Source organism: Saccopteryx bilineata, chromosome 6 (assembly GCF_036850765.1).
Source record: "Saccopteryx bilineata isolate mSacBil1 chromosome 6, mSacBil1_pri_phased_curated, whole genome shotgun sequence".
NCBI classification, from domain to species: Eukaryota; Metazoa; Chordata; class Mammalia; order Chiroptera; family Emballonuridae; genus Saccopteryx; species Saccopteryx bilineata.
Genome location: NC_089495.1, coordinates 1 through 1,047,500, shown reverse-complemented (window position 1 = coordinate 1,047,500; position 1,047,500 = coordinate 1). Strand labels below are relative to the sequence as shown.

General features: G+C 55.5%; 11 protein-coding genes, 1 long non-coding RNA gene, 1 other non-coding gene and 2 pseudogenes across 40 annotated transcripts; 7 read left to right on the top strand and 8 right to left on the bottom strand.

Annotated features, from left to right (window-relative positions):
* Positions 1 to 75,104: 75,104 nt before the first annotated feature.
* Positions 75,105 to 165,918, bottom strand: MYOM2 (myomesin 2). Its single transcript, XM_066237816.1, has 37 exons — positions 165,811 to 165,918; positions 159,241 to 159,359; positions 157,430 to 157,594; positions 142,383 to 142,521; positions 142,075 to 142,232; positions 141,091 to 141,183; positions 135,009 to 135,097; positions 134,552 to 134,602; positions 131,727 to 131,891; positions 128,522 to 128,683; positions 125,560 to 125,701; positions 122,714 to 122,913; positions 122,094 to 122,147; positions 115,597 to 115,724; positions 114,841 to 115,024; positions 113,919 to 114,093; positions 111,612 to 111,733; positions 109,751 to 109,938; positions 107,289 to 107,415; positions 104,059 to 104,237; positions 102,813 to 102,927; positions 101,133 to 101,289; positions 100,935 to 101,041; positions 98,429 to 98,473; positions 97,768 to 97,904; positions 89,714 to 89,858; positions 89,522 to 89,581; positions 86,977 to 87,044; positions 84,955 to 85,068; positions 84,686 to 84,773; positions 84,142 to 84,180; positions 83,031 to 83,136; positions 80,243 to 80,406; positions 79,957 to 79,993; positions 78,609 to 78,631; positions 77,146 to 77,201; positions 75,105 to 75,717 (listed from the first exon to the last, which is right to left on the bottom strand). Exons 2-37 carry the CDS (start codon positions 159,345 to 159,347, stop codon positions 75,400 to 75,402), a joined length of 4,407 nt encoding a protein of 1,468 aa, XP_066093913.1. The 5' UTR covers positions 159,348 to 159,359; positions 165,811 to 165,918; the 3' UTR covers positions 75,105 to 75,399.
* Positions 165,919 to 182,116: 16,198 nt separating this feature from the next.
* Positions 182,117 to 202,228, bottom strand: KBTBD11 (kelch repeat and BTB domain containing 11). Of its 7 annotated transcripts, none has more exons than XM_066235131.1 (3): positions 201,975 to 202,109; positions 198,465 to 198,624; positions 182,117 to 188,638 (listed from the first exon to the last, which is right to left on the bottom strand). In XM_066235131.1, exon 3 carries the CDS (start codon positions 187,842 to 187,844, stop codon positions 185,886 to 185,888), a length of 1,959 nt encoding a protein of 652 aa, XP_066091228.1. In that variant the 5' UTR covers positions 187,845 to 188,638; positions 198,465 to 198,624; positions 201,975 to 202,109; the 3' UTR covers positions 182,117 to 185,885. The 7 variants fall into 7 exon arrangements, with proteins under 7 accessions (XP_066091228.1, XP_066091229.1, XP_066091230.1 ...); XM_066235132.1 differs by lacking the exon at positions 201,975 to 202,109 and adding an exon at positions 201,797 to 201,909; XM_066235133.1 differs by lacking the exon at positions 201,975 to 202,109 and adding an exon at positions 201,758 to 201,773.
* A 15,693-nt stretch (positions 202,229 to 217,921) lies between these two features.
* ARHGEF10 (Rho guanine nucleotide exchange factor 10) lies at positions 217,922 to 299,317 on the bottom strand. Of its 9 annotated transcripts, none has more exons than XM_066235251.1 (29): positions 299,262 to 299,317; positions 294,816 to 294,877; positions 285,099 to 285,260; positions 283,532 to 283,819; positions 282,024 to 282,090; positions 278,881 to 278,957; positions 273,740 to 273,799; positions 269,234 to 269,397; positions 266,567 to 266,683; positions 263,104 to 263,218; positions 261,558 to 261,664; positions 259,171 to 259,248; positions 257,136 to 257,315; positions 252,376 to 252,492; positions 251,043 to 251,135; positions 248,927 to 249,097; positions 247,357 to 247,502; positions 245,455 to 245,615; positions 236,231 to 236,346; positions 235,668 to 235,795; positions 235,453 to 235,553; positions 233,919 to 234,040; positions 232,628 to 232,714; positions 231,026 to 231,246; positions 230,187 to 230,344; positions 228,247 to 228,389; positions 222,414 to 222,588; positions 220,189 to 220,311; positions 217,922 to 218,983 (listed from the first exon to the last, which is right to left on the bottom strand). In XM_066235251.1, exons 2-29 carry the CDS (start codon positions 294,841 to 294,843, stop codon positions 218,499 to 218,501), a joined length of 3,990 nt encoding a protein of 1,329 aa, XP_066091348.1. In that variant the 5' UTR covers positions 294,844 to 294,877; positions 299,262 to 299,317; the 3' UTR covers positions 217,922 to 218,498. The 9 variants fall into 9 exon arrangements, with proteins under 9 accessions (XP_066091348.1, XP_066091354.1, XP_066091352.1 ...); XM_066235257.1 differs by having other exon boundaries at positions 236,231 to 236,342; positions 247,357 to 247,494; XM_066235255.1 differs by having other exon boundaries at positions 251,043 to 251,132.
* A 19,397-nt stretch (positions 299,318 to 318,714) lies between these two features.
* CLN8 (CLN8 transmembrane ER and ERGIC protein) lies at positions 318,715 to 346,934 on the bottom strand. Of its 3 annotated transcripts, none has more exons than XM_066235293.1 (3): positions 346,736 to 346,934; positions 326,616 to 327,279; positions 318,715 to 320,648 (listed from the first exon to the last, which is right to left on the bottom strand). In XM_066235293.1, the coding sequence occupies exons 2-3, from the start codon at positions 327,156 to 327,158 to the stop codon at positions 320,325 to 320,327; spliced, it is 867 nt and encodes a 288-aa protein (XP_066091390.1). In that variant the 5' UTR covers positions 327,159 to 327,279; positions 346,736 to 346,934; the 3' UTR covers positions 318,715 to 320,324. The 3 variants fall into 3 exon arrangements, with proteins under 3 accessions (XP_066091390.1, XP_066091389.1, XP_066091391.1); XM_066235292.1 differs by lacking the exon at positions 346,736 to 346,934 and adding an exon at positions 336,858 to 336,968; XM_066235294.1 differs by lacking the exon at positions 346,736 to 346,934 and adding an exon at positions 327,452 to 327,577.
* Positions 327,334 to 331,647, top strand: LOC136308427 (60 kDa heat shock protein, mitochondrial-like; annotated as a pseudogene).
* Positions 346,935 to 365,493: 18,559 nt separating the features above from the next.
* On the bottom strand, positions 365,494 to 830,322 carry DLGAP2 (DLG associated protein 2). 2 transcript variants are annotated; one of them, XM_066237265.1, is made up of 16 exons: positions 830,199 to 830,322; positions 765,214 to 765,313; positions 743,389 to 743,443; positions 610,239 to 610,271; positions 483,781 to 483,846; positions 454,131 to 455,197; positions 445,027 to 445,238; positions 429,594 to 429,741; positions 422,479 to 422,698; positions 404,848 to 405,182; positions 402,843 to 402,884; positions 394,571 to 394,656; positions 392,778 to 393,193; positions 381,895 to 381,986; positions 369,924 to 370,076; positions 365,494 to 368,099 (listed from the first exon to the last, which is right to left on the bottom strand). In XM_066237265.1, the coding sequence occupies exons 2-16, from the start codon at positions 765,226 to 765,228 to the stop codon at positions 367,881 to 367,883; spliced, it is 3,159 nt and encodes a 1,052-aa protein (XP_066093362.1). In that variant the 5' UTR covers positions 765,229 to 765,313; positions 830,199 to 830,322; the 3' UTR covers positions 365,494 to 367,880. The 2 variants fall into 2 exon arrangements, with proteins under 2 accessions (XP_066093362.1, XP_066093363.1); XM_066237266.1 differs by lacking the exons at positions 743,389 to 743,443; positions 765,214 to 765,313; positions 830,199 to 830,322 and adding an exon at positions 701,848 to 701,915.
* LOC136309761 (U6 spliceosomal RNA) lies at positions 775,987 to 776,074 on the top strand (annotated as a pseudogene).
* Positions 777,692 to 777,798, top strand: LOC136309721 (U6 spliceosomal RNA). The gene has a single exon (XR_010726373.1). It is a non-coding gene; the product is annotated as a U6 spliceosomal RNA (small nuclear RNA).
* Positions 830,323 to 837,742: 7,420 nt separating the features above from the next.
* ERICH1 (glutamate rich 1) lies at positions 837,743 to 867,819 on the top strand. 2 transcript variants are annotated; one of them, XM_066236551.1, is made up of 6 exons: positions 837,743 to 837,835; positions 848,186 to 848,332; positions 855,539 to 855,673; positions 860,973 to 861,533; positions 864,129 to 864,320; positions 865,937 to 867,819. In XM_066236551.1, exons 1-6 carry the CDS (start codon positions 837,814 to 837,816, stop codon positions 866,002 to 866,004), a joined length of 1,125 nt encoding a protein of 374 aa, XP_066092648.1. In that variant the 5' UTR covers positions 837,743 to 837,813; the 3' UTR covers positions 866,005 to 867,819. The 2 variants fall into 2 exon arrangements, with proteins under 2 accessions (XP_066092648.1, XP_066092649.1); XM_066236552.1 differs by lacking the exon at positions 865,937 to 867,819 and adding an exon at positions 864,404 to 864,754.
* A 24,724-nt stretch (positions 867,820 to 892,543) lies between these two features.
* TDRP (testis development related protein) lies at positions 892,544 to 918,937 on the top strand. Its single transcript, XM_066237267.1, has 3 exons — positions 892,544 to 892,933; positions 916,460 to 916,563; positions 918,069 to 918,937. The coding sequence occupies exons 1-3, from the start codon at positions 892,832 to 892,834 to the stop codon at positions 918,403 to 918,405; spliced, it is 543 nt and encodes a 180-aa protein (XP_066093364.1). The 5' UTR covers positions 892,544 to 892,831; the 3' UTR covers positions 918,406 to 918,937.
* A 13,449-nt stretch (positions 918,938 to 932,386) lies between these two features.
* Positions 932,387 to 965,613, bottom strand: FBXO25 (F-box protein 25). Of its 9 annotated transcripts, none has more exons than XM_066234534.1 (12): positions 965,446 to 965,512; positions 962,667 to 962,745; positions 958,818 to 958,958; positions 953,592 to 953,695; positions 952,617 to 952,666; positions 950,415 to 950,507; positions 945,236 to 945,329; positions 943,230 to 943,414; positions 941,256 to 941,435; positions 936,690 to 936,833; positions 935,008 to 935,034; positions 932,387 to 933,925 (listed from the first exon to the last, which is right to left on the bottom strand). In XM_066234534.1, the coding sequence occupies exons 3-12, from the start codon at positions 958,949 to 958,951 to the stop codon at positions 933,836 to 933,838; spliced, it is 1,101 nt and encodes a 366-aa protein (XP_066090631.1). In that variant the 5' UTR covers positions 958,952 to 958,958; positions 962,667 to 962,745; positions 965,446 to 965,512; the 3' UTR covers positions 932,387 to 933,835. The 9 variants fall into 9 exon arrangements, with proteins under 9 accessions (XP_066090631.1, XP_066090630.1, XP_066090627.1 ...); XM_066234533.1 differs by lacking the exon at positions 965,446 to 965,512 and adding an exon at positions 963,763 to 964,273; XM_066234530.1 differs by lacking the exon at positions 962,667 to 962,745 and having other exon boundaries at positions 965,473 to 965,613.
* A 225-nt stretch (positions 965,614 to 965,838) lies between these two features.
* Positions 965,839 to 967,628, bottom strand: LOC136309160 (uncharacterized). 2 transcript variants are annotated; one of them, XR_010726242.1, is made up of 3 exons: positions 967,144 to 967,628; positions 966,731 to 966,864; positions 965,839 to 966,378 (listed from the first exon to the last, which is right to left on the bottom strand). It is a non-coding gene; the product is annotated as an uncharacterized lncRNA (long non-coding RNA). The 2 variants fall into 2 exon arrangements; XR_010726241.1 differs by having other exon boundaries at positions 966,731 to 967,628.
* Positions 967,629 to 969,406: 1,778 nt separating this feature from the next.
* Positions 969,407 to 1,030,834, top strand: LOC136308417 (uncharacterized). The gene is made up of 6 exons (XM_066235754.1): positions 969,407 to 969,433; positions 970,694 to 970,819; positions 981,656 to 981,734; positions 985,663 to 985,752; positions 995,322 to 995,464; positions 1,030,641 to 1,030,834. The coding sequence occupies exons 1-6, from the start codon at positions 969,407 to 969,409 to the stop codon at positions 1,030,788 to 1,030,790; spliced, it is 615 nt and encodes a 204-aa protein (XP_066091851.1). The 3' UTR covers positions 1,030,791 to 1,030,834.
* On the top strand, positions 981,744 to 983,660 carry ZNF596 (zinc finger protein 596). The gene is given in 4 exon segments (XM_066235607.1): positions 981,744 to 981,749; positions 982,132 to 982,182; positions 982,185 to 982,782; positions 982,785 to 983,660. Coding segments are annotated over 4 exon segments (987 nt in total). The 3' UTR covers positions 983,117 to 983,660.
* On the bottom strand, positions 1,013,102 to 1,014,801 carry LOC136309605 (histone-lysine N-methyltransferase PRDM9-like). Its single transcript, XM_066238042.1, has 3 exons — positions 1,014,664 to 1,014,801; positions 1,014,308 to 1,014,445; positions 1,013,102 to 1,014,151 (listed from the first exon to the last, which is right to left on the bottom strand). Exons 1-3 carry the CDS (start codon positions 1,014,799 to 1,014,801, stop codon positions 1,013,102 to 1,013,104), a joined length of 1,326 nt encoding a protein of 441 aa, XP_066094139.1.
* Positions 1,030,835 to 1,047,500: the final 16,666 nt, after the last annotated feature.

Genomic DNA, 1,047,500 nt, shown 5'->3' with positions numbered 1-1,047,500 from the left:
ACTGTCATTGTTCATGGTGGGGAGGGGGGTTGAGGAAAACCACACAATGACACAACCACACTGACTTCTTCTAACTCACAAACTGACACTTCGGTTCTGCTGGGGAAACCATGCCCGGCGAGTCTCAGCTGTAAGCAGGAAACTGGTGATATACTGTGACTTAAAGGGTCCGCAGACCTGTCACTCCCCAGGCTTCCGGCCCAACACCTTCACTTTTATTTATTAAGCATCAGAGCCAGAGCTGAGGGTGACAATCACTGAAGCATCAGCAGCCGGGCCACCCCCCCAGTGTCCAACAAAGCTCAGTGCTCACAGAGGAAGAGGAGCGATGGTCAGTCCAAAAATATCTGCTCTTGAGACAAATGAGCTGCAGGAAAAAGATTTTTTTTGTTGAACAGGTGTCTTGGCAAACCCGGACTTATAAAAATGCAGCGTATGGAGAAGGCTGGTCTTCTGCCTTACACGGACAGGTGTGTTCCTTTCTGTGAATATTTCAGCGTGGGTCTTTAAAAATGTCAAAATTCTACTCCATAAAATAAAAAGAGCCTGACCAGGTGGTGGTGCAGTGGATAGAGCATCGGTCTGGGACACTGAGGAGCCAGGTTCAAAACTCCGAGGTCGCTGGCTTGAGCAAGGGGTCACTGGCTCTGTTGTAGCCCCCCGGTCAAGGCACATGAGAAAGCAATCAATGAACAACTAAGGAGCTGCAACAAAGAATTGATGCTTCTCATCTCTCTCCCTTCCTGTCTGTCTGTCCCTATCTGTCCCTTTCTCTGTCTCTGTCAAAGAAAGAAAGAAAGAAAGAAAGAAAGAAAGAAAGAAAGAAAGAAAGAAAGAAAGAAAGAAAGAAAGAAAGAAAGAGAAAGGGAGGGAGGGAGGGAGGGAGGGAGGGAGGGAGGGAGGGAGGCAGATACTCAAGTAAAGTTAAATTGAAAATCAGTACTGATACGTGGCTATGACAATTTTATCACTGGGGAGAACTGGGGACCCACAAAGACCACACCCATAGACGCCTGAAGAGCGATGACCAGGACGGGCACGGGTGAGGAGTACACTGCTCTCTCTGAGCAGGCGCACGTGCAGAGGGCGCAGCACTCCGGGATCCCAGGAGCAGGCGCTCTGTGCTGAGTGAGAGCGGAGCCCGGGACTGTGAGCTCAGCCTTGTGCGCCCGATGGCGCACTCTCTACCCGTGTGGTCTGCCCCGGGGACGGTGCCCGGGTCCTCTGCACCGTGCACTGGTGTGTCAGTAATGTGACATATAACTGTTTCCATTATCACACGTCCTTCCCTAATTGTAGACCCTAACTGATACAGCATTTTACTTTGTGGGTTTTGCAACAAAATAAGACGGGAAGTTAGTGTAATCGATTAGCAGGGTGATATCTCTGGACTTATTTCTTTATAGGTAAACGTGACTCTGTACATGGGTCCTAGATGAATGAAAACTTTAAATATATCCTACACCAAGCATGTGTGGATCAAATTTTTCCAATTTCCAATGTAATTTAAGAAAACGGTATATATTTTGGCTCTTATATTTCGACCTGTCGCCCCGACCCGGGCCACATGGGACCTTCTGGGGTTCGCTCTGCCCATCAAAACCGTAATCCAGAAGCAACATGGCGTCACCCGCGTGCTGCAGGGACGGAGCCGCCCCCGAGACTCGCCGCGCGCAGAGACTGCGGGCCTGTTGCGCTCCCGCACACCCGGTGGACGGCGTGTGACGGGCGTGAAGGTTGGGGAGTCTCTGGGGAACTCAGTGTGCTGTCGATAATCAGTTCCCATTGCGGTGGCATTTCCAGGGACGTGTCTGTTTACCAAAGCGCTCAACACGGCGTCTGGCCCTTCTGCCAGGTCCCTGACTTAGCTGGTGCATTTCTCTTTCCTAATAAGCAGAGAGAGAGAAAGAGAATGACCCCACCCCACCTCCCCACCCCCAGGTTTCTCTCACTCAGCCAGGACAGCAGTGGCCTCCTGGGACCCTGGGACCTCCAGGGGTCAGGTGATGTTTCAATGTGAACTTAGGGGTCTTCAAACTCCGAGGTAATAGGACTGCAATTGAATGCAACAATTCTATCATGGTCTCTAAGTGCTCACTGTGATACATTTCACTACTTTGTTGCCAATGACAGCAATGTTTCAGACAGAGGTCAGCGCACACAAAAGTGTGCAGAATTTACTGCAAAGAGCAATGTTTCTGTACGGCTGGTGCCCTCGTCACTTTAAATTTCTGCTCTAATAGACACTAGACCGATTCCTTCCACCTGCTCCTACCCGAGGATATAGAGTCTAGAGGAATGTTTTTTCATTTCTTTTAAAAAAAAAAAAGAGAAAAAGTCATTTTATTTTTATAGTCAGCTTCTACTTTTGATCAATAACTTCATCCCACCTGACATGAAAATAACACATCGAAACTTTTATAATTTGTCAAACGGTAACTTTTGGGGAGACAGGTTACACAGACTTATTTTTACTCTGAAACAAAGCACTATTGCCAAGGGCTTAATTTTTTTTTTTCCTCAAATGAATCAATTTTTGACCCTAAAAGCTTTCATGCCATCACATCCCAGTGCACGGAGTCTGTAGAAACAGCAGACAGACGGACAGACAAAACGCCTACAGACGCCAGGCCCCATGTGAGCACGTCTAAGCATTTTGTCCCGCTGGACGTGGGGGTGGCTGTGGGCTTCTGCAGGGACTGTGACTCGGACCACAGAGGGTTCCGGTCCCTTCCTGCCATGTATCAATTCCTCAGAGGAAAGGGGCCTAGATCGCTCCGGACATAAGCACGGTCTTCTGAGAGAGGCACCAATTAACCCAGCACAACCACAAATGCTCCCGTGGAAATCAGGGACAGGTCCCTCAACCTGGAGACTCACAGATCAGACTGGTCTCGTGTTTCTTTGCCCCACGGACGGACGCTCCGCTCCAGGACCCGCCATCAGTAATCAGCCACTTGACTCACTTATTAACTCGAGGGGAAGAGGTCACCCTTCCCGCGCTTCCGAAGTGGCCTGTGCGTAGATCACGGAAAGACAAAGGTCTACGCTTTGGTCTGAATACGAAATACCCGTCTGCTGACTGTAACACTTGAAAAAGTCCTGGGTCACAACCACGCCCTGTCTCCAGGGGCACCCCACACTGCTCTGCAGGGACCCAGGCTTCATCCAGTCGTGTGGCCTTTTCATTCTCGACATGTGGTTCCTCACCGCGTGCTAATGAAGCTTTGCCTTTAGTCCAGCTGACCAGAAAGGGAACAGAGGATGGACGGCCCAACGGGAAGTTCCTGATGAGCCGGACTTGACATTGGCACAAATCCCTTCCCCTCAGCCCGCCCGCCGGCTCAGCCTACGCGTCACCCACATCATCCAAACTCCCGTCAGCCTCCGACCCACGGCTGCTTCTTCTCGGGTTGTCCCCTCCTCTGGAAGATACACATTTTTATTGGTCATGACCACATGGACCCTTGGGTCAAGGGAGGTGTGCACTGCCTTCAGATCTCACACTGGGGAAGTGAAAGATGCCCCGAGTCAGTGTGTAGCGAGGTGGAGCTCTTGTTTTAATTTGATTCACGGGTCTACGTGCGCATGGGTACACTTATTATTCTTAACCCCTCCTTCCCCTCGGAGACGGAGAGACAGGAAAACAGAAGAGAGCCCACCTCACACCCCGAGGGAACAGGGGACCCAGATGGGGCCCCGTTTCACCGGGACCGTTTCTGGCGGTAAAGCCCCGCCCAGGACCAGCTCCCAGCAGCAGTTCGGAGGCTCGTTTTTCTGGGCAGTCGAATCACATCACGTGTTCCTATCACGAATCAGAAAACAGCTTGCTCTCTTTTCTGGCCAAACTCCTGAGAATACAGGGAGAAATCCTCCAACCACTTCAGAGATTCCGGAGCAAGACGGGACGGATGAACAACGAGAGGGGTCAGCGCTTCCAGAAAGTCACGTCCAGGGTGTTGACAGACAGCGTGCGCCACGAGGGTGGAATTAACGGCCTTATGAGCGAGCGGCTCATTTTACGGCTCTTTGTCCGGTGAAAGGAATCAGATGGACTTAGCTCTCCATTGCCTATCAGTGAGATACACACACACCGCCTGCTCAGCCGTGTTGAGAAAGGAATAGGATTTGGTTCCTTTCAAATCACATTTTTTATGTTTTTTTAATTTATGTGTCTTTATTGGCGCATGCTAATGGATTGCTTTTTCCCTTGTAGTTTGTAGGCTTGCTGTTTCATGGTGGGAAGGGATTATACTTATCAGCCCTACGAGGGAAGGACCCGTTTGCATTTAATGTTTGAAGAGGATGCTTAGAGTTGATATTTCAAGTTCCTGCTATTAAAAATAAATTGTTATTTATCCCCTGAAATTTCAAGTTTACTTTATTTATAATAGTCTGGGAAACCTGTCTGGAAGGTGATTTCATGCATATAAAGTCGCCCGTTTCTCTCATTTACTGAGAGGTGCTGACACTTCAAAAGCATATTTTTAAAAGCGGATTTTAACTTTGCTCTTGTAGAACTTAAGGAAAGGCTCTAAAAAGAAAGAAAACAATAGCAGAAGAATGCTTGTGGTTGGAAACATTCTTGCCTTCGTCTATTGGAACAATATTCTGTTCTGAAAAGATTAATAAATCATTTGACCAAAGATATATTGAAAATAACCTCAAACATAGTGTTTCAACAAAAAGCTAGCTAGTGTGTGTATGTGTGTGTGTGTGTGTGTGTGTGTGTGTGACAGAGAGAGACAGAAAGAGGGACAGACAGGGACAGACAGACAGGAAGGGAGAAGAGAGATGAGAAGCATCAGTTCTTCATTGTGGCTCCTTAGTTGTTCATTGATCACTTTCTCATATGTGCCTTGACCGGGGGTGGGGGGACTACAGCAAACTGAGTGACCCCTTGCTCATGTCAGCGACCTTGGTTTCAAGCCAGCAACCAGGGGGTCACGTCTATGACCCCGGGCTCAAGCCAATGATCCCGCTCTCAAACTGGTGAGCACTCAAGCCAGCAACCTCGGGGTTTCAAAACTGGGTCCTCTGCACCCCAGTCCAATGCTCTCTCCACTGTGCCACTGTCTGGTCAGGCTAGCTTTTTTTTTTTTTTTTCAATTAAGTGAAAGGTGGGGAGGCAGAGGCCGACTCCTGCATGCGCCCCGACCAGGATCCACCCAGAAAACCCACTAGAGGGCAATGCTCTGCCCACCTGGCAGCCTGACTCCGTTGCTCAGCAACGGCAACCAAGCTATTTTTAGCTCCTGGGGCAGAGGCCACAGAGCCATCCTCAGCACCCTGGGGCCAATTCTCTCAAACCATTGAGCCATGGCTGCGAAGGCAAAGAGAGAGAGAAAGAGAGAGAGAGGGGAGGGGTGGAGAAGCAGAAGGTCGCTTCTCCTGTGTGCCCTGACTGGGAATCAAACCCGGGACTTCCACACGCCGGGCCAACGCTCTACCACTGAGCCCACTGGTCGGGGTCCACCCATTTGTTGAATATTTATTTAATTATGGTATACATTAACAAGTATGTCACAATTAAAAAGCTGCTCTCTTTTAATTTCATAAACATAAATTTTCACATTGAACATTTAAATATAAAAATGAGCTATTCTGAGCATATAATTTTTAATAGCAAGCGTCCTCTCTCTGTTTCCCTCTCATATGTTAAAGAAAAAAAAAAGCTCGTCACTATGGGATAGGTCTCTTATTAAAATCATTTTAACATAATTAAAGCATTGCAATAATTTGATCAAAAGTGATAATTTGATTGAAAATTATGTTGTTAAGACTGTTCACCCCCCCACACCAGTGGTCCCCCATCTCACGGCCCCATGTTCCACATTCTCCCCATTCCTGGGACAAAGGAAAGAGGGGGTGAGAGGCGGGGAACACCCAGCAGATACGTTTAGCGATGTTTCCACTCACACTGCTCTGCTATGTGCATCACGCGGCCGGGCCTGCAGTCTGGGAAGAGGGAGGGGTCACAGTCGCGTCTGGCAACAGAGGAGCCCCCACTCGTGTGACTCTCACTCTCAGCCCAACGACCCCCGCCCTGCCGTGCGGAGAGAGCAGAGGTGGGGAAGAGCAGGTCCCGTGGCGGACGCACACGGTGGGCGTGCCAGCACCACCCTCTACCGGCTAGGTGTGTCTGAACGCGGAACACACATTCGTGCAGAGAAGTAAGGACGGTTTGTTGGGTGATAGAAGCACCAAAATGTATCAAGATCACTTTAGGACATTGGATGGATGTCACTATTTTATTTAATGTAGCAAGGTGTGCCTATTGAAACATCCCCCGGATGAGTGAACATTAATACCAGAGCTTGAATTCAACTCCCAAGCCGGTCCTTCTCCCCGCCAAGTTCAAGGTTCCCGCCGTCAGGGTGGATGGAGCGTTGTAAAGTCATCTGGAGGAACGAGGTGGGCGTCTCCGGGGTGGGGGGGCCGATTAGCGGGTGGAGGCTTGGTTGACGCCACGGGTCTGCGTCCCCGATCCCTGCGGGCGTTATCACGGGGACGGAGCTGGTCTGCGCCTCGCTCTTGGCACCAAGAGCCAGGAGACTAATCTGCCGTAGAGGGAACCTCGCTGTCAGAGGCGTGACGACGTGGAGTGACGTAGATGGAACCTGGCTGTCGGAGGGGTGACGACGTGGAGTGACGTAGCAGAACCTCGCTGTCAGAGGGGTGATGACGTGGAGTGACGTAGATGGAACCTCGCCGTCAGAGGGGTGATGACGTGGAGTGACGTAGATGGAACCTGGCTGTCGGAGGGGTGACGACGTGGAGTGACGTAGCGGAACCTCGCTGTCAGAGGGGTGACGATGTGGAGTGACGTAGCGGAACCTCACCGTCAGAGAGGTGACGACATGGAGTGACGTAGATGAAACCTCGCTGTCAGAGGGGTGACGACGTGGAGTGACGTAGATGGAACCTGGCTGTCAGAGGGGTGACGACGTGGAGTGACGTAGATGGAACCTCGCCGTCGGAGGGGTGACGACGTGGAGTGACGTAGATGGAACCTGGCTGTCAGAGGGGTGACGACGTGGAGTGACGTAGATGGAACCTCGCCGTCAGAGGGGTGACGACGTGGAGTGACGTAGATGGAACCTGGCTGTCAGAGGGGTGACGACGTGGAGTGACGTAGATGGAACCTCGCCGTCGGAGGGGTGACGACGTGGAGTGACGTAGATGGAACCTCACTGTCAGAGGGGTGACGACGTGGAGTGACGTAGCGGAACCTCGCTGTCGGAGGGGTGATGACGTGGAGTGACGTAGATGGAACCTCGCTGTCGGAGGGGTGACGACGTGGAGTGACGTAGATGGAACCTGGCTGTCAGAAGAGTGACGACGTGGAGTGACGTAGATGGAACCTCGCCGTCAGAGGGGTGACGACGTGGAGTGACGTAGATGGAACCTGGCTGTCAGAGGGGTGACGACGTGGAGTGACGTAGATGGAACCTCGCCGTCAGAGGGGTGACGACGTGGAGTGACGTAGATGGAACCTGGCTGTCAGAGGGGTGACGACGTGGAGTGACGTAGATGGAACCTCGCCGTCGGAGGGGTGACGATGTGGAGTGACGTAGATGGAACCTCGCTGTCAGAGGGGTGATGACGTGGAGTGACGTAGCAGAACCTCGCTGTCGGAGGGGTGATGACGTGGAGTGACGTAGATGGAACCTCGCTGTCGAAGGGGTGACGACGTGGAGTGACGTAGATGGAACCTCGCTGTCGGAGGGGTGACGACGTGGAGTGACGTAGCGGAACCTCGCCATCAGAGGGGTGACGACGTGGAGTGACGTAGCGGAACCTCGCCGTCAGAGGGGTGACGACGTGGAGTGAGGTAGATGGAACCTGGCCATCAGGTCAGAGGGGTGACGACGTGGAGTGACGTAGCGGAACCTCGCTGTCAGAGGGGTGACGACGTGGAGTGACGTAGATGGAACCTCGCCGTCGGAGGGGTGATGACGTGGAGTGACGTAGATGGAACCTCGCCGTCGGAGGGGTGACAACGTGGAGTGACGTAGATGGAACCTCGCCGTCGGAGGGGTGACGACGTGGAGTGACGTAGATGGAACCTCGCCGTCAGAGGGGTGACGACGTGGAGTGAGGTAGATGGAACCTGGCCGTCAGGTCAGAGGGGTGACGACGTGGAGTGACTTGGCGGCTACAGTAGCTAGATTCTATCCAGACGGTCGCTTAGGCTTTGTGTTGCTGATAATGGCATCACAACAGGCACAGTAACAGGCACTTTGCAGACCCAGAGGCTGCACAGAGGGTTATCTTCCTTGTGTTCGGAGGGAAGAGGCGGAGGTGTTCCGGTGTTACCGAGAGCAGCCTGCCAGGCACTTAGACACCACGGGCTTCGGAACGCTGCGAGCAAAATGACGGCGGGAAACATACCCAGTGTCTTCTTCTCTCCTGGACCCAAATTTGAAAAAAAAAATAGAAAGCGGTAAATAGACAGAGTGTTACCTTCAGTAAATGTAGATCATCCTTTCTGTTGCCCTGACAGAGACAGAGACGTCGTTCTGTCTCTCGGTTCGGTTTGGTTTGACTTTCTCTGGGTTGTAGGATCGGCGGGACAGCGGGCATTCCACAGGAGTCTGAACGGGCAGGTGCCGCACACCCCGGGGAGCATCTCCTTCCCGCGTGGAGTCCCTGGCGTTCGTGCGCCCTGATCACCATCATCAGCCGTCTGTCATGACCGCTCCAACCCGCTGGGAAGAGACGGGCCTGGCCTGACGGTCGGCTGAGCTGCAGTCGTAACAAGCCGTGTCCTTGGTCTCAGCGCAGGAAGGCTGCCGACAGGGAGAGGTTGGACGGGAGCACGAGGGGCGCCAGGAAAAGCCTCCCGAAGAGGCCGGGGGACCCCGCTGACCCGGTGGCCGAGGAGCTGCGGCCACGGCCGCGAGCTCCGTCTCCCTGGGACCCCGGGTCAGCGGGCGGAGCACCATACGGTGTGACGACAGGCAGGTGGCACCCCATGCCCTCCGCCCTGTCCCCGTCCCTGCAGGGGGTGTCACCTGCAAGGCCTTCTCCTGCAGGATCTGGGGGCTCCTGCCCACTTTTCTCCCCACGGATGAGAGAGGGGACCCGTGGAGGAAATGGGAGAGGTTCCGAAGAACACGCTCCGAGCCCTCTCTCAAACCCTCCCAGGAAGGAGGCTCTCCGGCTTTCCAGAGAGGTAGGCCTGTCTGGGCAGCAGCTGCTGACCGGCTCGGAGAGCTCTGCTCTGGGCCGACAGAAGCCCGCACCCAGGGCAGTGTGTCTGAGCCATTGAAGAAAAGACCAGTGAGGAAGGAGACAGTGACTGATTCCAACTGTGAAGGAGGGTGTTGGGGTGGCACCCACCCCCGGAAACTGCCCAGCTTCTCCCTCGGCGGGAAGCCAACCAGCAGCAGGACCCGTGAGGCTCTGGTGAACCCCCTCCTCCCCACAACGTGGCCCACCCCTCAGTCTCCGCCTCCGGCCCACCAAGCCACTTTCCAGAGCTTCCTAGGAAATCGCCAATGAGTCCATCCAGACGCATCTCGCCTTCTCTCTCCTGTATTCACCCGCCTCCTGACTGGAGGCCGGCAGGGACCGAGGCCGGCAGGGACCGAGGCCGGCAGCCCCGGGCAACCAGGCAGGAGGCTCAGGAAGAACAGGCACGCCTGACAGTCGGTGCCCGGGTGACGGGTTACGAGGCATTACGAACTTATCTCCCCTGAGCAGTTCGTTAGGGGGATACAGTGTCGCTGAGTTATCACTGAGGACCAGGGTCCTCTGTCACCTCCCGTGATCCTCCTCAGCTTCTCACAGGTGCTGGCCGTTAGGGGGATACACTGTGGCTGAGTTGTCACTGAGGACCAGGGCCCTCTGTCACCTCCCGTGATCCTCCTCAGCTTCTCACAGGTGCTGGCCGTTAGGGGGATACAGTGTCGCTGAGTTGTCACTGAGGACCAGGGCCCTCTGTCACCTCCCGTGATCCTCCTCAGCTTCTCACAGGTGCTGGCCGTTAGGGGGATACAGTGTCACTGAGTTGTCACTGAGGACCAGGGCCCTCTGTCACCTCCCGTGATCCTCCTCAGCTTCTCACAGGTGCTGGCCGTTAGGGGGATACAGTGTCACTGAGTTGTCACTGAGGACCAGGGCCCTCTGTCACCTCCTGTGATCCTCCTCAGCTTCTCACAGGTGCTGGCCGTTAGGGGGATACACTGTGGCTGAGTTGTCACTGAGGACCAGGGCCCTCTGTCACCTCCTGTGATCCTCCTCAGCTTCTCACAGGTGCTGGCCGTTAGGGGGATACAGTGTCACTGATGTTGTCACTGAGGACCAGGGTCCTCTGTCACCTCCTGTGATCCTCCTCAGCTTCTCACAGGTGCTGGCCGTTAGGGGGATACAGTGTCACTGATGTTGTCACTGAGGACCAGGGTCCTCTGTCACCTCCTGTGATCCTCCTCAGCTTCTCACAGGTGCTGGCCGTTAGGGGGATACAGTGTGGCTGAGTTGTCACTGAAGACCAGGACCCTCTGTCACCTCCTGTGATCCGCCTCAGCTTCTCACAGGTGCTGGCCGTTAGGGGGATACAGTGTCACTGATGTTGTCACTGAGGACCAGGGCCCTCTGTCACCTCCTGTGATCCTCCTCAGCTTCTCACAGGTGCTGGCCGTTAGGGGGATACAGTGTCACTGATGTTGTCACTGAGGACCAGGGTCCTCTGTCACCTCCCACGATCCTCCTCAGCTTCTCACAGGTGCTGGCCGTTAGGGGGATACACTGTGGCTGAGTTGTCACTGAGGACCAGGGTCCTCTGTCACCTCCTGTGATCCTCCTCAGCTTCTCACAGGTGCTGGCCGTTAGGGGGATACACTGTGGCTGAGTTGTCACTGAGGACCAGGGTCCTCTGTCACCTCCCGTAATCCTCCTCAGCTTCTCACAGGTGCTGGCCGTTAGGGGGATACACTGTGGCTGAGTTGTCACTGAGGACCAGTGTCCTCTGTCACCTCCTGTGATCCTCCTCAGCTTCTCACAGGTGCTGGCCGTTAGGGGGATACAGTGTCACTGAGTTGTCACTGAGGACCAGGGCCCTCTGTCACCTCCCATGATCCGCCTCAGCTTCTCACAGGTGCTGGCCGTTAGGGGGATACAGTGTCACTGAGTTGTCACTGAGGACCAGGGCCCTCTGTCACCTCCCGTGATCCGCCTCAGCTTCTCACAGGTGCTGGCCGTTAGGGGGATACACTGTGGCTGAGTTGTCACTGAGGACCAGGACCCTCTGTCACCTCCCGTGATCCTCCTCAGCTTCTCACAGGTGCTGGCCGTTAGGGGGATACACTGTGGCTGAGTTGTCACTGAGGACCAGGGTCCTCTGTCACCTCCTGTGATCCGCCTCAGCTTCTCACAGGTGCTGGCCGTTAGGGGGATACACTGTGGCTGAGTTGTCACTGAGGACCAGGGCCCTCTGTCACCTCCCGTGATCCTCCTCAGCTTCTCACAGGTGCTGGCCGTTAGGGGGATACAGTGTCGCTGAGTTGTCACTGAGGACCAGGGCCCTCTGTCACCTCCTGTGATCCTCCTCAGCTTCTCACAGGTGCTGGCCGTTAGGGGGATACAGTGTCACTGATGTTGTCACTGAGGACCAGGGTCCTCTGTCACCTCCTGTGATCCTCCTCAGCTTCTCACAGGTGCTGGCCGTTAGGGGGATACAGTGTCACTGATGTTGTCACTGAGGACCAGGGTCCTCTGTCACCTCCTGTGATCCTCCTCAGCTTCTCACAGGTGCTGGCCGTTAGGGGGATACAGTGTCACTGATGTTGTCACTGAGGACCAGGACCCTCTGTCACCTCCTGTGATCCGCCTCAGCTTCTCACAGGTGCTGGCCGTTAGGGGGATACAGTGTCACTGATGTTGTCACTGAGGACCAGGGCCCTCTGTAACCTCCTGTGATCCTCCTCAGCTTCTCACAGGTGCTGGCCGTTAGGGGGATACAGTGTCACTGATGTTGTCACTGAGGACCAGGGCCCTCTGTCACCTCCTGTGATCCTCCTCAGCTTCTCACAGGTGCTGGCCGTCCTGTCCATCATTGCGAGTGCCACGTCCTCCAGGGACCGACACTGGTGACGTGTGGGACGGAGGCTGGGCGCTCCAGCCCCCGCCCGTGGCTGAATCACGTTGGATTATTGCCAACTCGGTGTCTCTACCTTTACTCTTTCTAAGGGAATCCCAAGTCCTACGTTGGTATCTAAGCTCATTCCCCCATCCACGCTGGGATCCGCCATCGGAAGACGAAAGCGCTGTTCTAACCGCATCTAAACTTACGTTGTGTACGTCTCAATCCACAACGTCAGGAAAAACCGGTGTTAACCCACCCGTCTTCCAAAAGGAGGTGATTTACTTTTTAATGACTCTTTCTAAAACGTTCTTACTAAAATGTTCATGGTGAAAAATTAAATCTCTTCCCTTTCGTGGGTTTTATATTCGCCGTGTTTTTTTTCAATGATTTGAGTTCTGTATTTAAAAGTATTCCTCATTAAACGGAGCAACTTCTTTAATCTGTCTGCCTCTGGTTTAATCAGCAAACCACAAAGGCACAGGGTTTTGTGTGTAAGTGGTTTTTTCTTTTCCAGAGAGGTTTTGAGGTTTGAGGACACCGATCATGAAATATGCATGGTGGAAGAGGTTCAAGGAAGGGCCCCGTCTGTAGGCAAAATCCCATGCTGGAAATTTTAACTGTCTAAATCAGATACAAAGTTATTCAGGGAAAGAAAAAAAAAAAAAAAGAGAGAGAGGACATTGCAAACCACAGAGAGGGCTCTCAGATAGCCTTCCGGGGCCCATGAGTCAGTTCTGAAGAACGAGCTCTTGGTTACTCACTGCAAGGCATTCGGGTGGAAGATTCTGAGCGTTCCTTGTTCCCGAACGTGGGGGAAAAAATACAACCCAGTTTTAAGTGAGAAAAAGTAAAGAAACAGAACTTACTGTCTGGAAGTGCTTTCTGGTGTGGTCATCATTCAACCCAGCTCCACGATTACTCCTTCGCTAGGAGAGCTTGTGTGTGACCCATGTTCAACCTCTTTCTCTTTTTTCTCTTTTTCCTTGTCTTTTTTTTTCCTTTTTTTTTTTTTTTTTTTTTTTTTTATAAATGTCAGGAAAACGACCGTAACTTTTTACAGACACATGCCCAGTGGGCGACATCTGCCTGGCTTTCAGATGAAACTCCAAAGCAAATTCCCTTCCGTGAAGGTTCGTGACTAGCAGCTCTCTTAGCCTGAAAACAGAGGGGCCTCCTTGACCGAGGGAAGTTCTGCTCTGGGTCCTGGCCGCCCACCACTCCCTCTCTGCGGCCGGCGACCTCAGCCTCAGGAGCTTAGTAACGACTGTGTGTGGTGGCTCCACGTTTTGGCCAATGGGACCCAGATTTCTGTGTGACATTGAAAGTAGAACGGGAGACAGAGTCCATGTTTTGCGGAGAAAGGTAAGGCAGAGGAGGAGGTGACACTGCAATCGCTCAGGGACACTTTGCATTTACCTCGCGTGTTCCGGAGAATTTTCTCCGTTTGTTTGTTCGGAAGAGCCTCCTGGGAACCGGTCCCGGACCCTGGCCTCCGACTCCTGGGACCACACGACCTGTCCACTCCGGCCCTCGCCTCTCCCTCCCGGATCCGCCCGCACGCTGTGGATGTGCACGCCCCCCACACCCCTGTGCTGACCTCCGTGTGCTCCTCCCCCAGGTGCTGCGCGCCCACCTGCACCCCCACCCTTCCCCCCAGGTGCTGTGCGCCCACCCCCACCCTGCCCCTCCCCCCAGGTGCTGTGCGCCCACCCCCACCCTGCCCCTCCCCCCAGGTGCTGTGCGCCCACCCCCACCCTGCCCCTCCCCCCAGGTGCTGTGCGCCCACCCCCACCCCGCCCCTCCCCCCAGGTGCTGCGCGCCCACCTGCACCCCTGCCCCTCCCCCCAGGCCCCGCCTCCACCCTCCTGGGAAAGTGAGGTCCCGTCCCCCCTCCGTGTGCTCCTCCCCCAGGTGCTGCACGCCCACCTGCACCCCCTCCCCTCCCCCCAGGTGCTGCACGCCCACCTGCACCCCCCACCCCTCCCCCCAGGTGCTGCGCGCCCACCTGCACCCCCTGCCCCTCCCCCCAGGCCCCGCCTCCACCCTCCTGGGAAAGTGAGGTCCAGTCCCGTCCGTCACCTCCTCCATGGCCTCCGAGCCTTCCCAAGAGCCATGTCCCCCCCAAGCTCTGCCAGCACTGGGCCCCCTGCCTCTCTGCAGAGAAGCCCAGTCTCAACGAGTGTGACAAGTAACAGCAGTTCGACTCACACTCCTTTCCTGAGAATTCTTCTAGGTAGGGGCAGGGGGGACAGACAACTGCTGACCAGAGGAGCAGAGAGTTTCGACGTCACAGACGGAACTCCCCCAATGACCAGCCCACGGACTCAGCCCCGGGCCCTCTCTGGTTTGGGGCTTGCTTTAAGGAGAATTTTCAACTTTGGTCTCTGGTTCAAACCTCCATTCTCCATGAAGCCGGCCTTTAGCCGCAGTGATTTCTGTTTACATATCCAGTCTCCCCACCACCTTCCAACATCATCTCTGAGCCGTGGTTCTGTGGCACGCCCTCCCGGGACGCTGAGGGACGGACGGGACGCAGGCCTGGCCCAGAATCGTTCAGGATCAGGCCCGCCAGGCAGACACAGGCAGGGGGGCCAGGCCGGACCACCCCAGGCCCTACGCGAGCACGTGACGCCCAGAGAATCTGACCATCGGCCCGAGGACCGGAGAAAGCCTCCTGCAGAGGGTGGGGCGCGTCCAGGTCCTCAAGGTCACCACAGGCAGAGGGACGGGAGGGGCAGGAGGTCCGCCCGCCGCAAAGACGGAGAGGACGGACCGTTACGGCGTTGGGGTGCCCTGCGCCCCCCGGGACTCGCCAGATAAATTCGAACCACGTGTCCCGTTGCACTCGGAGTAAGTCCTGGTCACGCAGGATGACCTTGACCTGGGCAGTTACCTTCTACACGCCCTGCAGGTTATCTAGAAGCGTTGACTCAGAATTTATAAGACAGACATCAGCTAAAATAATATAGGCATCTGAACTGTCAGATACAGAAGTTAAATAAACCCACTGATAAATAAACAAATTTAAAAAAGCATATTGCTGTCCACCGGCTCAAACAGAGCCACCTGACTACCTTTCTTGTCGACCCAGAGAGCCAGGTGGGCCCGAATGAACATTCTATAGCCAAAACACGGTGCTTCGGGGAAAGGGAAACAAAACCTAATATTTTGTAGTTTATAATTAGGACGCTTATCAAACTGCTCTCTCCTGTGTCTCTAAGTCCTGGAACTGCTCTCAGAGTGTAAGTTAAATATTTCAGTCCCTCTGCAGGTGGTTCTGCACACGGCGTAGTTGTTGGTACAACAATCTTCACGAAGCTCTGGCTGGTTGACTCAATGGTGCAGCGTCGGCCTGGCATGCAGGAGTCCCGGGTTTGATTCCCGGCCAAGGCACACAGGAGAAGTGCCCATCTGCTTCTCTACCCCTCCCCCTCTCCTTCCTCTCTGTCTCTCTCTTCCCCTCCTGCAGCCAAGACTCCATTGGAGCAAAGTTGGCCCGGGCGCTGAGGATGGCTCCGTGGCCTCTGCCTCAGGTGCTAGAATGGCTCTGGTTGCAACAGAGCGACGCCCTGGAGGGGCAGAGCATCACCCCCTGGTGGGCATGCCGGGTGGATCCCGGTCGGGTGCATGCAGGAGTCTGTCTGACTGCCTCCTCACTTCTCACTTCAGAAAATAAATAAATAAATAAAAGTGCTCACGTACCCATCAACACCTACGCACAGCTCTTACCATTGAGAAGAACGCCTGTCCTTTAACAGTCAAAACTGGCTGCCCTAGAACCCCAGCCCCACGCCGCCCCACGGTGTCCCACGGAGGTCACCCTAGCACACGTGTGTCCTGGTAACTACTCTCTGCTCTCGTCTGTCCTGCATGCTGCCCTCTGCAGGTGGCTGGCCCCTGGCACGGCTTGGTCTTCACCAAGGACTAATTAAGGCTTCGGTCTGACCTATTCTTTTAAAACTGGAGCCACCCAGCCTGAGGTCACGCAGCGAGTGGCCGAGCAGAGTGGGGCAGGGCCTCACATCCTCCCGCCTCCGAGCTGTGTAAACCTGCTTCCTGACTGCACTAAGCAGCCTTTGGCGTCTTATAAAAATAGACAGACAGTCCTCAAGTCTAATCATGAAGTCCAGTCACCCAGACCCCTGGCTGCAGTTGTGGGAGGCTAGTAAAGATGTTGACCCTCAGTTTTTTGGGTGAAGATGCATTGCAAATTACGTTCAATAGGAAACATCGATGTTTTCATATAGTATTTCTTTGTAAATATTTTAAACTCATTAGAATTAGTATGTTTGTATTGTTACTTCCACATTTTTAAACAGAGAGGCCCAGCACGCCGGTTTCATCATAACACCCCGAGATCAAGTGCGAGAATCTGGTCTCTGTTCCCTCATACAATGGGTATTCACCTCGCCGGGTGAACACAAAGGTAGTTGAAGGAAACACGCCAATGCTGGTTTCTCGGAAGTGGTGGCAGCCTGACCCCTGGGTGACGGGAGGGTGGACTCAGGTCAGGGTTCATGAGGACAAGAATGGGACGGCTCACGTTCCTGACCCCGGGGCTGCTGGGTAGAAAGCTCAGTCCCTAGGACTGGATCCGATATCAACGTTTCCTGATTCTATCGGAGAATCTCAGGTACAGAGGCACAACCTTGTGAAAGGTAGCAGCATACTCCACCCCCAAATAAGCCTCTCTGGCCACCAGGGTTATTTAAGGGGATCCTTTGAGGGGCCACAGACACGAGAGAGCCTATGAATCGAGAGTGGGAGAGGCGGGTTTTCTGTCGGGAGCGTCGACAGTGAATGAGTGAGGTCTCCACTTGCAAGAGTGCCCCCCCTCCGCGTCAGGAAGCGGAAGCAGATGAGTCGAGCTCATGGGAAACGTGTCGACGGAGGGAGGCTCGAAGCAGCTCTTCAGGGGAGATGTCAGCTTTGTCTACCGGCTCTTCCGGTCGCCCCATGACCGACACCCCACTGCGCCACACACACACACCGCCCCATGACCGACACCCCACTGGGCCACACACACACACCGCCCCATGATCGACACCCCACTGCGCCACACACACACCGCCCCATGACCGACACCCCACTGGGCCACACACACACACCGCCCCATGACCGACACCCCACTGGGCCACACACACACACACCGCCCCATGACCGACACCCCACTGGGCCACACACACACACCGCCCCATGACCGACACCCCACTGGGCCACACACACACACCGCCCCATGACCGACACCCCACTGGGCCACACACACACACCGCCCCGTGACCGACACCCCACTGGGCCACACACACACACCGCCCCGTGACCGACACCCCACTGGGCCACACACACACACCGCCCCATGACCAACACCCCACTGGGCCACACACACACACCGCCCCATGACCGACACCCCACTGGGCCACACACACGCACCGCCCCGTGACTGACACCCCACTGGGCCACACACACACCGCCCCATGACCGACACCCCACTGGGCCACACACACACACCGCCCCATGACCGACACCCCACTGGGCCACACACACACACCGCCCCATGACCGACACCCCACTGGGCCACACACACACACCGCCCCATGACCGACACCCCACTGGGCCACACACACGCACCGCCCCGTGACTGACACCCCACTGGGCCACACACACACCGCCCCATGACTGACACCCCACTGGGCCACACACACACACCGCCCCATGACCGACACCCCACTGGGCCACACACACGCACCGCCCCGTGACTGACACCCCACTGGGCCACACACACACCACCCCATGACCGACACCCCACTGGGCCACACACACACCGCCCCATGACCGACACCCCACTGCGCCACACACACACACCGCCCCATGACCGACACCCACTGCGCCACACACACACACCTCTTATCTCTGTAGCCGACGGTCGTGTGCAAGCTGGGGGCTTAGTTATCTCAGGGGGTGCTCTGCGTCCGGGTCTCTCCCGAGTCTACACGAGGTGTCTGTGCTAACACGACTCTGCCTGTTTCCCCTGGCTCGTCTGTCCTTCGTAACTGAGGACTCAGCCGGGAACCGAGAGGTAGAGGGAAAATAATTTTCCTCCTGCACAGCTACCGGGTTCCCCAGATAAATCGTCGCCCTAGAAATAACAGAACATCGACATTTACAGGATAATTAAGTCAGCAAGCGTGTCATGAACGCCTGGCCGTAGAAAACATGGGCCAGACAGAGAAAAGTGAAAGTCGTTCTCTCTACTGAGGAGCCAAAGCCCCGGCTCACGGAATGACTCCGTGCCGGCGTGTTCCACAGTCCCGGCTCACAGAACGACTCCGTGCCAGCGTGTTCCACAGTCCCGGCTCACGGAACCACTCCGTGATGGCGTGTCCCACAGTCCCGGCTCACAGAACGACTCCGTGATGGCATGTTCCACAGTCCCGGCTCACAGAACCACTCCATGATGGCGTGTCCCACAGTCCCGGCTCACAGAACGACTCCGTGCCGGCGTGTTCCACAGTCCCAGCTCACGGAACCACTCCATGATGGCGTGTCCCACAGTCCCGGCTCACGGAACCACTCCATGATGGCGTGTCCCACAGTCCCGGCTCACGGAACCACTCCATGATGGCGTGTCCCACAGTCCCGGCTCACGGAACCACTCCATGATGGCGTGTCCCACAGTCCCGGCTCACGGAACCACTCCATGATGGCGTGTCCCACAGTCCCGGCTCACGGAACCACTCCATGATGGCGTGTCCCACAGTCCCGGCTCACGGAACCACTCCATGATGGCGTGTCCCACAGTCCCGGCTCACGGAACCACTCCATGATGGCGTGTCCCACAGTCCCGGCTCACGGAACCACTCCATGATGGCGTGTCCCACAGTCCCGGCTCACGGAACCACTCCATGATGGCGTGTCCCACAGTCCCGGCTCACGGAACCACTCCATGATGGCGTGTCCCACAGTCCCGGCTCACGGAACCACTCCATGATGGCGTGTCCCACAGTCCCGGCTCACGGAACCACTCCATGATGGCGTGTCCCACAGTCCCGGCTCACGGAACCACTCCGTGCCACGTGTTCCACAGTCAGGTGAGCGCAACATCCACCACGGCGGAGCGGGAAAGACACGCAAAGTGATTCACCTGGACCAGCAGCAGAAAACGTGTCCCCGGGGCAAAACACAGACAGAGTCGGCCGTCGGACCCAGGAGTCTGACCGTGATGCCTGTTTCCCACGGGCGGGCAGCTCGGCTACCCCGAGGAGACACGATGGAGTCATCCGGGAGCGAGCACAGGACGTGTTACCATGACGACCCGAAGCTGCTCTCCAGACGGCGTGACTCCTGCATGACAGAACCCACCGTGCCTCCTTCTAAATGGGTCAGCAACGCCCTGAACGCTCGCCCACCAGCCCTGCCGTTAATCTTGGCGAGACTGGCCTTCTGACCCCGTGTCAGCTGGAAAGACAGACGAAAGCCTAAGAACACCGGACGACGTCACTCACAGGGCTTCCCCTGAGTAACGACACCTGCACACGGGGCCCGGTCCTGGGTTCCGGGCCGCACTCTCACTAACGAGCGGTCAGCGGAGGGCTCTGGCCTCTGTCACGACCTAGCTCTTCCCAGACCGGTGTGGTGAGTGACGGTTGTCCTCAGAATTCACTTGGCCTGTCTGCCCGGGAGGAGCAGGCAGTGCCTGACGGGTCCTCTTGGGGCGTTTCTTACCAAACGGCCCAGGCGGCCCCGGCCGGGTGGGCTCGGGGGAAGGACCTGCGGACCCCGGTGCTAACCTCCCCGCAGCCCGGCACGGTAGCCGGCGAGTGAGGCAGCGATGTCCAGAGCTCCGTCCCACAGACACAGACGTGCGCCAACCTCGTGCAAGTAGATTAACCTCCATCAGCCCCTTTGTGTCACCTGTGAAATGTGGTTCATTCCTGCTAACAGGGCCAGCTGCACGGTGAGACCGGGCCGTCTCCTGGGTCCACGCTCGCCGAGAAGGGACCACACCAGTTTGATGTCTAGCTGCCACGATATAGAAATTCTTTATTGTTAAGGACAGTCACCCCATTTTCATTTTCACTGGACCCCTCAAGCGATGTTGCCAGTTCTGCATCTTAACCGGGTGGAGACTTCATACAAGAGCGCTGGCTGGCGTCTGCTGTCCAACCGACTCCTAGAACAACGCCAGGGCACAGTAAATGTTAAATAAATGGCTGTTTATTATTATTACTATTATTTTAGGCAAAGCACAGAGTCCGGCTGGCAGTGACCAGCAAGGCCCGTGGCGGGTGACCCTGGGATGTCCTTCCCTGACGTGACTCCGGGCCGGGACAGTTCCTAGGAGAAGCCCACTGCTGGCAGAGCTGGTGACGGTATGAAGACTTCAGTGGCTCAGCAGAGAAGGTGTCAGAGGTCGCTGCCCACAGTCGGTGCCCAGCACCTCCGAGCAGCGGCCTTCAGCAGACCTCCGTCCACAGCAGGAGGTGCATTCCCTGAGTGAGCAGGGCACACAGAACAGGGTTCCCCGACACACTGGTCACCTTGCAGGCGGAAGGCCATCAGAGGCTGCCAGCTGGGCGTCACCCACTCAGCTCACTGCATGAGCCACACTGGACCACGTTACTTCTGACAGCTGCTGAGGATGGAGAACCCTCAGGACCCTAGCGACCCCCCCCCCGTTGCCTTGGAGATGGTCATGATGTTCACTGCCCCCTGAGTGTCCGGGCAAAGGAACTAGGCGGTCCCTTCTGCTTGCACATTGCCGGAGGAAGGAGACGCTGGCCTCTGATGCCTGCTCTCAATGTGGGTGTGACTCACCAGCCTTGGGGGTCTGCTGCATCCGGGAGCCTGGCAGAGCTGAGGGTCCTCACCAGTCGGAGGTCAGACGTGGTCAGTGAGATGTAGACAGAAGCATGCTTGTTTGTCCCAGGGGAGAGTCTTGGCAGGTGACAGAACACCTTAGCTGCTGGCAGGTGCCAGGCAGGGCGGCAGGTGACAAAACACCTTAGCTGCCAGCAGGTGCCAGGCAGGGCGGTCTCAGGGTCCTGGCAGACCTGAGCGTGCATGGCTGATAAACCCTCCTGTGAGGCAGGTGACATGGAAGTCCGTATTACCATGGGCAACCCCATCCATCCAGACGGAGCACCCCACTGCCCGCTACCCACTGCCCAGAGGAAAGAGGGCTGTCTCCTGGGGTGCACAGAGGGGCGCTGTGGGCAGCGGCTCTGGGAAATGACCGTATCCCGGCCCACAGGTGATTCTATAGCCTTCTTGAAACTGACCCACAGTCTGTATTGTGAATGAGCCAAGCCACTCAGAATCCCTTTCTAGAAGCGATGACAGGAAGACAGCTTGGCATAACAGTGTGAGTCAGACGCATGGTCAGTGACCCACTCTATCTGTTGACGATCCTGGGACACAGCTCCCCCCTCCCGCAATGGTGGGGGGGCAGCCTTTCCTTTGTCCCTCCCTCTCGTCTCACACGGGGGCGGGGGAGAGGGAGAACGGGCGTGGAGAGAATGGCCTGTTTGGTTGAGGACGTCATAGCCACAGGACAGGGCCACACACTTCTCCCCTGGGGTCTGACAGGTGGCCCAGCGTGACCCCACTGTTCACGGGAGGCTGGGCCCTTTGAGATGAGCACGGAAATCTCTCCGGACCCTCAAGACCTGGACCTCCTTAACTTGGCTTACGTTGCATCAGAGGAAGAGTTCATTCTCAGAGACCTATTTCATAAATAAAAGGGAGGAATTTTTTTTTATTATTCCTTAATAATGCAGGAAGCGACCATCAGATGACACGGTCTCCTGCCCAAATGTCCAAGCGCTTTGAAAATAGACACTTCCATCGGAGCGTCTGGTGGAGGCCCATCGGCCTGCCTTCCCAGACCAAGGCGAGCGCCTCACTCCCACCCCCCTGGACGGAGTGGCCTGGCGTCCACACTGTGCGTGACTCCAGCAAGAAGCTCCGAGCTCCGAGCTCCGTCCCGCAGAGCGGCGGCCGCCGGAACGTGGGGCCACAGCGGCACCTAGTGGCCGGACCGGATATGGCCCTTGTGGGAACTTGGGCCGGCCCAGCCCAACAGCACCCCGGGCCGGCCTGGCCTCTGTGTACCTGGTGCCGCAGGACGGCCTGGGCCCTGGCCTGGCTGACCGCTCTCCCTGCAGCCTCTGACAGAGGCTCTGGTTTCGTGCCAGGACGCAGTCCCCGGATGCCCTTACGTTAAGACGGCCAGAACCATTTACCTCGCAGTGGCCTCCTTGCATCGTCCCAGGACGCCCCGCTGGGGAGGGTGACACTCCGGACCACGGCCCGGTCACCGCCTCCTCCTGCGGCTGTTTCTACGGCCTGTTTATTCCCGAACCCACAGAGCGTGCCAGGGACAGCGAAACCCCACAGCCCGCAGGTCTCATCACGGAACGTGACAGCCCGATCACGTGAGCAGTGGCGTTTTCTCTCCTCTTGACAACAAAGTAGAAAAACTCCAGGCTGAGAGGACTGGGTGAGGAAACCTCTGACCGTTACCCGTCTGTCTGTCTGGCCTCACCCTGTGGTGACAGCGCAGACTGAAGACACAGATGTGCCCCTGCGTTAGCCCGTCCGCTGCAGGGAAAACACCTCGTGTCCTCGGGTTACCAACGTGGGGTGCAGCGGTGCTGTCACCCCTCCGACGGGTGAGACGTGTACACCTGAGCAGGGTGGCCTGACGCCCTGGGGGGCCCTTCCTCCCACTGTGGGCAGCGGCAGCCTCGGCCTCGTGTGGGAACAGCCCTGAATGTATGTGTGTGTTGTCTGTGTGTGCGTGAGTGTTGTACATGTGTGTGTGTGTGCCGTGTGCTTGTGTGTGTCTGTTAATGAGCACGTGTGTGGTGCGTGTAGCACAACTCCTTGGGTGACTATCTCGCATCTGCAGCAGTCTGTTGCAGGCGGTGTGTATATCGTGTATCCACTGTTTTCCATTACAGTTACATATAAAAACACAAGGTCCGAGGATGACGGACTCCGGCCTTTAGGACACGTTGTCCTCCCTACACGGACCTGTCTGTTCGTCTGATGGCCGGATTTCCGTGTGCCCTTTTACAGGGTGGGAACAGCTGGGCCAGCTCTCTATAACCCCGTGTGTCGTGAGGCTCAGGTTGGATAACATCCAGTGAGCCGTCACCTAAAGCATGAAATGAGCCGTAAACACACACTGTTGTCATGGTCATTGTTCGCAAACCCTTCCCCGAGCTCTCCTCTCCCTGGGGAGCCCACCAAGGTCCCCTCTCGCCGGGGCGTGAAGCTCACGGTCCCCCTGGGCCCTCGCGGGGATGCACCTGGCCCAGAGAACCTGGGTTGACTCAGCCCAGGATGCCGGCAGCGTCACACAGACAGCGACGGGTGCGTCGGTTTTGCGAGGCACCCTGATCCCAGCTCGGGGAGGGTGGAGGGAGGTTACCTCACTCCGGGCCCTCCGCACCTACAGTCAGACCAGTGCTGTCTCTTCCGCGACACGGAGCTCTATTTCCGTGGTGTGTGACCCCGCGCTCCGCCCGGTGGACAGTATACAGACGCTGTTGTGTTCCAGGGGGAAATGTATGTAACGCCCACTTCAGATCTCCCAACATCCTGCTGTGCATTAGTTAAAATCATTAAACTATTTCATGCTTAACTAAAGGAGCAGCGGATATTAGGGAAGCAAAACGCACTGGTCACCCGTCGCCCACGCCGTCCAGTTGAACGCCCAACGCTGGGAACGCCTGTTCATGAACACGTCGCCCAGCGGTAGGGTCGTGCTGGCCTCGGGTCCCCTGACCTGCAGGGGACATTCCTTCTGGAGGACGTCCACCCTGCGATCGGCATTCCCGAGGCCGGCCTTGCCCACACACACGCCTCCCCCACGCGTGGACCATGGTGAGCATCGCAGCGTACCGTGTTTTCTCAAAGACGTGCCTTTAACTTGAAAAGGTAGCTCCATCTATCTTCTCATCACCTTGTTCTGCAAGTGACTCAGGAAATCACCAAAAAGATTGAATCTCCTCAGAAAAATAAACCGGACGTGGTTGGGCTGGGTGGGCTGCGTGGGCCGCCGGGTGCAGGCTTCGGGGTGCCGACCGGCTGTGTCGGGGGTACCCTGGGGCTGTGACATCTCAGAACTGGGTGCTGCTGCCACTTAACTCCATTTCCAGAATCAGTCCCTTGAAATAAGCTGTCCCTTATGTCCCTGTATGGACGGCGATCACACTGACTTGGTTTTAGAATGTTTAATTCGATCCAGATTGATAAAGCCGTCCCGGCCAATAACGGAGTTTCAATAAGCGGTGGCTCCAGGAACTGACGGGGACAGTAGCTTTTCATCTCCTCTCCCGAGTCGAGTAAGTTTTCTTGTCGTTTCACTTCAGGGACCGTGTTTATCGACTGGGCCGCCTTCTGCTGATGAGGAAAAATGTTCTCCATCAGCCGGCCTGGAGGGACGGGCCACTCTGTTCCGGGCGGCCCTGGACACAGGCCGTTCTCACTACGAGCCTGTTCCCCTGAATGGAGGCAAGAGGACACTCCCTCCTGGGGAGATTCCCTCTGGGAAGAGGGACAGGGACCTCAGCGGCGTCCCGCTGACCCCTCCGGATCTGAGCAGCTGCAGGTCGAGCCTGTGTGTGTGTTCAGGGAAGGGTACGGGGCACGGGGCACACCGGAGGGCGACCCTCATCGTGGGGACTCAGCGCGGTGACAGCCGTTGTGTGCCCTGTCATCCCTGTCCTGTGGGTCGGGAGCTCGGGCAGGCTCCACTGTGGGTCTCTGTTTCCCTGGACACCAGCTCGGGGGGCGTTCAGGTGCCAAATGTACCAGCTTGGAGGGTGGGGACGGCTCCCCCCACGTCCGAGCCCGGGCAGGGCGGGCCTGGCAGCCCAAATGCACCAGCTTGGAGGGTGGGGACGGCTCCCCCCCACGTCCGAGCCCGGGGAGGGCGGGCCTGGCAGCCCAAATGCACCAGCTTGGAGGGTGGGGACGGCTCCCCCCACGTCCGAGCCCGGGCAGGGCGGGCCTGGCAGCCCAAATGCACCAGCTTGGAGGGTGGGGACGGCTCCCCCCACATCCGAGCCCGGGCAGGGCGGGCCTGGCAGCCCAAATGCACCAGCTTGGAGGGTGGGGACGGCTCCCCCCACGTCCGAGCCCGGGCAGGGCGGGCCTGGCAGCCCAAATGCACCAGCTTGGAGGGTGGGGACGGCTCCCCCCACGTCCGAGCCCGGGCAGGGCGGGCCTGGCAGCCCAAATGCACCAGCTTGGAGGGTGGGGACGGCTCCCCCCACGTCCGAGCCCGGGCAGGGCGGGCCTGGCAGCCCAAATGCACCAGCTTGGAGGGTGGGGACGGCTCCCCCCACGTCCGAGCCCGGGCAGGGCGGGCCTGGCAGCCCAAATGCACCAGCTTGGAGGGTGGGGACGGCCCCCCCCACGTCTGAGCCCGGGCAGGGCGGGCCTGGCAACCCAAATGCACCAGCTTGGAGGGTGGGGACGGCTCCCCCCCACGTCCGAGCCCGGGCAGGGCGGGCCTGGCAGCCCAAATGCACCAACTTGGAGGGTGGGGACGGCTCCCCCCCACGTCTGAGCCCGGGCAGGGCGGGCCTGGCAGCCCAAATGCACCAGCTTGGAGGGTGGGGACGGCTCCCCCCCACGTCTGAGCCCGGGCAGGGCGGGCCTAGCAGCCCAAATGCACCAGCTTGGAGGGTGGGGACGGCCCCCCCCCCACGTCCGAGCCCGGGCAGGGCGGGCCTGGCAGCCCAAATGCACCAGCTTGGAGGGTGGGGACGGCCCCCCCCCACGTCCGAGCCCGGGCAGGGCGGGCCTGGCAGCCCAAATGCACCAGCTTGGAGGGTGGGGACGGCTCCCCCCCACGTCCGAGCCCGGGCAGGGCGGGCCTGGCAGCCCAAATGCACCAACTTGGAGGGTGGGGACGGCTCCCCCCCACGTCTGAGCCCGGGCAGGGCGGGCCTGGCAGCCCAAATGCACCAGCTTGGAGGGTGGGGACGGCCCCCCCCCACGTCTGAGCCCGGGCAGGGCGGGCCTGGCAGCCACCTCGGGCCAGTCTGGCTGTGTTTCATGGGCCACGTCCTCACAAGCCTGCCCGTTCAAGGCGGCCACGCTGTAAAACCATCTCACAAATCACCTCGGAGCCCAGCCCCCGGGTGGCAGGGCCAGCAGAGGCCTCACCAGGAATGGCGAGGTGATCAGCTGGACGCACAACGTCCCACACGGAAGGGGCTGCAGGCAGGACGGCCACGGGCTCTGGGGACCTAGGGGAAGGGACATCAGGCGGCATCGTGAACGCCCCCGGAGTGAGGCAGGGAAACGCAGACGGCTGTGATGGAGCTGGGCCCTCAGTGTGCTGCCCCCGGCTGTGTTCTGTCCCAAAGCGCATCCAGGCCACACGTCCGGGCTCTGTGACAGCGTCACCCTCACCGACATCAACTGCAACTGCTGCTTGTTATCAACACCCCACCCCGGGCACTGACGTCCACGCAGACTGAACACTACATGAGGGCAGGGACACTCTGCCTTCCACACGTGGGTGTCTCCAGAGCCTCCCAAGTTGCCGGCCTCTGGCGACACCCATGACGCGGTCCGTGAAGGTTACCGTGTCCGGCTATGCATGGCTACACCCCCCGCCCCCCAAGGGGAAGCCTGGAGTCGTGCACAGAATCAGCACACGTCTGTACAGGTCCGCAGGTCCCAGACCACAGAGGCAAATGTTCGCGAAATGCAAGTCAGCAGACACGGTAAGTACTTGCTCCAAAAGGACGATGTTTCTTCCGCGAGGCTTCGCCGCTGGTGCGTGGGGAAGAAACAGGCGGACCCGTGATCAAGGGGCTCCTGGACCCGTCCAACCTCGGGAAGGAGCTGCCATCGCCAATCATGTTTCTGAAACAAAACTGCACTAAATGCTTGGGAAGGGGAACAACTGAACTTCCGAAAAGACACTGTTTTCTGAGAAAGTATTCATAGGATTGTGTGTGTGTGGACACGTGTGTGATTGGTGTCTGTGTGTGTGTGTGCTGGTGAGTGTGAGCATGTGTTTGAGTATGCATGTGTGTGCCTATGTCTGTATTATGTGTGTGCATGGGTTTACACGTGTTTGAATGTGTGTGCACATACGTGTGAGTGAGTGTGGGGAGGGGTGTGATGTAGGAATACGTTGTCTGTCGCAGGAAACCCTAACTGATGACTTCATCAGGATGACACATCCTAATCTATATAGTTTGTCTCAGCACATGTTTACGACATTTCCACTGTAGGCTGGCGCTGAGCTCTCTGACTCTGTACAGAGGAAAGAGGCCACACCCATCTCTCCTCAGGATGACCAGGGCTCTAAACCAGGCGCAGAGGGGCATAGCGGTGGCCACGCGGTGGGCGGCGGCTGCCACGCAGGACGGAGCTGAGGGTGCAACCGGGGGCCGCAATCGAAGACGAGAGCTGTTTCCACATTCATAATTCCACCCCACAGCCGGGTTTTTGGAGAATAATTATTTCATATGTATAACCATGGCATTGCTCAAGCTGGAAGTTACTGCTTAAGCTAGAAACCTATTTTAAAATATATCACCAAGACTCTTTGAAATGGAAGAATTTTTCTCACGTTCTGCAAATCTGTCGTTGACATTTAACAGCCACTGTAAAGGAAAACCTGTGTTTAAAAATACGCAGTTGACGGCAGAAACGTCCACGAGGTCCCCCTGGGGCCTGCCTGACAAAGACCGCTCTGTCCAGCGACCTGTAATGACCCAGGCACAGCTGCCCTTGAAAACGGGGGTCCAGGCGCCCCGCCCTGGGCATCAAACCTGGACTTCATATTTTGCGATTTCTGAAACATCTATCAGAAGCACAGAATAAACTTCAGCGGCAGGGATATGTTATTACTGGTCATTTATGTCCTGACAACTTTTTAAAAACTCAGCATGCATGAGGAAAAGAAAAAGAAAAGGAACTTAGACTTTCATTTAAATTAACCACTTCTGAAAACCGCCTTACCTCACCAATCCTTCCTTCTGTTATAACCACTGTACCGAGGCAGATGCGTTACCCCCTCTTAATGAATAAATGTGTGTAAAAACCTGTTCAAAGAGCTCATCCTCCTTACCTCCCCGTTGCCACAGCCCCGACACTCTGCCCGTGAGCCAGGAGCCCAGGGACCAGCAAGGGCCAGTGTCTGCCCGGGGCAAATTCATTTTCATAAGAAATGCAACATTTCTATTCAAATGGACCATCTGTTCCAAACCCCTCCCAAGACTCAAAGTTGAAGGAGGCTCATCCCTTCTCTGCCTCCGAGTCCCCTGTCTCCCAGGAGGACAGCGAGAGCGGAGTTCAGAGTCACAAACCAAGGGCCCCTTGTGCGCCAATAATTAACAATTAAATGTAAGGGTGGGAAAAGGGTACAAAAATAAGTTTTAAAAAACTGAATACGGATTTGTCTGGATCTGAAGCTCTAGCCGGTGAGATCGCAACCAAACCGAATGGGAGAAAACCGACAGAAACGTTAATTCTATCAGTCGCAGAGGATCGCTGGAAGCCCAGCCTCCATCATGGGACTCACAATGAGGGCGGTCACTCACGGGTCCCCTCGTCAGGCAGCCATGAGGAAGGACAGCAGACCAGGGGAACTGAACCAGAGGTGTTTCCTCCTCCCAGGTCTGGAGGCTGGACGTCCAGGATCCAGGTATGGGCGGGGCCAGTTCCTCCTGAGGCCGCTCTGTGTGGCCGACAGGTGGCCACCTTCCCCATGTCCTCACTGTGTGTGTCCCTGATGTCTCTTTCTCTGATAAGGACACTGGTCCTGTTGGGTCAGGGCCCACCGGTCAGACTCATTTAACCTTAATCACGTGGATAAAGGTCCTGCCTCCACGTCCAGCCACTTTGAGGGCGAGGGTTTCAGTGCATGAACACAGTCCAGCCCGTAACAGCCACTCCTCTGACCAGTGAGGAGCAAAGGAAGCGAGGACAGAGCTGGAGTTCTTCGCAAGGAGCTCAGACCGGTGGGTTCAGACACCTGACAAACTCCAGGCGGACACAGGTCATTTATGTCCTGACAATAGTCGGACGGGACGCGGTGGCCCGGCCCTCACAGAGACCTCCAAGTCTCCTCACGGGGCCCCGAAAGTCTTCGCAGAAAACCCGGTTCTCACAGTGCGTCTTTAAGAACTTCAGTTGCAGAGCAGGAGAACAGTGAGGGGCTCTACGTGGTCCCCAGCAAACCAGGACTCCGGTCCTCGTGACTCCGACCCCAGAGTGGCCTACAGCCTCCTCACCAGGGAGAACACGGTGGAGACAGTGCCGTCCCCTTCTGGAGCTAAGTCAGTGGTGGGCTGCGTGGCGGCCACTCTGCATCTGGAGAAGCCCCCACCACGTTCAAACCCAGACACCCCGGGCTGCCCCCCACAGGGACCGAGGCCCCGCCACTGACCCACTGACCGCCCCAGCTCCCCACCTGCAGCTCCTTGAAAACGGGGCCGCCTTGGAGGTGACCCCCCCAGTCCCAGGGGACTCGGCAGGAAGCAGGGGACGGGAAACAGATGCTTGTTGCTGTAAACCACGAGATGTGGGCGTGGGACGCGGCGTGGGTGGGGGCGGGGCGTGAAGAGTATGAGGGGAGCCCCGCGGCCTTGGCCGAAGCTGAAGCTCAGACAGGCGGTGGACGGAAGGGCGATGCCGTGTGACGGCAGACACAGGGGCCACCCTGGTCCCGCCGGTGCGCTGAGGGGGCAGCGTCCACCAGCTGGCGGCGCTCTGAGCTCCTTGGGCATAGCCACGCTCCCGTCGTCCTTCCTCCTGCGCGGCAGCGAGACGTCCTGTGGTGATTATGAAGCCAGTCCCTTTGAAACAGGCCATCTGCATGCAGGCTCGGTGCCCAGGCCGGGTCCTATGCGCCCACGCCAGTCGGTGAGAGGGACTCTGCCTCGGAATCCAAAGCAGCTCAGTGTAAAGAAAGTCAACGAGGCCGAGACGTCAGGGAGACGGGCATCTCTCTCCAGAGCGCCCGCTCAATAAAAGGCGTTGTCGTCCGAGGGGGAGCGCGTGATAAAGCCCAGAGCCCAGAGTGGAGACCGTGCAAGGTGACTGCCGGGACCCTGCGACCCTCCGAAGCAGCCGCACGCCCCCGGCAGGGGGAGGGGACGCGGCCGTCCCCGGTGTCACTGTGGACCCGCCCGGGACGCGGTGGGCAGTCGGCACGCTGCCCCCTCTGAGGCCGGGAGGGTGACGCCAGCTCGCAGGGAAGCACCTTTGCCTTGGTCGCGGCTGGCCCCGGTGTGCAGGCACTTGGTCCTGTGCTGACCGCTGTGGGGAGGCTGGAACTGACCGCAGAGCCCCAGGGCAGGGTTCTCCATCCGGCCTCTCCCGATCATGGGCTCTGCAGGAGCAGGGCTGAGGGGAGAGGCTGCAGTATCGGGGTTCGGGGCAGTGAGAGGGAGACGTCCTCCACAGCGCAGGGGGCACACGAGGGGCAGGGGGCGCACGTGGGGTCTGACGCCCAGCGACTGGCTCTCGGGGGACTGGGACCGGGAGGACCTGCGCTTTCAGGTGTTTACAGGCTCCCTCATGCTGCGGAGTAGAGAGTAGATGGGGTGGGGTGGGGACCAGAGGGGACAAGAGGCAGTGACCCCAGGTGAGAGACGGTGGTGGCTTTGCTCCATGCAGGTGGCAGACAGGTGGGGACCTGGTTAGAAGGGGGTGTCCGCACAAGGCACAGCAGAGGGAACAGACTGCACATCGAAAGTGGACCGTGAGGCCCTGGCTGGTTGGCTCAGTGGTAGAGCATCGGCCTGGTGTGCAGGAATCCCGGGTTCGATTCCCGGCCAGGGCACACAGGAGAAGCGTCCATCTGCTTCTCCACCCCTCCCCCTCTCCTTCCTCTCTGTCTCTCTCTTCCCCTCCCGCAGCCAAGGCTCCATTGGAGCAAAGATGGCCCGGGCACTGAGGACGGCTCCATGGCCTCTGTCTCAGGCGCTAGAATGGCTCTGGATGCAACAGAGCACTGCCCCCTGGTGGGCATCCCGGGTGGATCCCGGTCGGGCGCATGCGGGAGTCTGTCTGACTGCCTCCCCATTTCCAGCTTCAGAAAAATACAAAAAAAAAAAAAAGTGGACCGTGAGAGAAGTCACATGTGACCCGGGGTTTTTGTCTGAAGCCGTAAGGAAGACAAGCTTCGCTCTCACTGAGTTTGGGGGACCCGGGGAGCAACGGGGTGGGTGCAGGTTGGGCGGGTGCTCTCCGGGCCAGTGAGACGCCAGACAGATGCAGTTCACGGATAAGCTCAAGGGTGGCGCCCTCAGCAAACACGCAGCGCTGGAAGATTCAGGACTTCGTGACGACACCCAGGTAGGGCTGGGCCAACGAGAGAGTCCCAGGAGGACCCCCGCTGAGTGTGGAGGCCCGAGAAGGTCCGGGGAGCGGCAGGCGGCTCTCGCCGACCAAAGGGCCGTTCTGACTCTGCCAAGACCATGAAGTGACCCCTGGGAGGCCAGGGGGGACCAGCACGGCCAGTGGGGTGGAGCTGAGGAGGAGGAGACGGTGAGGGGGGCTCACGGGAACTCAGAGCACCCGCAGGAGAGTCGCCTTGCGGCAGAAGGAGTGGGATCCTAACCCCGGGAGAAGTCGGCGCTCGGCTGGCCACCTCCCCAGATGGAGTCGCTGTCCCACGTCTGAGGAAGAGCAGGAGCCCACTGGATGAAGAGAACACGGCTCAGCCTGAGCTCCTCAGAAATGGTCAGAAAGTTCACAGTAAACTGAGGCCAAGCAGTGACGTCCCTCCTGAATGGCAGGCGGGAGGCTGATGGTACAAGGATTTCACAGAGCGCCACGGTTAGTCCTGGGTCGGTTACCTTGGTCGGGAAGGTGTTCTTTATTTTTTTTTTCTTTTTATTTTTTTTGAAGTGGGGGAAGGAGATGAGAAGCATCAACTCATAGCTGCTTCACTTTAGTTGTTTATTGATTGCTTCTCATACCTGTCTTGACCCAGGGGTTCAAGCCAGCAACCTTAAGATTATGTCAATGACCCCACACTCAAGCCAGTGACCCCGAGCTCAAGCCAGCAACCCCATGCCTGCACTCTAGCCAGCAACCTCAGGGTTTTGAACCGGGACCCTCTGCATCCCAGGTCAACACTCTATCCACTGCGCCACCACTGGTCAGGCAGGAAAGTGTTCTTATTCTGCAACTAGAAATGTGGGTGCATGCAGGTGACGAGAGCCCTCCCCTATACTGACCCAGAGTGGCCAGAACCCATAAATGATATCAGAGAACGCCTTGAGAATCACAGACACCACCCCCCGGGGTCCTGGATGAATGGCTGAGATCACCACCTTCTGCTCCAATCGCCTCCACGTCTGACTGCAGACAGAGCCCGGCTCACAACATCCCGCTGAGCCGAGCACCACAGGACGCGGTAGAGCCCGCCCTCCTAAGGCACCGTCTGAAATATTGATACTTCGTTACTCTGCTATTCGAGCTTTGTTGTTCATATTGATTTTTGGTTTTGTGGTAGAAGTGTTAGGGTGGTTTGCAAGTCATAAGCTAAAATGTCAACTTTGGAGCAAGGCTTTCGATCCTGGCTCTGCCCCTCAGTCAGTTACTTCCCTGGGACAGTATCCTTTGCCTGCGGCTTAATTTCCTTGTCTGCACGATTAGAATGCCGTCAGCCCTGCTGCACGCAGGAAGTCCCGATCTTGAGAACTAGGTAAAGCTAATAGCGTAAAGCAGTGGTCCCCAACCTTTTTTGGGCCACGGACCGGTTTAATGTCAGAAAATATTTTAATGAACTGGCCTTTAGGGTAGGGTGGATAAATGTATCACGTGACCGAGACACGCATCAAGAGCGAGTCTTAGACAGATGTAACAAAGGAAATCTGGTCATTTTTAAAAAATAAAACATCGTTCAGACTTAAATATAAATAAAATGAAAATGATGTAAGTTATTTACTCTTTCTCTGCGGACTGGTACCAAATGGCCCACGGACCGGTACCAGTCCGCGGCCCGGGGGTTGGGGACCACTGGCGTCAAGGGTCTGACACACACGCGAGTTCCCGACTCAGCGTCAGAGGCGGGATGGGAGCGAGCGGGGAGCAGACTCTCAGCAGGCGGGAGAGACGGGACGGCTTCTCTCTGGAGCCCGGCCGCGCTGACTCCTCTCGGTCTGCCGGCCTCCCTCCGCCTGCACGAGCCTCTCGGGGTATTAAGTAGGTTTGCAGACCATAATAAACACAACGTGGGGGTTCTGATAACGTTCACTACAAACACATTACACAACCGCATAAAATTGCCTTTTATTAAAAATCGACAGAAACCGGAAAAGTGACTCCCAGGGCAAGCAGTAGATTCCGGTGCACGCAAACAGTGTTGGGGGGCGGGGGGGGGACAATTCTATCCCTTGTGGGCAGAAAGGTTGCCAGTGGTTGCTCACACAAGCATGAGTGTACACACACACCTGCCCACGTACACGCCCCCTTTAACACAAAGCTAACGTTTTAAATCCCTCCCGCGTCACCTTAGGTTCAATAACGGTGACAATGAGGAGCAAAGCCGACGACTCCGTAACGTTAGACACGAGTCCCACAGGCATCAACCGCTCTCCGTGGAAACTGCCTGGCAGTGAGCACCCGCTCCGTCATTCCTGAACTTCCGTATTTCCGTAATTTGGACGGAAAGGGGAAGAGCTTGTCTTCCACGACTGCTTTGCATCCTTATTAATAGTCGGTTAAGGAGAATGAATCCACTCTCCATCTGCCTGAGTCTCTTGGTATTTAGACGCTGGTGAAGCTGTTCAGGTCGTTAAACAATCTAATTTGAAAGTGAGGAGATGGATCCATACTGTGGTTCCTATTGTTCCAAACAAGAGCTCGGACCACCTTGGGCCTTCCACCTGTAAAGCTCAGAGCATGCCAGAAAGATGCACCCACTTCTTAACCGGCTCACCTCTCCAAACATAGGTTTATATGCACGCACACGTGTTCACACATGTGCACATGCATGCATGCATGCATACACAGTTACACAGGCCTGTATACACTTTATGCATACACAGAGGCAGACAAGCACAGGCACATGCACACATGTGTGCACACACAGGCATAACCCATGAGCACGTTTATACACACATGTGCACACAAGCACGGGCTCACAGTGTGGAGACCTGGGTGAGCCCCAGCCCTGCCTTCTCCGCGTCTGCCCAGCAGGAGGCAGGATGTGCTCCGGTCAGCTCCTGGAAAGTCCCGTCCACCATTCTTGCCTCAGACTCACCTTGAGGCCGAGGTTGTCCCTTATGAGAATTTTGATTGACATTCATGAGCCTTAAATCAATATTGGGAACCGTCACCAGTTTAGGTTCCTGTGTGAGTGTGTGGAATGCGCACCGCCTGCCCTCGGCCTCTGTGGCTCTGATGACCGCCTGTGCTGCGAGTGAGAAACCCCGGCGGTCAGCCTCCCACTCGTGAATGTCAGAATTGCCTTTCTTCTCGAGGCTGAGTGACGGCCGCGGACGCGTGGAGCGCACTGCTCATCGCTCGGCGTGAGCCGCACGGTCCCTTCCACCCGCTCCAGTCTTCGGCTCGCGTTTCCTTTTTTATGCTTTTATTTTAAAGCGGCTAACCTCTCCCGAGCCCCTGGCCAGGCCAGGCACTAACCACGTCACACGGGACACCTGACTTACTTCTCCTAACGCCTCCCACGAGAGGAGAAGGCGGAGGCTCACGGAGCTGGGGGACGTGCTGGAGGTCAGGCCTGGCACGTGGCCGTCAGCACTGCCCGTCAGCCTGTGGGCTGGGTGCCCGTGAGCTGGGAACCACGCGCGGGCTCCTGGGTGGGCAGGACGGGCGTGGGCCCCGCAGCGGGGGAGCAGGTGCGTGCAGAGCGCGGCTGGGAGGAGGAAGGGGCAGCGGCACTGGACCCCTCACGCTGGCTGCAGGGCGGGCTCTGACCCGGCCTGTGTGACCCCCTGTGCAAGGGCAGGTCCGAGGCTGCTGCTCCCGCGGGTCCTCTGCCCGGGCCGCCCCTGGGGAGAGCCGCTCCCCGGGCTGCAGGGGCTGCAGGGGCTGCAGGGGCTGTGGGCCCAGCGTCCCGGGGAGTCTCAGAGACACGGGTTCTGGCGCCCCCGCGTGGCCGGCGGGGGGAACGACGCGGCCGTGCGGAGGTCTGGGGACCCGCGCTCCCGGGGCAGAAGGGACCCTGGTGAGGCCGCCGGGCTTCTCATCACGTTGGCTGTCACCTTGTTTTCCAGCTGCTGTGGGGAGACACTCTGACTGCCCAGGGGGAAGGTGCAGAGGGCGCCTGTTATGCCCCTGCCTGTATGTCTGCATGCTGGTGCCTTTGCTGGTGTTAGCTTCTCCTCTGTTCCCAGGCTCCCCCCACGGTGTCATGAAGGGTTATTGGTGCCAGCCAGCTTTACCCATGACTCTTCAGCTGAAGCTACGCAGACCTGTCCTAGCTGAGCTACAGGTCACTGAGCTGAAGGTGACCTCGTGCAGGTCACCGAGGCCGTGTCCCAGGACTGGGTGCAAACACGCTGGGACGACTTCCTGCTCAGGAGGTGGTGTCCTGCTCTCCCCCCGGAGACCTGGGTTCGGTGGAAGGTGGGGCGTGTGAGTGCTGACCTCACACCAGCCCCTCAGTCTGATCTCTGGCCCCATCTGGGACCGAGCAAACCCTCTCTCTGGGTGAGCTGCTCTCTGTTAGGCTCTCTGTCCTTGTCAGCATCCCTGTGTGACATCCCCGCACCTTGGCTCTGGTGTCATTCCGAAAGAGTGCCCGGTTCCTACCTGAGGACCCACTGTGTCAGGCCTCGCTGCCGTGCTGGGGGGCTGGTGGCAGGAAGCAGCCCCTTTGCACAAACTCGCAGGTCAGACCTCTTCGTGTTTGTGGGAATAAGTGTTCTGCTGGGTAAACTCAGACTCGGAGGGCAGGCGTCTGTCAGCTCTCTCCCGTGTCGTCCGAAGGCTCAGCCCACTGGGGCACATTGCGCTGATGAACCAACACGCTGGCCCAATAAACACTGAGACCCGACACCCACAGGCAGGTGAGCACAGGCATTTCAGTCCTCCGAGCACTAGAAGTGCCTTGTTTATTTGAAACTGGATGGAAGGTGTCAACAGGAATAACATTTTCCTGTCATTGAGACCCTGCTTGGAGCCTGACCAGGCACTAGTAGAGTGGATAGCGCATCAGACTGGGATGCAGAGGACCCAGGTTCGAGACCCCAAGGTCACCAGCTTGAGCATGGGCTCATCTGGTTTGAGCAAAGCTCACCAGCATGGATCCAAGGTCGCTGGCTCGAGCAAGGGGTTACTCGGTCTGCTGAAGGCCCGCGGTCAAGGCACATATGAGAAAGCAGTCAATGAACAACTAATGTGTCGCACGAGACTCTGCTTGGAGAGGAAGCTGGTGGCTCACAGAACCATCAGCCTGAGGGAAGAGGCGAGCACACCCGCTCTCCTCTGTCCCGTTTCATCTTCGGGGGTGGGGGGTACAGATACACGTCTCCCCCACCCCCAGTAACTGTCTGTCACCATAGCTGAGCTGAGTGCTGAGTGCCCCGTGGCTTGCTCAGGAGGGAGGGCTGCACGGTGTTCGCCTGACTTAATACTTTGTGTGACGGGAAAGAGAGGGAAGAACCAGTTCTCGTGATGCGAGTTACACAAACCACGGTGCCAGTGTGGTGACCTGCACAGTCCTGAATTGCCCGCGATCCTGGCAGCGGCCCTGGCACCCAGGGCTCCTCACGCCATCTGTGTTCTAGCATCTGGCGAGGAAGTGGACCCCCTCATGACACGCTGACCTGTCCCCCTCCTCCCACTGCATTGTGGCTGTAACGAGCCATCTCCACAGCCTCGCTGTCCACAGCGAGACACTCTGAGTGGCTGCAGGACACACGGCCCCCAGGTTTCCGTATTGAAATGGCCCCACACACAGACTTGCTAGAATACCAGAAGGACACCCTCCTGAGGTTCAACAATTTCTATACTTTATCGTGCCTGCTGCACACGACCACCACATACACTACATGTGCACATGTATGTATGTGTGCATGTATATGTGTGTATACATGTATATATGCATCCATGTGTATGAGTACATAAGTATATTTGTGTATGTGTATATGAATATATGAGCATGCATGTGTGTATATGTGTGTATATGTGCATATATGTATAAAGTGTATATATATATAATTGTGTATGTATACTAGACATGTGTACATGTATATGTACCTATTGGTGTATGTATATTTATGTGTATATGTGAATATGTATATATGTATGTGTATGCATGTGTATATGTATACACATGTCTACACATGTATATATTTGTATATGTGTGTGTTGTGTATATATTTGTATGTGTGTATAAACATGCATGTATACATGTGTGTACACACACATATGGCATTCTGTTGTTACTGAAGAGTTGAGCATAAGTTTCTGACACCAGGACCCTTGACCTCGGAACACCCCAGGGTGTGGCTGTGAAGATGAGGGTGCTCCCTTCACGACTATGCCTGAGGGGTCAGGGGACAAGCCCCACACCAATGTGCTTAAACAGCGAGCGTTTCTCCTGCAGAATGTGATGTGGGCAACTGGAGAACGGGGAGGAACACAGCAGTGTATGGGCTGCGACAGGGGGCCATGCACACAGCAGTGACCCCAGCCTTGGGGACAGAGAGGCAGGCTTGGGGCAATGGCTGCACCTGCAGGGTGGAGGGCCAGCCGAGCTGGGACCCTGGCCGGGGACACGGTGCCACAGGTCAGGGCTGTATCCCCAGGCACGGCAGTGAGGCCTGACACAGTGGGTCCTCAGGTAGGAACCGGGCACTCTTTCGGAATGACCTCAGAGCCAAGGTGCAGGGATGTCACACAGGGATGCTGACAAGGACAGAGAGCCTAACAGAGAGCAGCTCACCCAGAGAGAGGGTTTGCTCGGTCCCAGATGGGGCCAGAGATCAGACTGAGGGGCTGGTGTGAGGTCAGCACTCACACGCCCCACCTTCCACCGAACCCAGGTCCCGGGGGGAGAGCAGGACACCACCTCCTGAGCAGGAAGTCGTCCCAGCGTGTCTGCACCCAGCCCTGGGACACGGCCTCGGTGACCTGCACGAGGTCACCTTCAGCTCAGTGACCTTTAGCTCAGCTAGGACAGGTCTGCATAGCTTCAGCTGAAGAGTCGTGGGTAAAGCTGGCTGGCACCAATAACCCTTCATGACACCGTGGGGGGAGCCTGGGAACAGAGGAGAAGCTAACACCAGCAAAGGCACCAGCATGCAGACATACAGGCAGGGAAGAAGTGTGTCCATAGCGTGTGTGCTGTGTCCATGTGATGTATAAATACATACGTGCACATGTTTGCATTGACTTTTGAATATGTAAAATGCATGATTTCAAAATTTAAAACTATACCAAAACTTACATTCAGAAAAGTTGCTGTTGCCCTCTCCAACTGGAATGATTTATTGTTTTACAAATGTAAGCAAACATTACAGATGTAGATGGACACATAATATCACTGTCTATCTCTGTATACACATACATGTAGTCTATACCGTGTTCTCACATTATGCTTGACCCTGAAATCCTACCCACCTGTGGGAATGCTCTTCCCTCATTTTCAGGGGCCACTGCGCCTCAGCTCCGGGGCACATTTCTCCTCAACCAGTGCCCTACGGACGGACACTTGGATTAGGGTCACTTATAAACCCTATCTATCGCTATAAATAATGGCTCAGAGAGAACCCGTGGTTATTTTTTTCACGTAGCTGTAGGTTTTCTTTCAGAGTGAAGGCTCACAGGTGCAGTCACAGGGCCAGAGAGGAAACACGCTGGCCGATATTCCGGCGACGGCGTCTGGCACCGCCCGCGGCACGGGCACGGCGCAGGGAGGCACACGCCCCCCACTCCCAGTTTCACTCAGGGGCGGCGTGACAACCAACTCTAGTCCCGATGGTTTCCGGAGACTTGCAGCCTCTCCCGATTCAATTTGCTTAAGTTTCCTGGTCGCCTAACCAAGCAACAGCAATTGAATTTAGCGACATTAAGAAGAAACATCATTCTTGTTTGATAAGAACTGACTGCACAGCCAGGCTTGGCAAGTAAGCCGGGTCCAAGGACCACGGACAGTGGGGGTTCCCGGTCAGCCGTCCTGGGCGGAAGACCCGGCCACAGGACCAGCCGGCCCTCACTGCCGTCCGAGCCTCTCACCTGCGAGTCTGTCCTCGTCGCCACAGTGAACTCCCGGGAGTCCCTCTGCCGCGTGACGTTACTCACATGGCGGATCGTAGCTCCCACGTTTGCAGGCTCACCGCCCCAGGGCGAGCCAGGGTGGGAGGGGAAACAACCTCTTTGGTTGTGTCGTCAGGATGAGACCCCCTCCCCCCGTGTTCAAACTGAACTCGAGTATAAGGAAAGGCAGGATCACAGCTAGAACAGGGCTCACGCTGGAGAAGAGCAACATCGCTGACTCGGGCGTTCCCACGGCCACCAGGACACCGGTCCATGGAACAGAACAGAACAGAGAGCCCAGAAAAATGGCCGACCGGTGTCTGACAGAGGAGCAGGGGCAGCCGGGGAGAAGACCGTCTCTGCACCGAACGGTGCGGAAAATGCCGGCGGTCACGCACAGAGACGGCCTCCGACACAGACCTAATACCGCACCCAACAACTAACTCGTTCCAAACTCTCCAGAGAGATTCCCGGTGGCAGCGTCCCTCACTGCATCTCAGAAGAAGCAGCTGTTAGACGCCCGCCTTCAGGCGTCCCCGGACGTCAGGGGACTTGGAACACACGTCCCCTGGGCCGAGTTATACATATTATTTTTAGCATCTTCGATTCCAAACCCAAGAGTTCAGCCAAAGCAAGGTTATAAGAAAAAGTGGTTTCCGGGTCATGTCCCTGGGAGGCCAGGTGGGGGCAGTGCTGTGACACAGGGGTGGACAAAGCCAGGTGCAGGGGCCACATCCAGTCTGGTCCACCATGGTCACTCTTGAACCAAGAGGGACTTTCAATCAAGTATCCAGAGGTCTGCGGCCGGTCTCCTGTGACTGAAAACAGAAGAGAGTCCCAGCCTGTCCCATCTGCCTTCCGGGAGGACAGACGTGCCATGGTGGTGACAGGAAATCGCAGCTTCCAGCCCCTGCAGGCAGAGAACGCCTGAGCCAGGCGAGGCAGACTTGGGTGTCCGGCCAGGGAGGAGACGCAGAGAGGAGAGTTAGGACAGTGACCAGACAGACGGCTGCCATCGGCTGCTTCTGGCCTCGTGGCTAAACCTGGGAGCCACCGAGGACCCACCGGGCACCTGTGGGCTGTGTGCTCTGCATCCCCGGGGTCCGTTCTGCAAATGTCGTTTTAGGGAAAGCCTGGCCTTTGTCCCCCACCTGTCACACGCTCAGTCGAGATGAGCCCATCCGCCCCGGGGGCTGAGTGTAACATGAGAAGCTGGTCGTGCCAGGCTGGGACAGACTGCCGATGTGAGCGTCCACGCTGGTGGTCCCGGGCATCAGGCCAGCCCTGTGTCCAGCGCCCTCTTTATTTACCTGTAAGCTTGACTCTGCCATGATCTGTAATGAAACCTCTCGCCTCTCTGAGCTCGATGTTGATTTCTGGATCCGTGAAATCCTCCCCCACCCACAGGGGTTGTCGGGATCAATGCCGTCCCTGTGCTCAGGTCTGGTCCGGCTCAGTTCAGGTTTTTATATTCGGGGCTATGGCTTTAGAAATGACACTGAGCGCCATTCCCAGACCCCGGCACCATTCCAGCTAGTGGGTCCTGTCTCACGGCCAGTCAACCACACCGTGTAAGGTTTGGACCTTAATAGGGTGTAGTAGCAGGCGTCCCCAAACTACGGCCCGCGGGCCGCATGCGGTGCCCTGAGGCCATTTATCCGGCCCCCCCACTGCACTTCCGGAAGGGCCACCTCTTTCATTGGTGGTCAGTGAGAGGAGCACTGTATGTGGCGGCCCTCCAATGGTCTGAGGGACAGTGAACTGGCCCTCTGTGTAAAAAGTTTGGGGACCCCTGGTGTAGTGTGCGTTCTCTACAGTGATTAGTGAGCATTGTAAAGGCGACTTGAAAATCACCCTGGCCCGGTCACCCAGGTGGTCAGAGCATCGTCCTGATACACCAAGGGCGTGGGTTTGGTCCCCGGTTGGGGCACATACAAGAATCAACCAATGAACGCATGGATAAGTGGAACAACAGATCAATGTTTCTCTCTCTCCATCTCTCTCTCTGTTTCTTTCTCTTCCTTCCCCTCTCTCTGAAGTCCATAAATAAACTTTAAAAAATTTTAAAGGAAATATCTACATATCTAAAAAACTCACATCTTTCTATTCTCTAAGACAAAATACATATATGGGTGTCATGCACAGAGCTGTCCCATGCAAATTCATTTCTGATTAAAATCTCGAAAAGGAACGGCAGCCGTTTACCCAAACCCATGTCCGCCCAGATTCGGGAGATGCTGGAGCTGTGACGGGCGGACACACCCACCACACTGCTCACGGCTCTGTGGGCGAGGTGTCTCAGGACCAGAGGTCCAAGTGGCACCCCCGCAGTCACAGCTGAATGGTGCCGGGACCGGACCTGCCCTCCCACGTTCAGCCCAGGGATGAGAGGGGACGTGCGCATCCATCAATACGGCCCAGAGTGGGACACTCCCCCACCCCCGGCTCCCGCTCTTCATACACCGACAGGTGTTTACTGTGATTGTTTTTGTTACTGAGCAAAGAATTCACCTTTTTTATTATTTTTGTTATTATTTTAAACCAGTTAAGCTATGCTTCTCATTGCAAGAAACCTCATTAAAATTAATGGTCTCGTTCCTGCTGGAATGTAATCTGGTGTTCTTATTAAAATGTTTACATTCTTAACTAACGCCTCCCAGAAACCCTGAAAGGGAGAGGAAGTCTCTCCTGGATCCTCCTCTGCAGGGTGTTGTTCTAACGTCTTCCTTAGGAAGAGGTGATGTTTCCCATACTTCGCACATTGAGACCTGTTACTACATCTTATACGCATGAGAAATCTCAAGCCACAGGGGACGACACGCAGTCTAACGGTGATTTCAGCTCCTGGCTCAGCTGCGAGGGGCGTGTCCTGGCGGGCGTGGCCAACCTGCGCAGACAAGCAGCACAGCGACAGCCTGTCCTCACCACGGGAAGGCAGGGGTGGCGGGGGGCTCACAGAGGCAAAGCATCAAATGTGTGAGACCAGACTTCTCCTTTAACCACTGGAAGATTTTTAATTCATACAGAAGAAAACCGAAGACAGTTCAGCCGTGACTATAAGGTGACACAACCCATGATCAAACTTCTATCCAAGAGAGGAAACAATTTTCACACACCTTGGCTTTAAACTTCTGATTTGTGTAAAAGCAATCCTAATGTTCATTATGAACGGATTCCATCCATTTGTTAACTGAGACCTTACACACATGTAACCTCCTTCAACTTCCTGTGTGCCACGGAACCTATAAAAGCCCCTTCCTGTCCTCCTGTGTCCCCTGACTCCTACCATTAACAACGATGACGGTCTCAAGGCCAATGCCAACTCCCTAAGGACCCACTGGGGCAGGCCCTGGGGACAGTGGGCTCCAGCCCCCCAGGGTCCTGCACTCAGCTGAATGTCCCCAAGGTCCTTGTGAGCTCTGACCCCCACCACTGTTCCTTGTTCCTCTAATAACACATCACCGGCCCTCCATTTTATGAGCTACTCCTTCCAGGCTGAGCAGAATGCTGGACTCTTTAGGCTACACTGTTATCAAAAAGATGCCTGACTCTTAACCATGGGCACTGTCATTTTTAGTAGGAAACTCTGCGTATCACTCGAGACACTTAAACTGCATTACAACTGTGCAAAGTGATTGATAGATAGATAGATAGATGATAGATAGATGATAGATTAGATGATTGATAGATAGATAGATAGATAGATAGATAGATGGATGATAGATGATAGATAGATAGATGATAGATGATAGATAGATAGATAGATGATAGATGATAGATAGATAGATGATAGATAGATAGATGATAGATAGATGATTGATAGATAGATAGATAGATGATAGATAGATAGATAGATAGATAGATGATAGATAGATGATTGATAGATAGATGATTGATAGATAGATAGATGATTGATAGATAGACGATTGATAGATAGATGATTGATAGATAGATGATAGATAGATAGATGATAGATAGATAGATGATAGATGATAGATAGATGATAGATAGATAGATAGATGATAGATAGATAGATGATAGATGATAGATAGATGATAGATAGATGATAGATAGATAAATAGATGATAGATAGATGAGAGATAGATAGATGAGAGATAGATAGATAGATGATAGATAGATGATAGATAGATAGATAGATGATAGATGATAGATAGATAGATAGATAGATAGATGATTGATAGATAGATGATTGATAGATAGATAGATGATTGATAGATAGATGATTGATAGATGATAGATAGATAGATGATAGATAGATAGATGATAGATGATAGATAGATAGATGATAGATAGATAGATGATAGATGATAGATAGATGATAGATAGATGATAGATAGATAAATAGATGATAGATAGATGAGAGATAGATAGATAGATAGATAGATGATAGATAGATGATAGATAGATGATAGATAGGTAGATAGATGATAGATGATAGATAGATAGATAGATGATAGATAGATAAATAGATGATAGATAGATGATAGATAGATAGATAGATAGATATGTATCTCATATGAAATATGTACCCAGGTTTCCTATCTATTGATGAGGATTGATTACCGATCAACTCCTTCCGAAACAAATAGGGAGCAGTGACCATGGGTCAGAAATGCACGCACAGGCTTTGCCCTGTGGGGCTCGTCTCCCGTCGACGTCAGAGGCGAAGGGAAGGGACAGGGAGCAGGGAGGGCGGGGAGGCCGCGGGGACACGGACACCCCTGAAAGCAGCAGCGCGTGGACAGCGTGGCTCAGAGCCACGCACGGCCGGGGCCCGGGGCTGCCCTGTAGTTGCATCAACACCGTCTCACAGTCACCGCAACCATTTAAACGGCTCAGCAGCAGCTTGGAACCGCGTGTACAAAACTAAGTAAAAGAAGCGTCACTCGATTATAAGAGGGCACTCCAGGCATGCAGGACACTGTCCCTACCTACTTGTCACTTGAGTCGGACACGGTGGGGGGGGGGGGGGCTGGAGCCACTGTCCTCGTAGCGGGAGCGTCTCCCGGGCTCCGTCCATCAGACGCCTGGGCCGCGGTCTCTCCCTTCCCGCGCCGCCTGGGCCGTGGCCGCGCGGGGCCCAGCACCGTCCCCCCTCCGCTTAAACTACAGCGAGGGCGACAGAGGTGGGGCGAGCCCTTCACCCGTGCTTCCCTCCGGCTAGCCGTGATTTTCAGAGGAGGAGGAGGAGACCGACGCTTCACAAACACTTCGCCCCCGGCCTCGCCGTAGCCCCTCCCTCCGCCCGGGACGGGACGTGCGCTCCGCCCGCGTCCACAAGCCAGGGCCGCCCTGCTCCTTCCGTCTCCGTCCCCGGCTGGGTCGCCCGCTCTGTCTGGATGCAGGACTTCAGCCTGGAGGGGTGACGAGGGCGGGTCAGGCCCAGGAAGCCCACGGCTCCCGCCAGCCGTGCCCAGAGCTGGCCTGGGGGTCTGAGCCAGGGGTCCTCAAACTTTCATAAAAACCGCCCGCTTCTGCAGTGCTGGTCAACCTGGTCCCTCCCGGCCACTAGTGGGCGGTCCAGCTCTCATGGTGGGCGGAGCAGAGCCACCAAACGGCGCCGCGATTGGCCCACCATGAAAGCTGGACCGCCCACTAGTGGGCGGGAGGGACCAGGTTGACCAGCACTGAAGAAGTGGGCGGTTTTTATAAAAAGTTTGATGACCCCTGCGTGAGAGACACCCACCCGACTGACCACTGACTGGGGAAGACACGCCTGCCTAGGAGTGGCCGCTTCCCGAATGGAAAGGGACTGAGCAGAGGTCATCTCAGGTGAGGCTGCCCCAGGCAGAGGGCTGAGCCCTCAGACCCTAGGGAGTGGGCAGGGGCCTGGCTGGGCAGCAGGGACCTCCAGGCTGCCACGCAGAACACGGGACCGGCCTGGACCAGAGGCCCGGCTGCCACGCCGTCAGCCCAGGACGGAACGCATCCGATTCCTCCCCTACCTCCATCCACAGCCCGGGTGTAAAAATGACCCTGTCGTGTCCCCCAACGGTCCCTGACCCTTGACTCCAGTGGCATTCTCCCTCCTGCCTCCAGCGTGGACAGCAGCTCTGCAGCCCAATGTCACGGGCAGGGGCCCCCACAGACCCAGCCAGCTGACCCCGCCTCCCACACCGCTCCTGTCACACCCGTGCCTGGTGGCCTTGGGGCCCCCAGAAACTCCTCCTGTCCCCCTCACCCTGGGACCGTGGAGACTTTGTTACCACAGCGACTCCCGCGCCTCCAGCACGCAGAGCATGACGTGAACACGTTGCACACGCCAAGGGACCCGGGAAGACAGAGTAGGTGGAAGCTACACTCACCTCTCCCAGGTCCAAACCGGAATTACAAATCAGTTGTGGAACAATGAACCTGACTATTCAACAGAAGATGAGCTGAACGGAAGTCTTAGAGCTGAACAGAAGTCTTAGCACCAAACACGCACAGAAGCCACCCTGAGACTGGCAGGAAGAACAGGGACACACACAGGGCTGCCCGCTCCCCACCCCCAATGCCCCGGGCAGAGCTGAGGTCCCAGAGGGGTAGGTATCAGGTTCCCCCGTGAGGACACAAAATAACAGATTAGACTCGAAACCATTAAACTCCTAGAAGAAAACATAGGCAGTGAAATCTGACGTGTCTCTTATCAATATTTTTTCTGATATATCTCTTCAAGCAAGGGAAACAAAAAAAATAAACAAATGGGACTTTGAAATGAAATTCAAAACTTTTTGCCCAGGAAAGAAAACCATCAACAAAACGAAAAGACAACGTACTGAATGAGGAAAGATATTGACTGACGATACGTCCCGTAAGAGATTGATACCCAAATTTTATAAAACTTACAAAACTCAACACCTAGAAAACAAACCATCCGATTAAAAAATGGTCAAAGGATCCGAATAGACACCTCTCTAAAGAGGACACACAGATGCTCAACTTCATCAATCATCAGGGAATTGCAAATTAAAACCACAAGGAGATATCACCTCACAACTGTCAGAATGGCTGTCATCAATCAACAACAAGTGCTGTTGAGGATGTGGAGAAAAGGGGACCCTCCTGCACTGCTGGTGGGAATGCAGACTGGTGCAGCCACTGTGGAAAACAGTGTGGACTTCAAAAAATTAAAAATGAAACTGCCTATGACCAGCAGTTCCGCTCCTGGGAATGCATCCACAGAAACCTGAAACCCTAATTCTCAAGAAGACATGCACCCCCATGTTCATTGCAGCATTATTTACAATAGCCAAGATCTGGAAGCAGCTCCCGTGCTGCTCAGCAGGTGAGTGGATCAAAAAGCTGTGGTTCATTTACACAACTCAGCCGCAAAAAAAGAAAAGAAAAGAAAAGAAAAAGGCGGAAACCTTACCTTTTGCAACGGCATGGCTGGACCTGGAGATCATTAGGCTGAGTGAAATAAGCCAGTCAGAGAAAAACAAGTAACACATGGCTTTACTTAAATGTCAAATTTAATGAACCGTATAAATGAGCAAAGGAGACAGAAAGAGACTCACAGACACAGAGAGCTGTCTGATGGTGGCCAGAGGGGAGGGCTTTGGGGAGGGCGGGGCGACAAAGGTGCAGGCAATGAGAAGTACTAATTTGTTGTTACAAAGTAGTCATGGGAATGTGTTACAAAGTAGCACAGGGAATATAGTCAGTGATATTGTAGCTACTCTAGAGGGGCCAGGCGGGCACTGGAAAGACCAGGAGACAGTTTGAAAGTCTGTGATTATCTAACCACCATGCTGTACACCTGAAATACAAAACATTTTTGAGGGAAATCTATAATTAAAAATAAAGTTTCGCCTGACCTGCGGTGGCTCAGTGGGTAAAAGCATCAACTTGGAAAACTGAGGACGCCGGTTCAAAAAACCCCGGGCTTCCCTGGTCAAGGCACATATGGGAGTTGATGCTTTCTGCTCCTCCTTCCCTTCTTTCTCTCTCTCTCTCTCTGTCTCCTCTCTTTAAAATTAATAAAATCTAAAAATAAATAAATAAAAATAAATAAATTTTAAAAAAAATAAATAAAGTCTCGGGCGGGGAGGGTGTAAAGAGGGAAAACGCTTTGACTTGGGGGGAGGGGTGTACAACACAATCAACAGTTCCAATGATACAGAGATGTTTACCTGAAAGCTATGTATGCATGCTTATTGAGCAATGTCACTCTGTTCAATTTTCTTAAATAAAATTTGTTAAAATCAAATAAAAATAAAAGTTTTTGAGAAAAGAGGAAACCAGGAAGGCCAGCAAAGTCCGGGCCACGCGGGCCGTGAAGGTTTGTAGCACTCACCTGCGGCCACAACTGGGGGTGACTCTTCGCTCCTTGCACACGGGAAGGACGGTCGTGCAGGCGTTGGAGTGGACACTGATGTGGCCGGCAGGTGACCCCCACACAGCCCCTTCAGTCTGTCCTAGGGGCTCCGCATGGACCTGGTCTGCGTCTCCAAATAAGTGTTTCCGGGCAACTGCAGACAGGTGGAGCCCACAGGGCGCTGTAATCAACGTGCTCTGTTTCCATAGAGAGCGGCCCTTCCCTACTGCTCTCTATCGACTGCGCAAGGAAGGAGCGGCTTCTCACGGCCAAGAGCTAAACTGAAAAGAAACTTACTGGGCAGGTGCAGATGATCCCAGCTGAGCCAGGTAACAGCCAGGTGAGCCAGGTAACAGCCAGGTGAGCCGGGTAACGGCCAGCTGAGCCAGGTAACGGCCAGGTGAGCCAGGGAACGTCCAGCTGAGCCAGGGAACGTCCAGCTGAGCCACGTAACAGCCAGGTGAGCCAGGTAACGGCCAGGTGAGCCGGGTAACGGCCAGCTGAGCCAGGTAACGGCCAGGTGAGCCAGGGAACGTCCAGCTGAGCCAGGGAACGTCCAGCTGAGCCAGGTAACGGCCAGGTGAGCCAGGTAACGGCCAGGTGAGCCAGGTAATGGCCAGGTGAGCCAGGTAACAGCCAGGTAAGCCAGGTAATGGCCAGGTGAGCCAGGTAACGGCCAGGTGAGCCAGGGAACGTCCAGATGAGCCGGGTAACGGCCAGCTGACCCGGGTAATGGCCAGGTGAGCCATGGAACGGCCAGCTGAGCCAGGGAACGGCCAGGTGAGCCAGGGAACGTCCAGGTGAGCCGGGTAATGGCCAGCTGACCTGGGTAACGGCCAGGTGAGCCAGGTAATGGCCAGGTGAAGGATCCTCTTGCCTGACTGCTTTGGTGCTGAGGTCCCAGCTCCTAACCTCCAGCCACAGCTGCAGGGGAGTGGGCTCAGCCACCATCCCCGCAGAGCAGTCGGTGGGGCCCCCACACCAGGCTGAGGTGACCACAACAAAGAATTAACCACCTGCACAGCTGGCCCTGCAGACAGGAAGGGGGTGGCCTCCTCCAGATCTCTGGACACTTTCTCATCAACACCCAGTGGCTCCCTGCCCTTCCCGTAATTAACTGTGAGCCTGAATTTGTCAGGTCTTTGATGGACACCAAGCCCGAGGGCAAAAACGCCAGGAATAGGAAATCTGGAGAGAGTGAGGTCAGAAAGGAGAGCCTGAGGTGACGAAAATCTCCCTTAAACACCGAGAAAACCTTATTTCTGTAGCATTCATCTGAAACTCCACCAGGGCATACATGTTAATTTTCTTTCCCCTACGGCAGTGTGTGCAGAGGGTGAGGGGGGAGGGTGTTCAACCAGTTAGCACAGAGCCCTGTATGTGAATTTAAAAAATGGTATTTTTAAAAGGAACCATTTTAGCCTGGCCTGTGGTGGTGCAGTGGATAAAGCGTTAACTTGGAATACTGAGGTCGCTGGTTCAAAATCCTGGGCTTACTTGGTCAAGGTACATATGAGAAAGCAATCAATGAACAACTAAGGTGCCACCACAAAGAACTGATGCTTCTCATCTCTCTACCTTCTTGTCTGTCCCTATCTGTCCCTCTCTCTGACTCTCGCTCTCTCTCTCTCTCTAAAATGAATAAAGTCTTCAAATAATTTTTTAATGCCCATTCTTTATTTTAAAAATAAATAAATAAAAGGAATCGTTTCATTGAGGTCTGACACACAGAAAGCTCTCCCTGTGTGATGTGTGCCAGCTGAGACAGAGCTGCGTGCCCGCCAGGACACCACGACCCCATCCAGCACTTCCCCAAGCCTCCCCCTGCTCTCGGTTACTTAATTACTTATTTCAAAAGGTGCCACCGTGTCATTTTTTTTTTCCTGCAGTCCAAATAAATAAGAACACATCCCTCTGGCATTACATCTGGGTGTGGCTCACCCAGTCAGCCACCCAAAAGCATGTCACCAATTTTCTCCAGAGGAAGACGGGAGAGGCGGGGTGGAGAGCCACCCAGCCGTCCACGTCTCAGGCCTCTGGTTTAGTTCTGTGTGTGTTTAAGCCCGTAGCTTTCAAGGAAAGAAAATGCTCTGCGTGCCACAGAGCCTGTCAAGGTTGTGCTGAGCCAACGGAGGGTGGGGACAGCAGAGGACAGACGGACATCGGCTCCTTGCCTCCTGTCACCGCCACGGAGAGGGTGGCCCGTCTCAGGGGCCGTGCAGACAGCAGGCGGGGGCCTGCAGCAGGCACACAGACGTCGGCACGACTGAGGAGGACCCGCCAGGCACGTGGAGAGCTTTGGGGAGGAAAGCCCTGAGCTCTGGTGGAAACACATCTCCAGGTGCGGAGGAGCCTGGGCCCCCTGAAGGAGGGAGGGGACACAGCTGGGCTGCATTGAGATTTATGCTGTGCTTACAAGGTAGCAGATTCCACTTCAGAAATAGCATCTGTTCCCCATGTTACTCACGAACAGGGATGACGGACACACGGCTAAAACACAGGTGGCCAGCAGGAAACGCAGCCGGGACGTGAGCCGCAGCACCCAGGCGTCCTGCATGGACCCGGGCATCTCACACACACTTCCTCCCACAGGCCCTCGGAGCAGACGGGAGGCTCACGGTGCCCGTGGCCTCTGCCGTGACGGTTTCAGGTAAAGAAGCGGCAGGGAGCCCCGTCACTGCGGAGGGGACACCCTGCTCCCTGGCGGCCACCGCGTCGGAGGGTTGGGATGCGTGGGTACCGACCGTCGAAACCATCGTGGTGACAGATGGCACCAAAGAGACAAGGCCACGAGTCCGTCAGAACATCGCTTCAGCCACAGCAGGGGCTGGACGGGTCAGCTTCAGCCTGTCCTGGATCTGAGCGATGGAAGAGAGACTACGGTCCTGCGTCCGTCCTGAGGATACACCGCACACACCCCCCCCCCCCCGCCACCGCCCTGGAAGAACGCTGTGCGTCCTCAGTGGGACTTCCCGCAGCTCCACCCGTGTCTGCGCACAGGCGGGACTCAGCCCGTTTCTGCTGACTTGGATTCAGAAACCAGACGACCATAGTCTCCATCAACTTCGCGTCACAGGACATTACCACAGTCTCTCGTCACCAAAAAAAAAAAAAAAACACAAAAGAAAAAAACCCAGCCCATCAAGATGAAGACGAAGGGTGCCCCTGAGAACGCCACACGCCACGGAGGGGCGGTCCTGGGTGTTCCTGTAAACAACCGACGAACGCTGCTCAAACGCGGCTGAAACAATGGCGCTCGAGGCCAGGATGTGACCTGTGGGGACTGTCCCCTGTCCCACCCACGGTAAGTTCTCCCGCAGCCTCCTCTTGAGCTCCACACTCAAAACTGGGTGTGAATCCCACGGGAGAGGCTCGGGGTTCACAGGGAGATGCAGACGCATGTTCAGGGAGAAGGGAATGACGAGGGGGTGGGTGGGAGGCGAACAGGCAGGCGTGGTGCAGTCCCTCAGCCTGGACCCTGCGGCCGCCAGCTCGCCAAGCAGAGCTGCTCCCCAGAGGAGTGCTGGTTTTTCACTCATTCTCCGCCTGGTCTCCGCTTTGTGTGCGCCTTGTACTGGGGAAACCCGCCGTGCTAACTGGGTGCCGAAGGTCAGACCCAGTCCTCACAACCGCAAACAGAGCATTCTTCCAGACACAGGCGTGAGCGTGGGGCTTGCTCCTTGGTTCACTTTGTTAACAAGGTCCAGTGGGTTGTGGACATTGTCGCCAAGTTTGTCTGCCTTTCAACAGTGTGTCGCGGACAGCCTGCCCTCTTTCTATCCCCCGATTTCTGTGCACGCTCACAGGGTGACATCGACGGTGCCTATGACTCGGGCTGCATTTCTCCCATCTGCCTCCTTTCTCCGCCTCTGACCCCGCGCCCACTGCCGTCCACTGTCAACCCTCCCGTCATGAGCACGGACCCAGCTCCAAGGGGCACGTCGTCACCCCTGGTGTGTGTCCATCGCCGTCCGTGTCTCTCTCCGTTCCGCTGGGATTCCGTCTAAGGACACTCCCATCTGTCACACAGGCCCTCTCATGTGCCCCGGCATGCAGCGTTCTGGGTCGGCGTTTTCTGTACAGAAAGGGTATCCTCTGCCCATCGTCGCCCCATCATCCAACAGGACTCTGTGGCTCTCCCACTGAATTGCCGGTGAGGGTCGGAGGCCCGCGATCAGGCTGTGTGACATCACAAGGCGCCTGTGTCTCCTGCCGGGTCACTCCCACAAGGGCTCCTTTCTGTGACCTTTCACAGGACCCCTGTTTCTCTGGGGCAGTTTCAGGAGGGGGTTGCCAGGTTTCAGGGCACAAGTGTGTTTAATTCAGATAGAATTAGGCAAAGTATTCTAAAAAATAGGTTGTTAACAACATATATTTCTGGCCACAACGTACATAATAAGCCCCTTTCCCCACATCCCTGGTGGTTAATGAGTGTCACTGCCGTTTAAAATTGTTGCCAGTTTCATGGGTCTGGAGTGATATTGTTATTTTACCTGGCATTTCCCTGTCTGCTTGCGACAGTGAACACTGTCCATGTGTCTGAGGGTCATTTACGGTGAACATTGTCCATGTGTCTGATGGTCATTTACGGTGAACACTGTCCATGTGTCTGACGGTCATTTACAGTGAACACTGTCCATGTGTCTGACGGTCATTTGCATTGCTTGCCTGTGGCCGGCGAATACCTACCCTTTGCTTTTATTTCTGTTTTGTGATTTGTGTCTTTTGATTTGTAAGAACTCCTTGTACGGGACATGTATTAGCCATCTGTGTATCTGCTGTGTTGCAAACATATCTTTCCCCAGTTATCACTTTTTATTGACATCGTTTATGGCATTTTTGGTCACACTTCCACACTTCTTTCCAAGCATTGAGTGTCTGATGTCATCTAAGACAGAATCTCACAACTCAAAGCAGTGATGTAATTTGGGATTAAAAAAAAAACAAAAAACTTGCCCTGGCCAGCTAGCTCAGTGGTAGAGCATCGGCCTGGCATGTGGAAGTCCCAGGTTCGATTCCCGGCCAGGACAAACAGGAGAAGTGCCCATCTGCTTTTCCACCCCTCCCCCTCTCCTTCCTCTCTGTCTCTCTCTTCCCCTCCCGCAGCCAAGGCTCCATTGGAGCAAAGTTGGCCCGGGCGCTGGGGATGGCTCTGTGGCCTCTGCCTCAGGTGCTAGAATGGCTCCAGTCACAACAGAGCAACACCCCAGATGGGCAGAGCATCGTCCCCTGGTGGACATGCCAGGTGGATCAGGCTTGGGCACATGCAGGAGTCTGTCTCTCTGCCTCCCTGCTTCTCACTTTAGAAAAATAACAAATAACAAATAGAAAACCTTTGGAGCACAAAACTTGATTAATTATAATCCTTAGTTCATGCAAGAGTCTAACCTTTGTTTTGGGAGTGATCCTCTCCTATTTATTTAGTTAGGTCTCTAACTGCTTTTCTCTTACTTAGCAATCCAACGTTCAAAGAAGAGCTACTCTGCTGACAGCAGGTGCATCTCAGGACAGGGGCTGCCCTGTCCCTCCTGTTCCTCCTCACCTGACGTGACCACCATCCCAGTCACCCCTCACTCTCCGTTTTCTATGCTCACTGCACCTGTTCCCATGTGAGGGGATACACTGTGCCCCCCCACATTCATACATTGCAGTCCTAGCCCCCGTGTGGCTGCGTCAGGAGATGGGGCCACCAAGGGGGTGACGGAGGCTCAGCGAGCCCACAGAGGGGAGCCCTAATCCGTAGGACAGGCGTCCTCTCAGAAGGGGCGGTGGGGGGACAGAGGAGAGGCCACGAGAGGACACGGTTTGTGGGAACACGGCCGGCCGTCACAGGGCGGGAAGAGAGGCTCGGGAGAAACAGACCTGCCTGCTCCTCGCTGTGTGATGGGCTCAGGGACAAGCTTTCTGGGCCCAGAGAAGTGGGTGGCCCTCCACCTTGTGTGCCCCCCTAAGAGGTAGAGGCAGATGCAGGACTGGCATGGGGTCTCCGCAGGGCCCTGAGGAAGAAAACGAGCCCCCAGGGCCAGAGCACTGTTAGTGCCCCCACATCCCAGGCTCTTTCCTCCCCCCCCCCAGAAAAGCTAGAGAGAGCTCGTGTTTACCTCGCTGCCTCTGTCACAAAGAGAAATCTGGAGCTCAGCCCCCAGCCTGGCCCTGTCCAGGGACCCCGGCCCTGCCGTCTGCAGTGGCTCAGCTCGGTCACCTCCTGCCCGGCTCGGTTACCTCCTGCCCGGCTCAGTCACCTCCTGCCCCGCCAGCCTCCTGTGCAGCTTGGTCACCTCCTGCCCGGCTCGGTCACCTCCTGCCCCGCCAGCCTCCTGTGCAGCTCGGTCACCTCCTGCCCCGCCAGCCTCCTGCCCGCCAGCCTCCTGCCTGGCTCGGTCACCTCCTGCCCAGCTAGGTCACCTCCTTCCCGGCTTGGTCACCTCCTGCCCGCCAGCCTCCTGCCTGGCTCGGTCACCTCCTGCCCAGCTCGGTCACCTCCTGCCCAGCTCTGTCACCTCCTGCCCAGCTCGGTCACCTCCTGCCCAGCTCAGTCACCTCCTGTCCCACCAGCCTCCTGCCCAGCTCCGTCACCTCCTGCCCCGCCAGCCTCCTGCCCAGCTCGGTCACCTCCTTCCCGGCTCGGTCACCTCCTGCCCGCCAGCCTCCTGCCCAGCTCCGTCACCTCCTGCCCAGCTCCGTCACCTCCTGCCCCGCCAGCCTCCTGCCCGGCTCGGTCACCTCCTGCCCCGCCAGCCTCCTGCCCGGCTCCGTCACCTCCTGCCCCGCCAGCCTCCTGCCCAGCTCCGTCACCTCCTGCCCCGCCAGCCTGCGAGGCTCCAGCCCCTGCTTCCCAGTCCCGCCACCCCTGTGGCACGTCTGGAAAAGCCAGGGGTGGCGTCAGGTGACACCCAACACCCAGGACTCTTATGGATCAGGATGTTCCGAGTCCTGCAGGGACGTGGCTCAGAAGTCACCCCAGTGTCCCCGGGAAACACGTCAAAAACCACAGAGAACAACCAGAGAAGCCCCTGTCGTGCGGAGGGGTCGGGTCTGCCTGGGCTGCTGGCCGGACCCGGGGGGGGACAGGCAGGTGGACAGCCGCACCTTCAGTGTGGCTCCCGGCACGGTCCCCGCAGTCCGGTCCCTCCTTCCTTTCTTTAACGGGCTTTTAAAAACTCCCGGGGTATCAGCCGGCATCTACCAACGCCACTAACTCAAGCACTAATTGGAGTGAGAATGATTACTCCCACTTAGACTGTGAACTAATGGACCGCTGCCCGGTCCTAAGATGAGATTTATAGATCGTTTTAATGGCATTTTCACCATTTCCTTCTGCTTTTTCATTCAGTGTATTAATCTGCAGAGACGCACGGCCGCACTGACGGCCTCTGGGAACTTGGAGGGAAACGGGGGGCCTTTCCTTTGCTCGGTGGGACCGGTGCGCACGCATCCAGCACAGAAAAGCTGGTCATTCGTGTCCCGCGTGCACACAGGCCCCCTGACGCAGAGTCCACGGCAGGCAGAGCAGCCCAGGTGGCCCCTGTGCCCTGCGCCCCAGCCCCCACGGAGGAGCGCAGACGCGCGTGTGCGGGTGGCACGGAGACGGGGGTTGGGGGGCTGAGAGATGCGCACGCTGAAGGGAGGCCTGTGGGTGCCAGGCCTCGTCCACGCTCCCGCCTCGTGGACGCTGCCGCGACTTCAGCTTTCAGAGAGCAAGTGGCCGCTGCCTGGACACACCACCTGCGGGTGGACACGGCTGAGGGCGGAGGGAGCAGGGACACTCCCTCTTACAACACGCGTCTGGGCCTGGAAGACGGCGATTCCTCCGGGTTTCCAGGGGTCACAGGTCAGTTCCCAGGGTAACGGAGAAGGGAGGTGGGGGGCGGACTGAAGGCGAGGGAAACCCCCGCTTCCCCGGTCCCTGCTCTCTCCGTGTTCCCTCCCGCCGTCCCGCGTTCCGTGGGGGGCGGAGACCTTCCCGCTGCCCTCCGAAACACTCGCTTGTGCGGTGCAGCGGCCACAACCACGTCTCAGAAAACAACACCCTAGCCACGTGAAGCCCAGAGAGCTCCGGCCTCCAAGTGTCTGGCAGCTGGGGGACAGCACTCACTGCCTGGACTTCGGACAGTGGAGCCCCATGTGCTCAGTTATGGAATATTCTTCATGGAAACGCCCCTTTGGCTGGATAAAAGAAACAAATTCAAGACAAAAGTGAGTGAATGGGCCCTGGCCGGTTGGCTCAGCGGTAGAGCGTCGGCCTAGCGTGCGGAGGACCCGGGTTCGATTCCCGGCCAGGGCACACAGGAGAAGCGCCCATTTGCTTCTCCACCCCTCCGCCGCGCTTTCCTCTCTGTCTCTCTCTTCCCCTCCCGCAGCCGAGGCTCCATTGGAGCAAAGATGGCCCGGGCGCTGGGGATGGCTCTGTGGCCTCCGCCCCAGGCGCTAGAGTGGCTCTGGTCGCAACATGGCGACGCCCAGGATGGGCAGAGCATCGCCCCCTGGTGGGCAGAGCGTCACCCCATGGTGGGCGTGCCGGGTGGATCCCAGTCGGGCGCATGCGGGAGTCTGTCTGACTGTCTCTCCCTGTTTCCAGCTTCAGAAATATAAAAAAAAAAAAAAAAAAAGTGAGTGAATGAACACTATGGGAGTTGGGGGTTGGGGGCCTGTCCCCACTGTCTACAAGTTCTCCCTGAGACTGCAGGACTGAGCAGGTCACCCCTAGGCAGGCCCGGCTACTCCACGGGTTGGCTTGACGAATAAAATAAGAAGAGTTTGTCTAGGACGAGATCTAGTGAGCTCGGTCTCCCCGCGAGAATGCTAACTGCACAGAGCACGCCAGAGCAAGCTAACTGCTTACAGCCCTGGTGTGTTTTTTACCCGTTGATGTGTTGAAGTGTAGAACCATTTCCAGTTTTTAAAAATAAAATATTGGTTCTTCAACAGTAAAAGGAACAAGGCGTCGGCAGCTCCATGGGTCCTACATGGACTGCTTCTCCCTAAGGGCGGACTGCCCACAGCCACTGCTGCCTCAGGGAAAGAGGTCCCACAGGTGGGTCACCTTCTCTCCCACGCTGGAGCAAGGCAGTCACCATGCCTTTCGTGGGTGCATCTGTGCTCTTCTCCATCATTCCCTTGTGTTGAAAAGACCTCAGACCCAAACCCAGGAGGCAGCGTCATTGGTGTCATCGTCCTGAGAGATACACCTGTTGTCATCATTGCCATCATCATCACTGTCATCATCACATCATCCTATGATATCATCATTGCCATCATCAGTACCATCATCACCATCATCATCATCATCACCATCATCAGCACCATAATCACCATCATCACCATCACATTATCCTATGATATTATCATTGTCATCATTACCATCATCATCACCATCATCACCATCATCAACACAATCATCACCATCATCATCACATCATCCTATGATATCACCATTGCCATCATCAGTACCATCATCACCATCATCACCATCATCACCATCATCATCACCATCATCACCATCATCACCACCATCACCACCATCACCACCATCATCCTCACCATCATCACCATATCATCACCATCATCACCATCATCATCTCCATCATCACCATCATCACCACCATCCTCATCACCATCATCATCATCATCATCACCATCACCATCATCATCACCATCATCATCACCATCATCATCACCATCATCACCATCATCATCATCATCTCCATCATCATCTCCATCATCACCATCATCATCACCATCATCATCACCATCATCATCATCACCATCATCATCATCACCATCATCATCACCATCATCATCATCACCATCATCATCATCACCATCATCATCATCACCATCACCATCATCATCACCATCATCATCACCATCACCACCCTCCTCCCCTCATCTATCAAACCCTATCCCAGACACTCCCCTAAGCACCAGGTGTCCATTTCCTGACCGGCCTTCTCAGTAACCCTCCATGACAATGGCCTCCATTTTGCAGATAAGGAAACGGAAGTGAGACTTCCTAAGTGAATGTCCAAGATCCTACAGTTTGTAACAAGGAGATCTAGATTTTTTTAATCTTCATATAAACACAAATTAAAACCACGTTCACTACATATTTTCCAATGGATACATGATCAAAGGCATAAGCAGTTCACAGAAGAGGACCCCCATGTGGTTAAACTCCAGCTAACTCGCAGGGAAGCACAATGTCTTCGAAGCCCCACCCTTTACAGATATACTTTCATAATATTCAGGGGGGCTGGTCTGCCTGAGGGCTGCCCATCTTCTCAGAGCTCTGTCCGTGAATGTGGGGGCAGGCCCGCCTCACCTACCACTTGGTCATCTCACCTGGGTCCTCCCATGTGTGCCGATACCCAGACCTGCTCAGCTGAGCTCTGTCCACCTGCCACCCCTGCACACAGGGCGTGCACCCCTTGTGCATCCAGGGAGGGAGCCCAAGAAGCCTTGGAACCAAGACCAATCTCCAGGGAGTCCCGGCCTGACGGGCACATCCGCCGGGCCCCGTGGTGCAGGACGCAACCTGAGAAGGTCAGAGCAGAGGGGCCGGTAGCTCCTGGCTGGATGCAAGGGCGGAGCGGCTCTCAGAGACCCAGACTTTGCCCACAAGAGAGGCACCAGGGCTGCGCTCTGTCTTCCTTAAAGGAGAAGTCGTAGGCACACGGGTCGCCCATCCAGCCCCTCTGAGGGTTCATCACCTGTGTGTCACTATATAGTAATTCCCGTTTGAACGATGGTCACCCCAACCACCAGCTCAGAGAAAGAAAGCTGGCGTTACCAGGCCCATTGTGTTTGGGGGTTGAAAGCAGAGAAGAATGTGGACCACTCTGCAAGGAGCGGGAAGAACGACGGGGTGGGCCGCCCGCACTCCGCCCCTGGGTCCAGCGGCTCCTGAGGAGACACCTGAGCCTGGCAGAGCAGGGGCCACCCGAAACCACCCCCACCCGACCGAGGGAGGCGTCCTCGCCAACCTGCCGGTGCGGAAGCTGGGTACCTCACGTGGGCTCAAGCTCAGGGAGACACCATGTGGCCAGAGGTCCAGGTCTCAGATTATAACTTCAGGTCACGCACTAAAGAAGCAGATCTGGCGACTGACCTAATCCCGGGGCTCCCCCGAAGGGGCGCTGAGGTCAGACTGGCTTCCTCGGACGTCTGCTGGGCCGATGCCTAGATAACACGCCCGCGTTCCAGTCAGCACCCAGTGAACCACAGGAGGGAGCGGCCGCTCGTGCAGAGAGACACATCTTTTCTTCTTTGGGTCTGTGTTAAATCACAGGCCCTGAGTTACTCTCAACGCCAGATCAATTATAGCTGACCTTGAGAACTTGAGGGCGTGTGGCGTGTAGATTTTGCTGAGCTGAACACTTTGTGGAGAGCTTGCTTTTCTTCTTTCTTTCTTTTCTGTCTTCTCTGTTCTTAATGCTTAACCTTTCACATTTCGGGTAGGAAGTTTCTTCTCCCCAGCTCCTTGGGAACATCGTTCACCGTGACACCGGGGGGGGGGGGGAGGAGCCCCCCCAGGACCACTGCTCAGACTTTGTCGACTCACAGAGTGACACGTGTTCTTGCACAGACGTCCCCGGTGCCACCGTGGGGGACTCAGACTGAGCACAGGCTCCCCGACACCACCTGCAAAGGTAGCCTTTGAGAGCCAGGGAGGAATGAACCGTGTTCACGAGCCCCTGACACACCGTGAGCTGCACCGCCCGTGTTTCTGTAACGGACAATTTAGTCGATGCATATTTGGGGTCACATGGAATATGTTTCAGGAGAATGAGTCCTGTGATTCTATTGTTGTTGTTTTTTAATTTAAACATACTCTAAACTTGCTAAGATGAAAGCCACTCTTTCTTTTGTTACCTTTCCCAGCACCTCAAAGAGCTCGGCACCCGCAGAATCTCACAGGTACTTTATCAAGACTCGCACAAACTCCCTTCTGGTCTCTGGGTGCTACTGAGCTCAGAGATAAATCTATGTTCATAGTTAATCCGTGGTTGTGTTCGCACCATGGCATTCAGTTCTGTGTCTTGACTGTTTGGAATCTCGTGTTTTCTTTGACCTACCTTCCCCTTCCTCTGTATCACTGTACTATGGGAAGGATTGTCAGTTACCTCTAAACAGCTTTGAAATGAGTGGGACAGGATGGATTGATGGGTCAGAATGATTGGTGGGTTGTATAATAGATGGTAGATTAGACTGATGGATAGACAAATGATACATGGGTAGGTAGGTAGATGAAAGATGGATAATGGGTAGATAGAGAGATAGATGAGAGAGACAGACAGACAGATGGGTACATAGGTAATAAGTGAAAGACCCAGGCATTCTGTTCCATTGATCTATGTACTGGTGTTTAGGCCAAGGCCACACTGTTTTGACTGGTATAACTTTGCTGTGTAGTTTGAATTCAGGAATGCAAGGCCCCTGTCTCTGCTCTGCTTGCTCAAGATTGCTGTGGCCCAGCCACTAAGGAAAATGGTGTGGGTCTGTGTTAAATCACAGGCCCTGAATTTGGGGAGGGCCTCCAAACATTAGAAATAGAATTCCCACATGATCCAGCAATCCCTCTGCTGGGTATATCCAAAAAAATAAAATCAAATCATTATGCCAAAGACATATCTGTATCCCGTGTTCATTGCTGCATTCATCACAGTAGCCAAGACATGGACACAACATTAGTGTCCCACAACAGATGAAAGGATAAAGAAAATGTGATATAAAGTTATAGCTATAGATATGCACGTATCTATGTAAAGAGAAAACAATACAGATAGATGATATAGATAGATAGATAGATAGATAGATAGATAGATAGATAGATAGATAGTGGTAGAGATAGAGATAGATGGTAGATAGATATACATATAGATGATATAGATATAGATGATCAGATATAGATGATCAGATATAGATAAAGATGATATAGATATATAGATAGATATAGATGATTAGATATAGATACAGAGATTGAGATAGAGATAAAGATGATACAGATATAGATGATTAGATATATAGATATAGAGATGATATAGATATAGACAGATATAGATGATTAGATATAGATAGATATAAAGATGGAGAGAGATGATAGATATAGATAGAGATAGAGATGATATAGATATATAGATAGATATAGATGATTAGATATAAATAGATACAGAAATAGAGATAGAGATAAAGATGATATAGATATAGATGATTAGATATAGATATAGATAGAGATAGAGATGATATAGATATAGATGATTAGATAGAGATAGAGATAGAGATGATATAGATATAGACAGATATAGATGATTAGACATAGATATAAAGATAGAGATGATATAGATATAGATATATAGATATAGATAGATAAGATACACGCAATGAAATAGTCTTCAGCCACATAAAAAGAGGAGGCACCCCTGCCATTTGCAACAACATCAATGAATGGGGAGGGCATTATGCTAACTGACACAGGTCAGACAGAGAAAGACAAATCCTGCGTGATCTCACTAACCAGGGAAATATAAAAAGTGAAACCTGAACTCATAGAATGAAGGGTGGCATGGTGGTTGCCTAGAGTTGGGGGGTGGGGGGATTGGGAATGGGGGAATCTCTCTAAGCAGACTCCAAGACCCACCACACTGTCTCCCACAGGGGCTGCACTGAGGGGCGTCCTCCCAACAGTGCACAGGGCTTCCCTTTTCTCCACGTCCTTCCGACTCTGGTTGGTGGGTGACCTACGTTCGGATATAGTATAATATGGCACCTCACAAAAACACCTCCACTGTAGACTCCGCTTACATCTGGAAGGTAGCGATATAAAAGGGTTGTCTAAGGCAGAGGGCAGAGCACAAGAGACCAGTGATGGTTTCTTCACCCGTCCTCCACAAAAGAATTTAAAGATGTGTCATTTCCAGTAAATTTATAGCAGTTATTAATAGCATCATTGACTGTTTTGATTAAATTATTTGACTTTTTATTTGCTTGGTAGGGAAGATCCATGGTAAATTAGAACCCATGAGATTTTTAAAAATAGAATATATGAATAATTTGGGAACAAATATGCTTATGTATTTATATTTGGTGAGTACTTTGATTTACTTTTAAATAATGAAAAATAATGAAACCCACAGGAGAAAAAACTTGATCCATACAAAATAAAACACAGAGTCTAACGATGGTACAGCACACCCAAGCACACACTTCTCACGTCTTCTCATTTTTCTCCTAATTTCTCCACGTTCACGCTTTGACTTCATGGGTAAAATTTGATATTACATATTATTTTTTTAATTATGTTTTTAAACATTATATAACACTTTATTTAAGGAACAGGAATTATACTGGGTTGCAAAGAACAGCATAGGAGAAAGCCATTATACAGAGTGTTACAAAAGTCGGTGTATCGTTGGCCTGGAGAATAAGACAATAACTAATAAATCACAGTCCAAGAATGAGCACTGTGTGTTCACATACTGAAACTGTAACCCTACTCTTGCCCCACCCTGTATCTGTGTATTGACTTAGTTTCAGACACTTGATTTTTTTTTTTTTTTTGCATTTTTCTGAAGCTGGAAACAGGGAGAGACAGTCAGACAGACTCCCGCATGCGCCCGACCGGGATCCACCCGGCACGCCCACCATGGGGCGATGCTCTGCCCACCAGGGGGCGATGCTCTGCCCATCCTGGGCGTCGCCATGTTGCGACCAGAGCCACTCTAGCACCTGAGGCAGAGGCCACAGAGCCATCCCCAGCGCCCGGGCCATCTTTGCTCCAATGGAGCCTTGGCTGCGGGAGGGGAAGAGAGAGACAGAGAGGAAAGCGCGGCGGAGGGGTGGAGAAGCAAATGGGCGCTTCTCCTGTGTGCCCTGGCTGGGAATCGAACCCGGGTCCTCCGCACGCTAGGCCGACGCTCTACCGCTGAGCCAACCGGCCAGGGCCAGACACTTGATTTTAAAAACCATGACTACCCCCCAGTTCGGAGGCCGGACGCAGAGTCCTTCACTGCTGGGGTATTAGGTGACCCTGGCTCTCTAACAAATCACTCCTGCACTCCGGAGTATTTATAGACCTTGGCGTTGCATAAGCTGTACAAATATAAATTTTATTGGGGAAGAACGCTGACGGCAGCATCCGTCCTCTGGAATCGGGCGGCGCACCTGGCCCGAGCGGGGGACCGTGTGTGCTGTGGTGCAGAAGACTGTGCTAAAATCGTCACCACGCCCTTCACCTCTCGAGTCCTGGCAGAAACTTGGCACAGACTGCCCAACATACAGCAATCTTCCCGGTGTCTTTTCCCAACCTGGGCCGTGCCGCTCGGAAAGGAAAGTCCGATCACCTTGTGACTGGGACGTGCTGTGACAACGCCAGGTCCCAGGCCGGCAGTCTCTCCACGTGGCTGAGGACAGCACTCGTATTCCTTCCAGAATGATCCACGATTGCTCCTGGGCACCCAAGTCTGCCAGTGGAGAAACTGAACTAAGGTGGCCATGCGTGGGTAAGTCTCTGCGGAGTCCAGTGAGAGGTAGGAAAACAGAAGCTTCGACAGGGGAACTTGAGAAATTTTGAAAAGCGGCCAGGGCTGAGGTCTGTGTGAGACCAGGTGGGGAGCAGTGGTGTCAAGACCCCCCGGGGGCCACGTGGCTGCTGTTCACGGGAACGAGCTGTTTGCCAATCTCCTAGTAACCCGGCAAAGAGTTACCATCTCGATTTTACCAACAAGGAAACCAAGACCGAGAGAAGGTGAAGACAGATCAAGATGTTTCAGAAGGTTTGAGAAACACTCCACTTTCACCAGACACAGTAGGTCTTCAGTACCTTCACAGCATCACCACCTACCCTTCCCCCTGGCACGGCCCTGCCATCCCTCCAGAAACGAGACACCCACGATGTTCTAGTTACCATCGGAGACGGCGAGGAAGCGACTAGCCCTCTGCTCTGGGGAAAGGCCAGATGAACGGCAACGAGAGAGCCCTCCCCAAGGGCACCACGTGTCTGCTGGATGCCGTACGGTGCCAGCTTTGACCTCAGGTGACCAAGTTCCCCTGTTCATGACGCCCGGGAAAAGTCACATGTTAATGACGTGCGGACAACTCTCTGCCCTCTAGAAACTTAAAAAAGCATTTCCTATCTATTCGGAAATGCAGGTCATGGAAAACCTACTCTCCTTTGCTCGGGCAAGTTTGGGTAGAGTTAGATGATACTTAGTTCAAACACATCCAAGGTGCAGGGTGGGCAAGACCAGATCTACAGTTGTTCACGTGGAAAATAACACAAGAATTAATAAACACTAACGCACGCAGAAGCTGGCCCGCGCGTGGACCCTGTGAACTCACTTCTGCCCCACCCTGTGTTCTTAATGATGGAGGGAACGGTGTCGTTCATTGTAAGCTTCCGGTTTCCCTCCTTCCCCGATCACCTCTTTCTCCTCTGACCCTGGCAGCTGACTCTCCATGTGGAAGCTGCCTGCCCAGGGTCGGAAACCTCCCATCTCTCTAAAAGTTTGCACACTAAATAATAATATTAAATTACTTCACCAAAAAGAGTCAATAGATAAAATAAAAAGCATTTCCTCAGTATTAAATTCAGCCTGTGCCAGAATTTATGTTTTTCTCCCACCTCCCACCCCCTGACATGTTCCACAGCGACCCCTGCCTGACGGACGTCTGGCACACGCACCACACCCAGCAGTGACACCTGTGTCCTGTGCTTGAACCTCCCCTCTCCTCCGCCACGTGGCTCATGTCCAGAAGGAGTGACTGCGTCCACGCCAGACAGACTCCCTGGAAGCATCCACCAAACACTTCGAGCCTAAAACATTTATATAAGTCCTGGCTTCCGGTCAAGGCGGTGGCGTGAGCACAGTGCTCACTGCCTCTCACAACCACATCGAAACGACAAACTAGGGAACAACCCTCACTCAGAACCCCCGGAATGATGGGTGTCCCACAGCTCGGGAGTGAAAGAAGCCACCCCATGGAGCCTGGTCGGAGGGGCGGAGCCTGGTGGGAGGGGCGGAGCCTGGTAGGAGGGCGGGCCCTGGTAGGAGGGGCGGAGCCCGGTAGGGGGCAGAGCCCGGTAGGGGGCGGAGCCTGGTAGGAGGGGCGGAGACGAGGAACGCCTGGCAGGAGGGGCGGGGCCTGGCAGGAGGGGCGGGGCCTGGCAGGAGGGGCGGGGCCTGGTCGGAGGGGCGGAGACGAGGAACTGGCTGGCCCTCCACCCACGGGCGGTGGGTTAGTATCAGGCGGGATATCTCAGCGGAGGAGTGCGGGGTCCCAGCCCTGCACCAGCCCCCCCACACACAGGTTCCAGAGCCAGGAAGAGAAGTCCCCATAACGTCTGGCTGTAAACACCAGCGGGGACTGTGGCTGAGGGAGACGGAGGCCGCTGGAGTCCAGGTGCTCCTCTCAAAGGGCCCGTGCACGGACTTACCCGCAATCACTTGCTCTGAGCCCCAGCGCTGGGACCGCAGCGTAGAAGTCAGGAGGGACATGCAGGGAGGAAGTGGATGTCGGCATCAACACAGGAGCTGGAGGGGCGCGGGGAGCAGTTTCCTCCCGTCCCAGAGAGAAGTGCTGGCAGGGGCTGTTAGTCCTTCGCGAAGCCTGCCCCCTGCGGGCACAGGTAGGCTCCATATCTGAGTCCCCCTCACCCTGGTGCTTCCTGATGATTCCCCACGGCCCCGCCCCAGCCAACCTGCAGGCCCACCCAAGCCGCCCCGCCCCGCGGTATTTCCATACACACGGCCTGTCTCTGCTCGTGCTGCTGACTTTCCTAAAACCTCTCGTTTCAAAACCTCCAAACAAGCAGCATCTGGCCTCAGCATGCCCCGTGCCCCTGCTAAGCAGCTCGAAGCCCAGCACGAGGGGCAGCTGGCCTCTGTTGGCAGCTTGGCCTCTCCCAGGCACCTCCAAACCCAGGACAAGAGACCTCCATCTGCCATTTCACTGTAGCTCACGCCGGGTGGCCCCCTGCAGGGCGCAGGTGGTGGCTGACCTCGGCCTGAACCTTCTCAGAAGCCCAGAGCCAACACACCCAGAAGCCAGCCTCAGACCACGCCAAAGCACCACCCCAACCACCTCCACCAATGGCACGCTTAAGGGCAGACTCAGCAGGCCCCAGAGGCCAGCTACAGAGAGTCCTGCTCAGCGGTGTCTGTCCCTGAACAGCAGCTTTTCCGTTATAGTCATAGCCAACCAGCCAGAGGGTCAGTCCTACCCCTGGCATGCCAACAGCAAGCCAGGCTCAGGTGCAACAGGAGACCACACACGACCCACACAAGGGACACACGTGGAGCACCTGGCTCAGGGGACCAGGGGGACTGTGCCACTGGGTCCCACGGGACACCCACTGCCTGAGGCCCCCCTGTCAAGACTGGGAGGCGTAGCTCCACTTAAGGTACAGAAACAAACCTAGGGAGGCTCCCAACGTGAGGACAAAGAAAGATGTCCCAAAGAAAAGAACAAACCAAAACTCCAGAAAAAAAAAAAGCTAAACAAAATGGAGACAAGCAAACTAGCAGATGCTGAGTTCAAAACACTGGCTCTAAGGGAGGATGCTCAATGAACTCGGGAGAAGAGGAGAGGAATTCAGTGAGCGCCTCAACAAAGAAATGGAGACTATGATAAGGGGCCGGTCGGAAATGAAAAATACCATAACTGAAACGAAGGACGCATTTGGTAGCATCAACAACAGATTAGATAAAGCAGAGGGTTGAATCGGTGATTTAAAAGGGAAGTTGGAAGAAAACACTCAGTGAGAAGAGCAAAAGGGAAAAAGAATCCAAAAAGCTACTGAGGTTGTTTCCGGGGCCTCTGGGACAAGGACAAGTGCACTGACATCTGCCTCACGGGGCACCAGGGGAGAAGAGAGAGCGAGAGACTGAGAACCTAGTCAAAGAAATGAAGAGAAAACTTCCCTGACCTGGTGAAGGAAAGAGACATCCAAATCCAGGAAGCACAGACAGCCCTAAACAAAACGATACATCTTAATTAAGATGCTGAAAGTTAAAGGCAAAGACAGAATCTTAAAAGCAACAAGACAAAAGCAGTTAGTTACTCACAAGGGAGCTCCCATAGGACTGTCAGCTGACTTCTCGACAGAAATGTTTCAGGCCAGAAGGGAGTGGCATGAAATTTTCAAAGTGATGAAAAGCAAAGACCTACAACCAAGATGTCTCTACCCAGCAAGACTATCATTTTAGAATCAAAAGACAGGTTAAGGGCTTCCCAGATGAGAAAAAGCTTAAAAGGTTTATAACCTCCAAACCGGTATTACAAGAAGTAGTAAAAAGGCTTTTACACAAAGAAGAAAAAAATTAAGAATATGAATAATAACCCTGGCTGGATTGCCCAGTTGGTAGAGCATCATCCCGAAGCACAGAGGTTGCTGGTTCAATCCCCTGTCTCTCTCCCCTCCTCTCTCTTTAAAACCAATAAAATAATCATTTTTAAAATAATAATAAAATTAAAGATACATGAATAATAAAATGGCAATAGCCACATATTAGTCAACAATTCCTGTAAGTATAAATGGATTAAATGCTCCAATCAAATGACATAGGATGGCTGAATGGATAAGAAAACAAGACCCTTACGTATGCTGTCTACAAGAGACTCACTTCGATCAAAAGACAGAGAGAGACTGGAAGTAAAGGGATAGAAAAAGCTATTTCAGGAAAATGGAAATTAAAAAAAAAAAGCTGAGATAGCAATACTTATACAAGACTTTAAAACAAATGCTATAACAAAAGAAAAAGAAGGACACAGCAATTCCACTACTGGGTGTTTATCTGAAGATAATTCAAAAAGACGTACACTCCTCTACATTCATTGCAGCATTATTTACAATAGCCAATATACGGGAGCAACTTAAGTGCCCATCGGTAGATGAATGGATAAAGAAGTGGTGCATGTACACAATGGAATATTACTGGGCCATATAAAAAATTAGAACCTTACCATTTGCAACAGCACAGACAGACCCAGAGGGTATTGTGCTGAGTGAAATGAGTGGGTCAGAGAAAGACAAATACCAGTTGGTTTCACTTCTATGCAGAATATAACAAACAAAACAAACAGACTCATTTGTACAGAGACCATTTTGACGGCTGCCAGATGGGGAGGGTTTAGATGAAAGAAAATGGTGAAGGGACCGAGCAGCACAGGGCGGCAGCCACAGAACAGGCCCAGGGACGTGGCGTCCAGCACAGGGAGTGCAGTCAGTGACACTGTAATAACTGTGTGTGGTGCTGGTTGGGTACTGGAAATACCGGGTGTCACTTTGTAAACTATCTGATTGATTGACCACTACGCCACACTCCTGGCACTAATATAGTATGGTACAGCAACTATAACCAAAAAATCATTTTTAACATTTAAAAAAATCAATACAAACACTAATACATCTAAATATTAGGTCTTGAGGGCTCAGTGTACTCGTGGCCACAGGGGCTTCCTCAGGGGTAGTCGATGTCCTTGGTACTCCCATCAGGACAGCAGTGAATGCGCCGTGTTTACCGACGGCCTGTTGGTGAGCTGCTCTGATAGGTGGGCGAAGGTCAGCCATCCTCTGCTGTACAGTGACCTCTCTTTAAATGTCTAAAGAGTGCGGTTAGGAAGCGGGAAGAAAGCCACAAGGTGGGCAGCGGGCAGGTGCTGCAGGCCGGGGGCCACGGCTCCAGCGGGGCAGAGGGTGCCCGTGGGCTCGGCCCGGCTGCAGGCAGGACCGAGCAGGGCAGGCGCCCTCCACGCAGCCCAGGTGAGCAGCTGAGATCTGGCACTGGCTCCTCGTCAGGACAGACAGACTGACATCCTAAAGCATTAGGTCTGATAAGTTCTCCAAGAAACCTTTCAACTCCCTGATCCCAACCCAGACAGAGGAATTTCAAGAACCGGTTGAAAAGGAATCTTACTGACCAGGCCACGTACACGATGAGAGGAACATCACTGAGGGGGTGCAGGGTCACAGTGGGGGTGCAGGGTCGCAAGTGGGGATGCAGGGTCACAGTGGGGGTGTGGGTCACAGTGGGGGTGCTGGGCCACATTGGGGGTACGGGGTTACAGTGGGGGTACAGGGTCACAGTGGGGGTGCGGCTCACAGTGGGGTGCTGGGCCACATTGGGGGTATGGGGTTACAGTAGGGGTGCGGGGTCACAGTGGCAGTGGGGGTGCTGGGCCACATTGGGGGTATGGGGTTACAGTGGGGGTGCAGGGTCACAGGTGGGGATGCAGGGTCACAGTGGGGGTGCGGGTCACAGTGGGGTGCTGGGCCACATTGGGGGTACGGGGTTACAGTAGGGGTACAGGGTCACAAGTGGGGATGCAGGGTCACAGTGGGGGTGTGGGTCACAGTGGGGGTGCTGGGTCACATTGGGGGTACGGGGTTACAGTGGGGGTACAGGGTCACAGGTGGGGATGCGGGGTCACAGTGGGGGTGCTGGGTCACAGGTGGGGTGCAGGGTCACAGTGGAGGTGCGGGTCACAGTGGGGGTGCTGGGCCACAGTGGGGGTACGGGGTTACAGTAGGGGTGCGGGGTCACAGTGGGGGTGCGGGGTCACAGTGGGGGTATGGGGTTACAGTGGGGGTGCAGGGTCACAGGTGGGGGTGCAGGGTCACAATGGGGGTGCAGGGTCACAGTGGCGGTGTGGGGTCACAGTGGCAGTGTGGGGTCGCAGTGGGGGTGCAGGGTCGCAAGTGGGGGTGCGGGGTCACAGGTGGGGTGCGGGGTCACAGTGGCGGTTCGGGGTCACAGTGGGGGTGCGTGTCACTGTGGGGGTGTGGGGTCACAGTGGTGGTGCGGGGTCACAGTGGGGGTACGGGGTTACAGTGGGGGTGCAGGGTCATAGGTGGTGTGTAGGGTCACAGTGGTGGTGCGGGGTCGCAGTGGGGGTGGAGGGTCATAGCTGGAGTGTGGGGTCACAGTGGGGGCGCGAGGTCACAAGTGGGGGATCCAGGTTCTCAGGTGAGGGTCACAAGCGAAGTCCCTTGGCATGTGAATGGAGCTCACATTGACAGCTAGGGAAACTGAGACACAGAAAGAAAAACTGTGTCCAAGGTTGAGCAGCTGGTCTCTGACGGAGCAAACTGTCCATCCCTTTTCCTCAGCAAACACGGAAAGAAACAGCGCCATCTTGGTGGAGAAGCCCACGGAGTCTTTAATAAATAAAAGCAGAGGAGTTAAGGTGAGACGAGAGCCACACAGGACCAGACACGCTCAGGACGTGAAGGGAAGTGATGTTTCCTCTGGTGTCACGAGGAACGAGGGATCTGGGACCGTTTACTTTCGTTCAAGCACTAACACGCCCCTTCCACTCTCCTATAGCCCCTCTTTGTTTAGAAACGTTGTCATACTCTGCAGGTAAAACGGTGTCTCAGTGCATTTTAACCCGTTTTTAGGCCAATGATAAATGAGTCTATCACATATACTCTCCTCCCATTTGTAACTGAGCTACAGACCTTTAAAAAAAAACAAACAAACAAAAAAACAGAGACCAGTTTACTGAGTTTGTTACAACAAAGAGTGGGAGGTTCCTAACGCCCCCTGCTGCCTCCTCCCCCAAACGTCCACTGCGAAGAAGGCTTTTTGAAAATGGAGCCACAAAACCGGGGACACCAGGAGGATCCCAGGACCCCAGGAGGACCCCAGGACCCCAGGAGGACACCAGGACACCAGGAGGACACCAGGACACCAGGAGGACACCAGGGCACCAGGAGGACACCAGGACATCAGGAGGACACCAGGAGGACACCAGGACATCAGGAGGACACCAGGACACCAGGAGGACACCAGGACACCAGGACACCAGGACACCAGGAGGACAGGATCCCCGAGACCCAGCCCCCACCTGCTCAGAGCCCCCATCCCAGCTGATAGCGCTGCAGTCTCACATTCGTCCCCTGGAAACGGTCAATGCCGGGACTGACCGCTTGAAAAATGAGTGAGGCCTGGCGTCGACATGCCCCTTGGAACATGGAATATTTAAAATTCACGCCCAAGCTCCGCGTGCAGACAGCTCACATATTTTTATGGCTTTACCGATACACTAAGAGCCTCACAAGGTATGTTTAATTCCTTCTAATGTGGACCCAAATGGAGATTAAGGGGCCGCATTACTGTCTTCAACGTTAGCCGCTGTTTCCTGCCATCCATCACTGGCTGGACCTGTCCTTGTCCCCGGGGTCAGTACCGTGCCTTTAATCATCTTCCGCTCTCTAAGGGAGGTCTGCATCTGAGAGACGGATCCGCGGTGGCCTTGGGCCCACCCCACCCCTGTTCTCTGAGCACCACCTGGAGCATGGCCAGGCCTGAAGCACCCACAGAGCCTACAACACTGGGGGGCCCTCGGGACCCGTGAGCTCCGGGGGTGGGGACAGACCCGGAGCAGGGTCATCAGTGGTGACAAATGCCTCACCCGGTCCCCTCCTGCTGACGGTAGAGGAGGCTCTGGAGGTCGGGGGACAGGAAGTAGACAGAGAAACCTCATACCTTCCTCTCCGAACTTTTGCTCTGAACCTTAAACTGGTCAAAAATAAAATAAAATAAAATCCTACTGAAAAAATTATATGACTAGCCCAATCAGGCAGTGGCGCAATGGATAGAGCATCGGACTGGGATGCGGAGAACCCAGGTTCGAGACCCCGAGGTCGTCAGCTTGAGTGCGGGCTCATCTGGTTTGAGCAAAGCTCACCAGCTTGAGTCCAAGGTCGCTGGCTCGAGCAAGGGGTCACTCGCTCTGCTGTAGCCCCCCAGTCAAGGCACATATGAGAAAGCAATCAATGAACAACTAAGGTGCCGCAACAAAGAACTGATGCTTCTCATCTCTCTCCCTTCCTGCCTGTCTGTCCCTATCTGTCCCTCTCTCTGTGTCTCTCTGTCACAAAAAATAGATAGATAGATAGATAGATAGATAGATAGATAGATAGATAGATAACTTGAAAATAAATGAAGCAATGCAGACCTCTTTTCTTCTTTCCCGTGAACCACACTGGCTGAACAAAATGACTATTGAAACTGAAAAATAAGTGAGCTCTAACTCAATAAAGGCTGGACACGGAAAAGCGCAGGCCTTCCCGGCCGAGGCTGTTCAGAACACCTGCTCCTCTATGCAGAGATGATAATAAACTCGGCCAGTCTTCACCTGCGCAACAAGAAGGGGGAGGTCAGTCTAGAAATTCTTGCTGACCCCCCCGACCCTGCATGAAACCCGGCTCAGCTGGCTGTGTCATGAGGGCCATGTTTACGTTTCAGGGTTTCTCTTATTACCTTACAGAAACATAACATGGCATCACAGAGTTTGAATGGGCCCTAACGATTCAGAGAGAAAATATTCTAAATTAGCACATTTCAACCCGTGTGCTGCAAGAGTTTTTGAAACATGCACTGCCTGACAGCTTCGTCGGGGGCGCTGACCTCTTTCCCCCTAGATAGTTGAATAGAAAAACTGGCAACAGCCAACACAACCATAGCCACCTGGTGGGAACAAAAGCAGAAGTGTACCTGTTGGTTGTTGTTGGGTTTTTTTTTTGTCAGATCAGCAAAAAATACATCTTTTTGGTGCCCCGCAGAATTCTAGCAATTATGTAGTTTATGCAGGTGGTGAGCTGAAAATACCGTTCTAAACTGTCACAGCTCCTCCTGCTATATAGCAATGGGTTTCGTATAAACGTACAACAATGAGACAGGATGTTTATGCCAGGGGAATTTCAGCCTGTTCCCCTCCCCCCCCCAAAAAAAGAAAAAGTTGAAAGAAAGGAGTTGTGCTGATCCTACAAATTTTTTTTTTAATTCTCTCCAAGAGACAGAGTCAACTGAGTTCCGACTTTTCCTCCACGGCCCCTGCAGCGATCACTTCCGATGCGTGCTCTCGTCCTCTCTTACCTCCCCACTCATTAGTTAACCCACAACCCACGTAGAGAGAACACGGCCTTGACTTCCGGGCAAGATGGCGGCCTAGGTAAACACAGTCGGTGCTCGCCTCTGCTCCCACAACCACATCCACCGTGCAACTCACCTATAGAACCACCACCATTCAGAACCGCCTGGAACCCGGCGCACTGGAAGTCCTACAACTAGAAAATCAAAGAAGCCACAGAGAGCCTGTGGGGAGGGGCGCAGATCCAGAACCAGCTGGTGCCACACCCACGGGTGGTGGATAAAGAAAGTGGGGAGAGATATTATGGCTGCAGAAGTGCTCCCCTGAGGAGTGAGGGGTCCCAGCGCCGGGTTCCAGAGCCAGGAAGAGAAGTCCCCGTAATGTCTGGCTGTCAACACCAGCGGGGACTGTGGCTGAGGGAGACGGAGGTCGCTGGAGTCCAGGTGCTCCTCTTAGCGGGCCCTGCACGGACTTACTCGGACTCACCCCCTCTGAGCCCCAGCCCTGGGGCAGCAGCGTGAAAGGTGCCAGAGACACACACAGGGACAAACGGCATTGTCCGGCCTGGAGGCAAGAGCGGGAGGACAGCTTCCTGCAGACAGACTGCTGGCAGAGACCACCGTTCCTCTGAGGAGACCACCCACCCACAGAACCAGCAGGTCAGCTCCCTGTCTGAGTCTCCAGCAGCCCGGCCTGCCCCACCCGGCAGGCAGGCCCACTCAAGCTGTTTCTAATGGCTTTTCCAAACAAATGGTCGATGTTGGCTGAGGCTCCAGACTTTCCAAAAAATCTGTCAAATAAGCAGCATCTGGCATCGGCCTGACCTGCGCCTCTCACTGAGGGACCCCGGGCCTTGGTGTGCAGCCTGGCCTTGCTGGACACCTCCCAGCCCAGCCCCAGCAGGAGCCATCTGCAGATTGTTCTGTAGCTCATAACCCTGGGGCCCGGGCAGACCACAGGTGGCCGCTGACCCTGGGGCCTTGGCCTGCACCTCCTGGGAGGCCTCAGAGCCAGCGCACCCAGTGGACAGCTTCAGACCACACCGGGTTACGATCCTACCACCCCTATGAGCTCACACTCAAGGGGAGAACTCAGGCACCAGAGCCCCGCTGAAGCAAGTTGTGCTCTGTGGGGTGGGCCCCTGCACGGCTGACCCTCCATGGTGGCCAGTGGTCACCACCAGCCCCTGCACGGCTGACCCTCCATGGTGGCCAGTGGTCACCACCAGCCCCTGCACGGCTGACCCCCCATGGTGGCCAGTGGTCACCACCAGCCCCTGCACGGCTGACCCTCCATGGTGGCCAGTGGTCACCACCAGCCCCTGCACGGCTGACCCTCCATGGTGGCCAGTGGTCACCACCAGCCCCTGCACGGCTGACCCCCCACGGTGGCCAGTGGTCACCACCAGCCCTTCCAGCTGATCAGCCTGGTGGTAAATCCCTCCCACTGACGGGCCAACACCCATCGAGGCTCAAGTACAGGAGGAAGGCGGGCACAGCCCACATGGAGGTATGCCTCAGTGGCCAGCCTGGTCATCAGGGGGCGGTGGGGCGGGGGGGCTGTGCCACTGAGCCCCACATCACAATTAAAATGCCAAAGGTGAAGGACAAAGACAGCATCTTAAAAGCAGCGAGAGAAGAGCCGTCAGTTGCCGACAGGGGAGCTCCCATAAGACTGTCAGCTGATTTCCCAAACTGTTCAGGCCGGAAAGGAGTGGCAAGAAATATTCAAAGTGATGAAAAGCAAGGACCTACAACCAAGATGCCTCTACCCAGCAAGGCTGTCCCTGAGAACCAAAGGGCAGACCCAGAACTTCCCAGACAAGAAAAAGCTGAAAAAGTTCATCACCACCAAACAAGTATCACATAAAACGTCAAAGGGCCTTCTTTAAGAAAAGGAAGAGAAAAAGATAAACCAGATAAACAGCAACACGGTGATGCACACCTATCTATCAGCAGTGGAATCTAAGAAACCGAGTAAGTGGACAACCAGAACAGAAACAGATCCACTGGTGCCCAGCAGGTTTCAATGGCTGCCAGTCGGGAGGGGCCTGGGGGGGGGGAGGTGGAGGAGGATTAACAAGAACAAGTGATGGTTTCAGAATAGTCAGGGCTGTCAGGGGCAGCACAGGGAATACAGTTGAGAGATACATTTGGGGTTGGGTGCAAGGTGTGTCAGGATGGTCACTCAGGAAGTTATGTGATGTCTAACCACTGGGTATATACACCTGAAACGAATATAACAGAGTATGTCAACTGTCACTGAAAACTCTGAAAATGATTTTAGAAAAAGAGAGCACACAGCCACCTCTGCCTCCCACTTTCCTCTGCAGACACTTGAGGAACTGCGGTGTGAGAACTGCTCAGTGATTCTGTTGGCTCAGGTGCCCCCCCCCAGGGATTGTCGTTTGTGGGCGTCCCTCTCCACCAGGTCCCCTCACCTCACCACCACCGAGCCCCGAGGGTAACGCTTCTCTCCAGAGAGTGCCCCCCCCCACCGCGGCTCTGGGGGTCAGGCTCCCAGCCACGACCCTGCACGCTGACCACCATGAATCGGGCGAGGAGGGGGTGTGTTAGGGACGGCAGGGTGCGGGAGAGCCACAACTAGTTGCCACTTAAGGTTTTATTCGTCAGAAGCAAGAGGAAACAGAGAGACCAGGTCTCGGGCATAAGAGGCTCCACCCAGGACGCCGGAGCGGCTGCACCGCTGGCACGGAGAGTCCAAGCCCGGGCGCGGGCAGCCGCCGCCCAGAGCCCTTGGCCTCCTGCTGAGTGGACCTAAGCTAAGACTGAGGAGTGGCTAAGCTGGAAGCACCACGTGGGGTCCCTGTCTGGCACACGGGGCGGGCGTCACAGCGAGGGCACAGCACACAGCACGCCGGGAGGTGGGGGCGCGGCCCTCACGGGGCGGGGGCGGAGTCGGAGGCCGGGAGGCGCTTGGGCTGGGCCTGCTGGGGCGGCTGCAGGTCCGGGATCTTCTCGCCGTGCTTGTACACGCTGACCGTGACGTCGATCTTCTCGCCCCCGTACTTGTTCTTGACGTTGATGCTGTACTTGCCGGAGTCCTCCGCGGTCACGCCCTTGATGGTCATGCTGACGTACTTGGCCTGCTCCACCTTCACGGAGAAGTGCTCGTTGAGCTCCAGGTCCTTGTCGTTCTTGAACCACACCACCTCGGGGTCGGGGTTTCCGAACACCGTGCAGGTCAGGTTCAAGGTCTTCGGGAGGGCGGGGAGGGCAGAGAGGGGAGAGAGAGAGAGACAAAGGTCAGGTCCCCTCTGAATGGCGCCGGCCCTCTGCCACACGGGGCTGTGCACACTGGTCCCTCCCAGCACTCACTGTCAGCTGCTCTTTTATATGTGAGCACTCGCCAGACACCGGGGTCTGAAAGACCAGCATACAGACAAGTGCAGTTTCATGCAGCAGCTCGTGAGAAAACTCGGTGCTATTTTTTTCTATTCCTTCTTAGCTTTAATCCACGGGCTAAGCCAATTAAAAGATTTGGGGTCAATTAGCGTGACCAGGCGGTGGTGCAGTGGCTAGAGCGTCAGACTGGGACACGGAGGACCCAGGTTCAAGACTCCAAGGTTGCCAGCTTGAGCATGAGCTCATCTGGCTTGAGCCCAAGATCGCTGGTTTGAGCAAGGGGTCACTCACTCTACTGTAGCCCTCGGTCAAGGCACATACAAGAAAGCAATCAATGAACCACCAAGGTGACACAATAAAGAACAAATGCTTCTCATCTCTCTCCCTTCTTGTCTGTCTGTCCCTATCTGTACCTCTTTCTGCCTCTGTCGCAAAAAAAAAAAAAAAAGGATTTAAGGGCAATTAAATGTATCTATGTATCACAGTTGACATTTTCAGCGTGTTTCTCACTTTCCTTTATATTCAGATGTGGGGTCCTCTGGCAAACCCAGAGAGGGCGTCATGTTAGATAGAGTAAGTTGGCTGCAGCAACGATGGCAGACACTGACACAGGCTTCGAGCCCGGGATGACGACACACCACTGAAAACCCCAGTGACGTCTCTGTCATGAGCCCCAGGGCCATTCAGCCTCAGCTCTGGGCTTTGTTTAGCTGCCAGAGAACAGATCTACACACTTTCACACTTTGGCCGATAAAATTCACCCTGGAAGTCCTGAGACACTGGGGTAGGACCCCTGAAGCACCCAGAGACGTATGGATGGGGTATCAACAACCCCACTGACAGGCGAACAGGTAAAACTCTGGCTATCATTTCGGTCTCTTCGTATCTTTCCCCACCACAGTGGGCAGGTGGGGCCTGTGGGTGTGGGTGTGGCCACCGATCCTTGCTCAGTTATTGCCCTGACCAGACCTGGGACCAGGGGCAGCAGGACCTGGTGGACGCACAGGCGTGGGACCAGGAGCGGCCACAAGACCTGCAGGGTGGTGCCCGAGTCGGGCAGCGTGTCCCCAGACGGCAAAGCTGCTGTCGTCTGTGGATTCAGAACACTGAGCACCAGGGTTGCCAGCGGTAGCCAGGACGAGCAGGACGTGAGGAGCACCAGCCCCGGCACCCTGCAGCCGGGCGGCACACACCCACTGCCCCGCTCCCTACACGGCCCTTCACTATGGCCAAGTGCACTGCTGAGCCCGTGCCGCTGGGGTCCTGCTGTCTGTCCTTACCTTGCCTTCCATTATGGTCACCACGTCAGGTAAGCCACCAATCACCTTGCCACGATCTGCAACACGAGGGGGACGCCGCTGAGCAACCACCACCAAGGCTGTTCCTCCCACTGCCCATGCTGAGCACATGAGCACACGTGTGACGAAGGGCAGGGTGCGGCAGACACGTGTGCACAGCACGTGCAGTGGAGAGTGGGCATGGGGGACACGTGTGCACAGCGTGTGTGGTGGAGGGTGGGCACAGGGAACACGTGTGAACAGCATGTGTGGTGGAGAGCGGGGCATGGGGGACACGTATACACATGTGTGGTGGAGGGTGGGCACAGAGGACACGTGCACACGTGCAATGGAGAGTGAGCACGAGGAGGGCACTGGCCTGTGCGGGAGGCTGTGAGGGGTTTTGGGGGCATGAGGGGTGTGAGCAGGGCTGTGAGGATGGAGAAGTGGCACCCCAGGGTCACCTAGGGAAAGGTAGGCCTGGCCCTAACCCACTCGGGAAGAGAGAGGGGTCCCTGTGTCTGGAGAACCTGGCTGTACAAGGTGGCGTGTTGTGCAGACACTATTTTTATTTCCTGCACATTATGATGTCCTGACATCTTCAGAACCTCCCAGGCTGGAGAGAGGCTGCCCCTCCAACCCAGCCGTGAGCACACCTGGTACAGGTGGCCACCCAGAGCCAGCGCCCCCACCTGCCCTGCCCCTGCAGGCAACTCTCAGGACTGAGTCCCAGGGCCGGCTGCCAGGCAACCGGGACCACGCCCATCCCAGGGCCTGCTACCAGGCAACCGGGACCCCGCCCATCCCAGGGCCAGCTGCCAGGCAACCGGGACCACGCCCATCCCAGGGCCTGCTGCCAGGCAACCGGGACCCCGCCCATCCCAGGGCCTGCTGCCAGGCAACCGGGACCCCGCCCATCCCAGGGCCTGCTGCCAGGCAACCCAGACCATGCCCACAGCCCAAAGCCCCAGGACTCTGTCCAGCCCTGCGTGCTCCCGTGCCCGCCCCCTCTGCCGGGGAAAGCCCAGTGGACCCCGTGACCGACATGGTCCCAGGCCCGGCCCTCAGCCTCCTGAGCGACCCCTACCCCGCCCCGGTGCTTCCCCTCCCAGCCTGGTGAGTGTCTAGAGCTCGCAGGTGTGGTTAGCTCCGTTTCCTGAGCTTCTCTGTCTCCTCTGTGGCCGCACCTGACTGACCATCTCATAAAACAACACAGCTCAGGTGGGTGACGGCAGGGGGCAGACAGGTGGCCAGAGGGTGTGAGGAGCAATGCTGAGCGGGCCGGCCAGGGGGACAGGGGGTGGGGGTGTTGGTGGCATCAGGAGGGCAGTAAGGAGGATGGAAGGTGTCCACAGGGGCGAGAAGGTCTGCGTGTCACTGAACACACAAGCGAACGCCCTGCAGCACGGCCCCCTGCCCCCCCCCAGCAGGACACACGCGCTGGTTCTCATCCACCAGGTACTCACTCTTCTCCGCGAACGCGGCCGCCCTGAGCATCACGGGGCAGAGGGGAGAGAAGGGAGAGAGGCGTGAGAAACCGCAGTCCACAGGGAGCATCCACGTGTGAGGGGTTAGCGGGGGAGGGGGATCTGCTTTCTCTCCGGAGGACGCCCCTGGCTCTGGGGACCACGGCTCTGCGTTTTCCCCATGTCCCCGCTGCCTGTGCTGAGAGGGGGCGCCCTGTCTCTCAGCCACTGGAACCCACAGCGGAGTTTAGCGTTCACAGAGGCAGGGGCGCCGATGGCAGGAGACACTGAGATGCATTTGTAAAGGTCGTTTCTGATGGGATCTCGGTGGTCTGTCCATCCGGAGCAGACATTGATTCGAATGACCTAGCGCCAGCCAACGGCTGCTCTTTTCGGATGCTCTAAAACTCAGGTGCACGCTTAAAAAAAGCCCTAAGTTATTTTTCAAGCTGCACTGAAAAATGGAATCGTGTTCAGCACGCAGACGAAATAAGCTCTCAAGCCGGGAAAGGCCGTGAGGGACCTGACCTCCTGCACACGCCACTACAGAGCCTGTGTGACAGGACTCCACACTGTGTGGTCCGACTCGGTGACATCCTGGGAAAGGCAACGCTATGGGGACGGTGACCAGTCAGCGGTTGTCAGGGGCTCGGACATACCGGGGAGGGATGTCCAGTGGGGCTCAGAGGGTTTCAGGGCAGGAAAGCCACTCTCTGTGCCACTGTGTTGATGGACACCTGTCATCGTGCATTTGTCCAAACCCACGGAATGTGCAACACAGAGTGACCCCGATGTCCACTGTGGACTCTGGGTGACAGTGACGTGTCAGTGCAGGTTCACCAGGGGTGACAAACGGCCCGTCTGGAGGGGTGTTGCTAACAGGAAAGGCTGGGCAGGTAGGAGGAGCAGGGGATGTGAGAAATCTCTATGCCTTTATCTCAATTTTTCTCTGAAATGAAAGGGGCTTTTTCAAAATACAAAGTCTTCAATAGAACCTAAATATATAACTTTTTTTTTTTTAATTGCTCTTGGTGATGTGTTGCCCTAATGATCACTAATTCAGAAATGTGTCATTTTAATCACTGAACCAACCCAGGGTTACCATGACTCTAGAAGTTACTCTATAGAGATGCTGAGGGTTTATGAGAAGAAGGCCTGCCCTTCCCCATAAAAACTGCTTCCCTTGCCATTTTTAGGCCCATTCCCAGGAAATGACACGCCTCGGGTCACCTGGGCACCCCTGAGGCATTCCCACAGTCGGCCCAAACCAACTGCGAGGCACCCGACCCCCCCACACACACACCCCCCACCCTAGACGGTAAATTAGGACCAAACAGGCAGGTCTTACTTCAGCTGCTGGAATTCTGCAAAGGCATCATCGAAAGCTGCAAGGAAACACATCAACGTTATGGGGGGCTCCAGCAGGCTCGGCTCCCACGCACGAGCTGGGATGCTCCACTGGGGGAGGGAAGGGGTCCCCCTGATAAAAGCTGGCACACAGCCAGGTGAATCCGCTGGTGACTTGGAAATGGTTTCCCCACACGAAACTCACAAAACCCGACGGCCTTCCCGTGGGCATCCTGAGTGGAGCTCTTAACTGCCAGGTCAGAGAGGCTGACGGATGATCGTCTCACCTTGGCCGGACAGGTCGAGGACGCGCTGGTGGTTATCTTTGCCGTCAAAAATCTCAAACATGTATTTGCCTTTGTCCTTCTCCGTGGGCTCACAGATCTGCAGCCAGGCCATCTCCTCGCTGCCGCCGGCCCTCATGTGCTCACTGGACGCGACCTTAGCGTCCCTTTAACAGGAAAGAGCGACAGGGACGGGTTGGAATTCGGACTCTCAAACGTACGGTCCGTAAGATGCCTCCAGGGCAGAATCCTCAGCCGTGGGGGGGACGCCCGTCTGCCCGGCTGGGGCTTCCGTCACGGTACGTTCTTGGGTATTAGTAATTTATTATTTACATCAGTGGCTCAGATCTGGAAACCTCCTAATGTTAAACATAACACTTTTAAAGAAACGTTGTTATTTAGTGTACGCTTGTTGGCTACAACCTAAAGGACTTTAAAAATACCCTACATCATCGTATGGCACTGTTTTTCTCAAAAAATAATGTTTAATTATGTATAATATAGCAACGGCACTTCTGGATATAAACCCCGAAGAACCAAAAACAGAGGCTCAAACAGAGACCCGGGCGCCGTGTGAATGGCAGCAGTGTCCACAGCAGCCGCAGGTAGAAATGACACACGCATGTCCATCAGTGATGGACGGCTAAGCAAAAGGGGCATCCATCCATTCCACAGATTACCTTCCAGCCCGAAACAGGGAGGAGCCCAGCGAGGACACTCACAGGGGCTTCAAAGCCACTCCGTGGGGCCAGAAGGGCCATCCCACCCACCCTGCTCTGTGTGTCCCATGGAGCCGCCCCACCACACATGACACACTGAGTGGGGACACACATGCTGGGGTCGGGGGACATGGACAGGTGTCTCAGCGTCTCCCCTCCCCACCCAGTTCCCCCCTGAGATTGTGGGGGCCTCCACAGGTGAAGTTTCCTGAGTTTAATTAAAATAAACATTGAGCCTGACTAGGCGGTGGCACAGTGGATAGAGCACCAGACTGGAATGTGGAGGACCCAGGTTCAAAACCCCGACTCGCCAACTTGAGTGTGGGCTCATCTGGTTTGAGCAAGGCTCACCAGCTTGAGCCCAAGGTCGCTGACTCAAGCAAGGGGTCACTCAGTCTGCTGTAGCCCCCTGGTCAAAGTACATATGAGAAAGCAATCAATGAACAACTAAGGAGCTGCAACAAAGAACTGATGCTTCTCATCTCCCTTCCTATCTGTCTGTCCCTATCTGTCCCTCTCTGTCTCTGTCACACACACACATACACACACACACACACAAAACCACTGAGATTCAAGCCAGCTAAGGGACAAAGATAAAAGTGAAGTGGTTGCCAGGGGAGGGGGGAAGGGGGGGAAGGGCTGGGGGAAGGGCAGTAAAGAGGGACAAATAGAAGGTGACAGACAGTGCTTGGACTTTGAGTGAAAGGCACACAACACAATCAACAGTTCACATGCTATGGAGAGGTTCACCTGAAACCTATGTACTCCTGTTGATCAATGTCACCCCATTAAATTTTCCAAATAAACTTTTTTTAAAACCAGCTATTGTCTTTTTCTCCTATAGAGACACCATGAAATGCCTCAGTGACTGGACCCAGCCAGGTCGTCAGCAGTCAACACCTAGCCAGCCAGAGGTCCGGCCCTTCCCAGATGACGCGTGGGTTTCATCTCTGAGCAAGAGAACGGGAGGACCATCGTGCTGAGGGCTTCCTGGACGGCTTCCAGCTCCCTCCGGGGAAGCCCCGCCCAGGGCCCCACCCTCCAGGAAGGCCACGCCCTCTGTGGCCCCGCCCTCCAGAAGGACCCGCCCACAGGCCTGGATCTCTGACTGTATTTCCACCCGAGGAGCAGCCGTCCTGGCTTAGCTGGCACTTCAAGGGACTCCCACTCGCCTCGACTGGCTGCGTGCCACCCGGTCACACAGACTATTCCGCGTCTGTGGGAACATCTGCAACAGGTGCTTCTCGGGCCCCCCCCGAAGGTGGGAAGTCCTGTCTGTCCAGCTGTTACCTGCTAGGAATTGTGTTTTCATTGCCAGATAGTGGAGGACAACCCCGTGTTGTATGGTAGTGACAGACTGTAAGTACAGAATGGGGTGTAACAAATCGCTTAACACTGTTTGATCACCAAGCAGGAAAACACAACCGCCATGTTTTCGTTAGAAAGGGGCTAAAGAAACCCTCGTCGCCTCGCATCCCTAGTTCTGTCTGGGAAGAGAGGACGGGGAACTGGGGCCACGTCACCGAGTCTGCGATGTGGGCGGCCACCACCTCCCCTGTCAGCCCCTGGTGGCCTTTATCTGATGCAGCGTCACTGAGCAGTCAGACCTGGGACCCATGGGCAGTGAAGAGGGGTGCCAAAAACCTGCTCTTCACACAGCGCCCGGCGGGCTCCCCTCTCCTTTTATTTTAACCATTGGGCTTAAAAAAGAGGGAGCAATAGCTTTAGTCCTTTTTTTAAACTGTTCTGCTGAGAAACCAGCAACTGGACGTTGGAGCAGGGTTTCCAGATCTCGTCTTTCCTGGAGCAGGTGTCTGACGAGTTCCAGACACAACGTGTTCCCAGGAGATACCTACCCGTGTCCAAACCCAGACACTGAAGAATCGGTGTCTGTGCCCCGCGGGCATCTCTGCCCGTCTCCTCCTCCCGTCACCCTCTCCCACCCCCAGAGCCACGACGGCCCCCTGCCCCAAGCGGAGGCGCACCAACATCTCTCAGAACTGCAGCGTCTGGAGAGGGTGGGCACCGCCCTGTCCACGGCACAGCTGGCCGGCCAGGGCCGTGGCACTTACTTGTGGTACCAGTTCACCCGCATTTCCTCGGTGAAATACTTCATGAAGCACTGCAGCCTGATTCCTTCCGGGGTGCAGAGTACCTTCAGGGGAGACGCCGACAGGCCTGCGGAGAACAAGGCACACACCCTCAGACCCGGGAGGGGCGGCCACGTCCGCAGGGGGGCTCTGCTCGGGACCGCGGCTCAACCGCCCAGACGCAGTCCCACCACCGGGCGTCCCACGCTCTGTCGGCCTCAGAGTCTGTACGCTTGCCCCGTGCCCTTTCACTTCGGACACAAGCACTAAACTCAGCAGAACTGCTGGAAAAACTGCTGAATGCTGTCAGGATGATTCAAAGTATTCGTGGTATTCTATAGTGATTGTCCTTAGGGGATTCAGTCAAAGGACTTATTCCCAAGTATCAGGGGAGGGGAAAAAAGCCTTCCTTTGCTCAAAGGTGTGCACTGTGAAGCTTTTGATGAGAATGAAATGTGGTTTGCACCCCTTAGTAAAGAATTTCACAGCCCTGGCTGGCTGGCTCAGCAGTAGAGTGTCAGCCCAGCATGTGGAGGTCCTGGGTTCGATTCCCAGTCAGAGCACACAGGAGAAGCGCCCACCTGCTTCTCCACCCCTCCCTCCCCTTCTATCTCTCTTTCTCTCTCTCTTCTCCTCTGGTTGCCAAGGCTCGATTGGCTCAAGCACATCAGCCCCGGGCACTGAGGATGGCTTTGTGGAGTGCACCTGAACTGGTACCCCGATAAATTCAATTAAAAAAACCAGTGGGGAGGAGCCTCAGGTGCTGAAAACAGCTCGGTTGTGAGCAACGCCCCGGGTGGGCAGAGCATCGCCCCCTAGTGGGCTTGCTGGGTGGATCCCGGTCGGGGCACATGTGGGGGTCTGTCTCTCTGCCTCCCTTCCTCTCACTTGGAAAAGAAAGGAAAAAAACCCAGTTTGGAAAATCCCTGAAGAACTCTCCCTGAGGCTGTCAGGTGACCTCTCTTCCCTCTCCCTGGAGCCCTTGCCGACGGGCAGCATGACCCCATTAACTCCCAGCAGTGGCCAGTGCCCACCCCGGGAAACAGTGAAGCTGGCACCCAGGGTGACTGGGAATTAGAGGGCGTCCACTCACCGCAGACTCTGCTCATGGCCAGCACTATGTCCTCGTAGACTGCGGGAGAGAGCAGACACACCGTTACTGCGTGTAGCCTCATGCCTAATTACGTTGATGCAGAAAACCGTGACATTCATGGGATAAATAAAATACTAACAATGGCCTGTACTTGTTCATAACAGGCTGACGTGTGTAATAAGTCCTCCGGACCTATTCACTTTTTAAACAAGGAACAAGGAGCCTTTGCACAACATAAATCCTGCCGTGTAACTGAATCGCCTGATCACAGTTTCAATCATTTTAACTACGTGAGGAGTGGGATTAAACTCGGCTCATGACAATAGACTAAAATGACATTTCCACGGAAACCCAAAGGAACATCCATTCTTCTAGAACAAGGAAACGGCTTTTGAATGCAGCTAATGTACAAATCTATTTTCCTTTATGCCTCCTGCTAAAAACCAATGGGCACTGCAGCCCCGGATACAGGAGAAGGTGCCCGCGGAACACACCTCATCCTGTTGGCAAAACGGGTTTCTTCTCGGCACACGCGAGGTCTCACCTTTGCCAGATATCTCGAGGATGGATGCATCTTGACCTCTGTCGTCCTTCAGGGTGGCCTTGTATTCACCATGGTCCTTCTTTGACATCTACGGAAAAATCACATCCCACGTGTGGGTCAAGTCAAGGTCACCCTAGAAAACGTCATATGGGCTAACACGTCTTCTGTGCATGCCACCAAAACTCAGGACACAAACTGGGAGACCGGGCGAGGTTAAGTCACGGGGAAGCCCAGCCTGTCTGTCGGTCCAGCGGCTGGGTGTGCGGTACCTTCGGAATGAGCAGCTCGCAGACGCCCCTCTCCAGGTCAGGCGGAGTGTCCGTCTCATACAGAGCATCATCCTTCAGCCACTTGAACACTGTCTCCTTCTTGGTGTTGGCCACCTGCAAGGCAGGAACCCGCGGTTAGCACAGAGTCACTCTGGCTCACAAGAGGACCGTCTCTTCCGGTTTCAGATTGCAGACCGTACCAGGAACCATCTTTATTATAGACAGTCTCAGACAGAGGCTCGTGGAAAAGCCGTCCGTCCCGACGATGGCAAATGCATGCCTTAGTTCCAGCTTCCGAGACGGCGAAGCCCTCACGCTCCCACAGGGAAGGACCCCTCCTGTCGCAGCCCATGGAACCAGACGGGTCTTTGGGGTTTATGTACAACGTCAACAATGAAGACAAGTTGCGAGCAGTGCGTTTTACATTTTTAAACAGTGTAACGTATTCTCAGAGGTCTGCAGCCCTGTGTGGTGGCCACTTCTTCAGCAGAATGACAACCCCGGGTGCACCTACCTAGAGGGAAAGAAACCTTAGCCCCAGTTAAGCCCAGTGGGGATGAGGGCTCTCCTCCTGAAATCTCTGACATTAGCTTGAACCGGACACTAAGCTCACGGCATCCCAGATGGGTGGCCGCTAGAGTCCCATGCTCCGATGGACACGTGCTACGGATGAGAAGGCATTTGGGCCGTCTACACGCAGAAGGCACTGATCACGTGGGATTCTGCACTCACATCGTGTGCAGGAAGAGTGATGACAAGAACACTCTCCCTGTGTTTTTAGGCAGTGGGTCTAGGACGTCCAGGTGGCTCTGTCACTGCCGGGCTGGCCACAGCAGGAGCATGCGGTCCCACACAGCAGGGCTCCTGCGTGTCTTACATGTGTACCCTGGGTGTAGCAGCGTGCCTGACACAGGAAGGTCGTCCTGTGTCACACGTGTGCATGGAATTCGTGGAGGGAGCGTCCCCACTGGACTGGAAGTCGGATTCTCTTTCTACCGTCAGAACCAGAGCTGGTATCAGAACCAGAGCTGGTATCAACGGTAGGTCAGAACCAGAGCTGGTATCAGAACCAGAGCTGGTATCAGCGGTAGGCTGGATTGTCACCAAACAACTCCAGCTCAGGAAGCTTTTACTTAACATTTTGAAATCGTCCCCCCTGGCCATCCCTGGACAGGTCAGGTACAATATGCAAATTAAGTGCATTAAATGGCAAAAGCTCGAGTCGTACTTGTTCAGTTTCTCAAGTATCTGTGTTTCATGGACCACTCTGTGAGGGAACGTGCACTGTCACCAAACGTCCCCAGGGGGGCACACAGCACGGAGGTGGCCTCAGCATCTGTTTCTTCCTGCCGAGCCTACGGCTCTGGTCCCAGGAATAAGGAGCAAACCCCCACGCAGACCCACCAGCCGCACTGCCCTCCAAGTCGCCGTCCAGAAAACAGACACGTGCAGTGCTCACGTCCAAACCCTCGCAGACACACACCTCCTTGTGTACAACAGTCCTTTGAGAAAGTTGCCATTTCCCCACATAAACTAACAGCCTGTGCTCAGGGGCGCCATGTGGTGGTTCCCTTTCTACATCTGCTGTGTTCTCTTTGGTCGAGCTGACCGGTCAGCACTGCTGGTCCCTCTGGCCCTTGTGCAGGACTCTGTCACCCCAGGACGGGCTTGCTGCTCCTTCATTTAACCCACCCGGCCCCATCACCTTCCCGCTCAGCTTAGACAGCTGGTCGACCAGCTGTACCACTATCAGACAAAACCCCAACTACCTAGGACACCTTCCCCCCCAGCATGTCCATGCAGCCAGACGTCACTCAGACCTGAACCCGTCCTAGAACTCAGGCCGAGGCCCGAGTCCACCTGGAGAGACCAGCACGAGCACACCTCTCTGAACCCCCCACTCTCCCCAGACAGCCGACCCACCCCAAGCCTTCCCCTCTCAGCAACGACCCCTTGCATGCCAGCCCCAGCCCCCCTGAAGTCACAGACTGAGCCCACACCCTTGCCGGCCCTGACCCTCACCTTGCAGAACACCCGGACTTCACACTCCTCCGTCACATCCCAGTGCAGCTGCTCAGCAAAGTGAGGGCCTGAGGGGTAGGGGAGAGAGTTTAAAAAGTAAGAGCAATGGCCTGACCAGGCGGTGGCGCAGTGGATAGAGCGTCGGACTGGGATGCGGAGGACTCAGGTTCAAGACCCCGAGGTCGCCAGCTTGAGCGCAGGCTCATCTGGTTTGAGCAAAAAGCTTACCAGCTTGGACCCAAGGTTGCTGGCTCGAGCAAGGGGTTACTCAGCCTACCGAAGGCCCACGGTCAAGGCACATATGAGAAAGCAATCAATGAACAACTAAGGTCTCGCAACAAAAAACTGATGATTGATGCTTCTCATCTCTCTCTGTTCCTGTCTGTATGTCCCTATCTATCCCTCTCTCTGACTCTCTCTGTCTCTGTAAACAAAAAAAAAGTAAAGAGCAATAATATATAGTACACATTAACACATAGATATGTCAGTCCTATACCGTGTGCGTGCATATGCATGTATATGTATATATGTGTGTGTGGGTTTATGCATGTACACGTGTGTATGTATGTATGCATGTATAGCATGTGAGTATGTGTGTATGCATATGTGTCTATATGGATGTATGTGTGTGCATGTGTGTATGCTTTTATATGTACATATGTATATATATATGTATATTGTGTATATATGTATGTCTGCATGTATATGGATATATGTGCATATGTGTATATGTGTGTGTACGTGTGTATATGGCTGTATTGTGGTGTATGCATGTGTATATATATGCATGTGTATATGCATGTATATGTGTGTTTGCATGTATATGAATGTGTGCATGTGTTTACATGTGTATATGTGAACATATATGTGTGGTGTATGCCTGTGTGTATATATGTATTGTGTGCGTGTATATGGATACATATATATATGCATGTGTGTATGCATGTATGTGCATATGCATATGTTCATGTATGTGTGTGCATGTATGAATGTGTGCATGTGTGCATATGTGTATGTGTTTGCTCATGTGTGTGCGTGCATGTGTGTGCATGTGTGTATATATATGTATGCATGTGAATGTGTGTGTGTGCATGTATATGAATGTGTGTGTGCACATGCATTTATTGGTGTGCATTTCTGGCAGCAGGACACAGCTGCTCAGCGTGGACCGAGATGACAGGCACACAGGACGAGGCTGCCGTGTGTGTGGCACGGACGTCCCTGACACCTCAGTTCCTGAGTGGAGCGTGCTGCCAACATCTGACCTCCTGCTCCCCAGAAGGAGGAAGGGAGTCCTGTCTCTTCTCAAGGCACATGGCTAACTGAACGCCCAATGGGCTGGTGTGTAAAAACTTTAAAATGGGAGAATCAATACAGAGAAGGTGAAGAAATGTAGCTTGACCTGCAATTTGGTAAAAGCATCATATTTTGAAACCAAATATGGATTTATGTATTTTAAAAATATTTTTATCTGAAACAAATGCAGAAGTATGTAAATCATATACAAGAAAGAATGTTACTAGCCCACTCAACACAAGGATACAGGCAGCTTTAGAAAATATTGATTGAATTCTTTCATATAAACATATTCTACAAACTTAAAAAGTTCAGAATGTAGGAAACGAGTGAAATGAAACATGTATTTTGACTACTAAAAATAAAAACAAAAATAAAAAGAATGTTTTGGTGTTATATTTCATAATCCATATACTAATTTATTTTCAAAAGGCATAAAAATCCCATATTTTTAAAATCCTGTAAAAAAATAGGCCCTTGGGTTATTTTTTAGGCTCTAAAATAGATCCATTTTTTCTTTGTAGCTGGTGAGTATGCATTTTTAAAACAATATATCTGCAATGCATTGTTTCCTCTAAAGGTTGTCTGCTAAGGACCGAGCTCTGCCTGGAGGAGGTGTTATGGATGTGACAGAAAACACAAGAGCTCAAGTCACAAACCCCAAAACGGTAGGTGAGGCCAGAGGGCCCAGGGCTGGCCTCGGAGCGCCACAGGGAGGCGGACTGGGCCAGCCCCACGGAGAGATTACGTAAACCAGCCGGCTCATCCAGAAAGCTGGCCCGGGGGCGTGGGGGGAACACATCTGGTTCAGCAGGAGGGGAGCCTATCTGACAGGCATGGAGTCCTTCAAGTGTCTAACCCAAAGCACCCCCTGATGGAAATGCGTGTTTGGGAAAAACATTATCTCCCAGCCGTGTGAAAAAGAGACTAGTTAGTTAACAAGTCAGACACTGAGCCTGAGTAAGTCGGTCCCTCCCTTGACACGCAGAGCGACAGCACACGTGGACTTTAAACAATAGATTCTAAGGTTTTAAAGGCAAAAAAAAAAGGAAAAATATCCAGATGAAATAGAGGAAAAGGTCAAAGAACAGAAAAGGACCCTAACATCTGGAGATTAGAAATGATCCAACTTCTGGCTCATGAAGACAGCATCGAATCATTGGTCATCAGGTAGGGATTGCTTCACATAAACATTCAAACCCTAAATCTTCGCCATGTGCTACTCGGGCGCAAGCAAGTCAATACCTACCCTGTTTCCTGAGGAATTCTTTTCTCTGAAACTCAGCCTCCTCCAGGACAGCCTTGAACGCTAAACTCCACGTGGACAGGGAAAAACAGACAGACAAAACATAAGATGTTTGTTTCTCTCCAGTGAACAGAATTTGCTATGAATCTTTTTTCTTTTTTTTTATGGACGTGTGGAAACCCTCGGTCTCCCTACCGTCTCCGATAAGGACCAGAGAAGACTGGCTCTTGGCTTTCCCGTCGTGGATCTGCACGGTGTAGGTGCCCTCGTTGTCAGTAGTGAACTGATCCATCACCATCTCGATGACACCTGTCGACTTGTCACACTTAATCCTGTGCGTCTGGAAAGCCGGAGAAGAGACAGTGCCACCGTGAAAACCCCTCTCTCCTGGCTTTATCTCTGACACTGAACGGTGACATCACCTCTTGCATCTTTGTTGGGGATTGTGAGGCACAGAAAACAGGAAGTGAAACAATCCACTAAACCCCTCAGTGATCCAAACATCGAATACGGGACAGAAATATGCATTTGGGGAGAAATCCCCAGTCCTGGCGGGGGACGGGGGTGAGGGGAGGGGGACCTGTGGCCGGAGGGCTCTGGCAAAAATGCCCCCTCCCCCCCTGCCCCCCAGCATGCACTTCACCAGAGACAAAAGCACGGGGCAAAATAAACCAACGGTGAGACGTGCAGCAACAATGAACGCAGTGACCTTCACGACCACGTTGTCCTCAGCTCCCAGGACTCAGAGCCACACACAGGCTTCCTGCCCCAGGCAGAAGCCTGACGTGAGGGGGCCCTGTGCCTTTCCAGCCCCTGTGCCCCCACACGCCCGTGCCCCACACCCCGCGCACCTTCCCCGGCCGGGCAGGGCGCTCCCCACACTCGCCCTGTGGCCGCCCCGTTTCCTCAGGACACGCTCAAAGAGGACCCTCCTGGACTTGACCTTGGAGTTCAGTTGAGCACACATCCCATGGGCACCCCCCCAGCCCCTCATCGGACATGGGTCCAGTGGTCTTCCTGCCCCCGTCTGTCTTGCTGGAGGGGGCATCCTGAGAACCAGCACTGTGTCACTCGTCATGGTGCCCAGCAGCACTCAATACTCAACACGCGTTTCCGGCATCACTAGTGAGCATGGCGTCTGTGGCTGGTCAGCCTGTTCCCGTCCACGGTACCAAGCTGGCCACGGTCTCCCGATGCTGCTGAGTGAGGCTGGGCAGGTCAGCCCATTCCCGTCCATGGTGCCAAGCTGGCCGCAGTCTCCCGATGCTGCTGAGTGAGGCTGGGCAGAGTTTTCTCCGAGGACAGCCTTGTTCCTGCATCTTCCCACTGTCACTGTCCAGCAACAAGCCCTGCACTGGCCTCCGCTCACTCCACGTGCAGTGTCCAGCGGTGCCTACCACGTCCAAGGCCGGGCGGGCGGACTGCCAGCTCTGGACACGGGTGGACAGCAGGGTGGCTGCCCTTTGTTCATCCCCGACTCTCCCTCCTCGGACTCATTCCGGGATCCACCGGCCTGAGTCCCGCCTAACGCCTCCGGTTTCTCCAAATCTCAGCTACATCCGAATTCAGACGTGTCCCTTGCCCTCTCTTAACACACTGTTAACTCTGTATCTTCTCTCCATCCCTCTCTAATTGAAGTTGTATTCCTCAACCTGAGATAACCCCACGAGGCAGGTTCACATCTCACTCTGCGGTCTGGCAGAATAAACACTGGCGTCACTGGGAATGGAAGCGGAGGCCCCGTGCTCCCAGTGGGTACCTGGGACATTTCCGGGTCTGTTTCAATCAAACACGACTTTCAGGATTCGAGTGAGGACAGCCCAGGCCTTCACTTCCAGCAAACACACACAAAAAATCATCACCCTCACAATTAGAAATTCCAATATTATTTCAGACATGTGTAAAGCACACAGCGTGTCCTGGGCCATGGTCACCTAGATTTTTTCTAAACGGGAAACGGGAACAGGAGGTTGATACACAAGCTGAGAGGGAGGGACGGAAGGAGGGAGAAGCCCAGCCTTGGGCTGCTTTCTGAGGAGAGAGAGGTCGTCTGAAGAAACGGCACTGAGCCTGACCGGGTGGTGGTGCAGTGGACGGGGCATTGGACTAGGACCTGGGTTTGAGACCCCGAGGTCGCCAGCTTGAGCGCGGGCTCATCTGGTTTGAGCAAGGCTCACCAGCCTGGACCCAAGGTCGCTGGCTGGAGCAAGGGGTCACTCGGTCTGCTGGAGCCCCACGGTCAAGGCACATATGAGAAAGCAATCAATGGACAACTAAGGAACTGCAATGAGGAATTGATGATTCTCATCTCTCTCCCTTCCTGTCTGTCCCTATCTTTCCCTCTCTCTGGCTCTCTGTGTCTCTGCCACAGAAAAGAAAAAAAAGGGAGGGAGGGAGGGAGGGAGGGAGGAAGGAAGGAAGGAAGGGCACTGAGCACAGGATGTGGCGACAGGCTGTCACCACCCTGGAGACCCAGGGGCTTCTGGGAGGGGACGAGAAGTGGGCCGGGACAGGACAGCTGCAGTGGGGACGCCTTGCCAGGGCCCGTGAGTGTCTTCATAGCTTTGAGGGTTGACGTCTGAATTTGGAGGAACCGACGTGAAGCAGCCCAGCCATCTTCCCGGAGAGCAGCGTGCGGCGGGGACGGGAGTTTGAAGCGCGCTCCCTGCCACACGTGGGACACGGGACTCGAAGGGTCCCTGCAGCTCAAGTGAAATCCCACCCAGTTCCATTCACTTCCTAGCATGAGCTCTGCGTCAGGAGGCGCCTGCCCTTACCCGGGTCACGCAGGACGTGCCGGCAGACAGCGCCCACCTGCTGGCTTCCCTACAGCCAAGAGGACACCACACCCCTCTCCCTGCGAGCCAGGCCTCCCTGTGCTCGACCCTGACGTGTGTCACTGTCCTCCTGGGAGAGACGGGCTGGCTATGAATGATCCCATGACCTCTGTCCACCCTGGGTTCTGCGTCACAAGATGACCACCAGACACAAAGGCTGGACCAGGGAGGAGGAGCCCAGCTCAGAGAAATGGACGGGCCACCCACATGGTGTGGCCGACTCCCACATCTCAAGCGTCCGGTGAATATCTGTGCAGCAGGCAAAGGCACGACGCATTCGGGACTCGGCAGGAGGCGCAGTGGACCAACGACCCCGAGCCCGGAGCATCATGACCCGGAACAGAGGAGGAAAACAGGTCAGCTCACTCCTGACCATAGAAGCTTCCGTCAGCTAGGTCGTCCCTGACCGGGGCCCCAGGGGTGCTACGGAGATCAGAGGAGAGAAGCGAGACCTCCACCTCGTCCAGGTTCCACAGCCCCAGAAGGAACGCCCCTAACAGCTGCAGGACTCGCCCCGGACGAGGGGAGGTGGCCCCCGGCGGTGTTTGTGCCCGGCAGCCACGCACACGGCAAGCATTTCCGGCCGCTCTGCTGCTTGCTCTGGGCCCTGGTCTGCCAGGAGGGCAGCTGGTAGGTCAGGGAAGCAGCAGAAAGATGCCGTCCACCTCCACGTCCACATCCACGTCCACGTCCACATCCACCTCCACGTCCACATCCACCTCCACATCCACCTCCACGTCCACGTCCACCTCCACCTCCACGTCCACGTCCACGTCCACCTCCACGTCCACCTCCACGTCCAACTCCACCTCCACGTCCACCTCCACGTCCACCTCCACGTCCACATCCACCTCCACGTCCACGTCCACGTCCACCTCCACCTCCACGTCCACCTCCACCTCCACGTCCACCTCCACCTCCACGTCCACCTCCACGTCCACCTCCACGTACACCTCCACGTCCAAGGCCACCTCCACGTCCACCTCCACCTCCACGTCCACCTCCACCTCCACGTCCACCTCCACGTCCACCTCCACGTCCACCTCCACGTCCACCTCCACCTCCACGTCCACCTCCACGTCCACGTCCACCTCCACGTCCACGTCCAAGTCCACCTCCACGTCCACCTCCACCTCCACCTCCACGTCCACCTCCACGTCCACCTCCACCTCCACCTCCACCTCCACGTACACCTCCACGTTCAAGGCCACCTCCACGTCCACGTCCACCTCCACGTCCACCTCCACCTCCACCTCCACGTCCACCACCTCCAAGTCCACGTCCACCTCCCCGTCCACCTCCACGTCCACCTCCACGTCCACCACCTCCACGTCCACGTCCACCTCCACGTCCACCTCCACGTCCACCTCCACCTCCACGTCCACCTCCACCTCCACCTCCACGTCCACGTCCACGTCCACCTCCACGTCCACCTCCACGTCCACCTCCACCTCCACCTCCACCTCCACCTCCACGTCCACGTCCACGTCCACCTCCACGTCCACGTCCACCTCCACCTCACTTCCACGTCCACCTCCACGTCCACCTCCACCTCCACGTCCACCTCCACGTCCACGTCCACCTCCACCTCCACGTCCACGTCCACGTCCACCTCCACGTCCACATCCACGTCCACATCCACCTCCACCTCACTTCCACCTCCACGTCCACCTCCACGTCCACCTCCACCTCCACCTCCACCTCCACGTCCACCTCCACGTCCACCTCCACGTCCACCTCCACGTCCACGTCCACCTCCACGTCCACGTCCACCTCCACGTCCACATCCACGTTCACCTCCACGTCCACGTCCACGTCCACGTCCACCTCCACCTCACTTCCAACTCCACGTACACCTCCACGTACACCTCCACGTACACCTCCACGTACACCTCCACGTTCAAGGCCACCTCCACGTCCACCTCCACGTCCACCTCCACCTCCACGTCCACCTCCACGTCCACCTCCACGTCCACCTCCACGTCCACGTCCACCTCCACGTCCACGTCCAAGTTCACCTCCACGTCCACCTCCACCTCCACCTCCACCTCCACGTCCACCTCCACGTCCACGTCCAAGTCCACCTCCACATCCACCTCCACCTCCACGTCCACCTCCACGTCCACCTCCACGTCCACGTCCACCTCCACGTCCAAGTCCACCTCCACGTCCACGTCCACCTCCACGTCCAACTCCACGTCCACCACCTCCACGTCCACCTCCACCTCCACCTCCACGTCCACCTCCACGTCCACCTCCACCTCCACGTCCACCTCCACGTCCACCTCCACGTCCACCACCTCCACGTCCACCTCCACCTCCACGTCCACCTCCACCTCCACCTCCACGTCCACGTCCACGTCCACCTCCACGTCCACCTCCACCTCCACGTCCACCTCCACGTCCACGTCCACGTCCACCTCCACGTCCACGTCCACCTCCACGTCCACGTCCACGTCCACCTCCACCTCCACGTCCACCTCCACCTCCACGTCCACTTCCACCTCCACGTCCACGTCCACCTCCACGTCCACGTCCAAGTCCACCTCCACGTCCACCTCCACGTCCACCTCCACCTCCACGTCCACGTCCACGTCCACGTCCACCTCCACCTCACTTCCACGTCCACGTCCACCTCCATGTCCACGTCCACCTCCACGTCCACCTCCACATCCACCTCCACCTCCACGTCCACATCCACGTTCACCTCCACGTCCACGTCCACGTTCACCTCCATGTCCACGTCCACCTCCACCTCACTTCCACCTCCACCTCACTTCCACCTCCACGTCCACCTCCACATCCACCTCCACCTCCACGTACACCTCCACGTTCAAGGCCACCTCCACGTCCACGTCCACCTCCACGTCCACCTCCACCTCCACCTCCACGTCCACCACCTCCAAGTCCACGTCCACCTCCCCGTCCACCTCCACGTCCACCTCCACGTCCACCACCTCCACGTCCACGTCCACCTCCACGTCCACCTCCACATCCACCTCCACCTCCACGTCCACCTCCACGTCCACGTCCACGTCCACCTCCACGTCCACCTCCACCTCCACCTCCACGTCCACATCCACGTCCACATCCACCTCCACCTCACTTCCACCTCCACGTCCACCTCCACGTCCACCTCCACGTCCACCTCCACGTCCACGTCCACCTCCACGTCCAAGTCCACCTCCACGTCCACGTCCACCTCCACGTCCACCTCCACGTCCACCTCCACCTCCACGTCCACCTCCACGTCCACCTCCACGTCCACGTCCACCTCCACGTCCACCACCTCCACGTCCACCTCCACCTCCACGTCCACCTCCACGTCCACCTCCACCTCCACGTCCACCTCCACGTCCACCTCCACGTCCACCAACTCCACGTCCACCTCCACCTCCACGTCCACCTCCACGTCCACCTCCACCTCCACGTCCACATCCACGTCCACCTCCACGTCCACCTCCACCTCCACGTCCACCTCCACGTCCACGTCCACGTCCACCTCCACGTCCACGTCCACCTCCACGTCCACGTCCACCTCCACCTCCACCTCCACGTCCACCTCCACCTCCACGTCCACCTCCACCTCCACGTCCACGTCCACGTTCACCTCCACGTCCACGTCCACGTCCACGTCCACCTCCACCTCACTTCCACCTCCACGTACACCTCCACGTACACCTCCATGTTCAAGGCCACCTCCACGTCCACGTCCACCTCCACGTCCACCTCCACCTCCACCTCCACGTCCACCTCCACGTCCACCTCCACCTCCACGTCCACCTCCACGTCCACCTCCACGTCCACCTCCACGTCCACGTCCACCTCCACGTCCACGTCCAAGTTTACCTCCACGTCCACCTCCACCTCCACCTCCACCTCCACGTCCACCTCCACGTCCACGTCCAAGTCCACCTCCACCTCCACGTCCACCTCCACGTCCACCTCCACGTCCACCTCCACGTCCACCTCCACGTCCAAGTCCACCTCCACGTCCACGTCCACCTCCACGTCCACCTCCACGTCCACCTCCACCTCCACGTCCACCTCCACGTCCACCTCCACGTCCACGTCCACCTCCACGTCCACCTCCACGTCCACCACCTCCACGTCCACCTCCACCTCCACCTCCACGTCCACCTCCACGTCCACCTCCACCTCCACGTCCACCTCCACGTCCACCTCCACGTCCACCACCTCCACGTCCACCTCCACCTCCACGTCCACCTCCACGTCCACCTCCACGTCCACGTCCACGTCCACCTCCACGTCCACCTCCACGTCCACGTCCACCTCCACGTCCACGTCCACCTCCACGTCCACGTCCACCTCCACGTCCACGTCCACGTCCACCTCCACCTCCACGTCCACCTCCACCTCCACGTCCACCTCCACCTCCACGTCCACGTCCACCTCCACGTCCACGTCCACGTCCACCTCCACCTCCACGTCCACGTCCACCTCCACGTCCACCTCCACCTCCACGTCCACGTCCACCTCCACGTCCACGTCCACCTCCACGTCCACGTCCACGTCCAAGTCCACCTCCACGTCCACCTCCACCTCCACGTCCACGTCCACGTCCACGTCCACCTCCACCTCACTTCCACGTCCACGTCCACCTCCATGTCCACGTCCACCTCCACGTCCACCTCCACATCCACCTCCACCTCCACGTCCACATCCACGTTCACCTCCATGTCCACGTCCACGTTCACCTCCATGTCCACGTCCACCTCCACCTCACTTCCACCTCCACCTCACTTCCACCTCCATGTCCACCTCCACGTCCACCTCCACGGAGCCTCTCGGCCAGTGGGCACTCACCATGCAGCAAGAACACGTGCCTGCCTCAGCCGCTGCCCAGAGTGTATAAACCGGCCCCTCGAGAAGACACCCCAGGCCTGGCTCCCCCCAGAACCTGGGTCTTTTCATAAAACCAAACTGGACGCCTCCAAGATGTAGATGGTCATCTTTTCACTCCAGTGGGCTTGGACTGAAAAGACCCCTGATCTCTCATCGATCCCGGAGCAAATCTCTGAGCACGGCCAGAGCCAGGCACCTCCTCAGCCAGGCCGTCAGCCTCCCACCCGTTTCTGCAGGTGAGCAGGATCGGAGACACACAGAGACTGCGCAGCGTGAGTGAGGGACCTACCTCCGCGGAGCCAGGGCACCCGCACGCGCACACACACGTGCACACACGTTCACACACGCACACGTGCACGCACACGCACACACACACGTGCACACACGTTCACACACGTTCACACACGTGCACACACACGCGCACACACGTGCACACACGTTCACACACGTGCACACATGTTCACACGCGCACACACGTGCACACACGTTCACACACACGTGAACACACGTTCACACACGCATGCACACACACACACACGCACTCACGTCGCTGTCGGAGACTTCTCTGTCGTTGATGACGAATCTGAAGGTGGCGTCCGGTGACAGCTGCTCGGCCTGCAGCCAGAAGCGAACCTGGCCCCGATCGAAGATCTCGTAGGCCAGTTCCGACTTCAGAGGGATTGCTGTGGGGAGACGGGAGGGGATGGGTGGGTCAGCACGAGCCCCCCGACAGGAGGTGGGGGCAGCTCACTGTAGAAACCCCCCGGGGGGCTCATATAACTTGTCCGGAATGGGAAGCCCCGAGCACTGAACTGGAGGGTGAGGCCCGAGAACCAGACAGTGGGCTCCCGCCAGCCTGTGGGTCTGGAGCCCGCACGGGGGAGCCCTGCATGCGGGCCTGTGGTGTCCAGCGCTCTCAGGGGGCCCGAGGGTGCAGGAGAGCAATCTCTCCACGTTCAGTGCCGTTCAGCAATTAGGGTCCCATGTGGCAGGTGGCCACACTGAACCCCAAATTCAAAATACTCTCTACTCAGTGAAAATGTCTACAAGTTCAACAGAAGCTACTACTCAGGTGACGAGGTAACAAGCCTGCAGGCTGGGGCGGGAAACGAGGCCACCCCTCCCCAAGTGCCACCAAGGGAGCACCCCACGCCGAGGACACGCCCTACCCCGCACGGCCATGGCATCCAGGTCTGGGCTCACTTACTGGGGTTTCTGATCTCGTTGCTCAGCGCCATCAAGCGTTCAAACTCTACGAGGAAGAAGAGCACGTCCGTTGATTCTGACCCCTGCGTCCGCAGAGGTTTGCGAACAATTACAAGGCTAACAGCAGTGGAGACTATGTCACCAGATTTAATCCAGGACGTGAAAGGAACTTCAACCAGAAGGGAAAGGGCCTGGGGGTCACTTTAACCTCTGTGCGGTCTTCCATAAATCAGTCAGCCGTCCCCCTTCCTAAAGGGGCCGTTTAGGACGCGCTAGGGCAGAGGTCCTGGGTGCAGAGGCTGGGGCGTGGGCAGGCGAGTCCCTGCAGGAGGAGGTCTGTCCCTGGGTTTGCTCATTTCAGGGGGACTCCGCCCTCACATCGATCTGGCTAAGAAGGTGCTGGTGGTCTGTGACTGCCGACCCCATTCAGATGCCCACCTCCAACACCTCTCTCCCCAACCCAGGGCTTCACCGTGGTGTGTCACCATGAGGAACCGTCAGTCATGACGCAGAATGCATTGCTCCTGAGAGCATCCAAAGGGCAAGTCAACAGAAATGGAAGGTTCTAAGCCATTTCTTCATCTTTCCCTGTTTCTCTCGTTCGTTCGTTCCTTCCTTCCTTCCTTCCTCCCTCCCTCCCTCCTTCCCTCCCTCCCTTCCTTTCTTCCTTCCTCTCTTACTCCCTCCCTTCCTTCTTCTTTCTTCCTTCCTTCTTAAAATTAGAATTTAGAAATGAGACCATGGCCAGAGCCGTGGGTGAACATGTTTATCTGAGCTGAAAGATGGAGCCAGGCTCTCCCTGACAGAAAGTCACCCAGTCTGGGCACGGCCTGGCCACAGGCACAGAGCCTCCTGTCTAGGGCTGATCGTGGGCACCCTCACAAGTCAGGTCAGCTGAGCCGGCAGCTCCAAGGTCCCTGTTAGATTTAAAATATGCTGGAGATGTTCGTCCTCTGCAACTATATATTTAAAATTAAGGTGAAACCTCATCTGTAACCTGTAAAATGGTGCAGAGGAGAGCGTCGTAATTCAGAATTCTTGAGGGACGTTTTGTGGGAAGAAAACAACTATTTGAGAGCCACCACCTTAGGGTCAGAAGAGGCAGCTCAGGGAGCAGCACTTGGGACCAGCCCACAGTGGACCCCAGAGGTGGACAGTACAGACCTCCCCCCTTACCCTGCTGAGTCTGGTGAAATCTGCATGAGCCAACCCAACGTCCCCCAACATCCAAGCCAGACCTGCAGGCTTCCAAACCCTTGAATGCTGTTCCTGCCCCACCAGGCACCCATCCTGTGCCAGCTTCCCGGGGACTGCTCTCAGCACGCTGCCACCAAGATGCCAGTGGATAGGGAGGGGAGGGTGCACTTCTCCAGCTTAAGGTGCCCAGAAGGCCGGGCACTTCCGCAGGGGACGCAGAGACGCCAGCACCCTAAAGACCCAATGCTGTGGAGACTCGGGGGTCCTGCCCGGTGCTGCCCAGGGCTCCCCGCCACACTGACCACTCACAGAAAGCACCGGCAAGGCTGGGCCCGCCCCGATGCAAGGGCAGGTAAGGGCGGACCACAGAACCAGGAGCCCAGGCAGGAAACGAACCCGCCTCTGGGGTTTGCCAACCCAGCGACCGACAGGACACGACCGCTCCCCCCGAGTCCCAGAGAACAGACTTCCCACCTTCCCTCACGGGGGAATGAGACTCTGCCTGTGTCAACAAAACGCCGCCTCACGCACAGAAGTACCGGTGGATCTTGGTTTTCTTTGCCACCAGATTATTCGGCGTGGGGAGGAGGGAGGGGAGGAGTCTCCTCACTTCACCTGAACCTCACGTTCATTCTACTGGCTTGTTTGCTAACACACCACCTCCCACGCGCCCGACTATGGACCCATAACTGCAGCGCAATCGGGTTAAGGGCCCTGTGTGTGGGCCACAGGTCCTGGGACAGAGGACAAGCTCTGGACTGTGTCTGAGGTCTGCCTTATATAAATAGTCCCCAACCCCACCTCCCACAAACACACACCCTTGTTATTCCTTCCTTTCTTTTTTTTATATATATTTTTCTGAAGTAAGAAGCAGCGAGGCAGAGAGACAGACTCCCACATGCACCCGACTGGGATCCACCCAGCATGCCCACCAGGGGGCGATGCTCTGCCCATCTGGGGCGTCGCTCTGTTGCAATCAGAGCCATTCTAGCACCTGAGACAAAGGCCATGGAGCCATCCTCAGTGCCCGGGCCAACTTTGCTCCAGTGGAGCCTCGGCTGCGGGAGGGGAAGAGAGAGACAGAGAGGAAGGAGAGGGGGAGGGGTGGAGAAGCAGATGGGCGCTTCTCCTGTGTGCCCTGGCCAGGAATTGAACCCGGGACTTCCACACGCTGGGCCAACGCTCTACCACTGAGCCAACTGGCCAGGGCCTACACCCTTTTCTTAAGCAAAGAAGCCTTTTCAACATGAGTGCCCATCTCTGAACCCATCGCCAACCCAGAGGGCCCGCCAGTGCCCCGCCGACATTACCTCCCTCATCCAGGACGAAGCTGGAGGACACACCGTCCGTGTCGCTCACAGACACAGAGTAAGTCCCCAGGTCCCCGACGTCCGGGTTCTGGAAGTACAGCCTCGAGCTGCAGAGAGAGACACCAGAGGGCGTTCATTCTTCGTGTCCGTCCACGTTCCTAATGGGTCCCGACCGCCGGCTGCAAGGTGGCGACTCACTGGTCCCCGACGGTGTCGATCCTGAACTTCTCGTCGTCCCCGATCTCCTCGTAGGATTTGCACCACGTGAACTGGGAGGCGTCCGTCATCTCTGGGCAGTCGAAGCTCAGGAAGATGTTGCCCTCCTCGTCCACCCCCGCGCTGACCTCCTTGGTGCCTGCGGGCAGGGACCCGAGTGGAGCCTGTGAGGCTGGGGGACTCGCGGTCCCACAGGCGCTCCTCTCGGGGCGGGGGTGGTGGCACGGGTGAGCTCATCTGACATCGAGGACGTTAGGGCAGGGACTTGAGGGGGAGTCCCCACCGCTCTGCATCCCTGCCGGCTCCTCTGTGTATCCATGACTACCGAGAGCGTCTAGGGCGCTGCCGGCTCCTCTCTGTATCCATGACTACCGAGAGCGTCTAGGGCGCTGCCGGCTCCCTCTGTGTATCCATGACTACCGAGAGCGTCTAGGGCGCTGCCGGCTCCCTCTGTGTATCCATGACTACCGAGAGCGTCTAGGGCGCTGCCGGCTCCCTCTGTGTATCCATGACTACCGAGAGCGTCTAGGGCGCTGCCGGCTCCCTCTGTGTATCCATGACTACCGAGAGCGTCTAGGGCGCTGCCGGCTCCCTCTGTGTATCCATGACTACCGAGAGCGTCTAGGGCGCTGCCGGTCCTGGCCATGAAGACCCTCTTCCTCTCTGAGGTCACCCCTCACAGCCGCCCAGGTGCAGGCAGTTCTCTGCCCACTTTATTTTTTAAAGGGGGAATAAAGGAGGTATTTTTGTGACTTTTTGACCAAGGTGAACACCTGGTCCAACCCCGGCCAGTGAGATCTGCTCTTAGGAATGAGGAATGGGAGGAGGCATCTCAGCCTCCCCCACCCAGCGAGTGTGACTGAGGCCAGGCACATACGGACGCTGGCAGCCACCCTGAGGACGGGGACGCTCAGAAGACCAGGTGCAGGATACAACGCGGCAGGTGCCCAGAGAGGGGACGAGAGCAGATGTGCTCTTACCGTCTGGGCTCCGCTGCTGTCCGCGACTCCGACACACTCCTCCCCTCACACCCCGTGAGTGTGGCCCACCCCCAGAAGTACGTCCCCATCCAGGTCACCTCGCTGGGGCTTCCCTTACTTGCAACCAAATAAGTCACCAAGGACTCTGTAACTTCCTGCTCCAAAGACAGCAGTGTCTAGCAGACCACCATGACCTGACGTGACGTTTCACCCGCCACGTGAAGACCCGGCTGACCACACACAGGCCCTCGTGCCCTCTCCGGACGCCGGGGGCAGCCCACAGGCTCAGAGGACCCGGCTGACCGCACACAGGCCCTCGTGCCCTCTCCGGACGCCGGGGGCAGCCCACAGGCTCAGAGGACCCGGCTGACCGCACACAGGCCCTCGTGCCCTCTCCGGACGCCGGGGGCAGCCCACAGGCTCAGAGGACCCGGCTGACCGCACACAGGCCCTCGTGCCCTCTCCGGACGCCGGGGGCAGCCCACAGGCTCAGAGGACCCGGCTGACCGCACACGGGCCCTCGCGCCCTCTCCGGACGCCGGGGGCAGCCCCACAGGCTCAGAGGGCTCGGGTTACTTCCTCTATAAACCGGACAGGACACCGGCCAGCCACCCGCTATGCCTTCATCCACACTCACGTCCAGGGTCCCCCCTCAAGCACGGCCGCCCCCCGTTTCACTCACCGGGCCTGGCCTCCACCAGCACCGGCTCGGACGTGTCCGATGGTGTCCCCACACCGCTGCTGTTCACGGCCCGCACTCGGAAGACGTAGGTTTTCCCTTGGTGCAGGTCACAGACCTGGAGAGGGCGGAGGAGAAGCCACGTGAATAGATAAATGGGAGGACTTTGTTATTTTCAATGTTTCATAATGAATGCCCTTTCTTAAAAAAAAAAAAAAAAAAAAAGAAGAGAAGAAAGAAAAGCAGCATATTCCTCCCGGAGAAGGGAGCACTGAGCGTAGCGGCTGGAACAGCAGGTGACAGGCTCACACCCAGAACCTGACTTTGGGACGATGTTGATGCTCTCTCTCCTTTCTCTTCGCGTATTTTAAGTGGAACTGAAACGATGTCCTCTAGTGTCTAACCTGATGTAGAGAATTACTTGACATATTTGTAAAACTGAATTTTAACTGCAGAAACGTCCCATCCTTTGGGCACATCACAATTCGATCACTCTCTTGTGATACCAATATTGATCATGTGCAGTGTAATCTGCACTGATAACCGTAAGTAAAAGATGAACTTGCTAAATTCCTAACCAATGTGTTTAGCTCGATTCCTAAAAGCTGATGTACTCCTAATTAAATCAATCTTGTTTCCTACCGCCCCTGACTTCCGAAGGGGGCGGACCACCCCCACCCTGCCCCCGTGTGGCGGGGTGCCCACTCAGGTGTGGCCTTTCTCTAAGGGTGGGCACGTGTCACTGCTCAGTCTGTGTCACAGCACAGGGCCCACGACCCAGAGAACAAAGTCCCAGCGGGGCTGTGAGCCAAGGGGACGGGCCTCAGGACGGTGGTCACGGCTGACCCCAGTGACTGGTAAAATTAAGGGCTAAACTGCAACCATTTAGAGAGAGGAGAGAGCAAGTTCCCTGTTGTAACTCTGCCAACTGCAGTGAAGCTGTGCATGCATGCATGCAGATCACACGTGTGTAAGTCCGTGTGGCAGGTTCCTTCACCGCCAACCCCATGACCTGCGCACGCTCAGTGTGGGCTGCAGGGGGGAGACACCGTAATGCCAGCCCCCAGGGGAGGCACAGAGGGCGCCGTGCAGAGAGCCGACCACATCCTGGCCGGGCGCTGTCCAGGGTGCCGACACTGCACTCGGGCGCGGTTCCTGCACCCCCTGGGCCGAGCTCCCGAGGGGTGGTCTGCGGCAGCGGTCAAACCCCTCTTCCCAGGAGGCAGAGACCGTGAAGGAGCACCCTCACCTTTAAATACCGGTTGGCAGTTGGCACCTCGCTGGCGCTGGTCCATTCTTCGGAACCGTCTTCCTTGTAGTCCACGAAGTACCCAGACACGGCGCTGCTGCCCGAGTACACGGGCGCTTTCCACAGCAGCACCAGCGACGTGTCCCGGACCTCGCAGAAGGTCAGGTCGTAGGCGGGGCCTGAGACGGGGGTGCTGGGTCAGGGGCCACGGGCAGCGAGCAGGTGCCCAAGGGCGCTCAGCGGACACCTCTGTCCACAGACGCCACTACGGCTACTGGTCACAGGACAGGCCACCCTTCCCCAGGAGGAGCCAGCCGAGCAGGGTGCTGAGGGCAGAGTCTGACCGGCTGGCCCTGCAGCCCCACCAATGAGGCGCCCGGGAGACTGTGGGCCTCCTCGGAGCAACCCACGAGCCCCCCTCACTCACTCTGGACCAGCAGGGGTGCTTCGCAGACAGAAGTGTGCACAGCAGAGGCAGGCCTGCTGTCCCCCACCCATTGGGCGGGACGCCTGCCTGCCACCTGTCAGCTAACTGCTACCCCTGGTCACACCATGTGGTCTCAGCTCTGCTCTCTGCCGACACCCAAAGCCACTCTCAGGGTGCGGTGCTGACCCCCGGTGTGGAGGCAGGGTGGGCGGCTCCGCCTGAGCCTGCGTCACCCTGTGTCCTGGCTCGAGGCACGGTCACTCTGGACTGAGCCTCAAGAAGGCCCCCGAGAGATTGTCTGTAGTTTTCTTTCCTTGCATTGTCCTCGCAGGTTTTGGAATCAGGGTTTTGTTGGCCTCGTAAAATGTTGTTAGAGAGCATTGCTTCTTCTGTTTTATGGTATGGCCGTTATGGGAGACAGTATGGTGGTTCCTCAAAATACTAAGAATAGAACTACCATATGACCCAGCAATCCCTCTACTGGGTATATATCCCCAAAACACTCGTAAACATTGATAGGTAAAGACACACGCACCCCCATGTTCATCGCAGCATTATTCATGGTGGCCAAGACACGGAAACAACCCAAATGCCCCTCGACAGAGGACTGGATAAAGAAGATATGGTCCATATATACACAATGGAATACTACTCAGCCATCAGAAATGACATAGTGACATTTACCACAACATAGAAGGACCTTGAAAACGTGATACTGAGTGAAATGAGTAAATCAGAAGACATTGAGCACTACATGACTTCACACAGAGGTGGGACATGAAACTGAGACTCGTGGACGTGGATAAAGGTGAAGTGGTCACCAGAGGGACAAGGGGGGACAGACACACGGGAATGGACAATGATCTGTGGGTGACGGGCACACAACGCAATCGACAGTTCACACGCTATGGAGTTGTATAGCTCAAACCTATGTGTTCTTATGGACCAATGTCACCTCCTTAAATTCAATTTCTAAATTAAAAAAAAAATGTAAAGGCCTCAGAAACTCTAACACCTGTTTCTTCCATTGGCTTTTCTAAAGGGCAAAATTTCATCACATTAAAACAAGTATTAAAAAAGAAAAAGATAAAAAGCAATATCATCTAGCCACAAAATTGGGAGAAAAAAGTCTGAAGTTTTTAGCTTTTTCAGCTTGTTGTGTTTGGCTCTGCTTCCTCCATTAGCTCCCTGTGGGCTGAGGACGGGGAAACGGAGGCCCCTGCCTGCGTGTGTGGGGAGCCCCGCAATGCAGTCCTCATAAACGCTGACTTGACAATTCCGTACGTTAGAACCAGGGGCCCTGAGATGCCCACGTCATCCAGAGGACACACGTGGGAGCCCCGATGCCATGCCCGCCTCAGCCTGGCGTGCACACGTTCCCTCCAGCCTGGGACCCATCTCCAGGGTCTCCGTCCCTCTCTGGGTGAAGCAGGCTGGACACCTGACCTTGCCCAGGACCCTCTGCAGTGTCCCCGACTCGGGAAGCCAGCCTCACTCTACACGTGCCCTCGTGCCCCAGAGCTCAGCATCATCACGGTCGGCCGGCACCTGCTAACGGCGTTCTGCACCCCACCCCACTGTGCACGGGGCAGTCCGACTGCAGCCGCACGGGAGCCTGGCTCAGCGGGCACTACCACGAGACAGGACGTGACAGAACCCGCCCACGCCCAAGACCAGTGGGGCCGCCGCTGATGTGGGGCTGGGGCAAGGGAAGCAATTCTCGGGCTGCCCCAGGGGCAAGGCATGGGGGGGGCAGGAAAGTGGCCTCTTACCCGGTTCTCAGGCTGCCCCGGGGACAAGGCGCGTGGGGGGGGGGGGGCAGGAGAGCAGCCTCTTACCCGGTTCTCGGGCTGCCCCCGGGGGCAAGGCGTGGGGGGGGAGAGCAGTCTCTTACCCGGTTCTCAGGCTGCCCCCGGGGGCAAGGCACGTGGGGGGGGGGGCAGGAGAGCAGCCTCTTACCCGGTTCTCAGGCTGCCCTGGGGACAAGGCGCGTGGGGGGGGGGGCAGGAGAGCAGCCTCTTACCCGGTTCTCGGGCTGCCCCGGGGGCAAGGTGCGTGGGGGGGCCAGGAGAGCAGCCTCTTACCCGGTTCTCGGGCTGCCCCGGGGGCAAGGCGGGGGGGGGGGGCAGGAGAGCGGCCTCTTACCCGGTTCTCGGGCTGCCCGGGGGCAAGGCGCGTGGGGGGGGCAGGAGAGCAGCCTCTTACCCGGTTCTCGGGCTGCCCCAGGGGCAAGGTGCGTGGGGGGGCCAGGAGAGCAGCCTCTTACCCGGTTCTCGGGCTGCCCCGGGGGCAAGGCGTGTGGGGGGGGCAGGAGAGCGGCCTCTTACCCGGTTCTCAGGCTGCCCCGGGGGCAAGGCGTGGGGGGGCCAGGAGAGCGGCCTCTTACCCGGTTCTCAGGCTGCCCCGGGGGCAAGGCGTGGGGGGGCCAGGAGAGCGGCCTCTTACCCGGTTCTCAGGCTTCCCCGGGGACAAGGCGCGTGGGGGGGGGGCAGGAGAGCAGCCTCTTACCCGGTTCTCGGGCTGCCCCGGGGGCAAAGCATGGGGGGGGCAGGAGAGCGGCCTTTTACCAGGTTCTCTGCTGCTCCAGGGGCAAGGCGTGGGGGGGCCAGGAGAGCGGCCTCTTACCCGGTTCTCGGGCTGCCCCGGGGGCAAGGCATGGAGGGGGCAGGAGAGCGGCCTCTTACCCGGTTCTCGGGCTGCCCGGGGGCAAGGCGCGTGGGGGGCAGGAGAGCGGCCTCTTACCGGGTTCTCAGGCTGCCCCAGGGGGCAAGGCGTGGGGAGGGGCAGGAGAGCGGCCTCTTACCCGGTTCCGGCGCGGTCCAGGCCTCGCACTTGAACAGCTCGCTGGGGTCCGAGGGCTGCCCGATGCCCACCAGGTTGGTGGCGGCAATTTTGAATTCATATAATGACCCTTCTGTCAAGTTCTCCACCTGTTGGATGGCATTTAAATTAGTAAGTGCAATTGAAGCCGCCTCACAGTCCCCGGGAGGGATGAAGACGTGTTTGTGATTGATGTACAGAATGGCTGTGGGGTGGGGTCCTTGTCGGCTAGATGGCCCCATCGGTGGCGGTCACGCCCCTGCCCCGTGGCGGTTACTACAGAGCACTACAATCCGGCCTCACTGCCCCATAAAGGCTCCCACAGGGAGATGTGGGGGTGCCCTGTGGCAGAGAGGGAGCAGAGCCTCAGAGAGGGGGTGCTGCCTGGCAGACACTGAGCATGGGTGTCAAGGGAGGGGACACAGGACATCTGCTCCCGGGCGGAGGCCTGTCGCGTGAGGCTGGGCTGGCTGTCCCTGGCTCCCAGCACACTGGCCACGGGTCCCTTAGGGGACAAGGGCTCCACCTCAGACCGTCTGCCCTGCTCTGAGGAGGTGGTGGGGACACACGGACCACAGGGGGTGCCCCTGGGAGACCAGGGCGCCCCCACAGCCAGCACCTGGAAGTCGACGCTTCCTTCCTGCAGACAGGGCCCTCCCTCCCCGGGAGGAGCCCTCCCTCCCCTGCAGACGGGGCCCTCCCTCCCCGGGGAGGAGCAGGCCCTCAGAGCAGGAGCGGGCGCTTCTGTCAGGACCGTGGGCCCGATGGGGGCGGTGGGCGCAGAAGGCGACAGAGGTCAGCTGTGCCGCTCCGAGCCTGGGCCCTAAACACAGGAGCCCTCAACACAGGCGTTATCTCCAAACACGAGACACAGCAGAACCCCCTGCAGGACGGTGATGAGACCTGCCAGTCTCCCCTAAACACAAGCCTCAGCTCACAGTGGGTGGCTCCTGGACATTGACATGTCCCACTGTGGGGACACGTGAGCCACTGTGTCCTACCGCCCGAGGTGTCCCAGGGGCTGCCCTAGCCGCCTCCTCCTGTGGTTCCACCCCCAGAAAGGAGGGAGGGCAGGAGGGAGGGACCCTGTGCGACAGCTGTCACTCATCCGTCACTCCTCACCCGACAGAAGGCTCAGAGAGCAACCTCTGGCTGCTCAGGACCTGATTCCGATCTTTCTCACCCCAAACCAATGTTCCTTCTACTCTCCTCACCCGGGCGTAGTTTGACAAGGGACGTACTCGGAAGCTCGAAATCCCAGTGACTCCCAGGAAAATACAGATAAACAAGACACCACACTGTTCCTACTGGACGGTGGCTGAGCCGAGTCCCCGGGAAAGACGTCTGCTTGCTGGGGCCCACGGCCAGGGCCTGGGACAGTCACAGCAGTGTCACTAACTGTCACCCCTCACTCCTCCTTACTGCTTCTCAGAAAGACACCAAATGCTCCCTAAGACACCCCCCCCCCGTCCTAGCCCAGGGGCCTCACGAGGCTGTGAACAGTCTGAACCCATCTTTGTTCCTGGATGGGGTCACCCGTCCCACAGCCCAGGGGCCTCACGAGGCTGTGAACGGTCTGAACCCATCTTTGTTCCTGGATGGGGTCACCGTCCCAGAGCCCTGGGGCCTCACGAGGCTGTGAACGTCTGAACCCATCTTTGTTCCTGGACGGTCACCGTCCCAGAGCCCCGGAGCCTCACGAGGCTGTGAACGGTCTGAACCCATCTTTGTTCCTGGACAGTCACCATCCCAGAGCCCAGGGGCCTCACGAGGCTGTGAACGGTCTGAACCCATCTTTGTTCCTGGATGGGGTCACTGTCCCAGAGCCCTGGGGCCTCACGAGGCTATGAACGGTCTGAACCCATCTTTATTCCTGGATGGGGTCACCCGTCCCACAGCCCAGGGGCCTCACGAGGCTGTGAACGGTCTGAACCCATCTTTGTTCCTGGACAGTCACCATCCCAGAGCCCCGGGGCCTCACGAGTCTGTGAACGGTCTGAACCCATCTTTGTTCCTGGACAGTCACCATCCCAGAGCCCAGGGGCCTCACGAGGCTGTGAACGGTCTGAACCCATCTTTGTTCCTGGACAGTCACCATCCCAGAGCCCAGGGGCCTCACGAGGCTGTGAACGGTCTGAACCCATCTTTGTTCCTGGACGGTCACCGTCCCAGAGCCCAGGGACCTCACGAGGCTGTGAACGGTCTGAACCCATCTTTGTTCCTGGACGGTCACCGTCCCAGAGCCCCGGGGCCTCATGAGGCTGTGAACGGTCTGAACCCATCTTTGTTCCTGGATGGGGTCACCGTCCCAGAGTCTCGGGGCCTCACGAGGCTGTGAACGGTCTGAACCCATCTTTGTTCCTGGACGGTCACCGTCCCAGAGCCCAGGGACACCGCAGGAGAAGGGAAGGACGGCCCCCACAGGACGCCCCCCGGAAAACCTGCCTTCAGGATCCTCTCCTTGACGGGTGCCGCGTTGACCTCGTGCCAGTTCTTGTGCTGAGCCTCGCGCTTGTCCACAAAGTAGCCGAGGATGGCGCTGCCCCCGCTGAACCTGGGCACCTTCCAGCCGAGCGTCATGGACTGGCCGTCACAGCTGAGGAGCGTGATCCCGTACGGGTGGGACGGGACGGCTGCAAGGACACACGGTGACCGTCACCCACGCCCGCACCTCTGTCTCGGTCCCACCGTGTGGCCCACGTGACAGCAACAGAGGGTGGCCCTGAGCGCTGGGCCCTCTGTCCCTGTCCTGGCCTCCCTTTTAACCAGGAAAGCTTTAGAATCTCCTCAGATATACTCACGGCTGTGTCCAAATACACCTCCCCTATCTCCATCATGCTGGGCGATCGAGTGCTTAAAACTGGCCCGGGCACTTGCAGCAGCAGACCCCGCCACCCTCTGAGGAGCAGCACCCCGAGAGGGGCTGTCTCCTGACCCCGTGAAGAATGACCACTGGGCCTCCGTGGCCGGTGAGGACCGACACCGTCCAGGCCGGGAGACCTCACGTCCCGCACGGCTATGGAAACCTCAGGTTAACTGGTGAGGATGGAGTCAGCTCTCGGTTGAACGGCAGACTGAGAACTGGACCATGTTTTTCTAACCGTCTGGAAAGGACGCAGCTCTGCGTTCCCCGTCCCCTTGGCCCCCAACTCTGAGTCACCCACATCCTCTGTTACCTGAGAGACAGGTGAGCTGAGAATGAGCTCTTAGTGTGGAATAAAAATGCAAATACTTGGTTTTCACCTCACAGGAATGACTTAAAGGAGCAGACAGGACTGTCTGAAAGTCCCTCCTGAGAACAATGATTAGAACAATGACCTTAAAACAAAAATATATATATAGTTTTTTTTTCTAAATTTTCCCACCTAAGTCTCATCGGATTTGACATTCCTTGGAAATTCTAGAAACATTATCAGAAGAGAAATCTTAACGGCTGAAAATATTGTTAAATTGAGTGGGAGACACAAACAACGGAAGAGCAAACCACGTTTCTCGGAGGTGAAAGGTCGTGCTAGGACCCACACGTGTCCTGTGTGTCACTCCGGTCTCAGCCCGTCCTGCCTGTGTGTGAGCATGCAGTGGGCTTGCTGGGAAGTCACCGAGTGACAGTCACCAACAACGGGTTGGCACGCCCACCGTTCCAGGACCCTCCCTACACGTCAGGACCTGGATGGCTCGGTTCCGTCTCAACGCTGATGTTTCAAGATGACTGAGCCAGGCCGCGAAGGCACAGAACAGTCTGACACTCCCTGGGCCCTTTACCAAGGACCACTTTCCCGTCTCAACGCTGATGTCTCAAGATGACTGAGCCAGGCCGCGAGGGCGCAGAACAGTCTGACACCCCCTGGGGCCCTTTACCAAGGACCACTTTCCTGTCTCAACACTGATGTTTCAAGATGACTGAGCCAGGCCGTGAGGGCACAGAACAGTCTGACACCCCCTGGGGCCATTTACCAAGGACCATTCCCGGCCACCGAGACTGCTCTTTGCAGCCTCTCCTTTGAGACGAGGAACCCGTGCCCTGACGCGTGTATTTGAGCGTGGGGACGTGAGCGGGGAAACAGCATGATCCTCCGTCTCCAACGCGCGTGTTCCCAGCAGATGGACGTTCCTGCCCATCACACTGGCATTTGCAGGACACGGGCCTAACTGATGAGGGGTTTCTGCAAACCGCCCGCTCTCTGGGGGACGGTTCACACCACCTCCCCTCTGTACCTCCCCAAATGGCATCCTAAGTGTGCGCCCGGGCAGAGGCTCACACCCCGGCGCACGGAGGACGCGGAGCCAGGCCGCGAGCATCACTCACTGAGGGCGCCCTGGACCTTGATGGCGTCGGACTCCTGCGAGTTCTCGCTGGTGCCCACGGCGTTCACAGCTTTCACTCGGAAGACGTACTGCTCGCCGGTGGTCAGCCCGTGCACGACAAACCTGGGGAGACAGGAAGGGACACAGCTAGGAGGGGCGGCCTCCCCTCCGGCCGCAGGAGCAGATCGGGTGGAACTGTCCCTGGAATCTTTCACCAGGACCAAAAGGAAGTTGACCCTTTGAGCGCCCCATGTGTGCATAACTTAGCTCCCTCTCATTTTCCCAGTTCATTAATTCAAATGAACACACAGGGTCAAAAAGTGAGCTGGTGACACCCAGCTGACTGTGGCAGAGAGTTGAGCCCTCACCAATCCCCAGTGACCTCACTCGGGGTCAAAGTCACCTACTCCATGCTCCCCTCTCATTCCTGTATTTCCAGGTTCATCTGGACCAAAGGTCTCTTATAAAATGTTATGGAGGCCCTGGCCAGTGGGCTCAGTGGTAGAGCATCAGCCCAGCATGTGGAAGTCCCGGGTTCGATTCCCATCAGGGCACATAGGAGAAGTGACCATCTGCTTTTCCATCCCTCCCCCTCCTCCATTTTCTCTCTTTTCCTCCCACAGCCATGGCTTGATGGGTTCAATCATATTGGCCCCAGGTGCTAAGGATGAATCTGTGGAGTCTCTGCCTCAGGTGCTAAAAATAGCTGGGTTGTGAGTATAGCCCTAGATGGGCAGAGCATCGGCCCCAGACAGGGGTTGTCAGGTGGATCCCAGTCGAGGCACATGCAGGAGTCTATCTACCCTCCTCTCACTTGGAAAAGAAGAAGAATATAAAATAAAATAATAAAACATTCTTGAACTCAGCTTGAAGACCACATGCATGAAAAGCTCAGTGAGCAGCCTGACACTGTGGGAGCCAGGGATAAGTGCCGCGGTCCAGCGCAGCTAGAAATTCTGGGTTTTCAGGGAGAACGGTGTGGAATTAAGAAAATAGACTCATTGAAAAAAAGGATGGGACCGGTAGACCTCTTCAATGCTGATAGCAGTATCGAGGAAGGGCATGTGAATTTCTTCCAGCAACTTAAGGAAGCAAGTGAAGTGGGTGCAAATACTCAGCCTTACAGCCAATATGGAGGTGGAGGGGGAGAACTGAGCCTTTGCTAAGCCTCGAATCTACAAGGGCTTTCTGCCACTTGCAGTCTCCTGCAGCTAAGACGAATTCAGACTGGACCCAACACAACCCTGACAACAGATGCCGTGTCCGTCACGGCCCTGACGACAGACGCCGTGTCCGTCACGGCCCTGACGACAGACGCCGTGTCCGTCACGGCCCTGACGACAGACGCCGTGTCCGTCACGGCCCTGACGACAGACGCCGTGTCCGTCACGGCCCTGACGACAGACGCCGTGTCCGTCACGGCCCTGACGACAGACGCCGTGTCCGTCACGGCCCTGACGACAGACGCCGTGTCCGTCACAGCCCTGACGACAGATGCCGTGTGCTTCAGCAACTTAGCTCCACAAGACTGCTTCCCACCTGTGCATGTGGGACGTGCGCCGTAAATCCACCATGTACCCTCTAAATTCTAATTCATCGTTTATAAAGGTGTCATTTAGACTGACCAGGCAGTGGTGTAGTGGACAGAGCGTTGGACTGGAATGCGTTGGACTGGGATACAGAGGACCCAGATTCAAGACCCCAAGATCGCCAGCTTGAGCGCGGGCTCACCTGGTTTGAGCAAATATCCCACCGGCTTGAACCCAAGGTCGTTGTCTCGAGCAAGGGGTTACTCGGTCTGCTGGGGGCCCGCGGTCAAGGCACATATGAGAGAGCAATCAAGGAACTACAGTGTTGCAACAGGCAATGAAAAACTAATGATTGATGCTTCTCATCTCTCTCCGTTCCTGTCTGTCTGTTCCTGTCTATCCCTCTCTCTGACTCACTCTCTGTCTCTGTAATAAATAAATAAATAAATAAATAAATTTTTTTTTTTTAAAGTGTCATTTATCTCATAGAGCCCCGTCCACAGGAACTAGCTCATCCACTTCAAAATCTCACATCCTGTGGTATAAACAAGGAATCAAACACATTGTGTGGTCACTTCTCAGAGGTGTGGCTATCACAGCATATGCTGCTCTCTGTGCTGTGTGGCTCCTGTCTCACTCTGTACGAACTTCTCAGAGGTGTGGCTATCACAGCATATACTGCTCTCTGTGCTGTGTGGCTCCTGTCTGAATTTTGCTTCTTGAACTTTTTTCGCAGGCAGTGATCTGGGGCCTCGGGAAGGCAGGGCAAGGGGCCTCACCTGTTGTAGCCGATGGGCTTATGGTTGCATGGCTCCCAGACGTTGGACCCTGCCACACTGCAGTCCACATAGTAGCCCAGTAGGTCCTCTTCACACTTCGACCTGTCCCATTCCACCACAACCGATGTCTTCGTGTTCCGAGATACAAGCACCTGGCCGGGAGCGGAAGGAGTGACTGTAGGGGACACACAATAGCACACAGTCAGTGACATCAGAGTTTCGGAAGACACAACAATACCTCAAGCCCCTTTGTCCACAGGGAATGGCCACCCAGATTTGGGCCTTTAGATACAGCTTTGACAAGGATGAGGGAGTCGATAAACGAGGGTGGGCCAACCACCAGACGGCCCAGGGGCGCTCGCCAGCCCAGGGCCCTACCTGACCACAAACAGAGAGGGGCACAGCCACAAAATCTCCTGCACCCCCACCGGGACCATTTAAACACAGTCTTCCTGGGACAGACATGACTTGGCTAAGCAGGGAGGAACGATTTTGGGGATGGAAAACTGCCTATGGTAAGAAGGGAAGTCACATTTCCATCATATTTATCAGACTCTGTAAGGAACTCAAATTCTTGACTGAAATTTCTTATCTAGTGTTTGACATCTTCAGAGAGGGAAACTCAGCCACACAGGTAAGAACCCAGCGCACGTAGGGCTGGGAACTTTTTAAGTGACCATTGCCAGAACATCCTTCTAACATGTTTATCAGTTTCACAGGAAGGAGATGAAACTTTGGAGAAACACTGAAAAAGGACCACAGCGTCGCAGGGAGAGCTTCACCTCCTGTGAAATGACAGTTTAACTTTAGCGTTTAACTCCTACGCAGCATCAGTGCCTCTATCAACACAGAGTGGTAGCTCCCCGAGGTCGACTATTCGCAGGCCTGTCCTAACTTCCGGCCACTCACTGCGGCGACTCACCCAGGGCGTCCTGTGCCTGAATGGGGGCCGTGATTTCCGATGGGTCGCTCAGGCCATGCTTGTTTGCCGACACAACTCGGAACACGTAGGACTTCCCCTCGGCAAGATCAAAGATGGCGTAACGAGGGGACCTCACGGCCATCTGCGCGTTGACCCGCTGCCAGCTGCCGCTCCCGACCACGGACTGCAGAGAGAAACGGGGCTCGAGACACAGCGGAGGGTGCCCCCCGAGCGAGCTGGGGGAAATGGCCCGTTTCAGCTGACCAAATGACGCTGTGGATGTCCACCCCGTGCTCCGCATACAGCAGCAGCATTAAATATTTTCGGGATTTTATGACCTAAGACTGCCTAGTGCCCGGCCCCCTGAAGTGTGAATCCCTCCACGAGGCCACTACCCAGAGGACGCACGGCTTGTGAACACACAGAGGGCCGTGGGAAGCCGTTTTCCTGCTGCTCAGAGCCCTTGGGACTGGGGGTTCGAGAAAGCTTCGGCGAGAAGTCAGTTCCAAGACTTCCTGCGCGGTGGGGACTCTGAGCCCAGTGACCTGATGGAACCGGCTCGCTCACGGGGGTGGTGGCCAAGCCAGAGCCGGGCGGTCCCCGGATACCAGCGTGAGCTCTGGTGTCCACAGGCCGGCTGGCGCCCAACACCTCTTCCTGTAAATGAGGTGCCCCAGTCTCTGCAGGGAGCTCCCCACCTCTGAGGCACACGGCACACCCCCAGGTCTGCTGTCCTGGGGACCGTGGGCACCGCACCTTCTCAATGAAGTAGGTCAGCGGTTCCTTGCCCCGGGGGGTCGGAGGGTCCCAGCTGAGGACAACGTAGGTCTTGTTGTTTTCCGAGATGTGCACGTTGGTGGGAGGCCCCGGAATCTGCACGTCACCTGGAAGGAGAACGAACTGGGTGAGGCCCACCCCGCCCGTGGCTCCCTGGTCCTCAGAGCCCATCCACCGGGCTGGTGGCCGCACAGGGCAACTGCCGTGTCCACTCGGGGACAGGCAGGCAGCACACGGCTCGGATGGGTTCACAGAGCCACAGCTACAGGGACTGGGACAGACCAGCCCGGTATTCCCGTTTCTGATGCGGGCCACTTCATGGGGAGGGAATTGTCCAGAGTCCGCCCGTTTCTGCTGGAAGTGGGGAGGACCAGCCATGGACACAGCACCTCCATCCTGAGATGCAGCCCTGGCAGCCCTGGGGACTTGTTTCCAGAAGGTTCCGCCCCTGTGTCCTGCAGTGTGGAAGCCCAGAGCAATGGCACCTGCTCTAAGGGCCGTGCCCTGTCCTCTCTGTCCCGTGTGCCCTCGGAGCCCTGGGACCGCACGCCAACCCCTCACGCAGGTGGCTCCCGGTGCTGCCCAAGCTCCACCCTGTCCCCAGCACTGTGACCCCACTGTCTGAAACTGCAGAGAGCCAGCCGCAAGCCTCTGCAAACAGCTACAACAGAGCCTCTGCCATCAGACACGTCGGCGCCTCCTCCCCCGCCCCCGCCCGCCACGCCTGGTTTTAATGCCACGGGAGGTGTCAAGGTGTACGTTTGGATGTGAGCACTCTTCATGACGGGTAGAGGTGTCCCTGAACCACAGTCCCCATAACTGTGACAGCAAATATGATGAGCTTAGCACCTGAGTAAAACCCAGCCGCTCTGGGGACGGTGCCACTGGCGAGGACTGACCCGCCCCCTGGGGACAGCACAGACCACGCGGCGTCTCATCTCCTCTTGCAGGAGTCCCGGCTCAGAGCTCAGCCCACCTCACGGGCCACCAGCGCAGAGACGTAGGCACGAGCTGAGAGTGTTCCCGCGAGGGGGCTGCCTTTTGAACACGGAGTCGGGGCAGCTCGTCTCAGAGAAGCTGGGAGACACAGGACGCAGACCCCAGAAGAGAGCAGCAGGAAACACCGGACGTCGTGTGGGCGCATGAGCCCTGGGCACAGAGCCGCGCCCCGCACGCTGGGATCAGGAGAGTGAGCCCCGGGCACAGAGCCGCGCCCCGCACGCTGGGATCAGGAGAGTGAGCCCCGGGCACAGAGCCGCGCCCTGCACGCTGGGATCAGGAGAGTGAGCCCCGGGCACAGAGCCGCGCCCCGCACGCTGGGATCAGGAGAGTGAGCCCCGGGCACAGAGCCGCGCCCCGCACGCTGGGATCAGGAGAGTGAGCCCCGGGCACAGAGCCGCGCCCCGCACGCTGGGATCAGGAGAGTGAGCCCTGGGCACAGAGCCGCGCCCCGCACGCTGGGATCAGGAGAGTGAGCCCCGGGCACAGAGCCGCGCCCTGCACGCTCGGATCAGGAGAGTGAGCCCTGGGCACAGAGCCGCGCCCCGCACGCTGGGATCAGGAGAGTGAGCCCCGGGCACAGAGCCGCGCCCCGCACGCTGGGATCAGGAGAGTGAGCCCCGGGCACAAAGCCACGCCCTGCACGCTCGGATCAGGAAGGCAGGCTGTTTGCAGAGCTGGGACAGGGAAACGGAGAGGGTAGGAAGCACTTCATGTGACGCAAGAAGGAAGAACCCAGGTCTTGTCAGCAGGGAACCCCTGCCCTGGGAAGAGGCTCAGGTGAGTGAGTGAGACTTTCGGGGTCGCCCTGGGCGATGCAGGAGCATGAGCCCTGGAAGCTGGCCGGGGACCCTAGGGACAAAAGAGGAGGGGAAGCAGCGTGGCCCCAGGAAGCCAAGGAGACAGACAGCCGTCCTGACCCCCAGCCGCTGGGAGGGGAACCGGAGAAGGACAAGCAAATGAGCAAAAAGCCAGCAGCGAAGACGTGGCCCACGGCTTCCCCAGTGCACCATCCTCAGCACAGCAATGAGGACGTGGCCCACGGCTTCCCCAGTGCACCATCCTCAGCACAGCAGTGAGGACGGGGCCCACGGCTTCCCCAGTGCACCATCCTCAGCACAGCGGTGAGGACGTGGCCCATGGCTTCCCCAGTGCACCATCCTCAGCACAGCGGTGAGGACGTGGCCCACGGCTTCCCCAGTGCACCATCCTCAGCACAGCAATGAGGACGTGGCCCACGGCTTCCCCAGTGCACCGTCCTCAGCACAGCCCCAGTGCACCATCCTCAGCACAGCAATGAGGACGTGGCCCACGGCTTCCCCAGTGCACCATCCTCAGCACAGCAGTGAGGACGTGGCCCACGGCTTCCCCAGTGCACCGTCCTCAGCACAGCCCCAGTGCACCATCCTCAGCACAGCGGTGAGGACGTGGCCCACGGCTTCCCCAGTGCACCATCCTCAGCACAGCGGCGAGGACGTGGCCCACGGCTTCCCCAGCGCACCGTCCTCAGCACAGCGGCGAGGACGTGGCCCACGGCTTCCCCAGCGCACCATCCTCAGCACAGCGGCGAGGACGTGGCCCACGGCTTCCCCAGCGCACCGTCCTCAGCACAGCGGCGAGGACGTGGCCCACGGCTTCCCCAGTGCACCGTCCTCAGCACAGCGGCGAGGACGTGGCCCACGGCTTCCCCAGTGCACCGTCCTCAGCACAGCGGTGAGGACGTGGCCCACGGCTTCCCCAGTGCACCGTCCTCAGCACAGCGGCCGGCCAGCCCTCAGCCTGGCTCGGGCATCGCAACACCTCTGTGAAGCCGTGTCTGACGGGTCACGTCAAGGCGGATGAACGGGCGTGGGAGATGGACACAGACTCAGGAAAAGGAAGTTTTCTGCTGAGATCACACGGCCGTCAAACGGCAGAACCGGGATCCATGTCCAGGTCTTTGACCCCAAATCCTGCATTTTGTCCCATCCACCTGGGGGGGTTTTTCTCTACGTCCATGAAACCCGAAGTTTTTCTGAGGCTTGCACGGCCCCCAAGGTGATGGATTGACGAGAATGCACAAGAGTCACTGAGCCGGTGACGAACGGGACCCGTCAGCACAGAGGACCCGGGTCCAGACAGGGCCCTGGAGGTCTGCGGACAGGACCGGCCACTGAGAACAGCCCCGTCCCTGCAGGAGCCAGTCTGCCCGGGCGAGAACAGAGGTCCCTCATTCAGCAGAGCAACTCAAGAATGACTGTCAGATGATGTGACGAGAAGAGGCTTGAAACTGACTGCAATGTTTCAAGAGAGACAGCAGCCAAGATCAAAGTGATTAGGAAAATTCAGCAAAAAAAAATCCTAGAAGAGCAGAGAAGTCATTTTCTTAACCAACAAGAGGAACGCTCCTTTGTCACTGAAACAAGGGCATTTTCCATTCTTTCCCACCAAAAACAATGTGAAAAGAGAAAGGTCGGCTCGAGGAAGGGAAGAGATACCGTCAGACAAGGGACGCCGTTCCGAATCCTACACTCTGGCACCCAGAACTGGGTTTGCTGGGAAACACCGTGGAACCCCTTTCTCCAACTAACCATCGGTTTAACCAGTGCTGGTCAACCTGGTCCCTGCCGCCCCCTGGTGGTGGTCAGCCTGGTCCCTGCCGCCCCCTGGTGGTGGTCAGCCTGGTCCCTGCCGCCCCCTAGTGGGCACTCCAGCTTTCATGGTGGGCGGTAGCGGAGCAATCAAAGTATAAATAAAAAGATAGATTTAACTATAGTAAGTTGTTGTATGAAGATTTATCCTGCCAAACTTAGTGAAAATTGACATAAAGTACTTGGTAAGTAATTATTATTATATGCTTTAACTTGCTATAGCTCCGCTTTATAAATTTTATAAAGTAAAGTTACTTCCCTACTTTATAAATCACCATGACTGTGGAACCGGTGGGCGGTAAAAAAATTTTACTACTAACAGAGATACAAAGTGGGCAGTGGGTATAAAAAGGTTGACCACCCCTGGGTTAAATTATAAGTGTGCACTATTTAACCTGAGTGAATGCACAAACTTTCCAAACGCACCCACCTGCGTCCAGGGCTTTCTGCTTCACTCCTGATTTGTTCTAGAGACCACGGAAATGCCCTCTGGCCCCGTGCGAAGCCCCGCTCGGGAGACGGACACCTGCACACTGAACACAAGCGTACCACCATCCGCAGTCCCACCTCCCGGAACCAGCCGCGCACACTGAACACAAGTGTACCACCATCCGCAGTTCCACCTCCCGGAACCAGCTGTGCACACTGAACACAAGCGTATCACCATCTGCAGTCCCACCTCCCAGAACCAGCCACGCACACTGAACACAAGTGTATCAGCATCCGCAGTTCCACCTCCCGGAACCAGCCGTGCACACTGAGCCTCAGAACAGGTCCCAGAGTCGGAAGGAAACAGAACGAGAACGAGAATGCCTCTAGCTCGGTGACGGCACAGGCCTGGGAGCCAGAACACCTGCCTCCTCGCGGGAAAGTAAACGAGCAGGGCCGAGAAAACCCTCGCCCGCGACTCCGCCCCCGTGAGAAGTGGGTCAGCTGGGTCGGCACCAGACTAGAAGACCCTCGCTGTGACTCCGCCCCCGTGGGAAGCGGGTCAGCTGGGTCGGCACCAGACTAGAAAACCCTCGCTGTGGCTCCGCCCCCGTGGGAAGCGGGTCAGCCGCGTCGGCACCAGACTAGAAAACCCTCGCTGTGACTCCGCCCCCGTGGGAAGCGGGTCAGCTGAGTGGGCACCAGACTAGAAAACCCTCGCTGTGGCTCCGCCCCCGTGGGAAGCGGGTCAGCCGCGTCGGCACCAGACTAGAAAACCCTCGCTGTGACTCCGCCCCCGTGGGAAGCGGGTCAGCTGAGTGGGCACCAGACTAGAAAACCCTCGCCTGTGGCTCCGCCCCCGTGGGAAGCGGGTCAGCCGCGTCGGCACCAGACTAGAAAACCCGCGCTGTGACTCCGCCCCCGTGGGAAGCGGGTCAGCCCTGTCGGCACCAGACAAGAAAACCCTCGCCTGTGGCTCCGCCCCCGTGGGAAGCGGGTCAGCTGAGTGGGCACCAGACTCCCGCTCCATCCATCGGGAAGCCGAGCTGCTTTGAACACGCGCTGTTCCGTTATCTGGCTATTTTACGAGTCTGTGTCTGTGCGTGAGAAGACAGCCTTCTCCCCAGAATGCCGGGGTCCGGCCTTGGAACGGTTCACTGGATTATACTATTTCATATCCCTGTTGCTTTCCGCAGTGGCCTTGACACACCGCAGATTTCATCAGGGTTACACCACCTTCACACCCCAACTTACACCTTCCTGCTCCAGGTGACCGCTTCCGGGGCTTTAACTCCGACCTGCCCACTCAGGACAGTTCAGATCCCTGTCCCCGCCCTGGTCCCATCTGTCCGCTGGGGTGGGTACAGAGAGTGTTTCCCCCAACACGGCAAAGACGCCTGTTTCTAGAGGCTGGTCTGCTATAAGGACTGCTTTTCCGATACGATTATCAGCCAATTTCACTCACTCCGATCTATGTTCTAATCGGTCATTTAAGAATTCATAAGTCCACCTTGATCAGATTATTTCCACTGGTGCTCTCTCAGGGGGCATCGTAGCTGGCTTCTGGGTTCCCCTGCCCACAGAGGCTTTGGCCCGGCTGTGGGTGTCACTGTGGGGTGAACCAGAACTCGCAAAGCGTGTCCTTGCGGAACGACAGGCGTGCTTTGAGACACCAGAGAAAAGTCTTTACGGAGGCAGAATGTACAATCTTGGACGCCGTGTGGGGGCTGATGGGAAAACCGAGCCGGCATGCTCGGAGCAAACATGGGGGCTGGCACGGCGTTGAGGGGAGCTCACAAGCTCCGACGACGGTGGGTCCACACTAACGAATTCTTTCTGTTTTTAAATCTCCACTTGCTGTCCTCTAATTTTAAGTCCAGTTAAAAATCTTTGGATTTCTGACTAATCATGCCAGCTCCTCCTTCTTAGTAAACCGATCCTCTGGGTATCTCTGGAAGGAATGTTAAGAAGCATTCCTAAAATCCAACAGGATGTTACTTGACAGGGGAGACTCAATCCATTTAGTTTAAACATGACAAGTAAAACTTTTGCTTAAACCAATGCCACCCAGTACTGACCCAGGAACTGTCCCAGTAACGGGATGTGTGAGAATGGGACCCGGCATCCGCCAGGAATCAAATCTGAGGTTCAGTTGGGTTTCTCTTCCACCCGTCCCCAAAAGAACACATTCGTGAACCCCAAATGACAACAATAATGTCCACGAGTCCACTCACCTTGATTATTACCCTCTCTCTCACTCTGTCTCGCTATCTTTTTAACGTCTACAGACCTTAAGCTTGCAGGCTTGACCTGCAGTTTTTATTGGGACCTGTAAAGAGGATCCCTGCCATGTGGGTGCTTCTCCCCCCCCCCAGCCTCTAATCAACCCCAAATCCCTCAGGTATAACAGTGACTTACCTTCGAGGTCATCCTGGTAGATCACGATTTCTTTATCTCCCTCCAAGTGGACGGCTGCAGAGAGAAAGGCTGAGGCTCAATCTGACGTCCAACGTTTGAGAAGCACAAGGTGCCATCGCCTTCGTGACGATGGTCACAGCACGTGACTGCCCTGAAGAACTCAGAGCTGGCACTGGAAACAGTCCGAACGGTATTCGGTGCCTCAGCTCTCTGTACTGGACTTGAGAGGCCACCCAGGGAAGGGAGGCCCAGCGGCTCACGTACGACCAGAACCCAGGGTCCAATCCCACTAAGGAATCTGCAGCGTGTGAAATTTAAAATCTCACAATGGACTGGCTCGGTTTCAACACCTTTTAAGTTTCGTTACGTGTTGAAATTATAACATCAAGGGACTAAGAAAAGTCTAATTCTGCACCGATTTAACTGGACTTTGGTGGAGAGCAAGAAAAAGCTGCCGCCCGTCAAAGGACGTTCGTGGGGGACCTCGAGATGCCGCTGCCCTGGCCATCCCCTGACAACGTTTCGAGGGTCCTCGGCCACCGGGGTCAAGGAGAAAGAGCAGATCACACAGCACGGCCCCCAGGTTCCCGGGAAGAGCTGGGACGTGCCATCTGACCTACCTTGTAGCCTTCTGAGGTCCACAGGGTCGAGGGCAGCCACAGCCTCCGAGGGCCGGGACGGCCGGCTGACGCCGGCGTTGTTGACGGCCCTCACGCGGAACGTGTAGGACCGCCCTTCAAACAGGCCGGTGACGGGGTATTTGCAGATTTTCACAGGCGAGTCATTGCACTGAACCCAGTTGTTGGTTCCCACTTCACATCTTCAAACCAAAGAGAGCAGAGGACAACACTGGGACCAGGCTGACGAGTATAGACGGGCATACACATAACGACACGCACAGAATGTGTAACAACCATAGCAGGAAACAGTCTCCCATGGGTAAGATCAAAACACTGATTTAAGTCCCTGGCCGGTTGGCTCAGTGGTAGAGCATTGGTCCGGTGTGTGGAAGTCCTGGGTTCGATTCCCAGCCAGGGCACACAGGAGAAGTACCCATCTGCTTCTCTCCTTTCTCTCTCTCTTTCTATCTCTCTCTCTCTCCCCCTCCTGCAGCCAAGGCTCCATTGGAGCAAAGTTGGCCCAGGCACTGAGGATGGCTCCATGGCCTCTGCCTCAGGTGCTAGAATGACTCTGGTTACAACAGAGCGACGCCCCAGATGGGCAGAGCATTTCCCCCTGGTGGGCATGCTGGGTGGATCCCTGTCGGGCGCATGTAGAAGTCTGTCTCTTCCTCCCCTTCTCTCACTAAATTGAAAAAATAAAATAAAATAAGCACTGATTTGGCCCTGGCCAGTTGGCTCAGCGGTAGAGCATTGGCCTGGCGTGCGGAGGACCCGGGTTCGATTCCCGGCCAGGGCACACCCCCCCCCTCCTTCCTCTCTGTCTCTCTCTTCCCCTCCCTTAGCCGGGGCTCCATTGGAGCAGAGATAGCCCGGGCGCTGGGGATGGCTCCTTGGCCTCTGCCCCAGGCGCTAGAGTGGCTCTGTCGCGGCAGAGCGATGCCCCGGAGGGGCAGAGCATCGCCCCCTGGTGGGCAGAGCATCACCCCTGGTGGGCGAGCCGGGTGGATCCCGGTTGGGCGCATGCGGGAGTCTGTCTGACTGTCTCTCCCCGTTTCCAGCTTCAGAAAAATACAAAAAAAAAAAAAAAAGAAAGAAAGAAAAAAGAAAAATAAATAAATAAATAAACACTGATTTACACAAACAGTATAAATAAGGCAGCTCCATAGGAAATATATACTCCTGAGCCTTTATGATTCAGAGGCTAAGATCAGTCCCTGACTTCAAACACACTGGGGAAATCTGTCCTGCAGATGTCACTTCAGACCCATTCTTGGTGGTTCTTGAACAACTCACATCACAAATCTCAGGGTGCCCTCCACCCCCACCCCGGCCACTCTGCTGCCCAGGCTGAGGAAGGATACTGCCCGGAGGCTTCCTGACCATGGAGCTGAGTCAGCGCCCCTGAGGGGCCGACTCACGGTCCACACCAACAATGGTAAGATGTTCTTCGCTAGCACGCTTCTCTGTGGAATTTGGAAGTCTCCTGAAACTACTAAGTCCTGACCAGAAATCTGGAAATGTAGAAAAGACTGGCCTCCCCTTTTCAAAGGCTAAGATACTTAAATGCCGACACCCCGCACCCAGCCCCCACGGGAGAGAACAGGGAGTGGAGAAAGTCCGTCTCTCAGAGGAGTTCGGGTCAGGGTTGCACATTCGCTGTAGAAAACCCACTCTCTTTTCCCCTGATTGTTCAGAACTGTTCGTGAAGGCGCTGTGGCCCACGCGTGCTAGCCAGCTGCAGCCGAGTTCTGCGCTCCTGTCGTTTCAGTGAGGCCGAAGGGGGGCTGACCGAGGAGGGCGTGAGACCGCGCTTGGCCAGATGGTTGGGAAAATCACCAAATGTCACAGCGGAGTGGGAAACAGCCTTTGTTTTGTTTTCTGGGGGGGGGGGGTTGTATTTTCTTTATTCAAAGGACACCCTGAAGGACCCCGGCCCCGGTGCGGACCTGACTCCAGCATTTCAAAACGTTACCCTGACGTGAGCATTGTAGCTAAACCAGCAGCTTTCTTGGGGTGAAGAACACTTACTCCACAGAATGCCCAAAACCAAACTGATTGGCATTTTCCTCAAAGAAACCAGCTTCTGTCGCTGTGTTGTATGTATATAAGACCTTAAATTCCCACCCAGAACCGTCTGCTTATAGCCCAGTAGCTTGCACCCTTCCGTCTAACTCCTGGATTCGCCTCCTTCAACTGCCATTTCTGTCAGTGACTGGCATGTCTATTTGAGGCGTAAGTCGCAGGCCCAGGCACTTTGGTGTCTCTGCTCTGCCTGTCCTGGGCGGGGGCCCCTCACCGAGTGAGGGACATGGCAGCGTCGCCCTCGTTGGGCTTAGTGACCTACGTGTCGGTTATTATCTCAGAGAAGAGTTCCCACATTGTGTGGATGCCTTTCACTAGGAAACAAGAGGAACGCTTTATTCAGAAGAGAAGAACAGCTACAGGTCACCAGGCCGGTCTCTCATCCTCCAGGGGGAGGGACAGGGCTGAACGTGACCCTCCTTGGCCAGACCTGTCCCCAACCCAGGCCAGACCCTCAGCAGGACCACAAACCTGCTCAGAGCGCATCTGGAGAAGCTCATGGGAGGGACAGCAGGTGCCGAGCAGGCACCACGACCCCCACGGCAACAGTGCCGTCTAGGGCGGTGTCTACACCGAGCCCTGCCCGTTTGGTGAGACTCACCAGGCCTCAGGAGCGTTAAATAACCACATAGCGAGAACCGAGAGCCCATCGGGAATGGAGTCGTGAACCTGAGTTTGGAAAAAGTATCCTAATATGTCGTCCACAACCATATCCATCCCAGGAATGTTTCCATCCTTGAAAGAACGCAACGGACACTCACCGGTCAATGAAGTAGCCGATGACGGGGCTCTGGGTGGTCGTGTTGGGCGGCTTCCAGGTGACAATGACGTAGTCTCGGTTGGCATCACGACACTGCACGTCCATGGGTGCTCCGGGAGCCCCCGTCACCAGCGGGTCAGCGTCTGGGGGGCAAGGGAGGGACAGGAGCCACGATGAAAGTCACCAGACTGGGGACATTTTAAAGCCTGTTGAAAACGTTTTTCAGCTGAGACTCCGGTTGCCTGACTGAACCCCCATCTCATCCTCACATCCAGGGACAGGGCTATGTGACCTGACTGAACCCCCATCTCATCCCCACACCCAGGGACAGTGCTATGTGACCTGACTGAACCCCCATCTCATCCCCACACCCAGGGACAGGGCTATGTGACCTGACTGAACCCCCATCTCATCCCCACACCCAGGGACAGGACTATGTGACCTGACTGAACCCCCATCTCATCCCCACACCCAGGGACAGGACTATGTGACCTGACTGAACCCCCATCTCATCCCCACACCCAGGGACAGGACTATGTGACCTGACTGAACCCCCATCTCATCCTCACACCCAGGGACAGGACTATGTGACCTGACTGAACCCCCATCTCATCCTCACACCCAGGGACAGGACTATGTGACCGTGACTGAACCCCCATCTCATCCTCACACCCAGGGACAGGACTATGTGACCTGACTGAACCCCCCATCTCATCCTCACACCCAGGGACAGGACTATGTGACCTGACTGAACCCCCATCTCATCCTCACACCCAGGGACAGGACTATGTGACCGTGATGGGTTGGTGACCAGAAATGTACACAAATTCACGAGTTAAACTCAAAACCTTCTATCCCTTATGCCAGGCGTAGTTAACCTTGTTATACCCACCGCCCACTTCTGTATCTCTGTTAGTAGTAACATTTTCTAACCGCCCACCGGTTCCACAGTCATGGTGATTTATAAAGTAGGGAAGTAACTTTACTTTATAAAATTTATAAAGCAGAGTGACAGCAAGTGAAAGCACATAATAATTACTTACCAAGTACTTTGGCAGAATAAATCTTTATAAAACAACTTACTATAGTTAAATCTATCTTTTTATTTATACTTTGGTTGCTTGGCTACCGCCCACCATGGAAGCTGGAGCGCCCACTAGGGGCAGTAGGGACCAGGTTGACCACCACTAGGGGCAGTAGGGACCAGGCTGACCACCACTAGGGGCGGTAGGGACCAGGCTGACCACCACTAGGGGCGGTAGGGACCAGGCTGACCACCACTAGGGGCGGTAGGGACCAGGCTGACCACCACTAGGGGCGGTAGGGACCAGGTTGACCACTGGTCTATGCCATGCTCCACTCGATGAGTTTGCACAGCTGGACCCAAAGGTAACATTTACTCTCTCCTGAGAACGAATGGTCCCCCAACTGCGTGACGTCAGAAACCCACAGAGGAGTCGATAATAATAACGTGGTCTTTTTAGCACCCGGGAAATAGGACCTTGGATGCGTTTATATTGTATTTCAAAGTCCTCAGAAAATTTGAAGACTTCGAATTTTGTTTTGTTTTCTGACATGTTGTGAGCAAACGTTTGGGTCCATCCCACATCCAGCCACTCGGCCACAGCTGGTCCGTGACCTTGGGGCCGGTCTGTGACCTTGGGGCCGGTCTGTGACCTTGGGGCAGGTCTGTGACCTTGGGGCCGGTCCGTGACCTTGGGGCAGGTCTGTGACCTTGGGGCCGGTCCGTGACCTTGGGGCAGGTCCGTGACCTTGGGGCCGGTCCGTGACCTTGGGGCCGGTCCGTGACCTTGGGGCAGGTCTGTGACCTTGGGGCCGGTCTGTGACCTTGGGGCTGGTCTGTGACCTTGGGGCAGGAGGTCCTGTTCTGAAGGGTCAATCCCAGCGGGAAGAAGACCGCAGTGCTGCCCAGTCAGGACACTGACCGTTTCGCCTCCTCGTCTAAAACCTGGGTGTTCCCAGGACCGGGGCTCAGATGCGCCCCGAGCAGGCAGCTTCCTGCTCCAGTCTCCTCAGCACAGTGAAAGCTAAGGCTCTCCTGACATGGGAGACCCTGAGGGAGGTGCCCCCCCACACGCAGCCCAGGGCCCTGTGAGGGGACGCCCCAGCTGCCCCGCCCTGCGCCCCCAACCCTCCACGTCTTCCCTTGAAAAGGACAGAACAAGGACATTTCCTAACAAAACTGGGATAGGAATCAATGACTGCAGACGTGTATGCACATATCCACACAGGAACACTGTATATAATACATATAATTTTACCCATATATATATATCTATGTATGCATTTTATATACCAGATATGTATCTGTGTGATGGATACATAGACACACATATCCCTGTTTACACACGCCTATGTACGGCAGGCATTTACATGTACTACAGAAATATACACGCCATAGCAGTGCTTCTGTCTGTGAGATGCATATAAGATGCCCGACACCGTGCCTGGTACATTGTGAACTGTTTTCCTTTCCACAGAAGAGGACACTCTGTGGTCTGCGAGAGAACACGAGCACACCACCCTGACAGAGAGTCCCGCGGGGGCTGCTCACACTCCGAGCACGCAACTCACAGGAGGCGGCGGGGACAGCAGCAGCCGCCACGGCCGCACCCTCGCCCCTCCCTGCTGAGCACGTCCAGAGGCAGCCAGAGAGGGAGCGAGGACGTGCCGGGGGCGCTCGCTGGCATTCCCACTCCGCACCCTCGTTCCTGTGCGAACGCCCGGGAGAAGCAGCAGCTCAGCGTGCTCCCGGGTCAAACAGCGATCTAGTCCATGCCCAGGGAGCAGAGCCCCGGCTCCCACCCGTCCCCACTGAGGTTGACAGGCCTCACGGACCCGCGGCCCGCCACAGCGTCAGACCCACCTCTGCCCCGTCCTTCACCCCCCCTTGGGCCCAGGGCCCCCGGAACCCCCACACCCGCCCCCCCAGCCCACCGAACCTCTGACGAACAGGAAGGCTCTGTGCTCGCTGACGCCCCCTCTGGACAGGATCCTCAAGGTGTAGAGGCCTTCGTCGTCCTTGTTCAGGTGGCTGAAGGTCAGCGAGGCCTGGCCCTCCCCGAAGAACATCTTCGTCCACTGGGACTCCTTCAAGAGCACATCTGAGAGAGACGGGAAGACGGGCTCCAGGGGCCGCCACGGATGCCCAGCGGACCGCTGTGCATGCCCGTGTTCGCACAGGGCAGCCAGGCGACCCCACCGGGTCCGAGGGCCGCTCCACACCAAGAACCCACGCCCGGGTGGACCGCTGTGCACGCCGTGTTCGCACAGGGCAGCCGGGCGACCCCACCGGGTCCGAGGGCCGCTCCACACCAAGAACCCACGCCCGGGTGGACCGCTGTGCACGCCGTGTTCGCACAGGGCAGCCGGGCGACCCCACCGGGTCCGAGGGCCGCTCCACACCAAGAACCCACGCCCGGGTGGACCGCTGTGTACGCTGTGTTTGCACAGGGCAGCCGGGCGACCCCACTGGGTCCGAGGGCCGCTCCACACCAAGAACCACGCCCAGGCGAAGACAAGGGCGAGGACGCCCCTGCCGCACGGGACAAAGGTCAGCACAGGCGAGCAACGGGACCCCAGAAGCGCTGGGCTTCCCCCACCTGGCACAATCACACGGAGAGGGCGGGGCCGTGTCCACGCCTCAATTAAAAATACTCTGTTGCTAAAATGCTTCACCTTCCGATGAACTGGGTTTATCCGAAGCGCCCTGATTCCCGGGGCAGCCCTGCCTCCATCGCTCTGTCCACTGACTCCGTCGGAGGACGTCGGCCACCAGGTGGCTCTCCGCGCACTGACTGTACTGAGTAAAAGGTACCTCCCTGCCTCTTAATGTGTGAAAGTAAGCCGCAGAAAAAGGTCTCCATTGGCCTCTATTTGAATTACAAAGCCTGCAGGGACCTCGCCGGGGTGGTGAGCGTGCAGCTGCCCTTTCAGCCACGTCCCCTGTGGGTCCCAAGTCCCTAGACAGTGGGTGACGGCCCCTCGGACACACGTGTCCCCTTCATACGGTCCAGGGTGGGTACACGTGTCCCCAGAACCCCAGGCATCTTGTCACTGGAAGAAGTCCTAACGCTGACGGCACTTTCTGGGGACATTAGAAAACTCTCCTCAAATGAGTTTCTTTTGTCTCTGGAAAGGGTGACTGAGAACCTCGGAACTCACACTGGAAAATCAATCTTAAATTAGAACGCCAAGGGCGAACGAGGCTCCGCTGGCCCCCTGCTCTTTGTCCTGCGTGCTCTGCGCCTTGGAAAATAAAAGCAGCCGTGGTCACCATGGTGGTCACGACGGCGGTCAGCTGTCACCCTTACCCCAGGGGTCACCTTCCAAGACGCCCACCGTGGATAGTTGGTACTGAACCCTGTTTCTTTTCTATGCACACACACCTGTGATGAAGTTTAATTCAGAAATCAGGCCCAGAGACGAAAAAAAAGTAACTAATAATAAAACAGAACAATGGTAACAATATACTGCAATAAAAGCTATAGGAATGTGGTGTCTCTCTCTCTCTCTCTCTCAATGTGGGATTGTACTGTGCTCAAGTTTTCATTTAAGGGGAGCACCTTCTGGCTTCTCTTTGGCGTAACCTAACTGCCAGCGTCACCACCCCTGGGCTTTGGGGCCGCAATTCAGGACGATGAGGGCGCTGAGCACCAGCCCTGTGACCCTGTGACCAGTACCTGCTCACTGAGCGGGTTGCTAAGTGACCCCCGGGCAGGGAGAGCTCACACGGGCAGAGGGTTCGGTCACGTCCTGGCAGGGGGCAGCAGGACGGTGTGAGATTTCATCGGGCCACTCAGAGTAGCAGGCGATTGAAAAGTTAGGGATTGTTTACTTCTGGAATTTTCCACTTGCTATTTCTGGACCGTGCTTCCACGGAACGTCGGAAGGAGAAACAGCAGATAAGGAAGGACCGTTGTGTTCTCTTCCGACAGAAAGTCACGGTCCTCAGGCCCCTGCACCCCAGCGCCCCCCCCCCCCCGCCCCTGCGCAGCCACGTGTGCCCAGGGCCTGTTCTCCTGGCTCTGGCCTCCGTGTGGAGCACACAGACCCTCCCCCCTGAGCAGCTGGGAGCCTCCCCTCCATCCGCCTGCCCGCCCGCCCGTAATCTGTCTTCACGCCACACCTGTGCTCCCGGGGAACCAGGCCGGCACGCACAGCAGGGCCATGTTTTTGGCCAAGGATCGCGACTGGTTCTGGGCCGTCTCCAGCACTGTACACCAACCCTGCTCTAAGACATCGATTCTTGCCCCCCGGGAGGACCAAGGTGCTGGGGCGGGAAGGGCCCGGGGTCTCTGCCACTCTGCACGGGTCAGGTCCTGACCACAGAACGCCGCTGCCTTTAGGAGCCGAGCCCAGGGGAGGGCAGGCACATCCCTGCCTACAGTGCGCACACAGAACCACCCCTGGGACAGGCGCCCGGGGCGCACGGTGGCGAGGAACCCGGAGCCTGAGCTGGAGGGCCGGGCCCACGCCAGCACCGCCGGGCCCACGCCAGCACCCCGGGGCCCACGCCAGCACCGCCGGGCCCACGCCAGCACCGCAGGGCCCACGCCAGCACCGCCCTTCCCTGGGAGGAGCCAGGAGGTGCCCTTCACTCCCGCCTGTACTGAGGGTGGAGGCCGCCCTCTCCCTGAGTCCCCGTGGGCACTGAGCGTCACACTCAGAGCACAGCCCGCCCCCGACACACGCTAACACGTTAGCTCGCTCTCCTTTCTGGGTCAGCGAGAGCCTCGTTCGGGAGCTATGGGACTCTCTGGTGACGTGTTCACTCCAGGCACGCCCGGTGAGCCCCCCCCCCATTCCCGGGTGGAGTTCGAGGTCCAGGGCAGGCTCCAGGCTCGCCCTGACCCTCCACTGGCTCTGCCCCCTGCAGCCACCTCGGGGGAAAGAGGAAAGAAAGTCAACACTGAAGTTGACAGTCGTTCCGCCCAAACGTGGCCGAGCTCAAGCTCCCACGGCACAGGGAGGGCGGGGAGCCTGGGGGCCGTCACTCACCATCCCGGTACCACTCCGCCCGGGGGCCGTCACTCACCGGCCCGGTACCACTCCGCCCGGGGGCCGTCACTCACCGGCCCGGTACCACTCCGCCCGGGGGCCGTCACTCACCGTCCCGTACCACTCCGCCCGGGGGGCGTCACTCACCGTCCCGGTACCACTCCACCCGGGGCTGCACCCGCTTCAGGTCCGGCGTCACCAGCAGCGTGCACTTGAGCGTGACAGTCTCGCCTTCTCTCCGGAAAGTGACCCCGAATTTCTCCAGAAATTGGACATCGAAGTGCATGTGCGGAACCACCGATGGCAGGGGCACTACACAGGGGACAGGGACAGTCAGGGGGGGCAGGGCCATCTGAGCACACACACCGGGCCGTCTGAGCACACGTGTGCCCCTCCCGGGGTCTCTGCGCAGAGGACAGAGGACAGAGGGCAGGGCCGTCTGAGCACACACGCCGGGCCATTCGAGCACACGTGTGCCCCTCCCAGGATCACTGCACAGGGGAAGGGACAGTCACGGGGGGCAGGGCCGTCCGAGCACACACGCCGGGCCATTCAAGCACACGTGTGCCCCTCCTGGAATCACTGCATAGGGGACAGGGACAGTCACAGGGGGCAGGGCCATCCGAGCACACACGCCGGGCTGTCTGAGCACACGTGTGCTCCCTCCCGGGGTCTCTGCACAGGGGACAGAGGACAGAGAGCAGGGCCATCTGAGCACACACGCTGGGCCATTCGAGCACATGTGTGCCCCTCCCGGGGTCACTGCACAGGGGACAGGGACAGTCACGGGGGGCAGGGCCGTCCGAGCACACACGCAGGGCCGTCTGTGCACACGTGTGCCCCTCCCGGGGTCTCTGCACAGAGGAAAGGGACGGTCACGGGGTGGGGCATCGGCAGGCACACACGCCGGGCCATCTGTACACACGTGTGCTCCCTCCCGGGGTCTCTGCACAGGGGACAGAGGACAGAGGGCAGGGCCGTCCGAGCACACACGCCGGGTCGCCCGAGCACACATGTGTCCCTCCCGGGGTCTCTGCACAGGGGACAGGGACAGTCACGGGGGGCAGGGCCATCTGAGCACACACGCCGGGCCGTCCGAGCACACGTGTGCCCCTCCCGGGGTCTCTGCACAGGGGACAGGGACAGTCACGGGGGGCAGGGCCGTCCGAGCACACACGCCGGGCCGTCCGAGCACACGTGTGCCCCTCCCGGGGTCTCTGGAATACGGGCCGTGGTGCATTCACCAACAGAACATCACTTGTGACTACAGAACCCCGAACCAGCTCAATCCAGGGGCCCCAACCCCATTATACCTCAAGCATCCATTGTTGGGGGTCAGACGGGCAAGGATGTTTCAGAAGGAAATCTACCGTGATTTCTTTTTTAAAACCTATGATTTACAAACACAGGCACTCGGGGAAATCTTAGAAACAGCTGTGAACCCCAAGTCTACAGCTTCCTCTCAGAAGGACGGCGGGGAGGGGCAGAGGGGCGCAGGGGGCCCCTCTGGGGTGGGTCTGCTCCTTCAGGAGAGACTGAGGGCCCTGCGCTGGGCACGTGAGAACGGCTCCTCGTGTGACACCACATTCACGTTGGCGTCAAAGGAACTAGAGCAAAGCGGAGACACATCGGCTCCTGTTCCCTCTGGGCAGTGACCCGGGGCCTCTTCCACGTCTGACCTGTACACTTCCGTACGTTGTAAACCCTTTAAGATATTTATTTGGAAGATAAAATGGGAGAAACCCCGGGGATGGACTGGGTGACTTCTGAGACCCTGTCCTGCGTCCTCACGGGGGCCGTCCTCCACGTGGACCCTTTGCTGTCCGCGGGCACAGCCACAGCCTCTCCGACCCCCGTGTCAGCTGTGAATTAGTCCCACCTGTCTGCTCATGGTCTTGGACGCCCCCAAGTGTTGGGGACAAGCCCTTCCAGTAAGCCCACACGGAAGGGACAGAGGATAAACTACTCCCGACGCTCGGTGGCCCGGAAAGTCTTCCCCTCGGCTGGTGAGTCGGCCGCTGCTTCCCTCACTGACCCTGGTTTGTAACATCGAGACCTCACGTCCCAGCTGCTCTGGGAGGGTCGGGCAGCCCTGAATCGTTCCCCGGCGAAAAAGGGGTCCCAGTGACAGCAAGTGTCCCGAGTCACAGTCCCTGGGATGGCCCGCCTCACCCTGGTCAGGCTGGCTTCCTGGGCCTGCTGGTCCAACACCAGCCCTGGGATTGGCCTCCCCCAGGGCCACTGCGGGTCACCGGGGGCACTGGGAGCACACCGTGACACGTGAGGGCCACTGCGGGTCACCGGGGGCACTGGGAGCACACCGTGACACGTGAGGGCCACTGCGGGTCACTGGGGGCACTGGGAGCACACCGTGACACGTGAGGGCCACTGCGGGTCACCGGGGGCACTGGGAGCACACCGTGACACGTGAGGGCCACTGCGGGTCACCGGGGGCACTGGGAGCACACCGTGACACGTGAGGACCACTGCGGGTCACCGGGGGCACTGGGAGCACACCGTGACACGTGAGGGGCTCTTGGAGGGAAGGGAACAACATGACCGTGAGTGGCCGGCGGGAGGCAGAGGTGCGGGCGTGTCCGTGTGTCGGAACACAGCCCTTGACCGTCCAGGCCGCCTGGTGTCCACCCCGGGCCTGCGGCGGCCGCTCCTGACCAATGAGCACACAGCTTTGGGGAAAATAGGAAAACAGCCTTTAAATAGAAACACGGCAACAGCCTGCATCCTGGTCAGGGCTTGGGGTTCCTGTTTGTTCCCCAGTTCATGAGGGTCTAAAACCACCGCCTCCCACGGCCTCACATCAGAGCCAACTCACTGTCAAGACTGACAGCAGCCGAGGACCCGAGAGCTTTGGGGACTTTGACAAAAAAAGTATTTGACGTTTAGAAAATAAATTTTTCATCAGGTGCTCTGTCACTATCTATCACCCCAAAAAGGAAAAAAAGCTGACTTACATCCAACCGGGAGTCCCACGGAGCAGAACGGCTCCTCGTCCCCTCGGAACCCTGCGAGACAGCGGGTGCATGGGTGAGCGTGGCACAGAGGCCAGAGGGCGCCGGGCATGCCCCACCCCCGCCCGTGAGCACACACTCACTTCTCACCACCACCACCACCGCCCCCGCCCGTGGCACACACTCACTTCTCACCACCACCACCGCCACCCCCGCCCGTGAGCACACACTCACTTCTCACCACCACCACCACCGCCCCTGCCCGTGGCACACACTCACTTCTCACCACCACCACCACCGCCCCCGCCCGTGGCACACACTCACTTCTCACCACCACCACCGCCACCCCCGCCCGTGAGCACACACTCACTTCTCACCACCACCACCACCGCCCCCGCCCGTGGCACACACTCACTTCTCACCACCACCACCACCGCCCCCGCCCGTGGCACACACTCACTTCTCACCACCACCGCCGCGCTGGTGGACACCTGCCCGTGCACGTTCGTGGCCACCGCGGAGTAGGTGGCCGTGTCATCAAAGTGTGCCCTTGGAGAGAGAAAGCAAGAGAAGGCCCTCAGCCCATTGCCGGCCATTTCAGGAAAGCTGGCAACCAGAACTGAAGCGCCCAGGTCCCTGGAAAGCAGCCCATGTGACCCGACCCTTTGTCCGCGGGAGACGTGCCCGAGGACAACGCCAGGTCCCTCCCGCACCCGGTGGAACCACAGCCACGGCGAGGTCTGGCCTGACTGGGACCTCAGGGCAAATGAACCTGTGTGTTTTAAGCCACAAGGAGCACACCTACTGCGTGTCTGCACTGCGCTCGGGCGACCCACGACTTAATCAGACCGTGTGCGTTTGAAAACACTGTGACGCGTCAGAGAGCCGGGGCATCTGGCCTGCTTGCTTCTCAGTAAAGCCCACCGGCGGGACTCCTGGACCGGCGTCCCCAGAGCATGCCCCTCCTCCGTCCCCGCCAGCCTCCCGACAGGGCAGCGCGGGCTGCTTGGCATCTTGAGAACTGTGCTTAACCCGTGTAGGCCGGAGGTCAAAATTTTTAAAATTCAGTTCTTCAAAAAATTTTCTGAAAATTGCATCGCTTTTGGACAAGCTGCCATCACGCCAGGCTCTGTGGCAGCGATGACCCCTGGGCACCACGTGGTGACACGCACCCTCGGGGCAGGCGTGGGTGAACAGTCAGACCTCAGTGGTGACCTTGAGCAGCAGGATATAAATAATGCCCACGTCACCACGAGGCGTGAATGGGTTCATTGTTTCCATGGCTCCTGGGCTGGATCAGCTGGAGGGGACCGGGAGGAGGAAACTTGGACAGACGGACGGACGGTGACAGTGAGCCGACGGACGGTGACAGTGAGCCGCTCACACACGGAGGAGGCGCAGGGCCATCCGCCTGCCAAGGCCCCGGGGACCGTCTCCCAGAGGGTTTTAACCTGCTTTTCACTTGACTCGCTAATTAAGATCCCACATTAGGACGGGGACGACCTAACACTTCAGCACGGACGGGCTCACCAATTAGCACCTGGTGCTTAGCAGGAGGGATGCAGGGGAGCTCCGCCCGCCCCGTCCCGCTCGGCAGCCAGAACCTCAGGCAGCAGCAGGCGTACGTGTGTCCCTGCCCTGGAGAGCGGGTCCTCCGCTCCCCGCGGGTCTGTGAACAAGGCCACCACCCCAAAAACCTTCAGACCCACCGACGGATGCCATCGTCCCCACGGCAGGCGTGGGCATGCTGGGAAAGCCAGAACTTCTGGTGACGTTCACACCTGGTCACTCGGTCTGCATGTCCCTTTGGTGACAGTTTTACGCTATGGAAACCGTACTTGGGACGGAAGTGCATGGGACCGTGGTGCAGGGGCTGGACCACCAGAAGGAGGGGTCCCAGGCAGGGCCAGTCGGTGAGTGAGGTCGGGTCGACTTTGAGGACACTTTGCCCAAGGGAGGACCTTGCCCGTGGGGTGATGTGGGGACAGGGCTTTGCCCCACACACATCCCTGCGTCCCTGAGAGACCCGACTTTCTGTCCCTCCTGGCCACACAGCCTTTAGCTCACGCTGCAACCCAGTAAGGAGGTCAAAGGGTCTTATTTCCTGCCTGGACTGGTTCCCAGGACAGGCCGAGACCGTTCTTACAAACTTCCAAGGGTTTGTAGCCAGCGTCTCCATGGGGACAAACTTCGGACATGTGCCCCTTTCAAAGGTGGGCAGACAAAGGTCTGTGTGGCGTCTGACTCTCTCCCGGGTCGTCAGGGCCCCGGGTCCTCACGCTGGACCTTGGCACCGGATTTAAAATTTAGCTCAAGTTAGAATTTGAATATCACCATCTAAAAATAAAGTTCAAGAAGAGGGTTAGCCCCACAGTCACTCTGCAATAGAGGGGCGGGGTAGAGAGAGTGATAAAAAAAAAACAAACCTGGAGGGACTGTCCCCTGCACTGTCACCAAACATGAGAACAGCATGAAAATTCTTTGAGGAACAGAGCTCACGCCGGGAGTCCCCAGAGCACGCCCCCTGGGTCCGGGGACGGTGTCTGGTTCCGCCCGAGCCGAGCAGCCCCCAGGTCGGGGCTCCATACTGCCCTCAGCACTTCAAGAATCCACAGCAGCGGCCAAAGGACATTCATAGGAACAGATGTCACCCTGTAACGGGAGCCGAGGCCCAGTCCCCAGCAGCACCCGCCGCCCGGCCGGAGCCGCTCAGATCCGATGACAGGGACTCAGCACATTGGTTCGAGCAGCTGAGGGCAGCCCGCGTGGGCTTCCCCGGGCTCCTTTTCTGAAGGACTGCTTCTGTTTAAAGTGTCCCCGTGGCCCTGGCCGGGCAGCTCAGCTGGTTAGAACGTCATCCCGACACACCAAGGTGGCAGGTTCAATCCCCAGTCAAGGCACATACAAGAATCAACCAACGAATGTGTGAATAAGAGGAACAACTCTCTCTCTCTCTCTCTCTCTCTAAAAATAGATCAATAAATAAAAAAACTTTAAATAACAACAGATAAGAGAGTTGTTGTGAGAAAAGTAGCCTTGGGAGTTTCCTTTGCACAAAGTCCTGGCGTATCAGCAGACCGTGCAAAACCCCAGTGCACGCAGGGACACAGGGACACAGGGGTCCCCACCTGTGCCCACCGGACCCCCGGGCTCAGCATTATCCTGGAGGCCCACACCAGCCAGAGGGTGACTGCGTTCATCCTTCAGAAATGAAAATAGCCTTTCTTTTTAAACCAACTACTAAAATACAGCTTGGACAAAAGCCACGTGGCAGCTCACACGGACCCACCCGACTGCCAGCAGTCACATGCAGCCAGATTAGAACAGACGTCCCAGAATAAATGAGCTCTCCCGACACGGAGGTGACGCTCTCCTTCTAGGCAGCGTGGCCCGTTGCCTGTGAAAGTGTCCAGTCACCGTGGGCATCAGGGGAGGGTTACGCTGAGACACGCAGCACAGGGGCCAGACAACCCACCCTCCACGGGGCTGTGCCCCCAGCCCTGGGCACCCAGCTCACAGTGTGGCTCCAAACTGCCACTGTTCTTGTCACCTCCTGGTCACAAACAGCCCAGGTCCAACCCATGAGCAAACCCTATTGACAATGCCTTCTGGTCTGCATTGAATTGGCCCTTCTTGCCTGCCCACCCTGGGCCTGCATTTCAGTAAAACTCCCACCATCTGCCCTCTGTCCTCTCTTGGTCACTGGAGCCTGTCACTTCTCTGTTCCAGTTTTCTTTTCACCCTTGAGGAAAAGCCGGCATCCTTGCAATGGCCCAGGGGGTCCGTGGTGACCACAGGCCTTACCTACACCTCCGGCCTCCTGTCCTGGGACTCCCACCAAACAGGACAGCCCAAGGACTGCAGACAGCTTCCTGGAGCCTCTGCCGCCATCCCTGCCCCACCCCTGTCTCCTGCAGGTCTGGCTCAGGACACGTCATCTTGGTGGAGGCCAACCAGCCACGATACCCAACACCACAATCCACCCACTCCAGGACCCCGCCCTCTCCCTGAACCCAGCATCCATCATCATCTTATTTTCTGTATAAGTCACTTTCTATTAGGCTTGTGGTTCACTTCTGCCATCCCTATGTTAGAAGCAAGACCTCCAAACCAGAATTTTTGTTTGGGTCCTGTGTCCAAGCATCTAGAACAGTCCTGGAATGCCAGAGTTTCTCCATGGGCAATGCCACTCCAGCCACAAAGCCAGGGCCGCCAGCTTCTCTAAAGAGCCCCAGGTTTAGCCCTGACTGGTTGGCTCAGTAGATAGAGTGTTTGCCCAGTGTATGGACGTCCCAGGTTCAATTCCCAGTCAGGGAACACAAGAGAAGCAACCATCTGCTTCTCCACCCTTCTCTTTTTTCCTCTCTTCTCCTCCCACAGCCAGTGGCTCAATTGGTTTGAGCATTGACCCCAGGCACTAAGAATAGTTCAGTTGGTCTGAGCATCAGCCTCAGGCACTAACAATAGCTCAGTTGATTCAAGCATCAGCCCCAGTTCAGGGTTGCCAGGTGGATCCCAGTTGGGGTACATGCAGAAGTCTGTTTCACTATCTCCCCTCTTCTCACTTAAAAAAAATCCCAGCTTTACCTAGAGAAACAAGGTGAGCACTCATCACACAGTTAACACCTGTTAGCACCTTTTAACGTCTCTTCTAAGTAACCTGCCAGTGGGACTCTGGTTCTGGGGGGAAGCCTTCCGGACCACGAGGAGGCTCCTGGGAGTCTGCGTCTGACTGTTGAGGAGGCGGTGAGGGTCGGGAGAGGGAACACAGGGGAGCCGGCATGGTGGGCCCGGCTCTTTGGGAGCCCAGGCCTGGGGTGTGGACAGGGGCATGCAGAGGCTGGGCTCCCACCCAGAGTCTACACTGAGCCCAGTTACAACGTAGTCACTGCGTTTCACTTTTGTGATACTAAAACCCACACACTCATCCTCTCAAATGTCCTCCTGGACTGTGTGCACCAGGGTCCCCCACCTTTTCCTGAAAAGCTTTGCTATAACTCACTGCGCACAAATGCCATACGTTTACATGACAGATACAGAGACACATTCTATGCCATCCTCAGGGTAACCCTATCAGCAAACGGCGAGAGCAACGTTTGCCTGACCCCTGATCATCACTTCAGACAAAAGTATTACAGTTCCCGACGGGCTCGTGGCTGTGACCCAGCTCACAGCTTGGAGGCTGACTGGGGACTGAGCCTAGTCAGTCTCCCACACACTGTGTGCATTTTTTTTTTTTACAGGGACAGAGAGAGAGTCAGAGAGAGGGACAGACAGGGACAGACAGACAGGAACAGAGAGAGATGAGAAGCATCAATCATCAGTTTTTTTGTTGCGACACCTTAGTTGTTCATTGATTGCTTTCTCATATGTGCCTTGACCGTGGGCCTTCAGCAGACCGAGAAATCCCTTGCTCGAGCCAGAGACCTTGGGTCCAAGCTGGTGAGCTTTTTGCTCAAACCAGATGAGCCCGCACTCAAGCTGGCGACCTCGGGGTCTCGAACCTGGGTCCTCCGCATCCCAGTCTGATGCTCTATCCACTGCACCACTGCCTGGTCAGGCCACACTGTGTGCATTTTAATTACCGTACATGAAGTCATCAATTTTTGGAGAATGGGGTTGTGCAGATAAGAAAAAAAATGGATTGCATGACACTATAATCTTTCTGTAAAATACCAAAATCGTGTACACAGAGAAACAGAAAAGGACAGGAGAACCTCACTTCTGTAAAAAAAAAAAAAAAAATCAGTTTGTGTGTATGTTCAGACCCATGGTTGTCAGGATAAAAGCCATGTTATACACCAATAAACGACACTGGGTCTTAGAAACATGGGCAATTTATGTCTTCTTTTTCTTACCTGTACTTTCAAGGTTTTTTCCATTTGTTCTGAGAAAAAATAATTAAGGTTCTATTTCTCTGCAGTCCGAGCTTGGGGAGTGTTGTTCACCCCGGGGCACGGGGCACAGCGCGGCACGGCTGCTCACCAGCTGAGGGAATGACCTTCCCTGCACCTGGAACCCCGCCTTCCCCCGCACCCCTGATTCTCTGTTCCCACAGGAGGCTCAAGGGGCTACTGACCTTGCGCCCCTGCGGCCCAGAGATGGGGAAGGGGAATGGTACCCGCATCGTGACCTCAGAAAGCCCAGTGACGCTGCGTGGGATGCACCCAATTGGGGTTTGGCCTGACCTCGTGTATGAATCGGAGCTCAGGTTCTCCACACTGACCGGCTGAGGGAGGTGCTGCCACCGGCCCGCACCTATAGGTGTCAGTGCGCAGGCGCGGCCCCGCACCCGTAGGTGTCAGCGCGCATGCGCGTCCCGCACACGCGGCCCTCACCCGTAGGTATCAGCGCGCATGCGCGTCCCGCACTTGTAGGTGTCAGCGCGCATGCGTGGCGCTCACCTATAGATGTCAGTGCTCACGGGTGGCCCTCACCCGTAGGTATCAGCGCACACGCGGCCCGCACCCGTAGGTATCAGTGCGCATGCGCGGCCCGCACCCGTAGGTATCAGTGCGCATGCGCGGCCCGCACCCCCTCACCTGTTGATCTCCAGCGTGTGCACACCATACGTGCTCTCGATCCTGTACTTGCCGGGTTCGGCTGCCTGGCTGATGAGACTGCCGTCTTTGTACCTGCAGGAGGAGACAGCCACGTTAAAGCGGACAGACATGCCCAGCCCTCCTCATGGTCCTCTGATAGGTCACCGGCCGCTGCACGCGTGATTCTCAGTGTCACGGGTGGTGGCCGAGGAGTGCCTGGGGGACACCAGAGCCCACGTTCGCCGGCCTACGCAAGGACGGAGCAGCTCTTACTGAACTCCGACTGCTAGGCGCTCCTGGGCCGAGGACAGATGTGTCTAAGGTCCCTTGCACCCTGTTGGGAATTCAGGATCTAGCCATTCCCTGAGAAAACAAATGGAACCGATGTCGGCTGGGCCCCAGACTGGCCTCCCTGGGCCTCTACACAGCAGGGACCTGCAGGGAGAGCTCTGGGGGTTCCAGCCACTCTGATCCTGACCTGGGGGAACTGCCCCCTCATCCCACCCAGGGCAGCAGATCCGTGTCCCAAGGCCAGAGTGCAGGTCTCGGCCACACGGGAAATGTCTGTGGTGCGTGTAGAAGGCTGCAGACCTTGGGGACTGTTACCACGTGCAGCAAGACACGTGAACACAGACACAGCGAGGGTGAACCTGAGGGCCTGGGGGCTCAGAGAGGTAACTCTGCACAGTCACCATGCCCCAGGCCAGGAGTTCAGTCTCCACAGACTGGGGACATAGCCATGTGAAGGCAGGTCCTCGCAGAATAAAAGTCCTCCGGAACCTCGCTGAGTCCATCACTAAGAAGTGCCAGTCCTGTCTGTTTACAACAGGCCCCGGGTGTTCTGTGGACGTGCTCCCCACGTGGCTCAAGCACGGCCATCTGTGGAGTGGCCATGGACCGGCGTGGCCCTGGCGTGGCCCCTCGGCCTTCGTGCAGGCTCCTACGCGATGTGGGTGGCCGCGCTCGGCCCGGGGACCCACTCACCACTGCACGACGGGCGTGGGGAAGCCCTGCACAGTGAAGCAGAGCCTCACGGACATCTTCTCCCAGACCGTGTGGGACCTCAGCTTGACCAGGATCTCGGGGGCCCTCCTTATCCGCTCCTCGAACATGTGGCTCTCCCAGGCCAGCTTGTTCTCCATCTGTCCCCAGGAAGCAAGGACGGTCAGCGTGTGGCAGAGGAGACACGCTTCGTGGGCAAGCAAGGCCCTCTGCCGTCGGGCCACAGGAACGTCCCACGGGCCGACCGCCACCCTCGGCCACCTCTGCGAGACACACTGGGACCCGCCTACCATGTGCTGGACGGCGTACTTGTCCAGCTTCTCCCGCGCCTCCGTGCGGGCCAGGTGCACGTTCTCCTCCAGCTCTGCCAGCTCGTTGAGGTAACGCTGCCGCTTGGCCTCTCCGTACAAAGCCACCAGGGACTGGTACCTGCAGGGACAAAGAAGGGACGTCGCTGGCACAGCGCCCGGGAGAGGGCGCGTGGTGACAGAAGGCTGGGAGCCAGGCGTGTCTCTCCCAGGCCCGTCCTAGGCTGGGCGTGGGGGAACAGGGGACACTCTGCCTTTCTCCTCCCTTCCAGGGCGTGTGTGTGGGTGTGCTGCCCCACAGGTGAGGCTGCGGAAGAGGGGACGCATTTTATAAATAAAACAGAGACTTATGAATAAACACTCCTGCTTTCCTTTGGGGGGGTGCGCCGTCAGAGTCGCCTGGAGGTCTGCACACTGCACCTTGAACGGTGGCCGTGAGCGGCCCCATGTGACTGTCATACTGTTCCTGGTGTGCCACACACAGGAAGTGCCCTCACGTGGAGGGTCACAGTGACAGACTGCAGGCCCTGGACACAGTCAGAAGGTGAACCTCTTCAGCTCAGGACGTTCACCTGGCCACGCACACGCAGCCGCTGCTCAACACCAGCGAGGTAGCATGAACAAACCACGGGCCTCGCAGGACACAGTCGCCCAGGTGAGGCGTCTGCTGCCTCGGGGCCCGGGACGCAATGGTCAGGGTTCTGGGGCACTGGGCCGGGGCTTGTTACGGTCAGTTCCACCAGGACAGCTGAGGACAGGCTGAGCGCCTGAGCCTTGATCTGCGCGGTGGCAGGTAAAGTCCCGTGTGCTCCCGGGGGCTGCCCCCTCTGAGCGAATCCAGGGCTGAGTTAAAGCCTTCCGCGTTCATGGAGACAGGTTAGAAATAAGTCCGCATTCTAGAAAAGTACAAAGGCCGAAATAAGCAATTCAGCTTTGTCCGTCCGTGGGGCAGAGAAACGAGGCTCTCCTTCCTTCTGGTCTGGTCACCTTTGTGGGCCCCCCAAAACAACCCCCCTCGCCTGGCCACCTCGCTCAGAGCCTCCTGTCCCCCTCGCCTGGCCACCCCTCTCAGAGCCTCCTGTCCCCCTCACCGCAGCATCCCTGGGTCCCAGCAGGATGAGGACACCTGCTAGGCTGCTCACTCCTGCCCTGTGACTCTGTCTTCTCCCCAGAGAAGTGTCCCTTTCGTCCCATTCTGTCCTTCAAGGCTCGTCTCAAAAGCCATGGTGCCCATGAAGGCACTCCTGACCCTTCCCTCCCCTTTGAACCCCAAAGCTCTTCCTACGTCTCCATAGCCTCGTGACAATAACTGTGCGTATCACCCCACACTCGTCCCCACCACCTGGCAGGACACAGGTGCCTTCAGAATTTGGGTCAGTGCCTCATCAACGAACCCCTCCATGACCACACACGGCAGGTGCCTAGTGAGTGTCCCTTAGTCTGAACTGGAGCAGAGAGAGGCGAGCTAGGCCTGGGAAGAGTGTCCAGCATGGCCTGGGAAGGGACAGAGGCCAGACGCTGAACTCGGGTGTCACCGGCAGCACACACGGTGCGTGTGGGAGAGGTGCCCCCTGTGACGAGGCAGGGCACACACGGTGCGTGTGGGAGAGGTGCCCCCTGTGACGAGGCAGGGCGCACACGGTGCGTGTGGGAGAGGTGCCCCCTGGGACGAGGCAGGGCGCACACGGTGCGTGTGGGAGAGGTGCCCCCTGGGACGAGGCAGGGCGCACACGGTGCGTGTGGGAGAGGTGCCCCCGGGGACGAGGCAGGGCGCACACGGTGCGTGTGGGAGAGGCGCCCCCTGGGACGAGGCAGGGCGCACACGGTGCGTGTGGGAGAGGCGCCCCCTGGGACGAGGCAGGGCGCACACGGTGCGTGTGGGAGAGGTGCCCCCTGGGACGAGGCAGGGCGCACACGGTGCGTGTGGGAGAGGCGCCCCCTGGGACGAGGCAGGGCGCACACGGTGCGTGTGGGAGAGGCGCCCCCTGGGACGAGGCAGGGCGCACACGGTGCGTGTGGGAGAGGCGCCCCCTGGGACGAGGCAGGGCGCACACGGTGCGTGTGGGAGAGGCGCCCCCTGGGACGAGGCAGGGCGCACACGGTGCGTGTGGGAGAGGCGCCCCCGGGGACGAGGCAGGGCGCACACGGTGCGTGTGGGAGAGGCGCCCCCTGGGACGAGGCAGGGCGCACACGGTGCGTGTGGGAGAGGCGCCCCCTGGGACGAGGCAGGGCGCACACGGTGCGTGTGGGAGAGGCGCCCCCGGGGACGAGGCAGGGCGCACACGGTGCGTGTGGGAGAGGCGCCCCCTGGGACGAGGCAGGGCGCACACGGTGCGTGTGGGAGAGGCGCCCCCTGGGACGAGGCAGGGCGCACACGGTGCGTGTGGGAGAGGCGCCCCCTGGGACGAGGCAGGGCGCACACGGTGCGTGTGGGAGAGGTGCCCCCTGGGACGAGGCAGGGCGCACACGGTGCGTGTGGGAGAGGTGCCCCCTGGGACGAGGCAGGGCGCACACGGTGCGTGTGGGAGAGGTGCCCCCGGGGACAGGCAGGGCGTCTGAAGTCAGGGGCTGCACCTGGCACGTCTGCGGGAGGCGTGCAGGGAGCCATCAGAGGTGGAACTTCGGGGTGTGATTTCCAACCCAGGACACCAGACACGGGTCAGCACCTCCCCACACGGAAAGGGAGCTGGTGGCAGGAGCTTGGGAAGTTCGGGTCACATACCAAACTTCAGAGAACTCTGCAGCTTTTTCATAGAGAAACATGAGTGAGGAACCAGAAAAACTAAGCCAAGAACCCAGCACCACGTCCCCTCCCCGTCACTCTGACGTCTCCCTGTCCCGCGTCCCCTCCTCGTCACTCTGACATCCTGTCCCGTGTCCCCTCCTCGTCACTCTGACGTCCCCGTCCCGCGTCCCCTCCTCGTCACTCTGACGTCCCCGTCCCGCGTCCCCTCCTCGTCACTCTGACGTCCCCGTCCCGCGTCCCCTCCTCGTCACTCTGACGTCCCCGTCCCGCGTCCCCTCCTCGTCACTCTGACGTCCCCGTCCCGCGTCCCCTCCTCGTCACTCTGACGTCCCGTCCCGCGTCCCCTCCTCGTCACTCTGACGTCCCGTCCCGCGTCCCCTCCTCGTCACTCTGACGTCCCCGTCCCGCGTCCCCTCCTCGTCACTCTGACGTCCCGTCCCGCGTCCCCTCCTCGTCACTCTGACGTCCCCGTCCCGCGTCCCCTCCTCGTCACTCTGACGTCCCGTCCCGCGTCCCCTCCTCGTCACTCTGACACCCTGTCCCGTGTCCCCTCCTCGTCACTCTGACGTCCAATCCCGTGTCCCCTCCTCGTCACTCTGACACCCCTGCCCCGTGTCCCCTCCAGGATGGACACGCTGGCTTTCACACAGAGGTCCCCACGCTAGCCTGTGGTTTTCAGCTCAGAGACCTCTGCTCGAAGCATCTCTCCTTTGCCGACCCCCAATCCAGAGACCCAGCATCCTCTTCTAAGCCCTTGCTGTCGCCCTCAGGGCACAGACGCAGAGGTCACGTGCTGGGGTTCAGGTGTGCACAGGTATGTGCTGATGACACCTGCCATGCCCAGCAGGGTGGGGAGAGGTCTGCCTGGCTGCACTGCACCCCCAGGAACCAGGTGCGTGAAAGGGTGCGTGTCAAAGAAACAGGTGAGCCATCGTCCCAGGAGGCTTGAGGACAGGTCCTGCTAAGTAAGTGACAGAGGGGACAGACCTCTGTGGGCCTCACACTGTTGTGATCCCCACAGTCAGAGTCTGAAGTCAGGCCTGATGCTGTTTAAACCGTCTGTGTGTGAGGGACTGGCCCAGGGCCTCCTGTATCTAACTCTTTATAATTTGGAATAAATGTTGGCACTGGAGTCTCTCCCCCCTCCCAAGCTCAAACACTCCCGTCGTCAGTCTGCGAGGGGTGACGTGACTCGGGCCCTGTGTGCAGATCTGTGTCCCTGGGCGTGCGTGCACGCTCATGGAAAGACCCTGGAGAGCCTGTGCGAGGGGCACACCCATTTCTCTCCAGGACAGGAGTAAAGGGGGGAAGGGGCGTTTCCAATCTGCTGTGTCTTCTGGGAGGGTGTCCGGGAGCCCCGGGGCAGGCCGGGGCCCTGCTGGGACTCTCTCCGTGTGGAGACACAGCAGTGACTCAGCAATGGACCCACAGCTCCGTGTCGGGGAGCCCCGGGGCAGGCCGGGGCCCCGCTGGGACTCTCTCCGTGTGGAGACACAGCAGTGACTCAGCAATGGACCCACAGCTCCACTGTTAGCAAAGGGCCAGTGTGGGACATTAATACAGTGTCTGCCACCGGAGGCGAGGACAAAGCCAGGGCTCCCGGGACAGGGAATGCTCAGCCAGGACTAGAACCCTGAACCCCTTTCACCCTCAGTCACGCTGCACAAAGCGCTTCCTCCCTCACCCGCCTTCAGATGGTGGGATGGAGCAGGGACTACGACAAAGTCTCAGTTCGCCTGGCCCAGCTCACCAAAACCGCCACTCACCATAGACTCTCAGAAGAGGGAAGGCACGTGCATGGCCCGTGAGAGTCCCTGGGGGCGACCGGGGAGGCCCAGTTCCAGGGCTGAGCGGTGTCCTGCCAGGACAGCCAGACACAGACGATGCCACTGTCACCACCATTAGTGAGCAGATGGCATTTTAGGAAGATTTCCAACAGCCGGGATTGTCACAAAATAAACTCTTCTGAAACCCCACGAATTGATCACCACCGCCACCACCACCCCGGCTATTCACATGAATAGCCGCTCACCTTCCACATTTCACCCCTGGGGAAACTGAGGGATGGAAGTTTACACAATGTGTTCGAGGTCACAACAAGCATAATTGATAAAAATAAAATAATAAAGCTCAGGTCTTCTTCCTCCCTGCACTAAAAAATTAAATGTAGGTAGAACCTTCTTTTTATATATTATCCAAACCATAGCTCTGGCCAGTTGATGCAGCGTTAGAGCGTTGGGCCAGCATGTGGATGTCCCAGGTTCAATTCCTGGTCAGGGCACATAGGAGAAGTGACCATCTGCTTCTCCACCCCTCCCTCTTCTCTCTCCCTCTCTCTTTCTCTCTCTCTCTCTCTCTCTCTCAGCCATGGCTCCATTGGAGCAAGTCGGCCCCAGGTGCTGAGGACAGCTCCATGACCTCCGCTTCGGTGCTGGAATGGCTCTGGTTGCTGAGCAACAGTCCCAGATGGGCAGAGCATCGCCCCCTGGTGGACTTGCCAGGTGGGTGCATGCCAGAATCTATCTACTTCCCTTCCTCTCACTTAAGAAATTTTTTTTTTTTTAAATCCAACCGGAGATGATGTCAGAGTAATGGCGGGGTAGGAAGCGATACCGATAAATCTCCCCCAAAACTCAACAAGATCTTCAACCAGAAACAGAAAAACCTATCCTTGGAGCCTCCAGATGTTTCACAATACACCCGAAGGTGTGGTCGAGCGAAAAATTGGCTAAATATATAACCAAATCCAAAGGAAATAGGAAGTAAGAAATGCCCCGCCTTCCTCACTAACCTAAACAGGGCAGCTTTCTCTGGTAACTGTGAATATAGAAACTGAGGCGGGCAAAGGGGGTGAATAGATCCAGGCCACAGCACAAACGGCCAAACCAGGCTGTGGCATAGAGATCCAAGCCGAGGAAAAACTGTTTCTGTGGCAACCCGGGCAATACAAGCTAACACTTGCGCCAAATCCAGACAAAGAAAGACAAGCGGGGCAGCCATTTTACCCGATTTCCTGGTCGGCGCGTGCAGATAGTGGGTGAGAGATTCCTTCCAAAGCCCCGGGAGTGGGCGCCCGTGTTATCCCACAGAGAAGCAGAGTCAGAGGCCTTTGTGTGGGCCAAAAGCGGAATCTCTGGGTCACCCCAGTGCCCTGGGAAAGCCGTGCACAGGAGGGAGCGAGGACTAATTCCAACGGTGGAACTTTTCCGTGCTGATGGGGGTTTCACTCAGAGGGAGAGGCGGCTGGCCTGATATCCTGGTCTCCGCGCACAGATAGGGAGCGAGAGATTCCTCTGAGTGCCTCGGCAGTGCGCGCCCATGTTATCCCACAGAGGGGCAGAGTCAGGGGCCTTTGTGTTGGCCAAAAGTGGAATCTCGGGCTGCCCCAGCACCTTGCAAAAGCCGCGCACGGGGATGGAGCGAGAGCCAATTCCAACGCTGGAACTTTTCCGTGCGGGAGGGGGTTTCACTCAGAGTGTGAGACTGCCGGCCTGATATCCTGGTCTGCGCGCGCAGATAGTGAGCGAGAGTTTCCTCCAAGCGCCCCGGGAGTGGGCGCCTGCCCGTGTGTTACCAGACAGAGTGGCAGAGCCAGAGGTCTTTGAGTGGGTGGAAACCCCGCCTGATTATGCTAGCAGCTCTGACTGACTGAGCCTTACCCAGAGCCCTGTGCTGAGTGTAAATAGAGTGGGGAGTTGCCAGCTCTTTGAGCCTCTTACTATCCAGGCAGAGGCAACAGCAACCCCATAGCTGCATTATCAGGCTACTAATTGAGGAAGGAAAGACTAGGAGAGAGGCTCCAGGAACACGGACTCTCTCACTGTCGGAGCCTATAAATGCTAATGAGCCTCGACTGCCAACGAGACTAAAGCACAATACATGACATCGCCATAGAGACTTATCAACTGCAAACCTCTACCTGAGCGTGCCAAAGGGGCAGAACCCGGGGTACAGAGTCACCGACCAGGAAGAGGGAGAGAAAAGAAAAAGCAAGAAGATAACTTCTCAAAATCAAGAATAATCTGCAGATTTTATAACCTATCCCATTCTATTATATTTGTTCATTTGTTTCTCTTATCTTCATTCTTGATTTTTTTTTTCCTCCTCCAATTTGGCCAATTAATTCTCTGCCGGTCTTACTCTCTCCTCTCCTTGAACTACACTACCCATAAGTGTTACATCTCCCATTATCTTTTTTCTCCTCTTCCTTTCTCTCTATGAGGGTTGCACTCCAAAACCCTTAACTCTCTTTCTCTCTCTCCTCTTTTTTTCTTTTTTGTTCTTTTAGTGGTTCCCTCTTTTTTTCTCTCTCTCTCTCTTTCTTTTCTCCCTCTATATTAGTTTTTTCCTTTCTCCTTTACACCTCCTCTCATTCAAACCTCAATAACAAACAAATTATCTTACCTGGGACTGAAACTTATGTTTGTGGCATTTTGGGGGGGTTTTACTTCACCTTTTTAACTCACTAGCAGTGCTCCCATCCCTGGCTCTCCATTTTATTTAGTTCTTGTTCCACTAAATACAATAGTAATTTTTTAATTTGTCCCCTCATTTTCCTGTTTCCCTCTTATTCCTCTCCCCATAACTCTTAGTCAACCAACACCTAAAAGCAAATCATTTTATTCTTGACCCAAATTTTTTCCTTATTTGCTTTTTGTGGGTCCATACCACCTTCTTTTTTTTTTTTTTTTTTTTTTTGCCCCTTTATTACTTTTCCCCAATTCAGGCCCTCCATTACAGGCACTGTTTGTTATAATTCACAGTTCACCACAAGATTTTCTCAAAAAAGAGGGGAGAAGAGAGGAGAGGAAAAAAGGAGGGGGGGAATAATTTCCTTTTTTTTAATTTTTATTTTATTTTATTTTTCTTTATTTCATTATTAATTTTTTTAAAAAAAACAACTCTTTTGGATTTTTTATTTTTTTAACTTTTTATTCTTTATTAAATCTCATTAATACTATCAACAAAACCACCCTCAGGTGCCATTAAGGAAGAGAAATCGAATATCATGGATACAAAAGAAAGAGAGGTAACACAGCTAGATGAGGAAAAATCTATGGATAAAAAATTTAATATATTGGAAACCTTGGAGCTAAATGACAGAGAATTCAAGATAGAAATCCTAAAAATCCTCCGAGATATACAAGAAAACACAGAAAGGCAATTTAGGGAGCTCAGAAAACAACTCAATGAACACAAAGAATATATTTCCAAGGAAATTGAAACTATAAAAACAAATCAAACAGAGATGAAAAACTCAATTTAGGAGCTGAAAAACGAGGTAACAAGCTTAGCTAATAGAACAGGCCAGATAGAAGAGAGGATTAGTGAAATAGAAGACAAGCAACTTGAGGCACAACAGAGAGAAGAAGAAAGAGACTCAAAAATTAAAAAAAAATGAGATAGCCCTACAAGAATTATCTGACTCCATCAAAAAGAATAACATAAGAATAATAGGTATATCAGAGGGAGAAGAGAGAGAAAATGGAATGGAGAACATACTCAAACAAATAATAGATGAGAACTTCCCAAGCCTGTGGAAAGAACTAAAGCCTCAAATTCAAGAAGCAAACAGAACTCCAAGTTTTCTTAACCCCAACACACCTACTCCAAGGCATATCATAATGAAATTGGCACAAACCAACAGCAAAGAAAAAATTCTCAAGGCAGCCAGGGAAAAGAAGAATACAACATATAAAGGAAGGCCCATTAGATTATCATCAGATTTCTCAGCAAAAACTCTACAAGCTAGAAGAGAGTGAACCCCAATATTTAAAGTCCTGAAAGAGAGGAACTTTCAGCCACGAATACTATACCCATCAAAGCTATCATTCAAATATGAAGGAGAAATAAAAACACTCACAGATACAGAAAAGATGAGGGAATTTATCATCAGAAAACCCCCACTCCAGGAATTACTAAAGGGGGTTCTCCAATCAGATACAAAGAACAAAACAAAACAAAGCCACAAGTAAAAGCTCCAAGAAGAACACAATAAAACCAAATTTAAATTGTGACAACAACAAAAAGAAAGGGGGGGGAAAGGATGGAGATTTACAGTAGCAAAGGACGATGGAGTGCAAAAGTACTCACAAAATAGTTTGCTACAATGAACAGGGTAGGGACCCTTTTCATTACTCAAAGGTAACCACCATTGAAAAAACCACCACAGAAGCACATGAGATAAAAAAGATAGCAACAGAGGAAAGATGTATGGAATACAACCAAATAAAAACAAAAGATAGAAAAATGAAAAAAAGGATTAAACAAGACACAAATCTAATAGAAAGCAAGATATAAAATGGCAATAGGGAACTCACAAGTGTCAATAATTACACTAAATGTAAACGGATTAAACTCACCAATAAAAAGGCACAGAGTAGCTGAATGGATTAAAAAAGAAAATCCAACTGTATGCTGCCTACAGGAAACTCATCTAAGTAACAAGGATAAAAACAAATTCAAAGTGAAAGGCTGGAAAACAATACTCCAAGCAAATAACATCCAAAAAAAAGCAGGCGTAGCAATACTCATATCTGATAATGCTGACTACAAGACAGCAAAAGTACTCAGAGACAAAAATGGCCATTTCATAATGGCTAAGGGGACACTGAATCAAGAAGACATAACAATTCTTAATATATATGCACCAAACCAAGGAGCACCAAAATATATAAGACAGCTACTTATTGACCTTAAAACAAAAACTGACAAAAATACAATCATACTTGGAGACCTCAACACACCACTGACGGCTCTAGATTCGTCATCCAAACAGAGAATCAACAAAGATATAGTGGCCTTAAACAAAACACTAGAGCACCTGGATATGATAGACATCTACAGGACATTTCATCCCAAAGTGACTGAGTATACTTTTTTCTCCAGTGTACATGGATCATCTCAAGAATTGACCATATGTTGGGCCACAAAAACAACATCAGCAAATTCAGAAAAATTGAAGTTGTACCAAGCATATTTTCTGATCATAAAGCCTTGAAACTAGAATTCAACTGCAAAAAAGAGGAAAAAAATCCCACAAAAATGTGGAAACTAAACAACATACTTTTAAAAAATGAATGGGTCAAAGAAGAAATAAGTGCAGAGATCAAAAGATATATACAGACAAATGAAAGTGACAATACGACATATCAGAATCTATGGGATGCAGCAAAAGCAGTGATAAGAGGGAAGTTCATATCACTTCAGGCATATATGAACAAACAAGAGAGAGCCCAGGTGAACCACTTAACTTCACACCTTAAGGAACTAGAAAAAGAAGAACAAAGACAACCCAAAACCAGCCGAAGAAAGGAGATAATAAAAATCAGAGCAGAAATAAATGAAATAGAGAACAGAAAAACTATAGAAAAAATTAATAGAACAAGGAGCTGCTTCTTTGAAAAGATCAACAAAATTGACAAACACTTGGCAAGACTTACCAAGGAAAAAAGAGAAAGAACTCATATAAACAAAATCCAAAATGAAAGAGGAGAAATCACCACGGACACCGTAGATATACAAAGAATTATTGTAGAATACTATGAAAAACTTTATGCCACTAAATTCAACAACCTAGAAGAAATGGATAAATTCCTAAACAATACAACCTTCCTAGACTGAGTCAAGAAGAAGCAGAAAGCCTAAACAGACCTATTAGTAGAGAAGAAATAGAAAAAACCATTAAAAACCTCCCCAAAAATAAAAGTCCAGGCCCTGACAGCTATACCAGCAAATTTTATCAAACATTCAAAGAAGACTTGGTTCCTATTCTACTCAAAGTCTTCCAAAAAATTGAAGAAGAAGCAATACTTCCAAACACATTTTATGAGGCCAACATAACCCTCATACCAAAACCAGGCAAGGATGGCACAAAAAAAGAAAACTACAGACCAATATCTCTAATGAATACAGATGCTAAAATACTAAACAAAATACTAGCAAATCGAATACAACAACATATTAAAAAAATAATACATCATGATCAAGTGGGATTCATCCCAGAATCTCAAGGATGGTTCAACATACGTAAAACGGTTAACGTAATACACCATATCAACAAAACAAAGAACAAAAACCACATGATCTTATCAATAGACGCAGAAAAGGCTTTCGATAAAATACAACACAATTTTATGTTTAAGACTCTCAACAAAATGGGTATAGAAGAAAAATATCTCAACATGATAAAGGCCATATATGATAAACCATCAGCTAACATCATATTAAATGGCACAAAACTGAAGGCTTTCCCCCTTAAATCAGGAACAAGACAGGGTTGTCCACTCTCTCCACTCTTATTCAACGTGGTGCTAGAAGTTCTGGCCAGAGCAATCAGACAAGACAAAGAAATAAAAGGCATCCATATTGGAAAAGAAGAAGTAAAGGTATCACTTTTTGCAGATGATATGATCCTATACATTGAAAACCCCAAAGAATCCACAAAAAGACTACTAGAAACAATAAGCCAATACAGTAAGGTCGCAGGATACAAAATTAACATACAGAAGTCAATAGCCTTTCTATATGCCAACAATGAAACAATTGAGAACGAACTCAAAAGAATAATCCCCTTCACGATTGCAACAAAAAAAATAAAATACTTAGGAATAAACATAACAAAGAATGTAAAGGACTTATATAATGAAAACTATAAACCATTGTTAAGGGAAATCGAAAAAGATATAATGAGATAGAAGAATATACCTTGTTCTTGGTTAGGAAGAATAAATATAATCAAGATGGCCATATTACCCAAAGCAATATACAAATTTAATGCAATTCCCATCAAAATTCCAATGACATTTTTTAAAGAAATAGAGCAAAAAATTATCAGATGTATATGGAACTATAAAAAACCCCGAATAGCCAAAGCAATCCTAAAGAAAAAGAATGAAGCTGGGGGCATTACAATACCTGACTTCAAATTATATTATAGGGCCACGACAATCAAAACAGTATGGTATTGGCAGAAAAATAGATACTCAGACCAATGGAACAGAATAGAAAGTCCAGAAATAAAACCACATATATATAATCAAATAATTTTTGATAAAGGGGCCAACAACACACAATGGAGAAAAGAAAGCCTCTTCAATAAATGGTGCTGGGAAAACTGGAAAGCCACATGCAAAAGAATGAAACTGGACTACAGTTTGTCCCCCTGTACTAAAATTAACTCAAAATGGATCAAAGATCTAAACATAAGACCTGAAACAATTAAGTACATAGAAGAAGACATAGGTACTCAACTCATGGACCTGGGTTTTAAAGAGTATTTTATGAATTTGACTCCAATGGCAAGAGAAGTGAAGGCAAAAATTAATGAATGGGACTACATCAGACTAAGAAGTTTTTGCTCAGCAAGAGAAACTGATAACAAAATAAACAGAAAGCCAACTAAATGGGAAATGATATTTTCAAACAACAACTCAGATAAGAGCCTAATATCCAAAATTTACAAAGAACTCATAAAACTCAACAACAAACAAACAAACAATCCAATAAAAAAAATGGGAAGAGGACATGAACAGACACTTCTCCCAGGAAGAAATACAAATGGCCAACAGATATATGAAAAGATGTTCATCTTCTTTAGCTATTAGAGAAATGCAAATCAAAACGGCAATGAGATACCACCTCACACCTGTTCGATTAGCTGTTATTAGCAAGTCAGGTAATAGCAAATGTTGGAGAGGCTGTGGAGAAAAAGGAACCCTCATCCACTGTTGGTGGGAATGTAAAGTAGTACAACCATTATGGAAGGAAGTATGGTGGTTCCTCAAAAAACTGAAAATAGAACTACCTTATGACCCAGCAATCCCTCTACTGGGTATATACCCCAAAACCTCAGAAACATTGATACGTAAAGACACATGCAGCCCCATGTTCATTGCAGCATTGTTCACAGTGGCCAGGACATGGAAACAACCAAAAAGCCCATCAATAGATGACTGGATAAAGAAGATGTGGTGCCTGACCTGTGGTGGCGCAGTGGATAAAGCGTCGCCCTGAAAATGCTGAGGTCGCTGGTTCAAAACCCTGGCTTGCCTGATCAAGGCACATATGGGAGTTGATGCTTCCTGCTCCTCCCCCCTTCTCTCTCTCTGTCTCTCTCTCCTCTCTCTCTTTCTCTGTCTCTCTCTCCCTCTCTCTCTCCTCTCTAAAACTGAATAAATAAAATGAAAATGAAAAAAATAGTTAAAAAAAAAAAGAAGATGTGGCACATATACACTATGGAATACTACTCAGCCATAAGAAATGATAACATCGGATCATTTACAGCAAAATGGTGGGATCTTGATAACATGATACGAAGCGAAATAAGTAAATCAGAAAAAACCATGAACTGCATTATTCCATACGTAGGTGGGACATAAAAGTGAAACTAAGAGACATTGATAAGAGTGTGGTGCTTATGGGGGGAGGGGGGAAAGAGAGAGGGAAAGGGGGAGGGGGAGGGGCACAAAGAAAACTAGATAGAAGGTGACAGAGGACAATCTGACTTTGGGTGATAATTGAACGACAAGATAACCTGGACATGTTATCTTTGAATATATGTATCCTGATTTATTGATGTCGCCCCATTAAAAAAATAAAATTATTTTAAAAATAAAAAAATAAAAATCCAACCAACAAAACCCAGGGGTTTTTTTGTTTTGTTTTGTTTTTTGTTTGTTTGTTTTTGTATTTTTCTGAAGCTGGAAATGGGGAGAGACAGTCAGACAGACTCCCGCATGCGCCCAACCGGGATCCACCCGGCATGCCCACCAGGGGCGACGCTCTGCCCACCAGGGGGAGATGCTCTGCCCCTCTGGGGCATCGCTCTGTCGCGACCAGAGCCACTCTAGCGCCTGGGGCAGAGGCCAAGGAGCCATCCCCAGCGCCCGGGCCATCTTTGCTCCAATGGAGCCTTGGCTGCGGGGGGGGGGGGGGGGGGGGGAGACAGAGAGGAAGGAGGGGGGGTAGAGAAGCAAATGGGCACTTTTCCTATGTGCCCTGGCCGGGAATCGAACCCGGGTCCTCCACATGCCAGGTCGACGCTCTACCGCTGAGCCAACCGGCCAGGGCCAAAACCCAGGTTTTTTAATGGACACACTTTGATAAGTGGTCCTTTTACAAAAGAAATCTTTGCTTTACAATAAAAATGAATTCATGTGGCAAATCCCCAGAAAGCATTTAAAAAGGTGATTCAAATGTTAAAAAAATAAGGGTTTGTCTTTTCAGCTTGGTTTTTAATAAATTCCTTAAGTCACAGAGCAACTTTCAACATGAAGACATTTACCCACATCTCCTATTACCCTCAGGTTTGACGTGTTTAGAGAAAGAGAGGAACCCTCCCTGTTATGTGGTGGGGAGGGGGAAGGGGAGAAACCAGAGCAGGAGCCACACGCAGCGTTCACGGGGTGTTGGGCTGTTTTGTTCTTAAGAGATCAGAGCAAGATCACCACCTGTCTCTCTGGGATCTGGAAATAATTTTTGGACTGACATTCTTATTACTCCATCTCATTCCTGTGACATTTTCCCATGAGCTGAGTCCTTCAAAACGTGGAGTGTAACCAATCACAGCCCTTCGCTGCTCCCACACAGACAGCTGGTGGAAACCTGCCCCCGCAACTTTGGAAAACTGTTGCTTGAGTCCACCCCCCTCCCCGGAGCTATTTTCAAGCTGAAGAGGCTGGTCATGGAAATTCAGGGTCGACTTCACACTGTTGGCCCGGGGGCTCTTTGACTTGAGGGTCCTGCTCTGTGTGGCCAGGCTGAGGCTGAGTATCAGGTGGGACAGCCACACACCTGTGGCCAATGCCAGAGGCAGGGGGTGGGGGTGAGGCTGGGACCCCAGGCTACAGGCACCAGTTCCCAGGGCCACGAGGTTCTCTTTGCAAAACAAAAGGGGAACTTCACCCCAATAGGCCCCTTGTGAGAACTGATGGAGACAACAAGGGCAATGAATCATGAGCAATTAGAAAACAGGACCTAAGGCTTTGACTCCAAGTGTCACCTGCCTGTCCTCCCTTGTCCCCCGACACCCAAGGTGCCTGCACTCCTCTCCTGACCTGTCCCCAGAGGGAGTCCCCAGAGAGAGTCCCCAGAGGGAGTCCCCAGAGAGAGTCCCCAGAGGGATGTGCCCTGAGGCCATCACCCCGTCCCTGGATGGAGTGCCCTGACACCGTGACCCTGTCCCTGGAAGGGGAGGGATGTGCCCTGAGGCCATCACCCCGTCCCTGGACGGATGTGCCCGGATGTCGTGACCCCAGCGGCCCCGGGGGAGGGCAGAGCGTACCTTCCCTTGTCCTCATGCTCGCTCTCCTCCTGTGTGGAGCTCACGCGCTTGGCGCAGAGCCTGCAGACCGTGCCCCCCTGGGCCAGCGACGTCTGGCTGGAGGCTCTCTGGGACGACGACTTCTGCATAAGCGACTGCTGGGACGATGACCGGGTCGAGGTGCGTCTGGATGAGCATCGAGACACAAGGGCGTTAGCACACTGGGCACGTGTCAGAGCAGATGACATCACCTTCTCCCCACCCTCCACAGACCCCCTGCACATACACATCTGCACATCTGCACGCACGCACATGCAGGCTCATGTGTATGCACACACTTACCTGTGCATGACCTCGGTGCATGAAAGTACACAAATGTGTGCATGTACGTGCATACTTACATGTGTACATGCATGCGCCCATGCAAGTACACACATGTGCACTAGCATGCACCCCTGCACACACTATCTGTGAGCATGTGTGCACAGGCACATATATCCACACGTGCACACACACATGCACATGGGCACAGGCACACACCCAAAGCTACATCCCTCTGCAGCCCAGTCCCCGTTTGCACGGGCCCATCCTCAAGGGACCCTGTCACACACAGAGCTCCCGCCTCCACTCAGTGTCAGCCTGCACCACCCACGGCTCTGGCGGGACGCCAGGGTTATATATATCCTCCTGACATGAAGCCCCTGAGGCTGTCAGGAGGGGCCGTGAATGTTTGGCTTTGTTTGTTACAGGGATGACAACTGAACACAAGGACCATAGGCATTTCTAAATATAGGGCGCTGGTGACATGTGCACAGGCACCCCAGGCTGGGGCACACCACGCCTGCAGCGTCTCCCTCCTGCAGCCCAGCCTCTCACCGCCCCACTGAAACCCTGCTGTCCACTGTGCTGGCCCACTGAAACCATGCTGTCCACTGTGCTGTCCACTGTGCTGGCCCACTGAAACCCTGCTGTCCACCGTGCTGTCCCCTGTGCTGGCCTACTGAAACCCTGCTGTCCACTGTGCTGGCCCACTAGAACTGCTGTCCACTCTGCTGGCCCACTCAAACCATGCTGTCCACCGTGCTGGCCCACTAGAACTGCTGTCCACCAGGCTGTCCACCGTGCTGGCCCACTAGAACTGCTGTCCACTGTGCTGTCCACTAGAACTGCTGTCCACTGTGCTGTCCACTGTGCTGGCCCACTAGAACTGCTGTTCACTGTGCTGTCCACGGGGCTGGCTCAGTAAAAATGAGCTGCAGGTCCCGGAGGACTCTGGACTTCAGAAATGTACAGAAGAAGTTGTGGCATGACCCCAGCCTATAATTCAGAGAATCAGTCCACTTCTCGCTACATTTCCTGTTAATGTAGCAAAGTTATACGGAGTCCGCGTCCACCAATCCTTATAATCCCATAGACTCCCTCCCACTCACATGTTTCCCACAGCCCTGGCTCTTTGGTGACGTTCTAGATTCCAGTTTCTAGAAGACGTGTGAAGAAGACAAAGTCAATGAGCACTTACTGAAGAATCCCTGTCCTCTGATCTAACCAGGGCTCAGAGCCAGTCTACCAGGGTCTACCAGTATCTACCAGGGTCTACCAGGGTCTACCATGATGCCATGCAACACTCCACACATCATCTGCTGCCCAGCGGAGTCGGCCACATCCCCCCTCTGGCACTGAAAAGGGGCATCAGGACAGGGAGCATTGCCACCTCTGACCCTCCCCGAACAGGCCACTCCAGGGTGCAGGGGACCGGAGAACGCTTCCTGCCCTTCAATGCTGGACACCCCTCACGGAGACCCTACGCGTCCAACCCGCGAATCCCAGCTTACTTTTTCGCTGCATATTCGCTCAGGAGGTACCGCGCTTGAATGTCACGGTACGACTGGTCGAAGTGTTTGTGTCTCTTCTGGTAGAAGGGCACAGCGACGAGGGACATCTTGGGGCGTGCCTGCGAATGGAGAGTGACAAACAGCCCTGAGGCCCTGTGGGAACCTGGTCCTGCGATGTCTACCTGACATCGTGCGTCACCGCCAAGGAAAAGAAGCCAACTCCGGTCAGCAGAGCCCAGAGGGGCGGTGAACGGACTACGAGAGAAGCGTGGTTCCTCTTAAACTGGAGTCTGGACGCCTGCGACACTCCCTGCCACCTGGGCGCACGGGCTGTTCGCTTCCACGCAGTTAGAAGGGAGGGGCTCTATGTTTCGTTTAACTGTGAACCCCACGAATATTTTTAGAACACCTGGTTCTGTTCAGGGCCACGCCGGTGAAGAGGATAAAGATAATTACAACACGGATTAAACGGTAGACACGCACTTAGGACGCAAGGGCAGAGGGATGCCAGGTGCTCCCAGAGGGGAGAGGGGACCCGCAGCCGACGAGGAGGGGGTCAGAAGGGGTCCCCACGGTAGGTGACATCCGGGAAGAGCCGTGATGGGTGGGCAGGCAGGGCTGGAAGGAAGGGCACCCCGTGAGCAGGTGCGCAGAGGGGCTCGGGAGATGTGTGGGAGCCAGAGGAGCAGTCCCTCGGAGAGACGGACCCCAGGGCCACCTTCTATGTCTGCCGCCAGAGCTGGGAGTCCCCGCCGCTGGGGGGGGGGGGGAGGCTGGAGAAAGGGAATTAAGTCTCCAGGACGCCTCCCAGATCCATTCCTCCGAAGTCACGCCTCACAGGTTCCCCGCAGAACCCGGGGAGGGGGGGAGGGGCTGGAGGAAGGGAATTAAGTCTCCAGGCCACCTCCCAGGTCCGTTCCTCCAAAGTCACGCCTCACAGGTTCCCCGGGGGGGGGGGCAGGGAGCGGGGACCGAGCCCCAGGAGAAAGCCGAGGGGTGGTGGGAGGGGGGTGAGCACATTCTGGTTAAATTATCGCCAAGCAAGAGTGAGCTGGGCTCCATCTGGGATGGGATCTGGGAGCTGAAATAGTGCAGGTGCTAGACATGCCGTTCACCACATATGTTCACCCAAAATTAGTGAAATGCCGGCTTTCCGGGTTATTTGGCCCTAAAAGAACTGTATTCCTACATCTCTGTGATTGCTGGTGTCTCAAATAGCAAGGGAAAGAACACCCCCAAATCTGAGCTCTGTACTGTCATTTATGTTTAAATTAAAATAACCTGCCCTGTCTGACCAGGCGGTGGCACAATGGATAGAGCATTGGATTAGGATGTGGAGGACCCAGGTTCAAAACCCCGGGGTCGCCAGCTTGAGTGCAGGCTCACCAGCTTAAGTGAGGGGTCCCTGGCTTGAGCCCAAGGTCGCTGGCTTGAGCAAGGGGTCATTCGCTCTGCTGTAGCCCCCCCCCCAATCAAGGCACATATGAGGAAGCAATCAATGAACAACTAAGGTGCCACAACAAAGAATCAATGCTTCTCATCTGTCTCCCTTCCTGTCTGTCTATCCCTATCTGTCCCTCTCTCTGTCTCTGTCAATAAGTAAATAAATAACTAAAATAATCTGCCCTGATTTAAAGAGGGGCCTCTGGGGCGAGGCCCTGGACCCAGGCTTGGGGGGCGCCCCTCACACGGAGCGCGGGGCAGGACAGGGAGCCGGAGAGCCAGGCCCAGCTCGGGCTGCACCTCAGCTTCTCTCTCCACTGCTGAGCAGACCGTGTGCTCCAGCCACCCTCCTCATGACCCCTCTCCTCCGGACCGGGAGGGCCCAGAGTCCCAGAGCACGGAGCTTACCTGGGCAGACCCTTAGGGATGACCCAAACCTCTGTGCCCCTGGGTAGGGATGGGGGGACGGTGGCCAGAGAGAGACATGATTCCCCCAAAGACACGTGGGAAGGGCTGGCCCACCAGCAGTCCTCAGACTTCCACTTCCGGGCATTTCACACCGCCCCACACTCACTTAGCTGGGCATGTCCTCTTAAAACTCAAGCAGTGACCAACCCCCGCCCCCATGCCCAGCAGGTGTTTTCCAGGACGCTGGCATCGGCCGACTATTTAGCTGCCACAGAATAGCGCACATACAGGACACAATACCAGCACGTCCTGTCCACCACGGCAGTTTTGGAAGAGGTGTTAGAATGTCAAGGTCAAGCACACAGGTTGTGACGTCGGGCAGACCCGGGGCCCAGGCCGCACTCCAGCACGCCCCGTCCGTCTGACCATGACATTCACCCGCGTCTGGAGGGCACAGGCACTGGGCTGGCTTGTGGCTGTGGCTGTGGACCCGAGCTTGGTACTGGAGCTGGAAGAATGCCTAGACCGCTTCCACATTTGAAGGGGTCTCCAGGGACCCCAGGGACGAAGAAGTGGGATCCAACTTCTTCAGTCATCGCGAGCATCCCACACCCGGCCCGGAGGCCACCGGGGGGTGCCGGTGAGGTTCACGGACCTGAAGCCACACCCTAGTGGGGGGACACGTTTGACCACTTGGGGCCACTGTCCTCTCTGAGATTTCCAGTCGCTCCTGCGCTCGCGGAGGAACACCCACTGCAGTGGGGACCCAGCACCCCCGCAGGTGGTCACGTCCCCGCACCCCGTGTGCCCAGGCCCGGGTGGGCTTCATCTCCAGATCTGTTTGTGTTTCCTGGCAACACAAAGAGTCCAGAATGGCCGAGGTGACAGGAGAGGGTGAGCCGTGTTGAGAAGTCTGCGCTGTGGCCACCAGCACCCCCAGAAGAGGGTAGTCCAGGCTCACGGGGACCCAGTGTTCCGAGGGTCAGCACTGCCCAGAGCCAATGTAGCCACCAGCACCCCCAGAAGAGGGTAGTCCAGGCTCACGGGGACCCAGTGTTCCGAGGGTCAGCACTGCCCAGAGCCGATGTGGCCACCAGCACCCCCAGAAGAGGGTAGTCCAGGCTCATGGGGACCCAGTGTTCCGAGGGTCAGCACTGCCCAGAGCCGATGTGGCCACCAGCACCCCCAGAAGAGGGCAGTCCAGGCTCATGGGGACCCAGTGTTCCGAGGGTCAGCACTGCCCAGAGCCGATGTGGCCACCAGCACCCCCAGAAGAGGGTAGTCCAGGCTGATGGGGAACCAGTGTTCTGAGGGTCAGCACTGCCCAGAGCCGATGTGGCCACCAGCACCCCCAGAAGAGGGTAGTCCAGGCTCATGGGGAACCAGTGTTCCGAGGGTCAGCACTGCCCAGAGCCGATGTGGCCACCAGCACCCCCAGAAGAGGGCAGCCACGTGCACAGGGACCCAGTGTTCCGAGGGTCAGCACTGCCCAGAGCCAATGTGGCCACGAGCACTCCCAGAAGAGGGTAGTCCAGGCTCACGGGGACCCAGTGTTCCGAGGGTCAGCACTGCCCAGAGCTGATGGCTGGCCCTCCCTCCTGGGTCGCACGGTCAGCACCTCACACGTGACGGACTGAGCTCGGTGCATGGCTGTGTGGGCCTAGAGGTCCCTACAGGGCCCATGAGGACGTGAGGAGGCCACCCTGTGGCAGTCAGGACCTGCGGCTGGAATCGCGGTCTGCGGCCCAGGTTCCTCGCTCTGCCTTGCGGACGCCACATCTGTCTCTCCAGGGACAGTCCTGCATTGACCTCCCGTCCCCGGCTCCCTGGGGGACAGCGCGCTGAGGGCCCCCACGACAGGCAGCTCGGGGACTCGGCACAACCGTCTGTCACCCACACACGTCTGGAGCTTGTGCTGCGTGCCGGCCCAGCCGGAACGCGGACCCGGGCACCCCGAGGAGGAACCACCTCAGAGAGCGTCCGCCGCACAGACGGAGTGGGCTCGCGGCTCCATGCCTTGGTCCCCACGCCACTCGCTGCACCAACACTGATCAATCTCACACCAAACCAGACATGTCAGCAGGACCCAGCGGCCTGAGTCCCCCTGGACCACGTGTCTGTGCTTGGCTCCCTCTCTCCACGTCGCCGCCGTGGGCCCCAGGGGTCAGGACCGCCCGGCTGTCCCAGACAGGGTGACACGCTCTCGGGGAAGCACGCTCCGTGGGGCTCGGCAGGTGCCGGAGTGCTGCCCCGGAGTCACGGGCCACCAGGAGGGACCCGCTGTGATGACACCGGAGAGAAAAGGGAATGGCGGGGCCGAGCAGCCCCAGACCCCTCGGGGTCCCCCAGGGGAAGTCACCCCAACACGTGCCGAGTCTCTTCCCCACAGCCACTCACAGCAGGGACAGCAGCCCTTCCTCAGACACAGCTCCGGTGTCAGTCCCCTGGGACGGAGGAGCCTTGGGAGCCCTGGACGCCGTCAGCAACCAGGTGACCCGTCCAGCTCTCGGGCCTCAGTATGCTTTGCTGAGAAATGGGGTGTGAGGGGCTCACATTCCCTCAGCTCTGGCGGGTGTGGATCTGCGGCCCTGGTTATGACGAGTGGAGGCCATTGCCGGTGCTCTCGTCCTCCCACGTCACCAGTGGAGACCAGGAGCAGCCCTACCCATGAAGTTTGGTTTTCTCAGCAAATGGCTCAGCAGTAGAGCATCTGCCCGGCGTGCAGAAGTCCCAGGTTTGATTCCCGGCCAGGGCACACAGGAGAAGCGCCCATCTGCTTCTCCGCCCCCCCCCCCCACTCCTTCCTCTCTGTCTCTCTCTTCCCCTCCTGCAGCCATGGCTTAAATGGTTCAAGCCAAGTTGGCCCGGGCGCTGAGGATGGCTCAGTTGCTGAGCAACAGAGTAGCAACCCCAGATGGGCAGAGACTGGTCAGGGCACATGCGGGAGTCTGTCTCTCTGCCTCCCTTCCTCTCACATAATATAAAAATTTTAAAAATAATTAAAAGAAAAAGAACCAAGTTCACACAGTTTGACAGTGAATGATCTCATGCCGTCCTGGTTCAGATCTCGACCTTACCTGTGGACACTGGCCCAGGTCCCTGGTTTGCCCGGGACAGACCTCTGACTCTGCCCCCCGCCCACGGCCCCCAACGCTCCTGACGCCCAGGGTTTGTCACAGCAAGTGAAACGTGAGCCGGCCCTCAAGTCCAGGGATGGTGTGTCTGGGCCACGCTCAGGCTAATCCCTTCCTGTGAGCACTACTGGGAACCCATCTCTCCTGCTGCCAAGAGGGTTTTAATTTCTGAAAACACTTCAGCTCCAACGCACTGACTTCCATCTAACAAGAGAAACGGCTGTTTGGGCCTCTTAGGCAGTCAGAGTCGACAAACACAGCGAGTCACTTTTCCAGGGGGGCAGGAAGGGGTGGCCAGCACCCAGAGGGGTCCGTGCCCCCAGCAACCAGGCCCTCAGCCCCAGGACGGGCTTTCTCGGGCTCGTTCACATCGGAGACCACCTGGCACCAAGAGGAAAGCTGACGGAGCCCCGAACCATTCTCCAGTCACCGTCCAGACACGCCCAGGAGGCCTGGCGTCTGACGTCCAGCAGCCCGTCCGCAAGCACGGCTCCACGGCGACCCCGGAGGTCCTGCAACCACCCGCCCCCCCACGCGGCCACCAGCCCTCGCCCCCGGGGCCCGACTCCCTCTGAGGCCTGGCTGCGTCTACAGACCAGGAGCGCACGGCCACCCAGATGGACCGCGGCCACGTCACGGGTCCACAGAATTAAAAACAAATCGACAGTTACAGAAATCTGTCCATCTGTGAGTCTTCCCACATACACCCCCCCCACACACACACACACAGATTCTCCTTGTTTGAGTGAAGAGCGGCCACGGAGTGGACAGGCTGTCCCTCAAGGTCAGCTTCAGGTCCACTCCCCCAAAAAGCAGCCGGACTCCGTTTACTGAAGAACTCCTCAAGTCACCTTTGCCCCCCAACATCTGGCTCCTGCTCAGTCAGAAGGACAGGGAGACCAGCAGGGAGGAGGCAGGAAGCCCTCCCACCCCTGCACCCCACTCTCTTCCTTTGCTGCCACCCCCACCCCCGCCCTGCCCGGCTGCTGGGTGCAGGGACCCGGCCTCTTTCGGGAAGCTGGGATCTCGGTGAAACCGAGCCGGACATGTGCAGGGTCATCACACATCAGGGCACAGAGCAGAAAGCACCGAGAGTGCCACTGCTCTGCGGGGACATCTGACACAGCACTGGCTGCCCTCCTGTCCCCTTGGCACCAGGGTCCAAGTCTGTGACTCATGGCCTCGTTCCTTTTTTCCTTAGAAAACATCCCGTTCTACTTCACAGCTCCTCACACCTGCATCTTTGACACAGACCCTGTCCTTCTGAGACTCACGAGAACTGTGGACGGGAACCCACTGACCGGGGGCCCCAAGGGGGCCTGTTCCAGAACCGGGTCAGTGCCCGCAGTGCCGGGAGGGACGCTGGCACATTGACAGCAAAGACCTCGGCTACCGGAAATAAAGACACTGTTAACATCTAGCCAAGAAACACAGACCTTAGGTCGGACCATCTGGGGCTGTTTTTTCTGTGCAGGTTAAGTCTTCTCTGCCCTGAAATGGGTCCATGCGGGCAGCCTTGTGCACGAGGTGTCCCGCTCCTGCCCACGCCTCGAACCGGGGAAGGAAAGAGGACACGGAAACTCACCGAGAGGAGAGGACAGTGGCAGAGGGGGTGGCCGTGCTGCCCGGCTCACCAGCTCCGGGCTCCGCGGCGAAGGAGAACCCAGGTCTCCCCGCAGAGCCCGTCCCGCCCCCATTTATGGCCAAGGAGCTGCTATAAATAGACACATGGCCGTGGCCCAAGCTGACACCCATGCAGGAAGCACTGCCAGTCTGGGGAGGAAGCAGGTCCTGTCCCGTCGGAAACAGTCCCATCGGAGAGTGAAAGTCACTGGGCGCTCTTGCCCTTTCCCGGGAAACGGGGCCCACCCTGCCGGTGACCAGCAGGAGGACAGGGCACCCACATCCTAACGCACGCTAGCTCTGAAAACACAAACACAAGTGTGTGGGCTCGCTTCCAGCCCTGGTCGGAGACAGGTCCCGGGCACAGAGACGGGACCGTCCGCGAGTCTTCCCTGACGGCCGGAGTCCGACCCGACCGGCACACTGCCTCGTTACCGACCGGGGCACCAAATGCCAGGGCACTGAACGGGGGGGGGGGGGGGGGGGGGGGGGGGGGGGGGGGGACTCTGCAGCGGGGGTGGGGGGCTCTGCAGCTGGCGGGGGGGCTCTGCAGCTGGGGGGGCCTCTGCAGCTGGCAGGGGGGGCTCTGCAGCTGGCGGGGGGGGGCCTCTGCAGCTGGGGGGGCCTCTGCAGCTGGCAGGGGGGGCTCTGCAGCGGGGGGGGGCTCTGCAGCGGGGGTGGGGGCTCTGCAGCTAGCGGGGGGGCTCTGCAGCTGGGGGGGCCTCTGCAGCGGGGGTGGGGGGCTCTGCAGCTGGGGGGGGCTCTGCAGCTGGCAGGGGGGCCTCTGCAGCTGGGGGGGCTCTGCAGCTGGGGGGGGCTCTGCAGCTGGGGGGGCTCTGCAGCTGGGGGGGGCTCTGCAGCGGGGGTGGGGGGCTCTGCAGCTGACGGGGGGGCCTCTGCAGCTGGGGGGGGCTCTGCAGCTGGGGGGGGGCTCTGCAGCTGGCTGTTTGTCTGTTTCTTTTCCGTTTCAGAAACTGCTTGAGGGTTCTGCTTGCTTTCACCCCGGGCGAATGTAGCAGGATCTGCCGGCCTGAACAGGGCCTAGCCCTGCCTCGTCAGCAGATCACATCTTATTTATAGTGATGCCCAGACGACGCCGCTGCCTCCAGACCCCTCAGAGAGCGAACGGCAGAGGGTGTCCACCTATTGGCAGGGCTCACGGCCGAGTATAAATAACACAGGACTGGCACGCCCGCGGGCTGGACCCTGGCCTGTGTGGCCAAGAGGAGGGGCCCGCGGGGACGGCCCCCTGACCTCAGTCAGACTCCAGAGAGTGGGTTCCCGCCACGGCTTACCCTGGTCAGCCTCCCCGGGGCCGTTTCCCCATCCGTAAAACCCGTGTAATTCCAGCTAACTCATAAAAGTTGTTGCAAAAATCAGAGGAAACAGTCCATGGCAAGTCCCGGGGAGCCTTTCAACCTCCATGTTCCCCCATCTCATGAGTCAGAAACAGCCGGACCAGCCCCCCACGTCAGTCAGTGAGTCAGACAGACAGACAGACAGACACAGACTGGGTCCCCCACACGCTCCCTCGGGGACGGCGCATTTTAAGCGCACGACGAACTCCCCTCAGCGCTCTGACGGCCGGCGTTTCATTTATCAGCGTGACCTCCGTTCATCAGCGCCCCCTCCTTCCGGGAGCCGCCCCGCCCCTTCCGGGAGCCGCCCCGCCCTCTTCCGGGAGCCGCCCCGCCCTCTTCCGGGAGCCGCCCCGCCCTCTTCCGGGAGCCGCCCCGCCCTCTTCCGGGGGTCCCACAGCGAGAAGGACAGTTGCAATGCCCGTCTCCCGTCTGCGAGCTCCCACCTCGGGCCCGAGCGTCTCGCGAGAAGACACTCTCCGTTCCGGGGAGGGCAGTCTCCTGAAGGGACCCCGAGGCCACCAGCTCCTCAGCCCCACGTAGTTCAGGAACTGCTTTCCCCCTCCCCCGGTGCAGGAGGCCTCCTTCCTGGAACACAGCATCTGGGGTCCTCGGAGGCCCGGGGACATCACTCAGCAGCAGGCTGGGTCGGGACAGAGTAGGCCCCAGGCAGGCCCGACGTCATCGTCTGGATACAGATCAGCAGGGAACATTTACCAAAAGTGTTCGAAATCGGGTGGAAACTGTAAACCCACAGACGCAAGGAGCCCCACAGCCACCCAGTTCCGGCCACACAAACTGGAAAGGCACCAAGCCGCGTCGTGATCGAACTGCTGAGCACCAGCCGTTGGTGGGACAGCCCCAAAGCGAGGGCAGGAGCGTGGCGTTCGGCGCACAGGGGCTGGGCTGCAGGCGCGTCCCCCGAGGCCGACGCGCAGGATCCACGCCACGGCGTCCGCCCGGCCACAGCGTCCGCCAGGCCCGCATCCCTCCTTCGCAGGCTGACCTCAGCAGGAGCGGTGGCCTCCCCCTCTCGGCCCGGTCACTGTCGTAGACTCTGTGACCCATCACACCCCCCTGCCAGTCCCACCAGGTCACCCACCAAACTAGCCCCAAGGCACCCGCTTATACCGAAGCTCCGCCCAGGCCTGTTCAGAGGACCCTCCCCGTCCACGTCCCCAGCCCCCACCCTGAGGACACCACGCCCTGGGCAGGGCCTGCGTGGGCTGGGCTGCCCTGTCACGCAGCATGTGGCCTCGCCCGCTCTGCGGAAGGCTACACGGAACTTATACTCAGCGAGTCAATCACTCTAAGTCCAGGCTCCGCACGGCTCTCCCTCAGGTCTCTGCCCAGCGTCCCTCACCCCGTGGACGGCATGGACACGTCCCTCAGGCGCCAGACACTGTGACCCTTCCTCCTCCTCCCAGACGCCCTCTCCTCTGCTGTCCTCTCTGTGTCCACTGTTGTCACCCAGTCCGAGCTGGGTGACCTCCAGCCTGGGACATGCCTCCCTACCCTTCTCTGTATCGTCCAAGCAAACATCTCAGAATGCAAACCTGCTCCATCACCCCCACCCCTTGCAGGGGTCTCAAACTCGCGGCCCGCAGACTAATCCACGAAGTTCAAAATATTTATCCAAAATATTTTGAACTTCGTGGATTATATTTTGAACTTCGTGGATTAGTCTACAGACCGCACAAAATTGTTCAGTGGGCCGTGAGTTTGAGACCCCTGCCTTAGAGCCATTTGTGTCTTAAAGTCAAGACGAACCCTACCTCACCTGTGAACCCTTACGGCAACACGCAAGCACACGTTCCTCCCGGTGAGCAGCTGGCTGGTCTGTCTCACCCACGGGAACGGGAGCCCTGGGGCTCTGTTGACCCTGAACCCCAGGACGCGGCACACCACGTGCTCTGGCAAGACGGGTGCTCACAGAAGGAACAGAGCAAATGCACACAGCAGCATGCCTTCTTCACGTCAGCATGGGACAGGTGGTGACGGCACCGACGCCCGTCCCGAACCGCCAGGTTGCTAGGTCACTCAACGTCTCCGCAGCGCAGGCCAGAGTCTCCTCTGTTCTGTAAATCCAGGCACGTCCTAGACCTGGGCAGCCCTGTGCCCTGCAGGTGCACCGCCTCTGTGGACGTGCCAACAAGGTGGGGTGTGGGGAGCCTCGTGCCCGGGGCCGCGGGGACACGGAGCTCCCGCAGAAGCAGGACGTGGCCCCTGACCGACGGGGCTCACCTGGACCAGTTAGAGGAGGGGAATGTTCTCAGCCGAGAGGAAACCCCCCCCAAGTCTGCATAACACCCCCTGTGAGAGGGGGGCCGGCCGGGGCCCGGGTCACGGGGAGTCTGCAGGGGCGGCCACAACTTCCTCATCGTGATCAAGTGCACGTGGCAGACGTCTCCTGAGGGCGGCGGTCACCGCGGTGCTTTAACACCCTGAGACCTTCCCCCACACGGATGGCACCGCGACCCACGCTCTGCTCAGAGGTGACACTTACTTTGGCCCCGTGCCTGCACTTTGGAAGTGCCTTGTTCGTCGTAAAAGCCGAATAATTGTGCTTTTTATTAGATGTGGACGCGTGGCTTCTGTCCCGTGGGTGCTGTCTCCAGGTTTCTATTTACGGAGATGGCCCTGCGCTAATGGGCAGTTTATCTCCACATGTCACTAAATAATCACCGCGGGGCTCGAGAGCGCAGGGCTGGCCGGCCGAGCTATCGCCAAGGGCGCTGGCGCCAGGCCTGGTCTCATGCTTGCTAATCTGGGGCCAAGGCTGCGTGACCCCGGAGAAGCCTCTTCAGCTGCCCAGGGCCTTGGCTTCTCCGCTGGTAAAGTGAGAGCTGGATTAGAGGATACTCGTGTAAACCCCAGCACGCTACGGTTTCAAGTCCTGGTGGCCGTGCCCAGGGAAGGGGCATTAGCGTGCAGGGTCAGAGCCCACCGGCTCAGAGCAGGACGCAGGACGCCGGATGCCGGGACCGGAGCACAGCCCGCCGTGCCAAGAGGATTCCGTTCCGAGAGTGCGTAAGGGCTGAAAGACTGCAGGCACGCCATACTCCGTGTACTTACAAGAATGGTCGGCGGGTGTAATCATGTAAAACTGGATGGGAGGCACCGGCAGCACCCGGCTGGCAGGGCACCCTGTCCTGGGAGAGCAAGCTGGCACATGTGTGCCCCTGGGCTCAGCTGAGGTGGGCCTGCAGGGGAGGCTGAGATAGGCCGAGGGCCAGCCTCTCAGGGCCGGACAGAACACTGGCTGTCACCTCGCCCGGCCCCTGCTGTTCAACGTACCAGTGAGCCAACAGAGGTCCAAAGAGGGAAAAAAAAAATACTGACCTGGTCACATGGGGTTTGCTCTGCATGGGGGTCTGAACTAAAACTCGCACTCTTGACTTCTAGGCCTTGTGATTTACCCTCCAGAGAGGAGCTGGTTTCCCAGGGGGCTGTCTGGAGCCAGGTCAAGGATGAGGTCAAGGTCGAGGTCAAGGTTGAGGTCAGCTCAGCATATGACGCAGGCCAAACCCCGCTGGGGGGCTGGGGTGGGGGGGGGGGCACAGCAAGGGTGAGTCACGGACTGGGGGGTGCAGTCACAGCCACGTCTGCTGAGATGCTGCTCCGACCGGACACATGAAACACGGCTCTGAGGTCACGCTCCTCCTGATACGTGGAGGTCAGGAGTGGTCACCACACTCAATGTTGTCTCCTCGTTCCCGAGAGCAGGACACAGTGAGGAACGGGCCAGGGACAGGCCTGGGCCCAGACTCCCTCTGCCAGGAACAGGCTGTTAGACCGGGCGGGGCGTGGGAACACCCACTTCTGTACAGGGCGTGGGCCCTGGGTTTCCTTGAGATTGGGGAGCACTCTGTGTCTGGTTTTCCTGGGCCTCCCGGAAACCTCGACCTCACACCACCGGTTACGTCCAGGTCTCCCGAGGACAACCAAGAGTCGCGGCTTCTCAGCCAGCATCACAAAAAGACGAAGGGGCTTGTCCTCGAGGGCGGGGTTGCGGTCCAGGCAACGCTCTCCCACCCCCATCGACAGCGGAGCTCCTGACGCCCCCTCCGGTTTAGGGGGCGGGGCCAGCCCAGCTCCAGGCAGCCAGCCCACCGGTCCCTTCTCAGGCACGTGGGTGGGCTCCTTCAGACCTGGGGGCTGCAGAGGGACGGCCATCGTGGGCCCTCCTCCCCTCGGCTCTCCAGCAACTCGCAGGAGCCCCGAGCAGCACAGGCCGGTCCACAGGCAACGTGACCCGCGTCGGACAAGGCTGCGTGATGGGCATGGATGCCGTTCCAGGCTCCCGTGCTTCAAGTGGTCACGCACCAGCTCAGTGACCTCGGATAAGGCACAGGTCGTGCCACCCAACTCCTCACGCCCCGCTACAGTAACGTCCTGCGATCTGTCTTGGCCCGTGGAAAAGAACAGTCCCTGAATGACACAGACCTCCTAAATCCCACCGTGGGCAGGCGAAGACGCGGGCTGGTCACGCGGCCACCGCGGCCGGCGGCGCCGGGAAGAGCATGTTGACTCCCAGACGTCCACTTGGGGGAGCCCCGCACCCGCAGAACCGTCTTCGTCCGCCTGAGGGGGAGAAAGAATCTTACCAGTGTCAATAGCTTGAGGAAGAAATGCAGAAACATCTTATAGAAGTAAAAAGTTATAAGCGCATTTAAATAATTGCTCCCCCAATACTACCTTGCCACTTTGAAAAACATCCTATGAACCCGAACGTGGCTCCAGCTCGTCAGAGTAACAGTAACTGCATCTACCCGGAAACAGAGTGTAAGGGAACTCCAGGTTCAGTGGTGACAGTTTAGTCATTCGCGGCAACTTTTTTTTTTTTCCTTTTTTGTTTTAAAGGTTTGATTTATTGATTTTTAAGAGAGAGAGAGAGAGAGAGAGAGAGAGAGAGAGGTGGGGGATGGGAGGGGAGAAGCAGGAAGCATCAACTCTTACAGTAGTTGCTTGTCATATATGCCTTGACCGGGCAAGCCCAGGGTTTCAAACCAGCAACCTCAGCGTTCCAGGTTGACGCTTTATCCACTGCGCCACCACAGGCCTGGCCCATTGGCAACAACTTTTACATCAAAAATTAATTTTCAAAAATATGAAGAGGTGTGTGTGTGTGCACGTGCGCACGCGTGCACACCTGCATGTGTGTTAATGTGTCTCTGTGTGTGTGTGTGTGTATACACACTGCGATGGTTAACTGCAGGTGTCAGCTTGGCTGGGCCATGGTACCCAGGCGTTTGGTCAAACCCCAGTCAAGGTGTTTCTGAGGTTTTGTTTAGATGAGAGTGATTGCTAACAGACTCAGGGTTCAGGGTTTCACTTTGGGGTGATGAAGATTTCTAAAACTGTGTGATGGTTGCACAACCCTGTAAGTACACTGAGCACCATTGAATGGTAGGCTCTAAATAGGCGAATTGTGTAGTCTATGAATTACATCTTAATAAAGCTATGATAGAGGTAAATAGGTTAAAATGTTGAAATAAGCAAAAGGTGAGCCTGAAGATCTCTAAGGTAACAGAAAACCATAAAAGGGGACATGGGAGTTTTTTTTTAATCATTAAACAGAACTTTTAGAAATGAAAGTGAAAATTAAATAACCAAAATTAAAAGAAAAAAAACAACAATGGGTACATTTAGCTGCAGACTTGACAGTTTAAGAACTATAATATACATCAGACTAGGTCATCCAGAGACAAGCATACTAAGAATATAGAGGGGAAAGTGAGAACTATAAAAAAATACTAGTGTAAGGGAGTCTAACGTAAACTTTATTAGTGACCAGATGCAAGACAGGAAGAGGCCCTTTGGAACTGGTGAAAACAACAGTGCACAGACCGCAGAATAAGAGCGAATTCCAAGCAGAACCAAGAAAAAAACCCACACCTGAACTAACCATGAGGAAACTAACAGAAACCAAACACACACGACATCAATGTCACAGACGCAGAGAACACGGGGGTCGCCCGTCGAGGAGCAAGTGTGAGAACAGCCACGACTCCCGACAGCCCGTGATGGGGAACAGAAACTTCTGGGGGAAACCACCTGAAATTCCAGAGAATGTGTCCAGGAACGAGGACCGTGCATAACCTTTGGGCAAGCGGCACTGAGCGTCGCCACCAGGAATCCGAACAGCAGGACGCGGCCCCACCCGGAGCGTCTGCAGCACAAAACCCACCAAGAACGGGGACAGACACGAGGCCACTCTCCACAAACCTGTGTCCCGACATTCACGGGAAGTGATGTGGAATCAGGGTGCACTCTGCAGACGTGGAGGACATTCTGGCGAGGTACGCGTCATCGCCCACACTCTCGGGATGTGCCTCTTGTGCGGGGCAGACCGATTTGGGGAAAATAAGGGAGACCTGTTCTGGGAACGCGTCACAGAAGTGACGGGTGATGCTTGGGGCCCGGTCCTGCCCAGGGCCTGCTTCTGCAACAGCCCCGAGCCAAACAGCGTTTATGTGCCTAAAGGGCTGTGGAGACTAAATGGAACAAAAACAAAATGAGTCAGCAGTAAAGACCAGCAGGCGAGTCAGCAATAAAGACCAGCGGGCGAGTCAGCAGTAAAGACCAGCGGGTGCCCAAACCCAGCATGTCCAGCCCTCTGCACAGAAGGTCCGCTGACCACTGCTCCCGAGTATCTGACATGCAGGGTGCTGCGGGCTTTCTTCCGTTTTCTTTTGTTTCTATTGTGGGTGCAAAAAGTTGCCATATCTATATATTACATTTGCAGATAGTAACTTTTTTTTTTTTTGGCAAGGGGCAGGGGAGAGGGGAGAGGGAGGCAGGAAGGGAGAGAGATGAGACACATCAACTTGTAGTTGCGGCACCTTAGTTGCTCATTGATTGCTTTCTCATATGTGCCTTGACTGGGGGGGGGGGCTCCAGCCGAGCCAGTGACCCCTTGCTCAAGCCAGTGACCTTGGTCTCAAGCCAGTGACCTTCTTGGGGTCCTGTCTGGGCAAAGTCGTGACCCTCCTGTCTCGTGAAAGGGACATAAACTTCTAAAGCGCTTAAGCCGTTGAGCCCACCTCACGGCTGACACACCAGCTAGAGGGCAGCACAGGCACCGTTTCTGTCCCTGGGAACTTGGGGTTCACCAGGATGGCCCGACCTAAAGTGAACCACAAATAAGTGAACAGAGTGGCCTGTGATCAATGGAGTCGTGACCAATCTCAGGAATAATTTAAGTGCTTTTAATCACGGGTTTTGATGAGTAAGTAGGCTACAAATAACTAAGGAGGCCAAGGACGAGCTGTGAGAAACGCACAGGGAAGGGGGGGGGCGTGGCTGAGGCACAGCGAGGAGACGTGACACCGTGACGGCGCCCACAGAGCAGACCGGGTCCTCGCACCCAGCAGGGGCAGCAGGGGGGCCCTGAGGTTTCTGCGGGCTGGTGGCAGGAGGCTGAACCACGCAAGTTTTCTCATGTGGTTCGTGAAACGAGGAGCGCACGGTGGTGGGTAAGTCAAAGCTGAGGGGAGAAGGGGTAACAATGGCTCCCACAGAACGCATAATCCGGGTCTGGTTTTTCTGCACATTATGATGTCCTGACATCTTCAGAACCTCCCGGGCTGGAGAGAGGCTGCCCCTCCAGCCCAGCCGGGAGCACACCTGGGACAGGTGAGGTCTGCCCATCCCTGGGCCTGTTGCCAGGCAACCGGGACCACGCCCATCCCAGGGCCTGCTGCCAGGCAACCGGGACCCCGCCCATCCCAGGGCCTGCTGCCAGGCAACTGGGACCACGCCCATCTCAGGGCCTGCTGCCAGGCAACCGGGACCCCGCCCATCCCAGGGTCGGCTGCCTGGCAATCGGGACCACGCCCACAGCCCAAAGCCCCAGGACTGTCTCCAGCCCTGCGTGCCCCCCTGCCCGCCTCCTCTCCCGGCAAAAGCTCAGTGAACCCCGTGACCGACGTGCTCCCCAGCTCCTGCCTTTCCCCCGACCTCAACGTATGCCCCTCCTGTGGCTCCGCGGGGCACACCAGGCCTCTGTCCCTAAGGGGCTGAGTGACACCACCCTGTCTTTGCAGCGACTGCTCCGAGGAAGGGATGTCGGAGCAGCCAGGAAACTGGGTCCTGGTCCCTCACACCATCTCAGTCCCTGAACGTCTGCTTACTTCCGGAAGCCGGAGTTCACCATGCTTCTCCAGGGACACGGACTGGCCCCTTCCTCTGCGGGTCTCCGCACCGCTGACACTCACCTGGTGCTCCCGACAGCACCAGGCACCTGCCGGCTGCCTCCACCTGTGCTGACACCTGTGTCAACACAGCTTCTAAGAAAATATTTCGCGGTCCAGGTGTCAGGTGCTGGGAAGCAAGGCGTGAGGAGTCCAGCCTGCATGGGCTCCTGGCCGCCACCTCTCATGGGTCCCTGATGGCCCCAAGCGCAGCCTCCCAGCCTGGCCGCTCTCCCTGCCACCCCCACCAAGCAAACAATCCTTCCTGGCCAATCAGACGTCAAGAGGCCTGGAGGGGCCCTGGGTGAGCCCTCTCCGCAGGACCTTGTCTCTGCCTCCCTGTCTGGCCCACCTCCCACACCCTCCACCCCCGAAACACGCCCGGCCCACAGCCGGACCAGCCGCCCTGGTGATGTGCTTGTCCCCAAGTCTGCCAGGCTCCATCCCTGCAGCAACCCCACCCCCACCCCACCCAGGGTGAGCTGTCCTGGGTCCATTCACTACCTGGCACAATAGATACCACAGTCACCAGGAAGCCCTCCCTGATCTCAGGACCAGGCACAGCTCTGTGAAGAGCTGCTTGCTCACTGCTCGGTCAGCCTCCTGCCTGCACTCCTGGGCTGTGGCTCTGCGTCTTACTCACCCCCGTCCCTAACGGTCAGGGCTCCACACTTGTCAGAACAACTACTAACACTGTATTGTATATTATGCCTCAAAACTGCGGTGCACTGAACCCGAACAAAGGGGCATTTGAATTGTGCCAAACAAATGATCAGTAATGAGATGGAGGGGTTCACCCATTCTTCAGGACCGAGGGTCAAGAATGACGTCTGTGACTCTACTCAGAAATCACTCAAAGCCTGACCTTTTGAGAAGAAAACGATAATCCACATCAAAGGAAACTTTTTAACTGTTAACAAAAATCCTAAGGAATTCGCAAATAATTCTTTTCTCCACTGCAGTGCCCTCTTGGAGCAGCAGAGGGCGCTGTGAGTTTTCTCTTGTGTCCCCAGGAAACAGGGAGGAAATTCAGAGCGGAGGCCGGAGGTCAGCGGAGAGAGAGAAAGGGCCATTGTCCGCCCGAGCCGAGTTCCCACAGTCCCTGTCACACACGCAGGAAGACAAAAGACACTTATCCCTTCTGTGTCTGTCCCTCTGTGCTTGCAGCCGTGACTCGCCGGGCGGAAAGGGGAAAGCGTCTTGTACACAGAACGCTGCCCCGGGGGGCCGGTGAGGTCACTTCCCAAAACCCTTCCCGGGACAGGAAACGGGACAAAGAGCCAGGGGACACCGCCAGGCCGGGCCCCCCCGCCCTGCAGCGGGACACAGAGCTGGGCCTCCGGACCACAGCCGGGTTTGCTCAGGTTGGGGCCGCAGGGGAAGCCTGCCAGGGCCGGGCATCCCAGTGAGAGGGTGCGCGCCCGCGCCCATCAGCCCATCAGCACGGGGGGGGGGGGGGGCAGCGCCTCTGGTTCCTCCAGCCCCCTCCCTCCCCGCCCGCCCGGGGAGGTGACCCCCCTCTGTACAACTAGGTTACCGCCCAAATCACAGAATCACATTGTTAAAGAGTAAACATTTGCAAATAGCAACGGCTGCTGGGCAGGGACGCGGCTGGGAGTGGACTGGACCTCACAGGTCCCAGTGGGGGGCGGGGAGCTCGTCTGGAGGAACACAGCACTTGAACTCCACAGAGGAATCGGCCACTCAGACATCACCCGGGGGGACCGCGGTGCCTCTTTCCACGTACTAGACATGTTCACGCCACCGACCTTTTTAAAAAGTATTTTCCCATCCGGATCATTGGGGGTTTTAGGGGACATGCAACACTGCAGACATATTTTAGAAAGTTCCCACTTCCTATCGTGGTTCATACAGTGTGCTCCCGTCCTGGCAAACTGAAGCCCACCAAATGTGGGAAACGGGGAAAAACAGATGTTCCCCGTGGAGCAGAGGGTTTTAAAAACAGAGGCCATCAGTCATGTCAGTGTCTCCGGCCAGGTCCACTTCCAGGTCAGCTCCTCCTAGCAGGCTGGACGTGAGTGCGGGGCCTTCCCCGAGAGCTGGACGTGAGTGCGGGGCCTTCCCCGAGAGCTGGACGTGAGTGCGGGGCCTTCCCCGAGAGCGGGCGTGCCCCGCGCAGGCACACGTGTGTGGGGGCAGGGTGCTGTATAGGAGCGGGTGTGCGGCGTAGGGAGAGAGAGACGGGGTCAGGAACGCAGGAGCCAGAAACACAAAGGGGGGAGCCCAGCTTTGTGACCCAGTGGGTTGGCGGCAGATTCTCCTACAGAAAGGTCGGGCCTCTGTACTGAACCATGGACTCTGAACTGCTCGTGTGCCTTTTCATGGTGCTCTGAAAATGGGGGGGGGTGTGTTAAGTTAGAGGCAGGGAGGCAGAAAGGTAGGCTCCCACATGTGTCTTGACCAGGATCCACCTAGCAAGCTCTGGGAGATACTCTGCCCATCTGGGGCCGCTGCTCTGTTGATTGGCAACTGAGCTATTTTTAGCCCCTGAAGTGAGGCCATAGAGTCATCCTCAGCACCTAGAGCCAGCTTTGCTCAAACCATTGGAGCCATGGCTGCCAGAGGGAAAGAGAGAGAGAAGTGGGACGGGGAGGGGTGGGGAAGCAGATGGTTGCTTCTCCTGTGTGCCCTGACTGGGAATCGAACCCAGTACTTCCACAAGCTGGGCTGACCTCTACCATTGAGCCAACCAGCCAGGGCCAAAAACGGATGTTTCTAGATGAAATACAGAGACCACGGAGGTGCTATCACAGCAGCAGGGCCCGTGCGTTCCTCGGGGGTGGCCCAGCATCCCCTCCTCTGTAAGCTCTCTCTCCCGTCTGGCTGCGGGCTCCAGCAGATGCATCGCTCACCCGTCTGCAGCTCAGTAACCCCACAAGCACAGGCGCATCCGCCCTGTTCCCACCACTGGCCGAGAGCCTGAGGACACAGGGTGGACGAGACAAGGCCGACAGCCTCACGGCGCGTGGACTTCAGAGAGGACAACAGACCACAGCCAGCAAACAAAGACATGACCTACCCGGGTATTAACCATGCAGACACGACCTAAGTGAACAAGAAGAGGCCATGATATACCGGATGTTAACTAGAACCATCAAGAAAAATGAAACAGGCTGAGTGGGCAGACAGTGACCAGCATGAGGGGAAGTCTGGACAGGACTGGGGGGACGATGGGGACCCGGGGCAGAGCACCCAGGCAGAAGGCCCCTAGCGGGTGGCTCTGGGGCGGACAGCAGCGGACCTGTGTGAGGACAGCGACAGCTGAGCGCCTGGACAGCAGGTGCCGGGAACGGCGGGGAAGCGTGCAGGGGCCTGCTGCTACCAGACTCTGAGAGAGACAGTGACGGGCACCTCCCAGGACAAGCGCCTGGTGTGGGGACAGTGACTTCCTGAGATTTGTGTCACCTCCTCCCACAGGTTTTAGAACCGCTGAGTTCAGCCCCGAGAGCTCGCTGCCGGTCCAGTTCTCAGCAAGGACTGTGTTCACACCCAACACGCTCAGCGCGAGCACGGGAGGCTGGCCAGGGAGCCGCGAGGCCCCGGACGGGCAGTGAGACACCTCACCATCTGGCTGAGGGACTGGGTGGCCCCTGAGCACACAGGCTGGCCACAGGAGGGGCCGCGTTGGGCAGGAAAGGGTCTCCCACAGCCCCAGAGCAGGGAGTGAGGTGGTCCCCTCACGGGGAGGAGGACAAGAGGTCCTGCCGGCTGAGGAAGGATCCAGGCCTGTGCTGTGTCCTGTCCGACTCCGGAACCCGTGGTTGACGGCATTTGCTCTGTGCTAACACAGGGTCTGATGCTCGGAAGACGCAGGGGCGGTTGTTGAGTGACTGAGTGACCAACAAAGCTCCGCTGAATCCCACAGCAGCCAGACCCCAGCCCTCACTGCACCGAGGGACAGATGCTGACTGGTTCCCCGTGTGGCCCTGGGTCTCCGATTGCCACGGACACAGCAGAGAACTCACTGGGAACTACGCTTTGATGTCATCTTCACCGTCACACATGAGCCCAGCTAGAAAACAACCCGGTTTGTGAGCCCCCTGCCGGTTCTGTGCCATGACCACAGTGGCGAGCGCTCTGGGGCTGCCCTGACCCAGTTACAGTTAAATGAGGGTCACTGCCCAGCTCCCCATTCACAGGTGGGGAGACCGAGGCACTGAGTTCTGAGCAGTGTCTGTGGCTGCCCAGTGGTCAGGCCTGGTGTGGGGCCACAGGGGACGTGCCCTAGACGTGTCACATGGCCTGTGTTGATGGCCACACGATGGACCGACCTTCCAGACTCTCGCTGATACTGGGCATCACCTAGCACTTCTCGGCTGAGGGCAAAGAACTCTCTCCCCAAGGGGACAGTGAGCCCTAGACCGCAGGGGTGGGTGGGGAGCAGCCCTGGCCGTATCTGGGAAGGAGAGCAGGTCACCCTGTGGGGTGAACACGGGGTTTCCTGTCTGTCTAGGAGGGGCTGCGTGAGGAAGGCTGGGGTCAGCTGTGTGCCCTGGCGGCCAGCACCTAGAATAGAGCCTGGTCCTCAGTCCCTGTGCTGAGTGAATGTACCGGTCAGTCACCTAGAGAAGGCTTCAGGGCACTAAGGGGGAAATTCTGGTCCCCTGGATCCCGATGGAATCAAGTCCTTCCACATGGGGACAGCACACGACTGTGGGGTCACTCACACCTGGACTGGACTTGGGGCTGCTGGGTGCGGGGCAGGCTGTCTACGCCCCCGCGTGGGACACCGGCCACCAGCAACAGGGGGCATGGGAGGCGGTCCCTCATGTGCCTCGCTGATGGTCTCCCTGGAACAAGGAACTCCTCCTCTTCATGAAAATCAACTTGTCTGCAGAGGTGAAGTTCTCCTCCCGCCCCAGCTGACAGAAGGTCGGACTTCTGAGCATCTCTTCCACGTCGCCCCATTGCCCCAGCTTTAAGATTCTTCACCTGTCTGAGGGTCCCGTGCGTTTTGTGTCATTACATCTACTTTGAAAGATGCCAAAGGCCAGGGGCATCATTCTCGTTTATTATGAAAACCCAACACTCAGCAGGGATACAGGCTGAAGCTGTGGGAAAACTCAGATTTAACTCTACGTTTGCAGGAAAATGCAGGGAAAGAACCACGAGAGACGGTGAGCCCAGGGCCCTGAGCTTGTCCCCACCCGGGCTCGTCCTCACCCGGGCTCGTCCCCACCCGGGCTCGTCCCCACCTGAGCTCGTCCCCACCTGGGCTCGGCTCCTCCTCACCTGAGCTCGTCCCCACCTGGGCTCGTCCCCACCTGAGCTCGTCCCCACCTGAGCTCGTCCCCACCAGGGCTCGTCCCCACCCTGAGCTCGTCCTCACCTGAGCTCGTCCCCACCTGAGCTTGTCCCCACCCTGAGCTCGTCCACCCGGGCTCCGCTCGTCACCACCTGGGCTCGTCCCCACCTGAGCTCAGCTCGTCCCCACCTGGGCTCGTCCCCACCTGAGCTCGGCTCGTCCCCACCTGGGCTCGTCCTCACCCTGGGCTCGTCCCCACCTGAGCTCCTCCGCACCTGGGCTCGTCCCGACCTGGGCTCGTCCCCACCTGGGCTCGTCCTCACCTGAGCTCGTCCCCACCTGAGTTCGTCCCCACCCTGAGCTCGTCCTCACCCGGGCTCGGCTCATCCCCACCTGGGCTCGTCCCCACCTGAGCTCGGCTCGTCCCCACCCGGGCTCGTCCCCACCCAGGCTCTTCCCCACCTGAGCTCGGCTCGTCCCCACCTGGGCTCGTCCTCACCTGAGCTTGGCTCGTCCCCACCTGAGCTCGGCTCATCCCCACCTGGGCTCGTCCCCACCTGAGCTCGGCTCGTCCCCACCCGGGCTCGTCCCCACCCAGGCTCTTCCCCACCTGAGCTCGGCTCGTCCCCACCTGGGCTCGTCCCTACCTGAGCTCGGCTCGTCCCCACCTGAGCTCCGCTCGTCCCCACCCGGGCTCGTCCCCACCCGGGCTCTTCCCCACCCGGGCTCTTCCCCACCCGGGCTCCTCCTCACCCGGGCTCGTCCCCACCCGGGCTCCTCCTCACCCGGGCTCCTCCTCACCCGGGCTCGTCCCCACCCGGGCTCCTCCTCACCCGGGCTCGTCCCCACCCGGGCTCGTCCCCACCCGGGCTCTTCCCCATTCGGGCTCATCCCCACCTGAGCTCGTCCCCACCTTTGCTGAAGGATATTTTCTTTGCAACACGCCCCCCCCCCGTGAATAAATATTTTAAGAAGAAAGGAAATCATATTTGTAAAGAACCCTTACCTTACAACTTACCAGCAACACAGGGGTCCCTGCTCATGCTGAGAGCAAACTGTGGAAAGAGATGTCTGGGTCTAAAAATCTTGCCTCAAACCTTTTATGTGTAAGATGCCGGTGGACACAGGAGTGTGCAGGGCACCAGAGCTATGATGGGCACTTCCTGCAGGCCAAGGGGACAGGGGGCAGGGGACAGGGAAGGAGCGGGCAGAGGCATGGATACAGACCTCGTAAGTATTCAGAGACCCTGGACTTAGGGGCTGCTGCTGGAAGCACCCTCAGGAGTCGTCCGAGTCCTCACTCACAGATGGGGAGGCTCCAACCCTTGCCGAGAGCGCCACCCAGGTGAGCACGCTTCCCAGGAGCGGACCCCTCACCTGGCGCCCGGCTGGCCACAGAGCCGGGAAAGCACAGGCCACCCCGCCAGACAGCACACAGGAGCTCTGGTGTTTTCCAGCGTTTTATTTCCTCTCGGCAGAAACAGACACGCGGCGAGTTCTACAGCACGGAGCTTGGGATGTGAACACGACAGCGATAGTCACACGTTGACTGCACGGACAGCATCGGCCGCCACGCTGCGCCCTACACTGGCTGGTCTCTAATGCACAGCAGCACGGCAGGATGTCCGGAGCCTCGGAAAGCTTTGGAGGACTTCACTTCACGTGACGGCATCGAGCCTTTCATGTCCAGTCATCTCCAAGCCACGAAAAGAGCCCGGTGGCCAGCTTGGTGCCGGGGGCCGGAGCCATGGCCCCAGCACTGCCCCAGGGGTGGGGCGGGAAGAGAACGCTGCCACGGCCACAAATCCAGGCGCGGCGAACACAGGTGGGCGTCCCCTCCCAGGCGCTTCTCATCTTCCCTTCCAAGTAACAAGAACGCAGAGGACAGGGGAGAAATTAACGGAGCGATAAAACATTCTGTCAGCGAGGAGGAGGCTAAATGAAAACAGGACACAAAGTAGCACTGCTGTTTACACTCCTCAGCCCACCAAGGTGTTATACAACACATCCATCCCGAAACTCTCCAGAAGGGGCGGAAAACCACAGACACTTCCATTTCAAAATCTCTTACAGGAAGGTACCCAAGAGGCCAGCAGGCGAAGCCGCGGCCTCCAGAATCACCCAAGTAATGGTGGAATGACTGCAGGTGGAACAGAGTGTTTGTAACAAAGCCGGGACACGTAAAAGTTTTAACTAAGTAGCAAAAGGATTTCCACAGCATTGACAATCCCACAGGAAAAGGAACTCACACGTGAAAGGGCCGTCCCAAGACTAGGAATAAAAACAGAAGGAAAATGACCATGTCTTCAGCCCGTCTCCTGGGGTTTTCCAAAATGAACCTCGATCGGCGACACAAAAGTCACTGCGTGTCAACAAACTGACAGGTCAAGCCCTCCCTGTACGCAGTGTCCCTCTGCCTGGGAGGGCTGTGGGCAGGTATCCTCAATGCATGAGCTTCGTGGGACAAGTGACCCAAACTAGGAAATACAGTTTCGCACCGTTTTTCAAAATAGCATTGGAAACAAACTAAGAACATCACGTCAAACACGGAACATCCTTCCTCGGAACACCAGGTTTCCAGAGCCCAGGCTCCGGCCCCTCCAGCCTCTCTGACCAGCAACCCTGGACAGGGCGGCTTTCCTGTTGTTTAATGGGTATAAACCGTGTGGCTTCACCCCAGAAACTGCCCCCCAAAAAGCAAAATAAACTGGTCCTCGTGGCCTGCCAGTTCCTCTAGCCCTTGTTTTATGTGATGTTCTATGCGGAATACTATCTGTGATGTGCCACACCCTTTCCCTGACCCTGCAGGTGACCCTGTGTGTGGCATCTGACAGGTCCCTGGGACACCCAGACCACAGAAGGCGGTGCCACGGCTAGAGAGGCGTGCCTTCTCTCAACCAGAGGGCAAAATAAAGACACAAAACTCCATGTGGGCGTGTTATCGCGTGGCCACCCACACCGGACGTCCAGCACTTCCGTGGGGACGGTCTCACTCTAGAAGCTCCACTCCGGGGTTTTGTTCGGAAACGGTCAACATTACAGGAATGATTTCTCAGGGACAATCACGGCAATCGTATTTTACCTGTTACATTTAAGGAATGAAAATCTCAGCCTGGCCTCAGGCCGGAGAAGGACTTAGCATACATAATACAAGTTCTACGGGAGGATGTCCTACAGTGTGACATGCACATTTTCTTAAAAGAACATGATCTGTGTCCCTTTGGCTCTGGGTTCTCTTCCTGCTCGAGCGTCCAGACTCCTCAGAGAGAAGACCAGTGCGGTCAGGCAATGGGAAGCCTGTTTCTATCCTAAGATGACTCGCCAGTTTGCCAAGTGACCTCCTCAGTTCTTGAGCAAGCAAGCATTCAAGTCTCCTGACGGCTAAAACTGAAACTGTATAAACTATTCCATCCCCCCCAGCACATGCATAAGATGCAAGCTGATCATTCCCAAACTTAACTGCTAACTCTCATGACCACAGACTCCTTACAACCACAGCCCATCCCCCCATGACCCACCGACTGCCACTGAGATGTAAGTCCTATCGCTGGATTAACAAGCAAATAATCCCAGGCTGGGCACAAGGTCACCTGACCACGCCCCAGTGACCTTCATCGTGTCTCCCTTCCTAGATCAGCAAAGACAGACTGGATTCAGAGTCCGGGTCACCTTGCCCCTGGTTAGGGACCTATTTCTTACCCGTAAACCCTAAATAAGAAGTAGCCCTGCCCGTCCACAAGGGAAATGTCAGGTGCTACAACAGAGGAGGAAGAATCGGTTGGTTTTTCTTTCGTCCTTGTGCTCTCTGTCACAATGTAGCGAGTCTCCACAGCAACTCCATCACAGTATTCTGGAGTTCATAGTTAGAGAAACGTCCTTGTCACCTGCTCAGCTACATTATAAATACATGTTACGTCCCCTGATGTTCCTGTGTTCTTCTTGTCACTCTGCCACTAGTTCCTAGAATGCGTGTTTTTTTAAAAACCCATTTCCCTCATCAGAACTGCATATTACATGCTTACAACATCACAGGCAGTCAGTTCTAAAGGTGCATGCATGCTTCATGCTTCCCTTCCGCACTGTCAACAGCGACAAGTTTAACCTTCTTTGGGGGGGGGTAATTCTCCCATTGAGTCTTTTATAAAATATATAAGCAACCTGGCATTATCTTGTGGCTATTGATAAGTTAAAATAGTCCGGCACCCCTGACAGCCAGCTTTTTCCTAGTCAAGATATGCACATCGGTAAATATTTAGTCACCAAAGATTTTAAATTCAAATAATAGTAAATCGTTAGTTACTACATCACCGGACGTCATTATTAACGTGCTTTTAACCTGCACATGTTAAGCCCATCTCAGCTGAACAGAGCTACAGTCTTCTTGAGGCGTGTGTGGGTTCGACCCCATCTGGGAACCCCGCCTGTGTGATGGCAGAGAAGATACTGCTGCTGCTCACTGGACAAGAAAAGCATCCAATCGTCAAAGGCGTTGACCTTCAATGCATATCAATTTGTTGGAGTGGAGCCAACCAAAACTTGAGCGCAGGGTGGCAGGAACCTGTTTTTACTTGGTCATGGGAAAGGGTTTAAAAGCTTTACTTATCATTTTAACGCTCAAGCCAAAACACGTGTGGCTTCCTTCTCTGGCTGTGTTGATGAGAGTTCACGGTGGCCTACTTGAGCGCCCCAACTCCCTGGCGGCCTGCTCTTGGCACAGGAGCAAAGGTACCCCGCACGACGCCAATCTGGCCTCCTGTGCACTCCGTTCAGGGGTGCCAGTGCACCCCAAGACCTCCCGGGTGCTCCCCGGGCCACACCCTGACTACCCCTCGCGCCTGCCCGCCCACCCCGAGGCATCATCGTCATCATCTTTGATCATTCCCCCTTGGGTATTCCATGTCTCTCTGCAATGGTTCCTATGTGCAGACATCCTGCCTCTTAGACCATCGACCCTATTACGCAAAGCGAAGCTACATGGAACGCACGATAGGAAAGCGGACCTGTAAACAGCAAAATGTCCTGGAGGGCCCGCCACAAGCTCCTGGCTTCAAAGCCTTAAATAACCCCCGGGGGCCAGCAGCTCCCCCCACGACTCTCTCTCTCTATCTCTTCCCTCCTCCATTCGGTTTGTTCCCCTTCCCGGTGCGGACCTCTGCCCAGCAGGCCTTCCCTGCCCCAGGGCTGCCCAGGGGAGATACCCAGGTGACTCCGGTTCGCCCTACGTGGCGCCCTCCTCGCCTCTGTCCGGCTTCTCAGGCAGGTTCAGCACAAAGGGGAAGAGCGCGCCCCGGACGTCCAGCGGAGCTCCCAGCGCCTCGGCCTCGAAGCTGCCGCCAGCGCCTGCATCCGCGCCAGATTCTTCGTCCCGCGGGGGCACGAAGCGCCAGGTGCCCGCGCGGCTCACGCAGTAGATGCTGCGGCCCAGCGCCGCGCAGCGGAAGGGCTGGAGGCTCGGCGGCGCGCCCGGGGGCCGCAGGTGCGTGGCGCAGCGGCTCCACTGCTTGGCCAGGCAGTGGTAGCGCAGCACGCTGACCCCGCCCGCCGGCCCAGCCGCCTGCGGGTCACCTCGGCCTCCGCACAGGTCGAAGCGGTAGATGAAGCCGTCCAGCGCCACCATGTCGGCCGAGCGCTCGCGGCTGCTGCTGCACGGGCACTCCTGCCACTCGTCGCGCCGGGGGTCGTACTTGAGCAGACGGTAGAAGAGCGAGCCCCCGGACACGTAGATCTCGCCGTTGCAGGTGGTGGCTTCGTGGGCCACAGCGAAGGCGCCCCGGGGCAGCGGGGCCACGGCGGCCCAGCGGTCGGCGCGCGGGTCGTAGCGCTCCACGCTCAGCAGGCACTCGCCGCCCACGGCGTACAGGTGGCCGTCCAGGGCTAGCAGCTGCAGCTGCGAGCGCGCCTGGCGTAGTGGACGCACGGCACTCCAGCGGTCGGTGGCCGGGTTGTAGCAGAAGACCTGGTCCGAGGGGCGCGCGCGGCCGTCGGGTCCCGCGGGCCCCAAGCCGCCAGCCACGAAGAGGTAGTTGTAGAGCACGCACAGCCCGCAGCCCCGCGCCGGCGCGCCCTCGGGCAGCCGCGTCAGCTCGCTCCACTCGCCGGCCGCCTCGTGCCAGCAGTAGACGGCAGCCTCCCCGCGGCCCTCCATGTCCCCCGATGGGCTCTGCGGTCGGCTGCCCGCGCGCTCCCCAGCGGGTCCGAGCGCCGCGGCCAGTAGGTGGGCTCGGCCCGCGCGCAGGCGGCGGCGCAACAGCAAATCGCGCTCGGCGCCAGACAGGCGCCCGAAGACAGCGGGCTCGCGCAGCACTTCCAGGTAGTGGTCGCTCATGAAGCGGTAGGCGGCGTCGCGCAGCTCGGACAGCCGCTGCCGCTTGGCCACGCTCAGCACCTCCAGGCAGTTGGCGAGGCTCAGCTGCGGCGCCACGGCCTCGGTGGCGCGCTGCGCGGCGCAGGGCAGCTGCAGGCGGCGCGCGCCGGCCACCACCTCGGCCACGTTGTCCGGCCGCACGCCCGCCATACGGCCACTGTACGCGTAGGCTACCAGCAGCCGCAGCGCCGCCCAGCCCACGCCGGTCACTCGCAGCACGTCCCGCGACGCGCGCGCGCGGAAGTAGTCGCTGCGCGCCGCCAGCACCGCCTTGTGAGCCCGCAGCCGGCGGCCCGACACTTCGATGACCAGGTCGGGCTCCCCGTGCATGGGCCCAACGCCGGGGGGCACAGGCGCGGGGTCCGCCGGCTCCTCCGGGGACTTGAGCTCCTCCGGGAACGCGGGATCTTCCGGGAAGTTGGGTTCCTCGGGGTCCCCGGGCTCCTCAGGCGACGCAGCGCCCGCCCCGCCGACCTCCCACTGCCTTTCCACCACCCACTGGCCGCTGCGACAGGAGGGTGGGGAGGCCGCTGCGCCCTCCGCGGTGGAGGCGCGGGACTGCGGCGGGGAGTCGTCCCCGGAGCTGAAGCACAGGGACGCGCTGAGGCTGCAGGGTGACTGCGCCGGGGACGCAGCGCCCTCCCCCGCGGCCGCATCCGGTGGCTGCAGGCTGCCCTCTCCCGGAGTCTCCGGCGCGCCACTGCCGCCCCCGGCCGGGCTGCATGCTCCCTGCGCCAAGGCGCTCCTAGGCTCTGGCCCGGGGCCGTGGTCGTCCCCCGGGTAGAGGACGCAGGGAACCACCGGCTTCTCCATGGCAGCGGCCTCCGGCTCAGGAGCCCACCATGACCTCGGGCTGCTCAAGGGCGATGGTAACACAGCGGCTTCTGGCCTCAAATGCCTCTCCTGGCGCGAGTTCAGATTTCACCCCTGTGTCCACACTCTGGCTTTTGTTCACACTCTGCTCCCCCTGCGTCCTTCCCACCCTCCTCTGGGGAGAAGAGGGCGTGTCAGCCTCAGGTGGACTCTCCCAAGACCTAGTTAACGTCCTAAGGTTACCCTTGGCTAGCCATGTGCCAAGTCTCTGTGGCTCTGTCCCCAGGCCAGGGTGGTGATGGCCTCAGTCAGTCCCAGGACAGTCCTGGAGCCGAGGCCCAGCTCATCTGTGGCCCCCTCTCTGGGCAGGGGGCCGGTAGCCCCCGGCACAAACCCGGGCGCCCTCTCTTTGTGTGTCAGTCTTCATGACTTTGTATCACCTCGCTGCCCCCAGGACCAGCAATCCCAGACGGGGGCATCACTGTGCTTCAGAACCTTGATTTTAACTCCATCCTTCGTAAAGGGCCGCCCCAGGGAGGTTTCTCTGCTGGTGACCCCCATCTGTCATGCAGGGTCATGAAAAGTCAGCGAGGGGGGGGGGGCATCAGCAGCTCTCAGGATGCAGCCGGGCCCCAGCTGTCCACCTGGGGGCGAGTCCGTAACTCACTCACCAGGTACGTGCTAGGAAAAATAGAATGACCCCCACCACTCATCCGGCAGGGCCTTGCTCTGCGGCTTCCTCTGCTGGAAGGCCAGGTGCCCCCGTATCATTCCATAGCATCCGCGTCTTGTTCCTGTCAGAGGAGAGAGAGAGGATGTTTGAGTCTGCGTTTCTCAGGGATGTTTGTGTCGGGTGGTGTCTCCCACACTTCCCTCCACAACCCTCAGGTCACAGAAGTCAATTCTGTGGGAGGGGGACTGTGACTTCCTGCTGGACAGTTTGGTGGTCAGCTATCTAGAGTAGCTGAGGGACTTCAAAGGTGCCCCTCACTCCCCCTCCTCCCCTCGTTTGGGGGCCTGTGAGGGTGAACTCACTTCAGGCAGGGTACCTGCACACACTGGGCTCAGTCGTTTGACATGAGGGAAGTTTCGGGACAAAGCGGTCAAATACCAAATCTCCCAGTTTCAATCCGATGAAATGTACCGTGTGTGACATTGAGGACTTGACCGGAAAGTGTGGCAGCCGGTGTGACCTTCCTCCTTTTATTATCGTAGGGCGCTATTCCTGCCGCCCTGCCCAGTCCATCATCTCAAACTCAGTTACAGGAAGTATCTGCAGACAGGTGCCGGGGGCATTTCCCTACATCAGCCTAAGAGGCTCGGACTCCGAAACCTGTCTGAACGGCTCGTTCTGGGGATTCCGTGTCTGGAGAACCTCAGACCAGCAACTCTCCAAAAAGCCCATGTGCAGCAAGAGAAACGCCCCCAGAACCAACCAACAACAAAACCCCAATACCAAAGTACCTGGAAGCAGATGTGGGGACCTTCTGATGAATTAATTATAAGGAAAGGTCCTTCCTAAACTAGCAAAACCCTCATGGGGGCTCACGTAGCCTGGAGGGGGGCCCGGCAGTCGTAGAGAGGGCCCGACGCACCCCACCTTCCCAGAGAAGAGGGTTAAGGCAGGAAGCACCCCACAGTCGGGTTGGGGCGGTCAGACACTGTGCCTGCCTCCCAGAGGAAGTGACATTAACCACCTTCCCTCACCGACTGCCGGTGTCCCCTGCTGACACTCATGATTGTGACCCGCTGCCTGTACTATCCAGGGCAGAGCATGTATGTGTGTGTGTGTGCGTGTGTGTGTGCATTTACCTGCTTGTCCTGTCCTTTATGCCACTGTTACTAAAAAACTCTCCCACTGTTCTTTAAATAAGTGTCTCAGAGCTGGGAATTTGACGTTCAGCGCTCTTTCTCTCCCAGACGTCTTTAACTGTGGCCTGGCACACTCACACCCGCAGTGGGAGGCCGCGTCCGGAGGCCGCAGGGAAGCACGTGAGAAAAGCTGAGAGCAACCCAAGCCGCCCGGGGGCCCCAGGGTCGTGGGATGCTGGGGGACAGAGCTCGGGCTGTTTACTCAGCTGTGCCTCACGGTGATGCTATCTCTGCTCCCCGGCCTCCCGGAGGCCCCGCCCGCGTCCACTGGGGGAGAGCGCGCTGGCCACAGCGACGGAATGTGATGACACTGGAAAGCCGCGGAGGTTTTGTTAAGCAGAGGTCACTGGCACCGTCCCAAGGACTCGGCTGAGTCACTCCAGGAGGAGTCAGGTGAAAACCAAGGCGTGCTGGACTTCAGCAGATGTAGTGTTTTGTTTTTAATTTTTTGGCCTGGGAAAGGGTTGCAGGGCTTCCAGTTCTGTTCTGTGTGACTTACTGGAAAGTGCAGGGCACACAGGAGGAGTGCCCATCTGCTTCTCCACCCCTTGGCCTCCTCTTTCTCGCTCTCTCTTCCCCTCCTGCAGCCATGGCTCAATTGGAGCGAGTTGGCCCTGGGCACAGAGGGTGGCTCCATGGCCTCTGCCTCAGGTGCTTAAAAAAAAAAAAAAGAGGCTTGGTTGCTAAGCAACGGAGCCAGGGCCCCGAAGGGCAGAGCATCGCCCCCTAGTGGGCATGCCAGGGGGATCCCAGCTGGGGCACATGGGGGAGTCTGTCTCTCTGCCTCCCCTTCTCTCACTAAAATAAAAAATTAAAGAATTTTTAAAAATTTAAAGCCCCACAGCATCAGTTTAACACCTGAAACTATCGGGCTACTTCTATGCAGGGTAGGGTGCGGCGAGAGTAGGTGCAGGTGTTCACATGCGAAGTCGTACAATAACTAATAAACAACAGCCCAGCATGGCCTGGTGCATGCCTGCAGCTGTCCGCCTGCTCTCGCCTGCCTGTGCTCTGTTGGAGCCACAGTGAAGCAGGAGCCCCAGCCCCGTGATGAAACAGCCCTGAAGCCATCGGTGGTCACCCCGCTGGTCTCTCCTGCATCCCTGCTGCCCTGCATGGGTCCCAGGGCACTCTGGCCGAGCCAGGGTGGTTCCAGCTGTGAGCCTCCTCCCACCCACCATGACCCCAGGGTGGACGTCCCTGTGCCTGTGCAGGTGGCCAGCTGGTGCCGCCCACAGGGATGGCATCAGGAATGTCAGAGTGTCCACCACTGTGATGCCCGGGGCAGCGATGCCCAGAGGGCACCCGACAGTCTTTCGAGGCGTGTGCCACTCCGCTGAGACAGGCAGTGTCTCGTGTCATTGGGCTGGAGCTCGGGTTTCTGAAGGGGCTTCTGGCCATGGTGAGCTGGCTCTGGAGCCGGGACGGCACCAGGAGGCCACTGAGGGCGCTGTGCAGGAAGCCACCCCAGTGAGTGATCTAACCCGTCATCCCTGACGATTCCTGTCCTGGGCGATGCAGTCCTGCCCAGAACAGGACTGAGAGTGACAACAGGTGACAGGCAGCCTGAGCTTGTCAGCTGAAGGACCCTGTCAGGTGGAGGTGTGGTTGGTCACGGCGGGTGTCCTTCTCGACTGTCCTCAGGACATACTTGAATAGAAATGTCTTATTTCGGTATCATTTATGTAGCCTTTACCCCTGAAGAATATATAAATAAATTCCTTCTTGACCTTATAAATACCTAAACAGAAATTTTTTTATTTTTTTTTACCCATTGTTTCACTATTAATATATTTAAAAAATAAGATTGTGTAGGAATTCCTAATGTGGACATTATTTATATATTTAACGTGGGCTGTAGTTTATTTAAAGTTAAATACGCTTCGTTGTTGTAATAATACATGTTGCTAAAAAGAATCTTCCTTTCTAGTAATTAAATACTTAAAAGTGTCTGTCGTAGGCTCAGCCCATAGGCCTCTGCGGCACGCACTGCTCCTAGGAACTCCTTCCAGGTCACTCACATCACGCCCTCGTGCTTTTTGACGTTTGTCCCCGGCCGCACCTGCTGGACCTCAGAGTCCCCAGGACAGCACCTGTGCGCTGCCCACTGCCGGCCCCCACGGCACCAGAAGGACACCGGTCACTCAGTCAGTCGCCTGTGAATTATGAGGTTAACAAAACCTTATGTGTAAGAAACATTACCCAGTCTTAGAAACTTGTAGGGAGCCTCAGAATTTCTTTTTGATGAGCGTGTATCTGCTTCAGGGGTCCACACACGTTTTTCAAGATGACTTCTTCTCTGGGCCCATTTAAAATGAGTCAGCAGCCCCGGGGGACATGGGACAGCGGTGGCCCTGTTCGTGGGTGGGAGGGAGCTGGCCGGCTGCACTGACCGCACACGTCCCAGTAAACCAGTGATGTCCCTGCTCACCTGACTCACGCTTCCGTGGGTCTCCCCACAGTGGCCCGAGTTCCAGGAGCCCCAGCCAAGCGTGTCAGAATGGCACAGGCCAGAGCTCGCCATGAGGGAGCACTGTCCCAGAATCCTTCCTTCCAGAACGCTGCGGTCCCAGCGCTGCGGGCAGGGGCCGTGTGGGGTCTGGGAGGTGTGAGCAGTGGACCCTGAACGTGCTTCGAGCACGGAGATGCTCAGTGAACGACAGGAACCCAGAGCCGACGGAGGCGGTGTGTCCGCGGGGCTGAGAAACAGGGCGTGCAGTGAGAGTGGACAGTGACTGCGTGGCTGCCCTTTTGGAGGTCAGTGACTGACCAGTCTATTCTGCAGGTCAGTCTGTCCCTTTTAATCTATTTTCACGAAGGACGTTCCCGAGAAACGAGATGAGGCTCAGCCTCGCCTGACCACACTGACCACATGATGGCCAGCCACGGTCCCCCGTGTGTCACGTCACACTGATGACACTCAGCCCCCACACACACCTGTTCTCTGAGGTGCCGTTTTTGTTTTTGTTTTTTTTTGCGTTTTTTCTGAAGCTGGAAATGGGGAGAGACAGACAGACTCCCGCATGCACCTGACCGGGATCCACCCGGCACGCCCACCAGGGGGCGTCGCTATGTTGCGACCAGAGCCACTCTAGCGCCTGAGACAGAGGCCAAGGAGCCATCCCCAGCGCCCGGGCCATCTTTGCTCCAATGGAGCCCCGGCTGCGGGAGGGGAAGGGAGAGACAGAGAGGAAGGAGAGGGGGAGGGATGGAGAAGCAGATGGGCGCTTCTCCTGTGTGCCCTGGCCGGGAATCGAACCCGGGACTTCTGCACGCCAGGCCGACGCTCTACCACTGAGCCAACCGGCCAGGGCCTGAGGTGCCGTTTTTACCAGCCCATCTGACAGAAGGGGACATGAGCTGGGTGACGATGTCACTTGTCACACAGCCATGCACTTGGTGTCAGACAGAGACGGAAACGCAGCCACAGCCTCGCTCCGGGACCCAGGCTGTGACACGCACGCCGCTGCCCGAGATTTCCAGTCCCGAGCCCCAGGAGGGGACTTCTGCTGCATCCACACCTGGGCAGCCGGTGGGACGGTGGGCGGCGTGCAGGCTGGGTCAGGACAGGCTCCCCGGCCGCGTCACCACCCACACAGCACCCTCTGCAGAAGTGATTCTGGGGTGATGATGGGGTGGCTCTCCTGGCAGGACTTAATTGGAAAAAGAAAAATGAGAATTTCTCAAAGAAGGTATTTATGTCAGAGCTGTTCTTACAGCCAAGCTCCTGAGCCGGGAAACAAGCTCCACGGCACCTGTTCCCAGGCCACCTCCGCCCTCGTCTCTGTCCAACCGCAGGGGCACAAAGGGGGCTGGGTGGGCACTGCCCTGGAAACCAAGTGTGTGTGGTGGGTGTGCATGCCTGCATGTGTGGCTGTGTGCACGTGTGCATGTATGTGCATGTGTGTGGCTGTGTGCATGCATGTGTGTAGCTATGTGTGCATGTTTGTGCATGCATGTGTGTGCTTGTGTGCATGCATGTGTGGCTGTGCGTGCATGTATATGTGTGTGGCTGTTGTATGTGGGTGGGTGGGTGGGTGCATGCATGCAGGTGCATGCATTCATATGTGACTGTGTGCATGTGTGCGTATATGTGCATGTGCGTGGCTGTGTGCATGTATGTGCATGCATGTGTGCTTGTGTGCATGCATGTGTGGCTGTGTGTGCGTGTGTGTGTGTGGCTGTGTGTGTGCACATGGCTGTGTGCATGTGTGCATGCATGCATGCATGGCTATGTGTGTGTGTGGCTGCGTGTACATGCATGTGTGTGGCTATGTGCATGCATGCATGTGTGTGGGTGTGCTGTAAGACCCCTGTGCTGGCTGTGTGCGCACAGGTCTCACTTTAGCACGGCGTGGCCCTATCATGAGAATGTGAAGCTGACGGAGGAGACCCCCGCTGTCCTCCACACAGGAAGCATTGGCAGGGGGATCAGCACAGGCCTCACAGAGGAGTGAGCGTGCGTGAGCCCAGGAGACCAGAGAAAACCACCCTAGAAACATCTCGGTTAAAACACAGGCATAAGCAAGTCTGGAGAGGAATCAGGGTCCCTCTGGAGGTGGGAGTAGACAGGTTTTTCTATCGTCAGCATCCCTATGTTGGGTTTCCGCGTTTCCTAAAACAAATTTATACTGCTTTTACCATCATGAGACATTGTGGATTAAATTACAAGGTTGCTCCAGGCCCAGCCCAGCAAACAGCCCTGTCCCCAGAGCTTGGTCCAGGAGGGCACGGCCTGGGTGGGTCCCCTTGCTGCAGGGACCTCGGGCGGAAGCACAGGACTGGAGCTGGAATCCAGGAGGAGAGGCAGCCACACCCAGAGCACCAACCCGGGCCGGGCGCCCGAGGCTCTGAGCTGCACCAGGTGGTAGGAGTCTCCTCCTGGCTCAAGCTCCTGTGAGTAGCCTCCTGTCCTGGAAACAGCAGTGACGTTCACTAAACACCAGCAGCTACCTCCTGGGGGTTGAGTGGGAGGCCTGTCCAGCGCCTTGCACCCCCAGTCCTGGGCCCCAGGGTGAGTGCCCAGGGCGAGGCCGGTCTCTGAGACCAGGACAGCTCCCAGCAGGACAGAAACAGCACGGACATCCTCCCAGCGCGGTCCAGGCGGGTCCCCGTCCCCTCACAGCCACCACCCCACGTCCTCTCACACTTCCCATCGGAGGACGTGGAAGAGCCCACGTGATCTTGGTTCAGGAGACAAGAACACACCCGCTGCCCACAAACGCAGTTCCTCGTCCTGAGACCAAATCCAAAGCATGGTTTTCTGGACGTCCCCCACCCCCACAGCCCTTCCCAAGTGGCCTCGGAGACACCCCAGGGACAGCTGTCTCTGCCCCCTCAACTGGCCGACCCCGGAGAGACTTCACAGAGGGACTCCTGCTTGACCCCCTCGCCGGTTTCACCCAGCCCCTGCCCGTTCCCCTGGACGGTGCCAGCTGCCTCCACGTGCGTGCCTCTGTCGGTTCCATTACTCCGTTTTGTTCATTAGAGTCCACATGTAAGTAAGATCACCTGGTCCTTGTCTTTCTCTGACCGGCTTATTGCACTTACTCGCCTGGTCCATCCACACTGTCGCAAAGGGAGGCTGTTCTTTTTAACAGCTGCATAGTATTCCATGGTGTAACCGTACTGCTACTATGTGTCCATTGCTGGCTGACGGCCAGCTGGGCTGCTTCCAGACCTTGGTGGTCATCGGCAACACGGCAGTGACCACGGGGGATCAGACATTGTTTCAGACTAGTGTTGCGGGTTTCTTTGGATGTGTTCCCAGAAATGGAATCACTGAGCCAAAAGGCAGTTCCATTTTTAATTTTCCAAGGTAACTGATCCTGGATATTTTTAAACTCAGAGACTCACGTGTTGCCGGAGCTTGGGGCTCAGACGCTTCTTGGTGGGTGATGTTGGAGGAAGGCGAGAAACAGCTGCCGCTCCAGGGAGCGCGGTGCGCTGGGGACCCGTCTCCGGCAGGATCGCCAGCCGGGCCTGCTGCCCTTCCCCCACACCCTGTGCCGTCACAGGCTTCCGGGGACGGAGAGGAACGTGGGGGACAGCAGACCTGTGCCTCCATTCGTCAGAGTCTCCAAGACAGACGGCTGCAAACTGGGGATACTCCCAAATAGAAGCATTTGCACTTTCCCGGTGGCACCAAGTACAGGAGTGACTGAACTGGCCAAGCACACGTGTGAACACGGAGCTCAGGACAGACTCGCGGCACCTCTGGGAGGAGCCCGTGAGTGCCAGGTACCTGAAACTTGCAGCAAGAAGGTCCAATGCTAAGCAGTATTTGGGTAAACCTGACTTGTGCGGCCACTGAGGTCAACGCTGACTGTCCCAACGATGGGACGCTGGAGTCAGGAGGGACGGCCGGGGGTCAAGGAATCCCACGGTTCACAACTGTTCAGTCCAAGCCCCCACGGCTGCCACAGGGCTGCAGGAATGAACCGTATCCCCTCGCACGTGGGCTGAGGTGCACAGCGAGCCCCCACACTGGAGCGGCGAGGGTAGCCCGTGTGGACGGCAAGCCTGAAGCCATCGTAGCTCTCGTGGGAATAGGACCTCGAGGTCCTGAGAGAAGCGGACGGGTCAGGAACACCCCCTGTGAGACAGGTGTCTGCTGACCATGAGCACCCAGAGAGGAGTGAGAGCCAGGGGAGGTGGGGAGGGGACGCGGGGGGGCCCTCAGCGGAAACCAGCCGGCCCGGCCCCAGAAACTGCAAGGGCGGAGGGGGTTCAGCAGACCCCGGCAGAGGCTTAGGCAGCGCCCAGAGTCCACGCTGGGACCTCACTGGGGTCAGTCCTGGTCCAGAAGCACTGCAGTGCATCTTGTACAAAAAGAACCAACTGGACTGTGTTCGGCTGGATTTTGTCTTCCCGCCATGAGCGCGAACACATCTACTGCGGCAAACTAGACGGAGCCACAGGCAACACTGAGCACATCTCAGCGACACAGCGCGAACTTCTGAAGGTTGGCAGGAAGATACTATGTAATACCTTGTAAACACAAAACCAACTCTCCATTATTCACGGGCGCCTGGAAAGGAGAGGCGTGGATTCCGGTTTCTTCGGAGGGAGGAAGGGGAGGAGGGAGCCGGCTTCCGGGCTCTGCCCCACGTGGGTTCTCACAGTCTCAAAGCAACACGTTAACAGGTGTATTCCATCTTACCAGGAAGCGGGAGTGTCTCCTTTGTTACATACAGGCAGGGTGTCTGAAGCAGCGTCCAGTTCACAGCGCGAAGTGTGACTGCACGAGCTCCTACTGCTGTTTGTCACCATGGTCGGGCCGACCGGACTGCCAACATTGCCCAGGGCGCTGGCCCGGGTCACCTGCTTCCGTGGGAGCCAGTCGGAACAGTGAGGAGAGTGAGCGGAAGGGCGTAGAGAGGGGCTGCCGTGCAGCCCTCCTGGGGTCATCTGGGCTCCGCGGGCATGCAGACCCGCCCGCTCCGAGACCCCACGGCCACCACAAACCCAGAGCCGAGACCCCAAGGCCACCACAAACCCAGAGCCGAGACCCCAAGGCCACCACAAACCCAGAGCCGGGAGGTCTGCAGTCCTGGAGCCCTGAGCGCCTGGCAGGCACACGAGGCTCGGTTCCCGCGGTCCGTCTGAGAGGCTTCACGTGAGAATGTCACACAAACAGGGCCTGTATTTCCCAACCCAACGTGTCTGCTCGTGACAGGGAACCCGTAGAGAAGCGTTCGTTCATACGACAAACAGAAGAGAGTTTGCGTTAAGAACGACATCACGGTGGCTTCCGCTCCTCGTGGAGGGCTGCTGGTGGCCTGCCCGGCGACTCCTGACACGCCAGCTCCCGTAGATGCAAAAGCCAATTCTGCAACATGGCCTCTCTCTGTATAAACAGACGCAGCCCGCTGGTTCGGACACACAGGTCGGTGCCATGGTCCTACGCGGTCTGCCACGGCATGCTGGTTACTGTATCTCTCTGGTCAATCAGTCCTCACACCCAGAAGAATGTGCCGGGGACCCATGCCCATGGGTCATTCCGACCCAGACCTGATTGTGACGATGAGACCCTGGACCTGGAGCCTAGGGGTCAGGCCACAACAGGGTGAGACCTGGGAACCCAGGTGCAGGGCAGGGATGGGAACGGGACAGCAGGTGGGGTGGGCTGCGGCAGGCTGCCCCCCAGGACGGCCCGTGGCTATTCTGTTCAGCACGGTCTCCTCACATGAGGGGGTGTCCAGGGTCCCTCCACCTGAGCCCTGCAGCCTGGAGCTGCAGCAGAAATCCCGCCCTGTGACTTCCAAGGCAAGTTAGCAAAGGTGGTACAGCCTCCCCCGCCCCCAGCCACAATTCCTCAGGGCTCTGCCTTTGGTAACCAGGGACTACAGGCACAGAGGTGCTCCAGGGCCCAGTGTGAGGCCGCCAGCCCGCCCCTCAGGCCGCAGGGGAGTCCAGCTCCTGGCCCTCGGTGAAGCCAGGCCACACTCACAGGCGCAGAGACGAGCTGCCCCAACCGTGGGCAGGACCACTGAGACTGTCTCAGTCCACGCGGGAGGCTCTAACAGGACACCACAGAACAGCGGCTCAGAAACACCAGAGATTCAGCTCTCGCAGTCCGGGGGGCTGGACGTTCCGGACCCAGGACTCAGCAGATCAGGGTCGGGGGAGGGCGGGCAAGGGGCCTGAGGGGGTGTCTCTGGTAAGAACACTCATCCCATTCCAGCACCTCCTAACACCATCACCCCGGGGGCTCGGTGCCCACACACGAGCTTGTGCCACGCTGACCTTCTCTGGTGGGTGGACTGTGAAGCTGCTACCCGGGGCCGGACTCTCGTTACCACACTCAGCACTGCGGGGTGTCTGTCTCCTGCGGCAGAGGGAAGCCTGGCAGTCCAGCGCAGTGAGGTTTGTGTGTGTGAATGCCACTGGGAGCACCGTTCAGGACCTGATGGGGGGGAGACAGGGTGACATGCACAGCTGGCACGGGGTGGGGCGGGGGGGCTTCTGCGGCAACAACAACAGCGAGGACAAAGGTAGGAACCTCGGGGCCGTTCACTCAGAGGTCCCCACGACTCTAAGACTGCGAAGGGACAGTAACCACAGCCTCAAACAGGGGCACAGCGGGCACCCACTTACAAAACACATCTCCATCATCCTGTGCAACAGCTGCCCTTTATGACTCCGGAGAGCTCAGCTCTGTAAAAACTAATACACATCCCACCTAATCCATCAGGCCCTGAACCATAAAGCTCCACCGGCCTACATACAAGAAACACCAAATTAAAAATAAAGATTATGGCGAGTTAAAATGACCACCCTGCTGTGGGGGGCTGCCTGGCCTCTCTTCAGGTCTCCGGGTGCCCCAGTCCTCACCACAGGGCCTTTGCACATGCTCTTCCCGGAACATCCCCACACCATCCTCTTCCTTATACCCCTCATCCTTCAGACCTTGGCTCACGATCCCGCTACCAGACACTGAGTGGTTCTCCTTGTCAGAGCCCCCATCCGTTTATTACACACGACTTAACTTGATTCTATGTTGACACCCTTATATGCCTTATTAGAATCTCAGCTGCAAGGCATGGGGCCTGGGTCTGTTTCACTTGCCAGTGTACCCCCAGCACCTGGACCTGCGCCAGACTGTGGTGGGCATTCCATTCCTAAGTACCGGTGACAGGAGGAAGTTACGGTCTTCCCATTGCTGGGGCAGGGGCCCGCGGGGGCCTCGGTCTCCGGGCCCAGTCCCTGCGTCGGGACAGCCTCCCCGGCCGCAGCTGGGTGCCCGCAAAAGGTGAGCTCCTCAAAGTTTCTATTTCATTCCGAATGTTGTTGCTCACCGTTAACCGTTATGCAGACCTGTGCTCGGTACTGAAGCTATGATTTTAGCATATTTACATTAACTGCACTAGGAAAACCTAAATCAAGACCCTGGTGGAGGCCGTGACCCCGTGAACTGCAGAGGAGGGCAGCCGTCACCCCCTGCAGTCGCCAGGGGAAGATGTGCTTTCAAGGTGACAGGGCTCCAGCCCACGGCCACGGAGCCTCAGGTGCCGTGGGCGGGACAGCACCCCAGCTGCCTACATCACCCCGGCTGGCAGCACAGCCACTCTTCCCTCCCGAGCAAGTGATGCTGTTGGCATTTCGCAAACAAGTGAGCGCGATGCCAGACGGAGGCGTTCGCAGCGTGGAGGCGCCGCTGTTCCCGCGGAGGAACAAAGGCGCCCGGAGTGTGCCTGACGCGGAAGCAGCCCCTGCCGCTTTCCTGTTGACAAGGTTGCTTCTTACATAAACGGGGTGTGTGTGTGTGGGGGGGCAGATCAGAAGCCAGGGGGACAGTCTGGAAGGGTGCTCAGAAATGAAGCAGCAGGCTCACGGCCACCTCGGCAGGTCCTTCCCTTCTCCTGCCAGGCACAGGGCCAGGCGGCTGGAGGCAGGACGCTCACTATGTGAACATGGAACACAGAAAGGCAGGACGGCCACAGCCCCCGCCCCCCAGAGGACTCTAGCTCTAGCCGAGGATGGACACCTTGTCACACTCCTTCCTCCTCCTCCTCCCAAGCCCAGGATTGCTGTCAGTACTGCAAACAGAATCTTTAGTCTCCATTCTGTGACTTCTAAGAATTGTCTTGCAGTTCACAGGAAAAGCTCAAAAGAGTTGTTTTTTTTTTTTGTCTCATTAAAGTTTTTGCCTGGTTGCGAGCAGAATGCCAATGGCCGGGTGGGGGTCAGCCCGTAAAGAGAGGGCTGTTCTTACACCAGGACACCAGTAGTGGGAGAGGAGGCTCACTCAGGGCATCACGCATCCCTCGGGGCCCTAACCAGAGGCAACTAAGTAGCAGACACTGTGCAGAGGGAACCCTTCCGGCCCTCAGTGCTGGGGGGGGGGCAGTGGAGGGCAGGAATTTACAAGCTGCAGGTCACTTGCCTGTAGTGGTCAGCACAAATAAAGCCCCTTAGGACATTGGTTCCTTCTCTTCCCTTAGAATCGATATGGGAGAGGGTGGAGAGAGATGGCTATGCAGGAATGTGAGAGGTGGTTAATTTTTAAAACCGTCCTTACTTAATGATCTGCCAGCAGTCATGCCAGAGTGAGGGAGCCCTGAGGACGCCCCGCCCCCAGACCCACACAGGAAGCTGGTCCCTCAGCACTGGGGGGGGGGGGGGGCGGCGCTGGGGAAATGAATTTAAATTCCACACCAGAATCTCGGGGGCAGTGATGCAGGTGAGCTGGTCACACGCAGGCTGTTTGAACGCTGCTCCTTGTCATCCCCCCACACGCACCCCTCCCCGACTCATCCTGATGTCGGGCACGTGCGCACGCAGCACAGCTCGCCACGGCCCGCCCGCCGCGCGGTCAGCGGGGCCAAGGCTCCGCGAAAACAAAGCTCTGAGTCTGCAGGAGCCCCGAGCAATCAATCCCGGGCAGGCGGCAGCAGGAGGAGCGGGGGAGGGGGGGCGGGGGGGGCCGGGGGCGGAGAGCCACCGAGGTGCCCGAGGGCACGGAGACCGCACAAACTCCAGCACGTCCCTCCCGTCCTCCGGGTCCCAGGGCCGGGAGGGGCCTCTCCCCCCCAACCCGCCCCCGAGATGGAGACCCGCCGGCAGCTTAGAGCCAAGCAAGACAGCCCGCCCCGCCAGCCGCAAACGCGTCCCCGCGACCGGTCTGCCTCCCCAGGAACGCTCGTGCGAGCGCGGGCCGCCTTCCCGGCTGGACTCAGAGGAGCCGGGCGCGGGAACGCGCGGCTGGTGGCGGGACCCGCTGGTCACCGCGGCTGTGGTCTCGGAGGCGGTCACCGCGGGGGCTGGCCCGCTCCCCCGCACGCCTGAGAGCTGGCTGTCCCCCCTTCCCGCTGGAGCGCACCGGGGGCCCCCGCGGGTGGCCCCCATCTCCACGCGGTCGCCCAGGACGAGGTCCACCCAACCCCTCCCGCCTTCCCCGCGAGTACGGCCACCCCCGCCGCCTCCTCGGCCTGGACGGCCACTCTCCTTCCAGAGCACCCCCTCCTGCCCCCGCTCCCATGTCCTCCGCGTCCAGGGGCGGCTCGTCGCGGCCTCCCCCCACCCCCGGACACCCCTACCTCGCCGCTCCGCGCCTCGCCCTCCGCCCCTGCGCTCACCCGAGCCTGGGACGCGGCCCCCGCGCGGGGCTCCGGTGCGCGTGCGCGCGGACCTCCTCCCGGCACCTGTGCGAGCGCCCACGGGCCCCGAGCACCTTCCCGGCCCCCGGCGCCCCCGCGCCCCCCGCACTGTACGCCGCCGCTCCCGGGAAGCGACCGCAGCGGGTCCCGCACTCACCAGCGCCGGTGGAAGCTCAGCCACTGGGAGGAGCGCGAAGCTGCGCAGGGGCGGGGCGCGGGGGGCGGCCCCGGGCGCAGAGCGCGGGCGCGGGGCGGGGGCCGCGAGCGGGGAGAAGGGAAAGGGGAGAGAGGAGAGGGGAGAGAGGAGCGGGTAGGGTGGGCCGCCCACCGAGGTTCCGCGGGGAGGGGCTCCAGGCCGGAGCGCGCGCACGGGAGGCGCGCCACCTGTGCGCACCGGGCCCAGGGCCGCCTGCTTGGCGAGTGCGCGTGAGAATGTCCCTTACCGAGGACTCGTTCTTCTGCGTCGCCCCTCCCCTAGGAAACGGGAAATAATGGCATTCAGCGTGGGTAGAATTGTATAACACTAGGGAGAGCTTTGTCAACACAGTCAGTGAGTGGTTCAAGACCTGTTGCGCACATCCTTGCGGATTCCGGAATAAAAAAGAAGGGTGTTGGGAGTACTGAAGCGGACAACGCATTGGCACTGGGTCTTGATTCTAGAAATGTGTCCTCCGGTCTGGTCCCCTGCGGGCGACCGCGGCCCCTGGGCGCCCGGTGACTGACGCGAAAGTAGCTCCAGAGAACCTACCTGCCTGTGGCCAGGGACGCGTGATGACATCTGAACCCCGCACGGGTGCTTACCGCGCTCCGGTTCTAAGAACGCAGTTTTTAAACGTTATGTACAAAATAATTATGAAGTTTTTATAGACACAGGGAGCCGGAGCGTTGACTGTTTGGGTGTTTTTTTTTCTTAAATTTTGTTTTTTGAGTCTTTGCGGGTTACACAGACCGTGAGTCCTGACACCGTTACAGACGTTTGCCTTCCGAGGCCAAGTAGAATACTTCACATCAAGTCCGCCTTAAACGAGACCAAAACCGAGCTAATTACTGGCATATAGACAGGGGAGGGCAAAAGTAGGTGTACAGTTGTGAGTGACATTGCTTTGAGTAAAAACTACTGTGATCATCATAACCTGCACGTCTTTGAACGGACGAATGACTGCAAACCTACTTTTGCCCACCCCTGTATATTTATTTATCAGTCAACTCTGGCAGAATCACATCTTTTGGGAGCTGAAATAATGCCTGTCGCTTTCCATTTCTAGTTTGTTCAGTTTACCCCACCCCCCACCCCCGCAAATCTGCCTGCCCAAACCAGCGACTTATAGGGTCCGGAGTGGAGTTTAAAGTCATTTCCTCAGCCGTACCTCCATCCCCGTCCCCATTTTCTTTTTGAAAGCAACTTTGGGCAGAACGTCAGCCTCCTGCTGGGTCTGGCTGACCCACCCACCTCTGTGGGTGAGCCTGCATGAGCACTGGGCACTCGGCTGTCCCCAGCCCTGGGTGCTGGCCTGTCCAGCCCTGTCCTCTCTGCCACTCTGTGTGCTCCCGGCGATGGGGGAATGTGTCACGTTAGCTTTTCTTCCCACTGGGTTTACAATGCTCGGTGTACACTGGATTCTCAATAATATGTATTGGTGGAAAGGAAAACGAGGTGAGTTAACTTAACCCCCTACACTGTGTAGCGTGGGAGCCCCGCCTGTGTTTGGACTGTAGGTGTGTCATTGTTAGAGCGCGCTGTGGCCCCCTCGTGCTCCGTGGGGACTGCAGAGGAACATTCATGGTTTAAGTAGCTCGTGTGGGTTGCAGGCACCTCTCGAGTTCCTGGAACTGAACCTGGGGACAGTCATGTCCAGAAGGAGGCGGGGTATATCCTAAATATTAAATAATATTAAGTGACATCTATTTCAAGAGTAATAATATTTCACAATTTCACTTCTCCATACTTGAAGACGTGTACAAATCCACTTCTCCTGTGTGCCCTGACACGGGAATTGAACTGGGGCGTCCGCACATCGGCCGATGGTCTGTCCACTGAGCCAACCGGACAGGGCTGGCAGATGGGACTTCAAACACCAGTGTCACCATTTGCAAGTCTTGTGAATGTTGGATACTTCACCACCGTCCTCTTCTGTAAATGGGGGTGTGGCGGCCCCCTTCCCCAGGGGAACCGAGCTGGCGCGAGCCTGCACTTAGAACAGTGGGCTTGAGCCCTCGGGCGGGATGACACAGGCACCTCGTCTGATTCTGCTGCTGCCCCAGGCGACGTGCTGCAGGCTCTCCCCTCCCTGCACAGACATCACGTGACACCAGAGCTTACAGGCACAGGAGGGAGGTGGCCGGTCAGCCACAATCCCTGGTTCTGCTCCCTGTGGAGACACTAAATCCTGTTTTCCTACCTGCCCCAATACCAAACACCAGATAATATCCCCAAAGCTTCTCATATCCGTACGAGTTCCTCTGTTCCCCCTGCCTTCCAAAAAAGCAGCAATTAAATTCTAGTAGCTGTCAGGAATGGGTCCAATTGCTACAAAGTACTTCGAGTCTCTTGGCATGAAAAATTAATTAAAATATCTGTGAGTTGGCATTGAGGTAGTATTCGCTGTTGCATTGGAAACTCCCGTCCCTTTGGAGGGAAGGAAAGCTGTCTTCCCCACAGACGGCTCCGTGGCTGCTCCCTCCGGTGCACGGATGGACTGGGTGCGTTCCTCTCCTGTGAGCTTCCTCCCCACTGCCTGAGGCTCTTTCCTCTCGCCTGAGCTGTGCGAGTGTCTTGTGAGCCGTGGCTGACAGCCTCATGCAGGACAGGTGCTCTGCAGCACTGCTGACTGCCGACTGTCCCTGTCCCTGGGCCTGCGACAGGGTGAGGTGGGTCACCGCAGGTGCCCCAGGCAGGCCCCGGGTGCAGGTGAGGTCCTGGCGGTCCCGATTGGAGTGTGAGAACAGACACTCGCCCTTCAGCCCGCGGCCCGGACCAGCGCCGTGACACGACGCACGCAGGCTCAGTGACTGTTCTCGGTGGACCACGCGGCCGCCTGCTGCTGTCCCTCCTCATGGCCTCTGTGGACACCTGTCTGCTGTGTACCTGCCTTCAGTGGACCGAAGCCACTAGGAAGCAACACGCTCTGGTCAGGGAGCAGACTTACCACCACCACTGAGGTCATTCGTGTTCCACATCCTCACACGCCCTCTTCGGAAAGAAAGAAAAATTTAAATGTCATAGTTTTTATACTATTTTCAAGGCGTTTAAACTATTTTCACAGTTGGGCCCCAAGTAGCAAATCCTCAAAAGTATAATGAACTAAGCAAGGACCCGTGCCATGGAGCACACGCTCATTGTCCCCCCGCCCCCAGAAAGGTTCTCGTGAGCTGAACTGGGTTCCCTCCTGATCCCAGGACCTCAGAGGTCCCTTGTGCGGTGATGTGTCTTTAGGGAAGTGATCACCTTGACGACAGTAGGGTGACCCTCCTTCAGTGTGACCGGTGTCCTTGTAAGAAGGGGAGAGACAGGCACAGACGTACAGGGCTAAGCACTGGGACAGCAGGGACAGATGGCGGTGACTCGGCTGCCAGTCGATGCCAGCAAGGACACCCGCAGACAGCAGAAGCTTCCCCGGGGCCTTCAGAGGAGCACGGCCCTGCCCAGCCCGGCCACGGACCCGGGTCCTCCAGACCGTCGGAGAGCGCGCCTTGCTGTCGGAAGCCCCCACCCGTGTCCTTTGTCACGGTGGCCCCAGCAAACAGATGCCACGGTCGTGCGTCCCTTCGGTCGGAGCTGTGCTTGCTTCCAAATGACCTGAGCTGGTGACCAGTTAACTTCCTGATTTTCAACCCATAAGAGTACGCCGCTAGACAGACATAACATTTTCAGGCATACAAGAAAGCTGTTTTCTTTGTTTTAAGTTCAACAGCCATAAAACCCATTCTGTCATCTCAACTCGGAGTTGACCGAGGGCTGAGTGCCCGGAGGAGCCCGGCTCCAAGGACGCTGGCCCCGGGGAGGACGCTGGCCCCGGGAGGACGCTGGCCCCGGGGAGGATGCTGGCCCCGGGAGGACGCTGGCCCCGGGAGGACACGTGGCTGCAGGGGCCTTGCCCTTTGGACCCCAGGAGGGGTCTGATCCCGGGGAGGACACTGGCCCTGGGAGGACACTGGTCCCGGGGAGGACACGTGGCTGCAGGGGCCTTGCCCTTTGGACCCCAGGTCACGGCTGCAGGGACCACAGCACTCGGAGGTGCGGCTGCAGCACCCCGGAAGCTCTTTCCAGACATCTTCCTGTGGGGTTAGGGTGCACTTATGGAAAGTTAGGATTTGGGGGTGCAATGTTTATGAACAGGCTCTGAGTTATGTCCAGCGAGCTATGTCACACAAAGAAACCTCCCCGTCCCCGTCCAGACGGCCCCTTCCGGCTGGTCTCCAGGCCCCGGACGCTGACGTCAACCCCGGGTGGACACTCCACTGGGAGACCAGCCTCGGGTGCAGGCTGCTCCCCGACGTGGCACTCACCAAGGTGCCGCCTTCCCCCGGGCTGCACTCTGCCCACCCGGGCAGCTGGAGGAACGGGCACAGCTGCGTGTGCCCACGGCCACCTCCCCCTGGCCTGTCCCCTGACAGCAACCCAGGGACAGGCAGGGGGGCTGGACTAGCCTCTCTGCTCCGATGGACCTGCGTGCTCCAGGGCCCCGGCCACCCGCCAAGAGAGGCTCCTGTCTCTTGTGCCCCCCAGGTGTCCCCCATGGTCCTTTGTGCCCCTGTGGAGCCAGTGGGCAGGAGGCGGTCTGGACAGGGACAGGACGCAGTGGGAGGGAGCGCTGGGCCTCCTCTCCTCACACCAGGGGTCTGCGGAGCCTCTCACGTCAGCCCTCCCACCCTGAGGGCTCCTCTGTGACGTCAGCGTCACGTGCACTGCTGGGGGGGTGCACTGTCCCCAAGTTGCCTGTCCCTGGTCCTCTGCAAAGACCAGTGGCTTCGGCTCAGTCTCTGCGCCCAGGCCCAGCAGAGTGCCTGGCACTGATATCAGTTCTGTCTGCGTGACCAGGTGGTGGCTGTGTGTTTGTGTCACCCTGAGTCAGCCCTCTGACTGCTGTCACAGACCCCGAGACCCGGCACAGCAGCACACACGCCCCTCTCGGGAGGGTCCTGGGGCCAGAGTCCAAGACCGGGGTGCCTGCCCAGCCCGTCCCGGGGGGACCCACAGGACTGCGTCAGCTTCCCACGACTGCAGCGACAAAACGCCAAGCAGGCGTGGCTACAGCAATACCAAGTCCCTCACGGTTCCCTAGCTGAGAGAGGGGCACAGCGCGTCCTGGGCTGAGGTCAGAGCGTGGGCGGGACCACCTCCTTCCCACACTGAGGGGGACAATCTGTGACCTCGCTCCCAGCTCTGGGCCACCGACTTCCTGGGCTTCTGGACCCTTCCATCCTCAAAGCCAGATGTGTCTTGTGTGCCCCCATACACCCTCTCACACTCACAGACACTCACACACATGCACTCACTCACACAGACTCACACACAGACTCACAGATACACAGACTCACACACTCACGCACACTCACACACACACTCACACACAGACTCACACACTCACGCACACTCACACACATACAGACACACTCACAGACACATACACACACACACTCACACACATGCACACTCACACACACAGACTCACACACTCACACACACACAGACACACACACTGACGCACACACACACTCACACAGACTCGCTCTCTCTGACAGTTCCTTGTCATCACCCCCGTCTGTCTCCATCTCCGTCTCTGACAGTTCCTTGTCATCACCCCCGTCTCCATCTCCGTCTCTGACAGTTCCTTGTCATCACCCCCGTCTCCATCTCCGTCTCTGACAGTTCCTTGTCATCACCCCCGTCTCCATCTCCGTCTCTGACAGTTCCTTGTCATCACCCCCGTCTCCATCTCCGTCTCTGACAGTTCCTTGTCATCACCCCCGTCTCCATCTCCGTCTCTGACAGTTCCTTGTCATCACCCCCGTCTCCATCTCCGTCTCTGACAGTTCCTTGTCATCACCCCCGTCTCCATCTCCGTCTCTGACAGTTCCTTGTCATCACACCCGTCTCCATCTCCGTCTCTGACAGTTCCTTGTCATCACACCCGTCTCCATCTCCGTCTCTGACAGTTCCTTGTCATCACACCCCTGTCTCCATCTCCGTCTCTGACAGTTCCTTGTCATCACACCCGTCTCCATCTCCGTCTCTGACAGTTCCTTGTCATCACCCCCGTCTCCATCTCCATCTCTGACAGTTCCTTGTCATCACACCCCTGTCTCCATCTCCATCTCTGACAGTTCCTTGTCATCACACCCATCTCCATCTCCGTCTCTGACAGTTCCTTGTCATCACCCCCGTCTCCATCTCCGTCTCTGACAGTTCCTTGTCATCACCCCCGTCTCCATCTCCATCTCTGACAGTTCCTTGTCATCACACCCGTCTCCATCTCCGTCTCTGACAGTTCCTTGTCATCACACCCGTCTCCATCTCCGTCTCTGACAGTTCCTTGTCATCACACCCGTCTCCATCTCCGTCTCTGACAGTTCCTTGTCATCACACCCCTGTCTCCATCTCCGTCTCTGACAGTTCCTTGTCATCACACCCGTCTCCATCTCCGTCTCTGACAGTTCCTTGTCATCACCCCCGTCTCCATCTCCATCTCTGACAGTTCCTTGTCATCACACCCCTGTCTCCATCTCCATCTCTGACAGTTCCTTGTCATCACACCCGTCTCCATCTCCGTCTCTGACAGTTCCTTGTCATCACACCCCTGTCTCCATCTCCATCTCTGACAGTTCCTTGTCATCACACCCGTCTCCATCTCCGTCTCTGACAGTTCCTTGTCATCACCCCCGTCTCCATCTCCGTCTCTGACAGTTCCTTGTCATCACCCCCGTCTCCATCTCTGTCTCTGACAGTTCCTTGTCATCACACCCCTGTCTCCATCTCCGTCTCTGACAGTTCCTTGTCATCACACCCGTCTCCATCTCCGTCTCTGACAGTTCCTTGTCATCACCCCCGTCTCCATCTCCATCTCTGACAGTTCCTTGTCATCACACCCCTGTCTCCATCTCCATCTCTGACAGTTCCTTGTCATCACACCCGTCTCCATCTCCGTCTCTGACAGTTCCTTGTCATCACACCCCTGTCTCCATCTCCATCTCTGACAGTTCCTTGTCATCACACCCGTCTCCATCTCCGTCTCTGACAGTTCCTTGTCATCACCCCCGTCTCCATCTCCGTCTCTGACAGTTCCTTGTCATCACCCCCGTCTCCATCTCTGTCTCTGACAGTTCCTTGTCATCACACCTGTCTCCATCTCCGTCTCTGACCGTCCACCTCCCTTCTTTGAGGACCCTCTGCAGACGCTGGACCTGCTCTTGTGTCAGGGTCGCCGGTCACATCTGCAGTCACTATTCAGTGTCCGGCACGACAGTAAGGACACGTCTGGGGGTCACTTGCCCCCAGAGTGCGGGGTGCCCGGTAGACAGACAGGTGGGCAGCACCTCACACGGTGTCAGTGACACCTGCCCACCCCCTCCGCACCCCCAGGAGTGAAAATAGCTGAGGAAGTGAGAAGATGACGGGTCAGTCAGGAGCAGCGTGGCCTGAGTGCTGCGTGGTGGACACTGGCCAGGGAGCCGCATTATCAAGTCACAGCTGTCTCCTGTGGGACCCGGGCGGCCTGCCTGGCGCACCCCAGACCTCCAGCGTGTCGCTCAGCCCCAGCCTCCTACCGTGCTGGTGAGGCCGTCCCTGCCACCTCGTTCCCAGTGAGAGAAGGGGGCCCCAGGGGGAGCAGCCCTCCTTCACGGGGTGAGGCGCTGTGCTCTGTGCTGAGTGCCCACAGGGGTGCAGGGCTCTCTCTGCTGCAGCGCCTGCCCTCCCGGCCGAGTGCCGATCTGTCCCGACCTGAGACACACACAGCCACTCTGGCCACGGCTCCTGCTCACCCGTCACCCCCATTTCATGACGGAAACGAGAGAGTTCATGTCCCAGTTAGAATGGCGGTGTGATGACTCACTGGCCTGGGAGGGGCCTGTGCTCACGCCCAGGAGCCACTTCTCACGGGCGGGAGGGACACGACGGGTCCTCCTCTCCCGACCGTGTGTGGCGTCCTGCCCCGCACAGCTAGCGTTCGGGACGCCTGCCAGCACCCCTGCCCCATGAGCCGTGATGACCAGGAATGCCCCAACATGGTCAACATCTCCCGGGCGGACGGACAATGGCCCGGGTCGACACCCACCGAGCTGTGGGCAGAGCTGGACCCCATGTTAGCACCGAGGACCAGAAACACGAGACAACGAAAACCCAGAGAGAGCCAGCAGTCACCCCTGAGGGTCCTCACACTCACCTGCCCGCAGCCCTGCTCGCTGCGAGCTACGCCTCATCCACACGTGCGCCCGACCAGCACTCTGCTGGTCCTGTGGCCGGAGGCGGCCGGAGCAGAGGCCGGCAGTCCCCACCGCAGCTCCCCCCAGGCACGCACACGCGCACACGCACACACGCGCACACACACGCACACACATGCACGCACGCACACACGCGCACGCACGCACACACGCACACACGCACGCACGCACACACATGCACGCACGCACACACGCGCACACACACGCACACACATGCACGCACGCACACACGCGCACGCACGCACACACGCACACACGCACACACGCACACACATGCACGCACGCACACACGCGCACGCACGCACACACATGCACGCACACACACACATGCACGCACGCACACACACACGCACACACATGCACGCACACACGCACACACGCACACACGCACACACACGCACTACCACGTCCTGCTCCTGCCTTCAGCTGGGAAGCAGCATCCAAGGACAGAAAGCAGCCTCGTCTGCTTCCCACACAAGGGCGGCTGGGCCGGGCCCCCCTGAGTTGGAGCCACAGGCCCCCCTGAGGTGGAGCCGCAGACCCCCCTCCCAGCAGCAGCACCCCACTCCCAGCAGCAGCACCCCACTCCCGGCGCCGGGCCTTCCCGGTTCACCTCACCCCGCAGGGGACGCTGCAAGGGGGCCCGACAGCCCGGTTCTGTGAGCACTTTGTGCGTCTGCCCTGGGCCCTGGCTGGGCTCCAGACAGCACAGTGACGCCACCCCGGCCGGCCCCCAGCTGCCCACAGAGGGTCCCCCCCCTGCACCCCCTCCCCGGTAATCCCGGCCTGCCCCCCGGAGTCTGGCAGCTTCTGCTCATGAATGTGGGCCGACGCCAGTCCCTCTCGCTGGCACGGTCACAGGCTCGGGGCCTTAGCAACGGGGTCCACCAGCAGCCCCCGCCGGGGCGCCACCCCGGGGACACCCCCAAGCCCCCAGCGTCGGCCGCTCCCTGGCAGTCACCTTGGGCAAGACTCCCAAGCACTGAGCCCGTGTCCTTCTCTGTGGAAGGGGACGATGAGGCCACCTCCCCTGCAGGGCTGCTCTCCTGGAAACCCTGCCCACAGGCCCTCCCTGTCCTTCCCAGGGGACGTCGGGCCACCCCTGAGAGGAAGCTAAGTGACCGCCTGTGTGGCAGGCGCACCCAGACGCACAGGGCGCTGTCCCAGCCCCTCTGATGCTCAGTCACCCTCCACCTGCAAGTGACAACATGGACGTTCTCTGACACCTCCTAGGCCAGCACCCGGGACTCTGCCCGTCCTCGTCAGGAGCAGACGGAAGTGGCACCCAGTTCAGACCTGGACAGTGGGGGAGGTGTGTGACCCTCCTCCAAGGACCGGGGGCATTTTCAACCCGATAAAGAGGCTACAGAGATAGGCGTGGGTCTTCATGTGCCCAGGACTCTCTAACCTGCTTCCCAAGGGTTAATTCTCTCTGCACTTATTGGAGGGCGTCCCGGGCGCAAACCAAAGCCAGGCCCAGGGCCCTGCCAGCTGCCTCCTGTCTTTTCCACCCGAACAAACATCGTCCAAACAGCCCCTGCAGGGAGGGCACGGAGCCTGGAGGACTGTGCACACGGCTGTGACACGTGTGTGAGATGTGAGTGTGCACGTGTGACATGCATGTGCGTGTGTGTCGGTGTGCATGTGAGGGTGTGTGCATGCATGTGTGTGCCTGTGTAACATAGGTGAGCGCATCTGTGTTTTCTGAGTGCACGTGTGGCATGTATGTGCACATATGTGTGTGCACATGTGCGTGTGCATATGTGCAGGGTGCAGAGTGGGAAAGGAGGACCATCCTCTGCACAGGAACCGGAAGCGCCCTGTGCCCTGAGGCGGAGCCCAGCGCTGGGTGTGGACAGACAGTGCAGCCACGGCCTGGAGCCTATGTGATCATTCACTCCTTCTCCTCACAACGCTCTGTTTTCCTAGAGAGGCAGAGAGAGAAGGACAGGGACCTCGAGCTGCTCCTGCACCTGCCCGACTGGGGGATCAAGCCGACAACCTCCGCACTCCAGAGCGTCTGGCCAGGGCTCTGACGTCTTCCCTTTTTTTTTTTTTTTTTTTCTTGTATTTTTCTGAAGCTGGAAACGGGGAGGCAGTCAGACAGACTCCCGCATGCGCCCGACCAGGATCCACCCGGCACGCCCACCAGGGGCAACGCTCTGCCCACCAGGGGGTGATGCTCTGCCCCTCCAGGGCGTCGCTCTGCCGCGACCAGAGCCACTCTAGCGCCTGGGGCAGAGGCCAAGGAGCCATCCCCAGCGCCCGGGCCATCTTTGCTCCAATGGAGCCTTGGCTGCGCGGGAAGGAAAGAGAGAGACAGAGAGGAAGGAGGGGGTGGGGGTGGAGAAGCAGATGGGCGCTTCTCCTGTGTGCCCTGGCCGGGAATCGAACCCGGGACTCCTGCACGCCAGGCTGACGCTCTACCACTGAGCCAACCGGCCAGGGCCTGTCTTTCCATTTTTAAAAGAGAAAACGGGGCAGGGCCGCAATCCCCACGCTCTGCACGCGGCTCCCTCGACAGCCGGCCCCTCCGGAGCCGGGCAGCCCCCATCGGCAGCGGTGTTCCCCCGTCTCAGCCCTCAGGAGTCACTGTCACCCGCCTGAGCCTGCATGGCTGCTAGGGCGTCGGTCCCGTACACTTTACAGGCGAAAAAACTGTGGCAGGAATTACTTCTCTCCTCCCCAGGATCAAGGAAAGTCTTAGCCAATCAAAGTTAGAGAAATACTGATTTACAGGAAAAGATAATTTAGGGTGTGATTTAGGAAATAAAATTTGCAAAACCCCATTAACCCGCCACTTCTGGGAAATCCCCGCGGGGCGCGCGGCAGGTGACTGTCACCTCGCCTGCGCTGTGCAGTGAGCTCCCTGGGCTTTGCTCACAACAGGCCACCAAGCCCGAGGTCACGGAGCCGGAGAGGGACGGCCCCGGGGATCGAGAGGGAGCCTCATGCTCACTTTTCTGGCGTCCATGGGTATGCTCTGAGCTGTAGGGTTTAACGGCCACAGAGGACAGAGCGCAGGACAGATGTCCCCGTGCCCACGTCCTTTCCCTGAACCACAGCGCATGGCCGACGTTAAACCAGGGAGCCCGTCCTGCAGGCTCAGACCCTAGGAAACACCCCCCCAAAGGCAGGGACGGACTTGGGGCAGGGAGATCCCAGTTGATCGAGTCAACACTCGGTCCCCGAGGGGCTCGGACCAGCTGGACATCAGCTCAGAGGAAGCAGGGAGATGACCCAGCTTCCCAGCGGCACTGACGGGGTCGGGGAGCCCAAGGGCGGGAGCCTGACAAGCAGAGGGAAGCTGTTAGGAGGCGTGGGGTGGACTCCTCAGTGCTTCTCACGGCCCCAGCCTCGGGCGGGCGTGGACCCATCTCCATCTCCGGGGACCCCACAGCTCTTCTCACGGCCCCAGCCTCGGGCGGGCGTGGACCCATCTCCGGGGACCCCACAGCTCTTCTCACGGCCCCAGCCTCGGGCGGGCATGGACCCATCTCCGGGGACCCCACAGCTCTTCTCACGGCCCCAGCCTCGGGCGGGCGTGGATCCATCTCCATCTCCATCTCCGGGGACCCCACAGCTCTTCTCACGGCCCCAGCCTCGGGCGGGCGTGGACCCATCTCCATCTTCATCTCCGGGGACCCCACGGCTCTTCTCACTGCCCCAGCCTCAGGCGGGCGTGGACCCATCTCCGGGGACCCCACAGCTCTTCTCACGGCCCCAGCCTCGGGCGGGCGTGGACCCATCTCCGGGGACCCCACAGCTCTTCTCACTGCCCCAGCCTCGGGGGGCGTGGACCCATCTCCATCTTCATCTCCGGGGACCCCACGGCTCTTCTCACTGCCCCAGCCTCAGGGGGGCGTGGACCCATCTCCATCTCCATCTCCGGGGACCCCACGGCTCTTCTCACGGCCCCAGCCTCGGGCGGGCGTGGACCCATCTCCGGGGACCCCACAGCTCTTCTCACGGCCCCAGCCTCGGGCGGGCATGGACCCATCTCCATCTCCGGGGACCCCACAGCTCTTCTCACGGCCCAGCCCTGGGCGGGCGTGGACCCATCTCCATCTCCATCTCCGGGGACCCCACGGCTCTTCTCACGGCCCCAGCCTCGGGCGGGCGTGGACCCATCTCCGGGGACCCCACAGCTCTTCTCACGGCCCCAGCCTCGGGCGGGCGTGGACCCATCTCCATCTTCATCTCCGGGGACCCCACGGCTCTTCTCACGGCCCCAGCCTCGGGCGGGCGTGGACCCATCTCCGGGGACCCCACAGCTCTTCTCACGGCCCCAGCCTCGGGCGGGCATGGACCCATCTCCATCTCCATCTCCGGGGACCCCACAGCTCTTCTCACGGCCCCAGCCTCGGGCGGGCGTGGACCCATCTCCATCTCCATCTCCGGGGACCCCACGGCTCTTCTCACGGCCCCAGCCTCGGGCGGGCGTGGACCCATCTCCGGGGACCCCACAGCTCTTCTCACGGCCCCAGCCTCGGGCGGGCGTGGACCCATCTCCGGGGACCCCACGGCTCTTCTCACTGCCCCAGCCTCAGGGGGGCGTGGACCCATCTCCATCTCCGGGGACCCCACGGCTCTTCTCACTGCCCCAGCCTCGGGCGGGCGTGGACCCATCTCCATCTCCATCTCCGGGGACCCCACAGCTCTTCTCACGGCCCCAGCCTCGGGCGGGCGTGGACCCATCTCCATCTCCATCTCCGGGGACCCCACAGCTCTTCTCACGGCCCCAGCCTCGGGCGGGCGTGGACCCATCTCCATCTCCATCTCCGGGGACCCCACAGCTCTTCTCACTGCCCCCAGCCTCGGGCGGGCGTGGACCCATCTCCATCTCCATCTCCGGGGACTCCACAGCTCTTCTCACGGCCCCAGCCTCAGGGGGGGGCGTGGACCCATCTCCATCTCCGGGGACCCCACGGCTCTTCTCACTGCCCCAGCCTCAGGGGGGGGGCATGGACCCATCTCCATCTCCGGGGACCCCACGGCTGTTCTCACTGCCCCAGCCTCGGGGGGGGGCATGGACCCATCTCCATCTCCGGGGACCCCACGGCTCTTCTCACGGCCCCAGCCTCGGGGGGGGCATGGACCCATCTCCATCTCCGGGGACCCCACGGCTGTTCTCACTGCCCCAGCCTCGGGCGGGCGTGGACCCATCTCCATCTCCGGGGACCCCACGGCTCTTCTCACGGCCCCAGCCTCGGGCGGGCGTGGACCCATCTTCCAGGGGGGCTCAGGAACCAGCCCGCCCTTCCTGGGGACTGTCTACAAGGCTTGTGTGTCCCCGTCCCGTCCTGGAGAATTATCTGGTCACTGTCTCTGGCGTGTGCCCAGGCGGCTCTGGACTAGGAGTGCTTCTCCTCATGATATCAGGTCAACTCCCTTCCAAGCGTCAGCTCAGACGTGACCTCCCTTGACGAGGACCTGGACAGAGCACAGGGGGTTTCCCTTCCATGGAGGCCGGTCCAGGCGGCAGGGACAGGAGGAGGCACGAGGGAGGGAGGGAGGGGGAGTGGGAGGGAGGGAGGGAGGGAGGGGAGAGTGGGAGGGGGGGAGGGAGGGCGGGGGAGTGGGAGGGAGGGAGGGAGGGAGGGAGAGTGGGAGGGAGAAAGGAGACAAGGCCAGCAGGGGGCCGGGTGTGGCCCTGTGATTGGTGCTGCCTGAGCCATCACCAGGGCGTGTCACGTGGGGCGTGTCCATGAGCTGACGTCTCCCCAGCTCAAGGTTGTTCCTCAGTGCTCCTGAGGGGTGGACAGTGAGACACGTGGGAGGCCAAGCCCCTGCACAGCCTTCTGGGGCCTCAGCACAGGGTCCCGCCCCCACAGACACGCCCTCCCCGCATGGGCGGGAGCCCACCCTCAAGGCACCTGTGCCCGAGGGGCTGTGGTGGCTGCAGCTGGTCACTGACACTTATCACGGGGCACACACACCGTCCCGCCCCTCCTCCACAGTGGCCCTCGTCTCCCGGGATCGGGGTCCAGGCCCGGCCTACGCTGGCGGGGCCCAGGGTCCAGCTGCAGACAGCTGTGACCCCAAGGAAGAGGACACAGGACCTGCTTCCCGGCAGCAGGGGAAGAAGCACCCATCCCGGTGGGACGCTTGGGGGGGCTGTCTGGGGGGGGGCCCACTTCCACCCCCGGAGGATGAAGTCCACGGCCACGGTCAGCAGATGGGGTGTCCGGGGTGAGTTTTCTGTGACCTTACCGGTGGGAGGGGCCGGCAGTTCTGGGGTCCTTTGCTGAGGACACTGATCCCGTTCATGGGGCCCCACCCCCACCCTCCTGACCTCCGCACCCCACGGGCCCCGCCTCCTGACCCCATCACCTCAGGGGCAGGATGAACGTTTGGATTTGGGAGCATGCATTCAGTCCACAGCAGTGCCCCAAACTCACCACACCTGGGGCGGTGGCGTCACCTGTCCAGCTGCCAGGAGGAACCAGAGCCCACAGGTGGACCCGACACTGGGTGTGAGGGCTGCACCAGGCTCGGCTGCACCCAGGGCAGGACAGGAGCGAGGGACACGGGGACAGAGGCCACAGCGACACGTCTCCTGGATGAGCGGGCCTCTGAGCTACCGGGCAGACGGACAGGAGGCCCACGCAGAGCTGTGCACGCAGCCTGGGGGCCCCAGACTCCGCAGAGGTGGCAGGAGAAGGAAGGGACATCGCAGCCCAGAGGGTCACCCCCGGGGGCATGGAGCTCAGCCGCTGCTGCCACAGGCGAGCAGCGGTCAGCGGCTCCCTGGCCGTGTGTCCCCCGGCAGTGAGCACACTGGACAGTCTCGTCTTCACGGCCCCGGGTCTTCACGGCCCCGGGCCTCCTGTTTCACACGCAGCGCTCTCGTTCAGGGTGGCGTTCCCAGTCGACACTGAGGGCGTGGGTCTCTCCCGGCCTCACAGCGCCGGCTCCCAGGTCAGAGCACCTTCCGCGCCGTGACGGGCTCTGCATCTGTACAAACACTCCCACCAGCGAGCGCTGACCGCAGAACGGCCGGACCCAGGCCGCCCCTCACGCTCCAGAATGTCCCGGCCCAGTGTGTCTTATGGGGGCAAAGGCAACTCACAACACTGTATTTTTAAATAAAAAGACTTTATTTACGAAGTCAGATAGCAGCTGACAGCTTCAGAAAGCCTGAGCAGGTTACTGTCACATGGAGACAAGATAGGCACCGTGGAAAACATTTGGCTAAGTCACAGAATTAGCATGTTTAGTCCTCTGTAAAGTGCCAAGAACGTCCTTTCTGGTGAAAGCCTCATTAGTCTTCTGGTCACACGGCAGCTGGGCGCGGACATGTGCTCTCATGCTGCGCGTGGGGGACGGCTGACTCCTCATGCACCGCCACGCTCGCCGCTGGCTACACGGCGGCCGGTCCTGGGGCTCGGGCCCCACCCCCCGGCCTGCGTCCCATACCAGCAGTGGCACCGCCATGGGCAGCCGGTGTCACAGAATGCACCCTCAGAAACAGACAGTGTTTCAGGTCAACGGGCACCAGACGCAGCGTCAGCCTCGCCCGAGGCTCCATCTGCACCCCCCACCGGATAGAGGCGTGTGTCCGTCCAGCGTGGACACCGGTGTCCCTGAACATGAGGCGGGCAGCACTGGGCCCAATGCTGGCGTCTAAGGGTTGACCTCACAGAGCATTTTGGTTCAAAGCAAACATCATTTATGAAATGTTACCGACAATATGCTGACTAAAACGTTAACTGTTAATTTTTAATAGAAAAAGTTGCAATATAAAAATACTACTTTGTTAACATATACAACATGCACATTGTATCACTTTGGAAAACCCAGTTCATGTCAGAAAGCAGAAACCACCCTCTGGCTGGACCCTGTTCCCTGGTTTTCTTCACTGTCACACACTCTGCTCTGGAATCAGAAGAGACACAATATAAATAAAAGTGATGAATCTGAGTCAAGGAGATTATTTTAGGAATTGTTAATAGGTTCCTCCGCCACCGCATACGCTGTTTTAGCAGAGTCCTCGGCGTGCAGCGCCCCAAGTGCAGAGCCCGCGGGAGGCCTGCAGCACCGCGCACGGGCGTGCGGCCCCCAGAACTCACGACACGGGGGAGACGCCTCCCCTCCTGCCTCCCTGACAAGTTTGCTCGGCTCTCTGCACAGAGAGAAGGCAGCACAGGCAGAAGCCACCGTCACGATATTGCACATTTCTTCCCCAGAGAGAGCTTGCAGCCGTCCCCAGCCGGCGTCGACGCGGCCCGGCCACCCGCTGTCACACGTGGAGCAGCGGGATCTGCCAGACCATGAGGGAGGAGGCCGGCTCCTCCGGCCGCTGCGGCCGGGGCCTCCTGCCCACCCGCCGGTGGCCCTGGCCTCCGCACGCAACCAGCACTGAGCTGACCCTCGCCCGCCTGGCGCGCTGCCCTCGGCCCGGCGCGGTGCTGGGGTGCCGGAGGAGGTCATAGATGACGCTGTCCTCGGATCTGGGCTCCAGGGACCCGGACGAGGAGGACAGCTCGCTCTGCTGCGTCACGGAGCCCAGCGAACCGCCCAGCCACACGGCCTCGGGGCTGCTCTGGCTCAGGCAGGGCCCGGCCGCCTCCCCGGGGGCTGCGTCCTTCTGGTCTTCATCCTGGGGGTCCACGCTGGGGGGCAGGCTGTCCCTGGGCTTGTCTGTGTCGGCCTTGGGGGCGGCGGTGGCCACGACCAGGAACTTGACGGGCCCACTGTGCGCGTGGTAGGAGACCATGCCCCTCCCTGCAGGGGAGAGGGGGTCACCACGGGCCGGGCAGACGGGCGCCGGGCAGGGGCGGCCCCCTGCCTCTCGCGCTCCAACCATACAATCCTGCAAAGAGCCCTGACACCTGAATGACAGCTAAAAACAGCAATGTCCCGCCCCTGCCGCAGGTGCCCGCTGGGGACAAGCCCTGCGTGTGACACCCCGGTTATAAGAAGCGGGTGAGCAGGACAAGTCCTTCGTTCCAGTGGGGGGTCAGCTGGCATGATGGGGCCTGAATCAGGGGCCTCTTTGCAGACCCTGCAGCGCCGGCCGGGGACGGGAGGGGCGTCCGCGGCACAGCAAGACCTTCTCAAGGCCACGTCAGCAAGAAACCACAGGAGCAGGATCTCGAACACATTGGGGTCTTCTACAAAACTCTTTTCTCTGGGAGTTTGTTTCCAAATGGCCCATGTTATATGATCAACACGAAGTGTGAACTCTCGGTTTTACTAAAACCGAAGGAGCCACCGGTTGTCTGTGTCACGCGTACGTACCACACACGTGGTTGCCGGCTGTGTGGATGTTCTGAAATGGCAACATGGCCGTTTCCTTCAACCTCTCCTGACCCCTAATCTGGGGCGTTTAGGTGGCTTCCTGTTTTGTGCTGTTAAAAATTAAATGCTGTGTCCAGCGTCCGCCGGCCCCATGCTGTGCAGACGACGCCACCTCCCGGGCGGACCCTGGACGGAACCCTGACCCTGCACTCGGGAGCTGGTCAGGCTCGGGGCCCACCGGAGCCGCGACCCGCGTGGTCAACAGCCAGGGGGGCTTGTCCAGACCTGCGCTCCCTTCTATGCAACGAGAAATGTGGAACACAAAAGGCAGGAAGGTGAACGAGTCTCCCTGGGCCCGACAGACACGAGACCCAAAGTAGAGCACAGGGCCTTAAAACACGTCACACACTGTGGCGTACACTGTGACACGCTACTGTGCGCAACGCAGCAATACTGTATACAGAACGTAACGACCCCACACGTCCCACGACACTGTAAGCTACAGTGCAGGGTCTAGAATACTGCAGGACAGGAAGGTGATTCAAATTAACATCTCCCTGGAGCACTGGGGATAAAGAAAACCCAGTAACTTAAACGGCTGAAGCAACTGTCAGGACAACAGAGCGAGACACAGGCTGAGGTGCTTCCTGAGGTGACAGAGGGACAATGGCCGGGAGGTGTCCACTCACCGGTCACTTTGGGGATGCCCTGCAGACGAGGAACGGGCAGGGCCACCACGAGCCCCAGGCTGGTGCCGACCATCAGCAAGCCATGGCAGACGAGCAGACTGGTCACAGACAGCCGCTGGTACCCTGTGGGGACAGATAGACAGACGGAGCCTGAGGCCAAGCAGGGCAGGGGCCCAGGGGCCTGTCTGGAACTACGACAGCCCTGCCCAGGGAGTTCGTGTCCACAGCAAGCCTCCCCGGGGCCAGTGTCACTGGTGCTCCCCACGGCCTGCGCTCTGTCAGCTGGACGAGAGAATGAGACCAGACTGTGGGACGTGGGCCCCGGGCCAGCCAGACTGTGGGACGTGGGCCCCGGGACGGCCCTCACAGGCATCAGCGGGGGCCCCTCGGCTCAGCCTCGCTCCAGCTGGCGTCCTCAGAGGCGAAGCAAACACCCTCATCCATCTGTGACCGTTCACTCTTGGTTGATGCAACACCAGAGCCCTGAGGTGCGTGCACAACACATACACACACATATACACGCACACACACATGCCCAGACTCATGTGTACATGGGCATGGAGGCAATGGAGGCACATGTACACACATGCACACACATACGAGCATAGAAATGCACATACACATATACACTAGTACAAACACGTGTACACACGTGAATGTACAAATGAGCACATGCACCCACACATATATAAAGGCACATACTGACACACAATAAAATGTGGGTACAAGCACACTCATGCACATAGCCATACATGTGCCTGCACATCTGCACGATGTGAACATGTTTACATACTCATGCATGCACACACATGCATCTGCACATGTGAATGTTTATACACACGCATAAACATACATTTGCATGTGCACACATATGCACACACGTGTGGGCACGTGCACACAGGCATGTACACCACGGGCCAGCTCTATGCCACCAGGAGACACATTTGCAGATGAGACAGAGCATGGATAAAACTTGACTATTTTTGTTTAGAACCACATTTTGAAAATGATCTTTTACTCCTTGGGAATTCTTTCACCTTTCTGCATGTAAATAGAATCTGACTTCTCACCAGGCCCTACCTCTGACGTCTGGACTCCAGGCCACAGGAATATGGGACGCTCTCCGCTACACTGGGAACTCACTGCTCATACAGAACATACAGCACATACAGCACAAGAAGTGGCCAGGTTGCTGGTTAACCCAGAGTTAGCTGCTCGGTTAATTAGCTGCTGGTTAACCCAGGGGTTAGATGCTGGTTAACCAGCTGCTGGTTAACCCGAGATGGATCCTGGAACCCGGGGGTGTGTAAAGACGTGACTGCGAGTACCGAGAAAAGTTACACTGGTTTTTTAAAAATAGAAATTTTGGCTGTCTTATTTGATTACATCACCCCTGGAAGACAACCCATCATCTGCTCAGCGGGGACACCGAGGGGCTAATTTAACCCGAGGTCTCGGCACTTCCCCCTTGAAAATCCTCCTCTCTGAACATCGGGGCCCTGATGTAACTTGCCGGGACCGTCTGCACTGAAGAACTTCTGATCTTTGGAGGAGGCGTGGCTGCCTGCCCGGAGGGTGAGCGTGAGCGTGCTGATTACAGGGCAGCGCCAGCTGCCTGGTGTGATGTGGTTCCTGTCAGCTCACTGCGCAGCCAGGTGCGAGGAACACATGTTCCCAGGGTTTCACTGCAGAAGTGTGGCGACAGTGTAACAAAGTGTTTCCTGACTTGGGAGTCTCCCTCTGAGAACTCCTAGAACACTCCAGGGAGAGCTCGCAGGACAGGACTGCACGTTGCCACCTGGGTGACAACCCATCTGGCAGAGGTGATGGCCCGTGACCCCAAGAACCCGCCCCGGGGGCCTCCTCTCTTGTCTCCAGCCCCAGGGCCCTGCCAGTTGGGTTCTGTGCTGAGAAATCGTCTGGATCTGAGGCTTCAGGCTATAAAACATCACTTTAATCTCACTCTATTCCAACCCGCAGAGTTACAGGACAAAGATGACAGAACCGAGCACGCATGAAACCACGAGACACGCTGAGCCCCATCGCTGCCCCCCACTCCCACACTGCCCCCTCCTGTCGGCACCCCCGCCTGCCCCGCCCCCGCCCGGCCCGGCCTGCCCCGCCCCCGCCAGCCCGGCCTGCCCCCTCCTGTCGGCACCCCCGCCTCCCCCGCCTGCCCCGCCCCCGCCCAGCCCGGCCCAGGGGCCCTGCCGCCCGCCGGGTACCTGGCAGCATGTGGTGCACGGGGGTGGCGATGTTGATGTCCTGCAGGTGTCTGAGCGTCTCCGTGTGGAACAGGCGCAGCGTGGACCCGGAGGTGAAGGCGATCCAGATGCCCACGCCCGCCATGGCCATGTGCGAGACCACCATGCCTTCCTCCTGGTGGGCCTCCAGCTGACTCTGCGGAGCCAAGGGCCAGGGCTGAGTGGGCACGGTGGGCGCGGGAGCCAGGCCACAGCGCCGTCTGCCACAACCCGCCCTCGGACCTGCGACGGGTCCAGCAGGAGCCCCAGTCACTGACCGTGCACTCTCGGGCCTCCGGCCAGGGAACCCTCACTCCAAAACCTGACAGTCTGTGTCGGTGGAAACACATTAGCCATCAAACGTGCTCCTTATTTTTACTGCCCCCCCCCAGATCAAAGAGCCTGTCACACTGTTTCCCAGTTACCACAGCCCAGGAAGCTGCTCGTAGGAGACGAGGGACGTGGGGGCCTGCAGGGGGACCGGAGACGCCAGGGAATGCGGTCACAACCGCTGGAGGTGGCAGACAGTGTCCCCTCCCCAGCCTGAGCCTGCAGACCCCGCCCCTTCCTGCTCCGAGTGCCCCAGGCTGCCCTGCTTCCCGGGGCCAGCACTCACTCCCGGCTGGGCCTGGCTGACCGCTGCTTGTCCAGGTCCATCCCCCGGGTCCACCCTCGCGACCCTGCTCCGGGAAGGTCCCCAGACAATCCTGCTGTGCTGCCACGTCTGAACACACCCCGGCTTCGAACCCCCGAGGTGCCTTCTGCTGCCTGGTGTGAGGGCAGAGGGTCTTGTTTGAAAAAGTGGAATAGAATAAGCCCCCGAGAGGGTCTGAGACAGGAATCCCCGAGCCAGAGCGGCTCCAGGGACGAAATGAACGACGTGGCACCCACGCTTTAAGAAACGGCCGTGACGTCGACACCTGCCAGGAACCCACGGAGCACCTGACCCGATGCCGACTCACATCCAGAACCCCCCGCCTTTTAACACTTTTTTTTTTTTTAAAAGAAAGACATTAAATAAGCCCAATATAGAAAGCCGTAGTAGTTGGGAGAGAAAAAGACATCTCCCCACCCGAAATCCAGGGGACCGCAGCCCTCGTCACGGGCAGGCAGCTCTCCAGGTGTCCATCTACCCTACGGACCAGCCAGGGAGGCGGGCACTCTCAGTCCTGCCCTTTGGGCTCCCACATCCTGCCGGCCCGGCACCTCTGGGGGGCGTGCCCAGTGCTGCCCGACTATGAGACAGAGCTGGGCGGCACCCTGCACCCCCCCCCCCGCGAGGCACCAATCACGACTCCGGAACAAAGTCACCCGAACACACTTAGACCTCTGAGCTGCTTCTCCCAAAAGTTCTTGCACCTTGTGTCCTGCTCAGCCCATGCCCACAGTCCCACCCCACAGGTGGACGGGCTTGGACGTCATATCTGGATAGCTGTCCCCGGGGTGGACGCGCTCGGACATCAGTCTAGACAGCTGACCCCCAGGTGGACGCACTCAGACGTCAGAGCTGGACAGCCGACCCCCGGGTTGATGCACTCGGACATCAGACTGGACAGTGGTCCTCCCAAGTGGACATGCTCGGATGTTAGATCTGGACAGCTGTCCCCGGGGTGGACACACTCGAACATCAGTCTAGACAGCTGACCCCCAGGTGGGCACACCCCCCAGGTGGACGCACTCAGACGTCAGAGCTGGACAGCCGTCCCCCTGGGTTGATGCACTCGGACATCAGACTGGACAGCGGTCCCCCTGGGTGGACGTGCTCGGATGTTAGATCTGGACAGCTGTCCCCCTGGGTGGATGTGCTCGGACGTCAGACTGGACAGCTGTCCCCCTGGGTGGATGTGCTCGGATGTTAGATCTGGACAGCTGTCCCCCTGGGTGGATGCACTCGGTCATTAGCGCTCGGTCATTAGATCTGGACAGCCATCCCCCTGGTGGACGCGCTTGGACATCAGACTGGACAGCCATTCCCCTGGGTGGATGTGCTTGGACGTCAGTCTGGACAGCCGTCCCCCTGGGTGGATGCGCTCGGACATCAGACTGGACAGCCGTCCCCCTGGGTGGATGTGCTTGGACATCAGACTGGACAGCCGTCCCCCTGGGTGGATGTGCTCGGACATCAGACTGGACAGCCGTCCCCCTGGGTGGATGCGCTCGGACATCAGACTGGACAGCCGTCCCCCTGGGTGGATGTGCTTGGACGTCAGACTGGACAGCCGTCCCCCTGGGTGGATGTGCTCGGACATCAGACTGGACAGCTGTCCCCGGGGTAGATGCGCTTGGACGTCAGACTGGACAGCCGTCCCCCTGGGTGGATGCGCTCGGACATCAGACTGGACAGCCGTCCCCCTGGGTGGATGCGCTCGGACATCAGACTGGACAGCCGTCCCCCTGGGTGGATGCGCTCGGACGTCAGACTGGACAGCCGTCCCCCTGGGTGGATGCGCTCGGACATCAGACTGGACAGCCGTCCCCCTGGGTGGTTGCGCTCGGACATCAGACTGGACAGCCGTCCCCCTGGGTGGATGCGCTCGGACATCAGACTGGACAGCCGTCCCCCTGGGTGGATGCGCTCGGACATCAGATTGGACAGCCGTCCCCCCGGGTGGACGCGCTCGGACGTCAGACTGGACAGCCGTCCCCCAGGTTGACGCGCTCGGACGTCAGATCTGGACGGCTAACTGGTTTCCCCGCACAACTGGAACTCACAACAAATTTCACTTTTTTTTTAAAGAAAGAAATCTCTACTTCTTTCTCTATAAACGCATTTACTCGTTTTGGTCCTAGAGTTTCCGAGACTCGCAGCACACGCTGTGCTGTCACATCAGCCCGGAGCACCCTGCTGGGAGCTACAGAAACCGCACACTCAGCTGTTTGGCGTAAACTACGGAAAAACCAATGCCTTAGTTTTGGAGAAATGTTTTAAAGAAAGATGGTTATATAATTATTCCTTTGCTGTGAAAAGAAACCCAAGAATGGACTAAGAATGTTCTTTCTGGCTCTTGTCTATTTATTCAAATAATAACTTGCTCCACCGTCAATAACAGCCCCTACTGGGGCTCCCTGCTAGGTATGCTGTTTCCCTCCAGCCTCAAAACAACCTGAGAAAGGAGGTTTCTCCCCAGCTCACAGGGGTGACGACGGAGGCCCCGCCATGTGGCTCAGCCCAGCGGCTGGATGGGCGAGGGTTCGACCTTGGCCTTGAGGACTGGGAAACCATCCCAGCGGCTCTGGGAGGGGGAGGGGGAGGGCCCTGCCCAGCGACCTCGGCTCAGTATTTGCTCCAGGCAGGGTTGGAGGTCAATTCTCTAAGGACACGTGAACTAAAAAGTCTCCGACAGACAGTAGAAAGTAGAAATTACTACAAAACACTGGACGAAATTGTTTTAAAACAGTCTGTCCTGCCCTGGTGTGCAGCTGCATGCCTCCCCCTCCGCCCAGTGTCCCACTGACCGCCTCTGCCAGCACTGGGAGGCAGGGTCTGGCAGGACACGGGGAGGTCACGTCAAAATAAGCACAGCTAGTCCTGGTCCAACAGGAAGGGCCTCGGCCCGGCGTCCGTGGGGACCTAGTTCCTGGTGGAGCCTCTGCCCCCCATGTGGGACCTGGTGACTCATCACCGGCCCTGCTGTCCACCCACACCGGTCAGCACGGACATGGTCAGGCTGACCACTGCTGTCCACACTGTACAACATAAAGGGCGTGTGGAGGCTCAGGCTCTGCTCTGAGATTACAGAACACGCCACCCACACACGTCGTGGGCGCCTTACGCGTCCCGGGAAACACCAGCTAAGTGCCTGAGAGTCCCGCCCTAGTGACCGGCCGCAGAGGACGCGTCTGTCAGAGGTCCGCAGGGACTCGGGGCGCCCGACTGTGGAGATGTGGAGCTGGGCGGGGAGGACCATCCCCTGACCCCCGTCTGGACTCTCCTCTTTTGAGAGTCAGGCCCTAGTGACCTGGCCGTAGAGGACATGTCTGTGCAGAGGTCCGCAGGGACTCGGGGCGCCCGACTGTGGAGACGTGGAGCTGGGCGGGGAGGACCATCTCCTGACCCACGTCTGGACTCTCCTCTCTTGAGAGTCCCGCCCTAGTGACCTGGCCGTAGAGGATGCATCTGTCAGAGGTCCGCAGGGACTCGGGGCGCCCGACTGTGGAGACGTGGAGCTGGGCGGGGAGGACCATCCCCTGACCCCCGTCTGGACTCTCCTCTCTTGAGAGTCAGGCCCTAGTGACCTGGCCGTAGAGGACATGTCTGTGCAGAGGTCCGCAGGGACCGGGGCGCCCAACTGTGGAGACGTGGAGCTGGGCGGGGAGGACCATCTCCTGACCCCCGTCTGGACTCGCCTCTCTTGAGAGTCCCGCCCTAGTGACCTGGCCGTAGAGGACATGTCTGTGCAGAGGTCCGCAGGGATCGGGGCGCCCGACTGTGGAGACGTGGAGCTGGGGGGGGAGGACCATCCCCTGACCCACATCTGGACTCTCCTCTCCTGAGGAAACACGTCCACTGGCTGCAGAGCCTGTGCCCCTGGTGTTGACTGAGGGGCCAGCGGGGCCAGAGGCGGTGTGGATGGACTGGAAGTGTTAGGTACACGTGGTTTTTAAATAATAGACGTGTGATATGGCTAAAAATTCCAAAAGGACAAAAACCAAAATTTTTCTCCACCACACCTGTGTCTGCACACACACACACACACACACACACACACTAGACAACCACCAAGGACCAACGACACATATAATTCCAGAGCAGTGGGCGTCCCCCGTCTGTGCGGCGACACAGTGGCTGCACCCCTTCCCGCCCGAGGGCGCCCCCCGTCCCCCTGCCCCACGCAGAGCACGCCTCTTCTAACTGCACCCCGCCGGGGCTGGGTCTTTCTAGGTGTTTGCGAGACCAGACGGCATCTCAGCGAGCCCCGGTGTGCTGTGCGCTGACCTGCAGAGAGCACGCAGGGCAGCAGACGGCCGGAGCTGACCGGAGATGCAAGGCCGCCCTCACTCCGCCCCGGGCTCCCGCCCCAGCTGGTCCCAGAACCCAGGCCCAGCACACACAGCGCCTTCCGGGAGCCCTCTGAACATCGGCTCCTTGTTTCACTGAGCAATTTAGTTACGACTGAGGCCAAGGTGTGTGTGTGTGCAGGTATGTATGCACACACACACACACAAAATGCCTGCACTTCTGCGTCTACCGTCTGACACACACAGTGGGGGGGGGCATTTGTGTCTCCTGCTCGGGGAGGGGACGGCTCGGGCCACTGGACATCGACTAGCTCAGCAAGGACCCTCCTCAGTCTGAGAACCTTTGTGCTCAGCCGCGACGCAGCTCGAACTTCCCCAATTTTTTATTTACAAAACTTTGGTGCACACACTTGACACTGAAAGATGTTCTAGAACTACCAGATGTGTGGTTTTCCTTATGCTGGTAATTCCTAGGCACGTGTCTTCCGTGAGAAGCCCCCCCCGTGGAGGTAATAACCCAGCGCTCTGCTGCTCTGTTGGCAACAATGTTACGTTCACTTGCAGTGCTCAGAGGAGTGGGCTGGGCCTGACCTCCCACGGTCTCACCCCCGTGAGGCTGAGCCGCTGATCCCGGGCTGAGCCGTCATTTCCATCCAACCCTGACTTGAAGACTGTTACGTTCACACTGGGCACTCAATGACCAGTGACCAGCTATTCCCAGGGTAAGGGGCCAGGCCGACGCGGGGGTGCTTAGTAACCCTCTTTGTCCCAAACCGGGGAGGAATCTGCCGCGGGGCGCCGACGCCCAGCCCTGGACGGTGACCTCCCCCGCACGCAGTCACCTCCCACCACTCACCTCCACGGCGTGTGTGTCCACGTGCAGGATGGACACCTGGCCCCCGGACGCTGCCCACAGAGTGCCCTCAGTCAGCAGCATGCTCCTGACGGGCAGCACGCCCAGCTGCACCACCTGCTGCGGCTCCGCGGCCCAGGACCCGTCTGGAAAGGAAACGGCTCTCTGAGTTCCACTCTCATTGGTCACCTGTGCACGGGGGCCGGGGCTGGGCGGCTCCCAGACGGCCCGATGTCACAGGCAACCGGTGTGTCAGCTGAGACTCGGATGCTTAGACCAAGTCTGGGGTCTAGGGTGTCCCACACGCACTGTTTCCACTGGAGGCCGGCGACCAGTGCACAGCGCAGGTCTGCGGCTCGCACCGACGCCACCCAGCCGCCCGGGCGTCCTGGACGGGCAACCCCAGGCTCAGGTTGCTTCTCAACAGAATGGGGACAATGTTGCCATGTGCCTCAAAGGGTGTTGTGGGAAGTTACAATGTGGTAGCACTTGGCAGACAGATGTCCAATAAATGCTGTTATTTACAATAACAACAGGCAAAGTGACCCAGTCATCGTAAAGCAATTGTACCTGAAATAACTCAGCAAATGTCTAACTATCCCAGTCCTGCTCTAAGCTAAGACTACCCTGTGCTGTAAACTGTGCTGTAAGGAGGGGACACCCACTGGACAGGATGAGCTCGCCCCGCCCCCGAGGCACAGGGAATGACCGTGCTGGCGTGAAAGCGTCCTCAGGGACACACTGACGAGGCTGACCACCGTGTGTGCCTGGTGCCAGCCCACAGAGAGCAGACTTCACACACGCTGGAGCCGTGCCTGCCTGGGGCACTTACCCTGCAAGTAATTAAACCAGTTCTTTAATTTCAGACTAAGGACTAACGAAGTCATCGTGTCTAAGACACAGCTGGCTGTCCGCCCACCAACACCGTCCGCTCGGCCGGCAGGACGAGGTCGGTCCACTTCTCTGTCCTGAGCCTTGGGTCCAAACCTCGTAAAGGACTGCCGACCAGGCCGCAGGGAGCAGTCACTGACCACAAGGCCAGTGCTGTCTCTGTGACCGGCCAGCTTCTCCGTTACCACCCAACTTTAACCCCCTGCACTTGAGACGTGTGGCTTCTTTCCACAGAGTCAAGGTAAGACCCCCACCTACAGAAAGGTCACCGCTCAATGTACTGCGTTGGTCTGGACCCAAACCCACAGCACCTCTGAGGCCGGCCTCTCCGAGGAGGTGAGGTTGAAGGTCAAAGGTCAAGGGCACGGCAGCGGTCCAGGCAAAGGGACCCACTGGCTGGCACTGACTTCTTGGGGGGAACGGCCGGCCTGTGTTTGAAGGACAGTAGAAGCCGGGAGCCTGGGGTTGGGGCAGAGGGGCCGGTGCCTCTGGAGGGTGGGGGTGACACTCAGCAGTCTCTGGGGCTTCCTCTGCCCGTGGGGGGGTTAATGAGGGGGGAGGGGGAAGGGACCTGCTCTGGGGGCGTGTCCGGGGCTGGGGACACAGAGCCGGCCAGGAGCAGCGGGCGGGGGACACCCACATGTTCAGTTTGGAGAATGGCAGCTCTGGGATTTCTCTGGGAGGTTCAGGTGCAGACACCAGACAGGCATCGGGACGTGGGGGCCGGGGCAGGAGGGCGAGGCCATGGCATTCTGCCTGGGGGGGGGTCACGGTGGCCACACGCCCCCCACTGCCCACCTGAAGCCCTAACCCCAGAGCGGCGGTGTCAGGAGGCCTGTGGGAGGCTCAGGGTCAGGTGAGATCACACGGGGGACCCACAACGGGACCACGGCCCCTGTGAACAGGAGGCAGAGCCCTCGCCGCCCCGCGCAGACACAGGGAGAAGGAACTGCCTGCAGGCTCCCTGACCGCGGGCGCCCGCTGCAGCGCGAGGACCGTGAGCGAGTGTCCGTGGCGGTACGTGGCACTGACCGGCCTGCGTGGCCCCTCACCTGGGGCTTTTGCGTAGACGGCCACGGTCCCGTCCACCAGGCCCGCGTACAGGCTGCGCGGCGTGCAGGCCAAGCTCATGACCGCGGCCTTCTCGGGCGTGAGGAACTGCTGCAGCCGCACCTTCTTGGCGCCCGGGCTGCTCTTGTACACACAGATGCTGGAAGGAGAGCCAGTCGTGAGGTCGTGAGCCGTGCTCCCGCAGCCTCCCTGCAGGCACGGCCCCGCGCCCCCGCCCTGCACCTCTGGAAACCGGGCCCCCGCGGCCTCCCTGCAGGCACGGCCCCGCGCCCCCGCCCTGCACCTCTGGAAACCGGGCCCCCGCGGCCTCCCTGCAGGCACGGCCCCGCGCCCCCGCCCTGCACCTCTGGAAACCGGGCCCCCGCGGCCTCCCTGCAGGCACGGCCCCGTGCCCCCGCCCTGCACCTCTGGAAACCGGGCCCCCGCGGCCTCCCTGCAGGCACGGCCCCGCGCCCCCGCCCTGCACCTCTGGAAACCGGGCCCCCGCGGCCTCCCTGCAGGCACGGCCCCGTGCCCCCGCCCTGCACCTCTGGAAACCGGGCCACGTCTGGGACAGCCACCGACCCTCCCTCCCTTTTACAGGAGACGCTCTGGTTAGGAAGGAACTGGTCCTTCCTAGGTCTCCTCAGGACCAGCTCCGCGTCCCGTGAGCCGCGTCCGGGGCATCGAGCGCACATGGACTGTGCTCTGTCTGCCCCCCACGAGGGGCCGGAGCTTCCGCCCTGTGCATCCGCCCCCCCCCCGTCCCTGCCCTCGCCTCTCACACTGGAGGGGCGGCTGCAACCAGCGAGGGGACTGGGACAGGGACAGGGCCTCCTACCTGCCCTCCTCGGTCCCCAGGCAGACGGTGGGGACGCCCAGCGCGCTCCCGGCCGCGGCCCCGGGCTCGGCCGCAGGACTGGGTTCCGGGCCAGGCTCCGGGGGGACGTGCACCATGCACAGGATGCGGGACTCCACGTTGAAGCACTCGATGACCTTGGGGTGCGAACCGTGGAGGGAGACGATGGCGATCTGACCCATCTGACCCGCGCAGCTCCCAATCTGGCCGGGGGGGGGGGGAGCAGGGAGGGAGAGACGGCCGTGAGGTCCACAGAGCGGACCAGCTCCAGGCCGGTCTCGCACCAGAGCAAAGCGCGAGAGCTCAGGGGGTCTCTGAACACCCTGCTGGCACAGCCCCCTGTCCACGTGTTAATTAGGCTATTTTTTAAATTTTGATAATAAAAAATCATATCTTATAGGCTTTCAAGTCCTATACCTCACCCTATGCAATGGTTTCCATACACAGTTCAGTCTATAAAGCCCATTAGTACCAGTTTTAAGTAATGTCACAGGAGTGACCCAAGGTCACAGGGGTTCTCACGAGAAAGGAGAGGCCGCAGGCCGCCCAGTGGTTCTCAGCGTCCAGCCTACAGCGGGCGGCTGTCCTGCCCTAGAACGGGCCTTGCTATCACAGTGCTCCTGCTCGCTGGTCACGTCAGGACGTCCTGTGTCCCAATTTAAACTTAAATTTAGTTGCTTTTTATGTGGGGAAGAGTCGGACCTCGGCAGCAGAGCGAGAGGGCGCTGGCCGGACGGGCGTGTGCAGCCCTCTCCGCCAGCCCCGGGGATGCGGTGACGCCCCCCTGCGTGGACCGTGTGTCCCCGTCACGAGCAAGCTCCCACTGAGACAGCCCTTCTGGGGGGAGGACGGACTGGAGCGCCGGGGGGGGGAGGGGAGGGCGCAGTGGGGTGTGACCAGGAGCAGGAAGGGGCCAACTGTCCCGTCACTCGAGCTGGCGGGAGAACTGTCAGGTGACCATGCTGTTCCTTTGGGACCCTCACCCAGAACCTCTGGGGAAGGCAGGACGCTGGGGTCCTCAGGAAGGGTTCTTCCTGGAGGTTCCTGGGGGGGAGCTGGGCACCTCGACCTCCAGTCTGCACTGACCACACACGTCACCACTGGAGGCTCCTGGGGGGAACTGGACACCTCGACCTCCAGTCTGCACTGACCACACACATCACCACTGGGGCATAATTCAGGGGCACGCCTTCGTTGTGAACAAACTCACTTCAGCTGCTAAGTCTCCAGTGTGACAGCCCCCGATGTCTGGCGGGGGTGGGGAGACCCTGCAATGGAGCCACCGGACTGAAGAAATATCATTTCACTTATTCTCAGATTAGCTAGATGGCTTGTTTTGGGGCTAAGTTTAATCTGACAGGTTTGAAATGAAAAAGAACAGAGAACAAACACATCTTCATTTCTAAGGATCCTAACTTTTCCAGAAGGGACGAGCCACCCATCACGGCCCACAGCTGTCACGTTTAGACACGTGGCCAGGACACACTGGGAACCGTGGCCCTGCTGGCCGCCCAGGTCCCGACTTCCTGTCACTTAGCTACAGACAGCGACCACGCAGCTTCGGGGGCGGGGAAGGCGTCTCACCCACAGGAAGCCCTGGGCCGCGGCTGTCGGGTCCGGCTGGGCCGCCCGGCCAGGGTGGGGCTCCGGGTTGTAGGCGGCACACTCGATCTGAGGGAAGAGAGTGAACCACCCGGTCACGCTGGGGCCAGCGGGCATCAGAACGCCGTCACAGCTTAACCAGGGGTGGTCAACCTTTATACCTGCCGCCCTCTTCTGTGTCTCTCGTAGTAGTGAAATTTTCTAACCGCCCACCGGTTCCACACTAATGGTGATTTATAAAGTAGGGAAGTAACAACTTTATAAAATTTATAAAGCAGTTACAGCAAGTTAAAGCATATAATAATAATAACTTACCAAGTACTTTATGTCGGGTTTTCACTAAGTTTGGCAGAATAAATCTTATAAAACAACTTATTATAGTTAAATCCATCTTTTTATTTGTACTTTGGTTGCTCGGCTACCGCCCACCATGAAAGCTGGAGCGCCCCCTAGTGGGCGGGAGGGACCAGGTTGACCAGCACTAGTGGGCGGGAGGGACCAGGTTGACCAGCACTAGTGGGCGGGAGGGACCAGGGTGACCAGCACTAGTGGGCGGGAGGGACCAGGGTGACCAGCACTAGTGGGCGGGAGGGACCAGGTTGACCAGCACTAGTGGGCGGGAGGGACCAGGTTGACCAGCACTAGTGGGCGGGAGGGATCAGGTTGACCAGCACTGGCTTACACAGATGACAGGGTTCTGACATGTGACCAGAGAAACCTGGGTGACTGCGGGGCCCACGTGAGAACAGGGAGCTCACGTCTCCGGGGCAAACGGCAGAGTGAGCGATGCTGGGCGTCCGGGCTCACCTTCAGACCACAGTGCCCGCTGGGACGGGCGCAGGCAGCTCAGCCCAGGCTGGAGGTGGTGAGGTCTGTCCCCTGCCCGCACACTGTGCCTCCCGGGGGAGGGTCCCCTCAGCCTCAGGTGTGGGTGTCACCAGAGAACAGAGAGAAGCGGCCTCTCCCGTCTCCCACAGGGACGTCACATGTGAGCCCACGCAGGGGACGTGCACAGAACACCGCCCTGAAGCAGGCCCGCATTCACGCAGCTCGAGGCCCCCACGGTGCCTCTGGACAGCCAGGGACGCTGATGGCTGCCGCACATGGAGCCGTGCTGACACACGGCGGGGACGGGCTTCACACCACAGGGACCCGAGGTGCTCCAGGCCATGACCCATGGAGCAGAAGTGACCACAGTGGCCTGGAGACCCGCGCTGGACTCCGCCTTTGGTTAGTCACCCACCCCGAGCTGTACGGGGACCACCGCCCTCACCTTGAACTCCTGCTGCTTGGCCACCGTCACCGGCATGTGTCCCACGAGGAGGGGGTGTCTCTCCTTTTTAATCTGGTTCCCATCATCCTCCACGCAGAACCAGCCCATGTGGTTGTCCTCCTCTGCTCGCGTTCGGGGAGGAGCAAGGACAGCAGTGACTGGCCCCACGGGGCTGAGACGGGGGCGCTGACCGCTTTGTTCCTGGGGCAGGGATGACCCTTCCTGCCAGGACGGCCACACCCCCACGGTCCTGCTCCCGCCAGCGCGGTGGCCACAGGCAAGTGACGGACACACCGACACAGAGGGCCTGACAGAGCGGCGTCAACACCTGGGGCTTCTTCTATCTTTTTCTCATTTTTTTTTAAAGCAACTGAGATGTTTAACCTCAGAAATACAGTGAGGAGTTGGTCATTCTCAGGGGTAAGCCCAGAATTCATGTAGAGATAAGAGGGGTTTATTTTCAGGCTCAATTTGCTCTCTTCAGAGAGTGGCTGTCCTTCTGCTGTCCCCCTGAACCTGCGGGGTCTCCCTGATGAGCCCTCTGAGTCACCCTGAACCCACCGGTCGCCCTGAGCCTGAGGCAGTGCTGAGTCACAGTCCCCTCCCACGGGCGTGCCTGACACAGCGTCTCCACTGTCCACAGCTCCCACGGCCACTGGTCACGTGTTGTGCGGTCCGTCACTAGTGACTGTCAGTGAGCGTAACTGTCTGCCTCTGAGAGAGCTCTGTGTGCTCACACGCTCTGCCCCAGTGTGAGTGCAGATACGTGTGCGGGAATCACACAAGCACACGTCAGCACACGTCAGGATGACACTCATCCACATCAAGGCGGAAGGGCTCGGGAGAAGAAAATCATCACAAACTGGCACCGTCTCTGCGTGACGGGGGGTCCCCTGCACTCAGCTCGTGGGGAGGGTGACAGTCCCTGCCTCCCAGCCGTGTGGACCCAGACCTGAGGGGACCTGGGCCGGCACCCGAGCTCAGGGGTCCCAGCGGGGAGGGTGACAGTCCCTGCCTCCCCAGTCTCCAGCCGTGTGGACCCAGACCTGAGGGGACCTGGGCCGGCACCCGAGCTCAGGGGTCCCAGCGGGGAGGGTGACAGTCCCTGCCTCCCCAGTCTCCAGCCGTGTGGACCCAGACCTGAGGGGACCTGGGCCGGCACCCGAGCTCAGGGGTCCCAGCGGGGAGGGTGACAGTCCCTGCCTCCCCAGCCGTGTGGACCCAGACCTGAGGGGACCTGGGCCGGCACCCGAGCTCAGGGGTCCCAGCTGAGGGTCTGTTCCGTGGAGATAAAGAGCGGGCTTTTCCCACGCCCCTCCGGCAGACGCTCCTGCTCCCTGCCCTGTGCTGGGACTCACTTCCCAGTTTGAAAGCATCCTCCCAGGTGAACGGATGACTCGCGGTCCAGGTCCCCACCCCAGCAGGACCGCATCCACTCGGCACACAGCTCGTCACGACCCAGAAAACCCCCGGGGGCTGAGAGACGCACGGTCCCTGGCGGACCACGTCCCATCGGTGCACGCGCCGCTCTTACCGAGGGCGAGCTTGGCCATCTGCAGGCTGTGCAGCCACGACTCCTTGACAGCCGGCGTGAAGGTGCTGAACACTGCGGTGAAGAAGGTTGGCCGCCCCGACCTGTGGAGGACGGAGCCCCCGCGTGATGGGGGAACGAGCCCCACGCCCCCAGACGTGCCCTCTGACCCGGAACCCCCGGTGGGCGGCGTCGGGGCCGCTCCCTGACCCACGCACTTGTCCTGCTTGCCAGGGAGCTGCAGCTGGACTCGGCAGCAGTCGGCCGCGCGGATCTCCTCCTCCTTCCTCAGGATGAGCCTCTGCAGCCCTGAGGTCCAGTCGTGGGCGACGGCCTGGTTCAAGTTCTACGAAAGAAACACGCACACGTCTTCACGTGTTGGCGGGACGGGGCTGCCGGGGGGCAACGCCATCCCATGGAAAACTCTCGTGTCCGAGAGGGGACAGAAAGCCACGCTGACGGGTCCTACCCCGTCCACCCAGAGGAAACGCCCTGACCAGGCCTCACAGTGGACATGGACTCACCCGCCACGGGGCCCTCCTGCGGGCGGCCAGCGAGGGGCGGGAGGGGAGGGGGCGCGGGGCGGCCAGCGAGGGGCGGGAGGGGAGGGGGCGCGGGGCGGCCAGCGAGGGGCGGGAGGGGAGGGGGCGCGGGGCGGCCAGCGAGGGGCGGGAGGGGAGGGGGCGCGGGGCGGCCAGCGAGGGGCGGGAGGGGAGGGGCCGCGGGGCGGCCAGCGAGGGGCGGGAGGGGAGGGGAGGGGCGCGGGGCGGCCCCGCCCTACCTGGTAGCTCCCTTTCAGGTCCCCGACCAGCTGCGTGATCTGACCCACCACGTTGAGGTCGTGCAGCAGGTTCTGCAGGTCCTGGTACAGCTGCCCGGGCCCCACGTACACTCTGTCTGCAGGACAAGCACACAAGGCCGCGGCCTCAGGCCCCGCTCACGCGATGCTCGAGGGCGAAGACACGGAGGTAAATTCCGTCATTTTACAAAGTAAGTGTTCTCAAGGTTTTGGGAACCTTAGCTCTTCTAACTTTTTACTTTGAAATTGTTTTAGATTCACAGAAACAGTTTAAAAACAGCGGCGTCCCTCCAGGACGCCCCACCCCCGATGAGACCCTGCAGGACAGCAGCCCCGCGTCACCAGGGACCCCATCTGCACCCAGCAGAACCCACTGCCATCGCAGGGGCCGGGTCCCTCCACAGGCACCGCCGATGACCAGCGGCCACAGCACCGACCAAAGGTCCCAGCGAGGGCCCCTGGGCTGCTCAGTCCTCTAGGACCTCGCTTTGGGACAGATCAGATAGATGGTTAGTTAGCACCTAAACAGTCTAGAGGCTCGTGTTTTGGGGTTTCTTAGGGTAACTCCCAGGAGCAGGGTCGTGAGTCAGGAGGCCGTTCCAGTTTTAATTTTTTTTTTTCTTTTTCTTTTTCTTCATTTTTCTGAAGCTGGAAACAGGGAAAGACAGACAGACTCCCGCATGCGCCCGACTGGGATCCACCTGGCACGCCCACCAGGGGTCGAAGCTCTGCCCACCAGGGGGCGATGCTCTGCCCATCCTGGGCATCGCCATATTGCGACCAGAGCCACTCTAGCGCCTGAGGTAGAGGCCACAGAGCCATCCCCAGCGCCCGGGCCATCTTTGCTCCAATGGAGCCTTGGCTGCAGGAGGGGAAGAGAGAGACAGAGAGGAAAGCGCGGCGGAAGGGTGGAGAAGCAAATGGGTGCTTCTCCTATGTGCCCTGGCCGGGAATCGAACCCGGGTCCTCCGCATGCTAGGCCGACGCTCTACCGCTGAGCCAACCGGCCAGGGCCCCAGTTTTAATTTTTTGAAGTTACCCCACACTGTTCTCCACGGGGTACACAGTCGCACCCCCACCAGCAGTGCAGGAGGGCCCCCCTTTCCTCCACACCCCCGCCAGCAGTGCGGGAGGGCCCCCCCTTTCCTCCACACCCCCGCCAGCAGTGCGGGAGGGTCCCCCTGCCTCCACACCCCCGCCAGCAGTGCGGGAGGGTCCCCCTGCCTCCACACCCCCGCCAGCAGTGCGGGAGGGTCCCCCTTCCTCCACACCCCCGCCAGCAGTGCGGGAGGGTCCCCCTGCCTCCACACCCCCGCCAGCAGTGCGGGAGGGTCCCCCTGCCTCCACACCCCCGCCAGCAGTGCGGGAGGGTCCCCCTGCCTCCACACCCCCGCCAGCAGTGTGGGAGGGTCCCCGTTCCTCCACACCCCCTCCAGCAGTGCGGGAGGGTCCCCCTGCCTCCACACCCCCGCCAGCAGTGCAGGAGGGTCCCCTGCCTCCACACCCCCGCCAGCAGTGCGGGAGGGTCCCCGTTCCTCCACACCCCCTCCAGCAGTGCGGGAGGGTCCCCTTTCCTCCACCATCTCGCCAGCTCTTGCTGTCTGTTCACTCACTGACGACGGCCATGCTGAGGCTGTGAGGCGGCATCTCGCTGTGGTCTTCGTCTGTATTTCTCTGATGATGAGTGATGTTGACAAACCCTTTCATGTGTCTGTGGGCCATCTGTGTGTCCTTTTTGGAGAAGTGTCTATTCAGGTCCTTGGCCCATTTTTTAATTGGATTGTTTGGTTTTTCGGTGTTGAGTTTTACAAGTTCTTTATCAATTCTGGACATTGACCCCTTATCAGATGTATCACTGGCGAGTTCGTTCTCCTGTTGTGTGGTTTCCTCTGTGTTTACTACAGTGCCCTTTACAAGAGCCAGGTGCCCGCCAGCAGACGAGTGGATAAAACGCTGTGTACATTTACACCGTGGAATACTACGCAGCCATGAAAAGAAAAAGAAAATCTTGCCTTCTGTGACAGCGAGGACAGACCTGGAGAGAGAGCACTGTTCTAAGAGAGGTCAGTCAGAGAAAGACACGGACACTATGCTCTCACTCACATGTGGAATCTAATGAACAAAATGAACTGACAGACTCACACAGCGATCAGGCTGACAGCTGTGAGGGCGGCGGCTGGGTGAGGGGTGGAAGGAGAGAGAAAAGGGGAAAAAACGCTCAGGACACAGACAGCAGTGTGTGATTACTGAGGGGGCGGGGGTGCAGGGACATAGATGGTGATGGACAGACCCTTGACCTGGGGGGCAGTGAGCACACGAGGGGGTGCAGAGATGTGCTATAGGGGTGCAGGGACATAGACGGTGATGGACGGACCCTTGACCTGGGGGGCAGTGAGCACACGACAGGGTGCAGAGATGTGCTATAGGGGTGCAGGGACATAGATGGTGATGGACGGACCCTTGACTTGGGGGGCAGTGAGCACACAATGGGGTGCAGAGATGTGCTATAGGGGTGCAGGGACATAGACGGTGATGGACGGACCTTTGACTTGGGGGGCAGTGAGCACACAATGGGGTGCAGAGATGTGCTATAGGGGTGCAGGGACATAGACGGTGATGGATGGACCCTTGACCTGGGGGGCAGTGAGCACACGACAGGGTGCAGAGATGTGCTATAGGGGTGCAGGGACATAGACGGTGATGGACGGACCCTTGACTTGGGGGGCAGTGAGCACACAGTGGGGTGCAGAGATGTGCTATAGGGGTGCAGGGACATAGACGGTGATGGACGGACCCTTGACTTGGGGGGCAGTGAGCACACAATGGGGTGCAGAGATGTGCTATAGGGGTGCAGGGACATAGACGGTGATGGACGGACCCTTGACCTGGGGGGCAGTGAGCACACAGTGGGGTGCAGAGATGTGCTATAGGGGTGCAGGGACATAGACGGTGATGGACGGACCCTTGACTTGGGGGGCAGTGAGCACACAATGGGGTGCAGAGATGTGCTATAGGGGTGCAGGGACATAGACGGTGATGGACGGACCCTTGACTTGGGGGGCAGTGAGCACACAGTGGGGTGCAGAGATGTGCTATAGGGGTGCAGGGACATAGACGGTGATGGACGGACCTTTGACTTGGGGGGCAGTGAGCACACAATGGGGTGCAGAGATGTGCTATAGGGGTGCAGGGACATAGACGGTGATGGACGGACCCTTGACCTGGGGGGCAGTGAGCACACAATGGGGTGCAGAGATGTGCTATAGGGGTGCAGGGACATAGACGGTGATGGACGGACCCTTGACTTGGGGGGCAGTGAGCACACAATGGGGTGCAGAGATGTGCTATAGGGGTGCAGGGACATAGACGGTGATGGACGGACCCTTGACTTGGGGGGCAGTGAGCACACAGTGGGGTGCAGAGATGTGCTATAGGGGTGCAGGGACATAGACGGTGATGGACGGACCCTTGACCTGGGGGGCAGTGAGCACAGAATGGGGTGCAGAGATGTGCTATAGGGGTGCAGGGACATAGACGGTGATGGACGGACCCTTGACTTGGGGGGCAGTGAGCACACAGTGGGGTGCAGAGATGTGCTATAGGGGTGCAGGGACATAGACGGTGATGGACGGACCCTTGACTTGGGGGGCAGTGAGCACACAGTGGGGTGCAGAGATGTGCTATAGGGCTGGACTCCTGAAACCTGCACAACTATGTTAACTGGGGTCACCCCACTAAACTGAATTTTTAAAAATCTGCAAGCCCCGGGAGTCTCTCCACGTGTGAACTGGGTGAGTGGGGGTGCTCACCACCCCCGAGTCACACCGTGTGACTGGGGGCTGATCTGGGATTCTGTGTGACCATCAGGGAAGAGCAGGTCAGTTTCAGGTTGAATCCGAGTTCAGACTCCTCTTTCTGTAACGAAGAGTCTTTTTTGTGTGTGTGTGTGGCAGAGAGAGAGAGAGTCAGAGAGAGGGACAGACAGGAAGGGAGAGATGAGAAACATCAATTCTTCGTTGCAGTTCCTTAGTTGTTCATTGATTGATTTCTCATGTGCCTTGACCGGGGGGCTACAGCAGAGCAAGTGACCTCTTGCTCAGGCCAGCAACCTTGGGCTCACGCTGGTGACCTGGGGGTCTCGAACCTGGGTCCTCCGCGTCCCAGTCCGACGCTCTATCCACTGCGCCACCGCCTGGTCAGGCGAAGAGGCTTTTCAATGAGCGGGTATATTAAAGTCTCCTGGAGTGGATACTACTGCTTCTCTGGAAGACAGTCAAGTGGAAAGTTCAGAGAGAGTGAAGAAGCAGGAAAAGACAGATATACGGAGAAAAGCCAAGAGGAAGGCGGGCCCCCACTGTGAGCCGCGGGGACAGGCGGCTGGTGGAGGCAGGTGGAGAGATGTCCTGGCAGCTCAGGGACCTGCTCTCGGAGCTCCGTCACCAGGGGCCTGACTCCCTGAGGCCACCACTGCCAGAGTCCACCGGGCTGTCTGTGCAACTGGGGGAGGGGGTGGGCAGAATGGGGACAAAGCCCCGAGGAGCCCAAGGGGCCACCGTCCATCGGGGACAGCAGAGAGTCCCGGGCAGGTGGACACAGAGGCGCCACAGAGCGAGCGAGAACACCCTGGGGAAGTCAGTGAACAGAAATCCTGGTGGACACGGACCACCTGTGGCTCCTCTCCTGTTACACATGCAGCACAGGGTGAGCATGTTCTTCACGGAAACCTGTGGTTTAGGAAATAATTTCTTTCTGGCCAAGTGGATTTGAACAACAAATCTGCACAGAAGACTTCCCTGGAGCGATTCAGCGTTCTGAGTGCCGGCTGCCCGGGGCCAACGCCCCCTTCCGCAGGGCCTCTAGCACTTTGTCACCACGTGGCCCGTCACCATGGAAAGCCTGCCGTGCGAGGGACAATGCAGGGCCGTCAGCTGGAGGAGACCGTGGGGACGAGGGGGCGGCTGTGATGCACGCAGACTGCTGAGCAGCGCGGGGCTACAGGCTGGCCGCGTTCGGGGAGGTTACAGAGTCCCGGACGGTGCTGAGGAGGCTGGGCGCTCCTGGGGGTGTGTGGGGGGGGGCTGGCGGGGGGGGGGTGAGCCGACCTGCCCCGCCCCACAGGCTCCAGGCCTGGCGAGCACTCCCTTCCAGAAGTTCACGTTTTAGTGTTTCAAAGTTTGACGTCACGGAAAGCAAGGAGTGAACTGGTTTTTAGCGAGGGGAGCCAAGGAGACGGCTTGAGACCTTCGCAGGACGTCAACTTCCCCACAGGAGTCCAGGAGCGTCCACCTCCTCGTCTGCTCCCATCCAGAACCTTCCGTGGCTCTGAGCCCCCCCAGGCCTCCCGGGGGAGACCTGACACTCGCAGTCACGGGGAAGGTGGCGCTGTGCCCGCACCGAGCACTGTTCCGACGGCACGACTCCAGACGCCGGCGCAGCGCCCACCGCACCGGGAGACGGCACTTCCTCCCCTGCGCAGCGCCCACCACACACCGGGGGACGGCACTTCCTCCCCTGCGCAGCGCCCACCGCACACCGGGAGATGGCACTTCCTCCCCTGCGCAGCGCCCACCACAGCACCGGGAGATGGCACTTCCTCCCCTGCGCAGCACCCACCGCACACCGGGAGATGGCACTTCCTCCCCTGCGCAGCCTGCCACGACGGAGGGCTGTGTCTCCGGTCCGAGGGTGTTCCCACGGCTCCGCTTCTCCTGCCTGCCCACCTTCAACCCAGTGCAAGGCGGCAGGGCCAGGGACGAGGGCAGCGAAGCTCCGATGGGACACGGTGCTGTCCCCGCCGTGGGGACACCGTGGAAACAGCGCCCGCCAGGAACACGCCCGAGGCGGGACTGGGACGCCCACAGGGCAGGCACAGGAGCCGGGAAGACCCACCAGGAACACGCCCAACACGGGACTGGGACGCCCACAGGGCCGGCGGGGAGACAGGAAGACCGGAGGGGCCACGGCTCAGACCCGTGCCTGAGGACCGCACTTCAATCCGGAGATCGTCCCGACGGTGCTGGTCACTGTCCCGCTGGACCCGCCGGTCAGCGGGCACAGACACACGGCTCCGCCTCGTCAGTAGCAATGACCCGCAGTCACCTCGCTCTGTCACCGTCCCTCCCACATGGACAGGGCACTAGGCTACCGGCAGTGAGCCCACTGTCCTCCCCTCACCCCGACTCGGCCCCTGGCATCCGACCACGTGTGTCCCTGAAACCAGCGAGAGGCTCACAGGAGGAGGAGGACGAGGTCTCGGGACGGGAAGTCCAACGTGACGCTCAGATGCTCCGTCTTCCTCCATGTGTCACCACCGGAGCCAGAGCTGAGGGCCCGTCACAGAGAGCCCAGCAGACAGACCCCTCCTGGCTGCTGATCCTGCAGGGAGGCCTGGGCCCCAGAGACAAATCTGGACGGACAACTCCCGGCTCCGCAGGGCCCAGGCCCTCGCCCAGTGGCCACGCTGGACGGACAACTCCCGGCTCCGCAGGGTCCAGGCACTCGCCCAGTGGCCACGCTGGACGGACAACTCCGGGCTCTGAAGGGTCCAGGCACTCGCCCAGTGGCCACGCTGGACAGACAATTCCGGGCTCTGCAGGGTCCAGGCACTCGCCCAGTGGCCAAGCTGGACGGACAACTCCCGGCTCCGCAGGGTCCAGGCACTCGCCCAGTGGCCACGCTGGACAGACAACTCCGGTCTCTGCAGGGTCCAGGCACTCGCCCAGTGGCCACGCTGGACAGACAACTCCGGGCTCCGCAGGGTCCAGGCACTCGCCCAGTGGCCACGCTGGACGGACAACTCCCGGCTCCGCAGGGTCCAGGCACTCGCCCAGTGGCCACGCTGGACGGACAACTCCCGGCTCCGCAGGGTCCAGGCACTCGCCCAGTGGCCACGCTGGACGGACAACTCCCGGCTCTGAAGGGTCCGGGCACTCGCCCAGTGGCCACGCTGGACAGACAACTCCCGGCTCTGAAGGGTCCGGGCACTCGCCCAGTGGCCACGCTGGACGGACAACTCCCGGCTCCGCAGGGTCCAGGCACTCGCCCAGTGGCCACGCTGGACAGACAACTCCCGGCTCTGAAGGGTCCAGGCCCTCGCCCAGTGGCCACGCTGGACGGACAACTCTGGGCTCCGCAGGGTCCAGGCACTCGCCCAGTGGCCACGCTGGACTGACAACTCCCGGCTCTGCAGGGTCCGGGCACTCGCCCAGTGGCCACGCTGGACAGACAACTCCCGGCTCTGAAGGGTCCAGGCACTCGCCCAGTGGCCACGCTGGACGGACAACTCCCGGCTCCGCAGGGTCCAGGCACTCGCCCAGTGGCCATGCTGGACAGACAACTCCCGGCTCTGAAGGGTCCAGGCACTCGCCCAGTGGCCACGCTGGACAGACAACTCCCGGCTCTGAAGGGTCCAGGCCCTCGCCCAGTGGCCACGCTGGACGGACAACTCCGGGCTCTGCAGGGTCCAGGCCCTCGCCCAGTGGCCACGCTGGACGGACAACTCCCGGCTCTGAAGGGTCCAGGCACTCGCCCAGTGGCCACGCTGGACGGACAACTCCCGGCTCCGCAGGGTCCAGGCACTCGCCCAGTGGCCATGCTGGACAGACAACTCCCGGCTCTGAAGGGTCCAGGCACTCGCCCAGTGGCCACGCTGGACAGACAACTCCCGGCTCTGAAGGGTCCAGGCCCTCGCCCAGTGGCCACGCTGGACGGACAACTCCGGGCTCTGCAGGGTCCAGGCCCTCGCCCAGTGGCCACGCTGGACGGACAACTCCCGGCTCCGAAGGGTCCAGGCCCTCGCCCAGTGGCCACGCTGAACGGACAACTCCCGGCTCCGAAGGGTCCAGGCACTCGCCCAGTGGCCACGCTGGACGGACAACTCCCGGCTCTGAAGGGTCCAGGCCCTCGCCCAGTGGCCACGCTGGACGGACAACTCCGGGCTCTGCAGGGTCCAGGCCCTCGCCCAGTGGCCACGCTGGACGGACAACTCTGGGCTCTGCAGGGTCCAGGCACTCGCCCAGTGGCCACGCTGGACGGACAACTCTGGGCTCCGAAGGGTCCAGGCACTCGCCCAGTGGCCACGCTGGACGGACAACTCCCAGCTCCAAAGGGTCCAGGCACTCGCCCAGTGGCCACGCTGGACGGACAACTCTGGGCTCCGAAGGGTCCAGGCACTCGCCCCATGGCCACGGCCCAGACACACTTGCCCTCTACCCCCAGCCCAGCGCCAATCAGGCCCAGCATTCGTCACCGTGCTCCTGTGAATCCCAGTGGTCGAGCGTGCTCAGAGAGCTGAACATTTTAACCGGTGCCTGGGAAACAACCAGAAACAAACCAGGAAGGTGCCGGGACACGTGTGCTACTGACGTCTCAGACAGACTCACGTAAGACGGAGAGATTTATCACAGGCTCCCGTTCACTGTGTTCTGCATGAGGCCAGTCACTGAATAAAACTTAGCCTGGCCCTGGCCAGATGGCCCAGCTGGTTAGAGCACCATCCCAAAGCACAGAGGCTGCGGGTTCGATCCCTGGTCAGGGCACACACAGGGACAGACCGATGTTCCTCTCTCTCTCTCTCTCTTCCTGTCTCGCTAAAACCAGTAATAAAACAAAAAATTTTTTTTAATCTTAGCCTGGTTTTATTTGGATTAAAAAGAGAGGGAAGAAGAAAGTAATCATGTTGCACTAAGTTCAAAACCCCCTGTCTGAAGAACATTCAGTCGTAATAACTGTAAATATTGTGCAACCACTGGAGCAGCATTTCCAAAGTGAGCTGACACCTCTCTCTCCCTGCACCTTGTCACACTCACGGGCAAGGGCCACCTCCACGGGCTGAAGGAGGGAGAGGTGTCGCAGCCGATGCGTGGCAGGGTTGACCTGTGACCCAGGACTTGCTGTGCGGGAGGTCAAGTGCACACTCAGGACTACAGCCGAGTCTCCATTGCTTACAGGAAACGCAGGATGGAACCGGGAGACGGAGCATGGCCCAGACACACGAGTGCTTCACCGTGAATCCAAGGGTCGCAATGCCCACCCTTGAGGCCACGTGCAAAGGTCGCCCCTCCTGATAGGCAGGTCAGCCCACTGGTCAGCCGGGTCTAACAAGTCACCCACACACACACACTGTAACAGGGTCACTTACAGCGTTAGACGCTTGCTCTGTGGCGGTCACACCGCCCCCCACGGCGAGCGTGTCACGGGTCACTTACGTGGCTTCACGTTGGCCACCACGGCCAGGCTCTCGGGGGGCAGCTCGGCGGTGCCCGCGGGGTGGCCATACTCGATGACCGCCACGTGGCCCAGGGGCACGCTCCACTTCAGCAGGTGCCTCTGGCTGGCCGACAGCAGCGCGTGGCCGTCCGGGGAGGAGCTGCAACAGACAACCAGGGCGAGAGGTGAGGCCGCCGGACGGGCCAGCCCGCGTGCGTCCACGGCACCCGCGCCCGCTGCGTCACCCTGCGCCAGGCTCTCTCAGGGACCGGCCCGCAGAGCGGGCACTGCGGCCCCCACGGTGCGTGGGTGGGAACCTGGCTCCCGTCGGTCCTGGAGGACCCGGGACACCGTGACACAACAAAGCGCCCTGGACACATGGGTCAACCCCAAATCCCCCCTTACTCTCGGGCGCAGGGCAACCACTGTAATCAAACCAAATCGTACCACGGACTCCACAATTAGAGTACTGATTACGTAGAAATTAAACTTTAAAAAACCTCATGACCCATATGGGTTATTTTCTCCTTTTATCACATGTGTAAGTGTGAAGAGAAGCATAGGACGTGGAGAGGCCAGAGCACGCACGTGGGACCTCCACCCACAAGCAACCGCTGTTTTTACTTTTTGCAATAACCACACTTCACTTTTTTCCAAGGTGTGTATATGTGTGTGTGTGTGTGTGTGTACATACATATATATATTTTAAGGGAAAACGCAGAGGAATGCCAGCGTGCTGGGCGCTGACCCGCACTGAGGCATGGCTGAGGTCAGCACGCCGGCCTCCGCTCCACGGCTGGTCCCTCGGGACACAGGACGGAGGCAGCAGTGCTCAGACCCTGTGCAACCGCCACGCAGCCCGCTCCACGGCTTGAGCGCACGTTTCAAAGGTGGAGGCCACTCCTCCACGTAAACGGCGAGGCTTCCTCCCCAGAGTGCTGGGCCCCCTGCTCCCTGAGGCCACACAGCAGCCGTCTCAGCGGCCGTCAGAGTGGCTGTCCCAGTGGCCGTCACCAGGTCACGAGAAAGCGGTGCAGGAACTCGGCTTTAAGCAGTCCGACTGCTCTGGGTGCCCCGCGCGCCCTCAGTGCCACGCCATCGGCTGGACACTGCAGGGGGGGGCAGGTCCGTGGGTGGCCAGTGAGCGAGGACACAGCCATGGGCTCTGCTGTGCCCGGTGGTGAGCTGGCACGGGCTCCACCGCCAGCACTCGCCAGGAAGACAGGGCTTCGGCCGGGCGTGGTGGCCAGTTCCCACGGTGCAGATGCTCCCACTGGAGACGACTTCAGGTTAGTGACAGCTTAGCCACGGCTCCCACGGCTCCAGGAAGTGTCCCCGACCCTGCCCAGTGTCAGGAGCGGCCCCAGGACACCCTGCAGCCGGGTCACGGGACAGGCACCAGAGCCTGCTTCCCCCTTATCTCCACCCACAGCTGACGGCCTTGACCTCCTGCCGACCCCCCGCTGCCCGGCATGCGAGGACAGCTCGGACGTGAAGCCTCGTCAGGAAAAGGACACCGAGGTGCACTCCCACACTCCCACACTCCCCGGGCGCCCGCCCCGTCTGAGCCCACAGGAAACACGTCCACACAGGCGTGGCTGACGGGAAAGAGTCCTCACGATGACGACAGGGGGACCCGCAGGACGGCCGCGGAGGGAAACCCAGCTCGCCTCCATTCCAGCCCCGACCTGGGGTCCGAGCAGAGACCGCCCCTCACCGTCCCCAATTCCGGCCCACACTGCCCGGCGGCTCAGGCCGGACCGCTGGGCACAGGTGCGCACGCGCCCCTCGATCCCAGGACGGGGAGACGAGCTCCCACGCGGACGGCTCGGAGCGAGTGAGCAGCCGCCACAGAGGCCGCAGGGGCGGCCGGGCGAGCGCGGGGCGGGGCGCATCCTTACCGGGTGCTGACGGTGGCACACATGAGCACGTCGTTCAGCATGAAGAGTCGGCGCTCTTTGGTCTTGATCACTTCCCCCCGCTCGTTGTACACGGTTTCTATCATGTCGTCGGAGCGAATGAGGTATCGGGTCCCACTGCTGAGAAGCTGAACACTCAGAGTCACCCGTGACGGTCACCACCTCCGAGCTCACAGAGGGGAGAGGGTGAGAGAGGCTCCCGGTCAGCACGCAGCCTCCCCGTTTCGCAGCGTGGAGGGGAAGCCACACCCCCATCACACGTCATGCAAGTGCAGCAAGATCAGGAAGGAGCTTTTTTTTTTTTAACTAAGTTTTACACACAGGGTTTCAGTGACTCGACAGTGACAAGGAACTTATTCCCTGAAGACACACTCTATGGCTGCACCTGGAGTCACCTGTCACCAGCATATTCCTTCTCGTTACCTGACCTCTTGGAAGAATCGCTCTGCCCCCCACCCCCACCACTCATGCCGTGCTGACCTGCCCTCCTCTGTGTGACACTGTGTCCACTTGTAAACCTAAGTGGAAGTGGTCACTTAGCAATGTCACTTTCCCCACCAGACAGCAGTGACGTCAGCACCGCTCAGGGTCTCGTCTTACTTCACGAGCCCAGGAAACACCCGTGGCCGGCTGAGGGGGTGCGCTGTGCTCACTGGTAAGCCCAGAGATGCAGACTTATCACAGCCCCCGGAAGCCCGGCACCCTCAGCACAGACGGTCTCCGCCACCCCCACCCCCACGCCCACGCTCACCCACCCCGCGCTGCCCTGGCCTCCGGCACACCCCACTGTCCACGGAACCAGAGCACGCCGCACCACACGGCTCTCCTACGTGAGAACCGCAGCAAAGCACGATTTTAAACGGCAAGGGCTATCGTCTGATGAGACTGTCTTTATGAAAATTCCTGTAAGTCATTTGGAGAATCAGAAAAAAGTCTGCTGCTTAAAACAGATCACAATAAACTTCTCACACTAAATGACTGGCTGTCCCTGTGTGGTGGGAAGCCACCGTCCTCACACAAACAGGGCATGTTGCCAGTGACGACGATTAGACGCCATTCCTTGGTGTAGCTCACACGAATCGCCCTCCCGGTGGACGGGGGGCGTGTGGAGAAGTGACCAGGCCAGACGGCCGTCACAGGTCGCAGCTCCGTGAGCAAAGCTGGGGCTCTGTGAATGCAGGAGGGCCCTCCACGCTCCCTCACCAGCCTCGATGGACACGGTTCGCCCACGGGCACGTGTGCACGGCTCACGTGTGCACACGATGCTTCCATGACGAGCGTCTAAAGTGCAGACCTGCACCTGAGCGCACACGTCTGAGGCCTGAGCCGCCCCTGGCCTGCCTGGGCCCTGCCCCCCGAGGACCCGAGGCCGTGCAGCCCCGCTCGGAGGTGCCCAGGGACGGGGCTCAGGCGGCGGGGACCCCACCAACTCCCAGGCAGGCCGGGACCACCCCCAAGGCCCCCGGTTAGCGGTCAGTGCTGCGCGGCTGAAATGCGGGCGGCGGGTTAGCGACGGCCGAGGGACGTCAGACAGAGCCCGGGGAACCCGCACCTTGTTCAGGTAGCGCTCGTTGATGGCCTTCGCGATGTGTCTGATCTCGCAGCGCTGGTCCGCGTCTCGCTTCCGCTCGTTCAGCTTGTCCGCCAGCGTCTCCAGCTCCGTCAGTGCCATCTGCAGCGGCAGCCGGTCCGCGTGTCCTCGGGGCGTGTTCCTCAGCATGTCCTTCGGGGCAGAGGAGGTGGCGGGAATGTGAGGGCAGTGGGGGCGCCGCGGCATCGTCCACGCCACAGCAGGGTGACCGTGACCCCAGCCGAGTCTCGGGAAGGAGGACAGCCACTCGGAAGGACACAGGCTCAGCCGAACGCTCAGCGGCTCCTTCTACAAAACCAAAACTAAGGCCCTGGCCCGGTGGCTCAGTGGTAGAGCGCTGGCCTGGCGTGCAGGAGTCCCGGGTTCGATTCCCGGCCAGGGCACACAGGAAAACACCCATCTGCTTCTCCACCCCTCCCCCTCTCCTTCCTCTCTGTCTCTCTCTGCCCCTCCTGCAGCTGAGGCTCCATTGGAGCAAAGATGGCCCGGGCGCTGGGGATGGCTCCTTGGCCTCTGCCTCAGGCGCTAGAGTGGCTCTGGTCGCAGCAGAGCGACGCCCCAGATGGGCAGAGCATCGCCCCCTGGTGGGCGTGCCAGGTGGATCCCGGTCAGGCGCATGCGGGAGTCTGTCTGCCTCCCCGTTTCCAGCTTCAGAAAAATACAAAAAACAAAACTAACTCACTAAAGACATTGTAAGGGAAAGTAGTGGTTTCCAGTAAAAAGGCATTAAAAACACAATGACACCCGTGTTTCCAGCAGCTGGGGGGGCACAGTGGCCCTGCTCCCGTGAGGACACCCCAGCACCCCACGGCAGTCAGGGCGTGGACCTCTCCTCAGCCCCCTGACAGCAACCTCCTCGCCACACTGCGACCTGCCCCCCGGGAGGCCAGCCCCTCCTGTCACGCCCCCCCCCCCACGAAGCTCAGTGTCTGCACGTGGCCAGAGGCCAGAGAGGCCTTGCCCACGGAACAAATGAAACTTTTTCTGGATACTTAACTTTAGGAAAAAATAACAGCTGTTGTTATTCACACCCCGCTACAAGCTAACTGGAGGTCCATGGGGAAATAGTGACAGAGAGACCAGAGTGACCGAGGAGCCCGCACAGAAGCAGCAGAGCCCAGCCCTGACGTGTCTCTTCCCTGTGCATGACGCCTGCCCCTGAGAAGTCCCGCCCCACGCCGGGGCAGGCGGTAGGGACACAGGACTCTCGGGGGAAGGGGACAGGTGGTTTCCCCAATACCAGCCGAGTCCTCTGGAGCCTCTGATGACGCAAGGCGCAGGCCAGCCCGCACAGCCGCCAGGCGTCATGGAAAACCAAGAGGAGAAATGGCGAGAAGTGAGGCCAGTGCTGGCCCGCAGGGTCTCGGCGCCCTCGCGGGGACGGGGCAGTCCACACCAGGACGCACTCCCCGACGTGACTTGTCCATCTGCACTCAAACCTGCCTACAGCTCAGTAAATGGAACCGACTGAGAATTCTTGGTTTAAAACCAGGGGGTCCAAGGGAACCTCTTCCTCGCCGTGGACCCGTCCTCAGACAGTCTGGTGCCTCGGCCCTGGGCTGGCACGGGGGTGCTCAGCCTCCCTGCCTGCTGGGCACGGAGAGGGCACTCTCTCCTGACTCTGGACCAGAACCTGGACCAGAACCTGGACCGTCATGGAGGGCGCAGCAGCTGTGTCGGGCCTCCCTGTCCTGCCAGCTCCCGGGGCCAGAGCTGCTGTCCCGTACGGCCCACCCCTGGTCTTGGCCCCCATCCCTCACCCTGCATCTCTTCACCTGGTGCCTGAGCTGCAGCCTTGGTCCTAATCCAGAGAGCCTGGGTGCATTCCTGAGTTCCGGGGGCCCCTCTAGCCAGGCACTGACCCTGGGAGCCCCTGGACAGACCGGTGGCCTGGGACCAGCATGCACTTGGTGTCTCGAGTGGGCAGAGCCCGTAACCTGCAGGGCCTGACGGTTTCCGGGAAGTCGGTGTCAGAGCTGAGCTGGGTGCAGGACGCCGACTAGGGGGCCCCAACCCAGCCGGGGAAGGGGTTGAGACGCGGCTACAGGGGGACCTGGGTTGCCCAGGGACGGGGTACCTGGAGCAGCAGGATGAACTGCGGGAACCGCTGGATGGGCCTCGTCATCAGGCTGCAGAGCGTGACGCGGTCCGGACTCGACTCCTGGCTCTGCTGCGAGGAGAGAGCGGTCCGACTCAGCCCAGCAACAGGGCCTCGGCGCCCCTTTCCCTGCCCAGCACAGCCCTCCTGACGGACACAGCACTGCGCAGGGCCCTGTGGTCTCCACAGAGACGTTCCGTCCAGACCGGCTGCACCGCCCGCCCCTCAGACCCACGCCTGCCGCCCGGCCCAGAGCACGGCGGGGCTGGCTGTCGAATCGAGCGTCCAGCAGTCTCACCCCACGTGCTCAGAGCGCCTCCGACCCTCTGCTTCTGTTTACCAGTTAGTTCAGCCTCTAAGGACGAGTCCCTGAGACGCCACAACCACGGGAGGGTGCTGCCACCACGCACAGCAAACCACGCAGGCCGAGCCCAGCGCCAGCAAACTCGCTGGTCAGGGTTCATCCTGGTGGGCTCCCTGCCCCCCTGCAGGCTGGCCCGGTGCCTGTGTCCTGGACACGCGGCCCCAGGAGAGGCTCCGGCAGAAAGTATTTTCCTTCCCGAAAGAAAGACACCGAGGCCCGAGGCCCCCACAGCCGGTGCTTTCACGCCCAGAGGCCCAGACAGCAGCCCCTGTCCGGCGGTGGGGCCGCCCTCCGGGAGGAAGGAGGGCAGGGACGTGTCTGGCTCCGGCACAGGCCTGCGGCTGGCGAGGACACCGCCCCGCCTCACTCGCCACGGCGGCAGGGACACGGCCCACCCAGCAGGACAAGCTCAGGTCTGCGCTCGCCCAGGGCACTGAGCCTCACACAAATGAGGCCGGGCCAGTGGGGGCCACAGCGTGTGAGGAGGAGTTTTAACCTTGCTCAGTGGCCCGAAGCTCACCTGTCTGTCGTGTGTGTACAGCAGCCTGCGACACGGGGTGCCCCACACGCCCGCACAGGGCCTCCCTCCTGACACAGACCCACCGGGCCTCCCGGGGGCCTGCGCAGCCTGACTCACGGGGCCACACACGCCTCCGTCCCACCCCGAGCACCAGGCCATTGTCCCCACATTCCGCTCAGACCTGACCTGACCTGCTGACGGGCCGGCCAGCCCCACTCTCTGGGTATGCAAATGAGGAATATTTTTTAAAGCTATGTTACCGCTAAAAATTCATCTTTATTTCTAGTGTGGACCCAATACATAGAGTGCTGTTGGCATGAAGGTCTTCCTAATGAGCAGCACCCTGCAGGCAGGGGTGAGGCTGGGTAGGACCCGTCACCACGTACACCCGCACGGAACCTGTTATCAGAGAGAAAAAGGCTCCTCACCTTCAGAAACTCCAGAAACGCCGGCTTCGTGGCGCAGGTCTTCTTGAGGACGGCCACGGCGGTGCTGAAGTTGTTCACGTACTCGCTGTAGGCGTCCAGCACCATGGACTTGGAGAACTGGGTGCAGGAGATTGAGAAAAGTGAGCGAAGCAGAGCCCACGGGGTCCTCCCTTCAAACAGCCCCAGCGGCCGGGACGGGTCACGAGGTACACGTCAGGATGGCCGGGACTTTCTGAGCAGACTGGTTGGGCGCGTTTTGACACCGGGGATGTCTGGGGGCTCCGTGCACGGGCAGTGTCTTCGAGCCGCACCCCCAGACCCGCACCCCAGTCGGGTCCATGATGAACAGACAGACAGTCGGCAGGGGCCTAGTGCTGCCGGCCCCAGGGCAACGGTAGGCCTCACATTCGACACAGTGGCAGGGTGGGCAGCAGGAATGACCACCAGCGTACAGCGATGCTGATAACAGAGCCACCCACACCCGCCTGGTGTGGCCATCACTCAGCGAGGAACACTTTCATCTACGTTGTAGTTAGAACAAGAAAGGTTCTCCACTCAGAGATGTGTTCCCAGGCAGGCGTCTGAGAAGGGTAAAGACGGACGCGAACAGAGAGCAGACAGACACGGAGGTGACAGAGGACACGCCCTGATGGTCAGCTTTCCCTGATGCCCCGAGCGGGGTATGCAGGTGTTTGGAAGAGCCGCGTCCTGTGATGGACACTCTCCATCCAGCACACACACAAGTCACGCATCATCCAGCACACACACAAACCACGCACCATCCAGCACACACACACACCACGCACCATCCAGCACACACACAGACCACGCGTCATCCAGCACACACACAAGTCACGCACCATCCAGCACACACACACACCACGCACCATCCAGCACACACACACCACACCCCATCCAGCACACACACAGACCACGCACCATCCAGCACACACACAGACCACGCACCATCCAGCACACACACAAGTCACGCACCATCCAGCACACACACAGACCACGCGTCATCCAGCACACACACAAGTCACGCACCATCCAGCACACACACAGACCACGCACCATCCAGCACACACACAGACCACACCCCATCCAGCACACACACACACCACGCACCATCCAGCACACACACAGACCACACCCCATCCAGCACACACACACAGACCACGCCCCATCCAGCACACACACAGACCACGCACCATCCAGCACACACACAGACCACGCGCCATCCAGCACACACACAGACCACGCACCATCCAGCACACACACAGACCACGCACCATCCAGCACACACACAGACCACGCACCATCCAGCACACACACAGACCACGCACCATCCAGCACACACACAGACCACGCACCATCCAGCACACACACAAGTCACGCACCATCCAGCACACACACAGACCACACCCCATCCAGCACACACACAGACCACACCCCATCCAGCACACACACACAGACCACACCCCATCCAGCACACACACAGACCACGCACCATCCAGCACACACACAGACCACGCACCATCCAGCACACACACAGACCACACCCCATCCAGCACACACACAGACCACGCACCATCCAGCACACACACAGACCACGCACCATCCAGCACACACACAGACCACACCCCATCCAGCACACACACAGACCACGCACCATCCAGCACACACACAGACCACGCACCATCCAGCACACACACAAGTCACGCACCATCCAGCACACACACAGACCACACCCCATCCAGCACACACACACACCACGCACCATCCAGCACACACACAGACCACGCACCATCCAGCACACACACAAGTCACGCGCCATCCAGCACACACACAAGTCACGCACCATCCAGCACACACACAAGTCACGCACCATCCAGCACACACACACAGACCACACCCCATCCAGCACACACACACAGACCACGCGTCATCCAGCACACACACAAGTCACGCACCATCCAGCACACACACAAGTCACGCACCATCCAGCACACACACAAGTCACACACCATCCAGCACACACACAGACCACGCACCATCCAGCACACACACAGACCACACCCCATCCAGCACACACACAGACCACGCACCATCCAGCACACACACAGACCACGCACCATCCAGCACACACACAGACCACGCGTCATCCAGCACACACACAGACCACACCCCATCCAGCACACACACAAGTCACGCACCATCCAGCACACACACAGACCACACCCCATCCAGCACACACACAAGTCACGCACCATCCAGCACACACACAGACCACGCACCATCCAGCACACACACAGACCACACCCCATCCAGCACACACACAGACCACGCACCATCCAGCACACACACAGACCACGCGTCATCCAGCACACACACAAGTCACGCACCATCCAGCACACACACACCACGCGTCATCCAGCACACACACAAGTCACGCGTCATCCAGCACACACACAAGTCACGCACCATCCAGCACACACACAGACCACACCCCATCCAGCACACACACAGACCACGCACCATCCAGCACACACACAAGTCACGCACCATCCAGCACACACACAGACCACACCCCATCCAGCACACACACAGACCACGTGTCATCCAGCACACACACAAGTCACGCACCATCCAGCACACACACAGACCACGCACCATCCAGCACACACACAGACCACACCCCATCCAGCACACACACACACCACGCACCATCCAGCACACACACAGACCACGCGCCATCCAGCACACACACAAGTCACGCGCCATCCAGCACACACACACCACGCGTCATCCAGCACACACACAGACCACACCCCATCCAGCACACACACACAGACCACGCGTCATCCAGCACACACACAAGTCACGCACCATCCAGCACACACACAGACCACACCCCATCCAGCACACACACAAGTCACGCACCATCCAGCACACACACAGACCACACCCCATCCAGCACACACACAGACCACGCACCATCCAGCACACACACAAGTCACGCACCATCCAGCACACACACACCACGCGTCATCCAGCACACACACAAGTCACGCGTCATCCAGCACACACACAAGTCACGCGTCATCCAGCACACACACAGACCACACCCCATCCAGCACACACACACACCACGCACCATCCAGCACACACACAAGTCACGCACCATCCAGCACACACACAGACCACACCCCATCCAGCACACACACAGACCACGCACCATCCAGCACACACACGGACCACGCACCATCCAGCACACACACAGACCACGCGTCATCCAGCACACACACAGACCACGCACCATCCAGCACACACACGGACCACACCCCATCCAGCACACACACAAGTCACGCACCATCCAGCACACACACAGACCACGCGTCATCCAGCACACACACAAGTCACGCACCATCCAGCACACACACACCACGCGTCATCCAGCACACACACAAGTCACGCGTCATCCAGCACACACACAAGTCACGCGTCATCCAGCACACACACAGACCACACCCCATCCAGCACACACACACACCACGCACCATCCAGCACACACACAAGTCACGCACCATCCAGCACACACACAGACCACACCCCATCCAGCACACACACAGACCACGCACCATCCAGCACACACACGGACCACGCACCATCCAGCACACACACGGACCACGCGTCATCCAGCACACACACAGACCACACCCCATCCAGCACACACACACACCACGCACCATCCAGCACACACACACCACGCCCCATCCAGCACACACACAGACCACGCACCATCCAGCACACACACAGACCACGCGTCATCCAGCACACACACAGACCACACCCCATCCAGCACACACACAGACCACGCACCATCCAGCACACACACGGACCACGCACCATCCAGCACACACACAGACCACGCGTCATCCAGCACACACACAGACCACACCCCATCCAGCACACACACACACCACGCCCCATCCAGCACACACACACCACGCCCCATCCAGCACACACACAGACCACGCACCATCCAGCACACACACAGACCACGCGTCATCCAGCACACACACAGACCACACCCCATCCAGCACACACACAGACCACGCACCATCCAGCACACACACAGACCACGCGTCATCCAGCACACACACAAGTCACGCATCACTGCCACGGTCCCCATTCACGCCCACGGACACAGAAACTTTGCAGCTGGGGCGAAGCCATCAGAGACCCCAGTGTGTCCCCTACACTGGGTGGGAGGAGTCAGCACACAGAGCGTGGAGTCCCCACACGGACCCACGCGGCCGATGTTCACCCGGTGCCACCATCTCCAGCTGCTGAGTTGATGGGCAGCTGTGCCCAGCATGGGGTGCCAGGCCTGGACGGCTGCACACGGAGCTCCGGGCACAGAGCCCAGGTCTGCAGGGAACAGCAGGGTTCCTCACAGGGTCCCATCGCTCCTGGGGGTGCTGGTGCTCAGACAGGGGGCTCGCCCGGGCCGCCACCCACATGGCTGCCGCACACAGCCTGGCTGGGCCTCGAGTAGCCCATCAGCTCTCCTGCCACCGAGTCCTAAACTCAGCACATGTGCAGAGGATGCTGCTTCACACGTCCCTGTCCCGGGCCTCTGCACGCCCGTCTCCCTGGCAGTGCCCATCACTCTCCTCCTTCAGGAATGCAGGTGGCTCACCACAGTGCTAACGTCCCGGGGACGGCACCACGGGGCAGGGCAGCCAGTCACTCACGGAGGCAACGAAGACGTCGCCAATCATCTCCACGGAGTCCCACTCGGCCACGCGGCTGGCCAGCGCCATCTGGAACAGGCGGTGACACTGCAGGACCTCCCTCAGGCGGTGGAACACCACCTTCAGCTTCCGGTCACTCAGCAGGCGCGGCTCCGTCTCCGACAGCGGCCTCTCGTACTGCTGGCGGGCGACACAGCGCGGGGGTGAGGGCGGCACAGCGCGGGGGTGAGGGCAACACAGCGTGGGGATGGGGGGGCGACACAGCGCGGGGGCGAGGGCGACACAGCGCGGGGGCAGGGGCGGGCACAGCGCGGGGGGGGGGGGGGTGAGGGCGACACAGCGCGGGGGTGAGGGCGACACAGCGCCGGGGGCGAGGGCTGGCACAGCGTGGGGGTGAGGGCGACACAGCGCGGGGGCAAGGGCGACACAGCGCGGGGGTGAGGGCCGAGGCAGCGCGGGGGTGAGGGCGACACAGCATGGGGGCGAGGGCCGGCACAGTGCGGGGGGTGAGGGCAGGCACAGCGCGGGGGTGAGGGCGACACAGTGCGGGGGTGAGGGCCGGCACAGCGCGGGGGGCAAGGGGGTGACACAGCGCGGGGGGCGAGGGCGGGCACAGCGCGGCAGGGTGAGGGGCGACACAGCGTGGGGGGCAAGGGGGTGACAGCGCGGGGTGAGGGGTGACACAGCGCGGGGGCGAGGGCTGGCACAGCGCGGGGAGGGGCCGGCACAGCGCGGGGGCGAGGGGCAACACGGCGTGGGGGTGAGGGGCCGGCACAGCGCGGGGGGCGAGGGGGCGACACAGCGCGGGGGCGAGGGCCGGCACAGCGCGGGGGCGAGGGCAACAGCGCGGGGGCGAGGGCAACAGCGCGGGGGGCGGCACAGCGCGGGGGTGAGGGCGGCACAGCGCGGGGGGGGGGGGGGTGCGGGGCGAGGACAACAGCGCGGGGGGCGGCACAGCGCGGGGGGGGGGGGTGCGGGGCGAGGGCAACAGCGCGGGGGCGAGGGGCGGCACAGCGTGGGGGCGATGGCGGACACAGCGCGGGGGCGATGGCGGACACAGCGCGGGGGCGAGGGGCGGCACAGCGCGGGGGCGAGGGCGGCACAGCGCGGGGGCGAGGGGCGGCTCAGCGCGGGGGCGAGGGGCGGCACAGCGCGGGGGTGATGGCGGACACAGCGCGGGGGTGAGGGCAGCACAGCGCGGGGGGCGAGGGGGCGACACAGCGCGGGGGGGTGGGGTGCGGGGGTGAGGGCCCGCACAGCGCGGGGCGAGGGCGACACAGCACGGGGGCGAGGGCCGGCCTGCGGCGGGTGCAAGACTCAACACATCCCTCGACTTAGGGTTCGGAGTAAAAAAGACGTTATTAACGCATTCTCACTGACGGAACCACTTCAACAGCCTTACACGGTGTGTTTTACAGAACACTTTTTAGTGAACGCCTCAGGTTTAAGGGCAAAAATGAAAGAGCCGTTGGCAACGGAAGGTTGATTGTAAAGGACAGGCATCACCCACTTAACTGGTGAGGACACAGGACTGGTTTGCAGACAGTCTCTGCACACAAGTCTTTCACATTTTTATTAATTTTAGAGAGAAAGAGAGAGAGAGAACTGATTTGTTGTTCCACTTATTTATGCGTTGGGTTGGCTGATTCTCGCCTGTGCCCTGACCGGGGCTCAAAGCTGGACGATGCTCTCCGGCCAGGGCTCCACAAGTCCTTCTAGAATGCCAGCGGCCTCAGCTGCCAGCCACTACCCTGTGCTTGAGCAAGGCGGCCCATTTCCTGGAAGAAGTGGCAGGAATGTGTTTAATACTCACTACTTTGATTTGCTTGTGCCTGGATTTCTTCTGCAATGTTTTTATTGCTATCACTGGACTTCTGATGTCAATGACACAGAACAATATTTAAACTCTTTTGAGGATTCTGCAAATTTGGGTATTTTATGATTCGTACAGATAAATATATGTACGTGACAAGCACATGTATGTGAGAAAGGTGGATAAAACACGCATACACTCTATAGCATGACACTCGGGTACCTCCAAAATCCTCGTGAGGGCGTCAACGTAGTTCTTCTCGCTGTCGACAATAGAACCCAGAATGTATCTTCTTACAACCTGATGGGATTTGAAAATACAACAGCAGGAAATTACTTCATGCAGATAAATTTTACTTCTACTTAAGGCTTGTTGATAAAGACGATTTTTGTTTTCAAAATAGGAAGTAAGTGGAATCTACAAGGCCTTGGGAATACTTAAATGGTGTGTTAACCAGCGAGCACTGCAGGAGCTAAACACCTCCCATTGCTACAGTGTGTTCATTTTTAAGCTTCAAGTTATAAACTATGACAACAGCAGGTCACGTGACCCTACAGGGCTAACAACAGATTCACTCACTAATGTAACAATAACTAACTGAATTAAGTCATTTGTGTGCCCAACTCCCAATTACTTGTTTCACGTGTAAATCAGTGTTAGGAACAGCTCATCTTAGAACGCTACTGGCAACACCTAAGAAAATGATAGAAAAACAAAATCTTTTGGAAGGTGGAGGGAACACACTTCTTTTCTCGAAAACCTGTGACCATGAAAGACGCAGCTTCGAGGCGGAGAACTCGGGAAGTCAACAGTGTCGTTTCCAGGAGCAGTTTGCTGTGCCCTGAGACACTTCCCTTCCGAGCGCTGACGTCATTTTTGGTTCAGTGCCTCCCACGGGAGTGCGCACAAGCACCAGTTTCTGGCTGGGGAAAGGCCCGTGAGGTGTGGTCACACCCAGCACAGCCTGGGGCAGGTTATTTTTGCCAGTAAATGAGAAATGAAGCATTGAGTCACAACTGGGCTGGTTCTAAACCACACACACGCACACAGGCGCACAAGCACGCACATGCCCAGCCCGAGCCCCCATGCCTGGGTACGCCGCCCGCAGAGGACGCAGCGCCACCTGGTGGCAGGGACAGGTCTGGCACAGAAGCCCTCGGGCACAAGCCAGGAGGAGACTGTAAACCTCTATGACAGGGGCGTGGCTTTTCCTTACCAAAAGGGCCATTTGATTCAAAAATTCAGACCAAAACCAACCCTCTGGATACTTGAGGAAAGTGATATACTTAAAAAAACCCAGCTGTGTCCAGGGTTGAAACCCGAGCACAGAGCCCCCTGGCTGCAGCCCGTGCCACCCAGCTGGGTCCCAGGCACAGTCCCTCCCAGACCTGCCCATCTGCAAGGGGCGTCTGACCCCGGGGCCGAGTCACCCCCAACCTGGCGGAGGGTCAAGTCTAGGCCAGCCTACGCCCCAAACCCATGTCCCCTGGCACAACCTCAAGCACTCAGGTTGGGAGTGAGACTCTGGGTGTCTGATCTGAGAATTACATTTGTTTCCTAAGAGTCCTGAGACAATACTAATGTATCGGGTCAAAGCACCGGAACTGGTACATGGCAATCTGGAAATACAGAAAGAAAAGCAAAGAATTGTCCCGCACACCAAGACACCCACACACTCTCCCTGTAGGGCTCCCCGTCATACACGCTAGAACCAGTAACTCACAGGGAATGTGAGTTCACGTGTTCCTCAGTTACACGTGAGTGCCCGTCATACACGCTAGTACCAGTAACTCACAGGGAATGTGAGTTCACGTGTTCCTCAGTTACACGTGAGTGCCCGTCATACACGCTAGTACCAGTAACTCACAGGGAATGTGAGTTCACGTGTTCCTCAGTTACACGTGAGTGCCCGTCATACACGCTAGAACCAGTAACTCACAGGGAATGTGAGTTCACGTGTTCCTCAGTTACACGTGAGTGCCCGTCATACACGCTAGTACCAGTATCTCACAGGGAATGCGAGTTCACGTGTTCCTCAGTTACACGTGAGTGCCCGTCATACACACTAGTATCAGTATCTCAAAGGGAATGCGAGTTCACGTGTTCCTCAGTTACACGTGAGTGCCCGTCATACACGCTAGAACCAGTAACTCACAGGGAATGTGAGTTCACGTGTTCCTCAGTTACACATGAGTGCCCGTCATACACGCTAGTACCAGTATCTCACAGGGAATGCGAGTTCACATGTTCCTCAGTTACACGTGAGTGCCCGTCATACACGCTAGTATCAGTATCTCACAGGGAATGCGAGTTCACGTGTTCCTCAGTTACACGTGAGTGCCCGTCATACACGCTAGAACCAGTATCTCACAGGGAATGCGAGTTCACGTGTTCCTCAGTTACACGTGAGTGCGCCTCAAAACATCAAGGACTGGTGTCCGAACCCGGACCTTGCTGCTGACCGGGGTCCCGGAGGCCCTGCAGGACCAGGAGAGGCTGGTGGGAACCCAGTGACAGGAATGGCAGCCGGGCACCAGCCAGTGGTGCGTGTCCACACCGGACAGCGGCTCAGCAGGAGGTGCGGGCTGTGTCCCCGCGCGGCCGCCTACCTGCTCCTGAGACAGACCCTCGGGCATCGGGGTCAGCACGGCGTCCGGGTGCCTGCAGTCCACATCGATGAAGACGCTCTGCTCCTCCTCCGGGCCCGACCTGTGGTCTGAGAAGTCGGGGCACCGTTAGGACAGGGGTGACACCTTCGCCACACCGTTTCCACACGCACACCCGCCAGCGACCATCACCCCGAGAAAATCCGACCCACTCAGAAGTGTTCGCCAAGTTTTGAAATTCTCAGCGCTTCGGAGGGCGGAGGGGCCACCTGAGTGCCCAACTGCTAAAGCAGAGATGGCTCCTCATGTTTCAACCTCCGCACGACCCCAACCAGCAAGTAGGACCGCAGCGAGGAGGCCAAGGTCCCTGCCCACGAACAGGCCATCTGCCTGCCTGTCCCCCAGTCTGGGAAGGAACAGGCTCCCGGTCACAAAGTTTAGGCCAAAACTAAGTCCTTCTTTAAACACTTGAAGCTAAATAAAAGATCGTGCAAAATAGCTGGAAACCAGAAAAGCACAGGGCGGGATCCCCGCCCAGCCTGTCCCTCTGGGCTCTGCCCACGGGCGTCTCCTTCCCGCACCCGGGACCCTCGGAGGCCTCCCCACGACTGCGCTTCCTAAAGGCCTCATTAGCTGGAGCTGCAGAGGCTGACGTCTCGTCCCCGGCCCGGCCGAGAGGACACGCAAGGGGCTCAGTCCTCACCCCGCGCAGGGAGCAGACGCACGCCGCAGGGCCGCGTCTGCCATTGGGAGCTCGTGGATCAACAGAGCCGTGCTTCCGGGACAGCGGGTCAGGGACCGCGGCCACCCCGGAACGGTCCGCTCGGAGCTCCTGGCCGCACACCCAGGACTCCGCTGCAGCTCGGGGCACAGAAACCCTCGCACGTCCCAGTCCCGTCCTTTCACTTGTGCCTGCGGGCCCCGTTCCTGCCCGGGGGACCTCTGACCCCCACAGCACAGCACGGCCCTTAGTGAGCAGCTCGGGGCACAGAAACCCTCGCACGTCCCAGTCCTGTCCTTCCACTTGTGCCTGCGTGCCCCGTTCCTGCCCGGGGGGCCTCTGACCCCCACAGCACAGCACTGCCCCTAGTGAGCAGCTGTGTCACAGTCTCAAGACTCCAGAATCGTCCCAACTCTTCCCACAGCCCCTGCTTGGCACACCGCCCTCCCAGGGTGTGTGTCAGCCCCCGTGGGCAGCACACAGACCAGGAGGGGGCGCTCCGTGACGACACACCCCGTCACCATGCAGCACAAACTCATGGAGAATCCACACAGACTGAGTCCCTGGGTACCGGGATGGGGGGGGGGGCTTCAGGAGGGAGAAGAGGGGATGACGGCCCCTCAGGGGACCCAGGCTGAATGGGGACAGTGAAGTGGGGGTGACACCTGCCACCCGGGAGAGTCCACTCCCTTTCTGCTGCCTGCTGAGTGTGCCCGAGACACCCACCCCCCGAGCCCCGACCCCAGGAGACCCGGCCGAGGGAGCCTGTGGTGCGCAGTCTGAGGGTGCGGCCGGGGCCCGGCCGTGGTTGGGGCCCGAGGCACAGACCTGGGGAGACGAAGGACTTGGTCCGGATGAAGGAGCGTCCTCGCTTCACGGCGGCCTTGGTCCTCTCGAGCCCGTCCCGGGTGCCGTCCCGGGCGGCCTTCACCAGCTTCTGCACCTGCGGGGCCAGAGCGTGAGGAGCCGGCGTCCGGCACAGGTCACTCTGCCGCTGCCCACCCGTTTTAAAAGAATACTGTCAAGTAGTTTGGTCTTGAAAAGTCCCCCGAAATGAGTCCCCCGACATTGGCTCTCTGATGGGGCAGCGCTTTCTGCCCGCGGGGACTGACGTGTGTGGTCTGGGGCTGTCCGCTACAAACTAACTGCAGAGCCCTTCGCTGACATGGTTACAAAACTGCCACATTTAAAATTCATGCGGTCCTTATGTTTATTAGACTCGCTGACACAGACAACTGTGTAGATATTAAAGGTGGAGACACAGAGCCCACAGGTGACAGATGGCACATCGAGGAGACCTGCCCACCCACTAGCCCCTGGGCACGCCCGTGCCAGCCTGAGCCGCGTGGAGCCTCCCACCTGCGCCCCCTGGGAAGGCCAGAGAGCTAGTGCCCAGAGACAGGCAGAGGGACAGCCAGCACTCCGCTCCTCTGCGACAGGTGAGCCCAAGGCCACTCCCGCAGTGTGGGGCTCCCCCGCTCCGTCCCACAGCCAGAGCCTCCGGTGGCCTCAGGGCTCGGAAGCGTTTCTGATTCTTTAACAGTCTCAGTCGGAGGCACTGGCCACGGGGTGCTAGAGATTCTTCCAGAGAAAACCTGGACGGCCTCTCGTGAGACGGTCCGGCATCCTTCCTGAGGGACCCTCTGGCCCTGGCTGCCCTGGTCCCAGCAGAGAGGGTCCGGACGGCCGCCGGCTCACCTGCCTGCTTGCTGTCGCCCCTGGGAACGGCTTCGAGGGGACGTCACACAGGGTTGCCCCAGCCCGCTGTCCCTGTGCCTCAGACGCCTTCCCTGAAGTGTCTGCCCACTGACACCACATCAGCTCCCAGCAGGGCCCACCCCATCTGTCAGCAGCAGGGCCCCTCTGCACCCCTTGTGGGCTGCTCCGATCCTGCGTCCCTCCTGCCCAAACCGGGGTGTCCTGACAGACACACCTGACAGCACCTGAGATCTCCCCTCTCCGTGTCCAAGCCTCCCTCTCCCCAGACCTGGGGCCTCACCTCATCTCCACCCCGACCCCTGTGACCCCAGCCCGGACCCCTCTAAGGACAACCAGGACTGTGGACAGATGAAGAGGAAGGAGCCTCCAGCCGAGTCCCCCCATGAGGGGACAAGGATGCAAGAGGAGAGGCCACCAGGAGGGTGCAGAACTGGCTCCGTCTCCAGCCTGAGGCGGGGTAGCCGCTGGCCCTCGCCAGCAGTGTGACTCGCCCGCCACACTGCTCATGCTGCCCACACCCCCACACCCCCGGGGCCCTGCCGCTCCCGACTGTCCACCTGCTCCTACACTGTTGACCAGACCTGGCCTCTCTTCTTCACACACTCCCAATGGCCACATGGAGGACTGCCCGGAAAACCCGCCAGATCCTGAATTAGCCCAGGGACGGATCACTGCCCGGGACGGATCACTGCCCGGGACGGACCACTGCCCGGGACGGACCCCTGCCCTGGACGGACCCCTGCCCTGGACGGACCACTGCCCGGGACGGACCACTGCCCGGGACGGACCCCTGCCCTGGACGGACCACTGCCCGGGACGGACCCCTGCCCTGGACGGACCCCTGCCCGGGACGGACCCCTGCCCTGGACGGACCCCTGCCCGGGACGGATCACTGCCCGGGACGGACCCCTGCCCTGGACGGATCACTGCCCGGGACGGACCCCTGCCCTGGACGGACCACTGCCCGGGACGGACCACTGCCCGGGACGGATCACTGCCCGGGACGGACCCCTGCCCTGGACGGATCACTGCCCGGAACGGACCCCTGCCCTGGACGGATCACTGCCCGGGACGGACCCCTGCCCGGGACGGATCACTGCCCGGGACGGACCCCTGTCCGGGACGGATCACTGCCCGGGACGGACCCCTGCCCGGGACGGACCCCTGTCCGGGACGGATCACTGCCCGGGACGGACCACTGCCCGGGACGGATCACTGCCCGGGACGGATCACTGCCCGGGACGGACCCCTGCCCGGGACGGACCCCTGTCCGGGACGGATCACTGCCCGGGACGGACCACTGCCCGGGACGGACCCCTGCCCTGGACGGATCACTGCCCGGGACGGACCCCTGCCCGGGACGGATCACTGCCCGGGACGGACCCCTGCCTGGGACGGACCCCTGTCCGGGACGGATCACTGCCCGGGACGGACCACTGCCCGGGACGGACCCCTGCCCTGGACGGATCACTGCCCGGGACGGACCCCTGCCCGGGACGGATCACTGCCCGGGACGGACCCCTGCCCTGGACGGATCACTGCCCGGGACGGACCCCTGCCCGGGACGGATCACTGCCCGGGACGGACCCCTAGTCGGGACGGACCCCTGCCCGGAACGGATCACTGCCCGGGACGGACCCCTAGTCGGGACGGACCCCTGCCCGGAACGGATCACTGCCCGGGACGGAGCCCTGCCCGGGACGGAGCCCTGACCAGTCATGCCACCTGCAAGGAGCCTGCCGACCCTGACCCGAGCGGATGTGCTGCTTGCGGCTTTGCCCGCCGAGAGCCCAGGCACAGGCTCCCTGGACTGAAGCAGCGGCCCCATTTCTACGTGGACATCTGCTTCCAGGTAAGCGCCGCTCAACAAGTCACAGAGCAGGGGGGCAAAAGGCCGAATTGACGTACTACTTGACAGTGGCCTTTTAAAACACAGCTCGGGGAACTGGCCGCCACCACCTCCATCCAGCGGTTCCCAGACTGTCGGCCTCAGGGCCCTCTCCTCTGGGGAGCATGGCCACCATGTCCCTGGGTCTTACGCGCCTGCGTTTACTGCAGGAGGAGGTCAAGCTGAGGAAGATGCTGTTTTAACCGACATTCATTTAAAAGTGGTAACAAACCCATTAACGTTACCTCAGCTAACACATTTATGGATAATTATTGTGTTTTCCAAAACAGAAACAATGGGTGGCATCCTCCACTTTTGGGGGGCAATCTCTCCTGCATCCGGGTCACATTCCATCGGCTGGGATGTCACACATCCTACGCAGAGCCTCCGGGAAATCCCTCCACTCACGTGTGCGAAGAGGAGACAGAGGAAGGCAAACGGCCTCAGAACCGACAGGGACCCGCAGAGCGCGTCCGGGGGACGCCCGGAGCCCCTGGACCGACCGTGGGAACCCCTGCGGTGGACGTGGCGGATGGGTCCCCGAGTGTGTTCTGAGCGCGTCCGGGGGACGCCCGGAGCCCCTGGACCGACTGTGGGGACCCTTGCGGTGGACGTGGCGGACGGGTCCCCGAGTGCGTGTCTGAGCGTGTGGCGGGCGCCGCTGTGCGGAGGGGCCCACGCTACCTTCAGCTCCTGCTTCTGCTTTAGCCGCTGCGCCTCGACCGCGCCCACCGCGCTGGCCACCGCCTCTCTCATCCTCCTCTCATAGCGCTCCTTTAGCCGCACCAGGTCATGGGACAGCTGAGCACAAAGAGACAGTCTTTTCATGAGGACGCTCCCCCTGGTGCTGCAGACGTCCCTACACTGATGGGCCAGCGGCCGCACCGGCCCTAGGACCACCCCCTTCTGGCCCCACAACCCTCGGCGGCAAGCCGGGGCATAAAACGGCGTCCGAAGGCGGACGCGACGTCAGGTGAGCCGGACAGGAGGCGTCTCCACCAGGTGAGAGCAACTGGACACCCTGCTCCGGCCACACTCTTATTTGTATGAAACTAAAATGACCAAACATGGCATGGAGTCCCTCATGCGTGTCATCACCTGGCAGAGGAGACCTCACGCGTGTCATCACCTGGCAGAGGAGACCTCACGCATGTCATCACCTGGCAGAGGACACTGGACAAGCTCAGGGCTGTGCCGTGGGTGCACCCAGGAGTGGCCGGCGCGGCCGTGAGCCGTCCCCAGCGGGCGGCTGTGACCACGAGCGCCCCAGGCGTGAGGCCGGCCTCTGCTCCTCACGCAGGCGTCCTGCTGCGTCCGCCGGGACGAGGACAGGGGGAGTCCTTGTGGTGGAAGCCTGAGACCGCTTCTGAGGTGAGTCCTTTTGTGAGTCACAACCTGATCTTTTCTTCCAGGAAACCAGGTCCTTTCACGCACCTGCATCTGAACACCCAGCTCTGCAAACCCTTTCCCAGGACGCTGCCCTGCCATGCATGCTCCAGATCTGCGCTGAGCCGCTATGTGCTGGCCTCAACCTGGTGTCCACGCTGCACCAGCTGACACGCTCGGCCGGCGCTATGGCTGGGCTGTTGGGGCCGGTCCACTCGGACGGCTGGGGGGCAGGTCTGTTCAGCTCCCCGAGGGGCCCCGCCCGGCTGAGCTCACGCAGTCCTAGGACTGACCGGCTGACTGGAGACGACAGAGAAGGGTGCTCTGCCTGCTCTTCTGTGGCACCCAGTGAACACGCCATGCTGCCCAAAGTGGGCCCTGAAGTGTCACGTTCAAGTCTCAGCTGAAAGCTAGTGCTGGGCTCGGCTCTACCAAGTCAAGTGCCAGGGCGGCTTCCAACCTGGCCCACTGGCTAGGGCCAGGCGTGACCGTGCCGGTGACAGGGGCCCGAGCTCCTGGGGTCCGTGACAGCACAAGCAGTCAGCCAACCTGCACAGACGCAGCCTGTTCTCGGGGGTCAGGACGCAAGTTTACACAACAGGGGCCCCGAGCACCCGTGACGACCACAGGCCACAGACCGTGGAGGCCGCCTTGAAGCGTGCAGGGGCCTGGCTCCCGGGGGCCAGCTGGTGAGGCTGTTCACTGGTCTCGTCATGATGACGGGGACTAGGTCACAGGCTGCACCTGCTGTGCAGACCCACAGCCCCGTCCTCACACGGCCCGCACCTCCCCCTCCACAGGGGGCAGGAGTCGCCAGGGCGCTGCGGCCGTCAGCAAGACCCACCAGCCCCTTCCACCCGCGGCCCGCACCTCCCCCTCCACAGGGGGCAGGAGTCGCCAGGGCGCTGCGGCCGTCAGCAAGACCCACCAGCCCCTTCCACCCGCGGCCCGCACCTCCGAGTCGCCACAGAGCTGCGGCCGTCAGCAAGAACCAGCCCCGACCAGCAGGGCACACGGCTCAGTCACCACAGAACCAGGACTCCCTCGGGTGATGGACTTCAACGATACAGCGCCCGGTCCAGAACCACGCTCCGCTCCCCACACTTCTGGCTGGACCCCGCCCAGGAGTCTCACACACACACTGCCCGCAGGGTGGTCACGGGCGGCCCGGACGCTCGCCCGTCACAGCCTCCGTCACGCTCCTGTGCGTGTTGGGAGCCCTGGAGCGCAGGCGCCCCCGGAAGGCGAGCGGGTCACAGGGCACCCTGGGCAGCCCCGACTGGGCCCGTCAGCGGGCAGAGCGGGATGACGTGTGCACAGCCCAAGTGACTCAGACCGTTCTTTCCTTAAAACGCTCACGATAGCAGCTTCCTCGGGGCCTTGTGAGCGACTCAGTTTACGAAAGGTCAGTGACCGCCCCCCTTGTGTGGAGTGAGGCGCCGCTCTGCCAACGCCTCCGCTTTCCCCAACTACAGACCCGCCGCTCTGAAACAGGCAGCCCCACGTGGACGAGGTGGCCCGGCCCCGCCTGCCGCGTGGACGAGGTGGCCCGGCCCCGCCTGCCGCGTGGACGAGGTGACGTGTCCCCGCCTGCCGCGTGAACGAGGTGACGTGTCCCCGCCTGCCGCGTGAACGAGGTGACCCGTCCCCGTCTGCCGCGTGGACGAGGTGGCCCGGCCCCGCCTGCCGCGTGGACGAGGTGGCCCGGCCCCGCCTGCCGCGTGGACGAGGTGGCCCGGCCCCGCCTGCCGCGTGGACGAGGTGGCCCGGCCCCGCCTGCCACGTGGACGAGGTGGCCCGGCCCCGCCTGCCGCGTGGACGAGGTGGCCCGGCCCCGCCTGCCGCGTGAACGAGGTGACATGTCCCCGTCTGCCGCGTGGACGAGGTGGCCCGGCCCCGCCTGCCGCGTGGACGAGGTGGCCCGGCCCCGCCTGCCGCACCCGACACAGACGCCCGGACACTCACCTGCCTCCTATGGCTGCTGCGCAGGAAGGAGCCGGGCACCCCGTTCCTGCACTCCGAGTCGCTCTGCTCTTCGTAGCTCTCAAACTCGCTGGAACTCCACCCGTACTCCAGGGAGCTGTTTCCACCTTCATCTCCGTTCTCAACGTCGTCGTAAATCATCTCATCTGATGCACAAACGCCAGAGTGAGATTAAAGGTGAACACTCACGGGCAGGCGCTTCCTGCACGCTGCACTTGACCACGAAGTGCGGGGGGCGTCTCAGGAAAGTGGGGGAGCAGTGTGGCCTGGGGTCTGGTCCCCTGGGAGAGCCCTCGTGGGGCTGGTGGGGGTTGAGCTGAGGCCTGAAAGCCTGACCAGGCTCTGACACCCCCAGCCCCCTGTGTGTCCTCGGACCCTGCTGCTCCAGACAGGCTCTGACACCCCCAGCCCCCTCTGTGTCCTCGGACCCTGCTGCTCCAGACAGGCTCTGACACCCCCAGCCCCCTGTGTGTCCTCGGACCCTGCTGCTCCAGAGGCCACAACTGTACCACTGATTTGTGGACCACAGGACACTTTCCATGAAGGAAAGGTTTTGTTTAGATAAACATAAGGAATATAAACATATTGGATAGATGGATGATGGATGAATGGGTGGGTGGGTGGATGGATAAATGTGTGGATGGTGGGTGGATGGATAGATGGATGATGGGTGGGTGAATGGATCAACAGGTGGATGGATAGATGGATGGTGGGTGGATGGATAGATGGATGGTGGGTGGATGGATGAATTGATGGGTGGATGGGTGGATGGATGGATGGATGGATAGATGGATGGTGGGTGGGTGAATGGATTGATGGGTGGATGGATTGATGGGTGGATAGCAGATTAATTCAAATATGAACACAGTGAAGGTCATGGCAAACAACTATAAACTTCGCTCTTGTGCTAAGAATGACCTAGTAAGACCCGTAATTAATCTATTACTGTACAGAAGAGGCTGCACCACATCAGTGACCGAGAACTGGAGAACACACAGGCCACCATGACAAAGGCGTCCTCACAGAGGGACACAGGGGGTCTGACTAGGCCACCAGCTCTGGCAGGAGGACCACACCAGACCTTTCTTGGTGCTCTGGCTGTAGTGGTCTCATTCACCCTCTGCTGAGAGATCTGGTGGCATAAACTACCCAGAAGTGCCTTTGAACTTGTTTCGGCAGAAACTAGCCTTTGTCTCACTTGATTTGCAGCACAGACTTTAGGATCAACCCAGAGCGTACTCATCCCTAAGCATCTGGGAGCCGACTTGGACAGAGGCCCGGAGGTAAGCATCGGGGAGGGGGGGGCCCTGCAGGACCTCGGGGGCAGGACAGTGTGGAGGCTGACAGTGTCCACAAGCAGTCACAGAATGAAAGCATCAACCCGAGCTCCTCATGGTAAGGCTGCTGCACACTTTGAGAACAGGACCTCTGTTAGCTGTTTCCTTCTGAGTTAACATCGGACGGCCACTGGTCTTAGTCAACACTGAGACAGGTTACGGATTGCGCCCAGCGGTCAGTGCCTGTGGGGAATGATGTTGTAAAAAGCCTGCGTTGTTAAAAGTCCCTGAACCCCGCGGGGAGGCTGGGAGGCTCAGTGGGCTGTCCCCCTTGACTGGGTACCGCTGGTCATCACTTCCTGACATCTGGGACATTCAGCATCCGGCTCTCTGGTGACCGGGGTTGTAAGTTTATGCCGATATCCTAACGTGGGTGACTGGGAATCCCGCCTTCTCGTCACAGGGACCACGTGTGGCCTTCAGGTTGGGGTTTCGTCGGGCAGATTCACTGAGCAACTGACCTAGCGCCTTGAGACGTGAGAGGTTTACCCCTGTTTCTACTTCAGCGACAGCCCATTTGAAGGAAGCGTTCAGTTTCCTAAGTGTTTTAATTTATCGACAAAGTTCACAGAATCCTCTCCTGGTTGTCCGGGTCTCATACACATCTCCTGCAGTTACATCCTCCTGGGGGGCGCCCCTCCGTGACAGCCCCTCCTGCTAACGCACCACGGGCTCCTGGTTCCGGCACTTCCCTGGGGACCGCCACCCCGTCCTGTCCTGCTGGTCGCTTCTCCGTGCCCCCGTCTCCGGGACCCGGAGGGCGTCATCTCTGGTCCCCTCCCTGACACGCGGGGTCAGATGCTTGGCTTGTCCGCTTCCATCTCCCGGTTCAGTGGATGCCGAGTCCCCACAGCCTGTTCCCCCATCTCTGGGACCCGGAGGGCATCACCTCTGGTCCCCTCCCTGATGTGGGGGGTCAGATGCTCGGCTCGTCTGCTTCCATCTCCCGGTTCAGTGGACGCCGAGTCCCCACTGCCCCTGTTCCCGTGTCTCCGGGACCTGGAGGGCATCATCTCTGGTCCCCTCCCTGACACGCGGGGTCAGATGCTCGGCTCGTCTGCTTCCATCTCCCGGTTCAGTGGACGCCGAGTCCCCACAGCCTGTTCCCCCATCTCTGGGACCCGGAGGGCATCACCTCTGGTCCCCTCCCTGATGTGGGGGGTCAGATGCTCGGCTCGTCTGCTTCCATCTCCCGGTTCAGTGGACGCCGAGTCCCCACTGCCCCTGTTCCCGTGTCTCCGGGACCTGGAGGGCGTCATCTCTGGTCCCCTCCCTGACACGTGGGGTCGGATGCTCGGCTCGTCTGCTTCCCTCTCCCGGTTCAGTGGACGCTGAGTCCCACAGCCCCTGTTCCCGTATCTCCCAGGAGTCTCCGTGGTCATTTCATCACGCCTCGCGGCATTCTCCACGTCCACGCTGATTTCGCCCTTGGCCTGAGTTGTGCGGTGGTGTGATGCTCGATCCTCCAACACCGCTGCCTCTTCTCCACTGGCTGGGTCGGGCGTTCGTCCCGGAATGAGGTCTGAAGCCCTCGTCCCCGGCATCTGCTCCTATCTGCTTCGGGGCACGCGGCACATTTTTAGAAGTGTCCGTGCATCTGGGGGAACAGACGTGCGTTCTAGAGCCATTCAGGAACCGTTAGCTTCAGGATTCTCTCTGTCCTCTAAGTCGATCCTACGTTCTGTCCTTCTGCAGGGGAGGTGGGTCCCGGACAGTGGGGACGGCTGTCCCAAAGCCGCCCACAGCGGCTACGCCCTGTCCAGGCCTGGCTCTGCCTGCCACTCATTCTGCTCTACGTGCTGTAGGCTGTGGTGTCAGGGGCACAGAAGATCAGAGCTATGACACCTTTCCCCGGTGAAGAACCGTATCGAATCAGGTTTTACAGCCCGACACGTATTGTTGTAGCCACGTGGCTGCATGCTGGTCAGACTTGTCTTACGTCCCATTTTCCATCTGCTCGCCATGCAAATGCTGCGTGTCCTTCACGTGTGGCTCTCGTCAGCCACAGGGCAGGGCAGACGCAGGTCCCCAGCTGTGAGGATGGGAAACACAGAGCCTGTCCTGTGTTGTTTACTAATTACTGTATCACTTTCCATACAAACGACCGCACACCTACGTCTGCCGTGCGTGTGCCGAGTGCGCTGTTCTCCAAGAACGACCTTCCACCGGCGGCTGGGGCCACTTCGTATTGACGATAAACACCAGCACATTTGGATGGACTTTGCCACCTGTTTTTCATACAATTTGCTCTGTTCTTGTATTTTCTCGCAGTATACTGGCCTGGTTTTGCTCTACTCACTTGGAACTTCAATCTGTTTCTGTTCTTCTAGTGTCACCCATGAAATGCAGACCTGACTGATGATGTAAAAAACCCGGGTCTGCGTCCCTCCCCCGAGGTGTGTGCAGACACGGGGGTCTGGGGGTCAGCGCCCGCGCCAGCCGCCCGCCGTGCACCGCCCCCCCCCCCCCCGTGCTGGCTCACGCTGTGTCCCTTTACTCACGAACCGATGGGTTTATTCGCCCCCACCCTGCTTGGCTTCCTCGTGCTCAGCACCCATCCTCGAAATACAACAAGTATTTCTTTACAGCCAATGACTGGAAAACCTCCCCAATCTTCACCTCTTTTTAGAGAATGACACGTTGGCTGTGTGTGGAGTTCTGGGCTAAAATACCCAGTTTCCGTCAGCGCTGAGACTACTGTCCCGTGTCTCCTTGTGCAGCGAGACGTCGGCTCTGCTGGACAAAAGGCGGTTCCCCTGCGGCCCCCTTGCCTGCGGCCCCGCAGCTCAGTGTCCACCATGGGGTTGGGGCCAGCTGACCAATGCTTGTCCTGCTTCGAATCTGAATTCTATGATCTGGGAATTTCTGTCCGTCTTTAGTTCCAGAAATTCTTCGTCATCCTTCCGTCCACGTTCTCACTTACCAGACGCTCACAGAACTTCTCAGCCTCCGCGCTTCTGTCCTCGTTGTGAGCACTTCTCGTATCCATGCCTCCCACTTCTTAGGGAGACTCCGGCCCTGACCCTCCATCACGTGTGGTCACACACACACACACACACACACCCCACGCCACCAGCGAGACTGCCACGCTGGAACACGGGTGACACACGGCGCCCGGCAGAGGCCCGCCCACACACAGAGGAAGCCAGACCTGGGTCCGAGTCCGAGTTCTCGCGCGGCACATCGTCGTAAACGGCTTCTTCTTCCGGATCTGGAATGAAAGAGAACTTTAAAAACGGACCAAGACCAGCCGAGTGCACATTACCCGTGATGGGGCCGTCTTCTGCGATGTCACAACCAGCAGCTAGCCAGACGTCACAGATGGAGCCTTACCAACCACGAGCATTATTTTTTGGGCGGGGCATTTTCTCAGGATTGAAGGAAATCACCCCCAATGGCCCCTCTGTGAAACATCCCCCACAGGGAGCTCCACGGTTTCCAGTTATCTTACGCCCCGCTGCCCCCCTCAGTGTGGCTGTTATACAGGCTGTGAAGTTAACGTGCCTACGGGCAACGTGCGAAGGCGACAGGCAGGCTTTCAGAACCCCAGGGGCAGCTCAGAGCCTGCCCTGTGAAGTGGGGGCCACAGGTAACCTGACACCTGAGACGTCTGCACCCCCAAGACAAGGGGCAGACTCAGGTGAGCACACAGATGCTGAGCTTCCTGGACAAAGTTCCTCAAACAGTGTTATGTGGAACATGTGTGTTTTTCTTAAATACCAGTGGGAGGGTCCTCCACAGGCGAAATTCTTAGTGTCCACTGCACTAGAAAGTCATGGAGGAGGGTGGCGGCAACATCTGACACTCCTCTGAGTGTCTGTGAGCGTTCTGGGCCAACGTGGACATCAGCCCAACTCCGACCCTCCGACCCGGAAACCAGGAGCACAAAGGGAGCCCAGGGGGGTCTCTGTGGCCTCAGCCACTGCTGCAGCCCATCAGGGGGGCGCCTTCCTCTCTGTGAATGGCAATGAGCCCCTACTCCCGTCCGACAAGGACGGGGTCTGCAGATGCGACCATCCCAGGTGACAGCCACATGGGTAACATGAACGGGGATGAGAAAGGCAGACAAGTTTCCTTCGGAAACAAAACTGCTGGGCCTGGAGACCGTGACCGACTCCTGTGACGGTCCTGACCCAACACGCCCCGCCCACCCACACACACACATACAGGAGCAGCTCGTCACACATGCTCCAACCGTGACCGTGACCAACTCCTGTGACGTCCTGACCCAACACGCCCACACACACACACATACATACAGGAGCAGCTGGTCACACATGCTCCAACCGTGACCATGACCAACTCCTGTGACGTCCTGACCCAACATGCCCCGCCCGCACACACACACACACACATACAGGAGCAGCTGGTCACACATGCTCCAACCGTGACCATGACCAACTCCTGTGACGTCCTGACCCAACACGCCCGCACACACACACATACATACAGGAGCAGCTCGTCACACATGCTCCAACCGTGACCGTGACCAACTCCTGTGACGTCCTGACCCAACACGCCCGCACACACACACATACATACAGGAGCAGCTGGTTACACATGCTCCAACTGTGACCAACTCCTGTGACGGTCCTGACCCAACACGCCCGCACACACACACACACATACAGGAGCAGCTGGTCACACATGCTCCAACTGTGACCAACTCCTGTGACGTCCTGACCCAACACGCCCCACCCACCCACACACACACATACAGGAGCAGCTCGTCACACATGCTCCAACTGTGACCAACTCCTGTGACGTCCTGACCCAACACGCCCCACCCACACACACACACACACACATACAGGAGCAGCTGGTCACACATGCTCCAACCGTGACCGACTCCTGTGACGGTCCTGACCCAACACGCCCCACCCACACACACACACACACACATACAGGAGCAGCTGGTCACACATGCTCCAACTGTGACCAACTCCTGTGACGTCCTGACCCAACACGCCCCACCCACACACACACACACACACATACAGGAGCAGCTGGTCACACATGCTCCAACCGTGACCAACTCCTGTGACGGTCCTGACCCAACACGCCCGCCCACACACACACACACATACAGGAGCAGCTGGTTACACATGCTCCAACCGTGACCGTGACCAACTCCTGTGACGTCCTGACCCAACACGCCCCACCCACACACACACACACACATACAGGAGCAGCTGGTCACACATGCTCCAACTGTGACCGTGACCAACTCCTGTGACGTCCTGACCCAACACGCCCCACCCACACACACACACACATACAGGAGCAGCTCGTCACACATGCTCCAACCGTGACCATGACCAACTCCTGTGACGTCCTGACCCAACACACCCGCACACACACACACACACATACAGGAGCAGCTGGTTACACATGCTCCAACCGTGACCAACTCCTGTGACGTCCTGACCCAACACGCCCCACACACACACACACACACATACAGGAGCAGCTCGTCACACATGCTCCAACTGTGACCAACTCCTGTGACGTCCTGACCCAACACACCCGCACACACACACACACATACAGGAGCAGCTCGTCACACATGCTCCAACTGTGACCGTGACCAACTCCTGTGACGTCCTGACCCAACACACCCGCACACACACACACACACATACAGGAGCAGCTGGTTACACATGCTCCAACCGTGACCAACTCCTGTGACGTCCTGACCCAACACGCCCCACACACACACACACACACATACAGGAGCAGCTCGTCACACATGCTCCAACTGTGACCGTGACCGACTCCTGTGACGTCCTGACCCAACACGCCCGCACACACACACACACACACACATACAGGAGCAGCTGGTTACACATGCTCCAACCGTGACCAACTCCTGTGACGTCCTGACCCAACACGCCCCACACACACACACACACACATACAGGAGCAGCTCGTCACACATGCTCCAACTGTGACCGTGACCGACTCCTGTGACGTCCTGACCCAACACGCCCGCACACACACACACACACATACAGGAGCAGCTGGTTACACATGCTCCAACTGTGACCAACTCCTGTGACGTCCTGACCCAACACGCCCCACACACACACACACACACATACAGGAGCAGCTCGTCACACATGCTCCAACCGTGACCGTGACCAACTCCTGTGACGTCCTGACCCAACACGCCCGCACACACACACATACATACAGGAGCAGCTGGTTACACATGCTCCAACCGTGACCGACTCCTGTGACGGTCCTGACCCAACACGCCCGCACACACACACACACATACAGGAGCAGCTGGTTACACATGCTCCAACCGTGACCGTGACCAACTCCTGTGACGTCCTGACCCAACACGCCCCACCCACACACACACACACACATACAGGAGCAGCTGGTCACACATGCTCCAACCGTGACCGACTCCTGTGACGGTCCTGACCCAACACGCCCCACCCACACACACACACACATACAGGAGCAGCTGGTCACACATGCTCCAACTGTGACCGTGACCGACTCCTGTGACGTCCTGACCCAACACGCCCGCACACACACACACACACACATACAGGAGCAGCTGGTCACACATGCTCCAACTGTGACCAACTCCTGTGACGTCCTGACCCAACACGCCCCACCCACACACACACACACATACAGGAGCAGCTCGTCACACATGCTCCAACTGTGACCGTGACCAACTCCTGTGACGTCCTGACCCAACACACCCGCACACACACACACACACATACAGGAGCAGCTCGTCACACATGCTCCAACTGTGACCGTGACCAACTCCTGTGACGTCCTGACCCAACACACCCGCACACACACACACACACATACAGGAGCAGCTGGTTACACATGCTCCAACTGTGACCGTGACCAACTCCTGTGACGTCCTGACCCAACACGCCCGCCCACACACACACACACACACATACAGGAGCAGCTCGTCACACATGCTCCAACTGTGACCGTGACCAACTCCTGTGACGTCCTGACCCAACACACCCGCACACACACACACACACATACAGGAGCAGCTGGTTACACATGCTCCAACTGTGACCGTGACCAACTCCTGTGACGTCCTGACCCAACACGCCCGCACACACACACACACATACAGGAGCAGCTGGTTACACATGCTCCAACTGTGACCAACTCCTGTGACGTCCTGACCCAACACGCCCCACACACACACACACACACATACAGGAGCAGCTCGTCACACATGCTCCAACCGTGACCGTGACCAACTCCTGTGACGTCCTGACCCAACACACCCGCACACACACACACACACATACAGGAGCAGCTCGTCACACATGCTCCAACTGTGACCGTGACCGACTCCTGTGACGTCCTGACCCAACACGCCCCACCCACACACACACACACATACAAGAGCAGCTCGTCACACATGCTCCAACTGTGACCAACTCCTGTGACGTCCTGACCCAACACGCCCCGCCCCCCCCCCCCCCCACACACACACATACAGGAGCAGCTCGTCACACATGCTCCAACTGTGACCAACTCCTGTGACGGTCCTGACCCAACACGCCCCGCCCCCCCCCCCCACACACACACATACAGGAGCAGCTCGTCACACATGCTCTGACCGTGACCAACTCCTGTGACGGTCCTGACCCAACACGCCCCGCCCCCCCCCCCACACACACACACATACAGGAGCAGCTCGTCACACATGCTCGCGTCTGACAGTGTCAGAGGGAAAACCAGGGTGAAACGGTCCAGGGATGACTTCAGATTCAGGAGACAGCTAAGGTGGTTGGAAGTCAAGCACATAAAACAATTACACAGAAATTAGGGAGCCAGCAGATAAGAAAAGAGGTCATTAGAAAAGTAAGCTTCATTTTTCCTTTAAAAGTTACTGAACAAGTAAATCTAGCTAAAAATCACTGAGCTTTCCACACCACATGTGGGACAGGTCTGGCGTGCCCCCGGCCAGTGAGGCAGCGGTCCAGTCACAGGGGAGAGGCTGTGTCCGGGGGTGACTGCCGGCTGCGGGCTGGGGACACAGCGTCGGTGCCGTGGTCACCCAAACCCAAAACGTGTGCTGGAAGCCGCTCTGCTGGGGGGGGGGGGGGGGGCACGCATTGGGGCGGAGAGCCAGGGACACGGACGGGACGGGAGGGTGGGCTGCAGAGCGCAGGCTACACGCCAGGCGAGGGAACCGTGTTACAACTTTAAGTCCCAATCTGCTGGGGCAGGAGGCTCCGGGCAGAGCGGGCACCGGTGCCGGGCGTGGCGAGGACACAGGGTGCTTACTCTCCATCCAGGCGGTGTTGGCCGGATCCGCCGCCCAGCGGGCCAGGGCGCTGTCTTCAGCATGGACGCGGTCCTCGCTGCAGGAGAGCAAACCGAGAGTCACCACACTGAGTCCTCCGGCCACGAGGCGGCTGGATGTCCCCAAAGAACACAGACGCCACCTCACGAGCCACTGCCTGTTTCTGGCACTATTCAAGTCTGAGGTTATACCAAAATAAAACACTCCTCAAAAAATGAAGAGAAAATATGAATCAAATATGCAGGGTATTTCAAATTACTCCCGAATATTCAATCTGTCTACAAAATGTCGCCTTTGAAAATCATTTCAGGTTCCATTCACTTCATTTTGTAGTCATTTCTTCTAAAAAAAAAAAAAAAATAGGAAAACAAGAAAAAGCCGCCCTCTGTGGATACATCCACCCTCCTCACGAGTCCTGAGTGACCAAGGAGACGACCCCCCATCTTTACACACAATTCCGCGTCTGAGAAGGGGCCGCTGGGTCCCCGTGACACACTCTGAAAGTACACAGTGAGCGCTGTTCCCCGGAGACCTGCCCCGTGTCCACAGCGCCCCAGGGAGCGAGCGCTCACTCTCCTACAAGCCAGACGGGAAGGAAACACAGAGGCGGCATGAGGCCCACCGCGCCCAGGACTCGGCCCACGTGTGCTGACCCGCCTGCCCCGCTCCCAGCCCCCACTCGGCCTCCGCGAGGCCGTGCGTGAAGGGACGTGTCACCACCGTGCTGGGGACACGGAGGCTCTGCTGGTGTGCGAGCCGGTGCTGGCGCCCAGGGTGACCATGCCCGTCAGCCAGCTGCTTCACTGAGGGCCACGCTGGGCACAGGAGTGCACACCCCACCCACACGGACCCTGGTGTTCACTGCAGCAAGCAGTGGGCACGCACCCCGTTCCCAACAGGGGATTGATCCCACAAACAACATGTGGCACAAGATGTGGGAGCGTGTTTCATCATAAACAGGGAACCCCTGCCGCCCGCCACCACGTGGGGGGACCATGACCACGTGAACTGAGCAGCCACAGGAGGACACACGCCGTGTGGTTCCCATCACACCAGTCCGGCCAGTTCCTGACTGGGTGGAGGAAGAGGAGGCGGTTTAAAGTAGGAAGTTGTGATGGTTGAAGAGAACTCTAAACCAGCGAGTTTCAACCTTTCTCATCTAACAGCATACAAACTATTGACTAAAATTCTGTGACACACTGAAAACTGCTGTATCATCTGCCGATCTGACAAAAAAAAAATAGTCGTATAATTTTGACGGATTCAAACTGGGAGCTATTGTTGTGGTGGCTGTTGTCATCTCTTTTTTAAGTGAGAGGGGGGGAAATAGTGAGACAGACTCCTGCATGCGCCCCAGCCGGGATCCACCTGGCAACCCAGTCTGGGGACAGCGCTCAACCCAACGGAGCCCCCGGCTGTGAGCGGGGAAGAGAGAGAGAAAGGGGAGCTGGGGCAGGGGGAGGGGTGGAGAAGATGGGTGCTTCTCCTGTGTGCCCTGTCTGGGAATCGAACCCGGGACTTCCGCACGCTGGGCCAATGCTCTGCCACTGAGCCAACCGGCCAGGGCCCCACTGTCGTGTTTTATTTGACAGTCTCAGGACAAGAGGTCGGTTCCTCGGAGTAAACAGGGTGTGCACATTCTTGCAGCACATTGGTTGACAACTCCTGCTCTGTACGTATCTGATGCCACAGCATTTTACTCTTAAAAATGGCTAAACTGACAACTTTTATGTAGAGACATTTTACAATTTTAAAATGAATAATGCAACCTATCAAAAATTAGAGAAGAGCATTCCTGGCTAGTTGGCTCAGTCAACTGGAGTGTCCTCCGGAAATGCCAAGGTTGTGGGTGCGACCCCCAGTCCAGGCACACACGAGAGGCAGCCACGAGTCCACAGCTAAGCGGAACGGCAAGCTGATGCTTCTCGCTCTCTCTCTCTCTCTCTCTGTCCCCCTCCCCCCCAAACAAATCAGTGGAAAAATTAAAAAACAAGCACTTGTAAAAAAATTAATTTCTGAACAACTAGAGTAGAAGACAGTCTAATGGCTGGGTGTGTGGTGTGTGATGACGTCACACAGAGCTGCTCAGAAACAGAGGGCAGCCCCCGGCCGGGCCGGGGGGTCAGGTTCAGAGGCCCAGGAGAGCCTGCTCTCCGTCTCTGAAGAAGTCCAGGCCCTGGCCGGGTGGCTCAGAGGTAGAGCGTTGGCCTGGCGTGTGTAAGTCCAGGGTTCAATTCCCGGCCAGGGTACACAGGAAAAGCGCCCACCTGCTTCTCCACCCCTCCCCCTTTATCTCTCTCCCCCTCTCCTCCCTTCCCACAGCCAGGAGGTTCGAGCAGTTTGGCTCCAGTGGTTCGAGCAATTTGGCCCCGGGTGCTGAGAATGGCTCCATGGCCTCTGCCTCAGGCCCAAAGAAGAGTTCGGTTGCTGAGCAACAGAGCAAGGCCCCAGATGGGCAGAGCATCGCCCCCTGGTGGGCGTGCCGGGTGGATCGTGGTTGGGGCGCATGCGGGAGTCTGTCTGACTGCCTCCCCTCCTCTCATTTAATGAATAAGTAAATAAATAATAAAAAAGTCCATCTAGCAGCAGAGAGGGACACAGGACACCAGGGAGCACAGAGCATCTGCTGCACTGAGCTGTGCACACAAGAGAAAACCCTGTGCCACCTTTGGCTGGGTTTTGAGGGATGAGTAGGAGTTTGCCTAGGCAAGGGTTTTCCTCGGCACACCAAGCAGATAAAGGAGCATTTGTCAAGGAAAGGGGTATGAAGAGAGGCCTATTAGCCCATCCGTTTGGAGCATTCTAGGTGGAGTCTGGCTTTGGGGAAAGTTAAAAAAATTTTTTTTTCCATCCAAGACTTCTGAGAGCCTCTCTGAGGCCAAGTGCCACCGGGGAGGCCGCGGGCCCACGTCTTTGGCTCTACTCGGCCCTGCGCTCGCGGCTGATTTTCCACACAGAGCAACGCTGGCGTCCTGCGGAGTCCTGGTATTCAGGGGGACCCAGGTGGGGGCCGGGGTGCAGGGCAGAGCGTGAGAAGACAGAGGGTGAGGAGCCAGGGAGGGGCCGGCACTCGGCACTCAGACACACAGTCGTGGGCCCGTCCCTGTCAGGTGAGCAACGGTACCTGCTCGCCGGGTCCTCGGAACTCAGGGAATTGAACTGGCTCTCCTCCGCCACTTCCGGCATCTCTGCTAAGAAAGGAAACATTGTGCATCACTCCTGGCCGACAAAAATGTTCAGCAAGCTGACCTTCAACCTAAATTTCGTACCTGGTTTCTTATCAACAACAGGCCTATCCTGGCGGGAAGGCGATTAACTGATTGAGTCAAGGCTTTTTAGCTTTCAGATGAAGAGTGTTCCAGATGGAATTACAAGAAAGGGTGGGACCAACAGTCTGAAGCAGCCAGAAATAAAATCACACCCAACTAAATCAAGCCAGAGTTAAATGTGTGTATGTGTGAGTGTGTGTGTGTGTGTGTGGCATACTCTTCCCCATTTTTTGAGTTTTCACAGGAAATTATAATTGTGATTTGTTTGAAAGTGTGTCTTCATGGCAACCTTAGAAGATTTTCTTTTTTTTTTTAAGTGAGAGGAGAGGAGACAGAGAGGCAGACTCCCACATGCACCCTGACCGGGATCTACCCGGCAACCCCATCTGGGGCTGATGCTCGAATGAACTGAGCTATCCTCAGTGCCTGGGGCAATGTTCAAACCAACTGAGCCACAGCTGGGGGGGAGGGGGGAGAGAGAGAGAGAAAAAAAGAGAGAAGGAGAAGGAGGGGAAGAGAAGCAGATGGTCCCTTCTCTTGTGTGCCTTGACCGAGAATTGAACCTGGGATGTCCGCATGCTGAGTCGATGCTCTATCCACTGAGCCAACCGGCCAGGGCAGAAGATTTTCAAGAGAGAAATACTTAAGTGTAATAATGTCTGACAACCAAAGTTATCCCTACACTCACACGTGCACACACACGCACCAGGCACACACACCCATGCACACACATCCCCACACATGCATGCCCTGTGCACACACGCAGGGAGGGTGCGCGCTCAGGACAGAGGCCGCAGCACACAGAACACTGTCAGTGGCTCGACAGGCAGAGCTGCCCCGCAGCCTAGAGAGCCGTTCAGAGTGCTGCAGCGTCTGAGGTCCGGGAGAGCTGGGAGCCTCGCCCACAGAAACGCCCCTGACCCCGCTGAGTGAGACGATGCCGCTCTCAGCAGCAGGACCCCTCCTGCGTCCTGGGAACTTCAGGCGCTGACTCAGCAGCTCCCGAGGCCCCTGGACAGCAGGCCCCTTCCTGGGGCGCCCGTGTCGGGTCTTAGAGGAGGGGGTTGGGGCCCATGGCTCCCGTGAACGAAGACGCCAGGCAGACAGACCGACCCCAAGAGCCTGTGCTCGGGTCAGTGCATGGCCCGGCCTCGCACACAACCACTGTTCAGAGAGAGGTGACAAACGGGAGCCTCTGGGGGGCGGGGATGGGGTGAGTCCCAGGTCAGACTGCACTTCAAAACTTCCCCAGCAACGAGGTCTGAGACCCTCGACCGTGTGCCCGTCCCAGACGACAACTGAGGGCTCACCTCCCCCCTTCAGACCCAGAGCCCCGGAGGACACGTAGGGCAAGGGGTCCTACCTTCCTCGTCCGGGGACCCGGCACGCACGATGACAGGGCTGGAGTAGGCGGGCAGGAGCGCGGGCAGGCTGGAGGGCACCGCGTAGCCACAGGGCACGGGCACCGAGTACCCGCTGGGCACCGGCAGGATGGCGCTCTCCTCCACGGCCTCAGGGGCCGGGGGTGGGGTCTGCTCCTCCTGGAAGGGCGTGATGTCGATGACGGAGTAGGGGTTGACTCTGGCTGGGACGCCGAGTTTCGTCAGTTCCGCCGGCACGCCCACGTCTGTCCCGGTCCCGTCTTCCCCCCCTGGAGGAGAACACAGCCGTCGGCCCACAGCCGTGAGCCCCCCACAGCCGTGAGCCCCCCACAGCCGTGAGCCCCCCACAGCCGTGAGCCCCCACAGCCGTGAGCCCCCCATAGCCGCGAGCCCCCCACAGCCGCGAGCCCCCCCACAGCCGTCAGCCCCCCACAGCCGCGAGCCCCCACAGTTGCGAGCCCCCCACAGTTGCGAGCCCCCCACAGCCGTCAGCCCCCCACAGCTGAGCCCCCCACAGCCATCAGCCCCCCACAGCTGTCAGCCCCCCACAGCCGTCAGCCCCCCACAGCTGAGCCCCCCACAGCCGTGAGCCCCCCACAGCCGAGCCCCCCACAGCCGTCAATGCCTCGGCTCCCGCAGGGGAGGCTGACATCAGGGAGTGTAAGCTGTGGGGCAGGCAAGCACGGCCAGGCAGTGCCCAGGACGGTTCGCCCAAGGACCTGAGTGGGGGGGGACTGCTGGAGGCTGGGACCGTTAGCTACAGGGGGGTTCTGTTTCGACAGAGAAACCAAGATTGGTCTGACCCGTCCATTGGCCCTGAGTAAAACAGCCAGCTCCCCTCCTAACGCCAAAACATAAACTCCGAGTCTGAAGTGACTTAATTCACCTTAAGCAGCGTTCGTTTAAAACGACTCCATGTGCGGCCCTGGCCGGTTGGCTCAATGGTAGAGCGTCGGCCTGGCGTGTGGAAGTCCCGGGTTTGATTCCCGGCCAGGGCACACAGGAGAAACACCCATCTGCTTCTCCACCCCTCCCCCTCTCCTTCCTCTCTCTCTCTCTCTTCCCCTCCAGCAGTCAAGGCTCCATTGGAGCAAAGTTGGCCCGGGCACTGAGGATGGCTCTATGGACTCCACCTCAGGCACTAGAATGGCACTGGTTGCAACAGAGCAACGCCCCAGATGGGTAGAACATCACCCCCTGGTGGGCATGCCAGGTGGATCCCGGTCAGGCACATGAGGGAGTCTGTCTGACTGCCTCCCTGCTTCTCACTTCAGAAAAATACAAAACAAAACAAAACAAAATGACTTTGTGTGCTGGAGTGAGACGCTGTTGAGGCCGTTTTTGTTAGAAACGAGGAGGACATATTCCGTCCAAAACACAGATGGTCAGCCAAGGTCCTGGAAACACACACTTAAGGAAACCCAGGCACGTTGACACGAAGTCACTGCAGCCTCCACCACGTCCCAGAAACCTCACCACCCTGGCTCAGGCCCCTCCCCTGGGATTCCACCTGCAGGAAGGGGGGGGCGGGAGGGGCCCCCGACTCACCTGAGCTGTGGGAGGCGGCCTGGGTCCCTGTGGGATTGGCCGTGACAGCGCCCGGGGCGCCTCTGTCAGCTTCTGGAACCTCATCTCCGCTGTCAAAGTCGAACTGCTCCCCCTCCTCCTCCTCCTCCTCGTTATTGTTAGTGTCGTACTTGACTTCATTTCCTACAGTTTAAGGCAACAGAGGTCAGACATCCATTACCAGCAAAACCACTGTCCTGCTCCTGAGCAGAGAGAGCCACAGAGGGGCGGGCGGCAGCCACCCAGCTCCGAGGACCACTGCGCGCTTGCGGGAGCCCCCGGCCCTGGGGTCAGGGGCCGCAGTTCCGCTCCCAGCTCCACGGGGGACCCTGACGTTCAGGGAACTCAAATCCCAGCGCGGGGATGAGCCGTGTGGGGGCCCATTTCAGCTGCGGTCCCCCCACCCCGTCCTGCTCACACAGCAGTGCCCGCCTGGGCCGCGGGCGGCAGACCGGGGGGAGGGGGTCTGCCACAGCGATGAGGCCGCCCCCACCCTGCCCTGGCCGCAACCCCGCACCGCGACAGGGACCTGCCTCAAAAACTTTAGGGGAAAAAATGCATAACTTTGGCATTAAAATCCTCTATGTTGACCTGTGTTTTGTGTATATTATATACAGAAACACTTAAAAATTATATAAGGTCTACCAGAAAGTTCTGTCCGTTTTTGATGTGAAAAATTGAACCAGTGCTTGTTTGATATCTTTTTCATTTTTGAATTTTTTGCCCTTCAAAAAATTTTGTAAGGACAAAAACAAGTGATAGTCGGAGGGTGCTAAGTCCGGGGAATATGGTGGATGCGACAGACATGCTTCTGTAGCATTTCTTCCTTGTTGAAATTCATAAAAATTACAGTGGGGTAAATGAACTTTATCAGTAGCCATGGGTACACTATCGCTTCACATGTAAGACTAACGTGAATCAAACTTTGTTTTAGTTAATTTGCTACGTCAATATGTATACATTAAGTGATAAAAATAGAGAGGCACACATGTGCCAAAGAAACATGTGCTTACGTGTCAAAACTTGTTGTGATAGAGACAGAACTTTCCGGTAGACCTTATATTTATAAGTATTTTCTTTCAAAAGAAATCGATGGCCTGACCAGGTGGTAGCATAGTAGATAAAGTCGTCCTGGGAGGCTGAGGACCCAGGATTGAGACCCCGAGGTTGCTGGCTTGAGCTCAGGCGCATCTGGTTTGAACAAGGCTCACCAGCTTGAGCCCAAGGTCAATGGCTTGAGCAAGAGGTCTGCTGTGGCCACCACCCCACCCAGGCACATATGAGAAAGCAATCAATGAATAACTACGGTGCTGCAAGGAAGAATTGATGCTTCTCGTCTCTCTCCCTTCCTGTCTCTCTCTCTGCGTGAAAGCAAAAAGATTGTATGTGGAGCCCTTTCAGGGTGATAAGTCGCCAATACACCAAAAGCCTCACAATTTTGTATCTTCTTTTCTCAGAAATTATTTTACTAACATTTATCTTCAGGAACTAATTGGAGATCTTTACAAAACTTGAGTACAAGGATACTTTTGAAGAAACAACCTGTTTTATTATAAAAGTAATTTCTCAAACGATGGCACATTCACACAGGGACATACACGCTGTGAAACGAAGACAATCATCTCGTTGAAGGTTATGCAGTAACATGGACAGAAGTCTCTGATCTATTAAGTTAATACAGGTTATTAACTTGTCATTTCTCACTTGTTCAACAGAGGTCAACAAGCACTGGCGAGGCTGCGGGGAAATGGAGCCGCGTTGCCCACTGGTGGGCATGGGACACGCGGCTGCCGCCGTGGAAACCAGGGCGGCGCTGACAACACGGAGTCACCTTTCGACCCTGCAGCCTCACTTCTGAGCCGGGATGCAGACAGACGTGTGTTCACCGTGTTTCCGGACCGGGAGGGGCAGGCTGCCGAGTGTCCCTCTGGCAAATGACCCCGGGAAATGTGTCCGCCACACAATGGGCCATTATCTGGTCCCCCCCAGGAAGGAAATCCCGACACCTGCTACAGCGGTGACAGGGAGGGCGTTGCTGAGTGAGATAAGCCAGCACAAAGGACAGGTGCGGGGACTCCACCTGTAGGAGGTCCCGGGGTCATCAGATTCACCCGCGCGGAGGTGGCGGTGCCGCGGGCTGGGGGGTGGGCGTGAGCGCTCACAGGGACAGGGGTTCAGCCCTGGAAGAGGAGAAAGGTCTGCAGCCGGGTGACCGGACCTCCTGCCACCAGCGTGCACGTCAACACGGGGAAGGTGGTTGGTGTTACCTCACGCATATTCTACCACAATAAAAAAGACTGGCTTTGGTAACTTAATCCCCTTGTGCTCACACGCAGTTCATTAAGAGCGCTGTCTCTGGACTGCTGAAAATAATTTGTCTTTTCTTCTGCGTGCGTTTCTCCATTTTGCAAATTTTCTATAACGAAGTCACTTCTTGTCTGTTCCACAGAGGTTTTTGTTTTAGGAACATGTTGTTACTCAGCCACCTCCTCCTTGTGCAGCATACTAACCCTCTGATGCTCCTATTTAATTAAAATATAAAACCACCCATTCCTGCCCTGGCCGGGTAGTTCAGTGGATACAACGTCACCCTGATGCACCAGGGATGTGGGTGTGATCCCCGGTCAGGGCACATGCAAGAAACAACCAATGAATGAACGGGTGGAACAAACCTATGTTTCTCTCTCTCTCTCTCTCTCTCTCTAAAACCAACCAGTTAATAAATAATAAAAACAAGACCTCCTGTGCGCTACAAGTGAGAAGAGAGCGTTTGTTATGTAACGCTGAGGTTCAGCCTCGCCCGGGATGCCGCCCTCTGGGACGAGAGACCGCTCTCCGTCCGACTCGGTGCTCACCACCCCGTCCTGTCCCACACGGCTGGAAAACACGCACGTCTCAGACGACGCTTTTGAATCTACCCTTAGTCACTCCATTCACTGAATACACTGGTGAACACACGCAAAGCAATCCATCTCTGTGACTGAGCACAGGAGCTTCCAGGATGTTTTCCAAGTGTAACTGTCACCCTCTCCCGAGGCCCTGGTCGCCAGGTAAGCCTGATGGCGAGACGGTGGCCGTGACACAGCAGACAAGTGACAGGAGAGAAAGACGCTGCCTCACGAGGTGCCGGCCGGCGCAGGCTCGGAACCCGAGCCCTGACTCTGTCTGACGTTCTTCCTCCCACCGGCACGCACGCGCCTTAGGAACGGCTTTTTCCTGCTGCTGAACCCGAACAATTAATTATGTCAAGAGGAAACTTGTTATTTAAAAAAAAATAAAGCTTTCAAACACGTGGCCCAAGACAGGCTCCTACAAGCTTGTGAGAGGACAAAACAGGAGGTGAACTTCGGGGTGTCAAGCGCACACTCCCTCGAAAGAGGACAGTGGCCCCGTGCAGGGCCCTGGGGCACCCACATGCTACAGGGATACAGCACCCCTGCCCAGCGCCCTGCAGGGGGGGGCAGCGAGCTGCTGAGGTCAGGTGTCCTGCTCACCATGACCACTGTCCGAGAGGCAGGGCAGCCTGGGAAGTGAGGAGGGGAGGGGAGGAGGGGAGGGGAGGGGAGGGGAGGGGAGGAGGGAGGGGAGGGGAAGGGTGGGGGAGGGGAGGGGAGGAGGGAGGGGAAGGGAGGGGGAGGGTGGGGGAGGGGAGGGGAGGGGAGGGGAGGCTGCTGACAGGCACCTCTCCTAACACAGCTCCCTGAGCGTCCCATCAGCAGGACAGGGGAAAGCAGTGACCACATCCCTCCGAAGGTTTGAGCTTTCGTTTCAAACACACAGCGCAGCACCTCCAGCTCAGGCCCAAGAAGACGGACGCTGAGACCCTCAGGCCCAGACCAGCACCCAGTGCCACCCACTCTCATACCCGGCCCAAACCAAAGCCAGTGTCCAGGCTGTGAGCACAGCCCTGCAGAGGCCTGCCCATCCCAGGAGCCTCTGGGGGACTGTCCCCACCACGCCCTCTCCTTCCAGGAAACCGCAGGCACAGCCATCCTCAGAGCCATCCCGTTAGTCACCGGGGCGACCAGTCTTCAGCAGGATGCCACCGACCCCACCCACAGCAGTGGCCCCTGAGCCAGGAATGAGGCCTGGTTCCTTCCCAGGCACAGCACAGGGCACAGCCTTGGCTGCAGTGACCAATTTATTTCTTAGGTCAGAGGCAGGGAGATAGTGAGGCAGACTCCCACATGCGCCCTAACCAGGACCTACCCAGCAGCCCCATCTGGGGCCGACACTAGAGTACCAAGCTATTTTTAGTGCCTGACACTGACACACTCAGATCAACCAAGCCACTGGGAAGGGAAGGGAAGGGAAGAGGGAGAGAAAGGGGAGAGGAAGGTCACTTCTCCTGTGTGCTCTGACTGGAAATCGAACCTGGAACATCCACACACCAGGCTGACACTCTGTCCACTGAGCCACCAGCCAGGGTCTTAACGCACTGACCAACTTCTAACCAAGCTTGCTGCTTCAGCTCGTCAGTGAGCAGCTACTCGCTCACCAACTTAAGCACAGATTTTTAAAACAGATTACAACACAGAACATTTTAAGAATGTCCTATTTCTGCCCATCACAACCTAACACAACACACACCTCTCACTTTGTGCCTCTATGCAAGGAGCAGGAGCTACGTCAATCCCGATCTTTGGAATTCTTTTCTGGGCAACAGGGCCATCCAGCAGAGCTTCCGGGGTGGAGGGACGGGCCCTGTGCTGCCCCCTGTGTGGCCCTGAACTCCGGGAGGCCAGCATGACCTATGAACCGACTGGTTTCTCGAGACGCTGAGCCCCATAGAGGCCACCCCAGGGGACACCCCACGGACCGTCCCCACACCCCGGGGGACACCCCACGGACCGTCCCCACACCCCGGGGGACACCCCGCGGCCGTCCACACACCCCGGGGGACACCCCGCGGCCGTCCACACACCCCGGGGGACACCCCGCGGGCCGTCCCCACACCCCGGGGGGACACCCCGCGGGCCGTCCCCACACCCCGGGGGGACACCCCGCGGACCGTCTGGCCACCCCGGGGGACACCCCGCGGGCCGTCCGCACACCCCGGGGGACACCCCACGGGCCGTCCGCACACCCCACCAGGCCCTCCACCTGTGCCCAGGAGACAGGACCCAGATCGAGACTCACTCATGTAAAAATAAAGCCTTCAAGGTGAGAAGCAACAAGCACCGATTTGAGACGAGTAAGAACGGCTTTCCAGGAGCACTGACTCAGGCCGAAGCCCAGTTCGTGTCCCAACGGGGAGACAGGGACAGGGACAGGGACACCCACAGCTGGAAGGTGCTGGCACACGGATGCTGACTCCACACAATGTTTCTGATTTCCGTCCGCACCATCAGTCCCACGGCCACCGCACCCGCTCTCTCCTGATCTCTGCAAACCGCTCTGCGGGGCGCAGTGTGGCCTGGGGCCCCGCCCAAGGGCTACTTCGCCTGTGTCACCACCCAAAGGTACACGGCGGGTCCTCTGGGACAGAAGCACCGGCTCCGCATTCCAAGGGCTTCATGGATATTATCGATCTTTAGCGGTTCATGTCGCTTTAACAGGCTTCATTTTTGGAGCGGTTTCGGTTTCACAGGAACTGAGATGAAGGCACAGAGACCTCGCACATACACCCCCCTGCACAGCCTGCCACCATCTCACCCCCGCCAGGCAGGGCACTTGTTACAACTGGTGAACCTGCACTGACATGTCATTGTCACCCAGAGTCCACAGTGGACAGCAGGCCACTCTGTGCTGTACATTCTGTGGGTCCGGACAGATGCACAGCGATGTTGTTACATCATTAGTCTCACCAGAGTCGAGTCACTGCCCTAAAAGTCCCGTGATCCCACCTGTCACCCCTCCCAACGCCACGGCAACCGTTCTGTCGCTGTCTCCGTGGTGTGGCCCTTTCTGGGACGCCACGGGGTCGGAACCACAGGGTGAGCCTCCCCGACCGGCTCCTGTCGCTCAGGACGTGCACTGGGGTTCCACGTGTCCCCCCACAACAGGACAGCCCGTCTCTGGTCAGCGGGAGAGCAGCCTGCAGTCTGGACGGACCACAGCCTGTCACCTGCAGGAGGACAGCTGCAGGTTGGATAAAGCGGCTAAGGACGTCACGTGACATCAGTTTTGGGGTCATTGGGGTAAATACCAAGGAGTGTGATCGCTCAGTCACTGGGAAGAGGATGTGAGGTTCAGCCTTGTAAGAACCGCCCACTGCCCCCCAAAGAGGCCGTACCCCCTGTGCCCCAGCTGCATTGAGGGTGCAGGGCCCGCCCACTGGGCCTCTGTCCCCAAGGTGGGGCCATGGCCCAGCCACTTCCTCTCATTGAGGGAAACAAGTTCCTGGTGGACGCGGAGCCCTCTGACCAGCGACCCCTGAGACACTTCTGTCGCCAGCATCCTGGGGGGGTCTCCCACCGCAGCCCCTCCCTCAGCAGCACCGGGAAGGGAAGGCATATCCACCTGCCCCGAACCCGGGGGCCCAAGCCTGAGCCAGCAGGACCTGCAGCCCCCCAATCGCTCGAGTGACGTGGGCTGGGACTCACCCTCCCCGGGCGAGCAGAGCCAGCGCAGAGCTCAGGGCGAGGGGGCAGGTCCCTCCCCGGACTGCTCAAAACCCACCAGCAGCTCCCAGAGACGTGCACAGATGACCACAGTGAGGAGAGGATGAAAAGTGTTCAATTTCAAGCTCAGAGATATAAATTACACATTTTGTTCCCGAGGCCTAAAGAACAGTTGTTCATTGTAATATGAAAGTTTTATCCAAGATACGATGTTTCTCTTATTTCTGATGAACGCTACTTGTCTTTAATTCCTTTATTGTTGAAAACAAAGCCAAACACAGAGGAAGGAGTGTGGCAGGAGGCAGCAGCTGCCACGGCTCCTCAGGAGGGGCCGCTCCCAGCCTCCCGCCTCCGCCTGGCTCTGGGTGTCACTGCTGGACAGCGCCGTCCCTCAGCGCAGGCCACTGCAGGCCACGCCCCGGTCTCAGCTCACCGGTGACTGTGTCACAACCCTACACGAAGGCACCAGCACAAACGCAGGACTGAGAGCCGAGATCAACGTCCTCAGGTGCGGACATGTGGTTGGCACCCACGGAGGGCGGCGTCTGCACAGCTGCACTGAACGCAGAACGGCTGGGGCTTCCCACGGCCCCCACGTCTCAGAGAGCTCACACAGTAGCAGAGCCCGTGCAGTGGTCGGGGGAAGTCACTCCACCCGCGAGGACACACACTCCCAGCACCCTCTGGGCATCGCCAGTTAGACAGGATGGGAGGTGGTGAGCAGTGCTCCTCCGCCTCACTTTCAAAGAAAAAAAAAACAGTCAGATCCAGCCCAGGAGTGCCGCAGACCAGCACGGCTAGTCATTGTCCAGGTCCCGAGTGAGAGCGGGCCGGAATGAAGCAGCTCACTTGGAGAAGAATGGAATCAGGAGGTCATGCAATGCAGCCCATAGCTTGCAGGAGCGAGTCTCCACCCCCAAACGCTTTATTTATAGGGCAGAGCAAAGTCATTAGCAAATCAAAGAGATCTCTGATACAAAGTCACATTTCCGAGGCAACCCAAGAACTCTCTCCCCAGTGCAGAAACCCCTCTACCCTGCATAACATCTTCACTTCACAAAACAAACGTAAAAGGGAAGCTGTCTCCAGTCTCCCTGAGGGACACGGGGGATGGGACAGCAGACACCCAGCTGGCACAAGGTGTGGGGAAGGGCATGCAAACTGCCTTCACCCACTTAACAGTCAGAGGTTGTGGGGAGAGCTTAGCCTCTAGCAACTTAACCAAGCAAGTGAGGTGGGGGGGTGAAACCAGTAGAAATACTCAGCTTCGTAGCCAACATGGAGCTGTGGGGAAGAGCCTGGCCCTTAGCCTCAGCCTTAAACTGCGAGGGCGTTGCTAGCTGGCAGTCTCCCACACAAGAGACCCTACAGCAAAATCGCAGTCACGCGTGAGCCCTGCGGCATCCGGGCCCACAGGCTCTGGGGCGCAGCCAGGGAAGCAGAAGCACCGAGCCCTGGCTCCGCTCTCGGACGGCCGGGCTCCCTGCAGGACACCGTGCTCACCAGGTCCCACAGGCAGAGGCTTGGGCTTCACTCACGCCCAGCACAGACCCGGTGTCCGAGGGCTTCACTCACACCCAGCACAGACCCGGTGTCCACGGCTTCACTCACGCCCAGCACAGACCCGGTGTCCGAGGGCTTCACTCACGCCCAGCACAGACCCGGTGTCCGAGGGCTTCACTCACACCCAGCACAGACCCGGTGTCCACGGCTTCACTCACGCCCAGCACAGACCCGGTGTCCCACGGCTTCACTCACGCCCAGCACAGACCCGGTGTCCACGGCTTCACTCACGCCCAGCACAGACCCGGTGTCCACGGCTTCACTCACGCCCAGCACAGACCCGGTGTCCACGGCTTCGCTCACGCCCAGCACAGACCCGGTGTCCACGGCTTCGCTCACGCCCAGCACAGACCCGGTGTCCACGGCTTCGCTCACGCCCAGCACAGACCCGGTGTCCACGGCCTCGCTCACGCCCAGCACAGACCCGGTGTCCACGGCCTCGCTCACGCCCAGCACAGACCCGGTGTCCGAGGGCTTCACTCACGCCCAGCACAGACCCGGTGTCGGATGGCTTCGCTCACACCCAGCACAGACCCAGTGTCCCACGTGCAGAGGGTCCGACGGTGCGCGCGCCCGTGTCGCCGGCTGTCTGTGCACGGCCCCTCCCCACGCCTCCCCACCCCTCCCGCCCCACACTGCCCGGGGGGGGATGAGGGCAACCTGGTCCCGATTTACCAGAGGGACAGTCTGACCCCGCTGCAATCACAGGACTCCGTGGATAAGAGCGAGCGTGAGCGAGGGCTGGGGCAGGGAAAGGGGTGACCCGTCGGCTGGTGGAAGGTCTGGCCCCCAGTTTGTAAGAGCAGGCGTGGGAAGCGCACATGGCGAGCCCCCCTGTGACCCATGAGGCTGGGTAGCAGAGCCCCACCCCCGCTGGGAGGACACAGGAGCGTCTCCCAACCCCGTGGTGGTGTCCCGACTCTACCCCTCCCCCGTGGCCTCCGGTCTGCAGGGACAGACGGCTGTCTGCACACAGGTGGCCCAGCTACACCTGGGTGACAGGAACCCCAGGAGCAGGCCTGAGGGAGCGGGGAGCCTCTTCCACCCCAGGGTGTGCATGGCCACCTCCCTGCCTCAGTCTCTCCAGCAGCGGATCAGCTACGGGAGGCCCAGGACTGCAGAGGGGAACCAATCTGCCGCCCTCCCTCGGTCCTCCCTGAGGGAGCCGCAGAACGGGAAGGTCCTGCCGTCCCTGAGGGGCAATCGCCGGACGGGAGGGAAGCAGAACTGGACGCTGCCTGGCCACCTGCAGGGACCTGGAGCCAGTGGGGCAGCCTGAGTGAGTCTCTACCCAGGACCTTCCTCACCAACCCCTCCGCTCAGGGGCTCCTGGGGGGACAGAGAAGGCTCAGCCAGGACACCCCAACTGAGCCCCCCAGGGAGGCACCAGAGCTCCGCCTCCACAGTGTCTGGGGTCCACCACCTTTCTGGCCAAGGGGCACCCACCCGGTCACAGCCCCGTGGCCAGCAGATGACTGACTCCAAGAGCACAGAGCCCCTGGAGGAAGTGTTCCCCCCGCCCCCCCGCGCAGGGTCACCGGCCCGGACACCTCCAGTGAGGCACAGTCCTTACCTTGTGGAGTGGGGGCAGGCGGGTCCATGCTGCGGCTCCGGAAGCCTCCGCACTGGGAGGCCCTGTGGGAGGAGACGGGCAGTCAGGGGTCCGTGGGAGCTGCCCTCAGCCCACAGGGCACCCCAGAGACAGCCCCCGGGCAGGGGGGCATGCTGCTTCTCAGCACAGCTACAATTAAAGAGCCACAAGGACAGCAAACTTCCCGTAAATAACCCAGCAAGAAACCCAACACAGTCCCCTGTGCCTGCCTCTAGCTGGGCAGCAGACAGGGCTGGCTCCCACCGCTGGTCCCGGCCGGACCCGCCCAGCCAGGCCCAAGTCCCCTCTGCTTCGTTCCAGACACAGGCCAGGGGAGAAGCAACCACGCGAGTCACACGTCTGTCTTCCTCTGCCTCCCGCCAAGATCTAGGGTTCTGAGTGGAGAACTGATTGCCCAGGACTCAGACGCAGGCTGACCGCTGTCTTAACCTGACCCCTGCTTGTCCTCTTTATCTTCTCTCTCGCTTCCCTGCGTGCTCGCAAGAAAAGCAAGCCGGGCGTAAGTGCGGCAGGGGCTGCACCACAAGAAGGGGCTCTCCGTGGTCCCTGTTTCTAGGGTGTCACCGTCACACCTGCCCGGCTTCCAGCAGAGTCACAGGTGGACAGCACAGGCTGCTCCAGAAGCCACACTCCGCAGGGAGCCTTTGGGAATCTGCAGTGACCCCGGACAAGGCAGTGGGGGAAACACAGAGGCCCATGGCCCAGCACGGACACCCACCCTGACCTGGCACAGCCGCCCGCCCAGAGCCGCCCGCCCAGAGCCGTCTGCACGACCCCTCTACCTCCCGCGGGACAGGCTCTGGAGTCCAGGCCCTCCCCCCATGCCGTCCCAGCACACTGCTTTCAGGAGGCCCGCTTGTCCAGCCTCGCGGGGGGCACAGCCGGTGCCGCCTGGAGCTCAGGGGTCTGCTGAGGCCCTGGCGGAACCGCCATCCAGGGCAGGGATGGAGCAGTTCCCAGTCAAGCCTCCCTCGCTCCTACCGCTCACCCTGCGAGCCGCCTCCTGACTGGGTCAGGCTCGGACCTGCACGGATGAGTAAGGAGACATACCGGATTCTTTCCGGCAGAGCTCAGCTCCTGGACGCAAAGGTGCTCGGCCTCCGAAATGTGCCGTCATCAGCTCCCCCGCCCCTGGGCTGAGTCCACAGGGCTCCTGTCCTGACTGTTCAGCCCGTGCCCGGCCTCCTCAGGCCACCTGGACGCCGGGCTACAGTAAGGCAGAGCCCGGCCCCATCAGGGACCAGCCAAGCGACTCCGTATGCTGTATCCCGACCACATCCTCCCAAAGACAGAGGCCTTCCCGCCCCCGCCTGAAGCCTCCTCTCAAATGGGCACGTGCGACCATGTTCTCGTAAACACTCCTGTTCCAATTCACCTTCTCACGATCCTGACATCAGAACCTGGCTGAAGTCAGGGCTCTTTTCCTGACAGAGAAAGAAGGCAAATAACAGCACAAAACGGCAACTATGTGTAACTTGCATCAAGATGTAATTCTTTGCCCGGCCAGCGCTTAGGGTCATGCCAACGAGAGAGAACAGACGTTCAAAGCACACACATCTAGTTAACGTTGAAGTTTGAATGCCCACATTACTTTCTTTAAAAATAACAATGACGTCCACTTATTGTTATTAAGGGTCTGGTCCCCGTTGCCAGACAACAAGCCAGGAGCCGGGATCGGAAGCACAGCCCCTGCCGGGAGACCCTGGGGCTGCACCGGACCATTATCAGTGCACAGAGCACCATCCCTTCTGTTTTCTTCACAAATTCCCCAGTTCCAGAGTCCCGAAGGCCTCTCTGAGCCGAGATTTGAGATTCTGGAGCCCAGACGGTGCTGCCAGGCAGGGGGAAGCTGCAGCCCTGCCCCTGCCCTCAGGAGCACCTCGCACGCCCGAGCTCCGGACAACCGAATGTTCCTGAGCTTCTCTCCACTCTTCCTTCCAGCTGGGACCCTGTACTTTAGAAAATCATTTCTAGTATCTGAAGGTGGCTCATGGACGAGCAGAGCTTTAACCCTAAGAAAGTTTCTTTGACATTTTAAAAAGTGTCTTAAACATTCTTTAATAAGAACATGGAGCACTGAGGACCCGGAGATCCCTCCCGACCAGCAGGTGTGCGTGCAGGTGGGTGTGACGGCAATGACACAAAGAGGAGCAGGAAACAGAAGAGGAACATTGTGCTGGCGGCTAACTATTTTTATGGCATGACTGGTCATTTTGAAAACTCATCTCCAAAAGCAAAGAAGCAAAGAGAAACTTCTCAGCCTGGCCACTCTCTCTGGAAAGGAGGAATGGGATGTGCTGGGAGGGGCCGGTGGCAGGGGAGAGGGCCCTCTGTCAGCTCCGCACCTGTGCCTCACCTGTTCTCAGGCAAGGCCCACTGACGGCCACCACCTGTGACACAGGAGAGGCCCAGCCACACCCGCTGGGGGACGCAATCATGGCGACCCCATCTCTGGGACCTTGCCAGGTCTCCCTGGGCCCGGAATTCCCCTCTCTACGGCAAAGCCCAGAACATCCCCTCCCATTCTTCCAAAACTACACTTCCAGGAGGCCTACCTGCGGCTGTAATCCTGCCTCATAAATGTTTAACATCTGCGTTCCCCGTCTGTCCCATGTGGCTCCACAGACCTTCCTGCCTGTGCAAACTGTAACGTGCGCATTCAGCATGCCCCGCTCCGTCTCTCAGGACCGGGGCTTCTCATTGCAGCATTCTACCACGCCCTGGGCACCAAAAGAGTAACATCGGACAACAGGGCTTCTAAGTTTCTATGGTAACGTTCTTTAACACTGTGGTACAGCCAGAATCACTGCATTTTTATTTTGCTCGACCATCTGCAGAACATTTTTAGTTTAAAGAGCGTTTTCAGACAACTGCCTTCCAGCAATTGCGTAAGCAGAAGTTCTGTGAGATGAAGGTGTATGAGGGGAACAGTCCCGGAACTTGGCCAGGGGCTCACCTGCTGAGCCCCCCACCTCACCCCGCCCCCACCCGCCACCAGGCACCTCCATCCAGAATTCCCAGAGTCCGCCTCTAACTTCACCACAGAAACCTCAGGAGACAGTGTGTAACTCTAAATACAAAGATGATGAATTTGACAAAACTAGAAAGTTAGGCTCATCTTTTATGAGACATAAAGCTATCTTGAATAACCTGGAATTCCACCTCTTCCCTAACTGCCTAACCCTCTTGAAGGAGACACTGGCCAATCGTGACACAGCATCTGAGAGGAAGGACTCTAGAGTCCGCATCTGTCCCTAAGGCCACTGTGTACACAGCGCTGGTACTGGCCAGCCACTAAAGCCAACCTCCGCCAAGCAAGTACCGACCTGCTGTTAGAGCTCCGGGGCTGGGCACGTTTTACACAGAAGACACACAGAGCTAACTACCCTCCCCTTTCCTTCTAAGGAGAGTTACTCCCATAGAAGAGATGTTCAGACTACACTCCCCGCAACAAGGGAGCAGCAGAAACGTCACCTCCCGCAGGACATCAGACCCCTGGCAGCGACCTCGCTCCACTGGAGCCCCGCGGGACAAAAGGACAAATCCCAGTGAGAACTTTCCACTCCCAGCAAAGTCGGTGACTGAAGGGGATGTGGCCTTTTGCATCAGATCTGCGAGCTGCCACCTCGGGCTCCGACCTCCGCCAGGGGCCACGGCCGTTACTGCGCCGCGTCCGCCGCACCCTCGGGCCGCAGCGCGGATGGAGGCCAGCTGGGAGGTGCACCTGCCGACCGGGCGCGACCCCGGGGGCGCCCCGCACCTCGAGGCCGGGGCCGCGCCCGTAGAGGGGACAGAGGATGCTCCCGCGAAGACACCTGCCGGCTCAGCGCCGCCCGCGGCCCCGCTCGCAGGCCCGACCCCCCACCTGCCCCGCACCCAGCACCCGCCGCCTGGCCCTGCTCCCCGCACCGCCCGCGGCGGAAACCGGGGCACTCACCCAGGTCGGGGGCCGCCTGGGCCACGATCACCCGCAGCGGAGCCGCTCCCCACCGCCCCAGCCCGCACCCACTCTCTCCGCCGGGACCCGCCGCCCCGGCCCGCACTCACTCTCCCCGCCGGGACCCCGCCGCCCCGGCCCGCACCCACTCTCTCCGCCGGGACCCGCCGCCCCGGCCCGCACCCACTCTCTCCGCCGGGACCCCGCCGCCCCGGCCCGCACTCACTCACCCCTCCAGGACCCGCCGCCCCGGCCCGCACTCACTCTCCCCGCGGGGACCCCGCCGCCCCGGCCCGCACTCACTCACCCCTCCAGGACCCCGCCGCCCCGGCCCGCACTCACTCTCCCCGCGGGGACCCCGCCGCCCCGGCCCGCACTCACTCACCCCGCCGGGACCCCGCCGCCCCGGCCCCGCACTCACTCTCCCTGCCGGGAACCCACCAGGACCCGCCGTCCCGGCCCGCACTCACTTACGCCGCCGGGACCCCGCCGCCGTCCCTCCGAGCGCCCCTCTCCCCGCCCCGCGTCCGCCGCCCGGGATGTGCTTCGGCCCCGCCCACGGGAGGGCAGCTCGGCCCCCGCATCGTGATTGGCCGCTCTGGATGGCACCAGAAGCCCATTGGCTGAAGTGTCTGCCCGTTTCTCGGCCGCTCCCTGCCCCCGCGCCAGCGCATTCCTGAGAGGCCACGTGGCTGCCCGCGTACCCCCCCCCCCCGCCCCCTCCCGCGGCCCAGCGCTCAGCCCCGCGGGACGCGCACGCGTGGGCAGGGGGCGCGGGACCGACCACCGGCAGCACCCGCCCCTTCCCTCCGGGACCCGCCCTGCCAGCCGGGCCGTCCTGGCTCGTCGGAAGGTCAGCTGCCCTCAGACCCGCCGAGTCCTGTGCCTTCGGAGGAAATGCACCGATTTCACACATTTCCAGCCACGTTCGGGGCTCTCCGGGGGCTCGTTTTCCCGGGTCCCTGCCCCGTTAGCACCGGCGGCCGCACTTCGTGGCGTGGAAGGGCAGAAGGGGCCGTCGAAGGCATCGCCTCGCCTCCCAGCCCCCTCTCTGGGCGCAGCCCCCCGCCCCGCCCGGAGAGCCCCCTGTGCCAGGCAAGGGGCGACGGTGACCCGGGCAGCGGAGGTCGAGGCCGCCCCCGTGCCCGGCCTTCACAAATAGGGGTGACTCACTACTAACACGGAGAAGCTTGAGACGGGCGCCCCTAAGAAGACAGAAACCACAGTCACAACTAAAGAAGGGTCCCTGGCCCCTGCTCACAAGTCAGAGGGGTCAACAGGTGCTACACCCTCGCCCTCCTGCCCACGTCCCTGACGCTGTGAGTAACTGAAGTCACCACTTTGCACACCTTCACTTGGCCTACACAACAAAGGCAAAGTAGTTAAATGTCACAAAACTAATTCCAACTGTACGTGCCCCTGAAGCCCCTGTGCTCAGGAGAAGTTCTTTCCTGCAGATTCTGATTGAAATGTAAATTGGCTAACACATAAAAGACTGCAAAGGTTAGCAGATAAAAGACGGGCCACCACATTTTAGCAATGTTGACAGTAGCATTTGCTCCTTTTTTTAGAGGGAGAGGCAGGGAGAGAGAGAGAAGGAGAGACAGGAACATCTATTCCTGCATGTGCCCTGATTGAGAATTGAACCCACAACCTCTGTGCTTCAGAAGGATGCTCCAACCAACTGAACTATCCGGCCAGGGTAGCATATGCTCCTTTTTATGCAAAGGGACTGAGCTACTCTATTTTTTATTTTTTCTCTTCTTTTTTTTTTTTTTTTTTGTATTTTTCTGAAGTTGGAAACGGGGAGGCAGAGATCAGACTCCTGCATGTGCCTGACCAGGATCCACCCGGCACGCCCACCAGGGGGCGATGCTCTGCCCACCTGGGGCATCACTCGAATGCAACCAGAGCCATTCTAGCGCCTGAGGCAGAGGCCATAGAGCCATCCTCAGTGCCTGGGCAAACCTTGCTCCAATGGAGCCCTGGCTGCGGGCGGGAAAGAGAGAGACAGAGAGGAAGGAGAGGGGGAGGGTGGAGAAGCAGGTGGGCGCTTCTCCTGTGTGCCCTGGCCGGAATTGAACCCGGGACTCCTGCACTCCAGGCCGACGCTCCACCACTGAGCCAACTGGCCAGGGCCTCTATTTTTTTTTTTTAAGATTTTATTCATTTTAGAGAGGAGAGAAAGAGAGAAAGGGGAGGAGCAGGAAGCATCAATTCCCATATGTGCCTTGATCAGGCAAGCCCAGGGTTTCGAACCAGCAACCTCAGCATTCCAGGTCGGTCGATGCTTTATCCACTGTGCCACCACAGGCCTGGCCTGAGCTACTCTTAAATGCTATATACTTCAGACCTGATAGCCCACCACAAAGTTACTAGAGCAGATCTTTCCTATCAGTGACTTTGACATCAGAAAACTTATTTTAGTCTCTATTTGGAGGGCTCTTTGAGGATCTTAACCTCAGGTCTCCTACCCAGACAGTTATCTTAATGGCCACAGCAAACAGAGGTAAAGGGGCAAATGGTATTCATTCCCGTATGCCACCCAAGAATATCCTGGTAACGGTTCTGCTTCCCGGTCAAATAGGCAGAAGTAAGCAGGAAATACACGTGATATCATGTATGGGTTAAGTCCGGGGGGTGGACTTAGCTTGGGGATCCTGTTGAGGTTTCTGAGGCTTGTAAACTCCTGCTTGATGTGTAAGTCTCTGAGCTTCCGTCTAACCACCTGGAAATGTGACAAAGATCACAGGTGAGTTTAGTAGGGAGAAGTAAAACGCCCCACTGTAGTGTCCGGAAAGAACATGTGCACAGGAAGCCAAGTCATAATCTGTGTCCATCTTTTTCTTTCTTTTCAGAAGAAAGAAAACATATTGAATCGGTGTTTCTCATAGATGGTTCAGAGTTTGTTTTTAAAAACTCAAGATCGCCCTGGCCGGTTGGCTCAGTGGTAGAGCGTTGGCCTGGCACGTGGAAGTCCTGGGTTCAATTTCCAGTCAGGGCACACAGGAGAGGCGCCCATCTGCTTCTCCACCCCTCACCCTCTCCTTCCTCTCTGTCTCTTTCTTCCCCTCCCGCAGCGAGGCTCCATTGGAGCAAGGATGGCCCGGGCACTGGGGATGGCTCCTTGGCCTCTGCCCCAGGCGCTGGAGTGGCTCTGGTTGCGACAGAGCGACGCCCCGGAGGGGCAGAGCATCGCCCCCTGGTGGGCAGAGCGTCGCCCCATGGTGGGCGTGCCAGGTGGATCCCGGTCGAGTGCATGCGGGAGTCTGACTGTCTCTCCCCGTTTCCAGCTTCAGAAAAATACAAAAAATACAAAAAAAAAAAAAAAACCTCAAGATCAAGAAGCTGCCATTGTGTCATCACGGGTTTTTTTTGTTTGTTTTTTGTGGGGTTTTTTTTTGTATTTTTTTTTTCTGAAGCTGGAAACAGGGAGAGACAGTCCGACAGACTCCCGCATGCGCCCGACCGGGATCCACCCGGCACGCCCACCAGGGGTGACACTCTGCCCACCAGGGGGCGATGCTCTGCCCCTCCAGGGTGTCGCTCTGCCGCGACCAGAGCCACTCTAGCGCCTGGGGCAGAGGCCAAGGTGCCATCCCCAGCGCCCGGGCCATCTTTGCTCCAATGGAGCCTTGGCTGCGGGAGGGGAAGAGAGAGACAGAGAGGAAGGAGGGGGGCGGGGTGGAGAAGCAGATGGGCGCTTCTCCTATGTGCCCTGGCCGGGAATCGAACCCGGGTCCCCCGCACGCCAGGCCGACGCTCTACCGCTGAGCCAACCGGCCAGGGCTGTGTCATCACGTTTTACCAAGAAATGGTACTGTTTGGACCTGTGGTGGCAACACAGTAGCACTATAAGTGCAAGTGCAGCTTCCACATTGCCACGTGGCCACAGGACCCAAGCTCAGAGCCACCAGGAAGGATGCCGTGGACCCCAGGGCAGTGCTGCCGGGTGGGGCTGGGGCAGAGAGAAGTCTCTGTGTTAAGACCCAAATCCATCTGGTTTATTCCAGAGCTCGTCACAGCTGTCACCATGGTCTGTGAGTCCGGATGTGGGAAAGCTGGGAGTTTCCATTCTGATTCCTCTGACCCCAGGGGATGTTTAGAAAAGTTAGGTTCAATTTTCAAACCTTTAGGGACTCTCTGGTTCTCTGTTTATCATGACTACGGCTGGATTCTAGTAGCCCATCTGGTGAGCCCCGTTAGGGACTCTCTGGTTCTCTGTTCGTCGTGACTACGGCTGGATTCTAGTAGCCCATCTGGTGAGCCCCATTAGGGACTCTCTGGTTCTCTGTTTATCATGACTACGGCTGGATTCTAGTAGCCCATCTGGGGAGCCCCATTAGGGACTCTCTGGTTCTCTGTTCATCGTGACTACGGCCGGATTCTAGTAGCCCATCTGGGGAGCCCCGTTAGGGACTCTCTGGTTCTCTGTTCATCGTGACTACGGCCGGATTCTAGTAGCCCATCTGGTGAGCCCCGTTAGGGACTCTCTGGTTCTCTGTTTATCATGACTACGGCTGGATTCTAGTAGCCCATCTGGGGAGCCCCATTAGGGACTCTCTGGTTCTCTGTTCATCGTGACTACGGCCGGATTCTAGTAGCCCATCTGGGGAGCCCCGTTAGGGACTCTCTGGTTCTCTGTTCATCGTGACTACGGCCGGATTCTAGTAGCCCATCTGGGGAGCCCCGTTAGGGACTCTCTGGTTCTCTGTTCATCGTGACTACGGCCGGATTCTAGTAGCCCATCTGGTGAGCCCCGTTAGGGACTCTCTGGTTCTCTGTTCATCGTGACTACGGCCGGATTCTAGTAGCCCATCTGGGGAGCCCCGTTAGGGACTCTCTGGTTCTCTGTTCATCGTGACTACGGCCGGATTCTAGTAGCCCATCTGGGGAGCCCCGTTAGGGACTCTCTGGTTCTCTGTTCATCGTGACTACGGCCGGATTCTAGTAGCCCATCTGGGGAGCCCCGTTAGGGACTCTCTGGTTCTCTGTTCATCGTGACTACGGCCGGATTCTAGTAGCCCATCTGGTGAGCCCCGTTAGGGACTCTCTGGTTCTCTGTTCATCGTGACTACGGCCGGATTCTAGTAGCCCATCTGGGGAGCCCCGTTAGGGACTCTCTGGTTCTCTGTTCATCGTGACTACGGCCGGATTCTAGTAGCCCATCTGGGGAGCCCCGTTCAGCCCCTCAGAAGTCTTCCCTGCACAAGAGGCTCTGCCTGCGGAAGGCAGACTCAGCTCAAGCCTGAGGGCTCTGGACTCTGCCCCCAGGCCCGTGGCCTCCCTTCCTGGAGGCTTCCCCCCCTCGCGGCCTACCTCCTGGATTCCGGACCTCACAGGCAGCCTCCACACCCCATCAGCTGCGTCCTTGCAGTAAATCTCAACGTTGCGAAGCGGTTCCACTTCTGTGTGCTCCTGGCTGGTGGTCACACCCACTGGCCCTGTCACTACAGTTGAGGTGACACCAGGGGAGAGAGCGTGGCTCTCAGCTGTGCAGCCTCAACAGACAGTGTGTCCCATGATGAGCACAGCAGGCGCTGGAGCCTGGCCTCGGGTCTGTGTGCCGACGGCCAGGCCGGGCGCCCTGGGCCGGGGCATCTCCACTGAGCCTCGTGTTGTCTCCCAGAGGCGGGTTCAGGACGGTCCCAGCGCGGCACCGGCCGTGGAGTCCACGTGCGCTGTGGACACACACCTGCCTGGCACTCTGCCCAGAGCAGGCTGTTCGCTAAGTGGTCCAGTCAACGTGGGGGACAGCAGACGAGTCAGCAGGGGCCTCACCCCAGAGCCGCTCAGACAAGTCCACGTGAGGTCAGGGTGGGGGACAGCAGACGAGTCAGCAGGGGCCTCACCCCAGTGCCGCTCAGACAAGTCCACGTGAGGTCAGGGTGGTAGACGCCACTCCGGGAAGTCACTGGGCCCGCAGGGGCCCTCAGCAACGCAAGGACACGCGTGCCGTTTGAGGAGGCGGGAGCCCCTCTGTGCCCTGGCTGTGCCCACGGAGCTCTGAGCCCAATGGGCACCTGGCTCTCCTGTCCTCTGGCCCCTGCAGGCCCTCGGGAAGCATCGTCTGCCCTCTGACAGCAAGTACAGGCTGGACAGAGGGTGCGGGGGGTAAAGGTGAAATACGCTTCCCTCCCCATCCGGGCCCAGTGCGGCTCTCCCTGGCAGGCTCCCTGTCCGCTGTGCATGGGTGCCTGCCACCCACACTCACCCCCTTACCAGGGGACAGCGCAGCCAGCTGGGGCCACGCTTGACGCCGGGAGGAGGCCTGGGACAGCACACCTGGCGAAGCACATCCCGCCATCTAAGGAGAGTCCCTACGCACGCTGAGGCACCTCTGCTAACCACTCACTGTTCACGCAGTGGGGACCCTCCCACTCAGCTGACCTCTGCGTATCCTTACGAAGCCGTAAAATAAACACAAACAACCCCGCAAGCAGGAGCCCCTGCAGCAGCGAGGCGGGGCAGGTGGCCCCAGCGGGGGGGGGGGGGCTCTCTGTCCAGCCGGTGGTGACACTGCAGTGTGTCGTCCTCCAAGCACACTGAGCAGTGCCCCTCGGTGCCCCACTGTATATCACATGTCAACTACACCTCAGTGAGCTGTTCAAACTAAACAACTGGAGACCGCGAGGTCCGGCCTGAGGCGCAGGGCCATCTCCAGGTCCCTGAGGGCCACCCTGTGAGGCAGAATTCTTCTGATTCCACTCATGGAGACTCCGTGTATGTGCTCACAGGTTAGACAGAACTGGGCGTCCAGATGCCAGAGCTATAAAGAGCGTCCCACTCAGGTGAGGGTCCAGTGGGACACCGGTCAGCAGTGTGGGGGGGGGGGCAGTGCTTGCCGTCCAGGGTTATGCCACGAACTGCAGGACGTCGGCACCCATGCTGTCCACCTATGCAACGCCCCACACAGACCTGGGAGCGTCCCCCTCAACTTCAAGGTCTTCCCGATTTCCCAGTGGGGACCTTCCTCCGGCCGTGGCTCAGGAAGCTCCCAGTGGACGCTGCGGTGTCCCCTGCCTGTAGAGCACGTTTGCAAAACTTCCAGCAGGAGCAAATGACAGGGCCGTGTCCCTCGAGATAAAGGAATGCGTTTGATGGGGAAATGGTGAGGCAGGTAAAATACAGACAGTCGTCCCCTGGGTGGGGGTGGGTGGGCCCGCCCCGCCCCTCTGACCACCAGTGCAGGGGCGGTCCAGGCCATGACGAGGCTGCTGGGTAACCCAGCACCCCGTCTCTCCCCCACTGTGCTGGAGACCACGGGGTCTGCACCTCAGCCCGGACACCTGGCAGTCCATCTCTTCCTGAATGGCAGAGGAGTGTGTCTGTGGAGGCAGCAACCCAGCCCAGGGTTGGGCACCTGGACCAGAAGTGCCAGTGGGTGGAGAGGGTCACCGGGAAGCAGTGGACAGGGACAGCAGCTCTCGCCAAGTCCTGAGCACAGAGGCTGCTTTTTCGGCCACCCTTTTTCTGCTTGTCCCAAACACTTATACTCCCTGCATGGTCCACGCCCCTTGGATGGCCAGTGGAGAGCAGGCCAAAGGGACAGTGCAGGGATGGGGGGTGGGGTCGAGAGGGGGGACGGGCCAGCAGGGCAGCCCACACCGCTGCAGTTCAGATGGGCTGCAGTCCAGCAGGGGAGGAGGCATTGTCCAGCCCCACACAGGGGCCCTTTTGTTCCAAGCACTTGCAACAACAGCGGACCTGTTTTCTGCCTCTGCCCCCTCTCCAGTGGGCAGAGGGGGTTTTCAGAAGGGAAGGCAGCGCCCGGCAAGGAAACCAGTACAGCGCAGGGAGGACCAGCATGGGGGGGGGGGCAGCACAGCGCGGCGGGGGGGGGGTGCCAGCACGGCGCGGGGGGGCCAGCACGGACGGGAGGCCTCGTGTGAGAGGGTGGGCGCGTGGGCTCTCTGGGGGCCGGCAGGCTGAGCACAGAGCACGGAGGGCGAGCAGGACTGTGTCCATCTTCACGCAGGCTGTACCCCACATTTCCCCCCACGCCCCTGCCTCCCTCTGTGCTCCCCACGCCTCCCTTCCTCACGGGGCCCCAGTCCTACCAGGAACAAAGTCTGGGAAAGAAGGTCAAAGAGACAGAGGGCCAGGACTCTTGCAGGTGATCTAGATAGAAGGTTCTTTCCTGCTCTAATTCTCAGTGCCTTCAAGGCCCAGGTGCCCCCTCCGCCCAGCCTGTCCACAGCACAACGTGCAGTCCTGGGCTCTTCTTTCAGGGTCACTGGCATTCCCGCCTCCGCTCCCGCACGAGGCCGAGGGCACAACTCTGTGCTGGACTGCCCTTTGCAGTCTGACCTCAGTTCCATAAACCAAGTGGCCAGTGCGGCAGAGTCGGCGTGCAGGCCGGGTCACCGGGCACAGCCTGTCCCCAGGGAGCGTCTGCAGACCCAGGTGAAGGGGCTGCATTTCTGGTTCCCGCCTCCCTGTGGCCTCGTGCCTCTGACAGCCCAGTGGTTCCACACGTGATATCGTGCACAGCACAGCCGGCTGCTCCCCTTCCCGACAATGCCGAGTCCCGGGGGGCTTCCTGGGTGACGGGAGTGTTTGTCCTGACGAGGCGACTGTGGGTGGCTCCCGGGTGGGGCTGGGCACCAGAGGGGGTTGGAGGGGGAGGTGACCACGGTCGTGAGGAAGGCCCATGAAGTCCCAGCGGCACGGGGTCTGGGTTACGGAAGGCCTCCGCGCGGGGGAGGTGGCACACAGCGACTCCACGGGGACAGAAGCTGCTGTCGGGACGCCCCCACCTCACTCCCCACCTCACCCTGTGTCTCTTCACCCACGCAGCCCCCCCCCCCGCGTCCCTCTGCGTGTCCTTCCGTAAACCAGCAAAGAGCCAGCCGTCCACCACGGAGCACCCACACGTTGAATATGCTAAAGCCAGCTCCATCTCCATCCGGCCGTTCCCTGTCAGCTGCCCACGCTCAGTCCAGCCAGGCCTTGGACCCTGGATGGCCTCGGAGCCTGGCCCCTGACCAGGTGCCTGACCTTGGGACCATTCCCAACCTCCGGAGGGCCGGGCAACTCTGCCCCAGGCCACAGAGAGCCAGCGCTGTGGTCAGCAGACCCGGGAGGAAACCACATGTCCTCCGAGTTCCGTGCTGTGGCCCGAGGAGGGGTCCTGGGGACAGACCCGGGGTTCCGTGCTGTGGCCCGAGGAGGGGTCCTGGGGACAGACCCGGGGTTCCGTGCTGTGGCCCGAGGAGGGGTCCTGGGGGCAGACCCGGGGTTCCGTGCTGTGGCCCGAGGAGGGGTCCTGGGGGCAGACCCGGGGTTCCGTGCTGTGGCCCGAGGAGGGGTCCTGGGGGCAGACCCGGGGTTCCGTGCTGTGGCCCGAGGAGGGGTCCTGGGGGCAGACCCGGGGTTCCGTGCTGTGGCCCGAGGAGGGGTCCTGGGGGCAGACCCGGGGTTCCGTGCTGTGGCCCGAGGAGGGGTCCTGGGGACAGACCCGGGGTTCCGTGCTGTGGCCCGAGGAGGGGTCCTGGGGACAGACCCGGGGTTCCACGTATGCGAGAACAGCTCCGGGGCCGGTGACGCCATGGGTCCCCAAGGAGAGGGGCCTCACGGGGCTCCGTCACCGGCAGTAGTGCCCGCCTGGGGCGCTGTGGGGGGGGGCTGTGTGGTCGGGGGGGTTGCCTGCAGGTCTGGTGCCCCCTCCTCCTGGGAGTCCCTGCCCTAAGCCAGGGCCTCACACCGGCTCTGGCCCGCGCAATAAGGACCTGCTCCCGGCATCCTGGCTCTCGAGTACAGGTCGGGAGAGCCGTCCATCCTCGGCTTTCTCTGTCCACGCTCGCCTCTCCCGTCCACCTTGCCCCTCCTCCCCGCCGCCACCACCGGTTCCCCTCGTCAACACTCAGCGTCCAGCGCGCCCAGCTCTCCTGGTCACCAGCCCTCTTCGTCCACAGTCAGAGCACCGGACAGCCAGCGCCGGTCATCTGCACGCGCTCCTCCTCGCCCCGGGCCCCGCCTGGATGCAGACAGCACCCCAGCATGTCCGCAATGTGCCGCCTGCCCGCCCGCTCGCTCGGACACCCGCCTGGCCCTCACCCCAGAGCCTCGGCCAGAAGGCCCTCAGCTCACTCTCCGGACACCAGATGGCCAGGGCCCCAGGGATGACCTCTGCCCCGTCCTGTGCCAGGTGGCACGCGCCCACCACGGACCCGACCCGCACGTGACTCCCACATCCCTCCAGGCCCCCACGGGAGACCCACACTAGCCGCCTGCCTTCCCCGTGACCTCAGAGCAGGACAAACACGTGTGACCTCACAAACACCGAGCTTGTAGAGCCGTGGGTGGGGCGGGGCTGAGACGAGGTGGGTGACAGGTTCCGATTTCCTGTTGTAACCAAACCAGTCCTGGGGCCCTCAGGCGGCAGGGTGCTGAAGTTAACAATGTCTCATCATGTCTTTGGAAGCTGCTGAGAGTCCGTCTTAAAAGTTCTCATCACAGTGTCTACACGTGCTGACGTATGTCAAGCATACCTGCTGTGACACAAAGTATCGAATCATGTACACTTGACATTCGTCCAGTGTCATGTCCGTTGTAGCTCAGTGAAACTGGGACCAAGGGCACAGTGCCCTCTAAACGCAGTGGCCTCTGCCGTGCAAGGAGGGGGGTGGTCATGAGCATCCCCAAGGACCGAGCCGGGACCTGAGGGGCCTGTCGGCCGTGGGGGAAGGGAAGCCGCTGGCTCGGTTTCATCTCGGCTGAAACCGGCTGGTCCTCTTCTCCCTTCTTCCTGCTCCCCACCCCGTGGACATTAGCCCCCACAGGTCCTCTTGTGCCATCCACAACCCGCACACCTGCCCCTGGCAGGCCTGTGCCCCTGCGGTGCAGCCAATCCGGGCTCACCGTCTGCGGCCTCACCTCCTCTCTGCAGCCTTCCTCAGCCCAGAGCACTGCTCCCTCCAAACCCTCTCAGGCCAGGCCCTGTGCCCCTGCGGTGCTGTCCCCCCGGGGCGCCCAGGGCAAGAGCCGCTGGCCCCCACCCTGCTCCTGCCTCCGCTCCCCACACCCCCCACACCCTGGGGGTCAGCCTCAGTGCCCCATGCTGCCCCATCATTTCTGAGCAAGTCCAGTTGGTGGGACGAGACTTACTCCCGTAGATAACCAGAGCCCCCCTGTCCCAATCGCTGAGACCCGGCCTCCTGTGACCCTCAGTGACCGATGGGAGGTCCATGGGCCCAACACCCAGAGTAAAACAAAGGCTTACCTTTCGGACCTAAAGTCAGTTATTGAACCCTGTGATTTCTGTGGTTTTAAACTTGCTTGTTTTTTATGTGTGTGTGTGACAGAGACACAGAGAGGGACAGATAGGGACAGACAGGAAGGGAGAGAGATGAGAAGCATCAATTCTTCGTTGCGGCTCCTTAGTTGTTCATTGATTGCTTTCTCATATGTGCCTTGACGGGGGTTGGGGGCTCCAGCAGAGCGAGTGACCCCTTGCTCAAGCCAGCAACCTCAGGGTCATGTCTACGACCCCACGCTCCAGCTGGCGACTTCAGGGTTTCGAACCTGGGTCCTCTGCGTCCAAGTGCAGCGCTTTACCCACTGTGCCACCAGCTGGTCAGGCTAACCTTACTTGTTTCGGGCATGTAAATAGCCATCAATTCACAGAAACACTCACAGGAGGCCTGCCAGGTTGCCTGCAAGGGGAAAAAGCAGCCTCGCCAGAGAAAACCAGCGGGAGCCCCACCTAACACTTCACTTCCTGAGCGAGGCACACACGGCACTTTCACGATATTCAGAAATAATAAATAACAACTTCCTGTGGGCCAACAGAAAGCACCCGTGAGAAGTCTCCAGAGAAAGTCGCACTGCACTGCTGATGGCTTTGCTTCGACACTGGACTGTGAAGTAAACTATCTGTTCAGAAACACTCGTGGATCGTGACGCGCGCAGCCATGCGGTCAGAGAGCAACAGGAGCACCGGCCGCCCCACAGCAGCCACACAGGGCCCCTCAGGTCCCAAACCGCTGTCCCCACGGGGACATGACTTACCTCAGACTTACCTCATATTCCGAGAAGGCCCCAGAGCGAGGTGAAACCGATCTGCTAGCAATTTTTTAGGACATTCTTTGCAGCCCAAATCCGGAATGCTTCGCATTGCTGGGATGCCTCTCCAGTTCTCGTCTGGACGTCACACAACCGAAGTTTCCTCCTAAGTCTGTCGGGCCAGCTCCTAAGAAATACTTTATGGAAAGACTGGGGTTATATATGGCATTAAATGCTGCGGCTGATGTCAGTTTTGTCGATGAAACAAAATACAACAGCAGGCTGACCGAGGACTGAGGCCTGACGATTGAAGACAGCAGACTGAACACTGGTTTGCTCCCCCACCTCCTGAAACCTGGCTAACGTGAGCTGGGCAAACTGGAGGACAACCCCCCCCCCAGCAAAGAGGGGACAGCAGGAGGCAGCAGCCCCGCCTGGGGCCGGCCACGGGCAGGTGATGGGCAGACACAAGGGAGAGCCGGCCAGGAGGGCCGGCGGGGGCTCCGGGCGCCTGGCAGGGACCAGAGGCCCCAGGTGTCTCTGGAAGAAGAGACCAGCAGGCAAGGCTGACAGGTGGGTGGTGACAGTGTGTCCATCCCGCAGTCCAGCCCAGACGCCGCCACCCCAGGGGAGCAGCCATGTTCCCCCAGCCCTCAGGGGTGTGGACGGCCAGTCCCAGAACACAGGAAGGACGGAGAACGACCCTGTGGAGATGCCACCCCTTCCCGGGGGGGTCGGTGGGTGAGCGACAGGCGCTGGAAGTCGTACACGCGGGATCGGGCGTCTGGAGAAACAGCAGAGGAGTCGAGAGGTGGTTCTGGGAGCAGCCCCCCAGGGCAGGGCAGGGCAGCAGGGACCCCGTGTTCTTGTTGAGCCCGTGGAACAACTTGCCTGTTAAGGTCACTGAGGGGTACCCCAGAAAAATGCAAAATTAAGTGAACAGAAAGCAAGAGAATATGCCCAACCCTGAAAACACAAACACAGTAACAGGTGAATTCAAGGTTCTTCGGGAAAGTTCCCCAAGGAATTCAGAATCACCTGTGGACTCCAAACTGGTCAGTACACCTGTTTATACACCCCCAGTACATTTATGATACCATATTGTATTACTGTATTATAATATATATATATATATAATAATGAAATGCATTTTCTCTGCTCTGTACGCATGTCCACAGAGATGACAAAAGTTCATCAGGATAGTGCTTTAGAATAAGCAGAGATGTCATCATCCTGTTGCAGTAAACAGTCTGTCTGAAGAAGTAAACAGCGGAGTCAGGAAGTCAGACTGAGGGGCGTGGGGACTGTCTCACGTAAAAGCACTGCTCCCCTAAGTGTCAGAACAACATGGATATCTTCCCCTCGGCCCCGAGGACTGAAGGGTCACTCGATTGTAGGACAGTTTGAGGCCACTTCCACTTGGATTACGGCTCTCTGAAGTGCTGGCTGACAGTTTAAAGGATGAGATCAAGTAGAAGCATCGAATTCTTAAGTGAAGTCGTTCCATTTTCACGGGTGGCACGGGGCTGGGGCTGGGGACGAGGAAGTGGGCATGAGACTCGCTCTGTCCCCTGTCCGCACAAGCCGGCTCTTTGGTAATAAGACCAGTTTTCTACCACAGCCATCACTCACAAGTAATCAAACCTCTTGGCTGGCTCTAGTATCCTGATCAATGTCACTTTTAAAAATAATTTTCAAGTGAGAGGAGGGGAGATAGAAAGACAGACTCCTGCATGTGCCCTGACTGGGATCCACCTGGTAAGCCCTGTCTGGGGCCGATGCTTGAATTATCTGAGCTATCCTCAGCACCTGGGGCCACATTCAAACCAATTGAGCCATGGAAGAGGGTGGGGGGAGAGAAGCAGATGGTCACTTCTCCTATGTGTCCCCACCAGGGATCGAACCCCGCATGTCCATATGCTCTATCCACCACTGAACCACCGAGCCAGGGCCTCCATCTCATTTTAAAACCCTCCTAAGTGACAGGGTCAGCATGCTTCCCCTGGAGCCTCTGTGAGCTGACATCTCACTGTGATGAGCACAGGAAGGCCCCACCGTAGGAAGCTACTGCTGGAGGGCTGTCTCAGGGTCTGGACAGGCCGGGCGTCCCAGCTGCTCCTGCAGCCAGACACAAGCAACTCCTGACCAAAAATAGTTCACGTTTTCCCATTGTTTAGTTTTCCCAACTCAGCGGCAGCTGCAGGTGTCCGTCACTCCATCCTTCCTGCCCGTCCGCAGCACTTCCTGCGTGGACGGCAGGGACCAGGCACCGCGGGGTTCTGCCTGCCTGGACACGGGCCACCCCACGTCCCTCCTGGGGGGTGCTGGCGCCCCCAGCAGGCGGGCCCAGGGGGCCCAGTGAGCCACTGGGCCTCTCACTTCTCGGGGAGGGAAGAAAACCTGCCCAGGAGGCGACTGCGAAGTGACACCAGCTGGTGGCAGGGACAGGACAGTCACCAGCTCTCCTGACGGCCAGCTCACTGCAGGGGAGGCCAGGCTGTGCCGGCTGCACCACAGGCCGACCTGCAGGTGGACGGCGCGATCCCGGGGATCCCGGGGCAGGGTGGGGGCGGTCTCACCTGATCAGACCTGTCACTTGGCAGTTACATGGTCAGTAGGTCCTTGACTGATGACACCAGCGGAGGCTTGTGTCTGCAGTCACCGCTGTCCGTCTGTCTGTGCTTGGCTGAGGGCAGACAGCTATGGGGTGTCTGTCTACAGGGCAGCCCCACAGGATCACCCCCAGTTTGAGGATGAAGAAACGAGCCCGGAGGCGGGGGTCCCCAGCTCCGGCACACAGCCAGTGAGGGGAGGGCCGAGGTCCAGGGCACCCACCTGGGACACATGCCAAGTGGTGGCACCTGTAACTCAGAGAAGAACGAGGTCGTTTTTATCCCCAGGTCCACAGGGTTGATGTTGTGAGCCGTGATTTCCTCCCCTGCTGCTACAGTGTAAGTGAAACCTGCTACTTTAATATCGACACGTATGCCACGGCCTGCGTCTGTTTTCTGAGCTGGGAAACGGGGTGGCCCTGTCAGGACACAGTCTGCGTGACCTGTGACGCTGCCTCGGACCCGACTTAGAGACGCTCGCCCCTGCAGCGCCGCTGTCACCCTGCCCCTCTCCCGAGCAGCTCGTCTCAGGGCCGTTTGGGGACTGGACTGGGAAGGCCCTACAGCTGGCCCCGTCCTGTGAGAGCCCCCCAGCCCCACCTCTGCCGCCGCTGTGGAACCACTGGCGTTCTCACAGGAAGGGCAGCAGCGGAAGGCCAGTCAGAGCACCGGGAACCTGGGACTTCCTCCGGACCCGGGGAGAACACGTCCCGGGCTCCGAGGTCAGGTGACGGAGGTCAGGACTGCTGCGCAACCCAGCCTGCCAGCAGAATGCCGGACCCTGCAGCCTGGAGAGGCCCCCTGTGCTGGCGGGAATGCAGAGGTCCCTGGGGCCTGTGCCTGCAGGGCCGCCCGCTGGGCCGGGGGCAGCAGCCAGCCCACTGCAGCCGTGCTCCCCGGCCGGTGAGGCCCTCCGGCTCTGCCACAGGGACAGGACGATGCTTGCTCAGGGGACGGGTGGGTTGTGACTATGCTTTGTGACTACGCTACACACTCTCTGTCAGTGAAGCAAACTCACAGCTTTAAAGGAGGCGCTGCCGGGCAGGAAGCAGGTTTCCGCAAGGAAGTCCGATCCGTGGAGGCTGGCGGCGTGGAGGTGGGAGATCTGGGAGGTGAGGACGAGGTCAAGGACAGGAAGACGCTCTGCCAGGCCGACTGTAGCAGGCGCCCTGAACGTGCTACAGGCAGGCCTGGGCTCCTGGGGTCAGGCACCTCCCTCACCCAGTTTCTTAAGGCCCCTGTGAAGCCAGGGCAGCCAGAGTCCGCACCTCCACGTCGGTCCATGTCTGTCCACCATCATTGTGTCGGCTGCTTCCCCTCCACCTCCCGCGAGTCTGCTCCCGCCCGCCCTCAGCAAGGGTCCTGTGGTTGGTTTCGCAGCAGTCCTGGTGTGGTCTGAATGTCTGTGTCCCCCACCCCAAATCCAATCTGAATCCTAACCCGAAGGTGATGGGTCAGCCCCACCTCTGCCTCGTCCTGTGAGATCCCCCCATCCCCACCTCTGCCCCATCCTGAGAGCCCCCAGCCCCACCTCTGCCCCATCCTGTGACAGCCCCCCATCCCCACCTTTGCCTCATCCTGAGAGCCCCCAGCCCCACCTCTGCCCCGCCCTGTGAGAGCCCCCAGCCCTACCTCTGCCCTGTCCTGTGAGAGCCCCCATCCTCACCTCTGCCCCGTCCTGTGACAGCCCCCCAGCCCCACCTCTGCCCCGTCCTGTGAAAGCCCCCAGCCCCACCTCTGCCCCGCCCTGTGAGAGCCCCCAGCCCCACCTCTGCCCCGTCCTGTGAGAGCCCCCAGCCCCACCTCTGCCCCACCCTGTGAGAACCCCCAGCCCCACCTCTGCCCTGTCCTGTGAGAGCCCCCATCCTCACCTCTGCCCCGCCCTGTGAGAGCCCCCAGCCCCACCTCTGCCCCGTCCTGTGAGAGCCCCCCATCCCCACCTCTGCCCCGTCCTGTGAGAGCCCCCAGGCCCCCCTCTGCCCCGTCCTGTGAGAGCCCCCAGCCCCACCTCTGCCCCATCCTGTGACAGCCCCCCATCCCCACCTCTGCCTCATCCTGAGAGCCCCCAGCCCCACCTCTGCCCCGCCCTGTGAGAGCCCCCAGCCCTACCTCTGCCCTGTCCTGTGAGAGCCCCCATCCTCACCTCTGCCCCGTCCTGTGACAGCCCCCCAGCCCCACCTCTGCCCCGTCCTGTGAAAGCCCTCAGCCCCACCTCTGCCCCGCCCTGTGAGAGCCCCCAGCCCCACCTCTGCCCCGTCCTGTGAGAGCCCCCAGCCCCACCTCTGCCCCACCCTGTGAGAACCCCCAGCCCCACCTCTGCCCTGTCCTGTGAGAGCCCCCATCCTCACCTCTGCCCCGCCCTGTGAGAGCCCCCAGCCCCACCTCTGCCCCGTCCTGTGAGAGCCCCCCATCCCCACCTCTGCCCCGTCCTGTGAGAGCCCCCAGGCCCCCCTCTGCCCCGTCCTGTGAGAGCCCCCAGCCCCACCTCTGCCCCGTCCTGTGAGAGCCCCCAGCCCCACCTCTGCCCCCACCCTGTGAGAGCCCCCAGCCCCACCTCTGCCCCGCCCTGTGAGAGCCCCCAGCCCCACCTCTGCCCCGCCCTGTGAGAGCCCCCAGCCCCACCTCTGCCCTGTCCTGTGAGAGCCCCCATCCTCACCTCTGCCTCATCCTCTGAGAGCCCCGCATCCCCACCTCTGCCCCGTCCTGTGAGAGCCCCCAGGCCCCCCTCTGCCCCGTCCTGTGAGAGCCCCCAGCCCCACCTCTGCCCTGTCCTGTGAGAGCCCCCAGCCCCACCTCTGCCCCATCCTCTGAGAGCCCCGCATCCCCACCTCTGCCCCGTCCTGTGAGAGCCCCCAGGCCCCCCTCTGCCCCGTCCTGTGAGAGCCCCCAGCCCCACCTCTGCCCCGTCCTGTGAGAGCCCCCAGCCCCACCTCTGCCCCGTCCTGTGAGAGCCCCCAGCCCCACCTCTGCCCTGTCCTGTGAGAGCCCCCATCCTCACCTCTGCCTCATCCTCTGAGAGCCCCGCATCCCCACCTCTGCCCCGTCCTGTGAGAGCCCCCAGGCCCCCCTCTGCCCCGTCCTGTGAGAGCCCCCAGCCCCACCTCTGCCCTGTCCTGTGAGAGCCCCCAGCCCCACCTCTGCCCCATCCTCTGAGAGCCCCCCATCCCCACCTCTGCCCCGTCCTGTGAGAGCCCCCAGGCTCCCCTCTGCCCCGTCCTGTGAGAGCCCCCAGCCCCACCTCTGCCCCGTCCTGTGAGAGCCCCCAGCCCCACCTCTGCCCCGTCCTGTGAGAGCCCCCAGCCCCACCTCTGCCCCCACCCTGTGAGAGCCCCCAGCCCCACCTCTGCCCCGCCCTGTGAGAGCCCCCAGCCCCACCTCTGCCCTGCCCTGTGAGAGCCCCCATCCCCACCTCTGCCCAGTCCTGTGAGAGCCCTCAGCCCCACCTCTGCCCCGCCCTCTGAGAGCCCCCAGCCCCACCTCTGCCCCGCCCTCTGAGAGCCCCCAGCCCCACCTCTGCCCCATCCTCTGAGAGCCCCCCATCCTCACCTCTGCCCCGCCCTGTGAGAGCCCCCATCCTCACCTCTGCCCCGCCCTGTGAGAGCCCCCAGCCCCACCTCTGCCCCGCCCTGTGAGAGCCCCCAGCCCCACCTCTGCCCCGTCCTGTGAGAGCCCCCAGCCCCACCTCTGCCCCGCCCTGTGAGAGCCCCCAGCCCCACCTCTGCCCTGTCCTGTGAGAGCCCCCATCCTCACCTCTGCCCCGTCATGTGACAGCCCCTCAGCCCCACCTCTGCCCCGTCCTGTGAGAGCCCCCATCCTCACCTCTGCCCCGTCATGTGACAGCCCCCCAGCCCTACCTCTGCCCTGTCCTGTGAGAGCCCCCATCCTCACCTCTGCCCCGTCATGTGACAGCCCCTCAGCCCCACCTCTGCCCCGTCCTGTGAGAGCCCCCAGCCCCACCTCTGCCCCGCCCTGTGAGAGCCCCCAGCCCTACCTCTGCCCTGTCCTGTGAGAGCCCCCATCCTCACCTCTGCCCCGTCATGTGACAGCCCCTCAGCCCCACCTCTGCCCCGTCCTGTGAGAGCCCCCATCCCCACCTCTGCCCTGCCCTGTGAGAGCCCCCATCCCCACCTCTGCCCCGTCCTGTGAGAGCCCCCAGCCCCACCTCTGCCCCATCCTGTGAGAGCCCCCATCCCCACCTCTGCCCCGCCCTGTGAGAGCCCCCAGCCCCACCTCTGCCCCGTCCTGTGAGAGCCCCCATCCCCACCTCTGCCCCGTCCTGTGAGAGCCCCCAGCCCCACCTCTGCCCCGCCCTCTGAGAGCCCCCAGCCCTACCTCTGCCCCGTCCTGTGAGAGCCCCCAGCCCCACCTCTGCCCCGTCCTGTGAGAGCCCCCAGCCCCACCTCTGCCCCGCCCTGTGAGAGCCCCCAGCCCCACCTCTGCCCTGTCCCGTGAGAGCCCCCATCCCCACCTCTGCCCCGTCCCGTGAGAGCCCCCATCCCCACCTCTGCCCCGTCCTGTGAGAGCCCCCCAGCCCCACCTCTGCCCCGTCCTGAGAGCCCCCCAGTCCCCTCTGCCCCGCCCTGTGAGAGCCCCCATCCTTGCTGCTGGAGCAGTGTGTGGGGGTGCTCACGTGCACCTGGAAGCATTTCTGACCCCATGCTGTCCTTGAGCAGGAGGCTGCTGCTGACCCTGAACCAGGGGTGCCAGGAGGGAGGGAGCCATGGCCTCGCTTGTCAGGGGAGCTGGGAAGTCTCTACAGGCCCGAGATGCTCCCGTTTCTGGGGAGACCCAGCCCTTCTGGTCTTTGGGGAGCCTCCCAGTCCGGCCTCTGCTCTAACAGTAGGCGGGCGCAGCGCAAGGAGCCTTGCCCCACTCAGCCTCAGGGCTGTGGCTCTGGGGCGTCTGCGTCACCCGAGCCCTTGTCCACGCGGACCTGGGGCAGGGACCTGGGTTGGTGAGGGCCGGACCGGGCGGTACTGCGGGCAGCATGCCAGGCCCTGTAGGCACAGGCCGCGAGCGAGGCTTACACGCACGTCCGGACCTGTGGTCCTCAGGACAGAGCCCTGTCAGGATGCGGCAGAGTGTGGGGTGCTGCCCGGCTCCCCTGCTCTGGGGGCTGCCGTCCTCCTTCGGCATCTTCGCTGAGATGGGGGGTAGGGACGGCCAGAGTCCTAGTGAACGTCAGGTAAAAACTAAGCTCAGTGTTCCCAACCTCACAGGAAGACACAGGGTCACGCCCGTGTCCCAGACTCAGAACACTCACTGGGACGTGCACGGCACTGAGACAAGAACTGACAGCCTCTGGTTCTGTAAATGGTTACTTTATTTCCCTTCCTGAAACGTCCGCTGGAGATGCCCGCGCCCGCGTGCACAGGAACGGGCTGAGCAGAGGCGTCAGCCTGTCCTCTCCACGGGCAGTGTGCTGGGCTCTGTAAGATCTAAATCTTAAGATGCAATAAATAGGGACTCCATGATCAGTAAGGTCAAAGCACCAGAAGTGAAAACACACTGCTCTGAGCGTTCCATGTTAGGTGACAACCACAGGCCCCATGCAACTTCACCACCAATAAACGTGTCTTTGAACACACCTCAAAGGTGCTATTGATATAAATAATTTTTTCACTTTATTTGCGCCCTCGTGGCAAGAATAAAACATCCGCACATCTGTCAGCGTCACTGCTGGAGTGTGTAAGGTCCACCGGCCACAGAGGGGCAGCACTGTCCCTGGAGCACGTCGTCACACCGCTGAGGGAAGTAGGTGGACGCTCCGCAGTGTCGGGAGCTCAGGGCTGGTGGCCCAGCCCCTCTGAGGGGCCTGGTCTGCCCCATGGCCCCAAGGGAAAGCGGTCACTACCTTGTCTTGAAATCTACAGAGAAAACCAAGGTACTGGGGTCTAACTGGGCACCTGGTAGCAACTGAGTCTATTTGAAATGGCTCTGAGATCTAGACTATTCCGATTCCTAAACACCCACCTCATCTGTCAAGTGAGCGATACAAGAGGAACACAAAAGCCCCGCTTGAACACAGCTTCCTCAGTGAAAAGATCTCACAAGCCTGCAGCCCACCACCCCACACCCCCACCGGGCGGGGACACCCAGCTGGTTCTGGCCCCACACCGTGCCTTTACGCAGCTGGGCCACAAGGTGGCGCTGTTGCACAGTGGTCTGAAATTTCACACCGGGGACATTGTAACAAGGTAACAAGTCACATTACTTTCCACTGAAGTGCAATTCTTCCCAACTAAAAAGAACACAACTGTTGAATGAGACAGACGTGCTGCAGCTGTGGTCAGCACCTGGGGGCACTACAGGCTGGCCCCCCACACAGCAGGAGGCAGGCGGAAACCCCAGGGAGTGGTCCTTCTGCAGGAGAAAGACCTGCCCACGTGCACAAAGCGCTGGTCTGTGCACCCCAGTGCACCCCAGTGCAGTCCAGTGCACCCCATCTGTGCAGCCCAGTGCACCCCAGTGCAGCCCATCTGTGCAGCCCAGTGCACCCCAGTGCAGCCCATCTGTGCAGCCCAGTGCAGCCCATCTGTGCAGCCCAGTGCACCCCATCTGTGCAGTCCAGTGCACCCCAGTGCCGCCCATCTGTGCAGTCCAGTGCAGCCCCAGGCAGGAGCGAGATTTGCCCAGAGCAAACCAAGCCCCTGCTCACAGCTCGACATGCCCCCATTCCGATCCTGGTGACAAGCACCGCCCCTGTGGGGGGGGTGTCTCAGAACAAACCCTGACAGACAAGGAAAGCAGGGGTGAAACTCCACTCAGGGCAGATCAGATGCTTGGCGGCTACTGGGAAATTAATACTAACAAGACACTAGGTTAGTCTCTTAGAAACAGCGCTGGACACAGCACTGGAGGCTGCGAGGTCAGCGCTGGAGGCCGCCGGGAGGCTGTGTGCCCGCTCCAGAGCGGCTACTGCCCCTTCTTCCCGGGCACCTGGCCGTTGGTCCTGTGGGGCGAGCCGCTCCGGGGCGGCGGCTGTGCGAAGTTCCAGTCCACGGGGTTGAGGAGCTGCTGCGTCTTCTTGTGGGTCCAGTAGGGGTTCAGGAGCAGGGTCAGCAGGCCCAGCCCCAAGAGGAAGAGCGCCAGGTGGGGCGCGTCCAGGCTCTGGTGCAGGGCGTCCCAGTGCTGCAGGCAGACCCACCACATGTGGTAGGTGAGCACCATCCGGCAGTGGAACATGTGGACCATGAGCCACTGGTTCCCCTTCCAGAGCAGGGAGTCGGACCAGCCGGCCTGTGGGGACACAACACAGGGTCAGCACCGCGTGCGCGGGAGGGCAGCGGCTTCCCCTCCAGGAGACCCTCTCTGCGGCAGCACCAGCAGGGGACCCTGCTCACCCCCCCAGCTTCTGTTCAGAGCACGTGCCCGTCTCAGCACCACACACTGAGTAACAGGAGGCTCGCCCCTGGTCTTGCTGACCACGCCCCCGGGCCTCCAGCGGGAGAAGTCTCAGGAGAGAGCACAGCGTAGGACAAGGTACATTTCCTGGTCTGCGTGCCTTTTGGTCCTTGTATCCCAGTAGCCCTTGGACACAAACTAAACTGAACTCGCCTTAAAATTATCCTAAATGTCATCAACACTGGTTTCCAGGAGTTGACACTAAAACTGAAAAGGGAACCTGAGGAGAGTGCCCGCGGCACAGGCCACCTGCCGACCACAGTGCTTCCCAGCCACACGGTGTCCGTCCGGGCTGCCTGACCCAGGGGTGACCCAGGCAGTTCCGGCTCCAGGCAGATCAGAAGCCCAGGCCTCCCGCGCCCTGTCCTCAGCAAGACACGAACCCCAAAGCAGCACCCAGGACGGGGCAGGTGTGGAAGTCTCTCCTGAGACTCAGACCAGGGGACGGCGATGCGTCTCACAGCGACGACGCGAGCACGACCCCGGGAGGAGCTGCCGCTTCCACGTGTCCTCAGGTGCCCAGCCGCCCAGAGGTCACAACTGCCCGCTGTCAGCGGGGGTGGGCTGCCCAGGTGGCTGACCTTGCCCTGGCATTCCCCTCACTCTCAGAAGTGCCCAGCGTGGGTAAGAAACAGTAGGTTGCTCTGCCAACTAGTCCCATCACCAGGTCCAAAGGTGGCGAGGGCAGGCGCTGATCTCTGGCACACGCAGGCTGGCCGCAGTGGTAAAGCCAGATGGGGGCAGCACAGCACTGCGTCCTGGTGGCCCTGGGGCTCTGCTCCCCCATGCAGGGGCTCGGGACCCATGGCAGCTTTGCAAGCAGGCTCCCGTGTGGGCGTGAGCGCGAGCTTCCCAGGAAATGTAAAGCCAGTGAGCAGCAAGGCACCTTCCCTTCCCCCCCGCTACACGGGGCACGGCACCTCGCTGACACCTGCTCACTGTCCCCCGCTACACGGGGCACGGCACTGCGCTGACACCTGCTCACTGTCCCCCCGCTACACGGGGCACGGCACTGCGCTGACACCTGCTCACTGTCCCCCGCTACACGGGGCACGGCACCTCGCTGACACCTGCTCACTGTCCCCCGCTACACGGGGCACGGCACTGCGCTGACACCTGCTCACTGTCCCCCCGCTACACGGGGCACGGCACTGCGCTGACACCTGCTCACTGTCCGTGGCGTTTCTCGTGAGCTCACTGACACATGACAGTGCCAGCTCCAGGTGTGCAACAGCCTCTCCCACTTGCACACACAGTGATCTCCTCGGCCTACGATGGGTTACGCCTCAACACACTTGCTGCAGGTGGAAAAGACCTCTCACACTCCTAACCTACTGCCCAGCCGCCTGCCACGTGCTCGGGTCACAACGCTCACAATACGCTCAATGCCCAGGCAGTGGGAGTGCCCTCCTGGCCCCGCAGAGGGATCGGACCACCGTGCTCGCCAGGGAAACGGCCACCTTCAGAACCGAGTGCCGTCTCTCCTGAGTGCCCGCGGCTTCCACACCAGCGTCCATCTGTACACACTGCTGACGTACGGACCGTCGGGTGAGCCCCGTGTTTTCTGTGATGGGAACTTACAAGTTATATAACTTCAGTGACGCATCAACTGACTTATTGCATAACTGCAAGCTCGTACCGCTGACCACCTTCCCCCACCCCCTCCCTCTGGCAAACTCCAATTTGTTCTGGTATCTGAAGGTTCATATTTTTTTTCTCTTTTTAGATTCCACATGAGTGAAATTATGGTGCTTGTCTTTCCCTGTCTGACCGATTTCCCTCAACATGATGCCCTGCAGGTCCATCTGTGCTGCTGCAGATGGCAGCATTTCCTTCTCTTTACAGCCGAGTAACATTAGAGTGTGTGTGTGTGTGTGTGTGTCCCACACCTTCTTTATCCATTCACCCATCAACAGGCATTGGGTTCTTCCATTTCTTGGCTATTGTAAGTAATGCTGCAATGAACATGGTGTTTTGAATTAATTGGTTTTTTTTTTTTGTATTTTTCTGAAGCTGGAAATGGGGAGAGACAGTCAGACAGACTCCTGCATGCGCCCGACCGGGATCCACCCGGCACGCCCACCAGGGGGCGACGCTCTGCCCACTAGGGGGCGATGCTCTGCCCCTCCAGGCGTCACTCTGCCGTGACCAGAGCCACTCTAGCGCCTGGGGCAGAGGCCAAGGAGCCATCCTCAGCACCTGGGCCATCTTTGCTCCAATGGAGCCTTGGCTGCGGGAGGGGAAGAGACAGAGAGGAAGAAGGGGGGGGGGTGGAGAAGCAGATGGGTGCTTCTCCTGTGTGCCCTGGCCGGGAATCGAACCCAGGACTTCTGCACGCGCCAGGCCGACACTCTACCGCTGAGCCAACCGGCCAGGGCCTGAATTAATTGTTTTTGACTTCTTTAGATAAATACCCAGAAGTGAAATTTCTGGGTCATGAGGCAGTTCCACTTTTAATTTTCTGGGGAACCCCCATACTGCTCCCCACAGGGGCTGTACCCACCTGCATGCCCACCAGCAGTGCTGGACGCCCCTTCTCTGCACCTGTCATCCCTGTGTGTTGAGACCACCATTCTAACAGGTGATAGACCCTGTGCTTCCGATTTGCACTTTCCTGATGGTTTGATGGTACACACCTTTAATTCTTATCTATCTCCTGGTTCATGTGGATGTGACTGTCAATGCCAAGGAACTTTAAAGAAGTCCTGAATCACAAGAGGCATATTACATTCTTGAATGGCAAAGCATTCAAAAGCATCTACATCTAGAAACTTAGTCCAATTAGAAAACATTAGTACTTTTAGCAACTTAACACAATGTTACAGCTCACCTGCTTGAGTAAACACAGACAGAGGGAGGACGTGAGGGGAACTGAGAACGACAGGGCCTCCTCAGTCCTGACGCAGAAGCAGCAGGAAGAGAGGAGGCGAGTGGGGAAGCAGACTGACTCCCCCCAGTCCTGGGAGGAGGGGAGGAAGGGACAGACGGGGGAGGACAGACGGACAGACGGGGTGGGGGGAGGACAGATGGACAGACGGGGGGGGGGGCGGGCGCTGGGACTGCTGCTGGCTGCCCCCGGGAACCCACTCCAAGCTGACCTCCCGGCTGATTTAAAAATATACCTCGCCGGTTGGCTCAGCGGTAGAGCGTCGGCCTAGCGTGCGGAGGACCCGGGTTCGATTCCCGGCCAGGGCACACAGGAGAAGCGCCCATTTGCTTCTCCACCCCTCCGCCGCGCTTTCCTCTCTGTCTCTCTCTTCCCCTCCCGCAGCCAAGGCTCCATTGGAGCAAAGATGGCCCGGGCGCTGGGGATGGCTCTGTGGCCTCTGCCTCAGGCGCTAGAGTGGCTCTGGTCGCAACATGGCGACGCCCAGGATGGGCAGAGCATCGCCCCCTGGTGGGCAGAGCGTCGCCCCTGGTGGGCGTGCCGGGTGGATCCCGGTCGGGCGCATGCGGGAGTCTGTCTGACTGTCTCTCCCTGTTTCCAGCTGTCTCTCCCTGTTTCAGAAAAATGAAAAAAAAAAAAATACACCTCAAAGTTAAATGTCAATGTTTAAAAGAAGAAGAAAAGCACAAAAGTACTAGAAAAAGCCACAGGGAAGTAGTTTTATAATCCCTGTGTGGGAAAGGGCATCCTAAACATTATGCTGGAGTCATGGCTCATACAAGGGAAAACTGGTAGTATTTTACATAAAACAAAGTTTCTGAACAATAATGCATGGTAGGTATTGTTGACAGATGACAGAGACTATTTTTAAAGGTTTCACAAATTACCAAAAAAAAAAACAAAAAAGAAAAAACCTATAAAACAAATACAACTGTTCAACATGAAAAAAAGTTCACTACAATCAAATAATAAACATTCAAAATTTGTTTGTATTTAGATTGGCAACAATTTAAAAGACTAATATAATAGCTAATGTTGAAGAGGTTGTGGGACAGAACACTTTCATACTCAGGAGGGAATGTAAATAAATATTACCTTTCTAGGAGATATTCTGGGCAATTTTCCATTATTTTCCTCATTAAAAGTGGTCTTCTTAATTATTGATATTCACAGCAGAAACACAGTTTTGCCCACGTGGCGTTACCTCAGTATCTAGAACTCCAGGTGGGGAGCCAGGTGCTGTCCTGTCCACTCGGGCACTGAAAGCTCTGTCCTCAACGTCACCGAATGCGGGTGCGGGAACAAACCCCGTGGTAACGCACGCGGATTGCTGCGTGCAGCTAGACCCAGGGGCAGTGCAGACAGTGCCTGTGCTCATGGAAAATGACTTTTTCTGTCACCTGCTTGAATTATATTGTGATGTTTGAGACCAGTGCAATTCGTTTACTCTCAGTTCTAAACGTTTCAAAATCAAACTAAAAAAATCACTAAGAACAGCGTGTGTTTCTGGCATCGGCCCTCCCAGAGCTGGAACTGGCAGCGACGTGGCCACCACCGAGGACGCCACCCTGCTGCTGGCCCCTGTGGGCTGTGCACGGAGCAGCACGGGGGTGTGACAGGCAAACACACGGAGACCTGGTCCCCGTGCACACACAGCTCCTGCCACCCCTGAGGGGGAGCAGGAGAAACCAGACAAAGCCGTCTCTCTGGAGTCACCCCACCGGAGTCTGACTCCCCAGGACCCAGGCACCGGCCAGCCAGCGGCCACTCCCCCTGCCCAGCGGGCGAGCCTGCAGGAGGTGCTGTGCACAACTGGACACACGCGCGACACCGTCCAGTACCTCCGCCTGCGCGCTGGACAGACATGGGAAAGGTCCCATTTCTTTCTTTTCCTGAACAACCTCCCAAAAAATACAACCGAGATTCAAGATAACAAATAACCTACTTCCTCAAAGCACGTGTCCTGTTCCCACACAAGCCCTGTGGAGCAGGCTGGGCCGGCTGACCACACTGCCCAGCGCAGGACGCGAGCCCCTCCGCCCCTCAGTATCACCTGGGCCAGCGTCGCCCATGGGGGTGGGTTGGGAGATGGGGTGGGGGAGAGGGAGGTGGGCCCCGCCCCCAGCACAGTCCCCCCCAGGGGACCCCGCCCTGCAGGGGGCCAGCTCACAGCCCCCCCAGGGAGCTCTGGCCCTGCCGAGGCACCTGAAGTCGCCCCCGGTCACCGTGTGGCATGGCGGCCACCAGGGCCTGGGCAGAGGCGCCAGGGGCAGAGGCCACTCAGGAGGCAGAGTCCACCCCAGCAACATCGCGCCTGAGTCAAGGAGACGGTGCTGTGCGCTTAGAAACTGGCTCAGAGGCCTCGCCTGCGGTGACGCGGGGGATGACGCGTCCACCTGAACGCTGAGGTCCCCGTCAGAAACCCCGGGCTTGCCCGGTCAAGGCACAGATGAGAAGCAACCTTAAGTTGATGCTTCCCAGTCCCCCCCCCCCCCATTCTCTCTCTCTTTCTCCCTCTCTCTCTTCCTCTTTCTCCTCCCTTTCTCAAAAATCAATACATCTTAAAAATAATTGGTTGAGAGGGTAGGAGTTAAATATAAAGTAACAGAACATTCAACTTTTAAAACATATGCACACAGACATACGTAGTACTTCAGTTTTCTGAAAAAGCACTTGACAGAAAGGACGAGTCATGCTCTCCAGGCTCTCAAATGCTCTCTGCTGAGTCATGCGACCTGCACAGGCTCCTTCTTTTCTGAGGCTGGAAGCCTAGACGATTTGTTTAAAATGAATAAAACGGAATTCCACCAAAACGACTCGGTGCTGACGCTGCACGCAGTGACTATCCATCTGCTGGTGACGGCCCAGCCCCCAGCTGCACTGGTGGGGCCCCCAGCCCCCGAGACGGCACTCACCTTTAAGAGCATCCAGGACACGCAGGTGAAGGGGGTGCTCATCTCCAGGAGCAAGGTGGTCATGGCGAGGTAGTGGCCAGCCTGGAGGTTGACCACTACCCCGAGAAACCCCAGGAAGGCGAAGAGGTGGTGGAGGGCCAGAAACAAGTCAAAGGTGCGGAAGAGCAGGCTGGACAGGTGGAGGGCGACGTTTTCGAAGAGGAAGAAGCCGGTGGCCGTGGTGACGTGGAACCAGGACCAGCTCTGCTGTGCGTGTGCCTTGTCGGCCTGCAGGACGGGGTCCACCAGCAGCGTCCACAGGCCCGCAGCCGTGCTCTGGAGGCCGAAGACAGCCCGCGTGGCCGCCAGGTTCCAGAAGACCTTCTCTCTGGCCACCAGCGAGGGGTAAGTGGCACTCAGGGACGACGACAGCTGGTGGCACACGACGAAGACGCCCAGGTAGAAGACAAAGCCGGCGGCCACCAGTGTCCAGCGGACCTCCCACGACGCATAGTCCAGGTCGAAAATGCTCTCTGATGTCCCTCTGTCACTCACAAGATACATTGTCCTCAATTTGTGTCAAAGGCCCCTGTGGCCAACACCGGGCTTCAGGGCCCCGCAGCGTCTTGTCCGAGAGAGCGGTCAGTGCAGCAGCATCCAGGGCCTTCATGTACCCGTCCTCACCCTGAAGAGGGAAGCAGAACGCACTTTATGGTGACGCAGCTACAGCTGGGAGTTCATGAGAAGACAGGGAGCTGGAACAGCAGGCAGGGCCCTGCGGCAGGCGCAGCCCCAGACGCCTCCTACCCCCACGGAGGCGACAGTCACGCAGCCCAGACCCCGGGCATCCGGCTCACCAGGGACTCACGCCAGTGCAGGCCTTCACTTCCAGAACCGAAACAAGAGCACTGCACGCGGGTGCTGCCGTCTGCACAGCAAAGCTGCTGATGACCGGGACCACATTTCCACCACGGGCCACTGGGCAGACACCTGCCAGCCACATGGGTTCAGGCCCCTGGGGCCCCTCCTGGCTCTGACCTCCTCAGCAGACAGCGGTGCCGTGAGCCCCACGGTGGTGATGAGTCCGGGAGCTAAAACCAGGTCTGGCACACAGTAGGCAGTCCTGTGCGCTAGTACTGCCACTCAGACGTCTGCGTGAACAGTGGGGAAAAGAAGTCCTCAGCCCAGTCTGCTAACGCGCTACAGGCGTGGGGGACTCTGTCCCTCCGTCTCCCTTCTGCAGGGAGCGCCTGACCACCCCGGAAGGGCTCGCCACCATGCAGACGCTGTGGACGGCTGACCAGACCCCAAGCACTCTTCCTCACACAGCTCCCCCCGCCCACGCCACGTCCTTGCTGGAGGGGCCGTGCCCACCGCTGGGCTAGACAACCCTGAAGGCCGTCTCTACCTCTCAAATTCAAGGTGGTCATACTCATTCTGACCATGAAGAAATCCCCTAAACTAAGTGCATAAGTGACTTAACCCAAGGACCATGGGGATCACTTATGGGGATCACTTATGGGTACCTTGTTTCAAAGTCATCTTCTCCCACTGACAGGGGTGGCCGACAGGCCGGGAATGCAGTGACCGCACTGATCTCTTCACAAACAAGCTCAGTGAAATGAGTCAATAACTTCTCTTTGCAACAACATAAAAACAAAAGTTCACACTTTCCTGGCCCTTCCTGCACTTCTGTTATTCATGACCGACCACTTCTTGCTCTGACTTAGGTGTGAAAGCTGGCAGGTCACAAGAACAAGCTTCCCCTTTCCTCTGCAACACACTGAGGAGCCGCAAATCCCACCAGGGCGGCTGCTTCACCTGTCGGCACTGCCGAACGCAGCGTGGGTGCCCCGGCAAGCGGAGCAGGTCGTAAAGCCTGCGTGTCCCTGCTGGTGTGAGCGCTGAGCTTGCAGGAGGACCACTGTCCCTGCCCCTTGCTCTAGGCCACAGGCTCACCGAGCTGTCCATCTTCTCCGGACCTCTGGTCCCCTCCCGGGAGGTGTTCGTCACCCTGCAGGTCCCAGCTTCCACCCCTTCCTCCACAAGCCGCCCCGACCTGGGGTGCCATGGGCTGGGTCAGGCACCTTCGCTACCAGCCCGGACACGCGGTTTCCTCCGGCAGTACCGCACCCCGTGCTCTGTTTGCTGACTAACCTGCGTCCCGCCCGGCTGCCCTCTGGGCGCCTGTCCACCACTATGCCCACGGCCTGACCCAGCGCGGGCACAGAGGGCGTGCGCTAGAGACAGGAGCTGAATGCATGAGACTTCAAGCTGTGCTCCATGGTCACATTTACATAAGCCTGGGCCTGTCTGTGAAGCTGAGGGAGCCTCTGAATGCCTTGCATTCCACTGGACGGGGACAGAGGGTCCGTCAGGCACAGCAGCTGGACTGGCCGCACTGTGCAGGGCTCACTGCCTGCAGGGCGTGAAGAGCAGGCCCCAGGCTCGAGTGCACAGCACACAGGTGAGCACCAGCACCCCCACCTGCACCACGAGGTGACAAGGCCGGGGCCGCTGACCGCTCAGCTGAAACGACCTCGCTGAGGGCACCGAGCCGAGCACGGCTGACAGACCACAGGAGCCACTTCCCCAGCCCCGAGCTCCTGGCAGTCACACTGGGGTCTGTTCTCCTGCTGCTCGGGGAGCACTACAGCTCTGCGCACACGTGTGACTCCCGACCAGGGAGGAAGGATTTGGTCCCCTTCCCCTGGAGTGCTGGGGGCTCCTGGGACCTGGCCCGGCTGCACGCTCCCACCCAGGGGTGCTGGGAGGCTCTGTGACCATGACATGGACGCACGCTCTGCTCACATTGCGCCAGGACTGCGGCTTACTTTCAAGTCTCAACACCCACTTGAGAATTCATCTGGAGGGGGTGCAGGCCCCTGCACATGGGGTGCTGTGAAGTGGGGGTGGGGGGACAGGAGCTCATTGCCACGTGCACCTGCACTCCGCCCGCCTCCCCCGCTCGATGACACCAAGTTCTTCCCCAGAGGAGGCCAGTGTCCAGGGTGTTTCCAAAGGGAAAAGCAGTGATTACTGAACAGAGCTGGGGGCTCCCAAAGCAACAAAAGATGGTGTGGCCTTTGCAAAATCCACTGACTTGTAACATAAATATAAAAACATTGGCGCTAAAGGTGTTCACAATGTTGCCAGTAACAGAAATGAAGAAGCTGGGACTCACCACGCTAGGCGCTGGCTCTCTGCCAGGAGCAGGGGTCCCCAAACTGCGGCCCGCGGGGCACATGCGGCCCCCTGAGGCCATTTATCTGATCCCCCGCCGCACTTCCGGAAGGGGCACCTCTTTCATAGGTGGTCAGTGGAGGAGCATAGTTCCCATTGAAATACTGGTCAGTTTGTTGATTTAAATTTACTTGTTTGTTATTTTAAATATTGTATTTCTTCCTGTTTTGTTTTTTTTACTTTAAAATAAGATATGTGCAGTGTGCATAGGGATTTGTTCAGTTTTTTTTATAGTCCAGCCCTCCAACGGTCTGAGGGACGGTGAACTGGCCCCCTGTGTAAAAAGTTTGGGGACCCCTGGCCAGGAGGGCTCTGAGCCAATCAGCAAAGGCGCTCACTCTCACCCTCACCCGCAGAAAGCAGGAGAGGGGTGGGGTCAGCTGTGGATACTGTATCACTGAACTTAAGCAGCAGCTTAACCCTGTGACAACCCCTGAAAAAACAGCTCCAGCTGTTACAATTTCTGCAGAAACAAAAAAATGGGCAACATCATTTCCGAGTAATGAAAAAGGTTGGAAAAAAGGGCATCATCACAGTAACGAATGGAAAAGCACTGGATGAATTAGAAATTATTGAAGGCTTCAAGTCTGATCGAGGTTATATTTCCCCATCTTTATTACTACAGCAAAAGGTCAGCGTGACTGGCGGTGGCGCAGCAGATACAGCATCGACCCGGGACACAGGTCGTCAGCTTCCTGAGCACAGAGCATCAACCCGGGACACAGGTCGTCAGCTTCCTGAGCACAGAGCATCGACCCGGGACACAGGTCGTCAGCTTCCTGAGCACAGAGCATCGACCCGGGACACAGGTCGTCAGCTTCCTGAGCACAGAGCATCGACCCGGGACACAGGTCGTCAGCTTCCTGAGCACAGAGCATCTGGCTGAGCGTGGGATCAGACACGATCCCATGGTCACTGGCTTGAGCCCAAAGGTCACTGGCTTTGAGCTTTGGAGCCCCCCAGTCAAGCACGAATGAGAAGCAATCAATCAACAACTAAAAAGACACAATAAATTGATGCTTCTTATCTCTCTCCCTTCCTATCTCTCAATCTCTCCCTCACACACACAAAAAATAATACAGCGAAAGGTCGGAAATATGAAATCTAAGTTGCCCATGGTCTATTGAGGGAAAAGAAAATGTATGGTGCTCAGTCCATTGTACCGGCTCTTGACCTTGCCAAGGCTCACCGTAACCCCGTGGTCATCTCTGAAGATCGATGGAGAAGCTCTAAGTACATTTGTATGAACAGGGTGCAAGCTGGTCTTCCAGCTGAAGCAGTCAAAGCTCCGGTTTTGGTGACAATAGGAAGACTTCCCACCTTAAAGACATGGCTCTCGCTGCTGGTGGTGCAGTGTTTGGAGAAGGAGGGCTGGTTCTTGAACATGTGGGGCCTCATGACTTAGGAAAGGTGGAGAGGTCACTGTGACCAAAGGTGATGCCCTGCTCTTGAATGGAAAAGGTGACAAGGTTCAAGCTGGAAAACATACACGAGAAATCGAGCAGTTGTCACAACCAGTGAATACGAGAAGGAAAACTAAATGAACGTCTGGCAAAGCGCTCAGGTGGAGGGGCTGGGTTAGGAGAGGGTGGGGGACTGAGCAAAAAAGGACCAGAAAAAACCACTCCTGGACACGGACAGTGTGGTGACCGCAGGGATGGCGGAGGAGGATACGGGGATAAAGGGTGACGGGTGCAGACTGGACGTGGGTGGTGGACACACAAGTGTGTAGAGATGTGCAGTGTAACTCCACACCTGAAACCTGTGTAACTTGTTAACCAGGTTCACCCCAATAAACGCAAGGAAAAGAACGACCCTCAGCCGGAGCGGCTGTGCTGCAGGAGGGCCCAGGTGCTGCGGAGTGAACAGGAAGACCGGTCCCAGACGCCCTCAGTGCTGCCCCAGCTGCTGCCGAGGAAGGCACCGCTCTGGGAGGGCTGTGCCCAGTGCTGGGATGCCGCCGGTTCGCCCCAGTCCGGCAGGACCCATACCTAACTTTTTGAGATCAGAGAACCGGTTGTTAAAATGGCACGTAGTCACCAGGGTTCTCTCCAAGGAGGGCGCCTGGGCAGCCGCCCCATGTGGCAATCACACATTACATTCCTTACCCTTCTTCAATGTTCACCTGCCCACACAGCGTGTTCTAAGTGCCTGTAGTCATGTTCATTCCGTCCATAGGTGAAAAAAATTGACGAACTATGCTGGTAATATTTATTCATTTCATAAAACTCATTATGCCTTTCATGAAATTCTACATTTTAATTACCCTGCATTTGTTACTTCAGTAACATAGAGAGAAAAAGTACAAACACCCAGGAGGTGACAACTTGTATTGTTTTTTATCAGGTATTATTCAATTTTTTCATTATTATTTAAAGTTCTTTCTTAAAACATAATCTAGTCTTGTGTACCTCTTTTATTGTTATTATTTAAGTATTAAATGCATGAAATAATAAACTACCTTTCAGTATATCAATTTTTATACTTAAAACCAGGGGTCCCCAAACTTTTTACACAAGGGGCCAGTTCACTGTCCCTCAGATGGTTGGAGGGCCACCACATACAGTGCTCCTCTCACTGACCACCAATTAAAGAGGTGCCCCTTCTGGAAGTGCGGCGGGGGGCCGGATAAACGGCCTCAGGGGGCCACATGCGGCCCGCGGATCGTAGTTTGGGGATGCCTGCTTAAAACGGTCATTAGGGCAGAGAACCGGTTGTTAAATTATTTGAATGCCACCACTGGGTGTGCCCTGCTCTGGTGCACCCCAGCCTTGGACTCATTAACTCCAGTTAACCAAGATCAAAACACTGGTACAGAAATTATTTAGCCTGATCAGGCGATGGTGCAGTGGATAGAGTGTCAGCCTGGGGCACGGAGGACCCAGGTTAGAAACCCTGAGGTCGCCGGCTTGAGCGCGGGCTCATCAGCTCAAGTGCGGGGTTGACTTGAGCGTGGGATCAGACATGACCCTATAGTCACTGGCTTGAAGCTCAAGGTCACTGGCTTGAGCAAGGGGTCACTCCCTCTATGGTAGCCCCCCCCCATCAAGGCACATATGAGAAAGCAATCAACAACTAAGGTGCCACAACAAAGAACTGATGCTTCTCATCTCTGTCCCTTCCTGTCTGTCTGTCCCTATCTGTCCCTCTCTCTGTCTCTGTCACACACACAAAATAATCGCAATAACCAGCAGTTATAGGTTTCAGTGGACAGCAAATAATGGTGACTGCTGTCACTGTCCACTCCTACAGAGAACTCACTTTGTACTTTGAATAAAAAAACATTTGTGCATTCCTGACAACTAAGTGTGAGCATGTCCCAATGTCCTGCTGTCAACTGAAATCACTGCGGCATTCTCACTCCTGTTGTGTTAAAATCAGGACCTTAGTGCTTACCATCACCTGATGAGAAATTAAGAAGTAGCCTTTCCGCAGAGAATATTTGTGTACACAGTAGAGAAAATGCAATTACATGATCTTTGTGCAATAAAAATTTGTTTCAAGTTTTTTTTAAAAAGAGTTAATTTGTACACAGATCAAATGTAACACTAGATTAAAAGGGCAGCAAAAGCGCCTGGCTATGGCTCTGGGTCTGTGATTTGTATTTCCTGCACATTATGTCTGACATCTTCAGAACCTCCCTGGCTGGAGAGAGGCTGCCCCTTCCAGCCCAGCGGGGAACACATCTGGGACAGGTGGGGCCTCCCTACTTCCACCCAGAATGAGCCCTCCCCCCCTGCCCTGCGCGGTAGGCAACACTCCTGGCCTGGGCCCCAGGGCTGGGAGTCCCAGCCCAAAGCCCAAAGCCCAAAGCCCCCAGGATTCCAGCCAGCCCTGCTGCTCCCCTGCCCGCCCCCTCTCCCGGGAAAAGCCCAGTGGACCCCTTGGCCTGGATCCCTCGCTCCTGTGCCCAGACCCCCTGCACTTTCCCACGAGGTCTGCTGTGGTCCTGAGCTGGGACCTGAGAGTGACCAGCCCACAGATGAACAGAGAACAGCCTGCCCTGCACCAGTCACCGCCCACCCCCAGGGGCGGCAGACGGACTTCCAGTGAAGGTTAACCCGGGAGTGGGGACAGATCTCCAGTGCTGGGTGACGGAAGCCTCACCATCAAGAACTTAACAGTAGCCCGTAAAGGGCTGCTCTGCACAAACCGAGGCCTCAGCTCAAAATGGACTCCTCCGGTCACGAGATCAGGGCAGTTCCCATTTTGCCACGATTGCATCAACATGATCTTGGCCAAGCCGTCTAACTTCTGTGGAATGTCTGCCTTAAAATGGGAGCATCCCTGTGACTCTGAAGAGGTGACTGAAACAGTGACCCAAGCCTGCCCAGCACAGGTGCTCGGTCCACCTGCTACTTCAGGAAGGTTTGGGTCGGGGGAGGCACTCAAGGCACCAGGACCAAGAATCAGAGCGGTCGGCTCAGTGGGTTCAGACTGCGGCTCTGCTATATATTTAGGAGCTAGGAAAACCAGTTTCTTACCACACTGGACCCATGTCTGCCCACGGGAATAAAAACACATAAACACAGGGCAGCAGGATGTTGGTACTTATGGGAAGCAGCTGCTATATGCCAGGCATGTCCTACCAGGTATCTTGACCTAGTTGAACCGCCTACAGAGATTCTACCTTCATTGCCTCGGAGCGGTGGCCAGGCTTGACATTCTTTGAGTGCCCAGGTGACCTCAGGCAGGTGCAAAGCCTGGACCAGGCATGATCTCCTGTCATCGCCTGGTTGATAAATCCTGGGGCTCCGAGGGGAATGGTTCCTGTCTCTCCTTCCGGGCTAGCGTCTAACTGAAAGACAGCATGGAAGGGTTTTCCTCTGGGCTTTAGGTGGCTTTGCATGAGAGCTCGATACCAAAACAAACCAAAACCCCTGATTATCCTGGAGACCCGGAAAACAGACCCCACGGTGCCTCGTTTCTACCTGCCCTCCTCTGACCTCGGAGCCCCCGTCCAGCAGCATAAGGACACTGGTCCCTGTGACCTAGAGCAGAGGTTCTGGGGGGTGGCTAAGTGGACCCCGGGTGAGGGACAACGGAAGAGCGGAGGCTACAAGGCAAAAACCACTGACCAACCACCACACGTCCAGAGTTTGGGAAGCAGCTGGAATATGAGCCCCGGGAACCGGTCCTCACGGTTGTGAACCACGGGTCTGAGCACTGGTGGAGAGATGCCTTGAAACAAGAATGGGAAGGGCAGAGCGCAGGGACCTAGGCGAGTGAGGAGGGCCAGGGAGGGAGGCAGGAGATGGGGCCAGCACTCCAGCAAGGCGACGGACCTGGCTCCAAGCACTCAGGAGTCCAGGGCAAAACACCATCCTTCCAAATCTAGACCACTGAAAAACCAAGACTGGCTTCCAGGCCCTCGAGCCTTCTAGGTAACCCTTTTTGAAGACAGTGTCCTATCTAAAGACCTGCAGACAACTTAGGGTCAGACACTGGACCAAAACACAGGACAAGGCAAAGCCGACACAGGCGAACTCTCCCAGGCAGTCACAGAAAAACGAAAACTTTGCTAAGAAAATACAATACTTGTTACCTCTTCAACTCCTACAGCTTCACTCTGATCCCTGTTCACAACCTTCCCAGTGGGTGCTTTCGCTGCTGCTGTCCTGCGGGTGTCTCAGGGTCTGGGTAGCACCCCTGCCCGCATGGAGGGTCACTAATGAGGTGAAGCATCTGAGCCACGAGGGAACAAGGCCAGGCCCGGGCCACGGGGATCTGCAGGGGCCCGGTCCGGGCAGAGGGCAGCCCTCCCCGGAGCCCGGCAGACACTGCGGCCCTCAGCATCGTCCGGGGGCTGCGCGCACCCGCGTCCCAGGCCCGCACCCACGGAAGCGCAGCCAGGCCGCCTGGAACGGCCGAGCGCCAGTTCCTCCTCCTCTCACCGGGCTGCTCACCTGGACCACATCCCCCTCCTCTCAGAGGGCGCAGGGGACACGGTCCGCCTTCTCTCGTCCCTGAGGCTCAGCTGGAAGTCGCTGTTCCCGTCCCGGGGTCGCTGGAGACCCAACAGCCCGGACTCATCCGCCCTCTCACTCCCCAGGCTCGCAGCCCAGGCACCGGGCGCCTCATCTCTCATCTCGGCTGCGGAGGGACCGCGGCCAGCAGGAGGGGAGCGGAGGCGAGAGCCCCTCCCGGCTCCCCGCGGGCCTCCGTTCTCTTCGGGGAGAATCTGCCTACAAACCTCGCCTCGCTCCTCCCTCTGCAAGAGCCGGCGGCCGAGCCGCTGTGCTGCCCCGGGGGCCGGCACGCAGTTCCAGGGCGGCCGCAGCGCCAGGCTCCGACCCTTTCTGCCCGACCCCTGGTGCGCCCCCCAGGCTCCTGCCCGGCACCGGCGGGGTACACCCTTCTGGGAGGCGGAGGGGAACGGCCCCAAACGTGGAAAGAAGTCAGAAACGGGAAAGACTGTCCCGCGAGGCCACGGCGGCACCCTCCCCCCGACCCCGACTCCAGGGGGCATGGTGACCGCGGTCTCGGCCGGCACGAGGCGGACACGCGCGGCCGCTTCTCCCCACCCGGGACCCGGGACGCCCACGGGCCCCGCGCGCTGCCGCTCCCCGGGGTCCCCTCCCGGTCTGTGGCCCCTGCTGGGTGGTCGCCGACCAGGGGCTGACCCGCCCTCCCCGAGCTCGCCCGGGGCACAGGGCCGCGTTCCCGGCGCCCCGGGCGGTCCGCCCGCCGCGCGTGTCCCCTCCGCGCCCCGCGAGGAAGCGGCGCGCGCCCGGCGCAAAGTCCAGCCCAGGACGGTCCTCCCGGCCGCGCGGGCGGTGCTGCCCGGGCCCGCCGGCTCGGTCCCGGTGCTGAGGACACCGCTGCCGCAGGGGGCTGGCCGGGCGGCTGACCACGGCCACGGCGCTGCCCGCGCGCCCCACGGCGGCCCCGTCCCTGCGGCCACCGGGCAGCCTGTCCCCCCCGCGCGGGGACGTGGACGCCGCGCGCCCTCCCCGGCGAGCGCTCCCAGAGGAGGGGTCCGCCCCGCGCCGCCCCCGGACCCCCGCCCCGCGCCCTCACCTGCGCCCGCCCGCAGCTCCGTCCGCGGCCGCCATCAGGCCCCGCGCCCGTCGCCCGTCCGCCCCGGCCGGCCTCACCGACGGCAGCCGTCGCGACCCCCGCCGCAAATGCGCATGCGCACGGCCGGGGGCGGGGCCTGCGCGCGGCGGCGGCGGCGGCGGCACCGGGGGCGGGGCCACGGGCGCGGAGCGGGGCGGGGGGGGGCGGGGGGCGGGGCCGCCTGTCTTCCTCCCTGGACTTGCTGGCGAAACGGCAACTTCAACGTTTTTCATAAGAACGGATCAGCGTCTGCTCGCTGCCTTGATGGCGGGACGCACATCGGCGCCGCGGGGTGACCATCGAGAGCACCCGGCTCTGCTTGGAAGGGATCTCCAGGCGGACCCCACAGTTTTGGGGGGCCCGGGTCCCCAGGGAGCGCGGTTCTGGGAAGCCTCTGCTCGGCGCCCCGAGCAGGACCGGGGCTGACCCCACTGAGACCTGGGGCACCCCGAGCTCCACGACCCCACCCTGGGACACCCCGAGCTCCTGGAGCCCGCACCGAGACCCCGGGGACACCGAGCCCCCATGGACCCCACACTGGGACACCCCGAGCTCCGGGACTCCACACTGGGACACCCCGAACTCCGGGACCTCACACTGGGACACCCCGAGCTCCCGGAGCCGGCACCGAGCTCCACTGAAGCCCGGGCCGGCTGCAAGCGGGGTTGCCCTGGCCCCGCGGGGACCTTGCTGACTCAGCTTGCTGATCACAGTCCCTGGTAAACACCGGACGCCGGGACGCCAGCCCGCCAGCCGAGGCCACAAAGTCCTGGGAGCATTCAAGTGCGAGTTTCACTTCCCCAAAGACCCCGTGGCCCTGGGCAAAGCATCCTAGCTCTCCGGGCCAGTTTCTGCTGTGCAATCTGTAAAGCCTGACACACTGCAGTTCCGGAAGGGGCCCGCAGCTGAACCAGACAAGCTCCTGGAGGCCTGCATGGTGGCCTTGCAGACTCAGAGACCTAAAGGAAACACACAGGATGGTCTCAAATTAAAACTTTCTAACTAAAAGCAGTTCACGATGGGGAGTCATGTCCCAGGGAGGTATTTTTCTCTAACAAAGGTCCATGCTTAATAGATAATGCCTGTCTTCTTTTGCTTCTACAATAACATGTCTTTGAAATGTAAGGCATCAACATAAAATAACTTCCAAACCTGTAAGAATTTTTTTACGAGTTTATTTGAGCCAAACTGTCAACAATGGCCAGGAAGCAAAGTCTACACCAGTGGTGGTCAACCTGGTCCCTCCCACCCACTAGTGGGCGCTCCAGCTTTCATGGTGGGCAGTAGCAGAGCAACCAAAGTATAAATAGATAGATTTAACTATAGTAAGTTGTTTTATAAAGATTGATTCTGCCAAACTTAGCAAAAATCCGACATAAAGTACTTGGTAAGTAATTATTATTATATGCTTTAACTTGCTATAACTCTGCTATATAAATTTTATAAAGTAAAGTTACTTCCCTACTTTATAAATCACCATGACTGTGGAACCGGTGGGTGGTTAGAAAATTTTACTACTAAGAGAGATACAAAAGTGGGCGGTAGATATAAAAAGGTTGACTACCCCTGGTCTACACAGATTGAAAAAAATGCTCCAGAAAATGGCTGCTTCACCACATATATTATATGGTTGAGTCAAAGGGCCTGACCTGTGGTGGCACAGTGGATAAAGTGTCGACCTGGAATACTGAGGTCACTGGTTCAAAACCCTAGCTTAGGCCCTGGCCGGTTGGCTCAATGGTAGAGCATCGGCCTGGCGTGCAGGAGTTCCGGGTTCAATTCCCGGCCAGGGCACACAGGAGAAGCGCCCATCTGCTTCTCCACCCCTCCCCCTCTCCTTCCTCTCTGTCTCTCTCTTCCCCTCCCGCAGCCAAGGCTCCATTGGAGCAAAGTTGGCCTGGGCGCTGAGGATGGCTCTGTGGCCTCTGCCTCAGGCGCTAGGATGGCTCTGGATGCGGCAGAGCGAGGCCCCAGAGGGGCAGAGCATCACCCCCTGGTGGGCATGCCGGGTGGATCCCGGTCGGGTGCATGCAGGAGTCTGTCTGACTGCCTCCCCGTTTCCAGCTTCAGAAAAATGCAAAAATAATAATAGTAATAAAAATAATAAATAAAAAATAAACAAAACCCTGGCTTGCAGGGTCAAAGCACACACGAGAAACAGCTACTAAAAGCTGATGCTTCAGGCTCCTCCCCACCAGGGTTTCTATCTCTCTTCTCTCTAAAATCAATAAATAAAACCTTTAAACAAAGAAGAAGAATCAAAGGGGCAGACATACCAATTTTCAGGAAATCCATTGGCAATAGATTAGGGAGATGGGAGAAAGCAAAGCAGGGAAATCTTTGGGATTGGATACAAAGTAACAATGTATATACTCAAACTGCTTTTCCATAGGCAGGAATAAGACAGTTAATAGCAATTAACATGATAGTGACAAGTGAGGGGCTTTGTTGGTTCCTGGTCTGGTGGGGTGCCCGACCAGAGGTAGGCAGGAAAAGAAGATGGCCCTTACTTTTTTTTTTTTTTTTATAGAGACAGAGAGAGAGTTAAAGAGAGAAATAGTCAGGGACAGACAGGAACAGAGAGACATGAGAAGCATCAATCGTTAGTTTTTCATTGGGACACCTTAGTTGTTCATTGATTGGTTTCTCATATGTGCCTTGACGGGGGAGGGGGGCAGTGACCTTGGACTCAAGCTGGTGAGCTTTGCTCAAACCAGATGAGCCCACGCTCAAGCTGGCGACCTCGGGGTCTCAAACCTGGGTCCTCTGCATCCCAGTCCAATGCTCTATCAACTGCACCACCGCCTGGTCATGCGGTCCTTACATTTCAAAGACATGTTCTCCACATACGTTATTGTAGAAGCAAAGGACAACAGACAGGCTTGAGCAACGTAAGCGTGGACCTGTGTTAGAGCAAAATACCTCCCTGAGACACGACTCCCCACTGTGAGCCGCTTTTAGTTAGAAACTTAATTTCAGACTGTCCTGTGTGGTTACTTTAGGTATCCGAGTCTGGAAGGCCATCAGGCAGGGCTCACCTAAGCGTGTCAGATTCAGCATGTGTCCCCTTTCATGTAAGGCCAGTAGTCACGGCCATCCGAGCCACCAGGCAGGTGCAGGTTCCCATTAGATTCGGACAGATGGTAAAGAAACTGCAGAGCCAAACGCTGGTGTCCATCCCTTTATTCTAGCCTTGCAACTGGCCAGCAAGTAAACACAAACACACCGGCACCAGAATCCACTCACATGTTCTCCGGTTCCACAACCAGGAGAACCTTTTCTGGTTTTTTTCCTGGAATCAAAGGCCCCCACCAGCCTCAGTCCCCTCTGGTTCCCCATCTCCTTCCTTCTCTCAGCACAATCTCTGCACAAACTGGCTTCTCCTTCAGCACCCTGCCATCTTGGCTGCCTTCTCTGCAAAAAATATGGCCTCCTTCTTCCTCCTTCTTCTCTTAAAACTTTTGGGCACGAACACCCCTCCTCCAGCAGACATTAGCATAACAATGTCCCTTCCCAAGCAGGAAGGTAATTAGCAGTTTCAGCTGGCAGCATCATCCACATGGGCAGCACCATTTTAAACAAAGTGAGCATAAAAACTTATATGCCCAACAGGTCATTGTTGGGGAAACAAGTTTGTAACAGTGTTTTCTAGGTTTGCTGCTTGTATCGGGACGGTGCCTGTATGTGGCCATGCGTGTGGTCTATGGAAGGGGCTGGCCCTCAGGGCTTCCTGCCCCCATGGGTTGGGCGGTTGTTTGCTGTTGTTTGTGGAGAAGGGGTATTTCCACCAGGCCTGTTTGGCTGGAGAGCGCTGAGGGGCTTGGGAGCCCTGCTGAGGCTGGTGGGAGCCTGTGTCTCCCTTAAGAGACTTTGATCAATGGAATGGCCCACCGTTTTCTGGCTCCACAGTTCCTTTACTGTCTGCCCAAACCCGGTGAGAACCTGCCTGGTCATGGATGGCCTTACAGTCGTGGAAGAGCTTGATAAACAGTGGCCAGGTTTACATCAGGTGTCCCTCCCTCCGCTCCCCACCCCAGCCCACCCCAGGGAGGAAAGCTCTGGAGTGGGTCTGGTCTGTGCCAGGGGCAGAGTGTGACTGGCCTGCCTCCACCCCCAAGGCAGCCCCCCTCCCCCACCAGGCCACAGAGGCTGGCCACAGAGGTGGCCGGGCAGCCGGGCAGCCTGGTGCAAGGGCTCTGATTTACAGTGTGGACGGCCAGGCCTTGGTGGGCCAGGAGCCTCCTGGCCATGCAGAAAAACTGCAGGTTTGGAATCTGACCTCGCTCATCCTCCAAGCCAGGACCTCCTTTGTGACAGCTGGCCCAGGACTGGGGGCTGCTCCTGTCACACAGCAGAGCCTGGCCCACCAGTTCCACCCTGAAGCCTTTTTCTCCCTTTGGACAGTGTGGATGGAAAAAAAATTTTTTTTTCTCAAATAAATCAAGATGTGGCCACAAACTGGACCTCACAAGCTCAGGGAAAGCCTACACAGCAGCCTGTGGACTCAGGGCACTAAGGTCAACACAGGTGGTCTACATCACACTCTTCTAAACGTGGTGGGCAGTCACGTCCCAGGGAAGAACATTCTCTCCACAAGGTCAGCGCTGGCTTTCACTCGAGCCTGTCTGCTGTCTTCTGCATCCACGATAATGCACCTGATAACACGCCTTTGGAATGTGAGGGTCATCCTCCTCGTCCATGAGGCCGGACACCCCACCAGAGTAGGAGCCGGGAGACCCCTTGTTGTCACTGTCATTGTTATGTTGTTGAGCAGATGAGTGTGTAGAATTTGTGTTTTTTGAGTTTGCTCACTTTTTTGTTAAAGAATGGCGCTGGGCAGCCACGTCAGTGCCTGCCCTCAGAGCTGGGCCCTGGATTGCAGATTGCAGACTGCATTCCTGCTTGGGAGGGGCCGTTGTCTTGCTCGTGTTGGCTGGAGGAGGGTCTTTGCGGGTCCAGGCAGTTTTGCAGGAGAGCAGAGAGAATGCAGAGCGCTGAAGAAGAAGCCAGTTTTGCAGAGAGAGGAGAAGGGGTGCAGATGGGGAACCAGAGGGGAGGGGCTTTGCGAGCTCCGCTGAGACTGGTGGGGCCTTTGATTCTAGGAGGAACCGGATAAGGTTCTCCTGGATGTGGACCCGGAGAACGTGTCAGGGCTTTGGGAGCTCTGAGTGAGAGGGAAGAGGTCTTCCCTGCCTGTGTGCTCGTCGGCTGGTGTGAGACTAATGAACAGAATGGCACACCATTTTTTGGTGGTTCCCGCCTGTGTGAGGAGGTCTCAGCACACACGCCTTTACGTTTCACCCAATCCCAGCGACTTCCCTGCTCTGCCTCCTCCCACCTCCCGGATCTGTGGCCATTTTCACGTGACCCCCTGATGTCTTCCCCTTTGATTCTGACGATAAAATAAGGAGTGACACTTTCTCAATCTGTTGAGACTTCGCTTCCCGTCAATTCTGGACAGTTTGGCTCAAATCAACTCATAAAAAATTCTGACAGGTTTGGAAGTTGTTTTAGGGCGACAGCAGTCACCACCTTGTCGCCCTCCGTGGCGCTGTCTCTTCTGGCTGAAGAGTGAGGTGCATGAGCACCGTTCGTGGTGTAAGAGCCCCTGGCGTACAACTGGTGACAGTACGTGTGGGGTTAAGTGCACATGAGCTACGGGGGTGGGGGAGCGTTCGGAGAGAAGTGACCCCCGCCCACCCTGCCTGCACCTACCGGGCCGCACAGAGGCCTCCGCGGTTTCACGGAATTGCAGTCAAACTGTGACAGCCCCCGAGACGGGAGGGCTGCCTCCCTCCCTGTGACATGAAGCTAAGCACCTCTTGGACTGTTGTGGGGACAGGATAAGAGGGTTACATTGCGAGCGCCCTTTGAAAACCAAGCGTCAGGAAGGCACTGTGTCCAGCACACTGGGAAGAAGGCTTGCCCTCATGTCACAGAGGGGCTGTCCTCTGGTGTCTCACCGGGCGGACAGGCGGACGGGCCCCTGACCCTGAGCAATGTGAACACGCGCAGGGGACCCCGGGCCAGCAGCCCCCCCTCCCCCCCCCCGCATAGCCCCCCCCCGGCACAGCCGCCCCCCCCCCGGCGCAGCCCCCCCCCCGACACAGCCGCCCCCCCCGCACAGCCGCCCCCCCCCGCGCAGCCCCCCCCGGCACAGCCGCCCCCCCCCCGCACAGCCCCCCCGCACAGCCGCCCCCCCCGGCTCAGCCCCCCCCCCGCCCCGGCGCAGCCCCCCCCTCGGGCCCCCAGCACAGCCCCCCCCGCACAGCCGCCCCCCCTGGCTCAGCCCCCCCCCGCCCCGGCGCAGCCCCCCCCGGCACAGCCGCCCCCCCCCCGCACAGCCGCCCCCCCCCGGCTCAGCCCCCCCCCGCCCCGGCGCAGCCCCCCCCTCGGGCCCCCAGCACAGCCCCCCCCCGCACAGCCGCCCCCCCTGGCTCAGCCCCCCCCCCGCCCCGGCGCAGCCCCCCCCTCGGGCCCCCAGCACCCCCCCCCCCGCCCCCGGGACCATCCCTGCGCATTCGTCCGCACCCTCCTGCAGGGAGGGCTGTGTTGCGTCTGCCTCACGAACAAGGACCCGAGCTCAGATGGACCAGCGACTGGTCCAGTCAGACAGGCGGCTCCTTCCTCGACCTGGATGAAGACATCCGGGACTGTCTCTGCACTCCACCGTCTTGAAAGCCCAGGAATAGAAACAACCCTTATTTAAAAGTCACGGGGATCACGGGAGAGGAACGCCCAGGTGGGACTGGGAAGCCTGACACCTGCCCCTCCTCCGTGGGGCCATGAGGCCCCCTGCCCAGTCTGGCCACTCGCCTCCCCCTTCCTCCCGAGGTGACCAAGCACAGCTCGCCGTGCCTGGCACCATCAGGCCCTCTACCCAGCCTCGCCGGTAAGAAACCGCGGTAAGGCCGGTGCCTCCCAGCGCCCATCCCCGCGGAAGGAGACGCTGACACCAGCCCACGAGGGCTCAGACCGGGCGGCGGAGTGCTCTCTGAGGGTGCAGACAGGCAGCGCTGACATCATTCTTTTCCTGTCGTATCACTAATGCGTGTGCATTGTTTGTTGAATTAAGAAAAAGAAAGGTTAGCTGAGGGGTGAGATTTCTCCCTTCTTCCTGTTTCTTTCTAAGAACTCAGCAGAGAACTGAGTCTGTGGGGGCGAGGGCAGAGAGCGCCTTCCCGGGGAGGGGTGCTCCTCACACTGTGCTCGCAGAAAACAGACTGAAGCGAGGGGCCGGGTCACCCTCAGCGCCCCCTGGATCAGAAACGGGTTCTCTGGGACGCTGCGGTCACCTGACAAAGACTATCTCCACCCGACTCCAGCCAGCCCCCCTCAGCCTCCAGGCCGGACCCGGGGCCCTGTCACTGCAAGGTGAGCCCCCCCATAGCCAATCCAACCCAGAGCCCCACCCGACTCCAGCCAGCCCCCCTCAGCCTCCAGGCCGGACCCGGGGCCCTGTCCCTGCAAGGTGAGCACCCCCCCCATATCCAGTCCAACCCAGAGCCCCAGCCCCCAGCTGTCTCCCTTGGCGCGCCTCCCAAGAATGCCACTGAGTTGCTCAGACAAGCACGCCTCACCCAGGAATGAGCCCCTGCCCCGCCCTTCCCACGCCAGCTCCCTGGCAGAGACCCCCCGGTCCTTACCCTGTTCTCTCCTGCCACCCCCACCCCCGTGGTCCCTGACCTACTCCATACGTCCCTGAATAGAGTCCACCTCACTGCTCCTTAACAAGGGGCCATGAATTGTGATAAGGTGTCAAGGAACTGAAAAATTGTTAAAATTAGTATTTTAAAAGGAAAAGCCAGGCCCCCTTACCCCTCCTTTCTGTAGAGAATGGAAAGAGAAGAATGCAGGAGCTTCCTGGCTTACAAGGACAACTGGGTCACCTAGTCATAGTTCAGCTCAGTGGTCGGCAAACCGCGGACCACTGGTTTAGCTGATTCCTAGAATTCTCTGAAAGGGGGTCTGGGGCCACTTGCCACACAGAGCAAAGGAGATAGAACTTATCTGAAAACCTTAGAAAACAATGTTTACGTACCTTAGTCAAGAATTCCTATACTCAGACTCACTCTCCCATCCTAAAGTCGTAAAAGTGACTTATATCTCTGGACAAAGGGATCACCAGCCTCTCCTTACCCACCCCGCCCAGGACTTGATTCTGTATAAAAGCAGGCTCAGAACTGTATGAGGCTCTACGTGATTTGGGATTGTGCCCCATGTAGCGAGCAGGATAATTAATAAACTCAAAATTTCTTCTGTAACCTGCCTTGGCGTCTCTATGTAACCCACGGATTACACTACTTTATAACAGAATAATATTTTCTTGAACAACTGTAGCAAAAGTAAATCTTTTTAGAAAGAAAAACATTTGTCAAAAGAATGCAACTATTGCCTGACCTGTGGTGGCGCAGTGGATAGAGCATCAACCTGGAAACACTGAGGTTGCCGGTTCAAAACCCTGGCTTGCCTGGTCAAAGCACATATGGGAGTTGATCCTTCCTGCTCCTCCCCCTTCTCTCTCTCTCTCTCTCTCTCTCTCTCTCTCTCTCCCCCCCCCCCTCCCCCACCCCTCTAAAATGAATAATAATAAAAAAAGAATGTAACTATTTTTTTTAAGAAAGAGAGACAGGAATGGAGAGAGATGAGAAGCATCAATCATCAGTTTTTCGTTGCGACACCTTAGTTGTTCATTGATTGCTTTCTCATATGTGCCTTGACCCAGAGTCTCAAGCTGAGTCAGGGACCCCTTGCTCAAGCCACCAACCTTGGGCCTCAAGCCAGCGACTTTTGGGCTCAAGTAGGCAACCCTGTCCTCAAGCTAGTGACCTCAGGGTTTCAAACCTGGGACTTTGGTGTCCCAGGTCAGCGCTCTACCCACAGTGCCACCACCAGTCAAGCGGAAGAATGTACTTTCTTAGAGTCATTCTTGCTCATATGAGTATTCATGGTGTCCATTTCTTTGTTTGAAAAGCCTATTTTGAGCCACAAAACATGGTGCCTCTGGATTGGACCTAAGATTCTCGGAATGTGGTAAGGGGGTCTGAGCTGGGGTCTTGGCACTGTCTTTCTTGCCAGGGGTTTTCTGCTCCTGGCTTTGTGACCTTCAGGGATTGATTAACCTCTCTGAGCCACAAACGTAGGAAGACGACATTGGTCTCGAAAGTCTCTCCCAGCATCAAAACTCTCTGATCCCGAGGAGGCTCATTGTGAGTGTCAGCTAAAGCCAGGGGGGGGCAGGGTTCTCTGGGCTCAAATGATGCCCTGGAGGCTCATGGGAGTTGTTCCCTTAGCATAACAGCCAGTGTTTTTAAAAAAAACGCCTAGATAAGATTCTGTTGGCTCAAGGGCTACAAAATCCAACATTAGGTAGACCACCCCTCCAAGTCTGGCTCTCACAGCTGGGGGCGTGGGAATGGACAAGCTGCCACAAGTCCCAGCGCCCAGGCTGTGCCCACAACACAGGAACGCGGGGAGGCTGAGAACCCCGCCTCAGAGAGCACCTGCAGCTCCACGGAGAGGCCCAAACAGGCCTGTCCGGTTCTGTCTCCCGGGACGGACCAAATGGCACCCGGGTGACAGGAAGTGCAACTCTGAGGCCTGCTCGATTTATTTCCACCGAAATGCACCCCTGGGTTTGTTTCTCAGCCCCATCTCTGATTCAGGAGCAAAGGTACAGACTCAGACCCAGCCAGTGCCCCACCCTCCACCCCGTGAGAGCCGAATCGGTACCCAGCTCGTAGCAGGACATGGAGTGCAGAACACCTGTGGGATGGTGGAATGGCCCAGAGGTAACACACTATGTCGGTAGATTTGCCAAACGGCCAAAGACAACTTACCTCGGAGTTCTCTTCCAAGGCTCCTCCCGAGGACCTGCAGAGACGAGGATGTGAAACTTCCCATCAGCTGACGGGACCACGGGCGGCGAGGGGACACTTCCAGTTCTCACCGGCCCTCCCCTGGAGTACTTCAGTTAGCTCACCACGGGGGTGGCAGGGAGGCCACCTCCACCAGACTTCCCTGTCTCCTCAGAACCCAGGCCTCTGAGGGGCAGGACGGAGCTGCCTCTGATTGAATAATCCCTCGGCGTCCAGGGCATTGCAAACAAGGCCTGAGTCACTCAGCACGAGGAAGGTGTGACACCATGTCCCACAGGCTGCCCACACCCACAGAGGTCCACCGTCACTGCTGATGGGAGGCGGGTGACAGGGCCCCGTGTTAACCCCTGTTATTGTAGAGTTCACTCAAGGCAGCCAGGCCACCGAGTGGGACAAACCTGTGAGGATGTGGACAAGCACGCTGTCCCGACTGGGTGAAAGGCCACAGTGGTGTGACATCAGGGTCACACTGCTCTGCGAGTTAAGAACCCCGTTTGGGGAACAAAGGTGCAAACATGTTGCTTGCTTGATTTCTGCACACTGACAGTAGGGCTGTATGTCCATCTTGCAATAAATACTAAGCACAGAAATCAGTCAGCTTCTGACCTCCCGTGTCTGGACGCAGAACTCTGTCCTACACACTTTATTAACGAAAATCGGGGTTTGTGCTCCTGTTTACAAATACCAAGAAAAGAGACAGAGATACTCACAGGGTGGTGACTATAGATTGTAGGAAGTATCACCCCCGTGTGTGCAAAGCTCTCGCTCACGTGTGTGTTTCTTACACACAAAAGAAGGTGTTGAGAGAGATATTTGCCGCTTTATCAAAATGGTGCCCGTCAGGCCAGTAGCCACGGCCACCATCACAGCCGCTTGACCCATGCAGGTTTGCATTTGATTTGGACAGACGGTAATGAAACAGTGGAGCCAAGAACTGGTGGGCCATTAGTTTTAATCCTAGCTTATACCCGGTGGGCAAGAAATACACACAGTGGGAAAACATTTCTCTTTCCATTCAGGGCTCCCAAAGCCACTGACTTATCCGAGTTTCCTAGAATCAAAGTTTTCTAGCTCACCAGCCTTATTCATCTCTGTTCCCCATCTCCTTCTCTCTGCACAAACTGGCTTCTCCTTCAGCACTCTGCCCCATTTTATAGTGTAGAAATCAAAACCTTTAATCCAATATGCAAACAAGGCAGTCTCTGATACAAAGTCACTTTTCTGAGGCATAAATGGGATTCCTCATGAGAGTTCACCCCCCACCCCACCACCATGTCAAAGGTGTGGGAAAAAGCTTAGTCTTAAAACTAAACCTTAGGCTGCAAGGACCCTGCCTGCTTACAGCCTGTCCCCCACACCCAATGCAAACTATAAGCGAGCAAACATATACATCATATTTGCAAACTTATTTGACCAACAGTGCCCAAAGCTGAAGGCATGCTGTGTTCAGGCCTCGTTTTCCAAATGGATAATGAGATCACCAGACACGACCCTCCAGGGTCCACTAAGACCCAGCAGGACAACCGCCCTCCTATGAGGGACGAGCCTTGCCGGCCACAGCACCCGCTATGCGGAGGAAGACTCAGGAAGGGCATTGTGACCTGACCTGGTGGCCACGCGCCTGTCATCACAAGACCTTAGCCCTGTCCTGGCCGACAGCTCGGGTGGTTAGAGCATTGCCTGGACATGCAGAGGTTGCAGGTTCGATCCCCGGTCAGGGCCCATGCAGCAATAATAGATCTCTGTTCCTGTCTCCCCACACACCCCCAGACTTCCTCTCTGTCCCAAAGCAATAAATTAAAAAAAAAAAAAAAAAAAAAAAAAAGGCCTTAGGCCTGCCTCTTTCCAAATGAAGCCACATTCTGAGGAGCTGGGGTTAGGACTCCAAGCATACCTATTCTGGGGGTAGGCACAATTCAATCCAGGACAGGGTCCTTCAGGAACTCACTGATCCTGGAGAACCCACACCCTCCTGGTCAACGTAAGAAAGGCCCCCACCCGGCCCCCACCTGGCCGAGAATTTTTATGTTTATTTGAGCCAAACTGTCAGCAGTTGCCAGGAAACAAAATCTCAGCGAATTGAGGAAATTTTCTGGAAAATGGTGGAATTTCCACTTAATTTATGCATCTAAATCAAAGGGGAAGAAATCAGGGGTCAAGTGAAACCCACTGGTGCTCCGTGAGGGAGGCGGAAAAAGCAAAGCAGGGAACTCTGGGATTGGCTACAAAGTAACAATGTATACACTCAAACCGCCTTTCCACAGGCAAGTGTAAGACAGTTAACAGTTAATTAACATGACAGTAACAGTGAGGGGTTTGTGGTTTCTGCTCAGGTGGGGGCAGGAAAAGAAGATGACCCTTGTTACATTTCAGAGGCCTGTTGTTACAGGTGCATTATTGTGGATGCCAAAGAGGGCAGACAGGCTTGAGTGAAAGTAACCGGTGACCTTTGTTAGAACAAAACACCTCCCTGGGACACAGCTCCCCTCCGGGGGCCGCTTTTCCTTAGAAAGTTTTCATCTCTGACGTCCTGTGTGGTCACTTTAGGTCTGAGTCTGCCAGGCCGCCGTGCAGGCCTCTGGAGCTTGTTGGGTTCACCATGGGGCCCCTTCTCTGTCTATGCTCTTAACCGACCAGCCTGGAATTTCCTGGTCCAGAACCAAGAAGCTCTTCTGTGACTGGAGCCCCTTCCACCCCCTACTCCCCAGTTACGGGGCGATCTGCACGATAGCCCCCCTCTCGTCCCCCACAGAGGAGCGCCTGGCCCTTCTCTGCCTGCAGCGCCTGGGCGGGCGGACTTCTTCCTCTAACCCTCCTGCTCTCACACCCTCTGGGAGCTGCCTGGCTCCCAAACTGCCTCACAAAGCCAGGGAGGTCCCACGCTCCCTCAGGGCGGGGTGGGGGGTGGGGGGTGGGGGTGCTGTTCTCAACCAGCCAGCGGGATGCAGGCTGTGCTCTGTGCCCCAGGGAGGAGGGAGCAGAGAGGAGGGAGGCTGCCCAGTGTGGCTCTGGCAGCAGCCTGGGGTGCGGAAGGGGAAGGAGGGGGCGCTGGCCGGGCCTCAGGAAGGCTCTCTGCACTTTATGTTGGGGGCCGGGAGGGGGTTCCCACAGTTTCAGGCAGAAAGTGCTTTGTGGCAAATCACCAGGAGCAGGACACATGCCTGCAGGGAGCTCCCACGGGGCAGGTCTGCACCGTCCCTCCCTCCCGACATATTTGCCTCCCACGCCTATTTTCCTGAAAGTTCTGTTCATTTGGGGAGAAACACTGGGTTGGGAGGAAGCAAAAAGGGGAAGAGAAAGTGCAGGGCAGACTTGGGTGAGAGCAGCGTCTCCAGGAACTCGCCTCAGGACGTGGGGTTTACCGCGCTGCTCAGACTTGGGCCCAGGACGCCTGTCCCTGGGCTGGGGTGGTCAGGCTCACATCCCCATGCAGAGGACACTGGGTCCCGTGCAGACACACTCACCTTGTCCGGGACCTCAGGTTCTGTGACCAAGAATTCTCCGGGATCCTGCTCAGGACCACAGAGCCACACAGGCCAGGCAGGAGGACAGGGCTGTCACGGTGCAAGTGACAGACCCCAGAATTGTGATGACGGCAGCTGAGGGCCCCCCCCCCCCCGTTGCAGTCACCTTTTTTTTTTTTTTTACAGAGACAGAGAGAGAGATAGACAGACAGGAATGGAGAGATGAGAAGCATCAATCATTAGTTTTTTGTTGTGACATCTTAGTTGTTCATTGATTGCTCCCTCATATGTGCCTTGACCACGGGCCTTCAGCAGACCGAGTAACCCCTTGCTCAAGCCAGCGACCTTGGGTCCAAGCTGGTGAGCTTTTGCTCGAACTAGATGAGCCCGCGCTCAAACTCGGAGTCTCGAACCTGGGTCCTCTGCATCCCAGTCCGACGCTCCATCCTCTGCACCACCGCCTGGTCAGGCTGCAATCACCCTTGAAAAACGTCTGGAGCGTTCTGAGTTTGTCTGTTGTGTAGGAAGCATCAGCTTGGGGGCAGTCATGTGTCATGTTACATCCCAAACCCAGGCCGTCTGCTCAGAGTTCAGAAGCGAGAATGTGGGGGGCAGCAGGAAGCCCGTGTGGACGGAAAGGGGACACAGGTTGAACCCGACAAGCTCAGGGGAAGTCTGCACCACGGCTTCACAGACTCAGAGACCTTAAGGAACCACACAGGACGGTCTGCACTGAAAACTGTCCAAGAGCAGTTCCTGGCAGGGACTCACGTCCTACAGAGGTGTTTTTCTCTAACAAAGGTCCATGCGTACCTTAATCTAGTGGCTCCTAAACTTGAAGGGGTCCCCTCGAAACTTGAAGACCAGAGGCGCCATGGGGGGTGGCAGCTCACAGTGGGCTAAGCCCCTGGACCCGTCCCCAAGGCCCCCTTCTCCCCACCCCCCAGGGCAGGCTCCCTCCTTCCTCACGGACTCCCCAGGGAGCCACATCAACCCCACGCAGGCTCTCCTGTTGTGTTTCCTGGTCTCACTGCCCCCGGCTGTAATAAACGTCCTCTCAAAACCACCTGGACTCAGGCGTGAGAGCGCTCTTGCACAAAGTCAAGCACCCACGCACTGCCCGCTGGCCCACGGCAGACCTGCTCCGGGCCAGGTCCCTACCCCAGGGACGCGGCAGACCTGCTCCGGGCCAGGTCCCTATCCCAGGGACGCAGCAGACCTGCTCCGGGCCAGGTCCCTACCCCAGGGACGCGGCAGACCTGCTCCGGGCCAGGTCCCTATCCCAGGGAGGGGGCAGACCTGCTCCAGGCCAGGTCCCTATCCCAGGGACGCAGCAGACCTGCTCCGGGCCAGGTCCCTACCCCAGGGACGCGGCAGACCTGCTCCGGGCCAGGTCCCTATCCCAGGGAGGGGGCAGACCTGCTCCGGGCCAGGTCCCTACCCCAGGGAGGGGGCAGACCTGCTCCGGGCCAGGTCCCTACCCCAGGGACCCGGCAGACCTGCTCCGGGCCAGGTCCCTACCCCAGGGAGGGGGCAGACCTGCTCCGGGCCAGGTCCCTACCCCAGGGACCCGGCAGACCTGCTCCGGGCCAGGTCCCTACCCCAGGGGCGGCAGACCTGCTCCGGGCCAGGTCCCTATCCTAGAACAGAAAGTCTCCGGTCTTCTTTTTCTTCACTGATTAATCTTGGAGAGACGGAGAGAGTGAGGGGTGTGTGTAGGGGGGAAGCAGTCCTTCATTTGTTGTTTTACTCAGCTGTCCACTCATTGGTCACTTCCTGAATATGCCCTGGCTGGAGACCGAACCCGCAACCATGGTGTTTTGGGACGATGCTCTCACAGAGAGCGAACCAGCCAGGGCTGAAGACTCCAGTCTTAACAATTCAGAGGACATGCTAGAGTTAACAACACTGTTCACATTCTTGAAAGTTGCTAAGAGAGTAATCCTTAAAAGTCCCATCACAAGAAAACAATTTGTAACTATGTATGGTGATGGATGTCAAATAGATTAAGGGGGATCCTCTGACAAGGTTCACCAGTATCAGATCATTGTGTGCTTTATCTGACACTAATACAATGTCTTTTCTCAGAAAAAAAAAAAAATCAGGAGAAAGAGAGTTTCATCCACCATATTAATTTCTTTCTTTTCTTTCCTCTTTTTTTTTTTGGTAAGGTGAGAGGAAGGGAGAAGATAGTGGAAGCAGACTTCTGCCTGTGCCCCGACTGGGCTCTACACAGCAGCCCCATCTGGGGCCGGTGCTCAAGCACTGAGCTATTTTTAGCACCAGAGGCTGACACGCTTCACCCAACCAAGCCATCCTCAGTGCCTGGGGTGACATGTGAACAAAGTGAGTCACTGGCTGCGGGAGGGGAAGAGGGCGAGAAGGGGGAGAGGAAGGCGAGGAGAAGCAGATGGTCACTTCTCTTGTATGTCCTGACTGGGAATTGAACCCAGGACGTCCACATGCCGGGCTGACACTCTATCCACTGAGCAAACCGGCCAGGGTCCATATTAATTTCTTATTGGTGGGCGTCTTCTGCAATTGACTCTGCTGAGCCAGCCGCAGATTTCAGGGTTCGAATCACGACTGGACTTGTTTCCATCACCCCCTTCTGTGTCTACATGGAAGTACTTTCATCCTGGGAGAGACGGGTCACTGAGTCATTCCTCCCGGGTTTACTGGAGCGTCTGCGTGCGCGCTCCCTGCCACGGGCTGCGTGTGCCTTCTCTTCAGGTCACGCCTGCACCTCGCCCACGTGTGTGGGCCTGTGCCCAGCGCTGAGCGGATGACACACCGTCACATGTGTGCAATGAGGCTGAAGATGCTGCCACGCCTCCCATTGCCCACAGGCTCCTGACGGGGGGCCACCGCGGGGTCCCTGCTCCATGAAGCCCCCTCCTGAGGTGCCGTGTGAGCCGTGCTCCCTGCCTCCCTGTTGACCTTCACGCTTGCACTTGACCTTCAGCCCGTGAAACCTTTGCTCATGCCACTGACTCTCCTGCGGTCCCTGCTGGTCATCGAGACCCAGCCTTCGCCTTTCTGTCACTGTCCGGCCAGACACCGCCCCTGGGGGTCTCACTGCCCTTGGACGTCCCTGCCCTGCCTGACCACACCACTTGTCACTCTCTGTGAGAACCACTCAGCTGTCTTCCCCCGTATGTGACTGACGATGTCAGCTTAGCTGACCTGGGACGGCGTCTCTCAGAGTCCTGCCCCCCACGGTTCCAAGTCCCCTGGGAGGGAAGGGAAATTGGCATAAAATCTGGAAGCAGAGGCCAAACAGCAGCCATGTTGCCCGGGCTCTGTCATCACCACACCCACCAGAAACATGAAGCCCGCTCCCCTTCCGAGGGCCAGCCCTCTGCACCCATCATGGCTGTTGGAGGCTCAGAGAGAGAGAAGCTGAGACACAGGGAGACACGGGAGGCGGGCGGGTCTATGGCCCCCGGGTCCCACAAGGCAGACCTGAAGTCACATAACCCACAAGCTACTGCGGAAACCCCCGAGCCCGGCACACAGCCGTGTCTGATTTACCGTGTGGTCTACACTGCCCGACACCTGCCTTGTTCTCAGCCACACTGGTCACCCCTTGCTGCTGGTCTCGGAGAGTGTCCCGGTGCACAGACCTCCTCCATCCACACAGAAATAGCTGGTTAGAGGCAACGTGTATTGGTTGCTTTTGACTAAAGCTTAAAAGGAAAAGATTTGTCACCTCCCACTCTATGTGTCCTGTTGGTTTTGTTATTAATGCCACACAGACTTGGCTTTCTGAGTCACATCCTCTTAGTTCAGAGAAGGATTTCTCATGACAGAACCTAAGGATTCTGATTCTCTCTCTCTCTTTTCTTTTCTTTCTTTCTTTCTTTTTTTTTTTTTACAGAGACAGAGAGAGTCATAGAGAGGGATAGACAGGGACAGACAGGAACGGAAAGAGATGAGAAGCATCAATCATCAGTTTTTTGTTGTGACCTTAGTTGTTCATTGATTGCTTTCTCATATGTGCCTTGACTGTGGGCCTTCAGCAGACCGAGAGACCCCTTGCTGGAGCCAGTGACCTTGGGTCCAAGCTGGTGAGCTTTGTTCAAATCAGATGAGCCCGCGCTCAAGCTGGTGACCTCGGAGTCTCGAACCTGGGTCCTCGGCATCCCAGTCCGATGCTCTACCCACTGCGCCACCGCCTGGTCAGGCGGATTCCGATTCTTTTTCATGTGGAACAGGGCAACTGTAACTTTGTGACAGCTGTGATAAGTTTTCAAAGAACCGTAAAACTCAGTACTGGCAACGCCATCTTACAGAGGAAAACCCAGGCTTCTTGTCCCCTCCTTTCTGTGGAGAGTGGAGGGGGAAGAATGCGGGCGCTTCCTGACTTACAAGGACAACTGGGTCATTTAGTCATAGTTTAACTATAGTTCTCTGGAAGGACTGAGGCCACTACTTGCTAGACAGAGCAAAGAAGGTAGAACTTATCTGGAAACTCCCTCTTTCCCTTCCTTAAGATCCTTTAGGAGACAATGTATACATATTTTAATTAAAAATTCCTACACTGATTCTAACTCTTCCTCCCTTCCTGGAGTCCTGAGAGTGACATATATCTTTAGACAAAGGGATCACAAGACCACTCCCCTTGCTTGAAAAACCTGCATTCTGTAACATTTTATATGTTTTCTAATAATCATCCCTGAAATCCTTCATATGTATAAAAACTTGTAAACTAAACAAGCGGGGACTGGGTTTCCTAGTAAGCTAGTCCCAACAGTTTTAGCAAAGGTATTTACATTTAGCCTCTCTCCTTATCCAGGGGTCCCCAAACTACGGCTCACGGGCCACATACGGCCCCCTGAGGCCATTTATCCGGCCCACCGCACTTCCGGAAGGGGCACTTCTTTCACCGGTGGTCAGTGAGAGGAGCACTGTATGTGGTGGCTCTCCAACAGTCTGAGGGACAGTGAACTGGCCCCTTATGTAAAAAGTTTGGGGACCCCTGTCAGGTGACAGGGATGGGGGTAGACACTAGAAGATTTGGGAATGTCTTTGCCAGGTATGTAAAACAATGATCACTACTGTGTTATCTTGTGGTCTTGATGTGTAAGAATGCTTTTTCCTTTTAATAGATCCTATAGAATAGATGTTGTAAGCTTGTTAGTCATTGACTATGGTACCATGCTCCCTCCTTACCCACCCCAGCCAGTACTTGATTTTGTATAAAAGAAGGTCTAGAACGGTAAGAAGACCTACATGATTTGGGATCGTGCCCCGTGTAGCTAGCCAGCTAATCAATAAAATTCCTCAGATTTCTTCTGTAACCTGCCTGGTGTCTCTAGGCAACCCGCAGATTGCAGTACTTTACAACAGTACCAACCTGCTCATATTTTGAAAGATAGTGTTGTTTTTCCAGCCCCTGTTTAATCATTTAATCAACAACCATGAACAAAACATGGTGCGTAAGAATCCCATGACTTTCTGTGTCTGTTGGCTCGTGACACCGGGTGTGGTGACTGTTCTCGGTGGAGGGTGCTGCGTGCTGCCCCCTCGTGGAAGATCTTGGTACTGCAACGCTCTTCTCTGGCGGTGTCTCCTTAGGTGACTGGAATTTCACTTGCCTGGAGCCAACAATATCCCTAGGCAACTACAGTAAGACCTGTGTTCCTTTAGAAACAAGTTGTTTCTGAAGCCCCCGGGCCGTTGGCAGCCCTTTCAATCTACACACAGACTTGCTGGGTGCCAACGGCTCCCAGCCAACTTCATGGTGATTCTGCGAGAACAGGGGGCCCCTCCCAGGGACTGTGCACACGGGTGCTGCTGACCTCCACCTGTTGCCTCAGAGACACCCGAGGGTGTTTCACGGGGTAATTGCAGAGCCCGATCGGGGATGCCTCAGCCTCTAGAATCTGGCTTATCTGGAGTATCTTATAAAACCACCTTCCCTGAATACAGTTAAGACAGCTCTTATTAGAGCTAAATATTCAAAGTATTTCGTAAGCCCTTGCAAAACTGCAGGTCCAGTATCCTTCGTGAGCACAGACACCCCCCCCCAACAAAGGCTGGACGTGGAGAATGCAGGGAGCTCCGGTCACTGACGCGTGAGACCAGGTCCTGGTGTTGATAGGAAGGTGGCCTGCCAGCAGAGCTCCGTGCAGGGAGCCCCTCTTGTCCCGTGTGGCTGCCAGCCCTGGTCAGTGGACCTGGCGGGTTTGGGGGGCCCGGCCTTCCTCCACTAGCTCAGTCACAGTGGACCCCCTACCGGACAGCTGTGACCGTGGGGCAACACTAGCCCGGGAATCCTGGGGGCAGTGGGTTTGCAACAGAGTCTCAGAAAAACTCCCAATGGCCCCCACTCAGCAGGGGCACCTGGAACCGCTGAGTTTCGGGACAGAAGCTTGCTCTGCTGGACAAGGTGTCCTTGTCCTCGGGCCGCTCCCTCTTGTCTTTGCTGGTGTGCCAGGAGGACAGGGCCCTGACCGCTGCTATCTGGCCGCTCCTCAGGGCCCTGCTCGCTGTCAGAGACCCAGGGGGCAGGTGCGGCCTTCTCAGGAACCGGGACCGGACCAGGACCGGACCAGGACCGGACCGGGAGCAGCCCTCCTCACGATTCCCTGCAACAGCAGTTCCCAGGGGGATGTTCCTCACCACACCCGTCAGATGTCTCACACGGTCCCCTGCAAGTCAGGGCTTTCCTGTGCGTGAGTGGTGACACGTTCCACACCCCTGACCAGTGTCCATGCTACATGACAGGTGAGCTTTTAGCTTGTACGGAAAGTTCAGAATAAAATCTGTGACCCTGGACTGGCCCGTCCCAGCTTTGGGGTAACCCTCCCACGTGGGGGGACCTCTGTGTGAGACCCCCTGCCTCCCCTGTCCCTCCTAGGGGACCCGCACGTGCCTGGGGCACACACGCTGTTCAGTAGATACTAACGCATCAGTGAGTGGCCAGGAGAGACACCAGGGTTTGGACCCACCCCTTCACCCTGCCGGTCACGGAGGCGTCCGCGAGGACATCGTGAATGCAGACTCAGTGGCCGGGTTTTACTGGGGGCCAGAGGTAGGAAGAAGGAAGGAACACAGTTCTTGCACTCAAAGAGCTCACCGTCTGACCCCAGACCAGTGGACACATCCATTCTGGTCAGTGTGACACGGGATGCCAGGTTGGGCATCCCTTTAGGAGAAGAAAGAGGACAGTGACGAGTTCACTTGGAAAGGAGACACACCGAGGTGCCGGCGACTTGGGAGTCCGTGGTGCTGAGGCCGCAGGACACGCTTCGTCAGAGGCGAGGTTCCGGGCCTGAGTGGACGGCGAGCCGTCTGAGTGTGGGGCCTGCAGGCTCCCTCTGCAGCTAGAGGCCCCGCGGGATCGACGGGGGGTGACACTCGGCCGGAGGTGGCCGTGGGCACAGGACAGCGACAGGAAGAGGCCAGGTGGGGACAGAGGCTCCTGTTTGCGTGGTGGTGACGTTGGAGGCAGATGGACAGAAACGAACACCAGCTGCTCACGATGCCAAGCGGGGCCACAGCGAGCCCCCCGGGAGGCAGGGCTCGGGCCAGGGCGCTGGTGCTGCGGGCGGGGGTTCTGCTGTGGGGGGTGGGGAGGCTGGCGGGGGCCACAGCGAGCCCCCCGGGAGGCAGGGCTCAGCCCAGGGTGCTGGTGTTGCAGGCGGGGTTCTGTTGTGGGGGGGGAGGCTGGCAGGGGCCACAGCGAGCCGCCTGGGAGGCAGGGCTCAGCCCAGGGTGCTGGTGTTGCAGGCGGGGTTCTGTTGTGGGGGGGGGAGGCTGGCAGGGGCCACAGCGAGCCCCCCAGGAGGCAGGGCTCGGCCCAGGGCGCTGGTGCTGCGGGCGGGGGTTCTGCTGTGGGGGGGGGCTGGCGGGGGCCACAGCGAGCCCCCCGGGAGGCAGGGCTCGGCCCAGGGCACTGGTGCTGCGGGCGGGGGTTCTGCTGTGGGGGGTGGGGAGGCTGGCGGGGGCCACAGCGAGCCCCCCGGGAGGCAGGGCTCAGCCCAGGGTGCTGGTGCTGTGGGGGGGGGGAGGCTGGCGGGGGCCACAGCGAGCCCCCCGGGAGGCAGGGCTCAGCCCAGGGTGCTGGTGCTGTGGGCGGGGGTTCTGCTGTGGGGGAGGGGAGGCTGGCGGGGGCCACAGCGAGCCCCCCGGGAGGCAGGGCTCAGCCCAGGGTGCTGGTGCTGCGGGCGGGGGTTCTGCTGTGGGGGGGGAGGCTGGCGGGGGCCACAGCGAGCCCCCCGGGAGGCAGGGCTCAGCCCAGGGCACTGGTGCTGCGGGCGGGGGTTCTGCTGTGGGGGTGGGGAGGCTGGCGGGGGCCACAGCGAGCCCCCCGGGAGGCAGGGCTCAGCCCAGGGTGCTGGTGCTGTGGGCGGGGGTTCTGCTGTGGGGGGGGGAGGCTGGCGGGGGCCCGGCAGAAAGGGCAGAGGACTGAGGGGCCTGAGAGAGAGGAGGCTCTGAGCACCCGGGTCCTGTCAGCGGCCGAGGGGAGGATGCCCGGGCTGGGGGCCACGTAGAGAGCGCAGTCCGCCTCGCCCGAACCTCCGCTTCGCAAAGTGTTGTTGGTATGAAATTAGATTCCCACAGTCTGGATTGCGGAAGATGAGAGCCGTGGAACAAGATCGTGTGGAAGCGGGTTTTCGCCGGCACTGACCCTGACCCCTCGGGGAAAAGCCATCTGGCCCATTTAAACCACAGCAAACGCGCCCGGGGCACTCCCGCGAGTCAGGGTGCAGCACGTGTGGGCGCCGGTCTGAGCTGGTCCTGCGGACTCTGTCTCTTCCCGAGACAGCCTCTGTGCCCGGGTCTGAGCTGGTCCTGCGGACTCTGTCTCTTCCCGAGACAGCCTCTGTGCCGGGTCTGAGCTGGTCCTGCGGACTCTGTCTCTTCCCGAGACAGCCTCTGTGCCCGGGTCTGAGCTGGTCCTGCGGACTCTGTCTCTTCCCGAGACAGCCTCTGTGCCCGGGTCTGAGCTGGTCCTGTGGACTCTGTCTCTTCCCGAGACAGCCTCTGTGCCCGGGTCTGAGCTGGTCCTGCGGACTCTGTCTCTTCCCGAGACAGCCTCTGTGCCGGGTCTGAGCTGGTCCTGTGGACTCTGTCTCTTCCCGAGACAGCCTCTGTGCCGGGTCTGAGCTGGTCCTGTGGACTCTGTCTCTTCCCGAGACAGCCTCTGTGCCCGGCTCTTCTCCTTCAGGAAGACACACGTGACTTTCACATCGATGTCTAAGTGACGCTGACTGGAGCTCACCATGGAAATAGAAACAGGGACGTCCCAATGTCCTAATTTTTATTTATTTATTTTGTATTTTTCTGAAGTTGGAAACGGGGAGGCAATCAGACAGACTCCCACATGCACCCAGCCAGGATCCACCTGGCACGCCCATCAGGGGGCGATGCTCTGCCCATCTGGGGTGTTGCTCCATTGTAACCAGAGCCATTCTAGCACCTGAGATGGAGGCCAAGGAGCCATCCCCAGCACCTGGGCCATCTTTGCTCCAGTGGAGCCTTGGCTGTGGGAGGGGAAGAGAGAGACAGAGAGGAAGGAGAGGGGGGGTGGAGAAGCAGATGGGTGCTTCTCCTGTGTGCCCTGGCTGGGAATCGAACCTGGGACTCCTGTACGCCAGGCCAATGCTCTACCACTGAGCCAACTGGCCAGGGCCCCAAAGTCCTAATTTTTAAAAGGGAGTTTAACTCATATAAAATGTCAAATAATGGACAGCACGCTGCAAACACCAGACAGTTGCTCCTGACTTCTCTCGACCGTGGCTTCTCGTTGGGATCTTGTCCCTGCGTTGAATTCACAGCCCACATGGGGAGACTCTGGTTTACAGAAAAATGAGAGACGAGGTCCGGTTCTCACCTCCTCTCATCCCACCCTGGATGGTGGTGACGTGTCTGTCACCACATTGAAAATGAACACCACCTCACTGTTTTCGGACTTTTACTGACCTGTGGATAAACATACACAGTTTTCAAGAAAATCCCAAGTAATTGAAACCTCTCATTGAAGGACTGCGGGATTAGAGAGAGTTACAAAAGTCCCTTCCTGTTAGCGCTCATTGTGTACGGAGGAAAAAGGAGTCAGTGGGAGACGGAGGTGTTGGCTGTGTGTTCTCAGTTATTCAGAAACGGTGTTGCCTAGCTGAGCACCGTACAAAGCACCGTCGTTATAAAGTGAGCGAGATGGAAAGGACTTGTGAGTGGACTCGGCGTCCCGAGCTGTCCTCACTCGGGTGTCTGTGAACTTCAGCGTCTGTGGGCAGCTCTGGAGGAACCAGACAGAGATGCTCACTGGGGACTTCCTTCACTTTGTGCCTCGTCACACCCTCACGACCTCACAAGCCAGAGCAGATGGAGGCAAGGGAGTGTGCCCAATGACCATGGGCCCCGATGACCATGGGCTACCAAAGACCATGGCCTCTGATGACCATGGACTACAATGACCACAGGCCCTGATGACCACGGGCCCCAATGACCATGACTACGATGACCACAGCCCCGATGATCAGGGACGTGGGCCATGACTTCTGCAGGGTCCTTCCTGAAGACTGCTGCTCATGCCTCCCCAGGGGGCTGAAGGGAGAGACTGGAGAGGGAGCCACCCGCAGTGACAGCTGTGGCAGCAAGGGGACAGGGAGAGAAGGCACAGGGGCCGCGAGGCTCGCTGGCCAGAGACGGGGGCGCAGGCGGGCATCACCTCGTGGACAGAAGGGGACGGCTGCCCCAGTGCTCAGTGTGCAGCCCAGGTCCACCCCCAGGAGACGGCCCGGAGGCGACCACTCACCACCCCGCGGCCGGGGCTCCCGCGGGCACCGTCCCCCGGGCGGCCGGAGCCTGGGTGTGCCGACGCCCGGGAGTGAGGACCTGACCCGTCTCTTCTCCTTGTGACTCGAGAGTCTAGGACAGCCGTTAACTAAATACCGGATATTTATTGAACTCGCTGAAATCTCTGCTGCGTTCGCATACACAGGAAATCGTAGCTTTAACAAATGTCCGCTTCCTCCCCGTCGATAGATAAATTGAGGCTGTTTTAACAAGTGAACCCGTCACGGAGGAAGGCGCCGTTGTCTCTGCGCAAACTCTTTGGTCTGTATCGCTGTTCTGAGTGTAAAATAACACGAGAATTCACGCCAATCAAGAGTGAACATCGCTTTCTCAAAAAATTTAATTGCAGAACGATGGACAGGGGGTGACCCCACGCAGCACAGGGACCGAAGGGCAGCGGAGTCACGGGGAGCTGGGGGGATGGGCGTGGGGCGTGCTGCCCGCGCGGTGGGCGCGCCCAGCGCCGTCGTGGGGAGAGAAAGGAACCAGGAAACGCAGTCCGCAGATGCCACGGAGGAATGACCGCCGCTCTGACAAGCGGCCGTGCCAAGAGCGAGGGCCGGGTGGGGTGCGCACCTCACATTCAGACCGGGTGTCCGAATGTGACATGGGCATGGGCACAGCTGGCGAAGGGTCAGCGAGGGCACAAGAGAAGCCGGGGACACGGTGCAGCCCCACCGGGTCGGCTTCGTACAGACGGCGAGCGCTCCGCCCTCTGCCCCCCCGCGCGGCTGACACGGTGTCACAGGTGTATGTATTTATATATATCTCTGTATATGCATATACTCTTAAAAAAAACCTTATAAACAGCTAGCTTCCTGGTTCTGACATTCCTTGAATATACAGGAGACATCTCCGTTTGTCCTCGGGGCCACAGCTGGGTGATCTGGCAGGTGACAGGGGAGGGGGCCTGAGCTGTCCCCGTGGGGAGGACCGAGCAGAGCGGCTTCGCCTCAGGACGTAAGAGGTCTCGTGTCACCCGGGGTCTGAGACTCACGACTCATGAGGAGCAGCCTTTCTGAATTCGGCGCCCCGGAACTCAGGCGGAGAGAGAGGCACATGCTGAGCCCTTTGAAAGTGAAGTGGTTATAACATCCAAGCGGGCGGCGGGACCGCGTCACGGCGGAGTTAGGGGTGGAGAAGCGGTGGTGGCCTCGGCAGGCACACAGATGGCCTGGCTGTTCCCTGCAGGTGTGCTGTCCTCTGCACGGGACAGCGGTCAGCTGGAGTCGGGGGCTCGGTACTGAGATCCGCACAGAAGCCTGGCGCGATCTCTTCTCCTGTTTGGACCCTGCCAGCGCGGACGGGAAGCCGGGCTCCCGAGGTCCTGTTTGGAATAAGCACCCGTGAAGAGGAATCACATAAAACGTAAGGAAGTAGGGAGGCACCCTCTGTCCCCTTAGCTCTGTGGATACCAGGTCTTTTAAAAAGGAGTGAGGCAGTAAGTAACTAAAGCTTCCTCTGCCACGGAGTCAGCTGGCAAGTGTTTAGATGGAAACTTGAAACCATTTCTTTTAACTCTGGTTAAAAACGCCAGGGTTGGGGCAGCTGTTCACACAGTCCTCCAGTTCGTCCGTGCTGACGGCTGACACGCTCCCGCGGAGCCTCCGCGCTCCCTGAGGTGTGAACCAGGGTGGCCGAGAAGCCGGGGGACGGACGGACGGGCAGACCCCGCAGGCTGTAGTGAGCCTGCCGCGCTCGCCACAGGCCCAGCCTCCTGCTTCCCGGCGAACTTCCCTCCAGCAGGCTCAGCTCTCTCTCTCTCTTGCTCTCTCTCAGGGCTCTCTCTCTCTCTCTCTCTCTCTCTCGTTCTGTCTTCGTCTCCGGTGCAGCTGAGCTTGAGTCACGGGCACACATTGCCCCGTTCTGCTCGGCACCTGCTCCCTGTTCAGCTCGACGTCTGGGCTGGAAGGGGCGGAGCCGCGCCCCAACGTGGCTTCCCCACCTCCACGCCTTCCAGACCCTTGTCCGCGGTCTGCCGAGGCCGAGACCCGGCTCCGAGGGGCATCCCTGTGCCTGCTGGTTCTGGCCCCGAGAGGCTCCTGGCCAGACCCATGGGAGGACAGCACTGAGGAGGGGACCGTGTCACCTTGAGCAGCCACCTGCTCCCTGGGCCCCCCAAGGGCTCGAGAGCCGGGGTCTCCCGTCTCCACACTATCCGACAGAAACGGGGCGGGAGACACTGAGACATGGGCTTGCCGGCTGACCGGTGTGTGACTAGAGGCCCCGTGGTGTGACCACCAGCTAGAGGTTTCTGGGCACCCCATTCTCTAGACCAGGGGTCCCCAAACTTTTTACACAGGGGGCCAGTTCACTGTCCCTCAGACCGTTGGAGGGCCGGACTATAAAAAAAACTATGAACAAATCCCTATGCACACTGCACATATCTTATTTTAAAGTAATAAAACAAAACGGGAACAAATACAATATTTAAAATAAAGAACAAGTACATTTAAATCAACAAACTGACCAATATTTCAATGGGAACTATGCTCCTCTCACTGACCACCAATGAAAGAGGTGCCCCTTCCAGAAGTGAGGCAGGGGTTGGATAAATGGCCTCAGGGGGCCGCATGTGGCCCGCGGGCCGTAGTTTGGGGACCCCTGCTCTAGACCATTCCGCAGGCACGGTGCCCACGGCAGTCGGTCTCACATGCAGGCGGCCGCCTCCACGGTGTGACCCAGCGAGCCGTGTGCTGGGTGGCCCTGCGGCTCAGGACAGAGGGCCGCTGAGTGTGGGGTCCTCCGCTCACTGCCCATCATCCGCCCACCACATTCTCAATCTTCGTCCTGTGGTTTTCTCTCTTGTTTTCATATTTTGGAACCCTGATTTCCACGAAAATTTTCACACGAGTGTAGACAGAAGAAAAGCCCTCGCCAGCTCCAAGGGGCACGGGGTGAGCGCAACTGAGTGTGTTCAAGCTCAGCAGGAAGGAGCAGAGGAGGCCCCAGCGTGCGGGAGAGGAGACTGTTGGGAGGAGCACGGGGGGTGGGGGGTGGGGGTGGCGCAGAACTGGGCGGGACATTGGGAGGTTCTGGGACCTGCATGTTCGCTCACTGGAGGCGGAGGTGGGGGAGGGGTGGGGTGGGGACGAGGCAGGACCCGGGCGGTGAGGGCACACCACAGGGACAGGCCGTGCCCATGGGCGCCCTGCTCCCCTGCGAGGTCCACGGAGGCCTGGCCTGATCCAGATGTGGCATTGGGACCCCCTGGCCATTCAGAAGTTGTGGGAACCGGTCGGAACGCTGAGCAAGGCGCTGGTTCCTTCGGCAAGAGCAGCGCAGGCTCGGGCCGTGTCCCCCGAGGGCCAGCCGTGTGCCACGTCCCTGGCCCCGAGGCCCAGTAGGAGTGACTGACCACTACCAACATAAAGAGGCCACCCGGGGAAGACCACGTCTCTGCCCACTCCCCGCTCGCCACCGTGGGGTTGGCCCAAACCAGAGCACTGTTCTGAGCTGCATATTCGAGGGGTCACTTTGACCACACCCTCCAGTAGAACTCCCTCGGGGGAGGGGCAGGTGGGCGTCGCCAGGGGGCCCAGCTGCCCGTGGAAACCTGGGCGGCTCAAGTGACAGAGACAGCGCCCTCAGTCTGGGCTGAGAAAGGCAGGGGTCAGGGCGGGGGAGGGGCCACAGCCCCCAGGAGGGGCGGTCGCCCACACACTGACCGCGGGGATCACGCTGTCCGCTCAGCACAAAGACGGCAGTCCCAGGGCGGGGCACAGAGATGCCCTCGGCTCCTCAGGCCACTGGATTCGAGCCTAGTTGTTTTTAAAGAGGGAAGCTAAGGGTAAGCTTTTTTCCCCTTTTCTTTTCCCTAATAATACACGATTCGGTTTAACGCTGTCAGTCAGATTGAGCTTGAGGTGAAAACAGTAAGCACACTTCCTTTTGAACAGAAATGTAATTTTTTGGGATCCTGTAACAGGTTGCTCTCTTACTCACCATGCTAGGGTTGGTACATCAACCCGCGGAGAGAAAACAGGGGTCCGCTGTCACTGCCGACAACCACCCCCCGTCAGACACAGGGTGGCAGACGGGAGCGGATGAGACGGGCCACGCCGTTCACAGGCCGCCTTCGCCGTTCACGGGCTTTGCTCAATCTCGGGACCCTGTTTACTATACTTGTGTTTTGATGCCAGAGTTAAGAAAAGCCTTCGGTGTGGTGGTCACTTGTGGCGGGGAAGGGAGGCTTTCTGAGTAATACTCGAGTTTCCACATTTACTGGCCGTATCTTTAGGGACCATGGCCTGTGAGCCCAGAGGGTGCTGCGCTTTCTGGATCTTGTTCATAGAACACGGCAAGCTGCCATTTTCAACCATGTTCTCGAATTTGTGTGTAATCTCTCATTAAAATTGTACTTTTTAATGTGGTGAAGTGACCACCCTATATAGGTCAGGATCGTGTATCTATCTGGTGAAAATAAATTAGCTTGACTGACACAAGTATACTAAACAGTTTTATTTTTCTTTACATATAAATATGTAAACATGGCTTATCTTTGCGTTCGCGATGGGATGTCACCGCATGAGAACTGAACATATTGCACTTGGTCACGTCCCGTGAGCAGGCTCCGTTCGCTCGGGCCCGGCCCCGGGCCGGCCGCCCTTCCGCAACCTTCTTTGGGACAAGGTGGACCGATGGGTCCCTACACATTCCCCACTTCGGATCACTGGCCACCATCACATTTAGCTGTAGATTACTTTGCTCACTTAGGGGTGGTTTGGGCCAAGACTTTCAGGGATTTTAGGATAAAAATGAGTATACAAAACATAAAAAAATTTAATCCAAACCCAGCGAATACTTCCGTTCAAGTTGGGATTAGAGTCTGGGGTCCAAAATGAATAATCATTGTCTGACTTTGTCGCTTGTTGCTGTGTGTTCTGTAGCAGGTGGAGGGCGTGAGACAGGACCCACCGGCCGCGGGGGGCTCGGTGTGAGCCGGCCGCGTGCACCCCATTCTCACACTGCTGGGGACGGGTGTGGCTTTGCTCTGTGGTTTTTTCCAGAGAGCAGTTCATCTTAAATAGTACATTTTTAAAGTCTAAATGCCAATACTTGTGAATCTGTTTGTTGGTAACATATAGTATAGTGAGCACAGGAAGAAGCATTGTTATTATACACAACAGGGTTTTTAGGTAGAAAAATGTTTTGAACACTCTGGGGAAATGGGATTCGTCATAGAAGAATAATTCAGGGAATTTTTTTTTCTTTTTTTTTGCATTTTTCAAGGATATACATTCGTACTGATTTTTGCTTCCAAATATATTTAAGGCTGTTTGGTAAAATATAACCGGATACGAGGTTCAGTTTACAGGGCGTTGTTCTTACAGGGAATTCTTAACTACTTGGTTTAGAAAAGTAAAACTTTGAAGCGTACATGCTCTGACATCCACTGTGCTCCGAGGAGCCCATGCGTGGTGGGATGGAGGGGGGGAGGGGCCTGCGGGCTCGCCGAGGGTCAGCCGCCCCTCCGCAGAGAGAGCTGGCGCGGCGTAAAGTGCGAGGGACAAAGTGCTACAGGAGGGGGCCTGGCCGGCTCTGCCCGCGGGGCCGAGCCGCCCGGCCCCGAGCAGCGGACGGAAGACAAGGTGCTGGGCGCAAACATCTGTCTCCAGGAAATCCTGGTTTTGCCTCGAGGGACAGGGAGAGCTCTGAGGCGGGGTCCACGGACACACTGGACGGCTCCTTCTGAACAGCGACATGTCCTCTGGGGGACGGCCACTGGGTCTCGGACGAGGTGGGAGCCCCTCCGCCCGTCCTTCCCGCTGCTCCTGGCGCCGGTCGGAGTCGCGAGAACCATCCGCTGAGCGTCCGCGGACCACACCCCGCCTCTCGCCCGGCTGCGCAGGACCGAGGGGTTCTGGGAAACACAATGTCCCTGCGCTCCCCCTTCACGGCCCAAACCGAGACGCCCCACTCACACTCACATTTCTTAACTTTTTACAGCATCGCAACTGTCACTTTAAACAAGCAAACTTTTTGTTGTTTTGTTTTTTTAAGGAAACCCTGAAAAGTCAACTGGTGATAGAGCCGCTTAGGGATAATATACACACATCTATAAAAACACCACAGGAGGCGTGAATGGAGGAACGAACGGAAAGACACCGTGTGAGGTCACGGAGGAAGGGAGCCCACGTGGAACTCCACGCCCTGACCTCTGTGGGGGTCGGGGCGACTTGCTCTGTGCACTCCGCCCCGGGAGGCCCGGCCGTCCTGTCCTCACTCCCTCGTGGGCAGGGACAGTTTGTGTAGTTTCGAGGGTGCGGGACGCTCCCTAGGGTCATGGAGAAGCACGTGGCAGGGAGTGTGGTGGCTGGAGAGATGACTTCTCATTACCATGAACTTGGCACAAGGGGTCTACTGAGGGGTCAGCTGGGCTCAGGGGGAGCAGCCCCAGGCCGGGGTCTCCCCTGGACTTCAGACGGAGGTGCTGCCAGCGTGGGGGTCGACGCCTCCTGGGAGTGGAGAGATGCACCCATTTGTACTTGTTATTCTTGCCTCTAATTATCTCACAATTTATAAAAATAGAAATAACAAAATGTGAGTGGGGCTCCATCTCCAGAGGTGTGTCCTGCTGCCTTCAAGTTCGAGGGGCCAGTCGGGGTCCCCACACTGGCCCAGCCGCCGGCTGAGACCCAGTCCGGCCAGCACACAGAAGGGACGTTGTTCTGGTGACGAGCTCAGCGGGCTCAGAGGCCACCAGCGTCCCCACGCGTGGACGGCACACGGAACACACAACACAGGAGGGGAGATGTGACGAGTGACGGGGAGGTGACCGCCTGCACAGCGTCTGTTGGGAGAACAGGGGACGGGAACGCCGCTGTGCCTCCCTAGAGCCGCGTCTGGGCCTCGGGGATGTAGATCTCGATGCTGTCGGCGCGCTCGCTGGTGGAGTTCTGGCGGAAGGAGGCCGCGCGCTTGGCCGCCAGCAGGCGCCTCCGGGCTTCTTGCCGCTGCCTGTCGGGCAGGTCCAGGGACTTCTCCCTCGTGATGGGGAATTTCCCTTTGGGGGGCTTCTTTGGTATTGGAGGGGGGACCTTTCGTTCTTCCTGGAAAGCATCACAAAATCACACAGTTGTGGGCGTCAGGAGAGACCCCCACGAACTCGGCTGCATGCGACATCCCTGGCTCCCCCCGTGGGCCTGGTCCCGACCCCGTGGCCGCCCTGCCCCCCACCTGGTGGATGCTGTTTGCACCCCCCCTGGCCCCGTGGCCGCTCTGCCCCCCGCCTGGTGGATGCTGTTTGCACCCCCCCTGGCCCCATGGCTGCTCTGCCCCCCGCCTGGTGGATGCTGTTTGCACCCCCCCTGGCCCCGTGGCTGCTCTGCCCCCCGCCTGGTGGATGCTGTTTGCACCCCCCGTGGCCCCGTGGCTGCTCTGCCCCCCGCCTGGTGGATGCTGTTTGCACACCCCCAGGCCCTGTAGCCGCCCTGCCCCCCGCCTGGTGGATGCTGTTTGCACCCCCCCGCCCGGTGCTCCAGGCCGGGGAGCGGGGCAGAGGGGACGTGAGACGCAAGCTCTGCAGGTGCCAGTGGCCTCCTCGGTCTCACAGTACTGGGACATTGTTGTCAGGTGCACATGCACCGTCACCTCCGAGCACTGGCGGACGCCCATGTGTCAGGCGGCTGAGTGACCACCAGGGGGAAGATGCCACAGGCATCTGGTCACAGGCCACTGTCCTCTGAGCAGACTGCTTCTAAGGAGTTTGTGAGAACCACCTGCATGGGTGTCCCAGGGGACCACTGGCCACCCTCCCTCCTGTGCCTGACACCCCTCACTATGCAGGACCTTCTCATTCCCGGGCGTCACTCAGAACCCCCTTCGCTTCAGAGGGAAGCCACAGGTCACCCGGCCCCTCATGGCCATTTACGGCTCAGAGCCAGCCTGTGCATCCACACGCCCCTTCCCGTCCCGTGGGGAGAGGGCGTCGGTCAGTATGGGCAGCGGCACCTCTGGCCAGCCTGACGCCACGGAAGGCAGGACCCCTGCGGAGGACAGGAGAGGATGATGACCTTCTGCCAATGACCCGGACGGAGGTCCATCACAGCCCCGTCTTATCTTAATGACACCTGACGAGAAAGCCAGGGGACTACTCAGACCTTCTCTAAAAGGCGTCAGGAAAGGACGAATCTATTGCAAATTCACACCTCCCTACGCATCCTACGACAGAGGGCACCTCCAGGGAAGAAACAAAACCACAGGGGTCCCATGTGATGGGGTCCCTCTGCCTGTTTTAGGGGCCAAGCCTGACGTCACCGAATTGTTAATAAAGTTCGGACTGTCTTGTCCTCAATTGCAGACACACGACTAGACAGTTGATTCGAACCGGAGACAGGCATTGTGACCCTGTGGGGAATCCTCGCAGTGTGACCCAAATAAAGCTTGATGCAAACAGTCCAGAGGGAGCTCCCTGTAAGGAACAAGACCAGACGTCCCCTCTAGCAGGCTTCTTCCGTGGGGTGTCCGTGTGCAGGAGACACAGCAGGAAAGGCTGTACGTGTGGGCAATGACTGGGCTGGCTCCCGTTGACGTGGGCACACGCACACACACACACGCACACACACACGCACACACACGCATGCACACACATGCATGCACACACACACGCATGCACACACACGCACACACACACGCATGCACACACACGCACACACACACACGCATGCACACACATGCATGCACACACACGCATGCACACACACGCACACACACACGCATGCACACACACGCACACACACACATACACACGCACACACACACGCATGCACACACGCACGATCGTAACTGCTGAGCAAAGACCAGACGCGCCCGGCACTGCCGTGCTTGGACACCGGTCTGCACGGCGGGCGGGGGCGGGGCGGCTGGGCACTTACCTTTCTCTCCGGGGACTCCGCCATCTTCCAATCGTGGAGCTTCAGCTGGTGCAGCTCATCGAACTTCATGCTGACGTCCTCGACCGAGAGCTGCAGCATGTCCCAGTAGCCCGCCAGGTCCTGGGAGGTGGGTCTGGGCATGGCGCTGGGGTCCTGGGGACAGAGCCGGGAGTCAGAGCCAGGCGGTGGCAGTGGGGGAGGGCCTCTCCAGGGTTCTGATTCGAACAAAAATATTCACGAGGAACCCGAGGATCAACACAGTGCACACAGTGCTTGCTGAGAGTTTAAATGTGACCAGGCTGCACACTGTGTGACTCCAACACTGTGACGTTCCGGAAGGTTCCGGAAGGGCAACACTATGGGGACGGGGCCAGAGCAGTGGTTGCCATGGGGATGGGTGAGGATGACCAGTGGGGCCCAGAGGGTTTCAGGGCAGGAAACCCACTCTGTCCACTGTGCTGACGGACGCCCGTCATCGTGCATCTGTCCAAATGCACAGCATGTGCCACACAGAGTGACCCCGGTGTCTGCTGTGGACTCTGGGTGCTGGTGATGTGTCCGTGCAGGTTCACCAGGGGTGACAAACGTCCCTTCTGGGGGAAGACAGGGACTGGGAAATCTCTACTTTCCTCTCAGTTTTGCTGAAAACCTAAAACTGTTTTAAAAATACAGTCTGTTACAAATCTAGATGCACTGCATTTGTTCACTGTTTCATTCTGAAAATGCTTTCTGAGAACCGGGGACAACGGCAAAGAGCAGTGTTCACATACTCGGCACTTCAGAGGGGCCACTGTTTTGGTCAGAAGGTGGGTCCCCGCACGGGGACCACGTGTCCGCAGGGGTGGTGGCGGTGGCGTGGGCCAGCTCTGTCCCGCAGCCCTGACTCTGACGGCAGCGATGCCCCACGGGTGTGTGTCTGCTCCTGCGCAGAGAGGCCCACAACTAACTCATCAGGGAGCGAGAGGCCTCCTCAGGTGGCTCCTGGGCTTGAAGGGACAGGCGATGCCTGTGGGCTGAGGTGGCCACCTCGGGCCTCACGCCTCCGCACGCCTGATGTGCGCAGGCTCAGTGGGTGAACTACATTTACAACCGATGACCTCACTCCTCAGAGGGCTGGGCGCCGTCCCGGCCCGAGCCTGCGCAGCGCTGGCCTGGCCGAGTGCCACAGCCCGTGGCCACCTCTCCGGGACCACGCCCACGTCCCCAGGCCATCTGCTCCCTCATGTCGCCCTCTGCAGGGGCGTGAGTTTGCAACGGCCGGTGAAGGGCTCGGACGGTTCACGCCCCCCCCTTCAGTGAGGGCCTCTCACTAAACAGACAGAGGGATTCTGGGAGTCTTCATCTGAGTTGGCTTAAAATGTGTGGTTTTCAGCTTCCTCCAAAATTGCTCACATTAAGCACAGAGGGAACTTCAGTTTGGCTTGGTTTCAATTCCCTTGAACATGTGTCTTAGTCCATCTGGGCAGCTGTGACAGAAACCGTACTGAGCAGGCCCACAAACAGCGGACACGACTTCCTGTCCTGAGGGCTGGACTCTCGGGCCAGGGGTGCCCCTCGGCCCGTTCACAGGCAGCCTCTGCCCCTCTCCGCCTGTGTCCTCATGCGGCGGAAGCGGAGGGAGCTTTGTGGGGTCTGGTCAGGAAGGACACTGACCCCATCACGGGGCTCCACCTGCATGACCTGATGACACCCCAAAGCTCCCACCTCCTGACACCGTCACACTGGGTTAGGGTCCCAACACTGGAATCTGGGTCCATAGCACCCTGGTTTGACCTGTGTCATAACGGTCACTTCTGACCCCAGCTGCTCTCTGAGGAGGGCAGCCAGGTGGCCGGCTGTGGAGACTGAGCTGAGGGCAGAGCCGGCCCAGCGACGCCCTGCACCCTCTCTCTCCGTCCATCCGAAGCAGGGCTGCGTTTTCAGTGTGAGGCTGTTCTTGTCCTGAGCCACGAGAGGGCCCCACAGCCTTTCAAAGTCCGGCCTGCAGGCCTGCTGGACGCCCGCCGGGCGCAGGGACTTGTCGCTCCTGGACGGCAGAGCCTCTGCCCCGAGCGAGCCAGCACACAGCGGCTCCGTGGCAGCGTGGAGACCGGCCCGTCGCCCCGGGGCAGACGCACGGCCGAGGATGCTCCGTCCTAAGCAGCGTCTCCAGGGAGCGCCGGCTCCTCCGCTGGGACCTCACAGGCACAAGGATGGTTCCTGCGTAGGTCGGGGGTGGCTGTGCCCCAGCTGCTCCCGGCCAGCCCCAGACGCCGATGGCCGGGCCCCGGTTGTGTCTGCAGTCCAGGCACACGTCCACCTGTGGGCCGACATCTGTCCTCACTGTCAGTCCACTGGCTGAGAATCACTGTCCTCCGGGCGCCCCTGGAGCAGAGGCTGCGCTGTGTCACGTCACCGGGCAGAGCCCAGACCGGGGCAGGCGCTGCCCGCCGGGACACCAAGGTGGGTGCACACAGGTTCCTGTGGCTGTCCTGGGCACCGGCCGTGCCCCCCCCCAGCAAAGCCAAAAACCAGTGGACGCCCCCACAGACTACAGTCATGTAGGGTCACACAGCTCCTCAGCTCAGAGGGCAGAGGATGCTGTCGGTGTGGCTGCCCCAGGGTGTGGCAGCAGCCATGCCCACACACACAGGACAGTGGGAGGCTCTTGGCTCCCGTCCTCTGGGCTCCCGTCTGTCCTCTCGGATCCCGTCTGTCCTCCCGTCTCCCGTCCGTCCTCCCGGCTCCCGTCCGTCCTCTCGGCTCCCGTCCGTCCTCTCAGCTCCTGTCCCCTCAGCTCCCGTCTGTCCCCTCAGCTCCCGTCTGTCCCCTCAGCTCCTGTCCTCTCAGCTCCCGTCTGTCCTCTCAGCTCCCGTCTGTCCTCTCAGCTCCCGTCCTCTCAGCTCCCGTCTGTCCCCTCAGCTCCCGTCTGTCCCCTCAGCTCCCGTTTGTCCCCTCAGCTCCCGTCCTCTCAGCTCCCGTCTGTCCTCTCAGCTCCCGTCTGTCCCCTCAGCTCCCGTCCTCTCAGCTCCCGTCTGTCCTCTCAGCTCCCGTCTGTCCTCTCAGCTCCCGTCCTCTCAGCTCCCGTCTGTCCCCTCAGCTCCTGTCCCCTCAGCTCCTGTCCCCTCAGCTCCTGTCCTCTCAGCTCCCGTCTGTCCTCTCAGCTCCCGTCTGTCCTCTCAGCTCCCGTCTGTCCCCTCAGCTCCCGTCCTCTCAGCTCCCGTCTGTCCTCTCAGCTCCTGTCTGTCCCCTCAGCTCCTGTCCTCTCAGCTCCCGTCTGTCCTCTCAGCTCCCGTCTGTCCCCTCAGCTCCTGTCCTCTCAGCTCCCGTCTGTCCCCTCAGCTCCCGTCCTCTCAGCTCCCGTCTGTCCCCTCAGCTCCTGTCCTCTCAGCTCCTGTCTGTCCCCTCAGCTCCCGTCCTCTCAGCTCCCGTCCGTCCCCTCAGCTCCCGTCCTCTCAGCTCCCGTCTGTCCCCTCAGCTCCCGTCTGTCCCCTCAGCTCCCGTCTGTCCTCTCAGCTCCCGTCTGTCCCCTCAGCTCCCGTCCTCTCAGCTCCCGTCTGTCCTCTCAGCTCCCGTCTGTCCTCTCAGCTCCCGTCTGTCCCCTCAGCTCCCGTCCTCTCAGCTCCCGTCTGTCCTCTCAGCTCCTGTCTGTCCCCTCAGCTCCTGTCCTCTCAGCTCCCGTCCGTCCTCTCAGCTCCCGTCCGTCCCCTCAGCTCCCGTCCTCTCAGCTCCCGTCCGTCCCCTCAGCTCCCGTCCGTCCCCTCAGCTCCCGTCCGTCCCCTCAGCTCCCGTCCGTCCCCTCAGCTCCCGTCCGTCCTCTCAGCTCCCGTCCGTCCTCTCAGCTCCCGTCCGTCCCCTCAGCTCCCGTCCGTCCTCACAGCTCCCGTCCGTCCCCTCAGCTCCCGTCCGTCCCCTCAGCTCCCGTCTGTCCTCTCAGCTCCCGTCTGTCCCCTCAGCTCCCGTCTGTCCCCTCAGCTCCCGTCTGTCCTCTCAGCTCCCGTCCTCTCAGCTCCCGTCTGTCCCCTCAGCTCCCGTCCCCTCAGCTCCTGTCCCCTCAGCTCCCGTCTGTCCCCTCAGCTCCCGTCTGTCCCCTCAGCTCCCGTCCTCTCAGCTCCCGTCTGTCCTCTCAGCTCCCGTCTGTCCTCTCAGCTCCCGTCTGTCCCCTCAGCTCCCGTCTGTCCCCTCAGCTCCTGTCCCCTCAGCTCCCGTCTGTCCTCTCAGCTCCCGTCCTCTCAGCTCCCGTCTGTCCTCTCAGCTCCCGTCCCCTCAGCTCCCGTCCCCTCAGCTCCTGTCCCCTCAGCTCCCGTCTGTCCTCTCAGCTCCCGTCTGTCCCCTCAGCTCCCGTCCTCTCAGCTCCCGTCTGTCCTCTCAGCTCCCGTCTGTCCTCTCAGCTCCCGTCTGTCCCCTCAGCTCCCGTCTGTCCCCTCAGCTCCTGTCCCCTCAGCTCCCGTCTGTCCTCTCAGCTCCCGTCTGTCCCCTCAGCTCCCGTCTGTCCTCTCAGCTCCTGTCCCCTCAGCTCCCGTCTGTCCTCTCAGCTCCCGTCTGTCCTCTCAGCTCCCGTCTGTCCCCTCAGCTCCCGTCCTCTCAGCTCCCGTCTGTCCCCTCAGCTCCTGTCCTCTCAGCTCCCATCCGTCCTCTCAGCTCCCGTCCTCTCAGCTCCCGTCTGTCCTCTCAGCTCCCGTCCGTCCCCTCAGCTCTTGTCCTCTCAGCTCCCGTCTGTCCCCTCAGCTCCCGTCTGTCCTCTCAGCTCCCGTCTGTCCTCTCAGCTCCCGTCTGTCCTCTCAGCTCCCGTCCTCTCAGCTCCCATCCGTCCTCTCAGCTCCCGTCCTCTCAGCTCCCGTCTGTCCTCTCAGCTCCCGTCTGTCCTCTCAGCTCCCGTCTGTCCTCTCAGCTCCCGTCTGTCCTCTCAGCTCCCGTCCTCTCAGCTCCTGTCTGTCCTCTCAGCTCCCGTCTGTCCTCTCAGCTCCCGTCCTCTCAGCTCCCATCCGTCCTCTCAGCTCCCGTCCTCTCAGCTCCCGTCCTCTCAGCTCCTGTCTGTCCTCTCAGCTCCCGTCTGTCCCCTCAGCTCCCGTCTGTCCCCTCAGCTCCTGTCCTCTCAGCTCCCGTCTGTCCTCTCAGCTCCCGTCTGTCCCCTCAGCTCCCGTCCTCTCAGCTCCCGTCTGTCCCCTCAGCTCCCGTCCTCTCAGCTCCCGTCCTCTCAGCTCCCGTCTGTCCCCTCAGCTCCCGTCCTCTCAGCTCCTGTCTGTCCCCTCAGCTCCCGTCCTCTCAGCTCCCGTCCTCTCAGCTCCCGTCCGTCCCCTCAGCTCCCGTCCTCTCAGCTCCCGTCTGTCCCCTCAGCTCCCGTCTGTCCTCTCAGCTCCCGTCCTCTCAGCTCCCGTCCGTCCCCTCAGCTCCCGTCCGTCCCCTCAGCTCCCGTCCGTCCCCTCAGCTCCCGTCCGTCCTCTCAGCTCCCGTCCTCTCAGCTCCCGTCCGTCCCCTCAGCTCCCGTCCGTCCCCTCAGCTCCCGTCCGTCCCCTCAGCTCCCGTCCGTCCCCTCAGCTCCCGTCTGTCCTATCAGCTCCCGTCTGTCCTCTCAGCTCCCGTCCTCTCAGCTCCCGTCTGTCCTCTCAGCTCCCGTCCTCTCAGCTCCCGTCTGTCCTCTCAGCTCCCGTCTGTCCCCTCAGCTCCCGTCCTCTCAGCTCCTGTCTGTCCTCTCAGCTCCTGTCTGTCCCCTCAGCTCCCGTCCTCTCAGCTCCCGTCCTCTCAGCTCCTGTCTGTCCTCTCAGCTCCCGTCCCCTCAGCTCCCGTCCCCTCAGCTCCCGTCCCCTCAGCTCCCGTCCTCTCAGCTCCCGTCTGTCCCCTCAGCTCCCGTCTGTCCCCTCAGCTCCCGTCCTCTCAGCTCCCGTCTGTCCCCTCAGCTCCCGTCTGTCCCCTCAGCTCCCGTCCTCTCAGCTCCCGTCTGTCCTCTCAGCTCCCGTCTGTCCCCTCAGCTCCGGTCTGTCCCCTCAGCTCCCGTCCTCTCAGCTCCCGTCTGTCCCCTCAGCTCCCGTCTGTCCCCTCAGCTCCCGTCTGTCCCCTCAGCTCCCGTCCTCTCAGCTCCCGTCTGTCCTCTCAGCTCCCGTCTGTCCCCTCAGCTCCGGTCTGTCCCCTCAGCTCCCGTCCTCTCAGCTCCCGTCTGTCCCCTCAGCTCCCGTCTGTCCCCTCAGCTCCCGTCCCCTCAGCTCCTGTCCCCTCAGCTCCCGTCTGTCCCCTCAGCTCCCGTCTGTCCCCTCAGCTCCCGTCTGTCCTCTCAGCTCCCGTCCTCTCAGCTCCCGTCCGTCCCCTCAGCTCCCGTCCGTCCCCTCAGCTCCCGTCCGTCCCCTCAGCTCCCGTCCGTCCTCTCAGCTCCCGTCCTCTCAGCTCCCGTCCGTCCCCTCAGCTCCCGTCCGTCCCCTCAGCTCCCGTCCGTCCCCTCAGCTCCCGTCTGTCCTCTCAGCTCCCGTCCTCTCAGCTCCCGTCTGTCCTCTCAGCTCCCGTCCTCTCAGCTCCCGTCTGTCCTCTCAGCTCCCGTCTGTCCCCTCAGCTCCCGTCCTCTCAGCTCCTGTCTGTCCTCTCAGCTCCTGTCTGTCCCCTCAGCTCCCGTCCTCTCAGCTCCCGTCCTCTCAGCTCCTGTCTGTCCTCTCAGCTCCCGTCCCCTCAGCTCCCGTCCCCTCAGCTCCCGTCCCCTCAGCTCCCGTCCTCTCAGCTCCCGTCTGTCCCCTCAGCTCCCGTCTGTCCCCTCAGCTCCCGTCCTCTCAGCTCCCGTCTGTCCCCTCAGCTCCCGTCTGTCCCCTCAGCTCCCGTCCTCTCAGCTCCCGTCTGTCCTCTCAGCTCCCGTCTGTCCCCTCAGCTCCGGTCTGTCCCCTCAGCTCCCGTCCTCTCAGCTCCCGTCTGTCCCCTCAGCTCCCGTCTGTCCCCTCAGCTCCCGTCTGTCCCCTCAGCTCCCGTCCTCTCAGCTCCCGTCTGTCCTCTCAGCTCCCGTCTGTCCCCTCAGCTCCCGTCTGTCCCCTCAGCTCCCGTCCTCTCAGCTCCCGTCTGTCCCCTCAGCTCCCGTCTGTCCCCTCAGCTCCCGTCCCCTCAGCTCCTGTCCCCTCAGCTCCCGTCTGTCCCCTCAGCTCCCGTCTGTCCCCTCAGCTCCCGTCCTCTCAGCTCCCGTCTGTCCTCTCAGCTCCCGTCTGTCCTCTCAGCTCCCGTCTGTCCTCTCAGCTCCCGTCTGTCCCCTCAGCTCCCGTCTGTCCCCTCAGCTCCCGTCCTCTCAGCTCCCGTCTGTCCCCTCAGCTCCCGTCCTCTCAGCTCCCGTCTGTCCCCTCAGCTCCCGTCTGTCCCCTCAGCTCCCGTCCCCTCAGCTCCCGTCTGTCCTCTCAGATCCCGTCTGTCCTCTCAGCTCCCGTCCTCTCAGCTCCCGTCTGTCCCCTCAGCTCCCGTCTGTCCCCTCAGCTCCCGTCCCCTCAGCTCCCGTCTGTCCCCTCAGCTCCCGTCCTCTCAGCTCCCATCTGTCCTCTCAGCTCCCGTCTGTCCTCTCAGCTCCCGTCCCCTCAGCTCCCGTCCCCTCAGCTCCCGTCCTCTCAGCTCCCGTCTGTCCTCTCAGCTCCCGTCCTCTCAGCTCCCGTCTGTCCCCTCAGCTCCCGTCCCCTCAGCTCCCGTCCCCTCAGCTCCCGTCCCCTCAGCTCCCGTCCTCTCAGCTCCCGTCCCCTCAGCTCCCGTCCTCTCAGCTCCCGTCTGTCCTCTCAGCTCCCGTCTGTCCTCTCAGCTCCCGTCCCCTCAGCTCCCGTCCCCTCAGCTCCCGTCCTCTCAGCTCCCGTCTGTTCTCTCAGCTCCCGTCCTCTCAGCTCCCGTCTGTCCTCTCAGCTCCCGTCTGTCCTCTCAGCTCCCGTCTGTCCTCTCAGCTCCCGTCCTCTCAGCTCCCGTCTGTCCCCTCAGCTCCCGTCCTCTCAGCTCCCGTCTGTCCCCTCAGCTCCCGTCCCCTCAGCTCCTGTCCCCTCAGCTCCCGTCTGTCCTCTCAGCTCCCGTCTGTCCCCTCAGCTCCCGTCCTCTCAGCTCCCGTCTGTCCTCTCAGCTCCCGTCCTCTCAGCTCCCGTCTGTCCTCTCAGCTCCCGTCTGTCCCCTCAGCTCCCGTCTGTCCTCTCAGCTCCCGTCTGTCCTCTCAGCTCCCGTCCTCTCAGCTCCCGTCTGTCCCCTCAGCTCCCGTCTGTCCCCTCAGCTCCCGTCTGTCCCCTCAGCTCCCGTCTGTCCTCTCAGCTCCTGTCCTCTCAGCTCCCGTCTGTCCCCTCAGCTCCCGTCTGTCCTCTCAGCTCCCGTCTGTCCTCTCAGCTCCCGTCCTCTCAGCTCCCGTCTGTCCTCTCGGCTCCCGTCTGTCCCCTCGGCTCCCGTCTGTCCTCTCAGCTCCTGTCCCCTCAGCTCCCGTCTGTCCTCTCAGCTCCTGTCTGTCCCCTCAGCTCCCGTCCTCTCAGCTCCCGTCTGTCCCCTCAGCTCCCGTCTGTCCTCTCAGCTCCCGTCTGTCCCCTCAGCTCCCGTCCTCTCAGCTCCCGTCTGTCCCCTCAGCTCCCGTCCTCTCAGCTCCCGTCTGTCCCCTCAGCTCCCGTCTGTCCCCTCAGCTCCCGTCCTCTCAGCTCCCGTCTGTCCCCTCAGCTCCCGTCTGTCCCCTCAGCTCCCGTCTGTCCCCTCAGCTCCCGTCTGTCCTCTCAGCTCCCGTCTGTCCCCTCAGCTCCCGTCTGTCCCCTCAGCTCCCGTCTGTCCCCTCAGCTCCCGTCTGTCCCCTCAGCTCCCGTCTGTCCCCTCAGCTCCCGTCTGTCCTCTCAGCTCCCGTCTGTCCCCTCAGCTCCCGTCTGTCCCCTCAGCTCCCGTCTGTCCCCTCAGCTCCCGTCTGTCCTCTCAGCTCCCGTCTGTCCTCTCAGCTCCTGTGCTCTCAGCTCCCGTCTGTCCTCTCAGCTCCCGTCTGTCCTCTCAGCTCCTGTCTGTCCTCTCAGCTCCTGTCCCCTCAGCTCCCGTCTGTCCTCTCAGCTCCCGTCTTTCCCCCAGCTCCCGTCCTCTCAGCTCCCGTCTGTCCCCTCAGCTCCCGTCTGTCCCCTCAGCTCCTGTCTGTCCTCTCAGCTCCCGTCCTCTCAGCTCCCGTCTGTCCTCTCAGCTCCCGTCTGTCCCCTCAGCTCCCGTCTGTCCTCTCAGCTCCCGTCTGTCCCCTCAGCTCCTGTCCTCTCAGCTCCCGTGTGTCCTCTCAGCTCCCGTCTGTCCTCTCTCAGCTCCCGTCTGTCCCCTCAGCTCCTGTCTGTCCTCTCAGCTCCCGTCCTCTAAGCTCCCGTCCTCTCAGCTCCCGTCTGTCCCCTCAGCTCCCGTCTGTCCTCTCAGCTCCCGTCCTCTCAGCTCCCGTCCGTCCCCTCAGCTCCTGTCCTCTCAGCTCCTGTCCTCTCAGCTCCCGTCTGTCCTCTCAGCTCCCGTCCGTCCCCTCAGCTCTTGTCCTCTCAGCTCCCGTCTGTCCCCTCAGCTCCTGTCCTCTCAGCTCCCGTCTGTCCTCTCAGCTCCCGTCTGTCCCCTCAGCTCCCGTCTGTCCCCTCAGCTCCCGTCCTCTCAGCTCCCATCTGTCCTCTCAGCTCCCGTCTGTCCTCTCAGCTCCCGTCCTCTCAGCTCCCGTCTGTCCCCTCAGCTCCCGTCCTCTCAGCTCCCGTCTGTCCCCTCAGCTCCCGTCTGTCCCCTCAGCTCCCGTCCTCTCAGCTCCCGTCTGTCCCCTCAGCTCCCGTCTGTCCCCTCAGCTCCCGTCTGTCCTCTCAGCTCCCGTCTGTCCTCTCAGCTCCCGTCCTCTCAGCTCCCGTCTGTCCCCTCAGCTCCCGTCTGTCCCCTCAGTTCCCGTCTGTCCCCTCAGCTCCCGTCCTCTCAGCTCCCGTCTGTCCCCTCAGCTCCCGTCTGTCCCCTCAGCTCCCGTCTGTCCCCTCAGCTCTTGTCCTCTCAGCTCCCGTCTGTCCCCTCAGCTCCCGTCTGTCCCCTCAGCTCCCGTCTGTCCTCTCAGCTCTTGTCCTCTCAGCTCCCGTCTGTCCCCTCAGCTCTTGTCCTCTCAGCTCCCGTCTGTCCCCTCAGCTCCCGTCTGTCCCCTCAGCTCCCGTCTGTCCTCTCAGCTCTTGTCCCCTCAGCTCCCGTCTGTCCTCTCAGCTCCCGTCTGTCCCCTCAGCTCCTGTCCTCTCAGCTCCCGTCTGTCCCCTCAGCTCCTGTCCTCTCAGCTCCCGTCTGTCCTCTCAGCTCCCGTCTGTCCCCTCAGCTCCCGTCTGTCCTCTCAGCTCCTGTCCTCTCAGCTCCCGTCTGTCCCCTCAGCTCCCGTCTGTCCTCTCAGCTCCCGTCTGTCCTCTCAGCTCCCGTCCTCTCAGCTCCCGTCTGTCCCCTCAGCTCCCGTCTGTCCCCTCAGCTCCCGTCTGTCCCCTCAGCTCCCGTCTGTCCTCTCAGCTCCTGTCCTCTCAGCTCCCGTCTGTCCCCTCAGCTCCCGTCTGTCCTCTCAGCTCCCGTCTGTCCTCTCAGCTCCCGTCTGTCCCCTCAGCTCCCGTCTGTCCTCTCAGCTCCTGTCCCCTCAGCTCCCGTCTGTCCTCTCAGCTCCTGTCTGTCCCCTCAGCTCCCGTCCTCTCAGCTCCCGTCTGTCCCCTCAGCTCCCGTCTGTCCTCTCAGCTCCCGTCTGTCCCCTCAGCTCCCGTCCTCTCAGCTCCCGTCTGTCCCCTCAGCTCCCGTCTGTCCCCTCAGCTCCCGTCCTCTCAGCTCCCGTCTGTCCCCTCAGCTCCCGTCTGTCCCCTCAGCTCCCGTCCGTCCCCTCAGCTCTTGTCCTCTCAGCTCCTGTCTGTCCTCTCAGCTCCCGTCCGTCCCCTCAGCTCCTGTCCTCTCAGCTCCCATCCGTCCCCTCAGCTCCCATCTGTCCCCTCAGCTCCCGTCTGTCCCCTCGGCTCCCGTCTGTCCTCTCGGCTCCCGTCTGTCCGCTCGGCTCCCGTCCCCTCGGCTCCCTTCCCCTCGGCTCCCGTCCCCTCGGCTCCCGTCCTTTGAGCTCCCGGCCCCCCTTTCTACACTCTGCTCCTGACTGCACGGCACAGTGAGGTGGCTGCACGTGCCAGTGACCCTGCAGCAGGTTAACTGGGAGATGTCAGAGAACACAGGCTGTCACATGACCCTGATTAAAGGGGTGGATTGCTAGCTCTGGGCCGCGGCTGCTCTGATGTCTAAACACACTCGGTGAAGTCCTGTCTCCCTGCAAGCGGAACAGAGCCAGACACATCAGGTCACAGAGCGGCTGCTTCAAGGGGCCTCACAGAGACCCGTCTGCATGTTAATGGGCGTGTCTGCTCTGGAGAAATCAATGCATGGATGATCAAGTGGCTATAAGGTCGTGAGAACACTGGTTATTCCTCCAAAGAATACCGAGTATTTCCTCTAGTCAGACAAGAAGACCTGCACACCGTATTTACACAGATTCATAAATAAGCACACATACGTGCTTATTTGCAGGTATATAATGTTCACAAGTGCAAACATTTGTATGTTTATATACAAATATAAGCTAAGACACACATATTTACATAGATGTGCATGGTGTTTCTTCCCTCTGATTTCCAGGAAGACCAAAACCAAGTTCAGCGCCGCCCGTGGTAACTGACCCGGCTCAAAGCTGCCGTTTACTCCCGACTGTGGCACAGAAAGCCCGTTATTTCTAAAATCTCATCTTCACACATGGCTTCCACTGAAGCCACCTCATGTCCCTGTCTTCACTGTGACATTCTCCGTACCGCGGCTCACTGTCTCCTTCCTGAGGTTCTGGGAGATGGTTCAGCTGCCAACGCACCAGCGCCCGCTGCACCAGGGACACGCGTCCCCTGCAGGTCCCGCCCCTCCCCCCACACCCCGTCCTGTGGCCTCTCCGCCTGGGCTGCCCGTGTGAACCGTCCAGAGCCGGGCAGCACCCTCTGCTCACTCAACAGTCTGCGGCGTGCGGGCGTCTGTCACCAGAGCGAACGGGGGGTCAGCAAGGGGCACTCACCATGTTCTGTTGGCAAAGCCAGTAAAACTGCTGGAACTTCTGCGACATGAGGAGCTGGGCGCTGCCGACGGCACTCCGGATTTTACCGAGAACTGTGCAGACAGACAGACAGACAGATAGGTTGGAGAGTCCGGCAAGCAGAAACAACGGCAGAAGAATATGCAGGCGTAAGTTCTAAAGAGAAGGGGCTGCCCCTCTCTGAGCCTGGAGGTCAGAGCCCGGAGCTCACTGCCCAGAACCTGTCCGCCAACCATGCTTTCCTGTTCCCGGGGGTCACTCGAGATGACCACATGCCCGTTAGGACACTTCGTCAGTGTCGGGGAGAATTCACTTTAGAACGGTGGTCACGCGGCCGGCAGCTTCTCTTGCGCTGGGCACTGGGAGGACGGACTAGCTGGACGACGGAGTGTGCACACAAGAGACACAGCGTTTCCTACCGACGGCCTCCGTGACCTGTTAGTGACTTGATCAGGACGGTAATTCACGGAGACCCATTTTGTTACTTCAGTTGATGTGATTAAACTACGCTCAGTGAACTGTGGGCAAGTAAGTCGGGGCAGAGCTGTGAGGTCCCTCTGGTGTGCAGATGGACCAGGAGGAAGGTCACACGGTGAGACCACGGCCCTGACCTGGGGCTCAGTGTTCCCGCCGAGCATGGGGGGGTTTGGAGCAGGGGGGGCATCACTGTTTAACAAACCAAGACTGGACTTAACACGGTGCGATCTGCCTGCACTTCCTTATGTCTGTCCTGAACCCACACCGCTGCTCTCCAGGGCTCAGTGTGGTAATGAGAAGGAAGGTGTGGGCAGTGCCTCCCCATCCAGCCCTCGGTCAGCCCCGGGCGGGGGGCACTCATCCTGGGCCACCTGCGGTCAGCTGCACCAGCCCTCCCCACCCTGCCCTCGGTCAGCCCCAGGCGGGGGGCACTCATCCTGGGCCATCTGCGGTCAGCTGCACCAGCCCTCCCCACCCAGCCCTCGGCCAGCCCCGGGCGGGGGGCACTCACCCTGGGCCACCTGTGGTCAGCTGCACCAGCCCTCCCCACCCTGCCCTCGGCCAGCCCCGGGCGGGGGGCACTCACCCTGGGCCATCTGCGGTCAGCTGCACCAGCCCTCCCCACCCTGCCCTTGGTCAGCCCCGGGCGGGGGCACTCATCCTGGGCCACCTGCGGTCAGCTGCACCAGCCCTCCCCACCCTGCCCTCGGCCAGCCCCGGGCGGGGGCACTCATCCTGGGCCATCTGCGGTCAGCTGCACCAGCCCTCCCCACCCTGCCCTCGGCCAGCCCCGGGCGGGGGCACTCACCCTGGGCCATCTGCGGTCAGCTGCACCAGCCCTCCCCACCCTGCCCTTGGTCAGCCCCGGGCGGGGGCACTCATCCTGGGCCACCTGCGGTCAGCTGCACCAGCCCTCCCCACCCTGCCCTCGGCCAGCCCCGGGCGGGGGCACTCAAACTGGGCCATCTGCGGTCAGCTGCACCAGCCCTCCCCACCCTGCCCTTGGTCAGCCCCGGGCGGGGGCACTCATCCTGGGCCATCTGCGGTCAGCTGCACCAGCCCTCCCCACCCTGCCCTCGGCCAGCCCCGGGCGGGGGCACTCATCCTGGGCCATCTGCGGTCAGCTGCACCAGCCCTCCCCACCCTGCCCTTGGTCAGCCCCGGGCGGGGGCACTCATCCTGGGCCATCTGCGGTCAGCTGCACCAGCCCTCCCCACCCAGCCCTCAGCCAGCCCTGGGCGGGGGGCACTCACCCTGGGCCATCTGCGGTCAGCTGCACCAGCCCTCCCCACCCAGCCCTCAGCCAGCCCCGGGCGGGGGGCACTCACCCTGGGCCATCTGCGGTCAGCTGCACCAGCCCTCCCCACCATGTAGGCACGACCACAAGGCTGCCACCACCCTGAGGATTTGGCCACCCCTAACATCGTCTGATGCCAGATGGTGCCCAAGCCACTGTAAATAAGAGCTTAAAAATGTAACTTAATTAAAGGTGAACGAATTGGTGCAACGCTTTGGCAGCCTTAAAAAAGAAGCCAGATGCTAGGTGGTCATGCACCTTGTGACCTGTGTCCTCAGTGTCCTCGCCAATCCAGTCCCAGAGGGCTTGCCCCGCCCCCGTGCCTCCTGCCCACCCCTCCCTGATGGGACCTGCAGGCTGGGAGGGGACAGGGAAGGAGGCGTGGAGCCCGCACGGGGCGGGGCACAGGAGGCAGTGCTCAGGTCAGCACTGAGGGGGTCCACACTCAGTTCACAGTTTAACCCCCAGCTGAACTCATCCCCCCAGCCCGGGCCTCCTGCACCCTGTACGCTGCACGGTGACGAGCACACAGTGACGTCAGGGCCCCTCAAGAGGTCGTTAAAGTCAGTCAGTTCTATCCTCAATGTTCATATTCTTCTTAGAATGAAATTCAGCATAGGTATCAATAAAACTGCTTCAATCTATAACCTTCAGCAAGAGACAGAGACAGACGGACAGGAAAGAAAAGAGATGAGAAGCATCAACTCATAGTTATGGCTCCTTAGTCATTCACTAATTGCTTTCTCATATGTGCTGTGACTGCAGGGGTGGGGGGCGGGTGGGTCCAGCTCAGCGAGTGACCCCTTGCTCAAGCCAGTGACCTTTGGGCTCAAGCCAGCGACCATGTGGTCACGTCTGTGATCCCACACTCAAGCTGGTGACCTCGGGGTTTCGGACCTGGGTCCTCAGCATCGAGGCTGAGGCTCTGTCCACTGCGCCACCGCCTGGCCAGGCTCCGTCTACAGCCTTCAGCACAGAGGGTGGAGGGCAGTCTTGGGCCGAGTCACCCCGAGGGTGGTCAGCAGTCTGCAGCTCGGCTCTCTGGTGCCCCTCACGAGAGCAGCTTCCTGTGACCCCCGGAAGTGGGAAGTGAAGAGTCCGTTCGTTCTTTCCCACGATACTCTCTGACTCCGTCACGGTGGAGACGGTTTCCTTTTGGGCGCTGCGAGAAGGACCGGCGCCCATCAGCGTGTGAAGGCACAGAGGACCCGAGAGACCCTCGCTCGGCCGCGTGGGGGCGGCAGGCGAAGTTACTCGCTCCGTTGACGTATTTTTCACACGCCTTCCACAATCTCCAACTCTGTCTCGATGAGCCGTGAGGTTTCAGGGCAGCAGCCCCCTGTTCCTCTCCTCCATGTTCGCAGGGGTTTCTGCAGCACCTGCGGCTGGTCTGCCGTGAGCACGTGCGTGACGACACAGGCCCTGCTCTGGGCTCTCACCCACCACCTGTGGAGCAGGTGCGGCCTCGCCGCGGCACCGGGTCCTCCGGGAGCTCATGCTGAACCACCCTGCATGCTCCTGCCCAGCCTCCCCACCCACTGGTGCTCAGCTGTGGGCGCCCACTGGGCTGTGTCTCTTGACTGAAGTCTGGAAGCAGTGGTTGTCCCGTTGGGCTCAAGTGGGTCACTCAGGCGGGCAGTGGGCAGCGGGCAGTGTCACGGCGTCCGACCTGCTCAGACCACAGTCATGTTTCTGACACTTTATGGTTATCTTCTCTGCTGATCTGGGACGTTCTGGGCGAACGGCAGACGCAGGCCTGTTTGTCCCCCTTGGCTATGGCACAGCCTGCCACCTGGCCCTGCCCCCAGCCAGAGACCAGGGCCCCTTTGCACGGAGGGGGAGACCCCAGCTCTATAGGGGTGAGTTGCGAGCCTTGCGCCCTCACTCACTCTCAGATGGCGCCCCCCCCCCCGCCCTCTCAGGCCTTCAGGGCCGTGCTCAGCGCACCTACCAGGTGACACTTAGATTATCAACAGTTTGAGGCAGAGCTGTTTTAGGGCAAAGGTCTCCCCAACACCTTTGGAAAGACCCTCCGTGGTTTCCTGTGTGAGTCACACCTGCACAGACTCCAGATGAGGCTGTTGCAGCTTGGGAACAATTTATCTCGTAGAACACCCCTTGGGGCCGGGGGGGGGGGTTCTCTTTATGGCATTTATCTGTTTTGTTTAACACAATTAATACAAAAATCTCAAAACACTAATGGAGTGAAGGTTTACAATCCCCCCAAAGTATATCTATCTACCTTTAATTTAACAAGAGGAAGCTGGCAGTAATGTGACTTCACTGAAAGCAGTATTTATTTAGGCTCACAATAGATTTTATTAACCACAGGGGACTGAATCTAAATTCACTTTGTCAGTTCAGTGAACTGTGATTATAAAATTACAGTTTGGGAAAATATTATTCTGTGCAATGCAAATTTCAAAATTCAGAGCTCTGAGTTTTGGTTTAACAAGGCATTTAATTTAGTCTCTACTTTTTTTTTTTTTTTTTTTTTTTTGTATTTTTCCGACCTGGAAACGGGGAGGCAGTCAGACAGACTCCCGCATGCGCCTGACTGGGATCCACCCAGCACACCCACCAGGGGACGATGCTCTGCCCATCTGGGGTGTCACTCTGTCATGACCAGAGCCACTCTAGCGCCTGGGGCAGAGGCCACAGAGCCATCCCCAGCGCCCGGGCCATCCTTGCTCCAATGGAGCCTTGGCTGCGGGAGGGGAAGAGAGAGACAGAGAGGAAGGAGAGGGGGAGGGGTGGAGAAGCAGATGGGTGCCTCTCCTGTGTGCCCTGGCCGGGAATCGAACCCGGGACTTCTGCACGCCAGGCCAATGCTCTACCACTGAGCCAACCGGCCAGGGCCTAGTCTCTACTTTTATTTTTTTTTTCCTTTTTTTTCATTTTTCTGAAGCTGGAAACAGGGAGAGACAGTCAGACAGACTCCCGCATGCGCCCGACCGGGATCCACCCGGCACGCCCACCAGGGGCGGTGCTCTGCCCCCCAGGGGGCGATGCTCTGCCCATCCTGGGTGTCACCATATTGCGACCAGAGCCATTCTAGCGCCTGAGGCAGAGGCCACAGAGCCATGCCCAGCGCCCGGGCCATCTTTGCTCCAATGGAGCCTTGGCTGCGGGAGGGGAAGAGAGAGACAGAGAGGAAAGCGCGGCGGAGGGGTGGAGAAGCAAACGGGCGCTTCTCCTATGTGCCCTGGCCGGGAATCGAACCCGGGTCCTCCGCACGCTAGGCCGACGCTCTACCGCTGAGCCAACCGGCCAGGGCCATAGTCTCTACTTTTAAAAAGCACCACAACCAATAACCTCATACTTGTTCTTAAAATTAGGACTAGAATCAAAGGCTATTTTGCTTTTTAAAAGTCACTAGGCAGGCCCTGGCTGGTTGGCTCAGCGGTAGAGCGTCGGCCTGGCGTGCGGGGGGGATCCGGGTTCGATTCCTGGCCAGGGCACACAGGAGAAGCGCCCATTTGCTTCTCCACCCCTCCCCCTCTCCTTCCTCTCTGTCTCTCTCTTCCCCTCCCGCAGCCAAGGCTCCATTGGAGCAAAGATGGCCCGGGTGCTGAGGATGGCTCCTTGGCCTCTGCCCCAGGCACTAGAGTGGCTCTGGTTGCGATAGAGCGACGCCCCGCAGGGGCAGAGCATCACCTCTGGTGGGCGTGCCGGGTGGATCCCGGTCAGGCGCACGTGGGAGTCTGTCTGTCTCTCCCCGTTTCCAGCTTCAGAAAATAAATAAATAAATAAATAAATAAATAAATAAATAAATGTCACTAGGGAAGTAGCTGAAGGTGAGTGCTGTGGTGCCGTTTCCCATGCGAGGCGTGCAGGAGTGCCAGGCGGAGACCGTGGCCACGTCTGTGCCCAAGGAGACCAGGCAGCGGGAGCTCAGAAACCCCGACAGCCTCAGAGGTGCCGCGGCTCTTCTCTGCTCTGTGCCCAGGCTGCGGCCACTCCGCCACCTGCAGGGAGGAAACGGCAGCGGGAAGCGGCCCAGGGGCCGGCGCACACAGGCTGCGGGCGGGGTGCGCGGTGGGGAAGGTGTGAGCAGGCGACTGTCCTGTGTGTACGCGCTGCCCACCTCCCGCCTGCCTGTCCTCCTGCTCACCCCCCAGGACAGGACCTGGTGCCAGACCCCGTCCAGGCCCTGCGCGGGGTCTTAAGCGCAGGACGGCTGCCACGGAGGTGCCTAGCTCACAGACGGCAGCCGGGGACAGAGCTTTGGGGAAGCAGAGGGGCTGCTCTGAGAAAAGCATGTCCCCAAGGGATGGACAGCGAGTGGTCAACGGCCCAGCCGCTCTCCCAGCGGCAGGGGAAGGTCCCTGTCTGAATGAAGGCTTCTCAGAGAGCAGAGACCACAGGGGCTCCGGGGCCCAGCACAGCGCCCCCCTCCCACACGAGCCCACCCCCACGCAGGCCCAGCACTGCGCCCCTCTCCTGCACGCACCCCCCCCACGCAGGCCCAGCACTGCGCCCCTCTCCTGCACCCAGCCCTCCCATGCAGGCCCAGCACTGCGCCCCTCTCCTGCACCCAGCCCCCCACGCAGGCCCAGCACTGAGCCCCTATCCTGCACGCACCCCCCCATCCAGGCCCAGCACTGCGCCCCTCTCCTGCATGCAGGCCCAGCACTGCGCCCCTCTCCTGCACCCAGCCCCCCACGCAGACCCAGCACTGCGCCCCTCTCCTGCACCCAGCCCCCCCATGCAGACCCAGCACTGCGCCCCTCTCCTGCACCCAGCCCCCTCCACGCAGACCCAGGACTGCGCCCCTCTCCTGCACCCAGCCCCCCACGCAGGCCCAGCACTGCGCCCCTCTCCTGCACCCAGCCCCCCACGCAGGCCCAGCACTGCGCCCCTCTCCTGCACGCACCCCCCCACGCAGGCCCAGCACTGCGCCCCTCTCCTGCACCCAGCCCCCCCCACGCAGACCCAGCACTGCGCCCCTCTCCTGCGCACAGCCCCCCACGCAGACCCAGCACTGCGTCCCTCTCCTGCACCCAGCCCCCCCCCACGCAGACCCAGCACTGCGTCCCTCTCCTGCACCCAGCCCCCCCCACGCAGGCCCAGCACTGCGCCCCTCTCCTGCACGCACCCCCCCACGCAGGCCCAGCACTGCGCCCCTCTCCTGCACCCAGCCCCCCCACACAGTCCCAGCACTGTGCCCCTCTCCTGCACCCAGCCCCCCCACGCAGTCCCAGCACTGCGCCCCTCTCCTGCACCCAGCCCCCCCACGCAGACCCAGCACTGCGCCCCTCTCCTGCACCCAGCCCCCCCACGCAGGCCCAGCACTGCGCCCCTCTCCTGCACGCACCCCCCCACGCAGACCCAGCACTGTGCCCCTCTCCTGCACCCAGCCCTCCCACGCAGGCCCAGCACTGTGCCCCTCTCCTGCACGCACCCCCCACGCAGGCCCAGCACTGCGCCCCTCTCCTGCACCCAGCCCTCCCATGCAGGCCCAGCACTGCGCCCCTCTCCTGCACGCACCCCCCCACGCAGTCCCAGCACTGTGCCCCTCTCCTGCACCCAGCCCTCCCACGCAGGCCCAGCACTGCGCCCCTTTCCTGCACGCAGCCCTCCCACGCAGGCCCAGCACTGCGCCCCTCTCCTGCACGCACCCCCCCACGCAGTCCCAGCACTGTGCCCCTCTCCTGCACCCAGCCCTCCCACGCAGACCCAGCACTGCGCCCCTCTCCTGCACCCAGCCCCCCACACAGACCCAGCACTGCGCCCCTTTCCTGCACGCAGCCCTCCCACGCAGGCCCAGCACTGCGCCCCTCTCCTGCACGCACCCCCCCACGCAGTCCCAGCACTGTGCCCCTCTCCTGCACGCACCCCCCACGCAGTCCCAGCACTGCGCCCCTCTCCTGCACCCAGCCCTCCCACGCAGGCCCAGCACTATGCCCCTCTCCTGCACGCACCCCCCACGCAGGCCCAGCACTGCGCCCCTCTCCTGCACGCACCCCCCCACGCAGGCCCAGCACTGCGCCCCTCTCCTGCGTACAGCCCCCCACGCAGACCCAGCACTGCGCCCCTCTCCTGCACCCAGCCCCCCCCACGCAGACCCAGCACTGCGCCCCTCTCCTGCACCCAGCCCCCCCCACGCAGACCCAGCACTGCGCCCCTCTCCTGCGCACAGCCCACACCACGCAGACCCAGCACGGCGCCCCTCTCCTGCGCGCAGCTCCCCCATGCAGGCCCAGCACTGCGCCCCCCTCCTGCAACTGGGGCTGCCCGGCCCCCAGGCTCGGTGCAGGGCGTGGAGGTCTATGTTACTGCAGGGGCCAGGAGATGCTGCAGGGGCAGAGGAGGCGTGAGGACCTTGCCTGGGCAGCGGACACTCCCTTCCTGCTCCTCCTCGCTGTAGAAAAACTGGCTGGCCAGATGTGACAATGAGGTGACCGCAGTTAATCGCGCACCTGAGGGGTTGGACGTAGCTGCTGTTGACTCGGGCTGCGGTAGATTACACTGCGTTTCACATGCAGCCCGTTCACGACGTGATTCCGAGTTCTCCTGAATGTCCCCAGTGACAAGAGTGTCACGAGGGTGCTTCCGCCTTTGATCTGCTCGACGGCTCCCGTCCCGTCAGAGAGAAGCACCTCCTGCCACGCCCCCCTCTTGCTTCCCAGGGGCTGAGGCACGACACCTCCACTCACGTGTCACCTGCTCGGGGAGTCTCTCCGGACTGCAGGCCTCATGTGTCAGGTACGGCTGGGCTGGGGCTGGGGCTGGGCTGGACCAGGGTGGGGTGGACGTCCGGGCTGGGGCTCCCGTGCACAGAGCCACGGCGAGAAAGCGCCCAGTGAGGGCGAAGAATCCGCAGCTCCAGACGGGCACAGGAGGGCGCGGCTTCCTCAGCAGACAGGTGACCGAGTCTTCTGTGACCACACTCTGCAGCTGGAGGCCTGACGTGAACCTCTCTGAGCTCAGCTTCTTCTTACAATGGTGGCGACACGGTGTACGTGTCACATGACGGTGAGCTTCTAACACGTATGTAACACGCTTAGCGTAGGACGTGGCCCGTGGTGAGCAGTCAGTTTGTGCTGCTGTAAAGGTTTGTTTTTAACTGTCCTTGAAAAACGATATGCTTGAGAAAATGATGACGTTAAAAGTACACGCTAAATATGGAAAGTTAGCTAAAGCAGGTATGGCTCTGCGTTGTCACATGTCACACAAACATGACCAGTGTGCCACACACACAGGGGGACTGGAACTTTTGAGACGTGTCCCAAATGTGTGAATTCAAATGACCACAAACACACGTCACAGGCACGTCATGGGGCCAGGACTCCTGCGTCTCCGCCTCCTCCAGCGCCTCCTGGCGGGGCCCCGGGACGTGCCCGTGTCCGAGAGGACCCGCGTGCGGGCGGCATGTGGGGGACCCGAGAGAAGGTGCGCCCGCCCCGCAGACACGCCCGGAGAGGACTGCTTCACCCCAACTTCCTGCCAGCTTAGGCAGCTGTTTTCCGTGTTTTAGCTTCATGAAAAAGGAGATAAACCCTGTTACAATTAAAAAAGTGAATCTGACAAGCTGACGTGCACTGACGAGTGAAAGAGCACAGCAGGAAAGGAGTGATTTTTAAGTGTCAGGGCTGTGAGCCCTGACAGACGATGTGCTTGGGCAGTGCCTGTGGGCCGTCCGAGCACTGCCCTGGCGTCCAGCTCAGGTGCACAGGTGCAGCCCCTGGGCAATGCTCCCAGGAGGCTCCTCCTCCCAAGCGCTCAGGATGAGTGTCAACTCAGGTGAGGATGTGTGGCACAAGTTGACCGGGAGGGGACAGGCTGACCGGGAGGGGCTGGGAGAACCACCTCTGCCTTCCTCCTCGGTGGCGACGTCAGGTCCCACAGAACCGACACACCAGTTGTCCTCCCAGACTCGCAGCTCGGGCCTCAAGCTCTCTAAGTCCACAGAACGTCCTTGTGGGAATGTCTTCCTGCTGGGGCTCAGGGACCTAGTGTCCTATAGCAGTCACTGGGAAACACAGGCCAGGGCCAGACCCCAAGGACTGAGCTGTGCTTCTGGACCCCAGGGTGCAGTGACCTACTCATGTGCAAAGGGACTCGCAGGAGACGAAGGCTCTGAGGACAGCACATGCGGTCAGGTCAGCACGCCAGAACTGCCCTGTGACACGGTGTTCGTCCAGGACAAGTCAGTCTAAATGCAGGGCAGCCGCTCTCCGGGAACCCCTGGCCTGTACCCAGCGTCTGTGCGCGGACCACACGCGCGGCTCCCCAGGGCTGCTGCTCTGGTCACTCTGGGTGACAGGCTTGTCCAGGTAACGGGAGGGGGGTGGGGGAGAGGGGCACCGTCCCTTTCTACACAGAAGCAGGGACCCACTTGTGCCGTCAGGGTCAGGGGCAGATCTGCACTGCCCACACCTGGCGGAAGTCACAGAGCAGCCCCGCCCCGAGACTGGGCAGCAAAGAGCACATGGTCACCTCGCTGGTCAGCTCTTCTCAACACCAGTGGTTGTCAAGGCATAAAGCCAAAGCAACTCCTTACTCACGCGGGGCCACAGCGGTTCTGGAAGATGGTGCGGACGCTGCCCTGAGACAGGAGGGTGTCCAGGAACCCACCCCACCCCTGACCATCTCATCCGACCAGCGAGAACAGGGGCCCATCTCCGTCTTAGCTGCCCTGAGACAAGAGAGTGTCCAGGAACCCACCCCACCCCTGACCGCCTCATCTGACCAGCGAGAACAGGGGCCCATCTCCGTCTCAGCTGCCCTGAGACAAGAGGGTGTCCAGGAACCCTCCCCACCCCTGACCGCCTCATCTGACCAGCGAGAACAGGGGCCCATCTCCGTCTCAGCTGCCCTGAGACAGGAGGGTGTCCAGGAACCCTCCCCACCCCTGACCGCCTCATCCGACCAGCGAGAACAGGGGCCCATCCCCGTCTCAGCTGCCGTTTCCCTGGGCGGGCAGCACCCTACCCCCGTGGACGGCACCCCGCCCCCGTGGACGGCACCCCGCCCCCGTGGACGGCACCCCACCCCCGTGGACGGCACCCCACCCCTGTGGACGGCACCCCACCCCCGTGGACGGCACCCCGCCCCCGTGGACGCTGCGCCCGGGGCCCGAGCTTACTCTCCTCGGCGAGGTCGTTGTCCTCCGCCTCCCGCTCCATCTCCTTGCACCAGCCCTCCATCCTCTGCGTCTCCGTGTGCAGCAGCTTCAGGAACCAGGAGCCGTCCCTGCGGCACGGGGACAGCCTCCCGCTCTCCGCGGGGTCCACGGCGGGCTCCAGCCAGGGCTCGGGCGGGGGCAGGTTCGCGGTGTCCACGGGGGCCCGGTAGTCCTCCCGGTAGCTGAAGAGCCCCTGGGTCCGCACGGTCCGCACCGCCCCGTACTGCGTGGGCGTGCTGGGCTCCGAGTGCCGCTGGAAGGACGAGCCGAACTGCAGGCCCTTGTCCTCCATGGTGACGTGTCCGGGGAAGCCCTCCAGCTCCAGGTCTGCCTGGACAGCTGCCGTCACACTGTTGGAGCGCTTGAACCGTCCGTGTCTGCCCAGGAGAGAGGAGAGGAGGGGAGCCTCTCTGAGGGGACGTGGTGCCACAGAACCAGAGCACGGGGGACAAGGGACACGCTGGGCTGCAGCCCCCATGCCCGTGGGAAACGCCCTGTTGCAGTGTCTGTTTCCCACACGAAGGACGCCCGCTCTGCGAATACTGGAGCTCTGGCGTCTCCCTAAGCCTCACGGTCTGGGCAGTGCCCCCGAACACTTAAGCGTCTTCGGGAACAAGGAGGGTCCCCAGACTCTGTGCGACGGCCGTCCGGGGCGGCTCAAAGGGCCCAGTCTGCCTGGCTCCCAAGGGCGTCTCCTCTGGGACAACACCTGCAGCCCACGGAGCCGTCTCCGGACACGAGCCTCCTCCCAGCTGAACAATAACCCCCTACCCCCCGTCCTTGACGCACAGCCTCGAACGCGAACCCGACTCCAGCAGGGGTGTGCCGCCTGTCTCCCCAGCCTGTGGGCGAGGTGACCAGAGCCCTGGTGCTGCTGGTGACCGCCGTGTGCGTCTGCACAGTCAGCCTGGACCTCGCTAACCCTCTGGCTCCCCGCCCACAGCGCCCCCGGAGGGCACACAGCTGCTCAGCCGCTGGGAGTCACCGTGCCCCTTACTCAGCCGGAGGCCACGGGCAGCAGGACTGGCCCCTGGAGGGAGGGAGGGAGGGTGGGCAGCCGGCTGGGCCCCCAGGGGTGGAGGACGCCCGGTTCCCAGAGGTCTGCTGGGAACCCGGGCAGCTGCTATCTATGGTCGAACTTCTTTGCCATTGGAAGCTCTGCAGGGTGGGCGGGCCCTAGAAACCTCCCCTGTGAGTGACAGCATCGGGCTTCCCGGCTAGGTGCTGGCTGAAGTTCAAGATGCACGGATGATTACAATGTGTTCTTAGGAGTTTAGAAGAGATACAATCTTACACATAAACAACGCCCCTGCTCAGGTTACAGAAACTATACCTGTGTGGTGGACGTCCCTGCACTCTGGAGCTGGAGGGCTCCCTCTGAGGAGGAGCCATGGCAGTGAGCCCCCCACCCCTCCCCGACTCCCTGTGCTCCCCTCCCTTTAACACCCTGAGCTGGGGGCGTGCAGCTGCTCCCCCCCCCCGACAAAGGACCGAGTCCCGAGCCATCAGCCTCGCTGGGTCACAGGGGCTCAACAGCTTCAGAGGAGTCACTGCCCGCCTCTTGCTAAGATAAGACACACGTGGACGCTAAGTCATACGTGCACGATGGAAACGGACAGTATAAACACGGGCTCTGCTTGCACACGCGTGCACTGCCGGTGGAGCCCGGGCCGAGCCCGGCCGCCCGTGTGCACCCGTGTGCACCAGCAGCTCTCACGGGGACACGCAGCGCGTGGCGGGAGGGGCGGAGTTACCGCTTCTCGTCTTCCACTTGCACGCCGACCGAGTGGTACTCCCGTAGGCCGCGGCTCTCCGTGTCCGAGTCTGTGCCCGTTTCCACCTGAGTCAACACAGAACACCTTACTTTAGAACCGAGACCAGGGACCTGGGCGAGGGGCTGTCTCTGTGTGTGGTCACCTGCTGTCACTAGTCACGCCCGTCTGGGGGACACGGAGGAGCTCGCGCCCGGGCTGATCCCAGGGAGAGGGAAACGCACTCACGTGGGTGATTACTCGGCTACCGTGTTTCCTCACGTTTTACACAACTGCCCGAACTCTGGTCTTTTCAATGTACGCACATAAAACTGTTCAGCTCAGGCAAAAAATAGGCTTTGCTGGGTTGTGTTATTACAGGACACGAGAACCCTCACCGCAGCCCACAGGGAAGAAGGTAAGTCCAGCAGGAACCAGGCGGGGCTGATGACAAACACGCAATCTAACACTGATACTGACGTCTGCACCACATACAAACACACGGAGGGGCAGAACAGGAACACGGAGGAGGCACGCCCGTCTGCTCACAGGCAGCTGTGGCACACCGCTAACAGGATTGTGCCCGGCCGGCACGGTGGCATCGGAACAGGACAGAGGCTGTGCCTGTGTCTGCCCAGAGGTCTCCCCAAACCGGCAAAGCCCTTTAATGGTTGTCAGCAGAGTGACCAGAGGCGGATTTAATGGCATGTGCCTGGGCCCCAACTTCCAAAGGGCCCCTCAAAACCCCAACTTGACACTTTGTTCTAATGACACCAAGTTTGGTTTCCTATGTGCAATTTTAACATGAATAGTACATAATATCTTTTACTTATTCAAAAATATGGTTAAGGCCCCAGCCGGTTGGCTTAGTGATAGAGCATCGGCCTGGTGTGCACGAGTCCAGGTTCAATTCCCGGCCAGGGCACACAGGAGAGGCGCCCATCTGCTTCTCCACCCCTCCCCCTCTCCTTCCTCTCTGTCTCTCTCTCTTCCCCTCCCGCAGCCAAGGCTCCATTGGAGCAGAGATGGCCTGGGCGCTGAGGATGGCTCCATGGCCTCTGCCTCAGGTGCTAGAATGGCTCTGGTTACAACAGAGTGACGCCCCAGATGGGCAGAGCATCGCCCCCTGGTGGGCATGCCGGGTGGATCCCATTCGGGCGCATGCGGGAGTCTGACTGACTGTCTCCCTGTTTCCAACTTCAGAAACACTCACACACACACACACACACAAAATATATATATATATATATATATATATATATATATGGTTAACGTGTATTTTTATTTCCATCTAGCTCTCTTTTTATTAAGAGGCCCAATATTTCCTTTGCCTGGGGCCTCAACTGACCTAAATCTGCTTCTGAGAGTGATGTTAACACGAGGGAACTCTAACATAGCGCATTTTATAAAAACAAACAGAAACCCCCCAAACTCTCAGTACGACAAGTCTGTGAAACCAAAGGGTTGGTTTAGCCACAAATGTCCCCGCCCCCCACTGGCCCTTTCTTGTTTCACGAGAAATATGACCAATTGGATCAACAGGCCTTTGACCCCAATCCAAAATGTCACAACTAAGGTTTAAGACACGTTTTTTCTTAAACATATGAATGCCCGCTACCAGGGCGACACAGACCATGGCACACAGAGTGACACCTCTCCTGTGAGTTACGAGACGGAGCTGCCTTAGCAGTCATGACCGTCACGTGCGGCTGCTCAGAGCCCGGCCAAGGCTCCCAGAAGTGGTGACACTGGTGGCTGATGTTGACATTCTCTTCACCAGGCACTACGCTAAGAACACGACAAACACGCAGTCCACAGGACACCCGCAGGCGTTCCCAGCTGCACTGAGCAGCTGAGGAACCAGAGATGGGGAGTCACTTGCCCAGGGGTGCGCAGTGTGCTGAAGCCGGATCAAGCCGGCCTCAGACGTGCTTGGCATCGACCCTCTGTGGCCAGCCCCAGCAGCTCCCCGTGGTTCCTGAGCCCGGGGCACGCCCCGTTTTTGTGGTGTGACTGAAAGTGGGCATGGGAGTCACACTCGTTCGCGGGTGCTCTGACGGGGGGAGACGAACGGCTTGTGCAGGAGGGGGGCCTTTCTCAGTGGAAAGTCCTCTCCTGCTGCTGCTCACCGTTTTTCTGTTCAGTTTTACGTGGACTGTGGCTTTAATGACTTTTATTTCTTAAGTGTGCTGGGTGTGAAGATTGTCATCGATCTTATTCTACACAAGAGGGTGGCCATGGGACCCCTGGTTTAGGACGTTGTCCCGGGTCAGGGTGGACGAAGCTGCCCGTGGTCCCACTTTATGAAAATAATTGGATTTGTGCATTCCTCCCCCAGGGAGGGGTGAATGGTCACTTCCTAGTTTCTGCCACCACACAGACCCTGCTGAGTGTGCCTGCCCCCGCCTTCTGTGAGCATGGTCACAGCCTGGTGTCACTGTCAGGGTGGACGGATGCACACTGCGGCAGAACCACTGTGCACACATGTGGAGAGAGGTCTGCAACGAGTGAGCACTGCCTCTTGTCAGTGCTCAGAGGACGTGCCCCACGGACGCCACGTCTAGGAGTCTTGTCTGGCGAGATCGCTGTGAGCTCTGACAAAGGGGGGCATTCGCCATGACGCCATGAGTAAGGCGCAGCGCGGGGGTGGACGAGGGGTAAGCCAGGGTGGACAGGGGTGGACGGGGGTGGACCAGGGATAAGCCAGGGTGGACGGGGGTGGACGAGGGATAAGCCAGGGTGGACAGGGGGTGGACCAGGGGTGGATGAGGGATAAGCCAGGGTGGACGGGGGGTGGACTGGGGGTGGATGAGGGGTAAGCCAGGATGAATGGGGGTGAAGCAGGGGTGGACGAGGGGTAAGGCAGGGTGGACAGGGGATGGACCGGGGGTGGACGAGGGGTAAGCCAGGGTGAACGGGGGGTGGACTGGGGGTGGACGAGGGGTAAGCCAGGGTGAACGGGGGTGAAGCAGGGGTGGACGAGGGGTAAGGCAGGGTGGACAGGGGATGGACCAGGGGTGGATGAGGGGTAAGCCAAGGTGAACGGGGGGTGGACTGGGGGTGGACGAGGGGTAAGCCAGGATGAATGGGGGTGAAGCAGGGGTGGACGAGGGGTAAGCCAGGGTGGACGGGAGGGTGGATTGGGGGTGGATGAGGGGTAAGCCAGGGTGGACAGAGGGTGGACCAGGGGTAAGCCAGGGTGGACAGGGGGTGGACCAGGGGTGGACGAGGGGTAAGCCAGGGTGGACAGAGGGTGGACCAGGGGTAAGCCAGGGTGGACAGGGGGTGGACCAGGGGTGGACGAGGGATAAGCCAGGGTGGACGGGGGGTGGACTGGGGGTGGATGAGGGGTAAGCCAGGATGAATGGGGGTGAAGCAGGGGTGGACGAGGGGTAAGCCAGGGTGGACAGGGGGTGGACCGGGCATGGCAGGGGGCGAGCAGGTGCACATGGAAGTGATGGTTTACGCGACACAGCTGTGATGCTGAGGGCGTGAACTCTGCAACATGAGAGATGCTGGTGATTCGATGCAGACGGAACACGGAAGCCACACAGGACAGACATGGTCACAGACACTCAGCACGGAGCCACCACAGCCCACGTTAACAAGAGGGGCTTCCTCCTTCCCGGCCCCACAGCACCTCCTGCAGTGACCGCCACGGGGCGGGGAAAGTGGCATGTTTGGAGCCCGTGAGATTCTACCACTACTGGCTGTGGGCTCGGGTAAGTCAGTCAACTTTATTGCGGGGACATCGCGCACCTCGTTGGAGTGACGTGAAGCCCTGCGTCTGAAGCCAGATTTGAGCATGTCCACTGTGAACATCAATGAGCTGTCCTCTGACCTCAGCTTTTAAGATCGCCAGGTTATAAGACATGGGCATTAAATTCAGGGAATACCCCTTTCTAAGAAAAGTAAAGGTATGGGGTGTGTGTGTGTGTGATAAATCCGCCTGTGGCCGGGATAAACTAAATATCTACTTATTTCAGAACTCCTGAGAGGAGACAGCTGTATGCAGACAGGACAGAGAGCAGGAGGCGCCGCTGTGCACAGCGGACAGGACCCGATGGGACCTCGTCCCGGGGAAACTCTGGGGGCACGTGGACGTGACCTTAAGTTTTGAGAAGTTTAACATTTATCTTCATTTCTACACAACCCGCTGTGTTCTAGACATGGAGCGGAAAGGCAACCCTGCAAAGCCGCTGCCTCATGTGTGGCCTCCACTGGCCCTGCATGCGGCTCACGGTGAATGGACGTCACCCAGAGGAGGGGCGGGCGCCCTCGCAGAGGGTTCAGGCGCCTGGGGACCCAGAGCCCTCCCCTCCCTCCCCAGAGGGTGTCCTGAGCACATGCCTGGTGGCAGGTCAGGGGAACACGTTCCTGAACGTGACCTGTTAAGAACCAGGAGCTTGGTGTGGCCGGTGTGCACACATGTGCGTGCTGGGGGCGGGCCTTGTGTGCCCTGGTGCCATCTCATGTGTGGCCTGGGTCTGCGGGCAGTCAGGGCGGATGAGCTGCCCTCTGAGCCAAAGCTTCCGGAGGGACCCGAGAGGGATGCTGGGGTCCTGGCCTTCATGGACCCGCCGGAGCCAGGCCGGCACACGGCACTGAGCGTCCGGCACACCCCTCGGGTGTTCTATGCCCAGCGGTGGGAGGTGCTCGCTGCTCGCACAAGCGCTGTGACGAGCTGCTGGGGGGGGGAGGCCGATTCTGGGGTAAACCGATATCCCTTAGGGGGGACAGAGAAGTAGGTGAGGACACAGCTTCACTCAGCAGCCACTGCACACGCCACGCCCGGCTGACACCGCAGAGTGTGACGGCTCCCATCTTCCCGGCGGGAAACCGAGGCAGGAGGCCTTAAGGTTCCTGGATGTCAGCAGCAGAGGGTCGGGCACAGTCAGCACCTGCCCAGTTCTGTGCGCGCGCACACACACACACACACAGTCAGCACCTGCCCAGTTCTGTGTACACACACACACACAGGCAGCACCTGCCCAGTTCTGTGTACACACACACACACAGGCAGCACCTGCCCAGTTCTGTGAACACACACACACACAGTCAGCACCTGCCCAGTTCTGTGTACACACACACACACACACACACAGTCAGCACCTGCCCAGTTCTGTGTACATACACACACACACAGTCAGCACCTGCCCAGTTCTGTGTACACACACACACACACACACAGTCAGCACCTGCCCAGTTCTGTGTACACACACACACACAGGCAGCACCTGCCCGGTTCTGTGTACACACACAAACACAGGCAGCACCTGCCCGGTTCTGTGTACACACACACACACAGTCAGCACCTGCCCAGTTCTGTGTACACACACACACACACACACACAGTCAGCACCTGCCCAGTTCTGTGCACACACACACACACACAGGCAGCACCTGCCCAGTTCTGTGTACATACACACACACACAGTCAGCACCTGCCCAGTTCTGTGTACACACACACACACACACACAGTCAGCACCTGCCCAGTTCTGTGTACATACACACACACACAGTCAGCACCTGCCCAGTTCTGTGTACACACACACACACACACACAGTCAGCACCTGCCCAGTTCTGTGTACACACACACACACAGGCAGCACCTGCCCGGTTCTGTGTACACACACAAACACAGGCAGCACCTGCCCGGTTCTGTGTACACACACACACACACAGTCAGCACCTGCCCAGTTCTGTGTACACACACACACACACACACAGTCAGCACCTGCCCAGTTCTGTGCACACACACACACACAGGCAGCACCTGCCCAGTTCTGTGTACATACACACACACACAGTCAGCACCTGCCCAGTTCTGTGTACACACACACACACACACACAGTCAGCACCTGCCCAGTTCTGTGTACACACACACACACACAGTCAGCACCTGCCCAGTTCTGTGTACACACACACACACACAGTCAGCACCTGCCCAGTTCTGTGTACACACACACACACAGTCAGCACCTGCCCGGTTCTGTGTACACACACACACACACAGTCAGCACCTGCCCGGTTCTGTGTACACACACACACACAGTCAGCACCTGCCCGGTTCTGTGTACACACACACACACACACACAGTCAGCACCTGCCCAGTTCTGTGTACACACACACACACACACACACAGTCAGCACCTGCCCAGTTCTGTGTACACACACACACATAGTCAGCACCTGCCCAGTTCTGTGTACACACACACACACAGGCAGCACCTGCCCAGTTCTGTGTACACACACACACACACAGTCAGCACCTGCCCAGTTCTGTGTACACACACACACACACAGTCAGCACCTGCCCAGTTCTGTGTACACACACACACATAGTCAGCACCTGCCCAGTTCTGTGTACACACACACACACACAGTCAGCACCTGCCCAGTTCTGTGTACACACACACACATAGTCAGCACCTGCCCAGTTCTGTGTACACACACACACACATAGTCAGCACCTGCCCAGTTCTGTGTACACACACACACACACAGGCAGCACCTGCCCAGTTCTGTGTACACACACACACAGTCAGTACCTGCCCAGTTCTGTGTATACACACACACACGCACACACACACATACACACACATACATACACACACGCACACACACACACGCACACACACACACAGGAAAGCAAAACTCTGAAATGACAGAGGAATCACAGGAAAACTAAACGGACATAGGACAGTGCATGTCACGGCTGTCACGAGAGGTGGGGGCAGGGTGGCTGAGACCACAGATCCTGGCTGGGCTGCTCGTCAGAAAGGGCCCAGCGCCAGGACCCGGCCCGCAGACCCGGAGCGAGGTCCCGCGGTGAACAGGGGTCCCAGGGCGTCTGGGCCCGCTCCGTGTCTTGTTCAGGGTCGGGCGTCCCAAAGGTGTGGGCAGCCCTGAACTCCGGCCAGCGTGAGGGACGGACTGAGACGGGAGGACCCTCCCCTGTGTGTGTGGACGACACCCCCCGGCCCCCGCGGGCTGTGCTTCGCTGTCCTGTCTAGTGGCCGTGGGGCCACGTGGTGCTGCCCAGAGCGCCCGCCGGCCACAGGCTCACCCACGTCCTGCTTCCTCCCTGGGGGGGAGGCGCCTCCAGGCCCCTGTGAGGCTGGACACCTGTGGGCACGCGCCCTTAGGCAAGTCCCTTACCCCTGAGCCTCAGTTCCCCCGTGATGACGCCAGGGACACGGTGTCCTGGGAGGAGTGGGCACGTGGTGGCCAGGCACAGTGGCTGTCCTCGCCCGTGTTCACGCCTCGCTGGCACGACTGACGTGGGCCCCGCGCCCTCCGAGCCCCGCACAGCCCTCCCTGCGTCTGGTCGCCATTCGCGCCCCTTCCTCGCTCTCTGCTCTCCGCTGGCTCCCTCCACTCAACGCTTCTCCTCTGGGGCTTTCTCTGCCCCAACACGATGTTTTCTCTTCGCTCAACGCACTTCAGTCTGACTGCTGCTACGTCACAGGCTCACGGAGACTGCGGTGACTTCGCCGTCACACATGTGCACCCTGCATCCACACGCACCTCACCGACCGCCCACCCGTCCACACGCATCCCACACCGACGAGCACGGCTATGTGCCAGGCACTGTGCTGGGCGCTGGGCTGTCAGGAGGTGGCAGGGGCGGCTCAGCTGTCACAGGACACGCAGTCTGGAAGACTGCGTCCAGAGAGGCCCCTGGGGAGGGGTGGGCATGGAATGGTGTCAGCGGGTGGAGCGGGGGTGGGCTATGGGCGAGAAAAGGCCCAGGGGCCCCGGGATGACGTGGAGGTGGGCATGGTGCCCGACACGCTAAGGTGCAGGTTTCTGAAACGTGTGCAGGACTTCCAGATCAAGTCAGATCTCCACGTGGTCAGAAGCTGACCCTCACCCTTCTTTGTGGACAGTGGGCAGGGGAGAGTGCAGGACTGTGGCAGTGAGAGGAGCAAGGTTTAGGAGTGGCCAGGACGGGAGGCCACCTGGTTATAAGCCACCTGGTTACTTTGGGGACCTCACCGGCTTCTCTTGAGACGTGACGCGGGTGCTAGAACTGTCCACACGAGCCTGGACGCCCTGCAGGAAGTCACCGGACTGTGTGACCCCGTCTCGTCCTCATTAATGGGGCCGATTATACACAGGGGGCCGCCAGGGTCCCTGCACGAGGGGGCTCCCAGCACAGTGCCTGGCATCTCGCGTCAGACAGGGAGGGACAAGAGCAGTGTGTGGAGTCCAGAAAAGGAGGTAAATAGAATTCATGCGAACTGGGCTGTGAGCGTTTGTACTTACATCTGACCTCAGGTATGGCTGACGCTCTGGGAACTCAGAGTCCTAAACAAAACAACGAACCACAGTGTGGGCACCCGGCTCTCAGGACCGGCTGCGGGCCGCCCAGCCTGTTCCCGTCCCCGACGCCCAGCACGGCCCTCGCCCACCGGGGCCACAGCGCCGCGCCCTCCTCCCGGCAGCAGTGAAGCCCCTGATCTTTAAAAGTGCTGGACACAGGCCGACGGGGAGTGAGGGTGAATGAGAGTGGAACCCTGTCCACAGGGACTCGATGGGGACGCTGCCTCACCACATCACGGGTGGCTGGGGACAGCCACCAGACAGAGGGAGGGGCAGCTTCGTCTGGGTCAGCTCTGTCCACACAGCCCCTGGGCAGGACACGAGCTGGAGGTGGCGTCTGTGTGCCGGCTCCTCCCACAGGCTCGAGTGGACGCCCTGAGCAGAGTCAGGAGCGGCCTGCATGGAGGGAGGTGGCAGGGCCACGCTCTGTGGTGGAGGAGGAGGGGGGCACCACCAGCTCTGTGGAGGGAGGAGGCAGGGCCACGCTCTGTGGTGGAGGAGGAGGGGGGGTGCACCACCAGCTCTGTGGAGGGAGGAGGAAGGGCCATGCTCTGTGGCTGCGGAGGAGGAGGGGGCACCACCAGCTCTGTGGAGGGAGGAGGCAGGGCCATGCTCTGTGGTGGAGGAGGAGGGGGGCACCACCAGCTCTGTGGAGGGAGGAGGCAGGGCCACGCTCTGTGGTGGAGGAGGAGGGGGGCACCACCAGCTCTGTGGAGGGAGGAGGCAGGGCCACGCTCTGTGGTGGAGGAGGAGGGGGGCACCACCAGCTCTGTGGAGGGAGGAGGCAGGGCCACGCTCTGTGGTGGAGGAGGAGGGGGGCACCACCAGCTCTGTGGAGGGAGGAGGCAGGGCCACGTTCTGTGGTGGAGGAGGAGGGGGGCACCACCAGCTCTGTGGAGAGAGGTGACAGGGCCACGCTCTGTGGTGGAGGAGGAGGGGGGCACCACCAGCTCTGTGGAGGGAGGTGACAGGGCCACGCTCTGTGGTGGAGGAGGAGGGGGGCACCACCAGCTCTGTGGAGGGAGGTGGCAGGGCCACGCTCTGTGGTGGAGGAGGAGGGGGGTGCACCACCAGCTCTGTGGAGGGAGGAGGCAGGGCCACGCTCTGTGGTGGAGGAGGAGGGGGGCACCACCAGCTCTGTGGAGGGAGGTGACAGGGCCACGCTCTGTGGTGGTGGAGGAGGGGGGGTGCACCACCAGCTGTGTCTTGGCCAGGCGCTGGGGCCGCGGGGGTCTGAGACCAAGGACACGGCCCTACAACCCCAACCAAAGCCCCGGGCACATGTCTGGCGACCCGCACGTGCTGGGTGTGAGCCGTCAGCGCCCGCGGCCTCGTCCTCTTTCTGCCTGTGTGTCCCCAGAGCCCCCGCAGTTGGCTGCTTTGCTACAAGACTGGAAAGCTTTGAAAAACCAATTTTAACAAAAAATTCCTTCTTAACCCTTTGAGTAGCACAGACATTCATGATCGTCCTCGTGCCTCCTGCCCATCCAGAGTATGATTGGTTTATTTTAAAAACGTGTGAGGCAACATTAAGAAAAGGCAAATGTATGTTCTTCTTGTTTCTATAAAGTGGTTATCAAACAAACATGATTTCAAGTTAATAAAACTGTAACTGTAACTAATTTCATTTTTTGGAAAAACTCTCACTCCCAGGGGTCAGCAAGCATGAAAAAGACTCACTACTCAAAGGGTTAACTGTCAGAATAACTGAGTTCCGTGCTCTCTAAGCACCACTGGCCCCTCGGTGACGTCTCAGGGCGGGAGGGGGCATTGGGTCGCGGCCGCCCGGGTGGCCGTATCTGTGCACCTGCAGGCTGCCCAGAGGGACAAGGACCCACCTGGCGCCCCTGCCCCCGGAGGCTGTGCCTCTGCCACGCCCGGGGCGCCGGCCTGGCGTGTCAGGGGCTGTGCGGCCGGCACACGTCTCTGCACGGCGGAGGGAGGCTACCTGGATCCCGATGGACGAGCAGTGGCCCCTGAGGAACTCCTCGGCCTTGGACACCAGGATGGCCTGGTCGCCACCCAGGACGTCTGCGGCGTGGCGCTGGGCCGCGGCCGTCTCCAGCGCCAGGCTCATGGCCTTGTTGCTGTCCAGACTGTCGGTGGAGTTGTAGAGGCCACGGCCGTCCTGCGGCCACGGGGGCATCCTCTGGGCACGGCTGTCCTGGTAGGCGTCCTGCGTGGACTCCGTGCTGCTCTGCGCTGTCACCGAGACCAGGGGCTTGGAGGTGGTCCGAGGGGGCACGGGGGGTGGGGTCTTCTTATAGTTTGTGTACGAGATGGCTGTAAGAAACGTGGGAGTCTACGTCAGCAAGAGCACACTCCCCGCCCTCCCCGCATGGAAACAATCAGCAGTGTCCACGTGGTCACTCCCCAGCACACCCCCCGCACAGAAACCATCAGCAGTGTCCATGTGGTCACTCCCCGCCCTCCCTGCACGAAAACCATCAGCAGTGTCCATGTGGTCACTCCCCAGCACACTCCCCAGCACACTCCCAGAACGAAAACCATCAGCAGTGTCCATGTGGTCACTCCCCACCTTCCCTGCACGGAAACCATCAGCAGCGTCCATGTGGTCACTCCCACCCTCCCTGCACAGAAAACATCAGCAGTGTCCATGTGGTCACTCCCCAGCACACTCCCCAGAACACTCCCCACCCTCCCTGCACGGAAACCATCAGCAGTGTCCATGTGGTCACTCCCCAGCACACTCCCCAGAACACTCCCCACCCTCCCTGCACAGAAACCATCAGCAGTGTCCATGTGGTCACTCCCCAGAACACTCCCCACCCTCCCTGCACAGAAACCATCAGCAGTGTCCATGTGGTCACTCCCCAGAACACTCCCCACCCTCCCTGCACGGAAACCATCAGCAGCGTCCACGTGGTCACTCCCCAGCACACTCCCCACCCTCCCTGCACGGAAACCATCAGCAGCGTCCACGTGGTCACTCCCCAGCACACTCCCCTGCACGGAAACCATCAGCAGCGTCCATGTGGTCACTCCCCAGCACACTCCCCAGCACACTCCCCTGCACAGAAACCATCAGCAGCGTCCATGTGGTCACTCCCCAGCACACTCCCCGCCCTCCCTGCATGGAAACCATCAGCAGTGTCCACGTGGTCACTCCCCAGCACACTCCCCTGCACGGAAACCATCAGCAGCGTCCATGTGGTCACTCCCCAGCACACTCCCCGCCCTCCCTGCATGGAAACCATCAGCAGTGTCCACGTGGTCACTCCCCAGCACACTCCCCAGCACACTCCCCTGCACGGAAACCATCAGCAGCGTCCATGTGGTCACTCCCCAGCACACTCCCCGCCCTCCCTGCATGGAAACCATCAGCAGTGTCCACGTGGTCACTCCCCAGCACACTCCCCAGCACACTCCCCTGCACGGAAACCATCAGCAGTGTCCACGTGGTCACTCCCCAGCACACTCCCTGCACGGAAACCATCAGCAGTATCCATGTGGTCACTCCCCAGCACACTCCCCGCCCTCCCTGCATGGAAACCATCAGCAGTGTCCATGTGGTCACTCCCCAGCACACTCCCCACCCTCCCTGCACAGAAACCATCAGCAGTGTCCATGTGGTCACTCCCCAGCACACTCCCCGCCCTCCCCGCATGGAAACCATCAGCAGTGTCCACGTGGTCACTCCCCAGCACACCTCCGCCCCTCCCTGCACGGAAACCATCAGCAGTGTCCACGTGGTCACTCCCCAGCACACCTCCGCCCCTCCCTGCACGGAAACCATCAGCAGTGTCCACGTGGTCACTCCCCAGCACACTCCCCTGCATGGAAACCATCAGCAGTGTCCACGTGGTCACTCCCCAGCACACTCCCCTGCACGGAAACCATCAGCAGTGTCCACGTGGTCACTCCCCAGCACACTCCCCGCCCTCCCTGCATGGAAACCATCAGCAGTGTCCATGTGGTCACTCCCCAGCACACCTCCGCCCCTCCCTACACGGAAACCATCAGCAGTGTCCATGTGGTCACTCCCCAGCATACCCCCGCCCCTCCCCGCATGGAAACCATCAGCAGTGTCCACGTGGTCACTCCCCAGCACACCTCCGCCCCTCCCCGCATGGAAACCATCAGCAGTGTCCACGTGGTCACTCCCCAGCACACCTCCGCCCCTCCCCGCATGGAAACCATCAGCAGTGTCCACGTGGTCACTCCCCAGCACACCTCCGCCCCTCCCTGCACGGAAACCATCAGCAGTGTCCACGTGGTCACTCCCCAGCACACTCCCCTGCATGGAAACCATCAGCAGTGTCCACGTGGTCACTCCCCAGCACACTCCCCTGCACGGAAACCATCAGCAGTGTCCACGTGGTCACTCCCCAGCACACTCCCTGCACGGAAACCATCAGCAGTGTCCACGTGGTCACTCCCCAGCACACCCCCCGCCCCTCCCCGCACAGAAACCATCAGCAGAATATTCCAAATCACGTACAGACTAGAACAGAATGTATTTGTGAAGAGGGTTAGAGGCACCCAGCTGTCCATCACGACCACCTGGGCTGTGCTTTCTAGCTCTCTGTGGAGCTGACCGTGCCCACAATGAATAGGTATTTCTGTAACAGAGAAAACGTATCACATCAGGAAACTATTCCCACGTGTGTACACCCACTGGGTACAAATGTAGAGCCCACCCACTGAGAGGGGCAGTGGGCCTCAAATCCATCCTGCCCTGCGACCTCACCTCTGGCCAGAGCAGCCACCTCCCCGGAACCCCGCCCAGCACACGTCTGCACATGCCCACTGGGCCGTGAGTCGACCAGAGAGACAGATGCACCTGCAGTGAGATCTCTTTAAGAGTCTCTTAGAAGCCACCAGGATGCTCTGGGAACACTTGCCGGGCTCGGAGAGTTACTCATTTTTACAGCCAGGATAAACTTTCCCAAGGACTTCATTCTGACGCGACGCTAGGCGAGGAAGAACTCCCCACAGTGCTTTCCTGGAAGAGGCCGGGGCCCTCGTGACAGCGCGGAGCAGAGGCACCATGCAGGTGGGCTGCGAGGACTGCTTGTTGGCTCGGTGCCCAGACACACACACACCTGTCCTGAGAGGGGCAGATGAAGCCGGGCTCCCCATGTCCCCTGCCCCCACCAGGAAGCCCCTTGCTCTGCTCCTCTGATCACCAGACTTGCTCTACTCCTGGGCCTGCAGTTATTTCTTCACCTGAGCACAAGGATTAATTTCTTAATAATAACTCATACACTTTGGCAAACAAAGCAAAATGGGTCTGCCTTGTCGAGGGGATCCGAGTTTAAGGCGTAAAAGTTGGACATTGACACACGGTTAAATGCAAAGGACACTATATTAAGTGCAATGGATATATTGTTAAATGCAATGGACACATTGTTAAATGCATGCAGGCAAAGGAGCTCAGCAGGGTGGAAACAAGACCGTGCAAGAGAAGCAGGCTGTAACTCTACCAGAGAAACAACTAAAATTGTTTGTGTTTTAAGAACACTTTCTCCCACACGTGAATCAGCCTGCACAGGAACAGGGCTGGAAACGGGCCGTATTCAAGGCATTCCTCTAGAGACTCAGAGAAGCATGGGCAGTTTTTGTTCTGTTTGAGTCGAATAATGATGGTGTGCAATCCGGCCATCTGCACAGACAAGGGGAGGAGACGGTCACTCAGCTGTGACAGCAGGTGCGCTGAGAAGCAGCCAGCCAGGAGCGGCCGATCGTGTGCTACCGCTCGACTTTGAACGGGAGAAAATTCCTGAATGGACATGGAAAGTGTTTCTGTTTCTTGGGAACAGCTGACTGATGAGCATGTGCCCAAGGCCAGCGTCTGCGTTCCTGTGGACACGGACTGCTGCGTTCAACCTCCCCCAGTTCTGTGTGGGACTCAGTCCTGGGTGTGCTGTAGAAACAGGCGAGGGGCAGCTTCCTCCTTGTCCTGAGACGGGGTGGCCGCCTGCTGGAGTCATGTCCCAGCTCCGGCCCTGGGGCCCCTGCAAGGGACGCCCCTGTGACAGCCTTCTAGGACCTAGGTTCTCTCGAACACGTGTGGGGTGCTTAGCTGAGAGGCCCAGGGAAAGTTTCCCACCACAGGGTCTGAGCCATCAACATCTTGGTGTAGTATATAGGTGTCCTGGAGAGACATTTTTTAAAAAATTTATTTTAGTGAGAAGCGGGGAGGCAGAGAGACAGACTCCCGCATGCGCCCGACTGGGATCCACCCGGCATGCCCACTAGGGGGCGATGCTCTGCCCCTCTGGGCTGTTGCTCTGTTGCTCAGCAACTGAGCCATTTTTTTTAGCACTAGAGGTGGAGGCCAGGGAGCCATCCTCAGCACCAGGTCCAACTCACTCCAACCAATCAAACCATGGCTGCAAGAGGGGAAGAGAGATAGATAGAGAAAGAGAAGAGGGAAGAAGAGGGGTGGAGAAGCAGATGGGCACTTCTCCTGTGTGCCCTGACTGGGAATCAAACCCGGGACACCCACACAGCAGGCTGATGCTCTAGCGCTGAGCCCACTGGCCAGGGCTGGAGAAACATTTTTAAGTCCCTGAAAATATTCAGCATTTTGTCCTTAGGATTCTCTCTGTCATGTCCTGTGGGAAAATGAACACACAGACTCAGTAGAAATAAATGATGGGTATGGAACGCTGAGAGCAGGTTCTACATGAGTGAAAGGGACAGATGCAGAAAGACACACGACTTCCGGCACAGAACCAGACGCTCTTCCCTGGGCCGGAGCAGCTGAAATGGGATCTGTGCTGGAGGGTGTGAGATGCGCATTTAGCACACACGTGGCATGTCCCTATGTCACTCTCACAGCGGCCCACATACGTGTGACATGGCACCCACATGCTTCCTAATGGATGTCTGTTGTTTATTTTCTTTTAGATTTTATTCATATTAAAAAGAGAGAAAGAGAGAGAGAGAAGGGGGAGGAGCAGGAAGCATCAACTCCCATATGTGCCTTGACCAGGCAAGCCCAGGGTTTTGAACCGGTGACCTCAGTGTTCCAGGTCGACGCTTTATCCACTGCACCACCACAGGTCAGGCCCTGAATGGAGCTCTTTATAGCACAACAATAAATCCCTTTTATATTTCTGGTTAACTGAATGGTTTGAATTCTATAATATAAAAATTAAGTCTTGGGCATCAGTCCTGAGTAAATAAAAATAGCCATACATAAAATATTTTTGGCAAAGAAAATGACGTGGAGACCAGATCTCTCGGGAAACCTGAGCGTGCCTTCATTCCTTTGTTCACTCAGTCGCCCCGTCTTCGGACAAACCCTTGCTGGCCCCTGTGGTCCTGTGGCAGACCGTGTGCTCCTGGGTGGCCCGGTACAGCGAGGTTGCTGGCCCCTGTGGTCCTGTGGCAGAGCCGTGTGTCCCTGGGTGGCCCGGCACAGCTAGGTCGCTGGCCCCTGTGGTCCTGTGGCAGACCGTGTGCTCCTAGGTGGCCCGGCACAGCGAGGTCGCTGGCCCCTGTGGTCCTGTGGCAGACCGTGTGCTCCTGGGTGGCCCGGCACAGCGAGGTCGCTGGCCCCTGTGGTCCTGTGGCAGACCGTGTGCTCCTGGGTGGCCCGGCACAGCGAGGTCGCTGGCCCCTGTGGTCCTGTGGCAGACCGTGTGCTCCTGGGTGGCCCGGCACAGCGAGGTCGCTGGCCCCTGTGGTCCTGTGGCAGACCGTGTGCTCCTGGGTGGCCCGGCACAGCGAGGTCGCTGGCCCCTGTGGTCCTGTGGCAGACCGTGTGCTCCTGGGTGGCCCGGCACAGCGAGGTTGCTGGCCCCTGTGGTCCTGTGGCAGACTGTGTGCTCCTGGGTGGCCCAGCACAGTGAGGACTAGAGGGTGGGAAAGGTGGTCAAGAAAGAACTGAAAATGATCATTGGATCATGTTAATTTGCTGCCATGGGTTAAAAATAAACAATTTTAAAAATCACTTTACACATTCAAGAAAAACATTCAATTATTCAGTTGGATGGTTTGGGCAAAAGTAATTGTCTTCATTCTGTGTATATGAATACCCCATTAGAATAAACTCATCAAAGCTAAGATTATTAGTCACAGGCTGTGCTATCATTTATATTTAAATTTAATTTAGCACTGGAATTCTATTTGTACATCTTTAAAAAGCAGATGAATCAACAGAGACAGAGATCTCTAAACGTCACTTTGGGTTTATTTCATGATAATTGATCAAATGCCTTTGAAATAGACAATTAAATGGTTGCTTAGGTCTCAGGGGTGCTGAACACCTGACTACTCTCTTTTTATTTTACTTTGTTTTTTGAGCCCAGGCGTAAGCGGCCCTCTGGCTTTGGCGCCTGTCACGGCCGCGGGTACAATGGTATGAATTCCCTGGGCTTTGCAAGTGGCGTCCTACCTCCAGGGACAGAGAGCGAAACACCCGTGTCTGCTGACCCCCTGCCGGGTCAGTCTGGGTTTTGGTGACAGCCTCCGACAGGCGGGGAGGAGGAGGGAGCTTCCCCTCGAGGGCGAACGGCGCAGCAGGGACCTCCGTGCCCCAGACAGGGCAGCCCCCTGGCCAAGCTCAAAAGGAACCGTGCACGGGCCGCGTGTCAGGAAGGGTTCTGTAGAAACCGTTGAGCTGAAAGTCAGGTGCTGAGAGGACACTGTGCTCAGGGGGGTCAGTCCTTCCCTGTGGGAGCCGGAGGCCCGGGGGAGGCCTGCAGGGGCGTGCGTGCCTTCCTGGTGGGCCTGGGTCGGGGCCACGCCCCCAGGACCCTTCCTGAGGAACAGCTCGGAGCCCCGAGTCAGAGCGCCCTCAGGCAGGAAGGCGGGAGGGGCTGTGGCCGCCACTGCCGGGGGGACAGTGCTCCTGACTCGGGGCTCCTCTCCAGCACACGCACGGGCTGCCCTCGAGACCACGGCCCAGCAGCACAGCCAGGAGCCCAGTTTCAGGCGCCCAAACTTCTGAACTAGCCAAGTATCTAAGCTACAATTAAAACCCAGTTTTCTGCTTGACAGTCAGACACCGCTGACGTGACCGCAGGGACAAGGAGCTCAACACTCCAGACATCAGATGTTCCGGAGCGTTCCACAACCAGTCTGCATCACTGCCGGCTCCTGCCGACCGGAAAGAACGAACTCGAACTCGGGGTCAGGCCTCCCCTGAGCTCCCCAGAGGGCGGGGCGAGCAAATCTGCTGGAGGGAGTGTCCTTGCTGGACAAGCTGACCTCCCCGGGACGGAGGCGCCAGCTGCCCGGCCCACACTCGCCCCTGACTCTCGAGTGTGAACACATCGTTACTTCAAGTGCACGTCTGATTCCTCCTCTACCCCTGGAATGTTGGACAGCGTCTCTGAATTCAGTCCTCGGAAGTCATTTACAAGCCAAAAAGGAAATTTAAAAAATTAGCCTCTACCTTACAAAGCACAAATACGCAATCAAGATAAAAGACATTCTGAACGGCAAGCGTGGCGTTCTCTTTGAATGTAACAGCCGCACTCAAATCCATTGCACTCTTAATTAGAGCCTCACAGATAACAGCATGAAAGCAGTTACAGCAATCAAGCCCGCGAAAGTCCATAAACGAGTCTGCCTATCGGAAAAACCCAACTCTGAAGGCACAAGATTCAGCAGAAAAGGTTAAAGCTGTTTTGACACGTTCATTAATGTTAGTTGCAAAACCTAAGTGTGAAGGAAACAGGACAGAGACCACATCCCACGGGCGTGTGCACGCCGCTGTCCCTCAAGGTACAGGAGCCGGTTGGGCCACCAGGTGCGGGGCAACGCATCACGACGGGTCAGCAGCTGAGGCCCCTGCTTCACACGCGTTGATGAGCGGGAACCGGTCGTCTCGCCAGCACTGACACCCTGCAGACCAAGCCGAGGACGACAGCTGCTTCCCTGTTCGCGCCTCGTCCTGTCTTCATTTCAAATGTTACAGAGAAAGACCCCCTCACTCACCAAGAGCTTGGATCTCCTGAAAGAAAAACTGAGAGCCAACCAACCGTGACGACGTGAAGAGTCACGGAAGCTTCTGGGCGCAGGACGTTCGAAGGGCCGGACAGTAAATGAGGGACAGCGACAGGGGCGCGTTGGTGGGGACGCTGCCCGCAGGGTGTGGTGACCGGGTCACCAGAGGAAACAGGAGCGTGCAGAACAGAGCGCTCTGTTCTCTCTAGTCCCTGCTCAGTAAGACCCGGGACGTCCTGGCCTCTGAGGACGGGCGGCTTTAAACTTAGATGAAAAGCATGTTTGACAAGAACAGTTTTTTCAGCGGAGACGCTGACAGACCAGTAACAGGGACCCCGCTCGGGTGACCTGGATGAATCTGTTCTGGGAGAAGCTGCACATGGCAGAGCGGGCAGCACCCGCCACGTGTCCTCACGATCGATACGCGTGTGTGTGGCTTCATTGGGGACGCTTGCTTGTGCATGAAATCCTTATTGAAGTTGTATCAGAATCTGGGGCTTGGTAACTCTTGGGTGGCGTTCTGTTTGGTGGTGAGATGACTGATTTTCACCTCTGTGGATGGCACACGGTGGCTGTACACTGCTGACCTGCGTAAGCTAGTGTGTGTCGGGTTACCACTGTCTCTTCGTTCAAGGAAAAGAAAATGACCTTCCATGGAAACAATCAGTGAAATGAGAAAGCAGAGGCTGCTGGCCAGGTAACAGCAACGTGTACGTGGTGACGGACTTCCTCTCCGGAGGCTCAGGCAGCTCGGCCTGCCTCTCGCCCGCGTGTCCCACAGTTTGATGACAAAGTTGGAAGCCCCAAACCTGTGACACGGACGACGCAGCCCGAGACTCAGGGGGCTGTGACGGGAAGGAGAACCAGCCGTCAATCCCGAGACGAGGACCCACCCTCAGACCTGCCTTCCGTGCGCCTGCCGTCCACGGCTGCGGGCGGCGGAGTCGACACTCAGAGCTCAGGACGGGGACAGCGGGGCTCTGTGCGCATGTGGAGCCCCTGGGGACGGTACGACACTGGCAGGTCCCCGGATGTGCCCCACAGCACAGCCTGGAGGCGAGGCCGCGGGGAGACGGCAGCTGGCTGGTTTACTGTCTTTTCCTCAAGGGTTCACGGCATCGTGGTTCCCAGCCTGACTTCTGGAGCCAGAGAGGTGAGTGCTTCCGGCTCTGAGACAACGGAAACTCCACAGATCACGGCAGGACCGTCCCTGAACCCACACGCCCAGGTGTGCACCGGTCGCCGCGCAGGCAAGGTGTTACTGACGTGACACGGGATGCTCTGTCGTCCGGCTCTTCTCCACTCCCCTCCAAATGCAGAGACGTCACTCCCAGGTCGGCCGACCACAAGCTGCGGGCAGCTTCCCTCACAGCTCAGCCCGGAGTCTCCTGTCCCTGTGCCCAGCTCACAGCAGTTAGGGCGAGAACATCCTTCTTAAATTCACTCATTTGTTCGTTGTTCTCATTCGTGAAATCAAGTTCTTATTCAACGCCAGCCTCCTGCGCGGTACCGTCTGGCCCTGAGGACCCGCGGTTCCCGGTGCTGCTGTTCGCCGGGGCGGGGCGGCACCCCCATCAGTTATTAGCTCCATTCGGCTCCACGGTGACAATGTGCACAGAGCCCAGGGGCTACGTTGACGGTCAGTCAGCCCAGATTAGTGAAATTACTTCTAAAAACCCCACACACCTCTCTGAATTCCACACCTGCCTGTTAATGAAGGCAGAACTAGGAAGAAAAACCCCACTGACCTCTCAGTGGAAAGAGAATCATTAGGCGTATGAGCCTGTGGTGTGCAGCCCGCAGGCGGCTCTGAGCTCCAGTGCAGGCTCGTGATGTGAATTTTAGAGGCTCGAGTGTCTGCCCAGAGTGCGGGGGGCCTGCCGTGGGGTCCCCACACCTAAGACAGGGCCGCCTCACGCTGTGTTATCTGCCCAGAGTGCGGGGGGACGTGCTGTGGGGTCCCCACACCTAAGACGGGGCCGCCTCACGCTGTGTTATCTGCCCTGAGTGCGGGGGACGTGCCGTGGGGTCCCCACACCTAAGACAGGACCGCCTCACGCTGTGTTATCTGCCCAGAGTGCGGGGGACGTGCCGTGGGGTCCCCACACCTAAGACGGGGCCGCCTCACGCTGTGTTATCTGCCCAGAGTGCGGGGGACGTGCTGTGGGGCCCCCACACCTAAGACGGGGCCGCCTCACGCTGTGTTATCTGCCCAGAGTGCGGGGGACGTGCTGTGGGGCCCCCACACCTAAGACGGGGCCGCCTCACGCTGTGTTATCTGCCCAGAGTGCGGGGGGACCTGCCGTGGGGTCCCCACACCTAAGACGGGGCCGCCTCACGCTGTGTTATCTGCCCAGAGTGCGGGGGACGTGCTGTGGGGCCCCCACACCTAAGACGGGGCCGCCTCACGCTGTGTTATCTGCCCAGAGTGCGGGGGGACGTGCTGTGGGGTCCCCACACCTAAGACAGGGCCGCCTCACGCTGTGTTATCTGCCCAGAGTGCGGGGGACGTGCTGTGGGGCCCCCACACCTAAGACGGGGCCGCCTCACGCTGGGTTAACCTTTCGGATTCTCCCCCGAAGAGCACAGGTCGGACGGGGCTGAACGCAGAGGCCGCGCAGCCCACGGCCAGCAGCTGGGGCGCGTCCTGTCCCGTGAGCGTGGTGGGAGGCTGCCCTCCCCTCCCAGGCCCCTGCAGTGGGCAGTGGGCAGTGGGCGGGAACGGAGCTGTGTGTGGGGCCAGGCACCGGGCAGCAGTGGGCCCGGCCAGCGGACCCCTCTCCAGAGAATAAACAAACATCCCTCCTGCCGTGTGCTGGGGCAGCCCCGGGGCCCCGGGTCCATGTCGTGGACTCTGTGAGGACGCAGCTGCGCCCGGCCAGGCGCTCAGGGGCTTTGGCACAACTGCTGGGCCTGGTGCCAAAGAATGCCCACGTGGCGCTCACTGCAGGCGTCCCCGAGATCACCTCATCGGGTCCAGCGAGTTCCCAGTTTCTGCCACGTGCTCACGGCCCAGGGTCCCGCCCACAGCTCGGTCCCTGCTGCGTCTCCGGGTCTGCTCGGACTCGCCCATCCACCTGTGCACACCTGCCTTCACTTCTGTCACCACTGGGGACTTCGGTCACGGGGTGAACGTCCACTCGGACGGTTCGCTGGTCTGTCAGTTAAACAACTGTTCCCTGTGGTAACCGGCCCCGACTGCTGCCATGGGGACCATGCAGACCCTCCTGCCTGCATCTCTGATTGGACCCCCCTGCTGTCAAGTGAGCTCCTGCTTCGGGGACAGGCCATGACCGCACGAGCTGCCCTCAGCTGTGAAGCGCAGGGACCCTGGATGACGCGTCAGGAATCGGGTTCCTGTGTCAGGCCATCGTGACCTGTCGTTCCGGACAAGCTCAGCTGGACGATGGCGGAGAGACGGGCAGCCAGGACGGAGGTCCTCCCACCCACGAGGGGGTGGCTCTGGCAGGAGAGGGCACCGACGGACTTTACAACAGGTGCTTCTGAGACAAAGGCGGCTGCATGCTCGGGGAGCCCTGAGCACCCCTACTGCTGCCCAAGCACCTCCCGCAGGACGTGGGGCTCCTCCTGCAGACACACGCCGTGCACACACCGCCCTCTCGGTCCGTCCCGCCACGCGTGTCCTCGTCGTGTGCCCTCGGAAGTCACCACGTGGGGCTCCTCCTGCAGACACACGCCGTGCACGCACCGCCCTCTCGGTCCGTCCCGCCACGCGTGTCCTCGTCGTGTGCCCTCGGAAGTCACCACGTGGGGCTCCTCCTGCAGACACACGCCTTACACGCACCGCCCTCTCGGTCCATCCCGCCACGCGTGTCCTCGTCGTGCACCCGCCCTCGGAAGTCACCACGTGGGGCTCCTCCTGCAGACACACGCCGTGCACGCACCGCCCTCTGGGTCCGTCCTGCCACGCGTGTCCTTGTCATGTGCCCTCGGAAGTCACCACGTGGGGCTCCTCCTGCAGACACACGCCTTACACGCACCGCCCTCTCGGTCCGTCCCGCCACGCGTGTCCTCGTCGTGCACCCGCCCTCGGAAGTCACCTCTGGGAGCTGGCAGCCTCCACAGCTTCCCTCACAGCTCAGCCGGGGTCCCCTGTCCCTGCTCCCACACTCCCCGCCAGCTCCTCCTGGGGCTCCCGCCTCCAGCCAGGCACTTGGGGCTCAGGTCCCTCCTGTCCACTGTGTCTCGCTGTCCTGTGGCCGGACTGTAGCCTGAAGGTCCAGAGCACCACGGACAGAGCCTCACTGATCGTAGCTCACAGAAACATCAGGCCGTTAAAACCACACAGACTGCTTCATGTTTCAGATGTTTAGGTTAATAGCTTGACTTCTAAAATGCAAGTCTCCCCACAAAGGAGAATCGCCAAGTGAGACTTGTGCAAAGACTTTTCCTAACATTCAGATCTTAGCGTCGTGGTCAGCCTCATGCAGGAGGAGAATGTCATGTTGCAGATGTTTATCTGAACTCCAGATGCAGGGACCGAGGTCTCTAACAGCTGTGACCTTGGCTCCTTCCAGAACAAAGTGCCTCTCAGGGGTTCCTGCAAAACATCACCATTGGCATCTCCTGAGAAGAAGGCCGAAGGTAACATGACATTCTCTGAATATTTTGGACTGACCGATGCATGATGTTATCATTTTCCGGTTTCTCAAATCACGACACAACTCACGTGGCCACACGGCTGGAGACATGACTTCGGCAGCAAGTCTGATACTGAGAGTGCGTGGGCTTTGTCCCAGGAGCTCCAACGTGGCCTCCGCGAGGGGCTTCTCGCGAGACTCCGGGCCTGAGTCTGGTTTCCTGTCATCTGCACGACCGTGAAATGGGTTTCAAGGACTGGCGAACACGCCTGGAAGAGCGTGGGTCCCAGGCTCTGAGGCCATATCCACACTCACGCTCGGCAGGCAGGCTCCAGGGGCCTCGTTCACTCGTCCACTCTGCACGCGCTCAGACCGTATTTCCTGGAGTCCTGTGACCGTAGACACAACACCCGCCCACGCCTACATCCTCGTCCCTGGTCCCTGGGGCCGTGTCACCTCACAGGGAAAAACGACTTTGCAGATGGGTGAGGGTGCGGCATGCCGAGGTGAGGGAATTACCCGCGGAATCCACAGGGCCGTGCGAGGCGGGCAGGGGGCTGGGTCCGAGCCTGGGTGACCACGGGCCCTGGGCAGGGGGCTGGGTCCGAGCACGGGTGACCACGGGCCCTGGGCAGGGGGCTGGGTCCGAGCACGGTGACCACGGGCCCTGAGCGGAGTGCTGGGAGCCGAGGAAGGAACCGCCGGAGACTGGAACGATCCCGCTCCCTCGAGAGACAGGGACTCGGGGACGGCAGTGAAATAATAAGAGCGTGCTGTTTCCTCCGTCGTGTGGGGATGGATTTCCCCTCCGTTTTAATGACTTCTCGAATTGGTTGTGACACATGCTAAGAAAATTTCTGACCCGGAGAAAAATCATTATAATCTAATTTTCTAGCGTTTTCCTCCACGATATCAATAACCTACCCTCCCTTGAAAAATTGAGTGAAATGTGTATTTAGACAAGTAAATCTATCTGATAAATCATTTCACAGATGAGAAAGAAACCATGTGTGAAATGAAAGCTAGATGTTTTCAAAAGCACTTTGTTTGAAGAGAGGACACTGATCGATGCACAGTGTCTGTAGGGAAGGCGCGGTGGGGGCGGGCTCGGACCCCCGGAGGTCAGGGTATCAGCGAGCGGGCGGCTGTTGCAGCTGACTCACCAAGAGCTGCAGGTATGTGGGAACTGGGGACCCCAGACCAGCAGACCCGCCTGCAGTATCAGCCCAGGGGCGTCGGAAATAGATGCTTAACACCTACGTACTCCTAGTTCCTAACCAGCCTTCCGCGCAGACATTGTAATAGTTACCTCTCGCTAGACGAAGGGTAGAATTATGTTTCTGTTTCAGACAAGGAGAGGCCACCTAGTGACACCCACTTGTTTTTCAAGCATGCAACAAGAAACATTTAAATAAATCCTACTTTTCAACATCATCACTGGGCATGTTTTTGAAAACAACTTTTTTGAAATTATTTTCAAGAGACAGTTTTAGAACCACAAGGAAAATCAATTTGTCAAAATATGTATTCTCTTTCCCCGCACACACACGCTGGCAGAGTGGCTACTGCGTGTTTGTGCAGGCATCCGTCTCTTAGGTGTTTCAGTCCAGGATGACTGACGTCCCCACCCCAGCCACGGGCTCTGGATGGATTGGAACAGCACTCAGCCCTGTGGCCACGCAGGCGTCTGCCCCCAGCGGAGCGCTACCGGTCTCTCCAGGCCTGCGTCCTGCTCTTCCAGATGGACCTGTCATTTCCTCAGTGTTCTTCAGTCTTGTCACACAGACCATGGTCTGCAGGGGACCTCGCTGCTGTGTTAGGGAGGAAGTAACTGTACACACTGCACGGTCAGCGTGCACAGGACACAGGGACGGGAGGGCTTCCTGGTCTGCAGGGGATCTTGCTGCTGTGTTTAGGGAGGAAGTAACTGTAAACACTGCAAGGTCAGCGTGCACAGGACACAGGGACGGGAGGACTTCCTGGTCTGCAGGGGATCTTGCTGCTGTGTTTAGGGAGGAAGTAACTGTAAACACTGCACGGTCAGCGTGCACAGGACACAGGACGGGAGGGCTTCCTGGTCTGCAGGGGACCTCGCTGCTGTGTTAGGGAGGAAGTAACTGTCAACACTGCATGGTCAGCGTGCACAGGACACAGGGACGGGAGGGCTTCCTGGTCTGCAGGGGATCTTGCTGCTGTGTTTAGGGAGGAAGTAACTGTAAACACTGCAAGGTCAGCGTGCACAGGACACAGGGACGGGAGGACTTCCTGGTCTGCAGGGGATCTTGCTGCTGTGTTTAGGGAGGAAGTAACTGTAAACACTGCACGGTCAGCGTGCACAGGACACAGGACGGGAGGGCTTCCTGGTCTGCAGGGGACCTCGCTGCTGTGTTAGGGAGGAAGTAACTGTCAACACTGCATGGTCAGCGTGCACAGGACACAGGGACGGGAGGGCTTCCTGGTCTGCAGGGGACCTCGCTGCTGTGTTTAGGGAGGAAGTAACTGTAAACACTGCAAGGTCAGCGTGCACAGGACACAGGGACGGGAGGACTTCCTGGTCTGCAGGGGACCTCGCTGCTGTGTTAGGGAAGAAGTAACTGTCAACACTGCAAGGTCAGCGTGCACAGGACACAGGGACGGGAGGGCTTCCTGGTCTGCAGGGGACCTCGCTGCTGTGTTTAGGGAGGAAGTAACTGTACACACTGCACGGCCAGCGTGCACAGGACACAGGGACGGGAGGGCTTCCTGGTCTGCAGGGGATCTCGCTGCTGTGTTTAGGGAGGAAGTAACTGTACACACTGCACGGTCAGCGTGCACAGGACACAGGGACGGGAGGACTTCCTGGTCTGCAGGGGACCTCGCTGCTGTGTTTAGGGAGGAAGTAACTGTACACACTGCACGGTCAGCGTGCACAGGACACAGGGACGGGAGGACTTCCTGGTCTGCAGGGGACCTCGCTGCTGTGTTTAGGGAGGAAGTAACTGTACACACTGCACGGCCAACGTGCACAGGACACAGGATGGGAGGACTTCCTGGTCTGCAGGGGACCTCGCTGCTGTGTTTAGGGAGGAAGTAACTGTAAACACTGCACGGCCAGCGTGCACAGGACACAGGGACGGGAGGACTTCCTGGTTCAGCTGCTCTCACTCTCAGGTTCCTTCCAAATGGCAGCTTGTGGCCCCAGCACCGACGATGGCCCTACGTTCCCACTCCTTCCCTTATCTGACTCGCAGGTGGTTCCCTGCCCCTGGAAACCCCCGCCAATGTGGAGGGAATTCTGACTCAACAACTGGCCTGAGATCCAGCAGAAACTGAAGAGGCGTGCTGCTCCTCTCTCTAGGGCCAGACATTTCGGGGGGACAAAAATGCACTTGGTAGAACGGCGTGCACACGAGTCAGAATTTGTCTCAGTTCCGCACTGCTTCTCATATTGCCTCTGTGAAATCTGTTTTATTTTTATTCTCCCTGTAATGACAGCTTTAAAGTGATCCAATCATGTTCTTCTAGGTAATTATTGCTTCAGAATGTTTCTGAAGACCAGGATTGGGCTTAATTGTCCCTTGCTCATAAGAGACATGCAACAAATGTTGGTGAATGTATCAGTAATGCTCTCTTAAAGTTTTTTTTTTTTTTAATCCAGTGACTGTAAATCTCATCAGTTCCCTGAGTTTATAATCTGTGCATTTTCACGTTTCTTCCCACAAGGGGCAGAGGACGGGAGGCCACCCACGCCTTCCCCAAGGGGAGCAAGAGGTCAGGACAGCAGAGGACACCAGAGGCTCAGCCTCACCACCCACACCCCTGCCTGCAGCGTGAGGGTCCTCCAGCCCGGCAGACGGCACACCGGCCCGGCACGGCCATCTGCACCCACACTGAACGGTGCTTCAGAGACGGCACGCCATGACCGGGGCCCCGAGCTCTGCTGTCAGAGTCACCGACCCCCGGCCAGGGGCCACGGCACACACAGACACCCGCGGGCCCACAGGCTCTGAAGACGAGGTGTGGCCGTGGGATGCACCAGCCGCAGCTACCTCAGGACACCCAGAGACACCCAGAGATACCCAGAGACACTGGCACGCCCAGACCTGGGGCTGAGGTGCCGGACACAGTGTGGCCAGCTACCCTGTGTCTGTGGGCCGCACCTCCGAGCTCCTCACCACATGCCGGTCAGCACCGGAGTCACTGGAGGCAGGAACGAGACCTGCAGGGGGCAGTCCCATGTCATCGCCAGGCTCCTGCTAGAGCCTGGAGCCTGCAAACAGAGAGCCCTTTTCCGGTTCCTGGGGCTAGAAACCACAGACAGCACCACGCCCGGTCTCCTCGGAGCTGCCGGCTCCCTCGGCGTTGCCTGGCCGGCCTCACCGTGCCTCGCTCTCCCTGCTCCTGGGTGCTCCCGGCCGCCACGTGCAGCGGGCAGGGTGGCATCGCCTCCCCTGCTCTGTGTCCCTGGGCCTCATCAACCTGTCACGCTACATAAATAAGAACAGCGCAGAGAAACACCGGTCGCAGAGAAACACCGGTCGCTGCTCTTCAGTGCAGGCGGTCAATTCTCAGGGGTGGACGTGGCGGCCACAGCACTGAAGGGAAGGGAGACCTGAGTCCGCAGAACCCACGGTGAGCAGAGCACTTCCTCCAATGACCGGTGGCGTGCAGCGGTGAATCACACTCGTGGATTTGTGACAGACAGACGCGCTGGACGCTGCCTCATCGGGCCAGGCGTCGCGCCACCTGTCAAACTCGGCATTTAAAAAGCCGTCACCTTCTAAATATCAGTGCCTCTCTTCTTTTCCTATATAAAACTTAACAAAAGTTATGCTTGGTTACCTTTAGACACCTCAATAATCATGGATTTCATTCTAGAACGAGTCTAAGAAAGGTTACCGATAGACGAGATGCCCGGGACACCGCGGCCAACACGACAGTGTCTCAGACGCGAGCGGACGCGGCACCAAGTCCGCGGGAGTCCACGGTTCCTGTGAGGGGGGGGGCGCCGCCCCCCAGGGTCGACCTCGGCACACCTGTGCGTTCCCACCAGGAAGGCGAAGGGGCGTTCTCACCTGCCGTGGGTCTGACGGTGGAGGTGATGTTGGAGGGGGTCAGCGCGGGGAGACATTCGTCATCTTGGGAGTAACCAGCTTGAATGGCCCGAAGGTAACTGTGACTCCGTGTCCGGAAGCACCCGGGCAGGTCCAGGGCGTCCATGGCCTGAGACTCCACTTCGCCGAAGACGGACTCACATACCGACTCGAACTGCCCGTTGACCTCCGCCTCGCTCATCTGGAACGGACACAGCACAGGGCGTGGTGGGGGTGGCCAGGCCCCCCGAGCCACACGACACCCTCCCGGCCGTCCTGCCGCCTCGGGGTGGGGGGGCCGCACTGGCCGTCTGAGGTCAGCATGGGGGCCGGCTAGCCTTGGGAAATAGCTTATTGGGTTATTTCTTACAAACCTCTAGGGCAAATGGCCAATTCCAAGATGTGGTTGGCATTCTATGGGCCCCCAAGGCAGAGCTTCGAGGGCAGCCGACAGTTATTACTACGTTTAAGACCGACTGCCTTTAAAAGTTGAGCACAGCTCCTGGTGCAAAGGAAGTGCTCAAAATACACACGAAACCACTTCAGCCTGCCTGTCATCGTCGTCATGGGGAGACCTCACCCTGTCAGTCAGCCCGCCTGTCCTCGTCGTCATGGGGAGACCCTCACCCCGTCAGTCAGCCTGTCAGCCCGCCTGTCCTCGTCGTCATGGGGAGACCCTCACCCCGTCAGAGCCCGCCTGTCCTCGTCGTCATGGGGAGACCCTCACCTCATCAGTCAGCCTGCCTGTCCTCGTCGTCATGGGGAGACCCTCACCCCGTCAGTCAGCCTGCCTGTCCTCATCGTCATGGGGAGACCCTCACCCTGTCAGCCCGCCTGTCCTCGTCGTCATGGGGACAACCCTCACCCCGTCAGTCAGCCTGCCTGTCCTCGTTGTCATGGGGACAACCCTCACCCCGTCAGTCAGCCCCGCCTGTCCTCGTTGTCATGGGGACAACCCTCACCCTGTCAGTCAGCCCGCCTGTCCTCGTCGTCGTGGGGAGACCCTCACCCCGTCAGTCAGTTCATCCTGTCCTCGTCGTCATGGGGACAACCCTCACCCTGTCAGTGAGCCCACCTGTCCTGTCGTGGGGAGACCCTCACCCCGTCAGTCAGTTCATCCTGTCCTCGTCGTCATGGGGACAACCCTCACCCTGTCAGTGAGCCCACCTGTCCTCGTCGTCGTGGGGAGACCCTCACCCCGTCAGTCAGCCCGCCTGTCCTCGTCGTCATGGGGAGACCCTCACCCCGTCAGCCTGCCTGTCCTCATCATCATGGGGAGACCCTCATCCCGTCAGTCACCCTGCCTGTCCTTATCGTCATGGGGAGACCCTCACCCTGTCAGCCCGCCTGTCCTCGTCATCATGGGGAGACCCTCATCCCGTCAGTCACCCTGCCTGTCCTCGTCATCATGGGGAGACCCTCACCCTGTCAGTCAGCCCGCCTGTCCTCGTCGTCATGGGGAGACCCTCACCCCGTCAGTCAGTTCATCTTGTCCTCGTCGTCGTGGGGAGACCCTCACCCCGTCAGTCAGCCCGCCTGTCCTCGTCGTCATGGAGAGATCCTCACCCTGTCAGTCAGCCCGCCTGTCCTCGTTGTCATGGGGAGACCCTCACCCCGTCAGTCAGTTCATCCTGTCCTCGTCGTCGTGGGGAGACCCTCACCCCGTCAGTCAGCCTGCCTGTCCTCGTTGTCGTGGGGAGACCCTCACCCCGTCAGTCAGCCCGCCTGTCCTCGTCGTCATGGGGAGACCCTCATCCTGTCAGTCACCCTGCCTGTCCTCATCGTCATGGGGAGACCCTCACCCCGTCAGTCAGTTCATCCTGTCCTCGTCGTCATGGGGACGACCCTCACCCTGTCAGTCAGTTCATCCTGTCCTGGGGAGACCCTCACCCCGTCAGTCAGCCCGCCTGTCCTCGTCGTCATGGGGAGACCCTCATCCTGTCAGTCACCCTGCCTGTCCTCATCGTCATGGGGAGACCCTCACCCCGTCAGTCAGTTCATCCTGTCCTCGTCGTCATGGGGACGACCCTCACCCTGTCAGTCAGTTCATCCTGTCCTCGTCGTCATAGGGAGACCCTCATCCTGTCAGTCAGCCCGCCTGTCCTTGTTGTCGTGGGGAGACCCTCACCCCGTCAGTCAGCCCGCCTGTCCTCATCGTCATGGGGACAACCCTCACCCCGTCAGTCAGCCCGCCTGTCCTCGTCGTCATGCGGAGACCCTCACCCCGTCAGTCAGCCCGCCTGTCCTCGTCATCGTGGGGAGACCCTCACCCCGTCAGTCAGTTCATCCTGTCCTCGTCGTCATGGGGACGACCCTCACCCTGTCAGTCAGTTCATCCTGTCCTCGTCGTCATAGGGAGACCCTCACCCTGTCAGTCAGCCCGCCTGTCCTCGTCGTCATGGGGACAACCCTCACCCCGTCAGTCAGCCTGCCTGTCCTCGTCATGGGGACAACCCTCACCCCGTCAGTCAGCCCGCCTGTCCTCGTCGTCATGCGGAGACCCTCACCCCGTCAATCAAAGATGACGGGGGGGGCTCTGTGCTGTCTGTGGGGGGCTGTGGGGCCCATGGTGGGCCTCGGGGGTCCCAGCAGAAGACTAGAGCCAGCGCGACAGGGAGGGTGCGGAGACGCGGGGCCCTGGTGCGTGTTGTGGGAGTGTCGGGTGGTGGTGACGCGACAGGGACAGAGTGACAGCAATCCCCCTGCAGGGTGGACACCCAGAAGGGTGACACAGCAGGTGCCCGTACGCCCTGTCCACAGCGGCATTGTGCACTGTGGTCAAAGGTGGGCGAGATGGGGTGTCCATCAGCAGGTGACAGATGGACAAAAGGGGTCTATCCACACCATGAAATGTCACTCAGCCCCAGAAAGGAAGGACATTCTGTGCCCTGGGGGAGCCCTGAGGACATTCCAGTCATGAGCTAAACCGGCGGAGAAGGTGGAGCCCGTGGGCCATCTGCTCATCTCCGTGGGGGATGCAGAGACAGATCTGCACGCTGACCCCCAGCTGGAGTCGGATGGGAGTGGCTGTGAGACCGCTCCTTCACCACGGCACCAGGCCCAGCACAGCCCGGAGCAGCTCAGGGACAGACAGAGAGACCTCCCAGCACAGCCCAGAGGAGCTCAGGGACAGACGGACAGACATCCCAGCACAGCCCAGAGGAGCTCAGGGACAGACAGACAGACCTCCCAGCACAGCCCAGAGGAGCTCAGGGACAGACAGACAGACCTCCCAGCACAGCCCGGAGGAGCTCAGGGACAGACAGACAGACCCTCCCTGCACAGCCTGGAGGAGCTCAGGGACAGAAGGACAGACCTCCCAGCACAGCCCAGAGGAGCTCAAGGACAGACAGACAGACCTCCCAGCACAGCCCAGAGGAGCTCAGGGACAGACAGATCTCCCAGCACAGCCCGGAGGAGCTCAGGGACAGACGGACAGACCTCCCAGCACAGCCCAGAGGAGCTCAGGGACAGAAGGACAGACATCCCAGCACAGCCCAGAGGAGCTCAGGGACAGACAGACAGACCTCCCAGCACAGCCCAGAGGAGCTCAGGGACAGACAGATCTCCCAGCACAGCCCGGAGGAGCTCAGGGACAGACGGACAGACCTCCCAGCACAGCCCGGAGGAGCTCAGGGACAGACAGACAGACCTCCCAGCACAGCCCGGAGGAGCTCAGGGACAGACGGACAGACCTCCCAGCACAGCCCGGAGGAGCTCAGGGACAGACAGACAGACATCCCAGCACAGCCCAGAGGAGCTCAGGGACAGATAGGCCTCTCAGCACAGCCCAGAGGAGCTCAGGGACAGACAGACAGACCTCCCAGCACAGCCCGGAGCAGCTCAGGGACTGATGGACAGACCTCCCAGCACAGCCTGGAGGAGCTCAGGGACTGACGGACAGACCTCCCAGCACAGCCCAGAGGAGCTCAGGGACAGACAGACAGACCTCCCAGCACAGCCTGGAGGAGCTCAGGGATTGACGGACAGACCTCCCAGCACAGCCCGGAGGAGCTCAGGGACAGACGGACAGACCTCCCAGCACAGCCCAGAGGAGCTCAGGGACAGAAGGACAGACATCCCAGCACAGCCCAGAGGAGCTCAGGGACAGACAGACAGACCTCCCAGCATAGCCCAGAGGAGCTCAGGGACAGACAGATCTCCCAGCACAGCCCGGAGGAGCTCAGGGACAGACGGACAGACCTCCCAGCACAGCCCGGAGGAGCTCAGGGACAGACAGACAGACCTCCCAGCACAGCCCGGAGGAGCTCAGGGACAGACGGACAGACCTCCCAGCACAGCCCGGAGGAGCTCAGGGACAGACAGACAGACATCCCAGCACAGCCCAGAGGAGCTCAGGGACAGACAGACCTCTCAGCACAGCCCAGAGGAGCTCAGGGACAGACAGACAGACCTCCCAGCACAGCCCGGAGCAGCTCAGGGACTGATGGACAGACCTCCCAGCACAGCCCGGAGGAGCTCAGGGACAGACGGACAGACCTCCCAGCACAGCCCAGAGGAGCTCAGGGACAGACAGACAGACCTCCCAGCACAGCCTGGAGGAGCTCAGGGATTGACGGACAGACCTCCCAGCACAGCCTGGAGGAGCTCAGGGACTGACGGACAGACCTCCCAGCACAGCCTGGAGGAGCTCAGGGACAGACAGACAGACCTCCCAGCACAGCCCGGAGCAGCTCAGGGATTGACGGACAGACCTCCCAGCACAGCCTGGAGGAGCTCAGGGATTGACGGACAGACCTCCCAGCACAGCCTGGAGGAGCTCAGGGATTGACGGACAGACCTCCCAGCACAGCCCGGAGGAGCTCAGGGACAGACGGACAGACCTCCCAGCACACGGCCCCAGGCTGGGCCCTGCCAGCCAGACCACTGCCGCTTGCCTGCTTATCAGAGGAGGTCTACTGCTCCGAGCACCCAGGGAGGTGGGGGACGTGGGTGCGGTTGTACGTGAGACCCCCATCAGCTGCCTCTGTCTGTAGCCACGCAGAGCGCTGGACTGTGAGGACAGGGGAGGGGACAGCGCAATGCACAGGAGAGAGGCTCCAGGGTTCGTCATTCTGAGAACAGTGGTGTTTGGGTGCCGCTCAGAGAGCTGAGTGCTCTGAGGAAGGGACCACTGGACAGGACACCTCGAGCCTGGACTCTCGGCAGCCACCCTGGGGGCAGCCCTGAGCAGTGTGCAGAGGGAGCTGCAGACTCAGTGTGTTCCCACAGCCCCGCTGGTCCGCGTCCCACAGTGAGGGCGAAGGGCAGGACTCGGGGGCAGAGGAAGGGGACCCGGCAGTCTCTGACTGGGAGGGGAGCGCCCAGTGGCTACTCCGCACCGGCCTGAGACCCTCGGGCTGCGGCACCATCTCCACAGGCAGGTCAGTGAGTGGGCAACGGGTTTAACAGAAAACTTAGAAATGCTGTTCGTTTGTCCTACAGCGAACGGCGACCACTCTGCCCGAGTTCTCCCCCACGGGCACCTCCTCTCCGTCAGTCACGCCTGGGGGCCTGCTCAGCACACTGTCCTTCACACAGGACCAGTGCGCGTGAGCCGGACAGCGTGGCTCTCCGGGTGACACCAGACCACGGCACACTGTCAGCTCTTCTAACGGGACCTTCCGAGGCTCAGTGGGGGACAGGAACAGAGGCATGTGGTCAGAGCCTGGACACCCTAACGCTGTCCCCTGGCCCGTTCTGTTGGGAAACCCTCTGGGAAAACGAAGGCTGTCTGAGCGAACCAGCAAGGGAGGTTGAGGAGTCAGCCAACCCGTCCTTCCTCCCTCAGAAGCGGTCAGCGTAAGGACCGCAGCCCTGTCCTGAGAGGGACACAGGAAACAACGCCAACACAATGTTAAAGACGGCGAAGCCCCGTCACAAAGGAGCAACCAGATCTCAGCAGCTGCTCGTGGGGGTGACTGCACACCCGCTCCCAGCCGCCCCACACCCGGAGCCTGTCTCCCAGGCCGGGGGCCGACCGGGACGGCATGGCCGCAGGTACAGGACCTGGCCGCAGGGACAGGACCCGGGGATGCAGGGACAGGACCCGGGGATGCAGGGACAGGACCCGGCTGCAGGGACAGGACCCGGGGACGCGGGGACAGGACCCGGGGATGCAGGGACAGGACACGGCCGCAGGGACAGGACCCGGCCGCAGGGACAGGACCCGGGGACGCGGGGACAGGACCTGGGGGCAGGGACAGAACCCGGGGACAGGACCCGGGGGCAGGGACAGGACCCGGGGGCAGGGACAGGACCTGGCCGCAGGGACGACACGGCCGCAGAGACAGGACCCGGGGGCAGGGACAGGACCCGGCCGCGGGGACAGGACCCGGGGACAGGACCCGGGGGCAGGGACAGGACCCGGGGGCAGGGACAGGATCTGGGGGCAGGGACAGGACCCGGGGACGCGGGGACAGGACCCGGGGACAGGGACAGGACCCGGCCGCAGGGACAGGACCCGGGGACCCGGGGACAGGACCCGGGGGCAGGGACAGGACCCGGGGACGCAGGGACAGGACCCGGGGACGCGGGGACAGGACCCGGGGGCAGGGACAGGACCCGGGGGCAGGGACAGGACCTGGGGACGCGGGGACAGGACCCGGGGGCAGGGACAGGACCCGGGGGGGCAGGGACAGGACCCGGGGACGCGGGGACAGGACCCGGCCGCAGGGACAGGACCCGGGGACAGGACCCGGGGGCAGGGACAGGACCCGGGGGCAGGGACAGGATCTGGGGGCAGGGACAGGACCCGGGGACGCGGGGACAGGACCCGGGGACAGGACCCGGGGACAGGGACAGGACCCGGCCGCAAGGACAGGACCCGGGGACCCGGGGACAGGACCCGGGGGCAGGGACAGGACCCGGGGACACAGGGACAGGACCCGGGGACGCGGGGACAGGACCCGGGGGCAGGGACAGGACCCGGCCGCAGGGACAGGACCTGGGGACGCGGGGACAGGACCTGGGGGCAGGGACAGGACCCGGGGGGGCAGGGACAGGACCCGGGGACGCGGGGACAGGACCCGGCCGCAGGGACAGGACCCGGGGACGTGGGGACAGGACCCGGGGCGCGGGGAGGGTGGGAGGCCCACCTGGCTCACACAGCTGGCTTGGCTCAGCGTGCTGACGGCTCTCATGTAGCTCTGGTTGCGGGAGCGGAACTTCGGGGAGCTGTAGTTGGGAGAGGGGTCCAGGCTGTGGCCGGTGGGCCCGTCACTGGCCGCCTGCAGGTAGCTCTGGCTGCAGGGAAGGAAACAAGAGAGGAAGGGTGTTCATTGAACATCACTGGAGGGACAGGGTGCCCAGAGGCTGCTGGGACATTCCCTCCCACCCGTGTCTGCTGACGGACACCTGCCTCACTTACATGTTCCCAAGGTTCATGTTACAAATGGGAGTTTTTAAGAAAGTGCTGAAAATGTCAGAGCTGGACGTGGGGCCTTCTGCTCTGAACCTCACGCTGGGGCCCCAAGCTCTCCGCTGCTGGGTCCTGGAGGCAGAGAGCCTGGTCCTCTGACCGCAGGCTCATTACGCCCAACAGCACTGACGGTGTTCCAGTGGGTCAGCATTTCCTAACACAGTGACCGAGAAGGCCGATTCCTGAAACATCACAGGCCTGGAGACGGGACGCAGATGCTGAGACTGGTCAGGGCTGCCCGCCCCCACCACTCTGGGGGACCCCGGGGTCCTCCAGGACCTCTAATTCCCTTTAAACCCCAAAATGGCCATTCCTGTGTCAGCAAGCCCCCTATCAGGGATAGAAGTGTCTTCGTGTACAACTTGGTGGGAGCTCAGAACTCTGAAGGAAACCACAGGAAGTTTTCTAGAGCAACACAAACACAAGGTGCTTGTTTCCCCCCTTTCCCATGAGGCACGTGTGTGAAGAGGGCTGGATCCCGGAGGGGAAGCCACAGGCCTGGGGAAGAGAACAGTGCTTCCCAGGGGTGGGGGCGGGGGCACGCCCTCCCCTCTGCAGCCTGGTCCAGGGGCTCACGGACCTTTCCTGTGGCTCCAGCTCCCTGGAAAAAGACCCACACACCACGCCTCACCCACCTCTGCACACAGCTGTTTACAGCCTAGTAAATAAATAACTTGAAAATCCAGACAAAAGCCAATACCCACTCTGCCCCTGTCACCTTAGAGAAGTGGTGGGGTTTCTATACCCACCGGACGGAGAACCGTAGGCACTTCTCACACTCAAGGTGTCATTGCAAACACAGGGCACCTTTCCACGTCCACACACGGGACCGATCGAACAGCAGGCGTCCGGAGGGGCTGTTCTTCCCTGCTCTACACGGGCCCTGGGACGTTCTAGGCAGTGTCGGGGCGGAGGTGTGCATACACGGGTATGCACGTGTGTGCTCTCCTCCTGCAACACGGGATCACGCCCATTTCACATAAACAAATGTACGTGAGCTGGAGATGAGGGTCCTGGTCTCAGTGTTCAGGCCGCAAGTGTCCTCTGAGCTGCCAGGTGAGAAGGCCTGCTCGTCCCCGGTCACGAGCTTCCGCGGCAAACCCTGTCAACACCTGACTGCTGGGCTCCCCACATCCCTTCTGAGTCCTCTCTGAGGTCCGGCAGGGCCGCACTGTTGCCTTGCCAACCTCCCTGAGGCAGCCATGTCCACAGAGAAGCTGCGGGTGGTGACAGGTCCTCCCGGGAACGTGCCCAGCTGCGGGCCCCGTCCGAGTGCTGCCCCTGCCAGCACAGCCCCTCGGCTCAGTGCCGCCTGCTCTGCACGCCCTTTGCCGGGAGCCGGCACCAGGCAGCACTCGACGGCTTGGCACCCAGAGCCACAAGCGACCCTGCGAGACGCCGCCGGCTCGGGCCTCGGCCTCGGCGAGCTGGAGCTAGAGAGCGGGCACCCTTTACAAGAACGCGGTCTCGGGGCACGTGGTCGGCATGCAGATGCCCCGGTCGCGCGAGGGCCGTGGCCACCGACATGCCCGTGCCGGCCGCCCTCGGTGTGGCAGCGAGGTCTCGGCACTCGGGCGTGTCTACGTGGACACCACCCCGAGCTGGGGGTCAGGTGGAGGACCTGGACCCGGGACCGAGTACAGGACTCGCTGGGGACAGACACCTCGGACCTTCCCGCCGTCTCCCCAAGACGTGAGGCGGAGTGAACCGGCAGTGGCCATCACGCGGTGCCATCGGGGACATCAGAGGCTCTGGGACACACGGTGCAGGTGAACTTGAAACAAAAAACAAGCCTGTAGTAAGTCGAGGCGAGAAAGTAGTAGTTTACGGTGACAATCCTGAACAACTGACTGAATCTGTTGAAGAAGAGGGTGCCAGGGTGGTTTGAGAAAGACTGGGTTTTTTTGGAGGATAATGAGTCAATGCAGACATTTATTTTTAGAAAGTGATGACAAGAGGCTGCTAAGAGGTGGGTGGGCCCTGGGAGCCCCTCGCTGTGCTCTCCTTGGTCAGGACGGTCTGCGCCCCCTCAGGCCGGGGGTCTCCACGCAGACTTTAGAACCTTCCCTCCCGTTCCCGCGAGGCCGAGGCTGTAGGGAAGCCTCCTCATCTGGGGAGACGGCGTGTCCTCGCAGGGTGGGACTGCACCCGAGGGCCCCGCCGTTCCTCCTGCAGCTTCTGCAACACCGTCCGGGCGCAGGGGTCCGTGGGCATCTCCTGACGCTGCCGGCCCGGCCTCGGTGGCTGCCACAGGCCACGTCACGTTTGGGGCCCCGTGGGCTTTCCACGCCAACAGCCTGCAGTCTGAGAACAGACCAGACTCGCCCCCTCTACCCGGAAGCCCCTGGCTTGCTCCTCAGGCTCGAGTTCCACGGTGAGGGCGGACGCCTGCACCTCCTCGGACACAGGGAGCCTCGCTACTATGTAAACCTCTTTGTCCGCCGGGTGAAATTCCCTTTATTCTAGTTTGCTGAGAGTTCTTTTTTTTAGACCACAAATGGTTGCAAAACCCACTTCTGTATTTTTCAGGGAATTGGTCCAGTTCACACAAGGTGACTAAGAGGTTTGCCAACGTCGTTCTCCTTGCCAGAGAGCCAGCGCTTGGCCGTGGCCTCTCCCTCTGTGGGATGTCACACTGATTTCTGCCCTTTCCGTGTCTGTCCTTCTTGTAACCTGGATTCTACTCGCTTTCTCCTTGTCAGTTGCCTGTTTCTTGGAGCGTTTGCTCTCTGCTGAGTTTCCCGGTCTATTTGCTAATAAAAACCATCTTTTCCTTTAAGACCTTGAACCTTATAGTGGTGGTTCTTGTTACAGAAAAGGCCTTCGAGCAGCTGCTTCAAAGACTTTTCTGGTCAACCCAAACATCTGGGTCCTCTCAGGTTTTGTTTTATCTTCATTTTCTTATTTGTAAGGTTCATCTTGTAAATTTTGCAGGGTTTTCTCTTTTTCTTTGGTGTCACGGACGCTGTCCGTAGTGACTCTGGGCCCAGCATCTTCCTCTGAAGAGCCTGGCGTTGGTTCTGGTGGGCGCCCCGAGACTGCGGCGTCTGCTGCGACAGGGCTGGTCTGGGGGCTCCGAGGGGTCTGGGGTTTCGTACTCACAGAGTTCTGGGTGTCTCGCTGCTTCCGAGAGACCAGAGCTTGACAGGCTTCCAGCTCCACTTCCGTCCCCTCGGGGACACCAGCTCTCACACGGGTTTGGGGGTTCTCGTCTAGTCCTCCTTCTTGGCCACAGGGGAACTCCTCCCCTGCGCTGACCCGACACCTGCTTCTGCCCTGGCCGCCTGAAGCCCACCCGGTGACGTCCGAGTTTGTGACTGCAGCTCTGTCTCCATCCTCACTGCTGCAGACCAGACGAAGAGGCAAAGGGCTCAAGGGAACTGCCCACACGGGGGTTCCCTGGACGGCGGGCCTTCCAGTTTCTGAGAGCCCCCAGCTCCCTGCCCCCGAGGGGCTTGCTGTCCAGGCCTTCCCCACACGCACGGACACACGAGAGCACTGCGGTCATCAAAAACAGTCGACCCAGAGCCCTGTACGTCCCAGCCCAGAGCAGACGTGTACACACGCCTGTCTCCACGTGCAGTGTTTCTCACAGACGTGTACACATGCCTGTCTCCACGTGCAGTGTTTCTCACAGACGTGTACACACGCCTGTCTCCACGTGCAGTGTTTCTCACAGACGTGTACACACGCCTGTCTCCACGTGCAGTGTTTCTCACAGACGTGTACACACGCCTGTCTCCACGTGCAGTGTTTCTCACAGACGTGTACACACGCCTGTCTCCACGTGCAGTGTTTCTCACAGACGTGTACACACGCCTGTCTCCACGTGCAGTGTTTCTCACAGATGTGTACACACGCCTGTCTCCACGTGCAGTGTTTCTCACAGACATGTACACACGCCTGTCTCCACGTGCAGTGTTTCTCACAGACGTGTGACAGGTCCCGGGCTCACAGCTGTCTCTCTGGGGGACTGTTCTCCACGGCTCATGTCACGGCGCTCCTGTGGCAGACACGGGTCCTCTGTTTGGCTTCCCAGCACCTCGAGCCGTCCCTGCTGCTGCTGTTGAGGGGACTCCCCACTGTGCCCGTCTCAGGCCTCAATGGGAGGCAGGTCCCGCTGCAGAGGACCTGGAGTTCAGGTGGGGCGGACGAGCGGAGGTCCGGAGGTCCTCCAGCGAGGCGCGTTCCCGCAGAGCTGAGCGGTGGCCGCGGAGGAGGGTCCGGACTGGCGACGGCAGCACCTGCGTCGGGTTTGGGTGACGCTGTGGCTGCTGTGCAGATGCCACATCCCCCGTGCCCGCGGTGCCGCACACGGGCCTCTGCCGAGGGCCCTCTCACCGTCCTGGCTCCGGAAGCCTGTGCCGCACACGGGCCTCTGCCGAGGGCCCTCTCGCCGTCCTGGCTCCGGAAGCCTGTGCCGCACACGGGCCTCTGCCGAGGGCCCTCTCGCCGTCCTCGCTCCGGAAGCCTGTGCCGCACACGGGCCTCTGCCGAGGCCCCTCTCGCCGTCCTGGCTCCGGAAGCCTGTGCCGCACACGGGCCTCTGCCGAGGGCCCTCTCGCCGTCCTGGCTCCGGAAGCCTGTGCCGCACACGGGCCTCTGCCGAGGGCCCTCTCGCCGTCCTGGCTCCGGAAGCCTGTGCCGCACACGGGCCTCTGCCGAGGGCCCTCTCGCCGTCCTGGCTCTGGCAGTCTATGCCGACGCATCCTCTGCGGTGCCGTCTCCCGCCTGGTTCTCTCCGGCTGGGGACTCGCAGGGACAACCCAGGGCCCGCTCCCGGTTTCTCGTCTGCTCACCAACAGAGGCCACCTGGGTTTACGGAAGACCTGGCGGCTCTCCTGTGACCCTGCCGGGACCCTGCGTGTGACAGAGCTGCTTCCCGCACACCAGGCGCTCAGTGGGACAGGTGAAGCCACATCCCAGATCCACAGTGAACGGTGTCCCCTCAGACTCCCCTGGCTCGCTGACAGCTCCCTGGGTTTGTCTAGACTGGAAACACTCGACCCCAAGACCCCAAGACCCCTTCAGCCCACACCACAGAAGTCGCCTTCCCCCCCGCACGGGGCCTGGTGTGCTGCGTGCCCCAGCAGAGGGGGCGCCCATGGACCCCAGGTCAGCTCTCCTGAGGTTTACTTTTTTTTTTTTTGCATTTTTCTGAAGCTGGAAACAGGGAGAGACAGTCAGACAGACTCCCGCATGCGCCCAACCGGGATCCACCTGGCATGCCCACCAGGGGCGATGCTCTGCCCCTCTGGGGCGTCGCTCTGCCGCGACCAGAGCCATTCTAGTGCCTGGGGCAGAGGCCAAGGAGCCATCCCCAGCGCCCGGGCCATCTTTGCTCCAATGGAGCCTCAGCTGCGGGAGGGGAAGAGAGAGACAGAGAGGAAGGAGAGGGGGCGGGGTGGAGAAGCAGATGGGCACTTCTCCTGTGTGCCCTGGCCGGGAATCGAACCTGGGTCCCCCGCACGCCAGGCTGACGCTCTACCGCTGAGCCAACCGGCCAGGGCTCCCCAGACCTTCTGTCCAGCACAGGGAGTCCCTCACCTCACGGCGGCTACTGGACGCTCGCGACAGCAGCTGAGGTGCCGAGACCTCGTCCTCGCCCCGCAGGACCTGCGTGAGGGACACGCGTTCTAACAGAATCCAGTTTCTGAGGGATGCATTTGAAGGGAACGGATGTCATTCTAAAAGGCTCCTTCTTCTGCCGGCCGGGTGGCCTCACTGTTCATGCAGGCAGGAGCAGGGACCGGCCCCACTCTGAGGGAGGTGGCAAGACCGTGATCAGAAGGGACGGCGAGTATTGAGGGAAAGCTCCTTTTTTATCTTCCGTGTGATGGATGTCACACGTCAACCTCAACAGATACAACAACATAAGATGGATGGCCAAAATCTGCTCTTGCTACAAACAACGCGTCTGCAAGCTGACGGAGTCGAAGGCAATGAATATAAATGAGAAAAGACAAATTTAAGAACGATAAAGTTTACACAAACGCCTGTGTATTTATGTGCATAGCACAAGGCAGTGTCGACCACGCGGACAGTTTATGTTATGAGAGAGGAGAGGAGGCACAGCCCCCGTGGACTCAGACGCGGAGCTCGCAGGGGGACACGCGTCCCCACGAGCCGGCACACGCCTGGTCACAGCAGAATGACTGTCCGCGGCTCCGCAGCACGGGACAGTGGTGTGTCCGCACTGCCGAGCGTCAGCCGCACAGGCGACCACTTGGGTGAGCTGTGCACACACGGTGCTGAGGAGAGAAGCCGGCCACAGGGCCACAGGGTGTGACGGGCTCATGTGCAACGCCGGGGCGGGCAGATCCCGGAGCTGGGGGCCGAGGCGCTGCCGGGGCTGGCGCTGGTGGGCCTCGGGCTGTTTCCCGTGTGAAGAAAAGTTGTGACACTGGTCACCGTATGGGCTGCAGAGCTGTGAGGTCGCTCAAAGCCGAGTCACGTGCCAGGTGGGTGAACGGCATGGTGCCCACGTTGCACCCAGTGACGCCGTCGGGAGCCAGAGAGGAAGGCGGGCCATGCGGCTCCACACCCTCTGCAGACTCTGGTGGAGCGCCCGTTCCCACGCGGGTCTGGGAGGAATGCCCACAGGGGACTGAGGCCGCTGCTGCTCCGGCTCACGGCCCCGGGCACCCCGGGCTCAGGGAGAAGGAGCAGCCACGACACGGCTTCCACGCACCTTCCTCGTCTTCACCTGCTTCGTGCTGGCCGTGGTCCCGGGCAGGTGCGAGAATGAACTTCACGTCACCGGATGAGAAAGCCCTGAGTGGGCGGAGCCGAGCGCCGGGGTCCAGGCCGGGAGGCGGCCGTGTACACGCACACGCACACGTGTGTCTGCCTGCAGTGACTGCTTTCTGCATGGGCTCTGAGGTGTGCAGTGACTTACGGCATGGTCCAGCACCGGAGCCGACAGCCAATCCCGGGACCACTGGCTCCGTGGCCAGAACTGCGGAGTATTTGTCACCAGAGGGTCTTGGGCTCCGTCTCCCGTCCCACACGGAGAACACAGAGTCAGCCGGCGTCATGGGGTGCAGGGAGCGATGGCCAGTGACGTGAGCAGGGCACGGAGTCTCCACTCGCTAACTGAGACCTCTCACCCTGCAGAGGCGTCTCGGGCAAACCGGGCCGGGCCGAATATCGACAGCGAATGCAGAATGCCCAGGCTGGTCCCGCAGAGCCTCAGGCCTGTGCATTCGGGACGAACGCTTTGCTTGCTGTCGTCCACTCTCCCTGTGGACACCCCCACCCCGGGGAACACGGAACTCGCCCTGCTTCTCCAGGCCGTACACCTCGGCCTCTGCGGGGAGCTGTGGCTCACCGTGCACACGAGTGGTGACAGAACACAGACCAAGACTCCCCGAGACTGTTCCCCCCCTAAAGGGAGAGGCTGGACGTCCAGAAGGGCAGAGGGTCTGAGGTCCGAGTGTCGGGTGTGTCCGTCCCTGCAGTGCGAAGCTGAAGTCGTGACGATTCCTGACGCACGCCTTCAAACACAGGAGCTGGCGAGGCTCGCGCTGTGAGAGCACTCTGTCTATCACTGCTGAGGCTGGGGGTGCAGTGTGTGTATCGGGATTCCATCACAATGCGTGCAGACTGGTCAGACACCAGCCTGCTGCTGGCAGCCACAGGTCAGCGCTGGGCACGGTGACTGCCCGTGCTGGATGCGGTCACAGAGCCGCTGCCCTCGTGCCTAAGACCCTCCCATGATTACTTATGTTGCTGCCATCTGTGTCTGAGAGATTTTTATAAATCAAGTAAGTAAGTGGCTTTTCTCTTATAAAATTTTCTGACAGTTGTCAGCATACATTTAAAGGCTAGTGTCAGGACAACAGGATAGAGATTCACAAAATGACGAAACCAGACCACCACACACAAGGATAAACTCAACGTGGGTGAAAGACTTAAATTTAAGACTCAAAACCATAAAACGCCTTTGAAGAAAACATAGGCAGTAAAAGCTCTGACATTTCTTGTAGCAATATGTTTCCTGATGTATCTCCTCGGGCAAAAAGAAAAATAAACAAATGATAAATGAGACTATATCACACTAAAAAGCTTTTGCATAGCAAAGGAAACCATCAACAAAACTAAAAGACAACCCACTGAATGAAAGAAGATATTTGCGAATGACACATCTGATAAAGCTTAATATTTAAAATATATAAAGAACTCATACAACTTAACAACAAATAAACAATCCAACTTAAAAAATGGGCACTTGACCAGGCAGTGGTGCAGCAGATAGAGCATCATCCTGGGACACTGAGGACCCAGGTTTGAAACCCCATGGTCGCTGGCTTGAGTGTGGGATCATAAACATGGCCCCATGGTCGCTGGCTTGAGTGTGGGATCATAGACATGGCCCCAAGGTTGCTGGCTTGAGTGTGGGATCATAGACATGGCCCCAGGGTTGCTGGCTTGAGCGTGGGATCATAGACATGGCCCCAGGGTTGCGGGCTTGAGTGTGGGATCATAAACATGGCCCCATGGTCGCTGGCTTGAGTGTGGGATCATAAACATGGCCCCAGGGTTGCTGGCTTGAGCTTGAGGTCCCTGGCTTGGATGGAGCCCCCAGTCAAGGTTCATGAGAAAGTAATCAGTGAACAACTAAGGTGCCACAACTATGAGTTAAGTGGATGCTTCTCATCTCTCTCCATTCCTGTCTGTCCCCCTCTCTTAAAAAAAAAAAAAAGAAAGGAACAAAGGACCTGAATAGACACTTTCCTAAAGACGATATAGACCGTCAATAGACATATGAAAAGATGCTCAATGTCACTAATCAGAGAAATGCAAATTAAAATCACAGTGAGATATCATTTCACACCTGTTGGAATGGCTCTCAGTAATAAATCCACAAACAACAGGTGCTGGCGGGGGTGTGGAGAAAGGGTACCCCCGTGTGTTGTTTGTGGGAATGCAGACTGGTGCAGCCACTGTGGAGATCAGTATGGAGTTTCCTCAAAAACTTAAAAAGGAACTTGACTTTCGACCCAGCAATTCCACTTCTGGGAATATATCCAAAGAAATCCCAAATACTAATTCAAAAGAACATATGTACCCTTAAGTTCATCGCAGCATTGTTTACAATCGCTAAGACCTGGAAACGGCCCCCGTGTCCGTCAGAGGACGAGCGGATAAAAGAGCTGTGCACTCACACAGCGGAGCAGCACTGGGCTGTAAAGAAGCAGGGAACCTTACCATTTGTGACAGCAGGGATGGATCTGGAGACCATTATGCCGAGTAAAATAAGTCAAGTCAGAGAAAGACAAGGACCATATGATCTCACTTATGTGTGGAAGCTAATGAACAAAATAAATAACAAAACTGAAACAGACTCGTAGACACAGAGAACAGACTGGTGGTTGCCAGGGGCAGGGGGGCTGGGGAAGTGGATGAAAAATGGATGATAAATGAGCAGTTACAAAGTAGCCACAGGGATGTGACGTCCAGCACAGGGAGCAGAGTCAGCAACACGTACTGACTGTGTGTGGTGTAAGGTGGGGGCAGAAACGTCAGGGAAGACCATGTGAAATGGCTGTCTAACCACCACACTGCACACTTAAAGATAATACAGGCCCTGGCCAGTTTGCTCAGTGGATAGAGCATCAGCCTGGCATGGTTTTGTTTCTGGTCAGGGCACACAGGAGAAGCGTTCATCGCCCCCCTCCAGACCCCCTGCCCCATCTCTCTTTCTCTCTTCCCCTCCCAAAGTCTTGGCTCTAATGGTTCTAGCAAAGCTGGTCCCGGGCACTGAGGATGGCTCCATGGCCTCAGCCTCAGGCACTAAAATAGCTCGATTGCCGAGCAACGAAGCAGTGCCCCAGATGGGCAGAGCATCGCCCCCTAGTGGGCTTGCCGGGTGGATCCAGGTCGGGGTACAAGTGAGAGTCTGTCTCTGCCCCCCTCCTCTCACTTAATAAAAAATAAAGAAAAGAAAATACAAAATAATTTTGAATATAAACTAATTAAAATTAAAAAGCAGTTAAACATAAAAATATAGAAAATACTGCTGTGAAAAGTGGATCATTTTAGACAAATTAAGACCACATATATTTATAATAGGAATAAAAGAGGGACATTTTAAGAAAACAACAACAGAAAGAAGGGCGACCACCTAGAAAGAGGTGGGAACAGCCTCACGTCAGGAACGTGATGTCGCTGGTGACACACCCAGTGTCCACTAAGCCCTTTCACTACCTGATGAGCAATCAGCTGGAGAGGGAGAGACATCACGAGGCAGAGCTCAGGAAATAGAAAGATCACCACTGAAGGCAACGACTAGAAAACAACAGACACAGAGCCGACTCCGCAGGCGGCCCCTGCACGCTCCCGGGGGCACCCGGCCCCTGCACGCTCCCGGGGGCACGCGGCCCCTGCATGCTCCCGGTGGCACGTGGGCCCCTGCACGCTCCCGGGGGCACCCGGCCCCTGCACGCTCCCGGGGGCACGCGGGTCCCTGCACGCTCCCGGTGGCACGCGGGCCCCTGCACGCTCCCGGTGGCACCCGGCCCCTGCACGCTCCCGGGGGCACGCGGCCCCTGCACGCTCCCGGTGGCACCCGGCCCCTGCACGCTCCCGGTGGCACCCGGGTCCCTGCACGCTCCCGGGGGCACGTGGGTCCCTGCACGCTCCCGGGGGCACGTGGGCCCCTGCACGCTCCCGGTGGCATGTGGATCCCAGCACGCTCCCGGTGGCACCCAGGTCCCTGCACGCTCCCGGTGGCACCCGGCCCCTGCACGCTCCCGGTGGCACCCGGGTCCCTGCACGCTCCCGGTGGCACCCGGGTCCCTGCACGCTCCCGGGGGCACCCGGGTCCCTGCACGCTCCCGGGGGCACCCGGGCCCCTGCACGCTCCCGGTGGCACGCGGGTCCCTGCACGCTCCCGGTGGCACCCGGGTCCCTGCACGCTCCCGGGGGCACGCGGCCCCTGCACGCTCCCGGTGGCACCCGGCCCCTGCACGCTCCCGGGGGCACGCGGCCCCTGCACGCTCCCGATGGCACGTGGGCCCCTGCACGCTCCCGGGGGCACCCGGCCCCTGCACGCTCCCGGGGGCACGCGGGTCCCTGCACGCTCCCGGTGGCACGCGGGCCCCTGCACGCTCCCGGGGACACCCGGCCCCTGCACGCTCCCGGTGGCACCCGGGTCCCTGCACGCTCCCGGTGGCACCCGGCCCCTGCACGCTCCCGGGGGCACGCGGCCCCTGCACGCTCCCGGTGGCACGTGGGCCCCTGCACGCTCCCGGGGGCACCCGGGCCCCTGCACGCTCCCGGTGGCACCCGGCCCCTGCACGCTCCCGGGGGCACGCGGGTCCCTGCACGCTCCCGGTGGCACCCGGCCCCTACACGCTCCCGGTGGCACGCGGGTCCCTGCACGCTCCCGGTGGCACCCGGGTCCCTGCACGCTCCCGGGGGCACCCGGCCCCTGCACGCTCCCGGGGGCACGCGGGTCCCTGCACGCTCCCGGTGGCACGCGGGCCCCTGCACGCTCCCGGTGGCACCCGGCCCCTGCACGCTCCCGGGGGCACGCGGGTCCCTGCACGCTCCCGGTGGCACCCGGCCCCTGCATGCTCCCGGTGGCACCCGGGTCCCTGCACGCTCCCGGTGGCACGTGGGTCCCTGCACGCTCCCGGGGGCACCCGGGTCCCTGCACGCTCCCGGGGGCACCCGGCCCCTGCACGCTCCCGGTGGCACCCGGGTCCCTGCACGCTCCCGGGGGCACGCGGCCCCTGCACGCTCCCGGTGGCACCCGGCCCCTGCACGCTCCCGGGGGCACGCGGCCCCTGCACGCTCCCGGTGGCACGTGGGCCCCTGCACGCTCCCGGGGGCACCCGGCCCCTGCACGCTCCCGGGGGCACGCGGGTCCCTGCACGCTCCCGGTGGCACGCGGGCCCCTGCACGCTCCCGGTGGCACCCGGCCCCTGCACGCTCCCGGGGGCATGCGGGTCCCTGCACGCTCCCGGTGGCACCCGGCCCCTACACGCTCCCGGTGGCACCCGGGTCCCTGCACGCTCCCGGTGGCATGTGGATCCCAGCACGCTCCCGGTGGCACCCAGGTCCCTGCACGCTCCCGGTGGCACCCGGCCCCTGCACGCTCCCGGTGGCACCCGGGTCCCTGCACGCTCCCGGTGGCACGTGGGTCCCTGCACGCTCCCGGTGGCACGCGGGTCCCTGCACGCTCCCGGTGGCACGTGGGCCCCTGCACACTCCCGGGGGCACCCGGCCCCACACCGACAGGCCACTCACTCCCGGAGAAGCCAGTCTGCAGCGTGTCTGAGAGCCGCATTTCTGAACTGACCCCTTCCAGAGCGGGTGGAGTGGCAATGGCCCCTGCAAGGGGCCGGTGTTTGGGGCAAGGCCACGCAGCCAGTCATTGCGAGTCACGGGCGGTCATTCAGAGGGTGGGACAGTGTTCTGCGTGTGTCATGAGCAACAAGACAGTCTCAGCAGGACCTGCACGGCACGCAGTGGGACAGCTGCCCGAGGGGAGACCCGGGCACAGGGCCAGGACACCCCTGCCTAGCCCACGCCCCACATCCAGACAGCGACTCCGATGAGAACACTGTCCGCCCCTGGGAGCCAGGAGGTTGGACTCCGCAGAGCGGCACATGCACACCCTCGACGCTGGAAACACCTCACGGAAACCCGCAGGGAGAACTGCCTTGGGGTCCCCCCTCCACTGCAGCGACAGGGCTGGTGGCAGGGGACCGTGACAAAGACACCTGCAGGGAGCTCAGAGCCTGGGACTGAGACGGGCATGTTGGGGTGGGACGTGTGCAAGGAGGCATCTGCCCCCAGACGAACGCCAAGTCCCGGGCACCAGGAGACTGAGCCGGCCCCACACACATCTTTAAAACTGACAGTCTTTCTATTTAGACTATAAAAGTGGTTATTGTACCAGTGCCCTTAATAGACACTCATTTATTACGTTGATAAGCAATTACCCCTGACACGTGATTCATGAGAAGTTGGTTTTAGTCATTTGTTAAGTGTGTGTGTGGCACAGACGACATGCCGAGAAGACTCGGAGGCCAATAACAAGTCTGTCCCCTGGCCTGTGAACAGGCCCGGGGCAGCGAGCACCTGGCGAGGTGAGCACAGTGTCTCCAGGGGACACGGCAGAGGAGGGGGTGCAGGGGTGCTCTCCAGGAGACACAGCAGAGGAGGGGGTACAGGGGTGGGCTCTCCAGGAGACACGGCAGAGGAGGGGGTGCAGGGCAGTCAGAGTGGGAGTGACAGGGCGTCTGCCTCCCCTACTTCCACCGGGCATGCCCAGCAGTCGCTGTGGAATCTAACTGAATTGTCATAAAAACACGGCTCACGTTTGCTGAACTCAAAATTTTGGTTCTGGTTGCAATTCAAAGTTCTTATTTTTCCTCCTGCAGCTGACGTTACAGCGTGACTGGGTGCACTGGAGAAGTCACGGCACGCCGGCTGACTGCCGCGAGCACCGGGCACGGGAGGGGACCTGGTGTGGAGGGCCACCTCTCAGGTGCGGGTCAGGGTCGACAGCTCTGCAGCGTCAGCCAAGCTGCCACAGGCCGGCTCAGCGTGCCGCAGACCTCCACGCTGGACGGCTGACACCTCACACCTGGAAACCAACCGTCTCCCCACTCACCCCCAGACCTAGCCGGCGGGCTCAGCGGCACCAGCACCTGACTGCTGAGGGACAAACCACGTGCTCACCAGCATGTGAAAGGCTGGTTTACCAATTATAGTGACCAGTAACGTGTCTTTGGACAGACATATGAAGCACAGGTTACTGTATTTGTAGAATTAGTCTATTTCCTGCACTTACCTGGAAAAGAATTATTGCCTACAAGTGAACTTACAAAGTTATAGTAAAAAAATGCCCTAGTATGATTCTCACACACACAGAAACACCTTCGCACGAATGCTCACTCAGTCATGCACACACACTTTCTCACACACACGTCACACACATGTGCACTCACTGTCTCTCTCACACACTCACAAACATGCTCCCGGTGGAAATGACAGGCCTGACCTGAGCGGACACTGATGGACGCTGGCTGTGACAGCTGCTTTAAAATTAACATCTGACACAGAACCCGGGTCTCCTTCCCGAATCAACATGTCACCAGTAACTCATCAAAGGCCTGACATTTCTCTAAAAGGACTTGCAAATCGATGGCCATAAAGTCTGGTCATTTCTACCCAGGAATTACCAGCTGAGCATGACGGCCCGGGGTGGACGCGCGAGGGGGGGGCCGGGGTGGACGCGCGAGGGGGGGCCGCGCGAGGGGGGCCCGCGGTGGACGCGCGAGGGGGGGGCCGTGCGAGGGGGGGGCCCGGGGTGGACGCGCGAGGGGGGGCCCGGGGTGGACGCGCGAGGGGGGGCCCGCGGTGGACGTGCAAGGGGGGGGGCCGTGCGAGGGGAGGCCCGGGGTGGATGCGCGAGGGGGGGGCCGTGCGAGGGGGGGGCCCGGGGTGGACGCGCGAGGGGGGGCCCGGGGTGGACGCGCGAGGGGGGCCCGCGGTGGACGTGCAAGGGGGGGGGCCGTGCGAGGGGAGGCCCGGGGTGGATGCGCGAGGGGGGGGGCCGCGGTGGACGCGAGAGGCGGGGCCCGGGGTGGACGCGCGAGGGGGGCCCGCGGTGGACGTGCAAGGGGGGGCCGCGCGAGGGGGGGCCGAGGTGGACGCGCAAGGGGGGGCCGGGTGGACGCGCGAGGGGGGGCCCGGGGTGGACGCGCGAGGGGGGGCCGGGGTGGACGCGCGAGGGGGGGGCCTGGGGTGGACGCGCGAGGGGGGGGCCCTGGGGTGGACGCGCGAGGGGGGCCCGAGGTGGATGCGCGAGGGGAGGCCCGGGGTGGACGCGCGAGGGGGGGCCCCGGGGTGGACGCGCGAGGGGGGGGCCGCGGTGGACGCGCGAGGGGGGGGCCCGGGGTGGACGCGCGAGGGGGGGCCCGGGGTGGACGCGCAAGGGGGGCCCCGGGGTGGACGCGCGAGGAGGGGGCCCCGGGGTGGACGCGCGAGGGGGGGCCCGGGGTGAACGTGCGAGGAGGGGGCCCGGGGTGGACGCGCGAGGAGAGGGTGGTCTGGGACAGGGGGGCATCAGGGCCGGCACGGTGGGGTCTTACGTTTGCAGCCCGCCCAGCGGCCGCTGTCCCAGGGGCTTGGGCAAGGGCTCCGGCCGCACGGCCGCCGTGGGGGACGTCCTGGGGCTGGAGTCGGACTCCCCGCTCTCCTCGTCGCCCATGGCTTTGATGTAGCTGCCGCTGCGCATCCTGCGACACGGGATCTCTTCGTCCTTGCCCAGGGCCGGGCACCCCGCCCACTCGTCCTGAGGCACCTGGGGAGAGCACACAGGTCACTGGGGTCCCCCCACGGCCCGCTCCGCAGCAAGCGCTCCCCAGTCCTTGAAGACACAGCTCCTTACGGCCACTCATCCGGGTCAGACGGGTGCTCTCTGGGGCTCGGCCACTGAGACCCTGAAAGGACAGGGACATAGTTATTACTTCCCTCCCATTATAACAGCGACAGGGGAGCATTACGAAAAAAGTGAGAAAACGTTAGGAAACTGAGGAAAACCCTATAGTAGCACCTAAAAAACCAGACGAGGTTCAGATTTCCTGCCGGTACCGAAGGAAGGGATGCTTGGAGCATAAAGAACAAGAGATGGAAGGAGGTGCCCGTGTGTGAGCACAGAGGTGAGACGGGGCTGTCACCACACGAAGTCCCTGCCCGAAGGGGTCAGTGCTGCACCTGTCCCACCACACGCTGCGCGGTAGACTGAGCCGCCGTCCGCCTGGTCTGCGCCCAGCAGGGCCCCACACGGACTCCTGCTCACGACTTCTGTGTCCCGTTCCTTGTCTGGGTGCAGACTGAGCTGCAGAGACGACCTCATGAGGTCCGACCTCTGGGTCCTCGCCCGTCACCCTGGGGACTTGAGCTCCTCACTCCGCAACAGACAGACTTCCAGGGGCTTCCGCGCAGTGTCTGCAGGCCAGCGTGCACCTCTGTGCAGCCTGAGCCGCGTGGTCCTTCCACGGCGCCCAGTGGTGGACCCCAGGGGTCAGACAGACTTCCGGGGGCTTCCGCGCAGTGTCTGCAGGCCAGCGTGCACCTCTGTGCAGCCTGAGCTGCGTGGCCCTTCCACGGCGCCCAGTGGTGGACCCCAGGGGTCAGACAGACTTCCAGGGGCTTCCGCACAGTGTTTGCAGGCCAGCGTGCACCTCTGTGCAGCCTGAGCCGCGTGGCCCTTCCACGGCGCCCAGTGGTGGACCCCAGGGGTCAGAGCCTCATCTTCCAAAGTGAGTGAGTGCAGAGAATTTGGAACTTTCCACAGCCAGCGACCACACAGTTCGTGCCGCAGGACCCGGCTTGGCATGCTCTGCCCAGTGCCGTGTGTGCCGGGACAGTGGTGACGCTCACATGCAGAGTCCCCAGTGGGTGTCTTCCAGATGCTGTCCCGAGAAGACCCCGCATCTCCCTGCCGACAGCCTGTCAGCCCCCTGGTGCAGCACTCCTAACGGGACCTCGTGCATTCGTTTCTGCAGAACATGGGACTGCCCTGGGTGGCAGGTGTGACGTCACCCCGTTACTGCCTAGGACAGGCCCGAGGGGGCCGGCCGGGACTCTCACTCGGAATGGCTGGGCACCAGCACCCTGGTGACCCCAAGCCCCTCAGACCCTGTGGTGACTTAGGTGGGTCCGTCTGCGGCATGTGGGTGTGTGCAGCCCCGAGCCGCTCAGGGGCATGGCGGGCATGTGGAAACCCCGCAGCAATGTGCAGCCTCCTAGGTCCAGGCGCCATGAGGGGAGCCCCAGGCTCTCGCGCCACTGACTCGGAGTTGCCTGCAGGGACGCTGCCAGCCCAGACTGGAGCCTCCCCACAGCTCTGAGCCCGGGCGTGTGACTCCCAGTCAGCGTGTGGCTCCATGTGCATGTCCACGCGGTTGGCAGAGGATGTGCCTGTGCCCAAGCACAATGCCAAGTGCAAGACAGAACCATGCAGACAGCCCCCAGATAAACACCCGGCGAGGGGCAGAGGGAGACTCTGCCCATGAGAGGGAGCGATCTGCCCATGGAACTGTGACCTCACAGAAGATGCCCCACACGAGGACTCCTGAGACGGGCATGAGAGACGGAGGAAGGACCTCCTGGGCGTTTAGCAGCTCTTGTCCTCGTGCCTTCTTGTCACATGGCCGTTTCCATGGTGAGGAACCTGCCAGGTGGAGAAGGCACAGGAAACAATGCTCCCGCACCCTTCATGCCGGGAAAACCTGGTCCAGTCTCTACGGCAACAGACCAGACTTCAGACTGTGCAGGCTCTCGGCCGGCGCTGCTGCTGTCTACAAGGGTGTCCCGGACGGTAGGGTGTGCGCCGGGGACGGCTGGGCCACTCATCAGGGCAAAAGGAGGAGACACTGATGCCATCTCGCAGGGACGGCCTGGAATGTGAATCGCCGCCGTGCAGCAGAAACGCTCAGCCCGGAAAGCTCCAGGGGAGGATGCACGCAGCAGGACAGTTCCGCCAGGGGCAGCGGCGTCCAGAGGGCAGGCCCCGCGTCCTCAGCACTCTGACCACAGACACGCTGCACTGTCGGCTTCCAGAGGGCAGGCCCCGCGTCCTCAGCACTCTGACCACAGACACGCTGCACTGTCGGCTTCCAGAGGGCAGGCCCCGCGTCCTCAGCACTCTGACCACAGACCACTGCACTGTCGGCTTCCAGAGGGCAGACCCCGCGTCCTCAGCACTCTGACCACAGACCACTGCACTGTCGGCTTCCAGAGGGCAGACCCCGCGTCCTCAGCACTCTGACCACAGACACGCTGCACTGTCAGCTTCCAGAGGGCAGGCCCCGCGTCCTCAGCACTCTGACCACAGACCACTGCACTGTCGGCTTCCAGAGGGCAGGCCCCGCGTCCTCAGCACTCTGACCACAGACACGCTGCACTGTCCCCATAGCAGGACAGTTCCGCCAGGGGCAGCGGCTTCCAGAGGGCAGACCCTGCGTCCTCAGCACTCTGACCACAGACACGCTGCACTGTCGGCTTCCAGAGGGCAGGCCCCGCGTCCTCAGCACTCTGACCACAGACCACTGCACTGTCGGCTTCCAGAGGGCAGACCCCGCGTCCTCAGCACTCTGACCACAGACACTGCACCACCCACGCAGCAGCTGGAGGGCGCTCACCGCAGGGAGAGAGGACAGCGTGGGCATCGCAGGCCATTTTCTCTACACTCACACTTTCTAAACTTCCTACATGGACCGAGTGTTGCTACTGTAATAAAAAATAAACATTTCTTAAAATTTTTCTCGAAAGAGAGAGAAGGAGGAGAGGAATGAGAGCGTTAACCTGCAGATGCGTCACTGTTATTCATTGATTACTACTTCTCACGTGTGTCCTGACGGGCTGGGGTGTGGGTGGATACGGAGGACGCTAGCTGAGCCAGTGACCTTGGGCTCAAGCCAGTGACCTTGGGCTCAAGCCGGTGACCTCGGGGTTTCACACCAGGGACTTCAAGTGTTCCGGGTCAGTGTTCTGTCCCCTGTGCCGCACCGGCCAGGCATAAACATTTTTTAATTTATAGAGAGTCAGTTCTCGGTGAGAATCGTTTCAGAACAGGAGACTCATAACATACAGTGAGTCACAGTTTAATGAGAGCAAAAGAAGCAGGTGGGGCAGACGAGGGGTCAGCAGAGCTGTGGACAGGGCAGGTGCTCTGGGGCAGACTAGGGTCAGCAGAGCTGTGGACAGGGCAGGTGCTCTGGGGCAGACTAGGGTCAGCAGAGCTGTGGACAGGGCAGGTGCTCTGGGGCAGACTAGGGTCAGCAGAGCTGTGGACAGGGCAGGTGCTCTGGGGCAGACTAGGGTCAGCAGAGCTGTGGACAGGGCAGGTGCTCTGGGGCAGGCGAGGGGTCAGCAGAGCTGTGGACAGGGCAGGTGCTCTGGGGCAGACTAGGGTCAGCAGAGCTGTGGACAGGGCAGGTGCTCTGGGAAGGCCTCCTCACGCAGGGGCTGGGGTCGTGCTGACCTGAGTCTGAGCAGCAGGGAGGCGTGGCTCAGCGTGCAGGCGCCCCAGCGAGGGAGGCAGGGCAGCGGGCAGGCGGCATGTGCCACCTGCCGTGAGAGAGACATTCTGCTGGCAGCTCTCCAGTTTTTGTGAATTGGAAACACGCTTCTGCAAGAAACAGAGTGGAGAATTTTACAGCAGCCTGTGAATTAACTAACAGACGAGGCCAGCTTGCATCTTCCTGTTTCTGATTTAAGAGGCCAAGTTTCCGTCTTAGAAGAAACAGCAACACAGGAGGAGTCAGCTGGAGTCAGCAGACCAGGGCCGCGCCTCCAGAGCACAGTCAGCACTGTCACAGGGACGAGGGGGGGGCAGCGAGGTGCCCGGGCCGTGCGGCTGACAGCGCCCGGTGCTGCGACCCCGACTGCACTCGGTGACGTCCCCGTGCATGGACTGACATGGATGGGGTGGTCCCTGTCATTCTCCCGAGGTCGACGCCTGCAGGCAGGTGTCTCCTGCTTCTGCATCTAAGAAACTCTGCAGCACTCGGGACACCTGTTCACAAGCTGCGGCTGGGGCGGAGGGTTCCAGAATTGTCTCTGTCAGGTGCTGAAGCCACAGAAGAGACCTGTCACCAAACGCTGTTTCCGCAGCGAGTGTCATCCTCATTCACTTAACATGTGCTGCTTCCCGGGGGCGGCCTCAGGAGCAAGGCGGGGCTTCCGAACTGCCTGATTTCACAGCAGAGGCGATGTCCCATGGGGCTGCGGGGCCAGCGTCCAAGGCCGACGAGGCCAGCTTTGGGGAAGCCGAGAGGAACTTGCACCTGGTCCTGGGTGACGCTGGATTCCGAGTGCCTGTGTTCTGTCTGTAAAGACCCCAGCCCTGCGTTTCACTCGGCTCCGTGTGCGAACCAACTGTGGTTCCTCCGTGGTTTAATGACAACAAACGTTCAGGGACGAGGCTAACCTGGCAATGAGCGGAGGGGGCTGTGTGGTTTGTGCTTTGCCAGAGCCGCCCACAGCGTCCCAATGCCGCCTGGCGATGCAGAGCCACGTGACACCCCCCACCACGCCCAGCACTCCACCTCCACGAACCGCCCACCCTGTCCTTGTGTGCTCGTCTGTCACCCTGCCCGCACACCTGCGGGGTGAAACCCACGGTTTTAGTCAAGTCACCTTCCTTTGATTTGTTATGTTTAAATTCTGGCACGTTACATAAATAAATAAACATTCAAAATAGTGTGGTAGATCTGTACACGAATTTCACTTCAGAAGAGTCAAGGAGATATTGTCTCGTATTTGCTACACACGGGACTCTCAGTTCACAAGCTACTGTATAGACAGGAAACCTTAAGCAGTCACACGAATGCGTCATAAATTCATGGAATGTGGAGAGCACCAGGTGAGGTGTGAGTGTGAGGGCAGGGCTGGTACCCCTCACAAGCCTGGAGCCCCCGCTGCTGGAAGGCCCTAGAACCGCCAGACGTCTGTGCCTGAAAAAGATGCCCTTCTGTGGCGCTGACGTCTGACCAGCTTCTCAGTCCGATGCCAGGACAGAGGGGCCGCTCACTCCCCACCGAGACGGGTCTCACCATCAGCCCGACAGGACCCCTCTGGTCATGCAGTGACGGTGCTTCCCGGCCTGGAGGGTGTTGGGGTCACGGGTGACTGAACGGATCAGAGACCCATGGAGGCTGGGGTGAGTGGTCAGGATGGGGTGGTGGTATGGCCACTGAGAAGGGACGCAGAGGTTGGGTCTTTGATGACTCTGGGCTGAGTTTAGTTTTAGTTTCTGAACCGTGTGATGCACACGGCCAGGGGCCAGTTAAATGCTTCTGGTGGGAACAGAAATAGGAAGCCTGGCCCCTTTGGTAGAAGATGCTTTTTGTCACGACCCGCTGAACCGACCAGGCTGGGGGGCCCTGGTGGCTCTGCGAGCTTTGCCACGGGGAGCCCAGTCCGGGGGGGGGTACTCACGGCTCCCAGAGCCAAGTCAGAGCCTCCTCAGTGGCCACGGCCGGTGCTTGGGTCACCCTGGGGCGTCAGCGGGACGAGGGGGAGGGGCTTGAATGCTGTTTAATCTGGGAAATTCTCGTCGCTCAGAACAGTCTGTCCCACTCCCTGCCACTTCCTCCCACGGCTCCCCAAGTGTGAAAGTGGATGTATCTCCCACTCAAACTCTCGTCCAGCAGGACAAAGCTGCTGGTCACCTGCACACCAGACCACACATTGGGAAGGCAACCAGGAAAGGAAGGAGTGAACACACAGAGCAGCAGGAGGCGGGGACTCGGTGCCGTTCCCGGGTTAGACACCACTGGACGCATCTCTGCAAGACGGGGAAGGCTGCTGTCCCACGCCACTGTGTCCCCACGTCACTGTGTCCCCACGTCACTGTGTCCCCCGTCACTATGTCCCCCGTCACTGTGTCCCACACCACTGTGTCCCCCGTCACTGTGTCCCACGCCACTGTGTCCCCACGTCACTGTGTCCCACGCCACTGTGTCCCACGTCACTGTGTCCCACGTCACTGTGTCCCCACGTCACTGTGTCCCACGCCACTGTGTCCCCCGTCACTGTGTCCCCACGTCACTGTGTCCCACGCCACTGTGTCCCCCGTCACTGTGTCCCACGCCACTGTGTCCCCACGTCACTGTGTCCCACGCCACTGTGTCCCCCACGGTGGTGCCCCTGCCGCTGTCCTGCCCAGGGCTGGGCAGCCCTCTTCCCCCTCCAGTCCCCAGCAGTCACCGCAGTGGGTGACGGCGCAGTCCGTGCTCCCTGAGCTCATCTGTGACGCACCTGTCCGGTCAGTGTGGTGGTCACTGAGGGCCGCAGTGCAATGCTCTGTCTGCTGACAGAGAAAATATGAAAACGAGCTTTTTCAGAGAACAAGTGGAGAACGTCTTCCCTCAGTTGTCCACTGCCAGCTTTGACCTTCAAACATAAGCTTCCTTTGATGTTAGCCCGTATTCTGCACGAGGTGAAACTAGGTTCAGCTCCAAATCTCTCTAGTTCTGGGTGAAGAAACACAGAGGCTGGGTAAGCACCTGTGTCTGGCTCCCGTCGGGTGGAACCGGCCCCGTGGGACACAGGACAGTCCTCAGAGCCGCCTTCCAGCAGCAGGACGGGTCCGGCGTGCGAGGACTGGGTGCCGACCCATGGGGTGTCTGACGCAGTCCATGTGCGGGGACATCTGTGCGTGAGCATTATGGAGTGCTGGCCTTCAGCTCCTGAGAGCCCAGACGGCAGGACAAACCACCAGAGAGACGTGAGCGTAATCGGGACATTCACGGTCACAAGTCTGTCCACACGTGACGCAGTGGTGACCACGCGAGGACAGGGAAGGGTGGAAGCCCAAGCCGCTCCCTAGGATGGGGTGGCTTCGTGCAGATGCCGAGAAGAGAGGGACACCCCCTCTGAGGAGGCGTGTCCTCACGGGTCACCGGGCTCAGGAGAGCCAGCGCCTGCAGGAGCCCAAAGCACCAGCCACACGGGCAATATCTCCCTGACCTGGGGACAGTCCCACGCCCCGCTCCAGCTCAGAGGCGCGAGGCTGGTGCCCAGGACACTGTCCCTCAGGAGGCCTGTATGGGGCGGGGTCCACACCTGAGCTTCCTGCAGGGCCTCTCAAGAATGCAGATGATGGGTGGGTTTGCAGGGGCAGGTGATGCTCTCGCCGCCCGCGGGCCTTGGCTTTAAGGTGTGGCCCACGAGGACACAGCTTTCAGGGGGTCCAGCTCGACTTACCGTTCTCTGCACGTCACCACACAGAGACCAAGGTCTGGGGGTGCCTGGGTCGCAGCTCAGCCCAGCCCCGCCCACACCCCCAATTCTCCATCACAACCTCAGGGCCTCCAGCCACATGGAGCAGGGGGACCAGCAGGAGAGGGGAGGAGTGACACGGTCTCACAGGTGGCTGAATGGATGTCAGTGAACACGGGCAAACAGTGACCACCCGGTGTGCAGAGAATCCCGAGAATCCCTGGACACAGGAGCTGGAGGGTGGAGACACCTGGGTGGGGCCCGGGGTGGGGGCAGGACACTGTGAACAGGCAGCTGGCTCCTGGACCCCCACCGGAATTCACAGAAGGGGAGCGAGCGGGGAAGAGCGAGAGACGCAGAGGAGGGACCTGGGTCCCGACAACCTGGAGCGGGACCCCCACTCCGGCCGGTTCCTGAACACGGGAGGCGAGGTGACGGCTGACGTCTGAGGACAGCGCTGCGGCCCGTGTCCCAGTCCTCACCTCCCGTGGCTCCTCACAGGTGAGCGGATGCCGACTGGGCTCCCGGGCCATCCCAGGGCCTGAGGGGCAGGTCCACCCCCCACACGGTGCCCTCTGCATGCAGGGCCCGCATCTCCCACGCCAGGCACTGCCGGGTGGCCGGGGCGGAGAGGGGGCCAGTGAATAGAAGAGGCTCCGCAGGAAGGGGCTGGGGCGTGCAGGACAGCGAGCGGGCGGGGCGCACCAGGGATGGGGCGCCGTGTCAGAAAATCCCGGGACAGACACAGGGACTGGCACTCTGCTTCCCTACCGACGGCTTGAGGAGCCCGAGGCTGCTGACCACCTGCCCTGTGACATGCAGGTGGACGCTTCCCGGCTGCGTGGCGTGAGGGTTTGCCAGCTGCACGCAAACCTACCCCTCACCCTGCTGTAAAAATAAGGTTTTAGGGCCTGGCCGGTGGCTCAGCGGATAGAGCGTCAGTCCAGTGTCTGGATGTCCCGGGTTCGATTTCCGGTCAGGGCACACAGGAGAAGTGCCCATCTGCTTCTCCACCCCCCTTCTCTCTTTCCCTCCTGCAGCCAGTGGTCAGACTGGTCTGAGCGAGGCCCCAGGCACTGAGGATAGGCCGCCCCTAAGAGCAACCTGGACAGCACCTCCTCTCAGAGCAGAGCCCCAGGGGTCAGACCACTGCCCAGACGGCAGCCAGAGCTGCTGCAGTGACCCGGGGGCGTGACCCTGAGGGGTTCGCAGCTACTGACCTGCCCCAACGGCTGACACCTGGGACGAGGCGGCACTCAGTGCTGTTCTGTTCCGGGCAGCTCCCCTGCCCCCCGCCCGACGTGCAGCCTGCAGCCACTGTGGGGGTGGGGCGGGGTGGCTGTGAGTGGGACACAAGTGACACACACGTGAAAGGGACGTGCCCGACCGCAGTCCTCAGCGGCCCTGTGAGGGGACAGACGTCCTCACGGCCAGCGGCACCGCGGCCCTCGAGACCCCTTACCTGCAGGTAATGGCAAGGCCGCAAGGCCGGCTTGGCCTCCTGGTGCAGCAGGGGCTTGTCCAGGTTCAGGGAGCTCTTGCGGTAGGCCTCCTTGGCCTGGCTCACGGTCAGCGTGGACCAAGAGCTGCGCTTCATGTACTTGGCGTCGGGCGCCAGGGCCAAGCCCTCGCAGGCCGAGCACTTGACGTCGTTGTTGCTCTTGGAGGTCTTCAGGGAGAGGTCGCCGAAGGGGCCGGGCAGCAGCGGCTCCGGGTAGCAGTGGGCGACGTGGTCCAGCAGGTGCCTGCCGGCCAGGCCCGAGGCCCGGCAGGGGCCGTCGCTGTCCAGGTTGTCGTCGGAGCTCCACCAGCTGCTCAGGCTGGACCGGGCCTTGCCCTCGGGCCTGCGCTCCCTGCTCTTGCTGCGCTTGCTGTGCTTGGCGTGGTGGCCGTGGTGGTCCTCCGGGCGGCCGTCCCCCTTCGTCCCGTTGACGTTGCTCTTGGAGGAGCCCTCCAGGGAGTGGGCCTTGGTGAAAAGCTTCTGCACCGAGTGCACCAGGTGCCGTATGCGGCCCGGGCTCTCGCCGCGCTGCTCGGCGGCGGACGTCCTCTGGTACTGCAGCGTGTGGAAGCCGTCCCGGTGCAGCGGGAGCTGCTTCTCAAACTGGTCCAGGAGGTTGGCCGGGATGCGGTTGGCCTTGGCGCCCGCGTGGGCCGCGGCGCAGTCGTCCCTGGAGTCGTAGTGGGAGCTGTAGTGCATCCTGGGGAAGGTGCTGCTGGACAGGTGGTCGCCCAGCACCACGGGCACCATCACGCACTCGGAGTGCACGGAGCTGCGGGGCGAGCAGCGGTGGTGCTCCAGGGCACAGCCGTCCGCCGGGCTGAGCAGGTAGGGCGGCCGCAGGTCTTGCCCATGGCGGAGGTGCTCGTGGGCGTGCTCGCAGTCCTCGGGGAGCGCCAGGCCGCAGGCGTGGGCAGAGCACAGCTGCGGCTGGTTGCGGCCCCCGGACAAGCCTTTCATGTTCCTGGGAGCAGGGGAGTACCTTTCCTCATTGAAGTGCTGAGCGGGGGACCACGGATACGGCTGGTCTGTGGAGAAAACACAGGGACACCGTGTGAGGCGCGGTGGAAATGCTGACGGACACCCCCACGTGTTGGGAAAATGAACCGAGTGACCCCCCACAGCTGAACCACTTCCACCCAGGTGTCGGTGGTCACTCTCGGTCTGGGCAGTCACACGGGCATCACCTTTTATACACCGGCTGCTCCGACCTACAGAAGTCTTAGGGAGAATAAACTCTAATATTCCCAAATATTGTTTGACAAGGACAAGTACCTAGTGTCTCCTAGATTCATCAGGTCCCTTGAGAGCAAGACTTCATGGTATCAAGTAAACAGTTTGAGGGAAAAATGAGTTACGTTCAATTAGACTTGAGCATTATCTGCACACAGATAGTAGATAACATGCATGTAACACATACGGAATAGTCAGACTATTACAGTATACAGTATGCACACACACCTTGCATACATAAGGCGCGGGCCATGTAGAACATGCACCCATGGTCTGAGCAGCTCACCTCCACATGCATCTGGGACGTGCACACACGGTACGTCATGTGCACAGTAGGATGCAGGCAGGAAACAGGCCTGAGCAGCTGGTTCCAACGGGAAAAAGACAGAGAGAGAACCCGGGAGGCTGGGCGACCCAGAGTGACCCCAGGGCTGAGGCCGGGCGACCCAGAGTGACCCCAGGGCTGAGGCCGGGCGACCCAGAGTGACCCCAGGGCTGAGGCCGGGCGACCCAGAGTGACCCCTGGGCTGAGGCCGGGCGACCCAGAGTGACCCCAGGGCTGAGGCCGGGCGACCCAGAGTGACCCCAGGGCTGAGGCCGGGCGACCCAGAGTGACCCCAGGGCTGAGCCTCGAGGGGTCCAGTGGCCCTGGCCGGTCATCCCTGTGGACCCACAAGAACAGAGCTGTCTCCTCGGGAGGGGAGGCCAGCCGGCCTGGACCAGGGCCCGTGCTCTCTGCACAGCCCACACCACCCTCCCTACAAGGGCGCAGGTCGGAGGCTGTGCCCTCCTCTCCGGTCTCTCGCCCCCACATGCCGGCTGTGAGCCGAGGGACAAGCCTGCTCTGGACTGCGGGGTTCAAGGGCTCTGACCATGACTAGCAGAGCCTGTCTCCTGGCACCAGAGGCTCGGGGTGGCTGGCACCTTCCTGTCTCTGTCCCCGAGAGCTGCCGGTGCCCAGCCACACGTGGAAGAGAACTGGTTGGCTCTCTCCCTCGCCCTGCCTCCCTCTCGTCTCTGCACAGCCCTCTGCTCCTCCCCTGCCCCTTCCCCAGTCTCAGCTCACACTCCCCTGTGCCCACCCCCTTTGTGCCAAGGCCCTGCTCTGGCTGAGACCCCCGTCCTTGTCACCAGGGCCGCAGCAACCCCTCATGGCCTTTGTGCCTTCCTACCCTCGCCCACCCACCCACGGCGGTGGCCGGGCCTTCCAAACAGTCTCCGCTCGCCGTGGAAGCCCAGCCCCACCCCGCTCCCAAGGCTCCTCCGGCAGGCGGTCCCCGAGGCCGGCTCTGCTGTGCGGGACGCGGTGCCTTTCACACCCCCTGGGGAGCACAGGGTGCCTTTCACACCCCATGGGGAGCACGCGGTGCCTTTCACACCCCCTGGGGAGCACACGTGCTGGACCGCCTGACGAAGGGGCTGTCTCAGCCTCCCCTGCAGGTTCCCTACTTCTCCCGAGGCCGATGCTTCCTCCTGTGTTTACTGTCCTCCAGGCCGGGGGTCCAGGCGGGAGATGGACCTCCAAGGGCGAGCGCCTTATCTCACGACCAGGAAGTGAGCTGAGCCCTCTCCCACCCCTCCCAGGGCCTACTCTCTCCTCAGGTCACCCTGCCCCCCCTTTTCCTCGGGTCACCCTGCCCCCCTCTCCTCGGGTCACCCCGCCCCCCCTCTCCTCGGGTCACCCCGCCCCCCCTCTCATCGGATCACCCCGCCCCCCCTCTCCTCGGGTCACCCTGCCCCCCCCTCCTCGGGTCACCCTGCCCCCCCTCTCCTCGGGTCACCCTGCCCCCCTCATCGGGTCACCCTGCCCCTCCCTCGGGTCACCCTGCCCCCCCATGAGTGTTTCTCCAGGCACCCCTCACGCTTCACTGAGGTCCCCTCCCAGACAGACACACCTGCTACCCTGGGCGACTGACACCAGGTCTCAGAGCCGCCCACCCTGACCCCACAGTGACCTCAGGTGACAGCTAGAAAGCCGGCGGGAAACAGGAGAGGGGCCAGGAGGCACCAGGCTTTGCCCCGGTCACTTCTCACCAGCTCTCAATGAGCAGCGCAGGGAGACATCGCCCACCAAGAACACTGGCCAGAGGCTGGTCCGAGGGTGGGCGCACACTATCCCTTTCAGACTCCTGGGCCTCCTGCTCGGGCTGCTCAGCCCGGGAATGTAATGTCAAGAAAGGGGTGTGACGTCATGGATCCCTGAGAAGCCAGGGCGTGGCTTCCACAGCGGGGAGCAGAGAATGCAAACATCTCCTGGGCTCCCAGTGGGCTCGGAACAGGGGGCTCAGGCAGCACACGGCCCTCAGCCTGTCCTCACGGTAAACAGGAAGGACGAACGGTCCCTCATCTCCACCGAGAGCTGCACTCCATCCCAGTTCAAGGTGCTTCTCGTTCCCCGGGAGTGGCCAGCCCCCGAGAGCTGCTCAGTGCCCCTCCTCCAGCAGTCAAGTCACACCCGAAGCCTTTTAATACGTATATTGGGAGGGACGTTTAAGATTACATATGTTTTAATAAAATTAAAAGCAAGTTTCCAAAGGAAATTCAGCATCCAGCCGACACAGAGCTGTGTGCTGTCATCTGCTACCCATTAACACGTAACTTAACACCAGTCACTGTCCCTCCACACGAACGCGGGCACCCTCATCTGCTCACGGCTGCAGCTTCCGCCTAAGGTCTGGCTGGAAGCTGTGCTGTGAACGCAGCCACATGTAAGCACAGGGTGAAGATAAAACTTCAACTGGAATAGCTCATGTCTGGTCACGCAGGACGCTGACACAGTCCCGCCTCTGCCCCGCAGGACTGGCTCTCGGCGCGTGGACACTTGCACGTGGACTCCTCACTCCGCGGCGGCCACAAGCACGACTTTCATGCGCCGTGAGTAACAGGGACACAGACACGGAGTGAGAAGTGAACTGTGGGCTTTTTCAATATGTGCACGTGACAAAGAAATTTCTGCTGGTGAAACGGAGTTAACCAAGGTCAACGGTGACTTGCTTCCGAACTCCCCGCTTCTCATGACACCAGTTTGCTGTTAACAAGAGAACAGCGGTCACCGCATCGCTCCTTAACCGTCACTTCAAATTCAAACCAGACGGTGGAGGCCCGTGTCCCCGCTGGGCTCACGCTGGCCTGCCCCTTCCAGGAGGTGGGTTCTGAGTGTAGGAATAAGAGCCCGCAATCCAGCGACGCCCATGGCGTGCCAGCGGCGTGCGGGCACCCGTCACGGGCTCCCGCCTCACGGCCCTGTGGCGAGGGCGGCCTGAAGATGGAGGCTGAAGGGCAGGTGGGGGGTGCTGAGGTCCCGCACGCATGTGGACACACACACGCACACACACTTGGCATCCGGGCTGCCCTGGACCCCGGGCGCCCAGCTCCGGCGTGACTGGGGAGGGCAGAGTGGGGGCTGCAGGCACCCTCCCGCACCAGCACTCGCCCGAGCCCCCCGGCTGGGCGCACCCCAGGGCAGCACGGAGCTGCAGCCCCCACCACGGAGAGGAGGCACCGCAGGGAATGAGCCGACGGCAACCTCCCCAGGGCGGACCCCTGGGTTCCCTCCCGCCGAGGAAACACTCTCGTCTCCCTCTGCCTGCGGCCGACTCAGCCCACTCCCCCACCGGTCTGCATTTCGTCTGCACCTGCCCGGGGCCGGGGGGGGGGCCGGGGGGGGGCAACAGACGTCCCTGTGCACCTGCTCTTGTCCTCGCCTTAAAGGGAAAGTCCTTTGTGGAGCCCTGGTGAATGAACTACAGGTAAAAAATGCACCCAGACAAGACAGAACGGAGCAAGAACTTTCCAGAGTGGCCGTGGTATAGACTGCATTTCCTCCAAACTAGTTAAGCTTGCTAACACTTCTTCAAAAACTTCTGTGGAACCTTGCAAAACTGTGTGACTGACTGTCCTGGCTGGTCCTAGGCAGTGCCCTGTCCCTGCCGCTCCCTCCGTCTGCCCAGACTCCCCCCCTGCCCCACCCAGGGCAGCCCCCTGGCTTCCCACTCAGAGCCGCTCACACCCACAACCACCTCGCTGTCTCATCAGGAACACACAGCACTGTCCGTGCAGGTCAGGGGAACAGTGGGGCACTCACGGGCCTCAGCCTGCTCTACAGAGGAAGGGGGTGACACGGCCCAGCACCTGCTGAGAGGAACTGCCTGAGCTGTTTAAAAACTAAAAACATTTCCTGAAAAAAACAACAACCAAGAGTTCAAGATCTGTATGCTGACAGCTACAAAAGATGGTTCAAAGAAATCAGTGACACGCTAAATAATGGAAGTGTGGCCCTGGCCGGTTGGCTCAGCGGTAGAGCGTCGGCCTGGCGTGCGGGGGACCCAGGTTCGATTCCCGGCCAGGGCACATAGGAGAAGCGCCCATTTGCTTCTCCACCCCACCCCCTCCTTCCTCTCTGTCTCTCTCTTCCCCTCCCGCAGCCGAGGCTCCATTGGAGCAAAGATGGCCCGGGCGCTGGGGATGGCTCCTTGGCCTCTGCCCCAGGCGCTAGAGTGGCTCTGGTCGCGACAGAGCGACGCCCCGGAGGGGTAGAGCATCGCCCCCTGGTGGGCAGAGCGTCGCCCCTGGTGGGCGTGCCGGGTGGATACCGGTCAGGCGCATGCGGGAGTCTGTCTGACTGTCTCTCCCCGTTTCCAGCTTCAGAAAAATACAAAAAAAAAAAAAAAAAAAAAAAAAAAAATAATGGAAGTGTAGCCTATGTTCATGGATTGGGAGACTTCAGATGATTCAGATGGAAATCTGCCCTGAATTGCGCAATCCCTCCCAAAACCACAGCTGACTTCTCTGCACAAATGAAACAGCTGATATTAAAATTCATGATGAAAAAAGAAAACTAGAGCCAAATCTGGTGGAAGAAAGAAAATGAAGGCCGGATGGAGGCCAACGGAATAGGGGAAGCAACAACAGAGAATCGATGAGATCCGAAGTTGGTTCTTGAGAGAGACTCATAAAATTGAGAAACCTTAGCTGATTGGAAAGAGAGAGAGCAAGTTACTAAAATCACAAATAAAAGTGGGGAGAGTTATTACTGACTTTATATAAATAAAAAGGATTATCACATATCAATAACTATATACCAGAAAACAGATAACCTGGATAAAATGGACAAATTCATAGAAACACACGTACCTCCCGCATGCCACGCTCAGTACTGCTCACCAGCGTTATCGAGATCTGGCCCTATAACCCCTCACGAATATCTCGCATGTCCTGTTCTACTGGAGGTTTGCCTTCACCTGACCAGTACGTCAGAGGTCCTCACACCCAGGCTGCACACAAGGTTAGCTGGGAAGCGTTTTAGGGACAACCGCTGACAACCCTCCAGACACAGGGAGACTGGCCATCCTTTGTAAACAGCAGGGGCTGCCCTTGAGGTTATGTTCTGTCTGCTGTCCCATGACTTTACACGGGACACTGTGTCCCCAATAGCTCTCTGATCTCTATGGGTCACTCTCATATTTAGTAGACTTCCCTGAACTTGATCCTAAGTGTCAGTGTCTGGTGACCGAGTGAATACACAGATTCCACTCACTACAAAGGGGTGTGAGCTCCAGAGGGCTGGCCAGGGTGGGTGGCCCCGCTTGAAATCCCACAAGGTCATCAGGCAATATTTACTTATTTTTGTTAAGGGAGAGAAAAAGAGAGACAGACAGGAAGGGAAAGAGATGAAAAGCATCAACTCAGTTGTGGCACTTCAGTTGTTCATTGATTGCTTTCTCATATGTGCCTTGACCGGGGGGGGCTGCAGCCGAGCCAGTCACCCCCTTGCTTAAGCCAGTGACCTTGGGCTCAAGCTGGTGACCTCGGGGTTTTGAACCTGGGACCTCAGCATCCCAGGCCGATGCTCCATCCACTGAGCCACTGCCAGTCAGGCTCTTTAGGCAATATTTACATCCTCTGCCAGACGTAGGCTGGCATCTCTCAGAACAACAGGGAACAGGGCCGAGCTTCTGGGGCCTGTGCAGTGCAGACCCCTTGCCGATTCCGTGCACCGAGCAGACTCGAGTTCAGTTCACAGGACCTGCTGTGCTTCCAGTCACTTCCCTGCTTCTTTAAACGCCTTGTTAAATTCTACTACAAAAGCACGGCCCCAAACAGCGAAACCCTCAAAGCCCGAGCGGTTTTCGTTCACTTTCAGAGGCCCCATTCTGAGCTGGGTAGACAGTTCTGACAGCGTGGGCTGAGCAGGGTCCAGCCAGCATCCTCGTCGCCGTGGACACCAAAGTGCCCACCTCACTGCTCGCCCCAGAGGTGACGAAAGCCGTCAGCTGCTCTGTGGCTTCAGGACGCGGCCTGGAGGGGCTCTGCTGGGTCAGGTCCCAGGTGCTTCCTGTCCTCACGCCATGGACTCCCTCCCGCCTGTGCACAGGCTGAGGCAGCGCCCGGCAAGGTGTCCGCACGGTGACACCGCACGAGAGTGTCCCCCTCTCTCCCACCATCTGCCATTGTGCTGTTCAAACAGGACACAGGAGGCAGGTGATGGCACCACGTGGAAATGACACAGGCAGGCAGACACGGTGACAACAGGCAGGGGGGGTGACAGGTGTGGCTGGGGCTTTCTGTCTGCACAGGCCTGTGGGTGGGGCCCCTTGTGCAGCCGAAATGACTTTGCAGAGGCTTGGGGGGGGGGGGCGGGCTCAAGTCAGAGAAGTTCCATGACCCTGAGGCTCCCCACCTCGGGGTTAGGAGCTGGAGTTCCTCCGAGCGAGCAGCCACATGGAGACCAGGACAGACACGCTCAGAGGAAGACCTGCTGTGCATGGGCCGCCGGTCGTAGCGTACACGAGGTCGTAGCGGTGGAGCCTCAGGCTCCCAGCGGGCAGGAGCTGCGGCCCCTGTAAGCAGCAGCAGGACCGCTGGGGGCCTGCCCCGAGTCCTCCTTGCACCCCCACAGGAAGCGGTCCTCCTGAGGGGACGCAGGCCCAGAAACAGCTTACCCAGGAGTGCTGGGGACAAGAGCCTGCACAGCGAGGAGGTGGGATCAAAGGGCCAGCGTTGGAATGGAATCAATCGCCCTTGTGGACAAAAAAGGGGCCACACGTTGAACTTGACCACCTCGGGGAGGCCTGCATGGCAGCCTTGCAGACTCAGGCCTAAAGTAACCACACAGGACGGTCTGAGATGAACACTTTCTCACTAAAAGCAGTTCATGGTGGGCAGTCACGTCCTAGGCTGGCATCTTTCTCGACAAGGCTGAGCCTGTCTGTGGTCTTCTGCACCTAAGATTATGTCCCTTTAAAAGGCAGAGTAACCCCTCCCCAGGCCCCTCGAGGCACAGCCTGCCCCTGGGCATCATCTGGTCCCTCGTCCCCTCCGCGTGCTGAGTCAGCATTCTGCACCCACCAGGGCGGAAGGTCTCCCCACTTCTCCTTGTCTCCGCCTCCGAGGACTCCCACTCGGCATTCTCCCGTCTCCCTGTGACCCCTGACGTCTTCCCTTCTCATTCTGCCATATAAAACAAGCGGCAAAACTGCCATTTTCCAGAGCATTTTCTCAATCCTTTGACTCTGCTTCCCAGGAATTATTGTCAGTTTGGCTCAAATAAACTCCTACAAATTCTTACAGGTTTGGATGTTTCTTACAGTGACAAGAGAAGGGAAGCCTCCAGCCTCTCAAACCATACTCTGAACTAATATTTAGGACTTTATTCATGTGTGTAATTTGTTCCATGCTGTTACCATGCACACTGCTGATTTCACTCACACTCACACATGCACACCCACATGACTTCACTTGGTCTCTGATCAGCAGTTTCAATACCACGATCAATAATCTGTAAGGCACAGAACTAGCTTTTCTCTTACTGCTATCGACTCCACATGTACAAGTTCTCCTTGACGAACACAGGGCAGAGACGTCTGACGCAGCAATGTGCACGGGGGGCCGGGGTGCTCAGTCAGCCGTTCCCTCTCCAGCCCTTCCTCGGAATCTCGGGGTATTTCCGACTGGGCATTTATGGTGAGCACATTTACAACTTAATTGCACTTAATTACCAAACGACTTCTCATTTCTGGGCTAAATAAGCAGCTTTTAAGCAGATCTTTAGTCTACTACTCAGAAGCAGAAGCTTCCAGGGCACAAGGAACTTCGGTGTCAGGGGCAGACCTGGCCCCTCTACTCAGAGGCCAAGCCACCCCAGCGCCTCCCGGTCCTGACACCTGGGTCCCCACAGCAGCCCCCCAAAGCTCCCCCAGGGTCCCCCAAATCTCCTTCTGAATTCCCTCTGATACAAATCGGAGAGGTTCCTCAATGCAAATCAATATATCTTCTTATCCTTTACATTATTTCTGATTAATATTTTCGCTTTGACAAAAATTTATGTCAGAAATGTCGGTTGCTGATTGCCTAATGTTTATTATATCAGAACCCAGATACAGAACGCTTGTTTTGAAATGTTTGGCTTTTGAGAATTATTTCATAAGCAAATGTAATTTTGAAATAGAAATTCCTAGTAATTTTCAGGGTTGTGTTGACTTTTTCATTTTTGGGGGCCTACAGGAGCCCAGGCGTCTCAGAGAAGTGTAGGTGTTTCATCTTACAGCTCAGCATCTGCCTGTGTTTGTACAGAGCAGGGTTTCAATAAATACTTGAATGAGTGGATGGCTGGGTGAATGGATAAGTGAACGAATCAAAAACGGAACAGATAAATGAATGACTGAGTGGGAGGATGAACAGGGGGATGGAGAGATGAATGAATCAAAAACGGAACAGATAAGTGAATGACTGAGTGGGAGGATGAACAGGGGGATGGAGAGATGAATGAATCAAAAATGGAACAGATAAGTGAATGACTGAGTGGGAGGATGAACAAGGGGATGGAGAGATGAATGAATGAATCAGTGAGGGCCCGGATGGATTGCTGAGCCTGCAGTTACCCTTTGCAACGTTAGATGGTGTGCTGGGCTGATCGGAACGAAAGGTTAGGGAACTGGAGTAAGGTGCATAGGACCTCTCAGTTCTATTTTTGAAACTTACTATGAACCTATAATTACTTATTAGACGGTGCTCCTCCTGGGCTTGAGAAATGGAGTGTAATTAGGGAGCTTTAACTGAGGAAGGCATAGAGCCCAAGAGGGTGTACGTGGCCTGCGGGGCTTAGTGAAGTCTCACCTCCACTTCTGGGTTCAGAATTCCCTCCTGTCATTAGCAGTCGTATCTGGCTCCTGGAGGCGGGGACGCCACAGTAGGAGAGGAGTGTGTGCACAGATCACTGGTGTTGGTGACAATACGCTGTGTTCACACCTCTCCCCTTCCTGGCATTGCTGCGGTGCAGGTGTCTGGTGGAGAAGGCGGACACCTGCACCGCCCCCTCACCGCCGGAAACGCCAACACAACATGTGGAGAGAGTGGCTGCACGTTCCCGGCCCAGGCCAAGACCAGCACACAGGACGCCAGAGCAGAACCCTGGACGAGGCTCTCCATGTCTAATTAACCCCAGGGTGACGAGTCCACGGCAGTTTAGCTTGCGGAGGTCTCGCCCCGTGGACAGAGTGGCACGCCCGTGTGCACGCACACTCAGACAGCTGGCATCTCCAGAGCTGCAGCCAGGAGGCTGCCCGGCATGGCCCATGGCTTCGTACGTGTTTCTCATTATTATTTTTTTTTACATTTTATCTTATTTTTATTAATTTTAATGCAGTGACATTGATAAATCAGGGTACATATGTTCAGAGAAAACATCTCCAGATTATTTTGACATTTGATTATGTTGCATACCCCTCACCCAAAGTCAAATTGTCTTCCGCCACCTTCTATCTGGTTTTCTTTGTGCCCCTCCCCTGCCCCCCACCCCCTCTCTTTTCTCGCCCCCTCCCCACCACCCCCCATTACCATCACATTCTTGTCCATGTCTCTGAGTCTCATTTTTATGTCCCATCTATGTATGGAATTATACGGTTCTTAGTTTTTTCTGATTACTTATTTCACTCCATATAATGTTATCAAGGTCCATCCATGTTATTGTAAATGTTCCAATGTCATCATTTCTTATGGCTGAGTAGTATTCCATAGTATACAGTGTGTCCGTAAGTCATGATGCACTTTTGACTGGTCACAGGAAAGCAACAAAAGACAACAGAAATGTGAAATCTGCACCAAATAAAAGAAAAACTCTCCCAGTTTCATACCTATTCAGTGCAGTTCAATGTGGGCTCCATTTGTTGCCCTACACATATCCAAACGACAGTGAATTCTTGCCACACACGGGTAAGGACGTCTGGTGTAACAGAGTGAATAACGTCTGTGATTCTCGTTGATACGTTCAATGTACACATCATGCTTCATATAACCCCAAAAGTAAAAGTCTAAGGGCATCAGATCCGGTGACTGTGGTGGCCATGGCTTGACAGAACCCCTGCCTATCCACCGCCGGGGAATGTTCTATCCAGAAACTCACGAACAGTGGTGGCATAGTGTGGAGGAGCACCGTCCTTCTGGAAATTGTGGCACTGCATACAATTCCAACATGTCAAGAGAGGACTTTGCCGTCACAGACTACTCTGCCAGAAAAATGGGCCTATCACCTTATCATGCATCAGGCAACACCACACGTTCACTTTGGGGCTGTTACGTTCGTACTCAACGTAGGCATAAGGATGTTCAGCAGCCCATATTCGGATGTTATGGCGATGAACATGTCCACAGATGTGGAAGGTCGCCTCATCGCTAAACACAATCTTCTGCAATAAACCTTGCATCATTGTCCATCTCATGAAGCATATCTGTAGCAAACATGCATCATCTGGGTCTATCTGCCGGTTTGATAGCGTGCAACAGCCATAATTTGTACCCCGTAAAACAGAGACATTTCTTTAACACCTTATGAACTGTAGTCTTGCTTAGGTGTAATTGTCGAGCACATGCACACACAGATTTTTTAGGGCTCGGATTTGAATTTAGCGAGCCACAGAACACACTGAACTTTCCTCTGTACCGTCCACATCACGACTGGCATGGCCGTGGGCTGCTCTGCTGTATACACGGTGTTATGTCATCATCTGCACATGTGCACATGCTGCCACATCATTCTACAGAAACTGGGCGGGTTTTCCTTTTATTTGGTGCAGATTTCACATTTCTATCATCTTTTGTTGCTTTCCTGTGACCGGTCAAAAATGCACCATGACTTTATGGACACACTGTATATGTACCATAGCTTTTTAATCCACTTGTCCACTGATGGACACTTGGGCTGTTTCCAGATCTTCTCTATTGTGAACAATGCTGCCATAAACATGGGGGTGCATTTCTCCTTTTGGAACAGTGCTATGGTGTTCTTACGGTATATTCCTAAAAGTGGGATAGCTGGGTCAAAAGACAGTTCGATTTTCAATTTTTTGAGGAATCTTCACACTGTTTTCCACAGTGGCTGCACCAGTCTGCATTCCCACCAGCAGTGTAGGAGGGTTCCCTTTTCTCCACATACTCGCCAGCACATATTCTGTGTTGTTTTGTTGATGAGCACCATTCTGACTGGTGTGAGGTGATATTTCATTGTGGTTTTAATTTGCATTTCTCTAATGATTTGTGATGTTGAGCATTTTTTCATATGCCTATTGGCCATCTGTATGTCCTCTTTGGAGAAGTGTCTATTCATTTCTTTTGACCATTTTTTGATTGGATTGTTTTGTCTTCCTAGTGTTGAGTTTTACAAGTTCGTTATAAATTTTGGTTATTAACCCCTTATCAGACGTATTGTCGAATATGTTCTCCCATTGTGTAGTTTGTCTTTTTATTCTGTTCTTATTGTCTTTAGCTGTGCAAACGCTTTTTAGTTTGATATAGTCCCATTTGTTTATCCTGTCTTTTATTTCACTTGCCCATGGAGATAAATCAGCAAATATATTGCTGCGAGAGATGTCAGAGGGCCTACTGCCTATGTTTTCTTCTAAGATAATTTCTTCTTATGGTTTCACAGCTTACATTTAAGTCTTTTATCCATTTTGAGTTTATTTTTGTGAATGGTGTAAGTTGGTGGTCTAGTTTCATTTTTTTTGCAGGTAGCTATCCAATTTTCCCAACACCATTTATTAAAGAGGCTGTCTTTACTCCATTGTATTGTCTTACCTCCTTTGTCAAATATCCATTGTCCATAGAGCTGTGGGTTTATTTCTGGGTTCTCTGTTCTGTTCCATTGATCTATATGCCTGTTCTTATGCCAGTACCAGGCTGTTTTGAGTACAATGGCCTTGTAGGATAACTTGATATCAGGAAGTGTGATACCTCCCACTTTATTCATCTTTTTCAAGATTGCTGAGGCTATTTGTGTTCTTTTTTGGTTCCATATAAATTTTTGGAATATGTGATCTATATCTTTAAAGTATGTCATTGGTATTTTAATTGGTATTGCATTGAATTTATAAATTTCTTTGGGTAATATAGACATTTTAATGATGTTTATTCTTCCTAACCATGAGCTTGGTATATGCTTCCACTTGTTTGTATCTTCCTTGATTTCTTTTATCAATGTTTTATATAAGGTCTACCAGAAAGTTCTGTCCGTTTCTATCACAACAAGTTTCAACACGTAAGCACGTTTATTTGGCGCATGTGTGTCTATTTTTATCACTTAATGTATACATACTGACGTAGCAAATTAACTAAAACAAAGTTGATTCACGTTAGTCTTATGTGTGAAGCGATAGTGTACCCATGGCTACTGATAAAGTTCATTTACGCCACTGTAATTTTTACAAATTTCAACAAGGAAGAAATGCTACAGAAGCATGTCTGTCGCATCGACCATATTCCCTGGACTTAGCACCCTCCGACTATCACTTGTTTTTGTCCTTACAAAATTTTTTGAAGGGCAAAAAATTCAAAAATGAAGAAGATATCAAACAAACACTGGTTCAATTTTTTGCATCAAAAGATAACACATTTTTCAAAAATGGGATATACAAATTGCCCTCACGCTGGCAAGAAATCAGTAATAATAATGGAAAGGCTTATTGATGGTAAGAAAAATTTGTATTTTGTTTTATTCCAAAAACAGACAAAACTTTACGGTAGACCTTATAATTTTCTGAGTACAAGTCTTTAGTCTCCTTGGTTAAATTTACTCCTAGGTACTTTATTTCTTTGGTTGTAATAGTGAAGGGGATTGTTCCCTTAATTTCTCTTTCGGACTCTTCATTGTTGGTGTATAAAAATGCCTCTGATTTCTAAGTATTAATTTTATATCCTGCCACTTTGCTGAATTCATTGATCAGGTCCAGTAGTTTTTTGACTGAGACTTTAGGGTTTTCTATATACAATATCATATCATCTGCAAATAATGATAGTTTTACTTCTTTTTTTCCAACCTGCCTTTTATTTCTTCTTCTTGTCTGATTGCTGTGGCTAGGACTTCCAGGACTATGTTGAATAAGAGTGGTGAAAGGGGGCACCCCTGCCTTGTTCCTGATATTAAGGCTTTTAATTTTTGCCCATTGAGTATGATGTTGGCTGTGGGTTTGTCATAGATGGCTTTTTATCATGCTGAAGTGTGTTCCCTGTATTCCCACTTTGCTGAAAGTTTTGAACATGAATGGGTGCTGGATTTTATCAAATGCTTTTTCTGCATTTATTGAAATTATCATGTGGTTTTTCTCCTTCCTTTTGTTTATGTGATGAATCACATAGATTGATTTGCGAATATTGTACCAGCCTTGCCTCCCCTGAATAAATCCCACTTGATCATGGTGTATGATTTTTTCCATATATTGTTGAATCCGGTTTGCTAATATTTTGTTGAGGATTTTAGCATCTATATTCATCAGGGATATTGGCCTATAATTTTCTTTCTTTGTGTTGTCTTTGCCTTGTTTTGGAATCAGAATTATGCTCGCCTCATAAAAGGAGCTTGGACGTCTTCCTTCCTCTTGAATTTTTTGAAATAGCTTGAGAAGAATAGGAGTCAGTTCTTCTTTGAATATTTGGTAGAATTCACTTGTGAAGCCATCAGGCTCAGGACTTTTCTCTGTTGGGAGTTTTTTGATAACTGTTTTGATCTCATTCAATCTGTTTAGGTTTACTGATTCTTCCAGATTGATTTTTGGAAGATTATATGATTCAAGGAATTTGTCCATTTCATCTAGGTTGTCTAGTTTTTTGGCATACAGTTCTTCATAGTATTTTCTTACAATATTTTGTATTTCTGTTGTGTCAATTGTTATTTCTCCACTCTCATTTGTAATTTTATTTGAGTCCTCTTTCTTTTTTTCTTGGTGAGTCTAGTTAAAGGTTCATCGATCTTGTTTACCTTTTCAAAGAACCAGCTCCTAGTTTCATTGATCCTCTGTATTGTTTCTTTAGCCTCTATGTCATTTATTTCTGCTCTGATCTTTATTATTTCCTTCCTTCTACTACATTTGGGCTTTACTTGCTGTTTTTTTCCTAGTTCTTTTAGATGCAGGGTTAAGTTGTTTATTTGAGCTTTTTCTAGCTTCTTAAAGTGTGCCTGTAGTGCTATGAACTTCCCTCTCAGTACTGCTTTCGCTATGTCCCATAAATTTTGAATTGTTGTATGCTCATTATTCTTCATTTCTAGGAATTTTATTTCTTCTTTGATCTCATTCTTAATCCATTTGTTATTTAACAACCTGCTATTTAGTTTCCATGTGTTTGAGAATTTTTGAGTTTTTCTATTGTGGCTGATTTCTAGTTTCATGCCATTGTGATCAGAGAAAGTGCTTGAAATGATTTCAATCTTCTTAAATTTGTTGAGACCACTTTTATGCCCTAACATGTGGTCTATCCTAGAGAATGTACCAGGAGCACTTGAAAAGAATGTATATTCTGGCCCTGGCCGGTTGGCTCAGCGGTAGAGCGTCGGCCTGGCGTGTGGGGGGACCCGGGTTCGATTCCCGGCCAGGGCACATAGGAGAAGCGCCCATTTGCTTCTCCACCCCCACCCCCTCCTTCCTCTCTGTCTCTCTCTTCCCCTCCCGCACCCAAGGCTCCATTGGAGCAAAGATGGCCCGGGCGCTGGGGATGGCTCCTTGGCCTCTCCCCCAGGCGCTAGAGTGGCTCTGGTCGCGACAGAGCTACGCCCTGGAGGGGCAGAGCATCGCCCCCTGGTGGGCAGAGCGTCGCCCCTGGTGGGCGTGCCAGGTGGATCCCGGTCGGGCGCATGCGGGAGTCTGTCTGTCTCTCCCCGTTTCCAGCTTCAGAAAAATACAAAAAAAAAATGTATATTCTGCTTTTGGGTGAAAGGTTCTGAAGATATCTATTAAATCGAGTTGATCTAGTGTGTCCTTTAAGTCTGCTGTTTCTTTGTTAATTTTCTTTCTTGAGGATCTATCTGGTGATGTTAGTGGGGTACTGAAATTCTCTACTATTATAGTATTGCTGTTGATCTTGCCTTTTATATCCATCAAAGCCTACTTTATATATTTAGGTGCTCCTTTATTAGGTGCATAGATATTTATAATAGTTATATCTTCCTGTTGGATTGCTTCCTTTATCATTATGTAGTGACCTTCTTTATCCCTTACTATATCCTTTGTTTTAAAGTTCATTTTGTCTGATATAAGTATTGATATCCCAGCTTTTTTTTCATTTCCATTTGCATGAAATGGTTTTTTTCCATCCTTTTACCTTCAGTCTATGTGCATCTTTTGTTTTAAGGTGTGTCTCTTGTAGACAGTATATGTACAGGTCCTGTTTTCTTATCCATGCAGCTACCCTATTGATCGGACTCATATCTTTTGATCAGATCATTTAATCCATTTACATTTAAGGTTATTATTGATATGTAGTTGTTTATTGCCATTTTATTCTTTAAAGCTATATTCCTCTTTTGCTATATTCTTTTCCCTTTTTTTTTTTTTTTTTTTTTTTAGAGAGGAGAGAGAGAGAAAGAAAGGAGGAGGAGCTGGAAGCATCAACTCCCATATGTGCCTTGACCAGGCAAGCCCAGGGTTTCGAACCGGCGACCTCAGCATTTCCAGGTCGACACTTTATCCACTGTGCCACTACAGGTCAGGCTTTTTCCCCTCTTTGATCTGTTTACAACAGGCCCCTTAACATTTCCTGCAGCATTGGTTTGGTTGTAATGAATTCCTTGAGTTTTGTTGTTTTCTTTTTTGTCTGGGAAGCTTTTTATTTCTCCTTCAATTTTAAATGATAGCCTTGCTGGATAAAGTAGTCTTGGTTGTAGGCTCTTGTTCTGCATTACTTTCAATATTTCTTGCCATTCCTTTCTGGCCTGAAGTGTTTCTGTTGAGAAGTCTGATGTCATCTTTATGGGGGCTCCTTTGTAGGTGATAGCCTTTTTTTCTCTAGCAGCTTTTAATATTTTCTCTTTATCACTTAGCTTTGGTATTTTAATTATGATGTGTCTTGGTGTAGGTTTCTTTGGGTTTCTCTTTAATGGAGTTCTCCATGCTTCTTGAACTTGTGAGAGTTTCTCCTGCATTAATTTAGGGAGGTTTTCAGCTATGATATCATTGAACAAAGTCTCTATCCTTTGTTCTTTCTCTTCTTCAGGAACCCCTATGATGTGGATGTTATTTCTTTTCATGTTGTCACAGAGCTCTCTAAGATTTTCCTCAGACTTTTTGAGTCTCTTCTCTTTTTTCTTCTCTGCTTTCATGCTTCATTCCACTTGTCCTCCAACTCGCTGGTTTGATCCTCAGCTCCATCCATCCTGTTTTTAATTCCTTCCATTGTGGTCTTCATTTCTGATACTGTATTTGTCATTTCCAACTGATTCTTTTTTAATATTTCAATATCCTTTTTTATATTTGCTATTTCTTTATTTAGGTGTTCGTAATGACCATCCATTGTTTTTCTAAGATCCCTAAGCATCCTTACAATCATTATTTTGAACTCTGCATCCGGAAGTTTGGTTATTTCCATATTACTCAGTTCATTTCCTGGATGTTTCTCTTGTGGTTTCATCTAGATTGCACTTCTCTGTCTTTTCATTATGTCTGTGTGTGTGGGTGTTTTGTTTGTAGAGCTGGTTGAGTCTAGGCTTGGTATTGTCTGCCTCCAGTATCCAATTGTGTTATTTCTAGGTCTTCTTGGGTTGGCATCAGCTATTATTTGTAGTCCACTTTTGGATTTGGGCCGCTCTGAAGTCTTGATTTGTTTGTTTTCTTAACAGGTGATAGTCTTGTTTACTGATCTCAGCAGAGGGCTTATTTCAAACTGTATCCAGGAATGTGGTGGGTATAACCTGAGACTCTGAAGGCCTCTTCTGCCAGTTACTCTCTCTGGGGGCAAGGTGTTTCCTCAGCTTCCACAGGGGGAGGTATATCTCAGATCTCCACGGAGACCTGAGTTACTGCCCCTCCTCCCCACTTTTTGTTTTCAGCAGTGTCTAGTTGCGCTGATTGGAGCTGGACAGATGTCTGGAGGTCTGTGACCTGGAAGCACTTCAGTATTTTGTTTTGTGGAAGTATCAGCCCCTCCCCCAGCTATGGCCGCCTCCAGCACTGGATGAGTCAGCTTCTCAGGTTGTCACCTGCATTCCTCTGCCCATCACTGTCTCTCTCTCATCCCTTTCTTTTTGGAAGACAAGCCGGCCCTTTCAACACACCTCATTCCCTGGTCACTAGGCAAGTGGCTCTGAGCAGTATTTTCTGCTCTTTTCTGTGGAGTAGGAGACCCTCTGGGCTCTCAGCCTCACCCCCCTCTGATTCTGTAAGCAGGGGATTCAGGCGCTCCCTATCAGGTTTGTTTTGGCTTCTTCTTTGCTCCTTGGTTTTGTTTTGGTTTTTTTGCATTTTTTCGAAGCTGGAAATGGGAGGCAGTCAGACAGAGTCCTGCATGCGCCCGACCGGGATCCACCTGGCATGCCCACCAGGGGGTGATGCTCTGCCCGTCTGGGGTGTTGCTCCATTGCAATCAGAGCCATTCTGGCACCTGAGGCAGAGGCCACAGAGCCATGCTCAGCGCCTGGGCCATCTTTGCTCCAATGGAGCCTTGGCTGCGGGAGGAAGGAGAGGGGGAGGGGTGGAGAAGCAAATGGGCGCTTCTCCTGTGTGCCCTGGCCAGGAATTGAACCCGGGACTCCTGCACACCAGGCCAACGCTCTAGCACTGAGACAACCGGCCAGGGCCTGCTCCTTGGTTTTTGAGAGCTGTTCTTGTAGTCCAGAGTTGGTTTTTCACGCTGATTGTTCATAAATTAGTTTGTATTCTAGTTTGGTGGTGTGAGCTGGGAGTCTGTGCGTCTGCCTACTCTGCTGCCATCTTCAGGTCCCCCCATGTTTCTCATTATTATAATCTTCCCTGTGGGTGTTTCACTGTCACGTCAGGTTGCTATGATTTGCGGCTTCACTCAGAAGTGTGCAGTGGAGGACCTGAGGATGTTGGGGCTGCAATTCTACAATACAAGATGTGAAGCCTTAGTGTGTCAGGTGCAAGAAGGAACCAGCACACACCTCAGGTGCACATGCTTTAATCCCACCTCTGACACCTTGGGGAATTTACCCACTGGTTGCATGAACAGCAACAGGGTGATGTTCCGATTAGAAAATTGGGCAAAATAAATCGCTTTGTTCATATCAGGGTGAGTATAATACAATTCCTAGGTTACTTTTAAGTTTATAGAGCATTCTTTTATTTAAAGTTCATGTGTGTCAGCTCACACTCTTCCCCGGTAACCTTAGAGTCTGACGAGTGTTCGCTAGTGGCCACCTCCTGGCAACCTGTGCCGTGTCTCCCACCAGCGTGGGGTCCATGGGCCCGAGGCCTGAGCCCGCCTTAGGGGCTGTGCAGAACATGCTTGAGGGGCACGGACTAGGAGCCCTCATAATAGTGTCTGCTAAACGTTTAGTCCTAATTACAGCTAGCGCTCATTCTAGAGCAAATTTATGACCCAGTGGAGCCGATGCTGACAGACAACAGGCCTGCCGCTCGTGCTGGTCTGACAGGACCTGGACCACAAGGTTTCCGTTTCCATCTCTAAGCAAGTTCTGGGTCATTTTGACCCGAGTGATACAGCGACTGTGGCAAATGATGCAGCCACTGTGCCCACGGAGGTTGTCGCCCGCTGTGGAAATGTAATTTTCAGCTCCATGTTGTGATGAAAATAAGGGTGCTTATGTATAAAAAATGTCTCTGGGTGAATTTACCTTCACTGACACGGAGATGAGCAAATCCAGAGACGTTCCACCAGGTTCCTGGGGACAAGTCCCGCCCTGAAGGTCAGAGAGGTGGGCCAGGTCCATGAAGCACACAGACAGGACCTGCACACAGGCAGGTGTCTGTTCTCTGCGTGCTCTAGATGCCATCTGTCACGGCTGAACAGCACCTGACTCTGTCAGGCGTCAGGTGACTGGCTGCCTCTGCCTATGAAAGGTGCACGGACTGGGTAGGCTATATTCTGGTTTCCCTGGGGGAGGGAGAGGGTCCACTGGGCTGAACTCAGTTCAGACCCGAAAGGTGCCAACTCTCAGCTACCGTGACGATCAGCTCATTCTCTCACCTGTGCTCTCAGACGTCCTCATGTTTTGCCTGTCATGGGACTAAACCTACTGAACGAAGCTCCCACAGAACGCAGGGAATGTTGGCGAGGGGGCTGCAGATGGCTGATTCTTTTCCCTCTTCCATTTCATTTGGCCCCTGTGTGCTGAGCACCTGCACACCTGATGCCCCTGGTGTGCGTGGAGAGTCACCACCATGGACAGATGCAGAGCCCCTCCTGGTCTGCACACACCTGTCCTGTCCACTGTCCTCCCACCAGCTGACCTCTCATGGACTGCTCCTAAAGCCATAGTGCACACATCCAAATAAATCCACTGTTCTCTAAAATTTCATTGTGTCCGAGGACTCCTACAGCCACAGGACAGGGACCTCTGACTGCGCCCATGGACTCCTACGGCCACGGGACGGGGACCTCTGACTGCGCCCATGGACTCCTACGGCCACGGGACGGGGACCTCTGACTGCGCCCATGGACTCCTACGGCCACGGGACGGGGACCTCTGACTGCGCCCATGGACTCCTACAGCCACGGGACGGGGACCTCAAGACAGGGACCTCTGATGGATGACTTCAGATTCATTTTTCATGCAGGTTTTCTTAGGAGTCCCATACGGTGCAGAGAAACTCGTATACACTGAAGGTCTCCAGAATCTGTCTTGCAGGCCTGTTTTCAATTATTCCAATTTGCAAATGGACTTGGCAATTATTCCAATTTGCAAATGGACTTGGCAGCAGGGAAATCACTTCCAGAAGGAGGCGAAGGGACGCCATGGGCAGGGAGCAGCCGCCCTGCCCACCCTGTCCCCACAGCTTCTGAAACACCTTCTGCACCTGGATTCGCAGCGTTCTTGGGTGATGACCACAAGGACAACAATCATGAAAGCGCTATCACTTATCACTTGGGGTGGTGACCCTCTTCAGGTATTATCAGGGTAACCCACCCTCACGCTCCCAGAGGCAGCCAGCCAGCTGTCTTATCACTCACCCATTTCCTTTTGGTGAACAAGGAAGGCTCGCGGGCCACACAGGAGGTCCGCCCACAGCATCCGCCTGGTGCCCACTGTGCTCCCGGCCTCGCCCGCGGATCACGCTGCACACCTGCCCCCCGCTTGGCAAGGCCCTCCCTGCCCGAGGCTCCAACATGTGTCAGTTACATAATATAAAAGCTGTTTTACACGGGAAATTACCACACACACATGCACAACACTTACTCTCGTGTGTGACGCACTTTGATATTTTCTGTCTGTACACTCTACATAACCCTGTCCTTTCTTTTCTCTTCATTTAAAACAATGGCTGATAGCGACTCAGGAACCTGAATGCACAGCCCACTGAGCTGCAACCGCCATGGAAAAATCAGTGTCATGTAAACAAAAACTATCAGACACGAAACAAAGTAAAACCACTCACTGGCGGAGAAGGTGGGTTCAATGAACCGAATCTTCTGTTATCCAACATGTCTATCACCTTCTCTCCCCCCGGAGCTGTTTCCACCGAGACCATGTGATGTAAAAACCATCATTCACTTACTTTAGAAGTCTCCGGCCCCCCTTGTCCTTGCAGGGAATGTGTCAGTTTAAGAGAACAGTGAGTGAGGACTCCACACGCTGTTCGTCTGCATGCGTGTGCATCTGTACCACACCGGGAGCATCTGCTTCCCGACCACAGAGGCCCAGACCCTCCCCCTGCAGCCTGGGAGGCCCCGTGAAAAGCCCTGCAGGACCCAGGAGGGAGTCTCACCAGAGCCTGGCCGACCATGCGGCACCTTGACCTTCGAGTTTCCTGACTCTGAGGAATAAATTACTCGTCTCCACCCAGCCGAGGGTGTTCAGTCATTGCACCCAAGTGGACGCGGACATGGGCATGCATGCACAGAGGCATGGAGGAGCAATTCAATGTTACTGTGCGGGGAAGGGAGCCCACCCAGGGAATGGCGCTGTAACTCCTTTGGCAGCTGTGAGGCTCAGCCGCCGTGCAAGTCAGAAACGGATGTTGAGACAGAAAGGTATAGAATGCCTTCCATCAATTTAAATGAAAAATCCCAATAACCTAATTTGAATAACATGCAAACTAATTTTAACGTGTCTGCACAGAAATAAAGTTTTAACTTGACACTGTCCAAATAAAATGCAGCTATTGGAATGTTCCCTTGAATAACTGGCGTCTGCCACTCCCTGCAGGACACCCCTGCCGCAGGGGTGATGGTTTAGCTGGCTGTCACCTGCTGGGAAAGAGCGGCCTCCTGTCCTGGGCCTGAGTTTCCAGCAGGTGCTGAGAAAGAGCGAGCGTGCCCTGCAGGACTTGGAGGTGAAGGAGGCTAAGGGAGCTGGGGGAGGGGCCCTGGGGGGGTGGCTCCTGCTCGGAATGCAGCGAATAGAAGCATCATTACCGTTGCTGCCAGCCAGAACCAACATGGCCACACCCCCACTATTCCTGCAAACTTCTAGAAACTTACCACAAGGAAATACAGTGGTACCTTGAGATATGAGCAGACCAACATACAATTTTTTTTTTAAGATACGAACTGCAACTCAGTCTGTATTTTTGTTCTGATATCCGAGGGAAATTCTGAGATACGAGTCATGATTCAGGAAGCTGCCACTAGTTGGTGCGTTGGTGCATGGGTCCAGTATCGGCAGCACAACACCAGCATCTCGTTCTTTCTCATGTGTCACCCGGAGAATCAAGTCGAATCTCGTGCACTGTACTCGTTCTTGCATCATTTTTGCATTTTTTACTAACTTTTTTTGTGTGCTATGATGGGGCCAAAGAAAGTGAGTGTAAAGGACAGTGGTGAGCAGAAGAGAATGATGTCGATAGAAGTAAAGCAAAAAATAATAGAAAAACATGAGTGTGGTGTACGAGAGATTGAACTGGCAAGGCTGTATGACTGCAATACACCTACAATTTGTACCATCCTTAAACAAAAGGATGCCATCAAGAGCACAAATCCAGCAAAAGGAACTACAATTCTGTCCCAATTAAGGACAAATATCCATGAAGAAATGGAGAAGCTTCTGCTGGTGTGGGTGGAAAAGAAAGAGCTGGCAGGAGATACAGTAATGGAGACTGTAATATTCGAAAAGGCACGTATTATTTACGGTGACTTGAAGAAGAAAGAACCATCAACCTCAAAAGAGGCAGCGGAAGATATGTTTAAGGCAAGTCACGGCTGGTTTGAAAATTTCAAGAAGAGATCTGGCATCCACTCAGTGGTGAGGCATGATGAAGCTGTGAGTGCTGATGTTAAGGTAGCTGAGGAGTACATTGCATGTTTTATTGCGTTTATCGCAAAGGAAGGCTACATCCCCCAACAAGTGTTCAACTGTGATGAAACAGGATTGTTTTGGAAAAATACGCACCGGAGAACTTTCATCACCGCAGAGGAGAAGAAGCTTCCAGGCCATAAACCCATGAAGGGCCGTCTGGCCCTTGCATTGTGTGTAAATGCTAGCAGTGACTGTAAAGTAAAGCCACTGCTAGTGTATCATTCCAAAAATCCTCGAGCCTTTAAGACTCATAAGATTCTTAAAGAAAAACTGCAGGTCATGCGGCGTGCCAATGCTAGGGCATGGGTTACGTGGCAATTTTTTACTGAATGGGTAAATCTTGTCTTTGGTCCTGCAGTGAAGAAATATCTTCAAGAAAATAAACTCCCGATGAAAGCATTACTAATCCTTGAAAATGCTCCAGCCCACCCTCCTCCTGGCCTTGAAGATGACATTGTCGATGAGTTCAAATTTGTGAAAGTCCTCTACCTCCCACCTAACACGACTTCAATCTTGCAACCTATGGATCAGCAGGCCATTTCCAACTTTGAAAAGTTTTACACAAAACACTTGTTCCACCACTGCTTTGAGGTGACTAAGAATACAATTCTAACCTTTCGAGAGTTTTGGAAAGATCACTACAACATTGTGATATGTTTACGCATTATTGACTTGGCATGGCAAGAGGTTACAAGAAGAACCTTGAGCTCGGCATGGAAAAAGTTATGGCCTGATGTTGTTGCAGACAGGGACTTTGAAGGGTTCGAACCAGAGACTGAGACTGAGGTAGAAGCGTTGGAGGAGATTGTGTCCCTTGGAAAGTCGATGGGTCTGGAGGTAGATGAGGGTTACATAAACGAGCTCATCGAGGAACATGAGGAGGAACTCTCAACTGAGGACTTGAAGGAGCTACAGATGATGCAACATACGGAGCTTCTGCAAGAGATTAGTAGTGAGGAGGAGGTAGAGTCGGAGGAAGTGATTTCTACAAGTGAAATTAAAGACATGCTGGCAATGTGGGAGAAGCTTTCAAGTTTCACTGAAAAGAAACACCCAGAAAAAGTTTCAACTGGTCGTGCTTCAGCACTTTTTAATGACACTTGTCACATTTCCGTAACATTTTAAAAGGCAGGCAAAAGCAAACCTCTTTGGATAGATTTTTATTCAAAAGTCCTGCAAGTGAAAGTGCCGAAAGTGCAGCCAAAAAGGCAAAAACAGGTGATGATTAAATGAAAAATACGTAATGTTAAGCTTAGATTAAGTTTAATGTTAAGAAAGTGCATTTTTTTTATAATTAAGTTTTTGTGGTTTCATTTTAAGTAAAGAAAGTGCAGTTTTGGTTTTGTTTAAAGAAAATGCAGTTTTAGTATACATTTAGTGTTAAGAAAGTGCAGTTTTAGTTTACGTGTCTACAGTGCCTGCATCCCCTCCTCCCTCCCTCCTCCTCCACCATTCACCTCCATTAGCTGCACTCATCTGTCTCCAAGGTAAGAATATAGTACTAAAGAACACTTTTTCTTTTATTTCATATATATTGTTATGCATTGGCAAAGTATACATGTGTGTTTCTTAAAAACATGTCTTTTTTCATAATTTAGGATGGTTTGGGGATGTTTCACAGGGCTGGAATGGATTAAATCTATTTCAGTTATTTTAAATGGCAGAAATTTGGTTGATATACGAGTTGACTGACTTATGAGCTCGGTTACAGAACAAATTAAACTTGTACTTCAAGGTACCACTCTAAGCAAGGATGGCCAGCACGTTGCCAAGAGACATGTCTACGGGATGGCCGGGGTGTTTGTAAAAGGACAAAATATAAATTGCTAGAAGGGAGTTCTTTTAAAATAAGTTACCTCATAATTACCATGAGACACGCGTGCAGTGAAGTGGCGAGCAGACCTGGGAGCGAGGACACGGAAGTCCCACTGTCTAAAACCATCTTCACCATCCGTGTGCTGCCGCACAGGAGGCTGGTGCTATCACCACGGCCTGGTACTTTTACAATCCCAGAGCACGTTCATTTTCTCAGTGCTGTGTCGCATAGAAGATGAGCCTAATATTCTCTGATTGATCATTTAATTTGCCTTTTTCTCATTTCAATTTGCAATTGATTTACCACTGCAAATTTGGGTCAATCAATGCAACAGTCCTCATAAATGCTTTGAAATTGCCCATTCTTTACAAATGATTTAAATTTAACATTCAAGAGAATGAAGAAAAGCCTTTCTTAGAAATAACATCTATAATGAGCCAATGTCATAAAAAAAATTACTGGTAAGGCAATTTAATTTACAGTGTCTGGGTCTTCCCTCAGAACATCTCTTCCTCAAAGAGAAGGTCTTCCTCTCCCACTCTCGTCTTCTGCATGTGCCGCATCAATCCACCTTTATCACAGACGTTAGGTTGATTTAACAGAGCCTTCTTTATCTTCCTGTATAAGACGGCTGTTTCCTCCTGACCAAGTTCCTATCAGACGTTTTACTATTTGAGCGTCAGAGAATGCATCTGCCCTGAGTGACACAGGGACAGCGAGGATCGGCTGTGGTGATGCTCTTACTTCCTGGGAGGTGACTGATTTGTCCGTCACTAGAGAGATCCAGGGTTTCGGTCACTGTCCCTCACCGGTCCTTTGGCGTGTTATGAGGCAGAGGCCGGCTGAGGTCAGGCTGGTATTCGGGCCGGACAGTGGCCGGCATGGCTTCACACTGCAGGGCGTGACGAGACCTGCGGTGCCCGCCCCCGTCCTCTGAAACAGCGAGGTCGCATTCTGCTGCAGCAGCACTGGCACTGTATGAGGTGCTTTTCATTTTAATTTGGTGCAGCAGAGTTATAGCTTAATTTGAGTCTTGGAAAGGCCTTAGAAACCCCATGTAATTTAAACCCCTCAATGTCAAGAGAAAAATTTAGAAAACTCAATTTGAAAAAATAAATGTGCGAAATCATGGTTTTTATAATAACACTGGGGATAGAAGCCAGGCCTCTTCTTCTTCCTCCTCCCTCTTTCATTCTTCCTGTTTAACCTTCCCATTAATTTTCTGATCACACTTCCACTGTACTCTCTGCCTGGGTGCACAGACGGGGACGGAGGGGACTTCTGAGATGGCAGCACCCAAGCCTGCCCCCGGGGGAACCACCGCAAGGTGTCTAGGCCTGGGGCTATTCCCTGGTGACACCGATGAGTGGAACCAGGACTGGTGCTTGATGCTTCATGAACGGGCCAAGAAAGACGCCTGGAACCAGGTGTGTACTTCCTGCCGCCCCTCTGTGCCGGGCATGACATGGGTTTGGAGGCTGCCGTTGCCTCTCCCACCATCCTTGGCACTGACGGCTCCGGTGGGAAAACCCGCACACATTCGGAAGCTCTGAGAGCCCAGCCCCCAAGACTTCTTGCTTCTTTCTCTCCAAAGCCTCAAAATTCTGTTTCTTCTCACTCTATAATCATCAGCTCTGCCCGATGTCCAGACTGTAGGAGCAGCTCACTAAGTTCAACAGAGAACTACCACACTCCTAGGAACAGACTGACAGCTAACAGGTTCTCAGAGAGACGTGTACATCCGTGTTCATGGCAGCATTATTCATCGTAGCCAAGAGCTGGGAACAACCCAGGGCCCATCAACGGAGGAGTGAATACACAGAATGTGTCTGTCCGTGCAACAAAGTATTCCTCCGTCCTCTAAAGGAAGAAAGCCCCCTGTAGGTGAGCCTGAAGACGTGGTGCTCAGCGGGACAAGCCAGACGCAGGAGACAGACCCTGCCTGGCCTCCTCACACAAGGTGCCCGCAGGAACCGGACTCGCAGAGGAAGAAGGGAGACTGTGGGCACCAGGTCGGGTGGTGGAGGCAGTGAGTGTGTAACCCCACAGGCTCAGTGTGGGGAGGAGAAAGCTCTAGACACGGAGGTGGTGACTGCTGTGCTACAATGTGGGGTTTAATGCCACTGGGCGGTACTTAAAAATGGTTCAAACGGTCAATTTTGTGTTTGAGTATTTTACCACAAAAGTGCACTTTCTCTGGGAACAATGTGCCCACGGGGTGCTCTGACCCTCTGGCCACGTCCCCCTCCCTGCCAGCTCAGTCATGGCTGTGGGACAAACTCAGTCTCCTACTCTGGGACTCCTGTCAGACCCTGTGTCGGCAGTGACCCCTTGACCTCACCTTAGCACCGCACCTGACTTGTCTCGTCCTCACTGCCCAAGAGAAGGACACCAGGGGCCACGTGCTGACTGAGATGTGTATCTACCCCAGGGTGGGTGAGCTCTTGGTGATACTGTCTTCATTGTTCCCGAGAGCCATCATTCAAGGTGACCTCAAGTCACAGGACCTGGCTCACTGACACCCACATGTCTCCGATTCCAGCACGTCCCCTCACTCTGAAGGACTGTCACAGACAGCACTGGCCCTGGAGCACAGCTGTGACGTCAGGACTTCCCCACGCAGGACCAAGTGCTGCAACCCCCCAGGGAACAGAAGCCAAGTGAGTCGTCCCTGTGGAAGCCTCTTCAGACCTGGCCCCAGGGACCCCTCGCAGTGACGCCACCTCGTGAAGCCCAGGGCCGTGCGAGCCGTCTCTGCGAGACAGGCCACCCCTGTGGAGCAAGAAGTAAAAGTACCGACTTGCCGGTTCCATGTGAAGAAAGGACGGTTGAGAATGGCAAGTTAGATATAAATTTATAACTCAGTCACAGTGGACACCAAACCATCATTCTTTCAGAACTACACCTGTTTGCATAATTTTAAATTGAAAAGCAAACTTTTTTAGTTCCTAATTTCCTTGAAAAGAAATCACAACTTGATACAAATGGACTCTTTCAATTTTCAATATTATTCTTTAAGGCAATCAAATGGGCAAGAGTCACTGGCTAAAAACCTGAAATAAATTAAGAAAAATTCAAATTTAAACATAAGTCGACTCAGGAGCTGTAACACAGCCCTCCACGTTCAATGGCCTGTGGCCGCCGTGGCCCCCGTGGGACGGGGAGCTGGGACTCTCTCGGGCGAGTGAGTGGCCACGCCAGCAGGCGCGGGGGAGGGGGCATGGAGCCCAGAGCCTGCCACGCAGCCTCTCCCGGACTGTGGAGGTCGTCGACACCGCACTGCTCAGACGACCACGGCTGCCGCGGCCCAGCTTCCCCGGTCAGCACAGCGTCCAGTGGAACTTGCGCCCCACTTTCCCCAGCACACAGCAAGTCAGAGCTCCTCTGGGGGCAGGGCCCACGACACCCAGCCTGCAGCCAGGGCGCCCGCTCGCCGGCCGAGAGACATCAGTGACCTGACCTCAGGTCACGGGCTGCCTGACACGATGCAGCGGAAGGACCCTCGCGTCTGAGACCCCCTCAGAGGAAGGAGGCAAGGACAGCGTGTCATCACGTCACTCGCGCCCACGATGTTAACAATCTGTCCATGTTTAGTAACAACGGTCTTAATAATTAATGATAATAAGCCTTAATAATTAGTCTATAGTGACTTGTAGGAACTGTGCTCTCACCTAAAGCTCTATAACATTTATAAACTACTATTTTTTAAAAGTTTCACATTTTACTTAGGTCTCGGTAGGACACTCCAGAGTCACACATGTGCTCAAACATGTTAGTGGGAAGGTTCACAGCTACAGACGTGCAGATGGTTCCCAGCCTGAGGCCCGTGATGCCTGCTGCATGTGTGACCAGGGCTGGTCCTGGCAGCCTACCTAGATCCTCCTCCGCCGGCCCTGGGAAGCTGATTTCCGGCTGGACGAGGTCCCCGGCCTCTTCCTCTGCAAAGAGAGAAACAAGTCACAGTTTAGTGTATCCCGAGGGATGTGTGCACATTTGTTCAAACGTCACTGAGCAGAGTGGCGGTTTGTGCCGAAATCCCAGGAGCAGCTGCCGTTTCTGTGAGAATGGCATGTGGTCGCTCACGTGAGCACCGACTCAGGCACGTGGTCGCTCACGTGAGCACCGACTCAGGCACGTGGTCGCTCAGTAAGCACCGACTCAGGCACGTGGTCGCTCACGTGAGCACCGACTCAGGCACGTGGTCGCTCAGTGAGCACCGACTCAGGCACGTGGTCGCTCAGTAAGCACCGACTCAGGCACGTGGTCGCTCACGTGAGCACCGACTCAGGCACGTGGTCGCTCACGTGAGCACCGACTCAGGCACGTGGTCGCTCACGTGAGCACCGACTCAGGCACGTGGTCGCTCAGTAAGCACCGACTCAGGCACGTGGTCGCTCACGTGAGCACCGACTCAGGCACGTGGTCGCTCACGTGAGCACCGACTCAGGCACGTGGTCGCTCAGTAAGCACCGACTCAGGCACGTGGTCGCTCACGTGAGCACCGACTCAGGCACGTGGCCACGTGCTTCTCACTTCCGCTCTGGTCAGCACCTGGTTTCTCAGACTTTGTCAGCATCAGAACAGAGTTCTGTAAACTGGCCAGTTGTTATGATACATCTCTGCTCCCCGCAGCTGGTGGGGCCCCCCGGGGCGTCGCACCACAGTGAGGACCCCGAGCTGTAGGGGGGCCTCATCCCCAACATTCACAGCTGCCTGCACAGCTTTAATGCTTAACAGTCATTCAAGCTGGGTCAGTTTGGTCCAGAACAAAATCTCCGCTCCTCCTGCTGGGAGAACAGGTCAGACCACCAGCCCTCTACAACCGTGCCCTGCACTCTGGACCCCATGTGGGCTGCGGCACCACCCTGCCCGGGCACCGACCTCCCCAGGATCCAACATGAGACATGCAGGAGAGACGGGGTTTCATTACACATGCAACACGTGTCATCATTTTGGCACACGTCCTGGAAGTACAGTGATAATTCCACGTTCCAACTCTCCACGTGTGTTCACCCAGACCCCCCTCCTCGTGACCAGGCTTCGAGGCCAATACTCCATCCACCCTGGCCTTCCGCTGGTGACACCGAACACAGTGAGGGTCTCAGATGGGTCCGTTTAGTACGTTGTGACCCCACCTGCCGGTCTCAGTGTAGGTCAGGGAGCCAGCGGTCTGAAGGGGCAGGACCCAGAGGGGCCGTGGTCACTCCTCCTGCAATCTGTGGTCCAGCCCCACCGCCCGGGTTCCCGGTGGCTGGTTAAGACGTGTGCGCACACTGCATACGTGTGGTCAGACGTGTGCGCACACTGCATACGTGTGGTCAGACGTGTGCGCACACTGCATACGTGTGGTCAGACGTGTGCGCACACTGCATACGTGTGGTCAGACGTGTGCGCACACTGCATACGTGTGGTTAGACGTGTGCGCACTGCATACGTGATAAATGTGTACGTCTATATGTATACTAGATGTCCGAATTTGATTTACAAAAAGATCAACTCAAATGACTGAGGCGGCGTCACCCGCTTGTGCTCGGCAGCAGCACTGTCCACACGGGTCTCACCGGGTCCTGGACGGCAGGCGGGCGGCGGGCACAGAGCAGTGTGAACCCAGGGTGGCTGTGCTGGTGTTTGCTGGAACTGTAACAAAGTGCGACAGCAGCTCTCATTAAATGCGGTTGCCGTGGAGACTGCAGTGGGGTGGCCAGGATCTCACCTCGACCGCTGTCGACACTGGTTGGGCTGGAGTGGAATTGGGAGAACAGACCACGCAGCCCTCGCTGTCGGCACACACGGCACAGCAACCAGGGCTGGCGCGCCCAGACGGGTGTGACGGGTTAGTATGACCAGGATGACGCGTGCGAGTGTGCAGCCACGGAGAGGCAGCGGGACAGGACAGCTCCCACGGACAGAGCATGCGGGGCCCGGGGCTGCGCCCCACGGGGACACCTCACTCATCCAGACGGCCCTCCCTGGGCGACAGGAGCGTCTCACAGGGGTCACCCTGTGCCAGGGGCAGGAGGACGACCACACACCCCACCCCTCACCCGTCCAGACGGCACTCCCGGGTGACAGGAGCGTCTCACAGGGGTCACCCTGTGCCAGGGGCAGGAGGACGACTGCACGCCCCACCCCTCACCCGTCCAGACGGTCCTCCCGGGTGACAGGAGCGTCTCACAGGGGTCACCCTGTGCCAGGGGCAGGAGGACGACCACACACCCCACCCCTCACCCGTCCAGACGGCACTCCCGGGTGACAGGAGCGTCTCACAGGGGTCACCCTGTGCCAGGGGCAGGAGGACGACTGCACGCCCCACCCCTCACCCGTCCAGACGGCCCTCCCGGGTGACAGGAGCGTCTCACAGGGGTCACCCTGTGTCGGGCAGGAGGACGACTGCACGCCCCACCCCTCACCCGTCCAGACGGCCCTCCCGGGTGACAGGAGCGTCTCACAGGGGTCACCTTGTGTCAGGGACAGGAGGACGACCGCACACCCCACCCCTCACCCGTCCAGACGGCACTCCCGGGGCGACAGGAATGTCTCACAGGGGTCACCCTGTGTCAGGGACAGGAGGACGACCGCACACCCCACCCCTCACCCGTCCAGACGGCACTCCCGGGGCGACAGGAATGTCTCACAGGGGTCACCCTGTGCCAAGGGCAGGAGGATGACTGCACGCCCCACCCTGCGGTGCCCTGTGCCAGGTCGAGGGGAGGCCAGGGGTCGCAAGCAGTCAGACGACAGCAGCTGGGCGGGGCAGGGGCGGAGGCTGCGCAGTGTCCGGTTAGGGTCTCCCTGCGCCACCGAAAGCCACCGAGAAGCCCGACTCCCCGCGTGCTGGTGGCTCGGAACTGCGCCCTGCTTCCCCCAGACCCGTCTCCTCAGCTAGAACTCTGTGTCCGGCTCGCGCCTCCTCACGGTCCAGACTCGCGTCCGGGCAGCCCTGCTGTCCAAAGGGGCCTGCGTGCTCCTCCCTGACGTTGCGGGCACAAGGGGCCTCCCTCGGACAGCCCTCCGGTGAGGGGCCTTCTTGGGGGTGGCAGGGACCCCAACCTGCCCCGTGCAGGCCGGAATACACTCACGGGAACCCCTATTTCACACTCTTCTGTCCTATTTGTGTAAGGAGAGGAACAGCACGCCCCACCCATGGAGGAGCACACACGTCTCAGACCCTGGTGGGTGGGAACACGGCTCCATTAGCTCTGTGCCTGGGCCCCTAAAACGCGCAAGCCCCCTCCACTGAGCCGTTGCGTCCACTGTCCACAGGACACACCTCGCCCAGGCCGGCTGCAGAGACCCCAGTAGAGGGAAGAGCACTCCACCTGGCCTATGCTCAGATTCCCACTGGGTCTTCCTGGGAAAACAGAAACGGGCACAGACCGTCTGACACAGCTGAGCGTCTCCAGGGCGGCCGGGCCTTCGCGGGGGACTCCCACATGCCTCCTTGCGCAGGCTCAGCATTCCGGCGGCACCCATGCGATCGGACCAGGTATTTTTATCCCACGTGACGCTGAGGGAGGGCAGCGCTCTCTCACACGTGGTCTCTGGGTGACTCGGAATCAGGCCTTTGTGTGGCTCGGTCACCACGCTCACTGGTCAACACCAGGCTCCATCACCTCCGGACTCCACAGGTGCCACAAGGTCAGCAGCCATGGCCGCAGCCACAAGGTGCGTGAGCAGCGTCAGAGGCAGGGGTGCTGTCCATGGATGCTGACCTGCCTCCAAGCACCGTCTCCGAAGTCAGCTGCAGGGCCGCACCGACGGCATCCTGTTCCCCGGAGCCCAGAGGCCCGTGAGGATTTCCGTGACACCTGTGAGAGCGCCCAAGGAAACGCAGGGCATTGTTCTCACTCTGCAGACATAGCGCTCCTGCCTCCAGCTGTCGGGGGGCTGGCTATCTGAGGCGGTGAGAACCCTCTCGACGGGAGACGAAGGCACCACGGAGTTCCCTCAGTCCTCACGGCGTGTTCAGGAAGCTGTAGCATCAACCTTGTTCAGTGAGGACAAGGAGGACCAGAGAGGTCCAGTATGTTACCTGGGGACACACAGCCACAGGCAGGCCCGGTCGATGCACCTGGTCTCCCGAGGCTGTGACGCTTGCGCCATGACCAGAGTCTGATTTAGGCAGACTCTGCACTGACCTCCTTGTATGGCTTTCTTGGATTGTGAAATGAGTTTTTAAAAACCCACGAATAAAGAGGCAGAAGAGATGAGAGGATGATTTTGGGCAGGTGAGCGACAGATGGTCCAGGTGAGCACCTCAGGGACACCCCTTTCCGAGAGGAAACCAACATTCCCAGAGGTCAGTGGACACAGCAGGCCCGTGTTTCGGGCCCTCTGAGGGGACGAGGGCTCTGACTGTGGAGACTGACTCCCCTCTCGGCTGCACCCCAGAGCCTGGGCTCTCAGGACCCAGGACCCAGGTTGTCGGTGGCTGTGGGGTCTGCCGCGTGCTCTGTGGACACGCGTAGGAGCCACCTAACATCTGAGGCAGCTGGGTTAACCAGGTTGGCACCGTGAATCACAACACCCACTGTGGGCACAACGGGTGCCCGAGAGGGAGGCGGCCCTGCTGGGACAGAAGTGAGACCGTGGACGCAACAGCAGAGCTGGGCTGGAAGAAGAGAAGAGGCCGAGGTCTGGTGTCCTGAGAAGCAAGGGCCTGGCCCGGTGTGGCTGCAGACCCAGTCAGCGTCCTCCACGGAGACACGTCCAGGACACGGGCCCTCCACACAGACAGGCCTCACAAGCTTAGGGACAAGCGTGATGTCAGTGGCTTGGACAAGACTGGGCACCCTCTGGACCAACACAGCTGATTTACTGCCCACTCCTGGGAACGTCTCGAGGCTTCGTGAGAAGGGCCTTTCAGTAACTGTCCTCGGTGTCACTGGTCATTTCAACTGCCAACTGGTTCCTGTGACTCGGGTGATGAAGCTTCCAAGCCTGTGACCTGAGGCAGCACGTGGAGGGAGCAGCGCTAAGGACCCCTCGACCCGGCTCCTGACCCCACGGGCGCTGACGTGCTCCCCTGGGGCCGGCCTGTGAGCGCACCTGCCCCACGCTCCTCTCTGCACCTGCCCCACGCTCCTCTCTCCCCGGGGGCCGGCCCATGAGCGCACCTGCCCCACTCTCCTCTCTGTACCTGCCCCACTCTCCTCTCTGTACCTGCCCCACGCTCCTCTCTCCCCGGGGGCCGGCCCATGAGCGCACCTGCCCCACTCTCCTCTCTGCACCTGCCCCACGCTCCTCTCTGCACCTGCCCCATGCTCCTCTCTCCCCGGGGGCCGGCCCATGAGCGCACCTGCCCCACGCTCCTCTCTGCACCTGCCCCACGCTCCTCTCTCCCGTGAGCGCACCTGCCCCACGCTCCTCTCTCCCCTGGGGCTGGTCCATGAGCGCACCTGCCCCACTCTCCTCTCTGCACCTGCCCCACGCTCCTCTCTGCACCTGCCCCACGCTCCTCTCTCCCCGGGGGCCGGCCCATGAGCGCACCTGCCCCACGCTCCTCTCTCCCCGGGGGCCGGCCCATGAGCGCACCTGCCCCATGCTCCTCTCTCCCCGGGGGCCGGCCCATGAGCGCACCTGCCCCACTCTCCTCTCTGCACCTGCCCCACGCTCCTCTCTCCCCGGGGGCCGGCCCATGAGCGCACCTGCCCCACGCTCCTCTCTCCCCGGGGGCCGGCCCATGAGCGCACCTGCCCCACTCTCCTCTCTGCACCTGCCCCACGCTCCTCTCTCCCCGGGGGCCGGCCCATGAGCGCACCTGCCCCACTCTCCTCTCTGCACCTGCCCCACGCTCCTCTCTGCACCTGCCCCATGCTCCTCTCTCCCCGGGGGCCGGCCCGTGAGCGCACCTGCCCCACGCTCCTCTCTGCACCTGCCCCACGCTCCTCTCTCCCGTGAGCGCACCTGCCCCACGCTCCTCTCTCCCCTGGGGCTGGTCCATGAGCGCACCTGCCCCACTCTCCTCTCTGCACCTGCCCCACGCTCCTCTCTGCACCTGCCCCACGCTCCTCTCTCCCCGGGGGCCGGCCCGTGAGCGCACCTGCCCCACGCTCCTCTCTCCCCGGGGGCCGGCCCATGAGCGCACCTGCCCCATGCTCCTCTCTCCCCGGGGGCCGGCCCATGAGCGCACCTGCCCCACTCTCCTCTCTGCACCTGCCCCACGCTCCTCTCTCCCCGGGGGCCGGCCCATGAGCGCACCTGCCCCACGCTCCTCTCTCCCCGGGGGCCGGCCCATGAGCGCACCTGCCCCACTCTCCTCTCTGCACCTGCCCCACGCTCCTCTCTCCCCGGGGGCCGGCCCATGAGCGCACCTGCCCCACGCTCCTCTCTCCCCGGGGGCCGGCCCATGAGCGCACCTGCCCCACGCTCCTCTCTCCCCGGGGGCCGGCCCGTGAGCGCACCTGCCCCACTCTCCTCTCTGTACCTGCCCCACTCTCCTCTCTGCACCTGCCCCACTCTCCTCTCTGCACCTGCCCCACGCTCCTCTCTCCCCAGGGGCCGGCCCATGAGCGCACCTGCCCCACTCTCCTCTCTGTACCTGCCCCACTCTCCTCTCTGCACCTGCCCCACGCTCCTCTCTCCCCGGGGGCCGGCCCATGAGCGCACCTGCCCCACGCTCCTCTCTCCCCGGGGGCCGGCCCGTGAGCGCACCTGCCCCACGCTCCTCTCTCCCCGGGGGCCGGCCCGTGAGCGCACCTGCCCCACGCTCCTCTCTCCCCGGGGGCCGGCCCGTGAGTGCACCTGCCCCACACTCCTCTCTCCCCGGGGGCCGGCCCGTGAGCGCACCTGCCCCACACTCCTCTCTCCTGGAGGTGACTCACAGGCAGCCAGGGCCGAACTGGCTCTGCACCTTGGGAAGCCGGGAGGGGCACCAGGACCACGCGCTGCACCTGTTCCTCCGTGGTCCGATGATGACGGAGAGGCAGTGACGGAAAGTGACACGGGTGGCAGTCTGGGTCACGTCTGTGAACGTCTGTGCCTCCATGACTCACTGTATAGCCCACACTCTCTGCAGTTCCGGCAGGAGTGACCGTCACTAGCAGGATGGATGCAGAAGCAGAGGCCTCGGGAGGTCAGCTACTCCTTTAAGGCCACTGGAGGGCCAGCTGCTGATTCTGGAGGTTGGGGCCCTGCCTGGTGGCGTCAGCAACCGGTGACCCTGAGTGATCCTGCGAGGCTCAGCACAGCAGGGGAGGAGAGGCACAGGCCGGAGCCTCTTAGGCATACCACCCGTGCCAAGCACGTGCCAGCAGGGCACAGGCCACACTGACAGGGAGCCGTGAAGAGAAGCAGCTGAGGCCTCCCGTTGTGGTTGGTAGGAGGGAAGCATGTTTACACACGAAGGGAACTGCTTGTGAGGGGGAGAGGGGTCGGCTCTCTGTGTAAAGGAATGTGACACTGTCCCACTCACACTCGTTCACGCTCACGACCGCAGGGACACCCAGGACAGGCTCTGCCCTGCGCTGGGGCCACACAGAGCTGTAATGGAGGCGGTGAGGTGGGTTTCCCCTGTTTCCTGGGGGCGGGGGGACGGCTGACACCACTGCCCCCAGGGCAGAGCAGACGGGGGGCCATGTGCTGACACCACTGCCCCCAGGGCAGAGCAGACGGGGGCCGTGTGGCTCAGGGGCTGCCGCAGTCCCGCCAGGACCCACCCTCCTTTCCTGGCCTTTCTCAGTAGCAAAATCCTTCTCTTTCCCCAAATGGAATCTACCCAGAGCTGCAGACAGTGAACACGCAGACCAGGAGCACCAGCCGCCCGCACGCACGGGGAGGGAGGCAGTGGGGGCGCCCCCTCCGTCTCCCCCAGCCCCGGGGCGTCTCTGCAGAGCCCGGAGCTGCAGACAGTGAACACGCAGACCAGGAGCACCGGCCGCCCGCACGCACGGGGAGGGAGGCAGTGGGGGCGCCCCCTCCGTCTCCCCCAGCCCCGGGGCGTCTCTGCAGAGCCCAGAGCTGGAGCACTCTGGCGGTGGGACAGTCACGAGTGACCAGACACATCCTGCTTTCGGGTTTCTGAGCAGGACGTCTGCCCTTGGACTGCTGCTCAGACCTGCGTCCCTGCAGACCTGGCCCTGTCCCCCGTCGGGTGAAAACTTCCTGTTCCGTCTACCCCACCTGAGAGACGGGACCAGCTGCACATTCCACCCGTGAAAGCACGTCCCCCGCGTGTGACCGGGGGAGGACACTGCTCCTTGCGGACAGAAGGGGCACAGGGCAGGGGCTCACAGTCACGACTGTCACCGGTGTGGGGGAACGGTGGGCCCAGAGCGCGGGGACAGGGCCAGGCTGCGTGACAGACGGCAGCTGCTTCAGGGACGGGCACAAGAGACACTCAGTGAATGCAGCTCTGAAAGACAGAGGCAATTTGGCGACCTGACAGTGTGCCCAGCTTCTAGACTCTTTTCATTCTCTCAAAGTTTACTTCCAAAGAAAGCGTCCTCCAGTCCGCGGCCCAGCCGCCTGCCTAATGACACATCGGAAGCAGGAACGGGGCCGCCGTCTGCTCCGCCGGGACAAAGGCTCTGATTGGTCTAGTGCGTGCTTCCTCTCCTGCTGCAGGCACAGCTGCGTCCGCAGCCTCACCCGCCTCGGCGGCAATGGCTGCTAATGGCTTTCCTTTCAAAGCCATAGAAATGCTCCTCGTTTATTCTGGACCAAGGATCACGTCTCAGCAGAAGCTGCCCCCAAATCTGCAGCATTTTCCCCAATACTTAAATGTCACTTGAATCAAAGAGAAAAACTCAGTTGCTAACGAGGCCACTCCACTCAGCTGGGGAGACAAGCGCTCCGACACCCCGCAGCCGGCCGCGGGGTTCTGTCAGACGTGTGCCAGTCACCCCACAGCTCCTGCTTCCGAGCTCTGGGGACCTTGTCCCGTGAACCGTCACCGTGCACGCACATAAATCACAAGATCATCTTCCAAAGTAATTCAGCGATGATACACTTAATTTTGAATCTCTTTGGACTCAGAAAACCCCCCAAAAATGCTGAAGTAAAAAGCAGACAGCTCCCTGTTTAAATACCGGGAAGCTCTGAGATGGAATTGTGTCTATCTGCTGTTGAACTTGAACAGTACTTGCTTCAAAAGTGACATTAATTATATTTTACATAAGATGTTTTAAATCTGAACTCCAAATGAATGTCGTGTTCAATCCGCGGCAGCCGCATCTCTATTTGATAAGGTTTTATACCAGGGGTCCCCAAACTTTTTAGACAGGGGGCCAGTTCACTGTCCCTCAGACCACTGGAGGGCTGGACTATAAAAAGAAACTATGAACAAATCTCTATGCACACTGCACATATCTTATTTTAAAGTAAAAAAACAAAACGGGAACAAATACAACATTTAAAATAAAGAACAAGTAAATTTAAATCAACAAACTGACCAGTATTTCAATGGGAACTATGCTCCTCTCACTGACCACCAATGAAAGAGGTGCCCCTTCCAGAAGTGCGGCGGGGGCCGGATAAATGGCCTCAGGGGGCCGCATGCAGCCCGCGGGCCGTACTTTGGGGACCCCTGTTTTATACCAATTTCCTTGAAGAAACGTCCACAATGTTTTCTAGTGGAAATGCTATTTTACAGGCTGAGGAAAGTGCATGTACCAAGCTGAGGGAAACCCGGCCTTCGCACCTGCCTGTGTTACACAGAAGTCCCAGAGGCCAGAGCGTACCCCACGGAGACCAAACAAATGTGCTCTTGTCTCCACGGCCGGTTCTCACGTCGCTGCGTCGGAAGCTCCAGGAGGGCGGCCAGGTAACATACAGCAGTGGTCCCCAACCTTTATTGGGCCACGGACCGGTTTAATGTCAGGAAATATTTTCATGGACCAGCCTTTAGGGTGGGACGGATAAATGTATCACGTGACTGAGACAAGCGTCAAGAGTGAGTCTTAGACGGATGTAACAGAGGGAATCTGGTCATTTTTTAAAAAGAAAACATCGTTCAGACTTAAATATAAATAAAACGGAAATAATGTAAGTTATTTATTCTTTCTCTGCGGACCGGTACCAGTCTGCAGCCCGGGGGTTGGGGACCACTGACCTACCGGACACTAGTCAAGCTTGAACTGCAGATAAACCAAGAGTCGTCTCTAGTGTGTCCCAGGCAACGTCCCTGCAACTGGGGTCCAGTCACAAGAATGAGCTGCACGCACAGGAACCCTGGCTCCGGGGGAGGGGCCAGGGGCTCAGTGGGGAACCTGCCGTATTTCCCGAGGTGAGAACCCCCTCAGCGGAATGGACACAAGTCACTTACTAACCCTAGTCCCCTCTCCCCCACTCTGAACGAAAATAAGGGACCTGACCACCCACCACCCGGGGACGGGGACGCGTCCTCGAGGTCACCTGTTCACGTGCACAGGGACGGGCTCCTCCCCTGCTCCCACCTCAGCTCCACTTACTCCACACGCTGCTGGACAAGGGTTCTCCAGACATGTCAACACGACACGCACACGTGCACACGCACACCCAGCGTCAACTGTAAACATGCTTAGATCCTCATCCGACACACTGTATCTCTTACACGTGATGGGATTCTGCCTCCAGCTCTGCCCCCGGGGCCCCACAGGACAGCACCTCCCAAGTGAGGAGTGGCCACCTGGCGGGAGTAACCGACCTCTGGCCATTACTGTGCCTTCTCCTGGACGCTGCACAGGGGACTTCAGGGTGAGCACTGGCAAGCCTCGACCTTCAGATGCCCAGTGACACAGACTGGGGACCCAGCACAGGAGGTCGGAGCTGCAGCCGGGGCAGATGTGCCCGCCCGCATGTCACTGCATGGGGAGCCGGGTGCCGATGGGGCGCTGCCTGGCCCTGGTTCTGCTCTGAGCAGAGCGGAGGCCGCTCCTGGATGCTAACGGTGACCACCAGCCACCTCAGGGGTCAGCCTCCCTCAGACTTTCTGTGCTCCCCACCTGTCTTCACCCAGCCTGCCTGTCGCTTCAGAGCAGAACCAGGTCTGCACTCGGTTGGGATTCGGGTCCAGGACTGCGTGACTGGTTACTATAGATCACCTGGGACCCCAGGGCTTGAAAACATGTCCAGTGCTCACCTTGCTTCCTGCGAGTGAACTCGAGCGATGTGTTTGCAAAGAGAAGACTGACTCGTTGGGCGTGGCCTGTCAATGAGTAACAGTAACCAGATTCACCTGTCATTTTAACAAATGTCATTCACTTTTATTAATATCCAGGTGGAAAACATGGAGAATGGCGAAGCCAGGGGATACAGATCAAAATTCAGTTTTGTGGCTAAACAAGACTGCAAGTGAGCATTTGCAAAGGTTCCGGGTCTGAAACAACCAACCACAAATCACATTTTTGAAGTTGCTTTCTTGCAGAAAACAAGGCACAGTTTAAAGAAGAGAGAAAAGGCGCGTGGCATGCAGACACCTAAGGACCCTGAAACTCAACTGAAGGTGGTACGAGGGACATGCCATCTCCCTGTGGTGTCTCCAACATGCATCCTGGTCAGCTCCCAGCTGGGCCGGGGGCTGCAGTGTCCAGGCGGACGATGGGCAGTTGGTGCTGAGTCAGCACAGGGAGGTGTGAGCTTTGAACCCAGATGGAAAGTGAGGCACAGGTTCTAATCTCAGCTCCTCCACTGGGAAGTCACAGGTGCTCAGCTGTCTTGTCTCGAAAGCTCACTGTCCTCATGTGCAAAATGGGAGCAACAGCGTTTGTCTCAGGTGTTCAAATAATGAGTCCCCATCTGTGGTCCCCGAGGTCAGCAGCCGCACAAACGCAGGCTGAACCCACATCTGTGACACAAACAGAATTCTTCGAGGAGGACTCGCGGGCACGATTCCTGTTTCCTCTAACAGAAGACCCCGGCTCCTCCATCCCACCTGGCCTGATGCCCTTGGACGTCCAGGAGAGGATCTGGCCTGATGCCCTTGGACGTCCAGGAGAGGAGGGCAAGAGGGGCGCCCAGACTCGCAGGCACGGTGGTACCGCCGCGGCCCCCGGGGGCTTCGAGGCCCCTGTGCCTCAGGAGACCCCGCGGACCCCACTTGTCTGGGATGGTGCTGAGCAGACGGCCTCGCAGACAGAGGCTGTCCACCCTGAGTCACCGAGGCCGAGACCGCACGGCGCTGGGCGGCCCGGGAGCCGAGGTCGCAGCTCCTCCGTGTGGCAGGGGACCCGCCCCAGCCAGCACCACCGCCTCTCCCGGCACCGTGAACACGGCCAGCTGCTCCACAGCCTCCCTCTGAAGACGGACTTGCTCAGGGCCAGGCTCCTGTGACCCAGACAAGGAACTCAGGCCTTCAGTCCTACAAATGACCAACGGGGACAGTCTCATGGGTGTCAGTGGTCATTCTGAAGATGAAGAGAAAAAGCCGGTGGGCGTGCCAGCAGCATGTCTGGCTCTGACGGACCCTCAGCCTGCTTCCTACCCCCCGACTTCTTTACGGAGAGTCAGACCGCTCCCGGGACGCCCTCACCACCGCGCTCCCTGAGACCAAGGCTGACCCCAGAGGTGGGGCCTGGAGACACGCGTGGTCACTGCTGCTGCAGTGGAGCCCCGACATGCGCTTTCCCTCCCCGTGTGGGGGGCTCCGCAGCCCGGGCCTCACGCCCCCTCCGCCAGGAGTGTCCCGGAGGCACCAGCCGCCTTTCTGACTCCACAGGGTCCAGCGCCACACAGCAACTCCGCTCGTCCTGCCCGTGGACATGCTGATCACTGAAGGACGCTAGCCGCCCTCCAGCAGTTACTGAAACAGCTCCCTGCTCTAAACCACCTCCCCAAGGAGACGAGGACGGTTCACACAAAAGTCACGATCTCTGGTCAACAGACTTCAGGAACCTCGCGACTGGGGCACCGCACCTGGAGCGTGTTGACCGAAGCAAACAAGTTTCCCGGTCCCCTGGGCCCTCGCTGGTATCGAGGGGTCTGCGGTCGCCGGTCCCATCCCGACCTCAAACCCTCCCAATCCCCTGCCCCTGACCTGGGCCCTGTCCTTTCACAAGACGGCTCCTGAGGACACAAGTCCACCATCTGCTCGGCTTGCTGGCTTTCCAGTCACTTCCCTTGTCCTAGCCCCTTGTCACTCGACTGGCTGCCGTGCGGTGAGCAGGACAAGCTTTCACCCGGTCACACCAGCTCCTCTGGACTTCGGTGACAGGTGCTGACCGAGGACACAGCCTGTTCCCAACGCCCCGTCACTGGTGGGAAGATATTGCTGCTCGCGGGCCCTACTTAACTATGGCTGTTCCTGCTTCTCCTTCACATCTCAAGCGTGATGGTGGATTCTCTATGAACTCTGAATATGCATGGCTGCCTTTAAAAGCATTTTATACAATTGAATAATAGATAAGTCTCCTTGTGCTGGAAGGTGGAAACATTGTAAAAATCCTGCAATCCATCAGCTGAGTTTCAAGGGTAGAGCTGGTCTGGTTAATCAACCTAATCTAAATGATACTAAAAAGCTTGTTATTTTCTGAGAAGACATGAAAAAAGAAAGACGAAATGACATTTTTTAATTGAAAAATGATAGGACAGCTGCATTAAAATTACCTGTTTCCAAGCTCACTTCTGCAGCGTCCTGTCGTGGAGTCTCTGAGCACGCACACGGCTCTCCCGTCGTGGAGTCTCTGTGAGCACGCACACGGCTCTCCCGTCGTGGAGTCTCTCTGAGCACGCACACGGCTCTCCCCGTCGTGGAGTCTCTGTGAGCACGCACACGGCTCTCCCCGTCGTGGAGTCTCTCTGAGCACGCACACGGCTCTCCCCGTCGTGGAGTCTCTCTGAGCACGCACACGGCTCTCCCCGTCGTGGAGTCTCTGTGAGCACGCACACGGCTCTCCCCGTCGTGGAGTCTCTGTGAGCACGCACACGGCCCTCCCCGTCGTGGAGTCTCTGAGCACGCACACGGCTCTCCCCGTCGTGGAGTCTCTGAGCACGCACACGGCTCTCCCCGTCGTGGAGTCTCTGTGAGCACGCACGTGGCTCTCCCCGTCGTGGAGTCTCTGAGCACGCACACGGCTCTCCCCGTCGTGGAGTCTCTGTGAGCACGCACACGGCTCTCCCCGTCGTGGAGTCTCTGAGCACGCACACGGCTCTCCCCGTCGTGGAGTCTCTGAGCACGCACACGGCTCTCCCCGTCGTGGAGTCTCTGAGCACGCACACGGCTCTCCCCGTCGCGGAGTCTCTGAGCACGCACACGGCCCTCCCCGTCGTGGAGTCTCTGAGCACGCACACGGCCCTCCCCGTCGTGGAGTCTCTGAGCACGCACACGGCTCTCCCTGTCGCGGAGTCTCTGAGCACGCACACGGCCCTCCCCGTCGCGGAGTCTCTGAGCACGCACACGGCTCTCCCCGTCGTGGAGTCTCTGAGCACGCACACGGCTCTCCCCGTCGTGGAGTCTCTGTGAGCACGCACACGACTCTCCCTGTCGTGGAGGCTCTGTGAGCACACGGCTCTCCCTGTCATGGAGTCTCTGTGAGCACACGGCTCTCCCTGTCGTGGAGTCTGTGAGCACACACACGGCTCTCCACGCTCCGCCTCAGAGCGCACACACGCCTGATGTTAATGCAAAGTTCTCAGCCTCGACGTGTGCTTTCTCTTCAAAATTTAAGATGACGTCTCCTTATCCACACCGCAGCCATGGCAGCAAAATCAAGTCCGCATGGGGCGACATGAGCAGGGAAGACAGCAGGGACGGGTGGGAGGGAGGAGACAGTGACGAACTGCTCCTGGGACAGGTCTGTTCTCCGCCAGGAAGTGTTCTGATACAGTCTGGCGACTCACTCAAGTAAGTGTGGACTGCTGTGCCCCGTCCCCGTCCCTCAGATGTCATGGTCAGTTAGGGTCCCCCTTGGAGTCTATGAGCTAGCAGCATGGATACTCTGTGCCCAGCGGCCTGGCCACTTCCAGCAGACACTCCTGCCCAGCTCCCCGCTCGGTGCCCGTCCATCTCACTAGCGGGCGCAGAAAGAACCCCAGCGGCTCTGAATCTCCAAGAGCGTCTGGGCCGCGTGCTGGACCGTCACCAGACAGCTCATCGCTCACAGTAAGAAACCAACGCGTCACGAGCGTGAGGTCACCCGTTAGAGCATAAGCTGCACCTGTCGGTCGAGGGGCCAGCTGTAACTCTTCCTTTTCTTCTTCAGCACTCTGTGCAGTGAGTTCACAGAAATCATCTTTGCCCTCAAAACAATCACCACTGAAGTTTCCTTTTCCACCAGAAATGCTGAATTCTGGAGCTCATGACGGTTTATCCGGCCGGACCAGGGTAATGATGCAGGTCTGGCTGCTGAAAGACAGCTCTCTAAAACCCCAAGTCAACATTGTGACGCGCTGGTCAGCGGTTTAGTCGGACGTCTGCACACTCGCACCGTCTGTCCCTGCCCTCCTGTCGTCTGCCAGCTGCTCTGAGGAGCCCAGACCTCCCCTAGTCCGCACCCATGTCATGCCACACCTGTGTAGGAGCACACGACTCCCACCTTTTTTTTAAAGAATTTTAACTGATTACTATTATGATTGTTTTTAAATCTGACAGACACTGATCAATTAACGATCTATAAGAAACAGCATTTTCCAGACTTCAGGAACACCTCCCATTCCGTGACAGCCCCGGAGACTCCGTACCCACCTGCTCTGCTGACACGGAGGGGACACACCGTCCTCTGGCCACCCTGTGCTTGGGGAGGCCCCTGAAGCCCGCCCCCCGCCCCACTGGGAACCACCATAGTGGGCAGGTCACACATGCCCGGGTGGCAGTCTGAGAGGCTGCAGGTGTGCCCACATCTGACTGTCTGCCGCTGTGGTCCCTTCCTCGCACAGGGGAGCTAATGGCACGGCAACACTATGTAATGCTCCAGTTTGTCACTTCCTCATGAAGACGTCTGAGATGCCCGAGTCCAGACTGCCCAGGTCACCTGGCTGGAGCCCACACCACTGCCACGCAGCTTATTGCCCACCCCGTCTAGAAGTGCCACAGGCCACAGCCAAGTCCACGGATCGGCCCTTCCTCTGCCGGCCCCGCCTGGCCTCTGCCGCGGACCATGCCCTGGAGCCCTGTGTGAGCCGGCCCCACAGGGGCAGCCGTGGTGAGGTGACCTGTGAACAGCTGCCCCACGTGGCTGACAAGGCAACAGGCTCAAGGCTCCTCGCATGGCCAACGTCCATTCCCCGGCCCTGCTGTCCTGTGACATCTGTACCTCCAGCCCAGATCCCCAGACGCCAGCCCCACGCGTGTGCACCAGACCCCGGGCCGACGCCAGCCCCACGCCTGTGCACCAGACCCCGGGCCGACGCCAGCCCCACGCCTGTGCACCAGACCCCGGGCCGACGCCAGCTCCACGCGTGGGCACCAGACCCCGGGCCGACGCCAGCCCCACGCGTGGGCACCAGACCCCGGGCCGACGCCAGCCCCACGCGTGGGCACCAGACCCCGGGCCGACGCCAGCCCCACGCGTGGGCACCAGACCCCGGGCCACCGAGCAGCGACTGCATGCCCTCAGTTCAGTATCCATGATAGACACTGACAGCTCAGCCGAGGGCTGGCTGCCCAGAGGTCAGGAGTCGGCCCCCACTGTTCCTCATGAGGTCGAGGGGGTGCGACTGGGGGCCTGGGGCTGTGTCTGCCAGGACAGCACAGGGACAGCACGCAGGGCGAGCGGCCACCACACGACTGTCACTCCAAGAAACCCAGTGAGTGATGAGCCTCCTGGAGCCTCAGTTAAACGCGGTGGTGGGCACCACAGGAAAGGGGCAAATAAATTAACATCGCAGACATTCGAGTAAATTCCAACTACTATTATTTCCGTAAATCTTTAGAAAGTAGCGCAATGAGCTTCAGCAAACGCTAAGCTCTATTTTCCACATGAAGCTGACGTGAACAAAGCGAGACACGCAGAAGAGCAGCCAGCACCGCGTGGTGAGACCGATGACCGCATCCCACCTTCTACCTCGTCCGGGAACCAAGAGGTCAACCAAGGGGCTGCCCCCGCTTCTTTGCAAAGGAAAACAGTGACTTGGGAAAGCTACTATTCCGGATTTGAAACTGTCTGTAAAGCCCACACAAGCACACACAGAGCGTGACACACCAACCAGCATGACCCTCACCGCCGTGTCAGCCTGATGCACGGACGGCACGGTCACAGATGTGGCGCCGCCCTTTCCCGTGAGCAAGGCTGCCGCGCCCTGCGCCAGGAAGTGGACTTGGTCCCTGGGGAGGTGGCAGGCTGGGGAAGGACTCGGGGGCCAGTCCTGGAGCCTCCTCCTCCTGCTGGTCCTCCACAGCGGCGGTGACACCGCGGTGAGCATGGCCAGGCCGGGGGAGGGCAAGCGCCTCGCTGCAGTTGTCCGTCGGTGCACGGGGGCCCCCGAGACGAGTTTAATTTTCTGGGGCTACCAAAGAGCTGGGGATTTTTATTTTTTTTGTATTTTTCTGAAGCTGGAAACGGGGAGAGACAGTCAGACAGACTCCTGCATGCGCCCAACCGGGATCCACCCGGCACGCCCACCAGGGGCGATGCTCTGCCCACCAGGGGGCGATGCTCTGCCCCTCCGGGGCGTCGCTCTGCCGCGACCAGAGCCACTCTAGCGCCTGGGGCAGAGGCCAAGGAGCCATCCCTAGCGCCCAGGCCATCTTTGCTCCAATGGAGCCTCGGCTGCGGGAGGGGAAGAGAGAGACAGAGAGGAAGGAGAGGGGGAGGGGTGGAGAAGCAAATGGGCGCTTCTCCTGTGTGCCCTGGCCGGGAATCGAACCCGGTACTTCTGCACGCCAGGCCGACGCTCTACCACTGAGCCAACCGGCCAGGGCCAGAGCTGGGGATTTTTAAATTTGTTTCCAAGAGTTTAATGCCTTAGAAAATAAAATTCAATAAAATATCATCCAACTTTGACTTTTCTGGAAAATTTCTGCCACCAGAAAGAAGAGTGGTTTTCCGTCCCACCCTGGACACACCCCTCCCCCCAGATGCTGCTGACACGCCCACCGTGCGGGGTGCACGTGAACCCCTCAGACTTGCTGCTCAGACTTTTGTTTTTGTGGGTCTTTCATTTTACTGTTAACACAGACTCTCCTGACAAATCATTCACAGCTGTGACGGGCCAGCCAAGGCCCCGCTGTCCTGCACGTGGGCTGAAGTCACTGTCTTCCTTCTCGGTTTACCACACGTTGTTTTAGAGCAAAACGTGTGCGTGCGCGGCTGCTGGGTTTGGGCATCGTCGCTGCTTCACGGCAGCTGGTGCCGGACACGAGGAGGAGGCTCTGAGTCGGCCTGAAACGGTCCCCATCTTGCATCCTCGTCGTCTTTAGAAAAAAACACGGGGACCCTCCTTTGACTCTCGCGGGCTCTGAGGGGTCAGGAAACGAAGCCCCAGCCGGAGCCGCAGCCCCACAGGCATCTCGCCCGCGGCAGCTGGGCTGGAGGAGGGCGGAGTTCAGCACAGCTTCGCCCAGTGTGCCGACAACTTCCATTCCACTGCTCGGTGTCCTGGGAAACTGCGTCCTTGCCGGGCACCCGAGGACGGTCCCTTTGTAAGTGGAGACAATAGCGTGCCTGCCGCACGGGTTCTGGTGAGGATGACAAACACCTGCAGCAGGAACTGGGCTTCTAATGAAAAACAAAGTCGCCCCAGCACAGCCGAATCCACATATGCAACCGAGGGACGTCACGTCACATGCCACCACGTATGTAAACATGCCACCACATATGTGAACATGACACCACGTATGTGACAGCTCCCCACCCCCTCTCCACGAGAGGCTCCACACTCCAGTCAGCCTGCGTCTCTTCACCTCACATCCCTGCAAAGCCCCAAGCAGCAGACACCAAAACAAACGGCCGGTGTGGGGCTTGGGGCTGCTGGGCAGCACAGGGAAGGGCGTGGTGAAGCGGGACGGTGGCCACAGGGAAGGGCGTGGTGAAGCGGGACGGTGGCCACAGGGAAGGGTGTGGTGAAGCGGGACGGTGGCCACAGGGAAGGGTGTGGTGAAGCGGGATGGTGGCCACCTCAGGGCTGACCGACCCCTTTCGTAGCAGGAATGATAAGGGAGACAGAGATCAGTGACTTAGTAAAATGAGAGCAAGACGATACCAGTTATGGCTTTTGGGGACCCACACACGGTGGAAGGGACAGACCCTGCTCTTCCGTGCAGGAGGGGGTCCTCGTCGGTGCCCCCATCCAGTGGAAGGGAACAGACCCTGCTCTTCTGTGCAGGAGGGGTCCTCGTCGGTGCCCCCGTCCAGTGGAAGGGACAGACCCTGCTCTTCTGTGCAGGAGGGGGTCCTCGTCGGTGCCCCCGTCCAGTGGAAGGGAACAGACCCTGCTCTTCTGTGCAGGAGGGGTCCTCGTCGGTGCCCCCCGTCCAGTGGAAGGGACAGACCCTGCTCTTCTGTGCAGGAGGGGTCCTCGTCGGTGCCCCACGTCCAGTGGAAGGGACAGACCCTGCTCTTCTGTGCAGGAGGGGTCCTCGTCGGTGCCCCCGTCCAGTGGGCCCTACTGTCAGACGCTGCACCCAACTCACTAACAGCTCCACAGTGTTCTGTCCCCGGAACTGGACACCTCCTGCCTCCGCGGGCTCAGTGCCACACGGGAGACACACAAGGTCATGTTGTCCCAAGAGCACCCGGGCCCCAGTGCTCAGAGCAGGTGCTACCGTCACCTGGTCAGCTTTGTCCCTCTGTGTGTCCTCCCAGGTCCTGTGTGCAGCGTCTGGTGTCTGAGCCAAGGTTTATGGAGCCCCTTCAGTTTTGGAAACGGAGCATCACTTTAAGTCTCTTGACTCGGAGGCCGACAGCTGGGACAGGTTCTGCTGGGCTGCTGTCACAGCACCGTGAACGGGTGAGTCTGCTGGGCCGTCGTCACAGCACCGTGAACGGGCGAGTCTGCTGGGCCGTCGTCACAGCACCGTGAGCGGGCGAGTCTGCTGGGCCGCCGTCACAGCACCGTGAGCGGGCGAGTCTGCTGGGCCGCCGTCACAGCACCGTGAGCGGGCGAGTCTGCTGGGCCGCCGTCACAGCACCGTGAGCGGGCGAGTCTGCTGGGCCGCCGTCACAGCACCGTGAGCGGGCGAGTCTGCTGGGCCGCCGTCACAGCACCGTGAGCGGGCGAGTCTGCTGGGCCGCCGTCACAGCACCGTGAGCGGGCGAGTCTGCTGGGCCGCCGTCACAGCACCGTGAGCGGGCGAGTCTGCTGGGCCGCCGTCACAGCACCGTGAGCGGGCGAGTCTGCTGGGCCGCCGTCACAGCACCGTGAGCGGGCGAGTCTGCTGGGCCGTCGTCACAGCACCGTGAGCGGGCGAGTCTGCTGGGCCGTCGTCACAGCACCGTGAGCGGGCGAGTCTGCTGGGCCGCCGTCACAGCACCGTGAACGGGCGAGTCTGCTGGGCCGCCGTCACAGCACCGTGAGCGGGCGAGTCTGCTGGGCCGCCGTCACAGCACCGTGAGCGGGCGAGTCTGCTGGGCCGCCGTCACAGCACCGTGAGCGGGCGAGTCCGCGTCCCGGGGCTCTCGGTGCTGAGCGCCTGTCTGAACTCACTGGTTCCAGCTCTGTCCACGGTGCTAACAGCTCATGTTTTCCTGAAGCTCATGTCCCTGTCACCGGCTGTGATGCACCTTCGTACCTTGGGTTTCTCTCTCAACTTCCCTGCCTGTCGTGAGCCTCCCCTCGTCGTCTGCACCTGGCTAACATGCAGTCGTCACGGGGCAACGTCGAGTGACGACGGCTCCACTACGAGGTCTCCCTGGACCCCAAACAAAATACGGCCTTTTCTGAGGCTGAAGAGTCGGCACTCACGATGGAGAGATAAATACGATGGCTGTGGCCGTGGGGGGAGGGGTGGCCAGGAACTGCGGGCAGTTACAAGCTCGCCAAGGTCAGGGTTCAGCTGTGCTCTTAACACGTGGAGAGGGGAGGGGGGACCTTATGAAAACCACGGGTGGGCGCCCCGAGAAAACAAGCTGTGTCCACACAAAACACGCGCAACACACGTGGGCGGACTCTCGTGGTGCCCAGTGCCCGCTGTGACCTGGGTACAAGTCCCGGGGGGGAGGGGCGGTCTGTAGCCGGCAACAGGTGACAGGAAGTCACCGGGTGTTTCAGGCTGAAAGAGAAAATAAACAATGATGGGAAACAGGCTCCTTTGTAAGAGAAAAGCAGGAGTGAACAGACCGCCCAGGTCACAAAAAGAGCAGGTGTGACTCATGGCATTTAAGGTCAGGTTAGCTGCAACTCGGATACAGTTTCTCAAAAACTCAGTGCTGAACTGCTTAGGCAACAACTGCCTGTTTGGTCCAATTTTCATAAAACCCCCACGGATAGAATTTGGAAGCTGGGATGGAACTGCTGGCCCAGCCTCAGGGGCCCAGTCCTCAGGGGCCCAGCCCTCAGGGGCCCAGTCCTCAGGGGCCCAGTCCTCAGGGGTCCAGTCCTCAGGGGCCCAGTCTTCAGGGGTCCAGTCTTCAGGGGCCCAGTCCTCAGGGGCCCAGTCTTCAGGGGCCCAGTCCTCAGGGGTCCAGTCCTCAGGGGCCCAGTCCTCAGGGGCCCAGTCCTCAGGGGTCCAGTCCTCAGGGGTCCAGTCCTCAGGGGCCCAGTCCTCAGGGGTCCAGTCTTCAGGGGCCCAGTCCTCAGGGGTCCAGTCCTCAGGGGCCCAGTCCTCAGGGGCCCAGTCCTCAGGGGTCCAGTCCTCAGGGGCCCAGTCTTCAGGGGTCCAGTCTTCAGGGGCCCAGTCCTCAGGGGCCCAGTCCTCAGGGGCCCAGCCTCAGGGGCCCAGTCCTCAGGGGCCCAGTCCTCAGGGGTCCAGTCCTCAGGGGCCCAGTCCTCAGGGGCCCAGCCTCAGGGGCCCAGTCCTCAGGGGCCCAGTCCTCAGGGGTCCAGTCTTCAGGGGCCCAGTCCTCAGGGGCCCAGCCTCAGGGGCCCAGTCCTCAGGGGCCAAGCCTCAGGGGCCCAGTCTTCAGGGGCCCAGCCTCAGGGGCCCGACAGCTGTCGTCGGCAGAGAGTCTTGTCACTGTCACATCAGCTCGCAGTCCCCCAGCCACAGCACTCCACTCCATGGGCGAAGACGTGGTGGTCACAGCAGACAAGGACGCCTGGGGGAGGGAGGGGTGGTCCCTGGAGGTCTCGTCACCCCTCAGGTGAGGACGGAAAAGAAGGGAGCCGCCCGGCAACGGTGAACAAGACACAGCCAGATGGCACGTCCTCCTCCCACAACCGAGTGCCCAGCGCCCACTCAGCCTGGCTCACGTCCACGCTGACCCTCTTTCCCCAGCCAGGTCTGTATTAGTCTGGCTATCCGTTCACCGGGCACCGTTTTTTCTTCCTCGTCTTTTGAATTATTCTGGGCTCCATAATCTCTTCTTTGTTGGCTCCGAGTCTGTGAACCCACAATAATCCACATGTTTAAACATGAGAAAGTAAATGTCAGGAACACAACCAAGTCCTCTGGAGGCTCACGCCTCTGCGCAGACCGGAGACGGCTGCGTGTCCTGGCCGTGCACAGGGTCCCCTGGGAAACGAGGCTCCGGATGAGCCATGCTGCAGAGATGATGGACGTGGCCCCGGTGCTCAAGCCGGACTCGCAATAAAACAGCACAATGCCTCTCAATTAGGCCTGCCTGGCATGGGGCCGCGCAGGACCGGAACAGAGACTCCCAGGATCGGGAGGCCGGGGTCCTGGAGAGGCAGAACAGGTGTGCAGGGACACGGCAGGGCTGAGCGGGGTGTCAGCTGCTTCCATGGGGACAGCCGCTCTGTGCAGCATCTGCCACACACACTCCTGGAGAGATGCTGCTTCCTCTGTCTTGGAGTTTCATACGGTGGTTTGCACCTTCCAGCCCTCATCCAAAACTCTGAGCTTGGTCAGCAGGGCGGGCCTGAGGCCTTGGCTTCCAGTGGCCTGTGGGCAGGCTCGTCTTCACTGGGTCCCACGCTGCACCCCCCCACACACCCTATGGCATCACTGCCCCGATAGAACAAGCCGGATCCTCTTGAAGCGAAGGGCTGTGTGTCCAGCGCAAGCCCGAGTGAGGTGACAACTCCTGTGCATGGGAGAGGCTCCGCTCTGCGCAAAGCACCTGCGTGTGAGCGACCTGCACGTGTCCCACGTGCCCCAGCCTGGAGGTCACGGGCACAGGCGCACCCAGCTGTCCTGGGGCAGGAACAGGGGCACCGTGGAAGGGGTCTCCCTCAGAGAGAAGTCACTGCGGGGAAGATGGCTGTCCCAGAGTGTCGCCTTGGTGATGACACCACCAACCACCGAATGTGCGCCGGGGGAGCCGCGGGGACGGGGAGTGTGTGATCACAACACCCACGCTGGTCTCCGCGGGAACCGGCCTGACTCAGCTGGAAACACGCTGCGTTCAGCTGAAGGACAAACTCTCAGCAGGAACTCAGGAGAGACCAAGTGAGGTCCCCAGAGCACGAGTAAAGAAGAGACATTACGAGCATCACCGAAGTAGATTTATGTTTTAATATGGCCGTAAATGTGCCGGAGGCACAAACGAGGCCTACGTGGTTTTTCTCACGCAGAAGTGCCTGAAATGAGACTTTGGGGGGATTTTAGAAAAGCCTCTGAACGCCTCTTCACAAACTTACACCAAACAAAAGCCTTCTGTGCCGAAAGCCACCCAAAGGCGAGCTGTGCTCTCACGGGAGCCTCTCTAATCCAGGTGGTGGTGACAATGGCATTGTCTTGGTTCACACAGTGGGTGGCCTTGGTGGGGACCTGCTCTTCAGACAGCATGCACTGTGCCCCCTGTGCAGCCCAGCAAGGCGGGGACAGCCTGCAGGGAGGATGCTGTGGGCCCTAGGACTCCTCTGTTCTAAAGCGATATCGCTAGCTCTGCCTACTGCACGGTCAAACGCTGCAAGAGTAACGATAGAAAATGTCTTTCTTTTTAATGAAAAAAGGGATCGCTGAGATTTTCTAGAGGGGAAAAAGGAACTTGAAAATTGGATTGTTCCCTTTGGTCAGAAAGAAAGACCTTCAAGACAAATTCTAGAAATATCATCAAATAGTTGGATAAGGAAGATCCTATTAACAAACGTCTCCTTGACTCCCTGTTGGGACTCTGGACTGACCCTTCCCCTGGCCTGCAGTGTGGTCCAGAGACCCCATGGAGCACTTGGGAGGGTCCGTGCTTGTGGGGCTGGGGCGGGCAGCGTGGAGGGTGACTAATCCCACCCCCAGCTCCTCTTTCCAAATGTCCAGCAATGAATGAGTGGGTTCCTCCAACACAACATGGGGACATCTCCTTCCCTTCTGACCCCTGGCCACACGGGACACTGGCCGGGGACAGACGGCATGAGGTCGCTGTCATCTCTCAGCAGAGGCCATCAGAATGACAGCTGAGCCCTACTTCCTAGACAAATGTCCCCTCCACCGTGAGACACTGTTTATGGGAACTGAAGCAGATAAGGCAGGAGAGGACTTGCAGGTGGCCCAGCCTGTCTTGGACCTGAAGAGCGGAGACCAGAACTCAGCAATGGGGGCCCAAGGGGAGGCTGCTGCTCTGCCCGGGAGAGGTCACAGCTGTGAGAACAGAAACACTGCAAGAAGAAAAGGACAGTGGCACGGGGCAGGTCCCCATGGGGACAGGGCTGGCTGGCTTCATGCACCCACAGAATTTCTGACAAAACTCACAGTATTGATCAAGTTATTTGGACTTTGTGTACATATAGGCACGAGCCTATCTGCGTAACAGTGGTTCAAATGTACACAAAAGACTCCCCCATGGCTTCCCACACAGGCTGGGTCCCCAGAGTGCTGTCCAGTGCATGTCTCACAACTGTGCTCAGTGACCTATCAGTGCACTGTTCAACTTAATGATTTGTGTCAGAATTATGTTTAATTTGCCCTGGCCGGTTGGCTCAGCGGTAGAGTGTCGGCCTAGCGTGCGGAGGACCTGGGTTCGATTCCCGGCCAGGGCACACAGGAGAGGCACCCATTTGCCTCTCCACCCCTCCGCCGCGCTTTCCTCTCTGTATCTCTCTTCCCCTCCCGCAGCCAAGGCTCCATTGGAGCAAAGATGGCCCGGGCGCTGGGGATGGCTCTGTGGCCTCTGCCTCAGGCGCTGGAGTGGCTCTGGTCGCAACATGGCGACGCCCAAGATGGGCAGAGCATCGCCCCCTGGTGGGCAGAGCTTTGCCCCTAGTGGGCGTGCCGGGTGGATCCCGGTTGGGCGCATGCGGGAGTCTGTCTGACTGTCTCTCCCTGTTTTCAGCTTCAGAAAAATGAAAAAAAAAAAAAAAAAAAAGAATTATGTTTAATTTAGTGAGAAGCAGGGAGGCAGACTCCCGCATGCGCCCGACCGGGATCCACCCGGCAAGCCCACCAGGGGGCAATGCTCTGCCCATCTGGGGCTGTTGCTCCGTTGCAACCAGAGCCATTATTTTAGTGCCTGAGGCAGAGGCCATAGAGCCATCCTCAGCACCAGGGGCCAACTCGCTCTAATTGAGCCATGGCTGCAGGGGGGGGGGGAAGAGAGAGAGAGAGAGAGAGAGAGAGAGGCGATAGGGGGATGGAAGAGAAGCTGATGGGCACTTCTCCTGTGTGCCCTGACTGGGAATTGAACCCAGGACTTCCACGTGCCGGGACAAAGCTCTACCACTGAGCCAACTGGCCAGAGCAGAATTACTTTTGAAAGACTAGCGTAGAGTAGGCTAGAATAAGACACAACAGGAAGGTCAGAACGTCACCTTCTACGTTGATGCCGAGTCTCCTGTGACTGCCCCGTCGGCACACAGGTGTGCAGATGCACGTGTGCGTTTGCGTGCATGTCCCAGGTAAACGCACATCTTACGCTGGCCTGCAGCCAGGAAGCGCTGGAGCTCCTGGTCCTGCAACATGCTTCTTAGATCTCTGGGACCCCAGATCCCACCAAGGAGCTGACGGAAGCGTACAGGCTCCGCCAAGAGGAAGCATCCACTCCTGGGCAGTGTGCTCCCTCAGGTCTGGACTCTTTAGTCTCACAGGAAGAACGCGTCTCCCAGGTGACACAGCAGAAGCCACAGACGACCTCACCGCTCTCCGCACTCGCTCTGCCCTCGATCTTCTCCGTCAGCTTCCGCGCCTGACAGAGGGCCGAGGGCCAAGGCGACTCCTCAGACACCAGCCCTCACACCCGCCCGTCCCCTCCCACACTCAGCCCTGCGAGGCCTTCTCGGTGGTGATGAATGTGGCTGACACTTCTGGGCATCTCGTTTGCTCTCGGGAGTGAATGGAGAGCCTCATGCATTTTCTCATGGAACCCGTGCCATCACCCCATAACGTTGGCGTTCTTCTACACCCCAAGTCGCAGCAGGGAGCAGAGGCTGAGGGAGGACAGGTGGGGTGCCCAGGGCAGCACCCAGATGACTGGGTTATGGGCGGCGCGCCTGTCAGCACAGCTCAGAGGGTCCCAGGGTCAGTACAGGGGGCCCATGAGAGAGCAAGGTCGCCAAGCCCAGTTCCCGGAGTAAGAGCCGTTATCACTGACAGACCAGGAACTAGGTCCACAGTACTCCTGAGCCCCTGAGAACTAGCAGATGCAGCCCTGTCCCCTTGACAGATGGAGGAACCAGAAGTCTGGACAGTGCTAGGCACTCGGGCCTGGTCACAGGACTGCGCGTGTGCAGCTCAGAGGGGCACTGACCCCAGACTATCCTTTCCCGAGGGCCAGGAGACACACCCCAGCCCCCCAACTCTTCTCTGCACCCCCACTCAGACATGAACCACTCCTCTGTTTTTCTGTCCAAGAAATTCCCTGCATCAGTAGGAAGTCATTGGGAAAACAATGCCGTTTTTAGTAAGTTGTGTTTCTAGGTATAACTTACACATAGTGCAGTTCGTTTTAGATGCAAGAGTCTTTGAATTTTGACAAATACAACAGCCGTGTAACCAACGTGACAATCAGAACAAGTTCCTGCCACATCCCCACATCCCCACAGAATGAGTTCCTGCCCCACCCCAGCCTGCAGCCCCTGGAAACCTCAGGTCTGGTGACTATTCTCCAGTTTAATCTAAGCAGACTGCACAGCAGGTAGCACTGTCGTCTGGCCTCCTCGCCACAACAGCTGGCTGTGCACGACTACAGCTACGTGAACGTCCCGGGGTCCCTCTGTGCTGTGTGTCAGCTCATCCCGTTTCAGTGCTGAGGAACATTCCACCGTGTGGCTGGACCACCCGCGCTCACCCATCAGCCGCTGGAGGACAGTGGTGATGTCTAGTTTGGGGCAATTCTCTCCTGCTATTAACACCTATATTCTTTCCAAGTGTTACTTGCTGTTAGGGACACAGAGAACACAGTCTCGGTGGAACCTATCAACCCAGGGACTGCGGTACAGGGATGATGTTGAAAAAAGCCCACTCTGGATGCACAGATGAATAGGCCCAGTTTCTACGTGGGACATTGCAGCCTTCACCTGTACAGGGTATTCTCTGATTTAAAAATAATTATTTAAGCCTGACCAGGTGGTGGCACAGTGGATGGAGCGTCAGCCTGGGATGTGAAGGCCCCAAGCTTGAAGCCCCAAGGTCGCTGGCTTGAGTGTGGGCTCATCCTGCTTGACTGCGGGGCTCACCAGCTTGAGCGTGGGATCACAGACATGAGCCCATGGTCGCTGACCTGAGCCCAAGGTCACTGGCTTGAGCAAGGGGTCACTCGCTCTGCTGTAGTTCCCCCCCCCCAGTCAACACATATGAAAAAGCAATCAGTGAACAATTAAGGTGCCACAGTACAGACTTGATGCTTCTCATCTCTCTCCCTTTCTGTCTCTCTCTCTCTGTCTCTGTCTCTCTCGCTAAAAAAAAAAAGTAATAATAATTACTTGTAAATGTTATTTATTGACTTTAGAGAGAGAGAGGAAGGGAGAAGGGTAGAGAGAGGCATTGATCTGTTCCTCCACTCATCCACGCACTCATTGGTTGATTCTTGGATGTGTCCTGACTGGGGATCAAACCAGCAACCTTGGCGAATCCAGACGCTCTAACCAGCTGAGCTGCCAGCCAGTGCTAAAAATCATTCTTCATCTTGAGTCCTCCTCAAGTTCTCCAAACAGATCGTGCCACAAAATGAACTGAAACTCCATCCCTTTACAATTGAGAAAATATTGCCCTCATCCAATGTGCAAAAACAGAACAAAACAAAAACCAAGGAATTACCTACAGAATCCATCTTCTATGGAAAGGAATGAAATCCACGGCCTCTGTAAATTATAAACCGATGATGACCACTGCAACTGAGTGACTCTTCAGTCCATGGCTTTGCGGTGACCACGCTTCCTGCAGGCCACTGCGATGGGGAGGTAGATGCCTGTAAATCACAGTCCTGAGACGCAGTGTGAGACCCCGGAGGTCACTTTTCTGGATGTATTTGCTTCATTGGTATAATCATATAATCTTAATCCTCAGGGGTTGTTGTGTGTGGGTCCTGAGAAAGAAGATACCTACCAATAAGGGCTGCTGGTGGCTAACGAGCTCAAATGTAAGAAACAGAGCCCAGCAGCCCTTTCTGCGTGAGGGGGCCTCCCACACAAACTGCCTCAGGGAGAAGCTGCATCAACTGTCTGCCACCCTGAGTGCTGCTGGCTGAGCCCTGATAGACGAGTTCCTGGAATCCTATTTCAGCCAATAGGACTGAGGCTTTCCCCATCCAATCAGAGCCGTGCAGCTATATCCCTAGTAGCATCTTCACTGACCAACAAGAGCAGCTCCATTCTAACCAACCAGGACAGGGCTTTTTGGACCAATCAAACTGCAAGGATTTGGAGTCCTCATTTGCATGAGGACAGACCAATCAGGAACCAGGGAGGGGGGCTTCTGTCTATATAAGCCCGCTCCATTTTGGCTCTGGGAGTGTTCTTTCCTTTTCAGGTGGAGGCAGAATACTTTGTCTCCCTGGCTGAGCTGAACCATGGAAGCTGTCTCAGTAGAGCAGACCAGCACAGGCCAGAGCAGAGCATGGTGGAGGAGAGCAGAGCTGTCTCGCCAGAGCAGGGCCTGGCCCCATGGTCACCCCCAGGGCAGCCTCACAGCCATGCTGTGTCACCACTGAGCTGTCTGCATGGCACCAAGTTCCCTTCTTCACTGCACCCCAAGTCGGGGTTCCTGTGGTGTTGAACTGGTGCCATGAGCACTGGTGGATGCATGAACTCAGATGAAAAGTCCTAGCAATTGGCTGGATAAATAATTGTTTAAACAATTTTTTAAATTAAAAAAATTTAAATTTTTTAAATTAAATTTAAAAATTTGTTTAAAAGGTCAGAGCTAAGGGTTTGGTTTCTTTACAGCTAAACAAAAGTTAGTTGTAAGACATGGTTCAATAATAAGCCACTTCGAAATAGTTACCATGTATTTGGTTAAGTGGTCTTACATATAAAATAATTCTAATTGACAATTCTTAAGCCTATATAACTGCATGTTTCAAAGGAAAAACATGGGAGAGAGCCACCCAGAATTTAGCCACCCAGTTTTAATCTTAGGTTAAAACTGTTCGTGCTTTTACCACTGTCTAGTTACCATCAGAGTCATTCCATCAGTACCGGGAAATACAAGTGCTTATTAACGTCATTCCAATCCAGTGCACTCAGGTCTCAGAATCTAAAATGCCAAGAAAGGAACTAAGTGGATGTGACAGATGATCATATTTCATGTGTCCCCACAATTAATCAATTTTACAAATAATACATGCTTGGTTCTGCAGCTAATTTGAGGAAGAAATGCGTCTGAGCTCACTGAAAGTTTTTCTGACAGTGATAAACAAGTGCACTCAAATGGAACCTCTTTCTAGGATCCCTCTGCTGCAACATTAATTATGGATAATGAGTATCATGACTTCAAATAGGAACAAGAGATATGTGACAAATGACAACCCTCACCACAGTACTTAACACATCAGGCGCTGGGAAGAAGACTGTGCCGCGAGGGTGCTGTCTGCACCTCTGGGTGTTCCTCCAGCCCAGCACAGGATCCTGCGTGCACGCCACCAGTCGAGAGCACTTGGTGACAGGAGCGGGCAGGCCCTGGCCCTCCCCGTCTTGCAGCTCGCTCCCGGCACCCTCTCCGTTACTCTGAGCGTGCTCTCCAGGTCCTCCCACTCACACCCCATGTCCTCCTGCCTGAGCGAAGACTCCACTTGCCCAGGGCAGCACCTGTCATCTGAGCCCCGTGCGACCTGACCACTTGCTCAGGTACATTCTGATGGAGAGTCGGAGATGCCTACAAGCTGGTAAAAAGTCACAGACCCTTTTACACACCATTTGGCAGAAAATTTTAGGGCTTAATTAACTCTAGGAAGCCCAATCATATTCACAAAGCCAGCTAACATCCTCACCTCAATACATTAGATTGAACCAGAGGAAACTGACTTTTCATGAAGGTCAAAAATACTGAAATATCAGTCATCTCATCTGATTCACTAATAAAAGGAAAGGGTAAGAGTGTCCGTGGTCAGGTTTACCACTCCCTGCCCTGTAGTTCAAAGCAATTTTGTGAGCTATGGGGTTGAGCATGCCCTCGAAATAGCATTAATAAAGAAACTGCTGAGGGGCGGAGGCCGCCGCCTTTGCAGCCACCAGCGACGCGTCACCGTCACAAAGACCAACCTGGGAGAAAAAAGGCTCTTTTATGACGAAGCGGTGGGTGACGAGGCTTTTTACTCAGGAAGCTACACTTTGTGTTAGAGGGGAAGAGAAACACGGCAAGGAACTGAGAATGAAGGAAGAGCACCTGTAAGAAAGATGCTGCTTTTAGTGAAAATCAGTTTATTTCCAAATGAAGCTGGTTGAATCCATGTTTGCAAGGAACCATCTGTCTTAGCAGAACTGCAGCTCTGGTCTGATGCTCTTGCATTCAAAATGAGTCTTGAAGCCACTAACTAAGGGAACAAACCGATGTTTCCCATGACAGAGTACGAAGTCTGGGTGGCTTTCTCCTGACAGTTCTGCTTTCCTGTGGTACACGCCCCCCCCCCCGAGATGTCCCTCGTTAGAACACAGTCCCTCGTTAGAACACAAACGATGAAGACATCTCAGTTTCTCCCCGAGACTTTTTCTGTGGTTGCCAACTGAGAACCATTTTTACAAATTGTGACTATAACTCCAGATTTAGAGCTACTTTAAAAAATGTAAATCAGTGAAAGAAAAAGGTGTGATACACACACACACACACACACACACACACACACACCATCCAACATGTTTAATCTGCTTCCACTGCTTAGAAATGTTGCAGCTACAACTGCCGCTAGGAGACAAGAAGGACCCCCGTTGACGTGAAGCCTGGCCCGTGGCCTCAGCACGGACCTGGGCGTGGGGCTCAGGGGCTGCAGGCTGGGCACAGCCAGGCGCCGGCCACCCACTGCGAGTCACCTGGCATCACTCACCCGACTGCAGCACACTGGGCCCTCCGCTCTCCACAGAGAGCCTTTTGAAAATGACTCACTCGCATACAGACTGCTGAGTTCAATTACAGAGATACTCAATATTTGCCAATTATTAAAACATAAGCATTCTTGACAATTTGTCAACAACCTGTCTCATATTTATTTAATGAACGTGGCTTGTGTTTCTTTGACAGTATTTTTATTTTAAAATTAAAAAGCTTAGTCTGCTGCAAAAAGGTGACACTTCTGGTAGCAATTTTTAAAAACAGTTTTTTTACTATTAAATTGGCCATTTTCGAGCCGACATTGTAACAATCCACAGAGTCCCTTATTTGCAAGCAACAAAATAGACAGCAAAGTCAATTCTGAACGTTTATGTGATTGCCTTGAAAACACTCCACTGTAACACCCACGCTGTTACTCATTTAGTGAGACTGACAGAACGCCGTCTTATTTAAAAGGGAGAATGAACATGAGCGCTGGCAGCCTGAGAGCCGCATCGCTGTCTATGATGAGAGGGCACAACCTCGGGCAGAGTGGGCGTCGTGCACCTGGCGCTGCTGCCAGGGACAGGGAAACTGCCCGTGTGCAAAATAAGGTAGCACTCTCAGGAAGGAGGTTCCTCCAGAAAGCCATCACGGTCGCTTCAGAAGGGGAGGCAAGACGTGGTGGGGACTTGAGCCATCGGAAAACGCAGGGGAAGACCAGGCACCAGTCACCACCAGCTTCCTCAGGGTGGAATCCGAGTTACTACAGGCTGACAGCACAGGTGACCATGCAGGTCACACAAGTGCTCTGATACCAAGGCCGCCTCCTCCCCACATCTCGCTGTCTCCGTGCTAAGGAGGAGCACAGCGGATTCTGCACACTTACTTAGCCGGGTGGCTAGCTGAGGTGAGAGGTCAAGAAGTGCTTCCCTGAGGAAGTGGCATTTAATCCAAGAAGGAGCAGTTTCTGTGCCCCTGGGGGCTCAGGTGTGGGCAGGAACCCACTGTGCCTCAACAGCGCCCTGGGAGGAGGAAGAGGGGTGGCCAGTCTCTGTCCTGGAGAAGGACCGGAGAGGTGGAGTCCAAGCACCTGCTCCTCTGAGCCCCCCTCACAGGCGGACGTGAGGAGGACCTGGACCTCTCGGTCCACTCTGTCCACGTACTCCCACGTCCGAGCCCCTCCCCTACACCTGGTGTCAGCACAGAGACGGGAGCGGGGCCCGGGGCACTGCACTCCTGTCAGCAGCACCTGTCCCCTGCGGGAGTGGACTTGGCACCGGATGCTGAAGCCAGCCCTCTGCTCTCTGGGCCCAGTGCCAGGCTGCTCTGTGGGTACTCCCTCCCAGCAGCAGCCAGACCACTGAAATTGGTCCCAGCAGGATGCAAAACGACCATCTGCTTCTGAGCAGGCCAGGCGCCGGACGTGCATGGGACGCAGGGAGCACATGGCTGGGCACAGGCTGATGGCACCCGGGTGGCACCTCTGTGGCCCGGGGACCAGAGGCTCGCAGGGCCGGGCTGGGGGTGGAGACTCACACTCAGGCTGCTCTCAAGACACAACTCGTGCTCCCTGACCTCTCGTCAGAGCCAGCCTGCACGTGGGTTTAGCTCAACTGCACTGATGGCCGCGGTCATCACCTGGTGGACGGTGTACAAGCACCGGGAGCTGCAGCGTGGAGGCTGCGCGGCTCCTGCCGGTCCCACCGGTCCTGCCGCACTTTGCTGTGATGAGTGAGCACGCGGCCTCCCTGAGATGGGGTGCCCAGGGCTGGGAGGGGCCTGTGTCCCTGTGCAGACGGGTGTCTGGGGGACACGGCCAGAGCTGGAACATGAGCTCACAGTGAGGTCTTGTCAGCGCTTCCTGTCCCCCACCCAGGACAAGCAGGCTGTTCCTGTCAGGCCACAGAAGCGAGATTTCTCATCAACCCCGCCTGGAGCACATTTAGAGACAATGACACAAACAGTGCCCCGCCCACGTGGAGATGCTTCCTTTCACCCCTTGCACAGGCACTCAGCAGTGTGTGGGCGTTATGTGCGAGAAAAAGCTGTTTTCCTTTAAACAAATACCCCTGCAAACCTCCACCCAACCGCTGTTTCTCATGCCCACGGGGCACCCCTGGGTCACTTCCCGACCACACTGCGTGAGGAGGACCAGCCTGGGCGACTTAGCCGGCCGCTGTCCCAGCCACCAGTCTGAGGGCAGGAAAACCAGCCCTGCCTGCACACACACTTAGGGAGCTTCATATGGTCTAAAATCCCCGTGTTGACACAGGAAGCAGAGCGGCACTCAGCCACCTGCTGTAGACGAAGCTGTCGGGTGAGCCCACCAGCTGCAGATGGCCGGTGCGCTGGACAGTGTCCCGACGTGAGCCCCTTGTTCACACACACGCACACACACGCACACACACGCGTGTGATCCGATGCTGACAGACCGGCAGCCCCTCCAGGCCAGTGAAGGTTAGAGCTGTTGTTTTCCATGAAGTTCCCATGGTTCTGTCTCTCCTCAGGTTCAAGCTGTGACCCTGCCATTCCACAGCGGCCGCCTGGGCGCCCATTGCCGGACGACTCACGACTCACGCCTCCCGCGTGAGCCTCTCCAGTCCGCGCCACAGGGACGGTCAGCTGTGAACCGGCTCTTGTCTGTGCACATGTCCCAATGCCAAGACAGGCAAAAACTCCAAAGACAAAAACATCTTAACGCATCTGAATATCCAGTTTCCATGGAGACTGAAATCAGAGTGAACTGTCTAATGAAAGAGTTGTTTTGTTTTTTTTTTAATAACTGCAGTCTGATGCTTTACAGTTTGGGTACGCTGACACGCCTGCAGGGGTCTTTATTCCAAGTGCATCTTGCTAATCTGTCTCGCACATTCTAACGAGAGCTGCTGACAGCTCGTTTCCTGGCTGTGCCCACCCAGACCCCACAAGCCCTCTAACTCCACTGAGGACACTTCCTCTGCTCCTTCTCAGGCCTGGATGTGCTGGTAACCGAGGTCCATGTGGGGGCCACAGACACAGATTAAATCATTCTTGCTTCTTTCAAGAGACTCCAAGAAATGTTTTGTAAGACATCACCAAATTCCAAAATCAGTTTGCAGATGACTATATTCCAGAATAATTCATTCAATTTCCGGGTCTTTCCTTCAGAATACATAATTGCTTTCAGAGCAATCACACACACACTGGCATCTACTCAATTTGGCCATCCGTGTTATAGAGGAATTAGATTGACCCTGACAATAACCTGGTTAGGAAAGTAAATTTCATTACGGTCTGTAGGAGGCACACAGGAAAGACGGCTTTCCTACTAGATAACTAGGATGAGCTCTCCATTCACGGCTGGCACTCACACACATTCCTCTCATCTCTCCCGTCTTGTGATGTGGAGCCTGTCACATGTCTGAGCTCCAACCCTGATGACAAATGACTCCCCTCAGGTCCCTGAGCTTAGCAGAGCTTCCCACATCCCTTCCCCAGAAAGTGCTCACTTCAAACTCCTGAGAATATCTCCATCCCTGAGAGTCGGCTCAAGGCTCTCTCTTCTGCATGAAGATTTCCCCTCTTACTGATGTCCTTTCTTGTAACCTACATACTTCTAACACTCCAGGACGTTGTTGTGGTTTTCTCTTTGCTCTAAATTGTGATTCTTTATGTCTCATGCCTTTTAACACGTGCTGAGCACAACGCTGACCCACGTAGCTGTATCACACGTGGGTGTGATCCAATGCTGACACCCAGACATCTCCTATACCAAAGCTGCAGTTCTCAAACCCAAATGGGCCCCAGCCTCAGACGGTCTGACTCAGGAGGTTGGGGTCAGGCCCATGAATGTGCACTTTGAAGACGGCCACAGGTGACGCTAAGTTGCTGGGTCCGAGGCTGTACTCTGAGAAGTGCTGATCTAACCTGAGCTTGGGCCGGCTGTTGCTGTGATGTCAGCTCTGCCTCCCAGTGCTGAGCCTGAAGATGTACCCTGGCCAAGGACGCCCCCTCTCCTGCCTTCCCAACCACTCCGCTTTCCTCAGAACCACCCGCATCCTCGCCCCTGCTTCCGGCCTGGGCTCTGGGAGTGGGGACTTGCGACCCGCAGCCTGGCCTCCATCCCCTGCGAGGGTCACACGTGGCACCCGCTCATAGGTAAGACCAGGGTTTGGTGCCAACATCATATTTGCCAGCACCTCAGGCACAAGCAACCTGTCCTCATTCCTCATGTTCCCTCCTCGTTTGGGGCTAAGAATCCACCACATTTTCCACTCAGTGCCAATGTCTTGTCCTGTTTCTGATAAACACTTTGTCTAGTGGCTATCACCTGCCACATGCCGGATATGTGGCCTGTGCCAGCCTGCCTCCCTTCCTTTCTTATTTTTTTTTAAAGACTTTATTTATTGATTTTAGAGAGAGGACAGGAAGGCAGGAGGAGGAGTGGGAAGCATTAACTTATAGTAGTTGCTTCTCAGATGTGTTTTTTTTTTTGTGTGTGTGTGTGTGTGTGTGTATTTTTCTGAAGTTGGAAACGGGGAGGCAGTCAGACAGACTCCCGCATGCACCCGACCGGGATCCACCCGGCATGCCCTCCAGGGGGCGATGCTCTGCCCATCCTCAGTGCCCGGGCCAACTTTGCTCCAATGGAGCCTTGGCTGCGGGAGGGGAAGAGAGAGACAGAGAGGAAGGAGAGGGGGAGGGGTGGAGAAGCAGATAGGCGCTTCTCCTGTGTGCCCTAGCCAGGAATCGAACCCGGGACTCCTGCATACCAGGCCGATGCCCTACCACTGAGCCAACCGGCCAGGGCCTCAGATGTGCCTTGACTGAGCAAGCGAAGGGTTTTGAACCTGCGACCTCAGCATTCTGTCAGCGCTCCATCCACTGCACCACCACAGGCCAGGCATGACCCGTACCTTTCCGTAACCACCCATGGTGACAGGACACACTGTGAATGTCACAAGGCTTCCTGACAAGACGACTTGGAAACGTGCTCCCGGTGAGCATGCGTTTGCTACAATGTGCCCAGCGGCAAACTCAACAGGCCAGTTCCGGTGACCTTAGCCAGGAAATTGCCTGGGCACAGTAGGATACAGGAAAAGGGTGTTTTCAAGGCTTTTCATTTGGGTGTTGGAACTAAGTTGCTGAGCCCAGTGAGTCTGTGTCCTTCTCTGTAGAATGGCAGTGAGAACACATGGCTCAAAGATAGGAAGTGAGGTTTGAATTCAAGAAGCTGAGGCTTAGAGGACTCTGGGGAGCATCTGAAGTTCAGCCCGACACACAGAGAGAAGTGAAACCCTCTCCCTAAATCGTAACTCAGCTCTGGGAGCCAGGCAGTGAGGTCCCTCCGAGGCCACAGCGAGCTGGCCCAGCACCACTGCCGAGGGCGCTGCGGGCCATGAAAGGGCAGGTGGAAGGGGACAGGGACACTGCACCAGTGGCTGCTCCGAGTGCCACGTGGGTTCAGCACGGGGTGGGGGTGATGAGGTGACTATGGGTGCCCTGCAGACCTCGGGCTCCGAGCACGAGGATGTGGTCACGGTGCTGAGCCAGGGTGTGTGGGGCCACTACAGTGGTCTGTGGCCCAGCAGCGCCGGCCCCCCGGGGTGCACGTATTGTGTGCAAGCTCAACCCCACCTGCTCCCCGTTCTCCTGGCGACACGTGCGCACAGTGAAGGCTGAGAGGCTGAGGGCCAGGGCCACACGCAGGGCAAACTGTCACGGTTCCAATCTGTCCCCACACCAGACAAAGGGTCCATGACAGCAAAGTGCACTCCGCTGGTCGTGGGGCCCAGGCATGTGGAGTGACACAGACCAGGCCTCCGGCTCAGGGTGGGCCCGTCCGAGCCTGCACCCTGCAGCACAGCCTCACCTGCCGGCCTCCACAGCAGCCCTCGTGACAGGTGAGAACACAGATGTCTCCTGATCGGGGACACTGTCTAAGGTCTGAGTCAGACAGAGCTGGCCTGAGACCTGCCCGGCCTTCAAGGAACTTTCACCACAGAACTGGGGAGCGGTGGCTGGGGGGCTGGTGCCTTTGCCCGTAACTGGGCCGGCGAGCAGTCACTCAGACCCCTCATGCCCGTAATGGCACGACTGCGGCCATCTTCTGTTCCACCAGGAGACAAAGGAAGGCAGGGTCACAGACAGTGGGGGTAGTGCTCTTCCATGTCACTGAATGTGCACCTGACCCCCATGTTCCGGCACCAGGGACCTGTGACAGGGGTCCTTGCCAAGGTGGCCGGTCACGCAGGGGCCCAGAGACAGACGGTGGGGCATCCCTGGACGTTAGTTTAGAGTTAGTGCCAAATCTTGACTTTCTCCTTGACTGGAATGAAGGAAGTCATGGTATCACAGACCCAGACAAAGGTCACCTAGAAAGGCGCAGACCATACAGAATCATGATTCAGTGCCTTCATCACAGGCCGAGATGATCCAGGCCTCGGAACAACTTTTATGTTCACCAGACATGGTGCCCAAGTCGTCCAGCGGGCCCCAGGAAACGCGCCCAGTAGCCAGGAGACTGGCCCTTCCACTCCTGCTTCACTGGACTCAGGACTGAGAGGATGGTGTGTCCCTCAGCCCTCAGGTGGCTGTGGTGGGAACCCCGTGTGGGACGAGTGGGGAGGAGGACACTCGTCAGCCTGCACGGACAACAGCCCTTCTTCAGCTGCTGAGTCGACGGCTTCTGTGCTCCTCATTCCTAACGCCGTGTTAGAAACAACAAAGATGGTCTGCTTGTTCTTGGGTCCTTAATTTTAATTCCATTGAAGTCAAACCCTTCCTTGTGTGTGACAAGATGAATAAAGAGATCAACAGCAGCCAGTGGGAAGCTGAGAGGACGCTGACGGCTGTTTACCAGCGGAGTAAACGGCTCGCACAGGACGAGCACCAGGCGGTCCAGCAGCTCCTCCTGAGAGAGAGCCCCCCACTCAGACAACGCCACATTTGGAACCATCCAAGAGAAAGCCCCGGGGTCCTCTCTCCTGTAATGCAGTGTGTGCCCACACGTGTGTGCTGTGTGTCAGTGCATGTGTGTCAGCATGTATGCTCATGTGTGATGTGTTTATGTGCCCACGCGTGGGTGTGTCAGTGTGTGTTGTGTATGCGTGCGGGGGGTGAGGGAGGACGTGAGGTTGGGAGCAGCTGAGATTCAGGGTCTCCCCCAGGCTGACCCCTGCGGGAAGACAGAAGAGCTCACCTGTGGTGAGCGGCATGGGCACCGGTGCCCACACTGAAGCCCCAGGCAAGGAAGGGCACTGGCCACTTGACTGGGCCACTCCAACTTAGTGGGACAGAATGTGGGGGCACACTGAGCGTAGCAGGCAGCAGTAGACCCTAGGCACTGTGCCCCCCCTGTGGGCGGCCCCTCGCCCGCCCCAGCTGGTGGTGCTGGACGAGGGCTCAGTACTGGCCTGAGGGACGCAGCCTCGCTGTCCACGCACGGCTGCTGGGCTCTGTTCTCCGCATTTGCACACGTTCTTCTCTGTCGTTTCCTGCCTCGGTGTTGCTCCTGAGACCCACAGCCCACGCCTCCCCATAGGCAGTTTCTGTCTCGTCTTTTCTGGCTGAAAACTCACTACTTAGCTGACGTTCTCAGTGCTATCTATAAGCACTTGTTAGAGTGGAAGGACACCACACTCTTCACCTGGCAGAGTCTTCCTCGGTCCTTGGAAAACGCATGCACCCTCTAGGTCTGATGGTTCCCAGACGTCCTCGCATCCCTGTGGACTCAGCTGTAGGGACCTGTGCTGCAGCCAGGCGGCCGGCTGCACGGTGTTCACTGGCCCCTCTCGAGAGCCAGCTGGCTACGGGCTGCTGTGGGCGGTGATGAGGTCACAAGAGCGGGGCCCTCATGATGGCATTAGTGTCCTTGCAGGAAGAGAGAGCAGAGAGCTGCCAGCCCCTCCGCCATGCGAGGACGTCACAAGCAGTCAGCGTCTGCAGCGGGGGAGAGTCCCGCCAGAACCCGGCCACGCCCGCTCTTGATCTCAGACATGCAGCCTCCGGAGACAGCAGCAGCGAAGCTCCATTGCTCACGAGCTGACTGTGCCGCTTTCTCAGTGTGGCCCGACTGAGACTCGGCCCAGCTGAGCACCAGATCTGAAGCCAGAGGCACCACGAGCCCGTCCGACCCTGTACTAACTCAGTTTTCAGACACAATGCAGACACCACTGGACTCCTGGTGCAAACCACCCTCTCCAGTCCCATCTGCCACACATGACGGGTATCCCACGTTCTGGACACGCCTTTCAACAATGTGGGATCCCACAGGCAGACCCTTCACAGCGCAGAGGGTGTGGGAGGAACATCCCCCTGGCAACCAGGGTCAACTCGGGGCGACGGGACCGTGTTCAGTGTCTCCATGTTCATCTCTATTTTCTACACTTTCTGTTATGCTGATGAATTACTTTTGCAACAGGAAAAATATTAAAGTTATTTTTTAAGTACACATCAGAGCTACCCAGTGTTAACCCCATGATATCTGTAGTACTAAAATAGAAATATAAGTAATAGTTGTCAGGCAATATCACCAAATACTGAAATCACATCGAGAAGATTCACTTCCACCAACGTCTGTGCTTCTCTTAAACACTCCTATTTACAGCACAGCGTAGAGCACACGTCCAGGACAGACACCAGCGGCAGGACCGCCCCAGCTACTGGTGCGATCAACGCCAGAACCGACCCACAGCACGCAGGGTCTGCGCACTGAGAAGGCTCCTGATTGGCTGAGGAGGCGCTGCCTGTCCACGCAGCTCCCCACTTTCACCAGGTCCCCCTGTGCCACGTAGACATTTCCCCATGGAAACGGTCACAGGAGCGAAAGCCCACCTTGTTCTAGGTCACAAACTGGAAAGGACATTTCAGGCGCAACAGGGACTCCCAATCTGGGAGTTGTGCTGGACGTGGGGCCGTAGTTAATGCATCTCCAGAGCAGGGCCCTAAACACGCACAGACAAGAGGCAGCCATTCCACGCAGCTGTGTAACTCAGTGACAGAGAGCATTATCCATAATCAAATCTCTAGAACTTAAAGAGAACTTGGAATCCATTTTAATGAAGAGATTAGCACTAAATAAATATTGCATATCAATTATATCAATACCTCTCTTCACACAAACATTACTTCCTCAAAACTATCTTTCTGAGCATGAATTTTATTCTCAGATTACATTTATAGTACAGAATTTCCCTCTTGGTGGCTTTTACATACTTTAACTACAACTTCTGAATGTTTCATTTTGCCCCAACCATTTGGCTAGAAAATCACAGGTCATCAGATGCTTTGACACAAAGTTTGTTTTAAAAGACATTTCATAATGTCTCCATTATGGCTCCAACCTGGGCCACTTAAAGCGTGTGCTAGAATGTTGATCACAAACCGTGTGACAAAGTAATGCCAGCCCTCCAACAGACTCCTCAGCTCTAAACACAGAGGTAACTGCTCAATGCCACCCTCCCGGGACGCCCCTGCCCAGACTGTGGACACGGGTTCATTGGCAGGGTGCCGTCCCCTCCTGCCAATGACGGTGTGACCAGCAGTGGAGGACTGTTACGCCACTCGCACTGTAACAACGATGGCCCCACCTCAGGGCAGGATGGATAGTCCCCGTTCAGCCACACCAGTGTGTTCTCGTCCCAAACAGCCCAGTGTCTCTTAATTTCCCCATTTCTCCCTGTTGGCCTTAAATTACTCTCCCAGCAAACACATCTGCACAGCTAACGCGTTTCTCTCTGCCTCTCCTATGCCTCCCCGCTGCTGAGGAGCGAGCCCCCAGGGTGTCCTGCCCGAGGGCCAGGCGGGCCACGCCCCTTCACTGGCTTTCACGTGGTTTTGAAGAGTCACCTTGAGCCCAAAGCTCGGTATAAATTCCATTTTCAGGTCCGAGGCGCCACACCGGAAAGCACAGAAGTTGGAAGCGTGCTGAAGCAGAGACCGACTGTAGCGTAGGTCCTCCACGTGCATCGCAGTCCGGGGCTGTGCCAACGTGCTCTGTGTCTGGTGGAAGCGGCGGTGGAGCCCTTCTCCCCTTCCTCCTACTGTCTCCTCTTCTCCTCACGAGGAATAAAATCCAGCGCTCCATGTCCTGGGATGAGGCTGCGCGTTCCGGGCCAGGCGGCAACGTGCCGTCCCGGCTCCTTACTCAGGAGCTGAGCCACTGGCGACCTCGTGACCGCAGCTGCCCGCCTGATGGCAGAACCGCATCAGGGCAGGGCAGGCGCTGGGTGGTGAGAGACTGCTCCCATACCGCAAGTCCCTGTCAACGCTGGACTCCAGTGCGTGGGACCAGTGGACCCAGAAGCGGGTTTGTTCAGAGCCTCAGGAAGCCCTTCACACCTGCCCTGACACAGGTGAGCTCCCGAGCACGCACCGCACACTCAGGTGTGCACACCCAGCATGCGGGTGTGTGACCCGGGACTCCTGCTGAGCCACAGCAGGAAGAGCCTGGAACCAGCAACCCGGTCTCGTCACGCTCAGGCGCCCCGTTCGCCCACGCCTCTGCAGCCGTGTCCCTGACGTCTGCCTGGGAGAGGTGAGCCCTGGGCTGAAGATATGCTGTCTGGGAACCAGAGACTCAGCGGTAGTCCCGGCTCAGTGACCATGGCCATGGCTGCGACCATGGAAAAGTGACAAAAGCCCTCTGGGTCTCAGCTTCTTCACCAGTGACCGGGAGACGGAACAACCACCCGCCCGGGCTGTTGTGAAGGCCCGTCTGGCTGTCGTGGCCCGCAGTGACCCCTCGTGTGCTGCCTCCCGGGACACGGGCACAGCTCCCTCGCCTGTCACCACCTGACTGTCTGAGGGGGGCTGTGGAGTTTCACTTGTCCACTCCCAGTCCCTGGACACGCTGTGCCAGTGCCTCATTACTGGTCACTAAGCTCCTGACCAGCACAGATACTGACCGCCTGCTTCTCCTTTTTGATCTCAATCTGAGCCGAAGCTGTTAGTTCTTTGTAACGAACAATGATTTACAAACAGCCAGCCACGTTTGAGGAGACATTCCTGTTGTCATGTTGTTAACTGCCAATTATGAAAGCGATGTTACTTCCAGTAAAGAGTATCAGTCAACACTAGGGTATCGGGACTAGACCCCATTCAAACGCCAGCGAGGCCCACTCAGGAGACAGTTGTGACCTGCAGTTCCCACGGGAACAGGCACTGTGCTCGGGTGCGGTGTGGCCACTGCCTTCTCCCAGCCGCCCTGTCCTCCGTCCACACACACAGAGTGCCCGCCGAGGACGTGTGCCCGAGAGCCCGTGCCACCACGAGGAGCTGTGCCTCCCCCGTCCTCTCCCACAGGGACACGTCTCAGGCCCTCACTGCCCGCGTCACCGACATACTTCAACGTCGTCGATTCTCTTTAAGAAGAGGAATTACGGATCCAGATAGATACGAGTGGCGGCTCACCCGCACGAACGTGCCGGGGTTCCCGTCCCGCAGCGCTCTGGCCTTGCTGGGGGTAAGGTGGATGAGAAGTTCGTTCTTCAGAGGTCTGGCCTTGCTGGGGGTAAGGTGGATGAGAAGTTCGTTCTTCAGAGGTCTGGCCTTGCTGGGGATAAGGCGGACGAGCAGCTTCCTTCTTCAGAGGAGCTCCCCAGGCAGGTCAGGACGAAGCCTCCGGTCACACGGTGCAGAGGCAGGCTGTAACAGATGCAGACGTAACCTGTCCCACGGCTGTGACTCTCAGTTCTCACGCCATGAAAGGGACTCGGAGGGTTTGGTCGCTTTTTCAAAGTTGCACAGTCCTTACGCTGAGATTCGAACGAGTGCCTCTGTGGTTCCTAAATGTGTTCACGAGCACCACGCTGCCCTGCCCCCACCCAGACAGAGGGGGGACGGCACAGTTTCAGTAGAACGAAGTGTCTGAGGAGACACTGGGGACAGAGACCTCTGGGGACAGAGAGTAAGTGAAGTAGAACTACTCAGCCTATCGTTTGGAAAACCCTTTGCACAAAGTATTCTAACTAAAGCCTCTTTCTCCAAATATATCCATGTAAATGTACAAGCTGGATTTGTATTTCCTGAGAAAGTCGATGCAGGCGGACTACCTTTCCCCGCGCAGCGAGGGGCCAGCGAGCGGACCGGCACCACCCCTGGGTGGGACCCTGCTCTGCCACCCTGCTCTGCCACCCTGCTCTGCCACCCTGCTCTGCCACACGCAGGTCTGGAGGGGGAGGGCATCCGTGGTGGACTCCTGGGGTGCGGGGGTCGGGTCAGCTCAGAACCTCCTCGTAAACGTGGCGGGACGGCGTCACTGTGTCCTCGTTCTGCAGGGCAGGGACGCGTCACTGTGAGACGCAGTTAGCGTCAATGCCAGTTACAGGGGTTGTGAAGCCACACGCATGACCTCACTTAACGCACAGATGTCCTGAGGGAGCGGGCATCACGACCTGTTGCCTTGGAGATGAGGATGCACAGGTCCCCATTCAAGAAGGCTGAGTAAGTCACGTGGCTGACGTGGAAAATAGGGGCTCAGACTTCACTGTCTGACTTTCCGTCACTCCCGTTCAGAGAAGAGAGAGGGCTTGAAGGCAGGGGTGTGGACCTCAGAGACAGCCCCCCACAGAGCCAGCCGGGGTGTCGACCTCAGAGACAGCCCCCCACAGAGCCAGCCGGGGTGTCGACCTCAGAGACAGCCCCCCACAGAGCCAGCCAGGGTGTCGACCTCAGAGACAGCCCCCCACAGAGCCAGCCGGGGGGGGGTGTCGACCTCAAAGACAGCCCCTCACAGAGCCAGCAGGGGTGTCGACCTCAGAGACAGCCCCCCACAGAGCCAGCTGGGGTGTCGACCTCAGAGACAGCCCCTCACAGAGCCAGCCGGGGTGTCGACCTCAGAGACAGCCCCTCACAGAGCCAGCCGGGGTGTCGACCTCAGAGACAGCCCCCCACAGAGCCAGCCGGGGTGTCGACCTCAGAGACAGCCCCTCACAGAGCCAGCAGGGGTGTCGACCTCAGAGACAGCCCCTCACAGAGCCAGCAGGGGTGTCGACCTCAGAGACAGCCCCTCACAGAGCCAGCCAGGGTGTCGACCTCAGAGACAGCCCCCCACAGAGCCAGCCGGGGGGGGGGGCGGTGTCAACCTCAGAGACAGCCCCCCACAGAGCCAGCGGGGGTGTCGACCTCAGAGACAGCCCCCCACAGAGCCAGCCGGGGTGTCGACCTCAGAGACAGCCCCCCACAGAGCCAGCAGGGGTGTCGACCTCAGAGATAGCCCCCCACAGAGCCAGCAGGGGTGTCGACCTCAGAGACAGCCCCCTCACAGAGCCAGCAGGCTGGGGCTGGCATGGCTGCTAGAGCTCTGGCAAAACTACCGTGTGAGAAAGAAGAGGAGAGAATGCTTTCCGCGTGTCCACCCAGACACACAGCATGAAACCGCTCCCGGGCCGCAGTGTCCACGGGCGTCTCAGCCTCTCGTCGAGTCCACTTGACCGTGAATGACCAATGCCACTCCCCTTTGTGTGGTACTTCCTGTTTTTCAAAATGTCTTCACTGTAATTCACCCGGAGTCACCACAAGGCCCTGTGACTGAGGTGGGGACCGTGTTTCGCCGTCTCTTAGGGAAGAAGAGATGGGGAGGGGGAGGGCATTTGCTGCCTGAGCCTGGTGCCACTTCTAAGCTGGCTCCTTGGCATCTAATCCATTTGTCCTATTACCCGTCCTGGCAACTCAGCCACCCGGCACCACTGCCTGCCCATCTGCTACGGAAGCCAAATGCGATGTCCTCGGGTCATTCCAAGAAGGTCCCGGAGAGAACCTTCCAGAGAGAATGCACTGACCTGCTGCCAGCTGCAATTCGTCCTCTAGCAGAGACAGAGTCCAGCACTGCTCAGATCAGCGCTCCCGCAGAACAGCTCCTAACGAGGTGCTGGGTCTTCCTCTGCGATTCGTCCTCTAGCAGAGACAGAGTCCAGCACTGCTCAGATCAGCGCTCCCGCAGAACAGCTCCTAACGAGGTGCTGGGTCTTCCTCTGCGATTCGTCCTCTAGCAGAGACAGAGTCCAGCACTGCTCAGATCAGCGCTCCCGCAGAACAGCTCCTAACGAGGTGCTGGGTCTTCCTCCGTCTGCAAAGCAGGTTTATCTGGGGTAGTGCACGGGCTCAGCAATGTTGTTTCCTTCGTTGTCTCTAATAAATAACATTTACAAAAAGAGGCCTGGCTTGTGGTTTTCAGGGAGGTATTATTCTCTGTGCTTTCGAGAGCTTCAAGTTCCCCAGGGATGTTATATCAGACTACGTGTGCAAGTGGAGATCGTTACAGCAAACACACAGACGTTTGTAGACTTTGACAAAACCCGACGCCTGCCAGAGCAGCGCTCTGCTCACCCTCGTCCAGAGATCGCATCCCAGCAGGGCACACTCGCCTCTCGGGCACACACGGCAGCCCCGGGAGCTCGGTGTGTGCTGAGTGTTTGTGGACAGAGACACGTCCCCATCAGTCAGTCTGTTGCCACATAGATTCCAAGTGAGCACCAAGCATGCCCTCGGGCTGGAAGACCTTCTTGGGCTGGCTCCCGAAACAGTGGGCACGACTCATCCGCCCAGCAGCCCAGGCCGCCCTACCCAGAGGGACCTCGCAGCCCAGAGAAGCTGCTGCAGGCTCACTCTGACGTGGGCTCCACGCACAGCCATGGCTGTCGGGCACCTGGAAGGCAGTCCTGCTCCAGCACGGGCACACGCCCTGTGACCAGTTCTGCTTCCAGAGGAGACGGCTGGGCTGGTCAAGAGGAGATTCTGATCAAGTAGAGAGGATGGGGGGGGGTCTGCCTCTAAAACACAGGAGTGTCCTCAGTGATGTGCCGGCAGGGTGAGCCCCTTCCAGAGTTTGTGGAATGCAAGTCCACGAAGGTTCCGGGAGTCTCGAGCTGTCTCAGCTCCTCATGCTCCGGTTCATCCACTGCGTTGCCGCTGAACCCGCGGTCCTGCCAAGGGGCCCACCATGAGCTATCAGGGCCTTGACCTAAAACCCGCCTCAGTCAAGAAGGGAGAGCGACTCTGGGACCAGCTACACGGAAGGTCCCCGGTCAGCTGTACAAGAGATCCGAGAGTCAGCCCCAGGGAAGGTCCAGAGGTCCAGGGAGCTGTATCCTCCTGGGGGCCACACCAGGTCCGGAATGGCTGGGACTAGGACCCAGGTCCTTGGGAACTGGCCACGCGTCTCCACATCTCTCAAGTGGCCACACCTCTGAGATCTCTCTCCGCTCGGTCTTCCCCTCCATGCCCACCCCGCCCTCGCAGAGTTCACCACTAGCACCCGACGGCCCAGCAGCCCGGCTGAACCAGACACGCTCTGGGGGGCCGACACCGTGCTCTCCGGGCTCACAGGCGTGGACACGCCTCCAAAGCCTGGCATTCTACTTCCAAAACCCAGGCCTGCCAAACACAGCAGCTCAGAAAAGAACAGCACGGAGTGCGCGGCTTCGATGTGAACATTCCAAGTGCGTTTTACTATTAATAAAAACAGCCCTGACTTCCTAGAAACAGAAATAGAAACAAAGTTTCATAAATTCAATGCCCAGCCCCCTCTTTCTGATGCCATCTGATTTGCCCACGCCACAGTCAAAGATCTCAGTGCAATTTCAAGGGGATACGACCCAGGGCTCTTCATGAGACAACTTAAGCCGACATTCTGACCACACTGGGCCCCATCTGGACTCTCGCCCCCCCAGTGAAGTCAGGTCACAGCGCCCCACCCCTCCTGTGGGGCACGCGGCTTTTCTCCAGCGTGGAAGCAGCATCTCAGATTAAACCGGGCAGCTGCTTCTGTAGAAAAAGCAAAGCAGATCATGAGGAATTTCTGAACGCTGTAATCTCGATCGTGGCCAGGGCCCTTGTGGAGGGTCTATGCCGCTGGAATACGGAAGAGAAGGGGCAGTGAGAGAGACCCGTCCCCTTACTGAGTGGGCAGTGGGGACAGTACCCATGGGTGAAATGTGTGTGGTCCAGCCCGATGATGACTGGCGAGTGACCGGCAGCCTCTGTCACTCTGTCTCGGGCGTTACAGGCCACAGAAGATGTGTTAGCATCTCTACTTCATAGATGAAAACATGAGGGAAGAAATGTTCAGAACCCCCAACCTCAAGAGGGTAAGCCAGGAGTCAAAACTCAGGCCACCAGCCTGGGGTCTGCACCCCAAGTTCTCAGTTCCACCTCGTCCACATCTGCCCGTGTGGCACGACCACGGGTCCCTGAATTGTTCTGATAGTCAGGTGCAGGGACCTTACAGCTCTGCCGTCCGTGTGGGGCCCTCGGGTGGGGCCCTCGGCTGGGGCCAACAGTGAGAGGTCACGGCCAGTCTTTCCTGTTCCCCTTCCCTGTCTGTCCACGAGCAGGGTACCCCTGGTTAGCACATGGGGCTGAGGTCAGCAGACAGCAGCCGCCCGGACTGGGTCCACCTCTCACCCAGTCGATGGGCAAATACATAAAACCCTTGCTCTGCTATCTGCTAAAACGTTCCTTTTCAGCCTTTGAAAAATCTCCCAGAAATGGAACGAGGGCGTCCGCGCAGTGATTCTCATCTTGTGTCAGACTGACACATGCGGTGATTTCATGAATGGCCTGGGACACATTCAGACACATTTTGTTTTAGCCATCAGCCCATAAACACAAGTCTCCCTTCCCGAGCAGATGAGCTCTGACGATGGTGACAGCGAGTCTCCCTCTGCTCAGCGCGGCACAAACACTGCCCTGCCTCGTGGCGCGGCACAAACACTGCCCTGCCTCAGCGCGGCACAAACACTGCCCTGCCTCGTGGCGCGGCACAAACACTGCCCTGCCTCGTGGCGCGGCACAAACACTGCCCTGCCTCCCGCGCGGCACAAACACTGCCCTGCCTCAGCGCGGCACAAACACTGCCCTGCCTCAACGCGGCACAAACACTGCCCTGCCTCAGCGCGGCACAAACACTGCCCTGCCTCGTGGCGCGGCACAAACACTGCCCTGCCTCGTGGCGCGGCACAAACACTGCCCTGCCTCAGCGCGGCACAAACACTGCCCTGCCTCGTGGCGCGGCACAAACACTGCCCTGCCTCGTGGCGCGGCACAAACACTGCCCTTGGCACAAACACTGCCCTGCCTCGTGGCGTGGCACAAACACTGCCCTGCCTCGTGGCGTGGCACAAACACTGCCCTGCCTCAGCGCGGCACAAACACTGCCCTGCCTCGTGGCGCGGCACAAACACTGCCCTGCCTCGTGGCGTGGCACAAACACTGCCCTGCCTCGTGGCGTGGCACAAACACTGCCCTGCCTCAGCGTGGCACAAACACTGCCCTGCCTCGTGGCGCGGGCTGCTGTGCTCCTCCTTGCAGATGCAGACGGACCCCCCGAGGTGCAGGACCAGGACAGCGAGGACGCCAGGCCCGGGGGGCCGGCCAGTGGGCTGGGATGGAGGCCCGCTCTGCTCACAAACACCCATGCTTCTCCTGCCTGACGTGCAGGACGCTCCCCTCTTGGTGAGTGTCAACACTGTCTCTCATTGTAAAAGACTGACAGCCCTCTACTAACTGTTCGGTCGTCCCTCCTCCCTTTCTGGAAGCTGCAGTTTAAAGCCAGTCTGAGAGGAAACGCTGGCCTGGAGCAGGACCTCACACGACTGACTGGCTTTCCCTCTTCCACGTCTGGGGGGGCAGGTCATCAGCGTGTGGCCCTCAGGGGAGGGGGGCCCCACACTGAGACCCATCGTCAACTCGCATTTCAGCACCGTGACCCTGTGGCCCAGTGGGTCCTAGGTGTTTGGGAGGCGCCGTGGCCCGTAGATCCGGTCTCTGAGCAAGAGCAGCCCCTCCGGACCTGTGCCGGAGACCACAGCTGGCGTGGCGAACCCTCAGCGTGACCTCTCTGTACTTGAGAAGGCATGGGCGTGTTCACACACAACCTAGACACTCCTGGGTAGGTCCTCTAGCCAAAGTAAGGAAGCCTCCTGACCGTTCACCTGGGTCACTACTGAAGGCCATGTGCAACGCTTACTTAAAATCCAAATGAAAATCTAACCACCGGAACCCCGGGTCCCTGGTGACACAGAAGAATCAAACCCTGGGGCAGGAAGGTCATCTTCCTCGTGCGGAAGGAAACCTGCTGAGTCACAGAGTTGTGCTGAGAGGCCCGGTCGACGGCAGTGGTCAGTTCGCCCAAGTGGGGCATGACCGTCCCCGTGAGAACAAAATTGCCTCTGGTGTCTGTGCACAAGACAGCCTGGTGTGACCAACACTGCCTGTGACCCCACAGTCAAGGGCTCAATCCTGTGGGTGACACGGACGAGTGTTTCTTGAATTTATGGGGGTGTCATTAGATCTGGGGTTAATAGGATCATGTAGGTTTCAAGTGCCCAGGTCTATCCTATGTGACCTGTACTGCATTGTGTGTTCACCAACTTTTTCTTTTTTTATATAAACACAAAACACTGCTCTTTGGCCTTGGAGGAAAGGTGCCAGGGCAGCGGACACTGCTGCTCTGCGTGCAGACAGGCGGCTCCCGGAGGCCTGACCCTCAGGAGAGCCCTGCTCCCCAGGCCATGCACTGCACGGGGGCTGGTGGTCAGCGCGGGCTCTCCTCACGTGGGAGTCTGCGTGCTGGTGCGTGTCCTCTGGTTGTCTCCGGCTGAGACAGCGGTCTTTGGGAATAAGGTTTTGGAAGCTCTCACTGCGAGAATGTTTCACAGAAGGCAGCATCCAGCATCACAGGGTAATTTTCAGGGGCACATTCTCAGTCAGCAAATCCAGCCTTTCACCCCCTGGACACGCACTTCATACCGTCTCTCCAGGACATGACCGGCACCGCGACCTGATCTCAGATCCAGAGAGCACACACCAGTGCCCAGGCGGGTGCCCGCAAGAGGGACGAGCTGGGCACCGGGGGAGGCAAGGACCACCCAGGGCTGATTCCAGAGGAGGGAACCATGTCCCCACATGCTTCCTGACACGGAATGTATTTGCCTCGTGTTATGTATGGTTCATGGACCTCTAGTCTGACACATTCTCTGATATTCAACCAACCACCTTTTCAATCCTGAGGCAAACATTCTTGGTCAAGAGAGATCACTGTAACAAAATTAAGACCATGAGCATCTTCATTGTATATGTATATTTATACTTACTACATACCTCCACTCTTCTGACATCTTATTGGATGTTTTCCATCTGTGACCACAGATAACACCCACGTGGAATGTCCCTTCCCTGTCCTGTCCTTAGCCTGTTCTGGAATCGGGAAGAAACTATTCCTGTCGGCCGAGCATCCTTCCTGACTTGTATTCTCTGGAACATCCCAGAAGCCTCACCCCTTTTCTATCTAGAACATTCCTTCATTTCCTAATCTCTTTCTAAGAAAAGTGGAGATTCAGCTTTTTTATTATGATTTTCTTTATAGTAGCTGATTTATTTGGCTTCTCTATTCTTCAGCCAATTTTATTTTTCAAAAAAACTGTCCTTTTTCTGTTCCCTTCTGTTTCTTAGATGCCACGTGTAAATGGAACCACATAGTGTTTGTCCTCTGTGTGACTGACCTGACTTAGCGAAGGCACAGCAGAGACCATTCTGGGGGTCACCAGGCAGAGGGGGGCTGGCTGAGAAGGGGGAAGGGATTGAGAAATACAAACTGGTCGTTCCGGAAGACTCAGAGATGTAAAGTGCAGCACAGGGAAGAGTCGATAGTTGTAGTAACATGAACAACGTGGACGGTGCCAGGTGGACGCTGGACTTACAGGATGACGACTTACTAAGTTATGTAAGTATCTAGTCACTGCATTGTATCCCTGAAACTAACACAGTATTTCGTGTCAATTGTAATTGAAAAACATTTTCCTTTGATCTAGATTTTAGAATTTATTCTTATGAAATTGGACATGATTCTTAAAAACTCTACTATGACTTAAAGTGTTTGAGTTTTCTTGATCAGTGTTGACAGGAGTCTGGTCTCAGAGGTGGAGCAGCTCAATGTCAACACCACTTCCAGGGAAACGGGCCCGGTTTCCTGTCCACGAACCGCGAGATGCGGCTGTCTGAGACGCACGCTCTGGACAGCTTATGTTCTGAGTCACTTTGCACAGTGGCTAAAATTTTCTCGTATTATTCCAAGTTGAAAAGGGGACCGGACAATGCCTGCCCTGCCCAGGGGGTCGGAACCCGAGAGCAGGCTGCTCCCTGGGGAAGCTGGCGCTGGGGGTGAGGCCCCCCATGGACAGACGTGGGCCAGAGGCGTAGATCCTGACGGCTCCAGGTCAGTCTAGTGCGTGTGGGCGGGCACTCTGTCGGGAAGGAAGATCCTTGGAGGGACGGTGAAGCCGAGATGGTGCCGGGTGCTGACTCACAGGCTAAACGCGGAAGACGACACTTTTATATATTCAGGATCTACTCTGGGTGTGTCCAAACGTTGGCACGGCACAGTGACGTGCATGAAGTTGTACTCTGGGAAATTCTACACTGAAATCAACACGGTGAGATGAACTGGGAGTCTGACACAGTGCTGGTGGAGAGAAATGATTTAAAATATAGATAGTTTTTTCAAGTTCATGAACCTGAGACACTGTAAAAGTAGACTTAGCTCACTGGATTTGGGGCTTAAGAGAAATTAAAAAATCAACACGACTGTGATGCAGGCTAAGTGGCTGGAAAAATAATTATTTTTCCAAAATAGCCCATTCACTGGATTTTTAAAAATGACCAGAGCATATACTGTCAGATGTAATGGTTTTCAGAATCCAGCCCCTTTGAAGTGAGGTCCCCTCATGTGTCAGACCCGTGACAAAGGTCGATTCAGGCGTGAGGCACTGAGTGTCTGCCTCTTCCACGTTCAGTGAGGGACATCCCTCGGGCAGTGGTTCCTGTGCAGACCTGAGGTCGGGATCTGTGACGAGGAGTTTTAGGAAGCCCGCGGGCACACGGCTGCGCTGGGTGAGGTGACTGTCACGGGCGGAGCGGGAGTTAGACACTCCTGCTAACGAGGCCTCACCGCGCCCCTGTGAGGGCTTCTGACAAAGCAGCCCCACGCCTGCAGCCTGAGTGTGGACACAGGGTCCACCCCCACCTCTCTGACTGCAGGAACTTCCTTCTTCATGAAGGACAGAGGTGCACGTGTGAGGTGTGGGGCAGCAGGAGCTGTGGGTGCAGAGTCTGAAGTCCTGCCAGCGGGCACCGGGCACACTCAGCCCGTCACACACAGCAGCTGCACTGCGCACACTCTGGTCAGGTTCTCTGAAATCCTTCCAGGCTCCTCAGCTGTCCCTGGGGCCACCCTGCTCAGACCCAGCCTGGTGAGTGAGGAGGGGGCTGTCCCCATGTGGAGGCAATAAACCTCCAGCCAGAGCCTGCGTCCCACCGGGCCATCCTGGGGTCACGTCCTGCGTCCCAGCACCGGGCCATCCTGGGGTCACGTCCTGCGTCCCACCACCGGGCCATCCTGGGGTCATGTCCTGCGTCCCAGCACCGGGCCATCCTGGGGTCACGTCCTGCACCCCACCACCGGGCCATCCTGGGGTCACGTCCTGCGTCCCACCACCGGGCCATCCTGGGGTCACGTCCTGCGTCCCAGCACCGGGCCATCCTGGGGTCACGTCCTGCGTCCCAGCACCGGGGGCCATCCTGGGGTCACGTCCTGCGTCCCAGCACCGGGCCATCCTGGGGTCACGTCCTGCGTCCCAGCACCGGGCCATCCTGGGGTCACGTCCTACGTCCCAGCACCGGGCCATCCTGGGGTCACGTCCTGCGTCCCAGCACCGTGCCATCCTGGGGTCACGTCCTGCATCCCAGCACCGGGCCATCCTGGGGTCACGTCCTACGTCCCACCGTGCCATCCTGGGGTCACGTCCTGTGTCCCAGCACCGGGCCATCCTGGGGTCACGTCCTACGTCCCACCGGGCCATCCTGGGGTCACGTCCTGCGTCCCACCGTGCCATCCTGGGGTCACGTCCTGCGTCCCAGCACCGGGCCATCCTGGGGTCACGTCCTGCGTCCCAGCACCGGGGGCCATCCTGGGGTCACGTCCTGCATCCCAGCACCGGGCCATCCTGGGGTCACGTCCTGCGTCCCAGCACCGGGCCATCCTGGGGTCACGTCCTACGTCCCAGCACCGGGCCATCCTGGGGTCACGTCCTGCGTCCCAGCACCGTGCCATCCTGGGGTCACGTCCTGCGTCCCAGCACCAGGCCATCCTGGGGTCACGTCCTACGTCCCACCGTGCCATCCTGGGGTCACGTCCTGTGTCCCAGCACCGGGCCATCCTGGGGTCACGTCCTACGTCCCACCAGGCCATCCTGGGGTCACGTCCTGCGTCCCACCGTGCCATCCTGGGGTCACGTCCTGCGTCCCAGCACCGGGCCATCCTGGGGTCACGTCCTGCGTCCCAGCACCGGGCCATCCTGGGGTCACGTCCTGCGTCCCAGCACCGGGCCATCCTGGGGTCACGTCCTACGTCCCACCGGGCCATCCTGGGGTCACGTCCTGTGTCCCACCGGGCCATCCTGGGGTCACGTCCTACGTCCCACTGGGCCATCCTGGGGTCACGTCCTGCATCCTACCACCGGGCCATCCTGGGGTCACGTGCACCTCCCCTGACTCTGGGCTTCTGCCCCCTCCCCCATTCACATCTGCAGTTTCTCTGCTATGCTGACCCTGGTAAAGCACCACACACACCCTGGCTGCCACCAGCATTGAGACACCGACCTTCAGAGCAGAGTCAGAGAGAAACAGGTGTGCTCAACTGCCTGGGCCCAAGGGCAGCATGACGTGTGCTTCTCGGCTTGTGGAGACCGAGGGAGGGACGCCAGGCCCCTCTGCGTCTGTAGGTCCTGGGCGCTGACCGCAGGCCTGGCTTTGCGGCTCCTTCTGCTTTCCTCTGCAGAGCACGCTGGGGGGAGGGTGCTTCTGCTGCACAAACAGCTGGTCACCCTGCCGTCCCTGGAGCGCTGCCGTGTCAGCAGTTTGGGGCGCTCGCCAAGCGGACCCATTACTGGAATAAGGGCCCATTCTTTATAACGTCAATGAGCATTTACACGAACAGGCTTTGCGCAGAGAGAGGATCGCGTTCACACTTGGAACAAACGCCTGAAGAGAGGCGGACGAGCGGACAGAAGGCTGGTGTCCCAGGTTCACGGAACCAATTGGACCACCAGACACCACTTCTCACACAGACGCCAGCGCGAGGCCAACACGCTTAATCCCTCTGCTGCGTAAACACTGCCCGATCAGGGCCTCCCTCCCAGGCCCCCGGCCACAGTGCTGTGACCTTGGGTGGGTGTCAGAGCTGTTGAAGGTCCGTCTCATCTGAAGACGAGGGAACAGAGACCCTCACTCGGGGACCAGGCACACTTCGGCAACGTGACCCGGGGATCACAAACCTAAACTGGAGGGGCCGGCACTGAAACTTTTGAAACCTGACACAAACCATGCATCAAGTTAAAACTTAAAACATTCCACTAATCGTTGGGTGTCAATTTCCATGAAGGTCATGGCAAGAACCCAGGAAATGTTGTGCTGGTACAAACGAATGCCCATCAGGCATTTAACATCAAAGACTAATTTGGGCACAATCTGGTTGACTTTCAAAGTGAGTGTCTAAAATGTCTTACATTAACAGTCTCTCTAGCTTACATTATGAAACGGCCATTATATTTCTATCATCTAAAAGAAGTTCTCAAACTCTTTTTATTTTTGACCTTCATTACCTTTGCAGGGGTAATCAGTCCTACCAACCATCTCTCTTTCCCAATCTTTACTATAAAAACAATACTGTCATAAAATCACCCTATCAAACTATACAGGAACAACGAAGCCAAAAAGAGGGCATCAGGATGAAGTGTCGGGTTCTGAAGCCACTGCAGCTGCCTGGACCGGAGACGAGACACAGACGCAGTCGGAGAGGTCAGCAGTGTGCGCGCATGTCCACAGGCAGAGGTCGGACGCATGGAATACGGTGACCAAGGCCCTTCACACTTAATTCAGAAGTCGGTTCCTGCCTTCAAGTGAAGACACGTTGCCAGCAAAACCCACTTGGACTTGAGCGGCACCAGAAGTCCTGTCCTGAGCAGCCGAGCCCGCAGCACAGCCCCCCCAGGCAGCGCGGCCCCCCCAGGCAGCGCGGCCCCCCCCAAGCAGCGCGGCCCCCCCAGGCAGCGCGGCCCTCCCAGGCAGCCAGACCCCCCCAGGCAACACGGCCCCCCCAGGCAGCCGAGCCCCCTCAGGCAGCGCAGCCCCCTCAGGCAGCCGAGCCCCCCCAGGCAGCCGTGCCCCCCCAGGCAGCCGAGCCCCCCCAGGCAGCCGTGCCCCCCCAGGCAGCCGAGCCCCCCCAGGCAGCGCGCCCCCCCCCAGGCCCACACCTCCGGGGTGTCTACGCTCAGCTCTGACTGACCTGTCTTCTCATCTGACTGCCCCTGGCATATCTGGGGGCTTCTCATCCACCTTGGACTTCAACGGCCAGCTGTCCCTGGGAGTGTTTTCAGTGCCTCCTCTCAGATACACCGGGCAGCTGCCCCGGCCCCAGGGACCACCCGCGATGCTGCTGTGGAGGGCTGACCCACCTCTGGGAGCTCAAGACATTACACCAGGACACAGACCCCACCAGGTCAATCCAGTCACACCGTTTCCCTCTGTTTGTCCTAGGAACCCAGCTTTCCTACTCAAGCCCGTTTCTCTTAGACGTCTCTGAACAGACGGCTCTCTCCAACCCTGAGTATTTCAGTTTTCTGTCCCTGAAGGTCACCAACTGACTTTAGAGACCCTTGAAAACACATCTTTTCCCAACAAGACGTGGCGATGTCCATGTTCAGGAGAGCTTTCGATTATATGCTTTAAGTCACAGCGTCCTACTGGTTGTGTCAACTTAGGACTTCAGGTTCTTTTGGGGAAAAATGATGAACTAGAACTCAGATTTGACTGAGCAGAGCACACAGTTTAATACGTTACATACGTGAAGTGTATTTCCTCGCAAAGGCCGCCGGACACATGCAGCCCAGCCACGTGGCCTGGGAGGTGGGCACACTCCACCTCTGTGTCTTACGCCTGCTCTGCTCAGAAGAACTGCAGATCAGACTTCACGGGGCCTCCTGACTCAGACGATTTTACAGAAGGTGGGTCTGATGGGTCACTGAACACTGTGTATTCCATTCCTCTTTTTAAATCATTTCTCCATCCAGAAAAGGGCCTTCAAACATGGGTAATGTGTTGACTTTAAGACAATACTTTTCTGAGATAAACATTTTTTTAATTTCCATTATACTGTATTTAACAAATCTACTGTAGAATAGTAAATAGCTTTTTGAGAATCTAAATAAAATATGCACACTGATTTTTGCCTGCCCTTAAATTTATTTGACTCTTCTAAAGAAGCTTTTTAATGCTATTTCCGCATCAAATCTCTATTCCCCTCTTCTAATAGGTTAAGCACATTGATAATTCAATAGTCACTCATTCCCTCCTTGTTCATTACACCCACTCCTCTGTCCAGTCCTCTACTACCCTCCTATCCTCACGTTCTGAGTAGCTCACCAACCTAAGAAACGTTTCCTCTATTCTGTGGGCTAAGGGGGAAGTATGGGGACTTTCAAGCACCTACTTCACATGAGCAGATATGTGGAGGTACTGAATGCGGCCAGGGGCCGTGAGGTGGAGGAGACACACCGTGACTGTGAAGGGAGGAAGGTGGACAGGCGAATGGCGCACACACCGTGACCCCTCAGACGTATAGGGAGAACAGTGGAAGCCCAGGAGGGAGCCGCCCACCACCAGGACGGGCAGGAGCTGCCCAGAGCTACACGCTGGCTGGCGGTGGGTGGCTTTTCCCGGCTGGGGTGGGGGACCCACGGGAAGGGAACAGCACACTCGGGAAACACCACGCAGTCTGGTGCGTCCGAGACGCGGGCAGCACAGGGGGGGTGGACTAGAGCCGGGAAGGTGAGAACGGCTGGTACCACCTTAGCCTTCTGAGTTCCCATGTGTGCCAGGAACTCAGTAACTTCTTGTGTGAACTCACAGCCGTAGGAGGAGGACTCAGCAGTCACTGCCATTTCTCAGGTTGGGACACGAGGGTGACAGAGGGCAGGGACTCAGCGGATGGCTAAGGGTATACCAAGCCAACCTCCAAAATGTTTCCCTCATTCTGAGGATCAAGGGGCAGCACAGGGGACTTTTAAGCACTCAATTAACACAATCAGATATGTGCATTCGCAACATAACCACCCTCTCCGTGGAAGGCAGACCACGAGCCTTGGAAATGGGTGGGATTTCCAGAACCTTCCGCAAGGAGGCCAGAGGAGGGAGAGCAGAGAAGGGGCGGGTAAGGGAGGGGGCAGAGCTGCAGGAAGCAGTGAGCGTCCTGAGGGGAAGCTGAGGACAGGGCCAGCAGCAGGGAAGCAGGGCGGGTGACAAGGCGCCATCTGCCTGGGCTCGGCCTCTCCCCAGCCCTGCTGGGGCTCCAGGTCTCAGGAGCACCTGGCTGAAACCAGATGGCACAGTGGTGGCTGCACACACCCCCACCCTGTGCTGCCCGGGCACGGGGACATGTCGGGACACACAGCACGGCCAGAGGGGCGCGTCTAACGGCGGGCGTAGGAGAGCCAGACACGGGGACATGTCGGGACACACAGCACGGCCAGAGAGGCGCCTCTAACGGCGGGCGGAGAGCCAGACACGGGGACATGTCGGGACACACAACACAGCCAGAGGGGCGCGTCTAACGGCGGGCGGAGGGCCAGACACGTGGACATGTCGGGACACACAGCACGGCCAGAGGGGCGCGTCTAACGGCGGGCGGAGAGCCAGACACGGGGACATGTCCGGACACACAGCACGGCCAGAGGGGCGCCTCTAACGGCGGGTGGAGGAGAGCCAGACACGGGGACATGTCGGGACACACAGCACGGCCAGAGGGGCGCCTCTAACGGCGGGCGGAGAGCCAGACACGGGGACATGTCGGGACACACAGCACGGCCAGAGGGGCGTGTCTAATGGCGGGTGGAGGAGAGCCAGACACGGGGACATGTCGGGACACACAGCACGGCCAGAGGGGCGCCTCTAACGGCGGGCGGAGGAGAGCCAGACACGGGGACATGTCCGGACACACAGCACGGCCAGAGGGGCGCGTCTAACGGCGGGCAGAGGAGAGCCAGACACGGGGACATGTCCGGACACACAGCACGGCCAGAGGGGCGCCTCTAACGGCGGGCGTAGGAGAGCCAGACACGGGGACATGTCGGGACACACAGCACGGCCAGAGGGGCGCCTCTAACGGCGGGCGGAGGGCCAGACACGTGGACATGTCGGGACACACAGCACAGCCAGAGGGGCGCCTCTAACGGCGGGCGGAGGAGAGCCAGACACGGGGACATGTCGGGACACACAGCACGGCCAGAGAGGCGCCTCTAACGGCGGGCGGAGGGCCAGACACGGGGACATGTCGGGACACACAGCACAGCCAGAGGGGCGCGTCTAACAGCGGGCGGAGGGCCAGAGAGACCACCGCTTGGCACGGTCAGCTCTGTCAACCGGAACTCTGGGAAGTTCCTGACAGCAATTCTGGAAGCTGCTGAAATGAGGGCGCAAACCGCTCTGTGAGCTTGTGAGTCACATGTTGTCGGTATCGCTGGAAGTTTCACAGGTGGTTCCAAGCAGGAGTGGAGGGAGGGGCGTGGTGACCAGGACCAGAAGGAGCACGGCTCTGCCTGGTGTGCCACACCCGTTTCCCCTGGCTTCCCTGGTGTGACCACAACACCCGTCCACAGACACTGCCCCAGGCCTGGGGGCGAAAGGAGCAAGTCAGTAAGTGGCGGCTCCAGGGGTCAGCCGTTGATCCCTGGCTCAAGGGCTCATGTTTTCCTGGTGTTTTAAATGTTTTAAGTGGAAAATCTGTATTCATTAACATGAAATTTCCCTCACTTCAAAACCATATCAAATATTTGGTGTTTCGATTAAATTTAAGTCTACCTGTTTTTTTTTTCACATTGTAACTGTATAATTTAGCGATTCATTTGTACATGGTTGAAATACAATGTGTTCAAACAAACCTGAGCACCGATTTTCAAATCAAATAGTTGAAAGGTGTGATGAAACAGCACAATTAGCACAGATGCTTCTCATTAAAAGGTGAATGACTGCAGGGTCCACGGACCTGGTCTGTGGTTCGGAGTACGTGGGTGGTCCTGGCACAGCCGTGCTGGCCGTGCCCGGCAAGGCCTCGGACAGACTCAGGGCAGAAGGCCAGAGACTGAGTTCAGCCACTGGACCAAATTAATTTACACAAGCACAGAACTGCTACAAGGTAGCTATGAAAATAGCTGTTTTACAGCTTGGGTGGCACTAACTTCTCCCTCCTCAACATGGCCGGGTAGAAGGGGACACTGGAGCACAGGACGAGACCTGAGCACCTCCGGAAACCCCCCAAGAGCAGCTCTGGACGAGCTCTGGAGCACAGGATGAGACCTGAGTGCCTCCAGGAACCCCCCAAGAGCAGCTCTGGACGAGCTCTGGAGCACAGGATGAGACCTGAGTGCCTCCAGGAACCCCCCAAGAGCAGCTCTGGACGAGCTCTGGAGCACAGGATGAGACCTGAGCGCCTCCGGGAGCCCCCCAAGAGCAGCTCTGGACGAGCTCTGGAGCACAGGATGAGACCTGAGCGCTCCCGGGAACCCCCCAAGAGCAGCTCTGGACGAGCTCTGGAGCACAGGATGAGACCTGAGCGCCTCCAGGAACCCCCCAAGAGCAGCTCTGGACAAGCTCTGGAGCACAGGATGAGACCTGAGCGCTCCCGGGAACCCCCCAAGAGCAGCTCTGGACAAGCTCGTCTGGACGTGGGACTTCACGTGGTCTGTGCTGAAAGCTTCTCAGACAAACCACCCTGAGGGTTTACAAAAACGCCTTCCCTCCAAGGACCAACCCGATCGGATACCCAGGTTCAGCACTGTCCTGACCGACCTTCCCATGAAATAAGGACTTCTGTGGTGGCGCCTGGCGGGAGCCAGCTCGGTCACCAGTGACCTGGGGGACGTTAGTGCAAGCCGTTTCTACAGGAATCGCTGAGAGGAGGCACAGAGAGAAAAGGTGCTTTCAGAGAGCGGGCGTGCACCCACCTGCGGAGCTCACCACGTCTCTGCTCTGTGGGACCCTTGTCGCCAGGCGGCGCGTGGCCACCACGCCAGCTGGGGAGCTGCCCTTCCTGGCTCACCACTTCTGGGGTCCTCGTGCCGCTTCCTCAGTCAAGGAGTCTGTCCTGCTCTGATGTAAGCGAGAGTGACTGGGCCGTGACCCCTTGTCCACGGGTCAGTGTGAGCGGTCTGGGGAGGAACACCACCGGCCCCAGACGAGATCACTGCTGTTCGGGGTGGGCTGGGGCCGGGGACGGCTTCCAAGTCCTTCAACCACACTCGGCTCCTCTCCTGAACTCGCCCCTGGGGAAGTTCTGGAGTCAATCTTTGCTGAGTCCCTCTCCTCTGGCTCTCAGTCTTCCCTGGACAAGCACGTGCTGCCGACAGCGACCATCAGGACGAGAGGGATGGCTGATGCAGCGAGGACACTGTGTAGGCTCCAGAGGCAGCTGAATTCTGGACACAAGACCATGTCCTCCCATTTCACGTGATTTGCCTTTCAGGAAATTAGCTAATGCTTTCCCACCAGACGTGAAGTGTCCATCTTCTTCAATGCAGGAGAGGCCCCGTGAGCCCAGCAGTGGCCAGGGTCAGCGCTGGCAGCCATCAGCTGCTTGGCATCCGCCCCCTTTGCCACCTCAGTGTTCACATGGAAGCAAACCCCCGACTGGCACCGGGGGGCGGCACAGGGGACCGTCAGTGGTGGCAGAGGCGCCACACGTTCACCAGCATCCCCGGGTTCGAGCTCATCAGAGACCTGCACTCCCGCGTGGACGCTGCCACCGGAGCAGGGAGGCAGGGCCCCCAGGGTCTGAGTGCGAGCTCACAGCCGCAGAGGAGAGAACGCTGGCTCCTCCACAGTGGTTTAGGGTTCAGACTGCCGAGCAGACAGCCATGTTTCTGTGCCTGACAACACTGATGTCACCATGACCAGTAGCATCCTGATGGCCCGGAGTGCAGAGAGGGCGCCCCTACATCCCTGTGGGAGAGGCCTCCAGGACTCAGCCACCCGAGGCCTGTTTAGGACGGCAGGTCCCCAGACTAGCCGAGAGGTGACATGGGCAGCCGATGTTCCCAGAGAGGCGGGACGCTGAGTGTGGGATGGGCTCGTCTCCAGAGAGGGTCCTGAACGTGACCTGGGGCCGACGGAAGCCACCAGAAGCTCTGGGAGGGCCAGCGTTCCCTGACCCTCAGCAGGCGGAGGGGGCTGCTGAAGGAGAGCTGGAAACCGCTGGCAGCGTGAGGCGGACGCTGTGAAGCCCCGGGATTCCGGAATGACTGCGTTCTCCATCAGCTCTGGAAAGGGGGTGCCTCGGGGAAAAGCTGGCAGAAGACAGGAGAGATGAGCACCCCACGGGGACAACGCCACCCCCAGGGGGTGTCGGGCTGCAGACCGTTTGCTGCCATGTCGAGTCTAGCAGGTGGAGTCCAGGGATGCCATTAACCACCCTCCAGGGAGCGGAACAGCCCCCCGCCCCCGAGAACCCTGTGGCACAAGCTTGGTGCTGCCACAGCTGAGACGGAGGCTGACCACGCCCACCCAGCAGGTGCTCAGTCGACACTTTCAGAGGACAACCATACTATGAAATTCTGCTAAGCCAAATGCCTTCCTGAAGACTCTCTTCCGAAATAACATCAAAATTGGTCTGTCTGCACTGTGTGTGTGTGGGGGAGGGTCAGGCCCCACTCAGAGCCACGTACGTGTGCAGTGTGGCACAGTCCTGTCAGGGGTGACCGCAGCACGCAGCACGCGGCGAGGCTGGGCTGCTGGACAACCACCCAGCCGACGTATCCAGTGGCCACGTCACCGTCGCGGCTCTGTCCCCGTCCCTGTCCCCGGGTTACAGAGAAGACCTCACAGCTCATTAGCAGCCCTGTGACTTTCAGCTGGTTTCCACACCCTGTCAAGTCATCACTAAAATTTGAAATTAATATGAAAATAACCATCTATTTAGGTGACTTCGGACAACAGTTCCTGCTTTCTCTCCATGTATCCTTATAGCATGAGGGACGCTGGGCAGTGTGGGAGCCAGGAGACAGCCTGGACCCCGTATGATGGACACCAGCTGGGCAGTGAGAGAGTCAGGAGACTGAGCCTGGACCCTTGTGATGGACACCAGCTGGGCAGTGAGAGAGTCAGGAGACTGAGCCTGGACCCCTTGTGATGGACACCAGCTGGGCAGTGAGTCAGGAGACTGAGCCTGGACCCCTTGTGATGGACACCAGCTGGGCAGTGAGAGAGTCAGGAGACTGAGCCTGGACCCCTTGTGATGGACACCAGCTGGGCAGTGAGAGAGTCAGGAGACTGAGCCTGGACCCCTTGTGATGGACACCAGCTGGGCAGTGAGAGAGTCAGGAGACTGAGCCTGGACCCTTGTGATGGACACCAGCTGGGCAGTGAAAGAGTCAGGAGACTGAGCCTGGACCCCTTGTGATGGACACCAGCTGGGCAGTGAGAGAGTCAGGAGACTGAGCCTAGACCCCTTGTGATGGACACCAGCTAGGCAGTGAGAGAGTCAGGAGACTGAGCCTGGACCCCTTGTGATGGACACCAGCTGGGCAGTGAGAGAGTCAGGAGACTGAGCCTGGACCCCTTGTGATGGACACCAGCTGGGCAGTGAGAGAGTCAGGAGACTGAGCCTGGACCCTTGTGATGGACACCAGCTGGGCAGTGAGAGAGTCAGGAGACTGAGCCTGGACCCTTGTGATGGACACCAGCTGGGCAGTGAGAGAGTCAGGAGACTGAGCCTGGACCCCTTGTGATGGACACCAGCTGGGCAGTGAGAGAGTCAGGAGACTGAGCCTGGACCCCTTGTGATGGACACCAGCTGGGCAGTGAGTCAGGAGACTGAGCCTGGACCCCTTGTGATGGACACTGACCAGGCAGTGTGAGAGTCAGGAGACTGAGCCTGGACCCCTTGTGATGGACACCAGCTGGGCAGTGTGAGAGCCAGGAGAGAGCCTGGACCCCTTGTGATGGACACGGACTGGGCAGTGAGAGAGTCAGGAGACTGAGCCTGGACCCCTTGTGATGGACACCAGCTGGGCAGTGAGAGAGTCAGGAGACTGAGCCTGGACCCTTGTGATGGACACCAGCTGGGCAGTGAGAGAGTCAGGAGACTGAGCCTGGACCCCTTGTGATGGACACCAGCTGGGCAGTGAGAGAGTCAGGAGACTGAGCCTGGACCCTTGTGATGGACACCAGCTGGGCAGTGAGAGAGTCAGGAGGCTGAGCCTGGACCCTTGTGATGGACACCAGCTGGGCAGTGAGAGAGTCAGGAGACTGAGCCTGGACCCCTTGTGATGGACACCAGCTGGGCAGTGAGAGAGTCAGGAGACTGAGCCTGGACCCCTTGTGATGGACACCAGCTGGGCAGTGAGAGAGTCAGGAGACTGAGCCTGGACCCCTTGTGATGGACACCAGCTGGGCAGTGAGAGAGTCAGGAGACTGAGCCTGGACCCCTTGTGATGGACACCAGCTGGGCAGTGTGAGAGTCAGGAGACTGCGCCTGGACCCCTTGTGATCGACACCAGCTGGGCAGTGAGAGTCAGGAGACTGAGCCTGGACCCCTTGTGATGGACACCAGCTGGGCAGTGAGTCAGGAGACTGAGCCTGGACCCCTTGTGATGTACACTGACCAGGCAGTGTGAGAGTCAGGAGACTGAGCCTGGACCCCTTGTGATGGACACTGACTGGGCAGTGTGAGAGTCAGGAGACTGAGCCTGGACCCTTGTGATGGACACCAGCTGGGCAGTGAGAGAGTCAGGAGACTGAGCCTGGACCCCTTGTGATGGACACCAGCTGGGCAGTGAGAGAGTCAGGAGACTGAGCCTGGACCCTTGTGATGGACACCAGCTGGGCAGTGAGAGAGTCAGGAGACTGAGCCTGGACCCCTTGTGATGGACACCAGCTGGGCAGTGAGAGAGTCAGGAGACTGAGCCTGGACACCTTGTGATGGACACCAGCTGGGCAGTGAGAGAGTCAGGAGACTGAGCCTGGACCCCTTGTGATGGACACCAGCTGGGCAGTGAGAGAGTCAGGAGACAGCCTGGACCCCTTGTGATGGACACCAGCTGGGCAGTGAGAGAGTCAGGAGACTGAGCCTGGACCCCTTGTGATGGACACCAGCTGGGCAGTGTGAGAGAGTCAGGAGACTGAGCCTGGACCCTTGTGATGGACACCAGCTGGGCAGTGAGAGAGTCAGGAGACTGAGCCTGGACCCCTTGTGATGGACACCAGCTGGGCAGTGAGAGAGTCAGGAGACAGCCTGGACCCCTTGTGATGGACACTGACTGGGCAGTGTGAGAGTCAGGAGACTGAGCCTGGACCCTTGTGATGGACACCAGCTGGGCAGTGAGAGAGTCAGGAGACTGAGCCTGGACCCTTGTGATGGACACCAGCTGGGCAGTGAGAGAGTCAGGAGACTGAGCCTGGACCCCTTGTGATGGACACCAGCTGGGCAGTGAGAGAGTCAGGAGACTGAGCCTGGACCCCTTGTGATGGACACCAGCTGGGCAGTGTGAGAGAGTCAGGAGACTGAGCCTGGACCCTTGTGATGGACACCAGCTGGGCAGTGAGAGAGTCAGGAGACTGAGCCTGGACCCCTTGTGATGGACACCAGCTGGGCAGTGAGAGAGTCAGGAGACTGAGCCTGGACCCCTTGTGATGGACACCAGCTGGGCAGTGAGAGAGTCAGGAGACTGAGCCTGGACCCCTTGTGATGGACACCAGCTGGGCAGTGTGAGAGTCAGGAGACTGAGCCTGGACCCTTGTGATGGACACCAGCTGGGCAGTGAGAGAGTCAGGAGACTGAGCCTGGACCCCTTGTGATGGACACCAGCTGGGCAGTGTGAGAGCCAGGAGACAGCCTGGACCCCTTGTGATGGACACGGACTGGGCAGTGAGAGAGTCAGGAGACTGAGCCTGGACCCCTTGTGATGGACACCAGCTGGGCAGTGAGAGAGTCAGGAGACTGAGCCTGGACCCCTTGTGATGGACACCAGCTGGGCAGTGTGAGAGTCAGGAGACTGAGCCTGGACCCCTTGTGATGGACACCAGCTGGGCAGTGAGTCAGGAGACTGAGCTTGGACCCCTTGTGATGGACACCAGCTGGGCAGTGAGAGAGTCAGGAGACTGAGCCTGGACACCTTGTGATGGACACCAGCTGGGCAGTGAGAGAGTCAGGAGACTGAGCCTGGACCCCTTGTGATGGACACCAGCTGGGCAGTGAGAGAGTCAGGAGACAGCCTGGACCCCTTGTGATGGACACCAGCTGGGCAGTGAGAGAGTCAGGAGACTGAGCCTGGACCCCTTGTGATGGACACCAGCTGGGCAGTGAGAGAGTCAGGAGACTGAGCCTGGACCCTTGTGATGGACACCAGCTAGGCAGTGAGTCAGGAGACTGAGCCTGGACCCCTTGTGATGGACACCAGCTGGGCAGTGAGAGAGTCAGGAGACTGAGCCTGGACCCCTTGTGATGGACACCAGCTGGGCAGTGAGAGAGTCAGGAGACTGAGCCTGGACCCTTGTGATGGACACCAGCTGGGCAGTGAGAGAGTCAGGAGACTGAGCCTGGACCCCTTGTGATGGACACCAGCTGGGCAGTGAGAGAGTCAGGAGACTGAGCCTGGACCCCTTGTGATGGACACCAGCTGGGCAGTGTGAGAGAGTCAGGAGACTGAGCCTGGACCCTTGTGATGGACACCAGCTGGGCAGTGAGAGAGTCAGGAGACTGAGCCTGGACCCTTGTGATGGACACCAGCTGGGCAGTGAGAGAGTCAGGAGACTGAGCCTGGACCCCATATGATGGACACCAGCTGGGCAGTGAGAGAGTCAGGAGACTGAGCCTGGACCCTTGTGATGGACACCAGCTGGGCAGTGAGAGAGTCAGGAGACTGAGCCTGGACCCCTTGTGATGGACACTGACTGGGCAGTGTGGGAATCAGGAGACTGAGCCTGGACCCTTGTGATGGACACCAGCTGGGCAGTGAGAGAGTCAGGAGACTGAGCCTGGACCCCTTGTGATGGACACTGACTGGGCAGTGTGGGAATCAGGAGACTGAGCCTGGACCCTTGTGATGGACACCAGCTGGGCAGTGAGAGAGTCAGGAGACTGAGCCTGGACCCCTTGTGATGGACACCAGCTGGGCAGTGAGAGAGTCAGGAGACTGAGCCTGGACCCTTGTGATGGACACCAGCTGGGCAGTGAGAGAGTCAGGAGACTGAGCCTGGACCCTTGTGATGGACACCAGCTAGGCAGTGAGTCAGGAGACTGAGCCTGGACCCTTGTGATGGACACCAGCTAGGCAGTGAGTCAGGAGACTGAGCCTGGACCCCTTGTGGACGACACCGGAGCAGGAGGGTGTGAGTGTGGAACACCTGTGGGAAGACGGTGGAATCTTCCTCCTGTGTGGACAGGTCACGGGTGACTCCACAGACTTGTACCTGGGCAGATCCAGTCCCGGGCCTGCCTGGCAAGAACACAACTCGTGTGTCCACTCTCTAAGGTCGTCCGTGGTAAGCTCCGTGTTTCCACAGTGGGGGGGAGCCTCTTGTCCGGCACCGAGGAGCCTGGCTTTCTGGTTCCTTCCGGGTCTCTGGTTCTCACGTTTCTGCCCTGAAAGGCGGGGGCCAGGCAGGATTGCTTGCACAGCTCCTCACGCTCTCAATCCAATGCCCGGTCCTTCTGAAGATTTCACAGTATTGGAGCAATCGCTGGCCACTTTTTCACAAACACCCAGGGCTGCGCATGACCCTCATTAGTCCTTTATGGCAGAGGCGTGATCATGAGGAGGGTACACAGATGCTGGAGACGGGATATTGTTTTATTTCCAAAGAGCAACTGGCCTGAGGGGAGGTTTTCATTTAAACTTGAAAAATGTAATTCCTCAAACTGACATTAGCTTCTCCAATCACACTCACAAACTGGCACACATATGCTCACACACAGCAGACACACACTCGCACCCACACATGCAGCACAGACTTCCATCACTTCCACGATGTTAACTGCCCACAGAGCTCCACCTGTCTGCACAACGAACGCTTATTCACCTGCGCTCTCAGATGAACCTTCTCTACAGCTTCTAACTCCTGACCACTGTGACAACAAACAACACACCTCTGTGTTTGTTCTTTCCAGGCCCCATAAATAATTAAAGCTCTGTGTGTTTGTATTCTCGGTGCTGGGCTCACAGGTAAACAGAAGTCTACACCTGACACTTCCTCAGCGTAAATCTGCAGCAGTGAACCCCATCTCAAGGGTTGTACTCTTTTTAAGCTGCCAGACCCACTTACAGAAACGCACAGCATACAGTCCACACACGCGAAGGCCCGCCCCCACACCTCGCTGACGTGCTAACAGGGCTCCTGTTGAACTCGGTGATCTCACAGACAGCAGGGTCCCATTCAAGGCGCAGGGATGCAGCCAGGAGTAACGCCGACGCCTCGGCTGCCACGTCCTGCTCTCTGAGTGTCCCTGTGAAGCCCCCTGTCCGCCAGCCCCCTGTCCGCCCGGTCTCGTAAGACTTCCTACTGTTGAGGATTTCAGCTCTTTCCCGTCACCTGCCCGTGAGTCCTCTGGTTCTCACCTATTGTAAGAGACGGGCGGACAGTAGCCTTTTCAGTCTAATGCTGATGAAAAGATTTCCACAGTCCGTTGCATACAGTCAAGTATGACAGCCCTTTCTCTTATGTTGTCTTTTCTTCTTCCTTTTGGAACCCTGCTCACACGGCCTAACCAGTTCCAAGGTGAGTCACCAAAATCACCTTCCCCGGTTCTTGTGGTTTTACTTTCTTGCACTTAAACTTTTAATCCCCTTGGATTTAGGCAACTAGGTGGGACTCCAATGTCAGTTTTTCGCAAAAAGCTATCCCTCTGTCCCCGCGCCCAGCCCAAGTCACCCCGGTGGTGGGACAGGGGACCGAGGAGTTGATCAAGGGGCTCAGGTCGGGAACCTCGTAACTCCCGCGTGAGTGCGGTTACCCATGACTGCGCACTAGGTTCGCGCCTCTGCTGCCACCCGGCCCAGGTGGCGGACAGAGGTCTAGACGCCGTCAGGAGGAAAGCCGTGTGCACCCTGCTCCCAGCAGCTCGTCTCTCCCACAGCAGCCTGATGCTCAGCACGGCTCAGTCACGGTCACAGCACGTCACTGTGGCAACCTGCCACCCCGCGCCCTGGCATTAGGAGAGGGCTGGGCCATGAGCCCCGTGTGGTGGGGCCGTGCAGTGAGCCCCAGCATGGGCCAGCTGTGCCCAAGGCCCAGCATCTTCAGAGCTGCCTCAGAGGACTCTTGTGCTCCTAGTCCCTGTCTGACCTGGTTTTATGCTCTTAGGTGGGGCATGAGGCACAGCTGCAGAGTCAAAGTTCTTCTGCAAGTCCCCTATTCCGGGGATTGAAACACAGAATCCCAGTATAACTTAGATAGGCCATATTTCCCCATGTATACAATGCACACTTTTGTGAAAAATTTGGGGTCTAAAATTGGGTGCATCGTGTACAGTGATTGTAGATTTTTTTACTTGCATTTCCCACTATTGTGCTTTTGAGCTCATTGCAGACGGTGACTTGTTATCAGATACAGATGAGGACAAGCTAATGGGTGGGAGTTCTGACAGTGATGAGGAGTTGTATGAATTTTATGATGAATGAAACTTGAGTTCAATAACTTTATGTAATACAATTTTTTTCAAATTTTGGACCCCAAAATTAAGGTGCATCTTATATACGAGACTGTCTTACACATGGAGAAATACAATAGGTTCATGGGATGATAGATGAGAGATAGACAGACAAATGATAGGCAGATAGATGGAGAGATAGATCAGAGATGACAGACAGATGGATGACACAGATAGAGGCACACACACACGCAGGTCGGGATGGACAGAGATCTAGAGATGGAGACACGCAGGACATTCTCCATGGCTCCCGGTATCCAGGTAGGACCGAGAGACGGCAAAAAGGGACGGGAAGGAACAGAGTAGATCATACTAAATATCAAATTTATTTGAGTGGCTTTTTCTATTTATCAGCTTATATTTACTCATTATTAATTATGAACAAAAATTACTAAAAATGCCACTAGCCTAAAGTATTTAGGACCAACAGCAAATACGGTAGTTATGACAATATTACTGAAGTGCTGAAAACAGGGATTACAGGACAGAGCATGCTGGACATGGTATGGCCAGAGGACCAGGCAGGGCTGCAGGTGAGGGCCAAGGTCCCCAATGCCCAGCCCCTGCGGCCTGGCTGTCTGGGGGCCCCCTCCCCAGCATGGCTCTCAGTGCTCCATCTGCAGAGCCGAGAGGCTGCTGCCTGGGAGGCCCCCTCCCCAGCACGGCTCTCAGTGCTCCATCTGCAGAGCCGAGAGGCTGCTGCCTGGGGGACCCCTTCCCAGCACGGCTCTCGGTGCTCCGTCTGCAGAGCCGAGAGGCTGCTGCCTGGGGGGCCCCCTCCCCAGCACGGCTCCCGGTGCTCCGTCTGCAGAGCCGAGAGGCTGCTGCCTGGGGGGCCCCCTCCCCAGCACGGCTCCCGGTGCTCCGTCTGCAGAGCCGAGAGGCTGCTGCCTGGGGGGCTCCTCCCCAGCACGGCTCTCGGTGCTCCGTCTGCAGAGCACCCGCTTCCTTGTAGCGTTCAGGTGCCACGTTTGTTGAAATGCTCCCTCTTCCCTGCACCTGCTTTCGGAGCTGAGTGGTATGCTCGGAGCAGCATCCTGCTCCCCCCCAATCCCTGCAGTGCTCTGGGCTCCGTGTCCCACCCACAATGGTGAGCCACACAAGGCCCCTCTCCCAGGGTCTGCATGACAGTTTCATGGTCCAAAATAAAGCACTGAGAATGGAAAAAACTCGAGTCTTCACTGCCTCCTAAACTGGCCATGACACACAAGCTAAGCGCTGCAGCCCCAATTCTCCTCTTCCTACTTAGGGCTGGAGACAGCCTGTTAGAATGATTCACTCACCTAAAATTCCATCTAGTTCCATTACCGTCAAGTTCAGGAAAACACAAAGGAGCTCTAAATCCCCCCCCTTTCCAATCAAGCCCCAGTCAACGAGAGAATAAGAGTTCAGCTGAAGGGACTTTCAATTACGGAAACCACCAACCGCGGCTGCATGCTACCCCGCCACGGCCAGCCGCAGACGTGCTGGGCAGAGCTCCAGCCGGAGCCACTTTCCCTGCGCGTCCACTTCATTGTCGCAAGCCCAGGAATCACGCTTGACCTCTGTGAAGGTGACAGTGACTGCACTACGGCGCAGACTGGACAGCTGGACCCAACGAGCACTGAGGTCCATGCCTGGAGGCCGAGTGACCACAAGCCTTGGCTGTGTTCCAGGTTCAGCACCGTCACGAGCTCCATTCAATGTCCAGCAGCAGACGGCCCGTCGGGGCTGGCACCCTGCTGAGTCCAGGACAGAGAGCAGAAAAGCACGCGTTTCCCTCCCACAAGGAGTGGTCACATGCATTAGGGGGATAAGAAACATGAATGCACAACTAAAAAAACAAAACAAAACTGTGCTCACAGCAGCTGTGCGTCAGACGGTTCCTGCAGCGTGCTAGGGACAGACGCAGGGCCACGTCTGAGCACGTAGCATGTGCACTCGTTTATGTCACCCTCATAAAGCTCCTATGCCCTGGGTCACTCACCCCCACTTCAGGAGTGGGGAAACTAAGAAACGGGGATCTGGTAACTCGCCTTTGGCTTCACAGCAGGGAGCTGGCAGAGCCTGGGGCCAGCAGGGGGCACATGCGTCTTCTTCTGGAAGGTTCTGTGTCAGAGCGACTGGGCATGGGCCCTGTGCAGATGCTCCATCCTCGCCTGACGTGACAGCCCCCAGCATTCCTCCATCTACAGCAACTACAAAGCAACATAAGACGCCTTCCCCCTTCTCAACGTATTCTTCGCAGGTCTTAGTTTCAGCAGAGTGAAAGGAACGTGTGCTGACTGCTTCAGTGAAGATGGTTCCATGTTACCAGCAAATAAAGGAAAGCAGAGCCCACCTGCTTCACCTCACGTTAGACCACAGCAGGGGGCTCGTCAAGAAATTAAAAACCTATTTGAAAAAATGACAGAAAACTTCCATTCCCTGATGAAGGAAATAGACACACAAGTCCAGGAAGCACAGAGTCCGAAACAAGATGAACCCAGACAGGCTCACAGCAAGACACATCGTAGTTAAAACGGCAAAAGTTAAGGACAAGCAGCAAGAGAACAGCTTTCAGTTACCAACAAGGGCGCTCCGTAGGCTATTAGCTTATTTCTCAACAGAAACCTTTCAGACCAGAAGGGAGTGGCCAGAAATATTCCAGGTGACGAAAAGCAAAGACCTACAACCAAGATTCCTCTACAGCCAGGCTGTCATTTACAATTGACGGACGGATAAAGGGTTTCCCACACAAGAAAATTCTAAAAAAGTTCACCCCCACCCAACCAGCAGGAGGAGGAGGAGGAGGAAGAGGAAGAGGAAGAGGAAGAGGAAGGGGGGGAGGGGAGAAGAAAAAATTTAAAATATGAATAAAATGGCAATAACTATGTACCTATCAATAACCACTTTAAAGGTAAATGGATTAAATGCTCTAATTAAAACACAGAGGACAGCTGAATGGATAAGAAAACAATACCAAGAGTCCCACTTCAGATCAAAAGACACACAACAGATTGAAAATAAGGGAATGAAAAGAAGGTATTTCACAAAAATGGACATAAAAAACAAGCTGGGGTAGGCCCTGGCCGGTTGGCTCAGTGGTAGAGCGTCGGCCTGACGTGCAGAAGTCCCAGGTTCGATTCCCAGCCAGGGCACACAGGAGAAGCACCCATCTGCTTCTCCACCCCTCCCCCTCTCCTTCCTCTCTGTCTCTCTCTTACCCTCCCACAGCCGAGGCTCCATTGGAGCAAAGATGGCCCGGGCGCTGGGGATGGCTCTGTGGCCTCTGCCCCAGGCGCTAGAGTGGCTCTGGTCGCAACAGAGCGACGCCCCAGATGGGCAGAGCATCGGCCCCTGGTGGGCAGAGCGTCGCCCCCTGGTGGGCGTGCCAGGTGGATCCCGGTCGGGTGCATGCGGGAGTCTGTCTGACTGTCTCTCCCCGTTTCCAGCTTCAGAAAAATACCAAAAAAAAACAAAAAAAAAACAAGCTGGGGTAACAATACTTACATCAGACAAAACAGACTTTGAAACAAAGGCCATAACAAGAGACAAAAAAGGACATTTCATAGAGAATTGCCACATATGGAAGCCACCCAGGTGCTTATCTACAGACTATGGGATAAAAAAGGCTGTGGTACATTTACACAATGGAATATCACTCGGCCATAAAAAATGAAATCTTACCATTTGCAACAACACAGCTGGACCTAGGGGCACTATCTCCTGTGAAATAAGTCAGAGAGAGGAAGACAAGCACCACATGGCTTCACTTGCATGTGGAATCTGAAGAACAAAGTAAATGAACCAACAAAACAGGCCCAGACTCAGAGACACGAGCACAGAGCGATGGTCACCAGAGGGGATGGGAGCTGGGGGCCTGGGTGCACAGGTGAAGGGACCGAGCAGCACAGGGCGGCAGTCACAGAACAGACTCAGAGACACGAGCACAGAGCGATGGTCACCAGAGGGGATGGGAGCCGGGGGCCTGGGTGCACAGGTGAAGGGACCGAGCAGCACAGGGCGGCAGTCACAGAACAGACTCAGAGACACGAGCACAGAGCGATGGTCACCAGAGGGGATGGGAGCTGGGGGCCTGGGTGCACAGGTGAAGGGACCGAGCAGCACAGGGCGGCAGTCACAGAACAGACTCAGAGACACGAGCACAGAGCGATGGTCACCAGAGGGGATGGGAGCTGGGGGCCTGGGTGCACAGGTGAAGGGACTGAGCAGCACAGGGCGGCAGCCACAGAACAGACTCAGAGACACGAGCACAGAGCGATGGTCACCAGAGGGGATGGGAGCTGGGGGCCTGGGTGCACAGGTGAAGGGACCGAGCAGCACAGGGCGGCAGTCACAGAACAGACTCAGAGACACGAGCACAGAGCGATGGTCACCAGAGGGGATGGGAGCTGGGGGCCTGGGTGCACAGGTGAAGGGACCGAGCAGCACAGGGCGGCAGTCACAGAACAGACTCAGAGACACGAGCACAGAGCGATGGTCACCAGAGGGGATGGGAGCCGGGGGCCTGGGTGCACAGGTGAAGGGACCGAGCAGCACAGGGCGGCAGTCACAGAACAGACTCAGAGACACGAGCACAGAGCGATGGTCACCAGAGGGGATGGGAGCTGGGGGCCTGGGTGCACAGGTGAAGGGACCGAGCAGCACAGGGCGGCAGTCACAGAACAGACTCAGAGACACGAGCACAGAGCGATGGTCACCAGAGGGGATGGGAGCTGGGGGCCTGGGTGCACAGGTGAAGGGACCGAGCAGCACAGGGCGGCAGTCACAGAACAGACTCAGAGACACGAGCACAGAGCGATGGTCACCAGAGGGGATGGGAGCTGGGGGCCTGGGTGCACAGGTGAAGGGACCGAGCAGCACAGGGCGGCAGTCACAGAACAGACTCAGAGACACGAGCACAGAGCGATGGTCACCAGAGGGGATGGGAGCCGGGGGCCTGGGTGCACAGGTGAAGGGACTGAGCAGCACAGGGCGGCAGCCACAGAACAGACTCAGAGACACGAGCACAGAGCGATGGTCACCAGAGGGGATGGGAGCCGGGGGCCTGGGTGCACAGGTGAAGGGACTGAGCAGCACAGGGCAGCAGCCACAGAACAGACTCAGAGACACGAGCACAGAGCGATGGTCACCAGAGGGGACGGGAGCTGGGGGCCTGGGTGCACAGGTGAAGGGACTGAGCAGCACAGGGCGGCAGCCACAGAACAGACTCAGAGACACGAGCACAGAGCGATGGTCACCAGAGGGGATGGGAGCCGGGGGCCTGGGTGCACAGGTGAAGGGACCGAGCAGCACAGGGCGGCAGCCACAGAACAGACTCAGAGACACGAGCACAGAGCGATGGTCACCAGAGGGGACGGGAGCTGGGGGCCTGGGTGCACAGGTGAAGGGACTGAGCAGCACAGGGCGGCAGCCACAGAACAGACTCAGAGACACGAGCACAGAGCGATGGTCACCAGAGGGGATGGGAGCTGGGGCCTGGGTGCACAGGTGAAGGGACTGAGCAGCACAGGGCGGCAGCCACAGAACAGACTCAGAGACACGAGCACAGAGCGATGGTCACCAGAGGGGATGGGAGCCGGGGGCCTGGGTGCACAGGTGAAGGGACTGAGCAGCACAGGGCGGCAGCCACAGAACAGACTCAGAGACACGAGCACAGAGCGATGGTCACCAGAGGGGATGGGAGCTGGGGCCTGGGTGCACAGGTGAAGGGACTGAGCAGCACAGGGCGGCAGCCACAGAACAGACTCAGAGACACGAGCACAGAGCGATGGTCACCAGAGGGGATGGGAGCTGGGGGCCTGGGTGCACAGGTGAAGGGACCAAGCAGCACAGGGCGGCAGCCACAGAACAGGCCCAGGGACGTGGCGTCCAGCACAGGGAGTGCAGTCAGTGACACTGTAATAACTGTGTGTGGTGCTGGTTGGGTACTGGAAATACGGGTGTCATTTCGTAAAGTGTATGTTGTCTAACTGCTGCACTGCACACCTGAAACGAATACGAAAGAATACGAATGTAATCTGGAATTAAAATTTTTTAAAAGGCAGTGTTCCGTGGGCATGCCCTGAACGCCTCCGTTCCCAGACTCGGGTGCAGACAGTTTTGGAGCATAACTATCAAAACAGCCTTGCAGGGTGGTCTGAGCTGGGTGAGCTCCGCCTCCCTGGCCTCAGAAGAGCAAGGGCACCCGGGGGGGGGGGGGGGAGGCCGAGGTGACCCCCCAGCTCCCTGTGGGCAGGCCGACCCTCAGGATTCACCGTTTCTCAGGCGGGGCTCTGGGGGTTACGACCTGATGTGTGTGTTCACTTCTGCGAGCTTGTCGAGCTCAGAACTCTCACAGACAGTCCCACGTTTGCACGCGGCTGTTAAAGGGTTCCGGGAGCGAAGAAGAGTGTTTCGACTTCAGTTCCAAAAAGGGGCTTTTCGAGTTTATGTCCACTTGTGAGTCTCATGGACGATAACCACACAAAGGGTGAATTCTCTGAACGGCCACCCTCACTGCTTTGAGAAAATGTTTCTCAAAATGTGATTTACAGTTAATGCCCTCAGCCCGGTATCTGGGTTCCACGGTCAAGTTAAGTGTGTGGCCATATGGGGGTGGAGGAGTGACGATTAAATTATGTCAATTTAAATGCAGTTCTTTACTATAGAGTGTCCATCTCTCAGTAACTCACTAACACAGACACGCTCTTTACCACTCAGAAAACGCACTGCAGGATCACGCTGGAGGACGTGTACCTCGGGGGTGAGTGTCTGTGCTCAGCACCCAGGTGCTGGGGTCCCCACCCCACTCCTCACCAGCTTCCCTGCACTCGTGTCAGCTGCATCCGGGGGGCTCTAACCCTGCACACCTGCGGGCTGTCACCTGGGGCTACTGCACTCGTGTCAGCTGCATCCGGGGGGCTCTAACCCTGCACACCTGCGGGCTGTCACCTGGGGCTACTGCACTCGTGTCAGCTGCATCCGGCGGGCTCTAACCCTGCACACCTGCGGGCTGTCACCTGGGGCTACTGCACTCGTGTCAGCTGCATCCGCAGGGCTCTAACCCTGCACACCTGCGGGCTGTCACCTGGGGCTACTGCACTCGTGTCAGCTGCATCCGCCGGGCTCTAACCCTGCACACCTGTGGGCTGTCGCTCAGGGCTACTGCTCCTGGTTCTCCAACTGGAGTCCCTCTGACCCCCACACCACCGCCCTTTTCATGGGCCCACCCTTCATCCCTGAAGCCCAGCTGGGCACCACCTCCTCCAGAAAACCCTTACTGACCCCCCCTCCCCCCCGTCCAACATCCGTCTTCTCTCCCTCCGGAACACCGAGGACATGTGACCAGGACATGTCCTTCTGTGTGCAATGCCCAGTCACTGGGCGAGCAGCCCCGTGCACTGAGCTCCCCGAGGGCAGGGCACACATCTCCTGCACTGTATCTTTGGCCCCTGACACTGAGTTGGTACATGTGTATTAGGTGATGTTTATTTTATTGAGAAATAAGCACAAAAATGTTGACAATGAAAAGAAAGTGACTCACTGAATTCATCTCAAACACGGGGAAACAGAAAGGGAAACGGGGAACTTTCCAGCATGGAAAGCCTCCTTGAGTTCCCAGCGCAGCACAGGCAGTCGGCAGTTATGTAAGGCGGCCCCGCCCCGGGCAGGCGTAGATTTATGGGGCTGGTGCCTGGGCAGCAAGGGCACGGCGCTCACAAGGACAGGCGCTGCGGAGCCCTTTCTCCAGCACGTGGAGCTCCCAGGCAAACGTCCCTTCTGGGCACTCCATTCTCATCTGCGCTCCCTGCCCTGCTCCCAGCTGCAGCACTGGTGCCACCCTCCTGTCCGTGTGCCCTGTGCTGGGGAAACCGAGTCACACAGGCTGCTGGCCCCGGCGGAGACCGACGTGGAGTTGCCCACCTCGGCGTGCCGTTTCCCTGGCTGTGAGACAGGTCGATGCCACTCATCGCTAGAGGTCGTCCAGGCAGCAGCGTTCAGTTGAGCAGGAATTATCTTATCGGGTGAGCGAGCTCCTGGGAGGCCTGCTCCTGGACTCCACGGGCGTCTGCTCAGTGGCATGCACTTTCTCCATGACACCCAGAGACACACAGGGACTCAAGCTGAGACCGACTCGCCTGGCAGAGCGTGGGGACCCACGTGCTTGTCAGAGTTGTCTGTGTCCGCAGGTCCCAGTGTTCTCAGACCCTGTGCAAGCATGTGGTTAACTCACCTTTATGCCCCAATGGGGCCAACCCTGCTAGCCCCTGAACCAGGGGAGTAGGGCCTGGCTCCCACCACAGGACTCCAGGGTCTTCACACAACCCCAGCTGACAGACTCTGCCCTACCCCCTTCTCTGACAGCACTGACTTTAGAAAGCTGCCACTGTCTACCCTTCGCTGTCCCTTTAAGAGGTATGTAGCTCTTTCTAAAAGCCTTCTGTGTTTTTCCCCCAGAACCAGCTTCCCTGGGGAGCTGGGAGCCGTCCCTCTGACACATCATCAGGGAAGATGGTCCTTCCCTGAGGGCTCCGGGGGAGGCAGACGCCAGAGGGCACCTGGCCCGAGTCTAAAACCATCCATCTTGACGAGAAGAGGACATGGCTTTCCTCCGGGTGAGGCCAGCTACAGCCAGCACAGCGGCCGTGTCCCCCACACCCCGTCCCACCAGAGGGGTTCCACTCCCGACAGCGGTAGTCCTGCACTGAGCCCTCACATCTGTCCAGTGCAGGGTGTGGTATGTGGTCACTAGCAAGAGGAGTCAGCCATGGGCCACGGGCCAACAGCAGTGTCCAGTGAGCTCAGTGCCCCAAAGACCATTCCAGCAGGTGGTACAAGGCCACAAGCTGGAGTTCTTCAGGCAGTGCTACTGACCCCCAGGCCCAGGGATGTCCCACATGGTCCCTGGCGGGACTTTCTGTTTTGTGAAAAGAAGCATCAGGCCCTGGCCAGTTGACTCAGTGGTAGAGCACTGGCCCAGCGTGTGGAAGTCCTGGGTTCGATTCCAGATCAGAGCACACAGAAGCGATTATCTGCTTCTCCACCCCTCCCTTCTCTCTCTCTCTCTCTCTCTCTCTCTCTCTCTCTCTTCACCTCATGCAGCCATGGCTTAACCGGTTCGAGTGCATCAGCCCCAGGTGCTGAGGATGGCTCTATGAAGCCTCCACCTCAGGCACTAAAAATAGCTTGGTTGTGAGCATGGCCCCAGATGGGGGCTGCCGGGCAGATCCCGGCTGGGGCACATGAGGAAGTCTACCTCCCCGCCTCTCACTTGGAAAAGAAGAGAAAAGGCCCCTCTGGGAGCTGGAACTGGAGCCTCTGTCAGCCAGACAAGCCGGTGCCCGCATCGCCTCAACCTTCAGTGTGAGGACCGAGGACAGAGGCATGGGGTCAGGGAGGGCGCGGTCCTGCTTGCTGCCCTTGTGCACTGGTGCCACTGGAACAGGGCCTCCTCTCCCACAAAGGGTGGGTGGAAACTGACAGGGGCACCAATGCCACTGGCACATGGGTTGTGTTTGGCCCATGCAGAATTGTTCTTTTTTGAAAAAATTATCTCCTAACATCTAAAAATTAGATGTCAGACAGACGCCAGAGACTCGGCTTCTCTCTGAAGCTCAGAGGACCGCAGTGCTGGGTCCGCATCCCAGCGGGCCGGCGGGCCCCTCCTCGACGGGCAGGCACCAGGTTGCAGGGTCCCACTGCCCACGCCGTCCGTCCATCCACACGCCCCTCGCGGGCTGCCGTCAGGACCCCACAGGACTTGGGGCCGCCACTCCGCACGCAGAAAGGTGGCAGGACCAAGGAAGGCTGGGGCATGAGGAGGGAAGGCGGGAACTCCTGCTCACTGTGAGCCTGGACGGAGCCGCTGAGACCCGTGCAGAGAACCACGGGCTCGCCTCCCGACTGAAACGAGCGTCACTAAAGAGGTCGGTGCTGCTTCAATCAAGGGCTTCACCTTTCTGAACAAGAAACGTGAGGAGAAAGTTGACTAGATTTATTTCAGTGTCTGCAGCGTGACGGTATTTCCCCAGGAAGCTGACCGTGCACTCTTGCTGTGGGAGCCCCGTCACTGTGAGTCACAGGGGACAGGGACCACGGGGACGCGCCCGCTTTGCCTGAGCCACCCCCGCACAGCCTGTGCAGACGCCTCCCACTCTCCAAGTCAGCAGGTCAACCACCGCGAAAAGTAAATTCTGAAAACCCATAGGTGAAAAATACATAGAGGAATACTTGAACTAAACAGTAAAAGAAAGCACCCCACACCTGCACACCTGACAAACTGCTCGAAGCAAAGGACAAACAGTCTTCAGTGTGGCACAAACTCGCTCTGCAGAAGCTGACGTCTCTGCAGAAGCCGCCGAGGCCAGAGGTCCTGAGGGGCACGGTCCACACGCTGACCGGAAGCCGTCCAACATGAAACCCATGTCCAGCAACACTGCCACTTGAACATGAAGGGAAGCCAGACTCCCAGGGAAGCACTGTGAGCTGGTCACCAGTCACCCGGCCCGTCTGGCCTGAAAAGCAGCACTAGTGGGGTCCACAGCCGGCAGTGAGAGGCCACGCAGACTTCAAACACCGCCAGTGCAGCTGCATACATACAGAACCCTGTGCACGGGGGTGAGAGAGCCCCACGAGCGCAAAACTACCGCCTGCACCTGCGGCTCTGGGGAAAGTGAGCTCTGGGCAGTGGTCTCAGGTGTGAGGTCACAGGGCATCGAGGGCAAGGTCTGGGTGCAGACCCAGGTCACTTCCTTCTACTCAGAGATTTGGCCTGTGCTACCCTTGACCCGGGCCCAGAGTGGAGCTGCTCAGGGCTCTGCAGCCTCGGCACAGGGTCGCTGGCTGGTCCACGGGGCTGCCTCACAGCCACTGTGTCTCTAGCACCCACAGGAGGGACGGTGGGTTGTAACTGCCTATGCCCTGTGCACTGTCCCCAGCTCTGACTCCTAATTCCCCCCAATGCTCCCCAAACTCCAAGGCTGGGAACCCGGTCCCCTTGAGCACAGGAGTGGGAGCCGTCCCCTTGTCCCCCGAGGCAGGCAGGCAGCCGCGTGGCAAGCACACAGGACAGACAGCTCTGCAGAGGAGCAGTTGCATCTCCGGCCCTGGCCTCCCGTCAGCCAAGAAAGGATTCCTTGAAATAACACGACGCTTTTCATTTCAGAATTTCGTGAAAGGAAGCACATTCTGCAGAACAGCTGGTCCTGCGGCAGAGAGCCTGCACAAACCCAGTCACCAGCACCCTCACCCCCTCGAGGCCTGGCCCAGAGACCACGCTCAGATATTGATTAGATATTGATTAGATCTAACGACCAGATACAGGCAGGCTCTGTGTTGACTCCTGGTCCTATTTAAATTGCACTGAGTCAAGAACACCAAACCAAACAACTGAGTTATTATCACCACTTAGCTAAAGCAGTGCTGACAGACACCTGGGAGCACTCACACACAGCGATCTGGAACGCACACTCAACTAATCCCCAAAACTACAACACAAGAAAGAATCGTGGCAATAAAACTAGTTTTTAAAGGCAACATGTAGATCTTCTTTTGTTTTCATTTTGTAAGTTCTTAAGAAAGACAAATCTGTGTCCTTGAAGCCTCTACAGTGAGAACATGACTCAAGGTCACTCTCACCACAGCCCCTGTCGGGGAGAACTTGATCCATGACAGCCTAGCTGACGGAACGGGCCACCGCCGTCCTTCAGGACGTGTGGCCGGACGTTCGCTCGGGGAGTCCGCGGCTGCGCAGCTGTTGCCCGGGTTTGGCAGCGGCAGGACACGGTCGTAAATCTTACTTAGTGAGGCCTCAGGGCAGCACCAGCTACGTCACTTTGACTTTCTGTCCCATTAACAGCGCTGACCTGGCTTCCGCCCCAAGCACAGTGGCCACAGGGGGCTTAAAGGGGACAGACCACAGGAGAGTTATCTCCCCCCCTCGGGGAGAATTTAGTTGGGTGACATTTTCACTGCAAGCACCCACCTCCCGCTCAGAGGCGACTTGTGTAGCCCAGCCCATGTGACAGGGAGACATGGGGGAGGACGTCTGGACTCTGTGAGCCATGTGACAGGGAGACGTGGGGAGGACGTCTGGACTCTGTGAGCCATGTGACAGGGAGACGTGGGGAGGACGTCTGGACTCTGTGAGCCATATGACAGGGAGACGTGGGGAGGACGTCTGGACTCTGTGAGCCATGTGACAGGGAGACGTGGGGGAGGACATCTGGACTCTGTGAGGACAGACAGCAGCCGTCCAGGCACAGTGATGGAGGAGCCGGGCGACAGGGGACTCCGGAGAGACAGTGCACGTGGACCCAGGGACAGCTGGGCTGCAGGTCTCAGGGCCCCAGACGTGTACACTCCCTCCTGAGAGGGACGAGGAGGCACAGCAGGCGAAGCCGACTCCGTGGTCCAGGGCTGAGCTGGACAGTGTGTCTCGGCCCCACCACTCAAGGCCCAAGCTTTGGTGAAGCACTCTCCAGAGGACCTAGACCAGGGGTCCCCAAACTACGGTCCGTGGGCTGCATGCGGCCCCCTGAGGACATTTATCCGGCCCCCACCACACTTCTGGAAGGGGCACCTCTTTCATTGGTGGTCAGTGAGAGGAGCATAGTTCCCATTGAAATACTGGTCAGTTTGTTGATTTAAATTTACTTGTTCTTTATTTTAAATATTGTATTTGTTCCCGTTTTGTTTTTTTACTTTAAAATAAGATATGTGCAGTGTGCATAGGGATTTGTTCATAGTTTTTTTTATAGTCCAGCCCTTTAACAGTCTGAGGGACAGTAAACTGGCCCCCTGTGTAAAAAGTTTGGGGACCCCCGACCTAGACCATTGGGGCATCCTCCCAACAAAGACACAGGCACGGGGCAGCTTCCTCACTCACGGGAGCACAAGACAAGGGGTCCCTACGGAAGATCCTCGCCTCCCCTTGCTGGACGGTCGGGGTGCACAGAGTGGACAGACAGGCAGGGCTGGAACACCCTCTCCGTCACCTCTAGCGATGGTCGTGTGGCAGCACCACGCCTTCCACTGCAGCGTGTGCCGTGGGGACACCACCACAGGGCAGAAGCTGTTCCCTGAGCCATGTCATCATGTGCCTCCTGACGACGTCCACGTGTTTCCAGGACAGGCTCTCACACGGCAGGACTGTAACCCTGACAGGAGGCGGGACTGCAGAGGGGACCGAGACCCCACCCCGAGACAGCACAGCCCACGGCCCCCTCCCCTCTCCCTGCAGAGGGGACCGAGACCCCACCCCGAGACAGCACAGCCCACGGCCCCCTCCTCTCTCCCTGCAGAGGGGACCGAGACCCCACCCCGAGACAGCACAGCCCACGGCCCCCTCCTCTCTCCATGCAGAGGGGACCGAGACCCCACCCCGAGACAGCACAGCCCACGGCCCCCTCCTCTCTCCCTGCAGAGGGGACCGAGACCCCACCCTGAGACAGCACAGCCCACGGCCCCCTCCTCTCTCCCTGCAGAGGGGACCGAGACCCCACCCTGAGAAAGCACAGCCCACGGCCCCCTCCTCTCTCCCTGCAGAGGGGACCGAGACCCCACCCCGAGACAGCACAGCCCACGGCCCCCTCCTCTCTCCCTGCAGAGGGGACCGAGACCCCACCCCGAGACAGCACAGCCCACGGCCCCCTCCTCTCTCCATGCAGAGGGGACCGAGACCCCACCCCGAGACAGCACAGCCCACGGCCCCCTCCTCTCTCCATGCAGAGGGGACCGAGACCCCACCCCGAGACAGCACAGCCCACAGCCCCCTCCTCTCTCCCTGCAGAGGGGACCGAGACCCCACCCCGAGACAGCACAGCCCACGGCCCCCTCCTCTCTCCCTGCAGAGGGGACCGAGACCCCACCCCGAGACAGCACAGCCCACGGCCCCCTCCCCTCTCCCTGCAGAGGGGACCGAGACCGCACCCCGAGACAGCACAGCCCACGGCCCCCTCCTCTCTCCCTGCAGAGGGGACCGAGACCCCACCCCGAGACAGCACAGCCCACGGCCCCCTCCTCTCTCCCTGCAGAGGGGACCGAGACCCCACCCCGAGACAGCACAGCCCACGGCCCCCTCCTCTCTCCCTGCAGAGGGGACCGAGACCCCACCCTGAGACAGCACAGCCCACGGCCCCCTCCTCTCTCCCTGCAGAGGGGACCGAGACCCCACCCTGAGAAAGCACAGCCCACGGCCCCCTCCTCTCTCCCTGCAGAGGGGACCGAGACCCCACCCTGAGACAGCACAGCCCACGGCCCCCTCCTCTCTCCCTGCAGAGGGGACCGAGACCCCACCCCGAGACAGCACAGCCCACGGCCCCCTCCTCTCTCCCTGCAGAGGGGACCGAGACCCCACCCTGAGACAGCACAGCCCACGGCCCCCTCCTCTCTCCCTGCAGAGGGGACCGAGACCCCACCCCGAGACAGCACAGCCCACGGCCCCCTCCCCTCTCCCTGTAGCGGCTCTCGGGGTGGAGCTGGACCTGACCAGGGGAGGACGCGGGCCTCTCGCGCCAGGAGCGCGCCCAGTCCAGCAAGCAGAGCTGGAGAGTGAAGCCCACGCTCAGCCGAGACGTTGTGTAGAAAGAAGGGATTCAGAAAAAGCCAGAGTGCTGGGTTCAAGGTCATGTTGTCACCTCAACCAGAGAGCAGTGCGCAACTGCGTTCCAGGATGACGTCACTGCTGACTACCTCCGGGAGCAGGGACACGCGGCCCCGTCACAAACACTCCACGACCGTGACTGCCGCGACTACAACAGCGACTGACAGGGATCATCCCGGGCGGGAACCAGGGGTCACCCCACAGGCAGGGCGCAGCCACAGGTGCGGGGCCTTGTCTGACTCCCGTGGGTGCCACACTGGCTCTCTGATGGGAAACATGCGGCCCGAGGATGCCACGCTCCTGGTCGGCCAGCAGCTCTGATGGACAGCACATCAGGGGTGGCGAGGGGCAAGGACCCTCAGCACTCGCCCTCTCACGGCCCCCTCCACAAACTGGGAGCACTGTGTGTGCAGCTATGGTCGGTCAGGGTGTGGGGGAGGGAGGGTGTGGGCAGGCCGGTGGCCAGGACAGCAGGCGTGGGGGCGGGGCAGAGCAGAGGGGCCACCGGGGAGGCAGCCCGACACCCCCTGCTGTCAGGATCCTCACAGCGTTTCTGTGTCACGAGAGCACGAAGCTATGGGGAGGCCATTTATTTCCTCCTTGTTCTAATAACCAGCTGACCTCACACATAAAAAAAATTATTGTCCCTTATAAAGGAACCTGCATATGTAAGCCATGTTGTTCTTCTCTTTATATTAGATCGAAAGTCATATTTGTTTGGTTGCTGGAGAAAAACAGAAAGTCTATAAATACAACACACTGCTAAGAATTTACCTGCAGACATAAACAAATGTTTTTCTTGAATATTAAACAAACATGGACAGAATATTCGATTGAACTGATGCACAGAACGTGTCACAGCCACACGAAGTTCTGAGGTGACACAGGGTGTGCTGGGCAGTCATTTCACTGAGGTGAGCGTGGCCTCCCTCTCGTGGCCGTGGCTGTGGCCTGTAGCAATGCAGGCCTCACGGCAGCAGCTTCTCCACCATCTACTTCACGCATCTCAGCCATTTTAACGTTACAGCTGAACATGTGACGTCATGGTCACAACATCACTGCACTCAGTACCGTGTCCATGTGAGCTGACAGTGGGAACAGCGCTCCAAGCTGGTGGCCTGGAAATACAGCTCCCTCTGGGCAGTGCGTCCTGAGCTGACCTCGTCGGACCATCCCTGGCACTGCCACCTCACCGTAAGTACCGTAGAAATCTGAACCCGCTGGCGTTCCATGTTGAATAGCATCGCCTGGCTAGGCAACACTCATTTTCCCACAAAATCCAAGACACGGCACCTGGGACGGCCTGTGGAGCCTTCAGCACACAGGACGAGGACTGAGGAGCCAGCTAAGGGCTCCAGCCTCTGGGAGGGCACCCCCCCCCCCCCGGCTTGACTGCAGGGCCAACCATTCAGGCCTGGCCCATCCGTCATGATGGACACCAGAGACAGCACCCGGCTGGACACTGTTTCCTGAGGCAGACGCACGCCCACGTGGAGGCCACACTGCCATTCCCCTCTTCCTCGTTGAGTCCCTGGACCTCCCACGGGAGCTTTCTCCCTAACGGCTACCAGGAGCTAAGTGTCCACAAGCTCACCTCACAATCCTGAGGTCTGTCACACGCACTGTGCTAACTCCCAGTGAATAATCTACACTTGTCCCAACCCAACTGTGGGCTCTTTGGGAGGTGGAAAGCCCTTTCCTTCTGAACCCCAAGGGTTCCGTTCACAGACGGAGTTAACACTGAGCCTGCGGAGACCACAGACTTACGTAGATGCGAATATGGTGTCTTAGCTACAATTCTGCTGCTCAGGTAAACCATGCAATTTTAACTCAATTATTTTGCAGTCTATGAGATGCATATTTTCTTACAAGAATTGAGATGGCTAATTGCATTTAAATGTATGAAACAGAGGAGAGTTTGTGCAAACAATGAAAGTAATATCAGAAACAATCTTACAAAAAAGAGAGGTAACTTTTATCAAGAAACTGGGGTGAAATCATTTTTATAGTTTATAATTTTGAAATATTTTTTATAACCTCTTTTGGTTTTAGAAGCCAGGACTAAACGGGAGCTATAATTGTAGGTCTGAACCACAGATAGAATAACAGAACAGGTTTATTTGGAGAAAACAGAACAAGCAGACAGTTGTAACTTCGGGTGAAGGGTGGTGGCGACTTCACAACTGCTTCCTGCGGAAATGCTGAGCCCTCCGAGTCCCCTCCGCTCCACACAGCATCACAACTCCTCCCAGCGACGTCTGCACGGTGGAGCTCTGCGGAGGGCCCGGGACACATCCTTTCGACTGTCCCTCTGGACTGTCCCTTGTCTCCATGTCAGAGAGGACGCAGCTAGAAGTCAGTAAGGGGAGTTTACCCTGGGAGAGCTGGCCTCCCACTGGTTTCCCCCACAGAGGTCGCCACGGGGTGACAGAAAACGGGCAGCCACCTGTGCTCAGCTCGGTGCCGAGTCCTGCGGACAGGGGACAGGCGTGCACCTGCCCACAGCGCCCGCTCTGTCCTTTCCCTGCGTCTCCTGGTCTAGTGCTCCCTGCTCCTCAGGAGTGCGCAGGTGAGACGCTGCTCACCCCCTTCCCATATGGCAACTGGCTGTGTGCGGCTCCTCAGCCCCTCGGCCACTGCAGCGGGGGAGGCGTCAGGTGCCGAGCCACATGCCACAGGTGTTTAGTAAAACTGGAGCAGGAGGGGAGGATGAGTGGAGACGAGACACTCGCTCAGGTGAAGGCAGTGACACAGGACAAGAGGCCGCCTGCCAGCCAAGACCACGCTCCACACGGTGGGTCTTCCCAGGTGCAGTGGGGGCCACGGAGCAGCATGCCTGCATTTTATAGGGCAGCGTGCAGGAACACGAACGGGGAGAAACATATCTCAATTTTAGGGTCTCGGGCAATGCTGGGGGTTATGGGTGGGAGGAACGTAAGTGCACAGGATGGAGAATACGTTTTCTAACAGGATTTTCTGAGTGGAGACACTCTCAGAGACCAGAGACGTGTAAGGTTTGTTCACCTTAGAAAGGAACCCATGCGGCGTGCAGGTGGGTCTTTGGTAACGGTGAGGATGCCAGGAACACTGCAGGTCACACCTGTTTTCCTCTGTCCCCAGGTGTCCTTGCCCAGCCCACTAAACACAGGGCTTGAGCTACTGACACCTCATGTCCACGCATGGAGGCCACAGGAGAGCTGAGTGGTCCCAGCAGACTCACACACGTGGCCAACAAATGCTCACTGGGCACCGAGCACAGGCCAGTGTGGCTCTGGGCTCCCGGCTGCAGGGAGCCCAGCTCATCCCCAGCTTCATTCTGTCCAGGTGTGAGAGGTGACAGGACCCCAACAGACTGCCACGCCGCTGGGCGCAGTGCCAACTGTGGACATTTTTGCTGGGAGGGGGCATCCCAAAGGTGGGGTGTGTGTGTGTCTGTGTGTGCATGTGTGTGCACTCTTCTCAGCGTCTGGTCCCGCCCTGCGTGCAGGCAGACCCCGCCCAGTGGGGAGCAGTGCGTCTCGGGTGGAGAGCCAGCAGCCCCCTCCCCCCCACAGGCAGTCTCCTCTGCTGAGGCCTCCCCTTCGTGGCCATGGAAGTGACTGAGCAGAACTAAAGAAGATTTGAAATAAAAATTAATTTATAAAATGTGGTTTAAGGATCAGTCGACTTGGGAGAACAGTCACACATGGCCCAGCTGTCACATCCGGGCAGGGTTGTCAGGAGCACCCGTCTCCACGCCACGCACCCCCACGCCAGCTCTGGGTTGCACCTGCTGGGTCTCCCTGTGCCACCCCCGCGGGGCCCGCCGCATCTCACTCCGCGAGCCGAACGGCAGCGGGAAACACCTGCTCCCACCACGGGCAGGTGGCAGCCAGGCCACAGAGCCGCCCTCCAGCAAGCAAGTCCCAGGCCCCTGCTCACTGCTGACCCTCAGGCCACCTTCACACCTTGCTCGTTGGGCATCTCTGACTTCCTGGCGTGACACGCAGGGTCCGTCTCTCACGTGTCAGGTCTCAGCTCAAGGCACACCCTCAATGAGACTCCCAACAGCACCCAACCTCTCTTGTCCGCAGTGTGATTTCTCATAAAGCTTCCAAATCTGTCACTGTGACGGCCACCTGTCTGTTCCTGCATCTGCTGCCCAGGCCTTCCTGACACCTACGTCTACAAGGCTGGGCCTGGCCCATCTGGGAAGTCACCACCGGATGTGTGGCTGGACCCTCCTGGATGTGTCCCAGTGGCCTTGCAGGTAACCAGGGGCCAGGAGCCGCCCCTCCACAGACCATGTGCTGCAGGTGTGTGTCTTCCTCCTCGCCCACCTGGAGACAGGCCTGAGGGTGCAGGCTCCCCTCTGCCTTCCCTGTGCCAAGGCCACGGAGGCTCAGGCGGACCCTCAGCCCACAGTGCCAAACTCAGAACAGCGAGGACAGGCACCATGGTTCTCAGAGGCGTCTGGGGGCAAGGGGGCACCACCCACAACAGAGGAGGGTGGACAGGAACCTATGACGGGGGCGGTGACAGGAGCAAGAGGGCTCGTCGACATGGTTACTGCTACTGACAGCCAGGCTACTGCTGTTCACCGTGACATTCCCATTCGAGTCCTCCTGTGGCCTCCCTACTGACTGCAGCCAAGTAGAACCCGAAGCTGCCATCAAGTGACTGTCCCCTTTCTACAGCGATTCTATTGGGCAGGAAAGAGTACAGCACACGTCACAACAAATACAGTTACAGTATGACAACAGAGGAAGCACTGAGAGCACACGGGGAATATATGTGGGCCTCCTACCAGCAAGTCTCTAGACCAGGAGTTGACAAACCGTGCCATCCTGGTACCAAGTGCGGCCAGTCCGCTATACTGGAGCACATCACTCACCCAGTACCAAGCACGGCCAGTCCGCTGTACTGGAGCACATCACCCACCCGGTACCAAGCACGACCAGTCCGCTGTACTGGAGCACATCACCCACCCGGTACCAAGCGCGGCCAGTCCACTGTACTGGAGCACATCACCCACCCGGTACCAAGCGCGGCCAGTCCACTGTACTGGAGCACATCACTGACCCGGTACCAAGCGCGGCCAGTCCGCTGTACTGGAGCACATCACTCACCCGGTACCAAGTGCGGCCAGTCTGCTGTACTGGAGCACATCACCGACCCGGTACCAAGCGCGGCCAGTCCACTGTACTGGAGCACATCACCCACCCGGTACCAAGCACGACCAGTCCGCTGTACTGGAGCACATCACTCACCCGGTACCAAGCGCGGCCAGTCCACTGTACTGGAGCACATCACTCACCCGGTACCAAGCACGGCCAGTCCACTGTACTGGAGCACATCACCCACCCGGTACCAAGTGCGGCCAGTCCACTGTACTGGAGCACATCACTCACCCGGTACCAAGCACGGCCAGTCCGCTGTACTGGAGCACATCACTGACCCGGTACCAAGCACGGCCAGTCCACTGTACTGGAGCACATCACCCACCCGGTACCAAGCACGACCAGTCCACTGTACTGGAGCACATCACTCACCCGGTACCAAGAGCACATCACTCACCCGGTACCAAGTGCGGCCAGTCCGCTGTACTGGAGCACATCACCCACCCGGTACCAAGCACGACCAGTCCACTGTACTGGAGCACATCACCCACCCGGTACCAAGCGCGACCAGTCCACTGTACTGGAGCACATCACTCACCCGGTACCAAGCGCGACCAGTCCACTGTACTGGAGCACATCACCGACCCGGTACCAAGCACGACCAGTCCACTGTACTGGAGCACATCACTCACCCGGTACCAAGCGCGACCAGTCCACTGTACTGGAGCACATCACCGACCCGGTACCAAGCGCGACCAGTCCACTGTACTGGAGCACATCACCCACCCGGTACCAAGTGCGGCCAGTCCACTGTACTGGAGCACATCACTCAGTCCGCTGTACTGGAGCACATCACCCACCCGGTACCAAGTGCGGCCAGTCCACTGTACTGGAGCACATCACTCAGTCCGCTGTACTGGAGCACATCACCGACCCGGTACCAAGTGCGGCCAGTCCACTGTACTGGAGCACATCACTCAGTCCGCTGTACTGGAGCACATCACCCACCCGGTACCAAGCACGGCCAGTCCACTGTACTGGAGCACATCACTCACCCGGTACCAAGCGCGGCCAGTCCACTGTACTGGAGCACATCACTCACCCGGTACCAAGCGCGGCCAGTCCACTGTACTGGAGCACATCACCCACCCGGTACCAAGTGCGGCCAGTCCACTGTACTGGAGCACATCACTCACCCGGTACCAAGCGCGGCCAGTCCACTGTACTGGAGCACATCACCCACCCGGTACCAAGCGCGACCAGTCCACTGTACTGGAGCACATCACCCACCCGGTACCAAGTGCGGCCAGTCCACTGTACTGGAGCACATCACTCACCCGGTACCAAGCGCGGCCAGTCCACTGTACTGGAGCACATCACTCACCCGGTACCAAGCGCGGCCAGTCCACTGTACTGGAGCACATCACCCACCCGGTACCAAGCGCGACCAGTCCACTGTACTGGAGCACATCACCGACCCGGTACCAAGCGCGACCAGTCCACTGTACTGGAGCACATCACCCACCCGGTACCAAGTGCGGCCAGTCCACTGTACTGGAGCACATCACTCAGTCCGCTGTACTGGAGCACATCACCCACCCGGTACCAAGTGCGGCCAGTCCACTGTACTGGAGCACATCACTCAGTCCGCTGTACTGGAGCACATCACCCACCCGGTACCAAGCACGACCAGTCCACTGTACTGGAGCACATCACTCACCCGGTACCAAGAGCACATCACTCACCCGGTACCAAGTGCGGCCAGTCCGCTGTACTGGAGCACATCACCCACCCGGTACCAAGCACGACCAGTCCACTGTACTGGAGCACATCACCCACCCGGTACCAAGCGCGACCAGTCCACTGTACTGGAGCACATCACTCACCCGGTACCAAGCGCGGCCAGTCCACTGTACTGGAGCACATCACTGACCCGGTACCAAGCACGACCAGTCCACTGTACTGGAGCACATCACTCACCCGGTACCAAGCGCGGCCAGTCCACTGTACTGGAGCACATCACTCACCCGGTACCAAGCACGACCAGTCCACTGTACTGGAGCACATCACCCACCCGGTACCAAGTGCGGCCAGTCCACTGTACTGGAGCACATCACTCAGTCCGCTGTACTGGAGCACATCACCCACCCGGTACCAAGTGCGGCCAGTCCACTGTACTGGAGCACATCACTCAGTCCGCTGTACTGGAGCACATCACTGACCCGGTACCAAGCACGACCAGTCCACTGTACTGGAGCACATCACTCAGTCCGCTGTACTGGAGCACATCACCCACCCGGTACCAAGCACGGCCAGTCCACTGTACTGGAGCACATCACTCACCCGGTACCAAGCGCGGCCAGTCCACTGTACTGGAGCACATCACTCACCCGGTACCAAGCGCGGCCAGTCCACTGTACTGGAGCACATCACCCACCCGGTACCAAGTGCGGCCAGTCCACTGTACTGGAGCACATCACTCACCCGGTACCAAGCGCGGCCAGTCCACTGTACTGGAGCACATCACCCACCCGGTACCAAGCGCGGCCAGTCCACTGTACTGGAGCACATCACTGACCCGGTACCAAGCACGGCCAGTCCGCTGTACTGGAGCACATCACTGACCTGGGACTGCCTCTGGCTACCTTCCGCGTCCGCAGAGCTGAGCAGCTATGAGCAGACCATGTGACCCACAGAACTAGAACGGTAACCACCGGCCCTCTGCAGGGAATGTGTGTGGTCCTGTGCTATGTCACCTTACAGCTACAGAGTGGCCGATCCGAGCGCACACTGCGTGATGGTTTAACATCACAAATGAAACCCCCATTTGTAGTACCTGGCAAGTCACTGAACTGGAGGAAATCCTCCAGTAGGCAGTCCCGTCTTGGACGTACATGACACCAGTCACTTGTACTGCGTGGCCCTCCCCTGCCAAGCGCAACCCCAGGGCGCCTCCAAACGCCAGCTCCGCCACCAGTAGTTTGGGTCTATCAGACGCCATGTTCCGCAGACGGCATCAGCAATGTGCCGGGATCCCCAAGCACAACATTCATTGCGTGGTTAGCAGACGGCCCCCGAGCAGTACTCCTAGATTGTGTGCCCTGGAGGGGACAGGATGGGCCCAAGGGCCCTATGCCTCATCTGGCTGCACAGGAGCCCTCTGGTCCAGCTGGGGCTTGCGGATGGCCTGTAAGGTCGTGTAAGACTCCTGGACAAACAGACAGCACCCGCTTTGTGCTGGGTCAGCAATGCCACCTCCTTCCCCAACTCTCTGAGACGCCACGTTCACTGACTGCCAGGCCCACGCAGGGCGCAGAGCTGCTGATGAAGGGCCTGTCAGACACGCCTGCACGCGGCTCGCGGAGCAGTGATTTATGAGGACAGTGCTCAATAACATCTGGCTGCAGCGCCGTTCTGTGCAACAATCATCTAACAGAATTCAGTGTGTGGTGCAGAGAAAACACACCAGAGAATGAAGCACGCTCTGCTGGAAACGCTGGTGGCAGGAGAGGCACTGAACTTTTCAAAAAGGACAATGTTTAAAACTGTCCTGTGCGTCCCCGGATGCCCTGGAGCCTGGACGTGAGGGCTGAGTTGCTGTCCATCCGCACTTTGAACGGGTGACACGACCGTGTTTGTACAGCTCCCTGTACATGTGCAGCTCGTCACTGGTTCACGGGGCCCAGGGACAAAAGATAGGTTCTCCTTATCTGCTATCAGAACTTCTTCTGTAGGCTTTCTTCCAATGATGCTGAGAGATTAACTCCCATATTTTTCGAAGGATTTGTGCCAAAGAGGAAGCCAGTAGCAGGGGGTGGCTCTGAGCTCAGGTGTGCTGTGTTCTGGCCGAGTCCCGTGTCACTCGTGGGCACCTCATTAACCTCCCCACGACTTGTGATTCCACCTGCCGCATGCAGGTGACCACAATGTCTCCCCTAACATCGCACGGGGCACGCTACTGTGCATGGAGCTCCGCTGCAGTTTCATCAGCAAGACGCGCGCTACAGCCTGACCTGTGGTGGTGCAGTGGATAAAGCGTCAAGTCAACCTGGAACGCTGAGGTTGCCGGTTCAAAACCCTGGGCTTGTCTGGTCAAAGCACATATGGGAGCTGAGGCTTCCTGCTCCTCCCCCCTTCTCTCTCTCTCTCTCTCTCTCTCTCTCTCTCTCCTCTCTAGAATGAATAAATAAATAAATAATGTTTTTTTAAAAAGACACGCACTACACACCCTTTGCTCATCTGAAGACGACAGGTGTCCGTGACGCTCGTCTCCTGGCAGGAGCTTCAGTGGACAGGGCTGGGATTCTAGGGACCCCTGTATCTCCAAATCTGTGTTTCTCAAAACCTCCATGTTCCCGGGAGCTCCTCACAGTAACACTGTCTCCACAGCATCTCCCTGCATATCCAAAGCAGATGTGATGCCACACTCCTCTCAGCACCACGGTGCTTCCCTCGTGACATGTCCATGGGCTGGGTCCTGCGTGGTGTGTCCCCCTCCCCTCACTGCTCTGGACAGTGCCCAGCGTCCCCCTGCCCTCACTGCTCTGGACAGTGCCCAGCGTCCCCCTGCCCTCACTGCTCTGGACAGTGCCCAGGCTTCACCCCATCTGCTTTTCCTTTGGTTTCTCTATTGCAGATCTCTTATATCAAGATATAATTAAAATGGCCATAGTTCACCCTTCTGGTGTACAATTCAGGACTTTTAGTAAAATCACAAAGCCGTGCTAGCACTTACCGCCGTGTGAGCCCAGAAGATGGGCATTACCGTGCAAAGGCCAGTGTCAGCCAATCCCTGTTCCAACCTTGCCCAGACCCCGATGACCAGGAGTCGACCGCCCGTCCCCAGGGCTCTGCCTGCTTCATTGCGATGGAGTCCCACTGTCTGTGGGTCTCTGAGCCTGGCTACTTTCACTCAGCCTAATCTTTCCAACGTCCAGCCCAGCTGTGGCTTGAACCACACATTCCGCTGTACGGCCGGACTTCATCCTACTCATCCATTCTCCAGGAGATGGCCGTGTGGGTGGTGTCCACTTTGGGGCTGCCATAAATACACTGTTGTGACCTCCCACGTTCATGCCTTTGCATAGCCATGTTTTCAATTCTTCTGGATCTATATCCAAAGTGGAGTTGCTGGATCATATAACACCTTCTGTAACTTTGGGGGAACTGCCACCTGTTTTTCAAAGAGGCTGCAGTATTTTACACTCTCACAGGCCGTGGATGAAGGTCCCAGTGACCCCACAACCTCATCAAGATATTATCGTCTTTTTGATTATTGCCATCCAACTTGGATGTGCAACTGTATCTGATTATGGTTTTGATCTGCACTTCTCTGGTCACTGATGATGTGTGCATACTTCCTGGGCTTACTGGCTGTTAGAGTCTTCTCTGGACAAATGTCTATTCACATTCTTTGCCCATTCTTAAACTGGGCTGCCTTTTGGTCACTGAGTTGTCAGGGTTCTTTATATATTCTAGATACGAGGTTCTTAACATACTAGGTATGTTTTGAGAATATTTTCTACCACTCTATGAGTTGTCTTTTCACTTTCTTGACTGTGTCCTTTGAGGCACAAAAGTTTTTCATTTTGTTGAAGTCCAACTTATATAATTATTTTTCTTGTGTTGCCTGTGCCTCTGTTATCACAGCTAAGAAACCATGGCCTGACTCAAGGTCAGAAACACACCTGTGTGCTCCTCCAGGAGTTTTATAGTCTGTGTCTGACATTCTGTTCTTGGACCCACTCTGAGGTGGTCCTTGGACGCAGTGTGAGGTAGGACCCATCTTCTGCTCCAGCCCCAACACCACACACACCAGCCTGCAGACGGCGTCTCCGGCTCTTCTTTCTGTGTAAATGGCTGCAGCACAGAAACAGAAAGCAGAGTCCGCTCTCATCAGATCTGCGATTTGTGTACACAGCATACTGAACACAGGCTTCTGAGACTTCAGAAAACACAGGCAGCAAACCTCGCTGATGTGCGGTAGTGTCTGTCCCCGAAACTGCGTCTGTACTGGCACCTACAGCCCAATGGTGCCTTCTCGTGTCACTCAACTGGCACCATGGAGGAGGCCACGCCATCCTCACCATCCAGTAGAGGGGAGCTGCTGGGCAGTTGAACTCCCCACTTCAGTCGGAATACATCCCCCAGCACGTCCACAAGCAACAGCAGGAACAAACAACTGGCCTTGACCTTGTCTTCATCACCTGCTTTTCAAACCCCCAGATCTCAGCGTCAAGGTGGCTGTGAACACCTCGCACCAGAAACCGGAAAGCACACTCATTCATCACAGCAACACAACCCAGAGGCCTCGGGCTTCCTCCCGCTGCACAGACTCAGCAGGAAGAATAAATTTGACACCATTAATTCAAATGTCAAGGAGCGTCGGCACGGTGCTGTGTGCTCGGTGGCTGAATGCACCCTCCTGGGGCACCCATCATGCCTGAGACTGGCACCCGTCACGCCTGAGACTGGCACCGGTCCTGCGGGGGGCACTGAGCAGCCAGCATGCACACACGAGCCTAGTGAACACAGAGTGTCCCGGGGGGCCGGGGAGGATCACGGGCGAGCCCAGGAATGCCGTGGAGGGAAAGGTGCGGACAGTGCTCAGAGGCAGCTCCGTCCCGGAAGGGGACACTGTGGCTCCCGACAGAACTGTCCACATGCATCAGTCATGCTACTGGACTGACATCACCACTGTTTTGGTTTGTTTATTCTCCTCCATGGAACAAGCAAAGGCGTTCTCAGTCTGTCTGTGAGACAGAAGAGTGCGCCTGCAACGGCACCCTGGGGAGGCCCTTCCTACACCCGGCGGTCAGAGGGGATGCGCTTCCGACAGAGGCACACGTAAGAAAGGACCAAGGGGAGGTGCTGGGTGAGCAGAGTGCACCCTGGGGAGGCCCTTCCTGCACCCTGGGGAGGCCCTTCCTGCACCCGGCGGTCAGAGGGGATGCGCTTCCAACAGAGGCACACGTAAGAAAGGACCAAGGGGAGGTGCTGGGTGAGCAGAGTGCACCCCTCAGGCCTGCACCCTGGGGAGGCCCTTCCTGCACCCGGCGGTCAGAGGGGATGAGCTTCCGACAGAGGCACACGTAAGAAAGGACCAAGGGGAGGTGCTGGGTGAGCAGAGTGCACCCTGGGGAGGCCTGCACCCTGGGGAGGCCCTTCCTGCACCCTGGGGAGGCCTGCACCCTGGGTAGGCCCTTCCTGCACCCGGCGGTCAGAGGAGATGAGCTTCCGACAGAGGCACACGTAAGAAAGGACCAAGGGGAGGTGCTGGGTGAGCAGAGAGCACCTGGGGAGGCCTGCACCCTGGGGAGGCCCTTCCTGCACCCGGCGGTCAGAGGGGATGCACTTCCGACAGAGGCACACGTAAGAAAGGACAAAGGGGAGGTGCTGGGTGAGCAGAGTGCACCCCTCAGGCCTGCACCCTGGGGAGGCCCTTCCTGTACCCGGTGGTCAGAGGGGATGAGCTTCCGACAGAGGCACACGTAAGAAAGGACCAAGGGGAGGTGCTGGGTGAGCAGAGTGCACCCTGGGGAGGCCCTTCCTGCACCCGGCGGTCAGAGGGGATGAGCTTCCGACAGAGGCACACGTAAGAAAGGACCAAGGGGAGGTGCTGGGTGAGCAGAGTGCACCCTGGGGAGGCCCTTCCTGCACCCGGCGGTCAGAGGGGATGAGCTTCCGACAGAGGCACACGTAAGAAAGGACAGAGGGGAGGTGCTGGGTGAGCAGAGTGCACCCTGGGGAGGCCCTTCCTGTACCCGGTGGTCAGAGGGGACGAGCTTCCGACAGAGGCACACGTAAGAAAGGACCAAGGGGAGGTGCTGGGTGAGCAGAGTGCACCCTGGGGAGGCCCTTCCTGCACCCTGGGGAGGCCCTTCCTGCACCCGGCGGTCAGAGGGGATGAGCTTCCGACAGAGGCACACGTAAGAAAGGACAGAGGGGAGGTGCTGGGTGAGCAGAGTGCACCCCGCAGGTCTGCACCCTGGGGAGGCCCTTCCTGCACCCGGCGGTCAGAGGGGATGAGCTTCCGACAGAGGCACATGTAAGAAAGGACCAAGGGGAGGTGCTAGGTGAGCAGAGTGCACCCCGCAGGCCTGCACCCCTGCAGCATGATGCCCAGGGGCCCGCAAGGACTCTCGGGCACCATCCACTCAAGTGACCCCTGCATGACCCTGGTGCCAGGCTCTGTGGATGCAGTCCTTCTAAGTGAGCATTTTGAGCCCTGATCCCAGGGAAGGGGACATGAGGGACTAAGTGGGGGACTCAACACACCTCTGGACCTCTAGGTGAACTGGTCAGACTGACCCACATGTCCTCAGGGCCAGGGTCTCAGTTATAAGTGAAGGACAACCCCATGTCCCGCCCAGTGGCCACAGGGCTAGTCTGTGTGGCAGAGCCCACACCTCAGAGCTTGTGGACAGGACCCCACTGTCTCTGGTAGAAGTGGCTCCCGCACAACTGCCCCTCAGACAGGCTCTGGATGCATCTTTGACTGTGTACCCTTCGGTTGTTACTGCCAAGCAATCACTCTCAGTTCCATCAATTTTACCAAAAAAAACCTCCACTCATTCACCAAGCTGACTGTTTCGTCTTCCCTGCGTTTCAGCTGGGCTCACCACACCCTGAGGTATGACGGGCACACACGGCCTGCGGGCAGCAAGCGTGTGCAGCGTGATGAGCCTGGAGACAGGCGTTCCCCCACGAACACGACCACGATCGAGGGAGTGAGCACACACCTCCCACCCCCAGTCTCCCGGGTCCTTGCACCCGCGAACATGACCACCTTCGAGGGAGTGAGCACACACCTCCCACCCCCAGTCTCCCGGGTCCTTGCACCCGCGAACATGACCACCTTCGAGGGAGTGAGCACACACCTCCCACCCCCAGTCTCCCGGGTCCTTGCACCCGCGAACATGACCACGATCGAGGGAGTGAGCACACGCCTCCCACCCCAGTCTCCCAGTCCTTGCTCTCGTGAGCGGGGAGAGCTCTGCCCGTGAGCTCTGTCCTGTGGCACGTGTCAGAGCAGGCACGGTGTGGCTGGCCGCAGCGCCAGAGCTGAGGCACCTTGCTGAGTGGACCCTCCAGCTTGCGAGCTGCTTCACACCCACTGGCCATGTCCAGACTTGGCTTCTCGCCTTTGGCTCCAACCTGCAGCAGCAGCGTGAGTTGGGCTTGCCGAGAAGACACAGGAGGAGGGGATGGGCGTGCAGATCCGTGGCCGAGAAGCCGGGAGGATCAGGGTACTGGGATGAGTGGAGGAAGAGCTGGGGGTGCAGGGTAGGAAGGACAGGGGGTGCTGGGGCGACAGGGGGTGATGGGGAGACAGGCGGGATGCTGGGGAGACAGGGGGTGCTGGGGAGACAGGCAGGCTGCTGGGGAGATGGGGTGCTGGGGAGACAGGCGGGATGCTGGGGAGACAGGGGGTGCTGGGGAGACAGGCGGGATGCTGGGGAGACAGGGGGTGCTGGGGAGACAGGCGGGGTGCTGGGGAGACAGGGGGTGCTGGGGAGACAGGCGGGATGCTGGGGAGACAGGGGGTGCTGGGGAGACAGGCGGGGTGCTGGGGAGACAGGGGGTGCTGGGGAGACAGGCAGGATGCTGGGGAGACAGGGGGTGCTGGGGAGACAGGCGGGGTGCTGGGGAGACAGGCGGGATGCTGGGGAGACAGGCGGGGTGCTGGGGAGACAGGCGGGATGCTGGGGAGACGGGGTGCTGGGGAGACAGGCAGGATGCTGGGGAGACAGGGGGTGTTGGGGAGACAGGCGGGATGCTGGGGAGACGGGGTGCTGGGGAGACAGGCAGGATGCTGGGGAGACAGGGGGTGTTGGGGAGACAGGCGGGATGCTGGGGAGACAGGGGGTGTTGAGGAGACAGGCGGGATGCTGGGGAGACGGGATGCTGGGGAGACAGGGGGTGCTGGGGAGACAGGCGGGATGCCAGGCGCTGGCAGCTTCCAGGAGGATGCTGTGCTGGGCAGTCGGGGCAACTGCAGTCAGTCGGAGCCGGAAGAGAGATCGGCCTGCCTCAGGAGCCAGGGCTCTGTGCTGCTGGTGGCTGTCTGCTTAAGAAGGGGTGCAATATTCTGGAAGATTCTGGAATACTCCAGGCTTATCTGATATGAGATACGGGAGAAAAAAGAGCCCAGAGTTAACAGGGCTACACGTGTGCTAACTCCGGATTCAGGAGGCACTGGCACCCGCCCCTCTGCTTGTCTTATAGGCTGCCCCGTCCCTGGGGGTCCCTGCGGTTAGTACGTGACTTTATGCATCTGGCACCCCTGGGGCCCAGTACAGGCCCGGAATAGAGTAGATGCTCAACAGACATTTACTCCATTGAATTTCCCCAAAGTTTCACAGCAGAATGCACTAACTCTTCAAACTCATGCCCACACTTTTAGGAAGGAAGAATGGAAATGTAAACTTTCAGAAATAATTTTATTTTGGTCTAAAATTACCTTCCAAAATAGATCTGGCTTAATCTAACCAATGAATAAAACATTGGAAAGGGGTATTGTTTCTAAAATGAAGAACCATTTCATCTCAATTGGCAATAACTTTTGGAGAATGGAGCATTCTGACAGACCGCGGTGATTAGCGGAGAGTTCATGTTCTCTCATGAGAGAATTCCAGAAATCCAAAGTACCTCTGAAGACGGACTGTGAGAACCCTCCCCTTCCCCTCTTAGTCCAAGGTCTCGCATGTCCTTGAACAGTGGCCGCTGTGGGCGCAGCACATCAGCACGAGTCTCACTGCGTCATCCTTCTCAGGGCGGGCATGTCCTCATGACTCCCGCTGGGACCCCCTGTGGCACACCCCTCCCCCGGAACCCTCTCTGGGGCACCCTGTTTCTGCCCCTGGCTCTCTTCAAGCCCGTGAGGCATCTTCCTGTGAGTCCCCAATGTGACCCACTCAGAGGTCCTCTGAGGGTCCCCAATGTCGGACCCTCGTATGTCCCTGCAGCCCGTCTCCTGAAAGCCTGAGCTGTTTCTCCCCCAAAGTGCAAACCACCGACGTGCTCACGGCCAAGCCCCCTGGCTGTTCTCCAGAGACACTTCTAGAACACACGAGTCCAAATGTGCAGGTAGCACTCTGACATTTCCGTCTTCCCCTGTGGTGGGACGTTTATTTTGTTGATGTCCTGTCTGTATTCTGCATTTTCAAGGTGCAAATATCAAGTATGCTGACTGTGACAAGAACGTCGCAGCCGCACGCCCTCCCGTGAAGCCTGCTGGGCCCTGCGTGCTCACAGCCCTCTCCACGCAGCACCCACACCTCCGTGCATCCAGAAGAGCAGCGGCCGCAGGAAACCTGGAGAGGGGACTGGACAGGTCCGAGGCTCCAGCGCGGCCAGGCAGGTGAGAGGTAACTTTTATGTCCTCCGCATCTACAATGACATACACTTACTAATGGTTCTAACCCACGCTCAAAGGTACAGATACGTGGCTTTCAAGTAAGGTTCAAGCTAGCGACCATTGGAATTGAGGGGTTTTCTGTTGCTAATGCTGCTCCCACACAGGGAAATACACGCTTCAGTTCAAGCAAGAGCACAGTGTTCCCTCTGGTAATCCAGTCACTGTTTGTTGCACGCACGGCCAGCACATGTCTGGGACATTTCACTGCAACAATCATGCATAGTTATGCTACCTGGTGAACACACTCGTTCCAAGTCACTGTTGTTTCCCTTTCTGGTTTCTATGATTTTACTGATAAACTGGCTTTGCCAAAGGCTGTCCTGTAGGACCCTATCCAACTGGACAATACACAGGCTGCTTTTCAGTTTCCAGAGCTTCCTGGACACGTCCTCACCTGCTGCTCCGAGCTGCGCGGATGTGACAGCACTGTTGTTACATCTCTTGTTTGTAGCCAGCTGTCTCCACCGCTACACACTGAATGCTTGCAGCCGCTCCAACCCACATGTCGAAGCTTAACCCTGTGTGACGGTGTCAGGAGGTGGGCCCGTGGAAGGTGACCAGTCACAAGGTGGTAGCCCCAGGATGGGACCAGTGTGGTTAGCAAAGGGCCCCAGAGCTCCCTCCCTTCCTCCACATGAGGACCCAGGGAGATGGCACCATGTACGAACCCAGAGTCAGGCCCTCACCAGACCCTGGGTCTGCAAATGCTTTGATCTTGGACGTCAGTCCAAGATCAACCCTGCTGCTTGTGAGTCACCTGTCTACGGAGTTGTATGGCAGCACCAATGCTCAGGGACACCAGTGCTGGAGAGGTTAATTCTTCTTCTCTGAGTCAACAGACAAGTCCTGCCCATCCGAAGTCTAGGTTCTCTACTGGACTTCTACACGTCCCACACGGCATGTGACAGCACAAAGCATGTAGGGAGCCTCTTTCAGTAGGTGTGATGGGACCTGTCCCCCACGCAGAGGGGGGTGTCTGACGGGGGGCATGACGATGGGCCGTAGAACAAGGGGCTGACAAGTCCGCGCAGCCTGCCTCACACAGGCTCACACACAGGCTCACACACACACAGGCTCACACACACACAGGCACACGCACAGGCTCACACACACAGGCTCACACACACAGGCACACGCACACAGGCTCACACACACAGGCTCACACACACAGGCACACGCACACAGGCTCACGCACACAGGCACACACACACAGGCTCACGCACAAGCACACGCACACAGGCTCACACACAGGCTCACACACACACAGGCTCACACACACACAGGCACACGCACAGGCTCACACACACAGGCTCACACACACAGGCACACGCACACAGGCTCACGCACACAGGCACACACACACAGGCTCACGCACAGGCACATGCACAGGCTCACACACACAGGCACACACACACAGGCACACGCACAGGCTCACACACACAGGCACACGCACAGGCTCACACACACAGGCTCACACACCGGCTCACACACACAGGCTCACACGCACAGGCTCACGCACAGGCTCACACACACAGGCTCACACACAGGCTCACACACAGGCTCACACACACAGGCTCACACACCGGCTCACACACACAGGCTCACGCACAGGCTCACACATACAGACACACACACCGGCTCACACACACAGGCTCACGTACAGGCTCACACACAGGCTCACACACACAGGCTCACACGCACAGGCTCACGCACAGGCTCACACACACAGGCTCACACACAGGCTCACACACACAGGCTCACACACACAGGCTCACACACAGACACACACACAGGCTCACACGCACAGACACACACACAGGCTCACACACAGACACACACACAGGCTCACACGCACAGACACACACACAGGCTCACACACACAGGCTCACACACAGACACACACACAGGCTCACGCACACAGGCTCACGCACACAGGCACACGCACACAGGCTCATGCACACAGGCTCACACACAGGCTCACACACAGGCACACACAAACAGGCTCACACACAGGCTCACACACAGGCACACACACACAGGCTCACACACACAGGCTCACACACAGGCACACACACAGGCTCACACACACAGGCTCACACACAGGCACACACACAGGCTCACGCACACAGGCTCACGCACACAGGCACACACACAGGCTCACACACAGGCACACACAGGCTCACGCACACAGACACACACACAGGCTCACACACAGGCACACACAGGCTCACACACACAGGCACACACACACAGGCACACACACAGGCTCACACACAGGCACACACACAGGCTCACGCACACAGGCTCACGCACACAGGCACACGCACACAGGCTCATGCACACAGGCTCACGCACACAGGCTCACACACAGGCTCACACACAGGCACACACAAACAGGCTCACACACAGGCTCACACACAGGCACACACACACAGGCTCACACACACAGGCTCACACACAGGCACACACACACGCTCACACACACAGGCTCACACACAGGCACACACACAGGCTCACGCACACAGGCTCACGCACACAGGCACACACACAGGCTCACACACAGGCACACACAGGCTCACGCACACAGACACACACACAGGCTCACACACAGGCACACACAGGCTCACACACACAGGCACACACACACAGGCACACACACAGGCTCACACACAGGCACACACACAGGCTCACACACACAGGCTCACACACACAGGCTCACACACAGGCTCACGCACACAGGCTCACGCACACAGGCACACGCACACAGGCACACACAGGCTCACGCACACAGACACACACACAGGCTCACACACAGGCTCACGCACACAGGCTCACGCACAGGCTCACGCACACAGGCTCACGCACAGGCTCACACAGGCTCACACACACAGGCTCACACACACAGGCTCACGCACAGGCTCACGCACACAGGCTCACACACAGGCTCACACAGGCTCACACACACAGGCTCACACACACAGGCACACACACAGGCTCACACACAGGCTCACGCACACAGGCTCACACATACAGACACACACACACAGGCTCACACATACAGACACACAGGCTCACACACAGGCTCACGCACACAGGTTCACACATACAGACACACACACAGGCTCACACACACAGGCTCACGCACAGGCACACGCACAGGCTCACGCACACAGGCACACGCACACAGGCTCACGCACACAGGCTCACACATACACACACACAGGCTCACACATACAGACACACAGGCTCACACACAGGCTCACACATACAGACACACACACACAGGCTCACACATACAGACACACACACAGGCTCACACACAGGCTCTCACACACAGGCTCACGCACACAGGCTCACACACACAGGCTCACACACAGGCTCACACACAGGCACACACACAGGCACACACACAGGCTCACACACACAGGCACACACACAGGCTCACACATACAGACACACAGGCTCACACAGGCTCACGCACACAGGCTCACACATACAGACACACACACAGGCTCACACACAGGCTCACGCACACAGGCTCTCACACACAGGCTCACGCACACAGGCTCACACACACAGGCTCACACACAGGCACACACACACAGGCACACACACAGGCTCACGCACAGGCTCACACACACAGGCTCACACACAGGCTCACACACATAGGCTCACACAGGCTCACACACACAGGCTCACACACACAGGCACACACACAGGCTCACACACAGGCTCACGCACACAGGCTCACACATACAGACACACACACACAGGCTCACACACAGGCTCACACACACAGGTACACACACACAGGCTCACACACAGGCTCAGCCAGTCTCTTCAGTGCCTTTCTCTCAGGCGAGAATAGCTTCTTCCGTGAACGTTCTCACATTTTCCTCTACCACATTTCTTTACTCCCCAAAACACTTAAATTTACCAATAAGGCCACGTTCAACTTCTCCAGACCAAGTCCCACAAACTAGAAGCTGGTGATAAAATGCCGTGTCAGATGTTATTAAACAAACTGATCAGACAAGAGTCGAAAACAACCTGGGCGTCGCAGAGGTTTCCCGTTCGGTGCAACTCACCACGACGTGAACGAGGCCATGGAGTCCACCCTGCCCGTCTCTCCACCGTCTGACAAGAAAATCCCCGCGTGCGTACTTGGTGAATTACAAGTCGTGCAAGATCAGCAACTCTGCACACCAGTTTCTCTTACTTTTACTTAAAACTGACATTGCACAATATAAAGACAGGTTCAGGCTGATCATTAAACTTCTAACCTCTCCTTACTGAAGATGACGCTACAAAGCAGATGAGCTGCCCACGGCAGGGCGGACTCCGCAGGGGGCCAGCTCCTGACTGCCGGGCGTGGAGAGAAGGTCCCTTTATGATCCTTTCTCTCTTCACTGGTATTTTAGGAAGAAAGACAGAAAGAGAGAAATCATACTGTCCAAAAGTGTTGTATATTAGTTCTTAATAACCGAGGGGTTGATAAAAGGCTAAAAGGATGCAGTGGCTTAAGGAAGCAGGAGTTAATCCTGGTGAGAAGGAATTTTGGAAAGCATGACATTTTTTGTTTCCCATAACATAAAATTTTGGGAAAAAATCTTTTATAGAAAATGAATATAATATTTTGTCTTGTCTTAGATTTGGAGCAACAGGTTAAAGTCATAAGTCTGCATCCGAAGGAGGTGCTTCCTGTATATATTTTGTACTAACACACACAGAATGAGCACGAGGGGAACTGTAGACAACGCCGCAGACCGGAAGTCCCATTCTGATGCGAAGGGGCGAGGTACCAGCCATCCTCCTCCCGTACAGCTACATTGCGGTCGGTTCAGACCAGTCAGGACTGCATGGAATGGCCTCGGGACGAGCAGCCTGCTGCTCACTGAAACTCCTCACTCCTGACTTGGAAGAGGGGGACCAATGCTCACACAGCCGGGCACACTGCCCAGGGGAAGGCAGGGCTGAGAGCCGTGCTCCGGCCCCCAACCAACACCCCCACGCGGAGGAGCCCTGGGGCCCAGGAGCAGCCCCCGCTCTGGCCCTCCTGCGGATATCATGACCGACACATGCTCCAGACGGCAAACAAGATCAAATTTCCTAACACAGAGACACCGGAAGGTCTCACTCGACTGGCACCCCCCGCCCACCCTAGGAAGTGACAGGGCTTTCTGGAAAGAGGCAGGTGCAAGCAGCAAGGGAGCCACGGGGGAGGGGACTTGGGAGAGGGGCTGTTCAGGCAGGCAGGTCGGGAATGGCGCCCGCCGTGCTCAGGGCAAAGCTGCCCTTGCTGTGTGGGCAGCGCCCTGACCAGCTGAGTGGAGACGGCCCTGTGTCCCACGATGCGTTTGGGATTGCTCCAGAATGTGGCCCCATAAAGACGCCGTCGGCTCTGGCTCCAGCACTGCCCCCTCACCCCTGCCCTGCACACATGGCTGTCCAGAGCCCCTGGGCTGCACAGCTGCTGGAGACAGTCTCACTGTCCCCCGTGGCCAGTGCTGGGCCCAGACCAGAGGCAGCACATGCTATAGCACCCCAGGGAGGCGGAGCAAGTAGGAGTTTAAAGTGTGTAAAAGGTTGTTAGTTTAACACAACCAGCATTTATTAACTGCCTTCCCTCAGGCATCAAGGGGCAACTGTAGGTTATTTAAAGAACCCTCCCTCCAAGGACCCCAGAGTCTAGAAACGGAGGCAGATGCGTAAAACAAACAGAAACTATTACACATTGTGACAGATGAGACAACACAGAACTCCACAGATCAACGCTCAGCTGACCAGAGGACCTGACAGCAGGTAACACTCGATCTGTGTTTTCAGTAAGAAGAGGAACTTCCAGGGCAGGACAGGCGGGGAAGCCACTTCAGGCCGAGGACAGAAGCAGGAGCAGCTGACCACACGGCCGACTCTTCTCTCACAAGTGTCCCGACTGGCCCCATGGTCAGGGGCGAACACCCTAAGTTTGGACTTTAAAAAGCTTTCCAAGATGCCTGCCTTTAACTAAAATTATATTTTATAAATTGACATACTCTAAACGTCTGTTAAGTTATGGACATGTGAAATATTTAAGGGCCATCTGACTGATTCAAAAATAAATGCTCACGGAACATCAAGTCTGGTTTTCCTCATTAGCTCCGTGCTGTCTTAGTGTCTGCTAGCCTGACTCAGACGAACTCACCAGGACGGGCAGGTACCATCTAAGTAACAGAACCAGAACATGGTCCATACTTTGCTGCAGATCTTATACCATTAGATAAAGTTTAAATGCTTGTATTTGCTTAGTGACTTTGGAAGCTAGAGCATGAGTTTAAGAAATCTAATTCTACAAAGCAAAAATAAAGGCACTCCAATCTGCCCAGAGCCCAAATGATCACCACACACAAGTCACTAATTATTTTTTCTCCTGGAACTGTGAAGTCAGAGAATCACTAATTTTAGATTTTTATAGACAAGGAAACTGAATTTGGAAAAATTGCAACTGCAGGTTTATATGAGTTTTTAAACATTCCAAAAGGAGCCTGGGATTCCCTTTTTAATACAAGAGGTGAATGTGCAGAAACGGTGACCGGCTGACCTCACTCGGGATGTCCCCTCCCATCCCGTGGGAGTCCACTGTCAACTGCAGGGACACAAGCAGTGGGACCCCAGCTCTGATAAGGAAAGACCCCAAAATCCAGCGGCTTCCTCTGGGTTGCAGGTGCTGAATGGCAGCTGCCCCAAGCAGAGGAAGCAAGACTTGTCCTTCAGGAAACTAGTGACTCCACACAGCCAGAGTTAGAGCGCATGTGATGGAGAGGGACTCAGAGAAAAGGCCACCAGGCACCCAGCCATGGTCAGGTCATCACGGTGACAGCCGAGGTCACTTGGCTACACCTGCTGGAAACCACCCACTCATCCACCTGTCGCTGTCTCCTCCTCCTCCTTCAGACCTTACAGGTTCCACAGGCTCCACCTCCACCTCCGTCCCTGCTGGTCGGGTTCAAGCTGCGGGTTAGTGCCGCCCGCACGCCAGCACCGCACACCCTCAACCCAGGTCCCAGCTGCTCCTCGGGACTTGGGACCCCCTACTGAGCACAGCTGAGAGACAATCGTGACGTCCCTGCAACTGTTCCTCCTTGTGGCCCCTCCAGTGATACCCCACGTGACTGAGCCCCTCGATGCTCAGGTCAGGTGAGTCGGTCACGTCTGATCCTGCTGGTAAAGCCAACACCAAATCTGCCCCGGGTCCACCACTGAATCTCCCACACCCGAGGTCCAGGCCACACTGGCTCCTGCCTTGAGGCGACGTGGTCTCACAGTCTGCCGGCCCACCCTGGAGCCTGCGGTCGCTCCATCAGCCACTGCACCCAGAGCCCAACCCCTCACCCTTGGGAGAGGCTCCGCCCAGGGCAGGCCTCTTCTCAGCCTCTGACCCACCTGCTGTGGCTTCCCACCTCTATCGGCTGCCCAGTAACACCCAACCTCCAGCTTTCACCGTACAGATGTCCCTTGCAGTCCCGACACCCTCCAAAGCACCTGGAGTTTCACTTCTGCTCGGGGATGCTTCTCCAAACAAGCTCCTTCTCCAAGACTGCAGCCTCTTCCTCTCCCCCTCCCCCTCCCTCTTCCTCCTCTCCCCCTCCCCCTCCCTCCATCTCCCTCTTCTTCCTCTCCCTCTCCCTCTCCCCCCTCTCCCTCTCCCTCTCCCTCTCCTCTCCACAGCTGCTGCTTGTTAGTATGACCACTAAGTCCCTCCCTTCCCCGGCACAACACAGGCACCGCAAAACCGGTGGTTCCTATAACGAAGGAACATGCTGCCGGCTCACTCTGCCTCCACACAGCCCTGTCTGGAGGGTGGGGGAGGGGACATAGATGACCGATGACAGGTAGATATTTAGATAACAGATACTGTACACAGGTGATAAGTCAGTAACATACTTCCTAGGTTCCTAGAGCCAAGCACCATTCTGCTCCCCTGTCAGCCACTCTCCGTGAGTGTCTGATTTGGACTGGATTCAGAGCAGGTCAGTTTCCACGTTCAGGGAGTCCATTCCCCGAGCACAGACTGCAGCAGGGGTGTGGCAATGGCTCTGGGCAGAGGTGCTCACCCTCTCACAGGTCACTGTAGCAAAGCCCTCTGACCGGCAGGACACGAGGCCATGGCCATGAGGTTTCCAGGTCACTGCAGAGCCGGGAACCAGCCCAAGCTGCCCCTCAGTGCCAGCAACAGCCTGGCATGGCTCCAACCCTCCACACCCCTGGCTGCTTAAACTAGCACATGTGGAGCTTACGGTCTGACCTGAGCCCTCCCTGATACACCATTTAAATCTCTAAGAAACCACAAAGGAAATACTACATTGATCCCTGTCTTACAGGGAAGAAAAATCAATGCTCAGTTTTGACTTCATTCTAAAATCTATGGGGACCCACCAAACCCTTACAAGGGATAAAGGACATAATTAATTTTGCACTTTAGAGAAATTGCTGCAGCAGCTGCTAAGGACAGGCGGGAGGCAGCAGGTCGTCACACTGAGCATCAGAAAGACGTCCGTGTGTGCGCAAGTCTCGGCATCCTCACCGCTATCCTGGACACAGAGTGACCTAGAGCGAGCTACTCCACAAGTGAAGAGCCAGCATCAGGCCCCACGGGCTCCTTCTCGGCAGGCGGTTGTGTGTACCGATGGGAAGGGGCGGCCGCTCCAGGACCAGCCTGTGTCTGACGGCACCGCCTCCAGGATGGAAACAGCTCTGAAAGAACCTAGTTTCCACTGGGATCCTGCTGAGAGGAACCAAATACTGAACTCACTCTACAGAGCTCCGCCATGGTCTCCTTACTTTATTAATTAGGTTGTCAGAGCTCCTTCATTATTTCATAAGCACTGTAACAGCTCAGGCATCTGACCTTGGAAGAGTGGGGCGTTAAGGTTACATGATCAGTGTTCAATCGGTGAATATATTTTTAGCAACCCTGATTGTGAAAATGACATTCTATATAGATGATTAAAACCTGAGGCTGCAAGATGTTCTTGTATATGTAGCTGCCCATCACTTAATTAGGGGTTTTGAGAAAATCGTCTTTGCCAGTGGCCAGTGTTCACCAGCTGACCAGCACAGGGACCGCTGCCTGTCAGAGCACTCCGCGGCCACTCTGCGGGGACCCATGTGGGCCGTGTGGAAGTCATTCACTCATTCGTCAACTCATGCAAAAGTAAAGCTAATTGCCTTGGCTTTAGTTAAACTGACTAAAACGATTAGGAGAATCTTGCTGTTGTTCACAGACCAGGAAAAAAATCTATCCGTTAAAACAATGAAATTGATTACAAATTTAAGAAGCTTCAAGTGTCCAGATCAGCTGGAGTGAGCATTCGCCCAGCATGTGTGTGGCTCTCTGAACTCCCTCACAAAGGAACGCGTGTGAACACACACCGCACACACCCATGGCATCTGGGGACGGAGGGGTCCAGGCAGGTGAGCCGCCCACACAGCCATCTCCCTGTCCAGTCGTCCTGTCTTGATTAAGCTGCTTGTTGCTGTAAACTGTAACTGTTTCCCCGTGTTCTGACAAGGCTGTTTCTGACCGTTTCTGCTCGTTTTGTGTTTGGTGGGTGGACAGGCACTGAGGCGACTCACTCCGCCATTCGTTCGTCACTCCTGCGCAACTTAATGAATTTCCCTTCAAAGCAGTTGTTTGTCGTGCACGGGAGGGTCAGGGCTGTCCCCCCTGCTGTGCTTTAGGGGATGTGTGGTCTGGGTCAATTTGATGAGGAAAAATAAAACACTTCATGAAAACACTTCTGTCATCATTACAAAAGCGAAGCCTCTTTCCACGTGCTCAGAACTCAGTATTACATGTGTGTGCAGTGAGATGTGCACCTCTTGGCAAATGAACTAAGTGGAGAGATTACACAAAGGTGAACCACGGTGCCTGGTTTGTGGTAACAGAAGACACGACCACCTGTGACTGCGACTCACAGGGGAGGCGTGAGGAGGACGGGGACAGCAGAGCAGATGCGCACCCTTGGACAGGAGCATTGCCCACAGGTGGTGGTGGTCAGGTTGGCACGGCGTGGGCACGTGAAGGTTTGAGTGTAAATTAGACTCTGCTCTCCTCCGAGTCCTCTCTGCTATCCCTCCGCTGACACGAGCGGACTTCCTTCACGGGGCGTCTAGAGGACGTAGACAGGCAGACACAGCTGTTCTGCAACTGCCTCAGTCTCATTAAGAACAGGGTGAAGAGGAGCAGACATCGTTCCCAGACACAGACGAGGGCCCCGTTCCGGAGGCCGCTCTCTCAGATGAGGAAGGGCTGCGTGTCCCCTCAGCCAGCGCAGCCCGCACTCGGCACAGCATGTATGTCCCCCCTGGGGGCTGCTGGCCAGCCTGTCAGCACCGCTGGGGCCTCCGCTTCTGAGGCAGGTGCTGTGATGTCGCACACAGCTCCTCTCATCAAAGCCTCCTCTTGCCAAAGGCTCTGGGTCAGTATTTTCACCCATGTGCCATACAAATTTTTAAAACACATAATACCTGACTTTTCGTCAGGAGTATTAATTTCTGTTCCCTCAGATTGTCAAATAAAAAAATGACAACAGCCAACACAACAACAGTCAGCCAGTGTGAATGAATCAAAGTCATATCTATTTTTTGTCAGATCGGTAAATAATGTATTTTTGGTGTGCCACAGAATTTTAGTAGTTTATGTGTGCCATGAGATGGGAAAGGTTGAAAATCACTGCTCTAAACTAGTTAAATGAGTGCTTTAAAACTGTGAGGATCCCAGGACGCATAAGCCCTGGTGAGTGACCCACACTGTAAGGGCCAAATGTGTTGTTCCAACAATTGTCCCCAGTGAGCAGCCACTACTGACCATGTAAGCAAGCCAACAAAAATCCCATAAAATGCTCTCTGAGCCAGGAAAAACTGAATTCAGGGAAAATCTGCTGACTCGCTCATTATAAATAAGAAATCTGACTTTAGAATTAAAAAATATACTAATAGTTTTGAAGACCAACTGATTCGGTATTGCTCTGTGAGACTGTGAAGACTGGAGAGAGAGCACACTCTCTCTAGTGAGACACACACACTGCCGGAGACACACACAGAAAGTAGCCTGTGCTGACAGAGAGCCTCAAGGACAATGGTGTCACGTCCGCACACACTGCATGGCATCCTGTGTGCAAACCTCGTATGGCTGCCCATTTTCCGAAGGGGAAATGGAGACCCAGGGAGGTGCAATACCACCAGAACTTGCCAGGGGCAAAGTCTGAATTGTAACCAGTACTTCCTGTGGCATACCCACACTGTTTTAAACCAGGTGAGACAAATAACAGGCTTGCACAACATGAAGACTGGGGCCTCTGGGTCAGCGGCCAGCATGCTGCGGTCTGGATGCTGGGCGGAGTCAGACTGTTCTCTCAGAAAAAGACTGCACCTGATCTCCAGCTCTTTGACTAATTAAAGAAGTATTTGTGGTTGCTGACCATGGGGCAGGCTGAGCAAGAAGATGTCCTGCCCTCTGTCCATCCGTGTTGGAAGTGGTGGACATACAGGGTCACATGACCCAGGCTTCAGTGGAGAAAAGATGTGTCAGTATCATGTGACCACCGGAACCGTGCAGATCCATGTCCCAGCCAATACCAATGGAGACATAGAACATTTAAGGGGCCATAGTCCAGTGCAAGGTCCAGCTCTCACCTTTTGCTCTAATCCTTCACGCAGACACTGCCCAGGTGTCTGGGTGTGATGGTGGTCTGGGTTCCAAGCTGCCATGAACTGATGGGGCCCCCACTCCAGATGCATGTGCTGAGGCCGCACGCCCAGTGTGGCTGTGTTTGGGTAAGGAAGCATTTAAGGTTAAACAAAGTTACAAGGGTGCAGCCCAGACCCAACAGGAGCTGGGAGTCAGGTGTCCCTGGCATGGGCAGAGTGGGGCCCAGAGGACACGCATCAGAAATGCCCATCACGACCTTGTGCAGAGAAGCCAGGGAGCACAGCCCGAGGTCCTGTCACCTACGCTCCTCCATTCCACTAGGTGCACATGGACCGGGCGAGTGAGGGTCCCCGTCTGCTGAAATGGCAGATGCAAGCGAGCTGGTAGCTGAGGAAGCCACCCGAGGAGACTGCAGAGACAACACTGAGGGTGGCAGCCCCATCACATGCCCAAGGGCTGCCATCTGCTGCCCAGCTACCAGGAGCCCTGGCGGATGGAGGGTGTGTCATCTACAACACGCGGGTGCCAGGTCACTCGAGGGCAGTATGTAGCTGGCCAACAGGAGGGACACAGAATGGAGGGCCGTGGGACCCTCAATCTCACAGCCACATCTACTGGCTGGTGTGTCCGGGAACAGAGGAAACACCACACATGGAACCTGGTCACAGCGACTCTCCTGTTTGATGTCTTGCTTTCTCCAACCATTTTCTTCACTTCTGTGAACCGCTCTCTCCCTCAAATTAACTATGGTTATTGGTTTCTCTATTCTAGAGTGAATTAAGTTCACTATCTCAGGTAAAACCTCAATGTATATATTACCTTCAGTGTATAAATTATACATGTCTGCATAACAAATTGCCCAAACTTTGTGGCTCAAAACAAAAACCATTTATTAGCCACATATGTACCTATACATGCACACACACACATGTACACGCGCACACATGTGCACATACACGCACACACGTGTACACTTGTACATATACATGTACAGTCATGCACACATATACATGTACATACAAGCACATGTACAAATACACACGCATACACACAGTTGCTTTAATGGGGTTGCTTCATATACAAAAAATTTGGTAATCGAGAGTAAACAGCTTGTTTACTCTTAATTAAAAGAAATTCACCTGACCAGGTGGTGGTGCAGTGGACAGAGCATTGGACTGGGACACAGAGCACTCAGGTTCAAAACCCCAGGGGTCACTGGCTTGAGTGTAGGATCACAGATATGACCCTATGGCCGCTGGCTTGAACAAGGGGTCATTTGCTCTGCTGTAGCCCCCCGGTCAAGGCACATAAAAGAAAGCAATCAATGAATAACTAAGGAGCCACAATGAAGAGCTGATGCTTCTCATCTCTCTTTCTTCCTATCTGTCCCTATCTGTCCCTCTCTCTGTGTCTGTCACACACACACACGAAATTTAACTTCACACTGACCCACACTGCCTGCGTCCAGGAGCAGTGCTGGGCTCAGAGATGCAGGCTGACGGCACGTCCCTATTGCTGGGCCCTCACAGAGCTGTGGGGAGAGGTACGCACATCCCCAGTGACACCTGAAGTTTGAAGTGCACGGCAGGAATTTCTTTAACACAGTCTCTGTGTCTCAATGTAAAAATGGAGAAAACTGCTCCCTAAAAGGAGACACTGTAACCATGTCCGGGCCATTTGCAGACCTCAGGGGAGGATGCAAATGTGACGCTGCTGATACTCTAAGGTAAAATGACTTTTCCTGCCCTCATGGGACAGCGCTCACTGATGCGAGTGTGATGTGGCCGGGAAGACTCACCTCTCGGGACAGCCTGGAGACCCATCCCCCCGGGAGAGGGGAGCCCGTGCTGACATGTGAGAGGACTGGGTCCAGTAAGCTCATCCGCCTGCTCGCAGCACAAGGAGGAGCCAGCAACGCCCAGCCCTCAGCAGGCGGGCCCCTCCTCCAGGACTCAACGCCCAGCCCTCAGCAGGTGGGCCCCTCCTCCAGGACTCAACGCCCAGCCCTCAGCAGGCGGGCCCCTCCTCCAGGACTCAACGCCCAGCCCTCAGCAGGCGGGCCCCTCCTCCAGGACTCAACGCCCAGCCCTCAGCAGGCGGGCCCCTCCTCCAGGACTCAACGCCCAGCCCTCAGCAGGCGGGCCCCTCCTCCAGGACTCAAGCCTCTGGAAAGGCCACAGCCTTTCTGTCCAGTCCTGAGCCTCCCTCAGCCTCCTCCTTGCTCTGCGTCACAATGAACCCCATCAGGTCCTCAGTGGGCCAGTCTCTGACGAAAAACTATTTAAAAATATGTGAGCAATACCAACAGCAGATAAAAATACTAGCGGTATCAACAAAAAGACCTTTCAAGAACTAAAGAGATCCTAGCATTTAATCTTCTCTTCCAAAATTTAGTGGTTATTTGTATTAAAAAGAGTGGTTTTTACATATTGGAATTTTTTGATGTAATAAAAAAAGTGTGAGCAACAACTCAAAAATGGAAATAGTTAAGGCATGTTTATGGTATCTCACTTCATGAAACAGTCTGTTTAGTAGCCATTCTCGGCTTTTAAAAAGCAATACTGGTCGTTTTCTCAGAGAGATGCTCTCATCGTCCGACTAACTGGACGTTTGGCTACAACGACCCCCAGACCCAAGACTCCCGATGTTTACGCAGCGAAGCCAGAGCTGGGGCATCATCACAGCATCTGTGGGACAGTTTCTATTTACAGACACGTCCCTCTCAAATACCTTCTAAAGCCACTCTAAAAGCACAAAGCCACTTCACTGCTGGTGTCTTTCCTGATACACGACTGAGCACACTGAGAAAAATGAATCAATCACAAGATATTTTTAAAAAGTAACGTCTATACTGTTTTCCCAACAACGAATTCTGAGACAAGCCACTCAGACTCGGTATCAAGATGTTTTAATGAAAAAGCTTTTTCTTCTACTTAACATTCCTGTTCCGCCATGGGAACCACTGAGGACGTGGTCACGCAGTCTCTGGGGAACACGAGTCGTCGATGCAAACGTGCACCCTCATCATCAGACCTCTGTGGAAGCTCCTCGCCCGCCTGGCAGAACTGCACTCCACACAGCTCTGCCTGCTGGCAGCACACCCAGTCACGTGTCACGTGAAGGAGGTGACGCTGGCTCACCCAGCCTGGAGATGTGCAGGGACAGGGTAAAAGAGGTGAACAGAAACGTGGAAGGTCAAGACCAGAACGGGCAGGAAGCAGTGTCTGGACGGACAGAACAATGGCAGGGACGGAGAGAATGGGCTGGCGGCACGAGTGGTGCACAGGTCTTGGTTGGCATCAGGCCGTCCTGTGTTGGAGTAAATCCTTACTTCTTCGCATCCAGGGTGGCAACAGCAGACGACGGCCAGCCTCCCAGAGGGCAGGCCCCGGTGTCCTGAGAGGGCCAGTTCAGTGAGCTTTTCTGCGGCTATTTAGACAATCTGTACTGGAAAATGCAAGCCAAGGACGGACAGCTTACATGACTGTAAGGCACCAGGAAATGACTTGTCCCAGAAACCGGTGCACTCAGAACAACACGTCACTCTGGACGTGTGTCATGTCCCTTTCCCACTGGCCTAAGGTGGGGCAATAGCAATTTTTTTTTTTTTTTTTCTGAAGTGAGAAGCAGGGAGGCAGGTTGACAGACTCCCGCATACGCCCGACCGGAATCCACCCGGCATGCTCTCTAGAGGGCGATGCTCTGCCCATCTGGGCCATTGCTCTATTGCAACTGGAGTCATTCTCGTGCCTGAGGCGGAAGCCATGGAGCCATCCTCAGTGCCTGGGGCCAACTTTGCTCCAATGAGCCTTGGCTGCGGGAGGGGAAGAAAGAGACAGGAAGGATAGAGGGAGGGGTGGAGAAGCAGATGGGCACTTCTCCTGTGTGTCCTTGCTGGGAATCAAACCCGAGACTTCCACATGCCAGGCCAATGCTCTACCACTGAGCCAAACAGCCAGGGCTACAATTTTTTTCTTAAGTGAGAAGCCGGGAGGCAGACAGACAGACTCCCAAACGCGCCCTGACCAGGATCCACCCAGCAAGCCCCCTATGAAGCGATGCTCTACCTATCTAGGGCCATTACTCAGCAACCAAACTATTTCAGTGGCTGAGGTGAGGCCATGGAGCCATCCTGAGCACCTGGGCCAACTTGCTCTAATCAAGCCATGGCTGTGGGAGGGAAAGAGAGAGAGGGAGAAGGGAGGAGAGGGAGAAGCAGATGGGTGCTTCCCCTGTGTGCCCTGGCCAGGAACTGAACCCGGGACTTCCACATGCAGGGCCGATGCTCTACCACTGAGCAAACTGACCAGGGCCTAATAGAAATTTTTAAACAATGTTTTTCCACGATCAAAAAGTCACAAACTTGTTATAGAAAATCTAGAGTATGTGAAAAAGAAGGGGAAGAAAACACAAGAGTTCAGAGTTCTGTGTTGAAGGATGATTACTTCCACATCGCACTTTATCAGCAGGCCCGTCGGTGACACACTTCAAAGCAGACGAGCACAGCAGCATCTCCAGCTCGCAGACAGGTCAGGGAGGGCCACATTTCGTCACAGGGAAGATGCGCAGTGGAACAGCCCTCACTAGCAGACTGACGGCTGCTTCCAGACACTTGCTTTCATAAACGCGGCTGCAGTGCACATGCTGGCACTGACACTGTTGCTGAGTATTTACTTATTCTAATGGATAGGGTACCAGAGTTACAATCACAAGGCCAGGGTGCACGAGCATTTTGAAGAGGCTTGTTAGGTGGCACAGAGAATTTTTACTACATGGAAGTTGAATATTCAATAAAAGTTTCATCAGCATCACCACTGTCATTTTCTGAAGTTAAAAATAAAAAATGACAGATCACTGGAAATTAGAACAAAGCAAAATGAGCTGAAAGCGACCGTCTTCTGTAGCCGTGGAAGGAAGCTCATCTTCTCAGTACTGCAAAGGAAGCTATACTTCATTTCATTTTAAAGACCTTGTATTCAGTAAATAAACACAAACGTGTTATACCCCAAGGACCAGGCTTCTTCCTGAATGAAACAGAGGAAACCAGACAGAGACAAACGCAGGGTGGCGGGTTCGGATCCTGGTGGTGTCAGTCCCAACCTGCTCAGACACCAGCTCACAGCTCTCTCAGAGACGACAGTGTGGCTGACACCGAGTCTCTCCTGCGTGTCTGCTGTGACTCACCCGGCCAGACCACTGGAGAGCGGGTACTCCAGGGGAGCCCGTCAGCACCGGTCAGGGCCAGTCAGACCCGGGTCTGGGACAGTGCACTGCAGGACAAGCTCCGGTGCCACAGTCTGTGCAGGTCAGACTGTAGCAGCTCCCAGAGGAAGACAATGATGTCTCCAACCTGGCTGACCTGACACAACTTCAGCTCTCTCTGTGACACCGGCTCAGCTGGGCAGCTGAGCTCAGGGCCCTGCAGCAGGCAGCCTCAGGGGCCTTGTGTGCCTGCAGGCGCCAGGGGACAGGTGGGCAGGGAGACACAGTCACTGGGAACACTTCTGAGAACCAAGCCATAAGCCATTCAGAGAGCTGAAGGACAAGGAGCCGTGCCAAGGTCATGACGACAGGAAGGCCACTGCAAGCTGCCTCACCACAAGGCGAGGGGCCAGAGGCAGCTGGCTCAGAACCCAGCGCACACTCGGCAGGAGGCGCTTTCTGAGGGCGCTGCGTCAGCACTGCACAACCATTTATAGGACGCCGACTAATTTAAAAACCCGTGAGACAGGTGTATTTTAACTGAACTGTTGCCGTGTCAGATGTTACAGTAAGAACTCCCCGCTCGTAACCACATTCAGACCTGACTGCACTGAGCAGGCACACCGAGGCGTTTCTGTCTCCAGGATCACAGCCAGGCCCCAGAGCTCGGGATCTCCAGTGCTCTGCCGGCGTCCGTTTTAACCACAGCTAACCCAAGGTCCCTGAGAGCTTCAGGCATCAAAGCAACGGACCTGTTCCCTAGGAAACACACAGAATTCTGAGTGTAATTTCAGGGGAAGACGTGAACACACTCTCAGCACAAGGGTGCCCCAATGGGTCCCCCTGACGGGTCTGGGCGGCAGTTGGCATCTGCAAACATGAAGACGGCCCAGAAAGCTGAGCTGAGTCCCCACTGCAGCCTTGTGCCCACACGCCCTCCGCCAGCTGAAGGACATACTCAGTGCTGTCCTCCCTGCCCACACGCCCTCCGCCAGCTGAAGGACATACTCAGTGCTGTCCTCCCTGCCCACCACGCCCTCCGCCAGCTGAAGGACATACTCAGTGCTGTCCTCCCTGCCCACCACGCCCTCCGCCAGCTGAAGGACATACTCAGTGCTGTCCTCCCTGCCCACCACGCCCTCCGCCAGCTGAAGGACATACTCAGTGCTGTCCTCCCTGCCCACCACGCCCTCCGTCAGCTGAAGGACATACTCAGTGCTGTCCTCCCTGCCCACCACGCGGGACCGACTTACACGGTTCCTGTTCCCTACAGCCAAACAGAAGCCTCTCGTCTCTCAACACACACATCCAAGTCACTTCTCCCTCATGTTTCTTTTCGTTTCCTTCCTCTCTGTACTGCCCCCCCCCCCCAATTTACCTGTTTTCTTCCTCCTAGTAAACCCCTGTCCTGTCTACCTATCAAAGAGCGTCTGGTTTTCTGATATGGGGAAAACTGAAAGATGTCCAACAACAAAATGTACATAAATGAATAGTGAGCAGGCAGGTTTCTCAATTCCCTTCACTAGCTATTTGTGGGTCAGCCCTGGCTCAAGGGCACGGACAGGAAGGGGCCGGAGGGACTCCCTGGCAACAGGAGTGACATGCGCAGGCCGCTGGCCGGGCAGAGCCGCAGAGAGGCTAAGGGCCGGAGGCCGAGGCAGTGCCGCGCCGTAACGAGACTCCTGAGAGTCTCACGCTCACAGTTTACAGTGTAAAATGTGAGTAGAAAACTACAGGAAAACAAGTAATAAATTGTGGTAACTGCCTCTACACAGACATTTCATTCTCAGGAAACAGAAACACTCAACAGCCTCGCCTTCCCGGAGCTTAAGAAGGTCTCCAGAATCCTCTGAGGACACTGATTCCCGGGAGACAGAACAGGGCACTGGGTCTGGGGCCCTCTCTGCACACCTCGTGAGACGGCACAGGGGAGGTGTGCCTTGAACAGGAAGTCCTTGCGCTCAGTAGTGGCAGCCCAGCACGAAGGGCAGCCGCCAGACCCTGTCCTCCTGTTAAACTCCTCCCACTGCCCATTGTCCACATTGGGAGGAGGACCTTCCACACTTCCATTACACACATTCAGTCCAACGTTCATCTCGCAAATATGCTTCAAAGTGAAACACATGGGCCCAAGCTGAGCAACAACTTGCTCCAAATCCACTGAACCGGAAACTTGGCATTTAAGTTTCCTGGTGTCCAGAAAAATATTTATTTCATGAGCAAATTAATGAGATATAATTGTTTCAATGCTAGCTGAATGCCTGAACCTCAGGTGTTGGATAGTTTACAAAAATAGAAACTTGCAAATTAGGGCTCCTTTGTGCGTTGACATTATTCTGCATAAACGCATGCATGTGGCCGAGTCTCAGATGCCAGATGGCGTGCACAATCCAGCCCCAAGTCCACCCTGCTCATCCTGTCCAGTAGCTGTGGCTTCACCTCCAACTCCAGGGGCAGCTTACAAACTGCCTTTGTGGTGACAACACCACACATACATCCAAGCAGTCCGCGTCAGGCACGTGAGTCGAGACAGCACAGCTTGTTAATGCAAAGGGCTCTTGAGCACTGAGAAGTGTGACAGTGAAGACAACAGGGTCCCTCAGCTCCCAGCGCCCAGCTTGGCGTGCAGGTGGCCACGCCCCCACCGAGGTCTGTGCGAGGACACCCAGCAGATGGAGAGCCCCTGGGGGCAAACACAGACTTCCGACGAATGGACAGAGGGTCCATGAGGGGAGTGGGGTTCCAGCGGCCCTTGTGGGCTTTGCCTCAACTTTATTTTCAACACAAAAACATTACACCTCATCCCCCTGATCCGTGCAAACTCTACCCTCTGCTGAGATACTGAACACACCTGCTGTGCGTCCTTGGCCCTTCCTCTTTGCTGACACACACAAGCACTCACACATGCACACACCCACACACCCACATACACGCACACAAGCACAGTCCCCCCCGCAGCCCCTTCCCTCCTCTGTTCACGTGTAGTAAAACCCCTCCAAGCCCAGCGTGCACGCACAGACCACCCAACCACAGAGGGCCAGGGCTGTGTGAGGCTCAGTGCCATGGGAGAGGCGAGTCTGTGAAGACCTGGAATATGGAAGTCTTCCAGGGACAACAAGGACCCTTGGTGACATTTGCAGAAGGATGTGACAGAATGGCCCGTGCTTCAGGAGTAGCTGACAGCTGCCACAGAGACGGGAGTGTCCAGAGGCTGGATTCTCTGAGCGCCAGGTCCTCAGAGTGCTGCTCCCGCCTCACATTGGCCCCACCCGAGAACGCTGCCCAGCGACTCCGCCCCTGAGACCACGAGAGTCCTGGGAGTCTGCAGAGACCTCCAAGGGAAGCACAGGCCAGCTGGGTCAGCGCTTGCTGAACTGCCACTGAAGCCATAAGGATAAAAGGACAGAGTTCCAGCAAAAATGAACTCTTTGACTGGGGCAAGAACTCTCTCGGCAGGCGGCATTCCCACAGTGACACACGGTCAAGGGAACTCGGAGAGCTCATCTGCTCTTGGAGGGACTGGCGCCAGCATGGGGCTCCCACCAGAACTCAGACTGCAGTTTCTCCTAGTGATCCTTATTTTTGCTTTGAATATTGTCAATCTATTTTAAAAGAGATGATTGTTTTAGCTTCTAGGAGCAGTGTCCTCTTTTCATCAGTCACTTTATAAAGATAGTTGAGTCCTTTCTGCCATGTGTCTTCTGGTATCTGAGCCTGTTCCCCTCCCCACCTCCCCTCCATCATACCTGTGTGTCCTCACTCCTTCCTTTCTGACCTACTACCCCAAGGTCATCGGCATCCACTGGGATGAGCAGGGGCCTCCAGGAAGCCATGGCATGGTAAACAGCCCACACATTCTCTCGGGAGAGATCTGAGGCTGTTTCCGTGTCTCCTACATTCTGAAATTCACTTTATAAGTTGTGTTTGTATTTGATTTCAGTATTGGGAGTCATCAGATCAAAGAGGCACAAGAAATTTATTCAGTTCTGGAAAAATCTCAGCCTTTACTTCTTTGAGTAAAGCCTATCTCGTCTTCATTTCCTTTAATTTCTCACTTTAAGTGCAAACAAGCCACACATGTGACTTCTGCTGCCCCCCCCCCCCCCCACAGTCCTCACACAATGTTCTGGGCCTGTCCTCACGGCCACTTTCTAGCTCGCTCTTCTCAGCTCTGTCTCACCCATGTGCAACACGTGGGCACAGCAGTCAATTTATATGACACTTCCTATTTCTAGACATTCCTTTTGTCTTTCCATCTGTCCTTTTATTATGGTCCTTATCTTTCGGAAATCTATTTAATGATGTTAACATACCCACTGCCGACAGTCTGTTATTTCCAGCCCTCTGGCTGTTCATTTTTCTACTGTGCCTCCCCGCCCCTTGCAGTCATGAAGGTTGTAATATTTTGACAGCACATTTATGTACAATGCAGGTTGGTTTTTAGTGAAGAAGGAGTCACGCGCCCCTGGTGCTGCCAAAGATTCTGTAGACAGTTTGTGGTTCTAACAAAGTCAGAACTGACCCGGAACAGCGTTCACATTCAGTGCACCACGTGGTCAGTCTGCAGTACCCTGACCTCTGTGCCTGGAGCATGTGCTTCCCTGCTGCAGCTTTACACTCCACCTGCACCTCGGACACGGGATACACGTCCTTGGGCCAAAGTTTTCTAGTGCTCTTCTCACACGGGGTCTCCCTCTGACTCCCGGTGTCATCCCAGTGGCTTAGCTCCAGCACCTGGACCCACCCTCCCGCACGGCAGGTGCTGGCTGCCCCTGTCCCTTGCCTGAGTGTCAGACCTCTCCCAACCCCAACGTGCCTGGCTTTTATTTCTCAGGGGCTACGGCAGCTTCACTCGTGCTACCAGACACATTTCTTTACTCTACAAAAGCCCAGCGACACACTGAAGACAAGTTCTGACATGCTGTCCAGCAATTCCACGTGTCCCTAGTGGGATGGGCCGTGCTTCCCCACCAACTCAGTCTTCCACGCTGCCTGTGCTCACCACAACCTTAATGAGGGACAGCACTCCCTCACAGCCCAGACAACAGCTCCTGATTCCCACTGACACACTCACCACTTCCAAGTCCAGAAGCCAGACTAGCTGGAGTGGATTTCTGTTTTCTCTCAAAAATTAGTTGAATTCTTTAGTTTCTAAGCAACACTAATTTTTTCTAGAGTGCTGGGCACATGGTGAGAACTTAATAAATGCTGGTTGTATTCCACTAACCATCCATGAATAGCAATCAGAAAAGGCCATTTTTATCCAAAGCATACAATTTAAAAGGTATGATCTTAAATGACTGGCAAATCAGTTGTATTTGAAGAGGTGACCCCTCTGTCTCTGGGGCGGGCACAGGGACAGAGGGGGGATGGGCATGTGGACACCTCCTTCTCGGCTGATGCTCAGTGTTGAAAATGCAAGCTGATCCTTTTCCCCATTTGTGGAGAGGACTTGAGATCCAGGTGATGCATATTCAGCTACAGTGCAAAGACAGCATGGACATCTCCCATTGTTGAGAGTCATGTGTGGAGAAAATCTTCAACATTCCTAATAAAATCATGAACACAATGCTACTAAACACAAGAGAAGTGTCTCCTCTTTCTCGCCTCCTGAGCGGGGGGGGGGGGGGGGGGGTCTTGCTGGCAATAAAACATGAGGGTCTGTGTTTGTAAAACCACAAGAACAGTGCACAATTCATGTTTTTAAATAATCAAACTCAGTTTAAAAAGAAAATCTCTTACCTTAAACCTTCTTTTAAAGCCTGTATTTTACTTCTGAATTGGAATTTCTATAAAAAGCATTTCCAAGCAATCCAGTGCAAATTTGTGTCTCTATAAACGGTCTACTACTTTTGTAGCTATATTTGGGCCTCTTTCAATGAAAAAAAAAATCTTTCATGCTAAAATCCTAACACTTTGTAGCATATCCCTTTGTGCCAAATTTATACCATAATACCCACTTTATTCCTTACTTTTCATGGGGTAATGTAGGTCTAAAACATTGCTACATTGTAGCAGATTTCAAGTGACTCCTCAACTCTGCCCTGTGTCATCACCCACCTCCCCACATCAGAAAACCTGCAAGAAGGCAAATCAAACTACAAAAATGCCAACAAATATAAATTCATGAACTGACACCCGTGGTCCCACCCACCCTCCATCATTTCCCTGTGTTTGTGATAAAAAGTAGGTGCATCACATGTATCTGTCAGTACAGCTTGAAAAGGATCATCTACTCTTAAATTATTTTCCTATACAAAATCACTGGGTTACATCAATACAGAACCTTCAGTGGTACCTACAACGTTAACATAAAATGACAAGCTCGTCTTTGTGCCGGGTTAATATCCAGTTACTGCCAAAGTCTAAGAAGTGACAGGAACCAGCAGCAAAATGATACAAACTAAGACAGTCTTACAGGACACTAGCCAGTCATTTTAACACATGAGACTGCTCCTAGTAAGTTAACTCTCTTCCTTTCTGGAGCAGGTGCCCAGGCAGTGAGACACTCCGGTCACCCTGCTTTGGGTGATGAAGGCTTCTCCACCCTCCCGCTCCCGTCTCCCAAAGTTCAGAGTCGAGGTGTCTGTACAGACTGAATACGAAAAGAGACACTGATAAATATTACAGCATGTTCCACTAAACAACGTGCCTCATAAAACAGCCACCCAGACTGCAGAAGCCTTGCAATGAACAAAGTGGAGGCGATTTGCATATTGAAACCGTGGTCCACATTTTATACACAATTAAAAATTTAAGTCCTCTGAAAAACAGGCCACAGCATTATGAGGACCCACAATGGCGGAATCTGAGGTCTCTAACATCCCATAAACTTTGCTCCTAGTCTTGCTGTTTGACAGATATTATCATCTGAGAAGATGCTAATTATTCCATCTGCATCCACAGAACCAGCGCTCTCCCAGAACTAATCATTAAAATGCAAATAGGTGTTTCCCACGTCCCTGGTTTAGCAGTGAGCGATGGCGAACAGCTTCCCCATAAGAAAGAAGCGAGATGAGTCGACGCCTTCACCTTGGGGACGTAAGGACACCAGGTGCCCAGGCCTGGCTCTGGCACTGGTCCCTTCAGTGCGATGGTGCTGATGAGTTCTTTGGTAGAAGCTGAAGAAACCGCTGAATGAAACGGTTGATTTCAGATTCCACTCATTGCACCCAGCCAGCTCTCACTTAGACTAATTACTTAAATGATTTAAAAATGGATGAATATTCATGCTCCGTGCTTTCTGAAAACGAAAGCACAGCTGAGACCATGCCATCCTGCCTCCCCTTCTCTGATTTGGAGCAACGCCACCTGCATATCTGAACTGTGGAATGGCTTCGGAGAGTGGCAGCAGAGACAGGGAGGGTACAACAGTCCTGCTCCCTCTCCCAGGTCCCACCCACCACGGTCACCCGCACCAGCCAGTGAGGGCTGACCCTCAGGGTCCGCTCCACTCGACAGCAGGATGGAGTAGAGTCAGTCCCATCCTAAGTATTTACGAGTGTATCAGCCCAGGACGACAGTGACCGTGTCTCCTTCTCCCTCTCACGACACTGTGCCTTTGATGCAGGTGGACAATACTTGTGACATGGTCATTGCACCGAGCTGGTGCCAGGCAGACTGGTCTGTCATCTGCAGGGGCTGAATCCACGGGACCTGGGCCTGGGCCCGGGATGCTCTGGAGGAGGGACCAACCCGGAATCAAAGACTAGGTGGCAGGGAGGTCAGTCCAGGGCCACTGCAGTCCACCCCGCCCCTGTGACATCCACAGAAACCAGCCAGCACCCTTGCTAAGCAAGGACCCCGAGGGAACTCACCAGTGCTGCTTCAGCCTCAGCTGTCACCTCACCTGAGTTGTGCTGATTCGCTGATCAAACCTGCTGTCTATGACAACAAGCAGCTGAGACCCCACTCTGCACACTCCACACAGAGAACACGCTTGTTCAACGACAGGAACTACAATGTGATGAGGATGAGTCACCATGTCTCTAGTGTACAGAGCACACAGGAAACTCAACACAGACAGTATGTGTGTATGTGTGTGTCTATAGCTGTGTGTGTGCTTGTCTGTGAGTATATCAGTGAATGTGTCAGTGAGTATGTGTCTGTGTGTGATTGTGTGTGCGTCCGCATTGTGTGCATGAATGACTGTGCTCACGAGAGTGTGTGTGTGTGTGTGTGTGTGTGTGATTGTTTAGAGGTAACAAAGAGAACTCAATGGAAGACAGAGCAGAACGCCTGGGTTCCCAGTGTGGGAATGACAACAATAATGGAAAGTGATAATAAAAAATAACGTCCCAGGTGCCTGGAGGACAACGCACAGTCAGAGAACTTGATCTGTCACCACAACAGCCTCCCTGGGCATCACCAGGCAGCGGGCACCACCTCTGAACCATCTCTGGACAGTTGTCCAGGGACAGTCATCAGATGACCACAAACCATTTCTTTTGACCCTGGAAACACCAGAGGCCCAAAGGGTCGTGTTTTAGACAACAGTGAAGCTTATGACTTGAATGTATAGTTAATGAAGCCATCGCAGCCGGATCTATGCATTATTCTGTACACAACCTCAAAAGGAATTTGAGAACCTTAATAAGGTCTCAACCAACCACATCATGGGCAAAGAGTGATTGATGGAATTTCCGAGTTAACCACATACTCAGTGGGCACTGGCCACACATCTCGCCACTGCCCACATGCTGGTCAGCAGGGACAGTAGCACTCTGTCCACCACGCAGGCGGGTTCCAGACTGGCCTGTCCCCTAACCGGAGGCTGACCAGTTTCCCAGCCAGTTACCCCTTTCTACTGAAATCTCAGGACAAAACCAGACCCAGTTCCCCCAGTCCTCGCCCAGGCTGGGTGTGACCGGCTCTCCATCATGCTTTCTCATGAGGCCACTGCAAAGAGAACAGAGTGGGCTCTCTGCTCTAGAATGCAGCTACCAAGCAATGTCCTCAAGACCCCACTCCCACAGGAGGCCTGGCTGATGTCCGCAACATAACTCACAGTCAGCACCCACGGATGCCCCACGGCCTGGTCACCAACCCCGGGACCAGCCTGCAAGGCTGTTTCACCCAGGCTCAGCCACACCCCTGGCTGACGTATTTGCAGCCATGAGAGATGTCCTTCTAACACTGACATCTGTTATCTGGAGAAAATCAACTAAAACTTCTAGACACAAACAAAAAGAGTTGCGATTGGCAGTGATGTCACCACCCTTCGGGGGCCACCCCCTCCCACGCTCTGCTCCCTTTTTATCACACACCACATGCGTGAGCCCTCCAGGGCCCCACGCCCACCCGAGGGGCAGGCGGCACACTCACCTTCCGGCTCCCCACACAGGGTGCACTGCGACTCTGTGGAGAGAGAGAGAGAGAAGCGTTACTCGTGAGCTCGGCCACCATCAGACACAGGACGGCGTCGGCTCCCGCAGCGCCACGGTGGGCTGCTGACTCGCCACACTCCCAGCGTGCACCTGAGACAGTTTTGTTTGAAAAACTACCACTGGTAAAGAGCTCACATATTATACTTTCTTAAAATAACGATCTCAGTCATAAGTATGCACACATATCAGATATATTTTCATACCTGCCTATGGCTCAGCACAAACGACGTTGCTGGAATCACTCCAGTTGTAATACGTAAGCCCTTCTTCATTACAAGTTTCTTACAACTTCTCTCAGGCACAAATGATTACAAGCAAAAGTATAACGTCGCATTTCAGGGAAAGCACTAAAATGCAGACAGTGCCCGAGCCCTCAGCAAGCACCCAGGACTTGGCATCAGGCTCTGTAGGACAGACCGAGGTGTTCAGAGGTCACAGCATCACACTCATGTCAGAGAACCACACCGTGCACATAACAGACTCATGTGCAGGTAGCTTCAACATGCGTGTTCTCCAAGAGACAAGGCCAGCCACTCTGCTTTCCTAAGTGACTGTGGCTGAATGACTTACCCCCTCAGCTCTACAATGGGGACGATGACATCAGCAGGTAGGGATGAGGATGAGTGACAAGGGCATTCGAGAAGCTAGTGCAGGCTGGCCTTCCTCCTACGCCACCAGCTCCGAGCTGTGAGCACACACTGTCTGCTGGCAGCAGAGGGCTCACAGAAGATGTGCTATCTTGGCAGAATCTTGAAGGATAGCAGGATTTTCAACAGACCAGGATTTTCAAATACAGACAAAAAACACTCTGAGTCCCAGGACAGGCCTGAGCAAAGGCAGGAGGGTGGGTGACACGTGAGAGTCTGGCTGGTGAGGGATGATGTCAGCTAAGGCTGGGAAGTGACAGTGAGGACCATTTGGAAGGAAACTGAAAATCACAAAGGCAGCTGAGGCCTGGGGGATACAAGTTCCCAGCCAGCCCTGGTTTGGGAGAGCAGCTATGTGTCAGTCCTTGTTCAGGAGGCCCACGTGGTGGCCTTGGACAGAGTGGATGGGGCCCGACGGACAAGGGCAGAGGGACCTGGATGGCAGGGATGCTCCGTTCTCTGCACTCGACTCAGAACGCCTGTGTGGGGACATGTGACGAGGAGCCTGATGGGTGGAAGAGAAAACATCGCTCCTCACACTGAACCTGAATGAACCGCTCCAATCTACAGGTGACGGGACAATCCAATTCTGGGTGACAGATCTCTGCACACTTCCCCATCAGAGTCACAGGCACCAAACTCCACACTTGTGCTCTGAAGGTGGGTGGACAATGTGTCCACCTCCAAGGACAGAGCACTGAGCCCAGAGCTCGGCTGCTTGGCAAACAGACGCCAGGGGCCCAGAGACTGAGCAGAGGCAGTGGGCAGGCGACATGGACCCTTTTCTGAAGCCACGCCACGGGCAACACCTCTCCACACACAGACACGTCTGTGACAGCAGCCCAGGCAGAAAGCGCCCACCTGGCTGCCCTCTAGCTGAAGCTGCCCCATGCAGAGGACTGGATCCACACCCCCCACAGGTGCAGGCCATGGGGGTGGCCCTCACTGGGGTTCAGAGGGCGTGCCTGCCAGCTCCCTGACTGTCAAAGGTGCCCCGTGCTATGTCTGGGCTGCAGGGGGCACAGCGCTGTGTGGGAGGAGGCAGGGCACAAAGAGGCGCGTGTGAGGTATGACCACAGCGCACCTATCCCCGCGGCCACCGAACCCCGGCCCCCGGGAGCCAGCAGGAGCGGTAGGACTCCAGTCACCTATGTGGATGGTGGAAGCTGAAACCCCAAAGCAGAGAGCTATGTGGCTACCAGACTTTCTACCAGAAACTTGAGACTCCTCCTTGTCCTAAGAAAACCTGCTGGCTGGAGGCTCCCAGCAAGAAGCCACAGTCAAAAACAAAGGTTAAGAGGAAAGCAGAACCCCGAAGGGAACAGGGGCTGGGAGGCAGCTTGGGCTCTAGATCGGCTTGTCTGTCCCCAAGAGGAAGCAAAGGCACCCACGCCGGCCTCCATCCCAGACGTATAAGTGCTCCTTCAGCGGCTCAAGGGGTCCGGCGGGCAGGAGCCCACGCAATTTCATTGGATCAAGTGTACCCACACTGGAAGGCCGAGACTCCACTCTGCACCCCCCGAGACTCCACTCTGCACCCCCTGAGACTCCACTCTGCACCCCCCGAGACTCCACTCCGCACCCCCTGAGACTGCACTCCACTCCGCACCCCCGAGACTGCACTCCACTCCGCACCCCCGAGACTGCACTCCACTCCGCACCCCCGAGACTGCACTCCACTCCGCACCCCCCGAGACTCCACTCCACTCCGCACCCCCGAGACTGCACTCCACTCCGCACCCCCGAGACTGCACTCCACTCCGCACCCCCCGAGACTCCACTCCACTCCGCACCCCCCCGAGACTGCACTCCACTCCGCACCCCCCGAGACTCCACTCCGCACCCCCCGAGACTCCACTCCGCACCCCCGAGACTCCACTCCGCACCCCCACAGATCTACCTCCACCGCAGGTGAAATGTTCCAGGTCACGTGAGTGGGCTGGAGAGCAGTGCTGGACCTGCCACTCCACAGAACTGGACACCACTGTGACAAGAGCACATTGTCACAGTCATGCTGTCCGTGTCATCATTGTCCTGCCGTCTGTCACCTTGCTGTGTCACATCATAACTTCCATGAGTGGGGTCTGTTCACGATATTTTAGACTCTTCAGCACCTTTGGTATTTACTACAAATTTTATTTTGACAATAAGTTAGGTCAATTCCCTGAGGCTAACACTTATTTTCTGTACATTAACAGAAATAGATATGGAATGTGAACAAACACCTATTTTTAAAAATAATAAACATTTGAGACCTGTGCATGTGCCATTCATTCATTCATTCGGAAGATGCTCACTGTACAAATACAAATATATGTACCTGCATGTCTGTGTCCATCTCTGTACCTGTGCTGATCTGTGTGACGCCTACAGGTAATACAGCACCTATTTCATAGGCTGTATCTATACATATATGTTTATATACTTCTGCAATTAGATCCCTATGGAAATACCAGTGAGGTGAATGGCTAAATAGTTGTATGAATGTCATTGGTATGGCACTAAATACAGACAAAATGTCACATGATAACGTTAGGTTGATGGACAGGAATCAGCTATAGTTCAGTGTACATATTGGGTGATTTCCTCTTCAGAGGGGGCGTGAAACTTCATTTTCAAAGATGACTCTAATGCTGAAAAACACAAGTGCCTGGGAAGGCCCAGCCTTGGCCCTAGGACACCCCGATTTAGAAGGGAAAAGACCACCTAATCACTGACTAAAGTGTCAAGAGCCTAATGCCCCACGAGGAAGAGGTCATGATGGTCCTTCCTGGGCTCACTGGTGGGATCTGGTCAGTCAGGGGTGGTCTGACGTTGGTCTGAGCACAAGAGGTGGGTTCATGGGTTGATGGGCCCAGCGCTGTTTAGCACCGTGGACAGAGGCTGTTGGTCCCTGCCAGCCAGGCCAGTTCCTCATCCTGCACCCAGAACCCCTCTGCTCAAAGGAAAACCACTCGCTGGGTGGTGGCCGCCACACTGATTTACTTCCATTTGTACTTTCTACTTTTTTGATCTGTCATAACCTGGTTTTTCCATTTCTTTCACTTGTAGGCAGGGCATGAATCTGAAAGGCAATTAAACCTATCTGAAAAGGGACAAGGTCTTACAAATGTTTTATACTTAAGCTGAATTTATTTTCCAGTGAGAGCAAGTCTTTGTGATATTCTGGACAACAGAATACTCCACTAACCTGGAGGCGAGCTGAGCCGTGATAGAAGCCTTGTCTCCAATTCTGAGAACCTGACTGAGACGTAATATACAGGCTCCTAAAACCACGTGAGTTCTGTACCCTGATGTGTAAGAGCAGTAGTGGCCACAAATCAGAGGGTCTGCATGGTCCCTGCAGACCACGTGGCCTGTGAGTTGCTGCAGCCACAGACAGTGGCATTAGCAAAGCCAGGGACAGGCGAGAGGGGAGATCTGAAAGGCATCGTCACTTCAACTTAGAGCTTTCCTGAATATAACTCATTAGTAAACAATCACTTATGTATTTCCAGGTTTCACTAGCATTCCGAACATTAAAGTGACCAAATTTTACAGGCTGATTACAAAGTATTTAAAAGATACATATAGGAATCCTATTTATAACATATTTAAGGTATCTGGGAAACCAAACGTGTTCATTTGAATTGAGAGGTAGTGATTGGTAATACATAAACTTCAGAAACAAATTTCAATATGAAATTTCAATGAGGAAGTTAAAAGTGTCATTATCCCCTGCTACTGGTCCTGTCCACAGGTCCATTCCCTACACGACAGAGCCTGCACTTCCCCTCAAGGAGTGGCGGCACCTCCTCCTGCCTCCCCTAAGCTTCACTGGGTGCTCTCACAGCACAGCCAGCCAGGCTCTGTACCCCAGGGCCTTTGCACTGCTCTTGTGCAAGAAGTGGGCCCTTTTGTCCTTCTTTGCCTGGCCAGTGACTACTCACTTGTTCTTTCTCTTTTATGATATTTTTGTAAAAGCTCTATTCAGATATTCACATGACCATGTGATTCACCCATTTAAAGTGTACATTTTGATGATTTTTAGCATATTCACTGATTTGTTTAACCACTACCACAATTTTAGAATATTTTCTTCCTGTTTCCCCTAGCAGTCAACCTCTAGCCCCTCGTCTCCCCAACCCAAGGCAACCATGAACCTCATTTCTGTATATGTTTGTCTGCTCTGGACATTTTGTGGAACTGGAACCCTACAGCATGTGGTTGTAATATGTGACTGGCTCCATCTGAGAACAGGTTTCTAAGTTCATCCACATGTCAGTACTTTCTTCCTTCTGAAGGTTAAATACTATTGCACTGTATACATGCACCACAACTGATCCATCCCTTGGTTGTTGGGAACTCAGTGGTCTGCACTTCTTGGCTGTTATAAACAATGCCTCTGTAAACATTCATGTCCAAGTTTCTGAGCAGACATATGCTTCATTTCTCTTGAATATACACCAAGAAATGGGATTCTTGGCCTTATGGTAACTCTATGTCTGGCATTTTGAGGAAAAACCAAACTGTTTTGCAAAGTGGTAGCACTGTTTTACATTCTCAACAGTGGTGGGGATCCCCACTTCTCCGTAATACTGCCCACACTCCTGCTGTCTGCCTCCTGGACTCTAGCCGTCCAGGCGGGGCCCTGTGGGTCTGACCTGCATGTCTCTGGTGACTCATGATGCCGACTGGCTACTTGTACATCTTCTCTGGAGAAATCTATTCAAGTACTTCACTCACTTTTTAAATTGGCTTTTCATTATTGAGTTGTAGAAGTTTTTTGTCATTTCTAAATACAAGCCTTTGCTATATACATGCTTTGCAAAAATTTCCCCATTCTGCGGGTTTTCTTTCCACTTTCTTGATGGTGACTTCTGAAACATAAACCACTGTAACCTCAATAAAGTTCATTTGGTCTTTTTCTTTTGCTGCTGTGCATTTGGTCATACCTAAGGAAATGTTACTTAATCTAACACACAAACACTATGCTTGTACTGGATTATAGCCTCTTCTTAATTAAAAATTTGGGGGTGGCATTGGTTTATAGTCTTAGTTTCTACGTTTAGGTCTTTGATGAGTGCTGAGGTGCTGTCTGTCCATGGTGTGAGGCGGGGGCCCAACTCCATTTGCTGAAACCCTATTCAGTCTTTATTTTTACATCAGTCCTAGGACATCAGCTCTGACTGCTCCACTGTGAATTAAGTGGCCCTCCTGTTTCCACAGCGCTTTCTGCAGTACCTTAATCTCAGCACTTGTTTTCTCCTTCAGGAAGTTACATCTCTACATCCTATGGGGTTCATTCAGCACATGTGCTCAGTCAACACCACACAATTTTGAGTGAAAATGTTCTGAAATGCATCATTTATACACCAATTTAAACATCTGTCTAGTGTGTCCAGCTAGTGCTAGGAATTGGGGCTCAAAGGTTGTCTGGAAGAGACAGTCAGTGTCTACACAGAGACACGGTCCCTGCACTGTGCACTCAGAGGGGTGGGAGGACCTCCAGGCTACAGACAAACCCAAGCACCTCGCGCAGTGAGGGCTTGACACAGGAGAAAGCAGCTCACAGTCGAGGACAGGGAAGGAATGCCATGGCTCCCAGCACGGGGCCACAGAAGTGAGTGTGGGGTCAGAACAGCTGCTCTGGTGGCAAGTACATGGTGTACCCAAGGGACGAGGAGACCCGGGACACAAGTAGATGGTGTACCCAAGGGACGAGGAGACCCGGGACACAAGTAGATGGTGTACCCAAGGGACGAGGAGACCCGGGGCACAAGTAGATGGTGTACCCAAGGGACGAGGAGACCCGGGACACAAGGGGCCCGAGAGGGAGCAGGCCGTGTGGCAGGAGGGGTGGGTGGTTTGTGGGCAGTGATGTTAGGCTGACCTGTTAAGCCCCGTTTAGGAAGCTGTGGGGGTGAAGGGCTATATTCGGTTATTCTACCACCTGAAAAACTTTGCGGAAAACAGAAAGTAATGTCGGTTTATCGTGAAGATGAGAAAGGGAGGGGGAACGGGGATGAGTGCAGCAGACTCTAGTGTCCCCTCCAGAAGACACTGGAGCTGCAGGGGGAACGGCGATGTGACAGTTCAGCTCATCTCTTCCAGCCAACCAAGGAGCACCTCAAGTACGCAGGCCAGGCCGGCACAGCGCCGTGCACCCACGAGTCACACGCACAGGGAGTGGTGTGCCCCTCTCAAAGGATGAAAAGTGGAAGAACTTCCTCAAAGCCACAAGGCCAGCAAGCATCTGAATTGGGGTTTGAACCCAATGGCTCTTCCCCAAAGCCAGTGCTCCTATGAGTGGATTCTCATCCTCCCCACCCCAGAGTGACAGCCCCTCATACCTCTGACCCAACGTGGAACCCTGGGCCTGTCACTCGGCACTGGAAATGCCTACAGCTCCCAGGTGCAGGGGTTGGAGTGTGGGTGCAAACCAAGGGACACGTTACAGTGTGGGCACAACACATTTCTGCCAAAACCAGGTGCATCACACCTCATCCCCACACCCCTCTGCCAGGGACTGGGTTCCAGCCTTAGGAAACCCCACAAACCAAGAGCAGGCATTTATAGGGAGCTTCATGGTCACCACCAGCCCTCCGGTCATCCCTTGTCCCAGGACTCAGCTGACCCAGAGGTCACAGCCCTCCTCCTGTTGTAGGCCCCACACCAGGTGCGGGGACCACCTTTCCATGGCAAACATGCAAGCAAACACAATCTGAGAGCAGAGAGTGAAAAATAGTCTGTCAGAGATCAAGATTAGCTCCTCAGAGACAAGAAGCCTGAGGTGGTATCTGAAGCCTGGGATAAGTTCCTTCCTTTCTTTCCTTTCTTCCTTCTATTCGTCCACCCATCCATCCGCCTACCCACCCATCCAGCCTCCTTCTATCCATTTGTTCTGTCCTTCCTCATTCTGGGCCCCTCCTTCTTGGGGCTTATCCTCAAATGAGCGAGATAACTACTAACCAAGGCATCACCGGAATAAACACTGCACATCCCCTGTGATCAGCGCCCAAGGAAGGTGCACAGGCCCATGAGGAGAGGACAGCTTAACCCTAAGGCAGGAAAGTTTCTTTGAGGAAATGAACCTGAGTCACATTTAGAAGAAACAGGATGGGAAGGCATCCCAGAGAAAGGAAATATTTTATAATGGGACACTCAGAGAAACTACATAGGTTACCAAGGTCCCATCCTGGTAAGGAGAGACAGGCCATCAACTGACAAGGTGACTGCAAGTCTTGCCATTTTCTCTTCTGCTCCAATTCCTCTCTAGGTCTGAGTAGAGAGAGGTGACTTTGAGGCTCCCCCCAAAACCCCTTTCCTGCCCCCATAACCTCCACTGTCTAGTGTGTCCCTGGAAGTAACCCTCCCCTCCCCCCACTGCTCCCACCCCCAGTCCGGCTCACACAAACACAACAGCCCTGTCTCAGTCTCCCAGTCCCTGGAGCTCCACCAACAAATTGGATAAACTAATTAGTGCTTCCATGTTAATTAATTTTCTGTTGCTTGTATGAGCTAGGGGATTTCTGTTCTTGTGATGCTCCCTTTAGGTAAGTTTATCTACAAACAAATTAAATCCCATTATGCCAAATTATCCTGGAATGTCAATCATCAAAGCAAGTCTTAAACACTCGTTTTTCCCTGTAGAACCCTCAGAGATAATCTCACACCATAAAGAAATCTTTAAAACACAGATAATGTTCATAATTGATGTACACTGTCATATTGAACTATAAAAAGATTTGCTAGAAAAGTCATGGAACAGTGTGACAGCTATATTTCTATCTGTACACCTATGTTGTAAAAACTGAAGGATTAGATCTGAATATAAGCACACTCAAAGTTTAAAATTAAACAAGGTCAATCTGAATTCTTCAAGAATTAGGTACTTTTTCACCATTTACCTATTTTTTTGGCCAGTTTAAATAGAAATCACACTTTCATTCTGAAAAATTAAAATTATACTAATTCTTCTATTTCAAGACTATTTTGACTGTTCTGAGTTTCTTGAATTTCCATATGAATTTTAGGATCAGCATGTCAATTTCTGAAAATGAAAACAGGTTGGATCTTGACAGGGATTTGTTAAACCTATAGATCAATTTAGGGAGTGCTGCCAGTTTACTGATATGAAATCTAATGATCTTGTCTGTAAACATGTTGTGTGTTTTCATTAATCTAATATTCTTTAATTGCCTTCAACAATATCTTAGAGTATAAATTCTTTATTTCTTGTTATTTTTCTTTTTTAAATTCGGGGGTTGTTCATTGGAAGTGTAGTGAAATGCAATTAATTTTTGTATATTGATTTTATATCCTGTAACCTTGCTGAACTGTCATTATTTCTAAAAAATTTAATGCATTCCTTAAGAACTGCCATACAATTTTTTCTCTTTCTTTCTTTTTAATTATTAAGTGAGAGGCAGGGAAGCAGAAACACACTCCTGCATATGCCCTGACAAGGATCCACCAGGGAAGCCTCCTACTAGGCAATGCACTGCCCATCTGGGGCCATTGCTCAGCAACCAAGCTATTTTAGTGCCTGAAATGAAGCCATGGAGCCATCCTCCGAGCCCTGAGCCAACTTGCTGGAACCAATCGAGCCATGCCTGTGGGAGAAGAAGAGAAAAAGGGAGGGAGGGAGAGAGGGAGGGAGAGAGGGAGGGAGGAGCAAATGGTCACTTCTCCTGTGTGCCCTGACCAGGAATTGAATCTGGAACTTCCACATGCTAGGCTGACATTCTAGCACTGAGCCAACTGGCCAGGGCCTCCATACAATTTCATGTTACCTGAAAACATACAGTTTTGCTTCTGACTTTACCATCTGGATGCCTTTTATGTTCCTGTCCGATTCCCTATCTGGAACGTCCAGTCGGTGTGGAGCAGGAGTGCTGAGAGCAGGCATCCTGGCGGTGCCCCGTGCTGGGCTGTTCATGGACGCCCATTGCCAGGTTGGGGACTTCCCCTCTATGCCTCGTTTATTAGTGTTTTCATCATAAAAGGGTATTGAATTCTATCAAATGTTTTCTGCATCTATTCAGTTGGTCCTGTCATTCTTGTCCTTTTATTCTATTAATGTAACACAGGGGTAGTCAACTTTTTTATACCTACCGCCCACTTTTGTATCTCTGTTAGTAGAACTTTCTAACCACCCATCGGTTCCACAGTCATGGTGATTTATAAAGTAGGGAAGTAACTTTATAAAATTTATAAAGCAGAGTTACAGCAAGTTAAAGCATATAATAATTACTTACCAAGTACTTTATGTTGGATTTTCGCTAAGTGTGGCAGAATAAATCTTCATAAAACCACTTACTATAGTTAAATCTTTTCATTTATACTTTGGTGGCTCTGCTACCGCCCACCATGAAAGCTGGGACGGCCACTAGTGGGCAGTAGGGACCAGGTTGACTACCACTGATGTAATATATTACATTAGTTGATTGTCAGATGTCAAACCAACCTTACATTCCTGGAGAGATCCCAGCTGAACTTGAGAATGGTGTGAACTTTTCCCTGTGGCTGAATTCAGCTCACTGGTGTTGTCCAGATGGTTTCTGTGTCCACATTCCTAAGAGGTACTGGTCTGCAGTCTGTGTTCTTGTGATAGAGTTGCATGGTTTTGGTATCAGAGTATCAATCACATCACTGGCCTCACAGCATGAGGAAGGAGTTCTGATTTTGGAATAATATGTGAAATACTGGTATTCATTCTTCTTTAAATGTTTAATATAATTTACTAGTGAGGCCATCTGGACCAGATCTGTCTTTTGTTGGTAGTTTTCTTTTTTTTTTTTTTTAACATAATCTCTTTCCTTCGTACATCTATTCAGATTTTGTTTCTTCAGTCAGTTTTGGCAGGTTTTGTCTATCTAGGAATTTGTCGATTTCATTTAAGTTACCTAATGTGGCAGTCCTTTATAATTCTTATTTATAACTTTATTTGAAATTGAGGTGAAAGTCACATAATATAAAGTTAACCCTTAAAGATGGCAGTCCAGTGGTATTCCATACATTCACGGTGCTGTGCAGGCACCATCTCTATCCAGCTCCAGAACACTGTACCCCGCCCAGAGGAAACCCCGTTAGGGAGCTGTTCCCCTCCCACTTCCCTTTGTGACTGGTAACCTCTCTCTCTATGGATTTACCTATTCTGGAAATTTCACGGAAATGGTATCATACAACACGTGACCTGTGTGACTGACTTCACTTAACATAATGCTCCTGAGGCTCCTTTGCAGCAGGGACACTGCTCCATTCCCCCCGATGGCTGGGTAATATCCCACTGTGTGAACTCAGCAGACCGGTTCATCCATTATCAGGCCACGAACATGTGGGCTGCTCATGACTTGTGGCTGCTGTGCACAGTGCTGCGAGGAACATGAGTGTACATTTACTTGTTTGAACACCTGGTTTTAATTCCTATGGGTTTCATACCTAAGGGTGGAATTGCTGAATCATATGGTATTTTGATTTTTTTGTGGACAAAGTATTTTCCATCACAACCAAACCATTTTATGTTCCAAACAGCAATGTAGACTGATCTTAATTTCTCCCTATCTTTACCAACACATTGTTTTCTGAGTGTTTATAGCCTTTTTGTTTTTTTAACATAGTCATCCTGGGAGAGTGAAGAAGTGCTGTCTCACTGTGGTTCTGAATGCATTTCCCTGAAGTCTAATGACAGTGAATGCTTCTCCATGAGCTAGTGAACATCTGTGTATACTCTTTGGAAAAACGTCTATTAAAGTCCTTTGCCCACTTTTAAATTAGTTGGATTTCTTGTTGTTGAACTATAAGTGTTCTTCATATATTCTCAATGCTAATTATAATTCTTTTTATAGCTCTGGGATTAAAAGTGAAGTCCCTTCTTTCATTCTGAATTTTAGTAAATTGAGTCATCTCTCTTTGCTCCTTTACTAGTTAGCTAAAGGCACTTTTGTTGATTTGTTGAAAGAACCATGACTTGGTTTCATTGATTTTCTATTGCTCTTATACTCTGTTTTTTAGTAATTTCTGCTCTATTTATACATAAAGTTTTCTGAGGGTAAAACAAAACCCTGAATGTGAAGGGGCTTTTAAAATGAACTATGTGTAAGTAGTTATTAATTCAATAACTATTTATGGGATATTTTCTATCTGCTGAGCTGGGTCTGTTCTAAGTACCAGGGAAATGGCCATGATACTTCCTCAGACTGTGGACTTACACATATGCAGACTCAACTGTATTTCCTACATGAAAGATTAGTGCTTTACTCATCTGCATATTCCCTCTTTCTGGCCCACAGTAAATGCTCCACGAATGTCAGGTAAATGCAAAAGGAAGAATAAGATATTTTCGTTATCTGTCATTTTTCTTGCCATTTCTCTTGAGCCACGAGCTCTTGGAGAGCAGACTAATCATCCTTGTAGTCTAAATCCTGCCTCCCCTGATGTCTCAGGCACACTGTCCACTGTGATTAACTGATCAACTCAAATCTGCCTTCATGTTAATTAATACCCAGGGGCGCACAACAAAGGAGAAATCCAGGCTGATAAGGCAATAGTAAGCTGAGGCTGAGAAGGTGTCCCGAGTGCTGTTAACCACAAGGACTGTATCTCCTGCTGCTTCTGTCTCACGAATGGCTTGCTAGAGAATAAAGCATTTAGTTGGTACTCAATAAAACGTGCCTATTGTTCAATTAACATTTTCTTAGAATTCCAACAGGCAATTGTCCTTGCTCACTTGGGGAAGCCTGAACAGTCACACAAATCCCCCGCTCCAGCCACAGGGACGGCGTAACCACAGAGATCACTCTGCGAACAACGTGTCCTTCCCTTCAAGCCTCGCTGAGGGATTATCGGCGCCCGTCTGTGCAGACGTCCGGGTATTGAGCCACACACGAGTTTTAATAAATCAGATTTTAAAATGACATCAGCCTGTCAGGAAGACAGTCTAGGAACATTATTTTAAGTTGGATTTCTCCTTTCCTACTGAAAAAGTAAAGGAAGAAGCAAAATCCAGCAATTCTGGTTAAACACGTTTTTTCAAGTAGCTTCTCTTATGCAACGGTTTCTTCAATATTTTAAACATTTTGTCATCTTGTAGAAGAAAGAAGAATGTCACCATCCACTAAGTGGTTCACAGTCCTTCCCCCCCTTCCTACCATGCAGCGTCACTGGTTAAGACGCAGAGAGCTGTCTGGGCTTGACGTGCCAAGAAAGGATGAACAGCCTGTGTGGAAAGTGCCCCTCCCACCTCAGGGCTCCTGACTCCCTGTCAGCAACACAGTAGAATTGACCCGCTCTGGCCCAGTGTCTACTCCATACCATCTACTTCACATCCAACTCAGGAGACATGCAAATGTGGTCATGGTAGAGAGGATGACAGGGCAAATTTTGAGTGGGGCCATGATCGCCAGAGACTGTGGGGTGCACCATTTAAGGAGAAGTTTAAGAAATGCACCTGGGGTCACAGACTTCACGTATCACCTGCAAACCTCGTCCAATGAGGCTGCACACACATCAGTCCCCAGAGTCGACCGCAAGCTGCACACCTGCCTGTCTGCACACGCTCTCTGTAAACAGATGATGCGGAAGGAAGGCCCACAGACGAGAAGGACACGCAGCCGTGGAGCCAGCCACACGACAGACACACAGTGCCTCCACAGGCCACGGCCACCAACAGTCTGGTTCCAGAGGGGACACACAAGTCAGTCTGTTAACATGTAAAGTTCATTCCCGTAGTCCCGCTCAGGGAGATCAGCCTCACGAGGACAGTTAATAGACACATTATCTCAACTTGAACTTCTCTCCTACCCACATTCTTTATCTTAATCCCAGACGGTGTGATTTTCTTTCTTCCTCCTAAAACTGATTCAGTTAATGAGTTCCTTTCATTCTCCCCTCGGCACACAGCTTAACGGATGCCTCCAGGTCTCCCCTCGGCGGCATTTCCTCTTCCGTCCAAACTAAGACGCTTCTTCCCACCAGGCACCCTACAGATGGGACAGGGTCAATCCAGCTTCTTTAGGAATGCGGTCCTGTCACTGTCACCACAGGTCCCTGCACTGCTGGCCCCAGAGAGCCAATCCGAGAGTCCAGGTGGACGCGGCCGTCAGCCCTGAAACCACAGTGGGACCCGGCGCTGCTCAGAATGAAGACGTCAGCCAGGCTCCTCCATCAGGAACAGGGAGACACCAGACAGATGGGTCTAGGACCCTGGAGTGGCTGGGCTCGTGGAGGTGACAAATTCAAGACAGAAATGTCTCGGGCGGAAAGTGGTCAGACGCAGTGGTTCTCCCCATCCTAGAGGGACTGGACCAAGAGGCCAGCGTCTCGTGAGGAGGCTTCCTAAGGGGCTGTGAGAGAAATGAGCCTGTTTCCTCCACAAACAGTCCTGACCTTACCTCAGTGCGATGTGACAACTCAGCAAGTGCAAGAAAGAAGCCCATCTCTAAAAGCTATGCAAAATAGTCTCACCAGGCCTGGCCAGCTGGCTCAGCAGTAGAGCATCAGCCTGGGATGTAGAAGTCCCAGGTTCGATTTCCGGCCAGGGCACACAGGAGAAGCGCCCATCTGCTTCTCCACCCCTCCCTCTCCTTCCTCTCTGTCTGTCTCTTACCCTCCCACAGCCAAGGCTCGTTGGAGCAAAGTTGGCCCGGGCACTGAGGATGACTCCATGGCCTCTGCCTCAGGCACTAGAGTGGCTCCAGTTGCAATGGAGCAACACCCCAGATGGGCAGATTCTGGTTAGGCGCATGTAGGAGTTTATCTCTCTGCCTCCCTGCTTCTCACTTCAGAAAAATACAAAAAAAAATGATAATCTCACTAAATAACTATTTCCTGGACAAATATTTTTTAATTCTTTCTCTAATTACAGAAGGCACTCATAATAACTGCAACAACTTCAGACAACACAGTGGTGTGAGAGCTGGCTGCTCAGGGCCTGCTGCACAGCAGAGCTCGGCGCACACAGGGGACAGGGGACAGGGGACAAGGGACAGGGGACAGGAAGGCTGCCCTCCCCGGGCTGTGGTGTTGACACAGGGGAGTAGCCCTGACACCACGCCCCAACCCAGGGATGTGTCCCTTGTTTCCCACGCACCCCCCGTGTCAGGACACAGTGGCAGGTCAGTGTAGAGCACTCTCTCTCATTTGAACAGCTGCACTCACTTCAGCACCTTCTGCAAGTGACCCCAACCAGTGTCCCCACAGCACAGGTGCAAAGCACTCACCCACTCTACAACTCTGTGTGGAACTGCACCCCCAAAGGTTCATTAGAAAACTTCCCTCATGTCAATGCCTTGCTCTTATTTCTGAGTCTATCATCTGTTGTCATCAGAATGCACAATTTATTTCTTAAATTGTGTGTCTGTGTGGCACTCACAGGCCACACGGTGCTGACGTCACCTCCTGCTGGGGTGTCAACCATGAATTCAATCAGCATGTCTTCCTACAGTTTTCCAGTCCTGAACGAAGACCCTCAATGACCCTGGATCTAATTCTGGTCCCAGCAGCACCCAGGGGACCCCTCCCCACCACACACAGCTGTCCCTCCAGAAAGGAGGTTGTTGAGTCACAGGTTGGTGGCCCCTCCCAGGACTGCGGCATGAGGAAGTACCCACACTCATTTGGAAACACGCTCCATCTACACATGGTATTACAGTGACCAGGCTTCGTCTGTGTCTACAGAGAGGTGGTCATCGTTGTGACGCAGCTGCCAGACCCTGTGCTCCACTCACAGGCGGTTTCCATCTGTGCTCCCTGCCCTAGCAAACAGCCCCATGGGCTCTGGGGAAAGTCCCAACTCTGAGACAGCTGATATTCAAGGCCACTTGTCCTTCCATTTAGCCTCCTGCACTACACCTGCCCCCTCCCACTCCCCGGCCCACACCACCCTCTTCCCTCCCTCCCTCCCCAGGCCTCTCTCCTCACCTCACTCTCCAGTCTCTCCCACATGGCCACACAGGTGTCAGGATTCTCACGGGAGGACAGGGCTCACATACCTTCCAAGGGCCGAGCCACACCCTCCAGGACTGAAAACTGACAAGTATGACACACGGTGTATATACACACACAGTACACATGTGCATGCTTGTGTACACGTGTGTAGGCCATGACTTGTACATATACATACAGCACACATGCACACACTATAAAGTGTACACATGCCTATAACCTCTCTCTCTCACACACACACACATACACACACACACACACACACAGTGCATGTACACAGACACAGCAGCATCCCTGCTCGGTACAGGACAGAGCAGAAGCAGTTCACATGTGGGGATTGTCCATGAAGAATGTCACCAAGCCCCTTGCTGCTCAGTTCTGGGTCAACCCACAGCACTGCCATCAACAGGACAAGGTTCGAGAATGGTACCGTCTGCAGTGCACTGGGAGCATGCAGATCCCAGCTCAGCCATCCGGATCCAGAATCCACACGGCAGTGGGATTCCCAGGTGGCCTGTTAGCAGATGGGGGCTACTTCTATTTTCCGTTCTGACCCTTGACATGTCCTGACACAGTTACCGGGACAAAGGTGGGACTTGTGCTGCTTGGACTGAGTGACAGTGACATCTCCTCACTGTGAGTGAGGACAGTAGGGACAGTCTGCTGATGCTGCTGGGAAGGGGACCTACACTTTAGCTCTCAGCTCGGTGACATGCTCTCCTCTGACATAAACAGGACTCCGAGAGGTTGGGGTGGGACAGATGCTCTGCCAAGAGAATGAAGCTGCCAGGAGGCACGTGACGAGGCAGGAACACAAGGCACAGCACGTGACGAGGCAGGGACACAAGGCACAGCGAGCCCACAGAGGGAGGTCCGCTCGAGGGCCTCTCCCCAGGGCCAGCTCCCAGGGTCACAGAGCGCAGGGGCAGATGACCCTCCACACCATTCCAGGGCACACACAGACCCAGTGTGAGTCCACCTGTGACCTATCCCTCCCACCACATGCCTGCCACCTGCCAGTCAGCCCAGGTGTGACGGCCACCAGGAGTCATGCAGTTGGTCCTTGTGTGCCCCTTCCTGTGGCAGTGGGTCAGTGAGCCTGTGCGTTCCCCCTGCTGACCAGACGGCCAGGACAAAGGGAACGAAGGCGGCTCTGAAAGACGCATCACAGACAGCATGACAAGAGCTGAAACATGGCGGTGTCCGCAGCTGGGTCTCGTGATGATGGGACCATCCTACACTCCCCAGGGCCAGCTCGCCTTGCGAGGACTTTGGGAAATGAGAGGACACACTGCCCTGATGACGGTCCCCTCGGTCAGCCCTCACCTTCCCTTCCTGGCCAGCCCTAGCACAAAGTGGACTCCGCGTGCCCAGCCCACAGGGTCTCCCTGTGGGGACACAATTTCCACCTCTACCTGACATGTACTCAAAGGATGAGTGAGTCCAGGGTTGCTCTGCTGACGGACTGGTCAACCCGTCGCAAGGAGGCCCCTTTTAACCGGATTTGGGAGTTCTGGTGTCAGTCCTGTGCCTGCCCGCTGACTTGAGACTCCGGGACCAAGGGGGCTGTGTCCACCTGAGAAGGGGCCACATGGCCCTGCTGGATGCCGCAAGGGCCCCAAGACGGGGAACAAGCAGAGCCTGGTTCTCTCGGTTCGTGTTGGGTGAAAGGATGTCAGACCTCAGAACCCTCAAGGTGCGTCAAGGCACCATCCAGGGCAGGCTGTGTCAAGGGCACTGGGGGCCACGAGGGTCTGGCAGATGGAGGCAAAAACAGCTGGGGTCTCCAGGAGTAGTGAGGCGTGAGCTCATCTAGCGGGCAGGTGCGGACATGTGGGTGACCAGGAGTAGGCTGAGGCAGCAGGGACCGTGGACAGTGGCTGATGCAAAGTTCTGAGGAGGCTGGACTGCTTTTCCTTCCCATGCTGCTGCTCACACTCAACGACTTGAGCCACTCTGTCTGCTGGACCCTCGGGGGTGCACACACTCAGGGGAGGCGGGGGAGGGTGAGCTGAAATAAGAGGCATATCCACATCTCTGTCCTGGGACTACAGTGTACCTCCCTCACCCAGATCCTCACTGCCCAGAGCCCAGCTCCAACCACCTCAGCCCAGTGGCCCCTCGGCATGACCTCAGTCCATCTCCCAGGATTCCCTATGGACTGAACCAGCAGAAGTGGAAAATAGTCTGCAAAATAAACTTTACATGTCTGACACCTCCCTCTGAAACAGCTTAACTCTCCATTGTCAATAAACCCCAACCCAAGTGTTTTTGCTTCCACTTGACCACACGTGCCCCACCCTCTGGGCCTTCCTGTCTGGTCCATCCTCCTCTCCCTCCACACTGGGTTCGGGGTCCCTCCCCCGGCCAGGCACCCAGCCCTGCTCCCCGTCAGTCACTGTGAATGCTCAGAGGGGTGACGCCACAGAGCATCCAGTGACATGCGCTGAGAGCGAGTGAGGATGACAGGGGGTAGGTGCCTTTGCTCCCGCTCACAGAGGCCTGAGCACTTCACCACGAGCCGGATTCACTACTGAGGACACTCACACAGAGGCCAGACTCACAAGTCAAGCAACTGGGAAATTCTGGGTTCCTTCCTGGCTTCCAGAGATGCAATTCTAAAGATCAAAAATGCATTAAATGCCCAGTGCTGGGGGTGCTGAGCAGCAGGAGTCACTCTCCGCTGCTGGGATGCAGGTGGTGCAGCCTCCCAGAGGGCAGCTGGTTCGTTAGGAAACTAAATCTGCTCTCATCCCAGGATCAGCAGTCACCCTCCCTGGTGTTTACCCAACGGAGTTGAAAGCTCATGTCCACACAGAACCTGCACAGATATTTATAGCACTTCATTCATAACTGCCAGAACTTGTAGCACCCATGATGTCCTTCAGGAGGTGATGGGTAAACTGTCATCCGTCCAGACTGTGGGTCATTGTTCAGGACTAAAAAGAAATGGGCTCTCAAGCCAGAAAAAGACACAGAGGAACCTGAAATGGTCAATGTGACTAAGTGACAGAAGCCAATGTGAAAGGCTCCACACTGTGCGATCCAGCTGTGACATCTTGGAAAAGGCTGGACTGGAGACAGTGACAGAGAGGTGGCTCCGGGCTGGGAGCGAGGAGAACATCTCAGGACAGGGAAGCCACTCTGCGCGGTACCGTAACAGTGGACACGTGTAATCGTTACACAGTTGTCCAAACCAGTAGAACGTACACCAAGAGTGAACCCAATGTAAACTAGACTGGGTGACAATGACATGTCAGTGCACGTTCACCAACACTGACAAATGTCCCATCTAGTAGGGGTGTTGATAGCAGGGGAGATTTTAACTGTTGGGAGGCATATAGGAAATCTCTGTGCCTTTCTCATGAACTTAAAACTTCTGTAAAATACAAAGACTTAGTGTAAAGAAATGCATCAATGTTTTAAGACCAGAAGAGACATCAGAGACCATGTCCTCCACCTTCTCCACGTCTGTACCATCTCCAGAGGCAGGGATGACACACCCACAGCCCTGGGAGTGGTGGAGCTGGGAACACAGCCTGGCTGACCCATGGCCCCTGCTCTGAGGCCTCTGCTGACAGAGCTCTGGAGGGCACCCACCTCGGGGCCTCCTGAGAACTGACTTGTGAGGCAGCTAGGGCAGTGACACCTGGGACCACGTGTCCTGGGCAGTCTGTCACTGCCTACAGGACACTTTAAATGCCACCCAAAGGTCCTCGTGCTGTGCCTGTCAGCGAGCCTTTGTCTTCTCTCTCCCATCTCTTCCCTGGCAGGAAGTTCATCTTTTCATTATAAACGAGAGAAATTGTATCACATCTGAGGGTCCATCGGCAATCAGACTGCAGGCTTCCAGTCTGTACTCGCACCGTGAAGACCTCCCCTGTTCTGTTAAACGAGGTCTGCATGCCCGGAGCACCGGCCACCTGAGGCAAACAAGAGTTACGAGTGCCCAAGTCCACGACTGCAGAGGGGATGAGGGGAACTGTGGCCCCGGGGGCCAGACAGTGCAGAGAAACAGCATCCAGCCAGGCAGGGTGAGGCTGGGAACCCAGGGGCACCTGGACAGAGGACCACAGGGGTGCCTGCACTCAGGGTGGGGACCTCGCCCTGTGGGCCTTGGGTGTGAGGTGATCTGGTCAGGCTGACCCTGAGAGTGTGCCCTTCCCCTCCCTCTGCAACGTGAGTGTGAAATTCTGCTGTCTGAGTTGAAAGAACAAAGGTGATAGCTGTATTTTGCTTTGTTTTTGTCCAAGAGCAAATACCACTGTCCTTGAGAACCACGAGGTGCACAGCCAAACCAGAATATGCATCGTCTGTGCAGGAAATCCCTCTGAGATGGGGCCCTGGTGCCGGGCAGGAGGCCTCCACTGGGACATACCTGGGCCAGTGATGTCACAGCCAGGCCTGCTGTTGCCAGGGGGTCCTTGGTGAGGACAGAGAATTACAGGGGACACAGTATGGGTGCAGCACGACTATGTGCAGCAGTTAGACTAAGAGAAAACGGGGGTGTTGGCTGAAGGCTGTCGCACCTCCTCTAGTGCTCGTGCACATAGAATCACAGCGGTCTCGGCCCACTGGGAGGGCATCAATGAGAAGTGGCCTCACTCCACTGAAGTCACAGGGAACACTCACATTCCTCAAGGTCACGGATGGGCAAGGCCAGAAAAAAGTGGGGTGTTCACTCAGCTTCAACAACGGGGTCTCAAGGAAGCAGAATGAGACCAACTACTGCTCTGGGCTGGAAAACCCCTCAAGTCCTCGTCAGCGGCCTGCAGGTGGGCATGCTGGCCGGTTCTCTCTTCTTGGTTTTTTCCCTAAAGGACCCTGAAGTGCTTCTTCAGGCTACTGCAGTGCCTCCGTTTTATTAGAATAAAACAACAGGGATACTCTGTCTGTTCAACTGTCAGAATAAATTTAGGCTAAACCCCACGTACACAGCTCCTCTCTCTGTTCCCAGGTGCTCTAGGGACCTGCCACCTGTCCTGCAGAGCAGAGAGTCCACTGAGGACTCAGCGAGGCCCGCGGCCCCCACACAGCAGCCCCAAGTCTCCTTCAGAGGAGCTGGGTTCTGATGTCTTCGACAGAGGCCTAGCCCTTACAAGTGAGGATGTAACATGCAGCTCGTTAGTGGCAGGAGGGGGTGAGTTAATGATCAGCAATTACAGAACACCATGAAATGCAACGTGCCCTGAAATTGTTACCATTTAGGAGTAGAGATTAAACTACACACATAAGAAAGAAAAAGACGTCTGCAGAACAGACATGTTTCCGAGTTGGTATCGGACGGGGCTCAATTCCCAGTCTTTGCTCTGTGTCCTGGGCATGGGCACAGCACCCACGGGCACCATGCCAGCCAAGGGCTCTGCGCCATTACCCAGGGTCAGCACAGCTGAGGTGCAGGACAGACTCACTCCTACAGGCGAGTCAGAGGGTCTGGTGCTGGATGCCTCACCGGAGTGGATCCTGAAGGTCCAGCCCCCTGGGACATTCATGACCAAGGATGGAGTCTGAGCAGCTGCTCAGTCACAGGGTTTCTGAGTAGAAGCCCAGAACAGTCAGGTGGAGGAAGAAACCAGAAACCAGAGTCCACAGGGAGCCAGGCCAAGCAGGGACAAGAGGGAGAGGCAGGGTGGATTTTGAGAAGAAGCCATGGCCTCCAGTCCCAGGACGGAGGCTCATCTGGGCACTTGGGTTCCCCCGCTCGCACTCACTGCTAAAGGTTAACTAAGGAGAAGACCCCAAATTGGGACCTGCTTTGAACCGTCTTGCTTGGAGCCCACAGTCGACTCACCGCTCAGGGCAAAACCACATGCAAGCAGAAAACAACGCTGCAGCCACAGCCCGGGCGACCCGAGCTCCAGTCCAGCAAAGTCAGGATGCGGGTCAGGGAGACAAAGCCCTGTCAGTCTGAGCTGGTCCAGGCTCTCTGATTTCAAGCATCTTCAGAGAGGGGGCACATCTGCAGGTCAGGACTGTGCACTAAGGCTTGCACCCCGCCACACCACTGACACGTCCCTGAGGCGAAAGCCGCAGGAGGGGTGCACGGAGGACGCACCTTCAGGGCCGGGGGGAGGGTGGCTGGAGGACTGAGCAAGCGGGACAGGAGAACACTCCCTTCGTCCTAGCAGCACTGTCCCCATGGAGCAGAAGTTCAGACAGTTCACGATGAGAAGTATCTGGTGTGGATGGAAATGCATGGATCATATGGACCATGCTGGAGGCTGTCCTTGAGGAGGCAAGGACAGCGCTGTGTGCAGCCCTCAAGGACACGAGGAAGGGGAAGTGAGCGGCCATGAGGCCATACTTGGCGACAGAAAGACAAACAGATTCTGCCTCAAAGACCAGAAATACACAAAGCAGCCCTTGTTGGAAACTGAGGTCGGAAGGAAAGACAGGGAGAAATGCAGAGGACAGGTACCCCAGGGGGCCTCCGGGAGCAGAGCTGAGGCCCATGCGGCTCTTGGCGGAGTCAGCCCCATGGCCCAGGCCCACCCCGTCTCCTGCAGGCTCCCCCAGTGACAATCACACATTAGACTCCCATCTCGGACCCTCTCCACCTCCCAGTGTTTCTGCGAAGTGACTGCAGACAGACTCACACCAACAAGACTGACGGAGCCCCAGGGCTCTCCTTCCCCACAGGTCACAGGCCCAAGAACAGGTATCGGTCGGCTGCCACCAGGTGTCAGCGTCAGGGAAGATCACACAGATTTCCTAGGACTCCCTATTTTCTCTGAACCTGAATCTCACATGCCTCTACCACCGGGAGAGTTCAGACTCAGCGTCCGATGCAACAGGGAGCACGAGAGACGCCTGCCAGGCATGCAGACTCCTGCCAGAGAGCAGGACTGCTCACCACAAGGGGCTCCCTGCTGGCACTGATCTGACCGTCAGTTGGGTGTTCCCGTCATCTTCCCCAGATCTCGTGACTTGACAGTGCTTCTCACCTGGAGGCCTAGCAGCAGCTGTGGATCTGAAGACCTCCCCTGGGCTCTGCCATGTGCCCGTGTGTGCATGTGTGTCTCTACTGAGCTCTGGAACTTAGTGTTTTACCCGAAATTGTGATGTAATGTCTATCATTTGTGATGTGGGTTCACTTTCAGAGTCCTGACATCTTTTTTCTACTTAGTATGGAAAAAGGAAATCGCTACACAATGAACAGCCAGAACAGATGACAGAGAGCAAGTGTCCCTGCTCCGAGCTGGTTCCCTCGCTGAAGGAGGCTCATGAATGAAACGTAGGCAGCCACACATGTCATCTTCCCACTGAGAGTGAAGATGTCGACATTTCTTCTCCAGAAAACTCCTCAGAAGTCTCATATTCATTCTTTTAGTAACTTACAGGACCTTGGGTCTGTATACGTATTTAAATGTGTAACTATTTCAGATAAAAGTCTCACCATTTCAGAAGATGCGACCTTTCTAAACGGAGTAACACAGAAAATGGAGACCTCACCGTGAGCCTGTCATCCAGTCTGTGACGAGAGCTCGCAGAGCGACTCTGACCCCCACCTCTGAGGGTCCTTGCTCAGAGGCAGGAAGACGTGTGTGGAAAGCTTCTACCTCAGAGAAGTGCACCACCCACGGGCTGGGCTGCCACCAGCGACCCCTGAGTCTGCTCCTCTCCCCTCAAGTCCCTGCCCTCGGGGCTCCAGTTCCCGGGCAGCACACTGTGCCAGCCACAGGGTCCTCAGGGGACATCTGTGTGTCTGCGTGCTTTCTGTCCTGATGACAAAGAGAAACATCTAGTGTCATGTGTACTTCAAGTTTTGGGGTTTCTCTTTAATATTTTGGAGTGACAAGTCACATCCTGAAGCCGCAGCAGGGGCCCCGGAAGTCTTTCTTACATGGATGGCGGGTGCCGTCTTTCCAGACACTGAGGCTCAGGCGCTGCACCAGCGGTTCTGTCCGCCGCTTCCGGAGGGGAAGGGGCTGCCACCCCGAGCTGCACGTAGATGAGTCACTGCCTGCCTGCGGAAGTTCCGTGTCACTCTCACTGTCCTGTTGTTGCACTAAGTTAGTGTGTGGAACTGGGCTATTCTGGTGACACAATGTCGTCTTCAAAGACATTTAATTGCAGTCCCCGCAGCTGCCTCTCCATCAGCTGCTCAGAATGACTCTCTTGCACCAGAATGAGGTCGGGGCCTGGAAACCACTCCTGTGCTGTGGAAGGGACTGTGAGGGGGGCCTCACACTGCTCTTGTCCCCTTTGGTATCTGGGACAGTGGGCACTGAGGGCAGCATGGGGGGGAAGACAACGAGACCCCAGAAACAGAAAGACAATGGTGAGCACAGCTGTCAATGGGCCAGTGCAGGTGATGAGTTCAAACCTCCCCAGACACTCCCTGCTCCTCTCTCTCCCCCGCCCCTAAAAAAGGAGTAAGAACACTGTCCTGTTGGGGGCCGTGGAGCTGCCACCAAGCCCCGACTCAAGCGTGGTCACGGCCTGTGCTCCATCCATCCCCTGCGAGCTGTGCTGACAGGACGAGGACGTCCCTTTGCTGCCCGTGTCAGCCCATCGAGTCCACACCACCCCATCACAGCACGCTCAGCCTGGTCTCCACAAAGCTCCCAGTTTAACAAACACGAGCGACAGAAAGCCATGGTAACAGCTGCACGTCAGAGCCATGCCACCTCAGTGACGTGGACACACCAAGCCACTTGACCCTCTACACCGAGCCCAGGACACCGTCTCATACACCCTCCATTGGACAGATGAGGAAAGGGAGAGGCCCGGTGGGTGGTGACCTGGATGCGTCACCCAGCTCAGCAGTGGCCCAGGCAGAACTCACACCTAGATGGTGACCCCCAGGACACCCCATCTCAATTTCACAAGGACAGGAAGGTGACCTGCGTGTGCCGCCTCAGCTTGCAGACACCCAACTATTTTTCGAGGCTCAGGTCACCCCACTCCATTCTGTGAACTGCCCAGGGAAACACCCTTCCTGCTGTGCATCCATGGTTCCTGTGGGTGAACCGTCTCGGCCACACCAAGAGTCCCCTTCGTCCACGTGAGTCTGTGTGGCTAACCCAACAGACCTGTGCAGCCACCAGCTCTGGTGAACAGAAGTGAACTAAGCAGTCAATGTCCAGTTGGCTGTCGTCCTCTGGTTTAGACTCATCGCCTCTTGAAATAAACCTCAGCAAGTAGTGGTACCTTCAGATCATCTTGAACTAACGTCTCACACAGCACATTCTAGGACAGTTTCTGAGCGAGGAGCGACAGGCACTTGGCAGTTTGTCCTGGGCGGCTCGGGCACACCCGATGGATCTCCATGAAAGCCAGACATACTGTGTCCCACAGGCTGTATCACCATCTAGTCCTATGACTGTCAAGCAATGTTGGTAGGAATAATAGTAAAAACCTACTGAAATCTACCTGCCAGTCATATTCTTCACAAATGTTATTTCACTTAATTTTAACAAATGGTAAGAACTGGATATTCTTATTCCTATCTTGTAAGTGCAGGCTCAGAGATGTGAGGTGAGCGCTGAGGATGCCCCCTAGCAACGGGCAAAGGCAGGTCTGTCCTGTGCCAGAAGCTTCCGAACCCCCTTGGTCCTGTACAGCCTGGGTTAGAATGACAGTTCAGAAAAAGTGAGTCTCAGGTCACGCAGATGCCCTGAAACACTTGTGTGTTGACGAGAACAGGACCGCCGTGAGCTTGCTTTCCACGTTGCAGCAGGACGACCACAGTGCCAACTACCATCCGCTTGGGACCCATGTCTCCCTCCCAGTTACTCAGCCTACCCATGCCTCAGTTTCTCAGATGTTCTGATTGTCTATCTCACAGGCTGCTGTGCTCACTAAATAATATCTTTCAGGCTTGGAACCCTTCCTGGCCAACAGACTGGGCAATGATTTTCAGTGCACGCAATGGATCAGTAGATGAAATATGACTGCCAGGAAACACACGTACCATGCAATGTCACGTCTGCAGTCTAGTAAACATGGCTGGCTAATCACACCCTGGCCACCTTGCCCTGTCGACGTTTATCCCGTGAACTAGAATCATGCTGCCATCCACCTGTCCTTCCCTAAATCTGTACATCTACATTCTCTGCAGTGATTGCCTGTCACCTCCAGCCACTACCTAACGGTGGCCCTTCCCCTCCCCCCATGCCTGACTGTCCTGGCAGCCCTGCCTGCTCTCGTGGACACTGCTCAACGGGTTTGGCCCACCTTCACAGCCACCTCCAGGGAGCTGACCCACAGTGCTGTTAGCAACATCACAGCCGTATGAAAATCCTCCAATATGCTCAATGTTTTCACGTGCACACCCAAGAGTCTGCACACATCCACGGGCTGGCCCTGGCTCCCCCAGACAAGCCCAGACTCAGCCCGGCAGGTCAGTGTGCACACCGCACCCTGAATGCTGAGCTCTCTTTCCGGCTTCTCCGATGCCTGCACATGGCCCACAGAGCCACCTCCTATCCGTGCTGCCCTGGCCACCTCTCCTGGCTCTAACGCACACAGGGAGCACACCTGGCTCCCTGGCATGTCACCGATTCCAATCTCATCTGAGTTTCATGTTGCACACGTTACATTCCCATCTATAGTGTAAGACCCATAAAGACAGACAAACTTGTCCCTTAACATGTCTTTAAATTTCTTAAAGAACAAAACAGTGCCATATATAGAAAGTGCCCCAAATGTTTGTCTGTTTTCCCAGGCTATTAAGAAAACTTACCAGGAACTTCTGTAAGAGGTGTGGTAGGTTACCTGGGAACACGGTGGGTCATCAGCCTCACCCTGGTCGCTGGCCTCCAGGCTGGAGATCAATCAATAGCTGCACTTTAGATATTACCATGGATGTTTATCAACTACGACGAAGCTGGCTGTGCTGGACTTGTCACATGACACTGTCCTGTTTACACACGGCGTCCTGCATGGCACTCCCTACCTAAAGCACCGTGGTGTCATAGGTGCCGTGTGTCTACGTCAGCACACTTCACGTCCACTCCAAAGTGCACCCTGCGTTACTAATTCTGGCACATTTCCAGAACTAAAAGGAGACAGAACATCATTTCATCCGCGGTCCCCTCTTCTTCCAGAGCTCCCTCAGCCTCTGTCACCTGGGCAGAGTGCTTGGCTGTGAGGAGTGCCACTGGTCAGGGTCCGGGTCCGGGTCCACCTTGTCCACGTGACAAGGAGCTCCTGGTTCACACTTCTGCCTCCTGTGATGGAGTGAATGTGTCACCTGTCTGACACTGCAGGGGCTGAGGCGGGAGGAGTCCAGGTGGGAGGAAACTGACCTGGGACACAGAGTAAAGCAGGATGCCCTTCCCGTGTGGGGCCCTCCCAGTCAGCGGACGCCTGAGGGACCAAGGGGGCACCTCCCAGTCAGCGGACGCCTGAAGGGACCAAGGGGGCACCTCCCAGTCAGCGGACGTCTGAAGGGACCAAGGGCGGCATCTCCCAGTCAAGGGTCGCCTGAGGGACCAAGGGGGCACCTCCCAGTCAGCGGACGTCTGAAGGGACCAAGGGCGGCATCTCCCAGTCAAGGGACGCCTGAGGGACCAAGGGGGCACCTCCCAGTCAGCGGACATCTGAGGGACCAAGGGCAGCATCTCCCAGTCAGGGGATGCCTGAGAGACCAAGGGGGCACCTCCCAGTCAGCGGACGTCTGAAGGGACCAAGGGCGGCATCTCCCAGTCAGGGGACGCCTGAGGGACCAAGGGGGCACCTCCCAGTCAGCGGACGTCTGAGGGACCAAGGGCGGCACCTCCCAGTCAGGGGACGCCTGAGGGACCCAGGGGGCACCTCCCAGTCAGGGGACGCCTGAGGGACCCAGGGGGCACCTCCCAGTCAGGGGACGCCTGAGGGACCAAGGGGGCACCTCCCAGTCAGGGGACGCCTGAGGGACCAAGGGCGGCACCTCCCAGTCAGGGGACGCCTGAGGGACCCAGGGCGGCACCTCCCAGTCAGGGGACGCCTGAGGGGACCAAGGGGGCACCTCCCAGTCAGCGGACACCTGAGGGACCAAGGGTGGCACCTTGCAGTGAGGAGGACACCCCTCTTGCTGGCTTCTCTTGAGGCTGAACAGTGCTTTTCCCACCTTTTCCCACCTTCAGACTCAGAGTGCAACCCCAGCTCCAGGCCCCGCCTGCTGCCTCGCCCTGCACACCCTGGGGCTCGCCAGCCCCCACAACCGCGTGGGTCAGCGTTTTTAAACTGACTTCACTGGGAAACACTGGTTGACAAAAGCACGTGGGTTATAGTGCACGTTCCACAGCCCATCGCCTGTACAGAGCACCTCAGCTCACCTCCCAAGTCCTCTCCTTCCAGCCCCCTTCTCATCAGCCTCGTTCTATGCACCCTCGCTCTCACACATCCCACCACTGTTTTTCTGGAGACCCCTCATGTCCACCCACTGAGACCCAGAACACTTAGCAGTGTCCCCACTCTTGAAAACGCTCTGCTCTCCGGTCACTTCTCCTCGGGGCTCCCCTCTGCACCCCAGCTCGGAGAGGCAGGGTCCAAGCTGTTTGTTCCCCATGCTCAGCTGCTGTTCAGCAGAGACGTACAATAAATAGCTACCGGAGGGACTGTGTCGCTCAGACAATCAGTTCTCTTGCTTGATTCTTTTGGCATTTAGTTAAGTCACTTGCTGCCGCTGGTAAAATATCCAGCCCCTTCCACCTGCTGTCCCCTCGTATCAACCAGGTGGAACAGACGGGAAGACTGGGGGTTGAGCTGGGAGTGAGCAGTCACAGTTCTGAACAGGACAGCAGCCCTGGTCCTGGGCCCTCCCTCCACAGGGGAGGGTCCTGACTCCTTGTCTCCATCAGACACTGGGGAAACCAGCCTTATTTGGGGGCTGCTGTTGAGAGGCAATGACGTGTGCCCACAGCTCTGGGGCAGCAAGACCCCAGTGGAAGAGCAGATTCCATGTCCTGTGGGGAGAAAAAGGCCCGACTTGCCAGGTGGTGGTCACAGAGTAACAACCCTGGTCTCCTGGTAACACTGTTCTCTGTTCAGGTCACACAACCAACTCTGAATCCAGGACCAGGACATCAAGCACAGGCGTCACCTGCGTGCAAGGGGGACTTTGTTTTACTTAACCATAAACGTCGGGGACCTCAGGTGATTGTCTTGTGTCCTCTCCACATTTGCTCCCAGAATAGGAATGTGGTGGCTGCCCCTACACCACCCTGCTGGGAACATGCCAAGGTGGTCACAGGGCTCAGGGCCACGCCAGAGAGATTACTTATGTGAACAAAGCGGTAGTAATTCATAATCTAGCACCACACACCGAGTATTAAACAGAAATTCTTTTGAACTGAACATCAGTCCCTAGACTCAAACCATCTGTTAGGGGAATGACTCTCTGCCAGCAGTCTTTTCCCAGGATGGGATGAAATTACACCCATAAAACTCCCCTCCTCGCCGTCTGCCTTGATTATCCTGCAGTATTTATGTCCACGTAAAATGTGTTCATCCACTCAGCATGTATGAGGAACAGCAGAACACGTCCTAGGTATGCAGGGAGACACTGAAGGCAGCTGCGGGGGGTGCTGGGTGGTCTAGGGGCTCCCTCCTGGCTGTGCCCCCTTCCCCCCAGCTGTGGCCCATCCTGGGCAGCAATGCCGGGGGGCGCGCTGTCTTCATGCTGATGGACTCAACAGTGTGACAAAGTTTTATGTTCATTTCTCTACAGCCCACGGAGAGCTAATGCCTCACACGCTGCACGTGCTGGAAGCACACTTCCTTACGTGAAGTCACAGCTGCCGGCTCTGTGGGAACAGAGCCAGGAGACTTGTCAAGGCTTCACTAGAAAAGCCAGGAGGGAATTTTCCAGAGTGTGGACAAGTTCTACAGCTTGGTATCTGAGCTATGTGGGCACACACGTGATCCAGGGCCTGGGTGTGTTGCGTGTAAACTATGCATCGATAAGAAAGAACTCTGGCTTTGTGAGAAAAGTAAGTTATGATTTGTTTCATCGTTAATTTGAGGGAAAAGAAGAGCATTTACATCACTGGGAAGGCATACCTGTTGTGATTTACTTACTTAACGTTGTGGACGAGATAGAAACATGACAGGAACACTCAGTGACCCTTTGCAAGGGTAGCTTCGCTCCAATAAAGACAAACGAGACTACATCTTCACTTCCATGGACTAATATCAAACACTAGATATTTTCACTGCACTCACTCAAGAACCCAATGTTTACTTCTAAGGGAGCCTTGAACCCTCACGCACTCAGCATTCTGCTCTCACGTAACTGCTTCTGCCCTGCAGCGAGTGGCCTGTGCTGGTGTTCTTAAGTCTTCTGATCACTGGATACACATTTCAGGGCATGTCATGAACACAGAAAACATTTTTACTGTTCAGTAAAAGAATTCTGCACTCACACTTCATAAAAATAATACAAATCTGTGCAAGTGTACAATAACAGAAATTGGTATTCTGGTGTCCCTGAACATATTTTTAAAAAATTATGACTGCAGTACACAGAAGGATAAGGTTCTTTAAAACTTTGATACAAAAAAGAATTAGGCAATTACCTATCTAAAGTAATAATTAAATCAATGTTAACTTTCAGTATTAATATTAAAAAATGTAAGCGAAATAAACATTCGGGACTGATTCTACTGGGCCTGCCGCCTATTACACGGCACAAGACTCTCCGCCCGTGGCGTCCAGGCCGGGAGCACCGAGCTGGGCCGGCCGACGCCTCCCTCCCCCGACACCACCACGTGCGCCCTCCGGGTGGATGCGGTCACGCTGAGAGCAGTCAAGCCACGTGGTCCGCCTGCTGGCGCTCACACCCTCGGGCCGGTCAGTGCGCTCCCTGGGGACGAGCACGGCCCGCCCGCCGCGGGAAGAGCTCCGCGCCCCCGGAGCGCCGACGTCGGTACAAACTGCCCGTAAACGGAAGACCTCGCTCGCTCTGTTGATCCCCCGTCGTTTCCAAGAGCGGCCCGAGCATCAGCCTGCGCCCCGTTCCAGCGCAAGCAGCGCAGAGCCCCCCAGCCCCGTGGGCCGGCGCGGGTTGCCGGTCAGTGCGGGACAGGCCCCGCTGCGCTCCACGCTCTTGGGGCTCCGGGGAAGGGTCGTTCCCGGGTGGGAAGCCTGCAGTATCGCGACCCTCCCTTCGCACCTGGGACAACTGGGTTCAAACCCAACCTGACGGAACCGGAACCGGAGACAAGCGGCGCCGCCCGCAGACCCGCCGCCCGCGCCCGGAGGGAAACACGCACCGCAGCGACCGGCTCACAGCGGAAAAGGCACAGAGGCGGGAACGCCCTGCCCTGCCCTGCCCAGCCGCCGGTGAGGGGGCTCCACGGTCCACACCCGCTGCGTCCCACGAGGGTTTCTGGGAAGCAGCGCCCACTCCGAGAGGGCAGCCTCGGGCGGGTCCCCGCAGGACGGAGCTGGGGCCTCGGAGGGGCCGGCCACGGCCACGCACACCCGGCCCCACGCAACCAGCACACGGACAGCAGCAGGAGGGCCGACTACGCCGACCACGCCGGCCGCCTGTCCCCCGACGCTCCCGCCGCTCCCGGGTCGCCGCCCCGAGGGCTCCCGGCGGCAGGCGCTCCACCCCCACGGACAACGCGGGCCGTCCCCACAAGAGCTCGGAGCACGGACACGCCCGCGGCCCCGCAGTGACCCCAGGACAGACGGGCCGGGCACGACGTCCCCCAGCACGCCCCTCACTCCTCACAGCGTCTCCCCGGGACGGCGTCTCCCCACGAGCGCCCGCTCCTCTCAGAAGACGGAACCAGGACCCCAACACCTCCCCGGTACAGCGGCTCCAAAGTCACCTGAGGAACCTCCACGTTTTCCTTATTTTTAAAAAACTGTACAAACCCTTAACGGCATGAAAGAACTGGCCATCCTCTCCCCTCGTAATGTGGAAAAGCCCTAAAACAACTCACTCACGGTCGTGTTCGCGCATGCGTCCTCGTCTTTACGGAAACACCGTGGGCACAGTTCAGGCGCTCACGTCTGCGTTCGCGCATGCGTCCTCGTCTTTACAGAAACACCGTGGGCACAGTTCAGGCGCTCACGTCTGCGTTCGCGCATGCGTCCTCATCTTTACGGAAACACCAAGGACACAGTTCACGCACAGCAGCGTTCACGCATGCGTCCTTGGGGACGCAGTTCCTACTCTCCTGCCTTTGAACAAGGTCAGTCCACACGTGTCTTACTTCCATCAGTTTCAGTCCCATGGGTCAGGCCCGCCCTTGTACCCACATCCTTGAAAATGCAAAGTAAGGAGTCCACTCAGGTGATCCCTCAATATGCACAAGGCAAGGAAAGAAACTTTGCAGTGGTCGACGTGGATGGAGTCACAACAGAAAAGGATTTGTGTGGGTTTGAGCCGTGGGCCAAGGTGGGTCAGTGCACAGCAGGCTTGCTGCCGGTGACAGCGCCTCCTGGGACAACAGAGCAGAGACACTTCCCCAGGGAGTCACCCATTCACTGTCACCGCCCAAAGTCACTGAGAACAATTTCTGCGTGTGGAACCGTCATGTTTACAAAGACACTTGTGCACAGTCCCTAAATGGTATATACTCCTACATTGAGCCATTAATAGTGAAAATTATCCAGTGTGTAGAGATATTAAATGTAAATCAATGCTAAAGTCAAAGCTGGCATTCTGAAACCTAAATAAATGAGACATTTTGGCAGGTGTACCTTAAGGGCAGTAAGAGGTTACTTATACGTATATGCACATGCACACATCAGATCCTCAAGCATCTATAGCCACATACAGCAAGGATGTATCTGCTTATTAGTGCAACACCATGTGATAGTGTCAATTGTTTGCACTGCCTAATTTTTTAAATTTTAAAAATGTACATGGTGACTATGAAATAACTGCACAGTGTAACAGGTGCCATCAGACCAAACCAGCGGAGGCCCATGTGAGCCCCCCACAGTAGCTGTGCACAAGGCACGTGGCCCGCAGGACGGAGCACAGCACAGGCTGAGTCAGACTCTGCGTCCACAGCTGCACAAACCCGGCAGTAATTAATTTCTCTGGGACCCAGGGTTCTCATCTGAAAAACTGGAATCTATCTCCAGCGCTGCTCCTGTATTACTGAAGGCACAAAAATGGAGAATGATATCTAACTTGTCCGGGAAAGGAAACGGGACAGAACTTGGCAAGCACCCAGCCCAGGCCGGGGCTGCTGGGTCAGGCCACTCGTGCTCCAGTCTCCTACCCAAACCTGAACTCGTGTCAAGAATAAATGAGGGCCCGGGCTGGCTGGCTCAGTGGTAGAGCATTGGTTTGGCGTGTGGATGTCCTGGGATGGCCAGGGCACACAGGAGAAGCGCCCATCTGCTTCTCTATCCCTCCTCCTCTCACTTCTCTCTCTCTCTTTCTATTTCCTCACCTCCTGCAGCCATGGCTCAATGGAGTTGGCCCAGGCACTGAGGATGGCTCCATGGCCTCTGCCTCAGGTGCTAAGAAACGGCTCTGGTTGCAACAAAGCAACGCCCCAGATGGGCAGAGCATCACCCCCTGGTGGGCTTGCCAGGTAGATTCTGGTTGGGGCACATGTGGGAGTCTGTCTCTGCCTCCCCTCCTCTCACTAAAATAAAAATATATTAAAATTATTTAAAAAAAGAATTCAGGCCTGACCAGGCGGTGGCGCAGTGGACAGAGCGTTGGACTGGGATGCAGAGGACCCAGGTTCAAGACCCTGAGGTCACCAGCTTGAGTGGGGGCTCATCTGGCTTGAGCAAAAAGCTCACCAGCTTGGACCCAAGGTCGCTGGCTCGAGCAAGGGGTTACTCAGTCTGCTGAAGGCCCAATGGTCAAGGCACATATGAGAAAGCAATCAATGAACAACTAAGGTGTTGTAACGAAAAAAACTGATGATTGATGCTTCTCATCTCTCTCTGTTCCTGTCTGTCTGTCCCTATCTGTCCCTCTCTCTGACTTACTCTGTCCCTATAAAAAAAAAAAAAAAAAAAAAAGAATCCAGGACTAGTGCCGAGCACATGCCAGCCGCCGTGAGCCCTATGCCACGGCCTCAGGATAGCCTATCTCCAGGCGCACTGGGCAGAGAGGAACTGCCACTTGGGACAGCGAGAAAGCCGAGAGCACACCGAGGCGTTTCTCCAGCATCTGCCACACATGGCAAGAACCTGGAGCGCTTTCAGATTTCCACGTAACTCGCTCTGAAACCAGGATGGGTCAGTTGGGGGGGGGGGGGGGAACGACTTCAGACCTAACAGGAATGAACAAAAACCTGGAAATTTGGTTTCTAATTATGATTCTACCATTCTAGTAGGTGTCCTTAAAAGTGAGATTTACCGGCCCTGGCCGGTTGGCTCAGCGGTAGAGCGTCGGCCTAGCGTGCGGAGGACCCGGGTTCGATTCCTGGCCAGGGCACACAGGAGAAGCGCCCATTTGCTTCTCCACACCTCCGCTGCGCTTTCCTCTCTGTCTCTCTCTTCCCCTCCCGCAGCCAAGGCTCCATTGGAGCAAAGATGGCCCGGGCGCTGGGGATGGCTCTGTGGCCTCTGCCTCAGGCGCTAGAGTGGCTCTGGTCACAACATGGCGACGCCCAGGATGGGCAGAGCATCGCCCCCTGGTGGGCAGAGCATCGCCCCATGGTGGGCGTGCTGGGTGGATCCCGGTCGGGTGCATGCGGGAGTCTGTCTGACTGTCTCTCCCGTTTCCAGCTTCAGAAAAATGAAAAAAAAAAAAAAGTGAGATTTACCTTCACCGGGTAGTTGAAAAGTGGGCTCCTGACGTCTCACAGGGCGCTCACTCTAGTAGCTGGAAAAGTGTCCATGAAACCACTGACTGAGGAGTCTGACCTGAACTACCCAGACCTTAACAGGAGAAACGGGTCGTCGAGCCCGTGGGGTTAATCACGGGAGCGTGCACACAGGTGTACACAGACTTGCACGCACAGGGACACTCAGGTGCTGCCCTCCCACTTCCTGTGGACTGCGAGGACAAAGGACACCTGGGCACCACCGCCCGCTTCACCCTCCGCGCACACATGGCCAAGCCCACACCTGGATGGGAGACAGAATGAGAACGCAGGATCAAGTTGGTAACAATGATGAGCTGACAACCAACCAGCTCAGGATGGCGTGATGGTGAGCGCCCTGAGACGCAGTGTCTTCCACCCCTCGGGGGCTGGTGCTCGGGAAGGTGGAGACTGACAGAGGCCGGGCTGCTGTCCACAGCTGCAGGAGCACTGAGCCACAGCGGGAAGACCCACAGGGGCCAGAGCCAACATCCTCTAAGGAAGGAAGAGTCTGGTCGATCACCATGGTGCCTGGGAGTTCGGTAGACTCCTCTGATCGGCTCCACCGTTACTTGCCAGGTAACCAGGCAAGTTCCTGCTCAACAGGGTCACGCTTGGGATTAGAGGTCGAGATGTGAGCATGTGGTCTGCCCTTGATACAACATGAAGATGCTAAGAGAGCATATGTGTGACAAACAGAACCCTGACCAGGCACATCCAGGGGGACAGCAGCTCACCACCCGTCTCTCCCAGCATCCACATCGTCCTCCCACAGACTGGCTTGTCTTCTCCTGGGTGACATGACGCCCAAGCAGGGCGTCACTGTGGTCCTGGTTTCAGGCTAACTGAAACTGGTCCTTGCAGAACCAGCCCCGAGGCGACATGCCAGACGGGTGGTCTGGTGACCGTCAGCCAGGTGATGAGCGTGAGGAAGGAAGGGCAGAGCCGCCCGACTCCTGGGTGCCACCTGCCCGCACCTCCCCTGTGAACAGCACGGCTACTCTACGAGCATCACTCACTGCAAGAAAGTAAGGCAGCGTCATGGACAAGATGGGAGCAGAGACAAGGGCTCCGAAAGCCAGGATGATGTGAGCCTCTGAAACCAGGTGGATGGACGTCCATTCAGAAAAACCTTTCCCAAATCACAGTCCCACCGAGAGGTGGCCAAGGGACAGGCAGGCGGAGGAATCAGAGCCCTAGACTGACATGTCTCCTTCACGGCACCCACAGCCCCTTCCCACCTTGCCACTGGGCTTCCCTGCCTCCCACTCTGGGGCCTGGTCCTTCGTCTCTTCCTCCACACGTTCGTCTGGTCCCTCGTTCACACAGCAGACCTCCACCGAGCCTCTGCTCTGAACCAGGTGTGCTCAGGTGACAAGCACAGAGGTTCTGAGTTCTCATGGGGCTCACGGCGGAGAGCAGGATTCAGGAAACAAAACATCCATCCATCCGTCCAGGTGAGGGATGGCGTAAGGAAGCCGCACAGGTGTGGCCACAGTGACTGCACCATCTCTGGAGAGCTGACTTAAATTCTCAAGAGCTTAGAAGCTGCTGTTAAATAGAGCCACTCCTAAAAACCAAATTTTATCAAGTTACAATCAAGAAAATATTAAAAACAAAGGTCGCACACACTGGAATCCACCGCTCCCTAATAATTTCACATTACTCCGGCCCACGCCCTGGGGGCGTTCAGTGACTCATCCATGTGACGCAGGCACGACACAGTGTCGCTCTGCCCCCGGCTCCGGGCCTGTGCCCCTGAGGGCCTGCTGGTGGCTGAGGGCACCCCAGGGAACTGGCCAAGGCAGGGCTGTCCCCTTGCGGGGTCACCACGGCCTGTCAAACGGGTCACAAGTCTCTGCAGCTCTGAGAGACAGGGAACACAGAACATGCTGGGAGAATCCTGAATTTAAAATAATGTGCAACGTGCCATTTCTCCAACCTGGAAATTAACTCCTGACCGGACCTTCTGCTGTCCACCACCCGGAGTCCCGTAGGGTTTGAGGACAGAGCCAGCTGCCTCGCCGGCCTTGGGCTGGCCCGTCCCTGCTGCCCAGTCTGGCAGATGCTGCAGCCGGCCACCCTGAGCAGTGGTTGCCTAGCAACCTGCCTACACTGCACCACGGATCTGCTGCCTTAAATACCTTCCTGCAATAGGAGTGTCTTGGAAAGTTCCGCTGCACGTTTGAGAATGAACGTCCTGAGGCTGCTGAATGACTGTGGTGCTGCTGAGAACTGGGGCCCCTCACTGCCCCGTAAGGAGAGCTCGACACCACGTGGTCGCCTCTCGCCCAGCTCCGCCTTCCAGGGATGGAGAGACCTCCCAGATCAAAGAGAAAGCTGCTCGGGGAGACAAGCAGGGCCCCAAAGTAACGGGGGCTGAACGGTGAATGACTTGTTCTCACGCACCACACATGCACACACACGCACACACACGCACCACACATGCACACGGTCCACTGTTTGAGAAACGTCTGCTGACAGGTCAGCAGGTGCCGGGCAGTGGACACACTGGCTTGTCCCTGTGCTCACAGAAATCACGTCAGACTGCACAGGTGGCTGCGGAGCCCACTGATGGGAAGTGGGCAGGACATGAGTGTGGCACCCAGGGGACCCACGGGGCAGGCTCAGGAAGGCCGCGCAAGCAAGTCAGCACCAGGTTGAGTGCTGGGGGCTGAGTGAGAGGGACGGGTACACTGAGGTCCCCGGGGGCCACAGTCCTGAGGGCTAGAGGGTCGGAGAGACCACGGGTCACGCAGACCAAGATTCTGGGAGGCTACTGAAGAGTTTAAACCAGACAACCGCTGTGGCTAGTATTTATGAGAAAACTCAACTGGCCTCCCTTCCCTTTAACATTAAAAAGAAATCATTTGGACAATTTTGGTAGGCTGGCAAGTTTTTCCTAACTGTACTGAAAAGACCATCTCTCCTCTCTCCCCGTTGCACAATGTAGACTGAATAATGGGCTTTCTGGGCCTTTTAAGAGAAAGGAGACTAGTTTTCTGAGGCCAGTTCTACGGGCTCTGTTGCAATGGGGGATGGGAAATGTCCCGATTCCCGAGATAAGGACGGACAGAGGTTATCGCTGTCATTGTTACAAGGTCTTCAGATAGTCCACACCTGAACTCCAGCACTTGTCCCCACCATTGCACTGGGGTTCCGGGGACACCACCGCCCAGTCTCCAGAGGGGACTTCCTTGCAGGAGAGACGCACACACTTTGGGGGCACTGTCCCTAAGGAAGCCCCACTGGGTAAAGCCGAGGGCAAGAAAACTGATGTCAACTAAAGAACTGTGCCGAGGACACTGGGGTCAAGAGCAAAGGTCATGTGAGAGGCTGTGGTGAGCGGGGACAGGGCCACCCCGTCCTGCTTATTTAGGATCCTCTGAGCTCAAACGGAACACAGACCAAACCACAGCAGTGTGGTGGCCGCAACTCAGTGCAAAGGCAGAGCTCAGAGGTGAACAAGATGGGGCGGCAGCAGCGGACACGGCCCCCGCAGGAGACAGGCAGGGCGAGACAGCGGCCAGGGCCTCCGACAGCACTGGGGTCCACGCCGTCACCCTCTCCCCGGATCCACGTCGGACGACACCCCGTTCCTGACTTTCTCGCACAGAGCGGCGTGTACTCACCCCTGAAGTGCCGAGGGCACAGCACTGGACTGAAGGTGAGGCTTCCCACCAAACTAGACGTTTCCAAATAACAGCAACAACAGACAAGCTTACATCACGCTGGGTCCCCCAACATGGAAGTATGACGTGTTGTTTTCCACGAAAGAGAGACACAGCTCCCAAGATGACAGGAGGGAGCCACCACTTCTGCACCCGGGCAGCACAGCCCCACGGGCCCAGGACCCTGGCGTAGGGGTTGAGGGCACAGACAGGCGGGAGCTTCAGGCAGACGGCTACACTCCCGAGTCCAAGGCCCAGGGCTTTGGAAACTACACAACCACTGACGCAGCGTGCGAAGCACACAGCAGGACAGGGTGGTGATCCTGGGCTCAGCCCTCCACCAGGAAGCCGGTTACCCGCGCCCCCAGGACAGCGTGACCAAGGCCTGCCAAAGAGACGGCAGGAATCCGCCCCCAAAACAAAGCTACCAACACATCCTTCTCCATCCGTTCTGCACTTCCCTGTTCTGACTGATCAAAGCAGGTGTGACTCACGTCTGCTGTGAATTATCCACTTATGGAAATTGTTCTTATTCCAAGAGAAAGCAAAGAAAATGAATCCAACTGACTACTTAAGCACTTTTTCTTATTATTTTTCTTTCTGTTTCCCTGCTTGTTTCTTTGTTTTTTTCTGCTTTCTTTCATTTTTGAAGGTATTTTTGAAAAATAAAACACGAGACAGGAAGTGCTACGTAACTACTGTTGTAAGGGAGATCACACAGTTCCCATAAGAAAGAAAGAAATGGCGATGTGTCCGCTGGTACAGGTGTGCACTAACCACAGCAGTCACCACTTTACAACAGACAAGTGCGTCCAATCAACACCTGCGCACCTTAAGTCACACCCTGTCCTACGTTACTTACACCTCAGCAGCGCTGGAGAAGGACGTGCCACCAGCCCAGCCCAGCCCAGCCCAGAAGGACAGTGATCTGTAATATAGCCGCCGTCCAGCATCCACTGAGCACGCTCTCCTCTCACTAACACTCTCCCCAGAAAAGGCCTGGGACCTGTCATGGACATGGACCTGAAACGCATCACATCGTGTCCCTTCTTGATGGGGCACCGGGCCCCATGGCGGCGCCATGACAGGGAAACGGTGCAGACGCCCTGGCAACACCACAAAGCCCCAGAGCCGGTGCACCTGGCCTCATTAGATCATGTCACAGAGACGCCTGCCAGATGTTTTCAAAGGCAGAGATGCTGCTTTTCAACTTCCACTTCACGTTGCTTGATCATTCCACTCTGACCTGAAAGAGGCCAAGGAGGTACAAACGGGGCTGTTAGTTGAGGAGGATGCCCCGAGGCTGTCCCAGGGCAGTGTCACAGGCCTGCAGGTGGCGGGGAGGGTCTGGGTCGCAGTCCACACCGAGAGCGGCCCCCGCATAGCTCTCTGCTGAGACCTGCGATGGCAGAGGCGGGGCTGGTGCACCGCAAGCCCTCGCTGTCCCAGCGCCTGGGAGACATGCGGAGATGCAGGTGCCACCAGGCCAAGCTTCTCTCTTCCTTCTGAAGGCGACAGGTATCAGGGCCTGCCCTGAATTCAGACTGGTGACCATCTGCCTACACGAAGAGGGACGTCACCCCTCTGCTCTGAAAGGGCCCCCCAGGAGCCGCGCGTTGACAAGGACACGACACAGAGAGGGACAGGCTCTCCCCAGTGCAGAGCCGTCTGTTCAGAGCAGGTGAGGAGTAAGTCAAGGGGGTAAATTTCACGTTAACTTGCATCAGAATGGTTTGAATTTTAGTGCCGAACACTTACTTCCCCAAGGAAGAGGTCCGCGTGGGCGGGACTCCTCGCCATCACGCGTGCTGGTCTGCGCACGGTGTCAGGTCCGGAGCAGGCAGGGAGCACGATGACACGGCGCCAGAGTGACGTGTGTCCCCTCGCCTGCACACAGGGCACTGTCCTCCGTGAGCGCCTCACAGACAGCAGAGCTCCTGAGAGGGGGACCAGTCTCTCCGCCCTGGGCTTCAGACAGGACCGTCCGTCTGTCCAGGCCCCCTTACAGCCCTCTGTCCCGCACAGAAGTCTGACCTCCCTCCTGGAGCTCTCAAAGACTGTTTCATCCGCCACTGCCTTACTCACGGTGTTGAGTCTCACAGCCCTGAAATGACCGTGCAGGGGGAAGGGGAGCACAGGTGCTGCCCCACAATGTGACCAGAAGTTCAGGACACGCCACCCCAAAACTTGCCGCTCTGGTTGTTGACTGCTCTGAGCGGAGGCTCCAGAAAACGATGACTCAAGAGAGGTTTCTCTGAACCCCACACCTGCCGGAAGACAGGCCTTCCAAAGAGAACCAGCTGACACCATGCCCCTCCCGAGGGTCCCGGCCAGAAGGATGGACTCTCGTCACAGACCACAGTCAGCCCGCACCCAGACTTCGTCACGCTGTCGTGCCTCTGTGTGCCGTTGTAAAACACCGTCCTTCCAAGGTCACCTCCTGCCCCCATGGGAGCCCCCTCTGCCTTCCCTGCTGAGACTCTGTTTAATCCCAAGCCCTGACCCACCTCAAGGGGTCCCCATGTGCACACAGGTGTCCATGTCAATAAACTGTGTTTTTCTCTCATCTGTGTTTTTTATTTATAGAGATCTCAGCCAAGAACTCGGGGGGGGGGGGCAGAAAAAATTACTTTGTCTCCCCTTCAAAAGAAAAATATTAACCCTATTTTTCTTTTCATTAGAACCAGACAATAGAACAAACAAACCAGAACGCAGTGAGCATCATCAGTCCCTGGCAGCCTCTGTGGCTCCGTCTCAGAGGACATTCGTGACGTTGTTTCCTGAGGCACGAGGACCCATGCCACTCGGCACGAGTTCTCAGCAAACGGGCAGTATGCGGCAGGAGAAAAGCCCAGGATTTAGCAGAACCTACATAGGCTAAGAATAGTATTTAAGCAATAAAAGACATAAGTCCAACTAGAAACATATTCCAGAAAATAACAGAGATGTGTTGGTATCTTACAAAGAAAATAATAAGAAAATCCCTAACACTCCCTCAGCAAAGTAAGATAAATGTCTGCAAGCAAAATTTAACCAAGGACTATAAACAGCCAGCAAATATCTGAACACGCATGTGCCCCTCTAGGAAACAAAGGCTGCAGGTTAAAACAAGCTACAACTGTGGCCTTTCAGTTTTGGAAAGACTAGAAGTGAACTATAATTTAATTAGCATGTGGGATTCTGGGTGAGAAAAGTAGTCAAACTTCTCACAGGAACATAAGTTTGTTCAAACAATTAGAAAAAGCACGTTGTGTTTACTTATCAGAACTCCTGAAATTTTTTAATATTTGAACTACTATTTTCCTTCTCATAGTTTATTATTCCAATAAAACAACCAGAAATGAAGTCAGTGATTTGTATAAAAAGAGGCTTACAGCAACAGTACTAAAGTAGTTTTTAATAACTAGAACAACCTAAGTGTTTGATAATGGGGACAACGGTTAAACAAATAAAAGCCCCTATAGTGTGTGATATAAGCCAGGCTTTACTTATGATGATTTGAGAAAACATTCACTATCCAGATGTTAACTACAGAATACCAGGTCGCACTGAGGACGTGTGCACACGTATACGTGTGACTGACACACACCCACACCTGGGCACAAATATCAGGAAAAACAGAAGGAATTGTGTCAAGGTGATAACTGATTACCTCGGAAAGGAACATCACCTCTGTTTTTAAACTCTGAGAAACGTGACGTTCGAGTGTGTTGACAGTGACGATATTGTCAGTTCTCACACAGCTCCTCTACCTTTCCAGACCTGACCCTGTGCTCACAGCCACTTCTGAGCAAGCACCACACTAGGAATTCTGCCGTCCCCTCCCTGACACCCAGGTCCGGGGCCCGAGGGCCACTCTTCCCTCTCAGATTTTCAGAAGGGAGTTAACTACCAACTTCACTTTGTCCCAGAGGGCACCTTACTTATAACAAACCCTCACCGCTCACGGCTGCCCCCTGGCCTGCTCCTGGCCACTGTGCCCACGGGGACACTTTGAGACCACAGCCTGACCAGAGACAGACACGTAGGGAGAAGCCAGAGGGGGAGCAGGGACAAGGACACCCTGACCTCCCGATGAAAACAGTGGGCAGCAGAGAACCCAGGAACGCCATCTTCAAAACCCTCAAGGGAGCAACTGCTGACCCGCCAGCCGCTGGCCTGACGAAAGTCTTGAAAAGGGAGGGAAACAGGCATTCTTGCCAACAAAACGTGGGACAATCTGTGGCCCACAGATGCACATGAGCAGAAATCCTCAAATCCGGGGGCTGCTTCAGGGAGAAGGAAAATGAGCCTCAACACACACAGGGACACGCATGACCCGTGAGGAGCCGAGGAGGGAACACGTGGGGTGAACAGATGTAAGCCAGCACCAGCCGCACGAAACAGGTCCCTTCCCGAGCTGACAAGCACGGCAGGACTCACATCCATGACTGAACGACACCGAGCAGGGGAGACTCGCGGGGCGAGGGGGGAGGCCTGTCCGTTCTGGAGGGTGACACCAATACTGTAAGTCAGTTTGCAATGGTGTACGGACAGCCGTGGTCGTCCTCACAGAAGCCACTAGAACAGCCGTAGGATGTGTAACAAGCCAAGAGAAGACGACTGATTAATAAAAACAAATCGTGATTCACGCAGCAGGAGGCAAAAAAGGAGGAAAGAGGAAATGCTAATAGCTGCTACAAATAGAATAGGGCTAGGAGGGGGACAGGTGTACATCGGAGCGTAACAGGAATGATTCTCACATAAATGGTCTGCGTGGGATGAAACCGCAACACCGGATGTGTGGGAGCACAGCTTACACGCCAGCGCAGGGAGCATCGAGACGTACATGATGGAAAAAGATGCTCTCTACCGTATTAACTCAAAGAAAGCTGATGGATACAGGTATTAGATAAAACAGACTTTAAAGCCAGAGATCGTTGGAAGAGATAGAGTATTTCATAACAACCAAAAGGTACACTTCCCGTGAAGATAAGAGATTCTAAATTCACGTGTCATTGTAGTACTTCAGAATACAAGAAGCGAGAGCGGACACATCTCTAAGAAAAGAATAGTAAATCTAGATAAATTTGACAGATTAGTCAGGAAATGCAGTAGGGATTTGTAAGACCTGAACAAGACCTGAACAAGAGGATTAATAACCCTGAGCTATTGATTTCTGCAGAACACAGAATCCAAGAATGAAGTAATTCCACCCACTTCTTCTGATGCAACAGGATGTTTGCCCAAACTGGCCCCGCACTGCGTCCTCACACGGGTCCCGGAAAAGTCAGGTGCTTGAACACAGTGTATGTTCCCTGACCATGCAGAATTGAACTTGAACTCATTAACAAAACAGAAAACCAGTAGATGGTCAATTATTTCAAAATTAAGCAACAGACTTAATTCTAAAAATTCTTTGTGAAAGAATAAATTAAATAAAAATTAGAAGATACTTTCAATCGAAGTTGAAAATATTACCAAGACTAAGCATAATAAAAATCTGCAGCCTTAAATGCATTCAAGATAAAAGACCAGTAATTTAACTCCACATCATAGGAAACTAGAATAAAATAGGAAATAAAAACCCAATGAAAAATAATAAAGGTAAGAGAAATTAAACAGAAAAATCAACCAAAAAATTGCTATTCTTTAAGCACTAATGAAATTCATAAACCCCTATTAACTTTAAGGAATGGAACAAAGAGGGTGTAGAACACCACCGTCAGAAATGGGAAACATCATCACAGAACACAGTGGAAGACTTCTTTGAGGGACGAGAAGCATCAACTTGTAGTTGCATCACGTTAGTTGTTCATAAATTGCTTCTCGTGTGTGCCTGAAGCAGGCGACCCCTTGCTCAAGTCAGTGAACTTGGGCGCAAGCCAGCGATACCGCGCTGGAGCTGGTGACCTCACGCTCAAGCCAGATGAGCCCCCACTCAAGCCGGCGACCTCAGGGTTTTGAAACTCATCCTGAGTGCCCAAGGCCGACACCCTATCCACTGCGCCACCACCTTTCAAGCTAGACATTAAAAAATTTTAAGAGGATTGGATGAAGAACGTTGTGTCACCAATTTTTAATTAATTGAAATGGAAAAATTCCTCGAAAAACACAACTTATAACTGCTACAAGTAAAAATACCAACAAGCCTGTATCTAAAAAATCAAATCTGGAATCGTAAATCTTCTCATGAAGGAGTCACTAGAGGTAGAAGGCCTCAACAGAAATGTGTCCACTGTTTGAGAGAACACTAATTACACAAACTCTTCAGAGTAGAGAAAAAGGAACACTCTTCACTTTGTTTTGAGGTCAGATTAACCTAAATTCCAAACCAAAGGGATTAAAAAACAAACTAGGCAATCTACTGTAAACATACATGCAGAAGTACTAAACAAAATATTAGTAAATATTAGGCAATATTTCGAAAAGGTGTAAAATGTGTTTATTTCAGGAATGCAGGTGTAGTTTATCATTCAAAACTGATATACACTAGATAAAGAAAAAATCGTGTAATCATCTTTATAGGAAAAGCATTAGATAAAATTCAAATAAATAAAAATAAACAATTAGAAAATTATGTTTAACCTATATCTTTAATAAATTGTCAAATTCCAGGACATTTTTTTTGTTATAAAAAATAAAACACTCAGTGGTAGAGCATCGTCCTGGTGTGCAGGAGTCCCAGGTTCGATTCCCGGCCAGGGCACACAGGAGAGGCGCCCATCTGCTTCTCCACCCCTCCTCCTCTCCTTCCTCTCTGTCTCTCTCTTCCCCTCCCGCAGCCGAGGCTCCATTGGAGCAAAGATGGCCCGGGCGCTGAGGATGGCTCCTTGGCCTCTGCCTCAGGTGCTAGAATGGCTCTGGTTGAAACAGAGCAACACCCCGGTTGGGCAGAGCATCGCCCCCTGGTGGGCGTGCCGGGTGGATCCTGGTCGGGCGCATGTGGGAGTCTGCCTCCCCGTTTCCAACTTCGGAAAAATACAAACAAACAAACAAACAAATAAATAAAATAAAACACTGATTCTGAATTTCATGTGGGAATGCTGAGTGGCAGGGACACAGCCGCCCCAGCGGAGGACCAAACACCTGGACACAGGGCAGCAATCACAGCAACATGGCCCGGGCTGACAACATCCACACACAATGCAGACGGGCACGCCCCTGCAGGGTCAGGTGGGCACGCAGAGGTCACAGTGTGGTGCAGTGGGAACACGTTGGTCTTTCAATAACAGCTGCGGGGTGACAAGTGGCGGAGCTCAAACAGGCCACGTGGGCACAAGGGTCACGTCAGCTGGACACAATTAAGAAGCAGACCCAAGAAAAGCTGTCTGCCCTCCCCGCTATTTGCCTAAAACAGGACACCCATTTACAAGACTGTCCCCACTCTCTCCGCCAGGAAGGACAAAGGTCATCACTGGAGACAGTACCAGAGACCCCAACAAGCAGCTACAAGTCCCCTCGTCCGCCATGCACCCCCCCACACCTGCCTTCCCACCACTCGCTGCCCTGGAAGCACCGACCTGTCCCTTCGTCCTGTCTCCTCTCCACCAGGTCCCTGTTCTCTGTAAGACACTGAGGGAGCCTGAGCTCTCACCCTGCCTTCGTCCTGTCTCCTCTCCACCAGGTCCCTGTTCTCTGTAAGACACTGAGGGAGCCTGAGCTCTCACCCTGCCTTCGTCCTGTCTCCTCTCCACCAGGTCCCTGTTCTCTGTAAGACGCTGAGGGAGCCTGAGCTCTCACCCTGCCTTCGTCCTGTCTCCTCTCCACCAGGTCCCTGTTCTCTGTAAGATGCTGAGGGAGCCTGAGCTCTCACCCTGCCTTCATCCTGTCTCCTCTCCACCAGGTCCCTGTTCTCTGTAAGACGCTGAGGGAGCCTGAGCTCTCACCCTGCCTTCGTCCTGTCTCCTCTCCACCAGGTCCCTGTTCTCTGTAAGACGCTGAGGGAGCCTGAGCTCTCACCCTGCCTTTGAGTTCCTCATCTCTGTGCTCCCGTGGGAGTACGTGATGTACACGCTAACAAGCAGTTTCTTGTTCTCTCGTGAACCTGTCTTTGATGGGTTGAATGTGTTGGTTCCCAGCTGGAGGACAGAAAGGAAAGGAATGGCTTCCTCCCCTCCCCCACACTGGTCACTGACCTCAGGACTGGGGATACTGAATCCACCCAGCAGCCCCGCAAGGGTGGGGGTGGACAAGCCCCACGGGCCGCAGAGGGGTTGCTCCCTGGTTGGCAGGTGGGGCTGGGAGGGACAGAACAAAAGGACAACACACAGATATCAGTGTGACAGGGTGACAGGTGGCAGGGTACACGCCCGTGGAGGGACAGGGGAGGCAGCGGCCATGCAGCCCATGTGGTGAAGCGTGTCAGGCACCACGGAAGGAACTGCCACTTCACCCCAGGCTGACTTGGAACACGGGCAACACCTGATTCAGCCAGTCTTGCTGAAGTCACGCTCGGGGCTGTTTTCTCATTTCTTAATCACGGTGGCTACAGACCAGTGTTCTCCAACCGCTGGGCCGTGGACCAGTGGCGATCCGCAGAAGTGTGAACCACCCCAATGTTTAACCGTAACACCGCTATAGACTGAATGTCTGTGTTCCCCTCAAGTTCATGTTCAAATCTTAACCCCAAGGTGAAAGGGTTAGGAGACGGACACCCCGGAAGGTAAGCAGGTCACAAATCTGGAGCTCCAGGGTGGGATCAGTGTCCTTGTGAGAGGGACCCCATGGGATCAGTGTCCTTGTGAGAGGGACCCCATGGCTTCCCCCCACCACCACATGAGGACGCAGAAGGTGGGAGTCACACCGGAGAAGCAGCACACTGAGAATGTGAACACTGAGGCTCCGGAGAACTCGCGTCCCAGCTCGCCGTGTAGAGACATCCGACTGGGTGGCCACATTCCCTGTGTGATTCATGTCTGTTTACAGAATCCTGCCAGCTCTCCAGGAATGTCTACTTGTGCTTCTATTCTATTCTATTCTAACAACTTTCTGCAGAGCATGGAGAGAGAAGAGGAAATATTCTTTCTCCTGGTGTACAAATGAGAAAGTATCAGCCCATAAAGTGATGACCTGAGCAAAACCAACAGCCGAGTGACAAGCGGGAGACAACGTTCACTCTCCGGGTTCCTCGGCGCACCTGGCCGTGACCTCTAACAACCAGGTGAGGTCCCCGTGCTGGCTAAAATCCAGCCTCAGGAAGACGGACCTTCATTGCGTGCCTGCCCCTTCTTCTCTGAGAGCCTCTCCGAGGAGGGGTGGACAGTTTGGGGAGGAGGGACTGTGCCCACACGGCAGTGGACAGCGCCCCCCCGGCATCACCTGCACCTCCACGCCCATCTTCCCCGACAGGCACATGTCTCTGAGGACAAGTCTGAGTCCTACATGTTCCACTTAATCCATGTCTAGAAATTTCCTGCTCTGGTCTGTACGGACGGGACAGGTTTTGAGACCCCCCACCACCACTCTGGTAACACGACTCCGAGGCCAGTGGGACGGCCACCACTCATGCTCCCCCTGAAAGGCCGCGCTTACCCCAAAGCCCGACACCGCAGCACTGAGAGAAGGACGCGTTAGAACATGTGCCCTGTGCCACCTGGACGGCGGACGTGCCGCCCTTCACCTTCTTACAGAACTTTCCGGAAGACGACCCACGTGGGGCCGGAATCACTGTGAATGCCACCCACCCAGGGCAGTGTGGAAGCAGCTCTTCCGCCTGACCACTCGTATCCGTGTCTCCAGGGCACTTCTATTCGATTATAAATTAATGAGGCATGTGTGTTCAGGACCCATGGCTTATTGATCACACGTTTTCTTCAGAAAGCTTTAAGAAAATCTTACATAACCCTTCAAATTCCTAGTGAACCACCTTCTAATTCCTAATTTAGTTGTCAGGTTAACATGCACAAAAATCTCTATAGCAACACCCCAGAACTTCAAAGTTCTTCAGACCCTTACATGAAACAGTGAAGTTATTATTTCAAACGTCTAAAATGATTTCCTGGGCAAGACTCCTGTCTAATCGTGACATCGTGGCAGGAAGTGGAAATTTCTACATTTCTACATCCTAGGAAATGGCAAAATACTTTGAGATATATGTTTTCAAATATTTTTTAATAAATAAAAATAATTGTTTATAAATTCTTCTGCATTAAATGTTATAGGATGCCTACTAATGATAAACAACCTAATATAGATTCAGTTTAAAAAGTATGAGGAATAATTTTTGAAAGTATCAAAATATGATGTTGGTGCAGACACAGCAGAATCCATCGAGTCTCATCAAAGACCCGCCCAGCCCTCAAGGAGCATTTCTGTCACAGCTTTCAGTGAAGAGGACATGGAATGTATAAGAGAAAAGAGAGACTTCTGAGAACTAATGAAATCCTCTATCAGAGACCAGGCGCAAAGCCACGTACTTCCAGGACGGGGTCTGAGGTGGGAACAAGAGGCACCAAGAACTGAAGGCCAGCCCCACCGCGGGCAGGGGACCCGGGAAGAGCAGGGCGGTCCGGGCTGGGCAGCCCCAGAGCAGGGAGCTTGGGCCTCACCCTCCCGCTCCAGACCCACCTTGATGTGGATAGGTGGATTCGGTTTGATTCTCAGAAGAAAGAGCTCACCAATTCCACGTCTGAGTTGCAAGTTTCAATCCAACTGCTTCCCTTTGAAAGGCGATGGCTTGTGATGGAGGGACGAGCCTTTCCTGCTGTGACTCACCAGTCCCCCGCCCTCACCAGGGCAACCTCCTTCCCTGCTCACCTCCACCCACACCCCCTGAGGCTTTTCCTGCAAGAAGCACAACTAGCTGAAACTGGAAGTGTCACCTCCCCTTTCCACACGCTGACCTAGCTGTGTGAGATGTGGCTCTTCTAACCCAAAGGGTAATTTAGTATCTAACCAGCAGTTCATGGACACAACCCGCCCCCCACGCTCTCCTGGCTGCCTGCTACATCCCCACGTGGTGAGAAAGACACCGGATGTTACATTTCTGAACCAACCTCTTCTTCACAGCCCCCCACTCCGTAAGACTCAGGCCAAAAAGACCACCCCCACACACACCCCAAGGTGAGGAATTTGCAAGTAATTATCTCATGTGGCTGTGACGTCATGCACTCCACAGGGCTGGTCGCCCCGGACTCACAGCATCATGCACTCCACAGGGCTGGTCACCTCAACTCGCAGCATCATGCACTCCACGGGGCTGGTCGCCCCGGACTCGCAGTATCATGCACTGCACAGGGCTGGTCGCCCCGGACTCGCAGCATCATGCACTCCACAGGGCTGGTCACCTCAACTCGCAGCATCATGCACTCCACAGGGGCTGGTCACCTCAACTCACAGCATCATGCACTCCACAGGGCTGGTCGCCCCGGACTCGCAGCATCATGCACTGCACAGGGCTGGTCACCTCAACTCACAGCATCATGCACTCCACAGGGCTGGTCGCCCCGGACTCGCAGCATCATGCACTGCACAGGGCTGGTCGCCCCAACTCGCAGCATCATGCACTCCACAGGGCTGGTCGCCCCGGACTCACAGCATCATGCACTCCACAGGGCTGGTCACCTCAACTCGCAGCATCATGCACTCCACAGGGCTGGTCGCCCCGGACTCGCAGCATCATGCACTGCACAGGGCTGGTCGCCCCAACTCACAGCATCATGCACTCCACAGGGCTGGTCGCCCCGGACTCGCAGCATCATGCACTCCACAGGGCTGGTCACCCCAACTCGCAGCATCATGCACTCCACAGGGCTGGTCACCTCAACTCGCAGCATCATGCACTCCACAGGGCTGGTCGCCCCGGACTCGCAGCATCATGCACTGCACAGGGCTGGTCGCCCCAACTCACAGCATCATGCACTCCACGGGGCTGGTCACCTCAACTCGCAGCATCATGCACTCCACAGGGCTGGTCACCTCAACTCACAGCATCATGCACTCCACGGGGCTGGTCGCCCCGGACTCGCAGCATCATGCACTCCACGGGGCTGGTCACCTCAACTCGCAGCATCATGCACTCCACAGGGCTGGTCGCCCCGGACTCGCAGCATCATGCACTCCACAGGGCTGGTCACCTCAACTCGCAGCATCATGCACTCCACAGGGCTGGTCACCTCAACTCACAGCATCATGCACTCCACAGGGCTGGTCGCCAACTCACAGCATCATGCACTGCACAGGGCTGGTCGCCCCGGACTCGCAGCATCATGCACTCCACAGGGGCTGGTCACCTCAACTCGCAGCATCATGCACTCCACAGGGCTGGTCGCCCCGGACTCGCAGCATCATGCACTGCACAGGGCTGGTCGCCAACTCACAGCATCATGCACTCCACAGGGCTGGTCGCCCCAACTCACAGCATCATGCACTCCACAGGGCTGGTCGCCCCAACTCACAGCATCATGCACTCCACGGGGCTGGTCACCCCAACTCACAGCATCATGCACTCCACGGGGCTGGTCGCCCCAACTCACAGCATCATGCACTCCACGGGGCTGGTCGCCCCAACTCACAGCATCATGCACTCCACGGGGCTGGTCGCCCCAACTCACAGCATCATGCACTCCACGGGGCTGGTCGCCCCGGACTCGCAGCATCATGCACTCCACAGGGCTGGTCACCTCAACTCGCAGCATCATGCACTGCACAGGGCTGGTCGCCCCAACTCACAGCATCATGCACTGCACAGGGCTGGTCGCCAACTCACAGCATCATGCACTCCACAGGGCTGGTCACCCCAACTCACAGCATCATGCACTCCACAGGGCTGGTCGCCCCGGACTCGCAGCATCATGCACTGCACAGGGCTGGTCGCCAACTCACAGCATCATGCACTCCACAGGGCTGGTCGCCCCAACTCACAGCATCATGCACTCCACAGGGCTGGTCGCCCCAACTCACAGCATCATGCACTCCACAGGGCTGGTCACCCCGGACTCGCAGCATCATGCACTCCACAGGGCTGGTCGCCAACTCACAGCATCATGCACTCCACAGGGCTGGTCACCTCAACTCGCAGCATCATGCACTGCACAGGGCTGGTCGCCCCAACTCACAGCATCATGCACTGCACAGGGCTGGTCGCCAACTCACAGCATCATGCACTCCACAGGGCTGGTCATCCCAACTCACAGCATCATGCACTCCACAGGGCTGGTCGCCCCGGACTCGCAGCATCATGCACTGCACAGGGCTGGTCGCCCCAACTCACAGCATCATGCACTCCACAGGGCTGGTCGCCCCAACTCACAGCATCATGCACTCCACGGGGCTGGTCGCCCCAACTCACAGCATCATGCACTCCACGGGGCTGGTCGCCCCGGACTCGCAGCATCATGCACTCCACAGGGCTGGTCACCTCAACTCGCAGCATCATGCACTCCACAGGGCTGGTCGCCCCAACTCGCAGCATCATGCACTGCACAGGGCTGGTCGCCAACTCACAGCATCATGCACTCCACAGGGCTGGTCACCCCAACTCACAGCATCATGCACTCCACAGGGCTAGTCGCCCCAACTCACAGCATCATGCATTCCACGGGGCTGGTCGCCAACTCACAGCATCATGCACTCCACAGGGCTGGTCGCCCCGGACTCGCAGCATCATGCACTCCACAGGGCTGGTCGCCAACTCACAGCATCATGCATTCCACAGGGCTGGTCACCTCAACTCGCAGCATCATGCACTCCACAGGGCTGGTCGCCCCAACTCACAGCATCATGCACTGCACAGGGCTGGTCGCCAACTCACAGCATCATGCACTCCACAGGGCTGGTCACCCCAACTCACAGCATCATGCACTCCACAGGGCTGGTCGCCCCGGACTCGCAGCATCATGCACTCCACAGGGCTGGTCGCCAACTCACAGCATCATGCACTCCACAGGGCTGGTCACCTCAACTCGCAGCATCATGCACTCCACAGGGCTGGTCGCCCCAACTCACAGCATCATGCACTGCACAGGGCTGGTCGCCAACTCACAGCATCATGCACTCCACAGGGCTGGTCACCCCAACTCACAGCATCATGCACTGCACAGGGCTGGTCACCCCGGACTCGCAGCATCATGCACTCCACAGGGCTGGTCGCCCCAACTCACAGCATCATGCACTGCACAGGGCTGGTCGCCAACTCACAGCATCATGCACTCCACAGGGCTGGTCACCCCAACTCACAGCATCATGCACTGCACAGGGCTGGTCACCCCGGACTCGCAGCATCATGCACTCCACAGGGCTGGTCGCCCCAACTCACAGCATCATGCACTGCACAGGGCTGGTCGCCAACTCACAGCATCATGCACTCCACAGGGCTGGTCACCCCAACTCACAGCATCATGCACTGCACAGGGCTGGTCACCCCGGACTCGCAGCATCATGCACTCCACAGGGCTGGTCGCCCCAGACTCGCAGCATCATGCACTCCACAGGGCTGGTCACCCCGGACTCGCAGCATCATGCACTCCACAGGGCTGGTCGCCCCGGACTCGCAGCATCATGCACTCCACAGGGCTGGTCACCCCGGACTCGCAGCATCATGCACTGCACAGGGCTGGTCGCCCCAGACTCCGGCTCTGACAGCTGTCAGCGGGCTCAGGGCTGCTTCCTCAGGGAGAGCACTCCGACAGTCTTTTCACATCTGGCCATTGGTCTTGGGGCTAAAGGTTTTGCTTAAGAACCCTAGAATATACTGATTTACATCTTTTCATATAAAAACAAGAACAAGAAAACCCTACTCTTTACCAAGGAAAAGTGCCTATGCTTTTAATTTTTTTCAAGCTTTATTGAGGTACCTGTGAAAAATTAAGCTGTATATGCTGAAAATACACAACACGATGACACGGCAGCCTAGCATGTTGTGAAACGACCACATTCGGGTGAGTTCATATTCCCAGAACCTCACAGAGTTACTTTCTAGTTACTGTTCGCTGTGTTGCTTGTACATGAGACCTGTCCTCTTGGTAAATCTCAAACATTCACCAGTGCTATTAACTGTTGTCGCCAAGCTATGCATCAGACCCCCAGAAATAACTGTGTTTTAACTGAAAATGTGTCCCCTTTGACCCATTTCCCTCCCCCAGCACCTAGTAACCACACCCTACCTTCTGTTTTTGTTAACTCAACAATTTTTTTAAGTGAGAGGAGGGGACATAGACAGACTCCTCCTGCATGTGCCCTGACCGACCAGAATTCACCCTGCAACCCCCCTCTGGGGCTGATGCTTTGCCCATGTGGGGCCATGCTCACAACCAAGCTATTTTTAGTGCCTGAGGCAGAGAATCTGTGAAGCCATCCTCAGAGCCTGGGACCAACACATTCAAAATAATGGAGCCACTGGCTACAGGAGGGGGGGGGAGAGAGAGAGAGAGAGAGAGAGAGAGAGAGAGAGAGAGAGAAGGGGGAGGAGTGCAGAAGCAGATGGTCGCCTCTCCTATGTGCCCTGACTGGGAATCAAACCCAGGACATCCACACACCAGACACTCTACCACAGAGCCAACCAGCCATGGCCAAGCTCAGCATTTTTAGATTGCATACACAGGTGGTGACATACAGCACTTGACCTTCCCTGTTGGCTTAGTCACTCACACGGTGGCCTCCAGGTCCACGCACCGTGACACGGCAGGTTGCTGCTCTCTTCCTACAGCTGAAGGGTGTCCCGCTCTGTGTTTACACCACAGCCCTATGCGTTGAGTTTACGTGGCCAACGGCAGGAACAAAACTGGGAAGGAAATCCAAGAAGTCTCCCCATGTGATGGTACCAAACTCCTTGAGGAACAAAATGTTTTAGTGGCTACATTGGAGAAAATAGAAAGTTTCCATCAAATTAAAATGAAGAGTAATAGAGTCATTTTACCAGAAGGCTCTTTGGCCCTAAAAATTATAATCGAAGTTTAATCAGAGTTCTTTCCTGTCACTTGATTAAAATCCTATTTTAGATTACTCTAAATTACCTTGTTCACTTTACCCTGGTTACTATGACACCGGCTATGCTGGCTGAACCACAGTCTGACTAATAAACCAATTATATACAAACCATGTGACTTGGGGGGGGGGGGTCAAATGACTGGACCCTGGGGCTTCTTAATCTAGAATCAGCTTCAGGACCCAGGCAGGACAGGCAAGTTGGACTCCACTGCTCCAGAAAATGAGTATCTGTGAAGTGTTGTTCACGTAAGGACACTTCACCAGAACTTCTCAGCAAAAGATTCTATCCAATGTGAAACACTGCAGAATCGGTCTCAGGAATCGCTATCCTAGCAACATGCAGACACTGCTATTGTGTAAACGTGTGCACACACACACATGCACGTGGGACGCACAGAACACACCTGACATCAAAGCTGAGTTCCCAGTGACGAGCACCCCAGTTCAGCCAACCCGAGAAAATGAAGTAAAAAGGAAACAGCACGAGTGTTTCCTTGAGCCCCCACCACACCTTCGGGCTGCGGGCAGGACGTGAGGACGAGGGAGCCCCCACAGTGGTGAGGTCAGGCAGTGTTTCCCGCAGAACGCCATGCAACCTCACGAGACGACAGCCGTGAACGTGACGGACAGGCTTGCCTCAGTTCTAAAGAAGCATCACATTGCCTTTGATTTTTCATCAACTTTGCTTTTTAAAAACAACCTTAATCACCTGACCCCGGTTGCACCTTGATGCACAGACGCCGGACGGGTCTCAGAGGGACAGCACTGGGCTCTTCTGGTCACGCCGGTCAGTCACCAGGCATCTTAGAACCCCGAGGGGGCTCAGCCTCGCTGGGTCCACACACATGCACTCGGCCAGCCAGACTCACACTCTCGTTCATATTTTTGTACAAATATAACTTGCGTGATGCTTTCCGGGTTTATTCCCAATACTGACTAGGAAAGACTAGATTTCCAACTCTAAAAACAAGCAGATCTTAATATTCTCTTATCAGACGAGGATTTGGGCACAGTCCGTGTTTTGGGACCCTGGGAAAGTTACTAAATTCTAATGTTTCAAGATTTCTGACACACGCTCGCAAGACTATAAAACAGAAAGTAGCTAAATACTGAAATTTTTGACTATTACTTTTTTTTTCTTATTTTTATTTATTCATTTTAGAGAGGAGAGGGAGAGACAGAGAGAGACAGAGAAAGAAGGGGGGGAGGACCTGGAAGCATCAACTCCCATATGTGCCTTGACCAGGCAAGCTCAGGGTTTTGAACCGGCGACCTCAGCATTTCCAGGTCGACACTTTATCCACTGCGCCACCACAGGTCAGGCCGACTATTACTTTTAAATATGGGGAAAACATCAATATGAAGAAACTAGTTTTTTTAAAATGGGAGAATGATGATATTTTAAAGTATTCTGTACAGTTTATTCCCTATTGAAAGATTTTTAAAAAGGAATTCACGTCGCTGACTGTGGCTCCGACCCCAAATGACGAAGCCGCGTGACTGCGATTGTGCCAGACGCAGCGGCATCGCCAACAGTCACGGAGGACGCACCTCGGAGCCGGTGCCCGGGCGTCCCACTTCCCCGAGAGCTGCCGCTTCCAGGGTTCTGTAGGGGGCAGTAGTCTCATCCTCGTGTCTTTACAACCCTGTTCCCACCAAGCTCCTGCTCAGGAAATGGGAGACCAGGGTCAGGGGACACCGCACCATGGTTCTGTGTCCCATCACCACGTGTCCAGCTGAAGATGACAGAGCCATTCCTGAACAGCAGGGCTGGACAGCCCCTGTGGAGGGGTGTGGCAAGGTCACAGCCGAGACCACGCCACAGACTGTCCACACACTAAGACCACCAGGTAGCACTGAGACCCGGTGTCACCTCTGGCTTTGGCACCCACAGTGACGCGCCTCCAGGGCTTGTCCCCACCACAGCGGCCAGTGATGCTGTGAGTGGGGGACGCCTCGCTGAGAAGTCTCAGGCTGACCACTATCAAGTTCAATGCCATCACGGGCCCCCGTGGGGACTCACGATGCAACCTAACCCCCCGCTGAGGGTCGCATCAGTGGGAAGCACTCGCCCTCGCTTTGTCCTCACACTGTGGGATGCAACAGCCACTCCAGCTGAACAGGAACAGGGACGCCTCCCGGGTCACAATGCGCAACATGGTCAAAGGTGCTCGTCCACAGCTCCCATGCCGACACCTCTGTCTGGAGCGCAAGATGACTTAGACTAGGGGTCCCCAACCCCCCGGCTGCGGACCGGTACCGGTCCGTGGGCCATTTGGTACCAGTCCGCAGAGAAAGAATAAATAACTTACATTATTTCCATTTTATTTATTTTTAAGTCTGAACAATGTTTTATTTTTTAAAAATGACCAGATTCGGCCCTGGCCGGTTGGCTCAGCAGTAGAGCGTCAGCCTGGCGTGCGGGGAACCCAGGTTCGATTCCCGGCCAGGGCACATAGGAGAAGCGCCCATTTGCTTCTCCACCCCCACCCCCCCTTCCTCTCTGTCTCTCTCTTCCCCTTCCGCAGCCAAGGCTCCATTGGAGCAAAAGATGGCCCGGGCACTGGGGATGGCTCTTTGGCCTCTGCCCCAGGCGCTAGAGTGGCTCTGGTCACGACAGAGCGACGCCCCAGAGGGGCAGAGCATCGCCCCCTGGTGGGCAGAGCGTCGCCCCTGGTGGGCGTGCCGGGTGGATCCCGGTCGGGCGCATGCGGGAGTCTGTCTGGCTGTCTCTCCCCATTTCCAGCTTCAGAAAAATACAAAAAAAAAAAAAAAATGACCAGATTCCCTTTGTTACATCCATCTAAGACTCACTCTTGACGCTTGTCTCGGTCATGTGATACATTTATCCGTCCCATCCTAAAGGCCAGTCCATGAAAATATTTTCTGACATTAAAGCAGTCTGTGGCCCAGAAAAGGTTGGGGACCACTGATTTAGACAGAATGTCTGCAGTCATCCAAACGCATCTGAAAGTGACTGTCCCAGCCCCTTCCGTGCGAAAGACCCTGCAGCAGGATGCGGCTGCGTGAGGCCCCCCCGCTGGCCTGCCCTCCGAGCTGAGTGCAGACTGCTGGTGGTAAAGCGCTCTCAGTGGTGCTCGGCACCCCGGGACCCCCCTCCGGCCACAGCCTGGCAGGTTGGTGCCATACTTTGCCAGCAGACAAGGGACATGCTGTTTTCAAGACTGAATTAGACTCAGTAAGTTCCTCAAGAAAACATTTTCAGAGAAAAGGGTGGGAGGGAAGATCCCACTGTATTTTCTCTATTAAAAAGTTCTTTAGCCTGACCTGTGGAGGTGCAGTGGATAAAGCGTCGACCTGGAACGCTGAGGTCGCCGGTTCGAAACCCTGCACTTGCCTGGTCAAGGCACATATGGGAGTTGATGCTTCCTGCTCCTCCCCCCTTTCTCTCTCTCTCTCCTCTCTAAAATGAATAAAAAAGTTTTTTAAAAGGGACACTAAGCTTGTGTCACTGTGAAAAGTGGCCAGTGTGTTCATGAGGAGCAGGAACTTACACCTACAGCAGGGGACAGGCAGCCACGAACACAGCCATCCCTGGGTTACGAGTGAGACAAGTTCTGCGGGTGTGAAACATGGAATCATTTATATGCACAAAAAGGTAAAAGTAAATACTACGTTAAGACAAACATCTGTCCAGGTCGCACTTACTAGGCAGACGCACCTGTTCCAGCTTACATACGCAAACGCACCCTACGAGCTAACCTACTGAGCCTCCCTAGTGTGTGACCAGGGACAGCCGGCACCTTCTCCCGAGGGAGCCCGCCCCTGTGAGGACTGAGGAGGACGAGATGGAGAAGGATATGTCCTGCAGGGGGGCGCTGGTCCATTCTGAAGGGACACTCCCTGTGGCCTGCAGCCAGCACCACAGCAGCCGAGGGAAAATGGCCGGTGAGTGTGGCCTGGCTGCTCCCAGAGGGGGCGTGAGGGGTGGGGGGCGGCACCGAGGACGGCTCCCCCACCAGCGGGGGTGGCTCAGCCAGGCCTCCCGTAAAAGAAGGCGCTGGACCCTGTGTCCACCTCTCACGAGGGACTGTACATGTGAAGGCGCTGGACCCTGTGTCCACCTCTCATGAGGGACTGCACATGTGAAGGCGCTGGCCCCTGTGTCCACCTCTCACGAGGGACTGCACATGTGAAGGCGCTGGACCCTGTGTCCACCTCTCACGAGGGACTGCACATGTGAAGGCGCTGGACCCTGTGTCCACCTCTCACGAGGGACTGCACATGTGAAGGCGCTGGACCCTGTGTCCACCTCTCACGAGGGACTGTACATGTACAGAGAGGCTGCAACGTCAGAATCGGCCAAGGAGTCCTTTATCTGCAATAGCATTGAACACCAGCTCACAGGGAGCATGCCTGTCCCCAACAGGGCCCGCTGGCTCTGTGACAGTGCCCTCACCTTCCCTTCTTCACCGTCTCACGAGTTGCTCTCCGGGGAACATCCTGCTCCGCAGGGAGGTCCTGACACAGAGGAAGGTGGGAACTGGACCAGGAACCCAGGGTCAGGGCCTCTCCTGGGAGCCACGGCTCTGCCAGCATGGCCACACGTCCACTGTGTCCTGTGGAAACCCTGGGCAGACCTCCCTCTTCACTGAGAGCAGGTCTAGTGACGACTCACACAGACGCTGCTCACCTTTCCTCTCAGGCACCGGCTCCCTCGGGGTGGCAGAAACCTGAGGTCCCAGGGGGACGTGTGCCCAGTGCCAACGTGGCTCTCACATGTGGCTCTCACATGTGGCTCTCACATGATGTCCCCTGAACCTGGGTGGGTCACAGAGCTGGTGTGTGCTGTGATCTCAGATCTGCGTCCCACACTGTCGTTCCAGCCCCAGGCGGGCCTGTCTGCCTGTCCCTGGGCCCTCTGCCCCTACCCCACGTGCTAAAAGACAAGACACCAGGGGGTAAGACCAGCCCTGCTGGGCACACACCTGGGCACAGGCACGGCCCCTGCCAGCGCCAGGTACAGGAGGAGTAGGTGAGTGAAGATTCTTTCTAAACACTTGATATTAAAAATACTTTACATATGAATTAGAGTCTCACATAATTTCAGTCACTGCTGCTCGAAATGAAAGTATTTCTACAAAAAATTAGAAACCTACGTCAAGTACATGTCACACTCCGCAAATTAAAGGTCTCCGCAAAGGAACAGAGTAGCATTCGTGCCATCTTCGTGGAAAATAATACAGACCAAACTGATTTTTCACTTTCCAGTCAGGACTTACGTGAAAACACATCCATTTTAAAATTGGAGTCAATTACAAAACGTTAGAAAACAGCTCCTGGTACAGCCGTCTATTAACTGCCAGTGAGTCACTCACGTGCTTCTCCATACTGAGGCCGAAATAAAGTCATTACTGAACACCACTCACTCGATTACCTGATGTAAATTAACTCTATTCCTCACAAAATGAAACTCATCTGCTCCTGTAAACATAAACTGACTGGAGATGTCAGAGTCACTTCAGGGAAACGAGTTCTTTGGGAAGGTCTGGTGCTGGGACACCACGCCACAGCGCTCTCAGGGGAGGGGTGGTTTTCTGCCACGAACGGTGGTTCAGGTCCAAGGGTCCGCTGCTGGCCCAGACGTCACCTCCACGGTCCACTGGCTCCCAGAACCGAGTTCCTGGTCTGGGGGCGGCGCCCAGACTGGAGGGCGTGTCGTGTCTGTGGGTGCCCGCGCCCAGCTCCGTGCAGACTGTGTGTGAAGAGCAGAGGAAGCACCCACACCGTTGTCTCCTCCTGCAGAACTCGGCTCTCTTCTTTCTGACGCCACTCCTGGGCTGCAGTGAGCAACCTGCCCCAGGCGGAAGTGTCCCGTGAAAATGAATTTGGGCAGAACTCGGCTCTCTTCCTGACGCCACTCCTGGGCTGCAGCGAGCAACCTGCCCCAGGCGGAAGTGTCCCGTGAAAATGAATTTGGGCAGAACTCGGCTCTCTTCCTGACGCCACTCCTGGGCTGCAGTGAGCAACCTGCCCCAGGCGGAAGTGTCCCGTGAAAATGAATTTGGGCAGAACTCGGCTCTCTTCTTTCTGACGCCACTCCTGGGCTGCAGCGAGCAACCTGCCCCAGGCGGAAGTGTCCCATGAAAATGAATTTGGGCAGAACTCGGCTCTCTTCTTTCTGACTCCACTCCTGGGCTGCAGCGAGCAACCTGCCCCAGGCGGAAGTGTCCCATGAAAATGAATTTGGGCAGAACTCGGCTCTCTTCCTGACGCCACTCCTGGGCTGCAGTGAGCAACCTGCCCCAGGCGGAAGTGTCCCATGAAAATGAATTTGGGCAGAACTCGGCTCTCTTCCTGACGCCACTCCTGGGCTGCAGTGAGCAACCTGCCCCAGGCGGAAGTGTCCCGTGAAAATGAATTTGGGCAGAACTCGGCTCTCTTCTTTCTGACTCCACTCCTGGGCTGCAGCGAGCAACCTGCCCCAGGCGGAAGTGTCCCGTGAAAATGAATTTGGGCAGAACTCGGCTCTCTTCTTTCTGACTCCACTCCTGGGCTGCAGCGAGCAACCTGCCCCAGGCGGAAGTGTCCCGTGAAAATGAATTTGGGCAGAACTCGGCTCTCTTCTTTCTGACTCCACTCCTGGGCTGCAGCGAGCAACCTGCCCTAGGCGGAAGTGTCCCGTGAAAATGAATTTGGGCAGAACTCGGCTCTCTTCTTTCTGACTCCACTCCTGGGCTGCAGCGAGCAACCTGCCCCAGGCGGAAGTGTCCCGTGAAAATGAATTTGGGCAGAACTCGGCTCTCTTCTTTCTGACGCCACTCCTGGGCTGCAGTGAGCAACCTGCCCCAGGCGGAAGTGTCCCATGAAAATGAATTTGGGCAGAACTCGGCTCTCTTCCTGACGCCACTCCTTGCAGCGAGCAACCTGCCCCAGGCGGAAGTGTCCCATGAAAATGAATTTGGGCAGAACTCGGCTCTCTTCCTGACGCCACTCCTGGGCTGCAGTGAGCAACCTGCCCCAGGCGGAAGTGTCCCGTGAAAATGAATTTGGGCAGAACTCGGCTCTCTTCTTTCTGACTCCACTCCTGGGCTGCAGCGAGCAACCTGCCCCAGGCGGAAGTGTCCCGTGAAAATGAATTTGGGCAGAACTCGGCTCTCTTCTTTCTGACTCCACTCCTGGGCTGCAGCGAGCAACCTGCCCCAGGCGGAAGTGTCCCGTGAAAATGAATTTGGGCAGAACTCGGCTCTCTTCTTTCTGACTCCACTCCTGGGCTGCAGCGAGCAACCTGCCCCAGGCGGAAGTGTCCCATGAAAATGAATTTGGGCAGAACTCAGCTCTCTTCCTGACACCACTCCTGGGCTGCAGTGAGCAACCTGCCCCAGGCGGAAGTGTCCCGTGAAAATGAATTTGGGCAGAACTCGGCTCTCTTCTTTCTGACTCCACTCCTGGGCTGCAGCGAGCAACCTGCCCCAGGCGGAAGTGTCCCGTGAAAATGAATTTGGGCAGAACTCGGCTCTCTTCTTTCTGACGCCACTCCTGGGCTGCAGTGAGCAACCTGCCCCAGGCGGAAGTGTCCCATGAAAATGAATTTGGGCAGAACTCGGCTCTCTTCCTGACGCCACTCCTGGGCTGCAGTGAGCAACCTGCCCCAGGCGGAAGTGTCCCGTGAAAATGAATTTGGGCAGAACTCGGCTCTCTTCTTTCTGACGCCGCTCCTGGGCTGCAGCGAGCAACCTGCCCCAGGCGGAAGTGTCCCGTGAAAACGAATTTGGGCAGAACTCGGCTCTCTTCTTTCTGACTCCACTCCTGGGCTGCAGCGAGCAACCTGCCCCAGGCGGAAGTGTCCCGTGAAAATGAATTTGGGCAGAACTCGGCTCTCTTCTTTCTGACTCCACTCCTGGGCTGCAGCGAGCAACCTGCCCCAGGCGGAAGTGTCCCGTGAAAATGAATTTGGGCAGAACTCGGCTCTCTTCTTTCTGACGCCACTCCTGGGCTGCAGCGAGCAACCTGCCCCAGGCGGAAGTGTCCCATGAAAATGAATTTGGGCAGAACTCAGCTCTCTTCCTGACACCACTCCTGGGCTGCAGTGAGCAACCTGCCCCAGGCGGAAGTGTCCCGTGAAAATGAATTTGGGCAGAACTCGGCTCTCTTCTTTCTGACGCCACTCCTGGGCTGCAGCGAGCAACCTGCCCCAGGCGGAAGTGTCCCATGAAAATGAATTTGGGCAGAACTCGGCTCTCTTCTTTCTGACTCCACTCCTGGGCTGCAGCGAGCAACCTGCCCCAGGCGGAAGTGTCCCGTGAAAATGAATTTGGGCAGAACTCGGCTCTCTTCTTTCTGACGCCACTCCTGGGCTGCAGTGAGCAACCTGCCCCAGGCGGAAGTGTCCCATGAAAATGAATTTGGGCAGAACTCGGCTCTCTTCTTTCTGACGCCACTCCTGGGCTGCAGCGAGCAACCTGCCCCAGGCGGAAGTGTCCCATGAAAATGAATTTGGGCAGAACTCAGCTCTCTTCCTGACACCACTCCTGGGCTGCAGTGAGCAACCTGCCCCAGGCGGAAGTGTCCCGTGAAAATGAATTTGGGCAGAACTCGGCTCTCTTCTTTCTGACTCCGCTCCTGGGCTGCAGCGAGCAACCTGCCCCAGGCGGAAGTGTCCCGTGAAAATGAATTTGGGCAGAACTCGGCTCTCTTCTTTCTGACGCCACTCCTGGGCTGCAGTGAGCAACCTGCCCCAGGCGGAAGTGTCCCATGAAAATGAATTTGGGCAGAACTCGGCTCTCTTCTTTCTGACTCCACTCCTGGGCTGCAGTGAGCAACCTGCCCCAGGCGGAAGTGTCCCGTGAAAATGAATTTGGGCAGAACTCGGCTCTCTTCTTTCTGACGCCGCTCCTGGGCTGCAGCGAGCAACCTGCCCCAGGCGGAAGTGTCCCGTGAAAATGAATTTGGGCAGAACTCGGCTCTCTTCTTTCTGACTCCACTCCTGGGCTGCAGCGAGCAACCTGCCCCAGGCGGAAGTGTCCCGTGAAAATGAATTTGGGCAGAACTCGGCTCTCTTCTTTCTGACTCCACTCCTGGGCTGCAGCGAGCAACCTGCCCCAGGCGGAAGTGTCCCGTGAAAATGAATTTGGGCAGAACTCGGCTCTCTTCTTTCTGACTCCACTCCTGGGCTGCAGCGAGCAACCTGCCCCAGGCGGAAGTGTCCCGTGAAAATGAATTTGGGCAGAACTCGGCTCTCTTCCTGACGCCACTCCTGGGCTGCAGTGAGCAGCAGAGGAGCACCTCTGACCGTGGGAGCCCCCACTGCGTGTGCGCAGACGGACACAGGAGGCACCTGGACAGAGGTGGCAGCAGCTGCAGCCTGACCCCTCCCTCAGCTTGGTCCCTCCACTGAGGACCAGACCTTGCACAATGGAGCAGACAGGTGACAGCCTCCCAATCTTCCCCACATCAGCACTGCCCACAGTCCACTGTCAAGGGACATCTTCTGCGTCCACAGTCACCACACGCCAGGTTAAAAGAACATATTTTAGGAAAAGGTGCAAAGTCCTTTAGAACTGGGTTCAGCTCCCCAGCCGAGCCCCCTGGCCAGGGACCTCAGTGTTTTACGGAGCTGAGAGGCAGCCCTCAGGTCAGAACCATGAAAGACCAAACTAACCCACAGAACGTGTCCAGGTATCTCAGGATTAGGGACTTTGCTTTATAATTTCATTGGGTCCGTTCCCTCTGGAAAAGGGTTCGTACACATTAATCTCTATTTTTAAATGTTTTCTCCACATTTGCATTATTGGTATTTGTGTCTGCTTTCCTAAAACGTGATGTGGAAATCTCACTGCGCAAACGCCGCCCACCGGGAAAGCCGGGAGCGGTGAGCCCAGCGGGCGCTGAGGGAGCCCCTGCTTCCTGCAGGGGGTCTGCGCGGGGACGGCTCGGAACGCTGGTCTCACTAACACTCCTAAGCCCTGCCTCCCCCCACCCCTTGCAGCAGCCACCCCAGGAGGAGGCCAAAGCCCCTGCTGTCACTCCGGCCTCTCACCCGCCCTCCTGGGCCCCTGCCACCTTTCTCCTCTTGGGACTGGACGCGATGACCCGTGACGTGGTCCGTGTCCCGGACCTCTGATGCCAGCCCCTTAAGCAAAGCACACGCATCCTCATAGGTTCTCAGGGATGGCCCCTCCCCGTCCCAGGGGCTCCAGGTCGACGGTGACGTTCACGCGGTGCGTCCAGACCTGCCCTCTGCTCAGACTCCAGTGCTGGTCCTGCCAGGTCCCTCCTGGCAGTGGGCTTCGGGGGAGAAGTGTTCGTGGTGGGTTCAGCCCGTAAGCCTCTCAGGCTCTGCGTGGAGCGCAGGGTCCATCTGAGGCCGTGTGGCAGGCCCACTGCTCAGCGTGCTTTTGGCAAACGGATCCCGGGCATCCCGCCTGCGACTGAGCCGAAAGCTGTCGCTTCGGGTGGTTTTGCCTTGGTTGCCGCGTCTTCCCACTGACTGTTCAGAATCCGAGTCGACTGATTCGTGCTGGTTCCCACCAGGCCCCGGTCAGGGTCTTCCCCAACGCTGGGAGGGTGCACGTGTCGTCCTGGAGGGGACCCCAGAGAGCTCCCACCCCTGGCCCTGAGGGTACAGGTCCCGTTCCTGATGGCTTGCGAATGCCCTGACCTCCTGGCGTCCCAGCTCCATGGAGGGAAGGCTGTCAGCACAACGCTGGGGCCACCGCACTCAGTGGGCAGCAGGCGGTCACTGCTGTTCCCCGTGGTCACTGCTGTTCCCCACATGTCGGATGCAGGGTTGGAGGTTTCCAGATTGGGGACGGTGACCGGTGAAAACCACGTGAGCTGTGCTCCTGCATCGCCGGACGCCGTCTCTGCCAGAACACCCCTTACCGGTGGCGGGAACCGACTCCCAGGGGAAGTCCCTCCAACAGGACAAAGCACAGAAAACGTCTGCCTGCCACGCCCACGTGCCTCAGTGTGACGAGGACACTCGAGTGCCACCCAGGCACCTCGCAGGCCGAGACATCACGGAGACGCAGGCCCACATTCCAGCCCTGGAACAGCCCCCAGGCCCCAGCCCCCTTCTGAAGACGCGTTGTGGGGACTCTGAGGACCCACCTTCCAAAGCCAAACTCCGGGTCCGTGACAGGTGCCTCCTGACGGACACACGGCTGAGCGGGGGGCCCCCCTGCACCCAGGGACACGACTGGGTCTAGACGTCCCTTCTGGGCCGTCAAGAGGGCTGATGGTAAAGCAGACCCCTGGCCAGAGCTCTTGTTTTCCTGTTGCTGTGATTCGCTCTGAGCTCCTACCCACACACACGCTCAGGCCGCCCGTCTGCACCGCGACCCCCTCCCTCCAAGAGCAGGAGGGGCAGGAGGTGAACACCTCTGAGTGAGCTCCAGGCTCCAGGACCGAACCTCCAGAAACCAATCACAGCCTTGGGTGTGCAGCTCCAGACTCACAAATTCCAACACCCTATGGTATCACTTGTAAAACAAGCAATACGTTTTCATTGGAACAAGGATCGTAAATGCACGTCTGTGCACATTAAGGACGTCCCTAAGTTTAAAAAGTGAACCGCCTCCAGAATGCTGAAGACTGGGTACGTATTTCCAAGTGCCGACACTCTGACTATTGACGTCGGAACGTCAGCCTATTCTGACAAGTGAACCCACTGATCTCACACACGCCAGTGGCCACTCTGGGGAAAGCCCAGCACAAGGAACCCTCCAACGCCGGGACGTGCTCCCGAACGCCACACGGGAAAGTCTCAACAGCCGGTCCCCTCTGCTAAAGGGACAGTCCCTCTGCAGTGACGATGCCGTGCGTGTCTGGCGGTGGGCTGCGAGCTCCCCGACAGCCGCCCCTAACGGCCCTGGGTGCAGGGCAGACGGCTTTGCGACACTCACACCCTCCGGGAGGCCCACCAGGCTCTCCACGAGCCTCAGTCACTCCCGCTGTTCCATCACTGCTGTGAGGTCTCTCAAGCCACTAACAGAACAACGAATTCCCAGAAGCACTTTGGAAGAATTCACAGCAGTTACAAGTTCTAAAAAGAGAGAGCAAACCCAACGACAGTTTCCAGGCAGATAAGAGCGTTACAAAGCTGGACAGACACCACGATGTCAGCGATACTGAGAACCTAGGTTATTTTTTCTCTTTGAAGAGTCTCGTTAAAATGTCTTGATATGTTTTCTAAAATGTGCACCAACCCATGGAGCTTGCCACGCGACGCCCTGTCCCAGGAGAGCACGCGGCCGACGCACACAGCTGCCCACCCGGAGGGCCGTGCAGACCGGAACAGCTTCTGGACGTCACAGCAAGAGACCGCAGCCAGGGCTGGGGCCACCGGGTGCCTGCAGGGACACCAGCTCCCAGGGCTGCACTCGCTGCCACGCCCACACGGTGTGGAGTCACACTGCAGGAGATGCCTCTGAGGTCACAGCACAGCCTCGCTTCCTGATGAGCACGGAGGGCCCGGGCACGAGGCGTGTTCCGGGGAAGGGAGCTGTGCCGGGGCATCCCGCAGAGCACCGAGGGCCCGGGCACGCGGCGTGTTCCGGGGAAGGGAGCTGTGCCGGGGCATCCCGCAGAGCACGGAGGGCCCGGGCACGCGGCGTGTTCCGGGGAAGGGAGCTGTGCTGGAGCATCCCACAGACTCTGTCACTGAAGAAGAGAGGCGGCACCGTGTCCCACGTGAACGACTCACGGAGGGTCCCCTCCAGGTAAAGCCAGTGGGACAGTGACAGAGAAGGTAAGCCCAGGCCGGGGGCTGGGTTCGAGCCCCGGAACAATGGGGTGGCAGAGGCCAGTCAGGTCCCGGGTGGAGGCCACAGAGGCTCCTCAGCGAGCCAGTCCCTGTGGTCGGCGACGGGCCCTCAGAGCCAGGGCCCTCGGGACCCAGCACACCATTGCATCTGCAGGGACTCTGCTGCCTTTCTGGGTCAGCTCCCTACGCGGACAGCAGAACAGAGCCACACCGAGCAGCCACGAAACAAGCACAGGAGACGTGTGGGCTCCCGGTTCAGAACACGGGTCGCGCAGCCTGTCTGCGGATCGTCACCTTGACCCGCTGCGGCAGCAGCTGGCACTCAGAGCGGCATCGACGCAGGAGAGGGGATGCCCCGGACTGTGAGTGGCAGACGTGGACGTTGGGTCATCACGTGCTCACACTCAGTAAACACAGGACGCAGCACATGTGGGGACACTTCATCTAAACCAGGGGTAGTCAACCTTTTTATACCTACCGCCCACTTTTGTATCTCTCTTAATAGTAACATTTTCTAACCGCCCACCGGTTCCAAAGTCATGGTGATTTATAAAGTAGGGAAGTAACTTTACTTTATAAAATTTATAAAGCAGAATTCAGCAAGTTAAAGCATATAATAATAATTACTTACCAAGTACTTTATGTCAGGCTTTCACTAAGTTTGGCAGAATAAATCTTTATAAAAAAACTTACTATAGTTAAATCTATCTCTTTATTTATACTTTGGTTGCTCCGCTACCGCCCACCATGAAAGCTGGAACGCCCCCTAGTGGGCGGTAGGGACCAGGTTGACTACCACTGGTCTAAACCCTGAAGGAGTCTTATGTTGCCATGAGTCCAAAAATAAATGCTGATATTTATTGGAGTCACCATAGAAACTTGACATAGTGGAAGATGTGACATTGTCGAAAGACTGAAAAATTTAAGCCTCAGCAGAAAAGAGGAAAGCACTGGAAGAAAATTGGGGTTTTTTCCTTTGTTCGTTTTAACCCAGAAAAATAATCATTATTTATTCTCTGCACCGGAAGCATTCAGTTTCACCACAACCCTTCAGTCTACATGCCAGGGTTCACGAGGACCCACCTAGCAACGTTCAGTCTGTCCATGGGTTAGGAAGGAACCCCCTTTCAGAGTTTAAAGTTATAACGCCTGAAGTTATTCAGTCTCCAGTTACAGACAGCTTTACTCCTGTTGAAAACACCTGCTGTCCCGGACAGCACCAAGTCCCTGCACCAGGGCACCTGGGCTACAGCCGGCCGGCCTGGTCAGGCCTCGGTCAAGAGAGCAGCCTGCATACCTCTGACCTCCACAACCTACGGCTGAGCTGACGGCACATGCACACAAGAGGAATGAGCATTCCCTTCTGCACCGAGGTCCACGGACCTTCAGTGAACGCATGTGGGACAGTTAATACAGACATCACTCAGGTACACCAACGCCCAGGCCAGGTCTTCAGCTTGAAACTCCAAGAACCAGAGCCAGTGCCACCAGGGATGGGTGACTGTTTGCGTTCACTTGGCTAGGCTCGGTGTCCAGATGTTTGCCCATGTACCAATATGCATGTCGTTCTGAAGGTAGTCTTTAAATGGGATTAATATTTAAATTCGTGCATGTTGAGTAAATCAGTTCATCAGCCAAGTGTGGGTGGCCTCATGCAATCAGTTGAAAAACCTGAAGGAAAAAGGCTGAGGCCCCAGAGCAAGAGGGAATTGTGCCTCCAGACGCCTCTGGGCTCGGGCTGAGGATCACATCTTCCCTGGGTCCCCCACCCCCCCTAGCATAAGGCCTGCGGAGTTAGGAACTGCCAGCCTACACTGCCTTAAAACACATCTGTTTCTCTCTGCACACACGCACATACACACCCCGCTGGCTCTGCTCTGTGCCCCATGCTGCAGTGAGCGCTGCTCTCAGCTAAAACTTACATGAAGAAACACCCACACTCACACTGCTCTCCGCTACAAAATCCACGCCACTGAGTCTGGAGCCCCGGAGGGCACTCAGAGTTATGTGGGGGCTCACGCTGGGCCCACCACAGGGGGGACCATCCCATCCCGCATCACGTCCTTTACCACCAAGGCTGCCCCGAGCTGCTGCGCAGAGCCTTGCTGGCAGGCTCCTCCCCCAGCGCGGGGCTCCTCCCCCAGCGCAGAGGCTCTTCCCCCAGCGCAGAGGCTCTTCCCCCAGTGCGGGGGCTCCTCCCCCAGCGCAGAGGCTCTTCCCCCAGCGCAGGGGCTCCTCCCCCAGCACAGAGGCTCTTCCCCCAGTGCAGGGGCTCCTCCCCATGCAGGGGCGCCTCCCCCAGCACGGGGGCTCCTCCCCCGACACAGGGGCTCCTCCCCCAGCGCAGGGGCGCCTCCCCCAGCGCAGGGACCCCTCCCCCAGCACGGGGCTCCTCCCCCAGTGCAGGGGCTGTTCCTCCCCCAGTGCAGGGGCAGGCTCCTCCCCCAGCACAGGGGCGCCTCCCCCAGCACAGGGGCTCCTCCCCCAGCGCAGGGGCGCCTCCCCCAGCGCAGGGGCTCCTCCCCCAGCGCAGGGGCTCCTCCCCCAGTGCAGGGGCGCCTCCAACCATCTTCAGCCCCCAGCGGGCAGCAGACAGTCCACCACAGCCACAGGTCAGCCCCACAGGAGTGACTGAGGGCGCGCTGCAGGGGTGTTCTCCAAGTCCAGAGGGAAAACTCCCTACTTCTTTACTTTGGAAAACAGCCTTTAATTGCCGTGATCAAGGATGAAATGCCAGGAACAGCACCGCTCTCCCCCCGGGTCCTCCCTCCTCTTCCTCATCGGTGTCCGTAAGTGCAGCACTCCCCACCTGGGAACCACCACAAATCTGTCTTTTCCCAGCACACGTGCAAAACACCTGTTTCCACCTCAAACAGAGAGCAATGGTCTGAGTCTCCCAGCTGACTGTCCACCGGAGGGCACGCGGACATGCCGAGCATCCTGGGAGGCCAGGAGAGCCGCAGGAACCCCAGGAGGCAGGTGAAGCCGCCCGCCCCGGCCAGGCCCTGATGCTGGAGGAAGTGCAGATGTCCCGGCCGGGGCGGCGCTCCACAGGGCCCTGCAGGCTGGCGTCAGCAAGGGGAAAGAAAGAGGGCATCTGTTTTCCTAACGAGACGCCACACCGGCTGACAAACCCGTGCAGAGCCACAGACCTGTGTCCACCAAGGCCGGGACTGTCTCGGGAACTTGGTGTTTCCCCCTTGGCCTGTGGGAAGGAGGGGGCTGGGTAGGCCGAGCAGCGAATGTAACCTCGTTGCCCCCAAGACCCAGGGAAAAGCTGGGACTAAACCTGCAGTCCCAGTGCTGCCCCAGCTCAGAGACATCTGCCCTGCACCTGCTTCTCAGGCACAGAAAACAGCCCTGCCGTGATCGCAGCTCCCGGCACCCCAGCTCAGAGACATCTGCCCTGCACCTGCTTCTCAGGCACAGAAAACAGCCCTGCCGTGATCGCAGCTCCCGGCACCCCTGGGCAGCGGCCGCGGAAGGTGGAGATCAACCTGCCGCCCGTGACAAGGACAGAGTGAGCTCTCAAGTCTGGCTCAGGGTTTGTGTAGCCTGGCCGCATGGCCCTGGGCACCACCCCAAACCCTGCCCACCGGACAGACGGGCACGGAGCCATCTCTGCACGGGTCTAAGGATATTAGTAACATGGCATCGAGCTCAGAGGAGCACACGGTGACGGCGGCTGCAGGATGGACACAGAACAGCACGGACAGTCTAGAGCGGTCTCCATGTGTCCTGTGGACGACAGGGACCTAGGGGAGATCTCGAGGGAGGCCCTGATGGGGTGCAGTCCTCAACTCTGGGGCAGGAGGGGCCAGTCTGCACACTAGGACCCTGACCGGACCAGGCAACCAAGCCGTAGAAACAACCAGGGCTTCGAGTGTTGGCATCTGAAGACCCAGGGCCACGGGGGGTGGGGGGATGGGGGAGGGCTGGGAAGACTCTGCGTTTGGGCCACAGCAGGCCATCAGGGAGAGACGCTCCCACCGATCAGCAAGCAGGGCTCTGCCAGCCTGCTCACAAGTCGAGGCGGGCGCTCACCGTGGGGGTCAACCCTGTCGAGGAGACAGGGAGACACGACATCAGATGGGAGATAGTGCTTACCAACAAAGAGTGACAATTTCTTACATTTTGAATAGAAACGGCAAGAGGAGTCATACACGTAGATGAGTGAGCAAGAAATAGAGGGAGAACGGAGACCCTCACCCCCACGTGCAGCCTGACCTGGGGAGGAGGGTACGGCACTCACAGCAGGAAACTGAACATGGTAAGGCCACTGTGGAGACCTCCTGCTCACTAGAGATTCCTTTCAAAATATTATTCCTTCTTGACAGAGCACATGGCCACCCAAGAGCTCAGACGGAGATGGACGAGAGCAGTGTTGTTTTCCTGCCTGTGACCCACATCCTGCAGCCATGATCAAGGAGTCATTCCAACGTTCAAGTCTGATTATTTAAGAAACACAGCTCAGACGGCTACAGCTGCCATGGGTAGTGACTTCTGGTCAGTCTGGGCAGGACACTGAAGACCTCTGGACAGGATTCCCCGGTCTACATGCCACTAAGAACATTCATGATTCATGGGAAAAGAGGCCAAAATATCAACAGTGACCGGAGTTTGGAAGAAGCTGACTCCATCACTCATGGGTGGCCTTGTGGGGTCAGGACATCGGGGGAGGGAGATGTGGTGGAAACAGCAGGAACACTGGAGTTCGAGCCTGAAGATGGGCCTGAATTCTGCAGCCTCGTGGTCAGTCTCAGACGAGGAGGTGCTTCTGACGGACAGGCAAGGAGAGGGGCTTCTCAGACGGGACCTTCCCCGGGGAAGCAGCTGTGAAGACTGCCTGCCAGAGTGACACGAAGGGTTTAGACTATTCCACAGCCTCGGCCGACACGGGAGCAGCGGGGGTGAGAGGACCGACTCCACTGCGGGGAGACGTCTCCTGTGGGCAGAACGCCACCCGGCAGCATCGCAGACCACAGGGCCCTCGTTTGCTAAAGAAAGAGCCAGTCAGTGAGGCCGGCTTCGCTGCTGTCTGAGCCTAAGAAATGACCACAGGGACCCCCGCCACCACACTGGTCACTCAGCAGCCACCAGCAGCCACACAAGACCCTCGCCCTCAAAATATGTCAACTCGCTCAGCACTCAGAGGATGGTCAGCATTGTTTAGCAATAGAGCCTAGTACATTAACATGTACACATTGTTTCCTTAGACACAATGCTACAGCACACTTAATACGCAACACTAGAGCGTAACATAACTTTAAAATGTCCTGGAAAACCAAAAACCTTGCCACTCATTTCATTACAGTATTTGGTTGCTTTCTGTGGTGTCTGAGCCTGCAGCATCTCCGAGCTGTGTCTGTAGTTTTATTCTAACAATATTACCAGTAAGACTACGTCTGACATGCTGGAACCAGAGTGTTAATAGGCAGCTAAGTTCTTACTGATCCAGAGAGACTTTTATGAATGGGAACGTTGCCGTATTTTACAGAGCAAGGTACTTTCACCAGATGCTAACGTCATGCCCAGTAATTTTGAGAAGAGAAACCTCAGAATGCCATGACTGTGCCCTTTGCCAGGAGCCACTCAGAGACATGAGTCACTTCCTATCCTGGGAAAAAAACCATCATGGTGCAAAATAAGACTATTTTTTTCATTAAAGTGCATTCATGGCTTTTGGTATTTAACTCAATTGCTGAGTCGTGCAGGGGTGCCTGCACATGAAATTAATGCTCTTAAATTCTCTTTAACAATCAACTCTACAAACACGAGCTTGAACAAAAGACTAACAAATACCACATAACTTGTCCCAACTCAGTCAACCATTAAATTCTGATTCCCAATGATTCATGACGTCAGGATAATTATGAGGAAAATAGCCATTTCTAGGAGTGTGCTTAAAGTATCCATAGAACATTAATACATATATACTTTATGAGAGGAATGGATTCCAATTCTAAATATTCGGACTATAAATTTGAGTAATTAAGTCCATACACACTTAAATTTCATAAAAGAGCTAAAATGACTTCAAATTCCCCACAATGTCTGGTATTTCAGAAAGTCAAGCAAAGAAGGATCAGAAACAGAGGGCAGGTGTCCCCAGCAGGGCAAAGGGCCTGGGCTCTGTCCCCAGGAAGAAAGCAGGATCTCCCATTGGCCTTCACCTGAGGGCCAGGGGAGGGCATGGCTGGCAGGCGTGGCTGGCGGGCGTGGCTGGCGGCAGGCAGTCCCCCTGCTGGAGAACTGATGTTCCTGGAGCCCAACATCCCTCATGTGAGACCCTATGTGGAAAATTCCTCTTAAAATTTAGCATGCTCCACTCGAAAAGCGACTTCTTTTGAGAAAGAAATAATTACACCATTGGCCACATCTCTTGCTGCCTTGACGAGCAGTAAACCTGCAGTTAAATCTCACATCTAGGTAATTAATTGTGTTGGATATATATTTTCCTTCTTTAATGAATTTTGACATATTTTAACATTTCAATATAATTCAGAGCAAGTCTATCAAAGGCCCTTAGTAAGAGGTTTTATAAAACTTTTAAAAAATGAGTAAGACTAGACAATAATACCTGAATCCTACCTTATCCTCATTTCCAATGGTTTCAAGAATAGCCCATGATGAATTCCATTTTTCCCAAATCAAATGAGTCACCACCTATTTTCTCTCCACAACACGGCCTTTTCCTCCCACCAGGTCTTACAATCCAGGTAAAACCTTACAAATGGAAACAGGGAAGTCTGCGCCTCCCTGCAGGGTGGACACCCGGCCCCCCTGTCCTCCCGCGGCTGCTGACATTCTCCAGGACCGACGTGGACGGAGCAGATGGGCCCAGCGTGGGGCTGCACGGAGCCAGGCTGCCGCCTCTGCCAAGCCCAGCGCTCTGGCAAGAGTGCTCTCGAGGCAGGTGCTGCTCCTTTGGAGTCTAATTGTCCGTGAGGATGTCATTAGCCCGCCTGGGAGGGCCACAGTGCCACTCCGTGTAGGACAGCACTTCCTCCACGGGGTCCCCGACTCGCTGCCCCGCCCTCACCAGACCCAGGCAACACTTATCACTCGCCCAAAAGGGCAGTTTTAATGCAGGAATGTGAAGACCAAAAAGAGTCAAAAGATAAAATAAAAAAGTCTGAAAGATGTCTTTCTTGTTTTTGCAAAATAATCTATGAGGTTGTTTTTGAATTATGAACACGATACAACTTCAAAGACGGTTCTCACCTCCACCTTGAGTTCTGTCTCCACAGGACAGATGTTTGTGCCAACGGCTGACACGGCTGCAGAGGACGGGCTCTTTCCTGTCTATGGGCCCTGCCCTCTCACGGGGGCAAGAGGGAGGCCTGCTGCCTTCCTCCCCTTGAGGCGACCTCTTCTGAGTCGATCTGCAGGCTAGTGGGCAGCTTCCTATCCTCCCAACCTGGGCATCAAGGACCAGGGAGAAACCAGCAGTGGCAGTCCACTCACTGCTGCAGAAAGCAGAACGTGTTTGCTCAATATTCTCTCTGACAGTGTGGATGACACTGAGTTCAGAACATGTGACAATTTTTCAACTTCACAAACTTCCTAGTTCAGCAGGCAGTCCGCACGTAGGAGAGATGTGACGAAATGAATGAACAGGATGGAGCCGGTGGGAGGAGAAATGCTGCTGGTAATCTCCTCTGAGCATATCTCACGTTTACTGGATTATTCATCAGAAGTCAGGAGCAACGGCTGAGAACAACCACTGGGCTTTCACTCTGTGCAGGACACACGGGTTCACATTTCAACAGCACCTACAACCTTACAGGGCAGCTGGGTTGCTGTCATTACTAATTATTCCAGGACCTAGCAAGCACTAAGAGATACGGCAGGTTCAAATGTTATTATTCCAACTGTAAAAAAGTAGACTTACATATCATTGCAAATTTAATTAGGTTTTGTAATTATCCCCTCATTAAAGCCTTACTTTAAATTTTAATATGCCAAACATAACACTTGTGTGTGCAAATGAAGTAATAAACATATAATATCTTAATGTTAAACAACCAAGAGCTCCATGGCTTTCCCATTTTCCAAAGCCTTCCAGATCAGGTATTCAGAGTTCCAGGCAACACATCACTCCCTTAATGTGATGGTTAACACAATAAATCTCCAATACAATAAACCAGGTAATTCTTCCCAATATAAATTTACCAGTTAATTTCCAGAGTTGATAACGTTAGCGTCTCCAATTCGCCCCGGAACCGGGGAGGAGCTGAAGGACTTTGCGCCCCACCCGAGTTCAGCACCAGGGACAGCGCCCAGAGGGCCAGGCTCTGGCGTCCTTGGAGACGCAGAGGCTCCTCTTCCTGGACACTGACCGCACCTCTGCTCCAGACGCAAGCACAGAACTCCCAGGGCAAATGGCACCTCCGGAGCTGGACTAGCTCACCTCAGGAAATTCACCTCTCGTGACAGCCTGCGTGGAAGGCAGCCACACGGTGTCACGGGGCCCGAGGAAGGAGCCCTGATCAGAGGGAGACTCAGCTCTGCTTGCAACAGCCTGTGCCTCTCACCGCTGGGGGCCTGCGCATTCACCCGAGCCTGCAGCGGGCGCGGCTCCCGGGGGAGGTGTAGCTGCAGAAACTCCAGCACGGAAGCCCCCACTGGTCCACTCCTGGTCACTCACCACGCTCTCAGGGCCAGACGCACATTCTCCACCCGTCCCTCTCCTCCCACGGCCCCCATCCGCCCACGTGCAGGATCCAGGAGTCTCACTGATCCAGGAGTCTCACTACTACAGAAGTGACAATCACAAGAACACAGACACCTTCAAGCACCTGGGCTGCCGCTTAGCCACGCTCCCATGGTCTCCACTTAAATGACTTTTCTCATTTCCGAGTCCAATCAGAGGCCACACCCTCTGTGAAACTGTCACTGATCCTTCAGACCCTGTGTCCCTGCTACACCAGGTCCACCTCTTTCTCAGGAAAGCTCATTCACTAGCCATGGGTCACTACTATTTATATCTGGGACCATCTTCCCAATGGCATAACAACCTCACTCAATAGACGAGTCATATTTTAATTGCGTCGTCAGAATCCCAGGAGCATTCCTCTCTGTGGTTCACAGTTGATAAATGTTCATAAAAAAGGCGCATGACTGTCGGAACATATGCCGTTGCTGGGGAGCCTACAGGTAGACCTATCGGCAGAACAGAGGCAGCCGCGCCCTCAGTACACCACCCGTCACTGAGCAGGCGTCTGATAGCCACTGCTAACCTCACTTATAGTTTTTATTTTTAAATACAGCTTCAACAAAATGATCCAGCAGAAAGCCCTACTTGTATTTTTATATACTGATAGTAAAACAGTGCTTACGAGAATAATGAGACAAGCCACAGTCTGAGAAAAAAAAAAATTTTTTTTCAAACACGTATCTGATCAAGGCTTGGGACCCAAAGACTTCTTAGCCTCGACAAGAAACCACCCAGTTGTGTGCAAAGGACCTGAGTGTACACAGGTGGCAAATAAGCGTGTAATAAGACGCCAACATCATACACACGGCTCCTCTGGAAGATTTCCTGCAAAGCTAAACACATTCTTGTTGCAGGACCGAGCAATCACGCTCTTCAGTATTTAGCCAAGTGAGCTAAGAGCGTCTGTCCACACAGAAGCCTGCTCTCCATGCTTACAGCAGCTTCATCACAACTGCCGAGACTTAGGGGCAACCACGGCGTCCTTCAGGGGTGAATGACTAAACAGAGTGTGGCCCACGCAGTCTACAGGGCATTATCAGCACTGAAAAGAAGTGAGCTACGAAGCCAGAAAAAGACGAGGAACTAAATGCATGTGACTGAGAGAGAAGCCACCCTGGGGAGGCTCCACGCAGTGTGATCCAACTCTGGGACATCCCAGCAAAGAAGAGCCATGAGGACAGGAACAGACCAGAGGTTGCAGGGCTGGGGCGGGATTGGCAGGCCAAGCTCAGAGGGTTTTATTCTACGACAGGGAACCCAGGACACATGACACTGGGCATTTGTCCAAACCCACAGAATGTGCCACGCAAAGACAGCCTAGCGCAGGATCTCCTCAGCGACAACCAGAATCGAGAATGTGATTCATCGTGAAAGCAGAAACCCTGACAGCACCACTGTGATCTTGTTCCCAAAACCACGGGGGTGACACCAAGGCTGTGTCCTGAGGCCAGTTATTAATTGGTGTCCTTTCACATTCACAGGTTGGAATCCTAACCGCCAGGACCTTAAAATGGGATCTTATTTGAAGACAGGTCATTGCAGATGTAACTGGTTAAGATGAGGTCACACTGGAGGAGGTGGCCCTAATCCTATGACTGGTGACCTCATAAAAAGGGGACTGCGGGGACAGACACAGAGAGGCGGCCACGTGAAGACGGAGGCAGAGACAGTGATGCCACCACACGCCAAAGATTTCCAGAAACCAGAAGCTGGGAGAGGCCTGGACTGACCCTCCCGGGGCCCTGGGAAGGAGCTCACCCTTTCATGACTGCCTGCCCTGGGATTTCTGTCCTCCAGACCGAGACGACAGCATTAGCAGTACAGGGAGGCAGCCCTAGAACACATATATCTGATAAAGGCACACTTGGGGTCAGTGGCCTTCATGCAGAGGAGGGGCCCTCTCATTCCCCGAACCTGCAGGTCGCAGGCAGAAGGCTGCAGGCAGCCCAGTGTGCAACACACAGTTCTACAAGCCAAGTGTGTAACACAGGACCCCACAGGCCAAGTGTGTAACACAGGACCCCACAAGCCAAGTGTGCAACACACAGTTCTACAAGCCAAGTGTGTAACACAGGACCCCACAAGCCCAGTGTGCAACACACAGTTCTACAAGCCAAGTGTGTAACACAGGACCCCACAGGCCAAGTGTGTAACACACAGGACCCCACAAGCCCAGTGTGCAACACACAGTTCTACAAGCCAAGTGTGTAACACAGGACCCCACAGGCCAAGTGTGTAACACACAGGACCCCACAAGCCAAGTGTGTAACACACAGGACCCCACAAGCCCAGTGTGCAACACACAGTTCTACAAGCCAAGTGTGTAACACAGGACCCCACAAGCCAAGTGTGTAACACACAGGACCCCACAAGCCCAGTGTGTAACACAGGACCCCACAAGCCCAGTGTGTAACACACAGGACCCCACAGGCCAAGTGTGTAACACAGGTCCCCACAAGCCAAGTGTGTAACACAAAGGACCCCACAAGCCCAGTGTGTAACACACAGGACCCCACAGGCCAAGTGTGTAACACAGGACCCCACAGGCCAAGTGTGTAACACACAGGACCCCACAAGCCCAGTGTGTAACACAGGACCCCACAGGCCAAGTGTGTAACACACAGGACCCCACAAGGCCAAGTGTGTAACACAGGACCCACAGGCCAAGTGTGTAACACAGGACCCCACAAGCAAAGACTCAGCAGTCAGGTCAAGGGCTGTGCACCACGATCAGTCCTCCACCAACAGGGTAGAGGGAGTTGGGTGGGGCACCGAGAGCAAGGTCAGGTCAGGTCAGATGACCCAGCCTGTGTGTGGGGGGGACCAGCAGGCCCTGCTCTTCCATCACTCGGGGGCTTTCAAGAGAACCCCAGTGGGAAACATCCCCTCTACTGTTTGCTGTTTGTAGGATCATGTTTTCTCTTTGGAAGGCGCACTTCAGACGAGTCCTCAGACTGCACTCCCTTCAACAACCCCCACAATCGCGACTGAGGATGCCGCCGGACCCTATTCTCTGGCTCCTCACAGAGGACCCTGTTCCCAGACAAAGGCCAGACACGGGTGCCGCAGGGCCAGGACCCAGCTTGTCCCCATGGCCACCGGGCCCCCGAGGGCAGTCGAAAGTAAGAAACATGAGTGCTCAGTGCAGACCGTGGTCAGAGGTGCAGTGCGCTCACGGCGACAGCACCCTCGGGCTCCACGTGTGCAGAGCCTCTGGCACTCACAGCGTCCGGCCCGCCCCACGGGGGAGGTGGTAGAGGGTAATTACAGGGGACGGAAATGGGGGGGAGCGCGTGGCATCGCGGGAGAGGAAACAGCCTGGCCAGCGGCCCGCAGCCTCCCTGCCCACAGGCTCGCGGTCACCTGCTCTCCGGCTGACCTCCCACCTGGGTCCCGGCTCCCACAGATACCTAAGACGACGTCTGCACTCTCAAACACGGCTGACACTATGGTGGGCAGAAGACACCCCTGCACGGCCCCACTCACTGAAAAGGGACTTTCCATTTTCCCAAATGGAACAATCTCTAGTTATTAAAAAAAAAACTGATGGAGAGAGGACGGGAGAGGGAAGGGGAAGGCGGAGGGTGAGTCATCACGTTGATCCCTGGAATAGTCAAGGCCCTGTCTGTCTGTCCGCCATGCCCAGCTGCCCGCACAGCTCTGCAGGAAGCACCTCTGGAGCCCTGGTCTCGTCCTGCCGACCTCCTTCAGGAGGGTCAGAGCCAGCGTGGACGCACGGGCTCTGAAGTCACCCCGTACCAGCTGCGGGGAGTCCTACGAGGGTTCACACACTCTCCAGTGCCCACGTCCAGCAGAGGTCCATCCAGTGCCCACGTCCAGCAGAGGTCCGCCATCTGAGGCCTGCTGAGGATGAAGCTGGGGTCCCCTTGCCGAACGCATCACCTCTGCTGGGGTAGAGCTGCATCAGGACTATGTGACCCCCAAGAGCCAACAGTGACATCTGGAGCCTCATCCTGGTCCTCGTCATCTGCTCACTGGACAGAGAAGTGGAAACAACCCTTCCCGGGGGTTTAAACGGGTTTAAAGCCCATTTCCCTGAGCTCAGTCGCGGGTCAAACACTGCAGCTCTGGAAGGTGGTCTCGGACCTACGCCGTCCCGGCTCCCAGGGGGAAAGGGGACAGCACGCAGACCAAACGGAGGCAGGAGCCCCTCCACTTCACACCAGTCCCACAGTGAAGGCTGTCTTTCCTTCTCAAGTCTCGTGACTCCTGTCACAGGCAGAGAACACGCATGCGCTGAACCGCCGTGCACTTTCTGTTCTAGTGAATCCCAGGTAGGCACTCAGCAATCGGTGTCACTCTGAAGGGTAAACGTGCAAAAAAAAGGTAGAACATAATCCACTGGGCTCCGTCACACACGGTGGCAGATAGAAGTGTCCCCACGGTGACCGGAGAGTGCCTCAGGGTCAGCAGTTCTTGCCCAGATGCCAGGTGCTGGAGAGAGCCACCCAAACAGTAGGTGTTCACAGTGGTGGCTCCCGTGTGCCAGCCGTGTGCCAGCCAGGAGCTCTGTGCCTGGCCCGCTGTACACCACACCCTGCAGGAATTCACGCCCTAAGGCAGTTGCCCTGGGGAGCCAGGAGCAGCTTTTCGGGAAAAGGGGATAGGAGTGTGCTATGCATTTTGGGTCCTTTTGTCATTCTTTTGAACTCTGAACGCAGGAACTGGTATCCACTGGTGTTTATTTTTATATATATAAATAAATTTTTATTTTAATGGGGTGACATCAATAAATCAGGGTACATATATTCAAAGAAAACATGTCCAGGTTATCTTTTCATTCAATTCTGTTGCATACCCATCACCCAAAGAGAGATTGTCCTCGGTCACCTTCTATCTAGTTTTCTTTGTACCCTTCCCCCTCCCCCTCTGCCTTCTTCCCTCCCCCCACCCCCGTAACCACCACACTCTTGTCCATGTCTCTTAGTCTATATCCGCTGTTTTTTGAGTTACAGATCCCTGTCTATATTTTTTAACACTGATATAAAAATTTTAACACAAATTTCTGCCGACAAAGATGCTTTAGAGCTACCGTCTCTGGTCAGCTCCCCACACAACCTCCCTGACCTGTGATTTAATAAAGAAGCAGTTGGCTGCTTGTTACATCCATTTGGGCTTTTAAAAATCTTAGTATTCCTGGTGAATGAATGACCCGTGCCAAGGACAGGACACAGCGATCCCAGACCTTTCCCAGGGTTCCCATGCAGGAAACGTTCTGGAAGGTGGACATCCCAGTGCGAAGGGTCAGGACCAGGCTCCAGGACGGCTCCAGCCCAGGTGTCCTCCCCTCCCCCCCATCAAGTGCGAGCCTTTCCCTTGTGTCCGGGTGACATGGACCCAGAGGCTCAAGTGGGGAGTGACCATGACAATCCCAGCATGTTGCTTGGCCTGTGGTGGCGCAGTGGACAGAGCGTTGACCTGGAACGCTAAGGTTGCCATTTCAAGACCCTGAGCTTGCCCGGTCAAGATGTATCTGGGAGTTGATGCTTCCTGCTCCTCTTCTCCTTCTCCCTCTCTCTCTCTCTCAAATCAATAAAGTGTTTAAAAAATTTTTTTTAAGATTTTATTTTTATTCATTTTAGGGGAGAGGGAGAGAGAGAGAGAGAGAAAGAGAAGGGAGGAAGAGCAGGAAGCATCAACTCCTTATGTGCCTTGACCAGGCAAGCGCAGGACCTTAGCATTCCAGGTCAACGCTTTATCCACTGTGCCATATAGGTGAGGCCAAAAAAATGTTTTTAATGTAAAAAGAAAAAAAAAAGAAGAGTTTTAATCCCAACGTGCCTGTCACCTCCCTGACTGAACTAATCCCGTGACCGCAGCTCAGGCGGGGGAAGCCATCCGGGTGGCGTGCTGTCTGCTTCGTCACGCCTCCCAGCCGGGACACACGCACCGTTCCCACACACAGAAACGCTCCGCCCTCCCCGCCGGGACGCACGCACCGTTCCCACACAGACACGCTCCACCCTCCCCGCCGGGACGCACGCACCGTTCCCACACAGACACGCTCCGCCCTCCCCGCCGGGACACACGCACCGTTCCCACACAGACACGCTCCGCCCTCCCTGCCGGGACGCACGCACCGTTCCCACACAGACACGCTCCGCCCTCCCCGCCGGGACCCCCGCACCGTTCCCACACAGACACGCTCCGCCCTCCCCGCCGGGACCCCCGCACCGTTCCCACACAGACACGCTCCGCCCTGCCCGGCGGGACACACGCACCGTTCCCACACAGACGCGCCCCGCCCTGCCCGGTGGGACGCATGCACCGTTCCCAGACACGCTCCACCCTCCCCGCCGGGACGCACGCACCGTTCCCACACAGACACGCTCCGCCCTCCCCGCCGGGACACACGCACCGTTCCCACACAGACACGCTCCGCCCTGCCCGGCGGGACACACGCACCGTTCCCACACAGACACGCTCCGCCCTCCCCGCCGGGACCCCCGCACCGTTCCCACACAGACACGCTCCGCCCTGCCCGGCGGGACACACGCACCGTTCCCACACAGACGCGCCCCGCCCTGCCCGGTGGGACGCACGCACCGTTCCCACACAGACACGCTCCGCCCTCCCCGCCGGGACGCACGCACCGTTCCCACACAGACACGCTCCGCCCTTCCGCCGGGACACACGCACCGTTCCCACACAGACACGCTCCGCCCTCCCCGCCAGGACACACGCACCGTTCCCACACAGACACGCTCCGCCCTGCCCGGCGGGACACACGCACCGTTCCCACACAGACACGCTCCGCCCTGCCCGCCGGGACCCCGGCCAGTCCCGTAACAGGGTGACACTGGAAACCCCGTCGTGCCCAGCAGAACACGCCAGGTGGGCGGAGTGCGTTCCGGGTTATTTTTAGTAAGAACCTGTCCTGTCCTCTCTGAGCAGCACGCAGCGGGCACGTCGGCTCCGTGTGGTGTGTTCCTCAGAGGCAGGCCGGCAGCCTCCCCGACACGGCCCCTCACAGGCGGAGTGCAGGCTCGGGGACAGGAGGAGGCGTCCACCCAGCGGCCGCACCACGGGAAAACGGCACGCTCCCAAAACAAAGCTAATGAGGGCACCGACGTCCAAGTTTTAAGATCAGTCTCACGTTTGAGGACAGAAACTTCAGCAAGTCAAGTGGACACCAGAACGTGTCAGGGGCTCGTGGTGACAATGGAGAATCTGTGAGTGACATGGATGAAGAATTAATGGACGGGAAGCTGGCCGCCCTCTTCAAAGACGACGCCAGAACCCCCCACGCGGGGGAAATAAACAGGAAGGGGCAATGGGAGGGGCAGTGCGTACTCCTCCGACCCTCACTCCCCTTCTGCAGCTGAGGCCGGGCGGCAGGGCCTCCTGTCTGCACTGACCACGCCAGGGGCAGGGACACAGCAGGAGCCGGGGGTGGGGACTCATGGCCCAGACACAGCGTCAGGAAAACTCAGGCCTGAACTGCATGGTTCCCGGCAGCGCTGACGGGCTCGGTCACATGCCAGTGACACGCCACACAGCAAGGACACGTCTCCATGGGTGGACACAGCCGTCTGCGCACACCACTGCCTCACTTGACTGCCAGGACCACACCAGAAAGCTCACTGCTTCCTCAACAGTGACTAAGGATGCTCCTCTCACCAAATAAACATTGAGTCACCCACGTGCACATGGAGGTGAATTAAATTCAAATAAACTAGCACAATAAATCAAAATCACACACACACACACACCTAGAGCCTGTCCTGAGCAGTCAGACAATAGTCACAAATGCTTTAAAGAAAGACGAACCTTACAAATGGGGACCGGTGATGCACTGTGGGGGAAGGAGGCGGGACCGGGGGCCCCGTGACGGGAGGGACAGAAGCCCCAGAGCAGCTGTGGAAGGCACTGGACGTGGACAGCAGCCTGGGCAGCGTGGGCCAAAGCAACGTCCAGCAGCAAACGCTTTGCTGACTTGATCCCGGGAAGCTGAGCTCTGCCTGTGGACACAGGGACACACCGGCCGGAGAGGATGGTCACTGTGGAGAAGGCAGGGGTGTCCGCAGCGTGGTGGCTGGTGTCGGCCTGCTCTGGGCTCGAGTGGAAGGCTGGTACTGTGCTCACCCTCAGGAGAAGGCTGCTGGGTCCCCCAAGAGCACAGCCCTGCAATCGGCACAGACCAGCCTGGAGTCCGGCACAAAGCTCGCCCCACTATGCTCAGAGCCTGGGACAGTCCATCCACTGGGCACCCAGCCAGAGCCCAGCCACATGGCCACTCCCAGGCCCCCAAGTGACATCCTGACACCAAATCTCACCCTGTGGACATCAGCTGAATCGTTGAGGGCCATGGATTGAGCCTCTGGTGCTGACCAGCAGGTCAGTAGTGGGGGGCACGCTCTGGGGCCTGGCGACGAGGACACGGGGTCCCAGACCCACCGCCCCCCACCCGGGAACACGGTGTCTCCTGCATGCACAGCGCTTCCTCGGGTAACGAGGACACGTGGGTCCCAGACCCACCGCCCCCACCCTGGAACACGGTGTCTCCTGTGTGCACAGCCCTTCCTCGGGCGACGAGGACACGAGGGTCCCACCCTGGAACACGGTGTCTCCTGCGTGCACAGCCCTTCCTTGGGCGACGAGGACACGAGGGTCCCACCCTGGAACACGGTGTCTCCTGCGTGCACAGCCCTTCCTCAGGTGACGAGGACACGGGGTCCCAGACCCACCGCCCCCACCCTGGAACACAGTGTCTCCTGTGTGCACAGCCCTTCCTCGGGTGACGAGGACACGTGGGTCCCACCCTGGAACACGGTGTCTCCTGCGTGCACAGCCCTTCCTCGGGCGACGAGGACACGGGGTCCCAGACCCACCGCCCCCACCCTGGAACACAGTGTCTCCTGTGTGCACAGCCCTTCCTCGGGTGACGAGGACACGTGGGTCCCACCCTGGAACACGGTGTCTCCTGCGTGCACAGCCCTTCCTCGGGCGACGAGGACACGGGGTCCCAGACCCACCGCCCCCACCCTGGAACACGGTGTCTCCTGCACGCACAGCCCTTCCTCGGGCGACGAGGACACGGGGTCCCAGACCCACCGCCCCCACCCTGGAACACGGTGTCTCCTGCGCGCACAGCCCTTCCTCGGGTGACGAGGACACGTGGGTCCCAGACCCACCGCCCCCACCCTGGAACATGGTGTCTCCTGCGCGCACAGCCCTTCCTCGGGTGACGAGGACACGTGGGTCCCAGACCCACCACCCCCCTTCCTGGAACACGGTGTCTCCTGCGTGCACGGCCCTTCCTCGGGTGACAAGGACACGAGGGTCCCACCCTGGAACACGGTGTCTCCTGCGTGCATGGCCCTTCCTCGGGTGACGAGGACACGAGGGTCCCACCCTGGAACACGGTGTCTCCTGTGTGCACGGCCCTTCCTCGGGTGACGAGGACACGAGGGTCCCACCCTGGAACACGGTGTCTCCTGCATACACAGCTCTTCCTCAGGGCACAGCCCTCTTCACCCACTGAGTCTGCTGAGGGGATTTTAAAGGACATCTTTGCTTTTCCATAAATGGGGGAAATTTTAAAATAACACAGCTGCCCCTTTTTAAACTGGGTTCCTGTTCAGAACATGAGCAAACACTGGAGCTCAAAACCCCAGGCTGTCCTCTGCTGTGCACGCAGCACACCTGGGCACACAGCTGGAGGTCCCGCCTCTTCACCGCAGGTCACAGGTCCCGGCTGGCGTGATGACTCGCACAGCAGAAGGTAGGTCCCTCTGCAGCCGTTACATGAACCCCACCACCACCCACACCAGGGGTCGGGAACCTTTCTGGCTGAGAGAGCCATGAACGCCACATATTTTAAAATGTAATTCCGTGAGAGCCATACAACGACCCGTGTACCTTGGGCATTATCCAATAAAAATTTGGTGTTGTCCCGGAGGACAGCTGTGATGGCTCCAGCCACCTGCAGCCATGAACATGAGCGGTAGGAAATGAATGGATTATAATACATGAGAATGTCTTATATTTTTAACAATATTATTTTTTTATTAAAGATTTGTCTGCGGGCCAGATGCAGCCATTAAAAGAGCCACATCTGGCTCACGAGCCATAGGTTCCTGACCCCTGAGCCACACCATGGAGCCCACTGGACCTGCCGGGCTGGGCTGATCCTGGGCTCAGCTCAGGGGCAGCCCCTGCCTGTGGGTCTCTGTCTAAAGGCCCCGGCCGTGACGCTGGCCCTTCCCCAGCCGTGGGCAGCAGTGAGGAGGAAGACACAGCCTCTCTGGGGAGCCCCAGAGCCACCCCCACTCGCCACCTCCCTCCTGCAAGAGCTAGGAAACATCCGTGAGGAACCACAGCAAAGCCCAGGATGGGGCTCTGGGAACAGTGGAAACCGAAGATGTGGACGAGGCCTCACACCTTCTCCGACTTCCCTGACGAGCGGTTTCAGGAAGCAGCTTCGTGGCTCGGGAAGAATTCTGGAACGTGTCAGATAGACACATTCCCAACCCGAGAAGAAAACATTTTGCAAAGCTTACGGTGGGTGTGTTGTGCTCTGGTCCGAAACCTCTTTCTTCCTGCCCGCTAAAATGTTGGGGGTAGGGGCCGCCTGGCAGCGGCCCTCGGGACATCGCTGCCAAATCAGAAGCACTTGCGCGCTGTGCCCGAGGCCAGCGCCTGGTGCTCAGCAGCCCCGTGACCGCCAGCAGTCTTCCCATGCTCGTCACATCTGTGAACTTACAGTAGCACAGTCCTCAGAAAGTTCCCGGTGTGACGTGCCTGCACCTTCCCAGCACGGTGCTGGAAGAAATGTCAGCCCAGGGTGAAGGGCCATCCTGCCCCCAAGAAGTCAGAGTCAGAGGCGCGAAAACCAAGCCCAGGTTCTCTCTTCCTGTGTCGGCACCATCGAGACGGCCGACCTCGCAGGCTGAGAGGCCAGGATGCGAGGGGGGTTGGGAGGGGACGCTGGCCCCTCTCTGCCGACCCTGCACACTGTCCCTGCGGCCAGGTTTTGACCTGCCAGTGTCACTGTCCCGTCTGTTCAGGTCCACTCAGCCTAAGGCGGGCTCTGCCTCAGCAAACACAGTTTAGGACCAGCCCCACCTCCAAAGGCTCTGCCTCAGCAAACACAGTTTAGGACCAGCCCCACCTCCAAAGGCTCTGCCTCAGCAAACACAGTTTAGGACCAGCCCCACCTCCAAAGGCTTGTGCCTCAGCAAACACAGTTTAGGACCAGCCCCACCTCCAAAGGCTCTGCCTCAGCAAACACAGTTTAGGACCAGCCCCACCTCCAAAGGCTCTGCCTCAACACACACAGTTTAGGACCAGCCCCACCTCCAAAGGCTCTGCCTCAGCAAACACAGTTTAGGACCAGCCCCACCTCCAAAGGTTTCTCTCTCCCAGCACATCCTCTTGGCTACAGCCAGTGTGCCCCCCGGGGATCCCACCCTCATCACTGAGCAACAAGATGTTTCCTTCTGTTACCAGAACTTGACTTCCATCATGTACATCCTTGAAATGCTTCCAAGGTCGGGTCGAGCGAAGGCACCAGGCAGCCAAGCGTGTGACAGCCACTGGGCTCACCAAGTTCGACTGCACTGACTGGCTCCTTCCTCTGCCTTAGAAAGAGGAGCCTCCCTTTCTCGGACCACAGACAAGCCCAGAGGGTAGCATGAGGCCCTGGGGAATGCTCCAAGGCAAGGACGTCTGGGGGGCCTGGTTCCCGCAGTGGGCTCTGTGCTCTGAGCCCGGCTCACCTGTGTCCCGGCCACGGCTTCCTGGAATCACAGGAAGACCCAGCACAGAAGCCGTGGAACCACCACTGTGCCCAGCGATGGCGCCTCAGGCCACACGGCCACGCATCCACACGTGGACTTCCTCGCGCGCCTACGACCAGGGCACGTCAGCACGCTAGTTCGCAGCAGCTCCAGCCCAGCCCCCTCCTGGGCCCGAGACTGCGGGCGGGAGAGCAGGAACTCTCCACAGGCCCACCTCAGCGGCCAGGCCAAACCCAGGGCAGGAGGCAGGCGCGAGGCTGCAAGAGTGGGAGCCGGGTGTCACGCAGGTGTGGCCGTGCCATGCTGTCACCACAAGGCCACGGGCCTCCGCGGGTCCCCTGAGAGGAGCAAAGTGGACATCGCATGTGACCAGGAAGAGCCACACACGGAGGTCCCGGTGGAACCCTGCAGGATGTAGTCAGCTCCCCCTCCTGCTCAGGGAGTTGTTGCAGGGGTCCCCACACACCCTGTGCACACCGAGGACAGCATGGTGATGGTGGGTTGCCTGTCACCCACCCTGTACGAGTGACAAGCAGACTCAGGTCCTTAATCGAGTGGTGTCATGAGCACTGGCTGCGAATACACACACAGAGAGCCCAGGCTGGGGACAGCTCCCGGGGACACAAGATATGGGACCAGGGCCCGTCCCTGCCACGGTTCTCAGGAATGAGCACTGGCTGCGAATACACACACAGAGAGCCCAGGCTGGGGACAGCTCCCGGGGACACAAGGTCTGGGACCAGGGCCCGTCCCTGCCACGGTTTTCAGGAGTGAGCTCAGGAACGTGCCACGCTGACCTCCCACTGACCATAGACGTGTTCGACTTCTACAAACCCGAGGAACCAGAGAAGGGTTTTGGGGGTGCTAGAGAGACCACAGTTCTGATGCACGGCCCCATGAAACTATTCGGGGACTTGGATGATTCCAGTTCTGTCTCTGAACAATCATGTAATCAGTGAGGGCAGCCGAGCTGCAGGTGCACAGCGACCCCTGAAGTGTCTGTGAGCAGAGAGACCCATGAAGAGGCAAGCCCGGGTGCTCATCGGACCCTGCACCACAGGAGCATGCCCCCACCCCACCCCACCCCGCACGGCCCAGGCGAACAAGGAGCATCCTGACTCGTGGGGCCCCACGCGCTGGAAGCCCAACTCCTCAGCCACCACTTAGAAAGCAAAGTGTTTTTGGTGCTTGTGTGATAAATACCAGAAATGGAAGATTCCTACCTAAATATGTTGCTTTCAACCCTGCTGAATGCAGTGCACACTTAACAAATACATGTGGACAGTAACAGGGTTTCATAATCGCTATTCTTAAATAGAAATGCTGTGTGACTTTTCCCCAATGCAAGTCATTTGAAAAATTCTAATTTCACTCCCAGTTATTATCCTGGAATAATCACGAATAAAACAATGACCCAGGGATCAAACTCCCGCCAGCTGCTGCATCTCTGAAATCAACTCTCCGACTTAGAGCTCTAGGCACAATCTCGGTGGGTGCGTCCGTGTGCCGAGACCGAAAGACAAGTAGCTTAGTGTGTAAATGGGAGCGTGTGTGCAGGAAGTCACAGCCTGTGGAGGGGTCATTCAGGAGCCCCTGCACACGCTGTGCGGAGCTGACTGGTTCTCTCTCCAGACCTGCAGGCCCAGGAAACGGGGACCGCACCGCGCCCAGTGCCTCTCGGACACGTGCAGGCCCAGGAAACGGGGACCGCACCACGCCCAGTGCCTCTCGGACACGTGCAGGCCCAGGAAACGGGGACCGCACCGCGCCCAGGGCCTCTCGGACACGTGCAGGCCCAGGAAACGGGGACGGCACCGCGCCCAGTGCCTCTCGGACACGTGCAGGCCCAGGAAACGGGGACCGCACCGCGCCCAGTGCCTCTCGGACACGTGCAGGCCCAGGAAACGGGGACCGCACCGCGCCCAGGGCCTCTCGGACACGTGCAGGCCCAGGAAACGGGGACCGCACCGCGCCCAGTGCCTCTCGGACACGTGCAGGCCCAGGAAACGGGGACCGCACCGCGCCCAGTGCCTCTCGGACACGTGCCGGCCGAGGAAACGGGGACCGCACCGCGCCCAGGGCCTCTCGGACACGTGCCGGCCGAGGAAACGGGGACCGCACCGCGCCCAGTGCCTCTCGGACATGTGCCGGCCGAGGAAACGGGGACCGCACCGTGCCCAGTGCCTCTCGGACACGTGCAGGCCCAGGAAACGGGGACCGCACCGCGCCCAGTGCCTCTCGGACACGTGCAGGCCCAGGAAACGGGGACCGCACCGCGCCCAGGGCCTCTCGGACACGTGCCGGCTGCCGCCCCTCAGTCTCCCTTCACGGAGCCTCCCAGGGCAGGTTCTCTACGTGGGGTGCGTGATGGTGACACGTGTGTGTGCATTTGCATGTGACAGGACCATGTGCGTGTCTGTATGCACATGTGTGCATCTGTGTGCACCTGCGTGCGATCACGGTTTTCTTCCTAGCGAGCAGGTGTGCCCTGGCAGCGGCCGGGGTGCAGAGGACGGAAGCTGCCCTTGATTTTCTCCCACGAGCGGCGGAGCCCAGCCACATGCCCAGCACGCAGTGTCCCCGTTCAGCCTGTGCTGACACTGTGTTTTTAGAGAACGCCAGTCTAATGCCCTGACGTCAAGACACTCGGTTAAAGGGAAGAAAGCTCTGAGTTGGTGGCGTTTCCTCAGAACACCGAGTGCTGGAGGCCGCTCCCTGCTTCCGGGAGGTCGGAGTGCAGCGCGCCGACTGCTTCCAGGTGGACTGTGAGCCATCAGCTGCCTGTCACTGTCACAGCTAAAAGATGGTGAGCGCCCTCACGGCCGTATTTCCACCTGGGACACTGGACTGGACCTCACTAACTTCAGGGCTTCGCTTGTTTGACCATAAATAAACTGAAGTGACTTTAAAAAAAAAAAGTCGTTCCTTGAATGAGTGCTAGGGATTGATGAGAACTGAACCCAGAAGGGAGGAACCGCCCGCTCAGGGCGGGCGTCTGCTCGTCCCCAGGCCGAGACCTGTCCCCCATACGGCAACTCTGGGGGCGCCTGCGTGGAGCCCCGAGAAGGCCCCTGCGCCCCAGCTGGGCCTCTGCGGATCCTGCCCGGTGACGGCCTCTGCAGTGGTCACACTGGAGGTCGGAAGCCCTGGGCGAGCACTTGTTGCTGAGTGAAGCTGGTTCCGTGGAGAGAGGTGCCACAGACTGCCAGAGGCCACAGAACCCCCCCTCTGACACCAGCCTCCCTGTGGACATGCATCCAAGCTTTGGGGACAGAATTATGAATGAAATTGTCAACAGTCACCTAAAAATGGACAAACCAGGAGCATCCTCTTGGACATGCTCAGTGCGGCGCAGAGCGTAACATCGACATCTGTAACGGGAGCTTGCAGCCAGCCATCACCCAGCTGCGGAGCCCCTGCCAACCCTCACAGACATCCCCTTTCACCACAAAGGGGCTCGCCACCACCATTCAGAAGACCGCGCTACCGCACAGGTGAAGCAGATGAGAGAAAATGTCAGCGTGGCAGCAGGCAGACCAGCCCCAGCAGAGACCTGGCTTCCCCTTTGATGGGCTGCTCGCTGCAAAGTTCCCTGCTGACAAAGGCCCGGAGGGTCAGTGGCCCCCGGGGGCTCTCGGGGACCCCATCAAAGCCTGCGCGTCCCAGAGCATGCTCACCCAAAGCTTCAGCAACGCCCTCGGCACCTCAAACGCTGTCACCTCCGACAGGCAGAGGAACTGCTCATCAGCACCGAACAGCAGCAGAGTCTCTGCCTTCTGAAGAGCCTTTCGGTTTCCAAGGCATAAAAGCAGGCGGCACTTCCCAGAGCCTCACACAGAACGCCTCCCTTCCCCTCCCTCCCTCCCCGCAGGCCAGCCGGCACAGGGCGAGGGCCTGACCTCTGCCAGCAGGCACCACACGGGGAGCTGCGGGCGGTTTCTCTCTTCTCCCATGGCCTGCAGCTCGCCTACAAAACGCAGGCTTCAGAACTGCGGCCCCCACTCACTCCCTCCCTGGGGACGCTGCCCCGCGCCCAGCCCTGCTTCTCCGCTGCAATCGGGGAGCCCGATCAGCTCTCGCATTGCAAACTGCTGGGGCCTTTCGTGCTCAAAGGAGTAAGGGTTCCCCAGAGAAGGAACTTGTCTCCTTAGAACGAGAGCAGAGCAGTTTCGACTGCTGTGCACACCCACCCCCAAATCCTCCATGGCAACCGCGAGGCTCCCAGGAGGCCAGTCATTCCGCCCCCCGGCTGCTGCCTGGAGGTCTGTGGGGAGACGCGTCTCTCATTCACGAGGGCAGAGCAGCCTTTGGCTCAGAGGACAGCGAGCACCACGGGGCAAAGCCGGGGCTGGGGGCGCTGCCCGGGGGTCAGGACTGGGGTGCAGCCACCCACTGCCTACCTGATGCCGCCGGCTGCCCGGGTGGAGCGCCCGCCAGAGGAAAGTGAGCAATGAGTCACGGCACTTACCCAGGCAGCAGGGCTGGTGCAGGCTCTCAGCAGCCGCACGCCCGAGGGGCGTTGGGCGTCTCAGCACCCCGGCAGCCGTGCGCTCCGAGGGCAGTGAGGACTCGTGGCGAGCGAGTGGCAGCAGCCTGTGCGTGCAGGGAGCGGGTCAGCCTGCACGGACGCGCGTGCACAGGGCTCTGCCAGCCCCGGGACTGCAGCACAGCGGCACAGGCTTGCGATGCATGTCCCATATATCCCGGCACTACGGAAAACGTGGACCTGGAGCACGCTCCATGTGGACACGGGGCCCCTGCGCCCGAGCAGGGGCGGGCAGCCAGGCTCCCCGCAGAGCGGGCGTGCAGCCGCGGCCGGACTGCCCGCAGCGTCCCCCCCAGGACAGCGGCCAGAGAGCAGGGCCCCGCTCCTGTTTCTCCAGACAAACGTGTCCGTAATCTCATTTCACCACCGATCCCTGCTGAGGCGGGAGCCGCCCAGAGTGATGATATCATTTGCTCCCGCACCATAAATGGGCAACTTCCTAGGGAGCGTCACCGTGCTGACGACAAGACCAGGCTGTGTGTGTGAGAGAGAGGCAGGCAGGTGCCCGGGCCATCCAGCCGGGCCGTGACTCCGAGGTCTGAAAAGTTACAGGCAGAGAGGAAAGCTCTCCACCTACGGGCCCCTTCAGCCCCCAGACAGCTCCACCTCGGGAGGGAGAGCAGAGGGAGGTCAGGCTGGTGCCTGCCACAAGCCCCTGCCCTGCCCACTGATGCGCCTTCTGCTGACCACACAGGTCGGGGCACGTGGACACTGTGACCCCAGCCCTCTCCACCCACGGCCACGGCCACACCCCTCACTCTCCAAAAGACTTGGTTGGAGGGAGGGATCCAAACCAGGGAACACGAGACCCCGCAACTCAGGAAGCAGCGCTGGCCCTGGCCCTTCTCCAAGTGGACGTGGGGGGAGGCGGGGGCCCCGGGTCAGCTCTCAGACGCAGCGTCAGCATCACCTGCACCACAAGGAAAGACACCCCAAGTCTCTGCGTGGACAGAAAGGGGGTGCTCGAGAAATTTTCATCAACACGATCTTCTAAACGTCGCCGCCACTGCCCCAGCGACCTGCGCAGCTCACGCTGAAAGGCGATCGTGGGCTCACTCACCGTCAGCGAGACTGGCGGCGAGTGAAGACGGGGTTCCCCAACCTGTCCTGTCCATCACGGGACAGCGCCTCTGCAGACCAACCTGGATGCTCTGAGCGGTCTCGTCTCCACCAGCTCAAGTCCCCTGGGAGGGTGCCCGGCGCAGAATAGTGTCACAAGCTTAGACCCGTGTGGGCCCACGATGCGAGCGTCCCCTTCCTCGAGGGCGATGTCTGAGTTGGCATCAGAGAGCAGCCCCCGGCCTGAGTGCAGGTGGGGACAGAGACCTGGAGCTCACAGGCTCTCGGGAGGCAGCCCGCTCGCCACCTCGCTGAGGGGCAGGGTCCCTCCTTCTGTGGGGCTACACCTGTAACACCTGAGTGGGTGGACAGGGCCCCCCAAATTTACACCCACCTGGAAACTCAGATGTCATCTCACCCAGAAATAGGGTCTTTGCAGATAGTTAAGGACCCCGAGATGCAACTGTGGTGGAGGGGGTGGGCCCTCAAGACAGTGACATCCCAATGGGGGGGCACAGAGGCACACAGGGGAGGCTGTGTGGTGACAGGCCTCCGGCCTAGAAACAGCCCCCACGGTGTTCCTATCGTCCAGCCCTGCTCGCTCATCATGCCCAGAAGGGCTTTTCTGGTGTACAGAACAGAGGTTCCTAATTTCCTCTCAGAGGTGGACTTACGAAATGAAGACACAAGCCCTGGTCAGTGACTCAGTGGCCACGACCTGCTTCCAAGCACATTTCACCTGCAGGGCAGACAGAGGTGGGCGCGGTCATCAAGGGAGACTGTAGCCGACCGTCAAGCAGGCTGGGTGCCGAGGCGCGGTCCTTAAACAGCACATCACGATGGGCTGAGTGGGACCCGCCCACGCTGACCCCAGTGTTTGTCAGGAATGGCCAAAACCTCTCCTTTGGAGCCACATGATGACAGGCTGAATACCCGCCCCCAGGCGAGGACAGGGACCCTCACCAGCCAGGGGCCTCCCACTCCATCCCCCTCCTCTTCACCAGCGCACGCCCGTCTCTGCCGAGTGCACACCATCCTCGGCTTGTCCCTGAGCTGAATACCCACCCCCAGGCGAGGACAGAAGGATAGAACGAGCCTCAGGGACCCTCACCAGCCAGGGGCCTCCACCTCCATCCCCCTCCTCTTCACCAGCGCACGCCCGTCTCTGCCGAGTGCACACCGTCGTGGAGCTACCCAAGATCAAAGAACAACTGAGCAGGGGACCTCAGAAGTCCATCCGAGATCCGGGCGGGCAAAGACATCGGAGCTCAGCCACACTGCTGACGTCTGGTGCGTGGTTGTGCTGCGTCCAGGGGACCCGTGGGGACACAGACAACAGATGGTTTATGACAGGAACCGGCTCACGAGATGTGGGATCCGGAAGTCTCCTCGTCTGCTGGCTCCAAGTGGGAGACCTGGGAGACCGGGTCCTCGGGTCCAGCTTCCCGAGAACAGGGGGGGGCGTGTCCGGGGGAGTAGCAGGTGGGCGCCCAGCGCAGGAGGGGGTCAGTTCCGCCCTCCCCACCCGATGCTCCAGGGACTGGTGACGCCTCCCTGTGGGGAGTCCACCTGCTCACTCAGTGCACAGATGAAACACTGCCCTCGTGGACGCCCCGGACACAGTGCTGGCCAGCTCTCTGGCCTCCCAGTCAGCCTGACACAACTGCCCCAGACCTGTTCTCACGGTACACGGCAGCAGCAACCTGCTCGTGAAGCAACATCCCACTTCCACGAGGAGGGATTCCAGCAAAGAGGCAAAAACAAGACCATTGTTAGCAACTGAGACCAAATGCCCAGGGTGGGCCTCCTGAGTTTAACACCCCCCACCGCCCCCACCACGGGCACATGACAGACACACACGATGCCCGTCCCCGACACCACCCCGGCTGCCTGGTGTTTTCTGTAACCGCAGATTCAGGTGGAACCACGAGTGAGAGAAGTCCTGTCCCTTCCCGCGCAGCTCTCTGAGCCCTGACGCAGAACGAAGGGTTTGACAATTGGTAAGTGGGGCTGGGGGGTAAAGAGGGACAAACACAAGGTGACGGAAAACAATCTGACTTTGGGTGATGAGTATACAACATAATCAAATGTTCAAATGCTACGGAAACGTTCACCTGAAACCTATGTACTCTTGTTGACCAATGTCACCCGTTACATCTAATTTTTTAAGTAAAAAAAAAAGAAAAAGAAAAAAGAACTGGTCAGTGAGGGAGCTGGGACCCCCACATCAGAGATTCACAAGAATTCTGTTTGCTCCATTAAATGAAAGGTTATCTTACCTTTAGTTTTCCTGGTAGCACATTTCAACTGCCTGCGTTGGTGCCAGTGAACAGTGACTACCTCGCTACTAGAAACAGCCCCCACAGTGTTCCTATTGTCCAGCCCTGCTCGCTCATCATGCCCAGAAGGGCTTTTCCGGTGTACAGAACAGAGGTTCCTAATTTCCTCTCAGAGGTGGACTTACAAAATGAAGACACAAGCCCTGGTCAGTGGCTCAGTGGACAGAGCATCAACCCACTGTGTGGACATCTGGGTTTGATCCCCAGGTCAGGGAAAACATGAGAAGTGACTATCTGCTTCTCCCTCCCCCTCTCCCAGCCAGTGGCTTGGTTGTTCAAGTGTCAACCCCAGGCACTGAGGATAGCTCTGGTGGTCCAAGCATCATCCCCAGGTGGGGCTGTCATGTGGATCCTGGTCGTGACATATGCGGGAGTCTGCCTCACCATCTCTCCTCCTCTCACTTAAAAAAAGAAATGAAGGCACAGTCCAGCTAGTGAGTGACACAGACAAAAAAATTCCAGAATTCTAAGAACACCACCATTTACATCCATAAAAGGGAAGGACAGTCAGAGACAGACTTACGCCCTCCTTACATGACTCTCCTAATGGATGGTACAGTGGTACCTTGAGATACGAGCAGACCAACATACAAACTTTTTAAGATATGAGCTGCAACTCAGTCATTTTTGTTCGAGATCCGAGCGAAATTCCAAGATATGAGTCGTGATTCGGGAAGCTGCCGCTAGTTGGCACGTTGGCGCACGGGTCCAGTATCGGCAGCACACCACCAGCATCTCGTTCTTTCTCACGTGTTACTCGCAGAATCAAGTTGAATCTCGTGCGCTATACTCGTTCTTGCATCATTTTTGCATTTTTTAATAATTTTTTCTGTGTGCTATCATGGGGCCAAAGAAAGTGAGTGTAAAGAACAGTTGTGAGCAGAAGAGAATGATGCCTGCCCAGGCGGTGGCGCAGTGGATAGAGTGTTGGACTGTGATGCGGAGGACCCGTTTTTGAGACCCCAAGGTTGCCAACTTGAGCATGGGCTCATCTGGTTTGAGCAAAGCTCACCAGCTTGGACCTAAGGTCGCTGGCTCCAGCAAGGGGTTACTCAGTCTGAGGAAGGGGAGGGGAGGGGAGGGGAGGGGAGTCAAGGCACATATAAAAGGCAATCAAATGAACAACTAAGGTGTCGCAACAAAAAAATGATGACTGATGCTTCTCATTTCTCTCCGTTCCCGTCTGTCCCTATCTATTCCTCTCTCTGACTCTCTGTCTCTGTAATAAAAAAAAATTAAAATTAAAAAAAAGAAGAGAATGAAATAATAGGAAAACATGAGAATCGTGTATGAGTGATTGAACTGGCAAGGCTGTACGACCACAATGCATCTACAATTTGTACCATCCTTAAGCAAAAGGATGCCATCAAAAGCACAAATAAAGTGAAAGGAACTACAATTCTGTTCCAATTAAGGACAAATATCCATGAAGAAATGGAGAAGCTTCTGCTGGTGTGGGTGAAAGAGAAAGAGCTGGCAAGAGATACAGTGACGGAGACTGTAATATGTGAAAAGGCACGTATTATTTACGGCAACTTGAAGAAGAAAGAACCATCAACCTCAAAAGTGGCAGAAGATACATTTAAGGGAAGTCACGGCTGGTTTGAAATTTCAAGAAGAGGTCTGGCATCCACTCGGTGGTGAGGCATGGTGAAGCTGTGAGTGCTGATGTTAAGGTAGCTGAGGAGGACATCGCACGTTTTGCTGTGCTTATCGCAAAGGAAGGCTACATCCCCCAACAAGTGTTCAACTGTGTCCAAACAGGATTGTTTTGGGGGAAAAATGCCCCAGAGGACTTTCATCACCACAGAGGAGAAGAAGTTGAAAGCCATAAACCCATGAAGAACCGTCTGACCATTGCATTGTGTGCAAACGCTAGCAGTGACTGTAAAGTAAAGCCACTGCTAGTGTATCATTCCGAAAATCCTCGAGCCTTTAAGACTCACAAGATTCTTAAAGAAAAACAGCAGGTTATGTGGCATGCCAATGCTAGGGCATGGGTTACGCAGTAGTTTTTTACTGAATGGGTAAATCTTGTCCTTGGTCCTGCAGTGAAGAAATATCTTCAAGAAAATAAACTCCCGATGAAAGCATTACTAGTCCTTGATAATGCTCCAGCGCACCCACCTGGTCTTGAAGATGACATTCTCGATGAGTTCAAATTCATGAAAGTCCTCTACCTCCCACCCAACACGACTTCAATCTTGCAACCTATGGATCAGCAGGTCATTTCCAACTTTAAAAAGCTTTACACAAAGCACTTGTTCCACTGCTGGTTTGAGGTGACTGAGAATACAACTCTAACCCTTTGAGAGTTTTGGAAAGATCACTACAACATTGTGGTATGTTTACACATTATTGACTTGGCATGGCAAGAGCTTATAAGAAGAACCTTGAGCTCGGCATGGAAAAAGTTACGGCCTGATGTTGTTGCAGACAGGGACTTCAAAGGATTCAAACCAGAGACTGAGACTGAGGTAGAAGCGTTGGAGGAGATTGTGTCCCTTGGAAAGTCAATGGGTCTGGAGGTAGATGAGGGTGACGTAAACGAGCTCGTCAAGGAACATGAGGAGGAAACTCTCAACTAAGGAGTTGAAGGAGCTACAGATGATGCAACATGCAGAGCTTCTGCAAGAGATTAGTAGTGAGGAGGAGGTAGAGTGGGAGGAAGTGATTTCTACAAGTGAAATTAGAGACATGCTGGCAATGTGGGAGAAGCTTTCAAGTTTCATTGAAAAGAAACATCCAGAAAAAGTTTCAACTGGTCTGCTTCAGCAGTTTTTAATGACACTTGTCACATTTCCGTAACATTTTAAAAGGCAGGCAAAAGCAAACCTCTTTGGATAGATTTTTATTCAAAAGTCCTGCAAGTGAAAGTGCCAAAAGTGCAGCCAAAAAGGCAAAAACAGGTGATAATTAAATGAAAAATACGTAATGTTAAGCTTAGATTAAGTTTAATGTTAAGAAAGTGCATTTTTTTACAATTAAGTTTTTGTGGTTTCATTTTAAGTAAAGAAAGTTCAGTTTTGGTTTTGTTTAAAGTAAAGAAAATGCAGTTTTAGTTTACATTTAGTGTTAAGAAAGTGCAGTTTTAGTTTACGTGTCTACAGTGCCTGCATCCCCTCCTCCCTCCCTCCTCCTCCACCATTCACCTCCGTTAGCCGCACTCGTCTGTCTCCAAGGTAAGAATACAGTACTAAATAACATTTTTTCTGTTATTTCATATATTTTGTTATGCATTGGTAAAGTATACATGTGTGTTTCTTAATTAAAAACATGTCTTTTTTCATAATTTAGGATGGTTTGGGGATGTTTCACAGGGCTGGAACGGATTAAATCTATTTCAGTTATTTTAAATGGGAGAAATTTGTTTGATATACGAGTTGACTGACTTACGAGCTCGGTTACAGAATGAATTAAACTTGTATCTCAAAGTACCCCTGTAATTCAGAAAAACAAAGTTCATGCAGCATGTGAAACTGTGGATAAGTGTGAACTGTGTGTGTGTCTTCTAAGTTCACCGGAGAGTACTCAGGTGTCTTTTGCACTGCCTAACAGCCTACAATAATACAAACAGCTAACTTCAATGTATCAACCCTGCGTGTGTACCTAACGAGGCCTCTGTGTGTCCTGTGTCCTGGCTGCAGAATGACTCAGGCTGGGTACTCTCCCAGGCTTTGAAGACGAAAGAGTGCAGGGTTAGCCTCCCAGCTCACAGTCCTGTCAGCAGGTCAGACGTGGGACCTCACAGCACTCCTCACCCTGAGGGTCTGGACTGTCCGCCTGGCCCCGCGAGCTCTCGGGTTTAACCACCACTGTCCTGAGCGTCGACAAGGGGACTTCTCTTTGTGGCACTGGACATCTGTATTTCAGGTGTGTCCACTAAAAAACAGAGGCAGAAAGCAGCAGGTGGGACCTGCTGGGCACGGAGCCATCGACCAGGTACCGTCTGACGTCCCACAGCACGATCGCCCTCACTCACGACAGCCAGTCGGAGGGTGAGGTGGTATTTCCAGTGTGCAGCTCACTAGACTGAGGTCCTCTGGCACTCCTGTCAAATCCAAGCGCAGCTCTGTCTGACTCCAAAGGTGACGGTGACTCCAGCCCAGAGCTAAGAGGGCTCTACCATTAAACCCACCTGGGGCAGAAGTCCATCGTTGGCATAGTCATTACACAGCGCTGGGAGCATGGGAGGGGCCCCACCTTAGGGGAGACTGCAGTGTGCCTACGCTGGTTCTACGCAATCGTAGGAACAAAAGAATAACCCTTCAACACACGTCCAACACACAGAAGCAGCCTGAACTTAAAACAAAAAAATAACACACCTGGAAAAAGACACAAGGATAATGGGAGAGCACTGACGTGCACAGAACAGGGCCTGTGTCAGGAACTGACAGATAAAACCAAGATGCAGACGAGAGGAGCCTCGTGGGCGTGAGACCCACACCGCGGGGTCACGAGCAGAGTGGCCCATGTGGCCAGGCCTCCTGTGAAACGTCCCCACTTTGGACGTCTGACTGAGGTCAATCAATCTAGAACTGTAATAAAAAACAGAATGGGTAGGTTTCCCGGAAACATAATTTTTAAAACCCTCTAATGTTGCTATGAGTCACCTTAGGGAGCAACATATTTGGGGGCCTGAGCCATTTGCTTGGTCGTGAAACAACTCTACCTGCACGTGCACCTCTGTGCCCTGCTCCTCCACGTGACAGACCACGCTGCCCTCCTGACCCCCAACACCAGGACCAGACAACGTCCCAAATGAATTAGAAACTACGGGGTGAAACATTGTGCCCGAACCCAAGAAGGGAGATGTGAGGTAGGTGAAGCACCTCCAGGGAGCCGTGCCGAGGGCCGACCGTGCGCAGCTGGACGGTGGCCCGGGGCGGGGAGCAGCCACAGGCTGTGTCCAGTGTCACAGGAGAGAACCTGGCACTGAGGAGGAGAGACACTGGCTTCAGATTTCTGATCAGTAATTTGCCAACAGGACTACTAAACAGTGCGTTATGGAACCTGAGTAATAACTGCATAAATTAAATGGAGAAACAGCATCTGACTAGAACAGTAGGCCAGATCAGGCCCCAGGCTGCCACTGGTCACATGAACACTCGGAGCAGGAAGGGGAGACCTAACAAGTCCAGATGATCTCTCAACGGTTTTCACCCGCTGCCTGCGGACTTCGGTCAGTCCAGCAGGAATGTCATGCTGGTCCACAAAAGAGTTCACCACCCTGATGTTGTGTGATCACAGAAAACCACTCATCTAAATCGCCGTCTTTACGGTTTAAAACAAAAACTAGAACTCAGTGTGCCAGGGTAAGTTGAAGCTCAAGACCTTAACGAGCCCGTCCTCTCTGACCCCTCCCCCAGCACAGCCCCCCACCCCCACCGAGACCAGCGCCTCCTGTTCTGAGACTGTCAACGCTGCCTCACACTGGACACATACAAAGTGGTCTCGTGACAAATTCTATCAGCAACCTTCTTGACCAAATGTCTGTTCACAGATTTGATCCTTGGTAAAATGTTTGGAAAGTTGATCCTTACAAATCTCTGAACTACATGTGTTATGTGTGTGTCATGTGTGTGTCATGCATATGTCATGTGTGTGCCATGAGGCTGACTGTAGTGATCACTGAAATTATTATTCTGCTTTCTTCCCCCCATAACCCTCTGGAAATTTCAGGGCAAACTTTGCCTGCTGATGGTGCACATCACACTTACTCACATTAAAGTCACCTGTAAACGTGGTGCCTCTCTCTGGGCACCTCTGTGGTCAGGAATCACCACCACTTCACTGGACAGCCCACAGCACTTGGCGTGGCACCTCATACAGTAGCGCTTCCGTATGTAGAAAAGGGAGAGAGTAAAGGGAGCCTCGAGCAGAAGAGCCAGAGGACCCATGGGATGAGCGTCACCCCTGCAGACGGCAGAGCAGTCACCCCTGCAGGAGTGTGGGGACACAGAGCAGAGCGGTCACCCCTGCAGGGGCGTGGGGACACAGAGCAGAGCGGTCAGCCCTGCAGGGGCGTGGGGACGCAGAGCAGAGCAGTCACCCCTGCAGAGGCGTGGGGACGCAGAGCGGAGCGGTCACCCCTGCAGGGGCGTGGGGACGCGGAGCAGAGCAGTCACCCCTGCAGGGGCGTGGGGACGCAGAGCAGAGCAGTCACCCCTGCAGGGGCGTGGGGACGCGGAGCGGAGCGGTCACCCCTGCGGGGGCGTGGGGACGCGGAGCGGAGCGGTCACCCCTGCGGGGGCGTGGGGACGCGGAGCGGAGCGGTCACCCCTGCAGGGGCGTGGGGACGCGGAGCGGAGCGGTCACCCCTGCAGACGCGTGGGGACGCGGAGCGGAGCGGTCACCCCTGCGGGGGCGTGGGGACGCAGAGCGGAGCGGTCACCCCTGCAGGGGTGTGGGGACGCAGAGCGGAGCGGTCACCCCTGCAGGGGCGTGGGGACGCGGAGCGGAGCGGTCACCCCTGCAGGGGCGTGGGGACGCAGAGCAGAGCAGTCACCCCTGCGGGGGCGTGGGGACGCGGAGCGGAGCGGTCACCCCTGCGGGGGCGTGGGGACGCAGAGCGGAGCGGTCACCCCTGCGGGGGCGTGGGGACGCGGAGCGGAGCGGTCACCCCTGCAGGGGCGTGGGGACGCAGAGCGGAGCGGTCACCCCTGCAGGGGCGTGGGGACGCAGAGCGGAGCGGTCACCCCTGCAGGGGCGTGGGGACGCAGAGCGGAGCGGTCACCCCTGCAGGGGCGTGGGGACGCGGAGAGGCGCGGTCACCCCTGCAGACGCGTGGGGACGCGGAGCGGAGCGGTCACCCCTGCAGACGCGTGGGGACACAGAGCAGAGCGGTCACCCCTGCAGACGCGTGGGGACGCGGAGCGGAGCGGTCACCCCTGCAGAGCAGAGCGGTCACCCCTGCAGACGCGTGGGGACGCGGAGCGGAGCGGTCAGCCCTGCAGGGGCGTGGGGACGCGGAGCGGAGCGGTCACCCCTGCAGACGCGTGGGGACGCGGAGCGGAGCGGTCCCCTGCAGACGCGTGGGGACGCGGAGCGGAGCGGTCACCCCTGCAGGGGCGTGGGGACGCGGAGCGGAGCGGTCACCCCTGCAGGGGCGTGGGGACGCGGAGCGGAGCGGTCACCCCTGCAGACGCGTGGGGACGCGGAGCGGAGCGGTCAGCCCTGCAGGGGCGTGGGGACGCGGAGAGGCGCGGTCACCCCTGCAGACGCGTGGGGACGCGGAGCGGAGCGGTCACCCCTGCAGACGCGTGGGGACGCGGAGCGGAGCGGTCACCCCTGCAGACGCGTGGGGACGCGGAGCGGAGCGGTCACCCCTGCAGACGCGTGGGGACGCGGAGCGGAGCGGTCACCCCTGCAGACGCGTGGGGACGCGGAGCGGAGCGGTCACCCCTGCAGACGCGTGGGGACGCGGAGCGGAGCGGTCACCCCTGCAGACGCGTGGGGACGCGGAGCGGAGCGGTCACCCCTGCAGACGCGTGGGGACGCGGAGCGGAGCGGTCAGCCCTGCAGGGGCGTGGGGACGCGGAGAGGCGCGGTCAGCCCTGCAGGGGCGTGGGGACGCGGAGCGGAGCGGTCACCCCTGCAGACGCGTGGGGACGCGGAGCGGAGCGGTCACCCCTGCAGGGGCGTGGGGACGCGGAGCGGAGCGGTCACCCCTGCAGACGCGTGGGGACGCGGAGCGGAGCGGTCAGCCCTGTAGGGGCGTGGGGACGCGGAGCGGAGCGGTCACCCCTGCAGACGCGTGGGGACGCGGAGCGGTCACCCCTGCAGGGGCGTGGGGACGCGGAGAGGTGCGGTCACCCCTGCAGACGCGTGGGGACGCGGAGCGGAGCGGTCACCCCTGCAGACGCGTGGGGACGCGGAGCGGAGCGGTCACCCCTGCGGGGGCGTGGGGACGCGGAGCGGAGCGGTCACCCCTGCGGGGGCGTGGGGACGCAGAGCGGAGCGGTCACCCCTGCAGACGCGTGGGGACGCGGAGCGGAGCGGTCACCCCTGCAGACGCGTGGGGACGCGGAGCGGAGCGGTCACCCCTGCAGACGCGTGGGGACGCGGAGCGGAGCGGTCACCCCTGCAGACGCGTGGGGACGCGGAGCGGAGCGGTCACCCCTGCAGGGGCGTGGGGACGCGGAGCGGAGCGGTCACCCCTGCAGACGCGTGGGGACGCGGAGCGGAGCGGTCACCCCTGCAGACGCGTGGGGACGCGGAGCGGAGCAGTCACCCCTGCAGGGGCGTGGGGACGCGGAGCGGAGCGGTCACCCCTGCGGGGGCGTGGGGACGCGGAGCGGAGCGGTCACCCCTGCGGGGGCGTGGGGACGCGGAGCGGAGCGGTCACCCCTGCAGACGCGTGGGGACGCGGAGCGGAGCGGTCACCCCTGCAGACGCGTGGGGACGCAGAGCGGAGCGGTCACCCCTGCGGGGGCGTGGGGACGCAGAGCGGAGCGGTCACCCCTGCAGACGCGTGGGGACGCAGAGCGGAGCGGTCACCCCTGCGGGGGCGTGGGGACGCAGAGCGGAGCGGTCACCCCTGCAGACGCGTGGGGACGCGGAGCGGAGCGGTCAGCCCTGCAGGGGCGTGGGGACGCGGAGCGGAGCGGTCACCCCTGCAGACGCGTGGGGACGCGGAGCGGAGCGGTCACCCCTGCAGGGGCGTGGGGACGCGGAGCGGAGCGGACACCCCTGCAGACGCGTGGGGACGCGGAGCGGAGCGGACACCCCTGCAGACGCGTGGGGACGCGGAGCGGAGCGGTCACCCCTGCAGGGGCGTGGGGACGCGGAGCGGAGCGGTCACCCCTGCAGGGGCGTGGGGACGCAGAGCGGAGCGGTCACCCCTGCAGGGGCGTGGGGACGCGGAGCGGAGCGGTCACCCCTGCAGACGCGTGGGGACGCGGAGCGGAGCGGTCACCCCTGCAGACGCGTGGGGACGCGGAGCGGAGCGGTCACCCCTGCAGACGCGTGGGGACGCAGAGCGGAGCGGTCACCCATGCAGACGCGTGGGGACGCAGAGCGGAGCAGTCACCCCTGCAGGGGCGTGGGGACGCAGAGCGGAGCAGTCACAGCGGGTGCACTAGCTTCACAAATGGCACTTCCTCCTTCTGCCCATGAGACGGGCCCAGAGCCATCACCAGAGGGGGGACACACTGCTGCAACTTTGCAGTGTGTGTGGTGGGGGCAGGTCTCTCCCTCTGCCTCCCCGGGGCATCCCCGTGCTGCCAATGAAACCATAAGCCCACCTGTGCAACACGCTGAGCTCACCTGCCTGCATGAATTCACAGCACGTCAGGTTTAAAATGAAAACAAAACACTCCACTCGCTTCTGGTTGACCCTTCTCTATTCAGTGATGAGGAAGTCGGGGCCCAGGAGGGGTTGAGGCAGGCTCCGGGGTGCTGCTGGTGACCCAGCAGAGGCGAGTCCAGAGACTCCATGGGACCTGCAGGCTGAATGTGGCCGGACGGCTGGACAGGGATAAGTCTAAGCCAGGAGGCCGACTGCATGACTATTATTGACACAAAAACTCAGGCCACTCCTCTCTCCAGCGAACGCTGTGCTGGGATAAACTGTGCACCAGCAAACCCCTTTGCACGTCTGAAAGTCGTTCAACTCTCTGTCGTTCATTTTAACTCAAGTCTTCCTTTGCCATCTCCTACTGAAGGGTGTAAATTAATGAAATGTAAGCCTACGCTTTGAAATTGTACCGATCCCTCTGCATGTGCCGGGGGTGTCTGCCGGCTTCATGCTGAGCATGGAAGAACCCCCCCGCCCGGAGGAGAGGCAGGGCCCCAGACACCCCGCCAAGTGCTCCTCCCGGCAGGTGCTCCCTGAGAGCCGTCACCCTGCAGCGCGCCCGGACCGTGGGGGCCGCCGCGGGGGCGTGTCTGCATCTGGGCCGAGGGCAGGCGCGCTGCCCTGGGTCTCCCACCACAGCCGCCCTGGGTCTCCCACCACAGCCGCCCTGGGTCTCCCACCACAGCCTCCCTGGGTCTCCCACCACAGCCGCCCTGGGTCTCCCACCACAGCCGCCCCGGGTCTCCCACCACAGCCGCCCCGGGTCTCCCACCACAGCCGCCCTGGGTCTCCCACCACAGCCGCCCTGGGTCTCCCACCACAGCCGCCCCGGGTCTCCCACCAGAGCCGCCCGCGAGGCAGCTGCTCCTGCCCCTGCCTGGCCGGGCCGCTCCCCGTCAGATGTCGCCTGTTCAGGAAGCTGAAAAATGCAGGTTTGTTTTCATCCCCTGTGGCTCCCTGTTCCAAGTCTCTGAGAACCCACGCTTTAAGCGAGATCCTGAGAAAAGGGACAATTTCAGCATAAATGTGTGCTTAGGTACTGTTTTGCATAATGGTGGGAAATGTTGAGAATAGAGGACTGGGTTGACAAGTCTCGCGTCCCCGCAGAGCGCGCACAGCAGTCGGGCGCTGGCAGTGTGATGCACGAGGCATGCCCGCCCCTGTCTAGTCACATCTTGTGACTAATGTGCACAAGCCGGGGAGACTGCAAGCCACAAACTCACGTTTGTTCTCTGAAAGTCACGTACAATGCGTGTGTTACCGTGTGCACCTGTCTGTGTGTCTGGTCCGCATTTGTGTTGTCTGTCCATGCGTCCGTGTGTGTGTGTGTGTGTGTGTGTGTGTGTGTGTTTGTGTGTGTCTTTCTCTCTCGCAGACTGGATAAGGAGTAACAAAGTATCTTCTGTTTCTATGCATCCTACACTTCCCAAAGTCAACACTGTTTACATTACCAGAGAGAGAAACAGTAAGTCTAACTAATAGAAGAGGGTAAGTTCTACCCTCCTGTGGTAAGATGTGTAGAAAGAGCTATCTGGCCCTAGCCGGTTGGCTCAGTGGACAGAGCGCCAGCTCAGTGCGTAGACATCCCAGGTCCGATTCCCAGTCAGGGCACACCGGACCATCTGCTCTCCTTTTATAAATGAAATAAGAGGCTGAAACAGAATCTCCACAAAACTGCAGACATTTCTGCTACATCTGAAGATCTTCACACCAGCCTTGGGCCCTCAAAAGCATTAAGAACCGGATACAACTAGAGAGAAACAATGTAAGAACCGGATACAACTAGAGAGAAACGATGTAAGAACTGGATACAACTAGAGAGAAACAATGTAAGAACCGGATACAACTAGAGAGAAACGATGTAAGAACCGGATACAACTAGAGAGAAACGATGTAAGAACCGGATACAACTAGAGAGAAACAATGTAAGAACCGGATACAACTAGAGAGAAACCATGTAAGAACCAGATACAACTAGAGAGAAACAACGAGTCCACTCAGAGGGACAGCGCCTGGGAAACCACAAACACGTGACAGCACAGGACACGGAACTCGTGCGACCCCCCTGGCACAGCTGGGTTCCGACTGAGAAGCGACAGAGGTTCCGCGGGACGGACGCTGGAGGATGTCCCCTCACAGCCCTGCCCGCCCCTGCACCAGTGGGACCGTCCCTTGCCTCATCCTGTTGCCACTCTGATATTTCATCCGAGGCCCTGAATTCACCCAGTCTCAGAAACAGAGACCCTGGGGAAGGCAGCACTGAAATTAAACCACTACCAGGGAGGGCTTTTAATTTACCCAAATTAGCAAACCCATAGCAGGGTTCCTTCCTGAGAATTACTCCTGAGTCACAATATTTATTTCCTATAAAACGTTATTTAAAACTTAACCCTTTTGGCCACTTGACTTCCAGCTGATGTCTAGCAGAGGCTCCAGGGAGTATATCCAATGAAAATACCCCAGAGGCGAAGGAGCCTCCCTCGTCTCTCCTCCTTAATGTCGGGACTGGTCCCTGGCATGGTCACATGCACCCAGGGTCCCTGGTCATTCTTGAACAGAACTCCCCAGAATTCAGTCCAAAAGCACTTAGAAAAAAATGTTACCCGGCATAATTATCCACACAGTTGTAATCCCGCCAACAAGCGTCTGACAGAGGCCCGGGCCTCAGCTCCCACACTGGCTGCTCTGGACCGTCCAGCACGAAAGGCACACGTGACACTCAACGCAACACTGACCACTCTCAGCACCAGCGACCAGAACTCAGGCCGCCCTGGGCTGCCCCACCCAGATCCACTCACCTGGTGAGGCTGTGGTCTCGGCTCAGCTGTGGCTGCCCCACAGTCACTGAACCAGCAGCAGAGGCAGCACCGGGGTGGGGGGTAACCCACCAGACCTGTGACTCAGCAGTGGGGGGGGCAGCGAGCTGAGTTTAACACCCCTCCCCGATTCCATGACACTTCAGTGTGGGCCAACCTGTGACTCAGCAGTGGGGGGGGCAGCGAGCTGAGTTTAACACCCCCCCCCCGATTCCATGACACTTCAGTGTGGGCCACACCAGCAGGAAGGCATCGGCCACCTGAATATTTTAACATCCTCAGGTGGCAATGGGCACAAGGTTTTGCATGTTTCTCTTCAGTTAAGCATCTGAGATGACAGCTCTCCACAGGAAGAGTCGCCCCTCGAGAGCTACACCATCCTGCCACCATCGCAGTCACAGGTGTTCGAACCCTTCACGGTGGGCGGAGCCGCACCACATCACGAGCCTCAGAGTAAGCGGCACTGGACCTGCCGGGTGGCGAGGCTGCTGGAGCCCTCGCTGCCCTCAGCACTGACCCCATCACGGCCTCCCCCCAACACTGACGGGCAGGGTCTCCACTGAACTCGGGGAGCAGGAGGCAGGGAGGGGCCCCACAGCCCGACAACCGCCAGAGAGTGGCAGCGCTGGGCCCCAAGGACAGGTGGTTCCCCTGCTGACAGGTCTGAAATAAAAGGGCAGTTTGGATCAGGTGAGTGCTTACGAGCACGGCTGCAACGGGAACGGCACTGAGGGGGAGGGGAACGGCCCGGGAGGTCAGGGTGCGAGGGCGGGACCCGGAGGACTCGCTCAGGGCACAGCATCAGGAACCTGCAGGTGGGCGGCCACCCGCATCCTCCGCATCCACCGTCAGCACCACAGACAGAGTGGCCACACTGCCCAGCCACCCCTGCAGGAACCGTCCTGCAGGCGACTGACAGGAAAGAGGATCCCAGGGCCTGGGGAGGGGACGATGGAGAGATGCCGGTCACAGGGCTGGTGCTGCCAGCTACGGCAGGTGCATCCTGCGATGCCCGGGCAGCAGGCTCACCACAGGGGACACTGTATGTAAACACTGAAAGTGGCTCCAGACAGCAGAGCCTGACGTTCTCACCACACACAGTCAACTGCGGGGAGCAGAAGGGGGTGTCTACCCTTTCTGTAGTCGTTACCTCACGATACATGTGTATCAACTTACCATGTCACACAGCTAAACATACACAATGTCATGCATCGTCACCTCAAAGTGGGCGACACTAAAACAGGACGTAGGAGGAAAGAGAAGATACAGGACTCGGCCACGGGAGAAGAAACAGGACTGAGAACTGACAGGAGGGGGAGAAGCCACCTGAGCTCTCCTGGGGACGGGGGTGGGGACAGGGCTCAAGACAACCCCACGTAAGCCCCTGCCGGTGGATCCCGCGGGCTGGGGGACGTCACAGGTGAAGACGGGGACACATGCACAGTGAGGAGGACGGCCTCTGACCCGGAACAACACGGAGGAACCTCCCTGAGAGGAGAGAGACGCTAACACAACCCCCGCCCCAGTGAGATCTGGTTTACATCCCACAAGAAGTCATCCATAACGACCAGGTTAGACTGACGTCTGCTGGGAACGGGGTGGGGACTGGACAGACACCTGGAACTCCCTGAGGACGTGGCAAACATATCCCTCCAGCTCACCCGGCTGCACATGTAAAGCTACTATTACATGAAATGACAGTTCAGTTACCCCTGAAAGCATTAGAAAGATAATTGGCTGAACATTAGTTTAAAACAGTGGTAGTCAACCTGGTCCCTCCCGCCCACTAGGGGGCGCTCCAGCTTTCATGGTGGGCGGTAGCAGAGCAACAAAGTATAAATAAAGAGATAGGTTTAACTATAGTAAGTTGTTTTATAAAGATTTATTCTGCCAAACAGAGAAAATCCAACATAAAGTACTTGGCAAATAATTATTATTATATGCTTTAACTTGCTGTAACTCTGCTTTATAAACTTTATAAAGTAAAGTTACTTCCCTATTTTATAAATCACCATTGCTGTGGAACTGGTAGGCGGTTAGAAAGATTTTACTACTAACAGGGATACAAAAGTGGGCGGTAGGTATAAAAAGGTTGACTACCCCTGGTTTAAAACAAGAGCATGTAAGTGTCACGAATGATTTCCTTCAGAGCCACCACACCAATGACCAGCAGGGCCTCCAGTCACAAACCTGAAATAAACAGTATTTCAATTACACTAAATTTGAAATCTATTTCCTGCGATTAAAGTAACTTTGAAGCTTTAAACGAGGAGTAAAGTATTAATCATGGGATGTGTGTGCATGCATGTGTGCCTGCGTACCATGTGCACGCATGTGTGTGCCTGCGTACCATGTGCACGCATGTGTGTGCCTGCGTACCATGTGCACGCATGTGTGCACACATGTGTGTGTGTGGCCGTGTCCCAGGACTGGTCTCATGGTTCTGCAGCTCCACGCCTGGTTCTGCAGGAGGAAGACCCCGTGCACTGCGCCGTGTTGAGATACTGGAGAACATTGGCATCAAATGTGAGGTTCTGACCCTCCAGCCCCAGCAGCCCCAGAAGCCAAGGACAGAGACACTGTCGGGACAGGCGCGGTCAGTCAGCTGCAGAACATCAGCTGGACGTCACACGGACTGGCTACTGGGGATGAAGCAACAGGAAGACAGCCCCACCTGGTGGGGGCGGGGGTCAGCAGGCCACAGGCAGCACTGAAAGGCACCTTGCAAAACAGGGAGGGCGGGTCCAGCCTCCGCTGAGAGCCCAGGAAGGGTATGTGACAGCCCTGTGCCAGGCTGGAGCCCCTCTGGGCCTGGTGAGACAGAAGCGAGTGTGGGCAGTCCCTGAGGGCTCTGTCCAGGGGGGGTGTGCACTGGGGGAGAGGAGAGGGGGGTGCCAACCTGCCAGGGGGACTCTGTGGGGGTCTGTCAACAAGAGATACCAAAAGGCATTACACTGCAGAGCAACAGATAAGACCTGTGTTTTGAAAGAAGTCTAAATACACCAGGAATAGAGACCACCAGGACCACGCAGAGGCGGAGCCCACAGGGTATGGCTGCTCGGTGGTCAAGACAAGCATCAGGGTCTCTCCCCATGCCAGAGTGGGGGTGACTGGGGAGGGGCGCTATCACCAGTGCAGCAGGAAACTTTGCTCCCACGGTGGGCCCCTGGGAAACCAGCCCAGCGCCCAGGGGGTGGGCTCAGATCCACCTGCAGAGCCCTGGGGATGAGGTGCACAGTGTGGCATCAGGAGCTAGGAGGGCAGAGTCCGAGCTCAGCATGACCGGCCATGGGGCCCTCACGTCAGCCTCAGAGGCCTGTGCTGCCAAACGCCACAGAAGGTCCAGCCAGGTCCAGGCTGAAAAAAGATCTGTAAGGAATTTATTTTTTTCTATGGACTTTATCAGGGTGACATTAGTTAACAGAATTATATAGGTTTCAATTCTATATACATCATCTGTATGTTGTATTGTGTGTTCACCATCCCGATATAAGGAATTTCTTGACATTACTGCCTTGCCAAAGAAATCTTAAATTAAGAAGAAATCACATTTCTTGTCCTTCAGGTAAAATGAATAGCCGAGGAAACTGAGTTAGGCAGGTAATAAAAGAATTTTAGGCTGAGCGCTAGCCAAAGCTTTGGAGGAAAGAATGAAAAATTACATTTTGCCAGGAGACAGCAGAGCTACAGTGTATGGATATTGATGATTCTCAGTTTCACAGTGACCCTGAAGCTAAATTCTATATTCCTTTCAAATACACACAATTATAAAATTCTGTTAAGCATTTGACGATGGCCTGGTATCTGCTCTTCAGTCTGAACACCAAAGGGCACTAAGTAGAAACTAATATTTAGGGACCGAAAACACAGTTTGTGTTGAAGTCACAGGACTGAGCACCAGTCCGTGCGACTGCCAGCGGGCACAGGCGCCAGGGTCTGGCAGACGCCAGCAGGGTCTGGCCTCAGCTCCAGCAGTTCTGCCGCGACTGCGCGGGTGCTCACAGCAGAGCCTCCGTGGTCCCGCAGCTGCACGCAGGGCCCGAGGTGCCGACACCGCGCCCCGCAGCCAGACGAGCACCAGCTCCTGTGACCGACACCGAGCCCACGTGACTGTGTGCGTACATGGAATCCTAGGTGACAGATTTTAGCACCTCAAGTATCACCTGAATTTGGAAACCAACCTATGGAAACCGCTCTGGAGTCAAACGGAGGTCCACCAAACAGCAGCCGAGTCCGCAGAGGGACGGGTTTCCGAGCCGTGGAGAGAAGTGGGCGCAGGTACAGGGGAAAGAGCGGGCCCCAGACGACAACGTCTCGGCAAGCAGGTGTGTGCTCTTGGGGGTTTGCTGGGTTTCCAGGGAAACCACAGACGGCAGTAGTTCCACAAGAGGTGCTGAAGGTTGGCTGGCGTGAGGCCGGCGGGGGCAGGAGGTGTGTGGCCCCCGTGCAGTCATGGAGATCCGAACCTCCCAGGAAGGGGGGGAGGACACACCTCCAGCAAGGTTCCTACAGGCACAGACTATGAAGCACTCGACAAGGATTTGTTCACATTCCCCTCAGACTGACCTGGAAGTGCATCCGAGACATCAGCGTCCGTCCCGTTTCAGCCTAACGCTCAGGTGACACAGGTCAGCGTCCGTCCCATTTCAGCCTGACGCTCAGGTGACACAGGTCAGTGTCCGTCCCGTTTCAGCCTGACGCTCAGGTCACACAGGTCAGCGTCCGTCCCGTTTCAGCCTGACGCTCAGGTCACACAGGTCAGCGTCCGTCCCGTTTCAGCCTGACGCTCAGGTCACACAGGTCAGCGTCCGTCCCGTTTCAGCCTGACGCTCAGGTGACACAGGTCAGCGTCCGTCCCGTTTCAGCCTGACGCTCAGGTGACACAGGTCAGCGTCCGTCCCGTGTCAGCCTGACGCTCAGGTGACACAGGTCAGCGTCCGTCCCGTGTCAGCCTGACGCTCAGGTGACACAGGTCAGCGTCCGTCCCGTTTCAGCCTGACGCTCAGGTCACACAGGTCAGCGTCCGTCCCGTTTCAGCCTGACGCTCAGGTCACACAGGTCAGCGTCCGTCCCGTTTCAGCCTGACGCTCAGGTCACACAGGTCAGCGTCCGTCCCGTTTCAGCCTGACGCTCAGGTGACACAGGTCAGCGTCCGTCCCGTTTCAGCCTGACGCTCAGGTGACACAGGTCAGCGTCCGTCCCGTTTCAGCCTGACGCTCAGGTGACGCAGGTCAGCGTCCGTCCCGTTTCAGCCTGACGCTCAGGTCACGCAGGTCAGCGTCCGTCCCGTTTCAGCCTGACGCTCAGGTGACGCAGGTCAGCGTCCGTCCCGTTTCAGCCTGACGCTCAGGTGACACAGGTCAGCGTCCGTCCCGTTTCAGCCTGACGCTCAGGTCACACAGGTCAGCGTCCGTCCCGTTTCAGCCTGACGCTCAGGTGACACAGGTCAGCGTCCGTCCCGTTTCAGCCTGACGCTCAGGTCACACAGGTCAGCGTCCGTCCCGTTTCAGCCTGACGCTCAGGTCACACAGGTCAGCGTCCGTCCCGTTTCAGCCTGACGCTCAGGTCACACAGGTCAGCGTCCGTCCCGTTTCAGCCTGACGCTCAGGTCACACAGGTCAGCGTCCGTCCCGTTTCAGCCTGACGCTCAGGTCACACAGGTCAGCGTCCGTCCCGTTTCAGCCTGACGCTCAGGTGACACAGGTCAGCGTCCGTCCCGTTTCAGCCTGACGCTCAGGTCACACAGGTCAGCGTCCGTCCCGTTTCAGCCTGACGCTCAGGTGACACAGGTCAGCGTCCGTCCCGTTTCAGCCTGACGCTCAGGTGACACAGGTCAGCGTCCGTCCTGTTTCAGCCTGACGCTCAGGTGACACAGGTCAGCGTCCGTCCCGTTTCAGCCTAATGCTCAGGTAACACAGGCAGCCGCACAGTGGGAGGCGGTCTGGGGCCGGTCGTCCCACCTGCCGGGCGAGCACCTGTGACAGGCAGACACGTCACAGCCAGGGACACTGGGCAATCCTCACTGCTCTCTTTCCCACATCCATCGCTCACACACGCTCAGAATCCAAGCCCTGAATAGTTAAAGATGTGAAATCTGACGTCCAACCACATTTCACCTGATCCCATCTCCTCAAGTGAGGCCGCTGACGGGTGACACACACTCTATGCCCTGTCCCTGGTGACAGACGTGTTAAGTACCGTCCACATCCTTCCTCACAACCGCCTGTGGGCAAGGTATCAGGCCAGTGGCTTGGTCTGTGGGCACAGAGGAGAGCCATGTGGAGGTGAAGCTTTGCCTCAGCCCTGGATACAAAACCTGTCCTTACAGAGCAGCCCGTGCGTTGGGGCAGGGGGCAGGTCCATGTAGTGAGTAGCGGGAATGAAAGACTTTGCTGGGTGTGGCACGCTGCCACTGGGACAGCGACATCAGGTGCATGCTGACCTGCACAGACACCCTCTTGTCTTTACTCAGGAGGGACGCAGACTCACAAAGCTGAGACCCCCCCTCCACCGAGGTCCTGGCTGTAGCCTCACCTGGATCCCCAGACTTTCAATTCTCAGTCCAGGCTCTCTCCCCACAGAACCTGAAGCACACCCATGACCTCTCTACGACGTCCAGCGAGAATGTGGGAAGAGACACTCAGAAGCTCCATGTGGGACACCGTGAAGCAACGGCTCAAAGCCCGCAGGGTCTGCCCCCGCCACGCCCCGCCCCCGCCCCGCCCCCGGCACAGCCCGCAGGGCCCGCCGCCACGCCCCCGCCCCCCGGCACAGCCCGCAGGGCCCGCCCCCGCCACGCCCCGCCCCCCGGCACAGCCCGCAGGGCCCGCCGCCACGCCCCGCCCCCGGCACAGCCCGCAGGGCCCGCCGCCACGCCCCGCCCCCGGCACAGCCCGCAGGGCCCGCCGCCACGCCCCGCACCCGGCACAGCCCGCAGGGCCCCGCCGCCACGCCCCGCACCCGGCACAGCCCGCAGGGCCCGCCCCCGCCACGCCCCACACCCGGCACAGCCCGCAGGGCCCACTGCCACGCCCCACGCCTGGCACAGTCTCTGCAGGGCCCGCCCCCGCCACGCCCCCGCCCCCGGCACAGCCCGCAGGGCCCGCCCCCACCACGCCCCACACCCGGCACAGCCCGCAGGGCCCGCCGCCACGCCCCGCACCCGGCACAGCCCGCAGGGTCTGCCCCCGCCACGCCCCGCCCCCGGCACAGCCCGCAGGGCCCGCCCCCGCCACGCCCCGCACCCGGCACAGCCCGCAGGGCCCACTGCCACGCCCCACGCCTGGCACAGTCTCTGCAGGGCCCGCCCCCGCCACGCCCCCGCCCCCGGCACAGCCCGCAGGGCCCGCCCCCACCACGCCCCACACCCGGCACAGCCCGCAGGGCCCGCCGCCACACCCCGCCCCCGGCACAGCCCGCAGGGCCCGCCCCCGCCACGCCCCGCCCCCGGCACAGCCCGCAGGGCCCGCCCCCACCACGCCCCGCACCCGGCACAGCCCGCAGGGCCCACTGCCACGCCCCACGCCTGGCACAGTCTCTGCAGGGCCCGCCGCCGCCACGCCCCGCGCCCAGCACAGCCCGCAGGGCCTGCGCCCGCCTGTCAGCCACCGAAAGGAAAGCACCCATCCAGCCAGCGCTCTGATGTCCCAGTCAACAGAGTTAACTGAGTCTCGGAGAAGGAAGTACACCTGTCAAGGGCCTGGGTGAGAAGGTGGAACTGGACACTTCTTCTATGGGTGTCCTTCAGCGTCCACTGAGGTCTGGGTTTGGGGGACTAGGTGCTGCTGGGTCCCAACCCATCAGTCAGACACATTGGTCCACCACACCCAGCCCTGGGCCACACAGAATAGCTCTCATTCTCTGAAGAAATGACTAAGTCAAAGGAAAAACACAGATATGTGGATTTAAAGCAAATATATTCAGTCGACAAATCTTTCTTGAGGATGTAGTCCATGAAAACCCCAAGGGAATCGGCTCCCAAAGTCCTCCAGCATCAGCTCTGATCACCACGCGCACGAACCTCGCAGGCATGGGCCAGCACGACCACTTGTGAGCCTGGAGGCTCAGCAGCCAGGTGACCAGGGTCCATGTGCCCCTCCTTGTTGGAACAGCAGGGGCTCTGCAGTCACACGGGACAGGTCCACACTCAGAAACCCACGTGGCCAACACCCCGTGTCCGTCCTTCCTCCTGAGAGAATGTCTTCCACACGACTCCTCACACCTCACACCTCCTCTCTGTCAACAGCACAGGAGGTCCCTTTATGGGGCTATTCTTTTTCCCCACAAAGAAGCAATTCCTATCGCCTCATAAGAATTCTTTATAGACTGCTCTGAAAAGCGCCCCTTGGGTCTGAGGCACACAGCAGTCACTCAGATCCGTGCTTGGCTGCTGACGACCTCGACTCACCAGACAGAGGGATGAGATGAGGCAGAGAGACGGAGACCACCAATCCTCCCTCCCGTCCAGGCGGCTGCAGGAAAGGCAGTCAAACAGTCCCACGCCTCGCATGCCCCCGCCTGCTTAAGTGAGGTTCCAAGGTTCTGCGCTCAATTGTTGCTTCGCACGCCCCTCTGAAGGTGGCGCCCCGGGTGCCCGCCCTGCAGGTGGGTGAGCTGGGCACCGCAGTCCCGACAGCATTGCCGGAGCCCTCACGGCCCACACGGCCGAGTGGACCAAGAGAAGAGCAGTGTCCGGAAGGGACTCCGCAGCAGGAACGTACCTTGCCTGTGACCACACAGCAAGAAAGGGAGACTCGCTGCACTTCTATTCAGTTAAAATCCCAACGCCGCGTGAACAGACACCATCTCCTCACACCCCCGAGAAGAGGCTGACATCCGTAACACAGACTGGCCATGCCTCTACGCCTGTTCGTAGAACAACAGCTAGAAAACGTTTGCTTCAAAACGTGACGAGGTGATGCTCAGACGCAGTTTAACTTCAGTATCTGAGTGTTATTTGGAAAAGCTGCCGCCTGCTCACCGCCATCCTCTGTGACTGGGACCTGCGCCCCGTCACAGACGCCTCGGGACACACACCGAACACGTCGGTGCCAAACCCCAGCGGCAGCCCTGCGCCCCGTCACAGACGCCTCGGGACACACACCGGACACGTCGGTGCCAAACCCCAGCGGCAGCCCTGCGCCCCGTCACAGACGCCTCGGGACACACACCGGACACGTCAGTGCCAAACCCCAGCGGCAGCCCTGCGCCCCGTCACAGACGCCTCAGGACACACACATGGAACACGTCGGTGCCAAACCCCAGCGGCAGCCCTGCGCCCCGTCACAGACGCCTCGGGACACACACCGAACACGTCGGTGCCAAACCCCAGCGGCAGCCCTGCGCCCCGTCACAGACGCCTCGGGACACACACCGGACACGTCGGTGCCTAACCCCAGCGGCAGCCCTGCGCCCCGTCACAGACGCCTCGGGACACACACAGAACACGTCGGTGCCAAACCCCAGCGGCAGCCCTGCGCCCTGTCACAGACGCCTCGGGACACACACCAAACACGTCGGTGCCAAACCCCAGCGGCAGCCCTGCGCCCTGTCACAGACGCCTCGGGACACACACCGAACACGTCGGTGCCAAACCCCAGCGGCAGCCCTGCGCCCCGTCACAGACGCCTCGGGACACACACCGAACACGTCAGTGCCAAACCCCAGCGGCAGCCCTGCGCCCCGTCACAGACGCCTCGGGACACACACGGAACACGTCGGTGCCAAACCCCAGCGGCAGCCCTGCGCCCCGTCACAGACGCCTCGGGACACACACGGAACACGTCGGTGCCAAACCCCAGCGGCAGCCCTGCGCCCCGTCACAGACGCCTCGGGACACACACCGGACACGTCGGTGCCAAACCCCAGCGGCAGCCCTGCGCCCCGTCACAGACGCCTTGGGACACACACCGGACACGTCGGTGCCAAACCCCAGCGGCAGCCCTGCGCCCTGTCACAGACGCCTCGGGACACACACATGGAACACGTCGGTGCCAAACCCCAGCGGCAGCCCTGCGCCCCGTCACAGACGCCTCAGGACACACATGGAACACGTCGGTGCCAAACCCCAGCGGCAGCCCTGCGCCCCGTCACAGACGCCTTGGGACACACACATGGAACACGTCGGTGCCAAACCCCAGCGGCAGCCCTGCGCCCCGTCACAGACGCCTTGGGACACACACATGGAACACGTCGGTGCCAAACCCCAGCGGCAGCCCTGCGCTCCCCGTCCTCGTGCCGCGGGAACTGTCCCCACATCCCACCGCACGGAGGGTCCCTGACAAGCCCACGCCCACATTACACTTTGCCCATCAGTCCTCCCCCCGTGCCCTCCTCCGCTGGCCTGTCCACACCTGACATGAGCATTTCTAGTCCTGGCCCTGCCACCCCAGCCACTGAGGAGAACCTCCAGACTCGTCCTCGGACAGGCACCACGTCCTACAGACCAACATGACCCACCCTGAACCCCCGCGGCCTCCACATCCCTCCTCCCAGCTCCTCACGGTGCCTGTGTCTCCATGGCTAGGACAGGGACACAGCCGTGGCAGCCCGAGGTCACCGTGCCCTCCCCCACAGGACTCGCTCCAGATCGTGGGCACGGCCCTGCGCCAAAGCATGCTTGCCTCAAAACACCGTCCCTCTCCTGCAGGACGCATCACGAGGGCGCCTGCACCCGTCCTGAAGTAACGGTCTCAGTGGGCAGACTAGTGGCAGCCACCTGCACACCCAGTCCTTCCCAATGCTAAGGGGGTCCTTGTCCCAAAGTGGGACTAACGTCACCTGGCAGCTGGGAACAGCACCGTCGCCGAGGGCCGAGCAGAGTGGACGCCTCTGTCCAGGAGTCACTGCGTTGGCACAGCTCGCCTGCAACGTTGGCGGTAGGTGGCTGAGCAGAATGCCACTGCGCCCCCTCGTGGCTGCACGTTTTTAGGAACCGGGGACAATCACAGACCATCAGGCCTGCTCCTCTGTGAGGTCACCCTCTGGGGCCTGAGTGGCTCCTGTCCGGGCTGCAGGACGGCCACGCGGCTCCGTCCCCGTCTGCCTGATGTTTCTATTACACTGTCATTATAATCCCATTAGCAGAGATTCCAGCTGCATTCTGATCCTCTGTGGAGTCCCCGCTGCTCTGAAAGGGTTTTAATGACACTGAGCCTGTCTACATCAGGGACAGCCCTCACACTTAAAATTGTCCTTGATGAGTCCAGCTGATGCTGAGACCGCAGACCCCGACAGCCCACCGAGCCTGTGGACAGGACCAGCCTGCCCCCAGCAGGAGCTTCCACGCCCACCCAGGTCACCGGCTCCTGAGTGCAAGGTCAGTGTGGGGGAGGGGGAAGGCTGCAGCTGTCTCTGTAAGGGGGTGTGTAACACTCTTTGGCAGTCAGCATCTGGGGTAAACCTTGTTTTTCATCTCAGAATGCTCACGGAAACCCGGCTCTTTACACACATCAAAAGCTAAGCTGTTTGCAAAGGTTTTGACTTTAGAAAAAAATACACACCAGACACACCAAGGGACCACCCACCATGAGGGCCAGCCCGTCCCCCCCCTCCAGCCACCCTCCCGCGTCACCATAGCGACACAATCTCTAATTGTAATAAAACCCTATAAGCGAGGGAAGCTCTAGCACTGTGAGAAGACGGGCGGCTCCACGGGCTCCTCCAGGTACAGAGGAGAACACGTGTCCCTTCACAAGGCCTCAGCGGCCCAGGGTCACAGCCAAGGACAGAGGCGCTCACCAGCCGTGGTGTGCAGCAGCCCCTGGCTCAGCGGCCTGGAGAAAGAGGCTGGGACAGATCAGGTGACACAGCAGGGTGTCACCACCCGGAGTGACATGCCACACCCCTGTGCTCAGAGAGCCATTACCACCAGACGCAGGAGTGGGCTCTCAGTGTCATGAGCGGACCCCAGGTGGGCGTGGGCTTCAGGGCAAGTCCCAAGGGAAGAATGGTCTGACTGTCTCAGGGTCTGAGTGAGGCCCCTCTGCTCGGCCCACGGAGCGCCTGAGCACCTCTGAGCAGAAGAGGACGCAGAGGACCGAGGCTGGCAAACATGGTGAATCACGGAGACCCCGCCAGTCAGAAACCGTGAGATTTTTAAGCATTTCATCAATAACACTGCTGACCGCTCACGGGTTAACTTGTGTTTGCACCTGCATTAGCTATTTTAATTTTTGAAACACAGAGTAATGTAGGGTTGTTGTTTTTGTGACTCTTCACCCTGAGGGTTGACGTCCGGGAAACAGCACGCCGTTTCTACATTCTCACGCGGACCCCTCTCCTCCCCCTCCTCCAGGCGTGAGACCGCCGCCTCGCAGGCACGGTGAACACACACAGTGTCCAGCCGTCTAAACTGGGACTCTCTTCTAACTGCTCGCAGTTTGAAAAATGCGTATCAAGGATATTGTAAAACCTTTCTTGGTCATGTTCAATCCAACTAGAACCTGTGAAGTGTGTGTTTCAAAAGGAAAGCACAGCGAAATCAGAAGTATTTGCAAAACGTTGCTACCGTTACACGTAGGTGATTGCTATAAAGTACGCCACACCAAAAAAATTACTAAAACAAGCATGTATAAAATATGAAGCAGATATGTACAAAGTTTCACTTAAATTCATTATGCATAATTAAAGTATACTGAAGTTTATTTAGATTGTTTCACTTTCATACTCAATTATGAAAAAATATAGCCGGTGACAGGAGATAACTTCTGCGTAAAACTGCTGGTCAACTGTGCGAAAAAGAAAATCCACTGAATAATAGTCACTCATTTAAAGTACGTGTTCTCTTTTTTTTTTTTGTCAGGGGCAGGGAGGCAGAGACAGACTCCCTCCTGCGCCCCACCCAGCATCCACCCGGCAAGCCCACCAGGGGGTGATGCTCTGCCTGTCTTGGGCGTTGCTCCATTGCTCAGCAATGGAGCTGTTTTAGCACATGAGGTGAGGCCATGGAGCCATTCTTAACCCACTGGGGCCAACTTTGCTTGAACCATTCAAGCCATGGCTGTGTGTGTGTGGGAGAGAGAGAGAGAGAGAGAGGGAGAGAGATATGGGGGTGGAGAAGCAGATGGTTGCTTCTCCTATGTGCCCTGGCTGGGAATCGAACCTGGGACTTCCACACACCTGGCTGATGCTCTACCTCTGAGCCAACCGGCCAGGGCCCATGTTGGTTCTCAGTGAATCTGCAGGTATGCACAACTCACCACACCAATGTCAGAACACAGACATCACCTCAGAAAGAAACCCACACCCCTCTTCTCCCTGTCACCCCCACCCTGGAGCTCACGACCTCACTGTCACTCAGCACACACCAGGTAAATAACACCCCACAACGTGTGGGCTCTGTGTCTGGTTTCTCTCGATCAGCTCAACCCCCGCCAGGTTCCTCCACGCTGGAGCACGTACTCCTTTCTATTGCTACGTAATGCCCCACGGTGCCACAACACCACACTGTGGTCACCCACTCACCTGCGGGTGGGCATGTGGCCCCACCACTCGGCTAGGATAACAACGCCACTGTGAACATGCACGTAAGAGGGTCTGTGTGGGTGTGTGTCCATCCTTCCCGGGTGCACACCCAGGAACAGGCTGCCTGTGGACGTGGAAATCTGTGTTTAACGTGCTGGGACTGTGGCCGGACCACTCTGCATTCCCACCAGCAACATGAGGGTTTCAGGCTCTCCACCTCCTCACCAACATTTGCTGCTTTTTGTGGGGTTGTTTTTTTATTTTCAATTGTCACAGCTTCCTAGCAGCCATGGTGTGGTGTCTCATGTGGTTTGACCTGCATTTCTCTGGCGGCTAATGCTACAGAGAAGCTCTGCATGTGCCTACTGGCCACCTCTCTGACCAGTGTCCACTCCAGCAATGCCGGTCTGTCCTCTCTTATAACACCTGATGGAATTCACAAGGTTCTCAAACGATGTTATGGTCTTAAAATAATATTAGATTGACTTAATGAATAAGAAGTCTTTAGTTAGTTACCTAGGCAGTTTGAAATAAATCGGAATTTAGAAGTGGGGGGGAAGGTTGTCACTAGGTTACCAACCACAGGTTTTACGGCCTAAAGCTTCTTTTTGTGAAATTCCAATAAAGATGATAAAAGGAATCATTTGTGTGCGGTATGTTAAGTGTCATTATATTTTAAACCTGACATTAAAAGCTTTATAATCCTGCCACCCAAGTTTATGGGAGTTCTGCACACACACCAACGCTGTGGTGACATTCACAGGCAGAGGGAGCTCATAGGAGGAGGACAGTCTGGTCTGGTCGTCCCCGTGGTGCTGACAGCGTTGCTACCCACGGGGCTGAGACTCCCGAGTGCTCTCACCAACAGCTGCTCGCTTCGGAATTTTGTCGTAGAGTGTTTTTGTTTTGTTTTGTTTTTAGCAAAAGAGAGAAACAGCAAGGGGAGAGATGAGAAGCTTCAACTCGTAGTTGCATCTCTTCAGTTGTTCACTGACTGCTTCTCATATGTGCCTTGACCAGGGGTAGGGGGTGCGCTCCAGCCAAGCCTGTGACCCCTGGCTCAAGCCAGCGACCTTCAGGCTCATGACAATGATCCTGTGCTCCAGCCAGAAACCCCGTGCTCTGGTGAGCCCGTGCTCAAGCTGGCAACCTCGGGGTTTCAAACCTGGGTTCTCAGCATCACTGCGCCACCAGCAATCAGGCAACTTTTGTTTTTAACAAAACACGTGCTTCTCACTCTGAAAGTGTTTTCTTTAGAATTATACTACTTTCTGAGATATTCCTTTTCACATTTTGTGTTGTTAGCTGGATTACAAGGCAACCTCACAACATCGTCCCTCACCCTCTGGTATGTCTGTCCCCACCCTGGTCACATGACTGCACCCAGCTGAAGTGGCCGTCACTGCGTCTGCCTGAGGTCACGTAACATAGGCTCCACCGCATCAACTGTTCACCTCTATTCAGCTACAACTTGGCCACCTGAAATGACACTTTCACCAATCTAACGCCTCAGAATTCAGGAAAAATAGCCTATGAAAAAAACCGCATCCAAATTATAAACGAGCTGTCGAGAACATAAGCGTGGCGATGACTAGAATAATTAGAAGTTAGAGGAATGCATGTGCCAATGTTAACCTTAGGAATCTCCTCAGCATTCACATTTAAATGTTAGTCATTCTAAATCCCTGACCTCTCTGGACAGTCAGAGTTTTACGTGGCCAGCAGCCCGGCCACAAGTGATGACCCTGGAGGGGATCAGCACGCGGACTGGCTCAGCTGCACAGCCACCTGTCACAACGGCCCAGCAGCACGTGGACTGACCTCGGCCACACAGCCACCCGTCACAACGGCCCAGCAGCACGTGGACTGACCTCGGCCGCACAATCACCTGTCACAGCGGCCCAGCAGCACGTGGACTGACCTCGGCCACACAGCCACCCGTCACAACAGCCCAGCAGCACGTGGACTGACCTCGGCCGCACAATCACCTGTCACAACGGCCCAGCAGCACGTGGACTGACCTCGGCCACACAGCCACCTGTCACAGCGGCCCAGCAGCACATGGACTGACCTCGGCCACACAATCACCTGTCACAGCGGCCCAGCAGCACGTGGACTGACCTCAGCCACACAGCCACCCGTCACAACGGCCCAGCAGCACGTGGACTGACCTCGGCCACACAATCACCTGTCACAGCGGCCCAGCAGCACATGGACTGACCTCGGCCACACAATCACCTGTCACAGAGGCCCAGCAGCACGTGGACTGAACTCGGCCACACAGCCACCTGTCACAACGGCCCAGCAGCACATGGACTGACCTCGGCCACACAATCACCTGTCACAGCGGCCCAGCAGCACGTGGACTGACCTCGGCCACACAATCACCTGTCACAACGGCCCAGCAGCACGTGGACTGACCTCAGCCACACAATCACCTGTCACAGCGGCCCAGCAGCACATGGACTGACCTCGGCCACACAATCACCTGTCACAGAGGCCCAGCAGCACATGGACTGACCTCGGCCACACAATCACCTGTCACAGAGGCCCAGCAGCACATGGACTGAACTCAGCCACACAATTACCTGTCACAGCGGCCCAGCAGCACGTGGACTGACCTCGACCACACAGCCACCTGTCACAGCGGCCCAGCAGCACATGGACTGACCTCGGCCACACAATCACCTGTCACAATGGCCCAGCAGCACATGGACTGACCTCGGCCACACAATCACCTGTCACAACGGCCCAGCAGCACATGGACTGACCTCGGCCACACAGCCACCTGTCACAACGGCCCAGCAGCACGCGGACTGACCTCGGCCACACAGCCACCTGTCACAACGGCCCAGCAGCACGCGGACTGACCTCGGCCACACAGCCACCTGTCACAACGGCCCAGCAGCACGTGGACTGACCTCGACCACACAGCCACCTGTCACAGCGGCCCAGCAGCACGTGGACTGACCTCGGCCACACAATCACCTGTCACAGCGGCCCAGCAGCACATGGACTGACCTCGGCCACACAGCCACCTGTCACAACGGCCCAGCAGCACGTGGACTGACCTCGGCCACACAGCCACCTGTCACAATGGCCCAGCAGCACGTGGACTGACCTCGGCCACACAATCACCTGTCACAATGGCCCAGCAGCACATGGACTGACCTCGGCCACACAGCCACCTGTCACAACGGCCCAGTAGCACGTGGACTGACCTCGGCCACACAGCCACCTGTCACAACGGCCCAGCAGCACATGGACTGACCTCGGCCGCACAGCCACCTGTCACAGCGGCCCAGCAGCACGTGGACTGACCTCGGCCACACAATCACCTGTCACAACGGCCCAGCAGCACGTGGACTGACCTCGGCCGCCCAGCCACCCGTCACAACGGCCAAACGCAAAGCTGCTCTGCTGGGTCCCATCGGTCTTCACAACACTTGAGGTTACTGTTACACTTTCAGTAAGAATCACCCTTTCCTCTACCAGGATAAACAAAATATTCTGATAAACAAACGTGTGTCACCGTAACAGCGCCAAATGCTGAGATAAATTTCTTCTTTCAAGTAGTTTATAATGTTGAGATAGTTTTGAACACAAACTTTTAACAGGACAGAATAGCACTGCACACACATGAACGCAGGTAGCACCTCAGAGAGTCACCCAGCAAACACCTGGGGCATCGCTGAAAATCACTAGCACCAATCAGGGCAACATTCACATGCAATAAATGTCCAAGGCACGGAAAGTGAGCGTGCTCTTCGAACCCGCACTGCCCACCGACCCGCCCTGCCATCAGCAGGTGTGGAAGGACACGTATGAAGACGTCCCTTGCAGCGTTCTGTTTGTTTTACTTTAACATGGCAGATATCAGAAACAAGGTAGATCCTACAACTTATTTCAGTTACGCTTCAGGTACAAGTGAGATGTTATAAATAATGCCTCAGAGAAAAGAAACACGGAAACATTTACAATCCAGCTGTCAAGTACGAACATTACAACGCAGCACATGGCTTCTCCGGTATGTGGTCTGTGTCTGGCGAACATGGCTGACCCGGGAACCTCCAGGGCAGCAGCGGTTCCGGGCGGCACTCAGCGAGACTCTCCCACAGCTTACCTGATCTCTCAGGTTTCTACATGGAGCTGTCTACAGATTCTCTACTGGGAGCAATTCTAGTTCTCAGACGCACAGGGTCCTCCTTGGCTGCAGTCCACAGCCTGTGGTGTTGCTCTCCAGCAAGAGTTCGCGTCTGCACAACAGGAACGCTCCGTCTCACATGTGCTGGAAAACCAGAGGCAGCGGCCCACCTGTGTGCTCAGCAACGTGGCTGTTTCTAGTATTACTCCTGTAACTAAGAGGTCAATGAAAATAGCACAATGTTTTCCCCTGAGAAGTGCTCCGTAACACAGTATCAAGGAGCCGCGTCTGCCAATCACAGGACTCTGTCAGCCACAGACAGGAGCCCAGGAAGGCGGCTGAGCTTGATTCTGGACCAGCTCTCCTGGTGGGCGGCTCTCCTCGCACCACTAAGCGTCAAGTCCATGTGCTCATGTGCTCTCAGCCGGTGCAGGAGCCACACGACCCATCCTGAGACCAACCCTCTCCAGAAATGCCAGAGGGACTGCAGTGCAGTGACCTGTCCATTGTCTTATGTTCCACGCCTTGTTTAAAAAATGGTATCGGCCCTGGCTGGTTGGCCCACTGGTAGAGCGTTGGCCTGGCATGTGGATGTCCTGGTTTCTACTCCCAGTCAGGACACACAGGACCCACAGGAGAAGTACGCATATGTTTCTCCACCCCTCCCCCTCTCGCTTCTCTCTCTCTCTCTTTCTCTTCTCCTCTCGCAGCCATGGCTCAGTTGGAGCAAGTTGGCCTCAGGTGCTGAGGATGACTCCGTGGCCTCTGCCTCAGCCGCTAAGAGCTCAATTGCTGAACAACAGAGCAGTGGCCTCATATGGGCAGAGCATCACCCCCTAGTGGGCATGCTGGGTGGATCCCAGTTGGTGTATATGCAGGAGTCTCTCTGCCTCCCCATCTCTCACTGAATAAAATAAAACAAAATAAAATAAAATGATATTGGCCCTGGCCAGTTGGCTCAGTGGTAGAGCATCGGCCTGGCGTGCTGAAGTCCCGGGTTCGATTCCCGGCCAGGGCACACAGGAGAGGCGCCCATCTGCTTCTCCACCCCTCCCCTTCTCCTTCCTCTCTGTCTCTCTCTTCCCCTCCCGCAGCCGGGGCTCCATTGGAGCATAGATGGCCCAGGCGCTGGGGATGGCTCCTTGGCCTCTGCCCCAGGCGCTAGAGTGGCTCTGGTCACGACAGAGCGGCGCCCTGGATGGGCAGAGCATCACCCCCTGGTGGGCATGCCGGGTGGATCCCGGTCGGGCGCATGCAGAAGTCTGTCTGACTGCCTCCCCGTTTCCAGCTTCAGAAAAATACAAAAAAAAAAATGGTATTAAAAGCTGTGGTGCCCATCCAACATCTTCCCTGCACCTGTTTCCTGTTGGCAGAAAGCCAACACACTCTCCCTAACCTGCACCTGCATGGAACCCCATGTGGAACGCCAGGTGGTCTGTGGGCTCCGACAGCAGAGACTCACTGCTCACCTGTGGGCCCCGTGGGCCCTGCAGAGCCTGGTGCTTCAGGCCCAGCTCCCAGCCCCTCTCCGCCTGCAGCTTCACTCTGTGCCCCACCACGTGACTTGCACCAGACCACCTGTCCACGTCCCTGATGTGACCTGAAGACCACTGCAGACGTTAAAGATTTTTCAGTGGGAATGGGGACGGGTGAACTGACTGGAGAAGAGAGAAAACCTTCTAGAAAGAGCCAAGCTATAAGAACAAGCACTGGTGGCAAAGAAATGCAGAATCCTTCAATGCCTTCTGTGCGTGCGAGCACGTGTGTCTGTGCTTGTATGCACACGTGCATGTGCACCTGGGTGTGTGTCTTCATATACACATGTCTATGGTGTGCGTGTGCCTTGGTGTATACGTGTCTGTGGTGGGCGTGTGCAAGCATGTGTGTGCCTATGGTGTGCATGTATAAATGTGTGTGCCAGTAGTGTGCATGGGTCTACCCTGGTCCTGCCTGGGCAGGCACTGAGTCTAGCGTTTGCCGCTCAGGGACTTGTGCCGGATTTTCTCCACCCTCCCTCATTCTGCCCCAGGCTCCGTTTCCCAACCCCTTCTCTGTCCACCCTCACTCCCGGGGCCTCACCCACCGCCCGACTGCCGGCAGCAGCGATGTGCAGGCGGCCCTCAGTGCCCACCCCCAGCATGGCCTGTCCTGATCCCAGGCTCCACCCAGCGCCTGTCCATACATACTTGAAGGCACAGTAGACAACTCGAACCCAGCAGTTTCTCTCCAAACTGAGCTCTTGACTCCTGACCCGAGGTGCTCTTTTCTTCCTTGGTACCTGGCCTGGAACTGGACTCACCGTGGGTGCTCACTTTCCCCAGACTACACACCATTCCCACCACCGCTCCCACCGCAGGTCCCATCGGCCCTGCCCTGGCACGCCCAACCCGCAGAGCGCACCCAGACACCAGCACCATCTCGCCCAGACGGCCGCACTAGCCGCTAGGGCCCTGCCTCCCACACCCCCGCTCTCCTGAGTGGTTCTCAAAGGGAAGTCAGGTCAGACTCTTCTCTGCTCAGAACCCACAGATCACTCGGCATGAAGTCCACCCCTGACTGGAGGCCCCGCCCCCCAGCTCACCTGCCCCAGAGCGGCACACCTGGGCCTGCCGGGTGCACCTGTCACTCTGGGTCTCTCTGCGGAGGGCCCCTGCAGACCACCCACCCACTCCTGTAGTCCCCCCACCCCCTGACCTTTGTGTCACTGCCTCCTGGGTGCTGACCCTTGTCTCTCTGTCCAGTCGCCCCCCGCAGGAGCCTCCTCAGGCCACTGGGGTCTCCTTGCTCTGGAGTGGGGCTGCCCGCTAGCACAGGCCCTCGAACGGCCTCATTTCAGAGACAGAAGTCCTCCAGGCTGATGCCAGAGCTTGGTGAGAGTGACCCCTTAGAGGAAGGAGGACCCAGGGGACAGAGGGCAGCAGAGCTGAGCCCCCCACCCCCGCGGAGCCTCCTGCTGCTCATCGGAAGGCGCCCACCAGGTGGCGCTGCTGCTCAGCCCTTGGGGAGGGACTGGACTGTCTGCTGTCACCTCACACGTAGGGACAGAGCCTGCTGGTGCCTGTCTATTCTGCACCGTACGTGACAGGAAAGTCACACCCGGACAACTGGGGACGAATGAAGGGTCACTACACCAGCGTGTGCTGACCAGGAGGGAAAACCGACATCTGAGTCACAGCAGAGCACTGAGCAGCTGTGTGACGAGAGTCAGAGTCCCTCATCATCGCCATGTCCCTCCCTCACAGAACATCACAGGAACAGACTTAATACAGAAACGCTCGTCTACCCAGTGCCAGGATTTACAATGAACACTAGGTCGTGTCTCTGTATTTCTGGAATCCCACACAGGCGTGGTGTGAAAAGAGTGAAATACACTTCCTTCCACGTGAACACTCACAACCACATTTCTGTCACCTGTCATTGGGAGCCTTTCTCCCCTCAGACAGGTCTGGGGCAAAGACAGCACACGGTGCCACTGATGTTCCCGTATTTGTTCGACTCGGGGGTAGAACCACCCAGGGCGGCCTCCACACTGCAACCCACCACCGTTTTGAACTCAGCATACAAACAGCTGCAGCCCATCCACCAGCTCCGCTCCTGACCAGTCCATGGGTCAAGTAGGGCTAACCCCCTGCAGGCTGCCAAAGCCTCGTGCCCAACAGCCAACTGCAACAAAGGGCAGCCCAGCCTGTGCAGAGCACCTGGTACAGACCGTCCACGTCAACCCTCTATGCGGGGACCCAGCTGCCGCCACGGAGACGACACAAACCACAGACCACGGCCCCAAAAGCAAACACCACCCATGTGCACACGAGAATGGGCCCAGGACCCAGCCCGCACCTGCGAGACGTGGCTAGCAGTGTGCTCCCGAGCCCCGGGCAGCGATGCCAGGCTCTCGCCAGCCTGTCACCAAGCTCAGGAAAACCAGCTGTCAAACGCCCACCCGCATATCACCCATCGGAACCCAAGACCAGAATCAGAAATACACATGAATTCAGTGACTGTCATGTAACATGTTTGCAAATACGCAAAGTCAGTCCCACAAGATACATGGAAAACAACCTGTTTCTACTCCAATTCTAGGTACAAGTTACAGGCAGTTCCCAGGTTACGAATGGGGTAGGTTTGAAAAGGTTTACGTACTTACATGCAAAGAAAGGTAGAAATAAAGACCACGTTAAACAAACATCTAGGTTGCATTTAACGGGTAAGGATGCCCACTCCAGCTCCACACAAATTCAATGTAAGAACAAGCCTACAAAGCCTCTCTCCTGTGCAACCCGGCGACGGCCTGTGTTTCACAATTACTTTGCTTCCATTATCAATTAGAAATATAACACCTCGAAAAATCAACCACCACCACATTCACTTCACCTGTCTGCAGTTCCATTACCTGTTATGAGGGTTCGCACAGGAAAATCCTGCTGTTTTATTGCAAAAGCAACTCATTCTCAAAACGTGTAACTGTCCTGAGCGGCCGATGGCTGTCCCCCAACAGACAGGACCCCAGTGCACCATGTGGCCGAAATAAGAGTATGTTAAGCTCTCCTGCCGCGATTGGATTTTCCCAAATGACAAGGCAATTCTGAAACAATGCCACTGAGAACCAGGACAAGGACACCAGGCCATACAAGACAGATGGCTCCCAAACTCTTCCGACTCAGCGTCCGTTGTTAGAAAACACATTTGCACCACCTGCGCTATCTTCACAGAAGGTTGTCCCTGGCGTGCTAACACTGGCGATGTGTATGCACACCGGTCCTGGGCCACGTGCTCCCAGGGGAAAGAGACCGGTCACCTGTGCGGGTATCTCCCACCCAGGAATCAAAGTGCTCACCCCACCGGCTTACCAGAGAAAAGGCACTAAAGAGACTCTGGGGCAGCTGTGTTAGGCTTGCTCGCTGGTTTACCGGCTGCAAGCCCTTCGCCCGATTGGTGCGGGAGCACGCAGCAGCCCCACGTGCTATGGTGGGTGCTTGCGCTTGGGGGACTGCGATGGCCGGCCAGCCCGCCTGCCCGCCCGCCCGCCCCTGTGGGGGCATCTTGCTGTTTGTTGCCTGAGAAGTAGTTTTCCCCTGCCTGTGTGCTCGTCCGCCATTGTGAGCCTCTAGTGAACAGTACGACCCAACACCTTCTGGCTCCACAATTTCTCTACAGTCTGCCCGAATCCAATGCGGACCTACCTGGCCTTGGCCACCGGCATTACAGAGACCTTTGGGGCTTAGAGGGAAAAAATGCCTGAAATACTTAAAGCTAACTTTAGTCCAGAGAAGAGCCAGTCATAAAAATTATATCCATGAAGCTGCTGACACCCAAAATGGTTTCTACACTGCACAGAATGAGCCCCATTTGGGACCACTAACTGCACCGTGTCCCTGAGTCCCAGCCCAGACTGGCCAGCAGTCGATTCAAACACCAAGGAGCCACTTTCCACCGAGAGCAGGAAACCGGTCACCCAGGGCAGGTGTGAAGCAGGGAGGACCGGGACAGCATCTTAAGTTCCGCAAGTCCTCCTGCCTGGGCACCCCCCCCAGGAGCGGGGCCCCACCCTCTACAGCAGGGGTCCCCAAACTTTTTACACAGAGGGCCAGTTCACTGTCCCTCAGACCGTTGGAGGGCCGCCACATACAGTGCTCCTCTCACTGACTACCAATGAAAGAGGTGCCCCTTCCAGAAGTGCGGCGGGGGGCCGGATAAACGGCCTCAGGGGGCCTCATGCGGCCCGCAGACCGTAGTTTGGGGATGCCTGCTCTACAGCAAGCCCCCACTGCCCGCCACCCACCTGCGGCTCCTCAGTGGCTCTCCAAGGAGGGGTCAGAAATGGCCTGGCCAGAGTCCACTTCCAGTCAGCAAACGAGAACAGGAGAGCTCATGGCCAAGGCTGCTCTAGAAGCGAAGAAGCACATGCGTGTGCGCGTGCGTGCTTGTGGACGTTGCGTGCACGCGTGGTGTGTGAACTGCTCCTGGGCTGTGTTCCTCCTTCACGACAGACACACTTGACCTGCCCAGCACTCAGCTTCCCAGTGAGAACAGAAGGTGAGGCAGCCTGCCGCACCGTCCAGGGGATCCACTCCAGCTCTTATGTCAGTCACCAAAGTGTCACAAGCAGAATAAGCAAGAGGCAGAGGTGACATGTGTGTCTGGGGAAAGCAGCCCCGTTTGACTTCAAATGCATCGTCTGACGCTCCTCATCACACCTGGTGGCCAGGTCGGCCCAGGGTATTTGTTCCAGGACAGCGAGAGCACCAGGGAGCAGGTGTGTCTCTCCCGCGTGTTCAGCTACAGGATGTAAGATAATGAAGCATACGGCGTTTCAAGGTAAGTAAACACCCAACAAGCAAACGAAACAAAAGCAGGATTCATCCCAAAGTCAATCTCTTTCTAAAACTGTGGTGAAACACACACAAAACAATTCACCACCTCAGCCGTGTCTGAGTGTAGGCTCTGCGGAGCTGGGCATGTTCACACGCTTGAGCGACAATCCCACCACCCACGGTGACACGTGTTCCCCTTCCCAGACACTCGGACCCATTGCACAGCTGATCTTCTTAATAAAAAAGTTGAAAAGTCTTCTATAAAACCACAAAGGTAAAACCCAGTTGCATTCAAGTTCATAAGGACCCCATGTGCCACTAATATGCAAAAGTGTCTAAGGAAGTCGCCTGACATTTCCTAAATAATTAAGCAGCTTCGGACATTTTAGATGAACATTCACGGTAAAAACCTGTTCATTCCCAAATCTTTCAATTCTGAATGAACTCATGCTTTTTTAACAGTTATCATTTCAGCCAAATCTTCTTTCTTCACATTTGATTCGATTTCTTCCTTTTTCCACACCTAATGCCACAGCCTCAGATTCTCTATACCTGACTTCACAGTGAAACACTCTATAATATAAAATACTCTGAGGAAATTTTGCCTACCAAATCTCCTCAATATCCAACTCGTAATGGAAGACCACTGTGGTTCCAAAGATTGGTTGCCTGGATTCTTATGAAAAGCAAAAAAAGCATCTCTATTTGGCAATATTTCCCATATTAACCTGAAACTCATTATAAAACAAACTTTCTAAAAATATAAAAGAACTGGCCCTGGCCAATTGGCTCAGTGGTAGAGTATATACCTGGCGTGTGGAGGTCCTGGGTTTGATTCTGGCCAGGGCACACAGGAGAAGCGCTCATCTGCTTCTCCACCCCTCCCCCTCAAAGATGCTCAAAAATTTAAACCATGTTCTAAACAAACTTCCCTAGAGACACACTAACAATCACAGCTGAGAACTAAATGGGTGAAAAAAAACAGAGTTCTATGAACTTTTTAGAAAACAGGGTCAGTAATGTCATCTACTGATGTTCATAATTTTTTTTAAAAAAATTACCTTATTTCCCCCTACACACTCAGTGCTTTGCATTGGAATGCGTCATAGAAAGTCACGCTGTGTCACTCACAAGAACGGTGACCGCACCAGCCACCTCTGGGTCAAGGTGCTGCCGGCAGGAAAAGCAGTGAGCCCCAAAGTAAGTCAGATTGTAACAGAGAATCCCTTAGGACTCTTTTCATGAAGCCGGAAAACACCTACAGAAGGCCAGCCACCTCCGCTTCACACCCAGCAGGTGTCCTGAGTGCACACAGCCACGGTCCTGGGAACAAAAACCCCCAGGGGACCCTCTGCAGAAGGGAGACGTCACCGCCCATCATTCCTCAGATGAACACCCCGCAGTGAGAATCCCTGCCCAGGGGGAGTCCAGAGACCCCCAAGATGACACGCCCAGACCAGTTCTGTTCATGGTTTCTTAACTTTAAAACAACACACTTCCACGTTTGCTTTTTCTCTTCCATCAAGTGACCTTTAAAGTATCACCAACCATGTCCCTTACAACCTCCAGCCCCACAGATGACCCGCAGCGAGGCCTCACCAGCTGTGGTGGCACAGAGGACGTCTAGTTCACTGAGCCATCGCACGTGGAGTCTAGATCTCAGACGGACTCCAGATGCATTCCAGGATAGCCGATAATGATGCTTTTCCCTCAATGAGCAAGTATAACTGACACAAAAACAATTCTGAAACTAATCTATTCAGCCTTATAAGACAACCAGTTTCCCTTAAAAATCCAAGACAACAATCGTGTGACTCTAGTTTCTTCGTCAAATAAGCCCCGGTCTGTGAGCTCAGGCTGCAGCTCCCTGTGGACATGAACAAACCAGTTTGCTTGATTCCGTGAATTTATAACCCTGCACTAAAACAAGTGATGAAAAAAATCCCAGATATCGACCCTGCAATCAAACTTCTCCATTTTTCCACGGAGAGGACACCTGTAACCTCACATCAGGAGGAGAAAATGCACTCACCTGTGTTCCTGTCAGGTGAGATGCAGCAATGCTTCTGTAGGATGCCGGGCAGGACCTGTTTCAAAACAAAACGCATGTGGTTACTGCCCAGGTGGAGGCAGGCACCGTTCACTGAGCACGTTTTTCTAGTAAGATTATCCAGTGTTGCAAAGTCCTCACTCCCAGAACACTCTAGCAAACAGAAACAGAAAAAAAATCTGACGACATGCACGTTAATTCCGTTCAAGTTCAACCAGGTGAGTTGCTGACAGCACGTGCTGCCCTGGGTTGGCCATGCGGTCATTTGGGCAGCCCCAAAGGGTCCTGGGAGCCCGTGAGGGTGCCCTCATATCCTGCATGAAGCACATGGTCCACCCACAGTCCCAATGGCTTTGAAATAGGGAGTGGGCAAAGGGTGGTTTCCAGTTATTCATATAGAAAAGAACAAACACAGTGATTAATAAGTCATAATACAAGCTTGACCAGGCAGTGGCACAGTGGATAGAGCGTCGGACTAGGGCACAGAGGACCCAGGTTCGAAACTCCGAGGTCGTTGGCTTGAGCAAGGGGGTCCCTCACTCTGCTGTAGCCCCCCGGTCAAGGCACATGAGAAAGCCATCGATGGACTAATTCGTTGCTGCAACAAAGAACTGATGCTTCTCATCTCTCTCCCTTCCTGTCTGTCCGTCCCTATTTGTCCTTCTCTCTCTCACACACACACACAAAGTCACGATACAAGCGTAGGCTGTTTCGTACACTTGCAACTGTAAACCTCCTTTTGCCCACCCGGTATGAGATGCAATTTGGGCCTGAAATGCGGCTGCTGGGCAGTGTCCCAGGTCCATCTTCTCCGGTCTGAGCAGTCACGCTGCTGTGGAAGCTGAGTCTGCAGCAAAGTGGAATGGGAAGCTGTGTCTGTGTTCAGTCTGGTTGCAGAAGGTGAAGGAAAGCACCCTGTCCTTGGCCCCCTTGGCAGCTGCCCGGTGTCTGTCCACCCCCCCCACCCCGTAGCATCCCTGCCCAGCTGGCATCTCCTACAAACAAGACAGCATCCCCGCCTGGCAACGCTGCACAGACCAGACCAGAGGAAGCAGTGGTCAACCCCATGCCTGGTGAAAGCGCAAGCATGGAGCCAGACGCCGGAGGTTCGCAGTGGGCTCTGCAGGTGGCAGAGACACTGCGGGGCCGGCAAGCTTCGGGCCATCCCCGCTGACGGGAGGCTCGAGGGGCGGACGAGCAAATACGCCAAGGAACCTGTTTTCCACAGTGGGGGGCGAAGGACTCGGAGAACCGCACATCCACGTGGCAGGAGAGCGACCTGGGAGAACGCCCGGCAGGAAAGCACCCACAGCTCTTCACAGGGACACGCACGTGGCCGTCTTCCACGTGCGCACACACTAATCGTGTCAAGTGCTTGCAGCCAAACACGTGAGCAAGCCTAGCACGCCCCTTTTCCTCACTGACCCAAAGCGGGACCACGAGGGTCCCGGAGACTTCACCCACCCCTCTCCCTCTGACTGTGCAGGGCAGGCTCTGTCTGTGCTCAGACCCCACGTGCACCCGGCCTCGACCAGTCCTGCCTGTCCAAGCGACCGCGCCCGCCGCCCCACAACCATGCGCAGGCTCACGTGAGCATGCACAGTCCGCGTGCCTGCCGCCCACGTGACCATGAGCACGCTTACGCAAGCACGCATTGCCCACGTGACGACATGCGCGTCCATGTGGCCACACCCACCACCCAGGTGACCAGGCGTATGCCCAAGAACCATGAGGACGTCCACGTGACTACAGGCACATTCCAGTAAACAAGCACTTCCGCTTGGCCCCGGCACCGGGCTTGTTGCCGGACACTGGGATCTCCATGACTGCCCGCGGCGCTTCCTCTCCGGCCCTCGTGTGGGCGTTTAAGGTCATTAAGAGCGTGGGCGCCGGTGGGCCGCGCGGCGGGTGAAGGTGGCGAGAACTCGGTGACAGAGTCCCAGCGCAGCAACCAAGTGTGCAGGGCGCCTCGACTGGCTCAGCTGCGCACGGAGCCACGGCCGCGTGTGCCCCAGCCGGCGAGGTGCGGCTGCGCACGTGCCACCCTCATGTGCCCGGCCGTCGCCTCACACGCAGCACGCGTGCCAGGCTGGCGGGGAAGGTTGAGCGAGTCACACACGTCAGACACCTGGTGGGGTGCCCCACGAGGAGGGAGTGTCCCGGGGTCACGGCTGCTCCAGGGTCTCGGGCTCTGTGATGACATGCTCCTCGGAACACGAGCACACCCACGGCACCTGTGCGGGGGCAGCGAGGCCACCGGCAGTGTTCCCGGGGAAGGACGCGGGCTCCGGGCCAGCAGCATCCTCGTCTTCAGCACGGAAACCACAGTGAACCGTGTGACTCCACGTAGCCGGGTCCAGAGCACGAGGGCGTGTCGGTCCTCCATCGGGTCGTCCTCGGGTCCATCTGGGCCGCTGCTCAGGCTGACAGCTGCGCCCAGACACTGCGGTTCGGCAACGTCGGGTCCACAGTACCGAGCCGCGCCCTTCACCTGCCAGACGGCGGAGCCCGTGCTGTGTTCTTACCGAGAGACGCGGAGATGGTGGATGTGTTGGTGACCAGGATGGTGGTGACGGTTTTCTGGGCGTCATTCTTCCAGACTCAACAAAATTGTGTGCAGTGAACATGTGCAGTGTTTTGTATTAAAAACCAAAAGCTAGAAACAAGGTGAAGGGATTAAGCAAAAAACAAAAAAACCATATATTGGAGACATAAACACAGACAGCAGTATGATAACAGCCAGAGGGGAAGGGGTGGGGGCAGGAGGAGGTGGGGGGCAGGAGGAGGTGGGCAAAGGGGGTGGGGGGGCAGGAGGAGGTGGGAAAGGGGGGTGGGGGATGGGGGCAGGAGGAGGTGGGGGCAGGAGGAGGTGGGGAAGGGGGGTGGGGGGGCAAGAGGAGGTGGGGAAGGAGGAGGTGGGGGGCAGGAGGAGGTGGGAAAGGAGGAGGTGGGGGACAGGAGGAGGTGGGGAAGGGGGTGGGGGCAGGAGGAGGTGGGGGGCAGGAGGAGGTGGGCAAAGGGGGTGGGGGGTGGGGGCAGGAGGAGGTGGGAAAGGGGGGTGGGGGATGGGGGCAGGAGGAGGTGGGGGCAGGAGGAGGTGGGGAAGGGGGGTGGGGGGCAAGAGGAGGTGGGGAAGGGGGGAGGGGGGCAGGAGGAGGTGGGGAAGGGGGGTGGGGGGCAGGAGGAGGTGGGGAAGGGGGGTGGGGGGCAGGAGGAGGTGGGGAAGGGGGGTGGGGGGCAGGAGGAGGTGGGGAAGGGGGGTGGGGGGCAGGAGGAGGTGGGGAAGGGGGGTGGGGGGCAGGAGGAGGTGGGGAAGGGGGGTGGGGGGCAGGAGGAGGTGGGGGGCAGGAGGAGGTGGGGGCAGGAGGAGGTGGGGGCAGGAGGAGGTGGGGGTAGGAGGAGGTGGGGAAGGGGGTTCGGGGCAGGAGGATGTGGGGAAGGGGGGGAACAGGGACAGAAAGAGACTCTGCTTGGGGCCCAGGGTGCACAGTGCGGTGAGCACACGATGTTCTGTCGAGTCGTACACTCAAAACCTGTACCACTTGGTAAACCAATGTCATCCCAATAAGTTCAATTAAGAAAAAATAAAGGGGGGTAAAATGAATTCAAGAAAATAGAAAATACAGGTGGGGGTGGGGGAACTTAAAATTATTTGGCCATTCCTGGAATATTCTCTCTGACCAAAGGAAGTTCAGAGTAGAAAAACCCATAAACAGAGAGAACACGGTGTCACACAAACATTGTGTCCTCGAGTCTGAAGGACATGAATTTCTAATTCAGGAGGCCCACCGAGCACTGAGCACAGTCAGTACAAGGTGACCAGCCTGACCTGCCTCACCGCGAACATCCAGAGGAAAGAGAGGGCTCCAAACGCAACCAAAGAACAAGGCACTAAGTGCTACAAAATTCAGGAGCACCACTCTGGAAAATCTGAGAAAAAAGGACTCTTGACAGAAGCCATCAGTGAACAGGTGCCATCAGGCAAACACGGCAGAAAACCTGTTACTCCCTGAAATTGCCCACACAACACGCAGCTGGAGCTGCTGGCACACAGCCCCGCCTCTGAGCGGCACCCGGAGGCTCAAGAGGCAAGCACCTCAGTGGAGCTGAGGGTGTGCGGAGGACGAGCGGGACCCAGCATGGTGCCCAGGCTCTGGGCAAACTGGAGAAGGGCAGAGAGCCAGGAGGGCCACGTCACCAGACTGGAAGGACTGCCGCTGAACGTGTGAAAGAGAGAGAAATGTGATGAAGACATTAAGGAATAATCCAGGTTTATTTTTTTGGAAAAAGCAATTAAATATGAATAACATGTTACATAAAAGAGGTCTAATTCCATAAGTTTGATGTGGTAGAACTACACGTTACTGACTCATCCAAATCAGGATGTTACCATGTTGAGCATATGGGGAGGAGACCAGAGGTGCAAGAGGGCTGGCCTCCCCACACCCCCCAAGTAGAATATGGAAGATTGGGGGGGAATGGGGGTCTCTGAGCAGTAGGGTGGGGTGTGCAGTGCCAATTCTGTTCTTTATCAAAGCCTGTCACAACACTTCACTTTTTATGGTATGTACATGTATAGGTTAAATGAAATTAAAAGTAACTCAAACTAATGTGTGGCATGTCTGCACAATGACTTTTTACAACTATGAGGAAGAAGTGAAATGTGCCTGTGGATATTTATGAGGACCAAGACACCCATTTGGAATTAAAGTGTCTCTACCAAACATACTCATAGCTTTCTCTGTACAATGTAGACACACCTATAAACTCATGGTCTTTGACTCTTTGTTCAGAATGCACATCCAGTAAACCCAGGGAAGGGCTAAGTGTGGGTGAAGAGCCGGAATACCAACCTAAGCAAATCCTGACCCGGCCCAGAGTCACTGATGATGAAATGTCATAAAGGTAACGGAATACAGAACTAAGGATAGCCTGACCAGGCAGTGGTGCAGAGCGTCGGACTGGGACCTGGAGGACCCAGGTTCGAAACCCTGAGGTCGCCAGCTTGAGCGCAGGCTCATAGACATGATCCCAAGGTCGCTGGCTTGAACAAGGGGTCACTTGCTCTGCTGTAGCCCCCTGGTCTAGGCACATATGAGAAAGTAATCAATGAACAACTAAGGAGACTAAGGAGCCACAACAAAAAACTGATGCTTTCATCTCTTTCCCTTCCTGCTTGCCCTATCTGTCCCTCTCTCTGTGTGTCTCTGTCACACACACACAAAAAAAAAACTAAGGATGAGTCAATGCTCATATTTAAACTACAGAAATGAAGACAGGGTGGCACGGGGTGGGGAAATAGTCTAACAGCTCAGTGGAGCAGAATCTACAATAGAACCCAGAAATGAACCCACATAAATCACAGGCCACTGGTCTCTGTAGAAGGAGCAAGGACGACATGATGGAGGAAGGATGGACTCTTCAACAAGCGGTGCTGGAGCCACTGGGCATCTACATGCAAAAATGTGAACTGTACACTCAGATCTTACACTCTTCCCAAAACCAACTCAAAATGGGTTGCAAGCCTAAGTGTAAAATACAAAATAGTATAAAATCCCTTCAAGACAGCACAGGAGGAAACCCAGATGGCCTTGGGGACAGCAATGACTCTTAGATACAACAGCAAAGTCATGATCCATGAACTAAACAGCTGATGGGCTGGACTTCATTAGAATTAAGCACTTCTGCTCTGAAAATGACACTGGCGAAACCGAGGACGACAAGCGCAGGAGAAACTGCTTGGAAAAACCGCGTCTGATAAAGTGCCGTCGTCTGTTATCCAAAACACACACAAGGACCCCTCACAACTCAACAAAAAGAAAACAAAAGTAACTAATTTTATTAAAAACAGGCCAAAAACTGTAACAGACCCTTCACCGAAGAAGAGGTGAGCACATGAAAAAGAATTCAACATCACAAGTCAGCAGGTAAGTGCAAACGAAACCACAATGACACACCACAGCACACCTGTTCGAATGACCAGACCCAGACCTGCCCACACCCAGAGCAGGGGGGACGCAGAGCAGCGGGACGCTCACTGGCTGCTGGTGGGGACGCAGGAGGCGCAGCCACTGAGGGAGATGACACGGTGATTTCTCACAGAGCTAAACACTCTTATCACATGACCCGACAATCACACGTGCTCCTCAGTGAAATGAGATGAAAACTTGTGTCCACATGATACCTGCATGAATATTCACAGCAGCTTTATTCAGAAATGCCAAAACTTGGAAGCACCCAAGATGTCCTTCAGTAGTTGATGGATAATAAACTGAAGTGACTCCAGACAATGGGATGTTATTCAGCTAAAAAGAAATGAGCTCTCAAGCCGTGAAAAGACATGGAGGAACCTGAAATGTTCCTAAGTGACAGAAGCCAATCTGCAAAGCCTACACCTTGTGTGGTTCCAACTCGGTGACATCCCAGAAAAGGCAAAGCCATGGGGACAGTGACAGACCAGCGATTGCCATGGAGTCGGGGAGGGATGGACAGTGTGTAGCGTCTGCCTGACACCATGGTGGTGAATCGCACATCATTGTACACTCATCCAAACCCACTGAAGGAACAACAGAAGACTGGCCGTGGTGTCAGCTGTGGACCCTGGGTGACGACGATGTGGCCGGGCGAGTCTGTCAGTGTGGACAGCCTGACTTCGAGACTTCCCAGTCTCGAGAAGAAGTCACGTGCCCCACCTCTGAAAAAGAAAGCCTGCAGTGGTCTGTCCTCTGGCTGCACAGGGAAGGCCACATTCAGGGCCTTCGAAACACACGCACTTTGCCCAAAATTATCACCCCATCACAACTGGATCATGACCAAGAAAAGTTACAAATACTTTCATTCATTCTTACAAAAGAGACCATTGAATTTAATCTTACAGAACATTTATCCAAGTTTAACAATAGCAGAAATTGGCACATAGAGGCGTCAGATGAATTGATAGGAATCTCTCTCCAGCTCCATCCACATCCATAGCAGCGGGGTGGACACAGCCCTGCTGTCTGGACACAATGGTGCCGGCAAGAAGGCCATCCCTCACTGGCTCTCCAGGCGTCTGTCCATAAGACAACTGATGCTCCCACTGACATTTTATTGACACAAAGCCCAAGTCCCAGGGCCGCTCCTATAATGGGAAGTGCAATCCACTACAAGTATGTGTGTATGTGAGTGTGAGTGTGTGTGTGTGTCTGTGTGCGTGTGTCTGTGTGCGTGTGTTTGTATACTGTACACTGACCACCCCAGCTACTTGGCTACTCAAGCACCCACACAGGCTAAAGTCTTCCTTTGGTTCATTAGTTACCATGGTAACCACCAGTATTCCAAGATGACCACGGAGCAGTGATGAGGAGAGCAGAGGGCCTGACAGTGCTGAGGAGCAGCTGTCCTGTCCCTGTGCCCCAGAGTGGACAGTGCCTCACACAGCTGGGAGTCTGTAGACCAGGGGTCAGGAACCCTTTTGGCTGAACGCCACATATTTTAAAATGTAATTCCATGAGAACCATACAACAACACGTGTACCTTACACATTATCCAATAAAAATTTGGTGTTGTCCCGGAGGACAGCTGTGATTGGCTCCAGCCACCCACAACCATGAACATGAGCGGTAGGAAACAAATGGATTGTAATACATGAGAATGTTTTATATTTTTAACGTTTTTTTTTTTTATTAAAGATTTGAGCCCTGGCCAGTTGGCTCAGCGGTAGAGCATCGGCCTGGCATGCGGGAGACCTGGGTTTGATTCCCAGCCAGGGCACATAGGAGAAGCGCCCATTTGCTTCTCCACCCTCCCCCTCCTTCCTCTCTGTCTCTCTCTTCCCCTCCCGCAGCCAAGGCATTGGAGCAAGGATGACCTGGGTGCTGGGGATGGCTCCTTGGCCTCTGCCCCAGGCGCTAGAGTGGCTCTGGTCGCAACAGAGTGACGCCCCGGAGGGGCAGAGCATCGCCCCCTGGTGGGCAGAGCATCGCCCCTGGTGGACGTGCCTGGTGGATCCCGGTCGGGCGCATGCGGGAGTCTGTCTGACTGTCTCTCCTCGTTTCCAGCTTCAGAAAAATACAAAAAAAAAAAAAAAAAAGATTTGTCTGCAAGCCAGATGCAGCCATCAAAAGAGCCACGTCTGGCTCACGAGCCAGAGGTTCCCGACCCCTGCTGTAGCTGCTCTGCAAGGAGAGCAGACAGTTCAACCAGTCACAGGTGCACAGACTGGAGAGCGTGGAACTACAGCGCCCTGCTGGACGGACCTCCTAGGAGGACTCCTGGCTACTCCAGGCCCAAGGTGTGTCCTGCAGGACCCCAGGGCAGGACATCTCTGCCCAGGGCCACTTCCCACTGTAGACAAGGGTGCACACTGGCTCAGTGTAGTTAATTAAGTTTAATTAAATGTATCTGCAGTGTGCAAACACCAGAGTGCCCAGACCACATGCCACCGAGATAAATCACTAGCATGGGTCTACTTAATCAGTCCTCCTGGCACAGCGGAAAGGCATGAAAAACCCTTCCAGATTGTTCCATGGTGCTTTTCTCCTCTCCACTGAATAGAGAAAAGGTTAGGCACACGGAGCACCTCCAAAACCCTCACTGACACCCAGGCAGCTGAGAAGCTCAGGGCCAACCCTCTCACTCTGCACCCGGTCACCCTAAAACCCTGGGATGTTTTGGGGACCTACCTGGAGCCCCAGGTGGAGTGCAGTAGGATACGTTTCAGGATTCCCTTTGATTAGGGCTCCTCTGCCCGAGCACCCTGGCTTCTCACTCGTGTTAGACACCCCCAGCCCCCACACCTACGCTGTATCCCCGGTCAGCTCCTCCTGTGGCCCCTCCTTGCTCAGACATGGAAGTCCTGTGCCGCCCCCATGGCCCCCCGGGGAAGGGCCCTGCATCCACTGGCATCTGGGGTGACAGAGAAGAAGTCTGTGCTTGAGCTTCTGTGCCCTAGTGCCACCCAATGCCCAACCAGCTGGACAACAGCTGTGACCACAGGGACAGCCCTGGGGTCTCCATCCCACCCACTCCTCACAACGGGGCACCTTACACCCTCACACAGCCTGACCTTCCAGACCTGCGCCGTCTCAAACCCCATGACCTTTATTCCTATTTCCGTCGACTGGAAGTGTGAGCATTTTCCCAAATTGATCTTGAATAAAGCAGACTTCTTCATGCCACATGCGTTTTTGTCACCTTTAGCTTTCCAGGGCCCTAGACTGTGTTCCTATCTGGGATGCAGCCCAGGGACTGTGATGTGGCCTTTCGGTATCCACACCCCTCGCAGCGAGCATCGTAACGCCGTTCGTCCCTGAGCGCGGGACAGGCATCTGAGGATGGAGCCAAACGGACACCCAGGCCTGTGACCCCCCTGTGTGCAGGGAAGGAGGACAGAAATGCCCCCCAGGGAGGGGTGCCATGCTGGTGGGAGGGGACAGCTACCCAGAGGTCAACCCGGAGCAGCATGAGGGGTAGGTTTTGAGGGAGAGCAGGAGTGGAGTGTGCCCAGCAGAGAGAACACCAGACTCCAGAGTCTTGGGGGGAAGGGAGCAGCAGGAGACACTCCAGGTGAAGACGGGCGACGTGGGGTGGGGGTGGGGGTCGCAGAGAGTGAGCCCCCAACACCAGCACTCGGGCCCTGAGAGCTGGCGGGCCGCCCCGTGGTGATGGAAGCTGCAGAGACACCACGGGAAGTGGAACAGCCGGGTCCGCACCAGCGCCCCTCCCCGCCCACCTCCCTCAGAGGACTGCTGAGGACGGCCAGTAGCGAAGACCTACACGTGACCAGCCCTGAGGGCAGCAGCAGCACGTGGGGACAGTGGCAAGGACACACGGGTGGCACAGCGGGATGGACAGCAGATGCGTCCAGGAGGCCGGGGCGGGGACCTCCCAGACGGGCCGAGTGGAGAAGGGAGACAGGAGGTCTAGGACGACTCCTAGTTCGTTTTCCATCGGGCTGGAGCTGTTTCCCAAATCGTACCCCCATAAGGGGAGAGTGTCCTGAAAGCAGCTGAGGGGACACCGGCCGTCTCACACCCAGGCTGCCAACTGACAACGGTGGTCAGCCCATTAAAGGCTCTGAAAAGTCCTGCAGAAAAATTCCTCTGACACGGGTGGGGGTGTAGTGTGCTGTGTGACCAGTTAAATGTGGACAGCTTTCCTTAAATGTTTCTGTAAGAATCTAAGTGTCTGAATCTCTGTGCTGCCGCTGGGGGAGGGGATAGGTGACGAGATAATTGTCACAGCACCCCTGGGCCAAGCCTGTCCAGGTTTAGCTCCCAGGACAGGTCTCTGTTATCAGCCACATGGCACCCATGGGACTTGGCCAAGGGTGGGTCCAGGACAGGGAAACATGACAGCCCAAGCAAGACAGGGACAGCAGTCACTGCAGGGACACCAAGGTAGAGACAGGCTTTTGCTGAGACCACAGCAGAAAGCCACTCTGCCCACAAACAGGAAGAGAGCTGAACCCTCCTGTGAGCTGTACACACTGCTTGCCAAACCGCGGACGGCCCAGCCGCCGCAGTCACGGCACCGGGATGAAGTGACCGGGGCCTCTGCAGAGTCCCCAGAGAGGAGCACACTGGCAGTGGGCTGGCGTCTAGTGGGAGTGGCCTGAAGTGACACCTGCCAGGCACGCAGAGCAGGACCCAGGATGGCACCCGCGTCAGAGCAGCGTCCGTGAGTCTCTGGCACGAGCTGCCCGAGCAGTAACCCCACCTGGCCTCACTGACGCCGCCACAGTGACACTGGGGTCAACCAATGGCCAGTGTGCGTGCGTGTGCGTGTGTGTGTGTGTGTGCGCGCGCATGTGTGTGTATGTGTGTGCGTGTGCGTGTATGTGTGTATGTGTGTGTGCATGTGTGTGCATGTATGTGTGTGCATGTGCGTGTGCATGTGCGTGTGTGTATGTGTGTGTATGTGTATGTGTGTGCGTGTGCATGTGTGTGTGCATGTGTGTGCGCGTGTGTGTGCATGTGTGTGCGTGTATGTGCGTGTGTGTGCGTGTGTGTGCGTGTGCATGTGTGTGTGCGTGTGTGTGTATGTGCGCGCGCACAGACATGAGGGCACAGGTGTCATTCAGAACGCCTCTGCCTTCCTGCATTAACTGCTCCGACAAGGAACCATCTCAACAGGGACAGAAACGTGTGGGCCGGGGCCTGATGCCAGCACCCCGACAGTCGTGCCCAGAATGGGCAGGGACGGAGCAGCCCCGTCCCCGACACGCACGGCTCGCCGACCAGGAGGCGCGTATGGGGGAGCTCAGGCATCTCTGAATGGACCAGCTCGGCCCGGGGAGGGGCGGGGACTAATATTTCCTCTGTTACATTTCACAGTTTATTCCCGGGACTCAAAGTGACAGATTGTACATTACCAATAAAAGGAGGATAAGGTGGTGGGAGGGGAGGAGAAACTGTGTGTTCTTTTAAATTTACTTCTACTGATATATTAAGGTGCTCCAACTGCCATTTTGCTTTCAAAATACAATAATCTGAGAAATATAGAACAAAGAAAAACCGTATTTTCTGGTAAAAAAAAACAACCTGCCAACCAGTGTAAGGGTGGAAGGCCAAGCGCCCCAGGAAACAGAGCAAACAATACTCAGCGTCAGGTAAGTCTGTGCAGACGTCCGCCACTCAGAGATCCTGGCAGCTCAAACAACAACTGTCTGCTAACTACCTGAGAAGTACAAATCCCTTTCCTGGGTTCTATGACTTTGCTGAAATGCTTGTAAAAGAAAGGATCTATTTTAAAAGATGTAAAATTATGTTTGTTAGCTTAAGTCACTTGCATGTCATTTTTGCAGGTTCTTGCAAATATCACTTCAGTTCTGCAAAACGGTGGTGGCTCTTACTCATGGGGTAGCCACCCACAGAGAGGGTCCTGGAGGTCAAAGCTGCTGACCGGCCAGAGGGGCAGGGACGCAGCCACACACGCTGCTCTGGAGGGAGCTCACGGGTGTCCCTCGTGCTGGGGGGGGGGAGGGGCGCCGCCCACACAGGACTTGCTCCGGCGGACTGAGCAGGGGTCCTCCTCGGCCTGCTCAGCAGAGGCCCCGTGTGCACCGTCTCTCTGGCTGGCGGACCCGTGCATATAGACTGGGCACAGTGCTGCAGGTTAACATTCCACCAACAGCCGTCCCCTGAACAGTGGGGAACACGCTGGTCTTTGCAGACGCGGCTGGGACAGTGAAGGCCTACGGCCCGCGGGGCCAGAAACGTTGTGTTCCCGCAGACTTGCCCTTGCGCCCCGTGAACACTGGGCAGAGCCAAGCGGGCAATCCCAGTGCCTCCGGGACACCAGACAACATGCCCACAGAGCACCGGTGTCCATGTGAAAACAATACACCGGTAAATAGAATCTGGTCTTTAAACACACGACCTCACAGTCATGCTCAGTAAAGACACGGGGTCCCCTCAGCACGTCTATATTAGGTTTATAGTGTGTACGTGATGATCTGATACATGCACACACTGTAAGTGAAGGAACAACCGTCACCTCCCAGAGTGGCTGGCACCGTGAGTGTAAGTGTGTGTGGGAGGGCATGCGCGTGTGACAACACTTAGAACCTGCTCTTAGCAACTTTCAAATACACCACATGGGATTAAGTGTGGCCGCCATGCTGTCCACCATGTCCCAGGACTGACTGATCTTACAGCGGAGAGTCGGCACCCTCTGACCAGCATCTCCCCACTCTCCCTCCCCCACCAGCCCTGGCAAACCACCTTCCTTTCTGTTCCCACAGCAAAAGGGGTCTGTTTTCCGTTTCTACGTTTAAATGACAGCACACTGTCTTCTCTGCCTGGCTCTTCCTCTCAGAACAATGCCGCCAGGTCTGTCCACCCTGTCACAGTGGCAGGTCCCTTCCAGCTCACATTTTCTTCATCCCCTCGTGTGTCAAGGGGCACCAGACACGGAAGCTGTTCTCATGTCTTGGCTGCTGTGACTGAGGCTGTGAACCGGGGCATGCACATGGCTCGTCAAGATCCTGATGTCACTTCCTTCGGATAAATGCCTAGAAGTGGGCTTGCTGAATCATATGGCTGATCTATTTTTAATTTTCGAGGAACCTCCTGACTGCCTGTAGCAACTTACATTCTGCCAGCAGTATATCAGGGCTTCCTTTTCTCCAACAAATAATCTGACTGAAAAATGGGCAAAGGACCCGAGCTGACATTTTCCCTAAGAGCACACACAAATGGCCAACAGGTACATGAAAACGTCACTAGTCATCAGGGAAGTGCCGCTCAGAACCACAGAGTGACCCCACCTCCCACCCATCAGAAAGGCAGTTACCAAAGAGACAAGAGAGACCACGTGCTGGTGAGGACCCCGAGAGGCAGAGCCCGTCACCCCTACACATCCCAACTACGGACCCTAACTCGCTTTCCCAGAACGTCCCCCTCGCTCCCTCCCTAGCCCCAGCAGCTACGTGTGCCTCACGACCTCTCCACAGGGCCTCCCGACCCACGGACTCACCTCCTTCCTCTCCTCCACCAGAGCTGCTGGACTCTGCACCCCTGACTGGGCGAGGGGCTCCTCTCTGATTTCTGTCACACTCAGCCTGTGCCCCATGCATCTGAGCTGAACCCTCCAACTGCGTGTCCGCCCCACAGTCTCCTGAGGGGGCTCCTGCCCATCTCCCCAGCTCCGTCACGTGTGCACCCACCCCAGCACTGACCCTCTCTCATCATGAGAAAGTGAGGTCACCGTCCAGTGTGACACACGGGCCTCCACTGCCCCGTCCCCTGTGGATGTGGGGGAAATGGCAGAAAAAACAGCCATTTTCAGCCTCAGGAAATGGTCTTAAGCGCAAGCAGCAAATGAAGAAATATCTATTCAAGAAAGTCTGTGAACATTTGCTGAGAAAGACACAAGTCCGTAATATCTGAACCCAAACTGACCCCTCCCTCCACCCTCAGAGCTCAGCAAGCAAAAACTCAAAGACTCCCCTGGAGACTGCAGCCAACAACACAGTGCCTCACCAGCTCCCCCATGGGCCCTCCTCCTGGGGGCAAGGCTTCAGGGACTCCCGTCCTGCCCCCACGGCCCTCGCTGCGCCTCAGCCCCAGGTGAGGGCAGTGCCACGTTGAGTCCTCTTCATCCAGCCAGGTCCACATGTGGCACACAGACTTCACCGTGGGTGCCGCGCACCTGACCACCTTGCCCAGCATGTGAGGTGGGGTCCCAGGCAACACAGGTGAGCTGTGGGCTCAGCTCCTGGACTAGGGTCCCAGGGTCCCACTCCAGAGCCCTGCCCCAGAGATTGGGGGACAGCAGCTAACCTCTTCCCGAAGGCACTGAGTCTGTTCTCAGAAGAGCCGGAACTTCAGCCGAGACCCGTTCAGAAACGGGGTCATGGTGAAAGGCGGTGCGGAGGAGACTCGAGAGGCAGGCTCAAGTTTCAGCCAAGCACCTCACAGAGGGGAACCGACCCTCAGAAGCTACAGGCACCACAGACTCAGCTCCAGCACCACACGGGGCCTCAGCAGCGACCCCCTGGCCCTGGCCAGTTGGAAGTCCCGGGTTCTATTCCCAGTCAGGGTACACAGGAGAAGCGACCATCTGCTTCTCCCCCACCCCCACCCCCACATCTCTCTTCTTCTCCCACAGTCATGGCTCAAATGGTTCAAGCCAGTTGGCCCTGGGCACTGAGGATGGCTCCATGGCCTCACCTCAGGGTCTGAGAAGAGCTCAGTTGCTGAGCAGTGGAGCAAGGCCCCAGATGGGCAGAACATCGTCCTGTAGGTGGCTTGCCAGGCAGATCCTGGTCAGGGCACATATGGGGGTCTGTCTCTCTGCCTCCCTGCCCCTCAACTTAATTTTTTTTAAAAAAAAGAAAAGAAAAGAAACGACCCCCTCACAGGAGACGAGGTCTGACTGGATTCACTGTGAAAATAAGCCTCAAAGTGTCACTGAAATAATAGAGCAACAGGCCAGGGATCAGCAGAAGTGAACAGCCAGATGCTGTCTGACCTGTGGTGGCGCAGTGGATATGGCATTGACCTGGAACACTGAGGTTGCCGGTTCAAAAGCCTGGGCTTGCCCAGTCAAGGCACATACAGGTAGCAACCATTACCAGTAGATGCTTCCAGCTTCTACCCCCTCTTTCTCTCTTTCTCTCCTCTCTCTAAAAGTCAATAAATAAAATCTGAAACAAAGAAAAAAATATAACATTTTGACCCTAGCCAGTTGGCTCAATGGATAGAGCGTTGGCTGGGTGTTCAGACACCCCCAGTTCGATCCCTGGTCAGGGCACACAGGACAACAACCATCTGCTCCCCTCCCCCCCCGCAGCCAGTGGCTCGAGTGGTTTGAGCATCCGCCCCAGATGGGGTTGCTGGGTGGATCCAGGTCAGGGCACATGCAGAAGTCTATCTCCCCTCCCCTCACTTAAAAAAAAACAACTGTAACATTTTATATCTTAAGAGCGTTTTTACCAGCATCATAATCACTGTGATACTTTTGTTTGTGTTTGTCAATAAGTTCAGGACAGAGTGTCTAAGAGAATCTACTATGTGAGAATTAAATTAAGAGTTTATAAATGACTGAACACTTTTTAAATTGGCATTAAAATGCTTAGAAAGCTTTTGTTGTTAGACCCACAATGCATTAATTATCCACGGACGTGATGTGCAACTGTGTGAGGAAAGGTTAACTGCTGGATGCTAAATAAAAAGGGAACTATTCAATAGACACTTAACCTGACTTGAGCATTAAACAAACCACAAATTGAGGAAATGGTCCTCTCTCGAAGAAAACGAGATGTCAGGAAGCACCAGGGAAGCAGCCCTTCCTGGCCCACCGCCTCCTGCACGTGGTCACTGTGTGCGCACCCAGCGCATGGCGGACGTTTCCACGGGTGGACACGTCCTGGCGTCACCACTGCCGGTGAGGTGAGAGGAAGGGGCGTGTCTGCTGAAACGTGGCCGGTCCGTGTGAGTGGCAGGTCTGGAGGGCGGGGCCCCGCGTCACGGGCTTCCAGGAGAGAAGCAGCAGAGAGACAGAATGTGTCCCGGGAGAACCGTGCAAGTGGAAAGCCCACGGGCCGTGCCAGCTGGGACCGCGCCGAGTCCAGCGCCTGCTGGGTCGTGGTCTGCTGGGGGCTCCAGCGTTGTCCCCGACGAGGGTCTGGAGGACAAGCGTGGCTGCTCTAACACCGGAGGGGGCGTCGCCACACAACGCAGCTGTGACGCTGTTAGGTCTGTGACTGCAGATCACGCTCAAATCAAGGAATTTACTTTAAGTACTGATCTAGGTGCCCTTCAGACAAAAAAACAAACAAAAAAACTCTTCAAAGGAAGGAAATGTGCCTCAGACCCCAAATAAAAAATCTCAAACATAACAAAAAAAGTGGACATTTAATATATTCAAGTCATAAGTGCATAAATATTAGAGTTATGACCGTGAACAAGAATAGGTCTGATACAACCTATGAAGAGTCAGCAAATCAAGGACTGGCCAGTACAGGCAGAGGAGTCTAACTTTATGCACATAAAAGCATGTACTAATTAGAAAATGACAGCCATAATCATAAACATACTTATTGTTTTATCACTCTCTAAGTATTTCAAGAATTTGGTGACTGACCTTCGCCCTGAGAAAAGGATTTCCATGCCAAGTTCACACAGAGCAGACCTGGGCTCACGAGAACCTGCTCTGAGTGCCTCTCAACATCTCACGTGTTCACCCGAGACTAATACAAGATACAGTTGAGTGTAACGGTAATTGAAAATAAAAATAAAATATATAACTTAAAAAAGACTCGTACAACGGCTCCTAAGAGAAAGGCGGGTGCTTCCCTGGCAGGGTGAGCAGGAGACACTGGCTGGACGCAGGCGTGCAGGAGAAAACTAGAGTTTCCAGGAGCTGTCACTGGGTGGAGTGACAGAGACACAGACAGACAGAGAGGGGGTGGGCGGCAGGACTGCTCCCAGGCACTGCCCAAGCATGGGGGGGGGTGTCACTGGGTGGAGTGACAGAGACACAGACAGACAGAGAGGGGACGGGCGGCAGGACCGCTCCCAGGCACTGCCCGAGCACCCGGGGGGTGGGGGGGGCAGGCACTGCTGTGACACGTGGCCATGTCTGACTGTCAGTCCTTTCCCTGAAACGTCTCTGAAAACAACCTTCCGTGCCCCAGACACCGGCTGGCTGGGTTTGAGGAGCAGGCACTGTTTAAACAGAAGTAAGTTATATTTTAAGGATTTAAAGAGAAATTTAAATATTTTAAAGGGTAACTAATATTTTGAACATAGTCCTTAAGTCATGTAACTCCTCAATTGTAGGGACTTAATTCAGCGTGTGACATCAGGGGAGAACAAAGGCCACCCGATCAAAATGCCACCCTGCTCACCACACACCCAGAAACACACATACACACCACTCAGACACACCCAGAAACACACACACACACCACTCAAACATACCCCCAGATACCCCCAGAAACACACACACCACTCACATACCCAGACACACCCAGAAACACACACACACACGACTCAGACACACACCCAGACACACCCAGAAACACACACACACGACTCAGACACACACCCAGACACACCCAGAAACACACACACACCATTCACACACCCAGACACACCCAGAAACACACACACATACACACACACCACTCACACACCCAGAAACACACACACACCACTCACACACCCAGACACACCCAGAAACACACACACACCACTCACACACCCAGAAACACACACACACACCACTCAGACACACATCTGATCAGAATGCCACCCTGCTCACCACACACCCAGATACCCAGACACACCCAGAAACACACACACACACACCACTCAGACACACACCTGATCAGAATGCCACCCTGCTCACCACATACCCAGATACCCAGACACACCCAGAAACACACCCACACACACACACCACTCAGACACACACCCAGACACACAGAGTCACACACGCTCACAGATGCATATACAACACACATAAACACACACACACAGACAGAATGCCACCCTGCTCACCACACACCCAGATACCCAGACACACCCAGAAACACACACACACACACCCAGACACACAGACACACACTACACATATACACACACCCAACCGTTGCAGACACACATGCACTCACACACGTGACACTGGGTGTAACAGCCATGCCTGAGCTAACGAATCTCGGTGGTGAAAGCCCTCAGTTCAGAATGCGGCCGGGTGCGTCTAGGTGAAGCTATACACTGCCGTCGGGCAGCAGCACCCGCCCCTCGCTGGGGGACAGCACAGGCAACAGCATGAGGCCACCGATTTCCTTGAGCCAGAAAGGTCCACCCACACGAGTGAAATGCAGATGTGGCAATAGCAATGCAACCCACAGCTTTTCAACTAGATATTGTGTGTTCCATTCAACAAAAGTGGACTGAATACCGTGTCCGTGGCCCAGAGAAAGGCACGGAGTCCAGCTCAGCCGGTCAGCGTGGACCCTCACTGCTTCCCGCAGGGACAGTGGACAGCTAGCCTGTCCTCTCCCCACCGCTTGTCCTCTCACCCACGAGCACCCGCGGCTGACAATGGCTGTGCCTCGCACGCAGGCTCCAAAGTCCCTCGTGCATGTCCAGTAACGTGCTCCTACACACCCTCATCCGGACAGCTCCGGGGCGGAGGCCCTGACCGCCCACAGTCACACCGCGGGCTGACCGGAGGTGAGTCCTCAGTCTGGTCCCCTGCAGGTCAACGAGCCCGCCCTTGGCTTACTTCCTGTGTGATGAGCCACGTCTTAGGTGGTGGACATGCTTCTTGCAGGAGGGTAAGCACTTACTGTTGCACTGAGGATAAATGACAAGTCCAAGTCCCACAGAGGAGCTATTAGTTCCAACAATAATTTTTTCAAAGAAAAGTAGGGGTAGCCATACTTAGAGCTGACAATACCAACTTCAAGACAAGAAAGGTAACAAGAGACAAAGAGGGACATTTCATCATGACATGATAAAGGGGACACTATACATTCAGTGCAGCATTGTTCACAGTGACCAAGACACGGAAACAACCCAAGTGCCCCTCGATAGAGGACTGGATTTAAAGAAGCTGTGGTACAATATACAATAGAATATTACTCAGCCACAGAAATGATGACATAGTGACATTTACAACAACATGGATGGACCATATTGAGAACATTATACTGAGTGAAATAAGTAAATCAGAAAAAGCTAAGAACTATACGATTTTACACAGAGGTGGGATATGAAACTGAGACTCTATGTAGATAAGAGTGCAGTGGTTACGGGGGGAGGTGGATGTGGGGGGAAGAGTTGGGGGAAGGACAGGTATATGGTGATGGGAAATGATTTGACTTTGGGTGATGGGCACACAACATACCCATAGTTCCCCACATATAAGACGCATCTTAATTTGGGGGCCCAAGGCTCTGACTAGTGGGCTCAGTGGTAGAGCATCAGCCTGGCATGTGGAAGTCCCAGGTTCGATTCACGGCCAGGGCACACAGGAGAAGCACCCATCTGTTTCTCCACCCCTCCCTCTCTCCTTCCTCTCTATCTCTCTCTTCCCCTCCCGCAGCCAAGGCTCCATTGGAGCAAAGTTGGCCTGGGCGCTGAGGATGGCTCTGTGGCCTCTGCCTCAAGTGCTAGAATAGCTCTGGTCGCAGCAGAGCAACGTCCCAGATGGGCAGAGCATCGCCCCCTGGTGGGCATGCCGGGTGGATCCTGGTCAGGCGCATGTGGGAGTCTGTCTCTCTGCCTCCCTGCTTCTCACTTCAGAAAAATATTAAAAATTAAAAAATTGTCCTAAAATTTCCAACTCAGCTTCGAAGGCCCACTTGTTCCCCACTCTGAAATTTGAAAAATAAAATAAAATAAATTTGCCCTGAAATTTGAAAAAAAAAAAGTATTACATAAGGTTATTGAACTCAAATTTTATTCATCATAAAATTCATACAATTCCTCATCACTGTCAAAACTCCCACCCATTGGCTTGTCCTCATCTGTGTCTGATGACGAATCACTGTCTTCAACAATGAGCACAAAAACAAGTGCAAAAAAGCAGGAAATGCAAGTAAAAAAATCTACCACCACTGTATGAGACACACCCAGTTTTTAGACCCCCAAATTTTTCCAAAATAGGGTGCATCTTATACACGGCGACATACAGTAATCAACTCTTCAAATGCTATAGAGAAATTCACCTGAAACCTATGTACTCTTATTGATCAAAGTCACCCATTAAATTTAATTTTCTAAATAAAATTTTAAAGTAAATAAATAAAAAATAAATAAAATCTGGTTCGTGAGAGGAAAGCAGAGAAGACGAGATTAACAACGTCCAGAATGAGAGAGCTAACATCACTCTAGACAATGAAAGCACGTGAAGGGGCCTTGGCCTGGTAGCTCAGTCAGCTACAGCTCCGTCCCTGTACACCAAGGTTGTGGGTTCAATCCCCAGTCAGGACAGACAGGAAATAACCAATTAATGCATGAATAAGTGCAACAAGAAGTCGATGCTTCTCTCTCTTGCTGTCTCTCAGATCAATAAATTTAAAAAATTGTTTTCATAAGCGCATGCCTAATAGGGGACATCATGAACAACTCTTGCCGACGACTCTGAGACCTCTCCGAGGCTCTGTGGGGTGAGGGGATCTTGTCTGCAGATACTTTGGGTTTTTAGAGCTGGAGGGAGCGTCCTACTGGCACCGAGAGGCTGGAGTCTGGGACACGGCTGACAGGCTACCTGGCCCAGGACCGCCCCCACCACAAAGAACCACCTGCTCCCAGTTGTCCGCAATAGTATCAAACACCTTTAAATACCACCCTTGTTTTTACGGTTTCCAGTTCTTACAGTCCACCCTCCAGAGACAGTCTGACAAAACCGCCTTTCTCAGCAGCTGTGTCTGAACTGAAGGCACGTGAACTGCTCTGCCAGCGTGGTCCCCATCCCGGTGGCCCAGGTAGCCAGGGTGGTGGCAACAGAGGACGTCATGAGGGATGCTACGGGCCCCGGGTGCAGGAGGGGCGGTGACAGCTCCCTCACCAGGCCAGGCTGCTGCAGGGTCTGGGGACAGCCCGGGAAGCCTGTGTCCACAGGACACTGCGTCTGCTCCTGTGCTCTGCCTCCTGTGGCCAGGACACGTGGCTCCCGGAACCACAGCACAGGCTGCGTGGCTCTGCTCCGGATCTCTGCCTCTGCACCCCCAGCGCTCGGGCTCTGCAGGGCAGTCGCACGGGGAACGTGCGGTCAGAGGGGAAGCTGGATGCCCCAGAGAGTGGGCCCTCGGAGCGGAGTCGGAAGCTGAGCTGCTCGGGCCGCTGAACAGACAGGGAAGTCAGTGTGACACACAGGGCGGGGCTGTGCGAGCTGGAGTGACCCAGACGAGTCCTCGGCCTGAGGCCCCGTTCCCGTCCCCGTCCCGTCCCTGTCCCCCGCCCCGTCCCGTCCCCGTCCCCCGCCCCGTCCCTGTCCCCGCCCCCGTCCCCGCCCCCATCCCCGTCCCGTCCCCGCCCCGCACACGGGAGCAGGATCAGCACAGGTCCCACACGGCAGCCCTAAGGAACAGTGAATCGTCAGGCGCACCTATGAGGCTCCGCTCGGGGCCCTCGGCTGGCTCGGCTGCTGGGGCCTGTGCAGTGGACGCCACATGGCACACTCACACCTGAATTTCCAAGCTCCTGGCACCACGTCCTGAGTTACAACTACACACACACGACCCCTACACCCACCGAAGTCACCCTGCGTCCCCCGAATACGCAGCACCTCGCATTACACTAGAGTCACCGGCCCACCCTGCACCGTGAGGCGAGTGACCGGTGAAGGGAGAGGAAGACAGCCTACCTGAGCGGTCCCCATGCTGGCGAGGGTGCGGGCCGAGGGCGGTCACCGGCAGCCGCTGGGAACCGGGCAGCTACAGCCGAGCCTCAGACAGCGGAAAGCCCTGGGAGGAGGAACAGACAGAAATGGGAAACGATATAAAAGGGTCAACAACTCCCGCCGCCACGGGGAACACACGAATGTCCATAGGAACAGGACAGCAGGCAATAATCAAATCACCCGAGGAGAGCAGCACAGCCAGGCGTCTGTGCTGGACGAGGAACACCACTTACATCATAAAAAACACTCTGACTCTCAAGCAAGGTTTGAAATGACGATAAACAGGTTTCACAGCTTTGAAATGCTTGATCCAATAGAAACAATAAACCACGGTTTAGGGTGAAAGCTACGATTCCTCATTTAACTTGGTAGAAACAGCATTTGCGAACAGAGGCTAGTTCTGAGAAGGACCAGGCAGAGTCCCAGAACAAAAGAGTAGTTCCAGGAATATCAACAATTGTTCATTTTCTTTCCAGGGGAAAGGGCCACGCACCGAGAGAAAACTCAGTGTGGCGTTACAGAGAAAAAAGAGGTGGTGGCCAGATACTCTGGTACTTTACACAACGCTCTGCTCCTGTGTCACTGCGTGTTAACACATCACCGCCACCCCCAAAGCGAATCAGCGGACACAGCACGTGAGGTCTTGAGAGGGACTCGTTCACAACATCTCGCTGAAATACGTGCGGCTCTTTTCTCTCTCTGAGCCTCCACGACGCACAACACACACTCGCCCTGGCCTTCGCAGCGTGGCCGGCGCACAGGACCTTGCGTGACGGTGGGAAGCAGAGCGTGCTGCACGCCGTGTTCTGGAGAGTTTGTTTTCTCACCAAAATCTCTGACCGAGCATCAGTTTGGTCCCATTTTACTAAATGCCATGTGCTTATCCTCACATGCACACTCCTAACCTCCTGGTGTTGTTTTAGTGAGAACCATGAACAAACGCTGATTATAAAATTATCCAGACCGGAAATCAATCCCCTTGGTCTCCAGGGACCAGAGGACAGCTGTCCACGTGACTGTCCGTCTACCCTGAGCTCTGACATCCCATTCCAGACGGCGCTGCCCACACCACACCACGTCCAGTCTCTCTGCGTGGGCACAGGCAGAACTACCTTTATTTTTCTTGCCTTGAAGACCCATCACTGACCCTACAAACCTCTTACCATTGGGCATTGGGTTTTTCCAACGGCTAACAGATTTCCAAAACAGAATTACTGGGTCACAGGATGGCAAATCTCAGTCCCAAATTCTACCAAAACGCTCTGTCAGTTTATAAGTCACATATTATCAAATTTTTGTTTTTGTCTTTGGTAAGAAAAAAGGCTTCCTACTGTTTTCATGGAGTTTAAGGTCTTGTAACATGGTTATTGATTAAATGTATTTCACGTAAATTGCCTGTCCCATAGTTTGACCGACTTCTTGCAGGGGATAAGTTTTTAGTTATTCTCTAGTATCTCTTTATATATTGAGGACCATTCATCTGCTCTATAGGTTCTGAGTGGTATTAATCTTTATCACTCACATACTAACTTCACCATGGTATCTAGAAAAATTTAGATGGGTTTAATATTATTTATGTTTCCAAATCAATGCATTCTTTCATGGCTTCTGAGATAAAAATATCTTCCCAATTCCACAATTTAAAAATATATTCTTTTTCATTACATTTATTGGGGTGACATTGGTCAACAATATTATATAGGGAGGGACACGAGTAGGTTTATAGTTGTTTGTATGGAAAGTAATACAATTAATAAGTAATAATACAAAAATAAATTGTTTCCCATACTCACAACTGTAATCCTACTTCTGCCCACACTGTATATTCGATTAACTTTTCTTTTAGTACTTCTAATCTATTTTTTAATAATTAGATCTTTAATGTGTTCAAAACTTTTGAGTTCTAAAATAGAAATACATGTTATTTCCTCTCCACTGACTAACCAATTATCCCAACAAACTTGCCAAATAACCTGCATTTCCCCAGCAACCTGAAATTGCTGCTCCTGTGACACAGCTCTGTCCTGTGGGCCTGGTCACCTCCCGTAGCAAACACACGAATACTTCTGTCCAGGGACAGAAATCCCACCACTCGGGTTTCCTGTCAAACTTTCCACTGAGCAGTCCCATGAATTTATTCTTCTATTAACTGTATTGTCCCTTAGCCAGCTTCCCTCCCTCACCTTCACTGCCCCTTCAAACAGGAGTCTGACTAAATTACACACACACACACACCCATGAAGGGAAGTGGCACACTCAACACTGACTTTACCACTGAAGTCTCTCCACACCAAGGGTTTTAACAATACATGTTTATTGTGATTACTGAAAATTGGGACTTACTTTGCTCCGATAGTTCATGTTTAACACTTTCACCTCTTTCTTTTTTTAAAAAATGAGAGGTGGGGAGATAGTGAGATATATTCCCACATTCACCCCAACTGGGATCCATCTGGCAACCCCCATCTGGGGCCAATGCTCAAATCAGCCGAGCTATTTTTAGTGCCTGAGGCTGATGCGTTGGGTTCAAATAAGCTATCCTCAGTGCCCAGGGCTGACGCTCGAACCAATCAAGCCACTGTCTGTGGGAGGGCAAGAGGGAGAGAAGGGGGAGGGGGAGAGAAGCAGATGGTTGCTTCTCTTGGGTACCCTAACCAGCAATCAAACCCAGGACATCTATATACCAGGCTGACACTCTATCCACTGATCCACTTGCCAGGGCCAACACTGTTTTCTTATACAGGATTTTTACTCCTTTTTCAGTACCTGTATATTTTGTTTCTGAAAAGCTTTAACAAGGCCCTGGCCTGTAGCTCAGTTGGTTAGAGCACTGTCCCAACTTGTCAAGGTTGCGGGTTTGACCCTCAGGGCACACGTAGGAATCATCCAATGGATTCATAAATAAAAGAAACAACAAATTGCTGTTCCTCTCTGCCTCTCTCTCTCTTTCTCTTTACCACTGCCTCTCTCTCAAATTAATTTAAAAAAAGTTTTAACATATGCAATTAAATGTATATCTTTCTAGCAAAGCCATTCCTTAATCAGTGTCTCTAACATCCTCTCGCACAGAGAACATCAGTCCAAGCTCACTTCCCCGAAGCTGACGCCCTCCCCTCCCCACCACACCTGCGCTGAGCCCACTGCTCTGTGGATGCCCCCCATGGCTACTTAGTAAAAAAGGAAGATGTGTTACTTATTCAAAAATCAGTATTCATCATTTATAACGTGTCTCTGATTCCTCTGATCCTCCTGGGCTCACCTTTCCTCAGTCTCAAAAAACATCTTGTTCTTCTTTCAATGCAGTCTCTGTGTGTAAGCTGTCCAAGTCCTTGCATGTCTAAAAATGTCTCTATTTCGTCCTCGACGCTGAATGACAGACAAGGTACAGAATTCAGAGCTGCCGTTACCGCCGAGGCCCATCCTGTCCCTCTGTGAGCGATTTCTGCTTTCCGGAGGAAGTGTTGCGGACCGGTCTTCACCCTGGACGCGGTGCTGCTAACAAGCACCCCGGACGCGGCGCTGTCTACAAGCACCCCGGACGCGGCGCTCTTTACAAGCACCCCGGACCGGACGCAGCGCTGCTTACAAGAACCCCAAGCACCCCGGACGCGGCGCTGTCTACAAGCACCCCGGACGTGGCGCTGTCTACAAGAACGGGCCAGGATGTGGGTATCATCTGGCTTTATTCCGGCCCAGCGGGTGGTACAACTTTCAACCAGAGAACGGTTTTCCTCGCTTTGGGGAACTACCAGCCACTTCACCTCAAACGCCGAGTCAGCACCAGCCTGTCCACTGTCCCCTCCTTCAGCTCGTATGCGAGGCGCCCTCCTCTCGGGCCCACCCACGGAGGCAGGGCCTGTGCTGTCTTTCGTCACGAATACTAGGAGAGTTCTTCAGCTTCATTTTCTAGTTGACCGATTTTTTCAGCCACGTCTGGTCAGTGACTGTCTACTGAGTTTTAATTTCAAGGGCTATAATTTTTATCATGTTTCTAATTGTGTTTCTTTTGGACATAATCACCCACGTTGTTCTACAGGTGCCCAGGCGTCATGCTGGGTCAGAGCGCAGCCTGAATGAAGCAGGCGAGTTCTGCGCAGCCTCTGCGGCAAGATGCCCGCTCCGTGCGCTTTATCCGTTCAGCTGAGCAGTCACTGTTTCTCTTGGGCAACCGTGCCACCCACAGGGCCCACTCAACCGTGAGCTCCGTGTTCAGAGGACAAGGGCTCCTGATGAAGTTCTGCGTACATGAGCACGTATGGAAAAGCACAGTGGGGTTTGATCTTGGGTTTTAAACGGGAACTTGACCACAGGTGTGTTAGCATAACCGCGATTCTGCCTTTGAGTCTGGTTTTCCTCTTCTCCAAGGCTGAGCGTCGTCATGTCAACGTGACTCCTCAGCCCAGGCTGGGGTTTCAGTTCGTGTAAGTCCTCTGACTGAGGACGGCGACCCCGTCTTTAACCACGCTTCAACGGAGCCCCCCCGCACCCCGGCACCAGACACGGGGCCGATTCCTGTAGAGCACATCTTCTCTAATCACTGGTTCCAGTGTAACCTATTACTCTGTAATTGCAGACTTAATTGAAATGTCACAGGCATCTCATTATCAGCAAAAATAAAATCAGCCTCTGAACTGCCTTCTTGATGACACCTCATCGTCTCGGCCAAAACCGACCTGCGGCCCCTCCACACCCGCTCCTGCTGCGGTCACTCCACCACCTCTCCCCACACCCGCTCCTCCTGCGGTCACTCCACCACCTCTCCCCACACCCGCTCCTCCTGCGGTCACTCCACCACCTCTCCCCACACCCGCTCCTCCTGCGGTCACTCCACCACCTCTCCCCACACCCGCTCCTCCTGCGGTCACTCCACCACCTCTCCCCACACCCGCTCCTCCTGCGGTCACTCCACCACCTCTCCCCACAGCCGCGTGGGGCCACGGGGCAGCGGCCAGCCCGAGAGTGAGCAGGGGGAGGGGAGAACGCAGGCCCACGACCGCCGTCCTTCACGGGCACTGTCCCCACTCACTGACAGTGGGATGAGCACTACGGCCACACAGCACAGTCACACGGAGCTGCTGACGGTCCAGCTCCAGGCTTGACCCGAGCCGGGCAGCCTCCCTGGCAGGTTTCAGCCTCACGCCCCCGCGGCCGGACCAGTCCCTCACGGCCACGCTCTCTGCTCACGTGCGACAGAGACAGGCTGGGTGCCCAGCCTGGTGGCGGTTTCTTTGGAGAACCTCGACAAGCACTATTCTGGTGGAAGTCTGGAAGTACCACCATCCCTTGTTATCTAGAACTCCACCTCCCATTGGTCACATTGTCTTTGGGAGCAGGTAACAAAATAACCGATTCAAACTCACTCAGCAGTGAAGGCAAGGCACCGGCTCACGGAGTTGCAGCGTCCAGAGCCTCAGGTGCCCTGGACCCGGGCTCAGCGGTACCAGGCCCTTGACTGAGCTCCGTCTCTTCCCCACCTACCTCCTAATGCTGACAGCACCTCGTGAGGGCGGGAGGGCTGCCGGTCCTCCCAGAGATGTCTTATCACTCCCGGGGAAAGAGGGTGGCCTCTAGAAGCTGCCGTAGCAGGGGAAGAAAACCTCGTTCTCACAGACCCCGTCTTCAGGTCCAAAGGCTGGAGTCACGCCAGTGCTCACCAGGAGCACCAGGTCACGGCACGGGACGGAGCTGGCTTCCCCCGAGGCCCCTCAGCCACAGGGGGGCACGGGAACGGGGTGCCGGTGGGGTTGACTGAGGACATGCTAACAGAAACCGCATCCTCACCGAGGAAGCAGGCGGGAGCACTGGTCTCTGTGCCAGCTCCTCACTTCAGGGGCCTCCACCGTGACGGTCACAGCAGGGCCTGGGTCGCAGCCACGTCTGTGCCATTACGAAACAAGGATCTCTGCCAGGTGTTGCTCTTACATCTCACACATGTCCCCAAGTAACACACAGCTGCATCGCTAAACACCAAACAATGCGGTGGGACCGAGGGCTGGCCTGTCACACAGGGAGCCCACAGCGGCAGGACCAGACAGACTCACACGCCGACTCACGGTCCTCTTCCTCCGTCCTCACTTTTAAAAATCAGTAATAAACAAATCGAACAAGAAAAAACTCAATTAGACCTCTTTAGAGTAGATTATCATACTGAAAATAGTAATACATGTGTTTAGTAAACAAAGGTCTTGAAAAATTGCGATGCGGTGTATGACACAGATAAGATTATACAGAAATGACAGACGGTATAATGAAGCCCATTTCTGGAACACAGTTCAGAGCCAATCGGTGGCAACGCACGACATGTGGAACCCAATCATCAGAGCATTAAGCAGTGACAGCTTCAGATCGGAACTGTCTTATAATCGCTGCATCACCGTTAGCCTGCCCCGGGTAATGCTGTGCACCAAGTAACTCACTCTGTATTTTGCTTAACGTTGTAATTAATGACTAAACAGATAATAAACAGAATTTCAGTATAAAATGCCTTTGAAACAATATAAGCTATTGGGTGTTGTGAGGATCACTGGAATTAGATGAATTAGCAGGCAGGTTAGATATTGAGACAGAGTGTGGATTCAGGCAGAAAGTCCACACAGAGCCCAGAGAGCAGGGGAGGGAGACACAGCCCTGTCCCGTCAGAGGTCTGAGAGTGCGCCACGCTGAAAACCCCGTTCTGTGGAGGGACTGGTCCTCCAGCAGGAGGGTGGGTCTCCACACCGACTCCTGCAGCACATGGCCGCCAGACCAAGGCTCCTCCTGTCTGTGGTCCACTGCTTAAGGACACACGGACCGAGGGCACACTGTTGTTTTTGGCAAGTCGGGTGGACAACAGAATAGCCCGTCCCATGACGTCTGTCACAGAGCACAGTACGGCACCACGGAGCTCTGTGCGTTGAGGGACACTGGTGGAGAGTGGACAGCGCACTGTTCCTCTACACCGAGGAAGACCCACGGGAGACCAGCACTCGGTTACTCCACACAGAGAGAGACCCACGGGAGACCAGCACTCAGTTACTCCACACCGAGGGAGACCCACGGGAGACCAGCACTCAGTTACTCCACACCAAGGGAGACCCACAGGAGACCAGCACTCAGTTACTCCACACCGAGGGAGACCCACGGGAGACCAGCACTCAGTTACTCCACACCGAGGGAGACCCACGGGAGACCAGCACTCAGTTACTCCACACCGAGGGAGACCCACGGGAGACCAGCACTCAGTTACTCCACACCGAGGGAGACCCACGGGAGACCAGTACACGGTTACTCCACACCGAGGGAGACCCACGGGAGACTAGGACACGGTTACTCCACACCAAGGGAGACCCACGGGAGACCAGGACTCGGTTACTCCACACCAGGAGAGACCCACGGGAGACCAGGACACGGTTACTCCACACCGAGGGAGACCCACGGGAGACCAGGACTCGGTTACTCCACACCAGGAGAGACCCACGGGAGACCAGGACACGGTTACTCCACACCGAGGGAGACCCACGGGAGTCCTCCAAATGAAGCATCCTAAATTCTAGCACGTGCCACCGTCAGCTACGCAAGGTCAGGCACTGTCTCCCTGGGCATCTGTCGTCTCTGCCTGTAGACGGCTACTCTCACCCTCGAGTCCTGCCTGAGACTGCCCTTTGGGGAGCTAGCTCCCTCCCACACACAAGAGAACCTGCCTGCTTCCGGGGTGAGCACACAATCCGCTCGTCCGAATGACGCACTGACCCCTGGGTGTTATGACCCGTCCACAGGCAGGCACACGACTCACTGGTCCAAGGACCGTCATCCACGTGCTTTTGCAGCTGAGAACCGGGGGACAGACTCTGGAACCTGAGGCTGCAGGGCGGTTGGGAGCTTGAGACAAACACTGAGGACACCCTGACACACACCCTTGGGGAGCTGGAACCGCCCAGATGTGGCCTGCTTGGCGTTTCGAGGAAGACGGTGGAGAAGGTGGATGTCGAAGAAGATGGGACGACGGATGTCAGCCACGGCAGTGACACTTCCTCAGCAAAGATGTGGCAACAGCGTTGTGAGCGACAACACAAACAGCTTCCTCGGACCCCCGTTACGCCCCCTGGGCATCATGAGAGGAAAAGCTAACTCTCAACCCCTGCAGCTTACTCAGGGGGCAATCACCCCCCATGCGCGCTGCCCGAGGCGCCACCCAGAGCTGCACGGGGACTTGAGGCGATGGGAGTTGGTGTGGGACAATCAGTGCCCCTCCGGTGACAAGCTGAATCACACTGAAAACCTCACAGGAAAGTTTCAAATACCTCGAGGGTCAGTAGGGAAATGACCCACTCTGCCTCTTCAAACAGCCCTCGGTTAGACTGGCCCTGTCAGTTCCCCCAGACGACCTCACTGGGAATTCTAGAAGACAGAGCAAAGCCTAGTACGTCCACCCTTCCTTCTGTCATGGACTTGCTGACGAGACAGAGGGGAGAGTGACACCAGGGGACAGGTGCTCTGGCCTCAGGACACACGCTCGCTGAGGAACGCAGTAAGTCGCTGACACATCTCAAGGGGTTTTAACAGACACACATCCAACAAGGTTATGCTCTGATCAGCTGACTAAAACATTGTGACCCCAACCCAAGGTTTCCCCAGGGACAGTGGCTCCGTGTTGGCTGATTTTGACTTCATGGTGGCTGTTTAACAGAGCAAGTCATCGTGAATGACAAGAGTCGCATCATCAGATGGCTGCACCCAAGCACGCACACAGGATTTCTCCCTCCCCCAGCCTTAAACCACTGAACCCCAGGACAGGAAGGCATCCACTAGTGACCGTCCACCCTAGACGAGTGCAAAAAGCTGTCCCCAAACAGCAGGTCATGGGCACACCACACAACACATGCAGGTGAATCACGGGGGACAAACCCCTTGCCGTGGGAAACCACACACACCCACCATCAGGCCAGGATTTCAGAAACAAAGACGGACAGGAGACCAGGGTCCGTCAGCACGTGAGGAAGTCACACTGAGCTCACGGAAACCAGGAGCACATTCCCGGGACAGACGCGGCCCAGGCTGCACAGGTCGGCACAGCCACACGGACAGGAGACCGGGGTCCGTCAGCACGTGAGGAAGTCACACTGAGCTCACGTGTCACAGAAACCAGGAGCACATTCCCGGGACAGACGCGGCCCAGGCTGCACAGGTCAGCACAGCCACACGGACAGGAGACCGGGGTCCGTCAGCACGTGAGGAAGTCACACTGAGCTCACAGAAACCAGGAGCACATTCCCGGGACAGACGCGGCCCAGGCTGCACAGGTCGGCACAGCCACACGGACAGGAGACCGGGGTCCGTCAGCACGTGAGGAAGTCACACTGAGCTCACGTGTCACGAAAACCAGGAGCACATTCCCGGGACAGACGTGGCCCAGGCTGCACAGGTCGGCACAGCCACACGGACAGGAGACCGGGGTCCGTCAGCACGTGAGGAAGTCACACTGAGCTCACGGAAACCAGGAGCACATTCCCGGGACAGACGCAGCCCAGGCTGCGCAGGTCGGCACAGCCACCGCGAGGCCTGAGGGTCCTGGCAGAACCACCCAGTGTGGAGATCTGACAAACAGGAATGTTCGGGGAGAGGCGGCCGTCTGGACGTCCTTCTGACAAGACTCTCCGAAGGAAAGCTGGAGGGAAGAGAGGGGGAAATAGAACTAATAGAAGAAAACTTCCCCAAGTTAAAGGGAAAGTGGCAGCTTGAGCCTGAAGCCCCCGGGCAGAGCGAGCGGCATGAACGAGCCCCCAGCTGTGAGCCGGGACGTGTCGCCGTGATGTCACACGGCAGGTCGGCGAGGGGGAGCAGGTCCCCTGACAGAGCCCAGACCCCATCGGGCGGGAGGGAGATGCCCGTTCTCCACACTAAACAGCTCAGAAGGAAAGCGATACAAACGCAGAGTCCAATGCTGGGTAAAATTAGATTTCACGTGGGAATCGGCATATTTTTAGTCACCCCAGGACTCTAGAAGCGTTCCCACTCACAGATGTTAACGCAGACACTCTTTGAGAGACAGAAGACAGACACCAGCGAGAGGAAGACGGATGAGAACCCCGGGCCAGGAGGGAGGGAGCCGACAGCGAGCATGGGGACCACGGAGGACAGAAGGCGTCGGCCACAGCGGGTCCATAAGGACAACTGATGATAACCTGGCGCTGAACATTGCAGCATCTCCTCCCGGGAGGACGGCACGGCCGAGCTCTCCTGGCAAAGGGAAGATACCGGAGGAAATACATGAATCAAACGAGCAAAACACGCTCCACCACGCCGATGGGAACTGCAAATCTCCTGACAAAGGATCAGCAGACGGAACCCAGCAGGGTATTGAAACAGCACATGACTCTGAACTGAAAGATATTCAACCTGGAATATTTATTATTTTATGAGAAGGTATCAAAAAGGCAGAAACTTATTCACACAGGCACTGAATAAGCATTTAATCAATTTGAACACCATTCCTGGTCTTTTAGATGAAAGAGAAATCCGCTTCATCTGTAAAAGTTTCTTTAGCTGAGATCTACGGCAGACGACGGTCCCAGGATGAGAGTCGTGTTTATTAGAGTCAAAAATGAAACAAGGACACCCGTGACATTTCAGGATGGAACACCACGCTAGCGATCCTAACCTGTGCAATAAGACAAAAATAGGAATAAAAGTTTTGAAAAGGGAAAAATAAAATTAGAACTTAACAAACAAGGTATCTACTTAGAAAATCCAAGGGTATTGTTTGACAATCAATCAGCAATCCCTGGAATTGGAAAGATACAGAGGAGATTAGCATGGCCCCTGCACAAGGATGACACTCAAATCCGTGTGCCCTGGACCGGGAAATCAAACCTGGAAAGAGTAAAGGAACAGAGGAGCATAACTTTAATTTATTCATTTTATTTTATTTTTTTAATATTTTTTATTTATTCATTTTAGAGGAGAGAGAGACAGACAGACAGCCAGACAGAAAGGAGGAGCAGAAAGCATCAACTCCCATATGTGCCTTGACCAGGCAAGCCCAGGGTTTTGAACCGGCGACCTCAGTGTTTCCAGATCAACGCTTTATCCACTGCGCCACCACAGGTCAGGCCAGAGGAGCGTAACTTTAAAAATGGGGAAAGAACGTGAAAAGTTGGGGTTTTTTTAAATAATAATTGATCATCATGTAAGTACTGCTATCAAATAAAATTAAGTAAAATTGTTCAATCTCACAATAATCTTGGAGTTCTAACTGAGACAGCAGCATGATGGACAGGTCCACACCAGGGTGGGAAACATGAAAAATTGCTAACATCTGGTCCCTAACTGGTTGGCTCAGAGGTAGAGCATCAACCTGGCATGTGGATATCCTAGTTTCGATTCCCAGCCACAGTACACAGGAGAAGTGCCCATAAGTGCTCTCTCTCTCCCCCTCCCTCAGCCCTGGCTCAATTAGAGCGAGTTGGCCCAGGCACTTAGGATGGCTCCATGGCCTCCACCTCAGGTGCTATGAAGAGCTCAGTTGCTGAGCAACACCCCAGATAGGCAGAGAATTGCCCCCTAGTGGGTATGCCAGGTGGATCCTGGTCAGGGCTTATGTGATAGTCTGTCACTGCTTCCCTTACTCTCACTAAAATGAAAAAAAAGAGAAAAAGAAAAAGAAAAATGGCTAACATCTGCATCAGAAAACACAGCATGTACCAGAGTCACATGTGAACATTCATGCACACAGCAGTCCCTCATGGTAAGCAGCTGCACAACATATCATAAAAGAGGAGCATGCAGGGTGACTGTGACAGTATTGCTGATTTTAGAAAGAACAGAAACAAGGTGTGTCCCTCACTGGGGACAGTTAAGCAGAGCACAGTGTAGCCACAGACACTAGATCATGGAAATGCAGTGTGAAGTGAGGGGACTAGAGAGACATGGTCACTCAATGCCACATCCGACCCAGAAATTCAGTCGGGACCAGTAGAGGGGGGAAATGCTGTAAAAGACATTACTGGGCTCATTACAGCACTGCCATGTGGTTGGTAGTGCACTATCACTGTTAGGTCTGCCAGTCATACCTGCATTGCGCTTACAAAGTAAATACCCAGACTCTCAGGAGAAATGCTGGAGGATGTCGAGAGAGCTGCAATGACACGTGGCTTACTCTCACAGAAAGCCGACTGCGTGTGGACAGAGAGGGCTCAGGTGGGACGGAACCGTGATGGTGATGTGGCCGACAGAGGTAGATGCTCTCACGACTGTTATTTTTTTTTCTTTTTCTTTTTTTAATGAGAGGAGGGAAGACAGAGACAGACTCCTGCATATGCCCTAACCAGCATTCACCTGGCAAGCCCTGTCTGGGGCTGATGCTCGAATCAACCAAGCTATTTTTAGCACCTGAGGCTGACATGCTCGGACCAATGGAGCCACCCTCAGCTCCCAAGGCCAAGCTCAAACCAATACAGCCACTGGCGTGCTCACTTCGGCAGCACATATACTAAAATTGGAAAGATACAGAGGAGATTAGCATGGCCCCTGCACAAGGATGACACGCAAATCCGTGAAGCGTTCCATATTTAAAAAAAAAAAATACAGCCACTGGCTGCGGGAGGGAAGAGGGAGAGAAAGGAGAGAGGAAAGGGTGGAGAAGCAGATGGGTGCTTCTCCTGTGTGCCCTGGACTGGGAATCAAACCTGGGACATCCGGACACCAGGCCAACGCTCTACCACTGAGCCAACCGGACAAGGCTCACTACTACTCTTTCCTTGAAATTTCCTTCAATTTGAAATTATTTTCAAATAAAAATGTTTTGTTAAAAAAGAATAAAGTAGATTTTTCTGACGTCCATTAAGATAGATCTTTTTGACAATTAAGTGGAAAAAGTAGTTGCGAACATCACGGCCGGCATGGTCTTACGTGTGTCAGAAATCTGCATAGAGACCTCCGATTCCCGTGGATCTATTCACGTACCTACGGAAACACCACCATCCCAGACACCGGGACACTGAGGGAGACGAGGAATTCAGACACTGCGCTTCTTTTTAAAGCCTGTTCCTTGTTTTGACTGTTTTCACTTGATGATGCTGAGGGCCCCGTCAATGAGCTGGCTCCTCAGTGTCACCGGGTCCCTAGGAAGGGGGAGCAGGAGCGTCAGCCCCCCCAGGACCAGGACGAGACCCAGCGGGGGCTCTCCAGGTGTCAGGACCTCCGCTGGTCACTCCCTTCTTCCCCTCCCTTTCCAGTACTCTCCAACCCGTTCACAGTGTGCTCCCTTACTTTAAAAATCAAAACAGGATTAAAGAATGCAATTACAAATCAAAGTCAACAACAACAAAGTACGGTTGGGAAGCAGGTCGCATGAAGGCACAGCGTGGAGAGCAGACGGGGCGGGAAACCCCATATCCCGCCCGCACCGATCACACAGAGCCGCCCTGCGCGTCAGGGTCAGCCTCGCGGAGCGGCCCCACCTGCCCCAGGTGTGACCGGCCACACGACTGCCTGTGCATTTGGGTCCTGGATAGAGCACCTTCCGTAAGTGAAGCCGTGGGGACTAGGAGGGCCGCAGAGCAGGGAAGACATTCCCAAGTGTCTCACGTCCTCCCCTCCGTCCCTCTGACTGAGTCCTCCCTCCCCCGGACACACAGCTGCACTTCCCCGGCCTTCATGGCCGCCCTGCCCAATGCTTCCCCACCCCTTCCCATCAATGTCCTGGTCACTCTCTGCGCCTGACCTGACCCAGCTCCTCCAAGGAGCTCAAATGCCCCTCTCCTCCTTCCCGGTCTCCCATCTCGTGGCTCTGAGGGCCCGACAAGAAGGTCAGACGCAGCCCTGACCTGACCCCACACGTGAAGTCACCTGATCTTCACCAGAGCCCTCAGGGGGCAGCTGTCACCTCCCCACGTCCCACAGGAGAAAACAGCAACTCCGTGGTGGAACCAGGAGTCTGGTCTCCAGGGTGACAGCCACCTCCAGCCTGAGGTCAGCAATCAACATGACCCACGCAAAAACAGCATCCACTCAGAGAGACACCCAGGATGCCCCCCAGGACGCCGCTGCAGGCCGGGCCGGGGTCCCACTCACTCCCGTGCACAACACACCTCCTGAGGGCTAGGCGCACTGGGTCGCGCTGTCGGCTGGACCAGGTGACATCTCCCACTCTGGGGAACATCAGAAACACCTAACAGAATGTCACCAAGAAAAGGACGAGCATGATCTAAGATGTGGCTGTCTGCCTCCGGAAGTCAGTTTCCGCAGAGGTGACCATGGGGAGGACGAAGGACATGCTACAGACAGGGACATATCTGCAGTCACTTATCCGACATGGTCATGTTCGTCCGGAATTCATAAACAACTCTCAGACTCAGAAGGAAGATAAGACAACCTGAGAGTTAAGCAAACATAAGATGTCACCTCAGCCTGGAGGGTAATTAATGGAGGCCAGAGGGGTCCAGCCCCCCACCCAGGGCGACAGCCAGCTGGGCCCTTCCAAGGGGGCAGGAGTGACCAGCGTATCCCCTGAGGCCCAAAGGCACATCACAGGTGGACGCTCCCTAAACCCTCGCTGAGACTTCTGCAAACAGCTGGGAGCCAAGGCCTCTGAGTCGAGCGCACCTTCTGATCAGGCAGCACAGAGCCGGCCTCGCCGGGCGCACACAAGGGACTTCTGCGTGTTTCTTGAGTGCTGGCATCCAGCTACGGTGACAAGAAGGTGGCTCTGACAGAATGCCGCCTCGGGGACAGGAAGGCTCTGACAGAATGCCACCTTGGGGACAGGAAGGCTGCTGTCCAGGCGAGAGCAATGCAGACACCCACCCGCCCTGACCACCTGCACCACGCGGCTCCTTCTTGGAAGAGACCGCAGCTGACAGTGGACACTCAGTTCCTCACAGGTGTGGGACATCTGTGCACAAGTCCCGCTGCTCTCTGTGCACAAGTCCCGCTGCCCTGTGAGACACAAGTCCCGCTGCTCTCTGTGCACAAGTCCCGCTGCCCTGTGAGACACAGTCCCGCTGCTCTCTGTGCACAAGTCCCGCTGCCCTGTGAGACACAGTCCCGCTGCTCTCTGTGCACAAGTCCCGCTGCCCTGTGAGACACAGTCCCGCTGCTCTCTGTGCACAAGTCCCGCTGCCCTGTGAGACACAGTCCCGCTGCTCTCTGTGCACAAGTCCCGCTGCCCTGTGAGACACGGTCCCGCTGCTCTCTGTGCACAAGTCCCGCTGCCCTGTGAGGCACAGGTCCCGCTGCTCTCTGTGCACAAGTCCCGCTGCCCTGTGAGACACAGTCCCGCTGCTCTCTGTGCACAAGTCCCGCTGCCCTGTGAGACACAGTCCCGCTGCCCTGTGAGACACAAGTCCCGCTGCCCTGTGAGACACAGTCCCGCTGCTCTCTGTGCACAAGTCCCGCTGCCCTGTGAGACACAGTCCCGCTGCTCTCTGTGCACAAGTCCCGCTGCCCTGTGAGACACAGTCCCGCTGCTCTCTGTGCACAAGTCCCGCTGCCCTGTGAGACACAGTCCCGCTGCTCTCTGTGCACAAGTCCCGCTGCCCTGTGAGACACAGTCCCGCTGCTCTCTGTGCACAAGTCCCGCTGCCCTGTGAGGCACAGGTCCCGCTGCTCTCTGTGCACAAGTCCCGCTGCCCTGTGAGGCACAGGTCCCGCTGCCCTGTGAGACACAAGTCCCGCTGCCCTGTGAGGCACAGGTCCCGCTGCCCTGTGAGACACAGTCCCGCTGCTCTCTGTGCACAAGTCCCGCTGCCCTGTGAGACACAGTCCCGCTGCTCTCTGTGCACAAGTCCCGCTGCCCTGTGAGACACAGTCCCGCTGCTCTCTGTGCACAAGTCCCGCTGCCCTGTGAGACACAGTCCCGCTGCCCTGTGAGACACGGTCCCGCTGCTCTCTGTGCACAAGTCCCGCTGCCCTGTGAGGCACAGGTCCCGCTGCTCTCTGTGCACAAGTCCCGCTGCCCTGTGAGGCACAGGTCCCGCTGCCCTGTGAGACACAAGTCCCGCTGCCCTGTGAGGCACAGGTCCCGCTGCCCTGTGAGACACAGTCCCGCTGCTCTCTGTGCACAAGTCCCGCTGCCCTGTGAGACACAGTCCCGCTGCTCTCTGTGCACAAGTCCCGCTGCCCTGTGAGACACGGTCCCGCTGCTCTCTGTGCACAAGTCCCGCTGCCCTGTGAGACACAAGTCCCGCTGCTCTCTGTGCACAAGTCCCGCTGCCCTGTGAGGCACAGGTCCCGCTGCCCTGTGAGACACAAGTCCCGCTGCCCTGTGAGGCACAGGTCCCGCTGCCCTGTGAGACACAAGTCCCGCTGCTCTCTGTGCACAAGTCCCGCTGCCCTGTGAGGCACAGGTCCCGCTGCCCTGTGAGACACAAGTCCCGCTGCCCTGTGAGGCACAGGTCCCGCTGCCCTGTGAGGCACAGGTCCCGCTGCCCTGTGAGACACAGTCCCGCTGCCCTGTGAGACACGGTCCCGCTGCCCTGTGAGACACGGTCCCGCTGCCCTGTGAGACACAGGTCCCGCTGCCCTGTGAGACACGGTCCCGCTGCCCTGTGAGACACGGTCCCGCTGCCCTGTGAGACACAGGTCCCGCTGCCCTGTGAGGCACAGTCCCGCTGCTCTCTGTGCACAAGTCCCGCTGCCCTGTGAGACACAGGTCCCGCTGCCCTGTGAGACACAAGTCCCGCTGCTCTGTGAGACACAGTCCCGCTGCCCTGTGAGACACAGGTCCCGCTGCTCTCTGTGCACAAGTCCCAGTGCCCTGTGAGACACAAGTCCCGCTGCCCTGTGAGACACAGTCCCGCTGCCCTGTGAGACACAGTCCCGCTGCCCTGTGAGACACAGGTCCCGCTGCCCTGTGAGACACGGTCCCGCTGCCCTGTGAGACACGGTCCCGCTGCCCTGTGAGACACAGGTCCCGCTGCCCTGTGAGACACAGGTCCCGCTGCCCTGTGAGGCACAGTCCCGCTGCCCTGTGAGACACAGTCCCGCTGCCCTGTGAGGCACAGTCCCGCTGCCCTGTGAGACACAGGTCCCGCTGCCCTGTGAGACACAGTCCCGCTGCCCTGTGAGGCACAGGTCCCGCTGCCCTGTGAGACACAGTCCCGCTGCCCTGTGAGGCACAGGTCCCGCTGCCCTGTGAGACACAGTCCCGCGGCCCTGTGAGGCACAGGTCCCGCGGCCCTGTGAGACACAGTCCCGCTGCCCGGTGAGGCACAGGTCCCGCTGCCCTGTGAGACACAGTCCCGCTGCCCTGTGAGGCACAGGTCCCGCTGCCCTGTGAGACACGGTCCCGCTGCCCTGTGAGACACAGGTCCCGCTGCCCTGTGAGACACAGTCCCGCTGCCCTGTGAGGCACAGGTCCCGCTGCCCTGTGAGACACAGTCCCGCTGCCCTGTGAGGCACAGGTCCCGCTGCCCTGTGAGACACGGTCCCGCTGCCCTGTGAGACACAGGTCCCGCTGCCCTGTGAGACACGGTCCCGCTGCCCTGTGAGACACGGTCCCGCTGCCCTGTGAGACACAGGTCCCGCTGCCCTGTGAGGCACAGTCCCGCTGCCCTGTGAGGCACAGGTCCCGCTGCCCTGTGAGACACAGGTCCCGCTGCCCTGTGAGACACAGGTCCCGGTGCCCTGTGAGACACAAGTCCCGCTGCCCTGTGAGACACAGTCCCGCTGCCCTGTGAGACACAGTCCCGCTGCCCTGTGAGACACAGGTCCCGCTGCCCTGTGAGACACGGTCCCGCTGCCCTGTGAGACACGGTCCCGCTGCCCTGTGAGACACAGGTCCCGCTGCCCTGTGAGACACAGGTCCCGCTGCCCTGTGAGGCACAGTCCCGCTGCCCTGTGAGACACAGTCCCGCTGCCCTGTGAGGCACAGTCCCGCTGCCCTGTGAGACACAAGTCCCGCTGCCCTGTGAGACACAGTCCCGCTGCCCTGTGAGGCACAGGTCCCGCTGCCCTGTGAGACACAGGTCCCGCTGCCCTGTGAGACACAGGTCCCGGTGCCCTGTGAGACACAGGTCCCGCTGCCCTGTGAGACACAGATACAGGCGTGAGGCCCTGACCAGGTAGCTCCGCTGGTTAGAGCATTGTCCTTGCACGCTACGGTTCAAACCCCGGTCAGGGTACAGACAAGAATTGATCACTGAATCTATAAATATACATATAGACACACACATATAGACAAGCATGAGCTGCCTGACATCAGGAACAGCACAAACTCCCAAGGGAAACCCAGAGATGTGGCCACCACTGGCCAGACCACGTGAAGACTGACCCTCAACACCCTGGCCACACCCCACCACTGGCCAGACCACGTGAAGACTGACCCCCGACACCCTGGCCACACCCCACCACTGGCCAGACCAGGTGAAGACTGACCCTCAACACCCTGGCCACACCCCACCACTGGCCAGACCAGGTGAAGACTGACCCTCGACACCCTGGCCACACCCCACCACTGGCCAGACCAGGTGAAGACTGACCCTCAACACCCTGGCCACACCCCACCACTGGCCAGACCACGTGAAGACTGACCCCCGACACCCTGGCCACACCCCACCACTGGCCAGACCAGGTGAAGACTGACCCCCGACACCCTGGCCACACCCCACCACTGGCCAGACCATGTGAAGACTGACCCTCAACACCCTGGCCACACCCCTTTCTCTGTGGTAACCATGAGGAAAGTTGTGGGGGAAACGCAGGGTCCGCTCACGGAGGTGGGGTGTCAGCCTCCCCGTCTGCTCAGTGTGACTGTCCACCCGGGGAGCGTGGGGCAGGCGGGCAGACCCAACCCCATCTTAGCAATCCCTCCAAGAAGCTACTCTTCACTGGCCCCGCAGGAGCGGCATTAAAAAACTAACTTCAGTTTTATGATTTTTCAAAACCATTCAATTTTTAAAAGTTCAAGTCCGGCAATCCTCCACTCAAAATGAGCTGAAAACAAGTCAGGCTCCCCCTCCCTTCTCGCCCGTCTGACGCCAAGGCCACCTCACAGCCCCTGCTCAGAGCCCTGCGGGCCAGGACGCGGTGCCCACCAGGTGTTGAGAGCCATCAGGTGTGTCTGCCTGGCCCTGCGGGCGCGCATGGGGGAGGCAGCACGCCCCCTGCGGCCTCACCAGCGTGCACAGAATGTGGCTGCATGGGGCAGGCCAAGCTGCTGCCATCTTCACAGTGACGCGGGGTGTTGGCCTGACTGTGGTATCACTGAGTCTGCACCAATTTCACGCTGGCCCAGCTGGCCCAGTTCTGTGTCTGGCTTGGGGGGGGGCTGAGTTGGGGAGAGAGGCAGGTGGGCGCGGTCGGCCAGCTTTGATGGAACTCTTCCAGAGAAGCACCGGGCTGCCTGCAAGGAGCCCCTGCTCCAGCTCACCCCTCCCTAGGTCAGGCATCCTTTTCCTCGGGGCACCCAGAGGCCAGCCAGGGGTGGCGCAGGCACACAGCAAGGGGCCTCATCTGCAGTGGGGGGGGAGGCCATGGCTCTTCATCGGGACACCCAATCATGCACGGCTTGGAGGCGAGCAGGGACAGGTGAGACTTGCGCTGAAAATGCCCAGGTGTTTCCAGAACGCAGTTCACCTCCCTTTCTGTTGGCTTGCATGCTGCTTCCCGCTGGAGAGGGAACTGTGACACTGTGACACCCCGGGGAGGGAGCTGTGACACCCCGGGGAGGGTGCTGTGACACCCGGGGAGGGCGCTGTGACACCCGGGGAGGTTGCCGTGACACCCGGAGAGGGCACTGTGACACCCCGGGGAGGGAGCCGTGACACCCCAGGCAGGGCACTGTGACACCCGGGGAGGGAGCCGTGACACCCGGGGAGGGAGCTGTGACACCCGGAGAGGGCACTGTGACACCCCGGGGAGGGCACTGTGACACTCCGGGGAGGGAGCCATGACACCCGGGGAGGGAGCCGTGACACCCGGAGAGGGCACTGTGACACCCCAGGGAGGGAGCCGTGACACCCCAGACAGGGCACTGTGACACCCAGGGAGGGAGCCGTGACACCCGGGGAGGGCGCTGTGACACCCGGGGAGGGAGCCGTGACACCCGGGGAGGGTGCTGTGACACCCGGGGAGGTTGCCGTGACACCCGGAGAGGGCACTGTGACACCCCGGGGAGGGAGCCGTGACACCCCGGGCAGGGCACTGTGACACCCGGGGAGGGAGCTCTGACACCCGGGGAGGGAGCTGTGACAGCCCGGGGAGGGTGCTGTGACAGCCCGGGGAGGGAGCTGTGACACCCAGAGAGGGAGCCGTGACACCCGGAGAGGGAGCCGTGACACCCGGGGAGGGAGCCGTGACACCCGGAGAAGGAGCCGTGACACCCGGGGACTGAAGACCGAGGGCTGCTGACAGCACAGCCCAGCATTCTCTCAGGGCTCGGTCACTGTTACACACTCCCCTGCACGTTTGCAGGTTGGCATCCAAAGTTCCTCTCCATGTGGGCAGTCAGGGCCAAGGCCATAAAGCCTTGCATAATTTACACTGGACGTTTTGACATAAAACTTCTGTATGATACTCTGTCCTGCGTCTTGCTTGGAATCTAAAAGCCATAACAACTTGATACCAACCATCATCTGTGTAAAACCACACACACAACTTGATCTCCAGTGGGCTGAAGCACTCCATCATTCTTTTTTTTCCTTAAACTCTTTTTTCTGTCCCACCTCACCCTACAGAATCATACCCTACGGTCAACATGTTCAGGATTAAAGGACTTCCTCTCTCTGCATCTACACATATGTACATACACACACACATGCACACACCATCAAAAATGTATTTTTTGATAAAATGTATTTTAATAATAATTGTAAATGATAAAAAAAATTTCTACTTGACTCAGTTATCATTATTCTCAGAGGTGCATAATTGACCCTAAAATATAAATATAAATGTGTTATAAATTTTGATGAGTGAATATTAAATATATACATTAAAATTTAATTGGGAATGTATCTCTTAATGAGATAATGATTTTTTCCGATTCATTAACGTCCTCCAGGATAACATTACTTCTCGGTGAAGGGAACTTCAGCACCAGTGAGTGTGACAGCCATCAGCACTGAGGACGTCAGATCTGTAAGAGCGGGTGACAAGGACAAGTTTCCTCTCAGCAGGGACCCTCCGTTCTTGGTAACCCTGCAGAAATCACTGCCCATCAACTCATCAGAAACTATCTTATTAGTTACATAACGCCATCATATCAGCTTTCAGTTATGTTAAAAGCAAGAAATTGGAAAACAAAAATCAGTTTTACCCATTCCACTCCCTTCATGAGGCGGGAACAGGCAGGTCAGCTGACAGAGGAGAAAACATGCACCCCAGCAGAACTCGCACTTTTCCAGGCCCTGGACGGTTTGCTCAGTGGTGAGTGTTGGCCCAGTGTGTGGATGTCCCAGGTTCGATTCCAGGTCAGGGCACACAGAAGGAGTGACCATCTGCTTCTCTACCCCTCCCCCTCCCCCTTTTCTCTCTCTCTCTTCCCCTCCTGCAGCCATGGCTCAATTGGTTCGAGCATGGCCTCAGACACTGAGGATGGCTCTGTGGCTTCCACCTCAGGTGCTAAAATAGCTTGGTTGCAAGCGTGGCCCCTGATGGGCAGAGCATCACCTGGTAGGAGCGTACCGGGTGGACCTCAGTCAGGGTGCATCAGGAGTCTGTCTCTCTGCCTCCCTCCCTTTCACTTAATATAAATAAATAAATAAATAAATAAATAAATAAATAAATGCACTTTTCCAGATTAAGACATTTTGAAGAAGCACAGGTGTAACTTAAGATCAGAAAATTAATTTCCTCAAAACTAGCTCTACTGCACTCCCCACAAAGAACCGTGACGCAGTGTCCGGGTCAGCATCTCAGGTTTGTGAGAATGAACGAAGGCACCACAACCAGAACCCCGAAGCCAGAGCCAGGAAGGCCTGAGGAGGGCGCCCTCACACCCGCAGTCCCCGTCCCTGACTCCACACAGGAAGTGCAGCCACCTCCGCACCCGGGGAGGAAGCCCTTCCCCTTCCCAGCAGCAGCCCAGCCAGTGAGAACCACTGGCACCTGAACTCTCACTTTCCTCCAACGAGTGTTCGAATGTTTGAATCTCTGCTGGTCACTTCCTGCCCACCCCTTTCTATAAAAGCCCCATCCTGTGTGACCCTCCCCTCGACCTTCTCTCTGCAGGCCGCCTGGATAAGACGCTGCCCCAACTACTGAGTAAAGCCAATTAGCTCGTCTTCAAATTGACTGCTAAATTCCATCTAACAGTTTAAAGACAGCGATGGTAGGACAGAGTAATAAAACAAATTCCCTTTCATAATCAAGATGTCACGAGACCGCATACTTCTCTTGTATACAACCTCGCGGGACTACTTTAAATATATGGAAACAAAAGGCTAAACCAGGACAAATGAAGGGGATGTTCATGTGCATTTCAGTTCCCTGAACAGTGCGCTCACTCCAGCACAAGTCTCCAAGGGAACGGGTGGAAGCCGGCCGCGGTCTGTAATATTCCTAGCAATTAAAAGCTGGTTTGATTTTAAGACCCCTGGGCAGCAGGAGCGGCAGAACGCAGAGCCTCATTACCAGTATCCAGGGCGTCTCATGAGGCAGGACGTGGCGGGAGGTCTGCAAGGGCTCTTTCCCTGTCGGGTCACGTCCCAGGGCCAGCAGCCTCTTCCGTGCGGTGCGGCTCGGGTGAATCTCACGTGGCTCCGCCCACTTGCTCGAGGGTGATGGACCGCCCTGAGGGTCCCGCCCTGCGATCCCACTGCACTCTCCCAGGTAAGGCAACACCACCAAGGGGCACACCTTGCTCCTCATCCCCTGGTAGTGGGCAGCAGGGAAAGCGGAAGGACACCTGGAGAGACGCTGAGGATTTGGGCCCAGGAGCATTTATACACCTCGAACGTCCCAGCTGTGGTCAGCAGACGGTGAACTCCCAAAAGCAGCATGAAGGAGACAGCACACCTGGGAGAGACGGCTGATCACTCAACACTGGTGGGGACGGCACACCTGGGAGAGACGGCTGATCACTCAACACTGGTGGGTGGAGGGCAGCCCACAGGCACCTCAACCTGCACACTGTGACTTCAGTTTCTTCACATGTTGGTTTTGAATTTTCCATAACAATTATTTAACCCAAATTTGTTTCTCAACTATTTTATCAAGAATGTAAATATTTTATTAAACATTAAAATTAAGTGGTACAGAGAGATCCTGGCTGGTTGGCTCTGTGGTAGAGCCTGGCGTGTGAATGTCCTGGGTTCAATTCCCGGTCAGGGCACATAGGAGAGGCGCCCATCTGCTTCTCCACCCCTACCCCTCTCACTTCTCTCTCTCTCCCTCTCTCTCTCTCTTCCCCTCCTGCAGCTATGGCTCCATTGGAGCACGTTGGCCCTGGGCACTGAGGATGGCTCCATGGCCTATGCTTCAGGCGCTAAGAAGAGCTTGGTTGCTGAGCAACGGAGCAATGGCCCAGTTGGGCTGAGCAATGCCCCCTAGGGGGTTTTCTGGGTGGATCCCAGTTGGGGCACATGCAGGAGTCTGTCTCTGCCTCCCCTCCTCTCACTGAATTTAAAAAAAAGTATTAGTACAGAGAAACTGACGAGTGATTGAGAAAGGTGAACCTAAAATTATTTATTCACATGAAATACCTTAATATTCCAGTACTTCAGGTATTTATAAACAAGCGACAGTCTGGTGAGACAGACTATTTATTGTCTGTCATCAATTCCAGACGCAGTCTGGAGCCTTTCACCGTTTAAAAGAATAATTCAATCTAGTGTCTGCCAAGACACCACCAGCCGGTAGAGGTTGACTGTGGCATTCCAGTGAGCAGAAACCAGGGCCTTTCTACCTTCTGAATGATTGTAGTATTTTCTCCAAAATGCATTCAACTTTTTCTTTTAAACAAAGAAACAAAATTACAGCACGAAAATTGGGTTAAATAATTTTGCTCCAGAAAATTCTAACAAACATATGTCAAGAAATGAGATTGCCGTTCCCATAGCAACAATTACCTGGGCCTGCCGACCTGTTCTGTACGTGTGTTTTGTACGGTTCCACGAGGTCACTTGCTCTCGTCACCTGTCATTTAAGGGTTCAGCCGAAACAGTGCACCCCCACAGATTCCATTCTCCTCTTGTGCTACTGCTCCCAGTGCCTCATTACCACCGTCCTCTCCACCAGAGTTAACGTGGCACTCTGGCCAACAGGTGAATTTTAAGAGGATTGAACACTAAAAAACTAATTACATCACTTAATCACAATTGACGTTGAGTCTCAAATGCTTTCCTATCTTCATCCATTGTTTGCATTTTTTAAGTTCTTTAAAAAAGTGAGGTAATATCAATTATTTTTGTTGGTGTTCTTTACCCTCCTATAAGTATCTTTAAAAATCCAACTTCTTTATTAACCAGAGTCCAAAACTAACAACAAAAAATATATGTGAACAGCCATGTACACAATGGAGAAAATAGAAGCAAAAATTCTGAACATAGTATTTTAATATCTAATTTTATAAAATCATAAGTTTGTTGCCCTTGACTGTGCTATGCTAAGCAATCTCGGACCTGTTACTCATGAACATGGAGCACTAACACAAAGAAATGCAAGTACAAATCTTTAACAGATGCATGACTTATTATGTAAACAAAGACTCAAATATACGTATTTTCACACCTGGGTTAGAGCAAAGCTAAAAAGTGCTTTAAAAATCAGAAATGACCCCATGATCACATGGAGACAACTTGAGTTTCTCCCAGAGCAGTTCCCTCACACAGAACTCCAGTGCAGTTTCTCCCTAGCACAGTTCCCTCACACAGAACTCCAGTGCAGTTTCTCCCCAGCGCAGTTCCCTCACACAGAACTCCAGTGCAGTTTCTCCCCAGCGCAGTTCCCTCACACAGAACTCCAGTGCAGTTTCTCCCTAGCACAGTTCCCTCACACAGAACTCCAGTGCAGTTTCTCCCCAGCGCAGTTCCCTCACACAGAACTCCAGTGCAGTTTCTCCCCAGCGCAGTTCCCTCACACAGAACTCCAGTGCAGTTTCTCCCTAGCACAGTTCCCTCACACAGAACTCCAGTGCAGTTTCTCCCCAGCGCAGTTCCCTCACACAGAACTCCAGTGCAGTTTCTCCCCAGCGCAGTTCCCTCACACAGAACTCCAGTGCAGTTTCTCCCTAGCACAGTTCCCTCACACAGAACTCCAGTACAGTTTCTCCCCAGAGCAGTTCCCTCACACAGAACTCCAGTGCAGTTTCTCCCTAGCACAGTTCCCTCACACAGAACTCCAGTGCAGTTTCTCCCCAGCGCAGTTCCCTCACACAGAACTCCAGTGCAGTTTCTCCCCAGCACAGTTCCCTCACACAGAACTCCAGTGCAGTTTCTCCCTAGCACAGTTCCCTCACACAGAACTCCAGTGCAGTTTCTCCCCAGCACAGTTCCCTCACACAGAACTCCAGTGCAGTTTCTCCCCAGCGCAGTTCCCTCACACAGAACTCCAGTGCAGTTTCTCCCCAGCACAGTTCCCTCACACAGAACTCCAGTGCAGTTTCTCCCCAGCACAGTTCCCTCACACAGAACTCCAGTGCAGTTTCTCCCTAGCACAGTTCCCTCACACAGAACTCCAGTGCAGTTTCTCCCTAGCACAGTTCCCTCACACAGAACTCCAGTGCAGTTTCTCCCTAGCACAGTTCCCTCACACAGAATTCCAGTGCAGTTTCTCCCAGTGCAGTTCCCTCACACAGAACTCCAGTGCAATTTCTCCCAGCGCAGTTCCCTCACACAGAACTCCAGTGCAGTTTCTCCCAGCACAGTTCCCTCACACAGAACTCCAGTGCAATTTCTCCCAGTGCAGTTCCCTCACACAGAACTCCAGTGCAGTTTCTCCCAGTGCAGTTCCCTCACACAGAACTCCAGTGCAGTTTCTCCCCAGCGCAGTTCCCTCACACAGAACTCCAGTGCAGTTTCTCCCAGTGCAGTTCCCTCACACAGAACTCCAGTGCAGTTCCCTCACACAGAACTCCAGTGCAGTTTCTCCCAGTGCAGTTCCCTCACACAGAACTCCAGTGCAGTTTCTCCCCAGCACAGTTCCCTCACACAGAACTCCAGTGCGGTTTCTCCTCAGCGCAGTTCCCTCACACAGAACTCCAGCACAAGTGACTTGATCCCAATGTACTATTTTTTCTTTTCTTTTCTTTTTCATTTTCACTTTAAATGAGAGGAAGGAAGATAGTAAGACAGACTCCTGCATGTGCCCAACTGGGATCCACCCGGCAACCCCTGTCTAGGGTCGATGCTCAAATCAACCAGCTATTTTTAGAGCCTGAGGCTGATGCTTGAACCAGTTGAGATACTGGTTGTGGGAGGAAAAGAGGGAGAGAGAGAAAAGGGGGAGGGGAGGTGTGAAGAAGCAGGTAGTTGTTTCTCCTGTGTTCCCTGACCAGGAATTGAACCCGGGACGTCCACATGCCAGGTGGACGCTGTACCACTAAGCCAACTGGCCAGGACACGTTCTGTTACTACTGAGCACCATGGGCCCAGGACATTCACCTGGTACAGGACTGCACTTGCACTGGATCGGAGAGCGTGGAGGTTCTCACTGTTTCTATACAGATGTGCTGTTTTCATTTTTATGGCACAAATGAGTTACTTCCTCTCTTTTAAACAAAATGATTGTTAAAAGCCCAAAAAAATAGGGCTTCTAAAATGCAACAGCAGATTCGCAGAGGTAGACAAGGTTGTGCTGAACACGTAAACCCTGGGTTGTGGGAACTGCGGCTGTGTCATTGTCACCATCATCGTCATCCTAACCCACCGAGACCTGACCAGAGTAACCCACTCTGACCCACTCTGACCCTGACCACAGCCGACCTCATCTAACTCGGGAGCCATAGGCGAGGACAGAGGCAACACGGACCCGGGAGCCTCTGACCCTGACCGCCTCACACCTGTGTCAGCTGAGCAGCAGCCCTATCACCCACGTAGTTTGGATATAAAACAATTCAATGGCAACTGCTAGCAGCCTGTTTTAACCCACCTGCAGTGGGCACAGGAGTTCAGACTGTAAAACCAGGTTTCTGAGGGGGTTTCCCTCTCCTTAACAAGGGGGACCTGCCTAATTGTCCCGTGCAGCTCACTTTAACCTCGGCCTCAGCAGAGGTTTTTTAACGACATTCATGAAAAGTACTTGCTCAACCTGTGCATTAAAAAGATTACAATGTTAGCCTGACCAGGTGATGATGCAGTGGATAGAGCGTCGGACTGGGACGCAGAGGACCCAGGTTCAAAACCCCAAGGTCACCGACTTGAGTGCGGGCTCATCTGGCTTGAGCACGGGGTCACTGGCTTGAGCATGGGATCATAGCTATGACCCCATGGTCACTGGCTTGAGCCCAAAGGTCGCTGGATTGAAGCCCAAGGTCACTGGCTTGAGCAAGGGGTCACTCGGTCTGCTGTAGCCTAGCACCACCCCCCAATCAAGGCACATATGAAAAAACAATCAATGAACAACTAAGGAGCCAAAAGGAAGAACTGATGCTTCTCATCTCTCTCCCTTCCTGTCTGTCTGCCCAATCTGTCCCTCTCTCTGTCTCTCTCTGTGTCTCTATCACATACACACAAAAAAAAGATTACACTGTGGTTCTGAGCATTTGCACAATACTGTTAGGGACACAGCCACGTAAATATGGCTGGAAATTAGAAATGCATAAGATAAAGTGCAAGAGTACAGAGAGCTTGTGGCACCAGAGAATGAAGGCCAGATGCAACCAGAGACTGAGCACTCGGAGAAAGACAATGAACTGGTGTCATCCTGCGCATGGAGACAGACCACAGTGCTTTCTCTGATAACAACTTTGTTGACTTCATTCAAAGCCAAACTAAAAAGATCTCAGGGTAATATGTGTTAATGGCCCCTCTGGGGCTAAGGAGACTTTACAACACTGCTCACAGAAAATAGACACAGGTTTCCAGTGGGCGTGACAGGCCCATGGACCATTCACAAAGTCATCGTGCTTTTACAAAATAACAATTTCTAAAGCAAAATCAGGCTTATGAGTCAAATGTTATGTCCTACGGCAGGAGAGAAATTCCATCCTCAGCTGATGGTATGATGCCACCAGCTGCCCAGCACGTTCACACGGCACACAGTGTGTCCGCCCATCATGCACCACAGCCGGGGGACGGCACCATCGTGGACAAGGGGTGCCATCATGTCTCGCGGTCAGCATTACTGTGCACGCGCAGGACGCTCTCGGTGGTGAGAGCAGGGGGCTTCCGGAAGTCGGCAGGGGCGGGAGAGGACGTGAGCCCCACGATACTGGAGACAACGGCCCCTGGACAGCATCCCCCTCAGCCTGAAAGTCCAGCTGCTACAAGGAGAACAGCCTTGGGGCGTCGGTCCGGAAGCCTTAAGTCACACGCTGACAAAGAGAAGCGTGACCTCCTCCGGGGACAGCAGAGGCCACACAGACCCGGGAGCCTCTGACCCTGACCGCAGCCGACCTCGTCCACCTCGGGGAGCCTCTGACCCTGACCGCAGCCGACCTCGTCCACCTCGGGGAGCCTCTGACCCTGACCGCAGCCGACCTCGTCCACCTCGGGGAGCCTCTGACCCTGACCGCAGCCGACCTCGTCCACCTCGGGGAGCCTCTGACCCTGACCGCAGCCGACCTCGTCCACCTCGGGGAGCCTCTGACCCTGACCGCAGCCGACCTCGTCCACCTCGGGGAGCCTCTGACCCTGACCACGGCCGACCTCATCCACCTCGGGGAGCCTCTGACCCTGACCACGGCCGACCTCGTCCACCTCGGGGAGCCTCTGACCCTGACCGCGGCCGACCTCATCTACCTCGGGGAGCCTCTGACCCTGACCGCGGCCGACCTCATCCACCTCGGGGAGCCTCTGACCCTGACCGCGGCCGACCTCATCCACCTCGGGGAGCCTCTGACCCTGACCGCGGCCGACCTCGTCCACCTCGGGGAGCCTCTGACCCTGACCGCGGCCGACCTCGTCCACCTCGGGGAGCCTCTGACCCTGACCGCGGCCGACCTCGTCCACCTCGGGGAGCCTCTGACCCTGACCGCAGCCGACCTCGTCCACCTCGGGGAGCCTCTGACCCTGACCGCAGCCGACCTCGTCCACCTCGGGGAGCCTCTGACCCTGACCGCAGCCGACCTCGTCCACCTCGGGGAGCCTCTGACCCTGACCGCAGCCGACCTCGTCCACCTCGGGGAGCCACGGGCACTCTCACCGTCAAGGTCACAACCGGGCAGCCGCGAGAACGGGCCTCCGGGCAGACTTGTAACTACTCATGTCGTAGAAAATAATTTGAATAGGAATATGTCTGCCAAGAACATACGAAGTATGGATTGAAATAATCCAGAAAAGTTCTTGGAGGTACCGGTAGAAAAATAACCCATGAATATCAGGCCCTATTATTATTATTAACTATTCACCCCTATGAGCATCTGCCCCTCAGGGGTCTACTGCTCTGACCACGGACAAAGCCGTCGCGGGCCGGGCAGCACTGAGGACCGAGACGGGCAGCACGGGAGCCCCCGTGGGCTCAGCTGCGTCCCCTCTGTGGGTCTCACTGTGTCCACATGTCCTAGAACTCACCAAGGACGCTCAGGTGGACCCTGTGGACACATCACGTGTGGCTTCTGCTGCCTTAGAGGGGTCCCTTCTGCCCGGAGACCCCTGTGCCTGGCAGGGTTTGGGCCCCGCATCTGACCAACCTCTAGCGTGTGGAGGTCAGGCAGCCCCACCCACATGACGGGAGTTTGAGTTTCACTCAAGTCTCTCAAATGCCAACGGGTTTCCCTCCAAATGTCTTGAACTCATCGAGGCTCTGAATGACCGTAAGCCAGATTTACCTCCGTTCCTTCCCAAACTTCATGGAATCTTCCTTACAAACTAAAAACCTAGAAAGCTGAGAGCAAACATGAAGGCTTACAGAGATGTCCCCTTTCTTCTACGCAGGATTAATGGTCACACTTCCCAAGTCCGCCAGACTTCCCGCGTGGAAGTCCCTCTCTGTGCTGGACACGCCCCGCTGGCCGCTGGCACAGAACATTCAGCCACCGCTGGGTCTCGGCATGGAAGTCCCAGAGGGCAGTGCCCCTGCCGGGAGACCCACCCCACGCGGACGGCACCGTCAGCCTCCCCGAGTCTCAGCGTTCCCAGGGCTCCCCTTCACTGCTGGGACATCTCTGCTCATCCTTCCTTACACCCCTGAACGCCTGCTGAGCCAGCTCCTCTCCCGGGCCCAGCGGACAGGCCGCAGCAGATCACTGACATGTGCTGACCACTCACTACGCACCAGGGGCCACCCTCACCAGCCACACTGTCACCGCGCTGACCAGGACAAGCCTCCGGCATCACCCACAATTTACTAATGGAGAGGCCTCACCCGAGGGGCTGAGGGACATGCACGCTCTATGTGCCGGGGGGGGGGGGGCATGTGTGGACCTCAGTCAACCTCACTGCGGCCAGCGTCCTGTGGCCCGACACAGACCAACCCCTCCCCCAGGCAGAACTCAATCAATAAATATCAATACAAGATGTTCTGTGACTTTTACATGTCACATTTTTAAGTCATCCCAAATCTAGGTCTAAAGTGGTCAAACAGACCGCTTCCGGCGCGCAGAACGCTGGCATTTGCAAGAAGTGCTGGTTAACCACCCATTTTACCAAAAGCGACGCATCTCACCCCGCGCAGTGCCGGGCACAACAAACCTACGGAGACCAGCAGAGACATAAAAAGTGACAAATGTCAGAACACCGGCTCCTCCCCTGCGTGGCCAGCACAGTGATTACCGATGACACTACCGCGGTGAAGGGCTGGAGGTGGCACAGCCGTGAGCCCTGAACCCCCATCACAAGAAAAGCCTCCCGGGCTGATCTGCCTCCTGCTCCGGTTCAAGGCGCCCACGTGTGGGGGGCCCATCTCCCCCTCATCTCTGCCAAGTCCACGGGGCACCATTTTAATTATAAATCAGACGAGCATCGTTTTTCCAATGAATGCCTGAGGTCAGTCCTTAAATTGTAGCAAAGAGTTGAGACGTCCACATCAGGAAGTCCACAAGGAAGCATTCCACTCCAGTAAATCTCTTCCAAGGCACCAAGTTCCCTGAATTTGATTTAAAAACCTTGTTATCCGCTGCTCATATGTAAACCTCCCCCTGGGAGCCTCTGCCCATGGTTCTGCTGAATCACAGAGTCCCATGTCTCATGTGTCCACGGTGTGTCCCTAACGATGCTTTGTGATGCCTCCGACCCCCGCCGGGCTGTGCGCACACAGCTTGAACAAGTAGCTGCTTGGTCCTGAGACTGACTAGGCTTCGCGGGCAGTCTGTGCCCCGTGCCACCGGCTGGACGTGGGCAGAGGCGGCTCAGGGAGGCTGTGCTAGGCCCAGGGGGGGCGGGTCCACCTCCCACAGGGAGGGACACCCCCTCGAGGAAGGAACCGTAATCCGGGCCTGACCCAGCCATCTGAACGTCGTTTCTTCCACGGAAGTTCAAGTGCTCGAGGGGCCTCGCTGTTCACAATCCCGCGGCCCGTCCTGCCTCCGCTGGTGGCTGACACGCCCAGGCCGAGCTCCGAGACAAGAGGACGTCTTCTGCGGAGTGGCCGCCGCTGGAGGCCCTGAGCACCCGTCGCTGACGGCTCACACTTCGTAATTCCAGGCGGTTCACTTCCTGGGGACTCTGAAGACACAGCTCAGGGAGACCAGCTCTGAACGGCTCTCGAGTTGAGCACGCCCACAGGGACAGCGAGTGTCCCTCCCCAGACCCCTCCTCGGGCCGTCGGGAAGCTGGCAGGTGCAGGGGGCAGCTCTTGGGAGCTTGGCCGCAGAGGGCAAAACTTGGTCAGTCATAGAATGAGCACAGCTCTGCTGGGCCGCACGCGCCCCCCAGTCACCGGGAACAGCGCTCCAGTCTCAGCACCCGGAGGGGAACGTCTGTCTGCCCCAGCACCCCCCACCCACCAGCCTGTCCACGTGGCACACGCAGACCACGGCCTGAGGCGGGAGGAACTCAGCCTGCCCACATACTGCTCACGGTCCAGCACCCCGAGTGCAGTTCTGGGGATCACAAGATTTACTTGACAATTTCAACAAATACGACAACTCGCCTAGATGACTGTCTCCAACACACTGACGTTCACACGCACGTGTGCACCAAGAGTCCAGCCCACCCAACTAGTTAACTAGGAAGGAACTTGGAAAACCATGGTCTATCCCGCAGTCAGGATGTGTGTCTATGTGTGCGTGTGTGCCTGGGCATGTGTGCGGGTGTGTATGCGTGTGTACATGTGTGTGTGTGGGTGTGTATGTGTGTGTACATGTGTGTATGCGTGTGCACAGGTGTGTATGTGTGTACATGTGTGTATGTGTGTGTATCGTGTGTACATGTGTGTATGTGTGTGGGTGTGTACATGTGTGTATGCGTGTGTACAGGTGTGTATGTGTGTGTACATCTGTGTATGTGTGTGTGGGTGTGTATCATGTGTACATGTGTGTATGCGTGTGTACAGGTGTGTGTACATGTATGTGTGTGCATGGGTGTGTATGCGTGTGTACATGTGTGTGCACAGCTGTGTGTGTACATGTCTGTATGTGTGTGTGGGTGTGTATCGTGTGTACATGTGTGTATGTGTGTACATGTGTGTATGTGTGTGTACAGGTGTGTATGTGTGTGTACATGTGTGTATGTGTGTGCGTGGGTGTGTATGCGTGTGTACATGTGTGCATGCGTGTGCACAGGTGTGTGTGCGTGTGTACATGTGCCCAAAGCGGGAACAGCGGGAGGAAAGACCCCCCAGTCTGTTTTCTCCCCTGTCTCCTTCTGACCTTCCCAGCCTCCTCAGCCCTTACAAACAGAACAAGCCATCACCCTGAATCTGAAAGTTGAAATTTCAAAAGGTCCTGGATGCCACACGTGTGTTAGCAGCTTCTGTGACAGCAAAGCCTGACTCTCCACCCTTCCCAGAGGGACAGCAATCCGTGTCCCTGTACCCACGTCACACGCACAGCCACAGGTCCTGCTGCAGAAGTGTTACCTTGCGGGTGACAGGATGCTGCCCGGGCCCCCCCGGACATCCCTGCGTGTGACCCGCGAGCTGCCAGCTGTGGACTTCGTGACCAGACCTCCTTGGTGCGCTCTGCTCACCCCTCCCTGGCCTCCGGGCCACCGCCTGCTACCTGACGTGACACCTCACGCACTTGGCGCGGGGCCTGTCCGCTCCCACGGAGCCCGAGGCCCAGGAGCAGGAACTGGGCTCGTTCAGCCCGCGTCCCGGTATTGAGGGCCTGACAAACGCTGCCACTTCACAGATATCTGTGGGCTACACTATCTAATCCAGAGATTTAAAACTCCAAAAATCTGAAACTGGTTCACAGTATTTGCTACTGGGAAAGAAGCCGGAACGTAGGAACAGGAAGACCGACCTCACGCGTTCCCTTGTGAGTCCTGGGTGTCACAGGAACAGGAACGGCTGGACCCCGCGTGGCTGCCACGCAGACAAACTTCACACCACTGGCTCTTTGCACAGGAGGCCCCCAGCAGCACAGGAGGGCGGCTCTGGCCTGGCTGGACAGGGCAGGCAGCCTTGCAGGGCCTCGAGTATCTCGTTTGGAAAGAAAGGCAAGTGACAGCCTGCGTCACCGTTAGCTCTGTAGCCTGTGCACCTATGATGTCACGACTGTGCCAACCAGCATCTCCTGAACGGCAGGTGACTCGACCAGCGAGAGAGAACCGGGGCAGAGGCGTGAACCCACACGAGGGGCTCGGAACGCAGCAGAGGCAGCGTCACTCGCTGCTCCAGCACCGAGCCCTGAGGCGTCCCCGCAAAAGCCAACCCCACTGTCCAACAAGGGTCGGGGGAAAGAGTGTTTTATTTAGACCATTTGTGTGACCTCCTCTTCTATACGGTACAGCAACCCCCAACACCCACTCCTCCCGGGAAGGGGACACGTGGTTACAATGGCAAGACAGGGACGTCTGCTTGAACGAGTTCTGAACTTGAGGCTGGCACGAGCCACAGCTCACAGTGACCTCAGTGCCATCTGGTCGGAGCTGCGTGGAGCCCCAGCGAGGAGCAGAGAAACTCGGAGTCTGAGGAAGGAGGTGGGGCAGCCCCCTGAGACAGGTCTCCTGCTCAGCGAAGCCCTGGCTGCTCATCACGGGGAGGGGGGGGACATTGTGACATCGAGGGGAGGGGAGGGCAGGACAGGGCAGCACCCAGGCTCAGCCACACGCCGGCCGGCTGCAGGGATGCACCTCAGGGCCTGGGTGCCAGGCAGCAAGCTGGCTCCGTGCTCCTCACACAAATTTAACAAACTACAGAGTAGAAAACTGGAGGAAACAGACCGAGGTCCCTTCCAGGACTAACTGCACCCCAAATGTTAGACAGCACTTCACTGCTCGACGAGGGCTTTAGGGGATGCCAGGTTAATCCACGTCACAGGGCGACTGCGTCCAGCGGGAAACACGAGAGGGGCCAGCTGCCCCGGAACAGACCTGTCCTGAGACCCGGCTGCCAGGAGGACAGCAGGCGGCAGGAGGGGCCACCCGCTCGGCAGGAAGGAGAACCGTTCACTACTCACCCGTCCTGGACCGTGACGGTGACGGGGAAGCCTCGGTCCTGCAGCTCCGCACGGCCCCCGGCTGCGGCCCCCAGGAGGCCGAGGGTGCCCCAGACCCACACCCAGGCCACCCCGTGCCCGGCGCCCTCCGGCCCGAGTCAGAGCCCCGGGGGACAGGGACGGCGCGCAGGCCACGCGAGGGCTTTTCCTCGGAGCCTGTGCAGGGAAGGCCCACGGCAGCAGTGCCCGTGACTCAGAGCTCAGCGATGCTCCCTCTCCACCGAGGGGACAGTAAATATAGAAAGTGAACGGGTGGTGGCAGATGGGAGGAAGTAGACGGGAGCGGCGCGCTGGGCGGTGGTGGGTGCTCCGGAGCCCTGGCCACCAGATGCACACAAAGGAAGAAGGCTGTCGCCACAGCAACCCCAGCCCGAGGCCCAGGAAACAAGACAGACATGTGGCTCCTGAGACACCGGAGCCGGAGGGGGGACAGCGGCCAGGCGCTGTCTGGGCTCGGGCTCTGCCGTGTTTCCCTCACAACCTGCACGCTGCCCCCAGCTGAGGGTCTGGGACAAGGGCCAGGACTCTGAACAGCAGCCACAGCGCACCTTCCTGGGGACACACGCTCTCCTGCCCCGACTCCGGAGAGGACGCTGGGACGAACCCAGCACCCCTCAGAGTGTGCTGCACGCCCCCCACCTCCCACCCCCCGGGGCGAAGGCTGCTGGAAAACCCCGGGACCCTCTGACTTCAGTGCCACGTCGGTATTCAACACTCTTCAATGATGCCGTTTACTCCAAAGTCTGTTACTAAGAAGGGTTTTTGGCGTGTGCTTTGAGTGTGCATTTAGATCACATTCCGAATCCCCAATGTGAGAGAGCACAGAGGGCTGAGAGCTAAGCATGAGCGGGTGACACTGCCGTGACCCCGCCGTGCCCCCCGCCGCCCCACACGCACTACGCAGTGTGCTCCCGGCCACGCACACCACCAGCACAGCCCACGGGCCTCACAGGCTCGTTCTGCGTGTCTCTCAGGAACCCTTCCGAATGCTGAGCACAGGTCGCTGGCCACACCCAGAGGGACACTGTGTGGGTGGGCAGTGCGCGGCCTGCTCTGGGCTGAACGCTCAGGACACCGGGTGACGCCTCTTCGGCCCCGTCTCCGTGGCTCATCCCGCCCACAGTTACGTGTGGCCGCCTGCTTCCCACATGCTCGCCAGCACCTGCCACACAGAGCCGTGCTACTTCCTGGTTTCTGTGCACCCGACGACGGACACTGTGACGCAGTTCCCTGGTGGCAGCGTGACAGACCAGCCGGCCTCCTGCACCTCTCAGACGGGACGGGAAGCTTTCCGTGCAGTCCCACCCAAACACCCACCCAGTGAAACAGCCACAGTGGGGAATGAGTATTGTTTAAAAGCAACCATTTGAAGCCTGGAAATTGTCCTAAGGACACGCAGCAAATGAAGAAAATATTTGAGAGAATTTACTAAATCTTAATAAAAAACAGCCCACAGGAAAACACAACCCACCTCTTCCCTGTCCCCGAGATTGGCATCTGGGAAGCTCCACTCCAGGCAGATGTGGCCAAGGAGATGGGCATCCTCTTCCTGGCTGGCTAGCTCAGTGGGTAGAGCATGGGCCTGGTCTGTGGACATCCCAGGTCCAAGGTCCAGTCAGGGCACACAGGAGAAGCGACCACCTGTTCTACACCCTTCCCCACCCCTTCTCTCTCTCTTCCCCCCCCACAGCCAGTGACTCAACTGGCTCAAGTGTCAGCGCCCAGCACTGAGGATGGCTTGGTTAATTCGAGCATCGACCCCAGACAGGAGCTGCCAGGTGGATCCCGGCCGGGGTACATGTAGGAGTCTGTTTCTCTATCTCCCCTCCTCTCACTTAAAGATCAAAAAGTACCCAGGGTGGAATACCAGAAGAATCAAGACACAGGAGGGTTTGCATGGACTGTGCTATTCCTGGTGCTGATTCTGGGTCCTTACGTCAACAATTAGTGGCACCACCACCGTGAGGTCCTGGACAAGAGGCCACCTTCCTTGGGCCCGGGCTCCTCTCGGACACCAGGCAGAGTACTGAGCTGGGGCCGCCACGTCAGCTACTCTGGACGCCACAGTGGCTGTGCCCGCCAAGACCAGGGGACGCCCACGTTCTGAAACACTTTCTGCGCTGGCAGCCGCCCCTCCCCGGACTCATCGGCACCGTGCTTACGACCCTCCGCTCATCTGTCCTGACAACACTTGGGAATTAAAAAACTTAAAACAAAGCCTCTCCCTGTGGCTGACTCTGGTGCAGCTCAGATGCTGTTACTTTATAACTAATTCCACTGGAACCTGAGGGTCTGCAGAGGGGACGGTGAGGAACGCACTCGCTTCTCCACCACGGAACCCGAGCGCACTCGCTCCTCCACCACGGAACCCGAGCGCACTCGCTCCTCCACCACGGAACCCGAGCGCACTCGCTCCTCCACCACGGAACCCGAGCGCACTCGCTCCTCCACCACGGAACCCGAGCGCACTCGCTCCTCCACCACGGAACCCGAGCGCACTCGCTCCTCCACCACGGAACCCGAGCGCACTCGCTCCTCCACCACGGAACCCGAGCGCACTCGCTCCTCCACCACGGAACCTGAGCGCACTCGCGTCTTCAGAGGGATGACTGACTGGGCATGTGAACTAGCGTTACGACTGACCTGTGTCCACCACGACTCGGGGGTGAAGCCCGAAACCCCAATGTGACTTGTTTGGAGGCGGGGTCTTTCAGGAGGCTCCTGGGGTTCAGCGGGGTCACACGAGGTCCACCGTGCCGACTGTGACCAGCTTGATGTCCTGCTAATAAGAGGAGGGGCTGCAGGGGGGGCACGCAGAGCAAAGGCCACAGGTGGACATGCCGGAGGGCCCCCTATACCAGCACCGTTCCACTGCCTGTCTGTGGTCCGGTCCACAGGAAGTTCTGTGGCAGTCCACGAAAGAGGTGACCACCCTGATGTGGTGTGGAGATTACAGACCCGGCAACCTCAGCTGAATTCGCTTGTGCTCAGGGTGATTTCTGCCTCAGTGGTCCCCAAAGTAGCGCTCCCATTTTCACCGGTCCTCCAGTGTAGAGGCTGAAAACCACAGGTCTGCACAACAAGGAGGGACGGACGTGCCCTCTTCACCTCGGAGAAACCGTATGAGGGAAGAAGGCGGTGGTGTTTTCCAAGTCAGGAGACCGACGCCGAGACAGTGACTCACCCAGACCAGGAGGACAGTGAGCCCCGAGGACTCCTGTCACCCAGCCAGCACCGCACACGTGTGCACACCAGCACCTGCAGAGGCAGCTCCACCCGGCTCTCAGAGGACCCCGAGCCCACGGCTCCCGACAGCCGGACCTTCAGACCCGACCCGCACGCCCGTGACTTCCAGGAGACGCGGTCAGAGGGCAGGAGGGATGGGCAGGGGTGCCAGCAAGCTCCTTCTCCACGGGAGGCGGGGTCCCCAGTAAAAGACGTTGTGTTTAAGTGTCACAGCAGAGGTCTGTGACAAGCTGAGCACGTCTGTGCTTGGGGCTCTGGCTTAGGACATGGAGTCCACGCTTCCTGGCCAGCACGGAGCGAGTCCATCCTTCCAGCTCACAGGTGGGGGTTTCGTTCTGTCTCCGGGCAAGAAGAACCAATGAGCACTCTTTTAATACTACATGTTTGATCTATCTAGCTATTTACAGAAGAGTACAGAGCACACACACAGTCACACACATTGCTCTTTTATTATGAGAGAGACTGGAGGTCCCTGAAACAGGATTTGTGCAAGCAAACTAAAAAAAAAAACTAAGAAAATTTATTTTAGGAGTCCCAGTCCATCAATAACTATGTATGTTAGTCCTTTAAAACCTGAGACGCAGGAGGAAGAAGAGAGTGTTCGCATCATGCCAAGTGCTCAAGTTCTAAACCTGCATCAGAAATACCCACCGTTGCTGTGCATGTCGGGCGCAGGGCTGTGCCTTCCAGAGCGAGGGCCTCACCACGGCCGCCCTCCCGGCTTCAGTGGAAACACCGTGCTGTTCAGGAGCCCACACACTCCCATCTTCCCACGTGCTAGTCCCTGCGGTGACACAGGCACCACGCGGGGTTTGCCACTGCACCCCTGAAGTGCCCGGGTTGGCGACAATACGTGCACACGCTGTGATGCCGTCCCTGCTCGCGGCCTCTGCAGAGTACCAACATCGGAGGTGCCAGCACACCACGGAAACGAGGATGAGCCAGGCTTCGTGCTGCACACCCGGGTGTCCACGGGTGCGACAGTAACAGGCGAAGGACGAGGTGGATGCAGGGGCGGCCAACCGGCTGAGTGACCACGTCGGTGGGACTTGGCTGCGGAGGTCACTGACGTGCAGAACAGAAACGGCCGACACACGGGGTGAGTCGCACTGCCGGCTGACGACACAGAAGGCCACATGGCGCGGAGGGTCTGCGGGCTCCCCCAGAGGTTTCTAGCGGCCATTCTGTCAGAAGACCTGTTGCAGCTTTTGGCAGAAACTGCAGGCCAGGACAACAAACGTGTGTGATAAGCACGGATGTCAGTTCTGATCTCATTTCTTCTTCTGAGGGAGCCGCGCAGGAAGTGAGGAAGTGACCAAGCAGGGTTCAGGAAGGCTGTGGTGGAAGTAACTCTCTAAACAGCAGCTGGAGAAATGGTGCCCGCCCCACCCCCGCCCCCGCGCCTGCCCCCACCCCTGTGCCCAGAGGCGCAGCTCCGATGCTTCTGCCCACAGAGCGCACTGCAGGCGGCCGCAGCACAGGCCTGTGCAGACGCAGGCCGTGCTTCCGGGAGCAGGCGTCAGCAGTGGGGTGTCTGCCACGTGCTCAGCCGCAGGCACCGAGCCGGCTGGAGACCGGGCAGCGGTGAGCCCGCCACATCCGCCAGAAGCGCGGCCTGGTGTGGGAGGAAGCCACATCATTTACTTTGTGATGTTGGCGTTCGTTGTTTAATTCTCCCCGATCTTGTTTTCAATAAGGAGACTGGCTAAGGCTCAAGAGTGCAATTAGGAATACTTGTTCCCGTCTCCCTGGTTCTCCTGACCCCCACTAAGTCGGCTGCTGTGTCCTCGTGTCTCACACATGCACATGAGGCCCATGGTCAGCCACACCTGCCCTGTGTGAGCACGTGGGGCCTCTGTGGGGGAGGGGGGGTACCAGGCAAGCAGCTGGTGACTGCTCCCAGCCGGCCACCCTCTGGCCACCTCCCTGCACCGTCGGCATTCAGCGTGCCTCCAGAGCTGAGCGCCGTCCTCCACATCCTCCCCTCACGGGGCCTCCAGGACAAGTTCCCCTCGAGTGATCCGAGAGGCGGGAATCACTGACGTAACTAACTCCCACTCACGGTGCCGTTTGGGACACTTCCAGCTTATGTTCTCTGTTCTGTCCTTCCACAGTGCGGTCAACGGCTGTGCTGAGGACAGAGGACTAGGGACCCCCGACTCACAACGGGACACGCCCCCAGGCCTGAGGTCACTCCCGCTCCCGGTCCCCACCCCAGCCTGTCACGCTCCCCCAGAGACAGGGCACCCTCTCCTCCCAGGCTTTACAGGCCGCAGTGGACACGGGACAGAGAGGCACGTGACAAGACCGCCGTGCGGAGTCTGTGATCCCTGCCCAGGCATCGGCAGCATCAGCACGTCACTGCAGCCTGTCTTCTGCACAGGACCTGGGCACACGTGTGGCACTCACGACCGTGCACGTTGGGGAAAGCCTCCACCACAGCTGCTAAATCCCGTCAATCGTCAGAGTGACGTGTCCACACAGGGAAACAACCATAGGGCCGGGGTCAAAGCGTCGTGCTCTGGCTCAGTGTCCCCACACCCGCGTGCAAAATACAAAAACCCACAGTTTCTGAAGCAACAGCACGGAGAGGTAGAAAGACAAGAATCTTCCCGAATTCTGGGCTAATGTAACCAGCACAATGACAGAATTACGTTTCAACCTGCGGCTGGTGCGATGGTAGTGGGTTATCAGAACTTATTAACTTAGTGTCACGTTTCAACCTGCAAAGCCACAATGAATAGAACAGTCTATGTCCCACTCGAGGAGGCCACACGCCTGCTTCACGCGCCTTCTCTTCCCTCTGAGTCCCTGCTAGGTGACAGCAAGGGAGGGGGACGAGAAATGTACAAAGGTGAGAAAAGCAGGTGGGGGACCAACAAACTGGGACAGCCCCCGGGAACGTGAGGGGGAAGGGAAGAGGGCACTGCTGGCGGAGCAGAGGGGACGACCGGCCCACCGCCCCCAGGGCCTGTGATGGCCGACGGGTCACCAGGGCAGAGGGGCCGCGGGAGGAACCCTGAGAATGGCCGGGGCACACAGCGGGCTCACTGACTCCAGGGAGGAACCCTGAGAATGGCCCGGGCACACAGCGGGCTCACTGACTCCAGGGAGGAACCCTGAGAATGGCCCGGGGGCACACAGCGGGCTCACTGACTCCAGGGAGGAACCGTGAGAAAGGCCCGGGGCACACAGCGGGCTCACTGACTCCAGGGAGGAACCCTGAGAATGGCCCGGGGCACACAGCGGGCTCACTGACTCCAGGGAGGAACCCTGAGAATGGCCCGGGGCACACAGCGGGCTCACTGACTCCAGGGAGGAACCCTGAGAATGGCCCGGGCACACAGCGGGCTCACTGACTCCAGGGAGGAACCCTGAGAATGGCCCGGGCACACAGCGGGCTCACTGACTCCAGGGAGGAACCCTGAGAATGGCCCGGGGCACACAGCGGGCTCACTGACTCCAGCACGGCCGTGTGGACCAGCCACATCACCCTCTGGGCCTGGCAGGCGGGTTCCCTCGTAAAAGCGAGACGTTCTTCCTCTCACAGCTGAAACCGGTTTGCTGGAAGACCTGAGTCTGCGGCCCGGGTTCTGCTCAGACGCGGCCTCCGCCTGCTCGGCACCCGGAAAGGCTCCTCCTGCAAACACGGCGCAGCAGCCTGACCGAGCAGCACAGGGAGAAACTGGGTTTTCCATCAAAAAGGGGCACGTGAGCCCCACAGAGAACTCTCACAAGATACTGGGCCATGAAGAAAAGAGACAGAGACACAGAGGTCTTGGAAATAAAAAATAAAAACTGTCGCGATTGACACTTCGATGGCAGTGTTAGAAGATAACACTGAGAAAACTTGCCGGGAAGTGGAACAAACCCATAAAAGGGACGGGAAAGTACACAGGGGAAAAGGGAGGAGCTCCCGCAGCCGGACGGCCAGAGTTTAGGAGGAAAGGGTGAGCCCACAGGGAGACAGACTGAGATGAGACCCAGCAAACATGGCAGAGTGTCCACAGCGGCAGAAAGCACATCGGCCTCACCAGAGGCGTCCGCACGGCCAAGCGTCCTCGCCCAGGGGGAGCCCCCGCCACGAGTGACCTGATGTCACCTGTGGACTCTGGGCCACGATGGAAGTGTGGGTTCACGGTTGTAGCAGACGTCCCACCCCGCAGACCCCGACGGGGGAGGGGACTGTGTGTGATGGGCGGGAAGTCTCTGTGCCCGCCCCTCGATTTCGCTCTGAACCTAAAACTGCTCTAAAAACAGTCTATTTAAAGACAAAGTGAGCTGCAATGGTGGTCCTGGGCCGTGGGATGGGAGGAGGGGGCTTTTGCTTCTCACTGTAACTCCTTCTCACTGTACTGGTCTTTTTTTAACTAAGCACAAATGTTACTTTAATTTGAAATATATGTGTCTGACCTGTGGTGGCACAGTGGATAAAGCATCGACCTGGAACGCTGAGGTCGCTGGTTCAAAACCCTGGGCTTGCCTGGTCAAGGTACATATATAATATATAGGAGTTGATGCTTCCTGCTCCTGTCCCTTCTCTTTCTTTTTCTCTCTCTCCCCTCTCTAAAATGAGCAAGTAAAAAAAAATTTTTAATATATATGTATATAAACACATACATTAAAATTAAATAGTTTTTAATTTTTTTAGTTGAGAGCAGGGGAGACAGTGAGGAACACTCCTGCATGCACCCTGACCAAGATCCACTCGGCAACCCCATCTGAGGCCAGTGTTCTAGTACCAAACTATTTCTAGCGCCTGAGGCTGGTACGCTCCAACGCGGCCATCCTCAGCACCCAGGTCAGATGCTTAAACCAATCAAGCCACTAGCCACGGGAGGTGAAGAGGGAGAGAAGGGGGAGACGGAGGGGTGGAGAGCAGATGGTTGCTTCTCCTGTGTGCCCTGGCCGGGAATTGAACCCAGGATGTCCATACATCAGGCCAACGCTCTCTGCACTGAGCCAACAGCCAGGGCCAGTTTTTAAAATTTTATATGCAGCAAAGCAAAGAAGCAAGAATAAGAAAGCAAGAGTTAAGCTTTTCCTTCACCATTGCTGTGTCAAAGTTCACACAGAAAGGACCGCTGCGGCACCAAGACTTTATGCAGGAAGGACCGGAGGGCTTCACCCAGCGACAACCACGCCTGCCGGCTCCGGAGGCCCCGGGCAGAGCAGCCCCCTCGCTGGACCCTCCCCAATCAGCCAGCTTGCCTCTGTCCGGCTTTGGGATCAGGGTGATGCTGGCCTCACGAGTTTGGAAGTGACCCTGCTATCCCTACTTCTTGGGAGAGTTTAAGAAGAACTGGGATGAATTATTCTCTGACATCTGGTCAGAACCTGGTCCTGAGCTTTCCTCTCCTCTGTTGGGAAGTTTCAGTCACTGACTCACTCTCCTCGCTGTTCCCGGTCTGAGCAGCCTGCCTCGTTCTCCGACTCGGTCTTGTGAGGGGGCGCGTCCCCAGGACTCGATCCAGTTCTCCTGGGTCGTTCGATCTGTTGGCGTGTGATTCTTCACAACAGTCCTGACGATCCTCTTGCCTCCGAGGCACCGTCCGTTGTCCTCTCTCCGCTCCGTTCTCACCTCATCTGAGTCTCCTCTCCCTTTTCCTGCTGGGCTGGCTTGGGCTGTGCCCACGGCACTCCCACAGGGCTCAGGGATGCCCTACAGCACCTGCGCCCTGTACGCGCTTGGAAACAGCAGCTAGAACTTCCAGTGTCTCCGCGGGGACATCTGAAAACAACGGTCACAGAGGAGCTGACTTACACACAGCCCCCGGCCTGTGCAGGGGAAAGAGGCTCTTTTAAAAGAGTGGGGGCTGTCCGTGTACTCAACCCAGCCATCAGCAAAGCAGCTGCCGGGAGGGTGTTAGCAAAATAACCTCCACGCGGAAAACAGTGAGTGCCACCACCTGGCGGAAAAGCTGAGTGGCTTTCAGGAGTCAGCGGACACCCAAGGGGTTTCACTGGGCCTGCAGACGGAAGTCCACGGGTCCCACGAGCAGGCAGCTGGGATGAGACGGGGCGGAGGATGCACCCGTGAAAAAGAAGGTCCCGCAGCTGCAGAGCTATGGACCACGACCTGCGGAGGCTAACGCAGAAGCTGAGCCCTGTCTGTCCCTGCCCCCCACTCGGGGGCAAGGAAGGCAGACTGCACACGAGGCAGCATTTGAGAGACACATTGAGACCGAACATGTGGCAGAATTGTGGAAACATGTATTTTTCTGAAGTTCTCAGGAAACCCTGTGCAGTAGTATTTCAGATTGTAAGATGACAAATTGTTTGGATATTTCTAATTTAACACAGTTACCCACAGATCATTTCATGATCAATAAAAATAAAAGACCCTGTGTCTCATACAGATTGCTCGATTTAAACAAAAAACAATTGGAAAGTGAATAAAAATTGCTTTGTTATGCAAATGGAGTATGTACTAGTACCTTATAAATACAGTTCTTTCAGCCCTGGCCAGATAGCTGGTCAGAGTACCGTCTCAAAGTGCAGAGCTTGCCGGTTCAATCCCTGGTCAGGGCACATACAGGAACAGACCGATGTTCCCTTCTCTCTCTCTCTCTCTCTCTCTCTCCCCCTCCCTCCCTGTCTCTCCCTTCCTCTCACTCTAAAATCAATAAATAAAAAAAATTAAAAATAAATAGATAGCCCCTGCCAGTTAGCTCAGTGGGTTAAGAGTGTCACCCAGAAATGACCAGGTTGGTGGTGTGGTCCCTGGTCAGGGCACACAGAGGAATAGATCAATGCTCCTGTCTCTCCATCTCTGTGTAAAAAAACCTCAGAAATAATAAAAACCAAGTGAGTACAGTTCTTTCTGTGGGAAAGAGCTGTGTGCACACTGACGGCACAGAGGGGCCAGGTGCTGAGGAACAGAGCAGATGTCGGGGACCGGACTACGGCGGAAGGGGACCCACTGTGAGCCCCGGGTGGGGGCCGCCTGGCCGGATCCTCGGCCTGTCACTCGGTCCCATTAAGACGCCATGACTCACGTCCGTTCTGATCTTCACAAAGGTGCGGGCGGTGGTGAAGTCACCGTCACCCCCGTCTCTGAAGCGAGAGGAGCTCAGAGAGAGGAACGGTCACGGCTAAGTGCGTTCTGGCTGCGACCATCCTCGCACGTCCGCCGACGTGCCCGGCGGTAGGGCCACCGCCATGAAGACACAGCACAGAGGAGACGCAGCCGGGAAACTGGTAAACACACACAGAGAACAGCCTGGCCTTGGTCACGAAGACATCCGCACCGGCACCGGACCACAGACAGCCCCCACCAACTTCACCATCTAAGTCTGCTAAAAACGTGAATCTGAAATGGGAAAACCACAGGCACACCGTCTTCAATCAGAGACATCTGTCTGGTCTTCAATACGGTGCTGAGTCCAAACCCCACCTGACCCGTAGGCTACTCTGCCTGGATTCAGCACCGCACCCGACCTACGGGTCCAAAAGAGTGACGCCGTCATCCCTAGGTGCCTGCTGGGATATCCTGTCAGCCAGTTGAACGAGGTGTGACTCATGCTACAAAACAACAGGCCTGAGCCCTGGTGTAAAATAAACCTGGTCTCGCCCTTGGGTCACACTGGGTCAGTACAAACGGAAACAGTTTTGTAGAAGATGCTCATTGTGGGGGACATCCTAGTCCACATTCATAAACCTCGTTAATTGTTACATAACAACTTTTTCACTGGATCCAGACGTCTTATGTAAGATGCCTTCTGAATGTCACAAGCTGGATAACTAGCTGCTGAAGGGTTCATCGGGGCTGGGAGGGGACGTCACTAGGAGTCAGCTCCAGCAGGAAAGGGGTTTCTGAGCTAGAAGGAAAGAGACATGGACTTAGGTCCAGACACAGGTGGGTCAAGACTGTTTCAGGTGGGTGGCTGGCACGTGCAAAGGCCCGGGGGCTTGTGGTGGTGAGCAGGAGCTGGGCTTGACTCGTTTGGGACAGAGGCTGCAAACAGGCTTGGGCGCCCAGACAGTGGACATTATGCAGCAAGGGCTGCCGGCCAGCAAGAAGGACTCTGGATTCGACAAAAGGCACAGAAAGCAGCACGAGGAAGGGCTGAGAGAGACCTCCCGGCAGCTGTGTGTAGGAAGGCTTCAAGCCAGGAGAGACCGGAGGCGGGACCCAGTGAAGAGCATGTTCTTCTAATTCGAGCGAGCACAGTGGGGAGGGTGTGGCCGGCCCAGGCATCCTCCGGGGAGGATTCTGTGGCCAATGCTCCTGCCCCCCACCCCAAGCGGTGAGGTTGGCGGGACGACGTTTCAGCCTGCGCACTCCCTGACTCACTGACCACTGTCCTAGGTGAGGTCTGACCATCGGGGAGCCCCCCTGGCTGGACGAGAACATGAGTTCAAGGGAGAAGGAAGAAGGCAAATCCCAATCCTCGCTCCTGAACAACAGGCCTACGTTGGCAAATTACAGTTCGTGCATTTTTTTATTGAGTCTTTAAATTCCCTTAAAGATATAAAATTGTACCCAAACCAGCCAAGACCAGACTAGCATACACACCCAAATAGCCAGTGACTGGTTTCCAGCCTGGCTAGGTCCTGAGCACAAGACATGTCCTCCTGCCAGGTCAGTGCCGCAGCCGCCCCACATTGCCCGGGGCCTGGAGGCTGGCACCTGCCTGCACCCCAGCTCTGCCCTCACTCCCCTCGGAGCTCGCAGTGTGCCACCTGCCTGCACCACAGCTCTGCCCTCACTCCCCTCAGAGCTCGCAGTGTGCCACCTGCCTGCACTCCAGCTCTGCCCTCACTCCCCTCAGGGCTCGCAGTGTGCCACCTGCCTGCACCACAGCTCCGCCCTCACTCCCCTCAGAGCTCGCAGTGTGCCACCTGCCTGCACCCCAGCTCTGCCTCACTCCCCTCGGAGCTCGCAGTGTGCCACCTGCCTGCACCCCAGCTCTGCCCTCACTCCCCTCGGAGCTCGCAGTGTGCCACCTGCCTGCACCCCAGCTCTGCCCTCACTCCCCTCGGAGCTCGCAGTGTGCCACCTGCCTGCACCCCAGCTCTGCCTCACTCCCCTCAGGGCTCGCAGTGTGCCACGTGCCTGCACCCCAGCTCTGCCCTCACCCCCCTCAGAGCTTGCAGCGTGCCACCTGCCTGCACCCCAGCTCTGCCCTCACTCCCCTCGGAGCTCGCAGCGTGCCACCTGCCTGCACCCCAGCTCTGCCCTCACTCCCCTCAGAGCTCGCAGCGTGCCACCTGCCTGCACCCCAGCTCTGCCCTCACTCCCCTCAGAGCTCGCAGTGTGCCACCTGCCTGCACCCCAGCTCTGCCCTCACTCCCCTCAGAGCTCGCAGTGTGCCACCTGCCTGCACTCCAGCTCTGCCCTCACTCCCCTCAGGGCTCGCAGTGTGCCACCTGCCTGCACCACAGCTCTGCCCTCACTCCCCTCAGAGCTCGCAGTGTGCCACCTGCCTGCACTCCAGCTCTGCCCTCACTCCCCTCAGGGCTCGCAGTGTGCCACCTGCCTGCACCACAGCTCTGCCCTCACTCCCCTCAGAGCTCGCAGTGTGCCACCTGCCTGCACCCCAGCTCTGCCCTCACTCCCCTCAGAGCTCGCAGCGTGCCACCTGCCTGCACTCCAGCTCTGCCCTCACTCCCCTCAGGGCTCGCAGCGTGCCACCTGCCTGCACCCCAGCTCTGCCTCACTCCCCTCGGAGCTCGCAGTGTGCCACCTGCCTGCACCCCAGCTCTGCCCTCACTCCCCTCGGAGCTCGCAGTGTGCCACGTGCCTGCACCCCAGCTCTGCCTCACTCCCCTCAGGGCTCGCAGCGTGCCACCTGCCTGCACCCCAGCTCTGCCTCACTCCCCTCGGAGCTCGCAGCGTGCCACGTGCCTGCACCCCAGCTCTGCCTCACTCCCCTCAGGGCTCGCAGCGTGCCACCTGCCTGCACCCCAGCTCTGCCTCACTCCCCTCGGAGCTCGCAGCGTGCCACCTGCCTGCACCCCAGCTCTGCCTCACTCCCCTCGGAGCTCGCAGCATGCCACCTGCCTGCACCCCAGCTCTGCCTCACTCCCCTCGGAGCTCGCAGCGTGCCACCTGCCTGCACCCCAGCTCTGCCTCACTCCCCTCGGAGCTCGCAGTGTGCCACCTGCCTGCACCCCAGCTCTGCCCTCACTCCCCTCGGAGCTCGCAGTGTGCCACCTGCCTGCACCCCAGCTCTGCCCTCACTCCCCTCGGAGCTCGCAGTGTGCCACCTGCCTGCACCCCAGCTCTGCCCTCACCCCCCTCGGAGCTCGCAGTGTGCCACCTGCCTGCACTCCAGCTCTGCCCTCACTCCCCTCAGGGCTCGCAGTGTGCCACCTGCCTGCACCCCAGCTCTGCCTCACTCCCCTCGGAGCTCGCAGTGTGCCACCTGCCTGCACCCCAGCTCTGCCTCACTCCCCTCAGAGCTCGCAGCGTGCCACCTGCCTGCACTCCAGCTCTGCCCTCACTCCCCTCAGGGCTCGCAGTGTGCCACCTGCCTGCACCACAGCTCCGCCCTCACTCCCCTCAGAGCTCGCAGTGTGCCACCTGCCTGCACCCCAGCTCTGCCTCACTCCCCTCGGAGCTCGCAGTGTGCCACCTGCCTGCACCCCAGCTCTGCCCTCACTCCCCTCGGAGCTCGCAGTGTGCCACCTGCCTGCACCCCAGCTCTGCCCTCACTCCCCTCGGAGCTCGCAGTGTGCCACGTGCCTGCACCCCAGCTCTGCCCTCACCCCCCTCGGAGCTCGCAGTGTGCCACCTGCCTGCACCCCAGCTCTGCCTCACTCCCCTCAGGGCTCGCAGTGTGCCACGTGCCTGCACCCCAGCTCTGCCCTCACTCCCCTCAGGGCTCGCAGTGTGCCACCTGCCTGCACCCCAGCTCTGCCCTCACTCCCCTCAGGGCTCGCAGTGTGCCACCTTCCTGCACCGCAGAGCCCAGGCTTCCTCGTGGAGGTCATCAGCCTGAGTTAGAATGACCGGTTTAAAACCTTTACCAACTTAGGCCCTGGCCAGCTGGCTCAGTGGCTAGGGCACTGGCCAGGTGTGTGGACATCCGGGTTTGATTCCTGGTCAGGGGACACATGAGAAACAACCATGTGCTTCTCATCCCTCCATCTCCCCCTTCCCGCCCTCTTCCCCTCTCACGGCCGGTGGCTCAACTGGTTTGAGCGTTGGCCCCAAGCACTGAGGAGAGCTCCATCTGAGCATGACAGCCTCAGGCACTAAAAATAACTCGGTTGATTCCAGCATTGGCCCCAGACGGGCCTTGCCAGGTGGATCCTGGTCGGGGTGCATGCAGGAGTCTGTCTCACTATCTCCCCTCCTCTCACTTAAAAAATAAACAAACGTTACCTCATTGTCGGTGCACTTACTCACTATTCACCGCCCTGCACACACTCGTCCCCGCGATGTTTCTTTCTCACCCAATATGGAGCACGCGGGCACAGGGCATGGCCCACGGGGAGCACACACAGCGCATCACGTGAATGAATTACTCATCACTGACGTCCGCTTCTGTGTCCACAGACATGCCCCAGACTTAGCTTCCGAAGGACCTCGCGATTGGCAAGTTTCTAGACATGCAGCCGAAGTTACCCAGGTCACTACCAGCCGCTGAGGTGGTTCACCATGGAGGCTAAGGGTGTACATCCGGTGACAGCAGGGAGGGCCCATTTAGTCCCATCCGACTCCCAACATGGAACCAGTAAGGACTCCGTCACAGGGGACCAGGGTAAGCTGGCACTGCAACCCTTGTTTCTGACCAAGGTCACTCCACTCCCACAAACAGCATCTCATACAGGGGGCAAGAAAGAATGCCTCCAGGAATCCCAGCTGGTCTGTAGCCCAGGGACCCCCACCCTACTGGACACGCACCCTCTGGCTTGTGCCAGAGACCCGGCCCTCTGAGTGAGGGGCACTGGCCGGTGCAAAACCCAGGGAAACGGAACCTCAGTGAAATCTAGGAGCATCCTGGGGACACAGCTGCCACCTGGCTGTGATGTAGCCACCCCGTCGGGGTTGGGCCAGTGAGCCCAGGTGGCTTGGAAGTACCGCTCAGTACCCCCTCAGAGGCTGCAGAGCTGGCCCAGGAGTCCCCAGGGGACAGAGGCCTGCTCTGGACGCCTCTCCGCCCTCACCCGGGACCCTCCCAGCAAGGAGTCGTCCACACCGTGGCCTCTGCATCCCAGGGCACCAGTGCCGCCTCGTCGCTTTACAGACGCACCTTCCTCCCTGACCTGTGACCCTGAAGCACCACTTTCTCTGCACATTTAGGGAATAATGAAGATTTCTCACTTCATCGTCTTGGAGATGGACACAGAAGCTTGTTTAGGAAACAGACAAAACTCCATCTTTCTCCCAACAGCCCATGAGCGAGAATGAAGAAGCCCAATAGCTGCCAGGCCCGTGCCAGCTGCCCTGGACGGACGGCCTCGCTCCACGCTGGGCCCCTCAGGCTCGCACCGCCTCCCTGCCATGTGCACACGGTTGGAAGGCCCTGCTTCCCTGTAGAAGCTTCCAGGCTGCAGACCTGGAGCAGCACAGCAGGATGTCTGCACTCTTAGCTTTCCTGGTGAGCAAACGTCCGCTTCCCTACCTATGAAGCTGAAGTCAAATAAACCATGTTCGCCCAGAAAGACACTGAAGAAGCCGTGATGTTCCAACCTGCCTGAGTGTCCGTGTTCCTCTGCAGATGCCCCTGGACGTCCCAGACCAAGGGCCAGAGCAGTAGGAAGGGGACACTGACCCCACTGTCCTGTGTGCAGACGGGGGAACAACACTGACCAGGCCTCCTTGTTGGCGGCAGCGCTGTGCCTGGCACTCAGTCGACGGGCGCAGAGCACAAACCTGAGGAAGGAGGACAAGAGGCTGTCCCTGGAGCCACTCCAGGCCACCCCATCCCCCGGCTCCCAGACCATGGGCCCCGCACATCCAGACGGGTCCCTGCTGGCTTTCCTGCTTGTCCTGCGTCCCCTCTGTGTCTGTGTCCCCCGTGTCTATGCTTGTCCGTAGACTGAGCACCTCCTCGGAACCTGACTGCGTCGTGACCTGATGAGGCCACACCTGTCCCCAAGGGGCAGCCGGAGAGGGGAGTGTGGCATCTCGCCCCTCACCCACCCGCCCTCAGCAGCAGCAGCCACTTCTAGAAACCCTGGGTGTCCCTGCTGCCACCGTGCCACATGACAGGACCCCAGCGAGAAGGCCTGTCCGCGCTGAGCTCGCATGAGTGTGACGAGACAATGAAGTGACAGGGACAGCGCCAGCCTGTCGGCAGAGAGCAGGTGCCCGCGCCCCCACCCCGTCCGGGTGCAGGGGAGACAGCGTGGATGGGCGACCCCGGGGCTTACTGGGCACAAGTCCCTGTCAGAGAAACGAACAGTAGCCTGTCCTGTGCTAACGGTCACGCTGCTGCCTTGGGAGAAAACAGTACCCTTGAAAAATGTCAGGTAACTCAGAAACGTAAGCATTCGGAAAGGCGCAGGAAGACATCTGAAAGGCTGACATTTCAGCCTAATAAGACATCGTTTGTGACGTCCTTGAGGGAGAACAACAGGAACTGGCAGGAGTGACCACGCTAAGGCATGGGGGGGGGAGGGACAGCTGAGCAGAGACCTGTCACGGAGGCACCGGAGACGCCGCATCACCACCTGCCGGCCGTGGCAAGGGCACGGGGTCCGCAGACCCTTCCAGAGACAGGTGGCTGTGCGGCCGGCACGGCGTGACACCTGTTTGCCGATGGAAGAGCAGGAGGACAATCTCGTGGCCTTCACAGTCTGGCCAGCTCACCTCCTCAGACGAAAACAGCCCGGCTGGGCCAGAGCACACCTGTTTCCGGACTGGACATTTTTCAGACCAGCTCGAATTCCTTCTTTAAAATGCTGTCCCATTAAACCTGTTGAAACAGAAAGTCTATATTCCATTATGAAGTTAGGACACGGTGTCCTCCGGCCACTGTGAAACGAGGGAGGCGGCACCCGCCAGGCTCTGTGCCACGGCGGGAAATGTCACAGATTACCAGGGATGACCGAGGGATGTGTCCCCCTGCCTGGAGAGTCAGATATGGCCCTGGCCCACTGGCTCAGTGGTAGAGCATCAGACCAGCCTGTGGATGTCCCGGGTTCGATTCCCAGTCAGGGCACACAGGAGAGGTGCCCATCTGCTTCTCCACCCCTCCCTCTCGTCGCTTCTCTCCCCCTCCCTCTCTCCCTCTCCCTCTCTCTTTTTTTTCTCTCTCTCTCCCCCTCCCTTTCTTCTTCTCACCTCCTGCAGCCAGGGCTTGATTGGATACTGAGAATTGCCCCATGGCCTCCCCCTCAGGTGTAAATAAGAACTCGGTTGCTCAGCAATGGCCCCAGATGGGCAGAGCATCACCCCCTGGGCTCACCAGGTGGATCCCAGTCAGGGCCCATGCAGGAGTCTGTCTCTGCCTCCCCTCCTCTCACTAAAATAATTAATAAATAAATAAAAAATGTCAAATGTAAAAAGCAGTGGTCATTACTTTTTAAATAACTCCTTTGACAGGTTAAAAGTGATTTTTAACTCTTTTGTTCCCGTTCATTAGTGACCCTGACCCTGACACGACTCCGCCACTGTGTCTCGTTCACTTCCTTGCCCGCTTTTGGGCAGGCGTGCATGATCTTTGTGAGCACAGGGCAGAGCCGCCCTGACGGAGGAGAACGCGCTGGCTCCCAGGTTCACGGTGCGTGCCTTCTGACTCACGCTGCACGGAAGACTTGCTCGTGTCCCCATCGGATCTGCGACCCTCCCTCCGCTGCTTCCCGTTCTGGTCTCCTATTGCTCTGACACTCAGTCTGCCCTCGTCCAGGAACTCACTGAGGATGCGCCCGTGGCCAACACTGGCGAGGATGCGTCTAACGGTCATTGGGCAGCAGTTTCAAGAGAATCTTCACATCCACCACCAAGGCTCAGCCACCATAGACCCTGGGATCTACGGATGTGACCTTCCTTGGAAAAGTGCTCTCTGCAAACATGATTACATTAAGAATCTTGAGCCTGACCAGGCGGTGGCGCAGTGGATAGAATGTCGGACTGGGATGTGGAGGACCCAGGTTCGAGATCCCAAGGTCACGGGCTTAAGCACTGGTTCATGCGGCTTGAGCACAGGCTCACCAGCTTGAGCGTGGGGTCTCTGGCTTGAGTGTGGGATCAACCCCAAAGGTCACTGGCTTGAAACCCAAGGTCACTGGCTTCAGCAAGGGGTCACTCACTCTGCTAGAGCCCCCCAGTCAAGGCACATATGAGAAAGCAATCGATGAACAACTAAGGTGCCGCAAAGGACAATTGATGCTTCTCATGTCTCTTCCTTCCTGTCTGCTTGTCCCTATCTGTCCCTCTCTCTGTCTCTGTCAAAAATAAAATATATATATATATATATATATATATATATATATATGTATGTATGTATGTATAAATAAAAAGAGGCCCTGGTCAGGTGGCCCAGTGGACAGAGCATTGTCCCGGCCTGCCAAGGTCACAGGCTCCATCCCCTGGAATACTCTACCTCAAGCAAAACCAAATTGTCAAAGAATACTTTTTAAATATGGGGAAATTCTCAGAAAAACATATATAAAATGAAAAAACCAAGAGCATTCCCAATTTTGGTTTTAAAAAAATAGTAAGACGGAAGAGAAGCACACAGGAAACAAAGTATTTCTAAGTTACGAAATTACTGGTGACTTTCAAGTCATTAATTTGTGTTTCTCTATAATTTCAAAATATTTAGATTAGATGACCAGAAAAAAAATAAAAGCATACTTATGAAAGTAGCCCACTAGCCTCTAATGTCACCACCAGCGACGCCAGAGGACAGAACGTATCCTGAGAGACGAGCGGGTTAAGAACTATAATAATTGTAACAGGTACCAGCAAGAGGAGACCCGGGAGCCAAGGAAAGGGTCGGTGAGCTCAACACTAACAGTGACCTCAGGCTCTGCACATTCCCGGCCCCTGGGGAAGCCCCGAATGCTGCCAGAGGGTCCTGCAGTCACAGCCGTCAGAGAGGAAAGGATCAAAGGACTGGGACTGAGGTGCAGGCAGCACCCAGGAACATCCGTGCCTGCTGTCCCTAGTGAGCTGCTCAGCGTGCTGCCACGGGCCCGCGTTCCACACCTGCACACCTTCTCTGTAACGCTCAGACGGCTGTAGGGTGACACCAGGTGTCACACCTGTCACCCGCCTGCAGGACAGAGGCCAGTGCTTCCCTGGGAAAGCCCAGGTTTGCCAGCCACAGCCCCTGGGGACCGTCACCACTATCCAGGTGCCCCGAGTCCTCTGGCTGAGACGCCGCGTGACGGGAGCTGGGCCAGCGCCCCGGAATCTGACCCTGAGCGAAGGAGCCCCGTCTCTGCAGCGACACCCAGGGAGGGCCCCCCACGTCCTGCTGCGGGCCACCCCGTGCTGCCTTTCCTGCAGCGTCACCAGCATTCCCACAGGCCTGTGAGCCGGTCGGGGCCACCCAGTGAGGGCCCCACATGTCCTGCCGCGGGCATTCCTGCAGGCCTGTGAGCCGCCCGGGGCCGCCCAGGGAGGGCCCCACACATCCTGCCGCGGGCATTCCCACAGCCGCAGGCCTGTGAGCTGGCCAGGGGCCGCCCAGGGAGGGCCCCACACGTCCTGTCGCGGGCATCCCCGCAGGCCCGTGAGCCGGCCTGGGGCCGCCCAGCAGGTTCTACTTGATCGAGCTGGCAGGGCTTTGTGTCTGGGGCCCTGACCGGCCATTGAACTCCCGGTGTGATGAATGCACCCGTGACTGGTCAAGGTTAAACTAACGGCTTAGTGAGCTATCATTCCCTATTTGCTCTACCACAGCTTTACAGCCCTTCCGTGGAGGGGAGCATAAAGAAGTCCGGAGACATTATTAAATCACAAAAGTGGTCGATGCCCTAAGTCGTGTAAAATTCAGAAAGCCGCAGAATGGGTGCTGTTGGCAGGTGACCAAAGAGTCAGCCCCTCCCGGTTTCTAAGGGAAACCCACAGTCCCTCACCACTCAGCCTCCGAGCACAGCCTCAGCGAACCAGGCACAGCTCCGCCCACAGGAGGGTGGAGATTAGTCTAAACCCAAACGACTGTCCCCTGGTCCTAGGAACTGGTAACAGATACACCAGTCACTGGTTTAGATGCAATGGGACAGGAGCCTCAGGAACGGTCCTCACTCTGAAAATGGCATGTGGAAGGTTTCACAGCAACAACAGCTGATCACAAACCCTCCCCCCCTCTCCCAGGGCCCGCAGGGGTCCACGGCCCCCTCCATCGCAGGTGGCAGAGGCAGCCACCGGAAGCGGGGTGTGTCCCCAGGGCAAGCGCACAAACTCTCCCTGGTCAGGTGAGGATGAGCTCAGGGACCGTGGGACCTCCTCCAGGACGGCAAAGCCAGAAAGACCCTGGACCGTCTGGGGAAAGCCACCCACTGACCAAGGAGACCTGTTCTGACCGGACAGAAGCTAGAAACCAGCCTCGACGGTGTTACATTCAGACCCTGAGAGTCGTTGTTACGATGGGCAGGGGGCCCCAGCCGCCGTCACCCCTCTGCGTGACCACCCTGAGCGGCGATGGCCGTCTGCTACATGAAGGGTTCAGTCAACACCAGTGAGGACCTCCGAGCACAAACGCAGCGGAAGCCTGGCTCCCTGGTGACAGTCTGCCTGTGATCTTGGCTGCAGGGCTCACAGACAGTTCTGCTGAAGTCGTTTTGTGTGGGACTGGCCATGACCTGAGGCCAAACGCACCTGACACAGAGAAAAGAAGGACAAAGAAACCCAGGTGATGGCCAGTCTCAGCATCCACAGATGCAGACCAACAGGTCTGGTCCACAGTCACCCACTCGGCACCTGGGCCCCCAGCAGGGCAGGAGCCGAGGGCAGCTGTTACCCTCTGCCCGCACGGAGCAGGTGCCCCGGAGACTCTGGGGCAGGGGCCAAAGCCAGGCCCCGTCAGACCCTGCACGTGACCTTACACTTGTTCCCTAGCCTCGCTTTCTGGCCCGTAGTAAGTGCGCAGGAAACGCTAGTTATAATATTATTGGTTGGGGACAAACACTGAAAAATAAGTATGTACATCAAGGGGTGCATTAGAAGGTGACCGGGGAGGAAAAGGTACCGGGGGGAGGAGTGGGAACCCCAACAAAGTGTCGCCTGGAGACTCAAAGGAAGGGAGGGGGCGGCCTGACCTGTGGTGGCACAGTGGATAAAGCGTCGACCTGGAAATGCTGAGGTCGCCGGTTCGAAACCCTGGGCTTGCCTAGTCAAGGCACTTATAGGAGTTGATGCTTCCAGCTCCTCCCCCTTCTCTCTCTCTGTTTCTCTCTCTCCCTCTCTCTCTCTCCTCTCTAAAAATGAATAAGGAAGGGAGGGGTGACTGGCGTGTACCCGTCCCACAGCTCAGCAAGGGGAGGGGTCAGACAGCCCTCCCTCTGGTGGGACATGGGTCCAGTCCTCCCTCTCTGCTCCCCACTCAGCAGCAGGAAAAAGGACCAAGCCAGGCACACTGCTCCATGACCTGCTTTCTTCACTTAACATAGTCTGAGCACCTCCGGTGTGAAATATTTAACTTGCATCTGTTTAATGGGTGTGTATCTTTTTATACTGTGCCCATATCATAATGAATCTTTCTAATCTCTTGTTATTGAGACTTCCCAATATTTTACTAAGAAAACAAAGCTGGAATGAACATCTGTTTAGCTCACATCCTGTAAATTCATTTTTGTTTTTTTTATTTTTTTTTACATTTTATTTATTCATTTTTTTTGAGAGAGAGGAGACACAGAGAGAGAAAGAGACAGAGAGAGGAAAGAGAGAGAAAGAACAGAGGGAGGAGCAGGAAGCATCAACTCCTATATGTGCCTTGACCAGGCAAGCCTGGGGTTTCGAACCGGCGACCTCAGCATTCCCTTTTACCCACTGCGCCACCACAGGTCAAGCCATGTAAATTCATGATTACTTCCTTAAGACAGGTTCCCAGAAGTGAAATCGCTAGGACTAGCTTTATGGGCGGGGGGGGGGGGGGGGAAGCTGTTTGTTTTTTATTTTTTTGAGTGATGTGAATCTTACTAAAATACCATTAGAGTGGCAAGTAAGGGGATAAATTGAACAGTAAGAAATACTGTTTGGTTAGTGTAAAGAGCTACATAACCCATCTTTCACAGAAAAATAAAACATTGAGTATAATTACAGTGATAATCTGGAATATTGTGTTGTAGACCCAGGAATATATGCTCAAATGGCTGTGGCAAAAGTTTAAAAATACAATATTCAACTGCTTGTGAAAATTTCTAACTTATCATAGTATATATTCTATTCTAAGTTTTCAATGGAGTCAGAAAACAAGTTTTCAGAAATTTGTTTAGAAACTGTCAAAATATTACACATAATGCCAGAAAAGTGAAAATTATTTTTTTTCTTCTTTTCCAAGTGAGAGGAGGGGGGATAGAGAGACAGACTCCCTCATGCACCCCAACCGGGATCCACCCAGCAACCTCCATCTGGGGCCGATGCTCTGCCCATCTAGGACCATGCTCGCAACCAAGCTATTTTTAGCACCTGGCACGGAAGCTCCACAGAGCCATCCTCAGCACCTGGGGCTGATATGCTCAAACAAATCGAGCCACGGCTGTGGGAAGCGAAGAGAGAGAAAAAGAGAAAGAAGGGGAAGGGGTGGGGGGAGAAACAGATGGTCACTTATCCTGTGTGCCCTGACCGGACATCCACACGCCAGGCCAATGCTATACCACTGAGCCAACTGGCCATGGCCGGAAATTATTCTTAAAGAGACAAAAGTTTCTCATGGCAGACGAAAAAGGTGCACAGTCAATACACACAACATAGAGAAGCCACGCGGCAGGCTGGTAATGCAGGGCCTGTCTTGTAGCACACTGGTGGTTAAGGGCTGTGGATTTACCTGCATTTCTTGTGTAATACGGTCCAAAACCCTCCCTTCTGCCCAGGTCCCTGCTTGTGCTCAGCACCAGGGACAGCGCTGGCACCTGCCCAGGGTGGTCAGTGCAAACAACCCTCTCCCGTGGAGCAGGTTTCACATCTAAGTTTTATGAGAATTCCATGGAGCACCCCGCCCCCAGCAGAGGCACAGAGGAGCACAGGGTGGCAGTCTGGGGTTGCCGGCTGGGAAATGCGCCATAGCAGAAGTCGCAGCGCAACGAGGTGGAAGAATAAACGTGGGGAAGCACAGAAGAGAAGCACCACCATGCGTGTGCAAGTGTGCAACAGCTGCGCACAGCTGGTCAGGAGGTGGGCGTGCACCGTGCCGGGCTGTGAGGGGACAGTGTGGGTGCCGGGGGCCACAGCAACGGAGGAGACGGTGCTGCGTAAGGTCAGGGTGGGAACCGGGGACACCCTGTGGGGAGCTCGTGCACTCACAGGGACAGGTCACTAGAGAGATGGCACTCTGGAGCCGGGACCACGCACGAGCAAGACCAGGCCCCCCCTTCCTCAAAAGCTGTCTCTCTAAAAGGGGAAGACAGTACAGGGGGCGTTCCAGGGGGCGTGAGGTGTCACCGTAAGGTCAGGCAGGGCACAAAGTCACCTCGCCCAAGTGCAGGGTCAGGGACAGTTACCAAAGTAACAGCTAAGCTCTCACTGGGGACTGAGGACTGAGGACCCCCCCAGAATGTGGAGCAGAAAGACAGAGGGCGGGGGGTGGCTGGTGGCAGCTCTGCTCAGGTGGTGCCACTCTCAGAACACGGTCACCGGCTCAGCTAGGACAGATTTCGGCCTCCATGTGAAAGCACACGGGGAACATGACGCTCCCTGAGACCCGAGGAGCTGAGCTGTCCTCCGGACACAGGGTGTGCAGTCACGATGAGCCAGCCACTCTGACAGGTGGGGGGGAGGGGGGTTTACAGAGACAGTGCTCTACCTCCCGGGCTCACGGAGCTCCCCAGCTGCTCGCGGGAACGGTGCACAAATACGGGGAAAGGGAGCCTCTACAGCTGTGTGTGCATGCTTCAGTTTAGGCTCCTTTCGGTCTGTTAGAGGACTCCGCCCTACAGCACGATTCTGTCTGTAGCTGTCACACAGTACCCAGCCCCAACAGGTTAGTCATGAGAGTACTTTCTTTTTTTTTTTGTTTTGTATTTTTCTGAAGCTGGAAACGGGGAGAGACAGTCAGACAGCCTCCCACATGCGCCCGATCGGGATCCACCCCGCATGCCCACCACGGGCGACGCTCTGCCCACCAGGGGGCGATGCTCTGCCCCTCCGGGGCATCGCTCTGTTGCGACCAGAGTCACTCTAGCGCCTGAGGCAGAGGCCAAGGAGCCATCCCCAGCGCCCAGGCCATCTTTGCTCCAATGGAGCCTTGGCTGCAGGAGGGGAAGAGAGAGACAGAGAGGAAGGGGGGGGTGTGGAGAAGCAAATGGGCGCTTCTCCTATGTGCCCTGGCCGAGAATCGAACCCGGGTCCCCCGCACGCCAGGCCGACGCTCTACCGCTGAGCCAACCGGCCAGGGCCGAGAGTACTTTCTAAACTGGAAAACAGGCATTCAGCATCCACCCCAGTGAAAGATCAAGTGAAGTCTTGTGGTTCTTTGTTTTTGTTGACTTGGCTTCCAGGAAACTCTGACTCAAATTCAATGCCCAAAGAATTATGCCAACCCTCATGGTTATCATACTTGTTGCTCTAATTGTCTCCTATTTTTTTTTTTTGTATTTTTCTGAAGCTAGAAATGGGGAGAGACAGACAGACTCCCGCATGCGTCCGACAGGGATCCACCCGGCACGCCCACCAGGGGGCGACGCTCTGCCCACCAGGGGGTGTCGCTCTGTTGCGACCAGAGCCACTCCAGCACCTGGGGCAGAGGCCAAGGAGCCATCCCCAGCGCCCGGGCCATCCTTGCTCCAATGGAGCCTCGGCTGCCGGAGGGGAAGAGAGAGACAGAGAGGAAGGAGAGGGGGAGGGGTGGAGAAGCAAATGGGCACTTCTCCTATGTGCCCTGGCCGGGAATCAAACCCAGGACCTCTGCATGCCAGGCCGACGCTCCACCACTGAGCCAACCGGCCAGGGCCTCTCCTTCTATTTTATTAACATTTCTGCCCTTGTCCCTGTGTGGTTATGTTGGGCCAAAACTTCTTGGAATGAGGTGGCAAAACAGACATACAAGAGAAGACCAGGAAAAAAACATCTAATTTCTATGAGAATTCCGAGAATGGCTTGATTACTTGCAATGGAGGATGGCTCAAACTGGGCCCCAATTTTACCTCCTCGTGAGAAAAGTAGTCAGCACTTCCTGAGCACTTGCCATGGACACTGTTCTAAATGCCTTCCAGCATTGAGTCACTGAAGCCTCATGAAGGAACTGACACTCACTGAGGTCAAACAAATTGCCACATGACAACAGCTGCCAGGCAATCTGACTCCAGAGCCCACATCTGGGGCCCATCTGCCGATGGAAGAAGCTGCTGGTTGGTGCCATGCAAAAAACAGTAGGAGACCCTGACGAGACGGTGGCACAGTGGATAGAGCATCAGCCGGGGATGCTGAGGACCCAGGTTTGAAACCCCGAGGTCGCCGGCTTGAGCAAGGGCTCACAGACATGACCCTGTGCTCACTGCCTTGTCACTGGCTCAGCCCTCCAGTTAAGGCACACATGAGAAAGCAATCAATGAACAACTAAGGTGCTGCAAGTATGAGTTGGTGCTTCTCATCTCTCTCCCTGTCTGTCCCTGTCTCTCTCTCAAGCACTTGCTTTAAAAAAAAAAAAAAGGTAGATAGTTTAAGAACAAGAGGATAATTTTATATTGATTGCCTGGCTCAAAACATATATACTGCTCACAAAAATTAGGGGATATTTCAAAACGAATATGAAACCATAAAATAATCCCTAATTTTTGTGAGCAGTATACCTTAAGGGCCTTAGGGGATCATTGTTTCAATATTTTTTTCTTTTGTGTAGAGCTTAGTTTTAAAGGCAATGACCAAACAGATTTACAAAGTTCCCTTTTTAATTTGTGCTTCAATCTTACAGATGGGCTGGTTGTCACTGTTTATTCCTGTTTAGCAATATTTAATTTTACTTTTTCTCTTGTATGTGTGCATACACACAACAAGGTATCTGGACAAAAGTATCACCTGAAGACCCACAGATCTTGCCCCACAATGGAGCCGCAAGTGAAAATTTTTAGAGAAACTAAAAACCCTTACATCCCATTGGGCTGTAGGGACAGAAAACTCAGTTCAAACGGAGGAGTTTCTCGGTTCACTTAATGGGAAATCAAGCAGGAATGCCGGCGTCAGGCACAGTCTGACTCAGGCCTCGACACCATCGGGCTCAGGAGGCTCCACCACAGCCAGCCTGCCGGCCTCCAGACAGGTGTCCCCTCCGGCCACTTCTGAGCTTCCCTTTCTGAAGCCTTCCCTCCTCAAAAAGCACGTGCAGTTCCTCGCTGACACAGTTACCCTTGAGAGGAGGATGGGCCTGCCCACACCGAAGGCAGGCCCACCACAGCCGAGCCCCGAAAGTGGGCCGGTGGCCCCTCCAAGACCTCAGAGCACGGCTGTCCTGGAGCAGTGGGCACGGGCAACGGCAAACACAACAGATGCCCGTGAAACCGGCCCTTGACGATCCCCCAGGAAAGGCAGATGGCTCCGGAACAAACCTACTGACTCCCGGCATGGAGAATTACTGCAGCAACCCGGAGAGGCTCTCCCCTCCAGAGCGGCTGCCACTGGTGCCTTCGCAGGAAACGCCAGAACAGCAGAGCGGGGGCTAAAGGGTGGGAGAATGCGGACCCCCACCCTGAGCCGCTGCCTGGGAGACGCTCGTCCGTGGCCACGAGGCCAGCACACAGAGCAAGGACATGGAAAAGGAAACTGTGCTTTTCCACGTGAGCTCCAACTGCCTCTGCTGAGGACACAGACACTCACGCTCCACGTGTTCTTGGGGAGGTGACGCAAAGGTGAGTGACCCTAGAACAGCAGGTGCAGGATTGGTACCGGAGTCCACATGCCCTACAGCCCCCACCTCTCACACCAAAGCTGAATGCTCTGCTCCCTGAAAAGGCATGTTTTCATCACAAACGTTAAGTAAGTACTGTCCCTCTCTGTACACACAAGCCTCTAAAAGACAACAGAACATCATGTAAAAATAAAAGCTGGCGATCAGCTGGGAAAACAGTTATATGATAAAAATAACGTGTACATATAACTGGTTGATTGAGGGTGATTTTTAACTGCATAGGGTGCTGTGCCTGCTAACTTCCTGTATGGAAGCCTATAATTCTTTTAAAGCCAGCATGCTGGCAGTGCTCTAAATATGACTCCCATCTGGCCAAAATGATGAATCATAGTTATTTTTAATGTATCCAGAGAATGACCATGGCATATCCTCCTAAAGGTCAATAAATGATACATTTAATTAATTTCCCTTTAAAATCTACAGTCAAAGTGTACATCATTCAACTCCTTGGGTAGCTGGGAAACCATGATGTTTTCCTGGAATTTAGTTACAAAGAATTACAGCACCTCTTCAATTTCATCTTGTAGGCAAATTATGGAAGGTACTCTGCTGCAACAGAGAGAGCAAATCCTCTAACAATTTAAAAAATATTAGAACCCTTTAGTTTCAGAATTGCTCAGATTCTGGGTATGTCAACTCCAACGTGCCTCAAATTTTACAAAGCATCTTTTTGCTTTTAATATTTAATTTGGAATTTCTGCAAATTCGAAAATGAAATAGAAATAGGAGAAGCACTTCATTGCCACGGGGTGACATATATTTATGTCATGAGAGAGAAACAATCTAAATGCAGTAAAAAAAAAAATGTTATTAATTCAACTACATCACAAGTAACCTAAGGCCCAACAACATATTGTTAAAATACAGGGTGGGGCAAAAGTAGGTCGACAGTTTTCATATGGAAAATAGTACAATAATTAACAATAATACAAGAATAAACTCTTTCACATGTTCACAACTGTAAACATTTTAAGCAACTGTAAATATTTAAAACAACAAAATTATTGGTAAATAAATACATGTTTATTTCTGCCTCAAGCTAAGCCCCTTCTAGACTGTCCGTGCCAAGTTCTTTGGAAGGAAAGGCAGTAACGATTGACAATATGGAAAACTGGCTTAGACAGCTTATCCAGGAAACATTGTTGTGGTGAGAAAAATCTTAATTTTAATTACTTCATTGCTTTGGAATAATCAAGCATTCATTTTGCTCACTAAGCGTAACCTTCACCCTGAAATGTAATGTGCAGACTGGACACAATTGAACTTATTGACTTTTTCACCAAAAACTGGAGGTTCTCAGGAGTGTAGCTGAGGGGCACAGGTGGCTTCATTGAGAATAACCCCCACCATGATGGGACTCCTAAGTGGACGGGATGCCTGAAGTGGTGACAGAATAGGGGACTGTTCTTCTGGCCAGGCTGTCTGTCACCTATGCATCAAGGGGTCCACAACGCTCACAGCCCAGAGGTGCCTGGACGAACAGTGTTTCCAGGGTATGCTAGCCTGGCTGCCAGATGTGAGACATAAATATCCCATCCCGCTCTCTTCCCAGCGATGAAAAAGTCACCCCATCAAAAAGGAAATGGTACACACACTCTCCAATTACCATTAGAGCCAAATCTGTGAGTCACCCAGCTGCCTGCACAAGACAATTTGCTACTGGAAAATCCTGATTAATGGCATTTTTTTAAAAACACCAGAGTAACAACTTGACCTGCCAAAAATTACCATTTTTTTCATCATTTCATCATTTTTCTCCTTAATTACCTATTACCTTCCGCCAAGAATTTGAAAAAAAATGGAAAAGTTATAATGTGCAATAACCGCAAATCTAAATATTGTTCCTTCCAAGGTGCAGGGAAGGAGTGGGTTCTGCGACATCAGCTTGGAGACATGTGAGGACAGTCCTTCTGGGTGTGGCATGTGGACTCGCCAAGGCCACGCTGTGATGCAGGGTGATTTACTAACAACCGGTGCCACTGAGTCACCGCCTACAAACAGGCCTTCAAGTCCCCGGTTGTCAGCAGGCGCTCCAGGAGGGCTCGCCCAGCTGGATATCGGGAGCAAACCCTGGGACCCCAGGAGAAGGCCCACGGGGCAGTCCTGTCTGAAGTGCCTCCCTGCGCGCTGCTGCCTCCCTCCTCGTCCGAGGTGACAGCAAGGCTGCCACGCTATACATTCCCAGCTCTAAACCACCACAGCCCGCGCCGGCAGAATTCCCGACAAGAGGAAGAATTCGCTGGCCAACGCTTTATTCTTAATCCGTAAAAGACAGGCGGCTTTCAGTCCCGCACGCCAACCCCCGGCCATTCATCTGGAGAAGCGACAGGCAGGCGGTTCGAGTCACGTCAGCCGAGAAGTGAGCGGAGTCCAAGAAAGGGCAGCAGCTCCGGAGTTTCCGCCGCGAATCGCCACCACCCGCGCACTCCCTGCACCCGCCGCCCCGGTGCCTCCGAGGGTCCCCGCGGAGTCGCTCCAGCGCCTCTAACTCTGCGTCGTGCCCCACCCCATCCCCGTCCGCCCGCTCTGCGCCCCGCGCACGCGGCCACTCCCCCACCCCCCGCCACCTGGCCCGCCGGCCCCCGCCCGCGCCGCGCGGCTGCGACAGTCATATCCCGTTATTTCTGCGCGATCGTTAGCGAGCGAGCCGAGAGCAGCAACAGCCGCTGCCGGGGGAGGCTTGGTGACAAAATCCTGCGCCGCAAGCGTCTCGCTTAGCAACCGCCCGAAAAAGCCCCCGAGCTCGCGCTCACACGCGGAGAGCAGGAGGCGGCCACCCCCTCGCGGCGCGCTCCGCCGGCCCCGCCCGCGCTGCAGCCACCCGCCCGCACAGCGAGCCCGAACCCGCGACCCCCGCGACCCGGGCGCGCTGCCTCGGCCGCCCGCACCCCAGTCCCTGCTCAGCGGGGTCCGCTCCCACCTGCCGCCCCCACCCGCGCGCAGCCCCCTCCCCGGGTCTCCGCCGGGCCGAGCGCAGAATGTCACAGCTCCGCGTCAGCGCCCCCAGGAGCCCAGGGTCCAGGGACACGGCCCGCCCGGCCCGGAACCCCGCGTCCCCGACGGCTCCCGCGCCCTGTCCCCGCACCCGGTCCCCGCGCCAGCTCCGCGGCCCCGGCGGCTCGCACCTTCCTCGGCGCGGACATCTTCGTCGCTCCCGGGTCAGCAGGTGCGGGGACACATGGCGAGCTGGTCCCTCCCGCCGGACGGCGGCTTGCGGGTCGGCGAGTCTGTCCGCCAGTCGGTGCGCTCCCCCGCGGGTCCGTCCGCCGCCGCCGCCGCCGCCGCCGCCGCCGCGCGCTCCGACCGCGCTCGAGCCCGGCGCACAGTCGGTCCTCCTGGCGGCGCCTGCGCACTGAGCGTCCGGGGAGGCCCCGCGCACTAGGGGGGCGGCCGAAGCGCGGCAGCACCTGGAGAGCAGCCGAGCCGCGTCGGGGCAGCGCAGGACCTCGGGCAGTGACCCCGGCCGCCCTTCCTGCCCCTTTCCTTCCGGCGCGCACGGCGGGCAAGGAGAGCGCGCGCACCGCCCGGTCTGCCAACTGTTGCGCCGGGAGCGGCCGGTCACGCGGGAACAGCGGGGGCACGAGGCGCTCGGAACACGCCCGGCGGTCGGCCAGTCGCCACAGCGCTGCCCTGGAGCAGATGCCGAAAGCGCTTGGGAAGTTATCGCTGGTGCCACTCGCACCCGAACACTTGGGCAGGTGCAGCCCGCTCCAGACGCGGAGAGTGACACCCGGGCGCATTCGCGCGAGGGATTCGCGGACGACGTAGAGTCTCCTCCACACCCAAATGCTCCCGCGGCAGGAGGGCTCCCATCCATCCTGCTGCTGTAGGTGGCCAAGCCGATCCTCCCGCTGCTCCCACCGCGCGCACCTTTCTGTCTTCGCGGGGAAGGGGATTCCGGCACGTCCCCAGAGGCAGCGCGCTCCGCCAGCGGGGCCAGTGTCGGTGCGTGTTCGCTGTCCGCAACATACCGACCATACAGCCTGGGGACAAGGAAGAGGGCTTATTCAGTGAAGTTGTGTTGACAACTGCAGCGATCTGGAAAACCTAGCGACGTGGTTATATTTGATGGACTGCAATTAAATTCACGAAGATGCCCTTCGGTGACCGGAGGCCAGGCAAGAAGGAAAGTTGCTGCGGACTGAGTGACTGCCCGCCGTGCTGGGAGCTGGGACTGCTTTTATTCCCGCTCTGTGATGTAGTTACTGACCTTGAGCCACTCTGTAGGTAGCCCCACTTTTGATACCTCTGCCACAGCAGACCTGTGTATGTCTCTAACTGGGCTATGGAGAGGGTTAAATGAGATGAAGGACGCGAAAACTGATAGAAGAAAAAAACACCAAGATGAAAAATTTCAGGGAAATTGACAGGGGTTCGAACAGGAAAAGAATCAGGAGATCAAACACCTGGACACGAGACAGTGGTCTTTTCCGGAAATTCCAGGATCTTTCATAAAAAGCTGTCTCCACAAGATTTCTCCATAAAATCGATCACTCAAATTAATCAATCGCAGTTTATTTTCCCACGGAAGTTCTAAGTGCTGAGGCACACGGATACATGAAGCAAAGAACCTGCCACAGTTGAACTTCTTCCTGTTTCCAGGGTCCCACAGTTTTATCTCCAGTCAAAAACCAGTGGATTTTGTGTGCCAGACTGCACCCCAAAATCGACTTCAGATCAACTTTTGTTTTAAAACTTACTTTCCTTGTCCTTTCCCCCTCTCCATATTTGTCCCCACCCTTTCATCTGTTTGAGTTCTATTTGTTTATTTATTCATGCACCAGCACACCAATTGCAGAGATGTGCTGAGTGCCTATCATGCTCTCCGTGTGGGAGCAGGAGCGACAGCCACTGGCTGTGGAGCCTTCTGTCTAGGGAGAGTCGTTTTTCAAAATAACACAGTGACATATAATTACACATTATAACTGCTTCCCTGAAGTTGAGATACAGGGTGTTACTGGAGAATAAGGGCAACCAACACAGAGTGTGGTATCAGGAAACAACTCGTTGAGGAAGTTATAATTAAGTTAAACCTTCCTCTTCCTCTAGCTTCCCCACAAGCAGGCTCGAAGATGTGGATTTGGGTGTAGGCACTTTGGGAGGTTGATCCAGGAACTGGGAGGAGGAAACGGTGCTGGATGTGTTTTCAAGCTATCTACCCCTGTGGACAATGGGGGTTCGGGCTGCCCAGGACTCCCTGAAGGAACTGCAGGGAATGCACCTGCAGGTTGAAAGGTGGACATTTATTGTCTGACTTCTGTCCCCCCAAAATTTGTTTGTGTTCTCACACCCCCACCCCAGGTTCCTCTGGCTGAACAGCTCCCAGAGCTTCAAAGAACTCTGTGAGGTGCCAGCAGTGAGAGACTGCGCAGCAGAACCAGAACGATGTCAGATGTCCACTTCTGCCAGAGCAGGAGTGGGATTCAGGCAAGGAAAGAGTAAGGCAGGGGAGGGCTGCCAGGCTGAAGATTCGGGGGTAGAAGGACTTGGTGCTGTGCAGAATGTAGTGACCAGGACAACGTGAGCAGGAGAGAGGAGCATGAATGTCCTGGGTTTCAAGGACACTTTAGTACTCTAAATTAGACCCTAGACAAGGGGTCCCCAAACTACGGCCGGCCGGCGGGCCACATGCGGCCCCCTGAGGCCATTTATTGGCCCCTGCCGCACTTCCGGAAGGGGCACCTCTTTCATTGGTGGTCAGTGAGCGGCGTCGCTCACATACAGTACTACTTCCAGTGACGCGGGACACATGCCTCACGCGGCTCCAGAAGCGCGTCATATCACTTGTTACGGCTAGCAGTGACAAATATGGAACCGAACATTGACCATCTCATTAGCCAAAAGCAGGTCTATAGTTCCCATTGAAATACTGGTCAGGGGCCCTGGTCGGTTGGCTCAGTGGTAGAGCGTCGGCCTGGCGTGTGGAAGTCCCAGGTTCGATTCCCGGCCATGGCACACAGGAGAAGCACCCATCTGCTTCTCCACCCCTCCCCCTCTCCTTTCTCTCTATCTCTCTCTTCCCCTCCTGCAGCCGAGGCTCCATTGGAGCAAAAAGATGGCCTGGGCGCTGGGGATGGCTCCTTGGCCTCTGGCCCAGGCGCTAGAGTGGCTCTGGTTGCGACAGAGCGATGCCCCGGATGGGCAGAGCATCGCCCCCTGGTGGGCGTGCCGGGTGGATCCCGGTCGGGCACATGCGGGAGTCTGTCTGACTGCCTCCCCCTTTACAGCTTCAGGAAAAAAAAAAAAAAAAAACCCTTCAAATAAAAAAAAAAATACTGGTCAGTTTGTTGACTTAAATTTACTTGTTCTTTATTTTAAATATTGTATTTGTTCCCGTTTTGTTTTTTTACTTTAAAATAAGATATGTGCAGTGTGCATAAGGATTTGTTCATAGTTATTTTTATAGTCCAGCCCTCCAACAGTCTGAGGGACAGTGAACTGACCCCCTGTGTAAAAAGTTTGGGAACCCCTCCCCTGGACAATGAAATTTGATGTAGGATTTTGACATGAAATAAGATGTTCTGCCCAGATAACCATGTTATTTGTGGACAAAGACAATTTTTTTTCTCCCTTCCCAGTCTGTATATCTTTCATTTCTTTTTCTGGTCATATTGCATTAGTTAAGGCTTCCAGTCTGCTACGGGAAAGAAGGGATGGGAGGGGCCATGATGACTGGAAGGAAGCATCTAGTTTCTCATCGGTGTGATGTTAACTGCACGGTTCTGTAGATGCCCTTGATCAAGTTGAAGTTCTCCTCTCTTCCTAGTCAATGGGTGTTTTATCATGAACTTTGAAGAAACGAGCGTGGACTTGGGGAGATCAAATTTGAAACACCTGGAGAACTTCCACTGAGCGACCGTGAAGATACGGCTACACTGTGGGAAGTGGGAGATGCTGCAGGTAGAACAGGCGGGGTTATTTTTCTGGAGGAGATGTGGGGGAAGAGGCAGGGAGGGGTCCACAGTGAGTCCCAGGTCTGGTTCTGCACTTGGTTTGATGATGCTTCTGGGGGACCGCAGGACAAATGCTTGACTACTGACACATGCACTGGAACTGGTGACGTAGAGGTCCTGTGACTTCAGCTAGAGCGGTACAGCACAACTGGGTGCAGAGGACACACTGGGCAACAGAGTCGAGTGAAGAGGAAAGTGGAGACTGACTCGTCAACTCTTTCAGGAAGTTTGTGTGTGAAAGAGATGAAAGAAACAGTGCTGGAGGAGATTAGGTGCTTTCTGGAAAGATTTTGTCAGGTCAGAAAGTCCAGAGTAGGCTTGAAGGCTGGTGGGGATTTTGAAGGAGAGAACAGCAAGTTCACAGGCAACCTACCCAAGGACAGTATCCAGCTTGGATTCCCTCTCTTCTGCACCACTCACTCTTTAAAAATACTTTATATTTTACTTATTTTTCTACTGTTTTAGAGAAAGCAGAAGGGAGAGAAAAAGAAACACTGATTTCTTGTTCCAATTATGAATGCATTCATTGGTTGATTCTTGTATGTGCCCTGAATTGAACCTGCAACCTTGGCACATTCGGACAGTGCTCTAACCAACTCAACTGTCGGGCCAGGGCAAAAATATTTTATATTTTAGAGTAGTTGTAGGTTCACATCAAAACTTGAGAGTAAAGCACAGAGATTTCCTACATGCCCATCAAAATGCAGAGCCAGCCCCATCAACATCCCCACCTGATGGGACATTTGTTACAACCGATGAACCTGCACCGACGTCATCACCCAGAGTCCACAGCGGACATCAGGGTCACTCGGAGTGTTATACATTCTGTGGGTCTGGACAATTACACTGTCACACAGGGTAGTTTCACTGCCGTAAAACCCTCTGTGCCCCGCCAGTTCATCCTCACAAGCCCAAGGCAACCACTGCTCTGTCACTGTCTCCATAGTTCTGTCTTTGCAGAATGTCATAGCATTGGATTCACACAGTGTGTAGCCTTTTCAGATCGTCTGGCTTCAGGCATTTCAGGTCCCTCCTTGTCTTTTCCTGGCTTGATAGCACATTTCTTGTTAGCGCGTCTGGTTGTTCCACAGTTATGCATCACCTACTGAAAGACATGTTGGTTGCTTCCAAGTTTGGGCAATTACGAATAAAGCTGCTACTAACGTCATATGCAGGTTTTTCTGTGGACATAAGTTTTCACCTCATACGGGTAGATACCAAGGAGTATGATTTCTGAGTTGCATGGCAAGAGAATATTTAGTTTTGTAAGAAAGTCAAACTGTCTTCCTAAGTAGGTGCACCGTTTGCACCCCCGTGAGTAGTGAGTACAAGTTCTGCTGCTCCACGTCCCTTGCCAGCAATGGGTGTGGTCAGGCCTGGAAGTGGTCACTCCCATAGGTGTATAGTGTTGTCTCACTGTGGTGGTGATTTGCATTTGTCTGGGGACATGTGATGTGGCAGGTCCTTCCACATGCTTATTTACCTCATGTGTCTTCTTCGTCTGTTCAGGTCCTTGGCCCCTTTTACCACATCCTTCGTGTCCCATTACTCACTTTTCAATCTCAGCTCCATCAGGTACTTCAACACACAAACTGGCTGCATATGTGGTGTGTGTGCTGTTTTCTTTCCTTTAACACTCTTGATTATGTGTGTGTGTGTGGTGTGGATGTGTGTTCCATCTTTAAAAACCCTCCAGCTACTCCCCACTCCCTGTAGAGTGATCTACATTTAATGTCTCAAATTTCTCTCCTGTGATTCTCTCGATGGAATTCCCATCAACCTTACCTTTTGCCTCGACCACTCCAACAAAATGACTGTAGTCAAGGTCACTGATAACCTGCACTTGACAAGGCCAGCTGTCTGGGATCCGTCCTCACCTTAACCCATCGACATCATTCGAGACAGGCTGACTTCTGTGACTTGGCTCCAGAACAGCTCACTGTCCACTCCCTCTCATTGCTGTAGCCGGGGCCTTCTCGCCTCCCTGTCTGCAGGCTAGGACACCTCAGAGATCAGCTCTTGGTTCACTTCTGTCCACATGCAGCCCTTACAGCTTTAAATGCCACCTCTGTGCAGACAAGCCCAGTTCTATATCACTTTCCTCAGCCTTTCTCCTGAACTCTAAAACCAGATTCAACTGCTTACCTGACGCCTACATTTATTTACATGTCTAATGAGCACCTCAAAGGTAGCATGCCTAACTGCACACCACCCCCAAGGATGCTCTTCCCAGAAGCTCCTCTGTTCTGTGAAACACCAGCCTTCCTGTCCCCAGACCACAACCCGGAGCCATCGCACACTCCTCACCTGCCACAGCCTACATTTGACCATTGAAAAATCTCAGCCCTGGCCGGTTGGCTCAGTGGTAGAGCCTTGGCCTGCCGTGCAGGAGTCCCGGGTTCAATTCCCGGCCAGGGCACACAGGAGAAGCGCCCATCTGCTTCTCCACCCCTCCCCCTCTCCTTCCTCTCTGTCTCTCTCTTCCCCTCCCTCAGCCAAGGCTCCACTGGAGCAAAGTTGGCCCGGGCTCTGGGGATGGCTCTATGGCTTCCACCTCAGGAGCTAGAATGGCTCTGATTGCAGCAGAGCGACGCCCCAGATGGGCAGAGCATCGCCCTGGTGGGCGTGCCGGGTGGATCCCGGTCGGGCGCATGCAGGAGGGAGTCTGTCTGCCTCCCCGTTTCCAACTTCAGAAAAATAAAAAAAATTAAAATTAAAAAAAAAGAAAAATCTCTTTCGCTTAGTCTTCAAATGTATTCAAAATCCAACTACTTCTCACAACTGCCCTTGCTAGCCAGCCACCAAGGTCTTCCTCACTGCATCGGGACACAGCGAGTCTCCGTGCTTCCTCCACCAAAATCGACTCTGGGCACAGTGGTTCGGGGCTTTTCTTCAGATGTCAGATAATTTCACTGTGTTCAAAACCAGCCCGATTTCCATGTCGCCCACTGGAAAACATAAAGCTGATGCCCTCCCTAGCGCCTGGCCCCAATACTGAGGTCTGCTTTCCGTCTGACCACGTGTCACTGTCCCCTAACCCACCAGTCACTGGGCTCTATTCCCACAGCCTCAGAACTGCTCCTGGACAGTCACCGGGGGAACAAGGAGCCGCCTGCTGTCCCCTGCGTCCAGCCTGGCTCAAGATGCCTTCTCTGCGGCTTCCTGACCCGTCTCCCCACTTGGACCCCCTCCCGCCCCAGAGCGCAGCCCTCCCTGCAGTACGCCGTCCGTCTCACTTCACCTGCCACTCACCACTCATGGGGGTGCCCGGCACCCAGCACAGAGCCCGACACACACGCTCACAAACACGCTTCCCAGGACGAGAAGCGGGGCTGGGAGCAAACAATAAACCCAGGTCCGGAGAGGACGGAGGGGCCGGAGGGGATACTGGGCCGCGCCCCTGGCGGAGGCCTTGCCCCGGTGAGCCGCGGACGCCGGGCGGGTGGGCGCCGAACGGGCGCGTCCCCCTGCTCGCGCCCCTGCCCCACCCTGCGGCCCGCTGACCCCCTTCGGTGACCCCGCTCGCCCCAGACCGCCCTACAGCCTGCCCGGGGCGCCGAAGATGCAGTCGCTTTCTCCGAGCAAGCGCCGAGCAACGCGTCTGGAGGCCACGCCCATAGATCCCTCAAGAGCCAATCCAAAGCCGGGAAGCGATTGATGGGCACCAGCGGCAGACACCCTGGACCCGGACTGGGCACGCCGGTTGTTGTGGGCGGAACTACAGGGCGGATACGGAAGAGGCTCTCGGACCTCGGTCCCCGCAGGGGTCGGGGGTCGCGGTACCTGCATGGCGGCGGTGCGGAGGCACGGTAAGCGGGGGCGCGGGGCCGCGGGGAACGCAGGAGGTGTCTCCAGCCTTCCCGAGAGGGTGCGTGACGGACGCGCCGCACGAGCCCAGGTGACAGCGGCCTGACCTCGCGCGTGTCCGCGCGGCGGACCGGCCCCTCGTGTGGTTCCGAGGAAGGGTTCTTCTGTGACCCACCATCCCCGCAGCCCTGCATGGTGCGATGCGGGGTCGTTCACCGTAGCCACGCGCCCGAGGTGACACCGCAGGACTTCTGTCTGGACGTTTGTCACTTTCCAGCCCTTCTCCCATTCCTCCCTCCCCCCCCCCCCCCCCGTCTCTTCTGCCAGTTTAGCTTTTCCGTTGTTTTAGTTGGTTTTTTAGACGCCACGTACCAGTGCGATGATGTGATATTTATCTCTCTTACTTCGCGCAGTATACTGTCCTTTAGGGCCACCGCTGTTGTCTCGAGTGGCAAGGTTTCCTTCTCTCTGCGGCGGGTTGTGTTTCATCTTGGTGGTTTCCTTTGCTGTGCAGCAGCTTTTTAGTTTGATGTCCTCCCCTGTGTTTGTTTGCTTCTGTTGCTTGTGCTCCAGGGTTCAAATCCAAAAGATCACTGGCGAGCCCAACGTCAGGGAGCTTTGTCTGTGTGTTTTCTTCTAGGAGTTGGATGGTTTTAGGTATGTCTCTCACGTTACTTGGATTATCAGTTCAGGCTATGATGTTTTTTTCCTTCTGTACATTTAAAACAGAGGATTGCGTTTTTTGCCGTTTGAAATGAAAAGCCGAGTGGTATCTGTAGTTAGTTAATAAGCATTTGCTAAAAATAAGAAAAGGAAAGTAATGTGTCAACAGGGCAGAATATGGGGGGAAGTAAGTAGAGCCCCCACCCCTGTGGCTCCGTTTTACAAAAGCATCGAGCTGCGCATCCTGCTGCTTTGATCACCACCGGTCATGGCCATGGTCAGCTTCCCACACTGGTCCTCTCACAGATTCTGAACAGCCAGGTGTCAGGCCCCAGAATGGACCGGGACAGATGCTAGTGACACCACGTACGTTTCACAGTCCAGTGTCAGCAGGTTGACAGGCTGCCCAGTCACATGTGGAGGGTTCTGGGAGCAGGCCCATCATGTAGGCTGTCACGGGGGTCTTCATGCCGACGGAGGCACCCCCTTGTGCTTCCCTGTGTTTTGATTGGGGGTTCCTGTACTTCACACCAGGTTTTCCTTGTTTCTCTCCCTCGTTCCTTGTTTCTGACGGTCAGAGTTCTACCCCGTGCAGGAAATTACTGTGTCACCTGGAATACACCTGGTCATGTTTTGAAACTTTGTCAGCTCACTAAATTAAGATGGATGCAACCTTTTCCTTGTTTAGTCAGCCAGGGAACATCTTCCCTGAAACAGCCTTCTTTTGCTATTGGGAAATGTGACCAAGGCACTGGCGGGTTGGTTCAGTGGTAGAGCGTTGGCCCAGGTTTGGACGTCCCAGTTTCGATTCCCCGTCAGGGCACACAGGAGAAGCGACCATCTGCCTCTGCAGCCTCCCCCTCCCTCTCCTCTCCCTCTTTCTCTCTTCCCCTCCCACAGCCATGGCTCAGTTGGAGCAAGCGGAGGATGGCTCCATGGCCTCACCTCAGGCGCTAAAATAGCTCAGTTGCCAAGCAACAGAGCAATAGCCCTAAATGGGCAAAGCGTCAGCCCGTAGCGGTGGGAGTCTGCCTCCTTGCTTCTCATTTAAGAAAAATTAGAAAATATAAAGAAATGTGACAGAATTGTGGAGTCAGGTTGTTTGAGAGCATTGTGTTTGGAAGGATAGATCAATAAATCTTGAAAGTGTGAGGTATAGTGGGAGCAGAGTGTTAGTGTTGTCCCCTCTTAGCGAGACCGTGGCAGAGACTTCTGCTGAAGCAACACTGGCTGAGCTTCCTTCCCTCCTTGCCTCCTTCCCTCTGCCTCTCTTTCTCTGTCTCTAAAATCAGTCACAATTAAGAAATGACACTGCTCTTCTCACTGCAGACCTTGGTGAGAGGCCACCCTAACCTGCCTGCACCTGGCTCCATGGGTGGGCTGGTCAGGCAGAGGTCAGACTGGGGAATGTGTGCTGTATGCAGGTGGTCCAGTTGCAGTTTGTTCCTGCCAGATGCCAGGCTGGGCCTTCCCAGGTGCAGCCCTCCCGGGAGCTGGGGTGTGGCAACAAGGGAAAGGGGTCATGAGCCGTCTAGTGCCCCGCAGACCCTCGGACAAGCTCGAACCTTCAGTGAGCCTCACTCCAGCTGGGCAGCCAGTGTCTCAGGGCCTGGAGGTCAGCGTGGCACGGTCCTTACCGCGGGCTCTCCGTGACCAGCAGCCATTGCTCGCGTTCCCAGAGCAGAGGTGGTGGGACAGGGGTCTGTGTCTATGCACATGCGCCGTGTGTCTGCATGTGTCTGTGTGTATATCTGTGTCTTTGTGCATGAGTCTCTGGATCCCTGTGTTGCATGTGTACATGTTTGTGTGGGTGTGAACTGTTAATGACACAGTAAACGCTACTAAAAAATCTACAAGGAAAAATTTTGGACAGAGTTCAGAATACTTTTTTGTAGTTAAATGCATTAACTTTTATTTTTCAAGCTTTTTTAAAAAATTGAAGTATAATATACCTCATGAAAATACAAGTCCTAAGTGTGCAGTTTAGTGACTTGTCCCAAAGTAAATGAGCCTGTGTGGCCACCATGCAGGGCAAGAAACAAAACACGGGGGCCCAGACCACCCACCTGTCTCCGGGCGGCCACTGCCCCTCACCCCACAGGCACCACGCTGTCTGCTTTCTTTCTTGTTTTCTGATTGCACAGTCTTTCTGTTTAAGTGTTGAAGTTTGGGGGGAGGGGTATTAGTGTATATCTACTACTTAGATGGGAACACCACATTAGCAAGACTCTAATGTCCCATTTCAGTACTATTTGTTTTTAATTAATATTTCAGATATTGGCCAACTGTTACTTAAATCTTCGCTAATTACTTTTCCGTTTATAATTATATCACGAAACCCATGAAGAAGCTATCATTACTGTACCACGTCCTGTCTGGCTTTTCCTTGTGAATGGAGCGGTGCTGTTACCAGCCTCTTCCTCTGGTCTGCGTCCCCACAGAGGTCATGCTGTACCTCACACAAGGGGAAAACGCAGTGTACATGTTGAGTATTGTGTTTCAGAAAGCTGCGGACAGGCTGACAGGTACTCAGCAGACACATAAACGTGAACAGATAAGAAACGATACACTACACTTGGCTGCTAGAGCAGGCACCCAGCTGTCAGGACTGAGACACGAGCACCTAGCTGGTTCTCACAGAAATGGGGTCTCCCTCCTCTTTAAAACCACACAGGTTGGGGGAGGGGTGTTTGTTCAGGGGTAGGTTTTGGAAGATATCTCCAATTTTCACCATGAAATATGCTATAGCAAAAGTTTCTGTTAATGTCTATTTCTGGTCTTCAGTAGCAGTTTCTTCTTTAAATATGATTTCAAAAAGCCAGCCAACTCTTATGTCAAATTCTAGATAATATTACTTTTCCATGCATAAGTCTGGTCATTGGAAACTCTAAAAGGTGTGTGATAACCCTGTTGTCCTGTGTGTTTTTCTCTCAATGAAATCCCCGGAGTCCGGGTTGTCTGCCAGTGTTTGTGGTCTCTTCCTGCACTGTTTCCTGTGAGCAGCACTGCACTGCTGGGTTAGCATCGCCCTGGGAGACACAGTGTGGGCTGGCTTCATCCCCGCGTCTCCACAGCAGCTCTCCTCTCGTTAATCCTCAGAGGCAGTGGTTCACGTGCATGAGGACAGAGTCACGGAGGAACGAGCTCCATCCCCAGCCGCGTCCCTGCCAGAGGCTCTCTAGAGGGGCAGCATCTGTTAGAGGAAGGAATGTGAGGTGTGACCTAGCTTTTTTTTTTTTTTTTTTTTTTGTATTTTTCTGAAGTTGGAAACGGGGAGGCAGTCAGACAGACTCCCGCATGCGCCCGACCGGGATCCACCCGGCACGCCCACCAGGGGGCGATGCTCTGCCCATCTGGGGCGTCGCTCTGCTGCAATCAGAGCCATTCTAGCTCCTGAGGTGGAAGCCATAGAGCCATCCCCAGAGCCCGGGCCAACTTTGCTCCAATGGAGCCTTGGCTGCGGGAGGGGAAGAGAGAGACAGAGAGGAAGGAGAGGGGGAGGGGTGGAGAAGCAGATGGGCGCTTCTCCTGTGTGCCCTGGCCGGGAATTGAACCCAGGTCTTCCACACATCGGCTGTCACTCTACCACTGAGCCAACCGGCCAGGGCCCCGGCTTTTTTTTTTTTTTTTTTTTTTTGAAGCGGGAAACGGGGAGAGACAGTCAGACAGACTCCCACATACGCCCGACCGGGATCCACCCAGCACGCCCACCAGGGGGCGATGCTCTGCCCCTCCGGGGCGTTGCTCTGCCACGACCAGAGCCACTCCAGCGCCTGGGGCAGAGGCCAAGGAGCCATCCCCAGCGCCCGGGCCAACTTTGCTCCAATGGAGCCTTGGCTGCGGGAGGGGAAGAGAGAGACAGAGAGGAAGGAGAGGGGGAGGGGTGGAGAAGCAGATGGGCGCTTCTCCTGTGTGCCCTGGCCGGGAATCAAACCCGGGACTTCTACACACCAGGCCGACGCTCTACCCCTGAGCCAACCGGCCAGGGCCCCCAGCTTTTTTTTTTTTTTAGATAAATTTAACAGGGTGACATTGATCAACTAGAGTACATAGATTTAGAGAAAACATCTCCACATCATTTGGACATTTGATTGTGTTGTGTACCCACTACCCGAAGTTAAATCATCATCTGTTACCTTATATTTTTCTCTTTATGCCCCTCCCCCACCTTCCTTCCTCTCCCCCTTCCCCTCCCCCTGGTAACCACTATGCTCTTATCTACGTCCATGAGTCTCAGTTTTATATCCCACTTATGTATAGAATCATATAGTTCTTAACTTTCTCTGATTTACTTATTTCATTCAGTATAATGTTATCAAGGTCCATCCATGTTGTCATAATGATACTATATCATCATTTCTTATGGCTGAGTAGTATTCCATTGTGTATATATACATCTTCTTTATCCAGTCTTCTATTGTAGGGCATTTTGGTTGTTTTCATGTCTTGGCCACCATGAACAATGCTGCAGTGAACATGGGGCTGCATGTGTCTTTACGTACCAATGTTTTCGAGTTTTGGAGTTATATACCCAGTAGAGGGATTGCTGGGTCATATGGAAGTTCTATTCTTAATTTTTTGAGGAACCACCACACTTTCTTCCATAGTGGTTGTACTAATTTACATTCCCATGTGACTCAGTTTTTTTTGTTGCTTTTGTTTTTGTTTTTGGTGGGGGTTTTATTGTATTTTTCTGAAGTGAGAAAAGGGGAGGCAGAGAGACAGACTCCTACATGTGCCCAGCCAGGATCCACCTGGCATGCCCACTAGGTGCCGATGCTCTGCCCATCTGGGGGTGTTGTTCTGTTGCAACCAGAGCCATTCTAGTGCCTGAGGCGGAGGCCATGGAGCCATCTTCAGCGCCCAGGCCAACTTTGCTCCAATGGAGACTTGGCTGCGGGAGGGGAAGAGAGAGACAGAGAGGAAGGAGAGGGGGAGGGGTGGAGAAGCAGATGGGCGCTTCTCCTGTGTGCCCTGGCTGGGAATCAAACTCGGGACTTCCACACACCAGGCCAACGCTCTACCACTGAGCCAATCAGCCAGGGTTCTGACCCAGTTTTAAATCAAGTAAATTTTATGCACAGATATTGAGGGGAACATGTGCTACTATGGGTCAAAGTGAACTTTTCAAGACAATGAGGCCCTGGATGGGTAGCTCAGTTGGTTAGAGCGTCATTCCAATACACCAAGGTTGTGGGTTCAGCCCTCAGACCAGGCACATATAAGAATCCACACTGAATGGATAAATAAATGGAACAACAAAACGATGCTTCTCTCTCTCAAGTCAATTAAAAATATACATGTATTCATGCCACGATGGGGCGGCTCACCCAGTGGTCTCAGGTGCTTGTTTCTCTGCCACGCAATCTTCTCTTCCTTTGCTGTGTCAGAGAGGAAGCCTACAGAAGAGAAAGGTCCTGTTTCCATTTCTTTTCCCTAGCAGCCGTTTCAGATGGCAGGCACCCGAGTTGCCCCGATGGAGACTTCCCGGGCTGGGAGTGAGCAGAGGCTGTAGCACATTCCTACCTGTTCTACCTTCTTCCCACCAGGAACTTGTCAGACACTCCACCACGTCCCACAGCAAAGCAAACAGGAAACATAACACCTTTGTGAAAAATGGAACAAACTCTTCCTTTTTATACCCAACTGTTAGATTTTTAAATCAAGTAACTGCATCTAAGAAGAGCTTAGAATTGAATAGATTTCCCATCAACGCTCAAACTCGCTCTCTCCTTTTGAGATTATATATTTGCAGTTTGTCCTAGGTGTCTAATTTCCAAAGAACCCTTTACTGAAAGTGTCATATTTGCTGATATCTTTAAATTGAAGTAGCAGTGTAGGCAGCCCTCTCGGAAAGCTCTCATCAGGAGGACTTCCTTCCCCTGTGACGAGGGGACAGTGCTCTGGTCTTCTTCGTGTCCGGGCTGGTGTGTCTCAGTCTTGAATCCTGTTGCCCACCCACAGGGGACCGTGTCTGTTTCCTGGTGGTCATTCTTCCAGGTGGCCCTCCACGTCCATCCCCTGGTGATTGCTCTTTGACCCCAGAGCTTCAGGTTAAGCTGCTCTTGCTGCTGGGAGAGGACGTGTGGCTGAGCTTTGAGGAGAAGGCGGGCTGGCGCCCGGCTGTCAGGGCCATGTGGTGGCTCTTAACAGAGCTGTGTGACACCCAGCTGCCTTCCAGAACCAGGGGCCTCGCTCTGTCTGCTCTTTGTTGTGTCTGAGCACTTGGAAACTCAGACTGATCTGCTAGCCTGCATCTGCAGTAGGCGTGCACCCCCCCCCCCGAGGCACATTCCACAAACCAGAAATGACAGAGGCTTTTAAAAAGGGGTGCCTCACTGTGTTCCGCATCCTGAAAAGCTAGTGTCTGTTTCTGTTCAGCTTTTACCATGGACGCTGAGCTGGAAACCTGTCTGTTTACAGGGCTGAGTCCGTGTCTGTGGATCCACCGGGCAGTTCACAAGGGCTCATTTCCCTCAAAACTCTGGCTCGCCGAAACAGTGAGGGTTCCAGGTGGTGGTACGGTGGATTTTCTGCTCTAAACTAGCTGTTATTTCTGTTTAAATAAACTACAGACTCCTTCTAGCGGTAGGAGACTCCGTATGACCACCAGCACTTTGCGGCCACCTTGTCCCGTAGAAGTGCAAAGCTGCTGTTTCTGTGAGGGCACAGCACTGAATACTTGTTTCAGGACAACTGTTCAGACGTTAGCTTCAAGTGCTGCAGCGTGCCCCAGTCTCATTCTCCATTTAACACCCGCGTATGGTCTCACGTACTGGGTAATGTGAAATGCATCAATGGCCCTTCCAGCTAGAGTGGTGGAAGGTAATTATTGATCATTTAATTTTGCTTGTTACATGTTGCTCTTTTAAAGCTGATTTTAAAACATTAAAATCATATATATGTATACACACATATATATATATTTAAGTGAGAGAGATGGTTCGACAGGGACAGAGACAAGGAGAGAGAGGTAAGAAGCATCAACTTACAGTTGCAGCACCTTAGTTGTTCATTGATTGCTTTCTCATATGTGCCTTGAGCAGGGGGCTCCAGCTGAGCCAGTGACCCTTTGTTCAAGCCAGCGACCTCAGGGTCATGTCTGTGATCCCACGCTGAAGCCGGTGACCTCGGAGTGTGGAACCTGGGTCCTCAGTCCCCGTTCTATCCACTGTGCCACCACTGGGTCAGGGTAACATCATATTCTTTTTTAAAAGACTTTGTGCCTCAAATTGTGGTAGCTGAGAGAGACGTGCATATTTATCAGCAGAATAAGGACACAGTGAGCCTGGAGTTGCTCCCGGTGCTGGAAAGTAGCCGTGGCTGTGGACATGGTGGTGGGCCCACCAAAGGGCGGGGCACAGCAGGGGTGAGGACCCATCTGCAGGCCGACCAGCACTGAGGGTGGGGATGTTGCTGGAACGTAGGGGCGAGGCCCGGACTGGCCCAGGAGCCAGTGGTGCCCTGACCAGGGATCGGGGCAGGTACACAGGCATGGTGTAGGAGGGGCAAGGTCAGTAGGAACACCAGGTGGTGCAGACTGGGGTATCTGCCATTGGAGTAGGGGTCAGAACTCAGCCACTGGGAGGTGGCAGCCCCTTAGCGGTGGTCAGAGCGAGGGGAGGAAGTGTGGTATTGAGCAAACTGTGCGCCGAGGGAGAGTCGGTGTGAGCCACGCCCGCTGTCCTCTCAGGCCTGCATGTGGATGGGAAAGCTGAGGTCCAGAAGGTGCCCAGTGGTGACAGGCGCAACCCTAACCTCATAATCCAACTCAGGGTCCCGGGGAACGTTGTCAGGACTGTCCACCTGGGAGAGGGGACAGCCTGCCTCCTAGGAGAGCAGCTGAGACAGGAAGTGACCCGTCTGTGCCTTGGGAGCTGGGTTCGTTTTGGGAAGGGCAGCCTGAGGGATGTGGTGTGGTGCGGGCAGAGGTGTGGGCAGCGCCCGTCCCAGGCCTGGTGGGCGGTGTTGCCGGGTGGTGTTCTGAACCCCAGCTCTTGTGCTTCCCCTGCCGTGCTCCCCAAACCTGAGGTCCTGCCAGCAGGGCGCAGAGACAGCGTGGGCCAGGGTGAGCCCTGCTGTGGACCACAGCCCCTGGACTGTTCTGCTCCAGAACCAGTGGGCCTGGGCAGGGCTGGCCCACATGGGCGCTTGCGTGGGCAGAAACGGATGTGTCAAGGATTGGAACGTTCTTAAGAACCATGTAAGGCCTGGGCTCTACGACGTGCGGACGGCCTGGGCTCTACGACGCGCAGACAGACGGCCAGGGCTCTACGACGTGCGGACAGACGGCCAGGGCTCCATGACGCACGGACGGCCAGGGCTCCACGACGCGCGGATGGCCAGGGCTCCACGACGCGCGGACGGCCAGGGCTCCACGACGCGCGGACGGCCAGGGCTCCACGACGCGCGGATGGCCAGGGCTCCACGACGTGCGGACAGACGGCCTGGGCTCCACGACGTGCTGATGGCCAGGGCTCCACGACGTGCAGACAGACGGCCAGGGCTCCACGACGCGCGGACGGCCTGGGCTCCACGACGTGCGGACAGACGGCCTGGGCTCCACGACGTGCAGATGGCCAGGGCTCCACAACGTGCAGACAGACAGCCAGGGCTCCACGACGCGCGGACAGACAGCCAGGGCTCCACGACGCGCGGACGGCCTGGGCTCCACGACGTGCAGACAGACGGCCTGGGCTCCACGACGTGCAGACAGACGGCCAGGGCTCTACGACGTGCAGACAGACGGCCTGGGCTCCACGACGTGCAGACAGACGGCCAGGGCTCCACGACGCGCGGATGGCCAGGGCTCCACAACGTGCGGACGGCCAGGGCTCCACGACGCGCGGACGGCCAGGGCTCCACGACGCGCGGATGGCCAGGGCTCCACGATGTGCGGACAGACGGCCTGGGCTCCACGACGTGCTGATGGCCAGGGCTCCACGACGTGCAGACAGACGGCCAGGGCTCCACGACGCGCGGACGGCCTGGGCTCCACGACGTGCGGACAGACGGCCTGGGCTCCACGACGTGCTGATGGCCAGGGCTCCACGACGTGCAGACAGACAGCCAGGGCTCCACGACGCGCGGACAGACAGCCAGGGCTCCACGACGCGCGGACGGCCAGGGCTCCACGACGTGCAGACAGACGGCCAGGGCTCCACGACGTGCGGACAGACGGCCAGGGCTCCACGACGTGCAGACAGACGGCCTGGGCTCCACGACGTGCAGACAGACGGCCAGGGCTCCACGACGCGCGGACGGCCTGGGCTCCACGACGCGCGGACGGCCAGGGCTCCACGACGCGCGGACGGCCAGGGCTCCACGACGCGCGGACGGCCAGGGCTCCACGACGTGCGGACAGACGGCCAGGGCTCTACGACGTGCAGACGGCCAGGGCTCTACGATGTGCTGACGGCCAGGGCTCTACGACGTGCAGACGTGCTGACGGCCAGGGCTCAGGCTCCCAGGCGGCCCCACCCCTGCCCACGGGACCTGGGGACACGGTCAGCTGCAGGCAGCCAGGGGTCTTGTGGGGCAGTGCTGGGGGCGTCCTGTAGGTCAGTCGCTTTGCTTTCTGGTGTTAATATTAGAATGTGTCGTTTTAAATAAACTCTGTGTGCATTTAGGTAAGACTCCCTTAAATAATTTCTTCTTCTCTTTTTGCCTGTCATTTGGTTGCATTTTAGTGTTTGTTGAGAAAGTGCTGAAGAGACTTTTTCCTCATGATCCACACGGCCAGGAAAAGAGGGCAGCGCTGCCTGTGGCCTCCGAAGCCCCTCCCGAGAAGGTGGCCCCTGACAAGGGGCCTTGCAGGCGTGCTCCCCCGTCTACAGGTAAGCGTTGCAGGTCACAGGGAGTCACAGACGATCCCGTAGCAGCCCTCGGGTCCACAAACCGGTTGATAAAAGACAAGGTCATCCGCACTAATCTTAAGGAGCAATTGATGCTGTCAGCTGTGCTTCTGCTTCTGAAAGAATACCTCTGTTCAGGGTGGCTGTCCTCCGAAAGACACACGTCAGCGCTGCAGCCCCCGAACCTCAGACTGGCTGTGTCTAGAGGCAGGGCTTCCAGAGGAGGTGCAGGTTCAGGGTGGCTGTCCTCCGAAAGACACACGTCAGCGCTGCAGCCCCCGAACCTCAGACTGGCTGTGTCTAGAGGCAGGGCTTCCGGAGGAGATGCAGGTTCAGGGTGGCTGTCCTCCGAAAGTCACCCGTCAGCGCTGCAGCCCCTGAACCTCAGACTGGCTGTGTCTAGAGGCAGGGCTTCCGGAGGAGATGCAGGTTCAGGGTGGCTGTCCTCCGAAAGTCACACGTCAGCGCTGCAGCCCCCGAACCTCAGACTGGCTGTGTCTAGAGGCAGGGCTTCCAGAGGAGATGCAGGTTCAGGGTGGCTGTCCTCCGAAAGTCACACGTCAGCGCTGCAGCCCCCGAACCTCAGACTGGCTGTGTCTAGAGGCAGGGCTTCCAGAGGAGATGCAGGTTCAGGGTGGCTGTCCTCCGAAAGACACACGTCAGCGCTGCAGCCCCCGAACCTCAGACTGGCTGTGTCTAGAGGCAGGGCTTCCGGAGGAGATGCAGGTTCAGGGTGGCTGTCCTCCGAAAGTCACACGTCAGCGCTGCAGCCCCCGAACCTCAGACTGGCTGTGTCTAGAGGCAGGGCTTCCAGAGGAGGTGCAGGTTCAGGGTGGCTGTCCTCCGAAAGACACACGTCAGCGCTGCAGCCCCCGAACCTCAGACTGGCTGTGTCTAGAGGCAGGGCTTCCAGAGGAGGTGCAGGTTCAGGGTGGCTGTCCTCCGAAAGTCACACGTAAGCGCTGCAGCCCCCGAACCTCAGACTGGCTGTGTCTAGAGGCAGGGCTTCCGGAGGAGATGCAGGTTCAGGGTGGCTGTCCTCCGAAAGTCACACGTCAGCGCTGCAGCCCCCGAACCTCAGACTGGCTGTGTCTAGAGGCAGGGCTTCCAGAGGAGGTGCAGGTTCAGGGTGGCTGTCCTCCGAAAGTCACACGTAAGCGCTGCAGCCCCCGAACCTCAGACTGGCTGTGTCTAGAGGCAGGGCTTCCAGAGGAGATGCAGGTTCAGGGTGGCTGTCCTCCGAAAGACACACGTCAGCGCTGCAGCCCCTGAACCTCAGACTGGCTGTGTCTAGAGGCAGGGCTTCCGGAGGAGGTGCAGGTTCAGGGTGGCTGTCCTCCGAAAGTCACACGTCAGCGCTGCAGCCCCCGAACCTCAGACTGGCTGTGTCTAGAGGCAGGGCTTCCAGAGGAGGTGCAGGTTCAGGGTGGCTGTCCTCCGAAAGACACACGTCAGCACTGCAGCCCCTGAACCTCAGACTGGCTGTGTCTAGAGGCAGGGCTTCCGGAGGAGGTGCAGGTTCAGGGTGGCTGTCCTCCGAAAGACACACGTCAGCGCTGCAGCCCCGAACCTCAGACTGGCTGTGTCTAGAGGCAGGGCTTCCGGAGGAGGTGCAGGTTCAGGGTGGGCCAAGTGCAGGGGGCTGGGCCCTTGTGGGAGGAGGGGTGGGCCTCAGGCACACGGGGACAGCTGTGTGGGCACACAGGGAGGAGAGGCTGGAAGACCAGCCCTGCCCACACCTGGCTCTCAACCTTCCAGCCCCTGGGGCTGAGAAATGTCCGGTGTCTGAGGCCCGGGATGTGGTGCCTTGTTGCTGCGCGAGAACACATACTATTCAGGTGGCGGGTGCTGCGACTGCCTCTTCTCCACATCTCACTGACCCGTGTTCCTGTCATTTGGAAAACGTGTTTAGGGTCTGTTTGCATTTTCTTCCCCTTTCCACTCGACAGCTTTAATGGTGACTGGCCACCAGCAGTAAGGCTGGAGGAGGACAAACAGGACTGTTGGCGCCTTCTGCCTGGTGGTCATTCCTCAGCCCGAAGTCCGTGCCACAGGGCCAGGCCGGTTTCCTCCTGGAGGATAACTAACCACTGTTGCTCTGCATGAGGGACTGTCCCTCTGCCACGTGTCTTCTCGCCCAGAGTGATGACTCTCCACTTTTTAAAACTGTTTAAAAATAAGCACTCCCTCCTCCTCCTAAATGTGGTTCTGAGGCGGTTCTGTGTTACGTCCCCAGTTGTCAAGGCAGGCGCTCTCCACGGGCGCTGATGGCCGGTGAGGGAGAGGGCGGGCCGATGGCTGCAAGCTCGTGCCAGAGGGTTTCAGTGTCCACTGCTGAGCCCATTTCCGTTCTTAGGAATCACTTCTGTCTCTCTAAACTTGTTCCTGATCCTCCAGGGGAGGTCTTTCTGCAAAAACTCCAGTGTTTTTCAGCAAGCGTCTATAAGGCACTGTGAACTGTAATGGTGTTGAATTAAAAATCAAAATGCTGGCCCTGGCTGATTGGCTCAATGGATAGAGCGTCAGCTGGGCATGTGGACATCCTGGGTTCAATTCCCAGTGAGGGCACACAAGAGAAGCACCCATCTGCTTCTCCACCCTTCTCTCCCTCTTCCCCTCCCGCAGCCAGTGGCTTGGTTGGTTCAAGCCTCAGCCCCAGGCACTGAGGATGGCTCAGTTGATTCGAGCATGGGCCCCATACAGGGTTGCCTGGTGGATCTCAGTTGGAGCTCATGGCGGGAGTCTGTCTACCTCCCCTCCTCCCACTTAAAGAAAATGAGCAACAACTCAAAAGAGAAAGTGGCCTGACCGGGCAGTGGTGCAGTGGATAGAGCGTCAAACTGGGATGCAGAGGACCCAGGTTCGAGACCCCGAGGTCGCCAGTTTGAGCGCAGGCTCATCTGATTTTTTTTTTTTTTTTTTTTTTTTTTGTATTTTTTCTGAAGCTGGAAATGGGGAGAGACAGTCAGACAGACTCCCGCATGCGCCCGACCGGGATCCACCCGGTACGCCCATCAGGGGCGATGCTCTGCCCCTCTGGGGCATCTCTCTGCCGCGACCAGAGCCACTCCAGCACCTGGGGCAGAGGCCAAGGAGCCATCCCCAGCGCCCAGGCCATCTTTGCTCCAATGGAGCCTTGGCTGCAGGAGGGGAAGAGAGAGACAGAGAGGAAGGAGGGGGGGGGTGGAGAAGCAAATGGGCGCTTCTCCTTTGTGCCCTGGCCGGGAATCGAACCCTGGTCCCCCACACGCCAGGCCGACGCTCTACTGCTGAGCCAACCGGCCAGGGCCAGGCTCATCTGATTTGAGCAAAGCTCACCAACTTGGACCCAAGGTCGCTGGCTTGAGCAAGGTGTTACTCCAGTGGTAGTCAACCTGGTCCCTACCGCCCACTAGTGGGCATTCTAGCTTTCATGGTGGGTGGTAGCAGAGCAACCAAAGTATAAATAAAAAGATAGATTTAACTGTAGTTAAGTTGTTTTATAAAGATTTATTCTGACAAACAGCAAAAATCTGACATAAAGTACTTGGTAAGTAATTATTATTATATGCTTTAACTTGCTGTAACTCTGCTTTATAAATTTTATAAAAGTAAAGTTACTTCCCTACTTTATAAATCACCATGACTGTGGAACCGGGGGCAGTTAGGATATGTTACTACTAACAGAGATACAAAAGTGGGCAGTAGATATAAAAAGGTTGACTACCTCTGGGTTACTCGGTCAGCTGTAGCCCCCTGGTCAAGGCACATATGAGAAAGCAATCAATGAACAACTAAGGTGTCGCAACGAAAAACTGTTAATTGATGCTTCTCATCTCTCCGTTCCTGTCTGTCTGTCCCTATCTGTCCCTCTCTCTGACTCTCTCTCTCTCTCTGTCTCTGTAAAAAAAAAAAAAAAAAAAAAAAAAAAGAGAAACGGGCACAGGAGAGTGACAGACAAGTAGTGGCTCTCGCAGCAGAAAAGGTATCCATCTGTGAAAACAGGAAGCGCGAGTGAAAACTGTATTAGGACTGCATTTTTCATGTGTCAGATTGTCATAGATGAGAAATCTGCTAACACATGTTGGGGGTACCGGGTGAGCACTCAGGCCAGGCTGTTTGAAGCAACCCTTCTCACCGTCTCCTAAAACAGTCCATTCATCCAGCCAGGTTACAGGTGCACACAGGGCTCGGCAGCCACAACTGCAGCAGTTTTACATGCACCTGAAGTTCAGGTATGGGAACAGGACGTCAAGATTATTCCTTACAGCATCGTTCAGTCTAGCAAGAGCTTGTGGAAGGTCTGCATGTCCACTAGCAGGAGATTGGCTGGATGAAGGATGGCCACCTGCCTTGGGGAAGGCTGCACACGTCAACAGTGTAGATTAGTGTTCAACCACTGGTCCTCGGACCAGTCCGCCAGAAATTTCTTCCTGGTCTGCAGAAGAGTGGCCACCCTGATTTATAGGAAGCTTATAGACCCAGTGATCTTAGTCTAATCCACTTATGCTCAGAGTGATTTCTGCCTTAGCAATCCCCAAAATGATTCTCTTATTTTCATCAGTGCCCAAGTGCAGAAAGGTTGAAAACCAGTGGTGTAGACAGCTTGCTGCCGGGCTCACAGAGACAGGGAAGTGGTGCACGTTGTCGGAGGGCACACAGCGGTCTGGAGGACACCTGGGAGGCTTCCCCACACGTCTGTGAGCCGTGTCATTGCAGCACCCGTCCAGTAAATATACAATAAGAGGAATCCTCTGAAGATGTGTTCGTTTCTACAGCGCATAAGGGATTTTAAAGTCCTGGTAATTTAATTAGCTGTTAACTATGACAGAGAAGTAATGATTTTTGTGTATTTGGCAAAATTTGGAAGCCTCAGTGACCAGAGATTTGTGGTTAGTTTCCAGTGGAACCATTAGCGGGTCAAAGGGTGCTGATGGGGTGCACAGGCAGTGAGAACCAGGGGCTTGTTCTGCTCTAAGACTGGAGAAATCACATCATGTTTGAAGCTCTGAAATACTGGACTGGAGAGGAAAACTTGATGAGAGGGAGGAAGAGGAGGGAGGAAGACTCGCAGTAGCTCTGGGTGGTGGGAGGGCGTGATACAGCAGCTGAGCCTAGGGAGGGGAGGGGAGGGGAGGGGAGAGGGGAGGGGAGGGGAGGGGGGGAGGGGGGGGGGAGGCCCTGTGCTGCTGACCTGACAGAGCAGCAGGCCCTGTGAAATGATGTCCGGGACAGCGACATGGAGGACAAGGTTTTCAGGCAGCACCGACTGGATGGGGTCCTAACTCATCCTGACGGTTCAGGGAGCAAGGACAGTCCTAGTTCTATGTCACTTTCTTTTCGGGTTTTTTGGGGTTTTGTTTTGTTTTGGTTTTTTTGTATTTTTCCAAAGTGAGAAGCAGGGTGGGGGAGGTTTGCAAAGAGACAGACTCCCGCATGAGCACTACCGGGATCCACCCAGCGTGCCCACCAGGGGGCGATGCTCTGCCCATCTGGGCCATTGCTCCATTGCAACTGGAGTCATTCTAGTGCCTGAGGCGGAGGCCACGGAGCCGTCTTCAGTGCCCGGGCCAACTTTGCTCCAATGGAGCCTTGACTGCAGGAGCAGAAGAGAGAGAGAAAGGAGAGGGGAAGGGTGGAGAAGCAGATGAGCGCTTCTCCTGTGTGCCCTGACCGGGAATCGAACCCGGGACTTTCACACGTGGGGCAGATGCTCTACCACTGAGCAAACTGGCCAGGGCCTCACTTTCTTATTAAGAAAGGTGTATCTTAAAAAAAAAAAAAAAAGGTGTATCTTATTAAAAGCTTCCAAAGCCCTGGCCAATTGGCTCAGTGGTAGAGCATCAGCCTGGCATGTGGAAGTCCCGGGTTTGATTTCCGACCAGGGCACACAGGAGAAGCGCCCATCTGCTTCTCCACCCCTCCCCCTCTCCTTCCTCTCTGTCTCTCTCTTTCCCTCCCACAGCCAAGGCTCCATTGGAGCAAAGTTGGCCGGAGTGCTGGTGATGGCTCTATGGCCTGTGCCTCAGGCGCTAGAGTGGCTCTGGTCGCAACAGAGCGACGCCCCCTGGTGGATGTGCCAAGTGTATCCCGGTCGGGCGCATGCGGGAGTCTGTCTGACTGCCTCCCTGTTTCCAGCTTCAGAAAAATACAAAAAAAAGAAAAATAAAAAAGAAAAGCTTCCAGACATATTCCATGAAAAATGATCAAATGTTGATGTTCTTCTACAAGAAAGATCTGTGTGGTGGGTGTCTCCACTCTGCCCTCATTCCAGCCAGGTGACTGTAATGAGCCTCTGAGGGTGGTTCAGACTAAGTCGAGAACTAGACCTCTTGCATCTTAGCCCCAAGAAAGTGAAATGTGGCCCTGGCTGGGTGGTTCAGTAGATGGAGCGTCATCTCAGCACACCAAGTTGGCAGGTTCGATCCCCAGTGAGGGCATATACATATGAGAGGTAGCCAGTGAGTACACACCTGGAGGGAACAACTCAGGGGACAAGTAGTTAATAATTCTCTCTCTTCCTTCTTCCCCACCCCCTCAGCTCAATGGGGAAATCGTTTTTTAAGTGAAATGTATTTTTTTATGTTTTTTAATTACAATTTTCATTCAGTGTTATTTTCTATTATTTTCAGGTATACAGCATAGCAGTTAGACAGTATTGTACTTTACAAAGTATTCCCCAATATTTCAAATACCCACCTGGCACCACACATAGTTACTGCAATATTATTGACTATACTCGGGTTTTATAATAAGATATGTGAGCATGACTCCATTAAGATGTGTGTGTGTGTGTGTGTGTGTGTCTGCATGTACACAGACACACAGTGTACATGGGTTGTAAGCACATGGGAGAGAAAGGTCCAGATTATGCCACCAAAATGTTGAGATTCATGTAATAATGACAGGTATGTTATGTGGAGTATTTTTCCTGCGTATGAAATTGTTCTGTTTTTATATAATATTATAAAAACCTAGAAGTTTACATAATAAGTAACTTAACGGGAACTTAAATAATTATAAATGGTTCTTTTCCTGGCTGCATGTATAGTTGACTCTGCTGGCAACGTGCTTAGTGTATTGAAGTCCGTGTTGGAATAGTGGCAGAGTTTAATGAGCTGGTGTCATGTCCCAGTGACTGTAGTCGGAGGTCAGTATGAGGACACCGCAGCGCTGACCAGTCCCTGTTGTGCCCGTTTCGTCCCGCAGGTGGCGGCACTGAGACCCCGCCCGCCCGGCGGCTCTACACGGTGGCACTGCCTCCCGAGGGCTACGTTCCTGCCCCGCCAGAGCCGCTCAGCCTCACGGATTCTGAGAGCGCCCCCAGCAGCGACGACGTGGGAGGTAACGGCGTCTCAGTCTTGTGCACTGATTTTATCTCGGTCTGCGCTGCACAGGGCTGGGCGTGGCCTGCCCTCCTTCCGCGGAGGAGGCTCTGGTGCTCAGTGATCAAGTGTCGTGTCAGCGACACGGTTCAGTAGTCTCGGTTCAGTGGAACTTTTTTCTTAATTTTTTAATTTTCAGAATTTCTGGAATGGTATATCAGCTTTGTTGTTGACTATCCTCACGTTTAGGGTCTCAGTTCTGACCCTAAACATTAAGTTTCTACCTTGTAAAGCAAAATGATAGCTTTTTCCCTTTAAGTTCATTATTTTGTGACTTCCTTAGAGGAATGTAAATTTTCAAATAAAATTTTACCCCGATGATTTTTAACAAATATAAACAGAGAAACTATAGTCCAGATTTAATTGACGTATTAAGAGAGTCTGGTTTCCAGCACACTGACCTTTCTGACTTCCTGAGCAAAGGGTCAGAGACCGCGGCACTGACAGGGGTTGCAAAGGAGTGATACACTCGTCGGTTCAAGGCAGGTTAGAAATCCTTAGGACATGATTAGGTAAAGAGGGTATATCATACAAAAGTGAATTGTTTTATGAAAATGAGGTGAGCGTGCTTTACATTCCTAAATAGTCGGTGAGAATGGGCCGGGCTCACACACATGTGCTTGCGTGCACTTGGCTCTGATGAGGACGCCCTGCTGAGAGACCAGCAGCCACTTCCCAGCTGGCTCTGGATGGACTGAGCTAGAGTGACATCCTCGTGGGAAATGGACAGTGGCTGTGCCAACTGGACAAAAGTATCTTATAGACGGTGTGCCCCAACCCTGCAAGCTGTCATTCTTGTTAATTTGCTTAAATAACTTGTTAATCAAGTTATTTCAGTTCAGGCTGGGAAATTGATGTATAACTCATTAACAAATGTTGCAGTTTGCTGTTCTTGCAATCTTTCTGTCTAATGTTTGTCCCTTTGTAAATCCCAGGAAGGGGGCCATTTTGGTGCATTTGAAATACTAAAGTTGGAGAAAGAATTACCACTGTTTGCTGGGTTCCTACTTCTGTTCTCTCATACGAGAGGATTTGCAGAGAGGGGCCCTGCATTCAGGTTGGGTGTAGACCTGTAACCTGACCCACACCCCTCACTCCCTGTGCCAAAATGGAACCCTTAGGAAGTGGGGAAGGAAAAGGCCACAGCTGTGCCCAGGACGCACCAGGTGTGGAGGCACTGGAAGCTGAGATGAGAGGGAAAGAATTAAATCTTTCCATTCAGTTTTAAGCAAAGAGAACATGAGGATTGAAGTTGGTAAAGAAGAAAAAGCCAATTTGTTACTGTTCTTCAAAGAAAGACTTCCAGCTGCTGACTTCCACTCTGAATACCCAGGACCAGTAGAAAATAATCTGAATGGCAAGCACCAGCCCTCTCCTGGTTCATAGTCACAGTGCTTTTCACTGTTGACTTGGCTTTTGTGTTCAGGTCGAGCTACAGTCATTAAAATTGGGCCGCTTTTATGGAAAGCTGTCACGGTTGTTCTAATAGCAAGCGCCCACTGAAGTAGTTATTAAACTCTGTGGCTTTTGGATGTGTGAGCTCATGCGCAGCTTCAGTGAATGTATTGTGGGTTAAATGTCCTTTCCATGCGCTTGGACGGATCGAAGCAGTTTCAGAACTTACTGGCACCGTCTGAGCTGAGGAAACCCTGCTCTGTGACCTTCCCTCCGAGGCACCCCGATGCAGTGCTGGGCAGCCAGCTCATCTGACCAGTGAGGTGCAGTTTTCACCGAGTGCAACCGGAGCCTGGACAGAGCCCTGGGTGAACGCTGGCTGGTGTCCACTGACCGGGGGACAGTCCCTGCATGGCACACCTTCTCAGCAGTCTTTCATTTTTATCTTGCTGATTTATTGAAGTGAGACTTAGGACATTGACTTCCTTCCTCAGGGCTGAGTGAGGATGGCTGACAGCTCCTCACGATGTCCCGGCCTCCTGGGGCCTGGACACGCTTCTGTCCGCAGGCCCCATGTGGAGGTGTGTCTGTGCTAAATGAATGTACTCAGTATGTGTTAGTAGAAAATGTCCTGCCTGACCTGTGGTGGCACAGTGGATAAAGCGTCGACCTGGAAACGCTGAGGTCGCCGGTTCAAAACCCTGGGCTTGCCTGGTCAAGGCACATAGGGGTGTTGATGCTTCCTGCTCCTCCCTCCCCCTTCTCTCTCTCTCTCTCTCTCTCTCTCTCTCTCTCTCCTCTCTCAAAATTAATAATAATAATAAAAATATTAAAAAAAAAAAAAGAAAATGTCCTGAAATTTAGGCAAACAGTGTACTGTCAAAAGTAACCCAAAGCATCTGACATTATATTTTAACAACTGACCTTCGTATACATGGTTTAGGTCAAGGTTAAAGGTAAGTTACTACTCTTAGCACCTGGAGCACATTGATACTGAGGGGATTATCACGTGCATTTGCAGCCTTAGCATTAAATCCAGAATAAAACTGTTTTTCCTTTAAAACACTTCGCTTGTTTCCACGTCAAGTGGTACAGCTGCAGGCTGGGATGATCTGGGGACTGTGGCTATTTTGGTGTCTGTTTCTACTACAGCACTTCATCAGGACATAGGTGCCAAACAGCAGCGAAGAGAATTTTGACGAACTGTGGTTATTTCTAAAATTAATGTGTGAAAGCAAAGGTATGTTTTAGGGATGACAGCTTTTCAAAATTAGCTTGCTTCTCAGATTATACAAAGTTAAATCTCTGCTTCCCTAACAGATTTTCTGTAGCTTTCCTTGTATTTGAGGGTCTAAAGTAGCTGACCGGTGGAGGATGAGAAGGTTCTGGACACTGGAGTGGTGGGTTGGATAGCGTGACGTGGAGACGGACACCTGTGCTCTGGACTGGAGGGTCTAGACAAACTGAAGACAAGGACGTCATGGGCAGTCAGCACATAGCCGCTTTACTGGAGAAGAGCCCTGCGTTTGCAGGGCGGGGGCCTTTGAGGAACAGAAAGGAGGAATGAACCAAAGATTTCAGAGTTGTTTCAATGAAGCTCCTGCATGAACAGAGTTGTTCATGGGCTTTACTTCTGTCCGAGGATCTGAGGGCACCACACTGCCACGTCGTAACTGTGCCTCTGTGAGCTGTCATGTTAATGACTTTCCTCTCTTCATGACTGCTAGAACCCACTGACAAAATTGGGGGGCACTGAGTGGGGACTTGGGAAGTCCGAGCCTCTGCACCCTGTCATCACAGGTGAGGTCAAGTTAACAATTGCAGGGGACAGGGAGCCACCCTAGAGTCACAGCAGAATGGCTACAGCTAACTCAGTTCCCTGCCATGGACTTAAGGTGCCTGGGCTCAGAGGAGGAACCGAAATGACAGCATGTTGCCTAGCACCTGATTCTCACCCAGACTGTGAGTTAGGGAGTGGCACCATTTCCACCTCGTTGATGAAGAAACCAAGGCCCAGAGTGATTGCATCTTGTATTAGTGTTACAACCATCATTGGCCGATTTTGTAGGGCAGGTGTAGGAGTGAAATTTTACTCCCAGTGAAACTGCAACAACTCCTACATCCTTAAAACCACCTAGAATGTCATGATTGTAACAACTATGTCTATTTGTCAACCAATGGTCTTTGGTGCCAAAAGCACCAACAGGAATCCCCAGTTTGGGGTGTGGAAGGAGACTTTCTTCAGGACAGACAGCTCAGTGGTGGGCCAGCACAGGTGTGAGGCAGCCCTGAGACCGGGCTCCTCTGGCTGGACAGCTCTTCCCTGCACCATCCTGCTCCTGGTGACCTGCTTACTCCACACTGGTCTCCTTACTGTGCTGATCTGCTCCACCTTGCTCTGCTGAGACATTTCTGGTGTTTCAGCGCAGCCAAGGAAACACAGTCTTCTATCTTCCATGGAAGAGGAAAGTGCACCCCCAGAGCCGGAGGGGAACTAACTGATATAGACAGAAATCTCCACCCCTGGTCCCTGATTGGTTTGTACTCATGCGATAAGGACTCCAAATCCTTGTGGATTGATTGGTCCAAAAGGCACTGCCCTGATTAGTCAGAATAGTGCCACTCTGATTGGCTGGAGCTGCACAGTTCTGATTGGATGGGGAAAGCCTCAGTCCTATTGGCTGAAATAGGATTCCAGGAACTCCTCTATAAAGGGCTCAGCCAACAGAACTCAGGGCGGCAGTTTAGGCAGCTTCTCCCTGAGGCAGCTTGTGTGGGAGGCACCCTCACGCAGAAAGGGCTGCTGGGCTCTGTTTCTTACATCTGAGCTCATTGGCCACCAGCAGCCCTTCTTAGTGTGTCTTCTTTTTTTTTTTTTTTTGTATTTTTCTGAAGCCGGAAACGGGGAGAGACAGTCAGACAGACTCCCGCATGCGCCCGACCGGGATCCACCCGGCACGCCCACCAGGGGGCGATGCTCTGCCCCTCCGGGGCATCACTCTGTCGCGACCAGAGCCACTCCAGCGCCTGGGGCAGAGGCCAAGGAGCCATCCCCAGCGCCGGGGCCATCTTTGCTCCAATGGAGCCTCGGCTGCGGGAGGGGAAGAGAGAGACAGAGAGCAGGGAGGGGGGGTGGAGAAGCAAATGGGCGCTTCTCCTATGTGCCCTGGCCGGGAATCGAACCGGGACTTCCCCACGCCAGGCCAATGCTCTACCACTGAGCCAACCAGTCAGGGCCAGTGTGTGTCTTCTTAATCAGGGGTCACAATCTGTGTGTGCCTTTTTTATTTATTTGTTTGTTTATTGGGGGGGGGGCAGCAGATAGACTCTCGCATGCACCTGACCAGGATCCGCCCGGCATGCCCACCAGCGGGCGATGCTCTGCCCATCCGGGGCGTTGCTCTGTTGCAACCAGAGCCATTCTAGCGCCTGAGGTGGAGGCCATGGAGCCATCCTCAGCGCCCGGGCCAACTTTTGCTCCCCTGGAGCCTTGGCTGTGGGAGGGGAAGAGAGAGAGAGAGAGAGAAAGGAGAGGGGGAAGGGTAGAGAAGCAGATGGTTGCTTCTCCTGTGTGTCCTGGCTGGGAATTGAACCCAGGACTTCCACATGCTGGGCCAGCACTCTACCCCTGAGCCAACCGGCCAGGGCCTATGTGTTTTCTTTTTAAGAACAAGTGGGCTGTTGATTTTATTGTGCCAGACACCTTGGTAGTGTCATTAGTTGAGATACAGTTGAGAATCAGTAATGCAAATATTTTAATTTTTTTTTCTACAAGAATCTAATGGAAACTGTTTTTAGGCTAATATGTTTGTTATGATTCCATTATACAGAAAATTGTTTTATTTGAATTTTTGTTTTTATAGATCAGGATCCTCATGATCAGCCAAAGAGAAGAAGAATTAGAAAGCATAAATCAAAGAAAATATTTAAAAATCCCAACAGTGTTCATTTAGAACAAGCAGAATTAGAGAAGCAGCAGAGTCTCCTACAGGAAAAATTGCAGCCACAGCACACAGATGGCCCCTCAATTAGCAAAAACAAAAAAAGGAAACTGAAAAAGAGACAGCAGACGAAAAGAAAGAGAGCAGCCGGCTTACTGACGAAAGCCTCTGGCATCAGCTTCCTGTACGAGCCCGCGGAGGAGCAAGGAGACGCCAGCGAGGGGGCCGCAGCCCACGCCGGGGACGCCGACACCGAGGAGGACGGAGGGGACACCGAGGGGGCCGCAGCCCACGCCGGGGACGCCGAGGGGGCCCGAGAGGACAGAGGGGACGCCGAGGGGGCCGCAGCCCACGCCGGGGACGCCAAGGAGGCCCGAGAGGACGGAGGGGAGGCCGAGGAGGACAGTGGCAACGACTGCGAGGCAAAGGCAGATGGAATCCTCGATTTTTTGAAGTCAACACAAGAAATGTATTTTTATGATGGTATGTTTTCTTATGTTTTTCTTCTGAATAGCGGCATCTACTTATATGGAAAAATAAGCAAACATAATTAAATGTTTAAAATACAGAACATATTAAAATTTCCAATATTCAAAATAAGCCATTAATTTTCAGGCAAAAATCAGACTATTTTAAGATCTGAACAGCGCTTAGCTCAGGCCATAAAGAGACAGTGCAGAGGCCACAGGGCATCCTGGTGCCAGATGTGGCCTTATCGCCCTTGTTACTGTAACGTCAGTGTTGGAGTGTGCTGGGTCGGCTGTATTTCTAAAGAAACGATGAATGCAGGCTGGGGGTCCAGGTGGACACTTGTTCGTTCTCGTTAGTGCCCCGTTAGGCTTGGTCTCCTCTCCCCACATGTGAGCGGTGACTTGGGGTTTCAGTGCACAGCTCTGAGTAACTATTGATACAGGAGATGAAATAAAAGCAGAAACTTTAACGATGACAGTTCCTCACAATCCTACTGAACAGCTGAGGGTCAGGGAGGGGCACACCCGGAGGGCTCAGGGGACAAGCAGGTTAGTGCGTCAGACCCGGAGACGCAGGAGCCCTGTGAGCAGGACTGAGCAGAGGCTCTGAAGGGAAGACCTGCACCTGCCTGTCACTTGTCAGCACTTTGCAAACATAACACATGTCCGAGTGACACTGGGAGAGAGACATAGTCAGTGTGTGATGACAGACAAGCCTCTTGCCAAGAACACTGAACGGCCAGCTCACGCTGTGTGTGGAGCTGCTGAGAAAGGCCCCTCAGAGCGCTGGTCCAGGACGCCGAGTGCAGGGCCATCCCCTGCCAGCAGAGGGGGCCACTGCTCAGAGGAGGGTCACAGCCTGGACTGCAGTGTCTTCCAACTGGTCATGCAATGCCCCAGACACACAGAGACAGGACACAGGACAAAGCCGTAGAGCGAGCAGTGGAAGTGCACCCCCGTGTGGGGAGCCCTGCTGGTGTCAGACGAGGTATTTAAAGTAGTCGTGATCACCTGACCAGGTGGTGGCGCAACGGATAGAGCATCAACCTGGGGCGCTGAGGACCCAGGTCCAAAACCCCAAGTTCACCAGCTTGAGCACAGGGTCATAGTCATGACCCCGTGGTTGCTGGCTTGAGCCTAGATGTCACTGGGTCGGCTGGAGGTCCCTGGTCAAGGCACATATGGGAAGTAATCAATGAACAACTAAAGCGCCACAACTACAATTTGATGCTTCTCATCTCTCCCTTCCTGTCTGTCTGTCCCTTTGCTCTATCTCTCTCACTAAAAAAAGAAAAAGAAAGTAGTCGTGATCATGATGTTCAAAGATGGAGAAATAGAGCAAAAATTAAGAAATTTACCAGTTAAACCTGACCAGGCGGTAGCGCAGTGATAGAGCGTCAGACTGGGATGCGGAGAAACCAGGTTCGAGACCCTGAGGTCGCCAGCTTGAGCACAGGCTCATCTGGTTTGAGCAAGGCTGACCAGCTTGGACCCAAGGTCGCTGGCTCAAGCAAGGAGTCACTCGGTCTGTAGCCCCCTGGTCAAGGAGGGTTCATTGATGAGAAATCAATCAATGAACAACTAAGGAGCCGCAATGAAGAATTGATATTTCTCATCTCTCTCCCTTCCTGTCTGTCTGTCCCTATCTGTCCCTCTCTCTGACTCTCTCTGTCTCTGCCACAAAAAATAAAAATAAAAAAAATTACCAGTTAATTTGAATCTATTAAGATAAATGGAAATCTTGGATCTGAAAAATACAGTAACTAATTAAGAATGCAAACATGAGTTCAAACAACAGATTAGATTTACCTAAAAGAGAACTAGTATCCGGTAGGCCTGGCCACAGGCAGAGCCAGAAGGACAGAGGGGGAGACACGGGGGGTCCTGGAAGCTCACATGACGACTGAGTCCCCAGAGGCCACAGCGGTGTTTAAGGAGATGAGACTGGCAGTTCTTCAAAGTTGACAAAGGTTATAAAGTCAGATTCACGATTCTGTGAACTCCAAGCAGAATGGATGCACAACCCCCCACACGTGCAGCACTGGTCAGTGGTGAGGACAGAAGAGGAGGAGCTGTCCTCACAGGAGCAGCAGGGGCCAGAGCCGCCTGTCCCTGGTCTCCTTGCCGCTTGAGACCTGACCCCACTGCAGAGCTCAGTGCCCTTGTCCTGAGACCCGACCCCACTGCGGAGCTCAGTGCCCTTGTCCTGAGACCCGACCCCACTGCGGAGCTCAGTGCCCTTGTCCTGAGACCCGACCCCACTGCGGAGCTCAGTGCCCTTGTCCTGAGACCCGACCCCACTGCGGAGCTCAGTGCCCTTGTCCTGAGACCCGACCCCACTGCGGAGCTCAGTGCCCTTGTCCTGAGACCCGACCCCACTGCGGAGCTCAGTGCCCTTGTCCTGCTTACCCACCCGTGGGATTCGCCCACCTGTTGTGTGTGGAGACTGTTTCCCAGGTCGGATCACGAGCAGACACCTGGTTTGCAGTCAGCAGCGTCTAGTTCACTGCTCAGGATGCTGCTCTGTTACCTCTCGTCACGCTGGTCTTCAGTTCCTTCACAGGAACAAAAATAAAACGCGTTTCTATGCGGTCCTGCCTTTGTCTAGGTGTCTCCAAGGATACAGACCCAGCCTTCCTAGAGGCCACTGAAGAGCTGTTTAAAGGCCTGGAAGCTCGCAGCGTGCCGCTGGCAGACCTGCTGGTCCTGGACCACATGAAGACGCTGCTGCTCCTGCAGGCTCCCGAGAGGCTGCAGCGCGCCCTGCAGGTGTTCGCGGAGCACTGCAGCATGCCGCCAGGTACGCCGCCCGTCAGAGCAGCCGGTTCGGGTGTGGCCTGGAGGAGGGTCTAGAAACAGAGTGACACACATCTCACTTTCCAGACTTGGCAGCTACCGCCTCCTGGGGCCATATTTTCATGAGTTGAAGTGGAAGTGCCCCAGTCCGTGCAGACATTGTGTGCAGAGCCGACTGCTCATGTCTCCCCTGCCCCGGCCACTCAGCTCTGGTACTTGAAGTGAGCGGTGGGAATATTTAGGCCACAGAAATCTTCAAACACTGAAAATCAGACAATCAGGACCTTTGTAGCCACCGTAGCTGCCCAGCACTGTGTCTGACCCAGAACGGGCACGGGACACGTTTCCGTTAATGCAGGGTTTCCATGCTCAGAAATCTCAGCACAGCTGAAGAGTCAAAAACGGGATATAAAATTCTGACAGCAAAGTAAGTGCGTCAGCAGAGCAGCCCCGGGCCCGTGTGATTGGCGGGATGGCTCAGTGAAGAGGTGGGGCTGGGTGACCAGGGCAGCAGCCCGGGCCTGGCATGTTCTCCAGGGGGTGCAGGGAGCCAGCAGAGGGGACAGAACATACAAACCCTCTGACACAGCCCCTGGAGACGTGGGCTCAGAGCAAGGCAGGAAGGGGGGTCCTTGCAGCCAGGGGCAGAGGTCTGGCCAGGGGCAGCTGACAAGGACTGGCTGCAGAGGCCCCGAGGTGACGGGAGTCTGTGGGTTCTTGTTCCGAGAGGAATGGGGTTCCTGGAAGCTGGGGCACAGGGTCCGACAGCACTTGGCAAGATGTCCCTGTTGTGCTGAGATGGAGTGAGGGCCTTTGGTCACTCCCAGTGTGGTCACCGTCCCAGGGAACAGGATTGGCAGGTTTGCTGACTGAGCTGGTGTGGATGTGAGAGACAGTGGGGGAGCAGGACTTGGAGTGGGAAGGTCGCAGGCTCGATCGGGTGGTTCCAGAGGGAACAGAGAAGTGGAGAGTGGAGACGGTACCGTGGCCTGTTGGCTGACCGGTGGTGGGGCTGGGCGGAGTGACCCAGAGGAGAACCACAGCGCTGTGCCTCTGAGGGGCAGCCTGCCCTGCTCCTCGACCCTGTGCTCCAGGTGGGGTGGCGGCCAGTGGGTCCCTGTGTGCCTCTGGGGTTATTAGTCTGACCAGCAGGTGACGAGTGGGACTCTGAGGGTCTCCCTCGGGGCTGTGAGTCTCCCGAGACAGCAGGGACAGGTGGTGTCACAGGGTGTGTGGCTGTTCTGGACAGCCGTAGCTTCCGTGGAACTTGAACACTGTTATCCCAGCACCAACTCGAGAGTTAGTTCCACTTGGCTTCTCACTCGTTTGTTCGTCTTCGACATCCCGTTTGTTTCTAGTGGCGCTCTCGGCCAGGTGCAGCCCGTGCCGCTTCACAGCGCGGTGCTCTGCAGAGCTTGCCCCTGCAAGTACAGACACGGGGAGGGGGTCCGTCCTCTCCACCGTGTCTGTCATGTGATGTGTGACGGCCATCAGCATCTCTGCACCAGAGTTGTGTTTCACTGGGTTATTCGGAGTTCATTTCGGGCTAATATCCACAAAATAATGTTTGTAATGTTTCTTCTTTGTTTTGTTCTATTCTGGTTTTGTTTTTGCTTGCAGAGCAGGCCAACGTGATCTCAGCCTTCTTTAACTACTGGCTCACACATGTGCTTCCAGAGAAGCAGTGAGGAAGGCAGCCTCCACCTGAGAGGCGCTGGCATTTAGCAAGGACTGTGGAGACACAGGTCCTTCCCACAGGAGATGAAGTCCCTGAATTCTCTCGCGGCCCGAACCCTGGGACTGTGAAGACACTTCTGCTCTATCATTTGCTCGTGTAGCCACAGAAGGGAAGATGTCGTGCAGACTTGACGTGAGCAACTGGGTTTATAAAATTGAAATTTTTCACTTTTAAAAAATTGTGTATTTTTTAATTACTACTTAGTAAGTCTGTTTTTCTAATTCCTATATAAATTTAAATGTACATTCTGTTAAATAGAGTAAACTGTGTAGTTTGAAGTTGCTATATATTTTATAAAGTTTAAAGCCTCCTTGGATCTGAAGGTCTGTGCTGACTGTGCCTTGTGTGTGGTCAGTGCTGTGGGAGCCCCGGGAGGGGCTGTCCTCGCTCTCTTCCTGTCCCCCCCCCCCAAAGAATGACGCCAGGGCGCCCTGCCCTCCTGCAGCCTCATGGTGGCAGTCTCGCCAGTCTGCGACCCTGTCCCGGACCCTAACCTCAAAATGGGCAGCATGTTTCCTGCAGCTGCTTTCTACAGTTCTGGCTGGTCCCTCAGACGGCTAGAGCGTTGTCCAGACAGGACAAGGTTGCAGGTTTGACCCCAGGTCAGAGCACACACAAGAATCAACCAAAGAATGCATAAAATAAGCAGAACAGAAATCAGTGTTTCTCTCTCCCTCTCCCTCTCCCTCTCTCTCTCTGTGTTCAATTAATGAGTATATATAAATTTTTTAGAAAGAGAAAGGCCTTTACAAAATGAATTTGTCATGCTGTGTCTCATTCCATCCTCTATCTCTCAGCCAGTTTTTAATTGGTGCGTGTGGCTCTCTGCCCGTCTGAGTGGGTTCTCACTGCTCTCTGGACGTCCACGCTGACCTCGCCAGTCTGTGCTTCCTCCTCCTGCGGCTGTGGGGCCAGGACCGGTGTCCTGGACTCTGAGGTCCTGGGGAGAGCGCAGGGTGTGCCTCCCAGGCCCCCCCCAGGGGCCTCCTGTTTTCCCACGTCTGTCCTTGTCCGGCTGGAGTGCTGCCTGCAGAGCCTCCCAGAACCCCTGTCGCACCTCTGCTGGTTCCTGTCACGGCTCTGGGCTGCTTCCTCCACGGCTCAGCGGGGAGCTGGGGTGGCCCACAAGTCATTTCCTGTTTTCTGTCTGCAGGAAGCACTTGCATGTTCTGAGTGCAGACGTCTGTCTGTCTGTGTTGTGTTTACCATCTATGTGAGCACGCTCACCAAGTGTGCTGACGATCTGTGTCATTGAGGTTTGGGTACCGTTTCTTCCCCATCCACAGACCCCTAACCCCTGCCTGTCTGTCAGCTGTGAGTTCACCTTGATGTCGCGCGTCTGACCTGTGGAAGCCCACGTTTGATCTGACCACACTGGGACTCCACCTTCGTTTTCCCTCCATATAAAGAGCAAGCTTCTCAATCACAACATCAAACATCCTGTCCTTTCTCTACTGACCGTGGAGTGGCCGTCTTTATTAAATACCGGGCCTCCTTCAGGACAAGCGTCTGCTCTGTACCCTGCCCTGCTCTGCGGGACACCCGTTCGCTCCGGCAGCCCCACCGTGGCTCTGTGTTGCTCACGGCCCTACCGGAGGGCCCCGTTGCCTCTGTTCTAAAATTTACTTTGCCACTTACGCATTTTTCTTTTTCCACATGAATTTCAAACGATGCTTCTAGTTTACCTAAGATTTCATCTGGGACTCTTACTTGCCTTTGAGCACTACTGGCATCTTCGCAAATTAAATCACATCCCAGAACATAATCTCCCATTTGCTCATATCTTTGTCCTTAAATAGGGTTTAAATTGTTTCTTCATAAAAGTCTGGTTGTTCTTTCCCGGATCAATCCCTGCTCCCTCATGCCTTCACCATGTGCACACAACTCCAAGCACCAGGCTGCCGGATGAGGAGAGCAGGCCGGCCCACCTCACGGTTGGGACGGTCCTGCGAGGGAGCACGAGGCGTGCTGGCCCCGGACGGGCAGTGAAGCCCAGTCTGTGCATGAGCTGCAACTGGACGAGATTTCTCCTGCTCTCTCCCTGCACTTGACGGTGTGTCTTGAGCTGGACGTTCTGCTTCCCGGGGCCTCACATCTCACCCACAGGAGACGGGCCCTCCCCTTAGGGACGTGCAGCACTCACACCCCTGCCTCTTGGTTACTTGCTGACCCAGAGCCTGGTCCCACCACACTGCCCGGGCTGATCCCATGATGACCGAGTCCAGAGGGAGATGCCGACAGCCCAGGACCCCTCTGAGCCGCAGCATGCTCGGGCCCCACCAGCCCGCCACATAGGCACACCCCTCAGTTCTTCCGGCCTAGCCTGCTCTCTGCTCACATTTTCTCTCTCCTCTTTATTAGGGTTTGAAGTGTGTCCCCCAGAAATCAATGTGCTGAAGCCCTAAGCTCCAGCACCTCAGAATGGGACATTTGGAAATAGGGTCAATGCAGATAGAATTGTTAGGATGAGTAGTTACACTGGAGTCAGTGATGGGGTCCCCACCCCAATATGACTGGTGACCTCATAAAAAGGGGACTGTGGGGACAGACACAGAGAGGCGGCCATGTGAAGATGGAGGCAGAGACAGTGATGCCACCACACACCAAGGATTTCCAGAAACCAGAAGCTGGGAGAGGCCTGGACTGACCTTCCCCGGGCCCTGGGAAGGAGCCCACCCTGTCGTGACAGCCTGCCCTGGGACTTCTGTCCTCCAGACCGAGACGACACGCAGGCTCAGTGCTGGGCTCCCTCAGTTCCTGACTCACCTCCCCTGGTGACTGCCCAGCATCGGTGGCCATAGTGGTCCAGGTGTGATGACCGCAGTGGAGGCTGGAAATCTCTGACCCTCGTGGTTCATGGTCAGCACCCGTGACGCGGGATCACACCTCATGCGTGGATGGTGGCAACTTCCGACTGGGGTGATGGTGGATTGTGTAAGGAGTAAGTGAGGCAGGTCACGCACGATGCTGAGTGCTTGTGAGTGCTGGTGTCCTCGCTATTGGGAAACCAGGCCCCGCGCTGCCCTCTTTCACCTCCAGGGCACCTGGCATGTGCCCAGGAGGGGCTTTGCTGAGTTCATTGCCGATATTGTCACTGGCAGCACATGACACCATCACGGTTTTATTCTGATAGACAGTGAGGGCGTGTGGGGAGGCCCAGGGCCAGGTGAGTCCTGCCCGAGTCAGCCCCCGCCTGGGGACGGCCACTCCGGGCTCTAGCCGCACGCAGTGCGGGCCGCAGGGCCCGGCTGGGGACGGCCGCTCCGGGCGCTAGCCACACGCAGTGCGGGCCGCAGGGACTGGCTGTGGGGTGCGGCCTGAGGAGCCCTGCATGTTGGCTCCCTGCGTGGGTTTCGCCTTGGGTGGGAAGCAGTCTCCAACACCAGGTTCAACTCTGTATTTCAGTAAATGTCAAATTAGGCAAAATTCCCAAATTCAGTCTTTCTGAGAGCTGAAGACTTTTCCAGCACTTTCCTTGTCAATCATGATGAGATTTTTTTTTTTTTTAAATCTGTGGAGGATTACTCTGAATACATGGGGTTGCTGTAGGTCTGGAGAAAATTATAATTTTCCTTCTTTTAATCACAGCTTTTGAGTGGCCACATGGAATGTGCTCACTCACCCTACTGTGATGTTGTCACACTAATTTGAAGGACGTGGACACCTCCTGGTAAGTCCTGAATTAAGCACCTGGTAAACAGTGGAGGAATCCGGAAAAATGTTGGTGATGGTGAGCGCTTGGGCGAGCGACGCCGCCTTGGGGGCGGGGTTACAAGAGCTGCGTTGTAGGTAAGTGACGACACTCCTCCAGGGGGCGGGGTTACAAGAGCTGCGTTGTAGGTAAGTGACGACACTCCTCCAGGGGGCGGGGTTACAAGAGCTCAGTTGTAGGTAAGTGACGACACTCCTCCAGGGGGCGGGGTTACAAGAGCTGCGTTGTAGGTAAGTGACGACACTCCTCCAGGAGGCGGGGTTACAAGAGCTCAGTTGTAGGTAAGTGACGACACTCCTCCAGGGGGCGGGGTTACAAGAGCTGCGTTGTAGGTAAGTGACGACACTCCTCCAGGGGGCGGGGTTACAAGAGCTGCGTTGTAGGTAAGTGACGACACTCCTCCAGGGGGCGGGGTTACAAGAGCTCCGTTGTAGGTAAGTGACGACACTCCTCCAGGGGGCGGGGTTACAAGAGCTCCGTTGTAGGTAAGTGACGACACTCCTCCAGGGGGCGGGGTTACAAGAGCTCCGTTGTAGGTAAGTGACGACACTCCTCCATCAAACCTCGTCCTGAAGAGCCTGTGTTTTGGGGGCAGAGGGACGCAACTGTGGGAACAGCTGTGTCAGGAGTCAGGTCACGTATGCACCAGTGACAAGCCTTTCGCACTTGGCGGGTCGGGGAGCACAGAGTTAAAGCTCATTAGAAAATGGAAAGGAAAGCCAGGCTGAACCTGCTTGAATTTGGTCATAATTATGGTGAGAACTAGAGTAAAAGACCCCGTGAGCTAAACTTCTGCATACTCAAATGTCCCAGCCTCTTCTTTGTGCACCCACCTCCCGTGCCCTCCTGTCACCGCCCCCCAGGAGCAGGGCTGGTTCCTGGCCATGGGGACAGGGTCGCAGGGGAGTCGCAGATGATACGTGTCCCCAAGGTCCCAGGACGCCCTCTGTGGAGGCCGAGTGACGCGGTGAGAAGTCAGCCGCGGGTGTCTCCTGTCTGTCCCTGTCCCGGCCCAGGCTGGACTCTTGAGAGTCGGGCAGGCGGCCAAGCTGGAGCCCAGGCCTGTGACCTCAGACTCACTCTGCTGGTGCCCAGTGCGTCATTCAAGCACCGTACAAGCTCAGCCACATGGGGCCACCATCCCCGGACCCCCTGGCCCTGAGCACTGCCCCCTGCTCTGTCATGGGGCCTGCATGGAAATGAGAGGAGACCCTCACCCAAAACTCCAGGACCTCAACCCCCACTCGGGGACCTGCACTGTGGTCCTACTTGTGAAACAAAACAGAGCTTGACTGGTAAACACGTGCCACACGCAGTGGAGCGTGTCACTGTGACATGTAGCTGTGTGAAGACCACATAGGCGGAGCCTCAGGTAATAACACTCCCATGTGGCCTGTTGTATGTCCTGGGTGACTGCCGGCCTGCCCTGGGGAGGACACAAGGCAGTGGGTTCCTTCTCCGCAGTCGATAGAGTCACAGCAGCAGCCCGGGGCGCCACGACAAGGGGTTCCTGCTGTCGGGTGCCTGGTGCCGGGGAGCCTGTGTCTCAGCCTCCCGGACTTCAGCAGACTCACACGGAGGACACACTGCCGCCCGCCCCCCAGGCCACCAGGCTGCATGCGGCGGGGGTGGGTGGCGGACACCTCGGAACCGAGATGGCACCACGCAGCCTGCATTCTCAGTCCTCCCAGGAGAGGGCGCCTGTGTCCGCACTCCGGACTCGGGGGAGCAGGAGGGCATCCAGGACACCGTGGGCGGGATTTTCCAGAGGACGCAGCTGGGAGCTCTGGACAGTCTTCTGCGGAGTCCCACGACCTGAGTTCGGCAGCTCTGCCCTGGGTAACCCGGAGGGGTAATGAGGAAACTGCTGCAAAGTGGGGTTACAGGTGCAGAGACCCCGCGGGCAGGGCTGAGAGCATGGTGGCCCCGGCGCCACATATCCTGTCTCCGCTCCCTGTCCCCACGTGCCCCCTGCACGAGGCACCTTTCCCATCATGAGAGCTGCCGGATGGCCTCAGGACGAGGAGCAGTTGCGGCCCCTGCAGGAGTGAGGGAGGGATACGTGGACCTTTGCTTCTGTGCCCCCCCCTTCGTGTCCGTCACCCCCACCCACGGCCCCGTCACTCGGGCAGCCACAGCCAGCGCCCGTGCGCTGGGGCACCGGCGCCACTCACTGCCAGGCGCAGCGCACCAGCCCGCGTGGCGCTTTGGTGCTGAGATCACTGAGCAAGCAGCAGGACGGACCCTGCCACCTGCTGAAAAGTCTGTGAGCTTTGGGTCCTTTTTTTTTCTTCACATTTTGCTTAGTTTAGCCAGTCGTTAGACCGGATCATTCCTGCCTCTAGGCATATGATCTCACTTTCCTTAGATCTTACTTTTATTTTTAATTCTGATATTTAACAGCTTCATCAAGGTGTACTTGCTATACCAGAAAAAAGCACACGTTTAGTCGATGTGATTCAGTGGGCTTGGGCATACACAAACACCTCATCCACGCAGGAAATGTTCACGTCCTCTCCCTCCCTCCCAAGTCTCCTGTGCCTGAAAGGATTACAGGGAGGGGTGACCCAGGGAAGGGGGCGTCTGGTCAGGGCTTAGACTTCCTCGTGGCTTTTCCCACGGGAGAACTGACAGAAATGGGACTCAATATATTTACCAGCAGGTGGGACACGGCGCTGAGCCATCAGCCCAGAAGACGTGGACGAGCAGGGCCAGTCTGCCCTGGTGGCTGGGTGGTGGGGAGGGCCAGGCCTCCCGGGAAGTGGGGGCTGAGACACCACAGGGCTAAACAGGGGCTGTTTTCACCACCGAGGACGGCTCGCTCCACAATCAGGCGTCCACCCGGGTAGGTATCTGTGTCCAGCCCTGCGCCTCAGCCTGGAAGCCTTCCGTGGGCTCCGCCTGAGCTGCCCCGCTGACCACAAGGTGCTGCCTGCGAAGTCCAGGGGCTACAGGCGAGTTTGACTTGACTTTGTAACCCCTCAGTCCTCAGACTCTCCAGGTCAGCAGAACACCTTTTCTTACTGGGCAGGTGAGACTCTGCCTCGAGGAGTCAAGTGAACTAACCCTATTCAGGACACTCGCCATGGGACTCATTACCTTCATATACTCAGCTGCGGTTTCCGTAACTTCAAAACACTCATTTCTAGGCCTGACCTGTGGTGGCGCAGTGGATAAAGCGTCGACCTGGAAATGCTGAGGTCGCCGGTTCGAAACCCTGGGCTTGCCTAGTCAAGGCACATATGGGAGTTGATGCTTCCTGCTCCTCCCCTCTTCTCTCTCTCTCTCTCTCTCTCTCTCCCCCCCCCTCTCTATAATGAATAAATAAAAAATCTTTAAAACACTCATTTCTAGACCACGGTATTCTTTCCAGCAACACTCTGAGCAGCAGCTTCTCCACTGCGATGAACCAACATGGTCTCGGATCAGCCTCGACACTTCCGGCTGGTACCCACCACCCTTCGGGGCGTCCGTGTGTTTGAGTCGTGTGGACTCTCCAAGGGGTGCTGCTTAAATCCACCCTTCCTGTGTGCTTTCACCAAAAGCGAGTCATCGATGTAAGCTCTTGTTTGTCTTCATTTACTCAGGAATTTGCGAGGGCAAACGTGTCCTGATGGCCACCTCCACACAGTGGCAGTCACACGTCCAGGGCTCCATGTGGGGAGCAGAGGGACAAGGAGCCAGACATCACTCGGGTGCAGCAGGAACCCCTTCCTGGAGGGGGAGGCGCGTGGATGAGCCTGGAGAACACAGCAGCGAGCCCGGGGGAGAAGAGGGGAGGTAACTGCCCTTCAGCTCAGGCCATATTATTAAATTAGAATTCCAGAAGCAATTGAAGAACGGTCTTGTAGTTGTGGAACAGAAGGAACTTCTAAGAGATGCTTTAGGGTACAAGTTATCAACCTGTTCCAAGCTAATTAAAGCCATCCGTTACAACTATGTGTGAATAGACAGCTTCCATCAATTTCCTCTAAAATTACTACTACTTATGGGAGATTTTTTTCGTTTAATTTTGAAAATGCTGCCCTCCCAACACTTTAAATGTAGTCATTAAGGGGCTTCCTAAACATCTGATTGTTTTCATGCATAAACTTCTTCCTTTTGGCATCACTACTTACATCCAGGTTTATGCCAGTGCCCCGTAACCACATGTGGTCTCGGCGGGCGGCACCTGGATGAGCCAGGTCCAGGCAGAAGGGTGCTGCCCCTCATGGAAACAGCAGTGTGCCTGGGGCCTCGGACGGGGGGGGGGGGTTCTCTCCAGGAGCAGGACACCCCCAGGGAAGCCCTGCACCCCGACCTCAGCTCTAAGCGGGCCACAGTGATGTGTGTGAGTTCGGTATCCATGGTCCTTTCTTCTTTGTACTACCAAGTTTTATCTAAACTCCTCTTTCCCCAGATCCCTAGGTTGCTGGAGTTCCGCTACTTTTCCCAGATCCGGAGAATGACTCAGCTTCAGAGCCTGAGACCAGAGCTCATTCAGGAACCTGCAGAGAGGGAGGGGCTGTGGCAAGGACTGTGGGTCCGCTCTCGATAAGGAAACAGAGGGCCCGAGAGGCCCCCAGCCCTCCGCGGCTGGGTGGTGCGCCTCTCTGGAAGTTGCTGCTCCAGGCCGACTTCCGTCTGCACACAAACGAACTCTCCCACAGTTACTGTCTGGGAAATCTGGCTTCAGAGAGTTTAGTAATAACTGCGCTTCCTTCAGCTGAAAACCTGGTTTTCCTGACCAAAACACCCATCAGACTGAGGAAGGAAGGAAAAGGCTCAGGAATGCCCGGGCACAATGGACTTCGTGCAGCCGGATGTCCACTGAGTTCAGAAGCCCTGCCGCAGTGGACAGGGCCGAGGCCCAGGTGGGCGCGGTGCTGCTGCTGGGACGTCTCAGGACGGTCCTCCTGCCACCACCGGCCTGCTTGCTGATGGCTAAGTGCTGTGAACTCCTCCTTACACTCCTTTTTCTAATTAGCTTCTAATTTTGCTCGTTTGGAAGCAACGTGAGACATTTCCAGGCGATTGCTTGGGTTTCAGTGTTAGTGATGCTTCTTAGCGTCCGGGCGACCAGCCCACGCTTAGTTCACCGCTGCTCACAGTGGTATCTGGCGAGTTTGGACATTTTCTACCGGGAGAATTCTTTCTTCCAGTCCCTCTCGCACACGTGAGCATGTGCACTTAGTCATCAGCCAACACAACCCCTTCCTGGCTACGTGGACCGCAAATCTTCAGCCCACATGCAGCTGTCGGGCTCAGAGAAGTTGCTGACAATCTCTTTACAACAAGGTATAGTGTAATGATACATACATTCGTAGCAAACCACGAGGAATGGTTTCCTTCACGGACGGAGGGTCTCAGTCACCCCTGACCTGCTGCCTGTTCTTGAGGGCGGTAGTTCTCGGCGTTGTCACGGGTGTGGTGGTCTTTGTGACAAAGTGGCCACATGATGTCTGGGCAGCCAGGCTGCCTGTCGGGTCTTGTTTTTTACACAGAGGAGGGTGGTGCTGGGCCCACGTTCACTGCACCCAGGAGAGCTGACTGAGCCCCGGGCCTCTGTGACCAGTCCAGGGGCTATGTAGCTCTGAGAATCGCTGTCCTGGGAACTTTCCGGTGACCACTAGTTACTTTAATGGACAATTAATTTAACTAGCCAAATAGAAGTTGCACGCCAGAAAAATCCACCAGGCCCTCTATGTCATGAGTCTATTTTCTGCCTGAAAGAAAGTCCCAGACAGAAGCATGATGCTGGGGGTTTCTGAGGACACCACGGGGTGTCCCTACCTGCAGACACAGGCTGAGCACAGCCTCACCCGGTGCCTCCCACCAGGACTACGCTCACCTCTGACCACGGAGCTGGGCTGGAGGCAGGAGCGCTCACCTCTGACCACGGAGCTGGGCTGGAGGCAGGAGCGCTCACCTCTGACCACGGAGCTGGGCTGGAGGCAGGAGCGCTCACCTCTGACCACGGAGCTGGGCTGGAGGCAGGAGCGCTCACCTCTGACCACGGAGCTGGGCTGGTTGCGGGAGCGCTCACCTCTGACCACGGAGCTGGGCTGGCTGCAGGAGTGCTCACCTCTAACCATGGAGCTGGGCTGGCTGCAGGAGCACTCACCTCTGACCATGGAGCTGGACGAGCTGCAGGAGTGCTCACCTCTAACCATGGAGCTGGGCTGGCTGCAGGAGTGCTCCCCTCTGACCACGGAGCTGGGCTGGAGGCAGGAGCGCTCACCTCTGACCACGGAGCTGGACTGGAGGCAGGAGCGCTGACCTCTGACCACAGAGCTGGGCTGGCTGCAGGAGCGCTCCCCTCTGACCACGGAGCTGGGCTGGCTGCAGGAGCGCTCACCTCTGACCACGGAGCTGGGCTGGCTGCAGGAGTGCTCACCTCTGACCACGGAGCTGGGCTGGCTGCAGGAGCGCTCCCCTCTGACCACGGAGCTGGGCTGGCTGCAGGAGCGCTCACCTCTGACCACGGAGCTGGACTGGAGGCAGGAGCGCTCACCTCTGACCACAGAGCTGGGCTGGCTGCAGGAGTGCTCACCTCTGACCACGGAGCTGGGCTGGCTGCAGGAGCGCTCACCTCTGACCACGGAGCTGGACTGGAGGCAGGAGCGCTCACCTCTGACCATGGAGCTGGGCTGGCTGCAGGAGCGCTCACCTCTGACCACGGAGCTGGGCTGGCTGCAGGAGCACTCACCTCTGACCACGGAGCTGGGCTGGCTGCAGGAGCGCTCACCTCTGACCACGGAGCTGGACTGGAGGCAGGAGCGCTCACCTCTGACCACAGAGCTGGGCTGGCTGCAGGAGCGCTCACCTCTGACCACAGAGCTGGGCTGGCTGCAGGAGTGCTCACCTCTGACCACGGAGCTGGGCTGGCTGCAGGAGCGCTCACCTCTGACCACGGAGCTGGACTGGAGGCAGGAGCGCTCACCTCTGACCACAGAGCTGGGCTGGCTGCAGGAGCGCTCACCTCTGACCACGGAGCTGGGCTGGCTGCAGGAGTGCTCACCTCTGACCACGGAGCTGGACGAGCTGCAGGAGTGCTCACCTCTAACCACGGAGCTGGGCTGGCTGCAGGAGCGCTCCCCTCTGACCACGGAGCTGGGCTGGAGGCAGGAGCGCTCACCTCTGACCACGGAGCTGGGCTGGCTGCGGGAGCGCTCACCTCTGACCACGGAGCTGGGCTGGAGGCAGGAGCGCTCACCTCTGACCACGGAGCTGGGCTGGCTGCGGGAGCGCTCACCTCTGACCACGGAGCTGGGCTGGAGGCAGGAGCACTGACCTCTGACCACGGAGCTGGGCTGGCTGCAGGAGCGCTCACCTCTGACCACGGAGCTGGGCTGGAGGCAGGAGCGCTGACCTCTGACCACGGAGCTGGACTGGAGGCAGGAGCGCTGGGTCCTCACCTGAGCACACAGGTGAGCAGAAGGCAGCACAGAGGAGTCACTCTGGCCGAGGCCCTATCCCCTTCCGGCGTGTTTGTGGTGCAGACCAAGCAGCCCAGTGACACGGCCAGGTCTGCCACAGGTGACCCGACAGGCACCTAGCTCCTTCATCCTCCAGTGTGCCGCATCCTTTCCTATGTGTCTGGGCCCGACGTGCATCACACACAGCCCTTCTCCAGACACGCCTCTGAGGAAGTCACAACCCCACCTCTTCCACACGACAGGGAAGCCAGCCTGGATGGTGTCCCCATTGGGAACTGGTCCCTGGAGACCGTGTCCTGAACTTGCACGCTCTTGCCTGCAAACCGCCCGGCACCCAGGGCTTCCTGAGCAGTACTCAGTTTCTCCTCCTGCAGACATCCTGCTGTTGGCCTATCGACTCTGTTTTTGTCATGTGAGACCCCATACATAATTACGTAAATACTGAATAACCTTTAAAGTAATTCTTTTTTATTTTTTTATTTTATTTTTCAGAAGCTGGAAACAGGGAGGCAGTCAGACAGACTCCCGCATGTGCCCGACCGGGATCCACCCGGCACGCCCACCAGGGGGCAATGCTCTGCCCCTCTGGGACATCGCTCTGTTGCAACCAGAGCCATTCTAGCACCTGAGGCAGAGGCCATGGAGCCATCCCCAGCGCCCGGACCATCTTTTTGCTCCACTGGAGCCTCAGCTGCGGGAGGGGAAGAGAGAGAGACAGAGAGGAAGGAGAGGGGGAGGGGTGGAGCAGCAGATGGGCGTTTCTCCTGTGTGCCCTGGCTGGGAATCGAACCCGAGACTCCTGCACGCCAAGCCGACGCTCTACCACTGAGCCAACCAGCCAGGGCTCTTTAAAGTAATTCTAATTCAAGAGGAAACAAATATCACCCTGTGAGCTGAGACACCGAGAAGCTGGGCCGGCCGGTGCCCAGGGTAATCCCGCCTGATTCCGCCCTGTGCTCCTATCCCGGCCTCGAGAGGGGCAGGGACTCTAGAAGGCACTGACCTTTTCTGGTGACAGAGCAGATGGACAGTACCCTGAGGTGGAGGGACCCCCAGCCCCTGGACAAGTGAGCCCGCTGGGAAACCCCCGGGGCAGGGCAGGTGAGGGCTCAGTCTGTCTGCTTCCTGCCCATTTCTGTTTCGGATGAGCAGGGTGAGTGCTGTCCTGCGGGGTCCCAGGCTGTCAGCGCCTCTGCTTGAGACCTGGACTTCACTCTGTGACCGTGGTGGACGTGGACAGGATGGGGCTGCGGGCAGGGCCCCTGCTGAGCACAGGGACGGGATTTAGGAAGGAACAGGGTGGGGCCGCAATTGGAAAAATCTTCAAAAGAACATCCCGGGTCAGGAGGTTCCGACCAAACTGACAGAACAGGTTTCTTTTCTTTTTTTTTAATTTATTCATTTTAGAGAAGAGAGACAGAGAGACAGAGACAGAGAGAAGGGGGGAGGAGCAGGAAGCATCAACTCCCACATGTGCCCTGACCAGGCAAGCCCAGGGATTCGAACCAGCAACCTCAGCGTTCCAGGTTGACGCCTTATCCACTGCGCCACCACAGGTCAGGCAGCCAGGTGACCAGATTCACCTGGGGCAGGTGTGAGGCCTTGAATCAGATAGCAGGTAGGGGTCTGACTCAGCAGGGTTCTTGCTGACAGCGGCCAGACAGGAGGCCACCAAGGCCAATTCTGAGGTCCAGGCCCTGGAGTTCAGCTGGAAGCATTCTGCTGTCTCCCGGGGGCTTGTTAACTGATCAGTGAATTGTGGCAGGAAACACGGCTGACACACTGACCAGGAGAGACTGGTCACTGACCAGGAGAGACTGACACACTGACCAGGAGAGACTGTGCCAGGAGCTTCCCCAGTGGCAGAGGGACGTGCTCTCTCTCCCAGAGGGCCAGCCACGCCCCGAGCCTCCCGGTGTGCACTGCGCAGGCAGCCCTGCCCCACCCTTAGCCCCTGGGCCCCGCCAAGCTGGCGAGCTGGGCCATCCAACAGGCAGGACAATATTTGCCAGGGTACTTTTTAATTTGAAATATATAGGAGAGTCAAGAGCCAGAAAACAGATTTCACACTGTCGTGCCTGTGATCGTTGGCAATGTTTATGGAGTGTGCTATGGTCTGAGCTTCCGGTACTCACCACCACTGTGTGTATGTTTGAATATAGCCATTGGGTCATTGCAGGGGGTTTTAACATGAAAAAGAAGGACAATAAATAAGAACAAATCAATTTCATTGAATTTATTTCTGTCATTAATTTCCTATCAATCACAATGTACAAATTGTTCATATTTTACCGTTCAAAACTTCAAAACAACAAATGCTTTGAACACCTTGCATAGGTAATACATAACAGATTTATAAGGCTTATACCTGTAACAGGGAAAAGATATCCCAACATGCGATACTGCAATTCGTTTACATAACTGCAAAAACCAGGATGGAATTTCATCCCCTGAGCTCCTCCCTACAGGGAACCAATCCTTTGAGTCTTGTTTGTTCTAAGTAGAGCTGACATTGTAACGCAGGCCAAGGTGCTCTAAATTCTGTATTTTTTTCCGTTAAATGAGATAAAGTATATAAAATACTAGCACTTGCCTGGTATGTAGTGAGCGCTCAATAAATACTGGCTGCAGTTTTCAGTTTCATTTCCAGGAATTCCTAAATCAGAGAATGAGGTGCTGAGTTAGGGACTGTATTGCACAGAGCTCGTTCTCAGCTGGGCACCCCGTGTGGCGTGTGCACCCCGTGTGGCGTGTGCACCCCGTGTGGCGTGTGCAGCGGGTGTCAAGGGAAGTCTGCAGAGGCCCATGGGCGTGGGTGTCATTTTAAATGAAACTGCAAAGCTGAGTGGTGCAGAGGGACCGTGATTCGGAGGGTACTAGGTATAAATTTTAATAATTCAGGATATGAATATTGATCTTCAAGGCTCTATTGATCACAAACCTCAATCCTCCAGAGATTATGAGTGAGTGTTCCCTCAATGTTAGCACACACAGATGCAGTGTGGCGTTTTCTGCATGGGGCTTTGGCGTGGTGGAAACAAGCATCGGTCAGGCACGCCTGCATGGCTCAAGGTGACTGGGGATGTGTCCACAGACAGGAGCCCTGGTGCCCCCTCCCAGGGACAGCAGGAGTCTTGTCCTCCTTTTTTTTTGTGACAGAGACAGAGAGGGGGACAGATAGGGACAGACAGACAGGAAGCAGAAAGGGAGAGAGATGAGAAGCATCAATTCTTTGTTGCAGCACCTTAGTTGATCATTGATTGCTTTATTTTTTTTAATTAATTTATTTATTTTAGAGAAGAGAGGGAGAGACAGAGACACAGAGAGAGAGAGAGGAGAGACAGAGAAAGAGAAGGGGGGGGGGAGCTGGAAGCATCAACTTCCATATGCGCTTTGACCAGGCAAGCCCAGGGTTTCGAACCGGCAATCTCAGCATTTCCAGGTCAACGCTTTATCCACTGTGCCACCACAGGTCAGGCTGATTGCTTTCTTATATGTGCCTTGACCAGGGGGCTACAGCAGACCAGGTGACCCCTTGCTCAAGCCAGCGACCTTGAGCTCAAGCTGGTGAGCCTTGCTCAAACCAGATGAGTCTGTGCTCAAGCTGGCGACCTCGGGGTTTCGAACCTGGGTCCTCCGTGTCCTAGTCGGCCGCCCTATCCACTGCACCACCACCTGGTCAGGCTCATCCTCTTCTTTCAAATAGCCTCTACTCCCTCTTCCTGGACCAGGTACTTGCTACCTGCTATCTCCTGAGGCTGTTCATTCCATCCTCAAAACAGCTTGGGGTTCTGGAAAGTTCTGTGTGGCACCCCCGGCTGTAAGCTTGGCCAGAGTGAAATCTCACAGGTTTAGCCTTGAAGTCACAGCTGAGATGGCACAGCTATTGTTCTTTAAAAAGTCTGTCTCTACTCAGTGAATTTTCAGGGGCTCTCTGTTAGCCAATTAGGGCGACACAGGCTAAAATTATTAGTTTCTTCCAACAAAGGGTTCAGGAACAAATTCCTTAACTGTGTCCAGGAACAAATTCTGTGTGTAAGCGTTGTGTCTGACACTGGATTGTGTATAGTGCATCTCTTACTTTAATGAGCACCACTTAATTTTACATAAATCCTAAGTCAGCGGTTCTCAATCACAGGTTGAGAACCGCTGTCCTAAGTGAATGAATGCTGGTCAGATTTCTAGAACTCATGAAAAGTGCTTCTCAGAATTCCAGAATGTCTAAAGCACCCCCACCCCTGGAAATAATGCAAAATGTTTAAAAAAATTCTATAATTTAGCTTTTTGATATTGTAAACCTGGCTTTCTTCTTCCAGACTGTCCTGTGTTTGCAGGAGGTTACAATTGGATTTACAATGAAAAAAATTTTAATTTTCCATTGATTTGAGAGAGAGGGACTGCTCTGTGGTGGTGCAGTGGATAAAGCGTCGACCTGGAAATGCTGAGATCGCCGGTTCGAAACCCTGGGCTTGCCTGGTCAAGGCACATATGGGAGTTGATGCTTCCTGCCCCTTCTTCCTTCTCTCTCCCTCTCTCTCTCTCTTTCTTTCTCTCTAAAAATAAATATAGGTTAAAAAATAATAATATTTTTTAAGAAAGAGAGGGAGGAGGGGAGAGAGAGGTGGGAGACAGAGAAGAGAGAGAAGCATCATCAGCTCGTTGCATCCAGCTATGCACTCACTGATTGCTTCTTGTGTGTGCCCTGACCCTGGATCGAACCTGAGACCTTGGCACACCAGGGTGACTCTTTATTTACCAAGCCACCCAGCCAGGGCCTACAGTGAAAATCCTGAAAGCACTGAAATGCGGCTTTGCCAGACAGAAGGAAGCAGTGGTCCGTGCACAGCCCCTGAGTGATCTGCATGAGGAGTGAGACCCGGGTTATTTGTTGAAATGTTGTGAGCTGGTTTCCCTGTTTTATTTGTCATGTCCTCGAAGGCTATGTGTTTGGATCCTGTTTCATGGTTTTTTGTTTTTTGTTTATATATATTTTTCTGAAGCTGGAAACGAGGAGAGACAGTCAGACAGACTCCCGCATGCGCCCGACCGGGATCCACCTGGCACGCCCACCAGGGGCAATGCTCTGCCCACCAGGGGGAGATGCTCTGCCCCTCCGGGGCGTCGCTCTGCCGCGACCAGAACCACTCTAGAGCCTGGGGCAGAGGCCAAGGAGCCATCCCCAGCGCCCGGGCCATCTTTGCTCCAATGGAGCCTCGGCTGCGGGAGGGGAAGAGAGAGACAGAGAGGAAGGGGGGAGGTGGAGAAGCAAATGGGCGCTTCTCCTATGTGCCCTGGCCGGGAATCGAACCCGGGTCCCCCACACGCCAGGCCGATGCTCTACCGCTGAGCCAACCAGCCAGGGCTCTGTTTCACGGTTTTGACTTTACCAGTGTTGTGTGTTTAACAGAACATGGACCCCCAGTACGAGCTCATTAACTTCGTTGTGTGTTGGCAGTGGTACTGTAACCACTGCCTCCTCCTGTGTGTCCAGTTCTATTCCATAAATGTTTTTAGCCCAGAAGGCTAAGCTTACTGGTCCTGGTTTGCAAAGGTGTGCCTATATAAATTTCTAACATTCTTATATATTCCCATGAAGAAGGCATTCTTAAATTTCATTTCTCTGGGGTAGAGTATTTTTAGTATGTGTTCCGTGGTTTTACATTCGTTTGTAATATTTGTTCTTGGAGGGTCCAGAAATATTTGGGGTCCTGGAGAGAATGTACAATGTCTTGCTTTCCAGGGGTCTGGTTGGTTTTGAAAGTTTGGATGACCCCACTCAACCCCAAGCCCCTTCCAGATCCTAACCACTCACCCTGGGGGGGGGGCCGCTGGTCTGTGCTCGGGGCTCCTGTGGAACCCCCTCTCCCACAGACAAACTTAGAGCCTGTTTTTATTTTTAAAGTTTTGCTGTTGATCACGTCTGGAAAAACCCAAAAGGTACATTTGATTTTTTTTTTCAGTAGTAAAGAAACAATATTTAAGAGAAACATTTACAGAAGTGTACAGTTCTGGGATTTCTTTATAAATGTATTTTCATCCCTGGCCGGTTAGCTCAGTCAGAGTGTGTTCCAAATGACAAGGTTGTGGGTTCGATCCCCGGTCAGGGCACACACAGGGGGCGACCAGGGAATGCACGATTGAGCGGGACAGCAAATGAGTGCTTCCCTCCCCCTCCCTTCTCTCTCCCTTCCTCTCTCTGTCTCTCTAAGAAAGTGAACCAACAAATAAAAAATAAGCTCTGGCCGAAGAGCTCGGCTGGAGCTTTGTCCCGAAGCACAGAGGATGCTGGTTTGATCCCCGGTCAGGGCACCTACAGGAAGCTCAAATTCCTGTCTCTCGGTCTCTCTTGCTACCTCTCTCTTAAAAAATTAAAATAAAAACCATGATAAATAAATACATGTATTTTTTTATTTTTTTTAAATTTATTTTAGAGAGGAGGGGGGAGATAGAGAGAGAGAGAAGGGGGAGGAGCAGGAAGCATCAACTCCCATATGTGCCTTAACCAGGCAAGCCAGGGTTTTGAACTGACAACCTCAGTGTTTCCAGGTTGATACTTTATCCGCTGCACCACCACAGGTCAGGCTAAATACGTGTATTTTTAAATTACCAAAGTAATAGATGAGTACATAATTAGTGTGAGAATACAGGCAGCACTGAGTGTGCTGGGCGGAGGGAAAACTGTTCGGTTTGCTCACTGGCATTTTGCATGATTGGTGCAGGAGCACAAGGCAGCGCCATGTGTGTAGGGTCTAAATAGGCTACGGGTGCTTCCCTCGGGGTGGTGGGTAGCGGCTCACTTGCCCATCACTGCGTCACTGCGAGGGGCGGTTTTGCTGTTCATTTGCCTCCTGCCGTGAGAAGCGGATTTCCCTGCCTGTTTTGCTGGTCCGCTGCTGGAAAACTCTAATAAACAGGAATGGCCCAACGCTTTCAAGTTCCTCTACCTTCTGCCCAGATCCAGTGTGAGCCTCCCTGGCCTCAGCCGCTGGCATTGCATCTGGTGCAGTTGGCAGGCTTTGGATCAGCTCCGCACGGAGCCACCAGCGCCCTCGAAGGCTGGGTGGGATGGAGCAGGGGCCCTGGTTCTCCAGCATATGGTTCCCTGTGGCTCTCTTGCTGGGGGCTGGGGGCCGGGTGTTTTCTACAGCCCTGCGAGAAGAAACCGAAAGCTCTGTGCAGGAGGCTGCCCGCGGTCAGAAGATCCAGGCTGAGCTGCAGACTGAGCGCATCAGGAACTGCTCCAGCTGCTGGAGAAGGAGGCTGACCACTTTCAGGAGCTTCAGTGTGCCCTGGCCGGTTGGCTCAGTGGTAGAGTGTTGGCCTGGTGTGCAGAAGTCCCGGGTTCAATTCCCGGCCAGGGCACACAGGAGAAGCGCCCATCTGCTTCTCCACCCCTCCCCCTCTCCTTCCTCTCTGTCTCTCTCTTCCCCTCCCGCAGCCGAGGCTCCATTGGAGCAGAGATGGCCCGGGCGCTGAGGATGGCTCCATGGCCTCTGCCCCAGGTGCTAGAGTGGCTCTGGTCACAACAGAGCGACGCCCCAGAGGGGCAGAGCATCGTCCCCTGGTGGGCAGAGTGTCGCCCCCTGGTGGGCGTGCTGGGTGGATCCCAGTCGGGCACATGCGGGAGTCTATCTGACTGTCTCTCCCCGTTTCCAGCTTCAGAAAAAAAAAATACAAAAAAATAAATTAAAAAAAGAGCTTCAGTGTGAACTGCAGGCTGAGCTCCAACAGCACCTGGAACTGGAATGGTTGCTTGAGAAGGAATTGTGGGTTCGGGAGCTCCAGTTTGCCCTAGAAGCCAAACGCTGGCACCGGCAGTCGTTAGAGACACAGCTGTGGGTTCAGGAGCTCCCGTTTCAGCCTCAGGCCGAGAGCCAGCAGCCACAAGAGCCAAAGTGGTCACTGAAGGAGGAGGAGGAGGTTTGGGCTGAAACTGCCGTTGGCAGGCTCAGAGCCCATCTGGTGGTCACCCAGAAAGTAAAAACCCAGCGGCCACGAGTGCCTCAGGGGCAGAGAAACCCCCTCCACAAGTAGCTGAGCACTGTTTGGTCCTCACACCCAGGCAGAGCTGATGGAGTGGATGCGAAATCTAGGCAGAAGCCAGAGTTCCTGGCAGCCTGGTTGTTGAAGTTGTGGAACATAAGGGGTGGATGGCATCATGCTCTCTGGAACAGAGATGGAGAAATTGGCTGCCATGACCACGCACTCCTCCTCGAGGCTGCATCTTCAGAACTGCCGTGACAACCCAAGAAACCATACCCTATTAGATTGGGTGACGGCTGCTATTTGTGAGGTCTGGCAGAATGCGGGGACTTGCTGGGAGCAGTGAGTTAGCAGCAGTCATATACAGAGCTGCCCCAAGTCCTCTGGGAACTAGGTATAAAGAATGCTGCTTTCAACCTAGGTCCCGTCAGCCAGATGAGGAAGTAAGTGTTCCTGACAGGGATGAGGGACCTTACTATCTGTAGTGCCCTGTCAGCTCTTTTTGGGTCTCTAGTGGCTATCTTGGGCCCCTATGTGGGGCAGGCTACCAATGCGGTTACACAGATGGTAGCAGATTTGGGCGAGGTGCAGGCAGCACTGAACCATAAGGCTGTATGCTGCCCCCACCCATGGACTAACGAGAGAAATGGGCCTGTCAAGGTCACCCGAACACAGATGTGGGTAGACTTGGTTGCGGCCGGGGAAGACAGGGAGAAATTGGGTAGCAGGCCTAGTCGAGTCCCTAGAGCTTTGGCAGCAGCTTAAGCCGCAACAGAGGTTCCAGCCGCTAAAAAGGCAGGGGAAGCGTGTGGCCCAAGCAGCTGCCAAGAAAATGGCTGGTGTTTGGGCTGTGTGGTTGCAGGATTATATGGTGGAGACAGCTGAGGGAGGGGAGGATCCCCAAGACCCATTGTTTCAGTTTGAATAGGGACCCGTCTAACAGGGACCAGGTGCTGGAGGCCCCGTGTGAAACTGGCAACCCAGCAATCCCCTTCTAGTGTAAAGCAGGTGTTGGCCTTAGAAGATAATAAGTGTTTTTGCAGTAGCTAAGAGAACTGTCAAGGCAGTACAGGCCTCGAATGTGTGTGACCCCCACCAGGCCCTGTGAGCTTGCTGAGGGGTTTGGATGGGGCTTGTGGCAACAGACAAAGCACTTAAGGCACTGAGGTCCATTATCAGAGAGCTAATTGCCTGTAATGGACCTTCACCTCGGGTGATTTGCACAGACAGCTGCACTACTGTGGACTGATCACTGAGTGATATAATGAACTCTTGAAACAGGGGCGGTGACAAGAGGGGGAGCTGGCTTCCTTGTGGATGCACACGGAGACCCTGACGAGGGGCGTGGCACCCGTGGATGCACACGGAGACCCTGACGGGGGCGTGGCACCTGTGGATGCACACGGAGACCCTGACGAGGGGCGTGGCACCCGTGGATGCACACGCCGCTTGTGGACAGTAACAAGACCCTGACGAGGGGCGTGGCACCCGTGGATGCACATGCCGCTTGTGGACAGGAATGAGACCCTGACGGGGGTGTGGCACCCGTTGATGCACACGCCGCTTGTGGACAGTAATGAGACCCTGACGGGGGCGTGGCACCCGTGGAGGCCCTCCTGCTCCAGGAAGCTGCCCCTATGCAGCTGCAGAGACACACCAAGGACACCTTCTTCATGGACATCGCCCTGGACTGCACATGCGCCCCTCATGCCATGGGTGGCCTTGTTGGGTGGGCCTCCAGTTAACCCCCTGGTCAGGGAGACATCCTTGTGAAGGGAAACTTTGTAATAGTCATTTTTGGTATAGCTTATGCCATTGCTGTAGTCTCTGTTTTTGTTTTGGGTTTTTTTGTATTTTTCTGAAGTTGGAAACGGGGAGGCAGTCAGACAGACTCCCGCATGCACCTGACCGGGACCCACCTGGCATGCCCACCAGGGGGTGATGCTCTGCCCATCTGGGGTGTTGTTCTGTTGCAACCAGAGCCATTCTAGCACCTAAGGTGGAGGCCATGGAGCCATCCTCAGCACCCTGGCCAACTTTGCTCCAGTGGAGCCTTCGCTGCGGGAGGGGAAGAGAGAGACAGAGAGGAAGGAGAGGGGGAAGGGTGGAGAAGCAGATGGGCGCTTCTCCTGTGTGCCCTGGCCAGGAATCGAACCCAGGACTCCTGCACGCCAGGCCAACGTTCTACCACTGAGCCAACTGGCCAGGGCCTCATCTTTATTTATGAAAATAAATACCTCACTCCTTGGGCAAGGACCATCAAGAAAGATACCTGCCAAGTAGATTGTGAGGTGAGCAACCCTAAAGAGGTGGCATGTGAGGAAAACAGCTGTGTTAGAACTGCTCACTTGCACTTTGCTCGATTAGTGCAGCAGCGCTGCCATGTGTGTATACTCTAGGTGAGACTACGGGGCTCCCTCGGGGTGCTGTTTGGCAGACCTCTTGTCCGCCACCACGAGGGGACATTTTGCTGTTCATCCACCTGCTGCCCTTGAGCCACTGAGCCACTTCACCCGCAGGTGTTGTAAGGTACCAGAAACTACAGAATTAATATTAATATATTTTTTTTGTATTTTTCCAGAGCTGGAAACGGGGAGAGACAGTCAGACAGACTCCCACATGCGCCCGACCGGGATCCACCCGGCACTCCCACCAGGGGGCGACGCTCTGCCCACCAGGGGGCGATGCTCTACCCCTCTGGGCGTCGCTCTGCCGCGACCAGAGCCACTCTAGCCCCTGGGGCAGAGGCCAAGGAGCCATCCCCAGCGCCCGGGCCATCTTTGCTCCAACGGAGCCTTGGCTGCGGGGAGGGGAAGAGAGAGACAGAGAGGAAGGAGGTGGGGGGGTGGAGAAGCAAATGGGCGCTTCTCCTATGTGCCCTGGCCGGGAATCGCATGCCAGGCCGACGCTCTACCGCTGAGCCAACCGGCCAGGGCCAATATTAATATTTTAAGAGGCTTGGAGAACATTTTATTAATTTGGGTTAAGGTGTGCAGAGAAATTGTGAGAATAGTCTCTGTACTGTGTGATTGGCATAATCAGGATGGCCCTTGGCCATTGTATTGTAAATGCAAAGGGGAGGAAAACATAGATCCCCAGACATTCCACCACACCTGTGGGGAAAGGGGTGAATGGCTAGCCAGGTGCAGGGAGAGAACAGCCAAAATAAACCTTTTCTTATAACTATGAGCCATTTGCGGGCATTTGTCCCCACGGAAACTACCTCTCCTATGTAAATGCGTGTAGTTAACACGTGTGACTCTGGACAGAGAGATAGCAGATGAACACTAGATAATATGGGAATGCCTTTTAATATGTAAAAAGACATCTTTCTGCCATTGTGTTGACTTGTAAATTTTGTTTTCTCCAAAATGATGTATGGCTTGCAAATTGAACGTGGTCCTATCATGTTAAAGGACATATGACTATAACCAATAGTGGTAAAGGGATTCTAATTACAATTTTTGCTTCTGTACTTCCCACTTACAAAACTATAAAAACTAGGTAGAACAAAGGGCCCGTGCTCTCTCCCTCAGATTTCTGTCGGAGTTGCCGCCGCTTGGCCAAGCTAGACAATAAAGCTTTGGTTTGTAATTGACGGATTTTGTTCGTGTCTTCAATGTTTCGGGTCCCTCCGGATTAGGATTAACACCTTGAGAAGCGGGTTTCCCTGCCGGTTTGCTGGGCGGTTGCTGCGAGGCTCTATTAAATGGGAGTGGCCCAATGCTTACCAGCTCTACAGTTCCTCCACCATCTGCCCAAATTCAGTGTGAACCTGCCTAGTCCTGGCCACTGGCATTACATTGGGTAAAAAGTTTCTCCGTAGAAGTTAATTTGCTTGGTGGGAAATATACCCATTAAAATTTGATAGACACTAACAATTGATCAAACTTGTCTCTAATAGTTTGTAATGTGGACGAAAAGGGGGACACAGGCTGAACCTGACAGGCTCAGGGAAAGCCTGCACGATGGCTTTACAGACTCAGAGACCTAAGGTAACCCCCAAGGATGGTCAAAAATTAAAACTTTCCTCCCACGTGACCAGGCCCTTCCTGCTTCCAGGCTGTGCCTTCCCTAGCAGGGGGAGGGCTCTTCACTGAGTGAGCTCTCAGGGAGCTGTCGACGAGGGCAGAGGGCCCCTGACTTGGCAGAAAGGAGACAAGGGAGAGCTCGGGAACACCTGATAAGTGTTAATAGATAAATCAAACTTTGACATTAAAAAAAAAATTAAAACTTTCTAACTAAAAGCAGTTCATGGTGGTTAGTCACGTCCTAGAGTGGTATTTTTCTCTAACAAAGGTTAATGCTTACCTTAATCAAGCCTGTCCATTGTCTTTTGCATCTACAGTAACAGACCTGATAACATGCCTCTGAAATATAAGGGTTATCTTCATTTCCTGCCCCACTCAGGGCAGGCATCCCATCTCTCCAGGAACCAACCAATCCCCCCATTGTTATTATTATCATGTGAATCCTTAACTGTAACGTTTTATGCCTGCCTAAGGATAAGAAGTTTCAGCGTATACATTTTTACTTTGTATCCAATCCCAGAGATTTCCCCTTTGCTTTCTCCTGCCTCCCTAATCTATCACCAAACAACTTCACGGGACCCCCTTACCTTCCCCTCTGATTCTGCTGTATAAAATAAGGGGTGACACTGCCATTTTCCCGAGTGCTTTCTCAATCCGTTGAGACTTTGCTTCCTGGCAATTGTTGACTGTTGAACTCAAACTCATTTTTTAAAAATTCTACAGGTTTGGAAGTTTTTTACATTGACAATAATGTGGGCATTGATCCTAACATGGGATTATGACTTTATATATTCTTTCTTTTCTATATTTTTTCTTTTTAGCATGTGTGAGAGGAGAGGGACAGACAGGAATGGAGAGAGATGAGAAGTGTTGCAGTAATATAATGTTATAGTAATTAAATATATAGAAATATAGAAAAATGTGCAAGATATATAGAAATAATTAGGATATAATATTAAAAGCAATTAGGGAAATTAAATAAAATTATGCCACCTGGATAGGAATTAATATAGTGTGTACAGACAGGATAAACAGACTCTGCCTTCCACGCAGGGCTCAGTCAGTGTGTGTGTGAAGTTATATATAGATAAGAAGAGGCTTGATGCCATAACTCTGTAGGTTAACATAAATAAGAAGCTTCCCCTAAAACACCTTAAAAGTGGCTTGATGTAACATTTCAGTAGATTAACATAAAGAGGTCTCCCTGCTAGGAACTCCCAAAGAGGTGGTTTGAGGTGATAATCCTATAGATTGACAACTGTTAGAAGGCTTTGGCCAGAAAAGGTACTAAACGCTAAAGAGCCTCCCCCCCCCCTCCCTGCCCCCCCCCATGCTGTTGTAGTCGCCCAGACTCCAACGTTGAGCGTGGACTTTCTCCATGCCACTCTGAACAAGGACAGCCAAGAGGAGCATGCGGATGGCGGCCCCCTTGAGCACACCAAAAGGATGTGTGAGTAATAAGCTGCCTGTGTGATTCTTTTTTATTTTATTTTATTTATTTATTCATTTTTAGAGAGGAGAGAGAGAGACAGAGAGAGAGAGAAGGGGAAGGAGCTGGGAGCATCAACTCCCATATGTGCCTTAACCAGGCAAGCCCAGGGTTTCGAACCGGCAACCTCAGCATTTCTAGGTCGACGCTTTATCCACTGTGCCACCACAGGTCAGACTTTTTATTTTATTTTATTATTATTATTTTTTATTTACCTGTGTGATTCTTGCAACTAACTTGTCAGTCGTGTCTTTCCTTCGGTGGCAGTTGGTCTCAGCAAAGATCAGTAGAATCCTCATAGCTGCCTCAAGAGTAGTCTCGAAGAGGCTGGCAGCCCTGCTGATAAGCAGGAGTGTCCCACTGCACCGGGAAGTCGAATCAGGGACACCTACTAGGACAAGAAGTATCAAATCATAGTTGTGGCACCTTACTCATTGATTGTTTCTCGTATGTGCCTTGACCACAGGGGTCCGGCCAGACCAGTCACCCACCCATTGCTCATGCCAACAACCTTGGGCTTCAAGCCAGCGACCACAGGGTCATGTCTGTGATCCCACACTGAAGCCTGCGACCCTGAGCTCCAGCTGGCGACCTCAACCTGGGGGTTTCCAACCTGGTCCTCAGCATCCCGAGCAGATGCTCTGCCCACGGCACCACGGCCGGGCCACTCTGATAGCTGAGGAAAGTGGTGTTTCATGTTAATGTGCATCTCTCTGAACATAACAGTTGTTTTATTTGGGTCTTTTCTGAGACATGAAATACAAGTCATTTTGTGCTTTCAGGCACGTGAGCAGTCTCTCTGGACTTTTGGTGAGAAGAAAGCAGGCCCTTGCTCGTGGGGCTGCAGGCTGGGGTCCAGTTCACTGTGACTGTGCGTGTAGCCCCAGCTAAGGCGAAGTACCAATTACAGACTGCCCACATGTGGACAGCTCTCTTGTGTTTAGTCAGGCTCCCCTCAAAACGTTTTACACTTTCTTCTGCACCAGGACGGCTGCACTGTGGTCAGGCCTCAGGAATGCTGGGGCCGCAGCACATCCACTGAGTGCTGTGTTGATTCCAAGGTGGCTGGGTGTCTGACTTTGGCCTGGTCAGGGGTAGCTACCTCGCTCCTACTCTTTTTTTGGACCCAAACTTGAACGTGGCTACTTATAAAGCCCGTCCTTTCCCTCTCACAGGTTTGGACACGTCCAGGGCCTCAGTTGCTCATGCATCGGGTGCACCTGCCAGCTTGCCATTCCGGGGCTCAACCCGCACCTGCAGGTGCCCATCCTCCAGCATCCCGCCTCCCGGACAGGAGAAGCCCCGCGGCTTAGGTCTGGGGCTCTCTGCTCGTTGTGACCACAGAGGTCCAGCCCAGCGGGTCAGCAGGAAGGCAGTGGGTCCGGGGCACAGGCACCGCTGGACGCCAGGGGTCCCAGCGTCGCCTGCGGGCCCACCGAGGCCGCTGCGCGAGGGATAAACCTTTCTCCAAGGACACAAGGGCCAGAGGCCTGCGGCATCGCTTCTCTTAGCGCACCAGTGGCCTCCAGGTCCTTTCTGCGAACGCGTTGACCAGCCCCACCGCCCCCACCGCCCCCACCGCCCCGAACCGGCTGTGGGCATGCGCACTGGCCCACCTCGCGTCCCGCGGTCGTTGCTATGGGGACCGGCCCCCGGCGCCCCGCTCCCCACCCCCTCGCGCCAGCGCCCTGCGGGCAGGGCCGCGCCCCACAGCCGGGTGAGGGGTCGGCCCCCGGTGGGGGCGGGAAGGCGATGGGGGCGAGGCCTCGGCCTGGGTGGCCCGGTCGGGGTGGGGCCTGGCCGCGGGGCGGGGTTGCCCGTGGGGGCGGGGTCGTCTTGGCCGGGGCTCGGCCGGGTTGGACCGGTCTGCGGTCGAGCTCTGGGGTGCGGGGTCCGGGGCGGAGGCTCTGGGCGTGGCTGGGGGCGGGTACCCTGTCCCGAGTGGAGGCGGGGACACGAGGTTGGTCAGGAACCCGGTGAGAGAGGGGCGCAGGGCGGGTCCGCGCCCTGGAGGGTGATGTGGCCCCGCCCCGCCCCCCCACGCCGCGTCCGGGCCCCGCAGCAGCAGCCGCCCGAGCTTCCGCGCGCTGCGAACCGGCCGGAGAGGGGCGCACAGGACGCGGACGCGGGAGGCCGGCCCGAGCATGTGGAAACTGGGCCGCAGCCGGGTGCTTCTGGACGAGCCCCCCGAGGAGGAGGACGGCCTGCAGGGGGGGCCGCCGCCCGCCGCCGCCGCGGCAGCGCAGGTGAGGGGCGCGCCAGTGTGGGGCGCGCAGGTGAGCCCGGGGCCTCTGCGCAGAGGAGCGGCGCGCAGGGTGGGGGCGCGCAGGTAGCGGCGCAGGTGCGGCCGGGGCCCCGCGACCCGTTAGGATTCCGAGGCTTACTCGGGGCTCGCCGCCGCGGTCGGTGTCGGCCAGCCCCACGCGGGGCCGGGAACGCGGGGCAGAGGACGGGGCACCTGCGACGCTAGCGCGTCGCGAGGCCTTCCTGCAGAGCTGGAGGCCGCCTAGGACCTTGGCAAGTCCCCCACGCGGGGCGGAATAGCGGGCGAGTTCTGGGTCCCCGGGAACTGTCACCGCCCGCCCGCCGGCCCGTGGGGACCAGAAAGCTCTCGGCCCGCACAGCGTCGTGCCAAGTGGGCGAAACACTTGTTTGGATAACAACTATTTCCTCTTCTTGAACCTTGATTGTCTGGAGGAAGAAGGCAGATGACCTTTCCACAGAGAACGGAGACACCGGCCCTGCAGGTTCGCAGACACGCTTGGAATGCGCAGAATTTGTTAATTAAAAAGGATCCCAGGTGGATCCCGTGAGCGCTGCTCCCCCCTTCTTTTTTTCCGACGCGCGTTCGCATGCTCATTCCGTTTCACGTGCGTGGAATTCAGGTCAGTGCGCGCTCTCTATTTTGAAGGTGGTCAGAAAATTTCTTTTTTGTTAAATGTTTGGAAACTGCTGCAGCTGTTAAATTAGAGCTGCCGTGGAGCTTAGTGACGATCTGTGCCTTCCCAGGACTCGGAAGTAGTTCACAGGTCGTTCCTGTTCATCAGTTCATTAATTTGATTAATCCTTTAAATATGGGCTTATCTGAACTTCTTTCAGAAATTACTTTTTGATAGTTTTAGTGCTTACCCGAGTTCTTATTTTTCACATCTCAAAATTTTATGGTTTCACAGCAACTCTCAAAACACGATGAGAATTTACATGTGGTTACAGAGTTATTTACTATACTATAAATAACTTGGTCAAAGATGAGCAATATATTTCTTCTGGATGAACCCTTTAAAATTTTTAACTGAGCCTTTTTATCATCTTTTATTTGTCAGATGAACCCTAAAACCTGTGTTTTCTCCTCGTTGGCATAATAGGAGATTTGAACGTGTACTCCACCTACTGGATTGAATGATCAGGAGTAATGCGTTTATTCAAGTATTTTTTCTGAGCTTCTAGCTTACAGAATTGTCATCTACATACCCGTTTGCGAACTGCATTTCTGTGTATTTTGTTAGATTATTTTTAAGTGCCCGGCGAAACTGAGTGGAGAAGATGGGGTTCCCACATACCCTCTGTTCCCTGTGCTCGGCCTCCCCCAACTGTGAGCACCCCTCTGTTGTGATCATGGAAGCTGTGCTGATGGTCAGCATCACCCAGAGCCCACAGTGTGTTCCTTTCAGATTGGCTTCCGTCACTTAGTCATGTGTCTTTCAGCTTCCTTCATGTTTTTTCTTGCTTGAGAGCCCATTTCTTTTTAGCTGAAGAGTATCCAGGTCTGGCTGTCCCACGGTGTACCCATCACCCGAAGGACACTGTGGTTGCTTTCATGTGTTAGCAATTACGAAGTGCTATAAATACCTGTGCAGGCTTTTTGTTTGGACATAAGTTTTTAATTCAAATACATTCCAAGCAGTGTGATTGCTGGGTTGCACGGTAATAGTAGGTTTAAATGGCAAGAAACAGCCCAAGTGTCTTCCTGAGTGGTGCCCCTCCTGCGTCCCCACCAGCGGTGAGTGAGGGTCCCTCTGCTCCACGTCCTCCCAGCGCTGGGTGTGGGCACTGCCTGGATGCTGGTCCTTCTAACAGGTGTGTAGTGGTGTCTCACTGTGGTTTTAATTTTCATTTCCCTGATGACATAGGATGTGGAGCAGCCTTTCATAGGCTTGCTTGCCATCTGTGTGCCTTCAGTAGGTGGGCCTGAACAGGTCTTTTGTGCCCTTTGTAATTGTTTTCTTATTGTTGAGTTGTAAGGGTTCTTTGTTTTGGATAACAGTGCTTTATCAGATGTGTCCTTTCCAAATATTTTCTCCTGTGACTCGTCTTCTTTGTCTCTCAACAGTGTCGTTTTCAGAGCAGAAGTGTTTAATTTTAATGAAGTCCAGGTCATCAGTTATTTATTTCATGGATTGTGACTTTGGTGTTGTATCTAAAAAGTCATGGCTACCACCAAAGTTACCTGGATTTCTTCCCATTTTTTTAGGAGTCAGGTTCAGCTGGGTGGTTTTTACATTACTTTATTAAGAGTATCTTAGTTTAATGTGTTGAAAACACTTTGCTATAGAAAACAATTTGTGTGTGTGTGTGTGTGTGTGTGTGTGACAATTTGGACAGACTCTAAATTTAGTTAGTTCCTTCAGGAAGATTAGTCTTTATCCCAAAGCCAGTTTCTCTTAGAATTAGATTGTACAGTTCATGACAAGTCTACCATGAGCTTGTGCCTATAAAAGTTTAAAGTAGAAATAAGTAGGAATTCATACATGAGAAGGATGAACTGGACGTGTTAGGTTTGGTGTCTTGTTGGAAGGACGTTCTCAGTCCTCATCTTCAGTTTCTCAGCCCCTGGTGCCCCGGGGGTCCCCCCCCCCCCCCGTCAGTCAGCCCCCGGGGCGAAGAGTACACGGTGCCCTGTTCTAGGATAGTATTTAGTTTGCATTCAGATCTGATGAGTTCAACTTCCTTGAAAATCAGGCCATACAGCTATAATCTGTGCTGTTTTTGAAAAGAAAGAAATAGCTTTATGTTAGGTTTCAACAAGTTTGAGTTGCGAGGCATTCAGAATTATTATGTGGATTAAAGAACACTTAATTGTTGTTAAAATGGATTTAACACCATAGGAAATAAATTTCCCTGAGCTTCTCCTTGGGTTCTTGAACCTTTTGGTCATGAATATGCATTTATTTTGTAATAAAGTAAAACAGTGAGGCTTGTAAGGTGAAACATTCATTGCAATTATTTAATAACAAGGAGAGACTGACTAGTTTTAATCAGTCTAATGTTTATTTGAAAAAACAACTGCTGTGCATATGGTAGGTCTCTGGATATTAAATGTTAGGTCTTAACTGCCTCCTCCTTTTGCATGGGAAGTATTGTTATATTTTTTATATAGTGGTTATGACGCACTCATGTGTGCACATACGTGTGTGTTTAAAGTCACACATTTGCTTCCCCACTGTAAACCCTGAGCCTTGCCCTCAGACCTCCGTGTCCAGAGCACTGAAATTCCCACACTGCCGCTGGGAGAGGCTCAGAGTGCGGGCTGCGTCTTCTGGCCTCTTCTGCTGCCCCCCCCCCCCCCCCGTGTCCCCTGCGACCTGGGGGAAACAGGGAAATGCACAGGTAGGTTTGATGCTGATGCCGTGAGACTCAGACTCCCGGGGCTCCAGGCTGGAATGCATCAGGATTTAGCCAGCTTTAGATTAATGCCCTGGGAAACAAACCTCAGGGAATTTTTGGCATATTTTCATGTCAAAAATTTAAAAGGCTTAGACATGCTCTGTAGGCATTCTCTCCAGAAACCACCCAGGGAGCAATTCTCGAGTTTTGTGATTGGCTTTGGAGATGGGGAAGAACGAGGGGGAGTGAGCCCTCACCGGAGTCCACAGACTCGTCCCTGGTGGTGCTGTGCACGTGCTGTCGATGTTGCTCCGGTGAGTTTTAGGTTATTTCCAGTCTCTGTTACAGACATGCAGCGTAAGTCGTTTCACATGCCTGAGGTCCAGTGTCTAGAAGTGGAACTGCTGAGCTCAAGGGCACATGCGTGTGTAATCTGATGGATATCTCGAAATGGCCCCTCCAAGGAGGTTGTACCCACACCTTCCAACCAGCCACGTGGGTGGTCTGCCACCCTGGCCTGCCTACACGTTTGGGGCAGGACGTTTGCAGAATCTTAGATCTGATGTGTGACAGTGGTCTCTTAGTGTGGATGACTTTCCGTGTTTACAAGTCCTCATGGAGACTTCTAGAAACTTCCCACCAGTCCGGGCATCACCATTCGGTGGATCAAACTGGAGTCAGAGTAACGGTGTCCTTCCCATGGAAACAGCCCGGCAGTTTTGATGTGGAGGCTGGTTTCCAGCACACCCTGGTGGAGTCCCACCTCTGCCGCTTGTTAGCTGGTGACCGTGGCCCAGCCGAGGGGCCTGGCCAACCTTCAGTTTTACTTTTCACCTGTGAGGTTGGGTAAGGATGAGCTCGTGGTGACGTGTCTGCTGGGCACAGGCCTCTGGTCAAGGCCTTGCCCTGGTGCCTTCCTCCAGGTGCAGAAACCAGACACACAAGGCCACGCAGCTACCCAGCTGGTGACACAGACTCCTTGACCAAGACTTAGGCAGGCTCTGTGAGCCCTCTTCCTGATGAGTCTCAACTGGTGTCGACCCTGAGACTGTGCTTACATTCTAGAAGGTTCTCCCGTTCTCTGGTAACTCAGCCATTGGGTGACATGAAGGGTGGTGGGGGTGGTTCTGATCATCAGGACAACTGGACTCCAGCTAGAGAGGCCGGCCTCTTGCCTGTCCCACGTCTGCTAGTAGTTAGGGAGCCGTGTTCATCTCACTTAGAGTCGTCCAGACTCTTAGCTCCACAGGTAAAGGATTTTATGTCCACTGTTCTGTCCCCAGTGCCCAGGAGGGAGTCTGGAGCCAGTCGTCCTAACTCGGGAAATGAAGGGCTGGACACAGGGTTTGTCTTCCCCCAGCGGTGGGGGAACGCTGGCACAGCTGCGTGCACAGTGCTGGGTGGATTCACCACAGGGATCGGACGGCTACGTGGCCGTTCCCCAGCCAGAGGTCCGGTTCGTTTCCAGGCAGAGGCATGTTTGGGGCAAGCTAGTGCTGCTTTGGACGGCGAGTCTTGCTGGGCACTCATGCGAGCTACATCCGATCTGTAGTCAGCAGAACCACTGTTGTCAGATATAAATGAGAGCTCCTTCAGGGAGGGGCAGGAAGAGCCAGCGTTTGAAGAGAAGGAAGAGGAAAAGGTCCTGACACCCGCTTCCTGCCCAGAGTCGGTTGCTCATCTGAAAAGGGGGCGTGCGGATTCCCCTGTTTGTGGGACAGTCGCGCTCCCCGTGGAAGGACGGTGTCAATGTCTTCTAGCAGCCACATTAAACACGTTTGTTTTAATTTTTCCATTGGTGGGAGGGAGAGCATCAACTTGCTGTTCCACTTGGTTGTGTACTCATCATTTGCTTTTCGTATATGCCCTGACCTTGGTGGCTCTATCCACTGAGCAACACTGCCAGGGCTAAACAAGACTGTTTTCGTTTTGTTTTGTTTGTTTTTAAGTGAGAAGAGAAGTGATAGTGAGCAACTTCTGCATGTGCCCCAATTGGAATCCACCCAGCAACCCATCTGGGGCTGATGCTTGAATTAACTGAGTTATTTGTAGTGCCTGGGCTGTTGCTCAAACAAATCGAGCCACTGGCTACGTGAGTGGAAGAGAGAGAGAAGGGGGAGAGAAGCAGATGGTTACTTCTACTGTGTGCCCTAACCAGGGATCAAACCCGGGACATCCATACTCCAGGACAACGCTCTATCCACTGTTCCAACTGGCCAGGGCCAACAGGTTTTAAAAAGGCAAAATTAACCTCAATGCCATACTCCAAATTCAATCCATCCATAATATTAATTATATCAATATGTAATGAATACAAAACTTGCTAATGAGATTGTTTTCTTTTTTTTCCTACTTAGTCTTTAAATCTGGTGTGTATTTTTTATCAGAAGTACTTGATCAGTATTCAGATCTTCCAAAATTTACAGTTGGAAAGGTAGATTTTATTATTTATTCCAAATATACTTGGTCTTCCGACACCTGAATTGAGCATCTGTTTCTAAATGGACATTTAAGTCATTACAATGCAGTCCACGTGTGGCCGATGACTGTTCCGGGAGTGGGCACTGGGCTGGGCACTCGCCCACTTACTGGCACAGGCGGTGGCGGGTTCTTCCCGGTGCGGGGCTGTGGGCTGCTGTGTCCGGTTAGCGCAGAAAGCCCCTGAGAGCAGGCAGGTGAGGCCCAGGTCCGTCTCCCAGGCCCCAGCATGCTGTGTAGTGTTCACCAGTAAGTACTAAGAGAAGCACTAAGAGAAGTACTAAGAGAAGTACTAAGAAATTTTCAATTTAGATTGAAATTGTCATGCCTCAAGTGTTAAAAGCCTAATATAGGTAAGGTTCATTTTTACTGGCTTTTCCTAGAGCTTAAGGTAGCATGACTTAGAATATTCAGAAAAAGATGCTGCTTGTCATTACAGTTGAGTTAGATGACTGGATTTCAACGTGAGTCAGACTGAACACTACTCTTAACTCACCCGCCGTGTTCTGAGGCTGCGGTCGAGGCAGCTGTAACCTCACCTGGCTGGCTAGACCATCGTCACATGAGTATGTTGTCTCCATGAGGTAAAGCTGTGAGGCACTTATTCTGCCTTATGTCCCTTGCTGGGAACAGCGGTGGACTTGGCCTGGGTCTGGGTTTGTGAGGGTAGGTGTACATGCAGGGCCTGTGAGCCCTGGCTCTCGGAGTAAGAGCCAAGATGGAAGTTCCAGAGGGCTTGTATCTGTCATCTGAGAAGGAGGCAACACCGGACAAGGGCGGGGTGCACGAGCGGGGGTCAGCTCTGTGGCTTCCTGCCTGCTGCTCGTTGCAGTGAGCAAGCCACTCTCTTCGTCTGTGGGCACTCAGAGAAGCCCAGGTTCCTGCCCTAAGCGTCCAGTGGGGCTGCGTGGAGAGAAGACTGACTCTTCTCACCTTATTATAAAGACCGAGGAGAAGAGGGACCCCAGGTGTCAGGGCAGAAGACGGGGTGAGCACAGGGAGCACTTCACAAACAACTTTCACCCCTAGGAGAGGCCCTGGCCCGGGACCTCCCAGTGGTAATTGTGTTTCTTTTTCTTTTTCTAAACTTTTTAAAAAAATTCATTTTAGAGAGGAGAGAGAGAGAGAAAGGGGGGAGGAGCAGGAAGCATCACCTCCCATATGTGCCTTGACCAGACAAGTGCACGGTTTTGAACTGGCATCCTCAGCATTCCAGGTCAACGCTTTATCCACTGCGCCACCACAGGTCAGGCCATTTTTGGTAACCGTGTTTCTTAAAGAAAACCGCGGTTCAGAGTTACCATCTTGTAGATGGGAGTACAGAGCTCTGTACGGAGGTTTCATTGTGGGACGGAGCGGCAGGTATTAACTGGTTCTGGCCTTAGAGAGGCTCCTCTTAGGAGCGCCAGCAGCAGCTACGGCAGGCGGACCGCACCATCAACAGAGTGTCCGCGTTGGCAGTTACTGCAGACCCTCAGGACTGCCCCGGATAGGCACAGGTGATGGTGGTTCTGAGCGGTCCCACATGTGCGAATCCACCCAAGTCCACAGCGGCGGTGTCTTCAGAGCCATGGCAGATTCGCAAAGCAGCGTGGGCACCCATATTCCGGGAGGGCGCGCATGGCGGTCTGTGCACATCAGCTGTCACCCTGGAGCGTCGTCCCCTCTGCCGTCCTGGTGGCACAGTGTTCGCGTCCGGCATTTCTTGTTGGGGAGTTTGCTGTTTCGGAGGCTCCCACGCTCGTGCCGAGGCTCCGTCCAGCTCTCCTCAGGCAGGAGGGCGTGGTGTGTCTGGTGGAGAACATGCGTGTTAGACTGGTCGATTCAGTCCGAGTTGCAAAGTGCTGAGTCAGCAGTAAACATGAGATAAGGTGTCTGTTTACGTAAACGCATGTAAATCAGGTCAGGTGTTGATTGATTGACGAAAATTTTGTGACCAGAGGCCCATAGGAACTGGACCCTGTGTTCCCCATCAGATCAGTAATTCAGTCTTTGTTAACTCAGTGTTCTAGGTGACTTACTGCAGAGCTGTCTCAAATAATAACACTCAGCCGTAGCTTTTTTGTGAGGAACTTAAGGAGAACTTAAAAACCTTTGTGGAGTTAGTAGCCACTAACAAGAATTTGAATGCACATTCCTCTTGAGTTTAAATTTTCTGCTACACTGTTTCTCTTACCTTGCAGGTTATCATACGTTTGTGATATCATTTTTCTTCATTTTTCAAATACTCATATTTTGTATTAAAAAATACCAGGGTTTCAATAATCAGTGCCTCAGAAAAGCATTGATATAATTGTGTTGTGGCTTAAATTCCAATATAACAGATAGCACAGCTCACTGGTACTTAATGCTGTGCTTGTGTTGCAGGACGAGTTTGCTGACGGAGGCCTCCCTGGGGGAGGGCGAGAAGGCACACACAGCCGTCTTGCGTGCCTCCTTTTCACCTGAAGTATTGAGGAGCAGCAGCTCTGGGAAAATGGACCAGTTTAACTGGCACAGGACGTCTGTAAGGAGGAGAATTGGGAAAACCTCCTCGAGACTAGACTTGACCTTTTAGGAAAATAGTGGAGACTTTTGAATTGGAGCTTTATGGTAGCTTACGAGGATTATGTGTCTAAAGAGAAGGACGGTGCAGATGGGGAGTGAGGGCCCGGACTCCAGACGGAATAGTCATCACGAGAGGCGGGAAGGCGGGAGCTTGCCGGAGCCCCTTGGGGAAGGTTGTGCCTCCAGAGGTGCAGGTCAGGGTGGAGGGGCAGCTGTGGGGATCAGGACAAAGTGCCACCACAGAGAGCAGCAGGGAGCCAAGGCCGCGTGGCTCTGGAGCGGCCCCCCCCCCCCCCCCCCCCCCGAGCTGCGCTGCAGGTGGGCCGGCTCTGAGACGGCGTCTGACGTCCACGCTGATGCAGGCGGGAGGCTGAGGTGCTGACCCTTTGCGGCACCGTAGAGGTCCGAGGAGCCGGGCCCTGCACTGCGGAACTCGGCCTGGGTGGTGAGGGCATGCGGCCGTGGAAGAGGGAGGCGTTCTCAGGCCTGTCCAGGAGTTGACCGCAGATCTGGGTTCCAGCCCTGGCACTGACCCTGTGGCTTGAGGCAGAGATGACCTTCTCTCCCCAGAAGCCTCCTTTCGAGTGAGGGGCTAGAGCGGGAGCTGCTGACGGGCTGTGGAGGACCAGGCAGTAAGTGCTTCGGGCCGTTAGGTCTCGGCCACAACCGCACAGCCTTGTGGGCAGTGTGTGCACGAACCATGTGGCCAGGTCCCCGTCAAACCTCAGTTACAGAAGCGGGCTGGGCTGTGGACTGCTTCTGGCTGACGCTTTGTTCAGACTAAAGGAACTTGGAGGTGCTTTCTCACTCTGAGTGACATAGCTCGGTCCAGGTTGTGGTGTAAGGCCTGCTGCCCCCTGTTCCCCGAGAGGACGCGTGAGCTTGGGAGTGAGTGCCAGCCGTCGATCCGGGCTGCTGTGTTAACAGGCGGGCGTCCTGCCCCAGGAGCCGTCACCCAGTCTGTCTGGTCTGGTCTGCGCCTTTACCTTCTTCTGTGAATGAGCGAGGGGTGATTTCCTTCAGGGACAGACAGGTGTGCTCATGTCGTCATCCTCAGAGGACAGGGGGGGCCCTGAAGGGGGCCGGACTGGGGGTTGTGTAGACGAGAACTGCACGTGATGGTGTTTGTGGGGCTGGGGGTCATGGGTGCCCATCTGAGAGGGACCCTCTTGAGAGGGACAGGTGTTTGTGGGAACACAGCTGCCCAACCAAAGCACCTGCAGCTGCTGAGCCAGTTCTGGCTAATCTCTAGAGGAGCGGTGTGCACCTTTCTGGGCATGCCCTGGCTGCCTCCCTGCCCGCACGTGGCCAGTGGGCGTCCACTTCCCACTCCGAGGAGCACAGCGGCAGCCAGAGAGGACAGGGGAACAGACCAAAGATGAGAGCCCGGCCTGGCTTAGCACCTGACAGCTCCCCATACGCCTGGAGTGAGTGAGAGCCACACTCTGTCTTGTGGTGCTGTATTACAGCAACAACGCTACTGTAACCAAGGCGCTGTTGTAACCAAGGCGCTATTGTAACCAAGGTGCTACTGTAACCAAGGCGCTACTGTAACCAAGGCGCTGTTGTAACCAAGGCGCTATTGTAACCAAGGCGCTACTGTAACCAAGGCGCTACTGTAACCAAGGCGCTACTGTAACCAAGGCGCTGTTGTAACCAACGCGCTGTTGTAACCAACGCGCTGTTGTAACCAAGGCGCTACTGTAACCAACGCGCTACTGTAACCAACGCGCTGTTGTAACCAACGCGCTGTTGTAACCAAGGCGCTGTTGTAACCAAGGCGGTGTTGTAACCAACGCGCTGTTGTAACCAAGGCGCTGTTGTAACCAACGCACTGTTGTAACCAACGCGCTATTGTAACCAGTGCACTTTACCTTATGACCCCCCACCCTGTGGCCTACTGTTAGTCATGGTACCACTTGAAATCCCCTCTCTCCTGTACAAGTGACTTAAAAATAAGACCTGCTGGCCCTGGCCAGTGGTTCGGTGGATAGAGCGTTGGCATGGCTTGTTGATGTCCTGGGTTCAATTCCTGGTCAGGGCACAAGGAGAAGCAACCATCTGCTTCTCTCCCCCTTCCTTCCCTCTTCTCCTCCTGCAGCCAGTGGCTCGATTGGTTTGAGTATGGCCTGGGCACTGAGGACAGTTGTTGGTCTGAGCTGTCAGCCTCAGGTACTAAAAGTAGCTCAGTACTCGAGCATCATCTCCAGACAGGGTTGCTGAGTGAATCCCGGTTGGGGCACATGGGGGAGTCTACCTCACTGCCTCTTCTCACCTAAAAATAATAATAATGCCTGCTGTGATATAGTGTTTCCTTGTGACTATTCACATCTGTTTTTAGATCTTTGATAGGTATTTTGCTATAGTTAATACTAAGCTTTTGAATGAAGATGAATAATACTTTTAAAAACAGTGTTGTTTTTTAGGGATGGATTTCTAAAAATGAATGGAGAAGTTTTGCCCGGTGATGTAATTCATAGGCATGTTGTTTGATGTGACAAGAAGGTGCACTAAGAAATTTTACAGGGAAAAGACAATATACGATTATAATTAAGAGGAACAATTCCTACATCTTTTCATTTTTGTCGTAGGAAAAAAAAATACCCCATGTGTATCAAGCAATTCTCCAATTCTTTTTTCTTCTTCTTTTTTTCTTTCTGAAGCTGGAAACAGGGAGAGACACTCAGACTCCCGCATGCGCCTGACCGGGATCCACCTGGCACACCCACCAGGGGCGACGCTCTGCCCACCAGGGGGCGATGCTCTGGCCCTCCGGGGCGTCGCTCTGCCGCGACCAGAGCCACTCCAATGCCTGGGGCAGAGGCCAAGGAGCCATCCCCAGCGCCCGGGCCATCTTTGCTCCAATGGAGCCTTGGCTGCGGGAGGGGAAGAGAGAGACAGAGAGGAAGGAGGGGGTGGGGGTGGAGAAGCAAATGGGCGCTTCTCCTATGTGCCCTGGCCGGGAATCGAACCCGGTTCCCCCGTACGCCAGGCCAACGCTCTACTGCTGAGCCAACCGGCCAGGGCAAATTCTCCAATTCTTCTACATCAGTGGGTATCCTACAGTTCAAGTTGGTTTTGGCACTACCTGAACTTTAGCAAACTCTGCAAGGTAAGGCCTCAGTCCCACAAAACTGCCCCGGCTCCAGACTCACAAATGGGGTGCCCAGGTAAACACAAGAAGAGGGACACCAGCAAGGTAACAGAAAGGAAGCCCCATACCTCTCTTCACAGAGACACTGGCTAATAATATATAGTCCAAAGAGCCTCCATGACTAGTCCACAGCCCAGTGAAGAAGTTTCAGGACCCCAGGTGAGCCCAAAGATGAGGACAGTCCCCTGGGACAGGCGGCCGAGGAGCACAGTTCCTGTCACCCGAAAGCCGTTGCTCCAGGTGGTGGACCTCGGCACCATCGGTAGTTCAGGCCAAACTCGTGACTCCTGCATCATGAGGGAAAGAGAAGGGAGGAGCATGTGTACAGCATTCCAGCTTTTTGGCCGCTGAGGACAGACAGGAGCTCAGCTGCTTGCTGCAGGGCCAGACCATGACCATCCTGCAGACGGACAGCAGAGGGGGAGGGGGCTGCGGGCACAGCTCTGTAGTTGGGACATCATGTGCGCGCGCTTAGAGAAGACTCGTCCCCACACAGGGTGAGCAGCTCCCGGAGTCTGTCCATGCTGGGGGTGGGGAGGCTCTCCCAACAAGGCCGGTCCATAACGGCTGGGAGAGGCGGCTGTTCTTCCAGATGCCTGAGTCCCACAAAGAAATGAGAATAGGAACAAAATAAGTTGTAGAGGCTGAGATCTGTGGGTTACCTAAGAATTCAAAACAATTATATTAAACTCAATAGGCTACAAGCGAGGCAGATTTAACGGTGGGCGCACTGGGCATGCCCTGAGCCCCAACTTATGAGAGGCCCCGCAAAACCCTAACTTTACACTTTTTTCTAATGTAAGGGGCCCAGTATTTTCTTCTGTGCTGGGGGCCTCAACTGACTGCCCCTGGCTACAAGCGAACACAGAGAAGTAAAGGAAAGCAGGAGAGATGGGTGAGCAAAATGTGAACATCAACAAAGAAGCAGATGGTATTAAAAGGAACTTAAAACCCCCCTGGGGCTGAAATGATACAGTAACTAAGTTGAGACATTCTCTAGAGGGCTTCAGCAGCAGACTCAGTCAAGCAGAAGAATCAGCAAATGTGAAGGCAAGTAATTTGCAATGATGTGTCAAGAACAGAAAGAAAAGAATGACAGGACTTAGAAAGCCTACCAGACTCGGCACAAACAGTGGACCCACAGGTGCGGGTGGGGAGACCCCGTAGAGTAAAGGGAAGAAAGTCCCCAAACCTGAGGAAGGAAATGAACGTCCAAATTCAAGAAGCTCAAAGGATTTCGATGAGGATGAGCCTGGAGAGGTCCGAGACACATTGTAATGAAACTGTCAGGTGAGGAGAGAATCCAGAAAGTAGCAGGAAAACAGTGAGTTGTCATGTGACTGGGAGTGCCATGAGATTCTCAGTGACCATCCCAGCAGAAACATGGCAGGTCAGGAGGGACTGGGATGATACACAAATTTAAGGTGCCGGGGAGACACCTGCCACCAAGAATACTGTATTTCAGAAAACATTCCTTCAGAAATGAAGGGGAAATAAAGACCTTCCTGATGACAGCTGTTGAGGGAAGACATCAGAATAGCCCCGCCTTGCCAGACACTGCAGGGAGCCCCTCCTGTGGAAATGGGAAGCTCTTTGGTAAACGACTGACAAACACGAGATCTTGTCATACTGTAACGGAGTTGCGTACGTCACTTTCAATTCAGTGTGGAACTCATAGAGATAAAAACTAACTTATAAGACTGTATTTAGCCTGACCTGTGGTGGTGCAGTGGATAAAGCGTCGACCTGGAAATGCTGAGGACGCCGGTTCGAAACCCTGGGCTTGCCTGGTCAAGGCACATATGGGAGTTGATGCTTCCAGCTCCTCCCCCCTTCTCTCTCTCTCTCTCTCTCTCTCTCTCCTGTCTCTCTCCTCTCTAAAAATGAATAAATAAAATAAAAAAATTAAAAAAAAAATTAAAAAAAAGACTGTATTTATGCCTGACCTGTGGTGGCACAGTGGATAAAGCATCGACCTGGAAATGCTGAGGTTGCCGGTTTGAAACCCTGGGCTTGCCTGGTCAAGGCACATATGGGAGTTGATGCTTCCTGCTCCTCCCCCCTGTCTTTCTCCTCTCTCTCTCTCTCTCTCCTCTCTCTAAAATGAATAAATAAAATAAAAATAAAATTAATTTTAAAAAAAGACTATATTTATGAGTATGGCAGATTCAATGTAAGAGACATCCAAACCTGTGGAGGATTTTTATGAATTTATTTGAGTCAAAACCAATGACATTGCCAGGAAGCAAGATCTCAGATGCTCCAGAAATCGACAGTTTTGCAGCTGCTTTTATATCTTTAGAATTAGGAAGGGAAGGTGAGGAAGATCATGTGGAGGTGGGAGGAAGCAAGGTGGGACTGGACTGCAGGACAGTGACCAAGCATGTGCTCCCTCGAGGGTGGCTGTGCCTTTGAGGGGTTTGGAAAAGAGAATTACTTTGGCCTTCAAAGGTGCACAGAAAAAACAAACAGTGCGCTCTGGCTGGTTGGCTCAGTGGATAGAGTGTTGGCCCAGCATATGGGTGTCCCCAGTTCCATTTCTGGTCGGGCACCCAGGAGAAGGGACCATCTGCTTCTCGTCCCCTTCCTCCTCCTCCCGCAGCCAGTGGCTCAGTGGGTTTGAGCGTTGGCCCTGCCTGCTGAGTATAGCTCAGCTGATTTAAGCATTGGCCTCAAGACACAGGTTGCTGGGTGGATCCCGGTTGGGCCACGTGTGGGAGTCTTTCTCCCTTCCTCTCACTTAAAAAAAGAAAGAACAGTGGTTATGCCTTAGGTGTGACTACCCACCATTGCCTGCCCAGTTAGGGATTTGTGATCAGGTCACCATGGGGTTACTTTCAGTTAGAAAGTAGCAAACCTATAAAGAATTTTTGTAAAAATTTATTTGAGTCAAACGGAGGCTATGCCTAGAAGCAAGATCTCAGCAGATGACGTATGTACAACTCTAAAGAGCTCACACAAAATTTATTCTAACTAATAAAAAATTAAAGTTGCAGGATAAAAAAATTAGTTTTGTTTCTATGCACTACAAGAGTATAGGATCCAACAAGAATATTAAGAAACAATCCCATTTATAGTAGCTTCATGAAGAACAAAATACTTAGGAGTACATTTATCCAAGGAGGCAAAAAAGTTGAATATCAAAACAAAAACATTTTGCTGGAAAAAATTCAAGACACAGATAAATGGAAAGACATCTGGTTCATGGAGTGGGATGCTTCGTGTTGTGATGGTGTCCACAGTCCCACGGGGACCCACAGGGTCAGTGCTGTCCTGTTGAGACCCCAGTGGCGAGTTTTTTGCAGAAATGGGCGAAGCCATCTTACAATTCAAATGGAATTCTGAGGGGCTCTGAGTAGCCACGGCATTTTTCTTGAGAAAGAGACACACAGCTGGAGACCTCACACATTCTGACCTCAAAGCGTATCACAAACTGAACAGCATGGCTGTGGCGTACAGACAGACGCGCAGCGGGATGGAATAGCGAGCCCAGAAACAGACCCTCACTTCCGTGGTCTGGTGATCTAGGACAGCAGAGCCAAGAACGCACAATGGGGAGAGAACAGTCTCTTCAGCAAAGCATTCTGGGAGAACTGGATGTCCACGCACAACAGAATGAAGTTGGAGCCGTATGTTATTCCGTATACAGAACTCAACTCATAATGAACGAAAGACCTGAACTTCAGGCCCGAATCTTAAGACTCACAGAAGAAAACATTGGCAAAAAACTTCTTCGTGTTGGTGTGGACAACCACCAGGGACACAGCCAAGGAAAGCAGAGACCAGCGAGACCACATGAAACGTAAAATTGTGCAGCCGAGGAGGAAGTCAGCGGGGAGAGCGCGGCCCGTGATGGGAGAGGTATTTGTGGACCACACGTCTGAACAGGAGCCAGTTGCCGGGATACACACTTTCCCCCACTTTCTGGACGCCTGTGTTTCACCACTTTGCCTTTACACAAAAGTCCCGTTTTTTAATATATTCAGAAGTGGAAACAGCTATCTTGTCCATTAGAATAGAGGACAAACGGATCAAGAAAATGCAGTGGCCGCATGGAGTGGAATGTTATAGGAAGTCGGTAGTGGATGGAATTTTCCGCTGGCTTCTGGCAACAGGTGACATTTCTCTGAAACATTTCTAGCAAAAAAAAAAAAAAAAAAAAAAAGTCCTGTTTTTGGAGTTTGGTTGACAAAGTAATGGATGGTGTTCCTTAATTGGGATTACATTTCCAGGTTCTCAGAAACGGAAGACATGGCAGGCGTCTTTGAGTCCATTCTGGCTGCTAGGACAAGAGGTGCAGACTGGACAACAGCAAAGCCACAGAAGTCCACCCTCTCTCTCTTTTCCCTGCGGCAGCCTGCTGGCTGGGCTCTGTCCGCACTCGACCAGCTGGGGGTGCTTTTGGGGAGCCCCACCCTCACGACCTAATCACCTCCCAGAGGCCACTGCCGCATACCATGCCTTTGTGGGGTAGGGTTTAGACAGGTGAATTTTGGGGACACAGTCACACCACAACAGCCTTCTGCACCATGAAGGACAAGGTTTCTCCTGGTGACAGACACTCCCTCCCCCCGGGTTTTCCAGCAGGTCCAGCACATGAACCTGTTTTTAAAGCCAGTTAATACTTACTGACAGAGGTGTGTGTGGGTTTGTACAGGACGGTTACTGCATTTATTAAATTAGTTCTGTTCAGTACTTGTAAATGTGTTTGTTCCTCCTCAAAGGAGCGTTTGTGCCCAGGGAGACACAACCCAGCCGCTGTGTCTGGGGACCCGTTTGCTAAGTGGCTGTTTATGGTTTTGACTTCAGTTCAGTGGAGCTCTCCACATGTATTCGTTTGTTATCTGGAATACTAGATTATGTGAAGGTCATAATTTATTATTGGTTACATAAATTAAATATTAAGTCATCATGTAAAAGTTTAATTTTTATATCAGCGAGCTTGTTAAAAAATGTGTTGTGAGAAGTAAAACTTCCCTTTTCCACACTGGCCAGATGCTACTGTAAGTAAGTAATTACCACTATTAATATAAAATTTGCCATTTAGTTTTCAAATGGATATTTTAAAAGGACATAAGATAGTTTTTCAGGGAAATGATAAAAAAATGCAGCTTAAAAGCTCTGAAGAATTAGTAAGTTTGGGTTCTGAATGTTCACAAGCAAAGAACAGTTCCTTCATTGTCTTGTCACTAACCGCCGATTTCTGCTGTTGGAGGTTAACCGGTACCAAGACCTTTACAGCAACGGTTCTGAAATAAATGGTCTGGGACAGAAACATTGGTGAACTCAGATGTCAGCTAGGGGCCCGTATGGGAATGGGCGGTCCTGGGTGGCTGGAGTGGTGACCTCGGCCTCCTGCAGGGCGGGTGCCCAGCACGGGACCGAGGGGCAAACATCGTGTAAACTGGTCCCTCTGCGTATTGAAGAGACTGTGCTCACCTCAGGGCTCTTCTATTGATAATAAACCCTCCACTGCTGCATCCCCGGTTAAACAGGAGAAAGAAAACCAAAGAAAAAAGGTATGTTCCCCAAAGGGCATCCCTTGGGCCCCGAGGGCTTTCCCAGGACGGTACCACTTCCTGCACCGTTCTCAGAAGCTGCGGCTCACAGGCAGGCCTCCTCGCAGCCCGGGGCCCAGTGGTTTTGCTGCCTGGAAGCTGTTTAAATGACAGGTGACCGGAGTCAACAAAGAGCCCTTGTGCCTTCAAGGCCACCAGCCTCCCTCTGTGTGGCACGGGATCAGGCGGGCAAGGGCCCTTGTCTTCCTGCTGCCTGACATTAAACTTGCAGCGAGAACCTGAGAGGGCAGGTGCTGACCTGGGTCTCGTGCCAGGGACCCGTTCTCTCCTAGAAGCAAGGAGACGCCTTCTCCCGTGCTGCCCATGTTCTGCTCGGCCTTTTTACGGTTTTATGAAACTTTTTACATTGAGGACATGGGATTTGAATCAGTAGATATTGCAATTTTCCCTAGTATTTTGCTGTTTTGTTTAATGTTTCTCAGATTCACAAAGAACCGTCTAGTTTGTGATTAAAAGAAGCAGTTCTCTTACCCCCGCCGTGGTTCTGATCTGAAGCTGCCGCCACTTCACCATCCAGGTGTTTCTCAAGGTGTTTGCCTTTGTGTCCCCGAGGCCAGTGCTGGCTGTCCACCTCGTGTCCGGTGAGCACGGTGGTAGGAGCTGTGTCCTTGGCTGCCAGCGCTTTGGATGATGCCTTCTGGGCCATCGGAGGAGACGGACCCGCGGGCGTGGCTCCTGGTTCCACTGTGCGCAGAACTCTGGACACACCACGATTCCCCTCAGCACTCAGAAGACGTGTTTCATTCTCTGTCACTGATCAGACACCAGGGTTCACTGTGCTGTTGCCGGAACCCCCTTTCCTCGCAGCTTTGTCCCTGCCTTGGGCTCTGCTGTCCCGGGTCCATCCTGAGCTGGCTGTGAGCTCCGTGGACCACTCTGCCTGTCCTTCACTCTGGGCAGTTCTAAACCTTGCTTTTCCTGTGAAAGGTGTGTGAGATGTATTGTCAGCTGTCCCATAATCACGCTTTCATTCTCTGAGTGACATTTCTGTGTTTCATTTAGGTCTCAGCTGCCAGTCACTTACTGCATGGGGTGAATTCTGACCTCCGTGCTGTTGAAGGTTCTCTGTGAACACCCTTTCCCCTGCTTCCTCCTTGTGGGACAGGAGGGGCGGACCACGTCAAGGGGCCAGCCCCTGTCTCTTGTCCTTGGGCCTTTGGAATGCCGAGCAGCGTCCCCAGGGGGCGTCCCCAGACCCCCCCCCCTTACTGCTGGACCTCTTCCAGGATCACTCCTGGAAGTGTGCATCCTCTCCGGCCTCTTCACACACGGGCGCTGTGTTTGTTTGTTCTGTTTGTTTTTAAGTGAGACAGATGGGAAGGGAGAGATGAGAAGCGTCAACTCATAGTTGCATCACTTTAGTTCAGTGGTCCCCAACCTTTTTTGGGCCACGGACCGGTTTAATGTCAGAAAATATTTTCACAGACCGGCCTAATTTAGGGTGGGATGGATAAATGTATCACGTGACCGAGTCAAGCGTCAAGAGTGAGTCTTAGACGGATGTAACAGAGGGAATCTGGTCATTTTTAAAAAATAAAACATCGTTCAGACTTAAATATAAATAAAACGGAAATAATGTAAGTTATTTATTCTATCTCTGCGGATTGGTACCAAATGGCCCACAGACCGATACCGGTCCATGGCCCGGGGGTTAGGGACCACTGCTTTAGCTCATTGATTTTCTCATACGTGCCTTGACCAGGGGACTCAAGCCAAGCCAGTGACCCCCTGCTCAAACCAGTGACCCTGGGGTCATGTCTAGGATCCCATGCTCAAGCTGGTGAGCCTGTGCTCAAGCTGGCGACCTTGGGGTTTCAAACCCGGGATCTTCGCATCCCAGGTTGATGCTCTATCCACTGCACCATCTCCAGGCAGGCCACACACGATTGCTTTTCAAAGTTTAGACTGATCTGAAGTGAACTAACCTCCGGTGCCTCCAGACTTGCCCCGTGTCCCTTTCTGAGAGAACTGAGAAGAGAGCCTGCAGGTCACTCCCCATCGTGGCCCAGGTGAGGGCTGGGCGTCAAGAACGGCGTGACTGTCTCCACGTCTCAGGTGGTGGACAGCTGACGGAGAGCACGTGTTTGCAGACGATCCACCTGTTCTGCGGGCTGACATGTGAATGTAGCCGGCGAAACGGACACGCGTGTCCAGTGCTCTGTGTCCGTGGCGTGTAGATGGTGCACGTGGTATAGACTACGGACACGCGTGTCCAGTGCTCTGTGTCCGCGGCGTGTAGATGGTGCACGTGGTATAGACTACGGACACGCGTGTCCAGTGCTCTGTGTCCGCGGCGTGTAGATGGTGCACGTGGTATAGACTACGGACACGCGTGTCCAGTGCTCTGTGTCCGCGGCGTGTAGATGGTGCACGTGGTATGGACTGTGGGCACCGTGCTTTGGGACTGGCGCACGCGTCCTGCTGGCCGTTTCCTGCCGTGCCTGTGGCCGTTGGCTCAGCCTGTGGCCGTGCTGCCCCACACTCGGGCAGCTCCACTGACGGCGGGTGCTGCCACCCCGTGGGACGTGGGATGTGCGCTCTTGCTCACAGTCTCTGACAGGAGGGCGCGCCTTGCTCTGAGTGGGGGACATCTCTTCCCTGCATGAGCATGAGTGACTCAGAGCCGACTGTCACGCGATGGGTGTGCAGCAGAAGAGGGAGAAGCGTTGTTGAGCAAGTGACCAAGTAAACCGGATAACCCGAGTTTAACTGGAAGTTGATCAAAAACATTATTTACGTTTTTAGCCATTACTGGGCGTGTCCCCATCAGCCCACGCCCACACGGTGGGTGCTGTGCCCCTGGGCTCACTGTGACTTCTCTGCTCCCCATCGAGCAGCCTTTCAGCGGGAGGGCGTTGTGAGGACGGGAAGAGCAAACCTTGGGAAGTGTTCACTGTTCCTCCACCTCCTCTAAGGAGGTTTTGTGGAGTTTCTTTCCAGGTGCCAGCCTGAGCAATTAAAACTGCTGGATGGACGCTCCGTGCAGCCAGGGCGCAGCTGTGGGCACAGACTCCGCCTGGCCCGGGGTGGTGACGCTCGTGCTGTGGCTTCATGCTCTCCCAAGGTGACCGATGCTGGTCACTGGGTTGGATGCAGGATAAATGACAGGACACAGTCAAGCGGGAGGCGCCCGCGGGGACAGAGGGCTGTCCGTGTTCTAGTCGCTCCACAGCGGCGAGTGCTGGACGTGTGGTGTCCCCTGAGTAGATGGTCTGGGTGGCCCGGAAGGAGGGCCCCCTCACAGGCCCAAGTGCTCCTTGGTGCCGGGTGGTCAGGGGCCTTCCCACTCCTGCTTCTAACCACTGCCGTCCCTCCAGCCTGACAACTCTGGTCTGAATTAGGGTTGACCAGGTGGGTGCCTGAAGTGACCTGTGAAATCAGTTTTCTCAGACTCACCAGTTTTCTGTAACTTGGAGAGTTTGAACACAGATTATTGTTAATTGTAGAATTCCGACTGGTTAAAGAAAAAATGAGGCTTTTTGATGACCTCACCAGGAGACCTCAGCCTGGCATTGGCTCACCGTGTGCTCCTGTAGGCTGCACCAGACGCCCGTGGGGGCCTGTCCTGTGCCTACGCCAGTGGCCGTGTCCACGGGCCCCGGACAGAGCAGGGACAGGAACTTGATCTCCATCACCAGGTCACCCACCCCACACTGCACAATCGAATGCTCTTTATTGAAGAAGCTTCAAGCCTGACTAGATGGTGGTGCAGTGGGTAGAGCGTTGGACTGGGACCTGGAGGACCCAGGTTCGAAACCCCGAGGTCGCTGGCTTCAGTGGGGGCTCGTCTGGCTTGAGCGCAGGATTGCTGTCGCTGGCTTGAGCATGAAATCATAGACGTGACCCCATGGCCACTGACTTGAGCCCAAAGGTCGCTGACTCGAGCAAGGAGTCACTGTCTGCTGTAGCCCTCCAGTCAGGGCACATATGAGAAAGCAGTTAGTGAACAACTAACAGCGAAGAATTGATGCTTCTCATCTCTCTCCCTTCCTGTCTGTCTGTCCCTATCTGTCCTGCTCTGTCTTCCTTCTCCCTGTCTCTGTCTCTCTCTCTCTCTCTCTCTTTTTCTCACACACACACACACACACACACACACACACACACACTTCAAGACCTGAGCTCAGTCCTTCAATGCGCCTCGTAAGAAACCCCCTGGAGTTAGTTGTCGGTGTAAGAAATGCCGCTGTTTCTACAGGGATTTTTACAGGGTTTGAGTTAAACTGACGACATACACCCAGGTGAGATCTCAAATGCTCTGGAGACAGCGGTTTCTTAGCTTCTTTCCTGTGTTTGGAAGTAAGAGGAACCATAAGGAAGGTTCCGTGGTGGGGGGCAGGGCCTGGGCACGGGACAGTTAAGATTGCGTGCTCTCTTGAGGGTGGTCACGGCTTGTTTGAAAGGTGTGTTAACCGTGGTGCACAGAACAATGACGGAGTCGCTTGAAGCAAAGATAAGCCTTTTACTAAAGTTACATGCCAGGCATGACGGCTCACATGACCTGCCCACTGGGGACTTCATGATCGGGTCACCATGAGGTCTTCGGTGACAGAGTGTGGGCCTCAGGTCTCACGTAGCTAGTTCCACGCCTGTCACCTTCCCTCCCCCACATAAGGGTGACTGTGGGGATGGCGCCCCGCTGGTCCGCATGAGCCTGTCACACCCTGCTCACATCTCCCATCTGATGGGGACAAACTCTGAATCTGAGCTCTGCAGACACCATGCGGTGGGATGAGAAGAGTCTGGCTGTGACATTGGTTCATGTGCCTGACAGATTCTTCCTGTCACTCTGACCTGTGAACATAAATACCCTGAAAAGGGACACACATTACATTGCCTTTTTTTTCTTTGTTTTGTATTTTTCTGAAGTGAGAAGCAGGGAGGCAGAGAGACAGGCTCCCGCATGTGCCCGACCAGGATCCACCTGGCATGCCCACTAGGGGCGATGTTTTGCCCATCTGGGGCGTTGCTCTGTTGTAGCCGGATCCATTCTAGCGCCTGAGGCAGAGGCCACAGAGCCATCCTCAGAGCCCAGGCCAACTTTGCTCCAGTGGAGCCTTGGCTGCGGGAAGGGAAGAGAGAGACAGAGAGGAAGGAGAGGGGGAGGGGTGGAGAAGCAGATGGGCGCCTCTCCTGTGTGCCCTGGCCGGGAATCGAACCTGAGACTTCTACATGTCAAGCCAATGCTCTACTGCTGAGCCAACCAGCCAGGGTACATTGCTTTTCTTGAATCATTAACATTACATGGGGTGTGATTGTGACCAGTGCCCCTGGGTTGTGTGGGCACAGACTGACCAGAGCCCTGTGTTATGATTGATCGTCCTTCGCATTTGTTTCTGGTTCTCAGAAATATTTGGTGTCATATTTCTACTTATCTCCACTCAGTTTTATGTGATTTTTCTTGCTCTGGTAAAATCTGTTTTGATCATCATTTTGGACCAGAAGTGCCCCAGCAGGCACAGGTAGGAGCTTTGTGACAGGTGCATGAGTGTGAACGTGGCTCCTGACTGCTGGCTCTGGTCAGCTTGCTTCCAGTGACAGCGTAGCACCCAGGGGACTGCTGAGACCCAGCAGGCACGGTCCTCGTGGGCACGGGGTGCAGATGTGTGCACACACTCCTCCCCGAGCTCTTTTTCCTGCGTCTGGGCTCTCGCAGGACCCGAGCTGTCTGCCAGCCGTGCCCCAGTCTGAGACTGCTGGCGGAGAGCCTGGCCCGAGGGCGGCCTCCTGGTCAGCTTCCAAGGCTGCCTTTGTGCCCGCCATGCCCGAGCCCCCGGGTGGCAAGCATTACTAGGTCTTCAGCCATTGGGTGACCGCTGGAGGTCACTGTGCCAGTTATTTTCTGTCTGACAGGTTGTATCACGCCAAGCTTGACGTGCAGCCTGCCGGGCCAGTCCTCAGCACCTTTGTCTCATACGAACGTTTCAGTGATTTAAAGCTAGGTCTGCCCCAGGGCAGTGCTGCCATCCCCCTCCCTTCCCCTAAGAAGGAAAAGAAAGCCACCTGCAGAGTGACCTGGACTCTGATGCGTGACCTGGCTCCCATGGGAGGCACTGACCAGGACTTCTTCTGGGCCCAAGATGCCGGGCATTGAATGCGGCTGCATGCTGACCACAGAGAGGAGGCCTTGTCCAGGCTGTGGTCTCTGAACAAACAGGTTGCCTCTGCAGTCTGACCTTGGGGGTCGATGCGGGTCCCACTGACGCCTGCAGGGGCCTCTGTCCTGGTGTCACAGCCCCGTGGTCCCAGCCTGGGTGCATAGTGGGACGCTTGGTCACCTGCTGCTCACAGCAGGACAGACAGTGGAGGGGACAGCACTGGCATTTCTCCACTAGGGGCCAGCTCTGCAGATGTTGTCACAGTGTGATCTGTGTCACTGCACCAGATGTGATTGTTTTCTTACCTTTTATTAGGTGCAGGGAGCAAGTTTTCGAGGCTGGAAGGAGGTGACTTCACTTTTGAGCAGCGAGGATGAGCAGCACCTTCTGGGAAGCAGCAAACCTCCCAAGTCCAGAGGGTGAGCCCGCGGGACCCTGGCGAGGGGCTGGCCAGGCCGGCCGGTCAGTCTCTCTGGAGGTGGAGGGGAGGCTCCCAGAGTCGCTGTCCCTGTCCCTCCCTGCAGTGTGGGGACGGCAGGGCAGTCGTGTGACAGTGAGTAAGCGAGGCGTGCAGGACTGATGCGTCTGCAGACAAGGAAGCGTGCTCTGGGCAGAGGTGCGGGGAGTTGGCGTGGGGAGGGTGGAGGACAGTGCACGGCCCCCGGCAGCCCCCGTCCTGCGCGGTCACTGAAGAACCAGCGAGCCCCCGGCCAGGCTGTAGCCACGTGCTAGACGTTAGGTAGTTTCTAAAAGTCAAGGGAAAAAAATCTAAAAATGTAAAAGATCTTAGAAAATTGAATACATTTAAACTGACACATTGCTGCTAGTTGATTATAAATATTTTTAGAATTTTAAGTGTATTTTAAAGTCTGTGTGATTCCACACATGAGTGGGATACAGAATTGAGACTCATGGACATAGATAAGAGTGCCCTGGTTACCAGGGGGAGGGTGGTGGGGGGCAGTAAAGAGGGACAAATATAAGGCGACGGAAAATGATCTGATTTTGAGTCATGGGCACACGACACAATTTAACAGTTCACATAATGTGGAGATGTTGACCAGGAACCTATCTATGTACTCTTGGCCAATGTCACCCCGTTAATTTTAATTTTCTAAATAAAAAAATATATATAAAGTAATCACACACTTAAAAAGAAGTGTATGTAAAGGTGAAAGTGTAGGTTCAGTGCGGTCCAGTGGCCAGCAGTGGCCTGTCTGACCAGAAGGGTTCCGGGCTCCGTGTGGGGCGGCCTGGCCACCAGGGCGGGTCTGGCCGTGACGACAGTGTTCTCTGCGGGACCTGTAAGCCGGTCCCTTGGCATCAGCATCTCCTGGGGCCTTGAAGAAACCCCTGTGTCCTGGTCCCCTCCGTCAGTTAAATGAGCCTCCCCAGGGGTGGGGCCTAGACGTGGTGCTGGGGGGGCCCCAGCCGGCAGACTGCAGGACCTGTGGCCACCGAGCTCTGCAGTTCCGTGGGAGCCGTCCCCGCCACCGGTCAGCCGTCCTTCCCTCCCGTGGTGGACGGAGTTCTCAGTTCTTACTTTCCCTGCAGGTTCCTCACTGGCTGCCCGAGGCTCAGGGCTGACGGGGACCCTGCAGGAGCCGGTGGATAAATGAGCTGGCCTCACACCTGAGCCTGCACCCGGTTCCCTTTCCCGCTGGGCTCAGACACCTGAGCCCAGTGCTGGGTCTGCTCTGTGTGTAATTCCCAGCCTGGGGTTTTAAATACGGCTTCTGTATTTATAAACAATGTGGTGACTCATTTTTTTTCCTTTATTAATTTTGCTGTTTTAAGTTTTACATACAGATTTGTGTTAGCCTACTACACAGTGTAATTGTTGTAGAGAAAGAGCTCTCTCTCTGTAAAGTGGACGGGATTGGAGGCCCTCAGATCACCAGCACTGCTCTTTTGTCTCCTGTAGAACTGCCTTACGGTTAAAAGAAGAGTTGAAGACAGAGAAGAAATCTGGATTTTGGGACAATCTGGTTTTAAAACAGAACGTACAATCTAAGAAACCAGATGAGATTGAGGGTTGGGAGCCTCCGAAACTTGCCCTGGAAGCCGAGCCGGGGGGGCCCTCGAGCGCCTGTGCGTCCCGGCCGGGCTGGGACGAGGGGGCCTCGGGCTCCGGCAAGTACACCAGCCTGGCCAGCCCAGGCAGCAGCTCGCGCTGGAGCCTCAAGTCGGCCGGGAAGCTGGTCAGCATCAGGCGCCAGAGCCGCGGCCACCTGACGGAGAACTGGGAGGAGCTCGAGTGACTGTGGGGGAGCTCCCCGCCCCCCGACATTTCGCACCAGAATTTGCCTAATGTTGCAGCTTTGTGACCCATTTCATTCAGATTCTTAGTGTGTGCTGTATCAGGGTGTGTCTGCTAGTCTGTTGAGCTGTTAGCCTTCTCCAGATTAAAGTGTGGAGTCTTCTCTGTCTACACGCATCTCATACGCTGGTCTGGGAGCTCCTGCGCCAGGACGCCCGAGGGTGCCCGCGTGTCCGTGTGCTCCTGACACTGCCGAGGACTTTGGACGCCGTCCCCTACGGGACCAGGTGGGCTCCCCACCCTCCGCGCCGCAGTCGTTCGCATCGTGCCTGACGCAGCGGCTCCTGCACGGGGCGGTGGGTGCGGTGGTGACCCCTGAACGCAGCAGCGGGGACGGAAACAGGCCACCGGGGTGCCTGCGTGAGGCTGGCAGAGACTGTCAGGTCGTGCTTAGCTTGGAAAATCAAATGTTTCTTCACATGGAATTTAAAAATATGCAAGCAAATCAGATTCTGGAGAAGCAGAGGTGCGTGACTGCGCGGTCTGCACGTCCGCGGTGGGGCGGGGGGGGGGGCGGTGCTGCTCACGCAGAGGTGCGTGACTACGTGACTGACTGCGCGGTCTGCACGTCCGCGGTGGGGGGGGGGCGGTGCTGTTCACGCAGAGGTGCGTGACTACGTGACTGTGACTGCGCGGTCTGCACGTCCGCGGTGGGGCGGGGGGGGGGGGGGCGGTGCTGCTCACGCGGAGGTTTTATTTTTCCTGCTGGATTTCTAAATATTGTTATTTTCTTCTAAAATTTTTTCTAATTTTTTGATTATAGAGTAAAGAACGCTATAAAGTACAGATCAATTTTAGTCACTTGATATCATGATTTTTTTTGGAAAATGTTAACTTGCTCATTATAGGGTTAAAACTGCATATAAAATACAGGAAGTGCCTCTTTTCTACAACACCCAGGATTTTGTTTTCAAAGTGAGATATTGAATACTTCCGTGACTGCGTTGGACCCTGAGGAGTTGTGACCAGGCTGCCGGGGCTTCTGTCCTTGGTGCCGGGCTGTGGGGGGGTCACCGGAACAGCTCTCGCCTGTGGGCGGTGCAGGTTCCCGTCTTCGGCTGGTTGAGATAACAGGCCCTTTCTCTGGTGACAGAGAATCTCTGGTTACACTGTGGATTCCTCGACCGCTCAGGGTGCGCTTCTGTGCTGTCCCACGGAAGTGCGTGTCCACATCATCCCTGTGGGCGTGCCGGGTGGGTAGGCGTGTCTGTCGGCTGTCACATGTCTGACCACCTGTCAGTCACCTGTCTGTATATCTGCCTTGTGTCAACCCTTTATCCGTTCACCCATTTATGTTTTTCTAGTAGAACAAGAGTTTACTCGACCGAGCCTTGAAAGCCAGGGCGTGTCTTAAGTGGCGTTACAACTGTGAAGCGGTGGGCTCTGATCCACAGCGCAGCGGGCTTGATCATGTTAGTGAAATGGCGGTTGAGAGTTCTCGTTCCCTCAGGGGAACAGTTCAGTCCACAGGCTGTCCCGGCACACCCCCGAGAAGCGGACACACACACGCCCTTCACGCTGCACTCTCTGCGAACCTGTGTTCAGTAGGTGGAGGCGGCCTCTGGGCTTCCGGCATTGGGACTTCTGTGACGCCGGGTGCCTGTACCCGACCTCGGTGACACACCCGAGCGCATGGTTGGCACACGAGCTCCTCATGGCTCCGGTCCTTCCATCCTGAAGACGAGCCAGGTGGGGATGGAACCTGCACTGAGTCACAGTCCCTATCCACAAACATTGATGTCACTGAGGTTTTCTTCCGTTGTATCTGACTAAATTAAAATAGCTATGTTTGTGGGGTTTCATATAAATATTTATTGGCGTGCTTCAGGAGAAAAATAATTTACCAAAGCAACTTTTTGTTCACGGTGTGAGAGAATTGAGGTTTTGACTTGGGGGTTTTGTTTGAGTTCTGTGTACAATTTCACTGTGTGAAGAGGGAGGGGTCTGCTTCCTTCTGCTGATGCTTTGTTATTTTTTAATATGAAAGGATGGCTTCAAAGAAGGCAGAATTTATCCTTAATGCTGAGATTTTTAAAAAAATAAAATACCATTTATATCAACTTTGACTGTTGGTCTGAGTGATTATCAGCACCTACCCGAAGGTCACTGCTTATGCTGGCTTTAATCTCGGCGCTAATGGCACTTTTCTCGACAGTTTAAACCTTGTTTTAAAATATGAACAGTACATCTAGATGTTTCATAAATAAGCAACTGATTTCCTCCTCAGTTTTCAGGGGTGTGGTCTGTGTGTCCCAGCCGCCATGCTGCTGTCTGTGTGCTGGGTCCACGCCCATTCGACTCCGTTATGTAAGGAGTTGGAGCCTCGAGCGAACCTCCCACCCAGCACCTGGCCGACAGAGTGGACACGCTGGCCATTGCAACAGCATCTACTCACCCTCACCTTCTAGGAGGATGGCCGTCTCTTGGGGAAATGTCATTTTGGGAAGCAGTAGCCGCTGAGAGGAGTGTTGACTTCCCATCAGAACTGGGTAACCATGCTGGCCGTGGGCAGGACCGTCTGGACGGAGGTGTGGGACCTGTGGGGAGAAGTCCTGAGCAAGTGTCTCCGCCGCCTCTTCCCTCACGGGCTCTGGAACCCCATCAGTTGGCCCGTCACCCACCCCCTCCTGTGACCTTGCTCCTCAGGCCGCAGCCACGCTGAACACGTGTGGTGTCTCCCCAGGCTAAGTTAGTCTTGAATTTTAACTCTTATCTGACCAAATGGCAGGTGGGGACACTCTTGCTCGTTGAGGACACTAGTACAAAGCTGCAAAGCCTCTGCCTTGCGTTAGGGTCCACGTGAAACCCTGGAAGCCACCCAGAAGGCAGAGGCCCAGGTGCAGGTGGTGTGACAGTCCCGTCTCCCTGCAGGGACACCACCAGCCTTCCTGGTGGGGGCTGAGGTGGGAGGTGGTGTGTGGGGGCGCCGTGCACTTCACGCCGTGTCCTGTGCCGCCTCTCCGGGTGGCCCTGCTCACTGCGTGGCCTTCCGTGTCTTTGGCTACGCGAGTGTCCTCCAGACACCTGCCCTGGTCCGGGCCTGCTGGAGGATCAGCGCTGGGGTGCGGCCTGGACACTCTCCGTCCCTGAGCGCCGGAGCGCTCTGGTGAGCAGCAGTGGTCACAGGCACTCGTCCCTACCCTGTGGCCCTGCCCGTGTGGGGATCAGCTTGGCCGCCTTTCCTCCTCTTCCCTGAGACCTGCTTTCACCACAGGCCCATAGTCACGGTGTTGTCATCCAGAGGCTGTGGGTCTGAGCACACGTGTGCTCCCTCCCTCTGCAACTAAGGCCCAGCGAGCGCCCACAGAGCAGGGGTGCTGGGAGGAGACTGCGGGACAGCTGGGAGCCACCAGAGGGGAGGTGACTCGAGTGCCAGCACACAGCCGCACACCTGGACACCCGTGTCCCTTGCTGGTGCTGCACTCAGGCCGCAGTGGCTGTGACTTAACCTGTTTCTCACCGTCCTGGAGGCCAGAGGCTCGCTGCTGGCTCCCAGCACCTCCAGACCGTCTAAGCAGCAGACAGCATTGCCACCTCCGCCCCTCCCCTGTAAGGATGCTGACCCCGTCTGGGGCCCCTGTGGCCACCTGCCCTGGACACCTCCACCAGCCCTGCCCAACACCGGCACACGTGGGGCTTCCCTGTGTGGAAGTGGAGGGCATGAATGTGCGGTCACTCCTGGGGGTGGGGCTGGGTCAATGCCCTGCTTCATGTGGCCTGTGCAGCGTCACCCGTTCAGGAGGCTGGTCTCCTTGTACGTAGCCGGACAGCACTCGCCGCCCGGGCCCCGCGGTGGCTGCACGTGTGACCTGACCGGCGGGCTCAGCTTCCCCCTCCTCCTGCGAAGCAGGCAGGCCCAGCACTGTCCATGGGGGACGTGGACAGCAGCAGCTGCTTTGTCTTGTTTCTGGCTTCCTTCTCTCAGGAGGGGCAGTGCTGGGGGCTCCGGTTCTGAGCTCAGTTCACCGTCCGGCCTCTGGCCTCCTGCCCGAGTGGCTCCAGCAGGGAAACAGAAGCGCTGGACTCTGACAAACCGCGGCCACAGGACGCTAAGGTCACAGTTAGTTGGCACGAAGCCCCCAGCTTCCTCTGCGCAGAGCGTCTCCTCAATGTCACTGGAGATTTCCAGGTTCTGACGATTGTTTACTTACGTTGGCTTCTCGCTTATGAGCACTTTACGCCCCTTTCTCGAGGCCTCAGGGAAGGGGAGCGGTTGACATGAGGGATTTTGTGCAGGTTGGACCTGCCTCCCTGTGCGGCTGCAGAGCTGTCCCCATGTCACAGTGACCACAGTGTGGCCCCTGAGGCCCAGCCCCATCACTGGGCACATCCAGGAGAGCATGTGGGGATGGCCTCACACGCCAGGCTGCGACCAGGTGGGCTCTGGTGGGGGCACTTCTGGGACCTCCTTTTTAAAAGTAATTTTTTAAAAAATGTATTAACTTTTAGAGAGACGGGGGGTGGGGAGGGGGGACAATGATGTGTTGGTCCACTTATCCATGCGCTCATGTGGTTGATTCCTGTGTGTCCTCCCGGGGACGAAAGCCATGGTGCATTGGGACAACACTCACCCGCTGAGCCACCGGCCAGCGCTTCCAGGACCTTCTTGCTGAGTGTCGGCTGTGAGGCTGTGTCCGCGTCAGAACCGCCCGGTGCTCCAGGGGCCGAAGGAGCCGCTGTGGCCAGGCCGCCTGTGCCGTTAGGACTCTCGGCTCTGGGCCTGACTCTGCGGTGGCTGCCCCGTGAGCCCTGCCGTGATTTACAGCTGTGTGGGCTTGGGGTCCCTGTGCCCATGTGGGTTGGCTCTGTGGCCCAGACGGTGGCTTCCCAGGGTTGTCTGCTGTGCCATTCCACCTCAGGGAGTCCTCTCCTCCCTGGGGGCAGCTGTCCCGAAGCCGGTCCTTGTTTGGGCCACTTTCACTGGTTCTGGACGTTGACCGAGGCTGTGTGCTCCTGGGGGGTGTTGTGTGCGGCTCCAGGCCTCACCAAAGCCATATGGTAGTTAATGTGTGCGCCCCCTACCCCGCCTCAAGAGGCCAGTGACGAGCGAGCCCTCCTTCCCGCCAGATCTGCCTGCTGACAAGGCTCCTTCCAGAAGCCTCTGCTTTGTCAGTACCTGGACGTGGGGACAGCGGGCAGGCCTGATGGACATTTGTTCCTTCCTCTGGGACCAGTGACCAGTAGGGACCATGTGTGGGGAGGCCAGCCCCCTCCAAAAAATTGGGGCCAAATCCTTGGCTTTCTCCCCCATTGCCTAAACAAGGCCATGTCCTCTGTGCAGCTGTCTGTAGGACTGCACACCTTCAGCCAGGAACCCAGAAACAGAACCAGTGGTTTGTGTGACGGTGGCATCCTTGCCAGCCGCCCGCAGACCTCCCTGCCCTGGTTCTAACCATGTAAACTCCAGGGTGTCAGGCCTGTGCCTCCCAATGCCAGTTCTTACAGAGAAAGCTGGTGGCGGAGGACGAGGGAAGCAACGAGGGTGGGGGCGGGAGTCACAGCCGGACCACCACGCAGGGCCCTCCTGCAGACCCTGGGGCTCGGGCCATGCTGTGGGCAGTACCAGGTTTTAGGACCTCTGCCAGGATGCTTACCGGTCCCCTGCTGAGCACCAACCCTTTGGAGCTCAGCTCTGAGACGGCCCCTCACTTGGTGATGAAGTTGTGTGTGCAGCAGGTCGGGGGGCACAGGCCCCTGGCTTAGGAACCACAGGGACTGGGTCTAAACACTGGCTCAAGCCCAGAGAGGGTGAGCCATTTGTTTGTGGTCACACAGTGTGCCTTGCCAGTGACGCAGATGTTCCTCATCTCACTAGTGTGGGGGGCGGGGGGTCATGGGACCTGACCAGGGCTCCCAGCAGCCGCTGTACCCCCAGCAAAGGGTTCCACCCTGCTGGTGAGCATGTGCCAGGCTGTTCTTTGCTGGAAGTGTCGAGTCCTTGAGAGGCCACGTCACAGCAGCAGTGGAAGCTGGGCCTGGGGGCTGAGGGGCCAAACAGTGGGTTCGAGTTTCAGAGCCATTTCCATGGCAACAGTGGTGTCTGTGGGCACCTAGTCCATGACCATGTGAGACGAGTGTTAATGCAAATGGTTAAAGGAAAAGAGCTTCTAGCTGGAATTGACCTTTCAAACCTGCCAGCTGCCCTTCCTGCTCCTTGTCCCCCAAGCTGGGAGAGACGTACCAGGGACCTGGGCTCCCAGGCCTCGGTGACAGTCCCATGGGAGGCAGGCAGCATTGGCAGCTACTGTAACTTTTAATGCATCTCAGACAATTGTCACTCTGCCTTGGTGGCTGGAGCTCCGAGTCTCAGAATAGGAACCGGGTGGTGATCATCTCATTTTCCCCAGAGCAAGCCCGCCCCTGGTGGTGGTGGGGGCCCCCTCCCCTGATGGTGGTGGGGGGCCGCTCCCCTGGTGGTAGTGGGGGGCCCTCTCCCCTGGTGGTGGTGGTGGGCCCTCTCCCCTGGTGGTGGGGGGGCCGCTCCCCTGGTGGTGGTGGGGGCCCTCTCCCCTGATGGTGGTGGGGGCTGCTCCCCTGGTGGTGGAGGGGGTCTGCTCCCCTGGTGGTGGGGGGGTCTGCTCCCCTGGTGGTGGTGGGGGTCTGCTCCCCTGGTGGTGGGGGGTCTGCTCCCCTGGTGGTGGTGGTGGGGCGTCTGCTCCCCTGGTGGTGGTGGGGGTCTGCTCCCCTGGTGGTGGGGGGGGTCTGCTCCCCTGGTGGTGGTGGGGGGGGGTCTGCTCCCCTGATGGTGGTGGGGGGCCGCTCCCCTGGTGGTGGTTGGGTCTGCTCCCCTGGTGGTGGTGGGGGGTCTGCTCCCCTGGTGGTGGGGGGGTCTGCTCCCCTGGTGGTGGGGGGGTCTGCTCCCCTGGTGGTGGGGGGGGTCTGCTCCCCTGGTGGTGGTGGTTGGGGGCCGCTCCCCTGGTGGTGGTGGGGGGTCTGCTCCCCTGGTGGTGGGGGGGGGTCTGCTCCCCTGGTGGTGGTGGGGGGGGTCTGCTCCCCTGGTGGTGGTGGGGGCCCGCTCCCCTAGTGGTGGTGGTTGGGGGGTGGCAGGCCTGTCAGCAGGGGCCAGGTTATTCCTACGCTCTCGTACATGACCTGGCATGTTTCGATATGGCTTATTTTTGGAGGGGACAGGTATTTCAATTAAAAAAACCCCACTTTATTATGAAAAACTTACACAGAGTGGAAGAAACTGTAGCGGACATTTTAACGTGGCAGCTGCCGCCCGACAGGTGCTGACGCTGTTCCCGCTGCGTGTCTGTGTGTTTGAGGAGCTATTTGAAAACTGGGTGGTATGTTTAATGCAGCACTTAGAGTACAGTATAGATACCATGAGTTTTTTTGTTTTTATTTGTATTTTTCCGAAGTTGGAAATGGGGAGGCAGTCAGACAGACTCCCGCATGCACCCGACCGGGATCCACCCGGCATGCCCACCAGGGGATGATGCTCTGCCCATCTGGGGCATTGCTCTGCGGCAATCAGAGCCGTTCTAGCGCCTGAGGCAGAGGCCACAGAGCCATCCTCAGCGCCTGGGCCAACTTTGCTCCAATGGAGCCTTGGCTGCGGGAGGGGAAGAGAGAGACAGAGAGGAAGGAGAGGGGTAGGGGTGGAGAAGCAGATGGGCGCTTCTCCTGTGTGCCCTGGCCGGGAATCGAACCCAGGACTCCCGCACACCAGGCCGACGCTCCGCCACTGAGCCAACCGGCCAGGGCCTCAGGATGCATTTCTAAAGACAGGATACTCTCCCTCCTAGCTGTCATATCAGTAACACACCTTACAAAAATAGTAATTCCCACCTGACCAGGCAGTGGCGCACTGGATAGAGCGTTGGACTGGGATGCGGAGGACCCAGGTTCGAGACCCCGAGGTCGCCAGCTTGAGCGTGGGCTCATCTGGTTTGAGCACAGCTCACTAGCTTGGACCCAAGGTTGCTGGCTTGAGCAAGGGGTCACTCGCTCTGCTGTAGCCCCCAGTCAAGGCACATATGAGAAAGCAATCAATGAACAACTAAGGTACTGCAAAGAAGAATTGATGCTTCTCTTCTCTCTCCCTTCCTATCTGTCACTATCTATCCCTCTCTGACTCTGTCTCTGTCACACACAAACACAAAAGTAATTCCCTAGTATAATATAATACCCATATATGGATTCAGTTTCCCAATTGTCTGTGTCTTTTTAGCCGTGTTTGCTTTCTCCACAATGCCAGGACATGGCGTCTGAGTTGTGCCTGCCGGGTGTGTGGGCTTGGAAGCACTGGCTGGCTCGCTCCTTACTCGCCTCTGCAGGCAGGCAGTGTGGAAGCTAGTAGCCCTGTACTTGGGTGTGGGTGGGGGCAGTCTGCTACCTGTGTGCCCACCAGTGTCATGGCCGCTGGTGCCGTTGAGTATCCCTCGGACTTCTTTGCCACCCACTCTGCACAGGGGCCGGGCTCCTGCCTCTGCTCTGCGTGTCTCCAACAAGCTTTTTCCTGGTCAGTCTCCACTCAGTTTCTGATGATGGTCCAAGGCCATAATACCCTCTGCATTTGGGTCACCGTTCCCTCACCAGGGTCTGAAGGGTCTAATCCCATTCCAGCGTGTCCCTGCTGGTGGCTCTGTGCTGTCAGACTGTCCATTTGGACAGACTTCCGTCATGAGGTCATGTCTCAGTGTGGCTCCTAGAGCTGCAGATGGTATTTTCACGTCATGATGCAGGTGGAGCAGAATTTCAGCTTTCCAGACTAGTGATGACTAGTGATTCCTGCTGGAGTACTGCTTAATTTTCTTACTAAGTCAAAATCAGGGTTGCAGTTTTAGGAAAGTATGTGTATAATTTTTTTAAAGTACAATATAGATAATTTAACTATTTTCAAGAAAGCTGAACAAATCTGGAAGGGAGTGACAGGAAATACCATTTGCTTTGAGTTCTTGTCTTTTTTTTGAGAAGTGATTTTTTTCTTTGGAGACTAGGGCTTCAAACACTCTTCCCCTGGAGGTTTTGGAATGGTGCAGTGAGCCAGCAGGAGGGTCTGTAAGAACTCTTCAAAGCTCAGCAGCAGCGGAAGCACCAAGCGCGTAAGCAAGCCCTTCCCTGGGGGCAGGGCGGAGACCAGAGGCAGCACTCCCTGTCTGGTCAGCTTCTCCGGAGACACAGCCCAGGCAGGGGGTGGGGGTGGGGGTCCTGGACTCTGATACTTAACTGCTCTTCTTACTTTAAATTTGAGAGCTTGTGTGACTTCAAGAAGGCACAGGGAGCAATGTGCCAACGACATTTTGTCCAGTCGTACACTTGAAACAATGTCATCCCAAGAAACTCAACTTAAAACTAGTAATATGAGCTAAGAGATTTGAACTATTGGAAAGATGTGTCAAAATGTAAATAATTTCCTCAAAGTAGAATTATGGGTAGTGTTTAAAATTTTGTGTGTATTGGATTAAGGCAACTTTTCACTATGAACATACTTTAATTCTGCAATCAGAAAGCAGAGTAATGGCCCTGGTCAGTTTGCTCAGTGGACAGCGGTTTGCTCTGGCGCACAGACATTACAGGTTTGATTCCCGGTCAGGGCACAAATGAGCATCAGCCCTGGGTGCTGAGGATACCTCAGTTGATTCAAGCATCGGCCCCAGATGGGGGTTGCCAGGTAAATCCCAGTTGGGGTTCATGCAGGAGTCTATCTCCCCTCCTTTCACTTTAAAAAAACAAAAGACAAAAAGTAGGGTAACAAGTACAAGAGGTAACATTACCTAACTTTAAGTGGAAACTATCAAACATACAGAAAAGAGACAAAGGTTAAGTTATGTATCAGCCTACCAGCCCTGTATTTTCATGGCTCACCACTTGAGAATGGTTTTCATTTTTAAAGTGAAAAAATAAAGGTGACACAAAAAGTACATGCCAGTCATGTGACCAAATAGTCATAATAATTACACGCACATGTGAACCAAGATTCAGTTGCAAAAAGACGTAAACACTGAAGGAAGACGGCAGACCACCCTGGGGGGCGACCCCCACCGGTTCCCAAGTCTCAGAATAACGGGAAAAGCACCATTCAGCTGGTGCGGGAGGGGGAAGGGAGGGAGGGAGGGAGGAAGGGAGGAAGGAAGGGAGGGAGGGAGGGAGGAAGGGAGGGAGGGAGGAAGGGAGGGAGGGAGGAAGGGAGGGAGGGAGGAAGGGAGGGAGGGAGGGAAGGCATCCGTGTCCTGGAGCCCGGAACCATGCTCAGCGTGCAGACAAGCCTGACCTCTGAGATCGGGACAGGACAGGCCACTGCCACCACGTCCACACGGCACTGGGGTCCCGGCCAGACAATCAGGGAAGAAGAAACAGAAGCATCCAAGTTGGAAAGGAAGAAGGAAAGTGATCTGTTTGCAGGTGACATTCTATGTAGAAAACCCCAAAGAACCCACAGAAAAACCCACACAAACGGCACATCGCTGTTTCTACACACTGACGATCACACGAAAAGGAAGTTTAGAAAATTCCATTTGCAATAGCAAAAAAACAATAAAGTTCTTTGAATAAAGTTAACAGAGGAGGCTAGAGAGCTGCACACTGAAAACTACAAAATTTGCTGAAAGAAATTAAAGACACAAGTAAAGGGACAGACATCCGTGTACACAGCAGGGGAGGCTCTGCATTCTCACTGCCAGGCCATCCAGGGCGTAGGTGCAGCCCCTGTCAAAACCACAAAGGCATCTTTTTTTTTTTTTTTTCAGAATTAAAAAATCCATCCTAAGTGTGGAATCTCAGGGGACCCCAAATGGAGGCATCACACTTTCTGTTCTCAAAATTGACTGCAAAGCCACAGGAATCAAACAGGTGGTCCCTGCATAAGGACAGACACACAGACCAACGGAACAGGACAGAGCCCGGAAATAAAACCTCACACACATGGTCAACACTGGGGAAAGGGCAGTCTTTACAACAACAGGTGCCAGGAAAACTGGACATCCACATACAAAAGGATGAATGAAGTTGGACCTTGAGCTTATGCTATATGTAAAATTAACTCAGAATGGACCAAAGACCTAACACTACAAAACTCTTAGAAGAAAACGGAGGGAGGAAGCTTCAACATTGGATGTGGCAATTCCTTGAATATCACATAAAAAACACAGCCCACAGAAGCAAAAGGGGTGAACACATACTACAGTGTTCGGAGATGTGTTGTGGATTGGGGCGCCTGAAACATGTATAGTTATGTTAACCAGTATCAACCCAATGAAACTCAATTAAAAAAAAGAACAGAGAAACTGGGCCACATCAAAATTAAATACCTCTGTGTATCAAAGGACACAATCAGCAGGGTGAAAAGGCACCTTATACAACGGGAGAAAATATTTTCACATCCAACATCTGACAAGGAGTTAGCCTGACCTATGGTGGCGCAGTGGATAAAGTGTCGACCTGGAAATGCTGAGGTTGCCGGTTCGAAACCCTGGGCTTGCCTGGTCAAGGCACATATGAGAGTTGATGCTTCCAGCTCCTCCCCCCTTCTCTCTCTCTCTCCCCCCTCCCCTCTCTAAAATGAATAAATTAAAAAAAAAAACTAAGCAAAAAGCTATGGTACATATACACAATGGAATACTATGGGACCAACATCTGACAAGGAGTTAATATCCAGAATATATAAACTCAACAACAAAAATACACACAACTCAATTTTAAAAATGGGCAAAAAACCTGAACAGACATTTCCCCAAACACAATAAACAAAAGACCAAGAGCACTGAATGAAAAGGTGCCCGGCATCACTGATCCTCCCGGAAACGCAAATCTCAACCACAGTGAGCTATCACCGCACAGCTGTACGGATCAGGAAGACAGGAAACAGGGGTCAGGATGTGGGAAGAAGGGAACCCTCAGGCACTGCTGGAAATGTGAACTGGTGCAGTCACTGTGGAGAGCAGTGTGCAGGCTCCTCAGAAAGTCAAGCTAGAACTACAACAGAACCCGCAATTCCACCCCAGGACCTAACCCAAAGCAGGGTCTGGAGCTGACGTCTGCACACCCGTTTTCAAGCAGCATCATTCAGAAAAGCCAGAAGATAAAAACAATGTGATACATAGACACAGTGGAATGTTATCTAGCCTTAAAAGGGAGGGAACTCTGGACACCTGCTCTGAAAAGGAGGGACCTTGAGGACAGTGTACTAAGTGAAACAGGACAGTCACCAAAGGCAAACTGCGTGACCCCACTCACAGGAGGTGCCTGGAGGAGTCAGATTCGCTTCACATTTCATGGGGGGTCCACCAACTGTTTAAAAGAGAACTGATACCAATTCTTCACAAACTCCAAAAAACCCAGCAGAACACTTCCAGGGCGAGCTCATTCTAGGAGCCATTTTCGCAGATACGAAGACCAAAGTCGTCACAAGAAAAGTGTAGGCTAAAATCTCAGTAAAATTCCAACACACTGAGTCCAACAACTTACCCTTTAGGATAAAGGATAGATGGTGACAGAAGGAGATGTGACTTGGGGAGGGGAGCACACAATACAATATCCAGATGATGAAATACAGAATTGCACACCTGCAACCTATATAATTTTATTAACCATGTCACCTAGTACATTCTTAAAGAAGGATGAACACCACAGCGCTGCAGTGCAAGGTTGACTGAACATACAAACCGTCACCGGCAGACACATTAGAAGGAAGACAGACCACATGACCACCTTAAGATGCGAGAAAGGCAGGCTCTGGCTGGGTGGCTTATGGATACAGTGTTGTCCTGGCGTGCTGAGGGCGTGGGCTCGATTCCCACTCAGCATGTACAAGCAGTTATGAGTGTACAACTAAGTGGAACGAGTTGATATTTCTCTCTCTTCCCTCCCCACCCCTCAAATAAATGGGATTTTTTTAATGCAGAAAAAGCATTTGACATAATCGAACACCCTTGATAAAAAAAAACCCTCCACAGCCTGACCTGTGGTGGCACAGAGGATAAAGAGTCGACCTGGAATGCTGAGGTTGCCAGTTCAAAACCCTGGGCTTGCCCAGGCAAGGCACATATGGGAGTTGATGCTTCCTGCTTCTCCCCCTTCTCTATCTCCCCTCTCTAAAATGAATGAAAAAAATGTTTGTTTGTTTTTTTAAAAAAGAACCAAAACTCCAAAAGTAAAACAGGCGAAGAACACATGAGGTAATTTACCAAAAACGAAACAACAAATGGTCAGTTAAATATACAGAAGCGATGTTAAACCTCATAATCCATTCCTTATTAAAATAGCACCAGCAGCAAAAGGAATAGTCACATCCTACATATTTCATCTCTTAGAAGAACTGTAACAACTTCTATTTTCAGGAGCAATCTGGGATACCTGTTCTGACTCTTACCCTCATCTCTCCCTCTGGACCCCTGGAGCTGATGAGCAGATACACAGACATTCACCACAGGGTCACTGTGTGCACAGCGGAGCTCAGAACAGCCTGCATGCCCCACGGACTGTTCCACTTCTGTGATACTGTGTAGCCAATAGAAACCACGTTTCCACAAATGTTTCATTCCCATGCAGACAGGTGTGACAATTAAGAAGCATAATTCTTAGCCATCAGGGTTAGTTCAGCACAGAATGTGGAGCTGAGAATCCAGAATCATCATTGACAAATATGCAAACTGCAAACGTTAATCTGTTTAGAAGAAAGAGCATTAACGAAGGGAAGTAGGAATGATTTTGTGTTGGCCCGGACCTTGATAATTCAAAGAGGAAAACACACAACCATAACTCTCTCCACAACTGCTGAAAGCAATGGCCACATTCTTTCTGGCAAGCAGTTGTTGGCAAGATTATGGGCGATTTTATTTTATACACCTGTATACACATTTTCTAAAGTGGACATGCATTATTTTTTAAATCGAAACAATCTTATAAACATTTCATAGGTCTCAATAAATATCAAAACCACTGGCACATCTTTTTTCAGTAATGCAAAACCAACAATGTCAAGTCAGTGAACAGGATTTATTGTCTGTAAACGCGGTGTCAGCACAGAGGAGTCAGGGTGTGCCAGGCTGCCCGACCTGTCATGCTCAGTAGTCGTCTGTCCCTCCAGGGGGCTGCTGAGGACCCCAGACAGCCTGTCCGAGAGCCTGGAGCCCTGTGCATGAGCAGTGGGGCTGTGGTGGAGGAACAAGGCCACAGTACTCACACCTTTGCTGGTCAGTTTGCACAATTCACAACCCAATCACTAAACACCAGAACGGACACACAAATATTTTCCCTAGGGTGGTTCTGCATTCAAAGAGGAATCATTTGGACACAACCCATGTGGTTAAAATACATCTTAAGAAAAATAAATATTCTGCAGTGTATTTTACAAGGATCAACTGTTCTGTCCTCCACCCCCAATTACTGCAAAATCGAGAAACTCCCATGTGACAAGTAAGCCTGATACTGGCCATTAGTGTCAGTTCAGCACAGATGTGGAGCTGAAAATCCAGGATTGTTTTAGAGCCATATTTATAAAGATGCAAAGTTGCAAAGTTTCCTACACTTAGAAGAAAAGAATTTTTTTTGTGTGTGTGACAAAGACAGAGAGAGAGACAGAGAGAGGGACAGAGAGTGACAGACAGGAAGGGAGAGAGATGAGAAGCATCAATTCTTTGTTGCGGCCCCTTAGTTGTTCATTGATTGCTTTCTCATATGTGCCTTGACTGGGGGGGCTACAGCAGAGCAAGTGACTCCTTGCTCAAGCCAGCAACCCCGTGCTCAAGCTGGTGAGCCCCCGCTCAAGCTGGTGAGCCCTCGCTCAAGCTGGCGAACTTGGGGTTTTGAACCTGGGTCCTCCATGTCCCAGTCCAATGCTCTCAACACTGCGCCACTGCCTGGTCAGGTGAAAATAATTTTTTAAAGAAGTTAGTTGAGCCTGACCAGGCAGTGGCGCAGTGGATAGAGCATCAGACTGGGATGCGGAGGACCCAGGTTCCAGACCCTTGGGTCGCCAGCTTGAGCGCAGGCTCATCTGGTTTGAGCAAAGCTCACCAGCTTGGACACAAGGTCACTGGCTTGAGCAAGGGGTTATTCGGTCTGCTGAAGGCCCACAGTCGAGGCACATATGAGAAAGCAATCAATGAACAACTAAGGTGTCGCAACAAAAAACTAATGATTGATGCTTCTCATCTCTCTCCATTCCTGTCTGTCCCTATTTATCCCTCTCTCTGACTCTGTCTCTGTAAAAACAAAACAAAACAACAACAAAGAAGTTAGATGAAATGACGGCGCTTGGTTCCTGGACCCTTTTGCAGGGGAAAGCAGGCAGCCTCCTGCCTGGGCGCCTCTCCTGCTCTGTCCGGGCAGCCCGGCCCCCGGGCAGCACGAGTCCCAGTGAGTCACTCCTGCGGGCACACAGGGCACCAGCTCTGACTGGATGGACGGCAGGGGCGAGGGCACCTCTAAAACTTGAAAAGGTCGATGAAGTGCTGTGGGGACACAGGTGTGAAGCAGCTGTCAGGGTCGGTGGCCGTGCAGGGGTGCCCTGAGTCCTGCGGGAGGAGGGAGACGGTTACACGATTGGCCAGCAGCTATTTGTGTGAAGAGGCCCCAGAACCCGTTTCGAAGGTGATGAGAATTATGGAGAAGGCAGCATGCAGTTTTCCAGTTCAGAGACTTCCTGGCAGATTTCTGCTCCAGTAGATCCCACCTAAGCCGCCCGGCTTGGAGGAAGGGGCCACCAGGGTTCCTGCTGCCCTCGTCCCAGTGGGCTTCCCTCGGCGACTCCCGGACGACTACCTGCACTCCCACAACACCCGAAGACCCCAGACTGCATTTATGAAGAAAAATAGGTTTTTTGGAGGAAACTGACAAACTTGAGAGAGAACAAGGTACCTAAAGATTACAGGCTGGTCTTAGCCAGTTGGCTCAGTGGTAGAGCATCAGCCTGGCATGTGTAAGTCCTGGGTTCGATTCCCGGTCAGAGCACACAGGAGAAGCACTCATCTGCTTCTCTACCCCTCCCCCTCTCACTTCTCTCTCTCTCTCTCTCCCCCCTCCTGCAGCCATGGCTTGATTGGAGCGAACTGGCCCAGGGCACTGAGGACAGCTCCATGACCTCCACCTTAGGTGCTAAGAAGAGCTGAGTTGTTAAGTAACGAGCAACTGCCCCAGGTGGGCAGAGTATCGCCCCCTAGTGGGTTTGCTGGGTGGACCCAGGTCAGGCGCATGGTGGAGTCTGTCTCTCTGCCGCCCCCCCCCCCAATTAAAAAAAAAAAGTTACAGGCCAGCAGGAGTTAGAGGCCAGTCAGGTCAGCGTATTCCCTAGGTGGCCACAGCGGGGATGTGACCACCCCAGGTGCTGTGTGGTGCCTTTTACCCAATGGCAATTGCAGGAGACACATCTACCGCTTCCCCTCAAGGCTGAGCCTTTGGCTCAAGCAACAGGACCTGAGGTATTTCACGAACACCCTTTCATGACGGCTGAAACAAGCAAGCCTCGGCAGTCCGCTGTTGGTCACCCCGTGGGCCGTGCACTGTGCAGCTGAGGCTGCAGTCTAGGTGTCAGGGTGTCCCAGGGGGGCAGGCAGCCTCTGGGTTAGTCCCGAGCAGGGCAGAGAAGAGAACAAGGTACCTTGAACAGCAAAGCAAGGCGGCAGTCCTTGGAGATGTGAAGACAGATCGGAAGGAGTGCAGGGAGGGAGAGAAAGGAGAGAGATTAGAGAGCTGGGCTGGTGTGTACTGCTTATGACAACTGAAACCGTCAGCTGACACATGGGCAGTTACAGTGGTGGCAACGTGAGCACACAGACCCCAGCGGTGCCCCGAGACCCAGAACTCAGAGATGGTCTTCGACCACAACACGGGGCATGTCCTGGCTGACCAGCAACGAGGCGGACTGATACCTCACCCTCAGGCTGGTCACTGGGAGACACAAACACAGCTGCTCCTGGCACGGTCAGTACCCACGGACAGCGTCACTCACAGGCTGGTGTGGCCCACCAGTCACAATGGACCTGGATGGTGCTCACGTGGACAAAGTGCAGGAGACACTATGAACAGGACAGACTGCGCTGTGAACGGCCGTCCCAGCTGTGGGTTCGCCACTCTGCCCCTCTCTCATGACAAAGTCTGTGTCACCCCAGCAGCAGCTCGTCCACCTGCCCCTGCGTCTCTGGGTTGAGTGGTTTCTGTCGTTCTGGACTCGGTCTGGGCTGCTGTGTGCTGGGGCCTGCTGTCCAGGCCGGCAGCTGTGCCATCCGGGTCTGTGTAAATGCCTCTCTGATGGTCGTTAGGGTGCAGTCACCCAAGGACACTTCTGGAAGCACGCCCTCATTAAGGACACGTTACTAGACAAACAAGGTGGTGTTTGCAGAGGCCCACCCCGAGGGAGGGGCCTGGGGGCTGCAGGACCTCACGGCCTTCCCGTGTTCCCACTTTTCCCTGTGAAGTCTCACCTCAAACACCTTCGACCTCGAGGCAGAGCTTGGAAAGCACTCCTGGGGAAAGAGTTAATGTGAGGAAAAGAAAATTTTACCGAAGAGGAAGACGCAGAAGTTCTCCTTGAGCATGGAAAACCTACTTTTATGAGAGACACTCTGGACAGCGGAAAGTAAAACAGAGACTCGGCAAGTCTCGGGAAGAAGGATCCCTAAGGTGCTCTGGACGCAGAAAGTGCCAGAGATAAGTGTCCCGGTGTAGGTTTCTCCAGGAAGCGCTGGACTTGCTGACAAGAATGAGAGTCTGGTTAAGTGCTGACCAAATGCAGGAGAAGCCACGTTCGCTGTGACCGTGTGACTCGTGTGCGCGCGCTGGACAGAGGAGCCAGCTGGAGGCCCCGAGGGGGGCTTCCCTGAGGACAGCTCCGCTGGGTGGCCGGGGTGGCTGTGAGGTGAAGGCCAAGTCTGGGGCCCAGGTAAGAAGAGAGAGCTTCCTTTGTCTCAAGGTCGGGGCTCCTAGGAAAGGCGTCAACCCAGCAAACAGCCTCCACCCAGGACGAGGGCCCAAGGACACCAGCCCGACCGACCAGCCTCACGCCCCTTGGGGATGTGCCCCTCCATGCTGGTGTCACAACAGGGAGGACGTCACCGGGGAGAGGCAGTGGCCAAACACCTGTTCTCATCTCTGATGCCGCCACAGTGCACGATCCAGGTTTACAGCCCTGTGCCCCGGCCCCAGCACCTGGTGACGTATATCACATTCTCCTCCTCATCACACACAGACTTGCTCACCTTCTCACCACTGCGGTTCAAATTCAGATGGAGAATTTGTTTCACCGCATTGCAGCCCACACCCCGAGCCAAGGGAAGCCGTTACCTTCCAGAAGAGGATGCTGCAATGCCGGCAGAACTGCAGGGTGTCCCCGTACTGCTCTCGGGCCGGATAGCACTTCTGCAGAGCAAAGTACATCAGCTTCCACTCGATGTGGCCTTGCTCCGAGAGGATCAGGTGTCTGCAGAACTGGACACACATGGGATCGGTTCAGAATCGCAGGTGGTGTTCACAGCACAGTCTGAGAACTACTTACAAAAGCACACAGTGCATGAAACACTGGGTTACTGGAATTAAACTTACTTGGATTAAACTGATAAGGGTCTAATCAGATAAACCAACGTCCATACTATGGAACACCATGCAGCTGTTAAACATTTAAATATTCGGATCTGGTGATGCTCATATTATGTAGTGAAAAATAAGTCTAATTGTATGTTATACAGGTGAAACTAATAATAATATTGTATGTCAAATGTAGTTGAAAAATAAGTTTTAAAAATAAGCTACATACAACATATATTTGACAAGGGACTTGTATTTAGAATACACAAAGAACAAACTAGTCAAAAGACAACCCAATGAGAAGTGGGCGAAGGGCATGAAGAGACATGTCTGCAGATACACAAATGGCAGAAGGTGCTCAGCGTCCCCCGCCAGCCGCAAGGAGGGTGATGAGGGCCAGACCTGACGCTCACACATGGCTGGGGGATGCAAGATGAGCAGCGCTGTGGATGACAGTCGGGCAGCTCCTCAGAGATACAAACATGGTCACGGTCTGGCCCAGAATGTCCACTGCTAAGTACACACCCAGGAGACATGCAGATGCATGTCCACACAACGTGAACGACCGTGGCCACAGCGATCACTAAACCACAAGGTCCAACGTCCACCCAGTGATGGGCAGTAACAAGTGTGGTCAGAAAGGACTACAGCACGAATGAACCCAAGGGTGTTATGCTGTGGGAAGGCCCATCACAGAAGGGCCAGCTGTCATGGCCGCAGGTGCTAGAAATGATGGGGACAGAGTGATGGGGATGGCTGAGTCCTGTGTGACGCTGACAGGCGTGGGGCTTCTTGCTGTGGTGATGGACACGTCCTACTGCTGACTGAGAGTGCATCTGAATAAAGGTGTGAAGAGCACCTGTTACAGCCCACAGGTTCTGTGCCTGTGGAAATGCTGGGCAAAATGCATCGACCAAAGGTCCAGCAGAGCCACCTGGGAGGGGACGGCTTCTGCTCCTCAGCACCACGCGGACGTGGGCTCCAGACCAGGGCATGAACGTCAGCATAGGTTCTGCGGTAGAAGGTCTGGCCTTCACCAGACCAGGGTAAGACATGCAACCTCAGTGAGGCTCAAAAAAAACCGAACCCCGCTGTCAGTTTCTGAACCCTGGTACACACATACCTTGTTTTTATATTTGAAAATAACTTTACTTTTTGTAATTAAAACCAATCACCTGGATAATACATGCATACTTCAGTTGTGGCTTTTGAGGCCTCTTGAAAGTATGATGGAGTCGGTGGAAAGCTGTTTTTAACGAACTTTGCAAAGCGGACAGCTTGAAGAAGAAAGCAGGTCAGGCCTGTTACTGTGACTTTTACACCCTGCAAGCACGGTTAGAGAATGACCCCTAGAGGGTGAAACCAGCTGTCCATGTGGCCACTGGGAACCTGGGATGAGCCAAACGATCACATGGGCTCCCCGTGTTTCCCCCTAAACAACCGACTGCGTTTCCTGAACTCAAGCCCAAGACCACACCAGACGCCCGTCAGCTCCTCCTTCAGTGCCATCTCAGACAGGTCCCTGCATGTCACCTGTGCCGTCTCAGACAGGTCCCTGCATGTCACCTGTGCCGTCTCAGACAGGTCCCTGCATGTCACCTGTGCCGTCTCAGACAGGTCCCTGCAGGTCACCTGTGCCGTCTCAGACAGGTCCCTGCAGGTCACCTGTGCCGTCTCAGACAGGTCAGGTCCCTGCAGGTCACCTGTGCCGTCTCAGACAGGTCAGGTCCCTGCAGGTCACCTGTGCCGTCTCAGACCGGTCCCTGCATGTCACCTGTGCCGTCTCAGACAGGTCCCTGCAGGTCACCTGTGCCGTCTCAGACAGGTCCCTGCATGTCACCTGTGCCGTCTCAGACAGGTCCCTGCATGTCACCTGTGCCGTGTCAACGGGCTGGCCTGTGTCCGTGTCTTACTGTTGCTGCTGAGCCCTAAGGAACAGGTGAGTTTTCCTGGATGTTGTGTTTTTATATCTGGTCAAGAAAACACATGCAGACGAGAGCACCTGCAATGCTAGTGCTGCTTCTAGCCTGACATCGGGTGCTGGGTGCACAGAGCCTTTTCAAAGTGGCTTCTGTATGGAAACCAATGCGAGGACCTCGCCAGTGGTCAACAGGTGTTCTGAGAAGCTGCCAGGCACTCTGATCCCCACGCGGGGGACAGCCGGGGGGACACCCACCCACCTGGCTGCATCTAGGCGGGGCCCACGTGTGCTCCTGGCCTCTGTCCCAGACACACCTCCCTCCCTTGGCCCTCGGTCACACCCTTCCCTGCAAACACGCAGTGCCCCCCGCCCCGTGCCGATCCACACTGCAGTCTTTCTTCCCTGTTCAAACCACTCCTGACTCCTCTGCTTCTCCCCCAATAAGTCCACCTAGAACCGTTTCCTGGTGTCACCCAGAAATCAGCAAAACTGAGCCTCAAGGACCCATCCACCGGCTTCCTCGACGCCTACCCACTCCCAGCCTTCTTTCCCGAGTCCCTCAGGCCCGAGGACCCCCTGCACTCTCATACCCCCATGCTGCTGGGCCTTTCTCAGATGCCCTGGTCCTCTCCTGAGAGGCACCTCCACCCACCCTGTCTCCAGCTGCCACTCCCATGTTCCCCCAGGGACGCCATCCCATGCCTGCAGAGACCCCTGGGCACCTCTTGCCCACTGCCCCCAACTGGCCTCAAGTCCATGGGTTTTGTCCACGTCTGCACCTCTCTGCGCCCCTCCTGGCACAGCCTGTCACCAGGCTCTCTGCGTCCCACTGTCTGTCCCTCAAACTACAGCTGCACTTGGTCCAAGCGCTCCCTGCAGTGGCCGTCCCAGCTGCCAGGTAAGACATGGTCTGAGGTGGCTTTGCAGGCCCGGCAGCTGCACTGCTCCTCACGCGCTCAAGCTGACGATGGTGCTCTGCACGCAGGGCCTTTGTGCACGGGCTCACTGCCCGCAGACCCCAATTCCTCAGGGAGTCCTCCCCGTCCCGCCCTGCAGGGCAGATGGTGCTCACAGACGCAGTTCTCCCTCATGGTGTCCATCAATGTCCATCACCAGCTCAGCCAGACTTGTCTCTGAGATGCACATAGAGGACCACCCTGACCCTGTGCCCAATGTGAGGGTGTCCAGGGGGCACTGCAGACAGCCCTGACCCCGTGCCCAATGTGAGGGTGTCCAGAGGGCACTGCAGATAGCCCTGACCCTGTGCCCAATGTGAGGGTGTCCAGAGGGCACTGCAGACAGTCCTGACCCTGTGCCCAATGTGAGGGTGTCCAGGGGGCATTAACAGACAGCCCTGACCCCGTGCCCAATGTGAGGGTATCCAGGGGGCATTAACAGACAGCCCTGACCCCGTGCCCAATGTGAGGGTATCCAGGGGGCATTAACAGACAGCCTTGACCCGTGCCCAATGTGAGCGTATCCAGGGGGCATTAACAGACAGCCCTGACCCCATGCCCAATGTGAGGGTGTCCAGAGGGCACTGCAGACAGCCTTGACCCCGTGCCCAATGTGAGGGTGTCCAGAGGGCACTGCAGACAGCCCTGACCCCGTGCCCAATGTGAGGATGTCCAGAGGGCACTGCAGACAGCTCTCACTCCATGCTCAGCATGGGGGTCAGAGGGCACTGCAGACAGCCCTGACCCCGTGCCCAATGTGAGGGTGTCCAGAGGGCACTGCAGACAGCCTTGACCCCGTGCCCAATGTGAGGGTGTCCAGAGGGCACTGCAGACAGCCCTGACCCCGTGCCCAATGTGAGGGTGTCCAGAGGGCACTGCAGACAGCTCTCACTCCATGCTCAGCATGGGGGTCAGAGGGCACTGCAGACAGCCCTGACCCCGTGCCCAATGTGAGGGTGTCCAGAGGGCACTGCAGACAGCCCTGACCCCGTGCCCAATGTGAGGGTGTCCAGAGGGCACTGCAGACAGCTCTCACTCCGTGCTCAGCATGGGGGTCAGAGGGCACTGCAGGCTCTAACCCTGGATGATGGAAGAGCAGGCCTGACAGGTGTGCTGGTTCCCACAGTGCAGGACCATGGGAAGGAAGTGGACAGCGGATGCTGCCTCCGGTCAGAGGACCCCGGTCAAGGGGGACACGCAGTGAGCTGAACCGGAGCTCCGAATCCAGGGAAAGGACAGCACGTCAGGACTGTCCATGCTGCCACAACAGAGAGCACACTCAGCTCTGCTCTGTTCATTCAGGATATTTCTGAATTGTGGTTCCTTTTAAAAAGTGTGAGAAATAACCTATACAAGCTATCGAAGAAACCACAGGATTGTAATAAATCCGGTCGTTTCTGATGCTTTGAACTGCAGCCGAGGGCCCCAGTGTGAGGCCGCTGCACTAACCTGCTTCTCAGCAAAGTGGTACTGACACAGCTTCTTCCACAACCGCCTGTCCTCGCTGAGCAGGTACAGCGTGGGGGTCACCTGCCCCAGGGTGACGACGTCCCACCCGTCTGAGAGCCTGTACAGGATGTTGTTCAGCGTGTGCAAGGGCAGGTCGCTGAGCGTGAGGCCATGGTTCACCTGTGGAAAGGGGTGACACATGGTTACCTTCGGTCACTAGGATCCAACGGCCAAGCAAGGCCTGCAATCCTAAAGGAATGCTGCTATGACCTTGGCCGGTTGGCTCAGTGGTAGAGTTGGCCTGGTGTGTGGAAGACCCTGGGTTGAGTCCCAGCCAGGGCACACAGGAGAAGTGACCATCTGGTTCTCCACCCCTCCCCCTCCCCCTTCTCTCTCTCTCTCTCCTCTTCTCCCACAGCCATGGTTTGATTGGTTTGAGTGCATCGGCCCTGGGTACTGAGGATGGCTCTGTGGAGTCTCCACCTCAGGCACTAAAAATAGCTTGGTAGTGAACATGGCCCCAGATGGGGGTTTCCAGGTGTATCCTAAGCAGGGCGCATGTGGGAGTCTGTCTCTTTATCTCCCCTCCTCTCACTTGGAAAAGAAGAAAAAGAAAAATAATTAAAAAGAAAGAAAAACAAAACGCAGCTCCCCTCCCCCCCACCCCCCAGGGTGCCCCGGCCTGTGTCCGTGCCCCACGCCCTCCTCTGGGCGGCCAAGGTGGCGCTAGCCACGCAGGAACAGTGGGAGGAACAGTGGGAGGCAGAGGAGCCAGACACAGAGCGAGGCCAGTCTGTGGTGACAACTCCTCCAAAACCAATCCACACACACGAGGTCCATTTACGAGATGACGACATTTAAAAGGGACCCCAGGAAGAAAGCAGAGCTGAGGACGCTGCCGAAGGCCCCGGAGACAGAGTTCAGGCCCAACAGAGCCAGCCCGAGGCCATGCCTGCCCTGTCCCTGAGGTCCCTTCTAGCTTAAAACTCTAATTTCAAATATACAAGCTACACCTCCCCTCACCCCGGCTGGCAGCTGAGCACATCTGTCCCTCAGGAAAGTGACCCTACCTGTGTGCTCATCAGAGGCCATGCCACAGGGGCCTGTGCCGTGTCTAGCCTCCACCATCCCTCAGTGTCCCCAAGAGCCTCCCCCTGACAGAAGGCCGGCATCTGTGTGGCCCCACCCAGCTCTGCTCTGCTGCCCACTGTGCCCTCAGTGATGATCGGCACCTACCCCCCCCCCCCCACCGTGTGCTTCTGCTGAGGCAGAAGTGTCCCTGGCTGAGAGCACTCGCCGAGGACAGGGAACTGTGTGAGGACACGGCCCACAGCAGCTGAGGGACAGCAAGTGAGGGAGGCACTCGCTCCGCAGATGCCACGGCGAGGGCACGGCCATGCACTACACCGAAGCCTCGACGCTCTGACTGTCGTTTGAGCCAGAAACACCCAATTTCTCTGAAAGGTAAACTAGTTTCCTGCCTCATCACCCATAGAATTAGCTCTTTTCAGTAACAACTATAACCCACTCAAGGGTCTCTGGTCCGAGTCTATCTTAAAACAAGTTCACACTAAGAAAGGGTGAAGACAAGAACTCTTCCCAGCCTGACCAGGCGATGGCGCAGTGGATAGAGCGTCGCTCTGGGATGCAGAGGACCCAGGTTCAAGACCCTGAGGTCTCTAGCTTGAGCGCGGGCTCATCTTGTTTGAGCAAAGCTCACCAGCTTGGGCCCAAGGTCGCTGGCTACAGCAAAGCGTTACTCGGTCTGCTGAAGGCCCACGGTCAAGGCACATATGAGAAAGCAATCAATGAACAACTAAGGTGTCACAACAAAAAACTAATGATTGATGCTTCTCATCTCCTGTCTGTCTGTCCCTATCTGACTCTCTCTCTCTGTAAAAAACAAACAAACAAAAAACCCCTTCCCAGCGCTGTGAGTCTCTGGAGGTCAGGACTGTCCTGAGAAACCCGCACCTGGGTCATCTGTAGGTTCTGCAGCTGCCGCTGCCAGGTGAGAACCGTCTCTAACCGGCACACCCAGATGTTGATGTTCCCCACCAGCACGGACTTGCCCACTCCTTGGAGCAGGATGCAGAGGGTGGAGCTCAGGTCTTGGAGAAGGTCTTTGATTAGGCGAGGGTTCTGGTGGTCGTCGAGCACTGGAAGACACACAGACAACACGAAGGTGGACACAGCTGCCACCTGTGAGAAAGGATCGTGTCTCACAGTCCGAGTGTCACCGACAGACAAAACGTGGTCCATGCACACGGCCTTAGAAAGGTGAAAGCCTGCACGTGCCATGACTGGATGGGCCTCGAAGGCACCGTGCTCAGTGACAGGGACGCTGCTGCTGGGGGGGGGCGTCCCTGGTTGAGGACCGGGAGGAGTCCGGACCACAGAGACAGAAGTGACGGTGGCCAGGGGCCGGGGCATGGGTGGGAGGGAGCGCCAACTGTGGACGGAGATGAGCAAGTTCTGGACGGGATGGCGGTGATGGCTGTACAACAGGGTAAATGTACCTAATGCCACTGAACCGTCCGCTTCTAAGTGAACAGAGTTGTTATTTTCCTATTATGTGTATTTTGCCACAATAAAAACAATGATCTAATTTCACTGAACTCCAAATGGGCATTTTTTTTTTTTTTCATTTTTCTGAAGCTGGAAACAGGGAGAGACAGTCAGACAGACTCCCACATGCGCCCGACTGGGATCCACCCGGCACGCCCACCAGGGGCAACACTCTGCCCACCAGGGGCGATGCTCTGCCCATCCTGGGCGTCGCCATGTTGCGACCAGAGCCACTCCAGCGCCTGAGGCAGAGGCCACAGAGCCATGCCCAGCGCCCGGGCCATCTTTGCTCCAATGGAGCCTCGGCTGCGGGAGGGGAAAAGAGAGACAGAGAGGAAAGCGTGGCGGAGGGGTGGAGAAGCAAATGGGCACTTCTCCTGTGTGCCCTGGCCGGGAATCGAACCCGGGTCCTCCGCACGCTAGGCCGACGCTCTACCGCTGAGCCAACCGGCCAGGGCCCAAATGGGCATTTTTGAACTATCACAAATATGATGATAAAATGTTTCCTGGCCCCGGTTGGCTCAGTGGTAGAGCGCGTTGGCCTGGAATGTGGAAGTCCTGGGTTTATTTCCCAGCCAGGGCACACAGGAGAAGCGCCCATCTTCTTCTCCATCCTTACCCCTTTCCTTCCTCTCTCTCTCTCTCTTCCCCTCCTGCAGCCAAGGCTCCATTGGAGCAAAGTTGGCCCAGGAGCTGAGGACGGCTCCATGGCCTCCACCTCAGGCGCTAGAATGGCTCCAGTCGCAACAGAGCGACGCCCCAGATGGGCAGAACATCGCCCCCTGGTGGGCATGCCGGGTGGATCCAGTTGAGCGCATGCGGGAGTCTGTCTGTCTGCCTCCCCCACTTCTCACTTTGGAGGGGGGAGGAAAACAATGTTTCCTGACAGTGCATTTTTGGTCAATAATTTTGACTTTAAACTGTCACTCTGTTTTCTTTATACATATTTATCATATAGAGAACTGAGTGCTTAAAAATGGCTGTGCAGAGTCATAAACTCATACATATGTAGAAACCCCTAATGCTGTTTATCAGCCACTAACTAATCAACATAAGCTTTAAATGATGAAGAAGCCGCAGGTCAACCTGACACTGCAGCCCCGCCTGGGATACACGGCTGACCTCCATGGGACCAGTGGCCATGTTATCTTCTTGTTACAGGGTTATAATATAATGTTTCCTATTATGATATAACATATTCCTTTGTATTCAAAAGCAACTGTAAAGAAGTCAGCAGCAGCCACTGAGCAGAAGGACCTGGTGGGACTGACCTTGTAGGACTTTGTTGACCCTGTCACATTAGTAATGTCGCTGCTGTGACAGTACACACACTGGGGGAAAGGAAAGAAAAACCCTCTCCTCGTATTAAATTTCAATATTCAAACGAATAAAGGTATCCATCACCCTCTTACCCTTTTGAACGATTTTATCCAAAACGCTGAAGTAATTCTTTTGTGCCACACCACTCAATGAAGTTAGCTGGGATTTTGCAATGAGTTGCAGTAGCTTGAAGGAAAGAGGGAGAGAGCTAAGTCAGCATCAGTCTGTGTCACATGCAAGCACAAACCACAGCAACGTGGCCAGCAGGGACGACTGGCCCGCAGGAGGGCGCGGCTCTCCTCCTCCTCCTCTGCAAGAGGCACCTCTGCCACTCCACCCTGAGCGCTCTGTGCTTTCCGAGGACGCAACTCTGACTGTCCTGGTCAGCGCCCTGCACGCTCTCAAAGTGCACACTCCACTCCAGCCTGTTCTGCAAGAAGGCCTGCTGGGTGGGGTCTGACCCCTAACTCTGTGCCAGTCCCACTCTGCTTCCTCTGAGACCCCAGCTGGAAATGTGCGGGCTCTTCTCAGTCTGCCTGTCCCTCAGCTGAGCCTCTCATTTCCCTTCTAACCCTAAACATGTCACCTTTATTCTGCCAAGGGGAAGCTGTGCAGTTAGCTCGAGCATTTCCTCCTATAAGCAGGCCCCACACTGCTGTGTCTCACTTTGCTCCTTCATCTTATTTTTTGGGGCATTCACATCACTAAATGAGAGGCACAGCAGGCTTCCCGGGTGCACCTGCAGCCCCACCTGCCGCCTCCACGCAGGCCATTCTTAGCGCGTGTTGGCTGCTGGCTCCTCGCTGTGCACCCCACGGTGCTCCTCACTGTGAACTGCTGATGTTACAGTCCTCTGCAGAAACTAGGAAAAGGTTTCAAAATCTTCAAATGTCACCCGCATCTTTCCATTGTTTTCAGGGCTTTGCTGTTTAAAGGAGCCATGAAGTACTTGGGAAACAGGGAGGAGTCCGTCCCCAAAGCAAGTGCTACTGGAAACAAACCTCTGGAGCTAAAGGGCCCGAGACAGGCGAGTCTCTGGGGGACACAGGTGGTGGCCAGGTGAGAGGCAGCGCTCGGCCTCCCGTGGGGCAGAGGAGACAAGCGAGGACGAGGGCTAGGAGGCAGGATGCTTTGGGTTTACGGGCGACTCATCCCACCCGGACAACTGTGTGGTTTTGGCGTTGGGACACCGCAGTGAACAGAGCTGACCGCATCCCTGCTCTGCGGGTGAACAAACGTCCAAACCAGCACACACATGGTCAGCCAGCAGGCGAGGACTGGGAGATGCTGTTTTCCTACCGTGTGGTCAGGAAGGTCTCTGTCAGAAGCAGGTGTCTGGGGTGGAGGGAAGGTGGGCAGTGTCCCGGAAGCAATGCTGAGCTGTCCCCGTGCACTGAGCTGGAGTTGGCCCCACTACCTTATGACCCTCCTCCTAAGACTCTGTCTCTTCTGCACTGGGGACAAGTCAATGAGGTTGCACTGACAAACATGACAGGTTTTCCTGGGCAATTTGATTTGGAAGATTTCCTTAGAATGTGCGTTTGTAAAGACAGTGGACGGTGCACAGGACCTGACTGCTCACGATGGCACAGGGCCGCAGCGTCGGCAAGAACATGCTGCCTTCCTGTGTCCAACAACAGAATGGCCATCGCTGGACAAGAAACAAAGACACTGACCATTTACTCTGTCCCCAAACACCACACTGAGCTACAAGTCTATCTCAGAGGCCTTTTAAAACTCCAGCTCAGGACGCTACGGAGCTCCTGTTTTGTGGTGAAGTAACTACAGGTGTGCTAACAATTCCAAGTCTTTGGTTAATTTCCTTAATTAAAATTTTCAAAATTCTACCAAGTTTCTTTGATTTATCTTAATGAAAGAAAGGACATAAAACTGACCAAAAGTGCAGTTGCCTCTCTTAGTTATTATAACGGGACTGGACCAAACACAGGATGTGTCTACCAGCCAGGATCAGGGTTACATAGTGTCCCCACTTGTCGTGTTTTGTTCAATAGGCAATTTCTTAGGGCACATTATAAAATAATAATTGTGAATACTCAGTTAATGAGAGAAAAATTACTAGTGAATGAAAAGATGTCAGTTTTTACTAATTTTCTGAAAGTTAGTAAATTTAACAGCTCAATAAATTATGGTAAAGGCTCTTTAGTAACCGGCCAGGACCATTTTCACAATCAATTATAAGTTAGTGGTTTTTGAATTAAAGATAGATGCTTCCAGCACCTTATCGCAACGGTGATGTCACCAACACCCAGTTATTCTGAAACTAACATACATGACCTCTATTAAGAAGTCTCAACGAGACAAACCAGCACTGCCCAGTGGTGCAGGTGGCGGGCAGGTGCTTAACATGTGTCAGCTGGGCTCACGCTTCCCAGACAACGGCATAGCCAGGTGGACACATGTGCCGTCCAGATGGACCCACGTGCGTGACGTTTAAGGACTTCTCAGCTGCACAGACAGGGTGGCCCTGATCACACACAGGTCTGGGAACTGTGTCAGGAGCCCAGGCAGCTGCTGTGAGAACAGGGCACTTCACACTAGTTTTCTGTTCTCCTTTAAGAAGTGTAGCGAATGCAGCTTGGAAAAACAACATGTATTTTCCAAAAATCACACTGAAATTTGGAAAAATGACTAAAGTAACCTATATATGAAAATGTTTCAAATATTTTTAACAGACAATATGAAAAGGGGCTTATCATTTTATAGAAAGGATTGTGGAACAGACACTTTAATTTAGATATATTTTAGAGACATCAAACTTCCATCGCTATCAAGGTTTAGGAGAATGAAGGCTAAACTTGTATTCCAAAGGACTTATTTTTGCCAACTGAAACAATTTATAATTGAACAAACACTAAACTCAAATACTAATTTTTATTCAGAACTGCCTGACCAGGCGGTGGCGCAGTGGATAGAGCATCGGACTGAGATGCGGCGAAACCAGGTTCGAGACCTGAGGTTGCCAGCTTGAGCGCGGGCTCATCTGGTTTGAGCAAGGCTCACCTCAAGCAAGAGGTTCCTCGGTCTGCTGAAGGCCCATGGTCAAGGCACATATGAGGGAGCAATCAATGAACAACTAAGGTGTCGCAACGAAAAACTGATGATTGATGCTTCTCATCTCCATTCCTGTCTGTCTGTCCCTATCTGTCTCTCTCTCTGTCATTGTAAAAATAAATAAATTAATTTTAATTTTTATTCAGAACTATGTGTAGTTGTTTAGTCTCCGTTTAAAGTAGATAGTTTTAATTGAACAAGAGTACTTTATATAAAATGTTAATTAAAAAATAAATTTTTTTCATGTAAGTTCTCAGGAAAGTATTACTGAAGGCCACTGGGAGCAAGAGGAACCTCTGGCAGGCATTTCATAAAAATGCTTCTCCTTTCCTGCCACAGCCTATGGACAATCGTCAGGAGACAGGACAGCCCCCCCCCCTGCTGCGGAGCTGTGGGAGAACCTGCAGGGTGGGGTCTGGAAACCAGCACGCACAGCCTTGCCTGTGTCTGCAGCACTGAGGCCGGGACAGCCCAGAGGAGAGGGAAGGGTCTCCCTCCAGGGAGCAGCAGCCAGCAGAGGGCGGAGGTATGTCCCAACCCAATCCACAGACAGGCAGCGAGCAGGGGAAGGTGGGAGGGGGGGCAGGGGGGGGCAAGAGGGCGGGGCCTCAGAGCACGTGGCATCTCATGGGCAAGCAGCCTGAGGGTTTCTCTAGGTCTTTGGTTCTTACAGGAGGCGGAAGGCAGCAGTCAGGGTTGGAAGTACTCAGGGGTCTTGTGAAGGCGCTAGAGGAACAGGGCGGTGAGGTGGAAGGGAAGCTGCAGGGGCGCCTCAGAGCTCAGGAGGGATGGGCCTGGGGGAGGGACACAGCTTCGGGGAACCAGGCACTGCTGAAGCTAGGAGATCGGTTCCCTGGGTCCCCAGACACAATTTAAGGGCTTTTAAATTCTTTATTTTTTTAAACTTAATTTTCAGAGAGACAGAGGAAGGGAGGGAGAGACAGAGAGAAACACTGATTTGTTGTCCAACCTATTTATGCGTTTATTGGTTGAATCTTTTTTTTTCAGTGAGAGGAGGGGAAATAGATTCCTACATGCACACGACCAGGATCCACCCAGCAACCCCATCTGGAGCCAATGCTCTAATCAACCAAGCTATCCTCAGTGCCTGAGAATGACGCTCAGATTAACAGAGCCACTGGCTATGGGAGAGGAAGAGAGAGAAAAAGGGGAAGAGAAGCAAATGATCATTTCGCATGTGTGCACTGACCGGGAATTAAACCTGGGACGTCTGCATGTTGGGCCAATACTCTATCCACTGAGCCAACCAGCCAGGGCCTGGTTGATTCTTACATGTGCCCCGACTGGGGATGGAACCTGCAACCTTGGCATAGTGGGAAAACACTCTAACTGAGCTACCCAGCCAGGGCTAATACATGGAATTTTATAGTTCTTTAATTATAATGTATTAGTAAACAATTGGCACAGAAAACCTATGATTTCACAGGTATTACTGTCTAAAATAAGGCTAAAGGAGGCATTTCCATTTTAAAAGATGCCTGAAGGCAGGGTCCTCAGTAACAATGGGGCACCCAGGTAAGACAGGAAATCCCCCGGTGGCTCAGGTGACAGGATCAGTGACTCCTGGCAGCCACAGGCCCTCCCTCAGCAGCTGAGCATCCGGCTCCTTCTCCAGAAGGACCCAGACTCCCCTCCCCCAACCCAGCCCTCAAGAATGAACCCCGCTGGGTGGACAGGGCAGGACCATGCTGTACAGTAACTGAGTGTGATCCAATGATGAGATATGGAGAAACAGTCATCGTGGAACAGACCCCTGTGGGCACGCACCTCCCCGTTCCACAGTTCGTGACAGCTCTGACCACTGAGTCAGGTCTCTGTCCCGTGGTGGAGACCCGCGTGTGCGCCTGTGCAGAGCTCAGGAGTGGACAAAGGAGCCTGAACTCGTCACGCACACTGCCCGGGGAAACACAGGTGACAACTAAGTAAGCCCACAGAGAAACGTTTGCTTCCCGTCACCTTGGACAGTGTGCCATGTGTGCAGGTTCCAAACACTGCACGTGGGGTTCAGAAAAATCGCCTAAAGACGGCGTGGGAGACGGCGGATCCCCACCCCGATCCCAGAGAGGGTCCACTGAGCAACACCAAACCCACCTTCTCCTGACCCCACTCCTGTGCTTACACAGCAAGTCTGTGCGTCTTCGCACAGTTGCCAAAAGCACCTCCCAGAGAAGTACTCACTCTGACCACGTAGCTGAACCTGCGGACGTCCTGCACGGCACTCGAGAAGTCCAGGCGGGTGAACGCCTCCCCCAGCGTGCAGTAGCCGTGCCGCTGGAAAACAGGCACCAGTCAGCACGCGGCGAACAGGCCGCCAGGTCAAAGTGAACTGGCTGCTAAGGTGAGTCTGTGCAAAATGTTTCTTAACTCTCGGCAAAGGAGATTTGGTTTTATTATGATGTAGTCCATATTTACATGAGAGTAGAATCACTCCCACCATCGGGACAGCACACTTTAACATTTCACACCACTGTTGAAAAACTGACACAGACATTTACTAAGTAGCTCGCTGATTTCTACTGTTGGGACACACTCGGTGGGAGGGCAAACTAACCCTAAAATCACAGAAAACGTGGGATGTTCTAGGCTGCACAACCACAAACACATAACTAGAGTGCCCGCTGCTGTGAGGGTGCCAGCCAGCAGTACCCATGCTGGGAGTGTTGCCCGCAGGTCTTCAAGTCTGCCCATCGCACAGAGTGAAGGCAGAGGCTTTTCTTGAACGATGGACCCCATATTCTAATTGGTTTGTATCGATTGGTTTGCACATTCGGTTTCAGGCTTCACTTTAAACTCAAAGTATTTGAAATACAAAAGTCTAGAAAGAGATTTTCAATTCCGAGTCGTAGGGACAGATAAACGGAAATAATCATATAAAACAACAGGTGCGCAGAAGAGGGTTTAAAGGAGAGACACACACCTCAGGTTCAGACAAAGCTGCAGGAGAGGGACAAATGTGTGGTCTGTGCCCAGGTCCCAACAACAATCCTCATGGGGCACAAACTGACAAAATGCATGTACTTAAAACATCCAATACATATTTTAACTGAATACCTACTATGTACAAAGTATTTTCTGGGGGCTTTTGGGGAGAGGTGGCAAAGGTTAATTACATAGAATCTGAAATCAATCATAGCTGGCATTCCTACTTTAATGTCTTCTCAGTGAACAAGTTCTAGTTCTGGGATAGCAGACTTCTCGCCTGGTCACCACCCCCTCACACCAGCCTCTGCTTAGTAGGGGATCAACTCTGTCTCATAGAGAGAACAGCAAATAGCAGGTCTGAGCCATGACCACGCCCACCTCCTGGGGCACTGGGACCACACAGGGGGCAGCCTGGAAAGTGCCAGCAGCCATTGGCCATCATCAGCCATGTGGACAGGCAGGTATCCCAGGAGAAAAGACAGAGGGCCTGTAGCAAAGGCAGGAACAGCTAGCAGAGAAGTGCCAGCTCTCAGTTTCCGCCTGCTCCCTCCCTGAGTCTGGGTACACTCTGCTCCTGGGACCCACAGGGACTCCCAGACTCCCTGCTAATTCCACCCTGCTGCTGGGGCTGGCCTAAGTTGTAGTCAGTGTGGTAACACGGACCAAATGAAATAGCTCAAACAAGGTGAGACTCGGCCATTCCTGACTGTGCGTCAGACTGCAGGCCAAGGGTGAGCTGCCTCACACCCTCTTAATGTCAGCCATCACCCACAGGTCAAATAAGTGTTGTCTCAGAATCTAATCCTTAGGCTTCAGGAAGCTGGGCTGGCTTGAGAACACCCATTATTCACCCTTCTTCAACATTTAATTTATTAAATTATATTCCCCAGTTGCTACAAAATGAGGTTGCAAATGCCGAGTTTCTCAGACTGCACAGGCAAGTAAGCTTCCCCAGATACTAAGCAGGGAAAAAGGAAAGATGCCTGGTTGAAGTGAGCAGACTGTTCTACGGCTCATAAAAACCTTTTCCGTGTTGGTGAAGGAAAGGAGGGGAAAGGTTCAAACTGCTCTGTGCAGATTCACAGTTGATTATGAATGTCGTATTAGCTAGTCAACATATTAGATGAAGGTTTAACAAAGGTTCTCACCATGCCAACACAGTAGAGCCACGAGCACCACAGGCTCAGCACGAGCAGCTGTCGTGAGAGGTGGAGAGGAAATGCCACTCTCTCTAGGGGCCATGCTTGTTCTGTGGATTCAGGTTTGTACCCCGCACCGACCACATACACATGTGCACATATACACACACACGAGTTACTGTTTCAAAGAGCCTCATGTGTCTTCATCTGTTAGAATGTGAACCACAGATTTGATGTTGCAAAACAAATAACTTGTGTGAAATTACACATTCAACATAAACAACACAAAATATATGCTTATTTATTATAGAATACTTACTTCTCTTGTGCTTTCTTTATGTACATAGATCCATTTTTCACGATAAAAACCTAGAATAAAAATAAACTTTCTTTTTAAAATTTGGGGAATCATTTCAAAATGAAGAATTTCAGGAACTTCAAATAGTTGCACCTGTTAACAAAATTATCTGATGTATAGATAGAATGATATTGTAATGTAAAATAATTACATTTAATGATTTTACTTCATTAAATGTAAAAAGAATTGCTTTGCTTCCTAACATGATGCTGAAACATATCTCTACATAAGAAATTATTTAAGACAGTAACAACTCTAGTAACTAAGAAGGAAATTAGTGTTACTAATGACTGTGGTAATAATGAAAACATAAATCATTATTTATAAGAGTACGATTAATAAATATATTAATAAAAAGTTCTTCTGTCGTTCCCTTTATGTTGTATTTGATTTAAATAAGTCTTTTCATGTAATTCAAAGCCCCAAGGATCATGATAGCTGTTCCCCACAGGACCTGCCTTCTTTCTGTACAGGTGAGTACACGGAAGCATTGTTCACAGCACAGGGGAAGCCACAGGGCAGAGTGGGCCTCGCCCAGGTGAGTCACTGCCTCCAGCCCCACACTCCTACCCAGCTGACCCCGCTCTGACTGTGTCTGTGTCGGTTCTGAACGGCAGTGCCTCCTGCACAAAGGTCCAAAGTCAAGACACCTTAGGTTTGGGCTCACTGCAGGGCGGGGGACTAATTACGACCACTATTGTCAGTCAGATGCACGGGCTTTTTAGTGGGTTTTGCTATCTCTTGTTTTGTTTATGTAAATCTTACTAAGAAAATGGTTGAGTTGCAAAAAATGTCATCAAGAGATCTGTGGGCAGCACTAGACAAGTACTGTTATTACAGCTTTGTGTCACTTTCCTAACAAGACTGTCAAAGTGATTCAGTATGCCTACATAGCAAGTGAAATATAATGAAGTTATTAAATGAAAATGACCTTACATTGAGTATTGCTGTCATTTCTAAAATGGTCCTTTTTCCTTTTCTTGGATGTATATCCATTTTCTTCATTAGTGAATATTTCTTTATCTTCACTATTTAAAATGCTGAAATAAAAATACATTTTATTAAAATATCTTTACAGGGAGATCCTCATTTGGCTTTACATTTTTAAAATGATAATAAATGTTTCACAATTCAGGAGATCAAAATAAAAATCAGTTTAAATTCTGAATGCAAGCAGTTAATTTTTAATGTATCACAGTTTGACATTACATGGCTAATGTCTAATATATTCTTTTTGTTTTGAGAAACCTAAAATTTATCTTGCTTATTTTGTGAACATTATATCAGGAAGTGCTTCACATGTTTTAGAATGTCTCAAGGGTTTTCATATGCTCAATCAAGGTAGTTTCAGACTTCAAAATGCTTTATTTAAACAGGCAGATTATAAACAAAACTAGAAACACTCTGGAAAAATGTTAATATGACAATATGATACCTGATACTGACTAATGATTTGCCACATTCCTGATCCAATGTTGCACAAATGTTGGCCTTAAGTGACATGTTAGACCAGATGGACTTAACAGACATATACAGAATTTATTATCCAAAAGCAAGAGAATACACATTCTCAAGTGCACATGTGATGTGTTCCAGGATAGATCACACATTAGGCCATAAGATGAGTCTTTTTTTTTTGACAGAGACAGAGACAGACAGAGAGAGAGAGAGAGAGAGAGAGAGAGACAGATAGGGACAGACAGGAAGGGAGAGAGATGAGAAGCATCAATTCTTTGTGGCAGCTCCTTAGTTGTTCAGTGACTGCTTTCTCATATGTGCCTTAACTGGGGTGCTATAGCAGACCGAGTGACCCCTTGCTCAAGCCAGCGACCTTGGGCCAAGCCAGCAACCTTTGGGCTAAAGCCAGTGACCATGGGGTCATGTTTATGATCCCACACTCAAGCCAGTGACCCCTCACTCAAGCTGGTGAGCCCGTGTTCAAGCCAGAGGAGCCTGTGCTCAAGCCAGTAACCTCGGGGTTTAGAACCTGGGTCCTCCATGTCCCAGTCCGAAGCTCTATCCACTGCACCACTGCCTAGTCAGGCCCACAAGACAAGTCTTTAAAAATAAAAGATCAAGCCCTGGCCAGCTGGCTCAGTTGTTAGAGCGTCAGCTCAGCGTGTGTACGTCCTGGGTTCAATCCCTGGTCAGAGCACACATAAGAAGTGACTATCTGCTTCTCTTCCTTTCCTTCACCTACTTCTCTCTCTCTTCCCTTCCCATAGCCAGTGGATCAATTAGTTCGAGCATCAGCCTCAAGCACTGAGGATATCTCGGTTGATTTGAGCATCGGCCACAGATGGGGGTTGCCAGGTGGACCCTGGTTGGGGTGCATGAGAGAGTGTGTCTTACTATTTCCCCTCCTCTCACTTAAAAAAAAATAGAAATATCAAAATAATATTGCCTAAGGTGGTGGTGCAGTGGATAAAGTGTCAACCTGGGACATGGAGGATCCAGGTTCAAAACCCCGAGGTCGCCAGCTTGAGCAAGGGGTCACTTGCTCCACTGTAGCCCCCCGCCCCCATCAAGGCACATATGAGAAAGCAATCAATGAACAACTAAGGTGCCGCAACTACAAGTTGATGCTTCTTATCTCTCTCCCTTCCTGTCTGTCCTCTCTCTCTCTCTCTCTCTCTCTCCCACTGTTATTCTCTGTCTCGCTAAAAAAAAAAAAAAAAAGTAAAAAACACAAGATCAAACACCTTTTCTGATCGCGATGGCACGAACTATAAACCAGTTATAAGAATAAAACTGGGAAGATCACAAATATGTGGAAATTATGCATGCAACTGAACAACCAATGTGTGAAAAAGAAAGATCAAAAGAGAAATACTAAAAGTTCCTTGAGACAAACGTAAACACACCAACACTTATGGGAGGTAGCAAAATAGTGCTATGAAGATGGTTCACAGCGATGAATGCCTAATAAAGAAACAAGAAAGGCTTCAAACAGGCAACCTGACTTTACACCTCAAGGAACTAGAAAAAGAACAAAGCCCAGAGTTAGTAGTAAAAACCTAAATAACTATCAGAGCAAAAATAAATGAAATGGAGACCCCCCCCAAAGAAAAAGAAAAGATAAATTCAATAAAATTAACAGCTGGTTTTTTAATAAAACATAAAACAAAATTGACAAGCATTTAGTTAGACTCACCAAGAAAAGAAAGAAAACTGAAATAATTTCAGAAAAGAAAGCAGAGACGTCACAACTCATACCACCGAAAAGAGAAAGGATCATAAGAAACTACTAGGAGCCCTGGCCGGTTGGCTCAGCGGTAGAGCGTCGGCCTAGCGTGCGGAGGACCCGGGTTCGATTCCCGGCCAGGGCACACAGGAGAAGCGCCCATTTGCTTCTCCACCCCTCCGCCGCGCTTTCCTCTCTGTCTCTCTCGTCCCCTCCCGCAGCCAAGGCTCCATTGGAGCAAAGATGGCCCGGGCGCTGGGGATGGCTCTGTGGCCTCTGCCCCAGGCGCTAGAGTGGCTCTGGTCGCATCATGGCGACGCCCAGGGTGGGCAGAGCATCGCCCCCTGGTGGGCAGAGCGTCGCCCCTGGTGGGCGTGCCGGGTGGATCCCGGTCGGGCGCATGCGGGAGTCTGTCTGACTGTCTCTCCCTGTTTCCAGCTTCAGAAAAATGGAAAAAAAAAAAAAAAAAAAAAAAAAAAAAAAAAAAAAAAAAAAAAGAAACTACTAGGAAAAGTTAAACATAAACAAACCAGACAGCTGAGAACAAAGAACTGAGTTCCAGGAACACACAACCCACCAACACTGAACCATGAGCACGGAGTCTGAACAGACTGATGACTAGCTGCCCAGCAAACGGAAGTCCAGGGACAGGCGGCTTTCCAAGTGAACGCTACCAAACATTTAAAGAAAATGCATACTGCGTATTAAATATCTAATACTAGCAACATGTAACTACTAACCGTATATGAGTTTTACAGCTGTCAGTATTAAAATTCAGAATAGCAGAGCAATATAAATTCAACAAATATTAAATGTTATCTTTACTATAATCTGAAATTTAAAATTAGATTTCTGCTCAAAATACTGTTAAAACCAGTCTCTAGTCTAAGACTACTAAATATGTTAAAAGAAAATGGGTGGTCTATCCATAACACATAGTAATTATGCAGATGTCAAATAAAAATATACAGTAAAATCAATGACTAGACCCTTGACGCTTCAGAGGAAGAGGCCTGGAGACCTTCTCAATCCTCTAAATGTGCAGATGCCATTTGTGAGAGAGACCACCAGTTATCACACCGTGGCCACCAGGCTGCCTCTGGCCTCCATGTAGACACAGGACTGCGCAGGAGAGAAAGGACAACCCCCAGCCTCCCTTGCAGCTGGTGCTCTAGCCTAAGCTCATGAGGTATACGTGATGTGACCCCATGGAGCCTCCCCCTCTACCCTGCCCACCTGAACGCAGACGGGAGGCTGACACTGCTCCGTGGGCTGTGCAGATGCAGCTGCACTCCCAAAGCAACTAGACGGACTGTCACTCCGTCCCTGAGCAAAGGCGGGCTCTCAAGAAAGAGAAATACATTCGTCTCACGTAAGTCCCTATTATTATGGGTCTCGGAAATACACTGCCCAAACTATCGCTGTTAATTTCCTCTGGTTCCTCACCTATCATGTGGGGTTAATAATCATAATACCTCTCTCTCAGATTATTGTAAGGATTAAATGTTTTAAATAAAAAGAAAGTGTGCCCTGGCTGGTTGGCTCAGTGTTAGAGCATAAGCCCAGCATGTGGAAGTCCTGGTTCGATTCCTGGTCAGGGCACACAGGAGAAGCGACCACCTGCTTCTCCACTCCTCCCTCTTCTCTCTCTCTCTCTCCCCTCTTTCTTTCTCTTTCCCTCCCACAGCCATGGCTCAAACAGTTTGAGCAAGTTGGCTCTGGGCACTGAGGATGGCTCCATAACCTTGCCTCAGGTGCTAAAAAATAGCTCTGGTTGCAATGGAGCAAGGGGTCCCGATGGGCAGAGCATCGCCCCTTAGAGGGCTTGCCGGGTGGATCCTGGTCAGGGGACATGTGGGAGTCTGTGTCTGCCTGCCCACCTCTCACGTAATAATAATAATAATAATAATAATAATATAAAAAAGGCAGTATAACTGCAGAACCAGCTCAAACTGGTGCTGTCCTACTTCTAAGGAGATGCTGAGTTGCTTTGAGAGACAACAGACCACAACTGCCACTCTGCAGCCACAGGGAGCGCAAGAGAGAAGCTTGGCCTCCAGCTGCATGGGGAGCCAATGCCTCGTCCTCACACAGAACCGAAGGACCAGGACACAACACCTGAACCTCAGAACCCTCTCGGGAGCGAAGGATCTGCTGTTCAGGAAGATCTGGGCCCCAAGCCCTTTTACCATACAGCACCACAAATAGTGAATCCATAACACTCCAACTGAAGGTGCCCAGCCAGCACTTCCACATACCAGCCGGTTCACTGTGCACCCCTCCTTTTTTTCTGAGAGACAGACAAGAAGGGAGAGAGATGGGAAGCATCAACTTATAGTTGCATCACTTTAGTTGTTCACTGATTGCCTCTCATACATGCCTTGATGGGGGAGGGGCTGAAGCTGAGCCAATGACCCTTTGCTCAAGCCAGCAACCTTGAGCTCCAGTCAGCCATCTTAGAATCATGTTGATGATTCTACCCTCAATCTGCACTCAAGCCGGATGAGCCCACACTCAAGCCGGCAAACTCAGGGTTTCAAACCTGGGGCCTTAGAGTCCCAGGTCGATAATCTATACACTGTGCTGTCACCCCTTAGAACTGCTCCCTGTGACCCTTTAAAATTTGCCCTGTCTCCTTGTTGGTTGACATCACAATAAAAGCCTTTCCTTTTTTCAAAAGCTGGTGCTATTGTGAAGCCAATACAGCTTTTCAAAAGCTAGTGCCATAGTATTGGCTTCTGTGAGCATCAGGCGGCGAGCAGTAGCTCAGTAACAAAAGCAGCATCTGTGCGTAGGGACTGGGCAATATACTGGGCTCAGCCGTAGCTAAATAAGTTCTTTAACATACCAGCCTTGAGTGTGGGCAGATGTTAGCCAGATCACAAGTTACAGAGCTTTGCAGTGACTTGAAAAATAGATAAAACCATAAATGTTAAGCAGGCTTTTAAATGACATGGCTGTGCTTAGCTGTAACCTACATGTTGTGATTGATGTTACGCTGGTTATTCTCTCTTTCAAGTTCCTCATTCAAGGATTCACATCTTTTCCAGCCGTCTTCTGTTTTAATCCAGCTCCATCCAGGGGATCTCCAGTCCTGACCCAAAAACGGCATAGTTCTCCTATAAAAAACAATTGATTTATGTTAAAAATATATGTGTAATTAGCAAGTTTCTTTTCACTTAGAACATTTATTCATTCTTTTTTAAAAAGGAAGTTCTTAATATTTCAATGTTTGGCCCTGGCCAGGTAGCTCAGTAGGTTAGAACATTGTCCCAATGTGCCAGGGTTAGATACCCAGTCAGGGCACATACAAGAATCAACCATGAATGCACAACTAAGTGGAAAAACAAATGAATGCTTCTCTCTCTGTCCCTCTTCCTTTCTCTGTCTAAAATCTATAATTTTTTTGTGTGTGTGTGTGACAGAAACAGAGGGAGAAACAGAGAGGGGGACAGATGGGGACAGACAGGCAGGAAAGGAGAGAGATGAGAAGCATCAATTCTTCATTGCGGCTCCTTAGTTGTTCATTGATTGCTTTCTCATATACGCCTTGACAGGGGTGTGGGGTACAGCAGAGCGAGTGACTCCTTGCTCAAGTCAGCGACATTGGGCTCAAGCCAGCAACCTTGGGCTTAAAGCCAGCGACCTTTGGGCTCAAGCCAGTAACCATGGGGTCATATTTATGATCCCATGCTCAAGCTGAAGAGCCTACGCTCAACCCAGTGACCTCGGGGTTTTGAACCTGTGTCCTCTGTGTTCCAGTCTGATGCTGTATCCACGGCACCACCGATTGGTCAAGCTAAAATTTACAAATTTTTTTAAAAAGTTTTTGAGCTATGTAGCAGCAACATATGCAGTGCTGTTTTGAGAATTACTTGCCAGGGTCTGTAGGATAGATCAAATGGGAGAAAAGAGGTAGAAAGAATAACTTATTAGGCAAAAGAAACTTCTTGCCAACACCTCAGTTAACAAAATAACTCTAAAACTTTATGACACACAAGCACTATACTTAGCTGCTCAGACATTATGGGCACTCACCACTTAATACACCCATATCCAGGCCTCACAAGCAAACCCAATTTACACAGTTTCCACTGTAAAGAAACAGTGTAGTGTTTCCAATAAGATAATCAATTTTTACAACTACCAAAACTGTATAGAAAACTCATTTTGACTTTCAAAACTCTTCAGAAATGACTATGGTTGGCTTCAAATTTTCAGCTGCTAAGAGTTTGTATTTCTCTGAGTAGGAAGGAGCAAAGTGCAGATAAATGGACTATGGAAATAAAAACAGCACATTTCTAAGGTTTCTATTCCCCCCCTTTTTAATTCAGTGAGGAGGGGAAGCAGGGACAAACTCCCACATGCCCCCGATGGGGATCCACCCAGCAAGCCCACTAGAGGGTATGCTCGCCCATCTGGGGCACTGCTCTGTTGCTCAGCAACCGAGTTCTTCTTAGCACCTGAGGTGAAAGCCATGGAGCTATCCTTAACACCCGGGGGCCAACTCACTCCAGTCGAGTCATGGCTGCAAGTGGGGAAGAGAGACAGAGAGATGGAAGCAAGCAGAAGAGTGCTTTTCCTGTGTGCTCTGACTAGGAATCAAACCTGGGACTTCCACACACCAGGCTGATGCTCTACCACTGAGCCAACTAGCCAGGACTAAGGTTTTTATTTTCAAGAGAGGAAAATATTTGTTTCACTATAGATGTGTGTATTCCACAGATTTGTCATGTTATGCTCTTTGGAGTACAATAAAGTTTTACTTTAAAGTATAACCTCATACAGATCATAAACTAAAAAAGCATAACTCCATAAGCACACTTGTTATAAATAATAACAAAAAACCCATGGGCTGGGGGGAGACAAATTGCAATTTGAAAGGCCTGGGTCTCAAATTATCAAAAATAGTCTCAATCTGAGGCATCTAACTGCAAATCAGTAAATATCACTGAACTTTTAGAATGATGATGACCCATCCCTGTCCTGCCAAAGACCTGCATTTCTCGGGTTTTATAAGGATTTATTAATATTTATTTATTGTTTAGAGAGAGAGGAAGGGAAGAAGAGAAGGAGTGAGTGTGACAGAGACAGAGAGAGAGAGAAAGAAACATCGATCTGTATGTGCCCGGACCAGGATCAAACCTGCAACATTGACATATCAGGATGATGCTCTAACCAACAGATCTATTCAGCCAGGGTTAGGGTTTTACAAGTTTATGTTAATTAAAATTATCTACGAGGCTTCCCGGCCCCATCAAGGGACACACCTGTACTGTGGAAAGAGGGACCCGAGAAGGTAAGCTGCCCCCTTGCTCCATGGAGGGAGGGTTCAGTCCCTTCTAGCCCTGCTCCAGCTACCTGTGACCTGACCTTGTCCAGCAGGCTGGGAATTGCCACCGAAGGCCCAAGGACATCGTTCACGAGCCTAAGGTATTTCTTTCAAGTAGCAGATAAAGTAATCTCATTTCTTGTAAACACAAGGGCAATCTACACCTGTACTGTGGAAAGAGGGTCATGAGAAGGTAAGCTGCCCCCTTGCTCCATGGAGGGAGGGTTCAGTCCCTTCTAGCCCTGCTCCAGCTACCTGTGACCTGACCTTGCGGAATTGCCACCGAAGGCCCAAGGACATCGTTCACGAGCCTAAGGTATTTCTTTCAAGTAGCAGATAAAGTAATCTCATTTCTTGTAAACACAAGGGCAATCTACTATGCCTTGCCTGAATATTTAAGTTTTATTTATCCCTCAAAGATCTTTACTGTGGGTATTGACAGTTTGATTCTGTTGCTTTATTGAATGTATAGTATCTACCACTGATACTATACATTCCTCTTGTCTCAATGCCCCATGACTATTGTAGGCTGGGGCCTGCTGCTAATTCCAGCTAGAAGCAGTGGTCACTAGGACTTAAACTCTAACTGCAAAGTGTAGAAATGTAACCACCCTTTCCCTAAGTACTTGCAGGATTTACAGGTTACTCAGCAAACTGTTCAAACACTGTCCAAGAGGCACTTCCAGCAGTACATCACCCAAGGACTGACTTTCACGTGGACAGGTTCACACACCTGATCCTGACAACTCCCACTGCTGCTAAGGGTGACTCTTTCCTCCACCCTGACCATCTAGAGCTCAGAAACAGAGAAACAAAACTGACCCCTTGTCCTTCTATTCTCTATTCACCTCTCGGCCTGCCTCACCCAATCAGGGGTTTCCTACTCGTGGGGGACCAACACCTATATGTGTCTCCTGACTAATTGGACAAAAACCTGTACCCTAGTCTATCTCACCCCACGTATCAACCTAATCCCACCCCATGATGAGCCTCTTCCAATTCCTAGTACACTACCAGTCAATCTAAGGACCAAATGAGCTGTACAGGTAATCCCTCTTCTTGTTGCTTTAGGAATCTCTACAAAAGTAGGTCTAGGGGCAGGGGGATTGGCCACTGCCCTGTCTTATTCCTACTCTCTCTCTCTGAATCCTAGCAAATTTGTATACATGGAATCAGTGGTTTCACACAAACTGGGTGTCTTGACTATTGCCTTTCATTGGGCCACTCACTCTCCTATTTATTTTTCTAACTTTTGGACCCTGCCTCTTACGTTTGTTCACTAGTTTCTTATAGAACCACATGCAGACCTTCACCAATCAGAAAATTGGAAAAATCTACCTAACCCTACACACCAACCCTGAATCCTGAAAAAACAGAAAAATCTGAAGTCCTATATCAGCAAACAACCTAAATCTTATCTTTCAACCCCTACAGGTTCCCTAACCCTAAAGCTCTCCCATATCCCTCAAGAACTAGGAGAATGAATAGCATTCACCTCTTAATGCTTTTCAACCTTTTTACTCTTCACATAGTAAGGGGACAAGATTGCTGGGTCTTCTTGGCTGAAGAAGAGCCTACAAATGGACATTAAACATTTATTTTAGGCCCTGGCCCGTTGGCTCAGCGGTAGAGCGTCGGCCTGGCGTGCGGGGGACCCGGGTTCGATTCCTGGCCAGGGCACATAGGAGAAGCGCCCATTTGCTTCTCCACCCCCACCCTCTCCTTCCTCTCTGTCTCTCTCTTCCCCTCCCGCAGCCAAGGCTCCATTGGAGCAAAAATGGCACGGGCGCTGGGGATGGCTCCTTGGCCTCTGTCCCAGGCGCTAGAGTGGCTCTGGTCGCGGCAGAGCGATGCCCCGGAGGGGCAGAGCCTCGCCCCTGGTGGGCGTGCCGGGTGGATCCTGGTCAGGCACATGCGGGAGTCTGTCTGACTGTCTCTCCCCGTTTCCAGCTTCAGAAAAATAATTAAAAGAAAGAAAGAAAAAAAACAAAACAAAACATTTATTTTAGCTCAAGCTAACTGCTCTCTCCAGGGCTGTCAGGAAAGAATATCTCTACCTTTACCATGGAAGAACTTTCACACACACACACACCCCCCCCCCCCCGCTATACAACCCTCCTTATCTCTGCATTCCTGATCTCCAAATACTTGCCCCCTTCTTTATCAAGTTCGTACAGGCCCAGATGAGAGAAATCTCTAGGATTTCCTACAATCAAATGCTCCTACACTCTTATCCCCCAATACCCCAAGGAGAACTTCACGAGGGAAATATCAAATAGGTAGGGATGACAGCAGGAAGAAGCCACCCCTCAGCCCGAGAAGTTCTCTCCTGAATGTTCTCCAAACCCCCTTCCTTTTAAATCACACATACTCAGTCCTTCTAAAAATTACACCAACAGGTTCCCTGTCTCTAAAAATCTCCACATGTCCTCCCATTCGAGAGAACCAAGACCAGCACGTCTCATGAGGCTCATCTAGGAGATCATGTATCACCATGACACCCTGTTCAATTAGCACTCACAGCAAGCAATTAACAATTATTACCTTGCAATTTTGTTTTACTTCCTCACTCAGGTTTTTGGAGAGATTACCTGGTTCAGACCTTACAGCACGGAAATTGAAGACCTCCTTAACTGGATGGGGGACTTGGCTTGGCAAGGTTCTTTTCTTGAGTTCTCTCCAGAAGAAGCAATAATTTTCCAATTTTTTCTCCTCTTTCTCCTCGTCACCCCTCACTGTATATTATAAAGTTAATAACTGCCTTTCTTTTATATGGAACCACAGAGTTGAGAAATGATAAATACGTGAATTCCAAACTGCCCTCTTGATGTTCCACTTATCCGTCAAAGCTCACCCTTACTGGACTTTGCCCCCAAGACAGAGAAATTCCAAGAAGCTGGCAAGCCCCCAAGGAGGAGCATTCCGGACATACCAGGACTTTTGCCTCAGTATCCCCTCAGGCTCTCCCAAACACTATATAATTCGCCCCTAGTCTGTAACCGGTGCTCTTGTCCCAGGAGAAGTGCCCAGCAGGGTTCCTTTCTTCCTTTCAATAAAGCCTGTTACTCTGGTCTCTTTCGGACTCCCAACCAGTAATGGATCCCAACCAGTAATCCAGTTTACAGCAGTTATTAAACAATAAAACTGAACAAGAGCTAGCAGTATACATACAGTATAAGCAAACAAGTACAAAGGTTACTAAGACAATAACAGTAAGGCACTGTCAGCGAATAAAGTGGTAAACGAGTCTGCCCAACCAGTAATAGAGTTTACAGCAGTTATTAAACAATAAAACTGAACAAGAGCTAGCAGTATAGACACAGTATAAGCAAACAAGTACAAAGGTTACTAAGACAATAACAGTAAGGCACTGTCAGCGAATAAAGTGGTAAACGAGTCTGCCCAACCAGTAATAGAGTTTACAGCAGTTATTAAACAATAAAACTGAACAAGAGCTAGCAGTATAGACACAGTATAAGCAAACAAGTACAAAGGTTACTAAGACAATAACAGTAAGGCACTGTCAGCGAATAAAGTGGTAAACGAGTCTGCCCACCCCCTTATTTGTTATTTTTCATCAAAAATTTTGAGAAAATTATTTTCCTTGTTCTAAGAAAGAGTGGCTGGTCCTCAATTGGATAAACATTTGACCTTTCTTAGAGCTTCGTTTTTCTCACAAGATTTTCAAGTAATTTAAGGTCAAACGTGAGTACAGCTTGTGGAAGTGCAAGAATGGGATCCAGAGACAACTTCAGGAAAAAGGCGAATGAGGCTGAGCCTCAGAAGCGGGTTTGCGGCTAGGAGGCCGGGGAGAGTCGCAGACGCCTCGTGGGAATGGATGGCGCAAAGAGAAACGGGGAGCGATAGGACATGAAAGAATGAAGGAAAATGTGTTTTTTATGTTGGGTGGAACGGGAAAGGTCTGGAGGAAAGTAGGCTCCCCAAAGAAAGGACGTTCCACAACCCCAAGTTTTCAAAGGAGCTTGCACAGCCCGGGGACGACGGGCCCAGGGCGGAGGGTCAGAACCGAGCTCCCTGTGCGGGGGACGCAGATCTGGACTGTCAGCCGCAGGACCGCGCGCGGAGGGGCGGGCCGGACACGGGCTAGACCTGACCCGGCGACAAGAGACCGGGGCGCCGTCGGTGGGAACCTGCGGCGGGAGGGCGGGTCGCGGAAGGGGGACGGAACACATGCAGGGGTCCCCAGCTGCTACGCCCCACGGCCCCATCCCCAGAAGAAAAGCGCACCTGGGGCTGCCGCATCCTGTCCCTACCTGCGCTCCCTCTGTCCCCGTCCCCACCTGGAGCGCGGATCACCGCGATGTCCCCACCTAACTGCAGCAGCACGTCCGGGTTTATTGCCGGAAGTCGCTGCGGAGAACCCCCGTCCCCAACTGCGCGGATTGGCCAGGGCGCTCCGCGTGATCGTGTTACCAACCCCACGGCCAGGCATGCGCCAAGGGCTTTCCTTCTCCCCAACCTGTGCGCGGGTATATCTTAGAGTAGGTAACCCGGATCTGGGCGGAGTGGCTGCAGGTGGGGTGACATCGTGTCCCCTGTGTGTTTTCACAGTATAGGGGTGGGTGGAGACCTGGATCCTGCGGTCAGACGCAGATCTACAGATCCCAACCCAACCACTGAGTCAGTGTAAAAAACGTCCAAACCTGTAAGAATTATGATTTTATTTAAACCAAATCGTTGACAGTTGCTAGGAGCAATGTCTCAAAGGATTGAGAAAATGCTCCGGAAAATGGCGGTTTTACCACTTATTTTATACATCAGAATCAAAGGGGCAGATAGGGGTTAAATGAAATCCAGGGGCGATAGATTAGGGAGGCAGGAGAAAGCCAAGCAGGAAAATCTTTGGGATTAGATACAAAGTAAAAATGTATATGTTGGAATCTATGGGAGTCCGAAAGACCAGAGTAACAGGCTTTATTGAAAGGAAGAAAGGAAGTGCTGGGCACTTCTCCCGGGGAGAAGAGCTCTGGTTACAGACTAGGGGCGAGTTATATAGTGTTTGGGAGAGCCTGAGGGGATACTGAGGCAAAAGTCCTGGTATGTCCGAAATGCTCCTTCTTGGGGGGCTTCGAGCATGTGGATGTTGAGTCAAAAGTCCTGGTATGTCCAGAGTCCCTCCTTGGGGCGGCTTGTCAGCTTTTTGGAATTCCTTTGTCTCAGGGGCGATAGTGCAGTAAGGGTGAGGTCTGACAGAGAAGCAGAACATCAAGAGGGCAGTTTGGAATACACATATCTATCAGTATATACTCAAACTGCTTTTACATAGGCAAGCTTAAGATAGATAAATTAATAATTAACATAATAACAATGAGGGGATTTGTAGTTTCTGCTGTGGCGGGATGGCTGTGCCTAGAGTGGGTAAGAAAAGATTATTCTTACATTTAAAGGGTACGTTATCAGGTACCTTATTGTACATGCAAAAAGACGACAGGCTCAACTGTGGTAAGCGTGGACTTTCACTAGACCTAGGACATGGACTCCCACCATGAACTGCTTTTAGTTAGAAAGTTTTAATTTCAGACTATCCTGTGTGTTTACTTTAGGTCTCTGAGTCTGTAAGGCCACTGGGCAGGCCTCCAGGAGCTTGTCAGGTTCAGCACGTTTCCCCTTTTTCATTTACAGCATCCACGCTTCTGGATTCCTCCCAAAGGTCTTGAATTCACAGGTCGCCTCTGTAAGTGTCAAAGAACAAGTCAAATGTGCACAGGCTGTCTGCCTCGCTTGGGACGCGGGAATGAGACGCGGGTCACGCTCTGCAGCGACCTCATGCTTGGACGTGGCTCCCTCCCTCCAGCACAGACCGCTCCGTCTGGGCCGAATTAAATGGCCCCTAATATGCAGGAGCCGCGCCCGCTTGGGGTTCCACTGGGACCCGCGTCCCCGCCGCGCTCCCAGACCGCAGCAGCTTGTCCGCACGCCCTGTAATTGGCTTCACAGCTCTAAGCGCTTACTTTAAACTGTCTGAAACGTTTAACTTGAAGTCACGAGGGAGCAGCTCGGTGGCCCTGGGCGCACAGACGCTCCAACCGGCCCGGAGGCGGGTCTCCGCCGGGTGGAAGGAGGGGCCACCGGGAGCGGGGCGGGGCGGAGACACGCCCCACCGGCCGGCCCCGCCCAGAGGACACGCCCCCACCGCCCCGCCCTGGCGCTCCTCGCCGCTGGGTCCGCGCGCTTCCTCAGGCCACGCCCACCCCGCCGCCCGCGTCGTCACGGCGCGCGTCGTCCTGGCTGAGGCCCCTTCCACTGGCCACATTTCCTGTGGACGCGGAAGGCGCTGTCCCAGAGTGAGGCTCCGAGTTCGGTGAGTGAGCTCCGCTCTCCGGGGTTGGCACACTCTTCGCGGCCTCCTCCCGGTGGCGTCCTTCACACCCGGGGCCCAGGGCTCTTTCCGGGCGTCATCAGCCAGCACGCGCCCGTGGAGCCCGAGAATCCCGAGCCAATCCCTCTGCGGCCGCTTCCGGTCACTTCCGGTTCCGGTCCCAGTCGCCGGTTCCGGCTGTCCCTGCCCGCACCCTGTCCTGTTCCCGCTCGGCAAGTGGCTTCGGGCTCTTCTCCCTCGTCACCCCTCGCCCCGCGGGGCAGCCCCAGGAGGCCGCGCTGGCCCCCCGCCCTGGTTCTGCGTCCCCGGCCGCCGCCCCCAGGACCCCGTTTCTCGGCCTCCGCCTGCCGGAGCACCCTCCTGTCCTCTGTCCCCGTTCACCGCTCTGCCTGTGTCTGCCGGCGTGTGTTTGCGTGTTCGCTGTCCCGCCGGGAAGGGCCGAGGGCATCTGTACGAGGGTATCTGGAGGGACAGTGGCAGGAAATAGGAATGGATGAGGCACCAGAGGGCTGGATGGAGTTAAAGAAACTGTGTACATCGTAAGAATAATCAGGCCTGACCTGTGGTGGCACAGTGGATAAAGTGTCGACCTGGAAAGCTGAGGTCACCGGTTCGAAAACCATGGGCTTGCCCAGTAAAGGCACAAAGAGGAGTTGATGCTTCCTGCTCCTCCCCCTTCTCTCTCTCTTTCTCTCTGTCATTCTTTCTATCTCTCTTTCTTCTCTCTAAAGTAAATAAATTTTTTAAAAAAGTAAGAATAATTAGATCTGAGCAATTTCACAGTGGTTGCAGGAGGCGGAGACACGTGGCATGTGTTAGGGATCTCTCTGCTTTGGCACAAAGTAGCTTCAGGTGTGCTTGAATAGAGAGACAAGATGGAGATACAAAAGAGGCAGTGATAAGTCATATTTTGAGGCTCCAGAAAAATTGAGACAGAGAAGTCTCAGACCGTAGGAAGAGTGAGGATGGTAGTGTGCTTCAGCACAGAGGTCTCAGTGTGTCTGGCTTGTGCTGCTGAACCCTTGATCTTGATCCTAGTTTATAACGACCATCTGAGCTGTGTGGAGATGAGCACCGCACCTGCTGATCCCAAGTCCTCTATGAATTGTGTTTAGTTTTGCAGAATTCTGAACGTTGCTTCAGTACTCTCTAACCCTGTGCCATTTATCAAGCAATAAACATAGAGTTTGTATTTAATGTTGTTTGCTAGAGTTACCACTTTACACATGCTCATTGGATGTTTAAAAACTTATAACAACCAGGCCCTGGCCGTTTGGCTCAGTGGTAGAGCGTCGGCCTGGCATGCAGGAGTTCTGGGTTTGATTCCCGGCCAGGGCACACAGGAGAAGCGCCCATCTGCTTCTCCACCCCTCCTCCTCTCCTTCCTCTCTGTCTCTCTCTTCCCCTCCTACAGTCAAGGCTCCATTGGGGCAAAGTTGGCCCAGGTGCTGAGGATGGCTCTGTGGCCTCTGCCTCAGGCGCTAGCATGGCTCTGGTCACAACAGAGTGAAGCCCCAGATGGGCAGAGCATCGCCCCCTGGTGAGTATGCCGGGTGGATCCTGGTCGGGCACATGCGGGGAGTCTGTCTGACTGCCTCCCTGTTTCCAACTTCAGAAAAATACAAAACAAACAAACAAAAAAAACCTTATAACAACCATTGAACAAGTTCATTGATGAGGAAACTGAAGTGATAAAGGAGAAGAACTTGATAGTTAAGAAGTAGCAGTTCATGTATATAGCATTCCTTGTGATGAGTTTGTCGATTTCCTTGAAATTGGTAGCGTGTTTTAATTATAAATTTTCAAGTGCAAATTTTGTAATCATGATTTGGACTCATAATTAAAAGTTCATTGGGGCCCTGGCCAGTTGACTCAGCAGTAGAGTGTTGACCAGCATGTGGAAGTCCCAGGTTCAGATCTCAGTCAGGGCACATAGAGACAACCATCTGCTTCTCTACCCTTCCCCCCTTCTCTCTCTCCCTTCCTCCACCCCCTCCTGCAACCATAGCTCAATTAAAGTGAATTGGCCCCAGGCGCTGAGAATGGCATCCTAAAGCCTACATCTCAGGTGCTAAACATAGCTTGGTTGCAAGTGGCCCTGGATAGGCAGAGCATCAGCCCCAGATGGGGTTGCCAGGTATGTGCCTGTTGAGACGCCTGAGGAAGTCTGTCTCTGTATCTCCCCTACTATTTATTTATTTAATAAATAAAGTAAAATAAAAGTTTATTGGGCTTGACCAGGCAGTGGTACAGTGGATAGAGCATTAGCCTGGGATGCTTCCGACCCTGGTTTGAAACCCTGAGGTTTTGAGGCCAGGTCATCTGATTTGAGCTCGGAATTACAGACATGACCCCATGGTCTCTGGCTTGAGCTAAAAGGTTGCTGGCTTGAGCAGGGGTCACTTTTTTGGCAGGAATTCCCCTCTTTCCCCCCTTCAAGGCACATGTGAGAAAGCAAGTCAATGAACAACTAAGGAGCTACAACAAAGAATTGATGCTTCTCATCTCTCTCCCTTCTTGTCCGTCCCTCCCTTCTCTTTCTCTCACTAAAAATAAAACAAAAAATTTATTGGGTTATCTCCAAGTTATTTTACACCACACCTTATGTCAGGGGTCCCCAAACTTTTTACACAGGGGCCCAGTTCACTGTCCCTCAGACCATTGGAGGGCCGGACCAAAAAAAAAAACTATGAACAAATCCTTATGCACACTGCACATATCTTATTTTAAAGTAAAAAAATAAAACAGGAACAAATACAATATTTAAAATAAAGAAAAAGTAAATTTAAATCAACAAACTGACCAGTATTTCAATGGGAACTATGCTCCTCTCACTGACCACGAATGAAAGAGGTGCCCCTTCCAGAAGTGCGGCGGGGGCAGGATAAATGGCCTCAAGGGGCCGCATGTGGCCCGCGGGCCGTAGTTTGGGGACCCCTGCCTTATGTGATAGTTCTTTATAATGAGGTTTTATATTTTTACAGTGTGTATGTCTCTCTGGGTATATCTGAAAATCAGATGTCTAGGTCAGCAATGAGAACCATGTGACTGGATCCAAAATACTGTTTGAATTTTCTATACACTCAGCCACCACTTCCTTAGGGCTGACACCTATCTGTCCCATCCTCCCTTAGAGACTGGCAGAGATTACCATGTCTGAAACAGTGTCCATAATGTTTTAGGAAGCAGTGTACTTTGAGGATGTAGCCATAGACTTCACCCAGGAAGCGTGGGCCCTGCTGGACACATCCCAGAGGAAGCTCTTCAGAAACGTGGTGCTGGAGAGCATCAGCCACGTGGTCTCGGTGGTGAGCCTGTGAACACGTGTCTTGTACGTGTTGTCTTCACTTACTCATTTAGCAGCTGTGTCAGAAAGCTTTCCCATTTCTTACCCCAACTTTGTCTTGAGTCTTTTATAACTCTCAACTACCTTACAGCAGTTTTCTCTACTTTTTACTTGTATTCAGTTTGTAATCCCTGTAGAATGTAATCTTCCTGCCTCAATGTCATGTCTTCTTGCTACCCAATTTCCAACACTCAGTGATGGAAACTGTTTTTGAATGATAAGTAAATGTAGTATTTTTTTAAAAAATATTTACTTTGCTGCAGGGACTGTGGTTAGATTAGACCACAGTATTAAAAAGAAAAAGATATATTATTTTCCACATAGGACTTAGATTTTTTCCTGGTAGAGGTTGTATTTGTTGGATTTGGGGGGGGGGGCTGTAATAGTCAAACACTGAAAACATATTTTCTCACTGAATGAAAATATTGATGATTTTGCAGTTTTTCTTTGAATTGAGCATGGGCATCAGCAATGGTCGCTCCTTAATACCTTGTGGAACAAGTTCAGGAGCTTCCATTTTGCTGATATAACACTATCCATACTCTTCCCTGGGCGGACCTTCCGAACTTATCCTGTTCTTTCTTGTAAGTTGACCCTATATTGATGATCACGTATTGTTATTAGCACAGAACTCAGAACCCACGTATCATTTTCCTACAAGCAGGCAGTCACTTGACAGATTCGATGTGATTTCCCATTTGAAGGAGGGGGAGCAAGTTTCAACAAAGCCGCTGGTGTTCTGCAAGGCCAGAGTCCAGGCGAGCTCCCGGAGCTGGGCTTCAGGGGGGGTCGGAGCCTGGCCAGTGAGCGAGGGGGCCCTGAGAATGTTAAGTAAGGGTATCTCGGTTTAGTGATGCTTTTTAAAACAGGGGAGAAATCCTGAAGATGTCACTGTACTTGAAGGTATCAACTTCTATTCAAGTGTCTCCCATTATCTTTGGCTTTAGAGAAGGTTATATTCACGAAGTTACTATAGTTCTCTACCGTCCCCACCTCCCTCCCCAGATTCCCACAGCTGTAGTTGAACCCTGTAACTCCATCCTCACTACCTATCCATCCTGGAACACTCTGATTGTGATTTCATGGTTGACAACAAGGCCATCTATGACATCTGTTATAAAACCTTGATTATTATTTTTTTTTAAATAAATTTTTATTTTAATGGGGTGACATCAATAAATCAGGGTACATACATTCAAAGAAAACATTTCCAGGTTATCTTGTCATTTAGTTATGTTGCATACCCATCACCCAGAGAGAGATCGTCCTCTGCCACCCTCCATCCAGTTCTCTCTGTACCCCTCCCCCTCCCCTCCCCCTCTCCCTCCTTCCCTCCCCCCCACCCCCCATAGCCACCACACTCCTGTTCATGCCTCTCAGTCTCGCTTTTATGTCCCACTAATGTATGGAATCCTGCAGTTCCTGTTTTCTTCTGACTCGCTTATTTCACTCTGCACAATGCTACCAAGACTCTACCATTCCGCTATAAGTGATCCGATGTCACCATTTCTCCTAGCTGAATAATATACCATGGTGTATATGTGCCCCATCTTCTTCATCCAGTCCTCTATTTTTTTTAGAGTGATTAAAAGCCTTTAAGCAAATTCTTGGCCAATACAACAAGAATCCATAAATGAGTAGTGTCCTTAACATGTTCCCCAAGTCCAAGTTGGCCCCCTCACCATGCCAAATCCCTGAAAAATGCAACCCAACCACAGTTCAGTCTGTTAGGAGCTGTCACAGGGAGCAGGAGTCCAGGAAAGTTCCCCACAGGAAAAGTCCGTATGGCACTGGAATTGTTGTCACCATTCTATACTTTGCAGCTCATGTCCAAGTCCCAATGACCACTGCTTCTAGCTGGTAATGATTCAGGTAGACTGGAAAAAGCCATTTGCAGCATGCGTGGATATGGAGCTTCTGTTCTCCTCTGCCTGGAGAGTTGAGACCAGGTTGCTTTTCCCTGGAGCTCTGTGACTGTGGCCTGGTAAAGAGAACCTTGGGATACACTAAGCTGGGTGGCACAGGTAAATTCATATTACAAGTTGGCAAAAGGAGGAAAGAGAGCTCTAAATTAAGAGTAGGTCCCAGCCTGAAATATGAGTGGGGCATTGAGGTAGGAGGAATAAAGGAAACACTATATATTAAGCAAAGCAGCAGAAAATAGGACTATCAACACCCACAACAGAGATCTTTGAGGGACGAATAAAGAACCTGACTATTCAGGCAAAACATAGTTAAGTGGCCCTTGTGCGAATGAGATCAGTTTACCTGCTTCTTGGAAGAAATACCCTAGGCTCGTCCACAGTGTCGTAGATGGGGTCGACGGCCCTGGGCACCTTCAGCCTTCAGTGGCAAACCCCAGCATTCTGGGCAAGGTTAGGTCATAGGTGGCTGGAGCAGGCCTGGAAGAGACTGAACCCTCCCTTAGAGGAGCGAGGGGGAAGCCCACCTTCCAGTGTCCCTGTTTCCTCACAGCAGAGGTGTGTAAGCCTGGCAGGCTTTAGCTCAATGACCTTCCTTTCCACTATTGAAGCAGGACCCAGATGGCATCCTATGAGACCCCTTTGGGGTGTTGGAGCCTTTAAGGGTGTATCCTAAAAGCTGGTAGTTCCCCCTGATCTCTATTGGGCTTTTTCTGTCTCTAGGTATCTTAAAAGCCATTCTCAGAAGATCTCGCTGAGGGGTTTGAGGATCCCCATCCGCCTATATAAATCTTTTCCATATATCTGGAGCTATTTGGAAAAAAGAACAGTGTTATTAGCTAGATCTAATAAAGAAGGTAGATTTGGTGTCTCCTGTTCATCAGCTTTCAAAAGAAATGTAAATTTTTTTTTTTTTTTAAGTAAAAAGCATGATATGGTAGACCCGTCGGAGTCATTGGCCTGGTGTGCGGGATTCCCGGGTTCGATTCCCGGCCAGAGCACACAGGAGAAGCGCCCATCTACCTCTCCACCCCTCCCCCTCTCCCCCCTCCCGGTCCCTCTCCTCCCGCCCACAGCCAAGGCTCCATCGGAGCAAATCCACCCTGGGCACTAAGGATGGCCCCATGGCCTCCGCCCTAGTCGCTAGAATGACTCCGGTTGTAACAGAGCAACCTCCCAGATGGGCAGAGCATTCCCCCCGGTAGGCATGCCAGGTGGCTCCCAGTCAGGCGCATGCAGGAGTCTGTCTGCTTGCCTCCCCATCCCCATCCTCAGAAATATACAAAAAATAAATAAATAAAAGAAAAAATACAAACAAAAAAAAATAATACAAAAAAAAAGGGGGGGGGGCATTCCCTTGTGCTAAAGCACCAGGAAGCATGGAGTGAGCTTGAGTATGTCCTATGAAACATGGAGCTCTATGTTTACATATAAGTCTTTGAAGAAGGAGAAACTGCTGAAATAGTTTGTCAGCATTTGTCCCTAAGACAGCAGTCTTTATAGTGGGAATACCATACATAAATATTTGCTGTCTGTCTATAGATTAAGGGGGGGATATGGCCAATGCTGAAAAGCCATGATCTTTGTGCCCCTCCCCTCCCCCAACCCCCTCCCTCTCCTCCCCCCACCCTGTAACCCCAACACTGTTGTTCATGTCTCTGAGACTCATCTTTATGTCCCACCTATGTGTGGAAACATATAGTTCTTAGTTTTTTCTGATTTACTTCTTTCACTCAGTATAATGTTATCAAGGCCCATCCATGTTGTTGTAAAAGATCCTATGTCATCATTTCTTATGGCTGAGTAGTATTCCATAGTATATATATATACCAAAGCTTTTTAATCCACTCATCCTCTGATGGACACTTGGGCTGTTTCCAAATCTTTGCTATTGTGAACAATGCTGCCATAAACATGAGGGTGCATTTCTTCTTTTCAAACAGTGCTATGGTGTTCTTGGGGTATATTCCTAACAGTGGTATAGCTGGGTCAAAAGGCAGTTCGATTTTAAATTTCTTGAGGAATCTCCATACTGTTTTCCACAGTGGCTGCACCAGTCTGCATTCCCACCAGCAGTGCAGGAGGGTTCCCTTTTCTCCACATCCTCGCCAGCACTTATTCTGTGTTGTTTTATTGATGAGCGCCATTCTGACTGGTGTGAGGTGATATCTCATTGTGGTTTTAATTTGCATTTCTCTAATCATTAGTGATGTTGAACATTTTTTCATATGCCTATTGGCCATCTGTGTGTCCTCTTTGGAGAAATGTCTATTCATTTCTTTTGCCCATTTTTGGATTGGATTGTTTGTCTTCCTGGTATTAAGTTTTACAAGTTCTTTATAAATTTTGGTTATTAACCCCTTATCAGACGCTATGTCAAATATATTCTCCCATTGTGTAGTTTGTCTTTTTATTCTGTTCTTATTGTCTTTAGCTGTGCAGAAGCTTTTTAGTTTGATAAAGTCCCATTTGTTTATCCTGTCTTTTATTTCACTTGCCTGTGGAGACAAATCAGCAAATATATTGCTGCGAGAGATGTCAGAGAGCTTACTGCCTATGTTTTCTTCTAAGATGCTTATGGTTTCATGGCTTACATTCAAGTCTTTTATCCATTTTGAGTTTATTTTTGTGAGTGGTGTAAGTTGGTGGTCTAGTTTCATTTTTTTGCAGGTAGCTGTCCAGTTTTCCCAACACCATTTGTTGAAGAGGCTGTCTTTACTCCATTGTATTGTCTTACCTCCTTTGTCAAATATCAGTTGTCCATAGAGCTGTGGGTTTATTTCTGAGTTCTCTGTTCTGTTCCATAGATCTATGTGCCTGTTCTTATGCCAGTACCATGCTGTTTTGAGTACAATGGCCTTATAATATAACTTGATATCTGGAAGTGATACCTCCCGCTTTTTTCTTCCTTTTCAGGATTGCTGAGGCTATTCGTGTTCTTTTTTGGTTCCATATAAATTTTTGGAATATGTGTTCTATGTCTTTGAAGTAAGTCATTGGTATTTTCATTGGTATTGCATTGAATTTATAAATTGCTTTGGGTAATATAGACATTTTAATGATGTTTATTCTTCCTAACCATGAGCACGGTATATGCCTCCACTTATTCGTATCTTCCCTGATTTCTTTTATCAATGTTTTATAATTTTCTGAGTACAAGTCTTTAATCTCCTTGGTTAGATTTATTCCTAGGTACTTTATTTTTTTGGTTGCAATGGTAAAGGGGATTGATTCCCTGATTTCTCTTTCTGACAGTTCATTATTAGTGTATAAAAATGCCTCTGATTTCTGAGTATTGATTTTATATCCTGCCACCTTGCCAAATTCTTTTATCAGGTCTAGTAGTTTTTTGACTGAAACTTTAGGGTTTTCTATATACAATATCATGTCATCTGCAAATAATGATAGTTTTACTTCTTCTTTTCCAATTTGGATGCCTTTTATTTCTTTTTCTTGTCTGATTGCTGTGGCGAGGACTTCCAGAACTATGTTGAATAAGAGTGGTGAAAGGGGGCAACCCTGCCTTGTTCCTGATCTTAAGGGGATAGCTTTTAATTTTTGCCCATTGAGTATTATGTTGGCTGTGGGTTTGTCATAGATGGCCTTTATCATGTTGAGGTATGTTCCCTGTATTCCCACTTTGCTGAGAGTTTTGATCATGAATGGGTGCTGGACTTTATCAAATGCTTTTTCTGCATCTATTGAAATTATCATGTGGTTTTTCTCCTTTCTTTTGTTTATGTGATGAATCACATTGATTGATTTGCAAATATTGTACCAGCCTTGCCTCCCCAGAATAAATCCTACTTGATCATGGTGTATGATTTTTTCCATATATTGCTGGATCCGGTTTGCTAATATTTTATTGAGGATTTTTGCATCTAAGTTCATCAGGGATATTGGCCTATAATTTTCTTTTTTTGTGTTGTCTTTGCCTGGTTTTGGAATCAGAATTATGCTCGCCTCATAAAAGGAGTTTGGAAGTCTTCCTTCCTCTTGAATTTTTTGAAACAGCTTGAGAAGGATAGGAGTTAGTTCTTCTTTGAATATTTGGTAGAATTCACTTGTGAAGCCATCAGGCCCAGGACTTTTCTTTTTTGGGAGTTTTTTGATAGCTGTTTCAATCTCATTTGTTGTAATTGGTCTGTTTAGGTTTTCTGATTCTTCCAGATTGATTTTTGGAAGATTATATGATTCAAGGAATTTGTCCATTTCATCTAGGTTGTCTAGTTTTTTGGCGTACAGTTCTTCATAGTATTTTCTTACAATATTTTGTATTTCTGTTGTGTCAGTTGTTATTTCTCCACTCTCGTTTCTAATTTTATTTATTTGCGTCCTCTCTCTTTTTTTCTTGGTGAGTCTTGTTAAAGGTTCATCGATCTTGTTTACCTTTTCAAAGAACCAGCTCCTGGTTTCATTGATCCTCTGTATTGTTTCTTTAGCCTCTATGTCGCTTATTTCTGCTCTGATCTTTATTATTTCCTTCCTTCTACTAGCTCTGGGCTTTACTTGCTGTTCTTTTTCTAGTTCTTTTAGATGCAGGGTTAAGTTGTTAATTTGAGCTTTTTCTAGTTTCTTGAGGTATACCTGTAATGCTATAAACTTCCTTCTCAGGACTGCTTTTGCTGTGTCCCATAAATTTTGAGTTGATGTATGCTCATTATCGTTTGTTTCTAGGAATTTTTTAATTTCTTCTTTGATCTCAATGTTAACCCATTCATTGTTTAATAACGTGCTATTTAGTTTCCAAGTGTTTGAATGTTTTTCAATTTTTCTATTGTGGTTGATTTCTAGTTTAATGCCATTGTGATCAGAGAAAGTGTTCAATATGATTTCAATCTTCTTAAATTTGTTGAGCCCGCTTTTGTGCCCTAACATGTGGTCTATTCTAGAGAATGTCCCATGAGCGCTTGAAAAGAATGTATATTCTGCTCTTTTAGGGTGAAAGGTTCTGAAGATATCTATTAAATCGAGTTCATCTAATATGTCCTTTAAGTCTGCTGTTTCTTTGTTAATTTTCTTTCTTGAGGATCTATCTAATGATGTTAATGGGGTATTGAAATCTCCTACTATTATAGTGTTGCTGTTGATCTCGCCTTTTAAGTCTATCAAAGTCTGCTTTATATTTAGGTGCTCCTATATTAGGTGCATAGATATTTATAATGGTTATATCTTCCTTTTGTATTGCTCCCTTTATCATTATGTAGTGACCTTCTTTATCTCTAACTATGGTCTTTGTTCTAAAGTCCATTTTGTCTGATATAAGTATTGCTACCCCAGCTTTCTTTTCATTTCCATTTGCATGAAATATTTTTTTCCATCCTTTTATCTTCAGTCTGTGTGCATCTTTTGATTTAAGGTGTGTCTCTTGTAGACAGCATATGTATGGGTCCTGTTTTCTTATCCACGCAGCTACCCTATGTCTCTTGATCAGATCATTTAATCCATTAACATTTAAGGTTATTACTGATATGTAATTGTTTATTGCCATTTTTTTCTTTAAAACTGTTTTTCTCTTTTGCTATATTCTTTTTTTCCTTTGATCTGTTTACAACAGGTCCCTTAGCATTTCTTGCAGCCTTGGTTTGGTTGCAGTGAAATCCTTGAGTTTTTTTTTGTCTGTAAAGCTTTTTATTTCTCCTTCAATTTTAAATGATAGCCTTGCTGGATAAAGTAGTCTTGGTTGTAGGTTCTTGTTCTGCATTACTTTGAATATTTCTTGCCATTCCCTTCTGGCCTCAAGTGTTTCTGTTGAGAAGTCAGAAGTCATCCTTATGTGAGCTCCTTTGTAGGTGATTGTCTTTTTTTCTCTAGCAGCTTTTAATATTTTCTCTTTATCATTTAGCTTTGGTAATTTAATTATGATGTGTCTTGGTGTTGATTTCTTTGGATTTCTCCTTAATGGAGTTCTCTGTGCTTCCTGAACATGTGAAATATTTTCCTGCCTTAACTGGGGGAAGTTTTCCGCTATAATATGTTTAAACAAAGTCTCTATCCCTTGTTCTTTCTCTTCTTCTTCAGGAACCCCTATGATGCGGATGTTATTTCTCTTCATGTTGTCACAGAGCTCTCTTAGAGTTTCCTCAGACTTTTTGAGTCTCTTTTCTTTTTTCTGCTCTGCTTCCGTGCCTTTATTTATTGTGTCCTCTAACTCACTGATTCAATTCTCTGCTTCATCCATCCTGCTTTTAATTCCTTCCACTGTATTCTTTATTTCAGATATTGTGTTTGTCATTTCTGTCTGATTCTTTTTTATTATTTCAATGTCCTTTTTTATATTTGTTATCTCTTTATTTAGGTTTTCGTAATGGCCATCTATGGTGGTTCTAATATCTTTGAGCATCCTAACAATCGTTATTTTAAACTCTGCATCTGGTAATTTGGTTATATCTGATTCACTTAGGTCCTTTTCTGGGGATTTCTCTTGGTTTATTTGTGTTGTATTTCTCTGCCTCCGCATTTTCTGTTCACGAGAGTGGCTGTGATCACGTGCTCGGGTGCACAAGGGTTGGTGGCCTTGGCCTTTGCCCCGCCCCCTTGTGTGACGTTATGCTCGGTCCTGAGGGCACTGGCGAGCACCTTTGCTCAGCTGCGGGTCTCCGCCTGTTTCCGAGCTTTCGCCCTGCCTTTGCAGGATGATCCCACTCAAGGAACAGCTGCTAGCCTTGGCTCTACCACCAGGCAAGGCTGTGTGCCCAAGCTCAGCTTCGTAGCAGAACTCCGCCTCTTCTGGGCTTTTGGCTCCACCCCCGCGGGAGGAGCCTGCTACCAAGTCAGACCGCAAGCCTGGGTTGCACAGGCGGGGCAGGGATGTGCTCCTCTGCCCTTGCTCCGGGCTGGTTTCTACCCTTTCTGGGTTTCCCGCCCTTCTCCCGGAGGCTGGATTACAGGCTGCCGGCAGCTGAGCTTAGCTGCTTTTGCACGCCCCCTTCTCCCTAGCCGGGCAAGATTGAGCTCACACCTGAGCCCAGTGGTGGCCAGCCGGCTTCCGCCCCTGCCAGCAGAACCACGCTTTTGTCTCCCGCTGCCGCCCGCTCTCCGGTGCGCCCTCAGCCGCGTGGGTGGGGGCGTTGCAGCTCGAACCCTAAGACTCACTACCGTAGACCCGAAAGCTCCCTCCTTCTATGCGACTCTGCTCTGAATGCCGCGGGGGAGCTTGTTTGGCTGCTCTCCTGCTTCCCTTTGCTGGTATTGCTGTTTCCGGGGGAAATATTCACTTCAGCTTTGAGGAGTGACTCGTCCCAGGGGTTAGGGTGGCTATCTCCCAAAAATGTTTCTCCCTATGCCTCCTAGATTGCACTCTCTTCCTGTTACTGTGGTTCTCTCCCCTCTCCCTCCGTCTCCAGGAGCCCCGGGTGAGTGTTTGTGAGAGAGATGTTCTGCGTGGTCCCTTTAAGAAGGATCCTGGGTCTGAGAAATCAGACTCTCTCACAAACAGTATCCTGACTTGTTTCCAGCTAAATACTGTCCTTATGCTTCTTCTGGGCTCTGGGGCTGCAGGCTGGGGCTTTGTTCCTGGGGCTCAGGGCCCTTTCCCCTCTGCTAAACTCACTTCCCGCCACACGAGTCTCTCCCTGCTGCCGCTCGCTCCGAGAAGCTGGGCAGCCCTCTCCACATTTCCGCGTTTCCGCTTTTCCTACCAGTCTCTGGGTGGCTTCTTCAGCGTTCCTGGGTTGAAGAGTCCTTTTAGTTTAGTCCAAAGTTGGTTTTTTCAGCTGATAGTTCATAAAATTAGTTTGTAATCCACATTGGTTCTGGGAGGTAGATGCTGGTATGTCCGCCTACTCCAGCACCATCTTCCTCTTCTCAAAAAACCTTGATTATTGAGCACCTAGCCTCACTAATCTTAACTGCCTTGTTGGGCAGATGTGTCTTCCATCACTGCTTCTCTCAGGTTTAATAGAGTCCTGAATGTTGATCTTACAGAATTCTAGACCAACTTGGTGACAATATCTGAGAATCCACTTTCCTCCAGCCACAGATGCCCCTGTCATCTCTGCTAAGGACATCTACTGTGAACAGCTTACTGTAGCAGAGACCACCACTGTGTGTTTTGAGCCAGCCAGCGAGATGGTGAAATTCGACCCTTGCCATGGTAAATGCCTGGCTTGCTTCCTGTACTACTTTGGTGATGTGGTTCCCAAAGATGGAGCGCTGCCTCTGCCACCAGCAAGACCAAACGTCCGTCCAGTTTAAGGATTGGTCCCCACTGCTTTCATAGTCGGTGTTAATTACCAGCCTCCCACTGGAGATGTGGCCCAAACACAGTGAGATTCGTATGTGCTGAGCAACACCACAGCTGTTGCTGAAGCCTGGACTTTCCTGGACCAAAGGTTGAACCTGCTGGATGCCATATGCCTTTGTTCACTGGTACGTGAGTGAGGGCATGGAAGAGGGACAGTGTTCTGAGGTCCCGGAGGACTGACTGTCCTTGAGAAGGATTATGAGGAGGTCTGAGTAGATGGTGCTGAGGACAAGGCTAAAGGTGAAGAGTATTAACTTGTCTCCTGTCGTTTTACATTTCAGTATCTTACTGTGTTCTGTGATTCTGTCCATGTGTCCCTAACTTGTTAATAAAAACGATGTGTTTATTTTTAATCCATAAAATGTTCCTTTTTCATGGAACTATTCTATGAAGATTTTCCCTCTCTTGCTTTCCCCAAGTTGCTATCCTTATTTTATTTTTCTCATGTTCTATCTAGTCCTGAAAATTTCAGTTGTTTGTAATGTGTTTCTTCTTAGAGTATTCCTTATTTGACATTGTTTCTCATCTATGCGTTAATATTTGAAACATACTTATATGGGCATCGGGTCTCTTCAACACTTTAATACTTGTAATGCAGCTCTAACAGTTTATCTTTTTCTATTCATTTCAGGAAAGGAGAGATGATTTTAGAAAACGAGATGATATCCACTCAACGTGTCTACAAGGACACATCCTTACTCAGTGCAGAGGTAAGCTTTATGGGTGTGAACCTGTTCTTGTAACTGAAGACCTAGGAATTGAATCAGTAGGAATTTGGCACAGTTGCCAGACTAATTAGAGTTGGGATCAAGGACTCTCACAGCAGAAAATTTTGTTAGTTTGGCTGTAGGGAAGAAATTAACCTCTAGTCAAAACCATAATCTGAGTTCTTATAATCAGGTATCTCTGCAGTTAGGATGCCACAAAATAGGAAATCTTTATACACGTAGAAGAGCAATACCCCATGTCTGTGTAACTGACAAGAGCAATTTTAACGTGCCTATCACAGAATGATTACTCTAATTATATTTATATGTAGAGGAATGAATGAAGGAATGAATAAATGTGGATAAACCTTTAACAGTCTCATTTCCTTTCAAAAAGCAGAGATTTCTCACTCAAGAAGATCCTTTTGAATGTAACGATTTGGGAGAAAATGAAATGTCACTGAAATCTTGACATTGACTAAAGGTGTGATATCTCACATGGGAAAGAAACCCCATGTCATCCCAGAATTTAGAAAGGTGATCACTTACTTTAATCAGCAGAAACAAATTGACACTAGCAGTAAATTTTATGAATGTCATCGTGGTAATGCTTTGATTCAACACTCTGCTGTTAGACAACACAATAATACTTAACATGGAGAGAAAACATTTGAATGTCACGTATGTGGGAAAGCCTTCAGTAACAGTTCTAACTGTAGACGACATGCAATAATTCACACTGGAGTGAAGCGACATGGATGTCATCCCTGTAGCAAGACTTTCACTCGTCGTTCTGACCTTAGAAAACATGAGAGAACTCACTTTGGAGAGAAACCATATGGATGTCGTTTATGTGGGAAATCCTTCAGTAACAGTTCTAACCGTAGACATGAGATGATTCATACTCGGAAGAAGCCACATGGATGTTGTCTATGTGGGAAGGCCTTTACTCATTGTTCTGATCTTACAAAACATGAGAGAACTCACTTTGGAGAAAAACCACATGGCTGCCATCTACGTGGGAAGACATTCAGTAAAACTTATTACCCTAAAAACATGAGAGAGCTCACACTGGAGAGAAACCATATGAATGTCATCAATGTGGAAAGGCCTTCACTGATTCTTCTGGCCTTATACTTCATAAGAGAAGTCGCACTGGCGAGAAACCATATGAATGCATTGTATGTGGTAAAGCCTTCAATAGAAGGTATAACTTTGAACTGCACAAGAGAATGCATATTGGAGAGAAACCATACAAGTGTTACCTGTGTGGAACAGCCTTCAGTAAACATTGTAGCCTTAGACAACATGGGAAAACTCATACTATAAAGGTTATAAATGTGGAGAACTCACCACCCATAGTTTCAAACTTGAAACACTCTTGAGGACTCACACATTGAGAAATAACACTATGTTTATAATCGGTGTGGAAGAGCCTTTATTCATCCCTATTTCCTTCAATCAGAGTTAATTCAAAATGGAGAAGATCATATGGATGGCATCTACTTGACAGACTTTAGATAGTGGACTGACCTGGGAGAATTCAAGCTGTAAATGGAATGAGTGTGTAAAAGTTTTTATACACAGGCCCTAGCTAGATGGTTCAGTGGCTAAAGTATTGATCTCACATGCAACAGGTTGTGAGTTTGACCCCCAGTCAGTGGACACGCAAAAACATCAGTGAGAACAGGACTAAACAGGGTCAACTAAGTGAAACAGCAAAGGGATGCTTCTCTCTCTGTCTCTTTCTCTTCTCACATCAATGGAAAAACTTTAAAAAGAATCTTTATACACACTCTGTTAAACAAAATGGAGAAATCAGAGGCAGATACAGCAGGACTGGGAGGTGGGGCGGCAGTAGTGTCACAGCTGTTGTGGATGGATGGAGTTAGAGGGGTGGGGTGCACAGGCTGGGCTGGGCAGTAGTGTCACAGCTGTTGTGGATGGATGGAGTTAGAGGGGTGGGGTGCACAGGCTGGGCTGGGCAGTAGTGTCACAGCTGTTGTGGATGGGTGGAGTTAGAGGGGTGGGGTGCACAGGCTGGGCTGGGCAGTAGTGTCACAGCTGTTGTGGATGGGTGGAGTTAGAGGGGTGGGGTGCACAGGCTGGGCTGGGCAGTAGTGTCACAGCTGTTGTGGATGGGTGGGGTGCACAGGCTGGGCTGGGCAGTAGTGTCACAGCTGTTGTGGATGGATGGAGTTAGAGGGGTGGGGTGCAGGAAGCTTTGTGGAGGTGGGTGCACAGTCTGGGCTGGGCAGTAGTGTTATAGCTGTTGTGGATGGATGGAGTTAGAGGGGTGGGGTGCAGGAAGCTTTGTGGAGGTGGGTGCACAGGCTGGGCTGGGCAGAGCTCCAGGGAGTCAGCTCTGCTGGATGGGGGGCTGCAGTGTGGTGTGGTCTGGGGAGGCCGGGTTCTGCAGGCTCCTGTAAGGCAGCATCTGGACGTCAGCCCGGACTGGAGGCACTGTCACCATGCACATGGAGCATTGTGTGAGGTACCCTGTTGAATGCCTCCAGGTGAGACTTGGACTGGCTCTGCACCTGATCTGGAACTGATCCAACCCCTGGGTCCTACCCAGAGGAAGGATTCTGGCGGAGACTGAAGCCAACATGAGTTTCTTCCCGGCTTCTGCATGTACCACACAGTTTGACAGAGATCTTCCATGTAAGCTACGTCCCGGCTGGCGGTCGATCCCTGTCAGGAACCAGGACCTCTTTCTGACTGTCAGTGAAATCTGATTCGGGACTCTGGAAAGAAAATCTCACCAGCCCAAGCTCTGGACCTCAGCTAGGGTTCAACAGGAACAGGGTGGGGTGGAATGAGTACAGTGCTACAAACTGGACTAAGGTGGCCAGCTGGAAGGAGGTTGGCCCTTGGTCACTTGAGATGTTCTCGGGCGAGTGCTTTTATGAGCTCCTTGCTGTCTTCCCTTACAGGTGACGGGGCAGGAACTAGAATCTGGGCTCTCTCCACTAGGTGAGAGATTGAGTTAGTAGATCTAACCGATGAGGGTTTGGGAGGCAATGGAGAAATCGCATGTCAGAGAAATTCTATGTGTGTAATCATTATAGAAGTACTTATACTTTATCCTTTAAACAAATTATAAACACGGGAGAGAAATTGGAAATCTGTAATCATTGTGCAGTGTTCGACTCAGCACCACCTTTGGTGTGCTCAAGAAAAGTTAGTGTCAGTTAACTGCTAAACTAAGACACAAGGGGGAAAATGCAGTACAAGGAGGAAGCCTCTTGGAAATTAGCAGGTCTATATTGAAAAAGTTATTCTATGAAAAACGTTAAAACGTTACTTACTAATAGAGCAGCACTTATAAAACACTTGATGATTCACAATGTGTTGAACACTGTTACAAATGATGAAATCTTTTCACTTTCTTTCTTTACCTAGTCAGCACTACCTCACACTGAGAAAGTGGGTAAACCTTCAGGTGAATTTCATGTTAGAAATTTTGGATTGAAAAAAATGTCCAGAACTGATTAGCATATGATTCAGAAAAAAATTCAGATTTTTACCAAAGATTTGTTAACTGAAAATATGTAGGTTGCCTGGCCAGATGGTGATGCAGCGGATAGAGCATCAGCCTGGAATGCAGAGGACCCAGGTTTGAGACCCCAAGGTCGCTGGCTTGAGCAAGGGGTCACTGGCTTGGCTGGAGCCCCCAGGTGTCAAGACACGTGTGAGAAAACAATCACCGAACAACTGAGGTGCTGCAACTATGAGTTGATGCTTCTCATCTCTCTCCCTTCCTGTCAGTCCCCCTCTGTTCCTCTCTGTCTCTTGTCTCTCTCGTAAAAAAAAAAAAAAAAAAAAAGGTTAATGGAGAAAGAAGTAGATACTGATAAAATATTTAAGTTCCTGTTTTAGGAGAAAACTGAACATTGATACAACTTGGAGCTGTCTGCTCTTTTCCCAGAATCTGCACGGTCCAGCTTCTGTGGAGAAATGAGCCGTAAGCGAAACGTCATCACAGCTGGATTCCATGGGCGCACCCTGATTTTGGCAGGTATTAGGGCCTCCTTCCCTGGGACACCTCCCTCTCCTCCTTCACCTTGATTGGATTTACAAGACAAAGAGTTAAACATCTCATTAAATAATGGAGCACAAAGACCATTTTGAAGGGTAATTTGAAAATAATATTTCCTTTATAAATATTTGATGTCATTTTAGTTCAGTTTTATAGAACATACCTTGTAATGGAATCTTGACTCAGATGCCTATAATTTGAGACGAGCATTCATTTGGGTGGAAGCAAATGAAGATTTAAAATAACCATTACATTATACAAGCGTGTAGAGCTGCTACAACACTATGCGATTCCTGGGTGTGGGAACAACAATATGACACAATGGCGTTTGTGAACACTTGATCAATGCTTTACATAAAAACATGGCCCTATTTACTCCCTAAGTTTGTAAGATACTGCAGAATGATCTGCATCTGCAGCCATTCAGGAATTATAAGGAACCTCTGTGCATGATCTGAATTCCTAGTCCCAGGCTTACTGGGCTCAGCAAGAAAAGACCACAGTCACTGAACACGGTGCTTCACGTGAGATCAGACCCTGGCTCAGTCCATATAGGACAAAGATTGCACTGCGCCCAGTGGCCTTCTGCAGCAGGGACACATGCCGGCTCTGCTCAGCCATTCTGACGTAGCAGCAGTGGCCCCATCTTCTTCCCAGAGTGAACCAGAGCCCCGTGGCCCTGGGACCAAGACTCAGGAGCCCAGGTGTCATCAGAAGTGGGGGATTGGAGGAAGGTCCCCGTCTTCCTGACCTGTGGTGTGGTCTGTGCAGTGTCCTGTTAGGCTTTGCAGTTGTAGTTCAGCTCCCTCTCTTCCACCCAGAGAAGGAAAGTTCATTATGAGAGGTGGCTTCTGTGATTACAGAACCTGAGAATGTACCATCTACAGGTAGAGACATAGGTGAGCAGTGATGTGGTTTAGTCCACTTTCCAAGGCCTGAGAACTGGGAGCCAAGGTCTGTAGCCAGGAGGAGGTGCACGTCCCAGCTCACACAGCAGCTTTGCCTTTTTGTGCTTGGAGTGGGTGATGCCAGACTATGCTGTAGTCACTGAAAACCTGTGAATGTGTGTCACCCTTACCACTCCTCACAGAATACAGAAACTGAAACAAGTTCAGGAACCGAATTCTATTCACTTTCAGTTTAAATGAGCACTCCTGAAACATTTCCATTTCAAAGCAGTAATATTCAGAGTATCTAGCTAGAGGAATCATACCATTCTACTGAGTAGGTAAAACCAGAACAGTATATCTAAGTACTTTCTATTCATGTAGTTTAATATTTTTTGAACCAGCATTTTCTGATTTTGCATGCAAAAAAACTACACATAAAAAGAGCTCAGTTTGGGGCATCCTAAATTGATATCACTTCTGGTTAAATCTGTTTCTGTTAAGTACTTGCAAGTAAAAGCTTTCTGTTGAGTCTATCAACCCGTAGTGCCACTGCGAGGATTTCCTCCCATTTCCTATTTGACAGAACAACTCTGAAAACACTTTCTTTTTAGTTGTAGATTCATAAGCATAGGTAGACCAATCAACTAGAATTTGCCCTCACGAGTTGTCTGTGAATGGAGGCAATGCCACCCACTCTACCAGATGAAGTTCTGTAAAACCAAATACCAGCCTGACCAGGTAGTTGTGCAGTGGCTAGAGCATCAGCCTGGTAAGCTGAGGACCCAGGTCTGAAACCCCAAGGGGAAGATGAGCAGAGACTTACCTCGCTTGAGCACAGGGTCACCGGCTAGACCAGGGGTCCCCAAACTACGGCCCGCGGGCCGCATGCGGCCCCCTGAGGCCATTTATCCGCCCCCGCCGCACTTCCAGAAGGGGCACCTCTCTCATTGGTGGTCAGCGAGAGGAGCATAGTTCCCATTGAAATACTGGTCAGTTTGTTGATTTAAATTTACTTGTTCTTTATTTTAAATACTGTATTTGTTCCCGTTTTGTTTTTTTACTTTAAAATAAGATATGTGCAGTGTGCATAGGGATTTGTTCATAGTTTTTTTTATAGTCTGGCCCTCCAACGGTCTGAGGGACAGTGAACTGGCCCCCTGTGAAAAAAGTTTGGGGACCCCTGGGCTAGACCATGGGATCATAGACATGACTCCATGGTTGCTGGCTTGAGCCCCCCTCCCCCATCAAGGCACATATGAGAAAGAGATTCATGAACAACTATAAGGTGGCACAACTATGAGTTGATGCTTATCTCTCTTCCTGACTGTCTCACTAAAATAAAAAGGGATTTTTTTGGTTGCAGCTTATTTTAATTATACAGAAGGCAAAGTTAATTCAAAATTCTACCCTGAGAGATTGAAATGGCTATTTTAAGTATATATACTCTTCCAGATATCTCTGTGTGCACATTTCCTTTCTTCCTCTTACTCTGGATATAATTTACCATTCTGGGTCCTTAATATAGATGAAAAATTTTGTGCATTTCCAGCTTTTCCACTCCCCTCATGTGCGGATTTACCACATTTTTTTATGTAGTATTTTTAATATTTAGTTCAAATTAACTTCTAACCCCAACTGATTTATTTGAGGCAATATTTAGAAGTGTATTTTATAACTTTTAGAATATTTTGATTGATTTTTTTTTTTTTTTTTCAGAGACAGAGTGAGTCAGAGAGAGGGATAGACAGGGACAGACAGGAATGGAGAGAGACAAGAAGCATCAATCATTAGTTTTTCATTGCGAGACCTTAGTTGTTCATTGATTGCTTTCTCATACGTGCCTTGACCATGGGCCTTCAGCAGACTGAGTAACCCCTTGCTGGAGCCAGCGACCTTGGGTTCAAGCTGGTGGGCTTTTGCTCAAACCAGATGAGCCCACGCCCAAGCTGGCGACCTTGGGGTCTCGAACCTGGGTCCTCTGCATCCCAGTCCGATGCTCTATCCACTGCGCCACCGCCTGGTCAGGCTTGATTGATTTTTGGGAGAGAGAGAGATGTGCTGTCCCACCCATCTGTGTGTTCATTGATTGATCCTTGCATATGCCCCAACCAGGGCTTTAACTCACAACCTTGGTGTATTAGGATGACACTACCCAATTGAGCTACCCAGCCAGGGCTGTAACTTAGGACTTTCTAGTTGCCTTGGATTATGATCTCTACATTAACTGTGAGCAAGAAACATACATTGTATAACTTCAAACCTCTAAAGCAGGGGTCTCAAACTCACGGCCCACGGGCCGCATGCGGCCCGCCTAACAATTTTGTGCGGCTCCCAGACTAATCCACGAAGTTCAAAATATTTTGGATAAAATTAAGTAAGCCTAGGGGCCTACTTGTATTTTTCATTTCTCTAGCATCCTAGCTAGATATTAGCTTAGTTAACAGCAGTTGTGATGTGAACTACAGTTTCTGGTCGTTTTGTGACACTGAGTAAACTGCATGTACGATTGTGCTTGTTGTACTGATTTTTTTTGTTTTCAACTGCAGTGAGAAAAGTGTGCGTAACAGTTGCCTTTTGTAGACCTAGTGCGGCCTGCCAAGCAGCTGTGATCTTGCTCTGCGGCCCACGTGCTGAGTTGAGTTTGAGACCCCTGCTCTAAAGTTTGTTGAAACCTACTTTATAGCTCAGTATGGTCACTTTTTAAATTGTTCCAAGTGTGCTTCTTTGCTGCCATCTTGTGTGCATCGTGGGAATAACACCTTAGTGCAGGTCAGTGGGAAGTGTTGGGTGTAATGGGATTATCCATGAATGTTAAATCCAATTTGCTGCTCATGTTCAATTTCTTTTATCCTTACAGATTTTTTTGAGGGGATCTATGGTTCCTGAAATATTTACGCTTCATCCATGAATGAGAGTGGTGTGTTAAATCTGTTTTGAGTATAAATTTGTCTAATTTCTGCTGTGCTATTCTCTATAATTTGAGTTGATGTTATTAAGTGCATGTGAATTTAAATCTTTCTGGTGTTATACTTATTGATATGAAGTGCTCTTCATTTTTACTAATGGTTTTTTCCCTTCAACTCTACTGTACGTTATTATATAATTTTCATCTTTTTTATGTTTGCATAATACAGTTTAGGGCAAAAATGGGTTTACAGTTCTATGGAAAATAATATAATGCAATAATTTTTCTTGTAATCGAAACTCTAATCTACTGTTACTTTACAAAAGTTAAAAAGTGTCACATAAGCTACACTTTTCTTAAATTACCTGCATGCCACTCATTTCATCTCTAGAATCTAAGACCCTGTTTTCCCATTTTCCAAAATGTCTTATCTACCCAATATTGCTTCCCTGATGTTAGTATTCATTAGTATGTGAATTTCCTGTATGCATGTATTAAACATTGAATATCTCCTGTATATCTGACCATGTTAATTTTATTGTTAACCCAGCTGTTAGAGCTGACAAGGTGTGAGGGAAATAAGCAGTGTTATACCTTCCACAGTTTTGTTAAGCTGGACACTTGAAATTAATGGCTGGGACACTGCTGACCTCTAGAAACTCCTGCAGCTGAGAGGTCATGGACACCTGCTGTAAAAGATAATATTGTTTTAGCTCACTTTTCAGCCTTTTTGGTCCCAAATTGCAGGATTTGGTAGAATTAAGAAAGATTTTGAGTCATTTTCCTCTGTTACAGCTAGCTACATTGGCATGAATAAATACTTGCAAAGTATGTACTTGGATTAAAGACTCACTGTTTTTCTTTATGGAAACCTTTCACCCACAAATGATCATTTTCTTTGTGACCATCTTTTGTGTCACTTATCATATGAAGGAAATCCATAGGGAGAGAAACAGACATAGACTTCTTATAAGCTTTCTGCAGCTGGCCTCACAGCCTCACAGAAGTGGTTCTGTTCAGACCGCCTCTGTGGAGACAAACAGTTCTTTGAGTCCTCCACTAAAAACTGAATGATGTTTTCCTTCCCATTTTGTCTTGTGTGGATTAACCTGCCCTTGTGACCAGCCTAAATGCTTGGTCTCCACGTCCTGGAAGTGCGTTTACTGGAGGGCACATGCTGGCCAGTTGAGAACACTGGCGTTGGGAGTGCACTTTTTCCAGGGACGTTACTTGCCAGCTCTTGAGGGAGCGTGTCATGATACACCCCTCTATGTGGCCTTTGTATTCTCAACCTTCGTTTCCTGTTCATGCTTCCACTCCCCCATTCCAGTAGTGTCTGCTGGGGCCAGCTTCTGTGGGGCAGAGGGTTTTCTGTAGTAAGGGGCCAGGGAAGACTGGGGGTGAGTTTTTTATCCAGGTTCAGCCAGTGAGAGGTGGGGGTGCCTGAGGAACGGAGCAGGGGAGCCGTGGAGGTGATTTCTCCACCAGCTACAGCATGTGCTTGAGGACCACTGGGGATGCCGAGGGGAACTGGTGTACTTTTGCAGCAGGAGTTCTGTGAGCGCTTTCTCCAGGCTGCACACAAGTGAGCACTTCCTCAGGACCAGTTTCTAGGGACAGTCCTCAGGGTTTCTGGTGGGACCACTTTTAGTGAGCACCTCTGAACAGGATTCAGGAGTGCACTACTTCCAAATAGAGGGAACAGAACACAAAGTTTGGTAATTAGACACATGTATAGGTAAATTTTGTATGATAAAGATGTCTTCTTAGCTCATTTTTTAAAATATGCGTTGTATAGTAGTTGCTGTTGTGTGGCAAGTTAAGACTTGAGGCGGTTGAATCTGAGGAGAGTGAGGAATGTGGCTCAACTTGAGACATAGCCAGGTGTCCTGGACGTCAGGCAGGCAGGTAGTTGGGAGGCAAGAGGAAGGAATCATGCCCTGAGGTGTGAGGTGAGTAGTGGGGAGGACTTGGGGTGAGAGGTGAGGAGCGAGCTAGATGGAAGGTACAGGACAGGGGCTGGGATGAGTGGCTGGGGCCACCAGGGAGACAGGCAGTGGGGCGGACATGAGGCATACACTACTGTGGGACCACTGTTCAGGAGCACGTCCTCCAAACTGGACACCAGACTCGAGTGCACTCCTTCTGGTCCTAGTTTACCTGAACGTTGCTAGGGGCAACCTCACAGGCTTTCAGGAGGCAGAGCCAAGTCCTCAGCCTAGGTCTTTCCACAACGAATGCTATAAAAATCGGAAATTTTGCAAGTGAGAGAACAAAGATGCTGAGAGGTTTGTTCTGCATCCAAAAGAACGGAGACTGGAAATTGCCCACCCAGGCTCAGCCACATTCCAGATGCCTAAGGCTTGGGAGCTTCCTCAGAACGGCTGCGTTTGCACATGAAAAGGTGCAGCCACTTTGGTCTGGTGAACCTGGTCCCTCCCGCCCACTAGGGGGCGCTCCAGCTTTCATGGTGGGTGGTAGCGGAGCAACCAAAGTATAAAATATAAATAAAAAGATAGATTTAACTATGGTAAGTTGTTTTACAAAGATTTATTCTGCCAAATTTAGCAAAAATCCGACATAAAGTACTTGGTAATTATTATTATAATATATGCTTTAACTTGCTGTAACTCTGCTATATAATTTTTTTTTTTTTTGCTTTATAAATTTTATAAAGTTACTTCCCTACTTTATAAATCACCATTACTGTGGAACCGGTGGGTGACTAGAAAATTTTACTACTAACAAAGATACAAAAGTGGGCAGTAGGTATAAAAAGGTTGACTACCCCTGGTCTACACGATTAGAAGTTGCATTCTCGTCAGATTGACAGGAGACCCGGATGAGTGAGCAGAGGAAGGGCTTCTGGTGGTCTCACCACAACACTCTAGATCGGTGTTTCCCAACGTGGGGCCCACGCCCCACAGGGGCGCAATTCGATAGTTAAGGGGGACAATTTGAAAATTGACACGACTTTAATTCTTTCGCCCCGGGCGAAATGCAATGCTAGATATCGGTGCCAAATTTAACAAAAAATGCAATTCTTAAATAATTGCGGTATATTAAGTATAATTTCGTTTGACGAGACCAAAATATCAACTGGGTGATTGGCGTCGTCAAGTAAACTTCGTCCTGGGTTCACCACGGAGCGTGCCATCTGCCGCGGGGAACCCCGGACGTTTTAAAAACTCGCTAAACAATGCAGTTATTCTCACCTAATTGGCCCATCGCAACTTCTGTAGTGTTTCACATCATTCAGTTGGTGTTAATTTGAAATAAGTGTCAGTCAAAACTGTTGTAAAAGCTCGTTGATTTAATAAATATACATATATATTGTATAGATATAATTGGTAAGTATTTGATTTTATTTTTATCAATATTAAACTCTTTATTAAGTACTTCTTGCATTGGGGCTAGAAAGCACTAATAGTTTATAAATATTATTGGGGCTATAATAGTGCATGCACAATTTTAATTTTAGAAGCATAACTTTCCAGAAAATTTTGTCAAGTGGAAAAAATATAGATACCTTTTGATTTGCGGTGGTAATATAGTAAATGTGTTATATACATTTAAATAAATATGAATTTTTAGTATACGTTTACTCTATGTCACATTGAATATATTTTAACACATATTTTAATATTAGTTTTTTAATTGATCTTATTTTTATTATAGCCCATAGTAAAATGAGTGGTGCAAGCAAGAAAATAACTCGTCAATATTCAGAGGAATATTTAAAATTTGGGTTCATACTCGCTGTTCATGATGAGCGGATTCCTTTTTGTCTTTTATGCCAGCAATGCTTGACCAACAAATCAATGAAACGAGGTCGTCTTGAGGCGCATTTGAAGGCGAAACATAGTGCTCATATTAATTCAGATTTGAGTTACTTTAAAACTTTAAAGAAAATTTTTGAAAAAAGAACAACATTAAAGTCTCTATTTACTGCTCATACTTCAACTAATAATCGTGTTCTTGAGGCTAGTTATCAAATTTCTTTATTCATCGCTAAAACTGGAGAAAATCACACTATAGGAGAGAATTTAATAAAACCGTCAATATCAGCATTTCTTAAAACTGTTCTTGAAAAAGATGACAAAGATGTAAAAGCTATGCCACTCAGTAACAATTCTGTTAGCAGAAGAATAGACGAAATGAGTGAGGATATTGAAAAACAACTTATTGAAAAGCTGAAAACAAGAAAATTCTCCTTGCAAATGGATGAATCAACTTTGAGAGACAGTGAGGCAGTATTGATAACTTATGTAAGATATATTGATAAAGGACATTTTGCTGAAGAAATGTTCTGTAAAAGATTAGAAAGCACCACTACCTCCAAAGATATATATATATATAATAAGCTAAAAAACTACTTAGATGTCAATGATATACCAATGAAAAATATAACATCTTGTGCTGCAGATGGTGCTCCCAATATGATGGGCAAGAAAAATGGCTGCTTAAAATTGATGAAAGATGCGAATCCAGAAATGATTCTTGTGCATTGTGTTGTTCATAGGGAAAACTTGGTAGCTAAAAACATCTCGCCTGTTCTGAATGAAGTATTACATACAGTAATAAAGTGTGTTAATGCTATTAAAGCTAGTGCCAAATGTGAGTGTCTTTTCAAGCTATTTTGTGAAGAACAAAATGAAGACCATGTGAGACTTTTACTTCATACTGAAGTAAGATGGCTATCTAAAGGAAACTGAAAAGATTTATGGAACTGTTTTATACTCTTAGTGATTTTTTAAGCGACAAACCTGAAATGAAGTATCTGTTAACGATAGATGGTAAAGCATTTGTGAGTTATTTAGCCGATATCTTTGAAAAACTAAATGTATTAAATAAGCAACTTCAAGGAACAAATAAAACTCTTGTCAATGCAAAAGCAAAGATATTTGGTTTCATTACCAATATTGAGTTATGTCAGAAACATATTAACAACAAAAACTTTAAACAGTTTCATTGGCTCCAAAAATGTGAAGTAACTGATACCGCTTTACTTGTTATTGTCAATCATTTGAATATTCTATCGGCTGATTTAAAAGAAAGATTTTCTGATTTAAAACAAATTGATTTCCCAGCATGGATGATGCAGCCAATGTTAGTGGATTTGTCTGACATATCAAATATGCAGTATCAAGAATTACTCGCAGAATTGCAAAATGATGAGTCAGTTAAAGCTTTATTTAATATCAAAGGAGCGATGGCATGGCTTTGTGAGGAAACAAATCAAATACCCAAATTCAACCAAATGTGCAAGAAAACTATTGCTACCGTTTCCATCTTCATTTTTAGCTGAATGTGGATTTAGTGCTGTAAATGATTTACTGGTAAAAAAAAGAAATTGGCTGGATATAACACAATGTGGAGACTTGAGACTAAAGCTAACCAAATTGGAACCTAATATAAAATCTCTATGCAGCAAGCATCAAGCAAAAGGATCACACTAAATTAAAATAATAAATTAATATAGAAAAATCTGTATTAAAATTATTTGGAATTTAAATTTCTGATTTTCATTATATGTTTTGAAATTTTACTTACTGTGTTTTGTTAACAATTTCATAGTGCTTTCTTCCTAGAACCTATCATTTATGTTTATTAAGTGAACAAATCAATTTTTTAATGTTAAAAATTATGTATGTTACATGGGGGGGACATAAAAATTTTAGAAAGGTTAAGGTGGGGCATGGCACAAAAAAGGTTGGGAAACACTGGTCTAAATTGTTGAATTTGGAAACCAGGAGGTGTCTACCGGAGGACTTTTTGGACCCAGAGGAAGACCAGGAGCTCTGAAAACATGTCAGGTGGCATGCCTCTCCTTGAGATTCAAGTGGGACTGGGCAGCCTCGTGGAGAGACCAGCCAATTCGGAGTGCCTCTACCAGGTGATGTGAAATACCATAGGCCCCACATTGGGCACCAAATGTTATAAAGTACCCAATCCACAATTTCACGTGTTTTCATAGACACCAAGTCCAGATAAATTTTGAAGAGTTTTATTAAAGGAGGAAATTTCTTAAATATGTTGGCCGCATATAGCTTACATGGGGCAGCAGTCTCAAATCGTGTGTGTCTATAATATTTTAGGGGCTGGTTATATACCCTTAAGTATATATGGGCGGGGAAAAAGCCTGACATTATGGTATAAGCTTTGTTATCACCTACACAGGTTTGAAAAAAGAATGAAGGGGGGATGGGACACAATTCATTAGCAAGTTTATAACATTCGTCTATAGGGTTTACAAAAATATTTTTACATATTAAAACTTACAAGGCAACAGTTACTTTACATACTAAAAGACATTTCTATAATTTTAGTGTTCATTTGTTATTCCTTTGGTTAAAGATACATATATTAACTACATGCTTTCAGGAGGGGAGAGGTAGTTTCCATGGGGACAAATGCCTGTAAATGGCACATTAATATAAGAAAAGGTTTTTTAAAATTTTTTTTCTTTCTGCACCTGGCTAGCTATTTACTCATTTCCCCATAAGTGTGTGAAAAGGTCAGATAATCCAAGTCTCCTTCCCCTTTGCATTTACAACACAATGCCATTGGCCATCTTGGTTTTATGCTAATCACATAAGTACAAAGATTATTTACAAAATCTCTCTGTATGCCTAGCCCAAATTAATGAAATGTGTTTTTTGTTTTGTTTTGTTTTGTTTTGTTTTTGTATTTTTCTGAAGTTGGAAATGGGGAGGCAGTCAGACAGACTCCTGCATGCACCCGACCATGATCCACCTGGCATGCCCATCAGAGGGCGATGCTCTGCCCATCTGGGCCATTGCTCTGTTGTAATCAGAGCCATTCTAGTGCCTGAGGCAGAGGCCATAGAGCCATCCTCAGTGCCCGGGCCAACTTTGCTCCAATGGAGCCTTGGCTGCAGGAGGGGAAGAGAGAGACAGAGAGGAAGGAGAGGGGGAGGGGTGGAGAAGCAGATGGGCGCTTCTCCTGTGTGCCCTGGCCGGGAATCAAACCTGGGACTCCTGCACACCAGGCCAACACTCTACCACTGAGCAAACTGGCCAGGGCCATGAAATGTTTTTTAAACTTCCTAAAATACTAATATTAATTTTGTAGATTTTGGTGGAAGCTTTTGTACAACAGGCAGAAGCTCAGTGTCCACAAATGCCACCATCTTGGACCCACTGGAGAGTTCTTAAATAAAGTGTGATATTGGCTGCAGCAACAAGCTTCTGCTCTGATACGCTCTTATTTTCCATATTCAAATGTCTATACAGTTTTTGAGAAATTGGTTTTTCTCTGACTTTAATTAGTTGTTGGATTCAGGAGGAATAGTTTATTTTCACCTTATTTAGCTTTTTTTGTTGTAAAGTACTCAATCCACAATTCTGCGGGTTTTCATAGAGACATCAAGTCTAGATAAATTTTGAGGAGTTTTATTAAAGGAGAAAATTTATTAAATATGTCGGCCACATATAGCTTACAGAGGGCAGCAGACCCAAATTGTCTGTCTATAATATTATAGGTGCTGGTTATATACACTTAATTATACATGGGTGGGGAAAAATCCTGACATCACTGCATAAGCTTATAACCTTTGTTTTCTCCTATACAGGTTTGGGAAAAGGATGAGGGGGAGAATGGGACACAATTCATTAACAAGTTTATAACATCTGTCTATAGGATTCATAAAAGGACGCTTCTACATATTAAAACTTACAAGGCAACACAATGGTAAAAATGTCACTTTACATATTAAAAGACATTCCTATATTTTCTAGTGTTCATTTGCTATTCCTTTGTCTAAAGATACATACATTAACTACACACTTTTCAGGAGGGGAGAGGTAGTTTCCATGGAGACAAATGCCTGTAAATGGTCCATTAATATAAGGTTTATTTTAATTTTTTTCTTACTACACCTGGATAGCTATTCACTTGCTTACTTATAGGTATGAGGGGAGGTCATAAAATCCAAATTTCCTCCCCTCTGCATTTACAATACAATGCTATTGGTCATCCTGGTATGATGCTAATCACACAAGTACAAAGATTATTTATAAAATTTCTTTGCATGCATAGCCCAAATTAATAAAATATTCTTTAAGCTCCTTAAAATATTAATATTAATTCTGTAGCTTTTGGTACCTTACAACAATCCCTACTGTTTTTATTTCCTAAATCAAATCATTTACTTAATTTACTGAAGAGCATGAAGCTGTTGTGTAGAAGATATTAACTTATAACATGTAATAGATATTTAAGAAACAGCAATACAGTTCACTAAAGAAATATTACTGATTGATTTTCTAAAAATTGTACAAATCTTTTGCAACTTACATAAAATTAATTGGCTTTTATAACAATTTACTTTTCATCAGAACTCTTTAACCTTTAGTGACAATTAAGTTGACTTTTTTTTACCTTAGTTTCCCTTTTCCCAAAGTCTAATTAAAAGAAAGTCCTTAGTAAGTTTCTTCATGCATTTGCCATACGTAAACCAACCAGCATTTGGTTTGTGGTTGAAGTAGAGCATGCCATCCTTGTACCTTAGCAGCAATGGGAGTGGTCAGGATCATGGTGTGTGGACCCATCCTCATGAGAGTCAGTCCTTGAGTGATGTACTTGATCTCCTGGTAATTCTGGAAGCACCTCTTGAACAGTCTTTTGAACAGTTTGCTGAGTAACCTGTAAATCCTGCAAGTAGTTAGGGAAAGAGTGGTTACATTTCTTTTACTATTTGATTCATGCATTTTATTTGCCCTGAACCTTTGGGTACCTGCGGGTGCAATGTAACTTCAAATTAGTTCCTAATTTATATTCGGTTTCTTTTCTACTAGCTTTGAGACTGTAGACACAAATGCAGGTCCAATATTAGAAAGGGCAAGCTAAATCTGGAAAGAACCATATATAGCAATTTCCTAACAATTGTCAATTATTTTATTAAAGTGTATTTCTAAATGTTTACTTGGGAAAATTCATTTTTCTTGGTAAAATCTTTTTCTAATTGGTTTTGAATAAACCTTTGGCAATAAAGATCCCAAGACCCTACTGGTTTTGGGTGGCATCTTTCTATCTATTTGAATTCCTATGTCCAGATTTTGAGGCAGACTGGAAAAATATAAAATAAACAATAAAATTCAAATAGGTAATGTTAACAAATACTATAACAAGCATCTTAATACAATAAAAATGACTAAAGCCTATTAGATTATTAAACAAAGCAAAGTTCTAACTAATATAACAGGATCCAAAATAAAATTGTTACAGTCACAAATGCTCTTAACATGTTAATGTAATTTCACTGAATCTATGTTGACACCATTGCTGCTTTATATTATTTACAAATGAGCCTAATTTCTATTTCAGTCTGAGAAATGTCCTAAATAGCATGAATCATACATATTCAGGAAAAGTATACAAGGCACTGGAACTGTGGTCACATTTCTACACTTTGCAGCTAGAGACTAAGCCCTAATAATTGTTTCTAGCTGGAATTAGGAGCAGGTCCCAGCCTACAATAGGCATGGTGCATTGAGAAAAGAGGAATAAAGGAGACACTATACATTAAACAAAGTGACAGAAATTAGACTGTTAATACCCACAGTAGAGATCTTCGAGAGATAAATAAAACTTAACTATTCAGGCAAGGCATAGTAAATGTCCCTCGTGTTTACAAGAAATGAGATCAGTTTTACCTGCTACTTGGAAGAAATACCTTAGGCTTGTAAATGGTGTTGCGAGATGGGGCCAGTAGCCTTGGGCACCTTTTAGCCTTCAATGGTAAGTCCGAGTAGGCTGGGCAAGGTCAGGTCACAGGTAGCTGGATTAGGGTTGGAAGAGACTGAACCCTACCTCCATGGAGCAAGGGGGCAGCTTACCTTCTTGTGTCCCTTTTTCTCTCTGCAGAGGTATGTATCCTGGTGGGGCTGAGACCTGGCAGACCTCAGCTCAATGACCTTTCTTTCCACTTTTGAAGCAGGGCCCTGATGAAATCTTATGAAGCCCCTTTGAGACATTGGAGCCTTTAAGGGTATATTCCAGAAGCTGTTATTTTCCTGATCTCTTTTGGGCTCCACTTGCCTTTTCTGTCTCCTTTATTGGTCATTATAGACCTTAAAAGCCATGCTCAGAAGATCTCACTGAGGGACTTGAGGGCCCTTTTCTGTCTATATAAACTCTTGGAAAAAGACACAAGCAGGGTTACTAGCTGGATGAAATCAGGAGAAACAGTTTTTGGTGTCTCCTTTAGGATTCCAGAGTCTCTTCGCTGCTGAATAACTCAGTACATTAGCATTCAAAAGAATTTTCAAACAAAGAGCATGATAAAATAGATTCACAGGAGTTCCAGGGCATGACTCCTTTCCTTATATTACTTAACATTGAACAATATTGTTGTAAAATGATAATAAACTAAATATTACATAAAAAGACATTAACAACTTCTAATATTTAAACTAAGATTTCAGTATCACTAGGCTATAAAACAAATAAAAATTAACAAAAGACCTTTGAAATAACATATACTTTTAACATGGAAATACTTTTTTTAAAAAATAGTGGGGGAACAATAAGTCACCACTCCTAACCTAGTGGTTGGAAAACCTATTAGTTAATAGAGCCAATTACTAACAGTACAAGAACTAAATTTTCTTTTAAGAGCTAAGTTTTAAATTAGAATTATATATGTAGGCACCTTCCCTATTGAGGCAGCGCCCACACTTGGCTCTTCATTCGAGAGCTATACCTAAGAGGACTAAAAGTCCTATGTGACCTGTGAGCTCTTTGCAAATGGCAGTTTGCCAACCTGGGTTCTTAAGAGAGGAGGAAAAAAGGAGGCATCCGACATGCCTGCTTCTCTTTGCACAACCCGAGGGCTGACTGAACCCTAGCCTGGCCAAGCACAGGATGGCAGCAGCAGCGAGGCTCCGGGCACATTTCCAAAGTGGCGCCCATCCTTCTCAGGGCTCCCATTCTCTTCTCCTTCACTGCCAGATTAGGGACACGATTTCCATGTGAGAGGGGTGTGGATGGGCGGGCATTTAGAACCAGCATTTCCAAAAACCAAGCCGACTTTCATTTCCTCCCCCAGGCAGTGGTTTACCTTTATTTCTTACCAAAAAAAGCAGCAATTAAAAATACATTTTTTATAAATTTACCTTTCTAACAGTGGGCTGCTTCAGCCTATATGAGTTTTCCAATTTTTCCTCAATTCCCTAAAATTCTTTTTATAATTTTTACTATTTTGGCTAATGCAAAGGGTCTCCATTATGAACTGCATGCCTTCTACATAGCTGAGAGACTTGGAGAGACTTTAACATCTCCTTGGCCCTGCGGGAGAGTGTTGGAATTTTTCTCTAATTTTTTACCCCAGTGGAGGGCAACAAGCTACTATCCCAACCCACAGAGGGGTTATTTCTAATAATTTAATTTTCTATAATCGTATTACTCATGATTGTATTACTCCTTTTGGAGCTGCAATTTAATTTCAGAAACTGCCAATTAACTAGCAAGGTTCACACCTATGGTTTAACTTCTAAATGCTTTTTCTCTCCTTTAACATTTTCTAAAGCAAAGTTCTAATTTTTAATACTATTCCTACCCTGTTTTTTTCAAATGGGCAAAACCTCTTTTGGTTTGTAGGTGGATATTTGAAACTAGTCTCCATTCTATATTTTTAGTCACCTTACCCTTACTTTATTGCCTTTCCCCGACACTCTGCACAGAGCAAGCTGAACCTTAGCCTAACCATGCGTTTGGAGGCAGCAGTGGGGCTCACCTTCTGCCTGGGTGCACTGTGGTGGTGAGGGCAGGAGCGCAGCTAGGAAAAGGCATGTCCACGTTTGCCTCCCCACAGCCTCGCCCCAACTCCATCGTTCTGCACACCGCGTGTCCCTGCTTGGGTTTTCTATTCCTCAAACTGCCTATTTGCTAGTCTTTCGGCTCTAGAGTCTGGATAAACACTTTCAATTTGTGTGCTTCTCTTTTCTTTCCTTCCTGTGGCTGCTTGTAATATGGGACATTTATTTTTCCAACGGCCCTCTTCCTTACAATAAGCGCATTGATTCTTTTCTTGCTGAGTCCTATTTTTTTCTCAATTTTCTTTCTTCTCTATTTTGCTTCTTTGGTGATCCCTCACCCTTAAAAAGTTTGTCTGTTGAAGTGCTGCTACTATTGCCTTAGTTATTCTTTTATCCTGTTTCAAACTCAAATCTGGCCTGAGTAGGAAGATGTGGCACCCTCTTTGTATGGAGCAAGCTTTTAGCCATTGAGGTGGATTTATTTTTAAATTTAGCCATTGATCAATATATGGAAACTAATCAAGACAGCCTGGATTCCCAGTTACTATATTCCAGACTGCCCTTACTATCTGGGGATTAAAGGTTCCAATTAGTAGCCACTCAACCTTGAAACTAGGCCATTCTGATTCACAAAGAGTGCAAAGCCTTTTTTTTGGACCATTTAATTTTATATTAATGGTTGTCTTCATAAGCTTCTTGAAAGTGCTTTCAAAGACAATCTAATGGGGTCTTTTGTAAAGTGGACCCTCCTCCCTTATTTAATTGGTGGCCAAGGCCACCAATTATAGAATTAAAACTAGTTCAGAAGTGCCCTGGCCAGTTGGCTCAGTGGTAGAGCATCGGCCTAGCGTGTGGAGGACCCGGGTTCGATTCCTGGCCAGGGCACATAGGAGAAGCGCCCATTTGCTTCTCCACCCCTCCGCCGCACTTTCCTCTCTGTCTCTCTCTTCCCCTCCCGCAGCCAAGGCTCCATTGGAGCAAAGATGGCCTGGGCGCTGGGCTTGGCTCTGTGGCCTCTGCCTCAGGTGCTAGAGTGGCTCTGGTCGCAATATGGCGACGCCCAGGATGGGCAGAGCATCGCCCCCTGGGGGGCAGAGCACCGCCCCTGGTGGGCGTGCCGGGTGGATCCCGGTCGGGCGCATGCGGGAGTCTGTCTGACTGTCTCTCCCTGTTTCCAGCTTCAGAAAAATGAAAAAAAAAAAAAAAAGAAAAAGAAAAAAAAAAACTAGTTCAGAAGAATCCAGAAATAAGTGCACCAGTAAAGCAAGAAAGGTAAGACAGATAATTAACTAGCACCCAGAATAAAGGGTATTTGACTATAGAGGTATTAATTATTATACAAGACAAGGGGAAGAAGCCAACAGAAGAGAATTATTTCCTTCAGAGGAGAAAGCTAACAACAGGGTGCCCTAAAGCTAATTTGAGAACAAAAAGAGAACAACGATTCGCCACTTAAGATTGCTTTTTAGTCAGAAGCTTCCAATTTTGACACAAAAGACCTAAGCCAGGCCTTAAAACAGATACATTTAGACATAAAAGACACACACACACACACACACACACACACACTCACATGAGTGCACCTTTATAAACGAGGGAAGGGCTCCCCCTCGTGGCCTCTCAGGTGTACACAGGCTGCATCCCTGCAAGGACTTTAGACTTAAACTCAGGAATTTTAGACAAAAGTAAGAAAAAGAAATACTGAGATCTCAACAAACACAGAGAAGTCTCTGGAAGTTTGGGGCGAGATCAATCCAGGTTAGCTCAGCCTCCACTGATTCAGTGCAATGCGAGGCTGACTAATCCCGGATAGACTCAACCTCCACCATGTCCTCCCAGAGATAGAAACAATTGTCCCCACTTCTGGCATTTAACTGAGAGCCCTACTAGATACCTCCAGAAGTCCTGTGCAGGATGAAGTTCCTACTAATACCTCTCTTAGAGAAACTGATGTCTCTGAAGGCCCACTGCAGAACTGGTGGACCTGATACACTCGGTTCCTATTAATGTCCATCTAAGGTACCAGCAGATATTCCTGAGAGCCTGAAGCAGGAACCAATCCCCTACAATCGTCCCTCCAAATTATAACCAGATGTTCCCCAGCAAAACCCAAAGCAGGACCACTAAAACTCCCCACTGACGTCTTGCTCTTGGAGAGTGTACTGCAAACATATGACCACGTCTAATCTATTTTCTCATACTCCAAAACAGAAAGAATATAGACTAGTTACAAACAGCAAAATAACTTTGAAGGCCCTACCTTCTCCACTGGAGTTCTATATCTTCGAAGTCACAATTCAGCAAAGCCTCAAATCCACTCTACCTACTTCTAGTCCGAAACAGAAAAGTGAAAGCAAGAGTTCATAAGAAAACCAGAAAATTCAGTAAAGCAAAAAGAATTTCTTTCCTACTTCCTCAAGTTATCTGCCAAATTATCCAAATTGTCGAATTTGGGAACTGAGAGGCATCTACAGTACTGTCCAGACCCCACAGGAAGACAGGGAGCCCTGAAAACACTTCAGGTGGCACCTCTCTTTGAGATTCCAGCAGGACCAGGCAGCCTCCTGGAGAGACCAGCCGATTCAAGGTGCCTCTACCAGGTGATGTGAAACACCCTTGGCCTTGTGTGGGAGCCAAATGTTATAAAGTACCCAATCCACAATTCTGCGGGTTTTTATAGAGACACCAAATCCAGATAAATTTTGAGGAGTTTTATTAAAGAAGAAAATTTCTTAAATATGTCAGCCACATATAGCTTACATGGGGCAGCAGTCCCAAATTGTGTGCATCTATAATATTTTAGGGGCTGGTTATATACCCTTAATTATACATGGGCAGGGGAAAAGCCTGACATTTCGGCATAATCTTATAACCTTTGTTTTCTCCTACACAGGTTTGGGAAAAGGATGAGGGAGGGAATGGGACACAATTCATTAGTAAGTTTATAACATCTGTCTATAGGATTCATAAAAAGACGCTTCTATACATTAAAACTTACAAGGCAACACAATGGTAAAAATGTCACTTTACACCTGACCAGGCGGAGGCACAGTGGATAGAGCGTTGGACTGGGATGCAGAGGACCCAGGTTCGAGACCCCGAGGTCACCAGACTGAGCGCGGGCTCATCTGGTTTGAGGAAAAAAAAAAAGCCCACCAGCTTGAACCCAAGGTCGCTGGCTCCAGCAAGGGGTTACTCGGTCTGCTGAAGGCCCGCGGTCAAGGCACATATGAGAAAGCAATCAATGAACAACTAAGGTGTTGCAACACGCAATGAAAAACTAATGATTGATGCTTCTCATCTCTCTCCGTTTCTGTCTGTCTATCCCTCTCTCTGGAAAAAAAAAAAGTCATTTTACATATTAAAAGCATCCCTATATTTTCTAGTGTTCATTTGCTATTTCTTTGTCCAAAGATACATACATTAACTACATGCTTTAGGAGGGGAGAGGTAGTTTCCATGGGGAAAAATGCCTGTAAATGGCCCATTAATATAAGGAAAGGTTTAAATTAATTTTTCTCTTCCTACACCTGGCTAGCTATTCACTTGCTTCTTTATAGGTGTGCAGGAAGGTCAGAGAGTCCAAATCTCCTCCCCTCTGCATTTACAATACACTGCTATTGGCCATCCTGGTATGATGCTAATCACACAAGTACAAAGATTATTTACAAAATCTCTCTGCATGCCTAGCTCAAATTAATAAAATGTTCTTTAAGCTTCCTAAAGTATTAATATTAATTCTGTAGCTTTTGGTACCTTACAACATTTTCTCCTGTGAGGATGGGCATGATAACTGCCAAGCCTCTTACTTGTAAGACCAGAAACCGGAAGTCTTGCATTAGTCGCCTTTTATCTCTTGGCTTCTTGTTTCCTATTTGTAAAATAAAAAAATCAGATCACTTTGTGGTGCCAAAATTCTCCTCTAGCTCCAGCATTCTGTTCATTCCATAAACACAGACTTGCGTGAATGACAGTGCCAATTTATGACATTTGCTATCATTCTACAGGTAGACCTGCAGGTGGACAAAGAGAGGCACAGTCTTTTTGAGTCCTCCCTTGATTACATTTATTAAATCAAAATTTCAGGAGTCCAAGAAATTCAACTTTGTGGAGCTAGTAAGTTCCATGTATTCTTTAATGCTCTAAAAATATTTTCCAAATGCTTGGTAAATGTGGAGAACTTTGATCGTAAACCTGGGATCTCAAAGTATGTGAATGTGTATAATTGTAATGTCTCTCTTTCCTCCCCCATTTTTTTTTCTCTAGCTATGATTTGTTTTTCTTTTTATTTTTTTCTCTCTTCCTCTTTCCCTTCCTGGATCTCTCTATCACCCTTCTTTTAATCTTGTTTTCCTTCTTTCCTTCCTGCCATGCTTTCATAAAGCCTTTGAAAGTGCCCATCATATACCAGGCACTGTGCTAGGAACTCATATTCCTGCACTCAATGACTTTCCATTCTACTATTTTTACTTCTGTCTTTTTAACTTTAATTTAAATCTCTTTAATTTATTATAAAATATGATGTGCTTTGATTTGACAACTATATTAAATTTTAACAACTTTTTTATTATAAAAATGTATTTTTTTGCAGAAATGCTAGAAAAAATTATAAGAAAAAAAACAAATTTCCCAAATAGAGATAATTACTGTTAATACTACATTTTCATCCCATAGTCTCTGTGTACCTATTATATTTCTCTATCTATATGTACCGAGGTAGAATGGGTGTGTGTACATCTGTGTGCATAGATGTGCATTGCACATGAGCATATCTCTCTGTGTCAATGTGTGTCTGTTATTTGTGTATACCCTTGCTTGAGGCTATCCCCAAACCTAGAAAGTTTTACCTCAGTTTGTTTCGGGGGCCCTTCTTCCTGGAGAAGTGCCCTGGCAGGTCTTTCTCCTCTAATAAAGCCTGCACATCTGGTGTTCGAGTGCCGTCTCATTCTTACATATACAAATGACTATTCACTTATCCAATAAATATTTATTGTACTTTTGTTGTGATGGGCACTGTGCTCGACACTGGTTGTCTATAGTGAATGAGACAGATGCACTTTCTGTCTTTATGAATACTACGCTGTCATGGGGTAGACAGAGGTAATAAAAATATACATAAATAATATAATTATCAGTTGTGACAAAAACTGGATTTGGCAGTGCAATGTCTTTGGTTTCAGTTTTGATTGATGGTGGCGAGGTCCAATATCTCAGCTTCTTGGAAGGCTGAGCTGAGGCCAAAGTCTCAGTCCTTTAGCAATGTGTGTTCTCATCTAGCTATAAAACTGAGAAAATTTACAAGTGACAAAACAAATACCCTGGGAGGTGTTCTGTGACCAAAAGAACCTAGCTTGTAAGTGGTGACCCTGGCTCGGATAACTTCTGAAAGCCCCCAGCTTAGGGGGTCTCTCAGTCTGGACTGCTAATATGGCACAAGAAAAAGTGCACATTAGAAAAGAGGCAACTTTGTGCTAAACTATTAGAAATAGTGTTTATGCCCCTGACTATCAAGAGCAAAGAAAAGACTTTTGGTGTTGTCACAACAGCAGACTGGATTATTATTTTTAAAAATTACCTTAGGTTTTTTTTACATACTTTTATTTTCCCCCAAAGACAATGGCTTTCTCTCACCAGAGAGCTTAGTATTTTAGAGCATCACACCCATACAATAATGTCATAGGTTTGATCCTGGGTCAGGGCACATACAGAAACAGATTGGTGTTTCTGACTGTCTGTCTGTCCCCCCCCCCACCGCCTTCCTCTCTCTAAGATTAATAATTAAAATATTTTTAAAAATGTAAAAAATGACAATGGCTTTTTTTGTTGTCGTTGCAGCTTAAATTGTATGGAGGAATGAATTATTTTTTTTCAAAATCTTATCCAAAGTGGAAAAAAACTGGTAAGGTTGTAATGTACCATATTTCCCCATGTATAAAATGCCTCCATGTATAAGACGCACCTTAATTTTGGGGCCCAAAATTTGAGAAAAAGATAACAAATGTGAATAAGCAGGAAATGCAAGTAAAAACTTGCAAGCGCTGTATAAGATGCACCCAGTTTTTAGACTCCAAATTTTTCAAAAAAGGATTAGTCTTATGCATGGGGAAATATGGTATACACCCTCCAGATGTCTCTGTGAACATTTCATTCTTTTACTTTCTCTGGATTTAATTTACTATCCTTGTTCTTAGTATGGGTGGAAAAACTGTGTTTTTAGGTTTTTCCCCCTAAAATGTATTTATATATTTTGCCATGTAGTTGTTTTTTGTTTTGTTTTTTTACAGAGACAGAGAGAGGGATAGACAGGGACAGACAGACAGGAATGGAGAGATGAGAAGCATCAATCATTAGCCTTTCGTTGCGCGTTGCGACACCCTAGTTGTTTATCGACTGCTCTCCCACCTGTGCCCTGACCGTGGGCCTTCAGCAGACCGAGTAACCCCTTACTCGAGCCAGCAACCCCGGGTCCAAGCCGGAGAGTTTTTGCTCAAACCAGACGAGCCCACGCCCAAGCTGGCGGCCCTGGGGTCTCGAACCTGGGTCCTCTGCATCCCAGTCTGACACTCTATCCACTGCGCCACTGCCTGGTCAGGCTTTTTTATGTAGTTTTAACTTGAATTGTTGATTTTGAGGGGGGGTTATGTAGGAGTAAATTTAACTTAAAAAAGTAAGGGTTTTCTAGTTAGTTTCTATTACTGATTTCTAGATTAAGTGTAATGACAAGAAGAAACATGCTTTATATCATTTCAGTGGTTTAAAGGTTGTTGAAACTTGCTTGAAAGAACATACAGTATGATCTCTGATAAATGTTTTCCAAGCTCACTTCTCTGCTGCCACCTCATGTGCATCTTGATAATCACAGCTAGGTAAAAGTCACCAGAAAGTTTTTTCCTCTGCTGCTATCTGGGTGCATGTAACCAGAAACTGTCAACCTATTTGTGCATCACTGAGGTGTCTTTTCCCATTTATTTACTTTGAATTTCTTTGCATGCTTCTGTTTTAGGCATGGCATGGGGTGGAAATGATGAGAGGTGGGAAAGGAGGCACGCGGATGGCCTGAGGTGCAGACAGCGTGGGGTAGGGCGCATGACCTGGGGCAAGGACATCACGGGGCAGGGGACTGGGCGTGGCTGTGGAGGGCGGGACCGGCTAGGGGCCGGCGCATGGTGAAAACTACATGAGTTGGGGAATGAGCGGGATGGGGCGGGGCAGGATGTGAGACTGGGTGGGGCGCAGGGCGGGCATGGTGTGGGCATGGATTGCGAGGGGCGGGAATGGTGGGAAGTGGGGCAGACATCACAGAGCTGCACGGGGCAGAGTGGATGGCGATGCGATGAAGAGGCAAGTGGGGCACCGCGGGACAGGGTAGACGGCGAGGGATGGAGGCAGGGACGGCTTAGGGCATGGACTTCGAGGGCAGGACACTTCCCGTGGCCTGGTCAGCCCCTGGAAAGGAGCTGCAGCCTCGTCTTAGGAGCTTCCTCCCTGGAGAGGGGGTATGTCCCTGGAGAGGGTCTTCGTTTTTGGATTTGGTGACCATCCAAGTAAGGGGCCCTCCCTCTGTAGAGTGGCTCTACTTCCATGGAGGGGCAACATCTCCCTGGAGATGTTTAGTGAGGAGAGGGATCCTCTCCCCCGCCCCCCCCCCCCGTCTCCCTTGTCAATTTAAGCAACGTCCAGACCTGTAGAATATTTATGAGTTTATTTTAGCCAAACTCACAACAGTTGCTGGTAATGAAAGTCTCAGTGGATTAAAAAAATGATCTGGAAAATGGTGTTTTGCCCCATATTTTGTGATAGATACATGAATTTACCAGAACTTCCAACTGCCCTTGGGTTCTTCCACCTGGCTTCCTGACCTCACCCTTACTTACTGGACAATCGCCCCTGAGGCAGAAGAGTTCTTGGAAGCTGAAACCATAAAACTGCCAAAGGGAACATACCAAAACTTCTGACTCAGTACTTGCTCAAGACTTTTCCAAACCCTATAAAATTTGCCTCATAGTCTGTACCAGTGCCCTTCTCCCCGGAGTAGTGCTCAGCAGGGTTTCTTTCTTTCTATAAAGCCTGTTATTCTGGTCTTTTCAGACTCTGATAGATTCTTATATTTGGTGCCAAAACGTGGGACAGGGTACCGGTTTCCTGGACGATCCCTCTTTGCCGTCCAAACTTACAATCAGAGAAGCAATGGGCAGTGGCAGCTCATCCCAGGCTTACTCTCTGATTCTGTTTGGACATGTAATTGTAGGTTGATTGGCTGGCAATCTGACCATGTCCTGAACCCTTGCTGGCCAAGAAGGTAAGGAGTTTTCTTCCTTCCCCTTCCCCAGTTGGCTTCTCTTTTCCACAAAAATTTGCTCTGGTCAGATGGTTTTCTCTGACATGCCTCAGCTTTTGAGGGGTTGGACTTTCAGTTTCAGTAGATTGCTCAGAAAGACTAGGTGCCTAGCCAAACTTCTCCACTCTCTCTCTCTTGGAGCTCCCTGACAGGTGGTGACGACCTCTATCAGGGAAGACTCCCCCGCATGGAGATTTTCTTCTCTTGGGACAGTGACAAAAAGTGGGGATGCCCCCTCTTGCTCACCTGTCTTCACTACGGGATCTTCAGGTCATGTGTTTTGGGAAAGTGAGAGAAAAATGGTTCCAGTGTAGGAGAGGCACTATGTGAGGCAGAAACGGGAAGAAAACACTGTGAGGTGCAGAATTAGAGTGTTGATGGTAAAAAAAGTAATCTTTTCTAGGTGAAAAATAGAAATATGGTCTGAAGAGATATCTGCATTTTTTAGTGTGTTTCTCTTTTCTTTGTTTTCTGCCTTTCTGTTGAGAGAAATGCACTAGGCATGTTGCAGTTCTATCACAGATTTTTCCATTAAATTTTTTTTTTTTACATTGATTTGAGAAAGAGAGAGAAACATAAAATTATTTCTTGGTCACTTCTCTTAGGTGCTGAGACCTGCAACAAAACCCAAAACCTTGGCACACAGGGGGACACTCCATGCACTGAGCCATCTGTTCAGGGCACCATAGGTTCTTTAAAATTATTCTCTTTCAGTAGATAAAATTATTTTAGAATTCTAATTACCATGTATGTTACAGGTTATTTAAAATTGTATTTTATAAATGTAAGTAAAAGGACTTCCTGGTTTATCTGCTAATAAGGATTTCAAGGTCAGCTGTCGAGAGGTGGAAACAGGTTATATAATTTCACATCTTTAAAGTTTGTTGTCACTTGCTTTATAGTGCAATATGGTCCCTTTTAAATGTGTCCTCAGTCTGTGTCACTGCTGTTAGGTCATGTGCATTTTTGGAATAACACCTTGGTGATGGTAAGGAGAAACAGGGGTGGGTACAGTGCATTATCTGTCAGTGGTTGTATTGCAGGAATCAAGGCAGGACAAAAATGCCCAGACAACTTGATGAAGGAAGTAGAATTTATTTAGCTTGTGGAGCAGCATGATCCCCAAAGAGGAAACCAAATGTGTGCTCCTCAAAGTTAGATTTCTTACATCTTATATACTTTGTATTCATGCAAGGGGCTTGTGATCCCATTGTCTAGAGGTATATGAAACTCTCATGACTCCAGCATGGGAGGGTGAATTCAGGTGAAATCAGAAGATAAGTGTTGAAATTTTTAATTAAGGTATGTAAACATGGTTTCTTAAATGCTTTTGAGAAAAGAAAAAGGGGTTTCCAGATAAGTTTTATCTTCCTTGCTCTGTGTAACAAGTGGTCCCAGGCACCTTTTCAGTGAACTATAGAAAGTAGTTAATCTAGAACTGTCTGACTCAGTTACCCATGCAGGCTCCCTTCTCTTGCATTTTTCTTGTTTTTTCTCCTCAGTGAAGAGGGGGCCTGCTCCTCCTTCCTCAGTTGATGCACTTACCGGCTTATGTTAAGTAACTTTTCTCTCTACTGGTTTTCTTTTTTTGTGGTAATCTATTGGTTCTGAAAGAGGTACTTTCTATCTTTAAATGAGTTGGGTGAAATCCATGGTTATACCCTGGCCAGGAAGCTTAGTTAGAGCGTCATTCTGATACACCAAAGTTATAGGCTGAATCCTTAGTCAGGGGACATCTAAGAATTAATGAATGCATGAGAACATTGGTACTGTCATATTTAAACTTTAGCAGTTCTAACAGATGTGAGTGCCATAATATAGTAGTCTGAATTTGCCATTTTCTAATCATATCAGGCGGAGCTTATTTTTACAAGGTTAGGTACTTGGTCTTGTTGAAATATGAAACATGAAAACTGAAAGTTTTTAAGTTTATCTGAGCCAAAATGACTCCAAATGTTTGGAAGGAAGATCTCCAATCCTGCAGACTGATCGTGTAGCAATTTCTATTTTATTTATTTATTTTTAACATTTATTTTAGAGAGTGGAGATGAGAGAGAGAGAGAGAGAGAGAGAGAAGGGGGAAGAGCAGAAAGCATCAACTTTCATATATGCTTTGATCTGGAGAGTTTAGTTATTTATTTATTTTATCTATGTTAGAGTGTGGAGACAGAAAAGCAATTTTTATTTTAGAGAGATGGAGAAAGGGATAGTGACAAACAGGAAGGAAATGAGATAAGAAGCATTAATTCTTTGTTAGAGCACCTTAGTTGTTCATTGATTGCTCTCTCTTATGTGCCTTGAACAGGAGACTAAAGCAGAACAAGTGACTTTTTGCTCATGACAGCAACATTGAACTTCAAGACAGTGACCATAATGTCATGTCTATGATTCCATGCTCAGGTATGCAACCCTGCACTCAAGCTGGTGAGCCTGTGCTCATGCCAGCAACCTTGGTGTTTTAAACATAGGTCATTTCCATCCCATTCCAATGCTCTATGCACTGCACCACTGCTTGGTCAGGCACCATTCCTATTTTATAGATTAAAAAACAGGCACAGAGAAGTTGAGAATCTTGCCTTAGGTTGCAGAGCTGGTGAAGGCAGAGCCAAGATTGAAACCCACTAAGGAATGATCTAGAGTCCATGTGGTGTACACCATAAGATTCTCACCCTGAAGAAACAGGAGAGAGTGAGGGAGACTAGCTGCCCAGCCTGAGCCAGGGACACAGACATGCACATGCACATATTTCTTCCTGGTTTTCACCAGAGACTACAGAGGTCAGAGAAAACCAGGACAGGAGCCAAGAAAAGCCAAGGGAGGAGGGTGGTGAGCCTACTAGGAGAGAAGCCTCCACTTCCCTGGAGTGAAGGAAATCACTTTCCCTGGTGAGTCTGTCTCAAATCCCTCCCCCTGAGAAGTAACCTATGTAAATAGACTTCAGATTTCTACGTTTTTTAGGGGTTGAGTTTCTGTGCTTGACAGTGTGAGTTCTCTATGGCCCTCTGGGAACTCTTTGCTTTCAGTGATGGGGAGGGAAAGAATGAGGTATATGGGCATCATAGTTTTATGAAGATAAGATTTATTAGAACAGAAGGCAAGAGACCAGGAGAATATGGGTGTTGACATTCCCATATCACTTGAGGAACTATTTGTCCAGCTCATCTTTTGTCATGAAAGTTAAGAAGTTGTTTAACTAGTTACTTCTGTACTAATTACAATCTAATGAGGATAAAGGGTCAGTAAACTTCCTATGAAGTCCCCTCAGAGCTGGGGTATGACCTGTGTAAGAGCTATGAATGTGGAGACACAATTTATTGCTAATGATTCATTCACTCTCCTTGCAAACAAAGGGCTTCTCCCTTGAGTGTGTCCTCTGTTGTCTGAGGAGAGTTGACTTCTGTAAAAAACCTCGCTCTCACTCCCTGCAAACATAGGGCTTCTCCCCTGAGTGTGTTCTCTGGTGCGAGAGGAGAGTTGATTTTAGTGAAAAGCCTCGCTCACACTCCCTGCAAACATAGGGCTTCTCCCCCGAGTGTGTTCTCTGGTGCGTGATGAGATCTGATTTTTCTGTAAAGCCTCGCTCACACTCCCTGCAAACATAGGGCTTCTCCCCTGAGTGTATTCTCTGGTGCCTTAGGAGAGTTGACTTCTTTAAAAATCCTCGCTCACACTCCCTGCAAACATAGGGCTTCTCCCCTGAGTGTGTTCTCTGGTGCGTGATGAGATCTGACTTTTGTGTAAAGCGTCGCTCACACTTCTTGCAAACATAGAGCTTCTCTCCTGAGTGTGTTCTCTGGTGTGAGAGGAGATGTATCTTCTGTGAAAAGCGTCGCTCACACTCCCTGCAAACATAGGGCTTCTCCCCTGAGTGTGTTCTCTGGTGTGTGATGAGAGTTGATTTTAGTGAAAAGCCTCGCTCACACTCCCTGCAAACATAGGGCTTCTCCCCTGAGTGTATCCTCTGGTGTCTTAGGAGAACTGACTTTCGTTTAAAGCCTCGTTCACACTCCCTGCAAACATAGGGCTTCTCCCCTGAGTGTGTTCTCTGGTGCCTTAGGAGAGTTGACTTCTTTGAAAATCCTCGCTCACACTCCCTGCAAACATAGGGCTTCTCCCCTGAGTGTGTTCTCTGGTGCATGACGAGATCTGACTTTTGTGTAAAGCGGTGCTCACACTCCCTGCAAACATAGGGCTTCTCCCCTGAGTGTATCCTCTGGTGTCTGAAGAGACTTGACTTGTGTGAAAAGCGTCGTTCACACTCCCTGCAAACATAGGGCTTCTCCCCTGAGTGTGTTCTCTGATGTGTAAAGAGATGTGACTTCTTTGAAAATCCTCGCTCACACTCCCTGCAAACATAGGGCTTCTCCCCTGAGTGTGTCCTCTGGTGTATTAGGAGATCTGACTTTCGAGTAAAACCTTGTTCACACTCCCTGCAAACATAGGGCTTCTCCCCTGAGTGTGTCCTGAAAACAGTTGACTTCTGTGACAATCCTTGCTCACACTCCTTGCAAACATAGGGCTTCTCCCCTGAGTGTGTTCTCTGCTGTGTGAGATGTGACTCCAGGGAAAAGAGTTGTTCACACTCCCTGCAAACATTGGGCTTCTTCCATGAGTGTGTCCTCTGGTGTCTGAGGAGGTCTGACTCTTTTGTAAAGCCTCGCTCACACTCCCTGCAAACATAGTTCTTCTCCCCTGAGTGTGTTCTCTGGTTTTTGAGGCAATGTGACCCATTATCAAAGCCTTGCTGACAATCTTCATGCTTGATAGCTTCATTTGTTGACATTACTACTCTCATAGACAGTTTTTCTGTGTCCACTGAATTCACTTTCTGGCCTCTGCTCAGTGCTTTCTGTATCATTCTCTCTTGCTCACTAGAGCTTCCCATGTATCCTTTGGGAGGTTTGAAAAAGGTCCTTGAAATCCTCCTTGGCCTGTTTCTTTTAATCAGATGTTTGTACTTCTCTTTGACCTTTTGACCTTCAGCTTTGCCATCCTCGTTGTGTGTATCAGTATGCTGCTGCTGATTTTCATCCTCTGGGTAGGGATCCTTTGATTGGAGGTGTTTTCTTGTAGATGTTCCTGGGAGAATATCAGAGGGGTGATTGCGTCCCACATGTTGACTGAGGAATTTCTGACTGGAGAAGGCCAGAGAGAAGGAAGAACATGGGTGTATCTCTGGCTGTGGTTCTGCTGAAAGAGAAAATTTTGGTCAGGAAAGATGTTTATAAGGCTGCCTGGGTCATATGTTTTGTTTAGACCTGTCCCACGAGTCATTATTATGAAGTTGACAATGTAATCTCTGTCTCCCACAAAGTGTTTTTTTACAGTCTGTTTTCTCTTTTCATGTTTATGTACTATATCTTCTTTAGAAATTTAAAAAGCCAATATCAAGGGTCCTTTCTATGCATTGCCAGATGAGGGACTGTCAAGTAGCATCAGGGGCTGTTTCACTCCTTCTATGGGTGGACCAATGCTGACATTTCCTATATACATGTAGCTTTTAGCACAGTTCTTTATAGAGACCACTGACCCCAACTAGAAATTGCTTCCATCATAGTTTCCAACAGATGATAAACTGACAATATGTTTTTCCTCAAGCTTCACATCAAATATTCATACTTGATTTTATTCAGTGTCAGCCCATTTTATATACAATGGAAAGTTTTTTTCAAAATATTTTCCTAGCCATACTTTTAAAAAATTGATTGCTTTTTGAGAACAAAAAGAGGAGGAGGAGGAAGAAGAATAAGAGGAAGAGGAGAAGAAGAAAAAAAAGACAAAAAAAGAGAGAGGCATTTATTCATTGTTCTACCTAGACATGCAGTCATTGGTCATTTCTTGTATGTGCCCTGACCCGGGCTCAACCTTGGTATTACAGGTTGGAGCTCTAACCAACTGAGCTAACCAGCCAGGTCCCCCAATCATACTTCTTACATGCCTGACTTCCATCCCTCTCCAGCTAATCCATAATCCTCTCTCACTTGGAGATAAAGTAATCTCTGAGAGGATTCCCACTGAACTGTATTCTCCAAAAATTAACAAAGCAAAACTTAAAGAATAAGCCACCCTATAGCCAAGAACAGCACCATCATCCCACCTCACTCAGGAAGGTTTCCAGTATCTCAGCTCGGATCACAGCACTGCATTCCAGGCTTCTGGGTATTTATTGGACCTCTGCTCTTACCCTATATGCTAGACAGAGGTGGCCCTCAGAAAACAGGCCCATGATAGTTTTCCCAGTGGATAAAGTGCTGGCCCGGCATGTGGACATCCCAGGTTCAAAATCCGGTCAGGGCACAAATGAAAAGTGACTATCTGCTTCTCTTCCCCTTCATCTTCCCCTTCTCTCTCTCTTCCCCTCCCACAGCCAGTGGTTTGATTGGTTCGATCACCAGCTCAATAGTTTAGTTGGTTCAAGTGTTGAACTCAGGCACTGAGGATAACTCAGCTAGTCTGAGCATGGACCTCAGACTTGGGTTGCTGGGTGGATCCTGGTTGGGGCACATTAAGGAATCTATCTCCCTTACTCTCACTTAAAAGAATTAAAAATTTTAAATTTTTTCCATCATCATAGAAAATTAAGGTTAGTGCGGTGTTAAAAGGCTATCATGTTCCTTGCTTATTGGTTAAAGACAGTTTTTTTATTTCACCTGGTGCCTGGGGAATAGCAGGAGCAGTGAACAAACAGAATCAAAAGGGCTTAGGAAATGTTTGGTTTGTCAAGAAATATTTGTCCTAGAGAGACCTGAAGATGGCAGCAAAGTAGGCAAATGCACAGACTCCCAGCTCACACCACCAAACTGGATTACAAATTAATTTAAGATCAGTGTGAAAAACCAAATCTGGACTACAAGAACAGCTCTAAAAACTAAGGAGCAAAGAATAAGCCACACTGTGCCTGGTAGGGAGTACCAAGGAATGGTGAGTCTCCCCTGCTTAAGGGAACAAAGGGATTGTGAGGCTGAGAGCACAGAAGGGTTCTCATTCCAAGGAAAAGAGTAGTAAATATAGCTCACAGCCACTTGCCTGGGACCTGGGAATGAGGTGTGTTGAAAGGGCTGGCTTATCTTCCAAAAGGAAAGGGGGGAGAGTGACAGACAATGACTGGCAGAGGAATGCATGGGAGGACCTGAGAAGCTGACTTCTCAGTAGGCCGTAGCTGGGGGAGGGGTTTATCCTTCCACATAACACAAAACAAGTGTTTCCGGGTCACCCATCTCAAGATATCTTTCTAGCTCCAATCAATGCAAGAAGACAAAGCTGAAAACAAGAAGTGGGGAGAAGGGGCAGTAACCCAGATCTCCATGGAAATCTGAGATACACCTCCCCTACTGAACCTGACCCCAGAGAGAGTAACTGGCAGATCAGGCCTTCAGAGTCTCAGGTTACATCCACCACATTCCTGGATACAGTTTCAAATAAGCCCCTTGCTGAGATCAGTAAACAAGACTACCACTGAGATAACTCAGAAGAAAACAAACAAATCAAGACTTCAAAATGGCTTGGCTAGAAAAGCCAAACCTGACAGTGGATTACAAATGACAGCTGATAACAACCCAAGAAGACCTAGGAATAACACAAATAAAAGTTGGAGGCAGACAACACCAAACCTAGACTCAAACAGCCCTACAAACAACACACCCAAACACACAGACACAATGAGAAGACAGAAAAGTGCAATCCAAATAAAACCACAAGAGAAATCTCCAGAAAAGAAACTGTGTGATATGGAAATAACCAAACTGCTGGATACAGAGTTTAGAATAATGATTGTTAGGATGCTAGGAATCTTAGAACAACAATGGATGGTCATTACAAACACCTAAAGAAAGAGATAGCAAGTATAAAAAAGGACATTGAAATATTTTTTAAAAATCAGTCGGAGGTGACAAATACAATATCAGAAATAAAGACCACAATAAAAGGAATTAAAAGCAGAATGGATGAAGCTGAGGATCGAATCAGCAAGTTAGAAAACATGAGAAATAAAGGCATGGAAGCAGAGCAGAAAAAAGAGACTCAAAAAGTCTGAGGTAACTCTAAGAGAGCTCTGTGATAACATGAAGAGAAATAACATTCACACTATAGGGGTTCATAAAGAAGAAGAGAAAGAACAAGGGATAGAAACTATATTCAACAAAGTCATAGCTGAAAATCTCCCTAAATTGATGCAAGAAAAAATTTCACAAGTTCAAGAAGCACAGAGAACTCCATTAAAGAGAAACCCAAAAAGACCTACACCAAGACACATTATAATTAAAATACCAAAGCTAAGTGATAAAGAGAAAATATTAAAAGCTGCTAGAGAAAAAAAGACTATAACCTACAAAGGAGCCCCCATAAGAATGACATCCAACTTCTCAACAGAAATATTTGAGGCCAGAAGGGAATGGCAAGAAATATTCAAAGTAATGCAGAACAAGAGACTACAACCAAGACTACTTTATCCAACAAGACTATCATTTAAAATTGAAGAAGAAATAAAAAGCTTTCCAGACCAAAAAAGAAAACAAACAAACAAAAAAAAATCTCAAGGAATTCATTACAACCAAACCAGTCCTGCAGGAAATGTTAAGGGGTCTGTTGTAAACAGATCAAAGTGGGAAAAGAATATAGCAAAAGAGGAATACAGCTTTAAAGAATAAAATGGCAATAAACAACTACATAGCAATAATAACCTTAAATGTAGAAGGATTAAATGATTCAATCAAAAGACATAGGATAGCTTCATGGATAATAAAACATAGGATAGCTGCATGGACCCGTACATATGCTGTCTATAAGAGACACACCTTAAAACAAAAGATGCACATAGACTGAAGGTAAAAGGATAAAAAAAAATATTTCATGCAAATGGAAATGAAAAAAAAAATGGGGTAGCAATACTAATATCAGACAAAATGGACTTTAAAACAAAGACTATAGTAAGAGATGAAGAAAGTCACTACATAATGATAAAGGGAGCAATCCAACAGGAAGATATAACCATAAAAAATATCTATGCATCTAATATAAGAGCACCTAAGTATATAAAGCAGACATTGATGGATATAAAGGGCGAGATCAACAGCAATGTGGTAATAGTAGGAGATCTCAATAACCCACTAACATCACTAGATAAATCCTCAAGAAAGAAAATTAAAGAAACAGCAGACTTAAAGGACACACTAGATCAACTTGATTTAATAGATATCTTTAGAACCTTTCACCCTAAGGCAGCAGAATATACATTCTTTTCAAGTGCTCATGGTACATTCTCTAAGATAGACCACACATTAGGACACAAAAGCAGTCTCAACAAATTTAAGAAGAGCCTGACCAGGCGGTGGCGCAGTGGAATGAGCGTTGGACTGGGATGCAGAGGACCCAGGTTCGAGACCCCGAGATCGCCAGCTTGAGCAAGGGCTCATCTGGTTTGAGCAAAAGCCCACCAGTTTGAACCCAAGGTCGCTGGCTCCAGCAAGGGGTTACTCGGTCTGCTGAAAGCCCACGGTCAAGGCACATATGAGACAGCAATCAATGAACAACTAAGATGTTGCAACGCGCAATGAAAAACTAATGATTGATGCTTCTCATCTCTCTCCGTTCCTGTCTGTCTGTCCCTGACTATCCCTCTCTCTGACTCACTCTCTGTCTCTGTAATAATAATAAAAAAAAAAAAATTTAAGAAGATTGAAATCATATCAAGCATTTTCTCTGATCACAATGGCATGAAACTAGAAATCAACCACAACAGAAAAACTGAAAAATACTCAAACACATAGAAACTAAATAGCATGTTATTAAGTAATGAATGGGTTAACAATGAAATCAAAGAAGAAATAAAAAAATTCCTAGAAACAAATGATAATGAGCAAACAACAACTCAAAATTTATGGGACACAGCCAAAGCAGTCCTGAGAGGGAAGTTCACAGCACTACAGGCATTCCTTAAGAAGCTTGCAAAAGCTCAAATAAACAACCTTACCCTTCATCTAAAAGAACTAGAAAAAGAACAGCAAGTAAGGCCCAGAGGTAGTAAAAGGAAGAAAATAATAAAGATCAGAGCAGAAATAAATGACATAGAAGCTACAGAAACAATATAGAGGATCAATGAAACCAAGAGCTGGTTCTTTGAAAGGATAAACAAGATCAATGAACCTTTAACAAGACTAACCAAGAAAGGAAGAGACAAAACTCAAATAAATAAAATTAGAAATGAGAGTGGAGAAATAACAACTGACACAACAGAAATATAAAATATTGTAAGGGAACACTATGAAGAACTGTATGCCAAAATATTAAACCACCTAGGTAAAATGGACAAATTCCTTGAAACATATAATCTTCTAAAAATCAATCTGGAAGAATCAGAAAACCTAAAAACACTGATTACAACAAAAGAGATCAAAATAGTTATCAAACAGCTCCGAAAAAACAAAACTCCTGGGCCCGATGGCTTCACTGGTGAATTATACCAAATATTCAAAGAAAAACTAACTCCTATCCTTCTCAAGCTATTTCAAAAAATTCAGGAGGAAGAAACACTTCTAAGTTTCTTTTATGAGGCGAGCATAATTCTGATTCCAAAACCAGGCAAAGACAACACAAAGAAAGAAAATTATAGGCCAATAACCCTGATGAATTTAGATGCTAAAATCCTCCCCAACCTGTATGTGGTCAAAGTGTATATAATCAGCCTCTGAAATGTACTCGGGGCTCAAGATTTGGGACTGCTATGCCCCGTGTCAGCCATATGTGGCCGGCATATTTAGCAAATCTCCTAATTCAATCAAATTCTTCAAAATTTATCTGAACAGGGTGTCTCTACATAAACCCGATGGAGTGAGGGACGGTGCCTTTCAGAATCTGGGGTAGGGTACTTTGTAACATATCATAACTGGTATCAAAACAACCATATGAGAAAACAAATAGCTGGCCCTGGCCGGTTGGCTCAGTGGTAGAGCGTCGGCCTAGCGTGCGGAGGACCCGGGTTCGATTCCCGGCCAGGGCACATAGGAAAAGCGCCCATTTGCTTCTCCACCCTCCCTCCTTCCTCTCTGTCTCTCCCCTTCCCGCAGCCAAGGCTCCATTGGAGCAAAGATGGCCCAGGCGCTGAGGATGGCTCCTTGGCCTCTGCCCCAGGCGCTAAAGTGGCTCTGGTCGTGGCAGAGCGACACCCCGGAGGGGCAGAGCATCGCCCCCTGGTGGGCAGAGCAACGCTCCTGGTGGGCTTGCCGGGTGGATCCCGGTCGGGCGCATGCGGGAGTCTGTCTGACTGTCTCTCCCCGTTTCCAGCTTCAGAAAAAAAATAATAAATAAAAACACACACACACACACACAAAAAAAAACAATCATATGAGAAAACAAATGGCACCCCTACGTCCTGACATCCACTGAATGTACTTCCTTCTGGAAGTTAATAGCTACCCACACCTAATAGAAAACCCTGGAGCTGCCTACAACATAAGGCAGCAAGACATTAAGAGAACTAAAAATAACCACCAAAAATATTTGGGTAACTTACAGTACATTTTAAGGCAAAACCTGGTCCCATAAATACACAAAACCCTTTTAGTAGGTTCAGTAGACCGGGAATATCTACATTCACATGCAATTCGTAACAAACTCAAATAATACACCACACCTAAAAGAGAAAACAGAAACACACATAACTATAAAGGTAATTGAACACACCCATCTCAATCGGCAATGGAGCACAGCTTTCAAAACTGATGTGTGCAACTAAAAAATGTGTAAAAACATTTTTTAAAATAACCTAAGTAGCCCTGGCCGGTTGGCTCAGCGGTAGAGCGTCGGTCTAGCGTGCGGAGGACCCGGGTTCGATTCCCGGCCAGGGCACACAGAAGAAGCGCCCATTTGCTTCTCCACCCCTCTGCCATGCCTTCCTCTCTGTCTCTCTCTTCCCCTCCTGCAGCCAAGGCTCCATTGGAGCAACAATGGCCCGGGCGCTGGGGATGGCTCTGTGGCCTCTGCCTCAGGCGCTAGAATGGCTCTGGTCGCAACATGGCGACGCCCAGGATGGGCAGAGCATTGCCCCCTGGTGGGCAGAGCGTCGCCCCATGGTGGGTGTGCCGGGTGGATCCCGGTCGGGCGCATGCGGGAGTCTGTCTGACTGTCTCTCCCTCTTTCCAGCTTCAGAAAAAATGAAAAAATAAAATAAAATAAAAAAATAAAATATGCCTGACCTGTGGTGGCGCAGTGGATAAAGCGTCGACCTGGAAATGCTGAGGTCGCCGGTTCGAAACCTGGGCTTGCCTGGTCAAGGCACATATGGGAGTTGATGCTTCCAGCTCCTCCCCCCTGTCTCTCTCTCCTCTTTCTCTCTCTCTCTCTCTCTCTCTCTCTCTCTGTCTTTCTCTCTCCCTCTCTAAAAATGAATAAATAAAATAAAAATTTAAAAGAAAAAAGAATAAAAATATTAAAAAAAAATAAAATAAATAAAATAAAATAACCTAAGTGGCAAATAACATTCCATAAATATAACTACTCCACTGTGAGGCCAGAATCCAAGGCCACCATCACAGCCACCTGGCCCATGCAGGATCGCATTGGATTCAGACAGTCGATAAAGAAACAACGGAGCCAAAAACTGGTGGGCCATTATCTTTAATCCTAGCTTGCACCCAGCAGGCAAGTAAAAACACACACTGGGCTCCAAAACCCACTCACATTCAGTGCTCACAAAGCTACGGACTTATCCGAGTTTCCTAGAATCAAAGGTTTCTAGCTCAACAGACTTATTCACCTCTGTTCCCCATCTCCTTCCTTCTCCCTGCACAAACTCTGCCATTTTGGCTGCTTCTCCTGGCCTCCTCCATGTGGCCTCTCTCTGCTCTCTAATGCTAATCTCAGGAATCAAGAGCACAAGCTCTTGTTTTGCCCCCATTTTATAGTGTAGAAATCAAAACCTTTAATTCAATATACAAAATAGGGAAGTCTCTAATACAAAGTCACTTATCTGAGACATGATGGGATTGTACCACCCCACATCAAAAAGGGTGGGAAAGGCTTAGTCCTAAAACCAAGCCTCAGGCTACAAGAATTCTGTTTGCCCACAGCCCTCCCCTAACGCACATTAATATCACCTGGGTGACAGGCTTCCATGTGGGCAGTGCTATCTTTAACAAAGTGACCATAATATATTTTATCTGCCCAACATCCACAATACTCCAAATATTCAAATCTACCACGCTTACAAGAATGCTTGCCACTTTTTAAAAACTGACCCTACTGGATGATAAACCACCTTCCTACATATTTCAATGAACTAAAAAAAGTGCCATGAACTGTAGTAAGGCACCAGAGAACTGTAAAACTTAGTATTGACAATGCCATTTTAAAGGGAAAAATCAGGCTTTCTGTCTAGTCCTTTCTTTGGAAAATGGAAGAAAAAGAATATAGAAGTCTCCTGACTTACAAGGATGACTAGGGTCATTTGGTTTTAAGTTCTCTGAAACGATTAAGGTTATCTGAGGAACTCCCTTTTGCTTTCAATAAGAGACAAAATTTACATACCACCCTACACTGATCTTAGCTCTTCTTCCCTTCCTGGAATCCTGAGACTAACATGTACTTCTAGGCAAAGGAGGAGAGATAGACACTAAAAGGATTTGTGAATGTCTTTGTATTACCTTGAAAGTTTTAATGTTAATCTTGTTAATGTAATGTAATTCTTGTTAATGATTGTGTCATGCTGTCATGCTTCCCAACCTGTGTGTGGTCAAAGGGTATATAACTAACCATGAGTGGAAAAATTCTGCTTGACCTTTTGTCTAAAATTAAAGAAAGCAGGAATTGACCGCTCCCTACCATAAACCACTGAAAAATTTGCTTAGAGCTAGTGTAACAGTAAAAATAGAAAATTCCTTCTGTCCTTTGCTTGGCTAATTTTGGCTTGCCGAACAAGAACTGGCCCGCCTCGCCCCGATGTAATCATAGGTGATTGCTCTTCTGCAAGTACCTGGGGCAATCACATTGAGAGCCCTTGCAACTTCCCTATCTCATGACTCCTGAATTCCTGACCTGAGATAATGTTTAAAACTTGCTTGCTGAGGATTGTTTGGGGCTCTTGGCCACCTCCTTGCCTTGAGCCCGCTCGCGAGTGTAATAAACTTTTTCTTCTGTTTTACCCACACACTTGGGTCTAGAGTCTTCGTGGTGCGCCCTCGGTCAACAATAACCAGCCTCTGAGATGTACTTGTGGCACATGATTTGGGACTGCTATGCCCCGAGTCAACCATATGCGACCAGCATATTTAACAAATCTCCTTCAATAAAATTCTTCAAAATTTATCTGGACTGGGTGTCTCTGCGTAAACCTGATGGAGTAAGGTACAGTGCCTTTTAGAATCTGGGGTATGGTACTTTATAACATTTCTTTCTTTACAGCTCTTCTAACCCTCCATTTAGAACTCTGTAAGAAAGTTATCTGTATGGCCAGTAGGCACGGCCATCATCACAGCCACCTGGCCCACGCAGGTTCACATTTGATTTGGACAGACAGTAATGAAACAATGGAGCCAAGAACTGGTGGGTCATCAACTTTAATCCTAGCTTGCACCCGATGGGCAAGTAAAAACACACACTGGGCTCCAAAAACCCACTCATTCAGTGTTCACAAAGCTACTGACTTATTCAAGTTTTCTAAAATCAAAGGTTTCTAGCTCACCAGACTTACTCACCTCTGTTCCCCATCTCCTTTTCTCTGCACAAACTGGATTCTAACTCAGCACTTCACCATCTCGGCTGCTTCTTTTGGCCTCCTCCACGTGGCCTCTCTCTGCTCTCCTCTCTAATGCTAATCTCAGGAACTGAGAGAGAACAAGCTCACGGTCTGCCCCAGTTTATAGTGTAGAAATCCAAAACCTTTAATCCAATATACAAACAAGAAAGTCTCTGATACAAAGTCACTTATCTGAGACATAATGGGATTCCTCATAAGAGTGCACCACCCTACATCATGCAATCAGTCAAAGGTGTGGGGAAAAGTTTAGTCTTAAAACTAAGCCTTAGAGCTGTAATGACCTGGCCTGCTTACAGTCTGTCCCCCACACACAATACAAACTATAAGAGAGCAAACATGTACATTATATTTACAAACTTATTTGACCAACATTATCATTACATAGACATGTTATCAAATGAATGAACATTAAATTAAAAAATACATAGAGTGGCTCTGATTGCGGCAGAGCGACGCCCCAAGATGGGCAGAGCATCGCCCCCTGGTGGGCATGCCCGGTGGATCCAGGTCGGGCGCATGCGGGAGTCTGTCTGACTGCCTCCCTGTTTCCAGCTTCGGAAAAGTGAAAAAAAAAATTAAAAAATACAAAATTTAATTAATGATAGCTTTATAAAATAATTTCAAAGGAACAATGGTGAAAATACTACTTCCAAGGCCAGATTGCTCAAAGCTTCCAGGGCTGTGCTTTCTGACAAAGGTGAATAGGCCCTGGGGCCATATTCAGCCAACAGGGTGCCATTTAATATTATCAAGAGCAGGGTGATCCGGCTGGATGTTAATTCTGTGCTGTGAATAGAAGGAACGCCTCCTCACAAGCACCTACAATGCAGAGGACGTTCCCCAGGACACACAATGATCCTGCCCCAAAGCTCAATAGTACTCAGAAGACAATCCCTACCCCACAAGAAACAGGATGAAGAGTGACATACAATACAAACAGCAGGTCATTCTGCTGATCTTACACGGGGAGCAGAAGCGTATTCCCTACAAACAGTCAGGGAGCTCTTCTCTTCTGGCGGCCGGCTGCACCTCCTCCCTGAACCTCTAGCTCGCTCGCATCCCCTCTGTCCCATCCCCCACCCCGTTATCCCCAGGCCCCAGATATACACTCACGTTTATTCGAGCTCTGCACCTCCCGACTCGTGAACTGCGGCCCCTGCCTGAAGCCTCACACCTCACGTCCACAGTCTTGCTGCCTCTTCCGCTGCGCCTCATCTCCAACCAGCTCGCGGCCAATTACCCTCGCCCAGCCCCGCCCCGCATCTACGCTGGTCCCCACCTCTCACCTCCCTGCTGATTCTGCCTTAGGCCTCGCGACAGGCCCAGCAGCTCACACACAACTTCAGTTTTCAATGGTTCATTTACATGAAAACAGCCATGAACCTGGTATAGTCGTTCACTTTTACTTTAGCAAAATAAATTCATTGTCACTCTATAAAACTAAAAACTGCCATTGAAAACACCTTCTTTAGAGAATATAAACAGGAATCACAACATAGGAGACATTCTGAAATGCAATAACCCTAAAGGGACACGATGATTGCAAGGGAAATGGTAGAAAAACTGCGCGGTGGGGTGAATAAAGGGTGATGGTCATTACAAAGAAAACACTACAAGAATTAATAAATATAAATGCAACAATTAATTCCTTCTCACAGTCACAGCAAAAACTTATTGTGAAACCCTCCTGTATTAGGAAAACCTTATACAAATAGATATTATACAACTGTTGTTATGATTGAGGGCAAAAATCATCACTGCAAACAGTAGCGCTTCCTATCAATAAGCTTTAGTCACTCGGTGATTCCAACTTTTCCTGTACTTAATATAAACTCAATAACATAAACTTCCACTTACAGCACAGTTACAAAAACAAAGAAAAACTATCATTGAAATATATTCAACACATCTCTCATTCAGAGACGGATCGTCACTCCTTCAAAAGTGATAGACACCCTGCTTCAAAAAAATCAGTAAGGCCTGACCTGTGGTGGCGCAGTGGATCAAGCACAGATCTGGAACGCTGAGGTTGGTGGTTCAAAACCTTGGGCTTGCCTGACCTGTGGTGGTGCAGTGGATAAAGCGTCGACCTGGAAATGCTGAGGTCGCCGGTTCGAAACCCTGGGCTTGCCTGGTCAAAGCACATATGGGAGTTGGTGCTTCCATCTCCTCCCCCTTCTCTCTCTGTCTCTCCTCTCTCTCTCTGTCTCTCTCTATTTCCCTCTCTCTCTCCTCTCTAAAATGAATAAATAAAAAAATAAAAATTGAAAAAAAAGTTTAAAAACAAAAACCAAAAAACCTTGGGCTTGCCCGGTCAAGGCACATATGGGAGTTGATGCTTCCTGCTCCTCCCCCTTCTCTCTCTCTCTCTCTCTCTCTCTCTCTCTCTCTCCATCCCCTCTAAAATGAATAAATAAATAAAAATTTAAAAAATCAGTAAGGACAGAACAAACCTTATGTCAGTGCTGGTCAACCTGGTCCCTTCCGCCCACTAGTGGGCATTCCAGCTTTCATGGTGGGCGGTAGTAAGTTGTTTTATAAAGATTTATTCTGCCAAACTTAGTGAAAATCCGACATAAAGTATTTGGTAAATAATTATTATTATATGCTTTAACTTGCTGTAACTCTGCTTTATAAATTTTATAAAGTAAAGTTACTTCCCTATTTTATAAATTACCATTACTGTGGAACCGGTGGGCGGTTAGAAAATTTTACTGCTAACAGAGATACAGAAGTGGGCGGTAGGTATGAAAAGGTTGACTACCTCTGCCTTATGTGCACTCCGCCTTGGTAGAGGATCCGCTCTACTGCGCACTTGCGCTACGATGTCATTCCCGAGATGCCCACACGAGGGCGCCAGGGTATCGCGCTGACGGCGTATTTGAGAAGAACCGCATTAGACTAGACACAGAGGTATCACCATAGAAACGGTGTATCTTCCCCTCCTGGCCTTCCTCTAGAAATCCGCAACAAAAAAGTAACTACAGAGCTCTTCTCGCTACAAGTTACCAAATGTAGTTCTTAATAACACACAAAATAAATTAAACTGGCAGTCACAATGCCACTGGAACTGAAACATAATAAAAAACACTGCGCACGATACACAGTCTTCACTGCACAGATGAGCAAGAAAAAAACCTGACGGTCCCCCACTTTCTCACTTTCCTTCAGAACCTATGTTACCACATCGAATGCAACCTCATCTTCACGTCGCCTGGGCGACCGCCTCCCTCAGAGCCTAGGTGGCGGTCCCCACGCCCCTTCCCACCGCGGGTCCGGAATGCGCAGTACTGAGCCCGCCCCGCACCTCTCTTCTCCCCGCCGCCGCATCCCGCCTCCTTCCTGCGCGCCTCGGGACTCCGGGGCCCGCCACGCCCCTCCTCGTTCTTGTAGGTTTCAGGGACCCATCAAAATAGAAAAAAACAGGGACTTTATAAAATTAAAATCAACTATTTAAAAAAAACTATTCACACAATAAAAACACAAGCCAGAAATGGAAAGAACATCTTTACTCACTATATACCTGATGAAACATTTCTGTTCCATAAACCGACAAAACCACAATGCATTTCTGATCAATACTCACATAGCACTCTAAAACAAATAGCCCCACTGAAAATGAATTCTTATCTAAACAGACTCCAGGCGGAGGAACACAGTGTGGACAAGAAAGGGTTCAGTGGAATGAGACCTCCTCCTGATCTGATAGAAATTCATGAATTGAACAGGTCGAGGTGGGAACTCACAACCCTGTCAGATCACTTCTTTACCAATAGGCTTCTCTTTGCCATCACTGAGCTGTGTCTGGCCACTCTGTGCATCAATAGGACCATACCTTTGACCTGCCCCTGACAGTCCCCTCCTGCAAAACGATGACAACACAAACTCTTTTCTACTTGCTCATCCTGTCTGGCTCTGGCTCTCAGGCCCTCGTGGAATCTTCCCTCCTTTCTTTTATTTCACATGCATTAAAGAAATTACCCCTCTCTCTACCCTCTAAAATAAATAAAACAAAAGAACAAACAAAAAATAATTAAAATAAAAAGACTGGGCTTGCCTGGTCAAAACACAAATGGGAGTTGATGCTTTCTGCTCTTCCCCCCTTTCTCTCTCTGTCTCTCTCTCCACTCTCCAAAATGTTTTTTTAAATAAAGAAGCAAATAAAAAAAATTGTTACAATGAGAGCCTCTGCAGAATTGGAGATCTGTTGTAGTAATATAATGTTATAGTAATTAAATATATAGAAATATAAAAAAATATGGAAGATATATGAAAGTAATTAAGATATAATATTAGAAATAAGAAAATTAAATAAAGTTATGCCATCTGGATAGGAATTAATATAGTGTGTGTAGATGTGATAAACAGACTCTGACTTTCAAGCAAGGCCCAGTTAGTGTGTGTATGAAGTTATACATAGATAAGAAGTGGCTTGATGTCATAACTTTGTAAGTTAACTGTTGTAGTAATATAATGTTATAGTAATTAAATATATAGAAATATTAAAAAACAAAAGTATGGAAGATATATAAAAGTAATTAAAAACAATATTTAAAATAATTAAGAAAATTAAATAATTTTATTTAATTAATATAGTGTGTGTAGATGTGATAAACAGACTGACTTTCAAGCAGGGCCCTGTTAGTGTGTGTGTGAAGTCATACTTAGATAAGTGGCCTGGTGTCATACCTCTGTAATGTGATAAACAGACTCTGACTTTTTAGCAGGGCCCAGTTAGTGTGTGTGTGAACTTATACATAGATAAGAAGTGGCTTAGTATCACAACTTTGTAAGTTAATGTAAATAACATCTTAAAAAGTGGTTTGATGTAAACATTTCAGTAGATTAACATAAAAGGAGTTCCCTGCAAGGAACTCCCAAAATGGTGGTATGAGGTAATAATCCTGTAGATTGACACCTGTTAGAAGGCATTGGCCAGAAAAGGTACTAAAGCTGAGGAGCCCCCTGCTGCAGTAGTCGGCTAGGCTCCAAGGTTGATGTGGACTGTCTTCATGCCACTCTGAGCTCTGACCAAAGCCAGCCAAGAGGAGCACGCTGACGGGGCCCCCTTAAGCTGTACCCAGGCATGCCAAAAGGATTTGTGAGTAATAAATTGCCTGTGTGATTATTGCAACTAAATCGGTACGGAGCTGTTTTCAGATCCTGAGGTGACAGCGCTGGGGCCACGCTCCACTGCCTGAGGGGGCAAAGGGAAGAGGGAGAGGAGAGGAAAGAGGAGAGAGGTGGGGGGAGAAGCAGATGGTCCTTTCTCCCTGTGCCCTGACCCAGAATGGAACCTGGGTTGTCCATACTCCGGGCAGACAGTTTATCCACTGAGTGAACTGTCCAGGGCTATCTATGATTTTTGTTCATTAAACTTTAGGTCTGCAATTCTGGTTGGTCCTGGCACTTTGCAACTGGCTGCGTCCCTGAAAGATAATGAACGAACGAGGGCTGTAAAGGGTGTGGAGGCCAGAGGTGCACGGGGAGGACCCGAGAGGCGGGAAGAGGCGAGGTGCGGGCAGGTGGACTCAGGCGCAGCGCAGTCCGGACGCGCTGTGAGAACGGAGCCCCGGGACCACAGCTCGGGCTCCAGGTGTTGCCATTGTTCAGGCCACGTGAAGGTGAGGTTCCATGGAGTTACTCAAGTAGGTGGTGAAGAAAAGTGAAAAAGTGATAAAGCGTCAGGTTTTCTTCTTTGCTCATGGGTTCAGGTAAGACTTAGAAATTCCTGTACGTTTTGGTGCACGGTGTTAATTACGTTTCAGTTGCAATTATATTGTAAGTGCACTTGTTATTCGTCTTGGGGTTTATTTAAAAGTATTTGACAACTTGCAAGTATAGGGACTATGCAGTTACTTTTTGTTGCGGATTTCTAAAGGAACCATAAAAAGAGGAAGATACATAGTTTCTATGTGTCACCGCAGGTGTGGAGCAGAACACAGTCGCCTTTACAGCCACCGTCCACGCGATGACCTGGCGCCCTCGTGCGGGTATCCCGGAGAATGACACCTTAGTGCAGGTGCGCAGAGAAGGTTCAGCAGAGCCGGTCCCCTACGAAGGAGGAATCCACTTTGCGTTCACCTTAAGTGTTTTCTCTCCTTACAGATAATTTTGAAGGAGATTGGGGGAGAGGTTCTCTTGTCTCTGAAGGAGAGAGGTGTGATTCATCTATTTCAATGATAAATTTTTCTGTTTTTTCTTGCAGTTCTGCTGTGTGTCATTGGGAGCTTCTGTTTCCGAGTTTGTGTGCAGTGCATGGAAAGCAGGAACTCCCGCGTCCATCCACCTCAGCGGTAGGAAGCGCTGGTCTTTGCAGTCATGGGTTTTGCCCTCTGCCGTACTAAGTGTTGTATAATGTCCATTTGTATGACATTCGCATAACACAGGTGGGTTCCAGAGTAGGTTTTCAGTGATGAGTAGAAGCAGGAATTGTCCTATTCCTATTTATGAATTACTGTAATATTTTTCATAGAAAGCCCGTCAACCTTTATCCCCCCCATAGAAATTTTCCCACTGTTTCCCTTGGAATCTGCGTGTTCCCTGAGGGTTTTTGCATTTCAGAATGTCTCCCTTGTGGTGGTATGAGTTTTGATTTTGAAAAGGTGTCTTTTCTATTGTAGTTTTAAATTTTATGAAGTGTAAATGAATTTATTTTGCTAAGGTAAACGTGGACGAGTGTCCCTGGTTCCTGAGTGTTTTCATGTGAATGAGCCAGAAAAAACTAAAGTCAGGTGTGGGCGGGGCCCGTCCCCCAGAGGCTGACCAGCCAGAGATGAGAAGCGGGGTCAAGAGAAAGGTCCTGGGTTGGACCGGAGGGAAATGGGGCCCAGACCCGAGGTTGATACTTTAAACGGGAAGAGGGAGGATGTCGGTAGATGTGAGGCCAGGTGCTGCCAGGCAGGGGCCATTCTCGCGGGGTCAGAAGTGTACAGGTGAGAGGATCCGAGACCCCGGGGATGTCAGGAGGGGCGGAGGGAACACGAGGGAGGGATTGGGGGAGGAGATGTAACTGGGCGGGAGGAGCAGAGAAGAATCTCCAGGCGGCTTGTGGGGCACACGTTCCACTCCGTGTAAGTGAGCACTTCCAGTGGGAGCACTTTTCTATTTCAGTGTAGACAGTGTTGAGAAAACAATGGAATTCTTTTTCTAAAAAGATTTTAATTACTGATTTTAGAGAGAGGAGCAGGGAAACATTCATCCGCTGTAGTCGCCCAGGATGTGCTTTGATCAGGCAAGTCTGCTGTTTCCAAGGCGACGCCAGCATTCCAGGTCCACGCTTCATTAACTGCACCACCCAAGATCAGGCTAATTATTGTTATCATTAATATTAATATTATTATTACTATCATGTAGCTATTATTAAAGAGCATGAAAATACTGTGTGTCTTTGGGTAGCATTTTATAATTTCATTAGTATAGATCATCGCTGTTCTTGTGAAGCAGATTCCCAGGCATTTTACCTGTTTTGCTGTTAATCGGGTCTGAAGAAATATATTATTCACTCAAGATAGTTTTTGACGGATACATGAATCTACCAAAACTTCCAAACTGCCCTTTTGCTGTTCTGCTTGGCTGTCTGACCCCACCCTTACTGGACTATCGCCCCTGAAACAGAAAAGTTCTAGGAAGCTGGTCAGCCACCCCGAGGAGAAGAGAAGCGTCCCAAGAAGCCGATATCGTAGGACTGCAGAAGGGAGCACACCAGAATTGCTGACGCAACACGCACTTGCTCAAAGCTCTCCCTTAACCCTGTAAAGGATTTGCCTCAGAATCTGTTTGGGTGCACTTCTCCTGGAGGGGTGCCCAGCAGGTCTTCCTCCTCTAATAAAGCCTGGTGTTTGAGTGCCGTCTCATTCTTACAGTTTTTGTATAAGTGGAGTATTTATGTATGACTGTTATTTCTCCTCCAGTGTAGTAAAATTTTTTGTTTGTAATAAATGTTAGGTGAGTGTCATGAATCATGCAGGTACATAAGCTAGTATGTAGTCGTCATGATCAGTAGATTGATGTAGGTGTAAGTCATGTGAAAGTTGTCAGAGTTTGAAAGGTAAGAGATAGAAGTGAGGTCATGCCAGGAGTTGGCAAAAAAATAGTTTTCTGAGTTAAAAGTACACCGATGAGTCAGTAAAATAGTACCATCCATCTTAGCGTTTGAAATGAGTGTAGGTCTGGGATGCACGCTGTGGTAGTAACCCTAAGTATGGTTAGTCATTACCCGTGCTCCATGTAGGGTGTTCAGGGAATATACACTATGGTCAAAGTCTTCATTTTTGAGGAGGAATTTTTTAGAGGGTAAATTCTGGAATCTAATGAAGGAAGATGAAGGATTGGAAGTGATTGTATGCAGATATGAAAGTGATTTCTGTGTCATGAAAAGAAGCGGTGATTGAGAGATGCTTAGTCTGGTTCTGTCCCTGAGTGATTCAGTCTCATAACACGTGAGATGTTCCTCGACTCCTGAGTGTTTTGGCTTCTCGTCACCGCAGAGCAGTCGATTGCAATTATGGCAAGATGGGAGGTTTTGTGTTTGTTGTTGTTCAGGTTTGGTTTTGAGTATCTATGGAGATATTTAAAGAGAGAAATTGTATTTCAGAATTAGGATTTGAAATGACTTGCTGTTTGTATTCTAGTTTAGACTTCTTGTTGTTCTATGTAGATTAGGGTCTGTTTTGAGCACTGTGGATCTTTTGGGCTGAGTCCATCTTTGTTCCGGTGAAGGGCTGTGCATTGTAGGTGCTCATGTGATTCTGGTCTTTCTAGTCAGTGCTTACAGATAACACCCAGCCCTCAGCACTCCCTAGAATACACAATGGCACTATTGTGGTTGTGGTTGAATGTGCCCTGGGGGCATATTCATCTTTGGTTCAGAAACCTGACATAGGTATCAAATTTCTGGAGAGCAGAATGATAGGAATGCAGCACTTTTCTTATTTCTGCATTGAAAGTATTTCCTAACTTTACCAGAGATTTAATGTTAGGGTTTGTGAGTGTGTGTGTGTGTGTGTGTGTGTGTTTAAAGATGTGTCTTTGAAAAAAATGTAAACATGACAATGCTGTTATTACCTTTACTTACAGGTTTCCAGATGGATGGTATGGTGAGCCATAAAGAGAGCATATGTAATTGAAGTGAAATGAAATGTCTAGGAAGGTGGTTTATTGTTCAGTAGGGTCAGTTTTTAAAGAGTTATAAGCATTCTTGGAAAGCATGTTAGATGTATTGTTTGAGATGGTAAAATAGTTATGTATCTTGAATTTTATTTATAAATTAGAGGTTTTCTCTATATCCTTACTGATTTTTTTGTGGGGGGCTGCATCGGTTTTGAGAGGCATCCATATCCCTGAATGAGAGAGGTGTGTTAAGTCTCTTTCTGTAATTATGGATTTTTCTCATTTCCATTTTAGGTCTGTGATTTATTATTTGAGTTTTATTATTCTAGATTGTTATGTATTGCATTGAAGTTATATATTTGCGTTCATTGGAATGTATTGAAATGAATTTCGGTCCATAATTTGTAGGACCACTTTTTGCTTTTCAATGTAGTGCATGGTATCCAAATATGTTTTGGTTTTGTTTCCATTTTTTTTTTCTGCTGTGTTATGGTGTAGGTGGCTCCAGCATTTTGTATTAGTTGTGCATGTCTGTTAACATCCACAGAAAGTGGTTTTTGCAGATAGTAGGATGTAGGGGTGTTCCTCTTTTTCTCACATAGCCGTTGTGACATCAGTTACGTTACGAAGAAAACATTTCCAATGATGTAAAGAGAAACCTTTATGGTATAAGAATAGAGATGAGTTTGCATCCTGTACTGAAGGTTCCGTTAGAAGAAGTAGGCTATGTATGTCTATCAGTAAGGAAAAAGGTATTTTTTATTTTAAAAGTGAAGTAGTATACTTTGAATTAGGTTGAGGATCAGGGTTTGGGAATATAGGTTTATTTGTTGTTTGCTTTATATTGTAGAGGAACTGAAGCTAGGTGAAAATGATAGATAGCCATGTTCTGTGGTCTCTTAAAAATTGTTTTGAGGCCCTGGCCGGTTGGCTCAGCGGTGGAACGTCGGCCTGGCGTGCGGGGGACCCGGGTTCGATTCCCGGCCAGGGCACACGGGAGAAGCGCCCATTTGCTTCTCCACACCCCCCTCCTTCCTCTCTGTCTCTCTCTTCCCCTCCCGCAGCCAAGGCTCCATTGGAGTAAAGATGGCCCGGGTGCTGGGGATGGCTCCTTGGCCTCTGCCCCAGGCGCTGGAGTAGCTCTGGTCGTGGCAGAGCATCGCCCCTGGTGGGCATGCGGGGTGGATCCCGGTCGGGCGCATGTGGGAGTCTGTCTGACTGTCTCTCCCCATTTCCAGCTTCAGAGAAATACAAAAAAGAATAAAAAACCTTTAAAAAATTGTTTTGAGAAGAAGTGTATTTTTAGATAGGAATCCATGTTTAATTTTACCAAAGCAAAGGAATATCAGTCTAGAAAGAGAATGCTGGACTGTAGAAAAATAGGAAGAAAGATTGTTAGTGACATTCAGAAACAGTTGTGAAAGATTGAATATAGTTGAGTCATGAGAAGCAGAGATCCTGATATGACCAGTCTGGTTCATCAGAGAGTGATTCAGTGTCCAAGTTGTGAGATGTTCCTTGCCTCTTGGATGTTCTGGGGCATCATCTGAGGCTAAGATCCTATTCAGCCATTTTTGAAGATGGTTTGAAATTGGGTTTTTTCCCTCAGGTGTCTGCTTCCAGGTGGGTTGGTAAATCAAGAGAGTCAGAATTTGTGATCTATGATTCCAACTGACCTGCTGTTAGTATTCTACATTTTATGTGGTGCCATATAGAGTAGGTCTGAGTTCTGAGTAGCATTGACCTTTGGGCTTAATCATTCTTTGTCCTGAGGAAACATCCTCTGCACTGTTGGTGTCAGGGGCACTTGTTCATTCTATGCACAGCTCACAAGTAATGCTCACTCACCTTCAACCCCCACCTCTAGTGGGGAATGTGAAACTCCATGCACTGCTCACAAGTAATGCAAACTCACCTTCAACCCCCACCCCCTGGTGGAGAATGTGAAACTCCATGCACAGCTCACAAGTAATGCTCACTCACCTTCAACCCCCACCCCCTGGTGGAGAATGTGAAACTCCATGCACTGCTCACAAGTAATGCTCACTCACCTTCAACCCCCATCCCTGGTGGAGAATGTGAAACTCCATGCCCTGCTCACAAGTAATGCTCACTCACCTTCAACCCCCATCCCTGGTGGAGAATGTGAAACTCCATGCACTGCTCACAAGTAATGCTCACTCACCTTCAACCCCACTCCTAGTGAGGAATGTGAAACTCTGTGCACTGCTCACAAGTAATGCTCACTCACCTTCAACCCCCATCCCTGGTGGAGAATGTGAAACTCTGCAATCTTGGCCAAGCAGGTCCTCAGGACAAACTCCCTCTTGGTCCAAAAAAAAGCACTGAAGCTGAAGCCTTTACTGCTTGTGGAATCAGAAACGTTCATGATGAAGCAGTTTTATTACCTTTCTGTTCAATATACTTTCTAACTGTAGTAGTGATTTATTTGAGGGGCTTATTTTAGATGTTGATTTGAAAACACATTAGTATAATGATACTGTAATTACCTTTTTTTTACAGGTTTGTAGATGTAAGGTGATGAGAGACATCCAGAAAGTCCATGGAACTTCAGGGAATCTTCATTGGTAAGAACTTGTTTTATTGTTCTGTGCAGTCATTTTTTTTAAAAAAAGCTCTAAATGTTTTTGAACATGAGATTTTGTGTTTAGTTTTAGGGTTCTAGTAGAGCATTTATGTATATGGAATATTCCAAATGAGACATGGCTGCAGGAGGGGGAGAGAGAGAGAAAGAGAGAGAGAGAGAGAGAGAGAGAGAGAAAAGAGATAAGGGGAGTGGTAAAGAAGCAGATGGGTGCTTCTCCCATGTGCCCTGGCCAGGGATCCAATTCGGGTTATTCACACGCAGAGCTGACACTTCACCACTGAGCAAACTTGCCAGGATCAGTTTTGTAAGATGGTGGATAATGGGGGAAGGTTGCTCTCATGCCCTGGCTTCCCGTCCTCGAGCCCACCCTGCCTCTGCGCCTGCTCTGCCTCCACTCCCCACCATCTATTCTCCAGGCTCCCATGTGTCCTCCGCTACTTCTCCTCTGCCTCCGCTACTTCTCCTCTGCCGTTTCTACAGTTTCCCACTGCCATTACCTTTCTGCTTCCCTCACCATCACACTTGCGGCTGTAGGTTTTCAGGATGGTGTCAGAGAGAGTCCCCACTGACCACCACCCCTTAGTGTGCTGCTGCATGCCACACCACAGTAGCCCATCCCTGCCTCTGTCGGCTGGAGTTCTCAGTGAGGAAAGCATAGATAATCGTTTCATTGCTGTATGTGTTTCATCATTTCATGTCTTCCTAGATTTTTGGGACTAGTAGGGTTCCCACCCAGGAGGTATTGCTGGGAAATCTTCCAGTCTTGTATAGACTTTACTGAATTAAAGGGGAAGAGCTGGGGACCCTGGATATGTTGTGGGGCAGGGACTCCCGTGGAGACTGAAAGCACCTGGGGAGAAGTTGAACTGATCTGGCTGCTGGGTACCTCCCCGCAGCAGGGAAGCTGTCATCAGTGCACATCAGCAGATCCCCCACACCATTCATAGAAACAGTGAGTTGTTTAGGAATTGACTGGCCTTGAGATATTTTGCCAGTGATTTGTGTTCCCTGAGTTCTCTAGAGGACAGGAGTGTTGACTCTTCACCGGGAGATTTACATCCTAGTTTTCAGAAAAGGGTGTGTAGGGAAAGGATTTCTAGGTTGTGCTGGTCATCAAAGCATGTTACCGAGAGCTTTCTGGTGGGGGCACCTTCTTTACTAAGTTGCAATGTGTGTGTTCATGAAGAAAGCAATAATGTTAGAGTCATCGGCTTGGCACGCTGAATGTCTGCACAAAGGGTTTATGAGGTGGCGAGAGAGGAGGTTCACCCACTCTCAGGGGAGCCATGGGCATCTGTGGTGTGTAGTAACATTTCCCACCCCCTTCCAGCTCTGTCCCAGAAAGCAGGGCCTCAGCTGAGTTTATTAAGGTGATATCCAGGGGCATTGTGGAGGGGATGGGGGTGATGCCTGCTAGGGGAGATCTCACCCACTTTAGTGCTGAGGCACCCATCCTTCCCAGCCTCGTTTGTAACAAGGATCTATTGGACCTGGCCACAGGCACCCCAGGGGTTTGAGATGGTGATTCCTGCCCATTCCCTTGGTGTTCAGGGTGTGAGATGAAGGTAGGGTCCCCAGCCTGCAGTCCAAGCCCTTTCTCCCTCTGTGGGAGTCCTTAGGGACTAAGGGGAGCTGGTTCCCAGAGCATCATGCTCGACTAGTTTCATTGTGTTCTCTTCTCCCCAGTGTCCTGTACTCTCATTGGACGTGGTGGGGAGCTGTTCCTGTGCAGAGTGGGTGGGGAGGGGGGCAGTGTGTGGTGTCACGGCATGGGTTGGCAGGATGTTGTATAGGAGATGACACGTGTTTCATAGATTATGTGGCAGGAAGGGGCAAAAGGAACTGTAGCTCAGTTGGGGTCTAGCGATACTCATGAAGACCAAGTAGGTGGATGGGGTTAAGAGATCTGGCCGTAGGGTACTTCCTAGAGTTAGCGGTTTGGGGCAGCTGTCTGAAGTCCCAAAGAGGAAGTTATCTCTTTCTAGTTCCCCAGGCAGTCTTTTATATAGGTTTCAGCTATCCTCCTGCCCCCAAATTTCTAGGGAAACATTATGAGCTGGGGCCCTTTACTGTACAAAAGGTGAAATGCACAAAGGCTCGGGGAAGGGGGCTGTGGGGAGATGCACTTATAAGAAAGGTGGAGAGGCCCTGTGTGTCCCTCTCAGAGCCATTTTGCCATGAGTCATTGGAAGTGTCAGGGTGGTAGAGAAGTATTGACAAACTTTAAGAGGGTTGTACTGTGATAACCCAGAATAGCGCATTGTACAGTTGCTAAGGGGAACCTTGACTCTGGGTCGGCCCTGTGGGTGCAGTAGTCTCAGAATGGTTGAGAAGTTTTTTGTTACAACTTAGATGAGAAATATCTGAAGTCTCAGAGGTTTATTCCCTCAGGCAGGGTGACATGTCCTGGAGCTATGGATGTTCCTGGATCCAGAGGACAGTTACAAGTATACGGGATCTTAGGTGTAGAGTTTGTTAGTGGAAAGAGATGGAAAGAGTGGAAAGGGTTCTTGGGAAGCTGAGGGAACTCTGGAAGGCCTCCAAGGGGTCCAGGGAGCAAGCCAGATTGAGATTCAGGGGAAGAGGAGTGGGAGCTAGGCATTTGGGAACATTGTGCAGTCCAGGGAGCTGAAAGATGGGGGCAGAAATGGGATCTCAGTCTGGGTCTTGAAGCCTATCTTCTTGAACACACAGTTGTAAATGATGTGGTCCTATTGAACTGTATTGGATGGTGATCATTTGTTTTGGCCAAGAAGGATTTTTCTTAATATGCAGGGAAACATTTAATGTGGCAATGTGAAGAAAATGGACCACCTCATTCGTGGTATAGTGGAGGGAGAGAGAGCAGGTTCTGTCTTTCCTAGGGTGACACAGTGTCGGAAAGAAGGAACAGATGCAGTAAAACCACACACAGGAGTGAAGAAGACAGTTCACAATAAGACACCAGACGGAAAGTTACTCATGTCTGTGGAGGAGGGTGGGGGTCCTTTTCTTCCATCCATGTCAAGGAGGGTCCAGAGAGGGTGTAGGGTAGAAGCAGAGGTGCTCCAAGTGTGTGAGAATGAGTCATTCTGAGAATGTCATAGCCAGAAATCTATAAATCAGTTCATAGCTGGATAGGAGGCCCTGTCATGTCCTCAGGGAACAAGTGTGGGTTGCATATGAGGAATGGAGGAGCAGTGGAGGGAGCGTAGGTGGGGAGCATCATGAGATCAGAGGCAGCCAAGTGTCCCAGGGAGAGAACTGATCCCAGGCAGGGTCATTGTTCCTGCAGGAAAGGAGGAGCCCAGTGAGACAAGGTGGGACAGGGGGAAGGGAGTGGTGGATAGTGTCAAGGTAGGACATGGACTTGAAATTACAATCACATAGTTAATGGCTTTCTGGGACTACATGAAGGATCTGTGTGGTGAGGTGAATGGCTTTTGTGCCTGAAAGAGAACTACAAGGAAGTCTGCGATCACATAGGCTCCCCTGAGAGGGCAGTGAAGGAGCAGTGTCACAAGAAGGGGAGGGAAGGGTCTGTGAAATCAGTCAGTGGGGATCAGACTTACTGCTTCCTTCCATCAGCTAGGGTTCAGAGAAGAATGCTTATTGTCTCCAGGAGAGAGGAAAGGGTTTTCTTACTTGTCAGTTTAAATGGGGTGCGTGATGAAGCCTGACTGGGCGGTGGCGCAGTGGATAGAGCATCGGATTGGGATGTGGAGGACCCAGGTTCGAGACCCTGAGGTTGCCAACTTGAGCACGGGCTCATCTGGATTGAGCAAAAAGCTCACCAGCTTGGACACAAGGTCACTGGCTTGAGCAAGGGGTTACTCGGTCTGCTGAAGGCCCGCGGTCAAGGCACACATGAGAAAGCAATCAATGAACAACTAAGGTGTTGCAACAAAAAACTGATGATTGATGTTTCTCTCATCTCTCTCACCATTCCTGTCTGTCTTTATCTATTCCTCTCTCTGACTCTCTGTCTGTAAAAATAAATAAATAAATAAATAAATAAATAAATAAATAAATAATGGGGTGCATGATGGTGATCATTCATTGGACTATGCACCTGACATACAGGTCTCCTCACTGGTAGTAGGGGAGAATGTAAGAAAAAGAAGTCTTTGTAATAAAAGTCTTCCAAGGATGCCTGCAAGAAAAAGGTATGGGTTCAAGTGGGAGGGTGGTAGAGTTAGGGTTGTGTTTTAGAAAGTTTATCAGGGTTTGGTAAGCTCTGTGTGTATTTGGAATGAAGAGGTTAGGAGAACTCTTCCTAAACATTTTCTTTTTTTCGCTGAAAGCACAGATGTGAATCAAGGTAGACATTGAAAAGGCAGACAGATTCCAAACTACCTTAGGCTTTTCATCTGTCAGATACTTTAATGTGAGGGAGGAACATGCATTCATAGCGATACAAGTGTATGGTATACTGGAAGGAAAAGAGAAAAGCATAGAAACCTTAGAGTTGTCTAGTTGTAAACACAGCATTGTTGATTTCTCATTTTCATCAGTTTAAAAAACATGCTGGAGGTCCTGAGAGACAGGTTCAATGTATAGACCATGAGTCCTATGAAAGTCCTGGATCGGATTCACATTCAGGGTATGAGAGAGTAGGAGCCATGTGTTCCTCAACTGCTTCCTCTCCACAGTTCTGTTTCCAGCAGGCGGACAGTGGCTGTACCAGTAGGACTGGAGCCTGCGGTTCCGCTGGGGCCCTAGAACCCGTCACCCTCAGTGGAGTCAGGGGGGGTGCCCAGGGCGTCCCTGTGGGGAGGAGGAGGGGGGGGGAGGAGGAGGAGGAGGAGGAGGAGGAGGAGAGAAGGGTGAAGGAGGAGAGAAGAGGAGGTCATTGTGGTGTACAGTGAAAGCAGAGCCAGGTCACCCAAGGACTGGTGCGGTCACAGCGACTTTGTTTTCTGCAGTGTGTTCTGCAGTTCACCTAAATGCTTGGAAGGAGAGTTTGAGTTGGCACAGGAGCAGATTCTTCGTGTGTAGTCGAAGGAAGTTAAATAGGTCCAGTTTTTATGGCTTCTGGTACAGAAACAGAAAGGAGTTGGCCCCATTCCTACCGGGGTCTTAAGTAGAGAAGTGCAGAAAAAAGGGGCCGGCGAAGTTCATCTCGTATTTCGGGAGGGATCCTGTCTGAACTCACTGGCCATGTCCATCCAGTGTCCGCTGGGGACAGCACCGTGGGTGGAAGAGCGTTTGTGAGGAGGTCCGATTGGAGTCCCGCCTCCTTGTCTGCGAGGCCCTTGTGGAGGAACGGCGTCTCTGCCGCTGACCCGGTGACAGGGATGGGTCCCCCGTTTCCAGAAGTTGAAGTCCAGCGAAAGCCATGGGGGGTGTGGACAGTCGTTGGGGAATGCAGCGGGAGGACTGCGAGCTGCGAAAAGGGGACCGGGAGCGGGAAAGACGGAAAGACCGAGGTGGTTTTGCTGAAAACGTTTGTGGAAGATTTTACCAGCTGTGGATTCCTGTCGACAGAACTGTCGGTAGAGGGGGTGCTGTGAAAAGGGTGAGATGTTTTCTTTTTTCCGGAAGCATGTGTGGGCTGCGGTCACCAGAGCTGCGTCCTCGCTGGCTACCAGGGGAAGTCTCTGTCGCCTGCGGTCCCAGCTCGCCCTCCCCGGTGCCAGCCCGGTGCCAGCCCGGTGCCCAGGAGACAGCTCACCTTCGGGTGTGTTTCCCCAGGAGCGGGATGGCGGGTGCAGGAAGTACAGAGCAGAGACAGCTTCTCCCGGGAAAGGTGCTCTCCACGACCCTCACTCTCGTGCGCGCCTGTCCCCGAGCGAGCGGGCTGGAGGCTGCGCTTCCTTTCCCTCGGCCTCCCCCGGGGCGGGACGACCTCCCCTAGTCGCAGCCGGGATTCCAGCTGGAATTTAGCCTGGGGGGTCGGTGAGAGGAAGGGGAGCGGCGATCCCAGAGCTTTTCCTTCTTACTCAGTTGCGCTGAGATGTGCGCTCCCCGATGTCCTGTCCCTCACACCCAAAGTCGAGTCCTGCGTGAGCCCGCGTGCGTGGAGGGGCCGGAGAGCGCTTGTACTCCACCATTTCCCCCGCGCAGGTCAATAAGGGAGGGGGACGGAGTAGGATGTACTTATGAACAGTATTTTGTTTTATCTGTAGGTGTTTTGGGAAAAACGGGGGTGGGGAAAGTTTAGGTCCTAGATTTCAGTGACATGGTCATGTGTGACTTCTTTTAAGGTGTGGCATGAGAAAGGTGCGTGATCTCACCCTTCAGCAGGAACTGAAAGGTACCTCACCGGCCCCCATTGCAAGGGTCGTGGAGGACTCCGTGCCAGCGCAGGGCGAACGACACAAGCCACGAGCCGAGTGCTTCCAGATGCGGCCCGCTCAGGAGTGTCGCGTGGACTTCGTTGGAATTCACGGCCAGTGAGTCACCTGAATGCCTCCCTTTAAAAAAATAGCGTCTCCATGTGGTGTCAGGAAGTGTTAACATTTAGGTTTCCTGTCCGTTTAGGTCTGCTCCGGGTGTGTGGTGTGTATGAGTCTGGTGGAGTTCATGCGGGAGATACTTAGTAGTGTGGATCTAAGGGATTCGGAGACAGTGTTCATTCCATGTAGGAGTGAACACTGAGGGACGGGCTTGGGACGTGGGGAGGCATAGTGCCCAGGCTGGACCACTGCTCCTCTGAAGAGAAGAGGAGCCCTGTGATGGGCGATGGGTATTGTAAATGGGGAGGAGTGAGGTGACCCGCAGCTTTGTCCGGACAGGGTCAGGAGGTAGGGCTGCATTGGCCTAGCAAGGCACCAGGTTTCTAGAATGCAAGGAAGGTGGTTATTGGCTTGTGTGCTGAGTGTGGTTATCTCTGGAGAGAGGACAACAGAGCAGCACATGGGGCAGCTGAGGTCACTCGAACAGGGAGCTGGGCTGCATCAGCATCAGAGAAGGGAGAGCGTTAGAGTCATCTTGAAGTGAAGGGGCCCTTGGGTCCACACTGACCCGCTGCCAGTCTGTAGAGTTCTGGAGTGTATTCTTGTGGGCGCATGGTTGGCTGTGAGGAGGTCTAAGTGGAGGCAATGTAGTTCCTGATGGGTGGCCTCTGTCTCGGAGCCTTATTTTCTCGGGTGATAGGAGGAGAGAGATGGAGTGAAGGGAGGTGAGGGTGATGTTAGGAAAGTAATCAGGTGAAGGAGAGGGAATAGTGATTGGAGACAGAGCTGAGGGTTCCTTTTTACAGATGTGTGTGTGTGTGTGTGTGTGTGTACTGGCTGCTTGGTATGTTAGAAAGAAGTGTTTTGGGAACAGCTTTCTCATGCCTTTCTGTGACAGGAAATGTATTTCATGTCTCATGGCCGTTGTGATGAAGAAGTAGAGTTTCTGCCCTCAGTGAAATTGGAATGTAGAAATAGGGAATCCTTCAGTGGCAAAGACAGCTTATTTTTTAAGAAGTGCCCTGGATTAGGATGAGAAGGTTGTGAGGGGAGAAAAGCGTCGCGTCATTTACTTTTCGTTATTTTTCCATTTTGGGTTTGACGTTTTCTGTCAGCTCTGGTCTGTGTTTGGTTATTGGCATGTCCACCGGGTGGACGCTTTCCACGGCCCCGTGTCTGTGAGGGTGGACACTGTGCACATGAAGACAGATTTGTCATGTCCCAGGAGGTGCATGATAGTGTTCTTAGAACCGGTTCTTAGTCTAAGTTGAGGTAAATAGCTCTGTGGGAATGAGGATGAGAGTGGAAACCTGGCAGTGGAGTCAGGGGGGTGCCCAGGGCGTCCCTGTGGGGAGAGGCGAGGAGGGTTTTGGACAGGTCGAGGGAGGTCCCGGGGAGTCTGTGGGGGCCGCCGTGGCCGAGTGGGGGAGTCGCAGGGAAGGGAGCTCGGAGACGGGGTCAGGGGGAGTCCGGAGCGCGGTGCCCGTGCCCGCTGCTGGCCTGGGTGCGGGTCCTGTGGGGAGGGAGAGGGTGTGGAGGGGGAGGGGGGAGGGAGGAGAGGAGAGGCGCCCGCACAGTCCCTGAGTGTTCCCGGGAGGGGAGCAGTGGGATGTAGCTGTGGGGAGGGTTATTAAGGAGCTGGGTCAGGGGGACTTTGATGCTGTCTGTGGGGATAGGGCATTGTGCATCTGGGTGTGCACTGCGGGTTTTCCCTTTTTTAACTCTTTCACAAAGTTTCCCCAGTGTGCGTGTCAAGATGGGATCCTCAGTTTTTGGCTCCGTGGCCGTATCCGCATAGTGACTCTTAGTAGGTTTGCGGCTGTATTTGCTGTGCAGTGGTGCCTCCATGTCTGATGCTGCAATGACAATGTGATTCCTGGGTCACTGTTAATGACAGTGAGTCTCCTAGTAAAAGTCACATAGAAGGGAGAACTTGGGAAGGCTGCACCCAAGGTCTAAAAGGGATCCTGGGAGCCAAGGTGAGGGTAGGCCATTTGGGATTTATATCTGGAAAGTGAGAAAGGGTCTTCCAGGCAGGTTATTTCAGGTCGTGTGAATGAAGGAGGAAGGAAGGAGGAGATCGTAAGGGGCTGGGAGAGAGCAGGTGTTGAAGTGGAGTGCACAGCAGTGAGGATTGCTGGAGTGGACAGTCACGAGCTGGGGACCACGAGGTGGATTCTCTAAGGTGTGATCTATTGCATTCCCATCAGTGATGACGGGTATCGGTTAGGGGGAGGATAGCTAATTCAGTTAAGGAAATTGTATGTCTGGGGCTTAGCTACCCATGTCTGTTGACAGATTTTGAAGGTCGGCATCCCATGAATGAGAGACTATTTGCTGTCGAGAGTGTTTTTGTGTGCACAGCGGAGCATTGCTGGCACCTGCCTGTGGTACTTCATTTCTTTCCGGATGGTGTCTGTTCAAGTGACAGTGGCTGGCTTTAGGGATGTATATGCTTTCTCAAGCTTTGTATATGGGTGGCACAGAGTAGTAATGTATTTACTTTTGACATCTCTGTTGCCATGTGTGTGTGTATTGGGGGCCTGTTGTGAGGCAAGGTATACATGAGAAGACAATAGAGCCATGATTTTTGCCCCCTTTGTGGGCCTTCTTTTGTTTTTTGTCAGTGTGTCCTCACCTGGTGTCACCCTTCTCCCCTCTTTTTGATCATAGTGGTTTGGTGCTGCAAAGCTTGTGGAGTGTGGTGATGCAGGACTTTCTGTGTTTTGAATATTTATGTTTGAGTCCTGCAGGTGCTGTCAGAGCCCATTTTGTATATTGAATAAATATGCCCTCACCCCAAGCTCCATGTTTGTATGATTCCTGTACTCTCCACTTACAATCACCCCCATTGAGTGTCTGACTGTGGGCTTTCCCTACTTTGTGGAGACTGGATTCTGTTGGACAGGAGCATGTAGGCGATTGCCCCTGTGAACCATCAGGACACAGTGCTGAGAGCAGGGACCACACATAAGAGATGTGTGTGACTCGATAAGGCTTGAGGAGTTCAGTGTTTTCGCCTATGTGTTGCGATTTTGAGCTTGTTGTTATGGATGAATGTAGGTGGAAGATTTCAAGAATTAAAATAGGAACTTACTGAAGTGTTCAGTTGTTTGCTGGTTCACATAGGATTTTGAGTTGAATGGATAATGAAAAATTCCCACGTTACTATATTCCCGGTGCCCATATTCTGTGTACTGGGAACTAAGATGTTGTTTAGGATTGTTACCCTTTGAGGAGGGTGTTGGCCGTTTTATTTTCTTTTTTTTTTATTTATTTATTCATTTTTTTTTAGAGAGGAGAGAGAGACAGAGAGGGAGAGAGACAGAGAGAGAGAGAGAAGGGGGGAGGAGCTGGAAGCATCAACTCCCATATGTGCCTTGACCAGGCAAGCCCAGGGTTTCGAACCGGCGATCTCAGCATTTCCAGGTCGACGCTTTAGCTACTGCGCCACTACAGGTTAGGCTGGCCGTTTTATTTTCCAGCTGAGTACATGTCCTTGAGAATCACTTCGAGGTGCAGCTCCGCGCTGCCCTCCCGTGGACATGTGTGGGAATCGCATGGAGGCCTGCTCCCTGAGAGCGATGCATTGGCTCCGGTGTATTTATTCAGTTGTATTGGTTTTCATCTCGTCCTAGTGTTCTTCAGTATGGTTGATGACGGCTGTCTAGTGCCTGTGGGTGGGATGCCCCAGACAGAAGGTCGGAAGAAGGAAGGAGTCCTCTGGCGTGAGTTGAGAATGCAGAAAGTAGGGACACAGGAGGAAAAAGGTTGGGGCGGACCGGATCCCAAGAGGTAAGATTTCACTGTTTGGTCTTTCACAGTCCTATGTTCACTGTGCTCTCTTTTAGTATCCGCTTATTTCATGGAATTCTGTAGGTATTAAACAGTGATCAGGAAGTTGTGAATTTGCATTTTAATCTCATTCTGTCCACTTATTGGGGCGTCTTCTTCCAGAGCTTGAGGGCTGGGTCCTTTCTGTTGCTGTTCGGTGTTATCCTTTCTTTAAGAGTTGTGATGCGTGGTGGCAGGGCATCCTTAGAGGTCCGTTTCGGGAGTCCTGTTCATAGAGCCTTTTTTTCCCCATGTGGTTCTCGATTCCTCGATTCACTAAGGTGGTGAGAAATAGAGTGAAATCCTTCTTCCTGAAAGTTTGTGGACACTTGATTTACATTTTGATTTTACTTCCTGGCTAGTGTGCTCTGGGGTTTTCCTGCTGGGGACTGTGTTTTAAGGTCATCTGTGCATGCTCAGTATGGGTGTCAGATGTCCCAGGTTGCTTTGCTATTGCCTTTGAGTCCCGTGTTTCAGAGTGTGGTCTGTGGGTGGTGTGGAACTCAGTTCTGAAGGATGTAACCTGCTAAGAAGGGCTTGATATATGTCTCTGTCTCTGCTGTCTTCTATCTTCTCTGTAGGTTTCATGTTCTGTATCCTGTCAGGGTCGCCAGCCGCTTCCAAAGTAACTGTGTGGGGACAGTTCCTGTTCTTCTGCCCGGTGGAAGCTCTCCGCACCCCCAGGACGCCCGGCCAGGCAGCCCTCCCCAGCAAGCCTCCTCAGCCAGGCCTCGCGGTGCGTGGAGATCGGCACCGGCCGGCTGTTTCAGGGAAGCTCCCGTGGACCGCCGCCCTCCCGCGGTCCCCCATCTCCTCTGCGGCGCGAGTCCGGGCGCGCAGCGTGGACGCATCTCCACGTCGGCGTTGCGGGGCGGGAGTCGGGAAGGCGAGACTGCGGACAGCGCGGCTGAGGCGGAGGTCTCCGGAACGGACACTCGTGGGGGGGAGGGCAGGGTGACCTGCAGCGCGACCACCCGAGGAGAAGGCAGCAGGGCTGTGACAGGTGACGGGCAGGCGGAGGAGGAGGCGCAGCCCCGGGAAGAGGGAGGGAGGGCCCGGGCCGCGCCAGGGGAGGGCCGTTAAGGAGGCGGCCGTGGTCCGAGCGGGTCGGGGCAGGAGGCGCCCAGGCCGAGAAGGG

What these genes read in the sequence shown, in the direction of transcription:
- MYOM2 (XM_066237816.1), bottom strand. Translation starts at nt 159,347, where the DNA reads ATGTCCCTCGTCGCTGTGCCCTTCTACCAGAAGAGACACAAACACTTC. An exon ending in CGTGGGACTCCCGGTTGGAT is followed by an intron (nt 131,892 to 134,551) that starts GTAAGTCAGCTT and finishes TCCCCTGTGTAG; the next exon opens with TGCCCCTGCCATCGGTGGTT. An exon ending in CCTCGACCTGTCCGGCCAAG is followed by an intron (nt 79,994 to 80,242) that starts GTGAGACGATCA and finishes GTTTCCTTGCAG; the next exon opens with CTTTCGATGATGCCTTTGCA.
- KBTBD11 (XM_066235137.1), bottom strand. Translation starts at nt 187,844, where the DNA reads ATGGAGAAGCCGGTGGTTCCCTGCGTCCTCTACCCGGGGGACGACCAC.
- ARHGEF10 (XM_066235251.1), bottom strand. Translation starts at nt 294,843, where the DNA reads ATGGACCCGCCTGCCCCCACTCCACAAG. An exon ending in CGGGTCCCCGGACGAGGAAG is followed by an intron (nt 282,091 to 283,531) that starts GTAGGACCCCTT and finishes TTCCTTTCTTAG; the next exon opens with CAGAGATGCCGGAAGTGGCG. An exon ending in CAAGTCCTTCGTCTCCCCAG is followed by an intron (nt 261,665 to 263,103) that starts GTCTGTGCCTCG and finishes CCGACTTCTCAG; the next exon opens with ACCACAGGTCGGGCCCGGAG.
- CLN8 (XM_066235293.1), bottom strand. Translation starts at nt 327,158, where the DNA reads ATGTATCTTGTGAGTGACAGAGGGACATCAGAGAGCATTTTCGACCTG. An exon ending in TGTCCTGGATGCTCTTAAAG is followed by an intron (nt 320,649 to 326,615) that starts GTGAGTGCCGTC and finishes GTGTCCCCACAG; the next exon opens with GCCGGCTGGTCCGACTCCCT.
- DLGAP2 (XM_066237265.1), bottom strand. An exon ending in GGCCTTGCCATTACCTGCAG is followed by an intron (nt 445,239 to 454,130) that starts GTAAGGGGTCTC and finishes TGCTCTCCCCAG; the next exon opens with GTGCCTCAGGACGAGTGGGC. An exon ending in AAGCCAGCTGTGTGAGCCAG is followed by an intron (nt 422,699 to 429,593) that starts GTGGGCCTCCCA and finishes TGTCCGTTCCAG; the next exon opens with ATGAGCGAGGCGGAGGTCAA.
- ERICH1 (XM_066236551.1), top strand. Translation starts at nt 837,814, where the DNA reads ATGGCGGCGGTGCGGAGGCACG. An exon ending in GGCGGCGGTGCGGAGGCACG is followed by an intron (nt 837,836 to 848,185) that starts GTAAGCGGGGGC and finishes GTTGCATTTTAG; the next exon opens with TGTTTGTTGAGAAAGTGCTG. An exon ending in AGAAATGTATTTTTATGATG is followed by an intron (nt 861,534 to 864,128) that starts GTATGTTTTCTT and finishes GCCTTTGTCTAG; the next exon opens with GTGTCTCCAAGGATACAGAC.
- TDRP (XM_066237267.1), top strand. Translation starts at nt 892,832, where the DNA reads ATGTGGAAACTGGGCCGCAGCCGGGTGCTTCTGGACGAGCCCCCCGAG. An exon ending in CCGCCGCCGCGGCAGCGCAG is followed by an intron (nt 892,934 to 916,459) that starts GTGAGGGGCGCG and finishes ACCTTTTATTAG; the next exon opens with GTGCAGGGAGCAAGTTTTCG. An exon ending in AAACCTCCCAAGTCCAGAGG is followed by an intron (nt 916,564 to 918,068) that starts GTGAGCCCGCGG and finishes TGTCTCCTGTAG; the next exon opens with AACTGCCTTACGGTTAAAAG.
- FBXO25 (XM_066234530.1), bottom strand. Translation starts at nt 958,951, where the DNA reads ATGCCGTTTTTGGGTCAGGACTGGAGATCCCCTGGATGGAGCTGGATT. An exon ending in GCAGCATCCTCTTCTGGAAG is followed by an intron (nt 935,035 to 936,689) that starts GTAACGGCTTCC and finishes CACATCTCCAAG; the next exon opens with GACTGCCGCCTTGCTTTGCT. An exon ending in GCCTTGCTTTGCTGTTCAAG is followed by an intron (nt 933,926 to 935,007) that starts GTACCTTGTTCT and finishes CTCCTCCCGCAG; the next exon opens with GACTCAGGGCACCCCTGCAC.
- LOC136308417 (XM_066235754.1), top strand. Translation starts at nt 969,407, where the DNA reads ATGTGGAAGTCCCAGGTTCAGATCTCA. An exon ending in TCAGCCACGTGGTCTCGGTG is followed by an intron (nt 970,820 to 981,655) that starts GTGAGCCTGTGA and finishes TATTCATTTCAG; the next exon opens with GAAAGGAGAGATGATTTTAG. An exon ending in CATCCTTACTCAGTGCAGAG is followed by an intron (nt 981,735 to 985,662) that starts GTAAGCTTTATG and finishes CTCTTTTCCCAG; the next exon opens with AATCTGCACGGTCCAGCTTC.
- LOC136309605 (XM_066238042.1), bottom strand. Translation starts at nt 1,014,801, where the DNA reads ATGTGGGACGCAATCACCCCTCTGATATTCTCCCAGGAACATCTACAA. An exon ending in CGAGGATGGCAAAGCTGAAG is followed by an intron (nt 1,014,446 to 1,014,663) that starts GTCAAAAGGTCA and finishes GAAGCTATCAAG; the next exon opens with CATGAAGATTGTCAGCAAGG. An exon ending in CAGACCTCCTCAGACACCAG is followed by an intron (nt 1,014,152 to 1,014,307) that starts AGGACACACTCA and finishes TCAACTGTTTTC; the next exon opens with AGGACACACTCAGGGGAGAA.